This window comes from Crocodylus siamensis, chromosome 3, assembly GCF_052110815.1.
Source record: "Crocodylus siamensis isolate JL-2025a chromosome 3, ASM5211081v1, whole genome shotgun sequence".
NCBI lineage: Eukaryota > Metazoa > Chordata > Crocodylia > Crocodylidae > Crocodylus > Crocodylus siamensis.
Window position 1 is genome coordinate 56598312 of NC_143397.1, and position 1082126 is coordinate 57680437.

General features: G+C 40.9%; 2 protein-coding genes and 1 long non-coding RNA gene across 4 annotated transcripts; all 3 read right to left on the reverse strand.

Moving 5' to 3' along the window:
• Nucleotides 1–106139: 106139 nt before the first annotated feature.
• EFNA5 (ephrin A5) lies at nucleotides 106140–357555 on the reverse strand. Of its 2 annotated transcripts, XM_090038353.1 has the most exons (5): nucleotides 356644–357552; nucleotides 157405–157697; nucleotides 115706–115771; nucleotides 115223–115303; nucleotides 106140–110455 (listed from the first exon to the last, which is right to left on the reverse strand). In XM_090038353.1, exons 1-5 carry the CDS (start codon nucleotides 356766–356768, stop codon nucleotides 110334–110336), a joined length of 687 nt encoding a protein of 228 aa, XP_089894479.1. In that variant the 5' UTR covers nucleotides 356769–357552; the 3' UTR covers nucleotides 106140–110333. The 2 variants fall into 2 exon arrangements, with proteins under 2 accessions (XP_089894479.1, XP_089894480.1); XM_090038354.1 differs by lacking the exon at nucleotides 115223–115303 and having other exon boundaries at nucleotides 356644–357555.
• Nucleotides 357556–455613: 98058 nt separating this feature from the next.
• On the reverse strand, nucleotides 455614–960889 carry FBXL17 (F-box and leucine rich repeat protein 17). Its single transcript, XM_090038355.1, has 9 exons — nucleotides 960200–960889; nucleotides 942917–943039; nucleotides 939972–940229; nucleotides 935802–935933; nucleotides 796553–796660; nucleotides 772955–773085; nucleotides 627314–627390; nucleotides 488931–489073; nucleotides 455614–458039 (listed from the first exon to the last, which is right to left on the reverse strand). The coding sequence occupies exons 1-9, from the start codon at nucleotides 960764–960766 to the stop codon at nucleotides 457902–457904; spliced, it is 1677 nt and encodes a 558-aa protein (XP_089894481.1). The 5' UTR covers nucleotides 960767–960889; the 3' UTR covers nucleotides 455614–457901.
• Nucleotides 920104–928347, reverse strand: LOC149868298 (uncharacterized). Its single transcript, XR_016441216.1, has 3 exons — nucleotides 927774–928347; nucleotides 926351–926500; nucleotides 920104–924121 (listed from the first exon to the last, which is right to left on the reverse strand). It is a non-coding gene; the product is annotated as an uncharacterized LOC149868298 (long non-coding RNA).
• Nucleotides 960890–1082126: the final 121237 nt, after the last annotated feature.

Below are 1082126 nucleotides of genomic sequence, written 5' to 3' on the forward strand. Positions count from 1 at the left end.
TCTAATCATTAGGAGAATATAGAGTGCCATGTTCTGATAATTTTTGTAAAAGGCACTCAAATCCTCACTCACTGCTGCATTCTCCACATCTCTCCAGAGTGAAGAATAATCTGCAAGAATACTGTATCTTTACTGCCTTGAGACAGCCACGGAGAACTTCATAAAAGAAAGGGAAGGCTACAATCTACAGGAAAAACTCAGAGAAGTAAAGAACAGAACACAAAATCTACTAGTGTTAATAGCATTTAGTTGATTCAGAGAAAATCAAGTCAAGCGACCTTAAAATAAACTCTGAGTAAATTTATGTCCCATGTCCATACATTTTCTTTTATAGCTTTTCATATTCCTCTGTGTCATTCATTGAAGATAAGGTCATAGTCATAATTAAAATGGCCTGGGCTTTGCACTTAGATTGAGATCCTTCTCTGAAACGTGTTATGTAAAATACAGAAGACTATATCCTTAGCCACTAGTAGGTGCTAACTTTTGATTTTAAGGATACACATAAAATGCCCCATACAAATTTATTGAGATTCCTGGAACTCATTCCATTTCTGTAGGATTTGGATCAAGCCCTAGATAAATGTCCTGTTAATCAAATAATCTGTTGTATTAAATATACCTTATAAACTTTATTGTACTTTATACAGTGTTTTACAACACATGAACAGATGAACAATTATACTGTTTTAAAAGGGAAAGAGATGTAGTGTTCATGACAGCTCATCAGCTGATCTCTTGTGCTCCTTTCTCACAGTAAGTAAAGCAAAACAGCAATAATTTACCCCTTATGAATGAAACAAGTGGTAAATTATTGTAGTTTATCTTCCACTTGCAGCAGGATAGAGCAGGCAGATGAAAGAGTTTCCAAGGATTCATCTGAACCACAATAAGTCCCTCCCTCCTTTTTTAAAAGTTGTATGATTTTTTTTTGCTGTCCACACCCATGGCCCATTACGCAAAAATAATGCATGCCATCCTCACACGTCTCTTAAATAGATATTACATAACAGGTATATTAGATAGGTATTAGGTATGTCTGCAATATAGTCACTGTTGTGGCTGCCATATAATGTTGACATATCTATCATAGCTTTAAACAGCTGCCAGTACCAGTACAGACACAGAGCTCAAGTAAGGATATCCAGCCTTCTAAGGTGCATTTTGCAGTCTGTGCTCAGCTCCATGCTGCTTCAACTATACTGTTACTAGTTCCCAAGATACCTTAGATATGTGTACACTATTTGGGAGGCACTCCTGGGACAATGTATTTTGGGACTACGTAGAGATAACTATTGATTAGATTCATGAACTCAAAAGGAGCTCATTCATGAAACTGAGGCCAGAATTATGACCTTTTACATGTAGATTATAAGAGAAACATCTAACAGAATAATATCTGCAAAAAGGAATAATTTAGAGGGGGGGAAAAAAGTATTTCTTGTGATTCAACCTCCTTATTAATACAAAAATATGTTCTAAATTTCATTACCACCCAGAGGAGAGAAGTGGTTAGCCATGGTAATCTGAAGTCAAGCAGAAGGTAAGGTGCCACCTGCCCTACCTTCTAACTGGTTCAAAGAGGCATAAGCTTTCAGAGGTAAGTTCTGACAAAGTACTTTATTATAGGGGAGTAGGTTATGGCCCACAAAAATATCCCATGATCACCTCTTGGCCAAACTGGCCGGTTGTGGCCTTGGCTCCACCACGATCCGCTGGCTGGGAAATTGGCTTCGTGGTCGGACCCAGAGGGTTGTGATTGATGGCAGTCACTCATCATGGTGCCCTGTAACCAGTGGGGTCCCTTCAAGGCTCTGTCCTGGGACCATCCTGTTCAACATCTTCATTAACGATGCGGACATTGGAGTTAGGAGTGGACTGGCCAAGTTCGCCGATGACACCAAACTTTGGGGCAAAGCATCCACGCCAGAAGATAGGCGGGTGATCCAGGCTGACCTGGACAAGCTCAGCAAATGGGCAGACGAGAACCTCATGGTGTTTAACACCGAAAAATGCAAGGTTCTCCACCTTGGGAGGAAAAACCTGCAGCACCCTTATAGGCTCGGCAGTGCTACGTTGGTTAGCACTACAGAAGAAAGAGACTTGGGGGTCATCATTGACCACAAGATGAACATGAGCCTGCAATGCGATGCTGCGGCTAGTAAAGCGACCAAAATGCTGGCATGCATCCATAGATGCTTCTCGAGCAAATCCCGGGACGTCATTCTCCCCTTGTACTCGGCCTTGGTGAGGCCACAGCTGGAGTGCTGCGTCCAGTTTTGGGCTCCACAATTCAAAAAGGATGTGGAGAAGCTTGAGAGAGTCCAGAGGAGAGCCACGCACATGATCAGAGGTCAGGAAAACAGATCTTACGATGACAGGCTGAGAGCCATGGGACTCTTTAGCCTGGAAAAGCGCAGGCTCTGGGGTGATCTGATGGCCACCTATAAGTTTATCGGGGTGACCACCAGGATCTGGGGGAACGTCTGTTCACCAGAGCACCCCAAGGGATGACGAGGTCGAACGGTCACAAACTCCTGCAAGACCGTTTCAGGCTGGACATAAGGAAGAATTTCTTTATTGTCCGAGCCCCCAAGGTCTGGAACAGTCTGCCAGAGGAGGTGGTTCAAGCACCTACATTGAACACCTTCAAGAGTAAATTGGATGCTTATCTTGCTGGGATCCTATGACCCCAGCTGACTTCCTGCCCTTTGGGCAGGGGGCTGGACTTGATGATCTCCCGAGGTCCCTTCCAGCCCTAATGTCTATGAAATCTATGAAAATTCAATACTCTCTAAACTAGTCAGTCTCCAAGATGTCATCCTGCCGTATCCTTTTACCTTCCTGAGTGGTAGAACAGAGAGATACTACTACTGCTAAGACATTGTCAGATTTCAAAATAATTATGTTAACTGCTTTACATACTATGCAATATAAATACTTCATAAGATGTTTAGCTCATCTGTAAAACAAGGTTCTTTTATTCATTAGCCCAAATTGGAAAGCTGCAATTTGCAATGTGATTCAGGAAACATAAACATGTGTAATGATATATTTTACATATATTAACACTGGGAGGTCATTTTCACATTCTTACTTTGGGTGAAATCTAAGTTTTAATAAGGGTAGATAATCTAATTCAACCTCACTAAAAAGCCTGGAAGCTATGGGACCCCCACAGGGCCAATAGATGATTAGTTAATAATAGAAAAGCTACCAGCTACTGAGATGAGTGATAATTAGAATTATAGTGAAGTGCTATAATAGAATTCAAGTAAGTGGCACAGTCGTAGCTAAAATGATATAGGATCTAGTAATAGAAGGACCACAAAAGGTCTGGTAAAAATGCAAAAATATCTGAAGTTTTGAAGTCTGAACTCCCTACACACCTCATGCATAACTAAACTCTCTACCCTCCTCACTTCCTGAAGAATTCTCTTCCCCACAATACATCCCTACTAAACTAACAGATCATGACTCCATTTACCTTCTATGTTTCATTTTGGGGGATTAAAATGGTCCAGCAGCCTGCTGAAGTGGTGAAACCAGAAAGCCCATTCTGCCTAAATGGATGCTGAATTTTCTTCTATAATTGTCTTATAGAAAAGGTGACTCGTTTCCTGTACCTTTATTATTGTGTCACAGGAGCCAATAATTCCACTGCCATGTATAAACTTATGCTTTTTTCCAAACTCACACTTTTTACCAAAACCATACCATTCAAGGTATCAAAGAACATAGTACAATAGTAGTTTACCATAGTAGAGTAGTAGTTTTCATCAGTGATAGTATAAGATGATTTTTCATTGAACTAGAGGGATTTAGGTGCCTGGAGGTCCCTCAGTAAATAAAAGCATTTCCTAGAAAGAAGCCAAAGGCAGGTGTTCCTTTCTTGCAGAAAGAAAAAAAAAATGATTTTGTGAGAAAAGGAGCAAACATGGTAGCAGGCTGGGGTCCAGAGATGTACAGCACAGCATCTCAGCATCTCAAAACATATTTAGTTTTCCATTTTCTAAGTTCAGAGGGAGAGTTATAGTTTCCTTAGATGCAATACCATCCAATGAAAATCAGGGGTGAGATCCTGATGTGGTATAAATCAGTGCCTCTCTATTGCCTCACCTTTTTAGAAACAACTTCACTTCACTTCCGTTACTAATAGTGCCTTGAAGATTTCAGAAGGAAACTTGTTTCCAAAATCAGGCCTGTAATTCTCTAGTCACCGCTTGCATTCATATCCCAATGGTAAGCCATATTCAAAAGTTTTTCTTATGTACACTTGCTGATTGCATGCACCAGAAAGGGAACATCATCACATGTATGCATTCCTCAGTGAGCTACATACATTTTTTCTTTTAAATTCTTTGGGAATTGTAAGAAGACCAATTGTTCCACTCTATATCTTAGGAAAGTGAATTGGGAAATTAGATTATAGTATCACTGGGCACATCTGCACATGCCCCTGACTGTGCAGTTGTTACTGCACAGTCATTCAGTACTTGCTCTAGCACTTTGCTTGGTACATGACTGTCCAGTACCTGCCATTACTGTGCAGTCCCAGCAGTGCACAGATCATTTCTGACCCTCCTATGCAGTGGCAACAAGCTACCGCACAGTAGCATCAGCATCACAGTCCGTGCCCACCTTAGCAATGAGCTATGTCACTGTAGCTCATCGCTACAGCAATGTAGCATCTTGGGTAGACGCGCCCACTGTTCACCAACCTATACCTGCTAAGAATGGCCCTGGAGAGGAAGAGGGGCCAGCAAAAGCACTTTGGATGTCCCACAGCAATAGAATTTAAGGCCTTCCCCAGCAACTGCAGGAGGGCAACACTTCACTATGTTCTCAGTCCCTACCACCTAAGACATTGGGAATCAAATTATTCTTCCTCGTGAATTCATAGGGAGTAGGTTCTCCAGGCCCAAAAGTCTCCTAACCCTGCCTTCATGGGTTTTCTACAAGGCATTCTTGATGTCTGTTTAGGAAAGATCTGGAGGAGGCAGCAGCCCAGACACAGTGATTATATTCCACATGCACGCTCTCAGGGTGAAATTGCATATTACATTGAGACCATACTAAGGGCACTTAAAACACAAGTGTCTGGATGTTAATGCTCATTAAGTCACACTAAGTGCCCTCTGAGCATCTCAAAATTATGCCACTTCAGGTGAGGGTTAACTCTGAACCAGTTTATTTTAGGGTAAATTTAGCCTGCTCAATGGGGATAAAACTAGTAATTGCCAGTCCTCCAGCATCAGGATGCACCACCCCAGCCCTTTCTGGGGGGGATCCAGAGCAGAGGTAGAGCTCCTAAATACACCACTGCTCACCAGCCCTCTAGTAGCAAGTCAGAGCTGCTTAGGCAAGAAATGATATTAACCCTTAATATGCAACTTCTCACAGCACATTCAAATTGTAACACCATGTAACATTGCATAGATTCAGTCTGCTCTGCTCTCATTTGCCTGCTAAAATAATACATTAAAATACAAGCATGCGCGCACACACCACATTTTGAAGCCAAATTAAAAACATAGACAGACTACTCATGCACCAGAGATCTGAAACATGCTGTAATTATACACTGTAAACTTAAAATGACAGTACCACCTTAAATAAATTTCACATATAATTTAGTTGGAAGTTATGCATTTAAAACTGAATGTACTAGATACTTGTTAATATTTCAAAAGTGATTACAGTGAAAGTGTAAGACCATCTGGAAAAAAGACAAAAGTTACATCAAGCTTGAATTATATTCTTTAAAGTTGAAATCTGGATAGCGGGTCCATAATTCTCATTAGCTTTCATTGATTTGATAAAGATTCTTTAGCTCATCAGCAAAGGAGGTCCATACTGAATGTGGCTCATTGCATTGCCTCCATGAAGCCCGAGGCCCCCTGTGTACATAGCCACTAATGGCCTAGAGCCCAATCTTAAAGTCACAGCATGTCTGCACTGTGTCATATTCCATCAGGAGCCAGTGTGCAAATAACATATTTCCATTTTTAAAGTCTCAAAAATGTCACAAAAAGCTTTTGGCATTTACGTGACTCAGACAATCACACTTACACCCTCTAATTCTCTCTGCAGCTAATTTCTTATGTTCAATATATATCCACAGCAGGAAATCAGGAATAACTATTAAAGGAAAAAAACCTAAAGTTCTGCAGCATTGCCATTAGCATAAGCCAAATACAAAAAGAGAGTATTTAAAATGACAGTATCGACAGTTATTCCTTCTATAACAAGCATCATGAAAGTTAAAATGGAGTGCACTTAAAAAACAAACAGTCTTTATATATTCAGCACCTGATTTGGAGAAAGTCAGGCGTGCTGTTGGATACACAGTGCAACGGCTTATTTATTCATTATTTATGATTAATTATTAATATCTCTCACATGGAAAAATCCTAGCAAAAGTTAAGACAGGAAATAAGCAAGGGAAAGGCTTCAAACTAAGAACATGAACACTCTTGGGAACATTTTTTTCCAATTGTATCTAAACTGTCACATTTAGGAAAGGAGTGATAGAGATTTTTTCCTTTCAGAATACCATTCAGGAAACAAATAATATGATATATGTGCAATAACAAGACAGACAGATGAATTGGCAAACTGTCTATGTACTACTGCACACCTAATGTTTTGAAAACTGGGTAAAAGTATTTCCTTACCATCAGCTCAGAATGAGATCCTAATGCATGAAAACTGTCCTGGAGTCAAGCAGGAGAATAAGGGAGAAGGAGTTGTCATGATTTCTACCTATGTGGAAGGAAGCATTTGTGTAACAGTACCACAGTAGTATTGCCAGCTTCCCCATACAATGAGCCTTAACTTGATCTGGAAGGCTCACTACTGGAGTTTGACGCAAGTATTATACAGTTTCCATTTTCATTCAGTCCTAGGCTTCTTCACTTATATATCCAGCATAGGTGTTAATTAGGTACCTGTTGTGGTGGTGTTTTCTTATGGGCATCTGACCACTGGAAGCAGAATGAGATGGCAAAATCATTTCCACTTTTGACCTAATGGATTTGAAAGACTGAAAATTGACAAAGGAAAACTGCTAGGTCATTAACCCACCACACCATTTACTGCAGATTACAAGTACTCTACTATAAATCATAATTGGCTGTACCAGGTGCAGGTTCATTTTTATGAGCCCACCTATTGTGAAAATATGGCTCGTATAGTGTCAACGATTTATGTGAAAGAATAATGTTTGATTTTTCTGCTGTGATAGCCCAAAATGTTTCTGCTGTCACATATTTCTCAGAGAAAAATAGTGTAAGGTTTATAAATTATGAGCCTGTTAAAGTAGTGTTCTGGATGTTTATGTGAGGAATTAATGAGGTTGTTTTCCATTTAAGGGAGAAGTGGGACTGTGAAAGTTTTTAGAGGTTAGAGTTCAGGTTAGATGTCTTTTCAGCCAGAGAAATGGCTAATCTGTGAAAAGGGCACTTATGAATAAGAACTCCACCTAAATTTATATGTTAGGTATGCAAGAAAAACAAGACAACATTCAGTCTAATTTAGCTATGATATGTGGGGGTCAACAGAAATACCAGAAAAACAAGTTGAAATTAACTAGTAACTATACACCTCATTTATTTTTCAAATATCTTTAAATAGCATAATTTTCGTAGCCATATCTAGCAAGGTGAATATTTCTAAATATAAATTGGAAAAATGTTGAGTAGCTAACTACCTCTGAGAGTGCCTACCATCACCACCAGAAAGAAATTAGGGAGATACCGTTAGGTATCTGATAGAAGTTTCCAATTATCAAAAAAACATTTGAGCCAAAAAGTATTGGATTTAGCCTCTCAATCCTTGATTTGTTGGCTAAAAAATGGTGGCTAATTTCATTTATTGCTGGAAATGCTGCTGTTTAATTCAAAATCCTTCCTGAAGGGGACCACAAGAGAAAAAATTGTTCCAAATGTGATACATTAGAGAGATGACATTTGGAACAGGAATTAGAATGCTGCAAAGGTATTTTATGTTCTTACATATCACAGTCCCTTTCCCATACATTCCCCAGAAATTTAACTCTTCTTGTTTTCATCAGAAAGATGCAAGGAGGAGTAGAAGGTAAGCAAGAGAAAGGAATAGGTAGATTATAAACCCCCTGATTAATACACATTATTATTAATTGTAGAGCACAGGCACAGATAAGGCGTACATAAGTTACAAAACTCCGAGCCTGTGTAGTGTAGTCAATGCCAATACTGCTCTCTCTCTCTCCTTCTCTCTCTCTGTGACAGCTAATTCAATAAACTCAATTGCTACAATCATGTTGGACTTTGTTTTAAATGTATCCAAATTTTACATCTTTAACTTTCGTTTTACACTTTGAAAAGTCAACTCCTATACAAAAGGCTGCATGATGACACACAGGAAATGCACTGCAACCTTGTTATACTTTGTGTGCTCTTTGCAGAGTGGCTCAACTCAGCTTCTACAGCTGTGGGCTATAGACCCAGCATCTACTAGCAGAGACAGAAATCTGTCTGGACATCTAGGAAGAGAATTCCTGACAACATTTTTCCTTTACTTGCCATTCTTTCTTTGTCATAGGTGTCTCATGGAAAGTAACAATGGCCATACTAAAATTTATAAAGAAAAAATTTAAAGATTGAAACCCAGATTGACTATAGAAGAGAAGAAACCAGAAGCTTTATTGTAATAGTGGACTTAAGAGTTACTCTTATTAAAAAAAAGTTATACCTAGACAGTTACCAGATAATTTTGCATCCAACTAGCAGCAGATAAAATTTTTAAGAGTTCCCAATGACTTAGAAGCCAAGGTCCCATTTTCAATCATGACTTAGACGCTTAGGAGCCTAGGACTCCTATAGACATGCATGGAGCCTGCTCCAATGCACTGGAAATCCAGCATGTCAGAGCAGACTCGATTAATCGAGTCTGTTGGAGCATGGAAACTGACATGCTCCAGCAGCTTTTCACATCATGTGTATTGGCGTGCCCACGCTGAAAAAATGGCAGCAAGGTGGTTTGAAATAAAATATATTCAATGAGCTTTAGTTCTAAGTGCCCCACCACCATTTTTTCAACATAAAAATGCATGGTGATGATGATACACAGCTCACTAATTAAAGCGCCCAGCCCCATGTCCCAGAGCACATGTCAGAATGCCCCAAAGTCCTATTAAAAGTCATTCCTAAGTGCTTTTGAAAACTGGGATAACAGGTAACATGAAGATGTATCCAGCTTGTAACATTACTTACCTAGTGCTACAATGTCCAGATTAGATATGAGCCCAAATCATGACCTGAGACTTGAAATCATGACTTTCTGGTCTGAAATCTGTGACCTAGGAGCATACATTCTTATATACTTAGGAGCCTGAAAATGAACAAAACAGAAGCATGTTATAACCAAAAAAGTGAAAAGGAGAAACGTTATGCAAAGAATGTGATGCAGTTAGGTTTGTATGATTTGTGGCATGTCAGAGTCGATATTAATAAAAATAGGCAAGGTCAAAAAGAGAACAAAAACAGATATTAATATAAACTAAGGAAAAATTGTTAGGATACCAAGCAGGGTTTACAAGCCAGTACAAAAAAAAATAGAAAAAGTATATCTGTGTAAGAACCCATGTAAGATATCACGAAAATGTGGTAGGAGGGAGATATGTGCAAGGGAAAGTTTACCTGACCTAAGAAAATTATGGCTTAAGCAACTTAAGCAGTGGATCAATTCTTACTTTTTTTTCCTTTACTGAATGACATCTATTAGAGATACTTTTAAAAGTAAATTTAGAACCAACCCTGGGATAGAAGAAATGCACAAAGCTTAAGCTAGTTGTGATAAGTATTAATTCAATGAATTACCACTTGCATGCAAGTGAATTTTCTTCCAGTGAGAGAACAAAAGCTTAACTAAGCCTAAGTCAAAGCCTCAAAAATGAAATACTTTGCTGCCAATAGCAAATTCTGGGCACTGTTTTGTTCATATGGAATGGGAATAAGTATTTACTTATAGTAACCTATAACTCAAGACAGTGTTCTGAAATAGCACCACTCCAGGACATGAAACTCTAAACTAATCAATCACACAAAATTATTTCTAGCCAGGCCTCATGAAGACTTAAGGAGAGAAAAATAAGAAATGGGCCTGGGATTTATAAAATTCCACAGATATTCATAAAAGTAAGAACTCAAAGGGTGAATGTGTGGTTAAAATAAAATCTTTTATAAATAAATCTTTTATATCTGAGGTCCTGATCCTGAATTTAGGCTCTTAAATTTACTCATGTGAATAGGCCATTTTAAGAAAAAGCTATCATCAACAGCAATAAATAGATCAACAGCCAAAAGGATACTAGGGGCAATCGACCATGGAATGAGGGCCAATCAAGAAGTGAGGTAGTACCAGCTAGTTGGGATTATGATATCTAACAGTTGCACCACTTGGCATTTCTTAAATGTATTTAAAACTTTATGGCCAGGTACACTTACACTTTTACGAATTTAAATCATCAGGAACCGGTCTATACCAGTTACAGAACAGAAGTTTGACAAACAAAGCCAATCTATGCCCAATAACAGAGCAGAAGTTTGGCACACATAGACTGGTTTAAAAATGGCAGAATCCAGCCTAAGGTTCGCACCCCACCACCACCAAAAGGCAAACGTGTGTCCTGTTTGCTACCAATCTAAACTACACCACTAAGAATACCTTGTAACTTAAATCGATTCTGCCTTGGGCTTTTTGAATGTCTGTACCTAGGTCACAAGTTCAATGCCGAGTCACTTAGATGGTTTCAGCTCAACTGTTTATTTCAGTAAATTCAGACCCTGATCATCACTATCAAGAGACCTGGTCCGTTGGTTGGCTCCGGGTACCAGCAACAAAATCAGGGCAGGAGAAACAATGAAACATAACGAAAAATCCACTAAACCAGTTACCGCTGTTTCTTTTTTTAGAGGGAGGAAGATTTTCTGACAAATTCACACTGATTCCACATTTTAAAACATTTTACTTGTCATAATAAAAACAATTTATTATGTTTCTAACATTATTTCATGTGAAAAAAAATTATAATTAGCTATACCAAATTATCACCTGTCTCAAGGTACCAATTTCAGTCGTTGTTGTTCGCTTGTCTCAGTTGATCTTTCTTTCCTCCATTCTGAGAGTGACAGTTCTTTAATTAACCTCAACTTTATATTCTACATAAAAGAACTGAAAATGGGCAAATGTGTTACTAGCTGCAAAATTTGACCACAGTGTCATTCAAAAACAAAGAAATGTATAACTTGCATGTCCCAAAGGCCTCAAGAAATATACCACTCCTCAGTTCTCAAGACTAAGCAGCTATAACTTACAGCTTAATACAAGACACTCACAGGCTTTCACACATGATCTTTGGCACAACATCCTAAAATACTGCTTTCGTCTATTTTTACTGTCAACTTGCCAAAGACTAAAATTCTTCTTAGAGCACAAAATTTAAAGGGTGACCTTTTTTATTTATTTATTTATTTATTTTTGCTGTAGGTTTGACAGCATCAGTCTCTGACAATGGCTTTAATTTATTACAACTTCTACAAAGGGCTACATTTTAACATCAAGTACTGTAAGTCAGCTCCAGACACGCAAGACTGCCATCTCTAATTCATTTGGGAAGGGGTGAGATTTTTTTTTCTTGTATTGTCTTAGCATGAAGATTCACATTCCCTTCAAAGGAAATAATTCAAAACAGATTTTCAAAATCTGTTTAGAAATTAAGAACAAAAACTAAATTTTTGTTCACAAGCATTCCCTCAGAGGTAGGGGCTTGACTGAAATGGCATTTCTTCAACACTTTCAGAGCACTTCTTTCTTATCATGGCAACACCAAAAAAATGAAGAATGTTGCAAATGTTGAACTGTAATCATCATAGTAAAAGAAATCTAGACCACTGAGGTAAGAAGGAAAGGACATTAAATGAGTAAAATCAAACAAAACAAAATTAATTGGAAATGAATTATGAGGCAGGGGAGCCAGCTGAGAAATCATCACTCTGGGTCCTGGGCCAAGTACCTCAGCAGCTATACCTTCAGTAAGCTCTCAGCTGACAAGCTCTGCCACAGTTTAGAAACAGCAAGCTTCTTGATTAGCTGCTAGGAGTGCCACCTATCCATTAGTACCAGCTGGGGCTATGGGTTTCTAGGCCAATCAAGAGTTCAGAAGCAGTCTGCTTTGACAAGCAGACTTGAGCTCTGGCTTGAGCCTCCTGGCTTGAGCTCTGATTTTCCTGGTTCCTGACCCTGGTTTTTGGCTTTTTATTGGACTTGACTTTGGATTTCCCCTACAGATTTGTGTTTTGGTTCTTGACCCCTGGCTTAGTTCATGTTTGGACTTCAACCTGTGGGTTCTACCCCTGCCTCCCTCCCTCCTCCCTGCTCCTCACCTCCCACCCCCAGCTTCCGGCCTTCTGGATTCTGACCCTGGTTTGTATTAAAGATTCTCTTCCAAGTTCTCCCTCTGGATCTGGTAGTTAGCTCTCCGACCCTCATCTGTCCTTCTGAGAGCCAGTTCTTACACCAAACTGCCCAAGACCTGGTCACCTAAGAGTTGTTCATGGTAAAAGAATGCTGCCTAAGAAACATAGCCGTAACGAGCACATAAAAACATTCCACGATACTTGTCAACAGCCAACATGCTTAACCTACAGCCTTTATGGTTTAAATGAAAGACTGCCGCGGGTAGTATCTCCTTAGTGAATGGAATTTGGCTCCAGAACACATTTTCCTTCTCATACTCCTACAGTCCAGAGCACATCTAAGACATCCTGCAGGGTTAACTTTTTTCCCAGGGTTTTTCTGGAAAGTGGTGGTCTTCAGGAGGGTTTTGTGATATATCCTTGAGCAAAGTCTTGGATTCTGGACCTTTCCAAAGTTCCTTTATTCACCTATTCCTGCTCCAAGGACCTCTGTTAAGCCTCGGCTATTACTGAGCTGTGGGCAGTCTGTAGACTTAAACCCAAGGTCTGGATCCTGAGGTCAAAGCTAAGAATTAAGACAGGGTCATAGCCAAGGTCTTGAACGAGTGATCAAGCTGGAGTCTAGATACAGAGGACCTGATCAGGAATAGGCCACAGTCAAGAAGTCAGGGTGGTGGTCAGGAACAAGCCAAAGTCAATGAGACAGAATGAAGATGACATGAGACAAACTAAGGCCAGAAGCCACAGATCATGCCAAGGTCAGCACTTCAGAGTTATGGTCAGGAGGAAGCCAAACAAAACATGGATACTAGAAGTGCAAAACATAGACTAGTTGAAGTAAGATGCTGTGATCAGGGCAGTCTGGAAGTTTAGCAGGAAGATGGTTGTCAGGACAGCTTGCCACTGCCTGCTCTGCTTGTTTTAAGGCTGTGTCTGGGGGCAGGGTTAACTTCCTGTTAGCCAAGCAGCCAGCAACTGGCTGCCAAAAGGATGACTAATCCACATCAGGAGCAATGACTTATCATATGCCATTATTACTTCAATGTTTTACAAGTCACTAACTCTCACATATCCAATAAAATGAATAACCTCAACAGAACTTCCAAAGGGGATCTCTATGTTCAGCACAAAAGCATGAGTCTTAAAGAAGCAACTGTATGCACCTTAGTAGGCTTTTATCATCTCTATGGATCATCTGGTAGAGGGATACAAAACATATATGCAAAGTGTGATAATAACATCTCTTTTCTGCTTTCTCCCTGAAATTTCTGATGCTGGTAAGAACGTTCATGGAAATAACTCATTTTAAAAGTAAATGCTGAGATATTTTTTTCTTCACGGTAAAGGTAGTCAAAATTTGGAATGTGTTTCCAAGGGAAGTGGTGCTTCCCCCCACCTTAGGGGTCTTTAAGAAAAGGCTGGATAGGCATCTGACTGGGGTCATCTGACCCCAGCACTCTTTCCTGCCTAGGCAGAGGGTCAGACTCGGTGATCTGACCCTAGCATCGCTGAATCTATAATTATTCTGAACTTTGAATTTGTTAGTATGAATACTTGCATTATAACATGTGTGCCCAAAAGCTTGCAGAAAAAGATCTTTTTTTGTGTGATTTCTTATTTGGTCTAATAAAAGGTATCATCTCTGAACCAAGAGTTCTAGAGTTTTGCATACCACAAACTCGAACATTTATTGACAGTTCTCTGCCCAAATTCAAACATGATTTGATATGACCTTTATGTGGGATAGTTAGACTATAAGGCATCACAGCTATTTCTCCTCCACTGGATGGATTCTAAAATAAGCACCTGCTTGATGATTTTGAGCTTTTTTGGTACTCCGGTAAGCCAAGCAAAATCAAAACAAAGAACCCTGCCCTAAGTATTATTTGTCAATATTATTTTTCATATAACTTCAAATGAGTAAGTTTGACAAAAATAATTGGCTTCATGTGAAATTTTTACTTTAAAAAGACTCAACTCATCAAAAACAATAATTATTATTTGTCATCGCTGTATAACACTCTCATTTTGTGATATTATTTCCACACTAAATGAGTTCACAGACATAGTGGAGGCTGAACAAAATCATACACTGAGCCTTTTCAGAACTGCCCATCCCTAAATATGTGTAGTTGAATTATTCATCTAATTACCAATTCCTTTTTACTTAGATCTTTTGAAGTTGTCAAACCGTACACATGTACATCAGACTGTACATAAAACTATGACCTCTTTTTTCTCAACACAAGTATTAATACAGATGCGCATGCACACACACACACACACGCACAAAGCTGTATTATAAGCCATTGAGAAAGTTCACTTATCTTGTACTTTATAGACACCACAAGTTCCCACTGTGAACTGGGTGAACCAACACTTAACTAAGGTGTCTACTTAACAGACAGAAATAATGATACACGTTTGTTCTAGTTTCATCTGCAAAGACCCTCTGGCATCAGGGTTAAAGTAATTAACAATAAATATGCAAAAACATTATGCCTTTGTCAAAAGGGTCTTGTTTCATTCATAACTTAGGTGGGAACAATTTTTTATTTCAGCTTCCCTGGAAGCTCAACAAATGTGTCTCACTCCTAAATTTGTTCATCATAGTTTATATATGCCATTACTACCACCCCAGCTGTAATTATTGCCCAAGCTTTTATAAATGACTCATATACCAGGAACATAAAGCATATGCATTCATTTATGCTGTTTTACAAAGAACTACTTTGTTGCTTGTTGACATTAAGCACTTGTGACACCCTGTTAGAAAATGAAATTTACCCTACAAAGCTAACAGAGGAGACTGAATCAAAGTAGTCATCAACAATGGGAAAAAAATCAAACCAATTTAGGACAGTCCCTCCTATGGTGCTAAGTTGAACACATGAAGAATAGGAAACTGTTTAAGGCTTGTGGACCAGATCCTTAGTTACTTGCAAGGAGCACAGCATAATTCAGGCAGAAGGGGTGTTATGGAAGTCACATACATCTCACTATTGTTTTCTGTCTATGAATCATCTGTCAAGATTAAGCAAGACGTAGCAAAAACAAAGCCAGGCCTGATTTTCTAACAGCAGGGAAAAGACATGGCTCAGGATTCTTTATGCCAGGCCCAAATAATATGTACGTACCCCAGGACTTGAGTAATCCTGCTCTAAGTGATCTGTCAGGTCTATGTGTACCAAAGCAGCATTGAGATCCCAAGGCTGAGTGGATAAAGCAGCTGTATAACCTTACACTCCCTTTCTAACACCTCTAATTCTTGGGAGTTGAATTGCTCCCCAGGGTAAAGCACATAGTTCGTGAGCACCCTGAAGATGGTCTAAATTGTGGTCTCAAGAATGACCAAAAATACGAAAATCCAAAACCAGACTGTTTAACTGATGTTCATAAAGTGAAGGGCCCCCTCACACAAGCACTTGAACCTGCATTTTCTTTAAAGCATATTAAAATGCTCATAATCGTTTCTCCATCCTTCCATTTATCTCCTCTTTGTACATTAATTAAAACACAGATATATACATTTCTGTATAGTCAGGGTAGTGTGAAGATAACCACCGCTTGATGATCACAAATGTTAAAAGGACTGCAGAAAAACTGACAAAAGGTTGCAGCTTGCAAGGAACTTTTGGAACAGTGTTAAACTGTTGGCAGGGAACAGTAATGTCCCTAGAAAAGTAAAGCTAATGACATACAAGAATTATTACATTCCGATTACACTGAATGGTTCAGAGATGTGGGTACTAACAAAGAGGGGTTTCAGCCAGTTGCAAGCTGCAGAAGTGAGTTTTCTAAGGGCAACTGTTAGAAAGTCAAGCAGAGATTGAGTGAGGAATGATTGCCTAAGAGGCATGCTAAATCAGGAGAGTTGGAAAACATATGTAGAAGAAAGAGGCTGATGTTGTTTATGCTCGTGAAAAGAATGTATAAATACTAGATACTGCATGGAATGCTGGGTATTTGGAAGATGAGGTGTATTATTATAAAAGGTGGCTCCTGACACAAAATCATTTAACAGATTTCATAGATTTCATAGACATTAGGGCTGGAAGGGACCTCGGGAGATCATCGAGTCCAGCCCCCTGCCCAAAGGGCAGGAAGTCAGCTGGGGTCATAGGATCCCAGCAAGATAAGCCTCCAATTTACTCTTGAAGGTGTTCAATGTAGGTGCTTGAACCACCTCCGCTGGCAGACTGTTCCAGACCTTGGGGGCTCAGACAGTAAAGAAATTCTTCCTTATGTCCAGCCTGAAACGGTCTTGCAGGAGTTTGTGACCGTTCGACCTCGTCATCCCTTGGGGCGCTCTCGTGAACAGATGTTCCCCCAGATCCTGATAAACTTATCACCCCTGATAAACTTATAGGTGGTCATCAGATCACCCCAGAGCCTGCGCTTTTCCAGGCTAAAGAGTCCCATGGCTCTCAGCCTGTCATCGTAAGATATGTTTTCCTGACCTCTGATCATGCGCGTGGCTCTCCTCTGGACTCTCTCAAGCTTCTCCACATCCTTTTTGAATTGTGGAGCCCAAAACTGGACGCAGTACTCCAGCTGTGGCCTCACCAAGGCCGAGTACAAGGGGAAAATGACATCCTGGGATTTGCTCGAGAAGCATCTATGGATGTACGCCAGCATTTTGGTCACTTTACTAGCCGCAGCATCGCATTGCAGGCTCATGTTCATCTTGTGGTCAATGATGACCCCCAAGTCTCTTTCTTCTGTAGTGCTAACCAACGTAGCACTGCCGAGTCTATAAGGGTGCTGCAGGTTTTTCCTCCAAAGGTGGAGAACCTTGCATTTTTTGGTGTTAAACACCATGAGGTTCTCATCTGCCCATTTGCTGAGCTTGTCCAGGTCAGCCTGGATCACCCGCCTATCTTCTGGCGTGGATGCTTTGCCCCAAAGTTTGGTGTCATCGGCAAACTTGGCCAGTCCACTCCTGACTCCAGTGTCCACATCGTTAATGAAGATGTTGAACAGGATGGGTCCCAGGACAGAGTCTTGAGGGACCCCACTGGTTACAGGGCACCATGATGAGTGACTGCCATCAATCACAACCCTCTGGGTCCGACCACGAAGCCAATTTCCCAGCCAGCGGATCGTGGTGGAGCCAAGGCCACAACTGGCCAGTTTGGCCAAGAGGTGATCATGGGATACCAGATCAAAAGCTTTTTTGAAGTCAAGATATATGACATCAATCTCTTCTCCCTTGTCCAGGTGATACTTCACCTGGTCATAGAAGGAAATGAGATTGGTCAAACAAGACCTACCCGCAACAAACCCGTGCTGGCTGTCCCTTAGAATGTTAGCCTGGGTCAGTCCATCAAGGATGGCCTCCTTAATAAACTTTTCTAAGATCTTCCCCAGGATAGAAGTCAGGCTAATGGGCCTGTAGTTAGCCGGATCCACTCTCCTCCCTTTCTTGAAGATCGGCACCACATTGGCCTTCTTCCAGTCTTCGGGCACTACACCGGAGCGCCAGGAGTTTTCAAAGATCCGTGCCAGGGGCTGGGCTATGATGCTCACCAGCTCCTCGAGTACCCTGGGGTGCAGATTGTCAGGGCCAGCTGACTTGACGGTGTCCAGCTTCTCAAGGTGTTCCTTCACGAGGTCAGCATTGATGGAGGGTAGAGGATCCCCCTCACCCAGATTTCCCTATCCCATAGCATCCCGTGTGACTGATGAAAGACTGACGCAAAGTACCTATATAATAGGTTGGCTTTTTCCTGGGTGTCAGTTGTCAGTTGCCCCATCTGGTTTAGCAGGGGTCCAACATTGCCCTTGCTTTTCCTCCGGCTCCCCACATATCTGAAAAAGGACTTTTTGTTGTCCTTGATGCTTGAAGCTAGTTGGAGTTCAGTTGCAGCCTTGGCTTTCCTGGTTTGGTCCCTGCAGGACCGGACCAGTGCAGAATACTTCTCCTTGGAGGTAAATCCCGTCCTCCATCCTTTGTAGGCTTTCCTTTTTAGCCGCAGTAGGTCCGCTAGGTCTCTGGAGAGCCAGGGGGGCTGCTGTGCCTTCTTGCTGCCTTTCCTCCGTGTTGGAATAGATTTAGCTTGTGCATTGAGGATCGCTTCCTTGAGAATCAACCACTCTTCTTGAACTCCCATCTCTCTGGGGTCATGGTCCCTAAGGGCCTGACAGACAAGCCTCTTGAGCTTGTCAAAGTCGGCTTTTCTGAAGTCAAGGACTTCTGTGTTGCTGACTGACTTGCCAGCTTTATGGCGGATGGTGAAGGTGATCAGCTCATGGTCGCTGTCACCCAGCTTCCCATCGATCACTAGGTCGCTGATTAGGTTGTCCCCCGTAGCCAGTACCAGGTCAAGCAGCGCTTTGCCTCTCGTTGGCCCATAGACTTCTTGAGTCAGGTAGAGGTCATCCACGCACGAGACAAAGCTTTGCACCCACTCAGATTTAGCTGAGTGATCTTCCCACAAGAAGTCCGGGTAATTGAAGTCACCCATGACAACCAAGGTCCTGGAGCAAGCGGCCTCAGTCAGTTCCCGGACGAACTCCTGGTCAAGCTCGGGACTTTGAGTGGGAGGTCTGTAGTAGACTCCCACCGTTGTGTCCCCTGTGCCGAATTCCCCACGAATTTTTACCCAGAGGGTCTCTAGCTGTCCATGCTGGTCGCCAACATCAGCTTGCAGGGATATGTAGCTTTCCGTCACATAGAGAGCTACACCCCCACCCCTTTTGTCAACACGATCCCTCCTGTATAGGGTATAGCCCTCTATACCCGTGGTCCAGTCATGGGTGGAGTCCCACCAGGTCTCCGTTATCCCAATGACATCATATTTCTTTGCACTGAGCAGGAGGATGAGCTTGTCCTGCTTGTTGCCCAGGCTCCTGGCATTAGTGTACAGGCAGGCAAGTGTGCCCTCGTGGGCTCTTGCCTTGCCCACAGATTGTGCCAGGGCTGGGGCAGGGGTGGGCTCCCTTAAGTGCCCCCTTGAGTGCCTTGGTCCGCTGGCTTTGCAAGGGCCGTTCAGCGGGCCAGCAGGGGCAGTAGTCCCCCATCCCCCAGCGGGCTTAGTTTAAAGCCCGGTGGAGCAGGTCAGCCAGCCTGGCTGAGAAGAGCCTCCCCCCCAGGGGAGAGAGGTGGAGGCCATCTCTTCCCAGCAGCTCAAGATGGCCTCATATCATAGCAGATAGTGGAAAGATAGGAAATAATAAATGGAGTTTGCATACTGTCAGACCCAATGAGATGTTAGAACTAGGAAACTGGTGAGGATGATGATGATGATATTCAGGGATACCAAAACTTCTCTTGACTGACATCAATAAAAGTTGTGGCCACTCATCATACCTCAAAATTACTTTGCATCCTGTTTTCTGTTTTAATTCCATGTTTGGGGGAGCTTTGCTGTTCATCTATTTATTCCTGAAAAGCTCTTTAAAAAGTGTTATACCTCCAAACTTTGACTGGCACCTTAAACATTAAAACATGCAGTGGCACTAGAGTTAATGGAAGGAGTCCCATTTATTTTCTGCCAGCATTCAGTCAAGCCTCAAGCATATTCCTCAGCCTTATTTATGATCAGCATTGGGAAAAAATGAGGCATTATTACAATTTTTGAACAATAAACCTAGCATTTTAATTTGAAAGTTTGCTTTCATAAACTGGAAGGAATGCAGCAGATATTTTCGTAAAGGATATAAACACATATTAGGATTCTGACAACATGACAAGCTATACTACCTTTGCTTTCATGTTTACTTTGATGTCATATAAAGAGCACTGGCTGTATTTATTTAACTTTATGCATTATCTTAGACGCCTGTAAAATTTCCTCTCTACATAGTAGTGGCCTGTACTACAAAGCTTTGAATATTATACATACAAGCCTACCTTGGCAGCGCATCAGGCAGTAGAAAAAAAGCTACAGACTACTGCTGCAGTGTTATATCAATACAGAGACAATAAAAAGTTATAATGTCATATGAATAAAAATATAGATTTTTTCCGGAAACCACTCAGATTACAATATACTCATGAACTAAAATAATTGTATTTTTGATTTTCTGAGTGGACTCTGATGTCAAAATCCCAACAGTCATGTATGCTATTCTATAAACGTCTTAAAACATGGTATAATGAATTTTTTGGCTACATCATAAAACCGTAACACACTTCAGTATATTTGGACACCTCTATTCAAGAATAGACCACAAACAGAATAGCAAAGATGTTTCAAAGCACTCTCAAGGTGCAGGGGTAACTGCAGGAGCCTGGCTAATGCCTACATTGCACTACATGTAAGATAAACTAGTCCTATTATTCCTTCTCTTTCACAAGGATTAAGATCACTTACAAATGCAAAAGACAGGAAAATTTTAAATTTAAAAGTGTTAGGTCACCACTACTGAGATGGAAAATTAAAACATACAGCAGTACTTTCAAAGCTAGAAAAATGTAAAATATGCTCGTCAAACCACAAAATACTTGTCAAGCAACACCACATGAAAGACAAGGGTATGCTCAGCTTTTTTCTGATCCACAAACTACAGAAAGTAGCACAGAAAAGCTGTGAAATCCAGCGAGATTAGATTAAATGATTATACGCTGAATACCTGACCTCATCTTACAATCAGTACTGAGTTAGAGTATCATTCTCTACTGTATGTAACTAAACTTTGACTAATTGATTCCCCCCCACCCCAATTTTATTATCCAGCATTTTCTTTGGATGTAACTATCACTTAAAATGTATACCCATGCTGTCAGGTCCTTCACCTGCCATTTCATTGTATTCTTCCCTCACAGACTTGACATTATGCACAATTTGATCATTGATCCAGCAGGCAGGCAGAGGATACAGTGACATGTTATTAACATATCTGATGAAGAATAAAAATAACCCATCTAGACATCACTAGAAACGTTCCTGAAGGTAAATTAAATTGTATAGTATGATGTGCCATACATAGCACACACTCATTCAGGTCCACTGTAGCTTTATGGATCTATTTAGGTTCAGACATAAAATGCACCCAGAATTTCATACTTCCTGAACTGTACTTCTTGACACAGGAGAACACTTTGAAAAGTCTGCATTCCTGTGACATATAACATCCACAAGCATGTGTAATCCCTGAGAACAGAGATTTCTGCTTTCAAAATTTAGGTTGCTCAGAGATACTATATCATTTTAAGCATTTGCAAAATGAGGAATAATGTTCGGTGTTGCTAAGTATCAGGTTAAAAATGAGACCACAGTGGTAATAATTAAAGAAGTTAACTAAAGAAAATTAAATGGTAAAAGGCTTAAACAAACCTGTCATCAGTGTTTTAATGAGTTCTGTATGAATATTACTGCAAATAAGTGAAACAGAAATGAAACCTCCAAGGATATGGAACTAATATAAAAAATATACTGGTGTTAGTGTAGGCCTTTTTCCCCTAGCACATAACTGATCAGCATAAAAGGAAACTAAAAAAACCAGTATTTCAACAAAGTGACAAAAAGGACCATTTTTCGCATCATGTGAAACACATGAATTATTAATGGTTTCAGTGCCTGGCTGCAGTATACTTCATGTCATATATTTCTTATGCCTTTTCTGCAGGGCCATGATCAATTGCTGATTTTCTGTGAGTACTGTACACAGGAATGCATGTGCTACTTAAATGAATCAGCCTTGCTGTAGGGTTCAATCTCATGTTTTTCCTGACATGGACTGGTCACCTACTGCTTAGTCATGCAGAGGATGCCTACCTATCTCAGGAGATTCATAATATACACTGCTTAAGCTAGATAAAAGGTATGGATTAAGACATTAGGACAGAATGAGCCTGAGGATGGTCTCATTTGCATCAAGTGATTGAAACACTGTGAAATCATCAGCACTATTACAATGATAACATAGTATATAGGGGGTGCATCTACACATGCAATTAATAAGATTGAATTGTTTGAACGCATGTGTTGGGAGCAAATTGAACCCTGCCAGGTGGAGCTCCAGGCTCCCCTGACATGCCAGCCCCAGGCTGCCTGACCAGCTTCCCCCTCCCCCCCATGCCTAGAAGGGAGCTCCCTGCCTAGCTAGGACAGCTTCCTCCCTGGGGCTCAGAGATTCCAGCCCAGCTGGGAGCTGCCCACCCAGCCAGGACAGCCCTCCTCCTCCCCACGAAGATATGGGCTTAACCAGACAGCAGTGTGGCCCCCTGTTGCTTGGGCTGACCCAGGATCAATTTGCTCCTAGTCAGCATCTACACATGCGGTATGGTGCATTAGTTAATCCACCTTTTTTCTAGTACCTGTATTTACAGGTACTAGAAAACAGTACATTAGACTAATATATTGTGTAGTAATCACTGCCTATATGTAGACAGTGATGCTTTACTGTGCATTATATTAGTCTAATGTGCAGTAAAGTGTCTTGTGTAGATGCACCCAGGGATAGGGAGGAGTCGTTGCAGCTGATTCTGGATTCAAATAGGGGATTTCATACAAAAAGAGAAGAACTGGGTTGAAAGGTAACCACTGGCTTTCAGTTTGTTTTAAGGAATAAGGAATATATTAAAATGCTTTGTTCATCTGGTCCTTAAGGGCATCCTATAAAATACAACTGGGAACACTACAAAGGTAATTTTGTACAGATATAATTATATATTAGTGTTTGAGGAGCAGAGATGAGAAGAATGCTCTTCTTCTATAAGACATGTATAAAGTATGTAAGACCTGTACAGTCTAATGTTTGAGAGGAAAAGATGTGTTCAGGCTATGCTCAGGAATTGAGGACTTCAGGCCTGATTGCCAAATGCACTTGAAAGGCTAAAAAAACTGTCAAAATTAGGATAGGTCCAATGGGGCAACTTTAATTACTGACTGTTCATATCACTCTTAAGTCAATCTAGGTCAAATACCACCCCATGAAGAGGGATGACACAAGGACTATTTATTCACATAAACCTTCAAGACCAGGCTGAAGCACAACAAAGCTGGATTGCAGCACCTCAGAGAATGGAATGATCTGTGAATATCTTCAGGGAAATGAAATGTCAGTAAACCTGGAATGGAATTAAATAACCAAACTGTAGAAACTGGCTATATCACTGCTGTACCCAAGAAAAGATAATAATTCTGGATTTTCTCAACCTATGTTTTCAGCTACTGAGAACTCCGTTAACCTCAGCATGTATATGTCGCACCATTAATACAGCAGATATTGGACCTAGTTATTGAGTCCTTTTTTTATGCCCAAGTAAGAACTACTTGTATGCACCAAAAGTCAACTAAAGTGACTGCATTACTTTCATTTTGCAAGTGATCATCTGCAAAGTACTTACAGCATGCTTCACTATAGCACTCCTAGGCATGAAAAACAAATTTGGGAATGTGTTTATTTGACTTGAGGGTTTTGAGTTTTTAGGTATACATTGGTCAATATTTTTTGTCCCAAATCTATAAAAGCAAGACAGTTTTTAACTAAAACAAAAGGCTTTTATGAAATAGCACTATTCCAAGATTTACGGGTCTAAATTTAAAAATATATATATTGTGAGACACATGATAAAATTGCAGGAGCTGACAATACATTACCAAAAAATAGAAACACATACGTTGGCCATGTACAGGCATTCAGTTTCCCCTGAGAGAGTTGCAGCTTTTCCAGGAGAAGCCATGGATGTACAGATGTTCGGGATTTTTCTTCTAGAGTGACAATGACTGCTCCAAGAGAAAAATAACTAGGGAACAACCTAGGTCACACCACTCCCAGGAGAGTTTCTCCTGCAAAAGCAAACATCTGTACATGTTCTCTTCTGAGAGAAGTCACAGCACAGTTCTCCAGCATCCCAGGGTGCTTTGCTCCCTCTCCTCTCTACCCCAGGAAGACAGTGGCTGCATATATACATGTAACTAATGTGAAGCAATAAACTTTGGAGCAGTTTAAGACAGTAAGTGCTCCTGGGCACAGTGTCTACACGTGCACCCAGGACACCAGCAATTTAAGCTGGGTCAGAGCAGGCCCCTGGCTGGCTGGGCACAGTTTAGGCCCTTAGCCAGAGTCCACAAATACATTTCAGTGTAGTTAATTACTCTGCTGTAAGATAATACGGTCCCTGACAGTACTATATTATGGCAGAGTTAATTATTTTAGTGCACTGTAATACCAGTGCATGGGTAGATGGCAACACTTTACTGTGGAGTTAATTGGTCTACTCCACAGTAAAACAAATGTGTAGATGCATCCAGTGTGTCATTCTCTGGACTCTATTGCTGCAGATCACAACAAACTGCCTTCACGATCCCACATTTTGCTGCAGGGAACATAGACTGACTCTAATCATTCTGGTTTAGCCAATCAGGGCTGCCTTGTCACTGCTGCCATCTGTCTTCAGGCAGTCAAAGGGGGCTCCTGTACTTATATATGGAGCCTGCTCTGACGTGCTGGAAACCCAGCATGTTGGAGCCGACTCGATTAATAGTCCGCTGGAGCACAAAAATTGACGCACCCCAGCAGCTTTCCACATCATGTGTATCAGTGTCACCCCACATCTCCACACAGAAAAAATGGCGGTGGTGCACTTTGAAATAAAACACATTCAATGAGCTTTAGTTTTTTTAATGCGGGGAGGCGACATCAATGTGATGAGCAGATGCTTTTAATTAGTGCAGCTTTCTAATTAAAATGCCCAGAGCAGCATCCTGCTTCATGTGTAAAAATGCCCAGGGAGTCTACAGAGCTGACGTGTGTATAGAGGCCCCCTGGTGAAGCAGCAGCAGCACTGCGAGCTCTCTACTTTTGCAGAGTTCAGCATTTGAATATCTGTTCAGATACGTCTGGGTATGTTTTTCTACCAGGAGAACAAACCTGGGAGAATTTTCCCTGTTCATCTGAAAATGTGTAAACAGCCTAACTCAGGAAGCTCAGGGACAAAAGTCCCCACTATATCTGCAGCCTCCTACACATTTTCCTTGCTATACAGTTTTTCTTTTTTAAAGCAAGAGATGATTTCTCAACAAATGATTACATGATTTTCAAATACATATAATTTTGTTTTATAAAGATAAAAACTTATTACATAACTTAATCCAAGCAACTAAGAGAGAAAAAAGACATAAAATGAAAAAGAAAAAAATGCAAAAATAGTGCATCTCAGAAAGTAAATATCATGTTAACTGAGTCTAATCTGCCTATTGTTTCCATATGCCTATATTAATGGGTACTCTTTTCAATGGAAGATAGTTCATGAAATAGTTATTCTTTATAAAATAGCCCTTCTTTTGTGCTGCAGTATTTTAACAAGCAGTAATAGATCTAAACTTCCAGAAGCACAGGGTATGGTAAAGGGTTAGGTTTGGGGTTTGCACATTACAAAGATAGGATCCCAAACAAACTTCAACCAACCAGGGTCAAAGTTTCACTCAAGTTCTGAGGTATTCAGAACAAGGAATATTGGGAACCACAACATGGACAGACTTATCCTTCAATGCTCGGGCCCAGATTTGAACTTTCTCATTTTTCAGGCTTCTTTAGGAAGCAAAGTTTTACCTTAAATTAATCTCTACTAGGAAAGCTTTGGTATTATTCTGCTTTAAGATTATCTCTAGATCATTAAATATAAAATTACAAAAACAACTAAGAACACTACAAGGTACTTGTAAAGTCTATAAATTTAGCCTCTTCTGTAAAACACACTTGAATTTGCAAACCTAATGCAGCATCTTTGAGGTAAAATATTAACAGAAGACTGCATGACTTAAAATAAATCCAGTAATCCTTTTTTTGCTGTAATATGTGTAATTTAGTGCATGACATTTGCCTAGTACCATCGACAGATGACTCTAACAGGCTATCTTCACAGGACTAAACACAGACTTCTCATACTTCATTTAACATTACCAACATAAAATACATAAAGCTGATTAAAAATGTCTGTACTTATATTTGCACGTTTTATGCAGCATATATGTCAAAAGTTTAAAGCTCCTCTATTAATAATACAGACTAATATTAAAGGATTACTTTGGTTTGGAAGTAATCCTGTAAACTGACATTATAATGTGATTCTATAGGATTAACTTATAATAGTCTAACAGGAAATGTACTGTGGAATGTCAATTTAATTTTACAGGTGAATGTGCAGTGAGTTGCACAGCCTATGAGATATCTGTCATGCCTTACTTTGAATCCTGTGTTTTCTTGTATGTTTGTATAATGAGGAGTTAAGGGGCCAGTACTAACTTTGGACATTCACATAGTAGACAGAATAAGAAAACTGCATGTTTTCCAACATGAGTATAGCTAGGTACAGACATTCAGAAAGCCTGAGGTGGAATCGATTAAACCTACATGGGTTTCTGTAAGCAGTGTAGGTTAGTTCAGGAATGAACAGAAAACATTTGCCCTTTGGTGTGGGGGGGTGTATGTAGGCTGCCTGCACGGGACGAGACGAGCAGGTTGGGGGCACTCCCATATGCCTGCCAGCAGGTCCCACAGGCTCTCTGGGCTTTCGGAGGTTGCTGAGCACAGCCGACCTCCCCACCTACGGCCTGGCTGCAGCTGACAACTGGCTGCAGGCAGGAGGTGGGGTTGGGGACAGAGACTGTATGGGAGAGCCAGGGCCAGGTCCAAGCAGCAGAGGCCTCTGTATTCCCTTCCCTTCATTGCCTGCCTGCAGATGACAGCTGGCAGCAGGCAAGAGGTAGGGCTGGGGGCAGGGGTTGTGCTGGCTCCTGTCTGGGAGAACTGAAGGTCGGAGCCTGCTGGGTGCTTGGCCACAACTGCTGAGTGCAGGATGAGCATTAATGTGCCTCCTGCAAGGGGGAGCTAGCAGGGTGCCACAAAGGAGCAGACAGCAACCTAACTTGAATTGAGAGAGGAACTGGTACAGAGGTTCAATGTACCAGTCTAAATCAATTGAGCCTGAGTGCACATGGATCCAGGTCTAACTTAGGCCAATTTCTGACATTTTTTAACTAGTCTATATGCGCCAAACTTCTGTTATATAATGGGTATAGACTGGCTTCTGAGCACTTATACCAGTAAAAGCATAATGCCAAAATTTGTTGATCACACCAAATACATTTAAATAAAAAGTACCACTTTACAAATATTTTTAAACAAGTTATTTTAGGGGATCTAACAACAAATATTTCCGCAACCTTTTCTTTTTCCTGTGGGATACAACTGAGGCCCCTGAGCTGTGACACTATTTTAATAAGTATTAGTACATTAGCAAACTCAGGCCACAGCTGGTGTTAAATAGATAGGCAGCACTCCCAGCAGCCAATCAGGATGCTCACTGCTCCTGAACCGGGGCAAAATTCATCGACTGAGACTTACTACAGGTGTGGCTACTGAAGTATTTGGCTGTGGCTGGCCCGCCTGATCAGAGCCCCTGAGTCCCTGCACTTCAAGGCTATTTTTCTACACATAAGAATTTCTCCAGAATTCTTCCTGGTAGAAATGAAAATCTATATGCGGCCAGAGTTACAGAAGTGTGGAAGAAGGAAAAAACGCCAGCAGGCCATTTAATTTTTTTATTAATCTACATAGCCCTCAGCTGTTTTTTTTATTTAGAAAGCTGGTAGCTGAGGATTTCTAAAACTGTAAGTATGTAAACAGGAAATGAGGTAACTTTAGGGCCAAAACCAATGTTCAATTTTTTGGTGCTGTTTTCACTTTTTGTTTGCATTCTTTTATTAAAGGAAAAAAATTCACCTCCACCACCACTTTCTTTTCAGGAAATGAAACACTGTGCCTTGAGCGACCTTGGTAGTCTCTCAGGTCTGCCCACCAATGATATTCTTGGAGGTTGAAAATTACCTGTAGATTAGTAAAAGAATCTGCCACTACTCAAGTAACTCTGGGTTATTATTCAGGATCTTTCATTTAGCAAAATAGATGCTATTAACTCACATATAATAAATTCCTTGTTTTAAAGCCTATATTCCTTCATATTGACATATCAGAGGGTGAACATTTGCTAAAAACTGAGCTTGAACTCACAGGCTGTTTCCATTGTAAACCCATACCTTCATAAAGACTTGCCACACATTTGACACTGTACTTGTTCATCATCTTTTCTAGTACCTCAGTGGTATATAATGGGTTTCAACTCTTCAGATACGGTGAGTCCAACTGCACTTTGCAGCCTACACATGAATGCCAAAAAGGGTTAATTTATGTTTAAAGAAGGTAAAGTTGTTCTAGGTTTACAGTCCGGGCTGTGTAAAATATTCTATAAACCAAAATAGTGTAATTTAGGATTTTGATCCTACTGCTTGAAAAAGGATACTGTAAAAGTGATATGCTGCGAAGAACGTAGGAATTATTTTAATATTTTTATCACATAGGACGCTGTTTTTCCTTCTTCCTATGTATTAATGCCAGCTGGCATTTAATGTGTTAATCTGTACTCTGGCCAGAGAGAACTCAGATGGGTTCAACAGCATGTAGCCTTCTGGGTTGATTTGAAATGAACCATAAAGAGCTGCCTGGAGTTATACTTTCTGGGACTAGAATATGTTGGCAGAAGCAGTGGAAGCCCCAGTGACTCCGTGTTATCTTTTAATGACTGGGAACCAAAGATCACAAGACCCCCGTGAAAAGGGATTATTTTCAGTTCTAGTGCAGTGCAGCACTGAACATATACTGGAACTCAAAACAAGATGATTCCAAGAGAATATGGCATGTTGGGTCAGTAACTCTTGCTTTTTGCCCTTTTATGCTTATGTATGGAAGCAACTGCAAGCAGTATTCCAAATGATGAATAGGTGCTGGCTTATTTTGGAATGGGTGCACAATTTGTCCTGGTCATCTTAATTCCTTATAAGCAAAAATCCCCAATAGGGGTTAAGCTTATTTGAATTAGCTCAAGGGAACACAAAAGCAAACAGGCATATTTTAATCCAAAGGTCCAGTATCAGAATTGAGGAAATGTTGGGTTTGACCTTAGAAAGAAAGTATGTCTGAGAATAACTCAGAAAAATACTCAAACAGATGGTGGAAAAAGGCAGTCTTGAGTCGTCTGTAAATCAATTTATTAAAACCGTATCCTGTATATCCAAATGATTAAACATTAGCTTTTTAAAATTGGACTCCTATTGGAACACTGAATGCAAAGAATAGAGATAAGAAAATCTCCTCCACCAGTCTTGGCTGGGCAGCAGGACTGAGGTAGCTCATCCATTCCAACAAGTGGGACTTGGAGGGAAACAGCCAACTAATTTCCCTGGAAGGACCATGCCTCATATGGGAGGTGCAAAGTACCCCATATCCTGACCAGTGTGGGAGAAAGGAGGGCTGCTGTCTCATAACTGTACATCACAATAATTCTTGCATCTTCCTCTGAAGTAGCTAGTACCGACTTCATTCAGTCCAGGACAGCTACTGGGAAAAGATGAATCCCATGTCCTTTTTTAACTAAAAAAATTGAAATCCTTTAACATATCTGCTCATTAAATATGCCGTATGACTAAGAGCCTCATCCTATTGGCATGTAATTAATCCTATTGAACCTACTCAATGGACCTACTCACATGAGCAAGAACTCCACAACTAGGGACAGAATTTACACATAAACCAGTTTAAGTCATCAGAAACTGGTTTAAACCTGTAACAAAACAGAAGCTCAGTGCACGTAAACCAGTTTCAAATGGCTGAAACTGGCTTAAGATAAACCTGGTTGAATGTAGTATCAGACTTAACTGATTTGGGTTAAACCAGTTTATTAAACTTCTGTCCCAGACCCCTTCCTGGTTCAAATTAAATTACAGTCCCCCAGCATCCCAGCATGCTTTCCAGCCCTAGGCTGTGCTGCACTGGCCCCGTCCATGTGCTCCCTATCTAGAGCAGTGAGGGTTGGCTGACAAAGAGGTGGGGGGGGACAAGACCAGCTGGGGATGTAGCCCAGTCTACTGGGGGGGGGGTAGGGGAGATGACTGCCCCCACCTCAGGCAAACCTAGCTTTGGTCTGGGGCCAAGGCCAGGGGTTAAACACCCCTTCCCCGGCACAAACTTATTGCTGGCTGCAACTGTGGACTACAAATCCCAGAGGTACCTGGAAGCAGGCGAGGAAGTAATGAGCAGTCCTGAAGCACCCTGCTACTGTAACTCTGGAATGCAAATCCCAGAGATCTTAGAAGCAGCAGGAATAGGAAGTGAACTCACAGTCAGAGAGCCATGATCTAGCACCCCATGGCTTCTGGCCTGAGCCACTGCAGGCCTGTAGCTGCATTACCTGAATCAAAGGTAAATGTCTGTTCACTTCTATTTCAGTTTAATCTATGCATCTTGCACTAACCTGCAAAGACTGAATTGATTCAGCCTCAGTCTTTTTGACTATCTGTACATAGCCCAAATGCCAGCTCATTTTTAATTCACCTTTGCCACTACCAAAACTGTACTAGGCTTGTTGTCTGAGTTCCCTAGCCTTTTGCTTCTTTTCAATTTAAATATAATGCATCCTGCTTCACTTTAATTTTACAGTCTCTCTCTTTTCATCACTTGGTTACTTTAGTGATTTTCTTTCACTCTCCTGAATGTTTTACTTTCTACATTGTTTATGTTTTGTTGATTCATATTTTCCTTTTGAGCTAGGCATGGCTGTTTTTAGCAAAGCTGAGGAAGTTGAGACCATCGCAAACTATAACACAGTTGAGTGAGAGATGTATTTCAATTAATGTTTCCTTTCAATTAATTTAACACTGACAAGCTGTTCCTCCCCTTCTTTCATACGCACAAATACATTACTTAAATATACTCTGCTTTATTACAGGAAAGCAACAGCAACCTAGCTGGGTTCAGTAGCTGTTTATTTAAAATCCAGTTTGATTTTAAATATTTAACTCATTCAACATTTTGAAAAAATGTTCTAAGAATCCTATGGTTGTATTGGTGAAGCAACAGAAAAGTGTGGATTCCTAAAAAACAATACTTTGCCATTTATATTGTAAATCCAATAATTTAGAACATTCCTATTATTGTCTTATCTGGAAAATATTTTACCATCCTTAAAGTGCAGAATTTATATCAATACAACTGAGATTAGGGAAATAAACAAAATTCTAATATACTAGAGACTGAACCTTCACTGTATTGCTCTCTCTCATATGCCAACTAGTGACACAACACTATCCTCTAGATCCCTGTTCTATTGACTCCTATTAGTCTAACCTTCTTATAATATGCTAATTGCTTGGCTGTCAAGGACATCCATTGAGAGAGTATACCCTACATTTAGTACATGTCAGAGGATGATAGACTTTGCTAGGAAAGAATAAGGAGAGCGTTGAGCCCTGCTTGTATCATATTGCAACTCACAATATGCAGGGATGGTTTTTTTTCATTTCTCCCTTATCACAGAGGAAACTGCAAAAATGATTACAGATAGGGCAGCTCTCTAAAATGTCTTCTATCTAGTCATCATATTGCTTCTTGCCACAGTCTTTAAGTCGCTTAGAGCCAAAGTTCATACTTACGTAGTTTCTCAAATAACAAAAAAAAAGATGCATCACTCACACTAAAACACAAGCAACTATGATATGTTGAACAAGTTGATTTGATCTTTTGGAAATGGTTTAGTATATAAAATGCTCTATACCATATATGAAGAAATAGTGCCAGCAGGATATTGAAAACCACAGAGAACTCTATAGGAAACATTAGCAAAGAACAGGGCAACTAAATGAACACCCTGGGAAAATAGATACTATAAAATTGGATCCCTGCTGCATCAACCTTTGCGGATGATATTGTTGATTTTGGAAAGGAACAGATTTCATGGATACTGGTAGCTAGAAGTCGTATAGAATTTTTCAAAAAGCTCTATTTTTGCATTGGAAACTAGAGTACTTTTAAGTGCGATAGAAATAACTGCATCTTGCTGTTTCAGAAAAATTGCTCAAACTGAGCTCTCCATTTAGAGTCACAGTAAAATAGTTTTAAAGTGAAACAATATATTAAGGAACGCAGCAGCCATTGGTCAGCTAAGACACGGTTGACTTAATTAGTAGGCACAACAATTATTTTAATGTATTTTGCAGTTAACGCTCATAAAATAAAACAAATATCACCACTATGCATTTTTTCCCTACAGAATAAAAGTAATAGAAAATGACACAAACAAATTAGACTAAAGATTTTGGGTGCTTCACTGTCTGAGTTCCCAACTGTATACACATTAGTATAGCTTGATTTTTCAGACAGACCTATAGGCCTCTAAATCAGGCACCTTTCAGGCATCTTTAGCAAAGCTCCCAAAATTTGAGGTACCCAAAAATCACAAGTCACCTCTGAAAAATCTCAGCTCAGTGTTTTTGAAAAACTCTGTTTGCTAATGGTTTTCTGTGAGTGGCTGCTAAGGCACAGTTCCATTTAGAAAAATCGCTTGCTGTCTGTATTACTTTACATAGCTGTGAGATACTGTCACAAGTAAAAATGAAAATTCTGTGTAAATAGAAACTTGAAAGGTGCATAATTTCCTCTAGAAGTCTGGCTTAAAAGTACATGATACTTTCAGAGAAGTAATATCCCATTATTATAAAAATAACAATGCACACTTCAACTTTACCCTGGTATTTTTTTCTGTAGCAATGCTTTATTTTGTTATACTATATCAACCCAAAGCAGAAAGGGTGCAGATGAAACTTCCACTTGAGCATGTGTCCTCAGGCCCATATTGCTGTAACAGCTCTGTCTCTTTGCAGAACCTGAGGGACTAGGACGAGAAGCCAATACATCTTATATGATGCCAGTTTCAGAAGTCAGCTATACAGTGTTGATTGATTAGCACTTAAAATAAATTGTGCTGAAATGTCATAAATCTTTGACTTTGCTGAGGCCTAGATGAGACCCAAGAATGTGCATCCAATACACAGAACCCCAAAATGCATGGTAAGAGACAGCTTTTATCCAAAATGTAAACAGCTGAAATACATTTAACAGGCACAGAAAATTTAGGCATTCATCAACTTGCATTACTGATTCATAAATGATGAGTTGTACGTAAATCAAGCATGTTGTCAAAACATTGCTCTTTTAATCCCTGATAAATAATGAGGTTTACAAAAGCAGATTTTTGTGGATAACGAAAGATTGTTTAAAAATACATGAATAGTAGTTTAAGTGTCAATCCACTGTCTCTTAAGTAAACTATGTATCTTTGTTATATGAAGCCACCCAATCATTTCATAAATCCATAGCTGGTTGAAATTAGTCTTAGTTGAAACCCAGCACTGTTTTAGGCCTACAAATTTTACAATAAAATATGCTATAGGTAAATTCAGTGTCAAGGTATTTTCATTGCATCAGCTCAGCACACATTTGGTTTTAAATAATAAAGATGACCTACAATTTTCAAATAACCCTCTACCACCTCACTCTTAAAATTGGGAGCCATAAGAATGGATCCATGTCAGGATGTTTGCATTAGATCAGGGGCAGGCAATTATTTGCATCCACGGACCACATAAGCAGTTCTGGGGAGCTGTTATGGACCAGTCAGCACCCCCACCCCCACAACAGCCCAGAGCCCACACACCCTGTGGCTCCTCCCTGCCACTGCCACCAGCACCAGCTGAGTACACAGCCCCAGTCCTGCCCCACACCCACTCCAGACTCACCCTGGCCAGACTGGACCAGCTCCAGACCAGCCAGAACCCACCTGCACAGCCCTGACCCTGGCCCACCCCTTATCTGCTCTGGACCACTCACCCTTGCAGTAGTGGTGACTGGGCAGAAGCTTCTGCTGGGTATGGGGGAAAAGTGTCTGCCTTCTCTTCGCTGCCAGGTCCTTGCTGCAGCCACCCAGAGCCTGCATCCAGGCTGCCCTGCAGCTCTTCTCCACCACCATCACCTTCAGGCCACCCAGCAGGACAGCAGTGGCAGTGGAGAGGAGCCACAAGGCATCCCAGACACAGGCTCCAGTTAGCTGCAACAAGAAGGGCCTGGCAGTGGTGAGGAGGAGGCCACTGTTCTCCCACACCTAGCAGCAAGTTCTGCCCAGCCACCATCACTGCTGCCACCGCTCAGTGTAGACAGGTAGTCCAGAGTAGGATGGGCCAGGGTCAAAATTATGTGCGTGGGTCCCCACCAGTACCATAGGGCTGGGGCTAGTGGTGGTGGCAACTGAAAGGAGCCACTGCCACCTGGGCTGCCCAAAAATGCAATCCAGCTGCAGAGCCACGCCAGCCCCGCTACACACCTGGGGGTGGCAGGACACACCATGGGCTAGGTGGCACTTGGGCCAGGTGGAACCGAGGGACCCAAGGTGGGCTGGAAAAAGTTAGGTTCACCCTACATTAAATGCTATGTAAATGATTAAATGTTTCATTGGTAATTGAGTTTTGCATCCGCTTTATACAGGCGAGATGGAGGAAGGGAGGTAAAAACGTGCTGAGGACATGTTATATGCAAGAAAGTAGAGTAGCTAAAAGAAAATTTTCTATTTTTTCACATTGGGGTAGGAACTTCTGCTATTCAAGTATTATATTTTTGTTATAGAATACTAATAGGAATTAACTGTTTTCTAATATATCTTTTAAAATATAAATATAACATTTCTTATTATAGTTGATATTAGTATCTGCTGTCTCCAATTTTGGTTGACTTTTCTCCCTTTGTATCCTTTTTCCCAAAATGATTTATCTCCCCAAAAGAATATAGAAATCATTATAGACCAGTCAGGTTTATCCTTAACCAAGCTTAGCAACACTGTGTTTCCCCAGTTGTCCCATTTAAAGCTGTGAGATAACTTGTTCAGGAAGAAATTATTTCTTAATGGGTGTGCCTTTGCTATAGAGAGTGGACCAATGCATGGAGCACCTAATGAATCCACACATTAGGACTGTCTGGTGTTACTCTATGTATTTGGCATCAGTAACTGACAATATATATTGAAATTTCATAGATTTCATAGACATCAGGGCTGGAAGGGACCTCGGGAGATCATCGAGTCCAGCCCCCTGCCCGAAGGGCAGGAAGTCAGCTGGGCTCATAGGATCCCAGCAAGATAAGCATCCAATTTACTCTTGAAGGTGTTCAATGTAGGTGCTTGAACCACCTCTGCTGGCAGACTGTTCCAGACCTTGGGGGCTCGGACAGTAAAGAAATTCTTCCTTATGTCCAGCCTGAAATGGTCTTGCAGGAGTTTGTGACCGTTCGACCTCGTCATCCCTTGGGGCGCTCTGGTGAACAAACGTTCCCCCAGATCCTGGTGGTCACCCCTGATAAACTTATAGGTGGCCATCAGATCACCCCTGAGCCTACGCTTTTCCAGGCTAAAGAGTCCCATGGCTCTCAGCCTGTCATCGTAAGATATGTTTTCCTGACCTCTGATCATGCGCGTGGCTCTCCTCTGGACTCTCTCAAGCTTCTCCACATCCTTTTTGAACTGTGGAGCCCAAAACTGGATGCAGTACTCCAGCTGTGGCCTCACCAAGGCCGAGTACAAGGGGAAAATGACGTCCCGGGATTTGCTAGAGAAGCATCTATGGATGCAAGCCAGCGTTTTGGTCACTTTACTAGCCGCAGCATCGCATTGCAGGCTCATGTTCATCTTGTGGTCAATGATGACCCCCAAGTCTCTTTCTTCTGTAGTGCTATCCAACGTAGCACTGCCGAGCCTATAAGGATGCTGCAGGTTTTTCCTCCCAAGGTGGAGAACCTTGCATTTTTCGGTGTTAAACACCTTCAGGTTCTCGTCCGCCCATTTGCTGAGCTTGTCCAGGTCAGCCTGGATCACCTGCCTATCTTCTGGTGTGGATGCTTTGCCCCAAAGTTTGGTGTCATCGGCAAACTTGGCCAGTCCACTCCTGACTCCAGTGTCCACATCGTTAATGAAGATGTTGAACAGGATGGGTCCCAGGACAGAGCCTTGAGGGACCCCACTGGTTACAGGGCACCACGAAGAGTGACTGCCATCGATTACAATCCTCTGGGTCCGACCACAGAGCCAGTTTCCCAGCCAGCGGATCGTGGTGGAGCCAAGGCCACAACTGGCCAGTTTGGCCACGAGGTGATCATGCGATACCAGATCAAAGGCTTTTTTGAAGTCAAGATATATGACATCAATCTCTTCTCCCTTGTCCAGGTGATAGGTCACCTGGTCATAGAAGAAAATGAGATTGGTCAAACAAGACCTACCCGCAACAAACCCGTGCTGGCTGTCCCTTAGAATGTTAGCCTGGGTCAGTCCATCAAGGATGGCCTCCTTAATAAACTTTTCTAAGATCTTCCCCAGGAAAGAAGTCAGGCTAATGGGCCTGTAGTTAGCCGGATCCACTCTCCTCCCTTTCTTGAAGATCGGCACCACATTGGCCTTCTTCCAGTCTTCGGGCACTACACCGGAGTGCCAGGAGTTTTCAAAGATCCGTGCCAGGGGCTGGGCTATGACGCTCGCCAGCTCCTTGAGTACCCTGAGGTGCAGATGGTCAGGGCCGGCTGACTTGAAGGTATCCAGCTTCTCAAGGTGTTCCTTCACGAGGTCAGCATTTATGGAGGGTAGGGGATCCCCATCACCCAGATCTCCCTGTCCCATAGCAGGCATGGGCATCCCATGGGACTGATGAAAGACTGACGCAAAGTAACTATTTAATAGGTTGGCTGTTTCCTGGGCGTCAGTTGTCAGTTGCCCCATCTGGTTTAGCAGGGGTCCAACATTGCCCTTGCTTTTCCTCCGGCTCCCCACATATCTGAAAAAGGACTTTTTGTTGTCCTTGATGCTTGAAGCTAGTTGGAGTTCAGTTGCAGCCTTGGCTTTCCTGGTTTGGTCCCTGCAGGACCGGACCAGTGCAGAATACTTCTCCTTGGAGGTAAATCCCGTCCTCCATCCTTTGTAGGCTTTCCTTTTTAGCCGCAGTAGGTCCGCTAGGTCTCTGGAGAGCCAGGGGGGCTGCTGTGCCTTCTTGCTGCCTTTCCTCCGTGTTGGAATAGATTTAGCTTGTGCACTGAGGATCGCTTCCTTGAGAAGCAACCACTCTTCTTGAACTCCCATCTCCCTGGGGTCATGGTCCCTGAGGGCCTGACCGACAAGCCTCTTGAGCTTGTCAAAGTTGGCTTTTCTGAAGTCAAGGACTTCTGTGTTGCTGACTGACTTGCCAGCTTTATGGCGGATGGTGAAGGTGATCAGCTCATGGTCGCTGTCACCCAGCTTCCCATCGATCACTAGGTCACTGATTAGGTCGTCCCCCGTAGCCAGTACCAGCTTGAGCAGCATTTTGCCTCTCATTAGCCCATAGACTTCTTGAGTCAGGTAGAGGTCATCCACGCATGACAGAAAGCTTTGCAACCGCTCAGATTTTGCTGAGTGATCTTCCCACGAGATGTCCGGGTAATTGAAGTCACCCATGACAACCAAGGTCCTGGAGCAAGCGGCCTCAGTCAGTTCCTGGGCGAACTCCTGGTCAAGCTCAGGACTTTGAGTGGGAGGTCTGTAGTAGACTCCCACCGTTGTGTCCCCTGTGCCATTTTTCCCATGAATTTTTACCCAGAGGGTCTCTAGCTGTCCATGCCAGTCGCCAACATCAGCTTGCAGGGACATGTAGCTTTCCTTCACATAGAGAGCTACACCCCCGCCCCTTTTGTCAACACGATCCCTCCTGTACAGGGTATAGCCCTCTATACCCGTGGTCCAGTCATGGGTGGAGTCCCACCAGGTCTCCGTTATCCCAGTGACATCATAATTCTTTGCACTGAGCAGGAGGACGAGCTCATCCTGCTTGTTGCCCAGGCTCCTGGCATTAGTGTACAGGCAGGCAAGTGTGCCCTTAGGGGCTCTTGCCTTGCCCACAGATTGTGCCAGGGCTGGGGCAGGGGTGGGCTCCCTTAAGTGCCTTGGTCTGCTGGCTTTGCAAGGGTCGCTCAGCGGGCCAGCAGTGGCAGTAGTCCCCCTATCCCCCAGCGGGCTTAGTTTAAAGCCCAGTAGAGGTCAGCCAGCCTGGCTGAGAAGAGCCTCCTCCCCAGGGGAGAGAGGTGGAGGCCATCTCTTCCCAGCAGCTCGCTGCCTCGAAATACATGGAAAGTTGTATGCCAAAGACTCCCAGCAAAGTAACTAAGCTCTTACCTAAATTATATGAGCTAACAGCAATATTAGGAAGAGAATGAAGTGTCTATAATTAGTGATCACTTAAAATCCCATAAATAACAGTTCTAGCATGGTGAGAGTAACTACAGAATCAGTTATAGGGCTAGCAATAGGCAAAAGTATAACAGTTTTAAATGGTTTTACTTTTCAGGTTTAGATATTTTACTTTGTGTTTCATTTGGGAATTTAGTCAGCCAACACTCACTGAAAACTTCCAATTTGCTTAAGACATGCCACTTAATGTATCTTTTTGGTTGTTGCCAACTGATCTCTAACAATGTCAATGCAATATACATAGACAAATCAACTTCTAAGCCTAATCAAAAAACCTTATTCTTATTGCAGCTCTGAAATGAAGGTGCTGACCTTAGAAAGTAAAATATTTTCATCTTGGCTTCTCTCCCTGTCTACTCCCATGGACTGCCAACTGCCGTGCTCAGATTCTCCTTTGCTGCTTCCACTGACAAATCAGCTTTATACAAATGTACAAACTAACCAATAAAAAAAGAAGTTAAGTGAAAATAGACTGCACCCACTAGTGAAAGACATGGGTCATTTGAAAATGGCAGCTGGCAGTGTCTAGACTTTCAGAATGAGAAGAACAAGGAAAGGAAGAAGGCGATAACATTTTTATTTATTTTGGTTTTTAGGTTAACAGAATATGGCCTTTGTCCCACAAGTTGGCCAGAAATTTTCCTGATGCAGCTGACTTGGAATCAGTTACAATAAAGCAGTCATTCTCAGCGTTTTTAGGCTCAAGGCACCCCTCACTGCATTCAAAACACCCCTCATTAGACTCGAGATACCCCTCAGAAGATGCCAGCTTTTTGTTTTCACTCATTTTTTACTACAGAAAAATTATAGAACAATTCTTCTATAACAAAGAGCTCAGAAAGTGCAAATAGTCAGAATTTTTTTAATACTATGGGTTCCTAGTCAAAATCTCTTAGTTTGTCTTGTGAATCACATCTAATAGTGCTAACATTGCATGGCACCCCATGACTCTTGAAAGGATCTCAAGACACAGCACCCTGATTGAGAATCACTGCAATAAAGCATGGGATAGGACAGATAAACAATAAAAAGGCTCCAACCACACACAATACCATATGCCCATATTCAAAACTGGAAAAAGGAAAGGCCATATTCTTGCCTCTAAAAATATAATGGTGATTCTGAATACCCACATCTATTCTCAAATGGATAAAAGTGAAGATCATGTGCACATGTAGTAAAAATATAAAAAGGGCTATAAAGCAAAAAGTAAACAGTATTTTAAACAGCAACTGCTACATATTCCACATGGAAGAAAAGTTACATTGATTCACTGCTTATGAAATGGAAATAAAATATTTAACATCAACAATTATTTCTATAATTTTATAGCTTACATGTAATATACTGTACTTATAGCCCTCAAATCCAGTATATTTAGATAAAGGGAGAGAGACAGAGAGACCACACCTGTGAAAATAACATAGTACTTATACTCAGTAGAATTGTCTAAAAATACTTCCTCTATGTGTGTCATAAGCCTTTTGGCCCTCGCTTTTATGTATATAAAAATCTTCATATATACCTGTTTAGAGGAGACATTTCTGTGTTTGAAGATTCAAAGAGTCATTTCTACTCACAAATCTGGTAATTAGATCTGTAATTACAAGATCTGGGTAAATACCTCAAGATATAGCCAAAAACGTTTGCCCAAAATGAAAATAAATGAATGGTCTTTGGCTACCTTTGCACTATACAAAGATGACAGGAACCAAGGGCAGTAGGACCCAGGGGAAGTCCTGCAGAGCTCCTGTAACAGTAGGGCCCACCCGGCCCCATCCCCCAGCTGGCAGCCCAGCAAGGGAAACTTATGTAAGGGGGGGGGGGGGGTGTGGGGAAGGGCAGGGGACCAACTGGTGCTGAGCATGGAGGAAAAGCGGCCCCTCCCCTGCCCAGAGCTCCCTGCTGCAGCCACTCACAGCCCACGCGGGGCTGTCCTGAGCAGGCACAGGCAGCCCCACAGGGCTGCAAATGCCTGCAGCATGGGGCATCGACCCTGAGGCAGGCAAAGAGCCACTTTTTCCCCATGCTCAGCACCAGCTTGTAACCCAGCACCATGCTGGCTCTGGGCTTGCCTGTCAGGGCTGCAGCTGCGCCCCCCCTCCCCCCCCGCTGCTTCCCATGCTAAACGCGCAAGCTCCAGGCAGGCAGCAGCAGCAAACTCTGCCCAGTGTGGCAAGCAGGGGTGCCGCAGCTGCTGCCACTGTGTCACAACCCCAACAGGCAAGCCTGGAGCCAGCACAGGGCCCAGGCTGGCAGCGGGGCCAGGTTACAAGCTGGTGCTCAGCGCAGGGGAAAAGTAACACCTCACCTGCCCAAAGGTTGGCATCCCATGCTGCAGCTGCTCGCAGCCCGTGTGGGGCTGCCTGTGCCTGCTCAGGACAGCCCCATGTGGGCTGCAAGCAGCTGTAGCAGGGAGCTCTGGGCACAGGGTGGGGGAGGGGCCACTTTTCCCCTGCATTTAGCACCAGCTCCTTCCCTGCCAGCAAGCAGGGGGTCAGGGCTGTGTCCTGCCCCCCGCCTGTACCACGGGGCTGGGGGGGCCACTGGGAGTGAGCGGGTGCAGGAGCAGGGCCGCACCCATGTCCCAGAGCCAGCATCAGCAGGGCCCAGAGCAGGGCGGCAGGGGTACAGGGTCCCAGCTGGCAGGGGCATTATGAAGCCGGGGAAGCTCCCTCCTCTCCCTGCTGGTGCAGCACAGCCCAGTTCCACAGACCCCTGCCAGCCTGTACCCTGCTTTGTACCCAGCTTGTACCCAAGATGGTGACCAGGGGAAGGGCACCTGTCAAGGGGTGGGGCTACCCATGCGGCCCTTGACAGTTTGCCACAACTTGGTAAGTGGGCCTCCATCCAAAATAATTGCCTGCCCCTGTTCCAAATCAATATGATTGCTATCTACAATATCAATACATTAATGTAGCATTAATGTACATTAATTACTCATCTATAAATGATTGAGTACAAAATTTTGGGTTATTTTTGGTGAAAATAGGGTATCGGGCCTTAATTAAGGAACCAATCCCCCATTTATAACATTGTTTCCTATGAGAAAATCAGTTCCGAGTTATAACATTTAGACTTAAGACATGGTTTTCAGGAACCATTTGTGTCGTAAGTCTAAGGACTGCCTATAGTTCTTCCAGCACCAGCCCACCCCATTAGCAGTTTTAAGAACTGTTGATCTAAACACAATTATTTCAGTTAAGTACTTTCCATTGCCTCTAATCTAGTTCAGGAAGCCTTGTCAAGAAAAGGTAGAGACACAAAAGTATTTTATGCAGCAGTTTTCAGAGTTGATAATATCAACCTGAATTCCTTGGTGATATGCAGATGGATTCCCCAAATCTTCATGACAAGGCTATTTAAAGGAAAACAGCGAATGTTGAAGAAATATTAGACAGCATTCAAGAACCTGAGACAGGGCAGCACCAAGCATATGCTTTACTTAAACCCAGGTCAACACATAAAATATTACTGTATTTTAGTTAGGTGTGTTTTTTTCATTGAACTTGAACAGTAAAAGCTTCAGTGTGTAGCTATTTTTCCTCCTATAGTGGAATAACAATTTAGTACAAAGCACATTTATACATCAGACTAGACATCAGGAGGCATTTAGTACAAAGCACATTTTCAGACTAGATATCAGGAGCTGCTACTTCCCTGTCAGGGTGGCTAGGATCTGAAACCAACTTCCAGGAGAAGTGGTGCTGGCTCCTACCCTGGGGGTCTTTAAGAGGAGGTTGGATGTACACCTTGCTGGGGTTGTTTGACCCCAGTACTCTTTCCTACCATGGCAGGGGGTCAGACTTGATGATCTGCTCAGGTCTCTTCTGACCCTACAAACCATGAAACTATGAAACTATGTCTGAGTTTTACTTTGTGCACTCTATGAGGGTTGCACGGCTGTAACATTAGCACGTAACTATAGTCAAAGCAGTACAACTCTGTAGTTTAGACAAAGTATAAGTCCTGCTTCAGCCCTAATTTGAAAATAAACTTCTCACTAGAAGACTGATTCTGAGACATAAGCCATTTTACGCTAGAAAATTTTACCTGTAAAGTTTCTGCCAGCATAAAAGCAAAATGCATTCACATTTTGCTGCTTTTGCTGGTACAGCACTTTCTTTCAGTGACAGGCTTTATCAGCAAAAGATGTGCTCTGAGTGGGCTACCAATGTCACAAATGCATTGTCTTGTACACTAATTTGGGGGGATTTTTGCAATGCATTGTGGGATACTAATATTCTCCTTGAGAGATAGTAGGAGTTTCAGGTCAGGTTCCCACAATTCCTTTTGTTCGATCCCGTATTCTATGCTTTCATGCTTGCTTTCAAAAATATCAAAAACCTCACGCAATCTGCTCTTTCTCAGGCCAGTGCTCCCTCTCATTGCCAGAAGCTTGATTGCTGAACAGATCAGCAGAACTGTCACAAGTATTTTAGATACAGGGCTGCTTTTCCTGTATTTGCAAAACAGCAACCACGATCACAGCAACCAAAATTCAGAAAATTGTGGAGCAGTCAAGGATGTGGGCACTGAGTGAAAGTCAGTGTATTTTAACTCAGAGAAAAGGGAATCAGTTTTCAGAAAAAGAAAATGTTGTTCAGTAATAAACACACACCAAAAGAAATGCAAAGTGGGATAAACACTCTGCTGCATCAAAAGTCACTGCAAATACACTTATTACTATTCTCCTTAATGTCCTAGAAGGAATATGCTGCCCAGCAAACTAATACATTGAGAGGAGCCCATGCCAGAGGATCCAGGGCAAAATGACCCATGCAGTTAATGGCTGCTGATTTATAGGCCCTTGGGTGTTCCTCAGTATTTTGAGGAATAGGAGTGTATTTGCTTGATGCATCAGACTGTCCTCTTGCCTCTGCTCTAGCATTTCTTTCCTGAGTTCTCTGATTTAATGGGCTCTGGACTTCAAACTCTGAAGCAGTTCTGGGAACTTACATTTCTTTATTCATTTTTTTTCCCTTCTTATTATGGTTAGTTTTATAGAAGATTTGGAGAGAGTTACCCTTAAGGATTCCACCAATGCTGATGAGTATATTGGGATATGTTTCAAACCAGTTAGCCATGAGAGGGTATGCCAGGCAAGCATAAAGTGTAAATGCTGCTGAGCTTATTAAAACAGAACTTGTTATTCTAGCATTAATTTCTCACATACGGATGCCAAAGACCAGAGAAGGTAGCTACCTCAGGTACCTCAAAGTTGTCTGGGCCCATATGCTGTTGCGGTGATGTGATGTCACTCTCAGTGCTTACTGCAGAGATGTACTGAAGGTTTTTCACAGTTGAGAGGGAACTAAAGCTATTCTTTGAGAAATACGATCAAGGAGAATTTGAACAGAGTGGCGGGGGACAAAAACGATGTCTGGGTCAAGGCAAACAAAAAGTTCCTCAATCAGAGAAGAACTGTGGTCACTGGTTAGCTCTGTGAACCAATCTAAGCCACCCCTCGAGCCAACAACAGTTTCTGCCTCTTTCCTGCGTCCAAGTACAGCAGGCAGAAAGCCTGGATCCAGTAAATTTACATCTAGTCCGAGTATCCAGTCAGAGGAATGCTTGAAGGTCTTCTTGTGTATTATTTTTATGGGTTTCATTTGAATGCCTAGGTGTTGGTTGGCAAGGTCCGTTGGGTAGATGTGACATCTTTTTGGAACAAAGTTCTTTGCAAGCTTTTGGGCACAAGTACCTTCTCCTTCAGGCATAGGGAGACACTGCCTATTTTTTAGCAGGGGAGAGGGTTAGGTATTAGTTTGCATTTGTTTCTTTTTCACAGTTTGGAAAACACTGAATTATATTTGCATGGGTTCTTTATTTCACTAGAATTTTTTTCTACACAAAAACATTTTTACTTCAAATGCATCAAAGACTCATGCTATTATATACATTTGGGAAAGGGGTTTTGATTATTTGAAGGATCCTTTCTTTTTTGTTTTTCCCTATTACAGCTAGTGCGTGCTCTTAAATGAGCCAGTTAGTTTAAAAGAGAATTCCTTTGTTCCCCATCTGAAAAAAGTCAGCCTCCATTTTGAAATGCAGGAAGGAGGAATTGTCATGCAGCATCAAAGGCCCTGAAGAGAATTCATGTGGTGTATTTCAGTGGATAAATAACTAGTCATCCCTTTCCATTCCTCTGTAGGGTCTCTCTCTGGGTTCAACTGAGGCTCAAAGAGCCCCTGGCTATTAGTGGCCTTTGCATCCTTTCTGCCTTTCTCTCCATAGTGGGAGGCTTTCTTGCAGACACCATAAAGTGTCCACTGTCTGTGATGATTTGGAGTAGGAACCCCACTAAGTATGTCATTTGCCTGTATACAATAAATAATTAAATAGCAGTCCTAGAGGACATTACCACATGCAGTGTTGGCTTCTTGCTGGTCAAGCTGCCACTTCCCCATTTACTTGGCACCAGAAATCTTGTTTGTCATACTCCAGCTTTCTTAAAAATCCATAATTTCTTTCCTGAATCAGAAGATTTACATGCAGCTATAGCTTTGAGCTCACAAAGGCAGCCTGGGAAAAGAGAGGCATTTCCAAAACACTGGAAACAATTGTTATGACCTTGGACAGAGGAATTTAAAATTCAACCAAAACAGTCATTGTCAAAACAGTTAGTGTCATTGTGCTCTTGTTTCTGGAGGTGTGTTTCCAGAGATACAGGTAATGCAGCATCCACACAAGCATTGTGCTGGTGAACTAGTGCCAGTACAGTACTTATGCCAGCAGGGTAATTGATTTACCTGACCCACAGAAACTGAATGTTTCATCAGCAGGACTCAAATAGGCTGTGGATGCACAGAAGACTGTTATGGGAGGAGGCAAGTTTTACTAACATAATGTGCATAGCATTGACCATGCCTTACACTTACCCAGAAATTAGAAACAAAACTATATTTTCTTCCCAGTATGTGTCCTATAAAAACTAATATATACCCAATTCACTCAACTCTAGTAATTACCCAACTCTCACACATGCCCAAATGCAGTAACTGTGCTAATGAAAGAATATTCAGGCAAACAGGAAAACAAAAGGTTTCCCTGAGAATACCAATCCATGAGCAAACAAGTTTCTCTATGCCAGTAGCACGCAAAGGGGTGATGTGGCTAACTTCACAGCCAGACACTATTTGCAGCTGGGGTGAGGGGAAATCTAGAGCTTTAGCAGGACACTTTGAGTGCTGGTGCCACTGCAACCCACTGCAAAATAAAATGGATGCTCTTTAAAAATTCGGCCCTATAAATTTCAACCTCAGATATTTTCACTTACCATTGTTTTGTCTTTCCATGTCCCCTTCTCTCACCTTTCCTTGCTCTTATTTTTTTTTTCACACATCTCCCTTCTCTTTTCACATTCGTAGTCAGGAAGGGCAGCTTTTGAGGGGACAAATTAGCACAGCACTTTTCTGGCAAAGTCAGCAGCAGTGTCTCCAGTGATTTAAAATCATTTTTTAAAATAAGCTGCATTTCATGCCAGTGACATAACCAGAAGGTCAAATCCTTTGATTTTCAAATGCACTTTCCTTTTCTGCAGCTTAAAGCCTAAATTATCATATGCATGAACACCTAAACTACAAAGAAGGACTGAGGTTTCTACACACAAATTCACTTAACTTTTCTTTTTTATAATTTATGGCAGGGTTGTACATAGCCCTAGATAGCTGATCCTTTTATTTATTTGTCTTTACAAAAAATATAAACAGGCAGATGATTTTATAACTGTACATAGAACTGGCCTGAGACATACTGCAAAATATGATGATTAACAGTACAAGAAGCGTCTGTACTCGACAACCAGACAATAAATGAAGAAAAACATTTGCTGTACTGCCCTTAGAAAATTGTGACTCAAAGTGACTCTTCCCTCCGTATTTCTGGGTTCTCTAAAGAGATCTATACCCCACACAGTGTAAACTGATAAATGTGTTGGAATACCTAGGTTTTGCTCCCTTCCAAACCATGCTGAAGTGCAAAGCCATGGGTGTACCACTCCCAACCCTACTCCAGCCCACCTGCACTGTAGAAGAAATAGGAGCACTGTGTAACAAATATTGCTGCCATACTAACAGGTCCACAGAAGGGCAAAGGGAATATGGAGTCATTGGCTAGAGACAGACATTCAAAAAGCCTTAGCCTGAATTGATTCAATTTGTGCAAGTTAGTCTAACCTGGCTAGGATGAACTAGTTTGCAAGTGCACAGACATTCCCTCTGGACTGAGAAAATGTAGGCACGTGCCTGCAGTGGCTCAGGCTAGCAGCCAGGGGGCACTAGAGCAGCCCTCCCTTCCCTTCTACAGTGCTAAGCTGGGGGCAGGAGGACATGGCCAGGCCCCAGCAGGACTCTCTGATTAGGGAGGGTTCCTTCTCCCTTGCTGGTGCAGACCAGGGAGGGAGCCAGCAGGGAGTTGATAACACAGCATTTAGCACCCCATCAGGAAGACAAAAGCCTCCCTCATTAGAGTTCAAGTTCTTCTTAAACCCCTTTCTGAGGAAGGAAAGGAGGGACATAACCAGCTGACCTGTTGATTCTCCCCAAAAAGCCTTAAGCATAGACTGTCCTGTCTACCATTCACAGATGCCTCTCAGCATTAGCTAGCATACCACATGCTGGCTATGGGTCCATGCTGTGGGAGAGAGGAGTGAGTGGGGGTGAGGGAGGGGGTGGTCAGGGGAAACCAAGCAGACCCTGCTGTGCCTGCAGTCTCTACTGGAGCTCCAGCTAGGAAGTACCAGGGTGGGGCCAGCCCTGCTCTGGAGCAGACAGCCCAGACCAGGTCAGTAAATCATATGGGATGCTAGGGGACTCTGGTTTAATATAAACCAGGAAGAGGTCTGAGACAGACATTGCAGAAACTGGTTTGACCCAAATCAGTTAAGTCTGATATTACATTCAACCAGTTTTATCTCAAACCGGTTTCAGCCATTTTCAAACTAGTTTATGTGCACTGAACATCTGTTCTTTTACAGGATTAAACCAGTTTCTGATCACTTAAACCATTTATGTGTCATGTCCATCCCTGGCCATTGACACCTAATCCAATAGACTTCCCTTTAAAAAGAATATAGTTAGGGGTATAAATTTAGCCATGAATTTCCATTTTTATGAATATAATATCTTTGAAAAGCACACTGCAATGCTTTGCTTTCATTTTCCTAGAGAGCTGAAGTATTGTTTAGAGACATGTGATTACAAACTTAAGTTAAACATACTCTCAGTCTATTGCAGTTCATGCTATAATAAAAGTGTTATAAGAAAAGCCTCCTAACTATCCTTAGTATAGTATATAAACAAAGCAAATTGAGGCTCAGTTCATCATACATTTACTCACAGGAGTAGTCTTGACTCATGTGAATCCTTTCAGTAATGAATGAGAAAGGGATTGGACCCTATTTAGAATAAAAAATTAAGAATTATTAAAAAAAACCATGCAAAGTCTACTTACTAATAGTAAAATGAGTAATAAAAAGAGTTTGCCAATGTTTGACCCAGCATCACCCGATCTACTGGCATACCTATATAATACATTTGGTTGAAACATTTCTTTTTTTTTATTGCCTTGAAAATTTGAAATTCACAATTTGGAAATAAAAATTCACATATTTTCTCTTCTTTTACGTGATCTCTCTATAAACAAAAAGTTATCTGAAAAAATTCAGACCATTTTTTAATTTATTGCAATTGTGGTATGCTTAAAAATAAAAACCACTAAAATCTAGGATTATAAATAGTAAAGTTATAGCAGTCTCCATGTGGTTATGCTTCACAGGGTTTGAACAAAGATTTCCTCCCATTTTGATTCACCTAAATTCTTACCTGCTCCCCCAACAAAATTATAATATCATCTCTGAAATCTGCAGCTGGTCCTTGAGTATAAAATGTGCCAACTGAAAACCTGGATTTGAATATACATGAAGCTTAGAAAATTCATCAGCCAGATTTGTTTGCAGCACAGGTCTGCCTCTATTTCAAAGCAGAAATCAGCCAAGTTTTGCTGGAAACTGTGTCCAGGCTTGCTTTAAGTCATCGTGAACCTTAGTGGATCTTTGTGAGAACCTGGGCTGAATCTGTAAGAAATCTCCAGTCAAGGTGAGTTCAATTCATTTCCAGGTTTTTGTTACGAACATTTCAGAGAGCTCTAGTGTTTTGCTTACATTTATCTAACCTGTCCTCTCGTGTGAGGCTTTGCAGCCCTCTCCCACGCTGCAGTCCAGATAAATGTCTGACTGAACCACAGTCAATTGTGTCAATTTTAAATGTTTAGTAATAAAAATAAACTAGCTCAGGCAAAACCGACTGGGGGCTATTAGCTGGTATCTTTTGGCAGGGCTCAGAAATGAGCAAGCAAGCATTCCCATAGTATCATCTATAGCATTTTCTCTAAATTACAGTCAGGTCTATAAGTGCTTCCTGGAAGCTGCTCTTGTCTAAATAAAGATCTAAGATTTCACCTTTGTTTCTTCTTTTTGCTAATGAACTGAAGTAAAAACAAAAACAAATATATTTTAGGAACTTTTTAGGAAATAGCAAACAGTATCAGAATCAAGTTACATTTTTTAAAAACACATGCTTACATTTTTAAATAGAGATGGACACAAACCAAAACATTAGATCGGAACAAAGCCAAGCATGGGGGTACTTGAAATCACATCCAAATGCTGTGTGGCGTACTTCCATCTCAGGGCTGGATCTTCAGCAGGGGTCTGCTAGCAGCACAGCTCCAAAAGAATCAGTAAAGCGGTGAGAGTCTGGCCCTCTGTGTAAAGGAATCCATGCTGACCATGAAGGCAGTAAATCCTACACAAGATGTTAAACTACAGAATCCTGCATGGTTACTTTGTCCCTGTACCTCATGGAATCGTTTGAAACATTTTTTCTCCCATTCTGAGGGCAGCATTTAGAATACAAATAATAATTAGGAAAAGGTTACATATAGCTCAGCAAATTACAATGAATTCATAGATGTAGTCTGATTTCTTTTTATGCTAAAGGTGAAAACACAGATGAAGAACATTATTATTCTCTTTCTTGCAATTATGAAACCTTCATGCATTGAAAAATTCCACACGTTACCCTTTTTCACAGAAAGAGTCCCATTATGGCTAGGAACAGACATTACACATAAACTGGTTTAAGTGAACAGAAACTGCTTTAAATCTGTAATAGAACAGAAGTTCAGTGCACATAAACTGGTTTGAAAATGGCTGAAACCAGTTTGAGATAAACCTAGTTAAATGAGTCAAACCAGTTTATGCAATGTCTGTCCCAGACCCCTTGCTGATTTACATTAAAAGCAGACTCCTCCAGCATCCCAGCATGCTCTCTAAGCTGGGGGGGGGGTCTCTGCTCCGCAGCAGAAATGGCCCCTCTCCTCTGCTCCCTGGCTGGAGCTCGGGAGAGAATATATATATTCTCTCTCTATATATATATAAACTATAGATATATACATATAAACTGCCCTGAGTTTTGATTCCTTTTCCCTCTAGACCAATACAGCTACAACCTGGATCCCCTGTAATTCATCATTAGTACATGTGTTCATAATGATTCATATAGAATCACAGAATCATAGAACATTAGAGTGGAAAGGTACCTCAGGAAGGTATACTCACTGGTAGATAGGGACAGAGGGCTGTTTCTGCTGCTGGTGTTTTTGTTACAGCCCAGCAGCTTATGGTTTGGGTTACTGTTTATGCTGATGGTTTGGGCTGGGACTAGGAGGGGTAGTTACGGAGGTCCCATTAGTGCCCACCAGGGGAAGACTCAAGGCCTGAGGCTTTTGTTGAGCACAGAGAGGGGTAGGGTGCAGGAGCACAATGAGATAGTGGCCCAGTGCCAGAGGGGCACAGCCACATGGGGGGCATCAGAGGAGGGTGGGGGCAGAGACCCAGTTATTGAATCTGATAAATTGAAGTTAGTGCCTCAAAGCCAGGTCTGATACAGTGGGCCTAGGCTAAAAGGCATAGTGAAAATTAAAAGGGCAGAGGCCGAGGTCCCAACAGAGGGAATAACATTACCATAACACTTGCAAGGCTTGGGTTGTGGTGTAGGGGAGGAATGGAACCACACAAATTGCCCTTCAGGCCTATTTAGCACAAAAGCTGCTTGACACTAGCAGGGTCCAGGTGGGACCCCTGAATGAATTGAGTGGACACAGGCTCTTTCTAAGGCCCGTGGGCAGCCTCCCTTATTTAACTTCAATAACAAGGCATGACAGGTGAGCAGTTAAGAGAGGGCCACATTAGAGATGGAGTCCAGCAGGACTTACATGGCCACCAGGGACCTTCACAGCCACCTCTTCCACACAGTGTTTTGCTACTCTTCTCATGACAATTTTTCCTAATATCTAACCTAAACTTCCCTTGCTGCAACTTGAGACCATTGCTCCTTGTTCTGCCATCTGCCACCACTGAGAATAGTTTAGTTCCATCCTCTTTGTAACCACCTTTCAGATAGCTGAAGGCTGCTATTAAATCTTCCCTGGTCTTCTTTTTTCTAGACTAAATAAGCCCAATTCCCTCACCCTCTCCTCATTAGTCAAGTGTCCCAGCCATTTTTTCATTGCCCCAAAACACAAAATGTTCTTGCAATTTAGCATGCATATGTTTACAGAAAGCTATGAAAAATCTAGTCCCCAGTGGGCGTGTCTATATGACATGCTTACCACACAGTAGCCTAATAACACTACACAGTAGCATGCTGGTCAAAAACCATGCTAATATGCTACAGCACAGTGTTATTATGTTCCCGCATAGTAAGTATCACAAAAATACCATGCACCAGGACTACTGCTCTGTAACTGTAGTTACTGTGCATTTAGTTAGTGCTTCATTAAGCAAGTACTAAACTAAATACATAGTAACTACTGCATATTAATGAACAGGTAGATGCACTCAATCTGAATTTTACCTGAGGAGCTGAATAGTTGCTTAAAAATATAGACAATCCTGAGCAGAAACAGCATTGTTTGCAAACAAGCCTTAATATGCACTTTAGTGCCTTAGATTTTCACAGTGAACATACAAAAAGAGAAAAGATAAAGACTGAAAAAAATCGGTGAAAATGAATTTGTGCCCAGAGAGAGGGCACAAATCTTTCACTGGAAAGGGTCCAGATTTATAGTCAAACACAGGAAATGTGCTCATTATAGTATATAGGTGTTCTGCCCCTGTGGAAACTTCAGTATTGAAAAAGTAAGATGACTTACTTATTGAATTTAAATTCATAGTCAGTTCTAAAAACCTGTGTTGAAAATCCACTAGTCTGTGACATCATCAGAGGGTGCATACAAGCATTACATTTCTATTGATTAAGTCATTTTTAGCCAGGTAAAAATGCTGAGTGTACTAAGTGTTCACAATGCTTAGTCTTGCCTAAAAAAGGCAGGTTTGATGGAAAGTTAAACAAAGTCCAATGAGGTTTAGGTCCAGTACAATGGCTGTTAGATGAGTTTTACTAACAATTGTACAGTTTCCCTATCAATAGAAGCTCCACCGCTGTCCTGTGGCATCCCAGACTGCATCACTCCACACTTCCTGTCTCCCCTACAGAAGGACACTCCTCAACTCAGCCAGACTCAACGACACTGGCTGACTCACAAATCAAACCCTTCCCCGTGTCAGCAACTCTATGCAGCCCATGGGTGGTACAGCTGACAGCTGGGCAGAGGGGATTGGGAACCAGGGTGGGAATGCTGCTGCCACCCACTCCTCAGACTACAGTGTGAGGAGGGGGTCGAGTTTTACCAGCTCACCCCAGGACTGGCCTGGAAGGGAGCAGAAGGTAATGCTCCCCACCTCTTCCTGAGACCAGGGACTGCCTGGCTTAGGGAACAAGTGATGGCTTTTCCCCGTTTTCTCTGTTCCTGGGGTGGGGGGAGGAGGGGCTTTGGACCCTGGCATTTTTGTGCCATGAGGGAGAAAAGTTCCCCAAAAGGGCCCCGCACCTTAAGGAAGCGATCCTAGAAGCACAAGAGAAGTTCATCCCAACCTATAGGAAAGGTGGTAAAGGGCTCAACAGGGAACTCATGGACCTCCTTACAACTAAAAAGAGAGGCTTACAAAGGATGGGAGACAGGAAACACCACTAAGGAGGAGTATTCTGCACTGATCTGCACCTGCAGGGAGTGAACTAGGGAAGCCAAGGATGCAACTGAACTCCAACTGGCTACACTAATCAAGGACAATAAAAAGTCCTTCTTCAGATATGTGGGGAGTCAAAAGAAAAACAAGGGCAACATTGGACTCCTGGTAAATCAGTTGGGGCTGCTGACTACCGACACCCAGGAAAAAGCCAATCTGCTGAATGATTACTTTGCATCAGTTTTCCACCAGCCCAAAGGGACCACCCTGCCTAACATGATGGGGAATGACAAGGGTAATGATAAATATATGCCCACCATTGGCATATATTTGAGGGAGCATCTTGAGAGGCTGGACCCCCACAAATCAGCTGGCTCACATAGATTGCACCCAAGAGTGCTAAAGGAACTGGCAGATCTCATAGCACAGCCACTGACAAAGATATTGGAGAACTTGTGGCTCTTGAGAAAAGTACCTGAAGATTGGAAGGTGTCCAATGTGGTGTCTGTGGTGGGCCAGTAGGAGGTGCCCCTGTGTAGAGCCACCCGCCTCACTGTGCCCAGCCACATTCCAGGCTCCGAGTGCCTCCCTGGGGGTGCCTCACATCTGGCCAAGCCCCTTCCTGGAACACACCCTCAAGCCTGGGGGTAATGCCAAAACCACTCAGGGTCTGGATTGATCTTGGCCCTGCGCCCCCTGGGAAATACAGGTCTAGTGGCCCTTGAGGGTACTTGACCCACTGCAAGAACTTGGGTTGCTTCTCTCAGTCTAAAGCACAAATAGTGGTCTCCCTTAGTCAGATGAACCAAGGGGACCCCAAGTCATAATTTAGGCCCTCTCCCAATAAATTTCCCATGCTAGGTACAAAGGAAAACTTTACTGGTTACAAGGAGTAGGTTTGGAATAGGGCACAGTATCAGAGAAATACCTTAGAGTAAACAGTGGTATGGGAGCCTTTCATTACACATCTGTGTTAATGCAAGCTATATATCTAGTTAGATCTCAAGTAGATTATTCACAAGCATCATCCAGAGGCAAGTGGAGATTTCCTCTGCAGGCAAGCAGTTCATTGACCACAAGTTTCAAGAGAGAGTGAGTTTCAGATGGTCCAGCTTCTCTAAGAGTTCTCGTCATGGCCGCTGCCCCACCTCCTGGGCACATAGACCTTATGACCTCATTTACCTGATCCAATGAAGACCAGCAGCTGTTGGCTGCCAGCCAACCAATTTGAAATGCATCACTGGTTGCTGGGTAGACTGACAGGGTCTCTAGCCCCCTCCCAGTCATGATGACACTGCTCAGAACAATAGGGAGTTTAAGCCCCAACCCAAGTGTGTGAAGCCAGTCACGTAAGCAGAGGGAGCAGGTTTCCCCCTCCCTCAGGAATGTATCCCACTCAGGTAACAATTCAGGATGACCTGAAGCCAATGGAGCCAGGGGTGTCTGCCCTCTGGAGTGACCATGGTAACCAAACTGTTGCATTGGTCATTTACCTCATAGCAGAGTTTGGGGCGAGACAGAGATGGCATTCTGCCACAGTGCCTATATTCAAGAAAGGGAAGAAAGAATACCCAGGAAACTACAGGCCAATCAATTTGACCTCAATCCCTGGGAACATCTTGGAAAAAATTATTGAAGAAACCATTCTTGACAGTCTAACAGAAGGGATCATTCTGAGGGATATCAGCACAGGTTTGTTGCAGGTATGTCTTGCCTAACCAATCTCATTTCCTTCTATGACCAGGTGACATACCACCTAGAGAAAAAGGAAGAGGTTGATATCATATATTTGGACTTTAAGAAAGCCTCCTCATGGAAAAATTGGGCAACTGCAACCTCAACTACTCCACAGTCTAATAGCTGGGGAACTGGCTCAGAGGTTGGACCCAGAGAGTGGTAGTTTACAGAACTGAATCTACATGATATAAAAGACTAGTGGTGTCCCCCAAGGCTACGTTCTTGGACCTCTACTCTTTAATGTCTTTATAGACAATCTGGACACTGGTGTCAGAAGTGGACTGGCTGAGTTCACTGATGACATCAAACTTTGGGGAAGAGTATCCACACTTGAGGATAGGCTGGTGATCCAGACCGACCACAGTAGGCTTGCAAGGTGGGCAGATGAAAACCTGACATTCAATACGGAGAAATGCAAAGTGCTCCACCTTGGGGGAAAAAATACCTGCAACCAACTTATAGACTTGACAATGCTGCATTAACTAACACCATGACCAAAAGAGACTTGTGGGTCATGTTTGACCACAAGAGGTACATAAGCACCCAGTGCGATACCAAGCTAGCAAAGCAAACAAAACTCTGGCTTGCATCTACTGATGCATCTCAGGCAAGACCCAGGATGTCATCCTCCCACTATACTTAGCCTTGCTGAGGCCGCAGCTGGAGTACTGCATCCAATTCTGGGCTTCACGATTCAGGAAGGACGTGGAGAAGCTTGAAAGAGTCCAGAGGAGAGCCACACACATGATCAGAGGGCAAGAGAACAGGCCTTATGAAGAGAGGCTGTGAGCTATGGGACTCTTCAGCCTGGAGAAGCAAAGGATCAGGGGTGACTTGGTGGCCATCTATAAGTACATCGGGGTGTGCATCAGGATCTGGGGAAACATCTGTTCACCACAGCACCCCAAGGGATGACAAGGTCCAATGGTCACAAACTCCTCCTAGACCATTTTAGGCCGGACATAAGGAAAAACAGACTCCTCCCAGAGGTGGTGTAAGCACCTACTCTGGATACTTCTAAGAAACATTTGGACACTTATCTCGCTGTGATTGTTTGACCCCAGCTGACTTCCTGCCCTTTGGGCAAGAGGCTGGACCAGATGATCTTACAAGGTCCCTTCCAGCCCTAATGTCTGTGAAATCTATGAAACCTGCAACCCCAGGCACAGGGCTGCAGGTGCCAGCTCTGATTCATGAGTGGAGTACATGGCATTTCTGAGCCCTGTACTTGCAGTCTCATGCATGGATCTTCAGGTGCTGGTTTTGAAGTACCTTGGGTGCATGGCATCTACCTCTGCAGCACTTCAAGACAGCCAGTGCATGTTCAGGGCTCTCAAGTCCTGCAGAGGGGAGAAGTTAATGGGAAGGAGACAGTCCTGTACAGCACTTAAGAGCCCTGTGCCCCCAACCCTATGTGAGGAACTGCAGGGATGTAAAGTGCCATACCAGGGACATCCCCACTGCATGGCACTTCAAGCCAGCACCTGGCAGGGTGGGGAGTGTGGCACTTCAGAGCCCATTTCAGATATAGGAACCGTCTGTGAAACAGACAGATTCATGAGGCTGCTGGTGCCAGCTTTGAAATGTTGTGCAGGGGAGAAGCTCCCCCAGCAGATCTTGACAGGACTGAGTTTTGGTTACAGTAGGATGGCTTCCCACGGCCAGAGCACGAGCAGCACTATGAGCAAAGTCCCCCAAATGTGGCCAGAGCAGGTAGCAGGGATGCACCCCCAGGATTACCAGGTCTTCCCCTCAAAGCCCCAGAGTGCATCTGCTGTCTAATAGCTTGAGAGCTGAGAGGCTGGAAGGGAAGAGGTGTTGTTACAAGAGGTGCATGGTCTCCTTGGGCCATCAGCCAATCAGCCCATATTTGTTTCCTTTATGGTATTGCTGGTCCCCAGGCAGACTGTGGACTCTGCAAAACACACTACAGTGCATGCTCTGGGGCCCCCTGGCTGGATGCCCTCCACAGTACAGTCTGTCTGTAGTGCAAGCAGCTGGTCAAAGTAATGCTTATGCCCTCTTCAACCAGCAGGATTTTCAACCACTTAACCCAGTGGTGCCCAACGTTTCTGTCCTAGAGATGGTGCAGGGGAGGCAGCATGACCTGGTTCTGATACACTGCACAGGGTTTGGGAATTTGGCAGCAGGGGAGGAGTGGAAGTACAGCATTAGTTGCTGCTGCTGCCCCACCACCAAATCTCCTGACCCATGGGGAGTCCCGAGGGCTGAATACCACAGCTCCACAGGCTAGATTTGGTCTATGGGCCAGGGATTGAGCCCTGGCTTAAACTAAACTGTCTAACTTCCACCAGTTCATTTCAACACTTGCATGCACCCAAATTCTACAGTTAAGATTGGGAATCAGGAAGGACACCTATCTCTCTATAGGCAGCTGTCTTAGCCGCTTTACACTAGGTCACCAACCTCTTGTTTGGACTGGAACACTTGACTCCATGCCTCTGGCTACTGTATATGGCAGTCCAAGTGAAAGATTATGGCATCTGGGAAAACAATGCCTATGTGACTTCCAGGTAAAGAAAAGACAGTTTCCCCTCTTGACTGTGTGTCAAATTAAATGGACCAACTAGATCACCATGTTTCCTAAGAGCAAAAAAAGCTGCTGGGTGCAAATCACACCCATTTTTCACATTTTCCATTGTAATCTAATAATGTTTTTCTCTACGACTGTATTAACAAGGGCAAATATAACAGTTCCGGTAATTGCATTCTACCATATTAAATGGCACATTATTTGTGTGTGTGATTGTTCTGTGTGCACTTATATCCAAACAAAGAAATTGAAGGAAAGACTGAATGAGTGAAAAGGAAAGGAACAGCAGGGAATAAAATGATTTTTCCCCCTAGATTTCTAAGAAATGATTACAAGGAAGAGAAGTCAATCCCAAAACTGTGAGAAGGCACTCGGCAGTACCTTGGGACCACCGTATTGGGTGTTCTCTTCAGGTGAATCCAACATTTGTATATTGTTGTTAATTCATAGACTTTAAAGCCAGGAGAGATTGTTATGATCATCACTTCCTACCTACTGTGGAATATAAAATGTCTTCCACTGATGCCTCCATTGTGTCCTTAGCTTTTTGTCAAACTGGAAAGCATCTTATAGGAGGACATCCTATTTTGATTTGGAGGCTGCAGGTGGCAGGGAATCAGGTACCTGTTGTTCACAGACATGTTCCAAAGCCCATTTGAAGCATACACCACATCTTATGTGTGACACTCCTGTGTGAAGGCCTTTAGGTCTTAAGTGGGATTTCCATGGTGGACAAGCTTCGATCAGGCCCTCTTTACAGGGAGAAATTCTCACCTTAAGCCAGGGTATATTCGTCACAAAGGCATGATCCAGAGTCTTTTCCCCGCCCTCAGTAGGTCTGAGTAGAGTCCAAAGTGCATACCCCGACACGGAGGGCACCTTTATTGACAGAAAAAGAACAAGTCTGACAGTCGCATGTTGAAACAGAAAGAACAGAGAAAAAGGTTGAAGTGACAGAAATATATAACCAAAAGCCCAGCTCAAGCTACAATACTGCTGAGTGTGATACTGCTTTCCTACCAGCTATTCTTGATGAGGCTACCAAGGGGCTGTGTTTACTGAGCTCCCTGGTTTAACTCCTCCTGATTGCACTTGTGAAGCCCCTGCCTTCATTCATCATCCCACTCTTTCACCTGCAAAAGAGTTGAGCAGGGAATTAACTCCCTGCCTGCTGGTGATGAATCTTTGTGGCATAACATATGCTGCACACACAGAGACAATTCACAGTAAGTGTATAATAAACATCCCTATGACAAGTAGTGACAAACAGACCTCGAAAGACTGGGGGATTAGACTGAGCTTGCAAAACAACACTAAACCTCAATATTTTAATGGTTAATTTAAGCAACAGAATGCATGCTTTCTTGGCAATAAAATACATTTAACCTGCAGCAATGAGGAGAGCCATTGCAGATTAACAGTGTCATATAACAAGTATGAGGGGAAAACAGTTAAAAACAAAAGTGCTATTAGAAGCTCATAATTTACAATAGCTCAAGACGGGCTGGTGTTCAAATTCACCCACAGACAGAAGACCAACACACAGCTGCTGATGCTCCTTACACTGATCTGCTGCGTTCTGTGCCCCAATACAGAGGAAACAGCTTCCGTCTCCAGCTATAGCATGAAGTTACATTTGTAGGTTTACTTAGCAGCTGCTCATCAAGATTGTGTTGGGGTCATTGTATTCCAGCTCCCAAAATAGATGGCATTCCCCCTACACAGATCCCAAGTAGTCTGTCTTTCTGTTTGTGGACTAGATTTCACCTGCCGCTTATATGAATGATAGTTCTGTGCACATAGTATAGACCAAATTTCTCTCTCAACTGAGTACAGAAATTATATTATCCCACCATGGCAGAATGAGAGAGGAAAAAGAACCAGAAAGTGACAAGAAGCCACAATGATTTTCTCCTAAGTTGTGAAGGTTATTCCATCACCTTTGCAGTTAAGCTGCATTTTTTGTTAGCCCGCTGTTCACTGCTCTGTATTCTACATGTATCACACCAGGATTTTAAATACCCAGTACTGTATTTTTTTTTAATGTTTTGAATTACATGAATGCTTTCACTGAATAGCTTGTCTAAAAACTGAGCTACCATTAGGCTAACCTTCTGAAGCTCAGCATGGCAAGACTTCAAAAGGCATTTCTCAAAAAAAAAAGAAAAGAAAAAGAAAGAAATATTAAAAAGAACCAGACCCCTACAAGATTTAGTTCTATTTTTTCATATTTTGTTTCATTATTACTTTTTCCTTCCTGTCAATGTTATTTAAAAGTCGTCTCTAGCTACTTCTAGGAAGGCTCTGTTTTAATTTTTCAGCCATCACAGCTTATTAGGAATGCAACAATTTCACTGTCATAAAAGACTAGAAATATAAAAATAAAATCCACCTCCCTCCCCAGAAGTCTAGCACTCTGGGTAAGACAAAAGATATTTTTAATAGGAAAAAATAGCAAGTAAATATAATAATGCTTCCCTACCTCACTGGGGTGTGGTAAGAATTGATTCATTCTGAGATCATTGGATGAAAGTAATTACTATGGATGAGCATGGAAAGTATTATTAAATTGGAGGCAAAGCACATAATACAAGTTTCCCTTGGATCAAGTTGGAGAGCTTTCTGTAGCATGAATCTCATATGTAACCTTTAAGGTACCGACATCATATGCATCTCATTTACAATGCAGTGCTTTAGCTCCCAACACTCCAGCTATAGTATAAATATACCTCCCTCTCTGTTTTGACAACCATTATTCAACAGAAACTTTATATGGCTCTTTTTTTACTAATAAATGAGTGCAAATCACAAGTTAGTGCCATAATCAACTTTTTTTTAAATAATGTACAACTGCATATCAGCAGTTCAGTGAATCTAGTAGAAGCCTCCTAATCTTAAGACCTGTATTTTCAAAGGGGTACTGCAATAATGCCCCAATTTTTTGTAAATGCATCAGTCTGTACCTGCAGAAACTATACAAAGCCCTGAAAAGTTCAATGACTTAGAACAGAGAGGATAGCTTATTTGGGGGGGGTGCTGGATTTTTCTTGTTGTTGCTAGAGCTTTATAATACCAGTTAAAGATATTAAAATTCTGTATTTCCTTATACTGCGTTGCTAAACTGTCAGTAGGGCCATGCACAGGGGACTAAGAGTTTATCCAGTTTATGATTTTTCTGTTTCTGAAATCAGAGGGTATCCCTTTGAGTCAGAAGCACATACAGATATGAACTGAGAAATACATTTTTGTGGGTGAAAGCAAAAGTTACACATTTTTGTAGGTGAAAGCAGAAGTTACACTTAGCACATTGGACAGAAGGCTGATTGTGGCATTTAGGTACTACCATAATATAAATATTAAATAATAGGAATAAAGTCTGCTTAGAGAGATTGTAATCGGGACTGAGACTTGAAGAGAGACTAAAGTCCATTAGGGAAAAATCAAAGCAAGATAAGAAGAACCAAAAAGAAAATGATGGACTGTACACTTGAGCTATTAAGTCTGACATTTTCAGTTTTAACTAAGTTGTCATAAATTGCAAGTGGGATGTCAAATGTTCAAAATTGTTATTATTGACACACAAAAAAATGTTAAAGCATTAAAAAGTATGTAAAAAGCCCTATAAAAGTCATTTTGCATTATTCTCCTAAGGGTTATTTAGGAAGGTACATTGGCTTAGGCAAAATTGTGTATTCTCCTGTGAACACCTGTGAACTGTTGAGTTTAATTGGGCAACAGCTGGTGCTGATTGTGGGTTTTCTTGCTGTATCTCATTACTTTTTTTTTCCCCTGCTCCTTCCTGATTTGGTGTTGCTGGTGTATACAGTTTAAAGGACCCTCACATCATTTTAAAGATTGTCAGAAACTATTTCAATAATTTCCCTTATGTATATCGCTGTACTGTTGAGTTTGCTCAGACCATAGCTGATATCTAATGTGTTTGGAAGATGGTCAGGGAATATTTCCCATTGGCTGGCAGTCTTAACAGTATCTTTGATCTGTTTAAAATGTTGCTATCAGGCTCTGTTCAGATTTCAAGGGATTTTTGAAGAAGCTATAATAAACTGTTAATTGCAGTTTTTAGGGACTGAAATGTCATTTCCTGGGAGGTGCAAATACAGTATCTATATCTTCCTGGGTGGTGCAAAAAAAGGGTATCTATTTTTTTAAAATATATTATGCAATATTCATGTATGTACTGCTGTGTTACCATGCAAAGCAGTCTGAAGGCAAAACTGCTGATCCTAAGAGCCAAATTACCATCCTTTGCAACATTCAGGAGAATTAAGAGTTCAAACAGAAGACATTTCAAGTGCTGACCTTGCCAAAAGCAGAAGAGTTTGGAGTGCATAGTGCAGGAGGATAAATGGCAGATGAAAACAGAGTTATTGTAGAGAGGGGAAAGGCGAAAAGAGGAAGAAATGAAAGACAGTGTAGCAAAATTATCAAGCAGATGCCTATTATCAGATAAGAGCCTAATTCGGACAAAGTCTATAAATGACAAAGGAAGCACAGCATTAAAGATGTGTTTGATGATGAAGAGGAGAGGACATTGGCTCATTTGGAAAGAAAAAAGCTACTAATTCTGATGGGAGAAGAAATTAGGTCAATCCTTGAAAATCCTGTCCCCATACATTATGCCATATAAGTAACTTCCCAAGAGTGAAAAATGTAAATGGCAAAAGTTAAATATAAAATAAAGTAAAAGGCCTGAAATAATATAAAATTGAACAAAGATGCCTATGGCAGGGGAAGTGATACTCTAAAAAAAAAAACCCAAAACCTGTGTACCCAATATTGGTCAATTATAGTAAAATTTGTAAATGTATGCATTTGATATAAAATGCATGTGCAGTCTGGAATAGTACGTGTGAGTCTAAGTCACTGAAGCTGGTTTGAGCACTATGTTATTAAATGAGTTGGATATTACTGTGATATTGATATTCAGAAACAAGACTTTACTCAAGTGATAGAACAAGTTATTATGTATACATTAATATATATTTATATTCCCTGTAACATACATAAATATCTACTATAGTAACTACTAGAGCCACTTAGATATTTTACTTTTGTAACATTTTGTTTTCCAGTCTCTTCATGGTTAAGCTACATTTCACTTTCATGTGTTTAATTTTTAAAAAACCCACATTTATAGCAGTACCAGGAAACCTGTGAATGTAAGCCAGCATTAGCATTGTGTGAAGCAAGTGTGTGTGTGTGTGGGGGGGGGGAGGTATTTTAAAAACATGGTAATGAAACAGAAATAATCTTTCACAACCACAATGCCCAAATACTTTGGGGTATATTCTACACATCATCAATAAGGGGAGTGACATGGAAGTGACATGGCTTAATGCTTGCACAGTGCGCAGATATAATTTCTGTCTTTGTGGAATAGGACATGCATATAATAGGATCTATTTTATCTTTGCATAAACATATGTATATTGTATATATAAATACATCCAAACATACTTTTACCTATGAGAATAGAGGACAATCATGAATATTTATAATCTTGAATTGTAAAGAGTTGGAGTTGCATTAATTTGCATTATTGTTGATAGAGTTGGGCTTTAGATTTACCTATTAGTGTTCTTATAAATCTCATTAATGGATGTAATAGAGGTCCCCTTAGCAATGTGCCCTTACTAATTCTGCAACCATAGCAATAGAAAGCATTAAAGTGTCTTGAGACAATTTTCTGTTAAAATAGTGTCCCTGTGTCTAGCAAGATATATTTATTGCAACATTATATTTTATGTCTTTATCTTTATTAATGCAGTATTAGCATTGATATTGCCCTCCAAAGAGAATTACTAGGTATAGAGAACGCCTAAATAATGAAGAAAGAATTTATTTACTTGTTCTTATTAAGGTAAGAAGCATATTTGTAATGACTTGACAGAATAAACACATTCTGACTTAAAGATCATGATCTTGGAGTTGAATTAGGTAAACATTAACGTCAAGTTTACAGTCAGTAGCATGTTTCTGCTGACTCCAAAAGTTGGTACTAATTTAGATGAGAATATTCTGTTATTGGAATTTAAATTGTCTATTTGCCATTAGACTTTAAATCACAGCACGAGGTGGCACTTAGGCTCTGTGTGTTGAAAACAAGCATTCCCTGAGCTGCTCAGAATCTGTTAGATGGGCTGTTCCCTAGAGAACTCACACAAATATCTGTTTTATCTTTAGCAGGTCCACCCACCCTCCTAAGTCAGATACACAGACAGATCTATGACAGCTTCTTTTTTGCTCACTGTCAGGTATTGCCTACTGGATACCTAATAACAGAGAACATAGGAGGCATAGAGAAAAGGTAGGTCTGTTCTACCAAGAGAATCAAAGGGCAGTGTGGTTAGGATGGAGGTGGAAGGAGCAGTCACAAATTATCAGAATATTTTTAACAGTTGTTGAGAAACTTTGGGAGCACAACAAAAAGAAAGTTATTGCACTTCTGAAGCTCACCACAATGAAATTGCCATTTTTTCTATGCTTGGTTTTGAATAAAAGAGCAATAATTCCAAGCACAAAATCAGGTTCTGGCAAGAATATTTCAGCTCTATCATAAGCTCACCTGTACCTTGCAGTTCTAATTTATATCAGAACCAATGCCATATTTCTAAAGGCTATAGACGTTTACATCAAAGACCTGCTTCTTGGCAAAAGCAGTAACCATTTAAAAGAATAATACCATAAATGCAAAAGTAGTATGTATTCATTTCTACAGAAAAAAAAATGAGTAAATGGCAGCTGAATTTGCCAAAGCTTTAACAAACAATACAATCCCACAAGACTTCCGTTCTTCGGTCTTGTGTGCATGTTTCTGACACTTAGCCACTTGATGAAACATTTGATTTGGATCTTTTTAGTTAGGTTAAAGCTATTAGACAATTTCAATATCATTTAACGTTAATGTGTCAAATATATAAACAAATGTGAAGTAGCTGGCATTTCATACACCATCAACACTATTTCTGATTAACTGCACAGTCGGGATGTCTACTGTGATCATAGAAACTTACTGCTTTTACCTGTCTACACTGTTCTGTACAGATTCTTATAATGACATACATCACAGTAGTTTTTAAGTACCTCACAAGAATATATTAATAATCAAACTCAGAATAGGTCAGTGAATTAAAAAGGTATATCCTCCCTACTTTAAAAAGTTTATTTTGTTTTTATTTATTTCCTTTCTCCCTTCTTTTCTTTACCTTTTTCTTCCCTCTTTCCCTTGGTTATTTTTGACAGTTGCTTTGGAAAGTTAAGTTGAAAAAGTGAGTTGTAGGCTTCAATCTCAGGACAGCGAGATTTATGGTCATTTTTCCTTTCTCTGGTAATGAATTCCAAAGCTTGTGCCTTTGCCAGGAAAGCCCTAGCTCCTGTGAGCTTCATCCTTGAGGTTGACAGGCTTGTAGTTTCTGTGGAACATGGCTGTCAAGGGAGGTCATCTTCACTTGAGGTACTCTGAGACATCCTAGACTACTTCCCCTGCAGGGTCTTGAAGATTAACACAGAGTCTTTGAATTTGATCCAGTATATTTGAAAGCTAAAACAAAAAATATACTAAGAGCATAAGGGAAAAACAAAAAACCCGGAGTCTGAAGAACTCAGGCATACAGAAGGTCGGTTCCAACATTAGTGATTTCTATGTGCTTTTGCTTTAATCGGGGTATTTCTTGGCTACTGTCTTTCACTTTAACTGGTGGCGCCCCAACAAAAAATTAGGTTAAAAACTCTAGACTTGTAACAAATAAATTAAATCTTTGTGGGTGCATCTACACAAATGCTTTACAGCACATTAGATGAAACATCACCATCTACACTTGCACATTATACAGTAGATTAATTTAAAGTGCCTTGTGCTAGTGCCCACAGATACAGGTACTAGAAAATGGTGCTTTAAATTAATGTACCAAAGCTGTAGATGCTGACTCAGAGCAAATTGTTCTCGGTCAGCCCAGGCAGCAGGGGTCCACAACTGATGCCTGGCTAAGCTCTCAGCCCTGGGTGGGGGTGGGGGTGGGGAAGTTGCCCTGACTCCAGGGGCAGCTCTCTCCTAGCCACACAGAGATCTCCATGTGGCTGGGAGAGAGCTGCCCCCAGAGTCAGGACAGCTCCCCCCTGCAACCCCAGGGCTCAAGGCCAGTCCCAGCCTCCACATGGAGGCTGCTGCCCCTAGAGCTGAGACAGCTCCCCCCACATGCTGGGGCTCAGGGCTGGCCCTGATCACCATGCAGCTGGAAGAGGGCTGCCCTCAGAGCTGGGAACACTTCCCCCACCTGCTGGGACCTGGGGCTGGTCCTGATGTTTGTGAGGCTGGAAGGAGCTGGCCCCAGAGTTGGGGTAGCTCCTCCCACCCCCAAGAGCCCTGTGCCCCCTGCCAGCCCAGGGCTATCCCCAGAGCCCTCTGCCAGCCTGGGGCTGGCACCCATGGGAGCCTGGAGCTCCCCCTGGCTGCAGCAGGGGGCCAGAGCAGTGCAGGAGCAGCCCTGAACCAGGCGGCTCCTGTCAGGCTCAGTTTTCTCCCAACACGGGTGCACATGCAGACACATGCCCTATATAATGCATGCCCACATTAATTGCATATATAGACGCGCCATATGAGTCACAAATAATGAGACAGAATGGGTATCATCAGCTATCCTTTGATACAAGGATGATGTCTGCCAGGGGTTGTTACCAGCATTTCTTGGCTTCCTGTGCAAGCCAGTTCTCTTTGAAGTGCGCTGTAGTTTGATGTATGGTACAGCACCATTGAGATGTTACCAGCCAGCACTTCCCAATTTGTAGGGTTCATGCAAAGGACCATGGTGGTCATCCTGTCATGGATAGGGCCCTGAGAAAATCATGACTTTGCAGACTGCGTGGATACGACAAAATTAGCCCCACACCACAATTTTTAAGGGTCACAAGCCTGTGCCAGAAAAAGTGCAAAAGTGCAAGTTTCCCTTTGCAGGCTGGCAGCATTCTAGCTTGCAAGGGGAAACCTGTGCTTCTGCAGCCTGCAAGTGGCTGCTGGGGGCATAGCCAGCACACACCCAGACAGCCAGGATAAAGGTAAGTGTACAGAGAGCAGTGGGGGGAGGAGATTTGGAGGGCCAGGTCTTGGGGTCTGTAAAGGGGGCAGGCAGTGTGCCACAGGTGGAGACAGAAAATATTATTTGGGGGGGAGGCTGAGTGTACACACTCCCCCCCTCACCCAGCAGGTAAGTCGGTGGAGGGGAAGTGGTACAGGGAGGGAAGGTGCATGGAGGGGCCAATTTGAGGCCCCCACAGTGAGGAAGGTAGTGGAACAGAGGCAGGGGCTGGGGTGAATGGGACCCCAGAGTGGGTGGTGCATTGCTCAGAGCCCAGGTGACAAGCCCAGGGGTTCAGGTGGGAAACTCTCACCGCTGCACACACCAAAGGGGAGGCAGGGGGGGTACATGCCTCCCCAATTTGTGTGTGGGGTGGAAGCAGGCTGCCACTACATGCTGGGCTCTGCACCCCACTGTCACTGCCTCAGGAGCTGCATGACATCATGTTTCTGCCATGGCCACACTGCACCATGTCCCCTGCCCGCCCAGTGGTAGTAGGCACATGGCATTGCACAACTCTTGGGGCAACTGCAATGTGTTGCAAAGCCCAGCCCACAGCAGCAGCCCACCTGTGCCCCATGCACAAATCCAGGGGGCACGTGCATCCCCCGGGGTGCACACAGTGGCAGGAGTCCCCCTGTGCCCCTGGACAATCTGCTCAGGCTCCAACTGACCCACCCACTCCAGGGTCCCATTCAACCCAGCTCCTGCCCCTGCCCCACTCCCTCCCTCACTGTGGGGGCCTCGATGTGACCCCCCACACACACACCCTTTTCCCTTGACAGACTTTCCTGCTGTGGCAGGCAGTGCTTCACATGCCACTGGGCTGCGATCACAGCTGCAACTCCATGCTTGTCTGTGCGTGCCCCTTCCCCCCAACCCTGCAGCCACCCTGAGCCTGTGCCTGGGCTTCCCTGAGGCCCTCTGTGCTTCCACCACTGCCTCACATTTCAGAGAGCTAAGCCCCATTACACCCAGCCTTCCATCACCTCTAGCTTGTGTGCCTGCCTGCCACACATGCAGCACATGCATGGGTAAAGTATCATTTATCATGGAATATTCTCAGAACTACTGGGACCCATTTGCCAAGATCAATGGTAGTTCCATGAATATTCCATGAAAAAAATGATACTTTACCCATGCACATGCTGCAAATTTTCTACAAATAATCACTATTTTCTCAAGGACCTAGTCATGGAGTAGCTTGGAGACACTGATGAACTTCAGTGGACAACCAAACTTAGCCAACACCTTCCAGAATTGATGGAATGAAAGGCCATGGTTAGGTCAATGAACGCCATAAACATCTCCTGATGTTGCTCCCTACACTTCTCCTGGATCTGTCATGCAAGAAAAATCATGTCAGTGGTACCCCAAGATGGTCTACAGTCACACTGAGATTCTGGAAGGACATCTTTGGCAAGGGGGAGGAGACGGTGATTCAGAAGGATGAGAGTAAGAATTTTCCAGGCAACAGAGAGGAAGGCAGTGCCTCATTAGTTCTCACACACTGACTTGTCCCCTTTCTTGAAGGTGGTCACAATGTTGGCATTCTTTTAGTCAGGTGGAATTTTCTTGTTAACCCATATTTTGATGAGAAGTTGGTGAAATGTTTGTGCTTGTGCTGTTCTACCAGCTTTGAAGACCTCTGTGGGTCACAATAATTGCAAATGTAGATGTGCCACATGAGTCCCAAAAAATGAGACAGAATGGGTCTGCCAGCACAGTGAAGCAGCATTCTGCTAATGCATTCTTCACCATTTAACTTGAAGTGGATTATTTAGCTTCTAAAAACATAGTAGTCCTTTTTTTCTCATAGAAAATAGTATAGTTTTGAGTTCTTTAGCATCCAACAGCTGTAACAGTTTCCATTGCTTAAAACATTACCAACATCTGCCTTAAATGTTGATATCTTGACTCTCACATGGAATTTTAGCTTAATTTTTCTCATTTTAAAGCCCAGATTCTGAACTGCCAGCTTCTCTACAACTTATAAGCTGGCATTTAAGCTGCTGTCATTTGCATATTTTTGTATTCTCCAGGACATTTTAAATTTTAATCCATTCTTTGATTGGAATCAATATACATAGTTGAAAAAAAATGATTAATTAGGCTAGCTTTGTCTATGATAAATCACAGGAATGTTCACTCAGGCATAACATAATGTATTATTACATCAAGGGCATGATAGGACATGATGCATGATCCCAGCAATCATGCTTTCTTCCATACATGCATGTCAAGAGGCTCAGGACACAGCTGGCCAGGACACAGAGAGGGGAAAAAGGAGTCAGAGCAGCAAAGGGCTGCTGCAAAATCCGTGCAGAGGCACGGATGAGAACTGAGGACCCAGAAAGCCCATACCATGGAGGAGCATATGAAACCAGAAGGATCTGTGGGAGAGTTTTCATGAGGGCCAGCTAACAGTGGCCAAGCCATGAGGAGCAACTGTATTAGAAAGAAGACAGAAGTGGGTCTGAGCTGGGACTTATAGAGAAAGGGGGCAATTTGAGCCAGACCCTTCCCCTTTTTGGTTCTGTCTGTCATACTGGTGATAAACAAACTGGTCATAGTCATAGAGCATTTCTCATGCTTCTGGTTTTTGCTCATTTCTCCTCCCTCCATACCACCCTCGCCATTTTTTCTGTTATATGTGTCATGGTGTTTATGAGCCTTCCCAGAGGTACTGGGTATTAGCTACAGCCAAGGCTGGGGCTTTGACTAGGGTGTGCTGATTCTGCTTGTGGGACCAACCAAAACTGAAGGCTTCTGGCCAGATGGTCTTGCCTCTCTACTCAGGGTCGGACCAATTGCCATATCTGGGGTCAGGAAGGAATTTTACCCCATGGTCAGATTGGTATGGACTGTGTAGGTTTTTTCTTCCTTTGGGGGCAGGGGGCGGGACATGGCCCTCTACCCAGGACCTCTTGAGCATATATTGACAAAATTTTATAGAATCAGGATGTTAGCTGCTATGTTGCCCCTCCCCCCCCCCCGGCTTTACCTGTAGCAAGTTAGAATGTTAGGTCTTTATTGTGTAATGGTCAATAGTCTTATCTAGAGTTTATTTTACGGTTGCATGGGAAGTTTTCGCTAGGGATGATGCTGCCTCAGGCAGGGAGTTGAACTAGATGATCTCTGGAGGTCCCTTCTAGCCCCACTTCTCTATGACTATGACCAGTCTGTTTATCACCAGTATGACAGACAGAAATGTCTAATGGACTTGGCATTGCCTTTATGAAAGTGAAGGGAAGGCTCACCTGCCAACTTTATGTAAATCAACACTGCAGATAAAGAGAAGCATTATTGGAAAATGGATAGTATTAGATATCTAAAGGATGTATTGGGTGAGATGGAAACTGAGGTTGAATTTATAGAAAAAAAACATCAATAACTGCATATAGGGAGACTGCAATCTCATATTAAAGGAACAAAATATTGACAAGCAGTGCTAAAAAAACCATCCCACGCAAGAAGAAAAGCAAAGTAAAATTTGGAAAACACTTTAAAATACATGAACTTGCAAAACTTCCCTAGGTGAAAGTAAACTTTCCCAGGACACTTTTCAGAAATACATGGAAGAAATATTGAGAATCATTTATGGTATCATCATGTTCTTTCTTTAGAAAAGGCCTATTTTCAACCTTTAAAATATCAGAGTTTGATAAATCAGCCAGAGAAGCATTGGGATGTTATTCTAATATCATTAGGGTCCATAATTTGGAGCAGATTGCACGGGGTACATTTCTTACTGCTGTCTCTTGAAGAATCATATTGGTTCCCTATGAAGAAACACAAGGAAGCTCACTGTTATCAGTAAATTCTCTAAATAGAGAAGTGATTGAGATCCTTTGAAGGGTGCCTCAGGGTTGCACACAATGTCAGCACTGTTAAGTATGCAAACATGATCCACAAGATAAATCCCAAGATTTCTGGATAGGAATCCAGAGTGTCAAAAACATTCTCACCTGTTGTATCTGTCTGAGTTGTTTGCAACAGAAAAAAATCTCCATTATTTTCCAGTAGTCAAAAAAATGAGTGAAAACTAAGAGATGGCATTTTCTGAGAACTGCCTCAAGCCTATTGAGGGGTGCCTTGAGCATAAAAAGGTTAAGAACAACTGGAATAGAAGGTGAGATAGTTGCCAGAACAATTTTCTGGCCTCAAGACTATGGTTAACAGAGACAAGGTTGAATAAGGAGCTACTACCTAACATATTCACTGAGTGAGTTAATATGAATTATTGTTGCTCATACCTAAGCATCTAGATAAGTCAAACTCAAGTGAAAGCATCCCCACAGCAAAGACATTACCTATGTTACTTTGGCCTCGCTGTTTCTAGTCCATCCCATGTATTTTTGAAGCTATACCCTATGGTTCCTTGTGCTGGATTATTTTCCAGTCAATTGCATGAATTGTGACAGAACATGTCTGACCTTGTGAGGCAGCGACTGGAAGGGCATTTGAAACCTAGCAGTAGGCAAGTGAATTTGTCTGTGTTCGGACTTCCATAGAATTAAACCAGTGCTCAGATTCTAACCTAGACCCTCCCATGCATAAGCAGAATGTTGGTTTAAAAAACACTTTCAAACCTGAAACAGAGTATTTTTCATATGGATCAGTGAGGATTTGAGCTAAAATCCTGGTAAAAACCCTGAGTTAACTACAGTGGAAATAGACTTCCAGGTACCAGGCGGCTCATCAACGCTGAGATGGTAGGGTGCATGGAGCATCCAACGGGAGCTCGGGGAGGTCCCCAGCGCACTCAGTGGCAGAACTCAGTGGCTATGGACCATAGCAGACCCGAAAGTACGCAGGGACCCCCATTGCCCCCCAGCTCGGTGACTGGTACCTCCTGGGTCTGGGGGGGACACCCAGGGTCCCCCTGTGGCCAATCACAAAGCCAGGGAGGTGCAGGGAGGGGTCCACTGTGGAGCACATGGGCCCTCCCCCTGCATTCCTGTGGGATGCTCCATCCACCCCACCATCTCAGTGTTCACGAGCCATGCCTGGTACCTCGAGGTATGTAGAAAAAACATATAAAGCTGTGTGTAGGGCTGAATCGCTGATTCTCTGAATCAGAATTGAATTTTCAGTTTTGGATTTGGCTGAATCAAATCGGGACAGTGATCCGAATCAACTAATTGAATCACCATCCCCGAACTGGGCCAAATCTGTATCGAATATAGCCCACTTTGTGCAACCCTACTGAGCAGGGATAAATCCCTTTGACATTGGATGAAGGTGGAACTGGACTGACTGGTATAAGCTGCTGAGCTGCCAATAAATTTTTAGGCCTCTAATTGGCTGTTTGAAAGATTCATTAGCTTATATCAGCTGCTTATATCAACTGCTAATGACTCTGCAAAGATGAATCCAAAATGAGTAGAAATATGATTTGACTTCCATGTTTACAAATAGTTATTACATGTCTTCATGTCTCATCAAAACAGAGAAAGAGAATAATACACTGACCTCAAGCCAGGAGCGTAACTAGGGCAAGGTGAGTAGGACAGCAGGCCTGGGTTCTGATTTAAAGGGGGCTCCAGAATTGCAGCCCAATTGCTCACCCAGTGGCAGCAGCTTGGCACCTCTCTGCTATACACTCAGGTGTCCCCGTGCAGGGTGCTGAAAGAGTTAGTTACACCTCTGCCTTGGGTAAGTTGTTAGAGAAATAGTTTAATACAGGAAACTCAGCCCAGATTCAGCTATGAGGGAGAGGCTGCAAAGTACATCACCTGGCAAGAGAAAGACAACACAGAAGGCCTTAGGCGTGTTTCATATGCTTGAAACCTGGCTCTGTGCCAAACCAAATATCAAGACTGGTTGCGTTTAAAAGATGCTGACAAATGAGAGTAGCTGAGACTGCTTATGTCAAAACTGAGGTAGCATTATGTGGGAAGCTTGTGCAAAGGCTGGTGGTATTTAAAAAGACTAATAGCACTGGGATGCAACAGCCCTTTCATAAGCAACTTTCATAAGTCACCAACAATTTACAAAAATGATCATTTGGTTTGTTTAAAAAGCCTTTGACTCTACATAACTACAGAATTCATCTAGACTCTGCAGAGTTTATAAAACTGATTCACAATGCCAGAAGGAGGAATATTATAGTTAGGATGGTGAAAGGTTCAATAACCTGCCCAATGTCACACAGCAAGCAGGGGCAAAGCTGGAAAAAGGAAAAGGTCTTATGAATAGTGTTGTTATTTGAACAGTGGTTGTGCTAACTGGCTCCAAATAAGGATTGGAGCCCCACTGCACAAACATATAAAAAAAATCATGAAAAGATGGTCCCTCTCCCCAAAGAACATACAATTAAGTAGAAGACAGGAAACAACTCCTGGAGGCAACAGATGGGAAGAACAGAAGGTAACAGTGAGAAAGTTATAAGTTTAGTAAGCAGTCAGCCTAGAACAACTGCTGACATCTGATGTCCTGCTCTAGCCCTAAGATAACACTGCTTCCCCTGGCACTTTAGCTATGGCATATTGTATCTCAAAATCCCCTGGAGAAAATTAGACGGTATTGTATCATATGATATAGCATGTCTGGAGAAGTTTGGGAGTGAATTCGTTCAGAAAAAAAGTAAAAACTGCTTAAAATCTTCCCTGTTAATTCTGAAGGGGGGTTTCTATTTAAATGAGCTTTGCAATCAAAGGGCACATGAGAACTGTTTTGAAGGAAATTTAATTTTGCGACTTGCTATCTTGTAGCAATAATCAAAATGACACCACTGCTGAGAGTTATTCATTTCATGCAGACAGGCTAATTTGCGACTATGGAAGTAATACACTTTTAAAAACTCAATAAAGCAGTAGTTAGGTTTTTTTCCTCCCTTACCTCTGCTAAACTAGCATGGTAGGGATTTTTTCCATCTCTTTTCTTTCTTTTACAAACAAATCTTCATTCAATAACCAAAATTGGACTCAACTGCCCCATGGAATTAAATTCCAGTGACTCATGCTGGGTTTTTGTGTTTTATCCGGTTGATTAATAACATTCAAATTTAAATGGTCACAACCATGCTTTGAAGTCATTAACACCCCATTAAGATGAACAGGATAACTTTACACTTTTTGTTTGAGTCTGCTTGGCTGCAGAACCAACAAAATCAGAGCGTATTGATTTACTGAACGAACACTATCTGCAGCTGATACATTAAAAACATGGAAGTTTAAATATATGAGAGGCTACTGCAAAATCTGCTACACAACCTTGGGTAATGCGTGTCCTGAAATTTCAACACCTGGAGAGTCATTGTCACCTTCATAATAAGGCAATTACACTTAAACCACTAATCAGTCTAGCACAGTTTGCACTATGATGCAGATAATTGTCAGTGTGAAATTTCCATTTAACATCTTTGTAGAGCAAATAAATATGTGCAGCCTTTAGCTTCTACGTAGAGAAAATATCTCCGTGGATTCAACTACCTGCTGACTCTGTTATTTATTAGTATATAAAAAACAATAATGTAGTCCCTGCTGCATCTTCCTTTTCAGAGTGTAGTGATGATGGCAAGAAATCCTATTTTGCATTAGATACCTCTTTTTTCATAATGAGGAATTACAACAAAAAAGATACTGTGTCTGTAGTTACGTGCTTTGTCTTTTCTTACTATTTGTGCATACCAGCCATGAATGCTCAGCAGCAGCTTATGGCTGTATGGTATTTCAAATTCTTCTTTCCAAACTAGACATACTGTTGTATAGGGACTCCTACCAACGTACCTGCCAAACAGAAGCCAAATGACATACTTACAATGGGCAACATCTACACAACAGTAGACGCTGCAGCTTTAGCTATGGCAGCAGTGCAAAGCATCCAGGCTGCCAAGTGTAGACACAGTTCTGCTGGCAGGATAGTTTTCTGCACCCAAAGATCCCCCTAAATAACTGAAGTTGTGTCAGCAGAAACCAGTGTTGCCAATTCTTAAAAGCAGGAATTCTCTAGAAAAGCCTCAGTTGTAAAGGGATCAAAGGTGTCACTAGACAATTTACCCATTGTTACACAGCGTCAACTAGCACAGGATCCGTAATGCAAACATTTTGTCGCTCTGACAAAATTTTGTCACTAGGAACCTCAGAAGTCACTAGATCTAGCGACAAAATTGCTGAGTTGCCAACACTGGCAGAAGCTGAGCTGCATCCACACCAGGGGGTTTTCTTGACAGAGCAATGTTGGCTGCAGACTGTGATCTTTTCACACTCCTAGCCACTATAGCTCTGTCAGCAGAACTTTTTAATGTACACAAGGACACCAAATCACAGACTTTACTGTGGACAGTGGAGGAGTCCTACGATTTGGCTCATTTAAAACTAAATGAAATATCACTAGTAAATAAATAGTAAAAAACAATCTAGCATTGGCAGGGAAATGAGTCAATTGGTTTGTCTTTTCCAGTCATTGATCCCAAGGGTAGCCACACAAGAATTAGAAGAGACGCTACCGCTGCCTCTTATGCTATTAACTCCCCATGGCTTCTGGCAGTAGCACAACTAGGGGTAAGCAACCAGGGCACTAGGGCTGGGTGCCAACCTAAAGGGGACACAAGCACAGCAGCTACCACTGCTGCCAGCCTGGCTGCTACAGCTGCAGCTCCCCATATCAGCCCAGCCACTGCCCCTTCCCCTGCTGCCGCTTGCAGAGCCTGTTACACCTCTGGCCTTTGCTGGTAAGTTCGGGTGGAGAGAGCACAAAGATAGGAACCAAAAAATATTTGGTTATCCTCCCACAGATATCCCCAAGAGTGCAACAGTTCTTCCTTCAAAAGGTGCTCTAAAGGAATCACATAGTTTTTCTGCCTGCAGCCCCACTTCCATGAGGTTTTGTAATAAGAGGAAGCACTTTTGCCATATCATCTAAACAATGTTTTTCCTTTTAATAAAAAAAGTGGATGCCACGTAACCACTTCCTCCAGCACTAAAAGATGCAATCACATAGAGCAGCCTCCTACAAATTCCTGTAAGTGTGATGCATCACTCCAGTGTTGTGATATGTATGAAGGATGAAAATAGTTTGGGACTGTAAATAAGAAATGAACAACTGAGCCTGAGCCAGCATGGTAAATTAGGGTGCTATTTAATAATCTTCACACTATTGCACTGAAGCAGGTCAAAAAGGAAAAGGTAAACTGTCTGTCTGAGCCCAGGTGACCCAGCTAGCAACCCAAAGCATGCAAGTATGTGGCAGGGCTAGCATCATGTTTGGCCCCTTTTAACTCTCTAGACCAAACTGCCAGGTCAAAAACAAACTTCGCCATAAGGAGCCCAACATTTATGTTTCTCACTCTGTTACTAAACACTTTAAATGCTTTGCCACTGCACGTCTTTGAGGCAAAAACCATATTTATTAAAACCTAAGACAGAGGGTCTTTCCCACCCATTCAGCATGAGGAGGGGAAAACCCTCATCTTAGACTTGAGTATAGACAGGCCTGGCAAGCAGCTGCTGTGGCTCTGGACCAGGCCAGGGTGGTTCATGCAGCAGGTACGGAGGTCATGGAGTAGGGGGAAGAGGATGCACAGTGCATGGGAGAAGAGGGTGCACAGTGCAAGGGGAGCACAGAAGAAGGGGTGTACGGTGCTGGGTGGAGCACAGGGAAGAAGTGTGCAGTACTAGCAGGACACAGGGGGAAGGGCACGGGGGGAGCATGGGGGAAGGACTGTGCAAAGTAAGAGGAGCATAAAGGAACAGGGTGACAGGGGCATGGGAAAGCAGTGTGGAAAAGGGGAGTGCATGGAAAAAGTCTCACAGGGCACGGGACACCATGGAGAAGGATCATGCAGAGCCAGGAAAGCACAGGGAAGTGGCATGTGGAGTGACAGGGGAGATGCTACAGGTCTGGCCCCAACCCCAGTCCAGGCTGGAAGCTGGAGCTGCCACTACTGCCTGGCCTTTGCTAGGTGCTCCATCACCCTGGCAGAAACAGAGCCAGAGAAGCTGCAAAGGTAAATGGCCCGGGAGGGGAAGGGGGTGTATTTGGTAGCTGTTTTGGTCTGAGTCAAAAAAAAAGCAAAAGTCTAGAACTCTTGGTTCAGAGAGGATACCTTTTATTAGACCAACTAACAAATTGCAAAAAAAAAAAAATGATCTTTTTCTGCAAGCTTTCAGGCCCACACGTCATTCCTCAGGCTTAGGGAAAATTAAAGATAGTAAAAAGTCCCCATAAGTAGGAAATAAACTTCATTTTTGCACAGAGGAAGCTGATGGTGGAAGTCAGTTCCTCTGGGTCCATGACCAGAAAGGGAAAAGTCAGGGGAGAGGACAGGCAGCAGAAGGGCAGGCACAGGGGGGCAAGAGGTGAGGAGGGGACAAGGAGCATGAGATAGGGCTCCTATCCCACAACTTCTGCTTTCCCTGCCATGACTAAAGTGAATATCATCAGGAGTTTAAGATTATTCATGGAAAATTCTGAAAGTATTATTCAGAAAGAGTGGACAGTTTGGTTTGGAGTCTACTCTTTTGAGGATTTGTGCTTTCTGGCTTGTATTAACTTTTTTCGATAGCTAATGTTCACTCACTAAATTTTTTGGTTTTGTGGCTCTTTTTATTTTTTATCTATCAGTCATGTAAAAATCCCACCAGCTAGAGATTTCAGAAGAGCAAAGATTTTTGTGTCATTAACTACTAATAATGTTATCCTTAAACGCAAACAATGCTAAATCAAAATGGTCCTCTGTTCTCCCAGATTTTACTATTTTCTTTCTGTATGAAATAGAAGCAATCAGTATTTCATAATGAGGCTACATGCAAAAGACAAAAGGGTAGAAGGCATGTGAATTACTACTACATATGGTCTGGGGTTTTGACATTATTTAGAATTAGAAATCTGGAGCGTTTCAGATGGATTATGAAACCCCAAGGAATGCTTTGGGTGTCTCACCACATGGTAGACGAGATGGGAGAAAACTGGCAGAAGCTATCTCTTCCCACCCAGTGTAACTGATTCAGACAGGGCAATTTTGTTGGAAGAGTCTGCTGGCAATCAATATGTCTCAGCTTGCTCCTATATGCCTTGCTGAGAGAGAGCGAGCAAGCTGTTGGAAGAGAATCAAGACATGAAACTTTTTCTACTCTAGTTTAAAGCTTATGAAAGCAAATGATCTCCAGGGCACTAATCTTTTCACCTTGGTAAACATGCAATGAATCTAAATGAAAGAAAAACAGAAGGGCTCCTCCTGTCTCCTCCTGCAGCAGCACTGATACCTACAGGCTTTAGACTGATATATGCCTCGTGAGTCTACTAGAGATGCCCTATAAAACTCAAAGGAGAGTGAGTTAAAAAGAGAGAGAGATGAATTTCCTGTAAAGTATGTGGACTCATTGTTTTGAAAAGAAACTCACAGGTACTTCCCCCCACAGAAGATGTAAAGTTGGACAAGGAGGGATCAGGTCTGCCAACCACCTTGCTACCAATGCTGACATACGGCACCCAGTTTACTGAGGCTGCCCATTTTCACTGACACTGATTCTATGACTGTGCAAGACAGTCTGACTTTGAAAAGCAAACCACAGTGCAGGTTACTTGTTCCTAAAAAGCTATTTAGCATTGCTTAAATTATTGACTGAATATTATTTGCACATGTTATAAATAAACCCTTCCTTCTGAGGCTTGGAGGGCATTATGCACAGTTGAGCTTTTGCTTGAATCACGCAGTTGTTTATTTAATAAAATTATAATGGACTGTCAGTGATTTTAGGGAAAGTTGGCAACCCGATGAAAGCTTTCACCTCTGGAAATCTAATATCAGGTCAGAGATGAAAAATTCTCTTTATTCACTTGAGCAACAAACAGTAGCCCCAAAATAATATTGAAGTACAGCCTCCTAAGGCTTCAAGTGAAACAAACTAGCAATGAATTTTACAAAAGCTCCAATCAAGCATGTTATACCTGAACTTTAGTCAATAAAACTGTACCTTTCTCTACTGGAGGTGGATCATTTGCAGAATTGTCCCAGCTTGTTCAGGAAACACTTTCCCAAGAGCTGGCAGTCCACTCCTCCATGCTTATATCTAATTTACAGTGGCCACTGACAGATGTGGAAAAAAAAAACCCCGGTACTTTGTTTTCAGCTCAGCGTGCCCCCACATCAAACACAGCTCATGCTCAGAAGCAGAACTGTGTTAATTTGACCTGGCTCACCCAAAGTCTGTATAGATTGCACACTTTAGTGGGGCTGATTGAACCAGCTATTAGATAAAGGGACCAAAAAGCCCTGATGAAGCATGCAATCTATACAGATGCTGGGGAGTCAGGTCAAACTAATGCAGTTCCTCTTTCAGTAAAGTGCCATTTGTTTGTTTTTTCCCCATGTCTGTCAACAGCCAATGATTTCTTTTGAAAGTGGAATTCAACATGGGTTTGTAAAGGATGGTAGACCAAGAGGATTAACTAGATCATCTGTTGGCATAGATCTGGACATTTCTATTGAAGTTGATGGATATAGACTGATTTACAACAACTAAGAGTCAAGACTTCATAGCATATATGGCTCAATTCTGTGGCTTAGGATACCTGTCCCTCTCTACCCCAGAACAGTGTGTCCGTAATATTTTCTAAAGACTTGCATAGCTTTTTGGTTATGTAAGTAGTTGTATGAAAAGAAAGGGAAAATCTGATATACTCTGATTGGCTTCCTGGAAATAGTTATGGCAATAGTTGCCATAACTAGGCTTAGAATTTCTGATACAGTGAAACTAGCTGACAGTGTGTATTTGCCTGTTGGGAGCTGGGGTGTCTTTTCACTTTTAATTGTTGGCTTGCTTTGTCAGTTTGTACAAGTACTGGTTGATACTAAAACAGAGTGCGCCCATCTTCACCTTGCATCTATCATTAGTGTTTTCTATTGCATTGACTGTCGTGGAATCGTGGGGTAGAAGCACAAAATCATGGAGATGGAAGGGAGCATGGATCCAGAAAGTGCTATTTGTAAACCAGCCCAATCATACCTATTTTGAACAGTATAGAATAGCAATGGTGACGCCTAGGGGGTTCATAGGGATGCAAGCGCATCCCCTGAGAGCGGCAGTGCACCCCCTGACCAGCAATGCTCACTGCTTAGGCAACAGATGGGGGGGCAGGCAGGAGCCCTGGTGCCCTCCCCCTGCGAGCGCCGGCCAGGGAGCAGGAGTGCTGTGGCGTTCCCAGAAGTGGCCACAGTCACTTCTGGAAGTGGCTGCAGCAATCGGCCACCTCGCAATCAGCTGCAAGGGGACCCCCCCGCAGTCAGAGAGATTGGCTGTGGGAGGGCCCCCCCGGACACTGACCTGTTGCTGGGGTGGGGGGCATGTGCTTCCCCCCAACTAAGGCAGCACCAGTCACCCATGTCAACCAGTTTTCTGTAACTGACAAAACCATCCTATGTCCAGAAAGAAGCAGAGAACTTTTTGACAGCTTAAAGCTGAAGCCCAGAGGAAGATTTGAGAAATCAAAAACAAATGGTGGGAAAAGAAGGTGAAAGAAATCCAACAATTTGTTGACAGTCATAACAGAGAGAGCTTCTTCAGTTCAATCAAGGCTGTGTATTGAGCAAGCTCTTGTGGACTCCCCTAGTTTAGATCTGAAGATAGCAGTATACTCCTCAAAAACAGTGAGCCTAATGTACATTTACCAAAACAACTGCTATCCTCCCAACTCAGCTAAGCATAAAGAGCATGCGGGGGCCAAAGGAAATGCATCAAGGACACCTTGAGGGCAAACATTAAAAAGTATGGCACTGACATCACAAATTGGGAAAAGCTAGCCCAGGGAAGGGCTCCATGGCGATGCCTGGTGAGAGAAGGTATGTCATACTTTGAGGAAAACCATCTCGCCCCAGAGGCAAAAAATAACAAAAACAGAAGGACAGGAAATAAGACTGAGAAATTTGCAGTTTGACCCTTCCTTTAAGCACCAACTGTGGTGTCTGCCGAAGAGTCTGTGGTCTAGGATCAGCCTTCTTAGCCGTCAACAGACTCATCTACAAGTCTTTACTTGACCTACAGGAATGATCATCCTCAGGCAGGAGGTATCACTGACAATGACAAAGAAATTATTTTCAGAACTAAACCCTTTTTTGGCTGGACTGATCCCTCAGCTTTCCCTCATTTTGAAACATAATTTGAATTATGCTGCAGCTACATAGCACTTAATCTCTTAACAGAATTTACAGAATTGGTAATTTTCACCAAAGTGTCAACCTGCATAAAAAAGGTCACGTCTATATGAGACGCTGAATGAGCAGTAGCCTGTGACTACTCTGCAATAGCATCGCATGGCAGGAATTGTAATGTGACACTACTGTGAAGTACTCCTGCACAGTTAGTGTCACGAAAAAGCGGTTACTCGTTGAGACTGCACAGTCATTTAGTAATTGTTTTTCCAGTAGTTAGTAGAAAGATCTCTGAACTGATGAATGTCTCCTATAGAGAAGGATCATAAAGTGAGTGACAATAAAATAATGTTTCTATATTTGTTTGCCCTGTGGATTTTGGAACTGAATAGGTCACTGTATGAGGGAATTTACCAAGATCTAGGAGGTGGGACTTCTGAATCCAGAAAAATGCAGGGACTAAGAACCACCTCTTTCCTGCCTTCACCTCCACCACATTAGAGAGAAATGAGTGACTGGGACCCATATTCAAGATTTATTGTCTGCTCCCTGCTCTGTCCTCTCTGAGCCACATAAAACTCTTTTATTCTGGCAATATGCCATGCTCATCATTGTCACTTATATTTAAAACAAATCAAAGTAGATGGAACTAATAAGACTTGTCTGTGGGTAAAATTACAAAAATAAACTAATGGCTGTTTTTAGAACCATCTGCATAGGCTCAACGTGCATTAAAATATTTTCTTTGCCATTCAATGCATAAAACCACAACAAAGGTACTCAGTACTGTAAACTCTCGCATACAAAAAGGTCTAAGAATCTGTTCACATGATCCAAAACCTTGGCGGCATGCTTGGTGTATTTTAGCTGCTGCAATGCCAAAGCATGAGGAGGCAAGTAAAGAAAGACAATTAGAAATGTCAGTTTCTTCACTTTGTTGAGCAGTCAAATGCTTTAAATGAATCTAATATTAACATACATTTACCTTTTTTCAGGTTTACAAGAAAGCAAACCTTTGGATGTTTTCACTATGGAAAAGCTGACTCATTCCAGAAGTTACTCATATGACAGTCATCTAATCACTTGTTTTCCCTTGTGTTAACTATGGAGACAAGAAATGTATTTTGGGGAGAAAAAAAATAGACATTTGCCATTTTCTCCTTACATGAACTGTGGAAATGCCTTAAATATTGATATTATTTTAGTACAAATATCATAGTAGTGGCAAGAAGGTCAAGCTAGGACAGGTCACATTGTGCTTGGCACTGTACTAACACACAGCAAAAAACAGTCTTTGTTGTGGTGTTAGTTTTAATGAGCTTTTAGTCCAATACATTTTCTGCCTTGTTTCATAATATTTTTATACATGTACATGCACTAAGAATAATAATAAGCACAATTTTGAGTGGGAAAGATAAAAAAGAAAAAGTATTGTTCAAAAAAGGGTATAAAAGAGCTAAATGGTTATCCATTTATGAGGATCATGGTTTACCATACAGATGCAGTTTTAGCCAGGAAAACTGTATTCATACTGTTCTGAATTTATACAGACAAATTTCCACTTATCTTACAATAGGAACATAGGAATTGTCACATTTTATCAGATCAGTCTAGTCTAGTATCTAAGTCCAGTATCCTTCCTTCAGTGGTGGACAGCTCCAGATGAGCAGAGGAAGGTCCTGTGCAACCTATCATAGGTAGATATTTGATTATCTGATGATTTCAACTTAATCCCCAAACTTGACGGGATTAAACCTGAGGTATGAGGTTTTATATTCCACCTAAAACAGTTGTTATCACTGACTATTATAAACCTGAATATTTTTTCAACATTCACATCCAGTCACTCTTTCAATCTTGAATCTTTGGATCTTGTCAAGGACTTACTACATTCTAGATCTGTGGTAAAGAATTTCCCAATCCAACCCCGCATTGTGAGAAAAAGTGAATCCTCTTATAAGATCATTTCTCCATCTTTCAGTTTGACTATCCCCTAGGTCTCATGTTTCCAAGTAAACCCACCCAGCACTCTTGATTTACTTGTATAGCTTTTAGAGACTCAGAAACAGACAAAGTTAACCCAGACAGAGTTACATTATTGTCACCTAGTGTGCAGGTACAAAGCTATAATTATTCATAGGGATCAATGGGCACCTCTGGAAAGCCACACAGGCAATCCCAGCTATATGTACTGTGCACCCAATACTGTGCTGAAGAATCCAGTCCTATCTGAAAAATAATGAAACCTGTCCAAAAAAAGTATGTCTTACCTTGATGACAAAAATGATGGCAAATATTTGAATGTGGAATGAACGGTATCAAAGGTATAAAACAACTACCTAGGCAAAAATAATCAAAATGTGTTGTTTCATTAGTCCTGTAGTCATTAAAATGAAATGTACATCTCTTTTTCAGATTCGTAAAACAACATTTATCCTTCTTAAGCAACTTGACAGTGCTTCCAGTGCTTCACTGAAAGTTATTTCCACTCATGAGTTAATGTTCACCTGACTTCAACTTTCCATGTCTGAGTTAATGTTTCTAGCTAGAGTTAAAAACAGCCTGCAGGACTGTGAAATAGGAGTAACATTCCCATGAGCAGCTAACAAACCACAGAATTGCTAAAGAAAGAAGAGCTTGATTAGTGGAACCATTAAAGACCATTAACAAGAGCGAGAGAGGGTCATTAACACCTGTGGACTGAAGTGCTTAGAAGGAATTGTCACAGCCCACCAGCTGGCCTAGTGAGGAAAGCCAGGCATGGAGCTGGGGGTTGCAGGGTGTTGTGACCCAGAGGTAACCAGGGTTAAGGGTCACAACCCTCAAGTCAGAAGCCAGAATGAGGAGCTGGGAATCAGAAACCTAGATACCAAGTCTGAAAGACAAACCGCAGGACAAAGTCCAAGAATAAGCCAAAGCCAACGTCAGGAAACAGGACTCCAGGGAGAGTCCAAAGGCAGGGTCAGGAACCAAGGAAGCCAGAGAGTTTGCTAGGACAGGAGCCGCTCAGAGACTGAAGACTAGTGTATTGTGCAGCAAAGCTCAGGTGCTAAAGGACTTCATTAAATGTAGCTCCACAGCCAATCAGAGGGAAGGGATTGGGGGTCAGCTGGCCTTGTTTAGTAGTAACTGGATCTGTGCACTTACCAGGGGCTTCAGAATAGGAGCCTGACTGAGGTTTACAGAGCTGACCCAGGTTGCAGCGCGCTTGATCCCAGCCTATGACAGGGCAGAGCGGGGCTGGACCCAAAGATGTCTTTAGGTCCCTTCCAGCCCCTAATGTCTATGAAATCTATGAAATAATGGTAAAACCCTAACCTAACTGCAGTAAACAACAGAACTTCTAGCAACTTCAACAGGGACTAGACTTCAGCACTAAACAAATGGTCTAATTTTCCACTTCGGATGCAGATCGCATATTTAGGTTTCAAATTTAAAAGTCAAATAGGCACCCCGTCTTGAAAATCTTGGTTTTAATAATGTTTTTTGCTGGTGTCTTAGCACTTAAAAATATAAATGACCAGAACGTCTATATAAGAGACATGTGCTACATTGCATATATTATATACATTTACAACCCCATACCCGCTTTTTTTTTTTTGGTTGAAGCATAAAGCTGATTCCATGCTTGTAGGGAAGCTACTTCTGAAGATGCTTTCCTGAGCCTTGTTTTAAAGCTTCACAAATGAAAATGAATTCAGTAGAGAGTGTTCAGGAGAAAAGAAAATCACATTTCTGCCTGTGTGAATGTGAGAGACTTATTATTGGATCGGCCAGGGTGTTGAAGGTCAGACTTTAAGTGCATTGACAAGTTGTATACAGAGACTTAGGTACTGCATGTCTGTCCTTTTCCTTGCTCACGTCCATGTTCCAAGATTTAAAACACTCACAAAATTTAAGAAGAGACATCAAAAACAAGCCTTTGAAATTACAAATTTCTCAAGATAATAGTTATTGACATTTGCATAAGTCTACATATTTTTTAAGAATGATGCAAAAAGCCTCAGTCCAAGAACAATTGTTTAAAAATTTCTAACCAGCACAATTTTTAGAGCTGAAACAACCCTCGAAATACAGAGCTTACAGGGGGACAGTGACAGACCCTAAACAACAGCTACACTAGCAGGCATTCCTATGAAGCCAAATATTAAAAACCTAAGGATTAGTGCTTTTTCCTTTGTTTGTCCCCAGTTGTTCCCAGCAGTACACAAAAATCAAAAAGAAACTAAAGATAAACTCACCCCTGTTGCTTTCCTCCTGCCGAGCATTAATAGGTTTTAGCAATGAAATTGTTTTATTAATTTGATTAAGTCAAAGAAAAAATCCAAGGCTCCCATGAACAATTCAGATCCCTGTCATATCTTCAAAAATCATATGTAAAACATTGTTATACCTCAAATGTCCCTTACAGTCTAACGTACATTTAATTTCCAATAATGTTGATTTATAGCTTTATAAAGCAAAATAATAAATATAATAAATTGCCCCTCTATTTCCTGATCTCAGTCACTATAAAATAACTGCTGTAGTTTTACATTTCCAGTGTGAAATATTAAATACATAAATCAAAACAAGATTATTTTTCATCTGGAGATGGAGACTGGTTCCCGAGACTGACAAATTCATTTTAGTTAAAATGAATGTTTTAAGCAAAAGATCTCTATTGAGTCCCTACCAACCCTAAAAGAAACAAGACTGTTGCATTCTAATATCCTACCTTTATTGCCTTTTCTGTGACTAGTATTTATAGGCTACAAATGAACAGGTAGAAGGAATCCTAAACTTGTTGGGAGCAAAGGTAGATGTTTCTTTGAGCCATTTTCCTTCTATATTCTTGCAGCTCTTTTTCTATGTTTTTTTTCCTTACTCTCCTTACTCAGCCAAAGATCATTCTCCCCACAGTATCCAGCTACAGGGCTACTAGTCTGGCATTCTTGTTGCTTGAATACTGTTGTTGTTGTGGGGTTTTTTATCTCCATAAAAATAATTGTACACTGAAAAGAACATTATGGAATAATAAGAACAATTCAAGAGAGATGCAGAGTTTCTAATGTGCACAAGCAGATTCATTTATTGTTACATATCCTCTGCCTCAGCTAGAAGCTTCATTGGGAGCAAGAAATACTATTTTGCATCCTTGATTAAAAAGAGTAAATCTAATTATAAGGATTCATTATAACATTTAAATACCTTTCAGCTCTCAGAGTGCTTAAACATTCAACCACAAGAAGCTTTCAGAAGGAGTGATGATGGCTGAATACTAAAGAATTTCAGGGCATGTGAACGAATGGATAGGACTAAACTAATGGCCTGGGAAGAAAAATAGAATCCACCTGAAGTTCATGATATTGGAAATCTGAACCATACCATCAGTTAAATGTTCTCTCCAAGGCTTTCCTTGAAACCTGGGAAAGATTAAATTTTGGCTGCTTTTTTTAGCATGGGATTTTGTCTATGGCCATCTATGCACAAGCTACCTTTTTTGCATTCACACAAACACAGACATGGTGCGACAAACAGCCTACACTACTGATGCAAATGAGCAACAGCGTGTGAAAGCAGACACTCTCTCAATATGCATGTTCATACGTACTTAGCTTTCAAAAAACAAAATGGCAGATGTTGAACCTGCCTCCCATTCTGGACAGGTCTGAGAAGGATTTACATGCACACAAAAAAATAAACATGTCTAGAAAAGACGGGGCTTGGAGGGACTGTTTTGTTTGCTCGCTTCGTGTTGTTATTTGTTTCAATTTCCAAACAGTCCTTTTTTTCATGGTGACTGAATCAGGCAACTGGCTCTTGCTGTTTGAGACAGACTGCGTGCAGATGGCCCATGATCTACCCACTCTTCCCACAAAACTGCCTTCTCCACATGCCGGAGGCTGTTTTTCCTGCAAGTCTCATGCCACTTGCCCACCCTGCAGAGGAAGCATCCAACAACTTCAAGAGGATGGAATCTGGGAGTCATTTAAAGTCAGCTTTTGTGTGAAGGGAAAGAAATTGCCCTATTCTGGTCAGTAGTTTCCTCACAAAGAGAAAGAAAGAAAAAGCCAAGGGAAGAGTAATTATATTCACAAAGAAGCACACAGGCAGAGGTTTGTAACAGCTCTCGCATCCCAAAATTACTTGTCTGGCACTTTAGCTCTGACATTCCACTGGAGCTCTAATCCCATGCAACCTCTTGAATATAGCCCAAATTAGTAAGCATATTAGTTACTATAAAAAGGGCAAGAAAAAAAATATTGACATGCATTGCTAAGCGATAGCAATTATTCTATTGACCTCACAGCCAATCACTGTTTAATATTTTATGACTCTGTATACATACTGTGTATGTTAATGAATATATGCATGTATTTTACACACACACACACACACACACACACACACACACACACACACAGATGGGAAGCAGCCACATGAAACAGAAAATCACAACATCTGCTCCTTTATCCAGCATTTTCAGCAGCCCTAAGTAATTCTCCATCTCCATATATTTCGCTTTCAACTAATCTGCTGACTGTAATGAAGAGGAATATGAGAGCATAAAACTGAAAGCAGATTCGTGTATGTGTGTGCATGTGTGATCTCTCTCTCTCTCTCCATATTATATACACATACACACCATCCATACAACATGTTTACCAGAGTCTTTTAATACATGCAGACATATATACATATACACATATAGTGTAGATGTATATAGGGGTGTGTGTGTATATATATAAAAAAAGAGAGAGAGAGAGAGAGAGCGAGCGAGCATGTGTGGGTGGGTGGGTGGTGTGTGTGTGTGTGTGCGCGCGTGTTAAAAACCCCCTCTGGTAAACATGTTGTATGGATGGTCTACTGCCTCAACAGCTGGTAAGAGAGAGAGGTAGGGGAGCCTTTAAATTGCCCATATGGGTTTACCAAAGAGTTTTTAAAATTCCTTTTATTTTAAAAACAATCCTTATATTGTCATTCAAAGGATTTTTCCTCCAAATTATCTTACTTTCCCTCCTTCCCTATGAATGGGGCTGCATGTATTTAAAGGTATTGGGTTTCCACCAAAACACATGGTTAACATTTGAGAGTTAGTGCCCTCCCGTCATTTACAAAAGTACTTTAAAAGAAGAATGAAACTGTCATAGAAAAGGAAAGTCAAAGAAAAAAAAATCATGAAACGCAACTTAAACAGGGAATCTCTTTTGAGGTTATATAGAGCAAAGTCAAATTCAATTTTTGTCAAGCACAGGAACTCAAAAGCTTGGGTATATGTTGCTCTACAAAAAAAGATGAAGAGGAAACCAGAAGAAGGAAATTTAGAAAACCTGGTAAAGTTAACAGGATTCCTATGCTGAAGTGTTAGGAAATCCATTAGCGCTGCAGTATTCTCTCTTGTATTGTAGGTCTTATTACAAGTATTTATGCTGAGGAAGAAGGCAATGTACTATACTGGAGAAAAGGGTTATGATAAATGAAAGGTGGGGGAAGGACCGAAGATAGGAATGGTGGGTTAAGAGCATTATATTACAAGCTATAAATTAAATGCTGATCATTCATCTAGACAACTAGAAGAGAAAACTTGAACTGACTCCACAAAATAGTTCCACGAAGGGAAAAACCCAGATGGAACAACTCCAGAAGGTGTGAGGCTGTCCATCTGGGAACACTGCCAAAATAGGCAGTTTGGAGGCCTTAACCCTTCCAGCAATATGCATGTGTGTGTCTTCTGAGTTTTTTCATCAGCCATGTTGTATAAGAAACAATGTTAATCATACAGCTAATCTCTGCTTCTAAATTGGCAGGGATCAAAAACAATTGATAGACATAGCCACTTAATACTACAAGAAAAGCTTCCGAGAAATGTGTAGCTTATGTATTTACTCTGATGTACATTTCTTTTCAGTAATCTATTTTGCCTGACAGTAAAACTTCATGGATATTCTGTCCATAGGCAAGGCTCAAAGCACACTATTCTCTAGCTATCCATTACAAATCTATAGCCATGTTTGTCCTTTTAATTTCTGACACCGCTGCAGCAGGTTTTGTTGGATCATTCAGTGGCAGGTCATGCTCCGTACACAGACTACTATCATTGCGTCCTATCTATCGTTATTCTAAGAACTGTTTGTTGCTGCCTATGCAATCCCATAATCCCCAGCCATATTGAAAGTATTACAACATATTCCTAGAATAAAGAGAAACAAGAAAAAAAACCATAATGCAGTCTTAAAATAGGTTTAAAAGAAAGGACCTAGTCCTGAACCTCTAACTGAGGGTGGGCTCCAGCAAAAATTTTGACTGGGTGACACATGAAGAGATTCCAAATATTCAACTTTTTGAGAGGGGAAGAGCCTCCAAGGGTGTCTTCACACATCTCCGGGGTGAGGGAGGGACACTTTAATTAGAACAGCTCTTGGGAACCACTTTAACTAAAGTGTCCACAATGTCTTGTGTACTTAGTATCCCGTGCTTCAAAGTGGCACTGGGAGTACTTTGAACCAGCTTTTTGAAGTGCAGGGACACTGAATACACGTGATGTGAAGGCTGCTGGAGCATGCTAATTAGCACACTCCAGCAGCCTTCATTAATTTAATCTGCTCTGATACGTGATAATTAGCACACATCAGAGCAAGTATTATGCATGTGTATAGGTGCCCTAAAAGTCTAAAGGGAAGGGGGTGATGGAAGCATAGTGCAGAAAAGCTTTAGCAGAAAAATGCTAGACTCAAAAGGGGCAATAGATAAGAGGGTCAGTACAAGAAAATCAAAAATGCTCAAGATGACATGCAACATATAAATAATAGGAATAAAGAACACTGCACCACCATCCCTGCTCGACCTAAGCTTAGAACAAGCCTACAGTCCAGAAACAACCTTTTATTTATCAGTGCATGAAGCTACATTTGCCATATAGGGTCCAGTCTTGTCCCAGAAAAATATTCTATTGTATTTGGGTTCCTATGCCATTCTGATCACCAAAGTATGATGTGATGAGTTTTAAAAAAACAGGTTGCAAACCGCCCATAGAAGGAAAAGAGTTAGAGATTAAAAGAAGCTGATAGAATGATTATCCAAACTATTTCCCATTAGTCAGCCTGAGGAGAACTATTAGTGATTACTATAGTCCCTCGAGAAGGACTATAAAGGAAACGGATTCATTCTACTTGTAGGATACATAACAACATCATTTCCTCATTTTCATGGCACAGCACTTTGTTCACTGAGGGTGACTGAACTGCCATAATGACACTAACACCTACTGTGACTGATGTCCAAATTCATAATGAGCTGGAGTACTTCAGGCATTAAAAGGTAGGTTTAAAAGTCTGTGAAGGATTTAAAAAAGTAAATGAGCATCACATTGGTTTAAGAAACTCAATGACTCACTATGAATTACTTGGCCAACGTTGCAACAAAATTTCAAGATAAAATATGGTCAGTAATGCTTAGGAACCTTTGGGTGGAGGGAGCTATAAAGATTTTAACAGCAACTGTTGAATATAAGAAACTTATTATGACCACACCCAACATCTCACATTATAAATCTATAAGCTTTTTTCCTTCAACGGATTTTTTTATCGCCATTTTGACTTTTTTTCAATGCTCTCCTCAATACAAATGCAAAGACCATGTCTTGCTAATACTTTATCTCTCTCTGTGAATCCTACCATTTTCCTTCCTATTTTTCCCCATTCTCTAAGGTCTCTTAGCAATTTTCTGAGACTCCCCATTTCTCAGGCACCCCACAAGGGGTATTCTTGCAAAGAGAAGATAGAGCAAACATTTTCAAGTTATGTTACTGACCTTTTCAGGAGTGTGCATTTCCCACCACTACTGCTCAATCCTCTTTCCTTGTCAGTTGTCTGCTATTTCTTACTCTAACCTAGATGAGGGCTGAGTCGCATCTAGCATACTCTGATATAAGCTGTAGCTGAATGGAAGTCATTGGAGTTACAGGGCGTGTCTACACAAGATGTTTACTGCAGAGTTGTTAAATTAGCTGTGCAGTAAAATGCCAGCTTCTACACATGTGTTGAATGGAGTAAACTAATTCACTTTGCCCTAGGTTAGTACTGCCAGACACAAGTACTATCCTATGGCAGAGTTATTTACTCTGCCACAGTGTACATGTAGATGCCAAAGGGGCTGGCTGGGGAATGAGAGTGCTTCAGTACAAGGGGCTACCTGCTGGCTAGCCCTGTACTGAATCACCCTTGTGCCCCAGCCATCTCCTTGGCAGCATATTGACCCAGGTAAGAGCAGTCCTGGGCTGGCAGGCTGACCCCCCAGTTCCCCTTCCAGCTGGGGCTTCTCTGCCCCAGATCAACATGCTGCAGTCTTGGGTACACGTGCAAACAGAGTGCCTGGGAGCCATACATTTGTAGATATGTAGACAGAGTGTAGACATACTAAGAGTGTAAAACTGAGGCCAGTTTGGTCTGGTCTTATATGAGAAACTTCCTGTAAAATGTCCTAGGAACAGGGATCCATGACTGCACCCTTTCTATACCCTCACCCTCAAGCCACCCCACCAGGAAAGGGTGATACTTCAGGAACGCAGGCTCCTAAGTGACCAGGTCTCAGGTCCAGCACCATTGTGAACACCACGAAGACAGAGAGGAGCTGATGCTAAAACCATGCCATATACATCAGGGAGAGCCAGATTCTTATTCACAGCTGGGCTCTTTTCCAATATTCTGGCAATGGAAAATGATCATAAAGTGAATGTCAGTAATGGGTGTGGTGATATTTGTCTCAATGTACTGTCAGAACAATATAATGGGGCCTTCTTTACACAGGAATCTGGTCCCAGACATCAATGTTGTATTGTCCAGTTGACAGTATATCTGCATAAAGTTTCAACTAAAAGTGAAACTGCACCAAGAAGACAGTGAACCACTTCAGCAAAACTAATTTTAAAAGTGGAGGCAAAAATAAATCACCTAACTCCTCTTAAAAGGCAGAGCTACACAGCCCACATAGTGGAAGCAGCCAAACTACTGCCATCCTCCCTCGAGAGAATAAAAGAGGACATCTGTGAGGAATCCTCCCCTCCATTTCTACAGAGCACCAAGAGCAGGAGTTGAAAAAGATAGTAATCACATTATGTTCTTTGTACATGAGGGGAAAAAAATCCCTATGTGGGGGATAAATATAACTGAGAAAAAAACCCACCTACTTTTGGAATCTGATTTCAGGCTTAAAATAAAGGGATGCTTTTTATTTGATTTCTTTTTGAAATATAACCTTTTTTTGCCATAAAGTGCTTCTAAATCCTTAAATGTACGTATGTGGGAAATATGCTGTGGATCTTTATTCCACAGGAAATAAATCAAAGAGAGATCCTCATCATCTCTCCCTCACTCTTGATACCCCCCCAAAAGTGGAAAGAGCATGCACACTTTCCTAGCGGACTCGATGGACTCTGTAGCTATCACTTCACCTGCCACAGAAATTTGTAGCTCCCCTGGTTAGCTCTGCTGTCCTGCCTGAGTTCTAATTTGAATTATTAGATTTCGCATGTTTTAAGAGAGCCGTGTAGTAGTTTCAATTGACCATGATTTATGGTCTTTTCTTCCTGTCCCAAAATCTGTTGTTGCATTGCTTTGCACAGTTCAGCAGTTGAAAATCAGTTAAGCCCAAACTTCAAGTAGTAGGTGAAGTGACTCATATATATTAAGTCTGTAAAAACACTGTGGGATTCTTCAGGGGGAAAAAGACACATTTATAAATGCAAGTCATCATTATCATCAATAAATTGGATGTTGGAGACACAATAGCTGAATTCAGGGGCAAGAACATTTCTGAGCTTCATTTATATCTAAAAATATAGATCTACACCACAGTGCTCATGAAATTCTTTTAGCTGATTTTAATAACAGTCATTATATTAAAAAATGAAACTTCTCCTTGTGACAGAGATGAACTGGGAAGAAACAAAGAAAGAAAAGTAACTAGTGCAGCACCCCTGTGCCCTTCTGGAATTGCTGTTCATCATTCTTTCTTTCAGCAGTTCACTTGCTCCTTTTGTGCAAAAGGTACCACCATCTAATGAAACAATTAAGGCTTGACAGTTTAAATATGCTATTCTGTTCTTTTCAGACATAAGTGCCAGCCATCAAGACAAACTATACCCACTGCTTCACTATCAGCAGAGTCATTGTTATCCCAGATAGAGTGCCCTAAAAATAAAAGCCATTCTGTATGTGCAGCTTCATCAAGTCAGGTCATGTCAGCCCCACAGGACAGACTGCACTGTACTAATTTTATTATACTATTTTTAAACATGGCCTCCTTAGATCTTTGAGTGTGTCCTACATAATAATACAGAATCGACATATGGTGCTCGAGGTTTAAATCCCCCATCTTTAACCAACCCCAAACTCCCAAGTATCCCATACAGTTTGTATGTTCTAGCCACAGTAATGATGAAGTGGTTACATCTGGCTTGATGTCACCTGTTGTGCATTGCTCAGCAGTTTAAAGGTCATGAGATCAAATCAAAATTAGTATCTACCAGATCAATGTTAACATTTTTAGTGCCTTAGGCAATATTTCACAGAGAGAGAGCTTCCTCCAAAAGATGAACTGAATTTTACAAGCCCTTGAACAGCGTTTCAGTGGGAGGATTTCATTCTGAATTACTTCAGCTGCACTAATGGTTAGGAGTCACCCTGAGTAAAAATGGGCTCTCAGACAGCAGATAAAAACCCTCATGTCATCTTGGTATGTTTGAGGAATTCAGACTCTGAGTACTAGATAACTGCCTCCCACTTGTAAATCAACTTTCACAGGAGACTGTCAAAGTTGCTCACAGAAATTAAAAAGCTCAGAAAAAGCACAGCAGATGAATGACTCTGGGCCCCTTCTCCAAGGGCCAAAGTCTCTATAGATACAAACTGGTGTTGTTCCATTGCCTTGCAGTGAGACATGCTGATTTATGCCAGCAGATTTCTCTTACTGTGCATCCCCCTTTTTGTTCTGACCAGTTCAAAACTTAAATATTTTAGCTAGATACTAACTGTAGATATGCCTAAAAGATGCAACATACAAGGGAAACCAAACACCTCCCCCCCCCCCAACTATCCTATAAAATTAAGCCATTTTGTCCACTCCCTAAAGTGAAAGATTAGAGGCTGGTTTCTTATCACTTGTTAGCTGTTAAGAAAAACCTCTACCTGCAATACAGGTGTTGTTAGATTATATACGTTGACAAGGAAGTTGAAGTAATATCAACCAGACGGAAAATGAAGCAACTGGTGCTACAGATCTTGTAAATAATTCTGTACATGAGGTACAATAGTTAAAGCTAAAGAGATGGTGGTCAGTAGCCAGCATAGGTGCCTATACACATGCTCCAACACATTCTAATTTTCACACATCAGAGCAGACTCAATTAATCAAGTCTGCTCTGCATTCTAATTAAAACACTCTAGCATCACCACAATGTCAGGCTTACAACCCCTGCAGGTTTAAAAATAGCCACTGCAGTGCTTTAAGTAAAGCTTATCGCATAAGCTAGTTAAAACATCCCATGGCCATCCCATGTTTAGTTAAAACATCCCATGGCCATTTTTAAATGCATGGGGGCTTAATACACATGACACTGTGGTGTTTCAATTAAGGCAGCTCTCTGGAAACCACAGCAATTAACCCCCTTCCCCACCCCAGCACATGCATAGGCAGCCTATGAACCTATTCAAAAGGAAATTCCAGATCCTTGAAGGGTGTGTGGCCAAAGATCACCAATGAAAGCAGTGTGCATGTGTGTACACACATTTATATTCTTCACTTCCTGCCTCAAACTCTATAAAATGCATGCATGCATGTATGTATGTGTTCATTAAAAACAATGCATGCATATAGATCATGTATCTTTCCACTTACCCAGTACAAAGATGACACCCAAGTAGGCAGTTGCATTACCTCCTGGTGAGATTCATGTCAGGATTTTATGCTGTAGGCAGATGAATAGAGCAGGTCCATGTAACATAAAATCTGGAAAGGGAAGAGCTAATTGTCAGTGTCAATCAGTCAAATAGATCCTGAAATGCTTTTGAGCCTATAAAAATCATATATGTCAAGGCTTGTATAACCCAATTATCTATCCCCAACAATTTAATTTGTTTCTCTGTTGCTGCTTACTCCCATACTATCCGTTGACAGATCAAGGTAATGATGAACAAGAAATGCCTAGAGACCAGGCTCGGCTGTTAGAGTCCAAAAAAAAAACAAACAAACACAAAGAAAGAAAGAAAAAAGCCTGTGCAAAAAAACACAGCTCCATATGCAGAAAGAAACTCTTATGCTTGTCACACATCAGATCAATCTATCAAGCTTTAACAGATACTTTATTAAAAAATCTTCTGCCAAACATCTTCACTTTTCCAGAGGTGGTAGAAACAATGTAAATTGCCTGGAACAAATGGAATACTGTAAACTTTTAAGAAGCACTAGTCCTCTCTCTCCTTAAATACACCATAGGAACAGGCAGAACAACAGCGCAGAAGAATAACATGCCACAGAGGTGGTCATAATTCTTTCACGTGAAACATGCATAAAAAGCTGTTAGTGATGAATACACAGGATCTGTAAATGTTTTGCACCAACTGAACCAATTAAAACTGGTTTAAACCTCACTCACCAGGTGGGAGAGCAGTAATGTGCGCTTCTGCTTAATGCACTGATAAGATGAGATGGCTCCCTCAGATTGTTCTGGAATACAGAACCGCCACACAGCGCTTCTGCAAATTTTGCTCAGAAAATTTTCAGGCTAGCAGAGACTCCGATGAGGTACCTGTTGCTGAGTAGCAATTCCAAGGCACAGTAAAGACATATCTGGGCCATTAGAGCTTAAATCTCTGAAAAATACAATGTGCAATAAATGACCTTTTATCTCTGGCTCTATTTGGTGCACTCTGCTAATGCAGTGATTTCTGAGGCCAGGTAACTAACTTTCTTAGCAGAACATTGGCATTTAGTTTCTTCTTCTCTTCTTGATGAATATGCAAATATCCCAAAGTTTTGTGCTTTTTCAACTGATTTCTAGTCAGTCTTAATTCTGAGCTATGATGTGTGTGTGTGTTTTATTTCAGATGATCAGTTATTGCAAAAAGTTTTGCTTTGTTTAGTTAAGTGGGGAAAGCAAAAGCAACGGTAAATGAAGCAACTACTAAATCACGGGAGCTGGAATGATCTTATACAGTGTTCTAAACCTGCAATATTACAATACCCCTTTGTCTGGCTTTTTCTTCTGAAAAAAACATGGTATGATTTAGGCACAGTTTTCATACAAATCACATACTCTAGCAACAAAAAAAAGCTTGATTTTTGTTATGAAATGGCTATAAATACAGACAGTGAATTATAACAGTAAAATATGTTATGCAAATTATAGCTAATTTTAAAGTAGCCTAATTTGACTGCTCATAGTGCAGGAAGAGAATTATATAGCATTGTTCAAATGCTCTGCTCATTTTTTACTCCTTCAAACCATTCTTCTTGCTTCCAAATGTTTAGTTTCAGCAAGCACGAGGAAAGGATTACTATGTTTAAAAATAGCAATGGGAGGATCAGTGAATAATTTTGAATTAGAGAATTTCCCTAATTAGCAATCCCCATTTAGCATCAGATGGGCAGGTAGCAATCACTTCTTTCCATTCCCATTGTGTTTCTGGTCCTTTTCTGTGACGTTAAGCAGAGAGATCTATAAAGATGGCATTTGGCAGTATATTTTAAAGAGATTTGTTTTAAGATGAGTGTTTCTTGAGTGCAAGGCATCACAAGTGGCTTTAGCCTCCCAGCTGTGTTCCTCAGCAGATGGGACTGGCAAAAGCTGCATGTGATGTGACAGCACGGAATTAAGTTTGAAACAACACTTAAAGAAAAGGTTTGAAGAAGAAAACAAGGTCACTATCCATCTGATGGAAATCACACTGGATAAACATTTTTAGTGAGGGGGTCAATGAATTCTACTTAAGAAAAAAAACCCAAATATTTGGACTGGCAAGAGACAGTGCCTGGAAGCCATTTAAAGAGTACATTCAACTTTCACTCTCCTCTTCTTGCTGAGTCTGTCTTCTGCACTGGAAACATAGTGCTGTTACACGGAGAGCTGTGGGAATACCCACCTGCCAGGAAAAATGTCTCATTTCTCTCCTTTTCCTCCAAAAAAAAGTCTAGGCAAGAGAGAGTTTAATTACACAAAATGCTAAGGTTGGCAAAGAAGATTAAGGAGGAGAACAAAGAAATTATATATTAAAAATCCTTTGGAAACCATCCAGAGAGTAATGCCAATCTCTGGCCTGAAAGCTGATGTCTGTTAAAATCACGGGAGGCCTTATTGTCTCCTCTCTTTCTGTATGTAGAGAGGAGTGTCAGACAGGGGGTATGGAAAGAAAAGACGCAGAGGGGGAGGCGAGATATGGAGCCTAGCATCATGAGCCTCCCCCCTTGGCCTTTTGTGATGGAATCCAGGGATCAAATGACAAGGGTGTTTGAAGCCCCCCGTAAGATTTGAAAATCATAACTGGCGGGGGCGGTCTCTCCGATTTCATTTGGGCATTGTGATGGGTGGCCTAGTTTTTTTCGCAGACCCCCCCCCCAAGAGTCAAAGCGCAATCCCCCTTAGAGGGAGAGAGGTATAGATGAAGGAAAAGCACCCTCCTGTCACTGGGTACGCAGCCCCTCACTGAATTCCATACGACTTCAGCCTACAAAATTCCTTCCAGTGGACATGCAGGACCTGAGGGTTACATATAGCCTCTGACTCCTCATACCTTTCAAGAACCATTTAGCCCCTTGAAATATTAACTGGAACCTCAATCAATTTTACAGCATTTTGGGGTCTTCCAGCCTCATCCCAGCAGGGTAACAGTATGGCCCATGAAATTTAATGTATTAAGGTAATTTTAGGGGGGAAAAAAGCTTATATCCTATGAAACAAGGCTTTCTACTCAGTACAGTTTGATAATCTGTTGAGAATTTTCTTGATCTCCAAGGGCGAGGCCTTTCTTTTACCTGTGAATACGTAAGCAGCTGGCATCATGGTTGCCCTAACCGGTTACAAGGAATACAATGCACTGTTCACACCAGCTTTTCTGCCTTAAGTGTCTCTGCACGTCCACACCTAGCAACGTGTCCATTGCAATTAACGTCCCTGGGCATGTATTGCTAAGTGAAAAAAAAAAAACAAAAAAAAAAAGAGCCAGATACTATTCCACTTATTGGGTATGAAAGTGCAATCCTATTCTATCCTGTTCTACTCCCTGAAAAGCTGTTAATGCATAAAATATATGGCTTTTCCTTTTGCCTTTCACTTTTGGTTTTTAGTCTACAGGCTAAAATGAAAAGGTGCTACAAAAGTAGATGTATTCACAGTTTTTTAGGACTTGTGCCGAATGGAATAGGATCACATTTAGACACTTAGACATGTAATGGGATTAATAGGATTTGGCCCCAAACACTTTAAAATCTAATCCTTTGGAAAGGAACATTCAACTTTCCTACAAGAGGCAGGGGGAGGAAATGGAAAAAAGCAACAAATGTGAAGGATTAAGAAGAACCAAACGATTATATTAATGGCACTGTGGATTTTCCAATGGCTCCCACTCCCAATTTGCCACAATGCCAAGTTGCCTGAGTTGCCAGAGATTTGACTGACTCATCCACCTGCGTAGTTTTTTTGTACCAGTCTTCACATAATCATATTTGAATACCTGCACAATGAAAACTGATACAGAAATTGGACAGCTACATATAACAGCTGCATTTGAGTGCACTTGCTAGCTCCTTAGGCTCATTCAGTAGGGTCACAGACACATAAACAGATTAACCAGTGGTAAATGAAGCAGTGAGCACGTGATACAAGTCCAAACATGATTTAACCACCCACCCTGACAAATTTAGCTCTGGGTGACTCAGAGTTAAAATTGTTACCCTTTCTAATGTTTACCTAGCAACGCTCAGTTAGTTCATTTATATGTGGCTGCCATAGGATGATTTCCCCTTATTTTTGCCTGGACCTTGGCCTCTCCATTTGTATGCCCATAGTCTAGCACGTGTACTTCACACAACTAGTTCAGTACTTCAGGTCTAATTCTTTTTCCTCTCCTCATATCGGATTTCCTATGAAAAATTGTTACCTTTCTAATTTATTGGGAAATAGACTAAAAATTAAGAGCCACAGATCGCATCATAAAATCCAGTTGCTGAATTAATAATGTTCATCAGCTCTTGCTGCTAGAGCCAGCACTTTTGTATTTTCTATCACATGGCTTTTCATATTGTCAGTGGCAACTGTATGCCACCATAGTTTCAAGGCATGGGATAGATTACTCTGGACAGGCTACAAGTAACTTTGGCTAGCTCTGTGGGGTTAATGCAGACAACTCCCAAATGTTGCATGGTTGTGCATTTTGCTTACATTTTTCATATGGGGAAGCTGTCCTTCCAGTGAGGCAGCAGAATCACTATCGTGTTTCCCTTGCCTGTGAGACAAACTGTTTGAATGTTACCACTCGCTTCCAGTCTTTTTTCAGCTGGGGCACTCTGCTCTTAGCCAGGGGGCTCCTATAAGAACATCCCTTTTATGTTGCAAGATTTTGTTTGTTTGGAGGGGGGGCATTATTTCTTTGGGTAGCCAGGTATGTTTTTCTTCCTCCACCAATTATTACAATTCCTTAATCTTAGATTTAGCACCTGAGATACATATTCTGGAGATTAAATCTGGGCTGTACCTGTTAACTGCCACTGTAGCTCTTTCAGGTGCTTTTCATGGCAGTAGAATGTGTTACAGCTTTTATCTCATCAGCAGCAAGTCTTTCAAGGTTTCACCTTTTTTAAGTACAGGAAGAAGAAAAAGAAGGGGAGTTCTGTATAGCATAGATGCTTACCCTTTGGTATTGCCATTTAAAATGGAAAGGCCTTATTATTTTTCAATGTTATTAAACTAGTCATTTTAGGCCTTTCTATGCTTTTTTAACTAAGCTTCCCTTGAGCTCCAGGTAACTTGCACAATTCAGGAGAGCAGGATGTAGGGTAGAAACTGTACCCATTAATTTTCTCTTTTGCAATTTTCCTTTTCACATTATGCCTGAGATTGAAACCAAGCCTTGTTCCAGACCAGTAGCCTTGAATAGTGAGCTGGGGAGACAATTTTTCATAGAAATACCAAAAAAAAAAAGTGCATGCAAAATGACGGTAAAATGTAGTCTTGGAGCTTGCAATAGGGTTAACAGGAGTCCCTGTAAAGCTACCTTGATAATATAGGCGGACAGAGCCTGCTACACTGTGTGGGTGGCGTATCCTTTGTAAGGAACATAGCTGCAAAGGTTCATTACCAATCTCACTTGCTTTATGCTCCTAAATTGCTACAAGTTGAAAAAAAAATAATGGATCCGCTGGCATTTAAGATCTTCAAGATATTTTGCTCTTCTCTTGGCTGGTGTCAGGGATAGCAGTAAATAAATTTTCTCATGCAAGATGGGGGGAGGGAGTTGACTTCAGCTCCATGTTGATTTATTTTAGTCCTGTGCTCAAGATCAAAAGTCTCTCTTCTTTAATTTCCCTGACTGGCTGTCCACATAAATTAAATACATCCTTTTAAAAGCACACACACAGCTGTGTCCTTTTACAATTTATTTCAGGTTCATTTTTTCCCCTCATTTCTTTTTAACAATCTCTCTCTCATTTTTGCCTCAAAGTTCATGTGCGTTTGCACACATGTATGCGCATACTTAGCATGAGTTTCCAGCCAGCAGTAATCTCTGTTAAAATTACCTGCAGCTCTTTTAGCACCTGCTTTGGTAGAAAAGCTGTTCCCAGAGTTAGTCACACAATCTGAGGTCTACTCTTCATCATATATCTAATGAGCTCTGGCAGGCAGGCTCATAATAAAAGCAGGATAAAGCTATGACTGTCAGCTGTGGGAGAGGTTTGGCCAAAGGTCAAAACTCAGGCAGACCTCTTACAGTATCTCCAAGTGGAAGAGGTATGAACTGGATAGTCAGCTAATAATCAACGGTGAAATAATTCATGTCTCATCTCCATTACAATGAACCAGGACAGCTGTGGTCTATCATGACTCAGTGTGCTTGCAAATAATTTAAATATATATTTTGAAGTATTTTATGATTTGTTGATTTATTTTAATTGTATCAGTATAAATTCCCTGACACCCACTTCCACAACAGTAGCCCAGCATAATAGGCAGGAATAACATAGCCAGCATGATCCTAGATGTAAAATAATGTCGTTTTCTTTTGAGACGCATCACAGCATCTGCTGTTTCCATGTCAGGCCTTTGATACTTGAGGTTACTGATCATTTCAGTGGGCATCAGGATCTTCAGCTGTGTCTAACAAACTCTAAATTTTACAAAAGATTTTTTTTCTAAGCTCGGGCAACAGACGGAACAAAGAATTCCTTTATTCCACCCTATCACACAAAAATATACTGAAGATGTTCCACCTTTCAATATGATTTCTTGGGGGTGAGCCTCCCTTCCTTGACCATATGAAAAACCTCAGCTTCTTGTAAACACTTTTTGGTTAGTTGCCCCTAAAGAGAGAAAGCAACACCGCAGCCACAGCTTCCGCTTAAAGACTTAAATGCAACCCTGAGAACCTCTGAAAGAAATGCCATGTTCAAAAGTTGAAGGTCACTTTGTTGTGGAAAACCTTGAGCTTCCTCAAATGAAACATTCAGGAGGTGACTAGGGCACAAAGACCAGATAAAGCACCAGCTTTCTGGGAAGCTATTTAAAAAGCTGTATGTCCCTTCTTACTATTTTTGGTTTTGGAAGGAAAGGAAGGGGGAGGAACAGAGAGTTGAACAGCCCCTGCTGCTCTCAGTGGGGTCTCCGCACCAAGAGGTTGTTGTATTAACCACTTCACTGTTTTGTACTGATCTCGTTATCTGTTCTTGTTAAAATCTTTATTATTCATGGATGCAAAAAATCCCATCATTAAACCATCATAAATATTCATAACACTTTGCGACTGTGTGCATTTCATTTATCCACTTGGCAAAACTTCTCTAGAGTGCAAGAGTTTTGCGGAAATCTGGCTAATGAGACCAGAGCACAGGAAATGTGTTCAGGTTTTTCTTTTTACCTGAAAAGAAATGCAGAACAAATAATTTAAAAAAAAAGGCGGAGGCAACATTCACTGGTGATGAAGACTCACACCCTCATTCACACTCTCATTTTTGTGTGTGCCTGTCAGAGAAGCAATAACACAAAACACTGTACTATGTATTGAACATGAGGCTCAGAAAGCTACAAGACTAATGGAGTTAACTTCAGCTCTATACAGCCAAATAGATATTGCTGCATTTGTTTATAGGGTTTTCCTTCTCAGGTGTTGTATAATTACTGACATCACATGCAATTCAAGATCAGTAAAATCCCCCTTTTTTTTTTTTTTTTTAACAGCACGGCAACTGTTTCACTCTTTGTAGTGCTCTTAGAATGAATTGTAGCTATGGCCTGTCTCTTTTACGTTATTTTAACTGTGCTCTGCACTCCTGCCTCAGCACTAGACTCTTTTTGAGAGTGAAAAAGAGACTGAAACCCTCCATTAAAATGTTTGCAGCATCAAGTACTCAGCAGCCTGTGGGAATTTATACTGTCCTTTAGCAAAACCAGATCTTGCAGGATACAATGACTTCAACTCCAGCTTTAGCTAAAGGGAGGTGTGTAGCAACTGGCAGGAGATGAGATGAACACAGCTAAATGATTCCATGATGCCTTGCTTTTTTTAATGTATATGATTATGGTGTGTACACACACACACACACACACACACACACACACACTCTACTGCTTCTGTAATGTACCCTTGCCTCCTCTAAATCCCAGCCCAGGCTCAGGCTTGTTTCCTCAATGCATACACAAGCAATAATTCATTTAATTTAAAGGAAGGTAGGAATGTATTGGAATACCTCAAAGCTGATAACCAGGTGCTAATATTACCTCTGCTCCCTTGAGTGTAGTGGGGTCCAAATTTTTGGCAGACATGTTACCAGCCCCACACCTTTCCTGAGTGCCATTCCCATCCTCTTCCCCTGCTAATTAACCTGCTTTGCTTTCTGCTCCCTGTCCAGTAATCTCCATTTGATTAATTGGTTTGTTTTCTGTTCCCTGTTTTATCTGCCTACTGTGTTACCTATCCCTTCTCTGGCTGCCCATGCCACTTAAGGCAAGTGATACAGGTTGCTCTTCCTTTAGTGTCTGTAACTTTTGTTCAGGCATAGTGTCCTCCACCTGGCTGTTAACTCTGGGAGGGGTACAACTTATTTGCTTTCTAAAATATCTGACATATTTTGTGCTCTTTAATTAATACTTAGCACCAATAGCAAACCTTGGGTTTTTAAATGCTTTGACAGTAAAAACTTCTCAACATTGATCTAATTTAGCACCTTATGACATGAACGGGAAAATATCCATTTATGTGAATGGGATTACAGTTAGGCCAATGATCAGCACTTTAGGACATCCCAGCCCAAGGTCTGGCAGGTTTATTATTTAGATATTTATACTTTTTATTAACAATTAAGAGACACATTTTGTAGGGGCAAACTTAAAGCAACTGCTCCTAGCAGCTGGCACTTCCTTTGCTTGGATTCTGCTCTGTAATTCCTTGCTTTTATTAATTACATTCATGACTGAATGAGAGTAGTCTCCCCACTCCCCTTCATTACAGGAAGTGGAAGGATTAGGAGATATGTCATGCTTGCTAATGCACAGCAAGCTACATTTTCCTAAGGCACTCATGCCAAGCCAAGGGCTTCATCCTCAGGCAAGGACTGCCTCCTCAGGACTGGAGCTGGTGCTGTGCCGTACACATTACTATATTTATTCCCCAATCACCAAACACTCAAAAGAAGAGCCCCACAATCTCCCCTCTGGGTTGCTAGTTAGAACAACACCTACTGTAAGAATTTATTTGTGTTGCATTTGATTTTCGGTCATTTTCTACCAGGCTTTTTCTTTGCTGGGAGAAAGCGAAGAGATAAAGAAGCCCTTCTTTAAGTGTTTGGACTGGGAGGCAGGTTATTAGCTGCTCCCTCCTGTTAAACCTTTAGTTAAGGTACTGCAAGTTACAGTGCATGAGTACAAAAGGTGCTACGGGCTCTCAGCAGTGGGAGTAACAGAGGATTGCTTATATCTACAGTATCCTATTGATTTGTTTGACCTTTCCTTTTGCAAATACAGTACAGACAAAAACTTAAGTTTTGCCCACAGTACTTCTATCTGTGGGGGGAAGGAAATGTGTTTCAATGGTAAAATCAGACAGAGTAAAGGAAAATACAAATTACTAAGTGTGCACGTGCATTCCACAAGGCAGCACTTAGAGCTGACAGAGCAAGCTTTGAACAGGAAAACGAGAAGCCAGCTGCATGTAGGAAGAATGCACTTAAGATCGTGTGCGCGCATGTGTGTGTGTGTATACACACACACCCACACCCGCGCGCACACACACTTCAGTGAATTCATATACATGCATTCATATCCACACAAACAGGATGAGAGGGAGAACTTTTTCATTTCAATACATTGTGAGATGAAGAATGCAGAAAACTGAGCATTACCTTACCTTTTTTAGCACACAAAATTTAGTAAAACAGGAAAATTGTTCAATTTGTTTCCCCATTGACTATATCTAGGTTTTTTGTCGTCCCACTTCTCTCCCCACTTTGTGTTGCACTTAAATTTTCTGGTCAGGATTGACAAAATTTGTATAACCAAGTGACATCAGCACTTGCTTGAACAATCATCACAGGCAAATTTGGATGTTTTGATAACAGTAAAAAGTACCTGACACTGAATTCCAAATCAACTAGGACCAAGACAGCAATTTTACTTGGGGGGAAAAAAATCTATTTGGGCCTTATGTATTTCCACTGGTGCTTTGGTTCTTCTTCTAAACAGGGTTTGAACTCTTTGAATTGGATTTAAGTAACATGTTGGCAATCTTACAGTCTGTATTGTTTTTACTAGTCCCTAGTTGATATCAAATAGTATCTTAATCACAGTATTGCTACAGCTTCCTCCCCTCTACATCCATGCTGGCAAACCTAGCACACTGTTGTTTTTTTGTTTTTTGTTTTTTGATTGGGTGCTCTGGCACACTACTATAATTCATACCCTAATCAGTACTGTGTTTACACCCATTTTCCTAACAAAGTCAAAATCTAATGAAAACAGGGCCTAAAAACAATGGATAGGTTAGATTCCTATATTGTCAAATTCTGCACGAAGAGGGCAATCAAATAGGAGAGGCAGTCTCTAAATTAAATCAAGCCACCCTTTGGTCCTGGACACACAATACATTTACACCTGCATAATTAATCTTGATACCAGCATAAAAAAGAAAAGGGCAGGTACATGAAGTATGAACTTGCACCAGTTTAACTCAATCAAATTTGGTTTAAAGCTAGCCCTGGAAAAAAAGCAGGTAAACTTACCCAAGTGTCATTTACAACTGGAGGGGTTGTGTGTCTTCAGTTAACCCCAGGGGTAGCTGTTTGAACAAGGCAAACTGCTTATTATCTGTGCTGTAATAATACCCACAATGCGCAGCTACTCTAGGAAAGCTGCTTCTCTCTCTCTTCCACATTTCAATGTAATTTACATCCGTGAACGAAACTGAACAAATCACCTAAGTGTAATCTGCCAAGGATGCAGGCCCTTCATTTTGTGCTGTGTACATAAAAATATACCATCACCGTGCTAGATTATTTTAATATGAATAGTTCTAAAAATGCCCTAGTTTTTTGTACATAAAATTATTTTTGGTGAAAAGCTCAGTGGTACAGCATACAGAGTAATGCAGGGAAACAAAATCAAATGCCATTCTTAGCTAAAGCAGAGTCTTCTGAGAACAGAATATTAAGTGTGTCAACTACAGGGTATTTTTCAGACATTGCTAGTGTGTTAAGACATACTGAACACATGCCGCTTATAATCCTGCCCTGGTTTTAAGATCACAGTTCCAGAGGCAAAAGTCCAGAGTACTAGTTCTTTGTTCTGAGCACTCACATACACGGCTCCTCTTCCCACCAAGCTGTCACTCCTCATTTGTTAAAGAGGTTACAGTAAGTTATAATTTGTAGCTGCTGCCCTGTCAACTAATTAAATGTAATAAAAAGCTTGCAGTGAATTTAATACTACCATGGTGTAATTAAAGCTGTCTTGAATACATAGTTTGTATATTAGAGGTTCAGTGCATGTCCTCCACCTTTAATGACCTAATTTCTCAGGTTAAGCTACTGTATCTTTCATATGATTAGACAACAAGTACCATCAAGAAGTTTTGGAGTGGCGTGCACATCTTGGCCAATCCAGTCTAATGCATTTTTAAAGGCACATCAAAAATAGCTCGAGGGGGAAAGAGGAGGAATGAAGGGGCTGGTTACTTCAATTCCTCCATCTTCCATTAGGAGGCACCACTGCTCAAACTTTTCCCCTCCATGAGACTCCCACCGCTCTCACCCTTTATTTTCCTTTTTTAAAGAAAAAAATAACATTTTAAAGCCACGACTAACCCCATCTGTCAGTCAGAGGGGCATCCTGGGTAAAGGGGCACCATGTGCAACTGCCCTGTTTGCATGTCCCTAGGACTGGCTCTAATAGTCTATAATCAGAACAGTTGCCTTAGAATATTTGAACATCTCAACATGGGGAGTAAGGAAAGGCTGTTATAAAGGACCAAGTGGAGTATAAGCAACAATAGAAGAGATACAATACATGATATTCCAGCACTTGGAGGACCCAGTTCCTTATTCTGTCAAGAACTAGGGAAGGCAAACACATTAAGGGTGAAGAATCTCACAGTAGCCAGCTTTTAGATCAGGCAAAATGTTGATAATTATAGCTCCAGGTACTTGGTTGTTGCACCCACTAGATTCCTCACGTTCCAGAACCTTTCCCAATTGTTCTCCACATGGCCCACCAATACATACTATAAAATCAAATAGCCCCTGAAATAAAGGCATCATTCAGTGAACAAAAATATAGCCTAAGAGAATCAATTAAAATGATGAAAATCTTTAATTTTTATTTAAGTATAATTGTACGGACACGTGTATATACAAATACAGATCTTATGGGTTGTTGTTTTTTTGTTGTTGTTCTGCTTTTTTGTTTTTTGTTTTTTTTTTACATTTTTTTTTAAGTTCATATAATGTCAGCATTTCAAAACCAGCACTCAATGAATAAGTGCAAAGAAACTGCAAAGCAGGGCAGTACACGCACAGGACCACACTGAGCCGGACTTTCATACCCAGATGCACACACAATGAGTGGCTTCAATGGGGTGTCAAGAGTAAGCATGGAAAGCGGATTTCGCAGACTCATGGGTAACCTCCAACATGCCAGCATCTATTAAACTGTACAGACAATGGCAGCAAGCCTATTGTAGGGAGATTTGTCTCACATCCGAGAAGCTTGGGGGCGAATGCATGGGAAAAACTCAGTGATGCCAAACCAGAAACAGATCTGCCCATTCACTGCTCCAAATTAAAAAAAAAAAAAAAAAAAAAAAAAAAAGGAGGGGGAGAGCAGGGGGGTGGGGGGAGGGAGAAGGGCGGGGAGTTGTAAATAAAACTGGTCAGTACAAAATCTAAGCATAATGAATGGAGGGGAGGAGTTACATTCTTTTCTACATTTCTGGAACCGACAGAACCATTGCTCTCATCAGGCAATAGGTAAAGTTCAGTTTCTAAGAAAAAAAAAAAAAAAATCAACAGGTACAAATACAATTTCTTTCCTTTCACAATTCCACAGGAAAGGAAATAATCCACATTTGAACCCTCCCAGAGTTGTTTCTTGATGTTTTGGAATTAAGTCTATGTGCATGTCACACATGATACTGGCAAAAAAAAATCAATTCTGAAAAAACTATCCTGGAAAAAGAAAACAACCAGAAGGAAACCAGAAAACAAAAAAGGTAAAAAAGGAAAAGAAAAGGAAATGAGAGAGTTGTTAAATTCCCATAGCCTTTTAGAAACCAACTTGCTTAAAAAAAACAAACAAACAAACCAAAACAAACAAACAAAACCCCATAACAAACATAAAAAACCCACAGAGCTCCAACATCAGACCTTTAAACACTGAGGACAAAACATTGATCATCAAAAGTCATGTTGTTCAAGGTCCTGACATGGTGAAGTCTTGGGATCAGATGAACAATTTTCACAGATGAGTCCTGTATGCTGCAGTGTCATGGCCACTTGTAACTCAGTTCTCAGCCATGATCACACTTGATGCTTCAAAGCTCTGTCTTATAATCAACACATGTTTTTAATATCCTGAAAGTCTATTGTTCTCACTTACAAAAGACATAAGAATCAAATTAATACTTTATTATCAAACACTATATACAACAGAGGTTGCTAATAATACAGAATTTAAAGAACATAGCTTTTTTATGTTTTACTTGTCTTTCCTTCGCCATCCAAGAAAGTACAGTACAAAACAATATTCTAAACTAACACGAAATGTTACCTTGTCTATTAAAGGATACACAGTATCCACTAAACAGACTGATCCATGTTTCCCTGCTTCATGTTGCAAAGCCCTTGGCAACCAGGAGCGCAGCTCGTAGGGGTGAACTATCTGGACTGAGGGACTGCTGTAACAGAATTATTCCCTCAGACATCTGTGGGGATGTGTTTGTGGGGAGAAAATCTGAATAAAACTTGCACCAACATCCTCCAAAGCTTCCAGAGTCTTGTAACTCAACACCAAACACAGAGATTCAATGATTTATAGCACTTGCTTAACTTGGTATGACTGGGATTGCCGGATGCCATCAAGTATTCAAGCTGATGTTTGGTAAGTTTGCCACGCACAGTTATATTATTCTATGCAGTGTAGCAATCTATTAGCTGTAGTAGTTTTGCTGTGATTCATTTAGTTAGCAGAGGCAATGCAATAAAGCAAAGAGTTGAATAAGTGAATAAAAGATTAGTGAATAAAAAAGTTTGAGGTTGATAGATATGCAGCTGTGAGTTCATTACCATTTATAGAGAACTGATGGAAAACCACCAAAGCTACCATTTCTAAAATAAAATTAGCATTATTAATAGAACTATGATTGTGAACTGTAGGAAGTGTTTTAAGGGTGGTAATCTAGCATGCAATACTATCTTTACTCTGCCTAAAAATCCTTAAAGGAGTGCTTTAAGCCTCAAGGCCACCTTCCTCAAAGCTCTGTAATATTTTGCTGAAGAAAGTACTAGCACTTGCCCCAAGTATATGTGATAAAGAAATAAATTTACTGACTATATCAAACAATGTCTTGATCATATATTGTAACAAAAATGGTTGATTTTCCTCACTGCCTAGACTTTGGGTCTTGGTTGTATGTGCTCAATATTAGTAGAAATTTCCTCAGTCTTATCTTAAATGCAGAGCCTGCATTTAATATCCATACTCCATGGTATCAGGCAAGCCCAAATTTTAGCTTAACAAGGGTAAAACTTCCCTGTGTGCCTTAAATTCATTTTTTCCCAGAAACCTCAAGGAACCAGCTTTTCTTTTCTTTCTTTTTCTTATATTCACAAAATGCTGTCCATTAATTATACCAGTTCATTTTTAAACTATACTTTATCTTTAAAACAAACACAGAAAAACCTTTGTGTTGTTGGAAAGTGCTCTGTTTTTTCACATTTAACATGATATTCTCTCTTTTTTCCTGCTTGAAAGGTTTTGTTTCAGTGTTGGTGACATTTCCCTGACTACGTTCCAGAGTTCGAAGTCCATGGCAGTCTAGCCAATAGAAACCCCAAGGCTTGCATTTCCTGGCTCATGACTTTTTCAAGTCCTATCTTGGCCATGCTCGGGTTCTTTAAACGTTCCATCAACAAGACACTCCCCATATTCCTAATTGCATCAAGGGTTACCACTTCTCTCACATGTTTAAATAGGACAAGCATATATACTCACTCTCAGCATAAAGTATATCTAAATAATGTATTTTCTATTCTAGTGGATTTTTAAAAAAATATTTTGTTAAGTCTTTGGGAGCCCATCTAGTTTATCTCCTGCTGATAAACACGTTTCCTCTACTTTTCAAACTGTGTTGGAAAGGGGGGAAAAAAATCAACTCTTGAATTTGTATTCCACATTCTTCCTTTCTTCCCCCCACCAAGCAATGCCGATTGACTGTCCTGGCTTCTTCTACTTGTTTTATTCTCAGGGTTGTTGAACTTGCAGGGGAGACAAATCAAGAGCACACTGGAGAGCCAGTGTCCCAAACATGTTTCCTCGGGCCACTGATGTCCCCTCTTTAGTACATGGTCACCCAGAGCAGCATCCAAGGCTATCAGCTATTAAGTCAGCCCCGGGGAAGGTCACTTTATTCACAAAAAATGCCTCTGCATTTCAAGAAAAAAATTGTAGCACCATGGTGATCTGCTTTGAAAGAAAATAATCTGGTGTGTACTATCCACTGAAACAGAAGTAACCGAGGCACTATCACCCTCCGTGAAGTTTCCTAAATCTGACCTTGCTTGCTGTGTGCTAACATTCCTAAATATTCATCCTCCCTCCCCCCGCAAAAAACAGAGCTTCTATTGTGGGAGAACAAGCTTTTCTACCAAGGATGTTTCAAGCCAGTCCTATAAGAAACAGTGTCTTTTCCTTTTAGAGCCCATTCATTTTGAAACTCCTGGAGGAAATGGTGTTATATTGTATCTGTTCTTAATATCTCCCCTCCAGTCCTGACATGATGACATGATGCCTTGCATGATCATCTTACAGAACTGAATGAGAAGGCATAAATATTGTATCGGAGATTAAAACCCTCCCGGGCTTCCACTCAATTTCCTTATCCTTCACTGACTGCATCTGCCACTATTCTTCCTTGTCCACATACAGATAACACAGTGAGCTAACGGTGGTGACTTCTTATAGGAGAATGCAGAGGAAAATAAGAATCACTAGTGTCACTATTATAATTTGGCATTTTCATTTGGAGTCCTTTTATTTTTTGGAGGGGTTGAGGAAAGTCACAGGGAAGGGTCGGGTGTTGAAATTAGTTATTCCCCTCAAATTCTTGCTCATAGTTCAGGCTGAAAAGAAAAAAAAACAAACCAAACCAAAAAAAAATTGACATCTGCAAAACCAATATAAAGTCCCTTTCTTGGGATAAGCAGTTAGGTGGATCTTTGATGTTCCAAGACCCTGATGTTTTCTGTGACAGGTTACTGGAATATACTGTGCTATAATATCAAAAGCATCGCCAAGAGGAACAGTAGGGTTGCCAAAAGCAGGCTGGATATCCTTGGTGTCTGTGCCGCGTTATCACTACGAGATGGCTCGGCTGACTCATGTACGGTATCATCTGTTCAAACAGAAAGCATACATTCCAGTGAGGTTTTGCATCTTTAATAAACTCCCTTTCAGCAGACTACCGCAAGTAGATTTCAGTATCCTCTGTGAAGCAAGACAACGGATCTCGTGCTGTCATTTACTTTCATGGTCATATATCATCTCATGTAATGGACTTGGACCTAAATCCTCCATTCCTTACACATTCCTTTTTTTCCCCATAGAAGATAGTGGGAGTATTAAGGCATTGACAGACTAAGAAGTGTAAGGTTTGACCAACTAAACAGTGTAAGGTTTCCCCTTAAACTCAGACTTGGTTGCATAAAACTAAGAGCTAGGTTAATATTTAGGCAGCTAAATAAAAAGCCCTTGTTTTTTAAAAGGAATTGCAGGTGTTCAGCATACGAACAGCATATGACTATCAAGGCCCTTTACTTAGCTCTGTGAATACCGTTTAGGCTCCTAAGTTTGAAATGTTGGTCTATGAACCAAGTTATAGAGCCCATTCCATGTGTAAAACTTCCACTGCAGCATAAGGTATGCAGGGATTGTGACAACAGAATTTCTAATTATTTTTCAGAAGTATGAAAGCAAACAACAACAAACGCCAATATGTTACAATTATTAATTCAAAAGAGAACATAGGCAAAATTTGAAAAAAGTTTAATAAATCATTACTTACTGTCACTGTACATAAAAAAGTTAATATTCATCTGTGCTGCTAAAATTTAAAATAATGGAAAAGAACCAGTTTCAACAGAAAAAAAAAATGACAAACTGCATACATATTAATGGTAGAATATTTTCCCCTAATGTTAAGGTCTTACATTTTTGAGGTTGTCCTAAAATCTGTTTGGCTATTTTTAATCAAAATTAATTTCCAATTAAAATCAAACGAAATAATTCATTAAAAGAAACTTTAAAAATCACATTAAAATTTACCTTTGTTTTAGCTTGTGGATCATGTTACTATTTCCATACAAAAGTTCCTCTAGCTTGGAAATTAACTAAATCTGGCTATTTTAAGAACAAGCTAGCTTTGAATGTGAACTTTGTTTCAAGTAAATAAACTGAATAATTTATATCTTAATAAAATTAAGTTGTCTAAGAATGTGTATCGATAACAACATCAATGGAATTGAAAAAAGTTCTAATTACTGAGCTCTCAACAATTTCCTTTACAAACCTCACTGTCAACAGTTCTGGCCTAATAAGATCTGTGAATCATCACCAAGGATAACAGGACTGCGCTGGTGTACACAAAGGCAGAATTTGTTACTGGTGATTATACAAAAGCCAGTCTGAGTTTCAGATGCTTCTGCAAGTGTAGCACTAACAATTGGGAAACGACAAAACAAAAACCTTTTTATATTTAAACAGAACATATCTGGCATGGAAATCACTGAGACCTAATGGACGGTGGGACTCTATGATGTCATTTTTAAAAAACTGCTTTTCAGAATAGAACTTCTTTTTCATGCAACATTAAGGGGCTCTTTTTCAAAGCTGCATCTGCCCCTTTTGACAAGGTGATCCCAAGGTCTCTGCACTTTGCACTTGTTTAATAGAGCAGTCTTTTCATCCATGTCTCTCAAAGCACTTTACAAATATTATTTTAATTGGAGTTGTGCAGTTAAAATCCTGAACAATCCTAAATGCTTGCCAGGGACCTGGAGAAGATTTTAGTTTATATTAATAAAAAAAGGGAAGGAGGACAGAGGACCAGAACTTCCCTACTAAAAACTGTCGTGGCAATGGAAATAAGCTACATTTTATGTCAGTCTGAATTTTGAATTTTCTGGATTTCATTATTAAGTTACATCCTCAGGGCTAATCTTGTCCTCAGTTTGCAGAGATGAAAATTCATAGGAGGGAACAATTTACTGTAAGCTTCCTTTTTTTAAAAAAAAATTGATAGTTTATATGGCTTCTGAAGTTTCCAATAATTTAAGTAGTAATGTGTACTGATCAGTTTCTTGCCCTTTCCTAAGAAAAAGGAATGGTTGAAACTGGGAAGACCACCACACAGAACCCCACTTTTAAGAGAGTAATTATTGAACACAATAGTGGGTGATGAGATAATGTGTCTCTGACCTGTCCCAATCCTTGCATCTCTTTTGAGAGAAAATGATGGCAGACAGGATGAGAACATACAAGAGAGACAAATACATTCCAATAGGTAGATTAGTACACAGCAAAAGTTACATGCAACGTTATTCTGTGATGCTATCCAATGCCTTGCATCCTAATAAAAATGAAGCATGTTAGCAAACTGTTCTATCTAGGAATGGTTAATTGTCTACTTATGTTTACTCAAATAATCCTATAAATATACAATGCTCTCAGGGATGAGAACTTTTTGGTAGCTGATATACTCTCAAACACAAACTTTTTATTAAGCCTACATATTATCATTCTAGCCCCATTCGACTTCATCTCAGTCTGCAGGATGCGTATCAGTTGGTTTTGTTTCCTCATTTTGCCTGCTGCTTTCTAATGACATACTTCTCTTATAGTGTGGGAAGGTAGTAGTAGCTGGGTAGCCCCTTTTAAAAACAAGCTCCATCTTTAACTGAAAGTATTTATGTTATTGGTTTGATTCAAAGTAAAAGTATTTTGTTATAAAAGATTAACAAGGGAACGTTAATTAGTGCTCGCCATATCTCATATCATGAAAGAAAACAAAGAATGTTTAGAGTCAAGTTATAAGTAGGCAGGGAATTATTATCCTAATTGTATTCTCTGGAAGAAGAATGGTATAATAATAGAAGTACACATTTATTGCAATTACAGATACTTCACTTGGACTTAGCATACATTTAAATTATTATTAGGGAACATCAAAATATTTTAGAAATTCCCATATATCCCCTTGAGTGAAAATAATGTATATGTCCAGAGATACACATTTCAGACTGATAAAGCTGTCAAATTTATTTTGCTGATTAATAATATATTATAGTTAAGAGTATCAGCAAACATGTCTCAGTATAAAAAAAGAACTAAAAAAATTAATGCATTGCTTCATACCAAAGGAAAAACCCTTTTAAGTAACTTAAGAAACTGACATTCATATAAGAGAGCCTCCCTTTGGTATACATTAAAAATTGTGCGTGTGCGCATGCGCATGCACACATGTACAACAGAGAGAGAGACACAGATTTTTTGTTAAATTTCATTTCAACTAGCAGTTTATGAAGTATCAACACTGTGCGAGTGCTTATGCATATTTATAAATATATGTATACACGCACATCAGAACCCTTATTCTTCATAGGTTTAATTTCTTTAGCCCCCTGAAAAGATGAGGGATTGCAAACAACCTGGGGGCATGTACAGACATAGCAAACAGCTGTGTGGGACTGCTGAGGTGTTCTAGCTACTTGCTGTGGCTTTTATTTCAGGGGGCACTGGTTCTCCAATTAGATGTGCTGGATAGCTGGTGTGCTCCAGATGAGCACCTCTGAAGTAAAGCACAGCAAACAGCTGAACAGTTCCTCCTTAATTCAGCAATCTCCAGGAATGAAGTGGGTTATGAACTATCCTGATAAGAAATGGGTGTGCACGTGCGCTTTTGTGCACATCTATATCTATAGGTTGAACCCTGTGTAGAACGCATATACCTATTCTTCTTCTTGTGTCCTGTCTGAGGTTATTGATGACAGGTATTTAGCAGAATTCGCAGATTCATTAGAAACTGACAGGGCTGTGACATGAGTCTGCTGTGACTGTTACTGTATACGTACATGTACACAGAATTTCTGCATATAAATTACAGAGTGGAACCTGGATTTTTTCTTATCAGGATGGCATCTGTATCCATATCTATAGACAGACAAATAGATAGACCAATCTATATCTAGATATAGAAAGATATAGATACAAACATATGCCCTGATTAATCACAGATTTAGAAATGTTTAATTTTAAATCTCATGAGCACCCTTATTGAAGTCAATGGGATAACTTGTGCTTAAAATTAAGCATGTCTTAAATCTGTGCCGATCCGAGTCAAACACATGTATACAAATGCAGCTTCCACTCCCTTTCCCCCCCGTCCCAACACACACATGGTTACTGTTAACTTGGAGTAACTGTTGGCAGTGTTCTTGGGGAAGGAAGGGGAAGGGAGGAAAAATTTGGTAGAATAAGCATGACTCCTATTCTTAAGGATAACGCTGATTCAAAGAGAAGACTTGATATTTTAGGAAATGTTTGCTCTTTTAAATGGACCAGAAGGTGACATAGACCAGAAGGGGACATAAGTCTGTAAAAATTTGATGAGAAAATGTATCATAATTGTGCTTTGCCTAACCAGGTATACAAATGATTTTTTTTTTTTTTTTTAGGAAGATACTTTTACCAGTTGTGTGCCTGAGCCATGCATTACTATTAAATAAGCAATGACCCTACTATTTTTTAATATTCATACAAATCGCATGAAACAAAAAAAGCACGTTTACTCTCCTCCTCCAACGTGCTGGGGTTGTGTAAGGGAAGACGAAAGAACTTCTGGACACACCACTGGAGGTTTGAAAAAGGGGTTCTACATTGAACTAAACCAAATGTCATAAAAGAGCAGCCATTTTATCTCCCATGCATTAGACAAGGATACTGGAAGAATGAAGTATACCATAAGCAATATTAGCACTGGTAGAAATGAGACAAAGCAGAGCAATTATACCATGCAAAGCATGCAGAGAGAAACAGAGGCAAAGAAGTACTGAAGCACCAAAGGGAAAGACGCATTTGTTAAAAGAGATTCTCTAAGCATACTAACCTGCTGGTTCTAATGAATTTTCTACTTTGTCGTTAACATCGAAAACACGATCATGAACACCTATAGTTTTCATACAGCTGTCTATAACAAAAATAGAGATAACAGCCAAATATGTTAGTGAGACACCCTTAAACTCCCCACTTTCCTTTTTTTCTCTCTCTATGTTTTTCTTCTCTATTTATTTTTTTTATATATATTTATATTTTAAAGTCTATGGCACTTGTCCAAATGCCAGGATAGTCTTCCATTTGTACAACAATTTAAGAAACAACAAGTTAGCAACTGCTATGTAATTAAACAAAAAAGCTTTATGGAGAATGATAAGAAAATATGATGAAAATCAAAACACAAATGTTGCTGTACAGAACAGATACACAAGATTTAACAGTAAAAAAAAAAAAAAAGTTTTATTGCTGTTTACCAGATCACACAGTAAAGCATGCGTATAAAGCCACCCTCAGAAGCTTGATATAAAGAACTTACTTGCTGGTCGCACAAAGACTTTAAGCTTTAGGCAGGACCTCCTTCCATTATCTGGGATTGCAGAAGCTAACAGAAAAAGGAGAGAATGAAAGAAAAATAATTTTATATGTTAAAGGCCTTCTTTTTCACGCCTTCCCTTCTAAAAGGAAAAAACATATTCCAGACCAAATTCAAGATGTCCCGATTAAGCAAAAACATTACAAAAATCTTACAGGGCAGATGATGGGAGAAATGACACACAGGATATTTTCAAAGTTTCTTTCTCCATCTTCCCAATATTTTTCTGAAGGGGCTCAATTTAACACCATTTTGTATTCTGGGAGATTATCATGAAAAATGTAGGTCCAAGTAAAAGGATTCTTTTAAGTTTACTAAAGGACAAGAAAAATCTTGAAGTGCTAAATTTCAGATCAAGTACCATAAAAAAAATAGAAATCAGAATAATACTGTGAGTTATACAAATTCATTCTGGTATTTTAAAAAAATATACCTGGTTTTACTAAGGTACCATACGGTTAAGTTCCTAAACTTGTGTGCCGGTGGTGCACAGGTACTTCAATTAGACATTTTACTCATAACCTCACTCCCTGTTCACCATAACTTAACTAAAACAGCCCCCACTGCTTTATCATTGAGTGCATCATTAGAAAGTTAATATCTACAATTCAATTAATAAGGCTAAATTAACAGACTTCATAGTGCGCAAAAAATCATTTGTAGAGGACAATGGTTAGATCCAGTTGCTTTCTCTGGACAAATCCAGGTGTAAATGTTACCTTCCTATAACAGACTATTTTTTTCTCAAAGTGGATGCAACTACTGACAATTACCCCACTATCAGCAGAGAAAGTATATTCTCTGAGGTTAAATTTTCTGCTGATTTTAAAACAACACGGGCACTGGCCTGAATATCTGCAATTTCAAAATGACATGTACACCTGTACTTGAACACAAAAGTTGAGCACATGAATCTCCACTTCTGCAGGACATTCTGTGTACATACAACCTTCTGTGCACTTTTTGTAGCCACAGGTCAGAGGTCAAAATGTAGCTTGTAGGTATTATTTCACTACACAGACTCCACGGTCATTTAAAGAGCTGGGTACTGGTTTAGAGCAAGTGATTCTGCCTAGGGACAACATTCAAAAAGCCAGAGCCTGAACTGATTCAACCTTTGCAGGTTAATCTAACCTGCCTAGGCTGAACTGGTTTGTAACAGGCCAAATATTCGCTCTGGACTGAGGCAATGTAGGCACATGTCTGCAGCTGCTCAGGCCAGGAGCTGGGGGTTGCTAGAGCGGGCCCTCGGCTGCAGGGAAGCTGTGCTGGGGGAACGTGGCCGGTTCAGACTGAACTGGCTAGGGAGGGGTTTAATTACCCCTCTCTATCCCACAAGCAAGGACCAGAGCCAGGTCTACCGGGTTGTCCCTTGTTGCTGCAGCAACGGGTACCATGGCCTCTGAGGCAGAGGGTGGCAGGGAAGAGAGTTAGTCTCTTCTCTACCGAGCCAAGACTACCCATCCTCACTGCCATGCTCCCTGCCCCCCCCTCCCCGCTGCCCTCCGGGGGCTCTGCTTGGCTGTGCCCCCACCCTGCCACTCCAGCAGGAGGGGGCACGGCCCTTGTTGGGGGCAGTAGCCCCTGCCAATGTGGGGGAGTGCAAGCCCCTTCCCAGCAGGGGTGCTGCACTGTGGGGCCAGCAGAGCTACAGCAGGCTGCGTGCAGCAGCACCAGGGTCCGGAGTAGGATAGAGCCCTGCAAGCATGCCGGGATGCTGGAGGTCTCTAGTTTATGTTAAACCAGGAAGGGGTCTGGGACTGACATTGCATAAAGTGATTTGAGTCAAACCAGTTAAGTCTGATATCTGGTTTCAGCCATTTTCAAACTGGTTTATGCACAGTGAATGTCTGTTCTGTTACAGGTTTAAATCGGTTTCTAATCACTTAAACTGGTTTGTGTGTCAAGTCTCTGTGTTCCAGGAAAAAACAAACAAACAACTATTGGGAGCTATCTGGATTTACAAATAAATCTGGTGAAAGAGAGTCAGTTCGTTTTCTGTCTCTTACTCTGTCTCATCTGTTTTTATTAACTGTGTCCTCCTCTGCGACAGATAACTAAAATGATTTACATGCACAGACATGAACTCACATGCTCCTTCTCTCTTTTGCTCTGTGAGGTGAGAGTATACTTGAAGCTCTCAAAAGTAACAAACTCTCTCTTCATTTCTGGCTTCCCTGCTTTCTAAGCTAGCACTAGTCCTGCCATAATAAGAACTAGCAAATTCAATGCACAAAACAGAAGAAAGAAAATAAGAGACAAGTAGAGCTAGTGCTCTGATTCTGCACCTGTTGGGAAATACATGAGAGACTGTTTCCCTCTTTAATCAAAAGACAAAAAGTGTACAGAAATGATGCTTCCCTTTCCCCCCCTTCCCCCACCCGTTCACAATGACAAGCAGTTAAGAAGTGCTAACAGCTGGCTTTGCTGTAGGCTCTCACTAAATCAAAGTCGGAAAAACTCCCTCTACTGACATTTACAGTAACTGGTGTGTTATTTAGGGCACAATATTTGCACTCTGTGGTTATATCCAGGAAACTATGTCCTTTCTATGGCCCCAACTGAATACATACAACTAAGCACTAAACAGGTAGTTGTGGATTACTTAAAGACAAGAATGTTATACCTAACACTCCATTACTAATATATGCAATGATAGTGTTCTGCAAACACTTCTACTATTAGCTTAATCAGTGACCATAATGCACTTGTGATTCCTCACATACATCCTGTACAAAAATGATTTTAGAAATGATATGCAAGGAACACACGTTCAAGGGTAGGATTTAATACCGACATTTACAGGTTAGTAACTTATGATCATTTTCATAAAATAAGACTATTTATTGCTTATTACTATGTATTAGAACACTATTCCTTGTTATGGATTCATTACTGTTATTTGGGAAAAATAAGGAAGTGACACTTTGCACATGAACACAAAATTGACTATTCCCAAAACTGTAAAATCTAAGAGCGAAAAGAATCACTAGTTGGCAGGCTGGGTTTTTTCAGAGACCATAACTGTATTTAACCCTCCTTTTCCTAAAAGGAAATGTCCCAGCAGTGCTAACTTGGGCTTGGGGAAAAAACTTTCCATGTCATGAACTGATTGCTGTCGCCATAATAAAAATGAAATGGTTACAATATAACATTAAATTCCACATCCTAGAAACAGATATATGCTTTGATGCAGGTAGGAGAGAAGAGCCTCTGTCCCCCACAGGAAATTATTTATTTTTATGCTTACAGTAAAACAAATGAAGAAAACTCCTCACTCCCCACAGTGTTTTACTCCTTCAAAAAGAAAAGAAAAAAAAAATCAAGCAAGTCACTGTTTTGCTTTCATATCTGCCTGAACCACTAAGAACAAGGTGATGAAGGGAAACATACTAACCTCTCTGGCCTTTCTGAGAAATTAAGAACTGCCTGCTGAGCTGGGTTACTGCAATCAATTTTTATTTCTTCCCTTCCCTCTTTTCATCTTAAAACAACCCTGATCTGTTGGTGTTCACTGTAGGTCCTGATGTATAAATCCACAGGGCATGTTCAGGGTGCCTCCTAGCATTTCCCCCCTTTATACATACTGCAGCAGGGTATCAATACCAGTCTATCCTTCAAAGCCCTGTGTCTTCCTCCTCATTTTGAAATGGTTTTACCATTCATCCTACCCAAACTGTTGTGATCATCTTGTGTTTTGATGAAAGATTAAAAGTCAGGGTTGAGATAATAACATGCGAGGTTTGGGAGATTTTGTGGTGTTGATGAGTTGCTTCTGGTTCTTTCCTCTCTGAACAGTGAACTCTATCTATCTGACTTTGTTTTGAATGGGAATACTGCTCAGGATTGAGACAGACTTTAGCTAATGCATGTTACCTAATACTGATTTAAACTCAATCTGTTTTACCATGCAGCTGTTAATATGATGTAAAAGTTCTCAACCTTTTTATAGACTCAGCATCCTTTCATTATTTGTTTTTATAATTGAGTGGCACCCCATCTAAAAAACTAACTTATTACAGGGCTTACCTCCTTGCAAAGGAGCCAGGAAGTGGGAGCAGGGGAATGATTAGGCAGGGAAGAATATGGGCCTCCACTTATCTCCACACATCCCGCAGCACCCTTCAAAGAATCTTGTGGCACCTCAGGGTGTCCTGGCACCCTGGCTGAAAAATCTCTGGTACAATTCCTTAAAAATCAATTTAGCTGGTTGAGTTGTGGCCTAGACTTGCATTCTGCTCTTTGAAAGTAGCTTTCATGCATGCTTGTAGCTTCACATTGTGAAACCCTAAGTCCTCAGGGTGTTTTTTAAGTAGGCAATGCATACCATAACTACAAAGAAACATTTAAGAGAAAGACTGTTGAAGACCACAGCAGCAGAGGATAAGGTGCATGATGCATAGCGCTGACATTAAAACCTAAGGAAGCTCTTTCTGAGAGGAGGAATAATGTTTCACTGAGGATCCTAATGAAGACAGAATCTTGGAAGGCTCAGTAAGCCAAGAGTTTACACTACCCCTAAGCTGCAGACAGAAGTGATCAAGAAGAATCAAAGAACCTCCTTGCATCAACCTGAATGTGTTGGACCTTACAGAAAGAACAATGCCTGGTCCTTGTATCTTTTCTCAGACCTTAGTTTTTTGGAGAAAGTGGGAAAAAAAGATAGGGCAGCCAACACTGACAAACAGTAAAAAGATGTGAATGCATATTCATGAATAACCACTGATTGAACAACACTTCTGACCTTTGTAAAAGGAGACAAACTAATAAAAGGAAATCATTTGGCTGAGGCCAGTCAAAGATCTTCTGAAATAAGATTCCAAGTAAGAATTTATGGTTTGCTCAATTTTAGTGAAATTCACTGTGTTACTAAAAATGTTTCTTTTCTGGCCAAACAGAATGAGATTGGTTTTCATGTCTTTTGTATGCTCTTTTACTAGGGAAAATCAGAGACCAGTTTGAGTGAAACTAGTTTATGATGGTTACTTTTTCTAAAGCAATGAATTCCAAAAGACAAAATTCCTGGATTTAAAGAGAGCAATAAAGGAAACCTTAATGCGCAGGAAATGGTCTGTTCAAAAACAATCTCGGAAAGAAAAAGAAGTTGTTCTTTTCTATGAAGGGGGAGAGAATGGTAAGAGCCTAGATGCTCTGTAAATGTCAACAAAGAAAATTCTCATTAAAAAAATCAGAGGAGAGATTGCGGAGTGATGCCAACTCATGCGATTTTATTGCAACTCTCATGATATTTGGTGTTTTTCCTCTCAGGCGACTACACAAGATTGGAGTTTTTCATTAAGAGTAAATTTTTTGGTCTTGTGATTATAGGGAAAAGCCTGAAAATCTGAAGCAGATGAAAAAATAAGGTAATTTCTCATCCCTTCAACCATTTTCAATGCAATTTTTTATGGCCCATAAGGAAAAGTTTAAAAAAAGGAGAGAAATATGCTCTCAATATTGTGTGTCAAACTGTAATGTACTTCAAACATTCCAGTGATAGCTACAGGTAATTAAATAGAAAAAAACACCCAGTAACATTCAGTCTTACAGCTTGACACTCAATCAGATCATATTATGCAAAAGGTAATTAGGGCTGAAAGAGACCTGAGGAGATCATCTGGTGCAACCCGCACTCAAAGCAGGATTATCCCTGTCTAAGCCACTCCAGACAAGTTTTTGCCTAGCCTGCCCTTCAAAAAATGCCAAGGATGAATATTCCACAACCTCTCTAGCCAGTCTGTTCCAGTGCTCAACTGCCTTCAAAGCAAGAAAGTTTTTCCAAATATGCAACCTAAATTTCTTTTGCTGCAATTTAAGACAATTAAATACTATTGCTGTGCCTTGTCCCGTCTTTTTCAGCTGCAGATAATAGTCTATCACTATCCTTTTTATAGCTCGCTTTAGGCATTTGAAGACTATTACCAAATATCACCTCAGTATTCTCTTCCCCAGACTAAATGATCCCACTTCTTCCCACCTTTCCTCATAAATTATGTTTCCTAGACTTTAGTTGTGTTTCATTAGATTCTTTCTAATTTGCCCACCGCTTTCTTGAAGGCTGGCACCCAAAACTGGACATGGTACTCCAGGGGAAAAAGTGCTAAAAAGAGTGGAAGACTCACTTTTTTTGACTTAGTGACTTAAAAAAATAAAAGTGAGAAGGCTGCTAGTTCATAACCAGGTTGTGGTCTACTATAAACCCCAGATCGTTTTCCCCCAATACTAATATTAGAGCTTAAATCCTCATAAGACAAGGTAATATCAAAGTTACTTTATAACTTCAGTAAAAAGTAACAGAAAGACAGCAAGTGGGTACAGGTAGGAAACCAGCTTTTCCAACAGATTTGTGGATGAACTAGTCCTACCTTACAGCAGTTGATGAAAAGATACAAACATTTTATAAACATACCTTCACTATCATAATGGTGGCTCTAAAATCTTCTAAATATGTAGCAAGCTAAGTGAGTCCTTTCTGACAGAACAACAAGTAGCATAACTAAGGCCAGGCCAGAATCCCACACTGCTGATTTAAGGGAGGGGGATTCGAAAAAATAGCAGCTGCTGCCACAGGCGCACAATTATGCCAGCAGCATAGCTACAGCCAGAAGTCACTGCTGCCTTTGTGTCACTGTTGCCCCAGGTGCCCAGCTGCCTCGTTATACCTCTGAAGCAAAACACTATTTAGCAGAATATATGTTTTTAAACTCCCTATAGTTCTAACATCCAAAGAAATCTCCTGGGACATGGAATCAACAGTACTTCCTTTTAACTTATAACTGATTTTCTAATTATAACACTGCAACTTTTAGTAAATGCAAGTCAGGGACTGATGTAAAAAAAACAAAAACAAAAAATCATGAATGCAGTTCAAATCTGCATTTAGCATTACAAATATATTAGCTATTCAAGCCACAAGCCACTACGGGCCCTATTAGCTAAGCAGAGCAAGAGGATACTGAAATTATAGTACACAAATTGAATTTCATATTTCAAAGTCACTTAGATATAGGGTGACCATATGTCCCAGTTTGACCGGGACACTCCTGGATTCAGTACATCAGTACCAGGCAGTTGGTCAAAAGTCCTGGGTGAGAGTCTGGCAGGGAGGTGGAGCAGCACAGTGCTGTTATACATCCACTTAAAATAATGCTTGTAGAGAAATAATTAGACTGCTGTTTATGAAACACGAGAGACATGCCTATCTATTTTCACTGTTTTTTAAAAAACTGTTTATTTTATCTCTCTTCGAAATATTTTTGTTTTGCGGTTTGACCAGCACTACTGTGTTGCAATGTGAACTTCTGTGCAATTCAACTTAAAATGTCTCAGCCTAACTCATTATGAATGTCACAGGAAAACTGGGTGTGATATAAACCCCAGGGACTAAACAAGAGCTTCTAACTCACAAGCACATAACAGAAAGATCAGCTTAATAAAGAGGTTTCTCCTTACTAGAAGAGTAAAATCTGAATTTTGAAACACTTCCTTGTCACCCTAAAGAGGCTGCCTATAAGGCTGATGTACAGAACCAAAACTTACTGACTCGATAAAAAGGACCATACTTGCAACCTTTAAAAGTTCCATGAAAAGAACACTGTAGCAACTATAATGTACAATACAGTCAATCGGAAAGTCAAGTTTAAACAATCTTTCTGTTCTCTTAGTACTATAAGTCACGGACAATCTTTTCAGGAAAGAGTATTTATAGCTATGATTTGCTATTAGGCCTTTCAGACACAGTACCACTCCTGTTAGTCAAATCCAATATCCACATAACCTTATATAACCCTCAAATCTTAATTCCAACAGCTAGAAGTGTTTTAGTTTCCAATACTTTGTGTCAGTCCTAGAGCTTTGGCAAGTTTTATTTTTAAGAACAGTCACCTGCTTCTTTCTTTGTAAGGAAATGAATGTGGGAGCATTAAAAATGCAGTTTTCCATTATGTTTGCCACAGGCAATATTTCTCAATTTGTGTGAGTCAAAAGAAAAGATAGCCTATTAGTTGTAAGAGCTGAGCCTTTCCCCTGTAGGTTTTCATATGATTTACCATACAATGCAAATATATGTAAATTAGCCAGGTAAATGCAGAATTAGGCATTAATATTCTTCTCACAATACAAACTGAAAAAAGTTGCCAATTTGCATAAACGGTACTACTGAAAAAGTCTGCTGAAATATAATGAATCAATAAAACATTATTTTATGCATGTGTGTGGAGTAAGGGATATGTCACAAAAAGAAGGAGCTTTATAGAATTATTAACTAAAATAAAAGATTTCCTGAAAGGATTTATAGATTTATCTTCAAAAGGAAAACCTAAGATGAAAAATAGGCATGTCCTATTCCTGGAGAAACCCTACCTTCCAATGATCTGGCAAATGGAAAATATTTTTGCACGTCTGCTGACTCCATTTCCAATACAAAAAAAAGTGAACTGTCAAGTTGTGCTGTCATGATATAAATTAGATTATTCTTCTCATGGAGGCTTGAAGTCCCCTATGTTCATTTTGGGCTCATTATTGCTACTTGCTTTATCAAGCATACATCCTGAGTGAATTGTTTTGTTACACAGCTGTAGGCAGTAACTAAACCAACTTGTACATTTGATCTCACCTTGTCTACTGTATCTCTACATTTAATTAGTTGCAGGGTCAGGTCATATACAAAAGATATAATACAAGCCAAGGACTCTGATGTTTCAAAAAGTACAAGACAAGCAAATTCTGGTTGGGGAAGGTACTGCTGCATGGGAGAACCAGAAAACCATGTCACCATCCGTTTGTGTTTCCTAAGGACAAGTAAGCATTAAAAAAAAATCATAAAAAACCCCTTCCATTATAGCTTGTGCTATAGGGGAAGGTATAATGGGTGCCAAATACTGTTTCCAAGATAAATTCTTTTAATCCAAATGTCATCGACTCTAAACACAGTGTATAAAAGTGTCCACTGCTTTGCATCTTATGCATTCATACCCGAACATAAACTGAAACTTAAATGACAATTCCCTACTCACATACTGAGGCGAGGGGGTGGATCTTGTATTTACTTTGTACAGACATTAATGACTATCCAGGGAGCAAAATAATGAAGAAAAAGATGCAGTAAAGAACCTGTACAAAATGGCAATTGTGTATTTGGATTAAACAGCATTTTATATCTAATCTGTACTTACTTTCCATTGGTGTAAAATAATGTTCTATCATGCCCTATACTGTAAAGTGCTATGTCCCACTTCCACTAAGAATAGTCTAATAAATGGAAATGACTTCCCTGACATAAGTGAAAATTTTATTTTAGAAAGAGTTCTTTAAAGAAGGTAACAGGCAGTTACTCTTTGTGCACTAGCACTTCATGCTGAATCAACTGTCCCATATCCACTGCTTGGCCAGGAAGGATATATTTTATCTTGCAGTCTCTAATCCACTACAGCTTACATGATTGGGTGAAAGCTGCATGGATTGAAATTAGGTTTCATATCAAAAGTCATTTCAAACGAAATCAAGCGATCTATGGTAAGGGATATAAATTGTGGATTTCCCACCCTAATTAGACTATTTGTCTGATATTTCCTTTATTGTGGGATTAAGTGTGGTCAAGTCCTATATTTCCCTCAGGAAGACCTGCTCTAGAAAGTGACTGAATACTAAGCTTCTCTATTGTTGTAGTACTACCCAGCTGGTATATGGGAATCCAGATTTTTTTAAGCACAACTTAAAAGTAACAAGAATTCCAATCCTTTAAAGTGCTGAGGACATCCTGAAAAACCAGCTAAAAGCTAATTTCAAGATATCCCATACCACACAGGACCAGATTCCTTATAAAATATTAGGAATAGTCATGTTGTAACCCTCCCAACCTCCTAAAACACCAGCTTCAATAGGGAAGAAGACACAGAATCATCCCGGTGCACTGTTGCTTAGCTTATCTTCAGATATCTTTTATCTGATAAATCCTAGAAAAATAACCTTATTTCAACTGTTCTCCCTAAACCAAGCTTAGCTGAAGGCTAGGGACAGATATTATATATAAACTGGTTTAAGTGATCAAAACCTGGTTTAAACCTGTAACAGAATAGACATTCAGTACACATAAACCAATTTGAAAATGGCTGAAACAAGTTTGAGATAAACCTGGCTGAATGTAGTATCAGACTTAACAGATCTGGGTCAAACCAGTTTATGCAATATCTGTCCCAGACCCTGTGCTGGTTTAAGTTAAACCAGAGACCCCCAACATCCTGGCATGCTCTCTGGGCTGGGCGGGGCTCTCTGCTGCACAGCAAGGCTGGCCTCTCCCCTCTGTTTCCTGGCTGCAACTCTGGCAGAGACTTGCAGGCACAGCAGCATCTGCCTGTCTTCTCCCTGTTAAGCAGGGATTATTCCCCCCTCCCCTCTGCCTTACGCAGACACCTCAGCATTAGATAGCAGATCACATGCTGGCTACAGTCCATGCTGTGTGGGGACAACAAAAGGTAGATGGGCTTTTTGGAGCTAATCAACAGGTAGCTTAATGTCTTTCCTTGGAAAAGCTGTTAAAGAAGAACTGTTTAAGAAGAGCTCTATTACGTAATGGTGAAAGGCTTTGTTTTCTCAATGGGTTGATAAACATGGAGTTAGGGGTGATAAACATTCCCTGCTGAGCTGGTCAGGAGTGGCAGGAATAATAAGAGTGTCCTGCTGGGGCCTGGCCACACTCCGCCGCCCCCCCCCCCCCCCCCAGCCCCATGGAAGGGAAGGGAGGGCTGCTCTAGTACCCCCTGGCTTCTAGCCTGAGCCACTGCAGGCATGTGTCTGAATTTTCTCAGTTCAGAGAGAATACCTGTCCAGTTACATATGAGTTCCACCTAGCTAGGTTAGACTAACCTGCAAAGATTGAATCAATTCAGGCTCAGGCTTTTTGAATGTCTGTCCCTGGCCCATGAGTTCAATCCCTCTGTGCTTTACAAAGTCTTCATCACAAAAACACACAAATTACACTGCATCATGAAACAAGGATAGGCTTTTCTATACGACACAGTACAAATAACTGATGCCACTTGCATCATACCAATATTACTGTTAACTAGGATGAAATGAAAGCCAAAGAGCTCATTACTGTTTCCAACAGTATTAGAAGAAACAAAGTTAGTGTATAACATTAAGACTGTATTACAGTAAATTGCTAATAAAGCAAGTTAATATTATCCAATAGGGCACTTAGAGAGAATATATCCTTCTGTACTTTTCATAAGTACTTTTGTACTTTGATTTTCTCTTGGTGTCACTAGAAATAACTTGTTTTTCTTCAAGCAAGCTACCCATTTAGCTAATTTCCATTTCTAAGAACTAGAAATAAGTAAATCCTTTGAAGAGACATTATAGTCTTGTTAGTAATGTCCTTCTCTTTTTGATCTTTATAGCAATATGTTCACCAACATGAATTTGTGGGTACTGTATCACATTACTGAACCTCATATACATTAATGGACATATTACCCATGCCTCGCTTTACCAATCTATAATTAAAGCTATGAAAAGCATTCCATTCTGTTCTGGGCTCATAACTGCTCAAAATATTTTAAAACACTTTCTAGTATGCTATGCCATACTTGTAAATTTTCCCAGGTTACAAAAATAGGAAATTCATTATAAATAATTTGAATGTACCACAGTGTGTGACAAGTACCACGATTCTGCATAGCAATGCAGAGTTCTTTCTGCTGACTCATTCAACCAGGTGAGTGCTATTAGCTATAAAACCTAGCATTTAAGTGCATCTCTAGGGGAGAAAGAAGTAGACACAGGGACAAAGAGGCTCTTCAGGGAGTAGCCCTAGTTGTAAGGCAAACTCAGGAGAAATCTTACACTGAAGCTTGTTTTGTTACTCAAGTTAAAAACCAGGGCAGATCCAGAGAATGGGGTGAGTTTTAACATCATACAAGTGTGCAAAAGCACTTGGAGAATATCCCAGTTCAAAACTTACTGGTACTTAGTGCACTGGTATGTCCAACAGTAGTTCAGCATTGTTTATATAATGCTTTTTTTTCTTTTTTGGTATATAAACAGTTTTTATGCTGGTAAATCCAAGGATCTACAGGATCAAAATCAGTTTAGAATAGAAAAGATGACTTACATCTATTAAAAACCATGCAATAGATTCTTTCAATCTCAATCTTTGCCTGACAAGAAGAAACAGAAGACTGCGAAGACAAAGAATTCTGTTTATACAGTGCCTATCACAATGGAGTCCCGCTCCATGACTGAGGCACCTTTTTGTTAACACAATAATAAAAAAATAAAAGGATAAGTAAAATTTTGAATACCTCCCCCACCCCCCACAGTAGGATAAGTCTTTCCTGAACTACAAATAATATGCATATGTGTATTCTGTAGATTCTGTTATAACCAGGACTCAAAAGCACTAGTGATTTGCAAATCACTTCTTAAAAACAGTTAAAAACCATCCTTACATTGATGAGACCTATAGGCTTTTCTGACTTTTGTCTGTCTATTAGACCCAATAGAGAGGTTGCAATACCATAAGAATGGCTCAAAAAGCAGTATTTCTCCACAAAATACCCCCAGAAGAGCCCCTGCCTGTTGCTATGACTTTGTGCAGACATTCAGTTTCCTATGGGGGAGGACTTGTTCTCCCAGGAGAAACCATGAGTGTACATGTGCTCCACTTTTTCTCCTCCAGTAGAAGTGGCCACTCCAGGATTAAACATAACCTGAGAATAGCCCAGGTTAAATCACTTCTGGGGGTGTTTCTTCTGGGAAAACAAATGTCTGTAACATGCTGCAGCTTTTCTCAGGAGAGAACATCCTCTAGCACTATTCCTCCCCCTCCCCCACCCCATCAGAGAGATATTGCTTACCAATATATTGCTTATCAGACTGTTGCTCCAGCAGGGAGCAGATTACCCCTGTTACAATCTCCACATTGTGCTGCAGGGAAACACAGACTGACTATGGGCAGTTTGGGTCATCCAATCAAGACTGTTCTATACGCTGCTGCCATCTGTCACCAGGAAGACTAAGGGAGCCAGCAGAGCATGCTGCCATGTATGCGCAGGCCTCCCTCCTGTCTGCACAATATCAGCAGTGCAGGCTGATATCACTTTGGCATTCAAATGCCCATACACATGGATCTGGATAAATTTCTTTACCAGATTATTTGCATGCGTGTACGCAACTTTTGCTGTGATAGTGAGCTAAACTCATAAAATTCCCTTCTTAGTAGATTCTGATTATATTTTTTCATCCTCTGTTTTTTGATTTAACATCACTTCCCTATGCCTAGATAATCTGTTTCTGTCTTAGGTGTGAAAACTGCTTGTAGTAGAACTCATAAATAGAGCTTTTACATGATTCTAGTAGATTTCCCATCCCACATTAAGACTGCTATATTATCTGTAGAAGATACAAACAAAGCACTTAACCTTGATAAGACCTTACTGCCCATCATTTGAAATTTGATTCTGGTGACCATAAGATACTGAAAGTTAGATGCATATCAGACTTTTCTTTTCCTTGCTAGACAGGTTCCAAACAGATCCATGGTTCTGAGCTTCACACACAAGAGAATGTATCAATATCAATCCACAATTATGTTAATAATCCAGAGAAAACTGTTTGAGAAGCCTGTACTCTTACCAACCATTGTAACTCACAACAGAACTCTGACCTAAAGAAGCCAATTAGAAAAGAGGAAACTGATTTTCAAACAGTTTAAACTAAAGTCAATGGTAGGCAATTTTAAGTTTGCATTGACTATATGATTTGTGATCTTTCACATTTTGTTTTTTATTTTATGTTTTTGGTAATGGGGTTGCATGTTGTGCTTGTCTGCCAGAGGAACACAAGCAATCATCTCCTGTCCTATATTGCTGTGCCTTCATTTAACATTTTTTTTCCCTTTAAACAAAATTTGGGCACTTATTTTTCACTTTTGAGGGATTACTGCATAGTCTGTGGTCTGGCCAAGTAACACTATCTTCTGTGAACGTCTGCATTTTTCTCTGTTTCTCCATTTGTGAAGTATTTTGCGGACAAAAGAACATTTTTTCTTGAACCAAGGTGAATATATTTTTCTGGTGTGCAGTGAAAGTTGGCCTTGAAGCATTTTGGTTATAAAACTGGCAAAGAACTGCATGTTTGCATACCTCTGATTTCCAGTTTACATACTGTTCATTCTGAGAAAGCACGGATCATGTAAAAATTTCAGAAAACAGGATTTAAAGTGGCAGTACATCACTTTCCATATCTCTCCTTGGTACTGAGACCACATAATCAACCCCAGGATCAACTCTGTGATTCCCTTTTTTTGGTTTGAGGAATAAAAATATCCTGAACTTACTTGAGGCAGGACTGCTATAGGAAGAATATAGGGATATTTTATTCAAGATACGTCATAAAAATGTACGTTTTAAAATGGAGATGTAGGAAAATAGCAGGTCTGAAGTGCTATCGGCACTCTGCTTTCTGCAGAGTTGAAGTGACCGTGTTCAGCTCCTTTCATTCTGTGGTGAAAAGATCATTACCATGCTACTCCAGGGAAGTCAGTCCTCCTGCAAGTGAGCTCCTTTGTTATGAATATGGAACAGATGGAACCAAATCTATCTGCTCGGTAGGAACAAAAACACTTACAACCTAGCTCTCTCTATTAAAGACTCTACTTAGCTCCTTTATACCACTGGCTTTCTGTGCACTGCTGTGAGGTTTTGACTTTATAGAAAAAGGCACTTCATAAAAGCAATAGTTCTTACTCTTAAACCAAAGTGGCCTAAGAACCGCAGAAGATGAATGCAGAATTTAACCCGCATGGCTCCTTAGAGATATGCAAATATTCAATTACTACTTTTTAAAGCAGAAAAAGGATTTTTAAAGGAAGAGAAACAGCCAAATGTTGTACAGAATTTGTACCAACAGCAGCAAAACATGTGGGTGATAATATGCTACCCATGGTAATAAAGGTTGAATCTAACTATGCTGTTGCAAAAAGGAACAGGGATTAAATTTGTATGCATGTCATCATGGATCAAGATGCTAGTCCTGAACAGAAATATATATCAGACTCTCAAAAAAAATTATAGATAAATGTAATTAGGTTCTCACCATGCATACAAAGAAGATATAATGCATCAACTAATTTCCAAGTACTGCATCTAGCCATGCCTGTTTACTAAGATGTTAATAGAAACTACACTCAATATTACACCAATTAACTTTACAAATTGAAAATATGCATAAACTGTATCTGAAACCAATGTGCTTATTGACTCTTCTCATTTACTGCGCTCATTTGTAAACATATACATGCAGAGTACCTACCAATTCTCTCTTAGCATAGGATTATTTCTAAATGATTCTCTCTCTCTCTCTCTCTATATATATATATATGCGTGCACATACAGATATCATACTTGTCTACCGCTCACAAAAGCCCGAACAACAAAAGCCAGTGGCCTCCTTTACTCACTACATTTATTTTGTTGATGCATTTACCGTCTGGCTGCCTTTTCAGAGGTAATTGAAAAAGGGTTTCTGTGGCAGGATGCTTTGATTCTGACTAAATCAAGTCTTCAGGCAAATTTCCCCCTGCCAGTGAAGGCACAGCTTGCCTGAAGTCGTAACCTTTGTTGGCGGAAGGGAACTGGCCTTGAAACAGATCATGAAGCAGATGTTTTATGCCAAATCAGAGTCTAGGGATACACAGGCTACTGCAAATAAAACTCTTCTCCTGTCTGTTCAATCATTTCAACTCCCTGCAGTGTGAAATATGAACTCACCAACAAATGGCCAGTGTGCTATGCAGCACAGCAGGGACAGCAAGTGCCACAGCTGCGACCAGGACCGGAAAACTCTAGACGTTCATAACATTTTCATTAGGACTACTTTACAGCCTGGGCTTGAGTAATGACATACTGCAGTAGCCATCTCCATGGAAGGTGGTGGGGTGTGTGAAGGCAAGTTTCCAACCTCTGATGAGTGGTAGGAAGCACTTAAGAAAAGAATGTTCACACATAGTGTCCTGTTCATTAATTATATTCCTTAGCAGCCCAAATCCTACCAAGACTAGAAAAAATTTAGTCTACTTCCCTTCTAACTTGAAAAGCACCACATCTACTACCATTATAAGCTAATGTATCATATGGCAAAACCACCCAGAAAACAAAGAAAAGCCCAAATCCAGAGTAATCCAGTACAGCTGGGTTAGACTGGCATGATAGACAGGAAAGGGCACACGGTTTGCCTTCATTGCAGGGAGAAAACATGGAATAATTTTTTTAGTGACTAAGATAGGATGACCTGATGTTCCTGCACCTGCTATCATTTTTTTCCATCTAGAACAGGGTTCAACCACCTGTGTCTGGCAGGCCAAAATCAGGCCATGAAGAGGTTAGATCTGACCCATGAAACTGTGATCCTACCTGTGCTTTACTAATGGTACAGTAATCCCAGCTGTTACCCCAACCCATGATCCACATTCCACATTTTACTAATGGCAGGCCAATCCCATGCTGCTGCTTCAGCTGTCCCTGCTTTGTGCAAAGGGCTGCTCTCTTGCCCCTCACTGCAGCCCCTGCTTATGGTTGGTGCTGAATTGGCCCAGAGATGCTGAGATAACTCACATTTACCCTCCTTTTTTAAAAGGATATGCAAAAGTTATTTAGGCAGAGTATTATTAGTAAATCACAGAGAATTTTTTTCAAAGAATAAACTGGCAAACTTTCACAAATCTTTAGTGCACCAACAATTGGTACGAAATTTTTAGAAGACCTCAGTACTTAATTTTGGAAATCTGGCCAATTATTAGAAACCTAAATGAGAGCTGAGTTCTTCTGCAAATCTGATTTCAATTGTGGGGTACTTTTACAATCTATCCCATAAAGGAAGGCTCTTTTGCTTTATCTGGCTTTTGAAAAAGAGATGTGATGCGGCTTGAAGGAACATATGGATCCAAGATGGCATTATCTTGACAGATGGATTAATCGATCAGAACGGACTTTTTTTTTTTGGTCTATTTTGCTTTTTTTTTTTTTTTTTAAACACAAAAATTGTGTATACTCTAGGGGTTTGATCCAAAGTTCATTGGGGTCAATGGGCAGGCTGGTTCTCTTAGAGTTGTTACAGACGCACTAAAATCAATGTCAGTTTCATAGACTCTAAGAGGTCAGAAGAGATCACTGTGTAGTCTGAACTGCTGTATGCAGAGTCCACAGACTTTTTCCTGGATGCTGGACTAAAGAGTGTAATTTAAAAAGATATTTAATCATGTCTTAAAGATTCCAAGTGCTAATAGGTCCACCAAACCCCAGCAGCAGCCAATTATACCAGGGCTAAATTTGTTCATGATAGTTTTGATATACTGACCACTAAAAAAAAGTTTCAAATGATACCATTTTTATAACTTGGTGTTGGATACACGACTTCTTCTCAAATCTTGTACAGAATTCCAAACTGAAACTTAATGTATTCATTTATAAATAAACAAATGGCTACCCTGTGAAGTATGGAAAAAAGTAGTGTATTTCTAAGTATCAATTTGCTCTCACAGGACATTCATTACCTCTGTTCTTTTTACGGATTCTCCTCCTGATACAAACTGCGGCAGTTGAAACAACTAAATCAACTTGATAATCATAACATTATCATGAAATCATTTTAATCATCATCAAATCATTTTTGTGAAAAATGTTGTTTCTCAGTTTTTCCCCCATGCGCCTTGACCTGGGCATACTTGTAGCTTCTTTTAATTCATTTTGGCATGGTAAAGAAGTTGTGGTGACTTGTATACACATATCTGTATGTGGCTTGAAAATCTCAGAGCCTGCACATGTACAACTATAATGTATAATTATAATTTTGGATGCCACACAGCCCTCTGAAAAATCTAGGCCCCCATAAATTGCATTTTAACCTGTACATATAATTTCATAATCATTCTGATTTTTATAGCCCATACAGTTCAGAACATTCTCTCTTCTTTTAATCCTAATTTCTTAAATACAACAGTATGTTCTGGTAGAGATTTATTTTTTGCTTACACTATTTTTGGCTCAAGATAATCTCTTGGTTTTTTTAATGAAAAAAAATCCTAACCAGCAACATGTCTTTTTGGGACAGACTGATAGACAGATTGAGTAAGTATCCCTCAGGTCATTAGCTTATGTCACCTTATCCGACTCAGTTCAGCTGCTCTAACTGCAAAATCTAGAACTGTGGCATACAACAGATCAGATGAGTATACACCATTGCTTATACTAAGGATAAGCAACTGGTGTAGGTAAACATGGTTGTACTTTAACACTGAAATCCTATGAAATGCTGAGGATCTTCTCTTACCAACAGTGCTCAGCATTGTATAGGATTGGTCCCCAAATCCACTGCAAAGCTGATCTAGGAAGAATTTTGTTTCAAGTTGAATAAAGTAATATTATAGAGCTGATTAGAAAAGATATTGTGAAAAATTTCAATGAAAATAAAAACGTTAAATTTTCAGTGAAAAAATAAGAATAAAAAAAAGTTGGTGCAAATCAAACTCTTTTGATTCTGAAACTGTCATGGTGTGTCAGGGAAGCTATAATTCAAATAGGGCGACTACCCTAAGACATCTGGGTTTCCTCTCTCACGGAGTGATGCACGATGGCAGTTATGTCATCATGATGTATCATGGAAGATGAAGCCTAGTTAAGGAGCTGAAGAGGAGAATGGGAGCAAGAGGTTAACTGGTGTACTACCAACCATAGTGGTATTTTAGAATCAATATATTTTGGTTTTCAGCAAAAAATACTTTAGATTTCAATTAAAACATATTTGTTTTCAGTTGAAAATCAAAGTTATGGGGTTGTGGCTAGTTAGCTTTTTAATAAAAAAAAATATCCAGATTTTAATGGGAAGGAGACCCTTCTCCCTCAAAAAAATTAGCAAATCCTCCTCCTCACGCTTTTCCACTAAAACCCATTTTAACTCAAGTTCGCTGATGCGCTTTCATGTGCATAATACAGCTCTTTCCCCCTTCAACCCCACAACATGTAAACTATTGGAGGTGATATGTACAGTCAAAATCCTCAAAAATGAAAGATACAGGGATTTTTTTAAACAAATAGTCTGCATTTTCAAAAAGATGCTATTAATCTAAGATGCTGTCTTAGATGTTGTGTTTAAAAATAAATTCCTCAGAGGAAAGTTCTTATTTTGATGTAGATCAACCTATCTGATTAAGTTCTCAGACCTTACTATCACTAAATTCATCAATTGCCCAATACCAATCAAGGGGGCTGTAAACCTCTTGCTACCAGAGTTTAATTCTGTGAAACAGAAGCCTCCCTATTGCAGGCTTCTAAATTTTATGCTGTGCAGAAGCATTCTCTTTTACAGTTCTAATATCAGACGTGGTAGGCTTCTCTAGGGAATAACACTACCACTGCTGATTTTATCATGCCCTTTTCTTGTGAAATATTTCACTGAAAATAATTGGAACTTAATGATGCTTCAGAGGAGTCTCTATCTGAGAAAAAGAAATAATAGGAAGAAACGTTATGTTTGAGACTACACTTTCTTTTCACAGGGTCCTTAGACATCCGATGGGAACCGTCAGAGCCACCAATCAATTAATTTTCTAATCTCTTTATAATGAGGTTCTCTCTCTTCCATCCCTTGTTTGTCCCTTTTATAGCAAACAGTTGATTTTTCACATGTTTGTTTTAGTTTCCTTCATTTTCTACCATTTTACAACACACCAGAAAGGGGGAAAGGGACGTTAACCCTAACAAGCTAAAATATAGTATTCCTGTTCTTTAATTTGTTGGAACATGATAAGCCTCAAAACTAGTATGCTAGGAAATTGATTTTGCCTGTACAACATACGTAAAGTGTGAAGGTCATATTGATAGTCTGCCCTGCACTAGTCTTAAACCGTGCAATATTCATTCTGACCTCATTCTTATCATTCTGGTCAGCTCCACACATTCTATACCATTATTCATGGACAACTCCTACAGTATTCTGAAGAATTACTTGCAGACGTACAGAATATTAAATGGCTTCTCAGATTTTTTTTTCCTGGGGATGCAGACTTGGCATCTGAAGCACTCTTTAGGAAACAGAGAGAAAGTGGGAGGAGAGAAAGAAAAAAAAATATAAGCCTGAAGAAGATATGATCCAGAATGTGCTAACGCAGCAGCTAGACAGACATCTTGCTTCCGTTATCTAAAAGCTGGCCAAAAAATTAAGAAGTGCGAGTCTGTTTTGATTTTAACCTTTGTCTGCTTTGTTGATTAACCTGTTTCTGTTCTTAAAATGAATTACACCATGTTATGTCTCCACTGTATAATTTTATCGAAGATGCGACAAATCATACCAGCAGTGATGCCCTGCACTGAAGTAGAATGTGTAATAAAATACGGTTTTCTTCAAATGAATTGCTGAAACCGTTAATCTTTATCTAAGCGCCCATAATAACTGTTTTGTTCTTGGTGGCAGTTTGGAGAAAAAAAATGTCTTCCAGAAAGCACTTTGGCAGCCAATCTGCTTGTTAATAAAACTTGGAGAAACATTTGTGATTAATATAAATTACTAATTCCACTTTTAATGCCTAAACGTGACAGAGACTAATTTATACAGTTTCGCTTGAGTTACCACTGAGTATTTCAAGAGGGGCTATGTACGATATGCTATCACATTGCTGTATGTTTCTGAAGACAACTACCACAGGTGCAATGCTATGGATGAGGAATTGTATCTATGGCAATAATTTCTAACCACATTTTCAATGACTTATCACTTTGCTTTGGCATGAGATGGAAGTCATCACCGAAAACCACCTACTAACTTCTCTCTGTCAACACACTGGCAGTAGTGTATTTTGTACATGCAAAGAGGTCATTTAAGATACATTTGGGGTAAATTAAGTGGCTGCTGTTGCTGCTTCCCCACCAGTATGCATTATATTAAATGATTACTATAAGAATGGAGACCGCTGTTGACAAGTTAAAAACAAGAAAAGGAATATTCACAAGGCAACAGCACAACACTACTGCAGAGAGAAGCAATGGCTTTTTAGAACTTGAGAGTGGCCGGAATGCATGCATTTCACAGCATATTATAAACGATATGCCAAATAGTTGATTAATTCCCCTGACGCCACAGGATATCTAAAGGCCTCTGCTTTACAGGCAGTCCTTGGACTTGCAACACAATTGGTTCCTGAAAGCTGCATCTTAAGTCAAAATGTTGCAACTTAGAGCTGATTTTCCCATAGGAAACAATGTTATAAATGGGGGGATTGGTTCCTGAACCAAGGCCCCATACCTTATTTTCACCAAAAATAACCCAGAATTTTGTACTTAATCAATTATAGATGAGTAATATAGTTACATTAATGTATTTGTATTGTAAATAGCAATCATATTGATTTGGAAAGATTTCTTTGAGGTGACTTTGCTGGACTTTGTGGAGGGCTCTTGGTTGGACATTTTGAAGGGTTCTTGGCTGGACTCTTCTTGGGCATCTTGGCTGCAGGTTTTTCTGGAGTCTTGCCTGCTTTCTTAAAGAAAGTGTCCAAGGAAGTTTGGACAGATGGTCTTCAGGGAAATAGGCAACGCAGCAAACTTGTTCATTGGCATGGCGTCAGGTCAGATCAAGTGTTGTAAAGTTGAAACTGATGTCAGAAAGTTGAAACAGTGTGTCATTTTATAAACACTGTAAGTGCGAAACATTTTAAGTTGAAACGTTGTAAGTCGAGGACTGCCTGTACTCCATTCATAGCGGTTCTTTGCAGACAAAGCTATTAGGAAGATAACTACCCATGCTGGTTGCAGGCCCACTGGTGACTAATCAGTACAATTGCAGAGAGGCAAATCCTGCTGCAAGGGTGCCATAATCATGTATCACTAATTGCTGCTAAATGAGGGTGCATCTTTCCTCCTTCTCCTCAATGCTGGCTCTGCACTGACATTCAAAGAGGGCTGATCCTTTTTAATTTGGAGCCACCAGGCATCACAATCTGCAGCCTGTGTTTCCCATCTTGTAGTCAATACCATAGATTAGGGGTGGGCAAAATGCAGCTCAGGGGGCCAGATGCAGCCTGCCAGGCCATTCTATCTGGCCCACAGGGCCCCTAAAAATTTTTAAAAAATTAACATTCATCTGCCCTGGGCTGCCTGTCATGCGATCCTTGATGGCTTGCCGAAACTCAGTAAGTTGCCCTCTGCCCAAAATAACTGCCTGCCCCTGCCATAGATGGAGGAAGAAAATATTTTTTGGGAGAGCTGAATGCAAGCATCAGCACAAGAACTACAACTCCCATCATGTTCCACACAGTGTGACAGACACAGTTAGCCTCTTCTTCCTCAGCCACACACAGCTGAGCGTGTTTGTGGGTGTCCTAATAAAATCTTGAATGGTGCTGGCAACACCGGAGTTAAGTCCCCAGACATGCGCAGATAACATCAGCTAATGGAAAATTCCACAGCATGCCCAGCATGTGCCCCCTGGGTGACCTCCAGGCATGTCAATCAGACATGACCTACTTTTATTCTTGCACATGCTCAGTTGCCACAAAAAGCTCAGACCTGCACATGCTCAGTGTGTTAGAAGCATGATGTCAGCGTCTAGAAAATTCCTCCAACCAAGCACCCTGATTGGCTGAAGGGTCGCTTTAAAAGCTCTCTGACCCCCACCTTTGTGGTGGGTGCGTGAGTGTGGGCGTTAGTGTAGGTTGTTGATGCAGTAACAGAAAGGAGCTGCTCGATCCGAAGACAGAGGCTGCTTAGGCAGGGACTGTTGGTAGGGGAGAGTGTGGAATTTAATTCCCAGTTCCAATTCTTGAGTCTGCAGTGTGACATACCTGTATCTTCCGTGTTTGATCTTCTGGCTACAAACTGTGTATTTTCTGGTTTTGACTACGTCTCTATGATTTCTGCAATTTGGATTCTTTGACCCGGCTACTGCTTACCTGGCTTTGAACTGACCTCGCCATTCCACATTGACTACCATTCGACTCATTCCTACGTACCTGATCTTCGCTGCATCACGTTCCGGTTGTCGACCTCAGCTTTGTATACGACTACTCGTTGTCCATTAACTCGGACTGGCGTCACGCAACTTACCGTATACAGCGTGTTACAGTTTACGTGTTATTGTTTGTGTTCCCCATTAATGAGCTGTTGACCAGCCCTGGGACTAGGTCTTCGGACTGAACCTCGTGGGCCAACAGACCCCTTCGCTGTTCATTGTTGTAACTGTAACTGAAGACATCGCTGCCTACGCCTAAAGCTAAGTCAAATAAATTCATCTTCATTTCAATCCACTCCGGGTCCGTATCTTCTGACTCTATGCCAATAATCCCACCTGTCTGTATCTGATTGCCACCCCGGCCCACTGTGACCTTGGGGCCCGATTCATTCTGTTCGGTTTACCCCGACAGCGGGGAGCTGGCCTGGCTGCATGCTGAATGGTGCCGTGGTGCTGCTGTGTCACTGGCCACTGCAAAATTAGTTTGGGGGGAGGTAAGCCCTCTCAGGCCCTGGCCTTCTGCTGCCTATGGTCAATACAACAGGCAGAAAAGGATCTCTTCAGGATGTCCCTGAAATGCTTATGTGGGGCCCCTCTGTCACATTTCCCATCATCAGTTCTCTGTGCAGCACAGCTTTTGGTAGGCGGTTGTCATCCATCTAGGCCATGTGGCCTGCCCACTGCAGGAGTCTGCAGGAGAACTGCCTCGATGCTGACGGTTTTGGCTCTTTGTAGCATCTCCATATTGGTGACAATCCTGCCAGTGGATCTTGAGAATGGTGTGGAGGCAGCACTGATGGAAGCAGTCAAAGAGGTATACATGGCAGCGATATAAGACCCATGACTCAGCACTGTACAGTATGGTAGAGATAATAACTCTGTACACCTTAACTTTGGTCTGTGCCCGTAGGCTGCGACTGTTCCAGGCCTCCCTGAAGAGTCTGCCAAGGGCACTACTGGCTTTTGAGAGTCTGTTGTCTACCTCCTTGTAGATTGTGGCATCGTACAAGATGACACTCCCCAGGTAGGTGAAATGCTTGACAGCATTTAGCTCAGTTCCTTCAACAGTCATCTTCGGGGGCACATAAGCTTGGCATGGAGCTGGCTGATGAACTTTAGTCTTCTTCAGACTGATGGTGAGTCTGAAGAGTTGTGCTGCAGTAGCAAAACAAGTAGTCAGATTGTGTTCTGCAGATTGTGTTGGGTGCGGGCCACCAGGGCACAATCATCTGCAAACAGAAGTCCATGGATGAGCTGTTGCAGGGTCTTTGTGTAGGCCTGTAACCATGTGAGATTGAAGAGGTTTCCATCTGCCTGGAAGTGGATGTAGACACCTTCCTCACCTTCTCCAAAATTGTTTGATGACTGCTGCAGCATCATGGTGAAGAAAATGGTGAACAAGATAGGGGTGAGTATACATCCTTGCTCAACTCCAGTGGAGATCAGGAACAGACCTGAGAGGCTGTTGTTGTGCTTGATGTGTCTACACTGACTGTAATGGAGTCACCTAACCATGGTGAGGAACCTAGGTGGGCACCCAAGCTTCTCGAAAATCTTCCAGAGGTTTCAGTTTACGGTTTCAAATGCCTTAGTGATGTTGATGAAAATGATGTTCAGTTCCTTGTTCTCCTCCTGGTACTTTTCCTGTCTTTGAGCACAATCTATCGTGCCTCTGTTTGCTCTGAAGCCACATTGGCTCTCTGGAAGGACCTCTTCTGCTATGGCAGGCACCAGCCTGTTGAGGAGGATTCTAGCTAGGATCTTCCTGGCGATGGACGGAAGGATGATCCTTCAGGTACAGTTGGAACAGTCTGACTTGCTGCCTTTATTCTTATACAAGGTGAAGAATCAGCATCACACAGATCCCATAGAATTTTCATCTGTTCCTAGCAGGCTGTGAAGAGTTCATGGAGCTTGGAGTGTAGAGCAGGACCACCATATTTCAGGGCTTTGGGTGGAATTCCATCAGTTCCAGGGGCTATGTTGCTTTTTATCTGGTCAAAAGCAGTGAAGTTTTCTTCCAGTGTAGGATGCTCATCTAGTTTCTCCTTGACAGGCAGTTGCTTAATTCAGTTGATGGCAGACTCATGTACCGTGCATTCAGCACTAAAGAGTTTGAAAGTGCTCAGACCATCAGTCCATAACAGTCTTTGTCAATGTATAAACGTCTGGCCGTCAGAGTTCCTCAGTGGACTTTAGATCAGGAAAGTGAAGCCATACCCAGATTTCAGTGTTTCGTAGAAGCTTCTGGTGTCTCCATTGTCAGCATACAGTTGTGTTCTTTCTGCAAAAGTTGTCCTCCACTTGTTTTGGAAGTCACACAATTTCCATTGAAGGGTGTTACATGCTTGGTGGTAAGCCACCTTTCTCTCTCAGCCAGTTGACTGTGCTAGAAGGGGTTGATGAGTTATCCAAGCCCTGCTCACAAAAAAAGAGGACGTCTTTGTCATTTTCATTAAACCAGTCCTGGTTTCTCTTGTTAGTGAGCCCAACAGTCTCCTTGGTTGTCTTCAGGACTACTGACTTGATGTGCTCCTACAGTCCATTGGGTGAGGTGTCTGCAGTACACTGTTCTTTTTAAAATTATTTTTAAAATCTCACTCAGGGCTGCTATGTTGCTGTCTAGCCTCACTAGCCAATGGGCAACCAAGGCTGAGCGCTGCTGAGGGAGGCTACTATCTTCAGAGTTCAGCACTGTATAGATATTCCAACATGCAACGTACAGAGGTTTTGTTTTTTTCCCACCTTTTGAGGTGGAGGTTGGAGTTTTCATTTTCCTTTGTGCTATAATTTGGCTACTCTGAGGATGCTCACTGACCGCAGTGAGCCATCTGGGTGGTAGGGAGATGAGCATTTCTTTATGCCACCTTTTCTAGGTCCTGCTATTGAGGCATGAGCAGTACTATCCTTCAAAAAGGCTGCTCAGATCCTCAGGGTGCTGCCCGGTGATCAGGTCATCTCTAGGTCATTCATGCCTTGTACTCCTGAGTCATCTGCATGCAGGATTGGGGCTGCCATTTTCACGCCATTTCCAGCGCTGTAGGACTTGGGGAACTTGTTTCCTTCCTGCCTGCACATGGAGTTGTACAGTTTGCACTGACTGGCCCCACTACTTAGGCCTGAAACTCATGTGCCATGGCCTAGTGAACTAGGATGGTGGCAGAGATCTCCAGACTGTAGGTTTAGTTTTGGAGTATTCTTCTAGCTGGATTGCTGAACTAGGGCTAAAGAGTTCCACCAACCCTAGTTATTTGGGTTGGATCACTATTTGCCTGGAACATTTCCTTTGACCTTACTGCATGGGAGACCCTACCAGGAAAAATTTCCAGATGGCATTGCTCTCAGGATCATCAGGATGTGCAAGCCTCTCCACCATGAGAGGGTTGCAATCCAGGGAGAGGTATACTCCATTAGACTGTAGTGTAACAGACAGACCATCACTAGTGCTCAAAATAATAATAAATATCCATGTTTCCATGGATACTGACTTCAAAGTTCAACAACTAATGGCTTTTCTACCATAAACACACTCCAAAATGTACGCTTATTATATTCACCCAGATACATCCCAATTCCTCAACTGCTAATAACTAAAAAGGATTTACAGTTATGAAAAGTGATAAAAGGTACAAAATTAAGAAGTCTTAACTGCTGAGACTTCAATACTCCCTTAAGCCAGGGGTGGGGGTGAACAGGATTCACTTGTGCTGTGGTTGGCACTTTGCTCATGCCACGCAGTGGCTGGGCAGCAGACAGAAGCAGCAATAGGGTGACACAGTGGCTGGGTTCTGGCAGTAGCTTAACTTCTACCTAAGCCAACTCATTCTGACCTGCTGCCGGAAAACATTGCTTAGCCCTGTTATAAACTATTCCTGTTTCCCTAAGGCAGTACTGACATCTAGCTAGTTATGCTACTTCTTACTCAATACTAATGATCTTCAATGAAAAGAGAAGCCGAGAAAATTTTAGTCATAGGAGAGTGTCCTTGGGCAACAAAGTGAAAATTCTGAAGATCACTTACTTCCCACCTTCTCATATGGGAGGAGGTGTAAGAGGGCATAGACAGTCATATGCATACTCACTAGTAAGTGAACAAAATTCTATACATTTATTAATCTTTCTTTGAGGTGAGTTACATTGTTTAGTAAAGAAATTGGGAGGAAAAAAATACCATGTGCCTGACTACCTGTCAAGCCAAGATTTAAAAAATCATCCCAGGATGTTTGAGAAGTATATATCAATGGGGGGGGGGAGGGAAGCCTGGAATACCATTCTCATGTTTTAAAGGGCATTTGAATTACCATTGTGATAGGCAGGTCTTGGTCAGTTTAAATCACCGCCACATAGAATGTTGATACATTTATTGATTGGGAGTTTTTTCCATCCTGGTCTGCCAGCTCTAGTCTCCATGCATACAATTTGTAACATGACACGCAGGCAATATCAGCTGAGAAACTGCTGCCTCAATAAGTTAGTCTGAGGAACTGGGAGACTAACATACTGATGACATGGGGGCAATAGAGTATAAACACTGTTATTCCAAATGTCACTGGCATGTTATTTCCATTTCTTTTGGCATCTACTCCATGTTACAAAATGAATACTTTCAATGCAGCAGCTCATTAAGTGGGTTTCAGTTATCTTAGAAATCAAATTACCTTGGTGATACAGATTTATAAGTCTTGAGATAGAAATGAAGAGTATTATTTATTATTATGAGGTCTTTTATGCAAGGACACAAAATACTTTGTCAGACTTAAGAATCTCATAATATTCCAGTAATGTACTACTAAAAACTAACTTCACTTACCAATAAAGTACAGCAGCCTCCAAGGGGGAAGTATCAGTGGTTTAACACCAAAACCAATTTAGGCCAGGAACAGATGAATATTAAAGCCAATTAAAACTGCGAGATGAATCTGCATTGGCTGAATATACTTATTCAGGTTGTAATTTGGGCAAGAGACATGGGCTTATATACTTTTAAGAAAATTGCTATGGGATCTTTAATAACCATGGACGCTAGAAACCTCACTTGAATACTTAACAGTACCCTTCTTCACTATAGTGGTCCTTAGCACTATGCTGAAACATTGATTTGTTCAGAACTTTCTCTAAGGCAAGTGTCACCTATTGAAACAGTAAGCACCTTGATGCTCCTTGAAGATCTTTTCATCTAACTGCCGATCAGTCACCCCTTGTTAACTCATGAGGTCTGACAGGATCACAGATGCAACAAAACTTAACATGTGCTTTATTTCTCTGTGAGATAGGCTGCCTTCTTCCAAAATCAGATGAAAAGGAAGAAAAAAACTCCCTACCACCCACTCTCTTTTAATGTCCAGTATCAATGGAACATATTACAGAGGAAGATAACCTAACTCATTCATCCTCCCACAAGGGTTAAGACCCTCTATAATATGCTCATGAGACAGTTTTCAAAGTTGCAGGTGTGTAGTATGTCTGCTCCCCCTTTTATATTTTCCTATCAGTATCTTAATGGTACTTGAATACTTGAAGCATATGAATCCAAATCATCTCCTTTCAACTTAACTAGGAGGCAGCCTCTTTGAAAAAACTCAAACAATAGGGACCAGTACTTCTGTGGTTCTCTCTTCATTTTCTTATATGGAGTTCTCCTGAGTCCCAAATTATTCAACAGTTTTTAAACACTCCCTTTGAGGATTTCAAGAACACTGCCAATGTCAAAATCTATTAGACTCTGGCGATTGTTCCAGCTTTCTTTTTACCGGGCCCAGCACTTAATTCTTCTGATGCCTTCTAATAGCAACTAGTCCTTTAATCTACACACTAGGCTAAGCATGACTTCCCTTCCAGAGGTCACCTTGCTTGTCTATCTAATCTCATCACATAAAACATTATTTTTTTAAATATTCATTTATCAAACTCTTTCAATTGCTTTGATTTCAATCAGAAACAAATCTCAAGTGATTTGGGTGAACCAACTATCAAAGCATGACTCCTATTCAAATGGCATGACTAAGCCCACTGCTATCAAAGTGTTTATGCTGATCAGATCTCGACTGAAAGGTTAATGGGGGACCTGGTAAAAAACAATTGTTTCCCCAAAAGAAAAGCACAATTAGTACTTAAAATCTTTTAAATTCCCTCAGTCTCCTTTTCTAATATTCTTTAGTTAACCTTCATTTCTTTGCTCTTGGAATATACTCATGATTCAATCAAAAGATGGCTTGGGAAGTTCCAAAAGGAATCATCTGACTTCATACCATCTAAATGAAAGGAAAAACCCAAATGATACAATTTTCCTGGTAAAACAGTACCTGTAGGAATAAAGAAAATAAAAGCAACCCTCCTTTCACCATACCCTACTGTAACTGGCCATGTCTGTCTGGCTCTCCCCACCTAGACTTTTATGGTTGCCCTTGGCCAACCATGGGCTTGCAAGCCAACAGCTTGTCCCAGCACCAGTTACCTCACCCACTGGAGTATCTCGCCTGCCACATCTTTGATATTAAACTTTTCCTTGGAGTTGGTGTTATTGCCCAGCTCCAGCAAGTAGTGCAATGATTTGGGGGCTCTACCTCTGCTATATCCCACCTAGCTCCAACATGTTGCCATGTTGATGTTCTTTGGATCCAGCATCGATGTCGGTCACCACCTTTGATATACCTCCTTGGTCTCATCATTGCTCCTCCGTACCCTTCTTTCAGGAGGGCTCCCACATTTCCTTGCCTGCGGTCTGGGGAACCTCTCATCTTGCTGGATAGAGGCAGTTCCCTGCAAGGCAGTTGCCACTACCAGTCATCGTTGTCTTTGGCTCCGTCCCCGCCTGTCCCACAGTCTGCCCTAAGCTGCCGGGGACTTCCTTCTGGTCCGCATACCAAATTGAAACCTGGGGCTTTTATCAGTGTCTTGCTGCCCCAGGCAGTGAATCTTCACTGCCATGTGCTTACAGAGTGCTTCCATGCCAGTGCCAGCTTTTCTTCTTTAGCCCACTCTGGGCCCCAGCTGTTTGTGGCAGGGGATGCTGTCAGAACCCCAGAGTATTGTTGTACAGAGGCTTTGCTGCCACTGCGCCTTTCTCTTGCTCCCAGGGGCTGGGAGATCACCGGCATGGCTCTCCCGTCCCTGCTATTCTCTCCCCATGGCCCCGTGGGCTGCAGTCTTGCTGGCAGTACAGTGATTCTGCCACTGCCACCCTGTTCCCACAGTTCACCATCCGGCAGAGCTGCCAGCATTCTTGGGGGCAAGGGGCTCTTGCCGCTGCCGCCAGGTCCCTGTGGCTTGGTGTTTCCCTTGTGCCTGCCACACCTAGTCACTGAGTGATAAGACCACTCTTAATTTCTAAATTAAATAGCTGTGATGTATTGGCATCACCTGCCTGCAGCAACAATTTTTACTTTTGGGAAGAAAGTTTTACCTGTAGGATCATTCCAAACTTGGGCTGCTCTAACCCAGCTCAACAAGCTGCTGAGGGGCTGGCTGGGCCACAAAAATGCTTCAGTGCAGGACTAGCTGGCAAGCAGCCCCCACACTGTAGCACCCTTGTGCTCCAATGAAGCCTGTCACATGCATTACAGTGGAGTAAATAACTCTACCATAGGATGACAAGGCTCTTTGGGTAAATCTGATATCTTTTATCAGACCAATGGTATAACACCATTGGTCTGATAAAAGATATCAGATTTACCCGAAGATCCTTGTCTGCCTATGTCCTTAGCCCAGCATGGCTATAACCTACACCTGTGCCATAGGATAATACTTATATTTGGCAGTACTATCCTACAGCAGAGTTAATTAGTTTATGCCATCCTACTAGCATGCCATGTGTAGATGGTTAAGTTTTACTGCAGAGTTAATTAGGCAACTCAGCAGTAAATATTTCATATAGATGCAACCACTGGGTCAACATTTACTTAGGATCAAATATATTTTGTAGGATATATATAATGATCCTAAGTAAATATATATCATATATTGGAGAAAAATCCAAGCACTATATTCCCTCTGTGAACAAAAACTAACAAAAATTTGAAGCTGAAGGGTGATAGGGATGAGGAAAGATGCTACAGAACTCTCCCTGCCCCAAACTTAAGCTTGTACCAGAAGGTACTGGCATCATTATAAAAAGCTGCTTTGGGGTAACATCATCTCTTGTTTTATGCTCTTGCCAATAAAAATATCCTTTGTGTATGGATATTATAGAAGACAGAGGGATGTACTAGGAAGTAACTGGTGTATAACATTAAGAACCAGCATTTAAAAAACAAAACAAAAGGCATCAGTTGATATAATGAAACTAAACCTTTCAATTAATTCTGTGTAGGTCACATTTCAGGCAAGGGCACTGCTACTGAGAAAAGCATTTTAATTAACCAAAATTTCAAATCAACACCCTACTGAAGACTTTCAAACTCTTATTTTACCTGAGACTGCTACCATTGCTGCTTCAAAAACAGTTTCTGAAATCGCAAAGTTCTTAAAAAGTAAGAGTCATCATACCTAAATACACAGAACTCCCTGGGCAGACCTCCACCTATCTACACTTGTATCCTTCCTTCCTTTTGCTTTTTACCTGGCCTGGTGGAGGGTACCTAGATTCTATTAAAACTAGCAACATCTTGACACACCTGCTCTGACATAAATCTTCAGCCATATGACACAGATGACAAGACCAAACAGCAAAAGGAGAGCCATTGTAATGGAAAAGTTGTTACCTAAGATGATAAGGAATAAAAAAGTAATGGCCTCTCAACATAAAGGTAATACTAAAACTGGTGTTCTACACGGAGAAAAGATATTGCAAATATGGGTCCAATTAACTGTCTGTCTAATATTGTATTTGAAAACTTCTTAAAGATGGAGCACTGGAAATTCACAAATTACTAAACTGAAATAGAACTACACAGAAAATACATAGTATTGGACATAGAAAATGGACATAGTAGTCAAATTTTGCCAAGGGTCCAGCTGAATAAAGTTCAACGGCAGAAAGCCCAAGAGAAACAGTCTGATTGTTCACATGGAAGTTCCTGTCCATGCCCTCTCCAAGCATATTTTTAGTTAACTTTTACTATGCATGTAAGCTAGATGATGAGGACTTGATTTCCTAAAAAGGCTTTATTAGCTCTGCATCATGAGAAGAAAGTAATACCCTCATCTTCAGTAAGCACTGTTTCACTTTAAATAGTGATCAATACACATTAGAGTGGTCACATTAGCATATTTTCCATATCTCACTTTCATAGAGGAATTACTAACACAGATCAGACTTAGAGTTTGAGAAATCATGCAAAAACATTCATAGTCAGACTGCACAGTATAAAGGCATGTTTGGGAACAGTCAGAAGCTCAATGATCCTTTCTAATACAGCTCTTAAAATAGGCCCAGCATTCTAGAGTACAGGATTTTTTCATAAATTTATCTTGTGTAGCCTTGAAGAAAAACCTTGCCCTTCCATGCCCACTAAAGGACCAAAACCTCTTGCTATAGCCAGACGAAACCAAATCTAAGGTACAAAAGTCAATATGGCAATTTGTGACATTTTGCCAAAGTCTTAGTCCTGGAAACTTATTTTGCTTTGTGACTGAACCTTCTACAAGAAAAAAGGCAACATGCGTGATGCTGGTTCAAAATCTCTTCCCTCCCTCTCTGCATGAACTCCAACTGGCTTCAAGCATCAAGGACAATAAAAAGTCCTTTTTCACATATGTGGGGAGCCGGAGGAAAAGCAAGGGCAACATTGGACCCCTGCTGAACCAGATGGGGCAACTGACAATGGACGCCCAGGAAAAAGCCAACCTATTAAGTGGGTACTTTGTGTCAGTCTTTCATCAGTCCCATGGGATGCGCATGCTAGCTACGGGACAGGGAGGTCCGGGCGAGGGCGATACCCTGCCCTCCATTAATGCTAATCTCGTGAAGGAACACCTTGAGAAGCTGGATACCTTCAAGCCAGTTGGCCCTGACGATCTACACCTCAGGGTACTCAAGGAGCTGGCGAGCATCATAGCCCAGCCTCTGGCACGGATCTTTGAAAACTCCTGGCGCTCTGGTGTAGTGCCCGAAGACTGAAAGAAGGCCAATGTGGTGCCTATCTTCAAGAAAGGGAGGAAAGTGGATCCGGCTAACTATAGGCCCATTAGCCTGACTTCTATCAAGGGAAGATCTTAGAAAAGTTTATCGAAGAGGCCATCCCTAATGGACTGGCCAACACCAACATCCTGAGGGATAGCCAGCACAGGTTTGTTGTGGGTAGGTCTTGCTTGACCAATCTTATTTCCTTCTATGACCAGGTGACCTATCACCTGGACGAGGGAGAAGAGATTGATGTCATATATCTTGACTTCAAAAAAGCCTTCGATCTGGTATCCTATGATCACCTCTTGGCAAAACTGGCCAATTGTGGCCTTGGGTCCGCCACGATCCACAGGCTGGAAAATTGGCTCCGTGGCCAGACCAGAGGGTAGTAATAGATGGAAGTCACTCATCATGGTGTCCTGTGACCAGTGGGGTCCCCCAAGGCTCTGGCGTTGGACCCATATTGTTCAACATCTTCATTAATGATGTGGACACTAGAGTCAAAAGCAGACTGGCCAAGTTTGCCAACGACACCAAACTTTGGGGTAAAGCATCCATACCAGAAGACAGGAGAGCGATCCAGGCTGACCTGGACAGGCTCAGGAAATGGGCAGGCGAGAACCTGATGGTGTTTAATACCAGAAAATGCAAGGTTCTCCACCTTGGGAGGAAAAACCTGCAGCATCCTTATAGGCTCGGTAGTGCTACACTGGCTAGCACTACGGAAGAAAGAGAGTTGGGGGTCATCATTGACCAGAAGACAAACATAAGCCTGCAACGCGATGCTGTGGCTAGTAAAGTGACCAAAACTCTGGCTTGCATCCATAGATGCTTCTCAAGTAAATCCCGGGACATCATTCTCCCCTTGTACTCGGCCTTGATGAGGCCGCAGCTGGAGTACTGCATCCAGTTTTGGGCTCCACAATTTAAAAAGGATGTAGAGAAGCTTGAGTGGGTGCAGAGGAGAGCCACGTGCACAATAAGAGGTCAGGAAAACAGACCTTACAATGACAGGCTGAGAGCCATGGGGCTCTTTAACCTGGAAAAGCACAGGCTCAGGGGGGAATCTGATGGTCACCTATAAGTTTATTGGGGTGACCACCAGTACCTGGGGGAACGTTGGTTCACCAGAGCGCCCCAAGGGATGACGAGGTCGAATGGTTATAAATTACGACAAGACCGTTTCAGGCTGGACATAAGGAAGAATTTCTTTGCTGTCCGAGCCCCCAAGGTCTGGAACAGCCTGCCATCAGAGGTGGTTCAAGCACCTACATTGAACACCTTCAAGAGCAAACTGGATGCTTATCTTGCTGGGATCCTATGACCCCAGCTGACTTCCTGCCCTTTGGGCAGGGGGCTGGACTTGATCTTCCAAGGTCCCTTCCAGTTCTAATGTCTATGAAATCTATGATTTAGAGGAGAGACTTGAATCCAGGTCTCCTATCTTTCAGGAGCTCTAGGATATCCTGGTGAATGGGTGTTCTCTCAGTCTCTAATGCTGAAGTTGTTCTGCTTCACATAATAAATAATTATACTAGGCGAGAGAGAGAGAGTTAGAATCACATTACAGCCTTGTGATTACCACATTCACATCAGAGTCAGGTTCTAGTCTTTTCTAATACAGCATGGGTGCCAAATTGATCCATCCTCCCAGAAGGTGCACCGCCCATCTGGGGGCAATCTAAAATGGCACATGATGGTACTAACAATATCTCCAAGTAGAACCACTGGGGAGACGCGAGTTCTGTGATCACGGGTGAGGGACAGGTACTATTCCTGCAAAATCTGTGATTCCCTAGGGTGCCATGAGATCGTTTCACAGGTGCCATTCAAGATTAGCACTGTTATGTGTGCGGAAACCTACATGATTCACAAGTCAGACCCAGAGAGTTCAAATAAAAATCCACATTGTCAAAAAAAAATTCTGATCTGTTGTAGTCTAAGCTTTCTGCAACAGAAGATTGCTATAGTATTTTTCCATAGACAAAAAAATGAGTGAAAACTGAGAATGGGCTCTTTCTGAGAGATGTCTTGAGTCTCATGAGTGTTGCCTTAAGTCTAAAAAGGCTGAGAACCTCTGCTGTAAATCCTCTTGGTTGAGGACAGATGAACATGAAAAGTGAATGCATAGTTATGAAGATATCAGCAGGAGAGCTCCAGCTTCCCCAGCCACACAAGGGAGAACTGCTAGGAAAATATAGAGCCTGTCCTACAAAGTAGTGAGATGGCTTTAAATTAGGCTTGAAGAAGATTTGAAAGGGAACAGTGAAAAAAAACCCTATAGATGAATAATAAAAGTGACCTGGTCAAATTGCTAGAATATGACAAGGAAGAGATTGTGGTAAGGGGGCCTGCAGCATTCAGAGGAGAGGCAAGAATGGGGCAGTTGGCCAAACATCTAAGATGGCTGTACAGAAAAGCCAGTGGAAGGAAACAAGAAAAAATCTCAAGTCTTAGTACTACTATGTTCAAAAATGTTATTTAATTTGCATCATACAGACTTGGTGGGATATGTCACAGGACTGGAATATGGGCACAGACAGGTAAAGAATATTCAGAAAGGACATGCAGGGGAAGGATATCTTACACTGTATCACCACGAGAGATACTTGTTTTGGTGTCCAGAAAAAGGTGAGAGGCAGACTTGTTGCACTGTCTCTTGGTAAATATAAAAAAAAAGAATGGGGCAAAAAGTGGAAACAAGGACACTGTGTAGTGCAGTGGTTCTCAGTCATGGTGGCCCAGCACCACAGGGTCTAGCAAGAACCTGCCAGTGAGATTGCCCATGTGCCTTGGTTTTTAGAAGATACGTCAGAGCCACGCAAAAGAGGCCACAGCAGAAAGGCACGGTTGCCTATATTATGTTATACAGGTAAACATGCTGCTTCTGCTGCAGCCTTCCCCAGTTGGGGAGAGTGCAAACAAACAGCTCAGCAGGATGGAGGAAACCAGACTGCAATGATTAGTTTCCAATCTGCTGCTGTTTTGCTGCAAGGAAGCACTTTGTTTGTTCTTTCATTTTTTTTTATTCAAAGAATGTGACTTTTATGGCTGCTCTTTGATGCAATTGCAGTGTAAGGTGCAAAAAACCCACAAAAATCCTACACAGGATATTCCGGAACACCTAGGCACGTTTACTTCCGAAACAGAACTGGCAGGTGCACTGCACCTTTAAGGGTAGAGAGAGAGAGAGGAGAATGAACAACCCTTAGGGAATAGGGAATGAGCCAGATGACCTCACTGTGCTACTGGTTTTTGGTTGTAACTGCATTGCTCTAAGGACATAGGCAGATCAGGTTCTTTGGGTAGATGCGGTATCTATTATTAGACCAAATGAGTAGACAGAAAAAAGTTCTTTGCAAACTTTCGGGTGCAAATCACCCCTTGTCAGGCATAGGGAGCCTCTGCTGTTCTGAGACTCCAAGGAATGAAAGAAGCTAAAAGTATGACAAGATGTCAGTGAGGGTGTAATAAATAGATAAAAATTGGGAAAACAAAAGGACTTCCTATGCCTCAAGAAGGGTGACTGAGCCTGAAAGCTTGCAAAGAGCTTTTTTTCTAACTAGCCTGTTGTTCTAATAAAAGATACCACATCTACCCAAAAAACCTTGCCTGCTCGCTGTGCTATAGTATATATGAGTAGAAAGCAAGGAGCGGGATTGCTTCATGCTTTGCACAGCACTGATCAGCTGCAAAATGTAATGAGGGACGTTTGCACTCCTCAGGCAGGTCTCAGAGATCACAAAGGTAGGTTTAAAAAAAACAAAACAAAAATCCTTTAGACAAATCCTGAGGTTGCCCCTTTAGATACCCTATGGTGCTGGCATCTTGGAAAGGACTGTTCCTGCCAGCACAATGAAAACTGCTCCCCCAGCCGAGGGAGGCAGACCCAAACTGTGTCAGAGACCATCTTGCCCGGCACAAGCAGTAAGGGAAGATCTAACTTGCAAGAGAGGCTGGAAAGAGGCATAGCTGTTGAGGCTTGTTCTGTGCAGTTTATTTTAAAAGCAGTTTTTTTGTAATAAGCCTTAAAAAAAATTAAGGAGTATTTTTAAAAATTTAAGTGACATTGTTACCTTGAACCTTACTACTTTAACCCCCGTCTCACCCCCCCCCCCCCGCAATGCTGCAGTTTCTTTTGTTACCCTCTATCAGAGTCATTTTCTGAATTTAGTGGCGCCCAGTTGAAAAGTTATGGAGAGGGTACCTTAAATCCAAAGAGGTCGAGAACCGCTGGTGTAGGGAATAGGAGAAGCGTGTACAAATAAAATGGCAACAGTAAGGCACAAAATGAGTTACAACTAGCAAGGAACAAACAGAAAAAAAAAGTTCTATAAATACATTAAAGCAGCATATAGAACCCTTATTTAATTGAAAAGGAGGGCAAATAAGAGATGAGACAGCACAAAAAGCAGTATTCAGTGCTCTTCCTGCTTTAGTCTTCACCAAAGTTACTTATGGCCTGAACTTAACACAGTTAATATAAATGAAGGAAGGGGATCGGGGGCCGTAACAGGGAAAGAACAGCTTAAAAGTGTTTAGATAAGTTAATTGCATTCAAGTTGGTGATGAAATTCACCTTAGATGTACTTGAAGAACTAGCCAAAGGAATTGCTGAACCACTAGAGATTATCTTCAAAAGCTTGTGGGGGAGGGTGCAGGCCTCAAAGGACTGGTGAAGGGCAAATATGTTACTTACTTTAAAAAGAAGAACACACAGGGCCTGGTAATTATAGACTAGTCAGACAACTTTTGGTATCTGGAAAGACATTAGGTGACTAGAACAATTAATTAAATGACCCATATGTAAGCACACAGAGGTTAATAACGCAATAAAAAGCCCATATAGATTTGGCAAGACCACAGGACGTCAGCCATATAGAAATACCTACCCTGTTTGACAGGGTCTAACAAATGAGGGGAAACAGAAATGTTACATATTTTGACTTCAGTGAGACTTTTGAAACTTTCCCAACATGACAGTCTCACAAGCAAACTAGGAAATAGCCTAGATTATATCTCCATAAAGTAGGCCTACAGCTCATAACTACTCTTCCAGTGTAATTCTTTTATCAACAGCTTGCTGGGAAACTGGGAAGGCATTTCAAGCAGGGACCTGGTAGGGTCTGCCCTGAGCTCTGTTCTATGCAATGTTTTCATTTTCAAATTTTATTACCATTGATTTTATATTTACTTTCAAATTGCTGAAAAAAATGAATAAAACATTGATTTATATTGCATTAAAAAGAGATACCATTTTGATATCCCAGATTTTCAGATTTTTTTCCTGTTATAATGCTTTTATTTACCTTTGAATAACACTTCATCTAATTTCAACTCTTTCCTCCTTCAAGAGGATATCAAAAACAATTATTCTGAAAAGTATTCAAGCTCTATAACTCCCCTCCTTCAGGTTTATTTTCATTGCATTAAGATATGCTACCCTAATAACCTGAGCAAAACTCAACAGAAACTGAGATTAAAAGTGAGCTTCATAACTTAACCCATTATCTTTTTCATTAACATTTCCTTAGGTAGGCGATTAACTTATTGGAGGCAACCTCCCTATTATACATTTTCCAAAAAGTATATCTACTTTTTTCAGGATTTTGGTGATCATGTTGTTGAATTCATCTCTTCAAAAGAAACTAGAGGTAAGCTAATATAAGCCCCATGTAAATCTAACTTTATAGCAAAGGAAAATGCAGAGGAAGAAGATCCGACTGAGTTCACGCAAGTGATACAGATGGGATTTCAAATTCCAAGGAAGACATGGAATAATACTTTGAAAAAACAAAGACTTTGGATAAAAAGAAAATGAATGGTTTGAGGTTACAGCACCTGAAACTGGCACAAGCAAGAGGGAAAAAATGTTATCCTTAAAGGATAACATAAGGAAGATTAAAAATGGCTTCTATTTAAAATCTTTAGCAGAGAGGGAGATAGAAATTTATTTTAATAGCCTTCTTACCAAGAAACACTTTCAGCCTTTCTTATGGTTCCAAGCCCTGCTGCCATTGAACAACTGGAACCTATTCCCACAATGCATGAAGCCAAAAACTACAGCCTTCGGCCCTCATACAGCACATTTATCCAGAACAAAGTTTCTGGGGTCTGAGGAGGAGATGAAACACTATTCTGCTAAGCAATGAGCATTTAACAGACAGACAGCAAGAAAACAATGCTTGTTTTTGTGGCCTGCACTTAAGGGCATGATAATAATTTCCAGAAAGGAACAAGGAACTGTTTTACCATCTTATTCATTCGACACACATAAGGGAAGAAAACATACCATGGATGGACAACTTTTCCTAGAGAGTCCTCAAATTTAATTGTTACCAGAGTATATAACGCTTCTCTGAGATCACTGCATTAGGTATTCTCTGCTACTGCATAAAATGAGTGAAAGAATGAAGAGGGAAAAAATACTTCAAACTATAGAAAAACAGAAGGCATACTTTTGTGCTTCCAAAACATAGCTGAAAGCTTAATTTCACTGAATACCAGGCCAATACACGACTGGTAAACGAACATCTCTTTGCTGCTCATTTTGTGCTATTTTACCTTTAATTTAAAAAGTAATTCCAGCTAAACTCAGTTGAACAGCATAAAGCTCTTGATATTTTAAAGCACTTTGGAACAATTACTTTGATGGGAGCCCTTGACAGTTAAATGACTGTGTTAACTGAATGTTATAGAAGACGCAATGATTTTTAGTGAAATATTGAATTTAACCACAAATGAGGAAAACCAGTCTTAAGCACCCTGGGTTCATTTGAATAATAATGTCTCATTTATAAAGCTCAGTGGACTTTGTATTTTCTAATAATCAAGCTATTAGCTAGTTAGGCCAACTTGAGATTTCTCATCCTATTTCTCTACATTCTTGTTTGGTTTATATCTTATTATGGTTTTTTAATCTAAAAAGCCGATACAAGAGTTTATAAACTTGCAATAATGTGTGTGGCACTTGTGCAATATTTTATTACAAAGGAATAGCATGACAAATGAGAATTAATTTCTCAGCACAAATATTCTGGCTTGTTTTTTGACAGGATTCTTTAAGAAGAATATGGCGCTCAAAAGGGGCCCAATTCTGTAATCTTTAGCAAAACAAAAAACTCCTGGTAAAGCCAACGCGATATTTTTATGAATAAAGCAACTAGGATTAGGGTCACACAACATGCATTCGTTTATTATACAACATTCTCCACATAGCTATGATTCCACTTATTTACTTGCAGGATGTGAAATGGCATTGGGCTTTCATGATTTTGCATGACTCTCTCAGGAGATCAACACTGAAATAATATTTGTTACAGCTCAATTTTTTTTTTAAATTGCACTCCAGCATAAAATGGAAAACAAGGTGCTATTCTTGTGATGCCAAAATCCCGCTTATTATAAAACTTTATTTGTTGGGTGAAAAATAGGAATTGAAAACAATTCACCATGAGTTCATTTCCCAGTAGGTTTAAAAAGGGAAAAATCTCAATGCTGAAGAAATGAGGCTGAAAAATAGGGATGCTATGTATTCAGTTTCTCTGGTGAAATGAGGTGGAATGACTGTTTCACAGTAGAAAGGCCAACAACAGACAGGAAGGCAATATTTATTGGGATCTATGGCCTGTTTAAAGCTTTTAACTCCTTTGTCTGACACTGAAAACATTGAAAAATATTGTAGTTGTAATACTTGAAGCTTGTTGGGAAACGGAAGACTTCAGGTACGTAAATTGATGAAGTAAGATCTTTGTTGGAGCATTAGTCAAACAAGATAACAGGAGTGACAGTTACAAAGCATGGTTACGAGATCACAAAATCCTAGTTAGGTCCATTTTAGCCGCCTGATATTTTTATTCCTTAGGTGACTAGCCTGTTCTCCTGTAAGTTTTTCCATACTATATCTGGTGCCCAATGCAGTATTGGTGCAGATTTCCTTGCTACAGAGCCCTGGGTCCAGGATGTTCAATATCATTTACTGATGCAGGTGTGTGAGCTCATTCATGCTAATTTGCTTGGAACCTGTTCCCACTGCATTCCACATCTTCCATGCTTAAAGAAACAGCTGTTCCACATAAAGCTCTCCGGTTTTTTCAAGAAGCAATCCTGAGACATTATTACTTTATACAATGCTGGACTCCTGGCATTTGCAGCTATAGAATCTTCAGGCTATACCATGTTTATTTCCTCACTGATAATGTTAATCATGACAGCGGGGATATTTCAACCATGTAAAAATGTTAGGATTCCCTACACGAGTTAATTACTTTTTCCCATTTTTTTCCCTGCCCATTTTAGAATTTCCAAAAAACTAGAGTAGTGATTTTTTTCTTTACAAGTCAGAAATGGTTCACTGAGCAGACTGACACTATTTCGTTTGTAAGAAGCAGCTATGACTCTAATATCATTTTCACTCCAGATTCCCAGCTAATGTATCTGGGGATCCTGATGTCTGCATTTACTAAGAGACATCTGCAACACATATAAGCTGGCCCTCTGCATTTCCATAAAACATGGTGAAAATTTTGCCTTGATTTTTTTGCAGCTGCTATGCAACAATGATAAATTTCTATATACTCACAGATGTAGAAATATTCCCGGCCTGGCCTGAACTCAAATCCTAGTGAGAACGGAGTGAAGAGCTGGAATTTTTCTGAGAACTTCAACGGTCCATTTGGGGAGTGAGGCCGATTACATTCCCACCTCTTGAATCCTTTGGAAGTGTGATCACAGGAACTGTAGCCATCGAAATTCACCATGTAAAGAACGTAGCGTTCAGTCTTATCTTCTGGTACTGAATCCTCATAGTGAGGACAGAACACATCTAAATAATCATTGATGCAGACATCAATGTGGTAGTCCCCTCTCTGGAATCTAAAATTAAATGAAAATTCAGACAAAAGACAAGCGTTACCTTACTATAGAGCTCTTACTAGGATTATAAAATTTTAATTTGCACTTTTTTATGCTTCAGCCTCAACACACATTCTTAAATAAATCTTAGAAATTTGACTCTGGGTGTAAATGGATGCAATTCTACTAAAGTCAGACAGGCAGAGCCAGCTTTTACAGGGCCTTGGTCATACCTTGGGGTTCATTCCTTTGGCATACAAGAGTTGTTTTCTTTCTAATGCATTATTGCCAACTCCCATGATTTTTGGCGTTGTTCTTAAAATCTATGCTTTGGGAACATGAAAAACTTAGCTCTTTCTTATATCTTTAGCTACGTGTATATATAGAAGGTTGCTTATATAAGAAAGAGCTAAGTTTTGCACATTCCTGAAGCATACACTTTAAGAACAATGTCAAAAATCATGAGAATTGGCAACACTGCTAGTGTTTACTAAGTTAAAGTCTATGCTTTCCAGTAGTTTTCTGAAGAGGATTTTTTTTTATAGTTCAATTATAATATTTTAATTGAAAATTAAGCATGAAGAAAAGAAAGAGAGAAATACATCCAACTCAACAAAATAGTACCTGCATATTTATCAACTCAGAAAATGCAAAAAACCCAAATCCACACCTCTCCCTTGTATCCAACTGTAATAACTTCCGCATTGCAAGCTGATTTGGCTGTATGTACTTAGAGGTACTACAGCAGTAAAAAACATTTATTTTTTCTGCATTATTGGCAACCCTTTGTCATGATACAAGAGAATGCCTCCAGGGTGTAGATGGACCCAGTATAGACATTGCTATGGTCAGATACCAGGATTTTGGGATAAAAATTATCAGCACTCAACTTAATGTGACAGTTCTGAATAAGGGTCAAATAAGAATTGTAGCACAAGGCACTGGCCCACATGAACTTAATATCATTATTATTAATAATGATTCTTTAGACAATCAAGAGCCGAGGCTTTGCTAATGTCACTTACTGTAGCTCTCTAATGCCAGGTATAGTTTCTAGAAGAAACTAGAAGAAATCCACTGCTTCAAAATGAGTCTACCAGGATACACTGAAAGATTCCCTAAGCCAGTGTTTATAAGTGTCAGCGTGGCTAGGGACAGACATTCAAAAAGCTGGAGCCTGACTGAGTCAGTTTGCAACTGTACAGACATTCTGTCCAGACTGAGGAAATACAGGCACATGCCTCCAGTTGCTGAGGCCAGGAGCTGGGGAGTGCTGCAGGGACTGTGCTGGGCTGGCACTGCCAGTCCCAGTAGTAACTCGAAGTGAACTGGTCAGGGAAAGGTTGAATGCAAAGTGAATTGGCTATGCCCTCCTCCCTATCCCACCAGCATGGACCAGGGCTGGGGGGCTGGGGTCCACCTGGCACTCCCCTCTTGTTGCTGCAGCGGCAAGGCCAGGGGCACAGTGAAACAGCAGCTGGCATGGCCCCTGAGGTGGGGAAGAGGGGGGAAGGGAGTTATTCCCACTCTAGCCCTACTGCCCTGGGGGAAAAATCACAGCAAGGTCTGCCCACTCTGACTGCTGCCACTGCCGCTTGCTCCGTGCGTGGGGCAAGGGGTTGGATAAGCCCACTCTTGCACCCTCCAGCACATGCCAGAGGGAGGAGGAATAACCCTTCTCCCTGCCCCCATGCCTAAGGCCCCTGTCAGATGGCCTCTGACTGCACGCCTGGCTCTACCACTGGAGTCTCTGCCTTGGTGGCTGGGCAGAGCCTCTTCCTGGCAAAGGGGCTGCAAGTGGGGGTCAGCACTGCTGCAGACTACAGTCAGCAATTGCACCGGGGCTTGGAGGGGGCCATTGTCCCCACCAGCACCACTGCCACAGCTCATCTGCGGCAGCTTTCACCATCTCACCCTGCCCCTCTGGGAAGGGGCAGCGCAGCCACCCCGCCAGGAAGAAGCTCATGCTCCAGGACACTGTGGCAGGGGCCACTGCCCACATCACGGTCGCTCCCTCCACACTGCTCCAGGAGTGGGGCTGGGGTCAGAGGCGCACGGCCCCTTAGGCATGGGGCAGGGAAGGGGTGTTATTACCCACTCTGCCCCTGGGGGGCTGCAGCAGGATCTATCGGTCCTGACTGCCACCACCACTGCTTGCAGGGAGCAAGCAGCAGGATAAGCCTCCTCTGCCAGATGGAGGGGGAAATAACCTCCCTTCCTGCCCTTTGCCTAAGGGACTCTTCTGGCTAGGCTCTGGCTGCTCCCCTGCTCTGAAGTGGTGAGGGGGCAGTGACCCTGACAGGGGCAGCAGCCCCCATCACAGCCCCCTATCTCTTTTCGGTGGAGGAACACGCTCTGCACGTGTGGGGGGGATGGAGAAAGCTGCCACAGATGAGTGGCACTGGGGGGCCATGGATCCTTCTGAGCCCTGATGCCACCACCCACCCAGTGGCAGTGCTGACCCCTGCTCGTAGCCTCCTCACCGGGAAAAGGCTTGCACTCCCCAAATACCAGGATAGAAGCTGCAGCCTCATCAGGGCTATGCCCCCTTGCCACTCCAGCAGCAGGGTCAGGGGCCTGGCCAGAACCTGGCCAGCAGAGCCTCTTAGGTGAGGGAGCAGGAAGGGGCTTATACTCCTGCTTGCTCGATGCATGGAATGAGTGGCGGCCATGGCAGTCGGGGGAGGGGGGGCAGGTCTGTGCTGGTGGGACAGGGGAATTAAACCCCTCCCTGGCCAATTCACTTGGAGCTACTGCTGAGGTTGGCCATGCCCCTCCACTGAAGCAGTCAGCAGACACATGCAGGTCTATGCCAGTGGGATGGGGGTGCAGGGAGAATGGGAGGGGTGGAAAATAAACCTCTTCCCTGGGCCACTGTCTGGCTATGCCCACACCCCTACCTGTCCCTGCTTCGGCTGGGAAGCAAAAGGGGGTGGAGGGCAGCCCTGTTCCACTGGAGCAGATAGCCCAGCCCAGAGAGCATGCTGGGATGCTGGGGGACTCTGGTTTAAGTTAAGCTGTCTGGAACAGACATTGTATAAACCAGTTTGAGTTCAATCAGTTAAGTCTGATACTATATTCAACTAGATTTATCATCTCAAACTGGTTTCGGCTATTTTGAAACTGGTTTATGTGCATTGAACTTATGTTCTGTGACAGGTTTAAACCAGTTTCTGATCACTTAAACAGGTTTATCTGTAATGTCTGTCCTTAGCCCATATGTCAGGTTTTCGTGTTATGACCAAAGCAACCAGCCAAACTATCTGCTTCAGACTGACTAGGTATTACAACTTGTGGCTTCTTCCTTTCACTATTCCAGTTGTCAAGTGCACCAATAAGTGATAAAGGGACAATGACAGATTTAACTATAGTACTTCTTTTCAGCTGAAGGGCATATTTTAAATACCTGATTGGCTTAAACTGCCATCTGGATCTTTCTATCTAATTTCTGAGGAAAAAGCCCATCTTCCACAGATAAATTCAGAGCAACTGTACCTTTTCATATCCATATAATAACTTAGCTTCAATAAAACAGGTTTAAATAGATTTTTAAAGGAAATTCCCGAATGTGAATCAGCCCCTGATATATCTGTATAATTTTAGCTAATGCATGGCCTCATGGTTTGCCTCTGCAACATGAAAAAGTTGAGCTACTTATTTCAGAAGAATTCACATTATCTAAAACATTAGCAAGAAAGGTATTTTTGCACTCCAATGCTTACAAAACCTGTCAACTGAACAGTTACTGCCTTAAAACATTTGCAAAAATGTATTGTTTTAAATTGGTCTCTTTTCTCCATACCAGTTAATAGTATGTCATATCACAGAGGTAATGACAAGGTGCATCTTGTAAGCTATGAACAGAAAAGCAATTCTGGCAATGGTTCCTATTTTTTTCCTAAAACTACATTCTTCCCGGGCATACCCTTCTGTTTTAACCACGGTGAAGGCAAACACTGCAAACTTCCCCACACAAATATTCATTAGGGTACCTCAGTACCAAACTGCGCAAAGAGAGACAGACAATTATGGTTTTGTGATGGGAATCATGCTTTAAGAACTGATTTAGGTACAAGCAGTCGAATTCTATAGTGCTGAGTAACATATTAACAAAGGGATACACTTCTCCAATCTGTTACCAAAACTTGATTTGCACTAACAATGAAAAGTCTAACCACCCAATAGTTTAAATGAAGAAACAGTTTAATCCTTTTTCAGATCCTGACGTGAAGTTCTTCCATTTCATATCTCTCAGTTAAAGCAAATACAACTTCTCAATTATTAGTTTATTCACCAAAGCTGACCTCACTTGCGTCTCTGCAAGTGATGCATAATGTGGTCTTCAAACACTTCAGTATTTCCATGTCACTAGTATGGACAGCTAGAAATGGAAACTCTGTAAGGAAACACTAATTGCAAAGCAGATGTGAGTTCAAAGTATACAAATAAGTCATTTTTTCTCTTACTATAATTTTCTTCTTAATTATTTTTCCCTACTATGCCTGTACTTTAATTCTAGTCATTTGCTGTAGCCAAAAAAGCATTTATATTTAAGTGCCTCAAAAAGAAGAAGGAGGTGTGTGCTTAAAATGGTCTAAATTGGCCTTTAGCTGATAATGCTGGCACAGCAGTGAACCTGCTTCAGGGAGAACATGTACCAAGGTATTTTATCAAGCAAGGAGGAGTGAAGTCCCTTCCTTCCATAAATACAGTAACAGCAATATTGAAAGAAAGCAGAAGGGACATTAATTCTGTCTCTTGTAATGTTTTGAGGCATTCAGCAATCAAAATATTAGCCTGAGCTAACTCAAACAGGAGCTTCTGAAACTTATTTTATGTTGCTGGAGAGGTTTAGTAATTTCCAATGTACCTCTTAAAATAAATTAAGAGTACATTCTTGCTTCTTCAAGTACCAAGCGGTTTGCTGTATTGCATTTTGGAAGAGAAAACAGAGAACGACACTACTTGTAATAAAAGGTACAGTGTGTTGATTGTTAACTAGCAATACTAATCAGCTCAGTCCCCAAAGCTAGAAGATAAAACAGTTCCTCTGTACCCAAGAATCCTAAACTGATCCAAAGGGAACATATCTGACCTTTACTCGCTGTAAACCTGCTTTTATTAGTGTAAAGCCAGATATCAGAGATAAAGGTTTTACTTTAAATAAAAGCATTCATCAGCTGCTGCTTTAGCCAGCTACATATGTTGAAGACTGCAACAGAGAGGGAAGGTGGAATCGGTTTACAAGTATGTTTTGAGAGATGATGACAAAAACAGCCGTCTGCGTCTGGCGTAAACAAGCTTCTTCCTCCTCCCCGTCTGTTCCTTCCAGCACAGAATGTAAACCTTATGCTTTCCTACACTTCCTACCCGAGCTCGAGCTGTTCTTTTGCTTTCCTTACTTAAGCCCTGATCCTCCACTGTAACCTAGTCTTTTGTGTCCTAGTCACTTCAGGCCTCACAGGTGTCACAAACAAAAACATATCCTACATTAAAAAGAGATCTACTTTGTGCAAAATGTAGAACTACAGTAGGAAAATTAAGAACCAAGTATTCTGAAAATATTCTGCTTGTTAACAATACCATTTTTCTTCCTGTGCTGGCCTACATGCAACAAAACATGGCTATTCTTCAAACATAATTAACCTTTATTTTCTGTCAGGTGGCATTCATGGAAACTTACATATTACTTGTTGCGCTAGGGCTACAAAAGGCATTATGAAGACAGAGACGGATCGTTGCTTGGCTCCTAACCTCAAATATCTCTTTAAGCGGCACATGCCACATGTTGATTATATAAAACTCATACAATAATATCAGCATAGATTGGCTGGTTGCAATGTAAGGATACCTAATTTTAGTTATGGCTCCTGTTCTCCCCACCTCTCACCCGTACCTGTCTGCATGCAAGCATTTGTGCATGCACACACACACACACATTCAAGGAATGATGAAAACAGCATGACAACTTTAACCAGACAAACACAATATTGACAAAATATTTTTAACCTAATTCCAGTGTTCTGCTTACCCATTAATGCAAATACAAGCACACAACCTATGTACGTGCATCTTTCCACATTTATAAATTCTGAAGCATATGTGAGCCTAGGTCCTGAATTTAATAATGGTTGGCCACTGAAATAAGAGGTAATTTATTTAATTAGATATTTAGAATGCAATAGCATTTTTGCACATTGCTCTGTATTTCACTTTCTTTCTTTTCTATCTTTAAATAAATAATATAAAAACCTGGCTTAAAAACAATACAACTGACACTAATAGCCCATTATCAGATGGAAGGATAAAAAAAACCCCACAATAGCTTCTACCTATTGCTTTTCCCATACAAATCATATCAGTAATATTCTAATTTTTTAAGTGCAATCCTATCAGCAGCTCTATTTCAATCTGACTATACGGGAAGTATTTCCTTCTACAGTGTCAACTTTCCCTCATTCAGGATTTCTTCCATCAAATAAGTAGAAAGAGTTCAAGTGGAACATAGTCTTAAACTAAATATGGGCTTTAAAGTATGCATGATGAAATTCTAGTTTCGATTCTAGGCCCAGAAGTGATCTGATTCCAGTTTGCTGTTACCCAACCTGATGGGAACATGGTAGCTTACAGAAGAAAAACTTAAAGTCTAGAAAAATAAACAGACAGACCAAACCCCATATTTGCTGTACCTTAAAAATGCTTTAGTGATAGGGGATAGCTTGTGCATGTTAATTAGCTGAGGCACTGTGGGACTAAGTGCACTATTTCATTGCTAAGAATGTTTTTTTAGAGATGTTATTTTCATGGCACCCATAAATAACCCCCCTTTAATGATTTTCTGCTCCTTTACCAGCTTTGTCACAACCCTTAATAAATTCTGTTCCCCTAGCTCTGCTGACATCATCACTGATTCTGATGCACAAACAATGAAGTAATCAAAGAGCTATTTTAATTTCAGCCCTATTCAAGGCAGAAGAAAATTCAACATTTTCCAGATGCTAAGAGAAGTGTGTAGCAAAAGAAATGACATTTTAGAACCTCCAAAAGGATATTACTACTCACAGAAAGCAAACAAACAAAAAAATGAAAGTAATAAAAAGGACTTGACCATGACCTTTCAGGCATATATGTTACAATTTCACAAGTTAGGAGAAGCTCATAGTATTACGAACAAAGAATATACAGGAGACAAGCTAATGATTGGCAGGGCAAATAGGAAAAATGGTAATCAAGACTGTTGTTCAAACAATGCCACAAAATTATGCCTCGGCAAGGAGGCAACTTAAGTACCGTACATGAAGCAGAGTGAAAGTTATTCTCTTGTCATTAAGTCCTCTATTCACTTACCATTTATTGGGGTAATTAAACACTGGGAAAGGATGCCAGGCTAATTGTTAGATTATGATAATTACATGTCTTTGCAATGCTACAGCTGATCAAAATAAGATCTGGTCACATGCACTTAGGTAAAGCTGCTCTGTAATCGTCGGGCTTCCATGGGAAGCCAGGCCATTTATTACTAGTTCATTATCAATCAGGCAGAGAAGCTTATTCTGTGTAACCTTTCTCTTTTTTTCCCACCCGCTCTGCTGGAACAAGACTCCCAAAAGGTTGCGCCCAAGTTTCTGCCTCTGATTGGCCCACTTCCATCACAATTACACAGCTGAGCAGAATCAGGTCTGGGCACTTGAGAGAGTTCATCAGCCTTCAAATTACTGTTTTACAACACAGTGCAAGAACCTACTGCATTTGCAGAAAGAGGCTGAGATGATCTTCCTGCCAGCCTCTCTCTTTGTACAAATGTACCAGCGATCTAACCTCGCCTGTTTTTTCTGCTGCATCTCTGCAGTGGCAGCAGAAGCAAACCAAAGAAAATACAGCATAGCTGGCAGAGTGCAGAACAGTATTGCGTAAAGTTAGGCTTCGGGGGTGAAGCACCCATTTCATAGGGTTTACCTTCTCCTTAGAATTCATCCCCTTTCTCTTGGTTATTCATTATTATTTATTGCAGACATTGTGCTTTTTAGAGATTGGTTAAACAACGTCAAATTCTGATAAGGTGCCATCCTCAGTGGCACATTGCCGTAAAACACTAAACTAACAGAGCAGTTGATTCAAAGGAAGAAGAGGTGAAGGAGAAGGAATAAAGTTGAGGTGGTGGCCTTCAAGGTTTTAACATGAACCTTGATCTTTTGAGCTTCATCTCCTATCCCACACGAGTGCTTGGCTATTCTTCATTTGGTCGGTCACTTTAACACTTCCTTGGGGAAAGGTGGTGCTGGTGCTTTAATTAGAGTGGTTCTGAGACCTGCTCAAATTAAAGTGTCTGCAGCCCCATGAAATGGATACTTCACCCCTGAAATCTAACTTGATGCAGTACTGTTCTGTACGCTGCCAGCTATGCTGTATTTTCTTTGGCTTCTTTGTGTTGCCACTGCAGAGATGCAGCAGTTCCCAACCTAGGGTCGCAACCCAAATCGGGGCTACAGGGGGCCCTCAGGAGGGTTGTGAAGTGTTCAAGAAGAAGTTCCGAGTTTGCTGTCAGCACTTCTGGGTGCACTGCCAAGCGCAGTGCAGGCACAGGGGACCCTCTCCTCCAAAAAAGGTTGGGAACCACTGCTCTAATGTGTCAGTGTCCATGCACTTCAAAATGGCAGGCAAGGGCACTATCTAAAGCTTGTAAAACAAGCTTTAATTAAGGCACCTCCACCACCATTTTGAAGTGTGGAGATGCATGATACACAAGATGCGGAGGCTGGCTAGAGCACACTAATTATCATGCTCCAGCAGACTTGATTGAGTTTGTAATTACAGCAACCTCCCAGCACATGCACAGATACACTCAGTGTCTCACTCTCAAAAGTATCCTGGACCTAAAAAGCCTCCCCAATAAAATATTTGGGAAAATCAGTATTTCTTCAAGAAGTTCTGGTTTCAAGAAATCAGCATTTTTCAACAGAAAAGGATTCTGTCCACACATTTCCAAACAGTTCTGGTTGAAGCTGACCCTACAGAATGAGCAAACATTACATCCCAGAAGGGTGATTTCTGCATTGGTGACATTATGCCAGAGAGAAAAGTAGCATATCGTATTTTGTTTTCTCTTGTGCATAATTAAAACATCTTTAAATGCCGCAGCCCATTCTATGCTAATTTTCTTACAAACACAGAGCCCAGAAATAACTTGCTTGTCACAGTTCCAGTGGCTGTACTACAGCAAGCACTAATGATGCTGGACTTAAAAATATAGAAGATTTGTTGTTGTTGTTGTTTTAAAGCCTTTATGAAGTAAACTGCACCAAAATGTGTTTGCTCCACTTACCATTAATATTTTCTCCCCACGCTTATAACTGTGTATTTGTACAGCTGGGTCTTCTATAGGCTTTTTACAGCCCTAGCCCTGAAGAAAAATATACTCAATGATACTCTAATCAGAAAAAAAATAGAAACCAATTGCTCTTTCCTGAGAAAATGTAAAGGGGGAGGATGAAATAAATAAATCAACATTTATTTCCCACCTAAAAATATGAGTAGTCTAGGAATTCTCAAGTGCTGCAATACCTTTACACACTTACGTTCACATCCTTCCACACTGTCGATGACATAAGCATTTTTCATTTTTTACAATAAAGTGACATTTTCTTAAACTCTGCATCTGAAAAAGGACTTTTGTTCAAAGTGAACACACACGACCCTCTTCTTGATCTTCAAGAATTTTTGCTTTGCTACCACTTCCAAAGCAAAACACTTGCCTAGTCTGTGGGACTTCAGTGGCAGCATCATGCCACGATATGGATGATAAAGTAAGAGGGCACCTTCATGCTCTGTGACATGTTACAGCATTGATCCTAAAGAGGTCAGATTCTCATCCTCAGCTTCTCCCAGCTCCAAAAGCTTTAATGCCTGTAACTGCAGTCTCTACCTGTCTATTGATTTTTTTATTGCTGTCGACATTTAACTTTGAGGTAGATGGAGGGGGAAGAAGGGAGGGAGGGTAAAGGAGGAGTTATTATTCTGTCAAAGGCATCACTTAAGACTTACATACGAAACTTTAGTATTGATGACCTGAGTCCCGAACTGTGGGGTATCACACCCAAGGAGATACTAAAGTCAGCTTGGGATTTCTCCACTGAGTCTTTATCTAGACAGTGGGACCTTAATGTTTGAGGCAATTCCAGCCTCTGCTCAGTTGATTTATGGGTAAGTGCTCATGTGAATTTCAATTTCCAATTACTTTTATTCACATTAGTTCTGTCCAACAGTGGCACTCGGGGCCTAACTCTCAACATTTATTCCATTTTATCTGAGGTAGAGTGAAGAAGGCTGATAATTAATATCCACACATTTCTATGTGCTGTTATCCAGTGCTCGCCATCCATCTTGCATCCACTTCTTTGCTACATGCACACACCATGCAGACATTTATATAAGGTCTCAACTATTTGCTTTTACGTTATGTGTAGGTCACACTTGCTTGAAAATGTAAATTTGCACACACCATCACACTCATTCTTAGACATTTCAACAAATATATTCATTAAGAGAGAATTTTTTAAAGGATTTGAGTATTAAGGCCTGGTAATTTGATTTATGCTGCACTAGTACATATGCTTTAGGAACAGCAGAAGTCAGAGGGGGAGGAATTCCCAATTCAAAGTTAAAACTGAGGTTTAAAAAAAAAAAAAATGAAAATGGGAAAATACAGAAGGGCCAAACAGTTCAAACTTGAGCTGCATAACAACATGTGTTGACCATGTGTCTAACGTAGAAGCCATAGTATATCAGGCTTGATGGAATGCGATTCTGTGATTGGTATTTGTTAACCCTGCCCGAGGCAAGCACTGACATCTATTAATGGATATAGAGAACAATGGCCCATCTGCAGGAAGGTCTTGTTTTTCACATTCACAAAGCCAAAGGAAGAGGACTTGCACAACAGCCATGTTGACCTACAAACAAACATTTGATGCAAGCAGACTAGAGTCCATTTCCACCCTGAAAATTTATACACTGACAGTAAGGCACATTTGCATCTTTGCAAATACATTTTTTCCACTAATATATTAAAGGTAGACTAAAGAGTTAGGGCCAGCTGGTGTAACCTGGCATAGCTCCATCAACTTCAATACTCTATGGAAAGAAAGTTATATATCAATTTACACCAGCTGAAGAAAATTAGCCTCTCTCTACATTTTATTTTATATGCTGGTGATCAGTGTAGAATTTTAAAACAATAGCTGCTAGGGTTAAATAGAAAATACTAATTCTTTTGTAAATACCATACATATATCATATTCACAAAATCACCTCATTTTCATGTTTAATGAAGTGATGATTTCATATCTTTCCACCTAAATGGTGTGAAGTGCAGTAAAATGAAAAGGAAAGGAATTCAACAGTAAAACCTAACCTCACAAATGGATCCAACCCTGTTCCATTCAAGCAGTAATATGAACACCTAAAAGGCAGTACAAACGTAAACTGTAATCTTCATTTTTCTAACTTAAATTCTCTGGGAAAAGAGCTGCACCTCTTCCTTGTCACCTCTTCCTAGGAAAGTTAATTCAACTTTGTTACACGCTGTTGCTATGGTAAGAAACCCTCAGTCCACACAACTTTCCTGTATTTTATTAGTTTAGTACATACTTCTATTAGTACATATTCTATAAAACCAAGTCTATAATAGACATTCAAACTATACTACTGACAAAAGAGACAGTTAATTCCAGTTCTCTTTATTTTATAATACAGTTTGGGTACGCTGTTCGTAATTGTCTGTGATCAAATAAGACCCTATAGCATCTCAACAACTAAACAGTAATACATCTTTTGCATATAGTATTTTTCAATGCGACTTAAGCACTCGCTCCAAGTAAACGCATATATTAAATTGCTCTATTGAATATGAATTATTCCCTGAATCAAGGGATTATAAAAATAAGGTAATCCAAATCAAGGAAAAGAAATAACCAAATAACAAGAAACTAGTAAATAAAATAATTCCTAGTATTAACTACTGAGATAGGTCCAGTATAAAGGTCAAACATATTTGCACAAACTATTTAAAATAACTAACAAATGCATAAAAGTTATTATCCAATTGCTATAGAAAAGTAGGACACAATCAAGTCATCTGTTGTTTGTAATGAACAGCTATAAGACATTTTGTTATAAGACCAAGTAGGGGGGAAAAAACCTCCACAAGCTCCACATTTCCCTTAGTGACATCAAAAGAACAATTGTAGAGAGAGTTCTAGAGACATGTAACAATTTAACCTTCTCTCCTTTTGGCCTTATATATACACATATATTGAAATATTTGAAGACAAAACTGAAAATAAACTGCTCTTGCACTCTAAGCACACTAAAGTTTAAAGAAAAATATAGTTTCAGATTACATATTACAACAGCACCAAGTAGCACTGTTATTATTAATGACAGAAATACTTCCTTTCCAATCCTGTTATTTTTTCTAAAGACTTACAGTACCACTAGACTATAAAATTTCCCTTCAGGCTGAATGTTGGTAGACTAAGTCTCAGAACAATAACACTTAAACCTTTTTTCCCAGATAAATATACCTTTTTAAGTTATCAAGGTCTAACAAAATAGAAATGTACTGATTCAAAGGGCCAATTTTATGTTTGTAAACACAGTTTAAGACAGCTTTGCTTTTGAAAATGCCAATTATTCAGTTTGTATTTTGCTATTTGGCATAAATAAATGGAATATGATATTGTTCATATAAAGCAGGTAAAACATTAAAAAGATTACAGCCTATTGAATGATTACAATTTTTTAAAGAGAACAACATCCAATAAGTGATATAATGTCATAAAAATATTTTTGCTATTTTCAAATTTCTAGCTTTATTTTAATTAAAAGGTTTATTTGATTTGTTTACTTTTGCAGCACTTTACTTTCTGTATGTATCCTTTCCATATGTGTAACTGCAATTCCATGAGTACTGGATGCAGAAGTTAACCATTTCATTTTTATATATTTTGTTCACATACACAGATGGAAACAGAATACTCTCCAATCAAACTTTCAAACGTGCCTGCTAAATCTTTCTAGAGTACTGTTAACTCAAAATACTTTACAAACTGAATAAAATTCTCATCTTTTTAGACAGTACTAAAAATCATGGTCACTTGTATGGTGGAACACAGCAACTTATTTAACAATATACACATTATTTTCTTTGGTTTCTTTTTTTTTTTTTTATAATTAGTCAATTGCCTGTCAAGAATTATGGGGGGAGGGGGCTGGAATGGAGACCCATGCCCCCCGTGCTGGGCCTGCTCCCTCCTTCTTTCCTGCTGCTTGGGGTCCAGACCCGTCAAGCCCCCTCCCCGCTACACCAGTGGGGGAAGGGGAAGGGGTGGGCCCAGCCTAATGCAAGGGGGGATCAGGCCCAAGGGTGGGGAGAAGCCAGGCCACTGTAGTGAGGGGGAGGGGGGGAGCAGTGGGCCCAGGCCAACTGGCAGCAGGTGGGGGAGGGGAGAACAGTCTCAGGGCCAATGTGGTGGGGTGGGGAAAGAGTGGGCCTGGGCCCCATGCAGGGGAGGAGGCCCGCTCCTTCCCTCCCCCAGCCACTGCTGTGTTGGTCTGAGCCCCCTGCCCCCCCATGTCGGGCCTGCTCCCCCACCGTGGAGGCGGTGGCAGAGGAAGGGGTGGAGTGGGCCTGAGCCCGATGCGGGGGGGGGGGAGGGGGAAGGGAAGCCAAGCCACTGCGGCAAGAGGAGCAGCTGGCTCAAGCCAACTCGGTGGCAGCGGGGAGGATGGGAGGAACAGACTTGGAGTCAATGGTCAATGTGGGGGAGCGGGGAGGCATGGCAGAGTAGTGGGACCGGGCCTGAGGCAGGGAAGACACCCCGCTTCTCCCCTCCCCCAGCCACTGCTGCATTGGGCCAGGCCTGCTGCTCCCCTGGCACTGCCACGGATGGCCAGCTTCTCCCCCTGCTTGGATCCAGTCCCACTCCTCCCCAACCCTTCCCTTCTCCCCTGCGTTGGCCCCAAGCCCACTTCTCCCATCCCCTCCTGCCACTGCCAATTCGGCCCGGGCTGCGGTGGCATGGCTTCTCCCCACCCTTGGGCCCAGTCCTCCCCTGCATCAGGTCCAGGCCCACTCCTCCCCTCCCCCTCCCACCGCCACATCAGGCCCTGTTAGGGGAAACAACAGAAGGGAGGGGCAGACCAAGCACCCCCCCCAGTGGCACCCCGGCTCCATTCCCCCCTGTACCACCACCACCTGCAAGGGGGCGGCAAGGCCAGCTCTGGTGGCCTTGCCCCCGCCTCCGCTCCATCATCACCACCTGCAAGGAGCAGGACAGGTTCAGTCTGCTCCATTGCCCCCACCTCCACCGCTGCAAGCTCCTGTTGAAATGCTTGTTCACACTCTGATTAGTTGTTTGGCAGCCAATTAGAGCATGAATAAAACATTACAGACAGACAAACCAAGGCTTTTATAGCATTAGAATGGAGGACAAGAAAAAGTGGAGACAAAGGGCACAGACAGAAATGATATTTGTTGCATGACTGGCCCATTGAAATCGCTCTAAAGCTGTGCCAAACAGGAGAGCATAGCTGCAGAGTCCTCCAATCATGCAACAAATTAACCCTCATTGTATAAGGGTTCAAATGAAGCTGCTCTTAAGTGGAAAGTCTTAATTTCTGTCTGATCTGGCTGCAGTACTGCAAGGTGCAGCTGCTGTCTCTGGATGGGAGGGGGAGAAGGCAGGGGTTCTCTCAGCTGAAGTGTGTGTGGGGGGGAGGATTAGTTGATTGGAGCCGATCCTCCACCCTCCTGATCCAACAGTGAACATCTGTTGGATTGGAGAATCCGTCTAACTCATGGCAATGTCTATGAATCATCATGAGATAGACCCAAACGCTCCACTTCTGTGTGTGCCCAAAGATTAACCTCTGATGAGACGGTAGAAGAGTTCAAGTCATGGAGATCAGCTCACCAGATGTCTTCAGCTAAGTGTGGTACTAAGTCAAAAGACTTAAAGACTATCATAATGGAACCTTTTGAGATTTTTCCATCACTAATGAAAACCTACTACATCCAGAGTTAAGGGGAAAATTCAATCCCTAATCAGCCCCTCTATGTTGAGATTTTTCAGCACACTACAGGAAAAGCTACCTACTGTGTGCAGATTCCAGAATTTCCGAGGTTCAAGTCTGAAATTCAGTATTATCTCTGAAATGCTCTGTTTGCGATAAGTCAGATAATTTAAAATTTTAAAGATAATGTTAAGAAACTAGGCCTAACTAGGGGTCAGTAACTTTCTAAGAATGTGGTCATGCTCATGTAAATTAGGCCAGAAAAATGCAAGGTTCCAAAATTTAAACAAAAATTTCTGAATTCGTCAAACACTCACTAGGTACACCCAGATAAGTGTGTGGATGCAATTTGCAGCATACATGCAGGTGTTTGCCACATTGCTAGTTTGAGATCCCAGTGTAGAAAAGAACCCATGCCAGAAAAAAGAGGGGTAGTGCACATGGCGGCAGCATACACCACCTGAAACTGGGGCCTGGCCAGCCAGAACCATGCTCCACCTGCCAGATGGACTCTGTGCACCCAGATCATTGCTACTTGAGCCCCAGGAGGCCCCCAGGACCCCAGGAAAGGTTGCTGGGGCCAGCCCAGGTGTGGGCCTCTGCCTTTCCTCCCCCATCTGGAGCATTTTTTCCCCATGCTAACCCCACATGCAGGGGTATACACCAGGGCAAAAAGCAGCAGCACAAATTTGTGCTGCTTTTTTCCCCACATTGACCACGTGCCCCTACTCACAGGTACACGGCTACTGAGTGCAAAGGAAGTTCGGCTGAGTAAGGACTGAATAAAAACCAAGTTAGGTCGTCAATATTTGTCCCTTTCTTGGTAAACTCTATTTCATAAGTCACTTCATGGTGTATTTCTGGGATGTTAATGTACTTCATAGATAGCTAAGATGATTATTAAGCTACTTGGTTTGTAGGTATACACACTCAACAATCAATAAAATACTCCAGGTAGTAGTACAATCTTCTCAAGCCTACTTTTACAAGTTGTCTCAGTTTCTAAGGTTCTTGAGAGGTTATCTATGCCCCCTAACACCTGTTGTGGGAATTTTTATGGAACAGCACATATAATCAAACCTGTTTTACACCTGCTCCCCTTTACCAAAAAACGACAGCAAGAAACATCTGTAAGAGCCCTCCTTTAAATGATAAATCTCCTTCTATTCCAAAGGCTTTGGGAAGATAATTATGCCTTCCAAGCTCCCAAGAGCAAAAGGTAATTTAAGGCTTTGGCCTTCACCAAACTTGCAGACAATATGCTGAGCAGATGGAGGTCATATGCTTTATTTCCCTACCTTTTTTTTCTTCTATGAAGCAAAGTATAGTAAAAAGCTCCCACTTATTATGCATACTAGATACCTGTATGTCCCAGCTGTGAAACAAGTAATATACTTTAAATGATTAATTACATCACCAAGAAATTTGAGTTTCAGATAGAAATTTGAGAAGGATTTTGTGCATGTCCTAGATCTAACACCAGGGAAACAGGGTGGGTTTCATATCTGATCATTTTGATTCCATCATTTTATACTACTATAGCAGAGCATGGATTGTTAATTCCCTTGAAGATGTGGGTTTGTGAACTAGTTAGGGGTAGATATAGCCACAGTGAACAGGGATGCAGCTGTCTGCTACAGCTTTCATTTCAGCTGCTTCTCCAATCAGCTGTGCAGGACTGCTGCTATGCTGCAGCTCAGTTGAGAAGCAGCGCCCTTTGAAGTAAAAGCTGAAGAAAACAGCTGAGTAGCTCCAACCATCCAGGTATGAATGATCTGGGTTCTACTATACTTAGCCTGATTTTCTGATCCATTCCACAGTAACAAAAATTAGCTTCCTCCAAATTCTTTAAAAGGTTTTCTTTGGCTTCCAGGTTAAAACAAAAAGAGAGAGAGAGAGAGAGAGAGAAAAATCGGCCCAGCAGTGGGATGCGTGTGTTCAGCAGGGAAGACGGTTTTTCTTCACTGGAAGACACTATGCATGCCATGCAGCTACTAAAGAGGCTGCCATCTGTCTCTGGCTTAGCAAGCTGAAGGAGGGGTTTTGTGTTAATCCTCTCGCAACTGCAGCTTTGGTTGAGCAATACAGTTGTGTCCAAAGCAGCAAGTGGCCTGCTGATAGTATTTAGATGAGGGCTCTGGTATGGAAACAACACTTTTTTTTTTATAGGAAATTCTATAAAAAAAAATACTTGCTACTGTTCTTGCAAGTTTCTGGAGCTGAAGTTTCTGTGACACAGAGTCCTCTTAGGACCATGTTGTGTCCAGGAAGCGTAGATGCCTACACACTGTACATTTCCAGGAAGACTTACTCTGTGTTGCGTGGTCAGCCATGATTTTGTAAAAATCTTATTTTTAATGTTCTGCATTCCAAAATCTAGGTGGGTATTGTGTTTTGTTTTTTGGGGGGTGGTATTCAAGAAAATACACTATGCTGACTTGCTGACTAGAGTTGTTCTATTTTTCCTTTCTCCGTTTAACCGGTCACTTTGCTTCTCGCTCTAAACTGCCTTTATTTCTTGCTAAAGCATCTTTTGTTTAAGGTTCCCTGCTGAAGTTTCAGTATTTTTATGCTCATTCACACCTTCATAAATTCCAATACTGAAATTCAAATACACTGTAAAGCAGTTTATAGGACATTTTCATTGGACAGAAGAATGGTTTTCCCAACATTGAGGCAAAATATTTTTGTGCTTAAATGATAATTTCAGCTAATATAATTACTAAAGCCTGACACACTGGTTGTAAGCCATATGACTCAGAACTACTATTAAAAGGGACATATATTAAAGTTATGTATCCAACTAAGTCTCAGGACCTAATAAGGTCCTAAGTCTCAAAAGTAGCTTTATTAATGAAAGCACATAAGCATGCATTTAACCTTAAGCACATGCTTAGATCAACAGGATTTACATAAATGTTTTAGCAGTTTATTGAACTAAGGCCTAACCATTCAGGTAAGAGTTCAATAAAAATATCAAATCCTGAACCAGTTATATATTTCAGCCTGCATAAAATGTTTGACAGTACAAAATATTTAGTGTTTTTGAAGTCAAATGAAAACTATCCAAATCACTGAAGAACAGGTAAACACAGCATTTCATGCTATATAACCACATAATAAACAACTTTGTAGTAGGATCATCTATTGCCAATATTATTAAAGTAACTTCTCAAAAGCCTAGCATTTTATTTTTCCATCTCTAAGAAACTGAACTATGGTGGCCTTAGAACTCAATACTTGACTCTTAATCCCCAAAGGGAGAGGGTTAAAAGCTTTTACTTTAATGAGCAGATACCTACTCCGTAGCACAGAATAAAAGAGATAAAAAGATCTTACAAGGATTAACATTTTAAATATGGTTCTTTGGCCTATTAAGAGGTCATGACATCATCACCACCATTCCCCATGCTAGGCAAGATAAAAAGGGACTTCAGGCTTCATCAATATTCCTCCATTGATCTTCCCAGGAATCTGAATCTGGACAGTTGCACATAATTCCTATGAGCTCAAGCATCAAAGATTCATTTACTTTACCCGTGTAATTTGCTTACTTTTTCTTGCTGAGATGATACTCTTAGTTTAATTATACATAGAACAAGAAGCTAAATCATCTGTGTTTGTTAGTATCAGTGGGGGGGGGGGGAGGGGCATAAAAACACAGTCTCTTCAAATTTTTACACTCATAATGCACCAAGTAAAAAATATCTGGTATCTTTAATGGAACACATTAAGTCTAATTAAAACTTGTTTTTCTTTTCAAGCAAATAAATTCTTTTAAACTTCTCAATGTAAAATGCAGAAATCCTATTTCAATATAACACAATGCATGTTACAACTTCTTAATACTTTGCAGCTGATAGACCAAATATTGTTTCCCTAGTTTTGATGTTCTTAAAAATCAGGTATTTTTGTCTGTACTGAACTGAAGCCTCTGATGTTCTAATTCTTAAATCACAAAATAACTAAAAAGGCCTGTATCCTGACATCATTAACTGACATAAGATCATGCAGACTCAAATTGTTGTGTTCCCAAGATTTAATTTCAATGGAAGCAGAATTTGGTCTCCAGCATCCTGACTGGCTTTGCTAATTCACCTACCAATGAATATAATGGTTTAAATCTAAAATCAGGCCAATCTGGGAGCTTTGTAAAAGTGATGCTTAATCTGAAGTCATCTTTAACATTCAGTAGCAACTGAAACAGTCCGCACCCCGAATGATCTGCAAAAAATACTTCACACTTCACTAGAAATATTAATATTAGAATAATGAACTCTGATAATACTACAAACTTTTCATCTGCTCTGAAAAAAATAGTGTTATTTCAAGGTGGAATAACCTACCATCTCTTGCTTTATTTTTCATATACCTTAATTAAACATATATCTTATACTTTCATATACCTTAACATTAAAAGAATTTTGGGCTGAATAAGCCCCAATGTGTTTAATTGAGAAAGAAAATGGATTTTGTGCCATAGTAAAGTTTTATAATATTTCTTTGTGAAATACAGATTTCATTTACTGAGCGAAGTACTATGCAAGTAAGGCAATCAGTCAAAGGTCCAGGAGTAAATTCCAGAAATTAGTTAACTGAGCAAATCATTCAGCCCCTGCAGCCCAAATATAATTGTTAATTTTTTAAAATTATTCCATATAATGGAAAAATCTTTAAAAATGAAATGTTAAAATAGGTGAACATTAAAGGGAATTTTGTTGGATAAATTGTTTCTATTAAATAACTGCAGATTAACTGGAGCAGTTGTCAAACACAAAGTATATATTACAAAAATCCTGAGCGTACATTCTTCTTATGCTTCTCGTGCAAATGAGCAAAGACAGAAGCATCATCAAGCTCAGCTCAAATCTACTGACAGAGAAATCTATCCCAGAGATACTGGGCCAAATTTTACTCTCTGCTGCATGAATGTAAAACAGAAGACATGCCCTTGTTTAGGCACAGTTATTATGGTGTAATGAGAACAGAATTAGGTCTGCCATCTGTAATACAGAGTTCATGTAAGTACCATATAGACCACTTAGGTCCATAAATTCTGCTCAAGTGAACAGCATTTATTCTGTATGAAAAAATAGAAGTGTAAAACTGGAACAAAACACGGAAACTGACTACTGGCAGGAAAGTTACGATGCACAAAAAACAAAACATCCCCCCCCGGTTCATATCACGCATATATTTGATTGCCTATTTTAAACATATTCACTCTAAGTATGAAAATACATTTGTTATTGGCAAAATACAGAATTGCATGCACACTCACACAGAACTCAATTTAATGTGTACAGTTTTATGCCACAGACAAGGTGCTTAAACTCTTGCATTTTTTGTCAGGCCTGGCAAACGGCAAGTTTTCTCTTCTGAAAGATACTAATCGGCTGCAGTCGCAGTTTAATATAAGCATGTATAAAATCAAGCACTTCAATGGATAAAAAGAGAGTCCTAATGACAACAGGTGGCGCAGAACAGGTATTACTGAAAGACTTGTTGATATGATTCAAGAGTGCTCAAGGCCATCTGATGCTAAGGGCCAAATGAGAAATCAACAGAGACCTAACCCAGCTAATTGTCTCCCTTGATTGTGACGGTTCTGATTAGAAGAATAATCAGCTCTCAGCAGCCTGTAGGCAAAAATCCCAACCGAGGGCTTGCTTTCTCTTTCTTTCTTATTTTTTTTGATGAGGAGGCACACCAGAATGAATGCCAGATCACATCATTAACCCACTCTTCCAAACATTAAAGGGGTTCCTATATGAACAAAGCCAATAATTCACTTTATAATTAGTTGGAACATTTTCCTTCTGTGACTTTGAAATTGCTTTTATATAGACTAAATGCAAATACTGATCTCCAGTTTTTCTCGGAAGTGGAGATTCAATTGTACTTTGCTACAAGAAAACAAGAGCTATGAACTTCTACTGAATGATGTATGTAATCTCACTAATGCTAATTTAAATCATTAAAAACTAACTGCACACAACAAAAAATACTGTCTAGATTCTTTCTGATATTCAGCATTTCTGATGAGGTTTATTTAAATTAAACCCTATAACGTGAATATTACATATTTTATTTCTGCACTTGTGGTCTTTACCTCTCCATCATTTTCTTTAAAACTGCATCCTGGCAAATACAGACTTTCCATTCCTAATCTCTAGGAAAACTAGAAATATTTAGAACAAACAGTTTCATGTCATATGTTCTCTGTACTGTTCTGCCATATTGAGCTACTTTTACATTTTAACTAAAATAATTTCTTCTTTCCATTAGCTGTTTTCTTCTGAAGAAAATAAGTATTTCTTGAATGAGCAATAATATGTACTGGCAATTACATTTCCAGGCTAGTAGTCTGAAGAAGCACATCTTGGCACTTATTCTGTAGCTTGGTAGATTGATTTATATAATATCTTCCAAAATACTAAATTGATCACATATAAAAAGCTGAAAAGTAGAATGACTTAAGGACTAAAAAAATAAACCTCTCTTTTTATAGTCCAGCATACAACTAGAAGAGGTTATTTAAGTGCAGCATTTGGTGCCTAACTTGTGTGATAATGGGTAATCCTTTCACCTGGCTGGCTGAACATAAAGGCATGATTATAGTTCATGCTTTTTAAGGAGCTATCAATAGGATAACTCCAGTAAGCCATGTAAAAACTGAAACAATTGGCTTTCCAAGTTAGTGTCCCTGGTTGTTTAAGCATGACCATATTATGGAAATGAACACATTGTGAACTGACAAAATATTACCGATCAAATGTCCACATTACAATAGGGATCAAAAGGAATTTCCACCAAATTTACTTGATGCCTGTGTACAATTGTATTTTTGTTAGATAAAATATTAGATCTTGTAACTGAAGAGGTTTCCCTTTCCCCTCCTTACCAACATATTTATATCACAGGAAACTCACTGAAAGAATGTGTCAAACTGCCTGATAGAGGGGCAGCCAAAATGCACATTAAACACATCCATATTTTAGCCTCCGACCCTTTAAAGCTTGCACATTTTTTAAATTCTTCTCGTCAGGATAAGCAAAAGCCAGCTAGCCATGTCTGTCTGTGCCCAGATCCTTTCATGCTGCTAATGGGTCTACCCCAGAGGGAGATCAGGGGGACCCCTGCAATCAAAGCTGTCAAGAGTGTTGCCGAAAACCATTTAACCAGGAAAAAAAGTAAGTGTGTGGGTGAAAGAAATTATTGAAGACTTGTTACATAGACCATTGTGCGTCAGAAGACTATGTGCTTTTGCCAAATAAAGATTTTAACATGAGAACTGTCCCGACCTCAAAAACCTAGATGAGTATTTGAATGGGAAACATCCTGTCCTTCATTTTCCACTCCCTTCATCCACATGCATGTGGATTTAAGAAAATCAGTAGTCTTTCCAGAGTTCATACAATCTGGTAACAGAATTTTCTTCACTTGGCTCAGTGTGAATTGCTATTTTTCCGAGATACCTAATGAACTGTAAAACCAACACTTTCATTCAGTTAACATCAGCATCCATTCAAAACCACTACAGTAGATGACCATACTGATTTAGTGGAGCAGAATCTCCAATTTTGAAAAAAAACCAACTAATATATTTAAATCTATTACCTGAAAATAGTGTTTCTGCATACCTAGTGTCCTACTATTTTGCTTTTATGATATTGATATCCACTCATTTACAAATATAAGCATGTAAATATTCCTCATGTAGGTACAGATAAGTTGTAAAAGTTTATTCTTTCAACATGAAAGGTAATAATACACTCACAGAATACTAACTAGAACCAGCCTCCAATCCAATCAACTTTGAATTGTGCTGGCTTACATTTCACTTGTTAATTTTGTTGATGCGTGTTGTTTTACACTACTATGATTAATAGACCAAATAGATCATCTACTAGTCCATAAAAGATGCTTTTAAAGGGAAGCTGAGGCGGCTTATCATCCACAAAGGGATTTTGTTTTTATTTATTCTAGAGTAACCAAGTATCATAGATATGTTCCTGGAATCCTCCTGAGAAAGCCACCTCCAGCTCTTTCTTGACATCCCAAAATTTGTCTTTTAGCTAAAATATTAAAAAAAATTAAAAAGTGCTGATTGTTTGGCTAATCTAAGGGCATTGCAAGGTCAGTTTAGGAGTCAGCTGTTTATACACTACAAACTATCCAAGCAGGCCCTGTTTGAACATGCAAAAGCAGGAGGATACAGTGGTTTCAGTGCAAGTAAAGACTATCATGCAATGTCTATTTCAGTCAGTTAAAACTTCCCAAATCTTTCAGTACTTGTTAAACCTCCACAAGTCAAACATCCTTTCTGGAGAATGAACATTGCAAATCTAAATGCAAAACCAAGTAATGCAGTATTTATGTCCATTTGGAGATTACGAACAATTTTGTTTAGCAGGCTCATACTGGGACAGTAAATGAGAGTTGCCCTTGCCACCAATTTATTTTAGCCTCAAGCAATATCAGTATTTTATACAGGGAACCCTCTTCCCATGCAAATCTTTGGATTTTTATCCTGATTTGAGTAGTTCAGTATTACATATAGGGTTGGGTTGGACTCAGGAGCTAACTTTTAACTTTGATGGAAAACTATACTGCCTCCTCCCCATGCCCCCCCTCCCCACCCCAGGCTCCCGCATAGCTGCCACTCTCCCCATTGCTCTAGCTGCTGCAATGGCAGGGGCCTCCAGAGTAGGACAGCATGGTGTGAGCCTGAACATGCTTGCAGGTCTCCCAGCTACATCAATGGGGGGCTCAAACTGCTTGTGCAGTGGTATAGAGGTCGGGGGGCAAATCACTTGAGGAGTGGCTGCAGATGGGGGCTCACATAGCAGCAGAGGTAGGTGTGGTGGAGGATGCCAACTTGTGCAGTGGTGGTGGCCGGGGACTCGCAATGCCCATTCTGTGGCGGCTGTGTAAGAGTTTGCACTGGTCATGTGGCAGTAATTGCAGGAACCCCATGCAGCCTGTCCAGTATGGCCTCAGCCATTCCCCAGATCTGCGTGGTACGCAGGCCCTAGCCACTCTGAAGCTGGACAGTCCTCCTCTAAAGGACCCGTGTCCACATCTATTGCTCTTATATCAAAGTACTGAATATGTTCAGTACTTAGCGGTCCAAGTGTCAGGGTAGTGGACAGAGACCAAAGAAATTCCCATTTCCAACCCAAATACAGATTTCCTGCAAGCCCAAGGTCACACGTTTCTCAGCCTACGACCCTCTTCTGTAAAAAGAACAGATTTTTTTTCTTTTTACTCAAATACTACAGTGGTAAGGGCCAAGTAAGTACAGATAGGTAAATCAAGGATGATCACTATTTTAAGACCTAGCCTTTTCTTTCTTTGCCTAAATTCTGATCCAGGAGTGAGTTTCTACATTCACCCCTGGCAGCCTCAGCTCAGCTCAGGCCCAGCATACACTGAATACCAAGGAGATCACAATCACACTGAGGACCAAGTATTGCACGCTCTCCCACCAGTGGATCTTTATCTCAATCCATTTGTCAGGAAAGAGGCAGGCTTTTATAGGATGATTGTCTTTGCTGTTGCAGGAGTCAGGTGGTAGGAGATGATTATACAATGAGGAATGGTTAAACATACTGTGCAATTAATTGGTTTTTCTGATATTTCTGGAGTTTTGTTTTTGCTTCTATTTTGGGGGATTTTTTTTTAGTAATCACAGGCAAATTTCTAAAGGAAGAAACACACTTATTAAACTTTTTATTTATTTATTTATTAGTTTTTTCAGTTTTTATTTCATGCCAAAACCATTAAATTGATTTACCATTCAATCATGAACCACTTCAGTCAATCCAAATCCAGATTTTTCAGCAAATACAACATTAAAACAAAACATTTTCCAGCTCTATCAAAACACAACAGTTATTTTTCCTCTTCTCCTTACAAATTGTGAGCATGTACTTCTAAGAGTAGTCAAAAGACAGTCTTGAAAGTTGAGCCCTTCTTGCAATGGGGGGGGGAGGTTCCTTCAGGTGGGGAGTGGAGAATGAGCTAATATAGGAGTGAAGAAATTCAGGACGGTATAGAATTAGAAGAAGGGAAGCCTTGGGAACTGGGAGCTGATAGGGTAAATTTAACAGAGGATTTGATGTTGGATAAGAAAGAGTTTCAGCAAAGCTAAAACTTGAGATCAGGGTTTTGTTGAGACAAAAGCGAGAAAGAATGGAGGTGCCAGAGGTGATACTTAGCCATCAACTTAAGCTCCCTACAGCCTCCTCCATACTGCCATCTTCTCCTGGACTTTTCCCCACAACTGCTCCCTGTCTGTTGTGTCTGCGCACTCAACCTTGTGTCTCTAGGATTCAGTTTCACCTAGTGGACAACCGAAGTGCAGACTAAAAAATAACAGAGACATGCCTGCACATCTCTGGATGGTGATCCTATTCCAATAATGGAGTCACCTAGGCACCCGGAGGGGGTGCTCTTACTTGAGTAAAGTGTAGCTCAGGGTTAGTCTCAAACTACATTTTGGTCATCTACTAGGTGGAATAGATTTCTGCCCTTATTCTACTTTCTCCTCCGCTTAGCTGCTGCTTCTTTATGAGGCCTGGGGTCAAGCGGAGCAAATGATGCCACTTGGTGGGACAAATGAATCGCAAGGGAATTCTTCCTGCTTCCCTGCAGACCATGACAGGACTCTGTGATGGGGCTGCCAAGTACATGTCACAAGAGATGTATGACACTTGGCAGCACTGCGTTGAGACCATGCTGAAAGAGCCTCTCTCTCTTTAAACCTTTTAAAATAATAACGTGCCATCTTGTTTAGACACTTTACATCCTTGTTGCGGTTGTTACTCTCAAGTGTGCATAATGATGAAATGCCCCAGAGAACTAGTTTGCGGAGCTGAGGTAACATGGGGTTTATAATTTAATTCCCCGTCCACTCAGCACATCTGAGAATTAGGAATACAAATCAAAGCAAGCTTCAGGGAGTGAGTTTCACCAGGCAGTGATATGGGAGTGGTGAAGAAAAAAAAAAAAAAAAGAAGAGGAAGAAAAGACTTTTTGTCTTTTTCAGGGCCAGGGAGAAAGGAGCTCACTCCTGCAGAGGAATGAACCACCTGCAAGCTAACATATCAAGATGCTGGATGACAACTGGCACTTGCAAGACTACTGGAATTCGCTTCCCATACTTATGTTTGTGTCATCACCTGACAAAAACCAGTGGGTACTACTGTATATACTAAAGGAAAAGCATGCTAGGGACAACCCAGTGACGGTCTATAATTAGAATGTTTTGCATTCCTACTGTCATTTTGACCTCACTTCCTTTGATTTCATGTCCTGTCCTTTCTGTTCGTCATCTCCACTTCATTCTGTGAAGCAGCATTTCTCACGTAGGCAAAATAACATGTTTGGATAGGAGAAATATGAAGAACATATCACCACAATGTGTATATTCTTAAGGGTTAATTCCCAAACTATTAATGATCTATTCCTATCCAGCAAGCAACAGAAGGATGACCTGCATCTCATTTATTTGCCCAATAACATTTGTAGGAACAGATAGTCCATGCTTGCTGTGAACTGTACTTTAACAACAAAAAGGGTGGCCTCTACTAGCTTTCTGGTTTATACTAGTCTAAGCCCGGTAAGACTGGCCTGCCAAGTCAATGTCTTTAAACAGAATTACATCCAATAAGCAATTACATTCAGGCATGGCCCTTTTCTGCCAATCAGACAATATGGAGACCTTTCCCTACCCTCACTTAACTCTGTGGCTGTTACAATGTAAAAGGATTGATTTGTAAAGAGCTAATAGTGTATCTGCTTTTTGACTTCACTGCTGCTTTGTACATATTGATGAGGTGAGAAAAAAAAATGAAACACTGAAAGGGGATGAAAGACAGACCTAGTGGCACAGAGAAAAAGATTGTGGTCTCCATCCATTTCTGCTCCATGTCTCCCATTATTGCCTGCTGACTATTTCTGCTCATAAGAAAGCGTGAACTACCCATGAGTGCAAAATGGATACAGCACAAATTGATTCAGTAACATCACACAGACATGTATGAATAATGAGGTTCAGTAGCAGCCTGTCACACAGCAACCATATCAGTGCAACTGATTTACTGAAAACTTGACTGAGTAAAACCTAATTTATCAAAAGGAAAATATACAAATAATATTTTTTTCTTGATGTTACTTTTCCTTTACAGTTCGTAAAACTTGTTTGCTGGAATAAAATGTAAAGGAATACGTAGATCCCTTTCACTTACAACCCTGGTAATGCTAAAGGAAGGCAGGCAGGAAGGAAAAAGAGAAACTGAGATCATCTTGTCCATTTCCTCTCTTCTTCTGTGAAACACCCTTCCCTCCACTGATAAGATTCATATCCCACTGAAAACCACCCATTGGTAATGCTGACTGGTTTAAAAACTTTTAGGAAAGTGTCAGTTTCCTAAACAATTAAAATTTCTATCTGAAGATATCTTGTCAGGGATTCCAGAAGTCTCGATTCACCACAGCTCTTTTTCAGTTTCATTTGGTCAGCTGGTAACCATAGGATGGGTCACAATGTTGTAAAAAGAAGAAATGAGTAATGCATTTTCTTTCCCACTTTTCTGACCAATCAACAAACCAGTCACCTTGGAGAGCATTTTTCCATAAAATACATTATCTAAAAAAAAATAAGCTGAACTAAAAAGGCAGACCAAACATATGTAAAAGATAAATGAACTCCTTTCACCTTCCTAGTGCAGATAGTCCCACTGAAGCCAACAGCACTACTTATATCAGCACAGCAGCAGGATTACTCAGGTGATTTTGTAAGTCCAATGCAACCCACTTTAAATGACAAATATAATACAGTAGTCACACTGGCTTCAGTAGGGTGAGATGAGTGAGTAAAAGGAGTGGGATATGACCTAAAACTGAAAAAATTGAGAGAAGTAAAGAAAAAAATGTTTCATAAAAAAATAAATAAAAGATCTGCACTGAAACAGCCCACCCACTTGTACATCTGCCCTCTTGCCAAGTGTCATCACTTGAGGCAATAAGCTGTACAACTGTGTGGTGTAGGAAGTGATAAATAGAAGATGAGCAGAACCTTACTCTTTGGCAAAAAGTCTGATAAAGAGTGCTATGGTATAAGGCTAAATGGCTTGAGCAAACAGGATCAAGAATATTTGATAATAGAGATCCAGCATCACAACTGTTACTTCTCCAACGTGTGCCTGTAGTACCATCCCAAACAAAGCAGAATGAACCACAAATGCCTTTTATGCATTAGATCAGAAATTACACACACAGAGTTAACAAATACAGCAATAAACTAATTAACCCATTAACCAACTGCAAAGTGTCAATTACTTAAAAGTCAATACCTTTAAATAATAATAATAATAATATTACTAATAAACCCTGTGATGTATTCATTAGTCCCCGGGATACATTCAGAATCAAGGATGGATTAACAGGTGTTCTGAATTTCTCACCAAAGACTTGCACACATTTTCAGAAGGACTTGAAAGCAAGAAACCTTACACTGCAAGCTGTATTAACTAAATTCCAATTGCCCTACATAAAGTAACCCCTTGATCAATTAGTTCCAAAAACTCTGAGAAATGTTCTCTTTTTCGTTTGCCTTCAGATATAGATGATACTCTAGAAAAAAAAAAAGATTGGACTTCACTGCAGGTAGTTATCTGACCGAGGCAGAGATACAGGCATATTTTACATATATTAGATTCTGGCCCAAACTCCAAGGTTTGCATTGAAAAATATAATAAAAACAAAAATGAAAACATGTGTTCCATTGCAGACCTGGTGTTAGTACTTTTAATTCAATGACAAAGTTTATTCTAAGCAAACCACCCACACTGCTGAATAAGTTACTGATAAGCCTCCAAGAAACTGTGCTTGCTGGCCAGAAATAAAAAGTCAACACCTGTGTGGCTGGTTTTTTGCTGGGACTGTTCTGATGAGTTTCTTATGTGCCTGGTAAACTCCTGCTTGCATACTTAAAACTCAAAGGGCGGGGGGGGGGGTAGGGAGCATTTCTGTTTCCACAAAAGCAGGGTTAAACAGAAAGTTCATTCAACACATTTTGATGTTGTGCAACATGCGTCTCCAAAACACACTTAAAAAAAAATAGATACAAGGAAACACACACGCTGAACTGCTTCCCCTGAGAAACGTTGTTCTTTTCCTCTATTTATGGAGACCAACTGTTGTTTTTAACTGCATCATCTCAACCTTCCTCTGATCAGCCACAGTGGTCATTTCCTAGCCAAAAACTAAAAGAATATATTAAACAGTTATTGAATCATCAATTAAACAGTTATTGAATCATCATGTAGTAAAGCAAAGAAGTCAAGGAAAAAAAATCCATCCTATAGAAATGTACAGAGGCTCACAACAGATCTGTTGAGCTAAACCAGTTGGTCTCAACACTTCAGAAAGCATATGCAATTCTTAAGTGAAAGACTAAATTCCACTGAAGAATTTAGGAACACTTGATAATCGATAGAATGATTAGATCTCCATTACAGAGAGTAGAAACCCATTGCCAGAATTGATCTAAGACTTGAGCTTCCCTGCACAAACTGTGATTTTAGGTTATATAAAAGTTAGATGTTTATATGCAGAGAGAGTGGGGGGGAGGAGAGTAGTTAAAAAAAAAAAAAAAACCTCTTCCCACATATCTTCTTTCTTTCTTTCTTTTGGAGAGAGAAAGGGCTCCTTCATCCAGGATTTTATACGACTAATCTGCAGTTATTAAGCTATATATGTTGGAATGAAATGTCTAATTGACAGATGGCTCTTAAGAGCAGTAATTTTCTTCAGCTGGGTTCACTTTCATAAGGTCTGGAACAGAAGGGGTTTAAAATGTACACAAAAGTTATTCAAAGCCATACACAAAATGTAAAGAGTGTTCAAGAACTTTAAATATTAAAAGCTTTTAAGATACAGTAAGAGTAAGTATTTGCTGATGCAGCATTAGTAGGAAATTTATTGCATGTTATTTCAATAAAAAAAAACTAAACACAAGGTAGTATTCCTCTGGATCCAATTACCAGAGTTCTCTGGTCCATATCCCCTAAAATGTTTCACCTCCTCTCCCCTGTATGGCACTGGAAGAGACCTCATGAGGTCCAAACCATGCTGAAGGCAGGATCTACCTCGTCTCTACCAGTGTTTGTTTCATTTGCTCTTGAAAACTCTTTAAAAGGAGATTCCACAACCTCTTTAGGTAAACTAATCCAATGCTCAAACCTTTTCCTTATAAAATGGAAGCTTTTTCTGTTACGCCACCTAAATTTCCCTTGCTTCTACTGAAAACTGCTACTGCCTTCCAGAACCCCATGGCACAGAGAATAGCCACAGGTAACCATTCTTCAGATAAGCTTTCTTCAGGTATTTGAAAACTAAGATCAAATCTCACCTCAGTATTCTCATCTCCAAACTAAATAATCCTTGTTCTTCCAATATTTCCTTGTAAATCCTAGACCTCCAATTATTTTGTTCTTCTCCTCTGGGCTCTTTCTAGTTTGTCCACATCTTTCTTAAAGTGTGGTGACCAAAACTGGACCCACTACTCAAGATAAGACCACATGAGTGATGAACAGCATAGAATAATAACTTCCCCTGACCTGCAAGTGCCACTCCTGTTAATACAACCAAATATATTACTAGCTTCTATTTGCAATAAAAGAAAACCATTGACTCATTAGTATGGGACTCTCTATAACCCCCTTTTTCTGCAGTATGACAACCTTGTCCATTGTTCACCATCTGTATTCATGCAAGTGAAGCGATTGCTCTGTCTTAAGTCCAGGACCCTGCACGTGTCCTTACTCAGTTTCATTCGATTAATTTTGGACCATTTTTCCAGTTTGTCAGCCATGTAACGTACGCTATCATAATTCAAGTCTCTGCAACACTGATAGCTTTAGTGAACTCAGAGAAAGATGCAGTAAACATCATCACTAATCAAAAATGGAGTCATGGTCAGGCCAAAATAATGTAATCATCACCAAGACCCTAAGCTTCACGTGCTACAGTGAGAACTTTAAATAAGCCAAATGTTTTTAGTGATAGAAACTAATCACATACATATACACACGCTTGGGTGTGCAGACACATGCACACAAAAAAGGATGGTAAGCCAAAAAAGGAAATGAATGCCTGGAGAATGGTTTTCTGCTTCCAGCTCCAAACTCCTTCGTTTAATGGAGTTGGCATTTTATGGCAGTCTGTGTCCTTCTGAGTAACAGAGGAAATCTGTTTGGAATGTAAAACTCTTTATTTTGTTCTCAGTATCATTCATGGAGCCACAGAGGAAGCAACGCCTTAGGGTTTACACCTGTGACCTGAACTTTTATTGCTTTGTAGAAAAGAAAAAAACATCCCAATGTTTTAGAAAAAGCTTTCTCCTTGTACCAATGCTGCTAATAACTCACAAAACAAAATCTCTGAAATGCTACGAGCATAATCATCCCATACCTTCTTCATTCCTCACTACGATTTAACTCTCTCCCCTCCCCCCCAGCTTTTCTTTTTTTTTTCCCCCCCGGTAAGGCATCCTTAGAGACCACACCAGCTACAATGACCATATGTCTCTAAAAAATTAGAATGCCCTTGTCCCTGTGACCCTGTTGATTTTGCAAAGAAACAGCATTCTCTTCCACTGTTTATAAAGCCTTACAGGCCTCTGCATATCCCTGCTTGACTGACAAGAGATAAAGGCAAGACTGAGCACCCTTTTCTTTCTCTCAGCCTACTCACCAGCTTGTATATCGTCATAATCATCCTTCTGTTGGTCAGAACCACACACTTTAGAAAGAGTGTAAGGATTTATTGCATCCTGTGTAAGGACGTCTGGCTTGGTCTTTAGAGTTGTAGAACAAAAGGGGCTCTGGAAAAGGAAAACTTCCTCTTCAAAGCAGGTCAGGAAAACTACATAAATCAATGTGTTTTGCATTAAATGTGGCTCAACTCGTCAGCTAACCCAGACTGTTAACCAATACGTCAAAGTAACTTAGTATATGAAAAGATTGGTCCAACTCAGTTCAAAGCTAAACAAACAGGCAGTCAAAATAATTTCTGGATGTTATGCCTTAGCATATCCATCATGGGAGGTCTGAGAAGTCCAGTAAATATTTACATATACGCGATTCCCCATCATTTGCTACTCATAGTTTTCTAAAGGGACTTTCACGTCACAGAAACTGGACTCTCACATTTCAGGGAAGTGAAAGTCTAGCATTGTTCTTAATGCACCTTGGTTCCACTCCAATAGGCAGTCACTTAGAGAAAAGGCACAGAGTTTGAAGAGACTAAGCTACGTGTCTCTAGACTCCAGTAGTAAAATTTATGCCATTATGAAATTATGACCATGGCCTAAAGAGAAGCATTAAAAAAAAACCCAAACAAACCACATGATAGCCAAAGTAAACTCAGCCGCTTAACTGAAGGGGCACAGAAAGCTGACATCAATACTGAACATTGAACATGGGTATATTATAGTGAGCATTTCCCCTCTAGTCTCATTCAACCATCCAAATCTAATGGCCATGTCAGGGCTGTCCAATTGGTGACCTGTAAGCTGCATGTGGCCCCCAAAGGGTTAGCATGCAGCCTGTGGGCTCCTGTCTGGTGGCTACCTCCCACCCCAGTTGCTTATGCCCCAGAATCTGGGAGAAAGTTTGAGCGCTCAAACTGCAGCCATGGTAAAGGGAGCTGGGCTGCCTACACTGCAGGTGGGTGGTGTCTGGGGCCAGGAGAGGACACCTCTGACCTGCACCTTACCCATACAGCACATGATTGCGGAGCTGCTGCATACAGGATGGGAAAGAGCCAGGATGCCTGTGCTGAGAAGGCATCCCCAGATACAAAATTGGAAAGCCAAAACTGGAGTGGCTTCAGGTTTCTATTTATTTGTTTCAGGCTTCTTCTTTGTATTTTGAACTGGTTTGTGTATTTCCCCCCCCCAAAAAAAAATTATTTGATAGGGGCTAGGTGACTAACTGGCTGTGAGAATGATCTGCACAATTGTGAACACGGCAAAAAATACAATCACAACATCCATGTTATATAAATAGATGTTACAAAAGAGCATATGAAATTGTACTATGCAACTAGAAGGGAAAAAGTAACATTTGTAGCGATTCTGTTCTGAAAAAAATAGATGCATTTTTTCACAGGCATTCAAATGAGCAGAATGTGTGATGATAATACTTGAGCACTGGCAGTTGTAAACCTAGGGTTAACTTTACATGGATGCATGTGACAGTCCATGTCTCACACTTACCATCTACTTTTTTTTTTAATTTGGTTTATTTTGCTTGAGTTTTGGAAAGGATGGATTGAGAAAGATTTTTAGGGAGAGAGAATTGCTCGTTTCTTTTTGGCCTGTTTAGAACGAATGCGTCTTGCTTGAAATAGGAAGGTAGCATGCATGTCAGGTCCACAGCTAGTACAGCTCAGATGGAACAAGTATATCTACATAAAATCTGTCTTGAATGATATGTAAAGCAATGTTAAATCACAGATGCTTTTTTATTTAAAAAGAAGAACTCTTGAAAGTCTTATGTTTTCTCAGAGCTTTGAAGGAAGAAAACAAGTTTAGCACAAAATAAAAAGGAATTATACTGCAGCCTTAAATAGGCAGGACCCATATAACTGAAAATGAACATATTTGGTTTTAAACAGCCTTCTTCCTTAGGCAGAAAAGACTGAGTTGCTTTTAATGACAGGATTTTTACCCAGTACACAGAAGGAAAAGGGAGGGGGAGGGAGAGGAAGGTGTTTATGAGAAATAAAACTAATGAGTCACAGAGCAGAAGAAAATGAATCTTGTAGTTTCTCACTTGTCAGTGCACAACTTGATAAGAAATCAACTCACGCTAGAAGCAATCCTTTTACAGCCATTCCTGAACCATAATTGTGCCAGTCAACCTTATTTAGAGGAGGGGGCTCTCTCTCAAGAGGTGTTTTTGAAATATTCCAGTATTAAGCTATCACGCTCCTACAAAATGAGGAGTTCCCATGGGTATTACAAGGGTGCATTAAAATCTCTCTCTCTCACACACACACACACACACTTTTTTCTTGTTTTTAACAACCAACTTTGGAATCTGCGGCCCTGACAGTTCTTTTGTACTAAAATTATATGTTAAAACAAGTATGACTAAAAAGATTAACCATTTGCATTCCAACAAAAGGAAACATAGCTGCAATTTGCTTTAGCTGTTCAATGATCTAAAGGGAACCTGCTGAAATATAATTACCAGCTCCTCTAACTGCTTGTAGAGCATTAACCCTGGAAAGCTGAGGTTGTGCAGCTGGGGGCCAAATATTTTTTGATGAAGCTGCATCACAATGGAAAGCCCAACCTCTCTCTGCTTGACAAAGGGGGAACAGAAGACTCTGAATGAAAACAACTGTGCTTCCTCCTACTTCAGCCATCAGCTGAATGAAGGCAACTAGTGGCTGAAAGAAAGCTCAATTGTTTTTCCTTCTTGCTCCCTTCTCCTAATTTCTCCTTTTCTTCAGGAACTCTGCTTTTACTTGAGCTGCTCCCCACCTTCTTCAGCTAGTTAGGCAAAACCTCATTAGGAGGAAGAATATTAACAAGGAGGAGCAGGTGTTAGTGCATGGCTGAGGAGCTAGTATCCCTTTCCTGTAATGGAAACAGGAGACTTTACATACAAGAATCTATCCCCCTCCACCACCATCACACCCTGCACCTGTGGGTCAGAAAATCCTCCTTCCTACCTTAGCACCAACCTCTGATCCCTCCCTCCAGAGACTGAATGGATATTAGAAGATGCATAAAACTCCTTTTTAAATTTTGGAACATGTAAACAATATCCATCTTTATTATATCATTTCATATCAGTATAGATTCTCCTTCCTGGTCAACTCTCAACAATGCTATTAGCTGCCAACTGGAACAGAGTCTTCAGAAACAGTTATTGTTTCTATTAAATGTAAGTTTTTGCAAAACAGCACATGCAAAACATTTTTTGTATATACCCACTTTTCCGTAACTGGCAAGTACCTGCTTTGGCTACGTATTCCTTCTCCACAGACTTTCTTCTCACCCCAATTCTTTTTGTTATGGCACAGCACATAAGATGACACAAAACTGTATTGTCACAAAACAAAACCAGGGACAAATAACCAGTAAAACTGGAGAACACCTCTCACCATTTTGAGTGACTTTGCTGAAGTGGGGGAGATGCCATGACCACATTTTGTGTTTCTCCAAAACTTGTCGAACTGCTGCTCAATGGTCATTCCAGGCCATACCTAATGGCCGTTGTCATAAAGAATGGCAATCTGTTGTAAACGACTGAGTTGCAGTCATTTGGATGTGGAAACCTGCAAATCACCACTGCCTGGATGACCTTGCCACAGTGGTGTGGTGTCTTTCTATTCCTGTTAATGCAGCTTTCAACACTTGAAAAGATTTGTAGCTATGAGAAAGTTACTGCCCTTTTCCTACCGTGAACACCAGCATAGTCATCATACCATAGAGGAACAATTCCTCAGTGTAGTTTAACTTCTGACAGGAAGCAGATATAGAGCATCTTAAAGGGCAAGAGAACCATACCTCAGGAAAACAGAGATAGCTATTGGAATTCTGTCTTCCAAACTAATGTTATATCAGCTGTTTTTTCCCCTATTCAGTGCCTTCAAATTCTCAACTTTCAATTTAACATCCTTTACCAGCAATGATATATGAAGAGGTGATGATTTCCTCCGAATTAGGAGGACATTAACAATTAAGTGTTAATGTGAACACTGTTACAGTAATGCAATTATAACTGTATCCCACAAAGGGCAATAGGAAATAATTACTCTGATTCTCAAGTGATAGTTCTCAGAGAATGAGATTCTCAATCATAAATTCATTAGGTGGGCTTTGCAACTCTGACTACGAGTCTAACACCGTAACTGTACTCTTGGTAGGAATGATATGCCCTGTCCTTTATTAGCGAACCACGCGTCCTCCCTCACTGGTAAAGACAAAAGAGCCACAGATAAACTCTTGAGGATATCTGCTTCTTTTTGGGTAGGCCATGGTATGCTCATATATATACATAGTACTTTTTTCCAAATATTCCTAAATGCAAAGTCCATCCCAGACAAAGCCGAGAAGGCTGGATGCCCCTAGTGCTTAAAATGCTATTTTGTAGTTCACTTATACTGCAGGATCAACCAAAACAATCAGAACAAAATTAGCCGTGTGTGTTGCAATCAGCGTACATAGAAAGTTGACACACTACAACTTGGGCTGTAGAGTTAAGCTACCAATAATGTTTACAGTTGAAGTAGTCTATGATGAAATGTACTCCATAGCATCACATGGATTCTTCTTCCACATAATTCTTAGACATTTTAAAAATGAAGCCTGAAACACCTTTTTATATATAATGCCATCACCAAAGTCAGAAAGATCTGAAAGAAGGCCTAATGGAATCTCTCATGTCTACAACCCCAAGGTAGATATTGGAAACCTATTTGAGTCCAACACCCCTGCATTCCTTGCCAGCTTTTACTAGCTATCACTCTGCACTCCCCATATTAAACACATAGGTACTTGATGGCTGTAATCATTAAAAAAGCTTGCCAAAAGGATGTTAGCATGAGGAATGTGCCAGATGACAGGGTAGTGCCTCCAAGGACACTAGGACCTGTCACCCTTTGTAACTGTATCCTATTGGCCTGTCACAGTAAAGTTAATTAGAGGCATCTGTAGCATAGATATCAAGCTGAGGTAGTAGTGGCAGCTTATTTGCACTAGAAAGGTACAGCTCATGTGGGAGGTAAAAAGGGTAGAATCACAAACAGATACGGATCAGTAACATGAGCCTGATCAGTTATCTGAGACGTACTCACATCTGAAATAAAGCTACTTGATTAAGTAATGCAGATGTAGAGCTGATGAAAAGAATGAAATATAATGTTAGCAAACTCTGATTTTCTGGAGTTTTAATACTGTGAATGGATTCTCTAGCCATCTGCCTATGCTCTTCATCTTCTTACATGTACTTTCAGCTCGTACAGATGATTCTCAGAAGTGAACCACATTTAACCTTTCATTCTATTTTTACTAATAGTCTTGAACTACTGAGCTAAGCTTGCTTAATCATATATTTATTACAATAATTTATAAAGGGAGAGAATAGAGAAAGTCTGCCAATCAAACAGGTAAGACAACTCAATTATACTTGGAAATTACTTCTAATTAGAGTAACAATTTTATCTTGGATTCAGAACTTTAAGGGTTACAATTACAATATCATTATTACTCTAACCACCTTTAAGAAATCTATGCACTGCAAAAGACACATACATACTGGAAACATTTCCAATACACTTTTAGAGAGGGTTTATTCTTTCTCCAGCTCCAAAACCGTAGGCCCTCCAGTTTATTCAGTGACAAGGTCCTATCATTTAGTTAAGCCATGCTATTTAATAATATACATTCAAATTTAATAAAGAACCTAAAGCTGGGTGGGGCAGCAAACTTAAGCAAAGAGAACAGGCCTGAGTGAACACAAATGGCAAAAAGCAGGGCAGTTCTGCACCTTACAGACTAATTAAATCAGATATGCATAAACTTTTGCAAACAGCAGCTTACACTGTCAGATGCTAAGTAGGGACTGCATCAATCCTACTATCTGAAGTAAACCACTGCTTATAAAAACTTACACATCTCTGATTTAGTTAACCTATAGGGTACAAATCTACCCTGTCTTCTGCCTGCCTTCAGACTAATACAGCTAACTACTTCTCTCTGAACACAAATGGACAAAGGTTAGAGACTATAGTTATATTCAGGTAATAGACATTTTCCAGTCATGCTACATTGCTTAAGGATACTTAGAGAACTCAATCATCCTCAACAATTTATAATAAAGCACAGCTGCTATAACTAGTCTGATCCTTCTCTTTGGCCAAATAGTCCAGAGAGTCCAAAGGCATGGGCTGAATGAGAAAGGTAGGAAAAGAATAATCACACTGTTTTCACAAGAGACAAAAATAATGCAAGGGATACAAAATTCACTGTGCTCTTTATAAACATGCAGAGCTCCTTTTATGCATGAACACATCACATGATCAAAATATAACTCTCTAATACATCCTCTGGATTACTTGTGTATCCCCTTAATTATAACTAGGCACAGTTCATAGTTCTCAAATAGGATTTTTGTGAGCACAGGATCACTTCCAAACATCTTAGGAAAGCTCAGTTCTTTTTTCCTGCCTTGGGCCAGAGATCTACTGTGTCTAGACTTCTGTAGCAAGACTCAAAGTAATTGCAACTGCTTTCGTTTTGCTCATTCCTATTCTTCAGATACCTCCTGTGCTCTTTCATTCCACTGACCTTTTCTGTTGTCAGAAAGGAACTATTTCTTGTTTTTGCAACTCTGTCACCTAGAGATATGACCAGGGCTGTACTACTAGGTTACCACGGAACAGACTAATTATTATGATACATACACCTCTAATTATCAAATACTTTAAAGACAAAAACTGGTTGGTCCCAAAACTCTTAATACTTTGAAGGAGCGTAGGGTAGACCTACTAATGACTGATAAATGATTGAGAAACTAAGGTGAGATTCACAAAAGAATTTAGGCACTTAGCATGTCACTCAAGTGAAGTTTAAGCACTTACCTCTAAGAAAGCAATTCACAGAAGTCTTATCTAATCCATTTTTTGTTTGATAAAATGAAATAAGCGCCATTGGAAAGAGGGACCATAACCCTGGTCTCCCTAACTGAAGAGAGCCTTCCCTGCTTGGCTCCAAAATCAGTCCCTTTTAATAACCTTTGTTAGGTGAAAACTATTTTACAACTGTGAATCAGCAACTCACTCAAATATCAAAACACTTTTCTAGTTTAATACAGAATAGAGAAAAGCTAAGGTAGAAGTGCACCTTACAGACTAACTGAATAACTATAGCCAAAGAAGTGGCCCACTGGCCACATGTGGCTCACAGAATTCTACAATATGACTTTCAGAAATACTCATCTTACATGGAGGTGAAGTCAACTAAGATCAGTGCTCTATTTTGATTCAAGCAATGACATCTGTAATCTACACACAAATGCAGCTACTATCTGGTCAAGTCTGTGCAAATTATGAGGTGTTCCCATCCAATTCTCGGGAGGCAGTCAATACAGACTTCACCATTAGGGCATTCTTTATGTGGCATATGAGGCCCTCCCCTGACAACATTCAAAGAGGGGTAGTGAAAGTACCATAGAAAAGTTGCCTGGTAAGTATGTGTGTGTGTGGGGTGAAGGGAGGGGGTGGTCTGGTTTGAGATATGCTCCCCAGAATTCCCCAACACTTGTCATCACACCTGGGGTTGATCTCTTAAAGTATATACTATGTCCCCGTAACACATTAAGGTGGTTTTTTTGTTTTGTTTAAATGGATTAATACTTTTCACAAATTTAGGAATTCTACATAATACTTTAGGGAAGGACATAGAAATCAACAAATACACCACTATGTCACAAGAAAGACACTCATAATGTAACCTAGCTTGGAGACACACTGCTTATAGAAATAGAACATAAAAGTGGGAACACATTTATAGCCTTTTCCCTTCTTTGGCTGGAGCTAAGTTGTGCAGGCACTTGTACAAACCTCTTTGCAGTCCCACAAACTGCACACCAAGCATGTTAAAATGTACCCCCCCACATTGCAAATCTGCAGCATGGTAGCAAAATTTGTCACTGGGAAAATCACTGTAGTAAAAACCAAAAACCAAAAAGCCAAAAAACCCAGAACAAACAAAATACACACACACAAAAGTGGTGCTGTGCATGTCACAGAAACATGCGCCAGCAGACATGGAGGCTCGGTCCTCCCAGGAGATGCTGAGGCTGCCAACCAGAGCATCTTTCCTCCTCTTCCACCTTCCCTGTCCCAGCTTGTAGCATTTTGCCCTGCACTAAAAGCACACGTTCAGGGGCATGCAGAGTGGCAAAAAGTAGTGGCACAAATTTGTCCTGCTTCTTTTTTTGCCACTGTGAGTGCACACCCCTGTATGTGGGAATGCGCCCTTTGGGCAAAAGATTACAGTGCCCTCAAAGGAATCAAAGGGTCTTTTCCACCACAACACCACAAGCTGCTGCCTGTTTCAATTGCTTTCAAAGCCATAGCCTGCCCAATATGCACAACAAAATTGTAGTCTGCCTTCCACAGTTATTAAAAATTATGCATACGTGCAAAAGATAGTAAAAGAATGTGGGACAAGAGGCTATGCTCTTGACTGAAAGAAGCATTAAAAAGCCTCCAAGTCTTCACTTACAAATTCCTAATCATGAAAAGATTAGCTAGATATTGCCTTTACTGCCTAACCCTTCCAAATCAATACTCCTTATGTCAAGTTATGGTTGTGTCTGCACACTGTAAGTTGAGGTCCCAATGGCTTCGTAACTCAGTTTAACAAGCCATCAATCAAAGGCACATATTTAGAGAAAGCAAAACTGATTGGTTGCACTGGGATTTCTGGACATTTTAACTGATACCCGCTGAAAATACATGAGAAGGATTTCAAACGGGAAAAAGAATGCTTGACAAAGGCTCTGACAGATGCATAATGCTATGATAGAAATATTACTCATTATGTCATACCTAATAACCCACTTGTGCCACCTTACACAGCTATTTTAGATGTTCAGTGGTGCCAAATACAGTTCTCTGTCTATCTCTAAATTATCTAGGAAGAAAATTAAACAAGCAGCACTGGGGACATTGGGTCAATGAGGAGCTCAAGTCACTCTCTCACAAAAAAGAGTCACAAAGAAGGGGTAAGTAGTCTCCTTGACACAGAACAGGAATTTTAAGTTGCTTACTCAAACTCATTAAGAAAGGGCCAGATTCCCACAGGCTTATATGGAGTAATTCACAGCAATAGACACTGATAGGATTTCAATGTGCAGGTCAGCCTATGGGATCAGCCACAAAGGTTTTGTAAATTTCAGAAGATATCTACACAGATGTCTGGAAAAAAAAAATACAGGCCATATTATGGATGCAGCCAGAACCATTAAGTAGTTTAAAATCTGTACGACTCAGCCAGCCAATAAATTTTATGGAAACAGTCATAAAAGTCAGATGGAAAAATATATAGCATAAAAGTTGCAAACTTCTAGACAGCTTGTAAAAAAGCAGTAATGCAGGGTGGGGGGGGATGGTAAACATACTAACAAGAGTTCATCAGTCTTAATAAATAGGAGACAGTCACATGGGCTTACTTCTGGAACCTATAAAGGTCCCTTAGCATCTAATTATTTTTTTAAAAAGGAGTGTGGTTTTATTCCTCTATTTACTTTTGTCAGTACATTGGCTCATTCTTCATTAGTCACCATTTTAAAATGAAATATATCCATTTAGAAGGCTAAAGGTTTTCTTCTTATTGACATGATACAACATTATATACCATATGTTCTTCCCGAGGCATTTTACTAAGCAATATTAAACATTACTTCATAATTTAAGTAATACACTTTGTCTGTCACGAAATCAGTGACAGCCGTGGGCCATATAGTAGCATCAAACTTTAAATAGCGCACCCACTGAAATCAATAGTTCTCATTCTAACATTTCTGTTTTAATAGGATCTACGGAAGCATATTTTGTCAATATCTTTTTGGAGGACAGGAAAGAGGCAATCATCCCACCTAGGAAGCACTGATTTTTTTAGTTCATTGGGTCTGACATCAAATAGACAAGTGTTCCAATTCATGTCTTTGTGAACAGTGATTTAATAGTTTCTCAAGTTGAAAGTTACCAGCTCAGAAGTAACAAATGCTACCTTCCTGGCCAAGAAAAATAAATAATGAATAAAACATCTGTAACCGCAGGGTACTTATGTAAGCAAATGCATTGTAAGGGTAATAAAAATAGCACTTTGTTCTGATTGTGGTGCTAATTAGAATCTGATTTGTGTAATTTAAAAGTAATAATTGAACAGTACCCAGGCTACAAAGATTTCCAGGCTGGATTCACTTTTTTAGGCACAAATGCACTGACCTCAATAACAGCAATATGGAAGGTGGAAAAGGAGTAAAAAGGACTTTAAAATGTACAACTGCACTCAGTTACTTAGACCAAAATATGATTTGCAGTCAATTAAAGAGCTTTGATGTCAAGGATGCTACTGAAGAATGTTGGGCAGTTATTGCTACTGATGAAACGGGACATTACTGGAGTGCTCTAGGATACAGAAAGCGACAATTTAATATACTCTAGGAGAGAGTCTTTCTTTCTCTTTGTCCCTTATTTACCTTTTTCTTCTTTTAAGCTGACAGTTTGTTCCTGTGAGCTATGGCATTCTACTGTATACCAGCATATTTCAGTAAGTCAAACAGAAGCAGGGCAGACAATTACTGATGAAGTCAGAACATTTATAAAAGGCTAGCATTCATGTAAAGCCACCTATCTTTTCATTAATAAGAAAGCAAAGTCAGTAGCTCACAAATTCTACATGTGCTCCCCTCCCAGGTTAGAACAAAAGATTATTGGAAACCTTCCCCAGCTCCCCCCACACCTCCACATTCTTAACCATTTTCCTCCTGTACAGGACAATCAAATGTAGCCTCAACCAAATGATGTACACCATGTGCTCATTACTTTGCCTTGACTGTATAGTCAATGTACTCCAGGTATTACATGAAAGCCCACCAGGCTGCTGTTCACATTGAAAATGTTTGCTTATATTTAACTGCTATTAAAAATACACCCTTAAGTCATAATTGGATGTTCCCTGCTCATTTCTTTCAAACCAGATCTATTACTGTATGTGTACAGGCATCCCCACACCCCTTCACATTTGATGCATGTGTGCCTGCATGACAAGTTATACTGTGACCACATTTAGAGAAACATGCGAGGGCCATGGGAAAAATAAAGAAAGGAAAACTATGGAGTTATTTTAAATGCCCATTTTAGAAGTATATGGGCAAAACCCGGTTCCACCAAAGCCAGAAGTGAATTTTGCTATAGATGTAATAGGACCAAGAGTTCATCTTACAAACATAAGACTAATCTGACACAATTCTGAGGTACGGCAGCAAAGGCAAATGAAAAAAAATTGCTCAATAATATTATATTTGTCACTCTACTGACCCCTTGAAAGAAACACTTTAGGACTGGCTGCCAGCGTGGGACACAACAAACGTGGGTTTTGGAGAGTGTCTGGAATCTGGCAGTGGTTGGCATATTATCTGATAAATGTGTCAACAGTCATCCTATGGGGAATGAAAAGAGAAATACAACACAAAAGTCACCTGTCCCCCACTCCCTGCTTAACTTTCCTTCCCACAAAACATCCTGATACTGGGCAAGCCGGTCACCTCACTTGTGCTTAGCTTAGCCTCTAAGCGACATACAAATCTCTTTGGGCCTTGTCATGACATCATTTGTGCAACGTAGCCTGTGATGGCAGAAAATGAAGCTGGTATTTATACAAGGGTATTAGAAGAAGGCCCTCCCGCACTGGGCCTAAGATGACAAAATGTCAGCTTCAATCATCTGACAGGCTTTGGTCCCTCTCTGTAACCTCTTTCTTTTTGGCTGCTCTTTTTTTTATATACATATGACACTAACAGAAAAATAAATTGAAAAGAGCACTGAGGCAGAGTGTATTTCACGCACTGGTGCCAATGTTTCATATCTCATGAACCTCGGGAAAACAATTCGTTGAACTAATTAGTTTACAGTGTTTAAGCAGCTTGTTTCCCGTCTTTAATCTTCTTTATGTAATACTGTGAACAAAGCCATATTATCTTCTGATTTTTTCTTATACAGTTTAACAAATATAATCTTTTCTTACTGGAGATTACTTCATTTAGACATCAAGCTGCTCCCCTACCCCCAACCAATTTTTTTCCCCGCAGGGAGGGGGACAAACAGGCTGGCATCAACTCATTCGTTCTTGAATGACCTCCCACATTCAGCCAGTCCCCAGCCCTTTCTCTCCCCAACCCCACCCTAAAGCTATTTACAGTAGTTTATTTAATTTATATGTCAGATTTTCAGCTGGCCCTCACCGTACAACTATACATGCCTTGCTATGCATCTCGCTCTCCAAGTTTGAGTTACCACAGACCATATCTACCTTCCACTTTTACAAAGTAGTGGAAAAGTATTACCATTAACATAAACAGAACAGGCAAATACACAAAAATGTAATAAACTGAATCAGTAGGAAACCTCACATTTTGATAATCCAAGGTCACCATTATATATTTCCCACTTTGTCACATCCCATTTTCCCCCTATTCTCTACTGTTGCCCTCAACCGTCTTATTGTGTTCTTAACCATTAAATCAAGGAATTAGAATTGGCAATCAAAATGTTTAGGACAGTCATTCTAACAAGAGACTGTTAGGTCCAATAGTTTATTGAAGCCCCATGGATAAGCCAGGCAAGACAAATCTATATTACAGCATGTATTTGTCTGGTATCCCTATCTAACATAAGCTTGATTTTCTGTAATCATGACTGAGCATTCATCTAGACATTTATTAATATATTTCAATCTACACCATTAAAAGGAAAGTCCATCAAATCAGCAGTATTTTCTGTGCTCTTTGCTTGTTTTATAACTGTTTACTGTCCCATAGTGCCCATCTACATTAAAGTTCGTTCTGTCCTTAATTATCAAACAGATTCATAGCAACTCTTAATTACTATAAAACAGGTAACACAGCTGTGACTTTGCAACCCAAAAACACCTACAGGAACCATATCCTGCTGAGCTCAAGGGACTACTCCATTCTCCCCCAAGGTTAATGCCTATAACTCCTCTGAGAGCTACAAGCATGCAGGTTATTTAACTGAAGATACCTGAAATCACACAGCTACTCAGGGATTTAGCTGCGATTGCAGACAGCTTGCATATTTTTGAATGCATGAAAGGTTACAGGAACAAATTTTGGGAGTGAGTGAAAAGCGTGAAAAATATTACTGCAGTATTAACTTTCATTAACCTTCAACGTATGCCTTAAACTACTGGATTCTATGGGTGGAAGTTATGCTTAAAATAGATTTTTTTTTCAAAAATACTTGCAGGTATGCTTTAACTAGCCCCAAAGCTGCCTAATGTTGAGTGCACACATTTTTCTAATCAAAACACATTGCTACTCATCTAAACATTTTGAAGAAAGGGGAAAATAGCCTGTTTTTCCAAACAGTTTGCAGATTTTTTTTAACTTTATGCTACACAAAGCATAGTTCTGCAGCTATTTTAGTTCAGGAAATAAAAACACGGAATTACATAATCATATTGTTCTGTAAGTCCTGATCCACAAGCCTGCTCTGCATGCTTCTGCCCAAATTCCTGACTTCATTTCACCTTCCAGTTTGAAATGCATTTAGTCTAAAAAGGGAGTGGAGAAATAATGCAGTCTTCCATTGATTCTCCTCACATTCCCTCTTCTCCAGCATGAAAGTATTTTAACATCTACACACTTTTTCTTATTTAATATAATAATTATAATTCAGTACACTAGGATATATGCAACCATTGAGATATGCCAATGTATTACACAATGTCTCAACTTTGTTAATTGGTAGATACATTGAAAAATCTATTCCCTTCAAAGGGATCTCTGTAGTACATAATGTGTGTGATTGTATCGGCTCTCAAGAAAAAGTATACAAGATAAATAACAGGGTGCCTTTTATTGGTCTATTTGCTAGTCCAAGAAAAATATCACAGTATCTACTTTTCCATCTTTGAAAATGTCACAGTTCTGCAAGTTCCAGTTATTTATTTATTCCCTCTCTATGCAGTGGCAGAACGACCAGCACACTTTGTTCGTCAAGATCAAACTTAGTAATGAAGAAATTGGAGATTAAATGAGAGTTGATGAAATGTATATAGTTTTGGCATCTTCAATGTATTTTCAGATGCATTGTGTGGGCCTGAATGAGCCTGTCTCTTATGCTGGTCACAAAGAAATCATTTTTCTGTGAAGAACAAACAGGAAAAAAGTCAGCTCTCAACAGAGCTGTGCTAAGTTAATAATAACTCTTATTAAGTTTATTTTATACTAATTTTTGCATGCCTCAGATTGGGAACTGCTTATTTAATAAAAATTAAGTAATATTCATATGGGGCAAATTTCCTTCACCTTTGCTTTCAGTGCGAGTGGAACCTTCCTCTGCAAATAAACACAGCCATTTTAGAGAGACTATTTGTGGTGTAAGGGTTACCTAGGTAATCTGATTTAATAAGACCACTCCAAAATAAAGATGCAACTTCCTGAGGATAAAAGCATCAGGATCAGACCCCAAATTTCCCCCCCGAATTTGGAATGCATGTACAGTATTAAACAAGGAAGCTGATTTTCTGCCACAGTACCAGTACTCTACTTTGACTGCTGCTCCACAGTGCAGCAGCTGTTGCATTACTAGTCAGGCAGTTAAGGGACTCTATTGACTTCATAGCTCACTGCTCTTCTTGCCACAGGTATTAATGATTTTCCCTCCATTTTAATGGTCTTAATGTTCTCCTAATCAGGCTTACTTATTTTAGTATAATTTTGCTATCTGCTAGCTGTTCCTGGCCTCTCTCTTCCTGTTTTACAGCCTTACAGATTCTTTAACTCTTTTCAAAATCACAGATCCAACCATGAAAACCTGTCTTCAGGAGCAACTAGGGTTTCAGTTTTAGTTAAGCAGGAAAGGGAAGGTGAGTCTGTTTATGATTAGGCTCTGTCCCTGCTCCATTCAGTGATAACAAGGCACATACTATATTCCACAGCTTGTGAAATACCACATTTTCTTGCATGCAACAATTTGTTTCTCTTTGTCCTCATTTTTCATCCAGATTATTTACATTCCTGATCAATGTCTTAAAGGTAATCAGCTGCATATTTATATTGGACAGGAAATGCATATTAGAAATGTTCTGGTAGTGTTAGTGATGATGCAACTATGATGATGCAGGAATTAGGTTAGAGGCAAAGATTTCTTTACTGATGTCTTTTATTGGACCAACTGCTTAGTTGGGATAGAGTTAGACGGGCTTTCAAATGCATAATATTATTTTCAGGTGTGAGGAGAACAGCCAGCACAGCAACAGTAAAAAACCCCAAAAAACTGTGGAAGAGCAGGGAGAGTAATTCCCAGGGGTAGCAGACAAGCAATTAGCAGAAGAAAAGAAGCTGATTACTGGGAGAAGGCCTATCAGAAGGGAGGGGGATCATTATCATCTTTCATGTATAGGAAAAACTTGGGAATCAGATAAGTTTTAATGTACCATAAAGCAAATATAAGAGTTAAATCACTGGTTCCTAGTATCCAGCCAGCTTATGATTTTTGTTCCTAAGTTCTCCTTTTAAAGATGTTAGGTAGGTTTCCCTCAAGCACGAGGATAGTGAGATCAGAAAAGGAGTAGTGGTTTTCTGAGCAATGTGCTCCAAACAGCATACATGTTAGAGATGCACCAATGCATCAGTCCAATATCAGATTGGCAGCAACATAAAGAAAATTGATAGTATTGGAAGTCAGCCTCATGCAGCTGATAATCTGACTGGTAAGTGCCTGTGCATGAATGCAGCTGCAGTGTAGCACATAGGCAATGAGAAGCACATCCTGGCAGCCTGGAGAGCTGCATGCAGCTTGCAAGTCAGGTGTGGTGGAAGGGGAGGGGGGGAGAGAATGGGTGTGTGTGGGGGCAGATCAAGGCCCCTGCAGTGAAGGAGTGGAGCTGGGGCAAATGCTGCCCAGCTGGGGTGGGGCAAGTACAGGACAGAGCTATGGCTCAGCCGGGAGGTGTGGGAGGGGGTAGCTCCCGTTGCAGCGCGCTGCCAGTCCATGAGCCCCTTGTCTGGTGGCTCTCACCACTGCTCCTGCCACTAGTCCAGGAGGGCATGTGGGGGGGGTGGGCACATGTGCCCCATGATCTGCGCGGGGCAGGGCAGGCCGGGAAGAGCCCCACTCAGCCCAGCCCGCTCTGCCCAGATCCGGGGGCATGTGTCTCCACCCGGCCAACAAGCACCGGACCAGTGGCTCCCGGACCAGAGGCACAAGTCACGCTCCCCACCATGTACTCCCCAGATGAGCTGGGGCTCTGTTCTGCACCTGTCCCGCCCCAGCTGGGCAGTACTAGCCCCAGCCCAACTCATCCCTCACCACAAGGGCCTTGATCTACCCCCGCCACACCCCTTCCCTCCCACCACACCAGACTTACCAGCTGCACGCAACTCTCCAAGCTGCTGGGCTGGTATCGGAAATCAGATCGGTATTGGCCAATATGCCTATTTAGCAATCACATATTGGCATCAGCTCCAAAAATCTCTATAGGTGCATCCCTAGTCTGTGTGCTTGTCCTTTACAGACAGGCCAGGTTCTCTGTCCTTTATATTTTTTCTGTGAGAAATCATTCTTCTGTGTAGCTGCTGTCTAGTTTCACCTGCATAGTTGCCATGAGGGCAATTAGTGGATATGGACAGATATACCACATTTTGGAAGAGTCACATGTAGGATTCAAGGATGGCTTCATTATGTGCGTGGGGGGAGGAGCAGGATCTTGATTGTAGCAGCAGTGAATGTGTATTGATAGGTTAAGAGTTTCTTGTTAAGGAAAGTGTCCCACTTTTGAGAAGTGGGGAGTTCATTTCTGGTGCCGAATTGGGCAACATTGGGGGCTAGTTTCACATCCAGGATAAAAGGGAGTTGGGAATACTTCTGTCAAGGTCTGCTCTCTGTTAAGTACAGGCTGTCGCTGTTTAATGATTCTTTTGATCTGGTTTGGGGTGGTAGGTGACCACCATGGATGTGTGGTCACAGAGGGGTTTCTTTTTGTATTGTAGCAGTCTGTTCTGGGGTATTTGGATAGCTCTTTCAAATTCATGGTTTGTTTCTCTAGTGATGCATCCCTGTTATATAAAAGGAAGATTTTAGGTTGGGCAGGGGGTTATCTTGAGTGTTCTCATCAGAGCAGATGTGGTAGTATCTGAGGGCCTGACTGTAGATTACAGCTTTTTTGGTGTGCTTGGGATGATTGCTAGTCTTGTGAATGTAAGTACAAAGGTATATGGGTTTTTAGTATATGATGGTTTGAGCCAGAAATACAGTTTACCAAAAAAAATTCCCTATTCCTGAAAAATAAGGCCAATGCCTGATCCAGCCAGAGGTCCAAATTAAACATCACTTTGCTGGTGCAAACTGGTTCTAACATTTACAATTACAGCTAAATCCTGAAATCCTTAATGCAACATGAACCTTCAAGAGCTAATATGCTCATCTCTTTGCACAGACCATGTCTAGGCCAACAACAAGGCTTCTCACTAAATTGCCACATGAAGGAAACCCGCTGAACATTTGCCTCTGCTAAATACAAATAAGAAACTCTCAATCTGTCTATTTTTGTGTCCAACCAAAAACTTACTCAGTCAATATCTGGCCCAATTCCAAGCTTTTCCTCACCAGCCAAATCCTGGCTGAAGTCTGTATGTGATTTTATCTTCTCTTGCTTTTTCCACCTTCTGTTTCTTCCAAATCAAACTGCACACCCAATGCACCTGTTAACATATTTTATAAACTACAGTGCCTTCACCGCATGTGAACTTCTCACTGGACGGAATACAATTTACAAGACAGGTGTGTGTTTCTGATGGACAGTGATCTACTCAACCCTTTTTTAATTCAGTGAGCATTATGGCATAGAGAATGGATAATGCCAACTAAACCCAGAAATTATTTTTTATGTCACTACTTAAAAGGTATTCAATCCCGCACCTTTTTATATATCACTAATATACAAGTATAACAATACTTCAGAACAAAACATATCTTATGATGTAGGAAGTGATTATATAATGAGATTTTGTACTCAAGACACTTAAAAAAAAATCCACAGGACAGCTTTTACGGAGCCCCACAAGGTGTATGAAAGCGCCCCTTCCACAGTGCAATTGAAACACACTGACCCATACAATTCACTGAGAGACAGGGGAGGCGACAGGGAGAGGCAGAAGGGTAAACATTGCCTACCATCCCCTAGAGAAAACCTCCCTCAGGGTAGCAGACCCATTCTATTCTCACCACAACAGGCAGACCGAGAGCCAACATTTTAGTTTGGAATAGGTTTGTTTTGTTTTGTTGGGGGGAGGTGGGGTTAAGGGACATTACATGCACTTGTCAAAAATGTAATTTAACCTGATAGACCCTCAGGTAAACTGTAAAAGAAAGTTAATTGCAAAAGACTGCACAAGGTGTTAAAAGCGTTCTCTTGTTACAGTTTTATCTCAAAGCAATGCCATAGGCTTTGCATTCTTAATATTTTGGGGCATCAGAATGTGAATTACTAAATCAGGTCATTTCACAACACAGGTAAACGTTAACAAATACCTTCAACTAATAAGAACCTCAACCCCATTACTTTTTTGCCTGTAAATAAATGAAAAACACGCAGTGCACAATTTCCATTGAGTATTAAAGAAGATGAGTTCTTTGTTGTAAGAACTTTCACATTAAGAAGAATTTAAACTTAAAGGTTCTTTCCACTGTCGTTTGTCCTCCAGCAGCACAGTCTAAGCTTTTTCGTTTAGGCTTGAAAATCACTGGCTCCATATTAGAGGAAGAACTACACTCCCACATTTTGGCTTGTTGCTTCTCAAATGTATTTTCATCTTTAAAAACATTTTCAAGCCCATCCCATCTACATTTTAAGTTAAACATGTTGTCTTTACCAAGTTTAAAAGCACTGATGTAATGAAAAGTACAATACTTTATCCCTAATGGTAGATTATTTTAAAAGCTTAAAACTAAAAAACTAATAAATTAGACTTATTTTGGTGGTGTGACTCATAGCTCTGGCTCAGTTAATCCAGTGCATTCCACTTCAATGAGAAATTGATGGTCTTCCTTATGTCTCAGTAGGTGGAAGGGCTGTCAGTTCACAGTCTAGTTTTCTGTTAATACAGGCCAGATTCATGTACCTGTCCATTTTCACCATCTCCTGCAGTTATTTCTGTCGCTGACAGGAAAAAAAAAAAGTACATCTCAAAAACGTAATCTAAAATGGATTGAGAGCCATAAAAGATGGTGAGTATATTTCTTCGCGTGTTTATTCACATGCATAGAGAATGGCCTGAAATATCTCCATTCTCCATGTAAATAAAACAATGAGGAAAAAATAGTGTTTTCTTTACAGTACTTACAAACTTTAAGATAGTTAAGGCTACTAGTTTAACAATTCCTTGGTATAACCATATAGAAAAATGCTGCTATTTTGAGCCAAACCACTCATGTACTTGGCTACTAATTGGAAAGATATGCATAGATGCAGCTTTGGCAATCAGTACCAATGATTTAGCCACTAGATCACTATATTAATAAAATCTAAGATAAAATTTTAATTATTAATCCTGTATATGCTTGCACAAAGTTCAGCCTTTTGTGATCTTTATAAATCTTTTTTTTTTTTTTTAAACCATTGAACAGTAAAGGACAAATAAATTAACTGAAACTAAGCAGGTAAAGAGTATTATCAAATGAGATATACGAGAAGTCCTGCCTGGGAAGAAATGTACAGACAGTTGCTAATTCAGTATAAAAGTATGTGATTAGAAAAATCAGTGAGATAATCACTTTACAGAATTGATTTGATGAAAGTTTGTAACTCCAAAGCATAGATTTTCCGCTGATATTTTTCCTTGTTACTTGAGCACAATCAGAAAAAAATCTTGGTACATGAAAGGTTTATTCCTTCTCATTAGATACTCTTCTGGTTTAACAGGATTTTGCAAATACTTCCATTTTGAAGCTCATCTTTTACTTTCTAATGTCACAATGTGAATCAAAGGTATAAAGTTTGGCTCCAGTATCCTACCATTTCTTCAATACTAAAAAATATGAACCATATTTTACACATAAGAATGGAAAAATTGATAAAGATTTTTCTTTTTAAAAGAACCTAAGAAACATGTTCAGCTTGAAATGAATTTAGCTACCCACATTCATTGCAAAGTTAGTTTTCTAACTATGTAGAACAGTTCCCTCAAATAAACACTCAAGACAAAAATCAAAACATTATTTTTTTTGGCCGTAATGCACATTTTCACTTTAAAAATAACTATAAAAACTGTCTTGTGAAACTCCAGCTTTGTACATTCTGATTACTTTTGAGAACACTTGAACAGTTTATATGCACAAAGGCTGGTGGAAGGGAAGTTAATCATACCAAGTTCAAGTTCTGCACGGTCAGTCTAGCATCTAAGAGTTAGGATGTGTTCTCTCCAGCTCAGCCATCATAATCAGTAATAAAAAGCTCTGTAAATGAAATTTTGCCCAGTTATACCTGTGCAACCTTACTGTCTTCTGTGTCATTGCAGATGCAACTAAAACAGAAAATTAGTCTAATTGAGTTAGCCATTCTATTGGTGATATGCAAGTCAGGATAGAATTCAACCATTCTTAGGTTGTGTATGTAATGCTGAAGAAAGGTAGGGCAAAGGGGTAAATACTTTATTTTAGGAGACTGAAATGTCACAGGGAATGCACTGGGAGCAATTCTGCTGAGTGGAAAGCTTCCGATACTACATACACTCGTTTTTGTTCACTTGCTTTTTGTTCTTCTTAAATTAAAATATCACTTTAAGATCTGGTGGGGGGGAGGTTATGAAGTTTAATACAACTGCATAACTTCCAAAGAGAACAGGTGAAAAATCAATCATCTGATAAGCAAGAAGAACCAAAAACAGCGTAAGGAAGAATTAATCACCTCTCAAAGAGTTGGCTCAAATGGCTTGCATGCTGCTATAAATCTGTTACACTTTTCTAGAATCTACCTAGTCTCGCCCAAAAGCCCTGCAAAGAAAAACATCACAACTTAGAGAACACAGTTAAACTACGTGGTAAATTAATAAAATACTTAACCGCTTGTTAATTACATCCTTCCACCACTCGTCATCCCAAGTACCCCTACACTGTCATAAGTAGCATCTCATGGTGTGGAAAAGGAAGATTACATTATCACTATAATCATTATTTTCTAACAACAGCAACAAAAAAACTTGGTAAGTACTCTTACTTGAAGCCAGGAATGTGCTGAGAATTCTAATTCATGTACACGTAGCACCGCAGCTACTTCTTATCCATTTCAAGGACCATCATAACCACAGGTCCAAAACAGGAGCCTCTTGGCTTTACCTAATGGCTCTCATATGCTCCTTTACCAAGACAAGACTCAAATTTGAGAGCAGAATGGAATGTGTACAAATTAGAACGGGAACAGGTCAGATCCCCATGTTTTGCTCTGAACAGAAAAGGTAACCCAGGAAAGGTAACCATTTCATTCGCATGGTTTTATTTACATTATTTCCACAAGGATAGAAGAAGTTGGAAGGTAACAAGAGACTGGGAAGGACAAAAAGTTCTGGACATTATTGACCCCGATTTGAAACTCTTACTTTTATTCATTTTGCTGGTGCTGTTGTTGCTGTAAACAGAATAATTTTGTTTCAAATCTTACAAACAAACACTTTTTAGTAAACTGATAAAGGCCAATAAAACCTCTTTCCACCCCTACCCCGCTTTCCTTGCAGGCCTACTTTATCTACAGCGTTGTTATCTGAAGTGAATTACTGATAAGAAAAATTTAAAAGGCCTCAGCAACAAAATGTGTGAGGTAATTGGAGTCCTGATTCCCACACCTCCTCCTTTGTTTTTACTGAACCAACCCCCCATGAATATCAATCACTGTCCAGTTTGGCATCTGCAGAATTACAAAAAAGCATGCAAGAGCATAATTTCCACAACTCCCAAGGATAAATTCATTTCATAGCAGGTTCACTTATGAAAACTTAAGCAAATACAATAGTCCACTACAGAATTCATTTTATATACATGGTATTTTATAATTTTGGGTCAAAATAACTGTATCATGGACATCTGCCTTATAGGAGATCACAGTGCCATGACACAGAACATGGATCCTTATCCAAGTTGATTATTACACTAGGGACTTAACCATAAAAGGAAATAAAACAATGCAACTAAATTGATACAATTATACATACCATTATAGTTCCCTTCATAAGCACTTACATTCCTGAATAAAAGGAGATTGGGGTTTGGTTTGGTTTGGTTTTTAACCTTGTATAGCTTAAGTCACTTCCAAAGTAACTCAAAATAAATGAGAAAAAAAGTATATTTTTAATTCCCTAATAGGAGCATCAACAGAGGGAATTACAGGGGTATAATTCTAGTGGTATTGGTATAAATGCATGTTTCCTTATATGGTATAGCTTCCTTTGTAGATAAGCCTTAACTGTATAGATCATGTTTCACTAAGTTAAAGTTTTGTACTGTTTCCTGAGGAGTCTGTTAAAATAAAAACAAAGAAAAAAAAAAATCAAGAGACACAGAATGGTTCAAAGTTGAAATAGTTAAAATCTTTCAGGAAATACTGCTAATTTTAGATGTCAACTTTTTAAATAATTCATAATGAGATCCTAAATGGCTTCCCATCAAGACTAGTTTCATGCAGAGTAAGAATTGATGTTTTGGTCTATATCCTAGTATATGCAATTTCCCAGCTGGCAGGTCCCTGAAGGTTTGTGGGTGCTAAAATGACTCTTCATCACTCAGCTTGCCTGCTATAATCAAGTGCTTGAACTGCAAGTGTTATCTCCATTGGATAATACTTCCAGATGTGCATCAGCGGAGCAGTGTTGGGTACCCAAATGTTCAGGAGCTGAATTGAAAATACAGTGCAACTCTATTGAGCAACCCCCATCAAGGTATTTTCTTTGCAGGTGTATTTGACTTGTGATACTACTACAAATGGTCAGACCCAAGATGTAGTCTTGTCAACTTTTCCATAGAAAATATTATGACAGCACCTCCAGCTGTTTAACCTGTTCCCCAACTTGTGGTTTCAGCCGATGTATTTTTCAATAGCAGTTTGAAGATCAGATCTGCTTTAAAGAAACCTCTCTACAGGTTACACTAAAGCATCCTTGCTGACCTGAAGCCAGCATTACCTCTGGATTCCAGGGCAAAAAATATGCTCAGGGAGCTAGAGAACTGCCAGTTATTTTTAGGGTCAATGAGAACACTTAACAGCCTCCAGTTGAATTTGTATACAAAAGTACTACATCTGTAACCAACACCTGGAATTTGGACAGCTTATCTGGTCCACCTTTATTACTTATTTTCTATTGGTTCTTGTTCACACTTGTTATTTAGAGACATTTCTCCACATGCTCACTCTACTCTTCCATCTTGCCTTCTATGATACAAAAATCCTGACATATTTTCACCCTAAAGATGTGATCATCCCCTTTTGAAACCAACAGGCAGAGGCAGTGAATGAAAAATCACAAGCACCTGCATGGATGCACACTGCAGAAAGTCTTTGCCCAGATGCACATTGAATATACTGGTATAAGATAATGACTAAACAAGAATAAGATATTTTTGTTGTTTTTAATTAAAGCTGCTATTCCAGGGTGTTTTTTATTTCTTCCAAATTTACCCTTTTACTGCTAGTATATGCCATTTTTACTGTAATGCTTTATAGCAATAGAGAAAAGAATGCCTTAAGGTAGAAATATTACCAACACAGATGGATCAATCTTCCACACCCACAATGACATGCAGATCACAAAGCAGGTAAACCAAATAAAATATGTGGGGGAAGCAAAATAAACAAAATTAGGTCAGCGACTCAGTTCTGTCATGTTTTGCAGTCATTCTGGTAGGAATAAATTGCCCGATTAAATCACACTGATCAATAGTTTGAAGGTACCTGTGACTTGACACTAAAATAGTTTATTGACTAGTGTTTTATTTTCTTTAATCCAAACTGCCACACATATGTAGGCTGACCCATGCTGCACGACCTCAGCAGCATATGCTGACATTATCTCCTCCCTATTTTATTAGCTTGTCACAAACAGGTCTTTTGTTTTTTAACTTTGTTTGGGGTGGTTTCTTTGACAAGTGGCCGCATAGTAGGGAAGGAAAAAAGGGAAAAGCCCCCCCCCCCCAAAAAAAAGGGGAAAAGGGAAAGGAAGGTTTTATCATTTGTAACCTGGCAAGACTGGATGTTGACACTTCTATAATAAGCACATTGTAATGAAAAAAACCCTGTATTCATTATTAAGCTGTATTTTCTTTTCTGATCAACTATCCTGATGTTCTACTGCATGCTTTCTTTTCATTGCAACAGGCAACATTAGAGGAGCACAATAATTATCTTCTTTCCCACCCTGCCTCACCCCCAAAAAACCATCTTAAAAGGGGATGCTATCAGGCATAAATCTTAAACCCAATTCTGGACCTTTACTGCTGCTTGCGGTCATTGACACACGAACGGTTTGTTTACCACTTCACTAGAAATCGAACAGTTAAGCACTCGAGAGGCACTTCTGTGTTACAACTATGAGACTAAAATACATGAAGGCTAGGTGCACTATAATACCATACAACCTCTACATTATCATCATCACAATTAAAACATTAAAAACTATTCCTTACACACATTAGATATACAGGAGACATGACACTGGATGCACAAGAATGCAGTCTAAGTGGAGCTTCCTCATGAACAGCCAGCAACCATGGCCTACAAAAAACAATTCTTTCGATGCAGCTAGGATGCTGTTCAAGCACAGCCTAGTGTACAAATGTATTCAGATAGCTTTATGACATAAAATATCAGCCACTGAACTCTACGCGGAAACTCATTATTTCATGAGGATCACTAGCCAGATTTTAACTTAATCCCACAGTAAAAGACCTTAAAATCAGAGGAATCTCTGAAAGTAAACCAGACCACCATTAAAACCTGGACACTTGTGGAGGGAAGGGGAAAAAGGTTAGATGGTAACTGTGCAGTAAAATTCTACGTAAAGTGAATAAAAGGGAAATGAATATCACTGAGATTTGGATTTTCTGTTCAATGTACAGATCTGACTGGTACAATCTACCAGACTAGACATCAGATTGGGGGTCAGAAGTCCTGGATTCCATATCCTGCTCAGCCACTGATGTGCCATGTGCCCCTGAGCAAATCATTTCACATCCCTGGATCTCTTTTAATCCCACAGCATATCTGCCCGCCTTGTCTATTTAGGTCATAAAACCCTTCAAAGAAGGAAATATCCCTTTTCATTCCTTTATAGAGTTCCTAAGAGAAACAGGTCCCAATTTTGTTTTGTGCCTCCAGGTGCCATTGCCATACAAATAATGATAACCCTACTAGCCCGAGAAACTATTTGAAGCCCAAATCTTATTTCCACTGACTACTACAAGCAAATTTAGACTGAACAAACTAACAAATCACCAGCAATAACCTATAAATTAAACTCCTATGTAGCTTTACTTGCAGTACACCTACTTTCATATATATTTCATGCATCATCATAGTTTTTACTGAATAGTTACTGTGTACAGTTTTGTAGCACATGCACAATACATCTATTCTATTGCTGGGATATTGCAAATACAAATTAAAAAAAAAAAATCGGGCTCATACTTATCTCTATTGCTATAAATCAGACTACCCTGGATTGTTTAAAAAAACCCACAGTATGTTTATTTCTTTCTCCTTAATAAGTTAGTGTGGCACAGGATACTTAATTCCATGTCACATATTTTAGCATTTTTTATTTAATATACAGTCATTGTATTTTGTCATTAAAATGATCAATCCATTAACCTAATTATGTGCTGAAATTTTTATTTCAGGATTGTCAGGATCATACAGCACCACTATTTGTCCCTTTTGTGTCTCCATTAGCTCATTTTCCATGAGCCAAGATAAATTTTTATTCAAAGATCCATATAAGTGGTGGGTGTGCGCTAGAGAATTTTGATAGACACACAATTTCTCACCCTTCTATCTCCCTCGCCTCTTCCTAACTTATAGAAGAGACGAACTAATGAAAATGCCTGTGCAAATTGTACGGTTGACCAATAAAAAGCATAGTTCAAGTGATGTATCCACAACAAACCTGTAATCTGAGTAGCTTAACACCACCTGTGAGGGTAAATTCTATTTCTATTCTATTTCTACACTAGGGTGACTGAGATGCAAGCCTTAAGTGAAACTGCTAACTGTACTAAACTACATGCTCTGGTTATACAAAGCAATACCTTCCAAATATAACTGGTCATCTCACTTCACTGATTTTATTCCCCAGAGTTAAAACAGACAACTCATTATCCAGTCCATCACTCTGTTCATCTACTGCTCTCCTTCAATTGTTTCAAAACACAGGATGAAACCACTCATGCTATTTTACTCATGCCTATCTTCTAAATCTGCCTGCAAGAGGAAGCTGCTGCTTATGGTGACCTGAAAATGCATCTCAAACTCTAATCAGGATGCCTTTAACAGCTATAATATTAATTAGAGTGTTTTAGAAACCCTCCAACACACCAAGGTCAGACTCAAAACTGGTCCCTTAAGATAACATGCTGGTTTAGCTTCTTTTTTTTTTTATTTGATATGAATAAACAGACAATAACTTCTGTAATGAAAATGAAATTAAAAATAATCCAATTCTGGTACTTTGGGGCTTACTCATTACATACAAAAGACAACTCTATCTTGTTATTTCTACTATAAATTCTGACAGTGCACTGTTGAAATACATGCAGCTGTGTTTCTATATAAAATGGGATGGACAAAAGAAGATTCAGATGCAGTTTTTTTGTTCATGTATAAAACTGTACATTCAGAATTCCTTTCCATCAAATGCTAGTAGAAATACTTGACGAATGGGCCCTAAGAGAGCACTTCTCATTGCCTTTGGATGGAATGGCTTGCAGGCATACGACACTCCATCAATACAGAGAGCTGGCAGATTGAAAGGCGGGAAGGACGTTCACTGATAGCATGCATCTGCTTACTAATAGCATTTGTGCTCCAATCCTTTTCCCATTCATCGCCTGCAGAAACTACTCTATTGAGAGATACACAGTCAACAGATGGTCCCTGGCTAAGGTGTAATCAGAAGCAGCTTGCTAAATTTACCCAAAACAAATAGAATTACAGACTTTTGCTGAATCTGAACTGAATTAGTATTTTGGGTGGTAGGTAAAGGGTATCAACTCAGATGCTTTACAGGATGCTGATCAAAAGCTGGTATACATAAAAATCATGGCTGTAAGAAAATTGCTTATTTCTATTCATGTTGCTGATTGTCTAAGCTTTCAAGGATAGAAGCATATATTAAGAGTTTGTCATATGCCAGTTAAGTAATGTACTTCCTATCGGTATTCCCTACCCCTGGATCTAGTTTATCACCTTTAACTCAAGACTATTTCAATGTGTCAACATTCTGCACCATTAAGAACAGAAAGAATACCATTAAAATTTAATAAGTCTTTACAAAGACAGTAACACATATTACAGTTTTGGCTCAAAGGCTCTATAGATTTTGAAAGCATCATTACCTTGAAGTTTTATCTGTTTTGTTGATAGCAATGTTTACATTTGGAATCATGCCCTACTGTAGATTAGCAGAAATGTTAAGCACAAAGTTGTAGAAGCAAAGAAACAATGTAAGAAAGGGGGGGAGTGAGATTTCTATACCCCCTGGCCAAAACAAAGTTTCCCCCATTCAAGCCAAATCCTTAAATGTCCAGTACCTATATAAAAATAGAACCACCTTGGCCACTATATCTGTGTTGCACATAATTATGTAACTGATGTCATCTGTTGCTGACTCTTGTGACAAATAATGTTTTTGCTGATGGTTAACTCTGCGGAGCCCAAAGAGTTGAGAAAAACTGTGAAATGCAGATTTTGATTGCCTGAATCAATGTGACTGTTTAAGAACTTGTAACTGTGCATGCCATTATAAGCCACAGACTTCCACAGGTACATAAGAAGCAACTGGTCTGCACAGGTGTTAACTGTGTGCCTAATCTGGCTTGAAGAATTTTTATTGCTGATGATTATGCATGAGATGGAATAATCCCTATTTGGTTTACAGTGATCAAGGCAGAGCTTTCAGGGATGGTGGTTAAAGGAAACATCTTTTATTTATTTCCAAACTGAACACATTTAATGTAAAAGTCACTGAGATATGATAGGCAAGGGACCCCATCCCATGCCACCAACATTCACTTCAAGGTAAGACACCAATATACTTCCTACTGAAGTAGTTTCATGCTAAACATTGCACAAATGCAACACACTTGCACAACTCCAGCTGTTGGATTATGCCACCAGTGGCACTTGTGAAAACCCAATGGAAGCTTTAACTCATGTAAACAAAAAACCAAAAACAAATGTTATTTACCTTGTCATATAAAACATAGAGTATTTACAACAAAGATGAGTAACTTAAATGAGTTCCTCTGGCAGTGCTCAATGCCTTCCAGGACCAGGTCCTAAGTAATTATATCAGCTGATCTGCAGTTGTGTTGTTCCCTATTTAAGCACATTTTTTAAAACCAAGTTAATGCATAACAACTCAGTGATTACTGTTTCCATCATGTAAATCTCCAAGTCATAGATTACAGCCCTGATGGACTGTAAACACTCCTTTAGGGTAATTACAATCTATTAAATCTCATTGGTATACATGAACAGACACTTAGCATGAATGTCACACATAGCTGTGAACCTGGAGAATGATAATTAAAAAAAAGGGTACAAAGATGTTTTCAAACCATCTAGGTTCATTATGTTTTTTGTTGTTATACACTAAATATAGCAACAGGTTAGGTTTGATCTGAACACTTCTCACTGTCCAGTGATACTTTAAATAAAACATGGAATCAATTGCTAACAAGTAGTATTTCTATTTCTCTATTTTAATAATATTACGATTCCTTTTAGAAATAAGATTTTTTTTAATAATGGTAAAAGGTGAGTCTTCCATACTGCACCTATTATGCCAAGTTTTAGCATAGAATAAAACTTTGATTATCTGAAGTACAGCAGCCCAAAAAGGGGTTGTTGTAATATAGTCTGAGTTTACGGTATTGTTATAGCTACCACAAGACCCTTTGTATAAAACTGAAGTGTTTTATATTATATAATTAATTTAAATTAAGAGCTGTCATGACATTAACAGGATAAGATAAATGAAGTTAAGTGACTGCAGAGGAACAGAGATAGAAAGACGGGTAACAATGACAATATTCTAAGGGGAATAGTTCAATACATCTTTCAAAAATAGTTACCTGCTCTAGAATATATTCACTGTTCACCACATACATTTTGAAAGCAGTACTCATTACCCATCTTGGGAGGAGTTATGGGAGAGAGAAGGGTTTTCTCATATTAGAGAACTAATTGTAAAATTGATAAATTAACTTTGACCCAATTTTGAACTGCTCCCAAATCTTTCTAAACAGGTAACGTATCATAATCTTCCATCTAAGAAATGCAGGACACTATGTATGGCTTGTGCAACATAATCACACACAAAGTTAACAGGAGGGAGTAATAATGAGGGACCAAGATAGAAGTCCACACAACAGTTTCAGTCTATCTGCAATTCCTTTGTAAAGGGAGAAAGGCGTTACTGTCCAGTAGAAAGAACAAGAGTAGGGCCAAGGTGATGTTACTGGAGCCAAAATTGTAGCAGTTTCCATGCTGAGAGAAGGAAGTGTCGATTTAGCTGGTGTCATTTAGCTGTGTACTGTGTTTCTCAAAATGCTGGCTACATGGCATTCATCACTAGCCATCTTGTTTTCAAACGTCTGGCCCTGTACACACCAAGTCAAATATACAATAAAATGAGTTCTCTAGCAGAATCTTTATATTTGTTCTCTCTCAGTTATTCTCTTGCTTCTAATAAGAAAAATAATGCTAAATTTGAAAGAAGTACATGCTTTACTCAGTATACATATCAAACTACAAGGCGAAGAGTGGGAGAGACGACGAATGCGAGAGTAAGCAAGCTGCCTAACATGAATTACTAGTGCGTGTGGAACCAGAGGAGGCAAGATGTCAGGAGAAAAAAGGGTAAGAGTTTCTGGAAGTCATGAATCCTGGTTGGGGAGATGACATGCCATGTTTGGCCAAGTCCCCAGGCTCTCTCAAATGACAGAGTCTTTGAAAAAAGTGGATAACAATTCTATTTTGCCTTTGCATTTTTTAACCTTCCAATCACCAATACCTATTCATCTCTTCAAGAAGAAAGTGATGGGAATAACCTATTATAGGAGATCTGTTTTGTGCCCTCATCCTGGGAATAGTGGTCTTGAACTGGATTTCCTAAATGTTTTTCTTAGTATGTGCATTTAAATTCTAATAGGCTTTGATGTCTAATGTTCTTCTTTGGTTAAGCCTTGCTTTTCAGGTCACACATACACTGAAGCTTCAGGAACAATTTAACTAGAAGAGCCAGCAAGCAGCTCGGGGGCAGGGAGGGAGAGAGGGGAGACAAACAAGTCTGAAATATACTGTATTGTCTCCATCTTCTAGCGATGGGTAAACAATATATTAAGCATCTGTTTTGGCTCAGAGAAATCAAAGAGAGAGTGATTATACCTTTTCTTGTGATGAAACAATGTGTGACAAGTTTCAGCCTGAAGCAAATTTTTACAGCCAAGTTATAAATTGCTCAAATAGGGCTTCATAATGAAAATGTAAACACAATCTTAATAGGTGGCACCTTGACCCGATAAAAATCTGATCTTTGTCACTCTACCAAAAGAGCCTGAAGACACAGAAATGCATGTCCACCTGCAGAACTTGAGGGAAAATGTGCATCATGAATGGTTCGATGGATGAAGAAGGGGGAAAGAATAAACTGCAAATTGATCTGTGCAGCAGGGTAAAAGCAGGATGTGGCAAGGTAGACCTCAGTCAGTGTCACAGGTGCAGCAGGCTTTGGAATTACTTTCTCGAACATCTGCAGCAAATACTTACAACAGCCAATACCAGGAGGGGGAAATAACAAATCTCAGGTTCCATCAACTGAACCAAACCAATGAATGAGAAGCCAAAAAAGTTACTTCTGTGATGGTCACACTCACCAATTGTTCTGTTCCTGGTTTTAGTTGTGGGATTATTATTCATTATCATTACTGTGATTATTATTAATAAGAATGATCACAATGATGCATCTTACTTCTTGCTCTGGATCAGCTTGGAAATATCCTCATGTTGAGGCCTAACTGAACTGGTCCTGCAGACAAAACAAAACAGCACCAAAGAACAGGTTTTGTCATGAGATGCCTGCCCCCTAGCCTCCCCCCCCCCCCCCCGCCATTCCCAAGTACTTGAGACTAAATACCAATTGTGGTCTCCGTCTGGGAATCCACGAAGATTCATCTCAACAAAATGTCTACATATACTATAGGAAAGGAATCATTTGTGTGTTTTTCTTTGCCTATGAGAACATCTGGAAGAAGAAGAAAAGGTTACTGTTTCGTCTGTAATTATTTCTCTTCACCCCTTCACCTCTCCTATCCCCAGGGTAGGCAGACAAAGTATCACACCACCAGCCCAACCTGCACTCATTTACAAAGCTCTAATTTTTCACTTAGCAGTGCACAATGCAAAGCTAGTGTCAAATGACCAATCACTTGTAAAGGGTAAGATTTGTTTGCCTGAGGAGGTGAATGCTTTCAGTGAGGGTGCTGGCAAGACCAGCCCACACAATAGATATCTGCTCACCTGATTGCTGAATGAAAACAAACCTGTTTAGGAAAAACAACCGGAAAACAAATTTGCACATACTAAAAACACCACCCATTAAGGTCCTTTCCAAAGGATTTATTATTGTTTCATTGTCACATTATTTGAAATAGGCGAGTTAAAGAATAAAATAAAAATTAGTGCTACTGTCCTTCGCAGAAGCTAGTGATAAATGAGACATTGTCAGGCGCAAGCATTTTTATCATGAATAAAAATTGTATAAAAAGGTAAGGGGGGGAAAAAAACCATCTTCCCAACAGCCTTGAATCTTGCCCATTCAAGGCTACTTTGCCTTCCAACAACTATCACTGAGATAAAACAATGTACTACGAAGGACAAAAAATAGGGTAGTGAGAGAATAATCTTGGGAATGAAATAACTGTATGTGCTCCTTGAGGTAGGGTTTCTGGGGAGGAAAAACATGAAGAGACTTTTGTATAGTTTCTCTTGGACATGGCTCTTTAAAATCTGAGTGACCAAGGGCTACAGGAATCTCAGCCAATTTCTGTATGGGCTGCTCACCCTGGGCCGCAGGCCATGCTACATGGCAAGCACTTTCGTGTTCCAGTGTGCCAGCATCCCTATGCTAAACCATGTGCCCATGCCCCTACTGCACTGTGCTTTGCATTGCCTCTTAGAAGGTGGTACCAAAGAAACTGTTTCAAAGAGACATGAGCTTTCATGGGCAATAATCTACTTCATCATATGCTAGAAATACAGCGCAGATACAAGCCATGGCATGTCTGCTTTCAAGGGAACAGCATAAGCTCTTCCAACACAGGAGAATAAGCAAGCTAAAGAGGTTTGGACACCTTCCTCCTTTTTCTGCTGCAACTAAACAAGTTTGCTAAGGCTACAAACTGCAGTATGGGCCAAAAGGAACCAGGTATCACTGATGGGAAAAAGGTGCATCTACATGGAATGATGCAGTGCCCTGCAGAGGTACCTGAAGTAGCTCTAAATGAACTAATTCAGGTACTAGAAGTAATATAGCAGTGTTGGCCTGGCATGTGACCTGAACAAATATAAGCTGCTTCTCAGGGGATGATAAGCTCCATGCTAACACAGTTACACTGTTTCTAGTGTAATGATAACTCAGGTATCCTTGTCTTGTGCCATGCAGAAATACCCAAAAGAGAAACCACAAAAGGAAGATTGTGAAAGTCTGTGAAAGCTGCAGTTCTTTCATTAGTTCTAATCTAAACTATTAACTCCCCTTATTATTCACCCTGTATTTCTTCTCAGGGTTTCCCACCCTTTTATTCTCTTCCCTTTATTAAAGAAAAACTCCTTAGTACAAAAGTAGATGGCCACGTTAGTGTCACTGTTTTAGCAGACAGGAGAAACGGTAAATATTTTCTTACACAAAATCGGATAACTGAGAAATCTTTTGCCTCCTGCCTCTTGGTAGGTGGAGCCATCACAGCACCACATAGTGAATACAAGCATGGGAAAATCTTCTACAGTTACGTTTTGTCTTCTTTTTAGGATTTTTTTTCTTTTTTACTTGTTTTGTTTTTGGAGGGGTAAAAGGGATTCAAGTGTCTGTATTTAATAAAAATGTAGCTAGCTGGAATGCATAAAAAACGTACAACACAGATAAAGGACTTTTAACGAAGGCACTGTAAACAACATTTTTCTTCTGCTTTAGAATACTGCAAATAGCAAATTAGCATACCTCAGAAAGTGGAATTTCTGCTACAGAAGGAGATGAAAGGTTAACTGTCTAAAGAGCGAAGAATATGTTTGACATCTATTTAGAAAAGAAAGAGTTTCCTAATAAAAGCAGAGGCCCCACTTGATGCTCCTAATTCTCCTTCAGTGTTTGCATACACTTCCAAATAATTGGAGAACCCCACTCCAAAAACCCAACTAAAAAATAAAAAGCCATTGCAGATCTCAGTGTCTTGTTTGCCGGGCTTGTTAAAGGCCCCTGGAGGTCACGGTGATTGACAAGCCTTTGGTGCCTCTGGGAGGGCTGATAATACATATACATCTCTTGAGAGGCAAGCTCTGACTACTGACCATGCTTAATAAGGGAAGGGCAGCCTGTAGGATGGATGAACAATGTAGCAAGCAAAGCCTCCAGAGTAAGGGGGTGGCTCCAAGATTGCAAATCACATTCTCTATTAGCACCAATTAGAAAACAGGAGGATATATCATGAAGAAAAAAAAAATTCCTCTTCTAAGGCTCTCTTTCATGAAGCTACCTTTGTAACCATTTTTTAGCCTGCACCTTACTGCTGTGTGCACATGCTGAGCTCCCAGGAGAGAATGTGCTGTACGCGTTACTATAGCAGTAAAGTTGTTTAGAAAAGCAATTTGAGCCAGGGTGCACAGGCTTGTGTTCTATAACCTACGGTAACCTAAGTGCTAAGGCTGGGATTTCATAAAGTGTGACTGAAAGGCAGAAAACCACAGCCTCAAATCAGATGAAGTCCTGTTCAATGGAATTCCACACTGAATGCTCACTACAGCCCTAGTGCAAATTCTGTTCAATGAATCACAGGACTGCAAGCAATATTTTAGTTCTTTGGTAAAGGTTTTTACCATTCAGGGCCTGTCTGCATTCTAGCAGCTCAACTAAGGGGAACATCACTTCTGTATCAAGAAAGTGTTCTCTGGTCAAACAGATTTCTTTTTTTTAGGTAACTGAACAAACTCCTTTTACTGTCACAGTTTATAAGTGAGATGCTCTACAGACAGCTTGCCTTTCTTCCACGTACATGCCAGAGCATTTCTGCTGTGGCTTTGACTTCTGCTTTTCCAGCTACTGCTTTGAATGCCTAGAGTTACTTAGGAGGTTATATCCCAATTAGCTCCGGCTACTATTTTAAAAACGTACATTGTTTTACCAAAAGAAAAATACAGCTTTATTCAATATTTAAATGTATAAATTGAGAAACCAGAATTATTGACCGGTTACTGACTATTCTTTTCATCCTTCCTGCATTTTCCATCAAGAATTACGGCCCATTTCTTTCTCCATTCATTTTCCTCAACTACTATTGAAAAAACAGAAGACTTCCCTTGACCAAAGCCTGATACATATTATAGATTTGACATGTGTATCACAAAAGGGTCTCTTAGGGCTTCATCTTTTTCTTATTAAAAAAAAAACCTCACTGAATTCAGCAAAACAGGGCCTTACATTGATAATGAAAAACCTTTGGACATGGTCCAGTTTCAGCTGGAGACAATAGGAATTTTGCTGCTGGCTTCAGTAGATATACTGCCATAAGATATGCAAGGTGCTAAAATAGCCACTGTACAAAAATAAAGGTGACCACAGTGACTGTAACAACTTGTGGCATTTCACAACAAAGGATTGTTGGAAAGATAATTGCTCAGGGGGTGCTCAGAAGACTTCAGATTCTTGCAACTGTACTCACTCTAAGTCACAGTACAGCTTCAGAGCTGGTAGGTCCACTATAGATATCATCTTCTTACTCCAACAAATTCAAGAAAAATGTAGGAAACAAAGGAGGCCCTTCTGCATCGCCTTCATTGACCTGACTAAGACAAAGGCAGAAAAGGCCTCTTCCAAATTGGAAAAGATGGGCTGTCCACCAAAACTCTTCAGCATAATCCACTCTTTCCATGATGGAATGTGGGCAAGTCAGCTATGATGGATCAACTTCTGAGGCTTTTGAGATTCAAAGTGGAGTCAAGCAGCATTGCGTCTTTGCCCCAACCTTGTTTGGAATTTCTTTTCCCTTCTTCTGATGCATGCTTTTGGGACAGCCACAGAAGGAATTTATCTACATACATGTTTGGATGGAAAATTATTTGACTTCATGTGTTTTAAAGCAAAGACTAAAGTACAGCAAGTTTTTATTCATTAATTGCTATTTGCCAATGATCCTTCACTGATAACCCACACAAACAGCAGCCTTCAAAACCTCATCAGTCACTTTGCCTGCCAAGAGTTTAGTTTTATAATCAACATCAGAAAGATCAAATGTTATGGGCCATAACACTGGATTCACCACCAGCTATCACAACAGGTGAACATGTTGAAAGTAAATTTATGTACCTTGGCTCCATTGTTACCAACAACTTGTCCCTTGAGGCTAAACTGAATACCTGTATTGGCAAAGCAACAGGCATCATATGTATGCTGAGCAAATGAGTGTAAAACAACAACAAATTGACTGGTAGGACCAAGATCAAAGTATATCATGCTTGTGTCACCAGTACCCTTTTGCATGGCAGTGAATCCTGAACCATATATTCGACTCAAAACCCCCCCACCTCAACAGCTTCCGTCTATTCTCCCTTTGCCACATCCTACGAATTTCCTAGCAGGACAAAGTTGTCCAGGCTGAGGTCAAAGTATTTACCACCATTCTGAGTATCCACTTTCTTCTTAGCCAGTGTTCACTTTGATGACTTGGGTCACAAGCAGAGAATGGATAATGGTCATGTAGCCAAGGATCTTTTGTATGGAGAACTCTCTACAAGAAGACGACCATGTGGGGGTCCTTATCTTGAGTTCAAAGCTTCTTGGAAGAGAGATATGAAGGCAATGAACATCAAGCCAAATGACTGGGAAAGACTGCTGAGGATCAAAGTATGTGGAAACAGTCTATTAAGCACGGAATGAAGGGTTTTGAAGGAACAGCCCAACCTACAGAGGAAAGAAGCAGCCCCAAGAACCCCACACCACATTCACGATTATTTGATACAAACTTCAAATGGGATTAAGTGCAGAAGAGATTGTCACTCAATAATTGGTCTCTTCAGCCATACTTACAGATGTTTAGAGAGCTGATGCCCCACTTGGCACAATTCTACTATCTCCTGAGACAGACAGATGCCTATTTTTACTGGGAACAGAATTGTGTTCTTAACCTATTAAATTCACCCTATTTGAAAGCCTGGCAAAGAATTCAAGCATGATATGGAAACAAGAGAGACATAAGAAGTCCAGCAGCAAAATTATGACAGAAAAAATAATACATTCGATATTGTAAGAAAACTGGTGCCAAAGAGCCAGGAAAGTCTAGTCTTTCAAAATAAAATATCATCAGCAAACTTTACTGGATTTTTGTTGGCGCAACAGAGACACTCCTTGAAAAGCATGCAACACAGAGAAGCATAAAATATTTGCGTTTCTCTCAAGAGAGAAATTAAGGTATTAAACAAATGTTAGTTATTTCAGACTTTCACAAAGCATCCATGGTTTAAAAAAAAGAAAAGCAAGCAAGCCAGAATGCCGCTTAAACAGCTTCATTTAGATATTTTCTTAAAATAACAGCCATTACAATTAACAACAGCAACAACAACTATAATAAAATACAGAGATACAGGGAGCATTTTAATATTTCAACATCCTTGGAACTGTGACTAAGTGACACCAGAGAAAGGCCTGCTTTTCCCCTTTGAACTGTAAGTATTGTTCAGCTTGTGTCAGGTGTGATAAAGTGAGAGTAACTGTGACAAAGCACAGCGACTCTTTCCCATCCTCTCCCAATTCCTCATTCGTAGCTTTGTTTTCCCTGTTTAGAAAGAAAAAGGGGCCTTCCATTCATTTTCAACAGGGCCACAAAACTATTTCAGGAGCCTAGGGGGACAGTGCATCACCAGGACAACAGAAGTAAGCACAAAAGACAGATGTAAAAACCAGACTTCTTCAAAGGCAGGCTGGTTCAACGCTTCATAAATCACAGTGTCACTTTGGTATAACAATAAGTGTTCTCATGCACTGTACTGTAGGTTATCCCTCTTTATACAGAGTAGTTGATATGGTTTGTGAATAGCAGCTGGCCTGTCACTAAATACTGTAAATTAACTTGAGCTAGAAAAAATAATAATTCTTCAATAGTAGATATACCAATGTATTACATTACGTACACATACACAATGTTATATTAAAATTCCATGCCATCAAGTTCAACATAAAAGCTCTGGTCATAAGGCTATCACAATAAGCTTAAAGAGTTCATCCCTTCAAGATTCTCTAATACCAAGTTAAACACCAGAACAGCAGTCTGTTGAAGTCTGACCCATAAGAGCAGTAATCTTGTTAGCACATTAACAAGAAAGTGTGTTTGTGCATTTTCTCAAGTAATTTTACAGTACAGCTTACTTCCACCTAATGCAACCCTTTGAAATAGCGAGGCTTGGTGACGTGGGTGTTTTTGCTATTTCTTGCTACAAGTCAACTTTTATTGCAATAGTATAGTGTGTTTGGTGTAGTTAATAGTTTGCAACACAGAGATGTAAACAGAAATATTTTATAGTAACAGGAAAAACCGAGTCCTTTTTCCCCACCCCCAAAACTTCCACTTTCAAACCAAGTACATTCTAAAAAAAAAAAAAAAAAAAAAAAAAAAAAATTGCAAGGTGGATCCAATAAGGAAACTGAACTCAAGGGAAATTTCAGCCCATTCCCACATTGGGGTGGAAAAGAAGAGAGCATGACTGTGTCATTCTGCAACACAAAGGAAGGAGGAAGCAGGAAGAAGGAAATCTATTTAACTGAGGAAATTTCACTTTCTACTTGATATTTTCTTCCCATGGTTCCTATAAGCCTACTTTTGCTGTTTAATACAAACTGAAAAACATGTGTGGTGGTCAAATCTATGCAATAAAATGCCATACATCACACACTTCTAGCCCATTTTCAGTCTGCCCATTAATCCATCCCACTACAATTTACCTTAAGCAGCCCAAATTTGGGCTGCTTCAAACAGCCAATATATATTTTTGTCCAACCTACTGCAAAAATGCTGCTGCCACCTCATGTCTAAAATGTGAAAACTCCTCCTTCCCTACCAATTATTCTAGCAATATTTTGAGCTGGGCAAGTGGCATACTTAAAGCTCCAATTTCTTGTAACCCTTAACTATTAGGATCAGAAGATTCTCAGGTTTCTAGTAAGCAAAGCAGTACTTTTTATATTCCCATAAAATCTAGAGATACTGAACTTTAAAATGGTGACTTTATGCACAACCTATTTTAGATCAAATTTTTAGGGCTCCACAATTATCATGAGTCAAACAGTATAGGTGCTCAGGGGAAGCCTCAAGAACCCCTAAAATGGCTTAAAAACTCTTTTTACTATGTAAGGATGTCAGAACTTTAACCTCCATTATCTGAGGCTTTTTCAGGAATGCTGAAATACTACTGAGACCAACTAGGAACCATCTCCCTTTTCTAATGGGATATAAATATCTACGTTCCTGTACAGCAAGCCATGATTTTAATTTTTTTTTTTTTTTTTTTTTTTTTTTACGTGCGGAAGTAATGTTATTGGCCAAGCTTTGGGCAAGTCTGAGTTCAGATGGTAAATTCCATCTATGACAAACCACTTTTCTGAAAGATTGTTTTTTTAATTAACTCAGTCCCTCCCAGTCTCCCATGATGCTTTGCACCTCCCCTACAAACCCTCCTCCGTCACAGAGTGAGCGAACTAACTTTGGTCCAAACTGCTTGCTCCAGCTAGGCAGAAAGGCATCCTCTACTGCCCCCTGGCACTTGGCCTGGGCTACTGCAGTCATGTGGCTGCATTTCTGGAATCAAAAGTGAATGTCCATTCACTTGCTTATTATTTCAATCTACACAACTTAGACTAACCTACAAAAATTGAATCAATTCAGCCTCAGGCTTTGACTGTCCGTACTTAACCATATGGTATATACCAGTCTGATTATAAGCATATTAAATACACACAATGTCATATTATTTATATTATTATATATTATTGAATATTTCAATAACTTGACCACTCAAAATAGGATATAACCACATGAGTTAAAAGGTGATTGATCATTAAGCTTACAAGAAATAAAACAATACCAGGCCACATAATCCTTTGTGTTAGCCTGCTTGAATCATATAACAGGATGCTTGTCATTACTTGTAGATTAAGTAAATCCATAAAAAATAAACAATCCAAATTGTTATTTCAACTCTTGAGACTGAATAAATGCACATATATGAAAGGATATACACAAACTACACAAACATATGGCAGACAAACAAAACTCTTAGGGATGTTTATAAACTTGCTTCATTTTTAAGCCTCTTTTCTTTGCCAATTACAGATCCAACAATTCTTCATTTTTTCAGTTTCTTATATTAATACATCTTCAGCCTGTTTCACAAATACATTGTTTAAACATCAAATACACCATAAATATATAAATGTAGACTCGTGTTTATGGAAGTGCTTTTTGCATCTTCTTCAACCTGACTGCAAAGGGCCAGCTTTCATGTGACTTTTTAAATTGTGTGTTGAGTCATATAATAGTGCAGAACTAATGCTGTAGTGCTAGATAAAGTCATGCATAAGGAGTTTTGGCATTCTGTAAACTTCACCACCCTTCTCTCCTAATGCATCTCAATTTAGATACTTCAGCCCTGGGTTGCATTTGAGAACAGGCTCATATGGTCATTCATCCAATAGTGGTTTAAGCTATTCCTTAAAACAGGTAATAAAAACAGAAAAAAACATATCTCCTGGGTTCACTAAAGCTGGATAACTTTGGGATACAAGGTAACTAAGGCACCAATTTAATTCCACACAGTCTCAGGTAACTCTCCAAAAATCACTGCTATTCAGGGGTTTTGTGTTTCCACATGTAAGATGGCAATTGTTCTGCAGATGCAAAATGTTAATGCTGTGCCATTCTCAACAACGATAAACTCTTTTCTTTCTGTATGTACTAGTAGAGCTCTGCTATCTAGTCAGGCTCTTTGAAAGAGTCTAACAATATTAGTGTTGCTCTATCTTCACATTAGGCAGAGGTTAAGGGAGAGTCCTTGACCTCCTCCCCTGTACAAGGCTAGATGCAATGTGCATACATTCTTGCCAGACAATGAAACCTAAGTTCTTACATTGGACCATTACCGTCATTTTTGAGCACAGGGAAGGGTGAGAGGCAGATAAGTAACCCCACTTGTTTTCATGAAATCACACTTCTAAAGTAATTCCGTTTTATCAACACTCCATTCAAATATAATCTCTCCTTATCTCCAGCTGAGAAGCAATGTATAGCAGTCTAGAAGATTCTGCCACCTCAGATGTACATATATGATCTGTTTATGTATATGAACATACACATGTGTGTATGTAAATAAATTCCTCTTGCTTTCAAAGCCAAGAGGAAAATCTCAGAAGTGCACCTGCACATCTAGGTTTCTGCAAGGATCGATGCCTTCAGAGAAGCATAAAAAGAGATTACAGTCCAGGCCACAACACTATTTTCTCCACAAGGCTCTATCATTAACAAAGAATGCAAAAGCTTATCATGTTTGGTGCCCACATTCTACAAGCTTGCTGTAATGCTCAAAGGGTTTAAGTATGCTTATCTGTCATCCCTCTGCTTTATTTCTTTATTGAAATAAATCCCTTTGTAATAACAAATGAGAGTCTCCTGCTTATCCTCTATGCAGATGAGGGTGGATGGGGCTACTTTTATATTTGGTTGGCAAAAGGCAATCAATATAGGTAGCACAAGCTCTTTGGGGATTATGGCATACAGTTCACAAAAGTAGCCCTCCCTGGTTTATTCCAAGTCGTTTAACCATTATTAAAGCAGTAAAATAATTCAAATGTATAGGAAATCATTACTTTGAATTACTACATATGTATTTGATGGTTACTAATCTTTCAGACACAGGGTCATTTTTGATCTGGTGATTTTAAGAACTCTGTCGAGACCTTTATGTTTTGTTATTTAAACAGGGCCAAAACCTACAGTCCTTTCTCAGACACGGCAGAGGTACCAAAGCAAGCTACAAACTGCAGACAGCCTTATAGCTCATGGATTTAGAAACGTTTTAAAAAACTGGCTGTGAATATGAACATAGATGATCTCCTGCAGGTTTGCAAAGGAAAAATCAAAAACGTTCCTGGCATTATTTACATATTTGCCAGCTAGCAATCTATAAATTGTGTTATCCAGTAAGCACAAAAACTTAGAAAGTTACATAAATACAGCTAGTTCAAAACAAAGACAAAACTATAGAAATAGTCTGTTTTTCAATGGTAAAAAGATATTGACCGAGTCTGTGAAATTTATCAAGTGGGATTTGAAGACAACGGGTTTGAAGACTCATGGTTACATGAGTAACAGTGATAAAGGATTAGTTCCTAATGCTGAACTGTCCATTATAAAACAAATTGCAGAAGTTTCCATGTACTTTAAAAGCCCTCATGTTTTACATACCAACACCCAAAATTAGTAAACCAATTTCCCCATGATCTACAAAAGGCCAGAAAAAAATAATCTGCAAGGTACAGTAACCATAAAAAATAAATGCCCTTAATATTGAATAGTTGAACATAGCAAATATCTACAATTATCACAAAAAGTTGACTTTGGGAATACAGTTCCAGCCATATAAATCATATCAAAGTCAGTAATTATGTGCAAGGAACATCTCTCAGAATTATGCCACAAGATACTTCATCTACTGAATGTGAAAACAAACTATTTGTGCAAGTTACAATAGGTTTATCATTCCTGGAGTTCCCTTTCATCCTTTCCCTCTCCAAAACCAGAGTCAGATTTCTATAGGGTTTATTTTTTGCATATTTGTCCAATTCTATAACACAGCATTTTTAGTTTGTTAGCATTCACTTGGTATACTTCCTATCTGCTAGCCTTCCTTAGCAGCTTAATATAAAATCCACCCATTAGGAAGCTTATAAATACTGGTGAGATTTTTAAGTGGGTGCTTTTTTATTTTGTTTTGTTCAGGATGAGGAATGGTAGTTCTATGTTCATTCAGTTTCTTAAACCTGCCAACAAGGCTATCAGTTAATAGTAGCTGATACTCCTGTAGCAACTGTCCAGTTTGAGGGTATATAGAATTGGAAGGATAAAGGAATCAGAGGAAATAAATTCTGCCATAAACCACAATATAGAAATGTACTGGCACATTACCACTTATACATATTAACAGACAGACACCAAAATCCAGTTACTCTATATTTAATGTTGCTGTTTGCGGAAGTGTATCTTTTGTTTCCACCACGATCTTACAACTAAAAGAACAGTTTCCTTACTTAAAATAAGAGAATATTCTGCTTTGGTTAACCCAAAATGTAAATTAATTGTTTTTGCAATCCTAACAAAGATTTGAGTAATTTGTTTTTAGTTGTACTATATATATAAAAAATAAAAACAAATTACTCAAATCTTTGTTACGATTGCAAAAACAATTAATTTACATTTAAATATATACAAGTATATATAACATTTGGTTTTGGTTTTCTATATAAACAACTTCTGTATTTTATTTCAGTTAAAATGTCACATAAAAAAAAGAGACACAGATTTACTGATACAACCCCAGCAAAAAGTCAGAATTGACAGAATATATTCCTTTGCGACTAGCTTGACCATCCATAACAGCTTTAAGCGAAGTATTAGGGATTTTCAGGGGCTGCAATGGTGTGGACATTAAGACAGCCCAGAGGTTGCAAGTTTGAGATCACAGCAGAAACGCTTGTGGTGTCAAGATTCCAACAAAATCTGCATATTCTGCTAAATATCTTGTCACAAAGACATGAAAAAGGAAAGGAATTTTAAAATAAATAACACACAAATAAAATTATCAAATTTTAAAAGTTCCCTTATAATGAAATTAGAGTGTTTTAAAATTCTCTCCAGTCTCTTATACTCTACTTTTTTTTAAAAAAAAGCTACAAAAATATATTTTAAAAAGTTAAAAGAAAATAGACGTTTCAAGTAACATTGTTGGCCCAATTCAGTTTATGAAAGGAAGGAAATGCATCTTTTTTGGGGGGGAGGGGAGGAGCAGGGGGAAAAATATATATAAGTTGATTTTTTCAACACACAGAGGTCCAATATTGGATCAGCATCAATATATAGAAAATTGTCTGCACCAGAAATCAGCCTAATGTGGCCAATAATTTGGCTGATAAATGCCCGTGTGTGTGTAGGTGGCGAGGAGCGCCAGCAGGGAGCTTGGAGAGCTCTGTGCAACTTGTAAGTCTGGTGTGCTGGAAGGGGAGGGGGAAGGAAAGGGAAGGGGTTGGGGGGCCAAATCGAGGCCACCGCGGTGAGGGAGAAGTGGGGCCGGGGCAAGCACTGCCCAGCCAGGGCAGGGCAGGGTTGCTGTGGATGTAGTCTTTCTGGACTTCCGGAAGGCTTTCGACACTGTCTCTCACCCTGTCCTCATCAAAAAGCTGGGAGACTGTGGTGTCGATGCCCACACGGTCAAATGGGTCGCCAACTGGTTGGAGGGCCGCACCCAGAGGGTGGTAGTGGATGGGTTCTTCTCGACCTGGAAGGACGTGGGCAGTGGGGTTCCACAGGGCTCGGTCCTCGGGCCCGCACTGTTCAACATCTTCATCAGTGACTTGGATGACGGGGTAGAAAGCACCCTGTTCAAGTTTGCTGATGACACTAAGATGTGGGGGGATGTGGGTGCACTAGAAGGGTGCAATAGGCTACAAGCTGACCTTGACAGGTTGCAACGGTGGGCGGATGAGAATAGGATGAGGTTTAACACTGATAAGTGCAAGGTGTTGCACATGGGGAGGAAGAACCGGCACCACACTTACAGGTTGGGGAACTCCCCTCTTGCCAGCACGGAGACGGAAAAGGATCTTGGAGTCGTCATTGACTCCACGATGAACATGGGCCAGCAGTGTGGGGAGGCAGTCCAGAAGGCCAACCGTACCCTGTCATGCATCCACAGATGCATCTCGAGCAGGTCCAGGGAGGTGATCCTCCCCCTCTATGCGGCACTGGTCAGGCCGCAGCTGGAGTACTGCGTCCAGTTCTGGGCGCCACACTTCAAGAGGGACGTGGACGATATGGAAAGAGTTCAGAGGAGGGCCACTCGTATGATCAGGGGTCAGCAGGGCAGGCCTTATGAGGAGAGGCTACGGGACCTGAACCTGTTTAGCCTCCACAAGAGAAGGCTAAGGGGGGACCTTGTGGCCTGCTACAAACTGGTCAGGGGGGATCAGCAGGTATTGGGGGAGTCCCTGTTCCCCCGTGCGCTGCCAGGAGTGACCAGGAATAACGGTCACAAGCTGGCGGAGGGTAAGTTTAGATTAGATATTAGGAGGCGCTACTTCACAGTCAGGGCGGCTAGGGCCTGGAACCGGCTTCCAGGGGAAGTGGTGCAGGCTCCTAGCCTGGGGATTTTTAAAAGGAAGTTAGATGAGCACCTTGCCGGGGTCATCTGACCCCGGTGCTCTTTCCTGCCAAGGCAGAGGGTTGGACTAGATGATCTACCTAGGTCCCTTCCGACTCTAGCTACTATGAAACTATGAAACTATGGAAAGGAGCTGCGGCTCATTCAGTGGCTACAGGGGGATGGAGGAGCAGCTCCTGCCACTTGTGCAGGAGCCGCTGGTCTGGCTGCTTGTCTGGCAGCTCCCATCACTGCTCAGGCCCACTTGTCTGGAAGGGCATGGGGTGGAGGTGCGTGCCCCCAAATCTGCATGGGGCAGGGCAGGCTGGGGCTACCCTCTTCTCCCCCCGAGCCCGCTGAATGAGCTGTGGTTTCATCTCTCACCTGCCCCAGGTGGGCAGCACATGCCCCAGCCCCTGTCCCAGGCCCACTCCTCCCTCACTGCGAGGGCCTTTATCTGCCCCCCCCATACCCCTTCCCTCCCCGCTCCCCTTCCACCCCAACAGACTTACCAGCTGCACACAGCTCTTCAAGCTGCCAGGCTGGTACTGGAAACCAGATCAGTATCGATCGATATGCCTGCTTAAAAACTGGCTATCTGTACTGGCCCCAAGAAACTATACTGGTGTATCCCTACACTACACACACACACACACACACACACACACACACACACTTTTTTCCAGAAAAAGAAATAAATAAGCATGTGTATGCATGTTGATAAAGTCAATTTACTCTCCTGCATGATTTAAGACTTCTGTATTTTTTTTTTCCAGTAACGTGGAGTTAGAAGGTTTAAATTAAGGCTTGTATGTCAGCCTGGATTTTCAACCTTAACTCTGAATTTCCTTCCTTTTATGAATTTAAGCCAAGAGTTATACCAGTACATCCACTATTGTGGATGGCCTAAGCCCTACGCATCTGCTTCCTAGAGCTACATGCATTAAGAATCCTGACAGACTGTAGGCTGTCTCTACTGTATATCTGTCATTTGCAAAACATAGTCCCAACGACACATTTGCATTGTCTTGGTTTGGATATTTATACCCAAGAGTCTGATTGATGTGTTTGAACCAGGAGAGTAAAAAAAAAGTCTTTGCAGAACTATACTTTGACCATTCACCATATGATAACCAAAAAAAATGCTATTTGAAAACATGCAGCATAATCATCCTGTATCAAACCCACCTTCCAATGCTTTCTGAAAAAGATTATTAGCCATTAAAACATTTTCATTGAGTTCTGATTCCACATTATACACAGATGCCCAATTCTTCATTTTAATATACATTAGAACTGGAGTATGCAAGGAATGGAGGATCCTACCCCCAGTGATATTTTTTTTAAATGTATAGGTAATATGCACTATTTCCTCAATACCCATTTGATCACTGTTTTAGATATAAAACTGGTTTTCAATAGGCCTTAGCTTCCAATGCCCAGAGTTATCTGCCTAAAAGTTCTATACCTCTTCACCAGAACATGGTTATCTTCCTAAAAATATTATACAACTATACTAGACTAAAACTACAATCTATGTGCTTCAGGACATAGATGTTGTTACCATTTCTCATATCAGATACTGCAGCTTTACATCTTTTTCCTAATGACTTCTTGAATAACACTGTTCAACCATTCAATAGAATCTACAGGGTAATAACTACCCAAAAATGCAGACTGCAGTGAATCACATCAATTATAATCTTATAGAATACAGATTCAGTAGCATGGATGAGAATTGGGCTCATTGTCTTTAATCAAACTCAGATTGTTCATGTTGTAAGTACTCACATGTTTATATAGCAGGTGAATTATGCTATTTTGAATTTTGTTCATAACTATTAGTCTAGGAGTTATAGGCATCACATTTATGCTACAATATGCATTTTAAAAGCTACTGCATGTTTCTAGACTGAAAATACATAATCTGAATGTGAGGTCATTTCAGAATGTTTGGGCCTGTCCTAGAAATTTTTATTTTTTTAAGAGCTTAAACATGCAAGCAATCAACCAGACAATTACCAATGGGGTTCCACAGTGGAGGTATACAATGGTAATATAAATAGCCTACGTATCGTTTTAAATGCAACCCTTCACTCCATTTTACCAGAGTAGACAGTATATGGGGTGACTGTGATCAGAAGACTTCACACAATGAATCCAGGATATCCCAAGGTGATCCCAGGATGGATCATCTACCCACAGGGCCATGGCATATTCTGCCACTCTTCAGCAAAATTGCTGGATGTTTCTTTGTTGAAGAAAGGCATGGACAATGGTATGAGGCTCCTTTTTGCCCTCCAGACACGTCAGCAGGATACCACTTTGATCACAATCAGCACAAGTCCTCCCTCTCACAACTAGCAGTAGCAAGAGACACAGATATTGAATGTTTCTGTTTGAACTGTGGGGCTGTCCTCTCCCTACTGTTTCCTCCTCCCGCCTCAGTTCAACAAATTTTGGAATTAGTTCACAATTAAGAAAAATAAATCAAGTTCATAGCTCTCAACTATTGTTTCAGGAATCCAGCAGCCTCAGGCAATCTTTACTGCATCAAATCACTTTTAAGCTTTTCTTTATGACCATAGCTAAAAGCTTCCGGGAAAGAGAGAGATGAAAACTTGTATTTTGACATAAATCACATGATTCCTAGGGTGCGTGGGTCTTAATCCAAACCAACGTGAAGATGTTTTAAACCCATGGAGATATTTAGGAAAAATATTTGCACTATATGAAAGTAAAATAGGACTCCCTTTCCACAAACGTTTTTCTATCACATAAAAACAACAGAAGGTATGGCTGGACAATCTCATGGATTTACAGCCCAGCAAGGAAATCAGGATCTTATCCTTCACAGATCCTAGGCACGGATAGGAAGAGCCTGATCCTCTCTGTAGTGGTAAATCCTATCACCTTCAAGGCTAAGGACAGACATTCAAAAAGACTGAACTGATTCAATCTTTGAAGGATAGTCTAACCTGGCTAGGCTAAATTAATTTGTAACCATAAAGACATGCCTGCAGTGACTCAAGCTAGAAGCTGGGGGCGTTAGAGCAGCCCTCTCTTCCCTTCCACAGTGCTGAGCTGAGGGGTACATGGCCAGGCCCTAGCAGGATGCTCTGGTCAGGGAGGGGTTTCCCCAACCCCCTTCTGGCCAGGCCAACAGGAAATTGATAGCAGTGTTTCTCACCCCATTAAGAAAGCTGCAAAGGGACGTTACCAGCTACCTGTTGATTCTTCCTTTATTCCGTCTGCCACAGCTAGCAGCATATGGTCTGCTAGCTAATACACAGCAAGACAGATGGGAGGGGGGGAATTCCTACTTAGCAGGGAGTGCAAAGGGAAGAAGGGGGGCAGCCAGCAGTTTCTGCCAGAGCTGCAGCTAGGGAGCAGAGGGGAGGAGCCAGCTCTGCTGTGGAGCAGAGAGTCCTGCCCATCCCAGAGAGCATGCCAGGATGCTGGGGAAGTCTGATTCAACTTAAACCAGCAAGGGGTCTGGGACACACACTGCATAACTGATCTGGACCAAACCAGGTTAAGTTTGATACTACATTCAACCAGGTTTAGCTCAAACCGGTTTCAGCCATTTTCAAACTGGTTTATGTGCACTGAACATCTGTTCGATTACACGTTTAAACCAGTTTCTGATCACTTAAACCAGTTTGTGTGTAATGTCTATCCCTAGCCCAACTCACTTTTCCCTTTGCTTGTTCTGCTGTACCGGCATCCTAATAGCACTGGCACAAAGACAAGTTACTGTAAAGTAAATGAGGGTGGGGATTTACTATAGCTTGTCATCTCTTCAGCATAATTGCCCATATACATGATTTCTTACCCCATGAATAATGAAAGGTACTTGTGGTGACTTGGCCTGTCCCTGTCCCACCCCTGGGCCCAACCTGCTGCACGTGACTTGGGGTTTGAGAATACGGCAGTGGGAGAGGGTGGCTGTATTTATTACCACCGGTACCTTGCCACAAATTTCCCAATCAATAGGGAGCTCCACAGACCAGAAACCTATAGCTCCACAGGCTGCATTTAGCCTGAGGGCTAGAGGTTAAGCACCCATGTCATAAGAGATATGGCAAGGTGATGAGTTAAAATGCTCTGAACACTAGCAACTTGCACCTGTTTCCCCTTTTCTTTTCTTTTTTTTTCCCCAGTAATACTTTCAATGTGCTATCAATGGACTACCACTCCCTGTTGGACAGATGCGACTTTTGCCCCCATCTACAGAGCCCAAACAGTGCCATTGCTCTTCTTAGGGAGTTTCCAAACTTTTTTTCCTTCTGTGGAAACAGATGAGAACACCAGTTGGTGCAAGACATAAGAAAGAGTAATGGTCTAAAACTAGCACAAGGAAATAATGGGTCACACACTGATCTGGAGATTCTAGGAATAACCTTTGGAAAAGTCATTAATCATTAGAGCTGTCCTATGCATAGAAAATACAGCATGTGCTTGTCAGATTCTGGAGGAAACTGCTGCATCTCACCCTCAGCACAGGTATCATCTTTCCCACAGCACTGGAAATCAGAGAGCCTCCCTCTAGGATGAGCAACCTCCAGTATATTAACCAAAACGGCCTATACTTCATGGTCACTAAAAGTCAATCGCTTTCCCAACACCCAGTGTTGAGACTGATGGTTCTACCATGCTTATTACCAATCGTGTTTTCTAAGTTTCCCATTTTGTTTTCCTTTGAAAGATTAATTCATAGAAGTAAAGATTATTATTTGCAGCAGGTGAAAAGGGCTATTTATTAGGGGGTTTACTCTTTTTAGTCCGTTGACATTTCTTAGTAAACTGTTCTGAACAATAAAACTTCTGTTTAAAATTCCAGGCATGTAAATAGAGCAACTTGTTTTCTAGAGTGAGCAGAATATGTTGGGAAAAAAGAAATGGGTGGGGGATGAAAAAAGGACCAGAATCAAAATGAGGATTTGTTCAAGTAATGATCTATGAAAAGGTATAAATTTACAGATGCCATGATTTTTTCTACTTTATTCTACTTGAAAAATGTAAGTAAGTAATTTATTCCAATGAGAAAGAACAACTGCCGAAACATTAAAAAAGTGCCACCTGGATTCTCAGCATAGCCTTGAATTTAAAAAATAAAAAAAAAGGTCCTGTTGATGGCTCTTCCAAATTTCAGACATTACATGTGGTAAAGTACTGAGAAATCCAGGAGAAGATAGCTATAGCATACCATAAATTACAGCAACCATGAATACTATGGCAAGGCACTATGCCATAATTTTTGTATTGCATGTTGCACACAAAGCAGGCAGCAGAAATGTGCCCTGAAAGGTAAACAGTATTTTTTTTCTTTTTTGCACTGCAGTCATCATTAAGTGAATTTATCTGCAGCATGTCCTAAGTGCACTTGCAAAACAACACCACATGAATACTAGGAAAGGCTGCATCTAAAGCACTTAGCTGCAATAAAAATATAATAAAGGTTTCACTCTGCAGCTAAGCTAAGATCCAAAATGCAGACTTCAAAATTTAAACTGAATTTTTAAAACACTCAGCATTAAGATGTTTCTTTGGTGAACTGCAAAAGAGATTTTAGTATGTGCGGCTCATACTAAGGTGCATGCTTTTATTAGTTCTAAGATTTATTTCCTGTTATGTCACATTTGTTTTTATCTATGTAAATAGAAACCAGGAATACAAACAGGATATTTTATTAGTCAGTACACTTTAAGTTCTGTAACACTGCAAATCAGTTAGTCTCAACATAAATACTACTGCATATATGACCAGAAGAGTGGGAGACAATCTTAATGGGGAAGTAAGAATTGCAAAATACCACCATAATATCACCATACAAAATATCCTCTCTGTAAGACTAATGAACATTTAAGTAGAGATTAATTCATATACATATACATACTGTCTGCAATTTAAACACATGACCACTTACTTGTTCAACTAAATGTATTTGCATATGTAGGCAACTTTTTATGTAAACATTCTATCACTTGTGCTTGTGTACGCTAGCATTGTGCAAACACAGGTATACCAATAAAGCTTCAGACCTTACAATGGGAGTGAAGTTTGGCTGGAAAAAAAAAAAAAAGGTCATAAAACCCCCCACAAATACTGTGTTCATTGACAGGTTTCAGAACTATTTGTTTACTCCATTGTTGCTTCTAACAATTAAAAAAAAATATATAAACTCAATATCTACCGTGTGTCAGCAGCAGTCAAACCTACACTCGCTACACAACAGGTTTTGATGGGTCTTTACCCTCTTTTTTCACTACTAGATGATGAGCGGCAACCCAACTATAGAACCAGATGCTCTACACTTTCTCTTAACATGAGATTGAAGTACAGACTATTTTACAAATAGCACGAGTCAAAAATACTAATATCCACAAAGATCCAAAAACTAACACTCATGAATGATTTTCTTTATGTTTTTGTTTTTATTTTTGTTGGCAAGTATTAAAAATGGTTTTGACCACCTCTGGTTGATAAGACCCAGAATCAGATAGGTGTGTTATTTATATTAATTTAAGTACTTCAATGTCTATTATCCTATTACTAGTTGGGACAGTAATCACAAAAACTATAAATATGTTTCTCATATACCTTTATGGAGGGAGGAAAGTAATACTACCCTTTACTGAATTGGGAACTGAAACTCGGAAGGATTAGCAACCTGTCTGAATTTATAGCAGAGTGGGAAACTAAAACCAAGTTTTGGGGGTTCTAGCCCAGTCTCTTAACTGAAAAGCCATCTCTTTGCTGCCTTTTGAATGCAAACTGCTTTAAAAGTGGAAATATAAATAAGCATCTGTGCACCCATCTTAAACAAAAAATTTGATACAGCAGAATGTCCCTTCAGATTATGAATGCTGCTGTCAGCAGTGATATGGTAAGGCAGCTGACAGCTAAGAATTATCTCATCCATTCTAGAGATTTTTCAATTTATGGAGTAAACAAGAAAACAGGAGAAACGGTGGGTACCAAAGGTAAATTGAATGAGGGTTGTGTTTTCAGAACAGATCCGGATCTCTTGAAACAGGTGGCCATACCTTTCAACCCACCAAAGCCTAAATGTAGGATGCAAAGTGTTAGAAAGACTCAAAATTAAGGACAGAAACGATCATTCATATTATATTATTAAAAGTTCCATTCCTTCAATAATTGTTCTTATAACTTGACTTTCATGAGTCTTTATTTCTGTTGTAAATAAAATTTCAACCACAGAAGTGTGGGAAGTTCTTTCAATATATGGAACTTCGTTGCTAACGTGAGGGATGTTCCTCAATTAATGAGAAAACCGAGAAATATGCTAGTAGCAACTAGGCCTTCCTTGGATTTAAAAAAAACCAAATATGCATCAATTAATCACAGGACATGAAAGTTAATGGACTATGGGGACATATTTTTTATGATGAAGATGGATGACTGGAAATATGAGCACAAGGAATTATATCTTATTTAGAAGAAAGTACGGTTAAAAGATGAAGCAATGGAGTGTGAATACTGCATGGGACAACTATTAGTGAAGATCCCCGACAAAGTGAGCAGCCTACAAGGATTTGTAGGACATCTGATAGGTAAAGTCAGTCCTGGCCCCTAGGTCATGACCTCATTAATACTTAAACAGCAGCACTGAAAATTAATGACCCACATCAGACTGCCCAGTGAAACTCTACTCCTCATAATAACATTCACATTCAAGAGTGAATCTGGAAGGTAGCAGTCATTGCAATCATTTGTGGCTAGCTAATTTTAGCTGGAAAGCATTGAGGAAGAGAAAATAAAATATTGCCTCTCAGAAACTGACCAGGCACAATGTACCTTTGGTGGTATTTGGGCAGGGATGGTAAGCAAAGTACAGAAAAGCTTCCTTACTTTAACTACTTCAATGCAATATCCAGGAAAACACACTTAACATCCAGTGTTTCATATATAACTCAGGTCCATGGCACCTAGAGCAAGACTCAAGTTTTTGCAGTATATCAATGGTTGAATTTTACAGCAAACTGGTGCTTCTGAATCCAAATGAGGGTCCCAAGGAAAAAAGCGTAAGAAAATGGGAGGATGTACTAAATTATATTCTTTTATTTTGCTGACACTGAATTATGCCAGCCACTCAGAGCACAGGGACATTATTGGACTGTAAGGGATGCTGACTCACATCTATCCATCTTTGTAGGTTTCAAATACTCTTCACAGTGATGGGGTATAGGTGTCTGAATACAGACAATCACAGTACGCTTATTTTTCAGTAACCAGACTAAGTGTGCGTATCTCTGTTGTCTAGCTAACTGAATTCATTTACTATAATTTGGTCCTCTAACAAGAATTCTCAAACCCTCTGGCCAACAATAGAAATACTCAGTCCTTTCAGCTGAAACTGAAAAAACTGGACCTACGAATGAAATAAAACTAGAGATGTCTACAAAGAAATTGCTGGAACTACCAAAAGAGAAACCATTTTATTTTTAATCTATTTCTCTGCTTGGACCAGAGCTTTAATCCTATTGAATTCAAAGTAATATTTTTTTGCCCCTTTCAACAGTAGTAAAGCAAATCCTTCCCCTTTTCCCTCTTCTCTCTCTGCAGGTCAGGAGAGCATCTATCTTCATATTTTCACTAATATGTGCCGTCATTTGTTTGCCTGCAGTGCCTTCATTATTTTATGTGTCTGCAGATTCTCCTTATTGGGTTAGTTCAAGCACAAAATATAAATAAATAAGACGACAAAAGTAATCTTGGGAGTAGGATGAACCTGTAATATTTGGATGGGTTTCAAGATGGCAGAAAGGAAGAAAGAAAAAATAAAGATATAAGGGACGATAACAAGAAGAGAAAAATAAAGAGCACCCCCCAAAAGTTAATTAAAAATAACCTTGCTGCTCAAGGTTTTTCACAGCCGATTTTGTTTTTATGTCCCTCTTCTAACACTTAAGTATTAGGTATTTCCTTAAAACAACAAATTTGAGAGGATTCCCTAGTAACTCAACAATAACCTCACCCTAAGGTAATAAATTCTTGTATTTTGACATCTCACAAACACTGCAGGGTATGATCACCCAGAAATAGTTATTATCTGAAACTGGAAACCTCTTCAAAATATCAGTATATGGCAGGATTTAAAACTTTCGGAAACACTACTTTACTTTAACTCTGTTCTCCACTAAAGCTAGTGGTAAAATAATTTCCTGTAAATTTTTTAAAACCATTTCCCATTTACATTAGGCTGCCTCATTCAATTCTTCTATTTTCTAGATGGAAAGAAGACATTCTTCCACCTGGTTCTGCCTGGGAGAGAGTGAACTGACTTCCCAGTTTCTATGATGGAATAGGATTAGGAAAAATCATGGATCTGTTGGAGGAATAAAGACAGGCAGCACTAGGTGTGATGGAAAGCTGCCTAGGCACCTGAGGGAGGATGATGGAGACAGCTTGGGGGAGGATGATGGAAAGCTTGAGGGAGGGAGGATGATGGAAAGCAGCAGCAGCTGAAAGGAATCCTGTATTCTGAAGAAGGAAAGGGAAGTAGCAAGTAGATAAAGAGAACTCAGCAGCAGTGGGAGAAGAGAGAAAGCAAATTTTCAAAGGAAAGAGTAATCAGGAAGAGGGAGCAAGTAGGAGCAACTGTAGGCAAAAACCTAAAAATGGTACTCTGGGTGGAGAGGCATCTCCTTATCTCAGAGGATGAGGGAATCCTAGCCAAAGAAACTTGCTTGGCAAGTCCTTCCTCTTGACCCCCAGCTAGCACCACCCAGTAATGAGACCACATGCACCAAGAGCGGTTCCCTCTTCCCTTCCCTGGGAAGTGTCAGAAGTGGAGAACTCTTTTCACCAAGTTCCAGATACCTGCTAAGTAAAAGGTACAGTTAAGGGTATATTTCCAGAAACTCTACACATCTGTAACTGGAGGTAAATATATATATATGATGGCCCATTTAAGAAGCAAGTCCCTGCGCTGGTCTCACAGCTGCTGAACTACACAATTTAAACAGGATAACTAAATCAGCAATAGTGACATTAACTTTTGGGTAGAAACCTTCCCCCCTCCCCCCAACAAAATATTTAGCCTCTCACCTGCCTGAAAGCACATACACATCACTAGAACAAGTCTATTCATCAGAGGTGGTGGTGGGGCTCTATTGCCAAGAACAAAAGAGCAGCTGAAGTGTACAGCTGTAACTTACTGTATTTACTTGAATGTAAGATAACCCTGAATTTAACACAATCCCCCACTAATTAAGATCCTATACATGGAAAATATAGAAGTTCATTATAATTTTCCAGGAATAGAATCTAAGTATTGGAAGGTTGTCATGAATCCCTGTCTCTCCCCCTCCCCACCCCAGTACAGCAGGGAAAGCAGTGGCTGGGGGAGATATGGGGGGGGGGGGGTCAGTTGGCCCTTCCCCCTACAGCCTTCCTTCCCTGCCCCCACTCCCAGCCACCTGCAGCCCACATGGCCTCTGCACCTCCCACCAGCCTCTGCCTCTTCTCCCTCCCCCCCACTGACACTGTTCAGGCTGCTCCATGCTGAAGCACAACATGTAGAAGCTCACACCTTGCCTGGCCATGTTGGCGCTGCCAAGTGGCCAGGCAGGCAGTGCAGCAGTGTCCGTAGTACTGACTAGCCACGCAAAAGAAGGAGCTTCCATGTGTTCTGTGCCAGAAAAGGTCCCTGGCCTGTGCTGAAGCCAAGGTATGCCCAACAGTAAGGGGAAGAGGTGGGGGCAGAAGCTACAGACTCTGCAGGGCAGAGGAAAGAAAACAGTTGTGGGTCTGACTATGGCTCCACCCTGGGCTAAGGCCAGAGTCGGAGCCATAGCAGCTGCCTGCTCTCCCCTCTGCTTCATATGGGAATATAAGACAAGGTGCTTTTTTCCCCCCAATACTGCTTGGGGGGGGGAACCTCATCTTATATTCAAATAAATACTATATGTTAAATAAAATAGGCACCAACCCTCCATGGTTGCAAATAAATAGATGCTTTTATCCCTCCAGGAAAAAAAAAAAAAATCAGTATCATTTAATTAGTGATATATAAAATATTCTTTAAAAAAAAAGTAAATAAATTGGGTGAATGAGTGTTTCTAGCAGTTCAAAGACTGTCCTCTGGAGATTTCCTTCATATATGGGGGAGGGGGGAAAGGAATTAGTAATTGTTCTTGTATTGGATGTTTTATACTTTGTAGATCTATAGGGACCCATCTCAGCTGAATTCTTTAACAGCTGATATGACAGGGATGTCCATTACCCAAATGGACAGCACTCTCTATTGATCAGTGCTCCACTTAGCAATCCCATTTGTCATCCCATTGTCTCTATCTTCATCTGCACTAGATAAAAAGAGGGATAGATAATCAGGTGCTAGAATAGTTAATCTACACACTAGTCACAACTGAGCAATTAAAGCATATAATGAGTAGAAAACAGCATATCTACCTAACATTCTCGGTTTCTTTGTTTCCCCCCTGAAGGCCAGATAGACTTGAGAAACACAATCCTAAAGGAGTAAGAAAGGCTGCAATAGCCTTTGCGCTTTAGTGATGTCAAGTGCCATGTTCCTTCCATTGCAGCTGTGAAAAGAGCTCCTGTTTTTTCCTAAAAAACAAGGAACTTGCTAGGAAGAAAGCCAAAATTCCAACAAAACAACAAAAAGCTACCCAAATCAACTAGATAATCACTTGGAGAGATCTAACTCCAATTAATTGGATCTATGCAGTTAGACAGCAGTCATCCACTATTCATATCTATCTGTATCTATATATAGTGGTTTTTTACATAGTTCTCAGATGAAAGTTTAAATTATCCATGAGAAAAGCAATATTGAAACATTTAATGTTCTCCCTCATAGTACATATAAGCATCCATGTCACGGAGACAGAAGGCTCCTTTATTCCTTCACCAAATGCAATAACAGAAATAATTAAACATCTTTCAGACCTGAACTGCATAGTCATTAGCCAATAGTCAATGATTAGAACTGCCACTGGAGCTTGAACTGCACTTTACCCAGGCTTTCCTAGCCATTTCCATTCAAAAGCCTTCCATATCCAGATTTCCCCAGAGAGCAGTTTTATGATGCTATAAAGACTGTCAACCAGAGACGGGAGCTCCTAGGCACCTGAGCTGCAGACAGAACTATCAAATAACATTTAATTGCTGGATGACACTGTGTGGCTGGGCTTGAATTCTGATCTCCAAATATTATCCATGCAACTGTCTGCAGAGATAAGGCTGTTATGATACCAGCAGATAAAACCAATTAAACCTTGTAGCAGCGAACATGTCAAGATCTTGACTTTCACCATAAATATAGTATAGCATGTATTAAAATGGAGAGAGGCTTTACACCATGTCTGTTACACCAAGAACCTATATGCGCAAACAAGTGGAGAGTGGTTGTGTGGGTATGTGTGAAAGAGTACGTGTGCAAGTGAGAGTGCGCGGGTGTATGAGAGAGGGCAAGTGTGCACACGCACACACACTTCATATTCACAAGTGGAGTGTAAGAGCTGCTAATTAGTTTTGTACGTGGATTGCAAATACTGATAACCATTACAAAACTAGTTTATTTTAAAATGTAGGATGCTATTTAAGATTTTAACTCAAGCATGACTAATTCTATCACAAGTACACTGCACAATTTTTTCATTCATCTTTTCACATTAGAGTGATTCTTTTGCCTTCTGGCTTAGGAAATGACACTGCCATATCTGTCTGTTTTCCCCATACTCTAGTCTACTTCATCATATATTTTGTGATGCCACTGCTAACATCCTGGAATGAGGGTTCAAAATGTTCAATCTGAATTTTTTTTTTTTTTTTTTTTTTTTACATATGTATAGCTAATACTGTGAAGGTGATAAACACTAAAAGGACAGTGAGTATAAATTATTCAAAATCTATCTACTATAGATACTAGGGGGAAAAAGTCAAAAGAGCAAAATAGGACCTTAAACACACAATTTAATCAATGGATCCTGTGAAGGACAAGGGTACATGGACAAATCTGGTTAATTGAATTATGGACATTAAGGAATGAAAATTCAAATCACATTGAAAAAAGGAAGTTTGCTTCAAAGTTATTTGGTTGTCAAACAAAAATTGTGATACATGGGACTGTTTAGTAAATTTCTCAACCATCAGAGCCAATTAGATATATGAAACCGAGAAAAACTTACAAAACAGCCATCTCACTTAGGTTTTTCAATAAACCGACTTTAAAATCTACTTATACTATTATTTTGTATGGATGTTAATGCTCCACAGTAGCTGAGAATCTTCTTTTTAAAAACAGACTAGCAATATCAGAACTCATGGAGCCTTTGGATCCATTTCTTTTCCTTCCTGTGCATTCACTCCTCTTTATATTGATATGAAGTGACTCTGTAAAGTGACTCCACAAAAGTGACATTATAGGTGCTTGCAAATGTTTATAAAAAAACACCAGACAAACAAATACACGCTTTACTGGAAGCAGTGTGTTAATTCAACTTAGCTCTGTAGTTTCTGTATAAATCGGACACGTCAGTGGGGCTTTTATCTAAAGCTGTGTCAAAATCAGCTATTAAATAAAAGCATCAAAAAAAGCCCCCATTAAAGCCCCCAGTCTATACAGATGTTGGGCAAACCAGGTCCAACTAATGTGCTGCCTCTTTTGGGCATGTACCAAGTTTAAAGTAAAGTGCCATTGCCATTTTGGGGAGGTTGGGTTTTTTTGGGGGGTTTTGTTTGTTTTTTTACCATCTGCAAGCAGCCTCTGTGTCCAAATTGTTTTTTTCAACCAATTACAGATGGAGTGTGCTTGCAAAAGGTGTTTTTTAAATTTTCCTACCTGCCAGTCTTGTAAAAACTCAACCTAGTATTTGAAAGTCTAGTCGTATTGTTTCTGACTTGTATGTATTAGCATTGATGTGAAAGATTCTGCATGCCAAATTCTGCCCTCACTTACACTTTTGAAGCCTTTCAAAACTTGGTGAAATATCTCCAACATAACATGAGAAAAAAAAAATCAATATTCATGGAACAAAAATGCAATCCATTTCCAAGAAAGATAACAAATGTTATTTATTAAAATAAACAATGTTGTTCTTGGCCTTTAAAAAGAGGGTCTGTTTGGAAATCGACAGCATTACTCAGAGATTAAATCCTGCAACTGACCTCCCTAAATCTTGGTCATCTTTCTACCAATCTCTTCTCAAAGTTTTAAAGAAGTGTGGTACACTTAGTCCTACATTCGCATCATCCATTGAGCATACACAACTGACACGCAAATGAGAAATGGTACAAATCATTCTGTTATTTGCTTATAAACAGCAAATATAGGCAACACTGGGGAACACTCCTGGCTAGTGCTCTCGTTTTATATAATGGTTTTAGGATGAAATTTTCATGAAATCTTTATTCATTCATAAAATTTTGTTTTTCCTTAAACATCTCTTATTTGACTTAGTGATTATTCCAATCAAAATACTGATGCATCTACTCAAGTTTAGTTTTTTAGTCTGTTTTTGATCATGTCATCTTGCTTGGCTTTTCTAAGTCAATGAGGTCATTGCTGAACTATCAGCCTGGGATCTCAGGAATATAAACTTGTAAAAATTCTGGTGGTCTAAGCCTCTCAACACATTTTAAAATTAATTTTATCATGAAATTATGCACAGTACCAGATGCATATGTCACAATCTTTGGAGCAACATCCATGGTTCCAGATGCATATTCAGCAGAACAGAGCAAAAGACCTTTCCAAGCATCCAGTGCCCTCAGCAAACAAGTATATGCAACAAACAACATTGTAATACCAAAGTCTTAATCTTTTATCCCCTCTTCAGACCCATTAAATATTTTCTTTATAGCAAGTTGTATTTTAAGAATCAGGGAGCACTGACTGTTACTATTTCTATATTCTTCACTAAGGGGGTAGGGGGAACCACTTCTAGATAGTACATATGCCTCTCTGAACTTATTTAGTTAGGGGGTTTTTTTTGCAATTTTTTATTTATTGTTTACTTTAAAGTTTTCAGCTCCTTCCTCCCTTATGTTCTCACTTGTCTTGATATGGTTTGCACATTTTCTGCTATTACAATTAACAAGGCACACATAGGAACAATAGCCACTGTCACAACATTCACAGCTTCAAAGCTAGCTCCAGCTTGCAAGACAATACACAGAGAAGACACTAATGAAAAGGCTGAATTTAAAATCCCATTTATACTGAAAAGGTCATGCCACATTGAGATGTCCTTGGGAGATTGCTGGGAGACACTGGGCCCTTTGAATGTTGTTGTGATCATTTTCTCAGCAAGATAACTCTGCTTTACATGTCTGGACTGTTTAAGGGTGCAACGTGCTAATTTAATTTATGTTTTTTAAAGGGGAGCTGAACCTTTTACAGAGGAAAAGCAAAGGGCTCCAGCTCCAGCTGCATGTACAAGGGATTATACTTTCCTTTAAAGAGTTATTAATAGAGCTGCAAAAGATATCAGAGATGACTGGTTCAGACCTGGTACTGGTCTTACTAGAGGTCTGCTGCCTCGCACAGAAACCTCTCAGACAAGAATGAGATTTCAGAAAAATCCCCGAGCTTTGTAAAGATTTTGAAAAGGTTTAGCCTATTTAAAGACTAAATAATTAGGCAAAACTATAGAAACCTTTATTCCATAAGTAAAGCAGTGATTATGTTACTGCTGTTTTGTTATTTGAAGATCTTGTCAGTCACATTCAGGACAGCTTTTTAAAAGAATAAATTACCATGTAGCTTCTAGTCTCTCACTACATTTACAGCAGGTATCTGCCACAGCTATTACTCAGTGGACGAGTCTACACATGCGTCGGACTACGCAGTTGTTACTGCACAGTGATTTAGTACTTGCTTAAACAAGTACTAAATGACTGACTGTGCAGTAACTGATGTTACTATGCAGTCTGGATGCTGCACAAGTCTTTTCCCATGCTACTGCAAAGTAGCTCATTGCTACTAGCTCATAGGCAACATAGCTCATCACTACAGCAACAAAGCGTTTCATGTAGACGTGCCCACTATTTCACACTTAAAGACTCATCAGCTTCCTTTTGGCCGTAGACTATTTGCTCGAGATTACTTTAGAAGGGCTACAAAATTCTGTGAACTCAGAGACATGACCTGACAGGCCTGAAAGAAAGATGAAACAACAAGAACTGGGAATTTCAAAGAATCAAAAGGCAAAAACCATATCAACTATTCATTAGAAAATGCACTGTAGCATATACTTCAATATAATTGGTGTGCCTGTGAATATAGGCAGATTTATAGCATTACATTATCAGTTGCTTATTCAGAGAGAAGTAGCTAGCCATGAGAGTCTACTGTCAGGCAAAAGGAAAGGCAGGGTTGTACCTTGTAGTCTGACTAATTCAGAGATGCATATGCTTTTGTCAGCAACAGCTTACTTGGTTCACGCTCCTGGACTTACAGATGCAGCTAATATTTGAGAATAATAAATATTTTCAAGCTGCTACTTAACATAAAGAACATAACTGTTGCTGCTGATTCTTGATTTTCTTTTTTTTATGTGCGTTTTTATGATATATGTAGCTTGAAAACAAATTACTTTTTTAACAAATACACATGAAGTTAATTTAAAAACGTAACAGTAGAGTATTCATACCTAAAAGGACAGGTCTTTGATGACGTCTGATCTCTTCTTCTCCACTTTCTTAGATGTTTACTATACAAATCACATATGATCCAAGATGCATATAGAGTAGAATAATTAAAGCATGACAATCAGAATCTGTTTGACCCTACTTCACCCAAAACAAATTATAAATCTTTCCCTTTGCCCTTCTGAACTCTTCTTCCTGCTGTCTCCACAAACGTAACAACAACTTTGTCTTCATCTTTTCACACAATTCCAGCTTTGCTAGTTAGTGCAAAATCCTTTCTTTTATAGCTCCTGCTATTCATGACCGTCTTCCCATACCTTACCTTTAGGCCCCCTCTATACAAGCAGGTAAAGGCACAATGGGATTTAATGCACGATTTACACAATTGTACATGCTGCCATGCCACACATGGATGGCAGCAAGCATAACTGTGGGACCACACATTAGATCCCATTGCACTTACTGCTGGTGCAAACAGGCATTGGACTGTGCTCCCCCTGCACCGGCAAGAAACAAGCTCCTATGGCCAAGAGCCCCACGCACCCCAGGTCAGGGGCTCCTAAGCATGGAGGCAATCCCACCCATGCTGCACCCTGGACCCATAGGGATGACAGCAGCTATAATGCCCAGGCCCCAGGGATTTCACACTCATTATGGTGCAACTCTGCAATTGGGAGTCCTGTCAGCTGATGGTACTCTCAGTTGCAGGGCAGACCCTGCTACACGTGCAAATTAAACCTCAACAGCAAGCAGTTATAAAATTAGTACATATTTTTGAGGTCTAACTTTATAGCTGGTTGAGCTTTTTTTGTGTGATAGCTACTTTGCATGTGTAATTGGTCTGCAGGTAATTATGCAATTAACCAAGTAATATGCAGTACCTATAATGTATAGAAGGTGCCTTACTCTTATCATTTCTTGTCTTGTTTACTGCTGTCCTCTTTGACTTTTGTTTATCCTCTTTAACTTTTGTAACACCCTTCTATTTATCTTCCCTCCAGTCCATGAATAAGGTAGCTGCTAAGATAATTTTCTGATCCAGGACCATTTTACCTACCCATCTTTTCCTACCACATGAAATTCGGAGTCCCTTGACTTTACCCTCAGGGCCTTATAAAAATTCTGTACATCCTTATCTCTGCTTAACTGTCCTGATCTCCAATTGTCTTGCATCCCCTCCTCTAGCCCACCAATAATGGCATATTCTGGTTGCTCAGCTGTCAATTTGATTTCCTCCACACTGCCTTCTTTGTATGGAATACATTCTCTAAACAGCTCTGAGAAACAACCACCTTCTCTCCTGAAATCCTTTAAGACCTGTGTTTGTTATGATGTCTAAAACAAATTAACCAATTAAACATGTCTAGAGGACCAGTTAGATTCAAAACAATCTATTGCTTTCCCTACTTCCCACACCCCCTCCACCTTTTGGGTAGGGATAAACACCACACAAACTGGTTTAAGTGATAAGAAACTGGTTTAAACCTGTAACAGAACAGATTTCAGAGCACATAAACCAGTCTGAAAATAGTTCAAACCAGTCTGAGGTAAACCTGGTTGAATACAGTATCGGACTTAACTGATTTATGCCAAACTGGTTTATGCCAAACCCCTTCCAGGTTTAACTTAAACCAGAGTCCCCCAGTATCCCAGATGATTTGCAACCCTGGGCAGAGCTGTCTGCAACCCAGCAGGACTGGCCCTGCTCCTCTGGTCCCTGGCTAGAGCTCCAACAGAGACTGCAGGCACAGTAGTATTTGCCTGGCTTCCTGCCTTCCTGCTGCCCATTCCCTAGTCAAGCGGAGATTTCCCCACACAGCACAAACCCATAGCCAGCATGTGGTGTGCTAGCTAATGCTGAAAGGTGTCTGTGTAAGGCACACAGGATAGTGTCTACTTAGGGCTTTTTGGAGCTAATCAACAAGTAGCTGATAACTTCCTTCCATTCCTTCCTTGGAAAAAGGTTGCTTAAGAGCTTCAACTAATGAGAGAAGCTTTTGTTTTCTGATGGGGTGCTAAACGCGATCAACGATCTGTTCAACTCCCAGTGTGTAACTAAATGCTCTGTTATCGATTCCCTGCTGGCTCCACCACTGGTCAGCAGCAGCAAGAGAGGGAGAAACCCCTCCCTAAACAGAGCATCCTGCCAGGGCCTGGCCACACCCCTGCCCCTCAGCTCAACACTGTAGAAGGGAAAGGAGGATTGCTCTAGCAGCAACCCCAACCCCCCCATCTTCTAGCCTAAGCCACTGCAGGCATGTGCCTGCATTTCTTCAGTGCAGAGAGGATGCATGTATGGATACAAACTGGCTCAGCCCAGCTTGTTAGATTAACTTGCAAAGATTGAATCAATTCGAGGCTGGAAAGGTTGAGAACCACTGCCCTAGGGCTGAGAAGCGCACTTGAAAGGTATGCCGAGTTTTTCTTACCTTCTAAACCCACTCTCTGATCCCCTGGTTGAGCAGTGTAGGAAAGTCCAGGGGGATCACAACCTTTGCCCCTTGATCATGACCCCGGGTTGAGAGCTTCTGACTTCTCTGCCCTCACCCTTCAGCTGATGGGTGAGCAAGCGGAGCAAGGCAGCAGGCTCTTCTCTTAATGAAGACAACTGGAGCTCTTGGAAGAGCTAGTAGAGTTAGTCATTGACTACTAGGGTTAGTCATTTGGCCACTAAGGTGGCCAAAATCCAGAATGGGCTTCCAAGAGAGGTGGTGCTCTCCCCTACCTTGGGGGGTCTTCAAGAGAAGGCTGGATAGGCATCTGGCTGGGGTCATCACTCTTTCCTGCCCAGGCAGGGGGTCAGACTCAATGATCTGCTGAGGTCTCTTCCAACCATAATATCTATGAATCTATGAATTCAGGCTCAGGCTTTTTGAAGGTTTGTCCCTAGACTTTGTATGTATGATAGTCCATTTCTGTTAATGGAACTTTGGTTGGGAAAACGGACCTTTAGGAAGTGCACTCTTAGAGACTGTGCCTGCTAAAAAGTTTTACTACACACTTGGTAGCTGCTGAAGTAGAAATAAAAATTGGTAGGAATACTATTTGTATTTAGAGCTCCAGCAAGCAATAATGCAACAGAACATGTAAAATTACACAGTATAGAGTTGTATTTTAGTATCTGTTTGAGGGGAGTAGGGGAGAGAAATTTTATATCTGCATTTTCTATATTCTGACCCTTCCTTATGCAGAAGTTTCATCTAGCCTCAGTTTTTATTTATTTTGCATCCTACAAAACCCAGTTGGAATATAATATACGAGAGCCTGCTGTATGGAGGACAAGCGTCCATGTCCAAGAGGAGGTAAAGAAGATGCAGATTCCAGGACCTGGTCCAACAGTGATGAGAATGTTCAACTCCAGTGTTCTTCAGAAATCTACATGCTGAACTGCTAATCACCCACCATTAGGGAAGATACAGAGATGTGCCTCTCCTGACAGCAAAAAGACCTAATACGTGCTTGGGTCAATGAAAAAGAATCCAAAAATAACATCTTTCTGGTTGCCAGATAGTCCAGTTCCAAATTCACTGATATTTTAATGCAGTAAGCATTCATTCAGCAACCTGTGGAGGTAGTTTAGCAAATGCAATATGCAAAATATTTTTTACCTGGTTGCTAGTAATCTTTATTTTGATACTAGTCATAATAAATGTAGTTTTATTTGAAAAAAATATTCCCAGGGAAAAGAAAAAAAAAATGTTTTTTCCTACATAACCAGGATGAGAGAATAGGTTAATAAACTAACATTTCAACACTGTGGAGCCAAATTCAAATCTTATGCTTAATGCCTATTCAAATCCTACAAGCATTTAGGCATGCTGTTAAACTTTACTCGCATGAGAAGTCCTATTGACCTCAACAGAACTCCTTACAAAAACAGTCATGCACGTGCATAAGCAGTTAGAAGACTGAGGCTTTTAGACAGCCACAAGTGATAAATCAGATGGGCAAATCCTAATCCCCATTTGAACATATCATAAAAGCACAATAGTGTTTGCCACAAGGAGACCAGACAGCTGGCAGTCTCTGCTCAGGACAAGTCCAGGACCAAAATAGCTGGGGTTCTGCAAATCATTGGCAGAGGTGTCTCTTACACAGGTGTTCTTAGCCTTTCACGTTTATGAATAATAAATTAACTTGCATGTTTAAAAATAGAGCAACAGGTGAAAATATGATCATTCGCATCCTTCAAAATCTTAAAAGTAGTATTAGCAACTTCAGTTTATTTTAAGTTTGTATTTGAATTCAAGTGACAATGCTGATCATTTTGTATTTAAAAATACCTTAATTTTATTATATTCCATACTAAACTCTCATATCTAAAAAAAAAAAAAATGAAGTACTGTGAGTATAGAACACAGGTAGTCTTCACATTCTAAATTCTAATTCCCAACGCCCCTACCCCAGTCTTTCAAGTTTAATCACATACTCCTACAGCATACTGCTAAGGGAAGCAGATATTTATAACTCTGTATTAAAAGTGCTTAGGAAGTAAGGGTGTGTGAAGTGGGCCCTATTCAATCCAGATTTGGCATGAATAAAGGACAGTGATTCGATTCATTGATTTGGATCATTGTCCCCAATTCTGCCAAATCTGAATCTGAAGATTCAATGCTGATTTGGAGAATCAGCGATTCAGACATTGAAACAGCTTTAAATGTTTTTTCTACATACCTTGAGGTACCTGCGCAGCTTGTGAATGCTGCAATGCTGGGGCAGATGGAGCGTCCCACAGAAGTGCAGTAGGGCCCTCCATGTGCTCAGTGGCTAACCTGGAAGTGGACCGGAAGTACTTCCAGTCCACTTCCAGGTCCACTGGGCAGCGCACAAGGGGGCCCCCACAGCCCCACGCCCAGCTTGGTGATTGGCCGCGGGGGGACACCAGGTGCCTCCCCCAGACCCAGGAGGCACCAGTCAGTCACCTAGCTGGGAGAGTGTGGGGGGTGGGGGAGCAGCATGCTCTCTGGTGAACCCGGAAGTGGAGCAGGAATGCCTCTGGTCCATTTCCAGGTCTGCTGCCAAGCACACTGAGGAGCCCCCTGTGTTCCTGTGGGACGTTCCATCTGCCCCAGCATCACAGCATTCAAGAGCCACCTGGTACCTTGAGGTATGTAGAAAAAACATTTAAAAGATTTAAAGCTGTCTCTATTTCCAAATCTCCAAATCTTTCTGGAGGGTTCCAATTCAATTCAGAGAGATTAAAAGGTCCTCTGATTCAATTCATAGTATCACAGTATCATAGTGCTTAGGGTTGGAAGGGACCTAAACAGATCAACAGGTCTGACCACCATCTCAGATTTGGAGATTCAGCAACCAAATAGGGCTGAATCAAATCAGGGACCACACAGCCCTATTAGGAAGTGTACAGTTGTGAAATATATATGGTAAGTAGTTTAAACCCCCAAAAACTTCAGCAAATAACATTTGGAGTGTCCATACAGATACATTTTCAGAGAGGCATACTACTAGATATTTGTTCTCACAAAGGTAAAATTAAAAAATTAGAAACAAATCTGCTAGTAAAAACTATAAAACTATAAAAGTTCAGAGAGATCCAGAGGCATTTGAAAAGATAATGGATACCACAATTTAAACAGAGCATGGAGCAACTGGACAGGGTCCAGAGGCAAGCAAGAGGTGATAAAGAGCTTGGAATTCAAGCTGCATGAGGAAAGGCTAAAGGAACTAGGTACGTCTAGTTTGCAGAAAAGGAGATTAGAGGATGGGAGGGGTGCAAAACAGCAGTTTTCAAATATCTGAAAAGCTGCCACAAAGAAGATGCAAGAAATGTTTTCCATTCTTGCTAGAGGGCAGCATGCATGGTAGCAGGTTTTAAAATTACAACAAAAAACTTATTTAGGTCAAATCCCAGAGAAGATATTCCAGCTGTAAGAACAAAAGGACAAGCCACCCGGGGAAGTTATGGAATCTTCTTTTTCAAGGATTTCAAAAGACTGATTAGCAATGTTTGGAATGGTTTCAGAACAGCAAACCCTGCATCTATGCAGGGGGTTGGACTATATGACCCTTGATGTTTTTTCCTGAACCATTCTTCCCATGAACCATTTTTATGGCAGAGAAATCAGCCGCTACAATGCATGATGACAGAATGAAAGTCATAAGAATTTGCCTGTTGTCCCCATTTCCATTTCCATTTCACTTCATGTAGTTGTTGCAGTTCACCTGAGATCTCCTAGAACCATTGCTGAATATTACAGTTCTGGTAGCCAGATGGAACAGCATGATGCAAAATAAATTGTGTTCTTCAGTGAAGCAAGTCTTTTAGCAAGAGTAGAAATTAGGTCTTAAAGAAAGGGTTAGAAGAAAACTGAGACTAGGATTTGATGTTCAATCAGACTCAGACTTGGAGACAGGAAGGAAAATGTAGCAGACTAACTGAATTTGGATTAACAGTGAAGGCAAGTGAACACAGAAAATAAGGGGAGGAGCAGCAAAACTGGTGAAGAGCACTAGTGCAAAGTAAGAACTGGGAATGGCTAGAGAGGAAAAGTGAAATACAGAAAGTGCAGTTAGGACTTGCTTTTCAAGCAGGAAGGAACTCAGATGAAGGAACCCACGAAGTGGATGCTGTTACTGGAACATTTAGAGACAAAAACTGCTGACAACCCAGGAGCAGGCAAGAGATGGGACTGGAACTAGTAGATGTTACACTTACAGGAAATGGGCAGAAGAGTCTGAGTCCCTTATAGCCCTACAGAGCTTATTACAGAACCCAAGACTCTTAAATCTCACCATTCCTGTGCTCTCAGCAAATATCTGCGGAACAGCACAGTGGGTTTCCCAGATAACTACTTGCTGCTACTTTTGTTAATCAGTTCAGGTGGTAGGAGACTGCAACGGAACAGAAGGTGACCCACAACAGTACCGCTATGATAGATAGTTCTTTTTTTTTTCCAGTTTTTCATTTGTTTTTTGTTTTAAAAAACCACATGGAAAACTGTGTTAAAACAACATGATTAAAGCTGCAAAGTCAAGTATCGAAAAATTAGAAAATGACAGAATGAAGGTTGCCTGTGCAACCTTATCTTGGCCTCCCAGGTTTAGGCATTACGAAAATCTTTAATGACATGATCACATCTCATTTTATCCACAGGACTGCTGCCTCATGCAGTGTACAGGATGGATACTGCTCACCATCTACAGCTATTCAATGTTATATTGTCTTGTCATCGTTCAATATGTAGCCTCGTGCCTTACTTACTGTACATTATTCAACTCTGGCTCTGAAGACAGAATTATTAATTTCATCATGGGCCACTCACTCTGGTATCTGAATGCATCACAAATATTAATGATTATTTTTACAACATCCTATGTGCTGAGAGGTGCTATTAACCCCACAATACAAACAGGAACTAAGGGCCTTCATACACACTACAAAATTGGCCTCTAAATGCAGCTTAAATGCCCTTTTGCACCGTTTTAACGGTGTCGCTGTGTGCCTGTTCGGCGGCATATTCTGCTTTAATGGTGTTGGTGTTTGCAATGTTGGCAGCGTATTCTGCTTTAAATGACTTTGGTACATAGCAATATAAAATACCTCCAAGGCGTTTTAGTTTGCTACCTAACAAAGTGCAACAGTGCACGGGGCGCTGGAAGCTGACATGCCTGGGGTTTGGTGAGCCCCACACAGGGCAGGGACTATGGAATCTGGCGGCAGCCTATGCAAACAGGCTTCACTGAAGGGGGGGGGGTGGAAAAAAGAGCAAGCAGCAAGCCTGATCATTTTTTTCCCCCCCTCCCCAGAGCCTGCCTGAGCCGTGTACCCACAGCCACTGTTCTTCCCTCCATAACTGCAGGGGGAGCATGTGTGGTGGAGAGAACAGTGCTTCCCTCCATGGCTGTGGTGCCCCCCAGGACTGCTGGGGCTAGGTGCCAGTGCGTGTGTGCAGACCTGGGGACCCCCACACATCTCAGGGACTGCATGGGCCCACCAGCTGCTCGCCCCTTCCTGGTAAGGATCGGGCCTCCACCCTTGTGTACATGCCATGAGGGTTTAGTTCTGTTTAATTCTCCCTAAATTGAAACAGTGTTTTTAAAAATCCACCATTTCAATTTAGGGAGAACTAAACCAAATTAAATCCTGTGTACAAGCAGCCTAAGAGATTAATGTTAAAAGGGTCTACTAATTTTGGGTGAACAATTTAAGATATCTACAGCCCATATTTTTAGAGTATTTAGCATTATATAGTACTTTATACAGCAAAGCACAGCTCCCACTGTCAACAGTTGCAGGAGGGCTCAGCACTTTTGCAAATTAAACCCCATGGTCTTTCATCAGCCACCCAGAAACACACAATTAGCAACCATCTGTGAAAGTTCGGTTTAAGTGAACTGCCTAACATCACACAGGAAAGCTGGGCTCAAGCTATAGTTAGACTCCATTTCTACAGGGCAGTGTTTAATAGCTTTAACCCCGAGATCACCCTTTCCTTTCCTGCAATCTCCTGCCACACTCACTACTCACCTTCCAACCACTGCAACAAATGAAGCAGGGGTCCTACAGATAACAGTTTCTTTCACACTGCAACTCTGCTTCATCCCTAGAACAAGTTCATCCTATGGACAAAAGGAGAGTCCTACAGAAAAAGTAGTTTCACATGATTTAGGTTGTTTGTTTGTTTCTGGGGAGTGTGGGGGGTTTGGACTGATATAGATATGCACCCACAAAATTTCATAGAATAAAAGACTTTTTTTGAGAAAAATTCACTGTGTGTTTTCAAATTTTAAAATTTTAACAGACTCTTCACATGATTTGGGATACCATGACACTGCTGTAACAGCTACTTTCTTCAGGGACAATGCAGGTTATAAAGCCCTAGACAAAGAATGAGAGAGCAAAATGTATCCAGGTAGGGAAACAAACTTAAATAGTAACCAGATTTTGAACTTTAAAAAGTTTCCTTTTTGAGAAGACCTTTCTAGCACACAAGACAACGCAACGCTGACTCCCTCCTGCCCCATCAGACTCCCTCTCCCTCCCAAAAAGAAATCAATAAGAACTATATAAGAAAACCTACTTACCTACCCCAAACAGCATTTTTACTTTGAAAAAAAGAGAAGAACAAATCTTATGCTCAAGGGACTTTGCTATCATTACTGAATTTATGTGGCTCTAACACAGTATAGGTGATGAAAAGTATAAAACTCTAAGAAAAGTAAAACAGACACACAAACAGGTCGCAACAGCAAAAAGAATCATCATCAGCATGTATATGGCACTTTTTAAAACTGTTTTTAAAAATAACTAATTAAATCCTTACAGTGGGAATGACTGGAGGCAGACCTGGACAGGTTAGAGAAGTGGGCAGTACACAGTAGGAAGCAGTACAACAGGGACAAGTGCAGAGTGCTGCACCTAGGGTGCAAAAATATCCAGCACACCTACTGGCTGGGAAGTGACCCTCTCAGCAGCACAGAAGCAGAAAGAGATCTCAGAGTCACAGTGGACTCCAAGATGAACATAAGACAAAATAATAAGCAAAGCTAACCGCACTTTATCGTGCATCAGCAGATGCATAACAAATAGATCCAAGGAGGTGATGCTTCCCCTCTATGCGGCATTGGGCAAACCGCAGTTGGAGTACTGCATCCAGTTTTGGGTGCTGTACTTCAAGAAGGATGTTGATAGACTCGAGAAGGTACAGAGGAGGGCCATTTGTATGGTTAGGGGCTCACAGGACAGCCCCATGAGGAGAGACTGAGGGACCTGGACCTCTTCAGCCTCCACAAAAGAAGGCTAAGAGGTGATCTTGTGGCCGCCTACAAATTCATTAGGGGGACACAGCAAGGGATCGGAGATGCTCTGTTCACCAGAGCACCTCTTGGGGTAACAAGGAACAATGGTCACAAACTGACAGAGAGCAGATTTAAGCTAGACATCAGGAAGAACTTCACGGTAAGGGTGGCCAAAATTTGGAATGGGCTTCCAAGGGAGGTGGTGCTCTCCCTTACCTTGGGGGTCTTTAAGAGAAGACTGGATAGGCATCCGACTGGGATCATCTGACCCTTTCCTGCCTATGCAAGGGGTCGGAGTCAATGATCTGTTGAGGCCCCTTCCAACCCTAGCATCTATGGATCTATGAATGCCAACTCTCCCTGCAAAATAGGAGAGTATTATAAAGTTGCATTTTACAGGAGGAAACTAGGGCAGACAATATTTTGAAAAGCATCAATTAATTTTGTGAGGTGATCTAAGCTGGTATACATTGAAAAGCAGGCCCTTGGAAATACAGATGCCTCTAAACAAGGTCAGTGGGAGTCATAGGTTCTCTCCAGTTAAGAAATCCAGGTTTCTTTAGTTACAGTGCATTAAATCTTGTACCTCCAGGCACTTTTACATATGCCCTCCATGCACGGGGAGGGGACACTTTAATTAGAGCAGCTCTGGGAGCTGCTTTTAGTAAGGCACTGTTGTGCTTAAAAATGGTGGCGGGGGCACTTGAAGTAAAGCTCATTCAGCAAGCTTTAGCTCACGCACTCCTGCCACCATTTAAGCGTGGGGATGCTAATACATGAAACACAGGAGGCTGCTGGAGCGCAGTAATTACCATACTCCAACAGACTGGATTAACACACTGGAATTTCAGTGCATCGGAACAGCCTTTGGGCTCATGTATAAGCACCCTCTATTGTGAGGTACTAGGAAAATGTGCATTAACTTGTCATAGTGTGCATTATCTAAATAGCATGGTTTTTAAGTGACAGTTAATAAGCATTAGCCTATTTTAATGCACATCGGCTAAATAGCATGTTTTAGTGACACTAATGCGCATTAAAGTAGGCTAATGTGCATTAAGCCACGTATGTAGATACGCCCTTTTTAGTGTCTAAAGTTGGGCACTGGGCTATAAAAGCACCAAAATTATAAAAACTGGCCTCTAATCAGATTTGCTCAATGCCACAGTGTGTGCAAGTCAGCAGCAGAGGTAGCCTACCTAGGATCTTTTAAAAACAGAATACTGTACTCTTTTTATTTTACATTATTACATATAGGAAAAGAGTGGTGTGCAGGAAAAAGCTTTAGAATAAAGCCTCTGTACTAGGCAACTAAGTTGATATTGGAAACAAAGGAAGAAAAGATCTACAAAAGAGGTAGCAGGTATTAACTCATGTTCAATCAGCACAGTTCAGCCAACGCAGATGGAGTCTGGTATTTGCCGAGTAAGAAAAGGAGAGAAAAAGAAGTGTTTGTACTTACAAGAGGCCTTTTTCTTTTTTTTTGGGATCTCTTATGCGGCTAGCATTGAGCTGTACGCAGCTTCTAAACCAAAGTGCCCACAGCAACTCTGAACACCTGGCAGCCAATCAGAACAAAGATAAGTTTCTCCCTCTGTGACCTCTGCAGGTACCAAATCACATTTACCTCTCATGGACTGTGAAGAAATTTGTTCCTGAGAGACACGCTGAAAGACTAAAGCCAACCAAACAAACCAACCAACTCAAGCCTCTAGGTTTTAAAATACAAATATTGGATCCCTGTGAACACAAATGATTTTCTGAATCTTTTCAAAATTGGATTGTTGAACAAAAACGTGCAAAAATATTTGTAAAAAAACTGATTCTTGTGCAATGAAGCCCAGCTTTTCAGTACTTAAACACTGACAATCTCCTTCTTTAATTTTAAACTTGTCCTCGTATATCTTATTAATTATATTTCTACAGTAGTAGGGTTTTTTTTGTTTGTTTGTTTTTTTTTAAGCCATGGACTTGTAAGCATACGGATGACAAGCCTAACTGACAGCATGCAGTGATGACTACAAGTTGAATGGCATGCTTGGAACGTATGTTCTTCTCTGTCTTCTAAAGCCCTACCTCAGTCCTCACTAAATGGGAAAATAAAAGCTACACATTGAACCTCTCACTTTCCTTAATGCATCAAAACCACATCTTTCACAAACATTACCTGCCTGTCAAGATATCAGGCCTTGGCATGCCAAATGGTGTGTTGATTTTGTGATCTCAGCTGCCAGCCATTCATACTTAATCCATCAGCAGCAGTTTCAAAGGACCTTCTATCTATATCATCTTAAGCATAACATGAAATACATCAATATGAGCTAATGGTTTTTTTGCTGAAGTAAAAATCATCATGCAAAACAAAAATAACACCCCCCACAAAAAACAAGCTCCCAACCAAACCGTACCCAAGAGAAAAGTTTCCACTCCTGTAAGAAATAACATTGCATACACTGCTTGCTGAAGGAAAAATATATTCCACCAAAAAATCTCCATATAGGAATTATCATTATGCAAATGATCATCATTCCACATCTTTAAATAGCACCAGCACAAAGGGCATCCAAGCTTGAGCAGAGCTTTTGGGTCCTATGGTAATAGAAAAAAGAAAAAAGGAAACCAACCACATCCCATCTGCAAATCCTCTGAGGGATTTCTACCCCTGCCCACTGTTTAAGTAAAAAGAATGGATATTTTAAACCTTTTCATTTATTGAAGAAAGACAGGTATTTTTCCTTCCTGATTCTTAGAGACCACTACATCATTCCAGAGACTGCTGTTAATTACTTAAGGCTAGGGTCAGCAACCTGTGGTTTGAAAGCCACATGTAGCTCTTCAGCAGCATGTGTTTAGCTCTTCAGTCCTCTGGCATCAGAACAAAATTTTCAGCAATGCACAAGCGCAAAAGAGGGTTTTTTGGCAAGACAGGGCTTTGATGACTGTCTAATCAACCCGGCTCCAGCAGTCCTTCCTGTATTAGCTAACAGCAAATCAAAGTTTTAAAAGTCAATCAGTTTTGTCAAGTAACATGGTCTCTTTCACCTCCTATCAGCTGCATCCAAATATTGATTTGTACAGAAGACAGACAACAATTAAAATAACTCATCATGGTAAGTTTGATAAAATACCAAGGAATCTATCCTAAAACCTGACACTTTTTTTTAATTATTATTATTATTATTAAACTGACAAAGGCACTAAATGCTGCCTTCCTGATGGCATTTGAGATTGGGTCTGGAGTGAACATATTCAGTCTGGTCACACTTTTCCTTGTTTCTCATTCTGCTATATTGAAGCACCCGTTTCCAAATGAAAACAAGCAGATAACAACAGACCCAAAACAAAACAAAGGCATGTTTTTCTTTTTTCCAGAGAGGAGCTCATAGAAAGAGTCCAATGAAAGCAGGGAACATAGGAGAAAAATACTGTTTTTAAGGGCAACCCGCCTAACACTTGGGCTGCTCTTCTGTTTGTCCTCGCTAATCAATTTGGTTGTCTCCAGCACATCTGCTCATGAGCTGACAAATGATGAATTCCATCTCTGAATCCATAAGCAGAAAAACGGCAGTCTGATAAACAGCTGAGAGAGGAAAATATATGCACCTTTCATAAGCAAGACAAATCACTCATTCTCACTGAACGCTTGCAACAGGAACACTAATTTTGTATTTATTTGCAGAGCATATGTACTGTGTCCAAAGCAGTGCATTAAAAAAAAGATCGCAGGCAGCCAATTGCTTTGATTACATTTATCCTTCCCAGGGTTACAAAGGTCCTGAAATAAGGAAGTATGTAGACAGAAGACAGTTTAACAATGGTTTCTGGGGTTATAAGTACTTATTATTTTGAACAATTCTCTCTGAAAAAAAGAAAAGGAATCACTCCACAAAATATTGAGGCCATGCAACAAAAGTTTCATATGCCTTCCTTTTAACACAGCAGTTATTTTTAATAATAACTGTAAGAACATATTATAGGATTCTTTTTGTTTTTAGATCCGGTCACATGACTTTCTTGACACCAGGGAACACTGGGTAAATTGTAATGTTCCAGAAGGCCAAAGAATGGCCTCTTTTAAAGCTCAGGATGGTGATGAATTGTTATTTGCCGAGGCCTAAGCAAGCACGGAACACTATATATATTCCCCTTTCTACGCCCCTGGGAATGATGGATGGAAGAATGAGGCTGGAAAAAAGTCAGAGACAAGCTCAAGCTGACAACAAAGCAGCTGTAAGTGAGTCTGTTTTAAAGAAACTACAAGGGAAGTAGCTTTTTGTGTTACTACTGTTGCCTCAACTAAAAACAAAGAGCATAGCTATGCTGCACCACTATCTTCTGAAAATTGTGGAATGGGCAACATAACACAAATGAGAATCCATCTCCAGGACTCCACAGAAAGAACGATCTTTTCAGAAAAAAAAAAAAAAAGTAGCTTCATATATATCTCAACCTGTGAGGTGCATCTTCAGGCTGAGAGACAATGATACTAGCGCACTTCAGATTCGCTTAGTATACAACTGCCAAATAATTTCTATTGTTTTGAGCAGCTGGACTGTCTATATGCCATCACCTAAGTGAGAGAGCCACAAATTTTCTAGTTTGGTTCAAATGCAGACAACACCACCACACATTTAAACTAAATTAATTGTATTCGTATGCAGTCCACTTTGATTTTTATCAATGTAACCTATGTTCTGCAACTCCCCAGTACTCTTTAGTTACAGTTAGTGGAGGATAACGCACAATGGAGGCCAATTACCAGTAACACAAGTTTTCATGAATTGAATGCGTGTTACAATATCCAAATAACTTTTTCCTTGGAGATTTATTCTACTGTCCATTAACATTGTTCACCATTTTAACACAGCAGGCAAAGGGAACACCAAGGCAGCAGTATCTTCAAAAGCCAAGGCTAGAAGATAGGAACACAAAAAGTACCATCACTGTTCAGCACCACCTAGAGACTGGTTATGCTTTCAGGAACAAAAGTCAGCTGCCTTAGTATTGGGTCCATGCAGCAATTACACAGAAAATATTTAAAATAGTGGCTCACTAAGAAGAGACAAGCATAATTGCTACTCCCCGACTCAAGTAAAAGGGGTAGAACCTAGTTTACACCTCTTAGCTGTGGTCAGGTGGACTAAATAAGTCTATGCTATAATTCAAAGTTCCCTCTACCTTAAATCCTTCCAAACACATAGTCCAGGCATGGAAGGAAAGATGCCGCATATTTTGTGTTGCTAAACAAGATAAGAAGAAGGTACATTTCTTTCTATGATTTGATTAAAACATTATCATTGTAATAGAGTACTGAGATAACCTTCAGGGCATAGCCATTTTGCCAATTTTTTCCAGAGATGGAAGTGAGTAGAAATTGAAATTTCAGAGCTGGCAACTAAGAAAGCCCTTTGTTGGCGCTAATATAATTTTACAGCATCTTCAGTAACTATCTTAAGTGCTGTGTGTACATGGAGACTTGCAATTAGTGCATTTCATTTTAAAGTTCCAAACACCTCTAAATAGAATACCTGACAAACAAGATGACTACACCTTTTTCCTGAAAGGAGCTGGAATGTAGAATACTAGAACACAATTAATGAGGGACTGGATGACTCTGGATGAAATGAATGTCATCTTTGGAGCATGACCAGCTGAGCCATCTCACTGAAGCTCACAAATGATGCTGGGGCTGCTGCCCCATAAATTTGGGTCCCTACAGCTCCTGGGGCCCTCAACCCTGTGCAACAGCCCCAGGTGCTATGCCTTGACTTGGGGTATAGGTCTGTAAGCAAGGAAGGGAAAGCAAATCTGCCACCTGTGCTGGGGCATGGCAGTGTGATATGCTTGCACAGGGAATCCCTCTATAGGGGTTACCCCACTCTCTTAGGGGTTTCCCCCTCCACTTTTGCAAACTATGCATGAAAAACATACGTCAGGTGTGTTTTTCAATGCTGCACCCTATGCCATGGCATAGTATCCCTATGGGAGTACCCCGCTCCACACTTGCAAACACGAGGAGACGCTTGTAGACGTGCACAAGGAGATTCCTCCACACACGGAGTCTTTCAGCATGTGCATCACTGCTGCAACCCCAACTCGGGGAACACATCTGCAAGTGGGGAAGTCCCACTTGCAGACACATGCCCTGTGTCAGGGTGAGGCACCCAGCACCCTTGCCTTACAGGATTGGGCCCCTAAAGCCCCAAGAACTATGGGCTGCCCACGCTCTCCTGCCACAAGTGAACAAATGTTGGCCACAAAAAGGCAGCACAGATTATGACTACGGTCGTCACTGTTTATGCTGGTACAAAACCAATGCCTGTTTTTGGCCTCCAAGAGAGAAATCTTCAATTTGTAAATAACTGGTCTAAATGCAGCACTAAGCATTAATAAAGTTGTCATCTTCAAGTTCTTTGAGAGTCATGGAGATGTTTGCTGATAGTTTCAATTGTTCTCTTAGTAAGCATGTGAGTTGCCATATGACAAGGACAAAACCCAAAAAACCCAGCAAGGAACATGAATGAGCATTCATATGTCTGTCCTAGCAAAGGACTCAATAAACACCTTAACTGGCAGGACTGCTCACACTTCCACACCTATTCTGGCAGAACAAGACTTGTGAAGCAATACAGCTGCTGCATAGATGGTATCTAGAATGGTGGTTCAGAATGAAGATATGGGTGAGGCAGAGATGCGTGAGGCAATTTTCATACTTCATACCTCATGTCCTACTCTGTAGCTGTTCATCAGAACTGAACTCACATGAAAAATGAGAGAGAGAGAAAGAAATGGATTTTTGTTTCTTCATGGGCACAAGAAAATAATATTTGAAATGTCTGAGAACACCAAGAGAAATTTCTTCCCATAACAATGTACTGAAACAGGGGTCAGCAATGTTTTTGGTCCGAGCGCCAAAAAACCCCACAACCTCAACTTGGAATCATAGAATCAATGAGTCAGAAGGGACCTAGACAGATCATCTACCCACGGGCAGCAAGGAGCACCGGAGTTGTGAGGGTTCATAAGACCCCAGCCAGATGCCTATCCAGTCTCCTCTTAAAAGGTGTTAGCATGCCAGGGGCTCAATCTTTGTGGTGGCAGTGCAGCCCAGCCCCAGGCTCTTCCCTGCCATACTCCCCGAGATGTGTGTGCAGCTGCAGTTGCAACGAGTCAGACTAGAGCTCCAGATCCTGGTGCAGTGGCTTGCAGCCTTCCTGCCGCCTGCTGCAAGCAGCCCAGCCTCTGTGGCTAGCAGCAGCAACCTACCCAGAACTGGGGCCAAGCAAAACATGGCATGCTGAGCAAAACGACTGTGTCATGCTCTGGCACATGTACCAGGGGCGCCAAGCCCTGTACTCTAAGGTACTTCATTAAAATTAGGCTGTCTAGACGTTTCCTGAAATGGGGACCCATGGTAAAGGAAAGCAACGTTTAGCTGCAGTAAATGTACCGACACCGTATTACATATATGTGAATAAGCAACTTGTACACAGTGACCCTTTGGCAGCTAGTTCACAAGTGTAGGATATAAGTTGGTAGTCTTCATCCAGTTCCTGTTGGGCAGGTGTCTGTAGCTCAGAAACCATCACCACGTTTTCACTAATTAGAATCCTGGCACGTAGCCCAGACACAGATTCCAACAAATAAACAAGCCACAAAGATGGACCTACTGCTTCCCCCATTGGTCCTTCTAGATCAGGAGTACAAAAATTAATAGTGTTTGAAAGCTCATACTTCCAAGGTTGTGGTGTATTCACTCTGCAGACAAAATAAAGAATTCAGTCTCCTGGAAACTTCACCCCAGACCTTCCAGATTTTCTTTAAAAGAAAAATCTTATCAATTCCCACCCCTCCCCTCTCCCCAAACAAAAGTTAGCCTACAGCTATTATGGTTGTATGCAGAAACCAAGTAATTACACATACAAATGGCCAGTAAACATAGCTGATTGTTTGCTTCTATAATGACATACTCTCTGCACAAATTATGGATGCAGCATAGGCACACCTGATTTTCAAAAGCAGATCCTAATTCAGCAGTGTGTTGGATGGTGAAACATAATACACATCTAATGAGACAGCCTATCATGTGAGGAGTACATAAAATGCAAGACATTCTAACCTAGATCAGTGCCAGACACAAGGTTCAATGCTAGTTCAAAGTATTCTTGCTATTTGAGCACAAGTTATTGAAATAAAAACATGTTGGGTTATTAAAAACAGATCTATGTTATAGCGTAGAAATATGCATGCATCTCTAGTTACAAACAGAATTTCCATTATGTGGATGATACTTTAATAATGCAAAATATAAAGCTTTCTGCTTTTCTCCTTCCTTCCCCATAGATCAAATCCTCCAAAGTCTGAGCACACAAGCATTTTAGATTTTCTTGCACGAACTCAATATGAATTCAGAGATTCCTTAAAATGTAAAACTGTGCCAGGAAATAACTTGCTCACTGAACAAAGCGAGAAAAAAAAAAAAACCATGGAAAACTCTGGGAATTAATAATCCCTCTCCACTTGTTGTCTGAAGTCTTCAAAAGCAGGGTAGTTAGGAGTTCTCTCCCAAATATATAGTTTACAGGACACTTTAAATAAAAAAGAATAAAGTACATAAACCTCACACAGATGCTGTGCATGAAACAAGACTTTAAAAAAAAAAAAAAACACTTTTTTTTTTTTGAGCCTGGCTTGATGATTGTTAGTTTTTTGGTGCTTTCAGCAAGGCAGGATTAAATTCGGACAATCATTGTGCCACACAGGTACCTGAAGTCATTACTCACTCTGTTAACCACTAATACGGATGGGGACAAAGGGCCAGAACCATTTCATATTATCGCTTTACACTGCTTGGGGGGAAATAAGTGGTCCAAGTATACAAAGGGGATGAAGCATAAAACGCTCTCATTATAAAGTATTTGCACTAACTTAAAGAGAGAGGTCTACTTTTTTTTTCCTGAATGTCAGATAATCTTGTGAATTGCATTATATTTAGTCTACCTTCACAGCTTTTCCACACAGAGTTTTCTTGGTCTTCCCAAATCTTGTGCCTGCATAAGGACTAGGTAACACCCACAGTATTAAGGCCAAATCTTACTTGCCTAATTCAGACAAGAAGACCCATTAACTTTAGCTTAGGGGTGGGCAAAAGGGCAGATCTGGCCAACAGCCAGACTCCATCTCCAGGCAGCCCCTGCCCCTGTTGCTCCAGCCAATTTCCATGGAGATCCCGGGACCGGCATGGCTGTTAGAGCACAAGGCCAGGGTCACCATGGAAAGCAGCCCAAGTGGCACTGGTAGGGCTCGCAGCCGGGCAAGGAGCTGCTCCAGGGCTGGGGACAGGATTTTGCAGCCATGACAGCATGGGCTATAGCCAGGGTAAAGCCATGATCCACCGCCTGCACGCCACTGCCCAGGGCATGCAGGCAGCAGATCACAGCTCTGCCCCATGCTGTCACTGCTGTAAGATCCTGGCCCCAGCCCCAGAGCAGTTCCCTGCCCTGCCAGCACTGCTCAGGCTAGTCTCCATTGAGACCCTGGCCTTGCACCGTCAAAGCGCCACCACTCCTGGGGTCTCCAGGGAAACCAGCCACAGCAACACAGGCAGAGCTGCTGAGAAAGGAAGTGGGCCCAATCCAGCCTGTGAGCCAGACTGTACCACCCCTGCTTTGGCAGGATTATTCACACAAATGAGGTAGACATAATTTGAACTTAAAAGATAATTCAGGACAAGCACATAATGCATTGTGCTGCATGTGTTGTATGCAACAGATTTCCTTTTTTTGTCCTGTAAGCATGCATTAATATCAAAACAAATACCGTCTGTTAAAAAAGGAACTGATGAGTGTCTGTGTCTTAGTAAAGTTTCATTCATTTGAGAGATGCTTTTCCCTTCTTTCCCAGTGGAAGGTCACTCAGTTGGGAACCAGGATTTTAGGTCTCACATCATCTACTGAGTAAGATCAATACTGCTGTACAGACTAGCCTTACCAAACTGACATAAAAGTTTCAAACTTCTATTATTGCAAACCTGGACATAGTCAGCTAACACGTCCTCATTTTAGAAACAAGACTGAGGAAGTTCATTTCAGGTAAAACTGAAAAAAAGAATCTGGGTTCTTAGCATAACAAGGACCACTGCTTTTTTGTCAGGAGTATTCCCAACCTACTAGTTCAGGGGTTGTCAACCGGAGATACTTGAGAAGGCCCTAGGGGATACGCGCAGGTGATGGGGACGAGTTGCCACCACACACTAACCCGTGGTGCTGCACAGGTGCTGCCTGCCCATCTAGATGCAGGGGCAGGGGAAGCTCGCACATGGATGCATTTGGCTGTGTGCCACCCCAACCTCCACTCAGCCTTGTGCCATGCCACTCCCCTCCCCCCCGCTCCAGCTGCCAGGGATACAATGATCCAAAAATGTTGAAAATTCTTCTACTAGTTCAAGTAGCCATATCTAACTACTGCTCTAACCACATCACACACTACTCCCGCAATCAGTTCTGAATCCATAAATACTGACAATCAATATTACTACTGCTTTTTTTAAAAAACAATCATGTAACATGCCACCAAAGCTTATGTCCCCTTCTAGGGACTGGCCCAGGTAGAAGTCAAACTATTTCTAGCAGTTGTTTTTGCAGTGCAAGTGAAAGCCTGCTGGGGAATGGAAGGTCATGGGAGATAATACTGATTGAACACTTTTACAATATGAGATACTGAATTTAGAAATGGATTTTGACATTAGTATTTGTTTCATCATTATATTGATTAATGGTAGGTGTCCCCTTTAAAGAAAAAAAAAAGGATGGGGAACTAGATTGGAGAGTGTGTTTGCAAGACTCTGACAGAAGACTAGAGGAGATTTTTTTTTTATTCAATTGAAAATCTTACCTTTCTAGGCTCTAAAAAGGTCAGAACTTAATTTAATAAATCTATCTGTCAAGAAAGCAGATCTCATTCTCAAAGGTTTAACATTAGCCCTTACTGGGTGGCTGGATACCTCAGGGCACTGCTAACAAGCCACAGGCAATTTTACCTGCAGGCTTTCACCTACTTGCATCCAACCCAGTCCAACCATGATTAAAAACCATTTCCATGGTTAGCAGCACTCGCATCAAGTAAGTTAGGCAAGTCTGCTCCAACTCCTGCATGTTTCACAGGCTGCTCCTTGCAATGCATCAATAAATGCCTTGATCCTGTTAATTATTAGCACATATGCAACCTTATTCACGTGAATTGTCCAAATTGGCATTTTTTCAGTGAGATTACTCATGTAAGTAAAGTTATGTTCATGTTTAAGCATTTGCAAGTTGGGTCAAAATGTGGAATTCTAAAAATGACTGTAAATATGAATAATTAAGAATTTAAATCCATAATAGCTAAAGATGGTACTGTATATGAAATTTTTCTTTCAAATTCACACACAAATTTTGAATTTGGAAGATGACTTAAATACAACAGCAGTAGCAGTACTAGCAGCAACAGCAAAAACTATTGTTGTTATTCTTAACAATAACACCATTGATAAAAAACAAAAAAACCTTTCCATCTTGGAAGTATTTCATTGTCATTAAACAATTAGTCTTCAGGACATTGCTGTAAGGTTCATAAAATTTATTCAGCCCAGTTACAGATGGATAATCAGGGCCCCTTTCTTTCAAGTTGTTCTGTGCAGGTTGAAATAAGTGGAACATGTAGCTCCCAGTCAAGTTCTCAGACTCTGCATGCACATGTCTCTCTCATTCTCATCTTCCCCCAACCCTAACAAATTGTTTTCATGAAAGTATGCCTTGGAACATATATGCAGTGCTTTATTTAACGAGATGTATCTTGAAAAAAATTAATAAAGTTCAAATGATATCTGCATTATTTACAGTGCTTTGAACACATTTGTTTCAAGTAATGTTTCAGTTCATTAGTAAACAGCAAATAGCAAGTTAAGTTTTATTTTTGGGATGCAATTGCTTGCTAGGATGTGTGCACATCTTCATCCTCATGTTGCTTCAACATTATGACAATACATTAATTGACTACAGAAATTGTTCTGAGGATTTTCAACATCCCATATATCCTACATATCAACTGTTGAGGTTTTTAATATGACAGAATCCCTTTAAGCTTTAGCTCCTTCTGCTGGCTACCTTCCTCTTCAATAGCAGAAAAAACCAAGCATAGATCTGCAATAGTAAGTCTTAAAAGAGGGGTGAGGGAGGAAAGACAGAAGCGGTTTAGTTTTTTTGGTAGGCATAGGTAGGAGAATGCATTTCTAAGCAACAGACAATGAATTAAAAAAAAAAAGTGAGGGGATGAACCAAGAGCAGAAGTGATTATGTTCAAGACAGCACGAACAATTATAACCCTGAGACTCCAACTGGGACTCAACCAGGCCTTAAATTTTGCCAACATAAATAACTGCCTGTATAGTGTTGTGCCTGTAATGGACTACTGGCAAGTTTCATAGTACTAAAGTCATCAGACTTTTACATGCAAGCAAGTAAGATGTTAAAATACTATCATTTACACCACTGCATAGAAATCACAGCTGTTTGTGGGTACAAAAATTTTAACCATAAAAATTAAGGGCATTCTGAAAAACCATTTTAGTCCAAACTATTTTATAGCGTCTAAGAAAAGATATCACTAGTATGCTAGATTATGAATTGTAACAATTCTAATGTAAATTTTAAATCCAAACAACAAGAAACATCCTTTCCAGTCTTTGATTTTTTTAATTTTTTTTTAATAGAAAGTAGGAAGTTAACGTAGTTTGTTTTAACAACACTGAATTGAGCAATCTCATTCCTGAGATAATCTATAAAATCTGTGTCCCAACACTGACCTTACTGTTGCATCCAATTTTTAGATTGATGATTAACTTATATCAAGTGAAAGAATCAGGCTACTGTGACTCAGTAACACAAGTAAAGGTCTGTATGGTAAGCATGCAAAACTTTTCTGGAGAACAGTCAGATTCGAAACCACACCAAGCTCTAAAACAGGAAAGAGAATAAAACTGACAAGAGACAACAATGTAAACAGAAATCTCCTGCAAGGCCTCCAGTTGTTTAAACAAAAACATATTAGGTAATGACAAGGCTTAGCAAGCCACTGACTTATTAGTCAACATACCAGTTCATAGCTGACTGGAATTCTCAAAGCAGATTGTCAATCAGACAGTCAATTCCATTACCTTGTGCCGATAAAACCTTCAAAACCTTAAGACAGCTATCCTTCTACATCATCCGGTAAAACATCCAGAAAACAAATCTGTGTGGTCTCTGGAGCTAAGGTTTATTTTCTCTTAGCTTTCTAGCTCTTTTTATTATGATTTACTCTTTATTTGTCCCTCCTTTCCCCACTGTACTGCATCCTTGTCCTGTAAGTAAAACTGCAAGTTGCAATATTACTTTGACTTCTGCTTTCAAGTGATTTTCAAAAACAACAGTTTAAATGCTTTTTCCTTATTATCTTAAAGCTCACTCACCTTATTTTGCTTGCTAAGTACTGTGTCAATTATAACAACATAATTAACAGCTGAAGGCAAGGAACTGCCGAGAGCCAAGAGTTGGAAAACAATAAATATATTTGCAGTGGTCAATGGTAAGGTATTTTACCCTTGACCACTGCCATAACTGAAGAAGCACTAGTCTTTATGGTATTGATATAATATTGTTATAATCTCTAGCTAAGAATAACAGTTAGGAAAGCTTTCTTCATGCTGTAACTGGCGGGGGGGGGGGGGAAGAGATCATGCCATTGATGCTAACAAAATTTAACACATTTAAACTTTTTTTTAAAACACCATCGACTGAATTTCATCCTAATTATTTTCATATTCGTTGTGATCATACTGCTATACCTATCGCAACATTCACAGGAGGTCAACTACATCATTTCAGCTCCAGCAAGGATATCCTTCAAAACTTTTGGACAACTCCTCATGTTACACAGTCTCTTTATACATGCAAAGGGATTGGGCTTTTTTTAACATTCTGATAAGTTATGTGCCTGTTTGGTGGAGGACTCCCTGAAGCTCATAGATGCTAGGTTCAGAGGGAACTTCAAAATGGATTATAGAGTCTGAGCCCCTGCTCACAGCATGAACTCATGTGACCACAGCCAGATGCTTGTCCAGTCTCTTCTTGAAGACCCCCAAGATAGGGGGGAGCACCACCTCCCTTGGAAGCCCATTCCAGATTCTGGCCACCTTACTGTGAAGAAGTTCTTCCTGATGTCCAACTTAAATCTGCTCTCTATCAGCTTGTGGCTGTTGTTTCTGATTATTCCAAGGGGTGCTCTGGTAAATAGAGCATCTCCTATTCCGCTCCCCCTTCCCCTCCCCAGGTGAATTTGTATACTGCCACAAGATCCCCACTTTGCCTGCTCTTTCAAAAGCTGAAAAGGTCCAAATCCCTCAGCCATTCCTCATAAGGTCTTCCCTGCAGGCCTCTAACCATATGAGTGGCCCTCCTCTGGACCCTCTCAAGGTTATCCACACATCCCTCTTGAAGTGTAGCACCAAAACTGGATACAGTACTCCAGCTGCAGTCTGACCAGTGCTGCACAGAAGGGTAGCATCACCTCGCTGGATCTGTTCATGATGCAGCTACTAATGCATGACAAAGTGCAGTTAACTAATTACTTCATCACACTGCCAGCTCATATTCATCTTGCAGTCATCAACAACTCCAAGATCTCTTTCTACGGCTGAGGTCATCCCCCAGCCTATGAATGTGCTGGTGATTCCCTCTCCCTAGGTGCAGCACCTTGCACTTGTCCTTGTGGAACTGCATCCTATTGTTCTCTGCCCACTTCTCTAACCTGTCCAGGTCTGCCTGGGTTCAGTTTCTTCCCATCAGCAGTGTATTTGCTTTGCCCATAGTTTCAAGTCATCTGCAAGTCTGAACAGAGTGCAGATTTCCATGTGTTTTCATGTGCTGTAGACAGCTGCAGAGCTAGCCTCTGAAGACCCCTCCCAAGTTCTGATGTGGTGAATATATAGGAAATACAGTTTGGAGAGGGAAGGAAATGTTAAAGACAAAGCAGTATTTTAGACAGTGCTGCTACCCATAGCCTATTTGGTGGAGGACTGGGAAGGCTTAACTCCTGGGGACCTAAATTTCTCTACAAGCCCCACAGAAGCCCTGGATTGAAAGGCCAAAGGGTGGCTTCTCTATTCCTGCCACATTTTCACTTCAAGTTCTGTACTGTGCCTCTAGGGGGAACAAGCAGACTCTTCCCCTTTATTACCATTATTAAGTAATTATCACAGGAGTGCCCATAGGTACCCATGCTTTATGTGGGGTAAACATTGATACAGACCTATGCCCAAAGGGTCCATGCCATTACAAATCAGGATTCAGCCCTTAGTTTTCAACCTTATGCTGGCTCCGTTAGAAAGACAAAATCCACGTAACTTAATGCACATTACAAAAATCATCTCAACTCTGGCATGCAATGCAACACTCAGTATTGCCTACAGTATTAACTGTACTTGGTACCAGCCATTTCTTTCATCTCCCTGCATTAAGAACTGCTACTAAAATGATTTATGGCTGTCCAACCTCTGGGTGGTTGGGGCCCAGAAACTCCTGGGATGCATGCTGTACGGACCACATGTCATGGGAGTGGCCCTCTAGGGGCCCCCTATTGCAGACCTATTCTGCTCTGCCCCCACCATTGTGAGCAAAACATTAAGAGAAGGTGAGAGAGTCAAATGTCATGCTTTAGGTTTTTTGTAAGCTATACACGCTAAAAAGTCTTTTTGTATACACTGATATGGTCCACTTAAAAAATAAACTAGCAACCAACTTAGATGCCCCCTGCCCTTGGCAAGTGGATAAGTGAAATATCTAAAATATGAATAAAAAGTTGGGTAATGAAGATTTTCTCTAATTTTATAATAGAGACAATGCTTCTCTATATTTCACATAACTGACGAATATGGATTTTCACCCTGAGACAGATGAATTGCCACTTATCAATGTCTATCTTCATTGATACCTTGCAAAGTATAGATATTTTGTTGCTTCTTATATCTGATCAATAAAAGTTTTTCCTAATTGGCATATCTCCCAAGTTCTCAGTAACTGGTCAGATACCTTGCTATAAGTCCTTAAGACTGACACACGTGGAGCTGTCTCCTAGATTTGTCTCCTACTTAACTCTAGATCACCTCTAGATAGGCATATAACAATGTCTAGCATATCACTTCATATTTTTGGAGAAGTAGCAGAGCTTCACCTTTTCCTGGATACTGGGTTCTCTCAAAAAGACCTTTGCTGCATGGAAAATGTAGTAAAAGTTTTGGATATGAATACAAAGCAAACCTTATCGGTCAACAGGTCCTGAAGACTGTTGCAGTTGAGCTTGATCTAGTAACTGCAGTAAATTTAACCTTAGTATTCAGCCAGTCTGCAACCAAAACAAGATAGATATCAAGGGACTTCAAAGAAAACAAGGTGAGAGAAAATAAGTAAAAGGTCTCTTTCTCTATGCATGCTTCATTATAATTTGGCAGGAGAAGCTGCAACTGTAATGAGAAGCTGAGTGGGGACTGAGTCTGAAGAGCTGAATTTTATCATTTTTAATCATCAGGAAGGCAGTTTTCTCCAGCCTAAGAACTGCTTTTCAGTCTCATTTCATATTTTATTCTCATTAAGAGTCTGACTAGAAATCTCACCAAATTCTAAGGAAAGCAATGCCATTTTGCACTGCGCTCCTATTTGACATAGATATTAAGTATATCAATATTACTTTATCACTTTTCTCCAAATTGCCAAACTCTTCAGATGAGGCTCCAGGAAGAGTATCTAGTCAAGTTTATAAATAATGCCTGTAGGTAACAATGGGCTGAGTCCCTGCAGATCCTCCTAGCTGTTTGCTCACCTTCCACAAGTTCCTAAAGAGCCCTTCTCAGATATCAAGTTATAAATCTGATAGTAAGAAAGAGTAATTTGAGTCAGCCATTTGTTTAACATGGGTAACCTCAAGCAGTTGGAGCTTTTTACAAGCTGTTAAGCTCTATCATTATATTAGAGCCTACCAGAGGCCAAGCAGAGAAGGGTCATTTCTTTGAGAAACTGTATACTCTTTACTTTGTTTTTTACTCTCTGGGGTTAGCTGTAATGTGACCTTTGGCATGGGTTGAGGCTTGAGGTTGGAAAAAAAGTGTAGCTGCTCCAGCAGGTTTAGAGACCAATAATAGTGTGATAGTGGTTCTAATGAAAGCCACAAAGAAATTCCATACTGGAACTAATTGGCACTGTGCAGGAAGTGTGATACAATGCTCTTTTCCCCACCCCACGAAAAGCTCCGTGTGGTTTCCATATGAGAATCAAAGGAACGGAGGAAAATAAATGTAATGTGGGATACAAACCATACAAAGAATAAAAAAAAAAAAATCTGTAGCTAAAAAGACCACAAAGTACATTAGGGACAACTTCCAATTTAATCAGGATATTCAGAAGGTGTTCAGGAAAAACAAGAGAGATGTATGCATACTTCATGCTTTTGTATTCATTATAATCTTTATGTAAATGACAAGCTATCATTTATTTTCTTTGCTAATATCTTTCTGGACTTCCATAGTAAATCTGGTATTCGTCAAAAAGAGCAATTTTTCTGCTGCACAGGATTTTAAACAGCTCAAGGTTAATGTTTAAACAAAATGCTGGGAAATATGGCATGCAATTCCAGTTACTGTTTAATGGCAGTTGAACACCACACCTTTAACATCCAATTCAAACAATTTATGTTTAGATGCCATTCAGTTCAGTTTGATTTACATTATCATTCCTTTAATTATGATGACGGTTAGTTACAATATATGGTGTGGTAGTGCTTGCTTGCTGTGTGTTGGGCCATACGTGCCTAAGCAGACACAGTCCCTGTCCAAAAGAGTTTGCATGTCAGAGAATCTATGTTCCTGGTATAGAAAACATGACTATATTGGAAAAAAAATCTATTTTAACCTACCTGTTTTGAGGGAAAAAATAGAGTAGGCCAAAACTTTTGCCTTTAGATGGTTCAACAATATCATTATCAAGTTGCCTAAAAGAAATTAAAGCTATACTCTTTTTTTGGTTTTGTTTTCCTACATTGTAAGATCAAAATCATTCAAAATCATCTTAATTTACAACGCGAAAGGTAATAGAGAAAAAGAGAGGAGAGATCTGAGTGTTTAATGCAGATATTTATCAACGATTTTAAGGAACACTTACGTGCAAATTGTTAGGAAGAAAAAGGTTAATTATAAGTGACACTGTATAATTCCCGTCCAAGAGAATCCTGAGGTTTGCAAAAGGAAGGGTTAGTCTAAAGACTAAGAAAACATTATGCTGGAATGCTCTGTTCTTTTGTACAGAAGGATACTACCATTGTTTGATGGCAGGCCAGGCAGCTGGCACTACACTTTGACCTACAACCTTCCCTCAGCAAGGAGCTCATTTATGACCCAAGTAGCATCAATCAATGAAAGAAGATCATTTAGAAGAAAACCTCACAGGCTGGTATTATTCCCACCCACTATCTTCCCCCCTCCTCTTCCCCACATGGTGGCATGCAGGTCCAGTCAAGCTGCACAATTCCCTGGCCTTCATAAACCCACCATTTTTCATGTACATTTGATAGGTTCTTTCCCTTCAATTCAAAGCTGCTTTCACAGACACATAAGTGGGTGAGAGCTTTCTATTCTTGCCTTAGATTTGATTAATTTGTGGCATTCATGTGTCTAGCTCTGCACAGACAATGGGAATGGACTGGCTCAGACTCCATTTACAAGCAATTTATGCCAGAGAAGTTCAAACCTAAAGGAAAAAAGCTTTTGACAGTAGCAACAGTTTCTAGCTTGTTAAAGATGGCACTGAGTAAAATGCAATGAAACATTTCTGTGAAAAGAATTTGGAGCCATTACCATTACTACCAATTATTATTAGAGCACACACCAAAAGCATAGAAGAGTGTTTCTCTCATTGCCACATGAATCATGACAAAATACATTTAAAAAAAGCAAAAACTGGGATTCTTGTTTTCTTTGGTAACCCAGTAATCACTTTACACTAGAGCAGAGGGGAGAAACCTTACTAGAAACATCTGTTGTAACCCAAACTCATCCCTCTCTCCTCCACTTGCAATTACAGTTGCACAAATGTTAATAGCAGGAAGAATGTTTTTTTAAATTCCCTTCTATCAGTAAACTTTTGTGGCTGCCGGCCTGAATGACAGTCCTGTGGATTCTGTAATCAATCTCACTTCATCCTCCATGGACCAAGATAGTAAAAACTCAAAAGTATCTGCAATCCTCTCCCCTGAGAAATACAGTACTTTCTTCAATCCAGCTTCCTTTCTGTCACTGCAGCAAAGTATTAGCTGATGATTTCCAGCAGCTTTCCAGAATAAGAACATTCTTACCATTTTATTTATTTATACACACCCCCCCATCTATAAATATATATGCTTGTATGCATCTGCACATGCATACACTTGTGTACATGCATGTGCACATGTTCATGCATATAGTTAACTAATCATTATCTATACTTACTAGTGTTTCCTCTTGACACAAAATCCTGTTACACATACATTATAGTGGGCATATCTACACAAGATGCTGATTCAGTAGCTTGATAGTACTGCAGTAGTGTTGCATGACCAAAACTGTTTAGATCCTACTGCGGAGTAGCCGGTGCTACTGTGCAGTAATCCCCATTCCTGTACATTTCAGTAGTTCTTTTATACAAATACTAAATAAATGCGCAGTAACCACTGCGCCATAGTGTCTCATGTAGACACGCCCATTGTATATTATACACAGAAAGTAATGAAACTGTAAGGAAGAACCAGCTAGGGAAATCTCAGTCTGATTCACAATACAGCTTTCTGGACCCTATCAGAATATTTAACAGAAATAAGTCACATTCAACCTCCTACATAAATATCATGCCCCTTGTTACTTGAAGTCTGTTTCCACAGAACACTTCTTTGCTGTTACCTTGGCAGAGTTATTAAAATGCATGGAATATAAAAATAGTAATTATAAGTGATGCCTACCAAACTAGACTGACATGCATTTATAACTAACCAAACCAAATTGTAAAGAAATAATCTCACTGTGCTGATGTTCTGAAATGCAATGGATACAAATGGTAAGTCTTCTAATTTCTAGTAATTACCCCAATACCTTAAAGTCAGTAATTATACAGAGAATCATGTCCTGCACTGGCCTCAAGTTTGTTTCATAGCCAGTGTGTGTAATCAGTCTTGATTAATATCCCACGTTGCACATCAACGGCATTAGCAAACCAAAATAATCTACACACTGCTGCTGCCACAGGAAACCTTAGTGGTCTGACTTGCACCTTTATCAAAATACACCGTTTGTTCAAATGGGATGGAGGGCTAGTTTGGCACCTACACTGCCTGACTTATTAAGAGAGAAACTGCACTGCCTTCCATGTAATCATCTTAATCCCTTGTATCAACTAATTAATACACAGGGAAAGCTTTACTTGTATGTGGGCAATTATAGCAAGTTTCTGGTTCATGTCCAAGTAGATTCATGACATTAATTTGTGAACAATGAAGCTGTGATAGGGAGCTTCACAGGTGACTTTACAATTAAATGTAAATGTGTATACAATATGTAACAAAACGGGAACCAATAGATGCTGGTTCTGTATCTGCAGACTGTTACAGAGGTGGTAGTGTTTACAAGCATATTCCTAATGGGAAACAATTCAATCAAATAAAATGATGCCTGGAAGTAAAGGAATGTGCAAACACTGGTATTTGTAGCATGCCAAAAAACCTGATGAGTAACTAACAGACTTCAGCTCACCCATTTCAAATGCTTCACCGAAGTGTACATTTTGTACACATTTTCATCTTGGACCAGATTTGTCTGTAAGTGAAACTGAGTGACAAATACTAGAACTGGTAGCAGCTGTTACTGGGGACCATTCCCAGTTAAAGGCAAAGCGGCCGGTGCACAAAGCTTCCCCAAAGCTATGCAACCTGCTGTGTGGCTTCTGTTCTTTTGGTTTTGCCTCAGTTAGAGTGGGAAGCACTCCAGCATCAGGGATGCACATAATCCAACATGGGGCATAGTGCATTGGGACCCCACTGGGTCAGCCGTTCAAGCCAAAGCACTTGGTGATAAAGCACCACATTGTGATTACAAGCTCCTCCAAGCATCCAACCAATGAAGTTTTCAGTGTGCAGATGGTTCGCTGTCTGGGTACAAAGTTGCAGGCCTAAAAAACAGTAAAACGCATGCTCTCTAGATTCTTTTTTTAAAAAAGGTTGTTATTCTTTGTATGATGCTACACTGTGCTATGCATCTCCAGAATCATAGTGAAAGATCTTTGTTCATTAAAAAATAAATATCTAGCTGTGTCACTGTATTACTATATAAATTAAATGCCACGTTGCCCATTAACCCAGATTTCAGCCTTTAGACTATAAGAGTAAAGAGAGTGAGCAATCCCAATCAAATTCCTAACACCACCCTTAACGTCAAACACTGAGAGCATGCATGGCACCAGTACAGACAAAGAGACACGCACAGCGAAACAGGCTTTCCTTATTTCAGATGGAATGAAGAACAACATAAGCATAGCAATTATATAAGTGTAATTTGGGAACACTTTTGTCTGAAAACTTGCTCCTAGTCACTCAAAATGATTGTTCCTTTTACTCTTGTCTTATAGCCCAAAAAGTCTCTGTGAGAAAAGCTATGACAGAGTTTTCCCAGTGAAAGATATTTTAGAGGGACATGAAGCATGAAGTGATGTAAAGAATGCACAATTCCCAGGTTGCAGTCTATGTTGACAGTAACCCAACCACAGACGTGAAAGGGTGTAGCTTTATCCTCTTAATGGGGCAGGCAGGGGGAGACTGAAATTGCTCTAGTGCTAGCTACTCAACTTAAAGGGGGAGCAGGTGGAGGGGAAGGCGGAGGAGAAGGCAAAGATCAGAGATTCAAGCAGATTTCATCAGTTTCTCTCTCTGACATGGCACACACTGTCCTGTCTGCCTTTAATTGGCAAGGGCACCCCCTGCTGGCCCTTATTCAGAACTTCTGCTTGCTATATCTTTCTGCCTGTGCCTCTTGCATGTAAAGTAACAATCAGGTTAAGACTAGTAATTCACCACTGCCTGTTTGGAATTCATCTTGCTAAAGAAAGCTGTGATTGGAACAATACTGTGGTTTAAGGGCTGTCATCTGATAAATCCATTTTCTTTCCCTGGTTAATAGGGACTTGAACTGGCCCTTCTTGTTTTGAGATTTAGTTGACTGAAAATATATATATCTCCAATCACAGCTTTCTTTAGCAAGATGAATTCCAAACAGGCAGTGGTGAATTACTAGTCTTAACCTGATTGTTACTTTACATGCAAGAGGCACAGGCAGAAAGAGAACAGTACTCAAGTCATGCACAAAAATGCCTTCTGTTAGAAACTACGAAGGCAAGCACATTTTGCTACTATTTTATAAATGTTTATGAGAAGCTTTCATGCAATGATTTTAAGTCCCTATTATCCAATGCTATGACACAGCACTGATTACTGATTATTATTTTAATACTAGATCAGGATCTCTTCAGAGCAACTAAAAGAAAATAAAATCAAAGCAGTTTCTGTATTCCTGCTTTTTTCTATCCTGCAGTTATAAATCATCCTATATTTATGTTTAATTCCCTCCCTTGCCACATTGTTGGGGAACTGCAGCTTGATAAAATTATACTGATATTGCACAAGAAGTTTTCTTTACCACCAGGACAGTTCCCCTTTTATTACTGCTACAGTCATCTCAGGATTTTGGCAGAAAATACTGCACAACACAGGGAGTGAGCTTGTCTGAAAACATATTCCTAGCATCATCAACTGGAAATGCTTGCTTAAAAAATAAATAATAACCATTGCAATGCTCCACTCTACTCCATCCACTCTGACTACAAAGCTTCTGTTTTCAAGTACACACTGAGTAACCACACTGAGCAGTCTTTGATCATCCCTTTAAAGTCGCTTCTCTCTCTTTCCTCACTGCTCATGTGCCATCCCAAAGCTTCCCGAGCAAATTTCTGTCTTTTAGTCCCAGCGGAGGGAACAAACTGCCCTGGCTGAGATTGAACTAACTTCCCCTGGGACTTCAATCTTTTGTCTGTTCCCATCTCTCTACTTCAAACGCTGGAGACAGAAGGGGAATCCAAGTATGAGCAGAGAAATATAAATGGATAAAACAAACAGGAGCCATACCCTTTGGATTGTCTGGCATCATATTGCTGCTCTGGTTTATATGAGACACACTGATGGGGTTGACAGTGAGGAGAAAGTAGACAAAGACACTGAAGGCACACTGATCGTTTCTGAACATTAAATAATTTCATAATTTGAAATGACCAAACTTTACACTTTCCTTCTGCTCACTATACTCCTAGCATCTTCATCAAATCTAAAAAGACAGCTACAATGCGCGTAAAGAGAAACAAACATACAAATCTCTCCCAGTTGGGTCTTAGATTTTGGCAACATGTACAGGGTATGAAGTATTTGGGAGTAAAATAAATTATATCTGTTCACTGGCTAGGATTCATAGCATGCAACACTGAAATCTGCCTGGTGCAATAACTAGCCTTAGAGGGTTTTCTTGGTGTATTTTACATTGTTCAGCCTTTCACTATGCAAAGGTCTTCAACCAGGTTCACAGTTTTTCTTTTATTTCAGGGCAGGGGAGAGGCATGAAAAAGTTTCAGAAAACAACAACAACAACAAAAATCAATACACAACAACTTTGATAACAGCAGCTGTTGGCAGTGATTCCTGTTTGAATAAAGCTGTCGATATGTCTAAGAGCTACTGGGCTCAACTTTCAGATAGGGCTACATTTCTAGCACAAAAACTTTAATGATTTTAAACATTCATTCTTCTGGTTTGAGGTCCCCCCACCTCTTTGTTTTGCTGCCATAACTGGCAGTGCTACACTGCCAGTTATTATATACGTGTGATGGCCTGGGATCCTGATTTTCTCAGATTTAAAAAAATCCCCAATTTTCAGATTGAACAAAGTAACCCCAAATCTACATTTTTCCGTGATTAAAATGAAACAACATTATATGTCCGTGTCTATATTGTTAGTGGCGTTTCATTTTAATCATATAAAAATGTGGATTTGGGGTTACTTTAATCCAAAAATTAGGGATTTTTAAAAATCGGAGAAAACCAGGATCCCTGGTGACGACAGCAAGAATGAGACATCTAGTATGACAGTAAATCCACTTCACCCAGCATGGCTTTCAGCAAGGTATAAGTCCTCCAAAGAAAGAAACACCACCTTAATTTTATTTGGATTTCCATAAGGCTCTGTTCAGTTTTATCCCCAGATAACCTCCATATTAGATCCTGGCACCTATCCAGTAGTTTGCAGTGCCAGGATTAAATATGGTGGCATGTGACAGGGCATCTCATTGCACAGAACAGTTGTCTCTAGCTTCCTTTCAAGTTAATTAGCTAAAAAGTCACTTGAGAAATTTCTCCAATTTAAAGGGATTTTACTTAATGGAATCTAACAAAACAGCATCATCACCTGCTAGTACACTGAAGGGGGAGGGGGGGGCAAGGGAGGACTGGAAAATTCTGCTCCAAAGAACAGGCAACAAATTTCTATCAAACCACAGTCAGTCAAAGTTATCAAATGCTAACAGGACACAAACAAAATAAAAATCAATAAATTAGCTGCGGCGGAGACCAAACCTCATGGGTTTAACTTGATATGCCATTAATATGAAAAGAATTTGACAGTTTACATAAGGGATGTGACCCAGTGCCAACAACCTCTGGCTTCTCCATTTTCCAGATGGCAAGAGATTAGCCTACAGCCTTTATTCTCATAAGAAGATTTTTTTCCTCCATGGAAAAACTATAAAGGACAATTCTATTCCAAACTTCAAGTCTCCTTCACAAATGTCTACTCAATTCTGGGCCCTAACTAATGCCTATTAAAAGAAGCCCTTGGGCCTGAAGCTGTGGAAAAAAGACTAATGCAAACTTAACTCTAATGCCTGCCTTTAAAAGATCTATTGACAAAAGCGGTGGGGAGAGTTTGGACCAATGTTAACTTAAAGAAAAAGGTTGGCAACTTTCAATTGTGGACGTGAACGCCTGCTTCAGTTTGATCTTGAAGGGCTTAAGACAGAAAAAAAGTTAAGCCTACTTACATATTAAAAAATGCAGTAATGTTAAATTCAGTGTGTAACGTTTTTCTCTCTTTGATTTATACCCATCATTGACAAAGACTTTGAAGGACATTCCTGTTTAATATGGTAAAGAGCCACAGCACAGGGCACTGTCTCTGCTTTGCAAACCTTAATATGAAAAATTGTCCCTTGACAGAGCATGACACTATTTCCCATTAATCCCTGAAATACAGCAAAGAGGGAAACTGGAGTCTTTCACTGCTTCCCATCCGGGGGAAGACATGGGCGATTAATCAAAGTGGACCATAAGGTGAAAATACACCGTGTGAAACGTATCTCTTGCAGACAGAAATTCGTAACCGATTAATCAGATTAAACATGAAAAAAAATCAAAACATATTCTTCAGTGCTCAAGGTATCAAGAAAAGTCATCTCCAAGAGTTGTTCACTTCACTCTGTAACCATCACGAACTATTACCTCATTTCTCGCCTTGCAGGCATCACCATGGCAACCCTTCCCTTAGAGCAAACACTCTCTAGGGGCCACTCCTCCCTTTAGGCACATGCCTTCAACACCTTATATGCTGTGCTGTATAAATCGACTCATCTCCAAAAGACTCGCAGTAAATTCAGTCCTTTAATGCACACCAGACCTGGTCACATAAAGCCTCATCTCCAAACACAACCTAGCAAGTGCTAGAACTCAACTGATTTTCAAGTGGCCAACATTTTGACTGCATTGGAGGTGCAGCAAAAATTAAGCAACTGTTAATTATATCGTTTAAATCCCCCTACCGCCTTCAGCACAGCCCTCCTATACTGAGGTCATTTTGCATTCCCAAATTTATAAACTGAAAAAGATAAGTTTACATTAGTTCCTACATAATAACCGTACTATCCCAAAACTCAATAACTGGCACAATTATGGCAATCATATAACAAGTTTAGAAAATTGTTTAAGGAAATGAGCTAATAGAATTACATCATAGTACCACATTTTCTTTGATTGCTAGAAAATATTTTATTTTAATGTTTTTTTATCCAGCAGTTGTTTTCCACAGCTTTTCTTTTAAAGGCAAAAATCTGTAGTTTTACTCATAAAATTAATTTGGGGAGAATGAAAAGTATTGATCAAAAATCTGAAAACAATATTCACCAGAAAGCATGCTCTTAAAGAATAAAGGAGCTTTTGTGTTAACATATCCCAGTTTGAACAGATTTTGTAGTCATCTTTTTGTGTCTGTTAAACAACAAAACCAGATGGGTTTTACACTTTTCTGATTGTACATTTCTTTTTTTGTTTTACTACTAGTTAGGAGTATATAGGCTTTTGCATCATTTGCATCCCGCAACTGGAGACAGAAATCTTTCCCCAAATGCTTCACCTGGCTGCTCCTCCTACCTTTTACCAAGTGGAGACATTTCTGCAGAGCACCTAATAGAATATTTCACTTGATACGAATGTCTGTCCTTTCAAAGAAAAATGGAGATAAACTGTGAATCTCTGATATATTCAAATTAAGGAAAAAATATTTATATTCTTCTTAATCTCTTTAAATATACAAGTCACTAATTTGAATGTAGGCTCCAAATATTTGCTAAACCTCTCCAGTTGTTTTTATTTTATTTTGCTTTGCTTATGAAAAAGGAGAGAGACATTGCATTAATTCAGTAAAGTTTGAAGACAGAAAGCTATGTACTCTTAACATATACATTTCTCTTATACACCAGCAAGAATCCATCTTAGTTAGTTTTGGTTTCTGATTAGACATTAACTTTTCTACATGTTAATTTTCTTTTCAGGCATCCTTTTTCTATTCAATTGAAAATTAATTTATCTGGCTTTTCTGCCAAACTAGGGCCCTCTTACACCCCTTCTTCTCACAGGCTATTCTCACTAGCCTTTTTCGATATTGTTTCTGTTACAATAGCATTCAAAATATTATAGGAGATTTCCAAGTAGTAAGGACATAATATCTCTCCCAAAGGATTCTAAAAATGCAAAAAAGAGCAGGCAAGAAGGATTATGGTATGGTATATACCATACCATAATCCGTTATATGTATGATACTAAACCTGTGGTCTGCAACTTCTTCACATTGAGCATTTAACATGGTCACTGTATTATTGTTTAATCCTCACTACTGTAAAAAAAATAGTAGACAAAAAAAAAATTCACCAGCAGAGAGACGTATTATTTTGGAAGGAATATTTCCACACTGTATTTCTAAAACTCTCTTCTAGGTTTGATGGGCTCTGATCCTATTCTCTCTTTTAATTCGTCCTTACAACTTACAATTCTTTCATGAAGTCTAACATACCCAGTCCATTCCACAAAGTATTGTTCTTATTATTTATAAAAAATAAACCAAAAAAAAGCCAGTGATATCCATCTACCCTCTAATCACCCAATGAACATGCTGCATTTATGAGGATCATATTACGGAATAAATATTTTGTATCTACATGCTGGTTGGTAAACAAATCTTGACCATTAAATTATCAAGAGGTTCAAGGGTTATGAACCCACAAATTGACTGGAGCAGTTCATGATACTGAGCTATTACTTCATTTTGTATTTCAGTTACAGGCAGCTGTATCTAAATTTGGGGTAAAATTCAGAACATTCTATTTTTAAGCAGAAGGAATAATATCTTTTTTTTTTTTTTTTTTTTTTCAAAGAACAAGACTGATTTCTTCATAAATTAATGGAGTACCAAAAGAACTGTCTGTACAGCCCATTCTTATAAAACAACCCAGCTCGACTCTTGGTCAGTTTAATTCTAATCCATGTAAGTCTTGAGGGCCAGATCTATATCTTCTCTCCCATCTGTACAGTACTGAAGGTAACTCACCATCAGCACTCAAATAATAAAATAATGGTCAACAATAACTGCTCTCAATGTGTTTTAAATAGAACTACAGGCTAGTAAAAAAACAAAATAGATATTGAAAACACTGCCGCTGTACATGACCCCAAAACAAATGACCGCTCTCTTTCCCTCTTTTTTTTAAAACCTCAGGAAGGTTCGGCTTTAAAGTAACATTAAAATAGGGTAGGTTGAAAGACATCCTTGCAACCAGATTTCTAATGGTTGAACAGTTGTACATTGGATCTTGTTAATGTGAAAACATTGAGGCCCTTCTCAAGTCCAGACAGAAGAAACTCAATAACATTCACAAATAGAAGTTTCCAACCGATGTGCGTCTGAGATACGCCTCCTCCCCCTACATCAATGAAATACATTTCCAGTATTGGTGTGTTAAATTGTGCTCACAAATTAGACCATCACATCCCAATCAAACAAGTATTCAACTTTCACTACTGGTGCTTCTTTTCAGTTTGCAATGCAAGCCAAGATTCTCTTAACTTCCCCAAAACCAATTGGCACTAGGTGTGCTTCCTCTTGTTCTCATGAGTCCTTCTGATGCCATTATTAATACTTGGTTCACTGTTATTTTGAACAAATAAAGTCCTGGATATACACATCTTACATCTTGGGGATCTGGCAGAGGGACTGTTTTTGTGTTTATACTTAACCATATACTATACTGATCAAATAAAAGTGTTTTTTAAATCCAAGGCAGAAAGCCTTTTATCATAGAACAAGGACTGTCATAGTGATCAAAAATTCAGGAACCCCTTTAAGGGGCTGTTGCTGCCAAAACCAGTTATGATATGTGTGGTGGCACTTGTAAATAGTTGTTCTAATTTCCAGCAGAGAGATTTTTATGATTATTTCCATGACCCACTTGTCCAAAACAGAAGTACAGAAAAATGTCACTATAGAAAAAGGTAAGCTTGCCCTCTCTTTGTTTAAGAGAAAGCCAGTCTGAGTATGTTGCCAAGTTTTAAAGAGGTAAATCTTATTTTGAACTGTGGAGCCCCTAAACTGCTTTTGGAACACTCTGAAGGGAGAGAATAATTGGGTGAACTTCAAATGCAAAATTTGACAGTCAACAGTCATGTACCTTGCCAAAAATGAAATCATAGACTGAATTCACAAATTAGGTTGTCATCCAAAAGCAAAAAACAAAACAAAAAAAGCCCCCCACCAAACCTCCCAGGCCCACTGGAACTTTTAACAACCTGGGACACCCTGCTCAAAAACTTCTGGATTATATCTGTCAGTTATGTGCTTGGAGAGAATGGTGGGCACACTGTTTTCCAGACTGCAAACTTTACATGTTTGTCTCCAATGGAACACTAGTGTAACCTCTAGAGGGGAGACCAGCACAGCAGTCTTGGGTGCCACCTCTGCGGGGAAGGTGTAAAAACAGCTGTGGCTATAGCAGATCGCGCCACCACAAACAGCAGAGCAGGCCGCAGGTCTGGAGCTGGACTGCTATCCCTCTGGATTAGAAAAGTGTTGGGTTTTTTCTACGTAAATAGTCAGCATTTAAAAAGAGAAATCTTCACATTTTGAAGTCAAGTGGCTAGTGTGTTAACTCCATAGGTAACCTGTTAAACTGCTGAGGCTCTAATCTCTTGGGTGCTATGGTCATTCAGACAAAATAATACCCTGCCCAAATTTTCAACTCTTTCCACAGAAAAAATGTTTTATCCATGATCAGCTCGTTCCATGCCTCTCCACCCTCAACTGGCTCAGCCATTCCTCTCCCACATTTTCCCATGGCAAGTTAGGAATTTCATTCAAGTCTCACCGAACTAAATCTTATCAAACATGAGAAAAATTAACAAGAACAACGGCAGAGCTCAGGAGGCTATTGGCCCCACAAAAATATTAACTGCCTGCTATATGTCCATTTTAAAGGCATATTTTACTATCACATTTTGTGAAAGACTATATCCAATGGCAGTTTTTTGCCTTCTGCACTGCTCCGTAATATCATCTGCTGTTCATTCACATTCTACCCTGTTTACTGCATCTGTAACACGCAAGGAAGAAATGGACTGCCCAATCAATTAAAATCACAGAATCCTTAGTCTCAAATTCTGTTAATAAATCTTTCACAGATTTATACTATAACATTGATTATATAGGACAAAAAGACTGATTTCATATGCATTAGAGACTGTAACAATAACTCAGGCCCTTCATAAAGGCATTATATTAGCTAGTTGTATAATCACACTAAGTTCCAAAGGAAACCCATTTAACTACTTACAAATTAAAATATAACAGCTTGTATCAGTTACCCTGTGGCTAGAATGTAAACGGCATTGAAGGTTAAAGTTTTCATGGCTCATGAGGAGCATTCTTTTTGGAAATGATTTTGCTTATAGAGTCCATCATATACCTTTGGTACTTCTATTTCTCCTATTGTTTATGTTAATAGTGGCAATAGATGTCCTAAAAAGAACACCCCAGTAAATTAATCCATTTATGTTAATGATTTTCCCATTTTACAAACGGAAAAGCTGAGGCATGAATTGGTACAAGCAACAAGTTATGCAAGGGTGCAGCTGTACAGCTGGGAATTTTCTGATTCACCAAAACATACTCGGTCAAAACGTATACGAACTACAGAAGTTGCAAAGTTGTGTTCACTCCCCACAGTTTGAATACTGACCAATCCCACACTTCTGCCTACAGTTTTTAAAATCAGTTTGCAAACAGATGAATGCAGATTATTTAGGTGGTCAGAAAGATCATGAGAAGAATACCCTACAATATTTTCACAAGGCAATGAAATCAGGATTGAAAATGTATGCAAAGCTTTATCAAGGTTCAACTCTTCAAACCTTACATATTCATTACTTAAGTGGCAACTGGCTCATTTCCCATTGTATCCACACTAATTTGTCCCTTCCAACTATAAACTGGAACTGGTTCTCAGTAGAGCATGCAACATTTCTCCCATAGTCATCAACAGCTGCTTAATGTCTCCTTTCTTGTAGGTGTAGAGAACACCAAAGTAGTAAAGGGAGAGAGAGCAGTAATGCCAGGTGCAGTATGTCCAGAGCAAAATTAGCAATAGAACACACTAAGAAAGCAACTGTTATAAATTTCTCATATCACTGATTAACTTGAAGAGAAACACGTTATTTTGAGCTCCTGCCAGAGATCCCACTGGTATCAGACAACTTGAAAATAACTCCCACAACTTAGTATTTTCCTGCTTTTATTCACAGTACTGCTCAAAACAACTTGGACATTGGACAACTTGCTCCATGGCTCAACTTATTAGAGAAATTATTTACCATTGACTTAAATGTTTTATTGAAGTGGTGTTTAGGTTAAGTTATAAAAATGTGCATGCATGGCAAATAAGGATTGACACCAAGCATAAACAGTAGAGAGATTCAATTCAACTCTGAAAGAGTATTTTTCTCAGAAAAACTCTTTTCTCTTTCTGATTACAGAGTTACTTTCTGGTCAACCTAGTATGAGGGGTTTTTTGGGTTTTTTTGAAAAAGCACTCCATTTTAAACAACCGATGAAGGGAACTTCTGCTTTTCAAGGAAAGTTCTGTAAATAACTATAATCTAGTTATCCAAATTCCTTTATGGTTTGAAAGGTTACGACAACAGGGGTCCAAAGTTCCTCTAAAGGCAAACCTCCATTTATCCTCCAGAAGAAAACAGGGAACCCCCTAAAGTACAAAGCAATCTCTTTCACATTTATTAAAAAAAAAAAAAAAAAAAAATAGTGTTTAAAGAAGGAAGAAAGAGGGAGGATTTTTTTTTTGCTTATAAAAAAGTCTTTTCATTAGTAGGTAAATAAACTATTTTTGGAAAATTTAAAGGGAACAGAAGCTGAACTGTAATTTCTCTGCTTGCCAAGGTCTTAATGTGGGGAAAAGCGTAAAATAAAAAGGGATATTAAACAAGGACAATAAAGCTGGATGCTTATACTGACGTTGGATTAAACATTTTAGCAAAAAACCTCTATCAAATTTTAGGCCAGGATAAAGTAAGAACTCTGTGGTCTGTGAAACAGGGGAAGTGTAAGTCTACGGTGAGGGACAAAGTGAATTGAAGCAGAGAGGACTGAAGTCAATCTTTTCCCATTTACACAAACCAACCTGTAACATGTCCATGTGGATTTAGATGCATGGGGACAGTGGGATAGAAATTATAAGTAAATACTCCCAATTAAAAGAAAACTGGTCACCAGCCAAGAGTCACTTCCCTGAAAACAAGTTTTACCTCAATACAAAAGGAACCCTTTGCTACAATTACCAACTTATGTGACGTGGCAGCAGGCCATTTGGGACTTTAAATTATCTACAGAGATGGGCCAGGTAATAAATCAATAGAAGATACCCTCATGTACAAAACGAAACTTAATTATATTTGGGGGCAAACCGATTCATTTGTGCGTTTTATGCTTCCCCACGTGACTTAGTGCTGCAACGCAAAACTACCAAACAAAGATCAACCTAAAAGTAAAAATCAAAACCAAATACTCCTGTATTGAAGCCCACATACATTTGGTTTCTGAGCATATCCAACCTCACCTTTGCATATGTATACAGTTTTTGTGTTTTTATCATTTGATATATAGAAGCCTTCAGGTTTTAAATACCTTCATGTTCAGACAGTTTTAACAAGCTGATTCGCTGTTTAAAAAATTCACATCCTGAGCCAAAAGAGCTCTGGTAGAAGTCCTGAACAATGAACACGCTGTATGTAGGTCCCGTACCTGACACCTTTATGGTAAACTACATTTTAACCTGTTTCAGCAATCCTGTTTCAGCAATAAAAATAAAATTCAAGAGGGAAAAACATTCCAATATGCTGTATTCTATGTAGGAAAGAGGCCCTGTTAAAATAGTATCAGATGCCAAACCCCAAAGGAAACCTACTTACTCATACAATGTGTTCTGCGCTGTAATAATAAGAGCGTACAAACGGGATGGTCTCACTTCCGGCAAAGCATCCAAGAGTGCCAAGTTTGTCAGTGCCAGCCTTAGGCTGCTCATCCAGGTGCCTAAGTCAGCCTTACTGGGAGTCATCCATCTTCTCCTCTGCTAATGACTAGGCCCCCCAGCCTCTTTGTATCCATTTTAATCTTTTGTTTTCCCCTACCTTCCACCTGTGCCTGCTGGTGGCTCATCAAGGCTCTGGCAGATGCACGCACATAACTTGCTCAGACTATAATGCTTTTTATCTTAGAAGCCAAGAGAGAGACATGAAGTATGACTTCCAAGTAGAGGTGGGGCAGTTTGGGGCAACAGGGCAATTAAGGAATAGTGTCTTCTATGACCTATGTTACAAGATTTGCAACAATGGAACCATCGGAAGAGGACTGTCAGTGGCAGGTCATAGGTACAATGGGAGCTTTATGCAGGTGTGCCCATAAGTTGCTTTCTTCACTATTTAAAATGCTTTATTGCCATGACTTAACAGAAGTGTATGGTTTTACAGCACTTTAAAATGGGTATGGTGCTTTAAATTAACCATTGTTAAATGAGGTATTAAAACTGAAGCACTGTATTTTATAGCAGTTTAGCCACCTATAGCACTTTAAACAACTTCTGTACTCTAATCAAATTTCCAACCTGTGGAGAAGCCCCAGGAGACTGCAAAGTGCCCTCTGCCTCCTAGCCTGGAAAGTGCAGGGAGACTCAGAGCCCACCTTCCCCCTCCACCCATGTAACACTGCACTTTTATCATGTTTAAGAGCACTGTAACTTTATAGTGCTATAAAAAGTGCTCTATATTACACCACTGTAAAACATGCACAGAGCATTCCTGTACACATCTACCAACTGCAATTTCAGCTGATAAGATGCACCTAAACCGAGAGCTGTTCAAATCAAGCTGTTGAAATTCTGTGTTCATTTCCCCTTGAAATATAGTGATGGTGAAGTACTGCCAATACCCAAGTAAAAAGCTGTAGCTGATTAATCAGTAATAGCTCTCTACCACCACCGTCACTTTTTGGAAGTTTGAGTTTGATTTTTTCCCCCCCTTGATGCATGAAGTTTTGAGAAGTGACTGCTGGTTTCTCTCTTTTGTCTCCGAGACTGACTCTCCCAGCCTGCAAGGAAAATAAACAAGGCAGCAAGCAATACTGAGGAAGAGATGGGTCAGCTCCCAGAGTCTAAATCAACAGCAGCAGGCTTCATGATGCCATACACCAACAGGCAAATCACTGCACGCACGAAGAGTAAAATGAAAGCCAAACAAATTGGGAGGCCTGAAGATGTGTGAGGATTATGCTGAAAACTCAGTGACCTCCTCCTCTGGCTTGGTCACAGCCTCATTAAAAATACAGTTTGGCAAGAAATAAGACAAGCAAACCTAAGAACTGTCTCAAAGGAATGTTAGAAAAATGCTTGCTGTTTTCATGGGTCTGCAGCATCATGGAGCAAGCCAAGGGGATCTGGATGCCAGTATTATGATCTCTCAGAAAGTGGAACTTCAGCCAACTGCCCCATGCTTAAAACATGGAAGAATCAAAAGGGGAAAAAGCCAAAAAAAACCCAAAAATCTGATTTTTGAAACTGATGTTCCAGTTGTCCTTATATTCACACTTCCCTTCATCATTTTTTGCTGCACTGACACTAATCTGCCTTGAAATTGGCTGATTCTGCTCACGCCATGTTTACAGGGAAGTAAGTTTCATCTGGTTGTCCTCATTCAGAGACCAGTTTCTGCTCTATAGCAGGAGAGATTATTAAAAACTATATATTATGTGCACATGCTTTAAAGTGACTCAACTTGGAAAGATAACTGTATTATATCTGCTTCTCCATTCCCTAGGTCCTGGAAAGGGAGAGGTAGCAGTTAAAATCTCAAATGGAAATTGCTTCCTAAATATATTATCCTCCATAAAAACCATTTAGCAACTGTTAGTGCCCACAAGACAAAGGAAAAGGATAAAAAGTGCACATGATGGGATAGGACCGGGAGGAGAGAAAACGGAGGACTCATTTACATTATCACACTGAGCGTTAACCACAAGAAGAGAAAAACAAATGCTCCCTGTTTTGCACAAACATCAATTACATCTAGTAATTTAGCCGATTCCTCTCATAGAGCAGGTGCTTTGGCTCTAGTGCAAAGTGAGAATGCATACACTATTCTGGTTTGTAAGGCACAGGCAACACTTGACAGACAAGCTCCTCATCAGCATTTCTCTGCCACTGAGGGAGGAGGGAAGTAGGGCTGGGAGGGTGAGTTCACCTTTAACTGGTACAACTTAGCTGGATGAGAGGCCCCAGATGAGACCTGAGACTGCATTGAAACTTGAAGGGCTACAGCTGAAAAATAACTAATTCATGTCCCACTATAGATGGTTAAAACACTCACATGCATACACAAACAATCAGTTTTTCACTACACAAGTCTATAACCCCCTAAAGGACAGAGCAAAGGGTCACTCCTTTCTACTATATTTATAAGGGGTAGGGGAGCTGTTTTATCATCAAGGCCAGGGACAGACATTACACATAAACCAGTTTAAGTGACCAGACACTGGTTTAAACTTGTAACAGAACAGACATTCAGTGCACATAAACCAGTTTGAAAATACCTGAAACTGGTTTGCAATAAACCTCGCTGAATGTGTATTATCAGACTTAACTGTTTTAGCTCAAACCGGTTTATGCATCGTCTATCCCAGTCCCTTTGCTGGTTTAAGAGAAACCAGACACCCCAGCATGCTCTTGAGCTGGGCAGGGTCTCTGCTCCAGCCCAGCCAGGCCCCACCCCTCTGCTCCTCAGCCTGAGCAGGGGCACGTGAGGCAGAGGTCCGGCTAGAGAGGGATTTAATTCCCCCTCTCTGTACCACTGGCAGGGACACAAGCCAGGTCTGCGATGCTCTTCCTCATTCCTCATTGCTGCTGCAGTTGGGGGGAGGGGCGTGGGCACCATGGCCCCTGAAATAGAAGTGGGCAAGGAAGAGAGTTAGTTTTCCCTGTACCCCACTGGCAGCCGGGGTGGGTCTGCCCACTGTGGCTGGGGCACTCGCTCCCAGCCTGGAATAGACCCCTGGCTATCCCCTCTGTTGGAGGCTCAGAAGGAGGAGAAACAACCTCCGCCCCTGCCCCTCCAGGGGCCCTGACTGGCAGGCAGAGCCTCCTCCCCACCCTTACTGCGTGCAGCAGACCATCACACTGTGGCAGAGCACGAGTCCCCTCCCAGTGAAGGGCTGCACTGCAGAGCTGGGGTCCCAAGCGGGCTAGAGCCCTGCAAGCTCCCCCTCACCCCCACAGTGCCGCCAGGGTGCACAGCAGTTCTGCTGGCCCCACAGCAGGGCCCCTGCTGGGAAGGAGCTGTCACTCACCACTCCAGCTGCCAGGGTGGGCTGGACCAGTCCTTGCTGCTCATTTTGTGCCAGGGCCAGAGCCATCCCTACGGGTGTGCAGGGCCTGAGGCATATCAGCCTGTGCGGGGTGGGGAGTGACTTGGCGCATGACGGTGGCAGCAGGACCCATACAGCACTGTCCCTGAAGTGCAGGGGCCTGGTGCAACCACCCCACTTGCCCACCCCTAGGGATGGCCCTGGCTGGGACACTCCCCCTCTCAGCAAGAGGGGCTATTCCACCGCTAGCACTGTGGCCTGCAGCCACTACTCAGCCTCTGCTTAGGGCCAGTGGAAGAATAAGCCCCCACCTGCCAGGAGGGAGCTGGCTCCAAACACAGCCACTGCTCGCACAGCAGCAAGGTCTGGCCAGCCTAGCCATTGCCATTCTGTTCCGGGGCCAGCTCCCTCCCAGCAGCTAAGGACTTATTCCACCGCTGGCCCTGAGCAGAGGCCAAGCAGCAGCTGCAGCCTGGCCAAGCAAACTGCACCAGTGCCAGTGGCTGATTTAGCTCTCCCTTTCCAAGGGGGATTGTCCCAGCACAAAACAAGCAGCAGGGACCAGCCTAGCCCCATCCAGCAGCTGAAGCAGCAGAGTGGCAAGTAACAGCCCCTTCCTGGTGGGGGCCATGCTGTGGGGCTGGCACAACTGCTGTGCAGCACAGCAGCACTGCAGTGGGAGTGGGGGAGGAAGAGGGGGCTTGCAGGGCTCTGGCCCACTCGGGACCCCAGTGCTGCATGCAGCCAGCCACAGGTCTGCCAGCCCCGCAACACAGCCCCTCGCCAGGAAGGGGCTCGTACTCCCCCACAGTGTGACAGGGACTGTTGCCCCCTATAAGGGCCCTGTCCCCTCCTGCTGCAGCAATGTGGAGGGGGCACAGCCTGTCAGGGCCCTTGCAGGGGCAGAGACAGAAGTTATTGCTCCTCCCTTCGGGCCTCCGGCAGAGGGGACAGCCAGGGGCCTATTCCAGGCAGGGAGTGAACGCCCTAGCCACAGTGGGCAGACCCAGTGGGGTACAAGCAAAATTAACTCTCCTCTCTGCCCACTTGTCTTGGAGGCCATGGTGCCCCCCTGCTACAGCAGCAAGGAGGGAATGCCGGGCAGACCCAGCTCAGATCCCTGCCAGTGGCACAGGGAAGGGGAATTAAACCCCCTGGGTTGGCCATGCTCCCCAGCACAGCTTCCCTGAAGGCAAAGGCTGGGTCTAGCACCCCCTGCGCCTGGCCTGAGCAAATATAGGTATGTGTCTACATTGCCTCAGTGCAGAGAGCATGTCTGTCCAGTTACAAACCGGTTCAGCCTAGGCAGGTTAGACTAACCTGCAAAGGTTGAATCAGTTCAGGCTCCTGCTTTTTGAATGTCTGTCCCTAGCCCATCATTCTGCAAAAGTACAAAGAAAGTCTGTAACTCCTTGTTTATTTTCAGCTTCAGCTACTGATGTTAATCCTGGAAGAAGAGAACAGGATTTTACTCTGAATGCCAGAGATTTAGACACTAACGCATGTTTGCTTTGGGCTTTTCTCCCCTCCTTTTAAGTAAACAAAAAATGATGTTATTTTCTTCTAGCTGCTAATTCCTAAAATTTCTAGTTCCATGAAGCATGCCAGGAAAGACCTGTTATTGGTTCACTCCCTCACTGCTCTTTATGCAAAAAATGAAACCAAACTAAAAAACCCCACAAAAAACAAACAAACAGCCAGACAGCAAAATGTACTAATCTGAGCTTTCTTCTAACTTCCCCAAGACACCCAAATTTGCTCCCCTGAGAAAAACAGAATGTGAATGAAAATAGGATCTATTTCCATGTTTCACCACACTGGGCTCTCAACAAGCCCCAGGCTCTGCATCTGTAGAGCAAATCATCCTATCCCAAACTCAAAGTTATCAGACAGCTAAAAATGCACCTAAAACACCAGTATATGAGTCACTGAAAAGACAGCCAGCACCGAAACAAGTGTGATTGCAACACACAACCGCAATGATCCACCACAGTGGCAGACTAGCTCACTTCAGGGAAATGGGAAAAAGTGAGCTTGAGACTCACCAAATACAAGTGATCTTAAACTAGAAGGGCTGTAAGGTACAAGGTACATCCAAACCTGAAATAGAGGGAAGAAAAGAAGCACTTTGTATTCCAGTATCTAAAATATCAGAGAATGAAAGATTTGCTCAAATGATTACAAATCATAGCGGATTCCTGAAAAAGAAATTACATAAAACTGTGGCTAACTCTGGAGAAGAGAGAAATAATCAAGACAGAACTGCATGGAGCAGTCTGCCAGAGTTGACAACTGACATTTTCAATTAATAGGCAAAAGGCAAAAGACTAGGCATGCCAAGTCTTCTTTGTGGGGTGGATCTTACTCACCCTTGAGACTATTTGGGGGGGGGGGGCGGGTTTCAAACACTTTTGCAATATCCACATAGTTTGTCAAGTAAAAAGGGATATGGACTTGAACTGCCTGGTGTTATCAATACCTAAATACATACTTCAGCTTAACAACCTAAACAGAGTTTGACCTTTTTCTTGAGATGCATTTCTTCACCTAAACCCTAAAAACTGTCCTAAGGGCTGGCTGCACTGAGAAGGATGGGATTCTTCAAATGCTTTAACAATACATGTAAAGGTCTGGTGGAGAAAGAGAATTTATAGCCTGGTGTCAAATATCCATGTCCTAGAGCTCTGTTCACAAGTGTGATCTTATCTCAACTCACATTTATACTATGCAAACAAATCTAATGAAGAGCTGCCCGCAGCATCTTTAACATTAGCAACTCACTGTCACCAATAACTAAAATTAAACACCACTTTTTCCTCCCATAAGGATAGAGCTACCCAGTCGCTTTGCGGAATTGGATTCAACAGGTAAATTACAATGGCTGCTCATCCTTCCTCTGCAACATGAAGTTAATTAAACAGTAACTCTGCTACTATTTTTGGACTGATATCCCATGGAATGTTTTCCTTGTAACTGGCTTAGACCACACAGACACGCAACACATTTTGGTTTTATGTTTACAGACAGGAATTCAAAGCGCGTCTCTGTATGCCCACCATATGACAGACAAACACACTAGTCCTGTAAAGGGAATCTTCAAAGCTCGTGAAAATGAAATAAAGGGCACCTATTTTTTTCCAAGGTTTCATTCATGATGACAGTATTCTACTATCAGCAAGACAATTAAATAACTCTTAACAATAATTAAGCTAAAAATAAAGCTACCCAATGCCTTTAATTCAGTGATTCTTAACCAGGGTGATGAGGCACCCCGGGGTGCTGCAACATTCAAGGTGCCATAGGCAGTGAGAGGAGATAAGCAGATATGAGCAGGCTTAGACTCTCCCTCCCCAGCCACTTCCGCAGCCTGGGGAGGTAAGCCTGCAAGAAGGTAAGCACTGTAATGCATTGTTTTTCAAACAGGGTACTGCTTAAATTCACAAAAGTTCCAGAGGGATTCTCCAAGGATTGCAGGGAACACCTTCAGTCTGAAAAGGTTGGGAACCACTCTGCTTTAGTTTTTCCCCTTTGCATACAAATTACCTTCCAGCAGAAAACAAAGCAATTTCAAACTAAGTATATTGAGATTAAAAGGTGAATTATTGCATTATGTACTTAATTAGCAATATGCAAAAAAGGTACCGAAGTGAGAAACGAGAATGAAGTTATGTGTACATGTTCAGTGAGACAGTATACTAATGCATCCCGTACCAAAAGCTGTATTTTGAATGCCACATATCTTACTCTGAAAGTAAAATGCATGATATTGGTTCCCCAGCTTTTTTACAGCAATCCCAAAACAGCCCTTAAACATTACTTGACCTAGTCTATCAGGCTTTGTTTTCAGACTCCTTTAAATACAAAGCTGAGGTCACCTTCCATCTAGTCCCATTCATACCTTGACCCAAATCCATTCCTGACTAAAAGTTCTGTTTATAATACATGCTCTAAGACATGCCACTTCTAAACGCGAATGAAAAGATCCCTGTTCTAACTGGAGGCTGGATCACTTAAAAATGCTTATTTCAGATACATTTTATGCACAATCCCTATGTGAAGTTCATAGGGTTTCTGCTTTTGTTTTTTCTTCCTACTGAACTACAGAAGTATTTGTCTTTGCAGTATGGTATGTTTCTTAAAATGAAGCAGTGAGAGAATTTGTAGAACACTGTCCTGTATGATTCACTCCACTACCATTAACTGCAAAAAGTACACTGGATAAAGCGTAATGGAGGATCGTGGCTTTAAAATTGTTGTTAAAGTTCTCTTACACAGTTGGATGGTTTTATGAATATGGTAATAACTATAACCTTTAGAATTCAAGACAGGAACAGCAGATGGAACCTAATTAAGAAAGAAAAATTATTAATTCCTCTTCATAAAGAGTGGGAAAGGCAATGGCACTTTGCAAAGGGAGGTCCTTTGTGTCATTTAATAAATGCGGAAGCAAGTAACTAGACTACGAGGGGCTCATTAAGAAATAGGTACACCTGACACAGGAGACAAGGATCTACAAGTTGTGCCTCGAGAAATCAAACATTCAGAAATTACAAAGCAAGGATAACAAAAGGTAACAAAGCTGTTTCTTTTAACATACATTAAAATTGCTGCCCAAATTGCCGTCTGCTTCTTAAACGAAGACAAAAGTTCCCGTGAATATGCAAAATACTACTTCCTCAGCAGCATTCCCCCTTTCACTTCAGTTTCATCAAAGCTTACAAGGAAAAGGAAATGCATCATTTCTGCCCTTCTCCCAAATTCTGAAGGGCACAACACAGACCACCCTGTATTAGGATGTCTGTGAGGATCTACAATGGGATTTTTCTTTTCTTTTTTTTTTTTTTTTTTTTGGGGGGGGGGGGGGAAGAAGGCAGCAGGAAGCAGGGGGCTGTGGCATTTGTGTGTTTTGTGGTAAGATGTAGTGAAAATTCCATGACAGCAACCTCACCAAACATCCAAGTTATTAACAGGTCTCTCCATATAGGACATAACCTAAACCTTGATTGTATTGGTAACAAAAGTTTTAAAAAACAGTCTAAGAGAAAAATTACAGAGATTAAAATCTCATTACAAAAGAGATCCTTTACCTTTATCATCTCCGTAGTCAATCAATATCCATACTTACACATCTGTACTGCTTTCCCTCACTATATTTAATCTACAAGTCTGCACAGAAACCCAGGAGCTTGCCATCATCCTCTCACCAAGTAGTACTAAATTGAGCTCTAGAATAACCCAAAAATCATCTCCTGTGCATCTCATACAAAGAAGAGAAGGATGCAGTTGAAATGACAGCATGTAGAAACAGACAAGATTACAACTCATGCATAGGCCCTCCCTCCATAAGAAAGCATAGTTTTCTTCTAACTGCTGTTTCACAAAGTGAAAGGTAGAGCTGAACAGTGAAGCTGTTGGAGATGCACCCCGTCCACTCAGCTCCTATTTCTCTTTATGGATTTCTTATCAGGCCAATTAACTACTGCGAGTTGAAAATAAAGTATGTATTGTACCAAGTTTGAGATTTACAGAAGACAGATATTTGCACCATAGGACAAATCTGACCCAAGTTATAATAGATTTATGTACTGTACACATTTACTTCCTACATATACCCACAATGAAAGGCAGCAAGAGTGAGAAGTAAATATTTCTCTCTCACACACATACACACATTTTTCCTTTAGCTGATAATCACCCTCCACCAGAAAAAAATCTAGTACATACCTCAGAGTCATGACCTGTTTGCTGAGAAATACAAGCATTTTATAAGCAAATATTTTCTTCCATTGCATTTAGCCCATCACCACAGATATTTTCTTGTTTCTTCTGAGAACTGAACTCATGGCACTGCTGACTGCCACACTACATGCTATGACACCTCACCATGGTCACAGTTGACAAAATGGCTTGTAAACGTAATATTTATTTGAAAATGGAAAGCAATTGGCAGAATAAATTGGAAAATAAACACCATTAAGCAAAAACCACTAGGTAAAAGTGCTACAGCAAAGAAACTGAAACAGAAGTGTATGGTAAGCCAATCTGAGCCTTATGCTCCATCGCTGCTTCCGCAAGATGCATATCCGGTACAACAAGCTTCATTTCAACAGACAGCAGAGATTTTCTGTGGGATAAAGGGAAACATATATATTTCATTTTTACAAGCACTGAGTGAGCAGAAAACGGGAGATTCCTCAGTAGCTGATAAGGTGCTGATGGTATGCACGCTTCTAAGGAATTTTTAATGAAATGCCTTAAAATGAGAAATAGTAGTACACATGTAAACATACACTTTCTTCACCATGTAATTGCACTGGGAGTTATTTTTCTTTTCCTTGTAAATTATAATATAGGAAAAGCAAAAAGGAAACATCCCTCAGTGCAAGTGATCTTGTATCATTAGAAGTTGCTACCGAAACACAAAGGTTGGGGGGGGGGGAAGGAAGAGGAGGTGTAGCTAAAGAGGAATATAAAAAGTTTTCCTACTTAAACTTGGAGATGGACACTATAGTAATAACCTAGAAGTATTCCTATGACAAAGATGGACATGATATGCTGAACCTTCGGGCTTCGCTGGGAAAAAAAGTCAAGATTCTCAGAGTGCACATAGTAAAATTGTATAACCCCTGGAAGGCTGTTCCTTCAGAAGGATTTCACAAAAGACCTCAGCCGTACCCACTCCTGAGGATGTTTATGTTCACTCTCAAAAATCAGCCATTCACTGACATTATAACTGCATGCTCCATATATACAGTCAGAACATTTCTGTGCCACTTTACCAGGCAACCCTGCAATTTCATAAGAAGTTACATATGAGACACCTTATGCCACCTACAGGCTCTACTGCTCTCTTTCCCCGAAACTCGGCATTCACTTAGGCTTGCTGAAGCATCCTCTCCTCCTAAAAAGCTTCCCTGTCTTCTCCCAACTTTCAACTCTCTCTACCTATCTGTTTTCTCTCAACTTCTGCCTGTTCCCAGTCTTTTTTTTTTTTTTTTTTGAGACAAACAAACAACAGAATTTTCCTGTTGATTCTCTCTATTTCCTTCTCTCTGCCCGATACACATCAATATTTAGGAGCCATCCAGCTCCTATTATGATACTATTCCATTTAATGCAAGAAATGGATTTCACTGCAATCATTCAAGAGACTCCTTTACAGGCCAGACCCACAACCCCTTACTTAAACAAACAGTCTCATTATGATAAACTGGACTGTTTAATTAAGAAAGGATTACAAGTTCAGAGCTAGTTATATTTTTGGTATGTTTAGTGAGACAGTTTGCTTATTAACTATTCCAACCACCTGCATATATCTGAGCAAATTAAGAATTAAAAGTCTTTTTTTTCTTTGAAGATTGGGGGAAAAAACCCCAAAAACTACAAACATACAAGCACAAGCAGCATACAGCAGCACTAATGCAAAAATTAGAAGAACTATCTTTCTGCAAAATCCTTCTTCCATACTAACTGTGGGAGGAAAAAAGGCAGTGGGATGGATAAGGACTAGCTAAAAAGCTACCAAACACAGGAGAAAATACAGTCCTAGAGTCTATTTGGTTCCTGCCCTTGGCAGCACCAGGAAGGGGAAGGACCCCTCCACATGCTGGAGTCCAGCTCCCAGGACCTGGACCCAGCTGCAGAGGAGGAGTGGCATAATACTTCCATGAATGTATCACGCTTATAATGGGGTACAGTGGGGGTCTCCACTTTGTTTGCCCAGGGCCCCAATAAACTACACGTTATATACACACACATGTAGCTAGATAGATATATCTGATATATCTATATATAGAGATATATCGTGGCAAGAGATGATCCTTCCAGATCATGGTGTATGCATGAGATGCCACCCGGACTTTGATGCACATACCTAGGCAGGAGTTTTTGCAGGAGTGGAGGCTGCCCAGACCTTCCATCCCTCCTTTAGGTCACTGAGACAGAATCCAAAGGCCAGACTGGGTCCAGACTTTTGGTGCTACCATGACTATATTTGTATAAGCATCCAGGAACTGAACCCAAGCCTCCTGTCTGCAGCTGACACTTAGGTGATAGGTTCTCTTCAATAAGTCTAGATAACTGGCAGTAGAATGGTTTTGCTGTAATATCCCCAATAATGACTTACAGGCAAGTGGCTGCAATGTTATTTATTTTTCAGGACAGCATAGTAAGTGCATTTTACAGCATCAATTTTTGTTTTGGGAGAACTGCCACAGCAGTACTTCTGCTCCTTCTTAAACACAGACTACAGAAGTTTCCAAATGACATGATAAATTACTTTGTCGAATTTCACAGGTTTGATAAGCAATTTATACCTTACAGAGATTAACTAGGCCAGATGGCAGTGGAACACCACTCTACTCTAGATATTTCTGATACGAGTGAATGTGGTTTTCCCTCCTGTTAGCTGTTTTAATACCTAACAGGGAAGATGCATTTGTACTTTGTAAGAAACTTCAGGTTAAAAGCAAGAATGCAACAACACCAAATTTGGCAGAATGTATGTTTGTATATTTAATCCCGTCTCTGAGAATCAAGCCCTCAAACCTCATGAATTACCAGGAATGCATTGGGAAATGTTCTCTCATCACAGGTAGCCTCTTCACCTTATACCCCATGTATATTTTTAAACTGCATACATCCCACTAGGAAAGGGTAGGGCCTATATTAACAAAAGGAACATAGCAAGCCCAAAATTCCCCTCAAGGATCAACTGTGACCTCATTGTCTTCAGCAGACAGGACCTGGAGATACTTTTCTGTTCCACACAGGCATCAGGTTTCAGTCCCGATTTCCCTATGTTCCCCCAAAATAATATGCCCTCTTCTTCCTGTCCATGACACCTGAAAGCTGACAGCCCACTGACAGCTGACTGAATTGGTTTATTCTTCATTAACTGTTTGCTTTGGATCAAATGAAAGCAGTGAGGAAACGGACAACAGCCCCGTTGGGAGAAGAACCATGTGGGACAAATTAGGAGCTGCTGTAAGATTTAAAAGCCAGGGGGAAAAACAGTACTAACTGGAGGCAGCTGTCAGGATGTGGTTTTTCTGTTTATATTCCTCTCCTTCCCTCCCTTAAATCCCTTATGGATATGTGAGAGAAAGTGTGTGTGTGTGACCCATAAGGGGATCAATTCCCTCCTCCATACAGAAGGCATGAGAACATAACCTAACCTGTATGAGACTGTCTAGCCAGAAATGTGAGGACAACTGGGAGACCCATTTATTTAAATACCATAATACAGCATAAAATTGCAGTTTTAGGAGATATCACTTATGATAGCAGAGAGAGCTTCCATTGGAGCAACAAACCCAACTGACCTGGAGACTGGAGGCAGTTTTCTTTTTTAGTGAACGGCAGATCCTGTTGCTGAAGTGACCTTTCCCTGCCCCCACCCTTCAAACCCTCAAACACAAAATTCTAATATAGCACATCACCAGCACCATTTTCTTTCGGGGTGCAGAAGAGGTTATGTTTATCCACAAATATTCCAAACGGTTTAACATTTCAGCTGTAATAATTTAGAAAAAATGTTACACACAATTTAAAAAATAAGGCATATATTTTTTTCCTCCCCTTGTGTATTGCCTCTGATGTCCCTGCCCACATGCACTCACTAACATGGCTTCTTCCTCTTTTTAAGGCCATCAGAAGAATAACTTCAGTATCTATTCTTTTTCCTGTTACCACTAAGGAAGTGCATTCCCCTAGGGGTGTCTGCCCCCACTCTTTTCACCACAACCTTTATCTTCATGTAATATCAATTCAGGTCATTTCATGGTGGGAAGGATATCAAAGACATAGATAATAAAAGAGGAGACGACATGGATGAACGAGCCACGATCCTGTCTGCTTGTTCCAATTCACTGAATATTTGATAGCCTCCCATACAAGCCTCCCCATAAGAAATCCTGCCTCTCTTCCCTCCCCTGTGCCTCTTCGCCCCCGCCCACACCAGGTCCACTCAAGACACCAGCTAAAGTAGCCACATCTCAATATACTGCCAGTCTGGGCAGTACCGTGCAGATCAGGGATGCATAGAAACTGTATTGTTGCACAGACAAGAACTGTCCTTTAATTTTCCCTGACTCTGATGGAAAGAGTATGATGATGCCGCCTCAGGAGAGCTGATTTTATTCCATAGTTGACCAACTTACTTAGTGGCAAAAAGAACATAAGAAGAGTGAAGTACAGTTAAAAAACAAAATGTAATTGCCTGACAAAAGCTAAAGGGAGCAATCAAAAGTAGTTTTCCTTTGACAGTTCAAACAGTTTGGCTTTCTCTGCCGCATGAATGAGTACGTGAATCAGAGATGCTTAGCAGCAGGCATGTGCCTTTCAGTTTGTGGAAGAGAAAACATACAGCTCTGTAACTGTTCTTGGTAGACCTAGTTTATTACTATGTTATTGCCTCACTCTGTCACACACAAAATATACTACATCAATTGGAGATGCCAGCAAGGATAATGCTATAACAATCCAGGGTCTCTGTGCTCTAGCAGCCATTTAAAAATAGACTCCCAATTTTCTGGGGAAAAAAAATTCATTTCACCAGGAGATTAGGTTTTCTTCTTCCCTGACACTGGCAAAATGTTCTGTACCCATTTTCCTAATAGCAGGCTGTTTGTTCTCCATGAGCCATAATTTATATGCTGACTTTTTAAACAGTACATTTTCATTCCTTTTTACTTCAGCTCTCATTTCTGAAATTAAAAAAGGGAGTGCCAACTAACTAGGTTATGCTGTCATGTTGCAAATTCATGATTAATGAAGATGCTGAAGAAGATGGCAATTTTCAAAATCTTCACTTTAAACTGAAGGCATGCTCCAAATCCTTGAAACACTTTTAAAAAAATGTACCCAAAACTAATGTCTGAATTTATTCACTTAACTTCCATTCTTAGGACATCTAACTAAACTTTCATTCCTACTGTAGGTCCCTTCAATTATTTAAATGGGAAATCATGTACGTAATACAAAAGACGTACCAAATTAAGAATCTCTTCCAGAAGAAGTTATAACTCTGCATATTGTCACTCCCATGGAAAAAACAAACAAACAAATTTTACAGCATCCAGCCATTTTATATTTTATAAACAAAGCAGCTAAAAAGTTGTTTCATAAAGGAGACTCTGGAAGAAAGGATCTTTATATAGTTGTTTCCACATAGAGAGCCGGAGGGGGGAAAAAAGTATTGATCTCACCTTTCTGGCATATGTATTTATACCCTGCCAAGCACCATGTTATCTAAGCTTTAGTAACGAATTTGCCGTGGTTTAATAAATATTGGACTGACCAATTCTGAAGAGAGGGGACAGGAACTTCCCAATAAAAAGTTATATTCCCAGACACACAAAATCATAAGAGTCTGCAGATGAAAACAATATATTTAGTCACCCAAAAGTTCACTAGGTAGCTGGGATCCCAGCAATCCATACCTGCAGAAAGAGAGCTCAACTCAAATTAATTCATGTTTTTCTAAATCAACTATGCCTAGAAATTTGTCATTTTTTTTAAAATCACCAATAATTAGCTCACTATGTAAATTGAAGATAGACTTGAAGATACAGGCAGACCTGGACAGGCTGGAGAGCTGCATGGATCGGAACTAGATGAAGTTCAACGCTGAGAAGTGCAAAGTGCTCCATCTGGGGAAAAACAATCCCCAATACACTTACAGGCTCAATGGCACCAATTTGACTAGCATCACAACTGAATGGAACCGCAGCATGAACATGAGCCGTCAGTGCAATGCTATAGCCAGCAGGGCAAACGATACTCTGACATGCATTAACCAATGTACCTCGTGTAAACCCAAGAAAGTGATTCTTTACCCAGCATTGATGAGACCACAGCTGGAGTACTGCATCCAGTTCTGAGCACCACACTTCAACAGGGACATGAAACAGCTTGAGAGAGTCCAGAGAAGAGCCACCTGTATGATCAGAGACTTGCAAGGCAAGCCATACTAGGAAAGGCTGAGGGACATGGGCCTATTTAGCCTAAAAAAGAGAGAAGGCTGAGAGGGGACTTTGTAGAAGCTTACTGCCACATCAGGGGAATACATCAAGGACTTTGTGAACAACAGTTCACCAAGGCACGCTTGGGGAAGCCCAGGAGTAATGGCCACAAACTCCTGGAAGACCATTTAAGGCTCAACTCTAGGAAAAACTTCTTCACAGTGAGTGTGTCCAGACTGTGAAATAAGCTCTCTCTAGAGGTGGTGCAATCACCTGCCCTGGAAATCTTCAAGAGGAGACTGGATGGTTATCTTGCTGGGGTCAAGTGTCTTTCCTGCCTAGTGCAGGGGGCTGGATCCGATGACCTTGAGAGGTCCCTTACAGCCCCTACAATCTGTGAAAAAATATACAAGTTTTAGTACCAATGTTACCAAAAGTTGGAAACATGGAAATGGGCAGAGAGAGAAAAGCAAGCAAACAAATCTTCTTTGATAAATGGGATTTCCACCTATCAGTGCTAATGTGAATGACCTGAATCTTAAGACTGAGCAAGCAGCAGTCTCTCCCATTAGGTTTTTTTTTTATTCCTGGCCCCACCCACAAAGAAGAGAAAGAAAAAAAAATGGGAGAAGAGAGAGAAATAAATAAATATATAGATGAACTGGCAGTACCCTATGATCCCCAAATACATAAAACTATTTGGCAGGGGGGAACTGACGCTAGGATATCCTTCTTAAGTTAACAAAGCAACCAGCATGTCATGACATTATTGCTTTTATTAACCTGGTAGGATGAATTATACCTATAGTGTACATGCAGGCAGACAACAGTAAAATGGACCCTTAAAATTAAATTACCAACACTCAGATTTTTATGACCTGTGTGTCACTTGGTAAGTCTGGCTGGCTGGTTAGGATAGCTAATTTGGCAGAGATCCAAGGCTCAAGAATTAAAGATAGTCTGCTCTGCTAAGAGCAAGAGCATAAACTCAGTCTCTCCCCCTTATGCCCTACCTCCTCATGCACTTTGCTTTCACAAGTGATAGAAACCATTACCAAACTTTTCTGTCCACTGGGACAGAAATTACTATACGAAATGCTACATAGCCTACCTGAGAAATGTGTTTCTCAAAACCTGGAACTTCCCTTAACTCCTCCAGACACATTTCTAAATATTATAGTGCATGCAGTCAATTCACATCTGCATTGTTAATTCAAAATAATGGGGAGGGGTTTTTTTGTTTTCTGATTTTTTTGTTTGTTTTTTTTAAATCAAAATGCATTTTTCATTATATTGATTTACCAACATGTAATAGGGATGGTAGCATGATTTAACAGAAGACCAAAAAATTTATTCCCATTCCAAAGCTCCAAACAGGTCATTGTATGATGTGGTTGTACCCACTAGCTCCTTATTTTTGACCGGGAAAAAATAATGCAAATCCAGGTTACGTATGGAATACAGCTGCATTGTTTTGCTTTGCTGCCATGCTGTGGAAAATGTGGTAAAGCATCCAAAGCCGAGCTTTTTTTCCCCCCCACAGTGTGGCAGTAAAGCAAAGGAGCACCATATTCATACCATATACTGCACTAGGGCTCAGAATAATTAGAGAATGGGGAACCAGTGACCTGGGTTTATAAGCACTGAAAGAAGACACTTTGATTTTAGAAGAAACTAGCAGTATCAACTTTGGCATTTACAGTAGAGAAGGAGAGACAGGGCCTGATCTCTGCATCCTATCAGAGAAAGGCCTGACCCTCTTCAGAGGTACAGCTTTATTCTGTCTCCTTGTGGGATGTTAGTCTCTTTTCCCTGCATCTGTCTGCGATCAAAAGGTTCACCCACCCACAGTGAGATTTTCATACCTATAACTGTAACAAGAGCTCTAACAAATATAACAGCCTTCATTAGCTTTAACTAAAACAATCATTACAATTTTGTGGAGAAAAAAATTCAGTGTCAACTATAATTGTATGAGGTTTTTAACAAAAATCATGTTTTCTACAAAACAGATCCACTCTAAAATTTTCTGTTAAAACTTTTTCCATCTACTACATATTAATCAATACAATGTATAGTTTTTATGGACCTAATCCTGCAGTGCTTACTACTGAGTGCCATGAATACTAATCCAAGTCACCTTATTGGCTAGATGGCAGGGGTCACAACAGTTAGCAGTGCACCGAGTGCCGTTTTGAGGACCAAAATGCAATTCTGTACACAATACACAAATGTTTTAAAATAGTAACAGTTTGTTGGGAATATCTGCTTATTTAAAGAGAAAGCTAAAATTTTCCATTGCTAAAACTGCAATATTAAAGAAATAATAATAATTAAAACTAATTGTCTTGTGTTAACTGGGCTGTCTTACTTCCCTATTCCAGAGGCTCTTCTCTCTTTGATAGTCTTCCTCTGTTATTAACATAAGCTGAGGAGTGGCAAGTTCAAGTCAAAATGAGGTAAATAATTCCTCAGCGGAATGAAGCCAGCAAATGGCCAGAGATACCAACCCGAGCCGCTCATAAAAAAAAAAGTCATCCCACCAAATAACCTCAATATGGAGTGCAACTGAGTATGCTAGAATGAATCACTGGAGGATATGCTATCTGTCAGCATGTAGGCAATTGCAGCTAAACTATGAACAGTCAGAAAAAGCAGTCTAAATATATTTTGCTAAATAATTTTTTGAGAGGTTACTCTTCTCCAGGCATGTCCACAAGAGCCTTAAGTGTGAAGCTAATGGGGATTCCATCTCCCTTTTGCCCCCTACCCGCCAGATAATTAAAATAAGATAACCAAATTGTACATCTTAAAAGGTCATGAGAACAAATCCAATTTATTATTTTGTAAAGGACAAAACCACAAAGGTGGAAGAATTTGAATAAGTGAAAAATCATATTCTTGTTTGTTTTATTCATTAACAGACTGCCTCGCATTTAAGCAGCAAAAATAAGTAATACCCAACAGGATGAGAATAATAAAGGAAAAAAATTGCTCTTCAAAATATAACTCTGAGTTAAAATCTACTGTATTATTCCTAGTCTTAAAATAGACTGATTGCTAAATCAAGACAACCACAAGGCAGCATGGTATTCTTCATAAAGGAGTACAGCGTTTGGATCAATTTCTCACATGAAAAAATAATCTTAAATCGTTTATGCATATGCAAAGTTTTCAGTTTTCTATTCCATGAACAATCTTGTTATAGTCTACAAGTTACATACTACTAGGAAAATGCAGGTTATTGGGGGGGAGGGGGTTGCTAGGCATAATAATTTTGTGCGGCTCAGCTTCTCTTTCTGGAAGGCAACAGCTTTTTAAAAGAGGCTAATAAATGTGTGACATCATCCATATTTCCCAATGTATGACCTGAAATTCTGTACACACTATAACAGATCCACAGATGCATTTATAACATGGTTAGAAGGGTCTCTTTAAATTTAAAAAAGCCATATTTTACACTCTGATTTAGTTCCTCAAACAGCTGCACAATCAACGATACCTTGCACAGCTTTACCGGCCAGGATGCTTCATTATTTTCCTTATTACTTTTGGGATTTTTTTTTCCTTGGCATGATTGTTTGTTTGCTTGACTTTGGAGGGAAGGCTGAGAGAAGGGCCATTGTGCAGTTATATCATATGGAAAATGTTACCCCAAATACCCTATCATTTTCAGGGCAACAAGCAAAATATTAGAGACAAAATTCAAGGCCATTAAGAGCAAAAAAAAAATTTTCATTACTCAATTATGGGACCAGCTGCCTCTGGTATTTCATCACTGTACTGCCCAGTACTTTTACAACAACCCTGATGCTTCTAACTTGTGGCAGGGGAGTAGTTAGCATTTTGGGAACTACAGTGGGGGCTGTGCAATGAGAAGAATTTTCTGGAAGTGCAGATTTTGATCCGTGCTCTCTCAATCTCATTCCCTCTGTGCATTGCGTGCCAAGAATACCAGAGGAGTTCTACAGAGACGCTCATGATGATGCAATGCATGGTCACAAGACCTGGGCACTTATCCATTCGCCCACTCCCAACAATATTCTGTCTCAAATCATTTCCATACGCACAGAAGCATGAAAGAGGGGCAGTGACAGACACGAAACCTAGCACGAAATACCAAGAAAGTGTTCCTGTCTTGCATTCACTGAAAATTAACTCTTTACCAACTTGAACAATGCAAGACAAAGCAAAATGGTGGCATAAAGAGGGATGAATGATATGAATGACAAATAGAACTAAAAACAAATGCTGGGGTGAGATGGAACCAATACTGGCCTGCTGTAAAAAGTGAGAAAAAAAAATTACCTTGCTTTATTGATTTGTATATGAAAACAAAATTATCTTCATTTGATATTTCACACATCTTGAATCAAGTTTTTCTTCAGGACCCCTTGTTTCCAGCAAAGCAGAATAGGAAATAAAAAATAAATTCTACAATAAAATGTTCTGCTATATAAAAAAAAAAATTGCTCTTTTTTAAGCATCTGTTTTCAATTTTGGGTAGCATAAGTAGGGTGCTCTCAAAACAAGGGTCATTCTGCAAAAATGCAGCATATTTTTAGCTATTTCTGCTATGTCTAGCTAATATATATTTAAAATAATATTAAGTTTAATTTCTCACTACTGTCCTCTTTAAAAAAAAAAAAAAAAGCAATTATGCATTGCAAACATCTCTGCATAAAAAGGAAGAAGAGAATGAGGAAGAAACAGAAACACTCTCAAAACAAGCTTAGAAGCAAAAAAAGCAAGCAAGAAAATCCTTTGATGTTTCATATCATTCAAACACTTTGCATACTTGTGTCTTCATATTATATCATGTAAATTTGACTGGGCCAAATTATAGAGAATTCTGCATTAACATTCATTTTGTTAGTCATGTTTGATATTTGCCAAGAGCTAAATATAGCCAAGTTGTACTTATGATCAGTTAATAAAAACAAACAAACAATAATATAACTCAGAAACGAAAAAAATTCCACCTAGAATTGCGTCATGCATTCAAACGTAAAATGAAGGATTTATATAGCATCTCTACCTGAATGATAACATGCAAGTTATTCCTGAACAGATATCAGATAGTCCTCCTAAATTATTTGGTGTAGTTCCAGAATGTTTATTGAGATTAGGAGAAGGCTTTTTATTATTAGAAAGTGCACATTACAAGGCCATAGTCCAAATAAATAGAAGAAAGGCATATGGTAAGGTAAAAAGCCCTCTTGTTAAACCTTTGTTACGTAAGTGATCAGCGTGGTTTAAAAATCTGCTCCAGGATTTCTGCCTGGCATACAATTTTCACCTCCTCAAAGCTGGACAACACTGTACAAATCTCCTCTGCAAGGACCAGAACAATAGAGGATTGGTCATAAAGAGGAGAAAGATTATTTTAAAAATTGGGCAGCTGCATAAAACTAAAGCATGCTAACAATATGGCAAAACACAGGCGTGCAATAAAGGAGTGAATGGGTACCTTTGGTAAGAGTACAACTTCTGATGTTCCCATCAGTCCCTATTAATACAGTGGACCTTACTGAATTAATAGCCACTAAAGGAATAGAGCTACTAAAAGAATGCATTTCTGTTTATTAGATTAGTACCTGCATTAAGATCCCAGTATCCTCTTAAAGAAACAACAGCTAAAGGACACACCATACACACATCCCAAGGTACAATGCAGTGATGAACCAAAAACTTACTTAGATGAAACCACTAAAAACACACATTTCCTTTTTCACAAGCTGCAAACCAAGCCTCATTTTCTTCAACAAGTCATAAAAGAACATAAAATGGGTTTTAAAAAGTTCACGATGCCTCAGACTATATAAGCCTAACAATTTTCTTCAGCAGTAAAAAAAATTAAATAGTAATAATGGAAAACCTTGGGAAATGTAGAGATTTTATTAGTTTTATTAACTGAACAATATAAACTTGAATTATCTCAGTTTGTTTATTTGCTAGTTACTCATTTCAAAGTGCCTCTCAGTGCTAATGAAAATAAAATCTCAAGTGCTTTATAAAAGCAGTGGGGATGGCTGAAATGACTAGAGTTTTTTATTTTATTTATGTTAAGATGTTTTCTTCCCATTTAGTAACTAAATTGTTAATTTAAGATGAAGTAGTTACATTTTTATATCTCCTGTATTAGTAATGGCATCACTATAATCAAAGCCAAACAAATAAACAAACAAAACGAGTATTAAACAAAAATACTGATTGGACTACTACTTTTTATTTATTATCATTGGGAATTTATTAGTGCAAACGTATTCCGAAAGGGTACACTGAATCTTTTCTCCCCTCTAAACTTTGTGTCAGTATGGCACAGTATGAGATTTTATCCTTAATCTCTTTTTCTTCCCCCATCCTCTTGTCTTCCTGGCAGTTTGTGTTCCCAGCCTGAACTAAATTAAAAAACTATTTTCAACCAATTCGAGCTATTTAAATTTATTACCCCTTCAAGGTCATTTTTACTTGAAGCACTTAAGGAGTTAAATTGCTAAGTTAAAATCAAAGTAATGACCCCAAGCAGAGATTACTGAGTTGCAGAGTAAATTCATATAAATAAAATTGGACTGAAAAGCATTTCCCACCAAATGATAGTGTCTCGATTAAATCTTGTCCTGGCACCTAATCATGCCTTGTGGTTCTAACAGCCCATCACTTGCATTACAAAGAACAGTTACCAAACAAACCCAATCAGAACTTTGCCCTCAGAGCTGCAAAAAGCTTCCAATTTCTTAATATTTCCAGACCACTTAACTGATTCTTTCACAAAATGTAAGGATAATTAAACTGACATGAAACAACTGCCCTGTTAAAATTCTAGGGGCAGTTTGTCTAACCTTCTGATCTCTAGGGAACCCAGAGCTCTTCAAGCACCTGTCCATGGCCACTATCAGATAACCTTCATAAAAAGATTAACTTGAAACTGTGTACACTAAAATCTATGTACACATTCAATATTGTCCTTTTTTTATTTCTTAAATAAGCACTCTGTTATTGAACAAACCTTAATCAGATCCTAATATGGAAACAGAATTTTCACTGGATAGATGAGTACTTCCAGCTACAAGAAATTGAATATATTTGGACATGCAGAAATATTTTCATATACTTTATCCCAATATTGAAATATTCTCAACCCCCAAAGGCAATACTGGATGACAGATCTGACTATGCCCAATTTCCCTTCAAATAAGCTGAAGGCAAATATTAAACATCCCACAAACTGATGCATTATTGTAAATATTAGTCTAATCTTTGTTTCAAAAATGACATAAAACCCTGATCTCATTTAAGTCAATGGCAATTTTTTCCACTGAATTTCCTGGGACCATGATTTGGCCTTAAAAATAAGAAAATATGTTAGATTAATTATGTGCAGAAACTACCATTTTCTTCCTTTAAAAAAAAATGCTCTTTACACTTCATGCCTTGTAAATAAGTCACTTTTCCACCTCCACTTTTATTTGTCTCTTCATTGTTTTGCATATCTATACATGAAAAAAAAAATTTTAAAAAATCACATGTAGTTTACCTAGAATAGAAATATTATTTACCATTAAATTTTCAGGAAAATTTCAAAATAAGCAGTTGACAAACTGTGAAATTACAAATCATTCCTTTAATATATTTAAAAAAAAGAAATCAGTCTCTGCATTATGACAACATAAAACAACATAATAAAAATAGCAAATCAGATGTCTCAAGTATCAGGAGAAAAAAACCTGCTCTACCTGCAAGCAGCAGTATTCTGGTTTGTTTTAAAAGTTTCTTCTTTTTCTTGCAATTGCTTGCTTATGAAACCAAAGGAAGTTTAATTATTACACAAGCAACTGCTAGAAAACAAAGTACCTACTTCTACATGATAAGAAATCTAGGTCTGATCTCCCAACCCCTTCGTCAAGATTTTCACTAAAGACAATAGAACTACTCAGCCGAGTAGATAATTAAGCAATATGACAAACAATTAAGCAATACTGGTCTTGCTGTGCTTGCTCCCAGTGTAAATAGTAACTAAAATAGCCACACTTTCTTCTAAACAGCAGTTCTATGTAAACTTCAGTTTCAGTTATTTTTTAAAGACATCAAAATGACAAGAAAATCTCAGCAAAAAATTATAAAAGAATGCCTGACTCACCTGTCATAGTTAAAGTGGCATGTTAACCATACTTATTGTGGCACCAATGAACAATTCAGTTTTATCATTTTGATATACCCTCCAGGGCTTCAATTTTCTTCCTCAGAGCTCAGTCATGGTCTGCTACACTATTCCTGCCCAAGGATGAAATATTGCTTACTTTTCTTTCCTTTTTATTTTTTTTTTTAACTATATATTCAGCAGGGTGTCAAGTGCTGATTGAGAACACATTCCATGATGATCCCTATTTTCAGTTAAAATACATACTTACAGTTTTAGATTTAACTCCCAGCCTTTTCAGTCACAGTCATTTAAAGTGGAGTCAATCAAGCATGCGATTAGAAATAATAACTCACAAGCAATGAATTCAGAAGATTAGATCTTCACCGAACTGCACAAGAATGGCATCCCACTTTCCTTCTTTAAAAATCTGAGAGGAAAAGATGTAACCAAAAAAACCAACTGTACAATTTCTGGACTCTGAAAGTTGCACTTTCATGAAATCTGACTAACCGCCATGTCAGTCTATCATTCAAATCTTCACTTTTCTTGAGATGCAATCAATATAAGTGCACTACACACATAGCTTCTCTTGGAGGAATTTTTCCTAGCTGTGATGCAAGCTTTAAATTTAGCTACTAAATTATGTAAAAACAAAAATGAATGCCAGCAATGTCGTTTCTTTTCTTTTTTCTTTAAACTTTCACTAATGTGGAGGGCTGGAGGGGGGGAAAGAGTGCTATTAGTTTTTAAACACAAACTTAATTAAGCTGATAACCACATAATATCCAACAAACAGCTAATATTCATTTAATATAATGGAGACAAATTTTGAAAATGATATTGCTCACACGGCTGGCAGGCATGGAATAAAAACTGACTTGATACATCTCCAATATTAAAGATCCAGAAAGTTCCTTTCCGCCCCAGTGCTGAAAGTGTTGAAAACTTATATTTCTATTTTATTCTTGCCATTTCATGGGTCACTTTCTACTGAGCAATTTGCTTGGATCAACATGGCAGATTTCAGGACAGAGGTTGATATTGTCTAATCTTGTTTGCATTAGCAGCCTCAAAAGGCAGATTTGGCCACAGTCTCCCCAACTCAGATTAGTGCGGATCTCATCCACCTTAGTAATCACATAACACAGATAAGGTCATGAAGAAAAAGGAGATGACTGATGGGAAGTAAAAAACAGACAATTCACAATTTACATACAAAGTTCCACACACATTCTGGGGCCAGCAAATTATAACTGACCTTGTAATAACAACACTTTTCACTTAACTACTAGTTAGGCTTATATGATCCTGACATTTAAAAAGTTCCCATTTCTAAAATGTTTACCAAGTATATTATTTTTATTGGTTTAATTCAAATTAGTATTAAATGTTCTATAATTTTTTTTTTAATCCATAGCTCTCAGGCAGTTCACAAAATGCACCTGTTCTCAACTCAGTTTTAGAGATGAGATTACTAAACCAGGGAATTTACGAGAGAATGGAATAAAGTAACACAGCAACGAATATAAGGCTGCCCTCACAACACAAATCATGTTATATTTATTAAAAGTACCAAACACATTTTAAAATGTTTTGAAATGCATTTTACAAGTTTATACTGTTTCTACAATCCAAAATCAGGATTGCTCCAAGCAGAAAAAGTAAAAGGCAATGCAAGTTCCTCTCTAGGTACTAGTGTGATCATTCTAGTGTGCAGACGTAAAAAAAAGAAAATGAAATTTAAATAACTTTTCAAATTTAGCTCCATAACGGGGGAGAGGAAAATAGAAGTAGCAACTGGTATAAAGTTATCTGTTTTGAACAGAATTCTTTCAAAATGGCAGACTTGGATCTCTAAAAGAGAAGGGTTCATCCCTAAAAGCATCATGCTGTGGTAGACTCCCAAGAGACTGTTGCAGTTTTAAATGTATATAAAATCCAGTCTTCAAGAAAAACATATTTTAACACCTCTCCAAATTCAAGACCACAGTGATTTTATTGGTTTTCACTGCTTAATCCATAACAATAAAAAAAAAAATTACCAGAACTGTTACCCACCCTCATCTTGATCTACCTAAAACTTCTGTACATTTTTCAAATTAAGATGACAAAGAAGGATTCTGTTTGAGGGGAAGAAAAGTTGGTGAAGATAAGAAGCATATGATAAAATAAATTTTTTTTTTGAAGTAGGCCAAATCACTGAAAAGCTGAATTTATTTATAATTTAAAAGGATATAATCCAGATAATTTACTAGCATAAAAAGGTAGTAAAATATTTTAATGTACAAGTTGGAGATTAAATCACAGCAACTCTTTCTTCTTTTTTAATCATCTACCTAAACTTCCATTTTAATGGGCAGAGACACTTCTATCGCAGAAGTAAGGTGAACACTGCCTTTCAGCCCATTAATCCAATAGCAAACCATAGTCTCAAACCAGTGTTTAAGACTAGACAAGCATACCATATCAACCTAAATAGTTTTATTTCATGTACAAAATCTTAATGAAGTCAATGAGCAAGGGCTAAACAATTAAGCTGATGTTTTTCAGGATTGAGACATTACCTTGTTTCAGTTACTACAGTCATTTATTTAAGAGAAATATTAAATAACTGTTGATAAAAAGTCACTACCAGATCTCTTTACGCTAATGATAAATTATTCCAGTCTAATCTTATAATTGGGTACTACTATTAAGTACAGAAATCATAATTAGTTAAATTGGTTTGTTTCCAACTTTTTCTATGATTTTTTGTAATATTGAGCTGACTTTCTAAGGAAACATTAAGAGTCCAAAAAACTTCCCAATGTCTAAAATTTACAAAAACATGGTTAAGTTCCAATGGTAAAGTGGGAGGTACAATAGTTAGTTGGTAAATCCTGACCCTCCATTAGTGAAACTCTAGTTTGGAAGGACTTTCATGTTAAGTAAATCAAGTAAAATATATGGCAATGCACTCTCTCTCTCTTTCTGCTAATCTTTAATGATAATTTATAGCTGCAGGACATTTGTAAATTTAACAGCCCATCAAAGCATTTGAGAGCACTCAGTCCTAAGTACTCATTAACTGACATTAAACATAACTTTCCATAAAGTACTATACAGCATGAATGGGTGGGCAAGCCAATGAGCAACTACCACTATAATAATTTATAGTTTGTAATCCTGCCATATTACTTCCAAACACACACAAAAAAAGAGCACTTGACAACTACAAAAAATACTTAGTCAATGCTATAAATTACTCTGGCAGAAAAATCCTTCATGTCCCTGAAGGATGCACTAATTCTTCCTTCTCTACCACCAGAAGATAAACTAAGTATTATAATGCACCACCTCCCAGAATCTGCTGGAGAACATTCCCTGCATATTTTCTTTTTTTTTTGTCCAAATATTTTTATTCCTTTTCTACGGCTCAATGTTGAAGAAAAAAAAAAAATCCAGCAAGGACTTGCATAAAAGTGTCATGGAGGTTTCCCCCAAAAAACAATCTTCCATCATAAAATCACTAGAAGTCACCTCCACCAAACATTGGTCATAAGAGACAGGTGTGTAGGGACAAAAAGAGAAGGGTTGGAATGAAATACAATATAATATATTATCTCAGAAAAGCAATTGCCCAAATATGAGCTTGTATAAGTTTTTTATTAAATAAATGGTAAAGTTAATACTAAGGTGGTAACATAAGCAGCTTGTTTTTTTGTGCATTATGGGAAAGAAATTTGTAGGTGTAGGTTATTTTTTAGTTTGACAAACAAAACTTCTTCGGGTATCTTCATATCTATGGTACTACACTAAAACAGTATTTACAGTGACATACCAGATTCAGGATTAAAGCAAACAATATATGTTTAATCAAATACTATTTTCCATAAGAGACCCACTGTAATCCCAAAGGACTAAAATAAAGAATTGGAGCCAAATTAACAACGAAAAAATGAAACACCATTCTGGAAGCCTACCATCTCCTCTTCTCTGAGCTGGATACATTTGAGATAGGCAAAGCCGAGTTAATTTTTTTTTTCCATGCCAACAGTGCAGTCTCTCTGTACTGATAGCGTGCAAAGTGCGATCACGGAAAGATTTGATGCTTGAGTGACTCGGAACAGCTGGAATGGCAAGCGGGAGGTGAAGAACCCATCTTAGAAATACAGAGCAAATGCCTTCTAATTCGTTATGATAGGCGAGTGGTTTGGGCTTCCTGTCACAGGCCAATCTAGGCACAGCACCACAAGGTCTTGTATACTTGCCTATCATCCATTAAACAGAATGTTCATTAGCCACCTACTAAGGTGTCCTGAGCTTGCTTTCTTACCGACTCCAAAACAGGCCCTTCTTACAAGCAAGGGGGTTGATCCACAAGCAGTCGACCTTGCAGTATTTGCTAAAAGGAATTCTTTTCATTCTGCTGCGTGTTGTATGTGAATAATTTTTTTTTTTTTATTTTACACACATCCTTTTTCTTTTATTAACACACAATCCAATTCTACAAAAATCCACTGTAATTAAGTGTTAATTAACACCACGTTATTTCAACCAATTACAAAATTATCGTTGTTTTTCCTAATACAATCCACTAAAATAGTAAATTTACAGAAGGGAGCCATAATTAGCAGCAACATACCTAGTTCTCTCCCAGCTACTGAGAGGCAGCTGGAAGAAACCCTCTTTAACGTCACATGCAACCATTTGAACAGAATGCTTAATGTTAATTTCAAAATTAACATCAGAATGCTTAATGTTAATTTCAAAATTAAAGAATGCTTAATGTTAATTTCCATTTTATGGATACCCTTCACACTAATCTTTTTAAAGATTAATGAAAAACCAGTGTACTGGAACATGGATATATCTGTGTCTCATTTCGCCCTATTATTTTCCTCCATAAATCATAAACACATAATATTTTGTTCTTAATTTTTGATGTTGAAGATTGCATTCTTGTGAGTTATAACAAGTAGCATTAACCATGCTTTACAAAAAAGAAACAAACACGAAACACTAAGTTATGCAGCAAGTCTATGACAGAACTGATGCTTAATTGGGCCCAAGTTGCTGTTAAATTTTGGCCAACAAAATATTAAAGTGGTTAGTCAATGCTCAAATTTCATACAAATAATTTACAGGTTTATGACTTCTTGCATATAGGAATCTCAAAGCAGTTTGCAAACATTCAGTAGGCCAGATAAACATTGCTTCTTATATATTTACTGGACAGAAAAATTAACCTGGTCACAAAAGAATAGAGTAACTTGTCCAACATTATACAAAAATCAAGGATAGGGATCAGAAACAGAAACCTCAAGTTCTCAGTTCTATATACTGCTCATAAACTGGACATGCTTTCATTATTTGAAAATGATAAAAATCATATATATGTAAGTCACAATATCTTATTTCCTCAATTTTTATCATATGCATTTGAGTCAAACAAAGTATACATCAGACAAAAATACCTTCGTAGTAAAACTTCACTGAAAAAAGTTTTAAAGCCAAGTCTGACATCCCCCAAACTATTTTACATTGCCTTGCACCTTGCATTGACACCTGTGCAGCTTGGGTATAAAACACCATCAAAACTGAAACATTTGGTCACCTACAACACTGAAATTGACTTTGCTTCTTCAAAAAGAAAACCCCTCTACTTCACACAATACATTCACAAAGGTGCAATACCACAGAGAAGTACAGTATTCAATTCAGACTTCTGAGCTCTTTATTCCTTGACTTCTTGAAACATAGTTACTGAAAGATAGCCTAAGCCTAACCACTAAAATTTGCAAAATTTCTCTGCATCAAAAAAGATGCACATAATCTATGTTTAAGTTTCTTAATTTGTTATATGGCAACATGAAACAGACATACAAGAACATTAACAAATGTACAGTTTAAAATAATACAGTGCTTCAATATTGTATTTCAGCTGAAAAATGTGTTTACTAAAAGCACTTCTTTAGGTACACTAGATACTGCAGCATAGGACAAAAAACTAGAAAAGCTGTTCCAGGTTTTCTCCCTTCGGTGTCTAATTACTTTTCTCTGTTTTTGCCTTCTTAATGTTGTGGCACAGGACTTTGCAACAGTCATTATTTTCAACAGGACATAGGGTAGTTTCTTTATAGCTTATTAGGATATTTTATAGCACCATCATCAAAGAAGCTGTAAGGATTTGTGTTGCTTCATTAAACGTTACGAGGCTGCCTTTTCTATATGAAATATCCTTTCATACCTTTTTGTCATTTTTATTGTCATAATAATCTTTGTATGGTTTCCTTTATTTCTTTTTTCTTTTCTTTTCCTGCTATTTGTTTGTTTGTTTTCTTTGGCAGAATTAATATAGGAAATGTTAATGAGGCAGGGTTATTAAAGCAAGGGGATGAATTGATTTGGGATCTCTGCACTATTCTTCCCAATGAATGGGGATGAAACATTCATTTTCTCTGCACAGAAATAATAATAAAAGTTATTAGCCACTTTATCACCTGAAGAATTGTCACAGAGGGAGCGTTTAGCATACAAATGCCTACATTAGCACTACCTCTGTGTATGAAGGTAATATAAGCAGAGGTTTAGTTAAATAGTGTGTGGTCATTTACAACATACAAATGCTGAGTGTTATTTAGTATAAGAATATATAATTAGTTAAAGTGCATTAAACCACTGCATTTGTGTCAGGCGGCTCCAATTCTTAGAAGTGGATCAGTCTGTTACAAACAAAAAATAAACACGTGATGTTTCATTACTTCAGTCATGTATACTATATTACCATATTTCCACTTCAATTACATCCACAGTGTTTACACATACTGCAGCACTTGTTTTCACAAGAATTGAGAAGTCCTATTTAATACTATTATTCATAGATGATTATGAATGAGATTTACTTTCAAGTAGTGTACGTGGCTAAACATTTTTTTGTTTTTAAAAACAGATGATGTGGTTGATGTAAAAGCTCCAATGCTAGAGCCAGAGACTGAAAATAATAATATAAATACTGATAATCTTCTCAACTAGCTAAATCCTAATTGTTGTGTACTATACTGACCAGCTCCCTATTTGTTTAGAACAGACAAAAACTTATATGCAGAGGGCCATTTTATTCTGGACTTCAATGTGTGCAGGCCCAGATTCAAAATGATTGATTGTTTTTAGAAGAAAAAGCCTACTTTATTCCTTATGAAGGAAAATTAATTTAATAATTCCTTAAGGTTTAACAGTTAACAGTTGATAATTTTCATGTGTTCTATAGTATATTAATTTTCATCAAAAGCAAATGTTACAAAATATACCTCATAACGTTTTCAGTCTTCAGATTCAGTTATAAAAAAAAAATTCCTGCATAATGTGAAATTAGAAAAACTTGAGTTCTAGGGGACTAAGCCCCACTTGCCATAAAGTGCTCTGATCATCAATCCATCCAAAAGCATTTTAAATTTCACTTTAAATTAGCCCCATCTGGGATTACTGACTTGCGAATCATCTGAAAGCTCTATGAAGGTGTTTTGTGTCAAACTTACAACTTTCTAGTTCGCGTTAGTCACATGACTTGGCTGAAGAAATCTTAAGTGCTGACTCCTTTCCCTCACAAACCTTGAATAAAACTCCCAATAACATGCCAAGTCAAGACCTGTTACTTCTGATGTCTTCTCCTTGGTGAGTGTGCACACACGATCCTGTTCTTGCCTCAGACCACTCAGCCCCAACAGGCTGTGCCAGCTGGAGCTGCCTCACTGCACTTTCGCATCATATTACTTCCGCTTTTCTAACTTTTCCACTTCTGAGCACCATCAATTATGCACTAGAATAACAGAGGCCTGGCTCTGCAATGTAACATAAAGGCCGATTATGAGTGTAAATAATTTAAACACCTGCGTGCCATGTTCCTTTTACCAGTGATATGAGGCTGGCGGAATACAGTGTACTAGAGATGAAGGTTCTGCTTCTTAATGTACTGCCTACTCCCTAGTTTGCTGATGGGGAGCGCAGCTGCATAATTTAGCCTTTGTGGTTCTTGCCACAACTTCACTGTAGAGAGGAATTTAAAAAAAAAAAAGTATTTATTTAGGTAAATAATCACTGGAGTCACATATGCAAGACTAGTTTGAGGGTTTCAAAGAGTTACACTCTGGTGGAAGTTGGTGAGCTCTGCTTACACCTCAGATACATGGACTCCCTTACCTCTCACTGACTTGAAATGAATGAATAAATGAACAAAGCCTGATGTCAAAGTTTTAAAACAGACATAAAGCATCCTTCGGTTACTTATCCAGGGGATAGAAACCAATTTGCAGAAACAATATATAGGAAAAATAGATTTTGTACTTTAATGATAAGAAGCCCATTTTCCTCCTCTGGGCCTTTTCCGTACATTTCTAGTGCCACTTAAACACTGATATACAGTGTGAAATTTTCAAATCTCTATTTCAGCCAGATTTTTTTCCTGTTTTTAATATGTAATTCAAATCTATTGCACAACCTGCCAAGGATTCAGTGTGAACTGAAAAATGCTTACTACACATTCAAAGTAAGGGCTATGCTCAAATAAAAACAGCAAAGGAACATATTTGAAATTGTATTGGATTAGTTTAAGTATACATAAAATTTCCTGTAATATCAGTTTCATGATTCAGCATTTCTGACACCAATTGCTCACAGTAATAAAACACGGGATAGCTCTAACTAAAGCAACCAGGGGATCTTTGTAATCAAGTGCAGTTGAGAGGGATGGCTTTAAATTACATTTCTGTTTGCTTTGAAAATCCACTAATAATTTGACATTGTAATATGGGATACATGGAATGTTTCCACTTAAAATGCATAGTCCACACTTTAGTAAGTTAGCTTTGAATAAGCAGTACACTAACCATATTTACAGCTTCACTTCTGAGATGGGGTTACACAAAGCAGAAATACTCCAAAGTAGTAGTGGGGGAGAGGATTAAGTAATAAGGGAACATTACATCTATAAATATATATCTATTTTTTCACATTTGAAAAAAAAGAAAAGCCACACACAAGCTTTTGAACTGTGGTTTCAAAAATGTGTTGGGATTTAGCCATGTCAATTTAAAGAGGGCATAGGGAGAGAGAGAAGTTGCTTAAAACGGCAGACCTTAATAGCATCCATATGATTTAGCAAATCAATGTGGCCAAAGTCAATAAATAATCATGCAGTTATTTTGTGAAATGATTTCATTATTTGCTCTGAGCTAACTATTTGTAATTGAGGGAAAGAGTTTTCATATTTCTCCATGTTTAGGTGCATCTTTGCTAAGTTCCCTTCAACTAAAAAGGGGGATTTGCACCTTTACTCTGTATGGATATTTCAAAAGTAATCTTCCAGAGAAGTTGCTAAGTTCTTACTGCATATTTTTCCAACATTGATCTACTGAGAACAGCCATACTTAACCCCTTGTGTGTACTGCTCCCCCAGGGCCACCTCATTTATTTATAATAGACTAGCAAGGCCTACAGGGCTGAAGTCATGCCACTTTGCCTTCTATTAGTTCCTTCATAATTAAGTGTACATGCTTTAAGTGACTGCACAGCTAAAGAACGTGAAAGTATCTTTCATTATAAGATGTGCAAATTAAACAGTATACTGTTTAGGTTTAGACCTCAGAATTTCATATTATGCCAACTGGCATATAGCGAACAATCTTAAAGCTGCTCTCTGAAGCCAAGCATTTTATGTGCTGTCATAAGGGGAATTTTATAGACCTGGTAAGTATCAACCTTAGGTAACTTACAACCTCGCAGTAAGAGGGTTCCCTATGCTTAAGACAAAGTTTATCATCAAGTAATATAGATGCATTTCCATTCAGTTCCTCACAGACTGACATGTAAGGCCAAACTTGTAAAACCAGCTGTCCATGGGATGAAGGGGCTCAGCAGCAAACCAATGTTCAAGGTAATTTTAACCTCGAAGGAGTGCAATGGACAGAATCTCTACATAATTTCTATTTACGTATTATTACACACTATTAAAAAGATTAGCCAATGGTATAAAAATTCTCCTGTCCATCCTCCTTTATATGATTGCACACATGCACTACAAATAGGCAGTACCCATATTTCTGTAAATTAGTTCCTATACTTCAATCTTCAGGATTATTCAGTCTACTATATTTTTTTGCAGCTTGAGTGGCTTAGGGAGCCACAGTCAGTAGAAGGCTTAACATATGTATGTGACCCCAAGTATGTTTAAAATAAGAATTTAAAATAGTAACTTGAAACGCATGCCGCTGGTGTTAATCACTTCCTTCCCTACATGTAGAAGGGAAATATTACCACCAGACATGAACAAAATCACTTAAATTCTAGAATCTATGGATGCCTCGACCTCATTTTTTTCTTCCCCCCTTTGCATGTGCGTGCGAAAATTTGCCTGCCCTACTCATCTGTGAGATCGCAAACAGCTTTTAATATTTCATTCAGCCCAAAGCACAGAGCGTGCTCAAATTCAATACAAGGAAATGCTTTATCTCTTCCTTCACAGACTAATAATCCAACAAAACTAGAAGCACCAGGGAGTCACAGCAAGTTGTGAGGAAATGACATGCAGATACTTTTGAACACTTTTTCTTCTGTTTACTGACTGGGACATTTCAAATAAATAAAATAAAAATTAAGAAGTCATTTAATCACTGGGGCAGAGAGAGAAGATACTGCATCCAGTACAAAGAGTCGGTAAGAGGGATGAGGAATTATGTTTTAATTGAGTCTCACTCAGTTGACCTCCCTGGCCTTATGCCTACCATTTAAAATTTTCTGCCTTAGTTCTCCATCTGTAAAATGGAACAACACTTACCTAAAGAGGACCTAATCCTCAGTTTCCCTGTTTGGAAAAGGCTTTGCATATGTGCTGTTTAACTGTTAAATCCCATTACATATTTATCATTACCTTTATGGACTCCAACATGCAGAGGCTGACATGTCAGTTTATCTCACTGAAAGATACTCGAATAAGCCTCAAAGCAGGTACAACGCACTGCACTGCATTGTGTAGTACTACTATTATGAGCGGGGGATCGACAGACAACCAGATAGGTAACTGCAGCACTATACTGTGTTTAAAGGCAACTACTAAGGATTGTTTCAACTAGAAAGTAAAAACAAATTAGAAATTCTAAAGTAAAAGTCTCTAAAACAAAATCATTCTAATGTTATTTTAGCACTTGGAATGTAATGCTGTAATTTGTAGAGTATTAAAGTAATTATATCTTAATAAAATAAGTTACATTTGAATACAAAGCCATTATTTCCATTAGAGGATATTCAAAAATTGCTAGTTTAGTTTTGTAAGTGGGACCTACAAGTATGGTAATGCTGCCCCACCACCTTTTTGTCTATTTTTATTTTTCCCCAACTGGTCTTTGCACTACTGCAAATATTTCAAGGCTAAATTATGCAACTGTTTAAGTGTGTATAGAACACAGGCAAATAATCTAGGTTTTGCTAGCATACCCATTACAGCAAATTAGATCATCACTTTTTCTTCTCATCCTTATACCACAATATTTAGATCTAATTATGTATAAAATACTAAAAACTATTAGTAAGAAGTAGGAAACTATATATTTAGGTCAGGACTGAAGCTTAAAAAACAACCAAAACACAGGGAGAGTCTAATCAGTTTACAGAGGTCTTCTCTGTTCAAGACAACATTTAGAAAGCCAAGCACTGTAGTGCTGTTCTGTGACTATCAGACTTCTAGCAACTGGCAGTAGTAGAGAGTATCAGGGAAATCACAGCTCATACAGTTCACAGACAGAAATTAAAAAAAAACAAACAACTAGAAAACACTAAAAATCAGATCTATCTTGTTGGGGGGAAGCAGTTAGAGAACAAAAATGTCACAGAGCTAGGCATTTACACAGTTTTTAAACAGGTTAACATCCAATAAGAAAGTATGTTTCTCACATTTCAGTTGTTAATGAAGAAAGCTATATAGTCTCAGGTAGGGACTGAGAATTCTTATCAAAAGAAAGGAAGGTGATAGGTTCCCTGTTATGTCAGTGGATTTGAAGTTATATCCTCCCCCTCATAAGTGGAAAAATTCCAGATAAGAAATGCAGAAAGATTCTGAAAAGCATTTAACATAACTTAAACCACAGATTCCACTTCAGGCAGAACAACCCTACAAGTACATTAATTGTTACGCTACATTCAAGTTCTCTTCTGTGATGTGCACAATGATCTTTGTTTCACTCCCCTTTTGGAGTAGAGATGAGAGCTGTCAGAAGCACTCAGATTCTATGGTGATAAGCTTGGCAAAAAAAAATCTAAAAAAGACAAAACAAATTTAATTCAAACTCACTACTCTTTGTATCATCTGCTTCCTCCTCTCCCCCCCTCCCCCGCCACCAAGGAATGTGCTGTGACATTTATACGTCCAAACTTCACATGCACAAACAGATATACAAAGATTACGCTAGTATTTTATATATTTCTATATACACTGTACAAATATTGGGCTCAATTCATCATCCTCCAGTTTCAAAGACTCATATGTTGAAAGGGACCTTGAGAGCAATATTGTCTAACTGCTCTATGGTTAAAGTATATGCTTTTCCTAAACCAAAGAGATGGCTCTGCAGCCTCTACTTAAAAGGTGGAAGATTCCACTAGTTTCCTGGGCATCTTGTTCCTTTTCCTACTGCTCTTGGACTTTTTTTTTTTTTTTTTTTTTTAAAGACTTGTTAAGTATTATTTTTCCTGAGATTTGATCTAAATCCATCTTGCTCTAGTTAAACACCACTACCTAGGGTTACATCAGAGCAAACCTACTGGAAGAAAAAAAGTGGAGCTATCCATATGGAATTAGACCCACTCAAACTTTGGTTATATTATTAGTATTGCATATATATTTCTGTAGATTATTTATCACAAGACTATCAGTTGCAATGATGGAGTCATCATCTTAATACAGCTTCAAAATATTTTTAAAATAGAATATTTTTATCTCCTCCAAGTTGAATTTAAAACCCAAGAGAACAGAGAATAACATGTAAGGGGGCCAAATCCAGCTCATTTTATGTATATAATTTATCTACTGACTTCAAGTAGCCTACTATAATCATATAAGCAAAGCAAGCAGAATTTGGCCCAATATCTACCTTCATTTGAAACTGCTACAAGATTTACATTCACTTGGCCACTTTGCAATTCATATTAAGGTCATTAGAGTGTAGACAATCAATGTCCATTACTGAAGTCAGGCCCTTCTTGATTTATGAGCGTTTTATTTATTTATATGTTTATCATCTTATTATCCTAATAAGGCCTAAGGGGCAGGATTTTTATGTAAACTAACTGGTGAGAGGGAATGCACAAGACAAACATAATAATTTGGTTTCACGAGGGGTGCATATTCTAGCAGCCATGCTCGTCAGTTTGAGAGGCTAATAAAATATTATCTTCAGGTGAACTGACTGGTCTCACTGTATTACTGTCCCTGTTACAAATGATCTCTTAAGCCACAAAGGTATCCTCAGCATAGCTACTTTAGGAGAGGGATGAAGGCCTAAGGCATGTGAGAATGAGAGCTGGCAAAGACCTATCCTCCTGATTTAGATTTCTCTACATCTTCAATAACTTTGGGAAAAAACCATAGTAACCCTCCTGTATCTTTAATCATTTTTAAAATCAGCCACTAGCACAGTACAGCTGTTAGTACATAAATAACCTGTCCGTCCAAATTCTGCCACCAATTTGTATTTATTATTTTTTCTGACAGTGATAAAATAATTGTTTTAATTTTTTATTTGCTACTTTTAGCAGTTCCACAAATTAGCTCATCATAACTTATTGGGGTATGAAAGCGAAGCCTCAAAAAATCAATACATGCAGAATTACTCTCATCCATCTAGACTATTCTTCCACAAAGCTTGGATCACCTGTATACTTTTTATTTAAGACTATTTTTCTCTTGTATCATGTACTGATGCTGTTTATTTTCTTAATTAAATTTGATTTAAAAGAATAAAGATACAGTATAAAGCCAAAAGGAAAAAGGCCAGTAACTGATGTCTGTGAGCTCAATATTGCAAAAATTACCTTTAATCTAAAAAGAGGCACAAATGGGTTTTTCTGCCATCAGTGGTCTACAGATTAAAAAAGTTAATGTCTGTCCATCCAGATGGAGAACAGTTGTTCAGCTAATAAACCACCTCTCTCCTGCAGAGGACCAACTGATCTGGCTGTAAGACACCATTGTAGCCCTTCATTGGGTAAATCAGGGGGTCTTAACAAAAACAACTTCCAAACTTTCCCCTCAATCCTTGTTTTTCATATCAGTTAGGGACTTAAAAAGAAAAAAAAAATACTCTTAAGAAATTCCCTAAATCAGAGGTAGTGCATCACTTCTCTCCCAGAAACTCCATGTTATCTTTTGAAACCCATGCAGTATCCTAGGCAAAAGCAGACTGAATCAGTTCTTCCTGGCCAAAAGTTTACTCTAAGCGAATAAGCTGTATTTTCCCAAATTTAACTTCCCAGTGCTCATAGGCATGAATCAGGTATTACCATAAACTTTGTCATTAGCTGTCAGTAGTTAAGTATTAAGGATAGCCACCTCATTATAGGCCTTCAAAAGTTATTTCCAGCATTTGAGGGCAGCAAACAAATATTTCTTCAGGCCTTCTTACAGTCAGGAATACTGTGCCTTTAAAATTAGACTGCAGCTACTTTACAGTACATAGTCCCCTGTGTAAATTAACCATGGGGCTATGTAACCTAAAACTGCTGTCCTTAAGAGGTCACAGCTTTAAATCCAGTTATATACAGGAGAATGAGTAAACTCAGCTTTGATAAGCTGTAAAGTGATAGAACCCCTTTACATCCTTCCTTTTCTCCCTCTCCCCACCTCAACTAACAACAAAACCTTCTCTTTGCTCCAGTGATCTGTTGTTCAGGGAACGCTATCTGCCCGTGTGCAGAACCTTGGCCATCTGGGCTATGAAGGGTCCTCAATCCCCAGTTTTGAATGGTAATTGTCTCAGAGAGCACCCTTACAGGCATTTCAGACATTGGGGCTTATTAAAATCCTGAAGGGCAGTAATCCCTGAATACCACTAAAAAGACCTCCAGCTGCTACCATTTATGAAGTGGGCTTGACAAGAGGGAAAAAAAAAAAAAGAGAGGGGAACGCAAGGGAAAGAAGAAGAATTTAGAAGAGGACAAGTTATCCAAACAGGGTCCCCCTCCCCCCCATCAGAAGAGAGCCATGTTTATCAGCTTAGACTTTCTTACCTCAATTCCTAACGAATTCCCAACACCCTCAGTCCTCATTATGTCTTCCTTTGAAGATTTGCTTTTTTTTTTTTTTTGAAATCTCAGCAGCTTGTTACAGAAAATCTAAAATAAGTGAGAGAGAAACGTGCCTAACAAAGGTGGCAGAAGCAAGACTAAAACTGGTCTTACCCCAACCCCTATGAAGAGAAAACTCCTACATGTTTTTTATGTAAACGCATTCAAAAAACACTTTTCTGTATGCATCTCTCTCCCCATTATTCTGAAAAGGTCTTTTCATCTCATTAGTTTAAGCTGATTAATAAAAATTCAGCAGTTTGCCCATGGCTTCCTCAGAAGTGGTGAAGCAAGTTGAAAGATCCAGGCGGAAGGTTTTTGTGTTGAAGACAATAAGCGAGATGACTTCTTAAATCCTTCGTTGTCATCCTCCATTAGAGATAAATAGACACCTTGACTCAAATTCCTCAGACAAACACTACATTGCTACACTTCTTTATCTTCTATTAACCTTCAAGAAAAGCTTTAACCCTTCCAAAGTGCAAGGATTTGTGTGTGTGTGTTTTATAATTCCCCAAGTAAGTGAATGCTTTCTCTCATTTCAACAATTATTTAGACAAGCTGTTGAAAAGGCATTACTGGATACCCATTAGGAAAGGAAAGACTGAGAAAAATTTAACTTCCAGCAATAAAATGCCGCATTTCAGTAAAGTAAGATTTACCCTGCAAAATAAATTATATTTAATTTCATTTTCATTTTCATCAAGATATTTTAAAAAAATCTTAGGCCCTGGTTTGCAGAAAAGATTCTGGGACTCAGGTTTCAGTAACTAAGTCTTCACTAATACCAGAAACAATGACAGATACAAGTGGAGAAACATTCACTGTTTCACAGATAAACCCACTTACCACCTTAATTGGGTTCTAAATAGCCCAAATCAGGCTAAAGTGACACACAGGTTCTCAGTCTGGGAGGCCTTTTTTCAGAAATTTTAATTAAAATAACTATTATATGCTACTGTTTAAATAGCAGAAAAAGTTTAAATAATGATATATGCCAACACATTAGGGCTCTTAAGTTTGGCACTTAGAGAAAAAGTTCTTGTTAAAATGTCTCTCTGCATCTTTTACTTACTTAGCCAGCTGCAAAACTTTTTGTAAACGTGCCAAAAAAGGTGAATACAATCAATGATATGATCACTAAAGTATATTCTAGCAGATTACTATGCATATGCCTAAATTGCATACATAACATTAGCAAAATCAGTGACATTAATCTCAAGCTATGTAAAAGATTATATAGGTACATATGTGTATCTGCATCCAGACCGACACACATTCATGAACTGACTGAACAGATTTCATTACATTTTTATAACCATCAAAACAAAATTACAGAGATGTATTCACTCATTTGCCTCCTCCCCCTCCCAAAAAATGTTGGTCAATAATAGTACTATATATATATATATAAAAAAAATAATAATTTTGTGTGTGTGTGTGTGTGTGTGTGTGTGTGTGTGTGTATGTGTGTTAGTTTTCCTTGCCCTTCAGTCTGATCCAGTCAGTCAAACACAAACAGCTATGATTTTACCTGCACAGATTTGTACACGGCACCATTTAGGGCAGTGGTGCCAGTTTCTATAACTCTAATCATTAATCTGGCAGAGCTATTACTGGTTGTAATTGTTTTACAGGCATCAAACAAGAAACTGCTCCGACCTTAGTACAACTATGTTGCTTTCTAGTGCTTATTTGGACTTAGAGATACAAAACATTCACCTACTTCAGCTGAACTTTTCATATTAAATATGTAAGAGATATATATGAGACACACAGATACTATAATGAATCCTTCTGAACCAATAATGTACTGTTTTAGGGCTACCAATTACAGGCAACTTAACAATATACATATCTACTATATGTTAAAGATATGCGTGATAAAGGCTGCTCCAGATGTATCGAATGTATTTTAGTATCTACAAAGGGATGCATTCCACCAAAACTGTATGCCAAGGAATGGTAAGGTACTGTAATATTTTGAGAAACATTATGAAAGTGTTCCCTGTAATACATAATATGTTGGTTTAAAGAGACCACAAGAGCTTTCCTAGGAACTGCTGTTTCTTTTTCCTTTAAGTTAGAACTGTATCTTTTTTAAATGTAATATGCACAAAAGTACGCCAAGTATGAATACCTATATTTATGTGCTTGCATACACATGCGTACTTTGTATAAAAGTATGCATGTGTGTGCAAAGTGTTTGTTTACAACAAGCACTTTGTATAATCAAAATACAAATTCTAGTAATTGTAAGAAAAAAGAGATTCATAAGTGTGCATTCTGGAACTGTAAAATTGTATTTTACAGTTATGTTTCCCTACATCTCATCTTCCTAAGCCACAAATTATCCTTTCTTTACAATTAAATGCTAACAATGGTTGATAATTGACACTATTATAAAAAAGTCATTGTAAGCCTTTCAAAAATACAATTGTAGAACCTGATTATTAGAGTTTTCATTTTACTGGAAATCGGCTGAAAGGTCCAAATGTAGAAGTATCTTTCACAGACTAAAGGTCAATTTAGTTAACATTTCTCTTTATGCTTCTTTTTAGAAAGCTGCGAGTGCAAATGAACAGAAGAAATAAAAGCCTAAAATAAGGTCAGTTTATTGAGACTCACTCTATCAGGTGACATGAACAGGAGGAAAAAGCTAATGTAAAAATAACTTATTCAGCAAGCTGCTAAATGAAAAACACACTGACATACATATATTCATCCTTCTGCAGAGGTTGGTGTAGGTTCCCTCTTCAATCTACCTGAAGCAATGGACTGGTTGAGAACAAGCCCTAACCTTGAGGAGAACAATTCTTCATCATGCTCTGTGATTTCGATCAGTTCACTGAAAACCCACACTGCCACAGGAAATGTGTTGAATCAGTTCCAATCAACCAGAAAACTGATTAAGATGAATCTGAATTGGAAATCACTAAGGGAACGGATGCTAAAATGGGTTTTGAGCTCAGTAAATAAATGAGGGGTTTTTTCCCCCCTCTTTTTCCTTAAGTAGGTCTATTTCAATGTGAAGCACGTGTAGCTGGTTAACAGGTGTATTAGACTATGCAACTCAAAATTGCTGCAACCTGGCCCTGCATACATTACCGGAATATTCATATAGATGTGTTTAATAAGTGTTCAGGATATTTTATTTTGTTCCTTTTAAACTCTCAGTCTATAAAAAAATTAGAAACAACCATTTTCTATCTTTTTTTATTTTATTTTTTTAATCTTTGAACAATTCCGTTCATTTTGGCTTCTCCATCTTTCAAGTTCTTATTATACAGCTCTTAATAAAGAGCTATGTAAACTTCTTCAGAATTTATGGTAAATCATTCAACTCTTGGAAACGACATACTATCTTAATAGTTTTTATAATGGGTAAGAAAATATAACATCTTGGCAACTGCTAAGGAAAAAAATAGTATTTTTGTTTAAAACTCACTGCATCTAAAATTCTGTGACAACTTCTGACAGCAGTACTAATTTAAGATTAAATAAAATTGAGTGTATTCAAATGCATTTACAGGTTTAAGGGGCTAGAGTAGAAATCAAAGGAAACAGGGAATACAGTGCAACTGACATCCATTTTCCAAACCTGTCTCTGCTTAAAAATGGAAAACTGGAAGGAATACAAGTGTAGCAAAAAAATAAATGACACAAACACAACAATTCAACTAGACAGATTTCCAGTATTATTCAGACCCTTACAAACTTTCTGAGAAAGCCACTCTTTACACTGACATTTTAATTTTGTAGGACTGTGATCTTTCTAGTTGTTTTTAAAGGTAGAGGAAAGGAAGAAACAAGGAGTAATAATGTGCTTAAATTTCACTGGATCCTTTTTTCCCCCCATTATTCATGTCTCAGGAAGATGCTGTCACTTAAAAGTTTTCTGTTTTTAAATGAAGAAAGAAAAGTCAAAGATGGATTTGATTTTGAATATTCAAACTTGGAAATCAAGTAGCATTCAGTAAGAAATAGGTTCTTTGCTAAGCGGATGAAAAATACAGTGACAAAACAAATGAAACAAAATATCATGCATATCTAGCATGACGTGTTCTTTTCCCATGTGACTGCACAATCCTCCTCAAACAGATACACTGAGTTGACTGCTCTGGGAGCATAATGTGCACAGATCCTACTCTTTTCCCACTAAAATTAATGTCAAAACTTCCCATGACTCCAGGAATAGTTATTCAGATATGAAAATGGGTGAATATACATATATAAACTGTGGAATAAGTATCTGCACAATGAAATAAAGATGTATTAATTTTACTGATTCCATATGTCACTAGAAATATTTACTTGGCTGCATGATGACATGAAGATGCACAAAGTTTGAAGTAAGTACATCAAAAATCACTGTAATCTTAATAAAAATGCCAAAATAAAAGAAGTCACCAACTATTCTTTACAACTCTAATGGGAAAATTATGCTTGATATTTTACTTACACAAGACAGGACATTGTAAATTATGGATTTCACAGGGGTTGTACTGCATATCGCACGTTAAGAAAAACAGTTACCCAGTACATTCTTATTATATGGCAAAAAGAGAGTATTAACTACAGTATGTCCAAGACAGCTGAGGTTAATTGCTATGGAAAAAAATAACTGAATTTCCTGCCTTTTCTGAATGTAAAATATTGAATGTAACACTGAATTCGCTGTATTAAGCAAAGAGTATAAGAATATAAACCAAGCGATATGGAAAAAGGAAACTGGTCTGGACTCGGTCCAGTTATTTGGTTCTCTTGTACTGTATTTAAATCAACACCCCTTTTGCATTTGAGGCATATAAAAATTATTTGTGATGTTTACCTTTAAAATCAACATATACGGTACAGTGGTTTTCACTAAAAACATACTTCTCAGCTAGTTTAGGTTCCTGGACAGTAACAATACAATGGCTAGAGTGTGGCACCAAACAAAATATAAACTTCTTGTGTTTAAGATAATTGGTTTAAAGGAAAAAATTTTGCATCTATCATGCAAGAAAACACAAACCTGCCTGCTTTTTCTCAGTTCTACCAATACCTCAACTATATCTGTTCAACCCACAAAAAACGTAGAGCCAAAATGGTATTAGATTTTCAGCACGCAACTTGGTATCATGCTCATCTAAAACTGTGTATCCCAACCCCTTGGAAAAAATATTTCTTTCCGCCACTTAACCAACTCTGCTTATGTTCTTCACTTGTGACTGCACATTATTCAGCACTTTAAAATCTTTAGACATAACAATATTCCTGCCCCCCTTAATGTATTCCCCCTTCAGAAAGGCTACGATTCCACTTACCATAGTTTTGTAGATCAGTGGTCTCCAAACTTTTTTTGATCACGCACCGCTATCAGTAAAAAATTTGAGTATGCACCCCAATATATGTATATTTATATTCGCGCACCCTTATCAGTAAAAAAAATTTTGAGCATGCACCCCCAATATATGTATATTTATATAAAAATAAATAGAAGTTCTAATATTTTCTTCCCGCACCCCACTTTGGAGACCACTGCTGTAGATGAAAAGTAAAGAATACAAGCTCAGTTTAGTGCCACTAGGTGAGGTCACACATCATCCCTTCCTAAGTAAAGAACCAACACAGTAAACTTAATCCTACTACTCTCCAGGAGAGAAATACAACAAAGTTTTTACACACCGCTTCATACACAAAGTATTCCAATATGTTTGATAAGGAGATAGATAACATTTGGGCACTGCTCTCCCCACAATCTTGAATGCAGAGGCAACAAACCTGATCTTGCTAGCAAAGAGAAAAAGGGTCATGGTACCATTATTGTCCTCCCTCATGCCAAAGTGGGGTCCAGTTCTCTGGGAAGTCCATTTCTAAATCTGGTTTCAACACCTCCTAAGGGAACTGGGAAGGAGAGGTGTGGGCTCTTGCCACTTGCTACAGCAGAGGGACTGGGAAGAACCAGCTTGGGAAGGCCTGACAGCAATCCTCCAAACTATACCAAAATGCTCAAAAAATGATGTCCTACACTGTATGTTATATCACCAGATAATACTCCCAGATGATTTAATAAAAGGTATGCCTCAATTAAACTACATCCTTTGCTCCTCATTTATCTTCCTGCATAGGACAAAAGCTATACGGAATAGCATAGCAGTGGTTACATGTTCAAAAACAGGCCACACAATGCCACAATTCTTAAAACCTCAAGTCAAGAAAAAGGCAGGGCAGAGTGGCACCTTAGAGATAAGGTGAAAGGCATAAGCTTGCATAGGTGACAACCTATTTTGTCAGATGCTACCAATGGACTTACAGAAAACAAGAATTCCAACTAGAAGGGACTTGAAATGCAAAAAATAGGGGAAGAGGGCACTGCTGACAGGGGTGAAGGTGGGTAAAAGGAAGATTTGATACCAGAAAGATTGCTGGCCAAGAACCCAAACTCATTAACCAGTCATTCCAGAAAGTATTTGGAAATCTTTAACATCATCATGGGATTCACCACAAACTGGAAGCGGGGACTGATTTCAGGAATTCAGTTAGCACCTTTCCCAGTTCTATCTGCATATTGCCAAGCCAACATGCATCTCACTTATCTCACAGAGAGAGGGCAGCCAATATTTGGCACTCTACTTCTGCAAAGTTTTCTGTAACCCAGCCTAAGCTCTTGCCCTTTTTGTTGTAGGTTTCCCTTTCCTCTACATTGAGCAGTTAGGAGTTCAGCTGTGTTCCCTGTTTAATTTCCCCTACTGCCTTTCTTCTTTTTCTAACACATGCATACTTTAGCCTTGGCTATGGAGTGCTGACTAAGGAAGAACAATAGGAGCCTTTCAAGTCATCAGAGCAGGCTTTGAGAAGGGCTCAGCTCAGAGACCCAGTCAATATTTACTGCAGTTTGGAGCCACTGTTTTACAGCTCCTTCCAAGCGGAACTTACCAGTGGGGAACCCTGAGAGGCTGCCGGATTTTATTTTAACAGGGAAAAAATGAGGAGGTAAATAGATTACAACCAAAACCACTTTTTCATGGATATACTCATGGTGAGAGAAGGAACAAAAGGAGAAAACGAGGGCGGGGGGAGGAAAGTGAGACAGTGAGGAAGCAGAACCTGAACAATGCAACAATTTAGGTTTCAAGCATAATTAGCAATTTATAATTAGGAAAATCATCTTTCCCCTAAAGCTGATTAGGCAAGTTTGAAAATCACATATCAGACAGCTACAGTATTTCTATCCACTTAAAGTGCCCCTGGTGAACTAGACAAGGGAGGACACTGACCTTGTCAACTATTTAAAGCCCTTGCTCCTCTTTTTGTATTACCTACCATACAGCATGACAGAGAAACAGATTACATGAATGTATCCTTCTTTAGCCAGGGTGAACACATTCTTTGTTGATGTTTTGAAAAGCTAAATAAAAAATAATCCTGAAATTTGTGAAGAAAAAATAATGAAAAATGGACAAGGAATTTGTATTTTCTCACAATGATATTCATAGCCTAACTTACATACACAGAGCACAAAATGCAGCGACTTGTCTTGCAGTTACAAAAAATGTGTAGTTCCCAATTTTCAGCTTTAAATGAAGTACTTTCCATCTCATCGAAGCAACATAGAGATTTATGTTTGTAGCATTCGACATTAAAAAGTTATTCTTTGACATTTCTCAATGGAGGAATGCCAATAATTAAAATGAATACCAAATACAAAATACGATAAAAGGAAATGTGTGTAAGACAGCTAACAAAGATTTGGGTGGGTCAGGTGATGCTAGAAGTATCCTGATTCTATTTACCCCAACTATCCATTTACCAGTTATCAGTTTTGAATGGGTAACTATATATTTGTTCAAACATACCTTTTCCATTTTTTACTTTTACTGTTTTGAGTAAAAGTACCTGACAAACCACAGTTAAGAACAAGAAAAATTACAGCTTAAACTTCAGATATGTCAGGGTGTTTTTCGAGTTATAGTTTATGATAGCCCAAGGGTTAAAGGGCATGCAATAGCAGTTCATATTTTTTGTTTCACTTTGTTTCATGTAAGATGGGACGTGTATTTATTGGGTTTGGGTTTCTTCATTGTTTTTTCTCTGCTTAGAATTTGTCTGATTTTTTTTTTTAATTTGATGGATAACAGGATTCTAAGCTCCTTTCCTTTTTTCACTTTACAGGTAAATGGAAATGCTTATAAGCACAAAACAGTATCTAGAAAGGATTAGTGCAATCAGATTACAAAATAAGACTAGCATGTCTATGACAAAGATAAGATTCCTGAGTGAAGGAAAGAGGCTGCAAGCTAACTGCTTTACCAACATGGAGTCCAAAAGGAACAGAACTACAAGCTTTCATGGTTCTTAAAGAAAAAAACCTGGGGTGATTTATCCAGAAACTTATTCACAACAAGTTTTTCTTCTGCCCTTTCCATACAGTACTCTCCTTTGCCTGAATCTAAATAACAGTTTAAGAATGTTACATAGTTGCTTTAAAAAGAAAAAACAGTTATTGTAGTTCATAAAAAATTCCAAAGGAATAAAAAGTTTTTAAAAAGAGGCCAAAATGTGCAGTAAACAGCAAGAGAATGTAAAAATAGTGGGCTTAACAAAACTGAAATATAATGTGTATTACATTGTTTACATAATATCTCTCTAGACAGCATTAGCTATGTTTTTAAGTACAATGACACTACTAAATTTACTTACTTTAACATGGTAATTCTCTCTGTATTTCATCCTCTTCTATTTAGGTTTGAGCTTGGAAAAAACTGTCAGTCTTGAAACTCAAGTGAGAGCTACATACACATGGCCTGTAGCAGAAGCAGCAGCTGGTTAATATATCTGCCAGTATTTGATCCAGTCAGACTTTTACCTTTTAGTGAAGATTACTTTAGCCTATAAAAGTATTAAGACACTAATGATTTACTCACAAAGATACCCTAAGTGCTACAGCAAGGATTGTATTTCTATCTTTATCCCCACGACTCCAGATATTCCATGCCTCCCTGCTACCTGTTGAATTAGTAGAAGGTTTTCCTCCTCCTTTTTTGCTAGATTTGACTCCAACAAATACAAAAACATATTCTAGTACATGGAGATAAAGGAGAAATAGGAACTCTTAAGATAGCTTGACTGAATATCACAGCTTACAGAGAAAAAGAGGATTCTAAATAGGGAGATATGTTGACACATTTAAGTGTATATTGTTCATAGTACCTAAAACAAAAGATACAACACCCTAGCATATTTACTAGCTATGAATTCCATTTTGAAACCAAACAACTGTTAAATAGAAGTACTTCATTTTCAGGAACTAATGCACCTCATCTCATTCTTAGTATACTAAGACTTGAGACCCTCCAAAAATTAGCCTTGCCCCTAGTCATTTTGGATAAGGTTTGGAATTTATAGGAATTTTTTTATCATGAGGGCTTAGCTCTATTGATATGAAAGAAACGTGCAATCTACAGAAGACAGAATTAAACCTATCTAATAATGATTCTAACCACACACGTAGGTATCTGGATTACCTGCTTTACAGGAAACAAAACATGTACACAAAATAGATGCAATCTTTCCTCCTTTCTGCATTAGATCAAGGAAACATAAAAGTCCTAATTGGGTACTGCCTCAATGTCACTGCTAAGTAACAGTCCGGTTTACCCAGAGAAGTTACATTGTAGTCTACAGGCAAACATGCTTTGATCAATAAAATATTAGCTCCAAGGCATACACCTAAAATAAAGCGTTTATAAAACTCTTCCAAATGTTTGGTTCTAAAAAAGGCCATTTTATCAGCAGTAAATCAAGAGGTCTTATTTGAAAAAATGAAATACTGAGATTCCATTTTACGGTAAACTACAAAGAGCAGTTAACACAATGATAGGGTCTAAAAGTAATATAGAAGGAACACTGTAAATCACAAACTTATTTTTAAAAAACAAACAAATATACTTTGGACTCCAAACAACTTCTAGAGATTCTCACCATAACCATTCCTGACAAGTAACTTCTGTACATTTCACTTCTTTTGACAGAGTGTGCTGATGAGTTTAAGGTATTAAGTAGATAGAAAAGGTGGAGAAACCAGCATTACCTACTCCTCTGGTTGTTTTCCTTCTCTTAACCTCTTCTGCCAGTTAATATCTGCTATGGATCTCTGTTCACCTAAATTACATTACCAGTATTTAACACCATTACTTTTTATTGTTTCAGTCAGTTTCATTTCTTTTATCAAGATTCTCTGTGTAAAAAAAATGTTCACTTAAATCAACAGCACTTTTGGTAGTGCAGACAAAAGGAAGCATTTCCAATACCACCTTTGGGCCAGCTGTTAATAGACTCCGATTCATACTTCATGGTTTTAAAGGAGAATGGTGCTATTAAAATAGGCTACAAATAGATGTTCTATGCAAGAAGTGTTCCTGGCATTTTAATGTAATTTGTCTGGAGAAAGCTTCAGAAATTAACTTTTCAATAAATCTGTGTGTAGATCTTTTTAAAACATCAGGGAATTGATCATAATACAGGCACTAGAAACCTGTTGTATAATTTTTAACAAATTTATAGAAATTCACCTTAAAGCCCAAGATTATATACACGTTAATCAAATATATATGCATACCTTAAGACAGAATTGCTATAAATTCATCTGAAAACATTACTGGAATTCTGATTCTGCAACCAGATCCAGCAGCACAGGCCTTGTCACCCATATAGAGCCCCGTGATGAAACATGTTCAGTGTCAGACTTAGTTGCAGGATTGGAGCTTTTTTACTATAGAGTATTTTCAGGTAAAGGTGCCTTATTTCACTAATTTTGTTGAAATAAAACTACTCCTCCCACAATTTCCTGCAATTTTAAACGTCTTCTGTTATTCCATTAAATTGCACACCACTAGAGACAGTCCACCTAAATTCAACAAAGTAATCAAAGAGTTGATAGCGCATTAAATTATTTGCATCTTTAAAATTCGCATCCTTATTCCTCCAAGAGTCTTAATTATAGTTACACTCACAAGGCAAGATCCTCTGCTCACCATTCTAGGAAATAGACAAGGGATGATTAAGTCATCTAAATCTATTACAGTTTATATTGCAAAGAGAATTAAAACTATACTAGGGAAGTAGGAACCCACTTCTCATTCTAATTATGTCATAGAAAACTATGCAACCTCTTTCAAACATGTAAGCATTCACAAGATCCAACCAGGCTAGAATGAGTATCTGATGAAATGATACAGTGCATTGTCTGCTTTCCTATTTGTCACATTACTCTATTAAATTATTTGCCGTACTACCATTTTAAAAAATTCTGACTTTAGTCAACGCAAATATTTACTAAACTGGTCTATATCATATATGGTGTCCACTATCCATCTCAGTGTATGCCTATTCTGTATCCTTCTTTCCTAAACAAGCGTAGCAGCACAAAATTAATAAGTTCTTGAGGTAATTCTGTTGAATCCAAAACAACTCCAAGACCCACTTTCGTCCCAGCCCTTCAAACAACAAGGATCCAATTCTGAAAAAAAAAAAAAATAATTGAATAATTATTTGGACCTGATCCTAAAACACAGACACACACCAAAAGCTCTGAGCCCCTGAGCAGACCCTTTAAGCTCACATGAAGTCTTTACATATACGCTGATCTTACAAATCTGCAAGGCATCCCCATTTCAGTGAATAACAACTGAAATCCCACTTATGGGAATATACCAATAAATAAAGTTATACATATAGGACCAAAGCCAACAACTACTTAAGTCAATGAAAAGTTTCCCATAGATTTTAATGAGAGTTGCATCTGGCCCAAATTTAAATAAGTTGCAAGACTGGAGTGTTAAACCATTTTTTCTTCTTTTAAGGTAAAATGAACAGTTTAAGTGAGGTTCTGAAATTAATAGATGTGTGTGTATTTCATATAAAAACTAGGTAGCATCTAGCTTCTTTGTTAATTTCAGTAATTTAACAATAGACATTTATTTGTAGTACATACCTTCATAAATACTCCTGGACCAGATTTCTTTTACTGTTACGTAAGTATCAAAAGAGTGACTAATGCAACTGAGATCTGAGAGTTAGGAACAAGGCACTTTTTAAAAAGCACTGGCTAGCTCATATTAATTCACTTAAATACGTAAGTAAGAGTCTAACTTTATTTGTTCACTTAAAATTCTTAGGCTACCTAAGTCAGCAAGCCAAACAGTACATTTTGAGATTATATGAATAATAACGTTAAAAAAATTATGTAGCACATGTCTATTTGCCATTACTTACCTGAAACAGTCTGTACCCTTAGACTAAAAGCAGGAAAGTGCTGAATATGCAAACTAAAATATTTATTCGCTTACCACAGACCTGCAACTTACTTTGGGATGGCAGAATGAAGAAAAGAAAAAAAAAAAAAAAAAAAGTGTTCCTTTTAACCAAACCATTCAGAATCAGTTTCCTAATGTAGGACAAGCACTCCAATTTTCAAGCACTAGTATCAGAGGGAAAGGTGAGCATAGTATGTGACTAAATAAGGTAATCTGAAAAAGCCAAACATTAAATATATATTTAATAAATGTAGGCAAATACTAGCTTTGCTCCCTGCAATTTATTGGAAAAGTCAGCTCACAGGAAAATGTAAGTGAGATAAAAAGGAGGAAGTGAATGAAATCAGGCAAATGAAGAAAAACAATATATGATTTGGGTACAAGTGAAGGGAAAATAATCTTAGAATGGAGGTTTTTGTTTTTTTCCAAGGCAGGAATAAGAAGCTTCTAAGTAAATATCACTTCATTGTAACCGTGTTTCCCATCATGTGTGTACGTGCGTGTGTGCACGCACGTGTATAATTTTTATATATATATATAAAAAATTATTAGGCACACACTTTCCATGTTCTTTCCCCCCCAAAAGCAGAGCTGACAATGGTGATAGCCTAGTGTGTAATTAGTTTTTATTGTTCCCCTGACGTCCTTGCAGAGCTATGGCTCCCTCGCCTTTTCCATTGTAAATATTATGAAAAAATACACTAATGACAGGCGTTTAATTATGGGCACAGCAACTATGATGGGAGTTGTGCCAGAGGTGATTGGCAGCTCTGGATACCAGATATTCACAGAAAAAAAAAATTTCCTACCATACTCAACAGTCTAAATTACTGAAAATGTGGGCTGCTTAAATATTTTTTTTCTGAAGCTGTTCATTATAATTTCCACTATTACTATTTACTTCATCCAGCCTCAGCTAAGTACAACATTAACATTTTTGGGGGGGGGGGGGGGGAATGCAGAAATAGCTTTTGCTAGTTCAAAAGTAGTACATGTTCTTTCAAAAAGCTCAACCAACTGTCAGTCATCAACAAAAAAAAATATTTCCTACCAACTTAAGTGTATATTTACAGTTTGAAACTGGCTTTAAAAAAAGTTACACATTGACTGTGGTAGTAGCCAAAGAAACATCATATCCCTTTACATTTCTTTTAAATACCTTTATTCAGCATTTGCAATAAATTGTCCCGGTGTCAACTGTGACAGCCTCTCTGGTTCCGTCAGTGAGGTACTTTTTCGCCTGATTAATTAGCAATTGGGAGACACGCTTTTTGGCAGCTTTCGTATCCCTATTATTTCCTCTAGTTTGGCACAAAAGCCTCTATTGGGAGCACCACTATTTGCACTGTACCCCTCTTAGTGATGGATCACTAATTTTTAATAAACTAAGCCCCATGAGAACTATAAAAAGATGTAAAAGCGTACTGAAGCAACAACAGTAAACAAATACAAATGGAAAAAAGGGATGCTGCAGCACATAAAATATTAGGTCTTTCTGCACTATGCATGGAGGCATTATCCAGGAGATCATATGAAGTCTGAAGGCAGGGTTCTGAATCGGCTTTCAACTTCTTCCTCCAAAGCTCTGCCTTCATCTTTTAAAAAGCTCTAGTGACTAAATAATGTAGATGAGCATTTTCCTTGAAGAAGAATGCTATATTTGAACCTCTCTTCACGGTTTTTCATCCCTCCCCCACCACCACATGAATGAAATTACTCTGTGAAGCAGATCTCTATGAAGAATGACCGCAGAATTCTGGACCAAATGGTAGCAAGTCTATGTAGCACTCACAAGTCCCTGGCTAAAATGAACAAAGCAACATTATTCCTAAATGGTACATTTTGGAATTTAAAAGTGAAGCTGTCTGACACTAAAATGGAAACTTGCAAATAGCTGCAGAGTCAGTGGTGGAGTCTCCATCCCCCATCCAGCTGGCTCTCATATCAGTAACTTCAAAAATGCAGTTTACCATTATGGTGGCTTAAGGCACTGTGTATGCCAGTGCAATGACCATGCTGTGTGTGCATGTCAGAAGGTCAATACTTCCAAATTCCAGCGTCTCTCTATTTCCTTCTATCCTGAAACAATAGGAGAGAATAGGATTGATAGGTCCTACTTTGTTCACTCTTATCTGCTAAATATGCAAGAAAAAGTGTTCTTTCTGTATGAACATGCATACTATTCTTTACACAGAAGAACCATAAAAATATTTCAACTATTTGTTCATCAACAACTTAACAATATGGCTCAAAGAAAAGTTGCTGAAACCAATAAAACTATAGGCCCTGACAAACATCCAATACATCCCTGCATCATCCAACCTCACTAACTCACCAACTGAGTTAATTCACAGAACTACAAGGTGCTGTTGTCATGGGAAAAAATGCTTTTCATTTACTTTCTCTTCCTGTTGTAGTTTTGAACAAGCAGCGTAATACTAGCTGCAATTACAGGTTTGACAAACACTAATAACTTACAGAACTGTTTAAAAAAGAAACCTCAAAAGCTTGGAACAGTACAAAAACATAAAAGTAGTTTTCCATGTTTAGTTCATGTAATTAATTTGAAAAATAATATTTCTGCATCATAGCCTTAAAGTTCTTTATTGATCAGTCAAGGAATGTAGCATCTCAGTAAGACTCCAACTCGTTTCTTTTCTTCATTCTAAACAGAACACATTTAACGCAGTAAACATTAAAACAAATGTAAGCAATGTTTCTATTAAATTTATCTCAGGTCAATCTAAACAGAGGTCATAACTTCTTTACTTTCTCTGTCAACATTTTAATAACAGAGGAAAGTGACACGGTATCTGGCAAGGTTGTTTCCACCCTGGAACTGGGACTATTGATTAACTGGTAATCAACATCAGTCTAAACCAGTGGACTGACTACCATGCCACCAAGATTATCATTATGTTAGTGGATACCTAAAATCATGCAAAGTTTTTAAAAATTATTTTCACAAACACATTTTCAGTTATGGAGCTTATAAAAGCTGGGCACTTTTGATAAACAGAACTGTTTTGCTCTTTTATTAAGTTATTTAGTATTGAATTTCACTTTGAAGTTGAAAACTATAGTATCAAAAGAATACACTCAGCAGGCAAGTTATATTTGAAACAAAATAATATGCAAATTGAAAAAAATGAAACAAACCCATGAATTATAACAATGTATGTAATTAAAATTATTATATGCTTTAATAGTTTCAAAAGAGATCACATAAAGGGCTTCTAGAGCACAAGTATCAGTGTCTGGCAAGACACTTGTTCATAGCAAAGAATAAGAATACATGGTATAGTACTGTTGAACCCACAAAAAATGCTCCAGCATTACCCAGTAGAGAAGTGCTATGGCGTTTCTTTGTTCCTGAAGAATAACCAAACACAATATGAATAGATTGTAAAAACAGGAATATTTCCCCTGTTGGCTGGTGTTCATCAAGCCGAAAAAAAAAAAGAGAGGGAACAAATATAGAGAATATGTTCAAAGTGAAGATTAACTATTACATAATGAGTGTAAATTGTGCATATATATGATGCAATACTACTTCAGTTCTAAAAACGACTCAGGCCCAATATTGACTATAAAAGTTAACCAGAAAAATGTTTTACTCACCTGAGTCAAAGCAGAAATGCCTGGCCTCTGACATGCCAGCTTTTACCTTACCAAATCAAATTTCAAATGTTTATTTCCTTCCCTATCCTCATTTCACTACTTCTATTAAAGCAGAGTAACTTCCTGTCAACTAAAATGGCCCTTTAGAAAGAGCCTGATGCAACTTAAAAGAACGAGCCAAACAACCTAGCAATAAAAATAAGAAGTGTTTTTAAGCTTGTTGAATACATTCCTACTAAACACATACTGAATTAATAATGGAAAGAAAATTTGAAGAGTAAAAACTAACTGGCATTATAAATAACACATTTACAGATTTCACCTGATTGGAAGCTTTTGTCCACCACCATATGTCAACATAGAGAGCTCTCCGAACGGATTACAACAGAAGTGACAGAAGAGGTATTATAATCTTGAGGTTTTTCAAATAAAAAATTTTCGACACAAAGGATTTACCATGAAAACCTGGTATCATCAACTCAAGCATCCTCTGTCACTGACCAGGACTCTTGGATATTTAGCTGTTAGATTGCCTTTTAGTGGTTCTCCATATAAAAGCAGGTTGGGAGTGGAGAAATTACGGTAAAACGCTAGCATATCAGACAGCAGAACATAGGTAATTTACAAACATTTCCTTATATTCTATATCAAGTCTGAAAAAAAAAAAGCAAACCAAACAAAGCAAAAAGTCAGTCGAACTCATTTTTTTATGTGCAAATTTAAAAAAAAAAAAGCATCCAACACACTGATTTTTGTCAACGGTCTATTACACAAGTGTTCCTTTAAAAAATATAAAAGGTTTGTTTTTATTTTATTGGAAACTGAAACATTGGAAATCCAATCTCATAATCATTGTAAAACAGCATACCATCTTTTATCACTCTCGAACGCTTTCTTTTAATATAGGCACTTTCCTTATAATTTTGAACCGTGCAAATATAGGTATCCGAGTTTACTATGTAGCAATCTATGATAGCGCCCTTTAAAGGGCATCAGCTACACACGCGCATGTACACACACACAAACACACGTGTGCACACTACAGAATACTGCCCACAGCTTTACCTGGATCAACTATAACCTATCCTGTAGAGAATACAATGAATGAAGAGAATGCAAAAATGCCAGAAAGAGTTCCGAGATGTGAAGGTTTCTATTTTCTATTCAGCTATGTTGAAGTACCTTACAATAGGGATTATTCACAATAACCATAATATTACTAGAAAGCAGTTTCAATAACATGTCTGTTTATTTTAAATGAGACATATCCATTTCATTACACTGCTGTGCTGCCGAGGGACAAGCTCAAAAAAAAAAAAAATCTTAGCAGGACCCTCTCTTTTCAATATTAAATACACTATTCAGAAATACTGGAAGATTAGATTAATGATGAGACCAAAGACATTTTTCTTTGAAACAATGCTCACTATTAAAGAGTTAGGTGATGAGTAATTAGAAGAAAAAGTCTTGAGCAGTACAGCACAGTGCCTAATGTAGGACTATTTCTAAAAGAGGCAGCAACAGAACATTTTGACAAGTGCTGAGATTGCTCAGTGACTTTTTTAAAAAACAGAAGCCTGTAATGTTTACCCGTGTCATTTCACATTTTTACACACATGTGCATGTGCACACACGCATGCACACGCACACGCACGCACAGGCTGGGAATCCTGAGTAGTTATGCAAGAATGAGTTTTGGGGAACAGTAAAGAATCAAAATACATACTCTACTAACATTTTTATATTTAATCAAACAAGAAATTGGATTTTATTAAAGAAAGAGGTCTGGGAAGCAGTTTGCACCACAAACTCTTCATCTTCCGAGTTCAGACGACTTCATTAGTTTAGCTTCAAAATAAAGCCTTTTTGGTTATATTTATGCCCCCTTTTCTCATTCTCCCTCTTTTTTAATGACCCACTTCTCTGTATGCCTATGTATACGTATGCATACGTATGTCTCTCCCAAACTCTGCAAAAGCCAGGATTCCTAAAGGACTAATTGTATTCATTCATTTTCTCAGCCCAGCATGAAGCTGGTAGATTGCTGGGATCATAGCAACAGGGGAGAAAAAGGAAGGTTCATCTTTATCTATGCCTCTCAAACAGTGGGCAGAATGCAATGAAGTGCCTTTACTATGGACAATTGCAAAAAAATTAAATGGGAAATGTTTCAGGAGAGTAATTTACCTCTTAACTAGGCACCCTTCCTCCAAAGGTGAAGGCCTTAAAAACCTATTGTTCATTGTATAGTCCATGTTTGTAAAGAAATAACTCAACTAATCCAAAAATCCATTTTAAATAAACAAAGTATTCTGTTAGTCACGAGGGGGTTACAGTAAACTATTAAAATTGCCTAAGTCAGGTGTAATGGAGTGACAGGGTAATAATATACTGGGGGCTCTACTGCTGCACTTTTAATCACAGGAAACATACTATCTTTGCATCTCAGATTTGAGTTGCCATACCTATAAAACTAAACCTGCACATACAACACATTGCATCCAAAATGAAAGACTCAATACTTCTCATACTTAAACATCAAGAGGATGGCAATGAGTTGACATAAATCTGGATCATGAGAAACGAGGCAAACACTTTTGCTCTCCCACACACCATTCCTGTCACTAATGCATACTACTCAGAAATAAACAACACATATGACACTGTTCTTTGCATCCCATAATTTCCTCCCTAGCCCCATTTTTTTTTTAAACATGTACACAAGTAGAATTGTTTAAGGATTTTAAAAACAAATAATCCATTTGACTCAAGGTTTTACAATCAACACACACTCAAATTTTCAAACCCAAATATGTAATGACATGGCGCTTAACATCTCCGACAGCGCAGGGAGCCAGCGGAAGCCGTAAGCACTCAGAACAGCTGAAAAAAAAAAATCAGTCAAGGTCCCGATGCAGGAAAACATATGCATGTATGCATGCTTAAAGTTAACCGTGTGCTTAAATCCAAATGCCTACGCAGGGACTTCATGACCTCAGTGCAGGCATATATGACAACAGCCTCGTTTCTGAATTGGGGTTTAAATGCCTAACTATTTTCAGCTAACTTATTTCGGACAACTGAACTAAAATACTGGTCTGCGTCCAGGAAGTTCAGGAACGTGGAATCTTCTATATTTTAGCCTTCAAGCAGTCATTCTAATAAGCACTCCAATACTGATGATTCAAATTAAAGCATCTATCAAAGCTATGAGTGCTGTATAGGCAAAAATTAAAATGATTTTGATTCTACTTCATTCTCTAATTACTAATAAATGACTCCATTTTATTCATGGTCTCTACCAATAAATCCACTTGCATGCGCATGCGTGCACACGTACACAAACTTGTATATAGCATGCATGCGCACACACCATTACACACATACACACACACACAGTAGCACAATATACTTATAAAAAAATTCTAAACAAGTAAAAGCCAAACTCCTTTAACATTCTGATGAAAATATCATTAACTTCACTAGAATTATTTCCCTAAGAAAAGTAAGGTATGCTCCCTTCAATTAGTAACAAAAGACTCGACTGTGCAGAGGAGCAGAGAGGAAGGGAAACTAGAATCAATATATAAACCCTACATAACCTGGAACTCTTGAAATAACTTACATAGACATGTCAGTAAAAACTGTAGTTTTGAAACACAATCTGCAAACACAACTGTGACCAGTAGTCCAGTCTGACTTCAGTCCGACTATTCAGCAGCAAATACAATGCGTGCTAGTAACTGACTGCAGAATCAAGCCCTACTAAAAGGTATTAATGAGTGAATTAGGATTACTAGTGTGCTGACAATCAATGAAATGCCTACACTGAAAATTCATTCAGCAGCGTAAAGCTACCACTACGTTAAATATGGCTATGACAACAATACTACTGCTGTTTTGCTCTACTGTGAAGTGTAATCACAGGTGTAGTTGGTAGGCAGATTTTGTGCCACTTTAACAACGCTAAGCACAGGTATAAAAGAATGTATGGATACATTCTGAGAATAGCTGCTTTAAAATAATCAACAAACTAATGAGATTCAAACAAACCCTATTTTACACGTCTTAAAAAGCCTAATTCTTAAAAGAAAATAAAAAAGCTTGTGTTTGGAATCGGCGTACTGTAGTTATTATTATTATTAATATATTGGGTTTATTAAATGCATACACTAGAAAGAAAGCACAATGATGCTTTTAACTATTTTGCTCAAAATACATTCTAGCTCTTTAAAGATAAATTACTTCATGATATTACTTGCAGATACTATCAATAACTATTACAGAAGACATGGTTAATGATTCCAGCAGAACTTTGGCATCTATTCAAAAAAAGTTAATATAAGCTTTTCTAATATGCTCATGGTGCTTTGTTTAAGGAAGTATTCTTCATACTGGAAGCAAGATTCCATTTAAATCACTCATCAGCTTCTTAACGTGACTTTAAATAACAACAGAAATTACCTCCATGTCTATAAACTGTTTAGTTGGGAAGATGATAGAATTTGGCGAAAATTGTTCTCTCTCAAAAGTACTGTACATGTAAAACCTCTTAAGAATTCTTCCCTCAGAAGTTTTGAAGAAATTAATATTAGAAAATGATTCAATCATTTATTTTTCTTCCACCTTGAAAATTTTAAGTTTTTAACTGAACAAATTAGTTCTCTCTAGTTCAGACAAATAGAAAAGTAAGCTAAAGCACAATAGCTGCATTAGACTTCAAATAATAATATAATTTTGCCTTCCAATTCAAATCTGTTTCCAATCTATTTGATATTATTTGTTATTAGCATGTTATATATCCACGTTATTCATAACAAAATGCAGTCAGTCCTCTGATGTAGAAAGATAAATTGCTGACAAGTCTTTACTATTTCACAACTGACCAATTTTAAAATTCTGACAACCAGATTGAATTACACCTTCTGAACTAACACACTGACAGAATAATTTCAAAATACAAAGCAATTTTTCCCCATCCTCCTACATCTAGCCAAGCAGACGTTTGCCTGTTATTAAAAATTCAGATCATTTACCTTGGAAAGGTATGAATAAAATCCGGATTTTTAATTGGTACTATATAAAACAGGAGAGAAGAGCATTGAAAAACTTTGCTCTTTATTTTATATACTATATGGCATTTTTTAACTCTGAGATAGACGTGACATACCTGAACAGCTAACTTCCTAAATGAGAGTACCCATCTTATTTTAAGACAGTGAAAAGGGAGCACTTTTTTAAAGAAGAGAATTACTTACACATAATTTTGTAATCAACTCTTTGGAAGACTAATAAGGCAAAGTTTTCTTTTTAATTTGGCATCGACCAGTTTAACATTTGAAGGCTTTGATTTATAATAGTAAAATACTACTGAATTCCATAAAACCTTTACAAGTCCTTAAAATATACATATATTTAACTTATTGATACATTACCTATTATATATACCTTCAAGTACTTTAGCCTGTTCACAATGCATGCACAATGCCAAATCATAGGCAAAAATACGAATTTTAAAACCTTGGACTTAGTTCGGGGGGGAAGGGGGTTGATGACAAGGCAGGGAAAGAAGCCTACTGGAAACATGTGCAAATCATTTAGTCATACAGAGTCCTTTTAACATTTTTCTCTCTTCACAGAGAAATGGGTGAATACTGTCTGTCCAGGTTTTGTTTCTTAAGTGATTTTACTATTTTCAGCTGTTGGCCTTCATTTTATTTTTTTTAAATCTCATGTTTTCTCAAAAAGTCATAAACTTATCTAGATCTAAAGTGCCATGAGAGATGCAGCCTCTCTCAATTCTATCCTGAGCAATAAGAAATAAATAAATCACTGCAGATTTACGGAATAATGAAAAGCAGAGACAGCTTTAAAAGTATTGTTAGTCATTGGAACTTAAAAAAAAAAAAATACACAGATTAATCATTCTTTTCTGTGCCATTCCTCTTGCATGTCAGCTTAACTCAAGAGCTGTCACCACAAGCATTACATTAAAGTACTAAACTGACTAGCAAACTCAGGGCACTTGAAAATTCTGCCCGTTAACTTTGGCATCACCTATTTTGAAGCCACTCTGGAATACAGAGTAGAACACTTTTCTGCAGGCAACGCAGATCTATTAAAAAACATGACCTGTGACAAAAATCAATGTGCTAATCTCAAACCAAACAGCAGTATCAGAAGTATAAAACAGAGATAACTTAAGATAAAATGTCCTCAAATTTACTTAGACTAGCTGACAGGTTTGGAGGGGTGGAGGGGCAGGGGGGAAATCTGCTCATGTCTACTTTAACAAGGCAAAAATACAATCCCCTGGGTGACTTTTTACCAAAACACATGGATACTATTTGGAATGGGATTGAAATTTTACAATACTGAAATAGAGGGGAAATACCAGGAACGCTGTTAGAACCTAAATAAAGCCTCCTATTTCAAAGAAGGCTCACTTAACATTATGAAAAGAAAGTTTAGGGGAGAAAAAAAAAAATCCTATCTTTCATCTACAACTACACTGTCCAGAAAAAAAGTACAAAGGGAACAAAGAAAGCCGCGGAAGGTTTGGGAAACCAGATGGAAAATGTAGGCAGGTTCTAGTTATCTTGTCAACAACAGTATAAATAAAAGGCAGCCTTTGTATCAAAACATTTCCTCTGCCTTTTCTTTTGGTGCCTGCTAACATGCGTGTTAACCACGCTGCTATACTACCTACGTTTAGAAACACAGTTCTAAGCCCACCAGATGTATGGTGGATTGTGCCTATTGCACCTGAATTTGCTGTGACAGCTTGAGCCAGAGAAGCTGCCCATGGTAAACCTTAGCTCAGGATATATCTGACGGGTACTGGAGGTTTGGAAGTTGGTGGCTTCTTTACTCAATTAATGTGACTTAACCAACTTGCAGAGATGGAAGATTGCATCCTTACCCCAGGCAAGCAGAGGGAGAGAGAGGCAGGAGCTGGACAGCAGTGGAAAAAGCTGCTGCTTCAACTCTTTCTAAAGCCCTGACACTGAACAGCTGCCACATGTGGCTGCCAGGAAGCCGGCTTTAAGCACTTCTACAATCTCAATCCAGAGTTTTTTTCTTCTTTTCTCTCTCTCGCTCTTGTGAAACCCTCCTATAGCCAAGTCATTCTTCTCACTCCCCCGCCCCTCCAATTCACTATAACCTAGACTGCACACTGGAACAATTTGGGGCTTTCACTCTGCAGCACTAGACAGTGTTTCACTGGTGCCCAGCTCCATCTAAATAGAATCATAGGAAATGAGGGTTGGAAGGGACCTCAGGAGGTCATCTAGTCCAACCCCCTGCTCAAAGCAGCACCGTCCCCAGCTACATCACCCCAGCCAAAGCTGTCTACCAGGGTCTTCGAAGCCTCCAAGGATGGAGATGCCACCACCTCTCCAGGCAGCCCGCTCCAGTGCATTACTGCCCTCCTGGTGAGGCGACCGACCATCTCCAGCTAAGGAGCAGCGAGATGCACTCACAAAGATTTAGGAGACCAAATGATGCACGCATCTATATGGGTCGGCGTGGCGGCATGTGCATGTCCACATGGGCTCTTCAGGGGCTCAAGCTATGACAGAAATACAAGCAGTGCTTCCCACCATTTTTACTGATGCAAGTGTGCCTTGGTCTGGAAAAGGTTGGGAAACACTGACTAAAAGTCCTGAGGGGCTCCAGCTGCTCTATAAAGGTGTGACCGTCTGGTACTCCAGGGAGACCCCCACCTCACACACACACTCACACACCCCTTGCCAAGGGCTTGGGATGAGCGCACCCCAGTGAAAAGCCCTAAGGGCTCCCCACGGCTCCACAAACTTTCCCAAGCCCGCGTCTCGGCTTCCCACAGCAGCCCCCGAGCGCGGCTCGGCTCAGCCCAGCCCAGCCCAGCAGCACGTTACTGGGTTACTCCTGGAGGGCCTCCCCCCATGCCAGGCTGCGCCCCACGTGGCAGCCGGGCCCGGCGCCCCTCACCTGGGGTTGGTGCTGTTCCAGTAGACGGCGTAGCGGTCGGCCACCGCCTTGGAGCCGGGGTCCTGGCTGAACACGCACATCCACAGCACCAGGAGCACCAGCGTCAACATCTCCACGTGCAGCATCGCTCCCCGCCAGCGGCGCGGACAGGAGGCGGCGGCGGCGAGCACCGAGCGAGGCGGGCGAGGAAAGGAGCTCGGAGCAGGGCCGCCCCCCGCAGCGTCCCTCACGGAGCGGCCTCAGCCCGGCAGGGGCAGGCGGCAGCCGAGCGGCGCATCCACCGCGAGTCCCGCGCGGAGCCGGCAGGGAGGCATGCACCGCACCACCCCGCTCCTCCTGCGGCTGCTCCGCACAGCGCGGCCCACAGTCCCGAAGTTTGGCTCCGCGCCCCCGGCCCGGGCTGCAGGCGGCTCCCCGGAGACGGCGGCGGCTTCCTGGCAGGTCGCGGCGCTGCTGCTCCGGCCAGGCGGGTGCGGCAGGTCGGAGCCGAGCCGAGCCGAGCCGCAGCCGCCTCCTCCTCCTCCTCCTCCTCCTCCTCCTCCTCCCCCTGCGCCCGGTGCCCGGAGCAGCAAGTTGTGAGGCAGGAGAAGGAGGAAACAGTTGGCGAGAAGAGGGAGGGGAGAAGCGGGCGCTACATCAGAGAGAAGGAGGCGGAGGAGGGGGCGGCCGGGAACACACCCTTCCCCGCCGGTTTCCCCTCTGGAGCCGGATCGATGAAGTTCCCGGCGGCGGCGGCGGCGGGCGGCGAGGGAGGGAGGGCACGAGGCGGATTTTGTAAAAAGAAAGAAAAAAAATGGCTCGTTGGGGGGAGGGAGAATAGAAATAATAACACAAATCTAGAAGCGGTCACGCCCCCTCCTGCCCAGCGGTGGGGGCTGGGGGGCGAGGGCGCAGCGCGCTGTTTGCTCACGGTTCGCTCCCCCCAGCCAGTTTTCCCCCCTAGGCTCCCACGCCATTGGCTCGCGGCGCCAGACGGGGGCGTGTCCTCCTCGCTTGCCCCGCCCCCCCGCGCCAAAACCCCGAGTGGAGGGGCAAGGTGAGCGGCGGTGCTGCCTGCGGCCCGCTGTGTCGTTCCGCCGTGCGAAGCGCACACACGCTCCCTGCGCGCTTGTACCGCGGGGGAAAAAAACACGCACGAGCTCCCTTTCCGCTCAGGTGTGCCCGTCCCCCGCCCCGCGATGTGCCAGGACGCCCATGTCTGAGAGCCCGGAGCAGCCCCCCGGCGCACGTGCGGGCCGGGAGGCTGCTTCGGTTTAGTTAATCCCGGGCCGTGGCTTCTCTTAAGGGCGCAGCCGGCTCGCTGGGAGATGAGCAAGCAGAAAAAGGCTGGAGCCTGCAGAGCTGGGGCTTAATGCGGCAGAGCGAGGCGCTCCCGGCTCCTCGGCTGCTGCAGGCAGGGGCGGGGGGGGCGCGCGAAGATTACTCCTATAGGCGGCCCCATCTCGCGGGCGGAGGGCCCCGGGGCGAGGGGCTCTGCCCGCGCCCGAGCTCGCGGGGATCCTGCCCGCAGGCACCGCACTGAGTGAGGCTCCTCCCGCATTATGCCCGGGGCCTCGGCACAGCCACGTCCACGCGCCCCCTCAGCTACTCCTCCAAACCGAGCTGCCCACCCCGGTGCATGTGCCGGCGCTCCAGGCCCCGCCGGCGTCGTGCTCCCCCCACCTCCTCTGCCTCTCTCAGGTTTTCCCTGCGATTTTAAACTGTTTGAAAGCGCCCAGACTCCCTCCAGTGGCCGATGGTAGCGCCACAGTTCGCTTGGCTATTTCTCCACGAGACCCAACAGCAAACTTGTGTAGTCTTGACGGCCCCCTGCCTGCTCCAAACTCCACCTCGACATACAGAAACCGTTCAGAAACCCAGGGATCTGTTTGCCCTCCGGGGTTTCAGCGTAAGAAAGTAGAAATCCCTCAGCTGCACACAAACCTCATGCTTTGATTTTACTTCCTTTTTTTATTCCGGTGTGTTTGGATTGCTATTTTCTACAGCGGCGTTTCTCAACCAGTGGGCTGCAACTCAAAAGCCGACTGCAAGAACAGATTTCAGAGGGGTGAACAAACTTTAAAAATGGATCCGCAGATTTTAAAAATGGATTCTCCTTGAAAGGAGAAAAACACGGGGGAAAGTGGCTTTTCCCTTGCAGGCTGGCAGAGCTCCAGGTGCCAAGGGGCTGCTTGGCGCCCAGCGTGCCCCACATACGGGGGGTCGAGGCCTGGGGATGGGGGGGCAGTGTCCACAATGAGCAGTACTAGCTGGGAACTCGCCATCTATGTTTACAAATGGGTCCCGGTCCAAAAAAAAAGTTGAGAACCACAGTTCAACACAATATACAAGTATCCTCTCCTTCCAAGCTGTGAATGGAAACTCAGTTTCCACCCCATCCTTAAAATAAAAAGAAGAGAGACTTTTTGGTTGCAGTCCAGGAATTCATAATATACAAAACCAAAAAGAAACACCCAAAAGCCCTAGCTTTTGTTTCAATAGGCTTAACTAAATAATGTTTCCTTATTCAGGATCTCAGGATTTATCTACTGGTAATTCTCTCCCGAAATGGTTTCCTTCAGTCTCGTTTCATATACTGCATCCCATAGAGCCACGTTTCTCAACCCACGGGCCGCAACCCAAAAGCAGGTTGCAAGACTATATGAAAGGGTCACAAACAAACCTTAAAAATGCATTGTCCTTTAAAGGAGAAAACCATGGGAAGCCGTGGCTTTTCCCTTGCAAGCGCCCCTCCCCGCCACCCTGCCCCACACACCCACCCTCTGCCTCACACACTGCGGGGCTAGGGCTGGAGAGTGAAGGGTACTGGGTCAGGGCTGGCCATCAATGTTTACAAATGGATCCTGATACAAAAAAGTTTGAGAACTATAGAGCATTGTTAATAGAAAAAAAAATGTCAGAGATCCCAGATGTAAAGTCTACCAAAAGGCAAAAGATTTAAATACAAAAAACATTATTTCTGATTTTCTGACTTTTGCTCCTTGTTTTTGGCACCTTTGTGAATTTTCCACGTTCTTTATAAGGTAGTCAACAAATCACTGCGTGGCCAGGAAAACTTACCATAGCAGACTTTTTTTTTCAGAACATCTCCCTAACTAGGACTATAGGGACAAAAGAAAAAGTGGTTGGTTTCTTTTTTCCTGTCTTCATTTCTTGTTAGAAGTATTGCAGCAAAAAGCTAATTTTTAGTTAAACCAGTTTGCAATAGATACTCAGTCATACAATAAGATCCTGCTGGAGTTCAGTCCTGCGTACCTGGTTCCCTGTGACAAACACAGGGGGAAAAAGAAATGAAGAACACTAGAAAATGAGTAAAATGAATACTGTCTGTAAATATTCAAGTGAAAATATTCGCTGGAGCAGGAAGACATGGTATTATCTCCCCTGTTTTATTTAACAAGCTGTAGGTGGCTGTATTTTATTAGTTTATGGACAATACAGTGACATAAGTACTTTGGGCCTGAAATAAAAATAAAATAATTCAGGAAGTATAAAGATTGTTCTTTGGTGAGCAGAAAGTCTATTGGACTTCAGATGTCACAACACTAGCAATTCGTATTGACACATTGAATACCCAGCATCCAGAAACATATCATCCCACAGTCCAATGTCCTCTTTTATGGTTACATAATTAAGCAATTATTGATGTCAAAGTTATAAACTGCTTCTTCATTCCAGCAAACACCTCTGGCTTTGGAAGGCATTCAGTGGGACCATAAGCATTGTTAGCAAGTGATTTATTCAGCATTAACATCACAAACTAGTTTGAAGAAGATATTTATAATTAAAAAACTTGTAAAATAAAAAACTAAATTGCTTTCCAGCTGGCTCCCATAGATACTCTTTATCCCTACTTCAATAATGTTAATAAATGTTTAAATACAAATTATATAGTATGTGTTTTCTGGTAATTACGTATGGTTTGACTCCCTTGGTTATACCGTACGGCTGTTGAGCATTAGGTTAACTGTTCAGGTACCTTAAAAAAAATTAACGTACTTAACCAAGTAGTAGCTTTAGACATACTAGTATAATGGGTTTTCCTTTTTAATAAAAGTGTGAAATCCACAGAGAAATACGTTTCTTTTCATTGACTTTAAAAGTGCACAGTATTTCAATAGCTTTTAGCCATTAATCAACAGTAAGAGCTGCTCATTTCAACAGATATAGATTACATATTGAGCCAAATTCTCCGCCTTCTTTGTTCAAGTAGTCCTATTAAAGTAATTTGTTTTTGTTTATTTGAAATAAATGTCATCTGAGATATATAAAATAGTATTTGGGAATAGTTGCACAGATCACCTTAAAACTTTAAGGTTACACACAGGATTCAGGGGTTTCTGTGCTTATTTTAGAAGTAAAAAACTACATCCCATTTCTGATCCTGCTAAAGTTAATTACTTCAAGGGGGAAAAGGAGTAACGACAAGATTTTTATTTGTGGATAAAAATGCAAGGAGTGAAGGCAAAAGTTATATGGACTACTGACCCACTACAAAGATTACTTTTTTTTTTGGTATGTACTTTTTTTAATTATTTTTTTCCTTCACATTTTTATTTCAGTAGAAGCATACTGAATTTAAACCAGTAAAAGGGATTTAGTTAACCATCTGTGTAAAATATCTTTGCTGTTCTGTTAGTACTTTAGAAGTGAGGCCTTTGTATATATTGATGCATCTCATTCAGAGTTTCTAGCATCAGGATTTTTAAAATATTTTTTTAAATCTCTTTCTGGGGACAAGACTGTTGTTTAGCAAACAACTTCAACTCCAAGTTTTGAAAATTAATAAATGTACAGAATGGTTAATAGTTATAAATCCTCCCTATTCTACTGTAATTCCTGATATTGTAGCCTGTCAGAGTGATACAGAACAATATCTTGAACATAATTTTCATACAAGATGAGTAGTACCAAAGACATACATAATAATGTTAGAGAGAATCATTCAGGTCTTTACAGAGAAGTGTATTCATCATTTGATTCAAGCATAGACAAATATTCATGAGCTAGATAAGAGCCTTCGTTTCCAGGTGATTTTATGACTAAAGGATATTCCTTTTTTCCCCTTCTTAGATACATTAACCTGTTTGTGACAGTTCCTGTGTGTATTGTATATGAGGATTTTTTTTCAAAGGGCAATTTTGTGGAAGAGTACAGAAAAAAATGATTACAGATAGAGCTGGCTAAACATTTAATTACACTTGTGAACATTTTCTTCTGATAAGAACAGAGGAATGTGAGGACTCCTGATCACTATTCCCAGGTCTTCCAGTGACATGTTTGTTTGGCATTGGTCAAGTACTTAACCTCTCTCAGCCTCAGTTTCCCCATACATAAGAATGATGGTAATATATATCAACACCTGCTTCCCCAGGATCTGCAGGGACTGAATTAGTTAAATGTTTGAAAATCTTCAAAGAAATTACTTTGAGATCCTCATCTGAAAGGAGCTGTATAAATGCAAAGTGCCCAAACAGTCTCTGTGAATTTGCACGTGCTCATCATCAGATGCTGTTTTCAAGCTTTCTGTCCCACAGAGAAATCCTCCCTAGTCTTTTTTCAGATTATTCTTGGAATTTCTTCTTCTATTTAATTAAGTTATCTAAAACCATGAGCACCATTTCCATTCCAGCTGTCAGTTCAAAATCTGTGCATCTTTCTGAACACCTAGCAGAACTCAAGCTTGCCAATTAGAAAAAGAGACTAATGCTGCTCAGACATTTTCAGCATATATCTGTTTGGCTACTGGCCTGGAAACTTTAGACTTTAAACATATCCAAAAAGACTTTGGAGGGGGAATGGGAGAGCAAAAGGTTTTCCTAACAAAAATTTGAACTATTAAGAATTATAGGGAGGGATTGTCAAATATTTAATGTCAGCTAGGCATCTAACTTTGTGCCTTTTGCACATTTTCTCTATAGATTTTAATCTCATGTCTTTACCATATACATGTAGATTTTGACATAGCTATCAAGGAGGCAGACAGTGTATTGCCACACAATACTTTGAATGTTTTACTAATGAATTTTCGCATTGACCAAATGGCTAATTCACTATAAAATGTTTATCTTAACTTGTCTAATGTATCATACAGCTTCTTGTATAATATACTAGCTTTATTAAGATGCAATATTTTATATCCCACCATTCTGAAAGCACTTATTAAACAGTTTGGTTCTCCCTCCTGTCAAAACTTCCAGTTTAGGATCTAGTTGAAAAAATTTTAAAAATCACTTTTAAACTGTTCTGATTTGTCAGTAAAAAGAATATATAGGAAAAGAGACTAAGTGAAACAGTTCTGACTGCAAAGCTAAATATGTACATTCATACTTCTTACAAGTTTTCCAACATCCTATTTCATAATTGGGTTATGAAAATACTGTGTATGTTTATGAAATACAATGCGAGATCATGTATAAACTGAATTGTTGGGATGGTAAAATAAATCTCTAACAAGAAATTTAAGATTGGACTTTGGGAAACTTTTAGACTACTTAATTGTATACAGCCTTGATTGATTTTGCAATCAGCTCTTTGCAGGATGACCAATGTTGAAAGCTCCACTCAAATCCTCTGTGCAAATGCTAGGGTTTCCTCGTGTAGAGTCATGGCAAGATACAGACCCATCAGTACAGGTTAACAAGTAGGTAACTAGTTAGGAAAAGTCATTGTCTAGTCTAAGTGATATTTTTAAATGACACTTTGTGGTACATACTATACAGGCCCATGCTGGAAATCTGGATTTTTCTTATTTGTTTAGTTTTTTCTTTTCAAAATTATGAAGTAGAAGAGTTGTTCTTCAGAGTACATTTTAAGCAGCCAGAGGCTGCATCTGGTCCAGTCCAAATTATAAAGGGACAGCAGTATGTGACCTGTTTGTTTGTTTTTTAAAGAGATCAGCTTAAACCCATTGAGACAAAACAAAATCAATGGAAAAAAAGGAGACTTAATGCATAGTGCTGTGTTTCTCCATACAACTTCAGATATACCTAGTTGGCGTTAGAAGCATTCATTCAAAGGTAGTAACATGAGAAATTCACACAGGTAAAATAATAGTTTCCAAATGTTTGCACCAAATTCAAAATGTTCTTGTGTTTGCAGGTGTACCCTTGGCCATGCCCACATGAGCAAGAACATGTCTGTCACGGTGTCTCAAAACAGTTTGAGACACTGAAGGAGGCATGCCACGAACCCATCCAGGGAGTTTCTATGCCTGGCACATGCCCTTGCTCTGCACACTGCCTCAGCATGCTAGAGGAAATAGAAGCAGGGCAAGGCTGGCAGCAGTGGCTGTGAGCTGGCTGCGACCCAGGCTCTGTCCCCAGTAAACAAGGACATGGGGGTGGGAGGGACTGTGGGGGTAGGGGAGACTATGTGGTAGGGGTGCATTCCCTGCCTCCCCCCCCCCCTTTCCACAATGCACAGCCTCCACTGGCAGTACCAGCAGCCAGCAACCCTCTGCAGGCAGAGCCCACAGCAGCATGCAGTGCTGCCTGAGACCTAGGGGTGTATGTGGTACATGGAGTGAGCCTGGTCTGCTGGTGCATGCCTTCAAACAAGACTGAGCCAGCTTCTGCCACCACCCGGGGCTTCTGGCAGTGCAGGCAGGAGCTGTGCACCAATGTGGCATGGAGGCAGGAGCCTGCCTGGCCCAATGGCGGGTGGCTTCTGCCTTCAGTGCTGGGAGCTCCAGGTGGCAGCAGGAGCCTGGCCTGAAGGTGCTCAAAAGTGTGCACCAGTGGACTGGCCAGGTCTGTGCACCACATGTAGCCCCCAGGTCTCAGGCAGAGCCACACGCCGGCAGGGGACTCTGCCTACAACACACCATGAGTGTCCCCAGGGCCAGCTGCTAGCTGCTGCTGCTGCCACCAGCACAGGCTATGCACCATCTTGGGGAGAGGAAGCAAGCAGGGGACACACCCCTCCCACACAGTCCCCTCCATCCCCTTGTCCCTGGGTCCCAGCCAGCTTAGAGCCACTGTTGCCAGCCTTGTTCCACTTCTAGTTCCTCCAGCATGCTGAAGCAGTGTGATAGAGCAGCAGAAGCTGCAGCATGCATAAAGATACTCTGGCCAGGTGCTAGAAAGTCTCTTTGGACAACCCAACCTCCAGTTGCTTCAGGGCATGCTCCAGGGACATGCCCTGCACCACTTTTTTCTAGCATGTTTTCTTTAGATACTGGGATTCCCTGGTATCAAACATAGAGTGTGCACTAAATATTTACTGCATGGGAAACATTTTTTGTTTGTGGTGTGCCTCCTGCAGCTTCTCAAACTGCTTTGAGGTGCTGCCACAGATACATGCTTGCTTGTGTAGACATGGCCCTTGTGTCTATTTGTTTGCAAGATACTGTTTAAAAGCTTTCCTGTTCCTAGTTTATGGTTGCACTGGGTGTATACATTGCCCCTTGCTCAAACAAATAAACTACTTCATTATATGGAAAATATATTTGAATATGAAGGTAAAATAGATTTTTTCTGTTTGTACAGTGCCTAACATGACAAATCCCCATTCCATGTTAGGGCTTACAAGTAGTATAGTAAATATTATTAGCAATCACCATCATCACAGTGACAAGATGGTGAATGAGATTATCAAGATAACTTTTCATTCTTCACAAGGTGTACCTTTAACAGAGGTACACAACTATCCCAAGGCTTCCAGAAGTTCCTTATTGCCCAGTACAAATACAGATCACAAGCTGTCAACTCACAGGCAATTTTGTGTGTTGCAAAAACCTGTGCTTCCTGTGCTTCCTTGTTGAAAAAGTCCAATATATAGTAGGGTATTTATGGACTGACAGCATTCTCTATTCTGTGCCAACCCCCAAAAAGTATTATTTCACATTACTGATCATGGTAAAAAAAAAGCAGCAAAACAACTTGCTATAAGTCCTGCTGCTACATTTGCAACACTTGTCTGGTATAGGGCCCTCATATAGGGTGAGTTCTCTCATCTGTTTGGGTTTCATAAACTAAAGGCATACCTAAAGACACAGCTCTCAGATGTTTGCAGGTTGAGATATCAAGTACCTAGACCAGCCCCTTGTGCATATTGGTCTATTGTGTCTATTGGTATGATTTATTCTAGATCTGAACCTTTTATGTCTACCTCATTACAAACATGTATAAAAGGGACTTGATAAAGTAATAAAGCTATTTTAAAGAAAATTCTAAAAAAAATACTATATGTCCTATAAGCCAAAAGATTTAGACTTCCATTGGGAAGCAAGAGGGAAAAATTGGAGATTTCAGTGATGAAACAAGTATGTTTAGTTTTTGGTAAACCCTCACAACTTTATTGCAAGTTTTACAATAGCTGGTGTTATTCTTAAAGATCTAGTGTCTGCAGTTGGGTTATTATGTGAGAATCTCAGCTTTCATTTATAAAATAAGCATGTAACCCTCCCAGATGCAGGGAGAAGCTTGAAAAGAGCATTTTAAAAGTAAAAAATACAACTGAATGTTTGGAATAGGTGATATTATATCTCTGTCGAGCCAAATATAAAATAAAAATAAGACAGTAACCAAAGGATTTATAGAAGGTAATTAATGAACATCCTAGGGCTTCCAAGACAGAAAGGCACAGTCAATGGGACTACATGCTTTTTTTCCATCAGCATCAGAATATTCAACTGATACATCATTTATCTACTTAAGTCTTATACTGTTTTTGTCTCCCAGGCACAGAACACCTTGTGCCGCTGCTACTTGTCCCTCTGGCATGCAGCAAGTTATCCCAAGTTGGGTAGGGGAGGCTGAGGCCAACACTGGACATGTCCCAGCAGCTTTACCTGGGATCCTGGAGGCCTTCTGAGTGGTGATCCTACTGCTCAGAGCCTAGTCAGAAGCTGGAGCATGGCTATGGCCAGCCAGACTCCAGCTTTAGGCAGCATGAGCTGTCCCTGCATGTGCAACCCCCCCCCCCTTTTTTTTGGTGCATGGATTTTTTTTACCCGGGGATCTTCTGGGGTCAAAAAACATCCTCATGCTGCTGCTCTGCAAGACGGAGAACACCTGAATGTGTGGTATACTGCAGACGTGTCTGTGGCACCACATACCGCATGCTTGTGCTTGTCTGGACATGGTCCTAACGCCTTCTGCTGACCTGCTTTGGCCATTGTGATTACACAAGATAGGTTCAGCCAAACAAGAGCACAACAGAAACACCTGGCCTGCATAATCTATATCAACAAAACAGTCATGGATGTGAAAAATGCCAGCCTTGTAAAGCCCATAGAATTGTAGCTAGAGAAAAAAACATTAACCCTCTTTGTGGCTACTAAATCCATTTTTGAGTAGACAAGCATCTTTGTGCAGCTGTTGGAGATGTCCTAGAAAATATATCTGTAAAAATATTTTAAGGATATGAATGTCACAGTCACTTCATCCCATTTGATCATTAGTAGTGGCAAAACCCAGAGTTTTACACCTTGAGAGAAGGGGTTAAATGAAAGAATTGTATCTTTGAAAAGCCATAACTTCAAGATGTTTAGGATTACAGGATTGTGTGTGCATCTTGGAATAAGACAACAAGTATGCATGAATTTTCAGAAAGAAGCAATTTCACTTTCAACATTTTCATTAACACATAGATTATTAGGTAATCTCTACAAATTAAACCCCAATTTGTCTTTTACACAAATATTTAAAAATTTCTATACACATTTAATAACTGAATCATACACCTAAGAGTTATTTTTGCTGTCTGTTTTACTGTTCTTCATTTTGGACTTTTGTCACATAGATTTTGAAGACATATATTATATTATTTGAAACTTGAAAAGTGTTCTCAACATCAAATTTTCACTTCAAAGTGAAGAAGTCACCAAAGCTTGTGGAATTCAGCTATAAAGGAATAAAAAGTAGTTCTGAAGTAAATACCTCACAATTACATGGGGAGCACCTAAGTAAAAAAAAAAAAAAAAAAAAAAAAGAGTAATTACTGATAATCATAAAAGAAAAAAGGTATATTATCATGACAAGAATTCATAAGTAAATCACTTAATTAGAAAGTATTATAAATATCCTATACAATTTGTAAGACAGCATTTAGATTTTCTGAATCATCAAAAGAAAACAAACAGTAATTGTTGACAAAGGATTTTAGAAATGTAAAACACGGATAAGGGAGAGTCAGAGTGGAAAATTGTGTCACTATAAAGGTTGCTGATGAAATCAGTTCATCTGCTATCTCTTATGACAGTATAAAATTTTTCATTGTGAGTGACAACTGATGGTATCTACAGTCCAAATACTGCCACATTTTCCTTAACCAAGGAATAATAATCATTTTGAACTATTTCAGGGGAGTAAAATGGGATGTTTCTGCAGGGTAAAACTACTTATTAAAACAATGTTTTTCAGTGAATTTGTTACTTATGGTTTGACCAGTTGAGTATTTGTCTCAGGTATTAGAATAGGACTTGTACAAGTTTTATTGGATATTCATCTGCTGTATTTGTGTCATGTCTGCACACTTGACATGGTTGCATGCTCATTATGTATTCTAGGTAAATTCTGCCTTCATCAACTCAGGTTCATTAGAAGTAAAATGTATGTACTTTGTTCAAGTGCACAAATAGCATTCCACAGGATGTTGAGAGACATATAATATCCTACAGCAGAACAGAATAGGGCATGGCTAAACTACAAAGTGCATGATCCTCCAAGGTATTGAATGTGTTCTATGACATGCTGATCACTCTGAACTCCTATTAATTTCAATAGCAGATGACTGTGCATAGAACCATCCAGGCTTTAGGGTTGTTGGCTGTAGCTGTGTTGGTCTAAGGACATAGGCAGGAAAGGGTCTTTGGATAGATGTGATATCTTTTATTTGTCCTTATGCCTGAAGAAGGGTGTTTGTGCCGGAAAGCTTGTAAAGAACATTTTGCAAACTTTTTAGTTGGTTTAATAAAAGATATCACATTTACCCAAAGAACCTTGCCCGTCATAGAACCATCCAGGGAATGAATCTTGTAGATTTTGGTCAATATCCCATAAATCTGGCATAAGCAACGTAGAGGGGAGGGGGAAAGACTATGCTCACACGAAGGCATATATCAGCTATGCTAAGGCTCTGTGTAAGATACTAGTAAAGTGGCATGCAAATTGCTCATGAGAAAAGCTATATCAACAAATATAAAAGTGTCTTTCTGACCTCCACAGCAGGATTGCTCTTGCAATGCTTGTATCTCTCAGTATATGATCACTTACTGCTACACAGGCTTTAAGACTTATTGTTCGAGAAGACATTCTTGCATTTTTTGCAATGTCAATTTACATGTATAATAAATAATACATTATTATTCATTTAAAAACACAATAAATGGTCATGAACTGTGTAAGGAGTTCCTTGAAAAATCTAAGAAAGGTAAAATGAATTAACATTCAGCCTGTAAATTATGTTTGGCAATAATAATTCTGGTGTGTTTTAGATCAAGAGGATATAGTGCATAATATTTTAATGTAACTGGGCAAAAGAGCAAAGGATACCATCAGAACACAATAAATAGCCTTTCAACATGAAGTCTGTTATGTGTGTTTGTCTTGGTAGGCCAAATGTGGAACTGAAAACTTTTTGTTGCTACGTGTCTTTATATCTAGAAGAAAACATTTTTCCTAAAACTCCTGAAAGGTTATAATAGTGGTTTAAAATAAGTAACTCTCCATTTTTCCTTTGTGGTCATCAATTCCACTTCCACAAAGAACCTCATAAACACAATTGGCCCAATGCCAACACAAAAATTAAATGCTTGTGTGTCCCCAAGGGAAGACATACTTTAACTATGAAGTATTCTCACCAGAAACCTTGTAAACCTTACATGAAAGTGAATGATCTAGAGGATCTAGAGTTTGTGGCATTCACGTTTGCTGTTTTGACAGCACTGTTTATCAAAATAACTACAATTTTAAAAAAACACAAAACTACTACTTAATTTTGACAATATTGCTTTTCTGTCTGGTAGGCACTATAAATAACAAGTCAGTAAGTTTTTGGTTTAGTTGCAGCTGATCTAGTTTGTTCCTCAGAAGTCAGTTACTCTTTTCAAAGTGTCATTTACTATTCAGTTCATTATTTTCTCTAAGCACAGATAGATGGCTACATGGAATATATTAACAATGATTGGACGTATTTAAAAATAAAGGTTGGAATACAATAGGATCCCTGTAGACAAACCTTTTCGAGATTCAGAAAATAGATACCTTTTTAATAGTTTTCCTCAGATATTTCCACTATCCTCTTTCCTCAACTACTGTATTTATCTTTGTTTCTTGAATACTAATTTCAATAACTACACTTAATAAGCAAGTCAAGTTATATTTGACAGCTATAGTTGCACTTGTAATACTCTGATGCCTTATGGCTTTTCTTTGCTATTGTCATGAATTTACGGTAAGAGATGGCTGTAATTTTGTAGCATGTGTTTAAAAAAAAGAAGTGGTAGCTTAACATCAAAAGATACAGAAGCAGCAAAAGTCTTAGCTTTACCCGAAGTTTCTTCATTGACAATATACTGTTATTGGTACTGGATCTGCATAAGAATTGTTTTAAAATATTCAGTTTTACTTATCAATATTATATCCTTGTGCAAGGGACTAGACCTCTTTCTGCTGGAGAACTGGATTGGTCTGCTTAAATAAACAGGAGCAAAATTCTCCTTGAATTCAGTGAGGCCAGGATTTAGTGAACAAGTACTCTACAAGAGAATATCTGCAGTGCATAACTAAATGACTTTAAATCTTTGTGTTATAATCCAAGACCTGTTCTCACTAAAATGAACAGGTGTTTTATTGGCAAGTAACAGAAATATTTATTTTTAATGAATTTAGGGAGCTTGCAAATTTTACTCCAGAGTACAAAAGATAACTGTGATTTACTGGATACTGTACATATCTAAATAGATCTTGTTTGGTCAGGAAGCTTGGAGGAGAATATATGGAAAATAGAGTTAGTTGGGGGATGAAGAAAAATACATGAAGGTAATAGTAAGTTGGAATGAAATAATGCATTGTATTAAAAGTCCCATATTGGCCATTTTATTTGACATTATATGCAAGGAGGATATAATTCAAACAGCCAAAGAGGTCATAAGTATCTTGTGATGATAGCCATTTGACCCATAATGTGAAACAAATTTATGAAGGATATTATATGGTACAGTCATTTGCAATAGGAGGAACCTAGATTAATTGGTTTAGGAGATCTTCCAGTCATATGTTTTCAGCTGGACATTGATGATCTATGCTTAAACGTATGTTCTACAAATAAATGTAGATTAATTGGTTTAGGAGATCTTCCAGTCATATGTTTTCAGCTGGACATTGATGATCTATGCTTAAACGTATGTTCTACAAATAAATGTAGTTTGGAGTCAGATACAGAGAGCCAAATATTTTGAATCTGCTTGAGAAAGTAATGTTAATGAACAGCGATTTCTTTTCCTGGTGTTGGCTGGAAGCAGGTCTGAAACATTTAGGATTTGGTACTTTATAAATACAGCAACCCTTACTCCATCTCACCCTCCAGCTTTTACTCCTTTTTAGTTTCATGGAGTGTAGAGATGGGAATGATGGTAGGATGCTTGTTTCTGCTAACCCAACAGGTTCTTCACAGAGATTTGTCTGCCATTATAATAGATAAAAAAACTGCTGTTTTCCTTTGAATCTCTCCAGTTGCTACCAAGTAGTCACAGAAAGTCCCAGCTAATGGCTGCAGTGTTTCTATACTAGCCAACCAAGTGCCATGGACTAAAGAAGCACAAATTTCCTCCTCCACAGATTCTTGCGATATCCAGCTCTCCCACACCTGAGGAATTCCTCCCCTTGTTAGGTATGTATAGCGGAAAATGCCACAAAGGGATGATTAGGCCTTTCACAGGTTTTTCTGAGGGCCAAGCTGTTTGGAAGACAGGCTTTGGGTTAGACTGCAGTTAGGGGAAAAGAATCAAAATAAATGAGGAAAACAATACCCTGGATTAAAACTTTGGAGTAAACAAAAGTAAAACAAAAAAAGTAAAATCCTGACTTTGACTCAGGTCAACAAGTGTTTTACTACAGACTTCAGTGGACTCAGAATTTCATCCACATATTTTAATGTAAATTAATCCATGACCGTGTAATCCAGGCCAGGACTAACACCCATGGAGACCCTAGGTGCTGATATTAAACACAACAATACTGGCAGCAGGAGAGCCAGGGAAATCTTGTCTCTGTCCACAGGCTTTAATAAATAATTCCCTTTAAAGTCATTACAAGTGAGTTCTATCATCTTTTCTTCCACAAGGAAACCTGCACCTCCCACACCTTTATTAAATAAGCTCCAATCCATTGCTGACATGTTTTATGAGTCTCTGTGCTTCATGAATAGTATTACATTTCCCATTTTTAAAGGTAATTGAAGATGGGTAACTTGGTCACATTCATGTTCTTCATCACTGTAACACCTTCAATTTTTCCACCACCCTTCTGCCAAGAAATGAAAAGGTTAAAGATGTTCTAGATAGGAGGGACTGTTGTCAGCTACTGTAGCTATAGCAGGGAACAAGTAACCAAATATCTTTTCCATCTTCTATTAGCAGTTCAGTCACTTACTGATGTATGACCTTAGACAAGTCATTTAAACTCTGTGAGCTGCTGCTTATATGTCTGCAAAGCAGCTTTAATAATATTTACCTACTTTACATAGATGTTGAGGGGATTAATATTATGTTTGTAAAGCATTTATGTCCTATGGATCAAAGGTAGCACCAAAGGGAAAATAATAATATTAGATGAGTGGATTTTAAAGTCCAGAAAGGACTATTGTGATCATCTTGGCTGACCTTGTGCATGACACAGTCCCAAGAATTTCACCCAATGATTCCTGCATTTAGTCCAATAATTATTGGTTGAATTAGAAGCTATCTTTTAAACATCATCCATTTTAGATTTAAAGATTTCAAGCCATGAAGAATCTACCATATTTCTTGCCAGTTTTACCAATGACTATTTGCTGCTCTACTGTAAAAAATGTGCACGTGTGTCAGTTACATTTCTACAGTTTCAAGCCTTGAAAACTCTGTATAGTGGATTAGTAAGGCCCTATAGTCTGTTCATTCACCTGGGAAAAGATTCTAATAAAAGAGCCCAGTGAAAAGTATATTTGACTTCATCTTGTTTTTAAGATAGTGGTAATATTATCAGTGACGGGGAAGAAAAGAAGTTTAATGGGAAAGCACCACTGTTACAAGCAATACATATAAATAGTTTTAAAATAAATTACAAAGAATAATGAAAAATGCAGGAGAAAAAGCTCCTTACAATTTGTTCTGCAGATACTAGGCTACTGGAGTTTTAAGTGCCACAAGTACTGAATCTTCCATTTAATTTGAGAGACTATTCCACAATCTTTAAAAATCTCTAACTGTATGTATTCCGTGATGTTTAAACTATGTTTCTGTTCACTTTATTCTTACCCCATCCTGCTAGTTATAGCCATCACCAATCCCTCTTCTTTCATGGTGTTTACACCATTTCAATATTTGCATTTGAATCCAAATTAGAGCAATCAAAATCATTTTTTACCCTGTTTTATTGGGCAAGGCTGACATGACCTGACCCTCAGCCATTTTGCAGTGATTTTCATAGAGAAAAACTATTATGTTAAGATGCATGCACTTCAACTAATGGACTGCTGAGGTCATCAGCAAAGAAAACAGCATTGATGACAGACTGTTACATCCATATCGTATCACACTGGAGAAGCAAATGCAAAATGAAGAACAAAACAAAACACAGTTGAGGTACATACACTATGTCACTGCTTCTAATACTGAAGAGAGTGATGGTTTTGCCATCATTTTCAATAGGATCAGCATCAAGACTGTGGCAAAGTGGGTATCCCAGCTACCTGCAGCTAGCGCCCCACTTGCCTTTGGGCATGTCACCCACCTGTCTTGCCCACCACACTTTGTTGGATTAATAATATGGTGTTAAATAAGGCAGGAGGCTGCCCATTACTGCATCCCCATATTTGGGGATGTCTGCAGCTCCATACCTCCCCTACACCATGGCCCAAGCCTCACAGATGGCATCCAGTTCTTATCGTCACCAGCCCCACACTGGGCCCCAGAATCCTCCAATCAGGCGGGGTACCCCGCCTTCATTAAGGGCTACCTCGCTCCCTGAAACTCTTTCCCCACTCAGGCGTGGTCCTCTCCCGGGACCTTTGGCCACACAGGCCCTGGACTCGCCTCCAAGGCCAGTCAGGAACCCCTGGCCCTCTATGCTCTGAGCATCCCTTGCCATGGGCCCCTGGCCCTTTTGACCATTCTGGTCCTGGCCCCAGCCCAGGCCAGTTGAGGGTACTTTCCATCAGGCCTCTGAGCCTCTAGCTCCACTCTCACTCCTGGGGTGCACCCTCAGGACCCTACCAGCAGGTAACCCACCTTGTTGTGGGAGCTGGGGTTAAGGTGCCCCAACCCACCTTTCACCAGGGTGGTAACTGACCTGGTATTTTCTGGGGGCTCCCATACCACTCAGAGCCCCACCAGGCCACCCACTCCCAGCACTGTGCAGTTTTAGGTCATGCCCAGGACCAGGAACCTCCTGACCATCTCCTACAGCTCTTGCCCTTACCTCCAGTTGATATCAGCAGCCCAACAGCCAGGTGATGTTGTTGCCTGGCCTTCCAGCAGCAAAAGGCCCTGTTTATATGGGCAGCCCTGAATCCTCATCAGGCAACTGCCAGCTGCTGGCTTCAGGCCCTTAAAGTGGCAGGCACAAACAATGCCCTGCCACAAAGACTATTAACTAGAATAAAAGGAAGACATACATTGACATATTTAAATTACAGCAGGGCAAACCTGTGTTAATACGTATCAGACCAGTAGTCAGCAACCTTTTGCTGGTATAGGGTGGAGCTTGCAACCTGGCTGTTGTTATGGGCCACAAATCAAGTCTCTCCCCAACATGGAACAGCCAGGCACCTGCACTCACCACTTTCTGCAGAAACTTGACTTCTACAATTAGGGAAATACAGACCTGGCAAAACACAAGGCTCCAAAGCCAAGGGACTGCTATGGAAGTGATGGGCAGCATGGCCCAGCTCCATGCCACCAATTTCCCTCTGCTGAATCTGACCTTTGCAGGCTGGAGCTGGCCTGTTAGCCACAAGTTACCAGCTCCTGTTTAAGATAATATATCATTTATATCAAAGGATCTCAAAAGCAAATACTTTCTCAAATACCAATCAGATATCAAAACAGCTCTGCATGGGCAACTGGTGCCTCCCAAGTCTGGGGGGAGGGGGGACACCAGATTGCCAACTGGGGGAGGGGGGTCATCCCCCAGTGGCTGATCACCAACTGGAGTGGCAGTGGTCCCCTCAGAGGCCAGTCGCCAGGCCCAGAACCACCAGTGGTGAAACCACAAGTGCACATCTGCTGCCACTTCCAGTTTCATGGCTAGTGCTTCCAGTGGGTGCGCGGCCAGTCTCGGGGTGTATGTGCACCCATGCGCACCCGCTATGTATCACCAATGCAGCTCTGGGAAGTGTCAAAGTACCGGAGCTGGCGAGCCACACTCACGGTATTGGTCACGGTGGTGCGGCCGGGTGGTGGCAATTGGAACGAACAGGTAGGATTAGTGGCGGTGGAGTTTGAGCTGCATGGGACACACGTAAAAGTTGTAACAAGGATGATTTATTTACTCACGCTTGGCAGCGGAGGCTCGGATGATTTCTTCAGTTACAGTATGTTACAGAACAAATAAACAGACAAACAACAAAAGGGGTCTGTTGGCCCACAAGGTTCACCAGAGAGCCCTTGCTATCTACCCGCTAGGGACAGGGGCAGCTGCTCACTGGCTAGTCCCAGGGCTGGTCAACAGCTCATTAAACGGGGCTACAAACAAACGAAACTGTAACGTGAGGAACGAAGAACTGAGGATCGAAGCCGGGAATGTGACGCCAGTCCAAAGGACAGTCCGTAATCAAGAAGAACGAAGAAGATGAAGACGAAGTTGGAGATGGGAGCCGAGGTCAGGAGCCAAACAGGTAAGCAAGAAATTGTTGCCGAGGTAACGAGGACAATCCAAACTCGAAGTCAAAGTCCAGGCCAAAACACTCCAGTAACCGAAGATATCAATATGAAGACCGAGACCGAAAAGACAAGTCGCACTCTCACACCAACAACACCCCACACCTCTCCGAGCTCTCCCCCACCCTTGAGTAAGGGTCCAGGACGCTTTATAGTTCCCCTTAGCCAATCAGGGAACCACTTAGGAGGAAGGTTCCAGACTGATTACCTCACTGAAACTCTGACTAAGCCTGCGCGAGAGTGAGAGCTATGAGGCCACTGAACCTGTGCAGGACCAGAAAGTAGGTCACTTGTGATTGACAGCTAGCAGGTCGTTCAGGGGGCACATGCTGGAGGCCTGTCTGTGCTTGACAGTTTCAACTTCCTGTAATGGCAGCACCAGCTTTAAGGTATTTCCCTGACAGGAAGTATTGATGATACTGTAATGATTACAATAATTTTACAGATCCATGAATTGCTTAAATCAGGCAAACTTACAATACAATGCTGAGTAGTATTATTTATGGATTATAATGAATGGATGCCTTAGTCAGGATTGGTGTCCCATTCCTTTATGTTGCTTACAAACAGAGGTAGACAATATTGCTGAGAGAGACAACAATCTTGATATGAAGGCTGACTTATGGATGAGAACAAGTCTGTCCTGTTCTTATACACAGAATTACTGTGGGTGGATTGAACATATAGAAGCAAGGAATAGTCTTACAGACAAAAAAATGCCTGCAGGCCCTACATTTTTGCTGAACAGAGTCTCCACAGCAATATTCCTTGCAATTACTCCACTTAGGAGCATTGAAATTCCTCACATAGACCCAGTCCCCAAAGAGACTGCTACAAGAATGCTGAAGCAACTGAATGTTAAATTGCTTAAAAGGGTCAGTTTGAAGTACTGGCATCATAGGCCTGGGCCTAAAATCAAGAATTTGGGATCTTGGGCTTTTTTTTCTTTAGAAGATTTCTATACCATATGGAAAGGTTGAGAGCATTTCTTCAATGTAACCAGTGTCTTCCAGTGTTTGCAAACAATCTGAAACAATAATTCCGATGGGTGTGAACTGTTCCAACCATCTGAATTTTGAAACCATCCTCCACCCTATGGAGTAGTGAAGCTATAGCACAAGTGTGAGGTCCACTTTTATATGTGAACAGCTAGACTCAATGCAAGAGCTATGTCTGAAGTTGGTAGAGCACTACATGTATGATCTCATTTACATTTAAGATGCTTCTGAAGTCTCCTTCTGAAAGCTTTAGCATAATCAGCCCTGAAGAATTCCATAAAAAGGGAAAGGAATGTGTTAAGAACACTGAATCAGACCCTCCATAAGGGAAATCTTCCCAAGGAGAGCAGAAAATGGGATCAAGCTCTCTTTTCTGCACAGTAAATATTGGATTACTCCTGCACATTTGAAGTTATCAGATTCTTAGTTCACAAAGTTTCTAGTTGAGCAGCTTCCAGGAGTGGCTGTGGCCACCCCAGCAATTTTAGCTGTCTTTCAGTTAAATAAGATTCTGTGTGTGGAATTAGATTATTCAACAAATATTATTCTACCACCTCTACAAGCAAGTCTAAGAAACATAAGTGTGGAAAAACAAGGACATGAAACGATATGCTAATCTGCAGCATTTTTATACAATTACATAAACTGTGTGGGCAATCAAAATACTCGTACAGATGATGTATGCTGGTGTGATGCATATTATGGGTCTACCTAATAAAAAAGCAGCCCTTTGAATATAGCTGCCATTGGGTAGGGAGCTGGCAACAGACAAGCTAGTATGCGAACATGTTGTTAATAGCAACCTGAAATGATTATATACTGTATGCAGATTATTGTAAATCTATTTAGTAGTTATGGATCAAGAATCCTCCAAGAAGTGTCACAAATGTTATGAGACCCAAGGATGATGCTGGATTTCAGTTTGATTTAACTGCACGATGTGCGGCGGGGAGGGGCGGGGAACGAAACATTTTTTTTCATATAGGGAGAGAGCTCTGTATTATGCTTATAGCCAAAGAGGAAAGTTTATTGCTCAGTACCTTTCAGAATTAGGCCCTAAATCTGAATGAAATTACACTGTCACACTCAATAAACATGATCAATTTTATTTCCAATGGTAGCATATAAATAATGTATGTATTCTGCTACATGTAGCCATTTTTAGTCAAACCACACCCCTTTTGGGATTCTGCCTACAAATGTGAAGAGTTCTGCTTTTTTGGAGGACAGCTGCAGATTAGCAAATCAACAATATGGTAAAGAGGCTGCTGGCATCTCCTCTGACAGATAAATTACTCCAAATTTCAGAGAGCTGCAGTGTGCATCTGGTGGTAGCTTTAGTCACTACATGTGCTAAAACTTTGTAATAAATCTTGAGGAGACTAAGGAATAAACCAGAACCAGAAAACTAACTCAACAGCTTGTGGCAGGTTGCCATAATGCTCCCAAATGGTTAAAAAAATGAAACAAGAACAGAGTGAATGATCACCACTGAGCAATATTAACAGCCAGAAGGAAAGAATTAGAGGCAAAGTAATTCAAGATTAGGAGGAAAAATCAAATTAGCTCATAATTAATGAAGGTCCAACCCAAGCTATGTAGCCATTGGGTGAAAGGGCTTTAATAGGTCACAGGGTTTCTTATAATCCTGCAAGGGCAGCAACATTGCTCTGGTGCAAACTCTCCAGGCTGTTCCCAGCTGGCAGATATGGCAGCCATAGGGCAGGGAATGAGCACTACCAATTCACTAACTTCACAACTGTGGTGAATATGCTACCCCTGCACAAGTCTGTTAGGAAGAATAAATTGTTGTCCTGGCCCAGGACTAGGACTCCTAGGGCACTGAGAGATGTGGAAACACACCCCCGCCCCGCAAAAAAAAAAAAAAAAATTAAAAATCCAGCAGTTTACTGGAAGAGGAAGTGCATTAGTTTGACCTGACCCCCCGATGTGTGTATAGATCGGAAGTTTCAGTGGGCCTTTTTAGCACTTTTATGTCATAGTTGACTCAATCAGCTGTTAGATAAAAGCGCCAAAAAGCCCCACAGAAGCACCTGATCTATACAGACATTGGGCAAATCAGGTCACACTAATATAATGCCTCTTCTGGGCATATGGTACACTGGGTGGAGGGGTGTGCAGAGTTGAAAGTAAAATGCTGGGGGTGTTTCCCACATCTGTATGCAGGGTAGATAATAACTCAGAAACAGGATACTTACAATGAATAGGCAAGAAGCTGATAATAGGGGAACTGATGACTGAAGCAACATTCAATATTGTAACTGAGACTGTTTGATTAACTCCTTTCAGGGACCTTGCATTTGGGTCTTCTTCCTTCTCCTGCAGGAGGTCAACGTCTGTCATTTCTGCCTTGGGGTAAAAAAAGCTTCCATGAGTAAAATAAGGTTATGGGACCTACGATCTGAAAAGTGTCACTTAATAAATGACTTAAGAGGTAGGAGATTTATAAACTAATTGTAAATCTATTTAATAGTGATGGATCAAGAATCCTACAAGAAGTGTCACAAATTTGCATGAGACCCAGGAGTAAGCTTTCGCCTTTCTGCCATAGAGCAGGTCCAAGTGCCATTCACATCCTTTCTATAGTATTATCTTAGGATCAGTTAGATGGGTTTGGATCTGAGTGTAACTTATGTAGGAGTAAGGAATTAACCTGCTTTTTAGGGCTCTGAATCCCTGGACTGTCCACATATTAACACCGGAAACTAGCTTTAAGCATTTGTTATGCAGCTCAAAGTTATGTCACTCCAGGGCAGGATGATCTCTGATCTGTTACCCAGCTCACGTTACTCTAGGCTACACCTGAGTGTAAATGCCACCTCTCCCTTCTCTGCTAGCCCAACCATCACCGCTGTTCTCTGGGCAGGCTCAGCCAGAAGAGCAGCAGTCTGGCAAGGGCAGCCGGACAAGTTAACCCTTCCTTGCCTATTCCCCTGGGACAGACAGCATGGGCACTCACAAGTAAATAATGGGGGGAGGCAGAAGGCAGGGGGGACAGGGGAAGGGAGGAGCCCTGGGGAAGTTGGGAACCGAGGAAGCTCCAGGCGGCAAGGTCAAAGCCCAGAACGGTTGAGGTGGGTCCTTACCTTTCTGTCCGCCAGGCCTCTACTGGCCTGAACATGTGACTGCTCCAAACTTGAGCTGGCACTAACACAGATCAACAGTTGTGCTGCTCAGTGTAAGGTATAACAAGGCCCTCATTTACTTATGTTATTTTAAATCAGAATTTGGCTCACAGGAACTATAAAATGAAGGAGTTTGAAATGTGAAGCTTGGGTCATAATATGATGAAAATAAATTTAGCTGTAATCTGGCAACTGTAAATTTAATTGGATTTGATGGCAGAATTTCTAAATTAAGAACTGGCCAGGCAGACAAACAGCTTAGAAACAGCAGCAGGCTAGCAGGCATTTACTCAAGTTTTCTGGTGATGAGGTATATAAAACTGAAATCAAATTGTATTCATTTATGCACTCCAGAGATATATTTTGCATAAACTGGGTTGCACAAACTAGGGGACCAAAACTAGAGCAGTGAGGCAAAAAAAAAAAAAAAAGTACGATAGTTTTGTTTGTATAACAAAACTTCAAACAAATGACCAATTAGCAAAACTGGCAAAGGCATTTTCTGAACCAGAAGATGGTAGCATTAAGTCAACATGGTACATTTCTGGCTCTCAGACAAAACAGCATAATGATCAATAAGCGCTATTGCTGTATGTAACAGGATGAGAATGGCCCCTGCAGAAATGCTCGGCAACAGGCCATTAACAACTCTAAGTAGTATATAAAATAAAGTAAATAGTAACAAAGAAAATAAACCTGGGGATTTGTCTGAGGTTTCCCCCATTAGGAAGTGGGGCAGTATACACATTGCTTTTCCCTTCTGTGCAACTGAGAAAGTCGATCCAGCGCTCCAGGCACTGCTACATTAAATATTGATGGGGATTCACTGTACAGTAGATTTTTCATTCCAAGGAAGTGATAAATTGTTAATGAGGAATTGGAAGCCAGAGTCCATCCTGAATGGGTAATTCCTTCAGTAACAATAGTTTGCTTGCTCCTTGAGGGACATTTTTCCTTCAGACAATAAAGTACAATTTAACTTAGAGTTATCATTTTTCATAAGCTTGAAAAAAATACACCTCTTGATTGTTAAGTTTTAAATTATCTGAAAAACCTTTAGAAATCCTTCTCTCCTTATAAAGAAATAATGAACGAGCAACTAATCAGGATCTGTCTGATGGGTTACTGTGCTTGAAGCATCATAGTCACTGTCATCTAGTGTAGTGTTTCTCAGCCTGTGGTACGTGTACCCTTGGAGGTATATGAGACATGGGCAGGGGGTACGTGGGTGCTGCGTTTTGGGCTTTGCCTGCTTGGGCCAGAAGTTCTGGCTGCCGCCCTTCCTGCTGTGTCCAGTGTGCGAAGCTTTCACTCCCCAGCATCAGTGTGCCGGGGGATAGGAAGGGAGGCCCCACGCAGGCTGCTTTGCCCCGGGCCGCAGTGGAAAAAGTGGGACTCAGCGCACAGTGCGGAAACCAGAAGTGCCACAGTGGGACTTCGGTTTTGCTTTTGCTATGTCGATCGGCAGGGGGTATATAAGGTACCAAAGGTTGAGAACCACTGATCTAGTCAATAAGAGACAGCAGCTGAAATACCAGCCTACCACACACTAAAGGAGCCCCTAACTTTACTACTGTAGTTCCTGCCCACCCAATGTAGACAAACAGACTCTCTAAAACATTATAAACCAATGCTATTACCTCTCCACAGTAGGAATCTCTCTAGTCTGATCCTGCTGTTTGCATGCCATGTATTTATCAGTTGTCACTTGCTGCTTTGTTAAAAAAGGTACTTTAGTTCATGAGGATTTTGTACTTATAAAAGGTGTCAGCTGGAGACTAAAGTCTTTTATTTATCCGCAAAAGACCAAGCAATACAAGCTTCCTCCACACCATCCTACCAATGTACCTCAACTCAGCCAGGAAGTAAACATGCCCCAAAAAATACCATGGGGTTGGAGCAACCAAACCTCAGTGAGGGCTCTTATTGTTTCTTTATATAACAAAGCCGGATTACAGATAGATTTTCACCCATAGGAAATCAGACTCTAGAACAGGCATGGACAATTTGGTCAGCTGTTGTGAGCAGGGGGTGGTGCTGACCTTGCCTGCCATGCAGGAGAAGGGGGAGGCATGCTGACCCAGCCCACAACACCTCACCCAAACTCCCTAAGTAATTGCCCAGCCCAAGTAATTGCTCACCCCTGCTCTAGAACCAGGTAAGAAAGACTTATGCACACAAATAATAGGGACGCGGTCACCATCTCAAATCCAGTCCATGGAAGTGTTTCTGTCTAGTATCTGCTTAATGGTAAAAGTAAAAAGTATTTATTGGTCCAGTTCCTGGTGGACAGCTGTCAAGTGACAAAGCAAAGGCTGTAATATCATAGATATTTTGTTGTCTTGCTGGTTCCTCTATAACATCGTTGTGATATATGGATGGGACTATGTGATCAGGATTGTGTGTGTGTGTGTGTGTCCACTGAATTAAATCAATATAGTGGATACACACCAGATGCTATTCAGGGCTCTTAGCAGACTCTTAAAATCCAGTGGACAATTTTTCAGATCGTTTAACCATAACATACCCATACATTTTAGGAGTCTTGGCAAGTGTCAGTTTCTTAATTCTGCTACAACCAAATACATATGCATAGATAACAATAGTACATTTGGTCACACAATAGGTCAGACTTGCATTTCATACCTGGACCTCCTTCACTTTATATTTCATTATATCACTAAAGAATGACACATTAGCCAGGGTGCAGATATATTTTCTAACACTAAAAGGACAATTCTAAAGCCACCGCAAAGCCTCAGCCTCAGGCTTTGCAATGGAGAGATCCATAAGAGCTGAGGAAAGTAGGAATTTTCCTCAGCTCCAAGTCTTGAACTTATTTATTGCTTGTTAAAACATAAGAAATTAAATGAGGATCACAAGGAATCAAAGGAGTTTGTCATTGTCGTGCTTTTTAAAAATAGTCTTTCTACATAGTTATTCAAAAAAAAAAATCACTCATTCAAGTACCTTTGGAAGACTGTTTGGCTAACTTGATTTAGAGATTACTTTTCTAATCAAATTATCCACACAAATCTTAGTGCCACTAGAAAAATATATAGAGCCCATTTCACCAAAGCTAGCATAGGGAAGCATAAAATATAATCTTGTTTTGTGGGATTTATGAGGACTGCTTTTCTGCCTCCCAGGGAATCTACTGAGAGAGAAGGAAAAGCTTTATGTTGTAGCCAGCAGTACACAAGTTCTGCTCATGGAACAAGCTAGCTGGATAGGTTGATTTCCATAGTCTTAACCTTTCCCAAGTGAACGCTGTTTTTACCCTGTGCAAGTCAGAGGCATATTGGGGCAGCTCAGGACCTTGGGCAGTGGCAACCTGCAGCTGCTGATAGTGGAGGCATAGTTGGCTGGCAGCAGTGGCTCCTGTTATTTTTGTGCCATTCCCAAGTTGGTGCCTGGAACTATTTCCCCGTTCATACCACCCCATTACACTACATCTAATAGCCTGACCAAACGTTTTGAAAATAAAATGGAGCCCCTTTTTATGTCACTATAACTCTTTTTTCCTGCCCTGAGCAGCTTTTCTCTCATTGATCCCTTCTGCCACTTTTAAAGAGAGACCCTAAGATAAATCTAGACTCAAGTGCACAGAAATAGAATATATTTTGCCAGGCTTACATGTATAAATAGCTTGTGTTAACTCCAACCAGGAGATGTCAATAATAGTCTGGAGCCTTCCTATGAGGTACAGTAAGCTAGAATTTACACAGAAGAGGGACTGCAGTGAAAATCCAGGAATGGCCAAGGTTGGGAGCAGAAGCACAGGATGAGGACTGTATGTTATAAGAGGTGATTGCCTGAGATTGAAATTTAGGAGGAATTTAGGAGAATTCGTAGGAAGCCCGGTGTGATGGACAATAACAGTAAATAAGAACAGTTCAATGAGCAATTGATTCAGGGACTGGTAAAGGTAGAGAAGTACTCAGGCTGCCTATAAATCTTTACCTTTTCTTATCCACATACCAGCTGACAATTTATCTAGTGACTTTTGGGTTGGCACTGACTACTATTTAGGGGAAAGAATCCCAAGTTATCTGCAGGTTTCCCTCGCTTTATGCGGGTTCTGTATGTGCAAATTTGCTCTTACGGGACGACCCTTTTTAAAAAAAAATTGTTATATGCAAGGTAAATTCACTCTTATGCAAATCGGTGTGGTAGAAACCTGAGGTCAGCTGCTTGGTGCAGTGTGTTGTGGGAGTGACGCGCACCATAATATAGCTCATGTGGATCTGTGCTCCTCACTCATTGTCTATGATGCTTGTTTCTGTAGTTGCCATCCCCATTATGATAGTGCCCTGTGCTTGTGTGCACTGTCTGCTGTTGGTGAGTACCAAAATTGTCTTGTAAAACTGGTGGAAATGGGTCTGGAGGTCAGTACAGTCAAGATCTTGGAACGTATCCCTATTTGTTACATTGTAAAGTGGGTTCCCTTTATGTGAATTCAAGTTACACACAGTTTTCCAGGGACAGCATAAAACAAGGGAAACCTGTATTCTCTTATTTTCTGAATGCAGGGGTACAAGTCTATTGGATCTAGGATAAGGATGCAGCTGCAAAAAATGAGGTTGGGAAGTAGCTATTTTGAACTGCTTGTCTGAGAAGGAGGAGAAATACTAGTTGAAGTTGTATTACTTTACCAGACTTTTGATGTGTTGAGCAACTCATTGACTCAAGCTCTGGACTTGGAGGATAGGAAAACTAGTAAACATGATAATAATAATGAAACAATTAATAGAAAGCCCTCCTGGAAGACTGTGGACTTGAGAGTGAAGCCTGTCCATCCTGACAAAGACTGTGCAGCAAATGGAGGGCAACCTGGAGCGTGAAACATGACAGAAAATATCGTGGCCACAATCAAATGCTATAACTGAACAGCAGTCACTGGGACAGATGGCAAAAAAAACAACAACAATGTCATGGAGAAAAACAGGATTGTGACAGAATTCAGAGAGTGTGGCCTTGTCACAGAAATATTCAAATACCATAAGGATAGATGTGTCTCTAGAGGGGAATGTTAAGGAGGAACTTGAATAATTCAAGCACAAAGAATCACAAGGCTCAAATAAAATTAATCCAGGAGGTCTGACCGATACACAATTAGAAACAGCAGAAAGCACTGATGAGGATCCATAATGGCCAGTAAGCTTAGAACAAATGAAAGGAAAGACCTCTTCACAGAGCATAGAGTCAACTTGGTTTAAAATAATTACCATTTACACCTCAGCCACATACAATATTGCATGAATGGCAAAGCAGCCTGAAGGGGAAGGGAAAGGTGGCAGACTTCCTTAAAAGGATCAAGGCTGGCAGAGAACTTTCAAAGGCAAAGAACATGTTTGGTATATCTGCCCTGACTGGTGTGACAAGTTCTGCACTCTCATATATTTCTCTAACATACCTTTAGTTCAAGATCACCTCCTTTGATAATAACCTTCCACAACTATACTACAAACTGCATGTCTCTGTCAGATGGGCTCCTTTTATCCTTTTAGACACCATATGCTTTTGCTTGTCAATGAATCAAAATGGACTTGATTTGACTACATTCAGAAATTACTCTTCAGATTGCTTTCCATTCTTCCTTTTTATTAAAAGGAATGTATGTGTTTCTCTGGACCATGTTTGGCCGAAGTGTTGTTTTCCTAACCAGGCAGAAGACAGTGAACCCAGGATGAGACCACTGCTTTGTCCTTTTTCACCTCAGCCATGACGAATTACACATTTTGCTGTGCCGGAAACATCGCTTTGTTTGAGAAAGTAGCCTTGAGTTAGTAGAATCAGCGAAGGTCAGGAGATTAGAGAGGGCATCTAATTGTGTGGTACAAACAAACCAAATATAACTTCATGCTGCACCAAGGCTTTTATCAACCCCTGTTTTATCAGAAATCAGTCCATCCGTTCCCAGTTTACTTGTTCATAGGTAAGAAAAATTCAAGTTTGCAATGGTAAGTATGGACAGTATAACTATAATTCATCAGTGTTTTTATTTCTGATAAGCCTGTATTATTCATGATAGATGCCCATGCATGTCTCATTTTCCTGGGGTTCATAAAAATTAGTGTCGGAAGGGACTTCAGTAGGTCATCAAGTCCAACCCCCTGGCCTGGGCAGGAAAGAGTGCTGGGGTCAGATGGCCCCAGCTAGGTGCTTGTCCAGTCTCCTCTTGAAGACCACCTCCCTTGGAAGCCCATTCCAAATTCTGGCAACCCTTTCTGTGAAGAAGTTCTTTCTAATGTCCAACCTAAATCTGCTCTCTGTCAAATTGTGGCCATTGTTGCTAGTCACTCCAGGGGTTGCCTTAGCAAATACAGCATCTCCTATTCCTTGCTGCCCTCCCCTGATGAATTTATAGGCAGAAACAAGATCACCTCTCAGTCTCCTCTTGCGAAGGCTGAAGAGATCTAGGTCCCTCAGTCTGTCCTTGTATGGCCATGCCCACAGGCCTCCAACAATATGAGTGGCCCTCCTCTGAACCCTCTCAAGATTCTCCACATCACTCTTGAAGCGTGGTGCCCAAAACTAGACACAGTACTCCAACTGCGGTCAACCAGTGCCGCATAGAGGGGAAGCATCACCTCCCTGGACCTGTTAGTCATGCATCTGCTAATGCACGATAAAGTGTGGTTAGCCTCATTGACCACTTTGTCACGTTGACAACTCATGTTCATCTTGCAGTCAACTATGACTCCAAGATCCCTTTCTGCTGCTGTGCTGCTGAGAAGGAAAGCCCTCAGCTAGTAAGTGTGTTGGTGGTTCTTTTTGCCCAGGTGCAGCACTTTGCACTTGTCTTTGTTGAACTGCATCCTATTTTGTTTTGCCCATTTTTCCAGTCTGTCCGCATCTGCCTGGATCTGTTCCCTACCCTCTGGTGTGTTAACTGTACCCCATAATTCGGTATCACCTCCGTATTTGGACAGGGTGCTCTCCACGCCCTCATCTAAGTCACTGATGAAGACACTGAATAGCACTGGCCCAAGGACCGAGCCTTGCAGGGCTCCACTGCCCACATCTTTCCAGGTCAATATTGACCTGTCCACCACCAGTCTCTGGGTGCAACCCCTAAGCCAATTTGCCACCCACCTGAAGACCTTCTTAAAGTCTAGGTAGATGACATCTAACTCAACTCCTGCATCTAAGCATTTTGTGACCGGGTCATAAAAAGAAACAAAGTTAGTCAGGCAGGATCTACCTGCAATGCATCTGTGCTGATTTCCTTTCAGCATTATTTCCCAGGCTGGGCTCCCACAAATGTGATCCTTAATGATTTTTTCCAGAGTTTTCCCAAAGGTCAAGGTGAGACTAACTGGCCTATAATTTCCGGTTCCTCCCTCCTCCCCTTCTTGAAAATAGGGACCACATTGCCCTTTTCTAGTTTTCTGGGACCTGACTGGAGCACCATGAGTGCTCAAACAGCCGTGTCAGTGGCTCTGCTATGACGCTGGCCAATTCCTTCAGCACCCTTGGATGAAGTTCATCCAGGCATGCTGATTTGTACACATCCAGGCCCTCAAAGTGCCACTACACTAAGTCTGTGCTAACACTTGGTGGGCTGGTGTCCCCCCGGTGTCTATCTATGATCCAACTGGGAGACCTGTCTTTGTCTGTGTCTAGGAATACAGATGCAGAGAACTCATTGAAGAGCTCAGCTTTGTCCCCCCTCTCTGTCACCAATTGCCTTAGTTTGTCCTGTAGCAGTCCTATGCTACCCTGTGCCCTGCTTTTGCTCCCTATAAACCTGAAGAAGGACTTTTTGTTGTCCTTAATTTTTGTCGCCAGCCTAAGTTCCAGTCCTGCTTTGGCTTTCCTAATTGATTCCCTGAAAACTTGACTTCCAAGTTTAGCTATACTGAATAGACTTTATTGGTCATTTATAAGTGATGTTTTTTTCATAACTAGGTAAGAAGCAAATCTTAAACCAGCTACAAGTCTTTTTAGGCTCCTTAGTCCAGGAAACCTTAAGACTATGTTCCATCAAAACCTGAACAGCTTCCTTTGCCTTCATAGCACAGCTCCCTTTAACTTCAAAAGCAAGCCTATCCATATGTTGGAATACAATATTTAGGCAGCAGTCCTTGTTTTTTCTTCTCTTGGGAGAAGTTCTGCAGGCAGCACTGAGATCTTTACATAACCGTCATTGACTTGAGTAAGATCTTTGATTCAGAGAGGTGCTATGGACAATCCTGATAATAAACTTTGGCATGTCCAAATGTCATCATCAGACTTCTTCACAATGGCATGACAGTAACCATCCTAAGCAATGGCTCAGAAATGGTCCCCTTCACTATCAGAGTCAATAAGAATGTGTGATGGCACCAACACGTTTCCATCTACATCTCAGCTATTCTGCATCTCATTGCTGATAGACTTCCATCTGAAGTCAGCATCCAGTACTGCACAGACAGATATCTCTTTAACATCAACTGGCTACGTTCCAAATCCAGGATAACCAACATCTCCAGCATGCTGATGATCGTTTCATGGGCACCCACTCAGTTGAAGAGCTCCAAGTCACTCCTGATTGCTTCTCTGAAGAGTATGAAATGCTTGGACTCACTTTCAACTTCAAGAAAACCAAGATACTTTAGCAACCAGCCCCAAATCAACCAGTTGGTTCTCCACAGATTACAATTAGAGAACAATCCTTGGAGAATGTTGAACCTTTCCCTATCTGGATAGACACTTCCCCAAAAAGTAAACATAGCTGGTAATATTCAATACCAAATATAATCTGCCAGTGCTACCTTTGGACATCTCCAAAATTGTCTCTTTGATGATCATGACTTCAGGATCCAAACCAAACTTCTTGTCTGCCAGGTGTTGTCATCCCTACCCTGTTGTATGCATGTAAAACTCGGATGCAATATCAGAAGCACCTAAAACTTAGGAATGTTTCCATCCATGAAGCCTTCAGAAAATACTCCGTATCAATTGGTGGCACAGAAGTACAGACTCCAGTGTTCTGGCTCAAGAAAACATAACCAGCATTAAGCTATTTTATATGGCACCAGCTCTGTTGGAGAAGATGTCATAAGGATGTCGGGCAGCTGGCTCCAAAACAGGTCTTATACTCCAAATCATGAGTAGTCACTGCTCTAGAGGTGGGCAAAAGAAGAGATTCAAGGACACCTTGAAGGCCAATCTGAAGAAATGTGGTATTAACATCAATACCTGGGAAACTTGAGAATTGAATCATCCCTAATGGTAATGTGATATACAACAAGGCATCAATCATTCTGAGCATACTTGCCTCACTATGGAGGCATATAGATGAGGGAGACAAAGGGAAAAAGCTATTACCTGACTTTACCATGATCTACTCCTTTCTTGTGGCATGACCAACCCCCCGCTCCCAAGCAGCTGTGGTGCACCCCCTCTCTACCTCGACACTCACCCAAAGGCTGAATTAATCCTACCCTACTCTGGCTCCTCAGGGTATCCTTTTCACTGCTTTGCATGCCACTCCTTTCTGGACTGTGTATTTTACCTTGGGAGGATGTCTCCAAAGTCCTGAGTGAACCTAACAGATCTGCACTCAACCTAGATCAGTCTGCTTAGCTGGATGCCCTGGTCCCACTCGTACCCACAGTCCAACATACTGTCCCTTACTGAGTCTTGTGCTTCTTTCTGGCCCTAATCATGCCTTAAGAGCACTAATCATAATCCCTGGCCTCCACCATAGCCATGCCCATGCCTTACCCAGCCATCAGGTCCCTAACCATGAAAGGTCTGCTGCCTCCCCCTGGGCCTCTGACCCCGGCTTGGCTTTAGCCCCTCCTAAGCTACAGTCTCTTTGCCCACACTTCAGCCCTCTTGGCTTTAGTCTGCCTTGTGCCCCTACACAGTGCAGGGCTCAAGACACAGAGGGGCCCAGGCACTCCTCTGTTTGGCCTCCAATCTTCCCCTTATAGTCCTTCCCAAGCCACCATTTAAACAATGCAAACACCAACCAACTCATTTCCAACTCAAACTTAAACCCCACCTCAGGCTTCTATACTGCTGCAAATCCCATTTCCCGTCTACTCACTTTCTCTCAGCCTTCCATGCACTTCTCTAAGTCTGCCACTTCCTCTCCCTAACAGCTTCGGCTGACAGAAGCACCTCTCTTTCCAGAAGTCAGGGCCAAACTGACTGCTCTGGCTCAGGAGCTGAGTTTATAACTCCTTGGGCTCCACCCCTTCTTGTCACGTTCTCCTCTGACCAGCCGCAAGCTGTCTCCTCAGTTTAATGAGCAGCCTGCTTTCCTCAGCTGCAGCTGGCTCAGTGTAGCACCAGTGCTTCCTACCTGCCTGGACCTTTGTCCTGTTTACCTATTGCCAGGCTAGCAGCTAGCTCCCAAGCAGTTACTTGCAGCCCCATAACCCCTCTCTTGGCCTTCCCCTGCCTTCCCCTCATGCAGCTGGCTTCCAGTACAGCAGATCATAGCACCAGCCTGCTGTTCTCTCCTTCTTAAAGGACTTGCCCCCTTTTACTTTCTTCCCGGAAGCATTTGCCTGATCTGCAGTCAAACATGCAGATCTTGGAGTGGCCTCCTCAGTAATCTACAGACTCACCACTGACTTCCCTATTTACTGGAAGACTGTCATCCTTATATCAAGGGACTGCCAAAGACAGACGATGACTGCATTACTCATTTTAGCTGAAAATGTTGGTGAGGGCAGTGTGATTCATAACAAAAAGAAGATTCATTCCTTCCACACTATACAGAGAAGTTTCAGGAGATTGTTATTGATTTATAAAGCATCAGAGTGTGTTGGTGGTGCTCCAGAGCCATTGAAAAAAGGTAGGTCCCTACTCTGAGGAGTTTATAAGAAAAAAAATAGAAGACGGTGAAAAAAGACAAAACAAGAAAAGAGAGAATAAGAGACAAGTTTATTCCCAGGCTAAGATCTGCTCAGCATGGAGCACAGTTTATCAGGAAACTTGCTGCATCTCCCTGATTTGGTAGGCTAACTTGCCCTGACCCCAGCTTGATGCCCTTTTCACTTCTTCAAGCTAGTGGTAGCTTCTTAAAGAACCATCAAAGAGCACAGGAACCCTACCCACCCCCAATTCTGCACACCTCTCTCTCTCTCTTGTTCTCTCACTCCCCTCATTCCCAACATCCCAAGGTTGTAGCATATGCATCCAGGGGTGGCAGATGGGACAGTTGAGACAGCAGCCAGTTCCACTGTCCTTATGCCAGCTGAGAGCGCCCCCCACCCAGCGCTGAAATTCTCAGCTTGGCAGCTATGACCAGAGTCAGCTGTCAAAGCAGCAGGGACAAGCCAGCTGGGGGAGAGCATCTGTCTAAATCTCTGACAAAAGCAGTCTATAATACTAAGAAGCCCTATCCTTGGACTCATGGTGTAGTAAGCCTTGTGCACACTTGATTTAGGGGTTGTTCATTAGAGAACGTGGGACTAAAGAAAGGGGATGGGGGGAAGCTAGAATGCAGCTTTAACAATTCACAAACTTCTGTTGTTATTTCTTCTCCTCTGTCTCTACCTGCTGATTTTGCTGTTGCTTCTTTCTGTCTCATTTCATTACTACGGGGGGGAGGGGGGTGTTGGTTCTGTCTTCATTTGTCCCTGTTTCTCTGGAGGTAATTAAAAGGTAGCCCGTTCTTTCAGGCTTCTTGGCCATTTATATCTGTTATGGTATAAACTGATTTCACCTGGACAGGCTTAATTTAACAAATGAGGCATATGATACCAATTCTAACCAAAGCATACACAAACACCACCTCCACTCCAGCTCTCAACTAAGGGACAAACTGGGCTTGCTTAGCTATATTCAGATGCTACCAGCCTTCTCTGATCCTCTGTAAGTTAATTACGAGCTACCTTGCAACTTTCATGTTTCAAAAATTTCTCATCAACATGTCTAGGTCTCAGAGGGATCATTGCATGTATTCCTGTTTCAATTCTCTTTGTGAAATTCTGTCTCATATAGAGCATGCCAGCCATTAGATGCCTAAACAGTGTTTTAAATAGGAATCACTTAGGGTTTTTAAAGGGAAAAAATAAGTCTTAATTTTGTCAATGTGTTGTTTGTGCTATAATTAGTATATATTTGCAAACCAGTAAAGAACACAACATCTTCCTTCTATCTCCTGCCTGCTTGCCGTGTCTTTTGACAACAACACGTGGATAATGCAGGGGCTGCTAATTCTTGGCTTGTTGTACTTAATGCTCTTGCCAGTCCACTCATTACTAGAAAAGAGATTGAAGATCAAACTCATCCCTGGAGTAATCCAGTGCAACTCTGACTGAAGTCAATAAGAACGGTGGCTGCCTATATCAGGGCTGTATTTGTCCTCAAGACTGTCTCCAATCTATGGACACCTGCTCTGCTTATTTTTTTCTACCATATTCTCTATTAGCCACAGAATAATATCAAGAGAGAGACAAGAAAAGTTTATACTCTGTTATTTTAATGCCTGCCAATAACAAGGCTGAAATTCACAGCATCCAAAGCCAATCAGTTCAGCAAAGTGCTAGGCAGCTGCACAAAACACTCCATCTTAACATTACATCCAAATGTACATTACAGGGGATCTTTCAATACACTTTTCTGGGCTGTGTTAGCAAAGTTAGTAATATGCAGCTCGCCTGACTTGCTGACTGGCTTGAAAAAGAAAATTAAATACATTTCTCATATTGTGGAATTTTTCCACACCATTAAATAAAATGTAGCTCTGGTTTATTGGCATTTTCTGAGAGAAAACATTTCTTAATTTAAACTAACTGAGCTGCGTGAAGCATTCTGCTTGTATACACCATCTATTTATTTTCCTTCAGCCCACGTAATGTTTCTTCCATCATGCCCGAAACTTATTTAAGGAAGAAAACTGGGGAGCTGCTTCATTTCTCACTAGCATAAATCAGGAATAATTTCACTAGAGATAATGGTGTTAAACTAATGTAAGTGAAAGAAAAATCATGGTCCTGTCTGACCAGCCCCTCAAAAGAATAAGTTATTTTGAATATGGAAAGGATTTTTTTTTAATTTTGCACATCTGAAGGGTAACTGGGACACATAATATGGGTACAATTCCAGGAGTATTTAAGAAAGATGGCTGCACATGACATGAATCTTTTGTAAGCCACATTTTCAGGAAAAATCCTTTGAAACAAATGCGCTGTCTTTGGTCACGTATTACCCACATTCCTGCATGTTTGTGTGGGTGGACAGCGGGCAAAGAATTGTAGTGCACATGTAATAGCCAGAAAGAGGCAAATACTAAGAAAAGGCATACTGAGAGATTGAAAAGTTCAATAATAGCCATTAGAGCTACTGGAACTGATATTTTGAGCCAGCATTTCTTAACATTAAGGCTTCCTTTTCTTGCTTCCTGCAAAGCCTATTGCATAAGGCTAGTTATTGGTTTAGACTCATTCAAAATCCAGCCTTGTGTCATCTATTAAACCAACAGATGTAGATCCACAGCTGGATGAATTACTACCGGCTTCAAAGATGTTTGATTTGTGTACAGGGATTGAGGTGTCATGTGAAGTTTTGGTGTGTTTTTTTCTGTTGGCTTATCCACATGAGATATACTTTGCAAGCTAGTAACTCTCTTGGCCTTTTTGTCTCAGTCAGAAATTTTCTATTAAATATAAAAAATGATCCTAACAGGAAAATACCAAACATCTATCGTTTAATCTCTGGGGTCCTTCAACCAATTTGAAAGCCAATATCAAGAGAGGTAATTTTTTTTGGTTTGCTTGTTTCATTTCTATCTCCCACAGTTGTTTACCTTGGACCAACAGATGAGAGTTTTAAACTAGCTGGAGAGTGCAACAAAACTGCTGCATATAGGTTTTATAAGATTTGCGTGGGAGAAGTGGGGGATTGCAAAAGGTGCTCTCATCACACACTAATACAAAATTAGTAGGCAACAGAAATCCATAGGATTATACATACTGGCTACCTTCATTCACAAATCCAAATCTCAGCTATTTTAGAGGTTACTAAGATGTTCTTTTCTGAAAGAGCTACTTTTGCTTTTGTGCTGCTAGATACAAGATGTAGATCATTTATTTTTATACTATTAATTCAACTTACACGTGCACATGTCTTAGGAGCACTGGAAGTGCCTGACATTCCATTCAGAAAACCAATCTAAAACAATCTGCTCTTGTGAATCTTAGATCAAATCCTATAAAGAGTTACAACTCCTTTGTCCCTGATCTGAAAGCCAAGCTTTGCCCTGTGACCAGGGTATAATCTTTGCACAGCTCTCATTCATTTTGAAAAAAGGACTAAGCTGCTGAGTGAAGAGTGTGTTGTAATAGGATCAGATTTATCCCAATAGTTCAATGTAGGGTCCCTAAGTGTTTTTGCTATTTAGAGAAAGAAAAGTTCTCAGGGAGGAATCCTTGCATTTTCTGATGAAAATCTAGTGAAACAGTTCCAGAGCCCAGTGAACCAGCTTCTTAATGGGTGCATCTACACATGCATTTGATCCAAGATCAGTTTTCCTGCAAGTAAATTACTTGCAATAAATGTTCCTGGGCAGGGACCTACACATGCAGGCACCTGGCAGCAGATTTCCTGCTCTTCACAGCAAACTTGTGCCACTTCTCGCGGCCCTGCAATGAGCTTCTGCCGCCACCAGACGGAGCTCGCAGCTCCAGCTGCAGCTGCCAGCAGCTGGCAACCCTCTTGAAAAGGCAGCCCCACTCTCTGCTAGTCTAAGGGAACCCATAAATCTCTTGCAAGAGGAAACTAAGGGCATCTTTACACATGCTCTGAGGTTGGGAGGGAGAGGAGTTCTCAGCACACGCTCTAATGAAAGCATCCGTAGCATCTCGTGCATGCAGCACTCTGTGCTTCAAAATTATGGTGGGGGTGCTTTAACTAAAAGTTGTTCAACGAACTTGAGTTTAAGCACCCCTGCTGCTGTTTTGAAGCATGGGGACACTGAACACATGTCACGCTGAGGCTGCTGCCTAATTAGCATGCTCCAGTAGCCTCTGCGTCATGTGTACTCAGCATTGCCTCACTTCAAAAAAGCGGCAGGGCTGCTTTAACTCAAGCTTGTCCAATGAGCTTTACTTGAAGCACACCACCACCATTTTGAAGTGTGGGATGCTGAATACATGTGATGCTGGAGGTACTTTAATTACTGCAGCTTCCCCCTCCCCCTCCAACTCTCACCCAGGGCACTTGTAAAGATGCCCATAGAGAGATGGGTTTGTGATATCCAAGAGGACCACATGGTGACTTGCCTACTAGGTGCAAAGGTAGCAGACCTCACAAGACGTGTAAATAGGGTGCTAAAAGAGGAGCCGGGCTGGGGAGGAGCTGGTGGGGACTGGACAAAGTCTTGGAGGAAATGGGCATCAGTAGCTATTGAGCATGAGTGTTAGGGATACACAGCCTCTGAATTATAACTTCCTATACCTTAACTTCTGGGGCCGGCAAGGGAGAAAGTAACAATGGAAAAAAACCCTGGTCATACCCAATTCACTCTCCCTTTCAGCATCCACTCTCTGCCTGTGTGACACAGAATACTGGGCAAGATGGACCTATGGTCCAACCCAGAAAATGGCATTTCTTTATGTTCTTATTTGCTTAGGCTGTATAAAGGTTCCCAGGTTTTCAGCTACAAAAAAACTGGAAAGTAGCAGGAAGGAAGCAGTATCAGGGTTCCTAAAATTTTACAAGCACATTTCTGCTACAACAAAAGGCAACATTCTCAGGTCTAACGTTCAGGTCTTCAGGAAAACTGCAACAAGGGTTTGTGTACATGGGGACAGAGGATGGGAGGACATTTTCTAGAGAAAGATGATAAAAAGTGGGACATTTGGAAATTCTATTTTAAGCACATGCAATGGGACACAGAAGCCTTTCAATTTTTCTTTTTTGCTGGGTCATTTCTACTTTCAGCAGAGAAAATTAGGAGTCATCTGTTGAGCATTAAATATTAATATTTGAATATTCAATATTGGCCACTTCTTTTTCGTCAACTTCTAAGGAAGAAAAGAAAGAGAAGAAGTTTTCTTTTCTATTTCCCCATGGCTTCTTGAACCTTCCATGGCAGAGGGAGCAATCCACCAAGAAAGCCTGAAAGTCTAAAAATGCTAAATTAACCTTTTGTGTTGTACTGGACACCTGTATCTTAGGTGTTCCTGTAAAGCCACTTAATTTAGAGCCTTATGAAAGGAAGCTCAGTAAGGAGACAGTAAGAAGGCCAATCATGGGCTAAACTGAGCAAGTTCATGGCAGCAGACCACATCAGCTCTGTCATTTTTGCTAGCTTTGAGCCTTTTATTTGTGGCTGTAAAGAACATTCCTATGAATGTGACCTGATGTTGTACTTAGGCTGCAAACTATAGCAGTAGTGTCAATAACTCAAAAGAAGCCAAATTCTGCTCCAGTTCAAATATTTAGTCTACTAAAACCAAATATCTGGTAAACAAAAGGGGGAAGAAGGAAAAAAAAAAGTAGAGATCTCTTCGCATGCATTTTAATACAGCTGTAAGCTGCTTCTATGCCATATTGATAGCTGTCATGCAAGATCTTTTGGCAATGGGAAACACAGTCAGTTTGGCCATTTATTTGTGCTAAGACTGCCCCTAATCTCTCATTGGTGTGTAAGTATTGTTCTTAATCAAAGAAAACCATGCTATGTTATTTAGATGTACTATGGTAGATTATAAGCCTTTTTTTTTTGCCTGGAACCTCCAGTTACAAACAAGACAGATGCTGGCAGGTCCTGATACTGATGGCAAATGTTGATCCTGATGTCAAGACTTTTGTTGTAGACAGTTGTGCTCTGCTAGTTGTGCTGTCATGCACCATTGCATCATATGTTACAATCATGGGTTTTATGTTCCCAGCATTCAACATCAACATTGCACTAATTCAAGGTTGCTCTTAAATAGTCCTTATAGCTTTCATTTGTTCACCACATGAATATCTACTAGGGCTGTGTGGAGCTTTGGGTGCTGATTTGATTCAGAAGAGATTTAGCCAGATTCAGTGGCTGAATCTCCAAATCCAAATCAAATCAGGGGACCAATTAAAAGGCCCAAATCAATTTGAAGCTTTCCAAATCAATTTGGAAAAAATTCAGAGAGCTTCCGCAATTTGGTTAGTCCCTGCTGGCTACAGCAGGGAGCTGGACCCAGACCCCATGCTGGTAAGTAGGGGGCAGGGAAGTGGGGGCTGGAAGAGGGGGGAGAGGACCATGGGAGGACCCCTGCCAGGCCTCACTCCCCAGCTCCCCTGAGTGCCTCCTACCCCCACCTGCTTTCCCAGCCCCCCCACCCATGGTTGCCCCACCAGCCCCAGCTCCCAGCCATTTAAAAATAACAAAAAAAAATCCTGACTCACTGGCTCCTGCAGTAGCCTCAGGGCTTCAGGGAGCTTATGGCAGAGTCCCCCATGCAGTGGGGGGCAGTGGAGGCAGCGGGGATTGCTCCCCTTGCCCGGCAACTGCCAGTGAGATTGGGGGCTTTTTTGTTTTTTTTTAAAGGGCCAGGAGCTGAGGTGGGCAGGGCAGCTGTGGGGGAGGCTGGGAGCACAGGTTGGGGTCCAGAGGCTTGTGGCACACCCTCCCATGCAGCATGGGGCAGTGGGGGGGGCAGGGAGAACTGTCTCCCCACACAGCAGGAGCTGGTGAATAGGGCCTTTTTTTCCAAAAAGTCAGGAGCTGGGGCTGGGCAGGGCAGCCTTTGAGAGCAGGCAGGGGATGAGGCCTGTGCGATTTGCAGATTCAGTTGATTCGGCAGTGGCCAAATCTCTGAGTCAGATTTGGCTGAATTGATTCAGGACAATGATTTGAATCATCAACACTAATCACTGTCCCCAGAATTGGCTGAATCTGAATCCAAAGCGAATACTAGCCGCTTCGCACAGGCCTAATATCTACTACAGCACAGTTTTCTAAAAAAGAGTTTCTGAACAAGAGGCAAGGATATTTGGCCATACATTTTGCTGGATCAACAGTATATTTGGGAGAGATGTTAGACAAGCTTCTGATCACAAAACACCCTCCCTCAGTTCATTTCATAGATCATCTTAGCGGTGTGCTTTTGTAATCATAACCCTTCTACATGGTACATTTGCTTGTCAAGTGACTTAAATATTCAGAATTCTAACTTGCCATCCTATTTTCATTTGATTTGTCAGATAATTTAGACAGAAATGATTCAGCTTCTTGGCATGATGGTTGTAACCTGTCCATGATTCACAAGTACAGAGTAGAAAGGTCAGGACTACAGCTTTGTAGACTTTACATTTTTGTCTGAAAAGTTATGTTTCTCAAAAAATGTAATCTTTCAAAGGTTGACAACTGTCACATATGAAATGATTACTTTTCTTCTCCTTTATGTATATGGACAATAGAAGCATCTTTATATTCTTGGGGTATCGCTCCTTCATGCCACATCAACCAAAAGTGTTCTGTGAGACATTGAATTAAATAATTTCTACCAGTTATATAGATCTCAGATGGAATAACATCAGAGCCACCTGCTGTGCAATTGGTGAGAAACACAACTGGCTTTTGAACACAACAGCACAGTCCATAGCAAACATTTTACTGATGTACTGGTGTATTTCATCTCATTTCCTTCTATGACCAGGTGACCTATCACCTGGACAAGGGAGAAGAGATTGATGTCATATATCTTGACTTCAAAAAAGCTTTTGATCTGGTATCCCATGGTCACCTCTTGGCCAAACTGCCCAGTTGTAGCCTTGGCTCCACCACGATTCGCTGGCTGGGAAATTGGCTTCGTGGTCGGACCCAGAGGGTTGTGATTGATGGCAGTCACTCATCATGGTGCCCTGTGACCAGTGGGGTCCCTCAAGGCTCTGTCCTGGGACCCATACTGTTCAACATCTTCATTAACAATGTGGACACTGGAGTCAGGAGTGGACTGGCCAAGTTCGCCGATGACACCAAACTTTGGGGTAAAGCATCCACGCCAGAAGATAGGCGGGTGATCCAGGCTGACCTGGACAAGCTCAGCAATGGGCAGACGAGAACCTGATGGTGTTTAACACCGATAAATGCAAGGTTCTCCACCTTGGGAGGAAAAACCTGCAGCACCCTTATAGGTTCGGCAGTGCTACGTTGGTTAGCACTACAGAAGAAAGAGACTTGGGGGTCATCATTGACCACAAGATGAACATGACCCTGCAATGCGATGCTGCGGCTAGTAAAGCGACCAAAATGCTGGCTTGCATCCATAGATGCTTCTCTAGCAAATCCCGGGACGTCATTCTCCCCTTGTACTCGGCCTTGGTGAGGCCGCAGCTGGAGTACTGCGTCCAGTTTTGGGCTCCACAATTCAAAAAGGATGTGGAGAAGCTTGAGAGAGTCCAGAGGAGAGCCACGCGCATGATCAGAGGTCAGGAAAACAGATCTTACGATGACAGGCTGAGAGCCACGAGACTCTTTAGCCTGGAAAAGCACAGGCTCAGGGGTGATCTGATGGCCACCTATAAGTTTATCAGGGGTGACCACCAGGATCTGGGGGAACGTCTGTTCACCAGAGCGCCCCAAGGGATGACGAGGTCGAACAGTCACAAACTGCTGCAAGACCGTTTCAGGCTGGACATAAGGAAGAATTTCTTTACTGTCCGAGCCCCCAAGGTCTGGAACAGTCTGCCAGCGGAGGTGGTTCAAGCACCTACATTGAACACCTTCAAGAGTAAATTGGATGCTTATCTTGCTGGGATCCTATGACCCCAGCTGACTTCCTGCCCTTTGGGCAGGGGGCTGGACTCGATGATCTCCCGAGGTCCCTTTCAGCCCTGATGTCTATGAAATCTATGAAATCAATAACTTTGTAGCTGATGCTTGATTTCTTGTTCTTCAGATCTTTAAAGTGTTCTCCTGGTCTTTGTGGCATCTTTCTAGAATTTACTCCTTTTTAGGTGGAAGGTGTTTCCATCTGGGTTCATAACGGAGTTTAAGCCAGCTAGATGAAGTTCCACAATGGCTGTGTCTTCACATGCATGTATGCCAGTTCAAATTTACTGTGCAGTAAATTACTGCTCAGTAAGCAGGAATAGGCTGGCATTAAAGCTCATTAACACTGTGTGTGGATGGATTTGGGACTAAAATTAATCCCAAATCCATCCACACACACAGTGTTACTGCACAGTAAGGTTTCTACATATGTGCTACAGCGCAGTAACTAATCAGGTGTATGATGGGTGCATGATGCAGGTATCAAATTTACACTCAAGTTGGCATAAGTTGCCATATTTACTGTGCAGTTCAGGTGTGCATGTGTAGACACACACCCATACTGCACATTAATTTCAGTTACTGTGCAGTAAATACACATATGTGGATGCACCCAATGTGTTTCAAAATCATTATGTCAAAATGTGACTGCAGTTCAGGTCCTTTCTTAACTCTACCAGTTATCATGCATAGCTCAATTTAGACTGAAAATTGTTATGCATGTTGTAAAAGTTATATTTTTCAATGTTTTTTATGGAGCAATCTCTTTATAAGCTTGGTATTCTTGCTGAACCAGTCTTGATGTTTCTGTGCTGTTAGATCCAAGGTGTTCAAAAGTATCTTCACAGACAGCATCCTGGAAGCACTTCCAGTCATATTCCAAGCATTAACAGCCACCAGGAGCTACATTATCAATTTTTAGGTGGCTTTTCATTGGTGTATCATAATGATGGACACTTGTCCATTGTCCATTGTCACATGCAACTTCTCACTTACATGTCCAAGTATTCACTTGCAGATGGCTACAGCCATACCCTAGGTAGCTCACAGGCCAAGCTACATAGAAAGAACCCCTTGATGGACTATCTTTAATTCTATCCTTGATAGAAAGCCCCATCTCCTACTTTAGCACACAAAGGCTGCATCCAGATGAGCATGGCTATGCAGTATGTAGCACTGTAGACACATCTGTGGCACTATATACCGCAGACTCAGGTGTTCTCCATGCTGCAAGAATGGTGGCGGGGTAGGCAGGGAAGTTGATTCCAGGAGATCCCAGAGTCAAAAAAAAACCATGCAAAAAAAGCCGGGCAGTGTATGTGGGGGCAGTGAGCGCTGCCCAAAACCAGAGCCTGGCTGCCTGGAGCCACACTACAGCTGCTGGCTGGGCTCTGAGCAGTAGGATTGCCACTGTTGCAGCCTCAGATGGCCCCCAGTGTTCTAGGTAATGCTGCTGGGGCCAGCACAATGCTGGCCCAAGCCTCTCCCACCTGGGGTAACCTGCCATGCGCCAGAGGGCATAAGGCACGGGTGTTCCCTGTGGACAAGTAGCAGTGCCACTGCTTCTTGTCCCTGGGGAAACAAAAGTCCACACTTGTGTGGACACAGCGCAAGGACACATCTACATGTGCACTTTACTGCCGAGTTGACTAATTAGCTCTTCACTAAAGCATCAGAGTCTATATATGCACCCATATTAGGCTGCAGTAAATTAATTAACTCCACTGTAAGATAGTACTGCCCAGGACAAGCACTATCTTATGACAGTGTACTTACATGTGTTCAAATGCACGTGTACACTGTGACTGGGGCTGACTGGGGCACGAAGGTGTTACATTGCAGGGGCTGCCTGCCAGCTAGCCCCACACTAACATCCTCATGCCCCAGTCAGCCCCTCTACCACCTGACATCACCATCCAAAACCCAGGGCTAATCCCTTGGGTTCCCCTGCTCCAGGTCAGCTGCTCCCATGCACAGTCTCTTGTGCTCCTGAGACCATCCTGGCTCAAAATGCTGCGGTCCCAGATGCACATGAGGATGATGTGCCCAGGAGCAGCTGACTCTGGTACAAACTGTGCCACATTTTATTGCTATATGCTAATAGTATGTGTATATATACACCCAAAGTTTACTATAGAGCAGGTGGGGCAGAATCAAGAGTTATTTTTCTGGTTAGAAGGCAACATGGCGGAGCTTCATAGACAGCTGAGGTCATCAGGATGGGTGTGTTAGGTTGCAGGCCATCCACTGCAGCCAGATTCATTTTCTCTTGCTACAGGTTTCTGATAAACAAGGCCACTATAGTCTAGTTCACATGCATACACATTTCATCTCATCTCCAGGCTTCTAAAGTCCTGTGGTTACTTCTGACTGGGAAAGCAGCAGGTATGGATATGGTGGGAGCTGTAATTGTAAACTGCAGCAGATCAAAGTAGCACTGGAGTTCAACTGTGTTATGGGTGACTGAGCAGCCCTCTAAGACTGCACTGCCAAGCACAGTGGCCTGAGGAAGGGGCTCGAAAAAGTGCCCTGAACATTGCCTGTTTCACACATTTTCTGTTCAGCAGACTACAGCTTTCTGTTATTCCACTACAGTGGTTGAAGAAAGAAGAAAACTGAGTTCTTTGAATATACTACTGTGAAACAAAGAAATGACCTTAGTGGCAATTGGCCAAATATAGAATGCACACTGCAGCAAACTTTATCTTGCAAAAGAAAAATCAGACTGTAGGGCTAGCAGCCAGCAATGTCTTCTTTTGGAATGGTCATTTAAAAAAATTATCAAGTGGCTGGAGCAAAGTTCACTATTAGATCTACTCTTGTCAGTAAACTGGACTGTCCACACAAGGATATAAATGATCTTTTAATGAGTATAATATACTACTCTCTGGGATGTGGCACATTACCATAATTACTGCTTTTATAACCACCATGACACACTCAGTGGAGATCAGCGTCAAGTTATGTAAAGATATAGGTACCCAAAATGCATTATTCTGGGTGACATATGTCAGGGACTTTGATCAAGCACCACACCTGCTCCTATTCCCTGGCTAATGCAACTGCCCCGGTTCTCTGTAGATGGATTGGCTGCCAACAGTGCCACTCACCCCTTATAAGGACACCTGCAGCCTCAGGCTTCAGACACACCTCTACACAGTCTCAGTCTGGTTCCGGCAAGCTTTGTATTTACTGCTCTCTGGTTCTGGATCCTGACTCAGCTCTGGCTTTCTCTAACCTTGATCTTGGATCTCCCATGAACTTTGGTACTGGCCCCATTCTCTCTGGTTTCCCTGACATCCTGATTCGGCCTGGCTTCATTGACCCTGAACTTGGGTCTTCCTTGGAACTCAGCACTTTGGGATTCAGCACTAATTCCTGGTTCCTGACTTCAGCTTACCTTGCAGCCTATGTCTCTTGGATCTCCCCAGTCAGCTCCAGTAACCTATGGTCTGCCATGCTGACCCCCAGTTTGCCCCTCGTGGCCTACTGCAGGCCTACCTGCCTACATCCCAGCTGAACCTTCATAACATCAGTACCTCTTCTGGGGCATATCATTAAATCTGGTAATTTACGGTCAGTAAATACAGCACCTGAAAGTATAATACTGAGTTAATGAGTCCTGAGAAATTGTACCAAACGCAATCTTGTCACTACCAACACAGTCCTTTAGCTCCCAAACACCAATAAAACTTCCTGGATGTAACCCATTTTGTAAATTGGCATTTAACTGAATACATCATCATCATCACGCAAAGAAGCATAAAAGATTTCATGATTTCTAAGTACATGAAAGGAGCAGAGTATTGGACGGATCCTACACCAAGTTCATCATCCATGTCAAGCTACCTACAAAAGTTCAAGGCAAAAAGTCTCCGAAAAACTAAATGTCAACACACTGGAGGCAGATACTGACTGGAGGCTGACAGTGTAAAAGGCAATGTTGTTAGTTATTTCACAGCCAAGTACTCCCGCAAACACACAGAGCTACTTTGGAACCGTGGGCAAAGACTTAACAAAGTATCATTCCTTTTTATTCTCAACCTTGCCTCCTGACAGTGAAGGTGGTAGCTTTGGGGTTTCATTTGCAGGCTTGTGAAAACTAGTCAAGGTTGGGGCCTAACCACTGTGATTGGCAAAAGATCATCTCACACCAAACTATCAGATACGAGGTTTTCTCAGACTATTTTTGAGTGTATCTTAATGAAGGAAAATAGAAAATAAATAAATAAACTTTGGACCACAGGGCATCTCCGCAACATAAAATTCTTATTAGTACCTATATACAGCCATTTTTCATTGCTCATAGAGTTGAAAACAACAACAACAAAAAACAACTACAAAACAGCACTGTAACACTGTTTCATCTTTTTCCCATTTTATACTATCATGTCAGTCTGATTCAACTAATGCTGTATGGAGGGAGAAAATCGCATTCCAAAACCCTCTGCTTTCTGTAGTAGAGTTAATTTTAAGTTCTGTTGTTCTGGGCTTTTTAAACTGTCAGTTCAATTTGGCAGATAGATTTTAACATGGACCTTCCATTGAAAGTAGGGTAAAAATCTGGCTACTGGGAGAACATAATTCATGACTTTGCACAGTGCAGCAGCAGAGTGACTGATAAATGCATCCTTCATCCTTTGAAGCTGTAGCAGGAAGCTACTGAGAGGTACCTATTTAATTAAAAAAGGGGGAAAAAAGAAAAAAATGCTAATAGCCATAGCTAGAAAAGGCAGTCATGTTAGACAGCCCCTTATCTTCAAATTTTGAAGTGGCAGCTGCAAAAAGATCAAGACAGGTAGGGCAGCGGCTTAGAGATAAAAGGTATTAAATGGAAGCAGAGCACTCCAGGCACCACAATAGAAATCAGCAGGCAAGGAAAAAGTCTTTTAAGAAAATAATTTAACATTTTTTAAATAATTTGTAAGAGTTATTAAAATAACTCTTCGGTCGGCTTCAGCCCCACACCACTCAACAAGCAACGAGTGCAGGAACTCCTGTTTTGACTGATCATTGGTCCAAAAAAGCAGCTTCATCCTCTTTGTAGGCGAAAAAATGCAGGCTGAGGGTCTGATACCTAACGCCACTCCACTGAGGGCAAAACAAGTTTTTAACTAATTTACATTGAATCTGTTGTGCTTGGCTTTTTGATGTATTTTTAAGGAAGAAGAGCAGAGTAGGGGTTTATTGGAGACACAATCCAGAGATGCAGACTCTGGAAACTTAAAAATGCTTAGGGGCAAAGAACAGTGTTCTGTTTACTCCTGGAAAGGAGATAAATACAAAAAAATTGCAGTTTATATCAAGGTCAATACCTGCACATGTAAATAAAATTCATAAGAAATTGTCTAACTTAAATGCACAAATGTGAACACATTGGGCAGCTTTCCATTTTTTTGCTGGAGCATTATGTCCTTTCTTGAGATGTAACCTGCAGAATTATAGATGAGCCATCATGTACTAAATTTGTGCATGCAATGACATCAGTTACTCATGCAAGCTACTTAATTGCACAGGCACATAGCTAATCATGGATGTTTGTAGACATAGTTACTTCTTTGTACCTGTAGTTGCACCAGTTACTTTCACAAGAGTCAAGTCATTAATGTTTACTAAAGCCAAAGAACAAGTGGCTCATGACCCTACTACTTCATTCCAGCTAGATCCTTGCATAGCAAAGGATAATTGAAGGCATTCCATTAGCCAATACGATGCTGTAGATCTAAGTAGGACACTAGGGCCTCAAAACAGTAGGCTCCAAACATGTTCTTTTTACAAAATATTATCCAATCCTATGCTTTGTATAGTTTTTTTTCCTCATAGGATTAACACACAAAATAAAAATAAAGTACCCAATACTTACTTGTGAATGGAGATTTTTCATGTTGCAAAGTTTGAGAACAAAAATGGTAAAAGTAAAGGCCCCCAAAGCAAAAACACACAAATTTCAGTCTCCTCTGATAACCAGAATTACTTTTAAATATAAATGAAAGAGATAGCTAGTACTGTCAGCAAAAGATTTCTGTGATGGCTGGAGATATCTGACAGACTTTAACCCGTGAAATGGAGAGAAACCACTCCATTCTCTCATGTCCTTCAGTGACTGTGATGTGGAAATTATGGCAGTTTTTACTTTATAAACACCAGGGGCAATAAACTTATTTTCCTTTATACACAAAAATCAGGAATTGCACAGTGTAATATACTTCCAAAATGATGCAGCAAAACACAGCAGTAAAGTAAGTGGTGGTCACTAATGGAAGTTATGGTTAAATTAAATATATTTGGGGGATGCCATATTACATTCATGCTGGGTAGGATACAGGAATTGATGGAATATTATTTTTTTTAATTGGCTGTTTGAAACCCCAGGGGTGATAAACATTCAGTAGTGATTATCGCTGATTCTGTGAGAAGTTTGCCTTTCAGACATGCTGAAGGGCAAAGGCCACTAAGAACAACTCTGATCCATTGTACTGTGCTTGAGACATTCGCTGTTGTGGGTTAAAGGTCAGGGTCTATCCAGATTATTTTCCATTGTTGCTTAAAAAGGGAAGGATTTTCTGAATACTAAGAAACCACTTTAAAGCCCTGGTTTAGCATCATAGGATTTGCTATGCTGGATCAGCCCACTGGTATCCACTGAACCCAGTTTCCTATCTCTTGTGAACAGCTAAAACCAGATGCTTCAGAAAAAGGTATTGAAGGGGGAGAGAAAGTGGTTAACACCCCTAGCTAGTTGTGCAACACACATCATACAGGGATTTAGTCTTGACCTACAGAGTGTTACGTTTCTCACCATCCTAGTGTATAATTGCAAATCTTGTAAGACATCATAAAATAATCCAGATCTTTCAAATATCTAGTCCAGTAATTTAACTCAGAGACTTTCCCTAGCAGACACTTCCACAGCTTGACTATACACTGTGAGAAAAAAAAAATCCTTAATTTTAACTTAATTGCATGTTATGATATTACGCGCCAAGTTAAAGGAAAAAGATCAGTTTTATATCATTTCTTGCAAAAGTTCTTTGCAATTCTGTGAATATTTTCTCCAAGTTCATTTTTAGTTGTTCATCTTGCCAGGCTAAACTGTGATACTCTTTGCAATTCGTTGTTGTGTCTCATCATATCCCAAGCTGCATTGTCCTTCTCAGGATCTTTGTAATGTCTGCTGTATCTTTATTAAAATAAGATCACCAAAGACTTAATCTGTACTCAGCAACTAGCAGCTGACCACTGATTCTGACTAACACCACAGAGAGGAACTTACTATGAGCAGCAGGATCAGTTCAGCTATCTCTGTGTACAGTGCAGGGTAGGCTAAGGGTAGGGTAGGCCAAAGGTAGCTGCGGGTGGACCAAGAGCAGGAGAAGCCATGGTCATTGCTTAATTGTGGTGATGCTCAGTTAACAGAGGTCATGGCAGCAGGGCTTGCAAATTATGGCAATCCACAGGATTGCCTTACCTCTGTGGCTGGTTCAGCTTCTACACGCCCCTGAACAGAACTGGTATAAGCTGCCTCCCCTTGATACCCATGCTAGCCCTGACTCAAGCAAATTGATGAATCCCCTCAAGGAGTATTGCCTAAGCACGTAATGTGATTTTTTTCTCTAAAACTTGGCACTGATAAAAGACTCCCTCACTCTTTTACTAATGGCATGATAATATTTACATTCTTATTTTCTCTCTCTCAAATGTAGTTATTTGACCTTAGATAGTGTCAGTCTGTGCCTGATTTTCCTGGTTCTTTGAAACTTTGCATCACATTCATGAACTTTTTAAAAAAAAATTATCATTTAGAGGTGCTTCAAATTGTAATTAAAAGCACTTGGAGAAAGTTATATTTATTTGGGATGTCAGATCTAGTAAAAAAATTTCTCTTTATTAGTATTGCAATGTATTTATGATCCTGGAACACCTTACCCAATAAATTGAGAGAGCTTCTTTTTGGTTTTCTGGGCTGCCTATCCACATACTAGGGGGGGGTGGCATTTTATTAAAGTGGTTCTTTGGCAGCCACACTAAGTAAAACACTGCAGTGTCACATGTATTAAAATCCACTATGCATTTAAAAATGGCTGTGGGATATGTTATCTAAAACTCATTTGACAAGATTTAATTAAAGCATCCTACGTCTGTTTTTAAATGTTCAGGGGCATAAGATACATGATGCTATGGCAATGCTGCAGCATTCTAATTACAGTGCGAAGCAGATTCAATCAACCAAGTCTTCTCTGACTCGTTCTAATTAGAACACCTACAAGCATGTGTATAGGCAGCCCTGTTCTCTGGAATATATATTGTTTTAAAGGGCAAGTAATGTTTATGCAGCAATTAACAGGGTTCTTTAGAGGAATATATTGCTTAATGTGTCACATTTAAATTGTACTTTTCCTCTGTAAAGCACTCTATTATCATTAACTAACTGGTTTTTTTACAACATATGTCTAAAGATGGTATAACTCTATGGAACAAAAATGACTGTAATCATTCCCTTGCCCTTCTTTTTGAACACTTAGGGTTATTACATTTTCCAGGACACCTCTGGTCTTATATATAAGACTTTTATTCATACAGGGCCTGATACAACTCCCACAGAAGTCAGAGAGCATAGGTTTGGGCTCATTCGTGCTATGACTGAAGGCAACCATGAGGTTAATGAACATATGCAGGAACAGATGAAGAATGTGAAAAAAATTGATCTTTCCTAAAGTGGCCTTGTTTGAATCTATTGAATCAGATAAAGGCAGTTTGGGTCCTGTTTGGAAATCAGATTAGCCTTGAAGCCACCACTTTTTGCTAGCTCTCATTATCAGCATTGTCAGCATTTACAGTTTCAGCTCAGAATTGCTGAGGCTCCAAGAACCAAACCCTGAAACATTTTTTTTTCTATTTTTTTTTTTTTTAGAAAAAAAAGGACAGCCCTCTGGACCAATACTAAAGTGGATGCTTTTCTGGAGTAACATAACTATGCACTCAGCTCACACAAATTAGACATCAAACTCTTCAGGACTTCCTCCTAAGTATATGTTTGTATGGTGGACACTGCAATGGGACCTAGTTCTGATTAGTGCTTGTCTAACAACAACCACCAGAAGCTTGCACAAATACCATTGGGATGTAAACATTACAGAGTTACAATTTAGGTGGGGATTGAGGTGCCTATAAAAGCAACTCCAAATGTCTTCAGGTCTGACTACTCCTATAAAACCAAACACCCCTAAGAAGCTGTACAATATTCAGGAGATAACACTCCAATAATTTTGTGCAACATCTTTCTCAAGATCACAAAACATTTATGAAAACATCTTCAAAATAATTCTGTGGCAGATTAATATTGTCTGTTTTACTGATGAGGAAACTGTGGCATGGAGGGCTGTAGTGACTTAAACAGTATGGCAATGGGAGCAATATAATATAAGAATATACAGAAATTATGTTGCAAAGTGTTCTTCTCTGGCTGCTGCACTTGACATACCAGAGATTCTCTACATTTTTTCCTTCAGGTTTGGTGTATTGGAGAAAGCATCCTCTGTTCTCTTACACTCCATTATCAATATGTTAAACTCCATTTATGCTGTAAATTATGTAACATTTTTATACTATTGTACTCTGTTTTCACGCAGTACTTATGGATGCTGTAAGGTGCAGTTATATTCCTGTAGCAAGCTTTCAGGTTATCAGATATATTTTCCCCCGTCTTCTATATTAAAGAAACGCTCATGATAACAATTAATAGAAGCAACGTTTTTTTGATAGTGCCTAGAATCAAGTTTTCAGCTTTTAAAATTCTCAGTATATACATATGGATCATATTACCTCTGGGAAAGCTTTTATTAATCTCAGTGTCAGAGCTGTTTCAACAAATCTACAGTAATAATGAAAAGTCATCTTATCACATTTTGCTCTCAGTAAATTTACTATTCTTTGATAAGGTTGCAAACAACTGGGAAGTAATTGATCTGTAATTAGTGTGGCAACTGCACAAGATAGACTGCGCTGGGATTTCATCATTTATCTGCCCTGTGCTCTATAATATTAAATTATTTAGCTGCTCTTTCAAATACAAATGGTCTCATGCACCCGCCATTATTTTAGGCCTCTCCAAAGATGAGAGGAACATTTAAATTTCTGATTATCTGTCACCAATGGAATTATTGTAGGAGAGATCATTTTTCACACATGGGTTGCCATGTACTTACTTAGCATGCCATTGCCAGCCTGTGTGTATGAATGGAGAATAGGAGAGGCCCTTTGATCTGAACCCAACTTGCCCCATTTATCACTTGGCTGCACTAAGCTTCTTGATAAATGTCATTTCCACAGCCGAGCTCTTCAAGAGTCAGAATGACTAAGAGGCTCATGTTTAACACAGTACAGTATATCGTCACCATCATCATCATCACAGTTTCCAATTACTAGGGCTCTGTCAGTCAAGCTTCACAGGAACATGCTGCATGCCACATTATAAGCTCACAGTGAAAAGACTGGCCTATTGACCTAGTGCTTTTACAGCATGACTACTACCAAACAAGCTAACCATATGGCCTTCATCAATAATGTGTGCTATTCCCTAACTACAGTGATACAGACATGATAGATGAAAGATACACTTACTATCTAAAGGGACAGCAGTGATCACAGTTTGCTCTCCATAAACAGTGACATATTTCCTACGACATAAAGGGAAGAGAAAGATGATATTATCTTTACAACATTCGTATCCATTTTCTTTTAATTAGTAGTACAAAAGTCTATTTGATGCATGTAGACGCAGGTTCACCTTGAAGGCTAAGGAGCACCAATCACATGCTTTAATAGATCTTATATTGAGGAGCTCAGAAATTCAAAACAATATCCTTCTACATTAGAATAGGTCCAATCTCTTAATTCTTTCTATTGTCTACTGTAACTCTCTTGATACAGGAATGACCAGGACTGAATGCAATATTTCAGGGGAAGGTGCATCATCAATTAATGTATATATAGTGGTATCAAATTCTATTTAGTATTATTTTCTGTCCCATTCATTAGATATTTGGCTAACTTATGGGTCTTTGACCACAGCTGCACATGAAGCAGAGATCCTCATTAACCTACCCAAAATTATGTCCAGGTCTCTTTTTCTGAATGGCTGTGGTTAACCTGGAGCCTAACAATATGCCCAATAAAGTCAAATTGCCTTAAATTCATTTGCCAACAATAAATTCATTTGCCATGGGGCTACTTATTGCCCTAGCTTCATTAGATTCCTCTGAAGTTCCTCACATTTTTTCTGCTTTTCAAAACAAGCTTATTTGGTGTCACCCATAAGTGGTTCCATATCACTGTTTATTTTTTTCCTCCCAATTATTAATAAATATATGCAACCACACTAGCTCTACCATAGAACTTTGGCCACCATACCACTAATGCAGTGGTTCTCCACCTTTTTACATTCAAAACACCCTCTGGAAAAAGGTAGCTCCTAGTTTTATTTGTTTTTTGACTAGAAAAAATACTAGAGCAATTCGTCTGCTGCAAAAAACTTAGCCTGCAACACACCAGAATTGCTTTAACACTGTGGATTCCTATCTGAGATCTCTGGGTTCATCTTGTGCGTCTTATTTACACACCTAACAGTGCTAACCTTCTGCAGGATGCCAGCTCCCTTGATAGGATCTGAAGGCACCACAGGGCGCTGCATTCCCCCTGCTTGAGAATCACTGTGCTAATGTTTAGCCAAATCACAACAAACCACTTTTCTAACCCGTTGTTAGAATGTACAACTATTTCATTTCTCATCCTAAGGAGTACTTAGTTACCATTATGGTGGCCTTTGCCAAGGACATCCTCCCCTACCACCTCTTTTGTACTTTCCTCTCATCTTGTAATATTTTGCAGGAGAATCGAGGTAACCCTCTACCTATCAGTACTGAGTCACTTGAGCCAGTTTTCTGTTTTGTCCCTTCCATTAGTAGCAAATGCTTGAGTGCTTTCTAGGTTTTCCTACATCTTGTTTTCTAGTTAATGAACCAGAATTTATATGTGATAAAGGGCCTGCAAATTCTGAAAGAAGTCTAGTTTATCCAGATCTCTGTGGTAAAGAGCATCACAGAAAGCAATTAGATTGGCGGCAGATTTTCACTGAACGTTGGTTCGTAAAAGGGTTTCTAAACCTAATATCTGTTAGGATTAAACGTAGTTTCCAGTGGTTAAGGAGAGTTTCAGCAAGCATTTCAAATGGCTGAAAATACATGTAATGATCCTACCAAGTAAAATGTGCTTTTAAAATAGTTTGGAACAGATATCTAACTGTTGTAAATCTCTGCTGGTCTACTGACTTCAAGGAAGTTATGCCAATTCATATTAACTGATAAATGCTCTTTCTGTTTAACATCACATACTTCCTTATGTGTCACATACTAATGAATAGATGATTAAAATACTAAAACCTATGAAGTATCCAGGGAAGGAGTGAATCTGTGGAAAACATCTGTGGCTTTCTATGCGGTGAAGAGTAGTTTGTGGTCATGGATCCAACCTATCTAGAAGCAGTTCATTTAAGAATTCTCTCCTATGTCATATTTCAATGAGTTGCACATCATGTAGGAGAGAGTTCAGCATGAGCACTGTGTGCCTCCAGAACCGGGGGGGGGCATGACAAGCTCTCGCAGGCAGCGGCAGCACTGTTGGCGGCAGGAACTTGGCACCAACAAGTGGGGAGCTCCCACAGGTAGCCACGGCACTGGTACATGCATGAGTACATGCATGAGATCAGGAAAAAATAGGTTAATTATTATATATAAGAAGGGTGATTGACTTAGGAGATTAATCATGACAGTTTAAGTCTTTCATCTCTAGCTTACTGATTTGAATCCACCCTGTAAAAGTAATGACTAGAATTAGTATCACCTAATGACTACCTGGTAGCCTGTGTAAAATGAGAGTAGTGATCTCAGTCCAGGGTACTGCTTTCAGGCATCTCCGTCACAAAAAAATGAATCACTGCTTTGCTGTTTAGAAATCTCAGCCAAGTCACTGAGGACTCACTAGGCCTGAAGACTGTAAATGTGACCCTACGGCCACATGGCTGAGCTTACCCAGCCTCTGCCTGTTCTGCAGTGCTGTAGCAATGAAATTTGGCACCCAAGGCAAAGCCTGCAGCAGCAACCTGCCCTTGCCCCATGCACAGATCCGGGGGGCACATGCCCCTGCAATGTTTGCCCAGGACTGCATGCAACAGCGGGAGCCACCCTTCCCCCATCTCCCCGCCACCTCACCTCCCTCCAGAAAATGACCTGCTCACAACTCCGTCCCGCACCCCACCCCGCCCTGGATGGGCAATGTCTGTTGGTGCCCCTAAGTTTGGCACCTGGGCAAGTTGCCCCACTTGCCCCCCACCTTGCAATGGCACTGCTGTTCTGTACTGGAATATGGAACCATAGAGGGGGTTTCAATATCCAGACTCCTTTGCTAATAGTGAACTTGATGTAAGAGGAAGTTTGTAGATGAAAGATTTTTCTTTGCATGAAAGCAAGTGGGAATTTATTAAGCTATATTAAGAGTTGCTATGCCTTTTTCCAATTTCTTTTGATATAGACTTAATCCTGATGGAGCCCAGCAATGATTATGCAATAGAACTGAAAGAAATAAAAGCTCACTAGATATATACAGGAAACCAAAACAAGAATGGATCACAGGAAAAAGGAGGAAACATATAGGCAAGATTTTAGTTAGGCAGAAATGAAGCCAAGTTCAGTGACCTTTATTTTATTTTTTTGTTTGTTTTAGTTCTTAGCCTTATGAGAAGCCCAGGAACTGGAAAGTGCTAATCCCAGCTGGCTACAGTCTCCAAGAAAGGTGCAACATCTGCCCAAACTAGAGAAAATTGAATGTAACCAGAAGTATGTTTAATCTCCCCTCCCTCCTTCCATATAAAAGTTCTCCTGTTACTCTGTCAGGAGCCACCACATGAATTGACAAGGAACTTGCAATGCACTAGAGATCTTGGTTTTTTTAAATATATGAATACATCGCACAGAAAGATGAATTCAATCAGCTGAGAATTTATTTGAAACATTGGGGCATACTTTTTCATACAACAAACAAGAGCTTTCTTTTTATTTATTTATTTATTTATTGCTCTATTTTAAGTTCCTTGGTTTATTGTCACATCATTTGATAGCACCCAGCAGAGCACTAGGGGAATATTACTGGGGAATACAGCGCATGAGGGATTTAGCTGAGTTGTGGCAGAAGTACTATTTTTTATTTTGTAATACATTCAACTCATGACTATGAATATGACCACTGAAGGATATACTTTGAAATTTCACATAAACATTGCTACTTTGGATGTGTATAGTATTTTTTTCCATCTCAAAGCACTTTGCATAACTCAAATACATTAAGGCTTATAATATCATAATGAAGTTGGCATTTTACACCCATTTTAAGACACAGACATTTGTACAAGTGTCACACAATAAATCAGTGGTAGAACTAAGTCTAGAACACAGATGTCCCAGTACTGCAGCCTCTGCTATAACCAGTGTACAATTAAATGTTTCTCCACGGAAATCATAAAGTGAAATCCTGACCTGAATGAAATCAATGGGAGTTTTGCCACTACCTCCACTGGGACAGGATTTCAGCCAGATATGAGGTTATTGAGACTCAAGGCTGTCATAGCCACATCTGAACTTGGGTTGACAAAAGAACAATTCTATGCCTGCATCACCTCCCAGTTCAGACAGCAGACTCATGAAAATACTCCGAACATTTGGAATAGTCTCCCTAATCAACCTCAATGGTTGGTCTTCCATTTATTCCAAAAACTCCTGAAAGCGAATGTATTCTTTCAAATGTTCCACCATAACAGTAATCCCCAGAACGAGTTCATTATAGTGTACCTTGTACTGATTAGTGCACACTGTGGTTTTGGAGAAGCATTTGTACATAAAGGTGATAATCACTATAGAACAAACAAGGTAAACTCCCTGTCATTTTTACAAGACTCTCTTATGTCTGCCACTCATACTTTTCAGGTAACTTAGTGATATGGTTACTTTTTCTTTGGTCAATTCTGCAACTTTTCCAAAGATAGAATAGTTTTGTAAAGTTATAGAACAGAAAATGTTTTTAATAAAAATAGAAAAAAGTTAAGACAAGCCTCCCTCCATCCTGCCAACATTCATTCTTTAGAAATTGGTGGGAAAAGGAAAGAAAGAAACTTTTACATCAGTGGTGCCCAACCTTTTCTTGGATGAGTGGTGCCCAATCCATCTGGGGGCTGGATCCAATCACATGGGTTGGGGGATGGCAAAAGGGAGGTGGCTGGCCCTGACCTGGTGGTCCAGCACCAACCAGGCCACGCTAGGCTTAGGAATTTGATGGCAGGGGAAGATGCTCCCTTGCAGCCAAATTTTGCAACCCTTGGGGAACCTTTCAAGAAGCCATGGCTTTACAGGCCAATTCAGTGCCCTTATTTTACACAACAAGCAGTGCAAATGTCAACCTTCAAGTTTTTGAAAACTGAATGAAACTTTTGATTCAAATCACTTTGAAATTGTACTGCAAAAAAATAAAACAAGGTGAATGAAAGGCATCAAAATGACAATATTTTGATTGAAGTTTTGCAGGAGAAAAGAGTTTTGATCAGCCTCAGCTTGTAGGAGCATTTGACACTGTGAAAAACCAGCTTAAAAGGATAGTTTTGTGTTACAGTATTTTTATTGTTCACAGTTCTATAGGTATACTTTTGTCATTTCTGTTACAAATCTCTCTCTACGTGGCCTATTTAAGAGCTGCACAGCATTTTTTATGCAACATGATCATGCTATATAAACACCAACAATAGAGACAGCTGAACCATTTTGGGTAACATTAGAGACAGCTGAACTATCTCCAGCTCAAACTTCTGCCTAATGCAAAGTTTTACAAAACAGAAGCATGTTTAAAAACAAAAAAATCAAAAAACCTCCCTATGATTTTGATAGTTACTGGATGGAACAAAATAAGTTCAGACTACTTCACAGGAGTTTTAAAATGAAAAAAATTCCAGTGTTCATTTTTAGTGATTCAGGGGCCTCTTATACGTGGAAAAATAACTTTTGCATAGGAGGAAACAGAAATCTGGTTGACACGGGGATGAACTGTTAAAACATCTTCTTCATGCAGTTGTACAAATCAGGTAATAGGCAAGCCTCTCTACCTGGCTGGTAGGCACGCACAAACATATCACTTGTACCAATAGGTGAACAAAGCCCTTGAAAATATGACTGTAAAGGTTCTGGTGTTTCCCTGTTTATAACGCAAATTATGTTTGGACATTTTCATATTTTCACAAACCTTTTGCATTAAAATAGTAATAGTCTCATCCTAGTTTTAGAGAAGAAAAAAAATCAAAAACATATCATATAAACTGCCTTGTTAGGGCTGAAACATGGTTATACACTGTGTTTACTCATTAAATATTAATGAAGAAAAGCAAATTTGAACAAGAAACCAAATATGTATGTGTCAGCATTTAATAATTTTCCTGGCATAAATACAGGCAAACTTCTAGGCATAATTCTAATAAAGTCTCATTCTATTTCTCCTACTATCTGGCCACATCTACATGAGATGCTGACTGCACAGTTATTACTGCACAGTCATTTAGTACTTGCAGACCCAAGTAGCATCTCCACATGTCTTCCTGGTGATGCTGACTGCACAGCTGCTGTCATTTTCACATTCAGACACTTCAGTCTGAAAGCATGTTGAAGAAACTCCAGATCCTCTCCATGTGTGAACATCCTTTCTAGTTTCTACCAGTACCTCACTCCTATGAATCATGCAACTGCTTTCATGTACTTTCAGATTTGGGAGTTATCTTTCCTAAGCTCGCTGAGTGAAATCCACTCCTATGCAACAGGGGCTTGCAGAAGCTCTAAACACCACTAAAATTTCACTTGAAGCTCATAACAGGACCTAAGTAGTCCATAGGCCTTATGTGGGCCTTTTGTACAGGACAAATTTACCCCTACAGGCACAGCGAGTCATATACTGTGCTCATGCCAACATCTGACAGCAGCTATATTTTCAGAACTATAGCACATTTCCTCCCCATGCCATTCCCTCTGGGTTCCCACATGTGAATATTGTGAAACCTGATTTGATTTTTAAGCATTTCTGCTCTCAAATTTACTATTTTATGACATCTCATTAATGAGTTTTACAGCTAAGATGTTTGCTTAACCTTCTCCTTGCATGCTGTTAAATCTGTGCTGTTTTAATAGCTGTGAGCCCACAATATCAGATCCTTGCTCAAGAATATTTATATGTGTGGTAAGATTATCCAATTTGCCAACAAATGAGGTTACAGTACCTTGTAAGTCATTCATTTTGATGTTTATTTCCTCTGGAATTGCTCTCAGGGGGTAGATCCTCTGTTTTGTTGTCAAGCTCTGCATTCTCTTCCCACCAGCTGTTCTGATTTCCTTTTCCATCACAGAAGGTTTCCTGGCCTGAAAGAAATTAGTTTGTCCTGATCGGTTTTTATTTCCTCCAGTGTCAAAGAAAGCAGAATCTAGCCAATCGTTTTAAGTAAGTAGCATTGGAAGAAGGGAGGGAATGAGCTGAGACAGAGGATGGAGACAGAAGTGGAGCAGTTAAATTTGTCTGTTCCCCCATTTCAGTTTTTGATACTGTGCATTGGGAGATCCATGAACTGGGAGGGGAATTCTAGAGGGAAGGGAATAGGAGTATGAATCCACAAATAATTCTGATTCTTCAGCATAAGACCCTCATGGACGAGTTATAATGTTTCCACTAGTACCATGCTATTCAAGTATTCTTTCTTTCCCCTCCTCCCTTCTGAGCAGGCTATTTCTATTTTGAATCAGGCTTAAAAATCTCTCATACATGTTGCTTTAAGGACCTCTAAAATATCTGCAAATTTCAGGTTCTCTTAGGATTGAGCAAAGAGCCCTAACTCAAAGCATTTCTGCATGATACAGTATCAATTGCCTAAAAGAGACAGATCTGTAGGTGTGCCTGATGCAGAGGTGACTTGCATCCTCTATTTTGTTGGAATCAAATTTTGAAATCCTTACCCAGGCCTTGCTCAGGCAAACCTCAAAAAAGGTAAGGGGTTCTTGAGTAAGAACTGACTGATTGATTTTAGTTCTTCTTTTCTTTTTCTTTTTTTTGGCTGGAAGGGACCTCCAGAGGTCATCTAGCCCACCCCTCTGATTAAAACAGGACCATTCCCAGATAGATCATCCCAGCCAAAGCTTTGTCTAGGCAGGTCTTAAATACCTCTGAGGATAGAGAGTCCACAGCCTCTCTGGGTAACCTGTTCCAGTGTTTTACTACCCTCCTTCTGAGAGAGTTTTTCCTGATTTCTAATCTAATTTTCCCTTGCTGCAACTTGAAACCATTGCTTTTTGTTTTGTAATCTGCCACCGCTAGGAACAGTCTAGCTCCATCCTCTTTGAAACCACCCTTCAGGTAGATGAAGCCTGCTATTAAATCCTCACTCAGTCTTTTCTTCTCTAGACTAAATAAGCTCAGTTCCCACAGCCTCTCCTCATAAGACATGTGCTCCAGCCCCTAACCATTTTCATTGCCCTCTGCTGGACTCTCCACTGATATGTTCCTAACCAATTATTCCCTGTTTGTTAGCAGCATGTCAAGAAGAGCATGGTCCCTAGTTGGCTGCTCCAGCGCTTGCATCAGGAAGTTGTCCCCAGCTCTCTCCAAAATCTTCCTGGATGCCCTGTATACTGCTGTATTATCCTCCCAGCAGATGTCAGGGTGATTGAAGTCCCCCATGATAACCAGGACCTGTGACTGGAAAACTTCCACTAGCTGTTTGAAGAAAGCCTCATCCACTACTTCTTCCTGGTCTATTGCATGATCTCTCAGTATCAGTTACAGTGCTTTTGTACAGCTCTTTTTTCTTCAGGCCCTTTTGCTACTAACGAAAACAGAAGTTGCAAAGCATGCATGTCTTGGTATCTTAATAGGTTTTCTATTCTACAGGGGCAGCCCACGATCTTGAAAGTTTAAAGTTGATATACAGTGTAACAGTAAAAAAGTAATTATTATTAAGGGTTAACCAAGGGCCTGAGTGGTAGGAACTAATCCAGTTGTGTATAATTAGACAGCAGCTACCTTGTAATATTGAGGCAGTAAATAGCCCCAGAGGGGGCACCGACAGAAGGCTGAGGTGTTTACAAGGCACAAGAGATGTTTTCACCAAGCATATAATTCCTGTTGCCACAACTATTGCTGATATAATGGATGTGTTCATTAAAACTGGAAAATTATTTGTTTATCCATCTTTTTGCTATCACGGGCTGTTCCTAGAAGGAGGTGGCCAGCAGATTTTTAATATAGGTTTATTATGTGCACCATTATTTTGCCAGGTCAGAGGAATATTGAAAGGGTGATTTATAAACTCTTAAGCAGATTGCTGCTGTCAGCTGGGAAAGCCCACTTCTCAGAACCACATCCAACCAACTAAATGTAACCCACAAGGAAAGGAAATACACATATCACATTTATTTCTTAGACTCCTGTTGAGTTTGTGACTGCTGATGCTTTTATAGGCATCTTTGGTTTAAAGGCCATTTTTTACTGCATGCTCGTACTATAGTTACAGTTTATTCCCATGGGACGCGAGAGGAATTATGTGTCTGGCATTAGACTGGAGGTAAAAAAAAAGCTCAGGAAAAAAGGAAATAATAATTTGATTTGCTAAAAACCTTTTAATAAATGTGTATTTTAAAATGCTTTCTAACATGTAAATACAAAGTCAGCAAGGATATTGGTAGAAGCAGAGAAAGAGGCACAGAAACAGTTAAAGTCCTCCACCCTGAGACATAGCCTTGGATGTACACAGATTTGAACAACAGCTGAGTTGTGGAGATATCACTGCCAGACACATCAGGCTTTGAATAAGTGACCTTTACAGTGGATGGGAGTAAAGGTGGATCCGGAGAGGGTTCATTGGCATGCTATACTGTGGAAGCAGCATAAAAACACAGACATTTTTAAATCTCTCAATCAGGTAAGAATCCCAGCCCTCCCTTCCCTTCTGTGCTTAAGGTCACAACTTTTCCTCTCCCCTCTCATTCCCTCCTTCCTGCTGCACTGTCTTCTGCCACTGAGAATGCTGCCACTGTCTTCTGCTGGCACGGGGGTGGTTGGCTCTAAAGCTGCTCCTGCCTAGCTCCAACCAGGCTGTGCAGGAACCTGGGATCAGCCTAGCTTTGCAACTGTGGTGACACTGGGAAGGTTCCCCCTCCCTGCCTGGTCCCCCTGGGTGTTTCCTGCCAGCCCAGGAACAGGCTTAGGGAGTGGACACCTGCCTGCTGCTGCTGCCACTTCCCCCAGCTGAACCCAGCTCCCCACGCACCCTGGCTGGAGCAGGGCAAGGGGTGGGGGGATGTGGAATTCTTACCTGCTTCAGGGACTTACATTTTTAAGTCCCTGGCTCCTACTCCCATAGCATGATTTCATAGATGTTAGGGATGGAAGGGACCTTGTGAGATCATCAAGTCCAGCCCTCTGCCCAAAGGGCAGGAAGTCAGCTGGGGTCAGATGACCCCAGCAACATGAGCATCCAAGAAGCATTTCTTGAATGTATCCAGAGTAGGCGCTTGCACCATTTCTGGGGGGAGTCTATTCCAGACTCTGGAGACTCGGACAGTAAAGAAGTTTTTCCTTATGTCCAGTCTAAAACTGTCTTTCAGCAGTTTGTGACCCATTAGACCTTGTCTTCCCTTGGGGTGCCCTGGTGAACAGACATTCTCTCAGTTCCTGATTCACACCCCTTATATACTTATAGGCTTAGAGCCTTTGTACATGCCACAAAATTCACCTTTAAAACAGCTTAAATGCCCTTTTGTACAGCTTTAATGGCATTGCTATTTCCACACTCGGTGGCATATTCTGCTTTAAATGACTTTGATAGGTAGCAAGATAAAACACTTCCAAGGTGTTTAGTTTCCTGCCTAACAAAGTGCAGCAGTACACGGGGCACTGGAAGCTGATGTGCTCAGGGCTTGGCAGGCCCCGCACAGTGCAGGGGCTGTGGGACCTGGGAGCAGCCTGTGCAGGCAGGCTCCAATGAAGAAAAAAAATAAGCGTTGAGCCTGAGAGATATATATATAGTTTTTTTCTCTCTGGAGCCTGCCTGCCTGCCTGAGCTATGTGGGGTCCCAGGGCTTCCCTCTGTGGCTGCAGTGCCTCCTGGGGCTGCCTGGGTCAGGTGCCAGTGGGCGCAGGTATCACCTGGAGGGGGGTCCTGCACAGCTTAGGGATCACTTGGTCTTATGGCAGCTTGCCCCCTCTTCCCGCCACCGATGAGCCAGGTAAGAATCAGGCCCCCACACTTGTGCACATGCCATGGGGGTTTAGTTTGGTTTAATTCTCCCTAAATTGAAGCAGTGTTTTTAAAAACCCACCATTTCAATTTAGGGAGAACTAAACTGAATTAATGCCCCCCCCCCCCGGCATGTACAAGCAGCCATCATATGCATGGCTCTCTTCTGGACTCTCTCCAGCTTCTCCACATCCTTTCTGAAGTGTGGAGCCCAGAATTGGATGCAGACTCCAGCCACCCCAAGGCTAAGTAAAGCAGAAGGATGGCTTCCTGGATCTTGCTTGAGATGCATTGGTAGATGCAAGCCAGAGTTTTATTTGCTTTGCCAGGTGTGGCATCGCATTGGTGGCTCATGTTCATCTTGTGATCAGTCATGAGCCTCAAGTCTCTTTCAGTTGTGGTGCTAGTGAGAGTAGCACTGCTGAGCCTGTAAGTATGATGTGGGTTCTTTCTCCTGAGGTAGAGCACCTTGAATTTCTCTGTGTTGAATGTCATCAGATTTTGATCTGCTTACCTTGTGAGCCTGTCCAGGTCAGCCTGAATCCCCAGCCTATCCTCTAGAGTGACTGCACTTCCCCATAATTTGGTGTCATCTGTGAATTTAGCTAGTCTGCTTCTGACACCCAAATCCAAATAATTTATGAATATATCAAAGTGTACTGGTTGAGTACTGAACCCTGGGGGATGCCACTGGTCACTATGATCCATGTTGACTCAGTTCCATTGACTATCACAGCCTGGGTCCAACTGCGGAGCCAGTTCTCCAGCCATCAGACCATAAGGTTGTTGAGGCCACAGTTCCCCAATTTGACCATGAGGACATCACCGGAGACCAAGTCAAAGGCTTTCTGAAATTCAAGTAAATGACATCAACCTCTTTTCCCTTGTCCAGGTGATGCATCGCCTGGTCATAGAAAGAAATGAGGTTGGTTAGACAAGACCTACCTGCAATGAAGCCATGTTGGCTCTCTCTCACAATTTTGCCTTCTGTTAGTCTGTTCTTGATGGATTCCCTGGTATTTGTTTCCAAGATCTTTCCAGGGATTGAGGTCAAACTGATTGGCCTGTAGTTCCCTGGATTTTCCTTCCTTCCTTTCTTGAAGAGGCACCACATTGGCTCTCATCCAATCTTGTAGAACCTCTCCTGAATGCCATGAGTTCTCAAATATCCTTGCCATTGGTTGTGCTTTGATGTCAGCCAACACTTTTAGCACTCTTGGGTGCATGCCATCTGGGCCAGCCAACTTGCTGATGTCCAGCCTCTCAAGCTATTCCCTCACAAGGTCTTCACCAACTGTAGGTGCATGATTTTCCTTACCCTGATAATCCTGCATCCTGTCAGGCAGTGTGATCCACTTGGGCTGGAGGAAAACTGACATAAAGTAATCATTGAGGCGGTTAGCTTTTTCCTGGGTGTCAGTTGTCAGCTGCTCTGTCTGGTTCAGCAGGGATCCAATGTTGCCTTTGTTTTTCTTCTGACTCCCTATGTATCTGAAGAAGGACCTTCTATTGTCCTTGATTCATGTAGCCAATTTGAGTTCGGTTGAAACCTTGGCTTTCCTAGTTTCCTAGTTGTGGGGTAGTAGTCTGGGCTACTAGTGTGTTGACCCTTCTGTTCAGGCTCACTGCCTAGAGCCTCATGCCCCTCCTGCTCACCCTCCTGAGTGAACTCCTGTGCTAACTTGCCTATCCTAGTGAAAAGGGAGGCTGGCAGCAGGCGCGCGACCATATCTACGGATCTAGTTGCTGTTCTTGCACCCCACTTTACAAAATCCTGGATCCACCCATGCTTACATGCAGCTTGGTGTAACTTGATAGTGGTGAGAAAGGCAGCCAGCTGTGACCACTGCTACTTGCCTATTTTATTTGTTACCTCTTCTTCCCATGCGACTCTTGCTTGCCTTTCTTATTTATCCACCTGTTCTCCTTAAATTATCAGCACTGGGGAATGGAGACAGTCATGTATTTATTACATGTTTGTATAGCACCTAACACAACAATACACCTGTTATATAATAATTACCCAAATCTCCTTGAAAAATTTCTCTATGGTTTGACCACAATTTGTTGGTTGAGCTCGTCTGGCCATCCTGCTAAGTTTATTAACAGGCTATGTGGAGTTGTGAGATCAGGGCTACATAATGTAGCTCTGGCTTTAAAAGATGCTGCTCCGGATATCAGTCTCTTCATACTGGCCTTCTGCTGCTGCCAACATGTGTGATTACTTTCTAATTTGGGGGCCAGGAATGTGAAAAACAGTTTTCCTGTGTGAAGGTAGAGCTTCATTGAAAAACTCGCCTGAGCTGCAAACACATTATGGGTAGAAAAAGTCTGAATTATATACACTCTTCTGATGTTTTCCACTTGAAAATTGACCACCCATGATCTCCTGGTTAGGCAAACAGTAAGTACTCAACAGGCATCCATAAAATATCCTGCTCAAACTAGTTGGTATCAGAGTTTTCATGCAGAACTTTATGTGAGAAAAAAATTAGTGTAGTCGGAGGAGCTATCTTCACTATTGCTTTGCCCGTAAGGAATAACAATGTATTTTTCAGACAAGAGAAGCAGTTCAAATCTTCCTGTTATCACTGCTCCTATCCTCACTTACTGTGTTTCATTACTCTGTACTTCAGACTCCATTCTGGTTCCTGGTTTGTGGCCTTTATCCCCTTATACATCTATCTTAATTTAACCTTATTTTAGGTGTAGAATTTCCAAGGTGCCTATCACTGTTATATGTAAGCAGGAAACAAAATTATGACAAAGCATACACAGAAAGATGTAATTTCAGTCTCTGTTCCCTGCACAGAAAGAGAAAGCTTTACCTTCTTCAGAGGCAGTATTGCAGACCTGGTCAAGGAGACCCTTGCTCCAATATAGAGGAGGTGATGTCAAGTATGTACTGAAATACACAGTCTTGTGAGCTGCGGACAATTAGCAGCAGCACAAGGTGTGCTACTGCTAGTTGTCCCCAGGCAACCAAACATCCACGCTTGTGGAGTCTGTGGTTAGGCCCACTGCAAAATGAGAAGCTGGAGCCAACTAAGCTGGAGCAAACTATCCACATAACCAGATGAAGCTGTCTCATAGGGCAACAAGAGTGCAAGCTTCCTGGAGCCAAGAGGGAGTGTGAAGTTGGCCCAGTGGGGTGAGCACTCTCCTGGGAGGGAGAAGTTCTAGTGCTGGTCCTTGCTCCAAATTTTGCATTAGAGAATCAACAGTTAAAAAACCAGAACTAACTTTGCAGTTGGGCTTGTTTCAACAGGAGAGAACCTGAACCCAGAAAAGTGATTGCTCTTTGTGATTTAGGTGCCTGAATTCCTGTTTAGGTGCCTTACCAGTAGATTAGGATCTGATTTTTAGCCTGACCTCCAGTTTAACCAGGCCAGCAATTCCCATGCGTAACCTAATAACTTGTGGCTGATAAAAAGCTTCTCTCTTAAAAATACTCCTAGGTTTTTTTTTCAGGGCTGCAAATGATGAAGAATTTATCACAGCCCTTGGCAATCTGTTCCAATGGTTAATTATCCTGACTTAAAAATAAGTACTGTACCTCATTTCCTGTTTGAACTGAACTGCCTTCAGGCTCCAGCCATTGAATCCTCACTTGCTTTGGTGTTTTCGGTGCATGAAGGGTAAAAACTCTCTCTCTTTATGGGAGAATATATTTTACCACATGCATTTTCAAGACAAAACAATTTTTCTCATGTATACTTAAACAAATATTTAAATAGCAAAAACTAAGCAAACAAACAAATATAATCCAAGGCAGTAGACTGTAATCACAGTGTTGCTGTATCTTTCAGTGGTTTATGAAATTTAGTTCAGTAGAGCCTTTTAATCCTTGGAGGGCAAGAGTCCTCCATAAAAGACAAAAAAAAAAAAAGAAAAAAAAAAGAGGAAGGCAGACCAGGGTACCTAGCACCCTAAATTTTCATGGAAATTGGAATGCTTTAGTGGAAAAGGTAAAACAGATAGAAGATCCTCAGCTTTGCCCCTCTCCTTCAATTGTAAAGAAGGGTCTTTTTTTCCGGTGAGTTGAAGTTTGATGAACTCCATTGCAGCTTGAGTCAAACAGAAGCTTAGGCGACAAATTAGAAAAGGAATTAAGTACAGAAAATGAATTGCATGCTTAAATCTGTATACCAAAGGGCTCTTGCTCATGAATAAGTACCATATACTGTACATAGACATGTCCCTGAATTGAGAACTAAAAATCACAGATTCCTGCTTCATTTTACATGACTAAAAAATAGCATAACAGAGGGGTTGGTAACTGCAGCAGCAGCTCCAGAGGTGCATAAAGAGCCACTGCTGCAGCTGTGGCACAGAAGCGGGGGCTGCCCGAAATGCTGCCACTGTCCGGGGCATGGAACCGCCCTGCCATGCCTTTGGGTGCGAGTGCAGCTACCCAGCTGTGTAAGAACTATTTTTGGCACTTGCACACAGTTTGAAATTCTATTTCACCCTTTGGGGAAACTGATGTGGCCTGCATACCTACCTCCCAGAACCACAATGGGGGAGGCGACATAGGTCTCACCCAGACCATGTTTGAACCTGCATGTCCTACCTCCTAACACAAGGCCACAGATTAGGCATTGTTCAGATTCTTCTCCAACCCTCCTCCTGAGGCTGACCCACTGCACCTTATATGAAATTTTTATTGAATAAAGTGGATGGCAAGGAGGTCTCAACCCCATTGGAAATAAGGGACAGACTAGAACTCAGAGCCCTGTCCCTTGCTGTACTGCATTCATATCACTGAGCTACACAGCTTCTAGTTTCCTCTTTTCCACCTGGTCAGCTTCCAGGAGAGGGCTGGAGATACAAGTAGATAATGCTGTAACTGTCTTTGGCCTGATGGTTACATGCACTTTACTAGGAAGTGGGTGGTATAGCTTCTAATTCTCTCTGGATCTCCTGCTCCCTGGATGAGTGCCCTAATCACTAGGCCACTAGTCTTAAACATGGGATGGTCCTTGTCCTTCTCACTGCTAGCACTAGTCATGGATTTTTGGCCAGATACTGTTTGGTGACTTAAGTAAGCTATCACATGTAACTGGGACTGTGTATCTGCCTAACTGGAGTGAAGTCCTTTGAAGATGTTCAATGGGCTTGTGGGTTCATGTACACCAACACTGCATCCAGAATGGATTCACAGACTGTGAGGAAGTGCCAGAAATGGTACTTATACTGTTAGGTAACTGCCATTTAAAGCCAAAGATAAGTCCCTGGATCAGGCCCTCAGGGAGTGTCACTCTGTTTCTGCCATTGTTACACAATCCCTCCATTTAAATCATTTTCAGCTTTACCTGTTTCTGACAGATTTGAAACTTCTGAAAATTTTCAAGAGTTGTGGCAGATAAGACTCCCTAGTGCTCTTTGAAAATACATCCCCTAGTGAGTGTCAGCAGAATGTGTGTCATAGAGCTGCCATCTTTTAAGAGACGCACATGAATATAAGATAATTATTATATTTTGCACTTGAATAGAATTATACACATCCATTTTGAGAGTTTGGAAATATAATGATGCTTATTTAATCGACTGAGCAACAAAAGCACAAGAGAGGTGAGACAATATTTTCAGGATCAGCCAGGTAATCAAGAAAATATCTAGATCCCAAGGCTCTCACACCAATGCTTTAACCAGGGAAGAGGATATATCTGCCTAATCACTCATACAGCTTTTGCCAAACATGTATATCTAAGTAACAATTGTATTAAGTTAGAGAAAGAAGAAAGAAAAGAGCCACAATCTAGACATATTTGTGCTTTGAATGTGTACAAAAAAAAGGAAGAGTTTACAAATGTAGGCAATTTTTTATGCTCATCTATCTCAAAAAACATCTTGCTACTAAAAATTAAATGTGACAAGAAATTAATCTATATTGTGATCTAATTATTGTTGGAATTATGGGGGGAAATGTTAGATGTCTGAGATATTTAACTATGAGAAGTGTCTATTAAGCTAACTTTGCAGCCACTGCTTTTTCATAAGACTTCTAGTACGCAGAACAGTACACGCATTTAAAGTGCCTAAATATTAATGAGGCTGTGCTTTTCCCTGTATGGGTATGGCCACAAGAGATGTGGGGAAAAGCTATAGGAAGCCATAACTTCTCAAGGCCCTGACAGGAGCCTAGTACAGTCATTGCTCCTAATTATCACTGACAGGAGCACTGACCTTTGGAAAGGAGGAAGAGGTGGGGCAATGGAGGAAAGAGAAACCATTTCCAGTGTTGCCACTTGGCTGGAACAGCTGGCCAGACGTGGGGGAGGAGAAGTATCACACCATGTCAGGGAGAATCTAGGAATTCAAAAAGCAAGGTGCGGGCAATGCTGTTGGTGCTGGAGGGGTGGTTGCAGCTCATCTGCATTGCCCCCACCCCTGCAATGGACAGACTACACCACAGTATCAGTTGCCACCAACTATTTTGTGTCTTCAAAGTAGGTAAGATTCCCTATTCCCCCCTGGGCACCCCGGGCCCTTCAGTGCAGGCACCTCCCCTCCTCTTCCATTCCCCTTTCACCCTCTCCAACAGGGTTTGCATCTGAGTGCAGGAAGGAAGAACCCACTCATTGCCACTGCTGCCTCCAGTAAACCTGGGGCAGAGCCCCCAAGCTGCTGCTGCCCTGCTCCAACTGGGGGCTTCTGTGAGAAGCAGCATAAGCTGCTGGGCTTGACCAGGGACAGCAGCAGGTTGATCTCCCCTTCCAGGTGCTTCTGCTTCTTGGCCAGTCCTCCGGGGTATTCTCTGTTGACCAGGAGCAAGCACTGTAAGAGGGGACTACCCATTGACACCATGCTCCCCAGCCCAGTCTGGCATTCTGCATAGCTACTTCTGCAGCTGGAGTCCCTGGGCCACTGGGAGAAATGTGGAGATGGCAAGGTGGGGAGGAAGCAGGGACCATGTCTCAGATCATACAGGGGACCCAAGGGAACAAGATCTGCTAGCACATGACCTACACTATGGATGGGGTGAAACCACACTAACTGCATCCCCCTGGATCAGCTCATGTACCATAATAAAGGGTAGCAGACTACCATGCCACGACAGACATATCTCTTGGGGCAGTATGGCTCCTTTCTTTTTACTGTCTCAGGGAAAGTTATGTTATACTCTGACTTATGTATGTTCACAATATATGAAAGATAGCATTTACCTCAGCTCTTATAGTAATAACCTGTATTTTAAATCTCACTAAAAATGTATTAGCTGTGATTCAGGCTATAATTTTGGCATAGTGATTCTTAGCAAATTTCATGGCAAAGGTAGAGGCGGAGAAGCACTGTATTCATGGAAAGGTTGCTAACCATGTCTACAACAGGCATGTAGTAACCTTGCAAATTGTTTCCAGCTGGGGAAAATTGTTTCATGGAGTTGCAGTTTGGAGGGCTAATGCCCCACGCTTTTCCTGACTTGAATATATCTTCTCTGATCTTATGCATTATGCTCACTTACTGGGAGGCAGAGTACGCCATAAGAGTCATAGAATTCCTTCAAATCCAAATTTTATGGGACTCCTGTAACCTGTGTGATCAAGTTGTGGCCATATGTACAATACATTTTAACAGCACAGAAAACCAACAGGACCCATCAAATCCATTATCAAAAACTATGAAACAGATTCTATTCCACCTAAATAGACTTGGGTGATGGTGAAGTACAAATCTATTCCATCCTGCTTGAGTCCCTGAAAAACCATTAATGCATAAGGTGTATCTTCTTCCTTCTTGTTCTTTTTGCAGCTCAGTCTTTATGGTAAAACAGCAGTACATTACAACAGGGGATATAGTCATGGATTTTCAGGAACATGAGCAGGGTAGCCTAGAAATGCACTTAGGTGGCTAAGTTCGCTTAGAGGTCTAGTAGGTGGAATAGTATCTAGCTCTATAACTAAAATTTATATTACTCTATATTAAAGTAGTCTGCAATTCTGTACTCACATAGGCAGCTTAACTATGACTTTCAAAGCCAGACAAATATGCCAAGGTGATGTTAAGGCTTTGAATCAAAATACAAAGCACCAAAGTGACCCCCAGTGGGACTTTGGGCACAAGAATTTGCCTATTATTATTTGTTGAATCGCCCAAATACAGCTTTTTTTCTCTTTCCAGTTCTTTCACATTCTAGTGGCTTTAGTTTAGTGCATCTAATAAAGCAAAATGGTCCCTTTATGAAAAAAAGGATCTATTAAATATTCCTCTCACCTTCTGTCATTTGTAGCATCAGCACATACTCCCAGTGTAAGCTCAAAGAATATAAAAATAACCCACTAATGTAGATCCATTTTAACTTATTACATCACAACCTGGTACTGTGCAGGTCACAGACTATAAATACAATTAAGAAAAACGCCCTGGGATTTTTCATGTCCACTCAGGTGTAAATAAAGTACATGGGAGGAGAACAAGGGGGAATCGCTCCAAATTTATAAAACTAAATCCAGTTCATGTTACCTCTGATGGAGTTCAGAGGCTTTGTTTTCTTTTCCAGGCTCTAGCATGAGTTTTAACAAAAAACAGATGGCTCTTATGAAAGGTAGAAGATAGTTCACAATTTGTGAAAAGTTTACAATTTATGGTGAGTCAGCATATCCTTAGATTAGTTTCTACAACTTTGCTAGCGTCCATCAAACCCATTCCAAAATTTACTTGCCTTTTAACAGAAATATCCTCAATTGTGGTGATGCCAGTATGAACTGCAACTAAAACTTAATTTTGATTGCAAAAGCTTCCCTTGGGGTAAAGTTTTTAAAGCATGGAAAATCCTACAAAACTCTGATGAACTGACTCTAACTGAACTACTTGGTAACCTTCCACGGTATCTTATTTATTATACTAGATGCAAAGATATAATTCCAGAACTAGAAACTCTAGTCCTGCTTCTCATTTTACTCTAACTACTTACACAATGTGAAGGGACTCTCAAGAGGACATAAGATCCCTTTGCACAGACAGAGTAAAATAGCTAACTTTAAAGTAAAATGGGATTATGCATGTTGCCCTTCACTTTGCACAGACATTTCCACCAGTGAAAAGTGCATGGAAGACGTTACCATTCTGATCTGGTGTTTTACAACCACTCTGTACAGGCATTAATGTGTACCAAAGCTGCAGGGCAACAGAATCAGATCCTTTGTTAGGGTTTGGTCCAACTCTCACTGAGGTAAACATCAGTCTTTCCACTGACTGTAATGAGAGTGGGTTCAGGATCTTGGACTGGTATAAGATAAAGTCCAATGAAATAAGTGGAATAATATCTAACCATGAGAATAAAATCAGGTCTTAGACTCACAAATTTAATTCTTGTGTAAATCCAGAAGCTTTCTGCTTCCATAAATGGAGCTATTCTAGCTTTGCAACATTATAATCTATACTTGCATTTGGACATTTAGAGGTGCATATTCTCCCTTTATTCCATACATATCATTTCCCCTGATGTTAACAGGAAGGGAGAACAGACACTGAAATGTTAATATGCTTCCTTGTGACCTTTTAGGGGGCAGCATATTTTCTCAGGCTGACCCTTCATTATGCTGGAAATTGCAAAGGAAAACAGGGCTCCTGCCTATTTCTTACTTCATAAAAATAACACTTCAGAGATTAGATACAGACAATTGCCCTAAGTCAATGGTGCTCATAATTATTACAAATTTATTCTAAAACTCTGCTTGTGAAGGGGGAGTAGAAGGGGAGAATAAAAAGAAAACACCACATTGTGAGCATGATGTGCTACATGGTAAACAGAGAGCTGCAATTCTGGAGCCTCCTGGCTTGATTGCCACTCCGAGATAAAAATCATTCCTCACACTTTGAGACAAAAGTAAATGGCAGTTTGCAATGTTAAGAACCCCAGTGGAAATAAGATGAAATGAGACGAGGCTTCCAGACCTGTGAGAAAAATCAATCTGATGGAAAATTGACAAACTTGTTTAACGTGTCGGCACAAGAGCCGAGAGTTGACCCGTAGAGACCTCCACTTAGACACACCGTGAAGTTACTGTCAGTTCTCTTAATCTGTTCAATTACACAACAGGATCTCAAAGGGGACTTTTTACTAAACATCATTTTAAATTAACTTTTCTCCTTCGTGTTTTAAAACTTCCAGCCCTTTTCCCCCCTCATCTCTGTAGTAGCACAGATAAATTATTAAAAAGCCCAATTACTTGTCAATGAAAATGTTATGGGAAGATCGATTTAAAATTTTTGATTGGAATGAGATGAGGTTATGCAGTTAAAAAAGAAATCTGCTCATCTTTTTACATTGGGCCAAACTCACCCCGGTATAAATCCTCTGAGGGTTGGCCCATTGGTTTTATATTCAGGGATGGAGTAATTAAAATCTATGCACTTTTTCCAGCAGGAATAAAAACCAGTGTCCCCTGCCATTACCTTATATCCACCAAATGAAAGCAGAGAAGATTTGAAATAGGAGAAACATTACTGTATCAAATGGATCCTAAACATCCCACCTATCACTTTACACATGTATTTCCTCAATGAAGTAAAGGAGCGGTGGAGTTAGGCAGTGAGCAAACCATGATCTAAAGAATCCAGTTGATTGAACAAATTTAACTTAAGACATCTAAAAGGTAGTAGTGGCATTGAAAATAAATGGAACTGATTTTACAGAGGCAGAATTACCTCTAGCTGGTATGCATAGAGAACATTTCAAACATATGAAATTAATATATTTTTAAAAGCCACCTTGTGATAAAGCCTATCATGCCCGCAAAACTTCTTTTTGGCCCAGATTCTTTAGCGATGGGCATTGGTACACAGCACAGAAAACCTAAACACATCCACAGCTACACATCACATTAACTCACACACCAAGAACAATTGCAGTGAAGTTACCATAGTTTTGCAATGTCTAGGAATATTAGCTAATAATTTAATTCTAATTAGACCCATATGTAACTTTAATGTATCCTTTAACCAGAAGGCTCAGATAATTTCCCAACTATATAGCGAAGGGTCTGTATGACTGCATAGTTATTCTACTTCTGTTAATCACATGAGTAAACCAAACTGGGTAATGATTTAATCTGTACTCTCTTTTTTGGATTAAAGTTGAGGAGAGTGAAAGACGGCAGCTGGTAAAATAACAAAGAACAAGAGTACCAACATCTCTGCCAGTCAGATTTTCGAAGAATGTGTTCAAGAATCATGAACACAGTGCAGGGTTTTCAGCCTACAAAGAACACTGAAGAACACAGATATTTTTCCTTCATAAGGGATTAAGTGATTTTATGCAGTGCTTGTTAAAGCCACAGTTTAAAATGAAAAAACCTTACTTGTTAGTCATGTTAGTTAGTGTTACATTACAGGGGCAGGTAGTGAAGCTGTTTTATCATAGACAGCCCTTGACAAACTAAACAGAATGCATTCAGCTGCCTAACAATATAGTGCTTTAGATATTTCTTATGTGGTTTTAAAAAAGTTTGTTGTCTAAAGATTTCAGTTAAACATTAACTGTAATTTATTATACACGCCCAATTTATTACTAGATGTTGCAAAGCTAACAGTTGTTCACTTTGTTTTAGAAGGGGAATATTACACTTCTCCAAATGTTTTCTCAGCCATAATAAACCTCTCTCAAATTTTTTTCCCCATGGAATCTATAATGGTCTAGCATTATCTCATATTACTACGGCATAAATATAAATACATAAATAAATAACATAGCCCTGATAAAGACTTTGACCACAACTGGAATGATCCTGCTGTAGGTACAGATTAACACCCTGCACAGCCAGCATCCTGACCCAGGGCTTACTAAATGTAAGTGAGATTCATATAGCCACCAAAATGTTACCCTGCCTACCTTACCAGAACCACATTTACTGGTCCTTGATGGAATACACTAGGACAATGGTACTCTACCTTTCTGTTTGGCAGGCTGGATAGGCAGTGCCTGATGCCTCCATAAGGTGGATCCAACGTGACGCCAAAGGCCCCATCCAGCCATGTAGCCCCAATCCAGCTGTGGGGGGGGAAGGGCCTTGGCCCAGCCACAACCTGGCCCTGTTGGGGGGGAGGGAAGGAGCATGACCCAACCCTGATCCAACCCCTTAGAGGGAGGGAGTGTGGCCTGGCCCTATGGAAGGAAGGGGACATGGCCTGGTCTCGTTCTGCCCTTGGGGGGGCATGATCTGACCCCAATGCAACCCCTCAGGAGGAGGGGGAATGACTTGACCCATGGAAAGATGGAGATGTGGCCTGCCCCAACCTGGAGGGATGGGGGGGAGGGAGGCATGGGCCAGCTCCAAACCAGCTGCACAGGGAGAGGGGGCATGGCCTGGCTCCAACCCAGCTTCATGGAGGAAGAGGCATGGCCCACCCCTGATCTGGCTGTGTTGGGGGAGGTTTGTGGCCTGGCTTCAACCCATCCCATGGGAGGTGGGATTTTGGCAGCAGGGAGAGGAGGCAGCACTGACACATTGGGGAGCCCTATGGGTCAGATTCCAAGGCCTCCATGGACCACAGCTGGCCCATGATCCTGAGGTTGAGTACCCCTCTCCACTTCAAAGAGAACCATCTTGCTCAGGAAGCCAAGAAATGCTACAGGATGTAGCAAAGTGCACAACATCCTGGCCAACAGGTGTGCCCCCCACCCTGCCCCCACTCGTCATACCTGGGAAAAACTTGCAGAGCATGGATTGAGCCCTTCCGCCATCTTAAAACTCCCTAATAATCCTCCCCTGGAAGACATCATCCTAGTAGTAAGGGAAGGATTAGGATGTTCCAATACTCTGATCACTGAACATAGTAATTCAAACTGTTTTTGAATTGGGACAGGGCTCTGTTCTGAACAGCACCAATCACTGTTTGGACAAGACTGCTTGGTGTTTATTATTAGTTTATGCTAAATGAACTAATAAGCCTTCATAGTCCCTCACTTACCTGTGTATAATTTTTCTCTAATCATTTGAATTTAGCAGGCTTCTATTCTAGCTACTTTGGTTTGCAAGTTAGACTCAGTGATGCACACTTTGGACCAGAATCTGTTCCACCAACTAGGTGTGTCAGTGGCCTTTTGTGTATACTGGAATCTGGCATTTTCTTGTTAGTGGCTTTTTGTACTATATTCCACTCTGAGCTATATGTAGGCTCCCTTAGAGTTGTGGGGGAAAATTCAGGGTGAGTAAATGTGGCAATTTGATTGGTATGTATAAATCCAAGAGAATCCAACTGAGTCTAGAGAAGTTAAGATTGGTGACGCTTGGGCCTCCTCTGAACATTACAAGTATTGTTCAATTAACTGTTTAATTGAATAATTACCCTGAGACCAGCTATAAGTGCAAAATACTTATTGCACAATTAAAAGCTCCAACTAGCTATAAAGTTAGACCTAAAAAATGTGTACTAATTTTATAGCTGGTTGGTATCAAGCTTTAATTTGCAAGTATAACAGGGTCTCCCCTGTGGCTGGGAGCCACATCAGTTGACAGGAAACCCAACCACAGGGATGCACATGAAACCTCTGGGTTGGGGCATCATGGCAGCTGTGATCACCAAGGCTCAGGGGTGCATGAAACTTCTGGACTGACACACATAGCCAGGATTGAGAGTACCACACCTGATGGGGTTTTCAGTTCTGGTTGCCCTTTGTGGGAGTTAGGACTGAGAACCCCGTCAGGAGCAGGATTTTCAATACTGGGTGCACATAACCCCCATGGCTGGAAGCCCCATCAGCAAAGAGGGCTACCAGATGTAGGAGACTTCTTCCCGATGCAGGGGGAGCCCAGAATCAGGCTCCTCATATACTGCCAAAAAGACATGATTGAATCTAATGTGTGATCCCACAATTGCACCTTCTTTACATGCAGGTGAAGAAGGGGCCTTGTGTGCTAAAGGGCTGGAAGAAGCATAGACTATTTCAGACAGCTCTCTGACTTTGATCCACTGTTGGGAAATTCAGTATTATGGTTCATTATTGTCTAAGGACTTCAAAGGAAGAGGGCTGCTTCTTCCTATGTTCAGTTAGGTCCCACTTTAGGAATTATAATAAGCACATTCTCCCCTATTTTTTTAGATATTTCCTGTGTGCTTAAAAACATTTTTTCTTTAAAGGATGCTAGTTAAAAAGTGTGTGGAAATCACCTCTTTCAGGAAGGCAACAGTTCAATCCTATTTTTTTAATCTAAGTTTTTGACAGCCCTTTGGATTTTACTACTTTATCCATAAGGCAGACATGTAATACCAAGTACTTTCCAGACAACAGATAGAAAACAAGAAGAAAAACATGTAACTGAGACATTAAAATTGAAACATCTTATAAAATTAATCACAACACAATACACTAGATGAACATTACCACAATAAAGTGTCCCTCCTGTTATGTTATCATGCGGCTGTTTGAAATACTAGCATATTCTCAATAGTCTTCTCTGGAAGACAGTTTAACTGAATCTTAAATAATAAGACTTGTGATAAGAAAGAATATAGTTTTAGGGGAAGCCAAGGGCAAGTGAATAATTAAAAAAAGAAGGCAATCTTCTCTGTTTAACTGCCAGCAAGTTAGACCGATTGTTTTGCAGACATCCTAAATCAAACCAGGGTTTCATATTTAAATAAGGAATCTGGGTTTCTTGAGGGGTAACAATTGTCCCAGCATTAGATGTTGTGAACTAAGGGGAAGAGGAGGAAAAGGGCAGATGTACATGTATTTATGTCATTGTTGGCTAGGACAGTTCTATTTTGTGTCTATTTTAATTCAAACCTTTTATCTTACATGCAGAGAGAGCAAGAGAGAAATTTCTAAGACATTGGGCACCATGATGTGTTCTCCTCTTGAGTACAAAAGAACCCAAAGAACTTTAAAAGAACCCAAGTGACTTAAGCAGTGTAGCCATTTTTAATGTCAGTGGTAGTGTGTGGCTATTATCTGTTAGATTCCCATAATGCTAAGGAGTTCAGCATGTGTTCATTGTGACACTGAACATTGGGAAGACAATTGCTCTTTTCACTCCTTAGCTCATAGCATCTTCTGATTATTTTTTCTTACTTCCAACAAACTCCTTTCCTCTGTCTTATTCGTCCTCTCCTCAAGCATATCAGGCAAGTTTCCAGAATAAAAAGAAAGGCTTGTCTATAAACACAGGTGACCTTCTTTAGAGAGATTTTTTTTTCCTTTCGAGGAGGGTCTTTTTGGCTAGGGAAGGAGTTATACAAACTGGTGTAAGTAATTGGAAACTGGTTGAAATCTGTAATACAGAAGAAGTTCAGTGCACATCAACTACTTTCAAAATGGCCGAAACCAATCTAAGATAAACCTTGATGATAAACCAGTATCAGACTTAACTGATTTGGGTTAATCAGTTTGTTGAACTTCTGTCCCAGATCCCCTCCAAATTCAAGTCAACTCACAGTCCCTCAGCATCCCAGGATGCTTTGCACCTGCCCTGCAAAACCCCACTTGCAGGTGGGTAGACTATCCTTGGCCTGAGCTGTCTGCTCCAGCCAAGTAGGAAGGTGTGCTCCAGTATCCTCGGGTTCTGGCTTGGGCCACTTCAGGAATGCAGCTGCATTTTCAGTATCAAAAGTGAATGTCTGTTCACTTGCTTATTGATTCAATATATGCAGAGTAGACTAACCTGTGAAGATTGAATTGATTCAGCCACTGGCTTTACGACTGTCTGTACTTAGCCTTGGTGATATCTTTTATTAGACCAACTTTATATAGTTGGGAGAGAAATTATACAGGCTTTTGGGCACAAACTGTCCTTCCTTGGGCACTGAAGAGCAGTAACAAGGGTAGGGCTTGAATGTAAGGGTTTTATACAATTTTTTTACCTTGGCTTAAACCCCTATCCAGAAACCTGGGAAAATAAATACTACCTGGGCTCTCTAATGTGAACAAACTAGGGCTGTCAAATGATAAAAATGTCAATTGCAATTAGTTTCATGATTAAAAAAATTAGTTGCAATTAATTGTGATTTTAATCACATAACTAAAAACTCAAAATTATGTGAAGAAAAATAGAGCCCCTACCCTGCAGAGGATAGCCCATCTCCACCCCCCGTACAAATCTGGGTGGCACATGCCTCCCATGCCTTCCCAAGGGGTGCACCCAGCAGCAGGAGCACCCCCCTGCCACACTCCTGGATGAACTATGGCTCTGTCCCATGACCTGCCCCGACCCTGGGGCCCCATTCACCCCAGCCCTTGACCCAGCCTCTGTTCCACTCCCTCCAACATCATGGGTACCTCAATCTGCCCACCCTGCCCCTTCCCCTTCACAGACTTACCTGCTGGGTGTTGCTTCACATGCCACTGGGCTATGTTCCTGGCCACCTGCAGGCTGAAGCTGTATGTCTGTGTCTGTGTGCACTCCTCCCCCAACACTGCAGGCACTCAGAGCCTGTGCCTGGGCTGCTCTGTGGTCTTCTGCACTGCCGCCACTGTCCCTCCAGACAGCCCAGACATGGTAGTGATGATGGCAGAGTGGAGCCCAGGTGTGGGCTCCAAAACCACGTGCGCAATTAATGTGTTAAAAAAGTTAACATGAATGATTAACACATTAATTGCACACATTAATTGTGATTAATTGACAGCCCTAGAACAAATTTCTCCAGTACACTGTAGGTCACCAGCCTACAGTTCACCAGCATGAGGGCACTGCTCTGTGCCATTGTCATTCACACCTTAGGGAGCAGGGGGTGGGGTTCCATTCAGTGCACCACCACTCACCACCAGAGGTCACTACTCTGGATTCTCACTGCCACTCACGACCAGAGGTTGCTTTTCTGCACCACTCCTACTGCTGCTGTTCCCCTTCCAGCTACTGATATAACCCAGATCTTTTAGCTCTTGAGTGAGTTCAAATATTGCAGCTCTTTTATGATCTGTTGGATAGGGCTCTGTGAAGCTTTGGTAGTTAATTTGATTTGGAGGAGATTCGGCCTGATTTAGGGACCAAATCTCCAAATCCAAATCAAATTGGGAGACCAAGTAAAAACTCTGAATCAATTCGAAGCATCTGAAACAATTCAGAAAAAGATTCAGAAAAAATTTGGCCAATTTGGAGATTTGGCCATAGACTAAACAGGCAGCTGACAAGTCTGTTGGGGTTGGGGGAGTGGGGAGTGGGGAGGGAAGGGAGGTGGGGGAGGGAAGTACTGAGGCTGAGGCTGGGACAAGCTTTCCAGCTGCGGTGGGGGAGCACATAAGCCACTGGTAGGGGGTGCATGGGCGCTGGTGCCCCCCCGATGGCTGACACTGGTAGGGGGTGCATGTGCCCCTCCTGAAGGGGCCAGTGCCTCCCCTAATGGCCAACACTGATGCTGTTAACAGAGCTGGTGCCCCGCCAACAGGGCCACTGCCATTGGTGGCTTCTGCAGGTGTCCCCCCAGATTCAGGAGGCACCAGTCACTCATGAGGGGGTGCGTTACTAGGGGACGGGGGTGGGAAGAGCATGGGATGTGGGCCTGGCAGTGCTGGGAGTGGGGGCTATGCTCTGCTGCCACTTGCACAGCTGGGGTCAGGGCACAGCACACCTCAGGCAGAAGGGGGCAAGCTGCAGCACGGCATAGCCCCCACCCCTAGTGCTGCTGCGCCCACATCCCACACCTTCCTGTGCTGTCTAGCAAATGGTGGAAGGGCAGAGCACCCACTCCCAGTGCTGATGTGGATGCGGCAGTGCTGGGAGTGGGGGCTATGCCGTGCTGCTGCCCGGAGTGAGCCTCACCTGCATTGCACCCAGCCCCCGCACTGGCTGGGCAAGCAGCAGCAGGGCATAGCCCCTGAGGCTCCCCCCTGCCAAGGGAGAGGCAGAAACAGCCAAGGGAGCCATGGGAGAAGCCTCCATGGCTGCCCTGCCTGGCCCCATCCCCCACCCGGCCCAGCCTCCTGGCACTTAAAAAAACCAACCCCCCCCCCAAACTTACACTCAGCGGCTGCAACAATGGCAATTGGGGCCGCTGGGCACTCATGGCAGAACCTCCCCATGCAGTGTGGGGCAGTGGGGGACAGTAAGGATTGCCCCCCTCACCTGGCTTCCGCATGGCAGCTGCCCCATGGCGGGTGCAGAATGGCTTGGCATGGCATCATGCACTGTCTGGGAGCTGCAGTGGGTCCATGTGGCAGTTGGAGTACTCAACTCCCATGGCCCCAGCTCCCAGGAAGCATGCGGCACCCTGCCAAACCATGCTGCACCTGTGCCATGGGGCAGCTGCTACATGGGAGCCAGGTGGGGGGGAATGATCCCCACTGCCCCCCACTGCATGGGGGGGCTCTGTCATGAGTGCCCAGAGGCCTCAATTACTGCTCAATCACTGCTGCTGCAGCTAGTGAGTACAGAGTTGTTGTTTTTAAAGTGCCGGGACTAGGCTGGGGGTTTCTCTCATGGTTTTTATAGTTGAAGTTACAACAGGGGTTTTTCGTACCCCAGGTTCCCCCTACCTGGAGAGAGGTAGGCACAGCTGGAGGAACAGTGGGAGAACCTGCAGCCACCCAGCTGTGGCTGCCTGTCCCTGGCTGATCCGAATTACCGAATCTCTCTGAATCAGCACCAAATCTTCGAAAGCTGATTCAGCCAAATTGATTCAGGATAGTGATCTGAATCTCCAAATTGAATCACTGTCCTCTGAATCAGTTGAATCGGAATCAAATACTTCCCCATTAGCACAGACCTACTGGTGGATATAATCCTTAACTTGACCTGACTCATTATTAATAACTGTACCCACAGTTACTCCAAGGATTTCAGCTCTCTTCAGAAAGAAGTTGATAACAGGATAACAGGATTTAACCTGAACCCACTATAGGAAATTTTATCTCAAGCTACTTTTCCCTTTGAGACTTCATGACAGACTGCAATGCTATCCTAGGAGTAGCTCCTATATGGAGTTTCCCCCAACTTCCTCTTCCATGAAGGATCCCAGGGTAACCCCAATGCAGACTTATGCACAGGTCATGGAGAGTGCTGACCTCTTAGTGACCTGTGCCTTATTTAATCCTAGAGGATTGGTTCCCATACACTTGTTGGTTAGTGCGTCTCCAAAAGCTTTTCTGACTTCTCTACCAACTGTAAAGTTGGTCCAGTAAAAGATATCACAAAAGAACTGGCTAGATTGTTGAAATCAATGGCTTGATGTCTAGTTGGCTTCCAGTATGAAGTGGCATGCCCAAAGGGTCGGTCCTAGGGCCAGCTTTGTTCTATATTTTTAGCAGTGAGCTGGAAGGTAGGATGGAGGATACCCTCAGCAAGTTTGCAGATGACACCAAGCTGGGGGGAGTAGTAGATACACTAGAGAGTAGGACTAGGATTCAGAGAGGCCTCAACAAATTGGAGAACTAGACCACAAGAAATCTCATGAAATTCAGTAAGGATAAGTGCAAAGTCCTGCACTTAGGATGGAACAATTCTGCTACAGGCTAGGGACTGACTGGCTGGGCAGCAGCTCTGCAGAAAAGGACCTGGGGATTACAGTGGACAATAAGCTGAATATGAGACAACAGTGTGCCCTTGTTGTGAAGAAGGCTAACAGCATACTGGACTGCATTGGTAGGAGCACTGCCAGCAGATAAAGGGATGTGATTATTCTCCTCTATTTGCCACTGGTGAAGCCACATCTGGAGTACTGTGCCCAGTTTTGGGCCCCCTACTACAGAAAGGACGTAGACAATAGGGGTGTGTGGGAAATGGGCTATATTCAATTCGGATTCGGCTCAAATCAGGGACAGTGATTTGATTAGTTGATTCAGATCACTGTCTCAATTAGATTTGGTTGAATCCGAATCTGCAGATTTGACGCTGATTCAGAGAATCAGCAATTTGGCCAAAGACACAGCTTTATATGTTTTTCTTACATAGTGCGAGGTACTGGGGTGGCTCGTGAACACTGCGATGGTGGGGTGAATGAAGCATCCCACAGGAGCATGGGGGGCCCTCCACGCGCTCAGCAGTGAACCCGGAAATGGACTGGAAGTATTCCCAGTCCACTTGTGGGTCTGCTGCTGAGCACATGGGGGGGCTCCCCATGTGCCCCCCCTGCTTGGTGATCGGCAGCAGGGGGACCCTGAGTGATCCCCCCAGACCAAGGAGGCACCAGTCACCAAGCTGAAGGGGTGGAGGGGGTCCCCTGCTCGCTCCCCAGCAGACCTGGAAGTGGACTGGAAGTGCTTCTGGTCCACTTCTGGGTCCATTGCTGAACACATTGGGGACCCATTCCCATGGAACGCTTCATCTGCCCCAGCATCTCAGCATTCATGAGCTGCCTGGTACCTTGAGGTATGTTCAAGAAACATTTAAAACTGTGTCTATGTCCAAATCTTCGAATCCTTCTGAATCTCTCTGAATCGATTCAGAGGGTTCCAGTTCGATTCAGAGAGATTAAAGGATCTCCTGATTTGATTTGGATTTGGAGATTCACCTGCCAAATCAGGCCCAATCTCCACTGAATCATATCAGCAACCAAAGCTTCACACAGCCCTAGTAGACAAATTGGAGAAAGTCTAGTGGAGGGCAATGAAAAGGGTTAGACATCTGGGGTACATGTCTTATGAGGAGAGACTGAGAGAGTTGGGCTTATTTAGTTTGAAGAAGAGAATACTGAGGGGGTGGGATTTAATATCAGCCTTCAACTATCTGAAGATTGGTTCCAAAGATGATGGAGCTAGACTGTTCTTAGTGGTGGCACATGATAGAAAAGGAGCAATGGTCTCAAGTTGCAGCAAGGGAAGTTTAAGTTAGATATCAGGAGAAACAGTCTCAGGAGGAAGATAGTAAAACACTGGAACAGGTTACCCAGCAAGAAATGTGAAATCTTCATCCTTGGAGGTTTTTAAGATCTGGTTAGATGAAGTCTTGGCTGGGATGATCTAGTTGGGGCTGGTTCTTCTTTGTTCATGGGATTAAACTATATGACGTCCTGAGGTCCTATCCAACCCTAATTTTCTATTATTGTAACCCTCACCTTTTGCAGATTTCCTGGACCATCATGCCTACAACCCCATTACAGTGGGCACATCTACATGTGCACAGTTACTGCACAGTAACTGAAATTACTGCACAGTACAGGCATTTGCCTGAACACGCGCACCTGTACTGCACAGTAAATATGGTGACTTGTACTGACTTGAGCTTAAATCTGATATCTGTATCATGCAGGTATCAAATTTACGCCTGATTAGTTACTGCACAGTAATGTACTTGTAGATACCTTACTGCGCAGTAGCACTGTGTGCACGGACTGATTTGGGACTAACTTTAGTCCCAAGTCAGTCCACATATAGCTTTAATGAGCTTTAACATCTGCATGTGTAGATACCAGTCTATTCCCACTTACTGCATGGTAAATTTAAGCTGGAGTAAATGCACATGTAGATACACCTAATGTTGAAGGTTTTCTCTTAGGTTTCACTTTGGCCACATCTGAAACATTTTTTGTTGTTGTTGTAACCACCTTTCTCTGCACCCTCTCCCCAACTCAGAAACACAGTATTTGAGATTCAACTAAGCTATGTTAGTCACAAATTTGGGTGGTTGCCATCTTGTTTCCTACCAAATGCCAGACCTAATGTCACACTTTAACATAGGCTGTATGTAACTTACCAAAATGATGAATGCATAACATTGTACAGTACTTTATGATTCAATGTTCCCCACTGCAGCTTCCAGGAATCTCAATAGATCTGCGATAAAAAGATTGTTGAGGCCCTCCAGGATACAGTTTTACTCTCAGATCTGCAAATATAGACATAAAAGGAAAAATGTGGAGTTTTGAGGGCTGACCATTCTTTGCCTACCTGCTGACCCGCCAGTATTTGCCATCTTCTGGGGTAGTCTGCAAAAGCAAATCCTCAAGAAGTGAAGAATTTAGTACAGCACCTATATTTTCTTGGTTCAATTTTCCTGAACAGACACTTTTCTGAAGCAAATTCCTTGAGTTTAATTTATTGCACACCCTTGCTGGAATAACTAGTGCCTCAAGCCTTTACAGATGCATAGTCAATAGGGAGCTGTCTGACTCCATATGATTTTACTTGTCTTTAAGCTAGTTCAGAGATGCAATTGCAAAATCTAGCACTCAAGGACAGCCTCAGGATTTGTGATATTCCCTGAAGGACTTTGGGACCATAAACCAATGAAGAGATTACACTGATCCACAAATGCATTTTTCTCATGTGTGGCTGTCGTAATAGAAATATTCTTCATAGAGATAACTGTTTTTGAAACCATGTACGGGAGAACACAAATGGAAATTGCTTATATTCAAAATATGAAAGGGGTTACAGCATTTCTTTTTTATGTCAATTGATATTGAAAGACCCAGCTCTCTGCAGCATTATGGATGTGCTAAGTACGTAGATTTCTTTCATTTCCGCATTAGGTAGGTTCTTGCTGAAAAGCAATGATTCAGCTAGTCTGTACAGTGGAATTGTTGACAACTTCTGCATGTAGAGCATCAGATTAATGCAAAACAAAGCAGCAGCTTTGATTTTCAGTAAATAAAAGGCTGGTAATATTAACTCTTTGATTGCAGGAATTTGGATTTTCTATTGGAAAAGGCAGGGATAGACAGGATGTGAACTAAATGGAACACAAACCACACAACATCTTGATGAGGTATTTTAAAAGGTATATGTGGCTAGTATTTTTGTTATAGTTATGTAATAAACTTTCTATCAGAGGAAGTATGTCAACTTCTGAAGTACTGCACTAAAGTACTGCAATCCCCAGTTAGCAGCCAAGGAAAATGAAAAAAAACAGAATCCAAGTAATTTACCGAACAATACTCAGATTAGTGGCTGAAGGAGCGTTGAACTCATATCGCCTCATTCTCAGTACTGCCCCTAAACTAGATGTTAGGAAGCAATTGGAAGGTTAAGTCCACCTTATATACTATTTCTGTTAAATGTTCTATAGTTTTAAGGATACTCTGTTAATCTTTCTTGTTTTAGAAGGTTGGTATGTTGGGCAATAGCCTCTCTGGTTTTATAAATTAGAGCAGGGATGAACAATTATTTCAGGTGGAGGGCTTTTCAACCCAGTTTCACAAGCTGTTGAGGGGTAGCCCCACCCCTTGACAGGTGCCCCGTTCCCTGGTTGCCATCTTGTGACTGGAAGTCCCACCCCCTAACCCCTGATGTTTGCCACCAGAAGCACCTCCCCTTGCCCGCAGAAGTACTCCTTTCAGCAAGGGGTTTTGCCATCTTGAAGCCAGAAAAATACCAAATTATATTTTAAAAAGTGAATACCTACTTTTATTAACTTGATTTCAAAAAATATTTTGTCCTGGTTTACATGTGTTTGTGTAATGTACATGATTGTATATAATAGGTTTAAGGCATTTGAACTCCATTCACAATCTCTAAATGGCTTTAAAAAAATAATATTTTAACTAACTTTATTTGTTCCCTTTAAAGACTGCCAGACCCATCCTCTTTCCCACATAGATATCATTCCTTTACTATGCAGCCCTTCCCTCAAAATTATTTTTAGCTCTGCAGAAATTATGCCATGCTCAAGACTATTGGAAGCTGAACACCTTGTAGCAGTACACTGAGTTCTTATGGTTAGCAGTTGTCACTTGGTCACATATTGGTTTGCTCATCTTGTCCCAAGGGAGAGTAATCTAGGAATTATTTTGCCTTGTAAGGTTTTTATATATATTTCCTCTATGTTCATACTAAATTGCAGCTTCCACTTGGAGCAGATGGTGCTAAAGTTTGTGATGGACTATAGTTCCCATATGAGTTCATTCCAGTACTGGGTGGGACAGTTGAAGAAATGCTGACGGACAATTTTTATCATTCTTGTAGGGAGCTCTTTGTAGGTCAGAGGAAGATCTTGAATTTGACTCAATATTTGATGGGAAGTAATGTCATGAGCAGAAGACAGGTCTGATGGGTTTGCTACAGCCAATATTGTGGAGGAGGCATGCTGCAGTGTACTACATGGTATTTCCTAAGCACTGAAGGCTATATTGCATTGCTATATTGAACCAAAGAGATTATGAAAGCATAGAACAGTGATGTTCCTAGTCCCAAACTACTATATTTACCCAAATCCAAGGTGACTTTGAATTTAAGATGACCCTTCCAAAGATTGGATTCTATACATGGACACTTTATAAATTTGTTATAGTTTTCCAATTATAGAATCTAATTGTCTAATTTGCCCCTCCCCCTGCCCCAGATACAGTGGGAAAGTTAACAGCAGCAGAGCTTTGGGTGGCAGAGGCGGAGCAGATGGTGAGGGGAACCAGGTAGAGCCTTTACACCCAGTCCCTCTACCACTTGTCCCCCATGCAGCCTACCCTCCTTCCCACACTGCCCATGTTGCTGCCATTTGTGCCTCCTGCTGCCTGCCATCCCATATGCTCCCCACAGCCTCTGGTCCCCCATCTACCCTCCACAGCCTCTTTAGCCACTGCCCCCCACAGCAGCCTGTGCCCCTTGCAGCCTCTTGCCTACCCCCCACAACCTCTGCAGCCTCTGCCTCTCCACCTGTTCCCCACAGCCTCTACCCCCTGCTGACTCCTGCATGGCTAGTCAAGAGCTGGAGCTTCCATGTGCTCCATGCCCCAGGAGGCAAGGGGCCAGATCTGCACCTGCTAGTAAGCTGCAGAGGGGGAGGAGGCAGAGGCAACAGCGGGGCAGGTGACAGCTGCAGCTCTGACTCTAGTCCCAGCCCCAGCCCCAGCCCCAGCCCCAGGCTCAGGGCCAGGGATGGAACCACAGCAGCTGCCTGCCCCCTCTCTGCCTTGTACTTGAATCCAAGATGAGGGGCTTCCCCCCCATGTTGCATGGGAAAAACCAACTTTGTCTTGGATTCAAGTAAATACAGGGTGCATCTATACGTGCACATTTACTGTGCAGTAACATAAATTACTGCACAGAATGGGTGCACATCTACATGTGTGTGCCTGTACTGCATAGTAACTATGGTGACTTATGCCAACTTGGGCATAACTTTGATACCTGCATCATGAAAGTATCAAATTTATGCCCCATTAGTTACTGCGCAATAATGCACATGTAGGTGTGTTACTGTGCAATAACCAGGGTCCCTCCCTACTGGGTCTTCCCAATCTCTAGGGGGACTGGCCAGAGCTCAGCTCCAGGGCTCCTAGCTGGCCCCCTCCCCTCTCCCAGGGTGGGATGCTCTCTGGCAGCCCCCAGCTGCAGGATATAAAAGCCTCCAGCCATTCTGTGCCCTGGGGCATGCTGCACAGGAGTTTGAGGAACTGCAAGCCCTATGTGCCCTGTGGACAGGATCCAAGCTGCTGCTGCTTATCCTGTCCACTAGCCAGAGCTGCTCCTTGGCCACATGTGAGTGTTGTAAAGGGCTGCAGCCTGCTGATCCCCCTGGCCAGCCCTCAGAGCTCTCAAGGCTCCTGCCTGGCTGGCTGTGGCAGGAGGGCAGCAGCAGCTCCCTGTTCCAGTGCACCCTCAGCACTGTCTCCTGTCTTTGCAGCTGGGCACATGTACACCTTCCTGTGCTGTGAAGCTTCCAATCCCTGACCATGCCCAGCTGCTGAGTGCTCCTGAGCACTGTTTTGGGGAGCCACACAGGGGCAGCTGCATGGGGGCCCAGAGAGCTGGCACAGGAGGCACCACCACTGTGTCCTCTCCAGCATGGCTGACCTGGGGCCTGGGCGGGGGGGGGGGGGGGGGGGGGGGGCTGGTGGGGGCAACAGGTCCAGCACCATGGCTGGCAGGTGTGCATTGCTCATTGCTGGCAGGGACCAGACTGGAGCAGTGGGTTGCTGGGCACAACTGGCAGGGGCAGGTGTGGCATGGGGAGGCAGGGTGGACAGGGAGGGAGCTGTCATGTTCTGGCCATGTGCTGGGCACCTGGCTCCTGGGCAGGAGAGGGGCTGAGCAGGGCTGTGTGGGTTGCAATGAGCCCTTAAGATGGCCACCATTTGCTGTCAGCTGTCTCTGGCCTCACCATGGCTGCCAAGTGCTGGCAGCCATGTGGCCAGAGGCTCTAGCTCCTCTCAATGGCCACAGGGGCACGTGGCTCTGACTTGGAATTAAATCTAGTCCCAGGTTGCCTGCATGTGTAGATGCCAGCCTATTCCATCTCACTTCACAGTAAATTCAATGTGCAGTAAATACATCTATAGACACACCCACAGTCTCTAAATAATTGTAGTAAGGTTCCCATAACCATTATATAAATGGTAGCATTGGAAGCCCCAAATAATCAAGGCTGCAAATGAATTTTCAACCTAAATCTTATTCATATCAAATGTTTTTATTTGGCAAAAAGCCAATGGTCATTCCCTATTTAGTCATGAACACACATATATATAGTCCTTCACTGGGCTATCAAATCCCAGTAGGTTACGTTCACTACAACACAACTGAAAAGCTCGCTACAGCACTTCTTGAACCATGTTCTTACCACCCTCTCTTCCTATGCTATCTTGGCCATCGACATACTTTTTAGACACAATCCTATGAGCCCTCTGAACTTCTCTGTTGCACTTGACCTCAGTTCTTCACTAGCTGTAGACTCTCTTAAAGGCCTCCAAAGACTTTATGAACAGCTGCTCTGCTCACTAAGGACTGTCCCAAAGTATATCTCTAGACACAGAAGCTGCTACCTCTTCAACTACTTGGCTATAGATTACTCAACACAGACCACATAATTACTAGACCAAATAACATGGATTATAACATGCAAGGTTAATTTACCTGCTCGTCTACCAAAGTCATATACAGCATCACCTGCTTACAGTGCCCCTCTGCTATTTACTTTGACAGATGGAGAGAATCCTACATGAAAGAATGAATTCGCACTGATCTCACATAAATTCCAGAAAGACGTAGATGAGTGGGGCAGAACACTAACCTCCTTGAACATCCCATTGCTGACCTCAGGGTAGCTGTTCTTCGACAACAATATTGAAACAAACTTGAATGGGAAACTGCAAAACAAGAACTCATCCAAGACTGTATTAAGTATGATTTAAACCAAGACTGTGGATTTTTATCCCACTGCTTAGATTAGCTTTTATAACCCTTATGTCCCTCAATAGGTCAACTGTTTTTCTGTTCTCTCCTACTCACCTCACCTCTCTCAGCAGTACCACATTCTTTTCCCTCCACCTTCCCCACCCTTTGTATTCTAATTATTGCTCTCTACTTAGAAGCTCTGCACCCTACAGTCCCTTCATAAGACCTGCTTAGAAAAGCTTATGCATCTCTGATTTAGTAGTCTATGAAGAGCAATTCTACTTTGCTTTCTGCCTGACTTTATATTAACATAACTAACTTCCTCTCTCTATAACTACCCTGCATTTCTTGGCTCAACCCTTACATATCCCCAGGGGTGGAGCCAGAAGTAAGTGAACCTCGGGGTGTAAAAGAACCCTCTATCAGGTGTATCCCTATGCATCTGTCTTGAGGATAAAGGAAATCCTATTAAAGGATAAAACTGCTCACAGCCTGTGTGAAAAAGGGGTTAGAGTTGTTTGGGAAAAAACTTGGAGCAAAATTGCTTTGGCTTTTAAATATAGAAACCTTTTTTTATTACATTGGAAAATACAGCAACACAGCTATAAAAACAATGTTTGTATCTTGAAAGCTGGCATGCTCTTCAAAGACATGGAAGGATTTTGACAGTTTTGGAGAAAAAGGAAAATGAAAAGAAAATTCAAATGACATATCACTTTTGAGCCTTCTAAGCAGGAATTTCCTGCATTATTTATTTATTTAGTGAAACATAATGAATCCCCATCCATTTGGTTAGACCAGTGTTTTTCAAACTCTTTTTCACTTGCAGACCCCTAGAAAATTTTCAAGGGAGGTGGACCCCTTTGGAAATGTCAAATGGAGGCGCAGATCCCTTTGAATTGTAAGTGTAGGTATTTACTAGGGCTGTGCAAAGCTTCAGTCCCTGATTTGATTCAGCAGAGATTTGGCCTGATTTGCTGGCTGAATCTCTGAATCCAAATCAAATCAGAGGACCCTTTAATCTCTCTGAATCGAATCAGAACCCTCTGAATCGATTTGGAGAGACTTGGACATAGACAGAACTTTAAATGTTTTTTCTACATACCTCTAGGTAGCAGGGGCTCATGACTGCTATGATGCTGGGGCACATGGAGCATCCCACAGAAGTATGGGGGACTCTCCAGCGTGCTCGGCAGTCCAACCTGTGGTCCTCAGACCTTCTGGTCCACTTCCAGGTCCACTGGGGAGCATGCTGGGGGGGCCCCCCATACTGCCTGGCTTGGAGACTAGTGCCTTCTGGGTCTGGGGCAGGGAACCCAGGGTCCCCCTGTGGCAGATTGTCGAGCCGGCGAGGTGTGGGGGATGGGGGGGCCCAGCTCCCTGGCAGACCTTGAAGTAGACCAGAAGTATTTCTGGTCCACTTCTGGGTTTGCTGCTGGGCATGTGGAGGCCCCCCCAAAGTCCTGTGGGACACTCCATGTGCCCCACCATTGCAGCGATCACGAGCCATGCTGCTACCTCAAGGTATGTAGAAAACTCTTTTAAAGCTGTGTCTAGGTCTGAATTGCTGATTCTCCAAATCAGCATCGAATCTTCAGATTCAGGTGAATTGAGTCAGGGACAGTAATCTGAATCAATGAATTGAATCACTGTCCCCGATACTTTTGATTGATCATAGTAATCTTTCACGGACTCCTTAAACATAGTCTGTGGACCCCCAGGGGTCTGAGGACTACAGGTTGAAAACCAGTGAGTTAGACCATAGTTCATACTTCCTGACAGGCCTAATCCAGAAGCCCAGGTTAAGAGAGGGGCCTCTGGGACACTGTATGATGTGTGTTGTAAAGATCTCCTTGAAACACATGAAGCTTTGCATGAGACATGAAGGATAAGAAAATTATGCAGCCCCTCTACTTTGAGTTTGTCTCCACATTTGAGAATACCATTCACATTTCAGTCTTCATGTTAAAAAAATAAAGTAAGGGTTTAAAAAATGGGGGCCTTTAGCTGGGCCCTGACTTCTAGATATTGGCACCTGAATAACTAGGACTGAATAAACAGCACTTCCCACTCATTTTTTTTCTTCAATCTTGGCCTAAGTTTCTGCTTTTAACTAGTTTGAAGATGCAGCCATCACAATGCAACAAAATGCACATAGGCCCGCTTCTCCTGACCTAGTAAAAGAGTCTTCAACCAAGCAAGAGCAATAGCATCCTCACCATTCACCTGAACGTGGAATGAGCTTTGTAGTAGGATTCAGAGAGAAGGTGGTCCAGAGTCAAGGACTCCTTGTGGGAAAGGACCTGCCACTTACCCACTCTTTTTGAACCCAGGAGGCAGCAGCACAGGAAAGTGGCAGTGTCTGAAGTAGGCAAGTCTGAGATAATTTAGGGATTTCTACTGTATGTTAAACAAAAGTCCTGCAATGCCATGTAAAAACTAATGAGCTGCCAGTGCAAAGCACATGACACAGATGTAAGGTGCTCTTGACATAAAGTACTGTTTAATGAGCAGCCAGCTGCATTCTTCACTAACATTTGCTGAATGTTTCCACTGTGCTGACCCATTACAGAGCACTACATTGTATGTTGTTATTCCTCTTCTTTTCTCTTAAGCACCAATTGTGCTTTTAAGCCCTCGCCTAATTTGGGGCAATTGTGCCACAAAAGGAAACTTGGGGTTCCCCAACTTAAAATGCTGCAGAAGGTGGAAATCTAAGTAGGCTTCTTAGAGTTTTTCCATCGTTCCTTTCCACTTTCCTTTCCCTGTTGATGAACAGCAATGCTGGAGCTACTGATCAAGAACAGCAGGGGCAGTAGAAAAGAATAGGAAGTTATGTTTTTAAATTCCTGAAAAAATACAGGCAAAGAGCAAGCCAAGTTTTACAGAAACATAATAGCAAAGAATCCTCTCGCTTAACACTTTTGTTTGGAGTTTGTGTGTTTGGCAAATATTTATGTTTTTACCTTGCGGTTATGATGCCTATAGTTTAATTGAAGACATTTGACAGGAAACAATCTGTCTGGCCCAAGCTTAACTAGCTGCAAAACAACCAACCTCAGAACTACAATTCCCAAAACATGTTCTCATTGCCTTATTTACTCCGAGCCTTGATTATGCTACAGTATTTTCTCTCTTCTCGCTTGGCCTGAACCCATGATAATAAGACATATAATGCTCCATGTTCAAAAGCATCACATAGTAAAAACAAACACCTTTCTTCAGTGGAAGAATAATTTGAAGGAATACCAAGGGACAATAGTTTTCTTCTGTTCTGAACTAGTTATAGAGTATTAACTATTTTCTGCATTTTTTTAGGCCACAAAAAAAGGGAAAAGAAACCGTGTGTGTAATTTACTGATCAATAAGTGTCTGTCTATGAAGTTCAGGGTTGGTTTTTTTTGCTCTATACACACCCAGTTGTCAGCCCCATGCTACTTCCCAGTGTGAAGTTGACTAGAAGCAGAGAAAAGATGATACAGTAGCTAGAGCACAGACACGGCATGAAAGATTACAGGGATTTGGGAGTTTAAACAAATATTTACCAGTAAGATCTTGGCTTAATTTTGACAGGTTTTACAGTTAAATATCTATTTCTTTCCTCTAACAGAATCACTACACACAGTTTCACATATAGGGCTGTGTAAAACATTTCTAACAAAACTCTAAAAGAAGCACTATTCAACCAACTTAGGATTCATTACAATTTCAAAGTGAGCCTCAGTTTCTCTTGGCTTGTAAGTCATGGCTGAAGCACTGACAAATATTTTCTTCAGGCATTCCTTCTCTCTCATGAATTCCAGAGAGAAACTTTTTTCTACTTGGAAATCGAGTTAAATTCAGCGTTTCCAGCCAATTCTCACTCAAAGATAAACTGACTATGACTGAACTCACACAAACCAAAACCAGAAGAGGAAAACAATAATTGAAACCTCCTTTCCTTCTCCAAAACCTCTCTGAACACTGATTGCTCCTAGTTTTACTGAGCTGTATTATACAGTGCATGTTACGGTCTCAAGAACATGTACACAATGGCTTGGGAGTAATTCAACTTTTGCTTTTGTCTTGAAGGATTTCTTAATAACAGGCACATGCTAAGCTACTAGCGAATGCTCCTTTTCCCTAGCAGATGACTCAGCACAGGAGTTTTTCATGTTATAATTTAGAAGCCAGCAGATTTTTGTCGCCAGTAAAACTGGGGGAAAATGTCAGCAAGTGTTCATATTTTTTGTAATAGTATATCCAAACATAATTTGTAGGAACTGCTGCCTGCATTATCAGGGCAATATCATTACTTAAACAACCATAAAGGGTTTCACTTAAGCTTTCCTGTCAATTCTTTACTTCCCTCTATGTTAACCACAAGGAAAAAAATTACAACGCCAGAGAATGAAAAAACACCCCCTTCAAACAAAGCCCTTCATTCAGTGAATGGCATGTTGCAGCTTTTAGAGTGCAACCCCCTCCCCCCATAAACCCCCCCAACAACCGCCCCCCCCCCGAAATAAGTCTGTGCAAGCAACAGAAATGTACTCTGTTGAACCAGACAGGCTGGTTCAGCAAAATCTCCCTCAACCAAATCTTTTAAGTGGTGCCAATCTACTGAAAATTGTATACTCAAGACTGAAGTATCTCTCAAGCATGTCTGTGGACTGAAGAACAGACTCAACAATCTCTATTCAAAATTCATCAGAAAAACGAAACAAAAACCTCACTGGTCTATGCTGCCAGTATAGCAGGTAAAAGACAAAGAGATGGGTGTGAAAGAAATAGTGCCTGAGATAAAAAAAAAACCAAGCACATACTTTAATTACTGCAGTATTTCTATTTTAAATAGGCTGTCCTGGTCAGTTATACAGTAGCTTTCTGTGAAGATAGAAATCTCCAAAGAGATAAACAGCACAAAACTTCTTCCCCAGTTTGAATGACAGAATTCTTGTTTGTGAGAAAAGTTGTAACATCTGTCATTGCCTGTCTACATTATTTGTTATAATTGCTGAAGGATGCATGATTGAGTGGTTCATATTTTCTATTAGAATATTTTTGCAAACATTCTTTTATTGGATTTTGGGTCCCTTTTCCTTCTGTGGCTGACAGACACCAAGACAATTGGTATCTGAATGAGGCCTCATTAACTTCCTCAAAGGTACTCTTATGGATCTTTTATATTTTAGTATTTTGGAGTAATAAGGGCTTGCACTGAATATGGTATGCAGCCTTAAAATCTTTTTAGAGAAACTGGTGCCTTAACTGGGACTTCTACAAAAATGACATGAGCTTAACAATTGCTTCAATCCAATTTGGACAAACTAAGGCATATGTCATTTTGGATTTGTCGGAAGGTCTTAGAAGGAGGGACTGCAAGGCAGAATAAGCTAGAATTGTCAACCATAGAATATAAAGGTAACAGTATGAAGCCTTTTCTCTTTTTCAGGACAACAAGCCATCTAAAGGAGACTGGTGTGCCAAAATCCAAAAACAGATTGAATCTAGGGAGGAAAACACAATATCAATGAGAGACTATACCACCCTCAGCTACTCTTCCTGCTAATGTTTAGCACTGACAGCAACACTATCATATAGTTCTTTCATTTAAACAAACTGTGTTATCTTCAATGCCTTGTTCTTTTTTTCTTTTTACTATTTTTGTCTTTTTTTTTACTAGCTGTGTGGTTCCCACCTTTTCTTATTTTAGGGTGTAAAATATGTCTGTGTATGTGCCTGCGCATACAGCAAATGTGAAGTCTACATGAGAAAGGTGCCAGATAAATTAACTCCCTCATTATGAAAAGCCTCAAAGTCTTGGCTCAGAGTGTCCCTTAGTTGCAGGACTACCCAAGGAAATGTTTAAATCTGCCAGGAGTAAAAAAATTCTGAAAATTATGGTTATCAAAGAGTCTACATCTGTGCTGAAGTGCATGGCCAGCTACCACATAAAATAGTGAAAACTGAGGAAAAATTTCTGTTCAGCTTCAGAGTTGTGATTGACACAAACAATAATTTGCTTTCAACATATTTAGACAGCTAAGTTTTCATTATACTGTTCTCTAGTTGGATTATTTCCTATGACTATTATTTTGATGATTTGACTACACTGATTACTTCATTCCCATCCACCATTGCCATCAACTTTTTGATCTGACCTTTATTTGATTTTGATTTGATAACTCTATTACTTAACTCTTAGCTCAGTTTATTATAGTAAAGTATTTTCTCACGTATTCTTCTTTTAATTTTGATTTATTAAAAGGAAGCCAAGTCATATTTATTCAATAAGGGATGTGTCTACACATGCCTTTTAATGCACAGTAGCCTATTTTACTGCACATTAAAGTGTCACACAAAAAACTCTGTGACTACACTAATGCACAATAAAATAGGCTACTGTGCATTAAGCAACACTTAAAAACCACGCCATAAATTAAGGCAGCCTAATGCATATTTCTTTAGTACCACGCATTGGAGATACTAAATTTAATATGCATTGGAAAAAGCACCTTAATGCATGTGTAGACATATCCAAGGAACACATACCAGAGCCTTTGAGAATCTGTATGGACATCAGCCAGTTAACTGATGAGTCTAATTAGTTCCTTCTAAAATAACTCTTCGGTTCTCACAAGGATTATTTTCCTGTTCACCAGTGACTAGACATCATGTAAAAAGAAAACACCAACCAGGACAGTATATTTAAAAATATATAAGAGAGTCAGTCACAGAAGGGTCCACCTCTAGACTGGGATTTTAAAGGAAGAGAGTGCTTTCTTATATCATGCTCAGTAGAGTTCTTGTGCCATGAATTGCCACTGTGTGCACTGGGCAGAAACAGATTCTGCCTCATGGGAAGGATGGTACAGAATGTCACTGGATGGTGGGTCTGTGAATGTTGAAGGGAATTCACATTAGCAGTTGAGTCCAGAAGGAACACAGAACTTCTTTTAGTGGGACACACAGGGATGCAACTTTTTTAATAAGGACTTTTCTTCTCCTTTTCAGTAAGCATTGACTGCAAGGTACTAAATAGACATTTGAAGGCATTCTAAGAGGAAGAACAAATTAATGTCTTAAAAACAGTTCCCTAAAATGGAAGAGACTCCCTTGCAGAAATAAAATAATTAGGCATATAAATGGGGCTGAAGGAACCAGGACAATCCAGCTTGGAAGTTGTCCAATGTCTATTGCAAGATGGTTTATATCTTGAAGAAAAAAAGAGGGTGCATTTGACAATCAGATTTTCTTTTTTCCCCTTTAAAATTTTTTTTTTTTGATTTGGAAAAAGCAAAAGTCATAAGGATATGAATATTTCTGTCCTATCTATTATGTACCTACTAAAAAAGTATACAGATGCCACTGATTTATGAGAAGGAATTAAGAGAATTAAATATGGATACCTCAGCAATATAATAACCAGTAGAACATGATGATAGCCTGCAAGATGTAAATCTCAAGGATTATTTAGGCATCTATATGAAGGCATAACAGAATAAGAAGAGAAAATATAACCTAAATATTAATGGAAGAAAAAAATATAGAAACCATGGTATAAAGTGGATGCTAAAGTCTCCCATGAATGAAAGATATCACCTGGGACACTGAGACTGGAAAAAACGCCACCAAATGTATAGTAAGGAAAAATCATACATTAACAGGAAGTTGACCTTGTAGAACCTAAAAAGAGATGACAATAGATTTATAATACAAGCATTTAAATAAATTTACCAACCCATATAACCAAACAGAAGACACCGTGTTTTGCTTCTCTCTTTTATTGCAACCCATTGTAAGGTCAAAAGTTTCACGGAAAAATAGAAACTTACAAATGGAGTGAATTATCTTGTTGTACTCATAAAAAGACATTCAAGACAAATGACCAAGGGTCTATACTATATTTGACATAGCACTCATTGCCTTTATTCTGAAAATACTGTTGCCATTTTGGAGTAGATAAAAAGCCCAGCATTTTACATGTTCGCATGTATTTACGACATTCCAAGCAAAAACTATATTTTATCCAGAGAAATGGTTTCAACCTCATTTTGGAGTGTCTAATAAGACATTCAACAATGGTCACTAAAATTACTGTGAACTGACTCTTTCCCTTGTTTTCAGGAATTAATGCTATGGAACTGGACATATGGTTTTGGCAGACTTACAGGTATAGTTAAGCTGTTTTCTAGGTTATGCTGCATCAGTTCTTCTGGATTAGCAAAACATTGCGACAATAATGGCAACTCTTCAGTTGAAGCTTGAACATTTGATATTTTGGATTAAAACACTGTAACCTTTAAAAAGCAAATTTGCAGTGTTATACAACTCAAAATTCATCCTTCACCAAATTGTAATACTCTAAAGGTTAAGGCAGCTTCAAACTGAAGCTGCAATGTCTGTATTTTCAATATCTTCTTGTCAAATTTAAGTCTTTAGAATACAGTGTGACATACTGAAAATTAAACTTTTTATGTATTCACTCCAGATTTTTTCTGCACATACCATCTTATAAATCAGTTTTGGATTAAAAACATGTATAATATTACCAACTAAAGTTGTCTTCAGTAGTTGGGGAATAAATATGAAAATTATATAGTACAATTCTTAGACCTACAATTGAGAGGATGCAAGAAGCATTTTCCTCCACAGCATTTGTTCTTTTCTAATATAAGGACCTAGTCCTGCAAAGTGATATCTGTGTTTGGACTTGATACCCACACAACATTCTTCTGAGGCCAACTTTCACATTCATTACTGATCAGGACTGGAGCCTAAATTAGCAAATAAACATTTAATCAGAGGAAAAATCAGCTGTGTTGCTTTTATCTATTGTATTTTCTCTTTTTATTTGAAACATTATTACTAGGGAACATATGAGCATAGTCAGAGAAGACTGGTTCATTCAGAAAGTTTCTTTTAAAAAACTGGAGCAGTCATTATTTTAATAAAATATAAAAACAGGGTCTTATCACTTATTTCTCCACAGCTAGCATCTTCTATACAGCAGGTTACCTCACGAGGTGGGAATAGGTTATCTGCAGTAAATTAAAGAGCTCACTGAATACAAAAATGCAATGCAAAAACAGAAATCTATATGACATTGTCTACATGGCTATTTAAAGGAAAATCATTTTTGAAGTTGTACAACAAAACCGAGATTGTCTACTTAAATATCCATTCAGTAATTACCACAATTTATTAAGGTTTCATTCAAAATTAATTTTAAAATAATGATTTTAATAATTAGCAAAATGTTTTCAAGAAAATCACAATTACTTGTCAATTCTCTTATTCCTGTGCATCTTAAAAACACAGGGGTGGCTTCAGTCTACTTATTAATATGCATTAGGATTAGCTCCCAATTTCAGCAAAGGTCTAGACCAATCAATTACACTGCTACTAGCACTGAGTTACCACTTACAAACCAAAGGAAATACATATGACTGAGGCAAAGGAAAGAAAACAAACAATCCCCCCCCGCCAACCAGATGTAATATCTTCTATAACTCAAACTATCCACAGAACTAGGAGGAATCCAATTCAGGAAATCTGCCAAAGGCTTTTATATTGTATTTATGCATACAAAAAGATACAATGAATTTCTAAAGATCTGTTTTAATCTTAATACATAGTTTACAGTACATTAAATCAGTGTATAGTATTTCCAAGTTACTGCAACTTCTGTAAACTTACTATTATATTGCATCAAGAAAGGTTGTGAGCCCTCTTCTATGTCACCGGGGATTTGCAGATTTTTAGGGTGACAAATTAACATTCAGGACAGTTACATATGTCTGAATACAACTAGAGAGTAGAATTTCCTCTTAAATTTCCAGGCGAGACCACCAAACAAAAATGCTCATTACCTCAAGGATCCATCAGGTAATATGCTAAAAATAAAATAAAGGAGCAAGTTGGGAACAACTCTTCAGCACATATTTTACAGAAAGCAAAAATGTTAAATATCTCAATAACATTGTACAAACAAAATCTGCAATCCCCAATAGACCTACTAAATACATCAGAGTTGGACTGTAATATGACAGGACATTAGGAGGCAGTTGACATATTGGGTGTCCAGCCCATTTGATAAGCACGTTCCAGGGTCCTCTTGCAATCCTGTAGTACAGTACTGAAGGTTATGTGTGGATACTGCTGCACAAGCTGTTCTACTGTGGCTTCATTGACCTACAAGCAAAAAAAAATGATTCTGTAATTCACGCAAGGTAGACCTACCATGGACCAAAACAGTGTAAGGCTTTGGATTCCTGAATGCAAAATAGTGAATCATAATCCCCTCTACTTTTTTTAGAGGACTTTCATGATCAGACTGGATTTTTTAAAATACAATTAAAATAGCCTTGTTGTTTTTTTATGACATCCCCCTCCCACTGCAAAAAAAGGGATCATAACAAAAACTGAAAAAGCCATTTCTACTTTAAAAGGAACATCCAAAGGGCATATAGCATTCTAGTTAATAGTTAATACCATTGTTTGTGATGGGATATGACAAGGAAAGTCAAATACTTTTTTAAAACTGAGCACTGTTGACAATCATTTAACGACATTAAACTTAATATTAATCATGTAACTATTTTAAAACCCGGTGTTCCACCATGCTATACCCTCATAGAGTCAAAACTGTAAATACGCAAAAAATGAAGGAGTATTGTTTAATATAGTACTGCCCAGAATTCATAGTTGGTAGGGTCAGAAGGGACCTGAGCAGATCATCAAGTGCGAACCCCCTGCCATGGCAGGAAAGAGTACTGGGGTCAAACGACCCTGGCGAGGTGTTCATCCAGCCTCTTCTTAAAGATCCCCAGGGTAGGTGCCAGTACCACTTTGCTTGGAAGTTGGTTCCAGACCCTAGCTGCCCTGACAGTGAAGTAGCATCTCCTGATATCTGGCCTGAATCTACCCTCTGCCAACTTATGACTGCTATTTCTTGTCACTCCTGGTAGTGCTCGGGGGAACAAGGACTCTCTCAATGCCTGCTGGTCTTCCCCGATTAGTTTGTAAACAGCCACTAGATCCCCCCTCAGCCTTCTCTTGTGAAGGCTGAACAGATTCAGGTCCCTTAGCCTCTCCTCATAGGGTCTGCCCTGCTGCCCCCGATCATGTGAGTGGCCCTCCTCTGGACCCTCTCCATGTTGTCCACATCCCTCTTCAAGTGTGGCGCCCAGAACTGAATGCAGTACTCCAACTGCAGCCTGATCAGTGTCTCATAGAGGGGGAGGATCACCTCCTTGGATCTGCCTGAGATGCATCTGTGGATGCATGACAAGGTACGGTTGGCCTTCCTGACCACATCCCCACACTTTTGGCCCATGTTCATTTTGGCATCAATAATGACTCCAAGATCCTTTTCTGCCTCTGCATTGACGAGAAGGGAGTTCCCCAGCCTGTAGGTATGGTGCTGTAGTAGTACCCCAGGTGTAGTACCCTGAACTTGTCAGTGTTGACACCCATCCTTTTCCTTCAAGGAGAAATATTCTGCACTGGTCCAGTCCTGCACGGAGCAAACCAGGAAAGCCAAGGCTGCAACTGAACTCCAACTAGCTTCTAGCATGAAGGACAATAAAAAGTCCTTTTTCAGATATGTGGGGAGCCAGAGGAAAAGCAAAGGCAACATTGGACCCCTGCTGAACCAGATGGGACAACTGACAACTGATGCCCAACCTATTAAATGGGTACTTTGCGTCAGTCTTTCATCAGTCCCATGGAACACCCATGCCTGCTACGGAACAGGGAGGTCCGGGTGAGGAAGATCCCTTGCACTCCATCAATGCTGACCTTGTGAAGGAACACTTTGAGAAGCTGGATACCTTCAAGTCAGCTGGCCCTGACAATCTACACCCCAGGGTACTCAAGGAGCTGGTGAGCATCATAGCCCAGCCTCTGGCACGGATCTTTGAGAACTCCTGGCGGTCTGGTGTAGTGCCCAAAGACTGGAAGAAGGCCAATGTGGTGCCTATCTTCAAGAAAGGGAGGAAAGTGGATCTGGCAAACTATAGGCCCATCAGCCTGACTTGTAACCCGGGGAAGATCTTAGAAAAGTTTATTAAAGAGGCCATCCTTAATGACTAGCCGACACCAACATCCTGAGGGATAGCCAGCGCAGGTTTGTTGTGGGTAGGTCTTGCTTGACCAATCTCATTTCCTTTTATGACCAGGTGACCTATCACCTGGACAAAGGAGAAAAGATTGATGTCATATATCCTGACTTCAAAAAAGCTTTCAATCTGGTATCCCATGATCACCTCTTGGCGAAACTGGCCAATTGTGGCCTTGTGTCCATCACAATCCACTGGCTGGGAAATTGGCTCCATGGTCAGACCCAGAGGGTAGTAACTGACGGAAATCAATCATCATGGTGCCCTGTGACCAGTGGGGTCCCCCAAGGCTCTGTCCTTGGACCCATATTGTTCAACATCTTCATTAATGATGTGGACGTTACAGTCAGAAGTGGATTGGCCAAATTTACCGATGACACCAAACTTTGGGGCAAAGCTTCCATACCAGAACACAGGAGGGTGATCCAGGCTGACCTGAACAGGCTTAGCAAATGGGTGGATGAGAGCCTGATGGTGTTTAATACTGAAAAGTGCAAGGTTCTCCACCTTGGGAAGAAAAACCAGCAACATCCTTATAGGCTCAGCAGTACTACACTTGCTAGCACTATGGAAGAAAGAGACTTGGGGGGTTATCATTGACCACAAGATGAACATGAGCCTGCAATGCGATTCTGTGGCTAGTAAAGTGACCAAAACCCTGGCTTGTATCCACAGATGCTTCTCAAGCAAATCCTGGGATGTCATTCTCCCCTTGTACTCAGCCTTGGTGAGGCCACAGCTGGAGTACTGCGTCTAGTTTTGGGCTCCAAAATTCAAAAAGGATGCGGAGAAGCTTGAAAGAGTCCAGAGAAGAGCCACGCGCATGATCAGAGATCAGGAAACAGACCTTATGACGACAGGCTGAGAGCCATGGGGCTTTTTAGCTTGGAAAAGCACAGGCTCAGGGGTGACCTTATGGCCACCTATAAGTTTATCAGGGCTAACCACCAGTATCTGGTGGAACGTTTGTTCACCAGAGTGCCCCAAGGGATGACGAAGTCAAATGGTTATAAACTACTGGCAAGACCGTTTCAGGCTGGACATAAGGAAGAATTTCTTTACTGTCCAAGTCCCCAAGGTCTGGAACAGTCTGCCATCGGAGGTGGTTCAAGCACCTACATTGAACACCGTCAGGAATAAATTGGATGCTTATCTTGCTGGGTTTCTATGACCCCAACTGACTTCCTGCCCTTCGGGCAGTGGGCTGGACTCAATAATCTTCCAAGGTCCCTTCCAGCCCTAATGTCTATGAAATCTATTAAATCATCTGCCCACCTGTCCAGGTCTGATTTCAGCCTATTCCTCCCTTCTAGCATGCCCACCTCTCCCCACATCTTAGTGTCATCTGTGAATTTGAACAGGGTGCTTTTTTACCCCCTCGTCCAAGTCGCTGATGAAGATGTTGAACAGTGTGGGCTTGAGGACTGAGCCCTGGGGGACTGCACTGCCCACATCCCACCAAGTCGAATAAGACCTGTCCACCACCACTCCCTGGGTGCGGCCCTCCAGCCAACTAGTGACCCATTTAACTGTGTAGGTGTCGATGACACACTCTCCTAGTTTTTTAATGAGAATGGGGTGAAAGACAGTGTTGAAGGCCTTCCTAAAGTCCAGAAAGACTATGTCCACCGCGACACCTACATCCAAGGATTTTGTGACCTGATCATAGAAGGCCACCAGGTTGGTCTGACAGGACCTGCCTCTAATGAACCCATGTTGGTTGCCCCTAAGCAAAATCTCCCCTGCTGGCCCCTTGTGGACATGCGCCAGGATAACTCTCTCAAAAAGCCTACCCAGGACCAAGGTAAGACTGACTAGCCTGTAGTTTCCTGGGTCATCCTTCCTTCCTTTTTTGAAAATGGGAACCACATTGGCCCTTTTCCAGTCCCCTGGCACAATGCCAGAGCACCATGAGTGCTCGTAAAGTCAAGCCAGGGGTCTCACAATGACCTCTGCTAATTCCCTGAGCACTCTGGGGTGGAGATCGTCAGGACCTGCTGATTTAAATATGTCCAGTCCCTCCAGAAGTTCCCTGACTAGGTCCTCTTTGAGCCTAGCCTGGGTGTGCCTCCCTTGGGGCCTAGGGGGTTTCCAGTGTGGGGAATGACCTGGTCCCTGCTCAGAAAAATGGAGGCAGAATGAAAAAATGCATCTGACAGAAAATATACATTCAAACTTTACCAAGCAGACAAGGTTTCCAAGCATACGGTTTATTTGAGGACAATGAGAAACTTCTGCAACTGTGCTGATAATAAGGTAAATAAAGGCGAGTTAGGGTATGATGATGGTGACTATACACACAAGATAATACCCCACAATTAGTCTGAATTTGCACTATAAGATGCTAATCCATGCAAGGAGGAGTTTGGGAATCTGCAACAATACATACACAATTATGTACTTGTGCAAGAAATAAATAGTAAGAATAATTTTGACTTGGATGGACATCACACAGGAATATGGGTCAACATTTCCAAAGAATGCTATAAAAGGGCCTCGAAAATATTTACAGGACTGTAGGGTTCTACATATACTTTTTGTAGCAGCTTTTGGCTTTAGGGCCAGCTATAGAGAAGGACTTAGTTAACATCTAAATGTTAGGTACCTGCTAGGCCTGCGCAAAGCTTCAGTAGCCAATTTGATTCGGAGGAGATTCAGCCTGAATCTCCAAATTGAATTGGGAGACCCATTAATCTCTCTGAATTGAATTGGAAGCCTCCAAACTGATTCAGAGAGATTAGGCTGTAGACTTTATAGGAAGGCATTAGGCAGTGCCGGTGGGAGCAGCTGGGGGAGCAGCTGGATGAGCCCTGGCAAAAGCCAAGGCTTGTCTGACTTCTCCCCCAGCTGTCCCCATACTGGGTCAAGGCACGCAGTGCTGGCTGTGGGGGCTGAGGGAGTGATCAGGGAGCTGGGAGGAATAATTGGAGACCTGGGGGAAAAGTCCCTGTTTATTCCCCCAGTCCCCAATCATTTCCCCAGCTCCCCAATCATTCCCCACCAACACCACCTGCCTGTATAGTCTATAGCCAAATGAGATTCGGTGCCGAATTTCTTCAGGTTCAGATTCAGCCATATTGAATCGGGACAGTGATTTGAATGGCAGAATTGAATTACTGTCCCTCCTCATCACTGAATCCAAATCTGAAGTGAATACTTTCTGCCTCGCACAGGCCTGGTACCTGCCCCAGAGTCAAATACTAAACCCAGGTTTAGGTACCCAGTGTCCATCAACAGCATATGGAGAAGGCTAGGCACTTTGGAAGGGCAATCCAAAAACCCACACACCACACTAAGCAGGGAGCTGTCTAGACCTAGCCAATGGGAAATGATGAGCATAGGAGTAGAGGTTAGGTGCCTGAATCAGGGATGAAATGGAAGAACCTCTGTTTGGGATGTTGTCTAGAACCCAGTTCTGAGAGTCAACGTTTGCAACTATTCTTTGCAAGAACTGAATGGGACCTACCCTTTTTAAATGTGTCCAGAGTAGAATGAGGTGATGGTGGTAAAGTCTACTTTTATATAATAGCCTAGTAATTAGGGCAGGGTCTCAGCCAATCTCCCTCAGTTCCTAATCTCAGGAATATTTCTGTTTTTTTATCCAATAGCTATCACAGAATGTATAATGAACAGCCTTGGGAGCCAAAGTCCCCTTCCAGCAGAGTGCCCAACAATCAGGTGACCAATTTACGCACCTTCTTGCTTGCTCTCCTTCTGACTCATGAATCTTTCAATCTTTTCTGACCAGCATCCCACTTCAACAGAAGGGATGGAAGATACCCCCTCACAGCCTAGCCTATAGCCTAGTAGTAGGCCACTCCCCAGGGAGTTGGAAAGAGTAGCTTTGAATGACTTGTCTGAGAAAGGCCTTGAACCTGGTTTCTCATTTTCTTAATGGTTGGTCTAACCTAAAGACAATTATAAAAGGGAAGTTGGTGACACCAGCAGCACTTCCTCATCTCACCATGTCTTTGGATGAAAGTGATTGTGATTATTGGGTTTTGTACTGATTTCTATATGACTGACAAGTGATTGGGGCTCTCAGACAATTTAGCACTGCTTTGTCTAGTTTCTGGATTCAAGTGGGGCTTAGATGGGAACTAGGCAAATAGCCACTCAGATGGGGGAGTTCTGGGCATGTGCAGAAGACAGAACTGCAGGTGCCCAGGGAACTTGCAGGAGAAACAGGGAGGCGCCTAATGAACATAGGTGCCTCTTGAACTACATGGCCATTAAATACAAGTTTTTTGGATTGTAATATTGGACATAGTTGCTAAAGGTCTGACCATTCTATTTTAGGGGCCTAAGCCCTGTTTCAGATTTGGTCCTTAGGCTTTCTGTGTGAGGGTAACAGAGAACTAAGGGTTCTGTGCAAAGTGTTGAAATGGTAGGAATCAATAATTGAAACATACAAGCCTGGCAGGTCAGGGATGTCCCTGCTAGACCTTAGCCATCAAAGATACCACCTTTAGTCTTGATTAGACAAGGCAATCAGACAGGCCTAATTAAACTTAACACCTTTACAATTGCAGTGCTGTGAGGGGATTAATTTGTCAATTATTTTTAAGCTGATTGCAGTTCATATCACAGAACTAGACAGCTTCCTTCATCCCTTAGATAAATAAAAGATTAACCTAAGAACCAAAACTTTTAGGTAGCTTTCTTTGAAATCTTTATTGAACACTTGCACATGCTTAAATGCATCAATATTGTATTTAAAACTGAGCAGCCAAGGTTGACAGGATGTACCAGTAATTTAATCCCCTGTTTTTTCTATTTTGCTGACCCAGAAGAGTGAATAAAAAATGATTGTCTTCATTGAGATCTTTTGTGGGAGTAATGTTTAAAGCATAATGACTCCAATATCTAATAATAGTTTTCTCCTTAAAGATACCAAGAACTACACCATGAAGTGTAGTTTGAACAATGATTGCACTTTATGACAGGTATAAATGAAGGGCTTAATATCTGGATACGCTGATAATAGAAATATTCAGTCTTCACTGGAAGAGTCTTTTCTTTGAGACAAAGTTGGATAGAAAACTGGTTTAACGTCTCTTCTCAGTACAGAGACAATGCAAGCTCTGTATTTTTTTACATAACTGCATTATGGTAATGTTTGTAGATGTTGAAAAGCATAAGTGTTTTTTAATGAATCAAAATGAAATTAGGAGCTAGCATAAGGTCTCTAAAGCATTTGATATTTGTAAGTGACCACATACTTTTAAAGTAACAGGAACATACATAAATATTGCTTGGAAGTAGAATCTTCATACCCAAGCTTTTTCTTTAATCGAATACATTTAAGCCCTTCTGTAAAGAGCCAAGGCAAACTACAGAATCCATTGTATTATTGTCTTTCTCTTCTGTCTTTTGAACATTAATTATGAGGCAGAAGAATCAAAAACCTAGTCCACTATTTTGCCCTTTCTGACTGGGATGCAGAAATTATGCTCATAAATTTTTTCTGTGACAGAAAACAGACAAATTTAAAACATACAAGTTCTAACAAAACAGACAAAAATCTATCCTGGTAGTTAAGGCTGCTTAAGCACTGGAACAAACTACCAAGGAGTGGCTGGATGCTTTACATCTTAAAATCAAGATTGGATGAAGTTATGAAGATAAGTTTTAGTTAAAAACAAGTTACTGCAAGGGTCATGGGGTGAAATTTAATGGGTTGTGATATAAAAGAGGTCAGATGAGATAACCTAACAGTCCCTTTAGGTTATAATATCTATGAATCTATGAAAACAGCACTAGTCTTAGCCTTTGGCACCATGTGTTTTTGAAACATGTAGGGTGCAGACAGAAGTGACAATTTTTGCCTGATCTGCCCACAGAAAGCAGTTTTTAGCTGTGACCAAACACAAGTCCATGGCTGTAGACAGCTTCCAAAATGGCCGACTGGGTGAAAATTTGACCCCTCATTGCACAAGATAAGAGACACAGACGTTTCAAAATGTAGAGTCTTTTGTAACTTCTGTCTGTGGAGCTCTCAGCCTGTCGCTGTTTTCAGAATGGGAAGGGGAAAGGGAGTAGAAGAAATTCAGTCTTTGGGTTTTTCAGCCCCTCTGGAGGGTGGGGTGGATGTATTGGAAACTCCCTGTGGTGGTGGTGGGGGGGAGGGCTCCAATTCACCCATGCCACCCTGCAGCACCAGCTGGGGAGCCCCAAGATCAAGCTCCCTCCACTGCCCTTCCCCCTCCCATTCTGGTAACAGCAAGCTCTGGTAGAGAGCTGCGGATGTTGCTACAGCAGGGGCAGGTGATTATTTTGGGCAGAGGGCGGCTTACTGAGTTTTGGCAAGCCATCGAGGGCCACAAGACAGGCAGCCCATGGCAGATAAATATTAATTTTCTAAATTTTTTAGGGGCTGTGAGGGCTGGATAGAATGGCCTGGTGGGCTGCATCCAGACCCGGGGCCACATTTTGCCCACCCCTGTGCTACAGGAACCTGGCTGCAGGCTCCCAGCCCAACCAACAGTGAACTTCTGTTTGGTCTGCGGTAACGCTGTAACTCAGAACGCTTTGCAGAAATCATTCTGAGTTAAAGCTGGGAGCACTTCTGTCTGCACCCCTACTTACTAGCTCTTATGTGCCAAAGAATAGGAATACCTTAAAAGAGGAAGAAGGAAATGCAAGTTCTTTAGCATTTGTCATTGCTAAAAGGATAGCATGCATATGGACAACACTCAAGGAGAACTACTTGTGGGGCTGTGAAAGTAATACAAATGTACAATTGGCAGGCATATTGCTTGAAGGCAAAACAGTGGGAGACAATGGAACCAGGGAGAAATTCAAGCACAAGCATGGAACAAATCAATCAATGCACATATTTGTTCTGTGAGATAATGCTGATTGCATGGGGAATGGACAAAAATATGACAGAAGGGAAAGTAAGCAATAAGTCTACTCTTTCCTAACCAATGTCTGAATGTACATGAAAACCTATGTGATGCAACTTGTTTCCATAGGTCTGGCAGGAAGATGTTTTGTATCCCTGTTTTAAAATTATACAAAAGCTTAATTTTATTATGCAGATCCAAGATATAAACCTTAGTTGGGTTTGAAGAATACATTTAGTGGTTCGCTATACATCCTATAGTCATGTTTGCATTTAGGGTTTTAGAAAAAAATGATTTGGGGGTTGGAAAATGCCAAACTTCCAGTGTCACAGGAGAGAATTTTCTCATAGGTTTCATATTAAGTGATAACATTACTTATAACCTTGAAAGTAGCAAATATTTTATTTGCTATACACTTTAATTCCTTTTGTATGACAGTAAATACAGAAAAAATTACACTAGATTAAATAAATCATTTGCATTTTATGATAAAAAAGAAAAAATATAAAGAACCTGTCATGTAATATAAAAACTTAGATAAAACTATATTTGATCAATAAGGCTTTAAATGATTCCCTCTACAAGAACTGGATATCTTGCCAGCCACCACTGAAAAAATGAGACCAAAAATGAAATAAGAATGTGAACATCTTTGAATGCTACATTTTTCTTTCACCCAAATTTAATTAACCACCAATCAATTAAATGTCAGAAGAATGTCTACTAATTGAAGACAATTCATTAGACTACCTAACGTGTTACCATTTGTATTTCAGTAGTACCTGCAAGATGATAGGTGCTGCCTACACATAAGGAAAGATAGTCCTTGCCCCTAGGAATCAGATTGGTAGGTTTGTGTAAAAAATTAGTTTTCTGGTTTTGCCTTAATATAAAAAATAAATAACGTTTTAAAATTTGTTTGATGTTCAATATATTCATGTTAATGTTCTTGTTAAAATGCCATGTTTTCAGATACTTATAACAAGGACAAAGGAAACAATAAGAGAAATGAGCAATACTTCAGGGCAAAGAGAAGGAGGTGGTATTACTGTTTTTCATCTAACAGCTGGTGGTCAGGGCACTCACCAGGGATATAGGAGACCTGGCTTCAGATTCCTCTTCTGTCTGAAAGTATTTGTACCCACATTGCCCATCTCCCAGGAGAGTATGCTAACCCAGGATACTTCAGTGTCCAACTTCAATGCAGGCTAGAGGCCCCAGGCCAAACACCACACAGGTGGCACACTGGGAGGGGATCCCTCATTTCACAGCACATGACTCTTCCCCCTCAGCACAAGCTATGCTGGCAGAATGCAGACCCCCAATGCCCACTACATGGGCTGCACAGGCAGGCAGCACCTGGAGCCCCTCCCAGGCGCTTTCCTGCATTGCTGCAGAAGATAGGTTGTAGCCATGTTTGTCTATGGATATAGACAGATATATAGATATCTGTTATTAGACCAACTCAAATAGCTGGAAAAATTCTTTGCAAGGTCTTGGGTATAAAAGATGCTTCCTCAGCTTAACGAAGGATGTTTATACCTGAAACCCTGGAAAGAATAATTTTTCCAACTATCTGAGTTGGTCTAATAACACATATCAGATTTACCCAAAAAACCTTGTCTTGCAGCAGGAGAGGCACCTACCACATGTTAAGCACACTCAGGCTGTGTCCTGCCTGTGGGCCATGTGCTGATCCTTTGCAGGCCACCAGCTGGACAGCCCTGAACTGACTGATGCGCTGTGTGGTATCCTGGGTTACACCTACTTCATTTTCTCCAGTTGAAGCTATTTGGGTGGTATAAACATACTTAAAAACATCTTTCAGCCACAGAGCAGATAATTCACCACCCTGGTTGTTAAAGAATTTACTTGGTAGGTGGGCTACCAAATTTGAACATCCTACTCCAATGAATACTTTGGTGTTTTTTATAAAGTGGATAACATCATCAGAAGAGACTAAGAAAGTCCTAACACAGAATAAACTACTATGTGATGATTACTCCAGCACTCTTTCCTGCCCAGGGCAGGGGGTTGGACTTGATGATTTGTTGAGGTCCCTTCCGACCCCTGTGAGCAGACGTGGATGGTGCCATGAGGCCTGCATCAGAGAGGTCAACCAGCAGCTTCAGAGCTGGTGTTACTGAGTGGGCTTTGGATTCTTCGACCACAACCCACACTTCCATACAGGAGACATGCTAGGGAGGGATGGGCTACATCCCCAAAAGGTAAGCATGTTTTCTCTCCTAGGTTGGTGAGTTTTAAACTAGCTTTAAACTTCTCATATGGCGAGCTTTAAACTAGGTTTGTTGGGGAATGGGGATGCAGAGATGCATGCAACAGGGCTTTAGCCGAGTCCCTGTTACTAAGGGTGAAACTGTGGGTGAAACTAAGGCACAGGTGGAGGCATGCACACTGGGAACAGGTAAGAGGCTATTCACCACCACTGGCCATAAAAGGTGGGGAAGTAGGAACAGAGATTGCCCTCTGGGCACTAGAAGATCCAAGAAACAGGAGCGGTTGGCATCAGGAGTGCAAGAGGACGCAAATGACCCTTCACTGATGAGACTGAGAGAAAGCAGGAGTGTTACTTACCTTCGGGACAAACTGTAGCCAGTTGGGGCTCAGGGCAGTTGGGAGCAATGACCTATGGGCTCCTGGCTGAAATCAGTGAGGGATGATCAAAGCAGTGGTGCAGTATTAGTATCCCAGGGATTGTCGGAGTTCCTTCAGGGGCAGAGGGAGTCAGCAGTCCGGTTGTTCGGATCCCAGAAGAAAAGCACGAAAGGTTGTGCCTGGGGAAGTGACTGGCATCACCAGAGAGACAGAGCATCAGGGACACAATGCAGGGCAAGAGCCCCGCATAACTGCCAGAGCTGGCCCGCCTGCCAACTTTGGCTTAAGCAGCTGAGTGCTGCTAATTGACTGAAGCGGTGAACCCACCACCTCCTACTAATTACACAGTTAGCAAGGAGATACTTCTGTTTTCTGAAAAATAAAGACTTCTACTGTTAAAGCAGCTATCTGGGTGGTCTGCCTTATCTCAACTTACTCTTCAGGGAATAACACCTTTTCATTTGTTCCATCCTATTAGTCATGGCAGGCGAATACTGAGGAAGAGGGGGTGGACAGCAGACACACTCCTACAGTGCGGGAGGACACTTCAACGTCAAGCTAGGTGATGTGAGCAGGAACCACCCAGGTAAGTGGCAAGGGCCTGGGCAAGCTAGGGAACAAGAGGGCAGCATGAACACCCATAGGAGGTCTCAATTGCCTCTACACAAATGCTAAAAGTATGGAGAATAAGCAGGAGAAACTCGCCTTCCTGCTAGCTAGCAAAAGCCAAGACCTGGTTAGGTTTACGGAAACCTGGTGGGATTCTACCCAGGACTGGGCAGTAGACCTTGAGGGCTATAGGTTGTATAGACAGGATGCAGTAGGGAAAAAAGCAGGGGGCAGGGTGTAGCACTCTATGTTAAAGAGCAGTACACATTCTCGATGATTAGGATAGGTTCAGAAGAGGGGAAAACTGAGGCGCTCTGTGTTAGAATGCAAGGGGTTGGTGGGGAAAGGGACTTGATAGTGGGTGTCTACAACAGACCGCCTCACCAGGGGGATGAGCTGGACCTGGAATTTTCAGGTCAGCTCATGGAGGCTATAAGGACAAGGGATATGGTTGTCATGGGTGACCTAAACTACCCAGAAATCTGCTGGGAGGATCAGTCAGCCAGGTCTGAACACTCACGTAAGTTTTTAGCCTGCATACAGGACCTCTGCCTAACCCAGGAGGTACACAATCCCACCAGAGGAAATGCCTTGCTGGAGCTGGTCCTTGCCACAGGCAATGACCTGGCGAGGGATCTGCGGGTGCTTGACTACCTAGGCATTAGTGACCATCGTTTGCTGGAATTTACTATCTGGCGCAGGGTGGTGAAAGCAAGCAGTAAGGCAAAAGACCTTGACTTCAGGAGGGCCAACTTCAATAAGCTAAGGAGATTAGTAAGAGAGAAATTGGGGACTTGGAGCCTCAATGAGATGGGAGTCCAGGATGGGTGGTTGTTCCTTAAGGAGATGATCCTCCAAGCTCAGAGGGAGTCAGTTCCAATGCAAACCAAAGGGGGCAAGAGTGCTAAAAAGCCCCCTTGGCTCAGTAAAAGCATCCAGGAGGGCCTAAGGGCAAAGAAGGTGGCATATAATCAGTGGAAGCAAGGGGCTATCACCAAGGAGGATTACACCTCCATTGATTGTGATTGCAGGGAGGTGGTTAGAAAGGACAAGGCAGAGATGGAATTAGGGCTGGCGATCAGAATTAAAGGTAACAAAAAGTCCTTTTTCAAATACACAGGGAGTAAGGAGAAGGCACCAGGTAATATGGGGCCCCTACAGGACAGGCTTGGCCATCTGGTGACTGCAGCAAAGAAAAACCTGATCTCTTCAACAAGTTCTTTTCCTTCAACAACTGCCCCACTAGGATTACGGATAGGCTCAGGGGACATGATGCCATGCCTAGGGTCAGGGATGATCTAGTTAGGGAACTCTTGGAGGGGCTGGGTGTGTTTAAATTAGCAGGTCTGAATATTCTTCATCTGAGGGTAGTAACGGAATTGGTGGAGGTCATAGCAGGGCCCCTGGCATGGTTGTATGAGTGCTTGTGGTGCTCTGGCCAAGTCCCAGAGGACTAGAAAAGGGCCAATGTGGTCCCCATTTACTAGAAGGGGAGAAGGAGGACCCAGGTAACTATACGCCAGTTAGTCTCACCTCAGTCTTTGGGCATACTTTTGAGAAAATTATCAAGGAGCACATCTTCAGGGGCCCAGCATGGGAGGTAATGCTCAGAGGCAAACAACACGGGTTCATTGTGGGAAGATCCTGCCTGACTAACCTTGTTTACTTTTATAAGTAGGTCACAAAGTCCTTGGATGCGGGCGTTGAGGTGGATGTCGTCTACCTGGACTTCAAGAAGGCCTTAACACTGCTTCTCACCCCATTCTCACAAAAAACTAGGCGACTGCAGCACTGATGCCTACACAGTCAGATGGGTGGCAAATTGGCTCGATGGTTACACCCGGAGAGCGGTGGTGGATGAGTTGTTTTCGACCTGGATGGAAGTGGGCAGTGGAGTTCCCCAGGGCTCAGTCCTCGGGCCTGTGCTATTCAACATCTTTATCAGCAACTTGGAGGTGGGCATGGAAAGCATGCTGTCCAAATTCACTGATGACAAAAAGATGTGGGGAGTAGTGGGCACACTGGAGGGGAGGCACAGAATCCAACTAGATCTAGAGAGGTTACAGAAGTGGGCGGATGAGAATGGAATGGACTTCAATGCAGACAAGTGCAAAGTGCTGCATCTAGGGCACCTGCAACATACCTACAGGCTGGCGAACACCCTTCTCAACAACACAGTAGCTGAAAGGGATCTTGGAGTCATTGTTGACTCCTGGATGGACATGAGCCACCAATGCAAGGAAGCAGTCAGTAAGGCTAACCGCACCTTGTTGTGCATCTACATATCCATCACGAGCAGGTCCAGGGAGGTGATCCTTCCTATGTGGCAATTGTCAGACCACAGTTGAAGTACTGTGTCCAGTTCTGGGTGCCGCACTTCAAGAGGGATGTGGCTAACCTTGGAGGGTCCAGAGGAGGGCCACTTGCATGATTAATGGGCAGCAGGCCAGGCCCTACAAAGATAGACCAAAGGGCTTGAATCTATTCAGCCTCCACAAGAGAAGACCGAGAGGGGATCTGGTGGTCTTCTATAAACTCATCGGGGGGGACCAGCAGAAAATAGGTGAGGCTCTGTTCTTCCAGGCACCACCTGGGATAACAAGGAATAACAGCCACAAATTGATTGACAGTAGGTTCAGGCTTGATATCAGGAGACATTACTTTACGGTTAGGGCTGCCAGGCTCTGGAATGGGCTCCCAAGGGAGGTGGTGCTCTCCCCTACCCTGGGGGTCTTCAAAAAGAGGTTGGATAGATGTCTGGCTGGGATATAATGATACCAGCACTTGTTCCTGCCCAGGGCAGGGGGTCGGACTTGATGATCTGTTCAGGTCCCTTCCAACCCTAGAAACTATGACCCTAGCATCTATGAATCTATGATTTGGGCATGCACTTGGGAGGTTAGTTGACATTTTCAAATTTCTTTCAGACAGAGGAGGTATGTAAATGGAATGAGTACCCTAACTACCAGAGTATTCAGTAAATTACCAGGAACAATGATCACATATGCTAGAATCCAGCTGCCCCAAAATTTTTTCTAGATGAAACTATTTGATGAATTTGGGTCAAATTTTCAAGAAGCTTTGTGGTGATTGAAACTACATTTTTTCAGTGACTAAAACAGCATTGGCAGAAGAATATTTGCCCAGGTATACTGCTTAGCAATTATCCAGATATACTGCTTACATATTCTATTTAGTGATGCCATTGACAGCTGAAGGGAGGGGTTAAAAGCATGAAATAACTTAGAAATCAACAGTTAACTCAGAAAAACCATCCCCTTCTCAGGTTTCAAATCCAAATTGAGGATTTTACTAGTAATTCAGTAATTTTCAGAGGTTTTTGGTTTTTTAAAGGTCTATGACAGCCCTTTACAACAGGAATCCAGAGAGATTTTAAAGTTCTATGTCAGGACAATCCATGGAGATTTTAGTACTGGTTTTTTTTTTTGTTTTGGGGTTTTTTTTACTTTTAAATCAGAGAATTGTTTTGGAACTGTATCTATGGTTTTCTCTCATGCCTTTCTTCTCCTCACCTTCTATAGCCATATTTACAAGAGAAAATAGAGCTACTTCTGCAATAGAATCAATGAATCTAATAAGATTAATCTTCAATTAGATGGAAAGCTTCATTTGCAAATGAAGTGGTGATAGTGACAGAGATATTTATGACTTTTATAAGTGTTTGGTGTCATCTTTCTCTAGACAAGCAGAGTTTTTAAGTTACTGATTAATTCATGTGTCAAATTTTAGAGAACTAACTGCCAACACTCCTCTGTACCTTTATATCAAGAAAAGGGGCCCTAAAACGTGTACTGCGACAGAGAAAGAGAGATTACACTACCTTCCAAGGGTTCACTCAAAAGGCCCTGGTGTAGCAGTTGTATTGGTGTTTGAACCTCAGAATTATACATATATATAAAAGCCACATAATCTACTGGGCAACAATTACTCAGAAGTGTTTCATATTTACTTGCATAAAATTTATTATTTTGTTGTTTTTCAACACAGGTGCATAAAAATGTCTAAGTCGTATTTCTACACATTATGAAGTATTTTTCATGATATCATGAACAAACAAAAAAGAAAATGTGTTCATTTCAGGGATCACTGTTCTATGCATTGCAATCAGTTGACTTCAGAAGGGTTCTTCAGCCAAACTGTTTAAAATGCAGGGTTCCTCAATAAGTTACCGTGTGTTGAAATATGCGCCATTTTTCTGTGCAGATTCAGAGTGGCATAGTACGGAAGCTCACTTTTCCATGCTGTGTGCATAAAAGGCATAGTACGTGGTATACAGTGGGAAGAAATATACCATATGTCCACAGTGAGGGTCGAGGAAGCATTTTAGTTTTAAAATCACGACTTGGCTTTGCGCAATGCTTTAACAGTGAATCTAGGTTTTGGAATGAATGGTGTTATAGAGAAGTTAGGTTTATATACTCAATGTCTCTCTTCTCTAGGATTTAGTTTATTATTTCTTCAATTCAATATTTTATAAAAGTATACTTAACAACAATTGCTTGATTTTTTCCCCCCAACTAATAGTTGAATGAATAATATTCTCAGGTGGCCCAATTATAACTCTTGCCTGTAGCCATAACAAAATGAAAGATTTCTGGAATCGTTTTGTGTGAAGTGCACTTGATCAGTTAAGGCAGATATGTTCCACAGATTTTAAATGACTGCCCTAGTGCCCAGGGGCAGAACCTTTGTTTAGGACTACTTTTATAAAATAATAGCACTCCCTGTACTAGTTCAGCATTTTACAATCTAAACAAATTCCCTCATGGCTTACACAATGAATGCATTTTGGGTTAACTGACCAGAGTTCCTTAAAAAAAAAGTCATTATATTTGTGGACTGATAATTAATGCAATTGACAAGTCCAGTCTCCTTCAAAATATTGATGTAGGACCATTATCATGACATTCAGGCCACTTAATCATGTCTGGCAAAGACCCTAGCAATTTATTTCTCAGTTATATTTGGGACAGCAAAAGAAGGGAGAAAGATTAAATGTACATAAAAACAGGTGTAGTCTGTTTGTGCTTTAAAAAAAGACAAAGGAAATAAGCAAATCCCCTAGTGTTTATCCCCAGCACAATTTGGAGTTTCAGAAAGTGTAGCAAGTTTACTTCTGGTGTGTATTCCCCGCTTTAATCTGTTTGTTTAAGCTTATACAGAAAAGTACAGCCCTGCAGGAATGAAGGCTTTGTTGTGGAATTGCTCATGCATGTGGATGCTATTGCCTTAAACTCCTAATCCCTGCACAATTACTGTGGTTTTCTGGAGACAAAAGTATTTTTGCTAATTAATAATATAATCAAATTTTAGGTTTCTGTGAGTATACATAGTTCCTGAAGAGCCAAAATCTGAGGCCTTGCTGTGCTAACCAGTATTACCAACATCTCCTACAACATGTGAGCATGTGAGTCTCATGAATGAAAAAGACATTTCATTCTCAGCTCTGCAGGATTATTAAGCAAGCTACACTTTTGCTAGCATGTCTGCGAAGACTTTCTACAGGTATTTTTGTACTTGGTTTCATTTATTTTGACAAAATTGTCAAAATGTGCAACACATGTAAACATATAGTTTCAATTTATTACAATTTGTCAATGTTAATTCAAATAAATAACTTCAAGGTTTGTTTTGTCTTTATTTATAACATTTGTATTTCATACGTGCTGACTGCCCAATGATCTAGTGGCAGTTACTTTTACAGGATTGACTGTGATCCCACCTCTTGATTTTTCAGGTCAATGCAGTAATATTGAGCATTTTGCTTCTTGTTTGATTTTAATATTTAGTAAATTGGTAGAATTTTAACGTTAACAGAAAAATTACTGTTGAAACTTTGCTGTTACTAGGGTGGTGACTGACAGGCATTCTAGATTTTCTTTCCAGTTACATCCTATCATAACATAGTACTAGCTATTTCATATTGGCTTTTAGCTCAGCAGTGGCCTGATCCTTAACACGCTTCTTGTTATTACACACAATTATCTTGATGTAAGGGTTGTCTTTCTAACAAGAAAAATGAGAACTGAATCAGGCCCCTGGCTCTTACTAAAAGAAAGCAAAACTAATGCAAGCAAAAGCTGAAGTGAAAGCTTGGAGGACTGATTCTCAATTTATCCTTACAGTTATATTGCTGAATTTTGCAGGCTAGAGGCTGTGGATGTTTTGGAAATGTAGTAGTTAAACTAAGTAACAAAAAAGAGTAAAATTATGCTAAATCATATAGATTTTAGCAGATGCTTTCAATCATGCACTTAATGGGCACATTACTCCAGTTAGCTGAAAAGGAAGCATTTATTTTAGTATCCTTTAAGAAACTCCTATTGGAAATAAAAAAAAAGTAAAATAAATACTTTAAAAGAGGCCCTTTTATATGCAGGTGTGAGGATTGCTGTAATTTCATTCTAACAGGATTCATGGTCTTATGTATTAGCTATCTTCATTATTCACGAACGGATATATCAATGGCAGCTCCTGCATTACATACATAACTTCAAAAATACAGAGAATCTTTTAAAATATGCTGCAATGTCATTTGAACAAATTACAGTGATCTGAAGGGAAAATAAATGCTGCAGACTGGTTTTTTTTTCCAAATGGGAGAAAGATTAGATGTGTAGTTCTCTTCAAAACCACAAAAGCATAATTTCAAGTCTCAAAATGAACTGTCTTTTTTTTTTCTTTTTAAAGAAAAATGGCAGAAATTTGTCAGGGATTGTGAAGTATTTATTCCTGGTTAATGTTTATTAGCACATTTGAAAATGTGAAGGCCTACTACTTGTGCCTTATATTTTATATCCCTTTTACTCACCTAATTTTAAAAGTTATCTGTACAAATTAAAATAGACCAGGAGCCCAGGGAGAACAGGGAGAAAAATGTTGCCAACCATACTTACTACTTTGTATAATAGGGGAAAATCTTTTCTGTTCTGAATTGTCAAATGTGTTCATCAAATAGTGATAATTTTCAAAGTATCTGCAGTTCAAATATGGCATAACTTTTAAATGCTCTTATATAAAGACCTAATAAAGGAATAGAATGGTAAATTATATATGACTTCTCAACACACCTACTGATTTTGTTTGGAAGCATGTGTGGTTTTAAAGCCAACCATTTTAATTTTTAGGCTCATCTTGATCTTTCTTTTTCTCTATAAGTACAGTGCTTTACAATGCAATGACAATGTTTTAATAGTTTTTTTGGCTGTTGTATAGACTGACGACTTGTGTGACCTAAAATCTCAAAGTATGATAATACATATATTTTTGCAATTGATCGAAGAAGGTTCTCTGGAGTAAGTTACAACATATCATGAAGATTTGCTACTGAAAAGAAGCCGCAATTTTTTAAAATTAAAAAAAATCCTGAAAAGAGATAGCGAGGCACACAAGTCATGGTAAATTCAATAACAGAAGCTGATACATCAATTCCATGCCAACCCTGTTAATTTCACCTCATTTCAGAGTCAACCATGATTTGAAGTGCTGAATTCTGTCATTATTACCAGGCATCCAAGTTTCTCAATGTTGTATTTGCCCAAGAAGTGTTTCCTGCATTTTAACTGTGGCATTGCTGATAACCATGTAAACACCACTACAAGACTTGGCAGGCTCCTGAGTTATAAGAATATGTGTTAGGAAACCTGAGGCCAGTAACTGAAGATTATTTTGACAGATTGTCCCGCTAACCAAGCTGTCAGTCAGCAAAACTGACATAGCATTTATTCATTGTTTCCTAGACATTATTCAAGAGTTTTCCAAGAAAGGTGAAGAGTTCAGATTGCATTTAGCTAAAGCTTGTTTGGAACAGTGTAAAGCAGACTGAAGAATTGGAAGAAAATCACTTAAAATGAGTTCCAGCAATGAAAGTTTTAATCTACAAAATGTTATCTCATTTGTCTGATTGTCTTCAATTTGAAATATTTTGGGAATTGTTTACTACTAGACTAAACTTATTTATGAAGGAGCTTGTTACAGGAACAAACTTAAAGGATTGTGTGGGGGAAAATTAATTTGAGAGCTGCAGATTTTGTTATATAATTATATGCTAGTGGAAATGGAGTGTTAAGCTCCCCTAACTGATGGTTTTAAACGTCCAACTCACATGGGGTGAACTGAGTCTAGCCAATGCAGCAATGTCTGTCTGAGTCTGCAGACACCTTGGTATAATAGCTCAAGATAAGCATGAAATCATCTATACATGCTGTTGAATGAAAGACAACCGCTGTGGTAGGGGTTCACCATTACTATCTGAAGCAGTATTCTGTGCAGCAAGAAAACAAGAGCACACAGGGCCCAGGCCTCTCCTCTGGGGTTAAGACAGTGGTTCTCAACCCTGCTTTACTGATGACACCCCTTGTTAGACTCAAAGCAACCCTCAGAAAATGCCAACCCTTAGTTTTCACTATTTTTTTGATTATAGAAAAATAATAGAGCAATTCTTCCATTCCAAAGACCACAACAGGTTAGAACATTTTTAACACTTTGGATTCCTGTTAGAAATCTCTGGTTACCTCGTGAATTCTATTTGCACACCTATCAGTGTTAACCTTGCATGGCATTCTGTGGCATCCTTGTTGATAATCACTGTACTAAGGAGTCTCTACCTTCCACCTTCCCACCCCTCCTGCAGGAGGGAAAATACACCTTCTGCTTTCATTTTTTGGGGGGAAATAAGTGGGAACTAAAATATTGCCATTGCTTTTCTGGGAAACAACAGTCCTCTCCCATCTACTACTGCTTCAAAAAGGATGTGGGATCGAATGCAGGAGCACAAAATACCAGAGGTAGGCAAGGCAAGAACAAATAACATTTGGACTCTGAGTGTAAGGAGCTGCTATAAGAGGTATAAAAATGCTGTGTTTAACAGTTCCTTGTGACACTATATCAAAGTTCCACTGAAAGAGTAGAACGTGGATCAGATTCTATGCCCCATCCAGTATTCACTGGGGCTGGACTGGGGCTGGGATTGCAATGATCCTACTGTAACTCTGTGGTTCTGGGGCTAACTAGGCCTGTGCCTCATGATATAACGGAGTAAAACTTAAATGTATATTGAGTGGCAACAATTCCAAAGGGACTTTCTTAGCTGGTTTAAAGCCAACTTAGCTGTTGCATGCTCAGGAAAGATCCCTATACGAAGATGACAGATAAGCTGGGCACTTCTCTACCAAGATCTCTTTTTTGTTTCCAGAACGGTGGAGAGATCATGCCAGGAGGCAGAATCTGACCTAATATATTTAGGACTCAGGTAGATGAAGATTATATCTTCAACACAGATTGCAAAATATGGGTAAAATTCACCTACATGTATATTAGGGCTGTGCGAAGCTTTGGTTGCTGATTCAGTTTGGTGGAAATCCGTCCCAATTCAGTGGCCAAATCTCCAAATGTGAATCAAATCAGAAGACCCTTTAATCTCTCCAAATCGGATCAGAACTCCCTGAATCAATTCAGAGAGATTCAGAAAGATTTGATGATTTGGACATAGGCACAGCTTTAAATGTTTATTCTACATACCTCAAGATACCAGGTGGCTCATGAATGCTGAGATGGTGGGGCGGATGGAGTGCCCCACAGGAGCATGGGGTGGGGTGTCCCCAGCATGCTCAGCAGCAGACATGGAAGTGGACCAGAAGCACCTCCAGTCCACTTCTGGGTCTGCCAAGGAGCGTGCTGGGGGCACTCCATGCCTCCCCCCAGTTTGGTGACTGGTGCTTCCTGGTTCTGGGGGGGCACTCAGGGTCCCCCCACAGCCAATCGCTGAGCCGGGTAGGCATGGAGAGAGGGGGGGCCCTGTACACTCAGCAGCAGACCTGGAAGTACTTCCAGTCCACTTCCAGTTTCGCTGCCAAGCACATTGCCTCCCCCCGCCCCGCACTCCTGTGGGATGCTCCATCTGCCCGACCACTGCAGCATTCGTAAGGCATACCTGGTACCTCGAGGTATGTAGAAAAAACATTTAAAGCTGTGTCTATGGCTGAATCCAGCATCAAACCTTTAGATTTGGATTCGGTCAAGTCGAACTGGGACAGTGATCTAAATCAACGAATTGACTCACTGTCCCCCATTCAGGCCAAATCCAAATCTGAGTAGAATATGGCCCGTTTTGTACAACTCTAATTTATAAATATAAAGCCCAAGTAGTTCTCATGGTAAACTCTACAGAAGAAGAGAGGATGGATTCTTTCACTAGGTCCCATAGGGCACAGAATGGGGTATGATGCAACCTGTCCACTATAGAATTCCTGACTCTGGGACAGAATTGTTTTTGTACCCAATTCTGCTCCTATATGGTAAGTTTTACCTACATGTATATTACATGTATCCTGTAAGTGTGGACTCAATTTCTATCTCTTGCCTTCACCCATTTCTTCTCTTGCTGGACTATTTGAGGGTGGCACAGAGACCTTTTTTAGGTCTCTGCACACTCTTTGGATCCTCTCAGTCACTCTGCCTATGGAAAAGCTAAGAGGAGGAGGTGTTATGATGAATTTTGTGCGGACTCTTCACCCGTCAGGCATTTGTTTTGTTTTGCACCTATTTGTAATTGAATTTTTACTCATAAAGTAAAAGATGTAGGGAGGTGGTTTTTTTAGAAGTATGTAAGTGACTTTGGTGCCTTAGTTCCATTTTCAAGAGGGACTTAGGCCTAGATCTTCAAGGTATTTAGATGCCTAACTCCTTTACAGATGCCTAAATGCCTTTGAGAATGTGGTCTTAGGCACTTAGGGTACCTATACATATGCTCTAATGCATTCTAATTAGAACGTATCAGAGCAGACTCAACTAATCAGGTCTGCTCTGAGTTCTAATTAGAATGCTCTAGCATTGTTCTTGAAAGTTTAAAAATGGCCACGGGGGCATTTTTACTAAAGCTCATTCAATCAGCATTTCTACTAAAGATCATTTAATTTTTACTAAAGCATCCCACAGCCATTTTTAAATGTGTGGGGGCTTAATACATATGATGCTGCAGAATTTTAATTAGAGCAGTTCTCCAAGAACTCTAATTAAAATGTGCTCCACCATCATCAACCCCTGAGCACACGCATAAGTACCCTTAGAAACTTCTCTCTCATTGACAGTTAATGGCACTTAGATTCTAAAGTTATGCTTGAACATTGGAATTAGGGACATTTATAGATGTGCTTCAAGGGTGCGGGGGGGGGGAACGCTTTAATTAGCGAGCTGTGCTAATTAAAAGTGCCCGGGTGTCATATGTATCAGTGTCCTCATACTGAAAAATGGCAGTGGGGTGCTTTGAGCTAAAGCTCATCCAACAAGCTTTAGTTTAAAGTGCCTTGCCACCATTTTTCATCACGGGGACACTTGATACACGCAATGCTGAAGGCTGCTGGAGCATGTTAATTTCTGCACACCAGCAGACTCAATCAAATCTGCTCCAATGCACTGGATTACCAACGTGTGAAAACAGCCTCACTGCATGTCTCCAGGAGCCCTAGATGCCCAAGTAATTTTTGTGCTTTTAAAAATTGGACCTATATGTGGTAAACTATAATCACGTCCAACAAATTCCACTATTCTCTGTTATCTTACCACACCTGAAGAAATTTCTATTTTCAATATCTACCAACGTATCAAGACTTGTCTGTATCAGTTTGTTAATGCCACCAGTAGCCTCCTTCCTAAAATATGTATTTCTGTTGAATACCATTTCATTAACCTGACAATTTTTTGTCCAAGCAAAAATCAAGAGCTAGAATATTATACTCTTCATGGTTTTGAAAACATCTGAAGTTTTCTTATTGACCTTCAACTTTATTCTCATACTGATTTAACAAAATGATAAACTCTGGTGTTTAAACAATGAGGGTTTAAAATGCTACAATGTAATACACAGAACCCCAATTTAGCTTCTCTCATTATGAAGATTTGGTGTTAAAACTGGCATTTCTCACGAGCCTTGTGAAAATAATGACATTTATTTTAAAGCAGTGAACATTTTGCTCTTGTGCTGTGCATGTCAGAAGGCAGACACATGGATAAAAAAAGGTCATGGCAATGGCAGCTTGATGAGAAATGAATTAATTTGATTATTTTCATGGTGTGGATCAATAACTCTCTGCCTCTACTGAGACCCATTGCCTGAAGGCAGTTAGATAATCAATGGAATCAAACAGAGCCTGCCTTTACCCAGCCCTGCAGCCTCTCTGATCTTTTCTGGAAGGACCCTTGACGCCTGTGTAATTCTAATTTATGTCAACTGCATATCAAAGAAATTCCAAGGAGATTTGGTCATAAAGAGTATTTTAGTGGTAACCATTTAAAATCTATTTATATGTTCCTTATGTAACTTAGGTTTAAGTGCTTTTTTCTTGAATGCACAGCAATTCCTAAAAAGACGGTACATACTACAGCTACCTGGTATTATAATAACAATCAAGATTTTAGAAGAAGAGGGCTGGACATAAGGAGCAAATCTTTTCACTTTTTCCTAACTGTAAGCTCTCAATAATATCATCACAAGGATTCCAATCAGACAGAAATGCAAATAAGTCCTCCAAGAATTCCTTTCAATGATGTGCCGGATATTGGCAGCCGTTGGAAAAAAAATTAGTTCTGCATGAAACTGGAGGAGGAAAAGTGAAAGAAGTGATTTTTTTCTATAATTTCTCTATTAAACTGTTGTGGAAAAGATGCTGGCATCTTATAGTTGCCAATTCTGCATTGCTTTTCAACACTTAAATTTCAAGAACACTTAGTTATTCCTCCTGAGGCTGCTAATTTTCCACCAACCAAAGCAAAATGGTTTCCAGTGCTACTCCTACTACCACTATGCTTGCCAATGCAACACTAATTCATTTCTCATCAAGTTCTGGTTACCCAGCATGCATTTTTTTATTAAATGCGATCATTGTTTTTTCAATCTGCCCTGGAGCTTTCTCAAAGATGTGTGCTCCTTCCTGTTCAGTCATTTCCCACGGCCAACACAAGGATAGTGTACATTTTTTGTAAGAAACTGTGAAAAATAAACTTCTAATTATAGGAATACAGACTGTGTAATATACATGGTTTGATTGATGGTGTAGTTGCACCTGTTTCATAATCATCATTACCAATTGTCTGTAGCAGCTGAAGACAGGATAAACATACTGTTCTTATAAGATCCTTGACTGTACAAAGTGTTTTAACTAAATCCACAACATAAATGTATGTAAAATGGATCAGGTGATTCAGAGTCAGATCTAATTCTCAAGGTCAAGTAAACCTATGAACCATTCCTAAGTACATAGTGTTACCCAATTCATCGAAGGAAACTCGCACTGAGTTTTCTTTAATTGGCTCAAACAAACACTACAGTATAGGAGGTTAAGTGGAGTCAGCGTCAAAAACAACTTTACCCCACCCTGAAACTGGAAAACTGAGGTTGCACAACGTTATTTCTAGTTTTATAACTGTGTTTCCTTTTTTAGCTCATACAGACATTACATATAGATCGGTCTAAGAGAGGAAATTGATCTAAGACTATACATAAATTCAGTGCACAACGAAAAGCCTAAAAATGGCATCAGTGGTCTAAGATGGACCTGGAGTGAGGTATACTCAGTTCAGATTAATTTAGGTTATACCAGTGCATCAAAATTTTGTACTGTTTCCCTATTGATTCAAGTTAGATCACTGGCCTCCAGAATCCCAACCTGCCTTGAGGGAGGAGAAGTGTGCTGGCACTTGACCACTCCAACCAAGTGCCTAGCAGTCCTGGCACCAGGCTGTCCCAGTGCCAAGCAAACACAGCCCTTCTTCTGAGCCCTGCCTCTTACCACCAGCCAGACATCAGCCACCAACAGTTAGCAGGGGTTATGGAGACATCTGTGTCCCCTGCATAAGCCCCAGGACCTAGGTACCTGAGTCCCCAGGCTGTGCCCCTGTACCACCAACACCCTGTCATAAAACACCCTATAATATACATGCAGACCCCAACGCTGAAACCAGGAGAACCCCTGCACTTGAGCACAGGCCCATGGACCCCAACCCTGGCACCCATACACATCTCAGAGAGCCAGGCACTCTGTGACCCAGCCCTCAACATAGATATCTCCATGCTCCAGAGGAGAAGCAGGGCAGGCAGTTTGCCTCTGGTAGGTCAGAATGGTCAGGGGCCGAACACTGAGAACGGGCCTGCATGGAGGTAACACTGTGACCTCTGCAGTTTGGCCACTTCTAGCGGGTACCTGGGCTGTGTGCATCTGGTGTACTGAAAGGATTTTTTGGCTCGGAGCTACATACTTGTGGTGGTAAGGGGTGGGGAGGAGCAGGGGGCAGGGGAAAGGAACTGAGCATTCAAACTGGAGCAAGCAGGCAGATGTTCCTGAAAACATGTGGGGTGTGGCCAGCTGTCTTAGTGTTGCAGATACAGGACACTGGAAATTTCCAGGTCAGGGTGTGGAGTGTTGTCAGTCATGGGGCATCTGATAGAAGTCCCTGGAAAGTTCTAGGTCATGGGGGTGGTTTGGGCCACTGGAGCCCCAGTAACTATGGAGCAGGTGCCACATTTAGCTGGAGTGAGAGGGAAAGCTACATGCTGGGACCTTCACCTAGAAACACCCAGAATTCCTTCCATCCATCCACGCAACCCCTCACAGCAGGACCCTCATCCACTCATGAATGCTGAGACCCCACAGGCACTGCTCTAGACCATGGAAAGCTCCAGATGTGGAGAGGAAACATGCTTAGCCTGGGGTATACCTATACCTGGGCTGCCGAGGTGCAGGAACGGGGGCTTGAGATGGCCACCTGCTTTTAGTAGGCAACCTGTGGAGCTGGCAGAATTCCAGTTCCAGAGGCAATTTATGGACAGGGTCCTAGACACTTTGTGGCCATTTATGATATCCTTGATTGGTGCCAATGCTACTTCCCACAGAGAGCCTGTAGCCCTCCAGACTGGAGGTGGTAGGTGAGGCTGCTGCCCTGCCCCTAATGGCATGTCATGCCCTGCTCCAGGGAGTCTTCCCAGGGGTGACAGGAACAGGAGTCCTATGTGAGGGACCCCTGGTTGCTGGGCAGAGGGAAATGGCCCCCACCATGCTCTGACTGGGAGATGGAGGAATGGGAGGTGGACTGGGACAGAAGAAGTGGTGTGAATGTGACGGTGACCTGTGCTATGGCAAAGCAGAAAGGCTCCTGGCAGGGCCTACTCTGGCGGTTGGCACTGGGCAAGGGGAGTGGTGCCTAGGGCCCAAGAGCAGTTCTGTCCTAGATACTGGTTTCCTCCCTGAGCCAATCTGCATCCCCCTAGCCCTCATGGTCACCCTGTGTACACAGGCCCCCCAAGCAGTTCCAGGGGAGTCCCAGCACAGTTCAGGAATGCTTGGAAGTGGTAGGGGGAGAGCTCAGCCCACCAACACGCCAGGCCAGGCCATCACTGGGACAGTGATTAGCATCAGAGCCTACCTGCTCATTCATTTACCAGGTGGGATGCCTGGAAGAAGGTTTTCCACTCCCTGCAATCTCTCCTTTGGCCTGGGTACCGCTGCTGGGGAGTGCCTCAGCTGTGGCAAGGATGGGCAGCCCCTGGGCTCAGTTTTGTCATATGAGGCAGGCACAAGGCTGGACAAGTGTCATGAGGTGAAGAACCCCATACAGAAAGAATGAGTCCTGGGGCAGGGGACATTCAGTGGTCTGGAAGTTGTGCCAGAGCACCCTGGCATCCATGGTGCCATGGGTGGCAATGTTCTCATCAGCCACTTGGAAATCATTGGCCAGGATGCCTGGTGGGCACAGAGTACAGTAGATGGCACCATGCAGGACAGCCAGCTGTTGACTTGGGGGCAGGAAGCTGTATCCCATGGCAACCAGCTGCCATAACACATCCAGATGACTGTGCATGATGTCTGGCACCTTTCTTTGATAGTCGTGCAGGGTGACAAACTCCTACATCTGTGTGCTTGGGTAGTGGGGCACCATGGTAGGGTTCAATCAGGCTATGACATGGATGCACATGTAGTTCATGAAGGAGTGCGTGCACTCCACGGATCTTCTCAAAGCCTCAGGGCAAGGCACAAAAGAGGGTCTGCGGTGAGATGGCATGGGGTTGGAGGCCTGGTTGCCCATGCCTGGCAGCCAGTCAGGGATGGCCTGGGCACTTGGTCATCTCCAACAACCCAGGGAGCCTATAGGGCATGCTGGGAGGCATGCAGGAGCACCCCCCACCTGTGAGCCTCAGTCAGCACAGGCTGCCTGCACACCCTCCACCAATCCCCAAGAACAAACGTGTATTTTGTTCGCTCCCCATCTAAATTAGGCTGCTTACAGAAAACCACTTATTGATTCCTCCCCTGGCTTTTTGAATGTCTATATGTGACCAGTATTGCTAACTGAAATACTTTTGCCCCTCACTGCCTTCCATAAGGGAAATGCGTCCCAGTGAACTCAAAGCACTGGTGTGGTATGTAATGGGTTTTTAACACTTGTATCCAATTAGGAATTTTATCCAGTTAGGTTCAGGAACTCTGCAATTTGGTTCATAGGAGGTTGTAAAAGACACAATCCCTGCCAGTCCCCTTGGATATTTGAGTTCAGAGATCTCAAGCTTCAAGGACTCATGGGAATCTCCTCTCTGTTTGGAAGCCTCTGGAATCTGTCCTCTTAACTGAGAGTTGTCTGAGAATATGATCACTGCAGCTTCTATTCAGGGGAAGGAGGGCTTCGGTTTCACTGACAGAGGGAAAAAAGTCATAACTCCTTTAAAGCCCCTCTCTCCTTCAGGGTAAAGGAGGTTAAGAGGCATTCTTGCCCAGGAACCGGGTTGAAGTGGTGCCAGGGTGAAGCTTTTGGAGAGTGGGGAGTGGGAATAGTATTTATACCTTGCTCTTTCCTAATCAGTAGATTAGGGATCACAATAGGACCAAGAAGTATGAGTTACAATTAGCAGTATGCAACTCATTGCTTTTTCATGCGACTGGAAGGATTTTTTCTTTTACTGTAGTATTATGCCTTACCCTCATGGAGAGGTGATGAGGATAGGTGTAAACTGGAGCACCTCAGGTGTCCAGTGCAGGTATTCAGTTCCACACAGGGATTCACTTCTGTAAGGAACTGGAATTGGAAATAGACTTAAGTCCATTCGAGTACGCTGGGGTAGTCCATGCGACTGATCTTGAAATGGAAGCAGTTGTGGCCTACCCTATTAGGATGGGGGAGGCTATCATTCAGCAGGGCTAAGTAACTTACTTCTTGTGTCACACAGATGTGGCTACACTGCTTCCAGTACAGGTGAAAACACGGTGGGCTTGAGAGAACCACTAGTGGACTTGGGAAGATTACAGAGTATAAGTGGCCTCAGAAAACGTGGAACAGACACATGAAGGAACAATACTTTTCTAGCAGTAATCCTTTAACCTTTATATGAGGGGAAGGAGATGGGGTCCCAGCAATGGGCTGGGGCCAGGTTACAACTCGCTTTTCTTCCAGCTAGGTTGGGAAAATGGAACAGCAGGTTTATATCAGGCAGTAGAAAGTAGAGTGCTTTGGGGTCACAGGTAAACTAGCTTCTAGGCCGTTCAGAGAACCTCAGCCCATATTCACCAGCCCTGTGTGAGTATGTACTGAGGCTTCACAACACGGAGGGCCAAGTATTTTAGGCAAATACCTGTTTAAAGTGATAAAAGGCTGATTTTTTGAGCATTTTTACAAAGTTGAACAGCACATGCATTCTCTGTGTTCATAGATGTTTTAACTATATTTCCCTATTTGCTCTCTTTAGAAAATGGAGCTAAAAAGAGGAGGAAAAAATAAACATAGAAGAAGAGAATGTTTTTGGATAACTAGGAATCACTGATATTATTCCTGACAGTATTTTATTGAGGCTAATATGGACAAAAAATCTGTTTAAAAAATAAGAATTGAATACAGCTGAAACAGTCTGTTGCATTCTTTCAAAATTAATATTTGTAAATGGATATAAGGAATATATTATTTATATACAGCAATATACATTTTAATTGAGGCCCTGAAGATAATTAAGCCATGAATGCTCTTGCATTTTTGTCAATCTGCCCTCTGATCAATGTGCCTATTTTTCAGGCTGGTACCCCAAACTGAAATGTTGAGTCAGGGCCTCCTGATGTGAAAACTCATTAGCTCTAACACAGACTAATCCCACATCTCTCTTTTTCGTAAAGGCCCCCCAGCCGACATGCTATGAGGTTAACCTGCCTATACCCAAATTTAAGAAGAAAGTTCATATCTTCTATACAACCCCTTCAGATAACTATAAAATTACAAGTTAGAATATTTTTAAGGAGAGAGTCTTTACAGTTTATGTTCAGTGAGAAAAAAGTACTGTTCATTGGCAGTTTTAAAATACCTTCAGGTGAGTGCATTTTTCAACCATGCATAAATTTAATTTCTCCGTGGATTATTATCTCTATAATTATCTTGATAGACATATTATCTGCTCATGTATTTTCACCAAGGTGATTTGTGATCCAAAGTGTGGAGCTACAGAAAACATTGTGTGTTGAAAGGAACAATGTAACATTTTTACTTTACCTGTACTTCTTTTTTTTTAAAGACAAAACAGACTGTCATATTAATGATATGGCACACCAATCATATACTGCCAGGAATGATGAAACCCCAAAGAAGAAAAGGATAGTTTCTGTGCAATTTAAGGTAGCTTCTCAGACTCAATAGCCTTCAAGATGTACTCTGAAAATCCAGGTCAGTAAGAGAGTATCATGCTCTCCTTTTTACTGGATAATGTCTTAAACATGTGAATACAGCATGCTGTAAGACATTTCACAATGCTGCCAGACAAAGACCTTTTACAAGAAAAAGTAGGAGTGCCTCTCTCACACATTCTCTATATACACGAGCAGACACCATTTCACACAGAAGCCACTTACCTTATCACATCTCATCAGCCCTAAATATCTGAGAGACTTGCTGCTTTGTGCAATTTGGGTGGCTCCGTGGTCTGTGATTTCTTTACACCACCCAACATCCACCGTCTCTATTGTCATGCTGTATCGTCCAATGGCTATCAGAGCTACAAAAAATATGAAAATGTACATAAGTCAATAGTAGAATGGAAAAGCACACATACATATCCATACAAAATAAAAAATGAAACCAAAAATTGTAGGGAACTAAACTTAGAATAATCCTTACCAAGTGTTCTGCCCCGCATGTGGCTTTCACTAATAAATCTCATGTTTTACCTTTGAGAAATGTCTTGTATGGTATAAAAGGGATACAGCCTGTTCCATAGCAATAGTTTATATGCATAATTAGACATACTGCTGAATTTAATTTTTACCCAATTGCTTTCCATCAGAAGAAAGTGAATTATGGTGAATTTCCTACAATTAATTAGAAATTTTGCCATGAGTTATAGAATATAGTCAAGTAATTAAAATAAATATAGTAACTTAACTCAGGTTCAGGTTTTGCAGCTTCTCCCTTCTAAAGCATAACTTTATTTACAGAGAGTTGAAAAATATCCCACTATATTAGCCATCCCATGTTTCCAGAGATCAGTTAGCAGAATGGTATAGATTCTCCTGAAGAATGTTTTTTCTGAAGGATCAATCAATTGATGAAACAACTACAGAATAAAAGACAATTCTATCTGACTCTCATGAGAAAACATCTCAGGGATTACATTACATTTATGAACCTATTGCTGTGCTGTCAATTGGACAAAAATATGCTACAAGGAAAATTCAGAGACTAGCAGGATGTTTTCTGTGTCAATAAAACAAGCAATATTAAAAAAATAAACAACCTCACAGATTGCTGATAATCTTTCACGTGAATTAAGAATTCTGTAACAGTATGACTTAAGATCACCTTTGATGTCCATAATCTATCTATCTATCTATCATACGTAAGTCTATATATCTATCTATAGCTATATCTATATCCATATAGATATAGATCTATCTATCTATCTATATATGCTGTAATAATAGTCATGCATTTTACTATTGTGCTGTGCCCAGGGTTAATTTTTTAGTAAAGTTTCGTGGCAGGATTTTGTTAAACTATGTCATAGATTGATGCTATAATATCTGCATGTTTTCAAATATGTAGTTTTAAATTTCTATAATATTGTAATAACTAAAGTGTTTTTGTGAATAGTACTGTGAGACAGTGGTGTTCTACATTCCCTTACTACTACTTCACTTGCAAGTTAAGTTTCTTGATATACTTTATTATGGGTGCATCACTCTCTGCTATACAAATATGTAAAAGATGAGAGCATATTCTGAATTTTTCTTAAAGGCCACCTTTGTGAGGGCATTGTGAGATAGGATTTCAGCTTGCCTCCTCCCAAGACCAGACAGAGGGAGACTTTGGAAACTGAGTCTGAACAGGCTGCAACAGATATATGGTCTCTACTAGACATAATTTGGATCCTTTTCACATATTAATAATTTCACAGACACAAGGAAATTAGGAACAGAACAAAAGGACCAGGAAAGCTTTGATTAAACTGGATCTTGGTAAGAGAAAGAAGCTGCAGAATTTAAGGAGCTGAAAAAATCACTTTGAAAAAGAAATAAGAGGCTCACAGACCACAATGGAAGTCAGAATTGGGCCAGACAAAGAACTTGGGTAAGTGAGGATATTTACAATGCCTTGTTATCCTGTTTGTGAATCCAGAGGCCTATGGGGGAACGGTCACTTTTTCACAGTTCACATAATGCAGGGAAAAACGTATGGCGAGGCTCTGTTCAACATCGAGACCTAGTCCATAGTTCAGTGATTGTGAAGCTGAACAGATAGGGAGGGATGTGTCTAGCAGCTGACTTGTGCATCCCAGCTCTAATAGTACTGCAGAAATTTCCTCTAGAAAATCAAATCCTTCAGTTAAACTCTTCGGAAAGCAGCTGACTAGAGCAGTGTTTCTCAACCTGTGGATCATGACCCAAAAGTGGGTCACAAGTATAAATGAAAGGGTCGCCAGCAAACTTTAAAAATGGATTCTTCTTTAAAGGAGAAACATGTGGGAAACAGCAGCTTTTCTCTTGCAGGCTGTCAAGGGGGCAAGGGGCTGCTTGGGGCTTCCCGTGCCCACACACATCCCACCTCCTCCCCACACACCCACCTTCTGCCCTACATACCGGGGGCTGGAGCCTGGGTGTGGGGGCAGCAGGGTGGGAGTGAGAGGCACCGGGTCAGGACTGGCCATCAATGTTTACAAATCAGGTTGAAAACCACTGGACTAGAGCACAGGCAACAGATAGAAGAAGAGGGAAAGGAGGGACACCACCTGAATTAGGAATGGTCTTGCTGAGACTTGTGCTCCTGGCAGGTAATAGTGAGGACTTCCAGGATAAATTGGCAATAGACTAACCTATGGATGCTCATCTGGACTTGCAGTTCAACATCAGAGAAAGAAGCCCAAATACATTCTAGTTTTCTGTTCACCAAAGGAAAAAACAGAAATGTAATCCCTTGACTGGCATTGCTTATGCTACATGTCTTATGTCAGGTACATGAAGACAGTTTTGTGGAAACGTGGGAAAGTCTCCATCCCACGCTGCATTCCCAACACTGCTCTAGGCAACGCCTCCTACTATTCCAAAAATGCACCGATGACTATTGGCAGTGATGGAAAGATGAGACAATCTACAGCTTTGTTATATTTCTCTGCTGAGCTTCTTTTACATGTCATCCTTATGAAAAGCCAGATAGGATGGAATATAGAATATAACCTTTTCTGCGGCATTTTAAAGCAACCTAGAGAATGTTATCGCAGAAATACAATTCTCTACACAATTCTACAGCTTGGTGTACAGTACAAGAGAAGGGATATATGTAAGATTAAAGGGGGTATTAGCCACTTGGAATATAATCTTAAAGAAAAATAGTCAAAACTATTTTCAGGTACTGTACCCACTCTTGATTCTCCCTGCTGATTTTTGTAAGGTAATAGTCTCCCTTCTGTTATACTTTTACAAAAAAAATTCCCTCTCAGCTGAAGAAACTTTTTCATCTGGTTAGGCAGCCAGAATGGCATAGAAGGCCCTAAAAAGCCTTGGATCTGGCTTGGGAAGAATTCCCCTACGGCAAACAGATACAAGGCTACATTTGGAGATCTCCAAGACTTAGAATGAGGGTGTGTCAGGGGCTCAATTGCAGCATGCAATGCTGAGGCTCATGGGGTAGCTGGTGAAAGTTGATGCAACTTGGACATGCTCCAAAGTCTAAATTGTACCTGAGCCCTCTTCAGCTCCTGCAGCAACCTGGACTCAGGAAGGCACAAAGATGGCTTAAAGCCACCTTACAGGCATAGCAGATAACCTCATCCAAAGTACTGTCAAAAACAAAGTAAAGAAACTGGAAAAGAGTACAGAAACCTATCCTCGCTCTCTCTCTTTCAGTGATAGGAATCCAAGGTGGGGTTTACAATAATAATAAACAGTTTCAGAAAGAAATATGATTTTTATATTCAGTGTTTCAGTTTGTGCTTTGAGTCTTTTTGGAGTTTTTAAATCTGATTACATAGTTTTTAGAGTAAAATCTTAATTACTTTCTATGGAAATGTATTGGTTTAGTTCCTGTTAAATTCCATAGGACTTTTCAACATAATAATTAAAATATTTTTGCTTCTTTTTGCCCAGTGAAAAGGTCTATGCCTCTTAGTAACTTCTGAGACCCTGATGCTGCTTGACTCTTACTGTGTATGTATGGATGATCTGTTCCTCCTGCACTTAATTTTTAGGTATGTAACTTTTTACAAATTAATACACTAGACTTAAACAGAATAATCAACAGCACCCAGACACGGGAAGAACAAGGACATCTTCATAAAGTCAGCTCAACACGCATTATTATTAGACTGCACTGTCATTACTTAACTCTCCAGTCACCCTGGAGTCATTTATTTTTTCTTAATCAGAACATGCATTTTATTCCTGTCTGTCTGCACAGTAACTAGAATATTATTTTGGGCACTACGATTACATCAATATTAATAGGAAAAGTACAAATGGATCTTTCAAAATTCTCCATGATTCAAAGCAGCGTGCTGTTCAGGTTGCTGTTGTTTTAAATAAGAGCCACCCTTCCCCACCTAATATTTTCACACTTTTTAAAAGTGAACAAATTTCGTCAGTGTAAAATTTCAGTTATTTCTACAGAATGCAATGTTTTCAGGCCTGGCAAACTGGCTAATGTGCTAGTCTTTGATGAGTAAGAAAACAATCATCTGGCACGTGGGGCAGCTCAGAGTGCACAATTCCTGTGGCCAGCAGGAGAACAAGCAAAAACGAGCATGTTTTTCAGTCCCCACTTTGGGTTTCAGTCCCCACCACGGTTGTTTCCATTTTTTGCCAACAACTATCTTTTGGAATATGCATTAACCATGCTAGGAGCAAGCAAGAGGAAGTGTGCCATTGTTTTAGCAGTTCGACACTGCCCTAAGAAGACCTGAGTTTCAATCTCTGCTCTCAGAACCATCTCATCTCAAAGTTGTTTAAAATTCTTGCCTAATTTTTAAAAGCTCTTCTGAGCTAATATTGAATAGTGGACATAGCATGGACTGAGAATAAGATGACTTAAGTTCTTAGCCTGACTGCCTCTGACTTGCTGCATGACTTTTGGGCAAATCTGTTCATCTCTTTGAGCCGTGATAAACATGGTCCATACTGTTTATTTAATTGTAAAGTCTCAAGGCATGAACTATTTTGTCCTAGAGGTATAGTGCACACCATAACGGTGTGCTGATCTGAGCTGGATCTGTAGGTATAGCCATGACAAATGCAAGGAACATTCACATTCTCTAATGAATCTAAGAGACGACAAGTTACTATACTCACTGAAGAAAATTATTATTTTTATGACCACTTAATTTTAAGCTAAATAAAAAATCTAAAAATTTAAATGTCAGGAATTAAAAGCCTTTTTCTCCTTAAGTTGTCAGTTAGTCACCAGTTTTAACAAGCACAATGTTTATACTGCTTAATACCTTGTTCCTGTCAGTCTGCTTTCAAAAACCAAACTCTTGGTAAGCAGGGCAGTATTTTAACAGACTAGATAATTTAACAGACTCGCCTTTTCAAAAATAAGGCTGACCTGGATACTCCTAACACAACTATGAATGCAGAATCTGGTTCATTTCACTATCAAAGAGACCAAGGCTCCAAAAAGGAGTGACAATGAAGGTATAGCAATGACAGGAAGAGAGAGAAAACAAAAGCAGCTGGAAAACAGAAGAATAAACAAAAAGAAATAATGCTCTCTTTTGTGACTCACGTCTCTTAAAATCCTTTTATATTTTGACCAGTTTTTATTCTTTTTTATTCCATAAGGCCCCTGTATTTTGGCACAGAAAGGGTTCAAATTAAGGTTCTTTGCATTAGTACCATGTTAAATGGAGTGGAAACAAACTGAATGGAGGTTATTCCTATGTAAAAAGAGGAGAAGGCATAAAGCCTCTAGCTGTACTTGGAAAATTACCTTCTAGGACCTGAGCTATGTTGAGATAATTAATCTTAGTTATTTAGTTTAAATGCATGTTACATTAAGGGCTTGAACCAGTTTAGCTATATATGATTTGAAATTAATTTAGTTAAACTGGTACAACTTTTCTAGTTTAAAAAAGGACTGCAAAACATTAACTCTGTTAATCTGTGTTCTCCACTTAGATTAATTATATGCTAATTATTACACCAAATGATTGCAATTTAAATATCATCAGAGCCAACTATTTTTTAACCTGATGCAGGGAGGTAGTGAGACCTTTCTGCTGTCAGTGAAGCCAGTGAGAACAAAGCTCTTCAGCTTGCTAGAGTGGTTCAGCATATGACAGTTACTAATGATACAGGATATCCTGAGATGGTTGGTGAACTGCTTCCAACTCTGTCCCATATAGGGGTTGTAGCCAGAAGCATCTATTCAAATAAGTGTGAACTTTGCAGTCCATCTTCCAACCTGCCCCCTCAACTGCTCACATCACATCACACAGCAGAGGCCACCGGAAACCTATGCATTAAGTCAGGGGTGGGCAAAATGCAGCCCAAGGACTGGATTCGGCCTGTCAGGCCATTATATCCGGCCCGTGGGGCTCCTAAAAAATTTAGAAAATTAATATTAATCTTCCCTGGGCTGCCTGTCATGGGGCCCCCGATGGCTTTCCAAAACTCAGTCAGCTGCCCTCTGCCCAAAATACTTGCCCGCCCCTGCATTAAGGCCTCTATTGTGGAGACCTCTCCTATGCATCCACTATGCATATAACACTAACATCTCACTGACTAACTCATTAACCTCTCACTCCTATGGGTTTTTCTTTTCTGTATATTAATTTCCTAGTTTCCCTATTTTAACATAAAAAGATAGGAATCAGTTGTAGTTCCATAATTAACATCGAGTTGAATTTTGCAGTACAGCATGGATTCACCAAGGGCATGTCATGGCTGACCAACTTGATTGCATTTTATGATGAAATGACTGGCTTTGTAGATATGGGGAGACCAGTGGGTGTGATATACCTTGACTTTAGCAAGGCTTTTGATACAGTCTCCCACAACATTCTCACAAGCAAGCTAAGGAAGTACAGACTGGATGAATGGACTAGACGGTGGATAGAAAACTCGCTGGATCATTGGGCTCAGAGGGTAGTAGTCAATGGCCCAATGTCTAGTTGGCAGCCGGTATCAAGTGGTGTGCCCCAGGGGTCAGTCCTGGGGCTGGTTTTGTTTAATATCTTCATCAACAACCTGGTAGCTGGCACAGAATGCATCTTCAGCAAGTCTGCAGATGACACCAAGCTGGGAAGAGTAATAGATACACTACAGGGTAGGGCTAGGATTCAGAGAGACCTCAACAAATTGAAAGATTGGACCAAAAGAAATCTTATGAGGTTCAGTAATGAGAAGTGCAAAGTCTTGCACTTAGGACGGAACACCCCATGCACTACTACCGGCTGACTGGCTAAGCAGCAGCTCTTTAGAAAAGGACTTGGTGGTTACAGTGGACAATACACTGAAAATTGTGTGCCTTTGTTGTGAAGAAGGCTAGCAGCATACTGGACTACACATTGGTAGGTGTGTTGCCAGTAGATCAAGGGAAGTGATTATGCCCCTCTATTCAGCACGTGTGAGGCCACATTGGAGTACTGTGTCCAGTTTTGGGCCCCCCACTATGGAAAGATTATAGACAAATTGAAGAGAGTCCAGCAGAGAGCAACGAAAATGGTTAGGGTGCTGAGGCACATGACTTATGAGGAGAGGCTAAGGTAACCGGGTGTTTTTAGTTTGGAGAAGGGAAGACTGAGGGGGGACTCAATAGCAGCCTTCAAGTACCTGAAAGGTAGTTTTGAAGAGGATGGAGCTGGATTGTTTTCAGTGGTGGCAGATGACAGAACAAGGAACAACGCTCTCAAAATGCAGCAAGGAAAGTTTAGGTTAGATATTAGGAAAAACTCTCTCACTAGGAGGGTAGTAAAACACTGGAATAGATTACCCAGAGAGGTTGTGTAGTCTCCATCCTTGGAGGTTTTTAAGATCAGGCTAGACAAAGCATTAGCTGGGGTGATTTAGTCGGGGATGGTCTGCTTTGAGCAGGGGGTCAGACTAGATGACCTCGTAATGTTCCTTCCAACCCTGATTTTCTATGATTCAACTTCTTTGTTATAGATGAAAAACAGAGCATACATTAAAATTACAGCACTTACTCTTTCAGTATACAATGAATTTATATATGTCTCTTGATTAATGTAAGAGTTAGCTTTAACTGAGTGCCGAAAGGATGCTGCTAGCTTCAAATAAAAAATAAATTTATTATAAAAATAATTCAATGTGGTGTCAAACACACTAAGATACCTTAATCTAGGGCATGTGATTACTGTATGGTGTCACCACAGGGCAGAATTAAAGTATTAGCATGTCTTAATACTGCATTTCCATATTTTAATATGTTTGTAACGATTTTAAACTAATTTTTTTACTCTAAATTCCTAACTTTAGAGAAATAGTGCTCAGGATAATTCCTATATAACTGATAAATGTTCCCAGGTTTATTTTAATTTTAATGCAGTTACCTCATATAAAATGAAAGAACTCTCTATCCTCTGTATCATTTATTAAAGTATCAAAATTGTCTGAAAGTGTACTGAATTAAGCTGAATTAGATATCATTAAAGAAACAAGTTTGCAAAAATGTAGCTGGCAGTCTATAGTACAGTATTCCTACCTAAACAAGACCTAGCTTAATTTAAGTGAATATAAACCTCTATGGGATCCAATTGTGCTACTACTCACTTCCTTCCATCATGTAATACATTGCATATGCAACAGGCACTGAATTTAGCTATCCACTGGTCAGGACTGGAGAGAGACAGCTCAAAAAACTGATCATGATTGACATCACATAGAAAACCACAGCACTATAAATATGTATGTGTTCATTTAAAAGCAACCTGATATTGGTTTATTATTAAATTCAATCTATTGTTAATAGTAAAAGCCTTTAAAGAGACAAAAATTAGACTTTAAAATTTTTAAGCTCACTGTTTAATACGTCAAATAGAAATCAATCCACCCACCCACCCAAGAGTACCAGGTACATTTTTTCTTCTTATAGTGTCTGACATTACATTATATTTACAGTATGTATAAGAAATGCTAAGAGACTATTAAAGGAGCTATGATGATTTTCTACAAGCAACTGAAAGGCTTAAAGAAAAAGAAGGGCAAAAAAAGTGTTTTGGATGGTTTGAGAGAAAATCACTAGAAATAATAGGATGAAAAAGAACAAGGGAAAATATAGACTGAATATTAAGAAAATTTTCTGACAGCTAATGCTACTTGACTGCTCTCCCAAAGGACCTGGTAGAAATCTCAGTGCTTGAGTTATTTAAAACATAAATGGACAAAAGTTCTGGAGAGACAATAGAGACCAATGTTGCACAACAAGGACTGGACAAGAAAAGCCCAGTTAGAAAGGGTGTTACAGATAAAGGCAGCCCAGCCAGGGAGCACTACAGGGCAGGCAGCTGCCAGTTGCCAGGGCAGCAGGGCAAAATGAGGCAGTCAGCAGACACCTGCAAGCAGTCAGCTGAGCAGAAATAGGTATGGCCCTGGGATCATATAAACTGGGGCTGGCAGGGAGTCACTCCCTGGCTACCGCAGAGAAGGAGCTCCTGCCCAGGGAAGCCACTCAGGGATGCTGGGCTGACTGTGTTCCTACAGGAACAGGAAGGCATGCTATACTCGAGTTAAAGGTTTGCCCTCTTAAAGGATCAGAGGACTGCTTCCAGTGTTATTTATGTCAGAGACCAGGGGCTTGTGTTTATATTACTGTTTTCACTGGTGGTTCAGCATGAGGCTGGAAGGGGAGGTAAAGAGGCTGCATTATTGTCCAAGAGGAACTCGACTGCCTTGAGCCCTGCCAGAGATATGCTCAGGGCTTGAGCCCTTACTTAGCCCAGAGCCAGAGAGGGACCAGGGGCCCGGCATACAGGAGCCAGGAGCTCGGTGACTGGAAGGGACAAACAAACCTAGTGCCTCAAAGCCAGGGCCGATTCAGGAGGCCCAGGCTAGAAGGACTAGTGAGGTTAAAGGGGCAGAGGCTGAGGAAGCCAAGCCCTAACAGAGGGAACAACATACTTGCAATACCTGCAAGGCATGGGGCGTGGTAAAGGGGAGAATTTGGAGCTATGCAATTAGCCCTGAAGGCTTTGTGTGCCCTGTTAGGCACTACAGAGGCCCAGCCAGGGGCCTGAAACCAGTGAGGATTAGTAGGGTGCCAGGGACTCTAGTGGGGGATTGGTGGAACCAGAGCTACACAGAGGTCTATGGGCAGCCTTCCTATTTATTTATATTTCCATCAAGGTGTGGCTAGAAAGACATGAGGCCATCCTAGGGGCAAAGCACAGCATGGCTGCAGAACCACGAGGGGACATCACGGCCACCCCTGGGACCCTGATGTGTTACAAAGGTATCTTCCATCTTTAATTTCTATTATTTTTTGAAAAAAAAAAAAGAAAAATGAAAACTATGGGGAGAAATTACAGGGATTTTAATACAATAAGCCAAACTGCATGTGATTATCTATGGAAAAGCATTCATAAAGCAATCTTTATTTCTTTAAGCCTAACAATGAATACTGCTTATTCATATCTTGGTGGTGAAATAACATAGCAGAGTAAAGAGTCGACTTACTGTCAGATTAAACAAATTATAAGTTTACCATATAGAAATAGATTTACCAGTTGAAAGGGAAAACAGTATATTTACTGTACTTACTCAAATATAAGACAAGCCCCACCCCCCAAATCAGAATGGGGAAAAAAGCTTCCCGTTTTACATTCACATACAAGGAAACTATTAAATATATTGTCTATCATTACACTACTGCCAAAAGCATCACATGTTCTGTAAAGGAAACCATCTATGAAGTTGATAACTATAAAATACATGGCCTGTATTGGGCAAACATACCGGGAACCTACTACATATTTGAGAGGTGATGGCAATGGTGAGAAGCTACGGTAAGAAGCAGCAGTAACCAATTATTAATCCTTATTTTTATTTACATTAATGCCTATGGGGAAATGGGTTTCGCTTAACACGGTTGCGCTTAACGCTTTGTTTTCCTGGAACCAATTAAGAGCATTAAGCAAGGGTTGCCTGTATTTATTTTTTAAGGAAAATTTTTCATGTTCCAAACCAAATCAGCAAGTCATTCAAGAACCATATGTGACCCTGCTACCAGCAAGCATCCTCAACCCCCGCCAGGGGCTTCAGATGCTTCCAAATCCTTTGGGAGGCATCTTACATGGATGCCTCTGAGTTGTGCTTGTCCTAAACCATATGGCCACAGGAGCAACCAAGAGAGGAGTCTTCCATTTCCATAAAGCCCACACAATAGCCAAGATCTTTCCACTGGAAGTGAAAGTGGGAGGCTAGCTATACATTACCTCAGTTAGGGTACTATCTCCTGCCAAGAAAATGGTTTTCTCCTGCAACTAGGAAAACCACCTTAGTGGTTACAGTATTTTCCCTGCCAGGTAACCTACCACAAGGTAACCTACCCATTAAGCATAGACCCTCTCCGTGTTGACTCTTTTTCAAGACATGGTGAACAACTCCATTACATACATTTAAACTGCCTTTTCACTCCCACAGCTGATCTGTGGCTTTCTTTCCCATTTCCAATGATTCCTGTTTCTTCACCAGTCTCAAATATTTGACAAACATCATCAGAAAGGGCCCCAGACAGTTCACCCAGAATCTCTCTCTCGCTTCCTCTCTCAGCCTGTTGCATATGATTGGTGTGGCCCCACTCTCGTTGAGGTGGAGCTAGACCAGGTTGCTCTGTGTGTCTTCTGCATATACATTTTTGGAGGATCCCAGGACTGATGACAAGAATACCTGGTTCCACTGATAAGTGAATGTGTTATTAGCACATGGATCCTTTGTGGAGTGGGGCGGAGAGTACCTGAAGTACACATACGTACTGAGCGGGGCTCAGCTGTGGGGTTGCCATGACTTGAAATGCTGTTGATGCCGGTGCAGCCTAGCCCAATGAACTATATGGTAAATCACAAGCCTTTTGGCTTTAAACTAATATGCAGAGTTTGTACTATGTATAAGTAGGTGCCAAAGTTTCAAAAAAATCAATTTTGATTGAGCTAAGTCTAGGCACCCACAGTAATTTGCCTATATGTAAATTATTGCAGGCACATTTATTTCAAAGTCAGTGTTTTCAAATTTTCTACTCACTCAGGGAGAACAAGATTTAACAGTAAAGGTGGGGGTAAGGGGCTGCAGGGGTAAGAAGTAGGGAGGCAGAAAACAAGGGGCCCACCTGATATCCCCAGATTTATTTTCCTTCCTGTAGCAGTGGTTAGGGGACAAATACAAGGCAAACTTCCAATACTTAGATTCTATACCTGGAAATTATAACAAATCTACAATTTTTCCATATATAAAATCTAATTATTGGGGGGCATCCTTTTATATTAGATTAAATATGGTATGTTGCAAAAATCTATTGGCTGTATAGGTAGACTTGCTTACATATGAAAAAAGACCTTTCCTTATGATTAACTGTTAATGGAGCTTGGTACCCCTGAATAATGCATTTTTCAGCCCATCAAAAAGATATTATTATTATTATTATTGTATATCTACATATTATATAGCATATAAAAAGTGCATAAAAAGTTATGTTAGGGCAACTTCAACAGAATGGAAACCAAAACTTGATGACAAAAGCAAAATCCTCCACATAAAGGGCTCTGGCTGGAGAATCTGCCCCCACTGAGTCTGTCAGAATCAAACAAGATTTTCTATTATTGCCTACATGCATGTAGTTAGATGCTGTTTGCTGAACAAATCACATGTGGCCTTGTAGTCTAGTTGATCTATTCTGTGCAAAGACCAACTGAATACACCAGTAATTTGCCAACATATTTCAGAAAAAAATTAACTGCCTTAGAGATCTTCTTGACAGCACACAGGGGCTGTAGATACCTCCTTGTCAGTTTTCTGCTGCTTTGGCCACCGCACATAGAAAAAGGCATAGGTAGTAGCTATTTTTTTGGTATGAGAGAACAAAGTATGTGTAAAAAGAACTGTATAATAGGGCTTCTTACAACAGACATTTCAGTTTTTTCTGTCATATGGTTTTCAGGTTGAGAAATATGTCTGTGAGTAGATAGAAGCTTGCTCTGCATCCTATATGTTATACAAGGGTCTGCAGCAATCTAGGGGGACATGCAGATGTTACACTTGGATCAATCTAAGTAGGGCTAGGTTGATCTAAGCACTGAACTACACATACATTCAGGGAGTTTAGTTAAAAAATGGCCAGTTGAATAACTTAGTTTACCTAAGGAGGAGCACTATGTAGATTGTGCTAACCCATGCATGATTTAACTAAACATGTGTACATGTGCGCAGTGCAGCCCTGGGGCTAGGAAAGTCCAGCTGCTTACCACAGCTCCCTCCCCTCAGCCCCCAGAATGGGCTATTTTCAGCTTTCTGACAGCTCTACCCCTGGACAGATCACCTCCCCCACAGACCTGCCCGTTCCCACCAATCCCGCCAACTCCCTCACAGACCTGCTAGCTCCTTCCCTGCTCCCTTCTCCACCTCAACTTACATCCCATTCCTGGCATGACTCCCAGTACCAGTCAACATGTGTACCAGTGGGGACCCAAACTATGAGCATACAGCATAAAGTAAGCTGCGTGATTGTAGGTTGGGTCCCAGAAACAGGCCCTATGTGACTCACCTGTAGGCTTCAGAACTGTGACTTATATCTACAAATAAATCCTGAAACCCGGAAAAATTGTATACCAATTGATACAAAATGAAAAGGCCTACCTGCTGTGCAACTTAGGTCAATTTCTGCGGTACTTTATTCTGCACAAGCTTCCAAAAGAATAGGAAATTTCTTTTCAAGAAGTCTCTGTCCTAATATTCAAAGCCCTCCATGAGAACGATCCTAGCAACCTAAGATACCCCTTCTTCTAAGATTATGACTTCTCATGCCAAATAGCACAATCAACCAATAGGGAAAACTACTGCAAACAGGAGAGAGAATTTTCACAGAATTTGAACCCTGGCTGTGGATTTCACTAAAATCCCAAAGCCAACAACGAAATTAAGCATATGTGAACTGAAAAAGAAAGAGAAAGAGGAAGAGACAGACAATTAGGTAGATATCCAACCTTGTCTAAATCAACCTTTCATTCACCTTGATGTGTTTACATAATGCTTTTGGGTGGGAAAATCTGTACACTAAGGATTGTCCAAGGGCCTCAGCTTTCCTCTGGCTGTTTGAAGTTCTGTGATAATGTGATTGTTATGTCATTGTGTATGAGTGGCTGTGGACAATATTTCTTGACAATGAAGTATGGCACTGCAGCAACTTGCACAAGGAACATAGGGGCATTGCTATGATAGGAAACCAATCTAATATGATGCTCTGAGTAAATTAAAAGTAAAAGTGTATCCCTAGAGCAATATTTGAATGCATATATGCAAACATCTGAATGCATATTTTGACCTTTATTTGAAATTAGGTGACAAACCACTCAACCTGTACAAGTACAGTAATTTTGATTAAAAATCTATTTGGCAAGAAAACTTTACTCATACATTTTAAAACAAAGGGAAACGTATCTAGCTTGTATTCAGTCTTTTTCTAGCTATATGATCTAAAATAACCTTTAGTAAACTATAAGAGTCTGGAGGAGGTAAACATGGAGAATAGAATAGAATGGAGAATAGAAAATAACTAATTTAATGAAGAAGTACTAAAAGGGAAACAAAGTAGCTATCAGTCAATTATCTTGTTGCCCCTTATGAGAAAAAGATTTGAGCATAAAATAACTTTGCTAATATATGAACGTTTGGGAGAAAGCCTGATAATTAACATAGAATACAGTTGTATAAATGGATTTATTACTTTTTTGACAGAATTTCTGAGGCCTATGTTCTAGTTGTCCTCAGATGATTGGTGGGACAGAGTCTAGAACTAGAAGGGCACCCACTGATTTAAAAAAAAAAACAAAAGAAAGTACTTTTTAACTCTGAACATAGTTAACTTGTGGAACTTACTGTGCAGGAGATTGTAGAGGTTCAAGAAGGGACTTAAATAAATCCATTAATAACTACTGAACACAAAAATCAGCAATGTATCCTCTGACATCCTTATACCAGCGACAGTGAATCACTCTAGATATACCGTGTTCATATAATCTCCTTATAAAACTGCCACTGTTGCATCTGGGCTAGATGAACCATTGTTCTGACCCAGCATGGCATTTCTTATGTTCTTTGGCACCTCATGAGGATGTTTGATTGATGACAGGCTCTTAGCCTCCCAGATTATCATTAACAGGACATAGTCGGCATGTCTACGCAGACCCCCAGAGCTGACCAAGCAGAGTGCAGGGCCCAGGGCACATCAGCTCATGCGGGGCCCCGCCCCCACTCCGATCCCATGCGCCCTGGACCTGAAGAAGCTGCTGCTGCTATTGGCAGGAGTGGTGTTGGCGGCGGGGGTGCAGGTAGCGAGCGGCTGGATGTGAACCCAGCAGCAGCGGTGCAGAGTTGCCGCAGCCGCTTCACCCAGCTCTGCAGGGCCCACCACAGCACTGGGCCTGGGGTGGTCACCCTGATTTGCACCCCCGCTGACTGAGCAGTAGCCAAATAATACTGTGCAGTAGTGCATCACAGCACCAACAGTGCTAAGTAGTGTCACCAGTGTTACTGCACAGTAACTCTGGATACTGCACATTTCTTTAGTACTTGCTTATACAAGTACTAAAGGAATGCACAGTAACCACTGCACAGTAGCATCTCGTGTAGACTCACTCAGTAAATGCTACTTTACCCTGCCAGTTTTACTAGCTTGCACAAAGAGGAATGGTCATCACTCTACCTTTATCCCACTTAGCCATTGCCAAATGGGATTTCTGGATCTTTACACTCTCTGCATTCCTCATCTTAATGAAGACAATAAGGAAGAAACATTAACCCTACTGGCTTTGAGGCACATGACATTCACTAAAAGCAGATTGAAAGACATTTCCTCCATTTGTAAGAGTGATGAACAGGGAATAGTTTAAGTAGGGATTAATTAGGGGATAGTTTAAGTTCTGGGCACCACACTTCAACAAGGGCATTTGAGAGAGCAGGTTGACATTGTATACCTTGACTTCCAAAAGGCCTTTGAACTAGTATCCAAAGATGTCTTTGCGAGAAAATTGGAGGATTGTGGGCTTAACTCTGAGACAGTCAGGTTGGTGAGAAACTGGCTGCAGGATAGGACCCAGGGAGTCATAGTGAATGGATCTGTGTCATCCTGGTGAAAAGTAGGCAGCAGTGTCCCGCAGCAGTCAGTGCTTGGTCCAGTACTTTTCAACATTTTTGTTAACGATTTGGATGTGGGAGCGAAGAGCTCACTGGCCAAGTTTGTGAATGACACCAAGTTATGGGGAAGCGTGCTCATGCTTGAAGATAGCCTACAGATACACATGGACCTAGACAGGTTAGCAAATTGGGCGGATCGGAATCTGATGAAGTTCAACGTCAAGTAATGTAAAACGCTCCACCTTGGGACGAGCAACCTCCAACACACCTACGGGCTTGGCAGCACAAAACTGACTAGGACCATGAATGAAAGGGACCTGGGGGTAATAATAGATTACAGTATGAATATAAGCTGGCAGTGTGATGCTGTAGCCAGTAGGGCAAATAATACTCTGGCATGTATCAATTGATGTATCTCCAGCAAAGCCAAGGAGGTGATGCTTCTGCTCTACTCAGCACTGTTGAAACCCTAGCTGGAGTACTATGTCTAGTTCTGGGCACCACACTTTAACAAGGACATGGATAAGCTTGAGAGAGTCCAAAGAAGAGCCACCTGTATGATCAAATTGTTACATGGCAAGCCATACGAGGAAAGGCTGAACGATCTGGGACTCTTCAGCCTAAGCAAAGGAAGGCTGAGAGAGGACCTGGTAGCAGCTTACTGGTACACTAGGGAAGTACATCTAGGATTTGGTGAGCAACTGTTCACCCAGGCACCTGAGGGGAAAACTAGGAGTAACGGCCACAAACTCCTGGAAGACCGATTCAGGCTCAACATTAGGAAAAACTTCCTCATAGTCAGGGTGTCCAGACTGTGGAATAAGCTCCTTCCACAGGCGGTGTAATCACCAACCCTGGAAATCTTCAAGAGGAGACTGGACAGTCACCTTGCTGGGGTCACCTGACCCCCAGTTATCTTTGGTGCTTGGTTCAGGGGGCTGGACCCGATGATCTTCCAAGGTCCCTTCTGGCCTTACAATCTATGAATCAATGAAAGTTGTGCTCATAAATTCTGGTAATATTATGAAAGTGTTGTACCATGAAGCTGGAGGGTGAAGAGTTGAAACAGAAGAAGCAAGACATTGAGATGTTGTCTTTTAAAAATACTGAGGTGACGTGGCTCAGGGATAGTGATGGGCAACGTTGGGAAGTCTCTGGAACTACTGCACAGGAAGGTGAGCTGCATGGTTTTGTCATTAGGGTGAAACCTGTTTAACTATGAGACCAGCCAAACTCATTATTAAAAGATGAATTCAGGATGCTACCGGGTGAAGATGTTTGCCTATCTCCCACTCTATTCTTGTGGACAATTAGTTTTACTCTTATAATTTAAGGACTTTAATACTATATTCCAGTTAACTAATACATGCTGACGTACTCAGAAAAGGCTGCTTACTATAACTGCAAATAATGGCTGGTGGCGTTAACCCTCAAAATGGCCATGAAGAGCCACAAAAGGAACAGGTACTGAAGCCACAGGATCTAAATTTGGATTAGTGGAGTTTTGCAGTTTATCTTTGTACAAGGATGAATGACTAAGGCCTACCATTTAAAACAATACACACACACACACACACACACACACACAGACTTATGAATGATGGGAAGATGGAGCACAATCTTTATACCCATGACATGAAATTATTTTTGTGTTGCCCATAAAGGGTTCATTTATAGCTTCCCATGAAATAACTGCTACTGAAAAGAGGACATTAGTCTAGAGCTGGGGTGGGCAATTATTCAAGGTGGGGGGCCACATAAGGAGTTTTGATGAGTTGTGGTAGGCCGAGTCAGCACCCCACCCCGCTGACACCACAACAATTCACCAAAACTCCTTATGTGGGATGGGGCCATGGGTGGGTAGGGAATGGTGTTGAGGAGTTGGAGGGGTGGGCAAGGATGGGATCATGGAGCAGAGTCACGAGGTAGTGACAGCATGGGGCTGGGTCCTAAGGCAGAGCCACAGTTCACTCCCTGCATGCCCTTGTTGGTAGGTGTGTGGGTGTGGGTAGGTGTGTGGGTGGGGGGGGGTGGCCTGGGCATTAGGTCCTGAGAGTCTGCCAGAGGTGAGGGGAGGGTGGAACAGGCAGGGGGCATGTGCAGCAGAGCTTGCCTGGGTGGTACAGTTTGCAGCTGCCCCTATGGCACTCTGCAGGGGACTGAGCCCTGCCCAAGGCAGCCTTTGCTGCACTCCTGCCCATGCCCACCATCCTGGTCCTGATCAGCACACACAACTTATCAGTGGGGCTGTTCGTGGTGCTGCTGCAGCTGCCTGGGTGCTACTTGGCTTCTCTCACCTCCAGCAGTGGCTCCTCCTGCTCCCAATGTGCTTCTCAGGACAGCAATGAAGCTTCAACTAGGCAGCTTCTGCCCCAGAGTGTGGGACTCAGGCTCTGACTCCCAGCTACCTTCCACCCACTTGGCCACCTGCACCAGGTTGGAGGAGTGGGTGGAAGGCAGCTGGGAGCTCAATCCAGAGCTCCCTGTGCTGGGGCAGAAGCTGCGCAGCTGAAGCTTCCTCCTTGACTGGAGTGATGCAGCATGGACATGAGCAGGAGGAGGAACTGCTGCTGGAGGAGAGGGGAGCTGAGCAGCACCTGGGCAGCTGCAGACATACCAAGAGCATCCCTGCTGGAAGCTGTGCATGCTGGCCTGGACAAGGACCTGCAGATGCAAGCTGCCCCGGGTGGGGCTTTGCCCCATGTGGAGGGCTGCAGGGGGAGCTGTGGGCTGGATCCACTAACTTAGCAGCTGGATCTGGGCCACTGGCTGTATTTTGCCCACTCCTGGTCCAGAGAAACCTCTAGCTTGATCAATACAATGATCCTAAATTCCTGTCTTCTGAGTAGATAAAAGAAATACAGTGGATTATATATATCTGGTTTTCCAAGTATAAGATAGCACAGAACATGAGTAAAAATGCTGACTAAGTACAAATTGAATGCAAAACTCTTAAGCAAATATAAAATAATCATTTTTGAGGTGATGTCAATATAGGAGTGAAATATGAAGTGAAATTCTACAGAAGCCTCTAGTAAGATTCATAATAATTAACAATTTGCTACGCTACAGGAAAGAACACATTTGACTGACTACACCTGCAAAACAAGAGATACCATTTTATTTTAGCACTAAAGATCAATGTGTGTAGGAGGGGCTGGATGTTCTTGTGAAGTCTTCTGGACAAATGCTTATTATATGGTTACTTGCAATCCAGGCAACTGGACATTATAGCTCAGATTGCAGTTCCATATGTCTAGCACATAAAATACAATGGGTGGTAAAGATGGAAGAATTATCACAGGAACATTTGGTATGATATACAATACTAAATGAAGCCATTAGTGAACCTGATTTATTATATCTAAAAATTATTGATCTGTAAACTGCTAGGCTGTCTCTTACAGGTACAACAATTACTACCCTTCAATTCTCTAGAATAGTAGCTGCTTTTAATTAAGAGATTGCATTTTTTGTTAGTGGGTTAGACATGCTATGCTTGATCTTGCTGCAGAATGATCTGAAAAGTGAGATATGGGCAACAGAGTAAGATTCATTACTAAATCTTGTTGTGACAGATGGCTGTTGGGTTATAATGTGCATTATAATACATGTGGATTGTGGACAGAGGTACTGCTTATCCCTGAGAGGGGAGGAAGGACTTTGCTGGACTGCAGCTGCTCAACAAATGCCTTTGTTGTAAAGAAACTATCTGATTTGCTATGTGGCATTTTGGGGTGCACTCCTTTCCCCTTTGAAGAGGTAAAGTTCCTTTCTCAGGAGAGGAAGTGGAAGGTAACTCCCTGAGGGAGGTCCATGGACGGGTCAGAAAACAAAACTCTGGGGTTTTGGAGACAAAAGGAGCCAGGGATTCATCTTAATTTAGAGGCCACTCAGAGAAGCAAGACAGGACCAGGGGTTCAGAGCAAGGTTTAATTCAAATCCCACTGAATATCATGGAAAAAACATTGACTTACAGGGATTTGATAGATGTCTAAAACTACAGATCTGAGAGAGTTAGGTGAGATAATGTATTGCCAACTAAGGCTATGTACGGACTATAGTGATAGAAGTTATAATTCACAGATGCTCCCTAACAGATGTAGCCTAATAGGAGCCTGAAAAAGTTGGCAGTCAGGAGACAGTTACTCAGGGAGCAGCTACTTAGGATTCAGTTAATTATAGCCAGACAAAAGGTCTGCACAGGTTGCTTACTGCTCCATAATTAAAGTTTGTTTTTACTGTTCTTATTCATTGTAGGCCTGTGTTGGACCTGATGATTACTACATAGGCATTCAGTGTCTACTGGGAGAATCGCTGTTCCCATGATAGAAACCAAAAATGTGCATACCTTCATATTTTCCCTCCCAGAACAAAAATGGCCACTCCAGGAGAAAAATAAGCCACAACAATGAGATAGAAACCACTCCTGGGAGACTGAATATCTGGACATTTACCCTGGCTTAATTTCTCTGGGTAGCCAGGAGTGGAGCCAGGGAAAAGGTTCCTGTGCCCTCCAGAGATTAGGGTCCTCTGTTTTGGAGATGGCATGGGGAGCAACTACTCCCAAGCCTCTTGCAGATAGGAAGGGAAGAAGCAACCACCAACTGCTTCCTGCCTGTTTCTCACTCTGGAGTTTGAAGCAGGAGGAGGTTTTACTGTGCTGCTCCCTCCACTGTGCTGCCAGGCACCAGGAACTGAGCGCAGAGAGAAGTGCAGCCCCTGCTTGCTTTTCAGGCAGGAACTTTGTCTCACTGCTTCAGTTGCCCTAGGAACAGGATGACTGGAGCATCCATCCCATGTTTTTTCCCCAGAGAGGAAAGGTGTAAGGAGCAGGGGAGAAGGGGCAGTTGCAGACTGAACATCTGCACTGCTCTCTCTCCCAGAATCATTTCTAGTGGTGGAAACTGTTCATCTCTAGAATTAACAATTGTATGCAGCTTAAATATGAGCTTGTAGTATAATGCAATTTGGACAAAAAAGGCAAATAAGAGAGACAACCCAAGATGCACATGCAGATAAACAATGGAATACATATCAACTAAAATTGTAATGGAAAGTATATGTAGTTGATGACAGTGCCTGATTTCCCATCTCTAATTACTACCTTTCTATTGCAAAAATTCTTCCGACCCTTTTAAAAAGAGCAATGAAGATGTCCACACTTTGCAGAACTGTGATATTTGGCAAGGAGAGAGTTTTGAGGTCAAGAAGAGGTACCTTCTTTTTTGCCCCATAGAAATTTGGAAGATTTACCAGAATTATGAGCTGCTAAGAATCACCTCTTGTCACTATAGCATGTGGCTTGCCACAAGAAGCCTTGAATATTTTGGTAGCATTCTGTGTACTGCACAGCTTCAGTGCTCCAGACATACTGTAGTGTGACTGGCTAGCCCAAATCCCGAGCATTTTTTTGTGCATGTGAACAAGGGAGCAGAAAGGAGTTACAGAGACAAGCTGAATTCTGGCATTTCCTAAGTTGTCAGTGCTTGACTTTCCAATGTAAATAACACTGCATTAACATAGCTTTTTTTTGGCATGTCAGAATTTTGAAAGAGAACACTCCAGTTACATAATTACAGCCTATGGAGATTTCAAAATTATAATATAAATACAGGAGCAAATTATAAAGGTTTGGATGATGTTAAGGAGAAAAACAAACCCCTAAAACTCAGGAAAGACATATGCAAGCTACACGTTAGGAGCAGCTATTAAATGGGGAGGAGTAAATCACTGGGAGATGCGACTAGGGTGGTCATCATACAGGACAGTCCAGTTGTCCTTTGTCCTCTATTGATATGAAACCTGACGCCTTTATATCTCCTATTTTTCTCTTGAAGAGAATGCCTTTTTTCTTGAAGAGAAAAATAGAGGATATAAAGGCGTTGGGTTTCATATCAATAGAGGACAGAGTAGCAGAAAACTGAAATGCCCTCTATGATGACCAGCCTAGATGGACTGAGATGCCATCACTGCAAACTTACAGATATATAAGTGGTAATGGTTGGCAGACCTTTAAAATACAGGATAAAATTAAAACTATCATCTTACTTAGGAAGTCACTTAAAATCCAAACATTAACATAAAAAGGATAGTAGACATCAATTAAAAAAATGTCCAGAGCCTTAGGCAGCCAGAACTTCCACACCATAAAGCTGCTGCCTGAGGTAGAGGTCTGGCTGCCAGTAAGCTTCTTTAAAGCCTTCAAATTGCTGAGATGTTTATAGTCAGCATGATGCTCTTAAGACATCCAGGTGTTATTAGTGCATTAGCAGGCCCCCAATGATGTGGGCTTCACAAAGAACAGGATATTGCCAGGGGACAGTAGGTAAATATGATGTATATCTGGACAGTGACAGCATCCATTTTGGAACGTCTTAAATTTATGCAGGCTCCTTCCTAATCATGCCAAAACACATTTGTACATCAGCAACATTCACTATGCCGAGACAGCTCTGGGAATATTATTCACAGGTAACTGTTGTAGTGTAATCAGCAAGAGTCTGAACACTGTATTTTGTGGATTTCTCCTGAAGGGCTACGCCTCCAGAGAAATAGGAGTTTAAAATGTCTACAGACCGCTGTGTGCCTGTATTTGCATGCAAAATCACCAAAACATCACATGCAAATACATCCACGCTTGAAAATGGATACTTAAGTGTGAAGGTGTAATATCTTATTTACATGAAACATACTCCACATATATTGTGCACATTAACCTCACATTTTGAAACGTTGTACTTAAAGCCAGTTGGTTCTGTCAAATCCATTTAAAAGAATCCTAAATAGAGATTTCTATTATTTAATTCTGGCACATACTCGTACAGAGATTTTGTATTTTTAAAATATTGTTGAATTTAACATATTAACCTAAGCTTTCATTCCTTGAACATGAGAAAGACAGACAATAATATTCAGTCATGGCTGACAGCGTGTTCTGAATGTCTCCTATTGTGACTTATTGTTGCTTAGGTCCCAGGTCACAGCATGACGTTACTTACCACATGTGCTGCAACACATCTATACAATCAGAGAAGATAAGGACAAACTGTCAGTTTTAATTTTGCATTTTCCTGCTTTTGTCAGCGTGTATCACTCCAAACCTCAACAGGAATTAATGTTAACAAGCATTTTTTTGTGTTTCTTAATCTAACATTTATACTATGTTTCAGTGCAGATACCCACCTCTGAACTGAAAGGCAGACAGCTACCATTGTACTGTATCTTGCCACTAAGCTAATTATGATTAACTAAACTAGGTTGATCTCACTTGCTCATATAAATCAGTGTAACAGGATGTTTAGAGTGAGTTTACTGAGACTCAGGGAGGAATGAACAAAATTAAAAAGGGCTCCACACAGTGAATCATCACAGACAGACTCAAAACATAATGAAGGAGCTACTTTCAGACAACCCAATTTAGGTATCCTCATTATTAAATACTTTAGACACATTGTGGATACCCCAATAGAAGAACTAGAGCTAGGTTCCCATGAAAAAGAAAGAAACAACTTATTAAGGAATGTGTTCAGTACAGTCACAAAACTGCTTTCAAATAATGACACCTACAGTATATGTGCAAGTTGTTTGTACCCAAATGGTTTTACAGTTACCTGAATATTCTTTAGAATATAACAGATTGCAACATTAATTAGCTGCCCTGTATAATGAATGGGAAAAAAACACTTCATGAAGGTAGATGAGTGTAATCACCCCGGGAACTCTTTAAACAATAATTAACATGATGGAAATGCAAACAAAAAATGTTAGTTCCTAAGGGCTTGGAAAATACTTTTTTTTCTGAAGTATTTCTTCAATGTACTCTGTTTCCTCACTAATAAGAGCCATGTCCTGAGGGAACTACACAGAAAAGCACTTTATAACATGGAAAAATCCTCTCTCTAGGGGAAGAAATTGGTAGTTTTATCAGGTTAGCCATTTTACATGACACTATTAGCTGAGAACAGTGCCTGGAATCACTCTCACTAGCTAATATCTATCTACTAGTACCAATATTCTATGGGCATTCTACACAGTAAGTATTTTAAGGTTATTCAGATAGTTATAATAACTACTACAATCGATAGAAAAATGTAGAAGTTTGGATCTGCAAGATACTTTTTGACTGGCTTTTGTTGGCAAAAGGCAGCCATGATAGAGAAACAAGATACTCATAGTTGTGGTTAGGCAAGAAGCAGAAAGAACAATAGTTCACTTATCTCAGCCGTTTCAAGTACTAGCTGCAAACCAAAGTGGGAACTGTGAAAACTGGAACCTAAGGTCATCCTGGCTCACAAATCGTTTCTGAACACAACAGAACCCAAAACTTACACTGATTTGGAGTCACTGGTTTCATCATGAATGTTATGCAAAGCTTTACTATATCCCTTTTACTTTCTACATCTTAGAAAGACTCTTAATATGAAGAGAAGCTTTAGAATCGATTATAGGATCATGCACTTTCCTTAATCTGAAGAGGAAGGATACGAGCACTTCGTTCAAATTTGGGCTGAGCTATTTTGCATTTTATTCTGGATAAAGAGTAAAACTCATAAATGTCAGGTACAGATGGTGGAAGGATTTATTTCCTGGCAGTTAATGTGGGGAGTTAACTGGGAGATATTCCATAAGGTAAACGATACTGAAAAATGACCTAGACTATTGTGTAAAACACACTTAAAAACATCTGGTCTGGACCAAACTTTGAAACATCAATGTCCAAAAGTATGTGCATGAAGTTGCAAGTCAGGATTAGTATATAAGAAAGCTGCATTTGAGCATACCAAATGGGTTTTTGTGCATTCAATTAAATATTATAAAGATACTTTTTGTCACAGTTAATTTCCTATGCCTTTTAAATGTGACATTCAGAAAAATCACTGTCTCAATTTAGAGAACTATTATCCTATGATAGCTAAAATAAAACTACTATTTTAAAAATTTAAGAAGTGATATGTTGTGTTTTTGGAACCTTTCAATACTAAATCCAAAGTATATCAAATATGATGCAAGATAAATAATAATCTTGCCATCATTCTATAATGATCTTGTATCACTGATTTATTTTAGCGTGATCTTGCGTCGTTTATGTAACAACATATCCTTCCTAACTGGGAAGAAAAACATGAAAAGCAATTTCACAGTCCCGATAACATCTTCCATGAATGCTTTGCAGGTAGTTTATCACTTCCGAGATTTTCACATAGACTTTACCAGAGCACAATATGTGAAGTAAGCATGTAAATTACACATTGGCTTGGCTTCTAGTTCCATTTAAATGTTAAATAAATTACTGTGTGCATCCAAACGTTTGCTTCATATTAATGATTGTTCCATGGGGCAGCACATCCAGAAATAACAGCATCCAAACACAGAAAGAACATAAAGATCTAAATATGACACAAATTATTGCTTACGTCTAGGAATATCAGGTCTTATGGATAGGGACCTACCCAAATTGTGATTGTGCAGATTTTGCACAGAAATTGCAAAATCAGGGAATCTCTGCAAAATCTGTGGGAAAAAAAACTTACTAAAAATAAAATGCTGGCTCCCCAGTGAGAACCAGGAGTCTTCCTGGCAGTGCAGCCTGGCACAGAAGGGGCTACCAGCACGAAAACTAGCAGGTAAGATGACTGCTGCCCTTGTCCCTCCTCACTGGCTGGGAGGGCTGCCAGTTTTGTAGCCTGTTGTGTGGCCCCACCCCTCTCCACCAGTCAATGGCAAGTGGTGGGACCACATGATGAACAGGCCTCTCGGCCAATCAGGGGTGAAGGGTGGGGTCATATGATGGGCAGCCCTCTCCACCAGATCAGCAGTAGGGGGCAGGGCCACGGTGGCACCTCAGCCAGAATTGTGGAGGAGTGGGAGCACCATGATAAACCCTTGAAAATGTTGCAGGCAGATCGCAGGGCCAGGTGGCTCTTCAAGTTGGGTAGGTCCCTACTTATGGCCTAATGGGCTGTAAGTCAAACAGACAGTAAAGACAGATATAACACTGTATCAAAGGATACCAATAATAAGCCGTTACAAAGCAAATGTTATGTCCATCTGGTCCTAGAGTAGCAAATTTAAACACTGCTTTATTCAGGGTCAGAATTAAGGATATTTTTAGCTACCTGGTATTGTTATGGGATGCATATGTGACAGAGTGTAACAGCTGATATGCACTCAGGAGGAGTAATTCCCTCCCCCTTTTTAAGGCTAAAACATGCTATATTTTCTCACATGCAATTACCCCCTAAATAAGACATATGCCTTGTTTTTGGGAAGGCAGATAGAAGAAAAAAAGATTTTTTCCCGAGTTAAGGCTGCATAGACCAGGGGCAGCATGTAATCTTCAGCTCACTCCTCTCCCTTTCCTACTTAACTAGAAGCTAAAGCCCTAGCTGCTGCTGAAGACTGGTCTCCATGGGAGGATCTATGATCTTGAAAATATCTAAGAAGTCTCCAGAGATGTGAAATAGGAGAGAAGAAACCTGAGCAGCTAGAACACAGCAAAATTGCTCAAAGGAAAGTTAATCTGATTAGTGGGACACCAAGAACATTAAAAAGGAGGTAACATTCATTAATAGCTATGGAATGAAGAACAATGAGCCATTAAATAACTGACTTCCTCAGCTTCCTAAACATTAATGCCAATGCTGCTGCATTGTGGAGCAACAATCAAACAGGGTGCTTCTTTTCTGTGCAGAAAATCAGCTTCCCCACTTAAGATGAAACCCCAATTTGGCGGGGAGGAGCTGATTTTTGGGGAAAAGGTGCATGTGATACGTAAGAAAATATGTATGTTTATCCTTACTCAGAAAGACTGAAAAGAAATCAGAGACTGGTCTAGAAAGGTGAAAAGTGTGTTGTAGCATGTAATACCTCTGAATTACTAGTAATATAGGTCTTCATTTTTGGTTCTGCCACCAAAATATACAGAAATTTTCAGCATTAGTAGATTCTCACATAAACTGAAATACAATTTCGGCTTCAGAACTTCCCCATTTTTTAAAATATATTGCCTTTTAAGACTAATAAAAATGCAAGAATGGAGTAAGTTTTGGCTAATTTAATACTTAACAATAAATGTCTTTCATACTTTTTAAAACTCTGCATCTTTTTTCTAATGAATTGGCACATATTAAGATAATAATCTTCACCATTATTATTATTTAATGCAACATATTATGATATCATACAATATATCATTATTAATTTTAATAATATAAATAATATTAATAAAATGATTCATAAGGCTTGATTTTAAAGTGGAATATTAATTAAATCTAGCTCTCTGCAAAAAAAAAAAATGACTGAGGAATATCAACTGTTATTTAAAGATAATGGATAATGAACCAAAGCCTGCAGTCTTTCAACAACTCTGTGACTCGACCGGGAATCACAGGGCTTGAATTATGTTGATTTTGATATAGTGTTAATGCTACACTGGAATTTAATTAAAGCATAATAATTGCCTTTATAAACCAAAATTAAAAATGCAAACTCTGCTAACGTATATTTACTGTTGCTTACTGAAGTTACTGCTGGGCTTTTACAAAATTAAACCAATGTGTTTCTTTTGAAATGCAGAAGCTAAGAAAGCACTTTAATCAAGTGACTTATCTGACTAATCTGTTCAACATGAAATCATTTTCTTTTTAGATGGTTAATATTAACACAGTAATTCTACACATTTCTCATCTAGGAACTGGTTTTACCGCATCACTCAGCTCATAGTTTAATATTGGGCAACTGGGTCAGGAGAGAACTAAACCTAATGTAAAATAGATTTCTGTGGGAAAGGAGGTATACTGGAGAAAAAGGGAGCAGGTCTCTATGTGTGTTTGTACACAGGCAGCACTACAGGAAAAAGAGCTAGGACAGGGGAGGGTAATTATTTTGGGCAGAGGGCCACTTACCGAGTTTTGACAAGCTATTGAGGGCCACATGGGTAGCCCTGCCCCTTGACTGGTGCCCCACCCCCTGGTTGCCATCTTGGGACCAGAAGTCCCACCCCTAACCCTTGACCTTTGCCACCAGAAGTCACTCCCCATGTCCCCCAGGAGTACTCCTTCCAGCAAGGGGTTTTGCAATCTCTGAAAAATACCAAATTACAGTAAAAAAATCAAACATGTACTACAGCATTCATTAATTACATTTCAAAAAATATTTTTGTCCTGATTTACATGTGTTTATGTAGTGTACATAGAAGTGATAATATAATAGATTAAAATGAAGTCTTACCCTTGCATGTTGTGGGGGGTGTGAGTGGGAGGGTGGGTATAGGTTAGTGCGTATGTGGGATGTGTGGGCGGGGGTTTGTGTTTGTGTGTGTGGGAGGGGGAATTGTGCGGGGGTGGATAGGTGTGGGGAGTGTGGGTGTGTGTGGGTATAGGTTTTGTGGGGGCTTTATGTGGGGGAGGGTGGCTGGGGAGGGTTGTGACTTACATGGAGGGGAAGTTTTGCCCTTCCCTCCCCTGTGACAGGCAGAGCCCCAGCCAGTGGTCCTGCAAGCCCGGGCTCTGCGCTCCTGCCTCTCCTGGCCCAGGGCACTGGCATGGACTCCGTGCTCTTACTCACTGCCACTTGTCCCCCCACCCCCCGCTGCCTTTCTCCTGCTGCTTCTCTGTCCCCCTGGCTGCTCCAGCACCATGTCCCTAGCTGCTTCTGCAGTCCTGGCGCTGCAGCTAGAAACCATGTGATGCCAAAGCATGGTGGGTGGGAAAGCGGGCAGGGAAGTGGCTGTGGCAGGTGGGAGGAAAGGGCAGCAAGCAGGTGTGCAAAGCTCAGCAACAGCTGGGTGGGAGCATGGGGCCCACCGAGGCCAGTGTTGGCAGGGCTCACAGTGGGGTGGCAGGAGAATGGGGCCAGGCTGCCAGGGGCTCCAAGGAACTGGGCTGCACTGCTTAAGCAGGGAGAGGAGGGAATCAACCTGTCTTTATAGAGCTAGAGCTCCTGGCACGCCAACACCATGCTCCTACTGCTCCACTCTGGGCACCAGCGCACCAGCATGGTCCCCACATTTCTGCTTGGCTGTCACTGAGCTCCATGTGTCCACATGCTGCCCCTTCCCCCTGCCTGCAGCATCCATTTCCCCACTCCCCTCCCCTGCTGCTGGCCTCTGGCACTACATGGTTCCTAGCTGCAGCTCTGGGACCACAGGAGCTGGCTCAGTCAGCCCTGAGGACTGGGGCAATAGCCTATGGTCCTCTCCTGCCTCCCCTCCCCCTTATCTGTATTTCCCTCAGTGTGGGGAAAGAGGAACAGCCCCAGGCAAGAAACCTCCAGAAGCCCCTGCTAGGCAGATTTTTCCAGCTAGGGTTGGGGGTGGGGCAGGGCAGGGCCGGTCCTGCTGCTCGGCTACTTAATCCTGCTGGCAGCTTGCCTTGGGTCCTACTGCCCCTTGCTGAATCATCTTTGACAGGCAGCCAGGAGAAGATAAATATTAATTTTCTAAAATTTTAGGGGCCCTGCAGGCCACATAGAATGGCCTGGCAGGCCAAATCCAGCCCACAGGCTGTATTTTGCCCACCCCTGAGCTAGGAAAAGTATCTTCAGTTTTATATCAAGATGAAATTTTTCATAAACATTGGCATCTTGTAAAGCAAGATGTGTGATGTGAAACACTGATACTGGCCCTAATATTTTTTTCAGTTTACAGGCTTTGGAAGTAAGCTGTTGTTTACAAGAATGTGTGCATGTCTGATTTAGTTAGTCTATGAGGTGCAAGTCTTAGTTAGCCTACCCCACCTTCTTACTGACTTAATTCCTAGCCCAAGAGCAAGGAGACAGCAAGGATGCATTGCTCCATCAAGATTTTGTGGAGGGACTATACTTTCATGTTGGAGTCCTTTTAATCTTTCATGCCATTATTTTCTACTCATTCTGTATTGCTCTGGCAAGACAAAGTTTTGGTGAATAGGATGTTTGCTTACGTTGTAAGGCAGGAGATGTTAAACAGTGTCAGAAAATGTGGGATATGGCTCTACCCAGTGATTTTCACTAGCTTGTATATAGCCTGATAACTGGGTTCTATATATTTATATTAGGGCTGCGTGAAGCTTCAGTCCCCAATTTGATTTTGCAGAGATTTGGCCTGATTTGGTGGCTGAATCTCTGAATTTGAATCAAATCAGAGGACCCTTTCCTCTCTCTGAATCGAACTGGAACCCTCCAAGTTGATTTAGAGAGTTTCAGAAAGATTCGGCAATTCGGACATAGACACAGCTTTAAATATTTTTTCTGCATACCTCAAGGTAGCAGGTGGCTCATGAATGCTGCAATGCTGGGACAGATGAAGCATCCCACAGGAGTGCAGAGGCTCTCCAGTGCTCTTAGCAGCAGACCCAGAAGTGGACCAGAAGCACTTCTGGTCCACTTCTGGGTCCACTGGGGAGCACACCAGGGGACCCCCCGTGCCCCTTTCCCACTCAGCAACTGGTACCTCCTGGGTTGGGGGGGCATCCGGGGTCCCCCCATGGCTGACTGTTGAGCCAGGGGGTGCGGGACCCCCCACCCCAGCATGCTCCTCGGCGGATCCTGAAATGGACCAGAAGTACTTGCGGTACATGTTCAGGTTCACCACTGAGCACACAGGGGGCTCCCCTGCACTTCTGTGGGACGCTCCATCTGCCACAGCATCACAGCATTCACAAGCCACATTGTTACCTCAAGGTATATAGAAAAAACATTTAAAGCTGTGTCTATCTCCGAATCAGCATTGAATCTTCAGATTTGGATTTAGCCAAATCGAATCGGGGACTGTGATCCAAATCAATGATTCAAATCACTGTCCCCAATTTGGGCTGAAACCAAATCTGAATTGAATAGGGCCCATTTTGCACACAGCTAATTTATATGTGCTCTGCATTACTGCCTAGATTATTCCTTCAGTTAAACTATTGGCATTATTTGAACATGACTTTTAAGAACTTTATAAGAAAGACTCCAACCAAAGGCAGAATTCCCTACTCTGTAGTCCAGAAGAGCAAGCACAAGAGCCACAATAGAGAAAAGAAAACATTACCAGCATCTGAAAATCTCCAAATATATGATTTCTACAAATGAATTCATTCTTTTCTAAAGTGTCTTCACAATGTCTGTATTTTTGACTGAAAGTAATGGAGCTGGACTGTTGTGCCTGCCATTAGGGATGCTCTAGTGTGCATATGTCAAGACCCCAATCTAAACTAACCATTTTGGGTCATGAAATTCCAAGGGTCTGGATGTATGAAGGCAATTTTCTTGTAGGAGAACTAATGATGGGAAGTTATTTCCAAATGTATACCTAATTCATATGCCACTAAACTCACCAAAACAATGTATTTTTATCTGGAGTTTGTGCTTATAGAGATAACTGACTGGGCATGAAAAAGCAAAAAGTTAGTATAGGAACATTTAAACTTAAATTCATAGTGTCAATTTACTTCAATAGCCAGAAAAAAGGAGACACACAAACTTGCAAGGACTTACTGAAGTAATTATTTTTCTTGTCTGTTACCCTAAAGTTTCTGTGAACATTGCTCACAGATAGCAACCATCCTGGTGCAGATAATTTTCAATACTGAATGCATCTTTGTGCATGTAGTGTACAAAAATAATTTTGATCCTTGAAATGGATCAATACCTCTTTATTTTTCTCATCTGTAAGTATCGCTTTTATTCCAAACATGTCTCCTGTCCTGCTATATTGCAGAAGTTACGTCCCCAAACCTGAGATGGACTTCCACTATTTTCCTGTTATTGCTTTTGGTTTACTTTCTCTCTCTCTATCTTCAATCATATTGACAATAATTGTTTAAAAAAAAGTTCAAACTTTTAATTCAAACCCCGCCCCCCCCAAAAACAAAAACAACCTTTTGCCATATCTGTCTTGAACACTCTAAATCTTTATCCCTTGCACTTAAACCTTTTGGTCACTTAAAAAAAAATGATACCGCATAGATAAGCTGACCATATGGAAATCCAGGACAGCCTGCCTGCCTTCAAGGAGCTTTGCAATGCTCCAACTTCTGGCCAGACTGCACTCTATGCCCCTGCATTTCTGGGATGTCTATTGTAATTCCCAATAGTCGGCTAGGACCAGCCTCTGAAATCTGGGACTGTCCCAGCTAAAACAGGACATATGACCACTCTACATATTGAAACCAATATATGTTTTAAAAATCCACTGCTTTGTAATGTCCATCGCTACTGGACAGGACACTAGCTCACTAACAATATATTTCAGAAGTCCACATGTGATTGCTCTTCTTCCAGCATCCCAAAGCTTACAATTTCAGATGTTTTCTTTCACAGACATTTCTGCTGCTGCTACAAGCTCACTTGAGAATATAAAACTAACATAAATAAGTAGAGAAGGTCAACTATGAATCAATGAGCATTATACCATTTCCTGAAAAGCTATTGATAGTTTTATTATCAAATCAAGCAAAATGAAGACTAGGAATCACACTTCTTTTATTTGTAAGAATATGGTAGAGGCATATATGCATGAGCACATGCACATGCAGATACGCTCAAGCCTAAGAGAAAAACACATTTTTTGTGGTGAAATTAAATCAACATATTCATATCAGTGGCTTGAGAATATCCTTTCAAGAATTTTGAAAACAGTAATACCCCTTTCCGTATTAAAATTTGTGAAATGAAATATCAATATCATATGATCCAAGAAACTTTTGTGTTCACCAGAAAAAAATTGTTTCCATGTGTTAGCTAACCTTTGCTAAAGTATCTCATGTTAAAACTCTAATGAAGACAAGACAGCTGTAGTTTTAGTTAGCATTTAGTTGAGCTAAAACATATTTGAGAGTTTTTTGGGAGGCTGATGATTAACTTGGGGTACGTAAAACCTTTAGAAGGCAAGGCTAGACATTCCCCACACATTTATTCCTGATTACAAATGTTTGTGGTTTACACTGGGGTTAGGTGAAGGTACACAATAAAGTTGTAAGCCTTTTCTTGACTAAGGTTTAAAAATATGATGTTAGACTTGAGTTAGCCATCTTGAATTAATTGGTCAAATGAAACAAGGCCCTATACTCAACTTCATGATATTTACCAGTTTCCTGTTTTGTGGAAATCGAACATGATAACACTTGCATGCTGAATCAAATCGATTCCAAAATTTGAGGCATCAGCTACCAGAATCCTATTGATTTTGGTGAAACTGGAAAACTAGAAGAGCCTGATTTAGAAGAAACTCCAGCCCTAAGATTTCTTTGGGCTCTGAGTTGAGAACCGTTCACTACTAGCTAACTTGGACTATAACAAAAAGAAGAGCGTTAAGGCATTTTTGGAAGGAGGAACTACAAACATGCAGGAAGGAGAATGGACTGTGGTGGAGAAAAAGTGAGTTCTTGGGGCAGTGGTGATAGTGGTAGCAGGGATCTGGATCAGAGAGGGACAAATTAGTGATAATGGGGCAGCAGGCCCTTAGAGGTGTTGGTGTTGATGAGAAGAATGAAGCTGCATAGGAGAAACAGGTGGGAAGCAGGGAGCTGGAAGAAAAAGGGGGCTATGTGGGGTAGAAAGTGGTTAAGGTGGAAGAAGAGACCTAGAGGAGAGGACAGGAATGTGGAAATGGTGTGTTTCTCTGTGTGTAAGTATATGTGTGCTGAGCTGTAGGCTAGAAAGAGGATTATGGGAAACAGGGACTGGGAGGAGAGGATGGGAATGTGTGTAGGGAAGGAAGGATGGGATCAAAACACACAGAGTATGGAGGGAGAGGAGTTATGAGGCAGGGAAAGCAAGGACCTGGAAGAGATAGAGTAGGGAAGAGAACAGAACTGGTGGTAGGCAAGGAAGTAAGCACAAAAGAAAATTGTGTGATAAGGGAAGTAGGGACCTGGTGTAAGGAGGGAAGAGCAGTGTGAATGAAATAAAAGAGTATAACAAACTATGAGCTCACCCGCTCATTTTTTTTCCAGATATCGACTCTTGGGGGAACAAGGTGGGAGGGGATCACTTCTCAGCAAGGTGGGAAAGAGGTCTGTGTCAGGTGGGAAGGAGCTGGGGAGGCAGGTTAATGAGAAACTGAACAGCAGTTCAGGTCATGGGCTGTGGTGGTGCCTGCAACTGCCTCAGATGCCCAACTCTGCCACCCTTGAGGGTCTCTATTTTTCTTTTCCCTGCTTCCTATGCATTCCCTCCCCACAACTGCATTTCTGCAGCCGAAGAAATGCCTCTGCACCTCCTACTGCTGCCTAGATTTGTCAAGACAGTGGTTACGACACTTAATCATACTTGGCATACAATTCAGCCTACAACAACAAAGCGTGTGCCACTCCAGTCCATGCTTTCTCAAACCACAGCCAAGGCAAAGCAATCATGCTCCAGGCTCTCAACTGACAATTTTATCACCTTCTAAAGTGCGTATCTTTCAAATAAGCACTCTCCAAAACTGAACAGATGGAAATATCCTCAAGCTTAGGGATCCTCTGTGGCAGAGACTAGGAAATGAATGGCAGGTGTGTCCCTGCTGCTGCTGGTTTGTTAAAGTTTGGAAAGCTGGGGCAGTCCTTCCTTAAGGACTACAAGAAGGGAAGAAAAATATAACTAGGTTGAGACCTAGGAATCAACAGCATCATGTGGAGGTTCCCTCTCTTCTCCTCAGCCCCAGCTTCCGTGGGAGGGATTCTAGGATAATATTATAAGGTTCTTTATTGCCATAATCATTCTAGGACCCATTTTAAAAAACAGAACCTAACTATTCCCACAAATAATCAAATCCCCAAACTGTAATATTTGCTGCTTTGGTCTTGCTGAAGACAGTGAAAGTATTTAAGAATCTATATTATTTCTAATTCTCCATTGGAAAAAACCCAACAACAGCGTTTTAAATGAAGAAGCCCTAATTTACTCATTTCGTATTCATTTTCTATGAAATGAATGAAAACATTTACTTCAGAGTGATTAAATCATAGGACATCACTGTCACATGCTATTATAATACGTTTTTTTCCCCCTGAACTAAAACCAAGGCATTAAGAGCTACTTTTCCCAGCAACATGCTAAGAATTTAGTCTTGGAATGTGATCAAAGGTACATCACTAAGTCATGGTCCCTTTTTGTCTAAGAATTCATTTACTTTTTCATGGCTTCTTATTACATTCTGTCAAGATCCCAGTGTCTTTTCTTGACAGAACTTCAAAGAAAGAAGAGGAACACCATTTTAGGAAAAAAATACATTTGCCATAGACTCCAAAATATAGATGATATTATTTACAACAGCAATAATATAAAACAATTGTGTATATAGAGTTACAATATGGGAAAGAGCGTAAGCCCAATTCTTTTCACTAAACATTCCCTTTCTGGGATGTCAGTATAAATAGTGCAAGACTGTCACAAAAATAATATCCAAATGCTAACAAAACAGTTGACAGAATAAGCAAGGTGAAAGATGATATCTACAGTATAAAATACTTAAAAAAAAACCCTATAAAAGACTTTAAAAATAGATTAGCATGTAGAAAAACCTTTTTTTCTTTATTGCACCAGAGTGCAAACTCAGGCTGCTTATTTTTATATGGTATGTTGCAACTTGAAAATCAGCCATAGATGTAGCAGTCTGAACTATAAATTCACATTACATTCTCCAATAGCTAGAGGTAACAACAAAACATGAACAGAAAATAGTGGTGTCAAGACAATTAAGCACCTGACCAGGCAAAATTATACTGCAACTCTGCTGCTGCTTGGTTCCATTTTCATTATGATGAAAAGTTGTTTTTCTTTGTTTTTCAATGTACAAATATATTCTTCAATAAGCAACTGATTTATTTTTCTGTTAATACTTTATTTGGGATTGCCTGGCTTAGGTGGATGTATAATGATGAATAAGAAAAAAGACATTTGGGCCTGATTTCTCTTGTATTCTGTTAGTTTTATGTTGGTGTAGCCCAAAACTAATGGAGTTACACCAGTGTAACCCCAGTGTAACAGAGTGAAGACTCAGGCCTATTACTTGCAGCATTTTCTTAGGGAATGACTTCCTGAAAAGACAGCATATTCAATTGAATATAATTTTTGCTCTTGTTTCAGAAAAGAGCCAATACCATTCTGGGCTATATTAATGGGAGTGTGGCCTGCTAGTCAAGGGAAGTGATTTGTCCACTCTTTTCTGCAGTAGTGAGGCCTCACTTGGAATAGTGTCCAGTTTTGGGCACCACATTTCAAGAAAGATGTGGACAATTTGGAAAGAGTGCTTAGGAGAGTAGCCAAAGTGACGAGAGGTCTAGAAAATGTAATTTATGAGGAAAGGCTGGAAGAACAGAGATTATTTAGTTTCGGGAAGAGCAGACTGAAGAGGAATTTGAAGTATAGTTATAGGTAGAATGGTGACCAGTGACCACTGGGACAAGACAAGAAATAACGGTCTCAAATTGCAATAAGGGAAATTTAAGTTGCATATGAGGAAAAGCTGTTTAATTATGGAGGGAATCAAGCACTGGAACAGGATACCTAGAAGGGTTACAAGATCTTCATCCTTAGTAGTTTTTAAGAATAGGTTAGACAAATGTTTGGCTGGATCAGCCTGGAACAGGGGGTTGGATTAAATGACAACCTAGGTCCTTCCCAGACTTTTTTCCCCATAATTTAACCCAGTGGCCTTCAACATTTTCAAGCCACAGGCTGGAACAATCTGGCTCTGGTCTGAAATTGGGCCAGATTACTTTTGTGATGTGTCAGGAGCCGAAGCGTTGGCTTGCACCCAGGTCAGGACCAGGCAGCTGCCATTTCTCCTAGCCTCCCACTCCTCACCTGGGGTGTAAGCATAACTTCCAGCCAGTGGCGAGCTGCACCAGGACCAGGCAACTGGAAGCTCCTGCTTCTCAGCAGGAGCTGGGAGGCAGAGGGAGAGGAGGGAAAGAGAAGTGGTAGCAGTGTGGACATAGCTTCTAGTTGCCCAGCTCCAGTGCAGCTCCCTACCAGCTGGAAGCTGCCATGCCGTAGCTGGTGGGAGGCTAGTGGCCAGCAGGGAGAAGCAGAAGTGGCATGGGTGAAGCTGGAAGTTGCTGGACTCTGGTTCAGCTCCCTGCTGCTTACTCCTGGCACCATCATAAGCAAAGTCCTGGGGCTCTGCAGGCCAGATCCAGAAGCTCCATAGGCCACACTATGGGCTGCATGTTGGTGACCCATTGAAATGGAACATAAAAACATTTCCACATTAGGCCTTTGAACAGGTCTGTTCCCTTATGGAGTGCACTATTTCATCAAATAGTAGGGCTGCTCATTGTATTACAAAAACCAAACAATGCTAAACTTCACTCATTTGTCATGTGTATAAAATGCATTTATCAGTATCTCTCGATTGTGGACATTTTAAAACAAGTTTTACAAAGCAGGAAAAGCAATGAACAAAACTAACTAAGCATCAGTTGAAATTTTCAGCACTGCTAAGCGGGATGGACAGATCCTTCATGCAATATCCTTTCTTGAAAAATACTGGGCAAAATGATAAAAAGGAAGAACATTACAGTCAGATGGAGTACTTGCTGGATTGGTGAGGAGAGTGAATTCCTGAGTCCAGGGCACTTCATCTGAATCCATTACTCTTTTAAAACTGCAGGCTCTCTTTTCTCATTCTATTCGAAAAGTTGGGGCCTACTGACTTCAACTTATAGAACAAAACAAGAAAAGAAAATGGCTGTCACAAAGATAATCAGGAACTAAACCACATTTGGCTATCTGTGTATGTGAAACCAACTTCTTGAATTGCATCTGGAAACCAGCTGGAAGGTAGAGGATGATATGGAGCATATATTGTATTTTTTCTGCATGAAACACCATTAAAAGCAAGCAGGCAACTATATTTTGAACTCACTGAATGTTTGAATGGCCTTCAGATGTAGCTCAAAGTACAGCATATTGCCTTCATCTGCTCTAACGTTGACAGGTGACGACAGGGTTAATGTGATGAAGACCACATCTGAGAAGAAAGGTCTAAATCTCCTTGCCAAACACATCATTCTTGTTTGCTTGCTGCTATTTGATCTTTCCACAGCAGCCAGCAATCAAACAATGTGCCTACTTTACCAACACAAGGAAAGAAAAAATTGTATAAAATCCACTATCTGGATGTTCTCTCCGTATCAATCGACTTTGCTTTTGTCTCATATGGCTAGAGTAGGCAGTAGTGTAATTAGGGGTGGGTAAGAGGAGTACCTGCCTTGGGGTACCACAAATTAACTCCCATGCCTGCAGGGTGGTTGCCCCAGCCCAGGAACTCCTAAATGGTCCCTGGCTGCTGCTGCCTTAAGAGCAAGAGCTGTGGTGGGCACAGCATAAAGCAACTCAGCTGAGGACTGTTGGGAGAAGTAAGTCAGCCGGGAACTGTGTAGGAGCTCCCAGCATGGGTAAGACAGCTCCCCCACTTTCAGAACCACTCCTGCTCTTCGAACCTGCCCCCTCCGCCTGACTCCTGAACTGTGTACCCCTTGCTTTTCTCCAGGGTTTGCCCCAGGCACCAATTGCTTGTTATGCCCTTGCTAATAGGCAGCTCTCTGCTAGGTTTCTATCTTGGCTAAACTCCTGAAAAGTATAGAAATGCTTCAGCCAGATCACTGAAAAAGATGTAAAGCTGATTACGATTCTATTGCAGCCCCAAATAACTTGGCATTTCCCTCAGGTAAACTAAGCAGGGTGGAGTAGGTGAGCAGCATCCTATAGGAGATAGTTCTCAGAACTAATGTGTAATTAATTACCTGTTAACTTCAGGATGCTCTCCGGATAAAAAAGAACTATGTATCAAGGTTTGCTGCCTTCTACTTATCACTAATATTTTAATTACGCCAATTACAGCTAAAGTGGTCAAAATAAAATAACTATATATGCAGAGTTTTACCATATTTACTTGACTATAAGATGACACTGAAGATAGGGAGACCCTCTAAGAATTAGAATTCTATATATAGAAAATTTCTATATTTGATATAATTTTCCAGGTATATAATCCAATTATTGGAGATTTGCCTTGAATTTGTCCCCCTCCCACTGCTATAGCAGGAAAAATAATTCGGGGGGGGCCGGGTCAGGTGGGCCCCTTGTCTTCTGCCCCCTCAAATTTTCCCCACTGAAGCCCTTCCTCTGCTCCCTGCTTAATGTCAGAACCTGTTCTCCTTGGTACATGGAAGTGAGGGGTAAATTTGAAAACACTGGTTTTGAAATAAACATACCTGTAGTAATTTGCCCATAGGCTTAGCTCATCCAGAATTGATACATTTTACTTTTTGAAAGTGCTGCACATTTCAGCACAGGTACACCATACACACACTTTTGAGCAGCATGTTTGTATCTATTTATATATAGTACAAAATTTGCATGATATTAGTCTAAAGCAGTGCATCCCAAACTTTTCCTCAGCACTACCCCATTTCCTCAGAATGGCCCCTCACTCCCAACCCACAGCCCCTCACCCCCGTGACCCCATCGGCTGATGTGATCCCATTTGGGGTTGAGACCCAGAGTTTGGGAGCTGCTGGTCTAAAGCCAAAAGGATCACAATTTACCATGTATGTAGGGGCCCAGCCCAGTGAATAAACCAACAGCATTTCAAGCCATGGTAACTCTGCAGCTCAGCACTGCTCAGTATGTGTGCACACTCCAGATACCACCCCCTGCCCCCCCAAAAAGGACCCACTTGCTAATTAGCTCCCAATCATGGCTGGAACTGGGTATTCTTGTCATGTGTCCTGGGATCCTCCAAAAATTTATGTAAATCAGGGCAACCTGATCTGGCTCCACCTCCTTGAGAGTGGGGCCACACTAATCATATGCAACAGGCTGAGAGAGGGGGTGACAGAGGGATTCTGGATGATCATTAGATGCAGGGGTAGCAGTGGACATAGTCTTCCTGGACTTCCGGAAGGCATTCGACACTGTCTCTCACCCCGTTCTCATTAAGAAACTGGGGGACTGTGGTGTCGACGCCCACACAGTCAATTGGGTCACCAACTGGCTGGAGGGCCGCACCCAGAGGGTGGTAGTGGATGGGTACTTCTCAACGTGGAAGAATGTGGGCAGTGGGGTTCCGCAGGGCTCGGTCCTCGGGCCCGCACTGTTCAGCATCTTCATCAGTGATTTGGATGAGGGAGTAAAAAGTACCCTGTTCAAATCTGCTGATGACACTAAGATGTGGGGGGATGTTGGCACACTAGAAGGAAGCACCAGACTTCAATCAGACAGGCTACAAGGGTGGGCGGATATGAATAGGATGGGATTCAACACAGACAAGTGCAAGGTGATGCACCTGGGGAGGAATAACCGGCACCATACCTACCGGTTGGGGAACTCCCCTCTTGTCAGCATGGAGGTGGAAAAGGATCTTGGAGTCATCATTGACTCCAAGATGAACATGGGCCGGCAGTGTGGGGAGGCAGTCAGGAAGGCCAACCGTACCTTGTCATGCATCCACAGATGCATCTCAAGCAGGTCCAAAGAGGTGATCCTCCCCCTCTATACGGCACTGGTCAGGCCGCAGCTGGAGTACTGCATCCAGTTCTGGGCGCCGCACTTCAAGAGGGATGTGGACAGCATGGAGAGGGTCCAGAGGAGGGCCACTCGCATGATCGGGGACAGCAGGCCCTATGAGGAGAGGCTATGGGACCTGAAGCTGTTCAGCCTCCAAAAGAGAAGGCTGAGGGGGGATCTTGTGGCCTGTTATAAATTAGTCAGGGGCGGGGATCAGCAGGCATTGGGGGAATCACTATTCCCCCGTACACTGCCAGGAGTGACCAGGAATAACGGTCACAAGCTGGCAGAGAGCAGGTTTAGGCTAGATATCAGGAGGCACTACTTCACAGTCAGGGCAGCTAGGATCTGGAACAACTTCCAAGAGAAGTGGTGCTGGCTCCTAGCCTGGGGGTTTTTAAGAGGAGGTTGGATGAACGTCTTGCTGGTGTCGTTTGACCCCAGTATAATTTCCTGCCATGGCGGGTGGTCAGACTAGATGATCTACTCAGGTCCCTTCCAACCCTAGAAACTATGAAACTGTTTGGGGCCCCATTTGGTGATGTTTGCCAGACATTTAAGGCTGGTGAAGAAACAGGTATCATTGGAAATAGGAAATGAATGTAACACCTGGCCCTGCCACCGGGGTGAGGCACCAAAAGTATCTGCCGGCCTGACTTGAATGGTCAGGTCATGAAATGGTTGGGGCAAAAAACCTGCAGCATGCTTATATGCTTGGCAGTGCTACGCTGGCTAGCACTACGGATGAAAAGGACTTTCAGGTCATGATTGACCACAAAATGAACACGAGCCTTCAATGTGATGCTATGGCTTGTAAAGTGACCAAAATGCTGGCTTGCATCCATTGATGCTTCTCAAGCAAATCCTGGGACATCATTCGCCCCTTGTACTTGGCCTTGGTGAGGCTGCAGCTGGAGTACTGAGTCCAGCTTTGGGCTCTACAATTCAAAAAGGATGTGGAGAAGCTTGAGAGGGTGCAGAGAAGAGCCACACGCATGATCAGAAGTCAGGAAAACAGACCTTATGATGAGAGGCTGAGAGCCATGGGGCTCTTTAGTCTGGAAAAGTGCAGGCTCAGGGATGATCTGGTGGCCACCTATAAGTTTATCAGGGGTCATCAGGATCTGAGGGAATGTCTGTTCACCACAGCGCCCCAGGGGATGACAAGGTCAAACAGTCACAAATTCCTTCAGGACCATTTCAGGCTGGACATAAGGAAGAACTTCTTTACAGTCCGAGACGACAAGGTCTGGAATAGACTGCCAGCGGAGGTGGTTCAACCATCTGCATTGAGCACCTTCAAGAGAAATTTGGATGTTTATCTTGCTGGGATCCTATGACCCCAGCTGACTTTCTGCCCCTGGGGCGGGGGGCTGGACTTCATGATCTTCTGAGGTCCCTTCCAGACCTAATGTCTATGAAATCTATGAAAGAAAGGCACAGATCAACTATGAGAGTGAAGAGGAGGTAAAAATGTACTCTGTGTAGCAGCTCACTATGATCTAAAAGAGTCAGTGCTGACAGGGACTGAGCACAATGGGCACTACCATGTTTCTTATTCAGGTGGGCTGCACTAACATGTCCTTGTCATAGATTTCCATCAGTATGTTTGCCCAATATGGGCCATGTGTTTTATAGTCATACTCAGAGTTGGCTGCATTTAATCAGTTTCACAGTTGGTTTCCATTACTGAGCACATACTGCTTTTGGCAGCGGTTTAATGATAGAGAATACATTTAATGAGGTTTTCCTTGTAAGATAAGAGGCCTTTTTTCCTATGCTGACTGCAGAGAAAATACCTTGTCTTATATTTGAGTAAATATGGCAATGTATCAGATGTAAATGCCATATCATGGTTGAAAAGTATTTTTAATGAATGCCATTAAAAGATATATGTATACATTTAAGAAAAGAGTAATATATTACACAATCTGAAGACAATTGTAATCCATTCCAAAAAGAAACCTGTTCCATACAAATTACTTATGCACCAATTTATGTCGATACCTTATAGATATCTAAGTTCTTTGACACAAGTGCCAAACCTAGCAGTAAGCCTGTTGCAGGGATATATTTAGTGTTCACCAAGGCTAAGTGTTTAATGGGTCTCCACAGTACGATCTGTCAGCGCTGGAAAATTTTGCTGTGACTCTACAAACCGAGAAAATTGCTGCTTAGCTCCATTAGGAGCTGTATGAGTTCCTCATGTCAAAACTGCAACCAAAAATGCTCTGTCAGTTCAAAGGACTCAAGCACAGATTTCACATATTTCCCGCTTTCCTGAACTTTGGTGAATATTTAGATGCTTCTCATCTCCCCAGCATATATTTACGCTGCCAATAAATGCAGATAAGAAGTTCAGATGCACTGGCTGTTTTATCATTTCTGCACCAGTTTGCAAGCTCTATTTCCATTGGGATTACAAACCATTCAGACTAATAAATCTATTTTACATGCTGGGAGTTTAACAACTGAAATCTTTTAGATAGTGAGACTACATTCAGATAAACTTTGCACAGCATCCTGTATTTAGCAGCTTTAAAAAAAATGATGAGGTAACATAAAAAACTTGCAAAGAACATTTAACTATTTCTTTACTATATATGACCAGTATTAGAATACCATAAATCGCTTAAAATTTGGCATTCAAAAAATCCATTTGTTTTATACTATAAAGAAAGCAGAATACTGCAGACTATAGTGCTATAGAGATCAAAATACTGCAGCATTCTTTAATGTAAAATAACAACTAAGGTAATATCTTAATATTTTTTCTTTTACTGAAACAAAGATTGAGAATATTACCTGGTGCCTTACCTAGTCACATGGGAAATACTTTAGCTCTGAAGTAAATTAAGGCCTCACTTTCTCTGAACTATTATAGATCAGACGTGCTGCAGAAGTGATATACTGGTCACTGGGGTGATGGTGCCAGATACACAATTCCCACTGCAGCCACTGTCAGCTATTATCCACACAACTATCTTTTACATAATACATCATCAGGAAATCAATATCCTCAAGCACTCAATAGTTATAATAGGGAACCCTTCAATTAAGATATTTTCTTAGACGATTGCACAGTTCAAACAACTTCACTGAGAATTAGGTGGCTGTTTTCATTTTGATTAAGAATGGCCAAGTAGGCATGAGACTCTGAATTCAATAGACAGGTGTAACTCAAATGTTGCTGCAGGACACAGAGTCTAGACATAAAACATGCCCACCAAATGAATACTATGTCAAACAGTTATATGTACAATTTAACACAATAAGCTAAAATTGACATTATTTTCTGTGCATTAACATTTAGGTCAATTGTTACCTACTAACGTAGTGTATTTTGCCTGTTAATTTTAGTAGAAGGTATTATTACGCACATCTCAGAAAAAGTAAAAAAAAAAAAACAGAAACAGGCAATGCTGTTGCAATTGTATATAAAATAAAAAGTGAAAATTAAAAAAATATATCTACTCAGCTCTTTGTATTCAGATAAGCTTTTCCACTGATACCAACTGGAGTATGAACAAAGGTATGAGCAAGGGTTGATCACACAGCCAGTGGGACAAGGGTTGAGAAAAAGCAGCACAATCAGTTATGGTACATGTTTATTGTGGCATTGTATGGCAAAAGAGTATATTCAACATAGCATATGCAATTAGATATTTGAAATAGCTTTGGTAAGATAATGTCTGGTGGGACACACCAGAATTTTATGTCTGTGACTGTCCTGTATGCAGATCTCTGACTCTATTCTCATCTAGGGTTAACACATCCACACATTCTGCAAAACATTACTCCAGAATGGTAAGAAAAGCATAATGAAATCTCCACTAGAAATGCTAAATCAGATTCTAATATGGAGTCAATCTATATATATAGCTCTATAAACTTGAACAGAATTAGGCTGATTTACACAGCCAAGGATCTGGCCAATCTTGTTCATGCACAGAATTATGTCAATTCCCTGAATTTCCCTTCTTTCTTGAACATGACGTGAACTAGATTCAATTGTCTCAAATCTGGATTACTTCAAATGTAAGAAAATGCTTAACTGAGACAAGTCCTAAGGAGTGATTAAAACAGGCCTGGTGCTAACGTCTTAAAAGTCCATTGGGTGGCTAAAACCAGTAAATATCTCCTTGTGGGACTGAGAAGGTCTCTATGGCCACGTCCAGACAAGTGCAAGTGTTTGTTTCCCCAAGGAAAAGTACTACTTGTCCCTGGGGAATGCCCATGCCACACTTGCTCTACCATGTGGCAGGTTACCCTGGGTGGGGTAGGGGAGCCTGGGGACAGCAACTGTGCTGGTCCCAGCAGCCTTACCTGGACTCCAGTTGCCAGGCTCCAGGTTTGGCAGCACATGCTTGCCGCCACAGGCATTGCCCCGCCCTGCTTTTTTTCAGCATGGGTTTTTTTGACCTTGGGACCTCCAGTGCAAGGTAGCAATGTGGAGAACACCTGCATATGCAGTGTATGGCATTGCACATGGGTTTGCAGTGCCACATGAGCATGTCTGTGATCATCTGGGCATGGCCTATGTGGCCAATATTTGGGCAAGCATGCACTTGCACAGAAGTAACCCAAAACAGTACTTCAACAATTAACTCCAATGAGATTCAGTTTGGCTCTGGGAGGCACCGATCTGCCTGGATAGCCACACTTGTAAGCATGGAAAAAACACATTTCACAGTGAGAGTATTGCATTCAGTTCATAACACGCTGTCATCACCTTGATCATGCATTCTCCAAATCTGAAAGGATTTGAACCCAGTTCTCTCACTTCCTAAGAGAGTGCTCTAACTATTTGTGTATGGCTTAGGCTAGAATGATTTTTCTTTTGCTTTCTGTACAAATTATTTACAAATCTCATTATTCCTCCCCATGTCTTATTTTTTTGATCCTGATGTTAATAAGTTGTACTTATCAGTCCCTTCAACTGTAGTTCCCCACATTATGTATAAAGTTATTAAATTCAACTACAGAGACTCCCAATTTCCTTATACTGATGGTTAGAAACTACATATAGAATAAGATTAAATTGACTTAACGTAAATAGATGCAGCTATTTAAAAAGGTATTTCTGTGGAATAAATCTGTTTTGTGTGGGGCAGCGTGTACAGATAAAGACTCCATGACTGAATTATATTAAAAGGTGGAAGCAGAACAAAAGTACAAACTTTTATTTTTCACAATCATGAAATCATTTGTTTTTTTAAAATATTTTTAGGTGCTCAGATACCATAGTGAGCCATCAAGCATACGTGCCTAAAATAGATGACATGAAGTAAAATAAAGTTATGAAATTAAGGTGGCCCAAACCTGTGTAAATGCCCTAAAACACTCAGGCAGCTGTGATAGAAAAAAGACAAGAGGTATTTCCATTGAAACCTCTAATCAGGTAGATATTGGAAGATCAGCAAATCTGGGATATTAGAACCACCTACCTTTTCCAAACCTATCCTCAAGAGGGGTGATGCAGTCAAGAGATACCAGAAGTTGATACCCCTTCCCTACATCAAAAGAAGCTATTAGACTGAGTTATTGATATATGGGAAAAGTTTTAAGATTTTTTTTCCCGAAAATTCAAAACATCTCAAACTTATATGCAGTATCCACTTACAAAGTGGAGTTCAGTAAGGTTTTTATTTGACCCTATGTGAGTTATATTGTACCTTTGCTCTTTTTCCTCTATTTTATAAATGTGCAGAGAGTGAAGGAGATAGAGGAAAGGAAAGAAAGGGAGAGTGGTGCAATCTTCAATGAAAATAATCATGAAATTTTCCTTTTGGCCAGACAACTGATCACAGGGTAACTATACAGAAGTGCTATGTTACAAGCCATTTTTTTTACATTCATTCAACAGCAATGAAATGTCAAAGACTGCAAAATGAAGTTGATTTCACTCTATCGTATGTACATACTGTTTGATTATAGGGTTGTTTTAGATAGATGGAATACTGCACAGAGCTTTGAAAATTGTTTTGCAAAAGTACTGCTGTGTTTGGGCTCAATTCTTCTTCAAAGCCAGTAGTAAAGCTTCCATTGATTTTAATTGATTCTTTCTTTCAAGAGAGAAGTAGAGAACAGGAAGAATTGTGGGTTATCAGAAAAAAAGAAGAAAGATTTGACAAATGTGTGGTATACATCAATTAATCATCTTTGCACTGTTCTTTCTCTTCTAAGAAGAAATCACAGGTGAAAAGCACAAAAAAACTATTCTATAAAGTTCTGTCAAACAAATGACCCTTCACAATTGGAAGATAAATGTCAACTTGCCACACAAGAATCTTGCTCCCAAAATATTATAAAACCAAAATTAAAAGTAAAGATTTTGCTTCTGTTATTTTAGATATTGTACATGGTACCAAGGACTACATGAAAAGTTGTTTTGTCCTGGTTTTATGGAATGCCATCCCTTTCATAGTTGCTTCAAGAGTAAAACTAAATACCTTCCAAAATGGATCAGAGGAAAGCCTCAGACAGTCATGAAAGTATATTCTTTAGGCACAGAAAATCAGTCCATGTTTTTATTTGTAAATATAATACATCAAAGCAATAATACCTGGTGTCTTAGACACATTCCTAAAAGTTTTTTTTACTCATAAAACTAATTTCACTGAAGTCAGCGGCACTATCTTTTTCTCATTTACTTCCCTGCTTATGATATTCCATTTACTGTAACTCTAGTCCCAATTAAAATAAAAACAAAAATGACTACAAACCATCAAATGAATTGTATTACGCCAATTATCACTGTGTGCATTTGCCTGCGCTTTATATCCCACTATCTAACCCGTAAGCTTTATCTGTATTAGGAGTGTTAGCATGGTTACTGCTATACCAGCAAAGTGACACTATGTACTAGTGAAATAAAAGCACCCCACTTTTGCCACTATTACTGGCTGACACTAATGGTTATTACCCAATAAATGACTGACGAAATCAGAAATAGAGTACAGGTCCTTTGACTTGCCATCATTTAATTTAGTCACCAGACATGCTGGGCGCATCTGTATGTGCAATTAATATGCATGAATAAACTCTGGACCTTACTGCACAGGAGTTTATTTTTGCACAGAACATAGACTTTGGTGGGAGTAAGCCTGGACTGGCAGGGGACCCAGGGGTTGGCCTGCCAGCCCAGGGCTGCTTTGACTGGGCTCCATGTGCTGTGGAGGGGCTGGCTGGGACATGAGGGTGCTTCAGTGCAGGGCTAGCTTGCAGGCAGTCGCTATGCCAAAGCACCCTCATGCCCCAGCCAGCCGCTCCACAGATCATGGAGTCCTGTCGGAGCAGGCAACCCCCACACGGAAGCATACTTGTGCCCAGCCATCCCCTTTACAGCACATGGAGTCCTGCGTCTAATTGCTGTGACACTACTGTGCAGTAAATTAGCCTACTGCACAGTAAAGCACACGTGTAGATGCACCTGCTGTCTCTCTCATATATGATACAAACTTTATATATGATGCTTTGTTTCTATGAATTATGTTTGGGTAACTATGCATTGTTCAGAGCTGTTCGTCATTTTTTATTTAGAACCATGTCATTTTCTTGGGCATGTTTAGCTTTCGTACATTGCATTCCAAATTTTGCTGCAGAAAGCCCAAGAGATATGGCATGAATTATAAAATACTACCTCTTTTCTTCAAAGCAGAGTATCTCTATTTTGCGAGTGTTATCACTCTTTCCACGTAACAGCATGAATTATATACTTTTTCCACCTTTTTTTTTTTGTTATTGACCTTCTTTGGCATTTAAGTGTAGAAAAGAAAGTATTTCAGGGTTGTGTGTGTCACTCTTAGAAATCTGAAGTTCTGATTGCCTGCAGAGGCCGTTTAAAAAAATGTTACTGTTGTCCTGGGAAAAGCAGCCCTTGCACATACTCTCTCATCCATAACAAAAGAGATTCTAAATAATAATAAGTGTGAGAATATATTGTTTCTCTTTGACCATTGGTGTAGGAAACCTGGGCGTTTCATAAAGTCTGGTGAAGAAGAGATGCATGTAGAGGCAAATAATGGGAAAATAGGACACCTATGGAGCATGTTCAAACTCTAGGGAATAGCTTTTCACCAAGATTAAAAAGGGAAATGAAATGGAATCCTTTGACTAGCTTTGCAGAGAAATATGTATACAGTAGCAATCCGTTCCACTCTTGGTACTCAAACTTTTATTCTTTATAAACTTTATATGTAAGACAGTTTTGTTGCATGATTTGATTTGGGCAGCAGGAAGTTGATTTGATTTTCTTTTTGAAAGGAAGTTTTATTTTTTTTAATAGGCTACATTATTACTGCACTTTAACTTTGGGCTACAAAACCTATTTTTACCTTGTGACAGTTGTATTGCTTTAATAAATGAACTTAGATGCAAAGAATAAAGGACAAGTGTCATTATACTATTCTTTCAACTCTGTTAATCAATGAATGACATAAAAAACTAAACTATAGTGCTGGATCAAAAGTTCTTGTCTTCAGAAGATACATCTCTTCTCACTAACAGGCTTACTGCTTATTCAATACGAGATTTCTACAAAAAGAACAAAAAGCATTGTAATAGCTTTAAAATGAGTGTGGTACTTTCATAGTTCATTTAGTTGCATGCCTACTTACAATTACATTAATTATTATAACTGCATGCAGATGCATATTTAAAATGTGGCATTTAAAAATAATCTTAAATTTTTTCCCCCACCATCTTCAAAGGGATGCTTGCTTTGGCAAAATCTACACTTACATACAGAAAACACTGAATCTCTTTAGCTTTGCTGGACTGAAAAATTCGAATCTTACCTTGTCATGCACAGTTTTTCACAGTTTACTTTTCTTTCTGCACACAGTTCAATGGAGGGCAAATAATACAAGGCAATGAAAGGTGAAATCTCTTTTTCTGTATACAGTACCTCAAAGAGTCTTGCCATATCAGTGGTGAAAAGAAACTCAACTGTCAGTACTGAGCAGTGTAAAGGCTAAAGAGACACAATAGCCAGGGCCTTTAGATACTTCGTTCCTAAACAGCTTATCTATTTCTTTTTTGGGAATGAAGAGGGTTCAGAATGGTATGTCAAATCATTTTATAGTCTTTCATTCCTATCAGCCTCCGTTTTGTGTAGCTGACATAATTTATGTCCTGATGATTGTTCCCAAAAGCACAAGAAAATTAACTGGTTTCACTGTTTTGATCAGACATGCCGCTAAACTGTTTGCCTTCACAATAAGCCTGTCCCCTTAAAAGTACAAACATTTGGAGAGTACATTATATCGTGATTTAAATGAATAAAATACATATTGAGAGCACTCCTTGGGGAGAATCGCATTTTCCTACTTTAGACTAAGTTTATTGATGGAAGTTTTTTGAGCAGCAGGTGTGTATCTGTAATAGACACTCCTACTTAGCAAAAAAAAAAGGCCAAGTGGCCTATACTTTTAGGATAAACTGCAAGACTCTGCATTATATATTAAGCAGCACCAGAGATGTAACTTTAAATTTTCGTGCCTGGTGCAGCCCAGGGAGGTAGGCTGGATGGAATGGTTACTTCTCATGCAGGCTGTGGAAGTAGCAGCAGCATGGGCTGATGCGGACTCAGCACAAACTTCCTTAACATCTGATGCACTCTTTGAACTGGCATCTGGGTCTCGTACCCCATTTGGCCTCCCCCACTTCCAAGTTATGCTAATAAGTAGTGGACCCTAAACTCTCCAGAATCAGATAAATCAGTGAAGGCAATTTTTCAATCATGCCAGGCAGATTTGCAAGAATCAGTGGCTGCCCTGCATGATCTTTTTAAGGTCCCTTCTACACATTACAGATATTGCACAATTAACTGGCTAATTACACAATTATCTTAAGACCACAGTCCCCAAGACTCGAGAGTACATAAAATCCCAGGCCCACTTAGGGCTCTTGGTTCCAGCTGCACTTCAGCCATAGTTGGGACCAAGAGTCCCACACCTGATATGACTATGGGTCCAAGCTGCATGTGGCCCCTGGGAGCCCCTGGAAGACCCCTCAGCAAAGGGGGCTCCCAGCTGTGGATACCTGCTTCTTGCAAATGCAGGGGGAGCTCAGGATTGGACTCCCTCTAAAACAGCAATAAGATGCAATTGGTTCTAATCTTTGATTGTGGGAACAAACAGAAGTGCAGCTCTGTGCTGTAACTCAGAACACTTCGCAGGAAGTGTTCTGAGTTACAACAATCCCCAGAACCAAACAGAAGTTCACTGTTGGTTCCAGGGGGGAGGGGAATCTAGGTGCTCGCTGTAAGCCTGCTGTCAGTTTCCCCTAGCAATGGCTCCTCTTTCCTCCCAGCCTGTCCCCATTTTCAGAGTAGGAGTGGGAAAAGAAGTTTCCCAGCTGGCATTGGAGGGTGGGTTGGGTGAGTTGGGGCAGGCGGGAGGCTCTAATACACAAGTCCCACTCTCCAACAGGGGCTGAAAAAAATCTCAGACCAAACTCCCTCTGCTCCCTTTCCCCAATCCCATTCTGAAAACAGTTCAGAGGCTGGAAGGCAGTGTAGATGCAAGTTACATACGACACCGTGTTTTAAAAGTCTTCATATTTTTGCAGGATTGGGCCCTTTTTAGGCACTTTGCAGCCATGCGGTGGTGAGACGTAGGGAGTGCATGGGGGTGAGAGCATCAGTGCACCCCGTCAGGCCACGCTCCCTGGTTAGGCAGCAGGCAGGGGAGCAGGTGGCAGTTCCGGTGCTCCCCCTGCAAGTGCCGGGCGGGGAGTGGGGCTGCCAGCAAAAGCAACTTCTGGAAGTGGCCACAGGACTTCCAGAAGTGGTGCAGCTGCTATTTGGTGAGTGCAATCGGCTGCGGGGGACACCCCCCCCCGTCACTGTGGGATCGGCCGCCTGGGGACTGGTGTCAGAGGGGGGCATGTGCCCCCCCGACTCAAGAGGCACCAGTCACCCATGCCACGCACTTTTGTTTCGTCATGGCTGCAGAGCACTTTCACGGGCCAGATTGGGCAAAAATTGTCACTTCTGTATGTGCCTTGTGTGGATCACACATTAGATCCAATCACACCTTTACTGGCATGTGTAGAGGGGGTCTGTGTCTCTGACCAGTGATCTCAGCATAGCACAAATCAGAAGTCAGCAAGGACTAAATAGTAAAATTATTGCAAAATATTTTAGATACATTATGAAATCAGACAAGATCCCTAAGTTTGTTTTATCCAGAGTCCAAAATGAAAATCTAAACCAGAATATCTGTGTTGAGAAGAGTTATTGTAACAGAAATTTGGGACAATAGTAGAATATGAGGAAAAAATATAAGTTTTACAATTTTAGATGTGAAAGACTGCAAGTTTATTTTGAGGTTCACCAAAGTAAAGAACTCTCCCCCCATCGCCACAGTCTTACTCTAACTTCCGCAGAACCTAACATTTGAGTGGGTGCTGGTTAAAAAAAGATTGTGATCACTGTTTGATTGTCCTTTAGGTAGGAAGAATCTTTCAGGAGGCAAAGTACATATGAACATTTTGTTGCAGATATCCCCAATACCATTTAGTAGAGAGTCTGGAGTTTTCCTTGCTGCAAAACTGAACTTGCATGGAGACATTTACATACTACAAGGATCCCACAGGAACTGTTGGGTGTTCAGGGTTATCAATGTAGCTGCTGTTGTGTGGCACCATTGGAGTTCAGCAGCTATTCCCTGCTCTTCAGGCAGTACTGTTTCAATAGCACCTAACTAGATCTCAATTACTACTACTACTTTCTCAGAAATCCTTCTAAAGAAGAATTTCTACCCTGACAGAGGGAACGTAACAAAGTTTTAAAACTTCACATTTTAATGTCCTTGTCTTCAACGACTTCTGTGTACTATGGTTCAGAAATTAGGCTGAGAAATAACACAACATATAACTTTTAACATTTTAAAGTATGAAACAAAAGACAAGGAAAGATGCATACCTACAGCATTACCCCTGATGATAATTTCATTCAGCCACACTACACATATATTACAGATATTTAGCATCCTGTATTCCAGGAATAGTTTTCTGGATATTTTTCTACTGCTCCTGCCTTGAGATATTATAGTGGTAGATTTTCAATGATATTCCTCAGTTAAGTCAGTTATGCTGTGGGCAGATGAAACAATTATACCAAATTAAAGTGAAGGGAACTTGCTGCTCTTGGGCTCTTCTCAGCAGATTTTTTCCAACTGTTTCTTGTGTCAACTTATGTCTTACTCTAAGTGGAAGCTAAACAGTGGCAGCTTATCCTGAAATGAAATAGCTTGAATAAATTACCATATTTTAGCTTCCACTGACTGGGAAAGAGCAATTATATGAAGTGGTTAGAATGGATCAGCTCAAAATGGTCTAAGTCTCCCTTCCCACAGTTTTGCCTGGTCATAACTTTAGTTTCAATTATGTCCCATATGATGCTGAAAAGTAAGATCGATTTTCCTTAAAAATTTAAGCTGACTGTTATTGTGAAAACCTTAAAAAATACACCTTCAGTTCCAGGAGAAAGAGTGATCTGCTTGCTATTTTGTCCACAAAATTATAATTCATACATATTTTTCACAATTATGAGGTTAAATTCTTTGCTAGCATATCTCCTGTGGATTCATACTAATGGTGAATTTGGCTCTCAGTCTTCAATACAGGCTTCATATTATCTTAAAAGAGTTGAACTGTCTTCCTATGAAAACACATCTGTTAACTGTGCAGTCAGACATATATCCAACTGACTGACTTATTTTTTCTTTTTACTATTGCCAGATTGCCATCCCAAAAACTGATTTGTTGTCCATATATCAACAAAAATATTGAAACATAGATGGCAAAAATGTCACCAGTTTAACTAAGCTGATTTAAATTCTAACAGGTTAAATTAGGTCAAATCTGCACTGTAAATACATGTAACTGTGTTAAGATCTCACATACATTGGCTTAGCTTAATTAAAATTCCCAATGTTAGTTAAGTCAATTTAAAGAAGAGCCAAATATATTTAAAGACCTTTATTTTAGATGTTTGAACTGGTTTCAATTCATATAGAAACATGTTATGAAATAATTGCCTTTTTTTTTAATATAAGTAAGGTTTAACTTGAAACTACAGAGCCAAAAATATAACTCCATTGCATCCAAATTAAAATTTGCCCTCACTTGTACTTGTGGAGTCCCACTGAGGGTGCATCCACATGTGCTACTAGCACACAGCAATAAACTCTGGTGCATAACCGGTATTTACACAGGCTCCCAGGACCACAGCACATTCAGCTAGGTCAGAGAAACCCTGGCTGTCAGGTATCCTGGGGAGTTAGCTTAACAGCCCATGGCTGCTCCGGCTTGGTTTGATGTGCTGCAAAAGGGCTGGCTGGGTCATGAGGGTGCTCCAGTGCAGGGTTAGCTGGCAGGCAGCCCTCAACACTTGAGCCAGCTCAAGTTCCTGTCTACATGTGCTCTGCTGCAAACAAAAAAGACTCCACAGCAGGGTAGTACTTGTATTTATAAGTACTATGCTGCTGTGGAGTTAATTAATTTCCTGCAGTCTAACAGGACTACGTATGTAGATGCAAGACATTTACCGCAGAGCTAATTAGTCTACTCCGCAGTAAACATCCCATGTAGACTTGCCCTGTGGGCAATTAAGCAAGGCCAGCATTTTCCTGAAGACTTCTCTATTTTTGGTTATTTCCCCAAAACCAGGTTCAACCCAGCTGTAATTTCAGAACCCAGGAAAGTTTGTAGGGCTGGCTGGAAAAAAATTGTAGATTGAACAAATCTAGTACAGGTATCACTGAAGCACAAAATAAATAAAATCCCACAATGCCGTTTTACAAAACCACTTTTTAAACAGGAAATGCATTTTAAAACTTCAGAATAGATTAACTCTGTTAGCCACAGGGTTAGGCCTAATTTAATGTCTACACATTTGCAAGTTTAAAATGTGGCAATGTACAACAAGAAGAATAGAGTCCCAAAAGAATACATTTCCAATTCCAGTATTACAGAGTTGTAACTAACTTGAAACGAAAACCATGGATACTTGAAGGGATAACTGGTACAGTTGTGCATTACATTTCTACTGCCTTCACTGTCTTTCCATCAGGCTAGCTAATTTTTGTTGTTAGTTTCTTTTTGAATGGCAGCTCTCCTTTTCCTCTGCTTAAGTTCTAGTAGTCTCACAGCACAGTTCAAGACTAGCTGAAAAAGTACATAAATGTCTCTCCATCTTTATGACTCCAATTCCACTAGATAAATCAACTAAGATACTGTAGTGCAATATAGGTTTGCTTTCCATTTTGGGCATCTGGATCATTACCCCTGCAATTCGTGCCATCTTTCCTGGCTTAATTATAAGTACCTGAACTTACCACTACTACACCGAAATACCTCACAGTAAATTTGGTTAGTAAAAGCGTAAGCCTAAAATTGAAGACTTAAGGCAAACTTAACTTAATAATGTTTCCCTTAATAATGTGTTCCAAATTGAACCAGATATTGTATTGCACCTTAGCTTTTATGAGAAGGAAAGAAACAACTAGAGTAAAAGAAAAAATCATATATAAAAGGAATTCAGAATTGTTAAATGTTATTGACACAAAGGCGTAACAATAACATATAAAAACATTAGGGGTGTGGTGAAATGGTCTGTATTCAATTTGGATTCAGATTTGGCCCAAACTGGGGACAGTGATTCAATTCATTGATTCAGATCACTGGCCCTGATTCAATTCGGCTGAATCTGAAGATTCAATGCTGATTTAGAGAATCAGCAATTTGGCCATAGACACAGCTTTAAATGTTTTTTCTACATACCTCAAGGTACCAGGCGCAGCTTGTGAATGCTGTGATGCTGTGTGGGGTGAGGCAGGGACATTTCACTGCCAAGGCTTGCCCCTGTGGCACAGCACCCAGCCCTGTCCTTCTTTGCTCAGAGTCAGCTGGGTGACAAAGGGAAGCTGGTGGGGCTGGGAGCTGGGCTCTGCATGCCAGGCCCCTGGCTCCTCTGGCTTTTAAATCACTAACCTGGGACATTAGGGGAAGTCAACATGGTAGAGAGCCAGGCTTGCAGGAGCCTGAGAGGCTGCAAGAGCCATCTTGTCCCCCTGCCACTTAACTGAGCAAGGGAATGGGGTGGGGGCAGGGAGGGTGTAGGGCGCAAGCGGAAGGAGGCAGAAGGGACAGTGCAACAACGCCCTTGCCTCCTTTTGCTCCTTCCCTCCCCTCCCGCTTATGGGAGGGTGTGAGCAGCTGCCTCTTTTACTTTTCCAGACATTGGTGACCCAATCTTTCCCCTGGTTCGAGAAGTTACACTAGGGGAAAGTGTGCAGACATTTAGTCTCCCAGAAGAAACTCTCCCAGAAGTGATTTCACCCTGATTGTTCTGGATTATTTTTCTCCCGGTATGAGTATTTTTGCTCTGGGTGAAAAAGCTTGAATGCATACACTCTTTTGTTTTCTACTGCGGTAACAGCAATTCTCACACTAGAAACTGAATGTCTGCATGTGGCCAGGGCCTGCAGATGGCTGAAGATGTACCAAGTATATGTGATTTTCATTACTTCAATTCCTGACATGGCTGAGGAGAAAGCATAAAACAGATCCTTTAAGTGGGCACTATAAAACTCCAATATCGGTTCTGGCTATAACCAGTGGCAGACAGAAAATAAATAGCAAGGGAAGTAAAATAGTATGTTCATTTCATGAACCAGTTCAGCTACTGCTGCTGCTTGCAGGTTGGTCAGGGTACTATACTCAGTGAATTTTTGGGAGGTATACACCTGTCCTCAAAGGTATGAGTAATTATGAATATGCCTAATTCTTGTTACTCTTCCAGGTCTGAAAAACAGCTAACATGATACTAAAGCTGTGTCAAAGAACAAGTGAACAGCAATAATAAATATTATCCCCTAACATTCTTGAACTGTCCATACTGATACAACCGGAACTTCATATATGCGAAACCCACAGGCTCTCCCTTAAATAGGTGAAAATGGAGAAGAAGAAAACACTTTCTGTTGTAACTACCGCCCAAAGAAAACTGGGGTCAAAATGTCACAACAGGAGATGAAATGAGCCCAAATGAGATGGGAAAAGTGTTGTTACATGATAGGGTCTGCTGTCTGACAGACATGAAAACATAGAGGGGAACTCCAAATCCTGAATAATCATTTATTACAACAGTAATAAAACTGGAACAATTACTGGAGTTGCATAATGACACAAACTTGTCTTTTTAAAGAGCAATGAACAAATGTATTCTGTAATGGAGAAAAATACTTTATTATTGATGTGCAACTTGACCTTGTGAGTTTATCCCCATAGTCTGTAATTATATTTTATAAATCTATAATTTTCAGTTTTCAAAATATCTGGTCTATTTTTTACCTTGCAACTATGGAAAAGAACCTTTCATTACTACTAATAATGATCAGGGGTGACTAAGACACTGGATTTTACATCTCCTTAGGAGTGATATATTCGCCTAATCTCTAAAGCATTGCTAGGGCAATTCTTTCCCATGTGGTTACCCATATGCTAGATCATATATCCTCTAGCAAGCAGCCATATGCTTCACTTTTATACCTGTATAATTTTAAGACTTCTTTATATTTTTGTAGCCACTTCTTGCTGGGCATTTGAAATATCTATGGGCATTAAATTGGATAAGGATAATTAAAGTTGTATCGAACTCTGTGTAGTGCTATCGGTAAAAGCACTTGCACATTTCTGGTCATTTTCCACACTGATTAAGAAGACCAGAAGAAATATTTTTCTTGCTTGCTTTTGAGAAGTACTGTATAATCTCTCTCAGTTTCCAAGAATTGTGAGATAGCATACTAATGCAATATAGAGAATGATAGTAGAAAGACATTCATATTCAAATTCAGTCAAAAGCCTCACTCTGCATCTCCATGTAGTCACCAAACTGTTCCTAAGCAATGCTGGAGCCTTTGAACTCAGGGTGATTGTGCATATCAGACCTGATTGACCCTGGGATTCCACGGTGAAAAACTACAACTCCCTGTGACTCTGCTGGAGGACCGTACCTCTGACAGAGGAGTTGTGGCCACAGCAGCACATCTACCTTTAATGTCGAAAGGAGCCGCAGAGGCAGAGTGCCCAGAAGATAGGCTGAATCAATATGTTTTACTAGTCTCAACATTTCTGTATAGCTTCTGTATAGCCCAGTCTTTTCTGGGTTGAACTAGAAACACTTTAGGCCTGAATAAAGAAACTAGGTAAGCTACTACTGACAAGATATTCATCAAAGTCCTTTAGGGTTGAGGTAAATGATTCTGTTGAAAGCAGCTATTTCTGAGCCCCTGAAGACACCTATGTCAAAATCTAATTTCAGAGGAGTTTCCATGTTGTCAGAAAAAGGAAAAAGAATATTTCTGTGGAGATGTAAAATAAATATACTGACTTCTCAGTCAGATTATTTTTTATGGTAGACAGAACTACACTGTGACTAAAAAAATGCAGTGATTTTGAAGTAGAATAGATTTGATGAGTTAGGTCAAATTGCTAGATTTCCTTTTAAAATTTTCTCCTTTGCTTTTGCAACAATCTTTCATAATATAAAAATTAATTTTATTACACACAAAGAAAGTCTAGGTAGAAACTGTGGTGGGCCAGTAGGGGGTGCTCCTGCATTGAGTCACCCACCTCACTGCGCCTGACCACCTTCCAGGCTCCGTGTGCCTCCCTGGGGGTGCCTCACGTCTGGCCGACTCCCTTCCTGGAGTGCACCCGCTAGCCTGGGGTTAAAACTGCCACCACCCAGGGCTGGGCTTGATTCTGGCTCTGTGCACCCTGGGAAACACAGGCCTAGTAGCCCTCAAGGGTACTTGACTCACTTCCAAGCACTTGTGGGTGCTTCCCTCAGTTGGAAGCACAAGTAGTGGTCTCCCTCAGTCAGCTGAACCAAGGGGACCCCAAGGTATAATCTAGACCTAATCCCAATAACTCTCCCACGCTAGGTACAAAGGAGAACTTTATTGGTTACAAGGGGTAGGGTTAGAATAGGGTACAGGGTTAGAGCAATATCAGAGAAATCCCATAGAGCAAACTGGCATGGCTGGGTAGCCTTTGATCACGCATCTGAATTACTGCAAGCTATATATCGAGTTAGATGTCAGGTAGCTTACTCACAAGTATCATCCAGAGGCAGGTGGAGATTCCCTCTGGAGGTAGGCAGTTCCTTGATCATGAGTTTTGAGAGAGAGCGAGCAAGTTTCAGATGGTCCAGCTCTTATATCTCTCTGAGTCTTCCTAATGGTTGCTGCCCCCTCCTCCTGGGCAGTCCTTAACTTACATATCCTTTATCACCTCATTTACCTGGTCGAATAGAGGCCAGCACCTATTGGCCGTCAGCCAACCAATTTGAAATGCATCACTAGTTGCTGGGCAGACTGGCAGTTCCTAGCTCCTCAGACAGCCCAAGCCCCTCACCCAGGTATGTGATGCCAGTCATGTAGGCAGAAGGAGCAGGTTTCCCCCCCTCCCTCAGGAATGTATCTAGCTCAGGTTACCTAAAGAGATAGGGTAAGGTGTGTACCCTCTACAGGGACCATCTTAACCAAACTGTCACAGAGCAGAATTTTGGGGAGAAACAGAGGTGGCCTTCTGCCACAGAAACTCTCTCCCATGTTGCCTTTATAACAATAAAACATAAGAGGAGCAAGTTTTTTTATTGATCAATTAAGTTTTCCATGCCATTTCAATATTATGTCACTAAATATTCCTCGCTCTATTCCCTCATTCCCACAAGGATCACAGTCTATTTATTTGGTGTTTATTCAATCTGCATTTATAAAGAAATGTAATCTCATGTAATTGCAATCTTTTTGGGGGGGAAGTTTAACAATTGTCTTAGTAGGTTACTGAAGCCCCCTCTACATGTGTGGGTAAAAGCATGATGGGGTCTAATGTGTGAGTCTCACAATTGTGCCTCTGGCCATGCCACCTGATCGTACACCAACACTAGCAAGAAGCAAGCTCTCATGCATCCATGTACCACCCCTACCTTTTTTTCATATACCACCCCTGAACACATGGAGCTTCAATGGGACAATTCATATCAGTAAAGGTTTGCCAATTCAGGCTCTAGGTCAACAAATCAAGAATATACAAGTACTGCGTGCTACAGCAAAAATGCCTCTATATCAGAGCCACCACAGCTAACTTTCCATTTCTTTCTACTTTCATTTATAATACCGAAGATGAATGAACTATATTTAAAAGCTCTGTTCTTAGATTATACTTCTCAGGTCAATGTGTGTGTATCTAATGATGAATTAGATTATATACATAATTCCTTGTCTTCTTAATATGTTAAGGCTGCTTGCAGACATTAAAAAACCAAAAACTGAGTTTTACTGGAAGAAACAGTGCGTTACTTTGACTTGGCTTTGCGGTATCTGTTTAGATTGGGCACTTCAGCAGGGCTTTTTGATGCTTTTGGCTGAAGTTGATTCAATCAGCTATTAGATAAAAGCACCAAAAAGCCCCACTAAAGCACCTGATCCTTACAGATGTCGGGTGAGCCAACTCCACTGCTTTTGGGCATATGCAGGGTTCAGCCCAGGAATGCACTGAGTTTAAAGTAAAGCACCATTTTTAAAATGTCTGTAAGCAGCCTTAAATGCCTGAAAACAGCCTCCTGTTTACAGAAGCAAGAGTAAAATTAGCAAAAGAGACAAAAAAATCTACATCAGCTACATCAATCTGTGACCAGGCTTGTTTGCATTATGCATTTAATTGCATCTAACTATAGTTTATTCAAAAAAGGAGAAAACCATTGGTGCAAGCCCTTTACATTTTCTTGCAAAAAGACTCATAAAGGATTACAGCCAGTTAAACTTCCCTTTTACATGCTTACAAATGCAATATATATAATACGAAGGCAATCCGTATTCTTACCAAAACATGAGGATTACTATTATGTTATGCAAAAAAACAGGCAAAGGATATTAATTTTTGTATCAGCTTTGTAAACAGTAAAATGTGCTTGCGTCTTACTGTTACACAGATGCATATTATGTTTTATTTACCATAAAGTAAGTGGCACTAAATACCATTTCCAAATGTAAACATCTACATTTTTTTTAACTTTAAAGATAAATTGATGTGCCCTAGCAGAGGTCAGTTAAGATATGTCTAAAATGATTTTATTCATAATTTACCAGAACAACAGGAGATTGCATCATAAGACTTTTATCATGACATATTACTTTTCATACCTAAATAATAGTTTTACTGCAGAAGAATGATAATTCCCTGCAGTGAAATCAAGTCTACATAATTCCCTGCAGTGAATCATTCTTCTACATTTTCTGTCAGCATGGGCAACTGCAAAAGAACAGGGGCTAAAGACTAGCTTTCACAATATAATGTGATTAAAAATGTATACATCATATGAAACAAAAATAATGTGACTTAACTGAACTAATAGCTTGAATTTTTCCTCTTGACATATTTAAAGTCATGCTGAAAGAACTCATATTCCACTCACATGTGCCATAAAACACTATCATGGCCATGACTGTTTGCTATTCTGACACTAAGAACAATTTGCTATTCTAACACTCAGAACAAAATAGCTCTTTGCTACAATAAACTGAAGTATCCCTTCCCTAATCTAAAACCCTTAGTATACTCATGGTTTTTATATTATTGTGATTAATAAGCATTTTCTATTTTGGTGTTATCATCATACATCTAAATATGATGTTGCTCTCATTGCCATCAATGAGAATTTTGCCATTTACTTGACAGAAGCAGGCTTAGGCTGAAAATCATCATTCCAGGCTTAATATCTGCAACCCCTTTAGTTGCCTTTGTGAGAAAGAATACTGTCTCTGCATATTATAACATCAGTGTATTTATTACTGGACAGATTATGCCTGGCCTTTGAAGTGTTGCACAGCATGAATCTCTGCTTATTACATAGTCTGCAAGAGGCCCAGGGTGCATGCAGTCCCTCCTATTGGAGGCATACATGGTCTTCTCACCTGAGAATCCATGGTGCTTCAAAATAAGAAATGAATCAAGAGGAAAAAGAGGAAAAAACATATAAGGGTTAATTCCTGTTACTTTTCCTGTATCCAGTCAGATCAAAAGGACCCTCATAGTAGGAAGTGTAACCAGAGCCATCCCTAGAGTATGGCAAATCAGGGCAACTGCCCTGGGTTCTGCACTTTGAGGAGCCCTGAAGAGCTGGGTGGAGCCATGGCCACTCCCATGGGGCCTGTCTGGAGGTGGCAGCTCAGCCCTGCGCTGTGCAAGAAGCATGGAGACCCTCCCCTTTGCAGGGGTACCACAACCCCACAAAGTGTTAAGAGGCCCCCACACAAGCTGATTTGCCCTGGGCCCTGTACCTCCCTAGGGTTGGCTCTGAGTGTAGCAGTAGGCAACTTGGAGAATAATTCTCTGCTCATGACACACAATTCCACCAATGATAGTGCTGTTCTTAGATACTTTCAGGCCTGTAGGGCTATAGCTGTATTATGTCATTGAGTCCTAGGTATGTCTTGTTAAATGGTCCACCAGCTTTCAGTAGCTGGCAATAAGCAATTGATAAGGTTTGGTAAAAATTAATAAAGCATGACTCCAGAAGTATAGTATGCGTACAAGGCCAGATTCTCTCCCATAATATAGCACGTTTGCAAAATGAGAGGCACAAGAGTCATACATTTGTTATAGCTTGTAAGCTGAAGATTCCTTAGTATGGAGGAATCCTTGGGTCCTCAATACTTACACTCAGCACAAAAATTTAGGGTGGTAGGTAGTATGCATTTCATTAACTTGGTGCTGTATAAAATATTCAGGAACACAGCATCGAACCCTGGAGTTACCCAATTACAAAATTCAGTATTTCATCTTAAAAAACTAAAAAAAACCCAAACAAACCAGCCATGTAATTTCCTGATAGGACAAAATCCCGGATACATTACACACAAACCCAAACATATGTATATAAAACAAAGCAGTACCTCTAAAACTTTGAAAATCAAACATTGCATTCACAGTGTTTGATGTAGTATGAATTATACATGAAATGAGAAACCATGAGATATAACTTACTTCTTCACAAAAAACATATCATAATTCACCCATGACTTTGCCATCTGTGATATAAAAATCCTACCACATATAGAAAAAAAGAATAATATAGTACAGGAAGCCAAAGCACATATTTTTGGTATTATTTTTGTCTCATCCCATTCACAAAGGACCTGATCTAAAAGACATATTGATACCATTTCTCCTAGCAAAGGCATGCACGCTGGACCCTACCTTGATTTAGACAGAAGGGCAGCCATACAGCATTCTCTGAGAGGAGCACTCAGCTCTATAATAAACTGTTCCCTCAGCCTGAAATAGCCAGTTTATGGACATTTAGGGCATGCTGCAAGGCACCTATATTGGCACATCTGCAAAATGCAAAGGTATAATTTTGAGGGGACTCACATTTGTAGAGCACAAGAGAATTTGGTATTTTGCAAGCATTTTAATTTTGTTCTTGCAATTTATAACACAAGAGCACCTGGAGACAGATTCAATCTTTAAACAAACAAACACACATGTTAATGAAGTTCTTCCACTGACTTCAGCAGCTTTGAATCAGGGCAATGGATCCTATAATCAGAAACCCTGAATAAAAACCACACACACACACATCCATAGTATATTAGGAACATACAGTGTGTGTGCGTGGGTGTGTTGATATTACTTGCAGGCTTGTGGCCAAGACACAGCCGCCTAGAAAATGAATATCCTTTAGGCTAACCTCCCTATATTTCTCTTAGACTTCTTAAGTTTCGTGTCCCAAAAATAGGGCTGAAGAGCACCCAGAGTCTTTATTTTAGATGTTTTTAACAGGATTGAATTTCAAAGATCAAGTCCACCAACTTCCCTGTTAGATCTGCCTCCTTGTTTCAGTTTCTTATACTTTTGGCCCTAACATTTACTCTACAAGATTTTCATCATTCTTCTAATGGTGCTGTGGGTCACTCATGTTGGATTTGCTTTCTGTATTTACATCAAATTTTTATATTTTAATCAAAGACATGTAAAATACTAAGATATTGCTACATTTGGTCTATGTAAAATACAAATAGACATTTTAACATTTTTATACTATAACCCAATATAAGAAATATATTCTGACATAATTTTTATGTATTGGGTGTCTTTGCAGACTTGTACAATTCTTATTAACTTATTTGACTGCTCATTGGTACATACTGTGTGCTCATTGAGACTTGCCGCATAATTTTTGGATGAAGTAGATGATTATTTGTCTGTGACAGTTATACCAGAGAAAGAGAGAAATGCTGGTTGATTATAGCAGTATATTACATATTTGAAGAATGGACAGTTTTAAGTCATATTAAAGAACAGGAAAAGCCAGTAAGACCTCTGGCCTGCAACAAACTAAACGTAAGTGATACTGCTAGCAGGATGGACTAGCCAAGCATGAGTTCAGGGGGTGTGGGCAAAAGTAAGTCTCACTTCTAGCTCAGGGTACAGTCTGTTTAGGAACTCATACTTTCTGTCCATATTACTTTGATTAAGTCTTGACACTGTGGAGGTCATAATATACAATAATATACAATAACCCTTAAATAAGAAAGGGTTGATTCTGCATAATCACATAGATATTTATAACTACTTTTCTCTTATTGGGGAAGCACAAATGAACATGTAACACAATAGTAGAACCTGTAATGTTTTTGGTCATTTATCTATTATTATGATGATCATATTATGTGTACTGACATAATATAAGGTTTGTTCAAGACATTTAAACTGTGGCATATATCATCAAATTCTTCTACTGCCTCTTCGTATAGTTTGCATCTAACTCCTCTAAGTCAAATTTCTGCCTTTTTTTCAAGCTGTCTTCTCCACCACTGAAGCTAGCCTTGATGCCACCTTCATTTCTTTTTACCACTCTTGCTGCCATTATTTTTCCGTGTTACTACTCAGACGGAATATCATGTTGATCTCTGCCAAGCCACCACCTTTTCTTCATTAAAATTCTTTATAAAAATTCTAAATACTAAAAAAATAGATTTGTGTTGCTGTCTATCAGTAAATTAATTTGTATTCAACACACAGGTGCACATGTCTGCATGAGGTAAGAGGCAGAGTATACTGTAATATCTATAATTAAGACTACAAATTTTCCATTACAAGAGTTTTTCACAGTTGATTAATTCTTTTCTCGATCTTCTATCCTTCATGATGATATTTAGCATCATTGAAGTGTTGTTGTAACCATAATGGTCCAGGAAATATGACAGTAGTTTTTTTTGTGATATCTTTGATTGGACCAGCTGGACAGTTGGGAGACATGTTAGATAAGTTTTAAGACACAAGGTCCAGTACAATTGGTCTGACCAAAGATTATCACTAAAAATCAAAAACAAGTGCTGAAATTTGACAGGTCTGTTTCCTTAATGAAAGGAAATTTTTAAGTCAAAATTTGGATGAAAATGTTTTGAAGCTCAAAGAATAGAACACGTTTCCTTCCATTGTATAAAAATCAGGAATTTCTTTAACAACTAGAAGGCAAGACACAGCTAGTGAAACCAGGAAATGGCAGGGATACAATCTGTAAGTTACAGATGCAGCTTTTGGAAATTTGGAATCAATTTGTCAAGGAGAAAAAGTTTTAAACAAATGTATTTTATATGTGCATAAGAAATTTTCCCAATACAGCCTTCCTTAACAGTTGGATACCAGCTGCATTCACATGTGTAGCTTAGAACAGTCTAAAAAGCAGTGATTTAGATGAAGATGGGAACAGGAAAAGGGTTCTGACTTAAATGGTTTACTTTCATGAGTTTTTCATCAACTTATTATTTATAAGTGGCACAGGTGAGTTCTCAAACGAGTGCTGGTAATACCATTGTACTATACTATAATACATTCTATATATATGTTGCAGACATTTTTTAATGTTTTAGAGCATTTCAAAGATGTTATTGGATTGTACTTCATACACCTCAGACATTTGCCAATGCCAGGAGCCACAGTGGAAACCCTTTGTAAATAACTCGGGATGAGGGGAAAAGTAGGTGGGATTGGGGAGAGGGCTAATGGGCTCAGGAGGTGGGGGCTGGCAGACCTTTGGGGTGGTAAATTGTTGAATCTTCAGGGAGGTTGTCCATCTGCGGTTGGGGTGGGGGAACGGAGGTTTTAAAAACAGTCAGGGTCAAGTGGGAGGCGTAGAAGAGCACAGTCCCACAACTGTGTGCTCCGAACACATACAAGCATTCAATAGATTGGGTTAACCTGTTCTCAGTTTTAAGTTCGCCTTCTTGGATGAACTAACTTAGATTGGGCCTGCTATTGTTTGCCCAGTTTAATCTGTCCAGATCCACAGACAGGCTTTTAGATTGATCCAACACTAGTTAGGTTGATTTAAAAATGTAACCGCCTAGCGAACCCTTAGTTACTATGAATCCAGCTGCATGTGCTCAGTGAGAACAATACAGACTTCTAAAAATGGTCTAAAATAGCTTTTACAAATATAAAAATAGTAACATTTCAAGGTCTAAGGCAGTCTAAGGGACTTTAAGACAAATGCTGCCTTAGGCCTCACTATGAAGCTAGGAATTTCCCCTTCCCAGTGGAATAAAACTTCTGTTTCTAGCCCTTTGAAATATCAGACTTTCAAATCAGATGTTTTGGGCATGTCTATACATGTACAGAGCAGCACCCTGCAGAGATTAGCTTTGCATACACTAGCCTGAACCCACAGGTATAGCTATGGGTCCCCCCACCTATTTCATACCCTAATAGTCAGTCCTTCTTCTCAGCAGAGCTGATCAACAATGTACTACTTCCTCACTTTGAGAAACTTGGACTACCTGTGAACAGCACTGCCTTATGACATGTAGATGTGCCTTTTATACGTAGAAGAAATGCATACAACACTACTGAAAAGATCATTTTCCTAGATTGAGACATGGACCGTGCCGTAACCTATTTTTCCCCTGTGCATCAAAAATAAGCCACTTCTCTCTTTCCTTTCTAGGCCCTTTTTAACATATACTTGTCCATCTTATCTTTCATTGACCAAAGCCATATTGCCTTCTGCCTCTAATCAGCCCATTGTGCCAGCTGGTAAGTTAAGAACATCATGTAGCATGAAAAACAATATTCTTTCTGTTCCTATGGAGTTTAGACATGCCCAGTGCATGCCTAGTATTTTAGTATGGCAAGCGGTGTTGTTTTACTGTTCACTTGTCTTCCCTGCTCCGTCTCTTTCCACCTGATGTCTCTCTTTTTTAACTGGATTGTAAACTCGCACAGGAACCATCTTTTTATTCTGTGCTTATATTGTGCCTACTACTGTGGGATCCTGGTCCATGAGGAGGGCTTCTAGTCACTAAAATACTAAAATAATAGGTAAGAATAAAATGACTGTAGAGAATGGAGGGAAGTTTATCTTCACGAATGGTCAACATACAATGAAGGAGATAATTTCTGGGGCATGAATGAATCTAACATGTCCCTTCCAACAGATCCAAATGTCTTAAGTGGCCCACCATCAATACAGACCACATCATCACTGGACCAAATAACATGAATGATAACATCTGAGGTTTATTCATTTGCAACTTCACCAATGTCATGTATGCCACCACCTAGGTTCAGTCCCCCTCTGCTGTCTACCGACTGAGTGATCCCTATGTGACAGAATGAATGAACACCCCTCTGACAACAGCTGCAGAAAGATGTGCAATCCTGTGGCAGAATCTCACTGCATACTCCATTGCTGATCTGAGGGTGACTGTTCTTAGCAAACTTTTAAAAACTGATCTGAATGGGAAAGTATGGAACAAGAAATCACCCACAGACTGGATTGTGTTAAGTATGGTTTAAACAGTGACTATGGATTCTTATCCCATTACCTGGATTAGTTTTCATGACTCCTTTTTTCCTATAGGTTAACTGCCTGTTTGTTTGCCTCTCCCAGCACTGTCCCCACTGCCTTGCCTTTTGTATTCTAATTTTTCTCCTCTTCCTATACTCTGCTTTCTGCACCTCCTTTCACAACATCTGATGAAGTGAACTTCAGTTCACAAAAGCATGTGCAATATATATAGTGCTATAAGCTCAAGCTTGCTCACTCTCTCTGTCTCTCTCTATATAATCTATGACATGCCAGTCTACCCTGCATTCCACTAACCTGGGAAGCCAGTCCAGTGAGTCAGGGCAGATGTTCCATTTCATTGGCATTGAATCTCAGTGCACACTGATGCATGCAGTGCTGCAGCACTGACGTTTTGCATCCAGGGAAAAGCCCACAGTGGCAGCCCGCCCATGCCCTGTGCACGGATCCGGGGGTCACCCCACCCTCATGTTTGCCTGGGAGTGCGTGCCATGGGTGGACCTACCCTTCCCTTGTCCCTGTGCTCCCCAAATGAGCTGCTTGTGGCTCTGTCCCATGCCCCACCCCAGCTGGACAGTGCCTGTTGGTGCCCCTTCGCTTTGAAGCCCAGGGCAGTCACTCTGCTCATCCCCTCCTGCCCTGCCTTTCCCTCCCTTGCTATGGCACTGGATGCAGCTTATACTTGATTAGAACTTCTAAGGTTGAATTAGATTCAGTGTAATTCAGTGGATTGTAAGTAAAAGCTAAAGCCAATTTCCCCCATGCCCTATGCATCTATAGGGTACTCCTAAACAACTTGATAAGAACTAAACAAATGAAATCACATTGATGAAGTGGGAGACATAAAATGAAATAAAACAAAATAAAATGTTTATTGAGGAATTGAAGAACATTCCTCAGGAAATTGTTGCTTTTGGCCAATTTTTTTTTTTGTCATGGGTCTACTCATCTGTTTGCACAGTACCCAGAATGCTATGGGCTTGATCCTACCACCACAAAAAACAGTTTTAACTATGGTCAATAAGACAAGCAATAGGTGGTCAGTGAAACACAAGCAGAGAGAGCAGCAATGGCTTGGTTCAAGGACAGACAGAGAAGCAGTCTGATTAAGGAACAGAACCCACTTCTTGATCTATTGCCCTAGCAATGAGACCAGTGGTACTTAACCCTTCTGGTCCCACAGATCAGTCCGCAGCCCAGTCCAGTGCTGGGTCCATATGTAGGGTCAGTCCATGGGCATGAGCTGGTGCACCACCCTGGTCCTGTATGTGGCCTGACCCTGCTTATTAGATGTGGCTGTAGAGCAAGACTGTGCCAGCTCAGCCATGCACGGGTGTAGTCTAGTGCACAAAGCTATGTCATCTGGTCCACAAGGCTTCCTGTGGATCAAGAAATTTGGCATCATGGGAATGGCAAATTACACTGCCACTGCTTCCCCACTTTCAAATTTCTGGATCTGTGGGGAGACCCACAGGCCGAATGACAGTCCAGAGGTCACATCTGGCTTGTGGGCCAGAGGCTGAGCACCACTAAACTGGATCATACTGCAGTTGCCCTGCCAATAAGCTATATTAAAACCAGGCTGCCCACTTCAGAAGTGAAAGAAGCAAGTTATTTTTAGGCCTGATGAGATTTGCTATTACAAACACAATTTTTTCTTCAAGTGGTAAACCAGATGTGATATGCCAGCTTCAAACACTTCTTTAAGAAGAAACACTGGGAAGGAGCTAAGAGTTACTTAGATCTCTTGAGAGCTGATAAAAAAGGGTATTTTCTATCAGGGAATATTATATTCTGTTCCCTTCCCCAACCAAATTCCTCAATTATAAAAGCAAGAAGTCTAACCTCCAGATACTCATGAAACTTCTTCCAAGAACTATAAATGTTATTAAAGATCTACTTGAGCCAAATAAGCAGGAGGTGTAGACCTTACAGCAGTAATAGATACTATAGACAAGATGTTTCAGTCATGCTAAAGCAAACTGCACTTAAGCATCTAAATAAATGGCCTGATTTTTCAAATGTGTTCAGCAGATGTTGATGAGGTTTCTGTGAACTGCAGGATGATGAGTGCTTTTGAAATCTGTACCATTAATAAAGCTATTTGTGGACTTAGGAGGTTAACTTTAGGTACCTATTTCATTAAATTTTGGCCTGCTATGACATGTCCATTAGAAATGCATTTAATTACATTATCCTAGACTGAACCAATAAACAAACCTTAACGTATTAAAGTATCAAAATCAGATTTTTGCATCGAGGCTGCACTCATCAATTATTTTACTCATATTGTCATCTTCAATTCAGGGCATTTCTTTTGATAGTTCTACAATAGGTAGTGCTGTACTGGCATTTAGCTAGAGTTTGACCTTTGGGCGCTTAAGCACAGATTTCACATGGGATCAGAGGTAATCCAGATCTTTTTATCACATGTGCTAGTAGTGTTAGACTAGCACAAACAAAATAGTATACAACATCCATTAACAAGGAAAAGAAGAATTCATGTAAGAGGAAAAAAAGTTATGAGGAAAAATGGTCCCAATCACAAATAAATAGGAGCAACTGAAAGAAACTGAAATCTTAGAGAAAAGGAGACTGAAACAAAAGAAACACTTAAGTTGGAAGGAGTAAATGAAAGCAGAACAAAAAAGGTGAAATGAGGATGAGGCATTTTTTATTTTGAACTGTGTCTGTGCTTAGCAAACAGTAACAAAGAATGAATAGTGTGATTTGTTGCATATTAAAATTACTGGGCATATTGTTTTCCACATATAGGCAATAGATGGCAATCCTTAAAATAAGTTGTAACAACAGTTGATGAAAAAATAATATTGTAGCACTGTTTGAACACTTTTCAAGTATTTGATTTACTAAAGGCCATATTTTTACAGATCTAAAGGAGCTTTTTTTTTTTATTATTATTATTTTGCCATTAAAAGCACATGGATATACTTAAGGAAAAAAATGTACCTATGGAATTACACATTATTACTGTGAACAGACCACTATTCATTTGCAAATGTTCTATAAAAGGCTTCACATTTTCTTGTATCGGCCTTTGGTCGGAAGACCTGGTAGAATTTTGGCATCAAACTATAAAACAGTTCATACAGCTATTATAGAAACACCCATTATTATAACACTACAGCAATAGTCCTTCTGATGCTTTCAAGACATTGACAGTGCCTCCTTTCCCTGAGACACTACAGTAAATATCACGCTGTTGTACCTTCCCCTTTATATCTTTATGTCAGCTCTGCTTGAAAAGTCAAATATACTGTAGCGCTGAGGCACCAGAGGCTAATATACAAGCACTTTACATAAAATAAGAGCCCATCTCTCCTCTTTTTCTTTTTCTCACCATTTTGGAAAGGGGAAAAAAACTGTTTCAAGAGATTTACCTTTACTTCTTGATGCTAGGAATCAGTTTTAATGAGATTTTTTTCTGAAAACTAAACAGTAAAGCATAGGAAAATAGTAGTTTGTCCTAAGAGCAGTCAAAGAAGGTACAAAAGAAAGAAAAGAACAATTTGGTCAAAATGTCAATTGTATCATCCACCTAGCTCATGCTGCAACATTAAATCCCAGTGCCTCTATGTTATTGTTAACTGCCAGTTCTTTAGAGGTCATACAAATGGGAAATAAAAGCAGCATGTGGACCAGATGTCATTATTTGGCTCCTTGTGGCTTTATGATCGTGCTTAACTACCTGATCCTATTTTTTCAACTGGACCTCAGCCTCACTAAATGTACAGAATGAGTAGTGATTACTGAATGGTAGGCATTCAATATTTACTTTTAATCCTCAGAGTTTCATGTGTGATCCCATGCTATTTACTTCTCATTTAAACACTATAGGCTGCCTGCAGATGTTAAAAAAAGCACTTTCTATGGTAAAAGAGCATTTGAGCATTAAAAAAAAATGCTTTCTATGATAAGGCAGGACAGGGTGGCAACTCAGAGGGGTATAAATTTTCACAGGTGACGGTTTCTACTGATGAAGTAGACTGTCACAATTACATAAGAATTGTCAGAACAGTCAAATAATTGTCAGTGACCATATTCAAATGCTTATTTTGAATATAATATTTTCAATAAGGTCAGTAACCTGATTTTTACTGTACTTTATGGGCGTGTCCCCATGAGTGGGAAAGTGCTTTGCCTGGGGACAAATAGCAGCGGCACATATTTGTGCCACTCCTAATTGTCCCCAGGGAACACAGCTTCATGCATGCTCTGGTGCGTGGCAAGTTGCCCCAGAAGGGGTAAGGAAGGCAGGGGATAGCACCTGGGCTGGCCCCATTAGCCTTATCTGGGGTCCTGGGATCTTCCTGGAGCTTCAGTGATGGCGATTTGGGTGTGTGGAGCCTGGCCGGCAGCCAGAGCATGGCTCTGGCCAACCAGGTTCCAGTTTCAGGCACTACCCCACTTTTTTCTAGTCTGGGCTTTCTGACACTGGGATTTCCTAGTGTAAAAAAAACCCTTCTGCACTGCTAACTAGCAGTGCAGCAAATGTCTGCATGCATAGTGCATGCGTGCTCATCTGGACACGCCTTATATGTTCATAACAGAGCGCCCCCTGACTTCACTTGCAGCTGGGAACGTCCAGTAGTTCTGTAAATCAGATCCCAAGTATACCTAATTGGATACCCAGAAGAAGGACATCCACCATCTGCCTCTGATATGTATGCAATTTGACCAGCAGCATGCAAGGACTCTTTAACTAAGACAGGGATCAAATTTTACAGCCAACTGCCTTAAACCCTGACACTATGCTTTCCCTCCCTGCAGTCCTACATCTTATTCAGGACATACTTTACAATTTTGGCAATGAATGAGCCAGTAATCCTACATACAAAGCCGTAACTGACTATGCAACCCAACCCTGGTTCATTCCAAGAGCACAATCCATCCTGGAAAAGGCAGGGAAAAAATATGGTCATGTAATTCAAGGCCATCCTATAAGCACAAGGGGATCATATTAATACTGAAACCTTTACTTAGGCTTTTCTTTTTTTGGAGTGTTTGTCTCTCACCTTAATGTTACTTTACTGTCCTTTAAAAGATGTAATTTTCATTTTTTTTTTTAAAACCTCACAACTGAAAAAAAATGAAATTTAATTTTATCGAACTGACACGGACTCTGCATCCTCCATGGGTCATGGCAGGATTGGGATCTTTGCTCAAGTATTCCACAGGAGAGCCAGACAATTAAGAATGCTGAGGTTTCATAGTTCAGTTACAGATTTCTAGGGAATATTCACTAGTGCTTACAAACCTTTCTCTCCTTGTGTTCACAGCCATCATCGGTCCCCTTCTTCTCACATCTGACACCCTATTATGTATGTCCTGTCCCATCCTTTCCTTGCTGCTATCGTCCTCTTGGTTCTTGACCTATCCCTCACTTAACTTCTGCCCTTGTCTAACTTTCCCCTTGGGTCTCCTGCCCAGACCCAATCTATTCTTGGCTGAAGTGTTTGGGCTCCTGGCATCACAGATATTTCCTTTCTGTTGCTTTTATCCTTCGTATCTGCAACTGCTACATTTCTCTCTCTGTGCTCTACTCTCATGTATATTATTAACCATAACTAACTAAAGCATGGTTACTTCCCAAATAAATTGCCCTATGTAGCCTGAAGCTCTTGTAGCTCTAGGCTGGATCACGTTCAGGCACTCTCTGCGGATGACATGTGCATGCAGGAGCTGTGAGGAAATGGAGCATGCTCAGTAAAGATGAAATCTTGGGAGAATGTAGCTGTCAAACTAACAAACATGTACTCTCTGTCAGCAAGCTGAGATTTTTCAGAAGCTTATAATGTGACCAAATTTGTGTGAATTTTTATTGGGATAGCAAAAGGCACATTCACTGTACCATGGAAACCATTCCAAGTACCCACCAAATTTCAAGGCACTGTTCCAAAACACAAATGTGCAAGCAAGGGCTAATAGGGCTAGGCAATAAATTATTTTAGGGAGTTTTAAAATGAATAAAACAGTGGATTTTCATCTGAAAACACCTAAGCCATTTTAGCTGAAATTTTCAAAAAAGTTACCGGAGGCAGATATCATTGTAGGTTTCCTACATATATCAAGGAAAAATTCAGTCTAAATGGGTTCAGTTGGACAAAGTTATAAAGTAACTCAAAACAGTTTCTAAATTTAAGTATCAGACAACCATAGCTGTAGGCTGTGTTTACTTATGCCATCTATAGTCAGAAAACATCGGTAAATTTCAGTATATAGGGTATGACCAATGTGTGGAGAAATTAATTAACAGGAATTTAATATATTACATACAAATGTTTTCCTTATAGGAGACAAAATACTTTCTACTTGTTAGTCAGTCATAGTATTTATAATTTGCTCAGTTACATTTATACTTTAAGAATATAATTTAACTGTTGTAGTAAAACCTATTGTCTTGAAGGAAGCCAAACAATGGTACTTTGTACTCTGCCAGACCGATTTCAAAGTATTACAAAATTTTGCATCTTCTAAAAGGAGTAACTGCAGCTTAAAGCTATTATAGTACAATGTGACAGCAGTCTGCTTAGGAGATGAATGAGACTATCCTATTGATAAGGTCGCAATCGATCTGAGGCAGACCTTTTTAAATTAGCAAAATGTTGCAGCACTTTAGAAAGTGTCACCAACAGCCCTTCTCCATGAAAAATGTGCTGACTTGTAGCAAAACTGTAATTTATTATTTTAAACAAAAATTTGCCTCATAATGATAGAGTATCAGCTAGGCCTTATTTATTCCAAATCTTATCCTTTCAGTGAAAATAAGCTTGCTCTTTTCTTGAGATCTTCAGATCCTCACTCTTCATTTCCCTCTATACTAAACCCCACAAAGACCAGCTCTTCACCAGCCATATGTACTAATTAAAAGTCGGCGTTCATGCCTCTGAAGATTCAAAACACACATTTCAGTAAAAAAAAAAAAAACAAAAAAAACCACTGGAAGCAAGTATATTCACAAGTCGAATTTTAGAAATCTAAGGGTTTTTTTTTCATTTTAATATAATTTATCTGGAGATCTATAACCATTTTGATTTTTTCAAGTTATTCAACAAATGGGAAAGAAAGGGCAATGAGAACTAAAAGGGTTACTATCTCATGTAACCTGAAAAGATACTTATCCTTAAGGCCTTTCCAACAAAAGACTATTTCTGGGAACTGCTGCCCACTTTATTGCCCACTGACCTCACTGCTTTTGGAACCTAACGGGATCTGAAATGTTGAAACTGGTATAGTAATGATGTCCATCCACATCAAGAATGTGAAAAATTTAAGATGGGATAAGTACAAAGGAATGGAAAGCTGGAATCTTTTAATGCAAATAGTATTTTTTTCATATATTTTAGAAAGAGAATACCCCCAAAACCCTATAATTCAAGTTAAGTTGCAGCTTTTCAAGTTTCCTTTAAAATGTTTTTTAAACACAAGAAGGAAGAGGAAAAAATCTCAATTGCCAAGGTTATACAAAGACAGGATTTCCAACTGAAGTCAGCAAATTGATGATGAATAAACTGCACTTCAACACATTGGAAAATGTAAAGCTTTGGTGCAAAGCCTCTGCTCTATATAAGGAGAGTTAACTGTTTACATGTTAAACAGTAGCATCAACCTTAAATGTTTCTTTGACAACTATATTTGAAATAATATCTGAACTAAACACAGCAGCTCTGCTTCTTTAGGTATTTTTAAGTGTAACAAATGATGTCAGTCTCAATTCAGGAACGGCCATGCACTGAGGCCACATACAGACATTCATGGTGCTTGTACATGAGCTCCGAGCCTATTATGACATGCTGTAATTACAGCATATCAGAACAGACATGATTAATCAAGTATGCTGGAGCATGGTAATTACTGTGCTCCAGCAGCCTCCCGCATCTCACGTATCTGTGTCCCTGTGCTTCAAAACGGTGCCAGAGATGCTTCAAAGAAACCTCGTCGAACGAGCTTTAGTTCAAGCGCCCCACCACCATTTTGAAGTGTGGGGACACCCATACAAGAGACGCTGTGGTGCTATAGTTAGAGTGACTCTTGGAGACACTGTAATTAAAGCATTGCCTCCACCCCTGAAGCATGTGTAAAAGCGCTGTCAGTTCCTCCTAAGAAAGTCCTTGCTCTCTCAGGAGAAACCAGGGGTGTATAGACATTCAGTATTTTTCTTCCAGAGCAAAAATGACTGCCCCAAGAGAAAAGTAACCCAGGAACAACCAGAGTTAAATCACTCCTGGGAGAGTTTCTCTTGGAAGAGTGAAAGTGTGCACACAGTCTCTTCTGAGAGAAGCCACAGTACAGTCCTCGGGCATCTCAGGGTGCTTTGCTTTTCTCCCTCCCCCCTGTCAGGTGATGGTACTGGACTCTACTGCTCGAGCTGAAGTGGAAGCAAACATGCCCTCTTTACAATCCCCACATTGTGCCACAGAGAGACTCAGGCTGACCCTGAGCAGTCTGGGTCAGCCAAGCAGGGCTGCCCCGTGCACTGCTGCCATCGGTCTCTGGGCAAACTGAGAGCACCTGCAGAGCACGCTGAGCTGTATGCACAGGGACCCCCTGGCTGTGCAGTGTCAGCACTGCAAGCTCAGTGGTCTCCAAGGGCTCAGTATTCAAATGTCTGTTCAGGCATCTGTGGGTAAGTTTTTCTACCAGGAAAATAAACCTCTCAGATCATTTGAACGTGTATATGTACCCTAAGTCAATATGGATTGAATTATTTCTCTCCCCTAGATGATGTGGTCAAAACATGCAAGTCCCTTACCTGAAAGCTTACATTAGAATCAACAAACTGAAAATGTGGTTATCAATAAATAAAAGCTCTAAATCTTAAAATGCATAAATACACCAAAACCCAACTTAAAAAAAATACTGTAATGGTCTTGAGTCCTTAAAAAAACAGAAAGTTTCTATAAAATCGAATACATGAAAGTGTAGAATATGTTTGTGTCAAAGCTGAGTACGTCTTTAAAAAATCAATTTTCTTATTTAATGCAGGTAGCATCCTGTTAATGTGACAGTTAGGTTAGACAATTGAAATAAGAATGCACAAAATGTGAAATTTAAGTGCAACTTCTAACCCAGGTATGCTGTATACTCTGAATATATTACTGTATAAATGTACATTTGCTGTTTACAGTGAATACAAGGCACAGAATTAACAAAAAGCAGGGATAGCAAATGCTTCTTATGAGGAACTTGACCCGGTTAACATTACTCCAGAACTTATTTCCAGGCTTTTTAAAATTTTATAAGTTGATTGCCTGAGGTTAGAATGAATCTCCTTTGGACACGTTACTTCATTTGGGGATCTTTTCACCTTCCTGTAAAGCATCTGATACCAGATACTCTCTGAGGCAGGACATTGGAATTTAGCAGAACTGTCCACTCATCTGGCATGATAATTCCTGCATTTCTAATTGTGAAATATTAACACTGTATTAGTGTTACAGCATTCTGTTTGAGACCACTAAAACAAAAAAGAAATACACAACAATGTGTACTTTGTCTAGAGGTACATTTCTTGTATGTAGTTCCCTGGTACCAATTGTACTTTGAGAGCAATTAAATTGACAAGTAAAGGATCATTCTAAAAAGACTGCTTTGGGTTTTTTATGCTTTTTGATGCATCTTTATGATATATAAATGTGCATCCCAGCCTGGTAAACTTTTGTCTGTTCTTTGTTATCTAAAGAATATGAATAATTACAAAATGCTTCCCATGTTTTGACAGAGCACTTTGCAAGCCCTCAAAATATTTGTGCTAGCTCTAACTTAAATGAAGGGCTAAGTATATTAAGTCTTCAAAAAAAGCTACTTTTATTTATAGTGTTAATCATTGAAATTAAATATGTATTTTGTTGATACCACTATATAGCAAATACCATTTTTACTTAAATCCAAATGAGTTTTTTTCACCCATTCCGTACGGGGGGGAATGGAGCCCTTGTCTTGAATTCAAGTACAAGGTGAAAGATGGGGCAGGCAGCTGCTGAAGCTGTGACTCAAGCCCCAAGCTCGGGTCACGACCAGAGTCAGAGCCACAGCATCCACCTGTCTCCAGACTCTGCTGGTTTCCTCCACCACCTTACTGTTAGACACGGCTCCAGCTCCATTCATTCCTGGGGCAGAAATCACATGGCAACTCAGTCCCCTGCTCAGTCAATGAGCAGTGGCACAACTTAACAACCTAGGACACTACTGCAAGGCAGGAGCCACACTTTCATGTGCTCTGTGGTTGGAAGGAAATGGAACTGCAGTTGCATTTGACAGGGGGTGGTGGGAAGGTGGCAGAGGCTGTGGGGAGTGGAGGAAAGGAAAAGTAGAAGGTGACTGTGGGAAGCAGAGTCTTCAGGGGGCAGGTACAGGGGAGGCAAGTAGTAAGGGGTGTTGGCACCATGGGGGATAGACAGGCTGCAGAGGGAAGAAGAGGGCAGAGGAAAAGGGGACCATCTGATCCCCCCAGCCACTTGCCGTCCTGCTCCTGCTTTCCCCACTGTATGATGGGGTAATGAATTTAAGATGACCCTCTGATAATAAGATTCTATACCTGAAAAACTGTAATACATTTATACATTTTCCATATGTAGAATTTAACTGTTGGGTGGTCATCTTAAATTTGAGCTGATTTGGATTTAGGTAAATATGGCAACAATAGAATGTTCAATAAAAATGTCTGCTTGAATCAGCACTGCATTGCTCACATATAAAACTGGAATGACTAAATGATGAACCAATACAAAATTAGATCTTTTGAGCAAAATTTTGCAGGAAATTAAGTGACCAAAGACAAGCAAACAGTCAAAGTCGGAACACCAAACACAGGGGCTTCTGTCTGCGCAGGATCAAGGAAAACCTACACCCCGATACAAATCAATTAATTGACAATGGAAGGGAAGGTGTGATAGAGTAGAAACAGGATGTAGGTCAAAAGAAAAATGTAACCACAATCCAATTATAAACTGTGAGTAGCAGTCACTTTTAAGTTTTTTAGTTCCTCCTAATACTGACCACAACTAGGTACCTAAATGAAAGTGGCAGCATATATAGTCATAAGGTTCAACCATTGACAGACAAGTTTTGAAGAATCCCCATGAAACATTAACTTTCACATCCTGCTGCTCAGTGCCTTGTGGCACATGCTGGGACTCAGCCTGCAGCATCTACTTTGTCAATTTACTTCATTTTGCAGAAGTGTGAACAACAGAGCACCATGCTCAGAAACACAACTGGGGGGGCTCAATACTGCTGTTCCATAACTCCCATCAACACTTCTGCAAGATCAAGTCCTTTGCATCTCCAACACAACAGAGAAATAAGCTTGGCAACAGGAAAAAAACTTATGTGCTTTATATGCCTGTTTAGAAGCTGTACTTGGCATTTTTCTAGCTGTTTCCGTAAGTTTAAAATTCTGTAGAGACATAATTTTTTGCTGTGTGCAATGATCTAATTCATTTATTCTCCCATGAAAGTTCCAAACTGGGGTTATGTGAAGGTTCTGTTAATATCATGAACCATACAATGAAGCAAAATAACCAGATTTTGAAGGTGGAATTAAAGCATCTAAAATGCCGGTAAATGATTTTCAAAATTCAAGATGAGTAAAATAAAGTAAAAAAATCAGAGAAGGAAACTATCCAGGTTTGTAAAAGGTAAGCACATCCTAAAATACCTTGCTGATTTGAGTACAAAGACTCTGACTCAGCACTGCTTTGCAGTAGTCTAGCAGCACAAAGCAGCGGTAAGTGGACAAACTGTGTAACGCCCCTCTGTATATGGAAACCCCTACATGATGGGGTAGGTGGCTTTTTAACCACAGCTCAGAGCTTTTGCCCTGGGATGTGTCAGGTTGGGATCCATCAGGAGGATCTACTACTAAATTGGCCTCTTTGGTAAATCTGATACAAGCTAGAAAAACCCTTAGGTAACAACAATAGGAATCAGGATAGTGAAAAAGTCACCGTCTGTCTTGGCAGCCCCAACTTATTTGTACCCCTTTATTTTTCATTAACTATTAAGCACAGAAAAACCTGAAAATTAGGGCCTTTATGCTGATCAGGAAAGAAACAATGGGAGTAATATGAGACCCCAGGCTTGGAGCTACAGTTTAAAAGAAAAAAAATAGGTCATTAAAGTGAGGTATGGTGGTTCTGTGTTGTCAAATCGGAAAGTAAAAGAACTGAGTTGTTTTTTTGGACCTTATTTTGTTTCCTAACTGATATAAAGTTCTTAATTTTGTTTACATGAATAGCTTTGAACTGACCCACCTGAGGTTAAGGTAAAAATACTAAATAAAAATGTATCAGTTGCACTGCAGTGCTGTAATGTTGATATTGCATATAGTTGCTCCATTTAAAAATTGAGCCTCAACAAGAAAAAATACCACAAAAATGAGCAATTAATGAGGAAAGAAGACGTTAGATGCTATATTAAGGAATTTATTAGTAACTGGATAAGGAACAAATGAGACCATGTAGGAGGGTACGGCACCAGCACCTCAGAAGGAAGTGAATCTTACTCTAGCAGTTCTCTCTTGATTCTGACAATTTCTATCAACTAATCATGCTTTTTTTTGAAGACTATTAATTAAACTTTGGTAAGACAGGTCTCCTGATTTTCTTGATTCTTTTAATCAGGTTTGGGCATGGGAAAACCATATAAACTGATTTCTGCTGGTTGATAATCTCTTCCTGGTAAGGAACAATGGTCAAAATACCATCCTATCAACACCCTAAAAGTATGCCTTCACTGAAGAGTATAAATTCAATCTCTGAGTTCTCTCATCCCCATCCTGTTCTCACACAACCTCATTATCAGAATTTTGTGGTGTTTTAAACCAAGGCTAGCTGCTAAGATGGTGACATGGGCTACAAGTTGGGTGACGCTAACTTGAGCTAATAACCTACCCACTTTGCAAAGCGGAGGAAGGCTAAATCCCTTCTGTGCTAACAGTCTTCCATTGCTCTTCACAATTCCCTTCCATGAGCAACAGGAGAGCAAAGGTCTGCCACAATTCATTAGGAAAGAATCATGGAGCAGCTCAATTTACTGTAGCATGGGAACTACAGGATATGCTGCAAGGAGTCCTCCAGAATGCATGGACAAGTGCAGCACCAACAAGGACATAAAACTTGAATGTGGCTTGAATATGGCTTCCCAGCATGGATGTTCATGCCCCAGATGGGCTAACGCAAGGGCCGACCAGCTGAGTAACTCTGCAGCAAAGAAATATCCCTGACGGCATGGTTTATTGATGCCCCTGTGGACTCTAGCTGGAATAGGTCATATTGCTCAAGTTGTTGTCAGAGAAGTCTCAATAGGATGTATGTGAGCAATTACTGACCTGCCCTGAGGGATTTCTCATTGTGCAATTCTGCAAAGATACATCATGTCACTCTTACTGTTCAATAAGTCACTTAAGGAAACTGAATGGTGATTCGGACTGCAGTGCCTCGATATTTGGATAAAACTCAGTTTTATGTCTTATTTTCTTAGGATTTGAGTGGTGGAAGGTCTTAGACTCTAGATGAAGTTACAGACTGAATAACAGTAAATTATCCAAACCACAATCTGAATTAAAGAGAGGTGATGCTTGTAGTTTGGGGAAGGATTTTAAAGATATGGCAGAAACTTGTCATTGAATCATTTTCCCTTGAGAATCTTTTCCTCAAAGATTCATCATTTGTGGGTGTTAAATAATTGTAAGTGTATTACATATGACAGGTTTTTAGAACTCCCACAAACTCTTCATGAACCGTATTACTGGAGTCTTGACATCCTATTTCTCATGGTTTAATATACTGTTTACCAACATTAATAAATTAATAACCACAATAAAAGTAATCTAAACATGACTTAAAATAGCTTTACAAATACAATATAAACATATTAAAGAATATAAAATACACCTAGGAAAGACTGAAAATATTGCAAAAATATTAAAGACAAACCACACTAAATTCTTTGTCTCATGAACAAAAAATAGAGACTATTCACAACAATCAAAACAACCAGCTAAACACAGAAATTACTTCAGGCATAGTATATGCCAATAAGCCACAACACAAATACATATTTGAACTGTAGCTTCCATGTATTCTTCTGTCGATATCTAAATGTCAGGTAACTAATTTGTTACATAGGGTGGGATTGCTTTCCCCCAAATCTATTAATTCCTAGCAAGCTAGCAATGGTGACCCCAGGATCACAATTTACATAAAAAGAAGCGCCACTGCTTCTACTCAGGTACCCCAATCAAAACCTTGTAGACAAAAGACTCATAATCTCCTCTTATGTGGATTTGGTCAGGGATGACTGGCTAATTGGGGGAAACACATGAAAGCACCTCACAATCCAATTAGCACTTCAGCGCAATTAAATAGCTTTGCTATTCTGCAGAGACATGGCTTTGATCTTGTAGTGAAAAGTGTCCTTCCTTAAAGCTGCTGTTTTGATTTTTCCTCTGTAATTAGTGCTAATTGTAAACCCATGCCTGACCTGCTATAAACAGTGTTTTGCTGCATTTGACACAATGACCTTAAATCAGTGTTCTCTTTTGTCCATATTGTGCTCTCTGATTACTGGCCAGCTACTTTGCTCATTATTAGATGCACAATATACAAGAACATATAAAAGCCAGATGAAACAAATTACCTGAGCTTAAAAGCTTATGTGGATATTTTCACCAATGTTTGTTAAACTTTGATTCCACAGAAGCAGAAGAGAGAATTTAACTTAAGAATACATGGTAGGATCTTTTTTTCCCACCCTGAACAAGAACAGATTAGAACCTCAAGTCTGGGCTTTTGCCTCATGGATGGAGACTTTTCAGGGAATATGCTGAAACAATCCATTCTGGATGCCATGTCTACCCTTCTCCCCAGCCAGCACATCCCATCTTTAAGAAGTCACCAGCTAAGATGCTACACCTCTGTCCTAATCTGACAAAATCTGTGGAAGAAGGCAAGGTAGATATGCGTTTTATACACTAGCTAAATAAGATAGTTAGATTGTAAGCATTTCTGAACTCAAGATTACTTCATCAGGCTGCGTTATAGAGTTCTGAAGTTCTGGAGCCAGCCCAAGTAATATAATCAAATATGGTAGACTCTACTGCAAGAATACAAGCTCTAGAAGATATATTTTCTTTTTAAAAAAGATTTATAACAAAACACATACATTGTGCATTTCAGAATTTGATCTTCTGAATAGAATGGATCAGAGTGTGTGTGTGTGTGTGTGTATACACGCGTGCGCATGTGTGTGTATGCATGTGCATATAGCAACATTGCTCTCAAATAAGCATTTAACATCACTCTCAAATAAAACCTGCAAAGAATCATAATTCTAGTAGAATATATTTTAGTCTCAAATCTACTCCCAGTGATACAACCTAATTGACACATAATTTCCACTGGACTGAGATACTATTTTTTCTGTTACTATTCCCCATTTAATTACAAGGAATCACTCATACATATAGAATCTTTCGAAACAAAAGAAACAGCTGAAAGGCAACTAGGTAAAAGAGTATCTTTTAAAACCAGCAACATGTGTGCAGACAGCCTAGTATGGACACATGCAGAGGAACAAACACATATGCAGTATGTAGCATGAAAATATTTGAAAGAATAGTTGGACTCAGTTATGAAGTCAGGGGGTTCTCATTTCTCCCCCTCCTCAGATTTTCACTTTAGGTATCAGTTGGAAGAGACATAAATTAACAGTTATATTTACATTATTGCCATAGGCAGCAATAAAATTTAGATTACAGAATTTATAAGAGACAGGTACTTATAATTAGAGGGCAGGTGAAACTTTATGGAAACTAAATTAGCTGAAAAATGTAGTTTTAGTAATTCTGAAACTCCTGACAAATCTGTGTCCAATTCACTGAATACTTTTGGCCAGAAAAAAAATGTAATCACCAAAATGTTGGAGAAGGAGGTTCTGCCCTCTTTCTTTTTATTTAGAAGCCCATCTTACAGACTCACCCAAGATGTAGGAGACCCAGCAATAAATTTACTTACTTCAAACACTGTCTGAGTTTGGAAAAAAGGTCTCCCATCTCTTAGGACAGCATTCTATGCCCTGTGGCAGAGGTCTTATATTTATGGCCCCAAAGCCATGTTTTCTAGTCCATGGAGCTCCCAGAAGGGCCACTAGGTCAGGGCCAGGGTGAGTGCCAGTGGAGCCCACTGCTGAATTCCCAGGTATGGGAACTGGTTGGGGATATGCACTGGCAGTAGAGATGTAACAAGCCCCTCCATGAGCTGCCTCCAGAGTCCTGCATTTCTCCCCACTATCCTGTCTCTTGTCCCAAGAAAAGGATTAAGGTTTGCGTTGGCAGCAGGGTCCTTCTACCAGCCCTAGGCGGCCTCCCCTTTGGGTTGTGGCCCTTTCTGTCTGTGAGTTGCAATTGTCCTTATCCTCGGATCACAATAGCAAGAGATATTTAACAGTTCTACACACTCCCTTTCTTAAAGTATGCATCCCTCAGTTTCTTAACTAAACAGTATTCAAAATCATAAAGTTATATATACTGAGAGCAAAACATAATTTATAGTGATAAAAGTGACATCAATGAATACAGCATAACACTGACTTTTCAGTGAGACCACTTACTAGAGAACACATGCCATTTCAGTGAAAGAAACACAAAAAAATTTGCATGATACCCCATGGACACCCTAGATCATTGTGGACTTTGTGACAGGAGACAAGTGATAGCTGTATTAACCCTTGCACTGCTGCAATAATTCCTTGCTCTTATGCCACATTCAGATCCAGCCTGCAAGAATCCCCACAGCTCAGATCTTGCCTGTGAAGAGGAAGTGAGTTTTACACTGCTGCACTAGGGTATTCTGAAGTGCATTTTTGTAGAAGCTGTTCACTTTGTACAAATACTTACATTGTCATAAAGAAAATGGCTTTTTTCCTCTAGTGGTAGATGGTTTGATGCTTCAATCTAGTGAATATATTTTATACAAAGAAGAACAGCATCAACAGAAAAAACTAAGGCCATACCTACATGCTAAACCAGGGGTGGGCGACTATTTTGGGCAGAGGGCCGCTCACTGAATTTTGGCAAGCCATCAATAAATATTAATTTTCTAAATTTTTCAGGGGCCCTGCAGGCTGCATAGAATGGCCTGGCAGGCCGCATCTGGCCTGGGCCGCATTTTACCCACCTCGTGCTAAACTCACTGCTACCAATGACAGTCTCTTCTAGCACATTGTGGTAGTTCAGGAATACTGCTTCCTGAATCAGAAGCAGTCAAGCCAGCTCTGAGAGGCACAGGGAGTAGCCTGCTTAATGACAGTGCCAATTATCCTGCCCCCAAGATAATGAGTCTGCTTATGGCCATTGCTATACTGCTTTCAGCTGAGGAAGAGGTCTGCTTGAATCATCAGTTTGCTTGAGGTTATTTCCAGTGAGGACAATGAGTTTACTATGTAAGTGTACCTTGACAACACATGTTCAGCAAACTTGGGACACTTTCCTAGGAAGCAGGAGATGCGGGTTTAAATACGCTCATGGGGCACATCCAGATGAGCCCACATGTGCCTCTTGCAGCATCTCAAAGCAGTTTGGGATGTGACAAGAGACATGCTGGGAACAAAAAAATGTTCCCCGTGCTGCATACTTGCAGTGAGGGCTCAAAATGTGATAACTGGCTATCCAGGTATTAAAAAATAACCCACAGAAAAAAAGCAGGGCAGGGCACGGTATGCAACTGGAGGCTTGGGTCCTCCAAACAGATGCTTTGGTAGCAAGCCAGAGCATCTCTATGCCTGCCCCTTGCACACTGCAGCATGTGTGGAGCAACGAGTGGTGCAGGCTGCAGCAACCTGGACCTGGGCTCCATTCCAGGTAGGTAGAGGTGCGAAGCCCAGATGGCAGAGTGGGGGCATAGACATGGGGCCACAGGTCCACAGGGGCAGATTCTGTCGCAGGTGGCAGCAGGTCATAGACAGGCAGCAGCCCCCAGTGCCAGACTGCTGCAGTGGGTAGAGGGTACTAGGGCCACTCCAGGTTAGGGCTGCTTCAGCAATCCAGCTGGCACAAGGGATAGTGTCTCCAGATACCAACTGGCTAGGCCTCAGAAGCTCCTAAGGGCAAGTAGCCCTGAGCTGCTCACCAGGGCAGGTTTTTATACTGCTGGAACCAGCACAGGTGCTGGCCCCAAGCTCTAGCTCCCCCTAGCCACAGATCCAGGAGGAGATGAGCAGGGTTATTTTGCTCCAAGTGCTTAACTTGCCCCACACCAAAGTGCATATCCAGGCATATGCACTGAGGCAAATATCCCGGCTCAAACTTGTGCTGCTCCAATTTGAGCTGTTGCAAGTGCACATGCCTGCATGTATGGACGCATCCATGAAGAGTAGAGAACTGAACCTGTTCTCCCTCAGCCTGAATAAGTTTCTTAAGCCCAGAACTGTTAGAATACAGGGAGGAACAGTTCTGCTAACCTTATTTTGCTTTCTTTCTTACAAAAACCCAAATCTGCACCAAATTTCTTTTATTTTTTGTTCAGCTGCTAATTAAATAATAATAGTAATAACGGCGGCATCAGCAGCAACAACAATAACTTGCATAACCCTACTTTATAATTCATGGTAGAGAGAAATACTTTGTTGACACCGATACAGATGTCAAGGGCCACAGGGGTAGCTCCATCCCCTGATAGGTGCCCCACCCCCTGGTAGCCACCTTAGGGCTGGAAGTCCTGCCCCTAACCCCTGATCTTTGTCACTCAAAGTCCCTTGCCTTCCGCCAGAAGTACTCCTTTTGGGAGGAAGGGTGGTTGCCATCTCGGAACCAGAAAAAGCCAAAACAAATCATATAAAAATCAAACATCTACTATAACATACTGACTTCTGCTGCTCCCACCAGCCTGTCCCGTGTCTGCCCAGCAGGGCTTCAACCAAGCTCACATTGGCTCCTGCTGCTGCTGGTCCCACCCAACCTGCCTGTCCTGTGCATTCCTTTATGGAGACTTTGTGAGCAACTGAGCTCCTTCAGGCCATTACCTCCCCCCACAATCCATGTGCTCCCCGACCCAGCCATGCAAGAGCAGGACCAAAGGGAGCTGCAAGCAGAGCGCACCCCCTGCCCCACTCCCATCACCACCCCAGTTTCCCTTTCTTACCTGCTGCCCAGAGCACTGCAGCAGGGACAGGAGGAGGAATCACTGGAGGCCGGGGGAGACCAGCAATTCCCCAGGCAGCTGCCCAGAAGCTATGCACACTGGCCAGGGCTAGGGCCCATCAGTGGGGGAGGCTGGGAGCATGGCACACCCTGCCCCAGGTGGAAGCGGGAAGGACTTGGTCCCATGCAGAGTGCAGCAGGGACAGCCACCAGTTCGTTAAAATTTTAGCCAGGCCAGATGCAACTAATTTTGTGGGTGCCTACCTGTGGGCAAGATCTAACCAGCTCATGAGGTGGATCTGGCCCAAGGGTCACATTTTGCTCACCCCTGCTCTATTTACATGCCATAGTTCAGTGTGAACATTTTAATGGCTTTGAAAATGTTTACCTCATTGTTGCTATCCACTATGATAATTGATTAAGACTATTGTAGGCGTTTTGTGCTTTGGATCTAACAGAGAAGAGTTAGAGAGTCTCAGTCTCTGATTGAAGCATTTCACTTTCATGTTAGACTGAGATATTTAGTTTAGCTTTGTGGCAGTACAGCCAAATTAAACATGTTGAAGTGGCTCAGGTAACTTTAATGGAGTTCCCACTGTGTAATCTCAAGGTAGAAAGCAGAGGCTACGCTAATGGCAGTTAGGACAGCCTCCACTCAACTGAAATGGCAATTTTGAATCTGCTTTTAAGGTTTATAGAACATTATGACATCTGTCAATTCTTATTTAAAAAAATCTGTTACTGCAGAAACATTTTCTCCTAAATAAGCACTGTACCAGCCACTGAATGGTTAGCTAAACACTAGTCCTGTAAAGGGTTACACCACATTTTACTATTGAGATTACACACAAGAAAGACACATTAAGTGTCTAATCCTGTGTTTTCTGACGTCAGTGGGAGTTTTGCAATAGGTTTCAATGGGAAAAGAAGAGGGTCATTAAAATGTAATTCTACTTTCAGTCGGTCTTAATTATGCAGTGATGGAATGACTCATTCAAAATGTCCAATTTCTAACATTTTAAAGCAGTTATAAAACATATTTAAAACATCTTTGAAACAATAATTACATTATAGGAGCATCTTTTTAAATAAGACTTGCTCTATTTGCGTAGATACCATCCTTGAGAATAAACCTAAATTACACTTGGTTTTGAAGCTAAAGGTTCATTATTACCTATGACATTAATATAACATACTTACAACTCTAAATGCTTTAATAGAATACTGAATTAGATTACTAGACTTGTCCCTGTTTTAAAAGCAATGAATTCTATCTCATTAATTATGTTATTTTTCATACCTTCCTATGCTTAAGGCACCTTGTTGTGTGCACACACAAAGATGGATGTTAAGGGTGAGTTCTAGCAATAGAAAGTCCTTGTTTCTGTGGCAAGGAGGATGATGTTCTTCATTTCAAAGTACCATGTCAATGTAGAATCATCAAGTCCCTGGTGCAGGCTCCCAAAATGAACCAATTGCTTACTACCAACATGACAGATGGACAACACATGGCCATCAGCTGCAGGCACCACATTTCAGACTCAGAAACTCATCCTACTCCTGCTCTCCAGTGATATCTTAAACTTTTGGCTTAGTTGACATTTAGATAGATATTATAAAGTTCCCAAGTCCCAATACACATTGGCTGGAAAAAAGTGAAGTCAACATTTCTAGTGTCTTTAAATAGGTTTAGTAGTCCACCTTCATGTCAAAATGCCTTGAAAAATGCAATATTTTAAAAAAAAGTTTTATGCATTTTTAATTCATAATAGAAATATTTACTTCTAGCCAACTCAAAAAGTTGTTTTTTAATTAATGTAATGAATTATTAATGTTAATTGTGCTTCATGATGCTGCAAATATATTAAATCAAATCCATAGTTTGGTATCTGCCCCTTGATTCCTCAACAGAATGATCCCAAAAATATAAGGAAGATCATACTAAACCTAAGGTCTGTCATATCTTATAAAGCTTCAACTAGCTTTAAGGGAATCATTCAGGACCAAGAGTGACCATGACACATCAATGGGTCTCCTAATAAAGAGCCACTCAGCAAACAGCTAGTGGAAGTTCAGTCAAGGTTGTAGTAAGCTATTGTGAGGGATGTAGGAAGACATGTTCTCCATTGTGTTTACTTAGGATCATTTAACCGAAGGGCCCTTTTGTCAGACTTTAAAAAGTTGCAGAAGTGCCATATTTTCCCAAATACAACACAGACTCAAATAAAACCCCCGCCTTGTATTCGGACGGTGGAATACAGAAAAAAAAAAAGATTTTTTCAGAGTTATGGCCAACTGTGATAGAGTAAGTCTTCCTGTGAACACAGAGCATGGCTGTTTCACCCAGACTGTCTTTTGGCAGCCACATTTCCTGCACACTCTGTTTTCAAGAGGACTTACATATGCAGATGAGGTTAGGCCCCATATCCTTGTAAGGGTGGTAGCAAAACTGTTAATTCTTTATTGCAAGTAGCTCTTCATATAAGTTCCTATCAAGTGTTGTTTCCACATCACAGACCTCATCTTTCCCCAGTTTAATCATTAGCTAGAAGCCAGTCACCCAATCTTCATTTTTTGTTTTGGATATAACAAATCTTTCTTTCCCAGAACCCTGCAGTATGAGGAAGGGACTGTTTCCTCCCAACGGAATTGAGGATGGTGAAAAAAGAAGAGACACATGTCTGCTTTGGGAAGAAATCTCTCCTCCCTCTAGCTTCTGTTAGCAGGGTGCATATACACTAAACATTAAACACCATTTCATCATAAACATCTCAAGGTATAATACTGAAGGTTGTTTACTGGCTTTTTACAGCAAAAGTAGAAAAAAAGCCTTTAGGCTAAGTAACTGATTTACTAAATTTAAATATCCCTGCAGGCAGACAGAAACAAAACAAATGTGCATCAGATTGTGAATCTTGTTGTGTCAGAGGGAAGAGATTATCTAATGCACCATGACCATTCTATGACTGAGTTCCAATATGTTAATAGTTACTGTACAAGTATGCAGTTATAAAACCAGCTGTGGGCCACATGTGTGCACACACTGTCAGTACCAGTAGAAAATATCTGCATAACTGAAAATAAATTCACTTGTAAGAACAGTTTATATTTATAAATTTAAAAACACATTAACATAGAATTATTTTGCAATGTACAGGCTGGAAACACCATGAACTGCCCTATCAAAGACTGTTTTCAAGGATACATGACAGAAATATTCCTTAAAGCAGGGGCGGGCAATTATTTTGGGCAGAGGGCTGCTTACTGAGTTTTGGCAAGCCATTGAGGGCTGCATGACAGGCAGCCCAAGGCAGATTAATATTAATTTTCTAAATTTTTTAGGGGATCCATGGACCAGATAGAATGGCCTGGAAGGCTGCATCTGGCCTATGGGCTGCATTTTGCCCACCCCTGCCTTAAAGGATCTCAATCTGTCTCTTTCTGATAGGGGACATTTTGCCCGTGTCCTCACAACAAACAGAAAATCCACGTGTGAATAGGAAACTTGTACCTTGTTGTCCACCTTTTTAGGTCAATGCTTGTTATTAATTTGGCTTTTAGTAGTCTTCTGTATGGCACTGAATGAAAAATATTTTATAGCTATTCAATGAGGTAATTTTGGTCTAGTTGAACTGCAACTATAAAACATACCTTTAACAAATTTAGGTTTTTTTTTTCTGATGTATCCAACACATTTGAGATAGTTTTATATGATGAAAAAAATAAAATGCTGTTCTTGTGCATATACAATGAATTTCTGATTTTCAGCCAAATGCGACAATGAAAAACAAGTATAAATAAAATAAATAAATAAATAAATGGTAAAATGGTATAAATGGATATTTGCTTAAATAAATATGCATACATGTAATGTAGCCCTGAGATTCAACCTTTTCTCATATTGCATAATTTCCATAACTTATAGAATCATAAAACCAGAAATGACCTGCAAGATCATTAAGTCCGGTCCCCTGCCATGGGCAGGAAGTTATTGGGCTCAGATGAGCTCAACAAGGTGCTTGTCCAGTCTCATTTTGAACACCTCCAAGGATGGTGACTGCACCACCTCTGCTGGGAGTGTTCCAGATTCTGGTGATCCTTTCAGAGAAAAAGTTTTTTCTTATGTCCAGCCTAAATTTTCCTTCTCTCAGCTTATACCTATTTGTCCTTGTCCTCGTCCTCCACTGAGGTGTCTTCCTGAAGAGCTGCTCCCCCAGATCTTGATGCTTACCCCGACATACTTGTAGGCAGCTATCAGGTCACCTCTCAGGCTTCTCTTACACAAAGTGAACAGGCCCAATTCCCAGAGTCTTTCTTCATAGGGCCTAACTTCTATGACTCTAATACATGGGTGGCCCTTCTTTGTACCCTCTCCAGCTTATCCACATCCTTCTTGAAGTGCGGTGCCCAGAACTGGACACAGTACTTCAGCTGTGGCCTCACCAATGCTGACTAGATAGGGAGAAGCACCTCCCTGGATCTACTGGCAACACATTGGCTGATGCACGCCAGAGTTTTATTTGCCCTTCTGGCGAACTCATAGCACTGTTGGCTCATGATCATCTTCTGGTCTATCATGATGCCCAGATTCACCTTCAGATGCTTTGCCAGCCAATGGACCACCACCCATTGTGTAGTCATGGTGAAGGTTCTTCCTAACCAGATAAAGAGCCCTGTACTTCTCCCTGCTATACCTCATCTGATTCCGTTCAGCCCATAAATCCAGTCTGTCAAGGTCATCCTGGATGTGCTTCCATTTCCCCACAACTTGGTATCATCTGTGAACTTAATCACTGAGCTTTCCACCCTCTCATCCAAGTCATTAATTAATATGTTAAAGAGCATGGCCCTCCAGGATGAGACCATCCCATAGATTACAACTCTAATAGTTATGATTAACTGAGTGATTAGTTATCTCATAGATTTCATAGACATTTGGGCTGGAAGGGACCCTGGAGGATCCGAATCCAGCCCCCTGCCCCAGGGGCAGGAAGTCAGCAGGGATCACAGGATCCCAGCAAGATAAGCATCCAAATGTGTTTTGAAGGCGTTCAAAGTGGGTGCTTGAACCGCCTTAGGTGGCAGTCTGTTCCAAACCTTGGGGGCCCAGACAGTGAAGAAGTTCTTTGTTATGTCCAGTCTGAATCGGTCACAGTGGAGTTTGTGATCTTGTCATCCCTTGGGGGGCTCTGGTGAACAGTCATTCCCCAAGATCCTGATGAGCACCCCTGATAAACTTATAGGTGGCCATCAGATCACCCCTAAGCCTGTGCTTTTCCAGGATGAATAGCCCCATTGCTCTCAGCCTCTCATCATAAGGTCTGTTTTCCTGACCTCTGATCATTCGCGTGGCTCTCCTCTGCACCCTCTCAAGCTTCTCCACATCCTTTTTGAATTGTGAAGCCCAAAACTGGACTCAGTACTCCAGCTGCAGCCTCACCAAGGCCAAATACAGTGGGAGAATGACGTCCCCGGGATCTGCTTGAGAAGCATCTATGGATGCAAGCCAGTGTTTTGCTCGCTTTACTAGCCGCAGCATCATACTGAAGGCTCATGTTCATCTTGTGGTCAACCATGACCCCCCAAGTCCCTTTCTTCTGTAGTGCTAACCAGTGTAGCACTACCAAGCCTATAAGCATAGTGCAGGTTTTTCCTCCCAAGGTGGAGAACCTTGCATTTTTTGGTGCTGAACACCATCAGGTTCTCTTCCACTCATTTCATGAGTCTGTCCAGATCTGCCTGGATCACCCTCCTGTCCTCAGGTGTGGATGCTTTACCCCAGAGTTTGGTGTCATCGGAGAACTTGGCGAGTCTGCTTCTGACACCAATGTCCACATCACTGATGAAGATGTTAAACAGTATAAGCCCTAGGACAGAGCCTTGAGGGGCCCCACTGGTCACAGTGCACCAAGACGATTGACTCCCCTTGACCACCACCCTCTGGGTCATACCGCAGAGCCAGTTCCCAAGCCAGAGGATCGTAGTGACGTCAAGGCCGCAGTTAGCCAGTTTAGCCAAGAAGTGATTATGGGATACCAGATCGAAGGCTTATACGTTATATACCTCAACTTTAAAAAAGCCTTCAATCTGGTATCAATTGTGCCCTTTTGCTGCTTTTCCTCTGAGATGGGATGGACTTTGCTTGTGCATCCAGGATTGCTCCCTTGAGGAGCAACCACTTGTCCTGAACTCCCCTCTCCATCGGGTTGTGGCCTTTTAGGGCCTCTCTGACAAGTCTCCTTAGCTTGTCAAAGTCAATTTCCTGAAGTTGAGGATTTCTGTACAACTGACTGACTTGCCAGCTTTACGGCAGAAGATGAAGGTGATCAGTTCATAATCACTGTCACCCAGCTTCCCTTCGATTGTTAAGTTGCCAGTTAGGTCATCCCTTGTTGCCAGTACAAGGTTGAGCAGTGCTTTACCTCTTGTCAGCCCGTAGACTTGCTGTATCAGATGGAGGTTGTCGACACAAGAGAAAGCTTTGCAATCACTTGGATTTGGCCGAGTGCTCCTCCCACAAGATGTCTGGGTAGTTAAAGTCTCTCATGACAACCATACACTGGTATTGTGAAGCCTCAAAAATCTACCATAAAACAACACAGTATGCTCAGACATAGGAGACGCATTCGGATGAGTGTGGGCATGTGGTATGCAGTGTTGCAGACAGGTCTGTGGCACTGCACACTCAGGTATTCCCTGCACTGAGGGGGGAAGGGGGGTTTGACCCCAGCAAATCCTGGAGTAAAAAAAATCTGTGCCTAAAAAAGTGGGGTGGTGCACATGGTGGCAGTACATACTCCCCAGAACTGGAGTCTGGTCAGCTGGAGCCATACTCCAGTTGCTGGCCAGGCTCCCTTCTGCAGGACTGTTGCAGCTGCAGCTCCCAGAGGCCCCCAGTACCCCAGGTAAGGCTGCTGGGGCCAGCACAGCTGCTGGCCCCAGTCTCCCCTCCCCTACCCGGGGTAATGTGCCACATGTCACAGCATGTGTGGTGTGGGCATTCCTCAGGGACAAGAAGCAGCAGCACATCTGTTTGTTCCCAGGGAAACACACATTCCCACTCATGGATCCTTCAGGGTGAGAAATTCAGCGCACTCAGACCCAGGTCTGAAGTAACTCATAGGTCATAAATAGGCATTCATTTCTACAGGTGAAAATTTCTGAGACATTTCCACTGGTAGAAATCTTTCTGGGCAAAGGATGCTGGTTGTAGATGTGTTGGTCTAATGGCACAGCCATATAAAACTCTTTGGACAGAGGTGGTATCTTTTTATTAGACCAACTAAATAGTTGCAAAAAAATCTTTTTTCTTTGCAAGCTTTCAGGCTCACATGCCAAAGGAGAAATCAAAGATGGTAAGAGTTCTCCCAGGTAGAAGAGAAGCTTCATCTGGCAAAAACATTCAGCCTGCAGTTACCCTCTCTCCCCTGCTCTGAGTGTCTTCAGTAGATCAGGAACACAGGCTGAAGAGCAGGTGGATGTGAGAAAGCCAAAAACATGGCTGCTCCTCCATTCTGTTTACCATGGCTGGGAGGAGAGTGAAGAAGCAGTAGGCAGGCCCCCAGACTGGGATTAACAATAGAAATGTAACACCTGTATGTGGCCATAGGTATGTGGCCTAAGGATTCATTCGTAGGATCCCAAGTCGTGAAATTGTGCAATTATATTAGAACCTAAGCTTTAATTAAAAATAAATAAATAACCTACATAGTTGCAGTAGGAACCTTGAAAATCAATCCAATACATTCTGCAAGTCTGAAGAATGCCTGATGTAAAAGACATACAAATGACAATGGGCTATTAACTGCAAAACCCACAGTTCTTAGGGACAACTCTATAAATGGTAGGAAATGAAAAGTACAACAGGCCCTTCCATCATAACATTGGTTTTAAGAATAAGTCCATCTGTGGTACAGTGTCTTACAAAATTTCTTCAAAGCAAGATAATGCAATATCAAATTATAACATGGAAGTGGTAAAAAGAAAGGTACAAAGTTAGGGGGTGAAAACGGTAGCTGCAGAAGCAATATGAAAATAGACAAGGAAGAGATAAAAGCTTCCAAGGACACTATTCTACATTGCACAAGATGCATTGTAGAGGGTTTGCCTACTACAAGTGTCCAGACCATGAGTATGTCAATAATATAGTTCTGCAATGACTACAGCTCACAAAAGCCTCATACAGACATTCAAGTTCTCCTGGGAGAGTCACTACTCTCCCGAGAGAAATCATGAGTGTACCAATGCTCAGGCTTTTTCTCCTAGAGTAATACTGGCCATTCCAGGAGAAAAATAACCTGGGAAGAAACAGGGTTAAATCACCGCTTTAACCGTTTCTCCTGGAAGAGTGAATGTCTGTACATGCTCTGGCTTCTCTCAGAAGAGAACATGGTCTTCCAGGATCTTCTCCATTCCAGGAGATAGAGTGTCGCTTGCTCCAACAGGGAACAAAACATGCTCCCTTCACTGTCCCCACACTGTACTGCAGGGAAATACAGGTTGACCATGGCCATCCTAGGTCAGCCATTGGAGTCATCCTATGCGCTGCTGCTGTCTGTTGCCAGGCAGACAGGGAGTCTTCAGAGGACCCTGAGATTTGTGGATAGGCCACACACCCTCTCCCCACAGGCTGCACAGTGTCAGTATTACAAACTCTGCACTCTTCAGGGCCTCAGTATTCAAATGCCTCTACCCATGGTTCTGGATAAGTTTTTCTATGAGGAGAATGAACCTGATTGAACTCTCTCAGATTATCTGAATGTGGGTTCACAGCCATAGTTATTTCCAAACCAGCTTTACCTTAGCTGGCTCAGGTACTGCCCAACAGTTTACCTGCAGTAGCACAGAGCTCAGCATGAGCTAATTTCCCAAGTACACACCCAGCTTTTTAGTTGCATTTTGCAGCTTATCCTGGTTTCCCAGCTATGGTAGCTAGATGGATATCAGTAACTATACTACCCCATTTATAGCTACCCTGGTAGGCTAATCTATAGTGTAGATATACCTTTTGTTTCAAAGAAAGGAATAGAGAGTGGGTCAGTCAGAAAATGAGTGAAGGAACAGAGAAAGTAGTAAAGAGACAGAAGGTGACTGTGGGAGATTGAAGTAAGCTCAAGACAGACACTTTGGAGTCCTGCTGGTTTCCCCTCATTTTTTTCTAAATAACTTTTTAAAGCATTCTAATTATAAGTAGGTCAGTTATCTACAACTAAACATTTTCTCCAGGAGCCCATCTGTTTTTATTTACTTATTTTATGGACAAAATATAGGGGAAGAAAAGCCTATGTCAGGAGAAATTTAGTTAAGCCAGAGAAGAAAATGCAGAAGTATATGCTTCTTTCACAACACTAGAAAGAGTAACAGCAAGATGGATGTTCTACAAAATAAAAGTTACAGCCAGGATTAGAATAACTTTTTCCCCTTAAGGCAATAGAAAATGAGCATGTACAATTATAGTTTGTACATGTTGTTAAAAATAAAAAATTAACACTTCATTAAGAGAAAAGGATCATATGTGTAACCCGTGCCTCCCCCCCCGGCCAATTTACTGATAAGTTCTAAAAGTGTCAGATTTTGTTTTCCTCTTTGCTTATTCCCTCCTTGCCTATAATGCGCAGTGTACTATAGGGTATATATATTCAAGTGGGCTGTAAATAAACTAGTTCAGATACTGGTGTGAGGGAGTGGCGGCTAGGGGCGGCCGTGAGCTCCCTAGCGCCGCCTACCGTCACGTTAGGGTGACGTAGCACCCTCAGAATCTCGCCCGCCACGACTTTGATGGTTAAATATATAATGTGGAGGCTGCCAGTTTCCCTAATGGACGGTCTTGTTGTTCGTCCCTATTCCAGACTGGGGATTCGATATGCGTCCTGCCTTAAGGGCAATGCGTGCCTCCAAGCCTCCCCCTCAGCACACCCCAAGCCTCGCAGCTGTTCTGGGGGACGCTTGCGTGGTCCCTCGCCCCTCTGGTGCCCTTGTTCTCTCTCTCGGGCACCGGGGCTCCTTGCCCACCGGGCGCCTCCTTGGGTCGGGCCCCTCTCTCACCCGTTCCCTGCGCCCTGGGCCTGTCCCGCTGGCGCCCAGCTACTTGCTGGCGCCTCCTGGGCCCGACTAGCTAGCGCCGCTTGATACCGGCGCTCCTGGGCCGGGTTCTAGCCGGCACCTGGCTAATCGCCGGCTCCGTCTTAAGTCTGGAGCGATTCCGCCGCCCTAGTCTCGGCGCCCTCGGGCCGGCTCGCTCTCGCCGCCCTATCCTCGGCGCCCTTGGGCCGGCGCGCTCCCTCTGCCCAGATCTCGGCTCTATCACCGCCCTAGCCTCGGCGCCTTTGGGCCGGCACTATCGCCGCCCTAGCCGGAGCTCTATCGCCGTCTTAGTCTCGGCGCCCTCGGGCCGGCTCACTCTCGCCGCCCTAGTCTCGGCGCCCTTGGGTGGCTAGCTAGGCTGCTCTCACCGTGCTAGCCTTAGCTCTATTGCCGCCCTAGTCTCGGCGCCGTTGGGCTGGCGCTATCGCCGCCCTAGTCTCGGTGCTCTTGGGTGGCTAGCTAGGCTGCTCTCACCGTGCTAGCCTTAGCTCTATCGCCACCCTAGTCTCGGCGCCGTTGGGCCGGCGCTATCGCCGCCCTAGTCTCGGCGCTCTTGGGTGGCTAGCTAGGCTGCTCTCACCGCCCTAGCCTTAGCTCTATCGCTGCCCTAGTCTCGGCGCCCTTGGGCCAGCGCTATCGCCGCCCTAGTCTCGGCGCCCTGGGGTGGCTAGCTAGGCCTGGCTATTCGGCCCCTCTCTGGGGCCTCGCCCCTCAGGGGCCTCTACCGCGCTCCCTGCGCTTCGCCCCTTTTGGCTTCACCACTCTGGGGCCGACACGCCACGCGCCCCGAGCCCTGTCTCTGCCCTGCTCCGGGGCCTTGCCCTCTCTAGGGCTGACTCCGCGCCTCTTGCGCCCTGTCCCTGCCCCGCTCCGGGGCCTTGCCCTGTCGGGGCTGACTCCGCGCCTCTTGCGCCCTGTCTCTGCCCCGCTCCGGGGCCTTGCCCTCTCTGGGGTTGACTCCGCGCCTCTTGCGCCCTGTCTTTGCCCCGCTCCGGGGCTAAACACCGCCCTTATGGGCCGGGGTGTGTAACCCCGCACACCGCGCCTCCCTGGCGCAATAGGGTGCCCTGCGGCACTGACGCTCGTGCCCCTGGCACTGTGCCCCTACTGGGCACTGGGAACCCCCAAGCTGTGGGGGAGCTCCCATGAGGCCTCCTCGCTCCCCTACAGCCTCACCCAGTCCTCCGGTGTAAACTGCAACTTAAACTCCAGCCCTCTGGCTGCAACATAAACAGAGGCTCCACACACCTAACAATAACTCCAAGCCCTGCCAGGGCTCTCAGTCCTACCTGCAGTCAGGGTGATCTTGTTCCCTGCATCATCGCAGCCTGTTAGTGGGGTAAGGCTGCAACCACCAACTCAGGCCACTCAGCTCGAGCCGCAGAGCTCCTGCTCCTGCGGCAGCCAGAAGGGAACTGTGTTTCCAGCTCCGGCCTCAGCTAGTTATAAAGGCCAGGCCCTGCCCTCTTCCGGCCATGTGACCACCTGGTTGTCCTGGCAACCAGGCACCTGAGCTGCCTGGGTGATTGACAGCTCTGCCAATCACCCTCACAATCACGGGGCACCTCTGTGACTCCGTGACAACTGGAAGCAGTCAAGCTGCAATAACATAAGAGTGTAAACCAGGATTTCAAAATCTCTTTGGCTTGCTACCAACTTGCTCTTCCCCACTTGACACTTGGTTGAAGAAATGATGGGGAGCCTGGCCTTCCAGGCTCCCTGATCTGAGTTGGCTCACTGAGAAGTCACAGCTCCAAAGCTCCTAGCTTCTTAGCAGTCCAGGCTCACAGTTTCTGGGCACCTGGGTTTCTAAGACCCCTCACTCCAGAACAGCACACCAAGTTTCCAAGGATGGATCATACTCCAATTAATGAATGATTATTTCAGATTGTATTTCCATGTCCTTGTTCAATGCAGGTTTAATGCATACTCTTTTAACCCCTTTTTGTGGAGAATTATTAATTTCCTCAGAGGTTTTCTATGGCCCTCCTTACTGTATTAGCTGAGCTCTTTCCAAACATTATTTTCATATAAACATCATAAGCTGAGGTATTGGATATATCAGCACTTTTAAATGGGGAGAGGAGAGACTGTAAAGGGTCAAAAGTATCTACTCATTTTGTGTGGCCAATCTGAGGTACCTTGAACTCTTAGGTCTGAGGAAGGTACTGGTGATACCCGAAAACTTGCCCATGTCCATGTCAACCATCCAGTTAATCCAACAGAAGATATCACCCACAAGAATTCATGCTTGCAAACTGATTTTCAAAATACTCAGCATTACATAAAAACTTAAATATATTTCCATCCCACCACAACTGCAACTGTACTTAATAGGGACCACTTATCACATCAGCAAATCAGTCAAGGTGGCACCCAGAAAATGTGGAACTCAGAATTGGTGAAAAGTTCATTTGAAATGACTTGTTTAGCATCCCACAGACACTCTGTGATGGACACAGGTAGAACAGTGTTTTACGATTTTTGATACATCTGGCATGCTTTTTTAGAATTGGTTGCACAGTTCACTGTTCCACATGAAAGGGTACAATACTTCTTCCCCACCCCTGGCAAAAAACATATGGAATTACATATTCCATTCCCCTGCCAGAGGAAATCATATCAGTGCTGAGATATACTGCTAAAAAAATCACTCCATAACTTTTCTGCATTTCATGGCTTCCCAGCTGAAACCTACTGAGCTAGATCTAACTTTGGGAAAGATAAGGAGGAGAGGGCCTTGAGGCCAACTCCAAAAGTTGGGAATCACAGGTCTAGCTTTGTGTCACTTACAGGTAGTGGGGGTGGAACCTCATTTTGCTGTGCCCTGCTCTTTCCACTGTCTGCCCCTACCAATCCCTTGCCTGTACCTCAGGAGGAAGGGCAGCCTCCATTGTTGAGGTTGCTCCATTAGGGTCTCATGTACTGGTGACCCTGTGACCTTTCCTCCTAGCCCCAGAAATGTGGGAGGAGCTACTGGGAGAATGGAGAGGCTGGCACAAGGGCTGCCTATGGAAGGACCAGGGAAGGCAGCAGAAATGGTGGCAATACATAGAATCATAAAAACTTAGGTTTGGAAGGAACCTCTCTGGAGGTCATCTAGTCCAAACTTCTGCTCAGAGTATGACCATCTCCTGAATGGATCATCTAAGTCAAAGCTTTGTCCAGCCAGGTTTTGAAAACCTCCAAGGATGGAAATTCTACTACCTCTCTGGGTAATCAGTTCCAGTGTTTTACTATTCTTTTAATGTGAAAATTCTTCCTAATATCTAACCTAAACTTCTAAACTTCCTTTGCTGCAACTTGAAGCCATTGCTCCTTGTTCTGTCATCTGCCACTACTGACAACAGTCCAGCTCCATCCGCTTTTGAACCCTGCATCGGGTAGCTGAAGGCTGCTAGTAAGTCCCCTCTCAGTCTCCTCTTATTTAGACTAAACAAGCACAGTTCCATCAGTCTTTCCTCATAAGTCATGTCCCCCAGCCTCCTCACCATTTTTGTTGCCCTCTGGACTCTCCCCAATTTGTTCACATACTTTCTGCGGTGGGGGGCCCAAAACTGAACACAGTACTCCAGAACTCACCAGTGCTGAATAGAGGGGAATAATGTCCTACAACCTATTAGCAACACACCTACCAATGCAGCCCAAATAGAAGATCTCAATATAGGAAAAGCATTGTTTGTTCACTGCATTATATTCAGAAACAACTGAGTCATATTGATTGCTATTCATCAACAAAAAGAAAGAAAGAAAAACTAAATATATCCACTTGAGACAGATATACAGTATGGACACTTTCAACTCAAAAAGTTCAATTTTGGAATTGTTACAGCAGCTAAAACCAACATTTTCTATAGTTGATGCTACCAGATTCACCTATAGTAAATAAATGAGATTTTGAAACTGTCTTAATTGTGTAACTATATGAAAAACACATCCGAGTAAATTCACAATCACCCCCATGATTTATGCATAGCTGTTGATCTGCGAGGTCCAGATATACAAAATGTTTTGGAGATCTAAAAATTTTTAGCAGTGTTCCGTAACCACAGATCCGTGATTCAGAATTTCTGTTCAGAAATAAATAAAATAAAAAGGGCAGCTAAGAGCCTTCTTTGTTCATTCTAAAATAGATGTCATCCCTCATAAGATGACAGCACTGAGATGTATATTGTAGTTTGACACGTGGTCCAGAAAGAAAAGCAAAATTTGAACTTCGTGTTTTAAGTGGTGCTTTTCACATGTGCTATATGTATGCTTATGCTTCCATTTAAAAATGAAAAAATAATCTGTTTTGTTGCTTTTTTGCATAATAGCACATTTAAAACAGCAGAATTTAGTGACACAATACCATTCTGTACTATTTGGTAATACTGTACTATTCAGTATCCACTCAGAAGATATGAGCAGAAGAAAGTAGTATCAGTTAAGATGTCCTTCAGGTTCTTGTACATGGATGCTAATTTTAAAATGCTAAAGCTTTTGGTTAATTTTACACATGGCACATGGGACAAAAACATGGCAATTAACTTCACCTTGTGTGAAACAGACATTTAGTCTACCAAGAGTTTGAAAAAATTAGTTGCATCCTGAATGTAATGCCACTAGTAAATTGTACTGCTAAAATTACTGGGTTCCACCCACCTCAGTTTATTGCAAATTTCTGGTTAATTGATGGGCCTTGCAGACAACATTTCTATAAGCTGTTCTTAATTAGCATATGTGCCGATTATAATGTCATGTTCAGAAATAGACCACAATCTGTCTTCCTGTCATATTTAATAGATTTCCAGTAAACAGCTTAAAAGTACTCCTTGTAACAGGTGATGAATTATTCTGACGCCCTGTGCTACCTCATAGTTAAGGGTCTGTCAGTATTTTCATTATAAGCTATTTTCACTTTCTATATAAATCAGGCATAAACACTTTGGATCCTAATTTATCTCTTAGTTTTTATACTGCAAGCAGTCTGGGTCAAGAATGTGCTTTTCTTTTTATGCATGTTGTATCCATCACATGCACACTAACAGAATACAGTAATAAATAATAAGCAGTAGAAAGGCACATTTAAAAACATCAAAAAGTAATATTCAACTAGTCTTTGGCACTGCCACATAGCCTCATGTCAAGTTTTTAAGTAAGCAGTGACTCCTGTTTGTCTTCTCCAAGTGTCGGTTACCATCTATTGCATCAGCATCCTTCAGAATCAGCAAACGTCTTGTGCATAAAAGATTTTCTGAAAAATAAGGAAATTATCGCAGGCAAACACAAGACTGAATCTTAAGTGGTGCCAGGTTTCTGCATCTACAGCTGAAGTCAACAGGAGTAAAGATATGCTTCAGTGGTTAAGCAGGGCCTCAAGCTACTGCTAAACAGCTCTCAGAATCTCATGCATGGTTTATTCATTTTAAGGAAATCACCTGTAGTAATTAACAGTCTACACTGATTTTAAGTTCAGTTGTGGGAAAGGCAATGGAAGTTAATAGAATGTTCCAATCACTTATAACAAAGGTGCTCAACCTCTGGCCTGTGGGCCAAATGTGGCCCACAGAGCCATCGCATCTGGCCTGTAGAGCTCCTCAAGGATCTGGAAATGTGGTACCAGGAGAGTAGTGGCCATTAGTACAGCCACTATCTCCCTGACAAATTCCCAAACCCCAAGCCCCATGCACATGGTGGGAGCCAAGCCATGCCCCCTCCCCACTGTGAGGCTGGGTCATGCTCCCTTTTCCCCATGGGCTAGGTTGGGTCTGGGCCATGCCCCTCTGCCCCCTTCCACAAGCTACGTCATGTTTCCTTTTCCCCCATAGGGCTGGGTCAAGGCCCCCACTATCCGCAGGACTGGGTAATGTCTCTCCCATGCTGTTGCGGGGCCAGATGAAGCCCCCTTCCCCCTCTGCAAGGCCAGGCTCAGATCAGGCTGGCCCCTGATACCTGCCTCTGCATGACCATATGGTGGCTGCCGTGCTGGCCCCAGGCACTGAATAAGAACCAGCCTGAGGTCAGATCAGCACTGCCCATCCAGTCAGCTGAGGAAAAAAATTGTGCACCACTGACTTATAACAATAAATGTCTATCAGAAAGGGGCAAACGAGGCTGAATTACTACATACATGAAGATCAACTGAGAAAAGGGATGACTGTTGTAGTTTTAATGGTCCAGGAAATAAGAGCCCGGGCAGGATTATTTTGTGATACATTTTACTCAACCAACTATATGGTTAGGACAGCTGCTGGAATAGTTTTTGGGCATCAACAGCCCTTCTTCATGTCTAAGAAAGAGGCAGACAGCCTGCACTAAACAGTGGAGAGCAGATGCCATGTAAATACAAACAACCCCCTTGGAGGGATGAAGAAGGGTTAAGAATTAGGAATGCAACAACCTAAAAATACTGCTGCTAAGCTTTCTGCACTTCAAATATACTATTCTCTGCCTTTTTGAATGGTCTCACTCTGCCATTAACTAGATGGCCTATTCTACTATACTTCTTTTGTTTTATAATGGCTCCTGATAAAACTATATGGAGTCTTTTCTCTATTATGTTCAGCCCTATGTGTGCAGCTTTCACAAGATGTGTAGAGAAGTTACACTTTTTGTATGATGTGCCCCCCGTAAAGCACTCTATAGCCCAGGAGAAGGCAATTATTTTGGGTGGAGGGCTGCTTACGGAGTTTTGGCAAGCCATTGAGGGTCACATAACAGGCAGCCTAAGGCAGATTAATATTAATTTTTAAAATTTTTTAGGGGCCCTGAGGGCCAAATAGAATGGCCTGGCAGGCCACATGTGGCAAGCGGGCCACATTTTGCCCACCCCTGCTGTAGCCATTGCACAACAAACGTTCATGGCTGCAGAGTGCTTTTAAAACGGCCAATCACACAAAAATTTAACCTTCGCCTGCTGAAGTATCAGACAGGAGTGCTCTAAGGCAGAGCAACTCAGAGAACCTGTGTACCGGTTCCTTGCAAGAGTTAATTTTGGGCAATTACCTCTCCATCCTCATCCCATGAAGCTTTGTGAGCTGGTCTGGAGCTTGCGTGGGTGAGCAGCAATACAGCCCTGCCACTGGGAACATCTTAGAGAGGAGACAGAAAATCCCAGCTCCAGGCATAGTAGCTTTTTGCTGCTGTCAAGATGTTCATGCAGGAGGCAGTGGGGTGGCCGCAGAGGGACCTGCCCCCCCACCAGGCTCCAGCAGGGGTAGCTAGGGAGGGCCTGTGCAGCACGGAGGGGATCCATTCCCTTACCCTACACAAGGATCTTGACAGCAGCAGAGGCTGCCATGTCTAGAGCTGGGGCTCTGTTTCCCCCTATGCCCTCCTGCCTCATGAGCCCAGCCCGGCTCCTTCCAAGACTCCAGCAGGGATAGCCAGGCCACGTCTGCAAGGCAGAGGGTCTCTGTTTCCTGCTTCCCCATCCCAGCTCTGGGCACAACAGCCATGAAGCTGACACTGTTAAGGTACTTATGCAAGGAGCTGGGGAGGTAGGAAGTGAACTCTCCCCTCACTCTATGGGCCCAGCCTGGCTCCCTCCCAAGACTAAAAGCAGGGGTAGCTGCAGGGAGCACACATGATAGGGGGGTTCCCTTCCCCCCACCCCTTGTGTGAGTGTTTTGATAGCGGCAGCCTTGTGGCTGCTGCAGCCAGAGCTGGGGGGGGGGAAGTGGAGCTCCCTGACTTGCAGATCTGGCCTGGCTCCCACACAAGACTCCAGCAGAGGTTGCTGGGGGAGTGGGGGATGTGGTGGGAGGCTCCATCCCTTCCCCCTCCACCTAGCTGCTGCTGATAGTTGCCAGCTGTCACAGGGTGGGTGGGGAGAGGGGTGGTCCAGCAGCCCCCTGAGAGACTGCTGAAGTGCCATGACCTGTTGGCCTGGGCCAGTGCAGGCAGGCTCTGAGCCCCTGCACCCAACAGGCAAATGTTTGTTGAGTTTAATGGTGCTCTAACTACGGCACTTTGTGTAAAGCACCGTGAGTTACAGCACCTCCCTGACAGGCTGCCTGAGCTTCTGTACACAACCTTAGACTTAGATCCTTAGATGCCCCAGACCTTGTCCAATAGGTATGCCAACTAAACAGTTGGTCCCATAGATGATACCACAAAAATCCTTACCTACTGAGAAAACCCAAACACTGCACAGAAATCATGCTTGGTAAACAAGAGAAGTGTTAGTCTAGAAATCCGTGCACACAAATAGGGCATCAGAAGTTAGTTTTAACTGATTAACAAAATAAGGGGATGGCCAATTTGGCTCATGAACCCTTTGGGAAGGAGTGCACAAATAGGAAGTAGGGAAAGATAGGGGAATTACTGAAAAAGTAGAAAAGGTTATTTATGACTGTGTTTCAGGGATTCTGCCCTTCATCTGTGAGCCTAAAGAGTCTCCATTTTATGATTAAACCCTTACCTCTGTACAGCAGTGGAGATGTTTTCAACATCAGAACTGCACAACTCTGAATCATGCAAGAGCTTCTGGTCTTGCCTTTCCTTGCCTTTCTATTCCTTACTATTTACCTCTTGGAACAAATTCTAAAGTGCATCTGCTGTGGAACTAACTAGACTGAAGTTTCTTGTTTAACTGTTTAAGGTTGTATGGTGACAGGTCATGTTAATATCCTTTCCTTTCTAGGCCCATTTATTCCAGTGCAATTCACATAAGCCTTTGCTAAAATGTGTCACACATATAATTATTGCAATAATATCTAAACAGTGTACCCAACTCCTGTTACGATGGACAAAACCATAGTTCATGGCATTAAGGACTTCAGCAGCAAGGCGATTCTAAACTGAAGTCAGCACACTATTCTGAACTCATCTCCCACTGTATTATGATAAAATAGCACAAGGTGTAGTAAATAAATTTAGACCGAGTCAAATGTACTCCAAGGGCACCTACAGGTTTGCTCTGATGCATGCTAATTAGCGTCTGGTCTCACACGTCTGCTCTGATGCAATTAACCGAGTTTGCTGGAGTGTGTTAATTAACGTGCTCCAACAGCTTATGTCACATTTATTCAGCGTCCCCACACTTAAAAATGGCAGCAGGGGTGCTTGAACTAAGGATCCTTCAATGAGCTTTAGTTCAAGTGTCCCCACTGCCATTTTGAGCACAGGAAGCTGAATACACATGACACTGTGGGTGTTTTAATCAGAGTAGCTCTCAGAGCCTCTCTAATTAAACCACTCCCCTCTCCACCATGGAACACATGTATAGATACCCTAAGGTACATTGAGGCAACTTGATTAAATGACAGGGCTGGCTCTGCACAGGACAAGACAAGATAAGATGAATCTTTAGCATTAACACGTTCTTGAATGGCTTTCTTAACTTATCAAAGCTGATATGCCCAACAACCAAGAAGTGTCCAGAGGAACTATACACAACAGTGGGAAAGTAGGCTGGAAACAAGCAGCCTGGTAGCTCTGGGCCAGAAGAGTTTAGGGACTGAGAGAAGTAGAGAAACTCTGGGGAGCTGATAAGACTGGAAAGGGAAGAGCTGAGAATCTTTGAGGGTGTTCAGGGCTGTGCGGACTGGAGTAGGGGTGGAGGGACTGTGTAATCCCATCAGAGAGGCCAGAGAACCTCTGGTTGGCCAGCCTTTGTTCCACTAAATGGCTTTAATTAAGAGACTATCTGCTCTGCTACTTGGAACTGTGGGTTGCACTGTGTAACTGCCAATGGAAGTGACGTCCCTCTCTCAGGAGCAGAACTAGATGCCAGCTAGCTCCTTGAGTCATGACCAGGGAGAATCAGGGAGGGTAAGGGACCAAGAGGCCAGGGTCTTAGAATGGGAAGGAGCTCAGGATCCTCCTTACTTTAGAAGCCAAGAATGGGCTGGCTTCAAGGGGTACTCTGAGAGACCAGACAGGGCCAGCAGTAACTGCAAGCAAACACCCCTCTCCCCCCACCCCCGGATGGCACTATGCTGTTATGCTAAATGTACAAACTACTATATTTACTCAAATCTAAGATGAGGTTTCCCTCCAGTCAACATGGAGGAAAGTAGTCCTGCATCATACAAAGCAGAGAGGACAGGCTGCCATTGCAGCTCTGACTCTTGCCCTAAGCCTGGGTTAGCCAGTCAGACACAGAGCAGCTGCTTGCCCCCACCTTCCATTTGCCCTCTGCAGCTTTTATTCCTCTCCCACACATCTATCTCCTTCTCTTCCCTTACTATCAGGTGCAGCTTGGCTCTGCTTGACCTGGATTTCTGCCAGGCATGGAGCACAGAGAAATTCTGTCCCTTGCCTACCCAAGCAGCAGCACTGATGCTGCAATTCCACATGCTGTGTTCTGGGAGGGAACAGAGCTCAAACAGCATCTGACAGTAGTAGAGAGGGTGGGGGAAGAGGCAGAGACTGGGGGGAGCAGGTGAGCTCCAAGGGAAAGAAGTGGGATGGTAGTAGGCAAAGGGGCCACTGGACACCCCCAGTCACTGCTTTTCCTGCAGTAGCAGTAGAAGGGGGACCACTTTAAAACAATCCTCCAATAAGTAGATTCTACATCTGGAAAACTGTAACAAATTCATAATTTTTTCAGGCACAGAAACTAATTATTGGGGGATCATCATAAATTCAGGATTGACTTTCATTTGAGTAAATATGGTAATTCCTTTACATGGCATTTTGCAAACGTCAGGTTCATTTTTACCAAATGGACAGCTTTTAATGATTTCAACCAAGACTGATAAAAGGAAAGAACTAAGAAAAAAACAAAACAAAACTTTGTAGTAAACCTGTTTCACATGTATTATCAAATATTAAGGAAAGTGGAGTAAAACAAACTTTTATAACAAAACAATGATGACAGACAAACTTCGGTGACCAAAATAATTGGAAAAAGATGTCTTCGTCTTGTGATCATTGTTCAGTTTTTGTAAGAATTATATGCATCTTCACAGCAACCCATGTGTAAATATGATTATCCCTATACTTCTGGCATCAGGTTGATATGGCATGTTGCCAAGTGTCTCAAGAGGAAAGTAAAAGTTCAGTACAAGTGGTACAGACGGTGTAGCTATTCCAGGATTACCTCAGAGAACATTCTGACTTTTCTGCTGAAAGCTTGTCATACTTTGATGTATGTTAGAGACCATCTTAGAAGCATCTCCTAAAATTGGCCTCTTGTGCCTTTTTCTCCTTTTATATTACAAACTACTAAGTAATGCAGCAAAGAACATCACTTAATGCGCCTACCTAAAGAAAGCTTACTTCTTTTGAGTTCAGAGGCAGCCTATCACTATCTTGTATTCCTTCTGTGCTTTTTGGATGCAGCCTGTAAGCAAGAGTCAAGTGAAATGCTGTTATTTATTCAGCTTTGAAAGGGGTTTTGAATGCAAACTCCAATGTGTATGAGCAAGTTTCATCAGAGTACATCAGATTTCATGGAGTATCACCTGTGCTAAATGAATTGCTGCCATAATAAGACACCGACTAGCAGGCTATATGTGATGCATAAAAAATTATATATGGGATATTGATTAAAAATATCACAATGTGAGGTGCTCAATACTACAGCAAACTTAAAATATCTCCTCCTTGGAAGTAAGCAGGAAGCCTCCCATGTGAGTGGGACTAAGCCCATGAACTTCTGCAGAACAATCAGCTTTCTTAAAACCATGAATCAAAGTTTAACAAAAGTTGCAGATGATGGTCAGTGCATGCACAAATGCTACCATTAAGCAGTGAAATGTTTACCGTGAACTGCATTTTACTGCCATTTAGCCACAGAGCAAGTACAGAAGGTTATGTGAAAGGAAAGGGAGCGAAGATCAAATGTTCCACTAACCACTCCTTTGTTTGACCAGATTTGCCCTTCTCTTACCCAACACACAGTCAGAAAAACACAGCTCTTCCTTCTCACACAACCCAACCACCCTCCTTTTCAATCTAGCCTCTACAAACCAACTGAAACTCCTGTCTTAAATAAGAAAACGTGACCATCAAAATCCAAGCTCTTCTAGTATGACTGGGAAAGAAGTGCTGGCAGTGGAATTACGAAGAACTGGGACAAGAAGTATAGAAGCAGTCAATATAGCCAGAAGTGGTCTGACAGGACAGAAGTGACTGCTACAGCTTCACAGATATTGTTGAGAAATTAAGCAGATAATTGCTAAACTGGGGATGTAATAGATACAGGGCAGTTCCTCTAGATTTCACCAGTCATTTGACAGGCCTAGTCTCCTTTACTGCACTGTGATTGGAACCACATGTTCCTAACACTTTGGGCTGAGAATCTGTTTTTCAACTGTGTTGACCCCAATTCAACTAGATTTTGCAACTACAAATACTTTCACTCCAGGAATTTGTGGCAGGAACGCATTAAAGCTTGAAAACAGCTCCTTCAAATGAGAGTAGTTATTACTTCATCCAGAGGTACAATGTAGGGGCTCCTGTCACCATTAAGATGAGGGGGCCTGCTCCTTTTCTGTTTCCCTGTGGAGCCTGCTTACCTCTCCTGCAGCTGGGGAATGAGCTGCCAACAGACCGAGTGGCAACTGAGTTGCAGAGGGGCCCTGGTCCTTCCCTCCATGGCAGGGGTGCCCCTTGGGGCTGCCTGGGTGTACTGCTAACAGGTGGATGATGTCCAGGGGGGGTTCTACTGTGGAGGGAAGGTCTGGGGCCCCCTGCAGCTCAGGGCCCACTGGCAGCTTGCTCCTGGCTGCAGAAGAGGTGGGCAAGCTCCATGGAAAAAAAAAAAAAGAATCAGGCTCCTCACTGTTTGTTTGTTTTTTTCCACAGCGGTGCCTGCATGCGTGAGCTGCCACTGGGCCACACAGTTCCTAAGCTGTGGGAGGGTCCAGGTCTTCCTTCTGTGGCATTCCTCTGGGCCACCTTGCAGGTTGCTAGCTGTGTAGGTGCTGCCCCAGCTTGCAGGCAGCACCCAGTCTGATCCAACTGTTCTCTGAGCCCGAGCTGTGGTAGCACCTGCCTGGGTGGCCTAGGGGGAGCTGCTGCTGTGGAAGAAAGGACAGGGCCCCTCGGTACCTCATGGACCATTCGGCCCACGGACTGCTTGCCCCCTGGCTGCAGGAGATGTGGATAGACTGCATGAAAAAAAAAAAATCAGGGCCCTCACTGCTTCTGCCTTCAGCCTGCCTCTCCCATGGCAGGTGGGGAGAGGAGGGGTGAGCTGTCAAAGGCTGCAATTTTACAAATAGCTACATTGCAAACTAAACTACATGCAGATGTGGTTTAGTTTACAATGTAGCAAACTCATTTAATTCATAGCCCCCCTGCAAATGTACAACATAACACAAATCACAAAACATGTACAAGCACTGTTAAAGACTAAGTAGTTTAAAGAGACGTGAGCTTTCATAGACTTTCTCAGTGTGTTGACAAATTATTCCTCTTTCCTCTATTCTGGTTCTACAAGACAAATCCTTTAGCTTGTATATGTCTTTTGACGCCTCTTTTCTTAGCTTTCTAAGTTTCCAGGTTGAGAGAACCATCTTAATCTGTGGTCAGAATGCTTAGTCAGTCTACAAAGTCAGTCTACAAACTCTACAACAGAATGCTTACTCAATCTACAACTCTACCATGCCTTTTCTGATAGTGGGAAGGTAACTAGAATCTGTCTGGAGTCTTTAGTGGTACACTCTTTATCTATATTGTTGTTTGCCCTACCTGCTTGATGCCTCCAACAATCTGTCTTGATGTCTCCCCATAGTAGTTCAGAGACAAACGGATGTATACACATCATAAAAATAACAGTTATTTCCCACTTCTTACACAGAACCTGAGAGGGAATGTGTTAGTCTGCTTAATTAGTTGAGTTGGGTGTATATGCTAGAGGCAGGAATTGGGATGCAAGTCAAGAGTATATTCCATAAGTGAACAGAAAAATCTGTAAATAAACAAACAGAGAAGAGGAGTATATAATGCAGAGCTTATCTGTGATAGCTTCTATTGAAGGATATTTATCATGTACAAACAAAACTCACTCTCTCTCACTTCACAGGAATATACTATTGCCATGTGCTGTTGCTAACATTCACTGAAACAAATGCTGCAAAACAGACTTGATAGGTCGGCTATGAAATCAAAACACAACAACTTCTAGGACAGGTACTTATATTTTGAATCCACTTCATCAACTTCCTTATTTTCCTTGTAACCAGGATTAAGACATTATTAGAAAGCAGTGATATTAACCTGATTCCAGAAGACGAGCCATGCTCTCAGGTCATCTGAACTACCCTGGGAAAAAGCATTTGTATTAACAGCCTGGTGCTTGGTTTTCTTTTTGAAAACAGGAAAATGAAGTCAAACCAGTACACTGGAGATTCAGTTAAGACACTAGGAACCTGATTTGTATACATTCCCTACTGTGCTTATAAGCAAACAAGGACATTAATAAAATAAGAACTGTGAATACTGAACTCTGTATCAATAACTGAATACAGACTTTATTGCCTTTGACCAAGTGAGCACTTAAACAGGTGTTTAAATCTCTCTCTGTTCATGGCAACATTTAATTGTGTGCTTAAATACCTTCTTGAACAGGGATACTCTCCTGCATCAGGGCCATAAAAAGTGGGATTGCAGGTGCTGGCTGACTGCCTGGTGAATGCATTTTATGAAAACTTTTAAAAATCTAACTTCATGATTTCTTTAAAATCTGAGTGCATAAATGGCATGTAGACAAGCCCCAAGAGCTGCATAACTCTCTATCAGTTTTGGAGGACACAGCGTTTGTTCTCTCCAACCCAAGATGAACTGTCACTTCAATACAAATCATTTATTTAACAGAAAAATGTTTTTGTGAAACCTGAAATTTGTCTTCTTTCTTGTTAGTATAACAAACTTTTTTGTTTACAAAAAGGGTAACAAACGAAACCATAACAGAAATATATTGAAACACCGCTTGAAGATGCCCTAGCAAGCTGTTCTATTTTTAAATTATCATGTTGTCGGATTACTAGACCACTTATTCAATATAACCATCATCCCATTTCTCAAATATAATACTTTTGTATCTTCTTGAGACTTCAAAGTACCTCAGATATTATGATGAACGGAAGGTACTCTTGATAAGTAACTTCAAATTTTCATTAGGGGCTTTATAGCTTTGTTTTAATTAATTCCTTTTACATTTTCTGTATTTTTTTTGTTGAAGTTGTGTATTTTGTAAAATGATTACGCATGTCAAAAAGTCTGGTACCTAGCATCCATGAATAAAATATAAAAGATAGTTACAGAATAGCAGAAAACATTCCTAATATTATTATTCCAGATGTACAACAGACTTTGTTAACTGAGGATGTATGTGACAGCTGAAATTATGTCTGTGGGATAAAGGTGCTTGCTGAAGGCTCTATGAAGATTAGACCAAGTGTTTTTCTGTATTTGTGTAAATATTAAGCTGTATGTTGTTTGCTCAGAGCCTAATTAAAGTTTAAGATGTAGTCAGACCTTGTATAAAGTAAGGCCTAGTAAATTTAGCAAAGCCTTAAAGTAGTAAGGCTCTGTGGCATAGTTAAAATTAACCTTATCAAAAGGAATGCAAGGCTTGTACCATTGTTACTGGTCAGTCTAAGGACAGTTGAAGTAAAAGGAATCTGAATGGCTGTATGTTATCAGTACCATTCAGAAGCTATAAACTGGCTAAACATCTGGAAATCATTCAGAAGGAAGATACAACTCTGTGAAAAGGTTAGTTAGCTGTTGACCTGGATCAGTGGGCCCATGGATCTTGAGGAGCCTAAGGACTGAATACCAGGGTCCTTCCCAGTACCTCTCAGACAGCGCTGATCAGGGATGCCTGACTTCACTGAGCTTCATGGAAAGAGAAACTTGTTGTACATTAGGCATTGGAGGGGACTGCTGATAAGTTGCCGACATGAATTATTCCTGTCTGTCATTGTTTGTCTTGTTACTACGCGTAGTTGTGTTTTTGTTAAGTCAATAAACCTTTCTTACCTTTCTACCCCCGACCATACTCTTAATTCCAAACCCTCTGCAGGTAGTTGGGACAGATGTAGAGCAGTATTTCCTAAAAATTTGGATACCTGGGGCACACTTATCTTCTGGATTAAAATTGGAGGCAAACTTCACTCTTAAACCCCATAAAAGGGTGTTGGTGTAGGTGTGGGTGTGTATCTGAAACATATAATCTATTTCATTACCTTGCCAGAGGAAATTATATTGGTATTATTAAGAAAATAACACCAAGCACATCTTTCTTTAATAAAAGGATCTCTGTCTATACCAGTGGCTCTCAAACTTTTAGCCTCAAGGCACCTCTCCATAGTATTTCTGAATTTCATGGCACCCCAGTTGAAAAATCCCAGAGCTCTCAGAAAATATATGGAAAGGAGCCTTGAGGCTAACAAAGTTGATCTCATGAGTACTCCTTAAAGGGGGTGGGGACAGGACCCTACCTGCCCTCACTGGTGACACACAGGGGGTGCACCCACTGAGATCAGCATTCACCCCCTGGAAGCACCAGCCACAAAACCAGAAGTGCACTTCTGGTTTCACCAATGGCTCAGTGATTGGCCACAGAGGGATCCCCTTGGCATTCTGGTACCCCCCAGCATTCTGGTACCCTCCCAGACTCAGGGGGCACCAACCACCCATGCCAGCCCTTTTACTGCTTGCTTCCTCCCAACACCTGGTCTGTCCCTCAGAGGCCAAGGGCAGACCCTGCTACTGAGGCTGCTCCTGCAGGGTCTTGTACACTGGCAGTTACCCCCTTAGCCCCTCCGTCCAGCCCTGGGAGCACAGGAGGAGTGCAGGAGATGACCCAGGCTGAAAAGGACTGGGTAACACTGATGTGGAGGGTAAACTATGACCGTAAACCTGGGCTAGTACAGAGCTGTACTAACCTAATGGGATCCAATGCATTATATCCCTCAAAGCTATTAGAGTTATGTAGTTCTTGAGGTTTGGTTATATAGAAAGACTACAAAATAAGCAAAGGTGTAAATTCAAAGCACAACTGTTATTCTGTATTAACTCCATATATGGACATGTATTCCTCTTCATAACTTGAGTAATTCTTCACATCAGACTGATGTCATGGAGGTTGCTCATTCATTAATTCATTAACATTCTGAAAAAAACCTTGGGTCTTTCTGTCTAAGCATGTAGAAAGTATTAGTAATATTATATTTTAATGGCCAAAATATTTTCATCTGTAATAAAAGATAGATAATAAACATAACCTAAAATTGGAGCATCAATTACGTTATTTCTTATTTGGGGGAGAAACAGTGTTAGGGAAAGGGTGATCAGAGTGAATTCTGGATTGAATTACCTCTGTCCAATAGCTTGGAGAGAAAAAGAAAGGAATTCTACTAAATGGTGGTGTGAGACTAGAATTCAATTTTATTACTCCCATTTTTTACCTGCACCCTAATCACACTCCCATCCTTTTTGCTTTCCTTTCTGTATGTATTTATTTACTTCTTCTCTTCCCATACCCAATTTTTTCCTCTCCTTTCCTCATGTCTGAATGTGTGGTAGTGGCTCTCCCTTTATAAGGTCTGATGCTCATCTGCCTCTCCATCCCTTATGTTTTTCCAAAGCAAAAGAATTGCATTTACTAACAGAGAGCGCATAGAACACTTTGTGAAGCAGGTTCTGGAATCAGCCAGACAGGAAGAGATGAATACAGACCTACTGAAATCACAATTGTGTCATTCTCAAGGAACCTGCAATTTTGGGCTGGCTCCACGAAAGTGCAGGTTATGCACTTTTGGCAGGCTGCCTGAACAAAAAAAAGCCTTACAAAAATAAAATGCTGGATCCCTCTGGGAAGCAGCAGTCCTCATGGCCTCTGCAGCAAACTATGCAGACTGCTGGAGGGAGAGAAGGCTGCCACCCCCACTGCTCACCATGGGGGCTGTCCATCATATGAGGGGGGGGGCCACACAATGGACAGCCCTCACAGTCAATCATCTGTGAGGGGTGGGGTAAGATGATGGATAGCCTGTGCAGCAAATCAGTGGCAAGGGGTGGGGCCACTGGAACCCCTCAGTCAATCAGAGGCATGGGGGGCATGCTGTGCTCAACCTGCAAAAATGGCTACTGGGAATCTGCCCGTGAAATCAGCTGGCTGCCACCTTGAGTTCAGTAGGCCCCTAGAGATGAGGAATGAAGGTCATGTGTGAGGTTGAAGTTAATAAGGGAAGTAAATTTCAATTCTTTTCCTGAATACTGGAGAGCTGTTTGGATAAAAAAAAAAAGTAGAAGCAGAACAAAATTCTCTGCTCAGCATAGAGAACCACTTTTGATGCACACCTGGCTTGTCTTGGCGGAGATTGGGGACTGCAAACATATGCAACCTTTGCAATAGAGCACTGAATATAAAGGGAAAGAAAAAACATGCAATTACTATTTTTTTAGCCACCAGAATGTTCAACTTACAAGCACTGATTTCATTGTCAGTTTTGTCAACAATTTGATTAAAAACCTAAAACATGAGTTCTTAGCCTAATTAATGCACAGCTTTGCAGGAAATAACAGACAGCCCTATATTTCCAATAGCACACAGAACTACACAGTTTGAATCAGATGCTGCTGTTTGCCTGGGCTGTTAAGCTGATTACCTTTGTCTACAGAAAACATATATTTTGTACAAAATAGTAAGTTTCACTTCTTCATATGAAATTGCTTGCTTTTTATTTAAAGCATTATTATGCTTGCTTAGTTATGTTGGGGGTGGAGAGACATTTCATATATTTTCTTCAAATAACTCTAGCTATCTATGATATTCATAATCAGAACTTCTGGAAGCCACTTTCAATAAAGCAGTCTTGTTCACTGCAATAGGCCTCCATTTTCTAATTTCTACCCCAATGACTTATTTCATGACTAATGCATTTGAAAACCTTGTTATATTAATTTCCACTGACTTCTGTGTCCATTTTTCCTTCTTAAGTGGTGACCCTGAAGGTCAGCTTATTTAATTTAGAGTCTAACACAGAGATGGCTTAGGTACATTGCCACTTTCCCTGTTTTCTGGCAAAGTGATTTCTTTGAGGCATACCTGGAGCCAGATGTCTCCGGGTATCTCATCCCCAACTGAAGGTGGAAAGAATTGTTTATTAGGCTTTTTTTTCTAGGGAGAGATTCCTCACCTAAACTAAATAATTTAGCTACCAAGCAGCTTTCCACTCATTATTTGTTCGGCCGCTGCAATAATAGATTAATTTATTAGCTTTCTTGAGCGTTGCATTTTATACTATTTTTTCCATATTTTTTTCATTTTCAATCTTTATTTTCCCGTTAAACTGTCACATTTAGGTATCTCAACTTTTGTGAGAACAATTGATGCTTACAGAATTATGAAAGTTGTTCCCAGCAGAATATTCATCTTTAGCATGAAAATTGAGTATTTTTTTTCAACCTAGTTTAGTTCTACATAGTATTAGCTGATCTTTTCTTTAGTAGGGACAATGAATTGCTTGCCAAAGATCCTAGACAGAGTAATATAAATACTTTTATCAAAAAATATTATTTACTCAATGCTCAGCTACTGAACTATCCCTGAATGCTCATGCTAATAGAGCCCAAGATATACAGTTAAAACTCTATCATCTACTAATTTTAAATTGTTTTTGCTAACTGAACTGTACTTCTAGAAATATCTGTAAAGTTTTGCAATGAAAGTTAAGTTACATGATGAAATGCAGTTAATCAGTCACTGGGATAATTCATCACTACAGCCTTATTTGACGGTGCATTAAATCAGTCTTATTAGTCAGTGCGCTGAATCGCCGCCACAGTCCTATTGATTTGTACACAAAACACTTTGACTTGAAGTACAGTGATGACCAAATATACATACATACTAAACAGCAATGGAATTTGCTCTTGATAATTAGTAAGTTTAAAACGTATCATCCTAAATTCTCCAGAACATCTGCTAAGTCAGCTGATACTTGCAAAGGATTAGGTCTTAGTTCAACAAGACAAACAATTAACTCAGATTCACAAATTATCAGCTAATTTGGTAACAAATGCATGGAAGAATGCATAGCAAAATTGTTTGACTCATTCTTTTACTCCATCATAATAATGTAATTCTGATATCACAAGAACTGTATTTTTGTAGTAAGAAGTGATACAGTAAACATTTTCTTGTATACTTATATAAATCTCACATGATAAATAGAGTGCATACAATTTGTACTCTGATTACTTATAATATTTTTATCTTCATTACACATGTAAAAAATATTCTTTCCCATGTCCTGATATGGCACACAACATGCATTTTACAAAAAGCTGAAACTGGCCAACTATTGGTAATTAGTCACTTCTAGATTATTAATCATTATTATCAATCCCCATGGAGCAACAAATCAACCAGATTTTATTGCAACTTTGTCAAATTATTGGCTTCTCTAAACAAGTATTGTTGACACTGGATAAATGTAACAGATCCGTCACTAGCTGAAATACAGTTATGTTCTGGCTGAAGTCTATATAAAAGCTATATCTGCAAAAGTTTGCATAAAATCTGGGAATTTTATGTCTAGCATAGATCATTATATTATTTCATTTTTTAAAAAGAAATTCAGTCACAAACAGGAAGATAAAATATATTATTTTCATTTTCATTTTTGATTTTCTGTATAGCTCTTTAAAGAGTGCTAGTAAACTTGATAAGTCTATTCACACTAGTGCATATTTCTTAGGAAAAGGTGGGATTACTGGAATTAGCCCTAATATATGGGTGAGGTATAATCAGAAAATAGCTCTAATGTGAAGTATATAAAAACAGAAACCTCTTTTGTAAAATTATTTAAGTAAGTAACATATACTATGTTAATGAAACAGCATATACATTTCCAAATAGTTGGAAATGGTAGTCTTGACTGCTAAAGTAACAATTTTTTTTTAAACCTATAGCATTTGCTTCCAACAAACTACTTTAACAGCACACTTGCCCACATTTGTCACTGTTTTCATCATCAAGAAAAATATAAGGAATGAATGAGCTGAATGCATTTAACATGAATTTTGAACTATGGAAATACAGATAGATATGCAGAAGGCAGCATAGAGTGGCATCTTAGAGATTAACTGGTTCAGAGAGGGACAAGCTTTTGTAAATTTAGCCACTCTGCTCTGCCTCCTGCCTGACTTCAGTGAACACAGTTAACAACCTCTTGCTACTAAAAAAACAGATAAGTAATATTTTTTGATTATTCTCCTCGCTCCATTTTTCTGACACCCAATATACAGCATTACATACTTTAATAAAAAACTTTTAAAGTAAAAATGTTCAGATGATCAAGGGTAGCTGGCATTGTAATAAATGTTATATATTGGGAAAACATAGGATTTGATGATCCCTCAACCTGTTTCTGTCATCTACCTATATGGTACAATGATGTGGTAGAAATATTAGTTAGTATATTTCCAGAGTGTACTGCTTTATCGTTACCATATAAATGGCTTTGCATTATGGCGCCACTTGCAAAACAGACCCAGAAGGCATCCCAATTTGTACTGTAAGAGCCTTTCTACAGTGACAAGTAGGTGAATCTCTGCACATTTGCTTAAGTAGGAGAACATAGCATTGGTCATAGGTATGGGAACAAAGCTATAGGGAAAAAAAGATAAAAAATGCTATATAGGGAAGCTATCCACTGCAAGTAGGTGGAAAAATCTGAGATTACAGAGAATATTTACACAAAAAAAGGCTCTGAGTGATTTAAATTTGCAAGACAAGAATGCCCCTGAAAATGGCTGGACATTATAACAAATAAGCAGATGAATATGGTAGATTAGGTGCAAAAGCCTGAATATAAAAGCCCACATGGAGTAGCTTTCTTCCAGCACAGAGAGATCTATGCAGATGTTTAAGAGAGTTAGATTAGACACCGATGAGGAGGATTTTGCTCCCCTGGATATAACTTGACTACCTGTACACTCCTTGGGTATGGAAGACAACTGATATCCTATAGTCCTCTGTTCTCCCTTTCCTCCAACATTTCTCAAGGAACCAGTTCCCAGAGATGACCCCCCGCAGTAGGATGCCCCTCGCCACTGCTAATCAGGTGCTTGGTGGCACGGGTTGCATTCTCCCGCACTGGGAACTCTCCTGGGAAGGTTTCTTGCCATAGCAGAGTGCCCCTGCCTTGTTCCTTCTGCTCCCAGGACAGTGTAGGGCAAGACAAGCTGCCTCTTAAGACAGATTTTGGACATATGGACCAGAATTGTTCACTGCAGTGAATTCTAGTGCAGTGATTTTTAAGTTTTATAAGGTCTCGAATACTAAAAGATTAATGCCTTGAAAAGTAGGTAGGACTTCAGTCACAGTGGGATTAAGTAGATTATGGAATAAAATGAGCCCACAAATTTACCTGTCCTGGTATTTTTATATGAAGTCACAACTCAGTGTCCATTATGTATATCAAAAAGTATGACTGCCAAAATATCATTTTATTATCGTTTTCAATAACTGGTTTGATAAGCAATTTGATATACATGGCAGATTTTCTCCGAAACGGTTCTAAAATTACCTCAAAAGCAACAGCAAGATGCCATAATCTTTTGAGACTTGGAAAAAATCTTTGACAAGAAATCTGAATTTAGAAATGGCAGTAATATTTTTTGAAGATTTGAGGAACCAAGATAGATCCCACCCTTCCAAAAGGCTCACTAGTGTTCCTGTGGTTTGATCCAAGTCTATACTCTTTTTATCCTAAAACTTACAAAGTACTTCAAAATGCTAAACCTCAGTTCATCATTAGTGACCATGCCAAGTGATGGTACACAAAACAGCTAACTTCCTGGTTCTCTTCATGTTAATTTTGTAGATAAATCTAGTAATCTGAGTTTTATTTAGCCCGCTGACATTTTCTCTGTTGTGAATTTCATATGAGAAGCAAAGCAAAGGTGTGTATGTGTGTATGCATGTGCATGTGTGCGCATCTGCTTTGCTTCTCATGTGAAGTGGAACTATATCTGATTAGAAAAAGAATACCTCATTCTCACTTACCCACTACTAATTCAGCTGTGTTGTGTTTTTAATTCTGGGGTTTTTTAATGTTGGAACTCAGAGGAATGGTTCTATACATTTCAGATATATATATTTAAAATCAGTCTAGTCTGTGTGAGCATAACAGTCATACATACTTTATTTTGTTTTAAATTTCCAATTCAAGGATTGCTTGCAAATTACATTTCTTGACCCTGGCACCAGGAACTAAGTTTGTAACTGTAAGCTTCTGGAAAAACATTAAAGGATGCACCTAATTCATACAGACCAGCCACTCCCCTTCTTTCTCTAAAAATGAAATCAAATTTTGTTTTGTATTAACAGCACATAATCAAATTGTATGTTATTTAACCATAAAGTCTACTTTATTGTAATTCATGTATTAAAGTACTGCTCGTCTTTCTGACAGAACTAATAGCATTTAAAAAAGCCGTGTGGATTAAAAAACTTATGCATTTTAGTCTCCTTATTAAAATCAAATGCTGTCTTGCTACTGTTCCTAGATTAGCAGCCCCCCCAAAAATTACTATACAGTCAACTCTTGAATGACTAGAAAATTAAGTTGGTTTTTGTCTTGCTGACAAATCACCTGGCTATAGGTTGAAAACCCGATATCCTCTTTCTTCTCTCCAGTCATGAGACCAGTGATCAAAGAGCAATAACTGACACCACCTTTAAAGTGAGCCTAATTGAGAACAAAACACTACTGTAATTGGTCACACCAAAAAGTGGAGAATACAATTGAGACGTACTGGTGTGCAACTCTTAAATGGAACATGCAAAAGCTGAGAAATGCCTTGAGACAGCTTCAATAGCAGTGACAAATCAGTTCAAGTTTACTTGAATTCTGTATTTAAAGTAGATCAAAGAGTGGCACCACCAAACCAGGAAGAAGGAAAGCTTTACATATTTTTTTTCACCATACTTTGAATCTTGCTTAAGGGACCAAGATTGAGGATACAGAAATTCAGACAGCCATGTTACTTGGTGGGCAACCAAACTGTAGTCTCAGGACATACAGATTGTTCTCCCAGTAGAAACTACAAGCATAGATGTTCAGCATTTTTTCTTCTAAGGCAAAAATGGCCACTCCAGTCCTCTAGGATGCTTTGTTCCTGCCTACCTCTACCAAATACCCTAGGGAGATAGCATGTTGCTTACCAGACTCTATTGCTCCAGCCAAGCAGGGAAATACGCTGTCATTCACAATCCCCACATTATGCTACAAGAAGACATGGGCTGACCCCAAGCAGCCTGGGTCAGCAAATCAGGGCTGCCCCATGTATTGCTGCTATCTGTCTCCAGGGAGACTGAGGGAGCCTGCAGGATGCTAAGATGTGTGTACAGAGGCCTCTGGCTGAGGCATCAGCACTGCAATCTCTCTGCTTCTTAAGGGCTCAGCATTTGAGTTTCTGTTCACAGTTCTCCAGGTAAGTTTTTCTACCACCAAAATAAACGCAGGAGAGTTCTCCCAATCGTTTGAACATGTATACACAATCTTAGTTTTTAGTGTTGAGAAAGAAACAGAATTCCCTCCACAATCTGAGAATAAACTGCCAAAGCCACATGCTATCATATTTATGAACAATGATTCTAACTGGGTGGCTATGTATCTTTCAAACGTTTGCAGTAAATTATAACACCTCTCTCTTAGCAATAATACTGTGCTCATCAAAATGGGTGAATTTGTCATCACTGTTTGAGGACTTCTCAGACCACATAGGTAGGAACAGTGAAAAGTGAAACAGTCCTTTCAAAACAAATCAACCTACTTGTCATTGCATATTGGGCCGGTGAATATTGAAATGCAATAAAAAATGAGCTATTTGTTTTCATTTAACAATGCAATGAACCCTACTCTGAGGAACAGTGGAAACATACAGGGTAAAATTTGACCTAACTTGCAAATATATATATATAAAAAAAAAAGTATGCTGCATAGTATGTGAGTGTGACAGTCACACCCTTTTGGAGTACTTTTAAGGAATGGTTCTATATGATACTGACCTCCCTCCCCATCCCCCCCCCAAAAAATAAAAGCTTACCCACAAATACATAGCTAGTGCATTTATAAAATGTACAGCTGCATAACCAATACACAGAAAGTGAATATTTTAAAGTGCTATTTAATTTTGTTTTAGAAAAGGCTGTACTTTCTAAATGTGTAAGTCTTTCTCTTTGTGCAATTCTTCTTATAAAAATAAAGAACAATAGCTTGTGTGAAGATGTTTGCTTATTTTTTGAGGGCGCTGATGGAATAGTTGAAACCTTCCACCAAGTTTTGCTGTAATTATTAAACAGGCTGTATTTGAAACTTGTAGTCTCTTGCTCAAAAATAGTGCACTCCCAATGGCTATAAATCATAAACGAGCAAAGAAAGAACAGGAACTGCAGAGGGAATACACACCACTGTAAAGGGGTATGATCCCAGTCTGGAGTTGCTATTAATTTCAAAATACACTTTTTAATTTATTGATTAAAATAGTTTTCCTCCTCCTTCTCCCCCCCTCCCCCAGTACTACAAGCACTTTAATAGAGAAGTCTCTTAATTTTGTTTCTTTAATTGTCTGTAAACATTGGTGCATGGCATGACAGGTAAGATCTGTTTACTGAAAAACTGACGAGCCTTGTCTAGAAAGAATAGAGGGTTCAGGTCCCTACATTATCAGAGAGAAACAAAGGCAATCACTCAGGTAGTCCCAGTGAAATCTCTGGCTGTTATCATTTATCTCAATGAAAGATAAGGGCATCATTTTCAGAGAGTAACTTCAAGAGTCAATAGTAGGAAGGTGGTTGAGTGAGTGGTAACATACTCCAAACTTTTCCCCACAGCTTTTGGGCCACCTTAACATTAATTCAGGACACAGACATCAAACAAAATGACAAAATTACATTGTTCAAAGAAAAAAACTAATAGTATTTCAGATACACTGCAAGCTCCATGAAAACTTCTATGCAAAGGTTGATGTTGCACGAAAAGCTTCACTGATTATTCTTGCCCATCCCTGCCTCTAGTAAGTACCTGTCAATTTCAGGCAACAATCATCCCTTTTGATTTTTGTGACTTTTTGTGGTTTAGTACTTTTTGCAGTTGTACTTTCAACAGCTACAACCCATTAAGATGACTTTACAGATTGCCTGCAGGTAGGTGCCAGGTAATAAGACTGGCTATAGTTAATATGGTTTGATTACAAGTTTGCTATTGTCTACATAGGCAATACACCAAAAAAGTGTAAATTCATGGCACTACCATATTATACCCCAATCTTCCAACCTGGCAGACTTGCCTTTGGACATGCATTGCATATGGTTTTCCTCTGAACATGGAAACTACCACCCAAACACTGAATATTTTCTGGATAACTATATAGTCATTTAAAGTAGTTTTAAATTGTTTTCACACTTCTTGTCATTTAAAACAAAGCAGTAGGCAGCATAGTCATTGTCTTTTCAGCCCATGTATAAACAGTTGTCACAATAGAGCACATGTAACTAATTAATGTTTCTCTCTAGATAAATGGAAAATAAGGAAATAGAGAAAAACCTGTTTTCATACTCATGTCTTCACACTTTCCACAAATAAAAGAAGAATATTATGAAAAATATGCCATATAAAAAGAAACATTGTTAGGCAGTAACTGCCAAATAACTAATATACAAAAAATGAGAAAAACAGAATATTCCTTATAATTTTACCATCCTATTACCATTTTTATTTAATTCCAAAGGTTTATTGCATCAGCCTCAATTCAAATCAGCAACAGAGTGCTATGTTCTACCAACAAGTTCTGTTTCTGTGAGAGACACAGAAAGTCTAGGTCACAAATTACATGGGGAGTGGGGGACTGGTGGGTCTGCAGAAAAGGGTTGTCCATACAGAAATGGGAGGCTAAAAATAGCCTGATCAGGATGAAGCCGGGAGTAGTAACAGCACAGAGTCAGGGATGGGGTGTGTAGCTGGGCTTTCCCAGCCCTGTAGCTGCACTCAAAATGTGCAAACATTTGGTAGATGGAACTAATCCATTCCTGATCTAATTTAGTTCACCTCCTCAGATGAACTAAGTTAGATTGTGCTGGCCATATTTTGCCTGATCTAACCTTCCTGAACATCTGCACAGATCACTACTTAGATGAACCTAAACCTAGGTAGGTTAATCTAAGTGTAACATCTACATGTACCTTAGTGATTTTGGGAGACTCCCTTTTTGAGTGTCTGGCTTAAGAAGCCTAAACAAGGGATGCTAAGCATCTGCCCCCTGAAAAGCCTTTAGCTTCAAGATATAACTTGAGCATTCAAAAACTTAAGACACTTTGGATAATTTTAGTCGACAGGCTTTTTACTATAGGGTGCTTCTCATACTATTCTCCAAGTGGATGGATGAATTGTACTGGTGTTTGAATTTGAATACTAAGAATGCCTCCTCTTAGAAACAGCTTGCCACTTCTACTCTTAGCAACGTGTTATATTCATTTGAAAGAAAAAACTGCCATCTTCAAGTCCTGGTAACATGTGCAAGACACATGAAAAAAAATCAGCTTTCCATCAGAGAGGTTACAGAGTCTCCATCCTTGGAAGCTTTTAAGACTCAGCTAGACATAGCTTTGGCTGGGATGATATAGTTGGGGATAGTCCTCCTTTGAGCAAGGAGTTAGACTACGTGACCCCTGAGGTCCCTTCCAACCCTAATTTTCTACGATTCTATGATTCTAATGGTTGTTGTATCGCACACTAGAAGAACCTCTAGAAGAACCTCTTATAATCTACAGGAAAGATACATTGCACTTTCTGGCCTAGGTGCATCCAACCTGGATGATATGAAGCCTTGTGTGGATATTCTAAACCTCTTCTGATGACTAGCATGAGTTTTGTCTAAAACCATTTCATCCAAAGCACTTCAGGTGACATGCAAAAGGATCTCTGGGTCGCAATACTGAGCATTCTGAGGCATACAAGTTAGGGACTTTTTTGCACATACTCTGGGGTTGGGGAGAGGGGGGCATTTTAATTAGAGAGGCTCTCAGGAACCACTTTAATTAAAACTCCCACAGTGACTTATATATTCAGTGTCCTGCATTTCACTGGAGACAGGGGCACTTTAACTAAAGCTTCTTCAATGAGTTTTTGTTAAAGCACCCCCACCATCATTTTGAAATACGGGGGGGATGCTGAATACACAAGATGCTGTGGCTAGAGGTGTGCGAAATGGCCCCTATTCAATTCAGATTCAGCCTGAATCAGGGACAGTGATTCAATTTGTTGATTTGGATCACTGCCCCCTATTTGATTTGGCCAAATCCAAATCTGAAGATTCAAGGCTGATTCAGAGAACCAGCGATTCAGACATAGCCACAGCTTTAAATGTTTTTTCTGCATACCTCAAGGTACAGGGTGTGGCTCATGAATGCTGCAATGCTGGGGCAGATGGAGTGTCCCACAGGAGTGGGGGGGGGCCATGCATGCTTGGCAGTGAACCCCGAAGTGGACCGGAAGTACTTCTGGTCCACTTCCGGGTCCTCTGGGGAGCACGCTGGGGGGCCCTCTGTGATTCCCCAGTTCGACGATTGGCCACAGGGAGACCCCGGGTGCCCTCCCAGACCCAGGAGGCAGCAGCCATCGAGTCGGGGGGTGAAGAGCCCCCCTGTGCTCTCCCTGTGGACCCGGAAGTGCTGGTCCCCCCACGTGTCCCACCACCACAGCATTCATGAGCTGACTGCTACCTAGAGGTATGTAGAAAAAAAACAACCCATTTAAAGCTGTGTCTATGTCCGAATTGCCGAATCTTTCTGAAGCAATTCAGAGGGTTCAAATTTGATTTGCAGAGATTAAAGGGTCCTCTGATTCAATTCAGATTCAGCCACCGAATTGGGCCGAATCTCCACTGAATTGAATCACGGACTGAAGCTTCACACAGCCCTAGCTGTGGCACATTGGAGTATTCTGACTAGAACTGTCCAGCAGACTTGATTAATAGAGTCTGGTCCATCATATTCTAATCAGAACGTGAGAGCACAAGAGGTGTCCCAGAGTGCCTTCCTCTGGGACTGTAATTCACACAAGCAATTTTGGCAAGCAAGTCCTTATACTTTAAAGAGATTTAGGAACTCAGGACTGGGATTCACAATACTAAACACACTAAGGAAGGAGGCACCTAAGCCAGCCAATTCAAAAAATGAAGAGGGGTGAGACTCTCAAACCCTATCTCTCTCCCAGACTTAGGCATCTAGGTGATAATGGATTTCATGACTTGAATCATCCAATGAAACTTAGGATGCATAAGTTATCCTGGAAGTAAGAGGCGGTGGTGGTGGTGGTATACTTCCACAGAATACCTTAATGATTAGAGACTTATTACAAAAGTGGAAAACCACGGTTTTTGACTCTACTCACAGCTTGAGGGGTTTCAAAATCATACCACTTCCCAGGAAAGTGTTTTAACCATCAGCCTAGAAATTAGGCTGCACTAGGGGTACTCTCCCTCCTTCCTGTTAGACCTCAGCTTGCTTGTACTGAAAAGCAAGGAATACAAGATATCTAGGGCCCAAAGAACAGCAAGCAGGCAGGAATGTGATTCTTAGGCATAGCAATGAGTGCATTCCATTGAGACGGGGGAACCCTGGGTTCTGTAACTTAGTTCTTATGACATTTACTCAATTTACCTAATTACTTTTTCTCCAGTGTTTTTTAATGGAAGCAGTCCATAATGCTGAACTCAGTACTTTTGTGGAATAATAGGTGTGGTCACATCAAGTCTATTATATCAAGCTCTTTAGGGGACTCTAGCACAGGAATGTCTATCTTATGAATCCCAGCAAGCCTGAAGCTGAAGACAGATGCTGAAAACTTAGCTCAGACAAGAAATGGCACCTCTGGGCTAACTTCAGGCTCTTAAGCAAATATACCGGAGAAAACTGAGGCACTTGGCAGGTTTGGGTTGCCTCAGTTAAGCAGGGTTTCTGTGAACTGTTCTCTTGGACTTAAATGCATACATTTTATCTGAGTCCTGTTTTAGGCACCTAAGCTCCATTTGCGTAAACCACCTTTTGTTAAAAGGATAATACAAAGAAGTACTGACATCTGCTTGGGGAATGAGAAGACAGACTGCAGTATTTATCCACCTGTGGTAACCATTTTTGGTTTTCTTTTTTAAATATATGCCCATTCCAGTATGAATAGTTTCCCCCTGCATTTTGGGGGAAATTTAACTCCCTTAAGACAGTCTTTGATATTACAGACTTTGCAAGATTGTAATACAAAAGTTTTAGGAAATATTTGAAAAAAATTCAAAAAATGAGTTTTCCTGACTAGGAATTATTTATATTACTTTCATAAGTGTGCAAAAACCCAATAAACTTGGCTCACTGTTTCTTTAGGAATGAATAAATTAAAAAAGGTTTTTGCATAGATATAATAAGATATTCTATTTATAGCATATAAGTGTAAAACCTTTCTTTTGGATTTATCATGAAATAACTAATGTAAATGACTCTCATCTGCTAATCAAAAGTACTTGTATTCACTGTAAAGCCTTACTTTGCAAGTGATCCATGCCCCTAACAAGTACTGAACACCCTCCATTTCTTCTGAAGCACTGGACTTATTGCTGGTAAACTTTGTCTCTTGTTTCTTCATATGTTCCTTTTAGTCTGTTTCTGGATTGCGGGCATCATTTGATTTGGTTTTTTGTTTTATACATTAGAGATTACTAAACAGCATCCGTATGGAACAGAACAAGAGTATTATTTTGGAATAGATGACCAAAGAGATGTGCAGTTACAAGGCAAAACTGGAGTTCTCTTTCTGTAGTTAACTATGAAATACAGGCAGAGAAATGGGACCTAAACACTGGCTTAATCAGATAAACTGACATGTTTAAGGTTCATAGTGGAACTCAGTCTCATCAAAATTTGACAAATATGCTTTTTCAGACAAGGGCACAAGCTCCTGAGAGAGTAGCTCAACTTTACAACACGTATTATATATTATATTAGAGAAACATCAAAATCATGAGCCTTGACTGTATGAAAAGAATATTAATGACGCCCAAAAAAACCACCCTAAATCCAGAAGGACTAATACTCAGCAATAATATCTAATGCAAAATGTTAAGTTCAAACCCTTTTCTCTTAAAACACCCACAGCTATAAGGATATTTCATGTATCTGCTATAATACAGATTTAAGAATTAAAATACAATCTATATGCTGGATTTCACAATGTTCAGGAGATACATTATTTATTTGCTTTCCTAAATCAAGCACTTGTTTCTCTTAGGACTTTCTTATTCACTTCCAGTAATCTCCTAAAGCAAAATTCTACTTTTTGTTGTTGTCAGTACTAACAACCACCGCCTGCATATTTGTGGAGCTCTGGCATTTTGTAATTAGAAGTAATGTGGTTCACCATGTACCGTTAATAAATAAACAGGGATATGGCATTAAATGGAAGAGAATTGCAAATCAAGTGATGTTCTTGGTTAAGTTAGGTCAGGAAGATCCTTGACATTTCAAAAGGTAGAATCTTCTCACTTGACTTATAAGGCAGTAAAATACATAAATTAAAAACTGCTTTGAAAGTAATTCTTTTTTAAGCCATACTCTTTAAATCTTTAAGGCTGATGAAAGCAAGTCCTCGATATCAAGCTTTTATTACAGAATGTACAAATAGGTTACCCATCTTTCAGACTTCTAATTAAATGAAGTCTGTCCGCCACAGAAGCAACAGCACAGTTGCTGCAACATGATCAAATATTTTAAAATTAGGCATAAAGTAGGACCACGGAAATAAAGATGAAGAGCTTAGGCTTGATTAGGTGTTATAGCACATATTTTGGATCCATCCACAGCTGATAAACAGGAATTTATAATCGTTGTTGTTGTAGTTGTTAATTGTGCTAACACTGTGTTTTCCTCTGAATACAAGAAAGAAAAATATATGGTCCCTACATCTAAAATATTTTAATCCAATGACATAATCCTGTAAATACATACAAGATGAATCTTATACACAAATGTTTCTAGTATTATGGCCTAAATAATATGCTACAAGATGAAGGTACAGTACAGATAAAATTATTTTCAGAGTTCCCTCTGTGCTGGGTCATGGGATAATCCCATTACCATTGAACTGACTTTCATTTTGCTATTTTTGGAAACAAGTATATGATCCTATAGTAATTTATGGGACGATATCACAAAACATCAGTGTGAGTGCTTGTTTTTTACTGATAGTCTAATAAAATGTTTTAGGCATCCTGTCTCCCTACATATACCATTAAATTATATGAATAACTCATTTAAATTGTGGCATTTCTTTTTTATCTCCAGTTTGGGTAGCCATAATGTTTGTACTTCAAATATTTGTACAAATGCTTCTTATTTTTTTAATATACCTCATGCCAATGTAGGCATATGGTTAAAAAAATATTTCAGTGTGCCTTAATCTCAGACATCATAACCTGAATAGAATTGGAATTCAATAAATAGCTGACAAAAATTAAAAACCATACTTATTTAATGTACAAAATTAATATGTAATACTTTGTTAAAATTCACTCTGATTTGATGCAAGCAATTACATTTAAAAGTATTTTAGTATGAAGTTTAAGATGGATTTTTCAACAATTTTGATCTTTATTATACTTTATGGATTCAAGGAGAAAATAATCACTTCTATTTAGGCAACATTATAATAGCACATGCAAATGTTTAAAAATGCATTATGCTGTTATATCTTTGGCATCTCATTAAAAAAGTGGGAGAGAATCATAAAATTGTCCAAAATGATTTAGAAGAATGAAATTGAAAGTCATACTTCAGTTTATAGCACAATACATCTAACTACTTGTGGAACTACATATTCGTTTTACAGCATATAACATAAGAACCAAGAGAAACTGATAATGGGTCACTTTTTTCTTTTTTTCAATACTAAATATTGTGATCACTTTTAATATAAACAATATAAACATTTTTCAAAGTACTGCAATAATTAGTTTTTGGAAGTCAGCAAATTAATAAGAAGCTTAGGGACTGAGCCTACATTTGTTCAGACTAACACAAATATACAAGAGAATTAAAATATCTAAAAATATATATCCATGACTGCTAGTAATGAAATGCACTAACAATATATGAATATAAAAGCCTATTCTGACAATGCTATTAAACAAATCTATATTCCTGATCCTAGAGTCCTCCTTAGACCAAATGCCCATTACCTGAAACTCAAATGTTTTTAACATTTTGGCAGTTTTCTTCCTCTTCCCCCTTTTGATATCCTTTAACTTATAATGGTTGAAACAGAGAATGAAACACAACTATTCAATGGCATAAGACAGTTTGCTAACTTCTGGATTAATAAAAATACTGAAAGAAAAACCATAATTTGCATCAAGATTAATAAAAATTTTGGTACATCATTTGTTGATGCTACTGGAAATCAGGTTTGAAGGGAAAATTAGAAGCTCTGTTTGTAAGCATTAAAAAAAATATTTGGCAAAATGACAGCAGATTAAAGCTGGTAGTAGTATACTGTTCCAAATCCACGGGTTAACATGTTCAGTGATGAAAGTAAGTTTTACATTATTTATAAATGGCTATTTAAAACTGTAAACATATTAAAAAATAAGAGGAGTATAAAATCCATAGTCCAGGTTCAACTAAAGTTTAGTTTCAAAATTTTCTGTCCTAATGGAGTAAATGACAAAGGATGGGAATCAGGAAATGAATTTGTACATTTATTTATCCATTCATTTATTGTACATGTATTTGTACATACAGCACTGAACAGAACAAGATCATTGCCATTTTTGTGTGTGACATTAGTACAGTGTTTTATTATTTGGTAATCCACAATGATGCCAAATCAAGAAGTTATAAGACAAAGTATCACCTCAGGAAAATAAATATATTTTTATAAAGGTTTAAGTGAGAAACTACTCTTTAAATTTTGTGCATTTTCTTATTTCTAAATGTCCTTTTCTATCACATCTGATTCCCTGCTACCTGCAATTTCTCATCCATGCAGCAAAATAAACCTCTAGACTAGTATGAAAGTTTTCTTTAGAAGAATTTAAATGTAAGCAGCAATATCTGTGGGCATTTGTAAAGAAAAGGAACTGGAAGTGAAGCACAATATATCACAGTCTTCTGGATTTAGAATAACCAAAGAGATAGAGTGCAAATCACAGGTGGGAGACTAGTTTGTGCATACCGATAATCCAAACGTGCTGCTACATTCAGCTTCCTCTAACTACCTGTTACACTGTACAGTATTTTTGAGGGCAGAGGTTAAAGGGAGCAGTTCACCATCTAGCAAAAGAAAGAGAACTTAAAAGTTCAGTTTACTTCATTCTTCAAGGAGAAAATCCTTTATTAGGTACTGCAGGACAAAGGACTTGCAACTATATGCTGTTTGGAAAATATGCTACTGCTGTAATTTTTCTCACGGTATGGGGCTTTAAGATGCACAGTGGCACTCCAACCCAACTTTTAAACAAAGCTGCATGGAATTTTCATGACATCAAGTGTCTTCTTCAAAGTTATGCAGAGAAAATTGATTTTTGATAGTTATAAACTACATCTACTGCTGCTAGACTGTAGAGGTACTTTTTGTCTCAGTAGTTAAAATTACTGTTGAAAATCTTTTAATATTCTTTTTCTAACAATACTGTATTCTGAAAACTCTAGCTACATGACTAGAGTATAACCCGCTGTTTGAATACTGTTGATAAAAATCAAGGAGCATTACAAATCAGGACCCAGATCCCTGCAAATACACATGCTTATATTTAAGTTTCCTCACTTGAATAGAATCACTGGTTCTAATATCAATGTCACTACTCATGAATAAAATTAAGCAGGTGCATAGGTACAAGACTGTTTTAACACAGCCATAATCTGAGTCAGAAGTTGTTTTTTTGCAAGTACAGGAAATTCATGATAGATTTTTAAAAAAGGACATTCAGTAGTACCTATACTATGCAATTCATTTTTCTATTTTTGACTTAACGGAAATGTTAGGGGGAAATGGGACAGGTTCTGAAATACACTGATGAAGCTCCAGTGTCTTCACATTCTCATCTAACCCTCTGTGGTATTATACATGATACTGCTTTTTTGTCAGACCATATAAAAAAAAACATAATTCAAATTTATCCCTAACTCTTGAAGTAAATTTATGTTAGCTCTCCAGCTAACACTCATTTTCTATTTCTGTCAAAGGGACAAAGATTTTATTTTTTGTATAATTCTGAAAGACAGAACATTAAAAAATTTAAATACCTGGTAGCTGCTACAGAGATTTTTTCTAAGGGAAGTAGGTATCATTAGTGAGCATAAAACGATACAGACTGATTATCATCTAGATTGAAGATTACTGGAGTTAAACTTTCAACCTATTACAGTAAATAAATAAATATGCTTGTGTACTTCACATGAGGGATCCAGTTCATTTATTAAAGAGACTTCATTAGGTGTAAACTTCTGAAATCCACAGGAATAGCAGAAATAAAGAAAAAACAACTAGAGACAACTAGAGAGGCAGCAGGGGGAAGGGGAGGAAGAGCAAGGAAAGCAACAAATTTCAAAATAAAATAATTTATGGTGGGGGAGAACAAATACTGAAGGTGAAAGTATAGGACCTGACCCGCAAAGCTTTATCCATGTGCTTAATTGTATCATGCAATAGTGTTCATATGCTTACCATTTGTAAGAACTGGGCCATAAAAAAGCAAAGTTATGGAGAAAAAAACATAATTGTGTGTAAAGCTGGAAAGGAAAATAGAAAAAGGGAGAAACTCATTTTGAGAAGAGAGCAAATTACGAAAACTTGAACCTCAATTGACAATGCAGCAATTTAGTATTATTTTGAAAGGCACAATGAAAGCTATATATATTTAAATGATAAAAATTGAAGGAGAGCTTCCCTAATCAGTAAAACATGAAAAAGATATCTTTTTGACTTACAAATATATTTTCTTTCAGTTTCCCTTTGTCAGTGCTGGAGTTTTTCTCTATTGCAAAAAGATGTGTACCCTCCTAACAATACTGGATAGAGTAGAGGGCATTTAAAAAAAATTAAATGAAAAGAAATCAAAGACTATCACTAGGAAAAAAGCATACCATTTACTACGTGCACTAGAGCAATGAAACACAACCAAATTATAACATGAAACTGAATATTCATTTGCAAGGAAAAATAAAGAATATACATATTTTTCATGATTTATAAGATCAAATACCAATTTTTTGGAAGAAAGGTGAATAAGCTGTTGTAAGTTTTACCTTGGAATAGTGTAGGTTTCCTTAATATGTAAATCAAGCTTATCAAAGAATATTTAGTTAACAAAAAAAGTAAGAATAATTTTAAGAAGCTTTTAACCAGATTTCTATTTTAAGTAGAATATACACAGATCCCATACTATTATTTCAATGTTACTCACCAGCACTATATAAAATAAATGTTTAACCTTGTTAGTTGTACCTCACTTTTTAAAAGAGAAATAATCTATAGTCTAATTAGAATGCAAAATGCTAGTTTGGTATAAAGGTGGGATTTTTTTATGACAGTAACAACCTTTTAAAGCATTCCAGATAAGCATCTATGAAAGTACATAATTGAGTTACATGTCTATGAAAATCATCTTGGCTTCTACAGATGAGTCACTCTTACGGAAGAAAAAACCCCCTTTTTTTTCTTTTCTTTCTTTCTTTCTTTCTTTTTCTTTTTTTTTTTTAAAGGTATGACCTCAGGGACACCAACTACCCTGAAGGCGAAGGGAGACAGAGCTTAGTGATTATGTACACTACCTCAAGAACGAAAAGACCAGAAATACAGAGTTCTTCAAATTCTTCTTCATAATATTACAAGAGCAAGAGAGCCAAACATTGTGTTAGAGGAGCCCTGTGCAACTGCTAGAAGTGGAGAATTCATTTTTTCCCTCGAAGTCCAAAGCATTAGAAAATCCGAACGCCACCAGAACACTGGTGTCTTATCTAGGATACAGGATAGGTGACAATAAGCTGACACCAGTGATAAGGAGAAGTATCCATTCCTCTAAATTGTTTTTGTTGTACCTTTATAGATAATCATTTGGATGTTGTAATTTTTAAATGCTAATAAATAGGTTCCTATGGCAGTCCATGCTAGATTTGTTATAGATCCTAGTTTGAGTATTTCTTTTCAAACCTCAGTTCCCAGGTACCTCTTTCTTTTAACTGCTGCTCTTAGTTGTAACCTATAATTTAAATATTTATTTCAAATTCTTTTCTCCATAAGGACTCCAAAATATTAGGTTTCACTACTTTTTGCAAGTGGAAAAGAAGTGCATAGAGGCTTTGATCTTTCCAGGCAGCTGAGAAAGTTGAGCTTCTTTAGTAATTCTTAGTAAATGCCTGGAAAGCGTGGCTGTAAGATCATATCCTTAAACCATCCAGCACCATTCCATAACCATTCACTGGCTAGTTTCACCAAAGCTTTTAATCTCTGAACATAAACTGCACCTTTGTGTTTCACTGAGTGAAATGCTATGCACCATCACTAACTTTATAAGTAATATTTTACTCATGGAAATATTCCTTACAAACAAATTCCCAACACTCAGGAAATCAATAAACCCCAGAATTAGAGCGGAAAATTGAAGAGACAGTTACACAATTCTGTGTGTGATTGCTGTCCCCTCTCACAGCTATACATCTTCACATCAACCTAATTCATTTGACACACAGTCTCCCCACAGCTGAGAAAATCCAGCTTCCTTACTAGTTCTTACTAAAAGATTAAATACAAAAACCGTCTATGTTTAAATAATGTTAAGGTTGTGACACGAATCAACAAAAGGCAGGAAATTCAAAGATACGCTAACACTCCATGCTTAATCCACTATTGTTTAACAAAAGGACAAAATGGTATATGGAACTAGAGTCAGCCCTGACTTCATGCTATCTGTGGTCTTGGGTAAACAAGTGTTTACCACAGAAATACTTCATTCACAAATATTGCAGATTCTCTAGTAAACTTTGTTTCACAGTAATGCATAGGCAGTTGTTTAAAACACTTGTCACTTAACTAAAATAAATTAGAATGAAAGAAACCTTTTAGTTTAGTTTACCATCCTACTGACCTGCATTATGGTAAGTCATACAACATTTATGTAAAGATAAAAGCATTATGAAGCAAGTAAACATTTACAGAGTTTCATACATTTAATAGCAGAAAAAATTTAAATATAAACACTTCAACTTTCATGAGCATTTCAAAACTAAACAAAAAGCCTCCCAAAAGTTCCTAAATGAAGCCCTTTCTTAAAAGTTAGGGCTAAAAGCTAAAATATCTTATTTAAAGTAAAATTAAACAGAAACAGTGACTGTGTCTTTTAAAACTGCATATATGTTTTCGTGTTAAAAAACCAAGTTTTTATGTTATTTTTCAGTTATACAGAGCTGGATACATTCATCCTAAACTTTGAAAAAAATGTATTTGGTCATGTACATACATACATATCAACAACATATATAGACAGGCAGTTAAACAATTATTCCAAGATTTAAGACTTGATTTGGTAAGTTTTAAGGGTGAAACGATTTTTACAACAGTTATATACCCCTGAGAAGTTCATAACAAAAGTGCTGACACAGCCTAAACTCTAGCAGTGTAATAAGCAGTACTATATTTCTTTTCTTTTTTTATATAGTTAACAACTGTTAGCATCTGCTGCCTATTTCAATTCCACCTTGGTTTCCTTTTTTGTTTTTCTTTTTGTCTAATATAATTAAACATAAAAAAATTCCTGTGTGACTACAGTGAGAACAGAAAATCTACTAAAACAGTGTTAGAGGTTTGTTGGTGTCCAAATACAGCCCAAGAGAGTCAGATGCCCTCTGCTACACTATATTTTTTAAACTCATCATTCCGTGCAGTCTTCCACCAAATTAAATTCCATGGTGGCAGCATGCCAGGGAAACTAATGTTGCCTATGACTGCATTGTTATGGTTTAGAGGATTTTATTAGTCTTCTGGATTTCAATAGGAAGGCAACCTTTCAGTGCACCATTTTTAGTAACCTTTTTCAATAGAGTGTACATTTTCAGGATTACATATTTTATTTTTTCATTGAATCTTACTGACAAAACTAATTAGGAACATACAAACTGTTTAATTTCACTTTTCATGATATGATTTCTTAGAGTATGTGTAATTATTTCACCCATGCATCCCTCTATTCAGTATTAGTTATGGGTCAACAATTACAATTAGTGCTGATATCTTAATTCTTTCCTGGTGTCTCAGATTGAAGGTATGTTTAGAACAAATTGTGCTGGTAAAATCATGCTGTTTTACTTACTAATGCAATTCCCAGTTTTGGCCATTTGAACTAATAAACAACTACATTTCTGCCACCAACGGACAAAATTTCTTTGAACTACTCACTATCACATCAAGAAAACTTGGCTGAAATTTTCAAAGTAGTCTCAGTGGGTGTATCTACACATGCCACTAAGGTGATGTGATGAACTCCAGCACAATTTGTGCCAGAGTCAGCTACTCCTTGGTGCAGTGTCTGCACATGTGCCTGTGACTGCAGCAGTTTGAGTCAGGTGGGGCAGACGCAGGCTGGCAGCAGGCTTGAAGGGTTAGCCTCAACCTCTGGGTGGCAGTGTTGGGCAACAGAGGGGCTAGCTGGGAGCCAAGAGGGCCAAAACTGCAGAGCTATGTGACTGACACCATGAACCTGCTGCCAGCCCACAGCTACTCCACACTGACTCAAACTGCTGCAGTCCCAGTCCCTGTCCACACGTTTGTTTCTGTGCACTAAATGACTGTCATAAGATAGTACTGTTCTATCCCAACAGTTCTATCTGACAGAAGACTTAATTAATTTACTGCACCTAAAACCAGCACATGTATAGCTGGTGATGCTTTACTGTGGAGCTAATTAGTCAACTGCAGTAAAGTGCATCTGTAGATGTACCCATCATGAATAAAATGTGAATGCTTAACTTCAAAATAGTAAAGTTTTGTGCAATTTCCAAGGCTAGATAAGCCATAGTATTCATGCACTGATTTTACCAATGTATGTTCGAGTGAATATTAATTTAATATTAATATATGAATAGTGTTGACACCCATTTGTAACAACACCTTGCAAAAGAAACAGCCTCTTACCAGCAATATTTTCCCTTCGGAATATTTTCCATACTATGCATTCCACTGACATTCTCTATAATAGGACAAGCCACTTAACAGCAACATGGCATTAAGGCACCAGAATGTTGCTACTAACAGGTGTCAACTGTAATAAATCTACCGTTAGAAGCACCACCAAAAGTTATCTGAAAAGCCCCAAAGATTATTAGATCAACTACACCTATGATGCTAATTTATCATACTACAATTTAAACTAGTGATTCACAAACTTTATAAACTATTAGAAGGAACAATCCAATTTTAACAATTAAGGATGCTTATCTAACCATCCAAGTAACTCCCTGGTTACTGCGTTAAGGGGTAGAGGAGTTTCAAACACAGGAGAGGTTATTGAAACCTAAAACTGCTGTCCTAACAATTCAGAATCTCCATTGTCATTTTACAGCCCAAAGAGAATTCCTCTCCCAAATCTCCCACTACTTCTTTGCACCAAGCCTCTACTTCTCAGTGATGTGCTACAGGGTCTTGTCCCACTGCTGGGCCAAGAATAATCTTTGTATTCAACTTTCAGATAAGCAAAGCAGTGCAAGGCTGGAAAAAAGGGACCCGTTTATGTTTATTAAAAAGACTACCAACCTTGGTATTCTTTATTTTAAAGCCATGGAATGAAGAAAGAAGGAAGTGGAAAGACAATCCTAATCAGGTACCTTAGGACTAATCCTAAAAGCTGTGGGGAAATGAATGGGAAATCTCATTGATATCAATGGATTTAGATACCCGAGTAGGATTTTCAGGCCACATGTAAGTTGTTTTTTCTAAGAGTCTCCCTTCAGGCAGAGTACAAGCACCTCACAACACTGACATGCATTACGAAGTTGTCTAGGTAGGACTTACACATCTTGATCTGGATTACTACAAAACTAAGATGAGAAGACTAAGGATTTTTTCAGTCAAAATATAGGGCAATGAATCTAAGCAGCTCTGTAGTTTTGCAACTTTGCAGCAGGTTTGGACTGGATCTCGTTTTGTGATGTCAAAATTCTGCCCAACTCTCATTAGGTGCCTAAGAGAACGATTTGGATTTTGCCTTACTTTTTGGATCTGAGCCTTAATTCCAAAACCTGGCTCTAGTTTGAGTCAGTGGGTTTCTTTACTACTTGATTGTTTTAAACCATACCATTTGATCTATCATCACTCAAACTCTTGCCATAGAAACCTATAGTTTTTGCAACCTAATCCATCTAAAGAATTAATCTGTAGTTTTTCAAAGCCTAGTTCTGTTGCTCCTGATACTACTAAATTGTCATGGTTTCTATTATTGCACAGCAATATTTTTTTAAAGTAACATAGGATACATACCACTTTTTACATCCTACATTAAGCAATTAAAAAATCTAGTCATAATTGCTTAGTTATGTGCTTAATTCATTTTAAAACACACAGTTTTTTTGGGGTAAGTTGCCATGTGTTCTCCATGATCATTCCAAAGGTACAATTACCATTTACTCCAATCCTATCTCTGTCTGTTAAATCAAATAAGCATGATTTACGTGCAAGCTTGTATATCAACTTTAAAACTTGCAGGAACAAATAATTATATGCATATTGAAAGTATGTTTATACATTAGCTTAGCAATTTTATGGAGTAAAATCCATACCTAAATATTTCCAATAGCTTCATAAAAATCTCATGTAAAGCTACAAGAGATCAATCTTGATACAAGGTAGGAGGGAAAAAAACTGTGTTACATACCATAATCAGTGATCTTACAGGATACCAAATACAGCTCTTTCAGGTTCCGTCCTTCTTTAGCAATAACCTCTACACATCTGGAATACATTTAAAATAAGATTTACAGTTATATGAATGCATTTCATCTTCAATTAATCAGGGCTCACCCATAATTGTAACACTACGGTCAATTCTGAATGCATTACATAACGTTTTCATTCTGGTGAACTCCTCTAAAGCCATTTCAAGAGAATATATTATATTCATACCTTTTAAACTGAAAAGTACAATGATTTATGTGACTCAAGTTAGACATATTTATGATTAATACAAGTCCCGTGATCAAAAGAGCTCTTGATGGGAAAAATATGTTGTATTGAATTTGTTTATATGACTATCACATTAACAGCATCTGAATATACAATATTTAGTAAGGCTGTGTGAAGCTTCAGTCCCTGATTCGATTCGGTGGAGATTCGGCCTAATTCAGTGGTCAAATCTCCAAATCCAAATCAAATCAGAGGATCCTTTAATCTCTCCGAATCAAACTGGAACCCTCTGAATCAATTCAGAGATTTGGACATAGACACAGCTTTAAATGTTTTTCTACATACCTCAAAGTACCAGGTGGCTTGTGAATGCTGCAATGGTGGGGTGGATGGAGTGTCCCACAGGAGTGGGCAGGGGGAGTCTCCAGTACACTCAACATCAGACCTGGAAGTGGACCAGAAGCACTTCCATTCCACTTCCAGGTCTGCTGGGGAGCATATGTGCCCCCTCCCACCCCTCTGGGCTTGGCAACTGGTGCCTCCTGGTTCTGGAGGGGCACCTGGGGTCCCCCCATGGCCAATCACTGAGTTCAGGGGTGCAGAGGGCCCCCCTACATGCTCCCTAGGAGACTGGGAAATGAAACAAAAATACTTCCAGTCCACTTCCGGGTTCACCCCTGAGCATGTGGGTGGCACCCCCGTACTCCTGTGGGATGCTTCATCTGCCCCAGCATCTCAGCATTCATGAGCCATGCCTGGTACCTTGAGGTATGGAGAAAAAACATTTAAAGCTATGTCTATGGCTAATTGCAGATTCTGGGAATCAACATTGAATCTTCAGATTTGGATTTGGCTGAATAAAATCAGGGACAGTGATCTGAATCAACAAATTGAATCACTGTCCCTGATTTGGGCTGAAACCAAATTGAATATGGCCTGTTTCACACACCCTAATGCCTAGCCATAGAGTTTCAGACAAAAGTGTAAGCTGCACTATATCAGTTGCAGAAGACTTTAGAACAGGGACTGGCAACCTATGGCCCCTGAGCTGGATATGGCCAAGCAGAGGAACAGCAGCACAACTGTGTGGCAACCAGGGCAGTGCCATGCTGATTTTGGCATTTCAATCAGCTGCCACTGTGAAACTGTTTTTTTGTGCCCTACAAAGGGATCTGTTGGCCTAGTTGCATCCTCCCTTCCTCCCCCATGGACACTGACCCAGAAAATCAGGCAGTACAGGGCTGCATTGAGCCTCTCATCCCCTCCACACCACTCCTTGCTGCAGAGGGCCACATATGTACAGTGAGAGTAAGGGCAGGAAGCTTGAGCTTTCTGGTGTGGAGTGTGCATGTGCGGTAGGAGAGGGAGATTTGCGGCACGGAGTTGGGCTGCAAAGCTCTGGCCGAGGTTGACAAAATGTTGCTGATCCCTGCTAAAAGAAAATATTAGCCATTTTAAATATGGAAGTAAAATTCACTCTTGCATTTCTGCAGTGATTATTACAGATGTCAATATTAATTAGGTCAGGGAATATCATGAACCATTTGTGCACCACAATGCTGCTATATAAGGTCAGATTTATGAGGATGGAGTCTCAAACTGAGTTTCTGCTTGATTAGCCTGTTTATTACTAAACAGGTTTTTGTCTGTTAATTCACTTTTTCATTTACTCTTGTAAGCAAGGAAAGGAACAAGAAAATGAAAATGTGTCATAAAAACTAGCTGTTTATCATCCAGCATTTAATTATGACTACATCCAGATTTAAGATTCATGAACAAGTTATGTTTACAATTGTGTTATTTATACAGTATCATTCACAAAATGGAGTTACTATAAAATGTATTTTTCATCCTACTAAGTTTAGAACTTATTACTTGTTCATTAGATTAGCTCCTCCAGCCCTATTTCGAAACTAAATATGGATACATTTTTAAAAGCAATTTTTAGCAGGAAAGAGATAGTAGCATTCCTTTTGAGTCAATATGGATCCTTTTTAATTTACAGGTCACTGATGCAATAGGCTGCTATGGCTCCCAAGTCAATCCATCTGCGTTATACAGGATAAAAATAATTCCTAATTTTAAAGTAAAAATATATGTTTTCTAAATCCGTCATAACCTTTTGGGGAAAATAAGCCTATATGCTCAGGAACTTCTAGCACCACCAAAAGAATATTTTCCAATATGAGATCTTACTACTGATGCCAACAATTTGATTTTCTAAAAAAAGACTTGTTCTTAGAAATTATAGTAATAACAGCATCATTTCTTTTCAGTGCTATTAATCCTCTGCCCTCATCCCAGAAGCAAAGAAGCACGGCTCTGTGAAGGTTACTTTCACTTTGATTTCTTCACCATTTTCATGACAGATATCAGGTTACATTTTTAATAAATATTCGATTTATTTTCTAAACTGGGTAAAATTAATACTTGGAAAACTTAAACTGGCAACCAGGTTGAACTGGAGAAAGGAGTCCTGTTTAACTATATTGGACAAAGCAAAAAGAGTGAAAACTTTTTTCCATTGACCCTGACCTGGAGGAAAAGCACTATGGGAGACTGAATAATTCACTCCTCTTACCCTTTTTCAAGCTATGTCTCTTCCAACAAGACTGCAAATATTGATGTCAATTAGCAACCATGGTGTTCATTTTCCCATTGGAGAGATTTGAAGAAAGACTGTTTCATTTCATATTTTCATTCTGTGGAACCATGTTCATCAGGTTACTTTTATACCAGGGGTATCCAACATATAGCTTGAGGGACAGATCTGGCTTGTGGAGATATTTTGCCCAGCCCAAAGGCCTCCCAGAGGATCTGAGAATTAGGGGCAGGACCTGTGACCTAATTTCCAGCAATGGAGCTCCAATGGGCATGTGCATCACCAACAGCGAAGCAAACAGCCGCTGTATTTTGCAAGCTGCAAGGCAACCACTCAGCTGTTCCATGCTGCTGCTTACTCTGCAACCATTGCCAGGTCCTGATAAGGAACCCCACAGTCTGGATCTGGCTCAAGGGAGTAGGTGAGTTTAACATGCCTGTTTTATACAAATCAAATAGTAAACAAGATTCTCACTGATCTCTAAGGCATGTTTACAACTTAGGCACCTGGCCCTAGATAGGTGATCCTAACCAACAGGATTAGGCACCTAGGCTTTTTAGAGAGTGCTAGAGGCATACCAAAGTGCTTCCTAAGGCAGATCCAGATCACCTAGTCACTCAGCAGGGAGGTGCCTACAGCAAGTGAACAGGAACATTCTGTGTAGCAGTGCTCCTTTTTACAGATTATGTATATAACTGCTGGAAGAAAGAGAAATGCATCTGTCACACTCAGACAAGATGCCTACCTGAACAACAATGGTCATAAGGCACCTGCCGTGCAGCCTAAGTAACTGGGTCAGCCACCCAACAAACTTATCAGAGTCTACTACCCACCCTGCCATTTCTCTCTGATTAGTTCTGGGGCTGCTTTGAAGGAGCTCCTCCAGCACCTGAACCTTGCTGCACATCTTGCTGGTCCTCCAGCCTGAGCAGCTCCTACCCTTGTGACTTCTCTGGCTTTCACCCTGGTATTCTTGACCATGTACCCTCAGACTTCAAACTCCAATTTGACCTTGGCTTACTTCTCAGACTTCGGATTCTGGTTACCTGTTGGCTCAATGTTTGGTTTGGACTCCTCAGCCCTGTGGATTTTGGACCTTAACTGCACCTCAACTTGCTTCCTGACCCTCTGATTCTGGTTAGTTCTCTGGCTTGGAGTTTGGGCTCAGACTCTTACCTTTGGATCTCACCCCCACAGCTGGGAATCAGGCCCACCCTCAGGTGCTACCAAGCCATAGTTTGCTCCTGGAATCTTTCAAATTCCTGCCCCTGGTTCTAACTGTTCAACCTGATGCCCCATGTGGACCATGACCATGGTTATAGGCACCAAGAAAAAAAAACAAGTTATGCAGGAACCAGCACTTGCCCAAAAAGACAGAGACCTAGACATCCTGATTTTCTCAGCCTGAGTATGTTTGACTCTACAACTCCTGCTTCTCCGACCATTAGATTATCAGGTGGAGGATAACTTCAACAGGAAGAGTGGAGAAAGTCATCAGGCAGAATGGATTCAAGAGCCTTTGGGCCAAAAGGACATCATGTAAGGGAGAGATATACTCTGTACACCAGCTAGGAAATCTGCTGGGAGTGAAGCTGCCTTTGGTTCAACTCCCTGTTTTCAAAGCTTTTCATGCATTATATCATATTTTCAGTTTTAGCTTTTGTATCCCTGCTATAGCATATGCATAGGTAAAATGAACTTGTAGAGATACAAGAAACCCTTTACGTTTCCTCACACAGATGCTGATCAATTTGTGGAGGATACTAATTTCAAATCTATTTTCATACACAAACTTTGAAAATGAAGAAAATAAAAGTTGTATATTTATTACCTCTACCTTTATTAATCTTTGTTAAATATAGAGTCAAAGAAAAAGGGTAATAGCACAAAATGATATTAACCTTTTCTACAAAGCAAGGATCAAGTTATATTAAATCTCTTGGCTATAATCCATCAAAATTACCCCTATTTGTAGCCATATATATCTTTCAAAACATTAAGTTTATATTCTGATTGATTTGCGCAATTCCTCAGAAAATGTTGAGTAATTTTTTAACATTATTTAGAAGGATTCCTTCTTTCATGCCAGTTTTTTTGGAGGTGAGGGCAGGTAGGGTTTGGGTTTTTTAGTATATTGATTTTTTTAATAGATAGGGAATGTTTATTTCAAAAAGAAAGTTTGAATAGGTTTACTCCATGGATAATGATATTTTCCTCCAAACTAAAAAAATACCCTTGATGTGCAAACACAACTTTAGAAAACAAATTAATTTTATAATCAAAACAATTAATTATTCTGTAACGCTGAGGGCTAAAGGAATAAGGCTAATAGTAGAGCTAAACAAGTAAACAAGGTATCCAAGAACCAATATGGCTAACAATATTATCTTTACTTTGTGACCTCTCTAAAATAAGGTAAACACATTAGAAACATGCAACTCATGAAACCTACCCAAAGAGAAGACACTGTGTTTTGATAGGTATGGGGAGAAACTACTCATTTATGCAACCTGGAGATACTGACTGACAAAATCTTGTGCCATCTTGCAAAATTTTTTCTCCATCTAGCATAAGTTTTATGAAAGCTGTTCTCTGAAAGGCTAATATGCAATTAATTTTTATCACATTTGATTCTAAATGTAGTAAGTTGGTATCATGCACAAGCAAATTTACAGTACAGATGGAAGTCAGGGAAAGGTGAAGAACGGAAGCTGATTTCACAGTATGAAGCCAATCAAACAATATTTCAGAGTAAGACCATAACTAATGTTAATATGAAAAGTGTTACAGTGCTATCTGGAGTTTATGGCAAGTACACTCTGCGCAATATTGTGATGATGAATGGGGTCTCAACATCCCCAAAGTTCAGGGATGTTCACAAGATAACAGGACTAAAATTGCCTCTCGCCAAAACCACTTTAAAAAAAGGTCTTACTATTTCTGGAAAGTCTGACAACTTTCTAAAATGAGAGACTACAACATGCTTAAAATCCCAGCACATCAAGATTAGACAAACCACTGTTAACAAAGCTGGAAATAGTGAGTGATTGTAAGCATGCATATTGTGCTGTTCCTTTGCTCTACCCATCTGCTCTGTACACATGAGCAAGCAGAGTACTGAAATGTGCAAAGATTTGTTCTTACAGAGCTTCTGTACAAACAAGAGTTTCTTCTTGCACTGCAATAGTCTCCCAAAGCAGAAAAATAATACATCATATCCCAAAGTGATTGGGTTACTTTTGGACTTAATTGTTTTGATGAGGCCAACATAAAATTAGATGCAACATTCTTGCACTTGTTTTGTTTTTTGATTTTTTGCTTTTGGCTGCTGCAAACTTACAAGATTAAAAATACTATAAAAATGTACTAATTTAGAAAATGAGCCAACTGATGAGACAAATATTTTTGCTTTTCCTAGGCAACTGATCCCTAAATCCTTTGAGTTAAATGAGGGGTAAAGGTTAATGAATTAAATTGTATACGCTTCAGACTATCAAAGGGATTCAAAAGGGACTCAAGTTATGAAAAATAATTGTCTGTTCTACATACTTACATAGTTTTATGTTTTTGGTCTACTTCTCAAAAGCTTGGAACATGGCATTAGTGACAATTGAAAAGAACTAATGAGGAAATATGACTACAGTGCTTGCAAGAAAAGTGGTCCTAGGAGACCTTGTTACTGTTTGTGATGCACTTCAGGCCCCAGTGAAGCTAATTGGAGTTGCAATACACTGGTTAAGAGATCTCACTTTAAAGGACTGAGTTTCAATCACCTTAAAGGTGTGAAAAGCAATGGTACCATTAGAGACGCATTAATACACTGCTTGATGAGATCCAGAATGAACATCAGAATGTGCACACCAAGTCACTTTTGCATTAATCAACAAAGATATTTCTCTAAGCACAAAAAACAACTTTTTGCTATCCTTTCAAGCATAACCAAGAATAGCACAGTAGTATATTGGGAAGAGAAACAGATTTAGGAATGAACAATGAGATCTAAGTCACAAACTAGGGAGAGAGAATGCTTATGACAGGGATCCCAAAAAGGACTGCTTTAAAAGCAAGATGTAGAAAAAGAGTGGCTGTAGTAACCTGAGCATAAAGTGAATGGGAAAGAGAATTAAATCAGTACCTATGAATAATCTTAGAATTGACTGAGGGGGCGATAGCAATAACACAATCCCATTTCAGTAAAAAAAAAAAGTCCGCCATTGTAGGCAAAGAGTTCAACTATTAGATACTAATGATTGGATATACTCTTAAGAAGTCTACAGTATAAGAGGTAAAATGGGAAATACAGCCAAATTTATATAGTGTCTTATCATCCAGACAGTAAACATTTCCCTTCACTGTCATAGCACACAGTTAAATAAGCAGACATATTTAAATTCAGTACAAAATATGTACTTGTAAATTACTTTTCATTTGAGCATGTAGGAGTGCTCTAAAGAAACAAACACTAATTGTAAAGAAGACAAAGCAGATTAAGATTTGCAATTAGAACTACTAAAGTATATGTGCAAAGCACATTTTGTCAGGACCTGATACACAATATGTCACTAGTTCTGCAAGCTAACAACAATTATCTTACAACAACAATTATCATTAAGTTCTCGGTAGTAAAGTTGAACACTCTGGGAAACTGATGATGCTTGAAAACCAGTTTTATCAAGTAGCTTTATTACTTAAAATAGGGGAAAATTAATACACATTTTGTCACGTTGGAAATAAAGTCACAAAAAATGAACATATTGATTTTTTCAAATCTCTAAAACTAGCAGTGAACGTATAAAGGCTTCTTCAATTTATTCTACCCTGATTGTGTAGAACTCTAGCAACTTAGGGGACAGATAAACAAAGAAAGAAGACCATTAGCTGAGTTTCCCACTCCCCTTGCTGGCATATGTATGTAATTGCACTGAAGGTGGCCTTTGGTACCTCACTCCCTGTAACTGATTGGAGGAACAGATTTAAAGAAAAGAGCTGTGGAAAACAAGTGCCACCCCCCAGCCCCCCCATCTCATATTAAATTAACTCTGGAGAAAAAACTATCAAACTTTTTTTTTTTTAAACACTTGAAATATGGTTTTGAGGCCTTAAGAAGCCATTCATCTATTTTATTCTGGTTTGGTATTCTTACTGCATGCACAAAAATGCTGCAGGGACAAAACAAGGTTGTAGGAGACTGACTGTAGACTGAACTGTGTATAAGTTGAGTGTGGTTTTTATAGTTATTTTAGAAATTATAAAAAAGTAGACTAATAAACAGAACAATACAGTAATTTGAGTTTTTGTAGTTTACTGTTAGTACTACATAGGCTTGCAACAGAGTAATGAAGATTGTATTATGAACCTTTCTCTTTGCATCTCTGGGAAAGTGGCAGCCTAAATCCCAGCTCTTATATTGGTCAGATAGCAGCCTCAGGATAGTCTGATGCCTATTGTATTTCACTAGTGTAATACTGACACGAGAAGGGAAACAAACTCAATTCATCATTAGAGAAATAACATACAGAGTGGCGAGACTATAAAATAAGTGAAATTCAAAAGCAGCTAGCAAAAAGTTAACACTCTCATTATTTACAGATCACTGCCTTATTCAGCAGTGATTAAGATTGGTAATACATGAGAAGGGTTTACAGAACTTCCCTAGGAGACATTTTATGTCATGCAATATTTATAAACACATGCAATATTTTCAGCATATACATCTCATCTAAAAGTCAAGGCTTGACACCCAAAATTGATATTTGAATTATCCGTACAATCTTAAACTCCTTCATTTCCAGTGATAAGTGACAGAGTTTTAAGACACCTCGCTCAACTTAAAACTAAAAAGGATGTAGGCCCAGACTGTAATGACTTTTCAAGGTAAATTTTAGGATCAGTGCATGAAATGATTATGAATTCCCTTCCACAAGGTTGCCTGCCTACTATTTCTATTAGCGATACATTATTTGAGAAAAAGTCTGATGGTACTGCCTAAGCTTTATACGAAATGAAATTACCTCCTTAACTCAGACAAGATGCTAAAAAAAGATACATTTATTCTGAATTGGAAAAGGAGTGCTCCTACGTCATAATCTTAGTAGATTGCCTATTATATTTTACAAATATAGATTTGAAGAACTACCTGGTATTTTATAAATTTCAGTTAACACCAATTATCATACCAAAGTAGTAAATTAATAGTTTTACACAAGATCTTATTATGGAATTATGTGACTAGACAGAAAACCAAAGGATAGGGCTTTTAAGCTACAATTTTGAAACTGTGGCTAATTTTTTCAGATTGTAAACTGTAATTCGACAGTTGCAATGAGATCAAGAGGACAGCAGGTTGCATCCTTGAATCAAAATATCTCTCATACATCAACATTCATAATTAAATCAGTCTGTATTTCCTTTGGAGATGTAACCAGAACTTTTTAACAGAAATGTGAAGAACATGAAAGCTAAAGACTAATTTAACACAATCGGAGCATGGATACCATGCATCTTAAGAGATGCTACAGAAGAGAGAAATTCAACATCACTCCGATCTTGTTTGGGATTCATTCATTTAGCTGTTTATTGAGGTCTGATTTTTAGCAAGGAACTAGAAAGCTGGGAAGTGGTGCCATTTACATTTAATGTAAAAACAAGATGCAGAGCTGTTGTTATCTGTGTACTACTCTCATGTCAGTCTGTTTGTTATCTCATTGGTTTGTGAGTATCTTCACTCTATGTATGTTGGATGTTATAAGGGAATGAACCTCACAGGAACATTTATCCATAATACAACATAATATTTGAACTGAAAAGAAAGACATACATTCAGAATTTAAGGTGGGACAACTGCATAAGGTGGCTGAGAGCATCAACACTGGCAAATAGCTACAGCAGGAACATACATGCTTTCTTTGTCTTCGAAGCAAAGACAATTGTTGCTATACTAAAACCTGGGAAGGGTCCAGGAAACCAGCAAATGAGATGTTGGAGATTGAGATTCCTACAATTAGCTTGCCTTACAATTATCTTGCTAAAAAGGGACGTGAATTTACCAACATAATTGTGAAGCTTCATATTTCTAAGCACCTATTGCCAAAGGAAGTAGCTGCTGTTTTATGAGGAAGAGTAGATGCATATGTTATAGAGAAGATGCACATTGTACTTTTTATAAAGATTTAATTTTTTTTACCCTTTTTAATAAAAATCACTTGAACTGAAAACATTTGGGTGCTCAGTGTACATGAAAGAAATAAAAAAGCAGGATTAGAAGAATTAATTTGATTTTACAAGTTTATTCTTTTATAAACAATTTCTATTCATTGAAGTTTGTGTTTATATTTTGCATTTTCAGTCAAGGTTTGCAGACACATCAATGCATACTGTTGCAGACAAACTTCCAACCTTTTTTCTTTTATCAAAACAATATTAATGTTAGGTGAGAAAGTTATTTTTGGAAATAAGATTATGTTACTTGTCAGTAAGAAGATAATAAAAATGCTTAAGGACTGTGTGCGATTCAAGTTAATAACTTTATCAATTGCTTTTTAGCCAAGTAAGCAAATATTTGCACATTTAGAAATGTTTATTATTATATAAACATATTTATATAAAATTGTGCACTGTACTGTATCTTTTCTTTATATGCTGCGTTTATTGTAACTATACACATTTCTTGAATTGTTCACTGTCTGTTCAAAAATAGCTATTCCTTTTTGAACCCAAGTAACAAAAAACAAAGTATCCTGATATAAAATCTAGATACTGGAAACAGCCAAGCACACTATTCTAGGTTCCATTTCTGGTTCCCTGAAAATTAAAAACAAAAAGATCAAGAATCCTGGAATTAACCATACCATGCTGTATTGGAAAATGACCTTTTTTTAAACAAAGCCATCCTAATCAGTAAAACAGCAAGACCATGAGTCATAATTGTTCTGTGATGAAATATTTCATTTATGGTCAAAGCAGGCTATATATATTTATTTTATTTACAAGTCTTAGCACAAGAATTTTCCGTCCTAACTTTTTTCATTATATTAAATAATGTTATAGTCAGTTCAGGCTTCCCAAGGGAAGGACTATATGATTAGCTATATTATTTCCAAGGCTATGTTATTAGCTTTAGCTTAGACATTTGGCATTCGCTTTAAATAGGGTACTCATAGTTTGAATTGCCAATCAATTGGTACATAAGAACAGTAGGCACATTTTCTTTACTCACCTGGGAGGACAGTAGAAAACTAATGTAGCTAGTGTGGAAGTTTGACAGAAACAATACAGGAAAACATTACATATATTCTATAGGTACAATTTCAGGAAATTGGAACAGAAATAACTACTCAGAAAATAAAAAGTCACTCACTCTTTTTTCAGACAGTTAAGCAACTCACAAGTAGCACTGTTTTTATGAACACAGCAAACACGCTTATCTTTCAACATGCTGTTTGATAGTATTCAAAAATTAATTCAGGATGGATACTGTTCAAAGCCGTTTTGTCAAACATAGTATTCAGTACCATATTATTATTATTGGAAAAGATTCATGGAAAAATATGTGAAATGATATAGGCACATTCCATGCTTTAGTAAGAATATTAGAAAACCTATTATTTGTTGCCAATCACTCATAACAGACTAAACTGTCGATCAGAAATACTGATTCAAGTATGTAGAAAAAGATTGAGCTCTCACTCTTAACTTCTAATGCAGTTTCTAGTTTATACTGGAAACCATGTCTCAAAGTAGCGGTGATGTATTTAATGCTGTTTTGATACATGTTGTTCAATTCGAAGCCCAAAATAGATTATATGTTACTAGCAGAACAGGTATCTTGTTATTTTTTTTGGATGCTTAAGTAACCCAATAATAAGTTCAAATTATTTGGTGGCTAAAATCACCCATCTCCCTAATTACCTGTCAATTTATTTGACAGTATGATATGCAGAGACATTAAAGCTACCTATACACATTCTGGGGAGTGGCAAGGGGTGGAGGGGAGGGGAGTTTTAATTAGAGCAGTTCCCAGAGAGCCACTCTAATTGAAACACTGCAGCATCATGTGCATTAATCCCCTGCATGTTTAAAAATGGCCATGGGACACTAACTGAAGCTCATTTGATGGGCTTTAGTTAAAGCACCCCAGCAGCCATTTTTAAAGTTGAGAGGGTTTACACACGTGATGATGCGGTGATGCTAGAGCATTCTAATTGCAACATGGAGCAGACTCAATTAATCAAGTCTGCTCTGATGTGTTCTAATTAGTATGTGTTGGAGCACATGTATAGGTACATGAGTCTCCTAGCTTGAGTTCCCATTTGCCTTTGTATCTTTAGCATTTATGTGATGTCTAGTGTGCTGGTATCTAAATGCTGAATAATATTATGATGAAATATAAAAATCCAGAACAAATGGTGTTTTCTCTGTTTATTTTCCAAGTCCATTAAGAACCAGGTTAGAACCAGTTTTTTGTTCTCAAGTGTACTGGAAACCATGTCTCAAAGTAGCGGTGATGTATTTAATGCTGTTTTGATACATGTGTTAAGTGCTGGTTACTTCAGCATATACCAACTTCAGTTTTCTTCTGATACTCATTACATTCAGCCTCAGGTATATAAAATGACTATAATCTACAGAAGACCAGTCCTTTCCTAAGAAGAAAAGATTCAGATAGAAAATTCCTTTCCACAGCAGTCATTTGTGAATCTATGATTCCAGGAGCTATAAGACAAGTCCAGCAGAAGCCTAAGGCTTCACAGCAACTTGAAGATATATGGTCTTGGTCACTGGAAATTACAACATCTTCATGTATTTTCTCTTCTTTCTAATCCCGTTTCTGTTTTTGAAGATAAGCTTCAGTGGGCATTATACTCTGAAATTCTGGAGGTACCAGGACATATACAAGCTGTGACATGGAAGGAATTTTCTGTTATAATATTGAAGCTTATTTGAAAAGTATATTGTCAGGTGCTTGAGACATTAAAGAGATCAGTTAGCCATGTTTTACTGGGGCGGGGGGGAGTGGGGTGGAGAGAAGGATCCAGATTCTCATAAGGAACAATTTAGCTTAAGGATAAATTACAAAAGGAATTAATGTATAGATTTCACCCAGTATTAACTTCTAAAAGTAAATTCACTAAATATAATTCAAACATGTCAGCCAGAGGTATAACTAGCAAAACTGGTGCATTAGGCTGAGATAACATAATGCTGGAGAGGGGTGGGTATTGCTCTGAGTGCCAGAGAGGGGGAAAAGGACGTACCTAGCAAGGCAGTGGTCATTGCGGGGAAGGGTCTTACTGGAGATTAAGGCCACATAAAGATGTTCTGTTTCTACCAGGAGACTTGTCATTCTCCCAGTAGAAACAACAAGTGTACAAGCAAGCATTCACACTTTCTCCCAGACCACAAGCTGTAGTTCTAGGAGAAATATAATTTGACTCCAACCACTTAAAAGTAACCCCTGGGAGAGTTTTTCCTAAGAGAATGAACACTTGTACACTTTCCCATGGCTTAATTTCTTCTAGGGACCAGGAGGAGTGGAGCCACAGGGAAAAGGCTCCCATGCCTTTAAAAGCCCATGATCACCCCAGTCTGGAGAAGGCAAGCGGCAGCTGCTCTTGCCCATGGCATAGACTGGGAGGGGAGGGGAGAAGCAGGCAACTATTGCTCCATGCTGGCTTCTCACACACTAGAGTTCCCCAGACTCAGATGCAGGCTTTCCCCTCCTTCTCCATTTGCTTGGCTCCAAGGCACTGGGAGCAGCTTCTCATACTAGAATCCTGGTGTGAACACCAGGCAGGGAGCTTCACCCTGCTGCTCCAGTACGAATGGGAGGACTGGAACAGCCCACAGTTTCCTGAGATTAGGAAAGTCCTCCTGGTCTTGGGAAGGTAGAAGGAGCAAGGAAGACGGTGCAGTTGCAGGCCAAACACCTGTACTGCTCCCTCTCCCAGAATCATTTCTGGTGATGGAAGTTTTCCAATGATAGAAATGAGTATTTGTACATGGCTTCAAACACCATGGAAGTCCCCCACAACACAATTTCCCTATATACTGGTACTTGATGCAGGCTCCCTAAGATTGTCATTCTGGCACCCACTCTCAGTTGGAGCCTGGGGCTGGAGACCTACTTACTGCTCCCCAAGTTATGCTACTAAGTTCAGCCACAACTTACTAGATAATTGCCTCCTTAATCAGGCCAATATAGGACAAATCAAGTTCAATGAAAAATGGTTTTCAGAGCAGTTTCAAGTTTTTAAGAGAGTATGAAGGATACGTTGCACCACTGAGACTAGGTTATACTGTAGAACCTGGCTTGCTATATCCATGTGGCTTGCAACCTGCTAAAATCACCATGAGGTTCTGAATTAAGGATGAGCTGCCTAGTTCTCTGCTGTGGCTTTTACTTTAAAAGGTGCTGCTGCTTTGCTGTGCTGGAACTCATGAGCAGGAGTGTTGGTTTTTCTCCAATTTAAAACCCCCCCCCTCAATTTCTGGTTTAAAAAAAAGTAACCCCAAATCTACATTTTTCCATGATTACAATGAAACACCACTATCTATATCGCTATGTATTAGTGGTGCTTTATTTAAATCATTGAAACAGGTGGATTTGGGGTGGGGGTTTTTTTAAACTAAACATTGGGGATTTTTTTTAAATCAGAGAAAACCAGAATCCCTGCTCATGAGGCATCCCACAAAGCTGACTAGAGAAGTGGTGCCCTTTGAAATAAAAGCCACAGCAAACAACTGGAACACCTCAATGATACCACACAACTGTTTGCTACAGCTATATATACTCCCAGCTAGTTCACATACCCTCATCTTCACAGGGAACTAAGGAATCTGAGCCTGCTAAAAAGCTGGGTTAAATTTTAATTTTCCACTACAGGCAGTTTACATGACATCTGTACTCTTTAATTACACTTTTTGAGGGATTTTATACTCCTTGGAAAGACAGAATACTTTTACATAAGACACTCCACTTTCACAAATAATCAATTAATATCAAACAGGTAGGGTAAAAAAAGCATGAGGTTTATTATCAGCGTTGATTGATAAATTTTAATGTGTTTAATATTAAATACTAATGGTTAATGCAGGAGTACAGTGCTCCTGTGAAAAGAATGATGCTTCAAAAAGCTATCCTGAAATAAACCATAAGTTTACAGCAAGGATCTTGGAATATTGATTTTTTTTTTTTGTTTTAAAAACTATCATTCATACTCTCTAACACCATTGGGCTAGTGATTCAAACCTTTTCAGCCCTCTACAGGTGAGGGGCATCTAACAGCTATCCAAAGATTTATTCAGATCTTCAAAGTCTTCTGTCATAATGCAACTGCATTAAATGAGAACTATGGAGCTGTCATAAATCCTCCCTATTTAACTGTCATCAACTGTGATTTATTCCTCCACGTTGCAAGAGGACTCCATGAACTAAGGACAGCTCTATTAACATTCAGCATGAAAACACATATAGCTACACTAATCCCAAATCTTGATTTGGGGTGGCTTTGCTGGAGGCAAAGGAAATTTCCCTATAGAATATTTCTTCTTAGCCAAGTTACGTTTATCAGTGGCAACCAAATAACTAGAATCGTCAATAGCTCTTATCTTGGCAGTGCTCTAAATCACTGGGTTCGATGGGTAGTTTGTGTGAAAACATTTTGAGTACTGGAAAACGTTCCCCTCCCTGTTGAAATCCTCTGATTTTAGTATCCTTTCAATTTGGGACTACTCATCTCTGAGAAATAAAAGACCAGTAATTATTTTTCTGCTCCTCTTCAGTTTACACATAGGTTATACATGGAAGGGGGTATGGAAAAAGGTACACTGGCTCTGTGAAGAGATGACAGGAGTCAGGCTGATGACGAGGGAGTGCTGTATGGACACCTGACTAAACATCGGGGTCCCCAATAACCCACTTTGACTAGTTCATGTCCGATGTCAGGAGTGCCCTGTGGAAATGCAGGAACCTCCTGATGTACAGACACATGGAAGTCGAGGAAACAGTCTGTGTTAAAATGTTTGTGTGCAAACTCCAGTCCTACTACTGGAAATTGGTGAGAGAGGACAGAGAAGTTGCAGCCAATTCCACCTGGAAAATGGACACTTGGCACAGGCTGTTCAGTCCCCCAAGAAAGGGAGTAGACAGGGATAATGAAGAGGGCAGTGACACAACCAGGCTTGAAGACAGAGACGATGATAGCAGCAGTGTCAGGCTTTAAATGTGGTTTAAATTTGGTTTAAGGTGTGCAAAGAAAAGTTTATGCTAGATGCTGTATATCTAGAACTATTATATATATATTCCCCCCTCAAAAAAGAACACATTTTTGTGACATGATACAATATATCAACTAACATTTTTGAATAACAATTCTATAGATTTACAAAGTCGCTCATACAAATGATGAAGTTTCTAGCTGCTTTTCAGATATATTTGCTGAAAGAGTCTACGTATTGAAATGCAGCACAAGTTTAACTTGTATCAGCAGCACCAAATAATTGAAAAGTCTAGAAACAAAGACTGCAATATCAATATAGTGGGGGGAAAAAACCCTAATTTGCAATTTAAATGGAAAACATGCCATTTTGCTGAGATAACATGCTGACATTCATATTCCAGTTAAAAGTGCCATGGATTCTCTAATGAGCACAAGTACTCAGGTTTCTGTGATACACCCATAACCACAGTTTCTCCTAATGAATAAACAATGTTTAAAAACAATTAAATATTTTTAGTACTTGTCAGAGAGGTTTCATAGCTTGAAATGTAAACCTTCTGTTTTGACATGTTAAAGGTACAGTACAGGCAACAGCAGTGTAACTTAAACACACACTACTCTACTAACAAGCCTAAGGCTTGAACTGGAGGAATCACCACTTAGGAGATGATAGTATTCACTAATGAAAAACTATCACTTGTCAATCACTTCTGTTCTGCCTGCTAAAAATGGCATTACTTGTGATATTTTAAACTTTGTGAAACTGCTATTAACTCATTTTACACATCTCACCACCAATTCTAAACTGGTTATAAATTTTATAGCTACTCTTGTTTCTCAGATTTGAACACCAGTGAAATGCTAGCCGTCGGTTTAGTAATCCAGTTAACCAATCAGTCCCAATATAAGATATTTAGTATCAATAATGGTCTTTTATTGAAAACTAACTTTCTTTTATGTTTAACCCTTACTGATTTATGCAAAGTGATCAGATGATAGCTAAGAACAAATTCACAATTATATGGGGTAGAACTAAAGTATTAATGCTTACCAAGTACAGTAAGAGACAGTTTAAGACCTGCCTCTATACACTGATTCCTTCTATGATTTGGAAAATTTTCTTAGCTTATTAAATCTAAAAGTGGAAGACTAGAATTAAAATAGTTTTTCTCTTCTTAAGTAATAAAAGAATTTATGTCTCATACATAACTAAAAGAACATACAAGAAAGGCAGGTAAAAGTTCACAACCTCTGTTGTTACTCCAATAAATCCATAGAATTCAAGTTTTTACTGAAACATTTTCAAACTATTTAAGTCATCAAATAAATAAAACAAAGATGTTTTGTAAAGATCATAGAACCTAAAAGTCTTTTTTTCTCTTATCATAATCAAATACAGGACAAAAGATCAAAGAAAAAGAATACACTGTCTGGTTAAGATATAACTCTGCTGTAAATTTTGTTTATACGTCAAATGAAATGATTCACCTATGAACTTAATGATTTGTGTAAAACAGCAAAGCCTCAGTCATTTAAATAATTCTTTGTAGGCATCTCTCCCCACCAAGATAAAGGAAAACAGAAGTGGCCACAATTTTTTAAAAGCAGTCATTTAAAGGTCAAAGACCTATAAAGTTGTTGATAAGTTGTCATTAAGAAATCTCAAAAACTACAATACTGAACTTGAAAAAACAGGGAGAGTGGTGTAAATTAGCAACTACTACTATGCTTTGTAATCTAATTTGCAATATGTCATATTATAAAGGACTGGGTGGGGTGAAGTTACATAGGCAAACCGTTTAAAGTTCACAGTTAATATAATGACTAGTATCTAAAAAGAAACATTTTTTTAAACATGAGATGAAAGCAAGCCGTTTACAAAATTCCAGGGCCAGGGAGGGAGGTATACAGCTGTAGAACAAGGCAAACAACGTAGCATAATATATTTACCAAGCAATAATGCAAACTGCAGACACAAGGAAAATACAGTCCCTGGTTTGAAAGTTTTTGAATATTGAGCAAGAAAACAATTAAATTTAGAGAGACTTCTCAATCTTTCTTGAGAGTTGTGTACTTCCATCCTTGTGAACATCATAGAAAAAGGGTTGGAAGCAGCAGTAAAAGATGCCTAAACACAGACCCATGCTAGTACCACTGCTTTTAATACAACCTCCTGAATTTCATTCTGGGCAGGAGACTGGTGAGAATCAACTTTATCTTCAGGGTGGGAACTGCAGTCTAGGGAGGGAAAGACAGAGCAGTGGTGGTTCCTAGAAATAAATCAAAGGGCTTCCAGCAGGTGATCAAAGATTGTCTACCGTTTACAAACATGAAGTGGGAACATAAGGAATTTCATTCCTTTATAGCACTCAGTAAGAGCCAGCAAAAAGCATAATTCCAGACCCTTCTTAAAGGAAGGATGAACTTACCTGTTGGGATCATGCCTGCTCTACATCTTATGCTGACAATACATTATTTCAGAAAGTCATGGTAAACGTCATTCTACTTCTAAAGATTTTTCTTTTTTCAAACAGGGTGCATCCGTTCAATTAATTTAATGACTTTCAAAAAAATAATTTTTTGCAGCAGTAGCATCAGTGCAATTGCTTTTACTGTACTAAAAACAGCCTCCTTAACCATTTCTTGTAAGGGTACTGCACGTGTTAATTTGCCACAGTAATATGAAAGCATTTTTATGTTCTTTGCCAGCTAACTAAATTTGGCAAATAACCCTAAATAGTTACAAGTTTCCCATAACTAAAATACCTGACCATGAACATTTTTGCTTGTTTTCATGTTGTAATGAAATGCACACACATGGGCATGAAGTGAATTGGCTAATCAAACATTGCTGGAATTGCATACAGTTTTCCTGAGTCTGTTTCCGTCCTTTAGCCATATCCTTCTCCTTCCTTTGTGTTAAGGTCCCAGCTGTATACTGCTACCCATCCAGACTTGTATGGTCATACCCTGTTCACTCACTGCCCCGTGTGACACAGGAGACTGGGTAAGATGGACCTATGGTATGAACCAGTAAATGGCAGCTCTTACGTTCTTATCATTTTTGCTCTCTCTCCCTTCGTTTTTCGCTTCTCCATGCAAAACCTAGCAGACAGACAGACTCCTCAAGCACCACAGGAGCTCCCTGGTGTTAAGCAGTCTTTACCTCTTTGGCTACTACTTGGCTAAAGGATGCTAAAAGTTGATTTCTACAGGGGTGCTTCTTAAAAATATTGTATATTATTTCCTTTTGGTGCCAAGGAAGGGGAAGGTCAACTTCATGCTGCCAGGGGGAATGAAAAACATGTAGGAATGGTAGCTACAAACTAGAAGTCTGGACATGTACATAATGTTGCAGAGTTAGCTCCTTTGAACATAAGTGGATGTGTAACATTACTGGGAAGTGTGCACTGCAAATCCTCCTTTCTCCCCAATCCATAGAGGATATAGCCCCCAACTAAAGAGCTTAGGCTCTTTGGCTGAAGTAGTTCATGTGATGGGGCTGGTGTTTTCCCATTCAGCTCTCTGTGTTTTGGGCAAGAGGGAAGTTATCAGAGATAGCAAGTTATTGCATCCATGAAAATGGGTGTACCCTATGTGTTATATGTTACACTTAAGGCATGATTAACCAGTTAATCACATCTTCAGTTGTAACCTGGCCAGATGTTACAGCAATTAATGGCATCATAAAACGAGAAATAAACCACAAAGTTATTGCACAAAACATGTGAAATAACTTTGGCTGGTTTCTATGACTGTTAATTGAATTTGTGGCCAGGTGTGCTCCCATGGCTAGGAACCCAGATCAGCTGATGGGGTTCCCAGCCACAGAAGTACATGGTACCCTACTGTAGCTGGGAGCTCCATTAGCTGAAAGGGCTCTCAGCCATGGGAGTTTGCTATTTGCTGGTGCAGAGGGAGTCTGGGATCATGACTACAGGCTCCTGCTGCACTGTCAATAAGGAGTGATGCGATCTGATATGTGATCCCACATTCATGCCACCTGCCATGCATGTGTGGCATGGCAGTAAGTACAAATGTGTGAACTGTGCATCTGATCCCATCATACCTTTACTTGCACATCTGGAGGGGCCCTCACATTTAACCACAAGAATGGAAGAGTTGGAGAACATCTCAGATATAGTATCTGTTTCATATGTCAACACAGGAGTAAGTTCTGAGGAAGAGATCTATATAATAAACATTTGCAAGAATGGTTAAAATGTCTGATATTACTGTAGTCCATAAACCTTTACATCATTAAGGGTCTGGATACTGCAAGATATGAATTTCTAGAATGATTATTGAAATAATACACTGGCTCTGGGTTAGATGTTAGAGAAGCAAGAAATCATATTTCGTGTAAATTTTCCCATTCCTGAGGAAATCAGAAACTCAGGCTGCTGAATTTCCAACTAGGTATAGTGGATTACAGTAACATGTAATTAACATTACAGTAATATGACGAGACATATCAAGCATTTCTTCACATAAAATAAACCCAAGCTTGGGTGTGCTTTGCGTCATGGCTTTCTGACTGAAGAAATGGCAAATTCTCCATTATATATCTCCATAACAGTGGTCACCAACCGGCTGATCAGAAGCGACTGGTGGATCCTGGAGCCTCTTGAAGTTGATCCTGGGATGCCAGGGCTGAGCATGAACGTATATGTGTGCGTGCCAGCCCCCACAAGCCCAGCAGGTCGGTTGGTGGGAGAGGGAAGGGGCGGCAGCCCAGGGGGCACATGCACAGTGGCAGCTGGGGCAGGCCAGGGGGTGGACCTACAAGTGGCTTGTCTGGGGAGCATGGGGGTTCATAAAAATCCACTGAACAAAGGGAACCAAGGCCTAAAATGTGACTGCTACAATTTAATTCCTTCTCTGTCCCTTACTCAGTGCAGACTGCAATGCGCTAATCTTGACCTAAGGAAACACTACTTACCATACCTATTTGCATACCACATGGCCATGAATAAGACATGCATCTTGTTTTGGGATGGCAGAATGAAGAGAAAAATAAAGATGTGTTCAGAGTCTTACTTGTCAGAAGACTAACTCACTGCAATAAACCTTCCAGCTGTCTCCATCTGCCTGTTGCTTGGCTAACAGAATGTTTCACTCTAATCACGGCCATTGCAGAATTGCCTCTATACTGCTGGGACCAAAGATTTCAGTAGCTATGGGAGGATTAAACCTTCTGTTGGCCTTGTAGGAGGAAGAGAGGGAGAAACTCTGAAGACAGGACTCTGCCCCTGCTCCATGTAGCCAGAGGGTTTAGCCTAGGGTGAGCTGCTGCCAAGCACAGCCCCTACCACCATTCCAGCCTTCCTCCATCTTCATTCTAGAATGGAAATCAGTTCCCTTGCTTAAAGCATGAGCCCAAATTTTAGATGGCTAAATTTTGGGGGGGAGGGAAGATGTGTGTACACTACATGAATAAATATGGTAATTTGACTACATGTTTATGATAAACATAAATAATTTCATTTAAAAAGCAAAGATCAAATTGGTGAAGTTTAAAAACTGTACAAATGTTGATCATTTGATTTCAAGGTATACCGAAAAACAAATGGTACCATAGTTGTTCAAGCCAAATATGTTAATCATGACTAGGACACACTGCTGTTAAAAAGATGAAACACTGTTAATATTTCAATTCTTCATTCTGCTAAAAGAAAAATTATTTAGACCCCTCCCTGTTAAACATCATTACAAATCTCAAACACCCTAGATGATACATCTGCAAGTCCACACTGGAGATTTCTCTTTCATATACTGCTGGGCAAACACAGGCACTGACAAGTTATCCCTGTGCCTACTGGTGTGAATTACTGGAGAAAAAGCCACAAGAAATTATAGAGAACATGTGGGGAAGAAAATTAGATATACTAAAGTAAAATGCATTCCATAGATCTGAGTTTGCCAACACGTTCAAGTTTTCATTCCATAAGAGACTACTGATATATAAAACGAAATTCAATATTGACAAGGGAAACAAGAAGATAAATTGAACAAAAGTCCCATAACAACCAGATCCAGGATTTCTTTAGTGTCCAAACTGTCACCAGAGAGACCTCTTGCCCATCAGTGTGAAAGTGCTATTGGAGATTATCAAGGATATATAAGCAAGCATGACACGGCAGAAGAGACTGAATGTCTCTCTCTTTTTTTTGAAAAAAGTAAATATAACTTTTACTACAACAAGTCTGCACTGAAATATGCTATTGAGAAGGTATATTTATTAAATTAGACTCAGGAGTTGGACATGTTGGAGCTCCTGAAAAATAGGCAGGATCTTACAAGATGATCCTAATTTTCTCCCTGTTTTCAAAAACATTAGTTTCACCAATAAAATTTATAGCAATTTATTATTTGGTCATCAGATAATTTTTAATTTCTTAAATCACATAGAATCAAAATATTCTTTGCTATCACAAATTTAACTAAAGAAAAGAGTATTCTTTATAATTACATTTAGAACTTAGAAGAATTCTAAGGTGGGCTACTCAAAATAGTAATTTGGGGGCAAAAGGACAATCTACGATCCATGGATACCCATTTTACGTTTACTGCAGCTTCTTCATTGCATATCTAGTTAAACAGAAGTATTATAGTATGCATGCTAAAAGAAGACATTTTTAATGAAAAAAAATGGTAGGATAGAAGGAATCCAAAGAGAAACTGATGATGAAATTTCCAAAAATTTCTAGAAGCATTAAAATAAATACTTTTTCATAATGGAACTTGATAATCTGGAGGACTGACAATGAATTATGGAACTGTTTTCCATAAGACTGCAACATAAATTAATCTCCCTGAATAGCAAAGGATGGTTATGGATAATGGCTACAGACTGAAGTCTACACATGTGCAGGCTGTTGTAAAAATGTGGAACTGCATAAGAAAATGTGTGTTGCAAATCCCCATTTCTGCAAAGCCACAGAAGATATTAAGTAGTGGATACTGATCATAAATTGCTAAATCCCATCGTCTCTGCTGCATGTAAAATGAGTCCACACAACCAATTCTGTCCATAGAATAGGTTGGTTGTGGGTAAATGCATACTTGTAGCAGTGTACATTTATGGCATAACAGCTTCTGCAGGTTCCAAGCAGCAGGTCTCCCATGTCAGACCATGGTCTCAAACCTGGTCAACATGGCTGCTCTGCGACTGGTTGTCCAGACTGATCCAATCTGGCTTGAAGTCTCCAACTGGGTTTAACCCACCATCCACTCCTTGTCACTGGCCCTCCACTTCCTCTATATAAACCTGTTGCACAGGAACAAGAAGTGTCTGGACAACAGGTTGAGACTTGAACAAAGAATGCTTTGCTGTTCCCTGTGGCTTGCTCCTTGGCTCTGCTCTGCTCTCTGCTTGACCTCCCAGCTTCTTGATTCGGCTTGCTCCTAGACTTTGCCCTATGGCCTCCCAGCTTCCTGACTCAGCTCACTCCTATACCTGGCTCTCAGATTGCTTTCTTGGCTTTCTGACTTGACTCAACCTCAGATTCTGCTCCCCCATCCTAACCATGGTCAGTACCTCAATCCCCTAGTAGGCCCAGACCTGGCCACCCAAGTCCTTCTCCTTTGAAGCTGCTCCAAGGGTATTTTTGTCTACACCGATACATATTATTACCATCACAAATATAGTGCTCTTGTGTAACAGTGAGGCTACTGAATAAGTATTTAAACTTTACAATTCTACCTGACTTTCTACCAAAGCTGGTGGAGAGTACTTAGTCACTGCTATTTTATTTCTGAGAAGACAGACTCAAGATCTGGACCTCAATTTACCCAACTCTCCGAAGTGGTAGGGAAGAAAGGAGTAATTCTACTAAATGGTTCTACACAGAGACTAACTGAACCTAAGAGTTGGGGTTTTCATTTTGGAAAAATGTGACTGGTTTGTTTGCTTGTTTGAAAACTAAGCATATAAGAGTAAGATTTCTCATTAGATAATATTAACAGATATAATTTAATAGATTTCACTATACAAGTCCCACCCACCAACACTTAAAAATTAATCACATCTTCTGTCTTTAAAGGTCTAAAGATGATTATAAATGTTATGCCCAACATCATAAAAGCACTGTGAGTATGACTTTCTAGTCCTTTATGTATCACAGATGTGGGAAAAGTGTCTATGGCCAGCTATGGGTAAGAATCTAATGCAAGCCACTGAGAAATCCTAAATGTTTTACACGTAGTTAAAATAAAAAATTAAATACATGTGTGATCTCAATGTCTTTTGTTTTCAGATATACATAGCTCTGATATCTTAGGTGAAATAGGTGCAGAGCACCAAAAAACATGCAGAAAATTCATATTTTCATTTAATGAACCCACATTAAAAAGCAGAAAGATTTAAGGTGTTACTGAGAAACACTTTCAAATTGTAGAATAGGTAAGCTAGCTCCAGGAATAATGGAATCTCCCTCGTTTGAGGTTTTTACAACACTCTAGAGTGATCTATCAGGGACGGTGTAAGTATATTTTATTCTGCTTTAACCTAGAGGGATGAAGTGTGCGACCTTTGGAGGTCTCTTCCAGCCCTAAGTTTCTATGACATTATCATTTGAATACAGTCATAACTACATCTCTCAATATAGGACCATTTGCACTTTATGCCTTCCTTTTTCTTAAATTCAAAATTAATTTAAAAGTAACAAAACTCTATCAAGCTTCAGCATCTTTAAAAGCCATTGAAGATAGAGCATCAAAATTAACTTGAGGTAATTCAATGAGATGAGTTGTCTTCCTACAAATTATTGTGGTGATCTTAAAACCAAGAATAATGCCATGTACTGCAAGTCTATTATAATTTTTTCTATTTTATTTTAGATCATATATATCAGGGACTGTCAACCGGGGGTACACGTACCCCTGGGGGTATTTGAACCGGTCCTAGGGGGTACTTGTGGGCAGGTGGGGACAGAGCACTGCCACCACCACACATCAGCCCACAGAGGGGTGCCGTTGCCCTCACCCCAGCCCAGTAAGCTTCCCTGTCCTGATCCTGGGAAGTGGTGGCACTCTGTCCCCACCCACCCGTGCACTGTCCCTGCCTCCCTGCTCCATGTCCAGCCATGTGCCACCCCTCTCCCCTTTTGCTTGGCATCCACTGGGGGTACTTAGACTAAAAAAGGTTGAAAACCCCTGATATACATAATAGTGCAAATTTACAGCAGGTCATTAATATGACGTATCAGCTTATAGTTTAAACAAAATTATGCTTAAATTTTGGCAGAACTGTTGGGTTTGCAATGGATAATATGTTCAGACATTGAATATTTAATTTTACAGGTAACTTTCTTTTGAATTTATGGTTTTGGAGAGTTTTTAATTGAGTAAATGTCTGCAAAATCTTGTATTATTTGAATTAATGAATGATAGTTCAAACCTGTGGACAGTACTCTCAACTCCAATTAAAGTGAGTGCTCACAGTATTCAGGTTTGTTAAATCAGATATTTTAGCAAATATATTTATAGTGTAATTGAAACAAGGATCCCATGCTGCTTAAAAGTTAAAACTTTTTGCTCTCAAATGACCTCTGAAAAATTAGCTTGTGATCAAAACCAAAAAAGGAACTATGACAGAAAAAAAAAGTCTACTTTTAAAAGAAGTAAAATTATGTGGGAAACAATTATTTTACCAAAAAAGACAGAAAAATGGCTTATAACATGTAGTTTCTTCTGATGTGTGTTACACTGCTTATCCTGTAAAATTAATTTTACACATAGAATTCCAATAATACATGAATAAAAATGACCTCTTAATTTGCTTTTGTATCTTTTGACATTCCTATGCTACAACAATACATTATACTAAAGAAAAAGTAAGTGCATTAACATAAAATAATTAGACCATATGAAAGTAAAATAACTAGCAATCCATATGATTTATGTACTTGGATATGCTGGTGAATGCTACCAAAGCTCCAATTCCATGGGCTGGACCCAGGCTGTGGGTTGCAGGTTGCCAACCCCAATATGAAGGATAAAACATTATATCAGCTGCAACAGACATGCAACTTTATAGGGGGCTTTTTTCTCCCCTGCCAATCCGTGGGTGCATATAAACCCACATACCCAGGAAACTGTTCAGACTTATGGGCCAGATCCACATGAGAGCGGACGTTTATTTCCCCACAGACAAGCAGCAGCAGAACACCTTGTGCCACTGCTACTTGTCCCCAGGGAACAGCTGTGCCATGTGCCCTCTAGTATGTGGCAGGTTACCCCAGATGGGGTAGGGAAAGTTGGGGCCAGCACTGGGCCAACCCCTGCAGCCTTACCTGGGGCCCTCCTGGGGCTGCAGCAGTGGCAATCCTGCCACTTGGAGCCTGGCTGGAAGCCAGAGTGTGGCTCTGAGCACCCAGACTCTGGTTTTGGGTGGTGCGCACAGACCCCGCATGTGCTGCTCCTTTTTTTTTGTGATCTCCCCAAGTCAAAAATCCCTCCCCGTGCTGCTACGTTGTAGCATGGACAACAGTTGGATGTACAGTATGGGGCACCACAGCCCTGTCTCCAGCACCACATACCACATGGTATACTGCATAACGCTTGTCTGGACGCAGCCCTAGCGTTTATATCTTGCACATTACCACAGCCAAACACAGAAATCAAAACATAACTTCTCCAAATTCAACATCTCTCAGATAAACCTAAAAGAAACCTAGTCTACTCAGTGGTTTGCAGGTCACCAATACTTAAGAAATCATGATAAATTGTAATGAAAAGAGTCTGGGAGATCTACATGCGTTAGAAATGCATGCGCATGCACACACACACACACGATATTATTAGCTCTCATTTGAATCTCTTATTTGAATACACCTTCAGCTAACTACTTTGCTTTGAACTTTTCTCACCAAAGCCTTCACTATTTTGTCCTCCATCCCCACATTATCTCCACAGAAATTGCTACATACAATTGCTCCCTGACACTCTTGTCTTTTCTTAACATTCATGGACCATCTCCATTTTACCCTTTCTTTTCCTTTTGTTATTGTTAGAGGTGGTTTCCACTCCCAACCTTGCCTCAGTACTCCCTTTTCACCTTTTATACTCTAGTCTCGGGTCACTTCATCCATTTGCCTGACTTCAATTTTCATTTATTCACTGATTTATTCATGTATTCAACTTTCCTCTCCATCCCGGATTTTTCTGCTTTGCTGTCTAATCTTACATATCCAAGTTTCTGGCTTAAGAAATCAGTTTGAATCCCCTCTCACTTGCTCACGCTAAATACAGGGGGAAAAAACCCTCTCTATAACCATCTTTCTCCATTCTTATTCAGTCTCACAACTTTAGGAGTCACTGTTTCTCTTTTCATTTGGTTACTTCTCTCTCTCTGCAAGCTGGTTTTCTTCCTCCTGAGCAGCATAGCCAAAATCCATCCCATGCCTTTGGTCCTTATGTCATTCAATCACAGTTTAGCTGTTATCTTCTGCCTTAATAAACATATACATTTTCCTCCTTCACTCCTTGGCACACATATTGTTCCCATCTGGCCCATCTAAACCCCAGCTGCTAAAAATTATCAACCTCTGCCAAATTACTCCTTTCTCAAGATCACTCAAAAGGTTTCCCTTTTCTCCTGCAGCTCTGCTTATAAGATAGACAGGGAGCAGAGGAAACTCCATCCTGTGAGCACTGGCTTCTGAGGGAAAAGGCTCCTTCAGAAGTGTGCTCTTCATCAGAAGGTGGACAATTGGGGAAAGCCACCATTGGAGGGGGTTTCACTTAGGAAATACAAAAAATGTGTGCCCCTCAGGAACCTGGCTCATTTTTTAGAAATGTTATTTCTTGGATCTGCAACCTACTGCGATACAGCACATTTTACTGAGACTAACTTGTCCAGGGTTGTGCATAAATTTATTTGCATCTTGTAGAGCCCTGTGAAAATCGTCAGCAATTAAATAATTAAGAGCAGCAATTATAACAACAGCAAACAATGATAAGTGCACTCTGAGGATACCAAATCTCATTTCAGAGTCCCTCAGAATTCATTAGGTATCTGACCCCATAAATGTTTAATAAAGATTTGATTTCCAGGCACTTCCAGGACTAAAATGATTGCTTGAAAAGCTTGGGGAAGTATATGATGTATATATAAGATCAAAGAGGGATATTGCTTGTGTACTTTATAAAGTTTAAGTACTTTATGTCAAATGATATATGCTGTTATTATAGCGCTGTATTGAGTAATGGCTTTAATTTCACATTTTGTCAAAGGAGACAGAATATTGCTCAGCTGGTATACAGTTACAAGTGACTTATTTAGATATATTGGACCATAGTGGTCATGTTATAACACCAGTATTAGAACTGTGATTGGCCTACCTAGAAGTGCAATTAAAAGAAGAGACCAAGATATTATGTCAGACCAAAAGCAATGCTAGTAGTTTTAACATAAATGTTGGCAATGAAGTCCTGGTCCCACTCAAGGCAATGGTGAAACTCCCACCTGCTGCTTTATTGTTTCACTGAAAAATATTTAATAAATTGTCATTAGAGACGAAGACTTCCCCACACAGTTAATGTGAAAGCTCTGAGCAATGCAAATGATGAGGGAAGTGCCTAGTTCCTAAATCACTAAAGAGCATCGCAGGCATTTTGCTAACATGGGATGTGATTACTAACTTAAAGAAGTGAAAGCAAAGCTTTTACTTTCTCAGTTCCATCTTTGCAAATTGTCTCCGAATGATTAAAAAGGTCATTACAATCATTCAAAGCCTTCCTTTGGGGAACCATCTTTCATTTTAATTTCTCTGGTGTTTCACTTTCCCCCTTTTTAATGTTTCCACACTTAATTCAGACTAAGGAGGACTAGGTATAACTCTCCAATTCCTGAGTCAACACTTTAAAAAACCAAAAACATAAAAACTGAACCATTAAGATATGTACACGCTGCATTGACTAAACCAGAAGTCTTTCCTGAGTCTTCCTACCCCATTGTATTTTTATCTTAATTTATGTGTCTGGTTCATTATTAACCATTGGAGCTCCCTGGAACAGCAACAAATCCTTTATGCAACTCCTGTCAAACTTTTAGTAAACTTATGGGCATTATAAAATAAGAAGTAATAATTCTTAGTACTTGGAGAGTTTACTGAAGAGCAAAAGATGGTGTTTTAATGATTCACATAACACCGGCCTGTAGCATTTATAGCATTTGTCAGCTTGGGTAGAGGATGGGAAGCCTCTGCCATTTATACAGAGGATTCTCCAAAGCTGCTATACTGATGAAAGTTTTGTAACAGAAAGATCTCATGGATACACAAAGCTTCATTCTGCAGACAACTAAAGCAGACTGAAAGTCCTACTCATTACCCGCTGGCCACAGGCTGAGAAACACTGAGCTAACCACTGTCAATGAACTTTTTCATATTGTTCATTTCTTATAGTTATGTAAGTTATTAGAAGCCTGTGAATGCATCATTCTCAATCAGTAGAAAATAGTTAATGCAATCACATTTCGTATTTTAAACAGTAGGACTTTCCAGATTTAAATCTTGACTTTATTTTAAAACTCAGAATATTATATACTAAAATTCTTACTTCACAATGATTAAGGTGACTAATTCAAAGGAGCTTAAATTATTTGAAATAAGAATACAGTGTAACCAAAGTAAAGCAAACCTATCATTTGAATAGTACATATAACTTAGTTAAAAAACACTTATTGTACCAATGTTCTGCCAGGTTACCCATTCGTTGCACAAAATAATTTTAGTTTTGCAATTAAGGCCCAATACAATTTTTTAAATTTAATTTATTGTTCAATTTAATGCTCTAGGACATGCAACATCCTGAGGATACCTACCATATGATATAAAGTGTTTTAAAATTCAAATGGAATAATGCTTACTCATGTCAGTCTTCTGTTATGTAAAAGGGGGTACCTTCTAAAAGGATTACATGTTTGTGTCTGAGTAACACTGTTTAGTAAATGGAGACTATGTAGGAAGAGTAATTTCAGAGATAAAAAGAAGTAAGTATTAAAGGTTTCCATATAAATGGCAAATTTAAAAGCTAAATAGAACTTTTTTTCTCCAAAGAACATAATGCTGTTATGCCCCATAAATATTTGACCTTTTTTCTCTTCAGAACAATGAACTGCTGATTAATAAAAAAAGTACAAAAAGTTTACTGTCACTACCATAATAGAGAAACAATAAGTTTCATATAATGCACTGTGTATTGCATGCTATATTTCTTCACAGGTTAAGTGACAGTAGTAGCTTTACTGTGAAAGATTTTGTGTAAAATGTGTGCAGGGCGATTATAAGAAAAATATCTAGACCATTTCAGAACAATTAAAAAATATTTTTTTGACAAAAAGTTTCATGAAAAAAGACTAATATTAACCTACAAATAGGTTATATTAAATTTAAATGAACATAAACACTAAAGATGTATATGTTATTCTGGACTGAATAAGCTTAATGATTTATTTTTAAAAATACAGGTTAGAGTGTAACCTTATACTGCATTGTAGAATACTTTCACATGAGTAGGTCTTATTGACTAACAAGTGTTCCATTATGGGACCAGTTTTGTAAGTGATTACTTATTACAATTTAAGTAAGATGTTACAATTTATGATAATGAAGATACATTTTAATGACAAGATTGATTAGAATGTCACAAAAAAATAGGAGTTGCATTAAACAAGAAAGAAAATAGAAGAAAATTCAATAAATGACCTGTGACTCCTACAGTACTTTGTAATGAAAGAATGAATCAAGATGTGGTGCCAGTCATCTCTGATATAGAGTTTGGGGTAGAGGCTTCACAACTCAACACAAATTGGTTGTGAGCCTGAAGTAATACTGTATTTCACACAACAGGTATCCATTACCCTTTCTGAGCCTGGGACTTGGGTACATTGAAATGTCTTGTACCACTATGTAATATATAGGATTAGCACAGCATAATGACAGCTTGATGTATTTTCAATCAGAGTAAGTGACTTACTTAAGTCATGAGGACAGACCTGTTGAAGCCATTAGTACTACTCACGAAACTGAAATTATATATGCTAAGTATTTGCTGGCTTGGAAGCTAATCACAGTGGTTGTAGGATATCACTATCAAGCATGGAAGGCCAGAATATTATAGGGCCTGCCTATCAGCTCCCTTTTTGGGAGCTGTAAACCCATTATACTTTCAGAGCTAATTTGCTGAGGTTCACTAATAAGATATGGCATTCTTGCCTACTTTGAATGCTGATTTATGTCTGTCTTCATTGACACCAGCTATTTGCATTTTGGTAATCTTCAGTTGTTTTTTTATGAGATATTGGTCCCCTTATCTCAAAATTAAGAACATGGTAAAAATAAAATTCCTAAGATCCAGGGTTGTCAATAGTGCAGGATATATAAAGTTTAAAAAACAAAAGCGCAAACTATAAAACAAAACTCTTCTTTTGAGTAAATTACTTGAGAGGCAACTTTTGCAAGTCATGAATTTCATGAAAACTTATTGTCCAAAAAGTTCCTAAATTTGGGCAAAAATTGGATACTATAAAGATATTTTGAAACGTGTCAGGGACAGCAGCAACTGGAGCCAGGACGGAGCAGACTGAGGCTGGCAGGGAACATGGGCGGGGCGGGAATCAGCCCTGGGCTCTGGGTGGTGGCAGCCAGTGGCAGAGGGGCTGGCTGAGCCACAAGGGTGCTGAAACTGTGGAACTGGGTGGCTAGGTAGCAGGCAGGAGTCTGACCCCCTGTTGGCTAGACTGACCAGGTGCAATTTGTGTCTGTGGTCAGTGTCTACATGTGCATTTAATTACAGTAAATTATCCCAGCATTGGACAGTACTATCCTATGGAAGTGTTAATTAATTTACTGTAGTCTAATACCATTGCATGTGTAGATGGTGATGCCTTACTCTGCAGCTAATTAGTCTACTCTGCAGTAAAGTGGATGTTTAGATATGGCCACAATACCTAAACTGATTTTTTCACAGGCAGAAGATCCAGAGAAATTGGAGTTTTAATAGAAACACTAACACTGTCTGAACTAATACAGTGCTAATGGGTGTTGTTAGAATACCCCTGCTCAGAAAATGATGCAAGAAAGACTTTGAAGAACATATGATTCCAATGAGAAAAGGATCATAAGATATTCTGTAAAAGAGATGCCCAAAGGTATGCATGTTTTGCAAAAACCTATGGTCCAGTTCTCAGATTAAAAACACAGAAATGCGTTTTGATCCTTTTCAAAGCAAGAGGATTTTCACCTTTTTCCAGCAAATAACTAGTTGTAAAGATATGACGATATGAAATGTTCATACCATAGTGAACATTTTCCACAATTTATAAAATGTATCATCACATTTGAAGTTTATTTCTTCTCATCGATCACAGCTTGTCTTTGATGAATGTAGCTCTTGGAGTACTGTTTTCAATTCATTACAATAGTAAGCTACTGTGAGAATAATGAATTATTTTGTTTGTGAGCTATCTACAATGCTGCCACTTTATTTTTTTAAATTCTATTTTCAAATATAGAGGATTAAATGGGTAATATATTAGGAACCATGCTGTTCCTAAGGGAAAGTATGTTTAGAACTGTGAAATTCATTTTTAGAGTTTCCTATGGTGGATTAATTTAGGAAATGGCAATGAGACCAAAGAGAATAGGGATTTAAGAAAAAGATGAACATCAAGATGAAGATCAGGAAAATGTTTTCATTTGTCTAAATAACATGTCATTACACTGTATGAGAAAGCTTAGTTGCTCTTGTGACTCCTGGACTGTATTGCACTAGCCATAGTAACCCATTTCATTAATGGAGCTTTTCATCATCACTGCTAAATCTTGTAGATAGGTCTTTTAGTCAATGAATGTGTTTTAGTTTTATGAACAAAAGGAAGAGATTACTGTCCTTTTACCTATTAATTACCATTACAGTAAGTTCAAGCTCAAGAAGTTCCGATGACATGTTTGTTATGAAAGCAAATCTCTAAAGAAACTGTGATATCAATGGAATGACAAGGTGGCGTTTTTCATAATTTCCCTTGCTATTCATAATTTGCCTTTCTTGCAGCGTCTTCTCTATTCCATCACATACAACACTTTTTAAAATGAAATTCATACAGGCTGTGTCACTGTTTAGTCTCTACATTTATATAAAACCCAAGAAAAATCTTTTTAAGAACAGTTACTTTTTCCAGCCACTGATTTTCTTATTTTTGTTTCTTATTCCTACATTATTTTATTATCGCTTACATACTATTTATTATTACTTATATTTATTATTTTTACATTATTTGTAGCTGAAAAATTGTTCAGTAAAGGTCCAGGACTATAGAAATGACACCAAAAAGCTTCCTGTAGCTTAGTTAAAAATGTTATAGACATCATTTTAAAATGCAACGGGAATCTGTTCTAAATGAGAATAAACATTATACTCTCCAGCTACAGAAATTTCATAACTGGACAGCAAAATCAAAGGTGTCAACAAGACCTCATATTAAAATGTTTAAGTTGTTTTAATTATAGCTTGAATTTGTTTCCCATTACAAAGTAATACGTTTGTCTTGTGGTAAACAAACTCAGGCTGAAAGCCAACTTTTCCTAGTAAAATCAAACGGTAAAAAAACAAAAAAGTACATAAAAAACTTTGTTGGCACAAATTAATGAGCTCATTAGGAAAGATATGGTTACCAAGTAAACAAAGATGACACTCTAGGTATTACATTTCACTGGAGCTGCTCCTGATTTATAATAAGTGAAAGCAGAAGTGTATATACCATTTATTGTAACGGACACTTAACTTAAGGGGGGGATAACACTAATTTTCTATTTTCTGGGGTTGAACCAGCAAAAAATTGAGATAAATTCACTGTTCTGTTAGGTACAAGCACACTATAAAGATCTAAGGAACAAGATTTTCCATTTGAATATAAAAAGATGCAATACCAAGATAACAATACACTTCCATACTATTATATCATATTTAAAGATCTTGCAGAGGTTCATCTAAAAATAATATTATTTATAAATCAGACTTGTCAATTGCAACTCTCAGTCATATAGATTTAAAGCTTGTTTGTGTACGCATAGACAGCAGCACAAATTAAAAGGTCTTGCAGGGTAGTGTACAGCAAGTTACACAGCACCTGAAGAAATATTAGAGCTCGTTTTCTGAAAGTTATATAAAATTGTTCCACAACAGCTGCACAATATTAGAAACACAACAACATGGTAAGAGTTAATCCAGATCTTGTGTAATACTGACTACCACCAGACCTGCTGAATCATGGAGTTTGCTTGCAAAAAAAAGAAAGAGGCAAAGAGGGGCTAGCACTAAATCAAAATGTGAAATGGTAAGAAAATGATCTTCAACATGTTATTGTTTAATTGGTTAAACATCCTGTGTAAAATATTAAAAACAACTTGTATTAAACTCAGGATAAGAATTTATGTTAGCACTATACTATGATAAAATTGACTAAGGGTCGTTTTAATATGTCATAAATGACTATAGGGTCTGTCTACACAGCAGTCAATTTATGACTGCAATTCATGTAGATATACTTAAAGTCCTTTTAAATTATTATATCTAGGGTGTCATTAGCAGTATAGCCACAGAAGCAGAAACTTCTGAGGGGGCTAATTACCTAAGCTATGCAAGCTGGCAAGTCGCTGCCATGAAACACTGACCAAAGGTCACAAGTAGAAGCTGAATTTTGAGGAACAAGATTTTGAGTAAGATAGTAAATTTTTCTGTTTTGTTTCATGTCTCTGTATTTAAGATATGGTTACGATTGTTTTGTAATGAACCTTTTTGCTATTTCTTCTTTCTTTCTTATTGTCAGCAATAGTTATCATTTGAAGCATTTGTACAGGGAGGCCCTTCCTTCCTTCTCATGTCCTTGTTGTGATAAGGTATTTAGCAGAATTCGCAGATTTGTTACAATCTGACAGAGTTGTGCTGTAGCACTTCTGCTATGATCTAAAACTTGCAACACCCTGGCTGTTAACATTAGCACCAGTGCCACCACAGTCCCCATACAGGTAGGCCTCTTCTACAGAACAAGGGATTTGTAAGATATTGTACTAGCTGGACAAAAGGGTGAGATTCTTTAGTTGCTAAAATCTCTACTAAGGCATGGTGAGGCCTGGATGGGATGGGAGAAACTGAGGTACTCTGGGCCATGGGCTAAGGCTGTGTGAAGCTTCAGTAGCCAATTCAATTCAGAAGAGATTCGGACCAATTCAGGGACCGAATTTCCAAATCTGGGTCGAATCAGGAGACCAATTAAAAGCTCCAAATTGATATGAAACATCTGAATTGATTCGGAAAAAGATTCAGCCGATTCAGCCATAGACTAAACAGGCAGCTGACAGCTGCCTCCAGCTGGTAAATCTGTTGGGGTTGGGGGAAGGGGGAGGGAAGAGTTATGGGGAAGGGAGGGATTGAGGGTGAGACAAGCTGCCCAGCCAGGGCTAGGAGCGTGGGACTCAGGGAGGGGGGCAGAGGGATGCAATATGTGGGCACGGCAGCACTCAGAGCGGGGGCTTTGGCCTGCTGATGCTTGCCCAGCTGGGATGAGGGGAGCAGGTTGCAGCCACAGCACGCTCCAGGCAGAAAGGGGCAAGCAGCAGCAGGGCATAGCCCCCACTCTCAGTGCTGCCATGCCCACATCCCACACCTATCTGTTCTGGCTGGAAAGCAGTGGCAGTGTAGAGTCTCTGCTCCCAAAACTGCCGCACCCGCATCCCACACCTCTCCGTGCTGGCTGGCAAGAAGTGGGAGTTCAGAGTCCCTGCTCCCAGTGCTGATGTGGGCACGGCGGTGCTGGGAGTGGGAGCTATGCCCTGTTGCTGCATGCTTAGCTGGCAAGGGGAGAGGGGTGATACGGGTGTGGCTTGCTCTGGGCAGAAAAGGGCAAGCAGCAGCAGGGCATTGCCCCACTCCCAGTGCTACTGTGCCTGCATCAGAACTGGGAGCAGGGGCTCTGCTCTGTCACCGCTTGCCAGTCGGTATGAAAGGGTATGGAATGAGGGTGCAACAGCACTGGGAGTAGAAGCTATGCCCTGCTGACACTTGCCCCCTTCTGCCCAGAGTGAGCCATGCCCACATCCCAGCCCGCCCCCACCCCAGCTGAGCAAGCAGCAGGATGGCAGAGTGCCCACTCTGAGTGCCGCTGCTGCCGCATCCTGCACCCCTCACCCCCTTCACATGGCCCTTGCCCCATCTGGGCAGTGTGTCCCAGCCCCAGCCCTAATCTCTCCCTCCCCCACGCCTCTTCCCTCTCCCCTCCCCGAACCCCAACAAACTTGTCAGTTGCCTGTTTAGTCTATGGCCAAATCTCCAAAGTGGTGCCAAATCTTTCAGATCTGATTTGAGCTAATCGAATCACCATCCTCTGAATCAGCCAAATCCAAAGCGCATACTTCCTGTTTTACGTAGGCCTAATCTCAGTTTGCTCTCAGTTCCTCTTAAAGTATGGTGCCCACAACTGAATAGAAATGGATTATGTAGAGTGAAACAATTACCTCCCATATCTTACAAACACACTTCTTATATAAATATCCCAGGAGATTGGACTTTTTTTCCAATAGCATTTTATATATTCATTTTGTTGTGTATTTTAACTCCCAGATGCTTCCTTGAACTAATGATGTCTTGGCAATTACTCCCACTAGGTACTTATACATGTGGTATTTCCTTTCTAAATGCTGTGTTTTGCACTTGCCTCCTACTCATTTCAGGCCACTTGTTTAATACGTTAAGATCATTCTGAATTCTAATCCTATCCCTTAAAAGGTATTGTCCATGAATCTTATAAGTTGTTTTTCTGTTCCATCATTTTAAGTCAATAATATTGAAAATACTGAATAATGCCAGATCCAGAAAGACCTTGAGGGACAACTCTTGATATGCCTTTCTAATTTGATTGATAACTAATCTATATAGTTTTTCAACTAGTTGTATCCCAACATTTTAGTAATTTCAACTGGTGTACATTACTCTGTTTTGCTTATCAGAATGTTCTGTGGCACAGTTACAAAGTCAAGATGAATCACATCTAAGACCTCCTTTAACAACTAGCTCAGGTACCCTATTAGAGGAAGAAATTAGATTGGTTTGATGCAATTTATTTTTAATAAATCCATGTCCACTGCCTCTTATCACTTTATCCTCTAGGTGGTTACAAACTGATGGCTTCATAATTAGTTCTGGTACCTTTTGGGTGCTGAAGTTTGATTGATTGTTCTACCATTCTTGGGGTTCTCTTATCCTATTTTAAATATCTGTTTGCCCTTCTTCAGTCTTTCAAACCTTATCTGTTCCCCATTACTTCTAAGAATATAATTTTTAGGATACAAATTAAAAAAAAAATTTTAACCAAATGTTTGATAAATATTTTTATTAATATAATGATTAGTGGCCTACTTATATCACAGGGGGACTTACCAATTTTTGAGGGTTGATTGCAGCCTAAAGCTCTAATTCCATGGTCATTTTGTAGTGAATCCACCCCTCAGCACTGACTGGTGAAAAGGCCCTACCCACTTATGGATGGAGAGGCCCCAGGGAGGAGGAGGGAGGAGGAGGAGTTTGCCATCTTGATTGCTGGCTGTCCTTCATGTGGCCCTGTCCCATGGCACTGATTGGCAAAGAGGCCCTGGTGGGGGAAGGAGGAATGTGGGGGCAGTCACCATCTTGCCTGCTGCCCTATGTGTCATCCCAACAGCTAGCTCCTCCTTCTCCCAGTAGCCAGGACCATTGGCTCCCACTGGGGAGTCAGCACTTAATTTTTATTATTTTTGTTTGTTTGTTGATTTTGTGGATTTTGCAGTAGGTCCTTAATAACGACATATAGTAATAGAAAGAAACTTGGGTAAACTCTAAAACTACAATTAAATATATTATTTCTTAACAGTGTTAAATTGTATGTTAAAAACCAACAACCAACTTGTTCTAGGTATGGAAAACCTATTTTAGAATTACCATATTTTCTCGCATACCACATGCTTCCAAGTAAGACTCGTACTTCATTTTTGGGAAGGCAAAACGAAAAAAAAAAAAAAAAAAGATTTTCCAGAGTTGTAGGAACAGGGCCTAATCTACCGCTCACTTGCCTTCCCTTTCCTGGTCAAGTAAAAGCTACCCTTTCACAACTGAGTTGTCAGCAGCTCTAGGCTTCTCAGTCAAAAGATGAAACTGTAGCTGCTGCTGAAGACTGGAATCAGTAGGCAAATCTAGGATCTTGAAAAGAACCAAAAATGATCTGCAATGCTGTCAAAGTGAAAGAGAGACCAGGAGTAGCTAACATACACAAAATTTCTGAAGGGAGGAAAGCTTAACTAGTGGAACAACAATTTGATTAAAAATGAGAGACGGCCAGTAACATATATTGAGTGAAAGAGATAAGCAAGAATTAGGCAGATTTTACAAGGAGCCATGAAGTCAATTGTCCCTGCCAGTGCTGCCTGAAAAAAAATGCTAGCTGTTGCTGGACAGTTGATTTTAAACTTTCGGTATAGTGGGATGCGACTGCACCACTGCATTCTCCCCTGGAGCTGACTCTTCTGTGCTCTGTTCCTCCCTCCACGAGACTGCTGAAGGAGAGGGAAAGAAAAGCAGCAGCAGCCATCATCTTACAGTGCTTCCATTTTGGGAGGAACAATTAGCTTTCCCACTCAAGGCATGCACCCTAATGTTGGAAGGCTAATTTTGGGGATGGTACTTAAGTAAATACAGTATAGAAGAACTGCTGAAGATATTACACTTTACCAAAAGGTGCATAGAAACACATTTGTTTTCTAACTTAAAAGAGCTGAGAGGTCATTCTGAGGTACTCATTGCTTACCAAGACCATTACTATTCAATATTTTTGTTATGGTGATTTGAGATGGAAAACACTTGAAAAACAAAAGAAAAAATTAGTTCAGTGCTCTTTTGGCTGGTAAGAGATTATTAGTAAAGATGCAAAAAGAAACAGATTGGCTTTTGGCTCTAGAAACAACCACTTATGCTACAAATAAATGCTATCCATTAAATGTCATTATATACAAAAATGGCAGAATCAGCTGATATCAACTTCATCACTCTTTAATCCTGACCTATTCTGAATATATGAAACCACAAACCATCTGGTTCTGGTACTAATTAGAAGAATGCAGAAATACTTTGTTCATCATCTACATGTACAGAGGGCCAATTACTTGCACCTGAACAAATTAGCATGAGTCAAAGGAGGATGAAGTATACTGTGCATCAGTTGCTCCTCAGTAACTGCCCAGGTGTACACACTCATCCTACAATAAGAGGAAAGCTAACATAAGAGGGGCAGACTAATCTGAATTAGCTTTCATTTATTTTGGAGAAGAACATACACATGTGCCATTACTAGACAGCAGGTTAATGTGGTGAAAAGCCCTGCCCTGCTTAACTTCAGCATAACTGATTTGGGTGCCCATATTTTCTGGTACTTCTCAGGAAATTCTCCTGACAAGTTTAAATGCCACAATAAACTTTTTTTTTTCTGATACACTGCTAAAAATTAAAATCTGCTAAAACCACTTCAAAGCTGGTCTGATAATTGCTACTGCAAGGGGCTAAAACAAGATATGACCTTCAGTTCTTGACTGCAGCATTAACCAGGACTGATAAAATATTGAAGCAACTGGAGTCCCTTGATGGTAAACATATCATATCAACTGCTGCACCAGATCACTAGAGTGGTAACTAAAAGAAAGTCGTAAAGACTACTACACGTACACTGCTCTGTGTATATCCTGGCCCCAAACACAGTTTCTCAAATTCTACTGCACAGTAACGTGCAAACACTGGCTTCAGTAAGCCAACTTCTGTAGGTATGGAAGTTTACTAAAAATGTATGGATTTTAGTTTAAAATGGGTTAGAGACAGCAGTTCTGCTAATAGTTCTTTGAACTTGATTCTAGCTAAGTACAAGTTTGGTTTAGTGTAATCTGGAGAAATTTCCATGCTTCTCAGAGTGGCACTGTTCACAGAGTTATTTCATTAGCTGTGGACTGTCACTGGGTAACAGCACCCTGGCATGACACCCTCACAAGACAGTTTAGAGAGCCAATCAAAATCCTGAGATGACTGGCTAAGGTGGCTTTATTTTACAGTTATGTATCAGACACTTCAGTGAAATATCTTATGACATCCATGTTAGAAGAAGCAGTAAAGTCATGTTCTTAGTGGACTTCACCAAGACCTTGGCATTTCTTCCATACTTGATTATAAGTAGTTGTGCTTGGGGAAGGGTCATCAGAAATAAACATAATTGCCTTTTACGGTCCCAGGAGCAACACAAAAGGCATTGCAGTGGGCGCTAGAATCTGCCAAAGATTTTATTAATAGAAAGTACAACATTATACTGAACAGTCCAGTATAATTCATGTTGCTACTGTGAGCTAAGTTTTTCCACTTCTTGACATTTCATGTTTGAAACTGCACCCATAACATTGCATTAAGATTCATTCTGATATATATTTTCCTTGATTTTTAAGCATGCCACAGAGAGGAGGAAAGTAAAAAATAAAAATGCATGTAAACTGTGGCGGTATAGATTTGTGTAGCAAATAATTTTCACAGTTGATGTATTTATATAATAAGATATAGATACACACACAACACTTTCATGTCCCATCACTATGCTGTCAGCAATTAAGTTATTTGAAGTCAAAGGCAATTTTACTGAACAACTGCAAAAGCTAATTTTAAATTACTTAAAATACCATTATTTCCAAATATTTTCTCCAAATATATAACTTGTCTTAGTGGAAGACAGCAGGAAGGGAAGATTAAAGTTTGAAAATGTATGGGGGCTTTTCCTTTTGGTGTGCTATATTTAAGTCTACAGTTGGTAAAAAATGCAAAAATTACGTTTTCCTCTTTTGCATAACTCCAAACAGATTTTGCTCACAGCAGGCGTATCTACATGAGATGCTACTTTACAGTGGTTACTATGCATTTATTTAGTACTTGATTATACAAGTACTAAATACATGCACAATAACTGGAGTTACTGCACAATAGCACTGGCAAACATCTTTTTTAGTCATGCTACTGCGCAGGAGCCTAAGAACACTGCATAGAAACGTATTAGCACTGTCCGTGCTATGACATGCTACTGTGCAGTATTATTCAGCTACTGTGCAGTCAGTGTCTCATGTAGACGTGCCCCCTTTCACGAGAATAAAGTCATGTGTAGTCAGACTAAAACAAACTTCTACAACATATAACTCACAAGGTATTTATGTACAAACTCAATGACTGTAGTAAAGAAGGAAAATTAGTATGAGATCAGCATGCTAGTAGGGAGGGAAAGACTGCAGCAAGACCTGGATAGGTTACAGGGGTGGGCTAACAAAAACAGGATGCGCTTCAATACTGACAAGTGCAGGGTGCTGCACTTGGGCAGTAGTAACCAGCAGCACACTTATAAGATGAGAAACTCCCTTCTTGAGAGCACGGAGGCAGAAAGGGATCTTGGATTAGTATGGGCTATGCTGTCCATCAGTTTTGCAGATGTTTCTGCTTTTTAAGTGTAAGGGAGAAATGTGTGATCCTTTTTGAAGATGCTTCATGTCTGTCTCCTCATAGCATGCAGGCATGAACCATATATGCCCAATCTCCATGTTCATTCGAACTTGGATTCCCTGGTAATACTGCCAACAAAACTGCTAATTCATGACAACAGTGATGTAGATCTATTTTCAGTGGAGCACAACAACACTTATTACTCATACACGACTGAATAACTTGAAATACAGTAATGATTGTTATTAGCTTAGCATCTGTACTGAATTAGAAGGTAGTATGTTTTTTATTCTTGTGTGAAACTGATAAGCCACCTAAGTCCCAGCAGATTTTGTAAACGGTTGGGATCTCCTGTATGCATTCCAGGAGAGCCTTGAACATGGGATTCTACCACCAGCCGGTGACCAGATCTCATCCTGTTACCCATGAAAAGGGATCTTGGTAACTTTAAGAACTGGTGACTGGTATTGCTCCTGTGTACCGATTACAAAAACCTGAACAGAGCCCTGGCCACCAGCTAATAATGGTCATGGCCTTGGCCTAAGTCAGAGGTAGACAGAGGCCTGTAGGCCTGATTCAACTCACAGAGAACTCCATTTCCTGACAGCCCCTGTCCCTGTCACTGTGGAGAGTTTCCATGGAGATGCCAGGAATGGCAGAGCTGTGTTTGCCATCCTAACTTTTCTGAGACTGAGTATATCTCCTCTATCCGAAGCTGAGTGACCAAGGGGAGTGTGATCTTCCTGGCCAGTTTCCTGCTGGGTCAGTCCAAGATGGTGACTCTGAAAAGGTGCAGAAATTGGCTAGCAGGGACCAGCTCCAACAATACCCTCCGATTCTTCTTCTTCTTGGTCTGGGCACATGTCAAATTTGAATTTGGATACTTTACCTTACAACAAAATGTAGACCAATTTGTGTTGTGCTGTGCCATCGAAGGAGGACTTCGCAACATGGAAGATGAACAGCTTGTCTGACATGTATAACCCCATTGGGTTTTAATCTCTGATGTATGGTGTTTTTTGTCTGACAAGTATTTTATGTTTGGTCTCTAGCAGAGTCAAATACCTTTGTGCTTACACCATTTGTTTTTAATTTTTAGTAATAAAGGTTTAAAGAGCCAAAAAGTCTTTTTTTCTCTCTCTTTCTTTGGTGTTATGCCTACTTAAAAATAAATAACTCTTTAAAAAGCTGTATACTTATATGCAGGGTACTAAAGTACAAGGGAACTTAATTCAAGGTACAAAATCTGTCGTTCTGAACATCTGCTTGCAAATTTAAATGTGCAATTACAGGCTCAGTGGGACCAGGTGACCAATATGGTCAACATAGTTTTTACAGCTATTTTGTAGGTGCAAGCTCTGAGGTTTTATAAATTAACTCACCAGGGGTTGAGAATTATCAAATATATGATGCATTGTATGTTGCATAATAACTGTCTCTTGTTTATTACAGAGCAATTGCAATGGGCCCAATTTACACAACAATTACTTATAAGTAACTATGTTGAAAAAGTAGATAGAGAGTAATTGACTTTGCTTAAGAAGTACAATGTTGTATATTGTTGTTCACTTCTTACCTAATGCCCCTGGTGTACACTGCCAATTAAAAAACTAAATCAGGATGCAGGTATTAAGCTTTTGTTTCTTTGTAATTGAAAATATATTACCCACTGCAGGTAAAAACTTAATTTGTTTGGTGTGGCACTGTAATGCTGTAAAGGACCTCTGGTCAGTTTGGAAATGTTCATTATTACATTTTTTGAAGAAACAAAAAAAAAAAAGAACCATCCATCCTCATCAGTCAATATCGGGAGGCTGCAGTGGTGTAGACACTAAGGTGTAGCCCAGAGGTCACAAGCCTGAGGACAAAACAGAAGTGCTCATAGCACGGTCCTGTCAAATTACAACAAATCTGGGAATTCTGCTAAATACCTTGTCACAAGGACATAAAAAGGAAAGAAAGTCAACGCTTCTACCACAAGACTTTTTAACTAGCAAGACCATTAATAACATAGAAAAGAGCATTTGTGTAAATTGCAAGACAGTTTCAGCTGTATTTTCAGCCAATATCCATCACTGTATTATGTTTGTGTGTGGTAAACTTAAAGGAGATGCAGTACGGCACAGGGATAAGATATCTTGATGCAATGGAGAAAATAGGAAATGGAACAGAGACCAGCCTGGCTAGATAGTAATCTCTTCAATGAGTTGAAACTCACAAAGGAACTCTATGAAAAGTGGAAAGTGGGCGTAGTACTTGAAACAGTATAAGAGTCTCACGTGGACATACAGGGAGAAAATTGGGAAGGCCAAAGCACTATTTGAGCTGCAATTGGCAAAGGATATAAAAGACAATAAAGGGATTTTACAAGTATGTCAAGAGGAAGAGGAAGACGAAATTAACTGTCAGTCCCTTATGGAATGCAGGAAGCAATCTGGTTACAGACAATGCTATATTTCAATCTTCACAAATGCGGGCAGTTATCAGATGACAAATGAAGTTGGCAGCAAAAATAGGGAAGGAAACAAACAGCCTGGAGTAGCAGAAGAACAGGTTAGTGGACTACTTTGAGAAGTCAAATGCTTTCAAATTGGCACGGCCAGGTGGGATGCACCCTAGGGTACCGAAGGAGTTCACAAAGGTAATTTCAAATACATTGATTATCCTCTTTGAGTATCTGTGAAGGTTAGACAAATGCAAAAGAGCAAGTATAGTACCCATCTTTAAGAAAGGGAAAGAGGAAGAACCAGGGAATTACAGACCAGTCAATCTGACCTTGATACCTGAAAAAATCATGGAAAAACTTCTCAGAGAATCTACTGTGAAGCACCTAGAGGACAATAAGATAATCAGAACCAGTCACCACAGATTCACCACAAACAAGGTATGCCTGACCAAACTGATGTTCTTCTACGATAAGGTCTCTTCTAGCCCTACTTTCCTATGACCTTAAGTTCTCAAAACTACAAATGGTCCAGTCAAAATATTTACCTGAACAGAAAGTCCCTAAGTTTAATATTGAACTAGATTTTTAAATGTGTTCTAAGCCACATAAAAGAAATTCTCTGTCTTGGACAAAGAGAGGAACAAATGTGAATAGCATAAAGATGTGTCTTGTCAGACCAACCTGATTGCCTTTTATGATCAGGTCACAAAAGCATTGGATGCAGGTGTCGCCGTGGATGTAGTCTTTCTGGACTTCAGCAAGGCCTCTGAAACTGTCTCCCACCCCATCCTCATTAAAAAATTGGGCGAGTGTGGCACTGAAGCCTCCACAGTCAGATGGATTGCAGATTGGCTGAAGGGTAGTACTTAGAGGGTGGTGGTGGACGGGTCATATTCTACCTGGAGAGAAGTGGGCAGTGGAGTCCCCCAGGGCTCGGTCCTTGGGCCCACCCTGTTCAATTTCTTTATCAGTGATACCAAAATCTGGGGTGAAGTGAGCATGCTAGTAGGGAGGGAAAGACTGCAGCAAGACCTGGATAGGTTACAGGGGTGGGCTAACAAAAACAGGATGCGCTTCAATACTGACAAGTGCAGGGTGCTGCACTTGGTCAGTAGTAACCAGCAGCACACTTAAAAGATGAGAAACTCCCTTCTTGAGAGCATGGAGGCAGAAAGGGATATTGGAATCATTACTGGCTCCAAGATGAACATGGGCCGTCAATGCGAGGTCACGGTTGGCAGGGCTAACTGGACCTTGTCGTGCATCCACAGGTGCATCTCAAGCAGGGACAAGGAGGTGATCCTCCCCTTCTATGCAACACTGGTCAGGCCACAGCTGGAGTACTGTGTCCAGTTCTGTGCGCCCCACTTCAGGAGGGATGTGGACAACATTGAAAGGGTCCAGAGAAGGGCCACCCGCATGATCCGGGGACAACAGGGCAGACCCTACAATGAGAGACTGTGGGACCTGAACCTGTTCAGCCTTCACAAGAGACCAGGGGACCTGGTGACTGTCCATAAACTCACTAGGCGGGGACCAGAAGGGTTTGGGAGAAACCTTGTTTCCCCTAGCACCCCCTGGCATAACAAGGAATAATGGCCATAAGTTGTTGGAGAGTAGGTTTAGATTAGACATCCATAAGAACTACTTCACAGTCAGGGTGGCTAGGACCTGGAACCAACTTCCAAGGGAAGTGGTGCTGGCTTCTATCCTGGGGGTCTTTAAGAAGAAGCACGATGCCTACCTGGCTGGAATCATTTGAGCCCAGTTTTTTCTCCTGCCCAGGCAGGGGGTCGGACTTGAAGATCTACAAGGTCCCTTCTGACCCTACTTCTATGATTCATGATATATTTTGTAAAGGACAATTGCAGTTCTCTATTCAGAGTTAACTTGAACAAAGATGATCTTCTTTATCATATGCCAAAGAAGTCAACACATCGTCCCCCAAAATCACACTGCTGACAAATAAATAAAGGAAGAATTCTGAAAATTCATAAATAAATATATAATTATAATCTGAGTTAAATTACATTATAAAATAGTCTTTCAAGAAAATTAGCACTAACTGGTTCTTAATGATCTCAACAAAAATGTAGATTCTTCAAACTTCCCATATAGTAAAATTACTGAAATCTTATATACAGGCTGCAGCTGATTTTTTTTTTCAAGTTTTGCTCTGTGTAACTAGAAGTTTAACTTTCAGCAGAAACTGAAGAAAAACATTCTTAGAAAATTTCAAGAAAAACTGTCCTGTCTTAAAATGACTGAAAAGTCCTATAGTGTTCAGTGGCTCCTCACATTGCTTCATTTTTTCTTACTGATCACAAACATTTCCATCCAGTAATGTAACTTGGAATAAGTGTTAATTGGGCACCAGCCCTTGGTTCTAACATAAATGGGTCAGAAGACTGGCAGGTGCCATCACTGCTGGCCTGGTCTGTGTCACCACCATCTTTGTCCAGGGTGCAAAAATAGATTGTTATGCCTCTGCTTCATCTGCCCCAGAAGCCGATTGATATCCTTCTCATTAGAGGAATAAGGGTAGTGGCCATTTTCAAAAGACAGAATCTTAACTAATGGTAGCATTTGGTGGTTAAATTTCATTTTCTACATATGTTTGCATGCACACTTGTTGATGTGAGAATGTGATGAATAGGAGGCTAAAGGAAGCCGGGACATGTGCTGTGGCTGTTTCTTCATACTGCAGCAAAAAAAGAAGCAACTGTAAATCCATATTATCTTCCCAGCATGCTGGTTTTCAATGGGATTACAGCTGGAAAGTATGCTGCTGTATGTGGCCCTAAAAACAAAAAGTCTAATGATTTGCAGAAAGATAGTATCAGCCTTAAATATCACATTTTACAGGTCTAAAGATGTCACTTCCTCCAACTTCAAATTTACAAAAGTTGTCAGACAAAAACCAAACTAAGATACACATATGACAATGTATTACAAGGTTGGTTATAGCCCCAGAACACACATTTATAAATTCAGAAAATCCAAAGTTATTGTTAATATTAAAATAAACTGAAACAAGTTAAGGTGTTAAAAAGTATAGTTAGGACATCCAAATGTTTTTAACTCTGCACTGCAGTGACACCATGAGGTAACTAAACATCTTAAAGCATCTTTAAAATCAGCTTGAGAGTAAACTACATTCTTCATAATGACACGAAGAAAATACTGGAAAAGACTACTCTAAAAAAGAGATCCTGTTATGATCAAGTTATATGAGTACTTATGAGGATAATCATAGAATCAGGATATATCCAGTACTAATCAGTGTGGCTACTGTTAGTGAGAAGACTACAGTCCTCATCCTGAAAAATGCTCCAAATGGGCAGACCACTGTTATTACATACAATGCCATTGAAATGGGGGAGTTCTGATTTTAGTTTTAAATTGCATGGAGCTCCTTGCAGGGCTGATCCCTTCTGAGAGGTATGAAATTTCATCTAAAATATCCAAGGTTATCCACAGCAAAACCTAAGTGATTAGTTATCCTAAGTAAACACTGTTGTTTTATTTATTTATTGTTACGAGGCAAAGATAATCAGAGATCTGAACCATATAGTCTTTCTTTTTCTTTTTTAAAATTTTTGTTGCAAATTCCACGTGTCATACTAACGCAATTGTAAAAGTAACTTTCATTACTTATATTGCTCCTTGGAAGCTGTTTGAAACATCCATGCAAACCCTAGATCCTAAACTATAATTTTGAGAAAAAGTGTTAATGGTACAAACTTGAAAAGTCATTGTTGTTAATTGTTAGTACTTTAAAAGAAAATTAACCTTAAGAACTATATTCTTCCCCTGGCACTGCACAACTTGCATTAGGAACTAAAATGGAAAAATCTACCCATAAACATGCACCTGAAGTTTTGACCTTTCATTTTAGCCTGTATGCTAATATTGCCTAGTTAGGAATCAGTTCTACAAATCATCAGTATGTAACACTTTAAACAAAAGGCAGCACTGAGAGTTAAAGAAATAACTTTGTAAACATAAAAGTTTTCATACTGATTTTCATAAAAAAGGTTGAAAACTCATTGTTTTTAACAGTTTCAGCTTGGCATAGAATTTATCTTTCATATTCCTATATAGTTGCTTTCTTCTATGTTATCAATAAAAACTAACACTGACCTTCCTCCTAGAAGGTTAAACTTCTAGTTTGTGTTTGAAACGCTAGAGTGCCTTTTCTCAGAAGAAATGCTACATATACGTGCCGCCAGCAATGAGAAAGAATACACTATTGCTCCGACCCTTCATTAGTCAGAGGATCTTGGCAACAGCAATACTGCTTGTATACGGTCTCTGCATGAAAAACTGTTTTCAAAGGTAACCTTGCCAAGGGCTATGTTCTATCTTGGCAAAAGGAAGCAAACTTTACTTTTCTACCAATCAGCTCACTCTGCATGAAAAACAGGTGTTATGGTAAGAGATGGGACTTGGAGCAGGAACAAAATAAAATTCTCTAAAAATAAGTTTGGTTTGAAAAAAACTGGAGATAATAAGCCTGCGGGGCCTACATGTTTTTGCAAAATGCAAATCATGAAAACTGGTTAAGGGATTAAATGCTCTTTTGCAAAAATGACCATGGAGATTATAATCATTAATTAAAATCATGTAAATAATGTTCTGAAAGAACTCTTCCTTTTTATCTCATAGGTTTCAAACGGCTTAATGGTAAAAAGGTTTAGTCTCAGAAGAGCTACTCTAATTAAAACTAAAACTCTAGTATAATTAATAAGTGTGAGAATGCTTGCAATCTCATCCATTTAGCAAAGGCAAATTTTTTAATGTGGAAATCAAATTATTTATATAAATATCATTATACCATGGTCCAGAAGATTATATACATATTTACAATATATCAATATACATTTTCAATCAATTCATGTTCTTATAAACAGCTCTTTGAAAATGTTTCCATTTGTAAAAAAATAATCATAAGCTACCCTCAGAGGTCTCTATGTATTACTGTTCTTACACAAATTAAAATAACCATCAACACATGACTCTATTGTTATGGTACATGCAAAATAATTAAGAATGCATACACATTTTATATGTCTCTATAATTCCTGACAGAAATATGTATTTTATGATATTCACCATATTTTTTTATTGCATTTAAGGCTTTTCAGTTGGTACCAAAATGTTTTAACATTATCGTTAGATACAAAAAACATCAAATTTATTTTAGGAAAGATATTACTAATGTCTGATTCTGTTTCCTCTCAATAACTTATTACTTAGCATTATGATTATTTATATTATTGTCATATTCAGTAAATACCTTTGTTAAGTGATCGTCATTTAACATCTGTGAACTAATTTGGGACAATACAAATGTTTGATTTTCCGTTTAGGTTGTTAAGTATCAAACTAGCCAGTGTACTCTGAAATGGTATAAAGGGTTTTTTTGCTGGCATCATAACAAAATACAGGGATTCTCACAAAGTATGCACACTTGTTTTGAAAAGAGGAAAAAAGTACATGAATGCCACACCAATTCTGCCTTCAAGTATAAGCATAAAACTCTAGTGCTTTGAGTGAAGAAGGAAATGAGAGAGGAAAGTTGATGCTACAGTAGAAATTCGGTCCTATATTTTCTTTTTTTTTCCACTTCTAATTATTCTGCAAAAGAGAGAGTTCCCAGTATATCAGACATTAAGGGTCAATTTAAATATTTTGTCATTTTTCATGTAGACAAAGGCATTCACTGTGCAACTGTTTCTCTTCGTCATTTCAAAGCACATTTTTTAGGATTCATTAACTATTTTTTCTATATTCATTTAACTACATCCTTCTTATGTTACTGTACAATTTTTAAAGAGAGAGTAGCAGTATATATTTAAAGAGATAAATAGGTACAGTATATATTTCATTCTAATTTGAACTGCATTTACATTTGATAAAAATAGTTTTTCTAATAATAAATTACTGAGGAGCTTAAATTAAGGTTTATGTTAAAAATGTATTTATAATTCCAGTGATGAACCTACATTGTGCATTTACCAAACTGAATCTTTTAAAAGCTCATTAAAAACTACTTTTCCTTGAAGTTCAGCTAAGTAGTTTCTACTTGAAGGTATTCCACAGGTATTAGAAAGTATTTATGATTAATAAGTGAATAGAATATCTACCTATATGTAGATAAATAGGTAGATAAAAACACATACATGTAAATCTTTACTTGCTGAATTTAATTTTAAATTCTAGATATTTTACTTAAAGATATGAAAGTTTAACTGAATTACAATCTTCTTTAAATTATTTCCCAAATCAAGGTTTATTGATTTGCTGCTCCCACTTCATAATTTCTGATCTGCTTTAACAAGTAAAATTTGAATAACCAAAGCCAGCAGTTCAATATACTTCTTAGAGCTACTGCCCTGCTCTGTTCTGAAGTTAACTCATCACAATGCTAGTCCTTCTTTATTTTATCAGTTATTTTAAAAAGAAAAACAAGATATGATGAAGTTAAGTTAAACAGACTGAGGTAAGATACTAAGAAAATGTGTTTTGATTTTGTAAAATGAAGCTTATCTTAAAAAAAGCAAAACCTGCAAAGAGAATTTACACCAACAGATATTCTGTGTGTGCTGTCAAGAAAAATAATAAATCTAACAAATTGTAACTTCCTACAAGTTTATTTTTCTACAAGTTAAAGTTCATAAATTCCATGCCAAAAGTCCTTAACATTTTTCAATGTTACTGCATTTTGATATATAGGCAATATAGACAGACCTTAAATTTAGTATGGTGGTCATGTCCAACTCTAACTACTTTTGAATAAGATTTAAATTCTTAACTCTGGGGTTTCCCTTTAATTTTAACAAAAAGTTTTAGCTCAGGTTATATGGCAATCAAAAATAGTATATGAGAGATTGTGGGAAAAGCACATAATGTTTTAAGTTTTTGGAAGTTACTGAAGTTGGAATAGAAAAGACCTATAAATGAACCCAATAGGTCTGTAGTAATCTTTAACAATAACTGTGAAGCAACGACCACACAGATGTGACAGAGATTCTTTATTTCTTCAGGTCAGGATTTGAATTTTCATTTGTACCATGGTACTGAACAGTGAGCTGTGGATCATTAATTGTAGCTGAACACAAGGGTTTTACCTTGGGTAAATACCAAACCAATACATATCTTTTAAAATCAATACAAACAAAGCAATTCACCTCTCCAAAGTGAACATAATTAAAAAATAATCTGTAGTCTTGTAAGGAATTTATGTATTGTACTACACACATGTGACCACTGGATCTTGGATATGTCAAAAAAAAATTTGTTGTACCCTATTAAAAGCACAGATACAAACCACAATCTGTGAAATCAAACAATAACAATCAGATATGATTTTCTTCAGTCATTACTCCATACAAATTAAGCACCAACAGAGACTAGTGAGTTAATCAAGAGACACGGATAAACCACAGGGGAAACACTCTCCTGCACAAACAAGTTATAAAGGTATCGCTGGGTTTTTAAAGTACAAAATTAATTATGTACCTCTGCCTTTGACTGTTTGTGTCCTTTATAAACCTGGTAAGCCTGGCACCCATAATTACCTTATAAACCCAATAAATATTTTGGAAGAGAATAGAGGAAAATAGCAATTTATGAATTACTGTTTGAAGTTTTTGTAAAAAATTAGATCTTTATAAAAAAGTTCCCCTCTAGAAATATTGGGCATAAGTGTTAGGCATAACTATGACATTATGGAATTAGTGCAGTCAGGAATCATCTCTGAATCCTCATATAGACATGATAGTAATATTTTCTTTTTGCAGTACAACAATATTACTAAGCTCTCAGTTTTGACTGTATAAATCTCCTTTTTACACTTATGAAAAACATTTTAGAAATCAGAAATCTCAGTTTACCTTTGTAGGATATACTTATACTTCACCTTTGCAGAAGTATACTTCATTATTGGATTAGAATATAACTCACTACAAAACAGAATTGCTATTTTTTCAGCACTTCACTGCACAGACAAAAGCCTGACATAACATTCAAATTCTACAAAAATCCTTTACCTTATGCAGTCATGAATTATGTCATCCATTAAACATCCTCATAACCCAGCAGCTTTGCTGCTTATTCCACTAGATTGCAATGAAACAAATAATATAGGAGAGAACGCAGAAAGCTTTGTACATGTAATTGTTAGGTTAATAAAAGAAGCAATTATTAAAATAGGTAAATGAAAAGATGAAGCTGAAAGTAGTGCTCTCCTACTAAGGAATTCCCATGACATACTGCATGTGTATCATGACTGTGATGCAGTCTTTTATCTCTTGTCCTATAATGTGCAGTGGAGAATCAAAAAAATGAAACAACATGTTCATTTCTACTTCTTTTGGTATGTAGCTTGTGAAATTAGGGGTTTTTTTCAATTTAGACAATTAGCAAGTTAGCCGGTGTACAACATATTATTTCAAAACTCCATAACCACTGACATAGAAATACATGCTTAATGTGCAATACACTTTAATGAGAATCCAGGCCAGCATATTTTTTCATACTTCTTTGATATCCCCTAAGAATGTATCTGAGAAATGCAGAAAAAGATTCAGCAACAAATATTTCTATTAATTTCTCTAGGCCAGACTTGTACAGAGAGGTGCTGCTCAGTACAAATAAAAAAATGACTAAATTTGGCTTAAGCTATTTGAGAAATGTATTGTTAACCTTGTGCACATAAAGAGCAGCAATATATTCAGACCTGAAAAATTAAATAGAGGAATGATGAAGAAAGGTGGGTAGTTTGGGATTCTTAGTTTGACAGTAACCAGAACGTTCCTGTCACATCACATTTGGGCATTTTTAATTCTCTAAAATTTATCAGAGTGTGTAACCAATGAGTAGCAAGGATACCTCTAAACACTGCCTATGTATGAACATGACATGGTCAATATTTCACTGGTAACCATGGTAATTAAGCGTTTCATCCAGGCCAGCTATGCTGGCACATGGTTGACTTACGCTTCAACATTAATTTAGTAAGGTAAAAGAGAAGCTCTAATTTGTTCCTGAGTAAACTGTTTGGTTGGCTTCCAAACAGCATCATAGCACACACTGCTGCTCATGATGCTTTGTGTACATGTCTTCAGGGCATTCTGTTCCCTGCTGAGATATTATTAATAAGGCAGAGAAGACCCAATTTTTTTTTTTTTTTTTAGAATTCACAGATATAAATACAGTTCCTCAACTTCTTGCAAGTGAACGCCAGTTAACCAGATGGAATAAATATATCATAAACTGGTTATAAAAACAAATTTATACTTGTGCGGTACTTAGGGATTTCATTTGAAGGGAGACGGGTCCTACAGAATCCTTTGGTTTCAAACTCACCCTAAGTTTTCTGCACTAAGAAGGGCAAAATACTGAAGTGCCAAGATGCTGAGAAGAAAGTACAAAGTGTTCCACTTAAGCAACTTTCCCTGGCTGCCACTTTGCAGTGAGGTTAGTGAACTCTGGAGAAAGACTGCCATAACACTGTATTTTAGGACTAGGGGGAGGGGGAGAGCAATACAGTGGTTCTAATCGTATGACAACAGAAGTTCAGCCCATAGTACTGCACTGTTTAATTTGTTGTCAATGCTCTTGTGGATACAAAGAGTTCTTTTCCATAGTTTGTCAGACTTATTGATCCGCATAGTAAGAAATATAAACCATTTATTTCTAGCTTTTAAAGCCCAGCAAGAAGCTTTGGTAAGAGCACTTGAAGCCCATTTATTTCCCTTTTTGTAAGGTGTTTTGTAAGAAACCTACTGAGCAGTATGTGAATTTAAAAAAAAATAAGGTTGAAAAGTAGAACACAAAAAATGTTTTAGCGATGCACATGCATAGTTAACTGAAAAAAATAGAGCGAATTACCATTTTTCCACCATGTAAAAACAGTCTGATATACAAAAATTGGCTATGTTTGATATCTGGTCAACAGTAAGAATTTACACAGCATGCATTGCAAGGCATGCATTTTCCACTCAAACCTGCAAAATATTCTTTAGGAGATACAGCACTATTAAAGGAGGTAGTTTTAAGACTTCCATGTGTCAAATACTAACTCAATACTGACTCTGAAGAATTGAGTTATATAAAAGTTTGAGACTTTTTCAAGGGGTATTCTGTGTCACAGAGAGGTAAAATGGATTCTTACCAGAGCAACTGAGGAAAATTTCAATCGTCTCCCCATCCCAAATTTAGATGTTTAAAATTACAGAAAGAGCTTGATTTGCATTTGCTTAAATATTATGAATATTATTTGAACCTGTTGTCCTCACCTTGGTTCTTTTTTAGAAAATAGCAGAACATAATTCAACGTTTATCATACCAAATCTACTAGAAGGTTTCCTTATACTAAGATGAAGCATTTGCTTAAGGCATTTGAAATGTCTGTACCACACCACATGTGGTTCTGAAGATTCGCTTTCTCCCTTTGCACCATCCTAATATTGGGGGAAATCCAAGAAGCAGGTCCTAACAGGGTACTGAAGTCAGGGCATTCTAAGCACTGAATTCCTGACTTGCCATGTTTGTCAAATTTTGTTAACTTAAAATGCACAAGGCAAGTTTCATTTACTTATATAAAAGAGGTAGTCACATCTTTTAGAACAAAAATTCAGAATATGGGTGTAAGAGCTCCTGTTTGTCTTAACTCTTAATTTCATAGGAGCATTGTGACAGAAATGGTAGCTGAACATTTAAAACAGGCATTTGTAACTTTGATAATCTCTCCTTAGCCTAGGATCATCTGTAATTAAACCAAATTCATTTATATAAACTAGTTGTATTGGATTTCACTTTTATAACAGTTCTGATTGCTGCAATGTAAGGAATACATAATTAGGTAAAAATTGTGTAAAGCAGTCCAAATCCCCTAAAAATATAGATGTTCTGCACAGCAAAAATGTTACCAGAGGGACTGGGCTGCTAATGTCTGAAATTACAATATCCCTTGCATGTTTTAATTTGTTTATTAGCAATCAGTTATGACAGCATTTGTGGCCTTAAGACCTAGATCAATCTTAGGGTTCCTCTACATGTCCAGGTAAAGGTGAAATGGGATCTAATGCACAACTCACATAATTGCACCTTCTGCTGTCACACATGCATGGCAGGATATGTGATTGTGGGATTGCACATAAGATCTCATCGTACCTTATTGCTTGTGAAGCAGGAGCCTGATCCTGGGCTCCAACTGCATTAGCATGAAGTAAGCTCCTGTGACTCAGAATCCCCACAGCTGAGGGGCTCCCAGCAATGGGGGCATCCCACGCACCCCCATGGCTGAGAGATCACAACTGCTGTGGTCTCCCAGCCCCAGGGGTGCATAAAGCTTTATTACACAAGATGCTTTACTAAGATTAGGGCAAATTACTTCACAGTAAATGTCACTATCTACACATCCAGATGCTTACTGTGCAGTACACTGCTCTAATTGCGAGTAAATTTGCTACCTGTAAATACAAGCAGCAAATTTACTTGGGAGTAATTACTGTGCAGTACAACTCATGTAGACAGTCAACTGGGAGCAAATGTGCTCCTGGTCAGCTGTGAAATAGGGGGCAGGAGACTGCTCCCTACCCCTGGGAGCTGCCTGCTGCCAAGGTGTGCTCTGGTGGCAAAGCCCATGTGGGGACAATGTCCCTATGCTCCAGCAGCAGGGAGCTCCCAGCCCCCCACTCTGTGATCACAGAGCAGAGAGATAAGGACCTCTCAGCCCCTTCTCTATGATTACAATGTGGAGTGGGGGCTAGGAGCTCCTTACTTCTGGGGCAGGGGGACATTATCTCTACCCAGACTGTGGTGGTGGAGCCTGCCCTGGTAGCAGGCAGCTGCTAGGGGCAAGGGGCAAGGGGCAATCTCCAAGTCCCCCCATCAGGAAACAGCAGTCTCTTGGCCCTGTGCTCCCTGCCAGCCCCTGGGTTAGCACCAAAGTGAAGCCTAGATCTCCCCCTCACTGCTGCAGGGGGCCAGTACAGAGCTGGCAGGGGCAGGGGCAAACTGCTGTCATGAGCAGCAAATTTGTTCCTGTTTTGCTACATGTGTAGATGCCTGCCCAGGATGGGTTTAATCTAAAGTAAATTTCATAGATTTCATAGACATCAGGGCTGGAAGGGACCTCGGGAGATCATCGGGTCCAGCCCCCTGCCCAAAGGGCAGGAAGTCAGCTGGGGTTATAGGATCCCAGCAAGATAAGCATCCAATTTACTCTTGAAGGTGTTCAATGTAGGTGCTTGAACCACCTCCACTGGCAGACTGTTCCAGACCTTGGGGGCTCGGACAGTAAAGAAATTCTTCCTTATGTCCAGCCTGAAACGGCCTTGTAGGAGTTTATGACCGTTCGACTTCGTCATCCCTTGGGGCGCTCTGGTGAACAAACGTTCCCCCAGATCCTGGTGGTCACCCCGATAAACTTATAGGTGGCCATCAGATCACCCCTGAGCCTATGCTTTTCCAGGCTAAAGAGTCCCATGTCTCTCAGCCTGTCATCGTAAGATCTGTTTTCCTGACCTCTGATCATGCGCGTGGCTCTCCTCTTGACTCTCTCAAGCTTCTCCATATCCTTTTTGAATTGTGGAGCCCAAAACTGGATGCAGTACTCCAGCTGCGGCCTCACCAAGGCCGAGTACAAGTAAACTCACCTCAGAGGATTTGCACATGTAGACACACCCAGTAGCAACCAGCTATAAAATTAGTACACATTTTCAACGTCTAACATCATAGCTTTTTGGAGCTTTTTACGGCATGACAAGTACTTTGCACATGCCACTGGTTTCAAGGTAATTATACAATTAACTGGTTAGTTGCATGGTATCTCTAACATGTAGAGGAGGCCTTATTAAAACTTATTTTCCTATGTTTTGAAGATTTTGATTCCTTCACAAGGGACACTGATTTAAATAGCTAGAAGGCTAAATTTCTGTGATATCCAAGTTGCTGGAAAATACATAGAAGCAGATGGCAAATTCTATACTAAGGCTCTGTGCATTAAAGGCCAACTGGAAAATCTTTGGCTACCTCATTTAAAGGAATAATGAAGATTATCCTTGAATTAGATCATATGAATAACAGCATCATCATAGCTGTCTCTCTGTTTTGCTATTTAACTCAGTCTATGTTACTCTCCACATTTTTAGGTTTACTAGGGAACACAAGATTTTTATAGTGAAAATATACACATAAAATTGCTTTACTGTAGAAGCTGTTAGGTGGGAGGCTGAAGATCATGTGTCAGGATACTTGAGACTTTTGACACAACACAGGATGCAATTTAGGATTTGGGAGTAAGCATATTCGCTGGATGCTACAGCTGCAATACTCATCAGTAAAACAAGTTGTCATTTAAATTATCATGACTGAATAATTAATATGGCTGCAGAGTCATGGAACACACAGGGCCAATATCACCCCTGAAGCAGAGCTGTACAATTCATATCTGCCCTCAGTAAATCCTACTGAAACATACCGTTAAACTGGGGAAGGGAACAGAGTAGAAAAATATTCAAGAAAAGTAAATGTAAAAGTAAGTAGACAGATCAGTTTTCATGAGTTTGAATTAATATGTTAAACCATGACTTTACTTCAGTGTTTTTCTGCATTCAAACAGAAGTCTTTTGTTAGAAAACAGATGGATTCTTTGACTTTAGAATTTATTCTGAGACAAATATAGAAGTGCCACTGTAAACTCAGGAGGCATACTAGACATAAAAATGTCTACATTATAACTTCTATTGTAAATTCCATTTTACCACTGAGTTCACAAGGACCATGTTACCAATAGTCATAAATCTCCATGCTACTTTCCAGCAGTAACTATAGCTAGTGTAAGATGTTTGTTCCTAGGCTTTTGATGTGAATTGAATTGAGGAATGTTACCAAATAAGAGGGAGAAGACTATGTCATCCTTACATCAACTACTTGTTTCAGGGCATATTTGAAGGAGGGGCTTTCAAGAACCTCTTTAGAACTTTGCTTTAAATGTTTGGTTATGAATGGAATACCACAGTAAAAGACAAAGAAATTCAATGTGTGTACACAGACCTAATGTTCACTGGCCAAGATTTAATTTCCAAAAAGGCACAGAGGCTTCTCATTAAACAATGCTTGTGTTTAGCTCATCACACTGAGACAGTACTTGTGCCAGCACACTTAAGCCTTTCGATGTTCCACTATTCATTACAACACATATCAACATTCTCCAGTTCCTGCCAAGGTTCAGACAGAGCTCATTCAGTATAAGCTGAATGTTAGGTCCAATCAAAGGAGTTCAAGGAAAACATGAACAAGTGTTTTGTATGCAGAACTCAGCCGCTGGCAGGGTGTGTTAATGTAGTACTGTTCCCAGCTAATTCCTCTCATTTGCAAAGTGGCTTTTGAACTAAATTGAGTTACCTCTCTCTCGAATTTCAATATCCACCACTGTAATTAGGCAAATATTTTTAATTATTGAAGCAGGAAAAAAGTTTTATTTTGCAACATTAACTTTTTCAATAAACATATTCTTTGCAGCACAGAACAGAATATTGAAAAGGGAGAGAGAAAAGAGCCAATTTTACCCTTTCACAAAGAAATTGGAAAAATCTTCTTGAAGTTTTAAATTAATATGCATTATATAAAGAGTTAGTTAAAATATCAAATATGAATTTAATGCATTTACAAGTAAATGGTTAAGTTATTTCTCTGTTAAGATGAACTGCATGTGGGTCCTTTATATTTGGAATTTAGCCTGAGGACAGAAATTACATGTAAACAGGTATAAGTGATCAGAAACTGGTTCAAACCTAGTACACAACAGAAGCTCACTTCACATAAACTGCTTTTAAAATGGGTGAAATCAGTTTAAGATAAACCTGGATAGATGTAGTATCAGACTTAACAAATTTACATTATATCAGTCTATTGAACTTCTGTCCCAGAACCCTCCAGATTCAAGTTAACTCTCAGTCTCCCAGCATCCCAAGATGCTCTGCACCTCCCACAAACACCCCTTGCAGGGTGGGCAGCCTACCTTTGGCCCAACCTATCACCTCTAGCCAAGCAGGGAAGCGTGCTCTAGTACACCCGGTTTCTGGCCCAGGTCGCTACAGGCACGTGGCTGCATTTCCAGAGTCAAAAGTGAATGTCTGTTCACTTGTTTATCAGTTTAATCTATGCAGCTTTGACTATACTGTGAAGATTGAATTGATTCAGCATTGGGCTTTTTTAACTGTTTGTACTTAGCATTGGTGTCAGACTATTTTTTAATTTCAAAGCCTTCTTAGCATATATGCTTTAAACAGAGGTAAAAACTAATAAAGTTTCAGTATCAGATCTTCCTCTTAAACAGGAAAAGAAACTTTAGGAGTTATATGTAGTGATGTGTGTAGGGTAGGAGACAGAAGGAAATTTGGATACTTTACTTAAATATTTGGATTTCATTTAAGTTGGATCTTAAATCAGGATTTCCTGGCTTTACAAAACTTGGCTTTGGACTAATCACAGGATCTTTTTAAAATTTTATTTAAATCAGGGCTATCTAATTTCTGAGAAGCTGAGGACTACACCCGGCATGGGTCAAGGGCTCCTTGACCCTCACTTCTCAGGCCATACCATACCAACCCCAGTGGCGGGGGGCAGGAAGTGGAAGCCAGAGGAAGGGGGAGGATCCCAGAGACCCCCAGCAGAAGCTGAACGAATGGTGGGAGGATCAGTGGCCAGGTGGGAGCCTGTGGTCTGGGTTGAACAGTTCTAATTTTAGATTACTGAAATGCAAATAGTTTTACCATCAGTGTAATATCATAACATAAAACAAAAAATAATACTTTGGCCTTATAAACATACTTCTTCTTGATATAATGTTACAAGTCTAATTTGTTTCTGCATTGAATTAAAGTCAATAAAACAGTAATATTATAATTTTCTCCTGAGTAAAGGTCATAAGCATATTAAAATCCCTCAAGAAAACTGCTATATATATATTTTCATGTAGAGTAGCGTTGATGTAGACATTGTTCCAGTTGGCTGGGCATAGGGTGCTTCAGTGGAGGGTTAGCCAAGTAGGCATCCCCTGCACTGAAGCACCCACGTGTCCCAGGTAGCTGGTCCGTAGCATGTGGAACCCCATAGGAGCATCCAGCCAGCTAGCCTGGCACTGAAGCACCCTCATGCCTCAGCAAGCCCCTCTGGAGCACCTGGACTCTGGCTAGAATAGCCCTGGGCTAGCAGGCTCATACCTGCCAGCCCAGACTGCTCCAGTAGAGCTTCATGTGCTGTGCAAAAATAAGCTCCAGAGCAGTAAGCTCTGGAGTTTACTTGTGCACATTAATTGCACGTGTAGTTGCACCCCAAAGTAGTGAATCAGCACTGTTTGAAACAGTTAACTGCCAAGATCTCCCTACCAAGTTTTCAACATTTTCTTCAAAGGAAATGCATGTATTTCATCTTGTTCTCCTTTTATCCATCTTGGTCCTTCCCAAAATCCCCCCTAAGTACTTTGAATATTACAAAGAGAAGTTTAACCTCAAGAAATGTAGCCCAAGCCCTACTCTGTATCCTATCTAGGAACAAACCTTATACCTTGAAATTAAATCTGCATTACAATAGCTAACATTCTTAAACTGGGGATAGGTGGTACATCATTAGGACTAAGTTCCAGCTTATATTAGGATCTACTAAATAGCTCAGCCCTTTTGCGAACATGAGTACAATTTAATTTACATTGAAATTTTCTATCAGTATTTTATGATCACCTATATATATATATATATATATATATATATACACACACACATACACACACACACACAATCCTATCCTATAACATTACATGTTATAGGACAGTATACAATTATACATGTTTTAGCACAGTTCATGAATAATTCACTTGTGAAATATATTTTACCCATAAGTTTTTATCAGGACTTCTGTCCTGTCTTATCTTTAATAGCAGAAACTAAAATGCTCAAAGTTGGTTTGGTCTACAGATCTCATTAATATTAAAAAAATTATGACAAGTCTGAGGAAAGTAAGTTAAACAAGTATAAAGTTCTCTAATAACTAAATTGAGCAAGTTGAAACCTTCCTTTTTTAAGTCCATTTTAAATGGAAAGGTTTTTAGAACCCTAGGTCTCTCTGAAAAGCATTAGCTTTGAATGGAGCAAATATATGGATTCACATACACTAGATGGACCAGTTTTTTTGACTAGTGAAGCAAGTTAGATATATCTTCTAGGTAAAGGTAGGAAGGCTTCTACTTAGGAGGTATAAAGCAGGTATGAACACTGAAGACTCCCTAAGGTGAATAGTTAACACAAAATTATATTATTCCTTTTATTCCCCCTCTAAAAAGCCATGAAAATTAAATGGGAACAAAATCTGTCAATTCAATGCTAACTGTATTTTCATATTGCCCCAATGATAGATTTAAAAAGATCAATAATGTACTGGATCCTTACAGGACTGTAAGCATCCAAAGCTCTTTGAAGATTGACCATAACCATCTAAATCTAACTTTCCAATAAAACAGACAAAAAGTATACATTATAAAACCACTACAATAGACTAAGTTCAAAAGATGCCAAAAAGAACCCTAGTTCAGAATAAAGTGTCTGTGTGCTATATTTAAACTAAGAAAAATATGTCTAATCTATTGAAATGACTGCATAATTCTATTAACTTTGTTTCTTATTTTTTTCATTTCTATTTTAAGTAGACTCTTTTTGAAGGGAGACACAACCATGCCAGTGAACTGATAACGAAGCAAAAAAATCAGTTGTTTACAAGCAAGCCATATGTTTGACAAAGGAATTATATTTTTCCATTACAGAAAATTTCAAAGAAAATGTGCAAACCTCAAATGGGTCACCAGAATTGATAGAATTGAATCTATTTTATATTCTAACTCAAAATAGGAAAAGAAACAAAAAGTCTTCCATTTTCTGTATTATTTTTGTACATGTAATGTGGCTACTAATGTATTTCTTGGATGAGATTTCATGTCCTGTAATACCTTTGTGCAATTTAATTCATTTGCTGACAAAATAAGCTTTATACAACTGACACTGCTTATGCCCAGTCACCTATTTTATAGTGTACTTGTGGGCTAAAGCCTCCCCGAAAAGTCTTTCCAGTTATAATCTAGAAAGCAAAATACTTAATTTTCTCAAACCTTCCTCTCATCACAGTCTTCAATCTGATTTCTGCTTTGTGAAAGACTGCGCACCAAACACTCTGTCAGCCATACGAATGGCCAACCATAAACCAGTCTAAGAAACAGAAGACCTTCTGTTTGAAATGGGCAAGAAATCTTCCTCCAGGAAACATGAAAACACTTACCAAATGAGAACAATTTATTTACATTATGTTTCACATTTTCACATAATGCTACTGTGAAAGCACGGACTTGAGAGGTAGAAGCAGGAATGAGGTAATGGGCTCAAAGATTCAATTGAAAGGGATTTGAATGTTCTCTTTCCAAGATGCTGCAAAGAAAATGGCTATAATCAATGTGCCAATGGGTTTGAACTAGCAACAAGTAAAAAGGGTTGAAAGCTTTATTTTGCTTTCAAATACATGTCAATCAGGAAAAAAAATACAGTTCTAATTTGGATAAGATTTTAGTTTTTCTTCTAAAACATGATTTTACCCATTCTGGTCATCAGCAGCGCATTTTCTCATGGTAGCTTTGCTGTTACTGCACTGAGGAGGGAATTCATTCCGGCGTCAGGTCTCTAACTGCGACACTGGTGACAACATCCTTGCAACAAGAGTGAGCTTGACCTCTTTTCATTTTCAGCAGATCTCGCTGAGCAGCAAAAACTGCTTGAAATTCAACAATCACATTTCTCACTGTTCCAGAATGACCTATTTCTCACTAGAATGAACCAATGAATTCATACATATGAACAACTATCTAAAGACACTGCTTTTCAAAACACCAAGAAGCAGCAAGCAGAGAAGAGTTAAAAGTTCAACCCTTAATTGAAATCGCCTTAGATTTCACAAGTATAAAGTGAAATTTAAACGCACAATAAAGTTACAGTTTCCTGGATGGGTAAATTCATTTTGAAAACTCTAGTAGAAGTATTTCCAGCACAGATTCAAAGCATCCTATTAGTGTCTTAAGCAAATACACAGAGGAAAGTTCAGAATCAGAATTCAGTTACATTTTATATAATTGCATTCTATTAATCTCCATATAATTTACAATGCTCACTTAAACTAAAATATTATTCGAAACATTAAATTAATTCAAATCACTCTTTGTGGTTCAACATCATACCCCATGAAATAACATGCTACATTTGTCTCCTATGAGTACTAAATAATGTAGTTACAAACAAATTCTTCTCCTTAGCTTTATGCTTTTTTTTCTTACACAAAGTAATGTCAAATTCAAAGGCAAGTATATTGACTTGCTGATTGTTTCTACTGTAATAAAAACTCAGTGATAAATCCAATAGAAAAAGTTGGTACTTTGTGATGTGGTTTACACATTCATGAATTTTTAACTATCCCAACTTTCAAGAACTGTAGAACTGCTGATTGATTTATTGGGCACAGTAACCTTTAAAATTTGCTTACCTTTAAACTACTTTTGATTTGTTAGTGACTTAGTCAATCTATTTCATTAAGTTCCCAATAAGTTAGGGTCTTTGGTTTTAAAATTATTATAAATTTAGCATGACATTAAATATAAATCATCATTTACCTTAATTGAGTTTTATTGTTATTGAAGGACAATTATACACACATCACTAAATATTTGATTGAAACAAATTAGGCAAGAAAATAATTTTATAGCTTTTAATGGGAAATAAAGCTGTTGTATATTCAAAAACCTTACATTTATATATACTGAAGTAGAACAGTATGACCTTTATAATACTATTATATGCAGATTTCCTTTCTTGGACTATACCAATTTTAGAAGGCATCCAGTAGGAAATAATCTATACTATTACTGAACATTGTATAACATGCACAAACACTGAACTCTGCATTTGTTGCAAAGTCATGTGGACTTACTGAGCCTGAAAATGAGCTACTGACAAATCACTAAATGCTAATCATTTGGACACAGCCACTCAAATTAGAGCTTGATTATGGGGTGGATACAGGGAACTCTAATGTGCATGCCTACCAGCCAACAGCAAGAGTCAGAAGTATGGCAGTGCATAATAGTTTTATATGAAACATTTTGGACACATGCAACAAATGCTGCTGTAACATAGGTTGTGCTCCGGGCTCCTAAAGATATTATTTATACAAGAGGTCAACAAGACTATGGCCTGTGAGCCAGATGTGTTCTTCCAAGTGATTACAAGACCTGGTCCTCCAAATGATTTCATCTGGCCCATGAAGACAGGATGTCAGCAGCAATCCAGCTGGTTTGGAAGTGTGAAGGCAGAAAGTCAGCAGTGCGGGGAGTAGCAGTGGCCAGGCTGGAAGTAGCAATCCATCTTTAGAGCAAGCTGTGCTGATTTGGCTTGCCACTCTTTAAAAAGGCTGCCAGCCCCTTATGCAAATGTCTCCATCACTGATCAGATGCTCCCTTTTTCTTTTTTCCATATCCTCTGGACTATACTTGCTCACAAAATAGTACTTTTAGCTCAGTATTTGAGAATGAAAATATTTAGCACTAAGTTGCAATGGGTCTCAATTTCTAAGGTAGTTTTCAACTTTTAAACTTTCTGACTGAATTTCAGACACTGAGTCCATAAAAGCATGGGCAATATACTATCTAACTATATGAACAAACAATATTACCATGTATTGTTCTTAAAGGATTCATAACAAATATATACCATGTTTTAAGTTAAAAACATATTATAAAATTACAGCAAATATTCTCTTCTGAGTAACTGAAAAATATAAGCAGTACGTTTATTTTAGTATTCAGTCTGAAGTGTATTATTATTCAGGATTTACATTCTTTAAGTATTTTCTTAATAGTATGCTCTCTCTCTGGGCACTGACAGAAGTGAGGGTCTTTTGTGCAATACAGCCCCTGAAGTGTTCTACAGCTGTGCACTGACAGAAGTACACGGCTGCAGAACACTTTAAAAATGCCTGATAGTGTAACAATCTGATACCACATTACATGAGGTTTCATATTTAGGTGCTTTAGGAGCATCTTCATTAATGTCTGTCAGCATGCACCACCCCTGGTGCTGTATTCAGAATGGGAGGGGAAAAAGGGAGTTCCATCTGGAGTTTGCCCAACCTGTGCTAGAGGATGGGGTGGGTGGACTGGAGCCCCCTGACCTTAAAGCCTGCCTCACCCTCCTTCTCCCTCTGCTCCTTTGCCCCCCTCCCATTCTGAAGACAAGACCAGAGCTGGGAAAGTGAAGGAGCAGGGCTAGGGAAGAGCAGCTGAAGACACATAGCTGCTCCAAACTGGAGCTTGATCCCCACAACCCCCCCAGACCCAAGAGCCAATGTCTCCTGGGTTGGAGGGAAAGCTGTAACTCATGGCACTTCCTGCAAAGTGAAATGAGTTACAGAGGGGAGCTACATGCCTGTTAGTAGCCTCTCTCTTCCCGCCCCCCACTTTGTCTTTTGTATTCTAAGTACTCTCTCCTTATACTTTCTGCATGACCTTTCACAGCATCTCAGGAAGAAAGCCTTAGCTCACAAGGCTGTGCTATATACATTTAGTATATATATCTACTTTGGTAAATCTATAAGGTGCAAATCTATGCTGCCTTCTACTTGACTTCAGACTACCTTTGCTAACTGCGTCTATTTTCTCAAAGGGACAATGAGGGGATGAAGCATGTACTGTGTGCTAAACAGCAAAACTTGCTAATAGGAACCATCTTTTCCACTAGAATGCATATCCTTTCTTCCAATACCCCTGACGCTGTTTCTCAACAAAGAGTAAAGGTTCAAAACACTCTTCAACCCAAATGTAGAGCCTCTTTTCCATTTCACCCCACTGAAGTATATATTGGTCTCAGACTGTACAAAGATGCTGAAGTTATTGCAAATCCACTATTTCACAAGGTATTGTGACAATCTTAAAGGTCGGTTATACCTTGAACTCCAACAATTATGAAACATCCTAATGGCTTTCAATAGTGTTCTGTTAATTCTTTCCAACATCAAGTTTATTCATTTTAAAAAGAAAAAACGGCTTGCAATCCTGAAAGCTCTACCTTTGATCTGAAAATCAAGTTGTGGTCTATTATATGTTGCATAAGCAAGATAAGAGTTCTGTTACCATAACACTTATGCAGTCTCTGCTACTATAATGAGATATTTATATACTAATGCAAGAAACCTAGAAACAAAATGGAAGTGTGATGCAGAACATGAAAATAGATATTGCAGGGTTAACAGAGTTAATAGAAACAGAGTGGATTTGCAGTCATGACTGGGATGCATATTTTGAAGTGTATGAATAATTGAGGAAAGAGAAACAAGGTAAAATTACCACCAATATAGTAGTAGCAGTAGTTGACACTGTATTAAGGTACTCTGGAGGGTAGAAGAGACGGACAAGCTAGCCAAGGGTTGTCAAACTCAGCTGGGCCCTTGGGCTAGATAGGGACTATAAGGTTACTTGTGGACCAGATCAAACCTGGGGTATTGGGGCAACCTTTGGCTCCAAGAGCTACAAGGAGTCCTACAGTGGTGGGTCCAGTGGTGGTGGTGGGTTTAGGAGTGAGGTGTCCATAAGAAGGGGCCCACTTGTGGTGGGAGGGGTCCAACAGTAACGATGCATCAAGGACAGGTGCCACAGGCAGCCAAGGCCCCAATCCTGTAGCAGGCCATTCCCTCAACTTTCAATGGTGTGCCAGGGCTTGGGGGCCTGGATGCAGCCCCCAAGGCATACTCTTGACACCCGTAGGCTAGCCTCTCTCAAAACTTAGCACAGAGACTCATGGTGATCCATCTTTCCTTTGAGGCAAAGACAAAAAAATGACCCAGGAAAAAACCTAATACGTCTTCAGAAAAGCACTTAATTAGGTTCTTAATTTAAGCATATATACCTATGTTCAGGCTTACATTCTTTGCTCAGCAAGGATGCTTTCCTAAACTGAGAAGCTAACTAAACTCATTGAATTCAATGTTGTAATGTATTTTAGAAGGCATAAACACATGCATTTTCAAGGTCTGTTACTAATATACTAATGAGCCTATTTTGCTTTTAACACATTTATATAATTCTCATTTCCAGTAAGGAGAAAAAAGCCTCAGAACATGCATCTAGAGGAGTAAGGCAGAGATAATAATAGCTGCATAAATTGAAAATCTATACCCATCTTCCCAAACAAGCTGAATAATAGTAGAAAGTTGGAAGAAAACAAAATATTCCTTGTGACATTTACATTTCAATATTAGTAAGAATAACACTGAGAATTCAATTTTGGAAAGCAGACTGGAACACATCCCTCTACAAGCCAAGAGTTAAAGTAGCTTCTGCTGACGAAATGATTAAAATGTTTCTCTCTGCCACCCACCTAAATACAGTGAGCTACAGCTACCACAGATACCTTAAACCTTCCTGTTATATTTTCTCTCTAATCATTCTGGATATAAAACCTTAATTGTATAATACTATCTTAATTTGCCACTTAATATTGCATCATTCTGCTCTATAACTCTGTTTTATCAATCTAGATTAGCACTATTTACTCTCCCTTTGCTCCATCTTACCCCTTGGATGATATATTGTGTATTGTGATGGCTCAAATTGAAATATATAGTGATGAAACCTGGAATTCAATTAAAGACAGAGTAATCTCAAATAAAAAGTATTGGGCTATTTCCACATGGGAAACAAAAGAACACAATCTTGGACTATGCCCTGTGGACAACCATGGACTATGCCCTACTGTATTTACAGGAATACAAGATGAGGTTTTTCCCAAACTGTCATGGGAAAAAAAACCAAAACTATTGTTTTAAAATGTCATACAAAGAAATCTCACTGAATACACCGTCTCATTAAACTGCTGCCAAAAGCAGCTCATGCTCAGCAATGGAAACCTGTTATGAAGTTGATTAAATGCAGCCAACACTGAGCGTAACTATAAAACACATGGCCCACCTTGGGCAAACATGGTGATGGGAACCTTTATTTTTGCTTTTAAAAAACAAATAATTCCCCACCCCAAATAAAACACAGAACAGGCAGGTATTTCCTTAACAGGAAATTGGCACTGGGCCTAAAGGTACTGCAATACCAGGCCTGTACCGGGAGGGCGAGAGCCAGCCCTGACACCCATCCCTTAGTGCCAAAAATGCAACATTTGAGATGCTGATGGGAACCTTTAAAAAAAAAAATTAAACTCAACGTTTTATTTGAAAAAAAACCAAAACCTCTTATACATATTTACAAATATCAAACATTATATCATCCAACAAAGCCTCATACATATTAACTACTCATCTCTTAACAGTTTACAATAATATTATCTTGTCCCACAACTAACTTCCTTCCTATCCTTCCCTCTCTTGTACCTCACTATCTCAGACACTCCTCAAATGAAAATGGATTTCCATTTATCTTCATATCTCCTCCCTCTTTCTCTCATTTTCCTCCTCATCATCCCTTTGCATGTAATATTTGAGCTCAAACAGGCCTAGCTGTAAACATTCCTTCCTAGTAAAATTCATTCCCTTCATGATCAGCAAGTTCCTCATTTTCCACAGTGCTGCAATAACACAGATCACCCATATCTTCCCTTCTTCCTGTCTGTTCTTAACCAACCCATACATCACTGTCAACATTTATCTTATCATTCACTTATAAAATTTGTAAAAATCTCTATGTCCTCCTTCAAACCTCCCACGCAAAGTTGCATTCCCTAAATACATGTACCACCCATTCTCCTCCCCCTCATCTCCCCCCCCACGAGCATTTTGCTATTCTTTCCAAACCTCACCTATATTGAACTTCTCTTACTGTTGAAACCCTCCTCACCATTCTCCACATCAGGTCTGCATGTGCCCCTTTTAAATCTTTCCCCATTACCCCTCTCTACACTCACCTTGCTTGTTGCTCCGACAAATCACCCACCTCAGTTACTTTGTCTTTTCCAAAAACAGTACTCTCTGGACTCTCCCCTGACTTTTGTTTAGCAGCAAATATCAGTTGTTATGGTTCTTCCTTCTCCTCTGTTTTCTTTGTAGTTTCTCCAGAACTGCTCATAGGCCCCCCTGTGCCATAAGGTGAAACTGCATGACTCCTATTTGGGTAGGCCATCATGCATTGTAAGTACTCAAGTTCATTGTTAAATATCAATCAAATCTGATCAAAAAAAATCATATCTTTCCATGGTCTGTTTCTTCTGTGCCTTCTCCTTAGTCAGTGTTGCACATACCCTGAGCCTCAAAGTCTCTCTGGCCTCCTTGTCCCTGTCATCTCAGCTGTACTTGCCTCCCTCTTCCAGATTCCATCGTCCGGCTCCGCCTCTCTGTTCTTCTTCAGCTCTCTGGTTCCTGCTGCTGCTTTCCCCAGTCTGGCTACTCTCTGCCTTCTTCCCATTACATCACTGGATTAGATATGAATCAGATTCCAGCTCTCAATCTAAATCTCTATATTCGTGACTCCGCTCCAGCTAGTCCCTTCCCTGCTTCTCCTTCTCCAGTCTTGGCTTCTCTGCTCTCAGCTCACCAGCATTCATTACTGCCACCATCTCATGGCTCTCTGTTCTTGCCTCGTCAATCAAGGATGCAGGGCAGTAGCTGGGCTTCTGCCCAGCTGCTGCACTTGTTCTGAGCCCACAAGAGACGAAGAAGTGATATTTTGATGGGAACCTACCATAAGAATAAGCTACTACAGCCCATATAAAAAAGACATATGGTAGTGGTTATTAGGTGCAGTACCTCTCACCGCCGACTGTTTTTAAAGTCATGGTGGGATGCGAGACTGCATACCTTTCAACTTCCTCTTCACTCCCACAGCTGAGCTGTGCATTTTTTTCTATTTCCAATGATTCCTGTTTCTTCGCTACCCTTACATGCCTGATAAACATAATGAAAAGGGGCCCCAAACAGTTCACCCAGAATCCTTTTGTCAACTTCTCTCCCAGCCTGGTGCATATGAGTAGCATGGCCCTGCCCTCCATGAGGTGAAGCCAGACCAGGTTGCCCTGTAATCTACATATATATTTTTTAAGCATCCCAGGACTTGTCACAAGAATATCTGGTTATAGTTATGAGCGGGGGATAATTAGTACATGGATCCTTTGTGGGCGGGAGGGCATATCTGAAGTACACACAAGTAGTAAGCAGTGCTGATCTGGGAGGAGAACATGACTTAAAATGCTGTTGACTCTGGTGGGGCCCAGCCCAATGAACTGTGTGGCAAATCATGAGCCTTTGGCTTTAGACCTGGACTCTGATGACAGCCCTAGGACTGACAGATATAGAATTGCTTGTATTATTCTTACTTGCTATCACTATATATCAATAAAATGTGCCTTTTATCAAATGGAAAGGTTGTGGTTGGTCTGAGGGTTTGGGTCTACCTGGAACAAGGTATCTGGGCCACAAATCCAGTGTCAACATTCAGTAATGAGCTTGTATATTTCAGAATTAATATTGCAGCTCTTTCAGAAACTTGGCTTTCAGATACAGCCTTAATAAAGGAGAAGACCTACACGATTTATTGGCATGGCAAATCTGAAGGATTAAGGAGAACGTATGGTGTAGGTTTTGCTATCAGAAATGAACTTATGTCACTGTATGAAGCTCCAATTGCAGTACCCATACGTACCATAACACTTCAAGTTAAACTACAAAAGGGATTCATCAACCTCATCAGTGTCTACGCTCCAACTCTGCAGGCTTCTAATGAGAAGAAGGGTAGCTTCTATCAAGAGCTGGAAGAACTGATTGGGAGGATTTTGTGGAAGGAACCCATCCTAGTACTTTGAGATTTCAATACAAGAGTTGAGTCCAATGCTGAGATCTGGCCTGGGATTCTGACTAGGCATGGCATTGGACATATGAAAACAATGGTCAGAGAGTTCTTGAGCTCTGTGACAGTTGAGGCTTATGGGTGCCAAAAGGCAGTGTATTGGGAAGGAAATGTGGTCCTCATTACATGGCTAAAGTATCAGAAATTATTTGTATGGAAATTAATTCAAATGAGACAATGTGATGTGATTAAGAAAGTGACTAACTCAATGCATATATAATGGACTCAAGCTCCTAGGTTCTTGGAAGCTTTAGCAGACTCCAAATGAACTGGATCACTTAGGATGTTATTAAAACTGCTATTCTTTCTCTCCTTACCAGCTTAACTCTTCTTTAACTAACCCTTCATATGGATAATAGGAAGAATGTACTTTCTTATCAACTTTATATATTCTGTGGGAGGAGTAGGGAGTCATTTGCTTCCTTTTACTAGATATCCTGCATAGGACCGGTTTTGTGTGGCAATATAACACAGAAGAACTTGTGATTTGTGAAGAGCTATGAAGCAAATTTTCTAGTCAACTGTTATGCTTTCAATAAGGGGTGAATTGAGAAGGGGTGCAGTGGAATGGACACATCTCTGCTTTGATTCCTGCTCCAGTCTGCAGCTGTACTCACAGAGCCTGACTGCCCAGTGCAAGATGAGACTAGGCTGGAGGGAGAAAAGGTGGAAGAACAGTGAATGGGTAAAAAAGAACCCGGGGCAAAGAAAGCAGAAACATTCAAAAGGACAGGGCAGTGATTGTCAACCCTCAGGGTGAGGGAAGGAGGGAAAAGAAAGGGGGCAGGGGGAGGAAGACCTGTTCCAAGTCTCCAGAGGAAGCAAGTGTCACAGCCATTTCTCCAGGAACTCCTGACCCCACTGCCCTGCACACCAGCCCTTGGAGCATGCAAGAAGCAGAGAACCAGCCAGGCCAAAAAGCCCAGCTGTGTCTGAACATCCCCTGGCTGCCCACATCAGATTCCAGAACAGCTAGTGCCGGGACTGTGAGCCTCACTTGCTCCTCTCCAGGGACCATGTTGTGGATGGGCAGGGGAGGTGCAGACACAAAGATGAGGTTTTTAGCCTGGCTCATCTTGCAGGCTTTCAGGACTGGTGGAAGGGCTACAGTGTGCAAAACCAGGGAGGAGCAGTTGTTATAGTAGTGGCTATGTTTGCCCCCCAAATACAGACATGGGGCTAGGAAAGGGTCTCCCTCCCTGATCTTCATGTGTTGTTGTCCTTCCCAAAGCCTGCTCCTCCAACCCTCAGTACCCCCATGTGCCACATGCATGCAGCCCAGCACCTGGTCACTGCTACCCAAGTGTCCCTGAGTTGTCCATTTGGCTCTGGGGCTGGGGTTCAGCTGGGATCATCCTGGGGGTAAATAAGACCAGAAATTGGCCCCCTAGTTCCTAGTTTCCAACAGTGACCTGTACCTAGGTCCTGCTGTTGCACTGGTAGCAAATGGGCACAGAGTTATATAGAGCCAGGGAAACATACTGCAGGGTTTGCTATTAACTTATATTACATTTTATGTTATATTATAATACAGTGATACAATTAATATCATATAAAATGATGTAATGGTTATATTATAATAAGTCATACTGTATTTATTTATTTTTTAAAATAGGGTGCCCCTAATTTCTGAAATTTTGTGAATGGGTGCCTTGAGTCTAAAATAGTTAATCACCACTGACATGAGGTAAGCGCTGGAGAGATCACCAGCTGCTCCTTGGGGAAAGTCCCATTTCCTCTTTCCCCTTCCCCTCCATGTGGCCAGCACAGTTGCTACTATAAGGGAGCAGACTGCTGGCACCAATGTCTATAGGGAATGAGATAAGTGGTACAGAGCCCTAAATGGAAGGTGTTACCCCTGGGGAAGGTCCCACCCCATCTTCCCCGCTCCCCTCCATGTGGTCAGCATTGCTGCTGCAAAGGGGGAGCAAACTCTGAAGCCAGTAGAGAATGGGTAAAGCCAGGGGTTTTCAACTTTTATAATGGGTAACCCTTCTGACTCAAAATTTCAGCTCCTGTACCCCCTTATTTTTTTTTCTTGTTTTTAACGTGGGGGGAGCAGATTGAGGTCTCTGCAGTATGGGAGGGAGTGGGGCTGGGGCAGGTGCTGCACAACTGGGGCAAAGTGGGCTGCGGGACAGAGCCATGAGTGGCTTGTCCAGGGGCTTTGGGGTGGGAAGGTGGGCTCCTGACACTGCGTGCACCTGAGGAAGGCATGGGGGGGCATCTACGTCTGCATGTGGGGAAGGGTAGGGTGGAGCAGGCTGGTCTGCCCTAGTGGTGAAGGAGGGAGTGGGGCCGAGGATGGGGCAGGAGCTGCCCAGCCAGGGCACCACATGGGACTAATCTGCGTGGGGGTGGGGAGGTGGCTCCTGCTGTTATGTGCACCACTGGGATGGCATGGGGGTGTATGCCTCAGATCTGGGTGGAGTGGGGAGGGCTGCCACTGTGGGCTGGGTAGCACTGAGCTGTTCCCAGCAGGGGCTGGGCAAGGCTGTGCTGGTGTGAGCGGTGGCGGTGCTGAGAGGGAAGTTGGGGGGGCTACAGCAAATTATGGAGTGGCTGCAGCCCCACCCCCACATACCTTGCTCCTGTAGGCCCCTGTAGCAAGGGAGGAAGTGGGGCAGGGGCAGGTGCTGCACTGCTAGGCAGAGCCCAGGACTGAGCTGCACATACCCCAGGAGGGCATGGGGTATGCTCCTGCATCTGAGTATGGGTTGGAGTGGGTTTGGGGAAGTGCTGGGCTTTATCCAGTGCAGGGCTGGGCCGGGCAGCACTTGGAGCAGACAGTGGAAGCACTGGCAGGGGAAACTATGTGAGGGGCTGCAGCCACTCCAGAATTCACTGCAGCCCCTTCAACTCCCCTCCCAGCAGTGCCGCCACCCACCCTGAGTGCAGCGTGGCCCATACCCCCACCAGGAAGAGCCCAGCACAGCCTTGGCTCCAGCCTGTCTTGCACTACCCTGCCCCACAAAGATCTAGGATTGCACATGCCCTCCCCGGGCACAGTGGCAACGCTAGGTGGGGGAGCTGAATGAGTGGAGAGCTTGCATGCAGTGGCCACCACCACCACCACCCACTACTGGCTATTTTTTGAGGCTGGTGGCCTGGGCAGCCAATCAGGAGACAAAGCTGGGGTTGCGGGGTGGAGGGTGGGGAGGCACTGTGATGTACTGTGTGGGGCTGGCAGTGACTGGTGTGTCCCTCTCTCTTTCTTGGGTTAGAGGTGAGCATGCCAGGGGGAGATACCGCTGCCGCACCTCAGGGCATGCTCTGTCCCTGCTCACCCACGCATACCTCTGAAGACCTTTTTACATACCCCTGGGGGTATGTGTATCCCTGGCTGACAATCCCTGAGTTAACCAGCAGGGAGTCCTGAACCATACTCTTCTAAGTGCAGCTCCTCCATGTGCAAAGCCAGCTGGGCTTGGTACACCAACCCCCTGCAGCTGCACAAAGAACAGCAGTGAGAGCTCTGGCTTGCCTTTAAAGGCAGCACTTTAAGGTGTTCCAGAGTCATGCATCTCTGCAGTCCTCTTCACTACACTCTTGCAATGCTTGTTGCAGTTGCATACCTTATAGATCTCTCTCAGTCATATTGATATTTACTCTTCTTGAGGCAGGGATTTTTTTGTAATATGTTTATTGGACCTCCTGTATATTTGGGAGAGCTGCTGGACAAACTTTTGGACATCAAGCGCCTTTCCTCACATCACCTTGTCCAAAACCTTTGCCAACTATGTAGCTCATCCAATAAACAATATCACAAAACATGTGTGCTAGAGATCTAAAACTTGGCTTTATTAAACAATGGGTTGTAACAGGGTGGCCTCTTCATCAGGTCTCCACCAGCCGCCCTTTTCCTGGGGTAATTGCCTGCTTCACTCGTCTGCCACGCCTTGATGGAAAAATATGAAAGTTGTTACTAAAGCAGGAGGTTACCTATATACTTGCCCTGCCGACAAGGGCCTAATACCTGCTCTGACTTCCCCTTCACAGGCCCCATGCCTCGCAGATGTTACTCTGGTGTTACTCCTCTGACCTATGGCCAGAGCAAACTGGGCACACAGTTCTAGCTGTTTTCTACAGCCCTGGAGGGCCACTCACATACCACACCTCTTTCACCGGGGTCTGACTCGCTCCGCTAGCTCTCACCTAGCCTCTTTCATACTGCCCCCTCTCAAGGCCTACACGCATCCCACCCAGCCACACCTGGCTTCTAGCTTTAGCTCTCCTCTCCTTGGTCAGCCCTGACGCACTATTAGGTGTCTCCTGCTAGTCTCACCTGAGCATGGACTGAGCAATTCTATGACTGTAGGCTTATTTTACTCCTAGCCCCTTGCCAGGGCACTATGCTCTCACTGGTCCTCTCTCACTCAGGGTCACTCTTACTCATTGCCCCTCTTGCAGGCTCTCTCTCATGAGCCCTGGGCTCCCCAGAACACCACCAGGGATGTGGGGCTGGGATTATAAGGCACCCCAACCCACCTTTCATCAGGAAGGTAAGTGGCTTGGCATTTCCTGGGGGCTCACAGGCCACTAGGAGCCCCACCAGACCACCCTTCCCTGGCAGGGTGCAGTTTAACATCTTACCCAGGACAAGAGGTCACCTCCACCCCATAGCTCCTGCCCCTATCTCCCAACTACGGCTGGAGAAGCCTCACAGCCTGATGGTACTGCCTTCCTCCTCCAGTGAACTGAAGCCCAGCTTATATCTCTGCATCCAAAATGGCTGCCCTCATCAGGCACCTGGCTGCTACCTGTTTTCTGCTCTTAAAGTGGCAGGCATCAAAGGTGTCCTGCCACATGGGTACAGAGCTTCTCAATGGCCAGGGACTGGCCATGTTGAACATTTACTCAGATGCAGTTATATTGTAGTATGATTTTTTTGCATTCAATCATGCTTAAATGATAATAGTAGTGAATTGATCAATCTCTATGATTGTATTAGCCTTATTTTTCTCTGTCTTTTATGAATAATTTTATGAACACATAAAACTCCATTTTGTGTTTGTTCCCTGCTTGACATAAGTAGATGGACTTTATATGCCCTGTGTACATGAGTGTCTATGTGAGAGGGTGAATGGTGAAAGTGGAAACTATTTGCATAAAAACAGAAGAAGATTTAATTGATTGTGTAAGCAACAAGAAGTCAATGTATAAGTTTCATAGTTTCATAGTAGCTAGAGTCGGAAGGGACCTAGGTAGATCATCTAGTCCGACCCCCTGCCTTGGCAGGAAAGAGCACCGGGGTCAGATGACCCCGGCAAGGTGCTCATCTAACTTCCTTTTAAAAATCCCACTTCCCCTGGAAGCCGGTTCCAGGCCCTAGCTGCCCTGACTGTGAAGTAGCGCCTCCTAATATCTAATCTAAACTTACCCTCCGCCAGCTTGTGACCGTTATTCCTGGTCACTCCTGGCAGCGCACGGGGGAACAGGGACTCCCCCAATACCTGCTGATCCCCCCTGACCAGTCTGTAGCAGGCCACAAGGTCCCCCCTTAACCTTCTCTTGTGGAAGCTAAACAGGTTCAGGTCCCATAGCCTCTCCTCATAAGACCTGCCCTGCTGACCCCTGATCATACGAGTGGCCCTCCTCTGAACTCTTTCCATATCGTCCACGTCCCTCTTGAAGTGTGGCGCCCAGAACTGGACGCAGTACTCCAGCTGCGGCCTGACCAGTGCCGCATAGAGGGGGAGGATCACCTCCCTGGACCTGCTCGAGATGCATCTGTGGATGCATGACAGGGTACGGTTGGCCTTCTGGACTGCCTCCCCACACTGCCGGCCCATGTTCATCATGGAGTCAATGACGACTCCAAGATCCTTTTCCGTCTCCGTGCTGGCAAGAGGGGAGTTCCCCAACCTGTAAGTGTGGTGCCGGTTCTTCCTCCCCATGTGCAACACCTTGCACTTATCAGTGTTAAACCCCATCCTATTCTCATCCGCCCACCGTTGCAACCTGTCAAGGTCAGCTTGTAGCCTATTGCACCCTTCTAGTGCACCCACATCCCCCCACATCTTAGTGTCATCAGCAAACTTGAACAGGGTGCTTTCTACCCCGTCATCCAAGTCACTGATGAAGATGTTGAACAGTGCGGGCCCGAGGACCGAGCCCTGAGGAACCCCACTGCCCAAATCCTTCCAGGTCGAGAAGAACCCATCCACTACCACCCTCTGGGTGCGGCCCTCCAACCAGTTGGCGACCCATTTGACCGTGTGGGCATCGACACCACAGTCTCCCAGCTTTTTGATGAGGACAGGGTGAGAGACAGTGTCGAAAGCCTTCCGGAAGTCCAGAAAGACTACATCCACAGCAACCCCTGCGTCTAATGATTTGGTGACCTGATCGTAAAAGGCCACCAGGTTGGTCTGACAAGATCTGCCACTGATGAACCCATGTTGGTTGCCCCTGAGCATGCATTCCCCCGCAAGGCCCTCCTGGATGTGTGCCAGGATAATTTTTTCAAAGAGCTTACCCGGGATTGAGGTAAGACTAACTGGCCTGTAATTTCCCGGGTCCTCTTTTTTTCCCTTTTTGAAGATAGGGACCACATTGGCCCTCTTCCAGTCCTCCGGCACCTCGCCAGAGCACCACGAGTGCTCATAGAGCCGCGCCAGGGGTCCCGCAATGACCTCGGCCAGTTCCTGTAGAACCCTAGGGTGAAGATCGTCCGGACCAGTGGACTTGAACACGTCCAGCCTCTCCAGAAGTACCCTAACTAACTCCTCGCTAACCCCTGGCCCAGGCGTGTCTCTCCCGGGGCCCGAGGGGGGCCCAGCAGGGAGGTGGCTGAACTGGTCCCTACTTAGGAAGACAGAGGCAAAGAAATCGTTAAATATGTTAGCTTTGTCATCTGGCGTGATGACTAAGTTGCCCATCGTGTCCTGCAGGGGCCCCACATTACCCGGGACCCTCTTTTTACCCCCTATGTATTTGAAGAAGGACTTCTTATTGTCCTTAATCCGGGAAGCTAGTCCTATCTCCATCTCTGCCTTGGCCCTCCTGACTGCCCCCCTACATCCTCGGGCGACTGTAACATAGTCCTTCTTGGTGATGACCCCATCTCTCCATTGGGTGTATGCCTCCCTTTTAGCAAGGAGACATTCCCGGATGCTCTTAGTGAGCCATGGGGGTTTATGTGCCCTCCTGCTCCCTTTGACCCTTGTTGGGATTACCTCCCTTTGGGCATGGAGGATCGTCTCCTTAAGGAGCAACCACTCACCTTCGACATCTGATTCCCTTCCCCTCTGGGTCCTCAGCGCTTCCCCAACGATCCTCCTTAGCTTGTTGAAGTCAGCCCTCCTAAAGTCTAGGGCTGTACAAGACAGTAAACTAATTAAGCTAATTAACGGTGGCTGAAGAACGTGTCTGTGATCAGGTGCAAAGAAGGTAGTGAGAAGAAGGAATTTTGCATAGCCTGCCACTTGAACTACAGAATACTTCAAGGCAAAGACACCAACTACACAATACTTCAAGGACACAATGCTTCAAGGCAGGGATACCAATAGATATACCTTCTTTACTGGAACGACCTCATCGGAGATACCAACTTTACTGGAATGACCTCAAGTTGAGATAACTAGAAAAAACAACCTCTAATTAAAAACTGAGGATGGAAAACCCCCAATGCTGAACAAAGACTTGAAATCCCTATGAAAGTGAGAGGCAGACAGGCCAACATGGGGAATCCCCTCTTTGCAACCTCATGGAGCCAGGCGCATCTATATACCCCTGCTCATATCACCCTCAATGAGTCTGGATTGGCCATCCAGTGCTAACATTGAGTAACTTCTGCTGATAACTATAACATCTTACTGGAGTGGTTTTGTCTATATATCTGTCTATGTCTGCTTGTATGTATGCTTGTATATGTTTGTTTATATGATTGGTGTGTCCGAGCTTATGTACCTGCTTCATGTAATCAATAAATGTGGTATTTTTGCCTTATCCTCCTTTATAAGGTTTTGCCCTTGATTTGAGCAATTGGCAATTTAAAGTAACAATATCTACTAGTAAAATGTTGGATATACTGTGAAGAAACTCAAGAAGGTAAGGTTTTTTAAATGAATCTGAATAAGAGATGTACATTTAATTTTAATGACTTATTATTTGCCTGTTTTTGGTTTTATATTTAATTTATAATATAGCAAATCAATTCACATTCAATAAAGTTATATCTGATTTTGCTTCAATCTCACACTAAATGGTATAGCCCTAGACCCTTGGCATACCAGTAATGCTTCCAGTTTCTCTTTAACTTGGGAAAAATCTTTTGTGTTATATGTGATGATGCACCACACCTTTCAATATCCTAGATCAGCCTTGTTTTAATAGACAAGAAATGAAAACTATCCAAAGCATAGTTTAAACATTTATAAATACAGTTGTAAAGGTGCAGCTGGTTAAGATTATTACTGTATTAACAAATGTACTGTAAACATTTTTACTTTGTGCCAAAATGTTATTTCACAACAGCTAGTAACATTAATACAACTAGTAAAGTAAATTAATACATTGAGGAGTGTTATAGATGTCTCACAATACACCATATTATCCTCATGGGAAAATAACCTTTTGGGTCTCACTCTTCTATTCTGCGTAACTGCCAATTTACAGGAGTATAAAATCCTAAATCGCTTCTTGTGCATCAATTATAACTTACGTGGTTCCCTAAGAAGCATTTAAAAAAACCCAAAGAATGGAAAACAATATTGTACTTGCTGATGGTACATAAAATTTAGCTAGCATAGCTTTAGAATTTTGGAGGCTGTTAAAAATTATAAATACTCTTTTCCCCATGTGCCTGGCTCGTTCAGGGAACTGTCCCAGCTCACTGCTTTTCAATCAGCTGGAAGTGTTTTTAATCTCTTCTCTCCTATACCATGCTTACTCCAAATTGGCATACTGAACATACTATTAGCCCCTATCTCAGGTAAAAAGATAGGAAATTAATCTGTGTGTTTTATTCCTGGATATTAATCACCGTATAATTCTTCATTGAATCTTCATCATCATTTTATTTTTAAGATTCCTCCTCCCCCGCCGCTTGATAAGGTGTTTTTAGTGCTGTACAGAACAGCAAGAATGTTTAAACAACAATAGAATTATAATACAAAATGACTCATTGAAATTCAAGGCAAATTCAATGAATTTGAAAGGGTCCATAGAAGGCAAGAAGGAGGGGAGAGCTGCCAGGTCACTGAGGGGGACGAAGTGAAACAAGCACGAGAAGCAGTGAAGAGCACCAACATATTCATTAAATGATTCCTCTGTGAATGAATGTAGATGCCATAACAGTAATAGCAGCATAATAATTTGGCATCAGAGGAGGACAAGAAGTCCAACAAGGAGTGTCCTGTCTGAACAACAGCATCAAACTTCGGGAGGCAAAAATCTATGTCCCTGAAAAAATAGCATGAGGGTTCAGAATGACTGCTATGGATTACATTTTTCTATGAGATACTTTAGTAGGAAGAAAAACAGAATGGAATTCTTCATGAGGAAAAAAGGAACTTTCCTTATGCATTTCCAAAAGAGGCCCCAATGTAGAACCTTGGTCAAGTAAGTAGTTGCCAGAGAGATCCATTTTAACACATACCACTATCCATCAGGAAGCTAATGTATTGGCCTCTTGAGAAGATCAGTGTATGAGGTCTAGAAAGTCTATTAAATAGACTTTGGAATAATAGGAAGAGGCCAACCAGGCTAAGAATCACCGCTAATCTAGAAACATGAAGAATCTGCTTCCTACACACACAACACCAAGTAGGGAATAGATGCAAGATGGGGAAAACCTGCCTGCATGGGGCTGTGGGGAGCAGCTGTGCAAGCTGTCAGCCGCAGCAAGGAACAGCAGTGGTGGCATACAGGTTCAATCTTTCATCGCCTGTTCCCTGCCCACACCCTGCTCCCAGGTATCCCCTGCTGCTGAAAGCAGGTACGGAAGAAGGGACCTGTGCACTGCCATCACTGTTCTCAGCTGAGCCTGGCACCCTGCCCAACTGCTTTCTTCAATATGTAACTGGAGCAGGGAAAGAGTAGTTCTAGGACTTCCCCTGCTCTCAGGTCAGATGGGAACAAGAGTGATGGAAGCAGGGTGTGATCATACTGTCAAGTCCTTTGGATCCTCCCCTAAATCTGCAATAAGAGGGGGGAATGCCAAAAAAAAGATCAGTTAAAGATGTCCTGTATCCAGATAAGATGATTTAGAGGACTTTTACTAATAAGAAATAGAATCGTAGAAAATTAGGGCTGGAGGGGACCTCAGGAGGTCATCTAATCCAAGCCCCTGCTCAAAGCAGGCCAACTTTATTTTCAAGGGGTTCTTTAGGGACATATTTTCTTCAAACGAGAGATACTCAGCAGTCAAGAAGTAGTAGGCCAAGACAGAATCATGAGTACCTGCACACTGATGCAAGTTAAGGGATGCTTCTATCTAGCCCTCAGATAATAAAATACTAGTGACAAGACTGGGACAGCAGGGATAAATAAAAGATTATTAAATGAGCTCTGAGCCATATCAGCAATGTTTGGAGTTTCCATAAATATAGAGTTACTTTTCTATACAAAAAGAAAAATGCCTCCAAAGGCAGTCTTCTTAGTGGACGGGAAGTAGTTTAGAGTCTGTAATCAAAATCTGAGTCTTTGAGTCTCATGTACACTGTTCCACATGCATCACATAGCTTTACCATCACATTCAAAATTAGTTCTAAAACTCCAGTTGCTGCACTCCACTGCTTTTCGGTGCTATTATGTACATATCCATCTATCTGAGGTTCATATAGATCATGCAGCATGAAAACCACTATACAATGTTGCCATTATACAACATAATACCAATGCATATAAATAGGTTAGAAGCTTTCTTCCTGTATGCAACCAGGAGCCCTTCTACATGTTATTTTCCTAATCCACAAAATTGAATCATTATGACTTAATTTAAAGCTTCCAAGGAATTGTTAACCTCCAGTGACTCCTAAAACAGGAATTAAATCCAGACAGACATTTATGTACTCTACGCTTAAATATCCTCACTCTTCAGAGGAATGACATTTGAGGCATTTCAAATGTTTATCTGTCCAGTTTCAAGGGAGAAGCACATTTTAATGATATTTCTTTTCATTCACCTCATAAGATATTCATTACCTTCACTCTCATGGGTTCAGTTTATTTCAAAACCAAATCCTTAAAATGCAGACAAAGATAATTCTCACTTTTCTCAACTTTCTAAGTAAGAAATTCTAGCAGAATTTATTGTCCTAGCAGTTTATTCTCTGTCATCCTCTACTTTTATCAATTTAACAGGATTGTTCTCTAGTTAAAATCTGCAAAGTCACGTTGTTTGGGTCTCTTAGCCTGGCATATTTTAAAGCAAAATACTGTTTTACAAGACTTACAGTGTTGTGAAATAAATGAAAAGTGAAAGGGTTAATGTCACACTGACTGTAGTTTGTCACCTTATTATAACTTGCCCTGCAGCAAGTAGTACTCCAAGATTAAAAAAAAATCTTCTGATGGCTGTCACCTACCTCGTAAAATTTCAAATGCAATAAGAGCCTACAAAGCACAGCTGAAAATTATGTGAAGTTCAGTAGCACAATTTTATTTCTGAGCATTTTAAAAATTTAATGAGATGTTGATCTCTCTTATCACTTGGTAAAGAAAGCAACAGGGGGACACTTTAGTATGCAGCTGATGATGATACTAACAATGAGGTTCAGCATATAAAAACCATGTATTAAGAAAAACTATTTTTAAAATTACAAATGATTTAAGAGACTAAAAACATCTGGATTATTTTAACAACAACAAAAAAAGTAGTATCCACAGTACCAAACCACATTAAGGTGCATTTCTGCATTAATGTTTGATTAATATGTGAACATTCAAATCTCTGTTGAAACTGATTTAAACAGTGTATTTTTCAGTTTGATATGGAAAAATATATGAATCCATGCTCTTCAAAATTTTTCTGAATGAATTATATCACATAGCTTTACCATAAAATTTAAAACTAATTCTAAAACTCCTCTTACAGATGCAGGGAATTTTGATTCTAAAGTTTATTTCTTCATATTGAGAAATACAGATCTTACTTTAGGAAGAGTGCTTGAACCATAAACCAGATTCTTTTCCATTTAGAATTAATTCATGCATTGAGATACCACAAGACGGACACCTGCATCATGCAGTTTCATTGTTTTCAATCTGTGCTAGCAGAACTTTACAGATTGCAACAGTAAAACCAATCAGGTTTTATGAAACTGCCTGCCAGTCACAGGATACAAACCTGCGGGCTCAATTCAGCAACCACTTATGACCAAGAGCAGTGTTTGCAGGGTCCCTACAAAAGCCATGGAAAGAAACAGGTTATAGATTGGCCACAGAGGCTGACATCTTTGCAACTGCCCCTGACATTATCAGACTGTAACAGTTAAACGTGTAATCAGGTTATCCAATTGCCATTTAACTACGATTTCCTTGGAGATAAGATTTAGTGTAATCTCTTATTTGGGCCAAAAGAAACATCATCTTAGATTTATTTTTTCATTTTTATTAAATTGCTTCTCCCCAGAGTTTGTCTTAGGGTGTGTTTATAAGAATTATACTATACTTCAAAAGGAAGCAATATTCTTATTCTCTCAGGAAAATTCAGGGCATATACAAAGGAACAGCATTCCTGGGACAGCATCCCAAGAGTGGTCTCTATCGTAATTAATAATTATAATTTTTAAGTGAGGTTGGAGAAGTGTTGTAACTGTGGAAGAAGGAAAGTTTTTTTTGTGATACATTTTGATGAATCAATTGTATAGATGGGAGAGATTGTACACAAGCTTTCAGGTACAAATTGCCCTACCCTTTCCCAGCTTTGAAGAAGGGCAATTTTCAGTAGGTCCAATAAAAGCTATTACCAAAAACTCTCTTGATTCTTGTATAACTTTTAAGTCTGTAGTTAAAAACTCTCCAGTTTTCAGCCATCCCTTTATTCTCTTTTTATTTTTCCATTTTAACTACCTTCTTCCTTTTCTCTTTCAAAATAACCACAAGATTAGAGATTGTTTGGGCTAGGAAAGTGAAGCAAACTGCTGCACTTGCAAAACTAACAGTAATGCCATCTTGGGATATGAACACGAGTTAAGAACTGAGGTATGGTACCATAGTTTATCATCTGATGAAGACCCATGTTAGTTTTCTCTCCATCATACTTAGCCTTCAGTGGCTGCTTCTACATGAGATGCATACCCAAGTGCTAAATGACTACACAGTAACTGGCATTACTGCACAGTAATGTCTCCGCACAGCTCTGTGGTGATGCTGGCTGCGCAGTAGCTCGTTACAGCTGTACAGTAGCGTTGTGTCACAGTTAGTGCCCAGCAATGCTACTGCACAATAGAAATGAGCTACTGTGCAATAAGTGTTTCATGTAGACACGGCCAGTTACTCTGAAAGCAAGTACCCAAAGAATGCTTTTATACCTAGGTACAGGGTATGGTTTTCTCTTCTTTTCTCATTAAGGGAATTGGTTCACATTTACTGGTACATTTTTCCTATTAAGATTATGTTTTTTTAGTTGATCTCATACTTTCTTATTAAGAACCATCAAAAAGACAGATGTCACTGTTGTTTGCTTCAGAGGTTTAATTAAGAATCACTTTCAACCTTTCTACAGTCACACCTTTATGTGAACACTAATTGGCTGGTGTGAAATCATTGCCTGAACTTCTATTTACGTTCAGTCTTGCTGTTTCAAGACTAGTGTGACTGGTTCACTATATAGACTACCACTTTCAGGTTGTTTTTTTTTTGTTTCCTATAAGCTGATCCCAGGGCGCAAAGTGAACCTCTTATGTGAAAAAAATAAGTTTCATTGACTTGGAATCCTGCCTAGCTCTGCTATATCAAATACACCTCAAGTAAAAAACTATGATTCAGTACTAATATTGTTATGCACAGATTTATCTTTTGATATATCAACATTACATTTTCTTGAAATAGGTTTTCAAATAGAAATGTCATGGGACTTAGCTTACAAAATAATGTTAATGATGTGCCATAAATATTTAAACCCATTTAATGAAAATTAGCTATTGGTGACAACTTTCAGTGCTTGAATTTTTCTTCACCAAAAAGGTATTAACAATAAATATGTAGGAACTACAGTTTTACTGTATATATTAATAACAATATATATCATTATAGAATTACTGCTAATACTATTTCATACAGAAGACATCATTTCTATGATGTTCTAGCATAATTTTTTTTATAAAAGACAGCTTTTGAAGCAGGCAGACAAAATTCCCAATAGTATAACAACCCCAACTTTTTTACTATGTGTAATTCTATGCAATATAATTTACAGGACAGTCATACTACTGCAGCTCATCACATATATTTACTTAAATTTATAGAAATTTAAATAAAAATTAAAAAAAAAACATACAAAAATGCATTTGGGTCTTAATTATCAAAAAAATTATCTAAAATGAGCACAAAAAAAAAAAAATCAAGTAGCATCTAACCCAACACAGACTCCACAAAGCTTGACATCTGTGGGAACTCTTCTAAAGCTTTCCAACAAAACTTGCTGTTTTCACCAGGTAACTATGTCCTAAGAAGGTCCAGGTAAATAGCAAAACCTTGAAACCTTATTGCATTTAAACATATACTTTTTTGCACTGCTTTCCTAGCCCAATTCCTTGCATTTATACGCATACTTTTTCATGCTAGAGATCTGGCGCATCAGAGCAGGCTCTGTTAAGATTCGGTGCAGATCTGGCACACGCACAGCGCTGCACTGCACTGCGTCGCTTGCAGTTCTGTAAGTGAGAAAATGAGCATCAGCACAGAGAAAATGGCGGTCGTGCACTTTTGAACTAAAACACCCTTAATATGTTTTAGTTAAAATGTGGACCACCACCATTTTCTGCATGCTGACATGCATTTTGCCACTTACACAACTTCAGGCATTGCAGCACCGGGTGCTTTTCAAAGCCCAGTTTCCTCTTACCAGATTTGGGAGGATAGCAAGAAAGAAAACAAAAGATCATAGAAGAAGGTTGTGTGTGGTGGATTTAAATCTTTGGTCGGAGATTACACCAAAGAGGATTCTTCAGCTAAGGTATAGGAAAGAAAGAAAAGCAGAAGTATGTTGCACTGCTTTCTCCCTTCCTCCCCCCACCCAACTTTGAGGATGTTAATCACTTCCCTCATTTTCCTTATAGCTTCTCCTAGCTTGAACACGAACAGAGTAACAGAATCTTCATTGAAGCTGTATTGAAAGATTTGAATTTAACAAGATAATTTATATCAAGGTAAGCTAACCTGAAGCAGATAATTTGCAAAAGAACAAGATAATATACACAAAATATAAGAACCTCTCTGACATTTGGAAATACACTTTCCAAAAGAGGAACACAGAAAAAGCATAGAAAATGTGTCCATTACAGAAAAATCAGTAATCTACTGATAGATCAGCCTACATTTTGATACAAGTTTTGTGAAAAAATCTAGAAGGAGATAGTTCTTTGGGAACTGTAGGAAAGCAAAACTAGTCAACCCTATTTAAACACTCTGTGAACCTGATTTTTTTCTATTTACCTAGAAAAATTACTTTGGTCACTTCAATATTTCCTGAAAGCAATGGAGAAGAAAAATAAGTAGACCAAAACCATTTTTATATTCACCCTCACCACAAAAGACCCAGATTTTAAACTTCTCATCTTGACAGTTTTATGAATGACTTCAAATTCCTAATTCTAAAAAGGAAAAATATGTTTAATTGGCCAAATAAATAATAAGTACTAAGTACTAATGCATGTTAAAAGATATTTCCCATAGTTTGAATCAAAATTAATCATGCATTCCAATACTGTATTATCTTTAATTGTGTCCAATCTAGTTTCAAAATAAACAACATTAACAATCTGATAATCTACCCTTGAGATGGCCGGTATAATTTGTATTTTGCAGTTCTCATATTTTGGATGAAAAAAGAACTACCAAATGCTATAAATTTATCTCAGGATGATGGTGACAGAATGTTATAGTCTCTTAAATAAAGATTAGTCTTGTAACTTTTCAAAGAAAATGAAATAGCTCATATCTTGTTGAGTCGGAGAGCAAAAATTTAAATTTACAGTCTCTTCAGAAATATTTAAGTGAATGGAATTTGTGTATTACATATTGCTGTATTACAAATTTTGCAAACTTTGCTCATGTTAAGCAATTTTTTAACCAATGGGCAGTCCTACTGAAAGCAACTCAACTACTCAAAAATAAGATAGGAAGTGTTAGGTGGCACAATAAATGCATTTCAGTAAAATCTCATAATAAAGACTTAAGCAAGGACATCACATCCTGGGTAAGATGTTCACCATAGTTCTCTAGATGGAATATCCATTATACATCAGAGTTAAGTATTCAAGAACAGTGGACAACAGAAATGACACCTTAGTATAATCCAAGTCTGAAGGCATAGGGGCATTTCAGTTATTTTGTGTAAATAAGCACAGGCTAACATGAATTTTAAATAAATCTGAGAAGATGATTAACCAGAATTTAGAGAACCACAAATTTACATACATTAAGAGAGTAACCAGACGATAAATTAAGAAACACACCAGATTGGGAAACACAAGCCTCCTTTTACATTATGGTTGGCCACAAAACTGGTACTGTTCAGTCTAATTAGAGACAGTGTGATCAGGACCCTTCAATACTTTCCCTACAACAGCTTAAAAAGTTCAAATAAAAAATGCTACAAATACTAACATTTAACACACAAATTAAAATCAAAGAGCACCTATACACATGCAGTGAGCTGTGCCAATGCACTGTAGTTACATGTATGGTAATTACCACGCTCCAGCAGACTCCAGTGTCACATGCATCAGAATTCCTGTTCTGAAAAATGGCAGTGGGGGTGCTTTAATTAAAGCCCATTCAATGAGCATGGGGATGCTGATACACGTGACACTCTGGGCACTTTCAGATTTGCTCTAATTAAAGTGACCCCCCTCCCCTCCCATTCCTAGATCACATCTATAACACCACAAATGATCAATTTAGTTTTACGTTGCCTGAGCTTGATTTAAATCAATAACTTTTTAAATCATAATTTACATTGTTCCATACTAGTAGTGAGGGCCAGGCATTCAGAAAATCATCTCCTGTTCTTGTAAGCCTCACTCTAACAAGTGATAATTATTTTTTTCTAAGTACCAAAGCTACATGGTACACTGGATCATAGCCTAGGTCAAACCCATTGAAAGGTCTAGGACCTACAGAGGTCTGCCCGTGTGCTGGTTCCTTCTCAACCCCACTTTACCTCTAGCTCTCACATACCATGCCTCTGATATTGCTTGTTGATGGGATATCTGACCTGACCAGCAACATCTGGGGCCTTTTCATCTTTTCACAGCATTTCACCTTTAAGGCGATATACTTTGTAGGTTTCTGAGGCACTTGCTGAGGTCTTGGCTGTCACAGCCTCTGCCCCTTTTTCCTCTCTGGCCACACCACCCTTGACCTAGGCCTACTTTTTAAGACCTTTGTCTTCAGGGTTTGGCCTTGACCTTGACCTGATGAAAATCCCCCTTTTCTGGGAGTCTGCCTGCACCTGTTACCAACACTGTGTTCTGTCTCCTCAACCAGAAGAAGATATCATGGCTGTACCCTTGCTCCAAGCACTGGCATCTTATCGACTATGTCATTGTCCAAAGGAGGGATAGACGTGATGTCCTTGTAATCAAAGCAATGTGTGGTGCTGAATGCTGGACTGATCATCAACTCACCATCTCCTCATTAAAGAAAATGATTCAAACCAGATGGCATCCAAAAGGACGAAGTGAACCAAAGTGCCTCAACACTGCAGGGGTGATAAATGACAGCGCTAGGCTGTCTGTCGCAAACAATCTGAAAGATCAGCTTCACATTATACCGCTCCATTCTGCCACCTGGAAGCGGCTCCGTGAAGCCATACAGTCCACAACCCTTGAGACCCTGGGACCAAGCATCTGCAGACACCAAGACTGGCTTGATGAAAATGACGAGGAGATACAACAGCTGCTGGAAGAGAAACAGCATCTCCAGAGAGCCTACCTCTATGATAAGTCTGCAACAGCACAACACGTCTACAGCTTGATACGGCAGACTATTCAACACAAACTGTGAGGAATGCAGGACACACGGCTGAGGAACAAAGTAGACAAGATCCAGCAATATGCTGACCAAAACGATGCAATGACTCTCTTTGATGCCATAAAGGCTGTTTACAGTCTATGGATCCTCAAATCCTCCCCTCTGCTGTCTGCTGATGAAACCACGCTGTTAACTGACAAGGCCCAGATCCTCCAGAGATGCGCTGAACACTTCAGCACTGTCCTCAATCAGACCTCCTCCATCAACATGGACGCCATATGCAGGCTGCCTCAAATTGCTGTCAACACCTCGCTTGAAGCTCTACCTACAATCATGGAAGTCCAAAAGGCCATACAACAAATGTCTAGTAGCAAAGCTTCTGGAGCCAAAGCAATTCCAGTAGAGGTCTACAAATCAGGTGGCCAAGGCCTTACGGAGAAACTAACTGAGATCTTCTGCAGTATGTGGTCATGAGAGGTAGTCTCCCAAGAATTCAAGGATGCCTCCATCATCCATCTGTGCAAGAGGAAGGGAAATCACCAACTCTGTGACACCCACAGGGGCATCTCCCTTCTCTCAACTGCTGGAAAGATACTCACAAGAGTCCTTCTCAACCAGATGACTGACCATCTAAATGACCTACTGCCTGAGAGTCAATGCGGCTTCAGAAAAGGATGCGGAACCACTGACATGGTGTTTGCAGCATGGCAGCTTCAAGATAAGTGCCTGGAACAGAACTTTGACCTTCTCATATTTGTTGATCTAACCACAGCCTTTGATATGGGGATCAGGTACCGTTTTGAAGGGAACATCTTCAACACTCACAGGCTCTGAGGGAGCTCCGAAGTCCAGAAAGCCACTCTTTGTGACTTCCTCTTCGCTGATGACTGTGTGTTATGTGCAGGCTCACAGGCTGACATACAATGATCCATGGATTTACTCTCATCAGCCTGCGAAAACTTCAGACTCACTATTAACATGAAGAAGACTGAAGTGATGTTTCCACCTTCACCTAGCACAACACCCCAGGAACCATAAGTCTCAGTTAAAGACCAACAACCATTGATGGTTGACAAGTTTGTCTATCTAGGAAGCACACTCTCCTGTGCTGTCCACATTGATGACGAGGTCAATGAGAGATTAGCAGAAGCTAGTGTGGCCTCCAGCAGACTCCATAAGTCAATCTGGGACCACAGTGGCAACAGAATGTCAGAAAAACTGAAGGTTTCCAAAGCCATCATCCTTCCAACCCTCCTTTATGCCTGTGAACCTGGACTATTTACCAGCATCATGAAAAGAAACTAAACCACTTCCACCTATGCTGCCTGTGAAAAATACTAAAGATCAAGTGGCAGGACAAGATTCCAGACACCAAGGTGCTTGGAAGATCAACCCTCCCCAGTATTCACACCCTGCTGAAAGTGGCACAGCTAAGATGGGATGACCACCTCTCAAGAATGCCTGACACTTGCCTGCCAAAGAAAGTCTTCTATGGCAAACTGTCAAATGGAGTATGCTTTCACAGTTCATTAAAGTGGTACAAGGACACCATAAAGGTGTCCCTAAAGAACTTTGGCATTGACCCAGAGTCGTGGGAGGAAATCACTCGCGACTGTCCATCCTGGAGGTCCCAAATCCACAATGGAGCATTGGCCTTTGAACAGCAATGCACGGCAGAAGCAATAAAGAAATGCTAGGTTAGGAAAATGAAAACCTCCTGTATCCAGTCCTCATCGCTCTCCTGCTCCTGCTGCAACAGATTGTTCAAAGCAAAGATTGGACTTACGTCACCTACATACTCACGTGACCTAGCCCCCATCCCTCTTCATTCTCTTCCCTTTCCCGTTTTTCTCCTTTTCCTTCTTTCCCCTTTTCTCTTTTCTCCTTCTCTTTTTCTTTCCCACTTCCTTTTCCCTTTTCTTCCCTCCCCTCCCCTCACTGGATGTAGTTGTCTTCACCTGCAAAGGACGAAACACCTGCACCTCAATAGCCTCTTCCCTTCTGCCTTAGTGCTGAGATCCTTGGTGCTCAGTGCAAGAAGAGTACACTAAAGCACCTCTGTCCATAGCCTCTTCTGCCCCAATAACCACAATCCAGTCCTCCAGTGGATTTAACCAAAATGAACACCAGCCTCATGGCTGTAAAACAAAATCCTCTCAACCCTAGGTTAATACTTCCCTGCAGCCTAGGCATTCCCCTTGGCTTCCACTCGACAGCTTTCTGAACTGCCCAGGTACCAGTCAGCCCACTTCCTCTGGTAGTCGAAACAAACAGAGTCTGTCACTTACTGTGCGACTTTTAGGATGGCTGAGACAACATGTCATTGGCTGCAAGATTTTCAATATCAAGGGATTCTGAAGTGTTAATTTTCAATGTAGGAGGGAATACAACAGAGAGAAACAGGTGATGCAAGGAAACAATAAACGCAGGCACAACAGAGTAGTCAATCCAGTAGCAATGTTCAAATATTGTAAAAACTACAGGAGGAAATATGAAGTCAAGAAAGCAATTCATTTTGGAGGTAGAAGGAGAATGTAGGTAAATCTAGAATTCTGAATATGACAAGTTAAGAAGAATTAACCAAACAGAAGAGAGTTTGAGAAATGGTTGAAATCCTTAACCTGACTCTAGGACATTACTTATAACAAGATTTATGCTAACACTGGAGTGATGTTGTGGCACTCATGGTCCAAGAAACACATGAGGGGAATGACAGCACTGAAGTAGATTATAGTGAGCCATGAAGCCAATATCCATTCAAGTCTTTGGTTCTGAAGTGTCCAGACAGCTTATGCATTTTTGTTCTCAGACTTGCTTTTTGAAGTTGTTTTGTAAATTTCCCTGTAGCACATGAGGTCAGAAAAAGTGTCTGTTCAGTGAAAAGTATTCTCCTATAGGTGTTAAGAATGTGACGGTGGGAGGCAACTTGTGACAGTGACCACAAAATGATAGTGTTCAGATCCTAAGGGGAGAAAGGAAGGAGAGCACCAAAGTAAGAACACTGAACTTCTGAAAAGGATATTTTAAAAAAACCCTCAGGGAATGGGTAAGAGGATCCCCCCTGGAAAGCAAGCCGGAGGGTAGGAGGAGTCCCTGAGAGATGGCTGCACTTTGGGAAGCCCTCTTAAGAGTGTAGAAGCAAGCTATCCTCATGCAACAGAAGGATGGGAAGTGCAACAGAAGACCAGCCTGAGTAGACAGCAATCTTTTCAATGAAATGAAACTCAAAAAGGAATTTTATTAGAAGTGAACATGGGGTCATATTACTGGGGAAGTTTATAAAGTATTTCATGGGCATGCAGAAATGCCCAGGCACAATTTAAGATACACTGGGCAAGGGACATAAAAGGCAATAAAAAAGGATTCTACAAGTATATAAAGAATAAGAGGAAGACCAAAGAAACCACAGGTCCCTTACAGATTTCAAAAAGTAATCTAGTTACAGATGATGATGAGAAGGCTGAAGTATTTAATGCCTTTTTACTTCAGATTTCACAGACAGGGGCAGTTACCAGATGATGAGTGCAGTTAGCAGCAAACAGCCTACAACAATAGAAAAACAGTAAAGATTACTTAAGAGAATTCAGATGCTTTCAAGTTTGCAGGGCTGAAAGGGATATACTGTAGGATACTGAATGAACTAACATCAAGCTGATAGAAAAAAAAGAATCATAAGGGTCTTGATCTGCAGCTAATTCAGTGGAGTTAATATGAGCCAATGGTAAAAAGTACATGCATTTTGAACTTGACCAAGTGAGGAAGTATGCAAGTATCAGATGTGACTATAGTTTGTACAGTGGCATGAAATTCTTCCTATGATTCTAGTTTGGAGCAAAATCATAATAAAGGGAGCATATTTTTTCCTGCAGTGTGCACATACAAACAAATTCTAGGCCAACTTTATTCACTATTCAACAGATTTTCTCTTAAAAAAATGGATAAATTCCAAAACCGCCTTCAAAATATTTTAGTTCAGTGAAGTAGAAAGGCAGGGGGAAAGAAAAATGTACCTAGCACAACAATTAAACCCTTATAATGCCATTTAGTAGATAGCAAGTTAATCTTTTGGCTCGAGTAACACCCATGAGTCAACTCCATTTTTTCACCATGCACCATCTTATCACCATTGAATTCACCTTCTCAGTGAATTTACTGTCTGATTATTCAGCCAGGCTTACATTCCTCCTCTGCTGCTCATCCTCTCCTTTCTCTTACTTTACTGTTTCTCATTTACCTGGGATTTTCCCTATATTTTAATGCATCAGAAAACAAATATTTGCTTATCATCAAACTCAGAATTTTGGAACCAGCCGTTCATAAAATCCTGTCGTAGCATAAAGCATCAGAAGTTGAGCTACTGTTACTAAAACTTTTGAAAGGGAAGGCAGCAGGGTAGCAGCAGACATGAGAAACATCCCATAGAAGGGAAAGATGATGTCAGGTGCAATGATGCCATGGCAACCTCAACTTTCCCTAGCTACAGTTAATCAGAATACCGCATGTCCTGGGACTGGATATAGTCATTTCTCTAAGCACATACAGAAATTCTAGGAATTCACTAATTCTTTTCCACATGATTTCTGGATTCTCTCATGGATTCCAATGAGTGTTGCTACAGGGAACAAGACTGTCTTTGGTTCTTTGAAGGTGAAAGAACAGAGTACCATTTCATTGATCACAGCTCCCCCTGCTGCCTTCCCATTAACACAATGAAGACTCACTGCAGGTCTGGCTGATTTCTGTATGTCAATACTCAACTCAACAGAGAGAGCTGTTCATCAGCAGGTAAGTCCAGGAAATGAGAGCAGACAGAAGCTTGTGTGTTTGGTAGCAGTGCCTCAAAAAGACTTCACACTTTAAAACAATAAGGGAAAAATATATGTTTCTATGAACCTAAGTAAAAAATAAATAAAAATCAACACATGCTCCAAATCATAAAAAAGAAATAAAATCTGTATCTAGCCATCCAGTGGCTGGAATGCTCTGGAGAGCCTTGTAAATCTCCTTCTAATCCTTAACCTCCCTGTTGTCTTCAGATATACTTTTGAGTATACTCTACCTTGCATTCGCAAATAATTTATGCCCTATATTTAATCTTTACTATTTAGCAAACTTATTATTTGATTTGCTCATCTTCCAGGAAAATTCTAATTCTGCGATCCGTGTCATCCACAGAAAGTGAACATTTAACAACATCTTCTCATGCTGGTGAGATAGCAGAAGGAGGAATTAGAATCTTAATTACCCTAAATATTTGTATTTATTTATTTGTATACATCTTCAGAATTACTTCCCTCATGTAAATCTTATCACTGGCACTTGAAAAACTGTGAGGCTGCACTCTAATTATAATTACTTTGCATCCAATGTTTTGCCTCTCCTGTAATCTTCTTGCAAACAGTAATTTTTCAAAGACTGTTTTGGGATTTTTTTTCCACTTTACTCCCAGCAGCAGGTGATTCTTAAAAGGTGTTTAATGAGCTAAATCTGTAGTCATACCCAGAATGATAAAGTAAAAATGTAAATAATTTGTGTCTGAAACTTCCAGATGCTCCTTATTATTTTTAAGTCAACTCAAAGCAACAGTGTTTTGGCACTCAAGAGACAATATCAGTCCTCAAAATAGTGGGCTATTATAAATAAATGTCAATTTGTTACAATACGTTAAGTGCTTTTGTTTCTATAGTCTACATAAGTAACACTAATTGCAGTGTTCTGAAATTTAATTGCAAGTTAAAAACCTAAAAACAAAGAAGAAAACATTTAAATAAGTGTGTGTTTTTATTTTTATTTTAGGAATCAAGGAAAAGATCATTAAAAACTAAGGCTGCTGACAAATGTGGGGAGAGGGAAGGGGGGGTCCCAATACTTGATTGGAAGAGGAAGTATGTCATTTTGACCTGGCTTGCCCAATGTCTGTATAGATCGCATGCTCCAGCGGGGCTTTTTTGGGGCTTTTGTCTAAAAGCTGGTTCAATCAGCTATTGGGAGAGCCAGGTCAAACTGGCATGATGACTCTTTTGGGCATGTGCTACACTTGGTGCGAGGTGTGCACCGAGCTGAAAGTAAAGTGCTGTTTTGTTTTGTTTTGTTTTGTTTTTCCAGGTCTGTAAGCAGTTTAATGTGTTTTAGTAAGAAATAAGAAAAAGTGAAAATGTACGGCAGTCACCTATAGAAAATTTTCAAAATAGTATTTACTAGAAGTAAAGATTTATAATTTCTACTTTTTCTGAAAACGATCTACAACGGTTAAAACTATAGGAAGAGAGAAACCATTGTTTGTAGTTGGAGGAGCTGGGAGGAGATTTTTAGTATTATTTTACTTAAAACCTTTCTAGAACATAAGGATAGAACCAACTGACAGTTCTGCTACTATTCCCAAGATAGGCGAGATGCACAGATCAAAAATTTAGACCCTCTGACTGGAGATTGAATTAATATTTGAAAGTAAATTATTTGGTCTGAACATACAGTTTTTATGCTTTCCTTGAGGTTTAAAATTGTTTTCACGGGTGATGTGTGGAAGGGGCACGGAGGGGACAGATGCACACCCTCAGATTTCTGCACTGACAGCGGGGTGTGGGGCACAGGACTACAGCCCAGCCAGAGCCAGCACCAAGCAACAGTGGGGGGCAGGGGTAGAAGTGCAGAGTGGTGTGCCCCCCACTCCCCACCACCATTAAAATGTGCATGTCATTGATGATTGTTTTTATACAGCAGGCTCCAGCCTTTCCAATTTATGCCTTTAATGAGACGTAACAATAAAAAAGTTACTACAACCATGTCATTTTTAAAGATTTACTATGGAAATTAATATTTTGGGTTGCCTTTGACAGGGTATTCAAGGTGGGGGTAGGACGATATCAAGGCTAATGAAAATGTCATCAGATGGATCCCATTGGCCTTTTCCCTTGTGGAGCACAGAAATTATAAGAAATACTGGGGTAAAGAGGCATCAAGGCTACTCCAGAAGCTGAGGGGAAAATTCTTTCCCTGGATGTACCACTCACCACCCAGTGCTGTGGATTATATACACACACAGAGCACAGATCTATGGTGACCACATGTCCCAGGTCCCAGGTCAGCTGTCACAGTTTTGGATTTAGGAGGCTGGTCCCAATAACCCAGTGAAAATTAAAACGAGCGTCCCCAGCACAAGCTGTGTAATAGGAAGCCCTAGCAGACAGCAAAATTGCCCTAATAGGTTAGCTTATTTAGTGGAATGATAATTAAAAAGGAGATTGTTAATATCTGTGAAGTAAAGAACAATGGGTCCTTAACGGGCCATTGACTCCTTAGCTGAATAGTAATACCAGTCCTGCCCCATCCTAGCCTCTGCCTTCTGATCTACTCTTCTTGACCAAACGACCCTCCTGAATAAAACTTGGCTGTCACATTTAAAGAAATGGCCTTTACTTATGCCATCTTTCTTCCCATTTTAACACTCCCTATCTAACAATCCAGAGCTGTGGAATTAGGTATGATAATATAAGACTGATACCTTGAGGTGCATGAGATTTTCATAAAAGTAATTCAAATATCCCCCAGTTTGCCACAATCAACATTTATTGCTATCACTGTATTACAATAACATGTAGAGGTACTGATGCATTTATTTCAGGCACTGAACAAAACATGACAAAGAGAGTCATTGCCCTAAAGAGCTTAAATTCTAAGTATTAGAACAGTAATTAGAAATGGCAACCAGATGGGGGAGTACAATACACTGAGATTATTTTGAGCATAATAGACGCTGCCTAGCAAATTGTAGCTATAATGACAGTGATTGGTTTTAACAAGACAGTAAACGGAATGGGTAGTGACTATGTAGATATTTTAAGGGAATTCACTATATAAGGCACAACAAGGGGAAAAGGGCACTGGTGTTTGTCAGAATAAACTCTTTATCTATATTATCCTTAAGATACTACATAAGCAGATGGTAAACATCAAAGGTTTTATTGCTGCCCACATAAATCACATGTACCATTCTGCCATGCTCAATATTCCTAGGTATTCCTTTGAAGGAAAAATGCGTAATAGCTTAGAAAACTTAAATGCCTAAACTCTTGATTTCCTCAGGAACATAAGTCAAATTCACTGACCTGTAATTACTAAACTCCCGCTGCTATTCTTTAAAAAATACTTGTACTACATACGGCATCCACCTTTTCCACTAACTGAGTAATACCTTTTAATCCAACAAATTTCCAAAACAAAAATGATAGTAGTTTTAGCCTCTTATTTAGTTTGCAAGGACTTCTGGGGTGGACTATATCAATTTTGGTGATTTGGGATAACTTTTCCAGTAAATAATGCATGCAATTTTTTTTCTTGAATCTGGAGAAGATTTAGATTTGCAAGATCCATCACAACTGTTTATGCCTCGTAAGTCTGATACTGAATGCTCTCTCTCACTTTAAATATCCCTACACAAAGCATTGAAGTTCCACCACTTTCCTCCAAAACTCACTTCTCATATCTAATACTTAGATTGAATAAATTCAACAAAAGGCTTAAATGCAAAGATTGACCAAGCAATGGCTTGCATTAAACATGAAAGAGAACCAAATATAGTTTAGCCAATAAAAATAACAGAATCTCACATTTAAGTTACTACAGCCATAAGACAGTAGAAACCTTTCAAGGAAACTTTTTAATAAAACATTAAGGGCTTATGCCATTTTGCCTGGCTCAAGCTATAATCCCCTAAAAACTCTTTAGGTTAATTATATCTAACTACCGATTACTTTTTTCATTTTATAAGATATTACAGAAGCATTAAACAATATGTAAAGAAAAAACATGGCCAATTTAATGGACCGTTAACATCCTTAAGGCTTTTACAATAATTACATAGATGTACTGTGAACCAGAATTTATGAGGCTAATCACTGCCTAAAGCATACATTTTATATAAGACTTACTTTTAAGGTTATTCTAGGTCATATTATTTTGTTGGAATAGCATTTGTAACATTGTGTTTCACCACTACGCTGCTGCACCAAGATTTTTCTGATTGAAAAAGTCTCACATAAACAAGCTTTATACTCCCACGTACAGGAACTTCTTTCTTATACAGACACAAGGAAAAATAAAAAGGTTATTTGATATTCTGTCATATTTTGGTGTATGTATCATAATTCAAGCATAATTTTAGCAAAAATGTTTACATATAAATGGTAGGACATGGGTATGGATTAACCTAGATATATAGGACAAAATATGGAATACTGTTGGAATAATATTTGATTTTATTATCCTGAGGCCAAGTGAGGCAACATCATTAAGTCTTTTGTACAGGGTTAATAACTTGTTGCAGGAATAAGCCTACTAGCTAGTTACCCAGATAATCCTAGATCAGCTTGGCTGGTCACTAAGTCGTTCAGAGTACTGATAAGACTGGTAACGTATACCAGTGCGGAACAGAAATTGGGGTATGAATGTGGTGGGTGTGGGTGTGTGTGTGTGTATGTGCGCGTGCATTAAGCGCTTAATCAATAAATGCAGCATCTTGCCTTATCCTCCCTCATAAGGTCTCGCTCGTGATTTGAGTGATTGGCAATTTGTGTAACACAGATGCATCAAGGCTGCTGGGGTGTGGTAATTACCATGCTCTAGCAGACTCCAGTATCATATGTATCAGTACCCCCACACTGAAAAATGGTGATTGAGGCATTTTAACTAAACTAAGTTTGTCGAATGAGTTTTAATGAAAGTGCCCCCACTGCCATTTTTCACTGCAGGGATGCTGATACATGTGATGCTTTGGGCACTTTAATTAGAGTGACTCTAAGAGCCAGTCTAATGAAAGCGTGCCTCCCCCCATTCCTGCCTCCCACAGCAGGTATATAAACACCCTTAGAGACAAAATGGCAACAGCCTACTTCATCAGATGCTATAAACGGCCATTGTGCATGTCCGAAGTTCATACCTCTCTGAACTCATCAGTCACTAAGGTGCCACCCTGCCCTGCCTTTTGCCTATCTTGAGAGCTCAAGTCATCAGAGAGGAACATACATGCTTCCAACCAGGCTACTGACATTCCCATTACTTTTATTTTCTGGTTGGCTGTCCCTGTTTTGAGACAACTGAGAAAGAAGCTGAGGGCACAGCTGATGGAATTTTTGCCTCTTTATTGTGAAAACTGAAGAATGTTGCTGAGGGCAGTATTGTTTCTGGGTCTCTGTGAGGACTGTTGTTGTTTCCAGTCATAAAGGTAGAATATACAATCCCAGTGTTTACAATGCCTCATTTATTCCACTATTAAACAGCTTGTTGTCCTGAAAAGATAAAACCTGAATGATTGCCTCAACTTTCTGAAGGATGCCAGATACTGAAGTCAAGATAACCACCTCATTATTGTAGCCATGCCCATATAATAACCATATAATATACTTGCTGTCATGTATGATACATGAAGCACTGCTTTAAATACAGTTCTGGCAGTAAATTGGCTTTGTCACATTACTATTTAGCACCTTCTAATATTTTTGGGAAGCTTCCTCAGAAGTTAATGATGACGAACTGAGACAGGTACTTGGGCAGGCTAAAGAAGCTGCTTAAGTGAGGCTGATCTTGGTTGCAGATCAATTAAGATTATGATGCATGGACTCATTCATTATGTAGCCAGCAGAGGTAGTAGAGAGCAAGGGGGAATATGGGAAGAGACAAAGAAGGTTATTAATTTGACAGTTTCCCTTACAGCCCATGAAGCTTGTGGATCTCTCTCCACGAGCAATGACTGCCTGCCCATCTCCCGTCATAGATATTAGTTTCAGAGTGGTTGCTGCAGGTTTTCCTGGTGTCATCACCACAGGTGTAGAAGAGGAGTCTTTTTGCTGCCTAGTACAAGAGACATCTTGGGACTTCCTACATGTAGTTAACATCAGTCAAGACTTATACGACTTCTACCCGGAGGATCTAGAATGTTTGTCTCCTGATTAAAGAGGGAAATCTCGTCTTCCCTGGTGTCCGGAGCAGTATCCCTTTAGGTCCTTTTTTTAGAGGTTGACACTGGAATGGCAGAAACAGGGCCTCTGAGGGTTCCATGAGTTCAAGGTGACACCACAGCTTAGTGGGGCAGGCAAACAGTCTAACTGAAAGAGTAGATGACATCTTTCTAGTTGCGTGCCAGTATGTGAGGAAGCTGACATTATAAAGACAAAGTTTCACTCTTTTCCTTCAGAGAATGTTTAGAAAAAGATGTGCACACAAAATGAAACTGGATCCTATCTTTCTTGTAGACCCAAAACACATCTTGACCATGAATTGTTAAGGTCATTCCTGAGACAGAGAATGAACAAACCTTGAATCCTGGAGACTTAATTTCAGTCAGTTTGGGCCTATGTAACTCTTGTAAGGAGGTCTGGGAAGGACTGAAGAAATCCTAACAGTGCTCTGAAACTAAGCAAACAGATTTTAATTTTGTAAGAAAGAATAAAGAGTACAAGCAACCTGGATCATGATGTACATGTAAGAGGTCTAGTTAGGTGCCTGATGAATCTGCTTGTGGATAAACAAGCCCAATTTGAGATCAACATAGCTTGTTACAAGTTTCACAGATCCATGGGTTGCTGTCTGAGTTGGAGTCCAAGTTTGCAGCATACTTCTTTTTTGTTTCTCACTTTGCTTCCATCCTCTGGAAGAAAGACACTTCATGTTGAGCTGCATCCAGTGCCAGAAGTTCCCTCCAGATGGGATAGGATTCTGTGCACTCCTTCCATATATTGATGTTGAATGACTTCACATCATTTTTGCACATATCATGGTACCTCCATAGAGGGGAACCTTGCTTTTTAGAGCCAACTCAAGTCTTGTGTACAAAAATATTTGGGGGGATTTGGTCTCTTCCCTTTCTCTTGACATGGCCAAACCATCGCAACCACCTCTTCTTGATAGTAGTTTCTAAGTGTACCAGTCTTGCATGCTCCAGACCTTGGTATATGATCATAATCTTCTTGAGACTAGTTGTCATCCTGAAGCTTTTGCATGGCTCAGAAATTCTGCCCAAGAGACTTTTTCACAGAAGACTCACTGTAGGCAATCAAGGCTGCATGATCTGCAAATAGGAAGTCACTCAGAAACAGCTCTTTCACCTTAGCTTTTGCTTTAAACCTGGTGATATTGAACAAGCCTCCATGTAGTCTGATTCAAAAATAAATGCCATCACTGCTGTCCTTAAATGCACAAAGAAGCAGGAATGAAAAGTAAATGCTAAAGAGCATCAGAACTAAGATAGACCCGTTTCACTCCTGTTGATGTCAACCATGTTTCTTTGTTTTCATACGCTATATTTGCCTTCATACCTTGATACAAAAAATGTAAATAACCAAAGGACTAACTCAGTAACACAAAACTTTTGTTATCTATTAGGTGCAGACTGCACAAGCTACAGCCTTGCAGCCAGGGGGAGATCCAGAGCAGAGTAGAATGTGAATAATCATTTATGCTGGTTATAGATGTTAAAATAAATAAATAAACCACAAATGGCACATTACGTTAAACTAGGCAGTACCCCACACTGAGCCTAGTGCATGTCCAGAAGAAGCATTGCATTAGTTTGACCAGGCTTGCCCAATGTCTGTATAGATCAGGTGCTTCAGTGAGGCTTTTTTGGTACTTTTATCCAATAGCAGGTTTAATCAGCTTTAGATAAAAGTGCCCAAAAGCCCTGGTGAAGCGCATAATATATACAAATGCTAGGGAACCAGATCAAACTAACAGGCTGCTTTTTCTGGTAAAGTGCAGTTTTCCCTTCTTTTTTATTTTATTTTAATGTCTGTCAGCAGCCTTAAAGAACAATGTATTTCTTAAATTTTCCTGAAAATTTAAGGCCTCTGGTTTTCATCTGAAGAAACTAACATGTAAAGCATCTATTACTTTCTTTGTATGTTGTTCTAACACCCTAACTGTTAAAAAGCTGTGGTTAGGTAAAATTTGATTTTGCCTCTCTAGCTTCAAGCCATTGGTTTCTGCTACGTCTTTTTCTAAATTAAATAATTCTTTAGCAACTGGGTATTTTCCACCTATGAGTTAAATAGTATAATTAAGTAACTTCTTGGTCTTTCTTGCTGAAAAACTAAATAGCTTGAATTCCTTAATCTCCCAGCATAAACATTTTCTCTATTCCTTAAATCATTTGTGTTCTTTTCCATTTTTTCCACATATACTTTAAAAATGAAAAAAAATGATGAATTATCAGTCTCATACAGTATACAGATGCTTCATGCTGGATACAGATATAAAATATCTGTCCCATAAACTCTTATCTGTACCCCTATTTATATGCATTAGCCCTTTTGCCAGAGTATTGAATCAGGAGTTAATATTCAGTTATTTGTCCACTGTAACTTTCTAAATCAGGAGCTGACAATTATTTCGGGTGGAGGGCCACTTACCAAGTTTTGGCAAGTTGTCAAGGGCCACATGGGTAGCCCCACCACTTTCATAGATTTCATAGACATCAGGGCTGGAAGGGACCTCGGAAGATCATCGAGTCCAGCCCCCTGGCTGCCATCTTGGTTCCAGAAGTCCCACCCCCTAACCCCCAGCCTTTGCCACCAGAAGTCCCTCCCCTTACCCCCAAAAATACTGAATAGTTTTGGACCTTGTACCAATATGTCCCACTACGTGACACAACCCCTACTCTATTTTAGGTTGGGAAAGTATTTGCAAAAAAAAATTTTTGTTTTGAATAAGCATTAAATGAAAAGAAGCCCATATCAGTTTTCAACTGGAGGACACTCAATCCGAATTTTTAACATGAGGACTCTCATTAGTTTTCAGTTTTTTAAAAAAAGTAAATTATGGACATCTTAAAATTAGTTACAAGGTGATAAGCCTACCAAGGGATAAGAGGAGATGATGGCCTTATCAACAGGCAGGAAAACCAAGGTGTTTCCAAGGAATACTACCATTTATAACCATGACCGTCTGTACTGAACAGGACATCTCTAGGGTATCCCTGAGTGGCTGAACGATTGGAAGCATGTCCACTATTCCTGTTTTTATGTCCCAGGACAAAAATAGATTAATACACAAATTCAACCCTCCAAGCTTCCTAGGTATTATAATATATAGAAATACTCAGAAAAGGTATACTGAACTTGATTTAATCTTTTTTTTTAAATACAAAAAAGCACAACAAACCTGACCTGAGGATGAAATTCTGCAAAAATACACAAGCATTTTGCCAACAAAGGATGCAAATATGTTCAGATTTTCACTGTAATAGTCATAATTGCTGATAAGACATTAATAACAACTGGTCAGCATGCATGTCAACTGCCACAGGTTAAAAAGTATAGAATGATTTTTACCTTCTGTATGCCTTCAAATGTTGCATAAATTTTCCTCTTAGTAAGCTTTGTCAGGTATTCCTCACCTGAAACTTCTTTGAACACAGAATTTAATCTAGCCCTCAACTACAATATAATTTGAGCATGAATTAATAAAACAATGTAAACAGTGAGATATTATAGTGTAGGGAGCATTTTGTATATTAGATAAAAGAAGAAACAAATTAATGGAAAAATATAGCTATGGATATAGCTATAGCCATGCAGAAACAAACTGAAAGAAAACAATGGGTGCAAAGAAGTCTGGATTTTAAAAAACGTGACAATTAAGATTTTCTTTGCAACCTTAATTTGATCCCATTTTATTATAAAGTCCTTAATTGTATGATTACATACAATTTCTCTATAGGACTCCTACCTTATTCAGTGCTCTGGATAGACTACCTAAACACAATCTTCTAATAGAAACTGTCAGGCAACTTTACCTAAAAGTTATACTATCAGCTCTGTCTATAATGTACAAAGCAAACTGTACATTTTAAATGCTTTATATCTATCTGTTTATCTATATATACACACACACACAAACATATAACACTGTTTATCTACAATACTGTAATATTCTCACATACACAACTCCAACAGATGATGCTTTACAATCCTAGATATCTGTCACATTCTCTGTTTACTCATATGTCTCCATCACCACATTATTTAAGCTATGTTGATCATGTCTGCTCCAAATTTTGGTTGGTACCTGGAGTAAATATTTCTTTAAATAAGCTGACAGAGTGGACTTAAAAATTGAAATCTACACACATTTTTCTTTTCAGAGAACAGATGCAGGAAGCAAATTATATTTGAAAAAGTATATCAGAGCATTTAACTGAGCTGAAATACATCAGATGTCAGAAACGTGGCATTAGAGGGGAGATGCCTACCTACCAGAAACTTAACAAATATGAATTAATTAAATGTAGTCTTTTTTACTTTCTATGCAATCTTCTTCAAAACAGCATTGCTCCAGATATCTGAGAACACCTGAATTCCCATTTCTCCCCATTGCTATTCTGAACTGATATAAATTAAAGATAATCAAAAAGGAGGGCAATACTTAGGCTTACCCTCTTCAAAGTGTAGCACCCAACATAAAAACTGGCTTACCTTTGACTCCTGAAAGTTTCACCAAAATCTTTATTCTCATTGTGCTGGTGAAGGTAGGAATGCTTATAATTATGTTGCCTAGCATCATTATCACATCCCATCCCCAATTTCCTGTAACTAGTATATTCATTGTTTACTGTGCTCTATGCTGAGTATCTGCCCCAGACTGTTTTTTTTTTAATGATTCATCAGAATTATTCAGCCATATCTCAAAACAAGGTTGAGGAAAATACACTGTTTTGCCACTGTTAAAAAATTCTTGTAACCAACCATTTCATTGACAAACTCTGTCTCCCTGCTTTGGAGCAAGGAACTGAAATTTGGCCAACTGTCAAACTCAGAAAAATCATGGTTTAGACAGACTACTCAGTAAAGACTTAATTTGACACTGTCAGCTAAATTCTCCAAAGATTTCCTCTATACAGTACAGGCTCCAGCTAAGAGTTGCAAAAGCTTAGCAGGACATACTCTGCAGTAATTCCTCTGGGCTCCTAGGGGCTGGCCACAGCAACTGAGATCCCACTGCTGGAGCCTAGGAGGAGGACAAGTTACCTGACAGGAATCCTGACAGGTGAACAACAGAAGATTAACAATAAGATAGGAACTGGGGCAGGAGAGAGAAAGGGGCATTGATAAGCTGTCATGATGGGAGAAGACAGCATCTGTCATACACATTAGTCTGACCCCTTATGCATAAGCATTATGAACCCGTATTTAATTACATGAACACACCCATTTTTTTTAAGAAGTAAGGAATTGCAGGAGAAAGGCTGATCTTATAGATTAGATAGCTGAATGAGACCCTGGAGAACTTGACACTATTACTGTATCTACCACAGAGTTCCTATGTGATGGGCAAATTACATAAACTATTATATAAACTTCCATGTGGATGACACAACTCATTGTGTCACTTTATGAAACACGAGGTCAGATTTGTAGAGGCTATGAGGCATTATACCTAGAGCCGACCCAATCAGAGTGTGGGGCCCAGGGCAAATCAACCCATGCAGGCTCTCCCTCCCTGTTCCAACCACACCCACCCACCCCAGACCTGAAGAAGCTGCTGCCGGCAGCAGTGGTGGGGAGGGGGCGAGGGGGAGATAGCAAAGACTCAAAGCAAGTGGCGGCAGCACAGAGTCACCACGGCTGCTCTGCCCAGCTTCGCGGGTCCCCCCAAAGTGCAGGGCCCGGGCAGTCACCCCAATTCGCCCCTCCTTAGGGACCGCTCTGATCACACCTATACTTGAAGTCAGTGGCACATACTGAATATATGAAGGACTATTGAAATGCTAAGCACTCTGAAAAATCAGGCTACTGAATTGTAAGCTACCATCAAAACTTAATAGACTCTTGAAAACATTGGCATCTCTTAAACTTGATTTCTTACCTGGCAAATTAGGAAACTACTTCATGGTGATATTTGAAATAGTTCATAAATGCTTGTAAAGTACTGAAATATCATGGTGATGATGAGTAACATAGAAACGCCCATAAGGAAATTAATAAGTCTATATTGGAAACAGAGTTTGGGTTCTGTGCAGTACATAAGGCTTGGGGTCACAAGGTAAATGAACAATTGAAGGACTATTGAACCACTACATATTCATATAGTTTCTCCATCTGTACTTAAAGCAGAGGTACTGTGGAAAAGACGATGCGATCATTTACTTAAAGACTAAAATAATGCAAAGAGGCCAAATTAACATTGTTTAGGCACCCTTAATTCTGACACTTGGTGACCTTTAAGTGCTTGCCTTCACCAAGAATTGGTCTTCTAACGTCATGTTTTATAAAGCATACTGAAGGTGTGTTGTTATACTCCCTTCATCACAATGCTATCTGGATGTGATTCTGTGGTGTATTAAGTAATATAGTTAAGAACTATTTCATTTAATTTGTCCTTTCTCCCATCACCCATTCCCCTCCACCCTGAAGTTTGAGCTAACAAACCCACAAATTAAAATACTGGGTGGGTGAAGAGTTACATCTCAGGAATATTTCAAACTCTGTAACTCCCTTTCAATCGTAGAGTTTGTGATCACTGACTTTTCATGCAGTCTGTACAGCTCATCTCTTTTAAGCTATGGATGAGGAGGGTTAGGGAAGAACTGGTTTCTATGACTTATTTTAACATATTGTATTCATCCTCACACACTTCAAAAACCAGCAATTTGTATTAAGTAAAAAATACATACATTAGGAAGGGATGAAACACAAAGTACTGGATTTTTTCACTTAAAACAGGCTCTTCCCCCCACAAAAAGCAGCTGTTGGAAATTGCGATCTGCGCCTTAAGCAAGGAAACACGATAATAGAAGCTTCTGCAGCTCAAGCTATTGCTGAGAGAAAGAGAAAATAAAACTGTACACGTTGCACAGTGGGGCAACACAGTGAGCATGCTGCTGAATTGGACACCTTCCCTTTCTACCACAGCAGAAGTTTGGGATACAAAAGCTGACTGGAAGATAAAAGGCAGTTTGGCTCAGACAGCAACACCTGTGTCATCTTGATCCCCCAGCTGCAGCTGCCTGGGTCTTCCCTGGGAAAATGTCTTACTTAACTGCATTTTCTTCACTCTGTCTTACAAAAACAAGATGCACTGCTTATTCAGGGGCATGTTGTATGCAAGAAAATATGGTATGAAAGGAAATGGAAACCATCTCACTGGAAAAATTTGTTATGAAAAATGAAGAGTTAAAAGTGCTGGTGAAGAGGAAGAAAAAATAAACTTTTCTGAGAGAAAGTGACTTCAAATATTTCTTTCCTTTCACTAAATCTAAAAAACAGAAGGCAATGTCATGATTTTTTTTCATTTAACTGTAGAGAGCTTCATCTCCAGTATGTTCCCTGCATTTTTCTCTAAATGTGTAGAACAACCTCAAGTGACTACCATTGTCTTATTTGTGGCATGCTGAATTTTATTACATTTTCTGATCTCTGAAAGAAGAAAGCTACAACTACTGAAACTACGGAAATGGACAGTATGCAAGCCAGCTCTACCAGTATCAAAAACTTACAGTAAAATTGAAGGAATTGGCAGTGAATACTAATGTACAGTTACTCTCTAAAACTGTACTTTTAAAGTCATTTTCAACACAACTATATTAATAACAATGTTTAACATTTACAAAGATCATTTCATTAGTGGGTATCAAAGTGAATTCCAGAGGTAAGTATCACTTCATTCACAAGGGAAGAAATGAGAATGCAAAGAAATTATGTGACTTTTCAGATGTAGATAAAGGAAAGCTTTTAATAGTAGCTGATTTTTTTACTCCATAGCCAACAGCCTAGTCATTAGACCAAACTACTCCATGATTGTTTCTACCACTGTTTCTTTAGTTTTCTTAAGTGCTGACACACACATCTCAATGAAATTTATGGAAGCTGCCCAGATGGACCAGTCAAACTCTTTAAACTTCAGTTGGCCCAAAAAATCTTGTTTCAGCATTCTCAAGTTATATGAAAAGCACTATTTTACCAATGGAATAACAAGTTAATTATCACTTTAGTTTGTTAAATATGAAATACAAATATGAAATATAAATATGAAAATTCCCTCCAATCTAACTTTAATTTTCTCTCTCTGCCATTTGACAGGGTATATACAGGAATATGGAAAACATATCTAATTCTGCATAACCCAGTTCTTTTTTCTTGTAAAATGCTTGCGTACCACTTTGACAAACCAGGCTAGATTAGATAAGAAACAAAAATACTGGGTTTTCATTGGGTTTTTTTAATCAAATGTGTTAAGTCATGTATTTTTTATTATTTAACTTCTTGGCAAATGAATGTTCATATTCCTTTACCAGCTACTGTATTTATTCCAATCAGGCATTTATATTACCTTTTGTCTTACACTGGTATCTGCAGAGTAATACACTGTGTGTGCATCTGCATACATTTCTGTTCCTAGAGTAACCTTCACCCTACTAGAGGTTATTGTTTCAATGCCTCTCTGACAAATAGCCATGAGAGTATATGTAAATCCTGTATTTATAATAGGATACAGAGGTCAAAAGCAGCATGTTAGTTTAATTATATCATGCTTTAGATATAAAAACCAAATAAATTCCTCCCATCAGTCTTGCTCTCATCGCCTTGTGCAATGAATAACAAATATAGCAATATCTAGTAAAACTTTTATTTAACTAATTTCAGGATCAAGAAGCAGCAGAAAACAGCAAATGTTAGCAGTGGATTGATTTTTATCAAAGAGATGTCAATCACTAATTTTAATAGTGACAATCAGCTAGCAGTAAACTTGGATTTAATTCCAACTATATCTACTTAAACCCATTTTGCATTAATACTCTATTCATTTCCCTAAAGAAAAAATAATACTTATGTGCTAACTTATTGAATTGGAACTCAAAATAGGTTTTACATTACATTTGGTATTATAGAATATTTGCTACATCTAACTGCTTACAGTACATGCCTTTAAGGCAGGGGTGGGCAAAATATGGTCCACAGGCTACATCCAACCCACCAGGCCATTCTATCTGGCCTGCAGGGCCCCTAAAAAATTTAGAAAATTAATATATCTGCCCTTGGCTGCCTGTCAAAGTTGACAGAAGCCAGGCAATAGGACCCAGGAGAAGCCACCAGCAGGATCAAGTGGCTGCAGAAGCAAGGCCCGATGCTCCCACTCCCAGCCAGAAGCCCCATGCCAAGCAGAAGCTGCTGCACTGGGCCCCTGGGGCTGTTCCTGCCTCCCTCTGCTGGAGGGAAATTCAGATAAGAAGTGGGGGGAAGTACGGGAGGACTGCAGGCAATTATCCCAGTCCTCGGGGTTGGGCTGAGACTGCTGCTGCAGTCCCAGCACTGCAGCTGGGAGCCACATGTTGCCAGAGCAGCTGGCCGGGGGGGCAGAATTGGAGTGGAGTGGAAAGGAGTGATGGCAGCCACAGGCAGAGAAGCTGTGAAAACAGCTGCAGGAGGGGGGAAGGGGCAGCAAGTGGGTATGTGGAACACAGCAACAGCTGGGAATGTAGGGTCTATGCTGGTACACTGGTGCCAGGGCCAATAGGGACCCTGAGTGGGACGGCAGGAGTGCAGGGCTGGGCTGGCAGGGCTCTAGAGCCAAGCCGGGACACCCTCTCCCTGCTGGCTCACCCCAGCCCAGCTCCAAAGAGCCCTGCCAGCCCACACCCCACACTCCTGCCAACCCACTCTGGACCCCACTGGTGCTGGCTCCAGTGTACTGTCTGGACCCTGCACTCCTGCCTAGCTGTTGCTGTGCTCCACGCACCTACTCATTGCCACTTCCCCTAGCCTGCTGCAGCCATTTTCCCACCACTGGCACCACTCCCCTCCAGACACTCAGGCACCACAAGGTTGCTGGCTTTAGCACCGGGCCATAGGATGCAGCAGGAGCCAGCCTGGCCCCTGCTATTCTTGGCTGGCCCTCTGTGGTGCTGGCTATGCCAGTCTAGCTCCTCCTGTGTCCTACAGTCTTGGCCGTGCAGTTGAGACACGGTGTCAGAGCTGTGAGCTGGGGGAGGGAAGAGGGGGACAGGGAAGTGGCAGAAGGGCAGCAGTGGCAGACAGGAGGAAGTTGCTGCAAGTGGGAGCACGGGGCTGCACCAGTGCCCTGGGGCCAGCAACAGCAGGAGCATGAAAACTGGGCTTTGAGAGCACTGTGGGGGGCTCTGCTTGCTGTGAGGGGGGGCTGTGGGCAAATCTTCCCCACTACACTTACCACAACCCTCCCCAGCCACTCTCCCCCCAGACATTCACAGCCCCCACAAAACCCATACCCACCCACACCACATACTCATACATACTCCCCCACCCCACATACACACACACACCCCCAAACCTGCCACACACACACACACCCGTACCCTCCCCCACACTCCACATACCCACACACCCATACCTACCCACCCACCCCGCTACACTATACAAGACTAAGACTTAATTTTAAGGTATTGTGCAACCACTTCTGTTTACACTACTCCAAACAGATGTAAACCAAGACAAAAATAGTTTTTGAAATCAAATGAATTAATGTTGTATTAAATGTTTGATTTTTAGAATATAATTTGGTATTTTTCTGGTTCCGAGATAGCAAAACCTTGCTAAAAGGAGCAGTGCTTGTGGGGCAAAGGGAGGGACTTCAGATGGCAAAGGTCAGGAGCTAAGGGTAGGACTTTTGGTTCCATGATGGTGATCAAGGGGCGGGGCACTTGTCAAGGGGTGGGGCTACCCTTGTGGCCCTTGACAGCTTGCCAAAACTAATTAAGTGGCCCACTTCCCAAAATAACTGCCCACCCCTGCTTTAAGGATATGTGTACAAATGTATTTATGTAATTTAACATGATACATATTTGTTAAAATAGGATGCAAAGAGGTCAATTCTTTTGAACTCAAATATTCTGTAACACGTAGAATCTCTATTGCCTAAGTTGTTTTCTTAATATTTCAAAACAATTAATCATAAGACTAAGGCTGAGACAATTACATGCAAATTAAATAAAATACAGCACTAGTGAATCGTCCCCATAATTGATGCATCTTAGGCCCAGTACACAGAATGGCGCAATAGGATCTCTTCTCCAATCCAAGCAGTTATGCCTCCTGCCATGCCTCACGTGCATGGCATGGCATGTAATTTTGGGATCAACGATCAGATTCTAATTGTATCTCTATTATTTGCCAATGCAGGCAATACCTGGGAACATATTTGGACAACGTGAAAGCAGGATGGCTGGTGAAACAGTTGTTGTTCTGGGACCAGGACTGATAATTAGCTGATTGCTAGTTGGTTCCAGCCTTGGGACTGCACTAGAGTGCAGCCAGCATCAGGCTTCAGAGCAGAGGGACCCTATCATAGATTCAATTTAAGCGGTAATGAAAAACAGCTACAAAATTATTACACATTTTGAGGAATAATTTTGTGGCCTGTTTGGTGCTTCGTGGTACCATTAATTGCCTAAACATGTGGCCAGATTACAATTTAAGATATGATTAACAAGTTAATCATGTCTTAACTGTAACATTGGCCAGGGGCATTAGATTTGCCTATGCATTAATTATCTATTTTTAAAATTTGGGAATCGGTTTGTTTTAACGTATGAAGTAACTTCTGGAACCAAAAATAATGAGCCTAATTCTGATACTACACTAGTTTTATAGTAGGGGTACTCTCAACCACCTCAGGGTAACGACTACTGTTTTTTAACCAGCATGAGAGTAGAAATGAAAAACCAGGAAAAAAAAGCCCTTTGAAAACAAATTTATTTGAAAAATCTATGAGTTAGTTCCTGCATATCCCTTTAAACTTTTGGTCACACTTTATATTAAGGATCCACAATCTTTAAATGTTTCAGTGTGTGAAGTTAATAAATTGTCAAACATCTTTACATATTTATAAAGATACCAATGATAGCAAAGTAATATTCAGGCAATTCTGAAATGATGGAGTTTACAAAATGCAAATGTAAAATGTGGTAGCGGATTTAACAAGATCTTCAAACTCCATAAACAAGTGATAAATGGTAAGCAAACCTACCAGTCAAGAAAAGTAAGTATCCCTAAAATATCTCCCAGTTGGCTTCACCAACCAAACAGCAGCTGAAACTCATTTAAATTGCAGCCAGCTAACTTATTTATGCCTCAATCACACTATCAATGCCCAAAGGCAATGTATAAAAGGTGGATGTTAACATACTGAAGGCACCACATCCTTCTTAAGAACAATACAGACATATTAAGAGAAGAGATATTGATGAAATGCTAGCCACACAACCTTTCAGGAGATTCCTTGGAGCAAAAGAGCTATTGCCCATGATTCTCTTCAAAAGTAAAAGTGTGGACATTCAAAAGTATGGGTGGGCAACCCCTGGCATAGGTGTCAGAGCATCGCACGTGAAGGCATTTTGTTTGACACATATGCCTTGGGGCAGGCAGTGGGGAAGGAGCCCGGGCTGTACTGCCACAAACATCAGGCCCTTGTGGCTCCTCCTCCATCTGCCCCAGCACGCCAATATCTCACACGTCAAGGTTGCAAGCGTTTTTGGCACTCTGCCCAAAAACACTGATGACCCCTGTTCTAATGCGATCCTGCCAGGTCCAGATAGAGAACACAGGAAAACCAGGAGTATGTCAGGGCCATTGGTATGACAGGCCTATGACAAAACAAGCATGGAGACCTGAGCTACTTCTGATACTAGCTAGAATCAACCAAAAATCTTTAAATCATTAACAGCCAAAAAGTGCTGTGCATCTCTCACAATTTTATCAGTAAAAAATTATTTTCTAAAAGAACTATTTTACCAACTGCTTCACTAATTCAAAGAAAGTTTGAAAAAAGGCTCGTTTTCATTTTTCCTGGTCACAATTCCTACTTTCAATGTTATAATGATGAGCAATCCCTGCTGCTACTATCACTGCAGCCTCTTCACTCCTGAAAAAATTCTTCCTGCAGGTTTATATGACACATAGAAGATATACCAATTGCACTCTCATAGTTTTTTTGAGCAACTGGAAAAGAATTCAGCTTTTCAAAGTGTCCACTTACTTGAAGAAAAAACTTAAATAAGCCCAGTGGAATTTTGACCAATAGCCCTAATCACCTGTATTAGTCCTATGCCAGCTGTTGTGGCATGAAGATCCCATATATCCACAGAACCTTACTTGGAAATACTCTATCTCCTGACAATACTAGGGTCAGTAGATAAAGGATGCCAACCGGAGATGCAAACCTTCATGACAAAGCTACCATAACAAGGCAGCAGTATCAGCATAGACTGACTCCTAAAGGGAAGCAATGTGTGGCACCAAAGGTAAGCTAATAAGAATGGGGTGCGCTGCACAGCATGGGATGCACTGACTTACCATGCAGACATGGCTACACTGCATCCAGTGAAGTGGTGAAGTGACTCAGCTTCTAGAGGAGGGCTAGAATATAATGGATAATGACTAACCTGTGGCCCACTAATTAGAGCACTCTACTGAGAAAAAGACAATATGTAGATGACAGAAAAGCATCTTCACACAGGAGCCAGGCAACACTTCCCACAGGAGGTGAAGGAAGAAGGGAATGTACCAGGCAATGGGACTAAGAACTGATGACAAACTGTGATTGGGTTACCATAGTGAAAAACAGTGGTGTCAAAGGAATAGGTCTGCACTGGATACTTACATTAGCAAGTGGAGAAACTGAGGCAAAGGACTATTGCAGATACTTCTGAGTGGGTGTTTTACTTCCTACTTATACAAACATGATTGTTCTTTATGTTCCTTTTCTCCAATTCCATGCTACTTTTGCACAAATAATTCACATAAAATACTCTTCATTTTATTCACAGACTAAGCACTTGCAAGAAAGTAAGTAGTGCCTGTCAGTGGTGTTCAGTGGACATAATTAGTTTTCTGCAGTTCTGGGTAGAGGTTTGAGTCAATATGCTTGTTAACATTAAGAGGAAATTCTATTTAGATGAACCTGGCTCTTGTTCCTGCCAACACCACCCCTGGTAGAAGGGTTACACATCAGAGTCTCCAGAACGTCATTCATTGTATTGTTAAATATAGAAGAATAGGAGGGTCATACAGCAATCTGGCACATCAGTTTCTACTCATTAGAGCTGCTGGTTTTACAGTACATGAATCTTGAAAAACATGAGACACAATGAAAGGACATGCAATTAATAGATAACGCTTAGGGTTATCTCTTCTCTACAGCACCAAATGCCTATAATGGAGTGAGTCCGCTCTAATACCAAGGAAGATTAGATTTATATATCCTAGAAAACGTGTTATGTGCTGATGAACAGCATAAAATTGACATAATGGCTCTTCAGGGCTATAAACGTGGCTTTTCCCTACTTTAATTGGCGACGACTAGATTGACCTTTTCTCTATAATTGTAACTACAGTACAGCAATTAGACAAATCACCACCTCTATCGTTTCACACGCACATTAAATAAAAAGTGAACGAAGTAATTCTCAGTTACCAACTTCAGGCTGGTGTTAAAGTACAACTGCATTTACATCTGCACTCATGTGGACAAGGTTCCATTTCTAGCAAGAAATAATTAAAGCTGGAATGAAAAAAAAATCCACTGCACCATATACTGTAATAAGAAGTGACAAATATGTTAGAAGCACTGTAACATCCATTACCCAGAACATCTCTTGATCATGTCACAAGTGAACACTGCTGTCTGTCACTATTACTGTACTAAAAAGATGTTTTTCAGAAGTTTACATTTTTCATATACCTTTTGGCTGACTGCAACTCATAGCTATTGTTTAATATGTAGTTCTAGCAATATGGACATTTGGTATTAATGCAGATTCTGCCTTTTCAAAGTACAACCTGTGTATCTCGAAAAGCCCAGAGATTGCTAATGGACTGGGTTTTGTGACTCATACTTCTATATTAGAACACTGCTTTCTTCAGCCAAAAAAAAAGAATCACTGTGGGTTGGTTCATACTGAATGTCAATGTAATAAAATAGTCGAATCTCACTTTAATAAGAAGCTACCTTTACCTAAGAAACAGTCTCACGAAGTTCTATACTATATAATATCCCATTATAAAACTGTAAAAATGAATACACACAACATTAAAAGAAATATACAAACACATAAAGGTAGATGAATAAGAACTGCTGCTCTCAATATACAGATACGGAAACACAGATTCAATGACTTCCCTGTAAAAATGCATAAGCTGTTTTTTAACTAACTTACTACATGAACTTGCTAAGCCATGTAAAATTCTCTAAATGTAAGCTTACACCCCTCCAAGACTTCAGAATAAAATAGAAATTTTTTACAATATTTCATGTTTCTGAGTCCTAATGATTCAGTCTTCTGTAATTAAAACACTAGAATACAAAATTATATGGAACTATTTGGCAGAGATCACAAGACTTGGGAAAGTGCAAGTTATTACCCTACTGGTATCTGTTTAACACTGTTATTTTCCTGTCCTTTTGTTGGGAGAGACTGATCACAATATGCAGCAAGCAATACACAGAGGAGGGTGCCTACTACTAAAGCATTCACTGCTGACTGTTATAGTGACTGGCATTATCAGGAGTCTCAAAAGAGGATGTTTATTCTACCCTGCAGGCCAGCAGCATAGATTTCATAGACATTAGGGCTGGAAGGGACCTCGGAAGATCATCGAGTCCAGCCCCCTGCCCAAAGGGCAAGAAGTCAGCTGGGGTCATAGGATCCCAGCAAGATAAGTATCCAATTAGCTCTTCAAGGTGTTCAATGTAGGTGCTTGAACCACCTCTGATGGCAGGCTGTTCTAGACCCTGGGGGCTCAAGACAGTAAAGAAATTCTTCTTTATGTCCAGCCTGAAACAGTCTCGCAGTAGTTTATGACTGTTCGACCTCATCATCCTTTGGGGCGCTTTGGTGAACAAACGTTCCCCCAAATCCTGGTGGTCACCCCTGATAAACTTACAGGTGGCCATCAGATCACCCCTGAGCCTGACTTTTTAAGGCTAAAGAGCCCCATGGCTCTCAGCCTCTCATCATAAGGTCTGGTATCCTGACCTGTGATCATGCACGTGGCTCTTCTCTGGACTCTCTCAAGCTTCTCCACATCCTTTTTGAATTGTGGAGAATATCATTCAACACAGTTCTGTACAATGAAGATCTAAGGCGATGGTTTTCAATGTTTTTTCATTTGTGAACCCCATAAAAAATTGAACGGAGGTGTGGACCCTTTTCAATTTCAATACAGCTAAGTTGCATCTTACGCGGGGGTTACGTGCTGAAGTCAGCGTGTAAGGCAAAAATTGAGTATAGTTGAAATTGCCCTTCCCACCAGGCTTTGGCACCAAGCAGCCACCGCCACTGCAGAGCCCAGACAAGGCAGGTGTGGCACCGCAGAGCCCGTGCATGCAGTACAACAGCTGTGCCTTCTGCATGCACTCCTCGCCCTTCTTGTCCTCTGCCACCTTATCCCACCAGGGCAGCCAGCTGAGCATGGGTGAGCTGTCACCCCCCAGCCATTCCAGCACGTGCAGGTGTGTGCAGGCAGTATACCACACTACACAATGTGCCCCGGCTGGCAGCCGGTGCCCAGCCCCAGTAGCCAAGCACGTATAGCTGAATTCGCGTAAGTTAAATACGTGTAAGATGCGACTCAGCTGTATTCACATACTTTTTTATTGATCATAGTCATCTTCTGCAGAAATCTTAAACATGGTAAAAACCACTGATCTACAGTGAAGGAAAATTAAGTGATAAAATCACTTCCCAAAATGAAATAGAAACCCAGTGAGGGGTTTTTAGTTCTGATCTGATTTCTGAGTCACTGTTTTGGAATCTAGGAACTACAGAAATCTGTATCAGACGTGGCTAAGGATTACATAAAAATCTCCACAAAACTACCAATAAACCATATCACATGACTATTTTTACTAATTCTTTGCATTAGCATAATGTTAAGGGCCCAGTCTGAGTCATGACTTCTCATTATACTAAGGATTATATGATAAAATTTTGTCACCAAAACACCAACTATCCGCATTACACAAGGCTGGAGGGGAAGAAGAGGGGTAGCAAGCAAGATTAAACTTATGAGCAATATGAACAGATGACTGGCAAATCAGCTCTACTTTTTAAAGGAAAAAACACAAATAAAACAAAAGGAAAGAACTTGCATGCAGAAGCAGGACTGTGAAAACATATGGAAAAAGAACCAAACAGCAGAGAATGCAGAATGTTGTTCAGTTCACATTGGCTGGATGCAGCCTGGAAGCCTCAGCAGGGTTCCAAACCTTGCCCTGATGCCAGCATTACCAAATGAAGACTTTAAAAAAAAAATGTCTCCCCTTCCCTATTGACTGATGTATGTTTTACATAATGTAAATATAACACATCTACCAGGCCCTAGACAAGGGCCACATAAAATTTGAGCTTTAACACCAACCACAGTAAAAAAGTATGGTTGTCAGTAAAAAGGTTGTATATTATGACTAAAAAACAGGGGTGCACTGATCGAGATTTTTGGGGCCAATACCAATAGCCAACCTTTAAGGAGGCATATTGGCCAATACTGATCCAATTTCCGATACACTTGCCTTCAGCTGATATGTCTGGTGTGGTGGAAGGAGAGAGAAGGGGCAAGGGAAGGCAGATCAATGCCCCCCACCATGAGGGAGGGGGCAGGAGCTGCCCAGGTGGGGCGGGAGGGGCCAGAGCCACAGCTCATGCGGGGGGGGTGGCTCCCGCTGCTGCTTGGCTGGGAGGGCACGGGGGGGCGTGTGCCCCCCCGGTCAGTGCAGGGCAGGGAGGACTGAAGCCGGAGCTACATGGGGCTCTTCTTGGTGAGAATTGGGCTCTGAGCGGGCACCAGTGGCACTGGGAGGATGCTACATCTTCTCCAAATTTCACTGCCACTCTGCTCCCAGTGCTGCTGCCACCAACCACCCAGCATTGCCCCTGCTTAATGCCCTGCCTCCACCCATATGCTGGGAAAAGCTTGGGCTGCACCGGGCAGCTGGCAGCAGTGGCACCGAGCACAAAGCCATGGCAAAATCTGGGGTGGATGCAACATGAGTTGCGGCTCTGGTCCTCCATCCCCACCCTGCCTGGGCAGCACTTGCCCCCTCCCTCACTGTGGGGGGCATTGATTTGTCCCCCCACTCCCCTTCCCTCCTCCCTCCCTTTCCACTACATCAGACTTGCCAGCTGGAGGCAGCTCTCCATGCTGCTGGCTGTGCTACCTGCTGCCTGAGCGCTGCACTGCAGCTGCACACAGCATGGGCATTAATCAGCCAAATTATCAGCCCCATCAGGCCGATATCTGATACAGCCAGTTTTTTTTTTTAATATTGGTACTGATCCAATATTGGATCAATGTATTGCTGCACCTCTAGTAAAAAACAAAATAAAATGGGTTTGGCAACCCTGCTTGACTGCAGCAAGTTTTACACTGTGCTGCCCCCACCCCAGGGGTCCCCCACTTACCCCACTTGCTCATGCCCCCACCATACCCTGCACCATCCTAACCTCCCAACCCATCCTCCAGCCTTACTCCGACTGGCTGTGCCCCCCCCACCTCCCTTCCCAGTACAGACCCCTGAAGAATGACTACTGTCCACATACCTGTGACCCATCAGTATCACAGGCAGGTAACAGGAAGTGGCAGCAGCACATGGCTTGCTGGGAGGAGGGGAGCAGAGAGGGGAAGAGCTACAAAGCCATCAGAGAATGCTCCCTGCAGGGTGCTGTGGTCTTCCTCAGACACCAGGTAGTGTTGCTCTGCTTTGCTCTATCTGTCCAACAAGATCTGTCCATTAAGCAGTTCCTTACTTTTTTTTTTTTTTTTTATAGAGGGCTCCATATTTTAATGGACTTAATGGACAAGCATTTTTAGCCCTAGTCTTTAAGGACTGTCTATAAATTTATAAACAGCTAGCAACTCTGCCTGATGCTTCCTCCACTACTCACAGCCCCTACAATGGTGGATTTCAATTAATGGAAGATAATTCCAACTACAAAAGCACTGCTCTTTCTCTTCTTACCAAACCTAAATGGGCATGGCTGTGTACTAGAAAACACTGAATAATTTAACAAAGACTAATACATGAAGCTTTCTCAAATTCCAGACAATTAAATTCCATATCCAGTTATTTTATTCTTTTTTTAAGTCACAACTATTGCTAAAATGGGGCAACTACTTGAAAACAGTAAAGGTGCAATATCTATTTCTAAGCTATACTTTTTTTTAATCTTACTTTGCACCCGAATTAAGATCTCTGCTCCAAAAGTCAAGACAGTTCTCTCAGCACACATCTTCTTAACAATATGATATTTATAACTATATTAAACTGAAATCTATTTCTGAAATTCAGAACAGACTTAGAGGTTAAATTTTGCTACTGTTAGACATGTCAATAATCAAATCTGGATAGATGCCAATAAAAACTGAATAAACATCATTACCATTTTAATAAACCTGTAAGCCAGAGGGGCAAAAATGAGGGCAAGATCTAGTGAAGGCAAACTAGCACCTGTTATTATTTCTTCCCTGGCAGTTTGCCTTTTGGCAACCATTATAAAAATTCTCGGGGGAGTTTTTGACAAAATTCATCCTTCTCTTATTGCCATGTGTAATGCAAGGTTATGGAATAATTCTGCATTACAAAAAAGGGATAACAAAACAATTTGATATAAATGCATTATTATGAAAAGTGCCTATCTTTTTAGACCAGAATGGTAGCACTTTAAGTTACTGTGCAGTAGTGTGTGTGATTTCATGTGTTCACGAAATGAACAGAGATAACATATGGCTAAGATACAGTATCTGAAGGATAAAGCTGCCCATAAAAAATGATTCTGAAATAAATATTTTATCTCTCAACTTTATATGGCATTAGATCTTTCTTTTAATAAAAGGGTATAGAAAAGAGTGAAAATTTAAAATCTTGCTTTATTATTATTTTTCTTAAATGATCAGTTTTGCCATTTCCTGGTTAAATCTTATTATGTTAAAGTATATTGACTCATAATTCAGAAGGGATTACTAAAATCACTCTGTCTGAAATGTCAATTACACTAGTCAAAGAATTTTACTAGGTAATTTTTTGATCACACCCATAGTTTCTTTCTTGAACTTGAAGATATCTTTTAAAAAGAAATCCACCTTAATTTAAAGCTGCAAATAATAGAGAATTCACTACAAGCCTTGGTATTTCATCAGTAAATTACCTACACTGAAAAAGCTGAGAAAGCTGATTTGCAATCTGAATTTGACCAGCTTCAGTATCCTACAGAGTGTATTTTGTTATGTCCAGGTTAAATTTATTTTTTTAAGTATTAAGAAAATACAAGCTGCAGGAACTATCATCCTAATTTGTGTGAGGACTAAGTAACTGTAGAACTTGAGAGGATCTTGCTTTCCAGAAAAACAAAGCAAAACTAATTGTGTAAACTCTATTTTGACAACTCAGCACTATTAGAATAACATTTAGTTGCCACAAATGGAAAAATATGGCATGCAACTCAGAAAACAGCAGACTTTAGAAATACCACAACAGGACATGTATATTTGCAAAAGCAACAACTCTTCAAGTCCTGACTTAAGATTTCCATACACAGCACAAGCATGAACTCAGTCATGTTGATGATGATGATGAAGATGATGACAACACCTAAAACTTACAAAGTGCTTTTTATTGTTAAGAGGCAAAGATTTTTGGGGGGTGATATCTTTTACTGGACCAACTGCATGGTTGGGATTAAGTCATTTTTTAATTATTCAATTTTTTAATTTTTCAATTAAAGGCATTTTTCATCAGGTCTGAGGAGGGAAGCATACACAGCAATGATTCAGAACATTAGGTACAGCTGTATAATTAGAGAGGGGAGAATTTACCTGGGTAACAGACAAACAATTTGGAAAAAAAAAAAAAAAAAAGCTTGATGACTGGGAGATCAAGACCTGAAAAAAAGTGAACAGGTTTATCATAATCACCCATACCATGCTGGAAGAATTTCAGGATTTGAGTAGATTACAGTATGCCATAAAGTCAATATTAGTGTTCAGTCCTAGGTTCTTAGTGTCCACCCAACTTATACATTTTCATGATCACACTCATCTTTTAAAGGAGTTTGGTAGATTTCTCTAGAGTAAAAGGATCGTCATGTCAGTAACAGACTGACTGTTCTATGAAAACTGTCCTTCTGCTGACATCTGTGCATCTCTGTCCTTGACAATTTTTTCATGAGAGTTCATTCTGGTGCTTAGTTTCTGTTTAGTTTAACCCACATAATTTACCACAGGAACATTTGGATCAAACATATAACCCTTTAGGAAAGGCATGTGAAGGAAATTTAAAAGACAATATAAATATTAGTTAACCTTCAGAACGGCAAATGAAGGATGTATTGTCACCAATAATAGCTTTTAAAAAGCTTCAGTGAAAGATTCACTGGCATAATCCAAGAATAACTGATAGACTATTAACATTTCTCTAGCATCACATTATATTTGTCAGTTTATACATTCATAATCCTTAATCCAAAGACTACTAATAGTTTTTACTTAAGTAGTTCAAAAGTAATTCTGTGTTCTATTTAAAAGACATCTCAAATAATCTAAATAAATTATTTGCCACTTGCAATATGTGTAAAAACTGAGAGATATGAATTCTTACGAGATATTAATTTTAAAAAACCTGACGGCATGAATTTTAAATTTATAAACAACACCATATAAGCTTTAATACTATTCCCTAGTTCTTACTTTTTAAAGCACAGACAAAATATAGCTTACAAAATGTAATCTGTAAATAATATTTTAAGAATGCTTTTTGTTTTGAGGTCTGTAGAATTGACAAGTGAATACCGGCATTTTTAATACCAAAAGAAACATTTGTTAAGTATTGTTTTCTTACGATAACAATGCTGACGCTTGTTTATAACAAATTCAAAGGTATAAGATGCCTGAAAAAGTTTATCATATATAACACACTAAAATTATATTTATTTAATATCTGTATTTGGGTTAGCATTATATATATCCATAAGCATTACCATGAATATAGGTCTTAAAAGCAGGTAGTTTAAAATTAATATAACCTATTAATTCATAAAAAAATATATTTACAGTACATTTTTTATTTACCAAACCTGTGAGAGTGGCATAATGATCAGAAGTACCATTAAAATAAATATGGTATGAACAGCAGCTATATTGTCTAACTTGCCAACTAACTGCTCTGGTTTTACCCTTAAGCATACTCTGACTTAAGGATATTGTGACAGACTATATTTTACTTTTTCTTTTTCTATTTCCCAGCATTCTTTATTCCTTCATAAGCTTTCCCAAAACTTGTGTCATAAAGAGAGGAAATGATAGCTATAAAAAAAACTACTTAAAGCAAGGCTCTGAGGACACAGTGAACCCTTTTCTTTTTAAAATGTGAAAGAGTTTTGCAAAATTTGCAAAGTTGTCCAGAGAACAAGCAGGCATAAAGAAAAAATTAATAACAAAATCATTAAGATTTTTCTAAAAATAGGACCCCTGAGGCAGATATCTTCTCATCATGTCACTGAATCTGCTAACTCAACTCAATCAAGACACCAAGTGGGCAAAATTATTGATGAATTTCACAAAATAATAGGTAATTTTCTATAACCATTACATCAACCCCTCTCCAACTGAGTAGCAGGAGGCCTAAGTATAGTTAATCAATATCAAGATGGATGTTAAATACTATTAAATCTGTTGCCGCACAATTAAAAACCTCAGACTCTATAAACATGTATTACTGTTCATAAGGCTCATTGAACAATAGGAGTTTATGAGTAAATACGAGTACATAAAGTATGTTAGTAAATTTATAAGTGTTTGGGTTTGAATTTAAATTAATAAATCTACAGAAACTAAATTTGCTTAAAATCCACCATGCAATTATTTTATGCAGCTGGTTCTACCTTTTCTTTCAACATGTTAATTATTCCAAGAATACCACTAAGGTAGAAACAACTTACGTGAATATAAAAAAATATATAGATTTGCTGTCTGAGAATTCAGAAACCTGAAGTCTGCCCAATAGCTTTTACTACCTTCTTTTGGTAAACTCCAGCTAGCAGTCCTATTCATGATTTGGTGACTGGTAGAAGCGACTGTGCTCAAGTCCTTCTCATGCCACTGAACTTGCAGCACTGTATACAGGGCCCAGAGCACAGGTGACTGGGGAGGGGGCACAGGGAGGCACGTGTCTGCCCTGAGATTGGCCCCTGACTTGGCATCGCTCAGGGCGGGGCAGTTTTTTTGCTGCATAGGCTGGTGGTATGTTGGGGGGCACTAAGCCATGGCAGAGAAGTATAGGGGTGGACATGGCATGTTAGGCCCGCCCACAAATTGTGCTCCCCCCCGCCAAGACTCAAGAGGCACCAGTCACTCCTGGCCCAAAAAGAGAAAAAGTGATGATGAGGTTGCTTTTGCTGTCACACAATTTAAGATAGGATTTGGTAGTTCAGTGTATGCAGGGGCACTCAGACTGCAGGCTGAAATCATTTGTTAATATTTTCAGCAAAGCAGCTGTCACTGAACAAACAGGGAAATGGAAAAAGCAGAAGTGAAATGCTGAACTGCCAGCAGCTTATGTGCAAGATGGAGAATACCCATCAACATCAGTTCCACATTTCAACAAGCTCTGGCAATTCTTCTGCTTCTCCTAAAGCACCGATTCCCAACCATAGTCCTGTGGCACTCTGTGGGTGGGGGGTGTCACATGATCCTCTCCAGGGTACCACAGAAGGTATGAATAGACAAGCAGATAAGAGCAATCTCAGGCTCTAGGTGTGAGATAAGTACATAAGGGAAGGCTCAGGTTCTCCCTGCCTGCCTGTTCTTCTGCCCTCATTGCTTTGTCCCTCTGAAAGAAGGTAAGCACGGTGTGCACTTAAACACATGACAAAAATTGCCTCTTTTTGTAGTTTAACTGCATCACACTTTACACATATGGGGGAGTTGTGATTTAAATGAGTTTGTTATGCTGCAAACTAAACCACATCATCATGTAAGCTACTTTGCTACATAGCTACTTGTAACATTGCAGCCTTTAATTTGACAGTTTGCCCCCCAGCCACAGGAGAGGCGGGCTGAAGGCAGAAGTGGTGAGGGGCCTGATCTCCACCCCGCTCCCCCTGGAGCCTGCCCACCTCTCCTGTGGCCGGAAGGTGAGATGCCAGTAGGCCAAATGGCCCTGAGATGTGGTGGGGGGTGAGGGAAGGGTGGTTCTTCCCTCTGTGGCAGCAGTGCCCCTGGGGCCACCCAGGTGGGCTGCTAGTGGACAGGGGGCTGCCCAAGCTCAGAGGCACCTGATCCAATGCTTCCCTGAGCCTACCTGGGCTTCCAGTACACCGTACGCTGTCCCCACTGCCTTCTCCAGCCACCAGCACACCCAGCCACTGTACTGCCACTTCCCCACACTGCCCCAATGGCAAAACAGCCCATTCCCTGGTGGTACCAGGTGGTGGGAAGACGGTGGGGACAGTGGATGGAACCACCGCTCCCTCAGCCTTGGGGAAGAGTTGGATCCAGCAGATGCTGCCTCCAAGCTGGGGCAGCATCCAGCCCGCTAGCAGCCCACCCGGGCAATCTCAGGGTGCACTGCCACTGAGGCAGGAAGGACTGGGGCCCCCCCACAGCTCAGGGGCCACTTAGCCCACCATCAGTTTACCCCCTGGCTGCAGGTAGGCTCCATGAAAAAAAATTTGGATTGGGTCCCTCACCACTTTTTTTTTCTGGAGAAGCCTGCCCATGCGAGCTGCCAGCAGGCTGAGCATCCCATGAGCTGCAGAGAGCCCCTGTCCCTGGTGACAGCACCCCTGCAAGGCCACCTGAGCAGGCCAGATGCTGCCCCAGCTCAGAGGTATCACCTGCTGGCTCCAACTTTTCCCTGAGCCTACCCAGAGATCAGTGCCCTATACACTGTCCCTGCCACCTTCCTGGGACCATCCAAGTGCCTTGCCCCTGGGGCCGTGTAAGGGAGTGACAGGAGGGTGGTTGGGTGTGCTGGTGGCCAGAAAAGGTGGTGGGGATAGTGTACTGCAAGCTGGAAGCCCAAGCAGGCATGGGGAAGCAATGGGCTGGGAGCCTCTGAGCTGGGGCTGCCCAATAGCAGCCTGCCCAGGCAGCCCCACAGCTCAGGGGCTGCTCAGCTGATCAGCAGCTTACCCCCCAGCTGCAGAAGAGGCAGGCAGGCTTCGCAGAAAAAAAAAATCAGACTCCTCACTGTAATAGTGACGGAAGCCCCCAAATTGAACAAAAGCCCCTAACTGCCTAATTAAAAACCCAACATTTCAATTTAGGGGACTAAACCCCAATCATGTGTACAAGCGCTCTATAATATTAAATTTGAAATGGAGTGCTGCTCAATTTATACAAAATATGAGGTCTAATGATGGGTGCCTTGTGTCAAAGAAAGGTTGAGAACCAGTGTCCTAAAGAAACCAACAAGCAGTCTAGAGAATATTTATAATGAGGAAGGAGATAACTCAGTTACATTACCTGGCTCTTCTAGTTCTTCTGACCAAGAAGAATGTGATGATATTTTAATTCCTCTCAGCACAAAGAAACAACTCAAATCTGAGCAGGGTAAACATCTGCATTCTCCTTTTTTTTTTCCTTTTGGAAGGGAGAAAGACAACACACTTTCTAAGCCAAGTGAGATTGGCCAATATCTTATTAATGGTTATGATTTTAGCAATGTATAAATATTTTACATTATAAATGATGTACTTGTGTGCTGAAACCAAATGACTTATATAATTAAAAACTACAAAGTAATTAAAAACTATTTAAGAACTTTAAATGCATTTAAAACAGAATAATCTAATTCACAGATACTTTCTGAAAATAGCCAAAGTAATTTCAGATCCCCATATTATAAAAAAAAAAATCTGCAACTGAATTAGTAATAACTTAGGGCTATTTCTCTGATTTAAATCATAACGGAAACATTTCCTATGTTATGCCTCTATATTACCTCTTTTTCTAACTGAAACAAATATTTTTTAAGGACCCACACAGAGAATCAAACGCTAGAAACAGAACCCACTGTCTCTGTGGATTCTCATTTTTTGGGTCTAAAAACACCCTAAAAGTGGTAGTGCTGTTTGTCCATTCTTCCTTCCTTCTTTCCTCCCTTCCTTTCACAATTAGAGATACTGCATTACCTATTTGGAACAAAATAGTACAAAAGCTGCTTGCTGAAAGCTGACAATGGAAAGAAACATGGGTATGCACAGAGCAAACAATGTGCCTCTGACATTCAAAAGTTATGATCTTCGAGTTAAAAGCAGTTGCTTTATTCGCAGTGGGAGACCACTATCAAGATTCTGCAATGACTGCATGAATATTTGAATGCCATCTGACAGGCCCTGCTTGGTAATATTTTATTCAATCCTCAGTCTAACAAGCTCACTGTTATGTCCTATTGATGGATGGCTGCCAAGATTCACCACAGAAAAGCAGTTCTCTACAACATAATGATGTCTTAGCTTTGGGAATATATTCTACCTGAAAATATTCTGGCAAATAAAATAAATAAATAAATAAATGAAAATGAATTTCAAGGGTGCATTTGAGTTTGAAGTTTATAAAGTATTAAAGGTCAATAACAGAAAGCAAGTCAGTCATGATTCAAAATATAAGTCATACAGGAAATAAAATATTAAATTATTGAAAACTGCTAAGCCTGTAGGACAGTTAATGTGTCAATTTACAGTTATGTGGAAATGAACATTAAAGGAAACAGGGTTTTTGTCTTCTGCTGGCATTTTGCCAAACATAAATTTTATTTCAGTATTTTCTTCAGCCCATTTCTCTTCTATATTAACTCATATGTTCAATGTTTCTATGACTGGGTAAATTGGAGAATTTCAAAAATTCTGTAAACAGAACTTCCAAAGACAAAGAACTTAACGTCATCGATAAGTGGCAGTGTAACACCTCTTGTTAACAGGTACAAAAATCAGTTTTTAGTCATTATTTACAGAAAATTATAGGAGATAAGCCAGAAACAGAAAATACAATGTAAATATCTTCAAGCTTTGAGGAGTATGAGAACCAGACTTGAACCTAATTTCCATTTCAGAATTAAAACCACCTTCCCAGGCATGTCTAAATTTTGGATTGTAATCTGGACCTGAACCTACTTCTAGACTCTTCAGTGGAGCCCATCGCGTTAATTTGTTGTTTGTTATCACATCACTGGGACAGAGATATAATTTTGGCAACTCAAATTCAGAAATCTGCATCTAATTTATTTTCTGTCGTGATGCAAATAAGTTCGTTTGCAAGAAAAGTTCAGCTAAAAATACTAAATTTCACTTTATTTCACACTGAATTATAAAATAAAAGTTGGGTTCATTGAAAAGAAGAGAGATGCAGGGAGATGCTTCAGGGTACTTCCACAGAGAAAAATGTGAGACCCAAATGAAATGCTATCAAGCAGTATTTGAGTCTCCTGTGGGATGTTACTATGACTTTTTTTTCTTAGGTAATTGAACTTTGCATTTATTGGAGACCCACACAGCTCATCAGGGAGCTGGAAAAAAGGGTGCGTTAATGAAAATAAAAAAATCTGTCCTAGCTAGACCATCCCATTATCTACCACAATGCACCAAGCAAAAACATAGAAGCATAGAAATGTAAGCATTATTGTGCTAATTTTGATTCAGTAAAGGGGTCCAGAGAGTCATAGTTGTGAACATGATTCTGCCATTGTATAATATTCAAGAGTTAAATATGATCCGAAGTCCTGAGTAGAGACTTTTTGGGCTCCTTCAGTCCATAGCAAAGACTACCAGGCAAAATTGTTTTGACCTTTCATTAGAGAAACAGAAGAAGGAGATGCAGTTAAAACATTTGAACTGTAAAACATTAAGACTTTTATTTTAACACTATCTTTTTAACCACAAAAAAAGTTTATGTAAGAAAACCCTCTGACAAAATTTCAGATGGCATTTATGGAGGGAAGAAAAAGAGCAAGAAAGAAAACAGTACCGACTCTTACTAATAGACACTCAAGGATACAGCACAGTCTTAAGAGTCACTCCAATTAGCTACTGTGTCAGTGTCAAGCTGCTTAAGACATTGCTTTTAGCTGCTTCACTAGTCATGGCCTCAAAACAGTGTTGCAAGATAGTCTAAGCTCCAACTCTTACTAAGCTGATGCAAAAAGAGAAAAAAAGATGAGATGAAAAGAAAAAGGATACATCAGTGAGGGGCTGACACCAGGAACCTAATTCTCCCCATTCTACATACTCAAGGATTTAGCCAGAGCCTGTGGAGGTGCTGATGTAACTGAGTCCCTCTCCCTGGGCTTCTCAGATTAGAACACCTTCAGGATAAGGACAATAAAAGTCAACAGCATCAAGACGGATCTCATGGACCCAGGAGAGGGCAGAGATGGCAGCATGACAAATCGGAACATCCAACCACCCACGAATTAACTTTATCATGGGACACTTTCACATCACAAGGTTGCTGTTCAAACAACTACTTTATGGCAAATCTAGTACTTTAAATGAGGGGTAAACTTTCTAAACATCTGGCATGTTAGGATTTGTTGTGCAATATTTGCATATAATGAGTAACAAATGTAACATCTGTCAGGGGCTGTAGAGTTCCTAACATTGGTAACGTGTAGGGGGTGCACACAGGTGCACGTGCACCTCCTGAGATTGACTGCTGCTGCTACTGTCGGCAGTGTCTGTGGGCGGTTGCCACTCACCACCCACCCACCCTCCCGCTGCTGATGCTGCTGGCGGTGTCTGTAGCCGGTCACTGACTGCTGCTCAGCGCTCACCACCTCCCTCCCCCATTGCCGAAACCACTGTGGCTACCTGAGGGTGGTCCCTGCTCAGCCCGCCCTTGCCACCAACATCACTGCAGCTGCCTGTGGGTGGTCCTTGCTTACCAACACCACACCCCTACCGCCACTGAAACCTGTGGGCAGTTGCCATGCCCCCCCCCAGCCTCAGGAGGCTCAAGGTGTTCATGGTTCCTAACTGGTGGATCTTAAGCTAAGAGAAGGTTTCTCATCTTTCTAATGACTATGGAAGAAAACTGGTGTGTAACACCTCATTCTCTTCCACTTTTAATATTAAGCACCTATGTCCTTGCTATTGCAAAGCTTAAACAAATGACTGTATTTTAAATCTGCTGAGCACACTACTTATAGATTAGGAGAGGGACAAGCAGGTGCTGAATCAGCCTTCATTAAGAGGTAAAGACTTTTGGGAATAGGAGGAGAAAAGGACAAATACGGTTGCTCATAAAAAGTGAGAATGTAAGAAAACCACATTTGGTAAGGAGGTGGGCTGCTTCCTGCCTTGTCTAGGAATACATCCATGTTGTCTCTTTAATTCTGTCCTATTTTCTACAGTCACTAGGAATGCTCACTTCTACTGCCAGACTCCCTTTTTAGATCAGGAGACAGTCTCACAGGATTCCTTACTTACACTCCTAGATTGTGCGTCTCTCCCAACCTTCAGAAATCTTCTCTCTTCACCTCCCACACACCCCCTACCAGTCACTGGCTACATTAACATTTGCATGCCCTTTGAAGTAACACTTTCTATCAGTTCAACCTTGTTTTCATCATCCTGACTCCACGTAAATTCCTTCAGAGGCTCATCATTTTCTGATAACCACCTCCCCACAGTTGTACATAGTTCATAACTTCAGTAGAATGAAAAGTTCATTTCTGCTCCTTGGTAAAAAACTTTTGTGTTTTTCTTAGTCACCCATTGATTCTGTCAACAGGAAAATTCTGCCCCTCTTTCTAGCCCGTCATTGGTCCATATGAATGAATGCCACAGATAATTCAATATAATTATCATTCTCTACTAACATGACTCCAAAAAACTGGGATCACAGATGGATTTAGCAGACCTGCGAGTGGCATTTTGTTCATCTCTTGCCTATGTTATGCCAGCTTCCAACATACAACATTAAACCCTCATCTATTACAAGAAACAAATTCCCCTACAAAAAATAAAAAATTGCAAAATAACACGCATTTGAGCTGATAGCCCATGTGCCAAGACACAGCCCAAGGCAAATTTAAAAGATGAGTTATGCACACTTCAAAAATCGTATTTATAATGGAAATACTGACAGACTGTAAACAATATAGTCAGTGCAGTAAATCATTAGGACAGCCATCACTTTTTTTCTTTTTCTTTTTTAAATAAAGCGTCCGTACTAGTTGCATGGTAAATTATAGGTGGTAGCCTCAAAATGAAACTATAATTGCAATAAAGATTGTGTCTTGTTTTCTACGCTTCAATAAGTTGGATTTTTGTATTGTTTTGTAACCACTTTAAATTATACCACTGTAAATATTTTATCTGCAGAGGAATGATATATATGAAACCTTTCAGTTTTCATGATGCACTGAGAACTCAGATTTATAATGTTCTGTCATTTTCCATGTCTTCAGGGAACACTGCCCTTTTTTAATTTCTGTAGGACTGTCATATAGAAAATAGCCAAGCCATATTTGTGTCAAGTCTGCCATTTTTAATTACTACCAATCAAATCCAAGCAATTTCTTCTTTGGTTTAACATGTGTGTACCTATCTTCTAAAATATTTTTTTATGCCACAATTCATAAAACAGTTTAGGCTGATGCTAAATCCCTTGCACTAAATTAATAACTAATCACAGGAGATATTTATCATCTCAAGCTTCTTACATGTAAATTGTCAGAGTTAATCACCTTTCTCATATTTTCACTATTTACAGAGCTCCATTTATCATACATTTTAACAGTTTGACAACCGTGAGCTATTCTACTTTTCCCACTTCTCAACTATAAAAAGAAGGAAAAAAAACAGGGATGTTGGAATAATAGGATAAAAGCTTAAATATTTTATTACTTCTGATAACTTCTATTTGCATTAGGAAATGGCTTCTAAGGAGTTATTTACTTTAGTACTAATGATATATAAGAATAGAACTAAGAAGGCAATGCACTCCTAAACAGGCATTTCCTACTTAATTATTCAAATACATCTTGATTTTACCTTTGGTTAAACATTGTGGCCTGTTATAAACTAGTCAGGGGGGATCAGCAGGCATTGGGGAAGTCACTGTTTCCCCGAGCACCGCCAGGAGTGACCAGGAATAACGGTCACAAGCTGGCGGAGGGTAGATTTAGGTTAGATATCAGGAGGCGCTACTTCACAGTCAGGGCGGCTAGGGTCTGGAACCAGCTTCCAAGAGAAGTGGTGCAGGCTCCTACCCTGGGGGTGTTTAAGAGGAGGTTAGATGAACATCTTGCTGGGGTCATTTGACCCCCGTATTCTTTCCTGCCATGGCAGGGGGTCGGACTAGATGATCTGCTCAGGTCCCTTCCAACCCTACAAACTATGCAACTATGAAACTATTTAAAACAACACTTGAGAAGATCTCTTGCAGTTAAATATCTGATATTTAACCTCAGTCTCCAAGAAGAAGAAATTGATCTGAAAACACCAAAGGGTATATGCAATGCTTAGTTGATTTCAAAAGGAATCCTAACTGTAGTTAAGCACTGTGCTGCGTGAGGAATGTTAGCAGGACTGAGCCCCAAACTGTTGTTTAAGACAAATATTTATAAAACATAGTGCATTTACTTGGAAATATAATGCAATGAAGAACACAAGCTGAACCTCCAGTTCCACTATCCAAGGCAAAACTATGCAAGATGTCACTGATATGCCCACTGATAGCTTCTCTGGGAATTTCACCATGCATTGTTGAACATAGCAAGATTAAATCCTTCTTGCCCATACATAATTTTACAAGGAAAACCAACAAGCAAATCATGTAAGATATTAGTATGCTGAAATAAATATTACATCTACCTAAATCTTTGTGTATAAATGGTATATTAACATTATGATGAAATGTTGCAGAATATCTGTATAGATTCCGTAAGCAGAAACCATAAAGCTTCACATTTTAATTTATTTTGAAAAGAAAACTGACAATCTTATTCATCTACAATCTGTTCCTGGCTAAGAAATGAAATATATGAACTTGCATTTATTTAAATTACAGTATGTTGGCAGAATTGTAACATAGCAGAGAGAGTAGATCAGACAGCATCATTTTGTTCTATCAGTTTTCGGTAAATTCCTGTCAAAGAGGCTACATCATAAATCAGTTTATGAGTTCAGTAAAATCAGGCATTATGACATGATGGAAAACCCCAAATAGTCAATATGTTTAGCCAGGTGAAAGTAGTCAAAGATCCAACTAATCTGGAGAGTCAATAGAAAAGAAAATACAAACTCTCTACAGTAATCTCATATACATGTACTCTTATCTCTACAGAAATACATCTGAAACAGCTACAATGAAGATAAAATAACTGAAAGCAAATTATTATTTAATTACATGTGCAGTTATCTGACACATATTTTTCCTATTTACAGTCCAGTAGAGTTATCTGAAGGTCTTTGTGTTTCCCTCAATTAAATTCCATAGTAAACTGATGTCAACAATACTCTTACTTAAAAGAAGAAAATTCATCATAGAAAACTCAGATTATTAGTGTACATATTTTATAAGCAAATCACCACGGGCACTATCAGCCATTAACAAACAAGTTCAAAAAGTTATTTAGTTTAATTAGAATATTTTCCAATTTTACAAAACTAAGGAAAACCTGAGAAGAATATTACATATTTCACATTCTTTCTATTAATACACATAAGCAACATACTCAAGTAATACTATCAGACATCGTTTTCTCAAAATATTATCAGTTTAGCAAGATAATAATAAAAGCTATACCTATTGTCTAGCATTAACAAACACAAGTTTTTAAATGTGCTGTGAGAATATGCAAATATGTTTTAAAACATTTGCAAAATTTCAAAATATCACAGCAAGAACTCAAATATGCTGTTGTTCGACATATATGACATTAATTAATATAAACAGCAGCTAAGCAGGTATTCCAGTGACACTCAGAATTTATCTTTACCTCCAAACGCTTATCCTTGTACCTTGAGGTTATTTGAAAAAAACAAAAACCAAGCAAATAAAAAAAACCCTGAAAGTAAATGACAGACTGCCTCCTTCATCAATATAGTTACCTACTCAACACAGAAAAAGTGTGGCTATTTTAACTGATTAATTTTTTTACAATGGAAAAAACATGCCCCTTTAATAACATGGGGGAGCTGCTTGGTAAAAGTAAACAGAATGATATGGCAAATCTTGAATTAGGGACAGGCAGGAAGAGTTAGTCATAGCAAGTCTTTTCTTCCTGTATGAATTTGTATACAAATGTACATGGCAGGGGGATGGAAAAGGGGGTCTGTTTGTTTGTTTTTTGGTTTTCCATTTGTCAAACAGGAAAGCAGAGAGAACGTCAACAAGCTATAAAAACCATCTTGCATGGCTGAACTACCTTTCCAGCCTGTAGTTATGATATGAGGCTGGGCTGTGAGGATGCTGTGACTTGAACCAGCAACCTATCTGAGGTATTTGGAGGGATTTTTTCCATGTTGGGTCAAACTGACAGATAACCAATTGAATTCAAGGCGAAGAAACAAGAAATAATAGTAGGAGATAATACAGAAAAATTCAATTCGCGGAACTCACAGCAGGTGTTCTGCTTGCTTAAGGTTAAAAACAGCCATCTCCCAAGACAAGGTAGACAAGACATAGGATTTCAATAGTGCATCCTGCATAGGGGAGGATGAGTGGCATCAGAAAAGAACTGAATGTTAGGGGTCATCTGAGTTACTAGTGATATGGTGAGATGACTGTAACAGTGCTGGATTCACTAAAGGGCTGTGTATTAGAGCAGGTGGGCAAAGAATCATAAAAAACAGGGCTATCAAGGACATCAGGATCATTTAGTCAAATCTCCTGTTCAAAGCAGGATCATTCCTTTCTAAACCATCCCAGTCAAATGTTTATCCAAGCCTGCACTTATAAACATCCCATGACAGAGATTCAATAACCTCTCTCAATGACGTCTTCCAATTTGTAACTGCCCTCACAGGTATTAAATTCTTCCCGATACCCAACCTAAATTTCTCCTTGCTGCAATTTAAGAGTATTATGAGTACAGGTCTACCCACCTCAAGGAGCCAGCCAGGCAACTTCATGGGTAGAATGTGAAACCGGCTGCCATTTTCACGGGCTGATCACAGCAGAAGCTATCCATGCCTCTGATTGGCCAACGGGCCCCAATGGCCACACCCCTCACTGCTAATTAGTTGCGAGGGCTGTCCATCATATAGCTCTGCCCCTCATTGCTGACTAGTTGCTAGGGCTGCTTATTGTGTGGCCCTGCCCCTCGCCGCCAATGGGTGAAGGGAGTGGGGCTACATGACAGGCAGCCCTCTCAGCCAATCCACAGTGAGGGATGGGGGCAGCAGCTATCCTGGCCCGCCCTTTGTGCTGGAAGCCCCTCTCCCCTTTCCCCCTCAGTGGGCCGCGCAGGCCACAGTGCCATGAGGACTGCTGGCTTCCTCTGGGGAGTCAGCATTTAATTTTCAGTAAGTTTTTTCTTCCCTGCAGATTTTGCAGGCATTGCTCGATTTCACAATTTCCATAAAATTTGCAAAATCGCAATTTTGGTAGGGCCCTAGTTATGATCTCTAGGAGCAGTGCCCAAAATTAAACACAGTATTCCATATGAGGTTTTACCTGTGCCAAAGACAGTAAAAGGATCAATTTCTCTCCTTTGTAGCTTACATTCCTGTTAAGACACCACAGTATGCTATTGGTCTTCTTTTGTGGCAACAATAGCACACTGCTGACTCAATCAGCTTCAATCCACCATTATACACAAGTACTATTCTGCAATACTGCAGTTTAGCCAAATGCTCCCTAATTTATATTTGTGCATTTGATTAGTCCATCCTAAGTCCAGTATTTTCCCTTGTCATTACTGAAATTGATCTATTTTCAGACAATTCTCCTAATTCTCAAAGTAATTTTTAATAGTTATCTTACTCTCCAATCCTTCAAAGTCTCTGCTACTGCATATAGTTTGATGTCATCTGCAAAATGTATTATTTACTCATCTGCATCCTACAAGTCATTAATGAGGACATTAAACAGTATCCAGGACCTCCTCCCAGGTAGATGTTGAGCCACTGATGATTTATCTTTGAGCTATGTCTTTAAAGTATGTCCCCGCCCTACAGTCATTTAATTTAAACTCACTTACTTGTGAGAATGTCCCAAGAGAGTGTCAAAAGTCTTGTTTAATGCAAGGTATATCATTTCCATTTCTCTCCCTGCATCCATAAAGCCAGCCACCTTATCATAAAAGGCAATCAAGGTCAGTTAAGAATGATTTGCTCTTGGTAATTCCATATTGGATGTTCCTTTCACTTGTTATTCTCTAAGTGTTTAGGAAGAAATTCTTTGATGCTATGATCTAGTAGCTTTCTGGGTATCAAGGTCAGATTAACCAATCTGTAAATTACTGAGTCCTCCTTGTTCCCTTTGTTAAAGAAGGGCAGTATATTTTTCCCTGTCAAACTGCTTCGCAATAGTCCTGACTTCCAAGAATTCTCAAAGATAATAGCCATCGGCTCTGCAATAGCCTCAGCCAAACCTATGAGAATGCTAATAAGAATCTCAACTGCTCTACTGACTTAAAACACCTAGCTTGTCTATTTAATTCCTAGCCTGATTTTTTGCTACTGTAGACTGATTATCTCCTCTCTGATCCTCGCTGCTGCATCTGTAATCTGACAGCTGACCCTTTTTTATGAAGGTTGAAGTAAAAAGGCATAAAACACCTTAGAGTCCTCCACATCATCCATTATTAGATTTTCTTCTACATTTACTAATGGACCTACACTTACCTTGGTTTTCTTCTTACTTCTAAAATACTTCTAAAAAGGGTTTTTATTGCTTTTTACATCCCCAGCCAGCTGCATCTCAAATTTTGGGTTGATCTTCCTAATTTTCTCCCTACATGCCAGTCCTCTACCTGTCTTTATTCATCCTTAGCATTATGGTCCAGTCTCCTGCTGGACTTCCTTTCTTCTTTTGCATTGAGATAGCACATTTTGATCTTCTAAGAACTAGTTCTTCTAGATTTGTTTTTACCTTCAACTTGTCCATCATTCCCATGAGCTAGTTAAATTGTGATTTTCTGAAAGCTATGATTTTATTCTGCCTACTTTCTTCTTTTCTTTGTGATCCTGAATTTCATGGTTACTGTCATCCAAGTTGCTTTCCACCATCAAATTCTCAACCAACTCTGCCATATTTGTAAGCAGCAAATCAAGATGTGCTCTTCATTCTTCCTCCCCCTCCCCCTGCCAGTATGTTTCTGCAGCATCTGAGCTAAAATCTAATACACTCCAAAATCCTGCTTGGCTGTCTTTGTATTGCCATGTTACCCTTCCAGCAATATCATAATTGAAGTCCCCCAAGAGCACAAGTCCTGCATGTTGAATAATTCAGTCAGTTGTTTGAAAACAAGTGTCCTACTGGTTTGATGGTCTAGAGGGAGGGTGCTTAGCCCCTGGCTCATGGTCAGATCCAGCTCATGGAGCCATGTGATCCAGTCTGCAGGGCTCCCCAAGGGCCAGAAATTTAGCTGCAGGGAGAACCATGGCAATTAACATAGCCACACCACTGCCAAGGTAGCAAGCCTTGCAGACCAGATGACATGGCCCTGAGTTTAGGATACTACAGACACACACAGGGTTGGAGCAACAGGACCCAATCCAATGAGCATGGAGCTGGGGCTGGGGCAGTGAGCCTGATCCAGCACGGGGCCAAAAGGCTGGGCACCACTGGGCTAGAGCAGACATCCACTATGGACATGTCCTTTCAATTTTCCCTTTTTCCCTTAACACAGATCTAGTCAACAAGTTTACCTCCCCCTTTGTCCTGTAAAGCAAAAAAAAAAAAATGAGTGTTTTTAACCTATACCTTGTTCCCTTGCCTCTTTCCCAGATAAGTTATATTCATCCAGGAAAATATTTCTATCATATGAATATCCCATTTATATACAAATGTGTTTGTGTTACAATTCTAGAAATCACTACTAATAAACTATCTATTGAAATATCTCCATTTTGTACAAGGTATGGTGGAAGGTTATGGACAAAGTTTAGGTTATATGAACATCCTCACTTTCTATACTTAAGCAAAAGTTCTTTTTCATCCTAATCTAACACTGAATTTCAAAGCTAAGTGATTTTTTCAAATTGTTTACAACATTCATTACACTCCCTCCCCCCAAAAAAACTATAATATTCCAGGTTTTCAGCCACTCAAATTATTGATATTGGCATACAACTACAAAATAAAGGCTTTTCACCCAGGAATATAGAATCTCTTATACAAAGATCCAGTTTGAGTTTACTTTGGTCTTTCCTAATTGCCTCAATAATTACTGCTAATGGAATTCAGGTCTACAAACTTCTCACTTAGCAATGTCTATGTTTCTCTGCAAGTACTTGTGCTAGTTTCTCTTCTGTCTTTTTTATTCAAAGTGCAAAGCTGAATAACCAATCATATGAATAAATTTTTAAATGCACAGCTTAAAAAATCCTGGTTCTGATCCTATACCTGTTGAAATTAACAGAAAAGCTCTCACTGATTTTAACAGTTTATGGTTACCTTCCCATTGTCTTTGCTTCTAGGTAAATACAATTTCCGTATTAGACACAAAGTCATTTTTTCACATATGATTTCAATCTCCAAAATAAAGTAATTCATGAAATTAAAGTAAGAGGTCCTCCAAAGTTTACCAGGTCCCATGCTTGGTCAGATTTCATCTCTTCAAGCATTTTGAAATTTGAAACACTTGAAAAAATGACATACGAATCATTTTATGAAAGTCTTAAGTAATCTGCAACTGATTTTCTTCTAGATGCAACTAAATACATCAGTATGATAAACAGAAGAAAACATGCCATTTTAGAAACATTATGCATTTATGATAGATTGTATAATTTGTTTTTTATTGGAGTCTGAGCATTTTAAAGTAGCTGCCTGTAAACATCTTACATGTATACAAATAGAAAAGTGAGTAATAACAAGGCACACAAAGATGATCTTTTAGATAACACTGAGAGAAGTGAATGAATTCAGAATTAAGAAATGCTACTGTTCACCTACAGTAATTCATGACAGCTGTCATGCTATATAAAAGTACAATTATTCTTCTGGAAGGCTCTACTATTTCCCCAAGTCCATGTTATACAACATGACAGGAAGAAAAATAAGTATCAGTACTCCTGAAGTACATTTCTACTTCAGTCAGATTAAAGGTGATGAATATGAACATGCACCATTAACTATTGTAGGTACCATTGATAAAGTGCACATTTTGTTTCTCATAAAAATATAGACAAGGAGAGGACTGCATGCATTTGTCTTTTAAGACTGTTTGATTAAAATACCATTAATAAATAATGTCTTACATTTTGTAAAGTATAACTTCCAATTTTGTTAAATGTAAAAGAGAAACACTAATAACAGATTAACCTAATTTACCATTTTTACACACTTGTGACTGTTTCTCATGTTATATGCTTAGTAGAAATGGTGTCAAAAGTCTTATCTACATTCAGACTCCCAGCTAGTTAATACTAGTTCACATAGACCTGAGCTAGTAGCAGTGGTAAAATTGGCAAATATTTCCCTAGTGGGGTCTTGGTGATGTTAACTCTTTAGCCAGCTCAATAACTTAGTAACAGTCCCTGTATGCTATAAAAAGTCATGCCTGCCTGCACAAGTCCAATTACTGTTATTCTCACGTGACAAAATGGATTTCTAGGTCTACTGATACACCATAATAATGATTACATGGTGCTATAAATGCTAGCAAGACTGAGCAGTATGATCAGTGACTTCATATGATCATTCTCTAGTACTTTTAATTTCATTATATAGGTGTTACATTTAACTGCCTGTATATTTTCCTGACAAATGTTTTCTTAGGCAGGAGGTACAGTATGGAAATAAAAACTATGTTTCAATACTTGGTTAATTCACTGAAAATTCAACTCTGTTGAGTTCCACCTCTTCGATTTTACTTACAGTTGCATCTTTTAAGTGACAATTCTTGCCATGCTTATTGATCCAATGCCTCCCCTTCATGTCATGAAAAAATGCAAATTATAGTTGAAAGAGAGAAACAAAGTCACACTGATGAAGACTCTTCATAATGGCAATCCAGTAATGTCCCCCTTCCCATCTCTCCCCAAAAAGAAACCCTGTATTGTTCCCATTTCTTCAAAACTGATGTTATATATAAAAAGGCATGGATACAGTAGAGGCTGTTTAGCTTCTACCAATGTAAATACTACAAAGTAAGTTTTAGTAAAACAGATTATTTGTGTAGTTTTTAATATTCCACCGAGTGCAAAACCATTAAATTGGTTTTAATATATCTCTATGTAAATTAAGTAATATTGAAGCTGAAGTGAACTGCAATTCCAAGTCCATTATGAAATGTCATTCACAAAAGGCTGGAAAGTTTCTGATGCCTGATTTTTGATCATTCAAGGATACAGTAAGTAGCATATGTTCATAAAACTATTCTTGGAAAATTCCCCATGAAATTTATTTGTAAATGTCAATGTTTACCAAATCAACTAAAATTTGATAGAATAAAGTAAACAAGCCTCGAAAAACCATTTGGGTGTTAAGAAAAATATATAAATAACATTTCAGAGTGTGTTATTCACCTCAGGGAATATACAAAGAGATCTCATTACAACAGATAGACATGAAATGGCCTACTATACTGTCAACAATATTTCCATTATAAGTCTGTCTAATAAAGGAAACGGTGATCATTTTGGGGTGTTGTTCAAACTTGAAACATATAGCGAGGAAATTCTTTCCATGTTCTATTTAATGGTTAAGTTCGGAAAGTTTGTATATTTACTGGGGAATTCAATCCAATATTTACTGGGGAATTCAACTGGTCTAGTAAGCCTTTTTAAAAGTCCGTGATTTTACAGATCTTCTTTTACTCATCGTTTCTAAAAGACTGGTTTATTCTTCATGACAACAAACCAGTTTTTTTTTTTTACAAGACCAATTAAAAGTTATCTTAAGCAAATATATATATATTTTTTGGTACTTTTCCCACTTCACTACTCTATGCTTGCCTCATAGACACACGGGCATGTTAAAATAAACCCAGTCTAACAAAATATGAAAAATAATAGACCTTATGTGTCCCTGCCTGTGCAAAAACGCCAAAGCAACATAATATAAAAATACAATCTTATAAATATTTAGGTGTGGAAATGGGTGGACAAAAGGGGAAGAATTCGTCTAATTTTATTTTTAGTATCACCTGTCAGCCACATCATACGCAACTGCTGACACTTTCCAAGACAAGGCAATAATCAGCAACCACATAGGTTGGGGTCTAAAAAGGTAAAAAATGTTTTTGAACAAAAGGTGGTGAATTCTGCCTGGCTGGCCTGAGTTTCAGTTAGGCAAAGTAAAAATAAAAGTCAATATCTTTGTGCTGTGGAGAGGCATTTGCTCTAGAGTAGGAAATGGGAAGGAGAAGCTTTCCAAAGAGCTGGACAAAATGCACAAAAATTTCAATCCATGAACTCAGGTAGAGCTTTTGCAGGGCCAGGGTAACGTGGACGCTTAACTTGCAAGAGGTTATGTTCACTGAAAGCAGCTGAGGCAGTGTTCAAGGGGCTTTTCTTCCCACCCAGTGCCCCACCTTCAAAGTTCCTCAAGCAGTTCAGCTATGCTTAGGTGTAATGGTCTTCAAACAAGCACCTTTTGATATTATACTGGAGCCCTTGGTGCTATTTGACATGTGGAATTCAACAGCCCATTTAGACATATTGGGCTGGTTTATCCAGTTCAATTTTAGTAGATAAAGTTGAAATTTGTGTATTTAACTGTATTTTGAAGTTTCAGTTTTCATATATTAAAAAACACCAAAAAAACAAGGAAAAAGAAAATGACAGATGTCCTTTGGAAGAACACTTACTCTGTCATTGTTTACCAAACACATTAACAATAAAGAAAATCCAAAATTGGATCACAGTATCTTTAACATGGAAAGAAAGTGTGGTTTTTAGTCAAAAGACAATTAAGATATGTCTTTGTTTTAGAGATACTGTACTTTCCCTCATACAATATGCCCCATATAAAACACCTTGTTTTAGGAAGGCAGAATGTAGAATTAAAGATTTTCCCCAGAGTCATGGCCAACTGTGTGAAATAGAGAAAGTCCTCCTAGAAACAGAAAGTGTCCAAGAAGTGTGGCATCCCAAGACACAATCTGGTTGAGGCAACAGGGACTCCCTACTGTGGCTGGAAGTGCCTGCTGTCTCCTGAAATGTCACTGATTTTGAACATCATGTTCCCAAGAGGTATAAGTCTATGTCACACCTGGCTATGGTCCCAGATCCTTGAAAAGACAGTCACAAGACTGTCATCTCTTTACTATAAGGAGCTCTTTACACAAGTTCCTCTAAATAAAGTGTTGTTTTTATATCACCAACCACTTCAAGATAATACCAGCAGCTCACTTGCTGCTGCAAGCACAAGCTACAGTGCTCAGTCAACAGTCATAACTTCGTGAGATTTAACACAAAACCTCACCCCTTCATCTTGCTGAACCAGTCAAGTGGCAACCATCTTGGTAGCTGCATGGCATGTGCAGTGTCTCCAGACTTGCTTCTTTTCCAGCAAGAAAACCAGCTTCCCCACTTAAGACATTCACCCCAACTGAGGGTAGTTTTATTTTTGGGAAAAGGTGTGTGTTGTATGCAAGAGAATAAAGTATGCCTTCACTCAACACGCAGACTTTTATTATCATCAATATAATAATTTTCATTGTGCATCTGAAGTCACTTAATTCAGTATGCCAGGTTACTACATTAGGCATTATGGAATCTCTAGCCTACACGCCATGCACAAGTTCCCTTATTAAAAAACAGGATTTAAAATTTTAAACAACTTTGCAATACAGTCCTAGCACAGATTGTCAAATATGGCTTGGGAAGTTAGTCAAACAACTTTATTGAAGTTGCACATCTAAATTCTAGAGGTAGTGCTGAAAATCAGTCTCAGGGCTTAAGTTCTTGAAAGGAATATCCGAGTCAGTCTTGTTTGTAAGCTCTTCATACATTTATCTAAGTTGAAAAGCTAAGTTAAATGCTGAGTAACGGCACTATGATCTGGAAAAGGTATGATTACACTACTGACTGAAAATATACAATGCACAAAAGGGAAAACAGAATCTTCTGGAGAGGAAGATGAAAAATAAAGCACCGTATAAGTATCATGAGACACAACCACTAAAAGTAATAAGTGCAAGTTTAGCAAAATAAATTCTAAAATTAATTAATTACATGTCAACCACCTTAAAATATGGGATTCTAATGTCTAAGAAAGAACACTTGAAATTTCACTAACTTCTCAGTCATTCATGATTTAGGCCAGGTACATGCATTCAATTTCTACTGCCATTCTCCCAGTAGAAACTAAAATTGTACAGACCTTCAGGCTTTTTCCCCACAGCAAACAATGGCTGGTCTAGGAGAAAAATAACCCAGCAACAACCATGGTTAAATCATTCCTGAGAGAGTTCCTCCAGGGAGACTGAACCTGGAGATGTGGAGGAGTAGAGCTGGTGGAAGGGCTCCCTGCCTCCCTGTTTAAGGCCTGGGGGGATGCTGCTCCTCTCCCACAGACCAGGAAGAAAGGAGATCAGCTACTGCTCCGTGCATTGTTTCCCAACCAGGGAACGCCGCAGTTTCAGGAAGAGGTAGGAGGCTTTACCAGATTTTTCCAGCTTCGCTATACTACCCCAGCCACATAACTGAGTGGCAGGGCGGCAATTAAAAAGTCAACAGCTGAAGTGGAACTCCAGTAAAGCCTCCCCAACCCAGTTCCCAGCTCCTGCTGCTTCCCCCTTGCCACCACACCACTGGGCTGAGAGAAGGAGCAGGAGCTTAAAAGCTAGCAGTGAGAAGTACAGCTTATGGACCCCATTTCCAGCTGCCAGCTTTTACATCACCACTCTGCCGCTCAGCAAGGTAGCAACATGGAGCTGGGAGTGAGCCAGGAGCTAAATATGGGAGGCTTCCTGCAAGCCCCTTTCCCAGCTTTTAAAACGACCACACCACCACTCAGCTGGGCAACAGGGTGACAAGGGGGAGCCAGGAGTCAGGCTGGAGAAAGTTTCTGCATACCTGGTTTCCAGTCCCTTCAGCTTTCAATTAGCAGCCACACCACTCCATTGGGAGCCTGGTATGCAGAGGCTTCCTTCACCTGGCTCCCACTCAGCTGACCCAGAGCAGAAACGCCCCTGCACGGCTGTAGGTCAGCCTAAAGCAGTGCTGAGTGAGGCAGGCTGGCATGTCCCAGCTGCCACTTGACAGCCTGCCCTTGTCCCAGGCAGGAGAGAAGGGAGGCTGTTAATTAAAGGGCTGTGGGGCAGGAAGCAACCCTTCATTTTTCTACTGGAAGAAATGTCTTTTGGTAGAAATGTATGTCAGTAAGCAGCCTTAGGAGAGAATAAAAGGAAATGTCCATTCTGCTATTGAAAATGATGTGTTCATTCTTAGATATGTTAAATATGGAACTTTACAAATAGCCTCCTACATTACCGGAGCCAACAAGATGTAGGGAAAATGGGCCTTCTTATTAAGAACTATTGGGCACCTTTACACATGCTCCAGGGTTGGGGGGATACTTTAATTACAGCAGCTCTCAGGAGTCACTCTAATTAAAGCACCCATAGTGTTTTGTGTATTCAGTGTCCCACACTTCACAATAGCAGCTAGGACACTTTAACTAAAGCTCATTAACTGAACTTAAAGCACCCAGATGCACAAGGACACTGAATACATGAGACAGCAAGGCTGCTAGAATGTATTAATTAGCACATTCCAGAAGATTCAATCAATCAAGTCTAGAATTACAGTGCATCGGAGCAGGCATCCCTGCACATCTACAGGTACCCACTGTTAGCAGAACATTTCACATCAAATTCAAAACCAACACGTAAGTACATCTTGGCCAAACGCTTTGCTAAATTGATATATGGTTAATGATATCAATTAAGCAAAAGTAATTAATCATGTGTGTCACTGTAAGCCCAAAGATTTTCAGTGGGACTACTCACATGCTCAGAGTTCCTAAGTGCTTTACAGAAGTGAGGTCCCAAGCCATAAAGCACATTGCTCATGTTCTGCTAATCTAAACACATATGCTCATTTTATTTCATTTCCAGAACTTCTTTGATACTCACAATGAAATTTTAATAATTTGCTTTTTTTGTCAGGGCTAGTATTTGATCCTTCTATCTCATTTTTCTAATAGTTAAAACTAAGACTGTCAATTACTCGCAGTTATGCATGTGATTTTTGTGTTAATTTGTTTTTGAGTTAATTTCCTTAACGCCCATTAATGGCTGCACACAGGTGGCCAGCAAGCAACCAGGGAGGGTCCTGGGAATAGACTCAGCAGCTAGGTGCAGGTAAGTGTATGTGGGTGGCAGGGGTTGGAGGCCTGGGTCTTGGGGACCACCTATGGTTTGTGTACGTGTGTAAGGAGGGGCGGGTGTCACACCTTCACAAATTTCCCACCCCCAACTCCCAATCATACAAAGTACCTGCAAAATTTTGCATAATTTTGAGTTTTTAGCTATGCAATTAACATTGCAATTCATTGAGACTAATTTTGTTAATTGCACAGCTAATTGTGATCAAATGTTTTAATCATCTGACGGCCCTAGTTAAAACTCATTCATAAATATTTCAATCAGAAACAGTTTTTCTACCAGAACTATATGGCAAGGCTGGAAAAATGCAGGTAAATCTTACAGTACTTAAGAAAAGAAATAAATGCATAACAACAAAGAATTCATAGACAGCAGCAATGTTTCAGTGAGTTAAAAGAAGATTCTTACTATAACATTTTTTGTCTATTTTTCTCTATAAAATCTAAAACTAAAAAAGCAAATATCAGTAAAGTTTAATATGGTGAAAAAAGGAAGATGAACATTTCAAGATTAAAAAAAAGACAAGAAAAAAAGGATTAACACACATCCAGCTTTCTAACTTATTTTCAATGTTCCCACTTTCTAACTTTTAACAAAGGGATAACAAATTGAGCCTACACAACATTTACAATTCCTTACCATATATTTAAAAAGTAATCTTCTGTGTTTTTGTTTGGCTTCATATGCACATAAATGTGTATAAATGCTGCCCACTTGTTGCAAAAGTTCACAATCTTTTTAACTTTCAACCAATAGCAGCAAAACACAACCTGATTTCATCAAGGCTAAAATTTTGAGTAATGCCTACATTTGGTCATAAACAAGTTTCTTTCTACTATACGAAATAATAGATATGCCAGAAAATAGCTGTCTAAATGATTTACCCAATATAGACAGACATCAATTTGAAAAAGTCTGACTTGCTTTAACAATCCATTACCCTTCAGACTGCTATGAATCATCACTGACTAATACTGTTCAATACAATGGGTTAAATTTGCTTTTCTACAGTTTAGTGTTTTTAGATGCTATAATACAGTTACCTGTCATTAATGATCCAGTTCAGACAAAGATTAAGGGAGCTAAGGTTCTTGCATCGTTTTACTATTTCCATCACTGTTTCATTGTCCAGTTCTGTGATATGACGTAGGTCCAGGCTGGAAAGGTTTCTTAGCTATTGAGATAAATACAATAGAGAGGAAAAAGTCTGAAATGCATTCATAAATAGCAAGTACTGACATATTCTATTATAAAAGCCTTTTCACCTTTCTAGAATCATATGCAGTACAGAAAAAGTTATGTTGGGAAGATGTAATTATACTTTTTGGAAAAAAAAAAAAAAGGAGGGAGGGGGTTAGAATAGCAATAATAATAATAGCAATGAGACGACCAGAATTCTCCTTTAACTAGGAAAGAATTTGTTACTGAAAATGTAATACAATTAAAACAACAGAAAAACTGTTTTTAGTACTATAGGAATGTTCCAGTTCACCAGTTAAGGGCCTTTTAGTATTCCCATTACTAACTACATTTTTCCATCTTTACTACTTAAATAGATGCAAAATAGTTATCTGGGCTTTGACTTGGCTTGAAATTATATTTATTAAATTAGAGTATGTCAGTATTTTTTCTTCATTTTTTTTGGCGATTGTACAAGTTCAAGAAACTGAAAATGAACATTTTCAAAAACTTCCTGTGATCCTAGAATAGAAGCATGTGACTCTGACTTTTAAAATTAATCTTTGCAGGATATCTCATTGCTTGTCCACATTACAAAGCCATTACAAATGACAGTTATTTGGTTTGGAAAAAAATGGCTCTGCACATGCATAGTGATTTTTTTCTAACAAAAGACCTTCCATTTAGCATTGCAAGTTATGAATAGAAACTGTATAATGAAAAGTAAGGCATGCATTTTTTAAATGCAGAGGGATGTACTGAATGCAAAAACTTCAATATTATCCAAAAAGCATACTTGATATATGCCATCTAATCTACATTTGAAAAGCATGTACTTTTCCTCCCCCCACAGGCAGAAAGGGGATGGTAGAGGTTCCATATTATTTCCAAAACCCAGGTAAAGGCAGCTAGGAAGCACTCAGTTTTCTAAAAGGTTGGCCATCATTTTGCTACAAGGCTTTGGGAGTTCTGTATGACAATGTTTATGTTGGCACACAACTATAAATTTTTCAGCTGCATGGAAGTCAACAGAATAGTATAGAAAAACAACGATAATAATGAAGTAGCAATATACAGAAATAAAATATAAGTATAATTTAATTCCACATATTTAACTATGGGTGTATACAGATGTTCAGGAGGTTAGATTGAGTTAAAAGTGGTCACCTGATTTGACTTATTTCACCTACATGTGGACCTTACATGTAGATCTCTAGTTAATCTGATTGAGGTGACAAACTGTACAGAAGTTCCCCAAAGGGGATAAAGATAAATCATTATATACCTAACAATCACTTAAAACAAGGGTACTCAATCTTTAGCCCACAGGCCAAATGTGGCCCATGGAGCTCCCCACCAGTCTGGAAAGTTGGCAGCATGGGAACAGTCAACAATACCACTGTCAACTTCTCAAACACCAAGCCCTGAACAGCTGGTCAGAGCCTGGCTGCATCCCCATCCTGCACCAATGGATCAGAGTTAGGCCATGTCCCCTTCCCCCCTCAGGCTGGGCCATGGCTCCTCCCCCTTCAGGGCTCAGTTGGGGTCTGGCCATCCCCCCTGCACCCCTGTCGGCTGGGTTGCAGTCAGGCCATGTCCCGTTCCCCCACAGGGCCACGGCCAGCTCCTTTGCACTGGTGGAGCAGGCCTGCCCCCCTCCTACCAAGCCCGCTTCAGGCCCTGGATGGGGACAATCAGCTGAATCCAGCTCACAGCTGGACCGGGCACTGGATTTGAGAACCACTGGGTTAAAAATGGCAGGCCCTATCTAGCTTTAGTTCATCTGAGTGGCATACTAAAGTTAAATTGGCATGGTTAGACCAATCTAACCAGATATCTGTATTAATTCAGAGCATAGCCCCAGGACTGGGAAAGCCCAGCTATGCCCCAGACACAAGGAGGTACCTTTCCTACCCCCTCCCCTTGCCATTGGGCTTTTTTAAGTCCCTGCCTCCCCCATCTCCAGATGGACAACCCCCATGCAGACCACCTAGCCCACTTGAGCAGATACATATCTACCTGCAGCTATAAATCGAAGTTGCAACTAAGGGTGCTTGTACATGTGACATGGGTTTAGTCCTTCAGGGTTGCATTCTACGCCCCTTAAATTGAAACGGTGAGTTAATTGAAATGGTGGGATTTATTTTTCTGTCACTGTATAGACATCATTGTCCTAGCAGTCACAGGTGCTTGCTGAAGGCAGAAGCAGTGAGGGGCCTGGTCGTTCCCCTCCCCCCCCCAGTGGATCCTGCCTGCTTCTCCTGTGGCTATGTGCTGCTGGCAGGCCAACTGGCTCCTGATCTGCATGGGGCCTCAGTCCTTCCCTTGACATTGGCAGTCTCCGGGCAGGCTCCTAACAGGCTGGGTGCTGCCCCAGCTCAGAGTCATGTTATCTAACTCTTCCCAAGCCCGCCAAGGCTTCCAGTGCCCTGTGCACTGTCCCCACCACCTTCTCCAACCACCATCACACCCAGATGCCCTCCTGCCACTTCCCTATGCTACCCTGGGGTAAGCCAGCCTGTTTCCAGGCAGCCTCAGGTGTCTTCGCAGCCACAGGTGTCTGCTGAAAACAGTAGTGAGGGGCCTGATCCTTTTGTTTTGGCAGAGCCTGCCTCCCTCTCCTGCAGCTGGGAGGTGAACTGACAGATTAATGGCTGCAACGTTCCAACTTGCAATGCTGCAAACGTAACTACATCAGAATGTGGTTTAGTTTGTGATGCTGCAAACTCATTTAGACTCTCCCCAATATTTGCATAGGTCTAAAGTATGATGCCATTAAGCCACATAAAGGGAAATTTTCATCACATGTACATGGCAGCATTGTCACATGCACAAGTGTTCTAAGATTACAACTGAAAAGGACTAGAAATATTTTGCTACATTTTTTATTTTATTCATGCTCTCTTTTACAGCATGCACACACATACAGGAGACACAGTGAAAATACAAAGATCCGATCACTTTCTCCAGTTTTTGCGGTTCTTTATGAAGATAATACATGAATTCATTATTTTAAAGATTTATAACGTGATTGTGAAACACAAAACCAGGAAGAAAGTCAGAGACAGAAGTAATAATCCAAACTATTTTTATTATTCACTCCTGTTTATATTTCCTCATATGTCCAGGCCTGAAATCAGAAAAGAGAAAAGAAAGGTCCAACAGTCCTATCAGCATCCCTTTTTTTCTTAGGCAGCTGCTTGTTCCATATTCAGTTCCCATTTCAGATAGAATGGAAAACTTAGGTAATAGAAAGCTCCATGAACAAAAAAGCAGAACAGATTGTGAACAAAGAAAAAAAACACACCAAAAATAAAGGGGAAAAAAATTAAAGATTTTAAAACAGAAAAATTATTATACTCATCCGAGATGGCCTCCTTGAATAATACAAATCACAGAACTTCATCCAGTAATGTTGACAGCAGTCTCATAGTATCTAATAAAGCTGAAGAAAAATTTTGGAAAGGCATCCAATTCAGTTTATGACCAATAGGATTACTGTACTTAGACTTGGATATCCACCATGCTTGAATTGAACAGCCTCACTATGGCACTCTCATCCAAGTGACTATAAAGGACTACCCAGAATGATGACAACCAGTGACTTTACATCCCTTAGTAAGTTGTTTCAATTGTCTATTTCCTTCACTGCTGAAATCATGAACCTTATTTTCAAACAAGATTTATCTATGATCATATTCTAAATAAATCTAACATCAACAGAAAGTGTTAAAAAAAAAAATCAAGAGTCTGGCATGGAAATCCTGAGGCTTTTAGAGTACTAAAGGCAGAGGATTTTATTTGACTACTGAGTTTTGGGACTTATGCTCAAGGCATATGCCATATGCTTAAATCATATTTTACAGCTTTTCTTAGCAACTAGAAGAGCTAGACTTTTTAAGTATAATCACTCAAGTCTAGAACCTGTAGCTTTGAGAAGAGAACTAATATTGCAAGATCTGTGATAAAATCATGAGAGTTGACAACACTGAGTCTCCCTGTGCTTGGATCTACCTGGTTAAAAAGATGTGTCCTGTGAGCAATCTTCTCTGCATACAGAAATGTAGTCACGTAGATATTTTCCAGGAGTGATGAAAATAACTTAACCTTTCCCAAGACCAATTTAATATCTCTAACCTTCTAATTACAGTAATTTTAAGGATTACTTGTAAAATATAAAGGATCACCATTTTCAATTGGAAATCTGATATTTAAATTGACTACCCTTTTACATTACAATCTTCTTGCAAATGCATAAGGAGCAGAAGGATGTACTACAAACACTTCTATGAACAGCAGGAAATACTATTACAGTATTCTAATATTATAAAAGCCTTAATCTGCCTCTCTGTCTGTCCATAACGCTTTATTTACGCTCTGATTGGCTGATGAACAGAGTGAGAAGAAGCGTTCAGACAGGTGGCAGCATGCTGCCATGACGGTGGGGAAACAGGGGACCTCGCCCCTGCTGCCCTGCTCCCCAGAGGTGGCAGCAACAGAGTGGACAGAATGGGGGGGGGTGGCAAGGCCAGCAGTGCTCCCTGAAGGTGGTGACAATAGAGCAGAGGGGGGTACAAGGCCACTGGAGCTAGCCACCTCTCCCCCCACCACGGTGGCGGTGGTGCAGGGGAGGGAGGGGGGTGGGAATGCTGAGGGGAGCAAGGTCACCAGCACTGGACACAGCCCACCCCTCCCCCCTTCTCTCATCACCTCCTACAGGGCCAACATGGTGGTGGTGGCAGGAGGAGTGGGCCCAATGTCGGGGAGCGTGCAGGTTGTGGTGGCGCTGGTGGGGGGAGGAGAGGAGTGGGCAAAGGTCTGACCCGGGGGGGAGGGGAGGGGAGGGGAGAGAGCCAGAGCTGGGGGAGAAGCCGGCCAGCCATGGCACTGGGGGGGAACAGAGGGCCCAGCCTAATACAACAGTGGCTGAGGGGGGGCAGGAGTAAGCCTCCTTATAGATTCATAGATGTTAGGGTCAGAAGGGACCTCAGTAGGTCATTGAGTCTGACCCCCGCCCTGGGCAGGAAAGTGCACCGGGGTTAGACAAGGATAGGGGAGAGCATCACCTCCTTTGGAAGCCCATTCCAGATTCTGGCAACCCTTACTGTGAATAAGTTTTTTCTAATGTCCAACTTAAATCTGCTCTCTGTCAATTTGTGTCCATTGTTCCTAGTTACTCCAGGGGATGCCCTAGTATATAGAACATCTCCTATTCCCTGCTGCCCTCGCCTGGTGAATTTATAGGCAGCCACAAGTTCACCTCTCAGTCTTCCCTTGCGAAAGCTGAAGAGATCAAGGTTCCACAGTCTCTCCTCATAGGGCCTTCCCTGCAGGCCTCTGACCATATAAGTGGCCCTCCTCTAAACCCTCTCAAGATTCTCTGCATCCCTCTTGAAGTGTGGCGCCCAAAACTGGATGCAGTACTCCAACTGCGGCCTGACCAGTGCTGCATAAAGGGGAAGCATCATCTCCCTGGACTTGTTTGTCATGCGTCTGCTAATGCATGATAAAGTGTGGTTAGCCTCGTTGATCACTTCATCACATTGATGACTCACGTTCATCTTGGAATCAACTATGACTTCAAGATCCCTTTCTCCTGATGTGCTACTGAGAAGGACATCCCCCAGCCTGTAAGTGTGTTGGTGGTTCTTTTTGCCTAGGGGCAGAACTTTGCACTTGTCTTTGTTGAACTGTATTCTAATTTGTTCTGCACATTTTTCCAACCTGTCCAGATCTGCCTGGATCTGTTCCCTACCCTCTGATGTGTTAATTTTGCCCCATAATTTGGTATCATCTGCGAAGTTGGACAGGGTTATCTCCATGCCTTTGTTCAAGTCACTGATGAAGACACTGAATAGCACTGGTCCAAGGACTGAGCCTTGCGGGACTCCACTGCGCACATCTTTCCAAGTTGATATCGACCCCTCTACCACCACTCTCTGAGTGCAACCCCTAAGCCAATTTGCCACCCACCTGACTGTGTAATCATCTGCCTCACAGCCTGTCAGTTTATTTGCAAAAACAGAATGAGACACTGTATTCAAAGTCTTCTTAAAGTCTAGGTAGATGACATCTACCTCGACTCCTGTGTCTAAGCATTTTGTGACCTGGTCATAAAAAGATACAAGATTAGTCAGGCAGGATCTACCTACAATGAATCCATTCAGATTTCCTTTCAGCATTATTTTCCCTGCTGGGCTCCCACAAATGTGATCCTTAATGATTTTTTCCAGAGTTTTTCCAAGGATAGAGGTGAGACTAACTGGTCTATAGTTTCCTGGTTTCTCCCTTCACTCCTTCTTGAAAATAGGAACCATTTTGGCCCATCCTCCCCCTGTCAGGCCCAGGCCCACTCCTCCTCCACCCCCTCCCCCTGCTTTGGCCCTAAGCCCACTCCTCCTGTCCCCCCGCTGCTGCTGGATCAGCTCGGGCCTGTTGTTCCCCCACCGCAGGAGCCAGGCTTTTCCCCACTCTCAGGCCCAGTCCTCCCCCACATTTGGCTTGCTCTTCCCCTCCCCCCGCCACTGGGGTGGGGAGGGTTAGGAGCAGGCCTGGACCCCAAGCAGCAGGAGGGAAAGGGAGAGTGGGCCGGGGAGGGCATGGGCTCCATCCCTGCCTGTTCCCCTCCCCCCCCGTCATTCTTGACAGGCAATTGGCTAGTAACCTCATAAATCAAGATATCAAAGATCCGGAATTATCAAAAATCCATCACTTTTTAAAACTACACTCCATCAGGGAGTAGCAATGGCTGGTCCCAGAGCAGCGGAGGGGGAAATTTGCGTGCAGCAGCTGCCGCTGCCATCCACTACCCTGTGACACCTGTCCACATGGAGCCACTGCTCCAGGACCAGATGCTGCTACCCACTCTGCCCTGCCTCCCCCAGAACTGGCCACTGCTCCGGTTTCAAAATCCAGAATTTTAACATTTCTGGCAGGTGCTCAGTCCTAAGCATGCTGGATTCATTAGGTTATACTGTACTAAAAAGTTAATTTTGGCATGTTCTAATATTAGACTCCATCAAAAAATGTATAAGGGTCCAACTCCCTCTCCAGGACTAGGCATCTGTCTGTATGTTCTGGACCGTCATTTCTTATTAGAAATATTACACTATTATCCCTAAATTCTAAAAGGCTTCGATAGCCTTCACACATATAGAATTTCAACAAGCCTGTAAGTCTAGAGATATCCTGACCTCTCAACGCCACAACACCTAAGACTGCCATTTTATGCCCCCTAACATAACAAAAAGGAATCTTTCCCTGTTTATGTGCTGTAATATGTAACATCAGTATTCAATTTGATCATTAAATCAAAATGGAAACTCTCTCAGGCAACAAATAATATTTTATGCCAGCTTCTTTCCCCTGTTGCCATCAACTCCAAAGTGGAGAAACTTTAGAATCTAACAAGATTTGGAGAAACAGCAATGAGACTTAAAGCTAAGGAGTAACTTAACATAATATACATTTATTCCTATTTTTAATAATTATACTTGCTTTTAATAATGAATATAATTTCTGCATAGGTTGCAGATATATAAAAGGAGGCATAATAGGGACCAAAGCACACACAATTATGCACATTTCTCAAGGCTCCTCTACATGTTATATCTATTGTGCAATTACCTAGTCAATTGTGCAATAAATTTAGGCTAGTTACATGTGTATATTAACTACCACATCTTAAAAAGGTTGAAATAGCTATACATTTATTGCTCAAAAAAAGTGTAATAACTTTATAGCTGGTTTCTATCCAACTTCAATTTGGACATGTAGGTAGTCTGTGGCTGGGAGACTGCAGCTGCTGTGATCTCCTAGCTGCTGGGGAGCATAACACACCCCTGGGCCTGGGAGATAACAGCCAATGAGGTCTCCCAGTCTCATGGATAGAGGGTTACTCTAGACAGTGAATGGGAAATTGAAGCTCCTCTCATCTCTCAGCTATGGAGCACTCCCTGCATGCTCATGGCTGGGAGACTGCAGCAGTGCCCCATGCCTGTGGGGACAGACAGTCCCGCAGATAACAGGGCTCTCAGTTCCCACTGCCTGTGTGGCACAGCCAGGATCAAAAGGCCCATCAGGCACAGGACTCTGGGTCCTGACTGCATGTGGTTCCTGCACCTGTGAGCCTCATCAGCAAGGCTCCCAGCTATGGGACCCTGCTTCTTGCCAATGCAGGGGGAGCTCAGGATTGGGCTCACCTACACCAGCAATAAAGTGTGGTTGGATCTAACGTGTGTTCCCACAATAGGACCTCCTGCCATAAACATGCAGCATGGTAGGAGGCACAATTGTGTGGATCACACATTATATCCAATTGTGCCTTTACCTGCACATCTACAGGGGGCCTCAGAAAAAGAACCACAGTCCATTTCTGTTAAATAAATAGTCATAGTTATCTCTAAGCATTTTTATAAATGCTGTCTAAAGTAATCTTTAGTATATGCTGGAACGAATAATTGCATTTAGGTAATACTGACACTTTAATTAAATTTACCATGCCTACATGGGAGAATAGTAATCCTATTCAGTGACTTAAGTCACCAAGGATTTGATTAAGTAAAGGCTTACAACTGAGATCAGATAAATGGTCCACTTCAGTAGTTAAACATTAAGTCAAAATATTTTTAAAAAATTGGTAACTTTGACTGTAGGCAACCTTTAGAACTGGTTTAACAGCAAGTTCTAATTTCCTCCGAGTCAAACTTTATAAAGAAATTAAATATATTTATTCCCTCTGATGAAAAATAGGCACAATCAGGGACATGGTCCCTGTTAACAGGTTAAGTGCAGGACACTTCTACAGGACAGATACAGGAGGTTAAGTGGCTACTTCAACTGCTGACATGCTCTCTGGAACCCTAACATATGGTGTTATGGCAGGGACATAGGACATTTGCCAGTACTGTATAAACTGAATGCATGCAACAATGTCCTTCCCCCTTCCAGTTCATGTGTCTTATTATACTGGGTAGCACTAGCAGTGCTGCTCTCTGCACAGGACAGGAGCTACAGATTTTGTGTGCGCCTAAAAAGGCAGTTGCTATTTATGCAATGAAAGTGCAATAACTGCTTCTGTGGTTATCTTAATCTGCTTCAACAAAATGACATTAGTCATATTAGATAATCTCGCACATCACTGATCACTATAATACTTTTGAACTAACAGGCCCAATTCATGTCTTGTGATACTCCATTGAAGTCTGAAATGGATTTACACTAGTCATGAATTTGGAGGATAATCTTAATAAGTGTGTCCCTTCAAATTTTGCAACCAGTGATATGTGCACCACTGGCACTTAGCCAATAAAGTGCATGTACAAACCTTCAACAAATCAGTGTAAGAACGTTTTATATTTCAGTCCAAATAAACGCACACCCAGCAGCAAATCTGGAAGACCTTCTCCTTCTCCTGTTATAACTGAAAAATGGATCAATAAATTATAAGAGACTGCCACCAAGAAACAATTCGAAATAAGCAAGTATTGCAAGCTAGTTACTGCACTTCCCAGAAAAGTTCTAAATAATGCACATACTTGCCTTGGCTTTTCTGGAGAGGAACCAATGTCTGATATACCACTTTCCCCAGTAATTAAAATATCTAGATTTTTTTCACAGTATCCCACGCTGGTAACAAAAGGGGAGGGAAGAAGCCTGAGATTCACAAATAGCCATTTGTTGGTCTCAGCCCTCATACCTCCCAGGACCTTGCTTTGGTGTGATATGTAGGAGGGAGGTGGCTGGACTGACCAAATAATCATTTGTCAGTCCCAGATCCTGCATCAGTCTTCTGATCATATTGCTGCCATTGAGCACCCAGGCAATAAATAGCTCAACATGCTTTAGGTAATACAATCTGCAAACACTCCTCACTAGAAAAGTCCCAACTTTGCTATGCTATTATAGTATTTAATATGTTTGACTGCTTGAATCTTCGGGTGCTAGCATTTTAAGTGCCGTTAACATGTCTTAGGTGTAACTTGTGGCATGGCCCTAAATCTATCATCAGTTTCCTTTAAACTATCATATCATCCTGTTTACAGTCTTCTTTTTATTCCTATTTATGATTATTTTAATAGCATAAATGAATTGCAGCCAACAGAATGTACTTGATGAAACATGTCAACAACCCCACAAATCATAAGGAACACTCTGATGCCCAATGAAACTGATTGATTCCACATGACTCAACTATCACCTATTCCAGATTACATTACCATTTTAGTTGAGTGAATGGTCTTGAAGAGAGTAGAAGATGAGACAAGAAGACCTTACTGAGCTTCTAGTACATGTCTTAGAACCAGCTTCATCTGTACCTCTTGTTTTCAAAGATATACCAAAAGGGCCATATGAATTTTCAGAAGCATAAGTGATCTAGAAGTTTACGTTCCATTTATTTTGCATAAGAGCTCAGCCCCAAAGTCACTTGCCCATTTTAGAAAATGTATCCTCTGTCATCATCTCATGAAGAGTGCCTTAGAACAACTGACCAGAGAACTCAAGGAATATTTAACATTTAACCCTTGGAGAGATTTTTCTGTTTGTCATACAGAAAGAACTTCCTTTATTCAGTTCCCATTTTTATCAAGTCACTGTTAGCCTTCTTTGCAAAGGTAAGCTGTTGACTCATATTCAGCTTACTGCCCACCAAACCCCAAGGTCCTTTTCTGTATCGCTGCTGCTTAGCCAGTCACTCTGTACTGGGTATGCATGAGATTGTTCCATCATTAGGTGCAGGACTTTACACTTGTCCTTATTGAACCTCATGCAATTTCATTGGGTCCAATCCTCCAAATTGTCTAGGCCTCGCTGAATCTTAGCTCTACCCTCCGGCATATCTGCTAGGGCTGTGCAAAACAGCACCATTTCATTTAGATTTCCATTTTAATGGGACAGTGTTTTGTTTTGAGTGTCATTTCATTTTGAAGCACTGTTCCATTTCATTTTGTTAAAACTGTTTCACTATTTTGATGTTTCGTCCATAGGCTATAATGGGGAAGCACAAAACTGCCTATACCTGTTGTTTCTTGGCATATTTGGATGAAAATGGCAGGGATGGTAGCCCCTTCTGAGGGCACAAAGCCTGCCAAGGTTCAAGGATATAGGTGCCAAGGTTTCTGGGAAACTGCACCTCAAAGTCTTGAAAGCAAAAGTTGTGTCACTTGTAAGTGTGAAGGCACAGGGAAGTGAAAACTGCATAGATGGTAGCCCCTGCTAAGGCTACAAAGCCTGCCAAGTTTCAAGGAGATAGGTACAGGGGTTTCTGGGAAACTGTACCTCAAACTGCTGACAAGCAAAACTCATGACGTGTGACTGTATGTGTGTGTTAAGGTGCAGCTGTTTTTCCAACTCTCCCCAGACCAGTAGGATTGGAAGGGACCACAGGGAAGGATCACAGCCACTGGCCAGCTACACATGTCAATATCAGAGCAGTCCTTCCCCACTCTTCCCCCTCCCTCTCCTAGGTTTCTGTTTCCCTGCAAGCAAGCCCAGCTTCTAAACTCGAAACCTTTCAAAACTTTCTAAACATTTTGCCTGCCCTCGTTTAGTCTCAAGACAGTCTCCAAGCCTTTCATTTCAGTTCAATTTCGCTGGTTCAAGCTCAAAATGAGTCAAAGCAGTGTTGAAATGAAACTCTCAGCAAAACACAGCCCTAATATCTACTACTCCCCTCAGCTTGGTGTCATCCATGAACTTGGTGAGGGTGCACTCCATCCCATCTTCCAGATTGTTGAGGAAGATATTGAACAAAATCAGCTGTTGGACCAACCCATGGGGCATTCCACTTGATACTGGCTGCAAGCTAGACATCGAGCCATTGATTAACACCCTTTGACCCCAATGATGCATCCAGTTTCCTGAACCTTACAGTCCATTCATCCATGCTCTCCTTCCTTAGCTTGCTCACAAGAATGTTGTGGGAGAATGTAACAAAAGCCTTGCTGAAGTAAAGGTATATCATGTCCACTGCTTTCCCTACATCCAGAGAGCCAGTCATCTCATCAAGCAATCATGGTCAGGAATAACTTGTGCTTGGTGAATCTATGCCGACTGTTCCTAATTATCTTCTCCTCCAAATGCTTAGAAACAGATTCCTTGAAGACCTGCTCCATGACTTTTCCGGGGACTGAGGTGAGAATGACTGGTCTGTAGACTCTCTTTCTTCCCTTTCTTAAAGATGGGTGCTATATTTGCCCTTTTCCAATCATCCAGGGCCTCTCCTGATCACCACAAGTTTAAAAAAATAATGGCCAGCAGCTCTGCAATCACGTCAGCCAAATTCCCTCAGCACCTTTGGGTGCATCGCGTTCAGCCCCATGGACTTGTACACATCCACTTTTCTCAACAGTCCCTAACCTGTTCTTTTGCCACTGCCAGCTTCTCACCTCCTCCCCAAACTGTCCTGCCAAGTACAGTAGTCTGGGAGCTGACCTTGCCTGGGAAAACTGAGGGGAAAAGTTATTGAGTGCTTCAGCTTTTCTGTATCCTCTGCCACTAGGTTACCTCTGGATCAACACTTTTCCTGATCTTCCTCTTGCTGACACACTTATAGAAACTTTTGTTCCCTTCATGCCCCTGGCTAGTTGCAACTTTAGTTGCACTTTGGCCTTCCTGGTTTCATCCCTGCATGCCTGAGCAATGCCCTTAGTCAATTTTCCATTTCTTGTAAGTTTGCTTTCTGTGTTTTAGCTCATTGAAGAGTTCCATGTTAAGCCAAGCTTGTCTTCTGCCATACTTGCTAGTCTTATTGCACATTGGGATGGTTCATTCCTGCACCCTTGGTAAGGTTTCTTTAAGATTCAACCAGCTCTCTTGGACTCCCTTCACCTTAGACTGGCCTCCCAAGGGATCCTGCCCATCAGTTCCCTGAGAAAATCAAAAGTCTGCTTTTCTGCTGCTTTCCTTCCTTCCTTTCCTCTCTTCTACATTCCTTAGCAATTCTTCCTTGTTTGAGAGCAGCAGGTCAAGAAGAGCATGACCCTAACTGGCCTTTCCAACACTTGCACCAGGAAGTTGTCCCCAACACTCCAAAAACTTCCTGGATTGCTTGTGCACAGACCCTATCAGCAGATGTCAGGGTGAATGAAATCCCCCCCCATGAGAAACAGGACCTGCAATCTGGAAACTTCTACTATCTGAGGAAAGCCTCATCCTCCTGGTCTGGTGGTCTACACCACAGCATCATCTTTGCTGCTCTCCCCTTTGACCCTAACCCAGAGACTTTCAAAAGGCCTATCTCCAGTTTCATACTGGAACTCTGAGCAATTATATAACTCATTAACATAAAGTACAACTCCTACTCCTCTTCTCCCCTGCACAGTGTATAACAGGAAGCATAGTACTCCAGTCATGTGAGTTAGCCCACCAAGTCTCTGTTACTCCAGTCGCATCATAGTTTCATGTTGTGTGAAGACTTCCAATTCTGTGTTGCTTGTTTCCCAGGTTCTGTGCATTTGTGTACAGATATCTGAGGTAGATAGCCAACTGCCCTGCTTTCTCAGGAAGAATGAGGAAGCCTGCCCTAGGTGTTCCCCCTCCTGCTTGCACTTCCTCTGGGTCACCCACTTCTCTACTTACCTCAGGGCTTTTGCCCCCATCCCCTGGCAACCCTAGTTTAAAGCCCTCCTCATTAGGTTGATGAGCCTGACTACAAAGATGCTTTTCCCTTGCTTTGTCAGGTGGATCCCATCTCTTCCTAGCAATCCTTCTTCTTGCAACAGCTTCCCATGGTCAAAGAAGCAAGAGTCATGGTATCAAAGAGAGAAAAAGCAGGAGTGAGCCTGCCTCCATAGCCTGGAGCTTAGGGCACTCCATTTGGACAAGAGAGACTTGTTTCCCATTGCCAGGTTATTTCTGGTTTTTACCCAGTGACTTTCCAATGTAAAATGCATAAACAGTCCTGGGAGAAAGAACTGGAATCCCCACCCCTTAGAAGAGAGCCCTTATCACTGGGCTACAGAATCACACTCCCTCCTATTTGTTCTCCACTACCGCCAAGTTTGAGCTGAATGCTGTCACTATGAATTAGGCTGATTTTAGATGCCTCTCCAGCACCAAGATGGATTGCAGCAGTTTAGGCAGGAACTAGATGTCTAAGTGATCAAACTGGATTGCTTATGGGCATGTGCAGATTCCTATATCTAAAGGTTTATCCTTCTATGTAAAGGTAATCTACCACTGTTATCCTCTAGTCACAGATTATCACTGTATGTAGATGTCAGTTGTTCTGTACTGATTTATGTAGATACCAGCTGTATGACAAATGATTGCAAGAACTGTCACAGGGATGCATGTTGTAGCCATATTGGTCTAAGGACATAGGCAGACAAAGTTCTTTAAGTTAATCTGATATCTTTTATTAGATCAACTCAAATAGTTGGAAAAATTCTTCTTAGCAAGCTTTTGGGTTTAAATACCCTTCATCAGGCTGAAGAAGTATCTGCGGCTGGTGTGTGCTCTTCTTGGATGGAATGAATATAGAGAAGCCAGAGGCTGGGCTGGTATGCATGTAAGACAGGTAGTCAGTGAAGATGTAAATTTAGGAGTCAATGGGTGAGAGACAGGCTGTCTCTACCAAAGCCATATATTTTATTATTTCAGGACTCGATGTAAAAAATGCAGAAGGTATGCTATTCTTTTCCACATTTTTCTTCCTCTTCCCATGTTTAATCCCTAGGTGGCAACTTTCATTCAGAAATGAAGAATACTTAATTCACTCTAGTTTAATGTCTTTCAGGAACTAAGGCCACTTTAAGTCTGAATATATGTATTCATGAAGAGGATTACTCTTTAACTCCACACCTATAATTTGGCCTAACTTTCCCGAGTGCCCCTGTGCGTGCAACTGATACCTATGACTTATAGCCTTTCTAAACCACTGCTTGTTTACATAAGAGAAAAATAACAACTGGTTAAAAAGTTTTAAATCGTATGTATTCTTAACTTAAAACTTGAGGTCATTGACATCCCAGTGTTTTTGAAAAGCCAGACACATTAATCTTTAGTAAATGTTTTCGCTCGATCTGAGCCTTCAAGAGGCCGAGAAGCGATTAACCCCTGAACAGATACAGTGATTAACTTCAATTACATTACTTGTGTATCGATGTCATTAAATAATAATAGTCAGAAAGTTGAGTAAGTCTGGGACAGATTGTTTTCCAGCAACATACTTTAATATTGCAGATATCTACAGGTGTTATTTTGCTACATCTTTAAAAGTCAAATCCTGCAAGATGTTAAGCTCTTTTAATTCCCACTGATTGTAATAAATAAGTATGTTTAAAACCACTGGGAAGTACAGTGAATATTTCATTTTAACAACTGATGTAAAAGTCAGAATCAAGCAAACTTTATCTCAAAATGTTTTAAATAAAACTTAAAAGCCATATGCTAGAAGATGACTATTGAAGAATTACGCTTATTAAGGCAATAAACTTGTTCAGTATATTGTTTTAACTATAAGAAACTTTGAATTGAAGTAAAAAAAATAAGGATATTTGTATTCAAACTGTTTCTCTAGAAAATCTGGTTGAAAATATATATCCATTTAATATTTTTTAAATTCCATTGTGCATGCACTTTAAAGCTGAATCACATTAATAATGATATTGACCTGAGAAGTGATTTGAGATTCTTTGGTAAAAAAACACTGTACAATAATTATATATCATTATTTACTCTAAAAAGACAGCTTAGCTCATATAATGCCCTGAAAAAAAATTATGGAAGGGTAACTAAACTAAAATCTCAAATATTTTGAACCAGGACAGGTACCTCCTTTATGCATTTTTCAAAGTGTAATTAGCTATAGTTAGGAAACATGATAAAGATACTCATCCTACCAGAAGCTAACAAAAGCTTCTAAACAAGTTTTATACAAAGGCTGAAATTCCATAGGAATTGATGTTCAAATTTCCTAAATAGCTTTCCAAATCTAAGGTTAGTTGTCTGATGGCACCAATTTTTAAGCATCTTTTCAAATCTTCCCTACTGAAATTAATCATGGATTATTCCCTAAAAAGTCTTTATTTCTCCCTGCAATGTAACTCCCTTTCATCTACTTTCTACATTTCCTGTCATAATCTAACCTCATTTAGTGCTCCTACATGAGATACACCCCTTTAACACACAAAGAACCTCCTCCTCCCTGGCAACGCAGACCTTGTCCTTCTACTTCCTCACAGTTGCACCATAAAATTAACCTTGCCTAGGTCTCAGAAAATTCTGCATCACGATAAGGAACAGAAAGTGCTAATCATGTCTTCTAGTTTTTTCCTCCTAGAAGGCAGAATATTTGTACCTATCAGATTAGCTCTGTCTTTCAATTAAATAAAGGTTATTTTAGTAAGAGAATTGCTTCAGATGTAAACATAACATGGTTAACATTTTCTCTCTCCAATAGGCACAATATGAATAAATAAATATCATGACTGATTTTGTCTAATTCTTTTAAAACAGTAATAGAACATCAAGTTAGGAGGCTGTGATCAAACTACTTCATGACAAAGTAAAATGTAGGTAGTATCTGCTACCTCCATGTAGAAGGTCCTACAGAATCAATCTAGCCATATCTAGATTTTTTACACAAATCTGCTGGGGCAATGCCGCCTCCTATTAGTAAGTAATGAGCACCATACTTTTGTACTATTAACTGAGCCATGACTGACTTCACGCTGGCCACCAACTCTGCTACAACTATGACTGAATTAGATCTGACATAGCCCTAAGGTAACAAGACTGTGTAAGAGCAGGAAAGAGTGAAGATAACCTTGTTCTGAAAAAGTTTCCTTAGATAAAGCTAACCTCGTGTGTTGGTGATATAAAAAAATAAAATAGAAACTTTCTGTAACAATGGTCCAGGAAAAATTAACACCTACAGATTATTTAAATGATAGCACGATACACTTCATCCTGACAGGCCTTGAGGGAAGTAAAATGATAAGCTTGCTAAGGTAGAACTCCTATACTCTCCAAAGAAGTACCCTCCACATGAACACACACATAGAAAAAAATGTTGGCTCTATGAAGGAAAGATATTAGAAAGAAGGTTAACCAGTACAAGTTGAAACTGACTGTCACTCTTCTAAAAAGTCCCTCTACCGAAATATATCAGTTAAAGAGCTGGTAAGCAGTCACCATGGACACTGAGAAGAGGTGAAAGTGAGTTAAGATATTGGGTCCAAGCATTATACCTCAAAAAAAACAGTTAATCAAGTTAGCTCATTTCTGTTGAGTAAATTTTCCATTGCTTAATTGATTTTCAAAAGACAGAGACTAAAATTTTCTCAAGAAACGAAGAAAAAAGTACTCCTATCACTGCATTAAATGCATTGTTTTTTTGTTTTGTTTTTTTTGGTCAATTTCACACTATTTGGGAACAGGAATAAATTACATAAAACATACAGAGTCTCTCCTCCCACCTCCAAGCATATAATAATAGCCAGATCTTACACAGGACTTTTCATGTGCTTGGTATCATCTTCCATTTTACAGACAGCAAAACAGAGGCACAGAAGTGGCTTAACCAAGGATGTGGGTTCATTCAATAGAACCAGGAACTGAATCTAGGTTCCTTTGGACCATAGGATAAGCACTAACCATGAGGCTTTTACACAAGGACTCCTGTTAAAGCTACTATAAAACAAACTGTAAGAGGAAATGTTTTATAATATTCAGAGTAAGAGACTGAGAAACAGGAAAATGGGAGTCCACCCCAGCCTCTGATTCTATGCTGCTGTGTGACCCTGAAAAATCCTCTTAACCACTCTGTCTCACTTGAGGCTTTAATAAAATATGAATCCTAATATTTTCCCATGCTCTCTGGGTATATAGCCAATGTCTCAGATAGAACTGCAAACTATCGTCAGTCATAGAAAACTTTATATGGGAAAGAATCTTCAGGAAATATTACCCAAAAAATTCAGCCTGGAAAAGAGAGAGATACTAGGTAAAATTGTTTGATTAAAAAAAAATGAGTTAAGGAAATAAAAATAAGAGCTAACCCTGGCTCTTTAGGTATCAGGGCTCACCCCCGTAGTAATTTTGGTTATTTTCATAGCCTCCTGAAAAAAGCCAGCAAAAATTTCCTTTAACCTTCAAAACCTTTATCAGCTTCTTCAATAGATGGTGCATTAAGTACAGTACAAAGGCTTCAGTAAGCAGTAGCATTCTTTCCATAGCCATTACTCTGTTTCACATGCTACCAAATATTTTTCTTCAAGTGCTAGATAATGAAACCAGTCAAATTATGGGCATGCATATAAAACAAGCTGCAACAGCAATTATCTTTAAAAGAGGAACGTTAAAAAAATGATAGAAAGGAATATAGCAAGTGGGCCAAAAAACAAAAGAAAAAAGTCTTCATGATTAAATAAAAAGGACTTTTAGGAAATTTTGGGGCAAGAAATAAATTTTCCTATTGATGGCTAGAAAATGGTATTTAGAGGTTTTCTTTTGGGAATTGGCTTGTAGGTAAAGCAGATATGCATTAGAACAATGGTCTGGGACGATGGCAAGGGTTAACTGATTTCTAAAAGCCTGTTTCTGAAAATTTCCTCAAGGCCCACTGTGTCTGACAACCAAGCAGCAAACAAACACACAGGCTGAGAAACTGAAGACATGTACCATACTGTTCCACAACATGAAATAAGGTGGCATCAGGTCATAGTACTCAGCTGCAGAGCCCTTGGGATTTCAGGTTTTGAGGAACAGATGAAATTAGGAGAAGACCGGGAAAGTCCAAATGGGGATGTGTGCGTGTGATGGGTTTGTGAAACAAGGGAATATGCTGACGGGACAGAACATGGACATTATGACTACCACAAGAAGACTAATCAGCAATGCCCAAAGATGAAGAGTCATCAGGAGAAGAAAAGACACAAAAGGAAGGATTTCAGAACAGCAAAGGGTTCCTGTGAGGGGAACCCAAGCCACCATGGACAGAGGGCATACCACCAGCCCGTCACACCTACCCCCGTAGGGGAGGGGTGAGCCTTGGCCTCCGACCTCCAGGCTGCCGACATCTGACATTCAAAAGAGAACATCAGAGTGAAGCTTGCGTACTGGCCAAATGCATCTTGAACCCTGATACTGGTGGATATATAGAATCGTTTGCATTATTCTTATCTGCTATCAATAAAACTGTATCAATAAAATTCACCTATTATCTAATGGAAAAGTCGTGGTCAGTCTGAGGGATTTGGGTCTACCTGGAACAAGGTTTCTGGGTCATAAATCCAGTGTCAACACCTATCAGTATGAAATATCATATGCCTTAGGGAAGTCAATTTTTAAGCATCTGGAGGAGGAAAAGTTTCATAGATTTCATAGACATAAGGGCTGGAAGGAACCTCATGAGATCATCAGGTCCAGCCCCCTGCCCAAAGGGCAGGAAGTCAGCTTGGGTCAGTTTATCACAAGCAGCCAGCATGGATTTGTTTAAGAACATATCATGCCAAGCCCACTTGATTCTTGACAAAGTAATTACAAAATAACTAGTTGGTGTAGGAAAGGGGACACAGTGAACAGAATGTACTTGAACTTTAGTAATGCATTTTAAAAAGTCCCAAATGCCCTCCTAAGGAAACTGGAGAAATGTGGGCTACATAACATTACAAGGTGGAGTCATAGTTGCCTCACTCATCACAAGCAAATAGTAATTATTTACTATGAATAATGAAAAGGGCTTATGAATGGACGGATATGGAGGTACAGTTCTATTGGTCCCCTAAGCTCAGTGGGGGGCCCTGAAAACTTAGATCATCTCCTATTTTCTGTTTCCAAAATGGGAGGTGGTAGCTTCTTAGCAGAAAGCAATCAGCCCCCAAATTGCTTTTGCAGGCCTTGAATGCTAAAATAACAGGAGTTCTGAGTGGGTTTCATAGGGACCAGTCCCAGGCACAATGCTATTTAACATGTCTATTAATCATTTAACTGCTTCCTGACCAAATTTTCAGATGATAGAAACTGGGAAGAATTGAAATACATTGGAGGATAGGAATAGAATCCAGAAGGATCCTAATAGATTGGAGAGTTGCGCTTGAGACAATAGGATGAAGTTCAACACAGATAAATGCAGGGTGCTACACCTAGATTAGAATCATCAATAGCACAAGTACAGAATGAAAAATAATTGACTCAGTGGCAGCATAGTTGAGCTGGATCTTGTGTTTTTTGTAAACCACAGATTCAACAATCTGATGCAGCTGTTTAAAACACATAGGTACACAAATGTAATCAACCTTTATTACTTTACTTATCAACAGGAGTATTGGGTATAACACAAAAATTTGTGCCACTCTAGATGAGCCCTAACCAGCACTAAGTAGAGTAGTGCGTACAGTTCTGGACTCAATTTTAAGAAGGATGTGGAGAAGAAGGTCCAAATGTAGGTGACAAAAATGATAAAGGGGTTGGAATGCAAACTGTACTGGGAAAGGTTGAGAGAACCGGGCACATTTAGCTTGTAGAAAAGGCAATTAAGGGGGGAAAGGGAGGTGCAGGAAGGTGAATGGAATATGATTGCAACCTTCAAATATCCTAAAGGCTGTTATAACAGTAAGACTGTGGAACAGACTGCCCAGAGAAGTTGTGGTATCTCTAGAGGTTATCAAGAAGAGGATGGATAAATATTGGACAGAGATGATTTAGGAGTAGCATTCCTGTATCTGTGCAGCAGGTTGACCCAATGGCCCTTGAGTTTCCTTCTAACCCTATAGTTCTATCGCAAAATTATAACCCCTACCACAAAAAAACCAGTCTTCCCATCCCTTATATTTTATGTAACCAGATAACAAGTGCTGAGTTATTACCTGATAACCCAGGAAGCAGTCACTATTTGTTATGAATAACAATAAAACCAAAACTATCTTTCAAAGGCAGCTTTATATTTATCTTTCGAAGGCAGTTTTATATTTGGTAACCAGTTATTATATTTCAATATCGTTCATTTAATTATGGAGTCAGTATATAAATGTATATATCTGGAATCAGGTGCATCAGTTCCCACAAATTAGATAAAAATGTTCCCATCTATATTCAGAACAAGAAATATTAAATGATTCTTTCTGAAAGTATCTTGGTGCACTCTGTTAAATTTTATCTATTCTTATGCAATAATAGTCTTCCTTATGTAGTAGATAAGAACTGCCTTTTACTAAGTCAGATTATAGGTCACTGAAACATAGAAAATTAGGTCTGGAAGGGACCTCAGGAGGTCATCTCATCCAACTCCTTGCCCAAAGCAGGACCATCCCCAACTAGATCTTCCCAGCCCAGGCTTTGTCTACCTGGGTCTTAAAAAACCTCCAAGGATAGAGAGTTCACAACCTCTCCAGGTAACCTGTTCCAGTGCTTTACTACCCTCCTCCTCCATGACAAAGTTTTTCCTTATATCTAACCTAAACTTCCCATTCTGCAACTTGGAACCATTGCCCCTTGTTCTGTCATCTGCCACCACAGAGAAAACCACTGAGGTCCATCTTGCCCAGTATCCTGTGTTACACAGGGGCAGACATACTGAGATGCTGATACTGTCTAGAAGCATTAGCTGTAAGCATAGTTAGAATACACCTCATGGTATTCTATATTACAAGACATAATATGATTATTGCATTTTGGATAGTAAATGTGACCACCACAAATGTATTCTTTGTAATCAGAATAATGACTATATTTCATGAAGTGTCAGTGTGAACAGTAACCTGCAGATACAATTAAACATTTCTTAAACATTACAAATTCAAAATTTTAAGCTGACACAAATTAATATTAACCAGCAGAAGAAATCTCGACTTTTCTTCATCTTAACAATATTTACATATTTTAAGACCAGTTGGTGAAAGGCAGTATTAGAGTGATCCATTTCTTAACTAAATCAGAATGACACAAAGTCCAGTTTTATGAATAAAGGACAAACACGGGAAATGGTATATTCTGAACTTTCTGAACTTTTGCACCACAGCTTCTCTTATTTGTGAATTAGATTACATTAAATGTCTGAATGTCATCAGACACTGAAGGTTATTGTTATTTGAACTTTTTAGATACCTCCTCTTCCCCATTGGTGTTTGTCTGCATCAGAGGCTTGTGTATACAATATTTTCATGTAAATGAGTCCCTCCAGCCCCTTCATTATTTTTGTTGATCTTCTTCTAGTTCATTCCAGGCCAGCAACTCTTTCAGGCATGGAGCTGACCCAAACTGATCAAATGTTTCAAAGTGGTTGGACCAGTGCGGAATGAATCTATCACAACCTGCTATCATGTAGGAGGCTTAAGTAATTACAGAAAAGACTTATATTGGCATATTAATATTCTCTCTACACCTAAGTCTCTTTAATTATCACTACTTGAACATTTTCTCTCACAATTAATATCACAGTTCTTGGTTGTTTTCTCTAGTTATATTAGGATGCATTTTCTCATTTGAATCTCATCTACTTTTTTCTCAGCTATATTTTTTATACATCTATATACATTTGCATTTTTTCTCCATCCTCCCTGCTGCTTTCCTTCCATCTTAATGTAAATATGATCTGTGAATGTAATTCATATGATGGGTATTCCTTCTTTCAGAAAATTATGTTAAATAAAATCCAATACCCTATAATCAACTTCCATGGTACCACAAAAAGCTTCTCATGTCACTATATTTATTTGAAAGAAAACAATGAACATTAAAGGATACTTATGATCAGGGACTTAAAAGATTCTGTATAAGGAAACCCACATGTGCATATGCTTGCACACATGCAATATATGCTAGCATAGCCAGGTAGGTAAACTCCATTAACTGATAGCACATTACTAAAGTTCTTTTTAATTGACTCTGTACATCTGATGTGACGAAAGGTTATTCATATGGCATTTAATATTTACAGTACTCTTATTTCCCTCACACCATGTTTATGGCACAGGAAAGCATGAGTCTGTCTTTTGCTAACAGAAAGTGATGCAATTTGAACTTTCTGCCTTGAAGAGGGTTTTTTATGTGACCAAAGGAAAAATAAAATCAATGTTATTTCTGTGCTGCTCCCATTATTTTAATTTTATGTGCAAGTTGAGCAGTCTTGATGCCAAGTAGTGTTTGGTGATACAGTAAAAGCCCTGTTTTTCAGCATAAGTGAAGAATGCAGGGTGCCGGTAATCTAAAAATGCCAGTTACCTGAGGCACAAGGGTTTCCAGCCAAATGCGGAGCAGGGAAGGGAGGGGCAGTGGCAGTATGCAGAGCGGGGGGCAGGGGGTTGGTGGCGGCTGCATGTAGAGTAGTGGCAGCACAGGGTAGTGGGTGCTAGCGGCATCCAACACATGCAACCGCCCCCACCCCCACAAACAGCACCCAATGTCCGGCCAGCCGGCCAGAAATCCAGTTAATAGAAATGCCCGTTAGTAAAATGCTGGATAACAGGGCTTTTACTGTAATTAAAAATACCAACAAGAATCACTATAACCATTATACTTACATTTGTGAGGTGAATGACTCCTTTAGATGTAACAGAACAGCCCATAAACCCAACATACTGAAGCTCAGGACAGTGTTCAGCAAATGCTTTTACTGACTGATCTGTCACCTACACAAAAGAAAAATAGAGAAAAAAAGTAGTTGAAGGTGACAGTCTTATGTATGCAATACAAGAAAATCCAGAAAGCATCTCAGCAAGTGTAGCAAGTTGTTACTTCAATAATAGTTCCCTTTGTCTTGACAGTCTGAGGGAGAAAGTGAGGTATGCCTACAGGTCTATAGATTGTTGCTAGAGAAACAGGATAAAAGGATTATCTCCCCCCAGAGAAAGCCAGGCACTAAATAATACACAATACTTACTAAAATGCAAACTACCAGTGAATTTATCTCTAGGAGAATATAATCAATGCCAGCTACCTTTACATAACATATACATATATATAAACATCACAAACTGTATACAAATATATATAAAATATTAACAAATAAAAACTACTAGTATATTCTACAGATTCATGCTATACCCATCGTTCAAATACTCTGTGTACAGTCAACAGCATTCTTTTTGTCAACGTTTTAATTCTTCTTTCAAGCAACTTCCAATAATGTTAAACCATGCTATAATCAAAGATATCATTTATCTTATAACAAAACCCAAAGTCATTTTCAGTGACTAAATCTTTGACTAAGAGAAGAACAAATGTACTTTTTACAGACTAGCAGTTTTAAATTGGTTTTTTCGCTTCTTTTATCAGAGATGAGTAATCCAAAATAATCTTTGTTTCTTCACTGATTGTGTGCATCTACACATGACATTAATGCAATGTGATATACTTGAGCACATTTTGTGCCAAAGTACAGTGCTCCTAGCCTCAGCATTAGGTCTGTGCGAAATTTCAATGGCTATTTCATTTCAGATTCAGACATTTCAGCATCCAGAGACCACGTGCCATCAGAGACTGCGAGCAGGAGATAGACTCCTACTGCCAGGCTCGTCTTCCCTGGGAGGCAGAGGGTAGACCACGGTCTCCCTCCAGGACAAGGGAGGACTAGGGGACCTCCCTTACTGTCCAGCCAAGGGCTTGGACCAAGGTGGTGAAGGGTCCAAAGCCCGCCGCACCAAGGTCCCTGCCCCGCTGGAGCTCAGCAACAGGTATGAACCTCTTGCAGCCCCAGTAGAGCATGCTGAGTTGTCAGCTCCCACAGGCAACACAGACAATACTGTAGCTACCACCCCCACTCTCCCCAAGACCAAACGCAAAGTGTTTGTTGTGTGAGACTCCATCCTGAGGGGGAGTGATGGGGTTATCTGCCACCCTGACCCCTTAGCTCGGGAAGTTTGCTGCTTCCCAGGAGCCAGAATCTGAGACATTGTGAAGAAGATCCCTAAACTCCTCCAGCCAACTGACCACTACCCTATGCTCCTCGTCCATGTGGGCACTAATGACATGGCTCGGAGCGCTCCCAGCTGGGTCATGAGCCACTACAGGGATTTGGGTGTGGGGCTTAAGGGTCTGGGGATGCAGGTGATGTTTTCTTCGATTCTCCCAGTCTTGGGCTATGGGCTGAGGAGGGAGAGGAGGATCCAGGTAGTTAACCAAAGACTCTGGCACTGGTGTCATCGGGAACGCTTTGGCTTCCATGACCATAATCCACCCTTCGGAGAGAGAGGCAGCAAGGTGCTGGGAGGGATGGCCCCCACCTCTCTCCACTGGAGAGGAGGCTCTTCTCAGCCAGACTGCCTGACCTGCTCCACCGGGCTTTAAACTAAGCCTGTCAGGGGTGACTACCGCTACTGCCGGCCCACTGAGCAACCCTTGCAAAGCCAGCAGGCCAATGCAATTAAGGGATCCCAACCCCAGCCCTGGAACAAAATGTAGGCAAGGCAAGGGTCCCCAAGGAGACACTTGCGTGCCTATACACAAATGCCAGGAACTTGGGGAATAAACAGGAGGAACTTGTTCTCCTGCTAAATGCAAATAACTATGATGTCATTAGGATAACAGAGAACTGGTGGGACTCCACCCATGACTGGGTCACAGATATAGATGACTGCACTGTACAGGAGGGATCAAGTGGAAAAAAGGGGTGGGGGCATAGCTCTCTCTCTCAAGGAAAGTTACGCAACCTTGCAAGCCAACATTGGCACCCATGGTAGGCGACTTGAGACCCTCTGGGTTAAAATCTGTGGAGAACACGGCACAGGGGATACTATGGTGGGAGTCTACTACGAACCCCCTAACCAGGGTCAAGACCTTGAACAGGTCTTGGATGCTTAAGCAAAGTCCATCCCATCTCGGAGGAAAGGCAGCAAAAGGGTACAGCAGCCCCCTTGGCTCTCCAGGGAACTGGCAGACCTCCTGCGTCTTAACAGGAAGACCTACAAAGGATGGAGGACTGGAGCCACCACCAAGGAAGAATACTCTGCTCTGGTCTGGACCTGCAGAGAGCAAACCAGGAAAGCCAAAGCTGTGATGGAACTCCAGAGAGCTACAAATACCAAGGACAATAAAAAGTCCTTTTTTAGATATGTGGGGAGCCAGAGGAAAGCAAGGACAATATTGGACCTCTGCTAAAACAGATGGGGCAACTGACAACTGATGCCCAGGAAAAAGCGAACTTGCTAAATGGGTACTTTGTGTCAGTTTTTCACCAGTCCCATGGGACGCCTCTGCCCACTGTGGGTCACGGATGCCCGGGCAAGGGAGATTCCTTACCTCCATCAAAGCTGACCTCATGAAGATCGGAGGTTGGACAGGCCGGATATCTTCAAGTCAGCTGGCCCTGACAGGTTACACCCAAGGGTACTCAAGGAGCTGGCGAGCATCATAGCTCAGTCCCTGGCACAGAACTCTGAGAGCTCTTGGCACTCTGGTGAAGTGCCTGAAGATTGGAAAAGGGCCAATGTCATGCCTATCTTCAAGAAAGGGAGGAAAGTAGATCCGGCAAACTACAGGCCCATAAGCCTGACCTCTATCCTGGGGAAGGTCTTGGAAAAGATTATCAAGGAGGCCATCCTTAACAGACTAGCTGAAGGCAATATCCTGAGGGATACCCAGCATGGTTTTGTTTTTGGTAGGTCTTGCTAGACCAATCTTGTTTCCTTTTATGACCAGGTGACCTATCACCTGGACAAGGGGCAAGAGATTGATTTTGTATATCTAGACTTTAAAATCTGGTATCCTGTGATCGCCTCTTGGCTAAACTGGCTAACTGTAGCCTCGACCTCACCACAATCCTCTGGCTGGAGAATTTGCTCCATGGAACCAGAGGGTGGTGTTTGATTGGAGCCAATCATCTTGGTGTGCAATTACCAGTGGGGTCCCTCAAGGCTCTGTTCTAGGGCCTATACTATTTAACATCTTTATCAATCATGTGGACATTGGTGTCAGAAGTGGACTTGCCAAGTTTGCTGATGACAACAAACTCTGGGGTAAAGCATTCACACCAGAGGATAGGAGGATGATCCAGGCAGATCTTGACAGGCTCATGAAATGGGTGGATGAGAACCTGATAGAGTTCCAAAAAATGCAAGAATCTCCACTTTGGGAGGAAAAACCTGCAGCATGCTTACAGGCTCGGCAGTGCTACACTGGTTAGCACCACAGATGAAAGGGACTTGGAGGCCATGATTGACCACAAGATGAACATGAGCCTTCAATGTGATGCTGCAGCTAGTAAAGCAAGCAAAATGCTGGCTTGCATCCATAGATGTTTCTCAAGCAAATCCCGGGACATCATTCTCCCCTTGAACTCGGCCTTGGTGAGGCCGCAGCTGGAGTACTGCGTCCAATTTGGGCTCCACAATTCAAAAAGGATGTGGAGAAGCTTGAGAGAGTCCAAAGAAGAGCCACACGCGTAATCAGAGGTCAGGAAAACAGACCTTACAACGACAGGCTGACAGCCACGGGGCTCTTTAGCCCTGAAAAGCGCAGGCTCAGGGGTGATCTGGTAGCCATCTATAAGTTTATCGGGGTGCTCATCAGGATCTGGGGGAACGTATGTTCACCAGAGCGCCCCAAGGGATGATGAGATCGAACAGTCACAAACTCCGCTGCTACTGATTCAGTTTGGACATTTCTTCACTGTCCGAGCCCCCAAGGTTTGGAATAAACTGCTGCCAGAGGCAGTTCAAGCACCCACTTTGAACACCTTCAAGACACATTTGGATGCTTATCCTGCTGAGATCCTATGATCCTGCTGACTTCCTGCCCCTGGGGCAGGGATCTGGACTTGAGGATCCTCTGGGGTCCCTGCCAGCCCAAATATCTATGAAATATGAAATTTATGAAATGCAAGACTCCAAAACAGATCCAACACTAAACAGATCCATCCGAAATGTTTTGGAAACGTTTGGGATGTTTAACACTGTTTCAGAGGTGGCCTTGCAGGGAAAGAGAAACTGGGAAGAAGGAGGGGAAGGAAAGGATTGCTATGATATGACATCTGTAGCTGGCGAGTGACAATGATTTCATAGTTTCATAGTTAGTAGGGTAGGAAGGGACCTAAGCAGATCAAGTCCAACCCCCTGCCTTGGCAGGAAAGAGTACTGGAGTCAAACAACCCCAGCAAGTTGTTCATCTAGCCTGCTCTTAAAGACCCCCAGGGTAGGAACCAGCATCACTTCAATTGGAAGTTGGTTCCAGATCCTAGCTGCCCTGACAGTGAAGTAGCACCTCCTGATGTCTAATCTGAATTTACCCTCTGCCAGCTTGTGTCCATTATTTCTAGTCACTCCTGGTAGTGCTCGGTGGAACAGGGACTCCCCCAATGCCTGCTGGTCCCCTCTGACTAGTTTGTAACAGGCTACTAGATCTCCCCTCAGCCTTCTCTTGTGGAAGCTGAATAGGTTCAAGTTCTGTAGCCTCTCCTCGTAGGGCCTGCCCTGCTCCCCCCGATTATGCGAGTGGCCCTCCTCTGGACCCTCTCCACGTTGTCCACATCTCTCTTGAATTGCGGCGCCCAGAACTGGACGCAGTACTCCAGCTGCGACCTGACCAGTGCTGCATAGAAGGGGAGTATCACCTCCTTGGACCTGCTTGAGATGCATCTGTGGATGCATGACAAGGTACGTCTGGCCTTCCTGACTGCATCCCCACACTGCCGGCCCATGTTCATCTTGGCATCCATGATGACTCCAAGATCCTTTTCTGCCTCTGCACTGACAAGAAGGCAGTTCCCCAGCCTGTAGGTATGCTGCTGGTTCTTCCTCCTCAGGTGCTTCACCTTGCACTTGTCGTGTTGATCCCTGAGGTCCCTTCCAATCCCAGTGCTCGGGGGGAAGGACAGAGAAGGCTGTTCGTGAACTGCTCTCTGTCATTTTACAGCTGTGTCTGCATCTGTGTAGCAACAAGAGCAGAAGCAGAGAGCAGCATCTGTAAACTTGCAGCTTGGTGGTGCCTTCTTACCAAGTTGTAGCCAGTCCTTTCCTATTTACCCTTGCCTATCCTCCCTATTTTTATCCCTTGCAACTCTTTCTTCCCCAAAATCCTGTTATTTTTTCTTCTTATCCCCCACCCCCAAACAAAAAGAAAGCAGTGCTTTGCCTGGCAGTGTCTCATCACTGTGCACTGCAACAAAGCACTACACATAACACTACACACTCATACAGACACATTTTTTTCCAGCACACAAAATACGAAGCATGCTGGAAAGGCAGGTGCCAGGTCTTCTGGCAGGGGAACCAAAAGAGGCAGAGGGAGAGGTGTAAGTTCCCCCTCCCCCAAACTTAGATGCACCCTATTTCCTAGCACTAGCAGGCATAAGGCTTTTGGTGCTAATGGCAGCAAGGAGGTGGGACCAGTGCCTGCATCTGCACACCATCCAATAACACCAGCCATAATAACCCCCAGGACCACCAGCATAACAAGCAGCACCAGCATGACAGTCTCCTTCACCCCCATTTCAGTTCCCAGTCTGAGCCTTCCAGTGCAAGAGGAAGACCTGGAACTGGAATTAGGGGGCGTGAGTGCCCTAGCAAAAGAAATTCTGGGGAGTGGAAGAAGAATCTGAGTTTGTGCTCCCCCCCACTCCAAAGTTCCTCTAGACCCAGGTCTCCTTCCCCGGAAGGCAGTTCGGAGAAGGTTGTAGAGGCAAGTGGCTGAGGTTGTGGAGGTAAGTGGCTCAGTCAGCTTCTCCTGTTGTTGTGCCTCTGCTTTCTGAGAAGGGGGATCAGGCAGGATCCGCACCCATGCCCCAGAAGCAAGCAGATAGTGTGATGTGAGATCATTTTGAGGTAGCAGATGATCCCATATATGCTATCTGCCTGCACTGTCAATGTAAGACCAGCCAGGGCAAGGAGAGGAAACACTTCAGCACCACAAGGATGCTGATGCATCTCAGGAGGCACCTCCCCCTTGCCGTTGCTCCTCCTCAGCCTAGCACCAGTGGGAGCGTGCCCAAAAAGAAGTCCCCTTCTCACTCCAAAGCCCCTGTCCCCAAGAAGCAGAGGCAGGCCACCCTGGAACAGTGAGGCAAAGACAGACGTTGCAAAGGCAAGCAAAATCACTCAGAGAATTGTAGAGATGCTTGCTCTGAATGGCTGGTCCTTCTCCCTAGTTGAGTGGCCACAGTTCACGCAGCTCATGACATTCATTGCCCCATCCTATCAAGTGCCTGCATACACCACCTTCAGCAGGAGGCAGACAGGGAGTATTTGAGGGAGGTCCACAGGTGGCCTTGCACTTCACCTTGGACATCTGGAGCAACTGGGGTGGAGATCATGCCTACCTCTCTCTCATAGGACACAGTCAGGGCATTGGTGGGCTCTCCTTCAACCAGAAGTGATGAATTCATCCCACATGGCAGTGGAGATCATGGTGGCCATGAACCGCATGGTGCAGGGGTGGTTCATTGGGCAGGGTGAGCTCACCCACGGGTTCATGATCACTGACAACAGGGCCAATATGGTAAAGGTGATCCGTGATGCCAACTTTGTTGGCATCCGCTGTGTGGCACACAAGTTCCACCTGATAGAAATGCCTTGAAGGGTGGCAGGGCTGCCGGTCATGGTGTTGTCACAACTGGTCAGTTCATTTAAAAATGCAGGAAGGTGGTGGGCTACTTCCACTGGAGCATCAAAGGGGGCAAGTTGCTGCAGGACAAACAGGCAGAGCTGAGGGTCCCACAACACAAAATCATCCAGGATTTGAAGACTCAGTGGAACTCCACATACCTCATTCTGGAAAGGTTGGTGGAGCAACAGAAGACCATCCATGAAATGGCCTTGTTCGGGGAGATTGAGATCAGTGGCCTGCTTAACAAAATACAGTGCAATACCATCTGCCAGCTCTTGGTGGTCCTCAAGCCATTCCTCAATGCCACCGAGACCATCAGCACCGGCAATGCCCTTCTTAGCCAGGTGATCCCATAGTGAGAGAACTTGAGAACCAAATGGAGAAGTTCCAGGGGACCAATGTTCCTGGCTGGGGCAAGCCGCTGTCACTAGAGGTGCAGGCACTGGTGAAGCAGCTGAAGGAGGGCATCAGGAAATGGCTGGGTTCGTTATGGTCCAGTATAGTTCATGTGCTGGTGGCCATGTGCAACCTGAGGGTGAAGGGGAGCAGAAGGGCCCGGGGGGGGATGTGGAAGACGGGGATCCACTTTCCCATGCCAGTACTCCCTGCACCAGCCAGTCTCCTGCACGACAGCCACTGCCAATGTGGGCCAAGGGCATGACTTCAATGGTGGGGTCCAAAGGCACCAGACTCCAGCCTTGGGCAGGTAGCACAGAGGTCTCAGTGGGTACCCATCTCAGCAAGGACATGGAGTCACTGGACTGCGACCCCTTGACCTAATGGGCAACCCGCAGCCAGATGTGGCAGGATCTGGCCACAGTTGCCTGGGAACACCTGTCCTGTCCACCCATGAGTGTTCCAAGCGAGAGGGTTTTCAACACTGCTGCAGATGTTATGACACCCCAGTACACCTCCTTGGATCCTGGCTTGGTAGAGTAGCTGATGTTCCTTAAGGTAAGCCTTCCAATGCTGGAGTTCCCTAAGCTCCATGTGCAGACAGAGTGAGTGCCATCCTTCTCACTCTGTCTGCACCCATTTCCTTTTTTTATTTTTTTTAAACCATTTAGTGCCCCGCTCTCAGACCTGGAGGCAGCACTCACTGCATCACTAGAGAGCAGAGGAAGGATATCTCCCTGCTGAGTTCCCATGCCAGGACGAATGTGAAGGTATGGCCTGGAGCTATGGCAGAGGAGGTGGCCCCAGGTCCTGGGCATGACCTAAAACTGCACCAGGAGTGGAAGGCCTGGTGGGACTGTCAGTGGTGCAGCAGCCCCCAAGAAATCCCAGAACCAAGGAACTCCCTGGTGAAAGACAGGTAGGATGTACCTTATAACCTCCAGAGACCACATGCATGCACAGTCCTAGCTTGGGAAAGCCCAAACCTGTAAGATCTTTGAGAAGCCTTAACCTTGCTGGACGCATTGGAGCTGTGAAGCCCCAGGTGAGCTTAGCTGTCTGGGATGCCTTCTGTGAGGCATGGGCTTTTCACAGACTGGCCTATGAACTTAACTTCATCAACCTCCTAGATACAGAAACTCATGGACTCAATATGGACATTGGATTTAAGACACACTACAAACTGCCTGACATCTGACTCCCCAGGTAGCAGGTACCTCCCCACTTTTTCCTACTACATCCCCCTTCTGGCTGCCTCCCCACTCCACCCCCCAGCCTGTCCCTCACCCCCTGATGCCTCAATTTACATTTTCACTGACTTGGCTTTCTTGCCTGTATTGCATGCCAGCCTCTAATTTCTTTACTATTCCTTCCATCCAGGAAGAGCACACACAGAGACAAACTGCAGGTGCTTCCTCAGCCTGACAAAGGTTTTTTAACCCCAAAAGCTTGCAAAGAACAATTTCTCCAACTATGCCATTGGTCTAATAAAAGATAACAGATTATATAGCCCTTTGTGTGGGTATGAGGGAGGACCGCTAGGTTTCAGGCAGTGGTGTAGGGGTTTCTGTGAAACTGCATCTCAAACTGCTGAAAGCAAAACTCATGTCACTTGTGTGTGTTAAGGGGTATAGGTGTAGATCTAATAAAAGATACCAGATTGACCCTAAGAACCTTGTTGGTCCTTGGACCAATATGGCTACAACCTATATCCCTTAACACACACACAATTCTGAAACCGTTTTAGCCAAAACAAAATGGGACAGTGATCGGAAACACCAAAATGAATCACTGTCCCCCTGAAACACCAAATCTGAACCGAATACAGCCGTTTGCACAGCCCTACTCAGCATCTACATGTACACCTGAGACAGCAGCACTTTGAGCTGAGGCAGAGCACCCCAGGCTGGCAAGAGGTACAGGGGGTCAGCCCCGGCTCTGAGTGGTGGCATTGGACAGCAGAGGGGCTGGCTGGGGCACAACGGTGCTGAAGTGTGGATCTAGGCAGCAGGCAGCCCCTGTACTTTAGCACCCTCGTGCCCCAGCCAGCCCATGTCACTGTCTACACATGCATTTTGGCAGAGTTAAGTACTCCAATGTAAGACAGCACTGTTGCTGACTGTCGCTGACAGTACTATCTTACAGCAGAGTTAATTTACTTCCCCCATATACTGGTACATGTATATGGTAACACTTTATTGTGGAGCTAATTAGTCGACTTTGCAGTAAAACGCACATGCAAATGCACCTATCTTGAGCTACAGGTAGATGCTGCTTGTTTTGTTGTTTTGGCATGTTAATTTTTCCTATGTCCATGAAGAATTTCTTGCTTTATAATTTTCTGTCTGTGATAAAATCCAACAACAGGATGCTGCACTAAATTCAATCCTTAAAAATTATGACTATTTAGACTACTGATAGAATAATGTTCTTTCATCAGAAGGACAATGTTCTGTGAACTCCTTTCCCTACAATATTTGTCTCCTACTTCAATTTAAACCTTTATATTTTCCCCAAAATGTTATTAAATCTTGCCTTAAATAATCTAAATAAAATATTCTCTATCACTTTTGGAAATCAGTTCTACTACTGAGCCTATGAGAAAAAGGAGAGCAGGGTCAGGGCAAAGAAGGAATCAACAACTTAACTATTTTTCCTAGATTTTTGTATTATTTAATGTGTACTTATTTTACATTAGCTTTATTTGTTATAAATTTTACTTGGTACTTTTCTTATCTACTTTAAGCAGGTGCTGAGCGCTCACTAACCTTAAGATCAGTATAGTGCAAGCATAAGGCAAAAACAACCAAAATAGTTTTTTAAAGCTAAAAAAGCCACTGGCATCAACATGCATGCAATGAAACATTAATCCCACCTTAATGGCATAAAAATTCATGAAATACATGCTTGAAGCACACTAAAACTAAGGGTTATCCTAATAAATACAAAATTAGCTTTGCTGGCACTTTTTTTTCCACCCTCTAAAACTTATTTAAAAGGAAACTACTGTCACATAGCATGAATAAATCAAGTCTGTAAGTTTATCAATACACAGTGCCGTCACATTTTTTGCCATTAATTTTCCACTTTATAGAGAGTAAATCAAAAGGATAAGATACATACTAGGATAAAAATAGTAAATGGCACAAACGCCTGCAGCTGTAAAGTCATTGATAGTTTATCAATTAGTCCCAATGGGAATAGCATTGAACCCACTGTACGTATGCTGAAAAAGTTACAGTTTCAAACAATTATTGGATTCCAGGTACAGTACAAGGCACACAAAGACACATCATAACTTCAAGGGAAGGAAAAAAGTATCACAATATATTTTTTAAATAGTTATTTCCTCTAACCACAGGAATGATCACTGTACATGGCATCACAATTTCCATGAGTAGTTCCATAGTATATATATTCAAATCTGAAATAACAAATGCTTTGCCTAGAAAGATGTATGTATATGATCTAAACTTTACTTGACTCAAGTTTTCTCCTTAAAAACTGAAAAAATTGACATTATTGTTAATCTGTAACATTATTTTAAAGAGTGCTCAAAACCCCCTATTTCTCTTTTGAACTTCTTTTAATTAATCTTCTTTTCCAGCACCATTCTGTTATCTTCCGGCCACAGGATGCTTCTTCTCATTAACACATAAACAACATTTAATCATTTAAAACAGCATATTAAATATAATGCTGTACAACAAATGGGCATTAACTGCTAAATTTCTGAGGCCAAGAGAATGTAATCTGTTGTTTATGCTTTTATAACATGAAAAGTAAGTAAAGTAAGTAAAACTGAACATTATCAAAGGGGGTTTTTTAAACTAGCACTTACTGAGCATATTTTTTAAGCTTAACTTAGAGGATCTTAAAGTGAATGGTGATCATCAATGATCATTTAGGCAATGATGCATTATAGGCATGTCAATCTTTTAATTCAAACAGAAGAATTCAGGCCTGTAACAGGGTCCCATCCCAGGGGTGACTGTGATGCCCCCGGAACTCCCCTTGGCTCTTGTCTCTTTCTCTCCTCTAAGTACCCTCCCCTTCTGCTTTCCTGCCATGCCTAAATATAAATGTTTTCTTGTAAAAAAGGGAGGATGCTTTAGGGATTCTAGAGACAGGTCTCGTACTAATTAGCACAGGTGTCACTACTCATCACCTTAAGGGCTGAATAAATGGCCTCCTCATCTCCCCTTTTAGCCTCACCCAAGACCTGCAGATGTTATCAATCACTCACTTGTCATCAGGCATTAAGCCTCATTGTCCAATCTGGTCAATCTCTCCTCCATGGGCCTTCAGCCCTAGCGTCAACTCCAGTCCATGCTGGCCTCTAAACCTGAAATAGTCCCTGGCACTGTTGAGGTCTCCAGCCCCAGTCATCTGCCACTTCAACTGCCTCATCTTTGATGATGATTGCCTTCAGATTGACAGGACAATGTTTTGGTCCCTTCTCCCCTTAGCATCTCCCCTTGGCTGTTCCTGCTGTTCCACCTTTGTGGGGCTCCAACCTCCCCTACGCCCTGCCTAACGCCAATCTTGATATCATCACCTGCGTTGTTAAGGCTGATGTCCTGCGCCGTCTTTGATGCTTGAGTTCCTGGAATATGATGGCCACCAGGAGTAAGACATGTTACTGTCCTGAGCATTTCCCCTGGCCTTCCTCTGTCCGGCTTCAGTACTGGTCCGTCCTCCGCTAAGTTGCTTCTGCCCCAGACTTGGTACTTGCGGTCTGTCTGTCTCGCCTGTATCCCAGTTCCGCTAAGTCCTGCCAGGCTCCAGTCTTTGCTGCCGGCTTCCTCAGTCCATGTCAACTCTGTGGAGAAATCCTCGGGGCCCCTCTGGCCCTGTGCTATTGTGGAGACCCCTTCTCAGGGTATCCGCCAGGTCCCCTCACTGGGACTGCTTGCGTTCTCTGGCCACTCCAGGCTGGCTGGGGACACCACTTCCAGTCCCTCCTGCTTGTCTTCCGCCAGGCTTTTTATCCTGGATCCAGGGGTCTGGCTACCCAAATGGTCCCGGCACACTGTTATAAAGTGTTCCCACACTGATGGGGTTGTTGATCCTGGCTTCCTCAGACTCAGTCATTTTTTTTCCTTTTTGTATTTTCCCACTTCCTCCGCTCCGTCTCAGGTAAGTCTTTTCCACACTAAGATTTTCCCCCTTCCCCCCCTCCACAAAGGACAAATGTGTGTTCAGTTTACTACTAACCTAAACTAGGCCACTTACAGAAAAACACGTAACCTTACACCAATTCCACCCACCTCAGGCTTTTTGAATGTTTGTACCTAGCCTATCAACACTGGCTCTAGTAAACAGCTTGGTCATACCACCTCTTTGAAACTGCCTCATACCTACAGTCCAATTACAAATGTCCCTCAGCTATCATCGGCCATGTATAGCTAATTAACATTCAGTCAGTTATAACAGATAACTACACAGGATGAATGACCTCGATGTGAAGCAGCTGCAGTTCATTTTTCAAAGAGTACAGGAGACGCATGAGCTGATCCTACAATGTGCCTTCTCTTCAAACTATAGAAAGTAGACAGCTTCAGACCTGAAATTCAGCTGCCACCCACTGCTTATGGCCCAAGACAGGATGAGGGCCCACCAATCTTTTTTTTCCAGTGTCCCCTGCAACCATAGATACAATCAGTTGTCAGTGGGCAAGAGAAGCAGACTAGGCCATATTTGTGAGTCCTGTCCCAACCCACACCTGCCAAGACACTGGGGTCTGGCTCAAGAAGTAGCCCACATGGGTTAACACCCTGAGGGTGGAACAGGTAAATGTCAAAGTGTCCTGTTATAGGAATCATCAACTAAACCATAGCTGACAACATTTAGACAATATTCATAATATGCTCTAGATCATCCTGATCCAGAATACTTGGTTACCTGGCTGGGCTGTCATTTGTTTGCATGTTAGCAGGATTTGCTGGCCCTTGTTAAAGACTCTTGCTAAGGATGGTTTTGGAAAGATGGCCCAGAGAGAAGCTATACAAAGAAGATGACAGTTGCACTGAAATCTGTTCATGTTACTGGAAGCTTTACCTAGAGAGTGCTGTAGTGGGATAAAGGCAGTTCTATTTAAAGCATCAGTTCTCTGGGCATCTTCAGACGTAGTGAAATTGTTCCAGGCATATATTGAATTGCCAAGTGTACAATTTAAGCAAGAAGCATACCCTAGAAATTAAGGAAGTTAGAAACTAATCACATTTTAAAAAGGCCACAATAGATCTCACAGACCATTCAGGCAGATGGGCCTGTGTCCAATGAAAAGCAGCCAGGGATTTTGTTTTAGCTACATAGACACAGAAGCCAGGAAACCACTGCTCCCATTCTATATGGGGATAATATCCACCTGACCTGGTTTGTTGCACAAAACTTTCTGGCAGGAAACTGCACACCTACTTTCCAATTCAGTCTTGGAGGGTTTTCACACCTCAGGGGTCCAGGCAATTGAGTACTAGAAATTAGACTATACAGAACTCCTTTTTGCCCTACAGATGGGTTACTGAGATGGCAAAATGCAGTGATACCCAAAGAGGGTCTTGCATGAGCTCCTGCCTCTGTATCATAACTGCATTTAAAAATGATTCCTTACAGACCAGAGGCAGGCAAAATGCAACCCGTGGACCAAATGTGGCCCATCTGGCCTGCAGGGCCCCTAAAAAATTTAGAAAATTAATATTCATCTGCCCCTGGCTGCCTGTCATGTGGGCCTCGACAGTTTGCCAAAACTCAGTAAGTAAGCCTCCGCCCAAAATAATAGCCCATCCTTGTTATAAACCAACCAAACATTCTTCCTTCCACTAAGAGAGTCCAGAGGAGAGCCACACGCATGATCAGAGGTCAGGAAAACAGATCTTACGATGACAGGTTGAGAGCCATGGGACTCTTTAGCCTGGAAAAGTGTAGGCTCAGGGGTGATCTGATGGCCACCTATAAGTTTATCAAGGGTGACCACCAGGATCTGGGGGAACGTTTGTTCACCAGAGCACCCCAAGGGATGACGAGGTCGAACGGTCACAAACTCCTGCAAGACCATTTCAGGCTGGACATAAGGAAGAATTTCTTTACTGTCCAAGCCCCCAAGGTCTGGAACAGTCTGCCATCGGAGGTGGTTCAAGCTCCTACATTGAACACCTTCAAGAGTAAATTGGATGCTTATCTTCCTGGGATCCTCTGACCCCAGCTGACTTCCTGCCCTTTGGGCAGGGGGCTGGACTCGATGATCTTCCGAGGTCCCTTCCAGCCCTAATGTCTATGAAATCTATGAAATCTATGAAAGATGGAAAGGCATTAGTGGCCAAATAGCAGGTTGGATGGTCAAAGGACACACATTTATCATACAGCTTAGAAGTTTATCACATGAAAAATTACATTTATACAGGTATGGATTTCATAGAGTGATATCTTTCATTAGATTAACTCCATAGCTAGGACAGACCTAGACAAGCTTTCTAATGAAGAACATTCTTCTTCAGGTCTGAGGATTAAAAGTCAGAATAGCATAGTAAAAAACAGTTGGGAAGAGGGGAGAGAGAAATTGCCTGGTATAGCAAAGAAAGAATTAGCAGAAGAAAAAAAGCTAATTACTGGGATATCAAGGCCTATCAAAAGGCAGAAACCAGAATGAACTCTCACAGAAAAAATATAAAGGACAGAGACACACATACACCATTAGGGGCACATTTCTCACAAAACAACCCTCCCTCACTATTCTCATGCTCAAAGGAAACCTACTTAATGCCTCTATGAACTCTTGTTTCCAAGTTCACTTTTAAACTGACTGGAAATGAAGAACCAAGGACTTAACAATGATATTGACTTGATGACACATTATAACCTACCTGATTCCTGAATTCTCCCCATGCATGAAAGGTAATAACAACCCTCCTCCCTTTTGATAGGCCTTAATCTCTAAATACTGAGCTTCCTTTCTTCCGCTAATGGTTTGTCTCCTATCCCTAGACATTTTTCTCCTGACTTTTCCAACTGCTTTTACTATGCTGTACTGGCTTTTACTAACCGGATTTGAAAAAGAATGGCTTACACTCAAGCACTCATCTGTCTCCATCCCAACTATACAGCTGGTCCAATAGAAGATATCACCCAAAGAAACCCCTGCCTCTCACATAATTCCTGGACCACCACAGCTACAACATCACTTTAAAACTGCCATCCATAAAGAAGACATATTTTATGTCTACATAAAGAAACATCTAGAATATCTATTTCTTTTCTTTATAAATAAATAGTACAACTATTAAATATAACAAGTGTTTCCTGTTAGTCCATAAATATGCTCTACGAAATATTCTGGATACCCAATTAATTATATAAAAGGAGTATTTTGCTTTTAAAAAAGCATCTATTGTAAATTACAACTATTAAAATAAAGTAATTTATAGATTGGCATTTTTCTATGCCATGCTGAATTTCAATATGCATCCAGTTAAATCTGGTCTTTCATTCCCTCTCTACAATATAATAGTCACATATTTTCCTGGCTCTCAGAAATTATTTACAACCCCTCAAATCAGTAAGGCATAATAAATATGCCTAAAATTCAACTACGGAAAAATGACAATTTTAGACACACATTTTTTGCTACTATAGGCAAGTGCTCTTAAATCTTAACCTGCAAAACCTGGTATAGCACTGTTTTTTACTACTATAGGCAAGTGCTCTTAAATCTTAACCTGCAAAACCTGGTATAGCACTGTTTTTTGCTACTATAGGCAAGTGCTCTTAAATCTTAACCTGCAAAAACTGGTATAGCACTGAAACAGTTTAATGTCTTTTGGCTCAGTTCAATAATAGATAGCCTTCTTGGCTGCCAGCCATCAGAAGCTTTACTAACTGATGAAGCTAATTCGAACGTGTAAGGGGAAATTGTAGGGAAAAAATCCTTAATCAGCACTGTAATCTCCTAGTCAGCTTTTCTTATCATGTTTGTACCAAGTTCAGAATTTTTTCCTGCTCAAGTGCCATATAAGGTAATTAGGTTGGGGTTTATTTGGTTTGGGGGGGGGTTTTTGGAGAGGGGGTTAAGTTTTGAGGTGTCCAACTAAAGAGCATGCAAGAGAGGCCACTATTTCGATCACAAGGCTAAAAAAATTTCAACTGCTTTAAAAAAGGAAGGGGAACTGCTACTCAGATTCATGCATTGACAGTTATGATGTAACAGTTACATCTGCATGCTCCCGTAGCAACACAAGTTAGCTAAATCTCAGAATTAATACAACCGTGATACTCATGAAGCATACAGGTAAAACAGCTTTGCTGCGTGTATATTGCTACACAGGCAAGCAGATTTAACTGTTACAGTGTAACTCCTTATACTAGCATAATTTGATACAGATAGAATTGTTATGCCCGTTTATACCCAAGGTTGTACCCTTCTCCCTCTATTATGAAAGACTGAAATCATTTAAGACATGGTTGACGGGAAAATGGCTTTTCCTTTATACAATGGATAAGGCCGCTAAAGAACAGAAATATCAAAGATAAAGGAGATAATCTTGTATTGTCTGGCCAGATATTTCGCTTGAAGCCAAGTATTAGTTTTTCACGATTAATCAAACCTGGCGTGGATATTTTTATTTATGCAAACTGTCTACACTAGCGGTGGGCAATTATTTTCAGCAGAGGGCTGCTTACTGAGTTTTGGCAAGCCATCGAGAACCACATGACAGGCAGCCCAGGGCAGATTAATATAAATTTTCTAAATTTTTTAGGGGCCCCACAGGCCTGATAAAATGGCCTGGTGGGCTGTATCCAGCCCCTGGGCTGCATTTTGCCCATCCCTGGTCTACACCATCTCCCTGGAGATTTGGGAGCATGTGTTTAAGTACTTTAGCATGTTTAAGTAGTTTGCTGAACTGAATCCTATAAACAGCCAGGATGTAGACTCCTATTTATAAAATACTGAAAAATTAAATCAAATTAATATAGTAAATAAAAATATAATCATTTGCTTATACTGTAAATGCATATACACACATGTGGGTGAATTCTTCATTCCATTAGAGGCAATGGCAAGACTCCCAGAATTTTACCAGATGTGCATGTTATGGGGCAAGGTAATGGCCTACCTCTTATCAAGTTTATTAAAAATTCCCTTTTCCTGTTTTCAGTTAAAAAGATTGGTTGGGTCATTTAGAAAAATGACCAGTGCCCCTGGGGTTTCAGGAGCATGATCCTGCATACCCCAGAAACCCCTAGAGGGAGAAGAGGGAAGAAGCTCCAGAGGATTCCCACAGTATGCATAAAATGATGCTGCACCCCAAGGCAGGTGCAACACTTGCGGCTATTATCCCATAGGATCAGGCCTCTAAAGCCCAGGGGTGGCAGGGGTCCAAACCTGTGGGATAAAGGCCCCAATGACATTGGTAGACCTCAATGAAGCAGATCAGCTATGTCAGGTCACATTCTGGCACAGCTGATCCCAATCCAAGCACAATGTATATTTATACCCAGAAAGAAAATAAACAAAACTGGGCAAGGAAACAAAAAGTGTGCCCAGGTTACAACTTTCAGTGGAGAAAAAATGTTACTGTTGGTAAAAAAGTTTAGGATTAGGAGTGAAATGGTGTAAAAACTACCTTGATTCAGGTATTTCCTAAAACTGAAGTCTTTAACTGTGCAGTGTCCTTTTAACGAGCCTTAATTTTCTGGCCAAAACATTATAAGGTTTCCCTTGCTTTATACAGGTTCTCTATGTGCAAATGTGCTCTTATGCAGTGACCCTTTTTATACCAAAAAACCATTATAGGCGAGACAAATTTACTCTTATGTGATCAGTGTGGTGGAAGCCCAAGTGCTTTGCGCCTTGCTGCAGCTGTGCTGTGCCCCCTGCCTACCCAGCAGTGGGAAGCACATGGTGTCACACAGATCTCAGGGCAGCAGGGCTCAAAGTGCAGCATGTGGCAGCAGCCACCTCCGTCCCACGCACCTCACTACCAGTGATGTGGAGTCTGACACTGAAGACCCTTCACCACCCTCTCTTCACACCAGCTAAACATTCACCACCGCCCTGTCCTTGTGTGCATTGTCTGCTGTTGGTGAGTACCAAAATTTCTTGTAAAAGTGGTAGAAATGGGTCTGGGGGCCAGTACAGCCAAGGTCTTAGAATGTATCCCTATTTGGTACATTGTAAAGTGGGTTCCCTTTATGCAAATTCAACTTATGCACCATTTTCCAGGAAAACACATACAGCATAAAGCAAGGGAAACCTATATATAGCACGCAAAAAAGAATGTCAACAGATAGAAGTTACACACAAATAAAAAATATATGAATTTATATTCCCTTCAATACTGAAATGTTACACTGTGTGTGTGTTTTTGTCTTAGCTAAACCAGTAGTTCTCAACATTTTTTGTGCTATGATCCATTTGTAAACATCAATGGCCAGTCCTGATCCACTACCCCCAGCCCCAGGTCCTAGCCCCACACAGTATAGGGCAGGGGGTGGGTGTGTGGGGGGCATGGAGGGGCTCCAAGCAGTCCCTTGCAGGCTGGAACTCTGACAACTTGTACAGGAAAAGCCACAGTTTCCCACATTTTTCTCCTTTAAAGGAGAATCCATTTTTAAAGTTTGTTGATCCTTTTTTAACGTTTGTTCTAAACCCTTTCATATATTCTCGCAACCCGCTTTTGGTTCATGACCCACGGGTTGAAAAATGCTCACCTAAACTTTATATTAAAAAAGCTTCTGTCAACCTTGTACGTGAGAAGCTCTACTCCACTGTTTCAGGAGCTAGGGGGTTTCCTATAATATTTCTGTGTTAGCTGTATTCATGTTGTTACGATTCTGCATAACTTAGTTTATCTACAATGCTAGTAGAAAGTTCTAGTGTGGGAAGTGGGAAAGGACACAGGATAGATCTGTTGCACCCACAGCGTAGTATGCTTTTGCCGATACATGAACCATATGCTGGGAAGGTGGAAGATAAACCTAACGATGGAGAGGGAAGTGTAAACAAAGGGTTTTCAGCTCCCTGCATGGGAATCTGGGGTCAGAGACCAGCTTGGAGGCTTTGGAGAGGTGGATGGATTAGAAAGAAAACAGCTGAGCATCTTTGAGGGTGCTCTGGATCATTCAGACTGGATTGTAAATAGAGGCACTGCTTAACCCTTTGAAGAAGGATTTGAGAACTGCTGGCTGGGGAGCCTTAGTCCAAATAAATTCTTTTTCTAAAGAGACTGTCTACTTGGAACTTTGGGTTGTACTTGGTCTCCCCAACAAGAGGTAGAGCCCTTCTTTCAGGAGCAGAACCAGGTGCTAGCTCCTTGATTTACAGCCATGGAGTACCAAGGAAGATGACAGTTCAAAAGGCCCCAGTTTCAATTAGGAAGGAGCCTGGGCTACCACACTTGCTCAAGAAGTCAGGCATGACCTGGCTTCAGGGGACTGTCTTAGAGACCAAACTGGGCCACAGTAGTCCCAAGCAAGCAGCCCCTGGACCGCACTCTCTGACACTCTCAGACTGTCCAAGTTCCACTTCTTTATCCCATTAAATTCTATTCAGCTTTTGTCAGATATAAAGTCCTAGAAATTACCACCTCCCTTCTCTCACTTGTGTACCTCAGGTACGTGTTAGTACAATGTTTCCAAAATAGCAAATACCACAGTGAAATCCTTACAGCACCCTAAATGATCCCCATCTATTCTTGTTTTGTAAACCCTTCAAATATCTATGTATCAGATACAGATATGCATCAGATGGAGAACAGAAAAAAAGAAAGCTGGGCCAGCCTGGACCAGGCTGGGCCTCTGCATTCCTTAATACACCTAAAGCATGCACCCAACCCCCCACCTCATGACATGGACCCAGCTAATATATTAAGGATTGTCCCTCAAGTGGTTAATATATAATTAATATATTACTATATATATAATTCATCTATTAAGTACTGTAGCTCAAGGTTTTTTTTCTGTAATGTTAAAGCATACAGTTCAAATGCTGGCACTGATTCATGCTATGAAGAATATCATACAGCAGAGAAGACAATACATTTTTTCTCTTTTTTGCTCTTTGTTAAAATCTCCAAAGAAATTGCTTTAAAAAACACACTTGTAGTTATAGGTTGAAAATTCACATATTTAAAACTCAGGAAACAGCAGGTATACAATCTTTCAGTGACCTCAATTCTGTTGTTTTGCAATGCATCATAATTGTCTTTAATCTCTTGATCTCATACCATTTTTTTTGTACTTGTAACATTGGAATTTTCCTAATTTTCAAGTGCTTGACTTTCCCAATTTAAACGGTTTTTATTTAACATAGTTTTTGCTAAATAAGCACACATACACACATGCACACACCCCCACCATCCACACCCACACACACACTATTAACAGCTAAGTCAATGCACTTAAAAGAAAATCTCCCTGCAGAATAGACTATAGTTCTACTAAAAACAACCCCTTGCCAACAAGGGCACAGACTTTCACAGCTAATTCAATTATAAAAGTACATTACTGTTCATTGAGGAAACTGTAATAATTTGATTGCCTGTTTGACCTTCATTGACTTTCATTCATTTTGCCTTGCTTGATCTTAGTGTTGCTTTGAAAAAGTCATATAGGCTGATGAGGAAAGATTTATAAGTTATGCACTAAAGCATTGTGAATGGGAAAGACGTTGGCCTGGAACTAATAGCACAGATATTTTGCCTCTATTAAAAAGATCTATGATAAGTTAGGTATTGCTTAACCATATCCCTTTAATTTATTGAACTAGTTTCTAGGATTGTGGTTCTGCATTATATTACTGAAATTCAATATTTTGGATATTCTGAATTAGATTCAATAAATATTAGTCTATTTTATATTCTGGTAAAGTTGCAAGACAGCAAAACAATTGAGCTTTAAAGCAAGGGTGATAATTCCAAAAAATATTAGAATATCACAATGCAGCTACTAAAGTTACAGAAAAAATAAAAATAACTAATTAATAAAAAGTTAGAGAAACTAAAAAGGAAAATAGTTGAAAACACTTTAGAAGAGATATGGCTTTAAAAGAGCTTGAACAAAATAGGCATTGTTTTCTGTAACTCTAACACATACATGTGTACACCAAAGCATAATAACATATAATTCCTATTCTTTCAGTAATCAGACATACAAATTAATTAATTCTTCAAACCACCTTTCTCTCTTCCTTCTCCAAGCAAACTGATTTTCAGAACTCCAGCTTGGATATTAGATTAGGCTCAGGGAAATCTTTTGTTTTTTAATTTAAAAAAAAATTCAGCTTCATGTTAAACAGTGCTAATATTTTAGCTGTACGTTAATCTACAGCAAAAAGAATCAAAGTGTAAACAGCAATGTTGTTGCTTTACTTGTCTATAGGTACCTAACCACACACTGCCATCTAGAAAACTTTCCTCAGACCCATGGATCACAACCTAAAATCCAAACCTAAAATCTCAGTTTTTAATATTAAGAGCTACCTTTAGAAAAGTAGATCCTGATGCTGGATCACACAATCGGTTTCAGTTCACTCTGAAATCTCCCCTGCACAACAGCATCTCTGCATCATAGATTGTTCCACCAGATCCTGACAAATTTATCATCTTCGGAACCATAACCAAAGGCTTGGCCCTTTATGGGACATTGGCCATGGCTTCGAAAATAAGGGTTTATTTGTTTGGGTTCTTTTTATAAAGTAAAACTCATCATGCATTTTACATTATAAAAGAGATGGGAAATGCACACAAAATAAAGACACTATTTTATGACAAAACCAGTCCACAAGTTTATACAGGTATTAAAAGGAAAGAAAAAATAATCATAAACATGCCATAGTTGAACCAGGGTTACCTCTAAATATAACGTGGCCTCCTGTCCTAACTTAAAACCACCACCATGGTGAGAAACCAACCCAGGTGAAAATGGCCCCACTATGGCTCCTCTATCCATAGAGTACCTTTTCCAGACACCACTTTCCTTCCCTTTGTTTCATGTGAAACAGTTCATTCTGAACACTGCAGGCCCTATCTGGTGCACCAGCACCATATCGGCATAGCTCAGCCCACAGCCACTTCACACTTTGTCTTCAACAACAGGGTGGAAATAACTACTGATCAAAAACAGATTCCCTGCTATGGCCAAAATGTTATTACCAAGAAGTTTCCCAAAGCCCATCAAGATATCATTTACCTCTATATTACAGTTAAGACTGCCATCTTATGCTAGCCCCTCCCTATTCTCATTTGCCTAAAGACAGGCTATAAAGCAATACTCCAGTTTCCAGCACCTCAGAAAAATGCTTCTTTCTGAGACTTAGTTTGCCTTCTGCAGGTAAGTTTGCCACATTTTTCTGAACTGATACTTCCCATGGATGATTTGCTAAACTGTTTCTTTTGAGGTACTCTTCTAGATCTTTCAAATTGTATGGCATTTCATCTGGGCACTATGAATGTTGGAATGGCTGAGACACTTGCGAGTTCAAGCGCCTACAATAACATATGCTTTTTGGCAGCTCCTATAGCTCCACCCACTGTATTTCTCAGGGAAACAAGTATTTTCATGTGCATAGGGACCTACCCAAATCGAGGCAGCAGATGGGCAGTTTAATGGGTCTATCATGCCATTTTTGCAGTCTTTTTGTGGCAGGCCCCTTCCCACCACTGCTAATTGGCCAAAGGGCCACAGTGGCCCCACCACTCTTGGCCCAGAGAAGGCTGCCCTTCATGCAGCCCTGCCCCTTGTCACTGACTGGTGGTGAGGGGGCAGGACTGCATGAAAGGCAGTCATCCAGCCAATCAGCAGCCAAGAACTTGGCTGTTCCCTTCATGCCAGCACCTTCCCCGCCACCTTCAGCAGGCTGCAAGGCCAGGCTGCACCAGCTTCTGGCTCCCACTGCAAGCCAGCATTTTATTTTTAGTAAGGTATTTTTCCAGCGATTCCACACTCTCATGCGGTACCTGAAAATTTTTGAAGCTCTAAGGGCAGTCTGCCCCACCCTAGCCTGCTATACCCTAATGTTAATAGATATATATATATATATATATATATTGCAAGAGGCTGTCCTGATCTTCCTATAATGACCACCCAAATTTGTGTTTGTGGCCTTGTGGGCCAATCACATGGCTCCATACCTCCCCCATACCTCCACCATGTCTCATGCCTTGCAGCTGGAATCCTTATCAATGTTCAACCTATTTTTGAAACAGCCCCTAACAGGGCCTTCCGACCCCTTGGCCTTTCAGCCCCACTCAGGGCCTTCAGACCCCTCGTTCTCTCCCTCGGCCCCCACTCAGGTTACCAGACCCTTCAGTCTCTCCTCTGGCTCCTCTCCAGGCCCTCAGACCCCTTGGTCTCATGCAAACACTCCCTGAGCTACCAGGACACTTGGTATCTCTCTTGGCCCCTCTCCGGGCTGCCAGGTCCTTCTAGTCCCTTGTCCTGGATCCATCCTGTTCTCCACTTTTCCAAATGCTCTCCAGGACCCCAGGCCGCTTCTTGCTGGGCCTCACTATTCAACTTGGGCCCCTCTCACTGGGCCTCACTATCCAGGACCTTAGACCTATCTGGTCCTGTACTCCATTCCCAGCCCCTCGCTGGGCTTTTGGACCCTCTGGTCCTGCTACACTTGCTGGGGTTCACTATGTGGCTCAGACCCCTCTCACTAGGCCTCTGGACCCTATCTTCTTGGCAAGTGCTTTTCTGTCAGGGTATGCTCCTGTAGCCTTCCCCTTTCATGGGTGCATCCACATGAGTGCGCATGTGTGTCTTGCAGCTTCTCAAAGCCCTTTGAGATGCTGCAAGAGGCACATGTGGGAATGAAAAAACATTCTGCAAAATTAGACCACTGGATATCCAGGAAGCAGAAAAAACACAGGGAAAAAAAGAAGGGCAGGGCAACCAGAGGCAACTGGAGGCTTTGTCCTCAACAGAGACGCTCTGGTAGTCAGACAAAGCATCTCTATGGCTGGCCCTCACCCCAGTGCTGAAGCAGGGAGCCACAGGGTACCAGCTGCAGGGAGCCAGCCCCAAACTCTTCCTGGTAAGTAGGGGGTGGGGACTATGGGGGGGTACCCCCACCAGGCCCCCAGATTCCTGCCCTGCCTGGCCCCACCCCCCACCCACTTCCCATCACCCTCAATCACTGCTTTGCCCGGCCCCATTCCCTTCCTGCCCCTCAAACCTCCCCCATCACTGCCTGGCCCAGCCCCAGCCCCAGCATCCTGGCAATTAAAAAAGCTCCGCACTCACCAGCAGCAGTAGCTGTCATCGGCATGGCAGAGCCCCCATCCACATGCGCCACGGGACCTGGGTGACAGCTGCAGTGGTCCAACCTGCCCGCCAATGAGCGGAGCAGTACAGTGCCCTGCCAACTCCAGCTGCACCTGCGCGAGGGCACACTAGTAGTGCCAGGCAACTGGGGCTGGGCCCCGCTGCCCCATGCTGTTGGGGGGCCTCTTCCATGAGGCCCTAATAACCCCTGCAGCAGCTGTTATTGCTGGTGAGTGTGGGGCTTTTGAGTCCCAAACTGCTGGGGCTGGGCAGGGGCAGGTGGGGGTGTGACTGGGGAGCCCTGCTGCCACCATGGCCTTCTGCTGCCCTGGGGGGGGCTCTGCTGCCATAAAGCCCCAGATCCCCCACAGCCCCTGCTACTGTTGGTAAGTGCAAGGCTTTTAAAAAAGTTCCAGAAGGCTGGGGCTGTGGGGGGTAGCCATTGGGGGCTGGGGGTACAAGCAGGTGATGGGACCAGGCAGGGCAGCCATTGGGGAGTCTGGGGGAGCAGGCAAGGGGTAGGGTCAGTTGGGCAGCTATCAGAGGACTGGGGAGGCAAGCAGGGGTGGAACATGTGGGCCCTGCGGGGGGGGGCTGTGGCCCCTGTGGGGGGTTGTGGCCCCTATGGGTGTAGTCTGTGAGCTGTACAGGGGTGCTGCACCCTGCGGGGGGGGGGGTAGGGGACCTACCCCTCCTGAGAAGCCTCTCCCACAATCCACCCACACATCCCACCACCCCCACATTACTCCACAGTGACCCACACCCCCCACCCTTCCCCTGCAAACCCCACATCCCCCTAGCACATACCCTGCATGCCCAGCTGCCTGACAGGATGAGACCTGCTGGCAGGAGCTGTGACCTATAGGAGCAGCAGTCCCCATATCCTGGTTAGTGAAGGGGTCACAGGGAGCTCCAACTGCTCTACGGTAAGAAAACCAAAAGTAAACAGCAAAATATATAGGTATTTAGAATTCATTTTATTATGATGATAGAAACCCTGGTAGACTTCCAAATTGCTTTAACACTTTAGCTATATCAGTAAAACATCGCCCAACTGGTCTCTCTCTCTGCGTCTGCATGTGTTTGTGTGCGTGATAGTCTTTTAATTGTGGAGGAACATGGATTTCAGGGTATTTTACAGAGTGACTTAGGGATTTTTTTTATCAGGACTTTTTCAGTTTCAAATAGAAAACAGCAGAATGCCTGCTAGGGTGGCAACTGGCAGGACCCAGGCAGAGGAGCCTGCTTAGAGCTGGCACCTTGGACCCAGCTGGAGGTGGCTGACCTGCTCAACTGGTCCCCATCTCTGGCCAAGCTCACTTTTGGACCCCTTTCCTTGATCCCTCCTCCTCAGATGGCCTAGCACCAGCCATTGTCATCCTGGGCTGCATGCCCCTTGGCCCTCTCCTCTCAGGTGTGACCAAACAAGGAGCTTCAGCCTCTCCCAGGCCCTGGTCCTACCTCAAGCCAGTCGAGAATTGCAGATTGTTTTCTCTCTCTAGGCTCACCTCAAGGCCTCCATAGGTCTTCCTACATTGCTCCTCCTTCTCTGGGCTCCTCCAGGCCCCTCAATTGGCCCTTGTATTCTGTCCCTCTCACTACCCCATATTTACTGGGTTCACCCAGACTCTCCACTAGGTTTCTCAAATACTTGGCTCAATAGGCCCACAGACTCTCAGCCCCTCTCCCAGGACTTGCCTGGCTCCTCACTAGGCCCACCAACTCCCAGCCTTTCTCTCAGGACTTAACTGGCCTCTCACCAGGCCCAGGCACCCAGCCCCCTTCTAAGGGCTCTGGATCCCTCACTGGGTCCCCAGGAACCTCCTCTCTCCACTTAGTTCCTACTCAAACCTCCAGAGATCATTTCCCTTGCTAGCATTCAGGAGCTGCAGCCTTCCTGCTGGATAATGTCCCTCCACCAGTTCCCAACATGTTACTACCAGCCCTACTCTCTGGCTCTGGGCTTATACCCAGCTCTCCTCCAACCAGGTGTCTCCCCATCAGTCAAGTGACTCCCTTGATCAGGCCTAGCCTCACCTGCTGGCCCCTGAGTCAGCTGACTCTCTAATTATGCCTAACCCTACATGCTGGTGGCTCTGTAGACTGCCTGACCTCTTAAAGTGGCAGGCACTCCAAGTTCTCTGTCACACACACAAACTTGCAGAAACTGCCATTTTTCACAGTTTCCACATAAATGACAAAATTGCAATTTGAGTAAGTACCTACATACACATAATAAGTCATCAAATAGTCTGGCATCTTCCCTTCAAGTCCTCCACTCCTATTTGTAAATTGCTGTTCTTCTCTACTAACTCTCCTTCTTTCCTGAGGAAGACCTCAATTACACTTCTTAAAATTCTGATATATGTAGGGCGAGTGCTTGACAGTCTGACTTTTCTCTCTCTCATGAGATGAGGGAACTTGAGGAAAATACACCATGCAGAGGTCAAGAAGGGACCTCTACTTGTTCAGTTCCAAACTCACTCTGCTTTCCCTGAAAGCAGTTTAGATGGTGAGACATGTAAGCTACAAAAATGACCTGTGTTCACACACATTGAAAATAAAAATGAACACATGAAAATATACTTCATAATATGTATGCTGCAGTCTACCACATTTCTTTGGACTACAAGAACAGGACCTTTCCACCACAGAAGCAGGGGAGGAACTTCCAACTGTCCAGGGTTAATCTCAGAGATGTCACAGCAATATCAGAATCCCTTTATTAAAGGTTCACTTACTCAGCATCCTCTACCCAGTGGAAATATCAGTTAGGATTCTAGCAAACAGATTTGGAAAGAACACACAAACTGCAGAAACTCTTTTCCTCAAGGATGGAATGGCTTCTTCTGCTTCTGCGAAGATGTTCCAAAATAACTCCTATAAGTATTAGGGATTCCAAAATAAACCTCCATGTATCCCGTCTTCTTGTCTGCTGGCCTTACGCTCCTAGGATGATCCTTCCTGCTGCAGGCTTCCTTCTCTGCTACTCAATAATAATAAACTAAGTAATAATAAAAAGTGATTATAACCATCCCTTCAAGGGCTATCAGAATGTCTCCCTTCAAATTTCTCATGCCACAAGTGTACCAAAATGTCCTTAGTGGAAAATAGAAGCGTTTCACTAACCCTGCTCACCAGCAAGTTGGACAGTTGTCAGGCCTCTTCCATAACCTAGAATATGATCATCTGCCTCCAAATTAAACATTTTCTCTATAATACATCACACCAAGGAAGATTTTTAACTCCTGTCTTTGACAGTCACTCTTAGTAGCTTTTAAGGTTAATTGAACCACTGCCTGAAAAAGCCTGGCCTTTTCAGTAATAAATTATAGGTAAAGTAGTATTGTGGTGTTTTGTGGAGAGCAAATTACTGAATTTATCACAACAGAGAAGACTAAGCAGGACATGTAGGTGAATAAACAACAGACACATAGGATGAACTGTTAGTACTGCAATTTTATTAAGTTAAGCAATAAAGAAGGAAGTTATATGTGCCTGTCTCTGCTATCTCATACCAGGTGCTTAACTGATCTGCAGGTAGGTCAAAAGCCTACTTCACATTATCAGCCGATTAGAATAGATTTACCTCAGCCTATATCTGATCCCCCTCCCCATCCTGTGCAATAAGTGTGTAATAGTATCATGTGTCTATCAAGGGGTGAGGACCTCCACTTGGAATGATTTCAAATATCTTCCTTCCTCTAGTTATAAAAACTCCCAGATCTCATTCTTCTTCTGAAATCTAACCCTTTTTAGCTTTCCACTTATGCTAGCCATAAGCTGCAACATCTAATCATAATACACATCTCTCTTTTTACAATTAAGAAGAGGGAGCACAGGGCAGCCAAAAAAGAATGAGAAAGCTTTTGAAAAGCATAAGCAAGCTTAAATACAGAGGAGGCTAAAAAGGAAAGGCAGAGGTCACAGACATACCAGAGAAACTCTCTTGTGCCAGCCAAAGAAAAGAGAGAAGATCTAAGGAAATTGAGAGCAGGCACTCCCGCAGGCTGCTGTATACAGTGATATCCTAGCCACTCAAAATCACTCATCAGTGAATTGGTAGAGGCCATATTATTAAAACAAGTTTTGCTCATTTTCTAGTTCATAGCCAGAGTTGAGTAGCACAAAAATTACCTTGCAAATGTGCATGCAAATTCTGTTATAAAAAAACTGAAAACAATCAAACTTTCTAAGCAGAGCCCCAATTACATAACTGAAAAACTCTCTTATGAAAGCATGGATTTTATCCCTAGGGTTATCTTGCATTTTAGGCTAGACTCTGCCCTGAGGAGCTCCTGAAAAAAACTACAGGAGCCAGTAAGTTTGGGGAAAGTGGCCTTAGGCCTTTCCAACATCCCTGAATACACACTTCAATGCTCACTTTCCTAATTATTCAGAGTTTTTGAGCATCACTCCATACACAAATTCATCTTTAAAAAATTACAGTTGTATTGTAGTAAGCTAAATTTTACAGATGGGAAAGCAAGAAGTAAACAGATTTGTTAATGAACAATATTAAATTATCACTTCAGTAAGTTAAAACACTTTGTTTTAATATGTTGGATTTCTCTTTAAAGCAATCAGGAAACATCAGACGAAAAGATACTATCCCTGATACCAGAACAGGAAAAAAAAAATTTGACTTTTATAAAATTGCTTGCACACAAGTGCTTTCATTGCACTGCCCAGTTCTGTATACACAAAAGTGTTATATACACTTTTAAAGATAATTTGTTGCTATTCTCACATACTGCAAACGTATTCCTTAAAAAGAAAATAACTTCTACCTATGTTTACCTTTAAAATCTAGAGATATCAGAGATAGTATAAAGCCTGTTCAAACATACTACAAAACATAGCCCAAACTTTCCCATATCTATTAAAAAAAACAGATATCCATGTCACCTGAACACACACTTTCATAAATGACACATAAGCATTCACACCCTTAAAAGCAGAGTTTTGTCCAGAATTCTTTTCCATATTTCAGCCTGACATCTACCCTGAAAGCTGTCGGAGTCAGCAAGTTTGGGAAAGATAGACTTAAGTGTTTCTATCCTCCACACATTTCCTTTGTGAAATTCTCAAAGCACGATGCCTTGTTAACATGAATATGAAGAATTCCATCAAGCATTTATAATTACTTAGGGCTTATTCTGTATCAGCTAAAGTAGTTGTAATTTTTACTTTCATATATCATGAACAGAAGTTCTGTTCTTCTGTCTACCAAATGATGAGACACCAGTTACTGAGGATTCATGTCAAACTCTATTATTTTGATAAAACATCTATAGAAGCAAGTCTACTCACATTTTGCATATGAAATTTTTATATCTTGATTTGTTTTCCAAATTCTCTATAAACTGTTCAAATACAGAGCTGAAAGTAAAAGTGGCATGTAAAAACAAGAAGCAAGCATTAAGTTTTTATTTACCTTAATTGGTCAATTTCACGTGATCTTTAGAAAATACAAAGGCAAAATTATTTACGAGCAATTCCTTTACTCAGAGTTATCTCTTCTCCTACAAAAATACTCACAACTTTAAAGAATTACAAACTACACATACCAGGAAACAACAAAACCTATTCTTAAGACTTATTCATGAGCTTAATTCTAGTAAGGCTATTATGGAGCTGATATTTGTGAGGTCAAACTAAATGTATGATAATGCCATTTCTCTGTGGGGAGGGCGAGGATGGAAGAGAGGAACAGGACAAAACCAGTAAATATTTGTTCAGTCTACTGACCAAGACCATCAAGGATACTAAGCAGCATAGTACAGTATTCCTAGAATCACAAGAATACATTAACAAATGGAGAAAGATCTGAATGTGCTTTATACACATGTTATATATAGTTTTATACAACTTAACAGTGGAGTCCTATGTCCTCAAAGCATAGAAAGTCACTAATTTTTACACATGGACCATTTGATTGGGATGCTGATGCTCCTCTTGTTCCTAAGCAAATAAGTGGAAGACCACTTCAATGCTGAAGTGATATAGCATCAATCATCAATGCTGATTGATATAGCAGTCCCAAAAAATGAAACTATGGTCATAGTTTTCTGAAGATAAGCATAAATTTTCATCACTTCTTTTTTTATTCCCCACCCCATTCTCCCCCTTTTAGGGAGAAGAAGAATATGTGGAACTGCTCTAGAACTGTGAACTGAGGCATGTTTCATTCTTCCAGGGACAAGAGATAAAAAAATTACCTTGGACAAAAGCAGATTGACTAATACCCTGTATAAAGGTTTTTTAGGATTGATTTTTTTTTGCCTCTTTCTTAGGGGATGCAACCATAATTTACTAGATTCTGGATTCTGTTGGTTAAATAGGAAAAGAAGAAGATACATCAAAGGCAAAAATATGTAACTTGCAATCATGGATAAGCTTGACAGAAGACCTAGAGTAATGCCTCTCTAGAAATAAGGATTCATTATTTCATTTTTAATCAAACAGTTAAATTGTTCAGTTTCATTAAAACCTATATCTAAAGTAGCCTGAAATACCCAGCAGTAACCATTTTCAGATACAGAGGCAATTAAAGGTATGTTCCACTAAGCCTGCCAGAGGCACTCATTAGCATTTATTTCTAACCTTTTTTAAATAAAGTTTTTTTAGAAATTGGTCATACTGTTTGTATGTGCACAAATATAAAACTCCAGAGGTAAAGTAAATATTGTGTTAGTATTGTGTTAAACTGAAATATGGTGCTGCCTTCCCTCATACACATGGCACCACCCAGCGAATTGGAGACAAGATTAGTGGAGAAGGTACAGTACATTAAAAGGACTTGTCTAAAATTCAAATGAAAAAGGTTTTCAAATAATTTTAGTGGTACAAATCCTACTTTTTACAAAAGGCACATTTAAATAAAAATTGGTACAAAAGCTCTGCTGGCAAAGCCCATAGTGCTGGTAAAAATACTTTTAATTCACAGACTCCTACTGTAATCACAAAACATGTACACAGATAAGGCAAGAATGATTTATCATTATTCTTCAATATGCAGGGCACCTAAATTTTTCTGATGGTTTTGGTACAAGACATTCCCCACTTTATCTAAAAGCATTTGGTCACATTATTGATTTCTTTACACTCAATACGATAGCTGGACTGTTTAACTGTATGTTTATTCAAAAAAAACAAATCTGCATTTAAATCTGAAATTGTGATTAGAGCTTTATGAATTATTGCTAACTCCGTGCCATAAACAATGAAGGGAAGTTACACAGATCCCTGAGCTCTAGTCTGGATGGGAAAAAAAAAAAATTCCAGAAAGGAAATGTTCCAGCTTTCCTTCTTTACACATTCGTAGTTATTTACAATCTGTATTCTCAATAAACTAGTGACCACAGCTCCCTTCAAAACACGGGGAGGGAGAAGCAGGGGTGTTGTTGTTGTTACCCCTTTATCCAACATTTCACTAGTTTGAGCACATACTTAATTTGGAGCACCAAATTTCAACTTCCTCTTTTGCCCAAAGGTAACATCTCTCACCTCCAAAAAGAGAATCCTGAACATGAGGTTAGATGATTTTTCTGGTAAGGCACTCTCAACCTTCCTCTTCCTGTTGAAGATTTTTCAGTTCGCATAAAATAAAGCTCCAGTGGACCAGAAAAACAGAGCAAAGGGGAAGCATGTCTCTGTAGCACAGTAATTAGGGAATTTACAGTGAGGCCTAGGTGCACTCCATATTCCAGGGCCTCTTTATGTATTTTAGAGAAACAGATTTATTTAGATAAAGGAAAGGAGAGTTGGCAGGGGCAATATCACTACCAGCTATGTTTTAGCAGAAAACAAGAAGCACAGCTCAATTCTTTAAGAAAAGGGCATAGGTACTTATATTAAGGAGAGGATTTGGGGCTGTGGATCTTTACTGAAGGTATATGCTTTCCCACACCCCAAAGATGCCAGAGCCACAGAAAGAATTCTAAGCTCAGCATGTCACTATTGTGTACTTTAGTTGGTTCCCGCTCTAATTTTTGTGATTTCCTTTCTGAAACATTTAACCTTCCACATTTATTGTATTATATGTCAAAGGAGTTGGGCACCTGTAAGTTAAACGTGATGATCTTCAAAATTGTAAAACTCAAATTCCTTTAAGAATCTGGGCCTAACTGTCTACCTGTATATTGGTGACAGTTCATTTTGCCTGTGCTGTTTCAGCAGAGAAATAACATATGCTCTCTCATGCAACCCATCATCTTTCCAAAAATCAACTACTTGAAATTGGGGTATGCGTTATAAGCAAGAAAATATGGTAATAGCAGTTTCTGTATCTTAAGCCTTTGCCGGAGGGCTGAAAGTAAAGCTGAACATGCTCCAAGGGGAGCAACACAATGAATACACTGGCTTCCTTTGCTGTCAGTTACTACTGCTTATCAATATTTTAAAGGACAGATCTTATTTTCTTCATTCTGCAAAGATGCATATCTTATTCCAGGCCATAGAAAATATGGTAGTATCTTATCCTAGAGTGAAAAAACTCTTCTTGAACTGGAAATAAACAGTTTTCTTCTTTTAGATATTATCTATACCTCTATTCAGTCCTACATTGTTTGCAATCTTTGAAAACTGGAGAGACTCAGGAATCTTCAGTAATCCCTTGAGATCAAAGATGATTGTCTTCCAAAACTGTCTTATCTATGTGTCCGAAGGTGGCTGATGAGGCCTATCTGGGATCAACAGACTCTACTGAAATTTGGACATGTGTTTCAGTTTTTTTCAAGGATGACGCCTGTGTGTGACTTACTTTATTGTGGAGAAGTTGCTGCACATTCGCTTCCACACAGCTCTTAATAGAACAGGACCTTGATCCAATGGCAAGGAAACTAAGACAACTGGAGATCTTGTTCTGCTGCAGCCCTCACCTGCCTTTGCAGCCACTGAAATTCAAACATCTTCTTCCACCTGCTCCACCACTGACAACTTGTAGACCCCATGGCTGGGGACGGGGCAGGCTTACTACAGTGGCAACTGTACTCGCCACACCACAGCATCATCAAAGGCTATATATGGCTTTTCAGGAGGGAAACCATTGCCACCTGCTGTCCTCATCACATCCTGGTGGTGCTGCTAGTGCATGGTCCATAACTACTTATTTGTCAGTATTACCACTGCTTATTTTACAGCAAACGATCACTGAAGGTTATTCCACGATCTGCCACTTGTTGATGCACTGGATAGCAGTATAGCTCTGCCCCACAGACACTCAGCGTTACAAGAAGTATGGCCACCTACCATCACCACCACCACCACCTCACTCTTACTTAATGCTTTTCATCAGTACGTCTTAGACTTCTTTAAAAAAATGTGATCAATATCATCCTTTTATGGATGGAGAAACTGAGGCAAAGAGACTTGCCCAAGAACAACCAGCACACTAGCAGCACAGAAAGGAATACTTCTGAATCACTAAGAATCACTAATAGTATGCTATTATTAAGCATTCTAGTACGCAAATTATGTGAGTCTACACTAAGAAATTTGTTCTTCTGCTCCATGATCACTAGGAAACTTATGTTCATTAGGCAACAGGCTAGCCAGAAAAAACTCCTTTGCCTGCCTCAGAAATGTCCACTGTTGCCAGCATTTGGGAGAGATTTCTTAGATAGAAGGCAGGGTAATTTGTACCTTATAGATAACTCATCAGATCAATCAGAGACGTATAGTGTAAGTTTTCATAAGCAGCACGCTTACTTCATGAGATGGCTTTTGAAGTTATACAATTATGAAAGCATTTCAGCTTTATTAAAAAGAAGACTTTGTACCCTCCAAGACTGCAAAGGGAAATATATAGACACACGAGCTGAATGCAAGACAAAGACTCAGCACCCCAAATAAAGAACCCAATATTTTTAAATAAATCTCATGAATTTGGGAGCCTGGCTAATTATTTTTTAAGCTTGGGGTTGGCCGTGCTAACCCTCTAAATTTCCACTGTGATTACAATGGGGCAATGAGATATATCATGGTGAGATTGAGAGCAAGACAGTTACTAGTTCCTTCTTTTCTGCCACAGCAGCAGCATAATCCTCCGCTGCTTAAAAGCTGATTAGAAGGAACAGTGGGGAAAAGAACTAAAAAAAAAGAAATGCAAGTTATGGTAAACTTCATGCATTCCCCAGCCTACGCATCTCGGATGTAGTTAATCATGGCATTAATTTTAACATTAATAAAGCAATGATAATGCTGTTTCAAAATAAATTTATAAATGTATTTTATCAGCTGAAAATACTGTAAAGCCATAGCTATTTTTCAGGAATTCAGTAGTGTAAATTATAGTATGCATAATCATGTTGTTTTCTGATGAGAATTTTCAATAGTACATGCCTTAAAAGACAAAGACATAATTTTTTTTTACAACTACAATAGTTAACAATTCTGTGTACCAGAGTTTGTGCCATTAGTCTCAGAATGATTTACATTTACTGGGCTGATAAGTTGTCTGCTTTGTTACATTGGGTCATCACCACAGATTTTGCTAGTGAAAATTACACTCTTCTTAAGTTTCTATCAAGTCTTTATTCTGACCAAGGACAAGAAACTGTCAAAGGATTTCTTCTATTATATATACACTTAAAAAAAAAAACACAAAGCGATCAAGTTTCTATTCAGATCAGATCAAACTAGTGCAATTCCAATTACACTATGTAACCTAACATGGTTTTGTTAAAATATGCATTTATATTTTGGTCCCTTGGATATCCTCATGAAATGCGCAGGCAACTGCTAATGGCCATTTTTTTCATATTGCCTGGAAATATTTAATTGAGTAGAAAACCTCTGGTGGCCCCAAAAAGCTGCTTCCTTACAAATAGCTGCATTTTATCATATTAGATTATAATGTAAGCTGCACTTGTCTGATCCACTGTTATCTAGTCCAAATGGCTCAGTGAAAGGGAGTGGAGACACAGCTGCCTCCATTCATCTGGCATGGCCAAAATACATCGGTCCTATTTCTCCTCTTATTGGCAGAGCCAATCCTGACATCAATACATTACAGACAGAATTGTGATGTCAGACACCAAAATGGATAAGATCCCCTTCCTTTTCTAATCTATTTTAAACACTACTTTAAAACTGTTTTACAGCAGAATCTCAGCAAACAAGGAACATAGTGCGATTGAAAAGAGGTATGTGTGTGCACTATATATTCAGACAACTCATGCCTTCAACATTTTTTGTATTTTGGTTTAATGAAGAAATAACAATATTAATACAATATGATCTTTGATTAATAAATCTCAATTTAATAAAACACAGTTTGAATGCTATTATATTGAATAAGTTCATCAATATATCATAACTTCTTAGTTGTAAGGTGAAATAAAGTTCTAATACATATATTCTTTTTAGAAGCTTTGCTTTCACGCTAAAATGTTATTCATTATCAATATATTGTTTTCTCCAGAATAAACAAATATATTGTACTGCTTTGAAAGCATAGCATTTAATTTTCCCTCAAAGTTCAATTATACAAGATCTGGCTGATAATTACAATAGCAAAGAATTTAAAATTTTGCACAATATATAGCAGCATTATATTAAAATGATCTAAAGATATTTACAAACCAGATATATAGTATATTCACTGAGAATTTTGCAAATCTATACTGTCTTCAGTGCAAAATTTATATACTTGAATGACATCAAGGCCAGGGACAGACATTCAAAAAGCCTGAGCCTGAATTGATTCAATCTTTGCAGGTTAGTCTAACCTGGTTAGGCTGAACTAGTTTGTAACTGTACAGATGGCTATGTCCCTGCTGTGGAAGAGGGGAGGGGGGAATCCCTGCCTGAGCAGGAAGTGGTGGGTGTGAGGGGGTGGAGCAAGTGGAAGCCAGGCTGACACTGCTTTACCAGCAGTCTGCCAGAGCTGCAGCAGAGAGCCCCACCCTGGGCTGCAAAGCATCTGGGATACTGGGGGGCTCAGGTTTAACTTAAACCAGGAAGGGGTCTAGGACAGACATTGCATAAACTGGTTTCAACCAAATCAGTTAAGTGTGATCCTGCATTCAACCAGATTTGGCTGAAACCGGTTTGAAATATTTTCACACTGGTTTATGTGCATTGAATGTCTGTCCTGTTACAGGTTTAAACCAGTTTGTATGTAATGTCTGTCCCTAGCCCATGTTGAAGGGAGTTACAAATACTCTGGAGGACAGGGCTAGGACCCAGGGTAACCTGGATAGACTGGAGAAATGGTCCTCAATTGAACAGATGAGATTCAACAAGGATACTTCAACAAAGTCCTGGACTGGGACAGAATGATTGTATGCACAAACACAAATTGGGAGTGACTGGCTAGACTGTAATACTGCAGAGAAGGACCTGGGGATTACAGCAGACCAAAAGCTAAGACATCAGTATGCTCTTGTCACAAATATACCCAACAGTATACTGCAGGATTGGGCAATTATTTCAGCTGAAGAGCTGCTTAATGAGCTTTGACGAGCTGTTGAGGGCCGCCTCACTCCTTGGCAGCTGCCCTGCCCCCAGGTTACCATCTTGGTATTTTAGATTTCCATTTGTTCCTATATGTTACATGTTCTTACATATTTCCATTAAAAATGATGGGCTTCTGCATATTCACCTGTTTAATTCCCTCATTGCTACTTTAAGAACCACCCCCACAAGAGGTTTGGAAGAATGTCATTTGTAAATATTAACGGGAGTTCAGAGTAACTCAATCATCTTTGTCTTCTTCCAAACAAGATTTCTGAAGATCCTTTTCTAAGAACAACATTTTAAATTTAGAAGGATTCACGACTCCCTTTCCAGTATCATGCTTCAATCCTCATGTCTTGGGTTGGTCCTGTACACCCAGGCAGCTATGCTTTATACTGTTAAATACTGCATTCTGCCAACTGAACATGAGTTTTCACACACTAAAAATGCCTTTCTTCTCATTGGTTATCAATGGTTTACAATCTGAAGGCCTTTCAGTAGCTTACATGAAATTATTTTTTCTCAGGCAAGCTCCCAATGAAAGTAATTGCCATCAATAAAACAAATACTATAGCTGACATCCAGTTAGACTGTGTTGTCAAAATGCTGTCTTGGACAAAACTAACCTATCATGCTTAAATGTGGTCTTTTCAGGACATAAATTGAAATATTCGGATAAAATAGCATTGAGAAATTAACAATTGTACTCATTTGACACTTGTGAACGGGTGGCATTAGTCACAAGAGCTGTAAATTCACTAAAAAAGTCATTTATATCTTAAATAACACTGATAATATAAAAAAGAGAATACTTTGTTGTACTCTACAGTTATATCCAATTCTAGTACAAAACATTCCTTTTCTTTCTTTATTGAGCATGTTCTTATATAGGTAAAATTAAGGAGTACTATAAAGGCATAACATAATTGTAGACATATAATAATCAAAATTGTGCATCACAGACTTATTTCTGTACTAGGAAATTGATCTCTGATGCTTCTGTTCTCCATTACTATTTGGCCAGTTATGCCAGAAGTAAGACACTGGTGTTGAAAAAAAGAAAAAGAAAATTCAAGTCAAATTTCTGATTTTCTCTCCATGTAACACAGATTATAGAATTCCATATTGTTTTTGCGAGAGAAAGTAGAAATGACCTTTTTTGCCTTTACTCCACCTTCCTAAATGTTCCTACATCTCAATAATCTTTTGCCTAAAAGCTGGATATGGTTCCCTCCAAGAAATGCCACTCCAAAAATGGCTAAAGCAGTCACACCAGTGTCAGACTTTTAAATCCTCTTCCACACAATAACCGAACATACAGGCTCAGCAGTGTTCTAATCCTTTTCCTCTGTAATGAAGACTAAACTAAAGTATTTAACACAGTGATACTCATGTTATCATAAAATGCCCATGAAGTATTGGTCTCAGTTTTTTCACTCACATTACATAATTGGGTGAGGTGAGTTTTAATTACTGAAATCTGTATTTATTTCTCTTCTTTCTTCCAAAAGGTTTGGTATGAGGTCACTTACCTCTGATTCATAACAAACGACTTGGAGAACAGTGAAGATATTTTTGTGTGATCTTAGGAAAGAACTGACCCCACACAACTACTCACTGGGTAGAAAGTTTACTTTCTAGAACTGAATGCTCCTAGAATTATTTTGAATTGTATTTCTTATATAAGAACTGAATCAAGTTCTACATGCAGAAAGCTTTTTATCCAAATGACTTAAGAAACTGTAACATTATCAAATTTTAAGAATTGTTAAAATTCTATGAGGAATGACTTTCAGTTCAATTCAATTCAATGTTACTTCATGCTAGATTTGTTTGTCAAAAAGGGCTTCTTTCTTCAGTTCACTCAGTGCTCTTACAACTTTTCATTTTGTCTCTCTCTCTTTTTATCCATTTTTATCATAGCTGATGCTCTTTAGCTCTTTTAGCTCTAACAGTCTACTAAAAAGCCTAACAATACCCCTTATGAGTTAAATTCCCATTAGAGCTGAACTGTACAATTCTTGAAATCATCTTAACCACTCAGACACAATAACAATGACTATGGCATACGATCCAAAAAGAGAATGCACTTTATTTCAGAAGTACTTTAATGAAATAGTTTGTAAATTTTTAATAAATTATTATTAAAACTTGTAATTCTGTTACAGCTATGACCAGGGAGCATTATAAATGAGTATTCAGTGTACCAGCTGCTAAAATCTCTAACAAATGATGAACCATTTATTAAAACAGATGCTATATCTTGCCCTTTATAAACTATTTATAAATGTTCATTTTATATTAAATATTATCAAGAACAAAACAGAACCCTTATACCTCCTTATATATGTTACACTGCTGTTCTCAGTGACTGCTAAGTCAGTCTATATCAACAAAATGTTTTTGAGCAAAGAAGGGAAGATAACACTATAATTAAGATCTGCTCAGAGGTGGCCACACTCAACCCTAGGAGAGCTGTTTGTCTATAAATAAGCAGTTTTGCTTAAGTTTTCTTCCTTTCATTCTCTTCCCTAATATCTCTCAATTTTATAATTGTATTTCTTTAGTTATGGGATAGCTTTAACTTTATAATCAGGAATCTGAAGCCTCTAACAACTGGAGCTTTGATGACATTGACATTTTATCGTGCTGTAGTTTGATTACACATCTGGACTGGGGGGTGAGTCTATTTTTCTTACTTGTGTGGCCTTTCCAACAAGCATAAAACCTCTACTGCCCATAAATATAACACATACCTGCACTAAAAGCTTACCTCTATTTCAAGTCTATTACCATTCAATAACCTGTATGCAAGTTATTTGGCTATTGGCTTATAGGGTAATGGCTACTGGACAACTTTATATTTCAAGTGTATGGTAAGTTTTTACTTCAATTTTTTACCTTATGCTCCTCCCACCATTAAGTTTGAAACCAAAAGAGTAAACAAGACACAGGCATTTTTCTCTGCTATAAGTCCCATCTTAAAAAACAATGGTTATTTATATACATACTTTAAATTCCTGGCTTTACCTATTAGTAGAAAAATTAGAATCAAATGGAATCATCTAAAACCGTCTCTCCAAAATCCATAAGGGCCATATTTTCACTTTGTTCTAATGCTATGTTTACAACAAATCAATCTCTTTCATCTCTTCTGCGTATTATCAAATAGATGTAAATGTAGTTGCTTCTAAGAGATTTTCAGACATCGAATCCTCTAACATTAACGGGTTGACCAATATCATGAATTTGCTGTACTATTTATGTAGAAATATCACTGAGGTATTTAATATTTTATTTTCCATATGTGATCAATACTTATCAGATTGGAACTGGCCAATGTTTACAAATGTGTCCTGGTACAAAAAAGGTTGAAAACCACTGCTCTAGTCCATGACTCTAGCTAAATCTTCTTTCTACATTCTGCCTTCCAAAAAAATGTTGTGTGTCTTATTTGGAGGTATGTAGTATGAGAGGAGAAATGGTAGGTTTGGGGGTTTTTTTAATTTAAAACTAAAGTATTTTCCAAAGCAACATGAACACAAAGACAATCAACTAAGAAATAACTGATAACTAAAATTATATACTTTCAAACTGACAGGGGTGGTGGTCTTTGGAAGGAATGTGTCTACAAGACCTATCCTAAAGTCTTAAAGTGAAAGCCTTTAAGAACAATGTTCATTTTATAATAGCTCATTTTTTTCACCCATGAAACTATCCAGCATTGAAAATGAATTCAATCCAGTTGCAGCATTTACTTGCATACCACACATACCTCTCTCTCCAAAATCAGCCCTCCCAAACGGAGATGAGCATCTTGAAGTAAGAAGGTTGATCTTCTTTTGCTGAAGTAAAAGCAGGGAGTAAAAACTGTGCTCTAATGACTGCCAAAATGGCTTCCATTTCTTTCTGACTCAGCAAGCAGCAGGGACATGGGCCATCATACACTTGCTATTGAGTGAGCACTACGGCTTGTACCTGAGGCAGCTACTAAGCCTCAGGGAAGGTGAGCTGCTCTATGCAGGCTGTAGGACCTTGAGGCTTGGGATATGGAAGCTACACTTTATTATTTACAAGAAATCATATAAAGAACTATTTACTGTAAATAAATACCACTCTTGGTACTGCCTTTGCAAGGGTATGGGCCCTAACCTTGCTGCTGCCCAGCCATACCAGGAAGTACCTGCTGCCTCACTTCCTGGACATACTACATTTCCAGGAAAACTTACTCCATATCTACAGCAGATTCTGACTCTGAAAAATCTTTTTATTTCTACATTCTGCCTTCTAAAAACAAGGTGCTTTTCTTATTTGTGGGTGTGTGGTATATAATACAATATGGTAGCTGTACACCAAACCATGCAGCTAAAGCACAAACATATAGTACAGTTTATGAACTATAACCAAACTATTCACAAATCTCATCTTGGGGGTTTGCAAGATTGGATCATAGTTGTGGATGCAAGGGTCTCTACCATGGCTCAAATCCAGACTACCCTATCCATCTCTCTCTCTCTCACGCACACACACTTTCCATGAATCTATTCAGAACTGCTGTCAAACATCCATCCCTCCAGAGCATGAAGAGAATGGAAAAGAAACCCCTATATATTTCCAGCATAGGGATTAAAAAGAAGCTTTTTGTTAGTCATATGAATGTAATTTTTCCTCCATCCAATATTTTGAGTGAACAGCGTGCATCTGTTTCTCATATGCAAAGAAATCAAGACGTGAATTAGAACATGCTCCCCTTTCAGGGAAGGGAATCATAGAAGTAAGGGAAGAGCCATCAAATAAAAATAATTTAGTAAAAGAGCATATGTTTTCATAAGTGCTTTGAATGAAATTGTTGGGGAAAAGGGTAAGAAACCACCCCACCGCAACATAACTGCAGATATTTAAATAAGAAAATAATTCACAAACTGTAGTGCAAAGCTCAACATAATTTGGGAACAGTTCTAAAGACTGTCAGTTGTTTAGTGACAAATTAATGAGCGATTGTAACACCAACTTCTTGCTTCATTTTATTATATGATGAAGAATCTCATTGCTTAAATAAATAGTTTTCCGCACCGTGCAATGGAACTATACACAAATCACTGTTTATATTATATTTATTCAGAGGCTTATTATTAAAATCAATTTGATTAACACCCTTCTACCAAGTTCAATATGTACTTTCATACATGTTATTTAGCTTGCTCTAGGTGTTTCCAATGCATTAGCAAAGACTTCTTTTTCCTCATGAAGTTTCTACAGACAAGTATTAGTGTTCATCCACTGTGACAGAATGTGTCCTGTTTAAAAATGAAACTTAAAATGTCATCCACAGTTTGCAATAAAAGTTTTTCAGCAAGGTCACTAATCTCCTTTTCTTTAACACATCTTTCAAGGAAGACTGAAAAAACTTAAAACTATTTTAATCCATCTTGTAACATTAGAATCTCCAGTGTGGTGTACATAAATGACATAAGTTACACTATCCACTTCAACATGGCAGGTACAACTATGCAGAGTACAAAGATAAATTATCTGTGCAGGCAAAAATTCTAGTTAATAGTTGATCGTTATATTTGTATTACTGCCTAATGAGCTTGCACTAGCAATAGCAATGTGTATTCAGCCCGCTCAAATCCTAGTACACCTTATGCTCCATTAATCAAAAAGTATCCAGAATATTTTTCACCATCGGAGCCTATAAAAAGTAGATATCCTAAGATTGACATGTCATCTAACTGTACAAAATTTTGTAAAGCACTGGCCCAACATTCAGGAGTGCTAAGCACAACTTATTCTACAATCAGCAAGACCAATATAGGCTTTATATCATTGGTAGTCAAGCCCAACATCTACAACCCAAACTAGTTTTGATTCTGTTTTAAACATGATTGTCACACATCAAAAACAACTGCTATTAAAAACAGACAAGCTACGATTAGAAGCAAATGAGAAAAGAATATCTTTTTAACATATTCTTCGTGGACAGTTTATAAATTATAGATTATTTAATAAAAAAATCACTGCGATGCTGATCTATTCAAATGGTATATCAATATACACACAAAAGTGAATTTGTTATTGGATTGTTGTTGTGTATTATTTCATGAATTGCAACAGAAACATCTTAAAATACTGGACTTGCGTTCCAAACTGTGAATTTGAAATGATGAATAAAAATATACTGAGATGAAGAACATTATTTCAAATCAGATCCTTTGCTTTCAGTCCGGATCTTATGCTGTGTTACTTCTGCTATTTCTCGCTGATCTATCTATCATTGTGGGCAGAGGTCAACCACAGCTCAGCAAAGCTTAACTGCAGGCAACTATCTGGAAGGCTTGCTGACATCAACAGCAACCTGATAGCCCTATCCTTTCAGATACAAATTAATAGAAGGCTCTAAAAATATAAGTGGACAGAAATAGTCAAGGTACCCCTTAGAAAAGTACAAACCTACATAGGCATTTAAAAAAATGTCACCAGGCATCCCCTACTGCATTCTGTACCATATATAACTGCTTATTCTAATCACAATTTAGTCCAAGAAGGAATACTAACTGACAAAGCAAAACTCTAATAGTAGCAAGAAGTAAAAAAAGTAAATAAACAGCAGGAACAGAGAAGAAATTAAAAGTATATGCACACACACACGCAGATACAAGAACAAAGAATCAACTGTAACAGTGTCTATTCAGAAAAAAGTAAAAATAAAAATAAATAATATTACTTAAGGTACTTATAAGCAGGGCATTCAAAATCCCATTTCCCTGATCTTCATAGAGAAAAATTAAGATGCCCATGGTCCTGTTCCATCTGGTGACTCTAGGCACAGAGTGTGAGACTGACCATGAACTGTGGGGGTGGCTCCTCTGCCCACCATGGGGGGCAAAGGCCCACCTTGTTCCCCTTCCCCATAGCAGCAGCAGGCCCTTGCATTGCTCATGGCCCCCTACAGGCACAGTCCCATGGCAGCATGTGGCACTACCTGAGACCCAAAGGCTACACGTGGCACATGGAACCAGCACGCCCCGCTGGCATGCACATTCACACACCACCAGACCATTTCCTGTCAACACCCAGAGCTCTCAGCATCGCAGGCAGGAGCTGCACACCATGAGGGCTCCCGGCACTGCAGGCAGGAGCTGCGAGTCCTTCATCAAGGCAGGAGTTGGCTCAATCCAATGGTGCATGGCTCCTGCCTTCAGTGCCAGGAGTCCCCAGTGGCTGCACTGGACCTTGGGGACCAACCCAATCCTGTCTGAAGGCATCTGCCAGTGGGCCAAGCCAGATCCATGCACCATGTATAGCCCCATGCTGGGGTGCTGTGCCTGCACTGGACCTTGAAGCAGCTGTGGTTGTCTAAAGGTGAGGATACACATTACATTTAGACCATAACAAGGGCACTTAAAAAGTGAGAATCCATACCTTAAATGCTAAGTGCTTTCTAGACATCTAAAAATTACACCACTTCAAGTGAGGATAATGCGAGAGAAGCTGTGCATGAGCAATGGTCTGGACAATCTCCACCCTAGAGTACTGAGGGAATTGGTTGAGGTCATTGCGGGACCCCTGGCATGGCTTTACGAGCACTCATGGTGCTCTGGTGTGGTGCCAGAGGACTAGAAGAGGGCCAATTGGTTCCCATCTTCAAAAAGGGGAGGAAGAAGGACCCAGGAAACTATAGGCCAGTTAGTCTTACCTCGATCCTGGGCAAGCTTTTTGAGACAATTATTCTGGCGCATATCCACAAGGGGCCAGCAGGGGAGATTATGCTTAGGGGCAACCAACACGGGTTCATTAGTGGCAGGTCCTGTCTGACCAACCTGGTGGCGTTCTATGATCAGATCACCAAATCCTTAGATGCAGGGGTAGTAGTGGACATAGTCTTCCTGGACTTTTGGAAGGCCTTTGACACTGTCTCTCACCCCGTTCTCATTAAGAAACTGGGGGACTGTGGTATTGACACCCACACAGTCAAATGGGTCACTAACTGGCTAGAGGGCCGCACCCAGAGTGGTGGTGGTGGATGGGTCATTTTCGATTTGGAGGGATGTGGGCAGTGGGGTTCCACAGGGCTCGGTCCTCGGGCCCGCACTGTTCAACATCTTCATCGGTGACTTGGACGAGGGGGTAAACAGCACCCTGTTCAAATTTGCAGATGACACTAAAATATGGGAGAATGTGGGCACACTAGAAGGGAGGAATAGACTGCAATCAGACCTAGACAGGTTACAGGGGTTGGCGGATGAGATGGGATTCAACACCGACAAGTGCAAGGTGATACACTTGGGGAGGAACAACCAGCACCATACCTACAGGCTGGGGAACTTCCTTCTTGTCAGTACAGAGGCAGAAAAGGATCTTGGAGTCATCATTGACTCCAAGATGAACATGGGCTGGCAGTGTGGGGAGGCAGTTAGGAAGGCCAACCATACCTTGTCATGCATCCACAGATGCATCTCAAGCAGGTACAAGGAGGTGATCCTCCCCCTCTATGCGACGCTGGTCAGGCTGCAGCTGGAGTACTGCATCCAGTTCTGGGTGCCGCACTTCAAGAGGGATGTGGACAACATGGAGAGGGTCCAGAGAAGAGCCACTTGCATGATGAGGAGTCAGCAGGGCAGGCCCTACGAGGACAAGCTACGGGACATGAACCTGTTCAGCCTCCACAAGAGAAGGCCAAGGGGGGATCTAGTGGCCTGTTACAAACTAGTCAGAGGGAACCAGCAGGCATTGGGGGAGTCCCTGTTCTCCCGAGAACTACCAGGAGTGACCAGGAATAATGGTCACAAGCTGGCAGAGGGTAGATTTAGGCTAGATATCAGGAGGTGCTACTTCACAGTCAGGGTAGCTAGGATCTGGAACCACCTTTCAAGAGAAGTGGTGCTGGCTCCTACCCTGGGGGTCTTTAAGAGGAGGTTAGATGTACACCTTGCTGGGGTCATTTGACCCCAATGCTCATTCCTGCCATGGCAGGGGGTCGGACTCGATGATCCGCTCAGGTCCCTTCTGACCCTAGAAACTATGAAACTATGCGAGGGAAGCTGTGCACTGTGGGGGGGGGGCAGCAGACCCACCCCACCCCACCGTCTCCCACATCCACACAGCCCCCCAGAAACCCCCAACAATTCACCTACAAACCCCACACAATCCACCCACAAACCTCCCTATGAACCCCACAGTCCCCCACCAGCCTCCCCCACAAGCCCTCCACCATCATCCACATACCCCACACCAACCTCCCCACAATCCATCCACAAATCCCACAACCCCCACAAACCTCACTCCCACAAATCTCACACTCTGTGCCCAGTCACCAGATGGAACAGGACCTGCTGGCAGGAGCTGTGGCTGTAGGGGCAACTGCCACACTGCAGCCCTGCCATGTGCGCACATGTGGTCCTGGTCTCAGGAATCACTTTGGGGCGTGATGGGCTCGGAGGAGGGCTGAAGGTGGCAGCACAGGTGGGTGATGTGGGGTGGGGGGATTGAGGTGGCAGCAGAGTCTATGGTTGTATGTGATGGGCCGGGGTGGCAGCTGGGGTGCATGTGAGAGAGAAGGATGGAGGTGGGGAATGGAGGAGTGCTCTGGGTAGGACAGGCTGCCAGAGCTGGGCTTGGAGCTCCCCTGCCCTCTAGAGCAGCCTGTGCAGGGGGAGGCCAGCCTGGAAGGGAAAGGGCTTGCCCAGCCCAGTCCCTGAGCCCCAGCAGAGGGCTTCTCAGGAGCAACATAGGGATCGCTGAGGCCTAGACACAGGCACAGAGAGCAAAACAGTAACAGCTGGCACTGCTCAAAGCCACAAAGCAGCAGGTGGAACAGCTGCAGTTGGACCCATGTCCTGGTGTTGGGATGGAGCTGCTGCCAGGAAACAGCAGGTGGAGGGCAGGCAGGAACTGTAGGTCAGGAGTAAGGGGCACTGGCAGCACTGTGGGCTGGGTGTGAGGTACAGAGGCAGGGGCCAGGTAATGGCATATTAGTGCTGCTCAGCACTGCAAAGCAGCTGCAGGTGTCCCCATATCTTGGTAAGCGAAGGGGGCAGGGGCAACTTTTTTTTCTACAATAAAAAAAATGAAAGCAAATGCCAAAGTGTATAGATATTTAGAATTTAATTTATGAGAGAGACACTGGTAGACTTCCAAATTGCTTTAAAATTGTAAATATCTCAGTAAAACACTACCCCAGCTGATCCCTTCTCTCTCTCCATCTCTTTCTCCCCCTCCCTGTCTCTAGTCATGTGTTTCATTTTAATCACAGAAGGCGGCAGATTTTAGATATTTTAATGAGAGAATTTGGGATTTTTTATCAGAGAATTTGTAGTTTTTAAACACGGAACACCGGGATCCCTGCTGGCAAAGCCAGTGGCGGGATCCGGCCAGAGGAGCCTGCCCAGGACCAGCACCAGGGACCCAACTGGAGGGCAGACAAGGTGGCTGACCTCCTGGCCATTTGGGGCCAGAAGGACATACTTTGACCATTCAAAGCAGGCCACTGGAACAAGCACATCTGGGCAATAGCTGTCCAGATGTCAGATCGGGGGCACCAGAAGACGTGACAGCAGTGCTGCTTGAAGGCCAACTGTACAGCCATGGCCTATTGGCAGCTGGCCCAGAGATCCAGGTAGTTCTGGTGCAGTGCCCATACCACAGTCCAGGTGGCTGTGCCACCTCTGTCCAGGTCTGGCAGGCACATAGCCAGGGGGCTGCAGTTCCAAGGGGGTGGATGCTATCGCAGGTGGCAGCAGGTCACAGCCAGGCACCAGCCCCCCACTACCAGACTGGTGCAGTGGGTAGAGGGTGCCAGGGCCACTCTAGGTTAGGGCTGCTTCAGCAGTCCAGCTGACACAAGGGGCTAGTGTCCCCAGATACCAAGTGGCTGGGCCTGAGAAGCTCTGCATTGCATGACACCATCCTAACACTGTTATTCACAGGACCTTGAAGCAGCTGTGATTATCTAAAGGTGAGGTTACACATTACAATTAGACCATAACAAGGGCACTTAAAAAGTGAGAATCCATTCCTTAATTGCTAAGTGCTTTCTAGACATCTAAAAATTACACCACTTCAAATGAGGATAACGTTTGAACCCTGCTACCTAGGTCAAATTACCTTTAACTTCTGGCTGTTCAAAGTAAAACAAACATTTTGTAGTCCTCTAACATACCAGGAGAAACTACTCGCAGTGTGGACTAGCTATCAACTAGACCCCTATGGCACAGAACTGACAGCTGGACAGCAGATGAGTAGGGAGGAGTGAATGGAAAGGGGCAGCGAGCTGCTGGGCGTCAAGCAGGGGGATGGACTAAATGATGTCCAATGGTCCCTTCTAGCTCACTTTTCTATTATTCTATATATATTTCATTATCTGATATGGTTTCTTGTATAAAACTAACTCTGCTTAAAGATTTTTCTGATTTTCCTGACTAACAAAATGGTGGAAATAATGCAATTTTACAACATTTTTTCTATTCCTTATTGGTAAATATGATAAATATCAACAGGAAACTAATCTAGAGTGATGAAAAAGCTAGATAAATCAATAAGAGAAGACAAGCCACTACATCAGTTTTAAAAAAATAAAATAAAATGAATTTGCCAGCCTACTGATTTTTTCAGTGAAATTCCTTACAAATGAACCACAAATTTTATGCAAATATAGTAAATTGCACAGTTTCAAATGCTGTACATGAGCAATAGATCTCCAAATCCTGGATTATCTGGAAAGCAATCAATTAGGTCAACTCCCAATGAATAATCGAAAGTCATCCTTTCAAATGATCAATAAGTGCATTATATCAATAGCTTTTCAGATAAGCAAATATAAGAAGAAAAAATCCTCAGAACACAAACGTGATCCTTTATAGTGTCTAAGTACATTAGGATTTGACACCTCCCTTTTTCCCCCTCACCTCTTTCCACCTTAGTTTTTTTTCTTTTTTAGTTTTTTACCACGTAGGTCCTCATCCATCTTCTGTCCTATTTGTCCTTTCCCCATTCAGCTGGTCTTTCTATTTTTTTGAGTTGTAATGCAACACTCATTAGTGTAATAAGGGATGGGCAATGGGTGAACTAATCAAGGGACCCACTTAAAGGAATGGTGGTTCCGTGGGGAGTCTGATGTAGCAGAAGCAGAAAAACCCAAGCTGGGCAGACCACTCTGTCCAATCAGTGGCCAGGGACTCTGAGTACTTCCCCTCCTCACTACCCTTGTTTTTCAGCAATTGGAACCCATTCCCAACTTGCTAGTTATGCTTCAGGCAACACCAATCATTACAGTCTGCTTCTACTGCTTTCATTTGTTTTTTATTTTGTGCCTTGGCCTTCATCAATGGACAACCATTCTCTTCTCCCTTCCTCACATGTAGTCTCAGTGGCTCTGCAAACTCCTTAAGTTTCTGCTTCTCATGATCACTGAGGTTTTCAGAGACTCATGCCCCAGTCAAACCTCATCTAGGCCAGCTAGGCTACTCATGTAGTTCAACACCTTTAAGTGGAAGCTTCAATCAATGATGTTCCCTGTCTACATTCTCCAAGTGAGCAATCACCATTACATATTCACACAAAATATTCTTGAAAATGTGGTATTACATGAAAGCTGACAGGAGGACAAGAGAATCTATTACTGATCGAGCACATTGAGATCTATATTCTAGGGATAAGAGAGGAAAAAACCTTGATTAAGAGTTCAGAACCTATATTAGAAAAATTACTGCCACAGAGTTGGACAGTTCTTCATTGTTTCATTAAACATGGGCCATTCCTAACCCGAAATAAAGAGAAACATCAACAAAGGAAAAAACAAATAATGAAGGGAATTGGGGGTGAAGAGGGCTTGGAATTATTACATTACAATTGATCCACTGCAGCAACCTGGTGCATTATTCAATAAACATGTAGGTAGACATTCTATGCCAAATACATACTTGCTGGATGTAACTTGTCTTACTAAAGTTAATTTTGTTTATATCAGCTCCACAATTCGGGCTCCATAAAGCAACCTAAATTAGTTTCTTCTACATCAGCATGGTACCTATAATGTTTCTTTTCATTTTTAATTATTTTATGAATATTTAGACAAATGAAAAGAATATGGAATTATCCAAATCAAAAGTGTTCAGCCTACCCTGGGATCCAAGGCCAGATCCAAACCATTCAGAGGCTCCTGGACTGCATCAGTGGGACCAGTGGCTGCTCTAGTGATGGGTCCAGTGGCAGCTGCAGCAAGGGTCTGGAGGGAGCAGAGGATCCAGCAGCAGTGGAGCAAATGGGGCTGTATCACAGCCCTCAGCTACCTCCCTGCTGCTGACAGCCATGTTTAGCAGGCTCCATGGGCCCCAAATTCTACAACGGGATGGCCCCCTAGCAACACTGCTAACTTCCCATATCCCAGCAGGCCAGATAGAACAGCTTTGCAAGCCAGCTGTTTGACACACTTGAATTAAATAATCTCTCAACTGATGACAGGAAAAGGCAGGATCTGCTGAACCTAAAATGTAAACAGAAGTGCAATTTGATGATACTAGAGAACATCTGAATAAGATGACAGGACACAGAATTTTGTGCAATTTAATTTTTATCCATGACCATGATCAACTGAGAATTAAGGAACTTGAGCACACTACAAAAGTAACCAATTACAACAAGAATATATTCAAGACTTAAATGAAATCTTTCAACAAACACTGAGGATTTTAATTATGCAATGATAGAATTGTGTGTCAAGTAATATGTAAACTATTTAAATTAAACCAGAAGCTTTATCAAAACAAATTTAAAAGCAAGATATAACATAAAAATTGCCTTACAAATAAGATTTATAGAGTGCAGTTTACCAATGGAAATCAGAACTAACCAAACATTTTCAAGAGAAAGAAATATTTATTAAGTCCTAATTGTTTTTGCACTCTAGGCCAGCACTGCCCAACCTTCTGGCCCCACAGGCCAGATAAGTGGCACGTGAGCAATCCTGTGCACTTGTAGCCAGCCTTGTCTGGGCCTGATCCTGCATGCCTAGAGCTGGCTATTGCTCCAGCATGACCCTGTGCACCCAGAGCTGGATGTGCCCCAACCTAACCCCACCCAGGCCTGATCTAGTGCATAGGACTATGGAATTCAGCCCATAGGTCCAAAAAGTTGGCAAGCAGGGAAATAGCAATTAATGGTGCCACTGCTCACCCAGAGCCACATTTTCAAACCCGCTGGCCAGATGATGTGGCTCTGTGGGCCAGATGTGGCTCACAGGCTATAGGTTGAGCACCACTGCTTTAGGCTATTTAAAAAAAAAATGGAAATAAAACACTAAATCTGTGAGCCTCAATTTTATAATACACATTTCTGTTAACCACTACTTTTCTTTTATGTTCTGTTAAGGATTAAGATCATTTTTCTTGAGTCTTTTCTTTTATTATTCTACTTGCTTTTATAAATTATTTTATTCTTTTGTTATTCTTTTGTTCATTCTCCTGTTTTATATGCTATTTTGTTCTTACTGTAAGCTTACTGTTACTTAATGTTTTTTGATTCATTACTTACCATGAGCCTTTGTTAGGAAGACTGGCATATAAATTAATTAATGAAATAAATACTAATACATCAATGTAAAAATGAGATGCAATATTTCTAGACTTTGTTTAGACCCATTTTTGAGAATACTGATGCCTCTACAAATGCCATTAGTAGCTGTCGTCCACTCTTGTGGATTCCAGATAAAGCGAAAGAGTGAAAGCAATGATTTTTAATAAATCTATCAAAAATCATAGGTGATACCATATGACTGAAGAACAGTAGATCTGTTTTAAAAAGGGGGGAAAGTGACACATTTAACTACTACCCTGTTAACATGACCTTATAACTATGCAAGGCTACAGAACACATTTTGAAAGAAAGGGGAATTAAATACATGGGGATAAGTGGAATATACATTTACCAAGCCTAGATTGTGCCAAACTAATTTGAAAGCTACTTTTGATAGTTACCTGTAAGATAGGGGATCATCTGCTGAAATCAAAAAGGAAGAGAAAGACCTAGATGTAGTATCATAAAAAATAGGACTCAAAAGCGGCCTCAAGAGGTCCAACCTGCTATTAAAATCTTCCAAGCCTGGAGATCCCACTTCTCTAGCTAATCTGTTATAAAATTTAACCACACTCATAGTTAGAAAGATTGTACTCCGTACCCACATTAATTTTCCCTTTTTGAAATTTACAACTGTTACTTCTTGTCCGCTCTCTTACAGCCACAAAGAATAGTCTGTTACCCTCCTCTTCAAAGCAACCTTTCAGGTTTTTGAAGATTATTTTCAAACCCCACCTCACTTTTCTTCCCTGACTAAATAATCCCAGTCTCTCCAACCTTTTCCCTAAATCATGGTTTCTAGACTTATCTTTTTTTTTTTTTTTTGCTTTCTGCTGGACTTTATCTAATTTATTAATGAAATCTGGTAAGGTATTTATTGATTTTTTTTTTCTTGCAACAACAGCATACAGTTGACTATATTCAGTTTATGGTCCACTACAGCCCCTCCTTTTCTGCAACACTGCAGCCTAGCCAGTCATTCCTCAATCTTTATGTGTACAAATGGCTGTTCTGTCTTAAGTGCAAGTTTATTCACTTGTCCTTACTGAATGTTTTTTGATTCATTTCATACCACTTCTGATGGATCATTCTGAAAAATCCTTTTGTCCATAAAGTCTACAACTCTACCCATCTTGGTGTACTAAACTGATCACAAAAGAACTATGGGTATGTCTACAAAGCACAAGGAAGCACTGTGCTATGACTGCTACTAACCCAATATCCAATACACGCCCTGCAGCAGCTAAGTTTGGTGTGGTAGGAGGAGGGGTGGGAGGAGGGAGAAGGGAAGGGGCGTGGGAGGCAGATCAAGGCCTTGCCATGAGGGAGGGAGGTAGGGGAAAACACTCCCAGTTGGAGGGCATTCTGGGGACAAAGCCGCAGCTTTTGTGGGGGTTGTGGTATGGAGCAGGGCTCATCTAGAGGGCACAGAGGAAGGGGGAAGGGGAGGGGGAGGTAACTCCTGCTGCCACGCATGGCTGGTTTGGTGTCTTATCTGCTGGCTCCCACTCCTGCTGCTGTCACTTGTCCAGGAGAGCACGGAGTAGGGGTGTGCCCCTTTGTCTGCATTCGGCAGGGCAGGCTGGGGCCAGGACTGCTCCCCACAGTGCCGTTGGGAGCATGGGGCTATGAAGGGGTTACAGCAAATTTTGAGGTGGCTGCAGGCCCCAGAGTAGCCCCCTCCCAGTGGTGCCATCCCCTGCCCCACCCCAGGCTCTGCTGGGAACTGTCCTGGCCCCAGTCCACTCTGTGCAGATCCAAGGCCTGTTCCCGGAGGAGCCTGGGCCAGCAGGGTTGGCACTGCTGGGAGGGGGCTACCTGGGGGACTGCAGCCACGCCATAATATGCCATAAGCTCTTCATAGACACCCGCTTCCAGCAGCACCACCACCCGCCCCACACCCTGCCCGTGTGGCCTAGGTTCTGTGGGGAACAGTCCTAGCCCCAGCCCACCCCACCCAATGCAAATCTGGGGGCACCCCCCCATGCCCTCCCAGACAAACGACAGCAGCAGCGGTGGGAGCTAGCAAGTGAGGTGCCGGTCCAGCCATGCATGGCAGCCGGAGCCACCTCTGCCTCCCTCAGACAATCCCAACTCCATTCCACACCCCCAAGTAAGCTGAGGCTTCGTCCCCCACACACCCATCCTGACTGGGCAGCACTTGTCCCTGCCCCCCCTCTCTGCAGGGCCTTAATCTGCCACCTCACAGCCCTTCCCCCCCCAACTCACCTGCTGGAGGCAGCTCTCCATGATGCAGGCTGTGTCTTCATTGCCTACATGCTGCACTGCAGCTGCACACAGGACGGGCATTTATTGACCCAATTATTGCCTACTAAAGGCTGATATCTCATATAGATAATTTTCTTTATATCGGTACCAATCTGATATCGGACCAACGTATCAGTGCACCTCTACTTAAAAGTTAATCCCACCTCAGAACTGTAAACCACATTGGTTCTGCTATATTGGAGTGGAAGAAGTGGAAAGAGAACATTGCAAAGCCTGCACTAGGTGCATGCAGGGATGCCTACCAGTACGCTTGAAAAATACGGATCAGAGCAGTAGACTATATTGCTCCAACAGCTGTTCTGCCCTAAAGAGCAACTGTATAAGAGCCAAAGTAAGTACAAACTGCTCAAGGCTGTAGCAATGACTGCAGAATAGATCTAATGTCACTCTCTAACTTAAGAATAATATCCCCCAACCACACACACCCCCCCCTCCTCCCTGTTCCAGATACCTTCATTACCTCAAATGTACAGTTAGATTCTGGGCTGAATTCTGTAAAATGGACATGCCACTTTGGTTTTGAAGATATAAGCAAAACTAATGGAGACAGGTCAAAATTAACATTTACCAGCCAGGCTGAACACCTGTAATAGACTGTACTAGAATACTTGTCACAGAGAAAAAGGGAGAGGGGGAGAGAGAGGGGTTTAGTTAAATACTTGTTAGTCATATTTTAATGTTCCCCAAATTAGCTGCTGAAGTAAACAGAGAGAAAAGTGAGAAATTATCAGCTTTTTAAGGGAGCTTTACTATAGTTGAATCAGCAAGTCCCATTAAGCTTTGTATGCTAGCAAACAATGCTGCTTTCCTTTCTGTATTTTTCAAGGAAAAGAAATTTTCTAATAGCTACAGTTTAATAACTTATATGAATAGGTGTATTTGATTACATTCTCTATTACTCTTAAACAAAAAGCTGGCTTTTCTCACAGTGGCATGGCTTCAATGGTGCTTATTGTCAGGAGACCTTAATATTACCAACTTAACTGTCCCTGAAGAATGATGTATATATGTTTCAATTTCCAATATAAAACTGGTATTGTCTTCCTAGTAACAAGTATTAGGGCCCCAGAAAAATTCTTTTTGAGGGGTATACCTCTTCCTGACCTCCCCATGAATCCCATGAAGTATTTCCCTATCTATGGCCCTACTATTGATTTTTCTGTGACAAGAGAAAAGGAGCATTAAAGATAGTAGTCAGGAATGAAGACATGGAGAAATCCATAGAGAAACACACTTGAGCAGGTTGCCAGAGCTCTGATCAGACACAGGCCTTCTGATTGATTTTATTGGGACTTTTTTTCCTTTTTTTTTTTCAAGCTTGCACAAGTGATTTATCAGGGACAAAGAAAAGACATTAATTGTCACCCAAACTGTTTATCAGAAAAACACGTTAGAACTATTAAGCTTGAAAATATATCCCAGACAAATTACATAACGTGACTATTTGATTTTGTAGATGTTTTTATTTCCTATCTCATTGCCTCACTGCATTGCAGAAACTCTAGGGAACTGGACATGGCAGTTTATTCAAAACACTTGTATTGCTTTAACAATATCCCAGCATCACTATCAAATGACCTTGATGGTCTGTACAACATTTGTCATAGACTAATAAAATTTGTAAAGATACTTGCTGATATGATTGATTGTATTCTTCACTGCTTCAGTTACCTCAAACTACATTGCCTGTCATTATAATGATGACTTCTGGAAGTGCAGTTTCTTAATTCTTTCCTCAGTCCTATATAGCAATGGCAATCTTATAATACATTGTAAGTTTTTATGGATCAATAATGTGGAAGGATAAAACACAGCGATCTTTCTACAAGTATTTTTAATCTCTCTATTTATAATGCTCCCTGACAAGCTAGCTGGCAGTATAATTTCTAAGTAAACAGGAAAAAGTATCTAAATTTGTTTTGCACAAACAGCATCAGAATCTTAAATAAGCTAATGCTTCTAAACAACAAAGGATATCAGTGAGCTAGCTTTATACCAGTGTAGTTAATGACGAGGATGTCAGTCGCAGAATTTTCCAGAAAGAATATCACTATCCAAGTCTTTACCCAGATACTTAGAATTACGCATTAGAAACTATTTACATGGAGAACCTTTTCATACCATCAGATACATAATATATCCAGTTAAAGGCTTCTTTGTTTAAAAATGCAGACCTATCTGCAAGATGTTTATCTGATCTAAATATATTACTTTGTTATATATTATTTAAGTAATATTTATTTTTCATTTTCACTTTTCTGTGGGCCATTAAAGATTGCCATTTTACTTAAAATTACAATCATATTTTGTTTTGATATGATATAAACCAATTATCATCATAATAAAAAAATGTGTCATTAAGGCACTCACAACCAACTAGTAATATTGCTAAGAGTACCTGGTGATGAAACATGGTATGCAAAAGTAGCTTAAGAAAAGGGCTTACGTGATACAATTGTTTAAAAACTGAACGCCTGCTATAGAAAACTATCTGTACATCTTTTCCAACAGTTGGTTGTCAAAAAACTAATAAAAAAAGCTACTCTGCTTCTTTCCTCTAAAGCAGTGGTTCTCAACTGGGGCATCACAGCACCTAGGAACCCCTTCAGTGGTGCTGTGGGGAAACTGGCCAGGTAAAATTGCTCCATGCACTCCCCCTGAATTAGGGCTCATAAATCAACCTAAAGCAAGCAGCAAAGCTCCCTTCTGTCATACAGCTCTTTCTGGTCTGTCCTCCCCTATGCTCCCGTGGAAAGTCATGGGCGGAACTTCCAGGAGCAGCATTGGAGGTGCTAGACCAGCAAGAGCGGCACTGCATAAAGCAGTTTCTGTCTGCTTTCAGCTCCTCCCTAATGACGGAGTGTGCACACAAGGCACTTCCCTTCCTTGTCTGGTTGTGCAGCAGGAGCAATTTCAGGCAGTTTTACAGCTCTTCCTGAAAGCAAAACCCAACTGAGAAGCACTCAGATAAGCCAAAAGAGCACCAACAGTAGTTCTCAGCCAGGGGTGCCACTCCATTCCAAAATGTGGTGGTGGGGTGCCCTGACCCTGAAAGGGTTGAGAACCACTGATCGGAAGGATTCAATGCCTGAGAGCATCAGTAAACAATTTTTAGAAAATAAATTAAAATAACCGGGTTTCACGTACTGAAATTTGGACATAAAAAAATGACTTATTTTGACTGAAACTTAGTTTGGTGCAAGTCTTAGCAGATCAACTAGGCCTTTAAGCCATCCCTGTGCTTTGCACATCATGGAACTCTACTATCCCAGCTCTAGGCACAGGGTTTCATTGATTAAATACTTCTAGAGCAACATGGGGGCCCTGAAGCAACCTTAGGAAAGAGTTTTGGCACACCTTCTCTTTTAGGTGAACTTGGTTGTATGTGACCATGACATGGACAATTGACAGTTCGCATCATGGACTGAAACAAAAAGCAAACCAAATGTCAGGAGCCAAGATCAGTAGACGGGTTTGGAACAACTAGCACAGAAATCCATATTGACCAGCCTAAAGTCAATTGCTACAGGTAACTAAATAAGGCCCAATTTTTAGCCAGTTAAGTGGCATAACCAGCTAACACTCCCCAGTTTGCCAGTCAGACCAAGCAGGGTAAACTGTTAGGCTAGGGACAGAAGTTACACATAAACCCATTTAAAGTCATCAGAAACTGGTTTAAACCTGTAACAGAACAGAAGTTCAGTGCATATCACCTAGTTTCAAAATGGCTGAAACTGGTTTAAGATAAATCTGGTTGAATGTATTATCAAACTTAACTGATTTGGGTCAAACTGATTTATGAAACCTTTGTCCCAGACCCTTCCTGTTTTAAGTAATATTAAAGTCCCTGGGCTGTGTTGGGCTGCATTGTCCACTCCAGCAGAGAAGTGTTGGGGGTGGAGGGAGGCAGGGACTGCCCCTCACCCCAGGCAAACCCTGGCTGGGGTCTGGGGCTAGGCAGAGGGTTAAACCACTCTTCCCCTAACTAAACCCCCTTCTCCTGAGTACAGAGCTTCCCTGTCCTGCTAAACTTACTGAAAATTACTACTGGCTACAACTGTGGGTTACAAATCCCAGAGGCACCTAGAAGCAGGAAAAGGAAGTGATGAACAACCCAGCAGAGTCCTGCTTCTGTGGTTCTCAAGGGCAGCAGGAAGTGAATACACAGCCCATGCTGGCTACATGCCAGAGAGCCGTGCTCTAGCGCCCCCTGGCTTCTGGCCTGAGCCACTGCAGGCAAGTGTCTGCATTTCCTGAAGCAAAAGTGGGTGTGTATCCAGTTGTATCTCAGTTTAATCTCTGCATTTTAGACCAACCTGCAAAGACTAAATCGATTTAGCCTTGGGCTTTTTTACTGTCTGTACTTAGCCATAGGGTTCCTAATACAGTCTATGTAATGGCACAGATAATCAGGTTTATCTTTTACTATCTGGGACTCTGTGTAAGAATAATCTGTAAAAAACCTTCTCTACTTACATAGAGATATTCTAGATCACAGAATCATAGAAAATAAGGGTTGGACAGGAACTGAAGAGGTACTCTAATCCAACCCACTGTTCAAACCAGGACCCTGCTTAGATGCACAGTTGGAAAAAAATAGAGCCCTTTTATCCATCAGAAAACTCTCAAAACTGCTAAATGTGGGTGCCAAAAATATACGTAAGTCTTTTCAACATAATGAAGAGGTCCTTCCTGCCTTGCATCCTGTGGGAGCTCTGCATGTTGGCTTTTCTTCTAATAAGAGGATCAACAGAAGTGGTACTGCACACCGTCTTAATAACAAGACTATGAAGTGATATAATTCAAAGTTTGGCTCTTCCTTCATGCTTCAACTTTGTTGGGTTCTGTACTTCCTTTCTTTCTCCTCTCAGAAATGATAAGTACACCCTCCCCTCTACCCAAGCCCATCAATATTTATTCTTCAGGATATAAACTGTCCAGCTGAGATCAGGATAATATCTTCCCAAATAAACTGACAATTAGATAAATTATAAATATTTCAAATCCTCATCTGGCAACAGTCAATGTCAGAGAAAGGGTCACCCAGCAGTATGGACCAATGCTCTGATCTAACATGGCAGTCTTTTTATCTCATACCCTTAAAATCCCTTTTAAAACAAACTGAGGTTGATAGCATCAAATAAGAGCTTTCTTAGGAATTTTTCAAACTAAATATATCAGTTTTCTTCCTGTATCCCTTTGAAGGATCTTCGAGCATAAATGTTGCATTTTTTCTCTATTTCTTGACTCCTTTTAACTACCTAAAGATATCTATAATAAGGACATCAAATAATCATAATGCTCTCTCTTTTCTATAAACATCACTGGAGTAAAAGGGTACACAACTATAAAAATATATTTGAAAGATTACTTGTGTTCCGGTTTTACTTTGTGTTTAGGGTTTTACATAGGTTTTAGCTAACATAAAAATGTTCAGTGGTGGGAATGGGATTTTCAAATGTGAATCTTGGAAGTAGAAATAATTGATAAAAGATGGCTATTTCAGCATTAGCTTCCTCAAGGCAGATTTATAAGTTTTAAAGTTTTGGGCTTTAAATGATTGCATAAAATATTTTTGCTTGCTTTTAATGTAAAGGTGTTTCATGATTCTGGTTTTGCATATATATGTAATTGAGAAGTTAATCTTGAGCCTTGATGCCCAGCAAACTAGCAAATATATGTTTAGAACAGGGGCGGGCAAAATATGGTCTGCCGGCTGGATTCAGTTCGCCCGGTCATTCTATCTGGCCCGCAGGGCACCTAAAAAGTTTAGAAAATGAATATTTATCTGCTCCTGGCTTCCTGTCAAAGATGATATGAGCTGTGGCAGTAGGACCCAGGGGAAGCAGGCAGGAGTCAAGAGGAAGCTGGCCGGGCCTTACCCCACCAGCCTCTTCCAATGGAAGCCTCTGCCTGACCTGGCATTCGCTGTTTCCCTGTGAGCCTGCTTCAGCACCAGGTGTCCCCAGGCTGCATCACCAGACCGCAGGAGCATGGGGCCGCACTGGTACCCCAGAACCAGAAGCGGGAGGGTGTGTGTGTCCGTGCAATAAAAGAGGGAGAGACAGTGCGTATCTGTGCGTGTGTGTGTGTGTGTCTGCAACGAGAGAGGGGGAGAGAGAGACAGACACCAATGAGGGAAGGAGTGAGTGTGTGTGTGTGTGTGTGTGTGTGTGTGTGTGTTCATAGGGCAGGTCACAGAAGTTCACCCCACCATACACATGCACCCACAGCCCCCCTCACACAGCCATACATACAGACCCCCAAACCTCACACACATCTCCCCAAAAACCCCATACCCACCTACACCCCACATATCCACACCCTACCCATATCCCACACACCCGCAGCCCCCCAACAAACCTGTACCCACCCTCATTCCCCCATGCCCCCATAGTATACAAGAGTAAGACTTCATTTTAAGCTATTGTGCGATCACAGCTGTGTACACTACACAAACGCACGTGCATCAAGACAAAAATATTTTTTGAAATCAAATTAATGAATGTTGTAGATGTTTGATTTTTAGAATATAATTTGGTATTTTGGGGGGTTCTGAGATGGCAAAACCCCTTGCTGGAAGGAGTATTTCCAGGGGTAAGGGAAGAGACTTCTGGTGGCAAAGGCTGGGGGGGTGGGACTTCTGGTCCCAAGATGGCAAGCAGGGGACGGGGTACCTGTCAAGGGGCAAGGCTACCCATGTGGCCCTTGACAGCTTGCCAAAACTTGGCAAGCAGCCCTCTGCCCAAATTAATTGCCCACCTCTGGTTTAGAAGGTTTCTAATTGTTAGCAGGTATTTTTATTCTATTTTTTAAGCATATGAAAAACAGTTTTTGCTTAAACATATTTAAAGCAGTATATTTTCTGTCAGTTCTATCTGTAGTTGTAATTAAGGTTTTAGACTACATGAACTAACATTTAAAATATTTCAAGATTGTGAAAAAATTAAATTACAGACGATAAGTAATAACATATGGTATTCATATATTTTGCTAGTAAAAACCATCAAAACTTTTTTAAAAGTTAAAGCTACAAGTTAATTTAAATAAGCATGATGGGAAAAATAATGTAAGGCAATATGCAATAACATTTTTAGAATAAAACCAAATAATAGAGGATAAAACGGAAGTAATGAATTAGGTATGCTCAAATTTCTTTTATGTGGGGAAATTCTGAAATGTATTTATTCTCAGGGCACATTTGATTTAAATTGAATTGATTTAGATCACTGTTTAAATCATCGGTCAGGAAGCCTTGATTTAATCATTGTTTTGTACAAAAATGACATTTCTTGTTGTTCGATACCCTTTATTAATTTGACTTCTTGAAACTTTGCACTTTTAGAGAGAGGTAAGGGCTTCACTCTGCACACAAACTTGCAGAGAGACAAGAGGGCTGATGGGTATAATCAGGGCTGTTCTCTCTTATCTCTATATACTGCTGTTAACATGGATGTTATCTCTGGAGACACAAATCCACGGTTTGAGAGCTGAAACTAAACATCACAGAGATGCTTAATGGGATCTTCTAGACTGAGCACTGCGTCCCATTGAGCTGTATGGTTTTCTTTAATGTTTACTAAACTATAGAGGAGCCTCTGGGAACCCCATAAGATAGGGCCCCTTACATACTCCATGGCCTGTTCTGACCTATTTCTGAAACATTTCTAAGGTTACACGAATATATTGTCTCAAATAGTATATAATTAGAAGTTATAATCCCTATTCCAGGGTATGTTTGAGCTCTAACATTTCTAAAATTAATACCATTTTTATATAGGTTTTTTTTAAAGCATCTTAAACATAATTAAATAAAGATTAAATAAAAACTGATGGGTATAATCAGGGCTGCTCTCTCTTACAGTTTCATAGTTTCTAGGGTCGGAAGGGACCTGAGCAGATCATCTAGTCCGACCCCCTGCCATGGCAGGAAAGAATACTGGGGTCAAACGACCCCAGCAAGATGTTCATCTAATCTCCTCTTAAAACCCCCCAGGGTAGGAGCCAGCACCACTTCCCTTGGAAGCTGATTTCAGACCCTAGGCACCCTGACTGTGAAGTAATGCCTCCTGATATCTAACCTAAACCTACCCTCTGCAAGCTTGTGACCATTATTCCTGGTCACTCCTGGCGGTGCTCGGGGGAACAGTGACTCCCCCAATGCCTGCTGATCCCCCCTGACTAGTTTATAACAGGCCACAAGATCCCCCCTCAGCCTTCTCTTTTGGAGGCTGAACAGGTTCAGGTCCCGTAGCCTCTCCTCATAGGGCCTGCCCTGTTGTCCCCTGATCATATGAGCGGCCGTCCTCTGGACCCTCTCCATGCTGTCGACATCCCTCTTGAAGCGTGGTGCCCAGAACTGGACGCAATACTCCAGCTACGGCCTGACCAGTGCCACATAGAGGGGGACCATCACCTCTCTGGACCTGCTTGAGATGCACCTGTGGATGCATGACAAGGTGCGGTTGGCCTTCCTAACTGCCTCCCCACACTGCCGGCCCATGTTCATCTTGGAGTCAATGATGACCCCCAGATCCCTTTCCGCCTCCATGCTGACAAGAGGGGAGTTTCCTAAGCTGTAGGTATGGTGCTGGTTGTTCCTCCCCAGGTGCATCACCTTGCACTTGTCTGTGTTGAAACCCATCCTATTCTCATCTGCCCACCCTTGTAACCTGTCTAGGTCTGATTGTAGCCTGTTGCATCCTTCCAGTGTGCCCATGTCCCCCCACATCTTAGTGTCATCAGCAAATTTGAACAGGGTGCTTTTTACCCCCTCATCCAAATCACTGATGAAGATGTTCAACAGTGCGGACCTGAGGACCGAGCCCTGCGGAACCGCACTGCCCACGTCATTCCAGGTTGAGAGGGACCCATCCACTACCACCCTCTGGGTGCGGCCCACCAGCCAGTTGGTGACCCATTTGACTGTGTGGGTGTCTAAACCACAGCTCCCCAGTTTCTTAATGAGAACAGGGTGAGAGATAGTGTCAAAAGCCTTCCGGAAGTCCAGGAAGACTATATCCACTGCTACCCCTGCATCTAATGATTTGGTGATCTGATCGTAAAAGGCCACCAGGTTGGTCTGACAGGACCTGCCACTGATGAACCCGTGTTGGTTGCCCCTAAGCATGCAGTCCCCTGCTGGCCCCTCCTGGATGTGTGCCAGCATAATTTTCTTGAACAGCTTGCTTAGGATCAAGGTAAGACTAACTGGCCTATAGTTTCCTGGGTCCTCCTTCCTCCCTTTTTTGAAGATGGGGACCACGTTGGCCCTCTTCCAGTCCTCTGGTACCTCACCAGAGCACCACGAGTGCTCATAAGGTTGTGCCAGGGGACTTGCAATGACTTAGGCCAGTTCCTTTACAACTCATGGGTGGAGATCATCTGGGCTGGCTGACTTGAATACCCTTATCTCTATATACTGCTGTTAACATGGATGTTATCTCTGGAGACAAAAATCCATGGTTTGAGAGCTGAAGCTAAACATCACAGAGATGCTTAATGGGATCTTCTAAACTGAGCACTGAGTCCCAGGTTTCTGGCTTTGGCCACTGCAGGCAGGTGGTTGCATTTCTCAAATCAAAAGTGAATGTCTGTTCACTTACTTATCAGTCCAATCTGTACAGCTTAGACTAACCTACAAAGATTGAATCAATTTAGCCTTGGGCTTTTTGATTTTCTGAATTTTGCAAAAATGAGCCATGGTTTAATCATTTCCATGGTACAAGTCTAATTTAGAATTTAGACAATAGAAGTTAATTTTATATAAAATTGTTTTGTATTCTGTTCAGTCTTTCCTTACAGTTTAACTAGTCTGACTGTAGTTCTTAAGGCACTAGACACATAATAACAACATATCCTTAATAATGAATTTTAATTTTGTAAACCTTACAGCTATTTTCATCTACTGATAATTATCTAAATAAATCATTTTGGGTTGCGATATTCCATTCACGATAAATGGTTATTTTTTTTGGAATGTTTGAGGAAACTGGCTCAGGTATTTTTGAGTTTTGCAAGTCAGAACAAATGTATTTTCCCATTGGAAACTAGCACTTTTCTCCCCAATGGTTGTTTTGTTAGCACAGAATAATGCTATAGTAGCAATTTAAATAACTTCTGTGGAAGAAATCTTCATTTTTGCAGAGATGGTAGAAAAATCCTTCAAGCTTACCACCACCATTTAATGTCAGGTATAGAAAAAAAGGCCTGATTTTTAGTTTCCCCTACAATTTTTGCTGCATCCTCTCCTGTTCTGCAGATTCTAACCTTTTATTTAAAACATCTACCATCTCATAGTTGCTAAGATACAGACATGTAATGATAGGGAGTAATATTTTCATGCCAAATTACAGGGATAATGGTGGGAACTCAATCCTTTATATTTTACTCATCTCAGAAAGATGTAAAATTTCAGCCCTACTTGGAACCATTTAAACAGCAATATAAAATTAAGCTCAAGATTGAAAAATGTTTTTTCATCTGTAATGTTTTTTTAAAATTTGAATGAGAGATTATATTAATGACATGAAGCTTTAAAAATCACAACATTGCATAAAATCCAGGTGTTTAAATATTCTTTCAGTAACATTATTTCAGCAATATTTCATAGCCAACATATTTTATAGCATATAGCTCAGTGTTTGCCTATGTGAGGAACTTTCTTGCTTGTGTAATTTCAGGACCAGCACCTTGAACAGAGATGTACTTGCATGTATACAACAGAGAAAACCTATAGTATATTACTGTTGACACCTCCAGTTTTGGTTTCTAATTTTGCATCCTTAAAGTTGCATTATAGTAGTTGGCCCTTGATAATGCATTATTTTAAAAAGCTCTGTGTTACTTGTTCAGTATTTCTATTGAAAAGTTTATTTTTCCATAATAAAGTGAGCACTAATGAAAAAGTTACTTTTCTAACCTTCAAGGTTACTTTAAAATAAGAAAAGAATGGGTATGAATCCCTTTATTTTCTTTTTCCAAATAGTTATATAATAATAAAAGGCCAGGAAACAGATTTGTATTTTTGTATGTTTGTATTTTTCTCTCTTTTTTCACTTAGAGGAAAGAACATTTTTTACATTTCCTAATGATGAAATAATGTGTGGCTATGAGTACTGGATTAGTAATAAAAATATCTTTTCCAAAGCATTTGTCGTGAGTTGGTATGTATTAAAAGCAAAACAAAACAATCCAAGATGCTAAAAACACACTGCATTTTTAAACTGATACCAGAAATATGAGCCAATGCTACCTAAATGTTTGAAAAAGATTAGTTTATTTCAGCTGATGCAAAGCTGTAATATAGATGCATGTAAAATAGTCTATTTAACCCTCACACAGTAATTTAGCTAATTCAGTAAATAACCAATACAGCCTAAACTGATTTAAGTAAAGTTTAAATTGATTTATATATATACTACCTGAACTTACAAATCGTATAGGTGTGTAGATATAGTATATGCTCTATGTACATTTGTGTTTATTTTCGTAGATCGTTTTTAAATGCATGCATCTTAATTTGATATAGTTATTTCACATACGCAAAGACTGCCTAAAATTTTCTTCCCCTCTCAGTGCTCGGGTTGCTTTTCCTTAACACTAGGTATGTCTTCGTATCTCCATTGTAATTTGTAAGTTATCCATAATATGCCTCAGGAAACGCAGAGTAAATGAGGTATGGATTTCTATTGTAGGAATTAATAAATAAATAAAAGAACCCAAGAAGCTGCTTCTATCCTTTTTAGATGATTCTTTCAGCCATTCTTTATTAATCATAAAGGCAATTAAAATGTTTGCAGCATCTTCCTCATTCCCTACAATCTTCTGCAGGTTCTCTTTGCAAATGTATTAGTTTGTCAGGGACATATACAAATATTTCAACCCTCCACAGACTTGGTCCATGTCTATTGGATTTTTCCTGCTAACCTATCTATACGTATTTAGACAAGCACATTACAGTTTAGGTAATAATTTACATTTCAGCCAATCATTTGCATGCCTACCAAGAAGCATATTTATAGCACGAAGGTAAACTCAAGGCCAGCAGATCCCTCAGTGTAGCGGCCGAGCTGCAAACTCTTTTCCTTTGAGGCCTATGGCCTGAAATATAAAACTTACATAAAACTAACCTGTAAATGCATGTGTTACTATGGCATTTTGTGTCTATGAAATGTAACAGTATAAAAGTATTTTTTAAAATGTGAATGTACAGCATAGTTATGATGTTTGGAATTAGGTATATGGTTTGCTAATGTTACAGAATGATATACTCTCAAGTGAATGAAGAAGCGCTGAGTATTTTTCAGGAAGAGGGAGAAGATTTTTAGATACATATTATAATTTTTTTTTCTTGAAGGACCCTGAGGTCTAATTAGGGGGGGTATTCAGCACACAGATCTGTATTTAACTAGGTTTTCATGTTTTAATTTGTAGTTAACCTTTAAATAACTTGCATTAGCTCTTTTCAAAGTAGTATGATCAAAGTATACAAAAGAATAGCTAGAAGCATAAGGCATTCTTGAGTGGGAATATGTAATGGAATTGAGAAAGGTTTAAAGGCAAAACAGTACTTCAGTGAATACAGCACTTGATTGGGACTCAGGAGACATGGCTTTGCACATGACCTTGCCCATGTGGAGATAATGATAACTGATCACTGTAAAAACCTTTGAGACATACTTTGAGATAAAAAGCATAATATAAGAATGATCTAATATTGCTAAAATAATACCTAACTAGTACAATTTATCTGTAAATATATTTCAACCCAAGATTTGAAAATTCATTATTACCTTCTTTATAATTATTTCATAAAATTAATTATAGTATTTTACTTATATTAGAGAATATCAAAGTTAGGTTAAGGAAAGGAAGAGATTTTGCTTTCTGGGGCAACAAACAGCAGAGGGAAAAAGAGAAACTTCTGATTTCTATTTTGAAAGGGGAAAAAAAGCCTGTGTAAATTAGTTTTTTATTTTATTGCATGACCTGTGCTCTTTGGTGTTTGGTGGCTTTTGCTTTGTTGTGTTTTTAATGTCTGCTTTTGGAGTCACATGACTGTCAAAATGTCATTTTAAATGGCATTTCCTAGCTCTTGTAGCTGCAGAGAATATTTTAGGCTAAAAATATAAGCTCAGTTTGCTTTAAAGGCCCAAAGAACAGAAACTAGCCGATGGATTCTTGATTTTTATTTTAAACTTTAAGACTTCTAAGAATTTTAAGATTAACTGCATGTATCTAACTCTGGTAGGCTCAAATATCAATTGTCTTGTTTGCTTGTTGATCTGTTCGAGAATTGCCAGCTGAAATATACATGAAAAAATAAGTAAGACTGAAGAATTAGAAGAACATTAAGAAATCTTGAATTTTTAGCACTCATTTGGTTATACCTGAACTGAGTTCAAATGGTAGTTTAGTTTTAGAAAAGCTTAATTTTATTCTCTTTGGCTATTTTTTGTATAGAAAGTTGCTCTTTGTTCAGCTTTGCTATTTTGGTTATGTTAATTTTCAGTTAAAATTTTTATAATGTTCAAACCTGGCCATACTGTCTGTAAAAGCCTATTTAAGAAAACGTTTTATAGAAATAAAAGTTAACAAACGAAATATCTTTCATATTTTAAATCTTTCAAATATATTTTTATAGTTCTGTACCCTTTTACTCAACTAATGTTTATAGAGAAGAGAGAGCATTATGATTATTTCTCTAAATTCTAAATTAGACTTGTACCATAGAAATGATTAAGCCATGGCTCGTTTTGGCTAAGTGCAGAAAATCAAAAAGCCCAGGGCTAATTGATTCAATCTTTGCAGGTTAGTCTAAGCTGCACAGATTGAACTGATAAGTAAGTGAACAGACATTCACTTTTGATTCGAGAAATGTAACCACCTGCCTGCAGTGGCCAAAGCCAGAAACCTGGGTGTGCTATAGCACACCTCCCTGCTCAATTGCAGCAAAGAGCTTGGGCCAAGGCTACCCTGCCCACCCTGCAAGGGGGAGTTTGCAGGGGAGGTGCAAACCATCCTGGATGCTGGGGGACAGTGAGTTAACTTGAATCTGGAGAGATCTGGGACAGAAGTTCAATAAACCTATTTAACCTAAATGAGTTAAGTCTCATAAGTTAATCTAACCAAGTTTTTCCTAAACTGGTTTCAGGCATTTTGAAAGCAGCTTATGTACACCAAACCTCTGTTTTGTTACAGATTTGAACTGGTTTCCAATCACTTATACTGGTTTATGTGCATATTTTGTCCCTAGCCTTTGACGATTAAACAGTATTTGGGTTTCCTTTGATTTATGCGAGTTCTGTACACGCGAATTCACTCTTATGTGATAACCCTTTTTATACCCCAGATTCACTATATGCGAGGAAAATTCAGTTATGCAATGGGCATAGGCGCATTCCCCCCTCCTTTGAGCAGTTAAGTCTGTGTGGGGACAGGAAAGGGCAATGGAACCATGGCCCCACTCACCCCAGACCCTGCTGCAGCTGCTCTGGGAGTAGCTAACAGCAGCTGTCTGCAGCTGCTGGGCTGCACCATGGCCCAAACCTCCAGGGCTCCGCTTGTCCCCACTCACCACAGCCCCTGGGCTACACCGTGCCACGGTGCAGGCAAGTGGTGTCAGCTGCTCTCGGTCTGCTGCAGCAGGGGCTGGGGTGAGTGGGGAGAAGCAGAGCCCCAGGCCACATAAATTGTGCATAAATTGAATTTGCATAAAGGGAATCTAGTTTATAAACTAACAGCTTGTCCCCAGTCACCTCAGCCCCTGCTGCAGCGGACCTGGGAACAACCGACACCAGCTGCCTGCAGCCGCTGGGCTGCACTGTGCCCTGAATACCCGGGGCTCTGCTTATCGCCATTCACCGCAGCTCCTGCTGCAGCAGCCCCGGGAGCAGCTGATGTCAGCTGCCTCAAGCTGCTGGGCCACACCGTGCTCCTAACCCCCCAGGGCTCCACTCATCCCCACAGGCAAATGGTGTTGGCCATTCATGGGACAGCTGCAGAAGGAGGCCTGGGGAGCATGGGGCATGGTGAATTTTGGGGTGGCAGCAGTCCTGCTCCTATTGCCACAGCCCAGCCTGAGCACCAGCAAGAGCCTGGTGCCACCACTGCCACCAACTCCTTCCTGCAGCAGCAGCCTGCTCTCGCCCCATGCGCACATCTGGGGCACAGCACAGCTCCTCAGCCTGCAGCCCTCCCAGGGTACACATAGCAGCAAGAGCTATGCCTACCCATCTCACACTCACTGACAGTTCCCTCTGCTTTGCTTCCTGCTGCAGCCCCAGAAGCAGCTGACAGGCTGCGCCACACCGCTTCCCCTGCCCCTTCCCCTTCCCCTAATCCCAGCCTTACTCCCTCCCCACTGCGGAAACATAGCCCTATTTGTTAGTTTATAAACTGGGTTCCCTTTATGCAAATTCAGTGTATGCACAGTTTTCCGGGAATGCATGCATTACAAAGTGAGGGAAACCTGTACGCATTCTTCAAAATATTTAGAACCCTTTTGCTTGCCTCTGTTTATTTCCTACTCTAAGTAGTTTTCATTATAATTGTAAATAAAGAATAAATGGCAGACAAAAATCAACTATTTTACTTTTTAAAAGTCAATTGAATTTAAAATCAGTTTTTATTTAATCTTTATTTAATTATGTTTAAGATGCTTTAAAAAAAACCTATATAAAAATGGTATTAATTTTAGAAATGTTAGAGCTCAAACATACCCTGGAATAGGGATTATAACTTCTAATTATATACTATTTGAGACAATATATTCGTGTAACCTTAGAAATGTTTCAGAAATAGGTCAGAACAGGCCATGGAGTATGTAAGGGGCCCTATCTTATGGGGTTCCCAGAGGCTCCTCTATAGTTTAGTAAACATTAAAGAAAACCATACAGCTCAATGGGACGCAGTGCTCAGTCTAGAAGATCCCATTAAGCATCTCTGTGATGTTTAGTTTCAGCTCTCAAACCGTGGATTTGTGTCTCCAGAGATAACATCCATGTTAACAGCAGTATATAGAGATAAGAGAGAACAGCCCTGATTATACCCATCAGCCCTCTTGTCTCTCTGCAAGTTTGTGTGCAGAGTGAAGCCCTTACCTCTCTCTAAAAGTGCAAAGTTTCAAGAAGTCAAATTAATAAAGGGTATCGAACAACAAGAAATGTCATTTTTGTACAAAACAATGATTAAATCAAGGCTTCCTGACCGATGATTTAAACAGTGATCTAAATCAATTCAATTTAAATCAAATGTGCCCTGAGAATAAATACATTTCAGAATTTCCCCACATAAAAGAAATTTGAGCATACCTAATTCATTACTTCCGTTTTATCCTCTATTATTTGGTTTTATTCTAAAAATGTTATTGCATATTGCCTTACATTATTTTTCCCATCATGCTTATTTAAATTAACTTGTAGCTTTAACTTTTAAAAAAGTTTTGATGGTTTTTACTAGCAAAATATATGAATACCATATGTTATTACTTATCGTCTGTAATTTAATTTTTTCACAATCTTGAAATATTTTAAATGTTAGTTCATGTAGTCTAAAACCTTAATTACAACTACAGATAGAACTGACAGAAAATATACTGCTTTAAATATGTTTAAGCAAAAACTGTTTTTCATATGCTTAAAAAATAGAATAAAAATACCTGCTAACAATTAGAAACCTTCTAAACCAGAGGTGGGCAATTAATTTGGGCAGAGGGCTGCTTGCCAAGTTTTGGCAAGCTGTCAAGGGCCACATGGGTAGCCTTGCCCCTTGACAGGTACCCCGTCCCCTGCTTGCCATCTTGGGACCAGAAGTCCCACCCCCCCAGCCTTTGCCACCAGAAGTCTCTTCCCTTACCCCTGGAAATACTCCTTCCAGCAAGGGGTTTTGCCATCTCAGAACCCCCCAAAATACCAAATTATATTCTAAAAATCAAACATCTACAACATTCATTAATTTGATTTCAAAAAATATTTTTGTCTTGATGCACGTGCGTTTGTGTAGTGTACACAGCTGTGATCGCACAATAGCTTAAAATGAAGTCTTACTCTTGTATACTATGGGGGCATGGGGGAATGAGGGTGGGTACAGGTTTGTTGGGGGGCTGCGGGTGTGTGGGATATGGGTAGGGTGTGGATATGTGGGGTGTAGGTGGGTATGGGGTTTTTGGGGAGATGTGTGTGAGGTTTGGGGGTCTGTATGTATGGCTGTGTGAGGGGGGCTGTGGGTGCATGTGTATGGTGGGGTGAACTTCTGTGACCTGCCCTATGAACACACACACACACACACACACACACACACACTCACTCCTTCCCTCATTGGTGTCTGTCTCTCTCTCCCCCTCTCTCGTTGCAGACACACACACACACACGCACAGATACGCACTGTCTCTCCCTCTTTTATTGCACGGACACACACACCCTCCCGCTTCTGGTTCTGGGGTACCAGTGCGGCCCCATGCTCCTGCGGTCTGGTGATGCAGCCTGGGGACACCTGGTGCTGAAGCAGGCTCACAGGGAAACAGCGAATGCCAGGTCAGGCAGAGGCTTCCATTGGAAGAGGCTGGTGGGGTAAGGCCCGGCCAGCTTCCTCTTGACTCCTGCCTGCTTCCCCTGGGTCCTACTGCCACAGCTCATATCATCTTTGACAGGAAGCCAGGAGCAGATAAATATTCATTTTCTAAACTTTTTAGGTGCCCTGCGGGCCAGATAGAATGACCGGGCGAACTGAATCCAGCCGGCAGACCATATTTTGCCCGCCCCTGTTCTAAACATATATTTGCTAGTTTGCTGGGCATCAAGGCTCAAGATTAACTTCTCAATTACATATATATGCAAAACCAGAATCATGAAACACCTTTACATTAAAAGCAAGCAAAAATATTTTATGCAATCATTTAAAGCCCAAAACTTTAAAACTTATAAATCTGCCTTGAGGAAGCTAATGCTGAAATAGCCATCTTTTATCAATTATTTCTACTTCCAAGATTCACATTTGAAAATCCCATTCCCACCACTGAACATTTTTATGTTAGCTAAAACCTATGTAAAACCCTAAATGCAAAGTGTTTCAATGACAAAGTTCTAAGCATTTGTTTTAGTGAATGAAACATTAACTGACGTCACAGAAGAGAAGTGCTGCATCTTCTATTTAGATTTTTTGGGGGTGTTCATGCTGTCAATCTGCATATGTACAAGAGGCAATTTGCCGAGGAGCGGAGTACTCCCACTCCAGCCTCTACTGGTGCACGGCCTTGAAAACGCTGTGCACAAGCACACTTTTAGTTGTGCACAGCCGCGCATGCGTATACCTGAGAGGGAAGCTTTGAAGCAAACACTATTAATACTATGTATGCAAGAACAACATAAACTACAGTTAATTTAGAAATCAGAATATTTCTTACTTTAAAACTAAAAACTACTGTACTCCCCCATAATTCAGATTACCAATCTGCACTTTGTTACATCAAAGAGTACTAGATACTAGAATAACTTTGAAACAGAATATATTATCTCCTTTTCTTTATTAAAATACATTTAACTCATTAGTGGTCTGAGGTTACAGTAGTAAATGCCAGAAATACCCACTTTAAGCTTAAAATGAATTTTTATAAACCTACCAAATATACTTCTATAAATCCATTTAAAAATACAGAAACATTACATTGCCATGAAAGTAACCATAATTTAAGTATTTGACTTTAAACTAGAGGGAATACGTATTTGATTAGGTTTTCTGATGGGGAAAAAAAAAAGATTGATTGCATAATACATTATTTTATCTCAATTTTCCTGATTTACTATAGATATTCTCTTGATAAAAATAGATGACTATGCTAGGAATACTATTTAAAAAATACAACCTTAAAGGAAATAGACTAACCTTTCAGAGACCCCAGGGCCCTGATTTATTTACTGAACATTACTAATGGAGAAGACTTAAGACTTTGATACAGCCTTAGTACTCACTTTGATGTCAGTAGTAAAAAAAACACAGCTCCTTTTGTGCCTCATCTAAAAGAACAAGATATATATTTTATGCCTTTTTGACACAGCAGAAGTCAGTTTAGGCTTTCTCCATGCTGCACAATGGCTAGAGTTATTGGATGCTTGTAAATATACTTAAAATCTTCTAAAACACTAGTTGCAGTTACTCCCTTCTTATTTTAAGATTAACAATAAATAAAATTGTTCAATGGAAACTCGTGTTTGTGTATACACACACACACAAACAAACGTGAAAACTACACTAAGGGAGACAATTGCAATCACATGCTAGATTTCCACTCCATACACTCACTGATTTTAATGGGAAACACAGCTATAACTTCACGTAAAATCCTTAATGCTCATACAGTTTGTATTAAAGATAATGAGATATATGTGAAGATGGAGAACAATGTGAATACTTTTAAAGCATTCTCTTTCACAACTTTTCTTCTGCTTGTCCCAAAACCAGCAGAAAATTCAGTCTCTTCCACTATTTCTAATAGTGTTCCCAATTAGCAAAATAATTCCATTTAAAACAATATAGTCACTCAATTTGTTTACTCAAACCTTTAGAAGGAATCAAGATGATCTGTGTACTCATTGTTACTACTTTTGAAAGCTGTGAATAGCAACAGGAAAAGGAATAAGCTGAAGGACAAGGGGGCAGCTAGTACGAGAGGAACAAAAAGGCATAAAGAAAATGGGATACAACTTTTTTACAATTATACAGATTCAACAACGAAGCCACAAGAATCTTAAAAGGACTCTAAGCAACCAAGTAAAGACTGAAGAGCCAGGGACTCAAGTTCTACACTTGATTCTTTAACACCATCCTGTGAAAATCATTACCAAAATCAAGGATCCATCACTGAGGTTTCATTTTCAAGGAATTTAAGTTTTCCAGGGAACTGGTGGGCAGAATCCCCTGGGAAGCAATTCTGAGGGGAAAGGGGGCCTAGAGAGCTGGCTATATTTCAAAGAGGCCTCAAGGGCACAGTAGCAACCTATTCTAGTGCAACAGAAGACAGGGAAGTACAACAGAAGCCAGCCTGCCTAAATAGCAATCTCTTCAATGAGTTGAAACTCTAAACAAAATCCTATAAAAAGTGAAAACTGAGTCAAAGTACTAGGAACTAGTATCACACTAGTATGCACAAAGAAAATTAGAAAGGCCAAAGCACAATGTGAGATGCAGCTGGCAAAGGACAAAAGAAAATAGAAAGGGACTCTCTGAGCATGTCAAGTGTAAGAGGAAGACCAGAGAAATCACAGGTCCCTTATGGAAAGCAGAAAGCAATTTAGTTACAGATGATGCAGAGAAGTCTGACTTTTTTCCTTCAGTTTTCACAAATAGGGGCAGCTACCAGATGACGAGTGCTGGTGGCAGTAAAGATGGGTAAGGAGACAAACGGTCTAGAGTAATGACAGAACAGGTGATGGATTACTTAGAGAAGCTACATGTTTTCGAGACAGCAGGGCCACATGGGATGCAACCTAGGGTACTGACAGAATTGGCTGAGGTAATTTTGGAACCAACGGCTATCACCTTGGAGAACTCACAGGGTTCAAGTAAGGTCCTGAAGGACAGGAAAAGGGGAAATATAGTGCCCATCTTTAAGAAAGGGAAGAAGGACTATCTGGGGACCTAAAGACCAGCCATCCTGACCTCTATACCTGGAAAGATTACAAAATAAGTCCTCAAGGAATCCACTGTGACGCATCTAGAGGAAAACAACATGATCAGGAACAGCCAACATAAACTCACCAGAAGCAAGTCATGACTGATCAACCTGATTTCCTTCCATGATAAAATGCTAGGCTCTCAATTGTGAGGGCAGCAGGAGAGAATGAGCAGTATATGCGATATGCCTTGACTTTAGCAAGGCTTTTCACACAGTCTCTCACAACGTTCTTCTCAACAAGCTAAGGAAATACAGACTAGATGAAAGTACCGTACAGTGGAACACTAACTGGTTGGATCATCATACTCAATGGCTCAACATCTATTTGAGAGGAAGTATCAAGTCGGGTTTCCAAGGGGTCTGTCCTGAATCTGGCATTGCTTAATATATCTTCACTAATGATTTGATGATGGGATTGAGTGCACACTTAACAAATCTGCAGATGACACCGAGACAGCAGACTTGCAGATACTCCAGAGAGTAGGGTTAGGATCCAGAGTGACCTGGATAGATTGGAGAAATGGTTTGCAATCAAACAGATGAGACTCAACAAAGGACAAATGCAAAGTCCTGCCCCAGAGACAGAATAATTGCATGCACAAATATAGACTGGAGAGTGATTGACTAGGCTGCAGTACTGCAGAGAAAGACCTGGGGATTACAGTAGGCCATATGCTGAATATAACCCAGCAGTGCCCTCTTTTTTTTTTTTTACAAGAAAAGACAACAGCATACGGGGTTGTATTAACAAAAGTGTCACTTGAAAATCAAAGTAAGTGATTCTTCTAGTCTAATCAGCACTGGAGTAGCAAGTGCAGCTTTGGGCTCCATACTTCAAGAGGAACACGGACAGTTTGGAAAGAGTCCAGCACAAAGCAACAAAAATTAATTAAGAGCCTAAGAGGCAAGACTTATGAGGAATGGCTGAAAGAACTAGGGCTGGAGAAGAGAAAACTGGGGGGAAATTTGGTAAGTCTTCAAATACCTGATGGGGTATGGAAACAGAGAGGATGAAAATGGTCTTTCTTTTATGGCCATAAGGAACAGGAGCAGTGGCCTCAAGCTTCAGAAGGAGAAATTTACTTTGGAGATAAGGAGAAATTCTCTGACTATGACGGTGGTCATTGGAAGAAGCTACCTAGATTTTTTGTAGAATCTCCATCCAAAGAATTTTCAAGAGTAGGCTGGACAGACACTTGGCTGAGATGGGATTGTTTAGTCAGGGATGCTCCTGCCTTGAACACAGGGCTGGACTAGATGGCTTTGTGGGGTCCATTCCAGTCCTATTTTTCTATGATGCTCTGTTGCTCCCGCACACTCTCTTGAATCGTTTAAAAACCTCCAAACCTATTATTCTTGGTTAACTCAATTTTCTGCAATATTTCCTTAGAAAAAAGTATCACTATATCCAAAACAAGTCAGTCACAATCTGGAAAATGATCACCAGAACTATGGCAGGTAATCACTCAACTATCACCATTTAGTGATCAATGTCAAGATTTTATTCTCACACCAATAAGTGACAGCAGAGTTCGAAGGATTAGAGCTTTGACAAAATTTAACTAAAAAAATTACAAATGTACTTTATTTTAGATGACCTAAGGGAAATAATACCTACAATTAATGTGTTTATACACATGCCTGGAAATAATTTAAAAGGAAGTTTTAAAATTACAGTATCTATGCTGTTCACAGCACCTCACACAAACTCTGATTAAATCCAAGCTAAGTGTCCCCCAAATTTCAGACATTAAATCCTGCATGTTTCTAAAAGCTGCTACAGATCCACTATATCCTGAACTTGCATCATTCTACCTTTCTTAGACACCATGAAGTAGACAATTATTCTTTAATTGCTACTCTTGTTCAGAACCAACTACATCTTAAATCTCTTCGTTGTTTTTAAATGTCAATGATAATCACGTCATGTTTGAGAGCACTGCTGGATTTTGGCTGCTGGAAAAATGCTGGTTTAGGAAAGTCTCATATCCACAGTGTACTCCTGTGCATGATTTACAGAGACCAGGCAGTGTAACAAACTCTTCAACGCATCCAAACAGGAAAGGCCTCTCTCCCTATTGTGACGCATCTGGAGGACTGGAATCATAAAAGTGACTATATGGTTTTAGTAGTGATCACTTGCCTGTAATCCTGGTGTCTGACTCCCATGCCATACTTACCTTAGATTCTGTCCCTAGAAAAATCAATATTTTCCTTCCTTCCTTCCTTATGGGATTAGGGACAAGAGACATCTTTTGAGTTACTTACCAAGTAGAATGCTTATCCAAACATTTTTCAGAACCTTTACTTAACACAGAAAGGAAATGGCTATCAGACATAACTGCTTTCTGGTTCTTATGTTCAAGTTATGGCTGTCACAGGAATACACATTCATTTAACTATCATAATTTACTGAGCTTTAAAATTTTACTACCTTTTGTAACATTCAGTCAAGAAGCTGAAAGAACTTATTATAAGCTGAGAATTTTCACAAACTATTCTAGTATTTTCATACTACACTAGGATCAAGCAAATTCACTTACTCTTGAAGTAGATAGAGGTATAGCATCTGATAAACCAGACTTTTGCTTACAAAAGCTCATGACTTTTTAAACAAGTTAGTCGCTAAGGTGCCACCCTGTCTTGATTTCTTTTGTAGTGGTAGCAGCTCTTCTTCCTCCAAGATACTCTCCTGCACTTGCTACTCTTTACACAAGTATCAAAAAGCATTAACGATGTAAGTTTGAATTAAAAGCATCAAGGAATGCTATAATGTTCTTATCCTTCCCACAAAAAAAAAGTTTGCTCTTTTTTCCCTGTTCGTGTACATCCCCTCCATAAAATGAACAAACCAAAGCAGTTTTTCTACATAGAATTATTTAGTTTTGTATAATATGGCCTTGTAGTTTTGACCATTGTAAAACTGTAACTCTTGCGCAGATACTGTGAAGCATGCAATATTCAAGAACATATGGAGAGGTATTCTTGTATATTTGTTATCACCAATTTCTTAAGAAAATCAGGAAGTTAATCACATAACGTATGTTAAAAATATATCTTGAAGAAACTCTTGAAAAAAATGTAGCCTGTGCTCAGCCCTAATTTAAGTTTAGTAAAGACTTTGATTATAGCAGGTAAATCCCTGAAGATGCTGTGTATATTAAGCATATTTCATCCCTTTGTAGCTTTTATGTGGCCAGACTACACATGATTTACAAAGACCAAGCCATGTAACAATCTCTTCTTCAATACATCTAGAATGGGCAAGAAAACGCACCCAGGCAACCAAATGGGAAAAAATGGAGATTTCCTTCTCAGATAGGTCTCAATGTCTTTTCCTGAGGAGGAAATTACCCAGCTCAAATGCAGAGGGGACAAAAACCGTAAGCATTAGTGGAGGTGACTGGGACAAGGATAAATACTTAAGAAACAGTGAGCTGGGAAGCAGTGACACAGACTGGATGGCAATCCTGCAGGAAGACTGGAATTCAGGGGAGACTATAACTTGGACTTTCTAGATAAGGAGCCTGGGACTGGGATCAGAAGTGTGAGCAGTAGAGAATGACACCAGGATAAGGATACATGAATGGATAGAGATGGAACAGGTTGGGGATAAGGGGAAGTATGGATCAACTCATCCGAAGTCTACACCCAGAAGAGCATACTCCCCTCCACAGCCCAGAGTGGAAACAAAGATTTTAAAATTCACATGTACCAGTGAAACACATTAACAAGAAGTCTCTCTCATTTGAAGATCTGTATCAGCATGCCAAGCATAAGCCCTGTGAGCCTTATGGGTCATCCATGGGGCTTCTCACTATGACTGACAGAGCTGATATGTCATCCCACAGAAAAGGGTGTTGAGACTGCCACGCTTCTCAACACAGCTGCCAGAGCCACTGAGCCAACGCAGACAGCACACAAGAGTTAATGCTGCCACCGCTCACTGCCTCTTTAACCATTGCCAAATTTATGGATTTTGATCATCGCTAGCAACAAAAATCAGCAGCAGTTGCCAACAGGAAGAGGAGACAGTCAGCAACAGAGGTATTAACCACCTGGGTGCTGGCTCTGCCAAAACTATGGATCTAAAAGCCATACTAAAAAGCCCCAAAGGCCAGATGATCTACCCTCTGGGCTGCTGGCAGCGAATATAGCCCATCAACTGGTTTCAGTTTGATATCTCTGAGTCCGTATAATATTGAGCAATGAAAAAAATCAAGTCCCAAGTGTCTCAAGAAAAAGAAACCAGAAAACCCAATGACAAACAAAAAACGAAGGTAAAAGTATTATACTGTGTTGATGACCTTCTCAACACCGGTAGAATACTTTTACCTTCCTATTTTTTTGGTTCTGCAATAAAAATTCCCTCCATTTCCCAGTGCTACTGCATAAATAAATTAACATTTCTGAAGCACACCAAAGAAATATGGGCTCATATATCACTTTTAATATGTTCATACTGATGTTATGTATGTAAGTATAAACATATTAAACACAGCATGTAAGGGTTTCGAGTACTGCTTTAACATCATGAATAAGAAGCCTATCTTTCATTATTAGGTCTGTCATCTTTGTACATACAAACTGTACCATGGTAAACTATTATTATTCACTTTTACTTTAACAGGGAGTGACAGCTTAAGTTAGCAAACCCACAACTTTTTCTAGATCTTGTTTATTTTGTTTTGCTAGAATGCTAATTTGATTCAAACTGTTCTTCCCTGCTAGGTCTCTTGATTCTTTTTTTATTTTTTTTTTATTTTTTATGAACTCAAGTGAAATTGAAAAGAGTCCTCAAGAAATAACACTCATGTCAAACAGTCACTAGTAATATATTTAAAATTCTTGTTGGCCAACATACAGAAATGTCTTTACTTTTAGAACCAAATACATCATAATCCAAACAGTTTGATGACCTCATTTACACTTTTAAGTATTTACTTATTATATCCACAATTAAAATATGAACATCCATGAAAAGTGATGTTAAGGGCAATATATTTTATTTAAAAAAGTAAGCACCCTACATTTTTTTTAAATGTCTGCACTAGTTTTTCTGTGCCATTTTTCTCTCATATTTATATTCTGACAAACTGACTATTTAAATACACTTTCTCCTAACCGCTCCCTGCTTCAAACACTGTTTTGGTACCTCTGATAGGAGCTTAGCTAGGTAGTAAAATTACATATACTGTCTAATGCAAATTTTAATAATGCCATATGCTTTTCAGTTCCAGAGCAGCTGCATGGTACAAAACACTTAAAGTGGCATATTCTCCATACTGTTCAATTGGACAGCTTGCATTAGCTTTTTAGTATATGAAGTAAAAATAAATACATAAATAAAGCTTATTATAAGGAATTTAACATCACTGTCATAGGAAAAGGTTAAAAACTATCAGTAAAATGTACTGTTCCTGAAACATTTGTTTCTTCTGAGCTGTTTCTTCCATCACAGATATAGCTTGTTTGGTAATATTTCTACTTCATTAACAAACTCTCAAGTATGACAGTACATACTGGTTCTAGGCATATTCTGATAAAAACATCATTGAAAGCTTTTATTTGTTTATAACATTTGTTTTATCATATATCTGCAATATGATTTTTTTTATCTCAAGGAAAGAAGAATACTTACGGTATTCACTAGAATCAAGTCTATAAAATTTCAGCAAGCTTCACAATTGAACAGGTTCGATGCACTGGCAGCTGTGATGAAGAAAGACAGTGAAGTTGCTTCCAGTGGGGACGATGCCACTCCCCACATGGTAAAGAATGGGCAGAGGGCGAACACCAGCAAGAAGAAACGCCAGGCCCTTGTCATCGGAGACTCCATCCTATGAGGACTGGAAGGTCCCATCTGTCGGCCTGACCCCATGACACAACAGGTCTGCTTCAAGCCTGGGGCTCAGGTTAGAGACCTGCAGACCAGTATCACATGGTTGTCATCCATGTCGGGACGAACGACGCGGCCAGGGACAACCCTGACCACATTATGAAGGATTTCAAGGCTGTGGGAGACAAGCTTAAGGAGACAGGGGCACAGGTGGTATTCTCCTCCCTTCTTTCGGTGAGTGGGGGGGGACGGCAACACAAGGCCTGCATTGGCGAAGTCAACTGGCGCTTACGCAGTTGGTGCTGCCAGGCAGGCCTTGGGTTCCTTGATAATGACCCACGCTTTTGGGTGGAGGGTTTGCTGGGATGGGATGGGCATCACCTCTCTCCTAAAGGCAAGCATGTCTTTTCTTCCAGGTTGGCTGATCTCATACAGTGAGCTTTAAACTAGGATAGCTGGGGGAGGGGGCCTGCAGAAAGACGAGGAGACACCACCCGAGAAAGACAGGTAACAAATGCTAGGACTGCCCAGGTAAGAAACAGGGGTCCAGACAGACAGTCTCCCAAATCAGGGGGTGGCACATGCAGCTAGGCAGGGCCTTAAATGCCTATATACCGATGCTCGTAGTATGGGGAATAAGCAGGAGGAACTTTCCCTCAGAATAGCCAGTTCAGACCCAGACATAATAGGGTTAACAGAAACTTGGTGGGATTCATCCCACAATTGGGCAGTTAGCATTAGGGGCTATAGACTTCACAGGCGGGATAGAGAAGGAAGGAAAGGCGGGGGTGTGGCGCTCTATGTCAAGGAGCAATACATATCATCTGCCAGCAAAATGGGGTCAGAGGAGGGGCAAGCTAAAATGTTCTGGGTCAAGATACAAGGGGGCCATGGGGAGAGGGATTTAATGGGGGGGGGTCTACTACAGACCCCCCAACCAAGTGGAGAAGCTGGACCAGGAATTTTCAGGTCAACTTGCAGAGGCACTTAAGGCAAGGGATTGTCATGGGTGACTTCAATTACCCAGACATCTGCTGGGAGGAACAGTCAGCCAGGTCGGAACATTCCAGGAGGTTCCTGGCCAAGATACGGGACCTCTTAATTCAGGAGGTGCACAGTCCCACCAGAGGAAATGCCCTGTTGGACCTGGTCCTGGCCACAGGGGATGACCTGGTAAGGGGCTTCCAGGTTCTTGACCACCTGGGTGATAGCGATCATTGCTTGCTGGAGTTTACCATCCAGCGCAGGATGTCAAGGGCCAGCAGCAAGGCAGTAGCCCTAGACTTCAAGAGGGCCAACTTCAACAAGTTGAGATTAGTGGGAGAGGCACTGGGGTTCTCAAGGGCAGGGGAACTCAGTGCCCAAGATGAGTGGTCGTTCCTTAAGGAGATGATACTCAGGGCCCAAGGGGTGACCATCCCAACAAAAAGCAAGGAGGGCAGGAGTACGATCATCGCTTGCTGAAGTTTACCATCCAGCGCAGGGTGTCAACGGCCAGCAGCAAGGCAGTAGCCCTAGACTTCAAGAGGGCCAACTTCAATGAGTTGAGATTAGTGGGAGAGGCACTGGGGTTCTCAAGGGCAGGGGAACTCAGTGCCCAAGATGAGTGGTTGTTCCTTAAGGAGATGATACTCAGGGCCCAAGGGGTGACCATCCCAACAAAAAGCAAAGGGGGCAAGAGTGCCCGAAAGTCCCCCTGGCTCACCAAGGGTGTCCAGGAATGCCTGATTGCCAAAAAGGTGGCGTACACCCAGTGGAAGGGGGGTGCTATCTCCAAAGAGAAGTATACCTCCTCTGCTCGGGCCTGTAGGGGGGCTGTCAGGAAAGCTAAGGTGGACATAGAGCTAGGACTTGCGTACAAAATCAAAGATAACAAAAAGTCCTTTTTCAAATATATAGGGAGGATGAAGAAAGCACCGGGAAATGTGGGGCCCCTGCAAGTTCCCCTGGGCAATCTGGTGGTTGCACCAGAGAAGAAAGCAGACCTTTTTAACCAATTCTTCACCTCTGTTTTCTTGGGCAGGGACTGGGACTTCCCCACCATGATGCAAGACGGACTTGAGGGGAACGCCTCCAGACCTCAGGTTGGGGAGGACAGGGTTAGAGAACTTCTGGAGGGGCTGGACGTGTTCAAATCAGCGGGTCCAGATACTCTCCACACGAGGGTGTTGAGGGAGCTAGCAGGGGTTATTGCAGGGTCCTTGGCACGGCTTTATGAGTGCTCGAGGTGCTCAGGCCAGGTGCCGGATGATTGGAAGGTAGCCAACATGGTCCCCATCTTTAAAAAAGGGAAGAGGGAGGACCCATAGGCCCGTCAGTCTTACCTCAATCCTAGGGAAACTCTTTGAGAAGATCATCATGGAGCACATCTGTGATGGGCTGGCCTCAGAGATGATGCTCAAGGGCAATCGGCATGGTTTCATTAGGGGGAGGTCATGTCAGGCCAGGTCACAAAAGCCTTGGATGCAGGTGTTGCCATGGATGTAGTTTTTCTGGACTTCAGCAAGGCCTTTGACACCATCTCCCACCCCATTCTCATTAAGAAATTGGGTGACTGTGGCACTGATGCCTACACAGTCAGATGGACTGCAGATTGGCTGAAGGGTTGCACTCAGAGAGGGGTGGTGGATGGGTCATATTCAACCTGGGGAGAAGTGGGCAGCGGAGTCCCCAGGGCTCAGTCCTTGGGCCCGCGCTGTTCAATCTCTTTATCAGCAATTTGGACAACGGGGTGGAAAGCACCCTGTTTAAATTTGCTGATGATACCAAAATTTGGGGTGAGGTGAGCACACTAGTAGGGAGGGAAAGACTGCAGCAAGACTTGGATAGGTTACAGGGGTGGGCTAGCAAAAACAGGATGCACTTCAACACTGACAAGTGCAGGGTGCTGGCAATAGTAACCAGCAGCACACTTATAAGATGGGAAACTCCCTTCTTGAGAGCACAGAGGCAGAAAGGGATCTTAGAGTCATTATTGACTCCAAGATGAACATGAGACATCAATGTGAGGTCACGGTTGGCAGGGCTAACCGCACCTTGTCGTGCATCCACAGGTGCAACTCAAGCAGGGCCAAGGAGGTGATCCTCCCCCTCTGTGCAACACTGGTCAGGCCATAGCTGGAGTACTGTGCCCAGTTATGTGTGCCCCACTTCAGGAGGGATGTGGACAACATGGAGAAGGTCCAGAGGAGGGTCACCCGCATGATCTGGGGACTACAGGGCAGAGCCTACAATGAGAGACTGCAGGACCTGAACCTGTTCAGCCTTCACAAGAGAAGGCTGAGGGGGGACCTGGTGACAGTCTATAAACTCACTGGGGGGGACCAGAAGGGTTTGGGAAAAACCTTGTTTCCCCTAGCACCCCCTGGCATAACAAGGAACAACGGCCACAGGTTGTTGGAGAGTAGGTTTAGATTAGACATCTGTAAGAACTACTTCACAGTTAGGGTGGCTAGGATCTGGAACCAACTTCAAAGGGAAGTGGTGCTGGGTCCTACCCTGGGGGTCTTTAAGAGGAGGCTTGATGCCTACCTGGCTGGGATCATTTGAGCCCAGCTTTTTCTCTCCTGCCCTGGCAGGAGGTTGGACTTGAAGATCTACAAGGTCCCTTCTGACCCTACTTCTATGATTCTATGATTCTAATCCAAAAATACGTGAAAATATTCAGTATGTACCAATTATAGTAGACAGTGAATGTCTACTCAGTGCTAAGTATATCACTGTTCTTATTCTTTAAAAGAAGACCTTGTATGCCTTTGAAAGTTACTTTGGATTTCTCCTCTAACTCGAGGGTTAGCAACCTATGACCCACAGGCTTCATCTGGCCTGCAGATGAGAGGTTTTGGCAGCATTCAGCAGTTGGGCACTTCAGCTGCAGGCACTCCCCCGATGGCACTGTATGGATAAGCACAGGCTGAGGCCAGGTCTTAGCAGTAGTCCATATGCCTCTGTCTTTGGATGGGTCATTCCAGCCTGCAGCCAGAAAAGATTGACTACCCATGCCCCAACTAATAAGAGCTACTTTATTATGCCAATTTAAGTAATTTCCCTTTAGAATCAGTACGTCTGGCCAAGGACACCAGGATCTTTAAAATTCATGTCTGTTTTTTGAAAAAAGTGGAAGTTTTGCTCCCAGGTACTGTGGACATTAATAGTGTAACAATTCTTCCCGTCACTCCAGGAGCCCCAGCTTCTTTTCTGCTTCTGGAAATAGCAGCAGCATAACCACATTCCTATAGTACTGTAGGGGAGGGCAATTTCAGGCGGAAGGCCACACTCTGAGTTTTGGCAAGCCATCAAGGACCACATGACAGGCAGCCAGGGCAGATAAATATTAATTTTCTAATTTTTTATGGGCCCCACAGGCCAGACAGAATGGCCTGGTGGGCTGCATCCGGCCTGCAGGCCGCATTTTGCCAACCCTTGTTATATGCAGACAGATAAACTTTGCTGAAGGAGATACCTAATTAGGCCACGTATAGCACCAGGTAAGGAGGAGAGAAGGGGAATAAATAGCCAAGGAGGCAGAGAAAGATTTCTAGTTCATACTTAAGAATAACTCTTCCTAGAGTAAGTTGCTTCTGAAGTAGACTGATTAATATGGAATGAAATGCCAGATAATCAGCAAGAGATATGGGGGTGGGGGGAAAAGGGGGAAAAGATAACTTGTTTGTGTGCATTCAAGCCATCTTATCCTAAAAAAAACTTAAGCTAAGTAACCGGTGTCATAGGAAAGGGCTAGGTTTTATGAAATCTTTGCATTGTTAAATTATGGTATCTTCAAAGAAGCTTAATCAATCAATATTTATAGAGTACTTTGAAAATATAGAGCCATGTAAGAGCTAAGTACATTAGCCAAACAAAACCTTTTTTCAAACCTCAAGGACAATATTTTAGAAAGTACTGAATGAAACTCCTGGAAGCAAAAATATAACGTTTTACTGTTGTCTAATTATGAAATGCACTTTTACAGAATCATGCAAACCATATGATTTCTATCACATTTTACATAAAGCTAAATATATTTTTAAGGAAAAAATTACCTTGCAAATTATAGAAATCAGCTAATCAGAAAATGCCTGATATAAAGTGCAAAAATACATTTAGTATTTGCAATTCAAATGTGCTCAGCATAGAAACTTGAAAATTTTCAGAAGCCAACAAGTTTTTAATTATTTGTTCATCTCAATACTGAATGTTACAACATATTGTTTCTGTATATGCAAAAAAGGATACCTCCAAACATATATAACAAATACCATGTATTTTATACATGAAATATTATCACATATTATAAAAGAAATTATATTGTAGCCAGGTGGTAGGCAAAATATGGCCTGCAGTCCAGATTCGGTCAGTCAACTGATTGTATCCAGCCCATGGCTGCTCCTGAAGCACTCCACATGGGGTGAAGCCCCACCTGCCTCTGCCAACAGCACCATTCCAGTGCCAGCCAGCACTCACAGCTTTCCACCTGGGCACTGTAGCTGCTGCAGCCACCCACATACTGCTCAGCTCCCCCCAGTTCCAGCAGTTCTTCCTCCTACTCCCTTCTGCCCCTGTTGGCCTGCTCTGGACCTGCACTGCATGGCCCTGCAGTGGCCATGAAAACATGTGCTGGCCCATATGCCCAGTCAAGCCAGGGAGAAGCTGGAGCCAGGTGGCTCCTGCCCCAGCACAAGAGGCTTGAGCTCCAGCTCCCAACTACCTTCCACCTACTTGGCTCCCCAGTGGGATAAACAGCCACCTGAGGGTGGCCAAGTGAGTGAAAGGCAGCCACACCAAGAAGCTGCACATACTGGCCAAGGCCACCAGCAGGAGCATAGTGCAGACTGGATGGGTGTCTGGACTGCACCTGCACCACATTGCCTGGGTAGGCTCTGGTGCCTGCACCCCTTGCCCTCCCCCACCCTCCACCGGCTCCCAGGACCAAGTGCATGGGCAGCTCCCCACATACATGCACACTCTCCCACACACTTCCCTAAACACAAAAGTAAGACTATTTTGAACTATTATCCTTAATACACACTACTCAAAACAAATAAAGGACAATAATTATTTTTAAAATAAAATTAAAATGTTATAGTAGATTTTTTATTTTTAGAATGTGATTTGCATTTTATCTATAATTTCTTAATATGTCTTCTGAATGATTTTGTGTATGCAGCCTTTGACAGTTTACCAAAACCTATTAAGTGGCCCACCAGCCACAATAATTGCCCACCCGTTGTAGTCTACAGTTATCATGTAATACATTATTAATGTATTAATATGCACACATTGCCATTATATGGCACTGCACACGTTGCCATTGTGTGACAATTTCTATGGAAAATTAAACTGTACTTAAAATTTTTTTAAATGAAAAAAAGACAAAGTTTACTCTCCTCTTCTTATTTTAATGATAAACATTGATTAACATAATGGGTTTAAATAAAAATAATTGTTCTAATTGTTATTTAATCTTATGCTGTATCTAATGTCCAGGTCTAAAAGAGACCATTTTGTGCCATCAGGCTGACTAATCTTTCCCATCTATACAACTGGTGCAATAATATAATTTCCTCACAATACAAATCTTGTTTCTCAAAACACTCAGATACTTCTACAATGTCCATCTCACTATATATTGATGCAAGAAACATTGATTTTAGAGACAGAAATATAGATCTAATCAGAACAAACTGACACAAAGTGTATTTTACTTAATTGCCTTTTAAAACAATCTATCCAAGAATAAAAGCTGAAGGACATCAAATAAGTTTCACTTGGCCAAACTTACCAAAGTCATAGAGAAAAAAGGTTTCCAATATTAAAATCAAGTTAAAGTAATGAATAAATTAACTTTTCCTATATAATTATGTAATTTCAATCTTTATGGGTAGAGCAGAATTGCTACTTCCTATCTGTCTGAAGTAGAAACAGGATTTCCCTTCTTATTTTTACTGAATAAATCTTTTATGCTGAAAGAATTTAGATTAACAATTTATTTCAACTGCAAAGGAATCTTGTATTCCAGATTGGCATGGGGCAGCTCCAAGTCTGACAAATATGTCAAGTTTGATATAAGATGCCATATCAACCAGTCACAGAAATATTCTACAATATATGTGGAACATTTTTATACCTGGTTTGCCATGCTATGGCATCATAAAGTAGGGTGCACATATGGCATGTTACAATTTATGGAGCAAGTAACATCTTAATTGCACATAATCATAACATGTACCCAAGCCTGAATTCTAAATCCTATACCTGTTTTATGTCTTTATCTGTCTTGTTGGATGCTTTTAGAAAAAATATTTCACCTCTATGGGTGATGACAGACATGGGGGAAACAAAAAAAAAAAGTGCTTTAGTTCAACCTGGGCTCTGTAGCTTCTGTATAGATTGGGTGTTTTGGCTCTTTGATCTAATAGCTGATTCAATCAACTATTAAAGAGCCAAAAAACCCCACTAAAGCACCCAATTGTACGGACATTGGGCAAGTCTCTGGGCATATGCTGGGCTGGGTGCAGTGGCACATGAAGTTTAAAGTAAAGTGCCATTTGGGGGGAGGACAGTTACATGTGTAAGCAGCCTATACGTCTCAGCTTCCTGTCTTCAAAATTGGGATCATACTATTACTTTTGTGCCAAGTGTTCTGAGTTCTATTGATGCAAATAGCTTTATAAAAGTTTTATTCCCTTACTCTAGCCATATGCAGACTTCCAAAGATTTCATTGCTTAAAATAATATGTTTTCTCTTTGCTTGCCTTGAATTCATTTCACTGTATTGTCAAATAACAAGCCAAGAACACAAGTCAGTGGACTTGAGAAACAGAAATCAACCTTCTTGCCCTTTCTTCCTTCCTTTTATCCTACGGGCTAAAGAAGTTTTCTCCAATCTTAAGTCCTCAACGGGCCACACAAACAGCAAACTAATTGTAGAACTGGGTAGCTAGTTTCCCCATGAACTGGATAGGGATATTCTTTCCATCTAATTTGAGCACTCTGGATAAGCATCTTCCTAGTGAAAGGGTACCAGTTTCACAATGTGTTTAGATGAAATCTTCATGCCAGTGAAGTCAATGGCAAAATCCCCACAGATTGAAACAAAGCCAGAGAACAATCCACTGTTTTTGCTTAGAATAGTTTTTATTAAAAGCTTAAGATGGTTTTTATTATATGCATAATCAATCTAGTCACAACATTTAAACAGAAGAATGTTCTGATTAAGTGTTATTTAGAAAACAGTTGTAGAGCCCAAACTCATGGAAAAATAACTATAAGTAATTTACCCAAAGTTTATTTCATAGTAAATTTATTCTATAGAAAGGAGCAGACCCATAACCAGCTCTCCCAAGCTGGCTGCTCATAATAGGCACTATTAAAGCACATGGCCACTAGTTGCCATAGGGACGGGTTATATTGAGCTAATGGCTACCTTCAAGATGTAATTAGTAAGTGAAGTTAATTAAGCCAACATAGACCACTGACCCAATGTAACTTACACCTCCATATAGTTAGGCGCCACCTTCTAAGTATTACCCTGGAGTGGACAGATTTACAGTGTCAGGAAGTGTATGTCATGCATCTGTTTCATTTTTATTATATATCAAAGTCAGTTTACTCATGTAGTGGCTCCACAACACTCTACTACATTTTTACAAAGGTTATTCTGAAAATTTTGAAACATTAAACTTGAAAATAAATTCTAGTATCATGCATGTCTCATATTTGGAAGCATAGAGGAAACTTACAAAACACTTCCCAGAGACGAGCCTATGAACTCCAACTTCATCAACCTCCTGGATACTAAAGATCATGGACTAAAAATAGACATTAATTTATGACACGTTATAACCTGCCTGACATCTGACTCCCTAGGTACCTACCTGTCCACTATTCAACCCCCTTCTCTCTCCCCGCCTCCCCCAGCCTCTCTCTCACCCACTGACTCCTCAATCTACATTTTCACTGACTACCTGTCTTGTATGCAGACCAGACCAGCCTCTGGCTTCTTTACTTTTCATTCCATCCAGGAAGAGCACACACCAACTGCTGTAATTTCCTTAGCCTGACGAAGGGTTTCTGAACCCAAAAGCTTGTTTTCCAACTATTTAAGTTGGTCTAATACAAGATATCAGATTCACCCAAAGAACCTTGTCTGCTCATATTTGGAAGAAATTTCTCAAAGGAAATTCAGTTTACCATTCAATTTTAGGCAACCTGAAAATCTCTTAATGCAAGGATAAAGTCTAGGTTAGGAAATTAAAATACTAGCTACCAAGAAAAAGTTTTAAACTTACACATTAAAATTGAAACTACAGGCACTAGACTCCAAAATATATTGATATATAATATTCAAAATAATAGAATGATAATATAGTTGGCTACATTAAAGGTATAAAATACAACAAAAACTACATACTGATTAACTGATCTAGTGATGCTTCTCTTAGAAAAGGAATGCAATGTTTTTAATTGTCCCTATGATAGAATTCAACCTGCAGTGAACTCCCATTATAAAGAAAAGATCAAAGACAAAGCATATGAAAGTATAGTGTTCTGCTCCAATATTTAAAAAAGAAGACATAGCTACTAAAGTTTATGTTTGATTAAACTGTTCTGAAAATGGTTCAGGCTAACTCAACTTACAACATGGCTGCTTACCACAACATCTGATGAAGTAAACTTGGGCTCGCAAAAGCTGATACTATATATAATCTCTGATTCAGTTACATTACAAAGTACAAATCTACCTTGCCTTCTGTCTGACAAACATGGGTAACTACTTCCTTCTGCTTACCAAATGCCATTTTGAACAAAAATGAGCAGCAAAATATGTCCTTTTTAGTGTTAATGAAACCTTTCCCCATTCTTTCAGGTTTCTGTGTAAAACCCCACCCACCTAAATTCCTACATCTTCAAGTAGGCCAGCAGGAACTCCTTAAATACAAGAGAAGAACTACTGCTTCTGATCCAAAGAAAAAGAAATCTTGGACAGCCAGGACCTAAGAGCAGGGGGCTGGACCTGATGATCTGATGTCCCTTCCAGCTCCTAACTTCTATTAATCTACGAAGGAAGAAATCTCTCTCTCGTTCTCAAAAGAGTGGTGTAGCAGCTCTGTGGCTTTGGCAAGGACAGAAATAGAAACTTTAGGTGGAGTAGAAGAACAGGGTTGTATGAAGCACCTTTATCATTCTCCCTCAAAATAAATTTATGGTGAACTAGACATAAGTCATGACTTGAAGACTGATTGAAAGGAAGGCAGACAAGCTGAAGTAGATCAAAGAGATGGCAAGAAACAGTATTACTCCCACAATCTCGGTCTTAGCTGAAAGTCTTCACTTTTCCCCAGCTTCCCATAAGGTAAAGCAAACACTTGTATAAAAAATTGAGGGGTAATGGAAGGGAAATGAAAAGACTTTGCTCATAGACTGCAAAGAGCAGGGAAGAGAAGCATAAGTGTTTTGCAGGCTATTTCTCTGGTTCCATACTGAGCAGTAATATATACATATGCTTATTGCACCATATTATTTATTTCTACTAGATGTCTGAAAATTCTTGCCTCCTAGGACTCTTCAGTTTGCCACTGGAAATAGAGACAGTTTGGTTCTCTATTTCTCTGCAGATCTGAAAGAAAGATAACTGTAAGCTGACCTATATGTCCAAGGCCACTATCCCAGAATTATGCCTCTGCAATTTAAAGGAATTAAACAGTCAGAAGACATGCTATAAATTTTCCTCTATTGGATGTGGTATATTTCCTTTCTTCTACCCTATATTGGATTCTCTGCCTGCTCTTCTCTGTACTTCCTAATAAGTTTTCTTGCACTGGTCTCAAAGCCTCTTTCAATGCTTTATTTTTTTAAAAGGCAAAAGCAAAAACAAAAAAACCCAAAAAACTATCCCCATTTCTTCCCATCTCCAGTATTCACTTTGCCAACCAAAAACAACACTGGACGAAACTTTTACCTACTAATGTGTATGTTTTGAAATAATATTTAAAACAGTAAATAACCAAAGGACCAAACCTAGAAGTCAAAGAATGATGTGGAAAATGGAATAATCCCACTGTTGAAGAGCAATATCTTAATAAAAATCCAAATTCTGTAACTCCAGCTACTCAGTAAAAGGAATGCATTTCAGTCCTAACAAACATGTTCTCTCTTGATCCTAGCTGTCAGTCCCAACTTTAATTTCTGTTTCTGTCAAGAAGATACCTAATAAACCTGAAATCAAATTACACTCCCCCCGATGAACAGAATCTTCCTATCTTTTATTTCCTCATTGCCTCACGATTACTTTTCTATTCTTTTCTCCCTCACTAATGCCACAAAGGCATTCTTTTTCCTGGGAGAGTTGCTGGTCTCCCAGGAGAAACCACAAGTGTATAGATTTTTCTCCTGAAGCAGAAACCTGGGAACAACTTGGGTTAAATCACTCCCAAGAAAGTTTCTCTTGGAGAGCAAAAGTCCGTACACATTCTCTTCTGAGAAAAACTACAGCACAGCCCTCCAGTATCCCAGAGTACTTTGCTCCCACTCCCCTTGGCTCCCCCCCCACCCCCGAGATACAGTATGTCAGTTACCGGACTCTACTACACCAGCCAAGCAAGGAGCAGAACACACCCCCTTTAGAATTCCCACATTGTGCTGCAGGGAGACTTAGGCTAATTGAACAGTCTAGATTAACCAGGCAGGGCTGCCCTGTTCACAGCTGCCATATGTCTCCACACAGACTGAGGAAACTTGCAGAGCACACTTAAATGTGTACACAGAAGCTCCCCTGGTTGCACAGCATCAATACTGCAAGCTCTCTGCTCTTCACAGCTAAGTACAGACAGTCAAAAAGTATAAGACTGAATCGATTCAATCTTCACAGGTTAATCTAAACTGCACAGATTGAACTGATAAGCAAGTGAACAGACATTCACTTTGATTCTGGAAATGCAGCCACATGCCTGTAGTGACTCAGCCCAGAAGCCAGGAGGCACTAGAGCACACTTCCCTGCTTGCTGGGGCAGAAAGTTTGCTCCAAAGCTAGCTTGCCCACCCTGCAAGGGGGTGTTTGCAGGGAGATGCAAAGCATTCACAGCTAGGCAACTGTGAGTAGGTCCCTTCCAGCCCCTAAATAAAACTATGAATCTTGAGGGCATCTGGGACACAAGTTCAAGGAACTGATCTTACCTAAATCAGTTAAATCTGATACAACATTCATCCACATTTACCTTAAACTGGTTTCAGCCATCTTGGCTAAGTACAGACAATCAAAAAGTTTGAGGCTCAATCGATTCAATCTTTGCAGGTTATTCTAAACTGCATAGACTGAACCAAGAAGCAAGTGAACAGGCATTCACTTTTGAATCCAGAAATAAAGCCACATGCCTGCAGTAGCTCAGGCCAGAAGCTGGGGGGGGGGGCACTAAAGTACATCTTCCCTTCCTTTTGGCAATGGCCAGAAGGTTGGAGGGAAGCTAGGAGTAAAGCCCTCTGAGACTTTTCCCCCTCTCCCTGCTTGAACGTGGGGGGGGGGCGGGAATGCATGCATGGCTAGGCCCCAGCAGGCCTGCTAAGTATGATGCCAGGGGAAAAGTAGCCTCCTGCCAGGCTTTTCCTCTGCTCCCTACTTGAGTGGGGGAGAAGGAAGAGGGGGGAAGGGGAGGGGATGTGGCCAAACCCCAGCTGAAGCCATCATGCATACTTGGGTAGGGGGTTTTAACTACACCAGCAGGGGTCTGCCAGGCCTGGCTGAAGTAGCCTCTGCCAGGCTTTTCTCCTGCTCCCTGCGCAAGAAGGGTGGGGGGCCTGACCAGATGCTGGCCAGGGTCAGCACACTGAGGTGGAAAAGAGTAGAGGGAAGAGGGTTTAAACCCCCTTCCCCACCTGCACAGGACCCCAGTTGGGGCTTGCCTGGCAGGGGTGAAGCAGCCCCTGACAAGCTTTTCTCTACTTGCCACTGCAAAAGCCAGAGAGGGGATGCTCCACCCCTGCAAAACATATCTGGCTGAGCTTCCATGCCAGTGGAGAAGGGGATTTAAACACCCGTCTCTTCCTTCTGGCTCAGCATGCCAGCCCAGGCCAGTGTCTGACTACAACCCCACCCCCCTTCCACTGGAGCAGTGAGTGGGGAAAAACCTTTCAGGAATGCTCCACTCCTGCCAGGCAGACCTCAACTGGGATCCTGTGTGGGCAGGGGAGGAGGTTTAACCCCCTCTTCACCTCTGCCTCATTCTGCTGGCCCAGTCTGCGGTCTAGCCATGTTTCCCCTGCCCCCTCCTGCAATCAAGCAGGGGAAAAGCCTGGCAGGGGATGCTCCATTCCCACCAGCTAGACCCCAGCTGGGATACCATGCAGGTGGAGGAAGGGGCTTAAACCTTCCCCTCCCCCACCTCACTCGGCCAGCCTGGCCCAGGGTCTGGCCACACACACCCCCATCCACTCCAGAAGTGAGGCAAAGCTTGTCAGGGATCCAGAGTTAGGTTCCCCCCCCAAATCCCTTCTCAGCCAGCCAGAGCAGAGGGGTGAGGCCAATCCTGCTCCACTGGTGCAGACAGCACAGCCCAGAGCTGCAAAGCATCATGGGATGCTGAGAGACTGTGAGTTAAACTGAACCAGGAAGGGGCCTGAGAGAGAAGTTCCATAAACCAGTTTGACCTAAATCAGTTCAGTCTGAGTGTTTATAGACATGTTGTGGGAGGCCGGAGGGGTGGGAGGCAGTTGCTTTAAAATAAGAGAGGTTCTGAGAGCTGCTCTAATTAAAGCCCCCAGTGTGTCCCCATGCTGAAAAGTGGCAGCAGCAGGGGCACTTTAACTAAAGCTGGTGGAACCAGGTTTACTTAAAGAGCCCCCACTACCATTTTTCAGTGTGGGGACACTGATATACATGACACTGCAATCTGCTAGAGCCAGGTAATTACCATGCTCCAACAAACTTGATTAATCAAGTCTGCTGACACATTATAATTACAACACGGCTAAGCAGTCTCTCTCAGCTGTATAGATGCCCTCTGATACTGCATACAACCAGGTTTATCTTAAACCAGTTTCAGCCCTTTTGAAAGCAATTTATATGCACTGAACTTCTGCTGTGTTACAGACCTGAACCAGTTTCTGATCACTTATGCCGGTTTATGTGCAACTTCTATCCCTAACCCAGGGGTTCAGCACTCAAATGCATGTTTGGATGTCTCCAGGGAAGTTTTTCCATGAGGAAAATGCTCATAGGAAAATTCTCCCAGATCATTTGAATGTGTATACAGTCACAGTTTCCAATCTATGGTCTGCCCAAATGAACAATTCGAGTGTCTGCATCTGATGCTCAAAATTTTCCGCAATATTAGCATAGTGCAAATGACCTGAGCTTCTTCCCATTTTCATGATTGACTTCCTTTGAACAGAAGCAGTAAAAATGAACATAACTAGTCAGTTTTCACTCTATTCAAATTTAGCAATTCTGTAAGGATGAGAGACTTGGGCTGTCAGAAAAGCAACTCTGCATCAATTTATGACTAAAAAGTTCTGTCTACAGTTCAGTTTTGCTATTATAACTGCCAGTAAATCGTTTGTGTATATGCGGTCATATAAGCAAAAATGTGTTTACTAGTAAAGATAGTTCAGGTTCACTGAGAGAATTTAGCTGAGAGTAAAATAAGAATTTCTCCCAGGTATAACTGCATCTACAGTAAGACTTTTGCTAATGTAGTTATCCCATTAGAAATAAACAAAACTATGCTGGTAAAACTTTAAGTGTTTATCTGACCCAAATCTTTTCTTCCCAAATATTAGAGCTAAAAACTTCCTCAATAAAGAAAAAAAACTCAGACATTCAGTGCTGTCAATTCTCAAAATACTTGGTGTTTTTCTTTAAACTCCATCTCCTGCAGTAATGTAATTACATGAGAATTGCTTTCATTGAATAAAATGAACTTATCAGTATTAGTAATTTCAAGGAAAAGTTTGAAAACAGAAATCCTAAAAGGACAGTAAAAACAGAAAAGTATTAAAAGAAACCAGCTTTTAGTAATAGCTTCTTATTTCCAAACTTATTAAATTTATATTTGGAACTGACTTAATTATTTGATCACTTGGGTTTGGCTATACTGTTTTATGTAAGAGCTAATCGTTCTTGCTTGAGAAGTAGCTTTGCCTGCCATAGATAAGTACTTGTTTTAAGTTTTGCACCACTTGAATGAATGGTTAAAAAATAAATAAATAAATAAATAAAAATCACATTCCTAAAGCTATGCTGGGTAAATTCTATTTAAAACATTTATTGCTGAACTCATTTTTTGTTTAAAAAAATAAAATCTACCTGAAATTTCTTTTAAAAAGTGAATTATATAAAGATCTGTTTTCTAAGTTCTGAAGAAGTTTCAAACTGTCAAGGTAAATATATCATGAATCATTCCTGGTCTTTTTTTCATTGTAGTAAAAGAAGCTTTTTAAAACTTTGAATAGTGATTAAGTCTTCTTTGTCATTAGTCCTCTGTGCCATTAGAAACAATTATCAGAGTACTCATTGCCTAAAGTGTGTTTATAACTGAACATCATCTTTACATACTGTTATAGTCAAAGAAGACAAGAGGATGGCCAGCTGAGATGGAAAAAGTTATGATAAGCTTTAAAGATTCGTATTCTGTAGGCCCAATGTAAAATATTGCAACAAATGGCTCTCTCTCAAAGCCAGGTAAAATTATATTTTGGAAGTATAGAGCTTTTACCTTGCCAAAAGGGAATACAACACAAACAAAACAAAAATATTTTTAATCTCACACTGTAGACACAGAGAGATAGTTAGCCATGCCAGTCTGAAGTTAAGCAAATGGCAGGGTAGAAGGTCACCTAACTCAATCAGAGCGTGTATGCATCTCTGACTCAGGAAGTTTGTAACATAAACCTCTACCCTGCCTTCTCATTGTCGAGATGGCATGAGAATATGAATGAGAATTATTTCTATCAGTTAAATACAAATGTCACACTCTCCTGATTTTATAAATATTATTAATACTCATGATTATATTCTACTATTTTCCCTACATTTTCCCGTATTTAAACACTTTGTCATTAAAATTTCTTCCATCACTCCTACTTCTCATTTCTCCATCCATTATTAGGAATTTCCCCTCTTTTCTCATTTCCCATCCCTTCTCCAGCTCTTCTCAATCTTTCCTTTTCTTTCCCTGTCTAGAATGCAAGCATGTCAATTCATAGAATGAAGGAGAACAACAGGCTGAGACTATCTGAAAATATTAATTCTTTCTCTGAAAAAACACTCTTGAAGCAATGGGCCACCAGGACATTACTAACTCGGATCCTCTTGAACCTTAGCTTGTCTGATTTATTCTTTATATAGGTCTCATCTCATGTTCACTCAGATAACTAACGGAGAAAGAGAGACTGATATTTCAGGTGTCCTATCTTCAGATTATTTTTTTAATTCGGCAAGAGATCTCTAGCCTTCCTACCAAATTCCCAGTGTGAAACCTTTCTCTGGACTCCCCATGAAAATTAAGTATTTTCCAAGAATTTAGCTTCAGACTACACAAAAAGCTTGTGTTATTTTCCTTCAGAAGATCTCAAACAAGGTTGAAGAATAACATTTTTAAACATTTCATGAAGAAGATACTACTATCCCTATTTGCACGTGGAGATTAAATTTACCCAAGACGCATGGGAAATCTGTCAATCTATTTTTCTATATGGCCTCCAGTTGCACAGTAGCTCAGCAAGCAGGCTCCCGGTATTTAACATCAGAAGTAACTAATTTTTTCTCTGCATTCCCAGACGGTAAGCATTTAACCTATTGCTGTTGGAAAAACAGACAAAAAAAATGCTTTCTGTGTTAAGGAAGGCACAGCCAAAAATACAGCCCAATTTTCAGTGTTAAATCCTATGCTCAAAAAACAACACTATCATTGATGTAATAAAAAGTAAAGTACTCATTTACAATACACTAAGCACTATTGATCACGGTCACTTGAGTAATATTTTTTTGCTTTTGGAGCAATCTGAAAAATAAATGTGGAAACATAGAAAGAAATGCAGAAAAAACTGTGTCTCAATTAGAATAATTTCAAAAGCATTATGGATACCAAGTCTGCCCTGACCATGATATTACAGTCTTCCAGAAAGCAAGAATGAGTTTCAGTCACTAGTAAAAGACTCTTTTTACCATTTTGTCAAGTCCCAAGCTTTTGCCACAAAATATAGAAGAGTAAGCTCACTTCAAGGGCATGACATTAAAAAAAATGATGCATGTCTAAATTCTGTTAGCTGTAAATATAATATCACTATCAAAAGATGACAAAGTCATACATCATTATGTACGCTATGACAAGGCTCTCCAACAATCAATTCAGAATGACAGATAGATTAATCACTTTCTAGTTTGACAAACTGCATTGAAAATATGTGGTTGATAAGTGCAAAAATCAAAAAACAAGGCAGTCTACCTGTGATTATAGAGATCCAAAAACCCACTCTCACCATCTATTAATAAATGACAGTTTATAATCTCTCCTTCAAGGAACCTTTTGTGATGGGTTTTTGGATTTTCTTATCAATTAGGTTAGTTTATTTCAGATTCCCTACTATACACGTTCAACCATGAAAGATTTCTAGAGAACTGTGAAGTTTGTAACTGTGTTTTATTACGAATGGACCATCTCTTCCTGTACATTACAATGATTCATTTTAAATTAATCCAAAGCAAAGAAGAGCCATTAAAAGCCTTTGGCCAAATAGGATACTAACCCACAACAGGTCTTTGCTTTCAAATGAACATGTAGCAAACTTACAGAAAGAAAACCAAGGGTCAGTATACAATTAGAGTTTTAAACTACTGTAATCAAATTACCTAAATAGTTATAAATGATTCTTTAAAAAATAACCTTCACAAAATACCTAAAAAAAAATTTCTAAAACTTAACATCATATCAATACAAAAAAGAAAGATGCCTGGCAAAAATAGCCCTTAAATTAGACTGCTGCTAAAATAAAGCAACAAAAATTACTAAAGGTTAAAAAGGGAAGAGGAAATCAATTTAGGAAAATATTTACAGCAGCAGGAAGGAATATAGATCCCTCTGTAGACAAACAAGGACTAAACATAGTAGAATATTATTTGCACAGGAAATACCAGTCTATTATGGAATAGATTTAAAAAAAAAAAAAGGCTTCCTTACTTATTTCCAGACAAAATTCTCCTAAGTTGTTCATAAACCACATATATATTTTTAATAGACTGTACAATATTAAGTAAATAAAGCAAGGTGTCAAAGTACTGTTTGTTTGGACAGCGTGTATACTACTTTTCACCATGGTCAACAAAATAAAACACTTATAGTTTCAATATTTCTTCCATAAGAAAATCTAATATTTCAGTTATCTTTTCAAAAATATTGAAATCCCTACTGAAGTTAACCTTAGATTAATCTTTATATTGTATTTAAAACATGAGATACAAAATTAAAATGTTAGCCAATTATCTGTACATTAACATTTGCATTTTACAAGTTAACTTTTCAATACATCCTCAATTTTACCTATTAAAATAATATAATATGGCACTATATGCCATCTATCATGCCTTCTGACTGATTTCAGACACTTAATCAAACCGGTTATTTTTAAAATATATTAACAACCTATAGAAACTGTCAATGTTAAACCAAGTCTGCAATTTCTAAGTAAAGAAATATATTTATCTTCAAAGCCATGGTGTCATCTATAACAATGAGAAATACTGCTGTGCATTTTTGATTGATTGCATTTGTTATCAATATAGTAAAATTACAACTTTCAACAATAACCAGATGTCTAGTCACACTGGAACATCAGGACCTACTCAAATTATTAGCTTTGTATTAAGTTCTCTCTATTGTAGCTAAGCAGTGGAATTTCTAAAAAAAAGACAAATAATTTTCTGAGCATATTAAATGGCATGACAATACATATTAAACTTTTCAAATGCTACTGATTAAATTGATTTATTGTTTCATTTAAAAATTCAAATGTTCATATAAATGTCATTTATTTCTTCAGTTATTAAAGTTATACTCCTTGTGTTTAAATACTACCATAACATTTCTTTAAAAACAAAAATTGAGTTTAAATAATATCATAACAAGACATTAACATAATTATATTAAACATGCTGTGCATAGAAGAGTTTCTACTATTTAAACACTGACCTTTCATCAATGTCTGCCAATTTTAATTTATATTTCTTTTTCAGCAAAACTTACTTCAGCTATACATAAATATAAAACTTACATGTGTCTTCATAAAATATAATTTACCGTTTTTTAAAGAGCAGCATAGGCCTTACACTAATTTTCAAAACATTTTACTGTTTCTCTCCAGAATTTTCAACACAATTCTCAAAATTAAACCCATTTCATATAAAAGTATGTCAGGGAGAAAAACACATATTCCCAGAACTATTATTAGATTAATAATTATTTTATCTTTTCATATTTTTCAGTTAAAAAAATAATGGATCAGTATCCACCAGTTCTAATCAGATTCTATTCCAATGACAAAACTTAAGCTGTATACAAATACATGCTAATAAACTTCTGTTTATCTCTGAGACCTACGCTATGTGCCAAACAATTTTTGTTCTTTTTTCTGAGCTCTGGAATAATTTGAGAGGAAAAAATGCAGGAAAAAAATGTACCTTCAATTATACCATCATCAGCTCAAAGATTCCTTACATTTCAGGCCTAAATTCTAGTATATGAAGGAAGCAGTCTGCATATTTCTATTTCAGTGCATTTATTTAGTACAGTATCTTTTCTACATGAAATGTAAAATTGCATTAGTAAAATACAAGTAATAGTGTTCTTAATTAAATAAATTATATACACTGTTTAATAAAAAATACCAAAAAAGCATGTTCTAAAAGTCTATATTTTTTCACATGATAGATGTTAGGTCAATTTTATTTTATTTTTTTTTTTTAATATTTCTGCATGGCTTTGGACAAAACCAAATGAATCCAAAACCAGAAAGATAGCTACTTGGCTAAATGGATATCATTATAGTTTCTCACCATAAAAATATTTTTAATTAATTATATATTGTATATCTCCGACATGTTCAGTGTAATATGTATAACAGTACATGTTCATGTCAAAAAATACCTTTTACAAACCCAGTGATCAAGTCTCTGTGCACAGAAGAAATATCAGTCTCTACAAAATATTTTAGAGACATACAGTATTTTCTGTCCCAATACAAAGCAATACTAAAACAGCATGTAAAAATCCCATATTAATCCCATATTAAAAATTACAGCTCACAGCAAACTTTCATATAGAAGTCAAGTGCAAATACATTTCGACGACTGCATATGAACATCTGTGTTGTGATGGAGTGTTCTTCAATTTTATTGTTGTTAAAAAAGGAGGAAAACACTTGACTAAAATGTGGATGAAATAAGAATTTTAAGAAGTCAGTGGTTAGTGGTTTCATAGGAAGAATAAATATTTGAAATAATTTGAACCATTTAACTATACCTTTTGAAGTATATCTGACAAACAGAATATAAAAGAAATTATATTATATAGAGCTAGCATTTTCATGTACGATTAGCATTTGTCAAATGCTTTTCCTTTGTTATGTCTGAAATAAGGATTAATAGTCACTTCCAAAAAAAGGGTTCAAACCAGCCAAACTACATGTGTGAGTAAAAAAACCCGAAGATACAGATATCTCAAAAGGGACTTCAGAAAGCACTTTGCATTTCAGAGAACTGGCCTTAAAAAACACTACCATATCTACTACCGTCTTCCCCTTATTCTGATGAGCCTATTCATTGCTCCCAGCTCCTTCCACATTACTCTTTTCCATGAAAATGAATTTTTCAGCCAACACGAGTGATGAAGAAAGGTGATGAGCACCTACAGGATTTAGTTTACATTTTATGGATAGATTCAGTGCTACGAACATGATTAATACCAACTTTGGCATAGACTTCTTTCTCAAAATTTGTTATTTATCTTTATTAGGCACACTAAAATACTGAAATAATACTATGGACCTCAGACAGAGCAGAAAATCCCTCATTTGTTCAATGCTGCTATATTTCATTTTCTATGTAACTAAAGAAACACTGAAAGCAATAGAATATACATTCAAACGGTAAAATGAAAATTGAAAAAAACTAAACTTGAAAAAGGGAAGTGTTTAAGGCCTATTACATGCATTTATTTTTAAAACAAAAATCATTAGAAATTAACGAAAATTCCTGTAGATGAGCATTTGAGTACAAACAATAGGTTCTCGCTAACCACTAGGACACTCGTTTAAAATCAAAGTTAACATAAAATAGTAAGAGAACAAAAACAATAAGAACTAGGAGTAGAGTGTTACAAGAGGTAACTTAATTTATTCTGACAATTGTAGATGAGTATTAATTATGTATGACAAATACATCATTACTGTCTATAGTATCTTAGCAAAAATAAAGAAATTCTAGCTATCTAAGGGTTCATCAAAGCCCTCTGCTATTAAATCTTTGATAAGATGCTAATAGTGTTGATGTCACAGCTTTTTATTTGCAGCTTACAAAAACACTAGTGTAATAATGCAAAAAAATGACTCTAGACCACTTTAAAGTATTAATTTTCAGTGACTGAACCATAAGGCCAATGCAAGAAACCGCACATACGCAGTGCTTTTAAAATAACCAGAAAAATGCAACTATTTTTGTAAGCATTACCATTTGATATCAGGATTTTTTAAACTTATAGGTAGAATAAGGGGGGGAAAAAAGCATAAGATCTGAGTAAGACCGCGGCACGTTACTCATTGCTTTCTGTATATGCTATCCATCTCCATTTTTTTTTTCAGATGGCTCTTATTTTAATTGGACAGCCTTGTTTCTTACAATATTTCAATCTTTTTTAAATTTGCTCTGTACAGGAACTGTTCTCCAATTGTTACTGTCTTCATGTTATAATTCAGTGTTTTTATCCGCAGGATGAACTCCTAAAAGGAGCAGAAAATTATTTACTTTTGCTTTGGTATATTAATTACATAGGAAGATTTTGGCTACATAGGCAATGTCCCACCACTAATGAAGGCAAAGAAGAACCATCAAATAAAAAATAAACAAATCTTACTGCATTAAAGCATACCATATTTGAAAGAAATATAGAAAGTGAGGTCCAGACATCAAGGTCTTCACATTCTAAATTACATTCCACTTTTAAACTGCACAAATATACAACAAATAGTACAGCAATATGGTTTGTCTTCCTTGGAAAACAACAACAATGGTATATCATTACCGTTTAATATCACTGTTACTGCAGAAATATCAAAATATGGATCCTAATAGTCTGAAAATTGAATAGCTTGGTGGCATTTGATACCAAGTAAAGCCTGCAATAATGCTTACCATTTTAATCTCAATAACATTAATTTATATCACTACTTTCTACTGATTCATAGTGAAGCTATGCTGCTGCACCACTAAAAGAAGAAGAAAGCTATTTTCCAAGAGTATACAGTGTATGAAAAAGAGCAGTGAAAAGGAAAAAAAAAAAAAAACCTGTCACAGCCCTCAAATGCTACTCTTCTTTTTTTAGTCAAATCTTTAACAGTTGGGGTTTTCTACTCAAATTAGCATCTGAATTAAAAATGTCTTATTGCCAAGGTTTGTGAAACTTGTATTCATCAGGTGTGAAATTTAAGTATGAGACTGGAAAAACTGTATTTCTTGTGGGGGAGGTTAAATACAAGCTAACAAACACTTCCTCTTGCAAATAGTTGAAACATAAATCAAATTTAATCACTAAAACATTCTAAACTTTTAAAGATATGTTGACTTTTCATATTTATTACTGCTTATGTCAACTTAAATCCATTTTTGTAAGACCCACGAATGTCATCATATTTTAAATACCACAATTTTAAATACTTTGAATATTTATTGAACTATTTAACATTAATACAGCCACACTTAAAACTTCACCAATTATCTATGATGGTAGAATACATGTGTATGTACACCTCCCCCCCACGCACGTACACACCCACTATATATAAAATGGCACTGTATAATAGTTTAGGCTTTAAATAACTCTTTAGCTCATTGAGAGGGTTGCAGGGAAAAAGTACAGGAACTGCTATGGATTAAATATTATTGTTGAAAACAATTACAATTACCAAAAAGTATTAGATTATCACTCACCAAAAATCTTAGTATTAGAATGTAATATCCTTTAAATCAGTGGTAAAATTCCTATTTGATTCACTGGAAAAAGAACAGCTCCCTTAACGTTCAGAGGTATATAATCACAATTAGTTTTACAGCACCCCTAAACAGACGTTAATTAAGCATTTTCAAAAAAAAATACACTACTGAAACATGTACTGATCCAAAAAGAACTAAAAAATATGCTCTCCCCGCCTCCCGCCCCCCACCCGCGCACACAAACAACAATAAAAATACTTCAGGGTGGGAATATATTTAAAATCACAATTAACTAATTTCACATGTGGAATATCTCATGTTCTTGCATCTAAGACCTACATATCTTTGACATTTTCCCTTACTTTAAATCCATTGTGTTTACTGATAGTCACTGTGAAAATTATATGGCTCTATTTTACATCAAAAACTCCATTCCATAGTAATAGTAGGTAAATACTAAGATTGGTTTTAATAAACGTAATTCAAATAAGCTTCTAGGAGGCTGCACTTGAAAAATATGGTTCTAGAGGATCAACAACCACATGGCCTTGCCTCAAAAGGCCCACTTTCCTATTTCCAAGAACCAGCTTCCTTCATAACTATGATCAGCAAATCCTTGACTGAATCCTTAGCAATAAAGTACACATTTTCACTCCTGTAATACATTCAGTGTTGTTAGGTCCTCACCAAGAAATGTAAGGTAAGTGCCTGCTATAAAATGCTTGTTACAGAAATGTAACTTGCTAGAGTAAATTATTTGCCTTTGTTTTTTGTTTCCCCATTTTTCCCAATGTCCCTCTCCCTTTTCCTTTATATTCCTACCTTTTGTTTTTGCTTTTCTTCTTCTTTTCTCTTATGATACTCTTCTGTTTTGTCATCTATTCTCATTTGTTGCTTTCTTTCAGTTGGCAGCATGTGAACCCCACAGCAGATGCCCCATTTAGCCAGTTCTGAGAATATCAAGTATTTCTTGTTATAAAAGCCAGTTACCATCTGGGAAGGGATAGAGGGGGGCTTTAACCCACTAGAAAAGCCTGCCCAATAAAACTCAGACTCACAGCCAGTAATTATAACTTCTCATACACATACATTGTGGTCTTGGAAAGTGTCCAAACTTTCCTCTCCCCCATCCCCCTCACCTTGTTTGTTCACTGAAGTCTAGAGAGCAGATAAGAAATTTAAGTAGGCTCCAATTTAGTGCATCTCAAATGTCTTTGGAATCCTAATTCTTTAAGAGAAGTCCTCTCTGAAGCAAATACCATCAACCTACATGACAGTACTTGAGAACACATACAAAATACTTTCTAAACACCTGTTCTTTGATTTTTGAAATGATTTTGGAATAAAATCATCTGTTCTGGAGCTTTAAAACAAACTCTCTTCAATATACAGTTTGGTATGGTCAGTTTGCAGCATTTTTTCGTAATTCAAAGTTATTTATATGCATGAGGCTTTGTCACTAGTTTATTACTATTTATTATAACTTGGGAATCTAGCTTTAAATTAATAATACAATATAGTGCTTATTCCAGACTTAATTTTCTTTTATAACACAGAACATTAAGTTTTAGAGGCTTACATGCATCTTGCTAGTACTTGAGGCATAGTTTATGTACTCATATTGAAGCTCTTTATAGGATTTTGGCATATATTAGTTTAACAGTTCCTTGAACAACATGTCTGCCACACTGAGTTTATCAATCACACCCTTGTTTTTCATTAATCAACAATATGCTTGTAACTGATAGCATAGCAAATTTGGTGGCAGACCAGCAACAGTTTAAGACCAAAAATTTATCTGCAGTACCTGCAGGGTGAAACTGTAATGTAATCTGTTCTATGTAGAAAATGCTGGTTTTCTGAAGAAGATGAATATAACCAGGTCTGGCAATGATTACAAAGCTATATATTTTACAGGAGCACAAGAGAATTAAGTCAAAGGAATAAAAAAACAGATTCAAACACATCAAAATCAATTTTAAGAAGTCCAATCGACTTCAATGGGCTTTGGATGAATTCTTTACTATACTATAGCATGTCAAAACTAAATACATATTCTTGACATGTTGGTCTCTTGTTATCTATACCAAAACTTAAGGCGAATGATTGAAGTAAACTGGAAATTTATTCTAACTGAAAAACAGAACAGGATATTTTTCACTATCTTGTGACAAGAAAGTCTTGAAAATCTAAAGCAAGACAATCAAAAGTTTAAAAGTTACTGTTTCAATATTAACTTTGCATTTAATAGGCATGAGATCTGGACAGACTTATGCTGAAATGAAAACCTCAGCAGAAATTGAAATAGACTATGTGATCATAGTTTTACTCATACTGAGAAATCCAAAGGGCAATGCAACGTCCCTTCAAGGCAAACTGGTAAACAGACTACCACCCAAAATAATCTGTCAATTTCAATACTTAAACTTAATTCCTAGTATACCATTACTCTAAGAAGCTTAAACAGGGAATTCCTTATTTAATCTACATACAATGGGCATATCTAGAACAACAAACTTTGGAGTTTGAAGTAGCCCTCACGCTCAAAGCAACTGCAATACTCAGCATGTACATACACAATTTTTAATCTCTTCTGAACTTTTTATTTAAAGCAACTTCAAACTTAGAGAATTCTAATACTAAGTTTCACGTTTTAACACAAAAGTCTTCCAATTATCTGACAGCAAACCACGTAAGACATAAGAAAATTTCAGGCTCAAAAAAGCATAGAGCACTGGTTAAGAAAAATATGACCATCTCAATTTCAACCAATTGTTACTGCTGCCATGTCAAAATGAATGGACCACAGAAAAACCCTTGTTCGTAAGTGAACACCTGTTTGAGAGGCTGCCACTGCTTCCAGATTATATTATTTCTGGGGGATTTGAATGTTATAATTAGCCGTCTTTAAAAGAGTGGAATTGGGACCTATTACATGATAAAGAGAAAAATACAAGAACATGTTAATTTATGTTAGCACATCTTGTACAAGTTGTGTCATTCACACTTTAACTATATCATTTTAAAATTGCATTTTTAAAATATGTATTTACCAAAAGTTTGCAATACTTTTCTATATGTGCTTTTGGTTTTAAGGGGTTTTACCTAAGTTAAAATCAAGATCCTAACTATCTATACCTAGCCACTATCTTTATGGTTTGCATATCGTATGTACAATATTGTAGAGAACTGCTACTTAAATAAAAATATCTTCTGCAAAGCAGCAAGTGGACAGCCCAATGTAAAAAGGATATGCATAAACAACTGGCTCCACTCTGGGGATTTCCCTTGAACTACACCTTATTATAACATCCTTGCCAAAAATGTTTCTAGTTTTGCTGTATGGATCTTGAAAATTATTAAAGCAGCATATTAACATATAAGGTTGCTGGGCCTACAAACCAGAATAACTGCCTCCAAAAACTTCTTCCTGCCAGTCAACAAGGGAATTGCCCCATTTTCTAATGATAATTACTCTGCATAAAGAACACAGTCATTTCTTCCCTGCCCAAAAAGCCCTTATAAACAAGTGGGAAGTTATTACTGTGGGGGTCAAGGCAGGAGGCAGGAACAAATATTTGATACAACTGGTGAAAGACTGAATACTGATTATATCAGAGGCTCTGAGACACCGCTTGGGACCCGGACAATGAGCTGAACTACTCAGTTTGTTGAAATGATTTTTCTGATGCTTGCTAACTATACGATTATATCAATTTACATTTCATTTTCAATGAGGCAAAACAGAATGGACTGACTCTTTATAACATCATGAATGAATTTACTAATATTATAGAAATGCATAATCAAAGCATAAATCTCAAGGAAAGTTTTAAATTTACCCTTCAGGTCAGGGTACCAACAACACAAGGGCACAGAACTTTTAAAGCTAGAACAATTTTTGGTGAAGTGTGCAAACAAGAAAGTAAAAATTAGCTTGAGGGTCCCAACTTCTCCTTAAACCAACTATGCATCCTAAAAATAAGTTAAATGTGTGACTCATGTACAAAAAAAATGTAAAATTATGTAGATCTCGTAAGTTTTTGCCTTATACCCTCCATTTTTTGACTCCTAGAAGTGGAGGCACAAGTTCAGACAAAATAATTCAATGGTCTGAAAATGCCGATGATATATCTTCATACATTTTAGCAAGCTATCTGAGAAATATTATTACTATAATACAGAAGGTATTTATTCAGTATTTAAAGTGGCAGTATCAAATCAAATCAACTTTTTTCTTCTACCAACTAGGGAAAATTCACACATGAGTATATATTAGAGAATCTTGCATTTGAAAGGGTTACCAACAAAAAGGAAGCAAAAATGTATGTACAAATATTTCAAACCCTAAAAAATCTTCCATTTACCATTTATTTAGTTACTTTTACGGTAGATCATGGACTGGGACTCCATTGTGCTAAATTCTGTACAAACATGTAACAAAAAGACTCTGGCAGCACACACAATGCACTTGTCTCATAGAAGCTACCAGAAATGCTTCAGTAAAAAATGGGTGGCAAGGGAGGAAAGTGTGGGTTCACACAGGAGTTGGGGAAGAGTATTTTTGCTTGCTTTTTTAAAACCCTGACTACTGCAACACTAGCTTTTCAAAAACACAAATGTGGTAAATGCCTCTCTCTGTGAAATAATCAAACAGCTCTTAAAAAGGGGTTCCAACTGAAGGTAAGTTTAAACATTGCTCCTCAATATCTGTTAAGAGCGATTAGGAGGGCACTGACAAGAGCTCTGTAGTTAAGCTTGGGAACAGCAAAGCACGATACAGGCCCTTTAAATCTGCATAGACCTTAAAAAGCAAGCTGTTTTATCATAGGCCTGGATTATTTAATTTAAATAATATCATACTTCCAAATCCTCTTAAAACATATAAACCAAAGTGTCCATAGTTTTCAGTAGCTGGTAGATTCTTAAAAAACAAATAAAAATGTAAATATAGTTCTTACAAAATTATCATTATATTTCCCTCAAAAGGTAAAAGTCACTGATTTGTGCAATTGCCGTACATTAATTTTACATGGAAAAACCAAAAGAACAACCGAGATTTAATTCTCAGGTTAATTAAACAAGGTATTATTTAATTATTAGTAAGTGCTAAAAATGGAGAGAGAATCTGAAAGCTATTTTACTTATGCCTGTAGGAATCTGTGACAACTTACACTTTGTAATATATTTCAAAGAAAGAAATATATAATAACCAATATTCTTCTGTATGTTATAACAGACTGGATGCTTGTTATGCTGAGAATTAATTCTAAAACATCTTTCAGAAATGACCTTTAAAATAGTAAGAGCTAAACATACATTCCAGCAATGCTTAATGAATATTACAAAACTTTCACTATTTAATTAAAACCAGCAAGTTTATATTTAAATTACATGTTTTATTCCTAATAACAAAGAGATACTAAAGTGGTCCCTTATTTGCTAAAATGTATATAATTATGCCATATATCTTCATCATATTTCCAGATCATGAATGACACAAACTAGAATTATATGACAGCATAGAGAAAAGATGGCAATTTGATTCCCTGTGTTTAAAAAAATGAAACCATAATTAGAAACAATAAAGAAAATTCAATTTAAAACAAGATGTAAATTGTTTTATTTGTTGAAAGAAATTGTTTCACATGATTCCTTGTACAACTGTCACACAGTGTTTCTTTAAAAAATAGCTTATTTTCATTTCATATTTTCAATAAGGCACTATCTAGTATATGTACCTGTTATTCCTTTGGAAGCAGAAATATCAAAATATAACAATGTAACATGGAATATTTAAGAGATGGGAGAACGAAGAAAATATTTAATTTCGGTACTGATTTATAAACATAGTACAGCTAAAACTATGCTTCTTAACAGAGTAAATTTTCCCCATAGTAATATCTTTTGGAAAGTAAATGTAAGTTCTGTACAGAAGTTAAACATCCACATTAAGTGAAAAAATATTGTAAAGATATATCAGACTGAACTACAGACTAGAATGGATACAAATAAATAGTTCTAACCCAGGTTCCAGTAAAGTTCATCTCATAAACTACAGTAACTCATATGATCATATGTTCCATGGGATGGCTAGGCCACATGAAATTAAGTACTAGTCAAGTACGACTTTTTTTTCTCTATGTACATTTGAATGCTTAGTCACTGGTGTATGTATTTCTGCTTCATAAATAGATAATCTACTTTTCTTGCCAGGAACAGATGTCCGATAAGTATAATCAATAAACTTGAGCTGGCACTCGCTAATCATTTGTCGCTATCATTTTAAGGCTTTTTACATATATCCTACGTTCTAAATTGTTTGACATTCCAAATTATTCTATTGATTTTGCATGCAAAAAGATCATTTTGTGAGAAACTATATATTCAGTGATTTTATTTAAAAAAAATAAATGTTATCTATTGAAGAGATGCATTACAGTGTGATTGCACTAAAGCTGGATTTAGAAACTGCCCTGAAGTTTCAAGTAACTTCACAACTTAAAAGATATGATTTTTCTTCCAAAACTAACTCACATAATTTTAATCAATTTATTCCTAAAGGAAGATTCAGTACCACAACTGCACGAACAATTCATTCTTTTTTTGAAAGAAAACAAATATTAAATACTAATGCATCATATTGTTTTCAGTCAGCACAATTTATGCCACTGAAAATTTAATTAGCTAAGCTCAGGCACTCAAAGAATATTCCAAGCCTGAATATTTCATTTAATGTTTGGGACATTTACAAATTTGGTAGCAACTATATAAGCAAATGTCAGCGTCATATAGCAAAGCACTTTTAGCTACCCCAAAATACATGAAAAAAATCAAAATCTCCCCTTCTCCAGTTTCCATCTTTACTCATTCACTGTACATCAAAGAGAATCAGCTCAACCTGACACACAAGGACTATTCCCCTCAGTGATCAGGCAGGTGTTGAGGCCAGAAAGAAAGCCTGTTTTCCACAGCCCTTTACCTTGTTTGATCACTGGTTACTTTTGATCTGACACTGCCCTCACTCTAGTAATGACTTCCCCCTCATAGAACTTACCTCACATCTGTCAAAAAGAATAAAGGGTATCAAACTGAGACCTGCCAAGGCCTATGGGCCACGAGATGTGCTGCCAACGGAACAGTCCCTAGCTCCCACAATTTCAAATTCAGTTTCTTTTGTTCTGGTGGGTACAGGGCTAAGGGTACCAATGACAACAGAAAGGATTATACACCAACTGTGAAGCCAAGCCTTCATGAATTTATATCTTTTCATCTCAACTTCGTCGTCTCCTTAAATGCTGCGAACTTCATGGTGGTTACTATGAAATACACATTCAACAAATGTTATGGAAAGTTTGTTTAAATCCTCTTTGCTCTGAAAACAAAAGCAACTGAATGTCCCGTAGTTAAACTAAGGAAGTTTTTTTTTTTTTTGGCGCAGGGGTTTCTCTTTTTTTAAGTTTTCCAACTGATGTTGTATTAGGTCACTAAAGGCCAGCTGGCAGGCAGCACTGAAAGATCAAGGAAAGGAAGAACTAAGATTTTCTTTCTTTTGGTCAAAATTGCAACTTCAGCAATTTCATAAAAAAAACCTTAACTAAAAGAGAACTGAGAACTCTCCATGTTTGACAAAAGACAGGAAACACTGGATTACTATTTTAGCTTTTTTTAATTCAAATTTAATAATATCTATGATGTGCTATAAAACTTTCAGGATGAAGTCTTATTGATATCTAGGAAACAAAGTGTTTTAAGTGATCTACTTAAGTTGAGTAAAATGTGCAGTATTTAGACTACGGCAAAGGAGAGAAAGAAATTAGATAAATTATAATTCTATATATAGTATCCGTTTATAATAGTTCACACTCTAATTGTAATAGTGTTTGAACCACCAATTTGTAAATATTCAGATATTACATTTTAATATGTAATATAATCATCAGCTTGAAGGAACAGATTAAAAACTTCAATTCAGAGCACAAGCTTAATATCATAGACTTCTTACAGTTCCCCCTAATCACAGCTAAGATTAAGTGTTTTTTAAAAAGCAATAATGAAATTTAGACTCAAACTCATATATGGGGTCTCGAATAAAGATGGTCTGATTTCAGTAAATTAGGGGTACTTCTCACCTTTGAAAGTTTATGACAGCTGAATATATTGAATGCTATGATAATACTGCTACCTTTATTTAGAAGTCTAAATATGGATTCAGAACTCAAACTTTTAAAGAGCCCTACATCTACAACTAGGATTGATTTTTCTCATCTCCTGATTAAGTACTTAAATGAAGTGCAGAGATTATCAGAAGGGTTCAGCTGTCAGCAGCCAGCAGCTCCTGATAAATGTCTAAATGGGAGCTAAGCTTTATTTAAAAATCCAACGTTTTTAAACAGCTGTTGGATGCTGGAGTTTTGGGAGGAGTGTTTTTTGTTTTGTTTTGTTTTTTAACCTGAGCCTAGACTCCTACCTTTAGGTACTCTGAAGATTTGGGCCAGAATTCCTCCAGACCTGTGCAATGAGTATGACTAGATTAGGTAGACAAAACCAAGTTGCAACCTACAAATCTGACCATTTGCAACCATACCATTGCTGGAGACAAGAGAAATAAAATGTGGAAAATGAAATCTTCATCTCAGAACTTTGTCTTTGCCATCAAAAACCTTTAATCCAATATAGAGCCTTCACCCTAACAAAATGAATTCTGAACTCTAGCACTGTAAGATCTATACCAAGCAAGTAGCAGAGGGCCAAAGACATAATGCCAGACAACAAAAATAGTCTTGCATTGTCAGGACTGTGCAAAGAAAAGCTGCAATGACAAAGCAGCAATCATATGTGGACTTGTAAGGAAAGCAGACACCTCTGATCCAAGGTTTAAATTAATACACATTCATAACTAATTTGGTCCAGCCTCATTCAATTCATTTTTGTTTCTACTACCTGTAAAAATAACTATGACAGAGGAAAATTTTACATTTTCTAGAAAATCAGGTAAATCTATAATACTTGTATCAAAACTACAGGCACTGCTATTCTTGTAATGTTAACTCATTGATAAAAATTGTTTATATAAAAAAGGAACAGAAAAAAAAAACATTGGATGCCAATACATGAAAATTGTCAGTGTATTTAGTGTTAATCATCCAACTGAACAAAAAAGACCCCTGATAATCGTAGAGAACACTGAGAATTAAGTTATTCTTCTTGAAATTAAATTCCAATTTTAAAGTTGTGACAAATGAAGCAAGAGAAACAAATGTACCTAATAAATCATCTATCAACAAGCCCTAGAGAAAGCAACACATTATTTGCAATAGCACCGAGTATAACCAAATGATGAAGATAACGAAAAATATAGTGATGACACAGAGATTTTACATCCCAAGATTTTTGCAAAGGGGAAAAACTCCGCCTCATCCTGTTATTCTAGAAGGGGAAAGGATATAAAGAAGAGACAAATGAAAAATGTAACAAGACAGTTCAAAAGAAACAAAGAAATAAATTATAGAGACAGCATTTAGAACTGGATATTTGCAGAGAAATGGTTTGTCAGAAAAGGCTAATTCATTTAAACAAAATGTTTTGAATAAATATATGTACCAGTTCCAATAAGGATGTAATTTCCCGTTAAACACGTGACACAATATGAAGAGTGAAAAAGCACAGAGATCATATAGCCCGGAGTTAATAGGATCATAGGAAAGTAGGGCTGGAAGAAACCTCACAAGGTCATCTAGTCCAATCCTCAGCTCAGGAGATCCCTGCCTAAACCACTGCATCCCAGCACAGTGTCTAACCCAGTGGTTCTCAACCCATGACCTACAGGCTACATTCAGCCCAATAAGCACACTGCTGTGGTCCATGTGACCTCCCGTTAAAACATTTTTTACATGGATACACAGGAAGTAAATTGTGTGGGTGCAGCTCACATAACACATTCAGAGCCCACTATGGCAAATAGGTTGAGAACTACTGGTTCAACCTGCTCTTGAAAACTTGCAAGGATTTTGTAATCCTTTTGGATTGATGGAGATTCTGCAATTTCTCTGGGTAACCTATTCCAACTTATAAACACCTTCATAGTCAAAAAGTTCCTCATCTCCAACCTAAATTTCCTCTGCTGAAGCTTGAGGTCGTTGCTCCCAGTCCTGTCCCCTAGAGCCACAGAGAAAAGCCCACCTTCTCCAACTTCTCTGTAATAACTCTTCAGGAATTTGAAGACATATCAAATCACCCTCAGCCTTCTCTTCTCCAGATTAAATATCTCTAGCTCTTTCAGCTATTTCTTATAGATTTTGCTTCCCAGGCCCCTAATCATTTTTGTTGCTCTGTGCTAGAATCTTTCTAAAATTTCTGGCTTGAGACAGAAATTACACATAAACTGGTTTAAGTGATCGGAAATCGGTTCAGATCTGTAACACAATAGAAGTTCAGTTCACATAAACTGCTTTCAAAATGCCTGAAACCAGTTTAGATAAACCTGGATCAATGAAGCATCAGACTTAACTGATTTAAGTTAAATAGGCTTACTGAACTTCTGTCCCAGATGCCTTCCAGATTTAAGTTAATTTGCAGTCTCTCAGTATCCCAAGATGCTTTACACCACCCCGGCAACCTCCTCCCTTGCAGAGTGGGCAGGTGGGCTAGCCTTGGCCCAAACAGTGTACTTCACTAGAGCAGGAAGGCATGCTCTAGCACCCCCTGGCATCTGGTCTGAGCCACTGCAGGCATGTGGCTGCATTTCCAGAATCAAAAGTGAATGTCTGTTCACTTGCTTATTAGTTCAATATATGCAGCTTAGACTAACCTGTAAAGATTGAATCAATTCAGCCTCAGGCTTTTTGACTGTCTCTACTCAGCCGCTATGCTCTTGAAGTATTGAGCCCAAAGCTGAAAACAGTACTCAAAGTGATGCCTTAGCAGTGATGAAGAATCATTTTCCTCAATATTCAAGGGACACTCCTGTTAATATAACCCAATTTACTGTTGGTTTGGGGGGGGGTTGTTATTGTTGCAAGAGTGCACTGCTGGCTTACATTCAGCATATGATCTACTGTAATTCCAAGATCCTTCTCTGCAGTACTGCAGACTAGCTGGTCACTCCGCAATCTGTATTTCTGCATGCAATTACTTTGTCCCTAGTGCAGGACTTCGCACTTTTCCTTACTGAATTTCATTTGATTGATTGAAGACCATTTCTACAGTCTATTCAGGCCACTCTGGATCCTAACCCTCTTCTCAAAACCACTCAACTTATCATCTACAACTTGGGTTAAGCATGTGCTTGACCCCATCATCCAAATCATTAATGAAGATATGACCTATCATTGAGCCCTAGTAGAGATCATCTTCAAATCAAGGGATTGCCACCACTGATAAAGATATTGAATAATACCAGACCCAGGAGACCACTGGGCAACCCCACTTGATAGCTCCTCCCAACTAGACTTGAACTATTGATGACTACGCACTGAGTGTGATGATCCAACCAATTACATATCCACCTTACAGTACTTTCATCGAGTCTGTATTTTCTCATCTTAATGAGAACATTGCGTGCCAAAAGTCTGTCTTAAGTCAGGCATATCACATCCACTACCCACAGATCTTTTCATCTGGAATGTAATGTTGGAGACAGACATTCAAATCTCTCCAAATAATATTTAATTGACTTTCAAAAAGACCCAAAAAAACAAGAGATTGATGGTTAGGCTGCTCTGCTAAGATGTGAAATACTGAGGTTCAAAACCCTATTCTGAATTGAACAAAAGCAGGAAACCTACATTTTGGTCTATCACATCCCAGATAATAGTTTACTGATTATTCCCATGTAGATGAGGACCTCTGCTTTTGTCTCTCCCTCTTCATAAAACTTTAAAATGTTAATGAGAAACAGGAAATTTTGCCGGGAAAGCAGCCTGTCCAGCTCCAATGGCATCGCACAGAAGGTAGGAGAGTTTTGCTCCTAGACAAACACTTCTATAAACTAAGTTTAGACAAGCTCAGCATCAACATCTGAAAACAACAGAAAATTTATGGTGAAAAGTCAGCTAACAGACAGAAAAAGCAGTCAAGAGAAAGTGTGCTCAAGGGAAAGAACATCACCACTGACAACACAGAGGATCTCAAGAGCATACTAAAATAACAACTACAGGGGGAAAAATTAAGTGTTTATGTCAAAATGGAGAGGAAGGAATCTGTAACATACATATTTTCTTTATGGAAGTAAGACAACCCTGTATAAATTCAGGCCCTTCAGCCTCCTGTATTCAGTTTGTACTTTTCAAGACAAAACTATTATGATTCAAAAGATATTTTGAGCAACCAAGAGAAAATGAAAGCCTTCAAGATCAGTTTCTGTAAAGCTCACATTGGGGAAAAAATGTTGAAAGCCATTCTAAAAATTACTATCCATGTTTCATTCCTTAAAAGCCATGAGAGAGATATTAAAACTTTGGCAAATTCAAAATACATTTAGTCTCCAAAGGAAATATTGCAAATAAATAGAAAAAAAGTGATACTTAAATATAATTAGGCAAATAATCCCAGTGGGTCTGCTGGTAATTTCAAAATACAAAATGAAAATCTATCCAAACCAAATGGCCCACTGAGCTAATGTTTAAGGCTCACCAGTGTTTCAGGACAACAGCACACAAGAGAGCCATGCAGCTAGCATCAAACCCAGGTGCCTTTGTTTCCTCAGTCTGAATGACCAGGTACCCATTCAGAGCCGAATTACTAATTCGGGAAAATATCTGATCTAAGCTAGACCCCTTCATTGCTTTGCTACCACATCCTCTTCAAAAAACAGCTAACTCTGTTGTTCGTCTATGAACTCAGTGCTGCCAGAAATTAGACCAGGAGGATAATCTGAAAGGCTATAGAAATGGAATATGTTAACAGAGAAGGGAAAATTAAGACACAAGCTCACTACAAAAACAAATAAAAATGGAGCACTAGAATTAAGTGACCATTTATCAAAAAAAAAAGGCATGAACTGGAAAACAGAACAATATCAACAATGTAGCTTAGTAGCTAAAGAATATAAAATAATAAGAGTAAGAGAAAGTCAAACTACCTTCTTAGGCTGCACTGAATCTGCCAGTAAGAATCACCCTGAAATACTATGTTCTATTAATCCTATTATCTCCTTATACAAAAGAATCAGTGTATTAAGAGTGTGGGTTGTTTAGTTGTTTTGTTTATATGGGATTACAAAACAAAATTAAGAGAAATAGACAATGATGGTTAGAAAGATCAAGGAAAAGGTAGTAAAACCTCGAATCCTCCCAACACCACACAAAGATAGTGAGTTATCAAGTGCTGACCAATTATTTCATAAAATTTTAATTTAAAAGTAAATCTGGAATGGGAACAGCAAGTCCTTGATGTCATGTGGTTTCACAGATGAGACACAATTTTGAAAAATAGTTAAAATGTCACTGAATATAGTGCAAGTTTAAAAGGCAAAGAATTTTAGTTTTGGGGGGTGGAAATTAGGTGATGAAGTAAATCCTATTTCAATAGTAACTCAGGAGGATGTTAAACAGAAGCTCCTCAAGCTAGACAAATCAATAGATTTGGATAGCTTGCTTTGAAGTGGTTTAATAAAGTTATTTGGAGAGCTTTCTGAATCATTAATGTTGACTGCCAACAAGTTTTAGAAACTCCATGGAACTGGAAGAAACCTAATTGTTGTGTTATTTAAAAAAAAAAAAAAAGGGGGTAACCAATATCAAATAGGCCTCTCAGTCTCACACTGGTCGGAGGCAAAAATACTAGAACAGTTGACTATGAACTGTATTATTACAGCATTACTGTAGTGTACGGCAATTCATGCCAATCAACATGATTTTACAGAAATAGACCCTGACTTGATATTTCTTGATGGGATTATAAACAGTGGTTTTCAACCTTTTTGACTTGAGGCACCCCTCAAAAAATGCCACTTAGTTTTCACTCTTTTTATGAGTGCAGAGCAATTCTTTTATTGTACAGAACTCAAAAAGAGCACAAGTCAGAACATTTTTAACACTATGGATTCCTATATGAAAACTCTGGGTTTATATTGTGAATCGTGTTTGTACACTTAACACTGCTAACACTGTGCAGCAAGGTGCATTACCCTTGAAAGACTCTCAAACACCCCAGGTTGCCAAGGTACCCTGGGTGAGAGTCACTGGATTAGAAGTTTGGTTGATAAAGGTAATAGTGTTAATATAAGCACGCACAAACGTCAGTAAAACATCTGACTTGGCACCCAGCTGTATTTTGTCATCATATTAATCAGAAATATACTGCCTTAGTATTATTAGTAATGATAAAATTGTTTCTAACAACAACACATCAACTAAAAACAATTCATATGAAAACAGTTTCTTATGTAAAGGGTGCTACTATGAGGACCATAAAACTCATAATTACTGCTTCCACACATGAATCTAACTTTCCTGTAGGACAAGTTCAAGTCAGAAGTACAACCACACAGTTATGAAGCTGTGTAGTTTATCTGCCACTAAGCAAACTGTTTTTTCAAGTATCAGTTTGCTTGGTGGCAGATAACACACACACACACACACACAATATTCACAGTCCTGCAAAGAAAATAATTTAGGCAGTTCTTTCTCCAAAGAAGGACAAATATACATTACTTAATAGGATACTATATTCAAATGTGATTTTCCCTTTATACAATGGTGATAGCACAGTCCAGCATTAATTTCTGGAGTAATAAAACTGATTAAAACTATGACATTCATTAAATCTATGAAACAATTCAGTATTAGATGCAGAGAATATGAATTACACCCCAGTTTGATGAACAGTAAACAATTGGTGTCTGGAGTTCTTATGGAAAACACAGTCTCAGCATAGTAATAATCTCAGCAGAACAGATTTGATAAATAAAGAATGACATCATTAACGAAGTGACCAGATAAAAGGAGCACATTTATTTTGGGTGCAAAGTCTTAAACCATGGGATCTAAATCTTTAATCTGCTTTTTGCTTTTTGTTTATGCATCTAAATTTATCTTCCTTCAAAGCAGGGTTTCCTAAAAATACAGCAGAAAGATAAAAAACATGTTTAATTCAAGAGGAAACCATTAAAATTTCTATATGAACTACCAGATAAAAATGTATTTTTGCTTCCAAATTTTATTAAAATACAAAATCCAATAGTATCTTTTTTCTTTTTTTTTTTCTTTTTTTTTTTTTTTTTTAAGTAGACAACAAAACGCTCAAATTCTGGTTCCTCAAAGAGCATGCTAAAAATCACTTATGCTTAGGTATATTATTACACTAGAAAAGGAATCAGCATAGCTAATATCGCCTGAATGGAAACTAGTTGTAATCAGATGCACATTTTTCAGGATAGAAATGTTTAAAACATAGCATTCATAATAGCATAGCTATTCTTAGGTGCATTTTCTTTAACATGCTCAAGGCCCATATCCATCTTTAATTAAATGGCCAATGTTAAATTATGAATGAACATGCCAATATATAAAAATAAATCTAGAGCATGGAAACCATGGTATTAAAAGTAGGAGGATTTGACTTTAGTTTACCTTATTTACCTTCTATTGTACATTGTCAAATAATACATTCCACAACAACACACTTTTAATTGTTCTACTATTTTAAGTATAGGTTACAAGGAGGAAAGTTTCCAAGCTAACATAGTAGTCAATAATGCTACTTTGTATATTTTTGCAAGATGGAAAACTATTTTTTTTAAATTTACAATAGTATATTTAAATAAAAATCTAGCATTTGGAGATAACTAGATGGGGACTGAGAGTTTTAAACCTTCTGAACAGTTACAAACATGACTAACTTAAGTATGAGTAGTCCCAGTGGCATGTTTGCAGGACTGGAGCCTTATTTAACAGTGATAATTTGGACTGAATTTTTAATGCATCAGGAGAGCACATTTTCTCTGGATACAAAAATTACCCAGCATTATTTTTGTTACATGTGTTAAGGTTATAAGGTATCTGAAGTATTTTTGTCCCTATAAATTCAGATGTATGAAACTAGCTTGTATCAACCTAGTTCCTTTGGTCCAACATTCTGTTGGCTACTGGCTACTAGGGCTGTGCAAAGCTTCGGGTGCTGATTCAATTCCGAAGAGAGTCGGCAGCCAAATCTACGAATCAAATCAGGAGACCTATAAAAAGGTCCAAATCAATTTGAAGCATCCAAATTGATTCAGAAAAGATTGGGAGAGCTTCAGAGATTCAGAAAGTTCCCACTCACTGCCACAGGGAGTTGGACCCAGACTCCATGCCAGTAAGTGGGGAGGGAGGAGCCGGAGAAAGGGTTAGAGGACCATGAGGAGACCCCTGTCAAGCGCCATCCCCCGCCTGCTCCTCCAGCCCCCCTGAGCGCCCCGCAACCCCTGCCCACTCTCCCAGCCTGCCCCTTGCCTGCCCCACCCAGCCCCAGCATTCCAGCTCTATTTTTTTATTTTTTAAAGCCCGTATTCACCGGCTGCTGCCAGGTGGCAGGGTGATCCCTGCTGCCCCTCCAGCTGCTGCAGTGGCCGTTGGGGCTTCTGGGGGCTCATGGCAGAGCCCCCCATGCAGCGTGAGACAGTGGGGGGCATTGCGGATCACCCCCCTGCCTGGCAGCAGCCAGTGAGTGTGGGGTTTGGGGGTTTTTGTTTGCATTTTGAGGGAGTTTGGGGGGGGTTTTTTAAGAGCCAGGATGCCAGAGCTAGGAGAGCCTGCAGGGGATGGAGGCTCAGGGGATGGGGGAGGGAGGTTGATGTTGTTGTTGTTGTTTTTTAAAGAACCAGGAGCTGGGGCTGGGCAGGGCAGCTGTCGACAGGGCTGGGAGAGCGGGCAGGGGATGGGGGCTCGTAGCAGAGCCCCTCACACAGCACGGTGCAGTGGGAGGCAGTGGGGAATTGCCCCCCTGCCCCACCTGGCAGCAGCCAGGGCCAGGCAGGGCAGCCATTGACAGGGCTGGGAGACCAGGTGGGGGATGGGGCCTGTTTGATCCAGAGATTCAGCCAAATCAATTTGGGACAATGATTCAAATCACTGAACCAAATCACTGCCCCCCAAATCAGCCGAATCCAAATCCAAAGCAAATATTAGCTGTTTTGTACAGGCCTAGTGGCTACCACCATAAATAGGTGGAAGGTGAAGGATTTTTAAAAGCAAATTACCGCAATAGTATCGCATTACACCAGTGAAGGAACACTAAAACAGCTTTTAAAATATTTTTTTCCTCTGGATGAAAAAAGCTAATGAGCAAATAGATGTCTTTTGGGAAAGGAGAGAAGGCACCTACATTAAGCATAACGTAATTCCCCACTTCCTGTCTGACACGGTAAACAGCTAAGCAGCTGTTTACAAGAAAATTTATCACCATTAAACCCAACATGCTGTACATATGATAAAAGTATCAGTATTTCTCTGCACATCCAGCCAAAAGACCCTCATGTAAACTACATATAAGCAACAAAGGAAGTAGAATCCTCAGCAAGTAAAGAGATGTTGTACCATCATACAGATCACTAAAAATCAACAAATAGCTATTTCATCAGAAGCATCAACAGGTTTTTCTTCCATTTGCCAGATCAAAGTGGGTGGGGCAATGGGAATACCATATAAATTCAGAACAATACAAGTGACACACAAGTATCATTCATAGCCATATTCTCTAAAAAAAAAACCAAAAAAGGTTATGATGCAACTATGACAATACTCCCCCCATCAGTGCCAGCAACCAATGAAATGCAAAGGTAAATCTGTTGCTGTCTAAAACAATTCTGTGCTCCATGGAAGAAGTAAAAGGAAGTCTGGCTGAGACAATTATTCCCATATTATTTTAAAATGGTGTTGATCCCCACAAGAAACAACTCTACCAAAGTCTATGCCCTTTTATAATTATCTATCGTCTCCAGGCTTGCAGAGCTGAAAATATAATTAATTACACAAGCTTGCTGATATTTTTATTTAGCTCTGACTACCAAGAAAATTCATTTTTTAAATAACTTGATTTTTTTATTATTTAATGAACACTTTAAAAACAAAAATCATACATTTTGTTATTCTTTCTTATCACATTACTACCTTCCAACGGCAATACTTTAATGCTAAGAAAATAATAAGCTAGCATATTAGACCAAACACTGAGTTTCTTAAACATATCAATAGCAGCAACACTTCATTTCACATAATCTTCATGTCTTCCATCTTCATTTATGTCTATGAACAACTTTTTAAAAGTTACACTTTCTTTACTTTATCTATGCTTACCCAAGAAAAAAACTGAAGTTCACACAAGACAAATAAGCAAGGTTACATTTTCTGATTTCCAGTAGGCTGCTTTCATTTTCTAAGACTCTCAAAATGCTGTAGACTAGAGGTCACAATATCCCCTGGCCCGACTAGTTTACACATGCTCAGATTGACTAGAAGTCAGAAGGTTCTGAAGTCAGTGAACTCCTAAACTTCAGTGAGCTCTGAGTATGCGTGATAATATCCCTGTCTGGCGGGAAAGGCCAAAAGATATATGTCACATATATCTCATGACAGACAGATAAGGTGCCAAGTATACCAAGGAAGAGGTATGTGTGCAGCGATGAGTGTTGTGTGCATGTGTGTGGTTGATGGCACAACATACAAGAGCCAGTCATGGATGAGTATAAAGGAGCACAGATCTAAGGGCTCTGTGTTCTCCTGTGGTTTGTCTGAATCTCCTACATATGGATGTTATTCCCCAGGGGTGCCTGTGAGAGTGAGGATCTGAAAGATCAGTATCTCCTCCTGACAGAGGAACTGGTGAGCGCACATTTGAAGCATTGTACCCAAAAGCCTGGAAGGCCAGAGGACAACATGGTCCAGCATGAAAACACACCCAATAAGTGTGATGAGCGGTGGCAGGAGGATTGGCTGTCAGTTGGGCTGAGGATGTTTGTTGAGTCTGGAGCACCTGTGGCTGAAGGGCCTGGGAAGTGAGTTGCTTTTGAGAGTGGGTCTGTGCAAGTGGTGGGACTGCAGCGATTGAGTGCTGACAGTGTATGAAAGGAGAACTGCTCTCTAGCACCCTCATTGGTAGCTGTCTCTCTCTTCGTACATTGTTGTTGTTAATATTGATATGTGAGCATTGTTGCTAGTATTAATTAGCTGCTTTGGTTGTTGTTGAATATAGTTGCTATTATTACCCCTCAACCTCTTGTGTTGTCTGATTATTGCTAATTGATTACTAATCACCAGTGGTGCTGGGCTGTAGGCCAGTGCTTGGTGAGAGAAAGGCCCTGCCCCTTTTCATTTTACTGTGGATTCCTTAATCAGGAGTAACAACCCTATTAATTAAGGAATTTTCCCCATTAACAACGCAAAATATTTTTCAACAGAGGGTTTACTATTTTAAACAGTAAAGTGATAAAAAAAATTTCTTCTATTCCACAAATATTCCTTTTATCCACCAAAAGGTAGAGTATGGGATGGCAGTACTAGTTTTTCCACTATTGTTGTTTGCAAAGAATTAATAGTTTCTTAAACAGTAAGCAATATGCAAATAAACAAGTCTACACAAAAAGATGGTAACGGGAATAAAGCCAATCTGATCATAAGAACAAATGACAGGATTGTATCACATAAAAATAGTATGTTATATACTACTTCTATTATTTAGCTTCATAGCTGGCTTTAGGGGTGAGAGACATGGGCAATCGCCCAGGATGCCATGGTTAGGGAGACACCATGAACCACACCCACACACACACACACACACGAGCAGCCCATGCTCACAGCAGCACTCTCTCCCCACCCCTCCCTGCCCAAGCAGCAGTACCCAGCCCAGCCCACCCCCCCACCTCCGTCTGCTACTCAGGAGAAGCCAAGCTAGTGCCCTATGCCACTCTGCATCTCCACCAGACTGTGCCCCTGCCCCTCTGCTTCTGCCTGCAGCAGTGCTACTGACTTGAGAGTGCCAGAGAAAGGGGATGAAATACAAAATACAAATTCACCCAGGGCACTATTTTTCCCTAAGGCCAGCTTTGTTTGGTGATGTGATAAAACCTACTCAGATAGAAGCTCAAAGATCTCAAACGACTGATAAAAGGACCAAGGTAGAATTTGGGGCTGCATGGAAAAATGCACAGACAAGGAAGAGGAAAAGCACCAAAGAGACAGAGAGCAAGGACATAAGAAATTTAGAATTCGGCAAGTAAAATCAAGCCCATAGGCAAATTTGAAGTATGAAATTGTATAATCTGATCAATAGGTAAAAACCACTTCAGGACCTACATTTTGGACAAACGGGAAAGAAACAATGAGGCTAGAAAGGCCAAAGGACAGGTAACTATAATTAAGGCAGGATATATCCAAGTTGTGGTTTGGACAGCACATGAGGGGCTGAACTGCCAAAATATAGGTAGAGTAAATTAATTAATTAAGGATGAAATATGAACCCAAGCTTGCACATCTGGGCAATGTTACTATCTATAAGAAGGAAGAAAAGTTATGGAGATGTACTTGTGATCTGGGAGAAACTTCTTATAGGTTTGATAGAGTAATTTCAGTCTCCATGTCCAATCAATTTTTGCCCTCTACTGTGAAAGTGCCATCAGAATTACCTTTTTTAATGAGGACAAACCATCACTAGTAAATAAACTAAGCTCACCTCAAGATGAAAATACTAAGGCCATGACTGTACACGGTACCTGGACACCACACGAACTGGTACATGACAATTATATGGACAGAAAGAATATGACGCTTCTTCTACCAAAGCCAACATTTAAGAGGCCAAACACAAAAGAAGTTCTGTCAAAATCTAAAGTAGGGAATTATCCTGTGTTTATAATCAAAGAAGAAATGGGAAGGACTGAACTCTATTGGGGAGCCGCAATTGAAGACAGACAGCTTCTATCTAGCATTACAAAGCTAAAAAAGATTTACTGGTATTTGCTGAAAGAGCTGATGTAAAGAAGATGAATTTATTCATCTTTTTTATTTTTGCATAATCTCATTCAGTTCAGATAAAGAGCGTATTTTGTACACAAATTGCACCACTTTAAAGTAATAATCATGATAGTTCTAAGGAGTTGCTTCACAGCATCTTATTTGTGATCTCTTTTCAACAAAAGGAACCAACAACCCACTAGAAGCCACATTATCAGTTTTAAGCCACTGTTCATCTTCAAGAGTGTGGATACATTTTAACAAGTATGCAACCCATCAGTTCTATGATCCTGCAAATGGTGAACTGCAAATGATTCACGTTAACTTTGTTTTCTGCAAACGATAAAGAAAGACTAAGGAAGGTTTCCATTTATATTCTTGGAGTATGAAACCCAAACTTGAGAAATTTGAACTTAGGTGTCTTAAGCTGGTCACCTCAGTTTAAAAAAAAAAGCAACACAAATCAAAAACCCCTTATTTTTAAGAGATAGACTACATTTTTTTTAAAATCACATTAGTGGAAACTAGGTGTTCAGCAACTTCTATACACACTTCTTTCTTTAGGAACCCAATGTGAAAAACCCGTCCTTTCTAAAGGCAGATAAACAAGATGCTCCAAAGGACTGGCCAAAGGCCAGGCTAAAAGGAAGGCCTTTATTTATTTCTAGTTATGTCACTGATAAACTTTGTGGCTTTTGGCAAGTCTCAAACTATTGGTATCCCATCTTCCCCATTCATAAAAAGAAGACAATAGCTAGGTTCAGAGGTAATAAAAGAGACTGAATTATCACTTGTATGTAGCTTTAAAGACAAAGTACTAAACAGTTCTAGTTTTTCCAAGCCAGCTGTAGGTATTCAAGGGACCCCTTTCTCTCTCTCAGTAACATCACAGTAGTCTCATTTGATGACTTTAAAATATAAATGACTTAGTTACCACTGACCTGGACAATAATATACATTTCAAGTAATCAAAAGGCTCCAAATATCCTGGTACCAATCCCAAGCTACCAGTCAATACCTGGCAAACTTACGTGCTTTGACTCTTATTTTAATAGAGTATCTATACTCTGGTCTAACTGAAGGTCTATGGAGTCTATTACAGAGCACACTATCCATTAATCAGCATTTAATTTTCTTGCTTATACGTTTTAGAGCTTTTTACATAATTACTTTTTATTCATTCTAGTGAAAAAACTGAGGCATAATATATCTTTCAAAAACTGTTCAACATGGTTCTTCACAAGAAACCCCTTGATCTTGAGCTGTACACACATTTCTCAATAAATTATTTACATCCTGTAACAGAATTTTTATAAATAAAGAAACCTCTTCTTGTACAGACTTGCTTATCCCACCTTTCTATTAATTTAATTTGATGAGCATTTCTCCCTGATATATAAAACAAATCATTCAGATAATCAAAATATATAGCAGTGATGACATTTTAGGGCATTCCGTCTACCTCGCTGCTAAATACATTTTAACTTGATGTTTGCAGGTCAGCAGTTTAATAGAAAACAGAACACTGCATGTTCCCTAAATACAAGAAAAGACATGTTCACGTTACTCACTTGAGTACTGCCATTTCCTTCAGTATACATTTAAAATGAGTGTGTGGCTTGTCTCTCTCACATTACACAGGTGAGCACAGGATTTGGATCACATTCTGTATCCCCAGCTTAATGCAATTTGCCTTTAAATTCTACCTGTGATCTCCACCCATTATATTATTACTGAAATATTTTTAGAAACTGGAGCTTTCAAAATTATACTCCATTATTATTGTACATCATATTTATAGTGTACAAATTTACTACCTTGTCCAAGTACAAAAAATAGCAATTTTCCTGTTGGAAAAAAAAAAAATCAATAAATGATTAAATCTGTACAACTATACATAAAGTATATTTAATAAAATGTATTTATTTTATGTTCACGGACAAGTATTCAGTATCACACCACATTTAAGCCTGGACCAAAATATAGACGTAACTTGAACTTTTTTCATTTTATTTAATCCATAATTTAATTTTATTGAATTAAATATTCCATCGGTAAATTATAATATTGTATGGACCTTGTGCACTTACTGAACATTTTTCATGCACATCAGGGATATTTATGACCTGAACTGTAGCATTAAAACTTAAAGAATTTGCAGAAAGAATATTCATTAATATATCTTATATTTATATTTAAAAATTAAAAGTCCTAAAGCTGCACAAGTAGGTAGAGTAACTACTCACTAATCTACAATCAATTGCTTTGTAAGAAAACACTGAAAATTAATGCAGTGAAAATAATTGGTGTACAGAGTTATAAATTGATACATATTACAACTTAAATTGCTTATTTGTTAAAAATACTGTGCATAACAAAAAAGCAAATCACAAATTCAACTAGCCATTAAAATTCAGATAAATGTAAAATGTACTATTTTTATAAAAAGTACAGAGCAATGAAACGGTTCAACTAAAACTTTTTAAAATCATAGTCCTAAAACTTAAAAGCAGGCATTTTAAAACTGTACACACTCTTACTTTACAAAATAATTACAATTTGTACACTTTCGTTTTGTACAGTATAATATAAATATGCTAAACTGTTATATACGAGATGAGACTCAGGGGATTGGCAATAGGATTTGGAGCCTTTCACCTCTTATCAGTGGCCCAGGTTTGTAGTAACTGAAGTCATCATCATCTGACAGATGCTTATTTGAAATGAGCTGCTGGTTTCAGTCCGGTTCTTGGTGCTTTTGTGATGTGGGTATCTATCCACTATCACAAATGGTTACTCTTGTTGCCAGCCACAGTAACGATTGAATGAGCACGGAGACTGAAGAAGCTTCAGACCCCTTCCTAGAGGTGTCCCTCCAGGTCAGGGTTTGCAGCACATTGGTGGAGCAGTGTGGCGAAACTTGCACTGCTGCTGCTCAAGCTGTACCTGTTTAATGGACAAAAACAGGACTTCAGTTTCCAGTGCTTTCAATCTGGCATGTTCACAAACACTGTATTTATGTTAAAATAAAAATGAATACATATTTAACTTTGTATGTAAGCAAAGTTTGCCTCAAAAGTTTTAGAATTCTCAAAAGTGATGTTGTGGGCACATTGAGAAATTAATAATCACTAAGGGGCATTGGTGAAACAGTTACTATGAACCATAAAAAGATTTGTTCTGATGTAAGTGACACCTTCCTCCTGAATGCAGAAAGAAGATTTTGAACAAACCACAGAGCATGAAAACATTTTTTTTCCCCAAGTGCAATCATCAAAGTGGTACTACATTCTAATGTGTGATGCAATGATGCTAAGCCTTACACTTACAGTATTAATTGTTCAAAAGCTGCTGAATCACCTGACAGCAAAGAGATTAAATGGGATTAGTTTAACTAAGTCTCAAACTGAGGTAGTAAGGAGTATTGAGACCTGAAAAATAACTGAACAGAAAACTCTTCAGATACTTGTTTCTGTGTGCATTCCTGTTTGCCTGATATTCTGTATTTTATACTGTATATGCATGCCCTGCAAAAAACAAAATAGTAATTAAGACTCCCTGAAAATGTAAGATGTATTCATTTATTTCAGCAGGCTTTATGTTAAAATGGGGAAAATAAGATTCTGACAAGGATTTCTTCAGATTTCCTAAAATATCTTCTTATGCTACTTGGTTCTGGATAAGAGAGAGAGATTTTCACCCACTTCAGGCTGAATTCCCCTGTACCTTGGCCTTTGCACTTAAGGATCCACTAAAAGCCTCAAACTTCCCACAGCCACAATACTGTTAACTGAATTGGGAATAGGGCAAAAGTCTAAGCAAAAAACAATAGCTGGTTGCCGGTTCTCTCCAAACTGTCCCCTCAGGATCCTTGATGCTTGCTTCAGCACATATTTTCTATTTTTCATTTCCTGCCCCAGATACATTTCCCATCCTAAATGCTTAACTAGCTATATTTGATTTTAAAAGGTCTTAAATATTACTCCCCTTATTTCACACAATTCATTAGCTGAACTTTACTCTTTGTTAATGTATTGGACCTCTAATGTTCCATATTTAAAAGCAAAGTTTTTTAAATGACTACTAAAATATTCATCTTTACAGTGCATTTTATAATATTTAAGTTGCAGAACCTTTATTAAGAAGTAGCTGCCAAAATATTTTGAAGTGATTTTAAAAAGAATTAAGTAAAATAGCAATCCCGGGAACTGTATAAGAAGGAACAAGGTATGATACACAGACCCAGTACAGAATTTAAAAATGGTCCACTATGCACTGACTTCATTATTGTTATACCAAGGACACAAAGGCTCATTACTGCCATCTACAAAGACAACATTGCCACCTAAGGGCCAATGCAAGGTAAAGACATGTTCAGTACCAGACTATTTACAGAACACTATTATACAAACTAAATATCTGCTTAGTGGTACAAATGTTTTTAACCAAAATATATTTATCTAAAAAAAAAAAGTGTACACTCACTAACTAACAAGACTTTTCTTCTTAAAATCATATAGGAATAAAAACTTCTTAACTAGGTTAGAGTACTTGGACAAAGCATCAGACTGGCTAGGAAAAAAAGCTTTGTCTACTTTCAAGTATTCCTTCAACACATTTAACTATTTCATGTAAAGGTGTCATACATATCTATACAATGTATGGATTCCACAGTGATAGGAAAATGCTGTTTCTCAAGAAAAACGTAAAGTGAAAGCAAACGGAAAATGTCCATGCTCTAAAACTTCATCACGCTTAGCACCACACTTGGCTAATACACAAAAACACAGCTCAAACTTAACTCATGCTTATTCTACTTCTCCATATTCTAATATAATGTTTCAATTTCATTATTACACCTTCTAAAAGTATATTACAGTACACATTTTTGTATCTATTAACTAACAGATGGCTTAAAGCACCTTAAGTACACTAGGAGGGTCATGAATAAATTTAAACTCAAACTTAGAAAAAAGTTTTAATGATCAAAGATGAGAAGTTTCAAAATGGCCCTCTGAAAACAGTAATATGAATTGCTTTAAGACAGAGCTCAAATATGCTTAATGAAAGGATAGAATGACAGGATTAAGTTCCCGGATCAATACTGAGCACATAAAAGTAAAATAATCTCTGCTACAGCAGTATCAAAGCATAAATGTCTCCCCTGCTCTTCACCTGTGGTACCTTTACCTTCGTAGATATTTTTTTCCCCTGGAAAAGGGTGCTCTGGGGCTGCAGTGCCTGACGATGAATAATCACGTAGACATTTTTGGCCAAATTGTTTCCTGCAAACGCGAATGACTACAAACTTCATCTCGGTATGCACTAGAAATCAGAAGAGCCAATAAAATGTTGGGCATCATTAAGCAGAGAAGTGAAAACAAAACAGACAACATGTCATGCCAATATACAAATCCCTAGTGCACCCACATATCTTGAATACTGTGTGCAGTTCTGGTCCCCACATCTCAAAAACTGATCTAGTAGAATTAGAAAAGGTACAGAGAAAGACAGCCCAAATGATCAGGGACCTAGAGCAGGTGCCATATAGGAAAGACTAAAAAGGTAAAAAGGTTTAGAAAGGAAAAAAGGCTGTATGACTGAGGTCCAGAAAATCATGAACGGCATAACCTAAGTGAACAGGAAACTGTTATTCACCAAGTCCAACGAATATAGAACTCACTGCCATAGGAAGTACCAGGAGGAAGACAGCTTAGCCAGATTCAGAAAGGGAATAGATAAATTCATGGATGATAGATAAATTCATGGATGATAGATCTAAAAACTATTGAACAGAATGGTTGGAGATATTTTCTTTGGCATCTTAAGCCCAATGATGCATATCACTCTACCAGTTCAACACTCGCCTTGTATATCATTGACTGTGTTTCAGTCGATGATAGCCAGACTGTGAAATAATAGTATTTCAACTTTAGAGATGGGAAATAAAATGGTCACAAGCTGGCAGAAGATAGATTTAGGCTAGATATCAGGAGGCACTACTTCACGGTCAGGGTGGCTAGGATCTGGAGCCAACTTCCAAGGGAAGTGGTGCTGGCTCCTACCCTGGGAGTCTTTAAGAGGAGGTTAGATGAACACCTTGCTGGGGTCATTTGACCCCAATAATCTTTCCTGCCATGGCAGGGGGTCAGACTAAACGATCTACTCAGGTCCCTTCCGACCCTAGAAACTATGAAAGACTTCTGCCACTGTCATAAATAGGAGGTTGGGTGAGAGGGACCATTCATCTGATCCACTATGACACTCATGTTCTCCCACTCCTGCTCAGGTGAGAACTAAACGTTTTAACTCTCTCTCAGCCACTGCCTAAAGGACAGCAGCTCTTGGCTGCTTAGCCAAAAGCTACTGCCAATTCCACAGTGCCTATGAAAAGGTTAAAAATGTAGCTGCTCCTGAAGACTGATTCTGTCCCTCCCTCCATGCAACTAGCTGTATATATAGAGAGAGGGGATGAGACTAAAAAAAAAAAAAAAAAACAGCTGCCATTTTACAGCATCTCCATGATTCTATTCCCAGTAGAAAAATCAGCATTCCCATTTAAGATATATGCCCCAATTTTGAAGTGCGGGTACCAGACCTGTGCAAGTAGGCAGCTATTTGATCCGGCTTCAGATCTGGCCGCTTCAGATACCAGTGATCTGATCCGGAGCTCTGGTCCAGGTTCCCATTTCAATCCAGCCGAAGCAGCTGAGCCTCAGAGATCCTGCCATAGGGTATAATGGGGAATCAATGAAATATCTATAACTTTGTTGTTTTTGTCCGATTTGTATGAAACTTGCAGGAATGGTACCCTCTGTTGAGAGCATGAAGCATGCCAAGTTTTAAGGCGATTGGTGCAGGGGTTCAGGGGGAACTGCACCCCAAATTCTTGAAAGCAAAACTCATGTCACGTATGTGTGTTACACCACAGTGAGGTGAAAACTGCAGGGATGGTGGCCCCTGATGAGGCCACAAAGCCTGCCAAGTTTCAAGGTGATAGTTGCAGGGGTTTGGGGGGAACTGCACCTCAAGCTTCAGACAGGCAAAACTCGTGACCTAGATGACACTGTGTGTTAAGGCGCAGCAGGGTGAAAGCTGCAGGGATGGTAGCCCCTACTACAGCCATGAAGCCTGTCAGCTGTCAAGGAGATCGGTGCAGGGGTTCTGGGGACCTGCACCTCTAGCTGCTGACAGGCAAAACCCGTGATACGGGTGCTTGTGCAACTGTGTCTGTCTTGGGGTAGTTGATTGTCTGTATTGATTATTTCCTCTCCTGAGTTTGTGGTTTTGTAGGTATTAATCACTGCTTGTTAACACCTACAAAACCACAAAGGAGAAGAAATAATCAATACAGACAATCAACTGCCCCAAGACAGAGAGTCAGTTGCACAAGCACCCATGTCACAAGTTTTGCCCATCAGCAGCTAGAGGTGCAGGGCCCCAGAAGCCACACTCCCCCTGCAACTATCTCCTTGACAGCTGGCAGGCTTCGTGGCTACAGCAGGGGCTACCCACCCCTGCAGTTTTCACCCTGCTGTGCCTTAACACAGTATCACCCATGTCATGAATTTTGCTTGTCCGCAGCTTGAGGTGCAGTTCCTCCCAAACCCCTGCAGTTATCTCCTTGACACTTGGCAGTCTTTGTGGCCTGAGCAGGGGCCACCACCCCTGCAGTTTTCAGCCTGCTGTGGTATAACACATAGACATGACATGAGTTTTGCTTTCAAGAATTTGGGGTGCAGTTCCCCTAAAACCGCTGTACTGAACTTCTTGAAACTTGGCATGCTTTATGCTCTCAATAGAGACTACCACCCCAGCAGGTTTCATCCATATCTTTCAGACACAAAACAACAAAGTTATAGCTATTTCATTGATTCCCCATTATACCCTATGGCCGGATCTCCGAAGCGGTTCAGACACTCTGAACCACTTCAGGAAGGACAGACAGAGAGAGAGAGAGATCAAAACACCAAAACCAAACAAGGTTTGTTTGATCCACCAGTAAAGAGAAAAATATTGTGTGTCCTCTTAAAATGCAAACTGTCCCCCACTAAGAGATACTAAGTCACTTACAGCATCAACCACAAATCGTCTCCCCTTGGTAATATATTCCAACCAGTAGACATCAGCTACCATACCACAGTTAGCTGGTCCCAGCATCATTTCTGGAACCACAATGCCTTCCCTCCAGCCATGTAGGAATTAAATGGTGCAGGGGAGAGAGAAAGTAATCATTTCATTGTATAAGACAATAAGCACCCAACCCCCATCCCTACTTTCTTTAGGAACATAAAGTAGAACTAATTAATCAGAGAAATGGACTCTGTACTGAAAAAAATTACCTACAACTTGGCAGGTACCCAGTGCAACATAATGAATTTTAACTTCATCTACTCATTCAGCCCCTGAGCTGGTAACAAGAAAGTGAAAAACCCACTCTGCCCATACAAACTGGAATGAGAGAAAAATTCCTTTCCACCCTAAAAATAAAAGCAGTTACCAGATGCCCATAACAAAGCCCAAAATTCCAAGTTTAGTCTAAACCAAAAAAGAGAACAACACAGAATTATTCTTTGAGGTGGGAGGAAGACCCTGTAAGCCTTCCTCTTGAGTACATGTCAGTGAACAGGTTTAAACACACTGAAATCTCCTTTCTATTCAGAGAACTTCCTGCTTCCCACACCCTCAAAGCTCTTGGGGCAGCATGGAACACTTAAGAAGCTCTAGAGTTTTCTTCTCCTCATAGCCCAGATAAAGTCCTCCCTCCATCCACCTATGTGTCTGCCCAAGGAGTACTATATTGCTGTTAAAACCAAAGAAACGCTTTAATGACACAAAAGGTTAACTTTTTCTAAGGTGGAAGATTTCATAGACATAGACATTAGGGCTGGAAGGGACCTCGGAAGATCGAGTCCAGCCTCCTGTCTAACGGGCAGGAAGTCAGCTGGGGGAAATAGGATCCCAGCAAGATAAGCATACAAATTTATCTTGAAGGCGTTCAATGTAGGTGCATGAACCATCCCGCTGGCAGGCTACTGCAGACCTTGGGGGGCTAGGACAGTGAAGAAATTCTTCCTTATGTCCAGCCTGAAATGGTCTTGCTGGACTTTATAACCATTCAACCTTGTCATCCCTTGGGGCGCTCTGGTGAACAATTGTTCCCCCAGATACTGGTGGTCACCCCTGATAAACTTATAGGTGGCCATCAGATTCCCCCTGAGCCTGCGCTTTTCCAAGCTAAAGGGCTCTCACCCTGTCATCATAAAGTATGTTTTCCTGATCTCTGATCATGCATGTGGCTCTTCTCTGCACTCTCTCAAGTTCCTCCACATCCTTTTTTAATTGAGCAGCTAAAACTGGACACAGTACTCCAGCTGCGGCCTCACCAAGGCCGAGTACAAGGGGAGAACAACATCCTGGGATTTGCTTGAGAAGCATGTATGGATGCAAGCCAGGATTCTGCTTGCTTTACTGGCTGCAGCATCACAGTGAAGGCTCATATTCATCTTGTGGTCAATCGTGACCCCCAAGTCCCTTTCATCTGAAGTGCTAACCAGCGTAGCACTGCCAAGCTGATAAGGATGCTACAGGCTTTTCCTCCCAAGGTAGAGAACCTTGCATTTTTCAGTGTTAAACACCATCAGGTTCTCATCCGCCCATTTCTTGAGCCTGCCAAGGTCAGCCTCCTGTCCTCAGGTGTGAGTGCTTTACCCCAGTTTGGTATCATTGGTGAACTTAGCCAGTTCGCTTCTGACTCCAGTGTCCACATCATTAATGAAGATGTTGAGCAATACAGGTCCAAGAACAGAGCCTTGGGAACCCCCATAGGTCATAAGGCACCATGACAATCGACTTCTGTCAACCACCACCCTCTGGGTTCGGCCATGGAGCCAATTTCCCAGCCAGCGGATCGTGGTGGACCGGAAGCCACAACTGGCCAGTTTCGCCAAGAGGTGATCATGGGATACCAGATCGAAGGCTTTTTTGAAGTCAAGATATATGACATCAGTCTCCTCTCCCTTGTCCAGGTAATAGGTCACCTGATCGTAAAAGGAGATAAGATTGGTCAAGCAAGACCTACCCACAACAAACCCATGGTGGCTATCCCTCAGGATGTTGCCGTTGGCCAGTCTGTTGAGAATGGCCTCCTTAATTATCTTTTCTAAGACCTTCCCTGGGAGAGAAGTCAGGCTGAGGAGCCTGTAGTTTGCCGGATCCACTTTCCTCCCTTTCTTCAAGATAGGCACCACATTGGCCTTCTTCCAATCTTCAGGCACTTAACCAGAGCACCAGGAGTTCTCAAAGATCCATGCCAGGGGCTGGGCTATGATGCTCGCCAGCTCCTTGAGTATGCTGGGGTGTAAGTTGTCACAGCCAGCTGACTTGGTGTCCAGCCTCTCAAGGTGTTCCTTTACCAGGTCAGCATTAATGGAAGGCAGGGAATCTCCATCACCCAGGCTGTCCCATAGTGGGCAGGGGTGTCCCGTGGGACTGGTGAAAGACCGACACAAAGTACCCATTTAATAGTTTGGCTTTTTCCTAGTTGTTGGTTGTCCCATCTGGTTTACCAGGGTTCAAGTGTTGTCCTTGCTTTTCCTCCAGCTCCCCACGTATCTAAAAAAGAACTTTTTATTGTCCTTGATACTTGCAGCTAGTTGGAGTTCTGTCGCAAAATTGGCTTTCCTGGTTTACTCCCTGCAGGACCAGACCAGTGCGGAATATTCCTCCTTGGAGGTGGATCCCATCCTCCATTCTTTTAAGGCCTTTCTTTTTAGCTGCAGGAGGTCCACTAGTTCCCTGGAGAGCCAAAGGGGCTGCTGTGCCCTTTTGCTGCCTTTCCTGAGACGGAATAGCATTAGCCTGTGCATTGAGGATCGCTCCCTTGAGGAGCAAGCACTCTTCCTGAGCTCCCCTCCCCTTGGGGTCATGGTCCCTTACGGCCTCACTGACAAGCCTCCTGAGCTTGCCAAAGTCAGCTTTCCTGAAGTCAAGGACTTCTGTATTGCTGACTAACTTGCCAGCTTTGTAGCAGATGGTGAAGGTGATCAGCTCATGGTCACTGTCACCCAACTTTCCTTCGATCATCAGGTCACTGATTAGGTCATCCCCGGTTGCCAGTACCAGGTCAAGCAGCACTTTACCTCTCGTCGGCCTGTAGACCCCTTGTGTCAGATAGAGGTCATCCACACAGGAGAGGAAGCTTTGCGACCACTCTGATTTAGCCAAGCACTCTTCCCATGAGATGTCTGGGTAGCTGAAGTCTCCCATGACAGTCGTGGACCTAGAGCATGCAGCCTCAGCCAATTCCCTGGCGAACTCTTGGTCAAGCTCTTGACTTTGGGTTGGAGGGCTGTAGTAGACTCCCACCATTGTGTCCCCTGTGCAGTGTTCCTCACGGATTTTAATCCAGAGCGTCTCCAGCCATCCACCCTGATCGCCAACGTTGGCTTTCAGGGATCCATAGCTCTCCTTGACAGAGCTATGCCCCCACTCCTTTTATCTACTCTCTCTCTCCTGTACAGGGAGAGGTGAAGTTAAAGTTAGAATAACCAATCCATTTCTTAGATAGATAGAATTGCCATGAAAAAGTAATATAAATCAATTTAAAATTTTGCCTTAAGAGAAGCTAGTTTCCAGCCGAACCAACAGCAGCAGCAAAGCCAAACTATATTTAAAATGTTTATGTGGTTTGGACAATTCTCAAAAAGAAAACCTTTTTCATTTATTGTTAAACAGTTGTGAAGAGGGTACCAACTACAATTTATCCTATTATAAGATCAAGCTGGCTTGAGTGTCATTATAAAAGGAATTATACAATTACACATGCTTGGAAAGTTCAGGTTGCTTGTTATTTTAATAAGTTCTCAATTGGAAGAACCTATCACACATAGGGAACAACAAAAATCCTTTTTTTGTGCAATTTCTCTTGTTTAAAGAATTAAAAAAGATCAGGTAAACACGGTATTTTGAAGGGATGGAAATAAAGTACATATGTAAAAAATCATGTGTTACAAGTATAAAGCCCTTCTTCCCAACCCCTCTATCAATTTATGGTTTGTAACTCTCACTACACTACATAATTCGTACCACTGAATAGTCTGCTTTGCAGGACAAGAAAGCTATCTATTTCTTTTGTCACATCTAATATATTTTTAATGCAATGTTCAACCTAAAAAACCAAAAACCAAGAAATTATTCTGCTGTTGCTCAGCAGCCTCCTTAATGGAAATACTTAGCAACATAAAGTTCAACTGAAATATAAATTGATAGTCAACGCTTTATTACAAAGCAACCCTCTCTAAAGAAATCATTTAGGTGTTGGTTACCTCCGCAGAATTAATATTAAATACGTTTAATATATGGATGTAGTCTTAAACAAGCCCATTTGCAATCCCCAGAAAAAAAACTCTATCCTGTCCTACTGCTTCATATTAGAAGAAACAGGTTATGAAATATACATATTTTCAAATCCTCATACAAAAATTAAAAATCCCTCCTCTCCAAGTTATTTTTCTGTAGCATAAAATCTATAAAGTAATTGTATACTACAAAAACAAGTATGCAAGTAAATATTCCACATTTTTGTTTGGCCGAGTTTTTTTGGCTAGGGAATATTTGATATGAAAATGGCAGTAGTCGACTTCCGCATGTCTTCAGTCAGAAAAAAATCTGACACTGTTGACATAAAACTTTAGAGGAGAAATAAACTTTAAACAACATTAAATGTATTATGTAAAAAAATTCTGAATTTTATGACTTTTTTAGATAAAGAAAATTGTAAATCAGTACTTAGCAACTTAACTGGCAGGGGAGCAGCAGAGTAACCAGGACAGTAGCCCTGAGCACTGCCTTTGTGAGGGGTATAAAAATAGCCATTACAACAGCGGTGGTTGATCATGATACTACAATTGGCACAGCAGCAGCCACTGCTGCCCTGGGTACAAGAGCAGCACTGCTATGACTTTGTCAGTATCCATTTACCACCTACTAGCACTTTTTTTCCTCAGTCAACTCCAGTACATCTATTGATTCAGATTCTTGTATTTCTCATTTCAGAGCTATAAATTATTACTTAATTATAACTGTGATAACATGCTTGAACACTAGCAAGCAATTTTCCTGACCAGAAAGACACAGCCCATTCTTTTATTAGACGCTACATTTGGTGGCATTGTTACAAATAGAAATCATTATTGAATACTGTAGCATTTTCATTAATATTCTGTATCACCTAATTCTCTATATTCACAAAAGGTATCATTTCTCATCTATGTCCTTATCCCAAGATGCTATATGAGAAGTAAGCTTTGTGAAAAATTAAGTTTCACATTTGTGGTAATTAGACCTGTCAATTTTTTTCTCAATACAACGTTTTATTGGAAAATGCTAATTCATAAAAGCAAAGGTTTTTATGGGAAGGGAATGACTTCAAGTAAGTCCTTGATTTAAAATATGCCAAGTTATTAAAATAAAAAATAGTGTTCCATTTTCCCATAATTTTTCCCCCCAAGAATTCAGCTTTCTTAACTTATTTATTATCTGGTGAGACTACATAGCCCAAGAAGATGACAAATGCTTATTAAAAACAAAGCAGCTTTCCATTTATAGGAAGTGTACCAGTGAGGTGTTTTTATTTTCTTAACAAGAGAGTTCGTATTCATGTTTGAAAAACCTGTACTATTATCTGCAAATAACTGAGATACTACAGACAGAGGAAATGGGGAAGTAAAAAAGGAAAAATTTAATTATTAAGGCATGTAGAAAGATGGTCATGAAACTTCATCCTGCATATATTTTACCATGATCATGTACTTAACAGTTAAGCAATTGAGTAGACATGCTTATAACATGCATGCGCAGTAATTACTTGTACAAATCAAGATCTTCACATATGGCACAAAAATAACCCTTCAAAAGTATGTAGGAACCACTTTTTCCATGTAGATTTTGTAGTGTTTATTTTTGCTCTCAAGCTTTAGGCACTCTCAGTACCATTAATGGTCAGAATTTCTATTTTGTTATACAGAAGAAATTTATCCAAGTCTTTTTCTAAGCTACATTATATAATTCATTAGTTTCTACTGTGTCCAAAACACTCAGGAAACATACAGGAGTTCTTTGGCTTCCATCTTTTATCTAGCTTATTTCCATCTTAAATGAAAAATCGCAAATAACTCAAAAGTGTTTAAGACATACAGTCTGCATTACACCTACCGTCTCAAGACTATATCCTGCTCTTATTAGATATATCATAGCTGAACATGTTCTACAAGATACTTCTAATATAACAAAATTTAAGAAGAGGGGAAATAGTAAAAACTTACCTTGCCTAGTATTAGATAGGTTATGGTCCAAAAAGACTTATCTGATAAGTATGAACAGGCATTTTGTTATTGAGTCTGACAATCATGATCTGTGTTGCTTTCTGTACAAAACTTGAAATCTCATACCTAGAGAAGAAATTTTTTTGGCAGATCACCCTGAGGGGTGGGGGGGGGGGGCACGGATGGAGGGGAGGGAAATATTCAAAAAATGCTTTAAGTACCAAGTAACTGGGGAAAACACTGAGAACAAAGAGCTGTTAAAATGCTCTTACATTCCATTCAAATTGTATACAAGTACTTACTAATTTGTTCTCCTGCATGTATATTCTTTGCAACTTCAGACATCCTTTTGCTATAATGATCATTCCCTCATCTGAGATCTTGTAACACTGGCCAAAATGAATGTCTTTCAGTTCTCTGCACTTTGAGCCCAGCTGCAAGTAAATAAAATAATGCAAGTGCTTAAAGGAAAAAATGAAAACAACAACAAAAAATAAAAAGGAATAGAAATTCATTTGTAAATATCTGGGTTTTGTTTTCTTCCTAGGAACAACCTTGCCTGAGAGCTACAATAATAGTTAACAAACAAGTAAAAAAAATGTTGCAAGAAAGGTGAAAGTGAGTCTTAACCATGAACAGCCAATTAAAAACAAAAAAACAAAAAAAACCTTATAGCACACCAAGCAGAAAAACTAAGTCTGCTGATAGAAGAAACCTCTGAGCAGCCAACATGACCAACCAAGCTCCAACATACCTGATTTAACATGATTTTTTTAATGAGTTTTCCTGTAAGCATTAGCTTAAATGTCCGTCATTGTTCATTTTAATTGCTTTAAGCTTTGGGAAGCACACTTATTAATGCAAGCAACAGGCAAGACAGTAAAAAACACCACCACACAAACAAATTCTGTTTTCATCTGCAAATTAGATCAACTCGTATTCAGTTCTAGTGGCAATCAAGCCTTGAAAAACTCAGATATATCAGCCAAAGGTATACTGTGATACGTCAAACTGAGTCACTTTAAGGAGATAATTTCCTCAATTGATAACTAATTTTAACAGCTCGATGCTCAAGTAACCTGAGGAGAAAAATGTAAGATTCACAGGCAGTAGTTAGGAAGAACAGCTTGACTGCCAGATTTGCAGTCACTGGCAAATAAGAACAACTATCTAAAAGCCAAACAACCTCAAAAAGAACAAGCAGATGGGTAAAACCATCTTTTTTTCTTAAGTCCCCTTTGGAATTGATTGGGACAGGTTCCTTCAAATTTGGTTCAATTTACTATAGCGCAGTCTCCTTAGAAGAAAACTGAGAACCAACAGTTCCTGCTGACCATACTTTAGCAATACAATAAAGATATGACCTTAAATTGATTTTCAAAGGTAAACAGATGAGACAAAGATACTATAAAATACTTATGAAACAATATTTTTTTTTGCATTGCACTCTTCTTCATTACTAAAAAGCAGCCCCACAGTTTAAAAAAAATTAATGGTCTCACATTCTGCACTTGCATTTCCAGCATGCAAGACAAATGTACATTTTCAGCTCCCAAAATGATACTATTGCTTCATTTATTATCTAAGAACATGTAGAAGACTGAATGAAACTCTTGTTCATTCATTTTTGAAGTTCCAGAGACAGAACTTGTGCAGTCTTAGAAATTATTACAAGGAACAACGCATGTTTTACATGGACACAAAAATGTCTCTGTCTTATGAGCTGTCTCAAGTTTTTGATGAAGCCAGAATCAACTTCTTTATTTGGTATAAATAAGAAAGTACATCTTCTCTCAACTGGTAGCATCCGAGGCATGGATAAATATTACTTTTGCAAAAATTTTAAATAAATCTGTTACTTAGTTTAAATAGAAAATTTTAAACCACAAAAAATACGGTAACAGCCAGCTGACTCACTGCTTTTCCCAATTTCTATGCAGTTAGTCTTTGACTATGTTCATCCAATGTACATGTTAGTTAACATTCCCAACTCTGGCAAATTAATTACAAGTCTTGTGATGTTCATCAATACTTGAAACCCAAAATGTCATTTAAAAGAACAGTTTCTAGCCTGTATAGGTGTAGGGAAAAATCCTCATACAAGAATGCCCAAGACTCATAACTTCATTAACAATTTTAAATATTATCTCAAATCTAACTTGTGATTTGTTCCGCAATTAGCATAATTTCTCTTGTTTAAAACAAAATCATGTTGAGAATGCTACATTTATTTCTGATCTTATTTTTTCTCAAGTTGATTAATATTTCCAAAAACTTAAAATGGGGTTGAAATAATGTAACATTTTGGAGAATATGCCTAATGATGAACTCTGCTTTCATTAAAACTTTTTGTTCTTGTAACAGTCACTTCAGATTAGAACACTTCCATTTAGTGAAAGAAAAATTATGGCCTGGTCCACACCATCCAGTTTTGCTGACAGAACTCAGGTTCTGAGCTAGAACAGTAAGCAAATCCACATATGCAACTGACCCACAAGAAGTCTATCATACAGCAAACAACAGAAGGCTTCTGCCTTTGTAAAGAATCTATCACAAAATGCGTATATACACCATTCTTGCGGTCAGTAACTTCAGCCCCATTAATGACCACAAGTGAACACTGTACCCTGCCAGCACAGCTATTGCTGTGGAGATACCAAGAGCCATCAAAAGCAACATAAAAGGACTGTTTTTAAAAAGGAAGATTTGCCTCAGAGATTTTATTTTAATTTACAGCTCATAGGTACTAAATTATGTTCACTCCTAAACCCAAAAAGACTGAACTGGTTATGCCTCATCTAGATTCCTGTGTGCAGTTTTGAGCAAGTTCAGCTTCCAAAAAGGGTTCTTAGGAGGGGTCTTGATCTTCAAAAATCTGAAGGGATGCCATAACGAGAGAGGACCTTTTCTCTCCTGCTGCAGAGAGAAAAAAGCAAAGCAGGTTTGGACTCAATGGGCATTTTTACATGTGTTCTGAGATGCAGTGCCAGGCACTTTAATTAGTAAGCCACACCAATTAAAAGTACCCATGCATCACCTTGTATCAGCATCCCCACACTGAAAAAGTGGTGGCAGGGCACTTTCAACTAAAGCTCATTGAATGCGTTTCAAAGCACCCTGCTGCCATTTTTTTAAAGTGTCCTGCTGCCATTTTTTCAGCACAGAGACGCTGATACACATGACAGGAAAAGCCACCAGAGCACGTCAATTTCCATGCTCCAGCAGATTAGATTACTCAAGTCTGCTCCGACTCACTGGATTTCCAGCACGTCAGAGCAGGCTCCCTGCACGTCTACAGGAGCCCAATGTCAGGGGAAAAAAACTTCACTGTTAGAATAGCAAGGCAGTGGAATAGACTGCCTAGGGAAGTTGTGGCATTCTCCAATGCTGGAGGTATTCAAGGAGGGTCGGGATAAGTATTGGTCAGGGAGGATCTAGAAATAACTATGCCTGTGATATACTACAGGTATTACTCAACCATCTGGGCTTGGCTGGTTGCCACATGAGGCTGGAAAGGAGTTATTTTCCCTTCCTGTTTACTATATGTGTTGGAAGGTGGGGGGGTTAACCTTGGGTGCTAGCTGCAGGAAAGGCTGGTGATTTTGACAGGGGTGTGACAGTGTTCCTGTTGAAACTAAGACCCAGAGGTTCCTGGCTAGATGGTCTTCCTCCTCTGCTCAGGGTCACACCAACTGCTACAACTGGAGCAAGGAAGGGATTTTACCCCATGATAAGACTAGTAAGTATTGTGAGAGTTTTTACCTTCCTCTGTAGCAGAGGGCATAACCCTCTTCCTTGGATCTCTCCAGCATATTTCAACAAACCTTGAGTTTAACCCTTTAACAATCCTGTTACTTCAAAGGCAGAAATTATGAAAAGGATAGAAGTGAAAGAAATAAAAAATTAAAAGGATCCATTAAAAAGTAACTGGATAGAGTTTTTTTTTTAATGCCCAGTTATCAGAAAAGTATCTCTGTAACCTACAAAAGGAAATTAGGAGCCCCAGGATTATTTAGGATGAAGGAAAGTTGAGCAGAGCAAAGAATTCATTTCTGACTCTATAACCAGAACTCCTGACCCCTGACCAAATACAAAGGTTAAAATATCAGTTTAACTTTTTTACAGCCAAATTGCTTTATTCCCTATAAAGAACTATTCAAAAGATGGCATTAATTTGCAAAAGGATAACCTCAAGAGAAACTCACAGTGACTAATGAATAACTTCTGGTTCTGGTCTGATGCATAGATTTCAAGATCTTTTGCTTCATTTTAGTAGGATTTAGATAAAAGAGTATTTATTTTATACTATGCATCAAGAGAAACACCAAGCTTCCTGACCCTTTTGTTAACTTCTTTCAGAGTAAGCTTCATTTAGCTAAAAAGACTAGCCCAATTCTAGAAGGAAGCGTAACACTGTAAAAACCATTAAGTTCGGCATCAACAAATTTATTTTGATTAAAATGTAATGTTACCTGTTTGAGTCCTTCATCAGTAAGTCTGTCTTGATTGCCTACATGTACTTTCTGCAGCAGAGGACACTGAGAGGCAACTGCAATGATAGATGTGTCAGAAAGCTGTTTACACCTGTAAGCAGTATACCTTAGGAGTCCAGGACATTTAAAAGCTAGCACACACACTCCTGTATCTGACACGTTCCGACAATCAGAAATATTTATTTCAGTTATGTTCTGGCTTCTTGATGCAATTTTTTCCAATAACTCGTCGTTGACCTGTCAACAAATCCAAATTCTCAGTTTAATATCCTCATAGTCAATTTTAACTTTGATTAAAAATATCTTGAAAAAAAAAACGGTAGAGGAACTTATCTGAAACCACAAAAACTATGACTGGGTTGGAAGAAGTATTTCTATCAACTGTGAAGTGGGGGGATGGGATGGGACGGAGAGGGCACATTTAGTTTACATAGATTCCAGGCACAGATCACTGAAATCAATGTTATGCTTACCTTGCTAAGAAACCTGTCCTAATCCCTGAGAAGTTAAGGAAATCCTTATTTCAAAGAAAAGGGCAAATAAATTTTCATTTGTGTGTAGTTTTTTTCAACTGTCACAATAACAAATTGTAAGGGTTTTGTTTTCTGGAGCCACTTATCACCCTTCAAACAAAAAGGTATGGATTACATTCCATACTGGTTGCCAACAATAGTCAGACAAATGTCAGTAACTGCAACAATGTCAGCAACAGCTGAACTGTCAAAATCTGTAGCAGTTTAAAAAAATTCAGTGATAACCAGTGATCCAAGATACTGACAGGGAAATGAAAGAAGCAAAGGTAGAATGGACAATTTGATTTTTTTAATGTGTCAGTTACTCCATGCACATTTTTTATCAACTAGCTAGTACAATACGCTGCCTTTCTCTTTGGCACCATGACACATATCATCAAGATACTAGCAAAATGTAAATCCTGTCCAAGATGATGAACACAACTCAATCCCTGTTGTTTAAGCCAATGAAAGAAAATAAAAAAACATTTTATCAAGTTAATGAATAATGACAGTGTAAAACTAACTAGATCATGAAAACAAACAGAAGATTCTACATAGCAAGCAAGAGAAAGAGTTTACTTTTAGAAAACAGAAGCAAAACCAGCCAAGCTGACTTTACAATACTCTTCTGTCACTTAAAGCAGATTAGAATTATTCTTCCTACAGGCAAATAAAATAAAGAAATCTTTGCCTCTGTCGCTTTCAGAAATAAACATTTTCTATGCTGGACACAATCTGTTTTTTCAGTAATGGCAATCTAGCTTCTCCCTTGTTACTTCATCAGTCAATGGTTAGCTGTAAAACAATAGCGACTTCCAAGGAAAAAAACACAATGACAAAGGATGCTTCTGTGGATTAGAGTGATTTAGTATAACCCATTAAATAACTGGCTGAATATTTTAATGGCAGGGGCTCATAATAAGTAAACTCAATTACAAACCTCTTGGATCAAGCCATTGAAATAATACTTGCCCCATAAAATAACTAATTCTACAACCTGATCACAAACAAGGAGGGGGGAGGGAATGCACTGCACATGACAAAACAACTATATTTATTCAAATCCAAGACAAGGTCCCCACCCCATTTAAGATGGGGAAAAATCCCCTTGTCTTGGATTTGAATACAAGGTGCAGGTAGCTGCTGCGGCTCTAGTTCCAGCTCCATCCCGGGCTCAGGGAGAGAGCTGCAGCTGCTGCCTGCATCCCCATTGCCCCTGCCCGCCACCCTACCACCACCACAGGCTCACCACCACCATTTATCTCCTCAGCCCCTTCCCCTTGCTCCAGCAGGCTTCACCCTGCTCCAGCTTGGGACATGGAGCACATGTTTGTTCCAGTCCTGGTCCAGCCCGACAACAGCAGCAATTCCAGCTAGGTCCCAGGCCCAGAGGCTGAAGGGAAAATGGGGGCAAGGGCCAGGGCTCAAGCTGCTTGAATCCCCTTAACCTGTCCTCCCCATCTCACCCATCACCTTCCACCCCTGCCACCTTCCCCACTGCACCAGTGGTAGGGGGAAGAATTAAGACAACTCTCCAATAATTAGATTCTATACATAGAAAAATAAAACAATTTTATAAATTTTCCGTGTATACAATCTAATTATTGGAGAGGGGGTCATCTTAAATTCGGGGTCATCTTGGATTCAGGTTAATATGGTATTACTTTCATATATGGAAGGTGAACTTCAGAGTACAAACAGTGCTCCAAGCTAGAACCTGAAATCACTTCTAACTTCATGGTCTGGTAGAGTATAATATAAAAACCATGACATAAAAGTTTAGAGAAGACATTAAAAGAATTACTCAGAGGAATAATTATGGATGACCCAAGGGCAGGCCCAATAAAAATTCTGTTACATACAAAATACTTAATTAAGTAACCAAACAGACTTCAGAGCCCTCCTAAACCAATTTCATTCCAGGCTTGTGTCATCAAGGAGACGCACAAAAAAAAAAAAGAATCCTCCTACTGGTGTGCAGTCATAAAAGCTACATCTCTGCCCCAGATAAAACTGAACCAAGCACCAGCTGGACAACCATAACCAAAACTACTGGCAACCCTTCACCAATTCCGATCATTAGCTAAATAAAGCAGGCATCTCAACCAAGGCCAAATATTTGAAAGTTACTCTTAATCACAAAAACTATACCCCGAGTAGCTGAGAAATACACAGTATTTTAACTAAGCCACATTCTCACACTATTCCAACAAAGGACTTCAGTTTTTAACGACAGCCCACTAGAAAAAATGAAAACTACCAAAACAAAAGTGGAAAAGTAGAAGTAAGGAAGGCGCCATCTAACATGAGACAAAAGCAAGAAAAAGTCTTAAGAACAAATTTTAAATCAGTCACATACAATCTATTTTCATAATTGCACTTCATAATCCATGCAGTGCTCCACCATACCTGCTGACGACTACTGAGGTCCAGCTGCTTCCAGAACTGGAAGTCTAAACAGAGGTCACGCCAGTATTTACAGACTAACGATGCTGAAAGACAGCGCTCATTCAACGATAAATTGGAAAATATCTGTAAAGAAGAAAAACACTTGTCAGGTCTGATAACCAAATATAAGAACTCAGGGCTTTCCTTATTTATTAATCATGAAATCATGTACAAGACAAACCAGAACGCAGTCACTGTAAGCACCAGTGGTTGCCTAACAATTGCTCTGTCAACAACTAAAAACTAGCCAAACATAAAGCTTCCCACAACTTGATGGGTATATCTCAAACAGATTAGCTGTAAGAAAGAGAAGGTGCAGTCTCCTTAAACATCTAGTTCAGGCACAACTGTTACCTCTAACATTTTCCATGTAACTATGAAACAGCAGACCTTTTAAACAATACAATATGGTTATGACTGAAGTACATTTTCCTTGCTTATTTAACATGACAGGTCCAATTATTAAAATATCAACACAGTGCTGCACACATTTATGAGCAGTAAACAAATGCATCTAAGGAGTTATCTTTCAGTTTTGAGAGAAATAAGTCTCCTCTTTATCCTTTTAAGGCAATTATGTAAAAAAAAAAAAAAAAACCAAACTTAAGCAAACTAAAACTGCTGTTTTTCAACTAAAAAGAAAGAAAACCACAGACACACCTAGTGATATAATGGAGTAGCCCAGAATTTTAGCAATACAAATCATGCAATAATCAGAGTGCAGGGCTAGCAGTTTTTCAAATCCAATCCTTTACACTAGGGGTCAGCAACCTTTTGCTGGAGAATTCAATCCAGTCCCCTGTGAGGCCCCAAATCTCCACCCATCCATACTGCCCCTGGAACACCCAGATGGCCTGAGCTTTACCCTTTCCACTGATCCCTAGCCCCTCTGCAGTAAAAGACAGAGAAGCATGGAAGAGCAGCAGGAAAGGCTGCAGACAGGGGCACTGTAGAGGGGACACGCATCATAGAATCATAGGCAATTAGGGTTGGAAGGAGATCATCTAAGTCCAGGGGTAGGCAACGTTTTTTGGCTGGAGTGCCAAAAAAACTACAATGACTACCTTGGAAGGTGCCGGAGTGCTGACATGCCGGAACCTGGAGCAGCTGTTTGCAGCCTTCCAGCTGCAGCTGGCCCACAGAGCCCAGTATGTTTGCAGCACGGCTTGCAGCCTCCCAGCCACCTGCTGGGAGCAGCCTGGGCTCCATGGCTGGCAGCAGCTGCTTACAGCCCAGGCTGGAGGTGGCTTGCCAAGCAAAATGCCCTTGTGCGCCATGCTCGAAACACATGCCAGGGGTTGCTGACCCCTGATCTAGTCCTACCCCCTGCTCAAAGCAGGACCAGCCCCAACTAGATCATTCCAGCCTGAACTTTGTCAAGCCAAGCCCTAAAAACCTCCAAGAATGGAGTCCACAACCCCTCTGGGTAACATGGTCCTGTACTTCACCACCCTCCTAGTCAGAAAATTCTTCCTAATATCTAACCTAAACTTCCCTTGCTACAACTTGACACCACTGTTCTTGTCCTGTCATCTGCCACCACTAAGAACAGTCCAGCTCCACCTTCTTTGGAACCCCCGCCCTTCAGGTAGTTAAAGGCTGCTATTAAATCCCTTCTCAGTCTTCTCTTCTCCAAACTAAATAAGCCCAGTTCCCTCAGCCTCTCCACAGAAGACATGTGCCCCCATCCCCTAACCATTTTCACTTCCCTCCGCTGGACTCTCTCCAATTTGTCTACATCCTGTCTGCATGGAGGGTGCAAAATTGGACACAGTACTCCAGATGTGGCCTCACCAGTGCCCAACAGAAGGGAAGGAACACTTCCCTCAACTAGCTGACAACACTCCTTCTAATGCAGCCAAGTACGCTGTTAGCCTTCTTCACCATAAGGGCACACTGTTGGCTCATATTCAGTTTACTGTCCACTGTAACACTGAGGTCCATTTATGAAGAACAGTTAGTTCCCAGTCTGTACTGGTAATTGTTCTGTCCTACGTGCAGGACTTTGCACTTATCTTTACTGAAGTTCATCAGATTTATTTTGATCCAATCCTCCAATTTGTATAGGTCTCTCTGAATCCTAGCCCTATTTTCCAGGATAATGGAGGGAGGGGGGCTGCAGCCCTCCCAGGGCCCCCATTCCCAGCACCACCACTGCCCATCCCAACCGCAACCCAGCCCAGCCCCCCCGCCGGGAAGAACCGAGTGCAGCCCCAGCTCACAGCAGCAGCCTGCCCTGCCCCACACACAGATCTGGGGGCACATACCCCCATGTTCTCTCAGGGTGCATACTGAGGTGGGAGCCACCCTCCCCCCAGATGAGCCAAGGCTCTGTCCCCGCACCCTGGCCCCATTGTGCAGCGCCTGCCCCTGCCCAACCCCACTCCCTCCCTCACCGCAGTTCCCCTCCACCCCTCCTTCTTTCCCCTGCCCCTTCCCTCACAACAGACTTACCAGCCGACCCAGCTACTCCACAATGCCAGGCTGCACTCCTGGCCACTAATTCATTCTGCGTACTCCCTATGACCTTTTTAAATATCCTTAGGGGTACGCATACCCCTGGTTGACAACCACTACTCTAGAGTGTTTCTGCCAGTAGACCTGATGGCTACCCGTTGAGCAAACAGGGGTCATTTTGTACTATGAATGAGTTAGGATCCCTGTTCAAGCAGAAGTAGTATGGCATTCACATGCTTTAAGCTGCACGAGGCAGTGGCAGCACAGGGTGGTGACAGAGTGGAGCTGGCCTCGCCACCACCTCCATCCCCGCTGTAGTTCTTGATGGGCAATTCACTAGTTAAAGTATACTAGTACAAGCTGTTATGCTGTAATTTATCTCTACTTAATTCTGTAGCAACACAAGAATAGAGGGACTGTTCCAACTTAAACCTGCTTCATCCAGGGTCAAAATTGGAGAATTTAGCTCATAACGCTACAGAATCATGTATACTTTACAGTTACAGCGTAACAGTTGTGGTGTGTTCCCGAGTAGCACCTCTTCTTTAAAGCAGATGAAACGCTCATCTGTCCATTCCATGTTTCTTTATTGAAACAGGTTTGACAGTGACAAGGATAATTCACTAACAAATCTAAGGGTGAACTATATTAATGATGAGAATATTATTCAGGCCCTAAAATAACCTTTTACTGAGGAGTTCACATAAAAGTGCATCTGTAATGAACTTTACAGCTTCTTTTTATAAATTTAGAAGTTGTGAGAAACACTAAGGCCCAGATCTTTAAAAGATATACATGTGCCTACCTCCCACAGAAATAAATGGTAATGCCTTTGGGAACCTGAGCCTTAAAATACTATACTTGGGGTTTGTTTTTTTTTTATAACTTCAAGGTAAATGTTATGGGCTATGAATATGGGCAGGGAAGAGAAAGGAAAAGAAAAAAAAGTTAATTAGTTGGGGCTGCTCTAGTGCATAAGCTATCAACGTTAAATTACTAAAAATGAAGTAAATCACTAGTTAGAAGCAATATTTACTTCTGTGTGATGTTAATATCCAACACAGCTCCTAACCCCTTACCTACAAAGGTAACTCCCCTCAAATTCCAAAAGACAACCACATAAATTGAACTCAAAATCTGAATTCCAATCTGAGCAAGGACAGAGCTCTTACCAAAAGGTACTTGTTTTAAATTCATGCTATCTACACAAGATAATATATTAAATCAGAGTTATGGCTGTAAAACCATTAAACATTTATCTCAAAAACATAAATAAGAAAATTAAATTAAGACCTAATATACTACTCTTTAAAAGACACCACATATAGAAAGATAAATAACTTAAAATGTATCTTTTTCTTGTCAGTGAAGACAAAGTACATACCCCATACTATAAATCAATTATAAACCAATACTATTTTACCCATCATTAATTTCACAATTAAAATTTCAATTAATTTTTTTCCATCTAAAAAATGTTTCTGTTAAAACACTAGAAATGCTTTATGTTACAATTCATTACTAAACTTTAAAATAAAAAAATAAATTTACAAAATGTAGACAGAATATTGGCTTTTAAATAGCTCATGGTGTACTGCTACATGCTCTTTCATTGTGAACATTAAGAGTTGCAAGTATGAATCAAATATTTTATGCTTGAATTTATTACAGTAGTATAACATTTCACATATCAATACCTGGAAAGCAGGTATTTTTCATTGAGAAATAAAGTCAAGTACTTATGAAACTGATTCAAGTTTAATTATCAAAACAAAATCTTGATTCTTGATTTATACGATGTCTCTTATGAAAGCTTATGCCTTTTTGAACAAGTTAATCCCTAAAGCAGTGGTTTTCAACCTGCTGTATATGCAAACCTGAAGGTCTACAGACTATGTGTAAGGGGTTCGTGAAAGATGACTATGATCAATCAAAAGTATGTGAATACCCACACTTACAATGCAAAGGAGTCCGCACATCCATCTGAAATTTTGTAAGCGTCCACAAATGAAAAAAGGTTGAAAACCACTGCTCTAAGGTGCCACCCTGCCATGCCTTCTGCATTAGTTTTGCTAAGAGGAGTGTGAAAGAGTTCTGGCTCCTTAGTAACATCTTTCAGGATGAAACTAATTCTTTGTATCCAGTGCAATTGAATCAGTTTCAGGAACTTGGTTAACTTATTTATTTTTATGAATATAACAACTCACATGCGAGGGAGGAGAATGGGAAGGGCAGGCATTTAGGGCAGGTAGCAGATACAGTGAAAACAAGGGCAGGGTACAAAGGGAACAGACCCCTTGGTCCCCACTGCTAGTTTGTGGAGGACAAATTTAACACAACCCCCCAATAATCAGGTTCTATATGTGGAAAATAATTTTACACATATAAAACCTAATTATTGGAAAGTTATCTTAAATTTAAAGTCATCTTGGATTTGGGTAAATATAGAAAATAAATTACTTAAATACAGCACAGTGCTTTTTTACCTTCAAAGATCTTAATAATTCCACAGTAACATTAACTGATTTTCATTACATCCTTCTTCCTACCTATATGCAACTATAGCTCATAACAAGTACATTCACTTGCAACAAAATATGCCAATTATTATTTTTAGCTTTTTCTTCATTGTGCTCTTCAGATAACTAGGGAGGCGAAAGATTAAAGAATTAACCATTAAACCAGTAAGTGCAGTCATAACCGGTTAGCTTACCAGTTATCCTTTAGCTCAGAGCAGGTGCAGTCTAGCATGGAAAAGGGGAAAGAAAGGACTCAGAAGACAGCAGGAGGGAGGGAGGGAGGACCATATAAGAGAGATGGGGAAGGGCCAAGGGCGAACTAGTACCCATAGCCTAAGAGGAAAACAGTGAGCAGTCATTACACTCATCAGTTAAGCAGTTGGCTGGTGGTTTGTAGGCACTCCCTCCCTCCCAGGGCAGGGCTTCACACAGGCTGTTTCGTCTGGCTGAATTTGCCTCCTGCTCCCTCCCCAAGGCAAAGGGCTCTGGGAGCTACATATGAGTTGCTATGTTATCAATTAATTGTTTAACCAATATAGTTAGAGGAGGTTAAACAAATATTTTTCAACAATATTTACATCCCTACAGATGACCAAGTCCCATAATCCTTGGCTTCTGCAACATTGTTCAGGTAGTCAAGTTTATAACTTAATTCCTAACCATGTGTACCAAGGTATGAAGACAGTAGCCAACTTCAAACAACTCGTCTTCTGAGGCTTTCAGTACTGCATTCTTTACCTGGCAGTCTTGCTGCCCAACCTAAACCTCCCCAACAGGACAAGAATATACAATGTAATCCAGTTAACCTCGAATTAATTTTAGAAAAAGCTTACAAGGGCAGAAGTAAGCCAGTTTCAGAATGACAGAAATAGAAACAGTGTTAGGACAAGTGTTAGGACTTTCAGATACAGCAAAACAGACTCTTTACACCCCGGAGGTTAAAAATAAATGCTTAGCCCCTTACTGTCATCCTATCATGTTGTTTAAAGCCCTACCTATTGAAATGAAAAGAGAGCTTGCATCTCCCACTACTACTGTTTAATGCTATTGTTAAACATAGGCAAGTGATACCTTTAGTTTAAAATTCATGAAAAAGAACCACCAATAACTTTTTTCAATACAAAACTGAAAAAATCTACATAGTTCCCAACAGCTGAAACACAAAATGTGTGTGATGCCATGTCACAGGTTTGCTGTCTAAACTTAAATATTAATTATACACCATTTCAACCAACCCAATTTCTTTGTTCCTTCATGGTATTCACAAATTTACCTTTTCTCTGACTTTCCAAACTCTCATTCTTCTCTTCTTTTTCCTCATGATATTACATCAATTGTGTAGCTCAGTAAGTATAGACACTTACAGAGCTCTTTGGTAAATGCATTTTCATGAAAATCCAGCATAACTAATATGTCAGAAGTTTTTCATGGTATGGGCAAAAGTCCCTTCCATCAATTTCGGTTAATATTTCTGGATACTACTGCTACTGAAAATATAACCTTCCACACATAAACCAAGCTCTCTTTCTAACAATATCAATGCTTCTGAAGCTTCTCTCAGCTGCGTTGCTAACAGCACAGTGAGATTAGCATGTCTGGTCAGCTGATGTTGATGCTTGGAACAAAAAAAGTAAGTAGAAATGCCATGAATTTCAGCAGACAACCACTAGGAACTTAACTTAAAAAAATAACAAAAAAAGGTTTATCATTTAGTGTCATTTATGCCTACTTCAGTCACAGAATCATAGAAAAAGTAGGGCTAGAAAGGACCTTCAGAGGTCTAGTCCAATGCCCCACTAGAGATTATCCAAACCATCCTATAAAAATCATTGTCTAACCTATTACTACAACTTCACTGGCAAATCTGACACAACCATAAGACATAATACCTAACTTCCCACAGGAAAAGCAAGAGGATCACAGCAGCCAACATCCTACTGCTGCAAACACTACATCCAGGAGTTTTTAAAATGGGTTGGAGAGATGCAAGGAAAAGGACCACACCCCTTTCTACAGCAGAACATAAAAAACTCCACAGTCCTTACCAATCTGATCATGGAGTAAAATATCTTCCTCACCCCAAATGTGGCAATCAGTGTGACCCTAAACAAAGGGGCAAGACCCTCTACCCAGGAACCCCTGGGTTTAAGTCCCAATAGGAGTACTGTCACACCCTGGTCCAAATCACTAGCCCTGGTTGCAGCCCACACCCAATGTTCCTGAGGAACACCACCACCCCTTAACGTGTTAACAATAAAAAAGAGAAAAATTCCTTCCCAGCCCCCTATGGCAACGCCCAGTACCATGGAAAATACCATGAGCATAGCACAGACACAACTACTCCTGGTTCATCCCTGTCCAATGTTTATCCAACCTCCTCTTGAACACCTCCAATGATGGAGATTCCACAACTTCCCTAAACAGTCTGTTTCACTGCCTCTCTGTTCTAACAGAGACGTTTATTCCTGAGGTTTAGATATTCAATCTAAACCTACTTTGCTACAACTTCAAGCCATTTGTCCACATTCTGCTCTCTCCAGTTAAAAAGGTCTTTTCCCTCATCTTTATGGCAGCCCGTCAGATATCTGAAGGCTGCTATCATGCTGAAGACTCGCACTGAGTCTACAATCCACCAGGAGTCCCAGATCCTTCTCTGCAGTGCTGCCATCCAAGCACGTGTCACCCATTTTGAATGTGTTTTTGATTACTCTTCCTGAAGTGTCGCACCCTGCAACAGCCAGCATTCAACTTCATCCTCTTAGCTCCATAGTCCAGCTTCCCAATCTGTCAAGATCCCTCTGAATTAAACTCCTGTCTTCCAGCACGTTGGCAATCTTTCTGAGTTTTGTGCCTTCTGTAGATTTATTCAAGAAGCCCTCTATTCTAACATCTAAATCTTTAACAATCACATAAAACAGTACAGGGCCCAGGACTGACCCCTACGGGACTCCAAAGGAAACCTCTTGCCAATCTGACTTGGATCAACGTATAACTATTCTGTGCTTGGGGCTACTGAGTGAGTTGTTCATCCATCTTGCAGTATTCTTGTCTAGCACACATTTCTCCAATTTGTGAGAACGTCATGCGAGACCTAACCAAAAGCCTTGCTGAAATGCAGATACACTGTAGCCACAGCATTTCCTTTCACCCATCAAAGTAGTTACTTAGTCAAAAAGGGAGATCAAGTTTGTTTGGCACGATCTGTTCTTAATAAACCCATGTCAGCTGCTTATAATCAGCCTTTCTTCCTCCAGCTACTTGCAAATGTACTTCTTTCAGATATGTTCCAGGAACTTCCCAGGTACTGAGGTACAGCTAACCTGTCCATAGTTTTCCAGGGGCTCCTTTTTGCCTTTTTTTAAAGAGGGGCACTGTTGGCGCTTTCTAGTCTCTGGTACCTGGCCCTTCTCCCATGACTTCACGAATATCATTGCCTAAGGCTCCGAGATCTCTTCTGGCAAGTCCTTCAGTATCCTAAGATAAGGTTCATCAGGCCCTGCTGATTTGAATCCATTCAGACCCATCAAAACTCTCTATCACATTCCTCAGCTTGCCCCCTTCCTTATCCAATGATTCCTATTACATGCCTGGCTGCAGCTTAATTTTTTTGTGAAGGCTGAGGCAAAGTAGCTATTGAATAGCAGTGCCTTCTTTGACTCTTCCTCCACATACATTAAGAACCGGCTTGACATTTTGTGCTTAGTTGTACTATTCTTCCAGCAGATGTCTGGAAAACTGAAGTCACTCATAAGGACTCTCTCATAACTTTTGGATAATTTTGCCTAGTTGTAGAGATGTGGAAACTGATCAGAAATAGACTCTCAAAACAGTCACAGTCAAAGGCATCTGGCACTTTTTGACAAAGTTCATGTAAGCAGCATGTTCATTGTCATGCTCCTTCTTCCATCCACAGACTGATTTCAGTAGCTGAAGGTCAAAACTCAGCAAAGGCACCTGACGAGTCAAAAATATGAACAGCACTAAAAAAAGGCAGCAGCTAGTTGTTTAAAATGCAGTGGTAGTGACTAATCATACTGGTAGTACTGATTTGACTTTGCAGATATTGTCTGGAACAGTTCTTGTCTCCACTGATTTTCACACTGACAATTTGAAAGTTCCTGTGATGCCATGTCTTAGACCCAATTTATCAAATCTATCAGCTTGTTGTGCACTTGATGGATCAAAGCCTGCTGATTTTCAAACCACATTAGAAGGTTCATTAACTGGATCATTTTCAGTCACAAACTTGGTCTTCAACATTGCCCTGTCTTAAGAGATTGCATAGTTTAAGCATGCACTTTGTGCTGGGCGATTTCAAACTCCTTGTGCACAAACTTCTTGTAGTACTTCATATTCTCTGTGGTAACAAACTGTATTAAAACAGGAATTTCGCCTTGTAAGCACCAGCACTGATAAAAGTCACATAGTCATGTGTAGTGTGTGTTTGATTGGCAATGGACTGCCTATATCGAAACTTATGGCCTGGACAACGTATGAATGCTTTTTAAAAGAGAAAACCAGGCTATCCACATCAGGAAAACATATGCTTCAGATGTCACTTACTAAAGAAAGGATGTGTGCATTACAGGATATATGAATTGCATTGGACATCATTCCATGAAGCACATCAGAAAGTTTTCCACATGTACACTGCATTATCAGACAGAAATGCTGAGATCCTGTTAACTTCCAAACCATACTTTACAACAGCCTTCACTACAGCTTGCGCCACAGTAGAAAAATCGACAGACACAAGGTGAACTGGCTCTCTTTGAAACAAAGGCAGGTTGCAGTCTGTCCAGTACCCAGGTACAAATAAAATGTGCAGAACATAGTTATCTTGGGCATCTGTTGCTTCATCTGCTACAAATCAAGACCGATTCATATCCTGCCAATGCGGATTTTGTAGACTGAACATGTGAAGCAATTACTCCTTGTAGATAATCTCAGCAAAGTTTGCTTGCACATGGAAAACTGTCAGCATCTGGCAAGTGTTTGTTCAAGTAGTGCCTTACTTTAAGGTTAACAATTTTCTCCAGAGGAATGTTGGCAGCCATGAATGCCTCCACTAGCACAAATGTAGCATCTCAAGCAGCTTTCAGTGGATGTCTTTTCATTCAACGTCTTCACACTGTAGAACTGTTGCAGCATTGCATCTGGCTTCTTAAAAGATGGCGCCAAAACCCCTTCACTCTCCTGATGGTGCCTTCACTGGGTCTATCTATGTCACTAGCTCAGCTTCTCAGCAGCTCTCTTTCAAACTGCATGCTCTTTCCACAGAAGTCATGAAACCACAACTTAAGTAGGTTCTCAGTCATAAGAGGTATCCCACTGGGTCTTTGTGATACCAATCAGATCATGGCTCCTTTCACATGTTGTGACTTCCAGCTTATCTTGTTTGCTCCCCATAGTTTTTGCATCTGTATAAACGTACTTATTTTGCCTTCCAATCTACTCGTTTCTCTACTGCATCACTTGTTGCTGTCCTGTAACTCTCTGGACCCTTCCCAGAGTTGAACTGCTGCTTTCAGTCCTTTCACCTCTGGATTGCTTGCTTAGCTGCTGGAGGCTCCTGTTCACTATCCCCTATGGAACCTCGTATACAGCCCTGCTTACTAGGTTGGCCAGATGATGCCCAAAAATGCTCCTTCTAGTTCTGCTTACATGGCTCCCATCTCTTGACAGCAGCCCTTCTTCCCAGAATATCCACCCATTATGTCACGGTCACCCCTGTGCCCCAGTACTTGCTACAATAAGCTCTGGAAGTCTTGCTGTAACATCCCAAATACAGGCTCCAGAGAAACAGCACACTTCCCAGGACTCCAAATCCAGACAACAAATTTGTACTTTTGTCTCCTGCAGAATAGTGTCTCCAATCACCACCATTCTTCTCTTCATTCTTGGTGCTGGGGGTCTTAGATCCCCAGTTTCTGGGGCCCCGCACTTCCTGCCTCTACACTAATGAGTCATTGGCTGCATATATCCTCACCTCTATCTTCACCTCAGCTGTTCCACTGCAGAGTTCTTAAAAGCAGTTTCTGACTTCAATCTGTTCCTCTTGAATTCTGGAGACCCTCCTTTTTCTAATGGTCACATGCTGTCAATTCTCTTCTTTTACCTTTAGCCTCTCTAGTGCCAGCTTCTCATGACTCCTATTCAAGAAGTCCTCATTTTCCTCCATAGCCTACAGCATGGATACCTATGCTTCCAACCTTTCAATCTTTCAGATTGAATATAACTACTAAGCATAAACTGGTGTCAGAGTCTACAGAATCTACCTCTTTAAATGTGTGTGCATGCATCTGTGTGTTTCTAGACCCTGTTAATCTTCCAAGTATGACTAGACTTACTATAAGCCAATGCATTGGTATTCCAGCATTGGACACCAGAACCCTTGAACCAACAGGTTTCACTTCTTCACACTGAATTAATCTCATCACATTTGATTTTTTTTTTCACTAATGCTCATACTGATACTAAAAATAAATGACGAAAATTCAAAACACCAGCATTAACTAAGTATGCATTTAGCATTAAGACTGTAGAAACTGAGAGATGGAGAAAGACTTCACAGTGTCATCCTCTCCATGCTCTGAGGCAAGATCAAGCCACGTAAGCCATCCCCAAAAGGTGTTATCTAACCTCTTAATAAATATCTCAAATGACAAACTGGTTACAATACACCCTGTTACAGTTCTTAAGTATCCTTACAGTCAGAATTTTTCTTCCCCAATATCTAACCTACATCCCCCTTGCTCCAAGTTCAGTGATTACTTAAGGGAATTAAAGAATTGTTGATCACCACCCATAAAGACCTACACCTCACTCACTCTTCCTAGGCTAAAAAACTCAGTTCCTTCAATCTTTCCTCAGAGGTCATGTTTTGAAAACTTTTTTTGTTTGGTTTTTATTATTATTATTCTCTCCAGCTTGTCTGAATCCTACAATCGGATTCACTATCTTGCAACAGTGTCATGCTGTAAACTCATTCAGTTGGTGAACCACTAAAATCCCCAGATCCTTTTCCTGAAGAGCTGCTGCCTAGCCACTTAGAATGTGTGCATTTTAATTTTCTTTGTCAGTGTAGTAATTTGCTTTGTAGTTTTCGGTGTAGTACATACTTTTATTGAATTTAGTAATGCTGATTTCAGACTGTTTCTCCAATTTATCAATAACATTTTGAATTCTAATCTTATCTGCCTGCAACCCCTTCCAGCTTGATGTCATGCATAAATTGTGTAAAAGTAATCTCTACTCTACCACACAACTCGTTAGTAAGTAGCAAACTGTAGCAACCCCGGGTAGGCCCCTGTAGAACCTATTCACAAGTCATACCAATTAAAGTGGTTGTCAGTAGTACATTATCTAACTTCAGTTTACCATCCACTTCATTGTAATTTCATAGATTTCACAGACATTAGGGTTAGAAGGGACCTCGGAAGATCATCGAGTCCAGCCCCCGACCCAAAGGGCAGGAAGTCAGCTGGGGTCATAGGATCCCAGCAAGATAAGCATCCAATTTGCTCTTGAAGGTGTCATCCAGACCACCTTCCCCTAGTTTAAGGGAACGTTGTATGGGAATGTCAAAAGCATTACTAAAATAAAGCTGTGTACACATGTTCAAAAAACTTGGGTGAATTCTCCCAGGTTTGTTCTCCTGGTAGAAACACTTACCCATAGATGCCTGAACAGATATTCGAATGTTGATCCCTTTAAGGGCAAAGAGCTTAAAGTGTTGACACTGAGCACCCAGAGGGCCCTTGCGCACACATATCAGCATGCTCTGCAAACTCCTTCAGTCTGCCTAGTGACAGGTACACAAAGCAGCCTGGTCTGGCTGACCCAGATTTGCCTGCGTCTCCCTGCATCATAATGTAGGGCACTGTGAAGGGGGCATGCTCTGTTCCCTGCTCAGCTGGAGCAGCAGAATCCAGCAAGCAGCATATTGTCTCTGGAGGGAGAGAGAGAAAAGCACCCTGGGATGCTGCAAGGCTGTACTTTGGCCTCTCAGAAAAGAATGTGTAGACATGCAGACATTCACCCTCCCAGGAACAACTTTCCTGGGAGTAATTTAATCCTGGTTGTTTCCAAATTATTTTTCTCCTAGAGTGGCCATTTTGATCTGGGACAAAAATCCTAAACATCTGTACACACATGGTTTCTGCTTGGATAACAACGACAACACTCTCAAAAGAAATGGAATGTCTGTATATGGCCTCAAGATATACCACATCTACTACTTCTACCAATGATTGGTTGCCTCATCAAAGAAGGAAATGAGAATGATTTGGCATGATTTGTTTTTGGCAAATGCATGCTGGCTGTTTCTTCCCACTTTGTTATCCTCTATGGTCCTTAACACTTTGTTCCCATATTTTTCAAGATAACAATATTAGGTTGACTAATCTAGAACAGGGGACAGCATGCTTTGAGCAGAAGTCAGCTGAATAAACAGAGATTTAAGGCTGCTAATAGGCTTCTCATCCACTCACCACCAATGACCTTACCCAACTGCCAAACACTGCCAAATAACCCAACCACAGAATCAGTGCCACTACCCTAACTCCACAGACTGGTACAATCCCTTTGCAAGTCAAAAACTGCTGACTCCCCAAAGCAGAATTCCCCAGGTTTTCTTTTCTCCCTTTTTACATATAGATACCTACATTTGGCACTCTCAAGTCCTCCATAACCACAGAGCCTCCACAGAACTGATATACCTAACTTTAACAATTAAAGTGGGCAAGTTAATAAAACTATGCCTTGGTTTGTCCTCCATCCTACCAAGCAATTAACTACCGTAGTGCATAATAAAAAACAGAATAGCTAAATATAGTTCCAACTCTCAAGAGCTTGTCAGGAGAGCCCTCTTCTCATAAGTTTAAAACCATATAACTATGTTTCCTACAAAAACAGATACTCGTTTCAATTCTGACATGGTCCCTTTTCCCTTCTTTTGCAACTTGTCATAATTAAATAGTAAGCTCTTTGGAGCAGGGACTGTCTTCGTATCCATTTAGAGCATCCGGCCCATAGAGCCATGTCATCCAGCCCACGGGGCTCCCCACAGGCCAAGGAATTTGGTGACAAGGAAGTGGTGGCAATTAACACTGCTACCTCTCTCCTAATGCCAAATTTCCAAGCCCTGCAGATACCTTGGGGATGCCAGATGACACCTGGCCCCAACCACACGTTGGATCAGGTCTGCTGACCAGATCTACATCTAGATTGATCCCGCACCACTTACCTGACCCCCGGAACCTGAAATGTTGAACATCATAGCTGTAGAGCTTAAAACACCATAAGTCTAACTGAGGTTTGTGGGCACTGTTATGATAGCTAATACCAACAAGACTGGTCAGAAATCTGAAGTTAAAAAAAAATCTCAAACTGAAGTAAAAGGGGACATAAGCAACCAAAAGTACAAGTTTAGTTACGGAGTTCAGATAAAAAAAAGGGCTTTTACAAATATATTATATAAAGGGAAATTATACTAGAAAAATAGCAAGTATTAAAAAGTCAGGAGAAGCATGAACTTGGCTTCAGAGATTTTTAATGAAACCTTTCTATATAAAAGAAGAAAAAGAGAGAAATTCAAGCTATTAGGGAGTAGCAAAGCTATCTACTCTAGATGAACACAGAAGAAAACATTGGAAGAACTGTGAACATAAACAAAATAAGCCAAACTGGTGTGGGTGTGGATGTGTAAACACTACTAGATATACTAAGCTGCTATTTTTGAAAAGTTCTGTGGAACTGCGGAAGTATTAGAAGATCAGAGAAAAGAAACTGTACCAGTGATCTTCAAAAAAAAAAAAAAAAAAAAAGATGATGATCCTGGAAATTACTGTCAGTTCAGTCTAACTTTAGTTCCTAGAATGTTCAATTCTGCAACAAATATTGTAGAATAAAAACTGAATTCCCCTAAAAAATAAACTGAAAAAACCAAGAACACTAGCTTATAAACAATCAATACAGCCATACAGATTCAATTGTTCTGACAGAAGTACAAAGTAAGGCTACTTGAGAGCAAACATTTGAACTAACCTGCTTTAATGAGACCTCTCACACACCCTAAAAACATATTTAAGTATTTTCCAGACTAGGGCTTAAATGGAGAAGATACATAAAGTACATTATATATATTATCATATGTATACAGTATATCACAAAATCTGAAATAACTGGCTTAGATGCATTTTCAGTACACATAAGGACCTTAAAAGGCTAAACAAACATTACATTATATCAGGACTGTCTATGAAACTATGACATTTCTGAGTGGCCAGCTGCACTGCCCCGTGACTGCCTCCCATTGCCTCCCCTGTCACCAAGGGGGCAACAAGAAAGAGACACTGGAAGAGGGAGAGAACCCAGAGACCCCAGTAACATTGAGGTGTGGTTTCCATAGCAGCAGGGGAAAACATGAGAAGCATAGGATGCAAGAATGGGAGTTCATGGGTCACAAATTAGACAGCCCTGTGTTAAACTATAGAAAATATCACAATGGTTGGATGCAGTCACATTTTACTCAACTTTATAAACAACAGGGAAAGTAAGGAAACACCCAATAACAGCATTCACAGGCTTAAATTAAATAAGAAAGCACTGGACATAGAAGGAAGGACATAGAACATGGAAAGAAAGAACACTAGGAGAATGTGGTTTTGAAACAAAAAAACCTCAATCTCATGAAGAAAAATAACATAAATATTCAGACTGAGAAAGAAAGGAAAAGCAATCAAGCTGAAGAGGACCAAGAAATTGACACCAAAAGAGAGGAGCTTGCAAAGTGTCAACCACAGCTTATATACACACAGGGCAACATTTAAGCACTGTGGAAGGAGGTAGTTGTTGCATTTGGTACAGCTACAGCATCACATCTGCCTTCATCAGAAATTAGATAAACTGAAAAAGAGGGTAACTAGAGAAAATGCAGAACAGAATAGAAGAGTTTGATTTCTCAGGAAAGAGTCAATACATCAAACCTGGCTAAGAAACAGCTAGTTAGGAGAGACATAATACCAGAAAATTGTAAACACTGACAGATTCATCGTTAAAGATGGTTAACAGAACAAAAACTAGGATTGTAAGAAAGCTGTAAGTCAAATATCAAAATAACAAAATCTATGACAACAGAAGCCCACAGTTTTGCCATATTACACACACAGGACCTTACAATTAAAGACATTGTTGTAAATTTTGCATTTCAGTTGCCTAAATATAGCTAACCAAACTCATTTAAAAAACAAAACAGTATTTCCTTTTCGACCAAATTATCCCTTCATTCAAAAACCTGGTCACTCCAGCAGTCCACTTAATTCTCCCATTAGTGCTCATCTACCTTTCTCATTCCCAGAGCACCAACAAGTCACTTCTTGTCAACCAGACCAACAAGCAAAGGGGGCGAATGAGCGCATGGGATGGACACAACTGCCAAAGACACGTGAGTTAAATTTTTCATTTGTCTGCTAGGGACTTGCAAGGGGGAGAGGACAGACATTCCTAAAGAAAGTCTTGGAACTAAACATGCCACCTAGCATGGTGGGCTGCTTATTTCTCATCGTAAACATGGAGCCAAGAAGAAGGGTTCAACCAAGTTGTGGCTTTTGATGTACCATACTGTGACGCAGGCCAAAGCCACTAGGCGGCATATCACGGATTGCTTAGGACAAGAAATCAAAACTGGGATGGGAGTGAGAATCATGCACTCAAAATGAGCTACCTAAGTGGGACACAGAGCAGAGCACCTCAGACAGCGCCTGCTGGCCCTCAAATGAATCCACGGAGCCAGCAGACACTGCCCAGTGAAACTCTGCCCAGGGGTGTAAACAGGTGAGGGACAGGAAAGCGGTCCCGCAGCCCTCAACAAAATCAGGATGTACCTGTTTTTCCCTTCTTCCCCACCCAGCCAGGGGGTGCCCATCACCCCTCAGCCCCCACACCTCCACCTGCCTGGGTCCCCCTCAGGGCCCAAAGAGAGGGGAAGATAAGCCCGGAGAGGAGAGAGTTGGCAAAGGCAAGTGGCTGGCCATTTCCATACAGCCCAACACACCCCATGGGGGCACGAGCTGCCCTCACCCAACAGTTCAGCAGGACGTCCCAGCGGGTGCTGGCACTCTGGCAGGCTGGGCGCTTGGGCCCCAAAACCGAACTTGGCCACCAGGCCTGAGAGGCTGGCAGCCAGAGGGGCAGGCACCAAACCCTCAAGAGCTCCTGCGCGCGGGATGTCCCCTGGCCCGGCGCAGCCGCGGGCCCTGGCACACACCTTGAGGAGGATGGAGGGCGGCAGCTGGTTGATGTTGGGCGGCGGGGCCGGCGGCTCCCGGCAGGCGTCGCCGGGGGGCTCGTCGGGCTCCTGGCAGCCCGGCTCAGTGCTGTCGTCGCCGTGAGGCGGCGTTGACTGCGGGCCCGGGGAGGGCGGCGAGGCGTCCCCCGCGCCCGCGGGCCCCTCGGCGGCGGCGCAGGGCGGCGGGCACAGCGGCGGCGGCTCGGCCAGGCACTGGCAGGCGGCAGCGGCGGCGGCGCAACGGGGCTGCTTGCAGGGCGGGCAGGCGGGCAGGCCGGCGCCCTTGCGCTTGCACACCATGTCGGCGGCCGGCTCGGGCGGCAGCAGGCCCCGCAGCAGCAGGAGCAGCAGTAGGCGCTGGCGGCGGGCGGCGCGCTGCTCCGCGGGGCCGGGCCCGGGGCCGGGGCTGGCGCGGGCGCTGCCGTGCACCACGAAGCAGAGCATGCAGGGCCCGCGCAGGAAGCAGCTCCGGGGCGGCACCTTCCCGCGGCGGCGACGGCGGCCCCCGCTCGGGCTGGCTCCCTGCTTGGACAGCAGCTGGCCCATAGGCGGCTCCGCGCCCCCAGCCGGGCGCGGGGGTGTCAGCCGCGGCCAGGTACGGCGGCGGCAGCGGCGGCGGCAGCCATGGGGCTGGTTCCGGCAGCCGCTTCCGCCCTGCCCTCCCCGGAGCCGAGGGGCGGCGCTACCCGCTGCTGCCGCCTGCGGCTGGGCGCGGCACTACTCGTCCACTACTGGTCCTCCGCCGCGCGGCTCCCAGCCGCTTCCCTTCCCCGGGCTGCCTCTGTGTGGCTGCCCGCGCCCCGCCGGCCCCGGGACTGCTGCCCCTTGCCCCTGCGCGGGGCGCTCCCCCCCCACCCCTCCGGCCGGCGGGCCACAGCCAGCCCTGGGGCCGCAGCGCACAGGCCCCCGGCCCCGTGAGGAGCCCTGCAGGCCCTGGCCCTCAGCACCCCCTGGGGTGGCCATCATCGAAGACAGTCCGGTTGTCATCCACTGATACGAAACCCGACGGCTTTATATCCTCTGCTTTTCGAAAAATCGAGGACATAAAGTCATTGTGTTTTGTATCAATACCAGCCAGAGTAGCAGAAAACCATATAATATGGCCACCCGAGGTGCCACAGAGCCCAGGGTTTGAATTATGGGGCAGCTCAGGAGCGCAGAGACCCGCATAAGAGACAACGCCCCCACCCCCCCATAGCCACTCCACAGGTTGGTCAGCAACCCCATTCGCCTATGTGCCATGGCACAGCTGCTGGCCTACCCCAGGCCTTTCTAAGCATCCCACACAGCAGCAGCTTTTGGCTGCCACCACTGTTGGCCCCAGGCCCATGGTACTGATGGGGACCCATGCACACAGCACCAAACGCAGCCAAATCTTTTTGCAGACCCCTGCCCCCAAAAGTGGCAGTGTAAGAACCCTGACAGAGCCCCAGTGGCTAATCTAGGCAGGCAAGGAAGCACGGCGACCAGCCAGGGCCATGCAGGTCTGATGTTGTCCATGGACAGGCCCTGAGCCCGTCTTCTGGCCCCAGGGGTCAGAAAGGTTGAGCACCGCTGCAGTGGAGGATTTGGTGTGCTGTCCTAAGTGCCCAGCCTTTGGGCATAGTTTTCCTTAAACTATTTAGCTCTGCTTTCGCACGTGTTCATACTAGGAGCCAAGATGTTCTATAATCCAATGACCAGAAAATGACCTCTGGACAATAGGTTTCTCTGCTTTTATTTAGTTGAAAGAAATGTGTACAAATCAGTAAGAAAATAGCTCCGTGATGTCAGTGTTTTGAGGAAACCTCAAGATTAATAAATGATCTATGGTCAAACTTGTGACGAGGAATGTGTGCGATTTGCCTGTTGGGGCCCAGGCTAGCAGCCACTTTAAGTACATGTGGCATGTATCCAACAAAGTAGGATAATCCACCCGAGTCAATTTACACCCGTATTTGCAAGTTTGCACTCAGTCTTCTACAGTGATGGGGGGTAGCAGCAATTCCTAAACCATGGTCCACAAACCACTGATGGTCCACAAAACCATGGTCAGTGGTCTGCATCCAGGCTGCAGAAGGCGCTCCTTCCTCCTTCCCACCCTCAATTTCTGGGTTAGAGAAGAGTGCCTCATGAGAAATTCTGACAGTTACCAGCAGTAGTTTAGTCCCAAATGCTTGGGAATGATAGGACTGTAGCTAAAACAGTAAAACCCACAAAAACTTCATGGCTCAGAAAGTAGGGACCCTTCTTGTATTGTTTCTCCCGAACTAAGCACTTCAGCTGATTGGATTTCTATGGTCACGCGTAGACGAAGCAGGGGTTTACTTCACCCTAAATTGAAGTGGTGGGTTTTTAAAAACACCACTTCAATTTAGGGCAAAGTAAGCCCCCATGTCATGTACACCCTTGTCTTACCTACTTCTCTGGCAGTGGGGAGGGGAGGGTGAGCTGCTGGCAGGCAGAGCAGTCCTGGGCTGGGGATGGGGAGAAGCTAATGCTTCCCTCCGCAGCAGCAGCACCCCCCGCCCCCGGCGGCACCCACCCGCAGGCACCTGGTTTGAGTGGTTCCGGGGGGCGCTGCAGCCATGGAGAGAAGGACCGGGTCCCCATGCAGCTCAATGCAGGCAGGCGGCTCCAAGGGGGTGGAAAAAAAAAGATCAGGCTCGCTGCCCTGAGCCGCACGGAGCCCAGTATTTCGCTCCATGGATGTAGGGCAGCAAACTAAAACTCCTCAGAGGTGTTTTAGTTTGCTGCGCCCCAAAGTCATTTAACACACATTATGCTGCCGAATGTGCTACTGCAGCTGGAATTAATGCACAGTATGCCACCGACGCATGCAAACACCAACACCATTAAAGCGATGCAAAAGCATTTAATCTGCTTTAAAATCTCATGCACACATGCCCTATGGCTTTAAGAAACTGGTTCATAATCAGATCAGCTGACTGGGCCTGTTTTACATCACCTCCTACAGTCACAATATAACACAAGGATGCGAGCTGTCCCAATGACTCAAGGATAATTTGGAGCTAAGAACATCCTTAAATCTTTGCATGATGAGGATCATGTTTTTAATTGATATGGGTCAAAATTCAGCCCACAGTTACAGAGATATAAATTGAGTTGCTCAATATTTGCATCATATTCAAATAACAGCAGGAGTCTTGCCTTCACTAAAAGGAAAAGTCAGATTTTAATTAGAATGTATATGGAGTTGTGGAGAATGCATGCTGTGACTAAAAACAAATTAAAAGGGTACAAGTAGAGCGATTACATGCTAGGTAGAGCAGGCATTTGGCATGCTGCCCAGAAAGAAATTATGTTGGGATTAGACCATCAATGACACCCCCTTTATTTTGCTTTGGTGCATATCATTCCAGTGCCATCCTTAATAGGATAGGATAAGGTATATTTTCATTGTATAAAGCCACCAATTCGAGAAATTTGGGTAATTGATAACAAATGAGTACCTTAAATAGATTCAGATCAAATCTGCAAGACTTTCAAATTCAAGAGTCAAATATAACTTCATGTCAAATTTGACAAAGTCTAATGAGGTTCCCCCTCACAGTATTTATCTTTTCAAGTACATGTTTCAGGTAGCACTAGCAGAACAACATTAAAAATGAAACGTTAAGCACTCGACAACTAAGCTACACCACAACTAAGGTTGTCTGTGTAATCTTGATTTAGCCCCCTTCTGCATATTTCTTATGTGGTGACATGCTAGATTTTCTACAAGAGTCCTGCTTGGGATGAACTGGATGTCCACTGCCTGTTTTTTCCCCCCTTATGCAATATGTTGCCCCCCTGTCTCACTGTGCACTTTGCAAGCCAAACTAAATGTAGAATATAAGGTGTAGAATAGTTACATGTCAGAGTATACAAAATTATAGCAGGATAAAATGGTGATACAGTTATGTAGAGTTCTGAAGAGTTCCTATTTCATCCCCAAATCTAAGTAGTAAAATATTGAGACTTGTTCAGCACTGTCAGTTACATATAAATAAGAACTCCTTAAGCTCTAAGGAGTTCTATCTTCTTTTCTCTGTAATCCAAATTTGTGCTAAACTCTGAGTATTAAGATCCTTAACTTGAATGGATCCAATTTATTTAAGTCCCAGCGAAGTGCATGAATGATTCTAGAGCAGGGCTGTCCAACTTCTAAGTAGCTATGGGCAGCATGCATCATAAAGAGGGTTCCTAGTTTTCCTGTGATTAAAATTGCAAATTGTTTGGCCCAGCCCCCTCCCCCCACCCCTGCAAATTCTTTGATTAAAACCCCCAAATCTGAATTTTCCTATGATTAAAATGAAGAACGACTATATATCACTATATGTATTAGTATGTATCCACTATATGTATCATTTGAACACAATGTTTTATTGATATATTTACAATTTTAAGCAACTTTAAAGGCCTACCAGTGCCTCAGTCATTACAATAAAATATATTCTAAATACCTAAATATTTTGGCATTTTGGGTTATTTATCATGGAAAAATCAGGGCTTCCCCTGCCCACTTCACTCAGCAAGATGCAGGTCCACTTGAGGTTGTCCCTGCCTCTGCTTTGTGGTATTGAGCAGCCCTGATATGCCAGGACCTTGCCTCTGTCCATGCTGTTGCCCCTCATTCCTGACCCACAGACCCTTGGCCCTGCCAGTGCCCCTCACTCCCACCCCAGAGCCACCACCCCCCACCCTGCTGGTGCCCCTCACTCCCAGCCATAGCTCCCTGCCCTCAGCATGTAAGGAAGGGAATGGGTGTGTGGGAAAGGTGGGTGTGGGTATAGGTAACAGATGGGGGTGCAAGGAGAGGTCACAGGCAATGCAGTAGGAGGGGCGGGCATGTGCCCCCCAAGATTTCTGCATCCACAGCAGGAAATGGGGCTACAGCAGTACCAGACCAACTCCAGGTAGGAGCTGCCTCCGTGACACATCAGGTGGGACCCAGTGCAGGAGGGAGTGCTGCACTGCCATGGTGAGATGCAGCAGTGGCAGCAGCAGTGGCGCGGAGTTGTGCCCCACACTGCTGCTGGGCACATGTGCCAGGTCCCGCCTGTTGGGCTGCAAGGCAACTCCTCCAGAGCTGGTCCTGCCCCGCTGCAGTCCCGCACCCTTCTGTGAGAGAAGAAATCTGGTGGGGACATGTGCCCCCTCCCCCTCACCCCTGGAGGGAGCTTCATCCTGCTCCCCCCAGTCCCAAGCAGCCCCTTGAAGACTGGAACTCTGCCAGTATGCAAGGGAAAATCTGTGATTTCCCACTTTTTTTTCCTTTAAAGGGGAAAATCCATGATTTTCTGCTTTAAAGGAGAAAATTTGTGAAGAAAATCTGCATTTTTCCACAGCAAACAGAAAACCCAGATCCCTGCTTAGAAGCTACACTAGCAGGGGCTACGTGCCCCACTGGCTGAACCAGCAAGGGTCACAGGACTGTGAGCTGTACACTGCATGGACGGCTCCCCTACCTGTTGCACTGTGTACCTATACCCCCTCCCACTGCAGCATGTGACCTTGCAATCATTCCTCTGTCCCTGCAACCACCCCACATGGGTGCTCCCCCATCGCTGCAGTGTGAGTGCCCTCCCACATCACTGCATCGCACTGCACATCATGTGACCGTGGCCTCATCCTGAGCTCCCTGCCCTGTGCTGTGCCATGCTGGACCACCCCCTGAGATGGGCTCAGAAAGCAGAGTCAGGAGTGGGAGCCTGGAGACTCAGGCTACTGTTGCATACAGAGCAACATGGGAAGTGTTGGCCAGACAGGAGCCTAGGGATACAAGTTAACCAATTGTAGGTCACATGTGGCCCATGAGTCACCAGTTAGTCTGTTCTGGATTAAAGTACCAGATTACAGGTGAAAATGTGCTTCAACATGGAATTTCATTGAAATGTCATCGATCACCCACTTTATCTGGAGTTCCTTGACTATCCTAATAATTTTGTCTTTTGTAAATTTTGCCTTCTTTTATTATCATCCAGTTTTCTGCTTGCTAATTTATACTTTAGCCACTAGTTTTTTTGCATTTGGTAACTGGGCCACTGCTCTTAGGGCTTCATGGAGGTAGACCATGTATTTACTCTTTTAATTTTCTAGTTCTTAACAATATTTAGGATAGCTGACCCTTCTGATCAGGACTTTCTATTGGCTTATTTTATTATCAGGAGTTAAAATCTGCATAAATCTGAGTTTGTTCTGATAACACATTGTGTTAAGTGTGCCTTGTTTTTTCCAACAGGATGTTAAAGAGCGGACTTTGATTATCCATTCTGAAAAAGTTGAGGATAAGATCAAGAAAGATCAGCAGAGAACTTTAGCATCAGTCAAATTCAGGAAGAAAACTTAGTTGGAAGTTTCTCCTGTGAGCGGTACCTGAATTACCAATAAAGCTTTTCTTTTGCATGCTCTAGAATAGGATTAGCCAACCTGTAGCAGATGTACCACAGGTAGTATGGGTAGCCTCAGTGTGTGACATACACTGGATCAGCAGGAAGCACAGGAAGGGGATGGGAGTGTCACTTGGAGTGGGTGCAGGCTTAATTTGTAGCCCACCTGCCAAAAAAGTTAGCTCCCACTGCTTTAGAATTATCTGTTGTAACTATTCAGCTCTTTAGAAAAAATGCTTCTATAAATCCATTCTTCATATGACATAGGACGAGATTATACACTATGTATTGCTGCTGTATTTCATGTAGTTATCTATGAGCTCCTTCACCATGGTGTGCTCAGTCCTTTTCCTAACCAGGAGTCCATTAATATGCCATGCCTTGGGATTTATATCAGGAAAAATATTGCTGTAGGTCCTTTCCTCTAAACATTTAGACTGCTTACAGATGTCAAAAAAACAAACAAACCCCCAAAAGTGTTTTATTTTACACTTGGCACACCTCTGCGCCAACCCCCAGCACACGCCGAAAAGAGACATCACATTAGTTTGACCCAGCTTGCCCAACATCTGTATAAATCGGGTGCTTCAGCGGGGCTTTTTTGGCATGTTTATCTAATAGCCGATTGAATCAGGAAAAATCAACCAAATCAACCAAAAAATCCCTGCGGAAGTGCCCGATCTATACAGACACTGCTGAGCTGGATCAAACTAATGCACTGCCTCTTCCCCTAAAGTGCAGTTTGTTTGTTTTTTCACATCTGTCACCAGCCTTCATCTTGTTCCCACAGAATCTTTTAGTGCCACTTCCCAGTTTCTACAACCTAATCTGTCCTTTTTGTATAGACATGACCGTCAGGATGCTATGTCATTAACTTTGGGGATTTTCCCTGCACACATCTTCAACTAAGGTAACTTTTCATTGAATTCAACACAGAATTCAGCAACCAGAGTCACTTATTTTAAAACAAACAAACAAACAAAAAAAGCGGTAGTGGCAATTTTTGCAGAAGAGCCTAGCGGTTAGCTCACTCACTGGAGAACTAAAACCTCCCTTAGTCTGAAAATATTAAAACTCACATGTCCCATTTCCCTAATCCTTCTGCCTCCCAGGAAAGGGCCCTAATCAGTAGCCTATAGGCTACTCCAGGTGGGGATGCTTCCTACTCCTCTTGTTGAAACTAAGCTACTGGATAGCAAAGAATGCAAGATTCCTGAAGATGGAAGGAGTGAGTAAGGGAGCCTGCCCACTCACGCCCAGGCTTTATAGGGTAGGATGCTGTGCTTCAGTCCCTGCTCCCTGGACTTTTTTATATATTTTTCATTAGGCAATCACTGGAGGAACACAAGATAATCTTGAGAATAACCTGCAGATCAGGCTTAAGAAACTGCAGAATCAGAGATGTAGACATGCTAAAAGTATATTTTCATATTAAAATCTACCATTCCTAGAAATGCAAAAATCTAGAACTCTTGGTTACAAAAGGATACCTTTTATTAAACCAACTGAGAAATTGTAAAAAAAAATTATTTTTCTGCAAACTTTCGGGTTCATGTGACCTTCATCAGGCTCAGGGAAGCGCACATGAGCCTGAAAGCTTGCAGAAAAAGATTTTTTTTTGTTTTGCAAAGTCTCAGTTGGTTTAATAAAAGGTATAATTTTGGAGCCAAGAATTCTAGATCTTTGCATTTCTTTGTCTCAGACCAACATGGCTACAACATTCATTCCTAGAAAGGCAGACAAGGTTCTTTGAGTAAATACGATATCTTTTATTAGACCAACTCAAATAATTGGAAAATTTCTTAGTAAGCCTTTGGGCACAAACACCCTTCATCAGGCTGAGGAAACATCTGCATTTCTAGAAATGCACTCAGCAAACAGTATAAATATGTGTGTATTAATAACCATTCAAAAATCTTTGCATGCATTTTTAGCTAGTATATATGAAAGGACAAAATTAAGATATGTTTCAGATGCATGCTTGCACGTGCAGACCTTATAGCATATGAATATTAACTCATAAATTTGAAATAAATACGTAGTGCCTGTGTCATATAGGTTGATGAAGTGTTTTCCAATCTATTAGTAGCCGGGAAGATGTTGAACTGTAAGCTGGAGTCTGGTATCCCCTGCCTTGCCTTCATTTCAGTTATATTAAAGAATGCTACTTGCGTATGCTAACTTAAATATGATTGTGAATAAATGTGATGTATGCTATATGTATGCTGCCCGCTGTATGACCCCTCTACTGTATGAGGGTCACTGGCACAGGCTCAGTGGGCCTAGTAAACTCCAGAAACTCTGAACTATTGACCACTGGTGTGAATGCGTGGGCATGACTAAGAAGAAAGTGCGAGAATGTGCTAGTGAGTGGGTGTGAGTGAGGTGTCAATCACCGGTGGCTTCTGCAACCTTTGTGTGTGGGGGCTATAAATGAAGAGTGTGTGAGAGGTGCCTTGTGGGTTTGAGGGTTGGAGCCATGTAGGTGTTGGTCTGTGGGTTGTAAGGTGTGGTTATAGGTTGTGAATCTTAGTGTGTGGAGTTGTGGATGCTGTGAATTAGCAGATCAAAGAAGAGCTGGGCTGTGTGACTCTTCCTCAGAGTTTCCATTGCCTCAAATAGAGCACTGAAGTCAGTCAGCTCCGGAGAACCAGTCCCTCTTGGTGTGAGCAGCTGCCAGCCTTTGTGTGAGTATCACCCAACGCCAGAAGAGAGATTGTAGATAGATTATGCCTTAAACGCTCCATTTGTAAATATTTAGATGTAGCATTTGTATAAAGTGGTTCTAGTTCTAGTGTGTTGTTAGTTTTGTTTCAATGAACCATACATTCAATTTCAGTTGTATTAAGGTTTTAATGTTTAATTTACGCAGATCTGTTAATTGGCTTGAGGCAGGACAGTGTGAATCTGTGACTACCTTGAGCATGACGACTGCACCCATCCCTTACTTGGAGTTTATGGAACTAATTCGACTAAGTGAGTGTTTCAGATTGGCTCTCAAAATCTCCACCCAACAAAACGTTATCTACTGAAGATAGACATTTTAAAGGTAACTTATTCTTAAAAACTGTCTGTGTAACACAATGTAGTGCCATGGAGAAATACCTTTAGACACAACTGAACATGTAATCTCATGTGCCAGTCTACTTGACCCAAGGCAATGCTACACAAAGATACCCAGGCTGGCACTCCACACATTAGCTTTGACAAATCTGTATTAGCGTGATAGTCAGGCTAATAAGCCAGCTCCTCAGTTGACCTATTAGCTAAGTGCAGTGCCCTACTAACATAATAACAATGTGTCTGATTCTACAGCTAATGTGTAGAGGTAGCTGAGATAGCTATATAGTGCTACCCTCTAGTATAAATATATCATCAGAGTCTTTAAAGAGCTAGGAAATTAGGTTTCTGGTCTACGAGTGTTCATTTTTAATGGAGCGTGGAATCCCCAAAAGATATTTTAGAAGACTAGAGTGTTGAAGGGTACTCAATCAATAGGTGACTCAAGGCACGTCTACACTTCGCCGTAGCAACACGCTACAGCATCATAGCATCAGCGGGTAAAAACTGTGATGCCACAACTACGTTGCCATAGGGACATGCTCCCTTGCTATAGCATGTCACTACGGCAATGTAGCAGCTGAAAAAAAAAAACCGTGCCCCACATAAACAGGGCAGTATGGGCTGTTACTAAATGACAGCACAGTTACAACAGCGCTGTAGAGGCACATGTAGATAACAATAGTTCCTCAAATAGTCCTCAAATCTGAGGGCCCTCAGATAACAATAGTCTAGTTAGCCTAAACTCAGTCCCATGTGAAATAAAGGAAACACTGATATAAGATTCAGTTACTAAAAAATTAAAGGAAAGTAATCTAATTGATGTTTATCAACATTATTTTATGGAAAATAAGACCGATCAGACAAACCTGATTTGATTCTTCAGTAATTTACACATTTGATAAAGATGACTGCATAAGTGTGCTTGACTTTTCTAAAGCAGGGATTGGCGACATTTTGCTACTGCTTGTGACTCACCTCTCTGCAGGCTGCAAGTCCATATTCCCGGTGGTCAACATATGTTTTAGAATTAGAATGACGCAGGCAGTGGGACTACTGCCTTAGCTTCAGCTTGGTGCTGATTCCCTGAGCTGCTTCAGGCTGGATCCAGTCTCTTCAGGAACCGGAATTTACATCAATCTACATTGATTGCATCTAGTTATATTGATTGCCCTTTCATTCCTTCCCCCACCCCTTCCGATTTAACATGTTGATATTTAATTTCTAATTACTGCCTCCACTTCACTACTAAATTAGGACAGACTTGTAGTCTGATTGTAGAATCTCACTTTCTGGTCACTAAATATATTCTTCAAAAATTCTAAATATGTGTGCTCTTGCAATGTACTATTCCCATTGTTGCTAAATCTATGATGGAAGCATTATAATTTCATCATCCCCACACAATTACTAACTGGATAAGACTAGGAAAAAAGGAAAGAACCAGAAAGAAAAGAAAAATCAGACCCATACAATTGTATTGAATTCTTCCTCTGGTCTTTCATAAAAACAACATTTAATTAATTGTTATGAAAAAAGTTGTTATTTTGATTCTAATAAAGATCAATAGTATAGGAAGAGTAACTTTGACTTGGGCATTACTGAACAGACAGTTAAGAAACTTTCATTATAATCTTTATTTATACTATCAAATGAAAATATTTTTATTCTGTTCCAGGTTCTCTTTTTAAACTTTCAGACATAGTGTCAAAAAAGATCACTTACAAATTTGCAACAATCACCAGTGTGAGCCGGTGTCCCAAATCAAGTCAGGAAGACAGTGCACTTTGGCAGAGCCTTCCCCTTGCGTTTTTCTTGTCTGCCACAAATTTGATGGGAGTTAAGTTAGTACTCGCAGGTGAGTGGCCTCTGATTTTGAACTAATGCCCAAAGTAATGCTCTCTTTCCTTGATACTACTGCAGCTGGGGAAGACAGCAAACCACCTCCCCAGGGGTAATACCCTTATGCATTGAAAAAAGCTTTGAGGAAGGCTGAGGTCCTTACCCAACACTTGGTGTTTCCTTCTTCCCCCCTCTGCTCCCTCTCTCAGAAAGCAGAGATAAACAAACAGCAAATCAAATTATTAATTGGCCAGCTGCAGGCTTTTTAATTTGATTTTTCTCTCCTCATGGAGAGATCCAGCTTGGTCAGGCAATGTAATCAGTCTACAGAAATGTTCAATCCCAATGTCTAGCAACAAAGTCTCTAGTTAAGCAGAAGTACCTGGTCCCACAGAGTTTTCAGTGAGGTTCACTACCAGCGTAACAGGCTCCCTGGCTTCTGTTTGCCTTTGGGCACACTGCCTGTGTCACTCCCATGCCTCCACGCAGGAAACTGCCTCTGTTGTATCGGGAACAGCGGCCCCAAGGTCACGGTGGGCCGAGGGTGGTATCAGATCGGAACAGGCGGGATTAGCGGCGAAGAGTCTGAGCGGTACGCGGACTCGTGCGGGTTCGAATAAAGTGGGTTTTATTTACTTACGCTTCTGGAGCATAGGCTGAGATGCTTGTTTCAGTTACAGTTACAACGAATTGAACGAACAACAAAGGAGACTGTTGGCCCACAGGGTTCCCGAGTGAGCCCTTGCTTTCTACCCCGAGGGATAGGTGCGGCTGCCCACTCGATAGTCCCAGGGCTGGTCAACAGCTTATGAAATGGGAGAACAAGTAACAGAACTGTAACACGTAAAACGTCGTGACGCCAGTCCAAGTGGACAACGAGAAGAAGTGGTCGAAGACGGTGAGAACGATGCCGAGATCAGTGCCGGGTATGGTGAAACGAAGCCGTAGTCGAGGTGAGTCGGGTTGATCAGAATCGTGGTCAGGATCGGTGCCAAAATCAGTCTGGTAGCCAGGAGATCAATACGAGACCAAAGGGGAATCGAATAGCCAATTCACAATGAGGAGGAGACCGGTGGGCCTGAAGCCTCCAGAAGAGCAGTCCCTGCAGCCGCAGCATCTGTTCTCTGGATCAATCTCTCCCTGTCTCACAGTCCCTGCCAAGGCAGCCTCTGCTTACAGGTTGAGCACAGTCTCCCCTCACACACCCACCACCACACTGATAGAGAGAACGAACCCCAAGGTCGGGGCTCACAAGCCCTTTACAGCAACCAAGTGGCCAATCAGGTTGCTTGCTCTGAAGAATTTTCTAGTTCTATGAAGTCATGCTCTTAGCCAAACTGAGTATGCCTCTGATTAGATTCTGTATCTGACTGAGCATGCGCATGGTGGAAAAGTAGGTCATGCTTGATTGACAAGCCAACAGGTCACCCAGGGGGCACATGCTGGGCAGGTTGTGGAATTTTCCATAGGCCTTGCCTGCTTGTCTGCGCATGATCAAACTTAACTCTTGTGTTACCAGCATACATTCAAAATTTGGTCCGGACATGTTGCAACTGTCTCTTGGCTCCGGCTCCTCTCCCCTTCTGGGGAAATTACTAATCAAGTGTAGCTCCTCTTACAGGGGCTTGTTAATTGACACTTTACCAGCTGTGCCAGTCTCCAATGTGGCGAATGTTCTCGGCACTAACAAAATGACATCATCTTGTCATGAAAACACAACTGAATAGGTATTATGATACATTTATTTCAGTCTCCCAAACTATCAACAACTGCCACTTTCCAAGAATGTATTTTCTTAAGCATCTATTCAGCTAAGAATGTTGGGCTATTACAGAAACATGCATGGAATAACAGCAAACTATCAGCTAGAATCTACAAGACCTATGTGCTGCCATCCTTACTTTATGGTTCAGAAACATGGACTACATATGCCAGGCAAATCAAGAGACTGAACAACTTCCACATGAGATGTCTGCATAAAATCCTGAAAATAAGGTGGGAAGAGATTATACCAAATACAGAGGTACTGGAGTAAACAGGACTGACACGCTTAGAACACACTATCAAGAAGAGGAGGTTGTGATAGATGAGCCATTTTAGGACACTGGAAGAAGACCATATACCCAAGAATAATTTGCACAGTGAGATTTCTGATGGCTCTAGAAAGCAGTGTCAACCTCTGTGGTGGTACTATGATGTGTACAAAAATTGTATGAAGGGTTTGCTCGTTGTATCCATGTTAGTCTAAGAATATAGACAGGCAAAGTTCTTTGGGTAGATGTGATGCTTTTATTAGACCAACTAAATAGTTGGGGAAAAGTTCTTTGCAAGATTTTGGGCACAAACACCCTTCGTCAGGCATAGGGAGACTCTGCTGTTGTTATGTATTATGTGAAGTCATTCAACATCAACTTATAAAGCTGGGAGGAGTGCACTGAATCCTAACCTTTCTCTGGAGAGAAAGTCTGGCACTGGGTTCAGCTCAACATGAACTGGCTCTGATCCAGAGGATGGAAGCAAAACAAAAAAAAAAGGAAGCAGCATGCTGTAAACTTGGATTCCAACTCAGACAATCCATGGATCTGTGAAATTTTTAACAACTTGTGTCACTCAAATTTAGTGTTTCAGCCACAGATGGATTCATCAGGCATCTGACTAGACCTCTCATGAGTACACCATGATCCAGAGGATTGAGAGTTGCCTACTACTACTCAGCATTAAATCAGCCTTCTTAGTTGCTCACATGCAGATTGACCCTGTATGATACCAATCTCCTCTAATCTAAGTGGATTTATCAAAAATAACAAATTAGGCTTTAACCCTTTAAGCTCCAAAACCAACCTTCCCTAGAGTTTCTAAATTCACTGAACTTTTACAATGAATGTCTATCAAAACATATACAAGTTTATATTGATTTCTTTTGAATTTATTTAATTATGATACCTTAACAAATGAGAATCAATCATTCTGTGGTGTATAAAGTGTTGTCAGGTTGATTTTTCAGAAACTAGTTTGACTTCCTGTGGATTTGTGTACTTTCCTTTGCCTTTGTGCACTTATTTACTTCATGGTAAATGTTACATTAATTATTCAGAATCAGAACTCATGGTAGAGGTGATGTCTTTCATTTAGACAACTAGATTTTTGCAAAAAAAAAATTCTTTAATTGCAAACTTCTGGGCACAAGCACCCTTCCTCAGGCATAGGACAGAAGATTGTAAAAGTTCTCCTAGGTTGAAATTAAAGTTCATATTTTATAGGAGAGTTAAAGGTGTGGTAAAATCTTTTATTTGGAACAGTTCATTTTATGCCAGTTAGGCTCAGATAAAAGCTGGAATAGTCCATTTACCTCAAAGTTGTTTGGTGGCAAGCAGGATGTAGTTATGTTTCCTTCTGGTTATGTTTCATATTTCATAGAAGAGTGTGAGTGGGCAGCCTTACGTGCTACTCTTCATCACATTGGAATCATGGGGACCTCCACCTCATCTTCTCTCCCTCTTTCCTGCCATGTCTTTGATGTCAAGTTATTCTTCAGGAGTACAGATGGTCTCTCGGGTGACAATCGTATAGACAAGGTCATTCTTCCACAGATCTCCACCACCCCTACACCCTGCCCCTTTCAACTTGGGTGATAAGTCATCTTTTCCCACTGGCACTGAGTGCAAGTCGCTGGTTTTCAGATCCCCTCTATCCTGGATCAGCTTTGGGCTTCACAAGAGGTTGATGGCAGGTGGGCCTCTTCTTTTTGGGTGTTAAGACTATGATCTGCTCAGGTCCCTTCCAACCCTACAAACTATGAAACTATGAAACTCAGCTTGTGGTATTCTTCTTTCTCTCTGGAATCAGTGAATATCTGGGAATTGGGTTCTCTGCCTGCTAGTCCTAGGGGTTCACACTCAGATGCCTCACTGAGTGTTGACTCTCTCATTTAATTTATTTGACCTCAGGTGTGCAGGGGATCTGTCTTTCCCCTACAATGTTTCCCTAACCTGGGATTATGGAACTATACAACACAAGAAAAAAGTTCTACTGTTGGTAGCTACCTTAAGCCTGTGGGCTTTTTGGTTCAGTTCCTCCAGGCAAATCACTCCTTTGCCCAGGATAGTCAAGGATCTTCCAAGGCTCATTGCCTCTGGTATCCCCTCCTGCCCCTTCTCCTGAGGGCTTAACACTTTTTCACTAGGGTACTCTTCCTCCCTGTGTCCTCAGTTCCCTAACCGATGGGTACACCCATAAGCCCCCTGTCTTCCGGCTGCATTTATCTGGTCCATTGGTAGTGTTGGTTTCTTACACAGGATAGCAGTTGTAGTATGAATTTTTGCTTTATTCATTATGTGTAAATGATAATGGTATTGAATTGATAAACCTCTCATTAAAGACTGAGCATGGAAAAACCCCAATGCGGAACAAAGACTTGAAATCCCTATAAAAGTGAGATGCAAACAAGCCAAGGTGGGGAATCCACTCTCTGCAACCTCATGGAGCACAGGTATGCATGTCTGTTCTTCCCCTGCTCATATCACTCTAAAAAATCCTGGACCCAGCCATCCAGTGCTAATATTGGGTAACATCTGCTGGTAACTATAACATCTTACTGGAGTGGTTTTTTCTGTAGGTCTTTCTATGTATGCTTGTGTATGTCTGTTTATATGACTGGTGTGTCCAAGCTTATGTATCTGCTTCATGTAACCAATAAACACAGCATTTTGCCTAATCCCCTTTTTAAGGTCTTGCTCTTAATTTGAGCTATTGGCAATTTTAAGTTATACAGTCTCCCTGGCATCCCACGAGGTTTGGCTGGCTGGATCATGGCTGCCTCGGAGTCCTTCTCTCCATCTGGCTGCAGCATCTCCTCCTTTCCTCTGTGCTGAATGCTGAGCCTCTCCTAGCATTCCCTCTTTAAGCTTCCTGGGCTTTCCCAGGACCGATCAGCACAGGCCTTTGGGTCATGTGCTCCTGGGGCCAGGTGCGCGGCCCCCATTCCCTCCCCTGGAGCTCCTTTTGGCATGCTGGGGAAGCACCACCTGCTTGGGACTCCGCCAGGTGAGCCTCCTTCCCCCGATGCTTCCCTAGCCATGCAGTCTGTCCAGCCCCTGCTAAGCGAGTCCCATGCCTCCTGGCATCCTCCCTTAATGTGTTGGGCAGCAGGGCTTTCCCAGACCTTGCTTGGGGCTTGCAGTCAGCAGGCCAGGACAACACTGCTCATCCGTGTCCTCCCGGGTGCAGTTTTCCCCAGCATAGCCCCTCCTGTGGGGGTCTAGCAGGGGCCGCTTCCCAGCCCCTGCTACAAAGAGTAAAAGGATGGCATGCTCTTCTGCCCAGCAAGCTCTTCTGCTTAAGCAAGTACTAAATGACTGTGTAGTCTGGCACTCATGTAGACACGCCCTTTGAACATTTCCCCTCCTCATTCTCCTCATTCACGTACACTTTGCAGGCTTATAAAAAGACATTCCCTCCTCCCATGGAGCCTTCATTCTATGTAGGCAATATAAGAGCAAGGAAAAGAACAGAAGGTATGTAACAGTATAAATAAGCAAGTGTGTGTGTGTGGAAGATCAATTAAAAATTCTATTGGAATGGAAGCTTTTTTACACTCTATCATGGGGACAAGAGGATTTAAAGAAGTGTACCTTAAGGAGACATTGGAAGGAGGACTTTTGGAATGGAAGATGTAGGTGAAAGGAAAAGAGATAAAACCACAAAAATGTTGAATCATGCAGACTGAAAGATAGACATTTGTAGTAAATAGAAGGAGAGAGCAAGGTTTTCTGAAGGCAATCTGCAGGCACCACTGCATGTTGCATTGGCAGGCACTAAACTGAGGGCTACTTTGACCTGCAGCAGCCTTTCCAGGCTGCACAGCATCACATAAGCTCCCCTGTTCAGAACTTCAGAGATTCTCAAATCACTAATCACTTTCTTATTCCAGTCATTCTAAAACCTGAAGTCAAAACACAGCCTCAGGACAATGCCCTACAAAATTCCAGGACTGTAACCTTTGTTGTAAATTGATATATTTGCTACAGTAAAATATAACTGTGTGATAAGTGTTACCACTTTTAACATTTGCTCCTGTTACAGCTGAAAAGACTACAGATTATGCAGAAAATCTGTGAGATTCTCTCTCTCAAGTTTAACAGACTTTGTAATGCTATCATCTTTAATTAGATCAATGAATTCAAGCCTCTGAATTGCTCGTAAGTTTTTTATATCCTTACATTGTTGCCTTGGTTTCTACAGATGAATGGTCTATACCATATGTGATGCTTCAGCATTTAATTGTTATAATCTAATATTTTGAAATTTTATATGGCATTTTAACAGCTACTTTAAACAGCCATTGCCACATGGGTCCAGCTTTTCAAAAAGCAGACTCACTTACTGTCATTTTGTGAAATTCTTTTTCAGAAAGAGAAATAGGAGTCTATGGGCATATAAACTTGTGATTAATTTATCTGTTTAGTCACTGGATGTCACTATTGCTTCATGTAAAGAGAACAGCATATATAGGTTTGATATAGCAGCCCAATGAGACAGAAATGTTACATGATTAAGCAATCAAGCAATGCTATCAACTGTGAAGTCTTAACTACTTTAATTTAAGCAAGAAGATATGACAAGCCTTAACTTTTAACTATCCAAGAAATTGACTACCTGGACACTGACAGAATTATTTCACTTCTTTTAAACTGCTACAGACTTACTAGTTTAATTCCATAAAATGTTTCTGGAATACCTGACAATTTCATCATGATTAAATTGTATTTTAAGTTAGTTGTCTGATTTTCTTTAAACACTCCCTGCTCCCACCTTTATGCGAGGATCTGACATTGCAATGTAACCACTTTTCATAATTTTACAGTGAGGCCATGCAATTCTGGTTCCCTGCTATGTTCATGGCATAGGGAGGAAGAGGTCCTTCCTATCTTTTAGTCCAATAGCTTAGTAGGTATGGCACTTGCCCAGGGAGTAAGAGAACTAGGTTCTGGGATTTCCTTACCCAGAAGGGATTTGAATGTATTCTGCTTCCTAGCAAAGTGCTCTAACCACCAGGCCACATGCTTAGCATTGTTCAGACTGCTCTTTAGCCTTGAAGCCAACCCACTGTTTATCTGAGTTATCATATATAAGATATTAAACCTTGTCTAATAGTAAAGGTTTAGAGTGTACAGAAATCGTAGCAGAAGTTAGGGGAAGACCTAGGACTAAAACTTGTATTTGTTAACCCTTTTGCAAGGCTGTATGACGAGAATATTTGTGTCTGTTTTTGTTATTTATCCAAAAGAAAAAAAATTCAAACAAAGGCCAGGTTTTGGGCTCCTCATTACAGAAAGGATATGGACAATTGGAAAGAGTCCAGCAGAGGGCAACAAAAATAGTTGGCGGGGGGCAAAGGACTTAGGAGGAAAGGCTGAGGGTCTTATTTAGTCTGGAGAAGAGGGGTGCATACACACATACTGACTTTCTGACAATTAAGTCTACTTAACTTTCTTAAAGTCAGCTTAACACATATGTGGAGCAAAGTCAACTTAAATGCAGCCCAAGATAATACACCTCCGAGGTATATTATCTTGAGTTGCATTAGCCAAGTTGACTTAGCTCCCAAGATGGCTATCATGTCAAGGAGCTGTATGTGTATACACTCTGACATGGCTTTACATCAGTAGACTTATTTTCAGTCGACTTAGTACATGTGTACACACCCAAGAAGACTGAGGGGGATTTAATAGCAGCCTTCAACTTCCTGAAGGGTGATTATAAAGAGGACAGAGCTAGATAGTGCTCAGTGGTGGCAGGTGACAGAACAAAGAGTCATGGCTTCAAATTGCAGCAACAAAAGTTTACATTAGATATTAGGAAAAACTCTTTCAAGAGGAGGGTAGTAAAGCACTGGAACAGGTTACCCAGAGAGGCTGTGGAATTTCCATCCTTGGAGGTTTTTAAGACCTGGCTAGACAAAGACTTGGCTGGAATGATATAGTTGGGAATAGACCTCCTGAGGTCCCTTCCAACCCTAATTTTCTATTATTCTAAGACTGCAGCTTTTCACAAACTTACAAGATTGCCTGCAGCAGTGGCCAGAATCACATTGACAACACCACATTTTCACATACAACTTAGAGCTTGTGTTGGAGGAGAGGCATCAAAAGTGCTGCTAACAACATCAGCAAGCTCTTCCATCCCGCATCCATTCCTTGTTGATCCTTCCCCTCACCACTTCTGTTTTCTGACTATACACCTGTTCGTGATTTAATCATGAAGAATTCTGGTCTCTAGGGCATCTGGGTTGAAAAGATTACTGGTCTTGCAGCGTCTTGTGCCAGTTGAACAGAATTGGGACTGACTCAAGAAGAGATCATCTAGCAAAGCACTGAGTCAGCAGCTATCAGAAGGCACACTAAGAAAGAGGGAGAAGCTTCCTTTTCAGCTGTCCTGCACAGAGTGAAGGCCAAGCAGACCTCATCTCAGTAAAGTACAGGAGTTAAATTCTGCTTTAAGTTACATTTACAAGTCTAGAGTAGTAAGTGACTGTTGAGTTATGCAAGGCTTCTGAGAACAGAATGGCTTAACTATAACTTAAGTATATTCTGTACTGGGTTTTTTAGTATACCTGTATAAAGCCAACAGACTCCTTCAGACAGTGGCACAGAGTCCATAAAATGTGTAAGAAATCATACACCTGAAATTGCAGTGACTGTGCTTGCAAATGACAAGTCACCTAATTTGCTAGTTTTACACACATTTATGGCAATTGTATTTGGACACATAGGCATTATGCATACCTTACTCAATGAACTTGTACTACTTTAAAAAGTTGTCCAGTGATATACTTGCACAGGACATATACAGGTATATGTCATTTCATTCAGTGTTATAATTACATGAAATGATATTTAATCCATTTTCATATTTCAGTTATCTTAATTCCAACTAACTGGCTGCATTGTATTTTATAAAAGGATGATTAAATAAACAGCAACTGATTTTACACATGCATAGTTTTAGCCAAAGAATTTTCCCTGTTTAATGTCATAATGAAAATTGTTGTTGATTACTAGAAGGGTTTTACTCATTTATTTAATAAGTGTTTATCTATTATACTTATATGGCCTTCATTATGTGGTATCTGTACCTCACAGTCTTTAAAATATCTCACAAAAACCACTCCCTCATTGGCTAGAAACAGATATGACTTTCGTGCCACTTTAAAATTTTTTATGGTGGCACAAAGCCAAAGCAAACAGATGTGCATGCCCCTTGTTGCACCACAAATGTCCAAAATTGTGGCTGCAACAATAGGTTGTATAGGTATGTGCCACTTTTTTGCAGTGAACATCTGATTGTCTCATGTTGGGGCAGCACAGGAATTACCCCTCAGGATCAGGCCCCTGAAACCCTGGGCTTGCACAGGTTTCCCCACTTACAGAGTTGTACCCCAGGAATTCCTCAGCAGGGGATTCACCAGGGATACATCGCATTGCCATGCCCCGACTTTGGACAAAACCAGATGTCCCAGCACAGCTGATCCTTCACCAAAGGTAAGGTCTGTGTATGGCCATTGTTTTCATAGCTGACATATAGGAAAGGGAGAAGTAACCCAAAAGACCGTAAGCTTACCCCTTCCTCTTTTTCTTTATAACTGACCACAAAATGTATATCCCCACTAGATTTGTTTTATGGTAGAACCCCCCCCCACCCAAATGAGTCCAAAAAAAGCCAAATTAAACTGCATTACTAAGCTAGGGATCCAGAAGAGACATGTTATACTACATGAAGGGACAGACTCAGCAGTACTCTGGGGACTCTTGCTTCTGTTTCTTGTGGAAGTCAAACAATAGACAGTGGTACCTTTTAGCTCCAGAAATCAAGTGCTTAAATTCCAAGTCACAGCCTGAAAACCCAGGAACCAAAAACTGGCACAGCCTGAAAACCCTTAGAGAAGGTATGTAGCAGGACTGAGGTCCCAAGGGTAGCCGTGGCACCCCCTGATAGCTAAGATCTTCCCGCCTCACTCTAGCTCCTTCAGGTACCCTCCCTTTTGCCTTTCTTGTCATGCCTTGATGTAACTAATGATACTTAGGGAGGCTGCCCCAGGGCCCTAATGTGAGCCTCAGTCCCTCAGCTTTCTGTTATCTCAAGTGCCTGGCTGTCATCCATCTTGCTCCTGTGACTTGCTCCATAGTTGTGGCCACTTGCACCTATCTGTGCTTTAGAGCAGAGTTTCTCAACACATGGGTTGTGACCTAAACTGGGTTGCAAGAATATATGAAAGGGTCATGAACAAATTTTAGAAGTAGATCAACAAACTTTAAAAAGCAGATTCTCCTTTAAAGGAGAAAAATGTGGGAAGCTGTGGCTTTTCCCTTGCAGGCTGGCAGAGTTCCAGCCTGCAAGGGGGTGCTTGGGGCCCCCTGTGCCCCATACATACCCCACCCTGTCCCACACACCCACCCCCCTGCCTCACACACTGGGGTGTTGAGAATTGGGCATAGTGGGTCAGGAGTAAGGGACACTGGGTCAGGACTGGCCATTGAAGTTTACAAATGTTCCTGGTACAAAAAAGGTTGAGATCCTCTGCCTTAGAGGACCAGTCACCTTAGTGGCAATAATCATGGCCTCCATCTTCCCCTGTAGCCACATCCGTACCTCACAGATGTTATTCAGATAATGTCCTGGACCTTCCTGTAGGGGCCTCTGCCTTCTTGGCTTTAGAGCAATCTGATTCTTGCTGATAGCCTCCAACTGTGACCCACTTAGTCCAGCCTGGCTTTCTCAGCCTTAGCCCTTTCCATATGTTGGGCTCTGGCCCCCCTGGCCTCTGGTCATGTCGTTCTCCAGCTCAGGGTCCCCCTGGAGTCCCAGACCCAAGCAAGGCTGCTCTTTTTACCTCTCAGCCCCCTGGTGTCCCTGACTCATGCAAGGCTGCTGACCCTCAGCTTCTTAGGTCCCAAACCCAGGTCTGGCAGTTTGGGTGCTGCTGGCTTCTACAATGCTCTCTGTGGGTACCTCTCAGGCATCCCTGTGGCCTCCATACCATCTCTGTAGCTACAAGCCAGTCCCTGGTTTCAACTTAAACACAACACAAATGCAAGCAACCATTCTTAACAATTCTACAAGCCCTACCAGGCTTTAGGCTATCACCTCCCAGCTCTCATGGATGGCTAGGGTCCTGCCAGGTTACCTCCTGCAGCCCCTCTCCCCCGAAGAGATCAGACTGACTGCATTGCTTCTGGTATTTGGGCTGGGTTTATATACCCTGCAGCACTGCCCCTTCTGGTCAGGTAACTCCCTAATTAAGCACAGGGCTTAATGGTTAGCCTGCCCTTTTATGCTGTAGCTTAACTAAGCTTCTTGCAGCCTTTACTCATAGGCTGCCTAGAATTTGGCCCCCACTGCCAGCTTGTTGCAGTGTAGCTAGTTCCTGTTCAGCTAGCTCCCTAAGCAGAAAGGTTGACCTGCTGCACTTTCCTTTTAACCTAACAAGAGCCTCTGGTCCCTGTTACCAGGTAGGACTGATTTAGGGAAGTGTCTTTGTGTTTGTCACTGCTTAGTGGAGAAATTCTTGAAGGGGAAGAAGATCGTTGAAGGCAGTACATATGGTTGCCATTCACAACAGCTATTAATTTAAGATGTCTAAGTGCAGCATTCCACCTGAAAGGGGTGAGATTCCAGAGAAACTTGGTAGGCTGGGCTCTAGTACAAAAGACTGTTGAAAAGACCATATGAGGATCTTCCAGAGCAATATCATAATGTGTCTTATCACAAGATGTTCTCACATCAGGTGGACTATAAAACAGAAAAAACATATATTTAACATAGAAATCACTGTCATAAAATAAGAGCACAGAAAAATGTAATGTGGTTGAGTAGAATTGCAAAAACACAGTTTAGAATTTCCCTTAATGTATACAATTTCAACTTATTTTTTTAAATTTAATTGGCTGCATTTGAATTTGTAGAAAAATATATTCAGGACCAGGCTGGTGCTGATTTTTAAAAAAACTGGAATCCAGATCTATTTATAGTGGTACTCATAGGATTAGATAGGATTTGCATATGCTAAATACACAGTGTGATTGCTTCTGTGGACCACATAAAAATATTTGGAAAAATGGACATTTATAAATTTTTGTGTTAATATCTTATATCATTGGGCTATTTAGGAATAAAAAGAAACAATGTCTGCCTTAGAGTTTAAAAGAAAAAGCTGCATAGATTTCATAGATGTTATAGACATTAGGGCTGGAAGGGACCTCAGAAGATCATCAAGTCCAGCTCCCTGACCCAGGGACAGGAAGTCAGCAGGGATCATAGGATCCCAGCAAGATAAACATCCAAATTTCTCTTGAAGGTGTTCAAAGTAGGTGCTTGAACCACCTCCAGTGGCAGTCTATTCCAGACCTTAGGGGCTCGGACAGTAAATCACTTCCTCCTTATGTCCAGCCTGAAACAGTCATGAAGGAGTTTGTGGCCATTTGACCTTGTCATCCCCTGGGGTGCTCTGGTGAACAAAGATTGACACTTGTGAATCTTTACAGATCTTCTCTTCCCTCCACTAAGGCTGTAGGTACATGTAAGGGGGTGAAGAAGGCGCTGGGCTCAGGGGAGCCCCGAGCCGACACAACCCGGCGCGGCTCGTGCGCTGCGGCTTATGGCGGGTGGCGGAAACTTACCTTCTGCAGAGACCCGGAAGCAGCAGGTGCCGGAGCGACCAGGACTGGCATAAGAAAAGCATCGGAGCAGCACAGTGGCGTGGCGGATCTGGAAGCACCAGGTGCCCGAGCCGACGCTGGCGGGAGTGCTCTTCGGCGGATCCGAGCCATTTGGAGGTGCGGTCGGACCTTCTGGGGTAAGCAGGGCTCCCCAGCGGGGCTCAAAACCCAGGGAAGCAGGCCCAGCAAGGCCGAAGAGGGCTAAATGCCGTGGGGAGCAGCAGAGATCCTGTACGGGCCGGAGCCGTAGCAGACGGCAATGGGGTGGACGCTGGGGACGAAGGAGTTGCCGGTACATTTTTTCTTTTATCTTCGGGTGATGTGGGTGAAGCAGCCCATCGCGGAGTAAACAGGGGGTGATTTCCCCACTCTTCGGCAGATGAGGTAGCACTGAAGCCGGCGGTACACCCTAGGTATCCTCAGCCATGATTTTCTTTCCATTGACTTCACTGTGCTTTATTTTGGTGCTATCCTGGAGCATCATAAGCGGATGACCGATCCGGTCGGACGATCCTACCTGGTGGATCGGGTGAGGGTGTAGGGGTGGAGGAGCCCTCAGAACCCAGGGACCCCAGAGAAGAGGAGAGTCTCATTTCTGGACTGTTCGCACCAAACCAACTGGACCAGTACAGATCAACATCCAAGTCATGGCAGGTGAGGCAGACAGGTATGTTTGTCCAAACCGGGGTGAGTCACTCTTTGTCTTCCCGGGAGCGGTCCCTAGTGGAGAGGTTGGGCCGGCGGTGGCCAAAGACGTACCTAGCCTCTCTCACAGTACATTATAGCACTTCTTTGCTAAACACAGATGGCCTGTATAATTTCAGTGTGAAGCAAGGAAGGAAAAGTTATTGTAATTTTTCTGTTGAATGACTGGGTAGTCTCATTAGTGGCAGCAATTTAAAATGCTTGTTGAAATAAATTATGTTTTGTAATCTAATTTATTACATTTATATGATGTCATGAGGGCCATCTTTGATTTTTATTGTTTGGGGACATAAAATTTTACCTCAATACCTGGTTCATCAGCTTTCAAGGACTTGCACATGTGCTTAATATATTAGGCAATACATAAAACTAAGCATTTGCATAAGTCTCTATGGCCTGGCGCCTAAGGATGTAATAGTTCTCTTAATTGCTGGGGTGGGGGATGGGATCTATAAAACTAGAAAGCTGCTTTTGTACTGAAGATCTGTTCAGTAGTTTTAAAAAATTCCACATATATTAAAGACCCTGAAATCTACAGAATATTATGTTTTCTATTTTTTGCCTCAAGGTGGCAGCATTTTGCTTAAGAAACATTTAGGGATGACAGCGCAAGTCCTGTTTTTCTATTTGCTATGCTATAGCATCTAAATGACAGACTGTCAATAACAGGAGGGCGGATGAAAGAAGAGGTGGCACACGTTTTATAATCTTCTGACCTGCCATATTTTTTTTCAAAATCACTGTCGGAAAAGAGCTTCTATAATTGAGACTGCAATAACAACATATTTACAGTGATTACCAAGCAGCTGTATTCCAGTCTCTGGTAACACTGCTGTAGTTACATGTCTGTTGTCAAGGGTTTGGGGTTTTGGGGGAGTTTTTCTGGTGCGGAGGGTTAAGGAAAAAATAATTTTACAGGTTGCTTATGTCATTTGTCAAAAAAACTTCACTTTATATTAAACCATGGTGCTAATGATCTCAATACTGCTCCAGCTTACAATTTTCCCCCACCCCCCAGAAAAACTTGCATCTCTTTTTTGAGCCAGAATACATCAAGTTTCAACACTAGATACAAATTTGTATCTGGATATTTAAAAAGATCTGTGAAAATAATTTTGAATTAGAGATCAGCTCAAAGCATGAAATTTTAAAATAGATTAACATGTAACTTTAAAGAACCTACTACTTTAAAAAAGCCCACTTGGATTTACCAGTGTTTCAGTACAGATTTCTTCAAATAAACTGTGGAGAGGTCCATCAGAAATCATCACATGTTCTTTAAAAGAGGTTTTCATAAGACAAATAAAATAAATTGACATGTACAAACCATTAAAATTAGACACAACATTTTCTTAACCAGACATAATGCAGGAGACTCAGTGTTAAAGCCAAACAATGCATCTTAAAGTATGGTGTTTTCCCTACACCGTTTTATCTTTTATACGTGAAAGTGCACTTTTTTCCAGCACAGCTTTTAAGAAAGATGAAAAAAAAAACCCTTTCCAAAGAAATTCCACCTTTGTGCTCATGGCTGTCCAGATGTTTTCTTGTGTAACCCAAACATTTAGTTTTATAATGCAAAATGAAAGTGGTACCATTCATTTTAGTAGACCAAGGATTTTACCTATAGAAATTTACTTGGGTTGTTTTGCTTCTGTGGTGTAACCTGAGTGGCTGGTCAAAATATAGTCTTGTGGGTTGTTTCCAGTGGTGTGAGAAATTAATTATAGTCAGGTATTTCTTTGATGCAAACAGGGTGTTTTTTGTTTGCTTGTTTTGTTTTCTTCAAGGAAGATACACAAGGTCCTCTTCCCCTGAACACATTACGAACCAAACCCCAGGAGACTGTTTATTTGCTCAGCTCCAAGCCCTTTACTCACCAGTGCTTTGCCTCTAAGTGGGTGCTCTTAGTTTTTTCTCATAATGCCACTGCCAGTACTTCTGAGACTGATGCTGTCTTTCTGCCTTTACATCCTGTGGTGTTACTTTTCTTCTGTTGACACACTCCCAGATGCACACACATCTAAGCACCATTAGTGAAACCTATCCACTCCCATAGCTGGTGCTATTATTTATTCCATAAAGTAGCTTGACTCTTTCTTTCCTTCTTCTTGAATGAAGGATGATGTTTATGTCCATCACCTTTAGTAATGTTACCTCAACTTTCAGAATAAAAATATCTTCATTGAAGATAAAGGCCACATCGAGCCACAGTGTCAATGTTGAGTCTAATAAATTTTGGGTGTCACTATAACTCAAGTAATATTTAATAAGCACAACACAATTAACCATATATATGTATTCTGGCACATTATATGCTGATTTCAATTTTTGAGAAAAAGTGAGACCAAAAAATTGTACAGGAGGACTGGATTCTCTAGCCCATGAATTTGATTGTGTTCTTAAAATGCCCTGAGACAGCCAGTGTGAGGAATCTGTCTTATGTAGGAGAGCCCTATGCTGGTTCAAGCACTAGCTGCCCCTCCAACTTCAGCAGGAGGGAGAAGGAGGACATCATTTCAAGGACAAAACTACAGGAGTACAGCTATGGTGCGACTGACTTTTCACTGACTGTTGTGGACCTAGTAGTGGAAATTAAAGTAGGCATTCAAATGATGCAACTCCCTCAACAGTGTGGTGGCTAGAGATAAGTCGCAACTATCTCCCTGTGGCCAGCTAGCATTTTGTAGCAGAAAATTGGAGCAAATGTACTTATGACACTTTTTAGAACCAAGTTCAGTTATGTTTTCTCTTTCCGTGGACTTTCAATTAAAGTCCATAGTAGTCAACTAAATTCATTCCAGTAGTGAAAAAGGCATTAACCATAGTTTGTTTTTCGCATTCCTTGTTCTTAGAGTGTCTGTTGACTTCCTGCCTCAAGTTTGACGACTTCCTGCCTGCACTTCCTGGAAGTGCTGTTTTTTGGGGGAGAGATTGCTTTGCTTTGATGAAGTAAGGCCAAAGGTATGGCCCAAAGGCCAAATCTGGCCTGCAGAACCCTGTTATCAAGCTGCTGGTACATCCACTCTCCCTAATTCAAAATATGCGTTATACACAGTGCCACCATGGCTGCACCCTTGGGAAGACGCTGCTTGCAGCATGGAGTCTAGATGATCTGGAGATTGTGCTGCATATGGCACATGTCCTGCACTGACTCTGCATGGGCACAGTCCAGAACTGGATGGGCTGAAGTGAGCACTGTGTGCACTGCGGGGAGATGGGAGGGGAAGAGATGGGTAAGTCTGTGAGCCTAGTTTGGCCTATGGACCAGCCATGCACTGTTCTTGTGGCTCATGAACTGGCCCCATGGGACCTGATGAATTTGACAGCCCAGAGTTGGAGGATAATTTAAATTCAGACAATGCCCAAAGACTGTGAGAGGAAGGGGGAAGGATATTTCATTCAAAATGGTCATTTTCTAAGTAAGCAGGTTATCTTCAGTTTAAGCTGCTTTGGAGAGTGAACTTGGGAAGGGTTTATTTTAAAAAAGTTGCAGTAAATTAAATCCTACAAGGAGATGGAAGGGATTTGTAACCAGTGAGCCTTCTCCAGGAAATCATGACAAAAGCACGGTTACTAACAGGCAGGAGGACAGATTGGGCCAACCAGGCAAGGAATGAGGTTGTCTATGTTTCTATCTACTGGATTAGTCATTAAACTGTCCTATGGGATAAGTCTTATCAGGGACTTTCGGAGGTTTTGGAAGAAACAAGTGAAAGTAACTGAAGTGCAACATGGCTGTACAAAAAGTACTTAATGCTAATTATATATTTTGGTGAAGTTCAGCAACACCAAAAATCATACTTTATTACAAAAATTCCATTTCTTTTTCAAAGAAACTATGCTGGAATGTCTTAAAACAAAGCAGGATGGTCACATCCACACTCATTTTGCTCTATGTATACTATCCACCCAAACTGGAGCCTAACTCATGACATTCAAATCTATGAAAAAGTCAAAATAAAAAAAAAATGGCTAGACTCCTTTACTGGAAAATATTGTATATTCTTGTAGTAATCTTTTCGGCACTGCTAAGTCACTGCAATGATCCTGGGAAAAGGATGTGGTCTTTGTGAAAGTTTACAGTAGCTGCTGTTGACATACATGTCTGGGCAGCTTAGTCCTTTAGGTGAAGGCCATACCTGTAGAAAACACACTTCAGAGAAGCTGAAGCTCTCATTATCACTTGGAAGTGAATTTTTCAAGTCCTGAAGGGCATCCAAGTTAAACATTCTTGCACACTGTGCATCTCTACAGTGAAGTTGTATGTAACACTTGAGAATTAGAACAAAGCTGGAAGATTTGCAAGATCTACAGTGACAACATATATGATTGAATATGATATGTTAAAACATATAACCTGTATTTCATACATTTCATTATTAGTGGATTTCCTTCTGTGTAAAATAGACATCATCTTGAATTTATAACCACATTGTTGCAAAAATAAATAAATAAATAGAAAAGAAAAGAAAAAGAAAAGAAATAGAGAAACATTAATCAAACTATCCAAGTAAATATACATAATTTATATTACCCGGTAGATGGATTTGACACTGCAATCTTTACTTACATGTATGTAAAGGATGTAATATGCATATAAGTAAAGGTTCTGTATTAAATGCTACAACACCTCTATTGCACTAGATTAGGAGAATAAACAACAGGGGTTGACTTGGAGCAGTTAGTATGTAGCAAACACTAGGGTCTTGATCCTGCTTTCAGGAATCAAAGCCACACTCCCGTTCACTTCAGTGGGTGCAAGAACTGGAACGTATGGTTTCTGTCCCAGTAGAATGGTATAACGTTTCCTTAATACTATTTTTTATGCTACATCATCTTTCTCCAAACCTGCAAACCTTATTGTTACAAAGAAGATTTATTTAATAAGTCTCTAAGTATACAAACTGTGCCACATAAAATAAACTTTCTACTGTCTGATAAATGTGTTCTTCAGCTGCCATTAAGTTGAGCAGTAGTGGTACCTGGTAGTGTTTAATTACGGGCTCTTGTGGAATATTCTGATGCTACATTCTTGGTCCGATTCTTATCTTTATGTAATGGCATAATTTTGAATGGAGTAGGATTGCTCACACTGTTTTCCAGGCCTTGAAACTGGAACTAGTTAACTCAAATGGTTTAATGATTTGTTCATAATGTTGCTATTTAAAGCAAATTAAAGCCCCCCTTACAAAACCTCATTAACACACAGTTGTCCTGTGGTGTCTCATGGCCCTCCAGAACATTTTGTTCAGTGACATTTACATTTTTGACAACTGGAAAATAGGAAGTAACAAAATCTAGCAACACAACGCTCTCAGAGCTGGCAATAGCCACTGGAAATTATCTGTATTAACTGTGATTAGTCTAGGTGTACTGAATAGTGGAAGGATTAATTTGGGCAGTTGGTGGAGCTACAGTTATGACATAAGGAGGCCTGGTATAGTGCTTCTCCTTTCGGGCAGGTTGGAGTCCCCCGTGGGAGACAGAAAGAAAGAAGGGTTTGTATATCTCTGAGGGATCCCAGATGCCTCTTTCCAGTGCTGAACTGTGAGGTGGGCAGGGGATTGTCATGGGGATTGTCAGTTGGTATATGGGAACGTCTGTTTGTTTATAGTGAAAAGTGAAAGTTTTTAAAACTTCACCGGGTAAGAGTATTTATTGTGATTTTGAGTGAAGAATGGGAGTAGGTAGCTTCTGCTCTTGGCAGGTCACCTAAATACAAATCTTACCTGAACAACAGAAAGCTGTTAAATCTATCCTGAAATAATCCTGCACCCTATTCCCTGAGTGGCATGCACTGCAAAGGCAGGGTGTTGTTATATGTGCAATCAAAGAAGGCAGAATTAAGTGTATTTTCTCACTCTACTGCCCGGTTCTCAGAGGCTTAAAAGCCATAGAACTCAGTATTTTGGAAGGGCTGGAAACACCACCAGACAACCTTGATTCTGTATGAAAAAAGGGTTTTTTTGTTAATTTCCTCATTTTCTCAACAGAAAGAAGTGTTTGTTGTAGGATTCCGTGGCTGATGCAGTCAATTAAATTGCTTTGCAGTTGACAAATTACTGTAGCTAAGTAATAACTCTTATAAGATTTTCCATCAGTGGATTCAAGGCACTTTGCAATGAAGGCAAATATTGTTATTCCCTTTTTGGAGCTGGAGAAACTGAGGCCCAGAGGAAGTTATTTATCCAATGTTACCCAGAAGGCCAGTGGCAGAGTTGGAAACTGGGACTCAGGAGACCTGTGTTGTACCCAGTGCACTTTGTCTTAGCCTACATACTTTCAAACTGTTCTTCTTCTGCCTGTTAAGTTTCTTGTAGTAAAATGGGGAGCATTTTTAAATGTTTGAAGCATGTGATTGCCAACAACACTACTGGAAGACATCGGACATGACAGGTGCAGTTTTATAGCAGAATGGTGATCTCCCAAACTTCTAAGCCATTAGCAGTGTAGAAGGCACTAGGGCCTTGCTGCATGTTGCGCTTTGAGCTGCTCAAATGTTGATCAGTGTTAGTGCTAGCTTGAGCTTGGAGCAGTCGCACCACCTTAAGGCTAGAAACCTTCTCTGATTGTCCCCCACCAACACAGCTGTGAGTTGCCACTAGAGAGCTGGTGTCCAAGACAGGCATCTGTCCCTGCTCTATGTGGAGGGTGTGTGAGAGAGGGGTTGAGGGGGCAGGAACATGAAGCTGGGAGGTGGAGAGTTAGTGGGATGTGGTGGGTAATGAAATGGGAGGTAGAAAGGAAATGGGGGTGGTAGATGAAATGAAGGAAGTCAGTCACTGAAGGATAAAATAAAAAGTAAAAAAAAAAGGATTTTACAAGAAATAAAGAGGAAGTAAATTAAAAAAGTTCTCATGTGTTAATAAATTGGGATTGGGATTGAGGTGTGCGGGGTGCTGGTCATGTTTCCCAGGGTGGCTGGGAGCTGAGAGTGGTGAGGGGAGGTACTTTTGGAGAAGCTACTGCCCCTGCCTGGGGAAGGAAGCCCCAGTTCATGGGTACCTAATATGGCCCCCTTCCTTGTCCCCTGCCACCCTCCCTAGACCCCACTCACAGTCCCATCTGTGCCTGTGACCTGGCTAACTGGCATGGCTCTACAGGTTGTTGCCATAGGGTTGCACCCTGTGGGTGGGAAGGCCACACCTGCGAGGGCAGAAGGGGAAGTTGGATTTGTGGCAGAACTGTCCCCACGCAGGCAGTTTAGGTCAGGGGGTGAAAAGTTGGTCCACACAGAACAGAGGGTTGGGGAGGGAACATTGCATCCTGGGATACTGCAGGTCTGCAACTTGGGTGGCTTATCTTTTGGAAGTAGCCACAAATTAATGGAACATGGGCTGGGTAACACGGATCAGAGATAAACCCATCTTGGAGTGGCATAACTTTAAGCCACCTAAAGTCTACTTAAAACTATTTTCAGGTGCTAATGTGTAGACAATCCAGGGGTTAAGAATTCCAGGAGCCCCTTAAAATTAATGTGAAACAAGGCCCTTAGCACATAAGAATTGCCTCTTCCTGTCTGGTGCTCTCTGTTGCCACATATACATCACAGCAAGCAGCTTGTTGCAGGACCAAATATTTCCTTTGTTATATAACCTGAGCTACATACTGACAAAGCCCTGCAGTCCAGATCCCTGCTTCAACCAATTATTCAAGTGCAAAGTAGTTTTCAATTATTCAAGTGCCATGTTATTGTCATCTACTCTACATAAAACTTCCCTGAATTGACCTTTCTTCCTTTATTTTCTGTTCCTTACACTCATCCTCCATGCTTTCAGTTCTGTGCTGATGACTCAACCCACTCCTTTCCTGCATTTCTCCTAACTCTCATGTCTCATTTGCCCTGGTTCAAATGTCCTGATCCCTAGAATGGCCATTCCCTGATATTGATGTTCATTGCACACCAATTTCTTTCTTGATGAATTTTCCCTTTCCAGTTGCAACCTGGTGTCTTTCAACATTACCCATCAGCATCTCATTTCCTTTTTCTTAACCTTTCCTAGTCCTTCAGTGTTAATTGCCCTTTCCTCCCTGCCCTCTCATTCATTGAGCTCACCGATAATTATTTTTATGCTTTAACCTCCTACCTTTAACTTTTTGCCCTCTCTTCTATTGAATGACCTGCCTAACTCCACAATCACAAGGTTTTTGGCCCTTTAAATGGATTCAGGCCCAGCCTTACCTGTAACCAGTTGCCTCTTAAATAAGTAGATCTTACTATCATCCCATTGCCCACACCTTATCTTTGACCTACACTTCTCTCTAGTTTCTGATATCCAGGCTTTATCTAAACCTTGCAGATTATATTTTAGCTGGTATGCTGAAAGAGTGCTTCCTGTCCAGGCACTATGCTCAGTTCCTCATCCGTTCTCTCATATCATATCTTGATTACCAAAATATTCTTTTCTCTGCCTTCAACAAACAGTCTTGGCTTGTCATATCTACCCAGAATACTGCTGCAAAGATTATATCTCTGACAAGTTGCTTAGAACAAGTTAGCTTTCTTAGCTTAACTCCCCTTCCTCTATCACAAACAAGCTACTTGCCTTAACCTTCAGCACCCTATTCTCACCTAGTCTGTCATGTCTGGTCACTGATTGATATTTGTTTACATTTTTTAAATAAGTATCTCTGTGCTTTCTTCCAGCTGCTACTCATACTTGAGAGAAGCTCCCCCTGCAAACATCCACAAAGCTACTTCATAATTATCTTTACAATTTTCCCTTGTCTACAAAAACTAAAACAAATTTACCATGATTAGGTTGCTGATCTGCAATATCATTTCCTTGTATCCTTGCACTCTGCCTGTATATGCCTGTTGTTTCCTGCTTTACACTTAGACTGTAAACTGTTTGGAATCTTTTCTGTTCTGTGTTCACATAGCGCATAGCACAGTGGGATCCTAGTGCATAAGTGCTGCTAAATGCCAAAACTTAATGAACAAAAGATGCTTCCAGACTTGAATATAGGGCCTTATCTTAGTAGACCCCTATTACTTTCCTCTGAGCCCATGACTCTCAACCAGGGTGCCACAAGAGCTTTTGAAGGGATGCTGTGGCATGGGCGCCACTGTATGACTTGTGCAGAGCCAGGAAGGGTGCAGCGAGAATGTACACAGCTGCTTGCATTGGGGTATTGCGATAAGCTTAAGGCAGGCAGGAGCACCCAGTCTGCTACAGCCCTTCCTGTCCAACCTGGAAACAGAGCAGCACCATCTGATTGAGAGCCACAGGCATAAGCTTAGGAAGTATAACTGGTTCTCAACCATGGTGCTCCCAGATACAAGCTATGGAGGGGGTGCAGAATCTAAAAAGACTGAAACTACTGCTCTAAACAATAGATAATTACTTACCAAGAGTGGAATATGTATGAACGATTACTTTAAACACAGAGGATAGTCACTTACCATGAAATAACTGTTTTTCTGCAAGCTGTATTGTCCACATAGGGAAGGAGACTGGGTCATGGAATATGTGATCATGACGTTCTTTTCTGTTGAAATCTGTACTGGTGAAAGAACTCAGCAACAGTTAGGCCCAGTCATAGAATAATACAGTTGTAAAAAATTAGGGTCAGAAAGGACCTCAGAAGGTCATGCTCAAAACAGGACCATCCCCAGGAAAGGCTCTGTCTAACCGGGTCTGAAAAGCCTCCAAGGACCAAGATTCCTCAACCTCTCTGGGTAATCTGTTCTAGTGCTTTACTATTCTCCTCATGAGAGAGTTTTTCCTAATTATCTAACCTAAACTTCCCTTGCTGCAACTTGAGACCATTGATTTTCTTGTTCTGTCACCTGTCACCACTGAAAACAGTTTAACTCCATCCTCTTTGGAACCTCCTTTCAAGTAGTTGAAGGCTGCCAATTAAATCCCCATTCAGTCTTTTCTTCTTCAGACTAAATAACTCCAGTACCCTCGGCCTCTCCTCATAAGTCATGTACCCCAGACCCCTAGTCATGTTCGTTGCCCTCCACTGGATTTTCTCCAAGTTGTCCACATCCTTTCTGTAGTGGGGGCCCAAAACTGGATACAGTACTCCAGATGTGGTCTCATCAGTGCCAAATAGAGGGGGGAAATCACTTTCCCCTTGATATGCCAGCAACACTTCTACAAAAGCAGCCCACTATACTGTTAGCCTTCTGCACAACAAAGGCACACTGTTGGCTTATACTCACCTTATTGTCCACTGTAGCCATCCAAGCCCTTATCTGCAGAGTTGCTGCTTAGTCAGTCAGTCCTCAGCCTGTACTGGTGCATGGTATTGTCCTGTCCTATGTGAAGGACTTCGCACTTGTCCTTATTAAGCCTCATGAGATTTCTTTTTGTCCAATTCTCCAATTTATCTAGGTTTCTCTAAAATTTCCAGAATATCTACTACTCACCAGAGCTCGGTGTCATCTGCAAACTTGCTAAGGATGCATTCCATTCCAAGTTTCAAATCATTGATCAAGATATTGAATAAAACTGACTCCAGGACTAGACCCTGGGACACTCCATTTGATACCAGCTTCCAGCTAGATATTGAGCCATTAATTACTATCCTTTGACTCTGATGATCCAGCCAGTTTTCTGTCCACCTTACATCCCATTCATCCAACCCATACTTCCTTAGCTTGCTTGGGATACCATATCAAAAGCCTTGCTAAAGTCAAGATACGTCATGTCCGCTGCTCTCCCTGCATACACAAAGCCAGTCATCTGATCATAGAAGGCAATCAGGTTTGTCAGGTATTGGTGATATCCATGCTGACTGTTCTTGATCACTTTCTACTCCAAGTGCTTAGAAGTGGATTGCTTGAGGACTTGATTCCTGATTTTTCCGGGGACTGAGGTGAGGCTGATTGGTCTGTAGTTCCCCAGATCCTCCTTCTTTCCTTTCTTAAAGATGGGTACTACATTTGCCCTTTCCCAGTCTTCCAGAACCTCTCCTAATCTCCATGAGTTCTAAAAGTTAATGACTAGCACCTCTGCCATCACATCAGCCAGCTCCCACAGCACCCTGGAGTGCTTTGTATCTGGCCCTATGGACTTGTACACATCCAACTTTTCGAAATAGAACAGTTTAGAAATTTCTCCACTGTTGCCCCAATCTATTCTGCCAGGTGCAGTAGTCTGAGAGCTGACCTTGCCTGGGAAGACTGGGGTGAAAAAGGCATTGAGCTCTTCTGCTTTTTCAGCATCATCTGTCACTAGGTTGCCTCCCCCATTTAGTAAGGGACCAACACTTTCCCTGATTTTCCTCTTGTTGTTGACCTAATAGTCCAATACCTCAGCTGTTGGGATGGAATAGGAAAGCACTCAGATGTAGGATATGCTGCCCAAAAATGAATATTGATGTCCAGAAAATCTGATCTTATTTAGCTGAGGCATATGCAGGCTGTGAAAGGAATTAATGCGGACAATATCTCAAAGTTATTATGTAACTTATAATGCTTATATAAACATGTAGTATTATATGATGTTATTGTGCCTTCTTTCTGTTATCTTCAGAGAGTGTCTTTAGAGTGTTGAAACCTTTAGAGCTAAAATTGGATGCCAGAGAATACAGGATGAAAGTAAGCAGTGTGAAGGACATACTTCAGCATACACATATTTATTACAGCAGAATATACTGCTTGAGCCCAATACATTATCTTATATGGCAGGGGTGTATCACTCACCACATGCCCCGGGCCATAACCAAAGCACAGGGTTTCTCATGGGCCGGATTCTTAGGGCAAGTGGCAGAGGCAGTGGGACCCAGCAGCTGTGGAAGCAGCTGCAGCAGCAGAGGCAGAAGTGGCAGGTTAAGCAGTAGCTGTGGTGGTGCCAGCTGCTGTGAACCAAGCAGTAGGGCCAGTAGCAGATGTAGCACAAGTGTCAGTAGCAATGGGGCAAGCAGCTAAGGGCCTAGTAGCCATGAAGTGAATAGCAGTGGGCCAAGCAGCCATAGGGCAGATGGGGCTGTGTCCGCACTGTTGTCTCTCCTCCCCCTGCCACCATTGTTCCTATCCAAAAGGGCCCCAGATTCCCACAGCAAGCCCTGCCTCCCACCCCAAGTTTCCTGACTTGCCAGGAGCCCAACAAATTGGATACAGTGGCTTGACACTCTGGCATTATGGTTATGATGTCTTACAAGCAGGATTATTTTGAGAATCTTAACAACTATAGGTGTTCATTAATAATGTGTCTGGTTTGCTTCCAAACTAAGGCAGGTGAATGAATAGCACGTTTAATTTCCAGAAGTGTCACTGCTGAGAGTAGTACAGTTTTGGCTGATGTTATCAGTGAACTTCTCAGGAACACCATGTCCTAGGTCATAATAGATTTGAAGTTCTCTAGACACCTCTTCCCCTTCTTACCAACCATAGCTCTCAGTGAGGTGGTTCTAAGGTTGTGTATGTGACCTTAGAGTCACAAGGAGTGATTTCACAAAATTTTGGATGGCACGTTATAAATGTGATAGAACTGATAGGTAAGAGCAAGAAAGCAATACAAGGATAGGGGTCTACTGTCCACATTAGCTTAAAAGTAATAGCAAAGTAGCAGTTAGGTAGCACTGGCTGCAAAAATGTAGGCAAAATGGAACAGGGAGCCACTGTCTTTGGTGCTGCAGTTGTGGATATCAGATTTACCTTCTACACAAGAAAATGCTCTGCAAAGTTTAATGAATTAGACTTTTCATTACTTCTAAGAGGTAAAATACTTATATGTATAGCTGGAGAAAGATACAGAGAAGTTAAATGATGTGCCCAAGTTCATGCAGGAAACTTATGGCACAACTGGAAATAGAATGTAAAACTGTTGTTTTTCCCATTTTTTTTTTTTATATAGTCTCACTACCACAGTTTCCTTCCCCACATGAAGTCAGGAAGCACACACTGTCATATTTCTAAATACAGGCTCCACCGCAAGGCAGGGAAAATAAAAGTAACCATTTTGGTCCATTCAGTACCATTTTGCTCCCTGAATACAACTATATTACAGACAAATTATAGAACTTTGAAGTGCTGTAAATGCTATAAAATTATTCAACTTCATGAGGATTAAATGTTCTGAAGAGTTCGTGATGGAAAGCGTGTAAAATAATTTTCATCTTCGAAGATGAAAAGTGCACAGTTTCCAATTTGAAGAGCTTTATCTGGAGTCTTTAGTCAATTGTCTTTTATTTCATGCTATATACCTATGCCATCTATCAGCATGAAAAGCTCCATAATATAAGAAAATGGTGTATTAATTAGTATTCATATAGGAAACTGAAAATATCCTCTTTTCTTATTTCTACTGGTTTTGATTTGACAACTTATTTCAATAGTTACTAAATCCAATACTCATAATGTTTAGAGTATACAGGTGTAACTAAAGAAAAATGTCATTAAAATATGAATTGGATATTGGAGAACAAATTCTGTGTGTTGTAATAAACCATTAGGGATGCGTTTTATCTATTTGCTTTTGATTATGAAAAGACAGCTGTTTCTTTTAGATATGCTATATGATAAACTGTTGGCAAGAACCATTTACCTTTAAACAGCTAAAGTATATTTTTCAACAAAAGGAAAAGCAGATCCAGAGGGCTGCATGGCTATGGCTGCACCCTCATTTTTGGAATGGAGCATGCCACACGAGCCTCCAGGAACTTTTTAAAGACCCTAAAGCAGGTGAAAATCCCCTTCCCTTCCCCTTCTTGCTCAGAGGCAAGCTGGCTCTACTTTCCTCTCTCCCTCCCACATGTGCCATGGGGAAAGCAGCAGCAGGGATGAGAGGGGAGAGGTTCCCCTTCCCTGTGCCTGTTCCCAGGAGGACTGGGCAGGGGAGTTGAGAGACTACTATACTCTTCCCCCATGCTCTTGCCATTGTCCCTGTTCCCAGCTGAGCTCAGCCCCTGCACAGCTTGTCTGACTGGTGCTTCCTGCCTGCAGGACAGCAGGAAAAGCAACAGCAGGTAGGAGAGGCAGTGAGGGAAGAGAAGGAGAAGAGGGGGCATGCCTCTGAGCATGAAGGGGAAGGGGGGATTTTCACCTGCTTTAGGGTCTTTAAAAAGTTCCTGGAGGCTCCTGTGGCATGGTCCAATCCAAAAATGAGGGTGCAGACACAGCCATCCACCCCCTCTGGATCTGCCTTGCCTATTGTTGAAAAATGTATTTTAGCTGTTTAAAGATAAGTGGTTCTTTCCAATAGTTTATCATATACAATATCTAAAAGAAAGAGTTAGGTGGCCTGCCCATACTGGCAGGGATGGGGGAGACTGGTAATGTGTGTGCAGCCACCTCTGCAGTGCTGGTTGTTGCTCTTGCATCCCCCATTGGGAAATCCTCGATCTGCCCCTGACACTAGGTATCCTTTTATAACTGCTACTTGGGAATGGGTTTGTTTCAGGGGTTGGCAATTATCTGGGGTCACTTTGGAAGCTTTGGTGAGCTGTTGTGGACCGGACCAGCTCCCCTCCCTCTTCCCCCCACTCACAAGAGCTCACCAAAAGCCTCTATGTAGTAGGTTACTAGAGAAGGTAGGCAGGGTTTCCATGGAGACCAATTTGGGACTTCAGTGGGCAGGGTGTGCTTGGCTAGGCAGATGGGGTGGCATAGGGCCAGAGGTGGGGGGCAGTATTTGGGAGTGGGACACATGGCTGGAGCTGGGACTGTGGGGTAACGACATAGCAGGGCTACAACTCAAAGCAGAGCTGTACTATGCTCCCAATACAGTCCTGCGCTGTCACCAGCCCGTCATCCAGGCCCTGGCCCCAGCCCTACCCATCTGTCCCACCCCCAAATGCCACTCCTTACCCTCCTGTGGCCCCATCCCATCTGCCTGGCCGAGCATACCCTGCCCACAGGGTCCCAGCAGGTCACCTTGGAGATCCTGCCTGCCCGCTGTGTCTGGCACCTCCAGTGCTGGGTGTGGGGCAGAAGGGCTGGGGTGCCTGGGCAGCATGGCTGGGTCCAGCAGCAGTGGCAGAAACTGGCAGCGGTAGCTGGAAGGAATTGTTGCTGTGCAGGCTGCCGGTAAGTGAGTCTAGCTGTTGTGCCACCCCAGTCCCACTGCAAGCCCAGGGCCAGCAAGACCAGCTGCATGCATCACAGCTTGAGCTGCCCCTCGTATCTGGGCCAGGTGAGGCCAAGGTACCCACCATGGGCCAGATAAAATCCCTTGGTGGGCCACATCTTTCCTGCAGGCCATATTTTGCCCACCTCTAGTCTATTTAGTACCTTCACAATTGAAACCAGAGGAAACCACCTATAGTTGAATAAACCTTAGTTCTATACTCTGTGCAAAACTCACAGCTATTCATGCTACTGGCTATTGTACTTTCCTTTTAAGTGTTTGTTTGTGGTTATATCACAATACTATTTTTTTCTATTGTTGTTCTTACTGGGTCTTTTTTTTAGAAACACTCCAGTATTCTTTGTTTAGTGCATCTTCACAGTTAACTGTAGCCTATTTTCTAAGTTAATTTTGCTCACTCAAAAACAGCTTATTACTAGGGCTCCCTTTGGATAAATTAGCTGAATATCACTGACCGTAACATCCTAATCTTTTTGGACAGCAATAAGAAAATGGGAGAAACAACCTAAGACCTCTTTAAGACCCTAGTAAAGAGTAGATTAAGGCACCACAGGGCAACACGAGATTCCCTGAACTCGATTCCTACAGCCTGCTTTCACAGCAGAGGGTCCCAAATCTTCTTCCTCTAATGGGGCAGTGGTGTAGCAGTGAGGTTCCCAGTGGGTGCATCTACACATGCTTCTATAGCAATGTCCCATTGCTACTGCGTCGTCATTTAGTACTTCCAAAAGGAAGTACAAAATGACGGCCAGGTAACAGCCCATACTGCGCCGTGCGTGCAGGGCATTATTTTTAGCTGCTATGTCGCCATAGCAATGCGCTATACTGGGGGAGCGCATTGCTATGGTGACAGCTGCAGTATCACAGTTTTTGCCCACAGACACTACATTGCCTTAGTGCATTGCTACAGCAAAGTAGCATCACATATAGACGTGCCCAATATTTATTTGTGCAGCTAAGCTGTATGCATTTGTGTGGGTGGGTTGAACTCAGCTCTTCTGTTTATGTGAAGCATTTTGCTATGGTGGGCCTCCCAATACTTTGGGGTATAATAAATATTTGATCAATATTCATACTTCATTCAGAGCTGTTGTTTCAGATTCTGTGCAAACTCAGGCAGTCAGATTTCTGAGAATTTAAAGCCAGAAATGACTCCGATATGATAGTGTGGCCTCCTTTCTACCACAAGCCATTATATTACATCCATATTTTCACCCACTGAGCTCAGTGATTCCAGAGGAATTTAATTCCCCAAGGAGACTAGTGTGCCTTATACCACAAGCAAAACAAACAGACTAAGGTGCCAACATTGCAAAGTCTCATGCATTGACAACAAATTGATTATATGAGATGCTCAAATGATTGTAACAGATGATTCACCCTCCATACTACAAAGGCGTGTATTGCAAGGAATTATACTGAGTACTGCAAAGGAAGACAAAAATCTCCCAAACCTCTGCCATTTTTGACAAAACCCCCCCCAAAAAACTATCAATCTCAAATCTGATCATCAGTTTGAACTTAAGCATGTTACACCAGCAAGGAATCCACATGAATTATGCTGGACTCTGGACATGTCTACACGAGATGCTTTACTTGAGTTAAGAGCTAATTACTGCACAGTAAGCATCACTGTCTACATATGCAGATTCTTACTGAGCAGGAATTTGCTCTAATCACAAGTAAATACAAGTAGCAAATTTACTCCCACTTACTTACTGTGCAGTATGGCACATGTAGAGTGCCAGCTGGAAGCAAATGTGCTCCCCGTCAACTGGGCAGCAGGGGCGACAGATTGCTCCATGCCCTCAGGAGCTGCCTGCTGTCTGAGTGGGCTCTACCACTGGACCTTAGGTAGAGACAATGTCCCCCTGCCCCAGCAGCAGGGTACCCTCAGCCCCTCTTTGCAATTGCGATTGGGGGACGGAGGCTGGGAGATTCTTATCTCCCATCCCCATCCCTGCAGTTGAGAAGCAGGGGCTAGGAGCTCCCTGCTGCCAGGACAGAGGGACAGTGTCCCTGCCAGGGCCCTGGTGGCAAAGCCCACCCTAGCACCAGTCAGCTATCAGGGAGAGAAAGCAATGTCTCCTGGCCCCATGCTCCCTGCCAGCCCCTGAGCATTTGCATGTGTAGATGCACCCTCTGAGCATTTATTTATGCCATTCAGATCAAACTGTAATTCTAATGGCATTTATTTATGCCATTTAGATCTAACTGTAACTGTGACTTGCCATTATTGCCTAACCCACAATCCTAGGTCATCTGCAAACTTCCGAGATTATATTTAATCCAGATAATAAAAGCTTCAAATAGTGTTGGGCCAAGAATTGGACTCAGCAGTACTCGTCTAGAAGTGTCCTGCTCATTGATATCAACCTATACTCTGATCTGTCAGTGATCCAGTTTTTAATCTAATGTGTACCATATTAATTCCAAGATTAATGAAAGAGTTTTATTCCACAAATCCTACTGTACCAAGGCAAATACCTGGGAGAAGTCCAAGAGTTCTTTAACAACACAGTTATCTTTACCAAATAAACTTGTCATCCTGTCAAAAATAGAGGCTCTAATTCTTTGATGGAGTTTCAAATTAACAAATTCATTATTTTACCTGTGGCAGATCTATAATTCAAGGGTTTATTCCTTTTTAAAAAAATAGGATGACATTGGCAGCTCTCCAGCCCTTTACAATTTCCTCATTTTTTCAATATAAAAAAATAATAATATTAAAGGTTCACAGACTTTGACTAGTTCCTTTTAAGACTCTTGGGAATAAATTGCCCAGAGCCGCTGAGGTATAATTTTAGCAGATGCTGCTTTATATCCTCCTTCATTACAGATGGTAAACTTTCTATTCTGTCCACATCATGTGGGATGGATATATCTTCCTGCTTTGAGCCAAATACAAAACAAGAAATATTCAATCCAAGTACAGAACATTTCTGCCTTTCCTCCATTACCATTTATAATTTTACCATTGTGACAGAGGCAAGCTTTCATGCCCAGTGCAAGCACTGGCTCACTTTCCTGCCACACCTTGATGTAATAGTATTAGGATGTTATTCAGGTGGGAAGCTGCCCATTTTGAATCCTGATGTTAGGGGGATATGTGCAGCTCTGTTCCACCCCTACACTGTGGCCCAGGCCTCACAGTTGGTATCCACCAGTGATTTGCACTGGGTATTTCATAAAACATACACACAAACAGACAAACAAACACATACTGGGCTCCAAGCTCTCAGCCCCCTCACTGGGGCTCCACACACCGCCCCCTTACTGAGGCTTACTGGGGTCTGCTGCCCTGTCCAGCTCAGGTAGCCTGCCTGGCCCCCTGCCCTGGGGTATTACACCCTGTGAGGCTCAGGTGGCCATAGCTGGGCCTGGCCCTCTCTCAGGGTCTCTGCAGCCACCGGACTCAGGAAGAGCCTGAGTGCTGCTCCAGGTCCCTCTGCCAACCTGGGCCTTGCCTTAGGACTCCCATGAGCCTGGTCTCTCCCTGAACTGGTTGAACCCATCAGGGATGTGGGGGCTGGGGTTATAAAGCTCCCCACACCACCTTTCACTGGGAAGGTGATTGGCCTGACATTTCTTGGGGACTCCCCCACCACAGGGAGACCCACCAGATCCCACCTTGCCCAGCAGGGAATAGTTTCATGTCTTACCCAGGACAAATAAAGTCTTGTCCATCCCCATGGACTCACTCTGTCCTCTGCAGTGTTCTTGGCAGAGCTCAGCAGGCACGTGTTTCTCCTCTGCTGGCTGATCACAAACTGCCCTCAACTCAGGGAGCTGGGCTTTAAAATTGCCACCCTAATCAGGCACCTGCCCTTCCCTGGCCCAGTCCTTAAAGTGGCACCACCACCAGTGCCCTGGCACAACCATCTACATCCAACAATAGCCTGGGGTGTAAGAAACATAGTTAATAGGTTAAAAATAGTCCTAACCCATTTATGTATCACTGGGTGTGTCTACACATTTCCCTATGGCAAAGTAGTGATGCGCTACATCACCGTATGGTGCGCTACGGTGAAGTAGCGGTTACATGAGTCTGCACGTAATTGCTAGCTACTCCCCACTCATATCACACCAGTACGGTGATGTAGTGGGGCAATCTTCATGTACACCACCTATACAGTCCTGCACGGGTAGTTACTGCAGCTTGTTTTAGTACTTCCAAAAGGAAATACTGAAACATAGTGCAGTAACAATGCCACTGTGTGGCAATGTGTAGACGTGCCAACTGATGACTTTACTCTCCCCAGTCAGTCAACCACATTTTTTAACTTGCAGTTTCATTGGTAATTGTAACAGGGGCTCAGGTAAGAGCCCCATTACTGAGATAGCCTTGGGGACAGGTAACTAGGGAAACGTCTTGCACAGGTGGAAGGGATGACTCACTGGGGGATGTTCAGGTTAATCAGCCCACTGCAGCTGTTATAAACTGGGTGGCAAGTGAACACGTTTTGCCTTTGGGCACGAGAAGACAGAGGGCAAACAACAAGGAGAAGAGGAGGAAGAAAAATATACGCCAGCCAGCAGCCTCAGAGAGTGCCCAGGACTATGGATTATAGAAGGTACAGCTGGCCTCCAAGCTGGCAGGGTTCTCACCAGACAGCCACAGCTGGTGAGTCTCGGGAAGAGCCAGGGAACCGCTGCTGGGGGTACTCGGAGGGAGAGAGCTCCCGGACCAGAGCACAAGTGGCAAAAGCAGCCAGGAGATATCTGCCCCTCTGGGGTGAGGACGAACAGAGCTGGGTCTTACCCTCAATTGAGAGGGAGCATCAGAGGCAGCTCCTGGTTTGGGACCCATGGAAGTGCAGAAGAGCACGCCCCACTAATGAATCAATTAGCGGGGAAGAACCCATAGGCATAGTGTAACAAGATATCCAAAATGCTTGGGATCCCCACATTCCCTTATCAGCTAAGCCAGTGCTCCCTCGCTAATGAGGTAATTAGTAAGGTGAATGCAACTCTGTAACCTCAAGCTAAGAAATAAAACTTGCACCATGTGAGATCATCACCTGGGTGGCATGGTGTTTTCCCACTCCCAGATCTAACACTGAACATATCTTCTTTTTGATCTAAGTCATGGCAGTTATGCTGATAGTTGTTCTAAGAGATGGAGAACTGACTCTTTCAAAGTTCCCAAATTAAACATTACTGCTTTATTACCATTTTTCTGTTTGTGCACAATAAATGTAGTCATATAATCATCATTCATACCCATGCAAGTACTAATGTTTAGAGAGGGGTAGATTTATTTTAGGTTAGCTATTAACTTTTTTTCAGTAAAAATAGGATTCAATACTGAATTAACATGTTGGGTGAAGGACTCTTTAGGCTAAATCATGCTTATCTATAATTTAAAGAAATTGTAAAGTTTTTATTACTAGCTGCATGAGTTATCCACCAAGCATCTCCCTGCTCCTCTGGAGCTTACATTAATAGTTTTTCTGCCTACCTTTTAGGCATAGAAGATTAAAGAACAATCTGGCCTGTTCTCAAGTGGGGCTGGAGGGTGGTGGTGGTGGTTTTTAACAGTACGTGATTGCATTGGCTACACTTGGGTTGCATTAGTTAAACTCAGTCAGGTTTTTCAAAACAGCTTGAAAAGCTATGAGAGAGCTGGAAACATTTTATTTGTAGTTAAAACTGAATTTTTTTTATCACTTTATTCCAGGGGCTAGAACCATATAGTGGTTATGATTTAATCTGGTCCAGATCTTAGTTTGCCCTGCAGAAGGACTAAGCAAGTACAAGAGTCCACTTTTACAGATCTGTTAAAGCAGAGGTTCCCAAACTTTTTCTTATGGTGTACCCCCTTCCAGATTTACAAGCTGCCCACGTACCTTACCAGTGTATATTTTATAGTTTAACCCCTTAAATGCCAATTATTATTATAATAAAATTTAAATCTGCCATTACAGAATTTCTCCCACATACCCACCAGTGCCGTCCTGCATACATAAAGAGACAGAGAGACAGGATCATAGCAAGAAAACTTCTTAAATTGCCAGAACTCTTTTCTACTACTGTGATGTAAAAAAGAACTCCTTGGATTGAAGTGTTGTTACAGCTATGATGGTCCAGGAAATATGCAAGAAGCAAGGGATTTTTGGTGCTATCTTTTATTGGACCAATTGAATATATAGACCAATTATTTCTAGGTATCTGGGAAATTATTGTACACATTGATGAAAATTTAAAATGATTGTTTATGTTAATCCATGAAAAATAGTTTATAATGGGAATGAAAATAGCACCTGGGCCAAATTGGTTTACAATGGCTAATCACAGACTCAAGGATGGAAAGATCATTTATACTGGTATATTGCAGAACTATTACAGGACTAAAATACGAATCCTAGCTCATTTGAATTGAATAAACCCTTTCAGGTTAATTTTCCGTGATCAAGGTGAATTCTCATAGGAGAAACAACTATTCTATGTTTCTATAAAAGCATTACCTGTCAACAGCTACTTTTCAAAAAAATGAAATCTAACATGTTGCACCTTCCTGTGGCTCCAGGTCACCATTACCTTAATTCCCTGCTCCATCCTAGCTAGCTCTTCTTCCCATGTGTCCCTGCTAATCTCACCTGCCACATCTTTATTTTACTCAGTAGGCACATCTACACATGAATTTGATCCAGGATTAGTTTACTTATGAGTAAACTATTCTCAAGTAAATGCTCCTGGGGAGACATCTACACATGTAGGGACCTGGGAGAAGATTTGCTGCTCATAGCAGCAAACTGCTGCCACTTCCTGCAGGCCTGCAATGGGCCACTGCTGCCACTAGGGGCAGCTCAAGACTCTGCCCGCAGCTACCAGCAGCTGGCAGCCATTTTTAGAAGTCAGATACTTTTCTGGCCAGGAGCAGTGCATAGAGGCTGGGGGCAGCATGTGGTGGCTCTCTCGCTGCAGCCTCTCACTCCCCACACCATGGCTGCTCCAGCTCCTGCCTCTGGCAGCAACATCCAGTGCCCCAGACTCCTGCTGGCCATGGTGCTGGCCCTGCTGGTCCCAGCAGACCCTGCCACCAAGGCCCTGGGTGAGCCACACACCTGCCAGAGGGGCCCAGGGCACCGGGTGCAAGAGGTGCTAGCCAACCACTTTCTCCTGCACTCCGCACTGTACCCTGCCTGGACAACTGCCCATGGACCCCCTGCTCCACTGCCCACCCCCAGCACCATACTCACAGCAGACAGTTCTCAGAAAGAGACTTTATTGCTCTCACAAGAAACAGAACCCCCTCCCCAAAACCAGAGCCCATTCCTCCTCCCTCCCCAACACCAGAGCCCCTCTACCACCCACTCCACCCTCCATCAATAAAATAACCTCTTCCCCAAGCAAACTATGTACAATAAATAAAGTGCTGTGGTTGTGTGCGTGTCCTCCCAGGGTTGGGCAGCTTTGGGGTAGAGCCCAGGGATAGAGCCCAGGGACAGGTGGCCAGCACCCCAGCCTCTGGTTATTTCCCCATGGGTGCACATGCCATGGTGAGCCTGGTGGACAGGGGGCTCACCCATGGGTAACAGGAGCCAGTTGTTCCCTGGCCTGGGCAGCTCCCCATCCAGCAGCCAGTATCCAGGGCCAACAGGGCTGGCACACAGTCCTGACCCCACTACAGACATCTCTGGCTCTGCATGTGTGTAGAGCCAGAGTGAGCGGTGGGTCCAGGTCCAGATGGAGGAGCTTAGTGTCAGGGGCCTGGGTGGGGGCTGGGGCAGGATCTTCCAGCTCGTGGAGGTAGTGCTGGACTTCCCCTTGGGCCTGCTAGTGGAGGTAGTGCTGGACCTCCCCATGCAAGGGCTTGCTGCTGGCCTGCATGGTCAGGGACAAGGTAGTGGGTGGCACAAAGGCAACTGCCAGGACCAGCACAGTGTCCAGCACCCAGTGGTAGTCCTCAGTGGCCTCCCCTGTTCTGACCATGAGCAAACTGCACCTGCAGGGCCTCCACCTGCTCTCTTTCCAGGGCAGGAGCTGCACCCAAAACTCTAGGTCCGCCTGGTCCCATGCATCCTTGTGTGCACTGCCTGGCCTCAGAATGGGGGGTTGGGCACACATGGGTGCCCAGGAACTATGGTAATTTGGGTGGGCAGGCCTGGGCTCAGGCAGCCATCACCAACTGGGTAAGCCCCCTGTTCACTGCACTGGGGTGAGCAGGCTGCTGGCTGTGGGCATCCTGCTTCCCCTGCCCCATTCCCAGGCTGGGACAAGCCAGGCTCCTGGCAGCTCTTGCTACTGAGGCTCCACACCATAGATAGATTTCATAGATTTCTAGAGTCGGAAGGGACCTGGTAGATCATTGCATCCAACCCCCTGCTCCAGGCAGGAAAGAGTGCTGGAGTTAACCTCAGCCAGATGCCTGTCTAATCTCTTGAACACCTCCAGGGTAGGGGAAAGCACCACTTCTCTTGGAAGCCCGTTACCGTAAAGTATTTCTTTCTTATATCTAATCTAAATCTGTTTTCCTTCAGTTTCTGGCTATTATTTGTGGTAACCCTGAGGGGCAACCTGGTGAACCGAGTGTCCCCTATTCCCTGCTGCCCCCCCCCAGTGAGTTTATAGACAGCCACAAGATCGCCTCTCAGCCTTCTCTTGCAGAGACTGAAGAGATTCAGATCCCTCAGTCTGTCTTCATAGGTTCTTATCTGCAGGCCCTCAACCATACAAGTAGCCCTCCTCTGAACCCTCTCAAAGTTGTCCACATGCCTTTTGATGTGCGGTGCCCAAAACTGGACACAGTACTCCACCTGTAGCCTCACCAATGCCCCATAGAGGGGAATTATCACTTCCCTAGACCTGCTTGTGATCCTCCCGCTGATGCAAGGAGTGTGGTTAGCCTTGCTTTTTACCTCTTCACACTGGCAACTCATGTTCATTTTTGTGTCAACCAGGACTCCAAGATCTCTTCCCACTGTTGCGGTACTCAGAATGATACCTCCCAGTCTATAGGTGTGTTGGAGATTCTTTCTCCCCAGATGCAGCACCTTTCATTTATCCTTGTTGAATTGCATCCTATTCTGATCTGTCCAAATCTGCCTGAATTGGCTCCCTGCCCTCCAGTGTGTTTACTATTCCCCATAGTTTATTGTCATCTGTGAATTTGGACAAGGTGCTTTCAACACCTTCACCTTCAACAAATCACTGATGAAGATATTAAATAGCATGGGCATGTCCACACATGCAAGCACATGCACTTGCAGCAGCTCAAATAGAAGTGGTGCAAATTTGAGCCGGGGCTTTTTACCTCAGTGCATGTGCTTAGACATGCACTTCGTTGTGGAGCAAATTGTGCCAGTTGGGGCAAAATAACCCTGCCTGGCTCCTTCCAGATCTGCAGCCAGGGTGAGCTAGAGCTCAGGGCCAGCACCTGTGCTGTCCCCAGTAGTATAAAAAGCTGCTCTGTCCTGGACCCAGCAGTGCAAAAACCTGCCCTGGCAAACAGCTCATAGTTACTTGACCTCAGGAGCTTCTGGGGCCTAGGCAATTGGTATCTGGGGACACTAGCTCCATGTGTCTGCTAGACTGATGAGGCAGCATCCCAAATTCACTTTTTAAAACACCCCAAAATCCACATTCTTCCACAATTAGAACAAGAGAGAGAAAGGGGGACTGACCAGATGGGCAATGTTTTATTGTTATATTTACAAAGTTAAAGAAATTTGGAAGTGTATCAGTGTCTCTAGCATTATAATAAAATAAATCCTAAATATATAAGTTTTAATGTTTGCTTTGGGTTTCCTTATCACATGGTGGGTGTGTGATGGGGAAATGTGGGTGTTGCAGGAGGGGGTGGGAAGCATGTGGGTGGGTGTGGAGGGATGTGAGTCACTGTGTGGGTAGGTGTGGGGGGACTGTGTGTGTTGGGGCTGCTTAGGAGGGGTGGGTCCCTTGCATGAATACGACATGCCCCCAGCAGCTGGTGGGGCATGGTGGCACTGGCGGCAGTGGGAGCTTGGTGGGAGTGGTAAGAGTGGAGCTCCCACAGATGCCAACAACACTGTCAGCAGTGGGGGGGGGGGGGGTGGTGAGTGGCGAGCACCCATAGACACTACCAGCAGCAACAGTGGTGGCCAGCAGCAATCGCTGACTGCCTGCAAACACCACTGGCAGTGGGGGGGTGGCAAGCAACGAAGGCCTACAGGTATCACCAACAGTGTTGGAGGCACCTTTTTTGAGGGGGTGCACCACCATGCTCAGAGAGTGCATGTGCACCCCCTAAGCATCACCAATGGTCCCCTGCACCCCACAGGGTAGAGCCCCACCCCATAGCACATGGACTACCCTGCCTGCAGGGTCCCAGGCCCCACCAGGAGTGACAGCTCCACCCCACCCTGCTGGTCTGCAGCCCCCTGCTCATTTCTCTTCTCTTCTCCAGCCTCTGGAGGCTGAAGATGAGCAGGAGAACAAGCAGGAGGCTGGAGAGAATAGAAGAATGAACAGGAGGCTCATTCCCCCCACCTCTGTTGTTTCCCCCAGCTCCCCATTCATTCTGCCTTCCCCTGTTCATTCCCCCTACTCTCTCTTCATTCTCTCAGCTCCCTGCTTGCTCTCCCAGCCCCCGCCCCCCACTCACCAGCAGTAGCAGAGAACAAGCAGGAGGCTGGAGAGAGCAGGGAAAGTCTCCAGCTTATCTCCAGGGGCTTGTCACCAGCCTCCTGCTTTTCTCCAGCCCTCTGCTCCTTCCCCTGCTTGTCTCCAGCCTTGGGAGGGAGTAGGGGGCAGGAGACAACCCTAGAGATATTCTCCCAAGTCTGGAGACAAGCAGGGGAAGAAGCAGAGGGCTGGAGTCCCTCCAGTGTCCTGTTCCTTCCCCTGCTTTTCTCCAGCCTTGGAAGGCTGGAAATAGCAGGGGAATGAGCAGGGGGCTGGAGACAGGCCAAGAGACATTCCCCTGCTGTCTCCTGCTCTTCTGAGGCTGGAGACAAGCAGGGGAAGGAACAAGGGGATGGAGACAACCACGGAGACATTCCCTTGCTGCCTCCGGAGAGCAGGGAACAGCAGGGGAATGCCTCTAGGGCTGTCTCCAGCCCCCTGCTTGTTCCCCTGCTGTCTCCAGCCTCCTGAGGTTCCCTCCCCACTGCTCCAGTCCCCCAACCCCCTTCTTACCTGGCAAAAGCTGGGTCCAGGTCCCTGCAGCTTGCGCTGCTGTCTGCCCAGCATTCAGGAGCAGGAAAAAGGCCAATCATAGAGATGCTCTGGCACTCTGCCAGAGCGTCTCTGGAGGACTGAGTCTTCAGCTGCCTCAGGGCATGGTCTGGGACCATGTCTGGGACCAATGTTAAGGGGCAACCAGCATGGGTTTATAGCAGGCAGATCATGCCTGACTAATCTGGTTTCTTTTTATGACCAGGTCACAAAGTGCTTAGATGCAGGGGAGGAAGTAGATATTACTTACCTGGATTTTAAAAAGGCTTTTGACACAGTGTCACACTCAGTTCTTGTGAGCAAACTGAGTAGCTTTGATGTGGATTTTTTCACAGTAAGGTGGATGAAAAACTGGCTTATTGAATGCACCCAGAGAGTGGTGGTGGATGGGTCAGTTTCTCCCTGGATGGATATGGGCAGTGGTGCCCCACCAAGGCTCTGTCCTTGGACCAGTAGGGCACGTTCAGATGAGTGTTCATATGTCTATTGCTCCATCCCCTTTGAGGTGGGGCAAAAGGTACACACAGAAATGAAAAGATGTTTTTTTCCCTGCCTGTATAGGCTGTAGCTTTCAACCATGTTGACCCTCGTTCTCCTTCTGCAGCCTCAGGAGGTGTGGGGCTTCCAGATGACTGGGATGAGGAGCTGCAGGGTCCCATCTGGTGCTGCACCCCACTGCACAAGTCCCAGGAACTGCATGCGGAGCTGTTTGTGCAGACTGAGGGGTCTCTGATCCACTATGCTCTGCTGCTGCTGATTGCCATTGTGCCTCAGGCACACCTGCACACCTGGCACAGGACTCTGAACTTTGATGGTGCAGGGAGCAAGCCTAGGCTTCCCTGAAACCTCTGCCACTGCCTGGAGGACTACCTGTGGCTGCACTTTATGTCCCTGCCCCGTGAAGCCAAGGAACACATTGCTCTCGGCATCAACATGTTCCTCAACATGTAAAGGGCCATGCCCACATAGCTGCAGGGGCACAGGCTGCTCAATAAAGTTTTGCACTGCCTCCTACGTCCCTGTGTGCTGTGGTGGTGGAACCTGGGGGTCAATGCTGGGCAGGGAGGAGGGGGAAGAAGGAAGGGCAGAGGCAGGGGTCAGGGTCAGGGTAGGGAGGCCCCCCCCTCCCAGTCCTAGGCTTACCACGTGGCTGGGGCTGGTGTACCCAGTGGCTCCAGTTGTTCCCAGCTGGCAGTGATGGCATGCAGGTCTGGGTACACTAATCAGATGGTGGGGCGTGGTGTGTGGGTGCCCATGGAGGAGCATCCTCAGGGAGGAGCTGGAGCTGGTGACAGCTGGTGGTGTCATGGCTGGCCATGCCTCATGGCTGGGGCTGAGGCTGTGGAGCTGTCAGAGCAGGTGCTGGTCCAGGATCCCTGATCTACAACACATCACTGTGGGTGCCAGGCTGGAGTGGGGGCTTGGGCAAGCTGTCCATGCTGCTGTACACAGCACCACTGTGACCTGGGTCCTGGGGCATAAGTTTGTCTGTCAGCTGCCACTTAAGGGGCATTGACTTGCAGGCACTCCCCAACCAATGGTCATGGTTGGAGATGGAAACCCACTGTGTCTGCAAGGTCTTGACTTTTATCTGGCATTGCCATGCTGGCCAGTCAGGCCCACACCCCTACACCCAGCCTGACAGCCCCTCATAGACATGGGCATTGGAGCTCCTGCCCTGTGTGAACTGCTGCTGTACCTCCACCTTGCCCCACAGCATCATGAGATCATCAATCTCCTCCTGCAACCAGTTGGGGCCCCAGGAGGTGGGGTGTGGTAACAGTGACAAGGCCATTGGGGCTCCTGCACTGGTTCTCCAGGCCTCCACATGGATGTCCCTGTGCTGCCGAGCTTGGGCAGTTGCCTGCTCTGCCCAGTGCAGAGGCACAGCACAGGACTGGTAGCCACATGGTAAGGCAGAGCCCCACAGCACCTGAAGACTCCAGGCAGGCTGCTGGGAGTAGGCTGCAGGCAGCTGGAGCTGGGCCCAGTGGCCCCAATGGCCCCAACCACCCTGCATGCCTGTATGGCCCTGGAAGCTGTGCAGCACAATGGTGCCAGGCAATGGCACCAGGGTGCAGGTAGGCTGGCACAGCTGGCCAGCGCAGGAGGACTTTTTGGCCTGATGTGGCCTCAGGCTCCCTGAATGGGCCCCAGGGCTCTGAGTACCTGTGGGCTTTTAAGGGTCTGAGGTGGGGGCTGCCAGAGAGCCAGCCCAGCCCTGGGGCAGGAGAGGCTCCCAGCCCTGAAGATAGCCTCAGGCTGGCCGCCTAGTGGTAGGGTTGACCAGGAGCAAATTGGCTGCCGGTTGGTGTCTACACATGCTTTACTGCCCAGTAACTACTTGCCAGCAAATTTGCTACTTGCATTTGCAGGTAGCAAATTTACTTGCAAGTAGTGATTTTTACTGTGCAGAAAGCATGTGCATGTATAGTGTGCAAACTTACTGTGCAGTAAACTACACTACTGTATGGTAAAGCATCTCTTGTAGATGAGCCTAGTAAGCAGGGAGCTGGTCACTTTGCTGGTCCTCCTGGTATACTGTATTCTTAGCTTTGCTATTCTCCAAGCCCAGTAAATGCCCTGGGTTCTTCTTCCCTATGTAAGCCTCTTCCCACTTAAGCCTTTTTTGGAATATACTCAGCATCCATCTGGCCTCCTTCATGGCGTATCAGGCCTCTCGTTTTCCCCAGATTTCCCCCAGTCAGTTCTCCTGGGTTGCTTCTTTTTCTGCTCCAGCCAAAGCTCCTACCTTCTCCACAGCCACTCTCCATCCTTTCTTTGCTGCTGGGTCCCTTGCTTTAGACTGCTGTTCACAGTGTAGCCTCTAGCCTGCCTGTTTCCTTATTAAAGATCCCTGTTCCTTCTTCCCTGTAATGGGGACTGAAGGGAATGTGTTACACTGAACCATGGGAATGTTCATCTACTGAACCTGAAATTCTTCCCTCTTTCCTTTCAAGCAACATGGAGCATGAATCTTTCACAAGGAGAAGGTTTCACATGATCTTGAAACAACTACTGTTGTTCTGTACACATAGCAGCTACCATTCTGCCACAGAAAGAACGTGCCACAGTAGCTTTTCTCATGCAAATAAAATAACATTTGACATTTCAGTTAGTACAGGAAGTGTTAATGGGAAAATGTTAAGAAACTGCTTATGTATACCAATCAGCATTACAGAGTTCAGAAATAATTGGTCCCTGAAGAGCACGAAACTCTAACCAACATCAAATGGTTCAAATTAAAGTATGGTGATGGTGAGTTTTAATCAGATTAAGAAATCTAAGCACATACAGGTGCATCCCATCTTTTGAACCAGAATGAGTCAGATCATTCTGGATTATACTAGCATCTAACTACTTTCCCTCCATAATATCAATGTAGAGGGTATGACTGAAGGCTTTGGTATACCTGCCTTATCTATAGACCCACTGATAGCCAACATAATTCCCAAGAATACTTCATCTTTTCGCCTGGCACCCAGAAATGCACTGGAAGAGGACTGTAGGATCCATAGATCCATAGATCTACCACTTGAAAAAAGGAGAGCCACATTAGAGGAATTCAGGTGGCAGCTGCTGCTCCAGAAGTGAGCAGCCTTCGTTTCTAGCCTGGGCCCTTTCTCCCCATGGGACAAAAAACTGTCTCCCATCCATTTAATCTAATGACTGTTAAATGCATGGTGCAGTGATTCAGATTCAAAGGGAATGCTGGAGGGGAGAATGGATAATGCCAAGCCAGGGTGTAGTGCTTAGAGCACTGTACTCAGAAGTAAGAAAAGATAGGTTCAAATGCCTTACATAATGACAGATGCCTAAATGGCAATTTGTCCTGCTTCCTGGGTGAGTGCCCTAACCACTCTGCTATCGTGGTTAAAACATGGGAGGGTAATCTTTCCCTTGCCCCTCCTGTACTTTTTCCTGGACTTACATTCAGTTATGCATATATACATCTGGCCAGCTGTTATGTGCTACCATCTCCAGGGGTGTCTGTGGAGCCCATGGAGTCCCTTCAGTACTGGCTCACTTTTTTCTCGTTGGGCAGCTGCCCCTTTACATCACCTGCTACACCACAATGTTTTGCTGTTTATAAAGGAGGATGCCCCAGGGCTTCCCAATCTGATCTCGCATAACCACCAGGTGTTTGTGGTTCTTGCCTTAAGGGCTAAGTGCGTGACTCCAATCCATCCTTACACCATACCCCATGCTTCACAGGTGTTATCACTCCTGACATTCACCAGTTCTCACTCAGCCCTTCCCAGGCTCCTGGACCCCCTCTGGTCCCACACACTAGTCCTCTTCCAGGCATCAGACCCTTCTGGTCCTCCCAGGCAGTGGACTCCCACACACTCATTGGCCTTTCTGGGCTATCACACACTTTAGGTATCTCTTTCTCTCTCTCTCTCTCTCTCTCCAAAGCTTACCCCCAGCTCTTAGGTTCAGACAGGAGCGCTGCTGAAGGCCTGCCACCAGCAGCTCCTCTTCTTTTCGGTCCTGGGGCTTAGTCTTCCTGAGCAGTTCTGGTCATGGGCTTATAACCCAACCCTTTCCCAGTTAAGTGATGCCCTCACTAGCCCCCTTCACCATGTGTAGGATGCTTCCATGGCAGCCTCTGCCTCTTAAAGTGACTGGTGAACCCTGCACTCAGTCATACCAGCACATAGCCAACCATGCATTCTTAAAGTACATTAATGTACTTACATGTCCAAAGCATATAGGGATGGCCAAAATTGTCCAAGTATATATCTAGAAAACTGCCACTTAGTGACACAAAGGGAAATAGAAGTCCATCCTATAAGATTTAAACAAAGACTATTTTGAGAAGTGATTTTTATTAAGCTAGGTAAGGAATTCCCTGAGTTTCTATAACTTTTAATATGCTCCAGTTAGCTGTACTTGGGAAAAATCACATCATTTTACTCCATGAATGAGTTTTTAGACCAGATAGGTTTAAAATAAACATAGCACTTTGTCTAGGAACAGAAATTACACATAAGCTAGTATAAGTGATTGGAAACCAGTTCAAAACTGTAAACACAACAGAAGCTCAGTGCACATAAACCACTTTCAAAATGGCTGAAATTGGTTTAAAGGTAGCAATTTTAAGTTTGCTATTATGAATTATGTTTGTAATTGTACTTTTATATCTTGTATCTTTATATAGCAAAAGAGTATTATTTTTTGTATTCTTTTTTATGATATTTGAATGTATTGATGAATGAGTGTAGAGTGATTGGTAAAAGCAGGGTGAACTATGTGTTAACAAACAAGTTACCAAATGGTGTGCTATGCTAACAAGAGGCTGAAGCCAGATTGTACCAGGCAAAGAATAAAGATAAGTAGAAAAGGCAAGATTAAAAACAAGGTCTGCAACATCTCAAAACTAAAAGATTCCCTTTGTGCCAGACACAGCCTACACCATCAATAATGGAAGAATGTTGTAAACAGAGTGACTGAAGAGCAACACCTAAGACAATGATGCATGAACCTAACCACTGTCAGGATGGAAAAGTACTGAGATTTCAGACAAAGAAGCCACAGAATCAGGAAAGGCAGAACAGTCACCCAACAAGAACTTGATAACCCCCTATAAAGGAAAGAGATTTAGCAGGAAGAGGTTGGGTAACATCTGCAAACTTCACTGGAGCACAGACATGCATCTGGGTGAGGCCCCGCTCCTTATCTCATACTCCTAGGTTGCCACCTAGTGCAGTACTGAGCAATGGACTCTGGTAACTGTAACATCTGCAGAGTAATTGGGAGTGCGTGTGTGTGTGCGTGTGTGTGTGTGTGTGAGCGCTCTTTTGAATATTCTAATCAATAAATGCGGCATCTTACCTTAACCCCCTCATCAAGTTTCACTTGTCATTTGAGCAGATTAGTAATTTTTGCAACAATGTGGATGGATGTAGTATCAGACTTAACTGCTTTAGGTTAAATAGGTTTATTGAACTTCTGTCCCAGACCTGCTCCTGATTCAAGTTAACTCACAGTCCCCCAGCATCCCAGGGTGCTTTGTAACTCCCCCGCAAACCTGCCCTCACAGGGTGGGTGGGCTAGCCTTGGCCCAAGCTGTCTGCTCCAGCAGAGCAGGGAGGTGTGCTCTAGTGCCCCCTGGCCTGGGCCACTGCAGGCATGTGGCTGCATTTCCAGAATCAAAAGTGAATGTGTATTCACTTGCTTACCAATTCAATCTATGCAGCCTAGACTAGTCTGCAAAGATTGAATTGATTCAGCCTCAGGCTTTTTGACTGTCTGTAATTAACCTCTATAGCCAGAAAAGTCAAATTAATTCCTTCTAAGATGGGTGCTTTTCCCAAACATTCAGGACACATACATACAGTACTTTGTGAAGGACTTCAATGAAGATGTTTTTTAGTGAACTTTTTGGAAGAGTATAGAAACTGATAAATATGTTAATCCTAATATATTTTCCAATGGATGAACACACTTCTGACATATATTATTGAAACACAGATGTGCTTTTTATTGCATTTATTCATCTATGGATTTATTCTCAGCACTGCTTTGACAAGATGTTTAAAATGGTTGTTTAAATCTTTGACTGCTATGGATAAGAAAAGAATGCAAACAAGGAACACAATTTGTCACAATTTCAGTTAAGGTAAAAGACTTGTAGAAGATCCAAGAACAGGGCTGTAAACACCTTTGCCAAGAAAGAAAGGTGCAACTAAATACTTTACATAATGTTATCTAATTTTGAGTTATTTTAGCTTGTTCCAATCCTTGTTCCAGCAAACTGTTCTGCTCTCTGTTTGTTCTCAGTATCATCAAAAGGATCTTCTTAGCTTCCAAACTGAACTTGTCCTTCAGCTATTAGCATTGAACTTGTGTCCACAGGTATTCACTTGCCAATACACCCAACAGTGCACCCTCTATGTATTACATACATCTCAAAACAGAAAATCTTTTTTCATGTTCCTTGTCTGTGAACTCTCATCTCACTTATTTCTCAATTTCAGGCTGCTGTCTCTCTCCAGCACAGGAAGAATTAAAACCATATCCAGAATCTAAAGGACTCCCTTTTCCTCATGGTTTCATTTGTTGGTACAACAGGCAAAAAGGACAAATAAGTTAATAAAGAGTTCAAAGTCAGTCAAACACTTAAGCCAACTCGTTTCTTCCGATTTAAACATTCCTTTGCAAATTCTCCCTACACTTGGCAACAAGTTCTTCCCCTGCCGTACACATTGCTTGGCAGTCAATCACATTTCTTAGTGCTACAACAAAAAACAACCCACTTCCCATAACTGCTCACACCAACATCTAACAGTCTTTATAGAGTCTAGTGCTCATCAAGTAATCATCTGACCCTTATTTTTAAAGGGATTATTGGCTGAGAACAGGGTAGCTCCATGTGCCCTATTACATCTCTTTCCATAACCGATTTCTAAATAATGTTCATGGTGTGTGTGTGTGTGTCTACACACACACACACACACACACACGTGAACTGCCCATCGGTGGGGAGGGGGCTGGGCAGGGATGGAGTGCTGCCACCCACCACCCCATGCTGCTGCTGCCTCCCAGGAGTGGGGAGGGGGAAGCTTGCCCTGCTGTCCCCTCTGTCCCCCTCCGTCTGCGCCCCGCACCTCCACTGCCTCCAGTGTTGCTGGCTCCACCATTCCCACTTCACCCCCTCCAGCCCTACCATCATGGCACTGCTTCTCATTGGTTTCACTAACCAATCAAAGTGCTCCAAGAGCATTATGGACAGACAAATGGACTTATTATATTAGAATGTGTGTGTGTGAAAATTATAAATATAATATTTGGTTAATTATTCCTTCTGCCAGACTGAAGCCTTTTGATACATACCTGCTAACATCTTAAGAGAAAAAAGTAGTAGATCTACAAGCTGTCATCAAGTGTTCATGTATGTGTTAAAATTCAGGCACTTACCTATCTTATTAAAATTATGCTGTAAAAACCCCATTGCAAAGGCATAATTTGTTGGATTGTATAGTACTTGAGAGGTGCCATATGCTATATTTAAATACACTAAATAAGTATAAAAAATATTCATACTACACTTCCAGTTTTGCAAGCAACAAGTAGATAAAATTAATTATAAGAAGGACTTATAAGAAGGACTGCAATGTCAGAAGCCAAAGTAGAAAGCTGAGCCATAAATATAACTCTTCCCTGGGGTTCTTGTAAGTACTGGTACTGATATCTTAAATTAATGCAATCAAAAAAATCAGACATCAAAAATGCTAAGGTATTTGCTCTGATCTCAGTACAACAAATTCTATAGTAACCTCAACATGTTTAAATTTAAAATGAGAAATTTAAAATGAGAAATTTGAGAAGTGAATACATTTTTAAAATAACAGCTCCTTCTTGTGACAGAGTCAAGCATCTCTAGAATTCAATAATATAAATTGTGAGACAAGTCAGGGAAGAATGTCTCATCTTGAAATAATATAACCCAGGGCTATTTACATGCAAATCACTCTGATTTTATATGAAATCTTTTCACTGAGCTTTTACTTTGGCATCAGAAGGACCAGTGGATTACATGGTTTCCTGCAGACAAAAATCTTGTATTTACATGGAAAAACAAGAGCCTTGGCAGATCAGTTTACATTTAACTCAATGTTATTTAAATAGAAAAAAAATATTAATTTCCCTTCATACTCTATTACGAGCCAGACAACATTTTATCAGCTTTCAATTTGTTTTCTATGCAACATTTAATGAGAAACCTTATTAAAATATGGATAAATTGTATTTCCTTTATTCTCCAAGAATAAAAGGTGATTAGGTTAGTTTGGTACACTCTGTGCTTTTCAAACTCTCATAGGTTCTTCTCTATAAATTCATATATAATCTATATCTGGGACTCCTTTTCTCTGCTACAGTCATTGCTTCACTCTTATCTTTCCTGATCTTTAACTCAAGGTCTTCAGTACTTGGGTCCACTGACAAAGATAGTATTGCTTTTCTTCCAGCTCAAATCATAAGATCAGCAATGAAAAACATAGCCTTTACTTCTTCTCTACTCTCTCCTTCAGCCTTTGAAATGAAAGGCAACGTATTCTATTGTTCCATGAAGTCGGTGTATGCATAAGGTCTTCCTTTTGGTTACCACAACCTGAAAGGCAAGCAGCTGCATTCTGAATTAGTTGTAGTTACTGAGCTATCCTTAAGTATAACACCAGGTAATTCAGAAATTCTATCTATAACACCAGGTAATTCAGAAATTCACTCTCAGAGGGATGTGGTGAGAACTAAATCTGCATTAAAGGTCTTTAAGATAGGAAAGATGTGTTTGACACTTCCACCTTGCAAACCTCTTGAGTAAAACAGGTAAGTAAACCTACTTAGGAACAGGGGGTGCCTGTAGATGTTCAGGGAGGCTGCTCCAATGCGCTGTAATTACAGCGCATCAGAGAAGACTTGATTAATCAAGTCTGCTGGAGCATGCTAATTAGCACACTCCAGCCAGCCTCCATGTCTCATGTATCAATGTCCCCTTGCTTAAAAATGGCAGTGGGGAGCACTTTAACTAAAGCTCCCTCAACAAACTTTAGTTAAAGCACTCCGGTCACCATTTTGGAGCATGGAGATTCTGACAGATGAGATGCTGCAGGCACTTTACTTAAAGCACCTTTCCTACCCCCACAGCACAAGTAAAAATGCCCTGGAACACCTTAATATCCCCTTACAGCCTGTGCTCCTGTCTAGTATCACTTATCTGGCATGGTCTTAAAATGACTACTACAGGCTTATCCAACTTTCACAAATAGGCATTTGGAAAATACCAGTAGATGCCTCCCCTTCTAGGTGCAGTGAACATGATGCAAAGCTCATACAATGACTTTCATATAAAAGAGAAACCTCAGTAGGTTCACATACATTTAACATGAAGAATTACAAAACTGAGACTTGAGAAAGCTGCATAAGAGATCCCTCAAAGGATGAACAAGTATCCAAAAACATCCTTTTGACTTTTTAGGAAGGAAAGAGCTGAACGCTTCAAGAAAACTACCATTACAAGGACTAAGTTCAATGGGCAGGTCAACAAAACCTCAGGTCAATTGTATCAAGGAGTGCTGACAAATCCAAAAGAATTAGTATGGACTTTCAAAAACATCCAGCAAGGCTATAGCAGTTTCCATGCCATTTTCAAGTATAAAACCATGAGACTGCAGAGGACACCCATAATTCATAAATGGTGTCTACTCTATGCACTAGAATACACGATGACCCTGATCATAAGATGTCCTCTCAATAATTAGAATTTATATACAGAAAATTTATAAAACTTTATAACTTTCCAGACATAGAATCTAATTGTTGGAAGTTTGTCTTTATTTGTCCTTCTCCCACTGTTACAACAGGGAAAATAAATCTGGGGGGTCAGGTAGCCCCCTTGCCTTTTACTTCCCCCAGCTTCTTCCCCCTGCAGTCCCTTCCTCCTCCCCCCCCCACCTTCTTTTATATGAAGCTTGCTCGGTCCTCTGAGCAATCAGAATACTGAATGGCCAATTAAGCCTTCAGTTTTGAGGTTTGTGCAAGTTAACAGCCACCTAGAAAACAGATAGGGTTAAGTTCTGTTCCATGTATTAGGAGTAAAAGTGGATTTGGACCTGTAGGTGTGATTTTATTGCATCCTGTTCAAAAAAAAGTCCTTGAAAAAAAAATAATGCAAGAGGTGAGTGAATCCTTCTTCCCCTCACTGATTTTGTGCGACTCAACCTTAAGGATGAGGTTGTGGTCTTGTTACAAAGTAGATCCATTAATGAATTTTCAAAGCCTTGAACAGGGTGGAATAGAATTGCACTTAGTTGCCTAAATCCATTTAGATGCCCAGTAGGTGGAACAGAATCTGATCTGTATTTTTTTCTGTACCTAGAAATGCATTATTACAAAAAGGTTCCAACCCAAGTTGGAAGAAAGAAGGCCCCAACACAGAGCTATCAGCATCTCAGTCAACATTGGAACAGTATCTTCCTCTATTTCCCTTCAGCATGGGGTGTAACAGAACAATTGTCACTGAAAATGGAAAATAGCAAGATTCCAACTCAGGACAAACAGAACCAATAAAACATTGGTACCAGTATTTCATCAAGAGCCATCTTTTGTATTAATAGGTTCCCAAAGCAAGGATGAACCCCCAAAGTGCTGGAGGTACACTGGGTATCAACCAAATCAATGGCTACCTTCCTTTCTGGTCCTGCTATGAAGGGAAAACTGGGAATAAATCTATAGCAATAAATTGTTTTCTCACTATTCTATTTCCTTGGTAAACAAAAAAAGATTGTAGCTCAGGAACTAAGAATGGGCAGGGGATGTGGGGTTCTCTAAAAAAGAAAGACTGCTTTAGCACTTCAGGTCAGCTTGGCACTCAATAGCATTTTCAACAAAAGTAGAGGAGGGGGATAGTTTCGTTTTTCAGCCTAACACTGAATGTGCCTTTTCTTTTTTTTGGTTGTTTAGGGAGTTTTGTCAACAATTACTCTGTAACACAGTGAGAATTGAAATATCACATCTCTTGCTTGGGTTGTGATTGTCCTAAACCAGTGAATAATCACCGACACACAATAATTAGAAAATATGCTCATTTATGACTTTCTGAATCTTTCCCCAGTGTAACGCTATTTTGTTCTGTGGAATTACACTAGATAATAATTTGGTTTATTAAGACTAAGTGAACAGAGGCCAAGGACTCAAAGGACAATGGATTCCATTAAACACTGTATAGAGCTCTAGAATGGGGGATTGTTAATTTCTGAATAGTATTGGAGTCTAATTATTGATTGGAAGAGATGGGACATAGCTAGGTGAAAATCCACTGAAAACCTCCTGTGGTATTTTCTAATATTTAATTATTAAAGCACGCTGAAAACCAAGCCTTAATCTAGCTCTTTTTGTATGATATCTTTAATTATAGAGATGGAACACTTTGGAGTGCTTGCTTCAAGGAGAGGCGACCGGAGACTGTTTTTTAAAAGAAGTATTATAAAATGTTAAGGTACAAGGCTTATGAGTGCGTTTGTGAGACATTTGAAGTATACCCCTGGGCAGAGATCCCACAAAGCTCTTTGCATCACTTAAGCTACACATCAGAATGTTAAACAGAACACGGGATCTTGTGTTGGTCCTCAGTATTGAGGTGAATAAAATGTTATCCTAGTAGTCTTATTCTCGGCTCATGTACATTTTTATTAATTAGTCAACAACATGCTAGTCACTTTACAAAGGAGGTAAAAAGACAAGGCACGTGCATCTACACAGCACATACTTCTCGAACTAACTCAGTTTGCATTTTAATTGCGCAGTTCATTTTTTACTTTTAAGCTCTGTTGCCTCATACTGGAGCAATTAGGTTTGAATTGCTTTGCTTCCTTTCTGGACACTTTCCCTGTGACTTCTGCCAATCAAATTAAAGAAGCAAGATGCTGTACATCAGCTGTGGTGTAGAGGCCTGGGCAAAACGGAAACGGAGGATAATTTGAATTCTCAGACATTATTTTATTTGGGACTTGTAACATTTTGACAATCCTGCCTTTTCTGTAGTGCCCAACAGAATCCTAGGCTATGACGCCTAATTCAGTAATGTTGTAACACCCCGCAAGCCCTGTTACCAAACTAGATGAACTACGAAGGCAAACACTACATTGATTTTACTTGTCAGTTATGCAGTACCTGTATTTCACAGGTGATACTTCACCCCTGAAATATTATCTTCATTTAATAGATTCTGATAAATGGAAAGGGTTCCTGGTCCTTCTTTATTGGTTGAAGAATACCATCACAGGGGTGGTGTCTGCTTAGGTCAAAGTTGCTCTGTTGCCGATGTAAAAGCAGACAGCACTTTGTCTTAAATTCATAAACACCACAGCACCCTGGGCATAAATTCATAAACTCCTGTGGCACCGTGGGCAGAGTACTAACAACTGAAGAGAACAGGGTTGGGTGGGGTCTTAACTTCCCCTGCTCTCTCCACACTCTGGTGGCAACTGCAGCTGCTGTTACGGCTGTAGTAGCATGGGCACAGGCTGCAGTAGAGGAACCAGCTCGCTGCACACCAGCAGATACACTACTGCTAGGCTGCAGGAATTGCACTGTGTTGGGGTCCTGCAGCTGGTATGCAGAAATCCTGCCTGTCAACTGCAACAGCCCTGCAGTGCAGGCTTCCCAGAGGCTGCCCCGGCACCTTGTTCTAGGCCAGTAGCATATCTAGGAAGGGTGCAAAAATCCAGAGGGCTCGTTACCTCCCCCGCGCACACACACTATGGGGCACAGGGCTACCAGAGGCTGTACCTGCAGAGCAAAGACTTAATTGGTGGGGAGGCAGAAGGGAAGGGAGGGGAGGAGTTGTATGCACAGGGTGAACAGTGTGAATTAAAAACAAACATATGTAATTTTACATATTAAATGAGGCTAAAACAATACCATTTTTAAAAAATATAAATTCAAAATTACACCAGCACTTTTGTGCCAAAGAAATAACCAAAAAACTATATTAGCCAAATTAATACTAAAAATCATTTTACCCCTTCTGCTATAGCTGCTGGAATTTTAGGGTATTTTGCTATACCAGGAGCTATAACAGAGGTGACCTGAGTAGGGTGTGGGGCCCGGGGTAAATCAGCTTGTGCAGGGCCCTGCCCCCGGATGAGAGGAAGCTGGCAGCAGATTCTGTCGGGGGGGTGATGCTAAGGGGCTGGATGCAGCGGATTTGGCAGCAGGGGGGTGCCAAGCAGCTGGACATGAAGCCAGTAGCAGCGTGGAGTCGCCGCTCTGCAGGGCCCCCCAAAGTGCAGCCCCTAGGGACAGCTCTGATTACTGCACACAAAGCTTTGAAGTTCATTGTTATTTTCTAGGTTTTTGTTTGCTCTTAAAATGGACCAAAATCAATAAGTTATATATATATTAAACATTTATATTATTATTCTTTAACTTAAATGATCTATTATGAATTATAATTTTATTTTAGCCCATAGTGAATTTTACACTACTTTTGTGGGGGGAAGTTCAATGTCTTATTTAAAACACAAGCTGGTATCCTGTTGTATTTTAACTCTTTTTCTGCCAGAATTTAGGAAATATCTTTATGTAATTGTTTTCATAGTTTCATAGTTTCTAGGGTCAGAAGGGACCTGAGCAGATCATCGAGTCTGACCCCCTGCCATGGCAGGAAAGAGTACTGGGGTCAAACGACCCCAGTAAGATGTTCATCCAGCCTCCTCTTAAAGACCCCCAGGGTAGGAGCCAGCACCACTTCTCTTGGAAGCTGGTGGCAGATCCTAGCCGCCCTGACAGTGAAGTAGTGCCTCCTGATATCTAGCCTAAATCTACCCTCTGCCAGCTTGTGACCATTATTCCTGGTCACTCCTGGCAGTGCTCGGGGGAACAGGGACTTCCCCAATGCCTGCTGATCTCCCCTGACTGGTTTGTAACAGGCCACTAGATCCCCCCTCAGCCTTCTGTTGTGGAGGCTGAACAGGTTCAGGTCCCGTAGCCTCTCCTCATAAGGCCTGCCCTGCTGCCCCCTGATCATGTGAGTAAGGGGGTTAACTTTATTAATTACTCCATCACAGCAAAAACTTTAATAGCTGCTAGCACTTTGTTTGAGACTATTTATATTATACCCACACTATTTTTAGATCTATCTTACCCCATTACCAATGAGAGTGCAAGTATTCATACTTTTTGACAGTCTCTGCCTCACAATCCAGGCACAGAATAAACACATGACACTGTTTACACTCTTTGTTTTACATAAATAACTTAATAATTTCAGAAATGCAGCCCATTTTTTTAGTCTTCGTTTTTGTTATAAACATTTACATCATTTTTAGCACAGAGTTTAGTCTTTTATGCTACTGACCTTCTATCGAACCAGCAATAGAAAGTATTACACTTAACCTAAACTCAGCATGATCTCAGGTATGCTAAAATTAGTTTACAACTTAGAGAAGTTGATTTTTCTTCAGTTCCATTTTTACTTTTTCTTCTTCTGCCCCTTCTTGTATTTAAATTGTTAATTTCTTTACTGCCCTTTTATTTTAAACGCTTTTAACATTTCTTTTTGTATAATAGATGCCTTACTGTTTTCATTTTTCTGTTTGTTTGTTTTTTTAAATGGCACTTTTCTGGGGAAGAACAGGTTCAGTTTTAACACTGTCTCACCTGCCTACCCTTTACATTAGGGGGAAGTGCTGCAAAATCTTTTGGATTCATACCTTTTTACATTAATTAATCAAATTACCTACAGTACAGTGGTTTCCTTTTCTTGGCAGATTTACTGTCAATGTGCCTCGTAAGGCTGTAGCAGTCTGTACTGCGTTTGCAGCTACACTAGAGAACTGTTCTTTATATTTATTTATCGACCTGTTTTCTTAAATTATTTCCTTTTCTAGATACATATATTTCATTTTTCTTTTTTTCTGATTAACTAAATTTGTATAGTACTTCGCAGCCTTCCAAAAAATTAAAACGGTTTTTGTTTTCTTTTTCTTCTTCATTACTATTGGTTTGGTGGTAGTAACCAAAAGGTTTGTACCTTATAAACCTGCTTTAAGCTGTTATGTCCCTGAAAGGCACTCAGACTCCAGGGACAGGTACCTCGCCCCTCCCGCCCCCGCCTTTTTTTAAATAGGCCCATTTTTCTATCAAGGTTTGGTCTCTATACTCCATAAAACCTCTTAGTCATAAAACACCCACTTCCACTCTTAAAATCTGTTGGCCATAAGTCACACAAATCTCTCTCCCTTCTGATAATGTATCAAATTCAACCTCCCCTGAGCTCACCAATTTCTACCCACGCCGAGTTTCTATTCATAGGCTTGTCAGTCACAAACTGCACAAAGCCTCCCCAAACTAAGCCTGTCACCAACACTGGACTTTGAACCTTCCTGGTCTAAACCACATAGCTGGCCACAAAACCACACAAACTTCCCCACATTAAGTCTCTCACTTAGTTTCATAGTTTCATAGTTGGTAGAGTCCGAAGGGACCTGAGCAGATCATCAAGTCCGACCCCCTGCCATGGCAGGAAAGAGTACTGGGGTCAAACGACCCCAGCAAGGTGTACATCCAGCCTCCTCTTACAGACCCCCAGAGTAGGAGCCAGCACCACTTCTCTTGGAAGTTGGTCCCAGATCCTAGCTGCCCTGACTGTGAAGTAGCACCTCCTAGCCTAAATCTGCCCTCTTCCAGCTCATTGACCATTATTTCTTGTCACTCCTGGTAGTGGCTTGGGGGAATAGGGACTCCCCCCAATGCCTGCTGGTCCCCCCTGACTAGTTTGTAAATGGCCACTAGATCCCCCCTCAGGCTTCTCTTGCAGAGGCTGAACAGGTTCAGGTCCTGTAGCTTCTCCTCATATGGCCTGCCCTGCTGCCCCCTGATCATGTGAGTGGCCCTCCTCTGGACCCTCTCCTTGCTGTCCACATCCCTCCTGAAGTGCAGCGCCCAGAACTGGACGCAGTACTCCAGCTGCGGTCTGACCAGTGTTGCATAGAGTTGGAGGATCACCTCCTTAGACCCGCTTGAGATGCATCTGTGGATGCATGACAAGGTACGGTTGGCCTTCCTGACCACATCCCCACACTTTTGGCCCATGTTCATTTTGGCATCAATAATGACTCCAAGATCCTTTTCTGCCTCTGCACTGACAAGGGAGTTCCCCAGCCTGTAGGTATGATGCTGGTTCTTCCTCCCAGGTGCAGAACCCTGCATTTGTCAGTGTTGAAACCCATCCTGTTCTCATCCACCCACTCCTGTAACCCATCTTGGTCCGATTGCAGCCTATTCCTCCCTTCTAGCATGCCCACATCCCCCCACATCTTAGTGTCATCTGCAAATTTGAACAGGGTGCATTTTATCCTTTTGTCCAGGTTGCTGATGAAGAATGTTGAACAGTGCAAGCCCAAGGACCGAGCCCTGTGGAACCCCACTGCCCACATGCCTCCAGGTGGAATAAGACCCATCCACCACCAGTCTCGGGGTGTGGCCTCCAGCCAGTTAGTGACCCATCTGATTGTGTAGGCATTGACACCACAGTCTCCTAGTGTTTTAATGAGAATGGGGTGAGAGAGAGTGTCAAAAGCCTTTCTAAAGTCCAGAAAGACTATATCCACTGCAACACCTGCATCCAGGGATTTGGTGACCTGGTCATAGAAGGCCATCAGGTTGGTCTGACAGGACCTGCCTCTAATGAACCCATGTTGGGTGCCCCTAAACATAGTCTCCCCTACTGGCCCTCGTGGACATGCGCCAGGATAATTCTCTCAAAATCTTCCCCAAGACCGAGGTAAGAACAGGCTACAAATAAGTGCTATATTTTGCTTCTAAGCTCACCTGTCCCTCACCGCACCAAACTGTTCTGAGCCTTGAAACCCGCCGGTCCTTGACTGCATCATACTTTTCACCTCTGAGCTTGCCAGTCCTTGACCGCATCAAACTTTTCCTGTACCAGTATCAGAGAAAAAGCCTAAATTTTTTCTCATATTCCTCAGGCATCTATGGCTGAGGGGTGTGCGCACCAAATATAAACAGATAAACATTGGTGACCGTGATATTAATAACAGACATCAATAACCATAGCATCTACCGTCCCCCTTTCACATTCTCCACCAATTAAATGTTGTACGCACCGGGCATACAGTGTGAATTAAAAGCAAGTGGGAATCTTATCAGGGGATAAGGCATAACGCTGCATTTATGGGATCATAAAACATAAAAGGAATAAAGAACAGTAAGGTTATTTGCTTCAGTTATTCCCATACATACACATTCATTCATTCATACAAAGAAAAAAGCACACACACAGATAGTTAGACAGTCCTGCAAAAGTTAAGGTATTACCTAGTTCTAAAGATGCCTGGGTCAGTCTGGTGGCCAGCCAGACTGACCACAGGGAATGGAGTCAGGTCTTGTTGGATGCATCCAAAACTACTCCTTGCAGGTGGACAGACCCAAAGCCTTTTCTTTGTGTTCATTCTTTATAGTGATCACTGTCCATACAAGGTTATGGATTCTGCTGAGTCAGATGTGAAGGTCATCCTTGTCTGGTTGGCAGGCTGGGATAGGTAGGACATGATCTTCTGGCTTTACAAACTGACTGAGGCCGCTTGCTCCAGGACCTTGGTTGTCATGGGTGATTTCAATTACCCGGACATCTCGTGGGAAGATCACTCAGCAAAATCCGAGCGATTGCAAAGTTTTCACTCGTGCATGGATGACCTCTACCTGACTCAAGAAGTCTATGGGCCAACGAGAGGCAAAGCGCTGCTCGACCTGGTACTGGCTACAGGGGACGACCTAATCAGCGACCTAGTGATCGATGAGAAGCTGGGTGACAGCGACCATGAGCTGATCACCTTCACCATCCGCCGTAAAGCTGGCAAGTCAGTCAGCAACACAGAAGTCCTTGACTTCAGAAAAGCCGACTTTGACAAGCTCAAGAGGCTTGTTGGTCAGGCCCTCAGGGACCCTGACCCCAGGAAAATGGGAGTTCAAGAAGAGTGGTTGCTTCTCAAGGAAGCGATCCTTGATGCACAAGCTAAATCTATTCCAACACGGAGGAAAGGCAGCAAGAAAGCACAGCAGCCCCCCTGGCTCTCCAGGGACCTAGTGGACTTCCTATGGCTAAAAAGGAAAGCCTACAAAGGATGGAGGACGGGATTCACCTCCAAGGAGGATTATTATGCGCTGGTCCGGTCCTGCAGGGAGCAAACCAGGAAAGCCAAGGCTGCAACTGAACTCCAACTAGCTTCAAGCATCAAGGACAACAAAAAGTCTTTTTTCAGATATGTGGGGAGCTAGAGGAAAAGCAAGGGCAATGTTGGACCCCTGCTAAACCAGATGGGGCAACTGACAACTGACACCCAGGAAAAAGCCAACCTATTAAATAGGTACTTTGCGTCAGTCTTTCATCAGTCCCATGGGACGCCCATGCCTGCTATTGGACAGGGAGATCCGGGTGATGGGGATCCCCTACCCTCCATAAATGCTGACCTCATGAAGGAACACCTTGAGAAGCTGGATACCTTCAAGTCAGCCGGCCCTGACAATCTGCACCCCAGGGTACTCAAGGAGTTGGTGTGCATCATAGCCCAGCCTCTGGCACGGATCTTTGAAAACTCCTGGAGCTCTGGTGTAGTGCCCGAAGACTGGAAGAAGGCCGATGTGGTGCCGATCTTCAAGAAAGGGAGGAGAGTGGATCCGGCTAACTACAGGCCCATTAGCCTGACTTCTATCCTGGGGAAGATCTTAGAAAAGTTTATTAAGGAGGCCATCCTTGATGGACTGACCCAGGCTAACATTCTAAGGGATAGCCAGCACGGGTTTGTTGCGGGTAAGTCTTGTTTGACCAATCTCATTTCCTTCTATGACCGGGTGGCCTATCACCTGGACGAGGGAGAAGAGATTGATGTCATATATCTTGACTTCAAAAAAGCTTTTGATCTGGTATCCCATGATCACCTCTTGGCCAAACTGGCCAGTTGTGGCCTTGGCTCCACCACGATCTGCTCGCTGGGAAATTGGCTCCGTGGTCGGACCCAGAGGGTTGTAATTGATGGCAGTCACTCATCGTGGTGCCCTGTGACCAGTGGGGTCCCTCAAGGCTCTGTCCTGTGACCCATACTGTTCAACATCTTCATTAATGATGTGGACATTGGAGTCAGGAGTGGACTGGCCAAGTTCGCCGATGACACCAAACTTTGGGGCAAAGCATCCATACCAGAAGACAGGAGAGCGATCCAGGCTGACCTGGACAAGCTCAGCAAATGGGCAGACGAGAACCTGATGGTGTTTAACACCGATAAATGCAAGGTTCTCCACCTTGGGAAGAAAAACCTGCAGCATCCTTATAGGCTTGGCAGTGCTACGTTGGATAGCACTACAGAACAAAGAGACTTGGGGATCATCATTGACCACAAGATGAATATGAGCCTGCAATGTGATGCTGCGGCTAGTAAAGCGACTAAAATGCTGGCTTGCATCCATAGATGCTTCTCAAGCAAATCCCAGGACGTCATTCTCCCCTTGCACTCGGCCTTGGTGAGGCCACAGCTGGAGTACTGCGTCCAGTTTTGGGCTCCACAATTCAAAAAGGATGTGGAGAAGCTTGAGAGAGTCCAGAGGAGAGCCACACGCATGATCAGAGGTCAGGAAAACAGATCTTACCATGATAGGCTGAGAGACATGGGACTCTTTAGCCTGGAAAAGCGTAGGCTTAGGGGGGATCTGATGGCCACCTATAAGTTTATCAGGGGTGACCACCAGGATCTGGGGGAACGTTTGTGCACCAGAGCGCCCCAAGGGATGACTAGGTCGAACGGTCACAAACTCCTGCAAGACCATTTCAAGCTGGACATAAGGAAGAATTTCTTTACTGTCCGAGCCCCCAAGGTCTGGAACAGTCTGCCAGTGGAGGTGGTTCAAGCACCTACATTGAACACCTTCAAGAGTAAATTGGATGCTTATCTTTCTGGGATCCTATGACCCCAGCTGACTTCCTGCCCTTTGGGCAGGGGGCTGGACTTGATGATCTCCCGAGGTCCCTTCCAGCCCTGATGTCTATGAAATCTATGAAATCTTTGGGTGGGGGAAGTGGGGGTCATTGCTTGTAGTCTTCGGCCGTCAGAGTGAAGGCATGATTTAGTATTTGGTAATCCTTAACTGTGGACACAACATCATTGCAACCTTTAACTGTTAAACCACAGAAGGCTATTTTCACCTACTGTGAGAGGACTGTCTTCCTTCACATTGTCACATACATACATCACATCTTTCATTATCTCTTTTTCAAAAATGCCAGACATATCACAGACCTTACATAAACATTTTTCTTACACTAAATTTAAGTTCTAAAATCACGAGACCAACAAGTCAGATATATTTATGCTAAACAATAGGGAATTTAAAGTAGATGGTTAATTCCATGGTTATTTAATATTTGATAGAATAATAATGACTGATTAAAATATTATGAAAAATAAATCATAATAAGATTTATTATAAAAATAGCAATATAAAGCAATGACAGCAATTATAGCTACTGCAATACAACAGGGTCTTCTGCTGTCTCCTCTCAGTTGGCTCCCAGGCTAGGTTCCCTGCTCACCCCACCAGTCATATTACTGATAAAAACTTATTTTTTTCTATTATTCCCACTTCTCATTGTATAGACTTAAAAAGCTTCTAATATAGGGGCTGGACTAGATGATCTTGTGAGATCCCTTTCAGTCTACTTTTCCTAATAAACTAGTAAGCCTTTGTCATTCTCCAAGAAACTGTAATAACCATAGAATCATTGATGAATGTCATTTATTTTTCAACGATTTATTTTTACAGTGGACAAAGATTACTGAGGAGCTGAAAGAGTTTTTGGCTACTGGAGACAAGGAGATGTTTGAATGAATATTTGTAAAATAAACTTGAGACATAATGAAATGTACCTATTTGTCCTGGAATTGCCCATTCTCTGGAGAAAAACCTCTCTCAGAGGACAATTCTCCAAATCTGTGGGGAATTTTAAAGTATCTTTATGAATTATGCTACTGTCCTTAGCTGAATAATTTATTCTATCCCTAGATGAGATAAATAGGTTTTCTACTTTAAAAAAAAAATCACCTCATTACTGCCTGTTTGCCAGTAGCAGATTCCTACTTTCTTTGTGTCAGATACAACAGACAGGATGTTCTCTTTTAATTCTGTCTTAAACATGAAACCCAATCTTCACAAAACTGCCTCTGAAAAGTGAAAGTGAATACTGGGGCCCTGGGGCACTTGTACACATGACAGGGGTTTAGTCCTTTAAGGTTGTGTTCTATGCCCCCTAAATTGAAACTGTGAGTTTAATTGAAACAGTGAGTTTTATTTTTCCATCATTGTATATACATCATTGTCCTGGTGGCCACAGGTGCCTGCTGAAGGCAGAAGTAGCGAAGGCTCAATTCTTCTTTTTTTTTTTTTGGTGGAGCCTACCTGCCTCTCCCATGGCCAGGGGGCCATTAATTTGTGCCATTAATCAGTCAGCTCATTCCCTGGCCACAGGAGAAGAGGGCAGGCTCTGCCAGAAAAAAAAGTGATCTTGCCACTTCTACTTTTAACATGGTCCTGTGGCCAGCAGGACACCTGGGCCTGCCTGGCTGGCTGGTTTACCCCTGGGGCAGCAAGGGGAGGTGGCAGGAGGGCATGTCTGCTGGTGGCTCCAGAAGGTGACAAGGACGGTGCACAGGGCCACTTAGGGGGTCTACTAGTGGGCTGGGTGCTGCTCCAGCTCAACAGCACCTGATCCAACTCTTTCCTGCCTGGGCTTCCAGCACCCCGTACTGCATCCCTTCCACCTTCTCTGACCATCAGCACACCCAGCCACCCTCCTACTGCCTCTCCATGCTGCCCCAGTGGAAAGCCAGCCCATTCCTGAGAGGCCCCAGGCATCCTGCCAGCTGCAGGAGCCTGTGAAGGCAGAAGCGGTGAGAGGTCCAATCCTTTTGTTTCAGCAGAGCCTGTCTACCTCTCCTATGGTGAGTGGGGAGGGGCAAGATGACAAAAAAATGGCTACGATATTCCAAGTTGCAATGTTGTAAACTAAACTACATCAGGATGTGGCTTAGTTTATGACAACAAAAACTAATTTAATGACAATAAAAACTAATTTAAACCACCCCAAACTCATGTACGTGTAAAGTGTGGTGCCATTAAGCCACATAAAAGGAAATTTTCATCATCTGTACATGGTAACATCATCACGTGCACAAGTGCCCCTTATGTATGCTGGAGCTTGACACAAAAGAGGCAGCAGAGACCGACACTCTTTCCTTGAAGCAACTAGAGGTCAATTCAGATCCCATTGCAAGTAATTGCAAGAGGCTTTTAAGCCCTTGGAAATTGCTTATCACTACCATGAGTGGATAATCTCTAGTTAGGATCACTCAGGGATATAAAGAGTATTCTCAGATGTCTGTTTAAGATAGTTTTCTGTCACCTTTATGGTATCAAAGAGCAGAGGACATAGATCAGTGGTAAAGACCTGGCTTGCCTATTTTACTGTTTCACCAAGCACATTTTGGTGCTTCTATAGCCTGTGCTTTGAAAAGAAATGTTTTAGTAAAAGAAATCTATTGGCAGGAGACATTAGATTCAAAACAGGATTTAGGAGCAGAAGCAGCTAACAGCACCTTAAGGTTATCAGATCTCATGCCTTGCACATTCTATTCGTGAACAATTGGCTTCTTTAAAGAGTTATTCTTTACCAAATGAAATAAAGTTGTTTTTTCTTTTAAGAAAAAAAATGTATTCATAACTTGAACCCAGCTCAATAGCAACCTAATTTCCAGGATCCTCTATATGTGTGTGTGTGTAGACACTGGACGAGTATTATATCAATCAGAAGCTCAGGAATTTAAAAAGGAAGTACCAACGTAAAGTGACATCAACTTATCCTTTTCAAGAAAATATATGTTTAAATTATTAGGGTCTGAAAATGGAATATGGAAAATGGAATATGATTCAAAAGAACTGCTTGCAGAATTACAGTGTCTAGTTTCTCATAAGAGGGAAAAAAGTATAAGACTCAACCTGTTTTTTTAGAGCATGTTCTCAGCTGAAGGATTACTTCTGCAGTTTTACTTTGAGCTTTTCTTACTAGCAAGACAAATGGACATGAGGTTTGAGAGCACTTTTAAGGGTGAAACATGCTTAGGTTTTAAGAGTGCTCACTTTTATGTGCCTGCTGAGAAAGCAGTTGGATGATTGCTTGAGACCCTGCCAGCCAGGTGCTATTTCTGATGACCAAGTATGGTTATTTATTACAGTTTGACAGAAAAGGCCTCTCTGAACTATGCTTGCCATTTTTGTTGTGTTACTTTTTCTGCTACCCCTGGGCTTCCTATCTAGACCTGAAAATCACATAGCCAAACAGCTAACTGCAATTATTTGCAGGGACAAAATTGTATCCTTATATTAAAAGCTGGTTGAAATTTTTCCCTAAATAAATGCTGTTGTGTTCTTATAAACAGCCATGGGATGGAAGGGTGATATACCTCTCTCATCTAGTAGCTAAAGGAGCAAGAATGGAAACAACTGCCAATAATATGATATGTGCTTGTGGTAAATGCTCAAAAATGCAGATGATACAAAACAATTGCCAGGCAGATGTGAAGAAATCACATAGCCAAATCTACAAACCATTAAACAATGGAACTTAATTCAAATTATTTCATATTATTTCATCTTTCCTCTGTGATGGAAAGTCACGGTAACTTTGTTTAGCAAAGGAGAAGAACAGTTGGCTTCATACGGTTTTAGGTATTGTCCGTAAATGAAATAAATCCTAAAAGCTCCATGCTTCCCTCTTATTAAATCTAAACTTCTGTTTACACCAATATAAATTATAATCTTCAAATTAAGTGCATTGCAACTACTTATACTAGGTAAATAAGTTTACCCCTAAAACTTCACATAAGGCTTAAGTTCTGAATTTTCATGTAGACACATTCTTCATACACTTGTATTCACCCAGGCTGAATTTGGGCCGTTACGTCAATTCCATATAAAAAATTTAATTTCCCGAGCTTTCCTCTGAGGATTTCAGAGGAAATCCAAGGGCACTTAGTGAATTTCACCCCATACAGTTTTCTTGTACCTCCATGGCAATAAGTCATGTACCTGATTTTTATTTGACTACTGTATCAAATACTTGTCTTCCTTTAAGATCGAATTTACTTTGTTTTTATTCCCATTATAATATACACAGGACTTGTAGTCTTCTGCAAGGAACTAGAATTTCTATACAGCACTAAAGTAGATCACTGTTACTAAGCAAGACTACTGTCTGCCTTTTTGTATTTACAGACTGATACCAGATCTCCTGCAAGTTCTGTAGAATTTACAATTGCTCTTGCTGATCACTAGTTACTCTCACAGTATCCGGAGGTAAATTTAGAGGCTGCAGACATATAAGGCAGCATTGTATACAGCAAGATTTTGTTACCCATGGCACTTTAGCCCCATCTCTGGTCATTTATGTATGGCAATACTCAAGACTAAACCCTAAACTATGGCTACTTTTTTGAAAAAAATCCGAAAAATATGACCTCAGAATCAAAGCGATAGTAAAAAAAAAGCTTACTGGGCTGAATCCCCAGGTAATCTTAATAGATGTCATAACTATTGGCAATACAAGCCAGCATTAAAAAAACCCAGGAAATGTCTTTTTATACTTCCAAGCAGGAGAGAATAAAAATATGTGTGTGCCTAAATAGCTATACCCCTAACTAGAAGGAAGTGCTGTGTTGCTAGAAGTTACTAAGAGCCCTAACAAGTTTTATTTTACTAGCTGAAGACCAGATCTCTTGTATGAAAGACAGAACACTTTCTCAAGAAAAGGCCAATCAAAAAGAAATAGGAGAGAGAAAAAATACATTGAATTGAGTTTATTTTAACATCTGAAAATCAAAAAGAATCTGGACAAGTGAGAAATACATCTGTTTTACATACAGAGACTGGCCCAAGCTCGCCAGTATTTGAGCTGTACTTAGATATCCCCAAGAACAGCAATTCCCTTGCTTTAGGGTCAATAGGGCTTTTCTCCCATAAGAACGGTTGTCAGATATTTGTGCTTACTGTGTCTGTCTAACTTAATAACAACTAGAAGATGAGCAAATGTGCTTGGTTCCTAAAGTGTTAGGCATCTCAAAATACATAAAGGGGTAATTACCATACTCTGGGCATATTTCAAAACTTATTTCATGATAGGGTATGTTTCTCCAGGGGAGCCAAAAATCTGGGAAAAACAATGAAGCATTCATTTGGGGTTTGTATTAGCAAACTTTACAGACAACAAACAGGAATTTGTCATGGACCTTGTCAACAGGATGTTAAATATTAAATATAAATGACATTAACACCATTCCACAAGACATTAATGCCTTGCAGGACTTCACCTGAAATATTAGGTATGATTCTGCTTACCCAACAAAGATGAACTGACACAGGATCAGGTACACAAAAAGGTTACTAGGGAATGGACATCATTTCTTATGAGAGGAGCTCTCTTAAATTTAGCAAAACAAATACTGAGAGGTAAAAAATGCTCTTTATAAATACACCAGGCATAAATACTAAGGGAAGAGAAGAGCTATTAAAGCAAAAGACAATGCTGGCACAAGAAAAACAAGTTCTCTTTGGCTCAAGACTAGTTACTTGGCTGAGCATTCAGCACTATGAGCATGTCTTTATTTACTCCCAAATAAAGAGTATTTATGACATTGCTTTTATCTAGAGCAATTAAAAGGGACCCTAGTCGCTCCTTTTGGGGAGTCAGGGCTAGCTAGACATGATGTTGGAAATATCATTCCTTTCTGTGCTACTACACAAACTGGCATGTCTTCACTGTAGTAACTGGCATGGCTAAGGCAGATCTTGGACCTTTTTAGCTTGCAAGGACTCCCTGCATTGAGATCTGCCTCCTTTTACCTTCAGCTTTTTCCTGTTTAATTGGGGTCTTTCATGGTCACTTGATAAGTTGGTGTAGCAGGTTAGGGAATTGCTTGCTCAAACAGTCTTTAAGTGTTCATTTACAGTCTTTTGCCACCATCTTTATTCCTTTAGGGCAAACTCCCACACAGCAGGAGTCAATATAATCAACTCAACCCATAAACAAGACACCTAAATAGCACAGGGTTTTCTCCCAGACCTGAAGAGAGTCCTCAGGCATGGTTTTGCCATCACTTACTCAGTCTCTCTTTTGTCGGCACTAGATTTATGACCCAGATATCTTGTTCTGGGCAGACCCAAGCCCTCAGACCAACCACAACCTTTGCATTTGATAGTAGGCAAATGTTATTGATACATAGTGATAGCAGGTAAGAATAATACAAGCAATTCTGTATCTACCAGTCCCAGGGCTGTCATCAGAGTCACGGTATGTCTGGCCAGGATGTGAGCTTTACTCTGAGGTTCTCTCTTGAATATCAGATGTCAGCAGCCTGGAGGCTGGGGGCCGATGACCTCCCTCCCCCTCCCCATGGGGTGGATGAGATGAGCTGGTGGTATGCCCCCTGTTCATGGTGCCTTAGGTTCCCCTCTTGGGATTGCTCCAAAATCCCTTCTTCTATATTCTTTTCGCCTCCTGATGACTCTTCATCCATGAGCACTGCCAATTGATCTTTCTCTGGTCATCATACTGTCTGCCTTCTGTACTGTCAGTATCTTCCTTTGGTTCACAAGCCCATCACATGCACACATACTAATTTTGGGCATTACCAGTGTCCCCCTAATTTGGTCTGTTCCACCAAACAGAAAAGCCCAAGGGCTCCCAGTTGGGCAGTGGCACTGAGTCCCTCAATGCAGTTTCATTTCCAAGTTTCGTATACGCAGATTGGGTGTGAGTGGGCAACCCCAGGAACACCAGGAAAGCAGGGTAGACAAACCATAAAGTTCTCCAGGAGCCAAAAGTTTTGTTCTTGCTTATGCCTAAAAGTACCTCATTTAGCACTTGCCTCATGCCTACCCCTCCCTGGAATCCATAAGCTTACTAGTTCCTCCCCAATAGCTCTTCTCAGAGGCCCAGTGCAATAAAATGTGAAAATGCCTCTCACATACCTAGTGGATTGGGCTCTGCACAACATGAAGTGTTACCCAACACTTTCTTCTATGAGAAGAGTATCTGTAAATGTTTATATACAGTAGGCCAGTGGCCAGTCATTCAGTGAGGGGCATATAGGGCTTGAATCCCTCAGAGCAGAAGAATTAAACCCATCTCACACAGAAACAACCCCACTTCCAAATTTTCTCAGTTTCCTTAAGGAATCAGCTGAAAAACAGAGGCTTCAGGCTGAAATCAGACAGAACTAGGATGTTGCTGATAAGAAGAATTAAGAATGTTGAAGACCTTGTTTCCTATTATTATTTTTAAATAACTGGAAAGTGGTCATGCTTCTCTGATACCATACTGGCCCCTCCACTTCTAGATTGCTACCCTGTCACCCCAATTAGCCTAAGAGCAGCAGCAGTGGTAGCAACAGAGGAGTGGGTTCCTGGTCCCTGCCTGTTCCCAGGCTCTCTGAAGCCTATCGTGGCCCTTACATGTGGATCCAGCCCTCATAAGGCCCTGCAGCTGCCTGGAGACTCCTTGTTTCTGTCTATTCCCCTCCCCACTTCCTTCCCTTCAGCTGCATGGCCTGGCAGAGAATGGATCTGGGTACATAGGGGTGGCATGATCTGCAGAGACCCCAGTTCCCAGCCAGGGGCAGGGAACACCTTAACCAGCACCTCCACCACTCTTGGGCTGATCAGAGCAATGATCTGGGGTAGAGAAGATCATGAAAGGCAAAGGAGACAATAGTGTGGCAGGGAAGTAATTTTGGAGTGGAGGGGGCTATTTAGGAGTTGGGGATAATCTGGGGGGCAGAGGGGCAGCAGTCTGTCAGTTCCCCACCCACCCTGACCTCCAGTCCTGCCTCCTTCTCCCTTTGCCCATGCCCTCCTTCCCCTGGCTCCCTGCCCCAAATCACTCCTTTTCCCTCCCTCCCTCTATCCCTACCCATCTGTTGCCCAGCTGTTCCCAGATGTGATGGAGATCTGGCATGTTGGAGCAGATTCCATTAATCAAGTCTTCTCCATACACAAGCTGATGTGCACTGTGCTGCATTGCATGCAGTTGTATAAGCAGCGAAATGTACATCAGCACACATTAAATGGTGGCAGTGTGCTTTTGAAATGTGGTACGCTGCCAGTTTCTCAGTACTGATGTGCATTTCACTGTTTATACAACTGCATGTGCTACAGCACTGGAGGCTTTTACAAGCATATGTACACGTGCCCCTACGTGATATCTAGTCCACCTGGGAACAGTCCCTTAGATGCTGGAAGATTACAAATTAGTGGGTTTATCTCAGGTGAATACCAAGAAGTTAATATAACTGAAGCTAGGTAGTGCAGCTCAAAGACAATCCTTGCCCAAAATGGCATAATTCTAAGATGCCCAAAGGGCAATTAGCACTATTTAATGAGCCTTAATGTGTGATCATTCAAGTTTTAAGTGCCCTTAACATGATCTAAATGTAATGTGTAATCTCACTATTAGTTCATGAGTGATGGAAGGATTAAAGAGGGTTTCAGCTTGTAGAAAGCTTCTATAGAAGAATTAAAGGTTTGGTACTGGACAAAAAGTCTATAGAAAAGCAAAGCTAGTAATTTACAGGGCTTATTTCTTCCTGAATGGCTTGTATGAGTCAGATATTTGGGCTTTAATGAGAGAAACTGCAGCTGTTTGAAAACTACAGAAAGCTACAGAAATGAATTTTGTAAGGCGATTGTTGGAAATTAAGTAAGGAATGATTGCATAAGCACCAAGTTAAATTGGGGGAGCTGGAAGGCGCAACTTGAAAAATAAAGATTGATGTAGTCTGAGCATGTAAAGAGAAAGCATGAGGACAAGATACTACATGGAATGCTGAAATGCATACTGGAGGCAAGAGGTCCAAGGTAAAGCCCACAGAAAAGTTGAGAGTATGAAGTATAGAACATTATAAGAGGTGGTTTCTAGGAGGAAAGTACAGCACAAAGATGGGAAGATAGAAAAGGATGGATGGACAGAATTAGCATACTGTCAGATGAGTAAAAAGCTGGGATCAGCAACTGATGTTGATGACAACTTCCATTCCTAACATTGCATTTCAAATAAAGCAAACACCTGTGACTGGAGTCAGAAACGTACTTGAGTGCTTTGCTGTACTAAAGAGTAAAGCACTACAGCTTTTGATGGTTATTACCATTGTCAGAAAAGCAAGATTTTTGGGGGTGGTAATATCTTTTTACTGAATCAACTGTATGGTAGAAATAAAGTTAGACAGGTTTATTCCAACATATAGACAGTCAAATAAAAGATATCACTCCAGAAAAAAATCTTGCTTCTCTCATAATTCCTGAACTGTAACAGATACAACATCGCTCCAACACTACCATTGTTAGAAAGGTCTTTTTCAGCAAATTGTGACTGACCAACATGAGCTCAAAAATGCCAAATGTTTTTGAAAATAATTTTTTAATGATATTTCATATTGTTATTATGGTGAAAAGTGATTCTTACCTCATGAACTATAAGAATATGAGGTGGGGAAAATGGAAGATAATACTCTCTTAGCAGATATCATTGTAGTATTAGCTGCAAAAAGTTCTTAAGTTGTTAATGAAAAGGAAGTAATGATTGCTAGATGTTTCACTGGGAGTTTATTTGGCCCCATTTACACCCTTGATGGGCAGACTCTTTCAGTACCATATTTTACTGTTACTTTGTTTTTGTGTCTCTTAATTTTACTTGATTAGACTAGAGAACAGAAAATAATTTCATATCCTACCTTGCACCTTCAGTCCTTACTAGAATGAGTGGTGTCAAGCAGAAACTATCATAGACAAACTTTCTAGGGGGAATCTCACAGAGAAATATGCATTCATTAAACTTTTGTGATTCTTTTCACTATATTTCATCATCATGCTCTAGGCTGAAGACAAAAATCAGACTGCAAAGTAAGTAGCTGTTTAACTTCATGGGGAGTAGATGAAGGTGATACTCTGGAGGCAGAGGGAGATTAAAGGAAAATAAACTTGTTAAATCAGCTGTACAGTATAAACTTTGACAAGGAAATGCTAGTTTCAGCTAGGCTTTAAATACCTTTTAAGTTACAGTGCCCTTGCTGTTTTCCTCTCCTGTTCTTTCTTCAGATGACTTGCACAGCCAGCTGGCCTGCTTTTGTGACTTTAATGACAGAGCTGGGGGTTCTAAAATATGCTAGTGATTCATTAAAATATTTCAAAACTTTGGGGGAACATCTGCCAGCTCTTACTCAATTTGTAGAAATTAACCCAGTGAGTACTGCACATGAAGTACATTTTGTATTCTGTTCTATTTGTTTACTGGAACGGGAGCTGTGTGTCACCTCTGGTGAGCACAAAGGTACTGTTTGGTGTATGACATCGCAATAGGTAAAAGTAAACTCCAACCTACCAGGTTTAGGTGAATTCACGTGTGGAGTTGGGACTTGTCCAGTTTCATCATGATAAAGTGGAGAATACACAATGCACAGGCTTCTGGGGATCACCTACATCTGTATTATTCTTCACAAAAAACTCCACAGAGTACTGGAGGGAACATGCCTACTACAATTTTGCCATTTCTTCTCTTCATCCTCTTCTGACTTCACAGGAACTTGGGAAGAAAGTAAATGTTGTTGTTGACATGGCTATTTCCTTTCCCCTCTTTTGATGCAGAATGGGTATGATCTATATGTGAATGATCTCCTTTCTATATACATCTCCAAGGAACAATTGGTTCCATGCTCTTTGTCCTCCTATTTTTAACCTAACTCCAAAATCCTCCCTCTTCCCCTTTATTTTATGTTTATCCTCCTACAAAGGTCATGATGGGTGCATCTACAAGTGCACTTTAATGCACATTAGCCTATGTTAATGTTAAAAAATGTGCTCTTTAGCTAATGCACATTAAAATAGGCCAGTGAGTCTTTTCTAGTACCTCACAATGGAGGTACTAAATTTTAATGCCCATTAATGAACATGTAGACATGCCCGGTGTGACAAAAATATTCCCTCTTTTGCAGCAATACTAGATATTTCTTCTTTCTGGACTAAATGAATACCAGACTTCCATTTAGCCAAAATGGAGAAATAATTCCACCTCTATCCTGCTGTGCCACCCTGAGGATTATCCTAACTTTGTGCTCCTGTCAATCCCTTCTCAACTAGTGAGAAACAACACTGAGAACCTGATCCAGAATTCCTCCTGGTAATACGAGGTAATGATAATAATACATGTAATACAATGAATGATAAACCACTGGCTTAATGTATGATGTTTTATATTTTTAATTGGGAGACAACCAAACATCCTAAATCAGAGAACTGTTCTGATATGAAACCAGAGAGATGATTTATTTTTTGTAATATGGGGAGGAGGAGGAAGAGAGAGTTTCAGTGGGACCTATCTTGCATATGGAACCAATGCAGATAATAGAAAGTAACACAGCGTGTGCTAACTGCTACATCTTATGGCATACTTGTGACTCTTTTACAAGAAAATGAGTTTAAATCTTCTGATGCATAGAAAACAAAAACGTTTTACTTACTGCAGGAACTGAGTTAAAGATTAAAATGAGATGAACCAAAGACAAATACATTTTACTAGATAGAGCCTAAATTGAATCAGGAGGTTTTTACAATAATGTCTGTATGTGACTAAATTAAACGTATTATTAGTAGCAGTATTACAGTAGAACCAAAATGTCCCAAATAATAGTAGAGACCCATTCTGTTATACCTTGTACAAACATAATGAAAGGCATTTGCTGCCTTGAAGAACATGCAATCTAAATTGACAAACCACAACATTTTCTACTCCAAATGTGATGTTTATTCCTGTGGCCTGGCCCTAGGTTGTGTGTGTGTGTGTGTGTGTGTGTGTGTGTGTATTTAAAATCCTTACTAAAATAAGAGACTCTATTGGACTTTTATCTCTAGGAGAAGGATAAGAGAGAAAGCAATATGATGGATATTAATATTATCTTCTTATGCTGGACTAGAAGGCTCTAATTCAAGGCCCAGCAATTATTTTGGCTGGAGGGCCACTTACTAAATTTTGGTGAGCTGCCAAGGGCCACAAGGGTGGGCCGCCCCTTGACAAATGCCTCACCCCCTGGTTGCCATCTTGGGATCAGAAATCCCACCCCCTAACCCCTGACCTTTGCCACTGGAAGTCTCACCCATTGCCCCTGGAAGTACTTGTTCAGGGAAGGGGGTTTGCCATCTTGGAACCAGAAAAGCAAAACAAGTTATATACTAAAAATCAAACATTCACAATAACACAGTTAAATTTTATTTTAAAAATATATTTTGTCCTTATTTGTGTATGTTTGCATTGTGTATATAGAGGTGGTTGCACAATAACTCAAAATGAATTCTTACTCTTGTATAGTGTGGGGGGTATGGGTGGGTGTGGGAAGGTGAGGGTGGGTAGGTATGTGTGTGTATGTGGGGTGTGGGGAAGGGGGCAGGGGTATATGTGGATGTGGGTGGGTATGGGGGATTTGCGGGACTATATGGGTATGGGGTTTGTGGGGCGTTGTGGGGTGTGTGGAGAGGAAAGATGATTGGTTGGGGTTGTGTGTAGGTGTCCGTGTGGTGAGGTGTGTGCACATATCAGTGAAAGGGGCTCCTCCCAGAGATACGTGTTGGGGGAGGACAGTTGCAGGGAGTGGGAGGGAGAGGGTGGGTGGGTGCACTGTTTGTGGGGTGTATGATTGTGTGTGGGGGAGGGTGTGGTTGTGGGGTTTGTGGGGGACGGTTTGAGGGTATGGTAGGGTGTGCATGCGAAGCCCCCCACACATGCCCTCTTGAGCCAGTCAGCACCTGCCGCAGCCCCAGCACACCCTGTGCCGGCTTTGCACTGCCCAGCCATGGCATGTCCTTCCATCCCTTGGGCATGCATCAGGGCTGAGGCAGCTCCTTCTGGCTGCCACCACCACTGGCCCCACTCCTGCAGTATCTATGGGGACTCGCATGTACAGCCCTGACCCAGCATGCTGCACACCTGCTCTGGACTCACCTGTCTGGGCTGAGCAACAGCAGTGGTGGCTGCTAGGCAGAAACTGCTGCTTTGGCATGGGGGAAAAAGTGGCCCCTTCCCCTCACTGCTGCTGGGCAGTTCTTGCTGAAGCTACCCAGATCCCTTGCCACACTGGGCTGCTCTGCTTCTCCATCATCACTGCCTCTTGGATGCCCTGCTGGTGCTCAGCACTGTCACTGCTGGCCTACTGGGCAACCCAGAGGCAGCAGTGATGGCAGCAGTGTTGCATGGCAGCCTGGCATGGTGCAGGCTCCAAGCGGCTGTAGTGAGAACCGCTCAACAGTGGCGAGGGGAAGGGGCTTCTTTTCCTCCACACCAAGCAACAGTTTCTGCCCAGCAGCTGCTGCTGCTCAGCCCAGACAGGTGAGTCCGAAGCAGGTGTGTGGCACTCCGGGGCAGGTACAAAAGGACATGCCATGTTGGGGCTGTACATGTGGGTCCCTGCCAGTTCCAGGGGCTTTGGGCCAGCAGCAGCCAGAAGGAGCTGCCTCAGCCCCACTGTGTGCCCAAGGGCTGGGCAGTGCCAGGTGGGACCAAGGGAACCACTGCAGGCCAGACAAAGCTTCTCCATAGGTCAGGCCTGACCTGCAGGCCATATTTTGCCCACCCCTGCTCTAATCCAAAGGCAATGAGTATGGAATAATAACTAATGGAGAATAACAAGTTTGGGAGGAATAAAAGGAATCAACTTCTCCAAGCAGCAGGCCAGCACTGGGGAATAAACATGCCAAACCCAGGAATGAAATAGTGTTGCCACTTTGGGAGTGTAATCTTCTGTCAATCTCAAAGTCTCTGTCTAGTGTGCAGTGAAGGGGAAGTGTTATCAGTGTGACTTTGTTATCAGTGTGACTGTGTTATCAGTGTAACTCATTTCTGAGTTTTGTAAAGGAGAACAGGAGTAGGTAGCCAGGTTGTGCTTGCCTGGCACTATCAAGTGTGCCGCTGTCAGGTAGTGTAGAAACCAAAAAACACTGATAGGATGTTCAGGTCTCTTTTGTAATTTAATTTTTTTGTACTTTTTACACAGGGCTCCAAAGTTCTATCTGTTCGCCCTGTGGCATCCCCAAAAGGCAACCCTGTTTACTAAGCCAATAACCTGAGGTTTGAGGGTGAATACCAGAATTCAAGAGTACCTTAGGGAAGTACAGTTAATTGACTGCTGATGAAGCATTGCAGAATCCTTTAATATCTTAAACTACAATTCTGTTATTTGTGGAAGTTGTGGGAAAGCCAGAGCAGGTACATGGGGAAATATAAAGGAAACTATCTCTAGTTTTTGCTTTTAGAGTGTGGGAACCTACTGCTTGTAAAAAAAGGTTTGAGTAATGCTGAGATTTTGCCAAATTTATGTTAACTTAAATTAATCTTCAATCCCGATAGTAAAACTTATCCAGAGAGGGTAAATTCTTTAAACGTGAAGCTAAACAAGACTCTCTCCAGGCTACCACTATCCCAGAACCAAAAACATTCTAGCATGAACATTTTAGCAATTCATAAACAGTATAATATAAAACCTTTATTCCAGCTGTTGAAAACACATGCTTCTCTGTGTTCACAGAGGAACTGGATTCTGACCAAAAAAACTCATGTTAATGATGCATGATCATTTCTCCAACACATGGCTGTACACATTTGAGTACAAACAATTAAAATATTGGTGTTTATGTTCTCTATCTTTGATGCAGACGTGCAAGGTAATGTGTTGGTTTTGATATTTGCTCAGGTAACATATAGATCCACTAAAGACACTTTTAATTTCTAAGATTTTTAAAATTCAAATATACTAGAATAAATGGGAAAATATTTCTTAATAAATTTCTGAAAGATATCCAGGTATAACTTGTATGTTTCAAGAATTCAAAACAGGTGAGTAAAACTAGAAGTACTAAACAAAATCAGTGAGTTCTCCTTAGCATATTAATATGAATCAGAATTGTACTGTACATTTTAGACAATGATAAAAGTTCTGCAGCAGAAAAATAATTTGATTTTAAGCAAACCTTAGTTAAAAACAGAACAAACCAAAACATGATGCCAAATGTAATTTCATACATTAGTCTTACCATTGCAAACATAGACGGAAAATATAGAAGATAGACCTTAAATTTCCCTTTTGGCTAAGTCTCAGCTTTTCAATACAAAGTAGCTATCCATTACTGTTCTGTCAACTTTCAGTGCAAAAATCTAGGGTAACTAGTTCTATCCAATATACTGTATTAAAGCTTTTAGGTTTGGTGATATTCCTTCTTGACATTTCAGGTTTAGCAGGCAGTTAATTAGACACAGTTTCAACACTGCTGTGTTGCTTTAGGGCATGGCACAACAGACCAGATTTTTGATGCATGAAACTTAGAAACCCTTGGAGATACCAGCTTGAAACTTACGGCAGGTTTAAACTGGCTGCTTCTCTGCAGAATTAAAAAGTATAGTCACATTTTGTTCCACAGCATCAAGTAATTGTACAAGTTTTGTTAATGATGTGCTGCTCAAGGGCATAATGAACACTCAGTCTTTATTCAAGTGTCTTTTTTTTATATTGTGGCTCTTAGGTACAATGTAAATATTAACATCCAGATGTCCATGCCCAAAAGGGGTTAGAGACGTTCATACCGAATGATGAATACTGGTCATCCCACTTGTTACAAATGTGCTAGCATATTTGCATTTGGAAACACAAAAATAAAGAGGAAGGATTACATTTATTTTATTATGTTTATTTCTTGAAAAGTGTTAAGAATTTTCTCAAGGACAAAAAAAAAAATTACAAAATACAAACCACTCAGTTGTCTTGGGAATGATAATCATCTGTGGCATTTATGACAATTGATGGGACCTAAAATGAGTTTCTTCTGTATATTGCCTCTTTTTACATGTAAGATTCCAAAATATTTTACAAACTTCCGTTTGCTTTTATATGTGAAGGGTACAAAAGGTTATTTCTCAAAATACCAGTGCTATCCTGAAATGCCCTGTTAGAAAGTAATATGATTTTGCTTCCTCAAAACGTGTGTAAATTCTTTGAGTTCTGTGCAGCTGATGGGCCCAATGTTTGGGTAGAGAGGGACAGATGGGCAAATGACTGGGTCTGTGGAACAGCAGCCCAGTGTCACATCACGTTTTTGTAAAACAACTGTAAATATGCCTATGAAATTAATACTTACTTTTTCAACTGTTAAATTCTACTCGGTCCTACTACTATCAAATATTCTTAGAGAGATGGATGAGGCTGGGTGATAGTCAGAAAAAGGTTGGCCTTACGTGGCACCCAGCCATCATCAATCCTTTCCTTAGCGTTCTAGTCAACTGATGGCACAACTCAATCTCCCTTTGAGTTAAAATCCTTTAGGGTGAGAAAAGAGTGGTACCTCCAAATTTCTCTTCTTTTTTTTTCCTCTGTGGCCTAAGCAGTCAACATTATGAAGAGTAAATAAAACAGAAAGATCTAGAAATGGACTCTGCTGCTTTGAAATGACAGCAACATTTCAGAGATATAACATATGTAATAACTTTAACCTAACTGTAATACCTTCATGTATAAAAGAGATACAGTAGAATAAAACATTTGAAAAACTAAAGAAATAATGACCTAGCCAATCAATGGTTATTTCATTCCTCAAATAACAGCTGAAAGCTTATTCCTCTGATAGTATCAGACATACTAGTAAAAAGAGATATGGTTAGATCAGAATTACTTGTTTGTGTGTTATATTTATTAAAATGGAATAAGTAAAATAGACAAACCATACATTCTGTAAGGCCATATTATTAGCTGTTCTTATAAAATAATATGTATTAATTTCAGCTTTAAGATCTGTTATTTGTGCTTTATTCAAAAGCATTATACCAGCAGTGTACTAAAGAAATAACTTTGCAGGAGGAAGCACTACAAGTTTGAATTTATAAAAACAACCCTCCTTCCTCCAGAAATATGATATGCTACTTTACTTTATTCTTTTATACCTATAAAAGAGAAAGGAAAAAGTATAAAAATGAAATCTTTGATAACACTTAATTAATATATTTGTTTATTTAAAAACAAGCTAGAAAAACCACAAATCTCACGGTAAATAATGCAGAGGGAGGAAGTGAAGCAGAAGGCAGGGTTCAGGCGCATCTCGTAGACCAAGAATCAGCTGTTTTTTCCCAGCTGGGGCCAGAAAGACCCAGATGAGGTCTGAAGGGGGATGTGGCTGCCTCTGCCACTTCGCCCTACCACTTCTCTGCAGCATGTCCCACTGCTGAAGCCAGTGCTACCTGACAATGCAATATAGGGAGAACTTCCCCCCACCCCGCCAAAGCCCACAGTGCCTAGCTGCAGCACAGTGTAGAAACCCCCTGCTGCTTTATGTCACCAAAGCCACAATTGCACAGGGCCGGATCTAACTGTTCCATGGGCCAAATCCAGCCCAAGTGCTGTAGCTGCTCACTTCTGTTTTAAACTAACTCAGAGGTGGGCAATTATTTTGGGTGGTGGGCAGCTTACCCAGTTTTGGCAAGCAGTCGAGGGCTGCATGGATAACCCCACCCCTTGACAGGTGCCCTGCCCCTTGACAGGTGCCCCATACCCTGGTCACCATCTTGGGACCAATGTCCCAGGGCCAGCACCGGTGAGGCCCAGAGTGGAGTGCAGGCTGGCAGGGGTCTGTGGAGCTGGACTGGGCTGCACCAGCAGGGAGAGGGGGGAGCTGGCCTGGCTCAATAGAGCCCCTGCTGGCCGAGACCCTGTACTCCTGCTGCCCTGCTCTGGGCCCTGCTGCTGCTGGCCCCAGGATACTAGTGTGGCCCCTGTGCACCCGCTCACTTCCAATGTCTCCCCAGCCCCACGGTACAGGCAGGAGGAAGCATGCAGTCCTGACCTCCTGCTCCCTGGCAGGGAACAAGCTGGTGCTGAGCGCTGGGAAAAGTGGCCCTTCCCCTGCCCTATGGCCAGTGCTTCCTGCTGCAGCCGCTCACAGCCCACACAGGGCTGTCCTGAGCAGGCACAGGCAGCCCCACACAGGCTGCAAGAGTCTGCAGCAGGGGGCACTGGCCACAGGGTGAGGGAGGGGCCGCTTCCCCCCCCCCCCCGCACTTAGCACCAGCTTGTAACCTGCCCCTGCTGCCAGTCTGGGCCCTGCCCCGAATCCAGGCTTGCCCATCGAGGCTGTGCACAGCTACAGCTGCTCACAGCCTGTGTGATGTTGCCTGTGCCTGCTCAGGACAGCCCCGCACAGGCTGCAAGAGACTGCAGCAGGGAGCACCAGCCATGGGGAGGGGCTGCTTTTCCCTAGGCTACTTCCCTGCCCACGGTCTTCCCCTGTCCTTCCCCCCCACCCTTCCCTGAGTTTCCCACACTGGTGCAGCCAAGAAGCCACATGGTCCCAGGCCAGAAGCCCCTGCTGGGGCTTCTGGCTGGGCGGGGGGGTGGGCAGATCCTACTGTTGTGGGAGCCTGTCAGGCTTCCCCTGGATCCTACTGTCCCTGGTTCCTGTCATTTTTCACAGGAACCAAAGACAGAAAAATATTAATTTTCTAAATTTTTTAGGAGCCCTGTGGGCCAGATAAAATGGCCTTGTGGGCTGGTTGCAGCCCACAGGCCATATTTTGCCCACCCCTCGACTAACCGAATCAGAGATGTGTAAGAATTTGCTGTTACACATGAAATCTTACACATCTGTGATTCAGTTGATTTATAAGGTGTACTTCTACCCTGTCATGGTCAATAATTTGTATGTATAATTTGGTCAATAATTTGTATGCCCTGAAATTGATGGTCTATGTGAATATTTCTCTAGCTAACTAATCAAATGAATTTATGACTGTTTCACCTGCGTTTTTTAAAAAAAAATCAAATTAAACTATAACTAGAGAAGATCAAAGATTATAAAAACTTCAGACACACTGCAGAGATTCCTACCACCCTGGCAAATTTTCAATCTTTACTATTATGCCTTAATAGAAATGCTAGGGCATGAGGCAGAATTTGCTAATGGTTTTGAATCTCAATGGGAGAATGAGCTGAAGGATCCTCTGCATGAATACTTAAAAATGCTTCAAAATTCTACTTGATAGTAGCTTAATGCCTAAAGGGATGAGGCTCTTGCCCCTTCTCCTGGCTAGTTACTAGCCTTTAAAAATATTATTTCAATATAATGCATGGATGCAGTTATTTAAGCTTCTTTGCTGCTACCAACAATTTGAGGCTGCTTTTTCTGTCAATGAATGATGTACCATTTCCTTTCCTATCTTTAGCTCTCCCCTACATTTGATATTATTTTCTTTGAATTTTTTATCACTTCTTTGTGCTGTTTCTTTTTTCTGTCCTAAATTTTAGGTTTTTTTCTTATCTCTAAGCTTTATAATAGCCTGTTGGCAGCTTTTGTCATATTGTTCCACATGTAGCACCCTTCTAAATATTTCAGTTCTTGGAAATAATAAAGCTTACTTAATGTTTAAGGACAAACACCAAATTCTACTCTAAGTACAGTAATGGTAAAGGTGCAGGTCTTTTGGTGAACTAGAATAAGAGAAGAATCTGAATTACCCATATCAACATCAGTTTTTTAATCCATAGCTCTATTAACTCTTTCTACTCCAATAAATTATTGATTATATTTAATAGGGACATATTGATTATATTTAATAGGTACATATTTCACCCAAATTCTATCATATCAAAATGAACAACAGCAAAGAATGCAAAAGTCAACATCACTGCATCATGTGCATCTCCATCCTCTCGGTGTGTTTCTTTCTGTCTAACTCTGTACACAGAGATCTGATATGCTCTCCACGTGTTCAGGTGCTCTGTGCCTAAATGAATATTATAAATTCAAAAACAAAAAAAACAGACCCATCTTTCTCTGTCATATGAAAGACAAGCACCTTTACAATGCACCGGTATTACATAATCAAATATAGCTCTATCAGGAGATTGACTGAACAATAAACATAGACAGGTTCATAAAACCCCGAGCTGTCTGCTAGGTAGAGATGGATTACATTTAATCTTACTGCCTTATCTCTAAGCAGAAGAGCTAGGAGTTTTTCCTTTGATTCTTCAGGAAGTCATAGGAAGATTTTCCCTTCCCATAATCACTGCCTATTATCCTGAGTATTCCCAATACAGGAAAGATGTTTTATTTAGGTACTTAATTGTACCTCTCTAATTGAATAATCTGGCTATTTTTAACAAAGCAGTTAGCAAATACTAAATTCAACTTTCTGAAAATGTATTGTCTTTCTAGTGCCCAAAAAAAGGACTGTGATGACTTTCTTTGTGTATGCACTGCCATCGGAATACAACTACATCTCATTGTAACAGATGAAGAAGAAAATACCCCAGGGCAAAACGGATGGTGTAGCCTGTGGCAGAAATGCCACCGTCTGGGTCTCTCTCCAGGAATTTGTCCCTGTCAGCTGGGGGACACTGGGGCCGAATTCCTAAGGGAGAGGGGATTTTCCTCCCTGACTACATGACAAAAGCCTGGTGCCTAGGGTGTGGTCCCTCTTGTCACCTGAATGGGGGGCGGGAAAACCCCCTGCTCATCTGCCCACTTAACTAGTGATGCTTTTTAAATTGGTTGGCTAGTTGCCAGTACTGCTGGCTTCTATTGGACTGGGCTGTTGAGGTCAGAAAGGCTATATAAGGGCCTGGTCCAAGAAGAAGAAGAAGAGAAGCCATTTTTCCAGCATGACACAGGCATTAGGACACAGACAGAGAGTCTGATCCATCTGAAATGCTCTCTATCTGTAAATCTCTGAGCCAGATCTCTACCATCTTCTGAATGATATTTGTAAGTGTTTATAGAGAGCTAGTTAGCTCACAGTGATGCATTTGCATATCAAATGGCTACATCAGCCAGACTGTTTTGCTCAGTGATAATCCCTTGATAGTGCTCTACCTCTTTTCATATTCCACCTCATCCTGTCAGGAGCAATAAAGTTCTCCTTTGTGACTGGTGTAGGAGACTTTTTGAGAGGTGTGTTTAATTATGCCTAGAAGACCCCTTAGGTTTGTGGACTAAGGTAGACTATTTTTGGCCCCCGACTTGGGGAGGTACCCCAAGTTCTTGTATTGGGTCGAGTACCCATAGGACTATTAGGCCTGTATTTCCCTGAGGACACAGGACCTAGACAGGTCCCTTCTTGGGGTGGTGGCATTACACATTACCCCCAGACTCTGCAATGGGGCTCTGTCAGCTAACAGAGTCCTTTGTTAGGACTTGTGATGTTCACCCTCTAAACTCAGGCACCCTGTTGAGGGCAATTGCCAGCTCTTGAATCTTCTCTCCACTTATAATTATTGTAAATCAAAAAACCCAGTTACTTAAAGAAAGGGGTGAGTCTTCTTTCATAAATTTCCCACTTTCTGGAGTTCTGCTCCAGGACAGCCTCTTGTGGGTCCCTTAGCTATAATTCCCACCATGAGAAAAGTCTCTGGGCACCCATAGTAGATTAACTGTATGGGTAGGTTGACAGTATGGGTTCTGTCCTGCCTCTGTCAGCTTTACTTGAGGATGACTACAGTACTTGGCTTACAATCCTCCCCCAACTGGGGTCATCACCGCCCAAGTCATGTCTTGCCCCTGAGTGGGGTTTGACACTTCTACTCCCCTCTGAAACCGTTTCCTATTTTTATAAGCATTTTGTGAATTTGGACTTTTAGGCAATAGTTGGGATTTGGGCTTTTTGTTGTTTTTTATTTTTGGCTGATTCAAGCTCTGATTCTATACTATTACTGGAAACTCTTGAATGTGAAGCTGACAGCTTCCTAGTGATGGATTCAACTTTCTGTCCTTTTGAGACAGACTTTCAAAAATACTCTATGTTAGGCTGGGGAGCCTAACTTTGTTAAACATTTTCAGAGTCCCTGTTCTTTTCAGTGGGTGTTTCAGAGCAGCAAGATGATGCAAGGCATTGCACTGCCTTTCTGAGGATAGCTAAATTTAAGATGCATGATTTCCCCTTACTAGTTTCCATTTTATGATTACTCCTGTAAAGTGAAGCAGACAAAAGTTCTTTGTTTAGGAGAGCAAAATGACTTTTTTGTTCTGTTTGCAGTTGCTGTTTCTGCTTCTTCTCTAGCTGGCAACTAAATTCTCCCCTCCCACTATATTACCACATTAGAAAAATTTTAACAAGGAAAACATAGCTTGCCTAAAAATTGAGGCAGTTTAGCTATATAATTAGACAACTTTAAAACACCATCCCAAAATGCCTGCATCACTGCACATATGCAATCGTATGTGTCACAGGGCACTTAGGTGCCTGCTCCTAGAAGAGCAGAACCTGCCTGGGGAGAGCCCAAAGAGCCAGACAGGAGCCCAAGTGTAGGTTGCCATGGCAACCAGCTGATGAGGAGATTAGCCTGCACCTGCACCTGGTCAGCTGGCTGGAAGGGGCAGGGCCCTAGGCCCATATAAACCCCAGGATGGGGACTAAGGAGTTCAGTTATCTGCTGGTGGCCAAAGGGGAAGGAGCCCTCATAGAGTGAGTGAAGGGAAGAGGCCTGACTAAGTTCTGATTCTAGTAATGTAAAGGGGCAGAACACACCTTCTGCAGTTCGTGATTATGTTATAGCCCAGGGGCTTATGTTTGGTTGTTGTTTTATAAGACTGGTGGTTTGGGTGAGGCTATTTGGGGAAGGAGAAGGTCTCATTGGGGGCCCACTGCAGCATGGGGACCCCAGTGCCAGAGACGGCGCAGCATTTGGGGCGCAGAGACCCCAGTGCCAGAGAAGGCACAGCATTTGGGGTGCCAGAGAGGGCGTGGCATTTGGAGTGCAGAGACCCCGGTTCCAGAGAGTGCATGGCATTTGGGGTAAACAGGCCCCGGCGCTAGAGGGCACAGCATTCAGGGGGTAAATAGACCCCAATGCCAGTGAGGCACAGAGACAGGGATGCAGAGGGCCCAGGTGCCAGTAAGGTGAAGAGAAAGGGCTGCAGAGAGCCCAGAGAGGACAAGGGAGCCAAGTCACAGATAGGCCTAGACAGGACAATGTCAATGCCATCTGCGAGGCTTGGGGTTTGGTAAAGGGACGGTTGGAGCTACGCATATAGCCCATAAGGCTGGGGTGTCCCATGACTTCTATTTTGAAACAGGACCCACAAGGGGTCTGGGAACCCATGGGGTTCAAGGAAATCCAGACCATGTCCAACAGGACATGAAGGCAGCCTCCCTACATTACATTTTACATCAAGACATGGCAGGTGAGAAAAGAGGGTGCCCATCATGCCAAACTGGCATGGTTGAGGGGCCTTAGGAGATCACGGCCATCCTTAGGGACCCCATCCCATAACAGTATGCTTATATGTCCATTTCATGGCTACATATCCCATCTCCCATGGAATATTTTACAGTGCACTGTGAAGTACTGTGTATTGCTTGCACATAACAGATCAGCTAATCTGTACTTTCAGAGCAGCATCACAGAAAATAGGAGGCCTCTGGGAGAAAGTCTACAAAACCTGGTACTGTTTGTGCTCTATCAAAAAGTTGGTGGTGCACAAAAACAGAAATGATTACTCTGAAGGAGGAAAAAAATAAAATGTAATTGTCATCAGCAAGCCCTACTATTTAATGGCTTGAAAATTACATGCTAGCCACATTTCAAAACTAGTATGATATTAATGTTAATCAGTGTTTATTAACATTTGGGCATGTTCACAACTGTTCCAACAGCTGAGTGCCTGTAAGCTAAATTGATTTCAGCCTTTAGATACCCATTAGCAGCTCAGCTTCCCATTTAGATAATGGAATACAGTTGTTAAGGGGTGTTTATGAAATTACATCCATTTGATTTATATGTGACCTTGACTGAACAAGACTGTGCACAAGTTGGATTTTAAATAGTTACCTCCCGGTTTGATTACCAAGTTAAAGGTATTAATTCATAGCTTCTAATCCTGAGAGACAGGATAGATCTATGATCATAGTAAATATCAGTGTGATAGCTTTCTGTACTGTAAGTGTTATGTTTGGAAGGAATAAAATTTAACTAATATTCCGTTAATATACATTAATACTGGTATCTTAACTGTAGAATGTGATAAAGAAATGTGGGGAGACATTAACAATGTGTAATTATTTCATTTTATAATTCAGTGTGTTTGAACACTTAATTGGGCTCTAAAGAAGCACTCTTTTTATGATCAAATTAAATACTGGGATGTAATATATTGCTCGTGTTACAGAATATTTTGTAGGACTGTAAAATAACTCTAATATGTGAAATACAATGCCAAAAAATCTCATTTTATTATTAAAATAACTGCATTATGAGAGTTTTAAAATAGATTTAATAATGGATTAAACTATTTTCAATAATTAATTCAACTAAAATTAAATAATTAAACTGTCATTTAATTATTTATTAATTAACTCTCAGGCACCAGCTACTATAAAGAACTTGAAGAGGACCCCATACCAGTATTCATTCTGAAACTGGCAAATATCAAATCCTTTCCATGCCAGCTTCAGGAAAAATTACTTCAACCAATACTTCCATTCTTCTATCCCAGGTGTGTTTTATATGCTCTCAAAGATTCACAAGGAAGGTAAGCCCGATTAGACCCATCAGATCCAACTACTAAAGAGCTATCAGGATTCATAGGAACAACCCTAAAACTACTTGTCACTCAAAGAGTGAAATTTCTACAAGACACAACAGACTTTCTCAGCAAGATCTGCAACATTAACCATCTCCATGCAAAGGCCATACTTGCAACCATGGATGTCACCAGCCTATACACTTATGCCCCTCAACACATGCAGCTAAAGGCTGAATGGGACCTAATGCATGATTCACAGAATTGTGATCATAGCTGTGTTTTGCAGCTGACAGGACCCAACTGGTTCCCAGCCCCTGGAGGCACATTGCAGGGATACAGTGTCTGCAGCTGTGGGATTTAAGATTTAGGATCTTTAAGATCCTTGTTAGTAACAAGGTGTCACAGAGCACTCAGCAGAAAAACAGCTTGGGGGGAGACCCCTGGTGGCAAGAAAGGGGAGGCTCAGCTGCCAGTCACCAGGGCAGCCAGGGTCACAGGTGCTGGTTGCTAGGGCAACCAGTGGGGCCAGCTGACAGAAAAGGGCAGGGCTTGGCCCTTCTTAAGCCTTCTTAAGCTTGAGACCAGGAGAGCAGTTCCCCTCCGGCGGCCAAGGGAGGGGAAGCTCGGCCAGTGCAGACAGAGGGGAGAAGCCCGACTGCATGAACATCCCCTGATCACTGCTATGGGTTGGAGTATTTCTCAGTAGGGATTGAACGTTGTTTGGCCAGATGGTTTAGTTTTTATGTTATAGCCTGGGGGCTTCGTGTTTTTGTGTTCGCTGTTTTCACCAGAGGTGAGGCTATTAGGGATTTGAGGAGGCCTCATAGGGACTCCACAGTTGCATGGGGACCCTGGCACCAGAAAGGGTGCAGCATTTGGGGCGCATTGGCCCCAGCCCCAGAGCAAGGGGGCAGTGAGAAGCCCCAGAGCAAAGGGGGCAGTGAGGAGCCCGGAGAGAGGGCCACAAGGAGCGAGAAGCCCCAGAGTAAGGGGGAGGGCAGTGAGAAGCCCCAAGGAGGTAAAGAAGAGGGCCAAGTCACAACAGGGCCCAGGTCAAAACTACATCAGTACCATCTGCAAGGCTTGGACTGCAGTGTAGGGGTGGAAAAGGAGCTGCAGGTAGCGCCCCCTGGCACCGGGGTGCATAAGGTGGGCAGCCTCCCGCTAATTACATCAATTAATGAATCAATTAAGATCAAAGCATGGCAGGAGAGTAAGCAGGCAGTTGGCCCATAACAGGAGGGCGGAGTCACCCCTAGAAAGGCTCCGGTAGCGACACTCCTGTCACACAAGGATTTAGGATTGGGATTTTTCAGAAACATTTTGCCTACTCAACTAATGATGCCTAAGTACAAGGTATTTTGGTGGGGAGCTATAGACTACTTGGCCCCATTCCTGAAAAGCATAGTAGGGTTTGAACTTGCCTTATTTTCTCTACCTGCAAATATTCAAAGCACAGAATTATTTTTAGACTATGGTTTATTCACTGAAAAATGTTTTTGGCTGACCCAAATCTATTGTATGACTGTCCTATCCTGCACGTGAATGCATGGAGTTGAGTGAAAGCTTTGACTATTTTGAAAGTGGGCAGGTATTTTTGGGAGGAAGGCTGCTATCAAGAGATGGGATCCATCTGATGAGAATGGGAAAGAACATCTTTGGGAATCTTCTGGACAACCTAGTAACGAGGGCTTTAAAATAGGTTCCACATGGGGTGGTGATCAAAGCCCTTCACTGACAGAGCACAGTCTGGAAGGTAAAGGACTCGAAGCAATTCAACTCTGGGAAAGAGTCAAAGAGCCATAGGACTAAAACAAATGGCACTAAAGAGAAGTGAGGAGGTCAAAATGCAAAATATATCTGATGTATATGCACATATACAAATGTGAAAAGTATGGGGAATAAATACGATTATCTGGAAGCTGCAGCTTGTGAAAAGAACTATGACCAGACTGGCATCATCAAGTCATGGTGGGACAGCTCTTATAAGTGGAATGTCAACACAGAGGTTTATACTCCGTGTTGGGAGGACAGGGTTGGGAGAAAAGTTGGTGATGCTGTTTTGTACTTCAAAAATGCATACACTGGTTCTCCGGTTTCGAAGGAAGAAGATAGCAAAACAGAATGCATCTGATGGAAGATAAAAGGTGAAAGATGCAGCACCAATATAATAGTGGGGATTTATTACAGGCCTAATCAGAAAGAGAAGGTGGATGAGGCACTCTTCAAGCAGGTGACAAATCTATCCAAAGGCTATGGGATAATACTGATGGGAGACTTCAATTTTCCAGACATCTGCTGGAAGAACAATGCAGCCAAACATAAAATGTCAAGCCAGTTCCTAACTTGTGTCATGGACAACCTTCTGTTTTGGAACTTGTCTTGACCAACAAGGAAGAACTGGTAGAGGATGCGGAGGTGATAGGTAACTTGGGAGGAAACAATCACAATGTGCGAGAATTCCAGAACCTGAGATGGAAAACATGAGGGTAGCAAAATTAAGATTCTAGATTTAAAAAAGGCAGATTTTTGTCTGACTCAAGGAGCTAATAGGCATGGTGTCATGGGAGGACAGATTGAAGGAAAAAGGCGCCCAGGAGGGTTGGGAGCTTCTAAAGGGCACAGTATTGGAAGCCCAGCAAGAAACTGTCCCAACACGATGGAAGCACAAGAATAGCAAGACACCAAGAAGAAGAATAGCTGCATAAGGAGCTTCTAAAACATCTTGAATACAAAAGGAAAGCACACAGGTGATGGAAGAATATGCAGGTCATTACGATGCATACCAAGAAATTGCCTTCCTGATTATATACCTACAGGTTCTTGCTAAGATAAAGAACAAGTTGCACCTGGCAAAGAAGGTTAAGGACAACAAGAAGAGGTTCTGTAAGTATTTCAGCCAGAAAAGAAGGACTAAGGAAGCTGTTAACAAGCCAGTGGGAACTCCTAACTGAAGAAGCAAAGAAGGCAAAGCTATTCAACATCTACTTGGCTTTAGTTTTCACAAAAATATTAAGTTGTGGCCAGATGCCCAATAGAAATTATTTGGATAAGGAAGGGGGCAAGCTGAGGGAAAAGATTACAAAAGAGATAGTCAGAGAGCTTTTGATGGGTCTGAATGAATTCAAGCCAACTGTGTTAATGAGATTCATCCCCGGGTCCTGCAGGAACTGGCAAAGGAGATCTCGGAGCCCTTGGCAATGATCTTCATGAAGTTGTGGGAGACGAACCAGGTATCAGAAGACTGGAAAAGGGCCCATGTGGTGTCCCTCTAAAAAAAAAAAGGCAAGAAGGAGGTCCTGGGGAGCTACAGACTGGTTAGCCTCACCTCAATACCTGGACAGTTACTGAAACATATCCTAAAACAATATGGAAACATTAGGTGGAGGGAAGGCTGATCACAAGCAGCCAGCATGGATTTATGAAAAATAAATTGTGTCAAACAAGCCTGATCTCCTGGAAAAATATTTTGAGACAAAATTCACCGAAAAGAAGTGGGGAAGGACATGCATACATGATCCACTCCTTTATGCTCAATAGCCTAATTGAGTGGGTTTTTTGTGTTTTTTTACTAGATTTATACAGATCTCTCATTCAAGAAGATGACCCACAGTCAATTATATCCTCTTCATGATGGAAGCTGAATCTGTGGCCCCATGGTAACACCCTGATTAACAGACCGTAAGATATTGTCTCTCCTGCTCAATGAAATACTTAAATATTCATTGGATCAGGGGCATGAATCAGGTTCTCCCATTTGCTAGAGAAGTGTCTCAAGGTATACTGCCATTTTCACTCTAATAATGCAAACTTACATTTTCCACGCAAGATGGAAGAGCATCAATTGGAGATACTGAAGGAGATGCATTTCAAAGTACTTTATCACTTGATGGACATTCACGTAGGATGTAGGACTCAAATTCTCAAGTTCAGTTACTGTCTGATTTACAACAGACACTTGCATCAAGTGCTCCCTAAGAATGATGTCTTTTTTTAAATATAAAGCCTCACTTCTCAAAAACAAGTTTTTAAAAATGTAGTCATAATTTCCCAGGTGCTATTGCTAGTTTTTTCCATTCTGTAAGAAAGCTGTTGATATTGTGCCAACACTGCAGCCCCAAAAACTGGCACAGGAAGCAAGGGGGAGTTCCCACTTTTATACAGAAAATCATAGGGGTTAGGGTCACAAGCCAGCAGGCCAAAGGGAGGGAACAGGTAAAAGGTAAAGATAAGCACTGAAGTAACATACATTCAGCACCTTCATTTCTTTCCTACACCTCCAGAGGTGTCCCCAAACAAGCCTATATTCCCAGAGCACTCAAACAGCAGCCTGCAGCTACCCCCAAATCTGAGTCCAGCTTCTTCAGTCTGCAGACCAGGCCAGTGGGATTTCCAGCTCTGCTATGCACTTTTATGTGTAAGACTGACCAAGTTCCATATGCATGCTGCTCTCCCTTCCCTTTACTCCATCCTCCAGCTTCCTCTTCCTTTTTGCCTTGCTCCCCAGCCCCAGGGGTTTCTGGGAATTGCTGTCAAAATTAACAGATATCACAGATCTGCCCCTTGGTCCCACTCACTGTTGCATACAGTACAATATTCAGTGTCATTTAAACAAGACACAAATGGAGACTGAGACATTCTACAGTAGATATTCACAGGTATTTCCATAATCTAATTTCCTCTTCTTACAAATATACTGCCTCTACTTCACCACTGGGTTTTTTTTGTATCATTATTTCTTTCCTCTCTCTGCTCTCAGGAGTGCAAAGATAAAACGTACATATCCTTTAAGTAGGCATGTCATTTGCATTAAACCAATGTTCTGTGTAGTTTGCAATCCAAAAGCCATAATATCTGACATGGAGTCTGTACTTTGTACAGAATTGTGCTAAATCTAAGCTTTAATTTTTTGATAAAATTGTGTTTAGAGTCATGATGTATAAAAAAACCTTCAAAATAATAAACTAATGTACTTCACATGTATTACCCATGAGTTACCTGTCAAAAATTTTAATTCAACAGCAGTTCAAATTGTACTCATGTACAGGTGATACAAGGGTAAATTTAACATGTAGCGTTTTTCTGTTTTCAGTGTGGAGCAATAGGAGTACAAATTCACTTACAGGGCAGAGTAACTGATGAATCATCAGCCTGGAAAACCTGAAATAGGAGATGGAAAGGGAGAGAGAAAGGTCAACCATACTTGACCATGTGACAACAGGATGCAAATAGTTCCAACAAAAAATATGCATGGAAGTTTTTCAGTTAAATTTAAACTGAAGATTGTGGATTATGCCTTACAACATGAAAGTCATGCTGTTGGATGAGAATTTAGTACAGACCATAGTTTCTCAACCCATGGTACACATACCCCTGGGGGTACATGAGACACAGACAGGGGTACACAGGCACCAAAACCCCTGTAGCAAGGAGGTGCCGCTCCTCCTCCTGCCGCCATCAGGTCCACATCCAGCTGCTTGCCCCCCCCACCCAAGCCAGCCACAGGCTGCAGCAGGAGGGGGAGAGTGGACACACAGATACCCACGCACTCCCTGCTGACCCAGCCACAGGCAGGTAAGTTTCTTTCTTTATCCTGCCTGGGCTTGGGGGGCGAGCGGGGCTAGACCAAGACCCCCACAGTGCAGGAGGGAGTGTGGTAGGGGCAGGACACTGCCCCACTCCCTCCTGCACTGTGGGGATTGCCCCACAACCCAGCCCACCCAGGGTCCCATTCACTGCGTGTGGGAGGGAGCAGGCTGCCACTGTGAGCTGGGGCTAGCAGCAGCACCGGGCTCTTCCTGGCACTTGGGGTGGGCTGTGGTGATGGGAGGGGGGATGCTGCTACCCCAATATTCACTGTAGCCCTCCCTGACCCCCCAGCGCTGCTGCTGAACACCCTGTACCACTGCTGGCCCCCACCTGTAGCTAGCCTGGCCTCTAGGCAGCTGCAGCAGGCAGGCTGCAAACAGCTGCACTGGGCTTCGCAGCCCTGGCATCTGCTCCATACTGGCAACTGCACACATGCCTCAGAGCAGAGAGCAAGGGAGGGTTGCACTGCCTCAGACCCTATCCCTGCTCTCTGCTCTGAGGCGTGTGTGCAATCACCACCATCATGGAGCTAATCCTAGGCAAGCTGTTTGAGAAAATTATTCTGGCACACATCCACAAGGCGCCAGCTGGGGACTGGATGCTTAGGGGCAACCAACACAGGTTCATCAGTGGCAGGTCCTGTCAGACCAACCTGGTGGCCTTTTATGATCAGATCACCAAATCATTAGATGCAGGGGTAGCAGTGGACATAGTCTTCCTGGACTTCTGGAAGGCCTTCGACACTGTCTCTCACCCCGTTCTCATCAAGAAACTGGGGGACTGTGGTGTCAACCCCGACACAGTCAAATGGGTCACCAACTGGCTGGAGGGCCGCACCCAGAGGGTGGTAGTAGATGGGTCCTTCTCAACCTGGAAGGACGTGGGCAGTGGGGTTCTGCAGGGCTCGGTCCTCGGGCCCGCACTGTTCAACATCTTCATCAGCGATTTGGATGAGGGGGTAAAAAGCACCCTGTTCAAATTTGCTGATGACACTAAGATATGGGGGGATGTGGGCAACTCTAGAAGGGAGCAATAGGCTACAGTTGAACCTAGACAGGTTACAAGGGTGGGCGGACGAAAATAGGATGGATTTCGACACAGACAAGTGCAAGGTGATGCACCTGGGGAGGAACAACCGGCACCATACCTACAGGTTGGGGAACTCCCCTCTTGTCAGCACGGAGGCGGAAAGGGATCTGGGAGTCATCATTGACTCCAAGATGAACATGGGCCGGCAGTGTGGGGAGGCAGTTAGGAAGGCCAACCATACCTTGTCATGCATCCACAGATGCATCTCAAGCAGGTCCAAGGAGGTGATCCTCCCCCTCTTTGTGGCACTGGTCAGGCCACAGTTGGAGTACTGCGTCCAGTTCTGGGCACGGCACTTCAAGAGGGATGTGGACAACATGGAGAGGGTCCAGAGGAGGGCCACTTGCATGGGGACAGCAGGGCAGACCCTATGAGGAGAGGCTACAGGACCTGAACTTGTTCAGCCTCCACAAGAGAAGCCTGAGGGGGGATCTAGTGGCCTGTTACAAACTAGTCAGGGGGGATCAGCAGGCATTGGGGGAGTCCCCGTTCCCCCGAGCACCGCCAGGAGTGACCAGGAATAATGGTCACAAGCTGGCGGAGGGTAGATTTAGGCTAGATATCAGGAGGCGCTACTTCACAGTCAGGGCAGCTAGGATCTGGAACCAACTTCCAAGAGAAGTGGTGCAGGCTCCGACCCTGGGGTTTTTTAAGAGGAGGCTAGATGAACACCTTGCTGGGGTCGTTTGACCCCAGTACTCTTTCCTGCCATGGCAGGGGGTCAGACTAGATGATCTACTTAGGTCCCTTCCGACCCTAGAAACTATGAAACTATGAAACTATAATGCCGGGGCTGTGGAGCCCAGTGCAGCTATTTGTAACCTGCCCTCTGCCTGCTGCAGCTGCCCAGAGCCCAGGCTGGCTACAAACGGCTGTACCAGGCTCCAGAGCCCAGCATCAGCTCAGTGCCAGCAGCAACTGCATGTGTGCCTCAGAGCAGAGAGCAGGGATAGGGTCTGAGACAGCACAACCCTCCCCCCTCTGCCCTTAGGCACATGCACAGTCACGGGTATGGAGCAGATGCTGGGACTGCAGAGCCCAGTGCAGCTGTTTCCAGCCCGCCTGCTGCAGCTGCCCAGAGCCCAGGCTGACTACAGGCAGGGGCCAGCAGTGGCACCAGGCTTTTCTGGGCTGTGCTGTCTCAGGGCCCACCACCGTCTGCTCTGAGGTGCACATGCACCCACTGGTAAGGAAATGATGCTGGAGCCTGGAACAGCTCTTTGCAGTCTCCTGGCTGCAGCCAGCTCTGGCTCTGGGTAGCTGCTGCCAGCCACAGAGCCCGGGCTGCTTGCAGCAGGGCTTGCTGCCTCCCAGCCACCTGCTGGAAACAGCCTGGACTCCATGGCTGGCAGCAGCTGCCTCCTTGTCTGTCTCTTTCTCTCACCCTCTTTCCCTGTGTCTCTTGCCCCTTCATCTTCTCAAAACTATGGCAAAAAATTTGGTTCAACCCTCCTAGTTTTGGCGAACTTCACCTGTAGCCCAGGTACACGCCTGAGTTGTGCACCCCTGGTGTAAAAGGTGACAACCCTGCCTACACCAGATCAGACATCTATCAGCCCTTCTTCCAACATATGGCACACATTATTCTATAAATATAAAGTCTCCTGGAAAATTGAGTGTTGGGGTACTTATTAACATTTTTCAGAATGCTAGGAGTACTTGCTACTTAAAAGGTTGAGCACTGGTATAGACAAAAGATTTGTGATTGACAGAAGCTACAATTGGGAAGACATATTTGCCAAAGAGGTACTGTTAAAGTGCTTGAGCTGGAGACTAACCAGAAAAGGTGTGTGTTTGTCATAAGGACAAGCAAGTTGAGCTGTATCAACCATACTGATACTGATGAACTTCCAGGAAATGGCAAAAGAAAAGCAATTGTGAACTTTAGAAGTAACTCAAGTTGGTGGAATATGAAGCAGAAGTTGTCTATGCATACTGGTACAACCTTAGGCCAGTGGTTGCTTAGTGACTGTTAAAAAATGTAGCAAACTTCTACTCATTTGTCACAAACACATTACCAAACCTAAAAGTTGCAGGAATTCATTTGTGAAATTCTTTCAACTTGGGTGAAGCTTCTCTGAGCTTTGATGTGTTAGTGACAAGAGCAGCTGACAAAAGAGATGCAAAAACATCACCATTTCTACTGTCTGATATGTATGAGAGAACTGACTTTATGGATGAGTCATGTTACTTTGCTAGTGGAAAATAGGTCAAGCCCATGATCATTTTCAAACGCAAGATGATGTCTCATGAAACTCTGCCAAAAGATGTTTATGTGCCAGTTAATGAAAGAGGATTGATGAACAATGAAATAATGACAAAGTGTATCAAAAGTTATTAGCATAAGCCACCAAGAGGATTCTTTAATCCAAAAAGCTGCCTCATGCTGAATTCTGTGTTCACTCATGTCCAAGATGATGTCACAAAGTTGGAAGAAGGCTGAGCATCACTTTAGGGGGCTTGACATAATTACTACAATCATTAACTGTTGTTTTAAAAATCTGTCTGCCAACCTGGAAAGAATGGATGCAGGAAGATCTCCACAACCATACAAACAATGGCAAAAAATGTGCAAAAAATGTGCAGTTTTTGTTTTCATAGAAATATATACTTCAGCCAGTGGCATAACTAAGGCAGGGTAATGATCCCGGGCACTAACTTGGGGGGGGGGGGGAAGCAGCTGTTGCTGGCAGCCATGTGATTGCAATTGTTATCATGGAAGCAACCAGATGTCCTCACTGCCCCTGTGCCATGGGTGCCTGCCTGCATCCCTACACTGCTGTTTGAGCTCACAGTGCACTTGAAAGTCTGTCAGTAAAAACTGTATTGAAGCTCACTTCCATCACTGTGTGCACAATGAACTCAGCACAGAAACTAACAACAACGTTAATCCCTCTGCAAATGCCAACAGTGAAGGAAAGACAGATGTTGAAAGCAATGTGGCTTCTGATGCCAGGATGCCGTGTATATTTTGCAGCATCATTTATGATTCCAAGTTTGATGAATTTCATTGAAAATGTTGGACCATTCTATTTATTTTTGAAATTTATTCAATCGGGGTGAACACAGAAGGGGTGCAGTGCTGCAGTCACATCCCTTCTTTGACTGTGTGCCACATGTGCAACGAGTTCCCAGAGCTCAACAGGATATGAGCACAGCTCTTGCTGTGGGCTCTGCATGTGCTATGTGGCTATGTGCTCTGAGTTCACTGGCTGTCTACCCAGAGTCCCTGCTGTCAGGTGCTCGGTAACCTGGACAAATATGAAATTTTGAACTTAGACCGTTAGAAGTTTGTATCCACCTGGAGCTTTAAAGTGTCTATTAGCAGAGGCGGAACAGTATAAAATGAACATTGTCACTATCCAAAAAGTAAGATGGCCTGGATGTAGAGAAGTTAAGTCAGGAAATTACACACTGTTCTATGGTGGAACAGGTACCCATCAATGGGGTACAGAGTTTATAGTTACAGGGCAGGAATAGACTAAATATAGAGTAAGTTGTTAATGGTTATTGCATGCATATTTTACTTTCCTCTGATCAGAAACCCCGAAGTTCCTTTTGATGCCAGAAGGCACTCTCCACTTGCATTTATTGAGTTGGCAAAATAAAAAAGTTGCAAGAAGCACAGGTTTAATTTGTAATGATCAGATGTTCTAAGTTACACAAAGATAATTGGATATCTACTGAATCACTATGGTTGACATTCTGTAATGTGCATACACTAGGTTTCCTGCTTGGATCTGCTGTGAAAAATTCAGATTGGTTGCCCTCTAAAATGAATTGGCATCTGTATCCAATCCAATAACAGATGGCAAAGTCTTTACATGTTAGTCAGCACTGATGCTATATTGTATCACAGTTTGTGCATGAGCCTGACATTTATATTAAAGATATTGTGATAGAAGAGTACTTGCATCTTGAAAAGCAAACCACATTTTCCTGAAGACAGTTTGCAAAACTTGAATTGTTTTTGTGATCTGAGTGTTGTCTTAGAAATGGTATTTAAAGGTTTAATTTTTGGGAATTGGCTTATAGGTCCATATATATATATTATAATGTTTTAAGATGGACAGCAGGGGTTAATGGATTTCAAAAGAGATTGGGTCTCACAGTCACATGAGATCACAGCTTTCAAAGCAGACAGGATGTCTAACACAGCAAGGACACAGTTTAGAAAACAGTCTGGGAACTGGGATCATATGCCATACTGTCCTGTAACATAAGATAAAATGACACCAGCTGCAATGCCCCAAAGCAGTGAGGTGGGGGAGTGGGGTGGGGGGGGGTGGAGACTGAGTCCCAGTTTTGGGGGAACAGACCAAATTAGAAGGCCTGGAAAGACCAAATTAGTTGGCGTGCATATGATGGGCTTGGAATGTGTTGACATGGACATGTGACCACAGAGAGACAACCAGCCAGAGATGGCCATGGATGAAGAATCATCAAGAGTCATCATAGACTCATAGATTTCATAGACATTTGGGCTGGAAGGAACCCTGAAGGATCATCAAGCCCAGCCCCCTGCCCCAGGGGCAGGAAGTCAGCAGGGATAATAGGATCCCAGCAAGATAAATATCCACATGTGTCTTGAAGGAGTTCAAAGTGGGTGCTTGAACCACCTCCGGCGGCAGTCTATTCCAGACCTTAGGGGCTCAGACAGTAGAGAAGTTCTTCCTTATGTCCAGCCTGAATCGGTCTTAGCGGAGTTTGTGACTTTGATCTTGTCATCCCTTGGGGCACTCAGAAGGGAAGAAGAATGCAAAAGCAAAGATCTGAGAGTTGCAAAGGGTCTCTCCCCACCTTTCCTCCTCCTCTATAAGAGGGGTTCCCATCCCCAACCCCAGGAAGGGTTCTCAAGGCCACCATGGAGGGCATATGACCAACCGATTTCATCCACCCCACTGGAGGGGGGGGTGGGCCCTGGCATCCTACCTCTATACTGCTGACACCTGACACCTAAAAAACAGCCTCAGAATGAAGACTGCGCCTGGCCAGACGTACTTTGACTCTGATGACAGCCCTAGGATTTGGTAGATATATAGAATTGCTTGATTGTTTGTATTGCTTCTTTTCTGTTATCACTGTGTATCAAGAATTTTGCCTATTATTGAATGGAAAGGTTGTGGTTGGTCTGCGGGTGGGTCCCTGGGTCCCCCCCTCCCCCCAAACATGGTCTCTGGCTCCTAAATCCATAGCCAACAGTGAGGGAGGGAAATTGCCAAAATATAAAATCTCAACTTGAACATCTGAACCCCTTGTATATAAAGTGTGCTGTAAAATTCCCATATATATATATAGAGAGAGAGAGAGACAGAGAGAGAGAGATCAGAGAGTTCTTACTAGGAATAGTAGGGGAGGGCTGAGCACTATGCCTATTCAAAATATTTGCAAAGTCAGTTAATGGTTTGGTGTGAAATAATTTACATGCATTCATTTCATGTCTCATATCAAAGCTACTGAGTAACCTCTTATACTGACAGAGGCTGAGATTAAAAAGGAACTTTCTTTAGAGTTTGCTTGTTTAGCATCTGTTTTACCCTTTTATTAATGCCTGCATAAAAAGACTAATTAGAATATTAGAGAATATCCAGAGCTTCAAGTGTGTCTTTGTTGAAATTCGTATTTTTACAGAACCGAATTTACAAGAAGGAAATCCTTTCTCTTAATGATACACTTCTAACTTGGTAATGATAAGAATGACTGATTTACAAAATGTAATTTTGATCAAGTACATCAGTATTCAGAAGCAGCATATTGAGGTATGTTATGAAGGAAAGAGAGAAAATCTTAAATCTCAAGTCTGTTCTCATATTCAAGGAATTTTGATAACACCTGTTCCCATGCTTCAAAACCCTCCTGGGAACCAGACCCTAAATATACAAGGCAAGTCTGAAAACATAGATAGTTAAAAAATGATCAAGCTTTTAACCTTATATGTCATTTTTAAATATGACTGTGATAAATTTATATTTTCAGCAACAGTGAGCTCTCCACTAAGTAAGTATATATTCAGCATATATTCAGTAGTTTTGATATGAGACATGAAATGAATGCATGTGAATTATTTCACACCAAACCATAAACTGACTTTGCAAAAATTGTGAAATCCTTTGCAGTACTTGTATAGTCATGTATTTTTGTGTGATTGTGAGAAACTAGAACTTGACTTGTAGGGGATCAGTATTCCATCTCTTCTTAGCCATTTGGAGAAATAAATTCTCTGTTTCTCTCTGAGAAATAAATAAACTCTCCCAGGAGTGATTTAACCTTGGTTTTTCCCAGATTAGTTTCCTCGTGGAGCAACCATTTTTCTCTGGGAGAAAAATTACGAACATCAGTACACTTGGTTTCTCCTGTGAAAGCAGTGACTCTTCCAGGAGAAACTGAATATTTGTTTGTAGCCAGTGAGTAAGCTTGGGAGGACTGAAGTAGGAAGAGCTTGTTGGGGGGGGGACCTGAAAGAAAGGCAACCCTGGAGGGACTTGATAGTGAGAGAGAGGGCACTCTGGGAAGAGCTAGCAAATTCACAGATGGTCACATTGGTTAGGCAAAATTAGACACAGTCTAGTGACAAGAGGTGTGGAGAAAGGCACTTGAGGTGTTCTCTAAGTCCCTGATTACCAATGTAAGATGAAGGTATGGGAAGTGAGGCAAGAAGGCTATCTGTAAACCTGAGTGTAAGGCAAGCCAACACAGCCTGCTGAGGGTAGCAGATTGCTCACTAGATCAACAGATCTGGTGAAGGAGGTAAGAACTTTAAGGTGCAGGGTTCCCCACAATTATCCCCATCTTTATATGTGTAGCCCTATTGCTCACAATCTACTAAATACTGTCCAGACACAGAGGAAGCTGAACTTGTTCAAAATGTCTTATCATTCAGGAAACAGTATGTTGTCACTTCCAAATCAACTGGCTGCAATGCATTCTGCCTGGGACTAATGATGGAAAACTATTTAGAAGTTTCATTTTGTTTAATGATGTTTCAAGTACAGTATCGGTGCAATACCGAATAAAAGACTCTTTAATAAAATTTTGAGCAAGATTGATATCCAAGGGTTTCAACATTCAAATAACATATTGGTGTGTGTTTATTTCTTGTGATAAAATACATGATAGGCTGCAGCCCAGAATTTTCCCCCTCATTCAGGTACAACATTTAGCTCAGAGAAGTTTTGAGTTTTCCGAGTCTATTTTTATGTAAGGACTGAAGCTGGGGTAGCTTGTGAAACAGGTTGTCATACACAGGGGAATGGCTCCCTCCCTTCACAACCTTTCATTGAGCGAGTCTTGGCTGGAAGAGAATCTAGGACTGGTATTGTAACTGAACATGTCTATGACAACGTTTACATTTTCAACAGAAATGCATATTAACTTTTTTTTAAAACCTCAGGGTTTTTCTTTGTTTTCATGGTTTATAACAGGCATAGTGAATAATTGGAAGAGCATTTCCTAGCAGTTAATGCTGGGTTAAAGGTTCAAGGCAAACTCAACAACTCCAGCTTGTCAGTATCAGCCAGGAAATCATGACCCAGAGGTTATGATTGCTTAAATAAAGCATTTTTCTTACATTTCCAACTGGCATTTCTCATCCTAATCCTGGCAGACAGCTGCCTGCCTATAAAGTGTAATTTCTGACAGTGGCAAAACAAGGTTTCAGTGTCAGTTTCTGCCTGTTTTCATACTGGTTTAACAGTTCATAAGGAGACTTTCTATCTTTAACATTTACTAGGGAAAAAAGCCACTTTTCAATGTTTGAGGATAGAAGCTCATAGTAGTTGCTAAACTGATATGAAAGCAGGTTGAAGACTAATACACAAGCTTAGAAAGAATAAGATACTCAGGTCAGTGTGATAAACAATGTCATTTTTCAGAAGGATGGCTAACATATGCTGCAGACTCAGAAATGCCATTTATAATTAAAACCTTTCATTTTAATTACATTCCCACTAATTCCTACTGGGCATCAAATCTCAGTTTATTAACTTTCAGTTTGTTGTGCTATACAGAATAAATCTAGTTATTTTTTTAAAGGTGAACTGCAAAGTAGTAATAAAATTTGAGATAATCGTAGCTTTTTATGCTAAAATGCTGTCACTAATCCTTATGAAGCTTTGTAGGAGGTGGGACATGAAAAAGAAATAGTTTTTAATGCTTTTACTAAAAATGTTTCACTTTTTCTCTAAAGACCAGTTGGACCTTCCTGGTTACTTGAAGATAATTATCCTAGATAGGCTTATACTGTGATATGAGAAGTTTAATTTCAGATGATGGGACACATTCTGCAATCCTTAATCTAACAGAGCTCCTATTGAACCCAATAAATATGGTGCTTGAATCAGCACTACTGAGTTTGGTCACACAATTGGTGATGATACAGTAAGATATTCTGAGAAGACTGCAATGAACAAAGAAAAATTGCAGATTTTACCAAGACTGGTGAACTTTTAAATGGGAAGTTTAAATGTGATCCTATGTTGAATAGCTCTTATTTCCTAAATATTGAGACATGTGTCACAAATGGTTTATATCAGGGAAGGGCAATTATTTCAGCTCAAGGGCTTCTTATTGGGTTTCAGTAAGCTGTTGAGGGCTGCAAGGGTAGCCCCACCTATTGACAAGTGCCCCACCCCCTAGTTGCCATCTTGGGACTGAAAGTTCTGCCCCTTAACCTCTGACCTTTGCCACCAGAAGTGCTTCCCCTTGCCCCTGGAGATGCTTCTTTTGGGAAGAGGGTTTGCCATCCTAGAATTGGACTACCCACCAATTATATACTAAAAATCAGACATCCATAATAATATTTTTTAATTTAATTAAAAAATATGTATATTTGTCCTAATTTGTGTGTTTGTGCTGTATATATAGAAGTAATTGCATAATAGCTCAAAATGCAGTCTTACTCTTGTGTATTGTGTGGGGTATGGAAGGATGTCGGGTGGTACGAGTGGGTGGGTATGGGGTTTGTGGGGGGCTGTGGGGTGTGTGGAGGGGGAGGGTGGCTGGGGACATGTGTATGGGTGCATATATGTGGTGGGGTCTGTGAAGCCGTGAACAGGGCTCCCCCCAGACGTGCACCAGTGTGGATGTAGGTACAGTATTTGTGGGGTGTGTGATTGTGTGTGTCCGGGGGTTGACTATGGGGCTTGCAGGGGGAGGGTATGTGGGCTGTGCATGGGACCCTCTATGTGCACAACCCCCAAGCCGGTCAGCACCCATCCCCACCACGCAACAGCCTGAAGCCTGCCTGCCCTGTGGCGCCTCCCCACCACTGCCAACAGTGCATAGCCCCATGCCCGCTCCACACTTTCCAGCTATGGCTGGCATGTCCTGTCACGCTTGGGTATGCAGTGAATATACAGGAGGGTGCTCCTTCTGGCTGCTGCTGCTGCCCCCAGCCCTGCGGTAGTGGTGGGGACCAGGGTGCACACCCCAACCCCATGTACCCTGTGCCAGCTGCAGGCTTGCCTGTCCATGCTGAGCAGCAGTGACGGCGGCACTGGGCAGAATGTGTTGCTCAGCTTGGGGCAAAGTGGTCTCTCTCCCTTGCTGCTTCTTAGCAGTTTTTGGTGCAGCTGCCCAGAGCCTGCACCAGGCTGTGGTGAGGCTCCATCACCACCACCTCTGGGATGCCATGCAGCTGCAATACCCTGCAGGCTAGCTCAGAGGCAGTGGAGATGCAAGACAGTTCCACATGGGCTCTGGGCAGCTGAACCAGGAGGCACTGGTGAGGGGGAGGACCACTTTTCCCTTTGCACTGAGTAGCAGTTTGTCCATTGCTGCTGTTGCTGAGCCCAGACAGGGAGTCCAGAGTTGGTGTGGGGTCAGAGCTGTGCACCCTGGTCTCTGCCTGTACCATGGGGTTGAGGCCAGTGGCAGCAGCAAAGCAGCTGCCATAGCCCAGGCTGCCTAGAAAGGCAGTCCTGCTGTAGAGCCATCTCAGCCCCGCTGTGTGCTCAGGACCTGAGCAGGCATGCAGAGTGCAGTTATAGCTGGGTGGGAGCACAGGGCCCACACTTGTGTACTGGAGCCAGTGTCAGCAGGGCCCAGAGTGGGGTGGCAGGAATGTGGGGCATGGGCTGGCAGGGGCTCTATGGAGCCAGGCTGGGTTACACCAGCAGGGACTGTGGGGAGCCAGCCTGGGGCCCACATTCTGCCATCCCATCCTGGGCCCCCACTGGCTCTGGCCCCAGTGTACCAGCATGGACCCCGCACTCCACGCTCCTGCTTTCTGCCCATTCTCCCCTGCCTGCTGCAGCCATTTCTCAGCTTTCCTGCCTGTGGCTGCTGCCACTTCCCTCCACATTCCTGCCAGTCACTTCAGCACCACGTGCTTCTTGGCTGCAGTGCCGGGACTGCAGGAGCTGGCCCGGCCCAGCCTCACACTTGAGTGACCACCCGTGGTCCTCCCCTGCCTCCCTCCTCCCCTTCTTATCTGAATTTCCCTCTCTGGTGGAGGGAGGCTGGAACAGCCCCGGGGCACAGGCCAAAAGCCTCACCTCTAACCAGTCCCTGTGTGCCCAGATCAGGCCCCAGGCAGTGTTATGATCTAGTGTGCTGTCTGGCCTATGGGCTTCCCACAGGTACAGAAATTTGGTAGGGGAGCAGCAATTGTTTCCACTTCTCCCCCGCCACCAACATTTCAGACCCGTGGGGACCCCTGTGTGTATCAGATCACATGGCTTCATGGATGAAATCTGGCTCACAGCCTGAAGGTTGAGCACCCTAGTACTACCTCTTATACATATGGGTAGCTCCATTAGGCTTTTGTAGATGTAACTTAATTTTGGCCTTTTTTTTTCTTTTGGTTTCCAACACAGTTTGGAATATAGAGAGAGTTTTTATAGAGAGAGAGAGTGGTCTTTTGTTCTAATTGTGGAAGAACATGGATTTTGGGATATTTTAAAAATGGCACAATGGGTCCAGCTGGCACAATGAGTAGTATCCCCAGATACCAATTGGCCAGTTTGCAGAAGCTCCTGTCTATTTCTAACATTCAGATACCCTGGGCTCTAAGGCCCACCTGGCTAACTAGTAACCCCTATTATATGGGGACTAATGGGTGAATGCTACAACAAAATACTTGGCAAAATACATAGCTACAACAAAATACAAAGGCAAAAAACAAGACACGAATGAAGTGAGGGTCAAAGAGTCAAAACATGAAAGTGAGTGTGCCTGAAGGGGACACTGAACAGAGCCCCTTGGGCTGCACACACCAGTCCTCAAATCATAGAATCAATGAGTTGGAAGGGACCTAGACAGATCATCTAGTTCAACCCCCTGTCATGGGCAGGAAGGAGCACTGCGGTTGCAGGGGTCATAAGACCCCAGCCAGGTGCCTACCCAGTCTCCTCTTGAAGATTTCCAGGGAAGGTGAGAGCACCACCTCTCTGGGGAGCCTATTCCAGGCTCTGGCCACCCTTGCAGTGAAGTAGCTCTTCCTAATATCTAACCTAAATCTATACTTCCTCAGCTTGTGGCCATTGTTCCTGGTGACTCCAAGGGGGGCCCTGGTGAACAGACTTTCCCCAAGTCCCTGCTGGTGGCCCCTGATAAGGTTGTAGGCAGCCACAAGATCCCCCCTCAGTCTCCTCTTGCGGAGACTGAAGAGATTCAGGTCTCTCAGCCTCTCCTTATAGGGCTGGCCACAGAGGCCCTCAACCATATGAGTGGCCCTCCTCTGGACCCACTCCAGGTTCTCCATGTCCCTCTTGAAGTGCGGTGCCTAGAACTGGACACAGTACTCCAGCTGCGGCCTGACCAGTGCCACATAGAGGGGGAGCAAGACCTCTCTGGACCTGTTAGTGATGTCCCTGTTGATGTATGACAGGGTGCGGTTGGCTCTGCCTATTGCTTCATCGCATTGGTGATTCATATTCATCCTGGAGTCAATCATGACTCCAAGATCCCTCCCTGCCTCTGTGTTGCCTAGAGGGTCACCCCCTAACCTATAACCATAATGCTGGTTCCCTCCCCCCAGGTGCAGCACTCTGCACTTGTCCTTGTTGAACTGCATCCTGTTCAGATCCACCCACTTCTCCAACCTATCCAGGTCTGCCTGGATGTGGTCCCTGCCTGCCGGTGTATTCACTTTACCGCACAGCTTGGTGTCATCAGTGAACTTGAACAGGGTGCACTCCACACCCTCGTCTAGGTCGCTAAAGAAGATATTGGGACCAAGCCCTGGGGGACTCCACTGCCCACACCCTCCCAGGTCGACATCAGCCCATCCACCACCACCTTCTGGGTGCGCCCCTGGAGCCAGTTTGCCACCCATGTGACTGTGCATTCGTCAATGCTGCAGTCCCTCAGCTTGCCCACCAGAATTGGGTGGGACACTCTGTCAAAGGCCTTCTGGATGTCCAAGAAGATGACATCAACTTCCTCCTTCCCATCTAAGCTCTTTGTTACCTGGTCATAGAAAGAGACCAAGTTAGTTAGGCAGGATTGGCCTGGCACGAACCCATGCTGGTTACCCCTGTACATCACTTCCCCTGCAGGGCTCTCACAAATGTGGCCCTTGATAATTTTTTCAAAGACCTTCCCCAGGATAGAAGTGAGACTGACTGGCCTGTAGTTGCCAGGCTCTTCTTTCCTCCCCTTCTTGAAAATAGGGACCACATTGGCCCTTTTCCAGTCCTCAGGGACTTGGCCCGAGCACCAGGTGTCCTAGAACAGCCGTGCCAATGGCTCCACAATGACACCAGCCAATTCCCTCAGCACGCATGGATGAAGGTCATCCGGGCCCACTGACTTGGATACATCTAAGCCCTCCAGGTAATCCTTAACTAGGCCTCAACTAACAGTCGGGGGACTCGCATCCTTCCTGGGCCTCTCTACGCTATCACCTGAGAGCACCCCATTGTCAGCAGACAGGACCACAGAGGCAAAGAATTTGTTGAAGAGTTCTGCCTTCTCTCATGCATCCATCACCAACTGTCCTGCCCTGCCCCTTAGGGGTCCAATGTTACCCCGAGACTTCTTCTTGCTACCTATATTCTTGAAAAAGGACTTTTTGTTATCCTTAATCCCAGAAGCTAATCTAAGCTCTAGCTCTGCTTTCACCTTTCTTACCAAATCCCTACAATCTCGGGTCAGGGAGGTGTACTCCTCCTTTGTCCCAAAGGAATCCAAGGAGATGGTGGATGCTGCCCACTGGTGCTCTGCCTGGAAACATGCACAGTCTTTGGGCATCTTCCTAACCAGAGCCTCCTTTCTAGTCAAATACAGGGCCCACTTGGCCAGGGCCAGGGCCAGGGCCAAGAGGAGGTTAATCAAGAGGTCTCTGGACTTGGTGGGGCCATGAATGGTGTGACCAAAAACAAAAAGGTGGGGGCTGAAATTCAACCAGAACCTCAATAGAAGACTCTGGAGGTGGAGATGGAGGGGCTGCAGCCTGGTGCACTCAAGAGCCATGTGTGCCAGGGTCTCCCTCTGCCCACAGAAAGGGCAGAAGACCAGGGTGTCTATGAAGCTCACCACATACACATCCATGGCAACAGCTCCATGGAGAAGCTGCCAACTGAGGTCCCCAGTGTCTTGTGGGATGAGGGTGGAGTACAGACTCAGCCACAGGGCTGCCCCAGACATGCCCTCACTGAGCAGGTCCGGCCACTTGGTGTCTGATGGATCATGTGGCACACAAGTGTGTAGAGGTGGCAGCAATGGACAGTGGAAAAGCAGATCAGTTTGGTGTCTTCCAGCCAGCTCAGGTGGTGGAATAGGGAGTGCCATGAGGCAGGGTGAGCACTGGCCCTACGACAAACTTCAGTGGGCTGGAGGACACAGTGGGGTGCGGACTGCCACTGTTCAGGACCTGTTCAACAAGGGAAGGGTGTCAGGAGGTAAGGCAGATTTCACCTCCTGAACCAGACGACAGGTCACACGTGTCATGGAATCAGCACGGCACCAAGCCAGCACAGTGGGGTCCACCCACTCCTGCCTATCATAGTCCAGGAGGTCTCTGATATGGGTGACACTAGCCAGGATCAACCTCTGTTGCAACTGGGGTGCCTCTGCTGTCAGCTCCTCCAGCTGGGGGTTCCAGAGAGGGGCTTGATGAGCAGGTCAGTGCCCTGGGCGAGTGTTGCAGGGGACCTGGAGGCAGAGACTAGCCTCCAGGCCTGGAGGACGCCTGGTGGAACTCTGGCATCCCTGGCAGGTCTTGCAGGGAAAAGCCCTGGAGCTGTCAGTCATATCGGAGCCCCCAGAAGTGGCTGAGGAAGGTGCACCCCAGGTGGCCCCATGCTGCATGGCTACCAACACCATATAGCAGCTGCTGCAAGGCCTGAAGGTGGAATATGAGGACATGACTGTGGAGGCAAACCAGGCCCTGGCCACCCTCCTGCAAGGAGAGGCTCAGGACCTCTGCAGTGACCCAGTGCTTTCCTGGCCAGAAAAACTCCAGCACCCACCTCTGGAACCCTGCTAGGACCTCATGGGCACAGGCAGGTGTGTAAGTGGTACTAGAGCATGGACAGGACCAGCTGGTTCAGCACCAGCATTCTCCCTTGGGAGACACTTTAGGAACCCTGCCTATGCCCAGAGCTGCTCTACCACCCTTGCTGCCAGCTGGTGCTAGTTCTCCAGCAGGGAGGGGTCTATGGGGGACAGGTAGACCCCCAAGTACAGCAGTGATCCCACACTCCAGCAGATCCCACAGAGCACGGGTGGGAGTAAGCCCACCTGTCACTGGTCACCCACCTCCAGGCAAAAACTCTTGACCCAGTTGACCCAGGCAGAGGAGGCCACCAGTTACAATGCCTGGCAGGCCTCCACCTGTGCCAGCTGACCTATGTCCTTGACCATGAGGAGTATGTTATCAGCATAAGCTGACAGGACCAGCTGCTCCACTGGCTTCTGGAGCATCAACCCTACTACTTGCCTCTGAAGGAGAATGAGGAAGGGCTCCAGGATCGAGGTGTACAGCTGGTCTGAAAGCAGGCAGCCTCGATACACCCCGCCCCAATGAGATGGGCTCTGTCAGGGTCCAGTTGAGCTTGACCAAACACTCAGAAGAGGCATACAGCACCTGGAGAGCTTGCATGAAGCGAGGCCGGAAGCCAACAGCTTGCCTGTGAGGTACCCATGATCCACCCTGTCAAATGTCTTCTCCTGGTCCAGAGGTAAGAGGGTGAAGGACAGGCCCTCCTGGCATGCTAGCTCCAGGAGGTCCTGAACCAGGTACAGTTTATTGAAGATGGAACATCCCGGCACCATGTACATCTGGTCAGGATAGATCACATCTGTCAGCATGGACCGCATGTGCAGGAAGATAGCCTTCACTGCCATCTTGTAGTACATGCAGAGGAGGGACACAGGACGCCAGTTCCTCAGATTATGGGGATCCCTCTTCTTTGGCAGGAGCTTCAGCACGGCCTCTGGAATGACAGGGAGAGTTCCCGGTAGAACTTTGCAGTTAGCCTGTTGATGCCTGGTGCCTTGTTGCCAGGCTTCAGGTGGAGGGCAGCTGAAAACTGAGCCAGAGTGAGAGGAGCCTCCAGACAGTCCCGGTCAACCGCGCTGACCTGTGGGAGTCCCTTCCATAGGGTCTAACGAGCTTCTCACCTAGATCTGTGAGGGGGTGCCATCACCTGCCAGAAGGCAAGTGATATAATTCTTGGCCCCCTTCCTCCTCTCCAGGGCATAGAAGAAGTGGGAGCTGTGGTCCATCTCCCAAAGGAGCTGGACAAGTGAGCAGACAAATACACCATGGGCGCAGTGCTTGTCCAGAGTATGAAAATCTCATATAGGTGAAGGCAGGGGGGTTGGTAGGGTGACAGGCAGGCCAGACATCCACCACGGAGTAGTCCATCAGGTCTCACTGAGGACACCCACGGCAGCCTGGTTCCACTCCCTGCCCAACTGGTCTCGCACATCTAGGGTGATGTTAAAGTCCCCACCAAGAACCAGGCACTCTCGAGGGTTGAGGGTGCCGATGTAAGTGGCCTCCTAATGAAAAAATCTGCCAACTCTGGGTCCTTCACAGGGGCATACATGCTCAGAAAGTTCAGGACCAGCTCCTGCACTTGTACCTGGAGGTGCAGCAGGCAGCCCGGTGTGGCGAAATGCCGGGCTAGCGGCTCCGGCACCGCTTAGGGGAGCCGCGGGCTTTGCGGAGTTGTGCGAGCGCACGGCTTCTGGGGCGGAATTGAGGTAGCTTTTAGCCGCCCTCGAGGTTCGCCGAGTTGGCACAAGTAGACGACTTAGAGTAAGTTGTTAGTGTCTCTTAATCTATAGGGTGTCCGTTGGTTCACGAGGTTCCAGAGCCAGCCCTTGCGTTCCAACAGTGGAGCTAGTCCAAAGCTAGGTGCGGCTGCCAACTCCTTAAGTCCCAGAACTGGTCAACGGCTCATTGAGATGGAATGTTAGTAGTAAAAGTTATTACAGAGTAGATATAGAGTAAAATGAAAAGATTTATTCACTCACCTGGCCTCACCCTCTTACGAGTAAGAGGGGTGGCCGGTTGGAACGAAGTTGCAGTAAATACAAGTATAGCGAGCGTAGATATGCTGTCTAAGCTACGATGAGAGGCAGTCGAGAAGTGGAGTCTCCGATGTTTCTTCAGTTACAGTATGCTGGATACTAAAGGGGTCTGTTGGTTTACGGGGTTCCAGAACTAGCAGTTGCCGGCTCCGTAGTCCCAGAACTGGTCAACAGCTCGTGAATGGGATATTCTATAGGGTGTCCGTTGGTTCACGAGGTTCCAGAGCCAGCCCTTGCGTTCTAACAGTGGAGCTAGTCCAAAGCTAGGTGCGGCTGCCGGCTCCTTAAGTCCCAGAACTGGTCAATGGCTCATGAATGGGAAATACAATGCAATACTGTAACACGGTGAATCGTTGTCAGTTGTCGGATTTCTGAGGCCTTTGTGTTCGCTGGGATACGCCCAGGCGGGGAGGCTGAGAACCGGTCTGCGGGGTGATCAGGCCCACAGAGTTTTCCAGTTGTCGTCTCTACTGCTTCTTGCTTTTTTTGCCTCTTTTATAGATGTTTGTTGGACTGCCTCTATGACACTAACTATCATATAAAGAGATAGGATAATTTTCTTTTACATAATTATTGCTAGGCAGACTTTCTACATAAGTTTCATTTCTGCAGAAATGACACTTCTAGATAAGAAATGAAATTTACAGAATGCACATGTGTAGCTTAATGCCAGTGGAGAAAAGTACAAAGCGTTCACTTTGATTAACAGTCAACTTCAAGGTTACATAAATGTGAGAGTGCCGCGCGGCAGTTATACAGAATAGGAAAAATAATATAAAGTCTTTGCTAAAAACTATAAGATAGTTACATGCCCCCGTGCCGTGGGGCAGTGAAACATTTATGTGGTGGTCTCATTTAAAAACAGGTTGATGGTGAATAGCTTCTTTTCTTCGTTAGGTTCATTAGACAGTTTGCTATAGACAAAGGCACTTACAGAGTTTATACGATTTTGGATATACTTCATAACACAAGAACAAATACAAAAGAAAATAATAATAGGTACAAATACTAAGAGGAGTGTTGAAAGTAGGTTAGATAGCCAAGATGAAATATTAAAACCTAGCACATTAAAGACTTGAGAAAGTAGACTGTTGCCAATGCCAGCGATGCCGTTGACACGGGTAGCTATTCTGCGAATACTATTAACCTGTTGGTTAAGTGGAATGGAAACATTTGGAATTGCAATGCAACATAGGTCATTAGATAGGTTGAGGTATTGACATAGGCCATCATGTTGGAGTAATAAGGCATCTAACGCAAGGCGGTTTTGGATAGTCATTTGGGAGGTGGCTTGTAACTGTTGATTAAAGAGGGAAAGACTATCAGCTGTGCAGTTCGCTAATAATTCTACCTCTTCAGCCAATTGGGCTAGGGCAATGCGGGTTTTTGTTATACTGATTCCCCAAACAAATAGACTTTCGGTGGCCCAACTAAGAGCTTGAGTTACTTTTTCTCCATGAGTTAGGGAACTCCATACTGGCGCATGTGATCTAGTTTCTCTGTGTTTTATAGAAAGGCTTGGTGGGTTGGCAGTAGATGCTTTTAAAGGTGGGCAGAATAAAAGTGATGCAAGAAAACATTGTACGGCACTAAGGGTGGCAGGTAAAGCTGTATATACCTTTCCATTAGAACAGGCCTAGGCAAGGCCCATTGGTGCTGGGGTGAACAACTTTGAGCACTGTTTAGGAAAGGGAAAAGCGTGTCTTGTTCATTCTGGGGGACCGGGATGTTTTATTGGGAGTGTGATGCCTTGGCAAGCAGCGTTTAACAATATTGCTCGTAACGTGGGATAATAGAATCTGAACCAGGATTCATTTCCGAAGGGACCTGGTTGAGATAAATTTATAGCTAAAGAATTACTCCATTTCACTAAAGGTGTCGGCTGGATAAGAGGGGATAAGGTAACTACGGATATGGCAGCTCACCATGTGGTGTGAGATCAAGGTGCCATGGTGGAGTAACTAAACGAGGATTCTATGTTAGTGACTGGTCTGGTCGGGACCAATCATTACCATTAGGGTGAATTCCCCATGGGATAGTTGAACAAGCGTATGGGGTCCTGTTAAGAAAACATTTCGTTTCAGTTGGTTCAGAGGACAAACTAGCAAGTGTAAAATTTTGTGGCCAAGAATAATTGATAGAACCGGAATTTTCACTTAGGAAAACATGTATGGAAGTTTTTGAACTTAGAGAGATTTGAGAGAACCAATTGGATAGATTCAATGGTTCTGGGTAAAGAGTAAGGACTGGATCTTGGACGGACATGGGAATTTTTAAACAGGCGGTTAATCCCCGTCCCTCTTTTTCTTCTCCAGTTGCATTGGCCCATAGGGATAAAAGTTGCAGTACAGTATTGGGTGAATCAGATAAAGACGAAGAGATAAGGACAGGTGTAATAACTAGGAACAGGAAAACAGAGTGTGTCACTAAGGATAGATATAGCATGGTGGGCATTAGCTTGTAGCTATAGTTCATTTACGAGTATTTTTAGACGTGACAGATGGTGTTGTATGGTGGTTATGACGGTGATACGCAGGGGTAGTGTCAACGGAACGATGAATAGGCTCGCCAACGTATCGCGGTAGCAGGGAATACGGCCACTTCTTCGGAGGAGTGGTTTCTGCGGAGTCAAGGCGCGTATACAAGATGGGTGATGGAGGTTTTCCGAACGGCTGTCCCATGCGATACACTT

Excerpts from the sequence above, each read along its gene's own strand:
- EFNA5 (XM_090038353.1), bottom strand. The coding sequence starts at position 356,768 with ATGCTGCACGTGGAGATGTTGACGCTGGTGCTCCTGGTGCTGTGGATG. Across the intron at positions 157,698-356,643 it reads TGGAACAGCACCAACCCCAG|ATTCCAGAGAGGGGACTACC; the intron begins GTGAGGGGCGCC and ends ATTTAATTTTAG. Across the intron at positions 115,304-115,705 it reads AGTCTTTGTGCGACCAGCAA|ACAGCTGTATGAAAACTATA; the intron begins GTAAGTTCTTTA and ends TTTTTGTTATAG.
- FBXL17 (XM_090038355.1), bottom strand. The coding sequence starts at position 960,766 with ATGGGCCAGCTGCTGTCCAAGCAGGGAGCCAGCCCGAGCGGGGGCCGC. Across the intron at positions 773,086-796,552 it reads GAGTCATTCACCTCACAAAT|CTAAGAAACCTTTCCAGCCT; the intron begins GTAAGTATAATG and ends TTATCTCAATAG. Across the intron at positions 489,074-627,313 it reads CTGTAAGATCACTGATTATG|CTCTGATAGCCATTGGACGA; the intron begins GTATGTAACACA and ends TATTTTTTGTAG.